Below are 1,153,433 nucleotides of genomic sequence, written 5' to 3'. Positions count from 1 at the left end.
TTATGTCCACAATATGGGAGTACTAAAGGTGCTCTAATCAGAATGTCTGCAATGTGGGAGTACTAAAGGAGCTTTAAGGGAGCTTTAATCAGAACGTCTACAATGTGGGAGCACTAAAGGGGCTTTACCGGAGAACAAATCAGAATGTCCGCAATGTGGGAGTACTAATGAGCTTTAAGGGAGCACTAATCAGAATGCCTGCAATGTGGGAGTACTATAGGATATTTAAGGGAGCACTAATCAGAATGTCCTCAATGTGGGAGTACTAAAGGAGCTTAAAGGGAGCACTAATCAGAATGTCTGCAATGTGGGGGTACTAAAGGATCATTAAGGGAGCACTAATCAGACTGTCCTCAATGTGGGAGTACTAAAGGAGCTTTAAGGGAGCACTAATCAGAACGTCTACAATGTGGGAGCACTAAAGGGGCTTTACGGGAGCACTAATCAGAATGTCTGCAATGTGGGGGTACTAAAGGAGCTTTAAGGGAGCACTAATCAGAATGTCTGCAATGTGGGGGTACTAAAGGATCATTAAGGGAGCACTAATCAGAATGTCCTCAATGTGGGAGTACTAAAGGAGCACTAATCAGAATGTCTGCAATGTGGAGTTACTAAAGGAGCTTTAAGTGAGCACTAATCAAAATGTCTTCAATGTGTGTGTACAAAAGGAGCTTTAAGGGAGCACTAATCAGAATGTCCGCAATGTGGGAGTACTAAAGGAGCTTTATGGGAGGACAAATCAGAATGTCTGCAATGTGGGAGTACTAAAGGAGCTTTAAGGGAGCACTAATCAGAATGGCCGCAATGTGGGAGTACTAAAGGAGCTTTAAGGGAGCACTAATTATAATGTCTGCAATGTGGGTGTACTAAAGTAGCTTTAAGGGAGCACTAATCAGAATGTCCACAATGTGGGAGTATTAAAGAAGCTTTAAGAGAGCACTAATCAGAATGTCTGCAATGTGGAGGTACTAATGGAGCTGTAAGGGAGCGCTAATCAGAGCGTCTACAATGTGGGAGCACTAATCAGAATGTACGCAATGTGGGAGTACTAAAGGAGCTTTAAGGGAACACTAATCAGAATGTCAGCAATGTGGGTGTACTAAAGGAGCATTAAGGGAGCACTAATCAGAATTTCCGCAATGCGGGAGTACTAAAGGAGCTTTAAGGGAGCACTAATCAGAATTTCTGCAATGTGGGAGTACTAAAGGATCGTTATGGAGCAGTAATCAGAATTTCCGCAATGTGGGAGTACTAAAGGAGCTTTAAGGGAGCACTAATCAGAATTTCTGCAATGTGGGAGTACTAAAGGATCGTTATGGGAGCAGTAATCAGAATTTCCGCAATGTGGGAGTACTAAAGGAGCTTTAAGGGAGCACTAATCAGAATTTCCGCATTATGGGAGTACTAAAGGAGCTTAAAGGGAGCACTAATCAGAATGTCCGCAATGTTGGAGTAATAAAGGAGCTTTAAGGGAGCACTAATCAGAATGTCCGCAATGTGGGATTACTAAAGGAGCTTTAAGGGAGCACTAATCAGAATGTCTGCAATGTGGGAGTACTAAAAGAGCTTTAAGGGAGCACTGATCAGAGTGTCCGCAATGTGGGAGCACTAAAGAGGCTTTACCGGAGAACAAATCAGAATGTCCGCAATGTGGGAGTACTTAAGGAGCTTTAAGGGAGCACTAAACATTATGTCCACAATATGGGAGTACTAAAGGAGCACTAATCAGAATGCCCGCAATTTGGGAGTATTAAAGGAGCTTTAAGGGAGCACTCATCTGAGTGTCCGCAATGTGGGAGTACTAAAGGAGCTGTAAGGGAGCACTGATCAGAATGTCCACAATGTGGGAGTACTAAAGGTGCACTAATCAGAATGTCCGCAATGTGGGAGTACTAAAGCATCATTAAGGGAGCTCTAAACATTATGTCCACAATATGGGAGTACTAAAGGTGCTCTAATCAGAATGTCTGCAATGTGGGAGTACTAAAGGAGCTTTAAGGGAGCTTTAATCAGAACGTCTACAATGTGGGAGCACTAAAGGGGCTTTACCGGAGAACAAATCAGAATGTCCGCAATGTGGGAGTACTAATGAGCTTTAAGGGAGCACTAATCAGAATGCCTGCAATGTGGGAGTACTATAGGATATTTAAGGGAGCACTAATCAGAATGTCCTCAATGTGGGAGTACTAAAGGAGCTTAAAGGGAGCACTAATCAGAATGTCTGCAATGTGGGGGTACTAAAGGATCATTAAGGGAGCACTAATCAGACTGTCCTCAATGTGGGAGTACTAAAGGAGCTTTAAGGGAGCACTAATCAGAACGTCTACAATGTGGGAGCACTAAAGGGGCTTTACGGGAGCACTAATCAGAATGTCTGCAATGTGGGGGTACTAAAGGAGCTTTAAGGGAGCTCTAATCAGAATGTCTGCAATGTGGGGGTACTAAAGGAGCTTTAAGGGAGCACTAATCGGAATGTCCACAATGTGGGAGTACTAAAGGAGCACTAATCAGAATGTCCGCAATGTGGGGGTACTAAAGCATCATTAAGGGAGCTCTAAACATTATGTCCACAATATGGGAGTACTAAAGGTGCTCTAATCAGAATGTCTGCAATGTGGGAGTACTAAAGGAGCTTTAAGGGAGCTTTAATCAGAACGTCTACAATGTGGGAGCACTAAAGGGGCTTTACCGGAGAACAAATCAGAATGTCCGCAATGTGGGTGTACTAATGAGCTTTAAGGGAGCACTAATCAGAATGCCTGCAATGTGGGAGTACTATAGGATCTTTAAGGGAGCACTAATCAGAATGTCCTCAATGTGGGAGTACTAAAGGAGCTTAAAGGGAGCACTAATCAGAATGTCTGCAATGTGGGGGTACTAAAGGATCATTAAGGGAGCACTAATCAGAATGTCCTCAATGTGGGAGTACTAAAGGAGCTTTAAGGGAGCACTAATCAGAATGTCTGCAATGTGGAGTTACTAAAGGAGCTTTAAGGGAGCACTAATCAAAATGTCTTCAATGTGTGTGTACAAAAGGAGCTTTAAGGGAGCACTAATCAGAATGTCCGCAATGTGGGAGTACTAAAGGAGCTTTATGGGAGGACAAATCAGAATGTCTGCAATGTGGGAGTACTAAAGGAGCTTTAAGGGAGCACTAATCAGAATGGCCGCAATGTGGGAGTACTAAAGGAGCTTTAAGGGAGCACTCATCTGAGTGTCCGCAATGTGGGAGTACTAAAGGAGCTGTAAGGGAGCACTGATCAGAATGTCCACAATGTGGGAGTACTAAAGGTGCACTAATCAGAATGTCCGCAATGTGGGAGTACTAAAGCATCATTAAGGGAGCTCTAAACATTATGTCCACAATATGGGAGTACTAAAGGTGCTCTAATCAGAATGTCTGCAATGTGGGAGTACTAAAGGAGCTTTAAGGGAGCTTTAATCAGAACGTCTACAATGTGGGAGCACTAAAGGGGCTTTACCGGAGAACAAATCAGAATGTCCGCAATGTGGGAGTACTAATGAGCTTTAAGGGAGCACTAATCAGAATGCCTGCAATGTGGGAGTACTATAGGATATTTAAGGGAGCACTAATCAGAATGTCCTCAATGTGGGAGTACTAAAGGAGCTTAAAGGGAGCACTAATCAGAATGTCTGCAATGTGGGGGTACTAAAGGATCATTAAGGGAGCACTAATCAGACTGTCCTCAATGTGGGAGTACTAAAGGAGCTTTAAGGGAGCACTAATCAGAACGTCTACAATGTGGGAGCACTAAAGGGGCTTTACGGGAGCACTAATCAGAATGTCTGCAATGTGGGGGTACTAAAGGAGCTTTAAGGGAGCTCTAATCAGAATGTCTGCAATGTGGGGGTACTAAAGGAGCTTTAAGGGAGCACTAATCGGAATGTCCACAATGTGGGAGTACTAAAGGAGCACTAATCAGAATGTCCGCAATGTGGGGGTACTAAAGCATCATTAAGGGAGCTCTAAACATTATGTCCACAATATGGGAGTACTAAAGGTGCTCTAATCAGAATGTCTGCAATGTGGGAGTACTAAAGGAGCTTTAAGGGAGCTTTAATCAGAACGTCTACAATGTGGGAGCACTAAAGGGGCTTTACCGGAGAACAAATCAGAATGTCCGCAATGTGGGTGTACTAATGAGCTTTAAGGGAGCACTAATCAGAATGCCTGCAATGTGGGAGTACTATAGGATCTTTAAGGGAGCACTAATCAGAATGTCCTCAATGTGGGAGTACTAAAGGAGCTTAAAGGGAGCACTAATCAGAATGTCTGCAATGTGGGGGTACTAAAGGATCATTAAGGGAGCACTAATCAGAATGTCCTCAATGTGGGAGTACTAAAGGAGCTTTAAGGGAGCACTAATCAGAATGTCTGCAATGTGGAGTTACTAAAGGAGCTTTAAGGGAGCACTAATCAAAATGTCTTCAATGTGTGTGTACAAAAGGAGCTTTAAGGGAGCACTAATCAGAATGTCCGCAATGTGGGAGTACTAAAGGAGCTTTATGGGAGGACAAATCAGAATGTCTGCAATGTGGGAGTACTAAAGGAGCTTTAAGGGAGCACTAATCAGAATGGCCGCAATGTGGGAGTACTAAAGGAGCTTTAAGGGAGCACTAATCAGAATGTCCACAATGTGGGAGTACTAAAGGAGCTTTAAGGGAGCACTAATCAGAATGTCTGCCATGTGGGAGTACTAAAGGAGCTTTAAGGGAGCACTAATTATAATGTCTGCAATGTGGGTGTACTAAAGTAGCTTTAAGGGAGCACTAATCAGAATGTCCACAATGTGGGAGTATTAAAGAAGCTTTAAGAGAGCACTAATCAGAATGTCTGCAATGTGGAGGTACTAATGGAGCTGTAAGGGAGCGCTAATCAGAGCGTCTACAATGTGGGAGCACTAATCAGAATGTACGCAATGTGGGAGTACTAAAGGAGCTTTAAGGGAACACTAATCAGAATGTCAGCAATGTGGGTGTACTAAAGGAGCATTAAGGGAGCACTAATCAGAATTTCCGCAATGCGGGAGTACTAAAGGAGCTTTAAGGGAGCACTAATCAGAATTTCTGCAATGTAGGAGTACTAAAGGATCGTTATGGGAGCAGTAATCAGAATTTCCGCAATGTGGGAGTACTAAAGGAGCTTTAAGGGAGCACTAATCAGAATTTCTGCAATGTGGGAGTACTAAAGGATCCTTATGGGAGCAGTAATCAGAATTTCCGCAATGTGGGAGTACTAAAGGAGCTTTAAGGGAGCACTAATCAGAATTTCCGCATTATGGGAGTACTAAAGGAGCTTAAAGGGAGCACTAATCAGAATGTCCGCAATGTTGGAGTAATAAAGGAGCTTTAAGGGAGCACTATTCAGAATGTCCGCAATGTGGGATTACTAAAGGAGCTTTAAGGGAGCACTAATCAGAATGTCTGCAATGTGGGAGTACTAAAAGAGCTTTAAGGGAGCACTGATCAGAGTGTCCGCAATGTGGGAGCACTAAAGAGGCTTTACCGGAGAACAAATCAGAATGTCCGCAATGTGGGAGTACTTAAGGAGCTTTAAGGGAGCACTAAACATTATGTCCACAATATGGGAGTACTAAAGGAGCACTAATCAGAATGCCCGCAATTTGGGAGTATTAAAGGAGCTTTAAGGGAGCACTCATCTGAGTGTCCGCAATGTGGGAGTACTAAAGGAGCTGTAAGGGAGCACTGATCAGAATGTCTGCAATGTGGGAGTACTAAAGGAGCTTTAAGGGAGCACTAATCAGAATGTCCGGAATGTGGGAGTACTAATGAGCTTTAAGGGAGCACTAATCAGAATGCCTGCAATGTGGGAGTACTATAGGATCTTTAAGGGAGCACTAATCAGAATGTCCTCAATGTGGGAGTACTAAAGGAGCTTAAAGGGAGCACTAATCAGAATGTCTGCAATGTGGGGGTACTAAAGGATCATTAAGGGAGCACTAATCAGAATGTCCTCAATGTGGGAGTACTAAAGGGTCATTAAGGGAGCACTAATCAGAATGTCCACAATTTTGGAGTACTAAAGGAGCTTTAAGGGAGCACTAATCAGAATGTCTGCAATGTGGAGTTACTAAAGGAGCTTTAAGGGAGCACTAATCAGAATGTCTTCAATGTGTGTGTACAAAAGGAGCTTTAAGGGAGCACTAATCAGAATGTCCGCAATGTGGGAGTACTAAAGGAGCTTTATGGGAGGAGAAATCAGAATGTCTGCAATGTGGGAGTACTAAAGGAGCTTTAAGGGAGCACTAATCAGAATGGCCGCAATGTGGGAGTACTAAAGGAGCTTTAAGGGAGCACTAATCAGAATGTCCACAATGTGGGAGTACTAAAGGAGCTTTAAGGGAGCACTAATCAGAATTTCGGCAATGTGGGTGTACTAAAGGAGTTTTAAGGGAGCACTAATCAGAATGTCTGCCATGTGGGAGTACTAAAGGAGCTTTAAGGGAGCACTAGTTATAATGTCTGCTATGTGGGTGTACTAAAGTAGCTTTAAGGGAGCACTAATCAGAATGTCCACAATGTGGGAGTATTAAAGAAGCTTTAAGAGAGCACTAATCAGAATGTCTGCAATGTGGAGGTACTAATGGAGCTGTAAGTGAGCGCTAATCAGAGCGTCTACAATGTGGGAGCACTAATCAGAATGTACGCAATGTGCGAGCACTAAAGGAGCTTTAAGGGAACACTAATCAGAATGTCAGCAATGTGGGTGTACTAATGGAGCATTAAGGGAGCACTAATCAGAATTTCGGCAATGCGGGAGTACTAAAGGAGCTTTAAGGGAGCACTCATCAGAGTGTCGGTATTGTGGGAGGAGTAAAAGAGCTTTAAGGGAGCACTGATCAGAGTGACGGCAATGTGGGAGCACTAAAGGGGCTTTACCGGAGAACAAATCAGAATGCCCGCAATGTGTTAGCACTAAAGGAGCATTAAGGGAGCACTAATCAGAATTTCTGCAATGTGGGAGTACTAAAGGATCGTTATGGGAGCAGTAATCAGAATTTCCGCAATGTGGGAGTACTAAAGGAGCTTTAAGGGAGCACTAATCAGAATTTCCGCATTGTGGGAGTACTAAAGGAGCTTAAAGGGAGCACTAATCAGAATGTCCGCAATGTGGGAGTAATAAAGGAGCTTTTAGGGAGCACTAATCAGAATGTCCGCAATGTGGGATTACTAAAGGAGCTTTAAGGGAGCACTAATCAGAATGCCTGCAATGTGGGAGTACTATAGGATCTTTAAGGGAGCACTAATCAGAATGTCCTCAATGTGGGAGTACTAAAGGAGCTTAAAGGGAGCACTAATCAGAATGTCTGCAATGTGGGGGTACTAAAGGATCATTAAGGGAGCACTAATCAGAATGTCCTCAATGTGGGAGTTCTAAAGGATCATTAAGGGAGCACTAATCAGAATGTCCACAATTTTGGAGTACTAAAGGAGCTTTAAGGGAGCACTAATCAGAATGTCTGCAATGTGGAGTTACTAAAGGAGCTTTAAGGGAGCACTAATCAGAATGTCTTCAATGTGTGTGTACAAAAGGAGCTTTAAGGGAGCACTAATCAGAATGTCCGCAATGTGGGAGTACTAAAGGAGCTTTATGGGAGGAGAAATCAGAATGTCTGCAATGTGGGAGTACTAAAGGAGCTTTAAGGGAGCACTAATCAGAATGGCCGCAATGTGGGAGTACTAAAGGAGCTTTAAGGGAGCACTAATCAGAATGTCCACAATGTGGGAGTACTAAAGGAGCTTTAAGGGAGCACTAATCAGAATTTCGGCAATGTGGGTGTACTAAAGGAGTTTTAAGGGAGCACTAATCAGAATGTCTGCCATGTGGGAGTACTAAAGGAGCTTTAAGGGAGCACTAGTTATAATGTCTGCTATGTGGGTGTACTAAAGTAGCTTTAAGGGAGCACTAATCAGAATGTCCACAATGTGGGAGTATTAAAGAAGCTTTAAGAGAGCACTAATCAGAATGTCTGCAATGTGGAGGTACTAATGGAGCTGTAAGTGAGCGCTAATCAGAGCGTCTACAATGTGGGAGCACTAATCAGAATGTACGCAATGTGCGAGCACTAAAGGAGCTTTAAGGGAACACTAATCAGAATGTCAGCAATGTGGGTGTACTAATGGAGCATTAAGGGAGCACTAATCAGAATTTCGGCAATGCGGGAGTACTAAAGGAGCTTTAAGGGAGCACTCATCAGAGTGTCGGTATTGTGGGAGGAGTAAAAGAGCTTTAAGGGAGCACTGATCAGAGTGACGGCAATGTGGGAGCACTAAAGGGACTTTACCGGAGAACAAATCAGAATGCCCGCAATGTGTTAGCACTAAAGGAGCATTAAGGGAGCACTAATCAGAATTTCTGCAATGTGGGAGTACTAAAGGATCGTTATGGGAGCAGTAATCAGAATTTCCGCAATGTGGGAGTACTAAATGAGCTTTAAGGGAGCACTAATCAGAATTTCCGCATTGTGGGAGTACTAAAGGAGCTTAAAGGGAGCACTAATCAGAATGTCCGCAATGTGGGAGTAATAAAGGAGCTTTAAGGGAGCACTAATCAGAATGTCCGCAATGTGGGATTACTAAAGGAGCTTTAAGGGAGCACTAATCAGAATTTCCGCATTGTGGGAGTACTAAAGGAGCTTAAAGGGAGCACTATTCAGAATGTCGGCAATGTGGGAATAATAAAGGAGATTTAAGGGAGCACTAATCAGAATGTCTGCAATGTGGGAGTACTAAAAGAGCTTTAAGGGAGCACTGATCAGAGTGTCCGCAATGTGGGAGTACTAAAGGAGCTTTACCGGAGAACTAATCAGAATGCCCGCAATGTGGGAGTACTAAAGGAGCTTTAACGGAGCACTATTCAGACTGTCTGCAATGTGGGAGCACTTAAAGAGCTTTAAGGGAGCACTAATCAGAATGTCTGCAATGTGCGAGTAATAATGAGCTTGAAGGTAGCACTAATCAGAATGTCCGCAATGTTGGAGTAGTAAAGGAGCTTTAAGGGAGCACTAAACAGAACGTCCGCAATGTGGGAGTACTAAAGGAGCTTTAAGGGAGCACTAATCAGAATTTTGGCAATGTGGGATTACTAAAGGAGCTTTACGGGAGCACTAATCAGAATGTCTGCAATGTGGGGGTACTAAAGGAGCTTTAAGGGAGCTCTAATCAGAATGTCTGCAATGTGGGGGTACTAAAGGAGCTTTAAGGGAGCACTAATCGGAATGTCCACAATGTGGGAGTACTAAAGGGGCACTAATCAGAATGTCCGCAATGTGGGAGTACTAAAGCATCATTAAGGGAGCTCTAAACATTATGTCCACAATATGGGAGTACTAAAGGTGCTCTAATCAGAATGTCTGCAATGTGGGAGTACTAAAGGAGCTTTAAGGGAGCTTTAATCAGAACGTCTACAATGTGGGAGCACTAAAGGGGCTTTACCGGAGAACAAATCAGAATGTCCGCAATGTGAGTGTACTAATGAGCTTTAAGGGAGCACTAATCAGAATGCCTGCAATGTGGGAGTACTATAGGATCTTTAAGGGAGCACTAATCAGAATGTCCTCAATGTGGGAGTACTAAAGGAGCTTAAAGGGAGCACTAATCAGAATGTCTGCAATGTGGGGGTACTAAAGGATCATTTGGGAGCACTAATCAAAATGTCCTCAATGTGGGAGTACTAAAGGAGCTTTAAGGGAGCACTAATCAGAATGTCTGCAATGTGGAGTTACTAAAGGAGCTTTAAGGGAGCACTAATCAGAATGTCTTCAATGTGTGTGTACAAAAGGAGCTTTAAGGGAGCACTAATCAGAATGTCCGCAATGTGGGAGTACTAAAGGAGCTTTATGGGAGGACAAATCAGAATGTCTGCAATGTGGGAGTACTAAAGGAGCTTTAAGGGAGCACTAATCAGAATGGCCGCAATGTGGGAGTACTAAAGGAGCTTTAAGGGAGCACTAATCAGAATGTCCACAATGTGGGAGTACTAAAGGAGCTTTAAGGGAGCACTAATCAGAATTTCGGCAATGTGGGTGTACTAAAGGAGTTTTAAGGGAGCACTAATCAGAATGTCTGCCATGTGCGTGTACTAAAGGAGCTTTAAGGGAGCACTAATTATAATGTCTGCAATGTGGGTGTACTAAAGTAGCTTTAAGGGAGCACTAATCAGAATGTCCACAATGTGGGAGTATTAAAGAAGCTTTAAGAGAGCACTAATCAGAATGTCTGCAATGTGGAGGTACTAATGGAGCTGTAAGGGAGCGCTAATCAGAGCGTCTACAATGTGGGAGCACTAATCAGAATGTACGCAATGTGGGAGTACTAAAGGAGCTTTAAGGGAGCACTAATCAGAATTTCCGCAATGCGGGAGTACTAAAGGAGCTTTAAGGGAGCACTAATCAGAATTTCTGCAATGTGGGAGTACTAAAGGATCGTTATGGGAGCAGTAATCAGAATTTCCGCAATGTGGGAGTACTAAAGGAGCTTTAAGGGAGCACTAATCAGAATTTCCGCATTATGGGAGTACTAAAGGAGCTTAAAGGGAGCACTAATCAGAATGTCCGCAATGTTGGAGTAATAAAGGAGCTTTAAGGGAGCACTAATCAGAATGTCCGCAATGTGGGATTACTAAAGGAGCTTTAAGGGAGCACTAAACAGAATTTCCGCATTGTGGGAGTACTAAAGGAGATTTAAGGGAGCACTAATCAGAATGTCTGCAATGTGGGAGTACTAAAAGAGCTTTAAGAGAGCACTGATCAGAGTGTCCGCAATTTGGGAGTACTAAAGGAGCTTTACCGGAGAACTAATCAGAATGCCCGCAATGTGGGAGTACTAAAGGAGCTTTAACGGAGCACTATTCAGACTGTCTGCAATGTGGGAGCACTTAAAGAGCTTTAAGGGAGCACTAATCAGAATGTCTGCAATGTGCGAGTAATAATGAGCTTGAAGGTAGCACTAATCAGAATGTCCGCAATGTTGGAGTAGTAAAGGAGCTTTAAGGGAGCACTAAACAGAACGTCCGCAATGTGGGAGTACTAAAGGAGCTTTAAGGGAGCACTAATCAGAATTTTGGCAATGTGGGATTACTAAAGGAGCTTTACGGGAGCTCTAATTAGAATGTCTGCAATGTGGGAGTACTAAAGGAGCTTTAAGGGAGCACTAATCGGAATGTCCACAATGTGGGAGTACTAAAGGAGCACTAATCAGAATGTCCGCAATGTGGGAGTACTAAAGCATCATTAAGGGAGCTCTAAACATTATGTCCACAATATGGGAGTACTAAAGGTGCTCTAATCAGAATGTCTGCAATGTGGGAGTACTAAAGGAGCTTTAAGGGAGCTTTAATCAGAACGTCTACAATGTGGGAGCACTAAAGGGGCTTTACCGGAGAACAAATCAGAATGTCCGCAATGTGGGAGTACTAATGAGCTTTAAGGGAGCACTAATCAGAATGCCTGCAATGTGGGAGTACTATAGGATATTTAAGGGAGCACTAATCAGAATGTCCTCAATGTGGGAGTACTAAAGGAGCTTAAAGGGAGCACTAATCAGAATGTCTGCAGTGTGGGGGTACTAAAGGATCATTAAGTGAGCACTAATCAGAATGTCCTCAATGTGGGAGTACTAAAGGAGCTTTAAGGGAGCACTAATCAGAATGTCTGCAATGTGGGGGTACTAAAGGAGCTTTAAGGGAGCACTAATCAGAATTTTGGCAATGTGGGATTACTAAAGGAGCTTTACGGGAGCACTAATCAGAATGTCTGCAATGTGGGGGTACTAAAGGAGCTTTAAGGGAGCTCTAATCAGAATGTCTGCAATGTGGGGGTACTAAAGGAGCTTTAAGGGAGCACTAATCGGAATGTCCACAATGTGGGAGTACTAAAGGAGTACTAATCAGAATGTCCGCAATTTGGCAGTACTAAAGCATCATTAAGGGAGCTCTAAACATTATGTCCACAATATGGGAGTACTAAAGGTGCTCTAATCAGAATGTCTGCAATGTGGGAGTACTAAAGGAGCTTTAAGGGACCTTTAATCCGAACGTCTACAATGTGGGAGCACTAAAGGGGCTTTACCGGAGAACAAATCAGAATGTCCGCAATGTGGGTGTACTAATGAGCTTTAAGGGAGCACTAATCAGAATGTCTGCAATGTGGAGTTACTAAAGGAGCTTTAAGGGAGCACTAATCAGAATGTCTTCAATGTGTGTGTACAAAAGGAGCTTTAAGAGAGCACTAATCAGAATGTCCGCAATGTGGGAGTACTAAAGGAGCTTTATGGGAGGACAAATCAGAATGTCTGCAATGTGGGAGTACTAAAGGAGCTTTAAGGGAGCACTAATCAGAATGTCTGCAATGTGGAGTTACTAAAGGAGCTTTAAGGGAGCACTAATCAGAATGTCTTCAATGTGTGTGTACAAAAGGAGCTTTAAGGGAGCACTAATCGGAATGTCCGCAATGTGGGAGTACTAAAGGAGCTTTATGGGAGGACAAATCAGAATGTCTGCAATGTGGGAGTACTAAAGGAGCTTTAAGGGAGCACTAATCAGAATGGCCGCAATGTGGGAGTACTAAAGGAGCTTTAAGGGAGCACTAATCAGAATGTCCACAATGTGGGAGTACTAAAGGAGCTTTAAGGGAGCACTAATCAGAATTTCGGCAATGTGGGTGTACTAAAGGAGTTTTAAGGGAGCACTAATCAGAATGTCTGCCATGTGGGAGTACTAAAGGAGCTTTAAGGGAGCACTAATTATAATGTCTGCAATGTGGGTGTACTAAAGTAGCTTTAAGGGAGCACTAATCAGAATGTCCACAATGTGGGAGTATTAAAGAAGCTTTAAGAGAGCACTAATCAGAATGTCTGCAATGTGGAGGTACTAATGGAGCTGTAAGGGAGCGCTAATCAGAGCGTCTACAATGTGGGAGCACTAATCAGAATGTACGCAATGTGGGAGTACTAAAGGAGCTTTAAGGGAACACTAATCAGAATGTCAGCAATGTGGGTGTACTAAAGGAGCATTAAGGGAGCACTAATCAGAATTTCCGCAATGCGGGAGTACTAAAGGAGCTTTAAGGGAGCACTAATCAGAATTTCTGCAATGTGGGAGTACTAAAGGATCGTTATGGGAGCAGTAATCAGAATTTCCGCAATGTGGGAGTACTAAAGGAGCTTTAAGGGAGCACTAATCAGAATTTCCGCATTATGGGAGTACTAAAGGAGCTTAAAGGGAGCACTAATCAGAATGTCCGCAATGTTGGAGTAATAAAGGAGCTTTAAGGGAGCACTAATCAGAATGTCCGCAATGTGGGATTACTAAAGGAGCTTTAAGGGAGCACTAATCAGAATTTCCGCATTGTGGGAGTACTAAAGGAGATTTAAGGGAGCACTAATCAGAATGTCTGCAATGTGGGAGTACTAAAAGAGCTTTAAGGGAGCACTGATCAGAGTGTCCGCAATTTGGGAGTACTAAAGGAGCTTTACCGGAGAACTAATCAGAATGCCCGCAATGTGGGAGTACTAAAGGAGCTTTAACGGAGCACTATTCAGACTGTCTGCAATGTGGGAGCACTTAAAGAGCTTTAAGGGAGCACTAATCAGAATGTCTGCAATGTGCGAGTAATAATGAGCTTGAAGGTAGCACTAATCAGAATGTCCGCAATGTTGGAGTAGTAAAGGAGCTTTAAGGGAGCACTAAACAGAACGTCCGCAATGTGGGAGTACTAAAGGAGCTTTAAGGGAGCACTAATCAGAATTTTGGCAATGTGGGATTACTAAAGGAGCTTTACGGGAGCACTAATCAGAATGTCTGCAATGTGGGTGTACTAAAGGAGCTTTAAGGGAGCACTAATCGGAATGTCCACAATGTGGGATTACTAAAGGAGCACTAATCAGAATGTCCGCAATGTGGGAGTACTAAAGCATCATTATGGGAGCTCTAAACATTATGTCCACAATATGGGAGTACTAAAGGTGCTCTAATCATAATATCTGCAATGTGGGAGTACTAAAGGAGCTTTAAGGGAGCTTTAATCAGAACGTCTACAATGTGGGAGCACTAAAGGGGCTTTACCGGAGAACAAATCAGAATGTCCGCAATGTGGGAGTACTAATGAGCTTTAAGGGAGCACTAATCAGAATGCCTGCAATGTGGGAGTACTATAGGATATTTAAGGGAGCACTAATCAGAATGTCCTCAATGTGGGAGTACTAAAGGAGCTTAAAGGGAGCACTAATCAGAATGTCTGCAATGTGGGGGTACTAAAGGAGTTTTAAGGGAGCACTAATCAGAATGTCTGCCATGTGGGAGTACTAAAGGAGCTTTAAGGGAGCACTAATTATAATGTCTGCAATGTGGGTGTACTAAAGTAGCTTTAAGGGAGCACTAATCAGAATGTCCACAATGTGGGAGTATTAAAGAAGCTTTAAGAGAGCACTAATCAGAATGTCTGCAATGTGGAGGTACTAATGGAGCTGTAAGGGAGCGCTAATCAGAGCGTCTACAATGTGGGAGCACTAATCAGAATGTACGCAATGTGGGAGTACTAAAGGAGCTTTAAGGGAACACTAATCAGAATGTCAGCAATGTGGGTGTACTAAAGGAGCATTAAGGGAGCACTAATCAGAATTTCCGCAATGCGGGAGTACTAAAGGAGCTTTAAGGGAGCACTAATCAGAATTTCTGCAATGTGGGAGTACTAAAGGATCGTTATGGGAGCAGTAATCAGAATTTCCGCAATGTGGGAGTACTAAAGGAGCTTTAAGGGAGCACTAATCAGAATTTCCGCATTATGGGAGTTCTAAAGGAGCTTAAAGGGAGCACTAATCAGAATGTCCGCAATGTTGGAGTAATAAAGGAGCTTTAAGGGAGCACTAATCAGAATGTCCGCAATGTGGGATTACTAAAGGAGCTTTAAGGGAGCACTAATCAGAATTTCCGCATTGTGGGAGTACTAAAGGAGATTTAAGGGAGCACTAATCAGAATGTCTGCAATGTGGGAGTACTAAAAGAGCTTTAAGGGAGCACTGATCAGAGTGTCCGCAATGTGGGAGTACTAAAGGAGCTTTACCGGAGAACTAATCAGAATGCCCGCAATGTGGGAGTACTAAAGGAGCTTTAACGGAGCACTATTCAGACTGTCTGCAATGTGGGAGCACTTAAAGAGCTTTAAGGGAGCACTAATCAGAATGTCTGCAATGTGCGAGTAATAATGAGCTTGAAGGTAGCACTAATCAGAATTTCCGCAATGTTGGAGTAGTAAAGGAGCTTTAAGGGAGCACTAAACAGAACGTCCGCAATGTGGGAGTACTAAAGGAGCTTTAAGGGAGCACTAATCAGAATTTTGGCAATGTGGGATTACTAAAGGAGCTTTACGGGAGCACTAATCAGAATGTCTGCAATGTGGGTGTACTAAAGGAGCTTTAAGGGAGCTCTAATCAGAATGTCTGCAATGTGGGAGTACTAAAGGAGCTTTAAGGGAGCACTAATCGGAATGTCCACAATGTGGGATTACTAAAGGAGCACTAATCAGAATGTCCGCAATGTGGGAGTACTAAAGCATCATTAAGGGAGCTCTAAACATTATGTCCACAATATGGGAGTACTAAAGGTGCTCTAATCAGAATGTCTGCAATGTGGGAGTACTAAAGGAGCTTTAAGGGAGCTTTAATCAGAACGTCTACAATGTGGGAGCACTAAAGGGGCTTTACCGGAGAACAAATCAGAATGTCCGCAATGTGGGAGTACTAATGAGCTTTAAGGGAGCACTAATCAGAATGTCTGCAATGTGGGGGTACTAAAGGAGTTTTAAGGGAGCACTAATCAGAATGTCTGCCTTGTGGGAGTACTAAAGGAGCTTTAAGGGAGCACTAATTATAATGTCTGCAATGTGGGTGTACTAAAGTAGCTTTAAGGGAGCACTAATCAGAATGTCCACAATATGGGAGTATTAAAGAAGCTTTAAGAGAGCACTAATCAGAATGTCTGCAATGTGGAGGTACTAATGGAGCTGTAAGGGAGCGCTAATCAGAGCGTCTACAATGTGGGAGCTCTAATCAGAATGTACGCAATGTGGGAGTACTAAAGGAGCTTTAAGGGAACACTAATCAGAATGTCAGCAATGTGGGTGTACTAAAGGAGCATTAAGGGAGCACTAATCAGAATTTCCGCAATGCGGGAGTACTAAAGGAGCTTTAAGGGAGCACTAATCGGAATTTCTGCAATGTGGGAGTACTAAAGGATCGTTATGGGAGCAGTAATCAGAATTTCCGCAATGTGGGAGTACTAAAGGAGCTTTAAGGGAGCACTAATCAGAATTTCCGCATTATGGGAGTACTAAAGGAGCTTAAAGGGAGCACTAATCAGAATGTCCGCAATGTTGGAGTAATAAAGGAGCTTTAAGGGAGCACTAATCAGAATGTCCGCAATGTGGGATTACTAAAGGAGCTTTAAGGGAGCACTAATCATAATTTCCGCATTGTGGGAGTACTAAAGGAGATTTAAGGGAGCACTAATCAGAATGTCTGCAATGTGGGAGTACTAAAAGAGCTTTAAGGGAGCACTGATCAGAGTGTCCGCAATGTGGGAGTACTAAAGGAGCTTTACCGGAGAACTAATCAGAATGCCCGCAATGTGGGAGTACTAAAGGAGCTTTAACGGAGCACTATTCAGACTGTCTGCAATGTGGGAGCACTTAAAGAGCTTTAAGGGAGCACTAATCAGAATGTCTGCAATATGCGAGTAATAATGAGTTGAAGGTAGCACTAATCAGAATGTCCGCAATGTTGGAGTAGTAAAGGAGCTTTAAGGGAGCACTAAACAGAACGTCCGCAATGTGGGAGTACTAAAGGAGCTTTAAGGGAGCACTAATCAGAATTTTGGCAATGTGGGATTACTAAAGGAGCTTTACGGGAGCACTAATCAGAATTTATGCAATGTGGGTGTACTAAAGGAGCTTTAAGGGAGCTCTAATCAGAATGTCTGCAATGTGGGAGTACTAAAGGAGCTTTAAGGGAGCACTAATCGGAATGTCCACAATGTGGGAGTACTAAAGGTGCACTAATCAGAATGTCCGCAATGTGGGAGTACTAAAGCATCATTAAGGGAGCTCTAAACATTATGTCCACAATATGGGAGTACTAATGGTGCTCTAATCAGAATGTCTGCAATGTGGGAGTACTAAAGGAGCTTTAAGGGAGCTTTAATCAGAACGTCTACAATGTGGGAGCACTAAAGGGGCTTTACCGGAGTACAAATCAGAATGTCCGCAATGTGGGAGTTCTAATGAGCTTTAAGGGAGCACTAATCAGAATGCCTGCAATGTGGGAGTACTATAGGATATTTAAGGGAGCACTAATCAGAATGTCCTCAATGTGGGAGTACTAAAGGAGCTTAAAGGGAGCACTAATCAGAATGTCTGCAATGTGGGGGTACTAAAGGATCATTAAGGGAGCACTAATCAGAATGTCCTCAATGTGGGAGTACTAAAGGAGCTTTAAGGGAGCACTAATCAGAATGTCTGCAATGTGGGGGTACTAAAGGAGCTTTAAGGGAGCACTAATCAGAATTTTGGCAATGTGGGATTACTAAAGGAGCTTTACGGGAGCACTAATCAGAATGTCTGCAATGTGGGGGTACTAAAGGAGCTTTAAGGGAGCTCTAATCAGAATGTCTGCAATGTGGGGGTACTAAAGGAGCTTTAAGGGAGCACTAATCGGAATGTCCACAATGTGGGAGTACTAAAGGAGCACTAATCAGAATGTCCGCAATGTGGGAGTACTAAAGCATCATTAAGGGAGCTCTAAACATTATGTCCACAATATGGGAGTACTAAAGGTGCTCTAATCAGAATGTCTGCAATGTGGGAGTACTAAAGGAGCTTTAAGGGAGCTTTAATCAGAACGTCTACAATGTGGGAGCACTAAAGGGGCTTTACCGGAGAACAAATCAGAATGTCCGCAATGTGGGTGTACTAATGAGCTTTAAGGGAGCACTAATCAGAATGCCTGCAATGTGGGAGTACTATAGGATCTTTAAGGGAGCACTAATCAGAATGTCCTCAATGTGGGAGTACTAAAGGAGCTTAAAGGGAGCACTAATCAGAATGTCTGCAATGTGGGGGTACTAAAGGATCATTAAGGGAGCACTAATCAGAATGTCCTCAATGTGGGAGTACTAAAGGAGCTTTAAGGGAGCACTAATCAGAATGTCTGCAATGTGGAGTTACTAAAGGAGCTTTAAGGAAGCACTAATCAAAATGTCTTCAATGTGTGTGTACAAAAGGAGCTTTAAGGGAGCACTAATCAGAATGTCCGCAATGTGGGAGTACTAAAGGAGCTTTATGGGAGGACAAATCAGAATGTCTGCAATGTGGGAGTACTAAAGGAGCTTTAAGGGAGCACTAATCAGAATGGCCGCAATGTGGGAGTACTAAAGGAGCTTTAAGGGAGCACTAATCAGAATGTCCACAATGTGGGAGTACTAAAGGAGCTTTAAGGGAGCACTAATCAGAATTTCGGCAATGTGGGTGTACTAAAGTAGTTTTAAGGGAGCACTAATCAGAATGTCTGCCATGTGGGAGTACTAAAGGAGCTTTAAGGGAGCACTAATTATAATGTCTGCAATGTGGGTGTACTAAAGTAGCTTTAAGGGAGCACTAATCAGAATGTCCACAATGTGGGAGTATTAAAGAAGCTTTAAGAGAGCACTAATCAGAATGTCTGCAATGTGGAGGTACTAATGGAGCTGTAAGGGAGCGCTAATCAGAGCGTCTACAATGTGGGAGCACTAATCAGAATGTACGCAATGTGGGAGTACTAAAGGAGCTTTAAGGGAACACTAATCAGAATGTCAGCAATGTGGGTGTACTAAAGGAGCATTAAGGGAGCACTAATCAGAATTTCCGCAATGCGGGAGTACTAAAGGAGCTTTAAGGGAGCACTAATCAGAATTTCTGCAATGTGGGAGTACTAAAGGATCGTTATGGGAGCAGTAATCAGAATTTCCGCAATGTGGGAGTACTAAAGGAGCTTTAAGGGAGCACTAATCAGAATTTCCGCATTATGGGAGTACTAAAGGAGCTTAAAGGGAGCACTAATCAGAATGTCCGCAATGTTGGAGTAATAAAGGAGCTTTAAGGGAGCACTAATCAGAATGTCCGCAATGTGGGATTACTAAAGGAGCTTTAAGGGAGCACTAATCAGAATGTCTGCAATGTGGGAGTACTAAAAGAGCTTTAAGGGAGCACTGATCAGAGTGTCCGCAATGTGGGAGCACTAAAGAGGCTTTAGCGGAGAACAAATCAGAATGTCCGCAATGTGGGAGTACTTAAGGAGCTTTAAGGGAGCACTAAACATTATGTCCACAATATGGGAGTACTAAAGGAGCACTAATCAGAATGCCCGCAATTTGGGAGTATTAAAGGAGCTTTAAGGGAGCACTCATCTGAGTGTCCGCAATGTGGGAGTACTAAAAGAGTTTTAAGGGAGCACTGATCAGAGTGTCCGCAATGTGGGAGTACTAAAGGAGCTGTAAGGGAGCACTGATCAGAATGTCTGCAATGTGGGAGTACTAAAGGAGCTTTAAGGGAGCACTAATCAGAATGTCCGGAATGTGGGAGTACTAATGAGCTTTAAGGGAGCACTAATCAGAATGCCTGCAATGTGGGAGTACTATAGGATCTTTAAGGGAGCACTAATCAGAATGTCCTCAATGTGGGAGTACTAAAGGAGCTTAAAGGGAGCACTAATCAGAATGTCTGCAATGTGGGGGTACTAAAGGATCATTAAGGGAGCACTAATCAGAATTTCGGCAATGTGGGTGTACTAAAGGAGTTTTAAGGGAGCACTAATCAGAATGTCTGCCATGTGGGAGTACTAAAGGAGCTTTAAGGGAGCACTAGTTATAATGTCTGCTATGTGGGTGTACTAAAGTAGCTTTAAGGGAGCACTAATCAGAATGTCCACAATGTGGGAGTATTAAAGAAGCTTTAAGAGAGCACTAATCAGAATGTCTGCAATGTGGAGGTACTAATGGAGCTGTAAGGGAGCGCTAATCAGAGCGTCTACAATGTGGGAGCACTAATCAGAATGTACGCAATGTGCGAGCACTAAAGGAGCTTTAAGGGAACACTAATCAGAATGTCAGCAATGTGGGTGTACTAATGGAGCATTAAGGGAGCACTAATCAGAATTTCGGCAATGCGGGAGTACTAAAGGAGCTTTAAGGGAGCACTCATCAGAGTGTCGGTATTGTGGGAGGAGTAAAAGAGCTTTAAGGGAGCACTGATCAGAGTGACGGCAATGTGGGAGCACTAAAGGGGCTTTACCGGAGAACAAATCAGAATGCCCGCAATGTGTTAGCACTAAAGGAGCATTAAGGGAGCACTAATCAGAATTTCTGCAATGTGGGAGTACTAAAGGATCGTTATGGGAGCAGTAATCAGAATTTCCGCAATGTGGGAGTACTAAAGGAGCTTTAAGGGAGCACTAATCAGAATTTCCGCATTGTGGGAGTACTAAAGGAGCTTAAAGGGAGCACTAATCAGAATGTCCGCAATGTGGGAGTAATAAAGGAGCTTTAAGGGAGCACTAATCAGAATGTCCGCAATGTGGGATTACTAAAGGAGCTTTAAGGGAGCACTAATCAGAATTTCCGCATTGTGGGAGTACTAAAGGAGCTTAAAGGCAGCACTATTCAGAATGTCGGCAATGTGGGAATAATAAAGGAGATTTAAGGGAGCACTAATCAGAATGTCTGCAATGTGGGAGTACTAAAAGAGCTTTAAGGGAGCACTGATCAGAGTGTCCGCAATGTGGGAGTACTAAAGGAGATTTACCGGAGAACTAATCAGAATGCCCGCAATGTGGGAGTACTAAAGGAGCTTTAACGGAGCACTATTCAGACTGTCTGCAATGTGGGAGCACTTAAAGAGCTTTAAGGGAGCACTAATCAGAATGTCTGCAATGTGCGAGTAATAATGAGCTTGAAGGTAGCACTAATCAGAATGTCCGCAATGTTGGAGTAGTAAAGGAGCTTTAAGGGAGCACTAATCAGAATGTCCGCAATGTGGGATTACTAAAGGAGCTTTAAGGGAGCACTAATCAGAATGTCTGCAATGTGGGAGTACTAAAAGAGCTTTAAGGGAGCACTGATCAGAGTGTCCGCAATGTGGGAGCACTAAAGAGGCTTTAGCGGAGAACAAATCAGAATGTCCGCAATGTGGGAGTACTTAAGGAGCTTTAAGGGAGCACTAAACATTATGTCCACAATATGGGAGTACTAAAGGAGCACTAATCAGAATGCCCGCAATTTGGGAGTATTAAAGGAGCTTTAAGGGAGCACTCATCTGAGTGTCCGCAATGTGGGAGTACTAAAAGAGTTTTAAGGGAGCACTGATCAGAGTGTCCGCAATGTGGGAGTACTAAAGGAGCTGTAAGGGAGCACTGATCAGAATGTCTGCAATGTGGGAGTACTAAAGGAGCTTTAAGGGAGCACTAATCAGAATGTCCGGAATGTGGGAGTACTAATGAGCTTTAAGGGAGCACTAATCAGAATGCCTGCAATGTGGGAGTACTATAGGATCTTTAAGGGAGCACTAATCAGAATGTCCTCAATGTGGGAGTACTAAAGGAGCTTAAAGGGAGCACTAATCAGAATGTCTGCAATGTGGGGGTACTAAAGGATCATTAAGGGAGCACTAATCAGAATTTCGGCAATGTGGGTGTACTAAAGGAGTTTTAAGGGAGCACTAATCAGAATGTCTGCCATGTGGGAGTACTAAAGGAGCTTTAAGGGAGCACTAGTTATAATGTCTGCTATGTGGGTGTACTAAAGTAGCTTTAAGGGAGCACTAATCAGAATGTCCACAATGTGGGAGTATTAAAGAAGCTTTAAGAGAGCACTAATCAGAATGTCTGCAATGTGGAGGTACTAATGGAGCTGTAAGGGAGCGCTAATCAGAGCGTCTACAATGTGGGAGCACTAATCAGAATGTACGCAATGTGCGAGCACTAAAGGAGCTTTAAGGGAACACTAATCAGAATGTCAGCAATGTGGGTGTACTAATGGAGCATTAAGGGAGCACTAATCAGAATTTCGGCAATGCGGGAGTACTAAAGGAGCTTTAAGGGAGCACTCATCAGAGTGTCGGTATTGTGGGAGGAGTAAAAGAGCTTTAAGGGAGCACTGATCAGAGTGACGGCAATGTGGGAGCACTAAAGGGGCTTTACCGGAGAACAAATCAGAATGCCCGCAATGTGTTAGCACTAAAGGAGCATTAAGGGAGCACTAATCAGAATTTCTGCAATGTGGGAGTACTAAAGGATCGTTATGGGAGCAGTAATCAGAATTTCCGCAATGTGGGAGTACTAAAGGAGCTTTAAGGGAGCACTAATCAGAATTTCCGCATTGTGGGAGTACTAAAGGAGCTTAAAGGGAGCACTAATCAGAATGTCCGCAATGTGGGAGTAATAAAGGAGCTTTAAGGGAGCACTAATCAGAATGTCCGCAATGTGGGATTACTAAAGGAGCTTTAAGGGAGCACTAATCAGAATTTCCGCATTGTGGGAGTACTAAAGGAGCTTAAAGGCAGCACTATTCAGAATGTCGGCAATGTGGGAATAATAAAGGAGATTTAAGGGAGCACTAATCAGAATGTCTGCAATGTGGGAGTACTAAAAGAGCTTTAAGGGAGCACTGATCAGAGTGTCCGCAATGTGGGAGTACTAAAGGAGATTTACCGGAGAACTAATCAGAATGCCCGCAATGTGGGAGTACTAAAGGAGCTTTAACGGAGCACTATTCAGACTGTCTGCAATGTGGGAGCACTTAAAGAGCTTTAAGGGAGCACTAATCAGAATGTCTGCAATGTGCGAGTAATAATGAGCTTGAAGGTAGCACTAATCAGAATGTCCGCAATGTTGGAGTAGTAAAGGAGCTTTAAGGGAGCACTAAACAGAACGTCCGCAATGTGGGAGTACTAAAGGAGCTTTAAGGGAGCGCTAATCAGAATTTTGGCAATGTGGGATTACTAAAGGAGCTTTACGGGAGCACTAATCAGAATGTCTGCAATGTGGGGGTACTAAAGGAGCTTTAAGGGAGCTCTAATCAGAATGTCTGCAATGTGGGGGTACTAAAGGAGCTTTAAGGGAGCACTAATCGGAATGTCCACAATGTGGGAGTACTAAAGGGGCACTAATCAGAATGTCCGCAATGTGGGAGTACTAAAGCATCATTAAGGGAGCTCTAAACATTATGTCCACAATATGGGAGTACTAAAGGTGCTCTAATCAGAATGTCTGCAATGTGGGAGTACTAAAGGAGCTTTAAGGGAGCTTTAATCAGAACGTCTACAATGTGGGAGCACTAAAGGGGCTTTACCGGAGAACAAATCAGAATGTCCGCAATGTGGGTGTACTAATGAGCTTTAAGGGAGCACTAATCAGAATGCCTGCAATGTGGGAGTACTATAGGATCTTTAAGGGAGCACTAATCAGAATGTCCTCAATGTGGGAGTACTAAAGGAGCTTAAAGGGAGCACTAATCAGAATGTCTGCAATGTGGGGGTACTAAAGGATCATTAAGGGAGCACTAATCAGAATGTCCTCAATGTGGGAGTACTAAAGGAGCTTTAAGGGAGCACTAATCAGAATGTCTGCAATGTGGAGTTACTAAAGGAGCTTTAAGGGAGCACTAATCAGAATGTCTTCAATGTGTGTGTACAAAAGGAGCTTTAAGGGAGCACTAATCAGAATGTCCGCAATGTGGGAGTACTAAAGGAGCTTTATGGGAGGACAAATCAGAATGTCTGCAATGTGGGAGTACTAAAGGAGCTTTAAGGGAGCACTAATCAGAATGGCCGCAATGTGGGAGTACTAAAGGAGCTTTAAGGGAGCACTAATCAGAATGTCCACAATGTGGGAGTACTAAAGGAGCTTTAAGGGAGCACTAATCAGAATTTCGGCAATGTGGGTTTACTAAAGGAGTTTTAAGGGAGCACTAATCAGAATGTCTGCCATGTGGGAGTACTAAAGGAGCTTTAAGGGAGCACTAATTATAATGTCTGCAATGTGGGTGTACTAAAGTAGCTTTAAGGGAGCACTAATCAGAATGTCCACAATGTGGGAGTATTAAAGAAGCTTTAAGAGAGCACTAATCAGAATGTCTGCAATGTGGAGGTACTAATGGAGCTGTAAGGGAGCGCTAATCAGAGCGTCTACAATGTGGGAGCACTAATCAGAATGTACGCAATGTGGGAGTACTAAAGGATCTTTAAGGGAACACTAATCAGAATGTCAGCAATGTGGGTGTACTAAAGGAGCATTAAGGGAGCACTAATCAGAATTTCCGCAATGCGGGAGTACTAAAGGAGCTTTAAGGGAGCACTAATCAGAATTTCTGCAATGTGGGAGTACTAAAGGAGCTTTAAGGGAGCACTAATCAGAATTTCCGCATTATGGGAGTACTAAAGGAGCTTAAAGGGAGCACTAATCAGAATGTCCGCAATGTTGGAGTAATAAAGGAGCTTTAAGGGAGCACTAATCAGAATGTCCGCAATGTGGGATTACTAAAGGAGCTTTAAGGGAGTACTAATCAGAATTTCCGCATTGTGGGAGTACTAAAGGAGATTTAAGGGAGCACTAATCAGAATGTCTGCAATGAGGGAGTACTAAAGGAGCTTTAAGGGAGCACTAATCAGAATGTCCACAATGTGGGAGTACTAAAGGAGCTTTAAGGGAGCACTAATCAGAATTTCGGCAATGTGGGTGTACTAAAGGAGTTTTAAGGGAGCACTAATCAGAATGTCTGCCATGTGGGAGTACTAAAGGAGCTTTAAGGGAGCACTAGTTATAATGTCTGCTATGTGGGTGTACTAAAGTAGCTTTAAGGGAGCACTAATCAGAATGTCCACAATGTGGGAGTATTAAAGAAGCTTTAAGAGAGCACTAATCAGAATGTCTGCAATGTGGAGGTACTAATGGAGCTGTAAGGGAGCGCTAATCAGAGCGTCTACAATGTGGGAGCACTAATCCGAATGTACGCAATGTGCGAGCATTAAAGGAGCTTTAAGGGAACACTAATCAGAATGTCAGCAATGTGGGTGTACTAATGGAGCATTAAGGGAGCACTAATCAGAATTTCGGCAATGCGGGAGTACTAAAGGAGCTTTAAGGGAGCACTCATCAGAGTGTCGGTATTGTGGGAGGAGTAAAAGAGCTTTAAGGGAGCACTGATCAGAGTGACGGCAATGTGGGAGCACTAAAGGGGCTTTACCGGAGAACAAATCAGAATGCCCGCAATGTGTTAGCACTAAAGGAGCATTAAGGGAGCACTAATCAGAATTTCTGCAATGTGGGAGTACTAAAGGATCGTTATGGGAGCAGTAATCAGAATTTCCGCAATGTGGGAGTACTAAAGGAGCTTTAAGGGAGCACTAATCAGAATTTCCGCATTGTGGGAGTACTAAAGGAGCTTAAAGGGAGCACTAATCAGAATGTCCGCAATGTGGGAGTAATAAAGGAGCTTTAAGGGAGCACTAATCAGAATGTCCGCAATGTGGGATTACTAAAGGAGCTTTAAGGGAGCACTAATCAGAATTTCCGCATTGTGGGAGTACTAAAGGAGCTTAAAGGCAGCACTATTCAGAATGTCGGCAATGTGGGAATAATAAAGGAGATTTAAGGGAGCACTAATCAGAATGTCTGCAATGTGGGAGTACTAAAAGAGCTTTAAGGGAGCACTGATCAGAGAGTCCGCAATGTGGGAGTACTAAAGGAGCTTTACCGGAGAACTAATCAGAATGCCCTTAATGTGGGAGTACTAAAGGAGCTTTAACGGAGCACTATTCAGACTGTCTGCAATGTGGGAGCACTTAAAGAGCTTTAAGGGAGCACTAATCAGAATGTCTGCAATGTGCGAGTAATAATGAGCTTGAAGGTAGCACTAATCAGAATGTCCGCAATGTTGGAGTAGTAAAGGAGCTTTAAGGGAGCACTAAACAGAACGTCCGCAATGTGGGAGTACTAAAGGAGCTTTAAGGGAGCACTAATCAGAATTTTGGCAATGTGGGATTACTAAAGGAGCTTTACGGGAGCACTAATCAGAATGTCTGCAATGTGGGGGTACTAAAGGAGCTTTAAGGGAGCTCTAATCAGAATGTCTGCAATGTGGGGGTACTAAAGGAGCTTTAAGGGAGCACTAATCGGAATGTCCACAATGTGGGAGTACTAAAGGGGCACTAATCAGAATGTCCGCAATGTGGGAGTACTAAAGCATCATTAAGGGAGCTCTAAACATTATGTCCACAATATGGGAGTACTAAAGGTGCTCTAATCAGAATGTCTGCAATGTGGGAGTACTAAAGGAGCTTTAAGGGAGCTTTAATCAGAACGTCTACAATGTGGGAGCACTAAAGGGGCTTTACCGGAGAACAAATCAGAATGTCCGCAATGTGGGTGTACTAATGAGCTTTAAGGGAGCACTAATCAGAATGCCTGCAATGTGGGAGTACTATAGGATCTTTAAGGGAGCACTAATCAGAATGTCCTCAATGTGGGAGTACTAAAGGAGCTTAAAGGGAGCACTAATCAGAATGTCTGCAATGTGGGGGTACTAAAGGATCATTAAGGGAGCACTAATCAGAATGTCCTCAATGTGGGGGTACTAAAGGAGCTTTAAGGGAGCACTAATCAGAATGTCTGCAATGTGGAGTTACTAAAGGAGCTTTAAGGGAGCACTAATCAGAATGTCTTCAATGTGTGTGTACAAAAGGAGCTTTAAGGGAGCACTAATCAGAATGTCCGCAATGTGGGAGTACTAAAGGAGCTTTATGGGAGGACAAATCAGAATGTCTGCAATGTGGGAGTACTAAAGGAGCTTTAAGGGAGCACTAATCAGAATGGCCGCAATGTGGGAGTACTAAAGGAGCTTTAAGGGAGCACTAATCAGAATGTCCACAATGTGGGAGTACTAAAGGAGCTTTAAGGGAGCACTAATCAGAATTTCGGCAATGTGGGTGTACTAAAGGAGTTTTAAGGGAGCACTAATCAGAATGTCTGCCATGTGGGAGTACTAAAGGAGCTTTAAGGGAGCACTAATTATAATGTCTGCAATGTGGGTGTACTAAAGTAGCTTTAAGGGAGCACTAATCAGAATGTCCACAATGTGGGAGTATTAAAGAAGCTTTAACAGAGCACTAATCAGAATGTCTGCAATGTGGAGGTACTAATGGAGCTGTAAGGGAGCGCTAATCAGAGCGTCTACAATGTGGGAGCACTAATCAGAATGTACGCAATGTGGGAGTACTAAAGGATCTTTAAGGGAACACTAATCAGAATGTCAGCAATGTGGGTGTACTAAAGGAGCATTAAGGGAGCACTAATCAGAATTTCCGCAATGCGGGAGTACTAAAGGAGCTTTAAGGGAGCACTAATCAGAATTTCTGCAATGTGGGAGTACTAAAGGATCGTTATGGGAGCAGTAATCAGAATTTCCGCAATGTGGGAGTACTAAAGGAGCTTTAAGGGAGCACTAATCAGAATTTCCGCATTATGGGAGTACTAAAGGAGCTTAAAGGGAGCACTAATCAGAATGTCCGCAATGTTGGAGTAATAAAGGAGCTTTAAGGGAGCACTAATCAGAATTTCCGAATTGTGGGAGTACTAAAGGAGATTTAAGGGAGCACTAATCAGAATGTCTGCAATGTGGGAGTACTAAAAGAGCTTTAAGGGAGCACTGATCAGAGTGTCCGCAATGTGGGAGTACTAAAGGAGCTTTACCGGAGAACTAATCAGAATGCCCGCAATGTGGGAGTACTAAAGGAGCTTTAACGGAGCACTATTCAGACTGTCTGCAATGTGGGAGCACTTAAAGAGCTTTAAGGGAGCACTAATCAGAATGTCTGCAATGTGCGAGTAATAATGAGCTTGAAGGTAGCACTAATCAGAATGTCCGCAATGTTGGAGTAGTAAAGGAGCTTTAAGGGAGCACTAAACAGAACGTCCGCAATGTGGGAGTACTAAAGGAGCTTTAAGGGAGCACTAATCAGAATTTTGGCAATGTGAGATTACTAAAGGAGCTTTACGGGAGCACTAATCAGAATGTCTGCAATGTGGGTGTACTAAAGGAGCTTTAAGGGAGCTCTAATCAGAATGTCTGCAATGTGGGAGTACTAAAGGAGCTTTAAGGGAGCACTAATCGGAATGTCCACAATGTGGGATTACTAAAGGAGCACTAATCAGAATGTCCGCAATGTGGGAGTACTAAAGCATCATTAAGGGAGCTCTAAACATTATGTCCACAATATGGGAGTACTAAAGGTGCTCTAATCAGAATGTCTGCAATGTGGGAGTACTAAAGGAGCTTTAAGGGAGCTTTAATCAGAACGTCTACAATGTGGGAGCACTAAAGGGGCTTTACCGGAGAACAAATCAGAATGTCCGCAATGTGGGAGTACTAATGAGCTTTAAGGGAGCACTAATCAGAATGCCTGCAATGTGGGAGTACTATAGGATATTTAAGGGAGCACTAATCAGAATGACCTCAATGTGGGAGTACTAAAGGAGCTTAAAGGGAGCACTAATCAGAATGTCTGCAATGTGGGGGTACTAAAGGATCATTAAGGGAGCACTAATCAGAATGTCCTCAATGTGGGAGTACTAAAGGAGCTTTAAGGGAGCACTAATCAGAATGTCTGCAATGTGGGGGTACTAAAGGAGCTTTAAAGGAGCACTAATCAGAATGTCTTCAATGTGGGAGTACTAAAGGAGCTTTAAGGGAGCACTAATCAGAATGTCTGCAATGTGGGGGTACTAAAGGATCATTAAAGGAGCACTAATCAAAATGTCCGCAATGTGGGAGTACTAAAGCATCATTAAGGGAGCTCTAAACATTATGTCCACAATATGGGAGTACTAAAGGTGCTCTAATCAGAATGTCTGCAATGTGGGAGTACTAAAGGAGCTTTAAGGGAGCTTTAATCAGAACGTCTACAATGTGGGAGCACTAAAGGGGCTTTACCGGAGAACAAATCAGAATGCCCGCAATGTGGGAGCACTAAAGCAGCATTAAGGTAGCACTAATCAGAATGTCTGCAATGTGGGAGTACTAAAGGAGCTTTAAGGGGGCACTAATCAGAATATACGCAATGTGGGAGTACTAAAGGAGCCTTAAGGGAGCTTTAATCAGAACGTCTGCAATGTGGGAGCACTAATCAGATTGTCCGCAATGTGGGAATACTAAAGGAGCTTTAAGGGAACACTAATCAGAATGTCAGCAATGTGGGTGTACTAAAGGAGCATTAAGGGAGCACTAATCAGAATTTCCGCATTGTGGGAGTACTAAAGGAGCGTTATGGGAGCAGTAATCAGAATGTCCGCAATGAGGGAGTGCTAAAGGAACTTAATAGGAGCACTAATCAGAATGTCCGCAATGTGGGAGTACTAAAGGAGCGTTAAGGGAGCACTAATCAGAATGTCCACAATGTGGGAGTACTAAAGGAGCTTTAAGGGAGCACTAATCAGAATTTCGGCAATGTGGGTGTACTAAAGGAGTTTTAAGGGAGCACTAATCAGAATGTCTGCCATGTGGGAGTACTAAAGGAGCTTTAAGGGAGCACTAATTATAATGTCTGCAATGTGGGTGTACTAAAGTAGCTTTAAGGGAGCACTAATCAGAATGTCCACAATGTGGGAGTATTAAAGAAGCTTTAAGAGAGCACTAATCAGAATGTCTGCAATGTGGAGGTACTAATGGAGCTGTAAGGGAGCGCTAATCAGAGCGTCTACAATGTGGGAGCACTAATCAGAATGTACGCAATGTGGGAGTACTAAAGGATCTTTAAGGGAACACTAATCAGAATGTCAGCAATGTGGGTGTACTAAAGGAGCATTAAGGGAGCACTAATCAGAATTTCCGCAATGCGGGAGTACTAAAGGAGCTTTAAGGGAGCACTAATCAGAATTTCTGCAATGTGGGAGTACTAAAGGAGCTTTAAGGGAGCACTAATCAGAATTTCCGCATTATGGGAGTACTAAAGGAGCTTAAAGGGAGCACTAATCAGAATGTCCGCAATGTTGGAGTAATAAAGGAGCTTTAAGGGAGCACTAATCAGAATGTCCGCAATGTGGGATTACTAAAGGAGCTTTAAGGGAGTACTAATCAGAATTTCCGCATTGTGGGAGTACTAAAGGAGATTTAAGGGAGCACTAATCAGAATGTCTGCAATGTGGGAGTACTAAAGGAGCTTTAAGGGAGCACTAATCAGAATGTCCACAATGTGGGAGTACTAAAGGAGCTTTAAGGGAGCACTAATCAGAATTTCGGCAATGTGGGTGTACTAAAGGAGTTTTAAGGGAGCACTAATCAGAATGTCTGCCATGTGGGAGTACTAAAGGAGCTTTAAGGGAGCACTAGTTATAATGTCTGCTATGTGGGTGTACTAAAGTAGCTTTAAGGGAGCACTAATCAGAATGTCCACAATGTGGGAGTATTAAAGAAGCTTTAAGAGAGCACTAATCAGAATGTCTGCAATGTGGAGGTACTAATGGAGCTGTAAGGGAGCGCTAATCAGAGCGTCTACAATGTGGGAGCACTAATCAGAATGTACGCAATGTGCGAGCATTAAAGGAGCTTTAAGGGAACACTAATCAGAATGTCAGCAATGTGGGTGTACTAATGGAGCATTAAGGGAGCACTAATCAGAATTTCGGCAATGCGGGAGTACTAAAGGAGCTTTAAGGGAGCACTCATCAGAGTGTCGGTATTGTGGGAGGAGTAAAAGAGCTTTAAGGGAGCACTGATCAGAGTGACGGCAATGTGGGAGCACTAAAGGGGCTTTACCGGAGAACAAATCAGAATGCCCGCAATGTGTTAGCACTAAAGGAGCATTAAGGGAGCACTAATCAGAATTTCTGCAATGTGGGAGTACTAAAGGATCGTTATGGGAGCAGTAATCAGAATTTCCGCAATGTGGGAGTACTAAAGGAGCTTTAAGGGAGCACTAATCAGAATTTCCGCATTGTGGGAGTACTAAAGGAGCTTAAAGGGAGCACTAATCAGAATGTCCGCAATGTGGGAGTAATAAAGGAGCTTTAAGGGAGCACTAATCAGAATGTCCGCAATGTGGGATTACTAAAGGAGCTTTAAGGGAGCACTAATCAGAATTTCCGCATTGTGGGAGTACTAAAGGAGCTTAAAGGCAGCACTATTCAGAATGTCGGCAATGTGGGAATAATAAAGGAGATTTAAGGGAGCACTAATCAGAATGTCTGCAATGTGGGAGTACTAAAAGAGCTTTAAGGGAGCACTGATCAGAGTGTCCGCAATGTGGGAGTACTAAAGGAGCTTTACCGGAGAACTAATCAGAATGCCCTTAATGTGGGAGTACTAAAGGAGCTTTAACGGAGCACTATTCAGACTGTCTGCAATGTGGGAGCACTTAAAGAGCTTTAAGGGAGCACTAATCAGAATGTCTGCAATGTGCGAGTAATAATGAGCTTGAAGGTAGCACTAATCAGAATGTCCGCAATGTTGGAGTAGTAAAGGAGCTTTAAGGGAGCACTAAACAGAACGTCCGCAATGTGGGAGTACTAAAGGAGCTTTAAGGGAGCACTAATCAGAATTTTGGCAATGTGGGATTACTAAAGGAGCTTTACGGGAGCACTAATCAGAATGTCTGCAATGTGGGGGTACTAAAGGAGCTTTAAGGGAGCTCTAATCAGAATGTCTGCAATGTGGGGGTACTAAAGGAGCTTTAAGGGAGCACTAATCGGAATGTCCACAATGTGGGAGTACTAAAGGGGCACTAATCAGAATGTCCGCAATGTGGGAGTACTAAAGCATCATTAAGGGAGCTCTAAACATTATGTCCACAATATGGGAGTACTAAAGGTGCTCTAATCAGAATGTCTGCAATGTGGGAGTACTAAAGGAGCTTTAAGGGAGCTTTAATCAGAACGTCTACAATGTGGGAGCACTAAAGGGGCTTTACCGGAGAACAAATCAGAATGTCCGCAATGTGGGTGTACTAATGAGCTTTAAGGGAGCACTAATCAGAATGCCTGCAATGTGGGAGTACTATAGGATCTTTAAGGGAGCACTAATCAGAATGTCCTCAATGTGGGAGTACTAAAGGAGCTTAAAGGGAGCACTAATCAGAATGTCTGCAATGTGGGGGTACTAAAGGATCATTAAGGGAGCACTAATCAGAATGTCCTCAATGTGGGGGTACTAAAGGAGCTTTAAGGGAGCACTAATCAGAATGTCTGCAATGTGGAGTTACTAAAGGAGCTTTAAGGGAGCACTAATCAGAATGTCTTCAATGTGTGTGTACAAAAGGAGCTTTAAGGGAGCACTAATCAGAATGTCCGCAATGTGGGAGTACTAAAGGAGCTTTATGGGAGGACAAATCAGAATGTCTGCAATGTGGGAGTACTAAAGGAGCTTTAAGGGAGCACTAATCAGAATGGCCGCAATGTGGGAGTACTAAAGGAGCTTTAAGGGAGCACTAATCAGAATGTCCACAATGTGGGAGTACTAAAGGAGCTTTAAGGGAGCACTAATCAGAATTTCGGCAATGTGGGTGTACTAAAGGAGTTTTAAGGGAGCACTAATCAGAATGTCTGCCATGTGGGAGTACTAAAGGAGCTTTAAGGGAGCACTAATTATAATGTCTGCAATGTGGGTGTACTAAAGTAGCTTTAAGGGAGCACTAATCAGAATGTCCACAATGTGGGAGTATTAAAGAAGCTTTAACAGAGCACTAATCAGAATGTCTGCAATGTGGAGGTACTAATGGAGCTGTAAGGGAGCGCTAATCAGAGCGTCTACAATGTGGGAGCACTAATCAGAATGTACGCAATGTGGGAGTACTAAAGGATCTTTAAGGGAACACTAATCAGAATGTCAGCAATGTGGGTGTACTAAAGGAGCATTAAGGGAGCACTAATCAGAATTTCTGCAATGCGGGAGTACTAAAGGAGCTTTAAGGGAGCACTAATCAGAATTTCTGCAATGTGGGAGTACTAAAGGATCGTTATGGGAGCAGTAATCAGAATTTCCGCAATGTGGGAGTACTAAAGGAGCTTTAAGGGAGCACTAATCAGAATTTCCGCATTATGGGAGTACTAAAGGAGCTTAAAGGGAGCACTAATCAGAATGTCCGCAATGTTGGAGTAATAAAGGAGCTTTAAGGGAGCACTAATCAGAATGTCCGCAATGTGGGATTACTAAAGGAGCTTTAAGGGAGTACTAATCAGAATTTCCGAATTGTGGGAGTACTAAAGGAGATTTAAGGGAGCACTAATCAGATTGTCTGCAATGTGGGAGTACTAAAAGAGCTTTAAGGGAGCACTGATCAGAGTGTCCGCAATGTGGGAGTACTAAAGGAGCTTTACCGGAGAACTAATCAGAATGCCCGCAATGTGGGAGTACTAAAGGAGCTTTAACGGAGCACTATTCAGACTGTCTGCAATGTGGGAGCACTTAAAGAGCTTTAAGGGAGCACTAATCAGAATGTCTGCAATGTGCGAGTAATAATGAGCTTGAAGGTAGCACTAATCAGAATGTCCGCAATGTTGGAGTAGTAAAGGAGCTTTAAGGGAGCACTAAACAGAACGTCCGCAATGTGGGAGTACTAAAGGAGCTTTAAGGGAGCACTAATCAGAATTTTGGCAATGTGAGATTACTAAAGGAGCTTTACGGGAGCACTAATCAGAATGTCTGCAATGTGGGTGTACTAAAGGAGCTTTAAGGGAGCTCTAATCAGAATGTCTGCAATGTGGGAGTACTAAAGGAGCTTTAAGGGAGCACTAATCGGAATGTCCACAATGTGGGATTACTAAAGGAGCACTAATCAGAATGTCCGCAATGTGGGAGTACTAAAGCATCATTAAGGGAGCTCTAAACATTATGTCCACAATATGGGAGTACTAAAGGTGCTCTAATCAGAATGTCTGCAATGTGGGAGTACTAAAGGAGCTTTAAGGGAGCTTTAATCAGAACGTCTACAATGTGGGAGCACTAAAGGGGCTTTACCGGAGAACAAATCAGAATGTCCGCAATGTGGGAGTACTAATGAGCTTTAAGGGAGCACTAATCAGAATGCCTGCAATGTGGGAGTACTATAGGATATTTAAGGGAGCACTAATCAGAATGACCTCAATGTGGGAGTACTAAAGGAGCTTAAAGGGAGCACTAATCAGAATGTCTGCAATGTGGGGGTACTAAAGGATCATTAAGGGAGCACTAATCAGAATGTCCTCAATGTGGGAGTACTAAAGGAGCTTTAAGGGAGCACTAATCAGAATGTCTGCAATGTGGGGGTACTAAAGGAGCTTTAAAGGAGCACTAATCAGAATGTCTTCAATGTGGGAGTACTAAAGGAGCTTTAAGGGAGCACTAATCAGAATGTCTGCAATGTGGGGGTACTAAAGGATCATTAAAGGAGCACTAATCAAAATGTCCGCAATGTGGGAGTACTAAAGCATCATTAAGGGAGCTCTAAACATTATGTCCACAATATGGGAGTACTAAAGGTGCTCTAATCAGAATGTCTGCAATGTGGGAGTACTAAAGGAGCTTTAAGGGAGCTTTAATCAGAACGTCTACAATGTGGGAGCACTAAAGGGGCTTTACCGGAGAACAAATCAGAATGCCCGCAATGTGGGAGCACTAAAGCAGCATTAAGGTAGCACTAATCAGAATGTCTGCAATGTGGGAGTACTAAAGGAGCTTTAAGGGGGCACTAATCAGAATATACGCAATGTGGGAGTACTAAAGGAGCCTTAAGGGAGCTTTAATCAGAACGTCTGCAATGTGGGAGCACTAATCAGACTGTCCGCAATGTGGGAATACTAAAGGAGCTTTAAGGGAACACTAATCAGAATGTCAGCAATGTGGGTGTACTAAAGGAGCATTAAGGGAGCACTAATCAGAATTTCCGCATTGTGGGAGTACTAAAGGAGCGTTATGGGAGCAGTAATCAGAATGTCCGCAATGAGGGAGTGCTAAAGGAACTTAATAGGAGCACTAATCAGAATGTCCGCAATGTGGGAGTACTAAAGGAGCGTTAAGGGAGCACTAATCAGAATGTCCGCAATGTGGGAGTACTAAAGGAGCGTTAAGGGAGCACTAATCAGAATGTCCGCAATGTGGGAGTACTAAATGAGCTTTAAGGGAGCACCATTCAGAATGTTGGCAATGTGGGAATAATAAAGTTGATTTATGGGAGCACTAATCAGAGTGTCCGCAATGTGGGAGTACTAAAGGAGCTTTAACGGAGCACTAATCAGAATGTCGGCAATGTGGGAGTAATAATGAGCTTGTAGGTAGCACTAATCAGAATGTCCGCAATGTGGGAGTAGAAAAGGAGCTTTAAGGGAGCACTAAACAGAACGTCCGCAATGTGGGAGTACAAAAGGAGCTTTAAGGGAGCACTAATCAGAATTTTGGCAATGTGGGATTACTAAAGGAGCTTTACGGGAGCACTAATCAGAATGTCTGCAATGTGGGGGTACTAAAAGAGCTTTAAGGGAGCTCTAATCAGAATGTCTGCAATGTGGGGGTACTAAAGGAGCTTTAAGGGAGCACTAATCGGAATGTCCACAATGTGGGAGTACTAAAGGAGCACTAATCAGAATGTCCGCAATGTGGGAGCACTAAAGCATCATTAAGGGAGCTCTAAACATTATGTCCACAATATGGGAGTACTAAAGGTGCTCTAATCAGAATGTCTGCAATGTGGGAGTACTAAAGGAGCTTTAAGGGAGCTTTAATCAGAACGTCTACAATGTGGGAGCACTAAAGGGGCTTTACCGGAGAACAAATCAGAATGTCCGCAATGTGGGAGTACTAATGAACTTTAAGGGAGCACTAATCAGAATGTCTGCAATGTGGGGGTACTATAGGATCTTTAAGGGAGCACTAATCAGAATGTCCTCAATGTGGGAGTACTAAAGGAGCTTAAAGGGAGCACTAATCTGTATGTCTGCAATGTGGGGGTACTAAAGGATCATTAAGGGAGCACTAATCAGAATGTCCTCAATGTGGGTGTACTAAAGGAGCTTTAAGGGAGCACTAACCAGAGTGTCCGCAATGTGGGGGTACTAACGGATCATTAAAGGAGCACTAATCAAAATGTCCGCAATGTGGGAGTACTAAAGCATCATTAAGGGAGCTCTAAACATTATGTCCACAATATGGGAGTACTAAAGGTACTCTAATCAGAATGTCTGCAATGTGGGAGTACTAAAGGAGCTTTAAGGGAGCTTTAATCAGAACGTCTACAATGTGGGAGCACTAAAGGGGCTTTACCGGAGAACAAATCAGAATGCCCGCAATGTGGGAGCACTAAAGGAGCATTAAGGGAGCACTAATCAGAACGCCTGCAATGTGGGAGCACTAATCAGATTGTCCGCAATGTGGGAATACTAAAGGAGCTTTAAGGGAACACTAATCAGAATGTCAGCAATGTGGGTGTACTAAAGGAGCATTAAGGGAGCACTAATCAGAATTTCAGGATTGTGGGAGTACTAAAGGAGCGTTATGGGAGCAGTAATCAGAATGTCCGCAATGTGGGAGTTCTAAATGAGCTTAGAGGGAGCACTAATCAGAATGTCAGCAATGTGGGTGTACTAAAGGAGCATTAAGGGAGCACTAATCAGAATTTCCGCATTGTGGGAGTACTAAAGGAGCGTTATGGGAGCAGTAATCAGAATGTCCGCAATGTGGGAGTGCTAAATGAGCTTAAAGGGAGCACTAATCAGAATGTCAGCAATGCGGGAGTACTAAAGGAGCATTAAGGGAGCACTAATCAGAATTTCCGCAATGCGGGAGTACAAAAGTAGCTTTAAGGGAGCACTCATCAGAGTGTCGGTATTGTGGGAGGAGTAAAAGAGCTTTAAGGGAGCACTGATCAGAGTGTCCGCAATGTGGGAGCACTAAAGGGGCTTTACCGGAGAACAAATCAGAATGTCCGCAATGTGGGAGTACTTAAGGAGCTTTAAGGGAGCACTAAACATTATGTCCACAATATGGGAGTACTAAAGGAGCACTAATCAGAATGCCCGCAATTTGGGAGTATTAAAGGAGCTTTAAGGGAGCACTCATCTGAGTGTCCGCAATGTGGGAGTACTAAAAGAGTTTTAAGGGAGCACTGATCAGAGTGTCCGCAATGTGGGAGTACTAAAGGAGCTGTAAGGGAGCACTGATCTGAATGTCTGCAATGTGGGAGTACTAAAGGAGCTTTAAGGGAGCACTAATCAGAATGTCCGGAATGTGGGAGTACTAATGAGCTTTAAGGGAGCACTAATCAGAATGCCTGCAATGTGGGAGTACTATAGGATCTTTAAGGAAGCTCTAATCAGAATGTCCTCAATGTGGGAGTAATAAAGGAGCTTAAAGGGAGCACTAATCAGAATGTCTGCAATGTGGGGGTACTAAAGGATCATTAAGGGAGCACTAATCAGAATGTCCTCAATGTGGGAGTACTAAAGGAGCTTTAAGGGAGCACTAATCAGAATGTCTGCAATGTGGAGGTACTAAAGGAGCTTTAAGGGAGCAACTAATCAGAATGTCTTCAATGTGGGAGTACTAAAGGAGCTTTAAGGGAGCACTAATCAGAATGTCCACTATGTGGGAGTACTAAAGGAGCTTTAAGGGAGCACTAATCAGAATTTCGGCAATGTGGGTGTACTAAAGGATTTTTAAGGGAGCACTAATCAGAATTTCCACAATTTTGGAGTACTAAAGGAGCTTTAAGGGAGCACTAATCAGAATGTCTGCAATGTGGAGTTACTAAAGGAGCTTTAAGGGAGCACTAATCAGAATGTCTTCAATGTGTGTGTACAAAAGGAGCTTTAAGGGAGCACTAATCAGAATGTCCGCAATGTGGGAGTACTAAAGGAGCTTTATGGGAGGACAAATCAGAATGTCTGCAATGTGGGAGTACTAAAGGAGCTTTAAGGGAGCACTAATCAGAATGGCCGCAATGTGGGAGTACTAAAGGAGCTTTAAGGGAGCACTAATCAGAATGTCCACAATGTGGGAGTACTAAAGGAGCTTTAAGGGAGCACTAATCAGAATTTCGGCAATGTGGGTGTAATAAAGGAGTTTTAAGGGAGCACTAATCAGAATGTCTGCCATGTGGGAGTACTAAACGAGCTTTAAGGGAGCACTAATTATAATGTCTGCAATGTGGGTGTACTAAAGTAGCTTTAAGGGAGCACTAATCAGAATGTCCACAATGTGGGAGTATTAAAGAAGCTTTAAGAGAGCACTAATCAGAATGTCTGCAATGTGGAGGTACTAATGGAGCTGTAAGGGAGCGCTAATCAGAGCGTCTACAATGTGTTTGCACTAATCAGAATGTACGCAATGTGGGAGTACTAAAGGAGCGTTAAGGGAGCACTAATCAGAATGTCCGCAATGTGGGAGTACTAAAGGAGCTTTAAGGGAGCACCATTCAGAATGTCGGCAATGTGGGAATAATAAAGTAGATTTATGGGAGCACTAATCAGAGTGTCCGCTATGTGGGAGTACTAAAGGAGCTTTACAGGAGAACTAATCAGAATGCCCGCAATGTGGGAGTACTAAAGGAGCTTTAACGGAGCACTAATCAGAATGTCGGCAATGTGGGAATAATAATGAGCTTGTAGGTAGCACTAATCAGAATGTCCGCAATGTGGGAGTAGAAAAGGAGCTTTAAGGGAGCACTAAACAGAACGTCCGCAATGTGGGAGTACTAAAGGAGCTTTAAGGGAGCACTAATCAGAATTTTGGCAATGTTGGATTACTAAAGGAGCTTTAGGGAGCACTAATCAGAATGTCTGCAATGTGGGGGTACTAAAGGAGCTTTAAGGGAGCTCTAATCAGAATGTCTGCAATGTGGGGGTACTAAAGGAGCTTTAAGGGAGCACTAATCGGAATGTCCACAATGTGGGAGTACTAAAGGAGCACTAATCAGAATGTCCGCAATGTGGGAGTACTAAAGCATCATTAAGGGAGCTCTAAACATTATGTCCACAATATGGGAGTACTAAAGGTGCTCTAATCAGAATGTCTGCAATGTGGGAGTACTAAAGGAGCTTTAAGGGAGCTTTAATCAGAACGTCTACAATGTGGGAGCACTAAAGGGGCTTTACCGGAGAACAAATCAGAATGTCCGCAATGTGGGAGTACTAATGAGCTTTAAGGGAGCACTAATCAGAATGTCTGCAATGTGGGGGTACTATAGGATCTTTAAGGGAGCACTAATCAGAATGTCCTCAATGTGGGAGTACTAAAGGAGCTTAAAGGGAGCACTAATCTGTATGTCTGCAATGTGGGGGTACTAAAGGATCATTAAGGGAGCACTAATCAGAATGTCCTCAATGTGGGTGTACTAAAGGAGCTTTAAGGGAGCACTAACCAGAGTGTCCGCAATGTGGGGGTACTAACGGATCATTAAAGGAGCACTAATCAAAATGTCCGCAATGTGGGAGTACTAAAGCATCATTAAGGGAGCTCTAAACATTATGTCCACAATATGGGAGTACTAAAGGTACTCTAATCAGAATGTCTGCAATGTGGGAGTACTAAAGGAGCTTTAAGGGAGCTTTAATCAGAACGTCTACAATGTGGGAGCACTAAAGGGGCTTTACCGGAGAACAAATCAGAATGCCCGCAATGTGGGAGCACTAAAGGAGCATTAAGGGAGCACTAATCAGAACGCCTGCAATGTGGGAGCACTAATCAGATTGTCCGCAATGTGGGAATACTAAAGGAGCTTTAAGGGAACACTAATCAGAATGTCAGCAATGTGGGTGTACTAAAGGAGCATTAAGGGAGCACTAATCGGAATTTCAGGATTGTGGGAGTACTAAAGGAGCGTTATGGGAGCAGTAATCAGAATGTCCGCAATGTGGGAGTTCTAAATGAGCTTAGAGGGAGCACTAATCAGAATGTCAGCAATGTGGGTGTACTAAAGGAGCATTAAGGGAGCACTAATCAGAATTTCCGCATTGTGGGAGTACTAAAGGAGCGTTATGGGAGCAGTAATCAGAATGTCCGCAATGTGGGAGTGCTAAATGAGCTTAAAGGGAGCACTAATCAGAATGTCAGCAATGCGGGAGTACTAAAGGAGCATTAAGGGAGCACTAATCAGAATTTCCGCAATGCGGGAGTACAAAAGTAGCTTTAAGGGAGCACTGATCAGAGTGTCCGCAATGTGGGAGCACTAAAGGGGCTTTACCGGAGAACAAATCAGAATGTCCGCAATGTGGGAGTACTTAAGGAGCTTTAAGGGAGCACTAAACATTATGTCCACAATATGGGAGTACTAAAGGAGCACTAATCAGAATGCCCGCAATTTGGGAGTATTAAAGGAGCTTTAAGGGAGCACTCATCTGAGTGTCCGCAATGTGGGAGTACTAAAAGAGTTTTAAGGGAGCACTGATCAGAGTGTCCGCAATGTGGGAGTACTAAAGGAGCTGTAAGGGAGCACTGATCAGAATGTCTGCAATGTGGGAGTACTAAAGGAGCTTTAAGGGAGCACTAATCAGAATGTCCGGAATGTGGGAGTACTAATGAGCTTTAAGGGAGCACTAATCAGAATGCCTGCAATGTGGGAGTACTATAGGATCTTTAAGGAAGCACTAATCAGAATGTCCTCATTGTGGGAGTACTAAAGGAGCTTAAAGGGAGCACTAATCAGAATGTCTGCAATGTGGGGGTACTAAAGGATCATTAAGGGAGCACTAATCAGAATGTCCTCAATGTGGGAGTACTAAAGGAGCTTTAAGGGAGCACTAATCAGAATGTCTGCAATGTGGAGGTACTAAAGGATCATTAAGGGAGCACTAATCAGAATGTCTTCAATGTGGGAGTACTAAAGGAGCTTTAAGGGAGCACTAATCAGAATGTCCACTATGTGGGAGTACTAAAGGAGCTTTAAGGGAGCACTAATCAGAATTTCGGCAATGTGGGTGTACTAAAGGAGTTTTAAGGGAGCACTAATCAGAATTTCCACAATTTTGGAGTACTAAAGGAGCTTTAAGGGAGCACTAATCAGAATGTCTGCAATGTGGAGTTACTAAAGGAGCTTTAAGGGAGCACTAATCAGAATGTCTTCAATGTGTGTGTACAAAAGGAGTAAGGGAGCACTAATCAGAATGTCCGCAATGTGGGAGTACTAAAGGAGCTTTATGGGAGGACAAATCAGAATGTCTGCAATGTGGGAGTACTAAAGGAGCTTTAAGGGAGCACTAATCAGAATGGCCGCAATGTGGGAGTACTAAAGGAGCTTTAAGGGAGCACTAATCAGAATGTCCGCAATGTGGGAGTACTAAAGGAGCGTTAAGGGAGCACTAATCAGAATGTCCGCAATGTGGGAGTACTAAAGGAGCGTTAAGGGAGCACTAATCAGAATGTCCGCAATGTGGGAGTACTAAAGGAGCTTTAAGGGAGCACCATTCAGAATGTCGGCAATGTGGGAATAATAAAGTAGATTTATGGGAGCACTAATCAGAGTGTCCGCTATGTGGGAGTACTAAAGGAGCTTTACAGGAGAACTAATCAGAATGCCCGCAATGTGGGAGTACTAAAGGAGCTTTAACGGAGCACTAATCAGAATGTCGGCAATGTGGGAGTAATAATGAGCTTGTAGGTAGCACTAATCAGAATGTCCGCAATCTGGGAGTAGAAAAGGAGCTTTAAGGGAGCACTAAACAGAACGTCCGCAATGTGGGAGTACTAAAGGAGCTTTAAGGGAGCACTAATCAGAATTTTGGCAATGTGGGATTACTAAAGGAGCTTTACGGGAGCACTAATCAGAATGTCTGCAATGTGGGGGTACTAAAGAAGCTTTAAGGGAGCTCTAATCAGAATGTCTGCAATGTGGGGGTACTAAAGGAGCTTTAAGGGAGCACTAATCGGAATGTCCACAATGTGGGAGTACTAAAGGAGCACTAATCAGAATGTCCGCAATGTGGGAGCACTAAAGCATCATTAAGGGAGCTCTAAACATTATGTCCACAATATGGGAGTACTAAAGGTGCTCTAATCAGAATGTCTGCAATGTGGGGGTACTAAAGGAGCTTTAAGGGAGCTTTAATCAGAACGTCTACAATGTGGGAGCACTAAAGGGGCTTTACCGGAGAACAAATCAGAATGTCCGCAATGTGGGAGTACTAATGAGCTTTAAGGGAGCACTAATCAGAATGTCTGCAATGTGGGGGTACTATAGGATCTTTAAGGGAGCACTAATCAGAATGTCCTCAATGTGGGAGTACTAAAGGAGCTTAAAGGGAGCACTAATCTGTATGTCTGCAATGTGGGGGTACTAAAGGATCATTAAGGGAGCACTAATCAGAATGTCCTCAATGTGGGTGTACTAAAGGAGCTTTAAGGGAGCACTAACCAGAGTGTCCGCAATGTGGGGGTACTAACGGATCATTAAAGGAGCACTAATCAAAATGTCCGCAATGTGGGAGTACTAAAGCATCATTAAGGGAGCTCTAAACATTATGTCCACAATATGGGAGTACTAAAGGTACTCTAATCAGAATGTCTGCAATGTGGGAGTACTAAAGGAGCTTTAAGGGAGCTTTAATCAGAACGTCTACAATGTGGGAGCACTAAAGGGGCTTTACCGGAGAACAAATCATAATGCCCGCAATGTGGGAGCACTAAAGGAGCATTAAGGGAGCACTAATCAGAACGCCTGCAATGTGGGAGCACTAATCAGATTGTCCGCAATGTGGGAATACTAAAGGAGCTTTAAGGGAACACTAATCAGAATGTCAGCAATGTGGGTGTACTAAAGGAGCATTAAGGGAGCACTAATCAGAATTTCAGGATTGTGGGAGTACTAAAGGAGCGTTATGGGAGCAGTAATCAGAATGTCCGCAATGTGGGAGTGCTAAATGAGCTTAGAGGGAGCACTAATCAGAATGTCAGCAATGTGGGTGTACTAAAGGAGCATTAAGGGAGCACTAATCAGAATTTCCGCATTGTGGGAGTACTAAAGGAGCGTTATGGGAGCAGTAATCAGAATGTCCGCAATGTGGGAGTGCTAAATGAGCTTAAAGGGAGCACTAATCAGAATGTCAGCAATGTGGGTGTACTAAAGGAGCATTAAGGGAGCACTAATCAGAATTTCCGCAATGCGGGAGTACAACAGTAGCTTTAAGGGAGCACTCATCAGAGTGTCGGTATTGTGGGAGGAGTAAAAGAGCTTTAAGGGAGCACTGATCAGAGTGTCCGCAATGTGGGAGCACTAAAGGGGCTTTACCGCAGAACAAATCAGAATGTCCGCAATGTGGGAGTACTTAAGGAGCTTTAAGGGAGCACTAAACATTATGTCCACAATATGGGAGTACTAAAGGAGCACTAATCAGAATGCCCGTAATTTGGGAGTATTAAAGGAGCTTTAAGGGAGCACTCATCTGAGTGTCCGCAATGTGGGAGTACTAAAAGAGTTTTAAGGGAGCACTGATCAGAGTGTCCGCAATGTGGGAGTACTAAAGGAGCTTTAAGGGAGCACTAATCAGAATGTCCGGAATGTGGGAGTACTAATGAGCTTTAAGGGAGCACTAATCAGAATGCCTGCAATGTGGGAGTACTATAGGATCTTTAAGGGAGCACTAATCAGAATGTCCTCAATGTGGGAGTACTAAAGGAGCTTAAAGGGAGCACTAATCAGAATGTCTGCAATGTGGGGGTACTAAAGGATCATTAAGGGAGCACTAATCAGAATGTCTGCAATGTGGAGGTACTAAAGGAGCTTTAAGGGAGCAACTAATCAGAATGTCTTCAATGTGGGAGTACTAAAGGAGCTTTAAGGGAGCACTAATCAGAATGTCTGCAATGTGGGGGTACTAAAGGATCATTAAGGGAGCACTAATCAGAATGTCCACAATTTTGGAGTACTAAAGGAGCTTTAAGGGAGCACTAATCAGAATGTCTGCAATGTGGAGTTACTAAAGGAGCTTTAAGGGAGCACTAATCAGAATGTCTTCAATGTGTGTGTACAAAAGGAGCATTAAGGGAGCACTAATCAGAATGTCCGCAATGTGGGAGTACTAAAGGAGCTTTATGGGAGGACAAATCAGAATGTCTGCAATGTGGGAGTACTAAAGGAGCTTTAAGGGAGCACTAATCAGAATGGCCGCAATGTGGGAGTACTAAAGGAGCTTTAAGGGAGCACTAATCAGAATTTTGGCAATGTGGGATTACTAAAGGAGCTTTACGGGAGCACTAATCAGAATGTCTGCAATGTGGGGGTACTAAAGAAGCTTTAAGGGAGCTCTAATCAGAATGTCTGCAATGTGGGGGTACTAAAGGAGCTTTAAGGGAGCACTAATCGGAATGTCCACAATGTGGGAGTACTAAAGGAGCACTAATCAGAATGTCTGCATTGTGGGAGTACTAAAGGAGCTTTAAGGGAGCTTTAATCAGAACGTCTACAATGTGGGAGCACTAAAGGGGCTTTACCGGAGAACAAATCATAATGCCCGCAATGTGGGAGCACTAAAGGAGCATTAAGGGAGCACTAATCAGAACGCCTGCAATGTGGGAGCACTAATCAGATTGTCCGCAATGTGGGAATACTAAAGGAGCTTTAAGGGAACACTAATCAGAATGTCAGCAATGTGGGTGTACTAAAGGAGCATTAAGGGAGCACTAATCAGAATTTCAGGATTGTGGGAGTACTAAAGGAGCGTTATGGGAGCAGTAATCAGAATGTCCGCAATGTGGGAGTGCTAAATGAGCTTAGAGGGAGCACTAATCAGAATGTCAGCAATGTGGGTGTACTAAAGGAGCATTAAGGGAGCACTAATCAGAATTTCCGCATTGTGGGAGTACTAAAGGAGCGTTATGGGAGCAGTAATCAGAATGTCCGCAATGTGGGAGTGCTAAATGAGCTTAAAGGGAGCACTAATCAGAATGTCAGCAATGTGGGTGTACTAAAGGAGCATTAAGGGAGCACTAATCAGAATTTCCGCAATGCGGGAGTACAAAAGTAGCTTTAAGGGAGCACTCATCAGAGTGTCGGTATTGTGGGAGGAGTAAAAGAGCTTTAAGGGAGCACTGATCAGAGTGTCCGCAATGTGGGAGCACTAATGGGGCTTTACCGCAGAACAAATCAGAATGTCCGCAATGTGGGAGTACTTAAGGAGCTTTAAGGGAGCACTAAACATTATGTCCACAATATGGGAGTACTAAAGGAGCACTAATCAGAATGCCCGCAATTTGGGAGTATTAAAGGAGCTTTAAGGGAGCACTCATCTGAGTGTCCGCAATGTGGGAGTACTAAAAGAGTTTTAAGGGAGCACTGATCAGAGTGTCCGCAATGTGGGAGTACTAAAGGAGCTTTAAGGGAGCACTAATCAGAATGTCCGGAATGTGGGAGTACTAATGAGCTTTAAGGGAGCACTAATCAGAATGCCTGCAATGTGGGAGTACTATAGGATCTTTAAGGGAGCACTAATCAGAATGTCCTCAATGTGGGAGTACTAAAGGAGCTTAAAGGGAGCACTAATCAGAATGTCTGCAATGTGGGGGTACTAAAGGATCATTAAGGGAGCACTAATCAGAATGTCTGCAATGTGGAGGTACTAAAGGAGCTTTAAGGGAGCAACTAATCAGAATGTCTTCAATGTGGGAGTACTAAAGGAGCTTTAAGGGAGCACTAATCAGAATGTCTGCAATGTGGGGGTACTAAAGGATCATTAAGGGAGCACTAATCAGAATGTCCACAATTTTGGAGTACTAAAGGAGCTTTAAGGGAGCACTAATCAGAATGTCTGCAATGTGGAGTTACTAAAGGAGCTTTAAGGGAGCACTAATCAGAATGTCTTCAATGTGTGTGTACAAAAGGAGCATTAAGGGAGCACTAATCAGAATGTCCGCAATGTGGGAGTACTAAAGGAGCTTTATGGGAGGACAAATCAGAATGTCTGCAATGTGGGAGTACTAAAGGAGCTTTAAGGGAGCACTAATCAGAATGGCCGCAATGTGGGAGTACTAAAGGAGCTTTAAGGGAGCACTAATCAGAATTTTGGCAATGTGGGATTACTAAAGGAGCTTTACGGGAGCACTAATCAGAATGTCTGCAATGTGGGGGTACTAAAGAAGCTTTAAGGGAGCTCTAATCAGAATGTCTGCAATGTGGGGGTACTAAAGGAGCTTTAAGGGAGCACTAATCGGAATGTCCACAATGTGGGAGTACTAAAGGAGCACTAATCAGAATGTCTGCATTGTGGGAGTACTAAAGGAGCTTTAAGGGAGCTTTAATCAGAACGTCTACAATGTGGGAGCACTAAAGGGGCTTTACCGGAGAACAAATCATAATGCCCGCAATGTGGGAGCACTAAAGGAGCATTAAGGGAGCACTAATCAGAACGCCTGCAATGTGGGAGCACTAATCAGATTGTCCGCAATATGGGAATACTAAAGGAGCTTTAAGGGAACACTAATCAGAATGTCAGCAATGTGGGTGTACTAAAGGAGCATTAAGGGAGCACTAATCAGAATTTCAGGATTGTGGGAGTACTAAAGGAGCGTTATGGGAGCAGTAATCAGAATGTCCGCAATGTGGGAGTGCTAAATGAGCTTAGAGGGAGCACTAATCAGAATGTCAGCAATGTGGGTGTACTAAAGGAGCATTAAGGGAGCACTAATCAGAATTTCCGCATTGTGGGAGTACTAAAGGAGCGTTATGGGAGCAGTAATCAGAATGTCCGCAATGTGGGAGTGCTAAATGAGCTTAAAGGGAGCACTAATCAGAATGTCAGCAATGTGGGTGTACTAAAGGAGCATTAAGGGAGCACTAATCAGAATTTCCGCAATGCGGGAGTACAAAAGTAGCTTTAAGGGAGCACTCATCAGAGTGTCGGTATTGTGGGAGGAGTAAAAGAGCTTTAAGGGAGCACTGATCAGAGTGTCCGCAATGTGGGAGCACTAAAGGGGCTTTACCGCAGAACAAATCAGAATGTCCGCAATGTGGGAGTACTTAAGGAGCTTTAAGGGAGCACTAAACATTATGTCCACAATATGGGAGTACTAAAGGAGCACTAATCAGAATGCCCGCAATTTGGGAGTATTAAAGGAGCTTTAAGGGAGCACTCATCTGAGTGTCCGCAATGTGGGAGTACTAAAAGAGTTTTAAGGGAGCACTGATCAGAGTGTCCGCAATGTGGGAGTACTAAAGGAGCTTTAAGGGAGCACTAATCAGAATGTCCGGAATGTGGGAGTACTAATGAGCTTTAAGGGAGCACTAATCAGAATGCCTGCAATGTGGGAGTACTATAGGATCTTTAAGGGAGCACTAATCAGAATGTCTGCAATGTGGGGGTACTAAAGGATCATTAAGGGAGCACTAATCAGAATGTCTGCAATGTGGAGGTACTAAAGGAGCTTTAAGGGAGCAACTAATCAGAATGTCTTCAATGTGGGAGTACTAAAGGAGCTTTAAGGGAGCACTAATCAGAATGTCTGCAATGTGGGGGTACTAAAGGATCATTAAGGGAGCACTAATCAGAATGTCCACAATTTTGGAGTACTAAAGGAGCTTTAAGGGAGCACTAATCAGAATGTCTGCAATGTGGAGTTACTAAAGGAGCTTTAAGGGAGCACTAATCAGAATGTCTTCAATGTGTGTGTACAAAAGGAGCATTAAGGGAGCACTAATCAGAATGTCCGCAATGTGGGAGTACTAAAGGAGCTTTATGGGAGGACAAATCAGAATGTCTGCAATGTGGGAGTACTAAAGGAGCTTTAAGGGAGCACTAATCAGAATGGCCGCAATGTGGGAGTACTAAAGGAGCTTTAAGGGAGCACTAATCAGAATGTCCACAATGTGGGAGTACTAAAGGAGCTTTAAGGGAGCACTAATCAGAATTTCGGCAATGTGGGTGTACTAAAGGAGTTTTAAGGGAGCACTAATCAGAATGTCTGCCATGTGGGAGTACTAAAGGAGCTTTAAGGGAGCACTAATTATAATGTCTGCAATGTGGGTGTACTAAAGTAGCTTTAAGGGAGCACTAATCAGAATGTCCACAATGTGGGAGTATTAAAGAAGCTTTAAGAGAGCACTAATCAGAATGTCTGCAATGTGGAGGTACTAATGGAGCTGTAAGGGAGCGCTAATCAGAGCGTCTACAATGTGGGAGCACTAATCAGAATGTACGCAATGTGCGTGTACTAAAGGAGCTTTAAGGGAACACTAATCAGAATGTCAGCAATGTGGGTGTACTAAAGGAGCATTAAGGGAGCACTAATCAGAATTTCCGCAATGCGGGAGTACTAAAGGAGCTTTAAGGGAGCACTCATCAGAGTGTCGGTATTGTGGGAGGAGTAAAAGAGCTTTAAGGGAGCACTGATCAGAGTGACGGCAATGTGGGAGCAGTAAAGGGGCTTTACCGGAGAACAAATCAGAATGCCCGCAATGTGTTAGCACTAAAGGAGCATTAAGGGAGCACTAATCAGAATTTCTGCAATGTGGGAGTACTAAAGGATCGTTATGGGAGCAGTAATCAGAATTTCCGCAATGTGGGATTACTAAAGGAGCTTTAAGGGAGCACTAATCAGAATTTCCGCTTTGTGGGAGTACTAAAGGAGCTTAAAGGGAGCACTATTCAGAATGTCGGCAATGTGGGAATAATAAAGGAGATTTAAGGGAGCACTAATCAGAATGTCTGCAATGTGGGAGTACTAATAGAGCTTTAAGGGAGCACTGATCAGAGTGTCCGCAATGTGGGAGTACTAAAGGAGCTTTACCGGAGAACTAATCAGAATGCCCGCAATGTGGGAGTACTAAAGGAGCTTTAACGGAGCACTATTCAGACTGTCTGCAATGTGGGAGCACTTAAAGAGCTTTAAGGGAGCACTAATCAGAATGTCTGCAATGTGCGAGTAATAATCAGCTTGAAGGTAGCACTAATCAGAATGTCCGCAATGTTGGAGTAGTAAAGGAGCTGTAAGGGAGCACTAAACAGAACGTCCGCAATGTGGGAGTACTAAAGGAGCTTTAAGGGAGCACTAATCAGAATTTTGGCAATGTGGGATTACTAAAGGAGCTTTACGGGAGCACTAATCAGAATGTCTGCAATGTGGGGGTACTAAAGGAGCATTAAGGGAGCACTAATCAGAATTTCCGCAATGCGGGAGTACAAAAGTAGCTTTAAGGGAGCACTCATCAGAGTGTCGGTATTATGGGAGGAGTAAAAGAGCTTTAAGGGAGCACTGATCAGAGTGTCCGCAATGTGGGAGCACTAAAGGGGCTTTACGGGAGAACAAATCAGAATGTCCGCAATGTGGGAGTACTTAAGGAGCTTTAAGGGAGCACTAAACATTATGTCCACAATATGGGAGTACTAAAGGAGCACTAATCAGAATGCCCGCAATTTGGGAGTATTAAAGGAGCTTTAAGGGAGCACTCATCTGAGTGTCCGCAATGTGGGAGTACTAAAAGAGTTTTAAGGGAGCACTGATCAGAGTGTCCGCAATGTGGGAGTACTAAAGGAGCTGTAAGGGAGCACTAATCAGAATGTCCGGAATGTGGGAGTATAATGAGCTTTAAGGGAGCACTAATCAGAATGCCTGCAATGTGGGAGTACTATAGGATCTTTAAGGGAGCACTAATCAGAATGTCCTCAATGTGGGAGTACTAAAGGAGCTTAAAGGGAGCACTAATCAGAATGTCTGCAATGTGGGGGTACTAAAGGATCATTAAGGGAGCACTAATCAGAATGTCTGCAATGTGGAGGTACTAAAGGAGCTTTAAGGGAGCAACTAATCAGAATGTCTGCAATGTGGGAGTACTAAAAGAGCTTTAAGGGAGCACTGATCAGAGTGTCCGCAATGTGGGAGTACTAAAGGAGCTTTACCGGAGAACTAATCAGAATGCCCGCAATGTGGGAGTACTAAAGGAGCTTTAACGGAGCACTATTCAGACTGTCTGCAATGTGGGAGCACTTAAAGAGCTTTAAGGGAGCACTAATCAGAATGTCTGCAATGTGCGAGTAATAATCAGCTTGAAGGTAGCACTAATCAGAATGTCCGCAATGTTGGAGTAGTAAAGGAGCTTTAAGGGAGCACTAAACAGAACGTCCGCAATGTGGGAGTACTAAAGGAGCTTTAAGGGAGCACTAATCAGAATTTTGGCAATGTGAGATTACTAAAGGAGCTTTACGGGAGCACTAATCAGAATGTCTGCAATGTGGGGGTACTAAAGGAGCTTTAAGGGAGCTCTAATCAAAATGTCTGCAATGTGGGGGTACTAAAGGAGCTTTAAGGGAGCACTAATCGGAAAGTCCACGATGTGGGAGTACTAAAGGAGCACTAATCAGAATGTCCGCAATGTGGGAGTACTAAAGCATCATTAAGGGAGCTCTAAACATTATGTCCACAATATGGGAGTACTAAAGGTGCTCTAATCAGAATGTCTGCAATGTGGGAGTACTAAAGGAGCTTTAAGGGAGCTTTAATCAGAACGTCTACAATGTGGGAGCACTAAAGGGGCTTTACCGGAGAACAAATCAGAATGTCCGCAATGTGGGAGTACTAATGAGCTTTAAGGGAGCACTAATCAGAATGCCTGCAATGTGGGAGTACTATAGGATCTTTAAGGGAGCACTAATCAGAATGTCCTCAATGTGGGAGTACTAAAGGAGCTTAAAGGGAGCACTAATCAGAATGTCTGCAATGTGGGGGTACTAAAGGATCATTAAGGGAGCACTAATCAGAATGTCCTCAATGTGGGAGTACTAAAGGAGCTTTAAGGGAGCACTAATCAGAATGTCTGCAATGTCGGGGTACTATAGGATCTTTAAGGGAGCACTAATCAGAATGTCCTCAATGTGGGAGTACTAAAGGAGCTTAAAGGGAGCACTAATCAGAATGTCTGCAATGTGGGGGTACTAAAGGATCATTAAGGGAGCACTAATCAGAATGTCCTCAATGTGGGAGTACTAAAGGAGCTTTAAGGGAGCACTAATCAGAATGTCTGCAATGTCGGGGTACTAAAGGAGCTTTAAAGGAGCACTAATCAGAATGTCTTCAATGTGGGAGTACTAAAGGAGCTTTAAGGGAGCACTAATCAGAATGTCCTCAATGTGGGAGCACTAAAGGGGCTTTACCGGCGAACAAATCAGAATGCCCGCAATATGGGAGCACTAAAGGAGCATTAAGGTAGCACTAATCAGAATGTCTGCAATGTGGGAGTACTAAAGGAGCTTTAAGGGGGCACTAATCAGAATATACGCAATGTGGGAGTACTAAAGGAGCCTTAAGGGAGCTTTAATCAGAACCTCTGCAATGTGGGAGCACTAATCAGATTGTCCGCAATGTGGGAATACTAAAGGAGCTTTAAGGGAACACTAATCAGAATGTCAGCAATGTGGGTGTACTAAAGGAGCATTAAGGGAGCACTAATCAGAATTTCCGCATTGTGGGAGTACTAAAGGAGCGTTATGGGAGCAGTAATCAGAATGTCCGCAATGAGGGAGTGCTAAAGGAACTTAAAAGGAGCACTAATCAGAATGTCCGCAATGTGGGAGTACTAAAGGAGCGTTAAGGGAGCACTAATCAGAATGTCCGTAATGTGGGAGTACTAAAGGAGCGTTAAGGGAGCACTAATCAGAATGTCCGCAATGTGGGAGTACTAAAGGAGCTTTAAGGGAGCACCATTCAGAATGTCGGCAATGTGGGAATAATAAAGTAGATTTATGGGAGCACTAATCAGAGTGTCCGCAATGTGGGAGTACTAAAGGAGCTTTACAGGAGAACTAATCAGAATGCCCGCAATGTGGGAGTACTAAAGGAGCTTTAACGGAGCACTAATCAGAATGTCGGCAATGTGGGAGTAATAATGAGCTTGTAGGTAGCACTAATCAGAATGTCCGCAATGTGTGAGTAGAAAAGGATCTTTAAGGGAGCACTAAACAGAACGTCCGCAATGTGGGAGTACTAAAGGAGCGTTAAGGGAGTACTAATCAGAATTTTGGCAATGTGGGATTACTAAAGGAGCTTTACGGGAGCACTAATCAGAATGTCTGCAATGTGGGGGTACTAAAGGAGCTTTAAGGGAGCTCTAATCAGAATGTCTGCAATGTGGGGGTACTAAAGGAGCTTTAAGGGAGCACTAATCGGAATGTCCACAATGTGGGAGTACTAAAGGAGCACTAATCAGAATGTCCGCAATGTGGGAGTACTAAAGCATCATTAAGGGAGCTCTAAACATTATGTCCACAATATGGGAGTACTAAAGGTGCTCTAATCAGAATGTCTGCAATGTGGGAGTACTGAAGGAGCTTTAAGGGAGCTTTAATCAGAACGTCTACAATGTGGGAGCACTAAAGGGGCTTTACCGGAGAACAAATCAGAATGTCCGCAATGTGGGAGTACTAATGAGCTTTATGGGAGCACTAATCAGAATGTCTGCAATGTGGGGGTACTAAAGGATCATTAAGGGAGCACTAATCAGAATGTCCTCAATGTGGGAGTACTAAAGGAGCTTTAAGGGAGCACTAATCAGAATGTCTGCAATGTGGGGGTACTAAAGGAGCTTTAAAGGAGCACTAATCAGAATGTCTTCAATGTGGGAGTACTAAAGGAGCTTTAAGGGAGCACTAATCAGAATGTCTGCAATGTGGGGGTACTAAAGGATCATTAAAGGAGCACTAATCAAAATGACGGCAATGTGGGAGTACTAAAGCATCATTAAGGGAGCTCTAAACATTATGTCCACAATATGGGAGTACTAAAGGTGCTCTAATCAGAATGACTGCAATGTGGGAGTACTAAAGGAGCTTTAAGGGAGCTTTAATCAGAACGTCTACAATGTGGGAGCACTAAAGGGGCTTTACCGGAGAACAAATCAGAATGCCCGCAATGTGGGAGCACTAAAGGAGCATTAAGGTAGCACTAATCAGAATGTCTGCAATGTGGGAGTACTAAAGGAGCTTTAAGGGGGCACTAATCAGAATATACGCAATGTGGGAGTACTAAAGGAGCCTTAAGGGAGCTTTAATCAGAACGTCTGCAATGTGGGAGCACTAATCAGATTGTCCGCAATGTGGGTGTACTAAAGGAGCATTAAGGGAGCACTAATCAGAATTTCCGCACTGTGGGAGTACTAAAGGAGCGTTATGGGAGCAGTAATCAGAATGTCCGCAATGAGGGAGTGCTAAAGGAACTTAAAAGGAGCACTAATCAGAATGTCCGCAATGTGGGAGTACTAAAGGAGCGTTAAGGGAGCACTAATCAGAATGTCCGCAATGTGGGAGTACTAAAGGAGCGTTAAGGGAGCACTAATCAGAATGTCCGCAGGGTGGGAGTACTAAAGGAGCTTTAAGGGAGCACCATTCAGAATGTCGGCAATGTGGGAATAATAAAGTAGATTTATGGGAGCACTAATCAGAGTGTCCGCAATGTGGGAGTACTAAAGGAGCTTTACAGGAGAACTAATCAGAATGCCCGCAATGTGGGAGTACTAAAGGAGCTTTAACGGAGCACTAATCAGAATGTCTGCAATGTGGGGGTACTAAAGGAGCTTTAAGGGATCTCTAATCAGAATGTCTGCAATGTGGGGGTACTAAAGGAGCTTTAAGGGAGCACTAATCGGAATGTCCACAATGTGGGACTACAAAAGGAGCACTAATCAGAATGTCCGCAATGTGGGAGCACTAAAGCATTATTAAGGGAGCTCTAAACATTATGTCCACAATATGGGAGTACTAAAGGTGCTCTAATCAGAATGTCTGCAATGTGGGAGTACTAAAGGAGCTTTAAGGGAGCTTTAATCAGAACGTCTACAATGTGGGAGCACTAAAGGGGCTTTACCGGAGAACAAATCAGAATGTCCGCAATGTGGGAGTACTAATGAGCTTTAAGGGAGCACTAATCAGAATGTCCTCAATGTGGGAGTACTAAAGGAGCTTAAAGGGAGCACTAATCAGAATGTCTGCAATGTGGGGGTACTAAAGGATCATTAAGGGAACACTAATCAGAATGTCCTCAATGTGGGTGTACTAAAGGAGCTTTAAGGGAGCACTAACCAGAGTGTCCGCAATGTGGGGGTACTAACGGATCATTAAAGGAGCACTAATCAAAATGTCCGCAATGTGGGAGTACTAAAGCATCATTAAGGGAGCTCTAAACATTATGTCCACAATATGGGAGTACTAAAGGTACTCTAATCAGAATGTCTGCAATGTGGGAGTACTAAAGGAGCTTTAAGGGAGCTTTAATCAGAACGTCTACAATGTGGGAGCACTAAAGGGGCTTTACCGGAGAACAAATCAGAATGCCCGCAATGTGGGAGCACTAAAGGAGCATTAAGGGAGCACTAATCAGAACGCCTGAAATGTGGGAGCACTAATCAGATTGTCCGCAATGTGGGAATACTAAAGGAGCTTTAAGGGAACACTAATCAGAATGTCAGCAATGTGGGAGTACTAAAGGAGCGTTATGGGAGCAGTAATCAGAATGTCCGCAATGTGGGAGTGCTAAATGAGCTTAGAGGGAGCACTAATCAGAATGTCAGCAATGTGGGTGTACTAAAGGAGCATTAAGGGAGTACTAATCAGAATTTCCGCATTGTGGGAGTACTAAAGGAGCGTTATGGGAGCAGTAATCAGAATGTCCGCAATGTGGGAGTGCTAAATGAGCTTAAAGGGAGCACTAATCAGAATGTCCGCAATGTGGGAGTAGTAAAGGAGCGTTAAGGGAGCTTTAATCAGAACCTCTGCAATGTGGGAGCACTAATCAGATTGTCCGCAATGTGGGAATACTAAAGGAGCTTTAAGGGAACACTAATCAGAATGTCAGCAATGTGGGTGTACTAAAGGAGCATTAAGGGAGCACTAATCAGAATTTCCGCATTGTGGGAGTACTAAAGGAGCGTTATGGGAGCAGTAATCAGAATGTCCGCAATGAGGGAGTGCTAAAGGAACTTAAAAGGAGCACTAATCAGAATGTCCGCAATGTGGGAGTACTAAAGGAGCGTTAAGGGAGCACTAATCAGAATGTCCGTAATGTGGGAGTACTAAAGGAGCGTTAAGGGAGCACTAATCAGAATGTCCGCAATGTGGGAGTACTAAAGGAGCTTTAAGGGAGCACCATTCAGAATGTCGGCAATGTGGGAATAATAAAGTAGATTTATGGGAGCACTAATCAGAGTGTCCGCAATGTGGGAGTACTAAAGGAGCTTTACAGGAGAACTAATCAGAATGCCCGCAATGTGGGAGTACTAAAGGAGCTTTAACGGAGCACTAATCAGAATGTCGGCAATGTGGGAGTAATAATGAGCTTGTAGGTAGCACTAATCAGAATGTCCGCAATGTGTGAGTAGAAAAGGATCTTTAAGGGAGCACTAAACAGAACGTCCGCAATGTGGGAGTACTAAAGGAGCGTTAAGGGAGTACTAATCAGAATTTTGGCAATGTGGGATTACTAAAGGAGCTTTACGGGAGCACTAATCAGAATGTCTGCAATGTGGGGGTACTAAAGGAGCTTTAAGGGAGCTCTAATCAGAATGTCTGCAATGTGGGGGTACTAAAGGAGCTTTAAGGGAGCACTAATCGGAATGTCCACAATGTGGGAGTACTAAAGGAGCACTAATCAGAATGTCCGCAATGTGGGAGTACTAAAGCATCATTAAGGGAGCTCTAAACATTATGTCCACAATATGGGAGTACTAAAGGTGCTCTAATCAGAATGTCTGCAATGTGGGAGTACTGAAGGAGCTTTAAGGGAGCTTTAATCAGAACGTCTACAATGTGGGAGCACTAAAGGGGCTTTACCGGAGAACAAATCAGAATGTCCGCAATGTGGGAGTACTAATGAGCTTTATGGGAGCACTAATCAGAATGTCTGCAATGTGGGGGTACTAAAGGATCATTAAGGGAGCACTAATCAGAATGTCCTCAATGTGGGAGTACTAAAGGAGCTTTAAGGGAGCACTAATCAGAATGTCTGCAATGTGGGGGTACTAAAGGAGCTTTAAAGGAGCACTAATCAGAATGTCTTCAATGTGGGAGTACTAAAGGAGCTTTAAGGGAGCACTAATCAGAATGTCTGCAATGTGGGGGTACTAAAGGATCATTAAAGGAGCACTAATCAAAATGACGGCAATGTGGGAGTACTAAAGCATCATTAAGGGAGCTCTAAACATTATGTCCACAATATGGGAGTACTAAAGGTGCTCTAATCAGAATGACTGCAATGTGGGAGTACTAAAGGAGCTTTAAGGGAGCTTTAATCAGAACGTCTACAATGTGGGAGCACTAAAGGGGCTTTACCGGAGAACAAATCAGAATGCCCGCAATGTGGGAGCACTAAAGGAGCATTAAGGTAGCACTAATCAGAATGTCTGCAATGTGGGAGTACTAAAGGAGCTTTAAGGGGGCACTAATCAGAATATACGCAATGTGGGAGTACTAAAGGAGCCTTAAGGGAGCTTTAATCAGAACGTCTGCAATGTGGGAGCACTAATCAGATTGTCCGCAATGTGGGTGTACTAAAGGAGCATTAAGGGAGCACTAATCAGAATTTCCGCACTGTGGGAGTACTAAAGGAGCGTTATGGGAGCAGTAATCAGAATGTCCGCAATGAGGGAGTGCTAAAGGAACTTAAAAGGAGCACTAATCAGAATGTCCGCAATGTGGGAGTACTAAAGGAGCGTTAAGGGAGCACTAATCAGAATGTCCGCAATGTGGGAGTACTAAAGGAGCGTTAAGGGAGCACTAATCAGAATGTCCGCAGGGTGGGAGTACTAAAGGAGCTTTAAGGGAGCACCATTCAGAATGTCGGCAATGTGGGAATAATAAAGTAGATTTATGGGAGCACTAATCAGAGTGTCCGCAATGTGGGAGTACTAAAGGAGCTTTACAGGAGAACTAATCAGAATGCCCGCAATGTGGGAGTACTAAAGGAGCTTTAACGGAGCACTAATCAGAATGTCTGCAATGTGGGGGTACTAAAGGAGCTTTAAGGGATCTCTAATCAGAATGTCTGCAATGTGGGGGTACTAAAGGAGCTTTAAGGGAGCACTAATCGGAATGTCCACAATGTGGGACTACAAAAGGAGCAGTAATCAGAATGTCCGCAATGTGGGAGCACTAAAGCATTATTAAGGGAGCTCTAAACATTATGTCCACAATATGGGAGTACTAAAGGTGCTCTAATCAGAATGTCTGCAATGTGGGAGTACTAAAGGAGCTTTAAGGGAGCTTTAATCAGAACGTCTACAATGTGGGAGCACTAAAGGGGCTTTACCGGAGAACAAATCAGAATGTCCGCAATGTGGGAGTACTAATGAGCTTTAAGGGAGCACTAATCAGAATGTCCTCAATGTGGGAGTACTAAAGGAGCTTAAAGGGAGCACTAATCAGAATGTCTGCAATGTGGGGGTACTAAAGGATCATTAAGGGAACACTAATCAGAATGTCCTCAATGTGGGTGTACTAAAGGAGCTTTAAGGGAGCACTAACCAGAGTGTCCGCAATGTGGGGGTACTAACGGATCATTAAAGGAGCACTAATCAAAATGTCCGCAATGTGGGAGTACTAAAGCATCATTAAGGGAGCTCTAAACATTATGTCCACAATATGGGAGTACTAAAGGTACTCTAATCAGAATGTCTGCAATGTGGGAGTACTAAAGGAGCTTTAAGGGAGCTTTAATCAGAACGTCTACAATGTGGGAGCACTAAAGGGGCTTTACCGGAGAACAAATCAGAATGCCCGCAATGTGGGAGCACTAAAGGAGCATTAAGGGAGCACTAATCAGAACGCCTGAAATGTGGGAGCACTAATCAGATTGTCCGCAATGTGGGAATACTAAAGGAGCTTTAAGGGAACACTAATCAGAATGTCAGCAATGTGGGAGTACTAAAGGAGCGTTATGGGAGCAGTAATCAGAATGTCCGCAATGTGGGAGTGCTAAATGAGCTTAGAGGGAGCACTAATCAGAATGTCAGCAATGTGGGTGTACTAAAGGAGCATTAAGGGAGTACTAATCAGAATTTCCGCATTGTGGGAGTACTAAAGGAGCGTTATGGGAGCAGTAATCAGAATGTCCGCAATGTGGGAGTGCTAAATGAGCTTAAAGGGAGCACTAATCAGAATGTCCGCAATGTGGGAGTAGTAAAGGAGCGTTAAGGGAGCACTAATCAGAATGTCCGCAATGTGGGAGTACTAAAGGAGCTTTAAGGGAGCACCATTCAGAATGTAGGCAATGTGGGAATAATAAAGGAGATTTAAGGGAGCACTAATCAGAGTGTCCGCAATGTGGGAGTACTAAAGGAGCTTTACAGGAGAACTAATCAGAATGCCCGCAATGTGGGAGTACTAAAGGAGCTTTCAAGGAGCACTGATCAAAATATCTGCAATGTGGGAGTACTAAAGGAGCTTTAAGGGAGCACTAATCAGAATTTTGGCAATGTGGGAGTACTAAAGGAGCTTTAAGGGAGCTTTAATCAGAACGTCTACAATGTGGGAGCACTAAAGGGGCTTTACCGGAGAACAAATCAGAATGTCCGCAATGTGGGAGTACTAATGAGCTTTAAGGGAGCACTAATCAGAATGCCTGCAATGTGGGAGTACTATAGGATCTTTAAGGGAGCACTAATCAGAATGTCCTCAATGTGGGAGTACTAAAGGAGCTTAAAGGGAGCACTAATCAGAATGTCTGCAATGTGGGGGTACTAAAGGATCATTAAGGGAGCACTAATCAGAATGTCCTCAATGTGGGAGTACTAAAGGAGCTTTAAGGGAGCACTAATCAGAATGTCTGCAATGTGGGGTTACTAAAGGAGCTTTAAAGGAGCACTAATCAGAATGTCTTCAATGTGGGAGTACTAAAGGAGCTTTAAGGGAGCACTAATCAGAATGTCTGCAATGTGGGGGTACTAAAGGATCATTAAAGGAGCACTAATCAAAATGTCCGCAATGTGGGAGTACTAAAGGATCATTAAGGGAGCTCTAATCAAAATGTCCACAATATGGGAGTACTAAAGGTGCTCTAATCAGAATGTCTGCATTGTGGGAGTACTAAAGGAGCTTTAAGGGAGCTTTAATCAGAACGTCTACAATGTGGGAGCACTAAAGGGGCTTTACCGGAGAACAAATCAGAATGCCCGCAATGTGGGAGCACTAAAGGAGCATTAAGGGAGCACTAATCAGAATGTCTGCAATGTGGGAGTACTAAAGGAGCTTTACGGGGGCACTAATCAGAATCTACGCAATGTGGGAGTACTAAAGGAGCCTTAAGGGACCTTTAATCAGAACGTCTGCAATGTGGGAGCACTAATCAGATTGTCCGCAATGTGGGAATACTAAAGGAGCTTTAAGGGAACACTAATCAGAATGTCAGCAATGTGGGTGTACTAAAGGAGTATTAAGGGAGCACTAATCAGAATTTCCGCATTGTGGGAGTACTAAAGGAGCGTTATGGGAGCAGTAATCAGAATGTCCGCAATGAGGGACTGCTAAAGGAGCTTAAAGGGAGCACTAATCAGAATGTCCGCAATGTGGGAGTACTAAAGGAGCGTTAAGGGAGCACTAATCAGAATGTCCGCAATGTGGGTGTACTAAAGGAGCTTTAAGGGAGCACCATTCAGAATGTCGGCAATGTGGGAATAATAAAGTAGATTTATGGGAGCACTAATCAGAGTGTCCGCAATGTGGGAGTACTAAAGGAGCTTTACAGGAGAGCTAATCAGAATGCCCGCAATGTGGGAGTACTAAAGGAGCTTTAACGGAGCACTAATCAGAATGTCGGCAATGTGGGAGTAATAATGAGCTTGTAGGTAGCACTAATCAGAATGTCCGCAATGTGGGAATGGAAAAGGAGCTTTAAGGGAGCTCTAAACAGAACGTCCGCAATGTGGGAGTACTAAAGGAGCTTTAAGGGAGCACTAATCAGAATTTTGGCAATGTGGGATTACTAAAGGAGCTTTACGGGAGCACTAATCAGAATGTCTGCAATGTGGGGGTACTAAAGGAGCTTTAAGGGAGCTCTAATCAGAATGTCTGCAATGTGGGGGTACTAAAGGAGCTTTAAGGGAGCACTAATCGGAATGTCCACAATGTGGGAGTACTAAAGGAGCACTAATCAGAATGTCCGCAATGTGGGAGCACTAAAGCATCATTAAGGGAGCTCTAAACATTATGTCCACAATATGGGAGTACTAAAGGTGCTCTAATCAGAATGTCTGCAATGTAGGAGTACTATAGGATCTTTAGGGGAGCACTAATCAGAACGTCTACAATGTGGGAGCACTAAAGGGGCTTTACCGGAGAACAAATCAGAATGTCCGCAATGTGGGAGTACTAATGAGCTTTAAGGGAGCACTAATCAGAATGTCTGCAATGTGGGGGTACTATAGGATCTTTAAGGGAGCAATAATCAGAATGTCCTCAATGTGGGAGTACTAAAGGAGCTTAAAGGGAGCACTAATCAGAATGTCTGCAATGTGGGGGTACTAAAGGATCATTAAGGGAGCACTAATCAGAATGTCCTCAATGTGGGTGTACTAAAGGAGCTTTAAGGGAGCACTAACCAGAGTGTCCGCAATGTGGGGGTACTAAAGGATCATTAAAGGAGCACTAATCAAAATGTCCGCAATGTGGGAGTACTAAAGCATCATTAAGGGAGCTCTAAACATTATGTCCACAATATGGGAGTACTAAAGGTACTCTAATCAGAATGTCTGCAATGTGGGAGTACTAAAGGAGCTTTAAGGGAGCTTTAATCAGAACGTCTACAATGTGGGAGCACTAAAGGGGCTTTACCGGAGAACAAATCAGAATGCCCGCAATGTGGGAGCACTAAAGGAGCATTAAGGGAGCACTAATCAGAACGCCTGCAATGTGGGAGCACTAATCAGATTGTCCGCAATGTGGGAATACTAAAGGAGCTTTAAGGGAACACTAATCAGAATGTCAGCAATGTGGGTGTACTAAAGGAGCTTTAAAGGAGCACTAATCAGAATGTCTTCAATGTGGGAGTACTAAAGGAGCTTTAAGGGAGCACTAATCAGAATGTCTGCAATGTGGGGGTACTAAAGGATCATTAAAGGAGCACTAATCAAAATGTCCGCAATGTGGGAGTACTAAAGGATCATTAAGGGAGCTCTAATCAAAATGTCCACAATATGGGAGTACTAAAGGTGCTCTAATCAGAATGTCTGCATTGTGGGAGTACTAAAGGAGCTTTAAGGGAGCTTTAATCAGAACGTCTACAATGTGGGAGCACTAAAGGGGCTTTACCGGAGAACAAATCAGAATGCCCGCAATGTGGGAGCACTAAAGGAGCATTAAGGGAGCACTAATCAGAATGTCTGCAATGTGGGAGTACTAAAGGAGCTTTACGGGGGCACTAATCAGAATCTACGCAATGTGGGAGTACTAAAGGAGCCTTAAGGGACCTTTAATCAGAACGTCTGCAATGTGGGAGCACTAATCAGATTGTCCGCAATGTGGGAATACTAAAGGAGCTTTAAGGGAACACTAATCAGAATGTCAGCAATGTGGGTGTACTAAAGGAGTATTAAGGGAGCACTAATCAGAATTTCCGCATTGTGGGAGTACTAAAGGAGCGTTATGGGAGCAGTAATCAGAATGTCCGCAATGAGGGACTGCTAAAGGAGCTTAAAGGGAGCACTAATCAGAATGTCCGCAATGTGGGAGTACTAAAGGAGCGTTAAGGGAGCACTAATCAGAATGTCCGCAATGTGGGTGTACTAAAGGAGCTTTAAGGGAGCACCATTCAGAATGTCGGCAATGTGGGAATAATAAAGTAGATTTATGGGAGCACTAATCAGAGTGTCCGCAATGTGGGAGTACTAAAGGAGCTTTACAGGAGAGCTAATCAGAATGCCCGCAATGTGGGAGTACTAAAGGAGCTTTAACGGAGCACTAATCAGAATGTCGGCAATGTGGGAGTAATAATGAGCTTGTAGGTAGCACTAATCAGAATGTCCGCAATGTGGGAATGGAAAAGGAGCTTTAAGGGAGCTCTAAACAGAACGTCCGCAATGTGGGAGTACTAAAGGAGCTTTAAGGGAGCACTAATCAGAATTTTGGCAATGTGGGATTACTAAAGGAGCTTTACGGGAGCACTAATCAGAATGTCTGCAATGTGGGGGTACTAAAGGAGCTTTAAGGGAGCTCTAATCAGAATGTCTGCAATGTGGGGGTACTAAAGGAGCTTTAAGGGAGCACTAATCGGAATGTCCACAATGTGGGAGTACTAAAGGAGCACTAATCAGAATGTCCGCAATGTGGGAGCACTAAAGCATCATTAAGGGAGCTCTAAACATTATGTCCACAATATGGGAGTACTAAAGGTGCTCTAATCAGAATGTCTGCAATGTAGGAGTACTATAGGATCTTTAGGGGAGCACTAATCAGAACGTCTACAATGTGGGAGCACTAAAGGGGCTTTACCGGAGAACAAATCAGAATGTCCGCAATGTGGGAGTACTAATGAGCTTTAAGGGAGCACTAATCAGAATGTCTGCAATGTGGGGGTACTATAGGATCTTTAAGGGAGCAATAATCAGAATGTCCTCAATGTGGGAGTACTAAAGGAGCTTAAAGGGAGCACTAATCAGAATGTCTGCAATGTGGGGGTACTAAAGGATCATTAAGGGAGCACTAATCAGAATGTCCTCAATGTGGGTGTACTAAAGGAGCTTTAAGGGAGCACTAACCAGAGTGTCCGCAATGTGGGGGTACTAAAGGATCATTAAAGGAGCACTAATCAAAATGTCCGCAATGTGGGAGTACTAAAGCATCATTAAGGGAGCTCTAAACATTATGTCCACAATATGGGAGTACTAAAGGTACTCTAATCAGAATGTCTGCAATGTGGGAGTACTAAAGGAGCTTTAAGGGAGCTTTAATCAGAACGTCTACAATGTGGGAGCACTAAAGGGGCTTTACCGGAGAACAAATCAGAATGCCCGCAATGTGGGAGCACTAAAGGAGCATTAAGGGAGCACTAATCAGAACGCCTGCAATGTGGGAGCACTAATCAGATTGTCCGCAATGTGGGAATACTAAAGGAGCTTTAAGGGAACACTAATCAGAATGTCAGCAATGTGGGTGTACTAAAGGAGCATTAAGGGAGCACTAATCAGAATTTCCGCATTGTGGGAGTACTAAAGGTGCGTTATGGGAGCAGTAATCAGAATGTCCGCAATGAGGGAGTGCTAAAGGAGCTTAAAGGGAGCACCATTCAGAATGTCGGCAATGTGGGAATAATAAAGTAGATTTATGGGAGCACTAATCAGAGTGTCCGCAATGTGGGAGTACTAAAGGAGCTTTACAGGAGAACTAATCAGAATGCCCGCAATGTGGGAGGACTAAAGGAGCTTTAACGGAGCACTAATCAGAATGTCGGCAATGTGGGAGTAATAATGAGCTTGTAGGTAGCACTAATCAGAATGTCCGCAATGTGGAAATGGAAAAGGAGTTTTAAGGGAGCACTAAACAGAACGTCCGCAATGTGGGAGTACTAAAGGAGCTTTAAGGGAGCACTAATCAGAATTTTGGCAATGTGGGATTACTAAAGGAGCTTTACGGGAGCACTAATCAGAATGTCTGCAATGTCGGGGTACTAAAGGAGCTTTAAGGGAGCTCTAATCAGAATGTCTGCAATGTGGGGGTACTAAAGGAGCTTTAAGGGAGCACTAATCGGAATGTCCACAATGTGGGAGTACTAAAGGAGCACTAATCAGAATGTCCGCAATGTGGGAGCACTAAAGCATCATTAAGGGAGCTCTAAACATTATGTCCACAATATGGGAGTACTAAAGGTGCTCTAATCAGAATGTCTGCAATGTGGGAGTACTATAGGATCTTTAAGGGAGCTTTAATCAGAACGTCTACAATGTGGGAGCACTAAAGGGGCTTTACCGGAGAACAAATCAGAATGTCCGCAATGTGGGAGTACTAATGAGCTTTAAGGGAGCACTAATCAGAATGTCTGCAATGTGGGGGTACTATAGGATCTTTAAGGGAGCAATAATCAGAATGTCCTCAATGTGGGAGTACTAAAGGAGCTTAAAGGGAGCACTAATCAGAATGTCTGCAATGTGAGGGTACTAAAGGATCATTAAGGGAGCACTAATCAGAATGTCCTCAATGTGGGTGTACTAAAGGAGCTTTAAGGGAGCACTAACCAGAGTGTCCGCAATGTGGGGGTACTAAAGGATCATTAAAGGAGCACTAATCAAAATGTCCGCAATGTTGGAGTACTAAAGCATCATTAAGGGAGCTCTAAACATTATGTCCACAATATGGGAGTACTAAAGGTACTCTAATCAGAATGTCTGCAATGTGGGAGTACTAAAGGAGCTTTAAGGGAGCTTTAATCAGAACGTCTACAATGTGGGAGCACTAAAGGGGCTTTACCGGAGAACAAATCAGAATGCCCGCAATGTGGGAGCACTAAAGGAGCATTAAGGGAGCACTAATCAGAACGCCTGCAATGTGGGAGCACTAATCAGATTGTCCGCAATGTGGGAATACTAAAGGAGCTTTAAGGGAACACTAATCAGAATGTCAGCAATGTGGGTGTACTAAAGGAGCATTAAGGGAGCACTAATCAGAATTTCCGCATTGTGGGAGTACTAAAGGTGCGTTATGGGAGCAGTAATCAGAATGTCCGCAATGAGGGAGTGCTAAAGGAGCTTAAAGGGAGCACTAATCAGAATGTCCGCAATGTGGGAGTACTAAAGGAGCGTTAAGGGAGCACTAATCAGAATGTCCGCAATGTGGGTGTACTAAAGGAGCTTTAAGGGAGCACCATTCAGAATGTCGGCAATGTGGGAATAATAAAGTAGATTTATGGGAGCACTAATCAGAGTGTCCGCAATGTGGGAGTACTAAAGGAGCTTTACAGGAGAACTAATCAGAATGCCCGCAATGTGGGAGGACTAAAGGAGCTTTAACGGAGCACTAATCAGAATGTCGGCAATGTGGGAGTAATAATGAGCTTGTAGGTAGCACTAATCAGAATGTCCGCAATGTGGGAATGGAAAAGGAGTTTTAAGGGAGCACTAAACAGAACGTCCGCAATGTGGGAGTACTAAAGGAGCTTTAAGGGAGCACTAATCAGAATGTCTGCAATGTGGGGGTACTAAAGGAGCTTTAAGGGAGCTCTAATCAGAATGTCTGCAATGTGGGGGTACTAAAGGAGCTTTAATGGAGCACTAATCGGAATGTCCACAATGTGGGAGTACTAAAGGAGCACTAATCAGAATGTCCGCAATGTGGGAGCACTAAAGCATCATTAAGGGAGCTCTAAACATTATGTCCACAATATGGGAGTACTAAAGGTGCTCTAATCAGAATGTCTGCAATGTGGGAGTACTATAGGATCTTTAAGGGAGCTTTAATCAGAACGTCTACAATGTGGGAGCACTAAAGGGGCTTTACCGGAGAACAAATCAGAATGTCCGCAATGTGGGAGTACTAATGAGCTTTAAGGGAGCACTAATCAGAATGTCTGCAATGTGGGGGTACTATAGGATCTTTAAGGGAGCAATAATCAGAATGTCCTCAATGTGGGAGTACTAAAGGAGCTTAAAGGGAGCACTAATCAGAATGTCTGCAATGTGGGGGTACTAAAGGATCATTAAGGGAGCACTGATCAGAATGTCCTCAATGTGGGTGTACTAAAGGAGCTTTAAGGGAGCACTAAACAGAGTGTCCGCAATGTGGGGGTACTAAAGGATCATTAAAGGAGCACTAATCAAAATGTCCGCAATGTGGGAGTACTAAAGCATCATTAAGGGAGCTCTAAACATTATGTCCACAATATAGGAGTACTAAAGGTAATCTAATCAGAATGTCTGCAATGTGGGAGTACTAAAGGAGCTTTAAGGGAGCTTTAATCAGAACGTCTACAATGTGGGAGCACTAAAGGGGCTTTACCGGAGAACAAATCAGAATGCCCGCAATGTGGGAGCACTAAAGGAGCATTAAGGGAGCACTAATCAGAACGCCTGCAATGTGGGAGCACTAATCAGATTGTCCGCAATGTGGGAATACTAAAGGAGCTTTAAGGGAGCACTAATCAGAATGTCAGCAATGTGGGTGTACTAAAGGAGCATTAAGGGAGCACTAATCAGAATTTCCGCATTGTGGGAGTACTAAAGGAGCGTTAAGGGAGCACTAATCAGAATGTCCGCAATGTGGGAGTACTCAAGGAGCTTTAAGTGAGCACCATTCAGAATGTCGGCAATGTGGGAATAATAAAGGAGATTTAAGGGAGCACTAATCAGAATGTCGGCAATGTGGGAGTAATAGTGAGCTTGTAGGTAGCACTAATCAGAATGTCCGCAATGTGGGAGTAGAAAAGGAGCTTTAAGGGAGCACTAAACAGAACGTCCGCAATGTGGGATTACTAAAGGAGCTTTCAAGGAGCACTGATCAGAATATCTGCAATGTGGGAGTACTAAAGGAGCTTTAAGGGAGCACTAATCAGAATTTTGGCAATGTGGGAGTACTAAAGGAGCTTTACTGGAGCACTAACCAGAATGTCTGCAATGTGGGGGTGCTAAAGGAGCTTTAAGTGAGCACTAAACAGAACGTCCGCAATGTGGGATTACTAAAGGAGCTTTCAAGGAGCACTGATCAGAATATCTGCAATGTGGGAGTACTAAAGGAGCTTTAAGGGAGCACTAATCAGAATTTTGGCAATGTGGGAGTACTAAAGGAGCTTTACTGGAGCACTAATCAGAATGTCTGCAATGTGGGAGTATAAAGGAGCTTTAAGGGAGCACTAATCAGAATGTCCGCAATGTGGGAGTACTAAAGCAGCTTTAAGGGAGCACTAAACATTATGTCCACAATATGGGAGTACTAAAGGAGCACTAATCAGAATGCCCGCAATGTGGGAGAATTAAAGGAGCTTTAAGGGAGCACTGATAAGAGTGTCCGAAATGTGGGAGTACTAAAAGAGCTTAAAGGGAGCACTGATCAGAGTGTCCGCAATGTGGGAGTACTAAAGGAGCTTTAAGGGAGCACTAATCAGAATGTCCACAATGTGGGAGTACTAAAGGAGCTTTAAGGGAGCACTAATCAGAATGTCTGCAAAGTGGGAGTAGTAAAGGAGCTTTAAGGGAGCGCTGATCAGAGTGTCCGCAATGTGGGAGTACTAAAGGAGCTTTACCGGAGAACTAATCAGACTGTCCGCAATGTGGGAGTAATAATTAGCTTTAAGGTAGCACTAATCAGAATGTCTGCAAAGTGGGAGTACTAAAGGAGCTTTAAGGGAGCACTATACAGAACGTCCGCAATGTGGGTGTACTAAAGGAGCTTTAAGGGAGCACTGATCAGAATATCGGCAATGTGGGAGTACTAAAGGAACTTTAAGGGAGCTCAAATCAGAATGTCTGCAATGAGGGTGTACTAAAGGAGCTTGAAGGGAGCACTAATCAGAATGTCCGCAATGTGGGAGTACTAAAGGATCTTAAAGGGAGCTCAAATCAGAATGTCTGCAATGAGGGTGTACTAAAGGAGCTTGAAGGGAGCACTAATCAGAATGTCCGCAATGTGGGAGTACTAAAGGATCTTTAAGGGAGCACTAACCAGAATGTCCGCAATGTGGGAGTACTAAAGGAGCTTTGAGGGAGCACTGATCAGAGTGTCCGCAATGTGGGAGTACTAAAGGGGCATTGAGGGAGCACTAATTAGAATGTCGGCAATGTGGGAGTACTAAAGGAGCTTTAAGGGAGCACTAATCAGAAGGTCTGCAATGTGGGAGTACTAAAGGAGCATTAAGGGAGCACTCATCAGAGTGTCCGCAATGTGGGAGTACTAAAAGAGCTTAAAGGGAGCACTGATCAGCGTGTCCGAAATGTGGGAGTACTGAAGGAGCTTTATGGGAGCACTGATCAGAATGTCTGCAATGTGGGAGTACTAAAGGTGCTTTAAGGGAGCACTAATCAGAATGGCCTCAATGTGGGAGTACTAAAGGAGCTTTATGGGAGCACTAATCAGAATGTCTGCAATGTGGGGGTACTAAAGGAGCTTTAAGGGAGCACTAATCAGAATATCCGCAATGTGGGAGTACTAAAGGAGCACTAATCAGAATGCCCGCAATGTGTTAGCACTAAAGGAGCATTAAGGGAGAACTAATCAGAATGTCTGCAATGTGGGAGTACTAAAGGAGCTTTAAGGGAGCTCTAATCAGAATATACGCAATGTGGGAGTACTAAAGGAGCTTTAAGGGAGCTTTAATCAGAACGTCTGCAATGTGGGAGCACTAATCAGATTGTCCGCAATGTGGGAATACTAAAGGAGCATTAAGGGAGCACTAATCAGAATTTCCGCATTGTGGGTGTACTAAAGGAGCGTTATGGGAGCAGTAATCAGAATGTCCACAATGTGGGAGTACTAAAGGAGCTTTAAGGGAGCACTAATCAGAATGTCCCCAATGTGGGAGTAATAAAGGAGCTTTAAGGGAGCACTAATCAGAATGTCCGCAATGTGGGAGTTCTAAAGGAGCGTTAAGGGAGCACTAATCAGAATGTCCGCAATGTGGGAGTACTAAAGGAGCTTTAAGGGAGCACTATCCAGAATGTCGGCAATGTGGGAATAATAAAGGAGATTTAAGGGAGCACTGATCAGAATGTCTGCAATGTGGGAGTACTAAAGGAGCTTTAAGGGAGCACTAAACAGAATGTCCGCAATGTGGGAGTACTAATGAGCTTTCAGGGAGCACTAATCAGAATGTCTTCAATGTGTGTGTACAAAAGGAGCTTTAAGGGAGCACTAATCAGAATGTCCGCAATGTGGGAGTACTAAAGGAGCTTTATGGGAGCACAAATCAGAATGTCTGCAATGTGGGAGTACTAAAGGAGCTTTAAGGGAGCACTAATCAGAATGGCCGCAATGTGGGAGTACTAAAGGAGCTTTAAGGGAGCACTAATCAGAATGTCCAAAATGTGGGAGTACTAAAGGAGCTTTAAGGGAGCACTAATTATAATGTCTGCAATGTGGGTGTACTAAAGTAGCTTTAAGGGAGCACTAATCAGAATGTCCACAATGTGGGAGTATTAAAGAAGCTTTAAGGGAGCACTAATCAGAATGTCTGCAATGTTGAGGTACTAATGGAGCTCTAAGGGAGCACTAATCAGAGCGTCTACAATGTGGGAGCACTAATCAGAATGTACGCAATGTGGGAGTACTAAAGGAGCTTTAAGGGAACACTAATCAGAATGTCAGCAATGTGGGTGCACTAAAGGAGCATTAAGGGAGCACTAATCAGAATTTCCGCAATGCGGGAGTGCTAAAGGAGCTTTAAGGGAGCACTCATCAGAGTGTCGGTATTGTGGGAGGAGTAAAAGAGCTTTAAGGGAGCACTGATCAGAGTGTCCGCAATGTGGGAGCACTAAAGGGGCTTTACCGGAGTACAAATCAGAATGTCCGCAATGTGAGAGTACTTAAGGAGCTTTAAGGGAGCACTAAACATTATGTCCACAATATGGGAGTACTAAAGGAGCACTAATCAGAATGCCCGCAATTTGGGAGTATTAAAGGAGCTTTAAGGGAGCACTCATCTGAGTGTCCGCAATGTGGGAGTACTAAAAGAGTTTTAAGGGAGCACTGATCAGAGTGTCCGCAATGTGGGAGTACTAAAGGAGCTTTAAGGGAGCACTGATCAGAATGTCTGCAATGTGGGAGTACTAAAGGAGCTTTAAGGGAGCACTAATCAGAATGTCCGCAATGTGGGAGTACTAATGAGCTTTAAGGGAGCACTAATCAGAATGTCCTCAATGTGGGAGTACTAAAGGTGCTTTAAGGGTGCACTAATAAGAATGTCTGCAATGAGGAGTTACTAAAGGAGCTTTAAGGGAGCACTAATCAGAATGTCTTCAATGTGTGTGTACAAAAGGAGCTTTAAGGGAGCACTGATCAGAATGTCCGCAATGTGGGAGTATAAAGGAGTTTTATGGGAGCACAAATCATACTGTCTGCAATGTGGGAGTACTAAAGGAGCTTTAAGGGAGCACTAATCAGAATGGCCGCAATGTGGGAGTATTAAAGGAGCTTTAAGGGAGCACTCATCTGAGTGTCCGCAATGTGGGAGTACTAAAAGAGTTTTAAGGGAGCACTGATCAGAGTGTCCGCAATGTGGGAGTACTAAAGGAGCTTTAAGGGAGCACTGATCAGAATGTCTGCAATGTGGGAGTACTAAAGGAGCTTTAAGGGAGCACTATTCAGAATTTTGGCAATGTGGGATTACTAAAGGAGCTTTACGGGAGCACTAATCAGAATGTCTGCAATGTGGGGGTACTAAAGGAGCTTTAAGGGAGCTCTAATCAGAATGTCTGCAATGTGGGGGTACTAAAGGAGCTTTAAGGGAGCACTAATCGGAATGTCCACAATGTGGGAGTACTAAAGGAGCACTAATCAGAATGTCCGCAATGTGGGAGCACTAAAGCATCATTAAGGGAGCTCTAAACATTATGTCCACAGTATGGGAGTACTAAAGGTGCTCTAATCAGAATGTCTGCAATGTGGGAGTACTATAGGATCTTTAAGGGAGCTTTAATCAGAACGTCTACAATGTGGGAGCACTAAAGGGGCTTTACCGGAGAACAAATCAGAATGTCCGCAATGTGGGAGTACTAATGAGCTTTAAGGGAGCACTAATCAGAATGTCTGCAATGTGGGGGTACTATAGGATCTTTAAGGGAGCAATAATCAGAATGTCCTCAATGTGGGAGTACTAAAGGAGCTTAAAGGGAGCACTAATCAGAATGTCTGCAATGTGGGGGTACTAAAGGATCATTAAGGGAGCACTAATCAGAATGTCCTCAATGTGGGTGTACTAAAGGAGCTTTAAGGGAGCACTAACCAGAGTGTCCGCAAAGTTGGGGTACTAAAGGATCATTAAAGGAGCACTAATCAAAATGTCCGCAATGTGGGAGTACTAAAGCATCATTAAGGGAGCTCTAAACATTATGTCCACAATATGGGAGTACTAAAGGTACTCTAATCAGAATGTCTGCAATGTGGGAGTACTAAAGGAGCTTTAAGGGAGCTTTAATCAGAACGTCTACAATGTGGGAGCACTAAAGGGGCTTTACCGGAGAACAAATCAGAATGCCCGCAATGTGGGAGCACTAAAGGAGCATTAAGGGAGCACTAATCAGAACGCCTGCAATGTGGGAGCACTAATCAGATTGTCCGCAATGTGGGAATACTAAAGGAGCTTTAAGGGAGCACTAATCAGAATTTTGGCAATGTGGGAGTACTAAAGGAGCTTTAAGGGAGCACTAAACATTATGTCCACAATATGGGAGTACTAAAGGAGCACTAATCAGAATGCCCGCAATGTGGGAGTATTAAAGGAGCTTTAAGGGAGCACTGATAAGAGTGTCCGAAATGTGGGAGTACTAAAAGAGCTTAAAGGGAGCACTGATCAGAGTGTCCGCAATGTGGGAGTACTAAAGGAGCTTTAAGGGAGCACTAATCAGAATGTCCACAATGTGGGAGTACTAAAGGAGCTTTAAGGGAGCACTAATCAGAATGTCTGCAAAGTGGGAGTAGTAAAGGAGCTTTAAGGGAGCGCTGATCAGAGTGTCCGCAATGTGGGAGTACTAAAGGAGCTTTACCGGAGAACTAATCAGACTGTCCGCAATGTGGGAGTAATAATTAGCTTTAAGGTAGCACTAATCAGAATGTCTGCAAAGTGGGAGTACTAAAGGAGCTTTAAGGGAGCACTATACAGAACGTCCGCAATGTGGGAGTACTAAAGGAGCTTTGAGGGAGCACTGATCAGAGTGTCCGCAATGTGGGAGTACTAAAGGGGCATTGAGGGAGCACTAATCAGAATGTCTTCAATGTGTGTGTACAAAAGGAGCTTTAAGGGAGCACTAATCAGAATGTCCGCAATGTGGGTGTACTAAAGGAGCTTTATGGGAGCACAAATCAGAATGTCTGCAATGTGGGAGTACTAAAGGAGCTTTAAGGGAGCACTAATCAGAATGGCCGCAATGTGGGAGGACTAAAGGAGCTTTAAGGGAGCACTAATCAGAATGTCCACAATGTGGGAGTACTAAAGGAGCTTTAAGGGAGCACTAATCAGAATTTCGGCAATGAGGGAGTATTAAAGAAGCTTTAAGGGAGCACTAATCAGAATGTCTGCAATGTGGAGGTACTAATGGAGCTCTAAGGGAGCACTAATCAGAGCGTCTACAATGTGTGAGCACTAAGCAGAATGTACGCAATGTGGGAGTACTAAAGGAGCTTTAAGGGAACACTAATCAGAATGTCAGCAATGTGGGTGTACTAAAGGAGCATTAAGGGAGCACTAATTAGAATGTCGGCAATGTGGGAGTACTAAAGGAGCTTTAAGGGAGCACTAATCAGAAGGTCTGCAATGTGGGAGTACTAAAGGAGCATTAAGGGAGCACTCATCAGAGTGTCCGCAATGTGGGAGTACTAAAAGAGCTTAAAGGGAGCACTGATCAGCGTGTCCGAAATGTGGGAGTACTGAAGGAGCTTTATGGGAGCACTGATCAGAATGTCTGCAATGTGGGAGTACTAAAGGTGCTTTAAGGGAGCACTAATCAGAATGTCCTCAATGTGGGAGTACTAAAGGAGCTTTATGGGAGCACTAATCAGAATGTCTGCAATGTGGGGGTACTAAAGGAGCTTTAAGGGAGCACTAATCAGAATGTCCGCAATGTGGGAGTACTAAAGGAGCACTAATCATAATGCCCGCAATGTGTTAGCACTAAAGGAGCATTAAGGGAGAACTAATCAGAATGTCTGCAATGTGGGAGTACTAAAGGAGCTTTAAGGGAGCTCTAATCAGAATATACGCAATGTGGGAGTACTAAAGGAGCTTTAAGGGAGCTTTAATCAGAACGTCTGCAATGTGGGAGCACTAATCAGATTGTCCGCAATGTGGGAATACTAAAGGAGCATTAAGGGAGCATAAATCAGAATGTCCCCAATGTGGGAGTAATAAAGGAGCTTTAAGGGAGCACTAATCAGAATGTCCGCAATGTGGGAGTACTAAAGGAGCTTTATGGGAGCACAAATCAGAATGTCTGCAATGTGGGAGTACTAAAGGAGCTTTAAGGGAGCACTAATCAGAATGGCCGCAATGTGGGAGTACTAAAGGAGCTTTAAGGGAGCACTAATCAGAATGTCCACAATGTGGGAGTACTAAAGGAGCTTTAAGGGAGCACTAATCAGAATTTCGGCAATGAGGGAGTATTAAAGAAGCTTTAAGGGAGCACTAATCAGAATGTCTGCAATGTGGAGGTACTAATGGAGCTCTAAGGGAGCACTAATCAGAGCGTCTACAATGTGTGAGCACTAAGCAGAATGTACGCAATGTGGGAGTACTAAAGGAGCTTTAAGGGAACACTAATCAGAATGTCAGCAATGTGGGTGTACTAAAGGAGCATTAAGGGAGCACTAATCAGAATTTCCGCAATGCGGGAGTACTAAAGGAGCTTTAAGGGAGCCCTCATCAGAGTGTCGGTATTGTGGGAGGAGTAAAAGAGCTTTAAGGGAGCACTGATCAGAGTGTCCGCAATGTGGGAGCACTAAAGGGGCTTTACCGGAGAACAAATCAGAATGTCCGCAATGTGGGAGTACTTAAGGAGCTTTAAGGGAGCACTAAACATTATGTCCACAATATGGGAGTACTAAAGGAGCACTAATCAGAATGCCCGCAATTTGGGAGTATTAATGGAGCTTTAAGGGAGCACTCATCTGAGTGTCCGCAATGTGGGAGTACTAAAGGAGCTTTAAGGGAGCACTGATCAGAATGTCTGCAATGTGGGAGTACTAAAGGAGCTTTAAGGGAGCACTAATCAGAATGTCCGCAATGTGGGAGTACTAATGAGCTTTAAGGGAGCACTAATCAGAATGCCTGCAATGTGGGAATACTATAGGATCTTTAAGGGAGCACTAATCAGAATGTCCTCAATGTGGGAGTACTAAAGGAGCTTTAAGGGAGCACTAATCAGAATGTCTGCAATGTGGAGTTACTAAAGGAGCTTTAAGGGAGCACTAATCAGAATGTCTTCAATGTGTGTGTACAAAAGGAGCTTTAAGGGAGCACTAATCAGAATGTCCGCAATGTGGGAGTACTAAAGGAGTTTTATGGGAGCACAAATCAGAATGTCTGCAATGTGGGAGTACTAAAGGAGCTTTAAGGGAGCACTAATCAGAATTTCGGCAATGAGGGAGTATTAAAGAAGCTTTAAGGGAGCACTAATCAGAATGTCTGCAATGTGGAGGTACTAATGGAGCTCTAAGGGAGCACTAATCAGAGCGTCTACAATGTGTGAGCACTAAGCAGAATGTACGCAATGTGGGAGTACTAAAGGAGCTTTAAGGGAACACTAATCAGAATGTCAGCAATGTGGGTGTACTAAAGGAGCATTAAGGGAGCACTAATCAGAATTTCCGCAATGCGGGAGTACTAAAGGAGCTTTAAGGGAGCCCTCATCAGAGTGTCGGTATTGTGGGAGGAGTAAAAGAGCTTTAAGGGAGCACTGATCAGAGTGTCCGCAATGTGGGAGCACTAAAGGGGCTTTACCGGAGAACAAATCAGAATGTCCGCAATGTGGGAGTACTTAAGGAGCTTTAAGGGAGCACTAAACATTATGTCCACAATATGGGAGTACTAAAGGAGCACTAATCAGAATGCCCGCAATTTGGGAGTATTAATGGAGCTTTAAGGGAGCACTCATCTGAGTGTCCGCAATGTGGGAGTACTAAAGGAGCTTTAAGGGAGCACTGATCAGAATGTCTGCAATGTGGGAGTACTAAAGGAGCTTTAAGGGAGCACTAATCAGAATGTCCGCAATGTGGGAGTACTAATGAGCTTTAAGGGAGCACTAATCAGAATGCCTGCAATGTGGGAATACTATAGGATCTTTAAGGGAGCACTAATCAGAATGTCCTCAATGTGGGAGTACTAAAGGAGCTTTAAGGGAGCACTAATCAGAATGTCTGCAATGTGGAGTTACTAAAGGAGCTTTAAGGGAGCACTAATCAGAATGTCTTCAATGTGTGTGTACAAAAGGAGCTTTAAGGGAGCACTAATCAGAATGTCCGCAATGTGGGAGTACTAAAGGAGTTTTATGGGAGCACAAATCAGAATGTCTGCAATGTGGGAGTACTAAAGGAGCTTTAAGGGAGCACTAATCAGAATGGCCGCAATGTGGGAGTATTAAAGGAGCTTTAAGGGAGCACTCATCTGAGTGTCCGCAATGTGGGAGTACTAAAAGAGTTTTAAGGGAGCACTGATCAGAGTGTCCGCAATGTGGGAGTACTAAAGGAGCTTTAAGGGAGCACTGATCAGAATGTCTGCAATGTGGGAGTACTAAAGGTGCTTTAAGGGAGCACTAATCAGAATGTCCGCAATGTGGGAGTACTAATGAGCTTTAAGGGAGCACTAATCAGAATGCCTGCAATGTGGGAGTACTATAGGATCTTTAAGGGAGCACTAATCAGAATGTCCTCATTGTGGGAGTACTAAAGGAGCTTAAAGGGAGCACTAATCAGAATGTCTGCAATGTGGGGGTACTAAAGGATCATTAAGGGAGCACTAATCAGAATGTCCTCAATGTGGGAGTACTAAAGGAGCTTTAAGGGAGCACTAATCAGAATGTCTGCAATGTGGGGGTACTAAAGGATCATTAAGGGAGCACTAATCAGAATGTCCACAATTTGGGAGTACTAAAGGAGCTTTAAGGGAGCACTAATCAGAATGTCTGCAATGTGGAGTTACTAAAGGAGCTTTAAGGGAGCACTAATCAGAATGTCTTCAATGTGTGTGTACAAAAGGAGCTTTAAGGGAGCACTAATCAGAATGTCCGCAATGTGGGTGTACTAAAGGAGCTTTATGGGAGCACAAATCAGAATGTCTGCAATGTGGGAGTACTAAAGGAGCTTTAAGGGAGCACTAATCAGAATGGCCGCAATGTGGGAGTACTAAAGGAGCTTTAAGGGAGCACTAATCAGAATGTCCACAATGTGGGAGTACTAAAGGAGCTTTAAGGGAGCACTAATCAGAATTTCGGCAATGAGGGTGTACTAAAGGAGTTTTAAGGGAGCACTAATCAGAATGTCTGCCATGTGGGAGTATTAAAGAAGCTTTAAGGGAGCACTAATCAGAATGTCTGCAATGTGGAGGTACTAATGGAGCTCTAAGGGAGCACTAATCAGAGCGTCTACAATGTGGGAGCACTAAGCAGAATGTACGCAATGTGGGAGTACTAAAGGAGCTTTAAGGTAACACTAATCAGAATGTCAGCAATGTGGGTGTACTAAAGGAGCATTAAGGGAGCACTAATCAGAATTTCCGCAATGCGGGAGTACTAAAGGAGCTTTAAGGGAGCCCTCATCAGAGTGTCGGTATTGTGGGATGAGTAAAAGAGCTTTAAGGGAGCACTGATCAGAGTGTCCGCAATGTGGGAGTACTAAAAGAGTTTTAAGGGAGCACTGATCAGAGTGTCCGCAATGTGGGGGTACTAAAGGAGCTTTAAGGGAGCACTGATCAGAATGTCTGCAATGTGGGAGTACTAAAGGAGCTTTAAGGGAGCACTAATCAGAATGTCCGCAATGTGGGAGTACTAATGAGCTTTAAGGGAGCACTAATCAGAATGTCTGCAATGTGGAGGTACTAAAGGAGCTTTAAGGGAGCAACTAATCAGAATGTCTTCAATGTGGGAGTACTAAAGGAGCTTTAAGGGTGCACTAATCAGAATGTCTGCAATGTGGGGGTACTAAAGGATCATTAAGGGAGCACTAATCAGAATGTCCACAATTTGGGAGTACTAAAGGAGCTTTAAGGGAGCACTAATCAGAATGTCTGCAATGTGGAGTTACTAAAGGAGCTTTAAGGGAGCACTAATCAGAATGTCTTCAATGTGTGTATACAAAAGGAGCTTTAAGGGAGCACTAATCAGAATGTCCGCAATGTGGGAGTACTAAAGGAGCTTTATGGGAGCACAAATCAGAATGTCTGCAATGTGGGAGTACTAAAGGAGCTATAAGGGAGCACTAATCAGAATGGCCGCAATGTGGGAGTACTAAAGGAGCTTTAAGGGAGCACTAATCAGAATGTCCACAATGTGGGAGTACTAAAGGAGCTTTAAGGGAGCACTAATCAGAATTTCGGCAATGAGGGTGTACTAAAGGAGTTTTAAGGGAGCACTAATCAGAATGTCTGCCATGTGGGAGTACTAAAGGAGCTTTAAGGGAGCACTAATCAGAATGTCTGCAATGTGGAGGTACTAATGGAGCTCTAAGGGAGCACTAATCAGAGCGTCTACAATGTGGGAGCACTAAGCAGAATGTACGCAATGTGGGAGTACTAAAGGAGCTTTAAGGGAACACTATTCAGAATGTCAGCAATGTGGGTGTACTAAAGGAGCATTAAGGGAGCACTCATCAGAGTGTCGGTATTGTGGGAGGAGTAAAAGAGCTTTAAGGGAGCACTGATCAGAGTGACAGCAATGTGGGAGCACTAAAGGGGCTTTACCGGAGAACAAATCAGAATGCCCGCAATGTGTTAGCACTAAAGGAGAATTAAGATAGCACTAATCAGAATTTCTGCAATGTGGGAGTACTAAAGGATCGTTATGGGAGCAGTAATCAGAATTTCCGCAATGTGGGAGTACTAAAGGAGCTTTAAGGGAGCACTAATCAGAATGTCCGCAATGTGGGAGTACTAAAGGACCTTTAAGGGAGCACTAATCAGAATGTCCGCAATGTGGGAGTACTAAAGGAGCTTTAAGGGAGCACTAATCAGAATGTCCGCAATGTGGGAGTACTAAAGGAGCTTTAAGGGAGCACTAATCAGAATGTCCGCAATGTGGGAGTACTAAACGAGCATTAAGGGAGCACTGATCAGAATGTCAGCAATGTGAGAGTACTAAATGAACATTAAATGAGCACTAATCAGAATGTCTGCAATGTGGGAGTACTAAAGGAGCTTTAATGGAGCACTGATCAGAATGTCTGCAATGTGGGAGTACTAAAGGAGCTTTAGGGGAGCTCTAATCAGAATGTCCGCAATGTGGGAGTACTAAAGGAGCTTTAAGGGATCACCGATCAGAATGTCCGCAATGTGGGAGTACTAAAGGAGCTTTAAGGTAGCACTAATCAGAATGTCCGCAATGTGGGAGTACTAAAGGAGCATTAAGGGAGCACTGATCAGAGTGTCCGCAATGTGGGAGTACTAAAGGAGCTTTAAGGGAGCACCGAACAGAATGTCCGCAATGTGAGAGTACTAAATGAACATTAAATGAGCACTAATCAGAATGTCTGCAATGTGGGAGTACTAAAGGAGCTTTAAGGGAGCACTAATCAGAATGTCCGCAATGTGGGAGTAATAAAGGAGCATTAAGGGAGCACTGATCAGAGTGTCCGCAATGTGAGAGTACTAAAGGAGCTTTAAGGGAGCACCGATCAGAATGTCCACAATGTGAGAGTACTAAAGGAACTTTAAAGGAACACTGATCAGAATGTCCGCAATGTGGGAGTAGTAAAGGAGCTTTAAGGTAGCACTGATCAGAATGTCCGCAATGTGGGAGTACTAAAGGAGCTTTAAGGGAGCACTAATCAGAATTTACGCAATGTGGGAGTACTAAAGGAGCTGTAAGGGAGCACTGATCAGAATGTCCGCAATGTGGGAGTACTAAAGGAGCTTTAAGGGAGCACTAATCAGAATGTCCGCAAAGTGGGAGTACTAAAGGAGCATTAAGGGAGCACTAATCAGAATGTCCGCAATGTGGGAGTACTAAAGGAGCTTTAAGGGAGCACCGATCAGAATGTCCGCAATGTGGGAGTACTAAAGGAGCTTTAAGGAAGCACCGATCAGAATGTCCGCAATGTGAGAGTACTAAAGGAGCTTTAAGGTAGCACTGATCAGAGTGTCCGCAATGTGGGAGTACTAAAGGAGGTTTAAGGGAGCACTAATCAGAATGTGCGCAATGTGGGAGTACTAAAGGAGCTTTAAGGGAGGACTAATCAGAATGTCCGCAATGTGGGAGTACTAAAGGAGCTTTAAGGGAGCACTAATCAGAATGTGCGCAATGTGGGAGTACTAAAGGAGCTTTAAGGGAGGACTAATCAGAATGTCCGCAATGTGGGAGTACTAAAGGAACATTAAAGGTGCACTGATCAGAATGTCTGCAATGTGGGAGTACTAAAGGAATATTAAAGGAGCACCGACCAGAATGTCCGCAATGTGAAAGTACTAAAGGAGCTTTAAGGGAGCACTGCTCAGAATGTCCGCAATGTGGGAGTACTAAAGGAGCTTTAAGGGAGCACTAATCAGAATGTCGGCAATGTGGGAGTACTAAAGGAGCTTTAAGGGAGCACTAATCAGAATGTCCGCAATGTGAGAGTACTAAAGGAGCTTTAAGGTAGCACTGATCAGAGTGTCCGCAATGTGGGAGTAATAAAGGAGCTTTAAGGGAGCACTAATCAGAATGTGCGCAATGTGGGAGTACTAAAGGAGCTTTAAGGGAGGACTAATCAGAATGTCCGCAATGTGGGAGTACTAAAGGAGCTTTAAGGGAGCAATAATCAGAATGTCCGCAATGTGGGAGTACTAAAGGAGCTTTAAGGGAGCACTGATCAGAATGTCGGCAATGTGGGAGTACTAAAGGAGATTTAAGGGAGCACTGATCAGAATGTCTGCAATGTAGGAGTACAAAAGGAGCTTTAAGGGAGCACTGATCAGAATGTCCGCAATGTGGGAGTACTAAAGGAGCTTTAAGGGAGGACTAATCAGAATGTCCGCAATGTTGGAGTACTAAAGGAGCTTTAAGGAAGCACTGATCAGAATGTCTGCAATGTGGGAGTACCAAAGGAACATTAAAGGAGCACTGCTCAGAATGTCCGCAATGTGGGAGTACTAAAGGAGCTTTAAGGTAGCACTGAATAGAATGTGCAAAATGTGGGAGTACTAACGGAGCTTTAAAGGAGCACTGATCAGATTGTCTGCAATGTGGGAGTAGTAAAGGAGCTTTAAGGGAGCACTAATCAGAATGTCCGCAATGTGGGAGTACTGAAGGAGCTTTAGGGGAGCACTAATCAGAATGTCTGCAATGTGGGATACTAAAGGAGATTTAATGGAGCATTGATCCGAGTGTCCGCAATGTGGGAGTACTAAAGGAGCTTTAAGGGAGCACCGATCAGAATGTCCGCAATGTGGGAGTACTAAAGGAGCTTTAAGGGAGCACTGATCAGAATGTCCGCAATGTGGGAGTACTAAAGGAACATTAAAGGAGCACTGATCAGAATGTCCGCAATGTGAGAGTATTAATGGAGCTTTAAGGGAGCACTGCTCAGAATGTCCACAATGTGGGAGTACTAAAGGAGCTTTAAGGGAGCACTAATCGGAATGTCCACAATGTGGGAGTACTAAAGGTGCTTTAAGGGAGCACTGATCAGAATGTCCGCAATGTGAGAGTACTAAAGGAGCTTTAAGGGAGCACTGATCAGAGTGTCCGCAATGTGGGACTACTAAAGGAGCTTTAGGGGAGCACTAATCAGAAAGTCCGCAATGTGGGAGTACTAAAGGAGCTTTAAGGGAGCACTAATCAGAATGTCCGCAATGTGGGAGTACTAAAGGAGCTTTAAGGGAGCACCGATCAGAATGTCCGCAATGTGGGAGTACTAAAGGAGCTTTAAGGGAGCGCCGATCAGAATGTCCGCAATGTGAGAGAACGAAAGGAACATAAAAGGAGCACTAATCAGAGTGTCCGCAATGTGGGAGTACTAAAGGAGCTTTAAGGGAGCACTAATCAGAGTGTCCACAATGTGGGAGTACTAAAGGAGATTTAAGGGAGCACCGATCAGAATGTCAGCAATGTGGGAGTACTAAAGGAGCTTTAAGGGAGCGCCGATAAGAATGTCCGCAATGTGAGAGAACGAAAGGAACATAAAAGGAGCACTACTCAGAGTGTCCGCAATGTGGGAGTACTAAAGGAGCTTTAAGGGAGCACTAATCAGAGTGTCCACAATGTGGGAGTACTAAAGGAGATTTAAGGGAGCACTAAGCAGAATGTCCGCAAAGTGGGAGTACTAAAGGAGCATTAAGGGAGCACTGATCAGAGTGTCCGCAATGTGGGAGTACTAAAGGAGCTTTAAGGGAGCACCGATCAGAATGTCCGCAATGTGAGAGTACTAAAGGAACATTAAAGGAGCACTAATCAGAATGTCTGCAATGTGGGAGTACTAAAGGAGCTTTAATGGAGCACTGATCAGAATGTCTGCAATGTGGGAGTACTAAAGGAGCTTTAAGGGAGCACTAATCGGAATGTCCGCAATGTGGGAGTACTAAAGGTGCTTTAAGGGAGCACCGATCAGAATATCCGCAATGTGGGAGTACTAAAGGAGCTTTAAGGGAGCACCGATCAGAATGTCCGCAATGTGGGAGTACTAAAGGAGCATTAAGGGAGCACTAATCAGAATGTCCGCAATGTGGGAGTACTAAAGGTGCTTTAAGGGAGCACGGATCAGAATGTCCGCAATGTGGGAGTACTAAAGGAGCTTTAAGGTAGCACCGATCAGAATGTCCGCAATGTGAGAGTACTAAAGGAGCTTTAAGGGAGCACTGATCAGAATGTCCGCAATGTGGGAGTACTAAAGGAACATTAAAGGTGCACTGATCAGAATGTCCGCAATGTGGGAGTACTAAAGGAGCTTTAAGGGAGCTCTAATCAGAATGTGCGCAATGTGGGAGTACTAAAGGAGCTTTAAGGGAGGACTAATCAGAATGTCCGCAATGTGGGAGTACTAAAGGAGCTTTAAGGGAGCAATAATCAGAATGTCCGCAATGTGGGAGTACTAAAGGAGCTTTAAGGGAGCACTGATCAGAATGTCCGCAATGTGGGAGTACTAAAGGAGCTTTAAGTTAGCACTGATCAGATTGTCTGCAATGTGGGAGTACTAAAGGAGCTTTAAGGGAGTACTAATCCGAAGGTCCGCAATGTGGGAGTACTAAAGGAGCTTTAGGGATGACTAATCAGAATGTCTGCAATGTGGGATACTAAAGGAGCTTTAATGGAGCATTGATCAGAGTGTCCGCAATGTGGGAGTACTAAAGGAGCTTTAAGGGAGCACCGATCAGAATGTCCGCAATGTGAGAGTACTAAAGGAGCTTTAAGGGAGCACTGATCAGAATGTCCGCAATGTGGGAGTACTAAAGGAGCTTTAAGGGAGCTCTAATCAGAATGTCCGCAATGTGGGAGTACTAAAGGAGCTTTAAGGGAGGACTAATCAGAATGTCCGCAATGTGGGATTACTAAAGGGGCTTTAAGGGAGCAATAATCAGAATGTCCGCAATGTGGGAGTACTAAAGGAGCTTTAAGGGAGCACTGATCAGAATGACCGCAATGTGGGAGTACTAAAGGAGCTTTAAGGTAGCACTGATCAGAATGTCCAAAATGTGGGAGTACTAACGGAGCTTTAAAGGAGCACTGATCAGATTGTCTGCAATGTGGGAGTACTAAAGGAGCTTTAAGGGAGTACTAATCCGAATGTCCGCAATGTGGGAGTACTAAAGGAGCTTTAGGGATAACTAATCAGAATGTCTGCAATGTGGGATACTAAAGGAGCTTTAATGGAGCATTGATCAGAGTGTCCGCAATCTGGGAGTACTAAAGGAGCTTTAAGGGAGCACCGATCAGAATGACCGCAATGTGGGAGTACTAAAGGAGCTTTAAGGGAGTACTAATCCGAATGTCCGCAATGTGGGAGTACTAAAGGAGCTTTAGGGATGACTAATCAGAATGTCTGCAATGTGGGATACTAAAGGAGCTTTAATGGAGCATTGATCAGAGTGTCCGCAATCTGGGAGTACTAAAGGAGCTTTAAGGGAGCACCGATCAGAATGTCCGCAATGTGGGAATACTAAAGGAGCATTAAGAGAGCACTGATCAGAATGTCCGTAATGTGGGACTTCTAAAGGAGCTTTAAGGGAGCACCGATCAGAATGTTCGCAATGTGGGAGTACTAAAGGAGCTTTAACGGAGCACTAATCAGAATGTTCGAAATGTGGGAGTACTGAAGGAGCACTAATCAGAATATACGCAATGTGGGAGTATCTTAAGGTGCATTAAAGGGTCATTAATCAGAATGTCTGCAATGTGGGAGTACTAAAGGAGCACTAATCAGAATTTCCACAATTTGGGAGTACCAAAGGAGCTTTAAGGGAGCACTAATCAGAATGTCCGCAATGTGGGAGTACTAAAGGAGCTTTAAGTGAGCACCATTCAGAATGTCGGCAATGTGGGAATAATAAAGGAGATTTAAGGGAGCACTAATCAGAGTGTCCGCAATGTGGGAGTACTAAAGGAGCTTTACAGGAGAACTAATCAGAATGTCCGCAATGTGGGAGTACTAAAGGAGCTTTAACGGAGCACTAATCAGAATGTCGGCAATGTGGGAGTACTAAAGGAGCTTTAAGTGAGCACCATTCAGAATGTCGGCAATGTGGGAATAATAAAGGAGATTTAAGGGAGCACTAATCAGAGTGTCCGCAATGTGGGAGTACTAAAGGAGCTTTACAGGAGAACTAATCAGAATGTCCGCAATGTGGGAGTACTAAAGGAGCTTTAACGGAGCACTAATCAGAATGTCGGCAATGAGGGAGTAATAGTGAGCTTGTAGGTAGCACTAATCAGAATGTCCGCAATGTGGGAGTAGAAAAGGAGCTTTAAGGGAGCACTAAACAGAACGTCCGCAATGTGGGATTACTAAAGCAGCTTTCAAGGAGCACTGATCAGAATATCTGCAATGTGGGAGTACTAAAGGAGCTTTAAGGGAGCACTAATCAGAATTTTGGCAATGTGGGAGTACTAAAGGAGCTTTAAGGGAGCACTAAACATTATGTCCACAATATGGGAGTACTAAAGGAGCACTAATCAGAATGCCCGCAATGTGGGAGTATTAAAGGAGCTTTAAGGGAGCACTGATAAGAGTGTCCGAAATGTGGGAGTACTAAAAGAGCTTAAAGGGAGCACTGATCAGAGTGTCCGCAATGTGGGAGTACTAAAGGAGCTTTAAGGGAGCACTAATCAGAATGTCCACAATGTGGGAGTACTAAAGGAGCTTTAAGGGAGCACTAATCAGAATGTCTGCAAAGTGGGAGTAGTAAAGGAGCTTTAAGGGAGCGCTGATCAGAGTGTCCGCAATGTGGGAGTACTAAAGGAGCTTTACCGGAGAACTAATCAGACTGTCCGCAATGTGGGAGTAATAATTAGCTTTAAGGTAGCACTAATCAGAATGTCTGCAAAGTGGGAGTACTAAAGGAGCTTTAAGGGAGCACTATACAGAACGTCCGCAATGTGGGAGTACTAAAGGAGCTTTGAGGGAGCACTGATCAGAGTGTCCGCAATGTGGGAGTACTAAAGGGGCATTGAGGGAGCACTAATCAGAATGTCTTCAATGTGTGTGTACAAAAGGAGCTTTAAGGGAGCACTAATCAGAATGTCCGCAATGTGGGTGTACTAAAGGAGCTTTATGGGAGCACAAATCAGAATGTCTGCAATGTGGGAGTACTAAAGGAGCTTTAAGGGAGCACTAATCAGAATGGCCGCAATGTGGGAGTACTAAAGGAGCTTTAAGGGAGCACTAATCAGAATGTCCACAATGTGGGAGTACTAAAGGAGCTTTAAGGGAGCACTAATCAGAATTTCGGCAATGAGGGAGTATTAAAGAAGCTTTAAGGGAGCACTAATCAGAATGTCTGCAATGTGGAGGTACTAATGGAGCTCTAAGGGAGCACTAATCAGAGCGTCTACAATGTGTGAGCACTAAGCAGAATGTACGCAATGTGGGAGTACTAAAGGAGCTTTAAGGGAACACTAATCAGAATGTCAGCAATGTGGGTGTACTAAAGGAGCATTAAGGGAGCACTAATTAGAATGTCGGCAATGTGGGAGTACTAAAGGAGCTTTAAGGGAGCACTAATCAGAAGGTCTGCAATGTGGGAGTACTAAAGGAGCATTAAGGGAGCACTCATCAGAGTGTCCGCAATGTGGGAGTACTAAGAGAGCTTAAAGGGAGCACTGATCAGCGTGTCCGAAATGTGGGAGTACTGAAGGAGCTTTATGGGAGCACTGATCAGAATGTCTGCAATGTGGGAGTACTAAAGGTGCTTTAAGGGAGCACTAATCAGAATGTCCTCAATGTGGGAGTACTAAAGGAGCTTTATGGGAGCACTAATCAGAATGTCTGCAATGTGGGGGTACTAAAGGAGCTTTAAGGGAGCACTAATCAGAATGTCCGCAATGTGGGAGTACTAAAGGAGCACTAATCAGAATGCCCGCAATGTGTTAGCACTAAAGGAGCATTAAGGGAGAACTAATCAGAATGTCTGCAATGTGGGAGTACTAAAGGAGCTTTAAGGGAGCTCTAATCAGAATATACGCAATGTGGGAGTACTAAAGGAGCTTTAAGGGAGCTTTAATCAGAACGTCTGCAATGTGGGAGCACTAATCAGATTGTCCGCAATGTGGGAATACTAAAGGAGCATTAAGGGAGCATAAATCAGAATGTCCCCAATGTGGGAGTAATAAAGGAGCTTTAAGGGAACACTAATCAGAATGTCCGCAATGTGGGAGTACTAAAGGAGCTTTATGGGAGCACAAATCAGAATGTCTGCAATGTGGGAGTACTAAAGGAGCTTTAAGGGAGCACTAATCAGAATGGCCGCAATGTGGGAGTACTAAAGGAGCTTTAAGGGAGCACTAATCAGAATGTCCACAATGTGGGAGTACTAAAGGAGATTTAAGGGAGCACTAATCAGAATTTCGGCAATGAGGGAGTATTAAAGAAGCTTTAAGGGAGCACTAATCAGAATGTCTGCAATGTGTGAGCACTAAGCAGAATGTACGCAATGTGGGAGTACTAAAGGAGCTTTAAGGGAACACTAATCAGAATGTCAGCAATGTGGGTGTACTAAAGGAGCATTAAGGGAGCACTAATCAGAATTTCCGCAATGCGGGAGTACTAAAGGAGCTTTAAGGGAGCCCTCATCAGAGTGTCGGTATTGTGGGAGGAGTAAAAGAGCTTTAAGGGAGCACTGATCAGAGTGTCCGCAATGTGGGAGCACTAAAGGGGCTTTACCGGAGAACAAATCAGAATGTCCGCAATGTGGGAGTACTTAAGGAGCTTTAAGGGAGCACTAAACATTATGTCCACAATATGGGAGTACTAAAGGAGCACTAATCAGAATGCCCGCAATTTGGGAGTATTAATGGAGCTTTAAGGGAGCACTCATCTGAGTGTCCGCAATGTGGGAGTACTAAAAGAGTTTTAAGGGAGCACTGATCAGAGTGTCTGCAATGTGGGAGTACTAAAGGAGCTTTAAGGGAGCACTGATCAGAATGTCTGCAATGTGGGAGTACTAAAGGAGCTTTAAGGGAGCACTAATCAGAATGTCCGCAATGTGGGAGTACTAATGAGCTTTAAGGGAGCACTAATCAGAATGCCTGCAATGTGGGAGTACTATAGGATCTTTAAGGGAGCACTAATCAGAATGTCCTCAATGTGGGAGTACTAAAGGAGCTTAAAGGGAGCACTAATCAGAATGTCTGCAATGTGGGGTTAATAAAGGATCATTAAGGGAGCACTAATCAGAATGTCCTCAATGTGGGAGTACTAAAGGAGCTTTAAGGGAGCACTAATCAGAATGTCTGCAATGTGGAGTTAGTAAAGGAGCTTTAAGGGAGCACTAATCAGAATGTCTTCAATGTGTGTGTACAAAAGGAGCTTTAAGGGAGCACTAATCAGAATGTCCGCAATGTGGGAGTACTAAAGGAGTTTTATGGGAGCACAAATCAGAATGTCTGCAATGTGGGAGTACTAAAGGAGCTTTAAGGGAGCACTAATCAGAATGGCCGCAATGTGGGAGTATTAAAGGAGCTTTAAGGGAGCACTCATCTGAGTGTCCGCAATGTGGGAGTACTAAAAGAGTTTTAAGGGAGCACTGATCAGAGTGTCCGCAATGTGGGAGTACTAAAGGAGCTTTAAGGGAGCACTGATCAGAATGTCTGCAATGTGGGAGTACTAAAGGAGCTTTAAGGGAGCACTAATCAGAATGTCCGCAATGTGGGAGTACTAATGAGCTTTAAGGGAGCACTAATCAGAATGCCTGCAATGTGGGAGTACTATAGGATCTTTAAGGGAGCACTAATCAGAATGTCCTCAATGTGGGAGTACTAAAGGAGCTTAAAGGGAGCACTAATCAGAATGTCTGCAATGTGGGGGTACTAAAGGATCATTAAGGGAGCACTAATCAGAATGTCCTCAATGTGGGAGTACTAAAGGAGCTTTAAGGGAGCACTAATCAGAATGTCTGCAATGTGGGGGTACTAAAGGATCATTAAGGGAGCACTAATCAGAATGTCCACAATTTGGGAGTACTAAAGGAGCTTTAAGGGAGCACTAATCAGAATGTCTGCAATGTGGAGTTACTAAAGGAGCTTTAAGGGAGCACTAATCAGAATGTCTTCAATGTGTGTGTACAAAAGGAGCTTTAAGGGAGCACTAATCAGAATGTCCGCAATGTGGGTGTACTAAAGGAGCTTTATGGGAGCACAAATCAGAATGTCTGCAATGTGGGAGTACTAAAGGAGCTTTAAGGGAGCACTAATCAGAATGGCCGCAATGTGGGAGTACTAAAGGAGCTTTAAGGGAGCACTAATCAGAATGTCCACAATGTGGGAGTACTAAAGGAGCTTTAAGGGAGCACTAATCAGAATTTCGGCAATGAGGGTGTACTAAAGGAGTTTTAAGGGAGCACTAATCAGAATGTCTGCCATGTGGGAGTATTAAAGAAGCTTTAAGGGAGCACTAATCAGAATGTCTGCAATGTGGAGGTACTAATGGAGCTCTAAGGGAGCACTAATCAGAGCGTCTACAATGTGGGAGCACTAAGCAGAATGTACGCAATGTGGGAGTACTAAAGGAGCTTTAAGGTAACACTAATCAGAATGTCAGCAATGTGGGTGTACTAAAGGAGCATTAAGGGAGCACTAATCAGAATTTCCGCAATGCGGGAGTACTAAAGGAGCTTTAAGGGAGCCCTCATCAGAGTGTCGGTATTGTGGGATGAGTAAAAGAGCTTTAAGGGAGCACTGATCAGAGTGTCCGCAATGTGGGAGTACTAAAAGAGTTTTAAGGGAGCACTGATCAGAGTGTCCGCAATGTGGGAGTACTAAAGGAGCTTTAAGGGAGCACTGATCAGAATGTCTGCAATGTGGGAGTACTAAAGGAGCTTTAAGGGAGCACTAATCAGAATGTCCGCAATGTGGGAGTACTAATGAGCTTTAAGGGAGCACTAATCAGAATGTCTGCAACGTGGAGGTACTAAAGGAGCTTTAAGGGAGCAACTAATCAGAATGTCTTCAATGTGGGAGTACTAAAGGAGCTTTAAGGGTGCACTAATCAGAATGTCTGCAATGTGGGGGTACTAAAGGATCATTAAGGGAGCACTAATCAGAATGTCCACAATTTGGGAGTACGAAAGGAGCTTTAAGGGAGCACTAATCAGAATGTCTGCAATGTGGAGTTACTAAAGGAGCTTTAAGGGAGCACTAATCAGAATGTCTTCAATGTGTGTATACAAAAGGAGCTTTAAGGGAGCACTAATCAGAATGTCCGCAATGTGGGAGTACTAAAGGAGCTTTATGGGAGCACAAATCAGAATGTCTGCAATGTGGGAGTACTAAAGGAGCTATAAGGGAGCACTAATCAGAATGGCCGCAATGTGGGAGTACTAAAGGAGCTTTAAGGGAGCACTAATCAGAATGTCCACAATGTGGGAGTACTAAAGGAGCTTTAAGGGAGCACTAATCAGAATTTCGGCAATGAGGGTGTACTAAAGGAGTTTTAAGGGAGCACTAATCAGAATGTCTGCCATGTGGGAGTACTAAAGGAGCTTTAAGGGAGCACTAATCAGAATGTCTGCAATGTGGAGGTACTAATGGAGCTCTAAGGGAGCACTAATCAGAGCGTCTACAATGTGGGAGCACTAAGCAGAATGTACGCAATGTGGGAGTACTAAAGGAGCTTTAAGGGAACACTAATCAGAATGTCAGCAATGTGGGTGTACTAAAGGAGCATTAAGGGAGCACTCATCAGAGTGTCGGTATTGTGGGAGGAGTAAAAGAGCTTTAAGGGAGCACTGATCAGAGTGACAGCAATGTGGGAGCACTAAAGGGGCATTACCGGAGAACAAATCAGAATGCCCGCAATGTGTTAGCACTAAAGGAGAATTAAGATAGCACTAATCAGAATTTCTGCAATGTGGGAGTACTAAAGGATCGTTATGGGAGCAGTAATCAGAATTTCCGCAATGTGGGAGTACTAAAGGAGCTTTAAGGGAGCACTAATCAGAATGTCCGCAATGTGGGAGTACTAAAGGACCTTTAAGGGAGCACTAATCAGAATGTCCGCAATGTGGGAGTACTAAAGGAGCTTTAAGGGAGCACTAATCAGAATGTCCGCAATGTGGGAGTACTAAAGGAGCTTTAAGGGAGCACTAATCAGAATGTCCGCAATGTGGGAGTACTAAACGAGCATTAAGGGAGCACTGATCAGAATGTCCGCAATGTGAGAGTACTAAATGAACATTAAATGAGCACTAATCAGAATGTCTGCAATGTGGGAGTACTAAAGGAGCTTTAATGGAGCACTGATCAGAATGTCTGCAATGTGGGAGTACTAAAGGAGCTTTAGGGGAGCTCTAATCAGAATGTCCGCAATGTGGGAGTACTAAAGGAGCTTTAAGGGAGCACCGATCAGAATGTCCGCAATGTGGGAGTACTAAAGGAGCTTTAAGGTAGCACTAATCAGAATGTCCGCAATGTGGGAGTACTAAAGGAGCATTAAGGGAGCACTGATCAGAGTGTCCGCAATGTGGGAGTACTAAAGGAGCTTTAAGGGAGCACCGAACAGAATGTCCGCAATGTGAGAGTACTAAATGAACATTAAATGAGCACTAATCAGAATGTCTGCAATGTGGGAGTACTAAAGGAGCTTTAAGGGAGCACTAATCAGAATGTCCGCAATGTGGGAGTAATAAAGGAGCATTAAGGGAGCACTGATCAGAGTGTCCGCAATGTGAGAGTACTAAAGGAGCTTTAAGGGAGCACCGATCAGAATGTCCACAATGTGAGAGTACTAAAGGAACTTTAAAGGAACACTGATCAGAATGTCCGCAATGTGGGAGTAGTAAAGGAGCTTTAAGGTAGCACTGATCAGAATGTCTGCAATGTGGGAGTACTAAAGGAGATTTAAGGGAGCACTAATCAGAATGGCCGCAATGTGGGAGTACTAAAGGAGCTTTAAGGGAGCACTAATCAGAATGTCCACAATGTGGGAGTACTAAAGGAGCTTTAAGGGAGCACTAATCAGAATTTCGGCAATGAGGGTGTACTAAAGGAGTTTTAAGGGAGCACTAATCAGAATGTCTGCCATGTGGGAGTATTAAAGAAGCTTTAAGGGAGCACTAATCAGAATGTCTGCAATGTGGAGGTACTAATGGAGCTCTAAGGGAGCACTAATCAGAGCGTCTACAATGTGGGAGCACTAAGCAGAATGTACGCAATGTGGGAGTACTAAAGGAGCTTTAAGGTAACACTAATCAGAATGTCAGCAATGTGGGTGTACTAAAGGAGCATTAAGGGAGCACTAATCAGAATTTCCGCAATGCGGGAGTACTAAAGGAGCTTTAAGGGAGCCCTCATCAGAGTGTCGGTATTGTGGGATGAGTAAAAGAGCTTTAAGGGAGCACTGATCAGAGTGTCCGCAATGTGGGAGTACTAAAAGAGTTTTAAGGGAGCACTGATCAGAGTGTCCGCAATGTGGGAGTACTAAAGGAGCTTTAAGGGAGCACTGATCAGAATGTCTGCAATGTGGGAGTACTAAAGGAGCTTTAAGGGAGCACTAATCAGAATGTCCGCAATGTGGGAGTACTAATGAGCTTTAAGGGAGCACTAATCAGAATGTCTGCAACGTGGAGGTACTAAAGGAGCTTTAAGGGAGCAACTAATCAGAATGTCTTCAATGTGGGAGTACTAAAGGAGCTTTAAGGGTGCACTAATCAGAATGTCTGCAATGTGGGGGTACTAAAGGATCATTAAGGGAGCACTAATCAGAATGTCCACAATTTGGGAGTACGAAAGGAGCTTTAAGGGAGCACTAATCAGAATGTCTGCAATGTGGAGTTACTAAAGGAGCTTTAAGGGAGCACTAATCAGAATGTCTTCAATGTGTGTATACAAAAGGAGCTTTAAGGGAGCACTAATCAGAATGTCCGCAATGTGGGAGTACTAAAGGAGCTTTATGGGAGCACAAATCAGAATGTCTGCAATGTGGGAGTACTAAAGGAGCTATAAGGGAGCACTAATCAGAATGGCCGCAATGTGGGAGTACTAAAGGAGCTTTAAGGGAGCACTAATCAGAATGTCCACAATGTGGGAGTACTAAAGGAGCTTTAAGGGAGCACTAATCAGAATTTCGGCAATGAGGGTGTACTAAAGGAGTTTTAAGGGAGCACTAATCAGAATGTCTGCCATGTGGGAGTACTAAAGGAGCTTTAAGGGAGCACTAATCAGAATGTCTGCAATGTGGAGGTACTAATGGAGCTCTAAGGGAGCACTAATCAGAGCGTCTACAATGTGGGAGCACTAAGCAGAATGTACGCAATGTGGGAGTACTAAAGGAGCTTTAAGGGAACACTAATCAGAATGTCAGCAATGTGGGTGTACTAAAGGAGCATTAAGGGAGCACTCATCAGAGTGTCGGTATTGTGGGAGGAGTAAAAGAGCTTTAAGGGAGCACTGATCAGAGTGACAGCAATGTGGGAGCACTAAAGGGGCTTTACCGGAGAACAAATCAGAATGCCCGCAATGTGTTAGCACTAAAGGAGAATTAAGATAGCACTAATCAGAATTTCTGCAATGTGGGAGTACTAAAGGATCGTTATGGGAGCAGTAATCAGAATTTCCGCAATGTGGGAGTACTAAAGGAGCTTTAAGGGAGCACTAATCAGAATGTCCGCAATGTGGGAGTACTAAAGGACCTTTAAGGGAGCACTAATCAGAATGTCCGCAATGTGGGAGTACTAAAGGAGCTTTAAGGGAGCACTAATCAGAATGTCCGCAATGTGGGAGTACTAAAGGAGCTTTAAGGGAGCACTAATCAGAATGTCCGCAATGTGGGAGTACTAAACGAGCATTAAGGGAGCACTGATCAGAATGTCCGCAATGTGAGAGTACTAAATGAACATTAAATGAGCACTAATCAGAATGTCTGCAATGTGGGAGTACTAAAGGAGCTTTAATGGAGCACTGATCAGAATGTCTGCAATGTGGGAGTACTAAAGGAGCTTTAGGGGAGCTCTAATCAGAATGTCCGCAATGTGGGAGTACTAAAGGAGCTTTAAGGGAGCACCGATCAGAATGTCCGCAATGTGGGAGTACTAAAGAGGCTTTAAGGTAGCACTAATCAGAATGTCCGCAATGTGGGAGTACTAAAGGAGCATTAAGGGAGCACTGATCAGAGTGTCCGCAATGTGGGAGTACTAAAGGAGCTTTAAGGGAGCACCGAACAGAATGTCCGCAATGTGAGAGTACTAAATGAACATTAAATGAGCACTAATCAGAATGTCTGCAATGTGGGAGTACTAAAGGAGCTTTAAGGGAGCACTAATCAGAATGTCCGCAATGTGGGAGTAATAAAGGAGCATTAAGGGAGCACTGATCAGAGTGTCCGCAATGTGAGAGTACTAAAGGAGCTTTAAGGGAGCACCGATCAGAATGTCCACAATGTGAGAGTACTAAAGGAACTTTAAAGGAACACTGATCAGAATGTCCGCAATGTGGGAGTAGTAAAGGAGCTTTAAGGTAGCACTGATCAGAATGTCCGCAATGTGGGAGTACTAAAGGAGCTTTAAGGGAGCACTAATCAGAATTTACGCAATGTGGGAGTACTAAAGGAGCTTTAAGGGAGCACTGATCAGAATGTCCGCAATGTGGGAGTACTAAAGGAGCATTAAGGGAGCACTAATCAGAATGTCCGCAATGTGGGAGTACTAAAGGAGCTTTAAGGGAGCACCGATCAGAATGTCCGCAATGTGGGAGTACTAAAGGAGCTTTAAGGAAGCACCGATCAGAATGTCCGCAATGTGAGAGTACTAAAGGAGCTTTAAGGTAGCACTGATCAGAGTGTCCGCAATGTGGGAGTACTAAAGGAGGTTTAAGGGAGCACTAATCAGAATGTGCGCAATGTGGGAGTACTAAAGGAGCTTTAAGGGAGGACTAATCAGAATGTCCGCAATGTGGGAGTACTAAAGGAGCTTTAAGGGAGCACTAATCAGAATGTGCACAATGTGGGAGTACTAAAGGAGCTTTAAGGGAGGACTAATCAGAATGTCCGCAATGTGGGAGTACTAAAGGAACATTAAAGGTGCACTGATCAGAATGTCTGCAATGTGGGAGTACTAAAGGAATATTAAAGGAGCACCGACCAGAATGTCCGCAATGTGAAAGTACTAAAGGAGCTTTAAGGGAGCACTGCTCAGAATGTCCGCAATGTGGGAGTACTAAAGGAGCTTTAAGGGAGCACTAATCAGAATGTCGGCAATGTGGGAGTACTAAAGGAGCTTTAAGGGAGCACTAATCAGAATGTCCGCAATGTGAGAGTACTAAAGGAGCTTTAAGGTAGCACTGATCAGAGTGTCCGCAATGTGGGAGTAATAAAGGAGCTTTAAGGGAGCACTAATCAGAATGTGCGCAATGTGGGAGTACTAAAGGAGCTTTAAGGGAGGACTAATCAGAATGTCCGCAATGTGGGAGTACTAAAGGAGCTTTAAGGGAGCAATAATCAGAATGACCGCAATGTGGGAGTACTAAAGGAGCTTTAAGGGAGCACTGATCAGAATGTCGGCAATGTGGGAGTACTAAAGGAGATTTAAGGGAGCACTGATCAGAATGTCTGCAATGTAGGAGTACAAAAGGAGCTTTAAGGGAGCACTGATCAGAATGTCCGCAATGTGGGAGTACTAAAGGAGCTTTAAGGGAGGACTAATCAGAATGTCCGCAATGTTGGAGTACTAAAGGAGCTTTAAGGAAGCACTGATCAGAATGTCTGCAATGTGGGAGTACCAAAGGAACATTAAAGGAGCACTGCTCAGAATGTCCGCAATGTGGGAGTACTAAAGGAGCTTTAAGGTAGCACTGAATAGAATGTGCAAAATGTGGGAGTACTAACGGAGCTTTAAAGGAGCACTGATCAGATTGTCTGCAATGTGGGAGTAGTAAAGGAGCTTTAAGGGAGCACTAATCAGAATGTCCGCAATGTGGGAGTACTGAAGGAGCTTTAGGGGAGCACTAATCAGAATGTCTGCAATGTGGGATACTAAAGGAGATTTAATGGAGCATTGATCCGAGTGTCCGCAATGTGGGAGTACTAAAGGAGCTTTAAGGGAGCACCGATCAGAATGTCCGCAATGTGGGAGTACTAAAGGAGCTTTAAGGGAGCACTGATCAGAATGTCCGCAATGTGGGAGTACTAAAGGAACATTAAAGGAGCACTGATCAGAATGTCCGCAATGTGAGAGTATTAATGGAGCTTTAAGGGAGCACTGCTCAGAATGTCCACAATGTGGGAGTACTAAAGGAGCTTTAAGGGAGCACTAATCGGAATGTCCACAATGTGGGAGTACTAAAGGTGCTTTAAGGGAGCACTGATCAGAATGTCCGCAATGTGAGAGTACTAAAGGAGCTTTAGGGGAGCACTAATCAGAATGTCCGCAATGTGGGAGTACTAAAGGAGCTTTAAGGGAGCACTAATCAGAATGTCCGCAATGTGGGAGTACTAAAGGAGCTTTAAGGGAGCACCGATCAGAATGTCCGCAATGTGGGAGTACTAAAGGAGCTTTAAGGGAGCGCCGATCAGAATGTCCGCAATGTGAGAGAACGAAAGGAACATAAAAGGAGCACTAATCAGAGTGTCCGCAATGTGGGAGTACTAAAGGAGCTTTAAGGGAGCACTAATCAGAGTGTCCACAATGTGGGAGTACTAAAGGAGATTTAAGGGAGCACCGATCAGAATGTCAGCAATGTGGGAGTACTAAAGGAGCTTTAAGGGAGCGCCGATAAGAATGTCCGCAATGTGAGAGAACGAAAGGAACATAAAAGGAGCACTACTCAGAGTGTCCGCAATGTGTGAGTACTAAAAGAGCTTTAAGGGAGCACTAATCAGAGTGTCCACAATGTGGGAGTACTAAAGGAGATTTAAGGGAGCACTAAGCAGAATGTCCGCAATGTGGGAGTACTAAAGGAGCATTAAGGGAGCACTGATCAGAGTGTCCGCAATGTGGGAGTACTAAAGGAGCTTTAAGGGACCACCGATCAGAATGTCCGCAATGTGAGAGTACTAAAGGAACATTAAAGGAGCACTAATCAGAATGTCTGCAATGTGGGAGTACTAAAGGAGCTTTAATGGAGCACTGATCAGAATGTCTGCAATGTGGGAGTACTAAAGGAGCTTTAAGGGAGCACTAATCGGAATGTCCGCAATGTGGGAGTACTAAAGGAGCTTTAGGGGAGCACTAATCAGAATGTCCGCTATGTGGGAGTACTAAAGGTGCTTTAAGGGAGCACTGATCAGAATGTCCGCAATGTGGGAGTACTAAAGGAGCTTTAAGGGAGCACCGATCAGAATGTCCGCAATGTGGGAGTACTAAAGGAGCATTAAGGGAGCACTAATCAGAATGTCCGCAATGTGGGAGTACTAAAGGTGCTTTAAGGGAGCACGGATCAGAATGTCCGCAATGTGGGAGTACTAAAGGAGCTTTAAGGTAGCACCGATCAGAATGTCCGCAATGTGAGAGTACTAAAGGAGCTTTAAGGGAGCACTGATCAGAATGTCCGCAATGTGGGAGTACTAAAGGAACATTAAAGGTGCACTGATCAGAATGTCCGCAATGTGGGAGTACTAAAGGAGCTTTAAGGGAGCTCTAATCAGAATGTGCGCAATGTGGGAGTACTAAAGGAGCTTTAAGGGAGGACTAATCAGAATGTCCGCAATGTGGGAGTACTAAAGGAGCTTTAAGGGAGCAATAATCAGAATGTCCGCAATGTGGGAGTACTAAAGGAGCTTTAAGGGAGCACTGATCAGAATGTCCGCAATGTGGGAGTACTAAAGGAGCTTTAAGGTAGCACTGATCAGAATGTCCAAAATGTGGGAGTACTAACGGAGCTTTAAAGGAGCACTGATCAGATTGTCTGCAATGTGGGAGTACTAAAGGAGCTTTAAGGGAGTACTAATCCGAATGTCCGCAATGTGGGAGTACTAAAGGAGCTTTAGGGATGACTAATCAGAATGTCTGCAATGTGGGATACTAAAGGAGCTTTAATGGAGCACTGATCAGAATGTCTGCAATGTGGGAGTACTAAAGGAGCTTTAGGGGAGCTCTAATCAGAATGTCCGCAATGTGGGAGTACTAAAGGAGCTTTAAGGGAGCACCGATCAGAATGTCCGCAATGTGGGAGTACTAAAGGAGCTTTAAGGTAGCACTAATCAGAATGTCCGCAATGTGGGAGTACTAAAGGAGCTTTAAGGGAGCACTAATCGGAATGTCCACAATGTGGGAGTACTAAAGGTGCTTTAAGGGAGCACTGATCAGAATGTCCGCAATGTGAGAGTACTAAAGGAGCTTTAGGGGAGCACTAATCAGAATGTCCGCAATGTGGGAGTACTAAAGGAGCTTTAAGGGAGCACTAATCAGAATGTCCGCAATGTGGGAGTACTAAAGGAGCTTTAAGGGAGCAGCGATCAGAATGTCCGCAATGTGGGAGTACTAAAGGAGCTTTAAGGGAGCGCCGATCAGAATGTCCGCAATGTGAGAGAACGAAAGGAACATAAAAGGAGCACTAATCAGAGTGTCCGCAATGTGGGAGTACTAAAGGAGCTTTAAGGGAGCACTAATCAGAATGTCCGCTATGTGGGAGTACTAAAGGTGCTTTAAGGGAGCACTGATCAGAATGTCCGCAATGTGGGAGTACTAAAGGAGCTTTAAGGGAGCACCGATCAGAATGTCCGCAATGTGGGAGTACTAAAGGAGCATTAAGGGAGCACTAATCAGAATGTCCGCAATGTGGGAGTACTAAAGGTGCTTTAAGGGAGCACGGATCAGAATGTCCGCAATGTGGGAGTACTAAAGGAGCTTTAAGGTAGCACCGATCAGAATGTCCGCAATGTGAGAGTACTAAAGGAGCTTTAAGGGAGCACTGATCAGAATGTCCGCAATGTGGGAGTACTAAAGGAACATTAAAGGTGCACTGATCAGAATGTCCGCAATGTGGGAGTACTAAAGGAGCTTTAAGGGAGCTCTAATCAGAATGTGCGCAATGTGGGAGTACTAAAGGAGCTTTAAGGGAGGACTAATCAGAATGTCCGCAATGTGGGAGTACTAAAGGAGCTTTAAGGGAGCAATAATCAGAATGTCCGCAATGTGGGAGTACTAAAGGAGCTTTAAGGGAGCACTGATCAGAATGTCCGCAATGTGGGAGTACTAAAGGAGCTTTAAGGTAGCACTGATCAGAATGTCCAAAATGTGGGAGTACTAACGGAGCTTTAAAGGAGCACTGATCAGATTGTCTGCAATGTGGGAGTACTAAAGGAGCTTTAAGGGAGTACTAATCCGAATGTCCGCAATGTGGGAGTACTAAAGGAGCTTTAGGGATGACTAATCAGAATGTCTGCAATGTGGGATACTAAAGGAGCTTTAATGGAGCACTGATCAGAATGTCTGCAATGTGGGAGTACTAAAGGAGCTTTAGGGGAGCTCTAATCAGAATGTCCGCAATGTGGGAGTACTAAAGGAGCTTTAAGGGAGCACCGATCAGAATGTCCGCAATGTGGGAGTACTAAAGGAGCTTTAAGGTAGCACTAATCAGAATGTCCGCAATGTGGGAGTACTAAAGGAGCTTTAAGGGAGCACTAATCGGAATGTCCACAATGTGGGAGTACTAAAGGTGCTTTAAGGGAGCACTGATCAGAATGTCCGCAATGTGAGAGTACTAAAGGAGCTTTAGGGGAGCACTAATCAGAATGTCCGCAATGTGGGAGTACTAAAGGAGCTTTAAGGGAGCACTAATCAGAATGTCCGCAATGTGGGAGTACTAAAGGAGCTTTAAGGGAGCAGCGATCAGAATGTCCGCAATGTGGGAGTACTAAAGGAGCTTTAAGGGAGCGCCGATCAGAATGTCCGCAATGTGAGAGAACGAAAGGAACATAAAAGGAGCACTAATCAGAGTGTCCGCAATGTGGGAGTACTAAAGGAGCTTTAAGGGAGCACTAATCAGAGTGTCCACAATGTGGGAGTACTAAAGGAGATTTAAGGGAGCACCGATCAGAATGTCAGCAATGTGGGAGTACTAAAGGAGCTTTAAGGGAGCGCCGATAAGAATGTCCGCAATGTGAGAGAACGAAAGGAACATAAAAGGAGCACTACTCAGAGTGTCCGCAATGTGTGAGTACTAAAAGAGCTTTAAGGGAGCACTAATCAGAGTGTCCACAATGTGGGAGTACTAAAGGAGATTTAAGGGAGCACTAAGCAGAATGTCCGCAATGTGGGAGTACTAAAGGAGCATTAAGGGAGCACTGATCAGAGTGTCCGCAATGTGGGAGTACTAAAGGAGCTTTAAGGGACCACCGATCAGAATGTCCGCAATGTGAGAGTACTAAAGGAACATTAAAGGAGCACTAATCAGAATGTCTGCAATGTGGGAGTACTAAAGGAGCTTTAATGGAGCACTGATCAGAATGTCTGCAATGTGGGAGTACTAAAGGAGCTTTAAGGGAGCACTAATCGGAATGTCCGCAATGTGGGAGTACTAAAGGAGCTTTAGGGGAGCACTAATCAGAATGTCCGCTATGTGGGAGTACTAAAGGTGCTTTAAGGGAGCACTGATCAGAATGTCCGCAATGTGGGAGTACTAAAGGAGCATTAAGGGAGCACTAATCAGAATGTCCGCAATGTGGGAGTACTAAAGGAGCTTTAAGGGAGCACCGATCAGAATGTCCGCAATGTGGGAGTACTAAAGGAGCTTTAAGGAAGCACCGATCAGAATGTCCGCAATGTGAGAGTACTAAAGGAGCTTTAAGGTAGCACTGATCAGAGTGTCCGCAATGTGGGAGTACTAAAGGAGGTTTAAGGGAGCACTAATCAGAATGTGCGCAATGTGGGAGTACTAAAGGAGCTTTAAGGGAGGACTAATCAGAATGTCCGCAATGTGGGAGTACTAAAGGAGCTTTAAGGGAGCACTAATCAGAATGTGCACAATGTGGGAGTACTAAAGGAGCTTTAAGGGAGGACTAATCAGAATGTCCGCAATGTGGGAGTACTAAAGGAACATTAAAGGTGCACTGATCAGAATGTCTGCAATGTGGGAGTACTAAAGGAATATTAAAGGAGCACCGACCAGAATGTCCGCAATGTGAAAGTACTAAAGGAGCTTTAAGGGAGCACTGCTCAGAATGTCCGCAATGTGGGAGTACTAAAGGAGCTTTAAGGGAGCACTAATCAGAATGTCGGCAATGTGGGAGTACTAAAGGAGCTTTAAGGGAGCACTAATCAGAATGTCCGCAATGTGAGAGTACTAAAGGAGCTTCAAGGTAGCACTGATCAGAGTGTCCGCAATGTGGGAGTAATAAAGGAGCTTTAAGGGAGCACTAATCAGAATGTGCGCAATGTGGGAGTACTAAAGGAGCTTTAAGGGAGGACTAATCAGAATGTCCGCAATGTGGGAGTACTAAAGGAGCTTTAAGGGAGCAATAATCAGAATGTCCGCAATGTGGGAGTACTAAAGGAGCTTTAAGGGAGCACTGATCAGAATGTCGGCAATGTGGGAGTACTAAAGGAGATTTAAGGGAGCACTGATCAGAATGTCTGCAATGTAGGAGTACAAAAGGAGCTTTAAGGGAGCACTGATCAGAATGTCCGCAATGTGGGAGTACTAAAGGAGCTTTAAGGGAGGACTAATCAGAATGTCCGCAATGTTGGAGTACTAAAGGAGCTTTAAGGAAGCACTGATCAGAATGTCTGCAATGTGGGAGTACCAAAGGAACATTAAAGGAGCACTGCTCAGAATGTCCGCAATGTGGGAGTACTAAAGGAGCTTTAAGGTAGCACTGAATAGAATGTGCAAAATGTGGGAGTACTAACGGAGCTTTAAAGGAGCACTGATCAGATTGTCTGCAATGTGGGAGTAGTAAAGGAGCTTTAAGGGAGCACTAATCAGAATGTCCGCAATGTGGGAGTACTGAAGGAGCTTTAGGGGAGCACTAATCAGAATGTCTGCAATGTGGGATACTAAAGGAGATTTAATGGAGCATTGATCCGAGTGTCCGCAATGTGGGAGTACTAAAGGAGCTTTAAGGGAGCACCGATCAGAATGTCCGCAATGTGGGAGTACTAAAGGAGCTTTAAGGGAGCACTGATCAGAATGTCCGCAATGTGGGAGTACTAAAGGAACATTAAAGGAGCACTGATCAGAATGTCCGCAATGTGAGAGTATTAATGGAGCTTTAAGGGAGCACTGCTCAGAATGTCCACAATGTGGGAGTACTAAAGGAGCTTTAAGGGAGCACTAATCGGAATGTCCACAATGTGGGAGTACTAAAGGTGCTTTAAGGGAGCACTGATCAGAATGTCCGCAATGTGAGAGTACTAAAGGAGCTTTAGGGGAGCACTAATCAGAATGTCCGCAATGTGGGAGTACTAAAGGAGCTTTAAGGGAGCACTAATCAGAATGTCCGCAATGTGGGAGTACTAAAGGAGCTTTAAGGGAGCACCGATCAGAATGTCCGCAATGTGGGAGTACTAAAGGAGCTTTAAGGGAGCGCCGATCAGAATGTCCGCAATGTGAGAGAACGAAAGGAACATAAAAGGAGCACTAATCAGAGTGTCCGCAATGTGGGAGTACTAAAGGAGCTTTAAGGGAGCACTAATCAGAGTGTCCACAATGTGGGAGTACTAAAGGAGATTTAAGGGAGCACCGATCAGAATGTCAGCAATGTGGGAGTACTAAAGGAGCTTTAAGGGAGCGCCGATAAGAATGTCCGCAATGTGAGAGAACGAAAGGAACATAAAAGGAGCACTACTCAGAGTGTCCGCAATGTGTGAGTACTAAAAGAGCTTTAAGGGAGCACTAATCAGAGTGTCCACAATGTGGGAGTACTAAAGGAGATTTAAGGGAGCACTAAGCAGAATGTCCGCAATGTGGGAGTACTAAAGGAGCATTAAGGGAGCACTGATCAGAGTGTCCGCAATGTGGGAGTACTAAAGGAGCTTTAAGGGACCACCGATCAGAATGTCCGCAATGTGAGAGTACTAAAGGAACATTAAAGGAGCACTAATCAGAATGTCTGCAATGTGGGAGTACTAAAGGAGCTTTAATGGAGCACTGATCAGAATGTCTGCAATGTGGGAGTACTAAAGGAGCTTTAAGGGAGCACTAATCGGAATGTCCGCAATGTGGGAGTACTAAAGGAGCTTTAGGGGAGCACTAATCAGAATGTCCGCTATGTGGGAGTACTAAAGGTGCTTTAAGGGAGCACCGATCAGAATATCCGCAATGTGGGAGTACTAAAGGAGCTTTAAGGGAGCACCGATCAGAATGTCCGCAATGTGGGAGTACTAAAGGAGCATTAAGGGAGCACTAATCAGAATGTCCGCAATGTGGGAGTACTAAAGGTGCTTTAAGGGAGCACGGATCAGAATGTCCGCAATGTGGGAGTACTAAAGGAGCTTTAAGGTAGCACCGATCAGAATGTCCGCAATGTGAGAGTACTAAAGGAGCTTTAAGGGAGCACTGATCAGAATGTCCGCAATGTGGGAGTACTAAAGGAACATTAAAGGTGCACTGATCAGAATGTCCGCAATGTGGGAGTACTAAAGGAGCTTTAAGGGAGCTCTAATCAGAATGTGCGCAATGTGGGAGTACTAAAGGAGCTTTAAGGGAGGACTAATCAGAATGTCCGCAATGTGGGAGTACTAAAGGAGCTTTAAGGGAGCAATAATCAGAATGTCCGCAATGTGGGAGTACTAAAGGAGCTTTAAGGGAGCACTGATCAGAATGTCCGCAATGTGGGAGTACTAAAGGAGCTTTAAGGTAGCACTGATCAGAATGTCCAAAATGTGGGAGTACTAACGGAGCTTTAAAGGAGCACTGATCAGATTGTCTGCAATGTGGGAGTACTAAAGGAGCTTTAAGGGAGTACTAATCCGAATGTCCGCAATGTGGGAGTACTAAAGGAGCTTTAGGGATGACTAATCAGAATGTCTGCAATGTGGGATACTAAAGGAGCTTTAATGGAGCACTGATCAGAATGTCTGCAATGTGGGAGTACTAAAGGAGCTTTAGGGGAGCTCTAATCAGAATGTCCGCAATGTGGGAGTACTAAAGGAGCTTTAAGGGAGCACCGATCAGAATGTCCGCAATGTGGGAGTACTAAAGGAGCTTTAAGGTAGCACTAATCAGAATGTCCGCAATGTGGGAGTACTAAAGGAGCTTTAAGGGAGCACTAATCGGAATGTCCACAATGTGGGAGTACTAAAGGTGCTTTAAGGGAGCACTGATCAGAATGTCCGCAATGTGAGAGTACTAAAGGAGCTTTAGGGGAGCACTAATCAGAATGTCCGCAATGTGGGAGTACTAAAGGAGCTTTAAGGGAGCACTAATCAGAATGTCCGCAATGTGGGAGTACTAAAGGAGCTTTAAGGGAGCACCGATCAGAATGTCCGCAATGTGGGAGTACTAAAGGAGCTTTAAGGGAGCGCCGATCAGAATGTCCGCAATGTGAGAGAACGAAAGGAACATAAAAGGAGCACTAATCAGAGTGTCCGCAATGTGGGAGTACTAAAGGAGCTTTAAGGGAGCACTAATCAGAGTGTCCACAATGTGGGAGTACTAAAGGAGATTTAAGGGAGCACCGATCAGAATGTCAGCAATGTGGGAGTACTAAAGGAGCTTTAAGGGAGCGCCGATAAGAATGTCCGCAATGTGAGAGAACGAAAGGAACATAAAAGGAGCACTACTCAGAGTGTCCGCAATGTGTGAGTACTAAAAGAGCTTTAAGGGAGCACTAATCAGAGTGTCCACAATGTGGGAGTACTAAAGGAGATTTAAGGGAGCACTAAGCAGAATGTCCGCAATGTGGGAGTACTAAAGGAGCATTAAGGGAGCACTGATCAGAGTGTCCGCAATGTGGGAGTACTAAAGGAGCTTTAAGGGACCACCGATCAGAATGTCCGCAATGTGAGAGTACTAAAGGAACATTAAAGGAGCACTAATCAGAATGTCTGCAATGTGGGAGTACTAAAGGAGCTTTAATGGAGCACTGATCAGAATGTCTGCAATGTGGGAGTACTAAAGGAGCTTTAAGGGAGCACTAATCGGAATGTCCGCAATGTGGGAGTACTAAAGGAGCTTTAGGGGAGCACTAATCAGACTGTCCGCTATGTGGGAGTACTAAAGGTGCTTTAAGGGAGCACCGATCAGAATATCCGCAATGTGGGAGTACTAAAGGAGCTTTAAGGGAGCACCGATCAGAATGTCCGCAATGTGGGAGTACTAAAGGAGCATTAAGGGAGCACTAATCAGAATGTCCGCAATGTGGGAGTACTAAAGGTGCTTTAAGGGAGCACGGATCAGAATGTCCGCAATGTGGGAGTACTAAAGGAGCTTTAAGGTAGCACCGATCAGAATGTCCGCAATGTGAGAGTACTAAAGGAGCTTTAAGGGAGCACTGATCAGAATGTCCGCAATGTGGGAGTACTAAAGGAACATTAAAGGTGCACTGATCAGAATGTCCGCAATGTGGGAGTACTAAAGGAGCTTTAAGGGAGCTCTAATCAGAATGTGCGCAATGTGGGAGTACTAAAGGAGCTTTAAGGGAGGACTAATCAGAATGTCCGCAATGTGGGAGTACTAAAGGAGCTTTAAGGGAGCAATAATCAGAATGTCCGCAATGTGGGAGTACTAAAGGAGCTTTAAGGGAGCACTGATCAGAATGTCCGCAATGTGGGAGTACTAAAGGAGCTTTAAGGTAGCACTGATCAGAATGTCCAAAATGTGGGAGTACTAACGGAGCTTTAAAGGAGCACTGATCAGATTGTCTGCAATGTGGGAGTACTAAAGGAGCTTTAAGGGAGTACTAATCCGAATGTCCGCAATGTGGGAGTACTAAAGGAGCTTTAGGGATGACTAATCAGAATGTCTGCAATGTGGGATACTAAAGGAGCTTTAATGGAGCACTGATCAGAATGTCTGCAATGTGGGAGTACTAAAGGAGCTTTAGGGGAGCTCTAATCAGAATGTCCGCAATGTGGGAGTACTAAAGGAGCTTTAAGGGAGCACCGATCAGAATGTCCGCAATGTGGGAGTACTAAAGGAGCTTTAAGGTAGCACTAATCAGAATGTCCGCAATGTGGGAGTACTAAAGGAGCATTAAGGGAGCACTGATCAGAGTGTCCGCAATGTGGGAGTACTAAAGGAGCTTTAAGGGAGCACCGAACAGAATGTCCGCAATGTGAGAGTACTAAATGAACATTAAATGAGCACTAATCAGAATGTCTGCAATGTGGGAGTACTAAAGGAGCTTTAAGGGAGCACTAATCAGAATGTCCGCAATGTGGGAGTAATAAAGGAGCATTAAGGGAGCACTGATCAGAGTGTCCGCAATGTGAGAGTACTAAAGGAGCTTTAAGGGAGCACCGATCAGAATGTCCACAATGTGAGAGTACTAAAGGAACTTTAAAGGAACACTGATCAGAATGTCCGCAATGTGGGAGTAGTAAAGGAGCTTTAAGGTAGCACTGATCAGAATGTCCGCAATGTGGGAGTACTAAAGGAGCTTTAAGGGAGCACTAATCAGAATTTACGCAATGTGGGAGTACTAAAGGAGCTTTAAGGGAGCACTGATCAGAATGTCCGCAATGTGGGAGTACTAAAGGAGCTTTAAGGGAGCACTAATCAGAATGTCCGCAAAGTGGGAGTACTAAAGGAGCATTAAGGGAGCACTAATCAGAATGTCCGCAATGTGGGAGTACTAAAGGAGCTTTAAGGGAGCACCGATCAGAATGTCCGCAATGTGGGAGTACTAAAGGAGCTTTAAGGAAGCACCGATCAGAATGTCCGCAATGTGAGAGTACTAAAGGAGCTTTAAGGTAGCACTGATCAGAGTGTCCGCAATGTGGGAGTACTAAAGGAGGTTTAAGGGAGCACTAATCAGAATGTGCGCAATGTGGGAGTACTAAAGGAGCTTTAAGGGAGGACTAATCAGAATGTCCGCAATGTGGGAGTACTAAAGGAGCTTTAAGGGAGCACTAATCAGAATGTGCGCAATGTGGGAGTACTAAAGGAGCTGTAAGGGAGGACTAATCAGAATGTCCGCAATGTGGGAGTACTAAAGGAACATTAAAGGTGCACTGATCAGAATGTCTGCAATGTGGGAGTACTAAAGGAATATTAAAGGAGCACCGACCAGAATGTCCGCAATGTGGGAGTACTAAAGGAGCTTTAAGGGAGCACTAATCAGAATGTCGGCAATGTGGGAGTACTAAAGGAGCTTTAAGGGAGCACTGCTCAGAATGTCCGCAATGTGGGAGTACTAAAGGAGCTTTAAGGGAGCACTAATCAGAATGTCGGCAATGTGGGAGTACTAAAGGAGCTTTAAGGGAGCACTAATCAGAATGTCCGCAATGTGAGAGTACTAAAGGAGCTTTAAGGTAGCACTGATCAGAGTGTCCGCAATGTGGGAGTAATAAAGGAGCTTTAAGGGAGCACTAATCAGAATGTGCGCAATGTGGGAGTACTAAAGGAGCTTTAAGGGAGGACTAATCAGAATGTCCGCAATGTGGGAGTACTAAAGGAGCTTTAAGGGAGCAATAATCAGAATGTCCGCAATGTGGGAGTACTAAAGGAGCTTTAAGGGAGCACTGATCAGAATGTCGGCAATGTGGGAGTACCAAAGGAACATTAAAGGAGCACTGCTCAGAATGTCCGCAATGTGGGAGTACTAAAGGAGCTTTAAGGTAGCACTGAATAGAATGTGCAAAATGTGGGAGTACTAACGGAGCTTTAAAGGAGCACTGATCAGATTGTCTGCAATGTGGGAGTAGTAAAGGAGCTTTAAGGGAGCACTAATCAGAATGTCCGCAATGTGGGAGTACTGAAGGAGCTTTAGGGGAGCACTAATCAGAATGTCTGCAATGTGGGATACTAAAGGAGATTTAATGGAGCATTGATCCGAGTGTCCGCAATGTGGGAGTACTAAAGGAGCTTTAAGGGAGCACCGATCAGAATGTCCGCAATGTGGGAGTACTAAAGGAGCTTTAAGGGAGCACTGATCAGAATGTCCGCAATGTGGGAGTATAAAGGAACATTAAAGGAGCACTGATCAGAATGTCCGCAATGTGAGAGTATTAATGGAGCTTTAAGGGAGCACTGCTCAGAATGTCCACAATGTGGGAGTACTAAAGGAGCTTTAAGGGAGCACTAATCGGAATGTCCACAATGTGGGAGTACTAAAGGTGCTTTAAGGGAGCACTGATCAGAATGTCCGCAATGTGAGAGTACTAAAGGAGCTTTAAGGGAGCACTGATCAGAGTGTCCGCAATGTGGGACTACTAAAGGAGCTTTAGGGGAGCACTAATCAGAATGTCCGCAATGTGGGAGTACTAAAGGAGCTTTAAGGGAGCACTAATCAGAATGTCCGCAATGTGGGAGTACTAAAGGAGCTTTAAGGGAGCACCGATCAGAATGTCCGCAATGTGGGAGTACTAAAGGAGCTTTAAGGGAGCGCCGATCAGAATGTCCGCAATGTGAGAGAACGAAAGGAACATAAAAGGAGCACTAATCAGAGTGTCCGCAATGTGGGAGTACTAAAGGAGCTTTAAGGGAGCACTAATCAGAGTGTCCACAATGTGGGAGTACTAAAGGAGATTTAAGGGAGCACCGATCAGAATGTCAGCAATGTGGGAGTACTAAAGGAGCTTTAAGGGAGCGCCGATAAGAATGTCCGCAATGTGAGAGAACGAAAGGAACATAAAAGGAGCACTACTCAGAGTGTCCGCAATGTGGGAGTACTAAAGGAGCTTTAAGGGAGCACTAATCAGAGTGTCCACAATGTGGGAGTACTAAAGGAGATTTAAGGGAGCACTAAGCAGAATGTCCGCAATGTGGGAGTACTAAAGGAGCATTAAGGGAGCACTGATCAGAGTGTCCGCAATGTGGGAGTACTAAAGGAGCTTTAAGGGACCACCGATCAGAATGTCCGCAATGTGAGAGTACTAAAGGAACATTAAAGGAGCACTAATCAGAATGTCTGCAATGTGGGAGTACTAAAGGAGCTTTAATGGAGCACTGATCAGAATGTCTGCAATGTGGGAGTACTAAAGGAGCTTTAAGGGAGCACTAATCGGAATGTCCGCAATGTGGGAGTACTAAAGGAGCTTTAGGGGAGCACTAATCAGAATGTCCGCTATGTGGGAGTACTAAAGGTGCTTTAAGGGAGCACCGATCAGAATATCCGCAATGTGGGAGTACTAAAGGAGCTTTAAGGGAGCACCGATCAGAATGTCCGCAATGTGGGAGTACTAAAGGAGCATTAAGGGAGCACTATGCAGAATGTCCGCAATGTGGGAGTACTAAAGGTGCTTTAAGGGAGCACGGATCAGAATGTCCGCAATGTGGGAGTACTAAAGGAGCTTTAAGGTAGCACTGATCAGAATGTCCGCAATGTGGGAGTACTAAAGGAGCTTTAAGGGAGCACTAATCAGAATTTACGCAATGTGGGAGTACTAAAGGAGCTTTAAGGGAGCACTGATCAGAATGTCCGCAATGTGGGAGTACTAAAGGAGCTTTAAGGGAGCACTAATCAGAATGTCCGCAAAGTGGGAGTACTAAAGGAGCATTAAGGGAGCACTAATCAGAATGTCCGCAATGTGGGAGTACTAAAGGAGCTTTAAGGGAGCACCGATCAGAATGTCCGCAATGTGGGAGTACTAAAGGAGCTTTAAGGAAGCACCGATCAGAATGTCCGCAATGTGAGAGTACTAAAGGAGCTTTAAGGTAGCACTGATCAGAGTGTCCGCAATGTGGGAGTACTAAAGGAGGTTTAAGGGAGCACTAATCAGAATGTGCGCAATGTGGGAGTACTAAAGGAGCTTTAAGGGAGGACTAATCAGAATGTCCGCAATGTGGGAGTACTAAAGGAGCTTTAAGGGAGCACTAATCAGAATGTGCGCAATGTGGGAGTACTAAAGGAGCTTTAAGGGAGGACTAATCAGAATGTCCGCAATGTGGGAGTACTAAAGGAACATTAAAGGTGCACTGATCAGAATGTCTGCAATGTGGGAGTACTAAAGGAATATTAAAGGAGCACCGACCAGAATGTCCGCAATGTGGGAGTACTAAAGGAGCTTTAAGGGAGCACTAATCAGAATGTCGGCAATGTGGGAGTACTAAAGGAGCTTTAAGGGAGCACTGCTCAGAATGTCCGCAATGTGGGTGTACTAAAGGAGCTTTAAGGGAGCACTAATCAGAATGTCGGCAATGTGGGAGTACTAAAGGAGCTTTAAGGGAGCACTAATCAGAATGTCCGCAATGTGAGAGTACTAAAGGAGCTTTAAGGTAGCACTGATCAGAGTGTCCGCAATGTGGGAGTAATAAAGGAGCTTTAAGGGAGCACTAATCAGAATGTGCGCAATGTGGGAGTACTAAAGGAGCTTTAAGGGAGGACTAATCAGAATGTCCGCAATGTGGGAGTACTAAAGGAGCTTTAAGGGAGCAATAATCAGAATGTCCGCAATGTGGGAGTACTAAAGGAGCTTTAAGGGAGCACTGATCAGAATGTCGGCAATGTGGGAGTACTAAAGGAGATTTAAGGGAGCACTGATCAGAATGTCTGCAATGTAGGAGTACAAAAGGAGCTTTAAGGGAGCACTGATCAGAATGTCCGCAATGTGGGAGTACTAAAGGAGCTTTAAGGGAGGACTAATCAGAATGTCCGCAATGTTGGAGTACTAAAGGAGCTTTAAGGAAGCACTGATCAGAATGTCTGCAATGTGGGAGTACCAAAGGAACATTAAAGGAGCACTGCTCAGAATGTCCGCAATGTGGGAGTACTAAAGGAGCTTTAAGGTAGCACTGAATAGAATGTGCAAAATGTGGGAGTACTAACGGAGCTTTAAAGGAGCACTGATCAGATTGTCTGCAATGTGGGAGTAGTAAAGGAGCTTTAAGGGAGCACTAATCAGAATGTCCGCAATGTGGGAGTACTGAAGGAGCTTTAGGGGAGCACTAATCAGAATGTCTGCAATGTGGGATACTAAAGGAGATTTAATGGAGCATTGATCCGAGTGTCCGCAATGTGGGAGTACTAAAGGAGCTTTAAGGGAGCACCGATCAGAATGTCCGCAATGTGGGAGTACTAAAGGAGCTTTAAGGGAGCACTGATCAGAATGTCCGCAATGTGGGAGTATAAAGGAACATTAAAGGAGCACTGATCAGAATGTCCGCAATGTGAGAGTATTAATGGAGCTTTAAGGGAGCACTGCTCAGAATGTCCACAATGTGGGAGTACTAAAGGAGCTTTAAGGGAGCACTAATCGGAATGTCCACAATGTGGGAGTACTAAAGGTGCTTTAAGGGAGCACTGATCAGAATGTCCGCAATGTGAGAGTACTAAAGGAGCTTTAAGGGAGCACTGATCAGAGTGTCCGCAATGTGGGACTACTAAAGGAGCTTTAGGGGAGCACTAATCAGAATGTCCGCAATGTGGGAGTACTAAAGGAGCTTTAAGGGAGCACTAATCAGAATGTCCGCAATGTGGGAGTACTAAAGGAGCTTTAAGGGAGCACCGATCAGAATGTCCGCAATGTGGGAGTACTAAAGGAGCTTTAAGGGAGCGCCGATCAGAATGTCCGCAATGTGAGAGAACGAAAGGAACATAAAAGGAGCACTAATCAGAGTGTCCGCAATGTGGGAGTACTAAAGGAGCTTTAAGGGAGCACTAATCAGAGTGTCCACAATGTGGGAGTACTAAAGGAGATTTAAGGGAGCACCGATCAGAATGTCAGCAATGTGGGAGTACTAAAGGAGCTTTAAGGGAGCGCCGATAAGAATGTCCGCAATGTGAGAGAACGAAAGGAACATAAAAGGAGCACTACTCAGAGTGTCCGCAATGTGGGAGTACTAAAGGAGCTTTAAGGGAGCACTAATCAGAGTGTCCACAATGTGGGAGTACTAAAGGAGCTTTAAGGGAGGACTAATCAGAATGTCCGCAATGTGGGAGTACTAAAGGAGCTTTAAGGGAGCAATAATCAGAATGTCCGCAATGTGGGAGTACTAAAGGAGCTTTAAGGGAGCACTGATCAGAATGTCGGCAATGTGGGAGTACTAAAGGAGATTTAAGGGAGCACTGATCAGAATGTCTGCAATGTAGGAGTACAAAAGGAGCTTTAAGGGAGCACTGATCAGAATGTCCGCAATGTGGGAGTACTAAAGGAGCTTTAAGGGAGGACTAATCAGAATGTCCGCAATGTTGGAGTACTAAAGGAGCTTTAAGGAAGCACTGATCAGAATGTCTGCAATGTGGGAGTACCAAAGGAACATTAAAGGAGCACTGCTCAGAATGTCCGCAATGTGGGAGTACTAAAGGAGCTTTAAGGTAGCACTGAATAGAATGTGCAAAATGTGGGAGTACTAACGGAGCTTTAAAGGAGCACTGATCAGATTGTCTGCAATGTGGGAGTAGTAAAGGAGCTTTAAGGGAGCACTAATCAGAATGTCCGCAATGTGGGAGTACTGAAGGAGCTTTAGGGGAGCAATAATCAGAATGTCTGCAATGTGGGATACTAAAGGAGATTTAATGGAGCATTGATCCGAGTGTCCGCAATGTGGGAGTACTAAAGGAGCTTTAAGGGAGCACCGATCAGAATGTCCGCAATGTGGGAGTACTAAAGGAGCTTTAAGGGAGCACTAATCAGAATGTCCGCAATGTGGGAGTATAAAGGAACATTAAAGGAGCACTGATCAGAATGTCCGCAATGTGAGAGTATTAATGGAGCTTTAAGGGAGCACTGCTCAGAATGTCCACAATGTGGGAGTACTAAAGGAGCTTTAAGGGAGCACTAATCGGAATGTCCACAATGTGGGAGTACTAAAGGTGCTTTAAGGGAGCACTGATCAGAATGTCCGCAATGTGAGAGTACTAAAGGAGCTTTAAGGGAGCACTGATCAGAGTGTCCGCAATGTGGGACTACTAAAGGAGCTTTAGGGGAGCACTAATCAGAATGTCCGAAATGTGGGAGTACTAAAGGAGCTTTAAGGGAGCACTAATCAGAATGTCCGCAATGTGGGAGTACTAAAGGAGCTTTAAGGGAGCACCGATCAGAATGTCCGCAATGTGGGAGTACTAAAGGAGCTTTAAGGGAGCGCCGATCAGAATGTCCGCAATGTGAGAGAACGAAAGGAACATAAAAGGAGCACTAATCAGAGTGTCCGCAATGTGGGAGTACTAAAGGAGCTTTAAGGGAGCACTAATCAGAGTGTCCACAATGTGGGAGTACTAAAGGAGATTTAAGGGAGCACCGATCAGAATGTCAGCAATGTGGGAGTACTAAAGGAGCTTTAAGGGAGCGCCGATAAGAATGTCCGCAATGTGAGAGAACGAAAGGAACATAAAAGGAGCACTACTCAGAGTGTCCGCAATGTGGGAGTACTAAAGGAGCTTTAAGGGAGCACTAATCAGAGTGTCCACAATGTGGGAGTACTAAAGGAGATTTAAGGGAGCACTAAGCAGAATGTCCGCAATGTGGGAGTACTAAAGGAGCATTAAGGGAGCACTGATCAGAGTGTCCGCAATGTGGGAGTACTAAAGGAGCTTTAAGGGACCACCGATCAGAATGTCCGCAATGTGAGAGTACTAAAGGAACATTAAAGGAGCACTAATCAGAATGTCTGCAATGTGGGAGTACTAAAGGAGCTTTAATGGAGCACTGATCAGAATGTCTGCAATGTGGGAGTACTAAAGGAGCTTTAAGGGAGCACTAATCGGAATGTCCGCAATGTGGGAGTACTAAAGGAGCTTTAGGGGAGCACTAATCAGAATGTCCGCTATGTGGGAGTACTAAAGGTGCTTTAAGGGAGCACCGATCAGAATATCCGCAATGTGGGAGTACTAAAGGAGCTTTAAGGGAGCACCGATCAGAATGTCCGCAATGTGGGAGTACTAAAGGAGCATTAAGGGAGCACTATTCAGAATGTCCGCAATGTGGGAGTACTAAAGGTGCTTTAAGGGAGCACGGATCAGAATGTCCGCAATGTGGGAGTACTAAAGGAGCTTTAAGGTAGCACCGATCAGAATGTCCGCAATGTGAGAGTACTAAAGGAGCTTTAAGGGAGCACTGATCAGAATGTCCGCAATGTGGGAGTACTAAAGGAACTTTAAAGGTGCACTGATCAGAATGTCCGCAATGTGGGAGTACGAAAGGAGCTTTAAGGGAGCTCTAATCAGAATGTGCGCAATGTGGGAGTACTAAAGGAGCTTTAAGGGAGGACTAATCAGAATGTCCGCAATGTGGGAGTACTAAAGGAGCTTTAAGGGAGCAATAATCAGAATGTCCGCAATGTGGGAGTACTAAAGGAGCTTTAAGGGAGCACTGATCAGAATGTCCGCAATGTGGGAGTACTAAAGGAGCTTTAAGTTAGCACTGATCAGATTGTCTGCAATGTGGGAGTACTAAAGGAGCTTTAAGGGAGTACTAATCCGAAGGTCCGCAATGTGGGAGTACTAAAGGAGCTTTAGGGATGACTAATCAGAATGTCTGCAATGTGGGATACTAAAGGAGCTTTAATGGAGCATTGATCAGAGTGTCCGCAATGTGGGAGTACTAAAGGAGCTTTAAGGGAGCACCGATCAGAATGTCCGCAATGTGAGAGTACTAAAGGAGCTTTAAGGGAGCACTGATCAGAATGTCCGCAATGTGGGAGTACTAAAGGAGCTTTAAGGGAGCTCTAATCAGAAAGTCCGCAATGTGGGAGTACTAAAGGAGCTTTAAGGGAGGACTAATCAGAATGTCCGCAATGTGGGATTACTAAAGGGGCTTTAAGGGAGCAATAATCAGAATGTCCGCAATGTGGGAGTACTAAAGGAGCTTTAAGGGAGCACTGATCAGAATGTCCGCAATGTGGGAGTACTAAAGGAGCTTTAAGGTAGCACTGATCAGAATGTCCAAAATGTGGGAGTACTAACGGAGCTTTAAAGGAGCACTGATCAGATTGTCTGCAATGTGGGAGTACTAAAGGAGCTTTAAGGGAGTACTAATCCGAATGTCCGCAATGTGGGAGTACTAAAGGAGCTTTAGGGATGACTAATCAGAATGTCTGCAATGTGGGATACTAAAGGAGCTTTAATGGAGCATTGATCAGAGTGTCCGCAATGTGGGAGTACTAAAGGAGCTTTAAGGGAGCACCGATCAGAATGTCCGCAATGTGGGAGTACTAAAGGAGCATTAAGGGAGCACTGATCAGAATGTCCGCAATGTGGGAATACTAAAGGAGCATTAAGAGAGCACTGATCAGAATGTCCGTAATGTGGGACTTCTAAAGGAGCTTTAAGGGAGCACCGATCAGAATGTTCGCAATGTGGGAGTACTAAAGGAGCTTTAACGGAGCGCTAATCAGAATGTTCGAAATGTGGGAGTACTGAAGGAGCACTAATCAGAATATACGCAATGTGGGAGTATCTTAAGGTGCATTAAAGGGTCATTAATCAGATTGTCCGCAATGTGGGAGTACTAAAGGAGCTTTAAGGGAGCACTAATCAGATTGTCCGCAATGTGTGCATGTTGAAGGAGCATTTAAGTAGCACTGATCAGAATGGCAACAATGTGTGCAAATTGAAGGAGCACTAATCAGAATGTACGCAATATGGGAGTATTGAAGGTGCATTAAAGGAGCACTAATCAGAATGTCTGCAAAGTGAGAGTATCTTAAAGAGCATTAAAGGGGCACTAATCGGAATGTCCGCAATGTGGGAGTACTAAAGGAGCTTTAAGGGAGCACCGATCAGAAAGTCAGCAATGTGGGAGTACTAAAGGAGCTTTAAGGGAGCACTAATCAGAATGTCCGCAATGTGGGAGTACTAAATGAGCTTTAAGGGCGCACTGATCAGAATGTCTGCAATGTGGGAGTACTAAAGGAGCTTTAAAGGAGTACTGATCAGAATGTCCGCAATGTGGGAGTACTAAAGGTGCTTTAAGGGAGCACGGATCAGAATGTCCGCAATGTGGGAGTACTAAAGGAGCTTTAAGGTAGCACCGATCAGAATGTCCGCAATGTGAGAGTACTAAAGGAGCTTTAAGGGAGCACTGATCAGAATGTCCGCAATGTGGGAGTACTAAAGGAACATTAAAGGTGCACTGATCAGAATGTCCGCAATGTGGGAGTACTAAAGGAGCTTTAAGGGAGCTCTAATCAGAATGTCCGCAATGTGGGAGTACTAAAGGAGCTTTAAGGGAGGACTAATCAGAATATCCACAATGTGGGAGTACTAAAGGAGCTTTAAGGGAGCAATAATCAGAATGTCCGCAATGTGGGAGTATAAAGGAGCTTTAAGGGAGCACTGATCAGAATGTAGGCAATGTGGGAGTACTAAAGGAGATTTAAGGCAACACTGATCAGAATGTCTGCAATGTGGGAGTACTAAAGGAACATTAAAGGAGCACTGCTCAGAATGTCCGCAATGTGGGAGTACTAAAGGAGCTTTAAGGTAGCACTGATCAGAATGTCCAAAATGTGGGAGTACTAACGGAGCTTTAAAGGAGCACTGATCAGATTGTCTGCAATGTGGGAGTAATAAAGGAGCTTTAAGGGAGTACTAATCCGAATGTCCGCAATGTGGGAGTACTAAAGGAGCTTTAGGGATGACTAATCAGAATGTCTGCAATGTGGGATACTAAAGGAGCTTTAATGGAGCATTGATCAGAGTGTCCGCAATGTGGGAGTACTAAAGGAGCTTTAAGGGAGCACCGATCAGAATGTCCGCAATGTGGGAGTACTAAAGGAGCATTAAGGGAGCACTGATCAGAATGTCCGCAATCTGGGAGTACTAAAGGAGCTTTAAGGGAGCACCGATCAGAATGTCCGCAATGTGGGAATACTAAAGGAGCATTAAGAGAGCACTGATCAGAATGTCCGTAATGTGGGACTTCTAAAGGAGCTTTAAGGGAGCACCGATCAGAATGTTCGCAATGTGGGAGTACTAAAGGAGCTTTAACGGAGAGGTAATCAGAATGTTCGAAATGTGGGAGTACTGAAGGAGCACTAATCAGAATATACGCAATGTGGGAGTATCTTAAGGTGCATTAAAGGGTCATTAATCAGAATGTCTGCAATGTGGGAGTACTAAAGGAGCACTGATCAGATTGTCTGCAATGTGGGAGTACTAAAGGAGCATTAAGGGAGTACTAATCCGAAGGTCCGCAATGTGGGAGTACTAAAGGAGCTTTAGGGATGACTAATCAGAATGTCTGCAATGTGGGATACTAAAGGAGCTTTAATGGAGCATTGATCAGAGTGTCCGCAATGTGGGAGTACTAAAGGAGCTTTAAGGGAGCACCGATCAGAATGTCCGCAATGTGGGAGTACTAAAGGAGCTTTAAGGGAGTACTAATCCGAATGTCCGCAATGTGGGTGTACTAAAGGAGCTTTAGGGATGACTAATCAGAATGTCTGCAATGTGGGATACTAAAGGAGCTTTAATGGAGCATTGATCAGAGTGTTCGCAATGTGGGAGTACTAAAGGAGCTTTAAGGGAGCACCGATCAGAATGTCCGCAATGTGAGAGTACTAAAGGAGCTTTAAGGGAGCACTGATCAGAATGTCCGCAATGTGGGAGTACTAAAGGAGCTTTAAGGGAGCTCTAATCAGAATGTCCGCAATGTGGGAGTACTAAAGGAGCTTTAAGGGAGGACTAATCAGAATGTCCGCAATGTGGGAGTACTAAAGGAGCTTTAAGGGAGCAATAATCAGAATGTCCGCAATGTGGGAGTACTAAAGGAGCTTTAAGGGAGCACTGATCAGTATGTCCGCAATGTGGGAGTACTAAAGGAGCTTTAAGGTAGCACTGATCAGAATGTCGGCAATGTGGGAGTACTAACGGAGCTTTAAAGGAGCACTGATCAGATTGTCTGCAATGTGGGAGTACTAAAGGAGCTTTAAGGGAGTACTAATCCGAATGTCCGCAATGTGGGAGTACTAAAGGAGCTTTAGGGATGACTAATCAGAATGTCTGCAATGTGGGATACTAAAGGAGCTTTAATGGAGCATTGATCAGAGTGTCCGCAATGTGGGAGTACTAAAGGAGCTTTAAGGGAGCACCGATCAGAATGTCCGCAATATGGGAGTACTAAAGGAGCATTAAGGGAGCACTGATCAGAATTTCCGCAATCTGGGAGTACTAAAGGAGCTTTAAGGGAGCACCGATCAGAATGTCCGCAATGTGGGAATACTAAAGGAGCATTAAGAGAGCACTGATCAGAATGTCCGTAATGTGGGAGTACTAAAGGAACATTAAAGGTGCACTGCTCAGAATGTCCGCAATGTGGGAGTACTAAAGGAGCTTTAAGGGAGCTCTAATCAGAATGTCCGCAATGTGGGAGTACTAAAGGAGCTTTAAGGGAGGACTAATCAGAATGTCCGCAATGTGGGAGTACTAAAGGAGCTTTAAGGGAGCAATAATCAGAATGTCCGCAATGTGGGAGTACTAAAGGAGCTTTAAGGGAGCACTGATCAGAATGTAGGCAATGTGGGAGTACTAAAGGAGATTTAATGGAGCACTGCTCAGAATGTCCGCAATGTGGGAGTACTAAAGGAGCTTTAAGGTAGCACTGATCAGAATGTCCAAAATGTGGGAGTACTAACGGAGCTTTAAAGGAGCACTGATCAGATTGTCTGCAATGTGGGAGTAATAAAGGAGCTTTAAGGGAGTACTAATCCGAATGTCCGCAATGTGGGAGTACTAAAGGAGCTTTAGGGATGACTAATCAGAATGTCTGCAATGTGGGATACTAAAGGAGCTTTAATGGAGCATTGATCAGAGTGTCCGCAATGTGGGAGTACTAAAGGAGCTTTAAGGCAGCACTAATCAGAGTGTCCACAATGTGGGAGTACTAAAGGAGATTTAAGGGAGCACTAAGCAGAATGTCCGCAATGTGGGAGTACTAAAGGAGCATTAAGGGAGCACTGATCAGAGTGTCCGCAATGTGGGAGTACTAAAGGAGCTTTAAGGGAGCACCGATCAGAATGTCCGCAATGTGAGAGTACTAAAGGAACATTAAAGGAGCACTAATCAGAATGTCTGCAATGTGGGAGTACTAAAGGAGCTTTAATGGAGCACTGATCAGAATGTCTGCAATGTGGGAGTACTAAAGGAGCTTTAAGGGAGCACCGATCAGAATGTCCGCAATGTGAGAGTACTAAAGGAACATTAAAGGAGCACTAATCAGAATGTCTGCAATGTGGGAGTACTAAAGGAGCTTTAATGGAGCACTGATCAGAATGTCTGCAATGTGGGAGTACTAAAGGAGCTTTAGGGGAGCACTAATCAGAATGTCCGCTATGTGGGAGTACTAAAGGTGCTTTAAGGGAGCACCGATCAGAATATCCGCAATGTGGGAGTACTAAAGGAGCTTTAAGGGAGCACCGATCAGAATGTCCGCAATGTGGGAGTACTAAAGGAGCATTAAGGGAGCACTAATCAGAATGTCCGCAATGTGGGAGTACTAAAGGTGCTTTAAGGGAGCACTAATCAGATTGTCCGCAATGTGTGCATGTTGAAGGAGCATTTAAGTAGCACTGATCAGAATGGCAACAATGTGTGCAAATTGAAGGAGCACTAATCAGAATGTCCGCAATATGGGAGTATTGAAGGTGCATTAAAGGAGCACTAATCAGAATGTCTGCAAAGTGAGAGTATCTTAAAGAGCATTAAAGGGGCACTAATCGGAATGTCCGCAATGTGGGAGTACTAAAGGAGCTTTAAGGGAGCACCGATCAGAAAGTCCGCAATGTGGGAGTACTAAAGGAGCTTTAAGGGAGCACTAATCAGAATGTCCGCAAAGTGGGAGTACTAAAGGAGCTTTAAGGGCGCACTGATCAGAATGTCTGCAATGTGGGAGTACTAAAGGAGCTTTAAAGGAGTACTGATCAGAATGTCCGCAATGTGGGAGTACTAAAGGTGCTTTAAGGGAGCACGGATCAGAATGTCCGCAATGTGGGAGTACTAAAGGAGCTTTAAGGTAGCACCGATCAGAATGTCCGCAATGTGAGAGTACTAAAGGAGCTTTAAGGGAGCACTGATCAGAATGTCCGCAATGTGGGAGTACTAAAGGAACATTAAAGGTGCACTGATCAGAATGTCCGCAATGTGGGAGTACTAAAGGAGCTTTAAGGGAGCTCTAATCAGAATGTCCGCAATGTGGGAGTACTAAAGGAGCTTTAAGGGAGGACTAATCAGAATGTCCGCAATGTGGGAGTACTAAAGGAGCTTTAAGGGAGCAATATTCAGAATGTCCGCAATGTGGGAGTACTAAAGGAGCTTTAAGGGAGCACTGATCAGAATGTAGGCAATGTGGGAGTACTAAAGGAGATTTAATGGAGCACTGCTCAGAATGTCCGCAATGTGGGAGTACTAAAGGAGCTTTAAGGTAGCACTGATCAGAATGTCCAAAATGTGGGAGTACTAACGGAGCTTTAAAGGAGCACTGATCAGATTGTCTGCAATGTGGGAGTAATAAAGGAGCTTTAAGGGAGTACTAATCCGAATGTCCGCAATGTGGGAGTACTAAAGGAGCTTTAGGGATGACTAATCAGAATGTCTGCAATGTGGGATACTAAAGGAGCTTTAATGGAGCATTGATCAGAGTGTCCGCAATGTGGGAGTACTAAAGGAGCTTTAAGGGAGCACTAATCAGAGTGTCCACAATGTGGGAGTACTAAAGGAGATTTAAGGGAGCACTAAGCAGAATGTCCGCAATGTGGGAGTACTAAAGGAGCATTAAGGGAGCACTGATCAGAGTGTCCGCAATGTGGGAGTACTAAAGGAGCTTTAAGGGAGCACCGATCAGAATGTCCGCAATGTGAGAGTACTAAAGGAACATTAAAGGAGCACTAATCAGAATGTCTGCAATGTGGGAGTACTAAAGGAGCTTTAATGGAGCACTGATCAGAATGTCTGCAATGTGGGAGTACTAAAGGAGCTTTAAGGGAGCACTAATCGGAATGTCCGCAATGTGGGAGTACTAAAGGAGCTTTAGGGGAGCACTAATCAGAATGTCCGCTATGTGGGAGTACTAAAGGTGCTTTAAGGGAGCACCGATCAGAATATCCGCAATGTGGGAGTACTAAAGGAGCTTTAAGGGAGCACCGATCAGATTGTCCGCAATGTGGGAGTACTAAAGGAGCATTAAGGGAGCACTAATCAGAATGTCCGCAATGTGGGTGTACTAAAGGTGCTTTAAGGGAGCACGGATCAGAATGTCCGCAATGTGGGAGTACTAAAGGAGCTTTAAGGTAGCACCGATCAGAATGTCCGCAATGTGAGAGTACTAAAGGAGCTTTAAGGGAGTACTGATCAGAATGTCCGCAATGTGGGAGTACTAAAGGAACATTAAAGGTGCACTGATCAGAATGTCCGCAATGTGGGAGTACTAAAGGAGCTTTAAGGGAGCTCTAATCAGAATGTGCGCAATGTGGGAGTACTAAAGGAGCTTTAAGGGAGGACTAATCAGAATGTCCGCAATGTGGGAGTACTAAAGGAGCTTTAAGGGAGCAATAATCAGAATGTCCGCAATGTGGGAGTACTAAAGGAGCTTTAAGGGAGCACTGATCAGAATGTCCGCAATGTGGGAGTACTAAAGGAGCTTTAAGTTAGCACTGATCAGAATGTCCAAAATGTGGGAGTACTAACGGAGCTTTAAAGGAGCACTGATCAGATTGTATGCAATGTGGGAGTACTAAAGGAGCTTTAAGGGAGCACTAATCAGATTGTCCGCAATGTGTGCATGTTGAAGGAGCATTTAAGTAGCACTGATCAGAATGGCAACAATGTGTGCAAATTGAAGGAGCACTAATCAGAATATACGCAATGTGGGAGTATCTTAAGGTGCATTAAAGGGTCATTAATCAGAGTGTCCGCAATGTGGGAGTACTAAAGGAGCTTTAAGGGAGCACCGATCAGAATGTCCGCAATGTGGGAGTACTAAAGGAGCATTAAGGGAGCACTGATCAGAATGTCCGCAATCTGGGAGTACTAAAGGAGCTTTAAGGGAGCACCGATCAGAATGTCCGCAATGTGGGAATACTAAAGGAGCATTAAGAGAGCACTGATCAGAATGTCCGTAATGTGGGACTTCTAAAGGAGCTTTAAGGGAGCACCGATCAGAATGTTCGCAATGTGGGAGTACTAAAGGAGCTTTAACGGAGCAGTAATCAGAATGTTCGAAATGTGGGAGTACTGAAGGAGCACTAATCAGAATATACGCAATGTGGGAGTATCTTAAGGTGCATTAAAGGGTCATTAATCAGAATGTCTGCAATGTGGGAGTACTAAAGGAGCACTGATCAGATTGTCTGCAATGTGGGAGTACTAAAGGAGCATTAAGGGAGCACTAATCCGAAGGTCCGCAATGTGGGAGTACTAAAGGATCTTTAGTGATGACTAATCAGAATGTCTGCAATGTGGGATACTAAAGGAGCTTTAATGGAGCATTGATCAGAGTGTCCGCAATGTGGGAGTACTAAAGGAGCTTTAAGGGAGCACCGATCAGAATGTCCGCAATGTGGGAGTACTAAAGGAGCTTTAAGGGAGTACTAATCCGAATGTCCGCAATGTGGGAGTACTAAAGGAGCTTTAGGGATGACTAATCAGAATGTCTGCAATGTGGGATACTAAAGGAGCTTTAATGGAGCATTGATCAGAGTGTCCGCAATGTGGGAGTACTAAAGGAGCTTTAAGGGAGCACCGATCAGAATGTCCGCAATGTGAGAGTACTAAAGGAGCTTTAAGGGAGCACTGATCAGAATGTCCGCAATGTGGGAGTACTAAAGGAGCTTTAAGGGAGCTCTAATCAGAATGTGCGCAATGTGGGAGTACTAAAGGAGCTTTAAGGGAGGACTAATCAGAATGTCCGCAATGTGGGAGTACTAAAGGAGCTTTAAGGGAGCACTGATCAGAATGTCCGCAATGTGGGAGTACTAAAGGAGCTTTAAGGTAGCACTGATCAGAATGTCCAAAATGTGGGAGTACTAACGGAGCTTTAAAGGAGCACTGATCAGATTGTCTGCAATGTGGGAGTACTAAAGGAGCTTTAAGGGAGTACTAATCCGAATGTCCGCAATGTGGGAGTACTAAAGGAGCTTTAGGGATGACTAATCAGAATGTCTGCAATGTGGGATACTAAAGGAGCTTTAATGGAGCATTGATCAGAGTGTCCGCAATGTGGGAGTACTAAAGGAGCTTTAAGGGAGCACCGATCAGAATGTCCGCAATGTGGGAGTACTAAAGGAGCATTAAGGGAGCACTGATCAGAATGTCCGCAATCTGGGAGTACTAAAGGAGCTTTAAGGGAGCACCGATCAGAATGTCCGCAATGTGGGAATACTAAAGGAGCATTAAGAGAGCACTGATCAGAATGTCCGTAATGTGGGACTTCTAAAGGAGCTTTAAGGGAGCACCGATCAGAATGTTCGCAATGTGGGGTACTAAAGGAGCTTTAACGGAGCACTAATCAGAATGTTCGAAATGTGGGAGTACTGAAGGAGCACTAATCAGAATATACGCAATGTGGGAGTATCTTAAGGTGCATTAAAGGGTCATTAATCAGAATGTCTGCAATGTGGGAGTACTAAAGGAGCACTAATCAGAATTTCCACAATTTGGGAGTACCAAAGGAGCTTTAAGGGAGCACTGATCAGAATGTCTGCAATGTGGGAGTACTAAAGGTTCTTTAAGGGAGCACTAATCAGATTGTCCGCAATGTGGGAGTACTAAAGGAGCTTTAAGGGAGCACTAATCAGATTGTCCGCAATGTGTGCATGTTGAAGGAGCATTTAAGTAGCACTGATCAGAATGGCAACAATGTGTGCAAATTGAAGGAGCACTAATCAGAACGTCCGCAATATGGGAGTATTGAAGGTGCATTAAAGGAGCACTAATCAGAATGTCTGCAAAGTGAGAGTATCTTAAAGAGCATTAAAGGGGCACTAATCGGAATGTCCGCAATGTGGGAGTACTAAAGGAGCTTTAAGGGAGCACCGATCAGAAAGTCCGCAATGTGGGAGTACTAAAGGAGCTTTAAGGGAGCACTAATCAGAATGTCCGCAATGTGGGAGTACTAAAGGAGCTTTAAGGGCGCACTGATCAGAATGTCTGCAATGTGGGAGTACTAAAGGAGCTTTAAAGGAGTACTGATCAGAATGTCCGCAATGTGGGAGTACTAAAGGTGCTTTAAGGGAGCACGGATCAGAATGTCCGCAATGTGGGAGTACTAAAGGAGCTTTAAGGTAGCACCGATCAGAATGTCCGCAATGTGAGAGTACTAAAGGAGCTTTAAGGGAGCACTGATCAGAATGTCCGCAATGTGGGAGTACTAAAGGAACATTAAAGGTGCACTGATCAGAATGTCCGCAATGTGGGAGTACTAAAGGAGCTTTAAGGGAGCTCTAATCAGAATGTCCGCAATGTGGGAGTACTAAAGGAGCTTTAAGGGAGGACTAATCAGAATGTCCGCAATGTGGGAGTACTAAAGGAGCTTTAAGGGAGCAATAATCAGAATGTCCGCAATGTGGGAGTACTAAAGGAGCTTTAAGGGAGCACTGATCAGAATGTAGGCAATGTGGGAGTACTAAAGGAGATTTAAGGGAGCACTGATCAGAATGTCTGCAATGTGGGAGTACTAAAGGAACATTAAAGGAGCACTGGTCAGAATGTCCGCAATGTGGGAGTACTAAAGGAGCTTTAAGGTAGCACTGATCAGAATGTCCAAAATGTGGGAGTACTAACGGAGCTTTAAAGGAGCACTGATCAGATTGTCTGCAATGTGGGAGTAATAAAGGAGCTTTAAGGGAGTACTAATCCGAATGTCCGCAATGTGGGAGTACTAAAGGAGCTTTAGGGATGACTAATCAGAATGTCTGCAATGTGGGATACTAAAGGAGCTTTAATGGAGCATTGATCAGAGTGTCCGCAATGTGGGAGTACTAAAGGAGCTTTAAGGGAGCACCGATCAGAATGTCCGCAATGTGGGAGTACTAAAGGAGCATTAAGGGAGCACTGATCAGAATGTCCGCAATCTGGGAGTACTAAAGGAGCTTTAAGGGAGCACCGATCAGAATGTCCGCAATGTGGGAATACTAAAGGAGCATTAAGAGAGCACTGATCAGAATGTCCGTAATGTGGGACTTCTAAAGGAGCTTTAAGGGAGCACCGATCAGAATGTTCGCAATGTGGGAGTACTAAAGGAGCTTTAACGGAGCAGTAATCAGAATGTTCGAAATGTGGGAGTACTGAAGGAGCACTAATCAGAATATACGCAATGTGGGAGTATCTTAAGGTGCATTAAAGGGTCATTAATCAGAATGTCTGCAATGTGGGAGTACTAAAGGAGCACTAATCAGAATTTCCACAATTTGGGAGTACCAAAGGAGCTTTAAGGGAGCACTGATCAGAATGTCTGCAATGTGGGAGTACTAAAGGTTCTTTAACGGAGCACTAATCAGATTGTCCGCAATGTGGGAGTACTAAAGGAGCTTTAAGGGAGCACTAATCAGATTGTCCGCAATGTGTGCATGTTGAAGGAGAATTTAAGTAGCACTGATCAGAATGGCAACAATGTGTGCAAATTCAAGGAGCACTAATCAGAATGTCCGCAATATGGGAGTATTGAAGGTGCATTAAAGGAGCACTAATCAGAATGTCTGCAAAGTGAGAGTAACTTAAAGAGCATTAAAGGGGCACTAATCGGAATGTCCGCAATGTGGGAGTACAAAAGGAGCTTTAAGGGAGCGCCGATCAGAATGTCCGCAATGTGAGAGAACGAAAGGAACATAAAAGGAGCACTAATCAGAGTGTCCGCAATGTGGGAGTACTAAAGGAGCTTTAAGGGAGCACTAATCAGAGTGTCCACAATGTGGGAGTACTAAAGGAGATTTAAGGGAGCACCGATCAGAATGTCAGCAATGTGGGAGTACTAAAGGAGCTTTAAGGGAGCGCCGATAAGAATGTCCGCAATGTGAGAGAACGAAAGGAACATAAAAGGAGCACTACTCAGAGTGTCCGCAATGTGGGAGTACTAAAGGAGCTTTAAGGGAGCACTAATCAGAGTGTCCACAATGTGGGAGTACTAAAGGAGATTTAAGGGAGCACTAAGCAGAATGTCCGCAATGTGGGAGTACTAAAGGAGCATTAAGGGAGCACTGATCAGAGTGTCCGCAATGTGGGAGTACTAAAGGAGCTTTAAGGGACCACCGATCAGAATGTCCGCAATGTGAGAGTACTAAAGGAACATTAAAGGAGCACTAATCAGAATGTCTGCAATGTGGGAGTACTAAAGGAGCTTTAATGGAGCACTGATCAGAATGTCTGCAATGTGGGAGTACTAAAGGAGCTTTAAGGGAGCACTAATCGGAATGTCCGCAATGTGGGAGTACTAAAGGAGCTTTAGGGGAGCACTAATCAGAATGTCCGCTATGTGGGAGTACTAAAGGTGCTTTAAGGGAGCACCGATCAGAATATCCGCAATGTGGGAGTACTAAAGGAGCTTTAAGGGAGCACCGATCAGAATGTCCGCAATGTGGGAGTACTAAAGGAGCATTAAGGGAGCACTATTCAGAATGTCCGCAATGTGGGAGTACTAAAGGTGCTTTAAGGGAGCACGGATCAGAATGTCCGCAATGTGGGAGTACTAAAGGAGCTTTAAGGTAGCACCGATCAGAATGTCCGCAATGTGAGAGTACTAAAGGAGCTTTAAGGGAGCACTGATCAGAATGTCCGCAATGTGGGAGTACTAAAGGAACTTTAAAGGTGCACTGATCAGAATGTCCGCAATGTGGGAGTACGAAAGGAGCTTTAAGGGAGCTCTAATCAGAATGTGCGCAATGTGGGAGTACTAAAGGAGCTTTAAGGGAGGACTAATCAGAATGTCCGCAATGTGGGAGTACTAAAGGAGCTTTAAGGGAGCAATAATCAGAATGTCCGCAATGTGGGAGTACTAAAGGAGCTTTAAGGGAGCACTGATCAGAATGTCCGCAATGTGGGAGTACTAAAGGAGCTTTAAGTTAGCACTGATCAGATTGTCTGCAATGTGGGAGTACTAAAGGAGCTTTAAGGGAGTACTAATCCGAAGGTCCGCAATGTGGGAGTACTAAAGGAGCTTTAGGGATGACTAATCAGAATGTCTGCAATGTGGGATACTAAAGGAGCTTTAATGGAGCATTGATCAGAGTGTCCGCAATGTGGGAGTACTAAAGGAGCTTTAAGGGAGCACCGATCAGAATGTCCGCAATGTGAGAGTACTAAAGGAGCTTTAAGGGAGCACTGATCAGAATGTCCGCAATGTGGGAGTACTAAAGGAGCTTTAAGGGAGCTCTAATCAGAAAGTCCGCAATGTGGGAGTACTAAAGGAGCTTTAAGGGAGGACTAATCAGAATGTCCGCAATGTGGGATTACTAAAGGGGCTTTAAGGGAGCAATAATCAGAATGTCCGCAATGTGGGAGTACTAAAGGAGCTTTAAGGGAGCACTGATCAGAATGTCCGCAATGTGGGAGTACTAAAGGAGCTTTAAGGTAGCACTGATCAGAATGTCCAAAATGTGGGAGTACTAACGGAGCTTTAAAGGAGCACTGATCAGATTGTCTGCAATGTGGGAGTACTAAAGGAGCTTTAAGGGAGTACTAATCCGAATGTCCGCAATGTGGGAGTACTAAAGGAGCTTTAGGGATGACTAATCAGAATGTCTGCAATGTGGGATACTAAAGGAGCTTTAATGGAGCATTGATCAGAGTGTCCGCAATGTGGGAGTACTAAAGGAGCTTTAAGGGAGCACCGATCAGAATGTCCGCAATGTGGGAGTACTAAAGGAGCATTAAGGGAGCACTGATCAGAATGTCCGCAATGTGGGAATACTAAAGGAGCATTAAGAGAGCACTGATCAGAATGTCCGTAATGTGGGACTTCTAAAGGAGCTTTAAGGGAGCACCGATCAGAATGTTCGCAATGTGGGAGTACTAAAGGAGCTTTAACGGAGCGCTAATCAGAATGTTCGAAATGTGGGAGTACTGAAGGAGCACTAATCAGAATATACGCAATGTGGGAGTATCTTAAGGTGCATTAAAGGGTCATTAATCAGATTGTCCGCAATGTGGGAGTACTAAAGGAGCTTTAAGGGAGCACTAATCAGATTGTCCGCAATGTGTGCATGTTGAAGGAGCATTTAAGTAGCACTGATCAGAATGGCAACAATGTGTGCAAATTGAAGGAGCACTAATCAGAATGTACGCAATATGGGAGTATTGAAGGTGCATTAAAGGAGCACTAATCAGAATGTCTGCAAAGTGAGAGTATCTTAAAGAGCATTAAAGGGGCACTAATCGGAATGTCCGCAATGTGGGAGTACTAAAGGAGCTTTAAGGGAGCACCGATCAGAAAGTCAGCAATGTGGGAGTACTAAAGGAGCTTTAAGGGAGCACTAATCAGAATGTCCGCAATGTGGGAGTACTAAATGAGCTTTAAGGGCGCACTGATCAGAATGTCTGCAATGTGGGAGTACTAAAGGAGCTTTAAAGGAGTACTGATCAGAATGTCCGCAATGTGGGAGTACTAAAGGTGCTTTAAGGGAGCACGGATCAGAATGTCCGCAATGTGGGAGTACTAAAGGAGCTTTAAGGTAGCACCGATCAGAATGTCCGCAATGTGAGAGTACTAAAGGAGCTTTAAGGGAGCACTGATCAGAATGTCCGCAATGTGGGAGTACTAAAGGAACATTAAAGGTGCACTGATCAGAATGTCCGCAATGTGGGAGTACTAAAGGAGCTTTAAGGGAGCTCTAATCAGAATGTCCGCAATGTGGGAGTACTAAAGGAGCTTTAAGGGAGGACTAATCAGAATATCCACAATGTGGGAGTACTAAAGGAGCTTTAAGGGAGCAATAATCAGAATGTCCGCAATGTGGGAGTATAAAGGAGCTTTAAGGGAGCACTGATCAGAATGTAGGCAATGTGGGAGTACTAAAGGAGATTTAAGGCAACACTGATCAGAATGTCTGCAATGTGGGAGTACTAAAGGAACATTAAAGGAGCACTGCTCAGAATGTCCGCAATGTGGGAGTACTAAAGGAGCTTTAAGGTAGCACTGATCAGAATGTCCAAAATGTGGGAGTACTAACGGAGCTTTAAAGGAGCACTGATCAGATTGTCTGCAATGTGGGAGTAATAAAGGAGCTTTAAGGGAGTACTAATCCGAATGTCCGCAATGTGGGAGTACTAAAGGAGCTTTAGGGATGACTAATCAGAATGTCTGCAATGTGGGATACTAAAGGAGCTTTAATGGAGCATTGATCAGAGTGTCCGCAATGTGGGAGTACTAAAGGAGCTTTAAGGGAGCACCGATCAGAATGTCCGCAATGTGGGAGTACTAAAGGAGCATTAAGGGAGCACTGATCAGAATGTCCGCAATCTGGGAGTACTAAAGGAGCTTTAAGGGAGCACCGATCAGAATGTCCGCAATGTGGGAATACTAAAGGAGCATTAAGAGAGCACTGATCAGAATGTCCGTAATGTGGGACTTCTAAAGGAGCTTTAAGGGAGCACCGATCAGAATGTTCGCAATGTGGGAGTACTAAAGGAGCTTTAACGGAGAGGTAATCAGAATGTTCGAAATGTGGGAGTACTGAAGGAGCACTAATCAGAATATACGCAATGTGGGAGTATCTTAAGGTGCATTAAAGGGTCATTAATCAGAATGTCTGCAATGTGGGAGTACTAAAGGAGCACTGATCAGATTGTCTGCAATGTGGGAGTACTAAAGGAGCATTAAGGGAGTACTAATCCGAAGGTCCGCAATGTGGGAGTACTAAAGGAGCTTTAGGGATGACTAATCAGAATGTCTGCAATGTGGGATACTAAAGGAGCTTTAATGGAGCATTGATCAGAGTGTCCGCAATGTGGGAGTACTAAAGGAGCTTTAAGGGAGCACCGATCAGAATGTCCGCAATGTGGGAGTACTAAAGGAGCTTTAAGGGAGTACTAATCCGAATGTCCGCAATGTGGGTGTACTAAAGGAGCTTTAGGGATGACTAATCAGAATGTCTGCAATGTGGGATACTAAAGGAGCTTTAATGGAGCATTGATCAGAGTGTTCGCAATGTGGGAGTACTAAAGGAGCTTTAAGGGAGCACCGATCAGAATGTCCGCAATGTGAGAGTACTAAAGGAGCTTTAAGGGAGCACTGATCAGAATGTCCGCAATGTGGGAGTACTAAAGGAGCTTTAAGGGAGCTCTAATCAGAATGTCCGCAATGTGGGAGTACTAAAGGAGCTTTAAGGGAGGACTAATCAGAATGTCCGCAATGTGGGAGTACTAAAGGAGCTTTAAGGGAGCAATAATCAGAATGTCCGCAATGTGGGAGTACTAAAGGAGCTTTAAGGGAGCACTGATCAGTATGTCCGCAATGTGGGAGTACTAAAGGAGCTTTAAGGTAGCACTGATCAGAATGTCGGCAATGTGGGAGTACTAACGGAGCTTTAAAGGAGCACTGATCAGATTGTCTGCAATGTGGGAGTACTAAAGGAGCTTTAAGGGAGTACTAATCCGAATGTCCGCAATGTGGGAGTACTAAAGGAGCTTTAGGGATGACTAATCAGAATGTCTGCAATGTGGGATACTAAAGGAGCTTTAATGGAGCATTGATCAGAGTGTCCGCAATGTGGGAGTACTAAAGGAGCTTTAAGGGAGCACCGATCAGAATGTCCGCAATATGGGAGTACTAAAGGAGCATTAAGGGAGCACTGATCAGAATTTCCGCAATCTGGGAGTACTAAAGGAGCTTTAAGGGAGCACCGATCAGAATGTCCGCAATGTGGGAATACTAAAGGAGCATTAAGAGAGCACTGATCAGAATGTCCGTAATGTGGGAGTACTAAAGGAACATTAAAGGTGCACTGCTCAGAATGTCCGCAATGTGGGAGTACTAAAGGAGCTTTAAGGGAGCTCTAATCAGAATGTCCGCAATGTGGGAGTACTAAAGGAGCTTTAAGGGAGGACTAATCAGAATGTCCGCAATGTGGGAGTACTAAAGGAGCTTTAAGGGAGCAATAATCAGAATGTCCGCAATGTGGGAGTACTAAAGGAGCTTTAAGGGAGCACTGATCAGAATGTAGGCAATGTGGGAGTACTAAAGGAGATTTAATGGAGCACTGCTCAGAATGTCCGCAATGTGGGAGTACTAAAGGAGCTTTAAGGTAGCACTGATCAGAATGTCCAAAATGTGGGAGTACTAACGGAGCTTTAAAGGAGCACTGATCAGATTGTCTGCAATGTGGGAGTAATAAAGGAGCTTTAAGGGAGTACTAATCCGAATGTCCGCAATGTGGGAGTACTAAAGGAGCTTTAGGGATGACTAATCAGAATGTCTGCAATGTGGGATACTAAAGGAGCTTTAATGGAGCATTGATCAGAGTGTCCGCAATGTGGGAGTACTAAAGGAGCTTTAAGGCAGCACTAATCAGAGTGTCCACAATGTGGGAGTACTAAAGGAGATTTAAGGGAGCACTAAGCAGAATGTCCGCAATGTGGGAGTACTAAAGGAGCATTAAGGGAGCACTGATCAGAGTGTCCGCAATGTGGGAGTACTAAAGGAGCTTTAAGGGAGCACCGATCAGAATGTCCGCAATGTGAGAGTACTAAAGGAACATTAAAGGAGCACTAATCAGAATGTCTGCAATGTGGGAGTACTAAAGGAGCTTTAATGGAGCACTGATCAGAATGTCTGCAATGTGGGAGTACTAAAGGAGCTTTAAGGGAGCACCGATCAGAATGTCCGCAATGTGAGAGTACTAAAGGAACATTAAAGGAGCACTAATCAGAATGTCTGCAATGTGGGAGTACTAAAGGAGCTTTAATGGAGCACTGATCAGAATGTCTGCAATGTGGGAGTACTAAAGGAGCTTTAGGGGAGCACTAATCAGAATGTCCGCTATGTGGGAGTACTAAAGGTGCTTTAAGGGAGCACCGATCAGAATATCCGCAATGTGGGAGTACTAAAGGAGCTTTAAGGGAGCACCGATCAGAATGTCCGCAATGTGGGAGTACTAAAGGAGCATTAAGGGAGCACTAATCAGAATGTCCGCAATGTGGGAGTACTAAAGGTGCTTTAAGGGAGCACTAATCAGATTGTCCGCAATGTGTGCATGTTGAAGGAGCATTTAAGTAGCACTGATCAGAATGGCAACAATGTGTGCAAATTGAAGGAGCACTAATCAGAATGTCCGCAATATGGGAGTATTGAAGGTGCATTAAAGGAGCACTAATCAGAATGTCTGCAAAGTGAGAGTATCTTAAAGAGCATTAAAGGGGCACTAATCGGAATGTCCGCAATGTGGGAGTACTAAAGGAGCTTTAAGGGAGCACCGATCAGAAAGTCCGCAATGTGGGAGTACTAAAGGAGCTTTAAGGGAGCACTAATCAGAATGTCCGCAAAGTGGGAGTACTAAAGGAGCTTTAAGGGCGCACTGATCAGAATGTCTGCAATGTGGGAGTACTAAAGGAGCTTTAAAGGAGTACTGATCAGAATGTCCGCAATGTGGGAGTACTAAAGGTGCTTTAAGGGAGCACGGATCAGAATGTCCGCAATGTGGGAGTACTAAAGGAGCTTTAAGGTAGCACCGATCAGAATGTCCGCAATGTGAGAGTACTAAAGGAGCTTTAAGGGAGCACTGATCAGAATGTCCGCAATGTGGGAGTACTAAAGGAACATTAAAGGTGCACTGATCAGAATGTCCGCAATGTGGGAGTACTAAAGGAGCTTTAAGGGAGCTCTAATCAGAATGTCCGCAATGTGGGAGTACTAAAGGAGCTTTAAGGGAGGACTAATCAGAATGTCCGCAATGTGGGAGTACTAAAGGAGCTTTAAGGGAGCAATATTCAGAATGTCCGCAATGTGGGAGTACTAAAGGAGCTTTAAGGGAGCACTGATCAGAATGTAGGCAATGTGGGAGTACTAAAGGAGATTTAATGGAGCACTGCTCAGAATGTCCGCAATGTGGGAGTACTAAAGGAGCTTTAAGGTAGCACTGATCAGAATGTCCAAAATGTGGGAGTACTAACGGAGCTTTAAAGGAGCACTGATCAGATTGTCTGCAATGTGGGAGTAATAAAGGAGCTTTAAGGGAGTACTAATCCGAATGTCCGCAATGTGGGAGTACTAAAGGAGCTTTAGGGATGACTAATCAGAATGTCTGCAATGTGGGATACTAAAGGAGCTTTAATGGAGCATTGATCAGAGTGTCCGCAATGTGGGAGTACTAAAGGAGCTTTAAGGGAGCACTAATCAGAGTGTCCACAATGTGGGAGTACTAAAGGAGATTTAAGGGAGCACTAAGCAGAATGTCCGCAATGTGGGAGTACTAAAGGAGCATTAAGGGAGCACTGATCAGAGTGTCCGCAATGTGGGAGTACTAAAGGAGCTTTAAGGGAGCACCGATCAGAATGTCCGCAATGTGAGAGTACTAAAGGAACATTAAAGGAGCACTAATCAGAATGTCTGCAATGTGGGAGTACTAAAGGAGCTTTAATGGAGCACTGATCAGAATGTCTGCAATGTGGGAGTACTAAAGGAGCTTTAAGGGAGCACTAATCGGAATGTCCGCAATGTGGGAGTACTAAAGGAGCTTTAGGGGAGCACTAATCAGAATGTCCGCTATGTGGGAGTACTAAAGGTGCTTTAAGGGAGCACCGATCAGAATATCCGCAATGTGGGAGTACTAAAGGAGCTTTAAGGGAGCACCGATCAGATTGTCCGCAATGTGGGAGTACTAAAGGAGCATTAAGGGAGCACTAATCAGAATGTCCGCAATGTGGGTGTACTAAAGGTGCTTTAAGGGAGCACGGATCAGAATGTCCGCAATGTGGGAGTACTAAAGGAGCTTTAAGGTAGCACCGATCAGAATGTCCGCAATGTGAGAGTACTAAAGGAGCTTTAAGGGAGTACTGATCAGAATGTCCGCAATGTGGGAGTACTAAAGGAACATTAAAGGTGCACTGATCAGAATGTCCGCAATGTGGGAGTACTAAAGGAGCTTTAAGGGAGCTCTAATCAGAATGTGCGCAATGTGGGAGTACTAAAGGAGCTTTAAGGGAGGACTAATCAGAATGTCCGCAATGTGGGAGTACTAAAGGAGCTTTAAGGGAGCAATAATCAGAATGTCCGCAATGTGGGAGTACTAAAGGAGCTTTAAGGGAGCACTGATCAGAATGTCCGCAATGTGGGAGTACTAAAGGAGCTTTAAGTTAGCACTGATCAGAATGTCCAAAATGTGGGAGTACTAACGGAGCTTTAAAGGAGCACTGATCAGATTGTATGCAATGTGGGAGTACTAAAGGAGCTTTAAGGGAGCACTAATCAGATTGTCCGCAATGTGTGCATGTTGAAGGAGCATTTAAGTAGCACTGATCAGAATGGCAACAATGTGTGCAAATTGAAGGAGCACTAATCAGAATATACGCAATGTGGGAGTATCTTAAGGTGCATTAAAGGGTCATTAATCAGAGTGTCCGCAATGTGGGAGTACTAAAGGAGCTTTAAGGGAGCACCGATCAGAATGTCCGCAATGTGGGAGTACTAAAGGAGCATTAAGGGAGCACTGATCAGAATGTCCGCAATCTGGGAGTACTAAAGGAGCTTTAAGGGAGCACCGATCAGAATGTCCGCAATGTGGGAATACTAAAGGAGCATTAAGAGAGCACTGATCAGAATGTCCGTAATGTGGGACTTCTAAAGGAGCTTTAAGGGAGCACCGATCAGAATGTTCGCAATGTGGGAGTACTAAAGGAGCTTTAACGGAGCAGTAATCAGAATGTTCGAAATGTGGGAGTACTGAAGGAGCACTAATCAGAATATACGCAATGTGGGAGTATCTTAAGGTGCATTAAAGGGTCATTAATCAGAATGTCTGCAATGTGGGAGTACTAAAGGAGCACTGATCAGATTGTCTGCAATGTGGGAGTACTAAAGGAGCATTAAGGGAGCACTAATCCGAAGGTCCGCAATGTGGGAGTACTAAAGGATCTTTAGTGATGACTAATCAGAATGTCTGCAATGTGGGATACTAAAGGAGCTTTAATGGAGCATTGATCAGAGTGTCCGCAATGTGGGAGTACTAAAGGAGCTTTAAGGGAGCACCGATCAGAATGTCCGCAATGTGGGAGTACTAAAGGAGCTTTAAGGGAGTACTAATCCGAATGTCCGCAATGTGGGAGTACTAAAGGAGCTTTAGGGATGACTAATCAGAATGTCTGCAATGTGGGATACTAAAGGAGCTTTAATGGAGCATTGATCAGAGTGTCCGCAATGTGGGAGTACTAAAGGAGCTTTAAGGGAGCACCGATCAGAATGTCCGCAATGTGAGAGTACTAAAGGAGCTTTAAGGGAGCACTGATCAGAATGTCCGCAATGTGGGAGTACTAAAGGAGCTTTAAGGGAGCTCTAATCAGAATGTGCGCAATGTGGGAGTACTAAAGGAGCTTTAAGGGAGGACTAATCAGAATGTCCGCAATGTGGGAGTACTAAAGGAGCTTTAAGGGAGCACTGATCAGAATGTCCGCAATGTGGGAGTACTAAAGGAGCTTTAAGGTAGCACTGATCAGAATGTCCAAAATGTGGGAGTACTAACGGAGCTTTAAAGGAGCACTGATCAGATTGTCTGCAATGTGGGAGTACTAAAGGAGCTTTAAGGGAGTACTAATCCGAATGTCCGCAATGTGGGAGTACTAAAGGAGCTTTAGGGATGACTAATCAGAATGTCTGCAATGTGGGATACTAAAGGAGCTTTAATGGAGCATTGATCAGAGTGTCCGCAATGTGGGAGTACTAAAGGAGCTTTAAGGGAGCACCGATCAGAATGTCCGCAATGTGGGAGTACTAAAGGAGCATTAAGGGAGCACTGATCAGAATGTCCGCAATCTGGGAGTACTAAAGGAGCTTTAAGGGAGCACCGATCAGAATGTCCGCAATGTGGGAATACTAAAGGAGCATTAAGAGAGCACTGATCAGAATGTCCGTAATGTGGGACTTCTAAAGGAGCTTTAAGGGAGCACCGATCAGAATGTTCGCAATGTGGGGTACTAAAGGAGCTTTAACGGAGCACTAATCAGAATGTTCGAAATGTGGGAGTACTGAAGGAGCACTAATCAGAATATACGCAATGTGGGAGTATCTTAAGGTGCATTAAAGGGTCATTAATCAGAATGTCTGCAATGTGGGAGTACTAAAGGAGCACTAATCAGAATTTCCACAATTTGGGAGTACCAAAGGAGCTTTAAGGGAGCACTGATCAGAATGTCTGCAATGTGGGAGTACTAAAGGTTCTTTAAGGGAGCACTAATCAGATTGTCCGCAATGTGGGAGTACTAAAGGAGCTTTAAGGGAGCACTAATCAGATTGTCCGCAATGTGTGCATGTTGAAGGAGCATTTAAGTAGCACTGATCAGAATGGCAACAATGTGTGCAAATTGAAGGAGCACTAATCAGAACGTCCGCAATATGGGAGTATTGAAGGTGCATTAAAGGAGCACTAATCAGAATGTCTGCAAAGTGAGAGTATCTTAAAGAGCATTAAAGGGGCACTAATCGGAATGTCCGCAATGTGGGAGTACTAAAGGAGCTTTAAGGGAGCACCGATCAGAAAGTCCGCAATGTGGGAGTACTAAAGGAGCTTTAAGGGAGCACTAATCAGAATGTCCGCAATGTGGGAGTACTAAAGGAGCTTTAAGGGCGCACTGATCAGAATGTCTGCAATGTGGGAGTACTAAAGGAGCTTTAAAGGAGTACTGATCAGAATGTCCGCAATGTGGGAGTACTAAAGGTGCTTTAAGGGAGCACGGATCAGAATGTCCGCAATGTGGGAGTACTAAAGGAGCTTTAAGGTAGCACCGATCAGAATGTCCGCAATGTGAGAGTACTAAAGGAGCTTTAAGGGAGCACTGATCAGAATGTCCGCAATGTGGGAGTACTAAAGGAACATTAAAGGTGCACTGATCAGAATGTCCGCAATGTGGGAGTACTAAAGGAGCTTTAAGGGAGCTCTAATCAGAATGTCCGCAATGTGGGAGTACTAAAGGAGCTTTAAGGGAGGACTAATCAGAATGTCCGCAATGTGGGAGTACTAAAGGAGCTTTAAGGGAGCAATAATCAGAATGTCCGCAATGTGGGAGTACTAAAGGAGCTTTAAGGGAGCACTGATCAGAATGTAGGCAATGTGGGAGTACTAAAGGAGATTTAAGGGAGCACTGATCAGAATGTCTGCAATGTGGGAGTACTAAAGGAACATTAAAGGAGCACTGGTCAGAATGTCCGCAATGTGGGAGTACTAAAGGAGCTTTAAGGTAGCACTGATCAGAATGTCCAAAATGTGGGAGTACTAACGGAGCTTTAAAGGAGCACTGATCAGATTGTCTGCAATGTGGGAGTAATAAAGGAGCTTTAAGGGAGTACTAATCCGAATGTCCGCAATGTGGGAGTACTAAAGGAGCTTTAGGGATGACTAATCAGAATGTCTGCAATGTGGGATACTAAAGGAGCTTTAATGGAGCATTGATCAGAGTGTCCGCAATGTGGGAGTACTAAAGGAGCTTTAAGGGAGCACCGATCAGAATGTCCGCAATGTGGGAGTACTAAAGGAGCATTAAGGGAGCACTGATCAGAATGTCCGCAATCTGGGAGTACTAAAGGAGCTTTAAGGGAGCACCGATCAGAATGTCCGCAATGTGGGAATACTAAAGGAGCATTAAGAGAGCACTGATCAGAATGTCCGTAATGTGGGACTTCTAAAGGAGCTTTAAGGGAGCACCGATCAGAAGGTTCGCAATGTGGGAGTACTAAAGGAGCTTTAACGGAGCAGTAATCAGAATGTTCGAAATGTGGGAGTACTGAAGGAGCACTAATCAGAATATACGCAATGTGGGAGTATCTTAAGGTGCATTAAAGGGTCATTAATCAGAATGTCTGCAATGTGGGAGTACTAAAGGAGCACTAATCAGAATTTCCACAATTTGGGAGTACCAAAGGAGCTTTAAGGGAGCACTGATCAGAATGTCTGCAATGTGGGAGTACTAAAGGTTCTTTAACGGAGCACTAATCAGATTGTCCGCAATGTGGGAGTACTAAAGGAGCTTTAAGGGAGCACTAATCAGATTGTCCGCAATGTGTGCATGTTGAAGGAGAATTTAAGTAGCACTGATCAGAATGGCAACAATGTGTGCAAATTCAAGGAGCACTAATCAGAATGTCCGCAATATGGGAGTATTGAAGGTGCATTAAAGGAGCACTAATCAGAATGTCTGCAAAGTGAGAGTAACTTAAAGAGCATTAAAGGGGCACTAATCGGAATGTCCGCAATGTGGGAGTACAAAAGGAGCTTTAAGGGAGCACCGATCAGAAAGTCCGCAATGTGGGAGTACTAAAGGAGCTTTAAGGGAGCACTAATCAGAATGTCCGCAATGTGGGAGTACTAAAGGAGCTTTAAGGGCGCACTGATCAGAATGTCTGCAATGTGGGAGTACTAAAGGAGCTTTAAAGGAGTACTGATCAGAATGTCCGCAATGTGGGAGTACTAAAGGAGCTTTAATGGAGCACTGATCAGAGTGTCCGCAATGTGGGAGTACTAAAGGAGCTTTAAGGGAGCACCGATCAGAATGTCCGCAATGTGAGAGTACTAAATGAACATTAAATGAGCACTAATCAGAATTTCTTCAATGTGGGAGTACTACAGGAGCTTTAATGGAGCACTGATAAGAATGTCTGCAATGTGGGAGTACTAAAGGAGCTTTAAGGGAGCACTAATCAGAATGTCAGCAATGTGGGTGTACTAAAGGAGCTTTAAGGGAGCACTAATCAGAATGTCCGCAATGTGGGATTACTAGAGGAGCATTAAGGGAGCACTAATCAGAATGTCCGCAATGTGGGAGTACTAAAGGATCTTTAAGGGAGCACCGATCAGAATGTCCGCAATGTGGGAGTACTAAAGGAACTTTAAGGGAGCACCGATCAGAATGTCTGCAATGTGAGAGAACTAAAGGAACATAAAAGGAGCACTAATCAGAGTGTCCGCAATGTGGGAGTACTAAAGGAGCTTTAAGGGAGCACTAATCAGAGTGTCCACAATGTGGGAGTACTAAAGGAGATTTAAGGGAGCACCGATCAGATTGTCCGCAATGTGAGAGTACTAAAGGAACATTAAAGGAGCACTAATCAGAATGTCCGCAATGTGGGAGTACTAAAGGAGCCTTATAGGAGCACAGATCAGAATGTCTGCAATGTGGGAGTACTAAAGGAGCATTAAGGGAGCACTAATCAGAATGTCCGCAATGTGGGAGTACTAAAGGAGCTTTAAGGGAGCACTAATCAGAATGTCCGCAATGTGGGAGTACTAAAGGAGCATTAAGGGAGCACAGCTCAGAGTGTCCGCAATGTGGGAGTACTAAAGGAGCTTTAAGGGAGCACCGATCAGAATGTCCGCAATGTGAGAGTACTAAAGGAACATTAAAGGAGCACTAATCAGAATGTCTGCAATGTGGGAGTACTAAAGGAGCTTTAATGGAGCACTGATCAGAATGTCCGCAATGTGGGAGTACTAAAGGAGCTTTAACGGAGCATTAATCAGAATGTTCGAAATGTGGGAGTACTGAAGGAGCACTAATCAGAATATACGCAATGTGGGATTATATTAAGGTGCATTAAAGGGTCATTAATCAGAATGTCTGCAATGTGGGAGTACTAAAGGAGCACTAATCAGAATTTCCACAATTTGGGAGTACCAAAGGAGCTTTAAGGGAGCACTGATCAGAATGTCTGCAATGTGGGAGTACTAAAGGAGCTTTAAGGGAGCACTGATCAGAATGTCTGCAATGTGGGAGTACTAAAGGAGCTTTAAGGGAGCACTGATCAGAATGTCGGCAATGTGGGAGTACTAAAGTAGCTTTAAGGGAGCACTAATCAGAATGTCCTCAATGTGGGAGTACTAAAGGAGCTTTAAGGGAGCAGTAATCAGATTGTCCGCAATGTGTGCATGTTGAAGGAGCATTTAAGTAGCACTGATCAGAATGGCAACAATGTGTGCAAATTGAAGGAGCACTAATCAGAATGTCCGCAATATGGGAGTATTGAAGGTGCATTAAAGGAGCACTGATCAGAATGTCCGCAATGTGGTAGTACTAAAGGAGCTTTAAGGGAGCACCAATCAGAATGTCCGCAATGTGGGAGTACAAAGGGAATATTAAAGGAGCACTAATCAGAATTTCCGCAATGTGGGAGTACTAAAGGAGCTTTAAAGGAGCATTGAACAGAATGTCTGCAATGTGGGAGTATTAAAGGAGCTTTAAGGGAGCACTAATCAGAATGTCCGCAATGTGAGAGTACTAAAGGAACATTAAAGGAGCACTAATCAGAATGTCTGCAATGTGGGAGTACTAAAGGAGCTTTAAGGGAGCACCGATCAGAAAGTCCGCAATGTGGGAGTACTAAAGGAGCTTTAAGGGAGCACTAATCAGAATGTCCGCAATGTGGGAGTACTAAAGGAGCTTTAAGGGCGCACTGATCAGAATGTCTGCAATGTGGGAGTACTAAAGGAGCTTTAAAGGAGTACTGATCAGAATGTCCGCAATGTGGGAGTACTAAAGGAGCTTTAATGGAGCACTGATCAGAGTGTCCGCAATGTGGGAGTACTAAAGGAGCTTTAAGGGAGCACCGATCAGAATGTCCGCAATGTGAGAGTACTAAATGAACATTAAATGAGCACTAATCAGAATTTCTTCAATGTGGGAGTACTACAGGAGCTTTAATGGAGCACTGATAAGAATGTCTGCAATGTGGGAGTACTAAAGGAGCTTTAAGGGAGCACTAATCAGAATGTCAGCAATGTGGGTGTACTAAAGGAGCTTTAAGGGAGCACTAATCAGAATGTCCGCAATGTGGGATTACTAGAGGAGCATTAAGGGAGCACTAATCAGAATGTCCGCAATGTGGGAGTACTAAAGGATCTTTAAGGGAGCACCGATCAGAATGTCCGCAATGTGGGAGTACTAAAGGAGCTTTAAGGGAGCACTAATCAGAGTGTCCACAATGTGGGAGTACTAAAGGAGATTTAAGGGAGCACCGATCAGATTGTCCGCAATGTGAGAGTACTAAAGGAACATTAAAGGAGCACTAATCAGAATGTCCGCAATGTGGGAGTACTAAAGGAGCCTTATAGGAGCACAGATCAGAATGTCTGCAATGTGGGAGTACTAAAGGAGCATTAAGGGAGCACTAATCAGAATGTCCGCAATGTGGGAGTACTAAAGGAGCTTTAAGGGAGCACTAATCAGAATGTCCGCAATGTGGGAGTACTAAAGGAGCATTAAGGGAGCACAGCTCAGAGTGTCCGCAATGTGGGAGTACTAAAGGAGCTTTAAGGGAGCACCGATCAGAATGTCCGCAATGTGAGAGTACTAAAGGAACATTAAAGGAGCACTAATCAGAATGTCTGCAATGTGGGAGTACTAAAGGAGCTTTAATGGAGCACTGATCAGAATGTCCGCAATGTGGGAGTACTAAAGGAGCTTTAACGGAGCATTAATCAGAATGTTCGAAATGTGGGAGTACTGAAGGAGCACTAATCAGAATATACGCAATGTGGGAGTATATTAAGGTGCATTAAAGGGTCATTAATCAGAATGTCTGCAATGTGGGAGTACTAAAGGAGCACTAATCAGAATTTCCACAATTTGGGAGTACCAAAGGAGCTTTAAGGGAGCACTGATCAGAATGTCTGCAATGTGGGAGTACTAAAGGAGCTTTAAGGGAGCACTAATCAGAATGTCCTCAATGTGGGAGTACTAAAGGAGCTTTAAGGGAGCAGTAATCAGATTGTCCGCAATGTGTGCATGTTGAAGGAGCATTTAAGTAGCACTGATCAGAATGGCAACAATGTGTGCAAATTGAAGGAGCACTAATCAGAATGTCCGCAATATGGGAGTATTGAAGGTGCATTAAAGTAGCACTGATCAGAATGTCCGCAATGTGGTAGTACTAAAGGAGCTTTAAGGGAGCACTAATCAAAATGTCCGCAATGTGGGAGTACTAAAGGAGCCTTAAGGGAGCACTGATCAGAGTGTCCGCAATGTGAGAGTACTAAAGGAGCTTTAGGGGAGCACTAATCAGAATGTCCGCAATGTGGGAGTACTAAAGGAGCTTTAAGGGAGCACCAATCAGAATGTCCGCAATGTGGGAGTACTAAGGGAATATTAAAGGAGCACTAATCAGAATTTCCGCAATGTGGGAGTACTAAAGGAGCTTTAAAGGAGCATTAAACAGAATGTCTGCAATGTGGGAGTATTAAAGGAGCTTTAAGGGAGCACTAATCAGAATGTCCGCAATGTGAGAGTACTAAAGGAACATTAAAGGAGCACTAATCAGAATGTCTGCAATGTGGGAGTACTAAAGGAGCTTTAATGGAGCACTGATCAGAATGTCCGCAATGTGGGAGTACTAAAGGAGCTTTAACGGAGCATTAATCAGAATGTTCGAAATGTGGGAGTACTGAAGGAGCACTAATCAGAATATACGCAATGTGGGAGTATCTTAAGGTGCATTAAAGGGTCATTAATCAGAATGTCTGCAATGTGGGAGTACTAAAGGAGCACTAATCAGAATTTCCACAATTTGGGAGTACCAAAGGAGCTTTAAGGGAGCACTGATCAGAATGTCTGCAATGTGGGAGTACTAAAGGAGCTTTAAGGGAGCACTGATCAGAATGTCTGCAATGTGGGAGTACTAAAGGAGCTTTAAGGGAGCACTGATCAGAATGTCGGCAATGTGGGAGTACTAAAGTAGCTTTAAGGGAGCACTAATCAGAATGTCCTCAATGTGGGAGTACTAAAGGAGCTTTAAGGGAGCAGTAATCAGATTGTCCGCAATGTGTGCATGTTGAAGGAGCATTTAAGTAGCACTGATCAGAATGGCAACAATGTGTGCAAATTGAAGGAGCACTAATCAGAATATCCGCAATATGGGAGTATTGAAGGTGCATTAAAGGAGCACTGATCAGAATGTCCGCAATGTGGTAGTACTAAAGGAGCTTTAAGGGAGCACTAATCAAAATGTCCGCAATGTGGGAGTACTAAAGGAGCCTTAAGGGAGCACTGATCAGAGTGTCCGCAATGTGAGAGTACTAAAGGAGCTTTAGGGGAGCACTAATCAGAATGTCCGCAATGTGGGAGTACTAAAGGAGCTTTAAGGGAGCACCAATCAGAATGTCCGCAATGTGGGAGTACTAAGGGAATATTAAAGGAGCACTAATCAGAATTTCCGCAATGTGGGAGTACTAAAGGAGCTTTAAAGGAGCATTGAACAGATTGTCTGCAATGTGGGAGTATTAAAGGAGCTTTAAGGGAGCACTAATCAGAATGTCCGCAATGTGGGAGTACTAAAGGAGCTTTAAGGGAGCACTAATCAGAATGTCTGCAATGTGGGATACTAAAGGAGCTTTAATGGAGCACCGATCAGAATGTCCGCAATGTGGGAGTACTAAAGGAGCTTTAAGGGAGCACTGCTCAGAATGTCCGTAATGTGGGAGTACTAAAGGAGCTTTAAGGGAGCACTAATCAGAATGTCCGCTATGTGGGAGTACTAAAGGAGCTTTAAGGGAGCACTATTCAGAATGTCCGTAATGTGGGAGTATTAAAGGAGCTTTAAGGGAGCACTGATCAGAATGTCGGCAATGTGGGATTACTAAAGGAGCTTTAATGGAGCACTGATCAGAATGTCCGCAATGTGGGAGTACTAAAGGAGCTTTAACGGAGCATTAATCAGAATGTTCGAAATGTGGGAGTACTGAAGGAGCACTAATCAGAATATACGCAATGTGGGAGTATCTTAAGGTGCATTAAAGGGTCATTAATCAGAATGTCTGCAATGTGGGAGTACTAAAGGAGCACTAATCAGAATTTCCACAATTTGGGAGTACCAAAGGAGCTTTAAGGGAGCACTGATCAGAATGTCTGCAATGTGGGAGTACTAAAGGAGCTTTAAGGGAGCACTGATCAGAATGTCTGCAATGTGGGAGTACTAAAGGAGCTTTAAGGGAGCACTGATCAGAATGTCGGCAATGTGGGAGTACTAAAGTAGCTTTAAGGGAGCACTAATCAGAATGTCCTCAATGTGGGAGTACTAAAGGAGCTTTAAGGGAGCAGTAATCAGATTGTCCGCAATGTGTGCATGTTGAAGGAGCATTTAAGTAGCACTGATCAGAATGGCAACAATGTGTGCAAATTGAAGGAGCACTAATCAGAATATCCGCAATATGGGAGTATTGAAGGTGCATTAAAGGAGCACTGATCAGAATGTCCGCAATGTGGTAGTACTAAAGGAGCTTTAAGGGAGCACTAATCAAAATGTCCGCAATGTGGGAGTACTAAAGGAGCCTTAAGGGAGCACTGATCAGAGTGTCCGCAATGTGAGAGTACTAAAGGAGCTTTAGGGGAGCACTAATCAGAATGTCCGCAATGTGGGAGTACTAAAGGAGCTTTAAGGGAGCACCAATCAGAATGTCCGCAATGTGGGAGTACTAAGGGAATATTAAAGGAGCACTAATCAGAATTTCCGCAATGTGGGAGTACTAAAGGAGCTTTAAAGGAGCATTGAACAGAATGTCTGCAATGTGGGAGTATTAAAGGAGCTTTAAGGGAGCACTAATCAGAATGTCCGCAATGTGGGAGTACTAAAGGAGCTTTAAGGGAGCTCTAATCAGAATGTCTGTAATGTGGGATACTAAAGGAGCTTTAATGGAGCACCGATCAGAATGTCCGCAATGTGGGAGTACTAAAGGAGCTTTAAGGGAGCACTGCTCAGAATGTCCGTAATGTGGGAGTACTAAAGGAGCTTTAAGGGAGCACTAATCAGAATGTCCGCTATGTGGGAGTACTAAAGGAGCTTTAAGGGAGCACTATTCAGAATGTCCGTAATGTGGGAGTATTAAAGGAGCTTTAAGGGAGCACTGATCAGAATGTCGGCAATGTGGGATTACTAAATGAGCTTTAAGGGAGCACTGATCAGAATGTCCGCTATGTGGGAGTACTAAAGGAACATTAAAGAAGCACTGATCAGAATGTCTGCAATGTGGGAGTACTAAAGGAGCATTAAGGGAGCAGTAATCAGAATGTCCGCAATGTGAGAGTACTAAAGGAGCTTTAAGGGAGCACTGATCAGAATGTCCGCAATGTGGGTGTACTAAAGGAACATTAAAGGAGCACTGATCAGAATGTCTGCAATGTGGGAGTACTAAAGGAGCATTAAGGGAGCAGTAATCAGAATGTCCGCAATGTGAGATTACTAAAGGAGCTTTAAGGGAGCACTGATCAGAATGTCCGCAATGTGGGAGTACTAAAGGAACATTAAAGGCGCACTGATCAGAATGTCTGCAATGTGGGAGTACTAAAGGAGCTTTAAGTGAGCACTGATCAGAATGTCCGCAATGTGGGAGTACTAAAGGAGCTTTAAGGGAGCACTGATCAGAATGTCCGCAATGTGGGAGTACTAAAGGAACTTTAAGGGAGCACTGATCAGAATGTCTGCAAAGTGGGAGTACTAAAGGAGCTTTAAGGGAGCACTGATCAGAATGTCCGCAATGTGGTAGTACTAAAGGAGCTTTAAGGGAGCACTAATCAAAATGTCCGCAATATGGGAGTACTAAAGGAGCATTAAGGGAGCACTGATCAGAGTGTCCGCAATGTGGGAGTACTAACGGAGCTTTAGGGGAGCACTAATCAGAATGTCCGCAATGTGGGAGTACTAAAGGAGCTTTAAGGGAGCACCAATCAGAATGTCCTCAATGTGGGAGTACTAAGGGAACATTAAAGGAGCACTAGTCAGAATTTCCGCAATGTGGGAGTACTAAAAGAGCTTTAAAGGAGCACTGATCAGAATGTCTGCAATGTGGGAGTATTAAAGGAGCTTTAAGGGAGCACTAATCAGAATGTCCGCAAAGTGGGAGTACTAAAGGAGCTTTAAGGGAGCACTAATCAGAATGTCTGCAATGTGGGATACTAAAGGAGCTTTAATGGAGAACTGATCAGTTGTCCGCAATGTGGGAGTACTAAAGGAGCTTTAAGGGAGCACCGATCAGAATGTCCGCAATGTGAGAGTACAAAAGGAGCTTTAAGGGAGCACTGATCAGAATGTCCGCAATGTGGGAGTACTAAAGGAACATTAAAGGAGCACTGATCAGAATGTCTGCAATGTGGGAGTACTAAAGGAACATTAAAGGAGCACCGACCGGAATGTCCGCAATGTGAGAGTACTAAAGGAGCTTTAAGGGAGCACTGCTCAGAATGTCCGTAATGTGGGAGTACTAAAGGATCTTTAAGGGAGCACTAATCTGAATGTCCGCTATGTGGGAGTACTAAAGGAGCTTTAAGGGAGCACTAATCAGAATGTCCGTAATGTGGGAGTATTAAAGGAGCTTTAAGGGAGCACTGATCAGAATGTCGGCAATGTGGGAGTACTAAAGGAGCTTTAAGGGAGCACTGATCAGAATGTCTGCAATGTAGGAGTACTGAAGGAGCTTTAATGGAGCACTGATCAGAATGTCCGCAATGTGGGAGTACTAAAGGAGCATTAAGGGAGCACTGATCAGAGTGTCCGCAATGTGGGAGTACTAAAGGAGCTTTAGGGGAGCACTAATCAGAATGTCCGCAATGTGGGAGTACTAAAGGAGCTTTAAGGGAGCACCAATCAGAATGTCCTCAATGTGGGAGTACTAAGGGAACATTAAAGGAGCACTAATCAGAATTTCCGCAATGTGGGAGTACTAAAGGAGCTTTAAATGAGCACTGATCAGAATGTCTGCAATGTGGGAGTATTAAAGGAGCTTTATGGGAGCACTAATCAGAATGTCCGCAATGTGGGAGTACTAAAGGAGCTTTAAGGGAGCACTAATCAGAATGTCTGCAATGTGGGATACTAAAGGAGCTTTAATGGAGCACTGATCAGAATGTCCGCAATGTGGGAGTACTAAAGGAGCTTTAAGGGAGCACCGATCAGAATGTCAGCAATGTGAGAGTACAAAAGGAGCTTTAAGGGAGCACTGATCAGAATGTCCGCAATGTGGGAGTACTAAAGGAACATTAAAGGAGCACTGATCAGAATGTCTGCAATGTGGGAGTACTAAAGGAACATTAAAGGAGCACCGACCAGAATGTCCGCAATGTGAGAGTACTAAAGGAGCTTTAAGGTAGCACTAATCAGAATGTCCGCTATGTGGGAGTACTAAAGGAGCTTTAAGGGAGCACTAATCAGAATGTCCGCAATGTGGGAGTATTAAAGGAGCTTTAAGGGAGCACTGATCAGAATGTCGGCAATGTGGGAGTACTAAAGGAGCTTTAAGCGAGCACTGATCAGAAAAGTCTGCAATGTAGGAGTACTGAAGGAGCTTTAAGGGAGCACTGATCAGAATGTCCGCTATGTGGGAGTACTAAAGGAGCTTTAAGGGAGCACTGATCAGAATGTCTGCAATGTGGGAGTACTAAAGGAGCTTTAAGGGAGCACTGATCAGAAAGTCCGCAATGTGGGAGTCCTAAAGGAACATTAATGAAGCACTGATCAGAATGTCTGCAATGTGGGAGTACTAAAGGAACATTAAAGGAGCAAAGATCAGAATGTCCGCAATGTGGGAGTACTAAAGGAGCTTTAAGGGAGCACTAATCAGAAAGTCCGCAATGTGGGTGTACTAAAGGAGCTTTAAGGGAGCACTAATCAGAATGTCCGCAATGTGGGATTACTAGAGGAGCATTAAGGGAGCACTGATCAGAATGTCCGCAATGTGGGAGTACTAAAGGAACATTAAAGAAGCACTGATCAGAATGTCTGCAATGTGGGAGTACTAAAGGAACATTAAAGGAGCACTGCTCAGAATGTCCGCAATGTGGGAGTACTAAAGGAGCTTTAAGGTAGCACTGATCAGAATGTCCGCAATGTGGGAGTACAAAAGGAGCTTTAAGGGAGCACTAATCAGAATTTACGCAATGTGGGAGTAGTAAAGGAGCTTTAAGGGAGCACTGATCAGAATGTCCGCAATGTGGGAGTACTAAAGGAGCTTTAAGGGAGCACTAATCAGAATGTCCGCAATGTGGGAGTACTAAAGGAGCTTTAAGGGAGCACTGATCAGAATGTTCGTAATGTGGGACTTCTAAAGGAGCTTTAAGGGAGCACCGATCAGAATGTCCGCAATGTGGGAGTACTAAAGGAGCTTTAACGGAGCACTAATCAGAATGTTCGAAATGTGGGAGTACTGAAGGAGCACTAATCAGAATATACGCAATGTGGGAGTATCTTAAGGTGCATTAAAGGGTCATTAATCAGAATGTCTGCAATGTGGGAGTACTAAAGGAGCTTTAAGGGAGCACTGATCAGAATGTCCGTAATGTGGGACTTCTAAAGGAGCTTTAAGGGAGCACCGATCAGAATGTCCGCAATGTGGGAGTACTAAAGGAGCTTTAACGGAGCACTAATCAGAATGTTCGAAATGTGGGAGTACTGAAGGAGCACTAATCAGAATATACGCAATGTGGGAGTAAGGTGCATTAAAGGGTCATTAATCAGAATGTCTGCAATGTGGGAGTACTAAAGGAGCACTAATCAGAATTTCCACAATTTGGGAGTACCAAAGGAGCTTTAAGGGAGCACTGATCAGAATGTCTGCAAAGTGGGAGTACTAATGGAGCTTTAAGGGAGCACTAATCAGATTGTCCGCTTTCTGGATTACTAAAGTAGCTTTAAGGGAGCACTAATCAGAATATCCGCAATGTGTGAGTACTAAAGGAGCTTTAAGGGAGCTCTAATCAGATTGTCCGCAATGTGTGCATGTTGAAGGAGCATTTAAGTAGCACTGATCAGAATGGCAACAATGTGTGCAAATTGAAGGAGCACTAATCAGAATGTCCGCAATATGGGAGTATTGAAGGTGCATTAAAGGAGCACTGATCAGAATGTCCGCAATGTGGTAGTACTAAAGGAGCTTTAAGGGAGCACCGATCAGTAAGTCCGCAATGTGGGAGTACTAAAGGAGCTTTAAGGGAGCACTAATCAGAATGTCCGCAATGTGGGAGTACTAAAGGAGCTTTAAGGGAGCACTAATCAGAATGTCTGCAATGTGGGAGTACTAAAGGAGCTTTAAAGGAGTACTGATCAGAATGTCCGCAATGTGGGAGTACTAAAGGAGCTTTAAGGGAGCACCGATCAGAATGTCCGCAATGTGAGAGTACTAAATGAACATCAAATGAGCACTAATCAGAATGTCTTCAATGTGGGAGTACTAAAGGAGCTTTAAAGGACCACTGATAAGAAAGTCTGCAATGTGGGAGTACTAAAGGAGTTTTAAGGGAGCACTAATCAGAATGTCCGCAATGTGGGAGTACTAAAGGAGCATTAAGGGAGCACAGATCAGAGTGTCCGCAATGTGGGAGTACTAAAGGAGCTTTAAGGGAGCACCGATCAGAATGTCTGCAATGTGGGAGTACTAAAGGAGCATTAAGGGAGCAGTAATCAGAATGTCCGCAATGTGAGATTACTAAAGGAGCTTTAAGGGAGCACTGATCAGAATGTCCGCAATGTGGGAGTACTAAAGGAACATTAAAGGCGCACTGATCAGAATGTCTGCAATGTGGGAGTACTAAAGGAGCTTTAAGTGAGCACTGATCAGAATGTCCGCAATGTGGGAGTACTAAAGGTGCTTTAAGGGAGCACTGATCAGAATGTCCGCAATGTGGGAGTACTAAAGGAACTTTAAGGGAGCACTGATCAGAATGTCTGCAAAGTGGGAGTACTAAAGGAGCTTTAAGGGAGCACTGATCAGAATGTCCGCAATGTGGTAGTACTAAAGAAGCTTTAAGGGAGCACTAATCAAAATGTCCGCAATGTGGGAGTACTAAAGGAGCATTAAGGGAGCACTGATCAGAGTGTCGGCAATGTGGGAGTACTAACGGAGCTTTAAGGGAGCACTAATCAGAATGTCTGCAATGTGGGAGTACTAAAGGAGCTTTAAGGGAGCACCAATCAGAATGTCCTCAATGTGGGAGTACTAAGGGAACATCAAAGGAGCACTAATCAGAATTTCCGCAATGTGGGAGTACTAAAGGAGCTTTAAAGGAGCACTGATCAGAATGTCTGCAATGTGGGAGTATTAAAGGAGCTTTAAGGGAGCACTAATCAGAATGTCCGCAAAGTGGGAGTACTAAAGGAGCTTTAAGGGAGCACTAATCAGAATGTCTGCAATGTGGGATACTAAAGGAGCTTTAATGGAGCACTGATCAGTTGTCCGCAATGTGGGAGTACTAAAGTAGCTTTAAGGGAGCACCGATCAGAATGTCCGCAATGTGAGAGTACAAAAGGAGCTTTAAGGGAGCACTGATCAGAATGTCCGCAATGTGGGAGTACTAAAGGAACATTAAAGGAGCACTGATCAGAATGTCTGCAATGTGGGAGTACTAAAGGAACATTAAAGGAGCACCGACCGGAATGTCCGCAATGTGAGAGTACTAAAGGAGCTTTAAGGGAGCACTGCTCAGAATGTCCGTAATGTGGGAGTACTAAAGGATCTTTAAGGGAGCACTAATCAGAATGTCCGCTATGTGGGAGTACTAAAGGAGATTTAAGGGAGCACTAATCAGAATGTCCGTAATGTGGGAGTATTAAAGGAGCTTTAAGGGAGCACTGATCAGAATGTCGGCAATGTGGGAGTACTAAAGGAGCTTTAAGGGAGCACTGATCAGAATGTCTGCAATGTAGGAGTACTGAAGGAGCTTTAATGGAGCACTGATCAGAATGTCCGCAATGTGGGAGTACTAAAGGAGCATTAAGGGAGCACTGATCAGAGTGTCCGCAATGTGGGAGTACTAAAGGAGCTTTAGGGGAGCAATAATCAGAATGTCCGCAATGTGGGAGTACTAAAGGAGCTTTAAGGGAGCACCAATCAGAATGTCCTCAATGTGGGAGTACTAAGGGAACATTAAAGGAGCACTAATCAGAATTTCCGCAATGTGGGAGTACTAAAGGGGCTTTAAAGGAGCACTGATCAGAATGTCTGCAATGTGGGAGTATTAAAGGAGCTTTAAGGGAGCACTAATCAGAATGTCCGCAATGTGGGAGTACTAAAGGAGCTTTAAGGGAGCACTAATCAGAATGTCTGCAATGTGGGATACTAAAGGAGCTTTAATGGAGCACCGATCAGAATGTCCGCAATGTGGGAGTACAAAAGGAGCTTTAAGGGAGCACTGATCAGAATGTCCGCAATGTGGGAGTACTAAAGGAACATTAAAGGAGCACTGATCAGAATGTCTGCAATGTGGGAGTACTAAAGGAACATTAAAGGAGCACCGACCAGAATGTCCGCAATGTGAGAGTACTAAAGGAGCTTTAAGGGAGCACTGCTCAGAATGTCCGTAATGTGGGAGTACTAAAGGATCTTTAAGGTAGCACTAATCAGAATGTCCGCTATGTGGGAGTACTAAAGGAGCTTTAAGGTAGCACTAATCAGAATGTCCGCTATGTGGGAGTACTAAAGGAGCTTTAAGGGAGCACTAATCAGAATGTCTGCAATGTGGGATACTAAAGGAGCTTTAATGGAGCACCGATCAGAATGTCCGCAATGTGGGAGTACTAAAGGAGCTTTAAGGGAGCACTGCTCAGAATGTCCGTAATGTGGGAGTACTAAAGGAGCTTTAAGGGAGCACTAATCAGAATGTCCGCTATGTGGGAGTACTAAAGGAGCTTTAAGGGAGCACTATTCAGAATGTCCGTAATGTGGGAGTATTAAAGGAGCTTTAAGGGAGCACTGATCAGAATGTCGGCAATGTGGGATTACTAAATGAGCTTTAAGGGAGCACTGATCAGAATGTCCGCTATGTGGGAGTACTAAAGGAACATTAAAGAAGCACTGATCAGAATGTCTGCAATGTGGGAGTACTAAAGGAGCATTAAGGGAGCAGTAATCAGAATGTCCGCAATGTGAGAGTACTAAAGGAGCTTTAAGGGAGCACTGATCAGAATGTCCGCAATGTGGGTGTACTAAAGGAACATTAAAGGAGCACTGATCAGAATGTCTGCAATGTGGGAGTACTAAAGGAGCATTAAGGGAGCAGTAATCAGAATGTCCGCAATGTGAGATTACTAAAGGAGCTTTAAGGGAGCACTGATCAGAATGTCCGCAATGTGGGAGTACTAAAGGAACATTAAAGGCGCACTGATCAGAATGTCTGCAATGTGGGAGTACTAAAGGAGCTTTAAGTGAGCACTGATCAGAATGTCCGCAATGTGGGAGTACTAAAGGAGCTTTAAGGGAGCACTGATCAGAATGTCCGCAATGTGGGAGTACTAAAGGAACTTTAAGGGAGCACTGATCAGAATGTCTGCAAAGTGGGAGTACTAAAGGAGCTTTAAGGGAGCACTGATCAGAATGTCCGCAATGTGGTAGTACTAAAGGAGCTTTAAGGGAGCACTAATCAAAATGTCCGCAATATGGGAGTACTAAAGGAGCATTAAGGGAGCACTGATCAGAGTGTCCGCAATGTGGGAGTACTAACGGAGCTTTAGGGGAGCACTAATCAGAATGTCCGCAATGTGGGAGTACTAAAGGAGCTTTAAGGGAGCACCAATCAGAATGTCCTCAATGTGGGAGTACTAAGGGAACATTAAAGGAGCACTAGTCAGAATTTCCGCAATGTGGGAGTACTAAAAGAGCTTTAAAGGAGCACTGATCAGAATGTCTGCAATGTGGGAGTATTAAAGGAGCTTTAAGGGAGCACTAATCAGAATGTCCGCAAAGTGGGAGTACTAAAGGAGCTTTAAGGGAGCACTAATCAGAATGTCTGCAATGTGGGATACTAAAGGAGCTTTAATGGAGAACTGATCAGTTGTCCGCAATGTGGGAGTACTAAAGGAGCTTTAAGGGAGCACCGATCAGAATGTCCGCAATGTGAGAGTACAAAAGGAGCTTTAAGGGAGCACTGATCAGAATGTCCGCAATGTGGGAGTACTAAAGGAACATTAAAGGAGCACTGATCAGAATGTCTGCAATGTGGGAGTACTAAAGGAACATTAAAGGAGCACCGACCGGAATGTCCGCAATGTGAGAGTACTAAAGGAGCTTTAAGGGAGCACTGCTCAGAATGTCCGTAATGTGGGAGTACTAAAGGATCTTTAAGGGAGCACTAATCTGAATGTCCGCTATGTGGGAGTACTAAAGGAGCTTTAAGGGAGCACTAATCAGAATGTCCGTAATGTGGGAGTATTAAAGGAGCTTTAAGGGAGCACTGATCAGAATGTCGGCAATGTGGGAGTACTAAAGGAGCTTTAAGGGAGCACTGATCAGAATGTCTGCAATGTAGGAGTACTGAAGGAGCTTTAATGGAGCACTGATCAGAATGTCCGCAATGTGGGAGTACTAAAGGAGCATTAAGGGAGCACTGATCAGAGTGTCCGCAATGTGGGAGTACTAAAGGAGCTTTAGGGGAGCACTAATCAGAATGTCCGCAATGTGGGAGTACTAAAGGAGCTTTAAGGGAGCACCAATCAGAATGTCCTCAATGTGGGAGTACTAAGGGAACATTAAAGGAGCACTAATCAGAATTTCCGCAATGTGGGAGTACTAAAGGAGCTTTAAATGAGCACTGATCAGAATGTCTGCAATGTGGGAGTATTAAAGGAGCTTTATGGGAGCACTAATCAGAATGTCCGCAATGTGGGAGTACTAAAGGAGCTTTAAGGGAGCACTAATCAGAATGTCTGCAATGTGGGATACTAAAGGAGCTTTAATGGAGCACTGATCAGAATGTCCGCAATGTGGGAGTACTAAAGGAGCTTTAAGGGAGCACCGATCAGAATGTCAGCAATGTGAGAGTACAAAAGGAGCTTTAAGGGAGCACTGATCAGAATGTCCGCAATGTGGGAGTACTAAAGGAATATTAAAGGAGCACTGATCAGAATGTCTGCAATGTGGGAGTACTAAAGGAACATTAAAGGAGCACCGACCAGAATGTCCGCAATGTGAGAGTACTAAAGGAGCTTTAAGGTAGCACTAATCAGAATGTCCGCTATGTGGGAGTACTAAAGGAGCTTTAAGGGAGCACTAATCAGAATGTCCGCAATGTGGGAGTATTAAAGGAGCTTTAAGGGAGCACTGATCAGAATGTCGGCAATGTGGGAGTACTAAAGGAGCTTTAAGCGAGCACTGATCAGAAAAGTCTGCAATGTAGGAGTACTGAAGGAGCTTTAAGGGAGCACTGATCAGAATGTCCGCTATGTGGGAGTACTAAAGGAGCTTTTAGGGAGCACTGATCAGAATGTCTGCAATGTGGGAGTACTAAAGGAGCTTTAAGGGAGCACTGATCAGAAAGTCCGCAATGTGGGAGTCCTAAAGGAACATTAATGAAGCACTGATCAGAATGTCTGCAATGTGGGAGTACTAAAGGAACATTAAAGGAGCAAAGATCAGAATGTCCGCAATGTGGGAGTACTAAAGGAGCTTTAAGGGAGCACTAATCAGAAAGTCCGCAATGTGGGTGTACTAAAGGAGCTTTAAGGGAGCACTAATCAGAATGTCCGCAATGTGGGATTACTAGAGGAGCATTAAGGGAGCACTGATCAGAATGTCCGCAATGTGGGAGTACTAAAGGAACATTAAAGAAGCACTGATCAGAATGTCTGCAATGTGGGAGTACTAAAGGAACATTAAAGGAGCACTGCTCAGAATGTCCGCAATGTGGGAGTACTAAAGGAGCTTTAAGGTAGCACTGATCAGAATGTCCGCAATGTGGGAGTACAAAAGGAGCTTTAAGGGAGCACTAATCAGAATTTACGCAATGTGGGAGTAGTAAAGGAGCTTTAAGGGAGCACTGATCAGAATGTCCGCAATGTGGGAGTACTAAAGGAGCTTTAAGGGAGCACTAATCAGAATGTCCGCAATGTGGGAGTACTAAAGGAGCTTTAAGGGAGCACTGATCAGAATGTTCGTAATGTGGGACTTCTAAAGGAGCTTTAAGGGAGCACCGATCAGAATGTCCGCAATGTGGGAGTACTAAAGGAGCTTTAACGGAGCACTAATCAGAATGTTCGAAATGTGGGAGTACTGAAGGAGCACTAATCAGAATATACGCAATGTGGGAGTATCTTAAGGTGCATTAAAGGGTCATTAATCAGAATGTCTGCAATGTGGGAGTACTAAAGGAGCTTTAAGGGAGCACTGATCAGAATGTCCGTAATGTGGGACTTCTAAAGGAGCTTTAAGGGAGCACCGATCAGAATGTCCGCAATGTGGGAGTACTAAAGGAGCTTTAACGGAGCACTAATCAGAATGTTCGAAATGTGGGAGTACTGAAGGAGCACTAATCAGAATATACGCAATGTGGGAGTATCTAAAGGTGCATTAAAGGGTCATTAATCAGAATGTCTGCAATGTGGGAGTACTAAAGGAGCACTAATCAGAATTTCCACAATTTGGGAGTACCAAAGGAGCTTTAAGGGAGCACTGATCAGAATGTCTGCAAAGTGGGAGTACTAATGGAGCTTTAAGGGAGCACTAATCAGATTGTCCGCTTTTTGGATTACTAAAGTAGCTTTAAGGGAGCACTAATCAGAATATCCGCAATGTGTGAGTACTAAAGGAGCTTTAAGGGAGCTCTAATCAGATTGTCCGCAATGTGTGCATGTTGAAGGAGCATTTAAGTAGCACTGATCAGAATGGCAACAATGTGTGCAAATTGAAGGAGCACTAATCAGAATGTCCGCAATATGGGAGTATTGAAGGTGCATTAAAGGAGCACTGATCAGAATGTCCGCAATGTGGTAGTACTAAAGGAGCTTTAAGGGAGCACCGATCAGAAAGTCCGCAATGTGGGAGTACTAAAGGAGCTTTAAGGGAGCACTAATCAGAATGTCCGCAATGTGGGAGTACTAAAGGAGCTTTAAGGGAGCACTAATCAGAATGTCTGCAATGTGGGAGTACTAAAGGAGCTTTAAAGGAGTACTGATCAGAATGTCCGCAATGTGGGAGTACTAAAGGAGCTTTAAGGGAGCACCGATCAGAATGTCCGCAATGTGAGAGTACTAAATGAACATCAAATGAGCACTAATCAGAATGTCTTCAATGTGGGAGTACTAAAGGAGCTTTAAAGGACCACTGATAAGAAAGTCTGCAATGTGGGAGTACTAAAGGAGTTTTAAGGGAGCACTAATCAGAATGTCCGCAATGTGGGAGTACTAAAGGAGCATTAAGTGAGCACAGATCAGAGTGTCCGCAATGTGGGAGTACTAAAGGAGCTTTAAGGGAGCACCGATCAGAATGTCTGCAATGTGGGAGTACTAAAGGAGCATTAAGGGAGCAGTAATCAGAATGTCCGCAATGTGAGATTACTAAAGGAGCTTTAAGGGAGCACTGATCAGAATGTCCGCAATGTGGGAGTACTAAAGGAACATTAAAGGCGCACTGATCAGAATGTCTGCAATGTGGGAGTACTAAAGGAGCTTTAAGTGAGCACTGATCAGAATGTCCGCAATGTGGGAGTACTAAAGGTGCTTTTAGGGAGCACTGATCAGAATGTCCGCAATGTGGGAGTACTAAAGGAACTTTAAGGGAGCACTGATCAGAATGTCTGCAAAGTGGGAGTACTAAAGGAGCTTTAAGGGAGCACTGATCAGAATGTCCGCAATGTGGTAGTACTAAAGAAGCTTTAAGGGAGCACTAATCAAAATGTCCGCAATGTGGGAGTACTAAAGGAGCATTAAGGGAGCACTGATCAGAGTGTCGGCAATGTGGGAGTACTAACGGAGCTTTAAGGGAGCACTAATCAGAATGTCTGCAATGTGGGAGTACTAAAGGAGCTTTAAGGGAGCACCAATCAGAATGTCCTCAATGTGGGAGTACTAAGGGAACATCAAAGGAGCACTAATCAGAATTTCCGCAATGTGGGAGTACTAAAGGAGCTTTAAAGGAGCACTGATCAGAATGTCTGCAATGTGGGAGTATTAAAGGAGCTTTAAGGGAGCACTAATCAGAATGTCCGCAAAGTGGGAGTACTAAAGGAGCTTTAAGGGAGCACTAATCAGAATGTCTGCAATGTGGGATACTAAAGGAGCTTTAATGGAGCACTGATCAGTTGTCCGCAATGTGGGAGTACTAAAGTAGCTTTAAGGGAGCACCGATCAGAATGTCCGCAATGTGAGAGTACAAAAGGAGCTTTAAGGGAGCACTGATCAGAATGTCCGCAATGTGGGAGTACTAAAGGAACATTAAAGGAGCACTGATCAGAATGTCTGCAATGTGGGAGTACTAAAGGAACATTAAAGGAGCACCGACCGGAATGTCCGCAATGTGAGAGTACTAAAGGAGCTTTAAGGGAGCACTGCTCAGAATGTCCGTAATGTGGGAGTACTAAAGGATCTTTAAGGGAGCACTAATCAGAATGTCCGCTATGTGGGAGTACTAAAGGAGATTTAAGGGAGCACTAATCAGAATGTCCGTAATGTGGGAGTATTAAAGGAGCTTTAAGGGAGCACTGATCAGAATGTCGGCAATGTGGGAGTACTAAAGGAGCTTTAAGGGAGCACTGATCAGAATGTCTGCAATGTAGGAGTACTGAAGGAGCTTTAATGGAGCACTGATCAGAATGTCCGCAATGTGGGAGTACTAAAGGAGCATTAAGGGAGCACTGATCAGAGTGTCCGCAATGTGGGAGTACTAAAGGAGCTTTAGGGGAGCAATAATCAGAATGTCCGCAATGTGGGAGTACTAAAGGAGCTTTAAGGGAGCACCAATCAGAATGTCCTCAATGTGGGAGTACTAAGGGAACATTAAAGGAGCACTAATCAGAATTTCCGCAATGTGGGAGTACTAAAGGGGCTTTAAAGGAGCACTGATCAGAATGTCTGCAATGTGGGAGTATTAAAGGAGCTTTAAGGGAGCACTAATCAGAATGTCCGCAATGTGGGAGTACTAAAGGAGCTTTAAGGGAGCACTAATCAGAATGTCTGCAATGTGGGATACTAAAGGAGCTTTAATGGAGCACTGATCAGAATGTCCGCAATGTGGGAGTACTAAAGGAGCTTTAAGGGAGCACCGATCAGAATGTCAGCAATGTGAGAGTACAAAAGGAGCTTTAAGGGAGCACTGATCAGAATGTCCGCAATGTGGGAGTACTAAAGGAACATTAAAGGAGCACTGATCAGAATGTCTGCAATGTGGGAGTACTAAAGGAACATTAAAGGAGCACCGACCAGAATGTCCGCAATGTGAGAGTACTAAAGGAGCTTTAAGGGAGCACTGCTCAGAATGTCCGTAATGTGGGAGTACTAAAGGATCTTTAAGGTAGCACTAATCAGAATGTCCGCTATGTGGGAGTACTAAAGGAGCTTTAAGGGAGCACTAATCAGAATGTCCGCAATGTGGGAGTATTAAAGGAGCTTTAAGGGAGCACTGATCAGAATGTCGGCAATGTGGGAGTACTAAAGGAGCTTTAAGGGAGCACTGATCAGAAAAGTCTGCAATGTAGGAGTACTGAAGGAGCTGTAAGGGAGCACTGATCAGAATGTCCGCTATGTGGGAGTACTAAAGGAGCTTTAAGGGAGCACTGATCAGAATGTCTGCAATGTGGGAGTACTAAAGGAGCTTTAAGGGAGCACTGATCAGAAAGTCCGCAATGTGGGAGTCCTAAAGGAACATTAAAGAAGCACTGATCAGAATGTCTGCAATGTGGGAGTACAAAAGGAACATTAAAGGAGCACAGATCAGAATGTCCGCAAAGTGGGAGTACTAAAGGAGCTTTAAGGGAGCACTAATCAGAATGTCTGCAATGTGGGATACTAAAGGAGCTTTAATGGAGCACTGATCAGTTGTCCGCAATGTGGGAGTACTAAAGTAGCTTTAAGGGAGCACCGATCAGAATGTCCGCAATGTGAGAGTACAAAAGGAGCTTTAAGGGAGCACTGATCAGAATGTCCGCAATGTGGGAGTACTAAAGGAACATTAAAGGAGCACTGATCAGAATGTCTGCAATGTGGGAGTACTAAAGGAACATTAAAGGAGCACCGACCGGAATGTCCGCAATGTGAGAGTACTAAAGGAGCTTTAAGGGAGCACTGCTCAGAATGTCCGTAATGTGGGAGTACTAAAGGATCTTTAAGGGAGCACTAATCAGAATGTCCGCTATGTGGGAGTACTAAAGGAGATTTAAGGGAGCACTAATCAGAATGTCCGTAATGTGGGAGTATTAAAGGAGCTTTAAGGGAGCAATGATCAGAATGTCGGCAATGTGGGAGTACTAAAGGAGCTTTAAGGGAGCACTGATCAGAATGTCTGCAATGTAGGAGTACTGAAGGAGCTTTAATGGAGCACTGATCAGAATGTCCGCAATGTGGGAGTACTAAAGGAGCATTAAGGGAGCACTGATCAGAGTGTCCGCAATGTGGGAGTACTAAAGGAGCTTTAGGGGAGCAATAATCAGAATGTCCGCAATGTGGGAGTACTAAAGGAGCTTTAAGGGAGCACCAATCAGAATGTCCTCAATGTGGGAGTACTAAGGGAACATTAAAGGAGCACTAATCAGAATTTCCGCAATGTGGGAGTACTAAAGGGGCTTTAAAGGAGCACTGATCAGAATGTCTGCAATGTGGGAGTATTAAAGGAGCTTTAAGGGAGCACTAATCAGAATGTCCGCAATGTGGGAGTACTAAAGGAGCTTTAAGGGAGCACTAATCAGAATGTCTGCAATGTGGGATACTAAAGGAGCTTTAATGGAGCACTGATCAGAATGTCCGCAATGTGGGAGTACTAAAGGAGCTTTAAGGGAGCACCGATCAGAATGTCAGCAATGTGAGAGTACAAAAGGAGCTTTAAGGGAGCACTGATCAGAATGTCCGCAATGTGGGAGTACTAAAGGAACATTAAAGGAGCACTGATCAGAATGTCTGCAATGTGGGAGTACTAAAGGAACATTAAAGGAGCACCGACCAGAATGTCCGCAATGTGAGAGTACTAAAGGAGCTTTAAGGGAGCACTGCTCAGAATGTCCGTAATGTGGGAGTACTAAAGGATCTTTAAGGTAGCACTAATCAGAATGTCCGCTATGTGGGAGTACTAAAGGAGCTTTAAGGGAGCACTAATCAGAATGTCCGCAATGTGGGAGTATTAAAGGAGCTTTAAGGGAGCACTGATCAGAATGTCGGCAATGTGGGAGTACTAAAGGAGCTTTAAGGGAGCACTGATCAGAAAAGTCTGCAATGTAGGAGTACTGAAGGGGCTGTAAGGGAGCACTGATCAGAATGTCCGCTATGTGGGAGTACTAAAGGAGCTTTAAGGGAGCACTGATCAGAATGTCTGCAATGTGGGAGTACTAAAGGAGCTTTAAGGGAGCACTGATCAGAAAGTCCGCAATGTGGGAGTCCTAAAGGAACATTAAAGAAGCACTGATCAGAATGTCTGCAATGTGGGAGTACAAAAGGAACATTAAAGGAGCACAGATCAGAATGTCCGCAATGTGGGAGTACTAAAGGAGCTTTAAGGGAGCACTAATCAGAATGTCCGCAATGTGGGTGTACTAAAGGAGCTTTAAGGGAGCACTAATCAGAATGTCCGCAATGTGGGATTACTAGAGGAGCATTAAGGGAGCACTAATCAGAATGTCCGCTATGTGGGAGTACTAAAGGAGCTTTAAGGGAGCACCGATCAGAATGTCCGCAATGTGGGAGTACTAAAGGAGCTTTAAGGGAGCACTGATCAGAATGTCCGCAATGTGGGAGTACTAAAGGAACATTAAAGAAGCACTGATCAGAATGTCTGCAATGTGGGAGTACTAAAGGAACATTAAAGGAGCACTGCTCAGAATGTCCGCAATGTGGGAGTACTAAAGGAGCTTTAAGGTAGCACTGATCAGAATGTCCGCAATGTGGGAGTACAAAAGGAGCTTTAAGGGAGCACTAATCAGAATTTAGGCAATGTGGGAGTAGTAAAGGAGCTTTAAGGGAGCACTGATCAGAATGTCCGCAATGTGGGAGTACTAAAGGAGCTTTAAGGGAGCACTAATCAGAATGTCCGCAATGTGGGAGCACTAAAGGAGCTTTAAGGGAGCACTGATCAGAATGTCCGTAATGTGGGACTTCTAAAGGAGCTTTAAGGGAGCACCGATCAGAATGTCCGCAATGTGGGAGTACTAAAGGAGCTTTAACGGAGCACTAATCAGAATGTTCGAAATGTGGGAGTACTGAAGGAGCACTAATCAGAATATACGCAATGTGGGAGTATCTTAAGGTGCATTAAAGGGTCATTAATCAGAATGTCTGCAATGTGGGACTACTAAAGGAGCTTTAAGGGAGCACTGATCAGAATGTCCGTAATGTGGGACTTCTAAAGGAGCTTTAAGGGAGCACTGATCAGAATGTCCGCAATGTGGGAGTACTAAAGGAGCTTTAACGGAGCACTAATCAGAATGTTCGAAATGTGGGAGTACTGAAGGAGCACTAATCAGAATATACGCAATGTGGGAGTATCTTAAGGTGCATTAAAGGGTCATTAATCAGAATGTCTGCAATGTGGGAGTACTAAAGGAGCACTAATCAGAATTTCCACAATTTGGGAGTACCAAAGGAGCTTTAAGGGAGCACTGATCAGAATGTCTGCAAAGTGGGAGTACTAATGGAGCTTTAAGGGAGCACTAATCAGATTGTCCGCTTTTTGGATTACTAAAGTAGCTTTAAGGGAGCACTAATCAGAATATCCGCAATGTGTGAGTACTAAAGGAGCTTTAAGGGAGCTCTAATCAGATTGTCCGCAATGTGTGCATGTTGAAGGAGCATTTAAGTAGCACTGATCAGAATGGCAACAATGTGTGCAAATTGAAGGAGCACTAATCAGAATGTCCGCAATATGGGAGTATTGAAGGTGATTTAAAGGAGCACTGATCAGAATGTCCGCAATGTGGTAGTACTAAAGGAGCTTTAAGGGAGCACCGATCAGAAAGTCCGCAATGTGGGAGTACTAAAGGAGCTTTAAGGGAGCACTAATCAGAATTTAGGCAATGTGGGAGTAGTAAAGGAGCTTTAAGGGAGCACTGATCAGAATGTCCGCAATGTGGGAGTACTAAAGGAGCTTTAAGGGAGCACTAATCAGAATGTCCGCAATGTGGGATTACTAGAGGAGCATTAAGGGAGCACTAATCAGAATGTCCGCTATGTGGGAGTACTAAAGGAGCTTTAAGGGAGCAACGATCAGAATGTCCGCAATGTGGGAGTACTAAAGGAGCTTTAAGGGAGCACTGATCAGAATGTCCGCAATGTGGGAGTACTAAAGGAACATTAAAGAAGCACTGATCAGAATGTCTGCAATGTGGGAGTACTAAAGGAACATTAAAGGAGCACTGCTCAGAATGTCCGCAATGTGGGAGTACTAAAGGAGCTATAAGGTAGCACTGATCAGAATGTCCGCAATGTGGGAGTACAAAAGGAGCTTTAAGGGAGCACTAATCAGAATTTAGGCAATGTGGGAGTAGTAAAGGAGCTTTAAGGGAGCACTGATCAGAATGTCCGCAATGTGGGAGTACTAAAGGAGCTTTAAGGGAGCACTAATCAGAATGTCCGCAATGTGGGAGCACTAAAGGAGCTTTAAGGGAGCACTGATCAGAATGTCCGTAATGTGGGACTTCTAAAGGAGCTTTAAGGGAGCACCGATCAGAATGTCCGCAATGTGGGAGTACTAAAGGAGCTTTAACGGAGCACTAATCAGAATGTTCGAAATGTGGGAGTACTGAAGGAGCACTAATCAGAATATACGCAATGTGGGAGTATCTTAAGGTGCATTAAAGGGTCATTAATCAGAATGTCTGCAATGTGGGAGTACTAAAGGAGCTTTAAGGGAGCACTGATCAGAATGTCCGTAATGTGGGACTTCTAAAGGAGCTTTAAGGGAGCACTGATCAGAATGTCCGCAATGTGGGAGTACTAAAGGAGCTTTAACGGAGCACTAATCAGAATGTTCGAAATGTGGGAGTACTGAAGGAGCACTAATCAGAATATACGCAATGTGGGTGTATCTTAAGGTGCATTAAAGGGTCATTAATCAGAATGTCTGCAATGTGGGAGTACTAAAGGAGCACTAATCAGAATTTCCACAATTTGGGAGTACCAAAGGAGCTTTAAGGGAGCACTGATCAGAATGTCTGCAAAGTGGGAGTACTAATGGAGCTTTAAGGGAGCACTAATCAGATTGTCCGCTTTTTGGATTACTAAAGTAGCTTTAAGGGAGCACTAATCAGAATATCCGCAATGTGTGAGTACTAAAGGAGCTTTAAGGGAGCTCTAATCAGATTGTCCGCAATGTGTGCATGTTGAAGGAGCATTTAAGTAGCACTGATCAGAATGGCAACAATGTGTGCAAATTGAAGGAGCACTAATCAGAATGTCCGCAATATGGGAGTATTGAAGGTGATTTAAAGGAGCACTGATCAGAATGTCCGCAATGTGGTAGTACTAAAGGAGCTTTAAGGGAGCACCGATCAGAAAGTCCGCAATGTGGGAGTACTAAAGGAGCTTTAAGGGAGCACTAATCAGAATTTAGGCAATGTGGGAGTAGTAAAGGAGCTTTAAGGGAGCACTGATCAGAATGTCCGCAATGTGGGAGTACTAAAGGAGCTTTAAGGGAGCACTAATCAGAATGTCCGCAATGTGGGAGCACTAAAGGAGCTTTAAGGGAGCACTGATCAGAATGTCCGTAATGTGGGACTTCTAAAGGAGCTTTAAGGGAGCACCGATCAGAATGTCCGCAATGTGGGAGTACTAAAGGAGCTTTAACGGAGCACTAATCAGAATGTTCGAAATGTGGGAGTACTGAAGGAGCACTAATCAGAATATACGCAATGTGGGAGTATCTTAAGGTGCATTAAAGGGTCATTAATCAGAATGTCTGCAATGTGGGAGTACTAAAGGAGCTTTAAGGGAGCACTGATCAGAATGTCCGTAATGTGGGACTTCTAAAGGAGCTTTAAGGGAGCACCGATCAGAATGTCCGCAATGTGGGAGTACTAAAGGAGCTTTAACGGAGCACTAATCAGAATGTTCGAAATGTGGGAGTACTGAAGGAGCACTAATCAGAATATACGCAATGTGGGAGTATCTAAAGGTGCATTAAAGGGTCATTAATCAGAATGTCTGCAATGTGGGAGTACTAAAGGAGCACTAATCAGAATTTCCACAATTTGGGAGTACCAAAGGAGCTTTAAGGGAGCACTGATCAGAATGTCTGCAAAGTGGGAGTACTAATGGAGCTTTAAGGGAGCACTAATCAGATTGTCCGCTTTTTGGATTACTAAAGTAGCTTTAAGGGAGCACTAATCAGAATATCCGCAATGTGTGAGTACTAAAGGAGCTTTAAGGGAGCTCTAATCAGATTGTCCGCAATGTGTGCATGTTGAAGGAGCATTTAAGTAGCACTGATCAGAATGGCAACAATGTGTGCAAATTGAAGGAGCACTAATCAGAATGTCCGCAATATGGGAGTATTGAAGGTGCATTAAAGGAGCACTGATCAGAATGTCCGCAATGTGGTAGTACTAAAGGAGCTTTAAGGGAGCACCGATCAGAAAGTCCGCAATGTGGGAGTACTAAAGGAGCTTTAAGGGAGCACTAATCAGAATGTCCGCAATGTGGGAGTACTAAAGGAGCTTTAAGGGAGCACCAATCAGAATGTCCTCAATGTGGGAGTACTAAGGGAACATTAAAGGAGCACTAATCAGAATTTCCGCAATGTGGGAGTACTAAAGGAGCTTTAAAGGAGCACTGATCAGAATGTCTGCAATGTGGGAGTATTAAAGGAGCTTTAAGGGAGCACTAATCAGAATGTCCGCAATGTGGGAGTACTAAAGGAGCTTTAAGGGAGCACTAATCAGAATGTCTGCAATGTGGGATACTAAAGGAGCTTTAATGGAGCACTGATCAGAATGTCGGCAATGTGGGAGTACTAAAGGAGCTTTAAGGGAGCACTGATCAGAATGTCTGCAATGTAGGAGTACTGAAGGAGCTTTAATGGAGCACTGATCAGAATGTCCGCAATGTGGGAGTACTAAAGGAGCATTAAGGGAGCACTGATCAGAGTGTCCGCAATGTGGGAGTACTAAAGGAGCTTTAGGGGAGCAATAATCAGAATGTCCGCAATGTGGGAGTACTAAAGGAGCTTTAAGGGAGCACCAATCAGAATGTCCTCAATGTGGGAGTACTAAGGGAACATTAAAGGAGCACTAATCAGAATTTCCGCAATGTGGGAGTACTAAAGGGGCTTTAAAGGAGCACTGATCAGAATGTCTGCAATGTGGGAGTATTAAAGGAGCTTTAAGGGAGCACTAATCAGAATGTCCGCAATGTGGGAGTACTAAAGGAGCTTTAAGGGAGCACTAATCAGAATGTCTGCAATGTGGGATACTAAAGGAGCTTTAATGGAGCACTGATCAGAATGTCCGCAATGTGGGAGTACTAAAGGAGCTTTAAGGGAGCACCGATCAGAATGTCAGCAATGTGAGAGTACAAAAGGAGCTTTAAGGGAGCACTGATCAGAATGTCCGCAATGTGGGAGTACTAAAGGAACATTAAAGGAGCACTGATCAGAATGTCTGCAATGTGGGAGTACTAAAGGAACATTAAAGGAGCACCGACCAGAATGTCCGCAATGTGAGAGTACTAAAGGAGCTTTAAGGGAGCACTGCTCAGAATGTCCGTAATGTGGGAGTACTAAAGGATCTTTAAGGTAGCACTAATCAGAATGTCCGCTATGTGGGAGTACTAAAGGAGCTTTAAGGGAGCACTAATCAGAATGTCCGCAATGTGGGAGTATTAAAGGAGCTTTAAGGGAGCACTGATCAGAATGTCGGCAATGTGGGAGTACTAAAGGAGCTTTAAGGGAGCACTGATCAGAAAAGTCTGCAATGTAGGAGTACTGAAGGAGCTGTAAGGGAGCACTGATCAGAATGTCCGCTATGTGGGAGTACTAAAGGAGCTTTAAGGGAGCACTGATCAGAATGTCTGCAATGTGGGAGTACTAAAGGAGCTTTAAGGGAGCACTGATCAGAAAGTCCGCAATGTGGGAGTCCTAAAGGAACATTAAAGAAGCACTGATCAGAATGTCTGCAATGTGGGAGTACAAAAGGAACATTAAAGGAGCACAGATCAGAATGTCCGCAATGTGGGAGTACTAAAGGAGCTTTAAGGGAGCACTAATCAGAATGTCCGCAATGTGGGTGTACTAAAGGAGCTTTAAGGGAGCACTAATCAGAATGTCCGCAATGTGGGATTACTAGAGGAGCATTAAGGGAGCACTAATCAGAATGTCCGCTATGTGGGAGTACTAAAGGAGCTTTAAGGGAGCACTAATCAGAATGTCCGCAATGTGGGAGCACTAAAGGAGCTTTAAGGGAGCACTGATCAGAATGTCCGTAATGTGGGACTTCTAAAGGAGCTTTAAGGGAGCACCGATCAGAATGTCCGCAATGTGGGAGTACTAAAGGAGCTTTAACGGAGCACTAATCAGAATGTTCGAAATGTGGGAGTACTGAAGGAGCACTAATCAGAATATACGCAATGTGGGAGTATCTTAAGGTGCATTAAAGGGTCATTAATCAGAATGTCTGCAATGTGGGAGTACTAAAGGAGCTTTAAGGGAGCACTGATCAGAATGTCCGTAATGTGGGACTTCTAAAGGAGCTTTAAGGGAGCACCGATCAGAATGTCCGCAATGTGGGAGTACTAAAGGAGCTTTAACGGAGCACTAATCAGAATGTTCGAAATGTGGGAGTACTGAAGGAGCACTAATCAGAATATACGCAATGTGGGAGTATCTAAAGGTGCATTAAAGGGTCATTAATCAGAATGTCTGCAATGTGGGAGTACTAAAGGAGCACTAATCAGAATTTCCACAATTTGGGAGTACCAAAGGAGCTTTAAGGGAGCACTGATCAGAATGTCTGCAAAGTGGGAGTACTAATGGAGCTTTAAGGGAGCACTAATCAGATTGTCCGCTTTTTGGATTACTAAAGTAGCTTTAAGGGAGCACTAATCAGAATATCCGCAATGTGTGAGTACTAAAGGAGCTTTAAGGGAGCTCTAATCAGATTGTCCGCAATGTGTGCATGTTGAAGGAGCATTTAAGTAGCACTGATCAGAATGGCAACAATGTGTGCAAATTGAAGGAGCACTAATCAGAATGTCCGCAATATGGGAGTATTGAAGGTGCATTAAAGGAGCACTGATCAGAATGTCCGCAATGTGGTAGTACTAAAGGAGCTTTAAGGGAGCACCGATCAGAAAGTCCGCAATGTGGGAGTACTAAAGGAGCTTTAAGGGAGCACTAATCAGAATGTCCGCAATGTGGGAGTACTAAAGGAGCTTTAAGGGAGCACCAATCAGAATGTCCTCAATGTGGGAGTACTAAGGGAACATTAAAGGAGCACTAATCAGAATTTCCGCAATGTGGGAGTACTAAAGGAGCTTTAAAGGAGCACTGATCAGAATGTCTGCAATGTGGGAGTATTAAAGGAGCTTTAAGGGAGCACTAATCAGAATGTCCGCAATGTGGGAGTACTAAAGGAGCTTTAAGGGAGCACTAATCAGAATGTCTGCAATGTGGGATACTAAAGGAGCTTTAATGGAGCACTGATCAGAATGTCGGCAATGTGGGAGTACTAAAGGAGCTTTAAGGGAGCACTGATCAGAATGTCTGCAATGTAGGAGTACTGAAGGAGCTTTAATGGAGCACTGATCAGAATGTCCGCAATGTGGGAGTACTAAAGGAGCATTAAGGGAGCACTGATCAGAGTGTCCGCAATGTGGGAGTACTAAAGGAGCTTTAGGGGAGCAATAATCAGAATGTCCGCAATGTGGGAGTACTAAAGGAGCTTTAAGGGAGCACCAATCAGAATGTCCTCAATGTGGGAGTACTAAGGGAACATTAAAGGAGCACTAATCAGAATTTCCGCAATGTGGGAGTACTAAAGGGGCTTTAAAGGAGCACTGATCAGAATGTCTGCAATGTGGGAGTATTAAAGGAGCTTTAAGGGAGCACTAATCAGAATGTCCGCAATGTGGGAGTACTAAAGGAGCTTTAAGGGAGCACTAATCAGAATGTCTGCAATGTGGGATACTAAAGGAGCTTTAATGGAGCACTGATCAGAATGTCCGCAATGTGGGAGTACTAAAGGAGCTTTAAGGGAGCACCGATCAGAATGTCAGCAATGTGAGAGTACAAAAGGAGCTTTAAGGGAGCACTGATCAGAATGTCCGCAATGTGGGAGTACTAAAGGAACATTAAAGGAGCACTGATCAGAATGTCTGCAATGTGGGAGTACTAAAGGAACATTAAAGGAGCACCGACCAGAATGTCCGCAATGTGAGAGTACTAAAGGAGCTTTAAGGGAGCACTGCTCAGAATGTCCGTAATGTGGGAGTACTAAAGGATCTTTAAGGTAGCACTAATCAGAATGTCCGCTATGTGGGAGTACTAAAGGAGCTTTAAGGGAGCACTAATCAGAATGTCCGCAATGTGGGAGTATTAAAGGAGCTTTAAGGGAGCACTGATCAGAATGTCGGCAATGTGGGAGTACTAAAGGAGCTTTAAGGGAGCACTGATCAGAAAAGTCTGCAATGTAGGAGTACTGAAGGAGCTGTAAGGGAGCACTGATCAGAATGTCCGCTATGTGGGAGTACTAAAGGAGCTTTAAGGGAGCACTGATCAGAATGTCTGCAATGTGGGAGTACTAAAGGAGCTTTAAGGGAGCACTGATCAGAAAGTCCGCAATGTGGGAGTCCTAAAGGAACATTAAAGAAGCACTGATCAGAATGTCTGCAATGTGGGAGTACAAAAGGAACATTAAAGGAGCACAGATCAGAATGTCCGCAATGTGGGAGTACTAAAGGAGCTTTAAGGGAGCACTAATCAGAATGTCCGCAATGTGGGTGTACTAAAGGAGCTTTAAGGGAGCACTAATCAGAATGTCCGCAATGTGGGATTACTAGAGGAGCATTAAGGGAGCACTAATCAGAATGTCCGCTATGTGGGAGTACTAAAGGAGCTTTAAGGGAGCACCGATCAGAATGTCCGCAATGTGGGAGTACTAAAGGAGCTTTAAGGGAGCACTGATCAGAATGTCCGCAATGTGGGAGTACTAAAGGAACATTAAAGAAGCACTGATCAGAATGTCTGCAATGTGGGAGTACTAAAGGAACATTAAAGGAGCACTGCTCAGAATGTCCGCAATGTGGGAGTACTAAAGGAGCTTTAAGGTAGCACTGATCAGAATGTCCGCAATGTGGGAGTACAAAAGGAGCTTTAAGGGAGCACTAATCAGAATTTAGGCAATGTGGGAGTAGTAAAGGAGCTTTAAGGGAGCACTGATCAGAATGTCCGCAATGTGGGAGTACTAAAGGAGCTTTAAGGGAGCACTAATCAGAATGTCCGCAATGTGGGAGCACTAAAGGAGCTTTAAGGGAGCACTGATCAGAATGTCCGTAATGTGGGACTTCTAAAGGAGCTTTAAGGGAGCACCGATCAGAATGTCCGCAATGTGGGAGTACTAAAGGAGCTTTAACGGAGCACTAATCAGAATGTTCGAAATGTGGGAGTACTGAAGGAGCACTAATCAGAATATACGCAATGTGGGAGTATCTTAAGGTGCATTAAAGGGTCATTAATCAGAATGTCTGCAATGTGGGACTACTAAAGGAGCTTTAAGGGAGCACTGATCAGAATGTCCGTAATGTGGGACTTCTAAAGGAGCTTTAAGGGAGCACTGATCAGAATGTCCGCAATGTGGGAGTACTAAAGGAGCTTTAACGGAGCACTAATCAGAATGTTCGAAATGTGGGAGTACTGAAGGAGCACTAATCAGAATATACGCAATGTGGGAGTATCTTAAGGTGCATTAAAGGGTCATTAATCAGAATGTCTGCAATGTGGGAGTACTAAAGGAGCACTAATCAGAATTTCCACAATTTGGGAGTACCAAAGGAGCTTTAAGGGAGCACTGATCAGAATGTCTGCAAAGTGGGAGTACTAATGGAGCTTTAAGGGAGCACTAATCAGATTGTCCGCTTTTTGGATTACTAAAGTAGCTTTAAGGGAGCACTAATCAGAATATCCGCAATGTGTGAGTACTAAAGGAGCTTTAAGGGAGCTCTAATCAGATTGTCCGCAATGTGTGCATGTTGAAGGAGCATTTAAGTAGCACTGATCAGAATGGCAACAATGTGTGCAAATTGAAGGAGCACTAATCAGAATGTCCGCAATATGGGAGTATTGAAGGTGATTTAAAGGAGCACTGATCAGAATGTCCGCAATGTGGTAGTACTAAAGGAGCTTTAAGGGAGCACCGATCAGAAAGTCCGCAATGTGGGAGTACTAAAGGAGCTTTAAGGGAGCACTAATCAGAATTTAGGCAATGTGGGAGTAGTAAAGGAGCTTTAAGGGAGCACTGATCAGAATGTCCGCAATGTGGGAGTACTAAAGGAGCTTTAAGGGAGCACTAATCAGAATGTCCGCAATGTGGGATTACTAGAGGAGCATTAAGGGAGCACTAATCAGAATGTCCGCTATGTGGGAGTACTAAAGGAGCTTTAAGGGAGCACCGATCAGAATGTCCGCAATGTGGGAGTACTAAAGGAGCTTTATGGGAGCACTGATCAGAATGTCCGCAATGTGGGAGTACTAAAGGAACATTAAAGAAGCACTGATCAGAATGTCTGCAATGTGGGAGTACTAAAGGAACATTAAAGGAGCACTGCTCAGAATGTCCGCAATGTGGGAGTACTAAAGGAGCTTTAAGGTAGCACTGATCAGAATGTCCGCAATGTGGGAGTACAAAAGGAGCTTTAAGGGAGCACTAATCAGAATTTAGGCAATGTGGGAGTAGTAAAGGAGCTTTAAGGGAGCACTGATCAGAATGTCCGCAATGTGGGAGTACTAAAGGAGCTTTAAGGGAGCACTAATCAGAATGTCCGCAATGTGGGAGCACTAAAGGAGCTTTAAGGGAGCACTGATCAGAATGTCCGTAATGTGGGACTTCTAAAGGAGCTTTAAGGGAGCACCGATCAGAATGTCCGCAATGTGGGAGTACTAAAGGAGCTTTAACGGAGCACTAATCAGAATGTTCGAAATGTGGGAGTACTGAAGGAGCACTAATCAGAATATACGCAATGTGGGAGTATCTTAAGGTGCATTAAAGGGTCATTAATCAGAATGTCTGCAATGTGGGAGTACTAAAGGAGCTTTAAGGGAGCACTGATCAGAATGTCCGTAATGTGGGACTTCTAAAGGAGCTTTAAGGGAGCACTGATCAGAATGTCCGCAATGTGGGAGTACTAAAGGAGCTTTAACGGAGCACTAATCAGAATGTTCGAAATGTGGGAGTACTGAAGGAGCACTAATCAGAATATACGCAATGTGGGTGTATCTTAAGGTGCATTAAAGGGTCATTAATCAGAATGTCTGCAATGTGGGAGTACTAAAGGAGCACTAATCAGAATTTCCACAATTTGGGAGTACCAAAGGAGCTTTAAGGGAGCACTGATCAGAATGTCTGCAAAGTGGGAGTACTAATGGAGCTTTAAGGGAGCACTAATCAGATTGTCCGCTTTTTGGATTACTAAAGTAGCTTTAAGGGAGCACTAATCAGAATATCCGCAATGTGTGAGTACTAAAGGAGCTTTAAGGGAGCTCTAATCAGATTGTCCGCAATGTGTGCATGTTGAAGGAGCATTTAAGTAGCACTGATCAGAATGGCAACAATGTGTGCAAATTGAAGGAGCACTAATCAGAATGTCCGCAATATGGGAGTATTGAAGGTGATTTAAAGGAGCACTGATCAGAATGTCCGCAATGTGGTAGTACTAAAGGAGCTTTAAGGGAGCACCGATCAGAAAGTCCGCAATGTGGGAGTACTAAAGGAGCTTTAAGGGAGCACTAATCAGAATTTAGGCAATGTGGGAGTAGTAAAGGAGCTTTAAGGGAGCACTGATCAGAATGTCCGCAATGTGGGAGTACTAAAGGAGCTTTAAGGGAGCACTAATCAGATTGTCCGCAATGTGGGAGCACTAAAGGAGCTTTAAGGGAGCACTGATCAGAATGTCCGTAATGTGGGACTTCTAAAGGAGCTTTAAGGGAGCACCGATCAGAATGTCCGCAATGTGGGAGTACTAAAGGAGCTTTAACGGAGCACTAATCAGAATGTTCGAAATGTGGGAGTACTGAAGGAGCACTAATCAGAATATACGCAATGTGGGAGTATCTTAAGGTGCATTAAAGGGTCATTAATCAGAATGTCTGCAATGTGGGAGTACTAAAGGAGCTTTAAGGGAGCACTGATCAGAATGTCCGTAATGTGGGACTTCTAAAGGAGCTTTAAGGGAGCACCGATCAGAATGTCCGCAATGTGGGAGTACTAAAGGAGCTTTAACGGAGCACTAATCAGAATGTTCGAAATGTGGGAGTACTGAAGGAGCACTAATCAGAATATACGCAATGTGGGAGTATCTAAAGGTGCATTAAAGGGTCATTAATCAGAATGTCTGCAATGTGGGAGTACTAAAGGAGCACTAATCAGAATTTCCACAATTTGGGAGTACCAAAGGAGCTTTAAGGGAGCACTGATCAGAATGTCTGCAAAGTGGGAGTACTAATGGAGCTTTAAGGGAGCACTAATCAGATTGTCCGCTTTTTGGATTACTAAAGTAGCTTTAAGGGAGCACTAATCAGAATATCCGCAATGTGTGAGTACTAAAGGAGCTTTAAGGGAGCTCTAATCAGATTGTCCGCAATGTGTGCATGTTGAAGGAGCATTTAAGTAGCACTGATCAGAATGGCAACAATGTGTGCAAATTGAAGGAGCACTAATCAGAATGTCCGCAATATGGGAGTATTGAAGGTGCATTAAAGGAGCACTGATCAGAATGTCCGCAATGTGGTAGTACTAAAGGAGCTTTAAGGGAGCACCGATCAGAAAGTCCGCAATGTGGGAGTACTAAAGGAGCTTTAAGGGAGCACTAATCAGAATGTCCGCAATGTGGGAGTACTAAAGGAGCTTTAAGGGAGCACCAATCAGAATGTCCTCAATGTGGGAGTACTAAGGGAACATTAAAGGAGCACTAATCAGAATTTCCGCAATGTGGGAGTACTAAAGGAGCTTTAAAGGAGCACTGATCAGAATGTCTGCAATGTGGGAGTATTAAAGGAGCTTTAAGGGAGCACTAATCAGAATGTCCGCAATGTGGGAGTACTAAAGGAGCTTTAAGGGAGCACTAATCAGAATGTCTGCAATGTGGGATACTAAAGGAGCTTTAATGGAGCACTGATCAGAATGTCCGCAATGTGGGAGTACTAAAGGAGCTTTAAGGGAGCACCGATCAGAATGTCAGCAATGTGAGAGTACAAAAGGAGCTTTAAGTTAGCACTGATCAGAATGTCCGCAATGTGGGAGTACTAAAGGAACATTAAAGGAGCACTGATCAGAATGTCTGCAATGTGGGAGTACTAAAGGAACATTAAAGGAGCACCGACCAGAATGTCCGCAATGTGAGAGTACTAAAGGAGCTTTAAGGGAGCACTGCTCAGAATGTCCGTAATGTGGGAGTACTAAAGGATCTTTAAGGTAGCACTAATCAGAATGTCCGCTATGTGGGAGTACTAAAGGAGCTTTAAGGGAGCACTAATCAGAATGTCCGCAATGTGGGAGTATTAAAGGAGCTTTAAGGGAGCACTGATCAGAATGTCGGCAATGTGGGAGTACTAAAGGAGCTTTAAGGGAGCACTGATCAGAAAAGTCTGCAATGTAGGAGTACTGAAGGAGCTGTAAGGGAGCACTGATCAGAATGTCCGCTATGTGGGAGTACTAAAGGAGCTTTAAGGGAGCACTGATCAGAATGTCTGCAATGTGGGAGTACTAAAGGAGCTTTAAGGGAGCACTGATCAGAAAGTCCGCAATGTGGGAGTCCTAAAGGAACATTAAAGAAGCACTGATCAGAATGTCTGCAATGTGGGAGTACTAAAGGAACATTAAAGGAGCACAGATCAGAATGTCCGCAATGTGGGAGTACTAAAGGAGCTTTAAGGGAGCACTAATCAGAATGTCCGCAATGTGGGTGTACTAAAGGAGCTTTAAGGGAGCACTAATCAGAATGTCCGCAATGTGGGATTACTAGAGGAGCATTAAGGGAGCACTAATCAGAATGTCCGCTATGTGGGAGTATTAAAGGAGCTTTAAGGGAGCACCGATCAGAATGTCCGCAATGTGGGAGTACTAAAGGAGCTTTAAGGGAGCACTGATCAGAATGTCCGCAATATGGGAGTACTAAAGGAACATTAAAGAAGCACTGATCAGAATGTCTGCAATGTGGGAGTACTAAAGGAACATTAAAGGAGCACTGCTCAGAATGTCCGCAATGTGGGAGTACTAAAGGAGCTTTAAGGTAGCACTGATCAGAATGTCCGCAATGTGGGAGTACAAAAGGAGCTTTAAGGGAGCACTAATCAGAATTTACGCAATGTGGGAGTAGTAAAGGAGCTTTAAGGGAGCACTGATCAGAATGTCCGCAATGTGGGAGTACTAAAGGAGCTTTAAGGGAGCACTAATCAGAATGTCCGCAATGTGGGACTTCTAAAGGAGCTTTAAGGGAGCACTGATCAGAATGTCCGTAATGTGGGACTTCTAAAGGAGCTTTAAGGGAGCACCGATCAGAATGTCCGCAATGTGGGAGTACTAAAGGAGCTTTAACGGAGCACTAATCAGAGTGTTCGAAATGTGGGAGTACTGAAGGAGCACTAATCAGAATATACGCAATGTGGGAGTATCTTAAGGTGCATTAAAGGGTCATTAATCAGAATGTCTGCAATGTGGGAGTACTAAAGGAGCTTTAAGGGAGCACTGATCAGAATGTCCGTAATGTGGGACTTCTAAAGGAGCTTTAAGGGAGCACCGATCAGAATGTCCGCAATGTGGGAGTACTAAAGCAGCTTTAACGGAGCACTAATCAGAATGTTCGAAATGTGGGAGTACTGAAGGAGCACTAATCAGAATATACGCAATGTGGGAGTATCTTAAGGTGCATTAAAGGGTCATTAATCAGAATGTCTGCAATGTGGGAGTACTAAAGGAGCACTAATCAGAATTTCCACAATTTGGGAGTACCAAAGGAGCTTTAAGGGAGCACTGATCAGAAAGTCTGCAAAGTGGGAGTACTAATGGAGCTTTAAGGGAGTACTAATCAGATTGTCCGCTTTTTGGATTACTAAAGTAGCTTTAAGGGAGCACTAATCAGAATATCCGCAATGTGTGAGTACTAAAGGAGCTTTAAGGCAGCTCTAATCAGATTGTCCGCAATGTGTGCATGTTGAAGGAGCATTTAAGTAGCACTGATCAGAATGGCAACAATGTGTGCAAATTGAAGGAGCACTAATCAGAATGTCCGCAATATGGGAGTATTGAAGGTGCATTAAAGGAGCACTGATCAGAATGTCCGCAATGTGGTAGTACTAAAGGAGCTTTAAGGGAGCACCGATCAGAAAGTCCGCAATGTGGGAGTACTAAAGGAGCTTTAAGGGAGCACTAATCAGAATGTCCGCAATGTGGGAGTACTAAAGGAGCTTTAAGGGAGCACCAATCAGAATGTCCTCAATGTGGGAGTACTAAGGGAACATTAAAGGAGCACTAATCAGAATTTCCGCAATGTGGGAGTACTAAAGGAGCTTTAAAGGAGCACTGATCAGAATGTCTGCAATGTGGGAGTATTAAAGGAGCTTTAAGGGAGCACTAATCAGAATGTCCGCAATGTGGGAGTACTAAAGGAGCTTTAAGGGAGCACTAATCAGAATGTCTGCAATGTGGGATACTAAAGGAGCTTTAATGGAGCACTGATCAGAATGTCCGCAATGTGGGAGTACTAAAGGAGCTTTAAGGGAGCACCGATCAGAATGTCAGCAATGTGAGAGCACAAAAGGAGCTTTAAGGGAGCACTGATCAGAATGTCCGCAATGTGGGAGTACTAAAGGAACATTAAAGGAGCACTGATCAGAATGTCTGCAATGTGGGAGTACTAAAGGAACATTAAAGGAGCACCGACCAGAATGTCCGCAATGTGAGAGTACTAAAGGGGCTTTAAGGGAGCACTGCTCAGAATGTCCGTAATGTGGGAGTACTAAAGGATCTTTAAGGTAGCACTAATCAGAATGTCCGCTATGTGGGAGTACTAAAGGAGCTTTAAGGGAGCACTAATCAGAATGTCCGCAATGTGGGAGTATTAAAGGAGCTTTAAGGGAGCACTGATCAGAATGTCGGCAATGTGGGAGTACTAAAGGAGCTTTAAGGGAGCACTGATCAGAAAAGTCTGCAATGTAGGAGTACTGAAGGAGCTGTAAGGGAGCACTGATCAGAATGTCCGCTATGTGGGAGTCCTAAAGGAACATTAAAGAAGCACTGATCAGAATGTCGGCAATGTGGGAGTACTAAAGGAGCTTTAAGGGAGCACTGATCAGAAAAGTCTGCAATGTAGGAGTACTGAAGGAGCTGTAAGGGAGCACTGATCAGAAAGTCCGCAATGTGGGAGTCCTAAAGGAACATTAAAGAAGCACTGATCAGAATGTCTGCAATGTGGGAGTACTAAAGGAACATTAAAGGAGCACAGATCAGAATGTCCGCAATGTGGGAGTACTAAAGGAGCTTTAAGGGAGCACTAATCAGAATGTCCGCAATGTGGGTGTACTAAAGGAGCTTTAAGGGAGCACTAATCAGAATGTCCGCAATGTGGGATTACTAGAGGAGCATTAAGGGAGCACTAATCAGAATGTCCGCTATGTGGGAGTATTAAAGGAGCTTTAAGGGAGCACCGATCAGTATGTCCGCAATGTGGGAGTACTAAAGGAGCTTTAAGGGAGCACTGATCAGAATGTCCGCAATGTGGGAGTACTAAAGGAACATTAAAGAAGCACTGATCAGAATGTCTGCAATGTGGGAGTACTAAAGGAACATTAAAGGAGCACTGCTCAGAATGTCCGCAATGTGGGAGTACTAAAGGAGCTTTAAGGTAGCACTGATCAGAATGTCCGCAATGTGGGAGTACAAAAGGAGCTTTAAGGGAGCACTAATCAGAATTTACGCAATGTGGGAGTAGTAAAGGAGCTTTAAGGGAGCACTGATCAGAATGTCCGCAATGTGGGAGTACTAAAGGAGCTTTAAGGGAGCACTAATCAGAATGTCCGCAATGTGGGAGTACTAAAGGAGCTTTAAGGGAGCACTGATCAGAATGTCCGTAATGTGGGACTTCTAAAGGAGCTTTAAGGGAGCACCGATCAGAATGTCCGCAATGTGGGAGTACTAAAGGAGCTTTAACGGAGCACTAATCAGAGTGTTCGAAATGTGGGAGTACTGAAGGAGCACTAATCAGAATATACGCAATGTGGGAGTATCTTAAGGTGCATTAAAGGGTCATTAATCAGAATGTCTGCAATGTGGGAGTACTAAAGGAGCTTTAAGGGAGCACTGATCAGAATGTCCGTAATGTGGGACTTCTAAAGGAGCTTTAAGGGAGCACCGATCAGAATGTCCGCAATGTGGGAGTACTAAAGGAGCTTTAACGGAGCACTAATCAGAATGTTCGAAATGTGGGAGTACTGAAGGAGCACTAATCAGAATATACGCAATGTGGGAGTATCTTAAGGTGCATTAAAGGGTCATTAATCAGAATGTCTGCAATGTGGGAGTACTAAAGGAGCACTAATCAGAATTTCCACAATTTGGGAGTACCAAAGGAGCTTTAGGGGAGCACTGATCAGAATGTCTGCAAAGTGGGAGTACTAATGGAGCTTTAAGGGAGCACTAATCAGATTGTCCGCTTTTTGGATTACTAAAGTAGCTTTAAGGGAGCACTAATCAGAATATCCGCAATGTGTGAGTACTAAAGGAGCTTTAAGGGAGCTCTAATCAGATTGTCCGCAATGTGTGCATGTTGAAGGAGCATTTAAGTAGCACTGATCAGAATGGCAACAATGTGTGCAAATTGAAGGAGCACTAATCAGAATGTCCGCAATATGGGAGTATTGAAGGTGATTTAAAGGAGCACTGATCAGAATGTCCGCAATGTGGTAGTACTAAAGGAGCTTTAAGGGAGCACCGATCAGAAAGTCCGCAATGTGGGAGTACTAAAGGAGCTTTAAGGGAGCACTAATCAGAATTTAGGCAATGTGGGAGTAGTAAAGGAGCTTTAAGGGAGCACTGATCAGAATGTCCGCAATGTGGGAGTACTAAAGGAGCTTTAAGGGAGCACTAATCAGAATGTCCGCAATGTGGGAGCACTAAAGGAGCTTTAAGGGAGCACTGATCAGAATGTCCGTAATGTGGGACTTCTAAAGGAGCTTTAAGGGAGCACCGATCAGAATGTCCGCAATGTGGGAGTACTAAAGGAGCTTTAACGGAGCACTAATCAGAATGTTCGAAATGTGGGAGTACTGAAGGAGCACTAATCAGAATATACGCAATGTGGGAGTATCTTAAGGTGCATTAAAGGGTCATTAATCAGAATGTCTGCAATGTGGGAGTACTAAAGGAGCTTTAAGGGAGCACTGATCAGAATGTCCGTAATGTGGGACTTCTAAAGGAGCTTTAAGGGAGCACCGATCAGAATGTCCGCAATGTGGGAGTACTAAAGGAGCTTTAACGGAGCACTAATCAGAATGTTCGAAATGTGGGAGTACTGAAGGAGCACTAATCAGAATATACGCAATGTGGGAGTATCTAAAGGTGCATTAAAGGGTCATTAATCAGAATGTCTGCAATGTGGGAGTACTAAAGGAGCACTAATCAGAATTTCCACAATTTGGGAGTACCAAAGGAGCTTTAAGGGAGCACTGATCAGAATGTCTGCAAAGTGGGAGTACTAATGGAGCTTTAAGGGAGCACTAATCAGATTGTCCGCTTTTTGGATTACTAAAGTAGCTTTAAGGGAGCACTAATCAGAATATCCGCAATGTGTGAGTACTAAAGGAGCTTTAAGGGAGCTCTAATCAGATTGTCCGCAATGTGTGCATGTTGAAGGAGCATTTAAGTAGCACTGATCAGAATGGCAACAATGTGTGCAAATTGAAGGAGCACTAATCAGAATGTCCGCAATATGGGAGTATTGAAGGTGCATTAAAGGAGCACTGATCAGAATGTCCGCAATGTGGTAGTACTAAAGGAGCTTTAAGGGAGCACCGATCAGAAAGTCCGCAATGTGGGAGTACTAAAGGAGCTTTAAGGGAGCACTAATCAGAATGTCCGCAATGTGGGAGTACTAAAGGAGCTTTAAGGGAGCACCAATCAGAATGTCCTCAATGTGGGAGTACTAAGGGAACATTAAAGGAGCACTAATCAGAATTTCCGCAATGTGGGAGTACTAAAGGAGCTTTAAAGGAGCACTGATCAGAATGTCTGCAATGTGGGAGTATTAAAGGAGCTTTAAGGGAGCACTAATCAGAATGTCCGCAATGTGGGAGTACTAAAGGAGCTTTAAGGGAGCACTAATCAGAATGTCTGCAATGTGGGATACTAAAGGAGCTTTAATGGAGCACTAATCAGAATGTCCGCTATGTGGGAGTATTAAAGGAGCTTTAAGGGAGCACCGATCAGAATGTCCGCAATGTGGGAGTACTAAAGGAGCTTTAAGGGAGCACTGATCAGAATGTCCGCAATATGGGAGTACTAAAGGAACATTAAAGAAGCACTGATCAGAATGTCTGCAATGTGGGAGTACTAAAGGAACATTAAAGGAGCACTGCTCAGAATGTCCGCAATGTGGGAGTACTAAAGGAGCTTTAAGGTAGCACTGATCAGAATGTCCGCAATGTGGGAGTACAAAAGGAGCTTTAAGGGAGCACTAATCAGAATTTACGCAATGTGGGAGTAGTAAAGGAGCTTTAAGGGAGCACTGATCAGAATGTCCGCAATGTGGGAGTACTAAAGGAGCTTTAAGGGAGCACTAATCAGAATGTCCGCAATGTGGGAGTACTAAAGGAGCTTTAAGGGAGCACTGATCAGAATGTCCGTAATGTGGGACTTCTAAAGGAGCTTTAAGGGAGCACCGATCAGAATGTCCGCAATGTGGGAGTACTAAAGGAGCTTTAACGGAGCACTAATCAGAGTGTTCGAAATGTGGGAGTACTGAAGGAGCACTAATCAGAATATACGCAATGTGGGAGTATCTTAAGGTGCATTAAAGGGTCATTAATCAGAATGTCTGCAATGTGGGAGTACTAAAGGAGCTTTAAGGGAGCACTGATCAGAATGTCCGTAATGTGGGACTTCTAAAGGAGCTTTAAGGGAGCACCGATCAGAATGTCCGCAATGTGGGAGTACTAAAGCAGCTTTAACGGAGCACTAATCAGAATGTTCGAAATGTGGGAGTACTGAAGGAGCACTAATCAGAATATACGCAATGTGGGAGTATCTTAAGGTGCATTAAAGGGTCATTAATCAGAATGTCTGCAATGTGGGAGTACTAAAGGAGCACTAATCAGAATTTCCACAATTTGGGAGTACCAAAGGAGCTTTAAGGGAGCACTGATCAGAAAGTCTGCAAAGTGGGAGTACTAATGGAGCTTTAAGGGAGTACTAATCAGATTGTCCGCTTTTTGGATTACTAAAGTAGCTTTAAGGGAGCACTAATCAGAATATCCGCAATGTGTGAGTACTAAAGGAGCTTTAAGGCAGCTCTAATCAGATTGTCCGCAATGTGTGCATGTTGAAGGAGCATTTAAGTAGCACTGATCAGAATGGCAACAATGTGTGCAAATTGAAGGAGCACTAATCAGAATGTCCGCAATATGGGAGTATTGAAGGTGCATTAAAGGAGCACTGATCAGAATGTCCGCAATGTGGTAGTACTAAAGGAGCTTTAAGGGAGCACCGATCAGAAAGTCCGCAATGTGGGAGTACTAAAGGAGCTTTAAGGGAGCACTAATCAGAATGTCCGCAATGTGGGAGTACTAAAGGAGCTTTAAGGGAGCACCAATCAGAATGTCCTCAATGTGGGAGTACTAAGGGAACATTAAAGGAGCACTAATCAGAATTTCCGCAATGTGGGAGTACTAAAGGAGCTTTAAAGGAGCACTGATCAGAATGTCTGCAATGTGGGAGTATTAAAGGAGCTTTAAGGGAGCACTAATCAGAATGTCCGCAATGTGGGAGTACTAAAGGAGCTTTAAGGGAGCACTAATCAGAATGTCTGCAATGTGGGATACTAAAGGAGCTTTAATGGAGCACTGATCAGAATGTCCGCAATGTGGGAGTACTAAAGGAGCTTTAAGGGAGCACCGATCAGAATGTCAGCAATGTGAGAGTACAAAAGGAGCTTTAAGGGAGCACTGATCAGAATGTCCGCAATGTGGGAGTACTAAAGGAACATTAAAGGAGCACTGATCAGAATGTCTGCAATGTGGGAGTACTAAAGGAACATTAAAGGAGCACCGACCAGAATGTCCGCAATGTGAGAGTACTAAAGGAGCTTTAAGGGAGCACTGCTCAGAATGTCCGTAATGTGGGAGTACTAAAGGATCTTTAAGGTAGCACTAATCAGAATGTCCGCTATGTGGGAGTACTAAAGGAGCTTTAAGGGAGCACTAATCAGAATGTCCGCAATGTGGGAGTATTAAAGGAGCTTTAAGGGAGCACTGATCAGAATGTCGGCAATGTGGGAGTACTAAAGGAGCTTTAAGGGAGCACTGATCAGAAAAGTCTGCAATGTAGGAGTACTGAAGGAGCTGTAAGGGAGCACTGATCAGAATGTCCGCTATGTGGGAGTCCTAAAGGAACATTAAAGAAGCACTGATCAGAATGTCGGCAATGTGGGAGTACTAAAGGAGCTTTAAGGGAGCACTGATCAGAAAAGTCTGCAATGTAGGAGTACTGAAGGAGCTGTAAGGGAGCACTGATCAGAAAGTCCGCAATGTGGGAGTCCTAAAGGAACATTAAAGAAGCACTGATCAGAATGTCTGCAATGTGGGAGTACTAAAGGAACATTAAAGGAGCACAGATCAGAATGTCCGCAATGTGGGAGTACTAAAGGAGCTTTAAGGGAGCACTAATCAGAATGTCCGCAATGTGGGTGTACTAAAGGAGCTTTAAGGGAGCACTAATCAGAATGTCCGCAATGTGGGATTACTAGAGGAGCATTAAGGGAGCACTAATCAGAATGTCCGCTATGTGGGAGTATTAAAGGAGCTTTAAGGGAGCACCGATCAGAATGTCCGCAATGTGGGAGTACTAAAGGAGCTTTAAGGGAGCACTGATCAGAATGTCCGCAATGTGGGAGTACTAAAGGAACATTAAAGAAGCACTGATCAGAATGTCTGCAATGTGGGAGTACTAAAGGAACATTAAAGGAGCACTGCTCAGAATGTCCGCAATGTGGGAGTACTAAAGGAGCTTTAAGGTAGCACTGATCAGAATGTCCGCAATGTGGGAGTACAAAAGGAGCTTTAAGGGAGCACTAATCAGAATTTACGCAATGTGGGAGTAGTAAAGGAGCTTTAAGGGAGCACTGATCAGAATGTCCGCAATGTGGGAGTACTAAAGGAGCTTTAAGGGAGCACTAATCAGAATGTCCGCAATGTGGGAGTACTAAAGGAGCTTTAAGGGAGCACTGATCAGAATGTCCGTAATGTGGGACTTCTAAAGGAGCTTTAAGGGAGCACCGATCAGAATGTCCGCAATGTGGGAGTACTAAAGGAGCTTTAACGGAGCACTAATCAGAGTGTTCGAAATGTGGGAGTACTGAAGGAGCACTAATCAGAATATACGCAATGTGGGAGTATCTTAAGGTGCATTAAAGGGTCATTAATCAGAATGTCTGCAATGTGGGAGTACTAAAGGAGCTTTAAGGGAGCACTGATCAGAATGTCCGTAATGTGGGACTTCTAAAGGAGCTTTAAGGGAGCACCGATCAGAATGTCCGCAATGTGGGAGTACTAAAGGAGCTTTAACGGAGCACTAATCAGAATGTTCGAAATGTGGGAGTACTGAAGGAGCACTAATCAGAATATACGCAATGTGGGAGTATCTTAAGGTGCATTAAAGGGTCATTAATCAGAATGTCTGCAATGTGGGAGTACTAAAGGAGCACTAATCAGAATTTCCACAATTTGGGAGTACCAAAGGAGCTTTAGGGGAGCACTGATCAGAATGTCTGCAAAGTGGGAGTACTAATGGAGCTTTAAGGGAGCACTAATCAGATTGTCCGCTTTTTGGATTACTAAAGTAGCTTTAAGGGAGCACTAATCAGAATATCCGCAATGTGTGAGTACTAAAGGAGCTTTAAGGGAGCTCTAATCAGATTGTCCGCAATGTGTGCATGTTGAAGGAGCATTTAAGTAGCACTGATCAGAATGGCAACAATGTGTGCAAATTGAAGGAGCACTAATCAGAATGTCCGCAATATGGGAGTATTGAAGGTGATTTAAAGGAGCACTGATCAGAATGTCCGCAATGTGGTAGTACTAAAGGAGCTTTAAGGGAGCACCGATCAGAAAGTCCGCAATGTGGGAGTACTAAAGGAGCTTTAAGGGAGCACTAATCAGAATTTAGGCAATGTGGGAGTAGTAAAGGAGCTTTAAGGGAGCACAGATCAGAATGTCCGCAATGTGGGAGTACTAAAGGAGCTTTAAGGGAGCACTAATCAGAATGTCCGCAATGTGGGAGCACTAAAGGAGCTTTAAGGGAGCACTGATCAGAATGTCCGTAATGTGGGACTTCTAAAGGAGCTTTAAGGGAGCACCGATCAGAATGTCCGCAATGTGGGAGTACTAAAGGAGCTTTAACGGAGCACTAATCAGAATGTTCGAAATGTGGGAGTACTGAAGGAGCACTAATCAGAATATACGCAATGTGGGAGTATCTTAAGGTGCATTAAAGGGTCATTAATCAGAATGTCTGCAATGTGGGAGTACTAAAGGAGCTTTAAGGGAGCACTGATCAGAATGTCCGTAATGTGGGACTTCTAAAGGAGCTTTAAGGGAGCACCGATCAGAATGTCCGCAATGTGGGAGTACTAAAGGAGCTTTAACGGAGCACTAATCAGAATGTTCGAAATGTGGGAGTACTGAAGGAGCACTAATCAGAATATACGCAATGTGGGAGTATCTAAAGGTGCATTAAAGGGTCATTAATCAGAATGTCTGCAATGTGGGAGTACTAAAGGAGCACTAATCAGAATTTCCACAATTTGGGAGTACCAAAGGAGCTTTAAGGGAGCACTGATCAGAATGTCTGCAAAGTGGGAGTACTAATGGAGCTTTAAGGGAGCACTAATCAGATTGTCCGCTTTTTGGATTACTAAAGTAGCTTTAAGGGAGCACTAATCAGAATATCCGCAATGTGTGAGTACTAAAGGAGCTTTAAGGGAGCTCTAATCAGATTGTCCGCAATGTGTGCATGTTGAAGGAGCATTTAAGTAGCACTGATCAGAATGGCAACAATGTGTGCAAATTGAAGGAGCACTAATCAGAATGTCCGCAATATGGGAGTATTGAAGGTGCATTAAAGGAGCACTGATCAGAATGTCCGCAATGTGGTAGTACTAAAGGAGCTTTAAGGGAGCACCGATCAGAAAGTCCGCAATGTGGGAGTACTAAAGGAGCTTTAAGGGAGCACTAATCAGAATGTCCGCAATGTGGGAGTACTAAAGGAGCTTTAAGGTAGCACCAATCAGAATGTCCTCAATGTGGGAGTACTAAGGGAACATTAAAGGAGCACTAATCAGAATTTCCGCAATGTGGGAGTACTAAAGGAGCTTTAAAGGAGCACTGATCAGAATGTCTGCAATGTGGGAGTATTAAAGGAGCTTTAAGGGAGCACTAATCAGAATGTCCGCAATGTGGGAGTACTAAAGGAGCTTTAAGGGAGCACTAATCAGAATGTCTGCAATGTGGGATACTAAAGGAGCTTTAATGGAGCACTGATCAGAATGTCCGCAATGTGGGAGTACTAAAGGAGCTTTAAGGGAGCACCGATCAGAATGTCAGCAATGTGAGAGTACAAAAGGAGCTTTAAGTTAGCACTGATCAGAATGTCCGCAATGTGGGAGTACTAAAGGAACATTAAAGGAGCACTGATCAGAATGTCTGCAATGTGGGAGTACTAAAGGAACATTAAAGGAGCACCGACCAGAATGTCCGCAATGTGAGAGTACTAAAGGAGCTTTAAGGGAGCACTGCTCAGAATGTCCGTAATGTGGGAGTACTAAAGGATCTTTAAGGTAGCACTAATCAGAATGTCCGCTATGTGGGAGTACTAAAGGAGCTTTAAGGGAGCACTAATCAGAATGTCCGCAATGTGGGAGTATTAAAGGAGCTTTAAGGGAGCACTGATCAGAATGTCGGCAATGTGGGAGTACTAAAGGAGCTTTAAGGGAGCACTGATCAGAAAAGTCTGCAATGTAGGAGTACTGAAGGAGCTGTAAGGGAGCACTGATCAGAATATACGCAATGTGGGAGTATCTTAAGGTGCATTAAAGGGTCATTAATCAGAATGTCTGCAATGTGGGAGTACTAAAGGAGCTTTAAGGGAGCACTGATCAGAATGTCCGTAATGTGGGACTTCTAAAGGAGCTTTAAGGGAGCACCGATCAGAATGTCCGCAATGTGGGAGTACTAAAGGAGCTTTAACGGAGCACTAATCAGAATGTTCGAAATGTGGGAGTACTGAAGGAGCACTAATCAGAATATACGCAATGTGGGAGTATCTTAAGGTGCATTAAAGGGTCATTAATCAGAATGTCTGCAATGTGGGAGTACTAAAGGAGCACTAATCAGAATTTCCACAATTTGGGAGTACCAAAGGAGCTTTAGGGGAGCACTGATCAGAATGTCTGCAAAGTGGGAGTACTAATGGAGCTTTAAGGGAGCACTAATCAGATTGTCCGCTTTTTGGATTACTAAAGTAGCTTTAAGGGAGCACTAATCAGAATATCCGCAATGTGTGAGTACTAAAGGAGCTTTAAGGGAGCTCTAATCAGATTGTCCGCAATGTGTGCATGTTGAAGGAGCATTTAAGTAGCACTGATCAGAATGGCAACAATGTGTGCAAATTGAAGGAGCACTAATCAGAATGTCCGCAATATGGGAGTATTGAAGGTGATTTAAAGGAGCACTGATCAGAATGTCCGCAATGTGGTAGTACTAAAGGAGCTTTAAGGGAGCACCGATCAGAAAGTCCGCAATGTGGGAGTACTAAAGGAGCTTTAAGGGAGCACTAATCAGAATTTAGGCAATGTGGGAGTAGTAAAGGAGCTTTAAGGGAGCACTGATCAGAATGTCCGCAATGTGGGAGTACTAAAGGAGCTTTAAGGGAGCACTAATCAGAATGTCCGCAATGTGGGAGCACTAAAGGAGCTTTAAGGGAGCACTGATCAGAATGTCCGTAATGTGGGACTTCTAAAGGAGCTTTAAGGGAGCACCGATCAGAATGTCCGCAATGTGGGAGTACTAAAGGAGCTTTAACGGAGCACTAATCAGAATGTTCGAAATGTGGGAGTACTGAAGGAGCACTAATCAGAATATACGCAATGTGGGAGTATCTTAAGGTGCATTAAAGGGTCATTAATCAGAATGTCTGCAATGTGGGAGTACTAAAGGAGCTTTAAGGGAGCACTGATCAGAATGTCCGTAATGTGGGACTTCTAAAGGAGCTTTAAGGGAGCACCGATCAGAATGTCCGCAATGTGGGAGTACTAAAGGAGCTTTAACGGAGCACTAATCAGAATGTTCGAAATGTGGGAGTACTGAAGGAGCACTAATCAGAATATACGCAATGTGGGAGTATCTAAAGGTGCATTAAAGGGTCATTAATCAGAATGTCTGCAATGTGGGAGTACTAAAGGAGCACTAATCAGAATTTCCACAATTTGGGAGTACCAAAGGAGCTTTAAGGGAGCACTGATCAGAATGTCTGCAAAGTGGGAGTACTAATGGAGCTTTAAGGGAGCACTAATCAGATTGTCCGCTTTTTGGATTACTAAAGTAGCTTTAAGGGAGCACTAATCAGAATATCCGCAATGTGTGAGTACTAAAGGAGCTTTAAGGGAGCTCTAATCAGATTGTCCGCAATGTGTGCATGTTGAAGGAGCATTTAAGTAGCACTGATCAGAATGGCAACAATGTGTGCAAATTGAAGGAGCACTAATCAGAATGTCCGCAATATGGGAGTATTGAAGGTGCATTAAAGGAGCACTGATCAGAATGTCCGCAATGTGGTAGTACTAAAGGAGCTTTAAGGGAGCACCGATCAGAAAGTCCGCAATGTGGGAGTACTAAAGGAGCTTTAAGGGAGCACTAATCAGAATGTCCGCAATGTGGGAGTACTAAAGGAGCTTTAAGGGAGCACCAATCAGAATGTCCTCAATGTGGGAGTACTAAGGGAACATTAAAGGAGCACTAATCAGAATTTCCGCAATGTGGGAGTACTAAAGGAGCTTTAAAGGAGCACTGATCAGAATGTCTGCAATGTGGGAGTATTAAAGGAGCTTTAAGGGAGCACTAATCAGAATGTCCGCAATGTGGGAGTACTAAAGGAGCTTTAAGGGAGCACTAATCAGAATGTCTGCAATGTGGGATACTAAAGGAGCTTTAATGGAGCACTGATCAGAATGTCCGCAATGTGGGAGTACTAAAGGAGCTTTAAGGGAGCACCGATCAGAATGTCAGCAATGTGAGAGTACAAAAGGAGCTTTAAGGGAGCACTGATCAGAATGTCCGCAATGTGGGAGTACTAAAGGAACATTAAAGGAGCACTGATCAGAATGTCTGCAATGTGGGAGTACTAAAGGAACATTAAAGGAGCACCGACCAGAATGTCCGCAATGTGAGAGTACTAAAGGAGCTTTAAGGGAGCACTGCTCAGAATGTCCGTAATGTGGGAGTACTAAAGGATCTTTAAGGTAGCACTAATCAGAATGTCCGCTATGTGGGAGTACTAAAGGAGCTTTAAGGGAGCACTAATCAGAATGTCCGCAATGTGGGAGTATTAAAGGAGCTTTAAGGGAGCACTGATCAGAATGTCGGCAATGTGGGAGTACTAAAGGAGCTTTAAGGGAGCACTGATCAGAAAAGTCTGCAATGTAGGAGTACTGAAGGAGCTGTAAGGGAGCACTGATCAGAATGTCCGCAATATGGGAGTATTGAAGGTGATTTAAAGGAGCACTGATCAGAATGTCCGCAATGTGGTAGTACTAAAGGAGCTTTAAGGGAGCACCGATCAGAAAGTCCGCAATGTGGGAGTACTAAAGGAGCTTTAAGGGAGCACTAATCAGAATTTAGGCAATGTGGGAGTAGTAAAGGAGCTTTAAGGGAGCACTGATCAGAATGTCCGCAATGTGGGAGTACTAAAGGAGCTTTAAGGGAGCACTAATCAGAATGTCCGCAATGTGGGAGCACTAAAGGAGCTTTAAGGGAGCACTGATCAGAATGTCCGTAATGTGGGACTTCTAAAGGAGCTTTAAGGGAGCACCGATCAGAATGTCCGCAATGTGGGAGTACTAAAGGAGCTTTAACGGAGCACTAATCAGAATGTTCGAAATGTGGGAGTACTGAAGGAGCACTAATCAGAATATACGCAATGTGGGAGTATCTTAAGGTGCATTAAAGGGTCATTAATCAGAATGTCTGCAATGTGGGAGTACTAAAGGAGCTTTAAGGGAGCACTGATCAGAATGTCCGTAATGTGGGACTTCTAAAGGAGCTTTAAGGGAGCACCGATCAGAATGTCCGCAATGTGGGAGTACTAAAGGAGCTTTAACGGAGCACTAATCAGAATGTTCGAAATGTGGGAGTACTGAAGGAGCACTAATCAGAATATACGCAATGTGGGAGTATCTAAAGGTGCATTAAAGGGTCATTAATCAGAATGTCTGCAATGTGGGAGTACTAAAGGAGCACTAATCAGAATTTCCACAATTTGGGAGTACCAAAGGAGCTTTAAGGGAGCACTGATCAGAATGTCTGCAAAGTGGGAGTACTAATGGAGCTTTAAGGGAGCACTAATCAGATTGTCCGCTTTTTGGATTACTAAAGTAGCTTTAAGGGAGCACTAATCAGAATATCCGCAATGTGTGAGTACTAAAGGAGCTTTAAGGGAGCTCTAATCAGATTGTCCGCAATGTGTGCATGTTGAAGGAGCATTTAAGTAGCACTGATCAGAATGGCAACAATGTGTGCAAATTGAAGGAGCACTAATCAGAATGTCCGCAATATGGGAGTATTGAAGGTGCATTAAAGGAGCACTGATCAGAATGTCCGCAATGTGGTAGTACTAAAGGAGCTTTAAGGGAGCACCGATCAGAAAGTCCGCAATGTGGGAGTACTAAAGGAGCTTTAAGGGAGCACTAATCAGAATGTCCGCAATGTGGGAGTACTAAAGGAGCTTTAAGGGAGCACCAATCAGAATGTCCTCAATGTGGGAGTACTAAGGGAACATTAAAGGAGCACTAATCAGAATTTCCGCAATGTGGGAGTACTAAAGGAGCTTTAAAGGAGCACTGATCAGAATGTCTGCAATGTGGGAGTATTAAAGGAGCTTTAAGGGAGCACTAATCAGAATGTCCGCAATGTGGGAGTACTAAAGGAGCTTTAAGGGAGCACTAATCAGAATGTCTGCAATGTGGGATACTAAAGGAGCTTTAATGGAGCACTGATCAGAATGTCCGCAATGTGGGAGTACTAAAGGAGCTTTAAGGGAGCACCGATCAGAATGTCAGCAATGTGAGAGTACAAAAGGAGCTTTAAGGGAGCACTGATCAGAATGTCCGCAATGTGGGAGTACTAAAGGAACATTAAAGGAGCACTGATCAGAATGTCTGCAATGTGGGAGTACTAAAGGAACATTAAAGGAGCACCGACCAGAATGTCCGCAATGTGAGAGTACTAAAGGAGCTTTAAGGGAGCACTGCTCAGAATGTCCGTAATGTGGGAGTACTAAAGGATCTTTAAGGTAGCACTAATCAGAATGTCCGCTATGTGGGAGTACTAAAGGAGCTTTAAGGGAGCACTAATCAGAATGTCCGCAATGTGGGAGTATTAAAGGAGCTTTAAGGGAGCACTGATCAGAATGTCGGCAATGTGGGAGTACTAAAGGAGCTTTAAGGGAGCACTGATCAGAAAAGTCTGCAATGTAGGAGTACTGAAGGAGCTGTAAGGGAGCACTGATCAGAATGTCCGCTATGTGGGAGTACTAAAGGAGCTTTAAGGGAGCACTGATCAGAATGTCTGCAATGTGGGAGTACTAAAGGAGCTTTAAGGGAGCACTGATCAGAAAGTCCGCAATGTGGGAGTCCTAAAGGAACATTAAAGAAGCACTGATCAGAATGTCTGCAATGTGGGAGTACTAAAGGAACATTAAAGGAGCACAGATCAGAATGTCCGCAATGTGGGAGTACTAAAGGAGCTTTAAGGGAGCACTAATCAGAATGTCCGCAATGTGGGTGTACTAAAGGAGCTTTAAGGGAGCACTAATAAGAATGTCCGCAATGTGGGATTACTAGAGGAGCATTAAGGGAGCACTAATCAGAATGTCCGCTATGTGGGAGTATTAAAGGAGCTTTAAGGGAGCACCGATCAGAATGTCCGCAATGTGGGAGTACTAAAGGAGCTTTAAGGGAGCACTGATCAGAATGTCCGCAATATGGGAGTACTAAAGGAACATTAAAGAAGCACTGATCAGAATGTCTGCAATGTGGGAGTACTAAAGGAACATTAAAGGAGCACTGCTCAGAATGTCCGCAATGTGGGAGTACTAAAGGAGCTTTAAGGTAGCACTGATCAGAATGTCCGCAATGTGGGAGTACAAAAGGAGCTTTAAGGGAGCACTAATCAGAATTTACGCAATGTGGGAGTAGTAAAGGAGCTTTAAGGGAGCACTGATCAGAATGTCCGCAATGTGGGAGTACTAAAGGAGCTTTAAGGGAGCACTAATCAGAATGTCCGCAATGTGGGAGTACTAAAGGAGCTTTAAGGGAGCACTGATCAGAATGTCCGTAATGTGGGACTTCTAAAGGAGCTTTAAGGGAGCACCGATCAGAATGTCCGCAATGTGGGAGTACTAAAGGAGCTTTAACGGAGCACTAATCAGAGTGTTCGAAATGTGGGAGTACTGAAGGAGCACTAATCAGAATATACGCAATGTGGGAGTATCTTAAGGTGCATTAAAGGGTCATTAATCAGAATGTCTGCAATGTGGGAGTACTAAAGGAGCACTAATCAGAATTTCCACAATTTGGGAGTACCAAAGGAGCTTTAAGGGAGCACTGATCAGAAAGTCTGCAAAGTGGGAGTACTAATGGAGCTTTAAGGGAGTACTAATCAGATTGTCCGCTTTTTGGATTACTAAAGTAGCTTTAAGGGAGCACTAATCAGAATATCCGCAATGTGTGAGTACTAAAGGAGCTTTAAGGGAGCTCTAATCAGATTGTCCGCAATGTGTGCATGTTGAAGGAGCATTTAAGTAGCACTGATCAGAATGGCAACAATGTGTGCAAATTGAAGGAGCACTAATCAGAATGTCCGCAATATGGGAGTATTGAAGGTGCATTAAAGGAGCACTGATCAGAATGTCCGCAATGTGGTAGTACTAAAGGAGCTTTAAGGGAGCACCGATCAGAAAGTCCGCAATGTGGGAGTACTAAAGGAGCTTTAAGGGAGCACTAATCAGAATGTCCGCAATGTGGGAGTACTAAAGGAGCTTTAAGGGAGCACCAATCAGAATGTCCTCAATGTGGGAGTACTAAGGGAACATTAAAGGAGCACTAATCAGAATTTCCGCAATGTGGGAGTACTAAAGGAGCTTTAAAGGAGCACTGATCAGAATGTCTGCAATGTGGGAGTATTAAAGGAGCTTTAAGGGAGCACTAATCAGAATGTCCGCAATGTGGGAGTACTAAAGGAGCTTTAAGGGAGCACTATTCAGAATGTCTGCAATGTGGGATACTAAAGGAGCTTTAATGGAGCACTGATCAGAATGTCCGCAATGTGGGAGTACTAAAGGAGCTTTAAGGGAGCACCGATCAGAATGTCAGCAATGTGAGAGTACAAAAGGAGCTTTAAGGGAGCACTGATCAGAATGTCCGCAATGTGGGAGTACTAAAGGAACATTAAAGGAGCACTGATCAGAATGTCTGCAATGTGGGAGTACTAAAGGAACATTAAAGGAGCACCGACCAGAATGTCCGCAATGTGAGAGTACTAAAGGAGCTTTAAGGGAGCACTGCTCAGAATGTCCGTAATGTGGGAGTACTAAAGGATCTTTAAGGTAGCACTAATCAGAATGTCCGCTATGTGGGAGTACTAAAGGAGCTTTAAGGGAGCACTAATCAGAATGTCCGCAATGTGGGAGTATTAAAGGAGCTTTAAGGGAGCACTGATCAGAATGTCGGCAATGTGGGAGTACTAAAGGAGCTTTAAGGGTGCACTGATCAGAAAAGTCTGCAATGTAGGAGTACTGAAGGAGCTGTAAGGGAGCACTGATCAGAATGTCCGCTATGTGGGAGTCCTAAAGGAACATTAAAGAAGCACTGATCAGAATGTCGGCAATGTGGGAGTACTAAAGGAGCTTTAAGGGAGCACTGATCAGAAAAGTCTGCAATGTAGGAGTACTGAAGGAGCTGTAAGGGAGCACTGATCAGAAAGTCCGCAATGTGGGAGTCCTAAAGGAACATTAAAGAAGCACTGATCAGAATGTCTGCAATGTGGGAGTACTAAAGGAACATTAAAGGAGCACAGATCAGAATGTCCGCAATGTGGGAGTACTAAAGGAGCTTTAAGGGAGCACTAATCAGAATGTCCGCAATGTGGGTGTACTAAAGGAGCTTTAAGGGAGCACTAATCAGAATGTCCGCAATGTGGGATTACTAGAGGAGCATTAAGGGAGCACTAATCAGAATGTCCGCTATGTGGGAGTATTAAAGGAGCTTTAAGGGAGCACCGATCAGAATGTCCGCAATGTGGGAGTACTAAAGGAGCTTTAAGGGAGCACTGATCAGAATGTCCGCAATGTGGGAGTACTAAAGGAACATTAAAGAAGCACTGATCAGAATGTCTGCAATGTGGGAGTACTAAAGGAACATTAAAGGAGCACTGCTCAGAATGTCCGCAATGTGGGAGTACTAAAGGAGCTTTAAGGTAGCACTGATCAGAATGTCCGCAATGTGGGAGTACAAAAGGAGCTTTAAGGGAGCACTAATCAGAATTTACGCAATGTGGGAGTAGTAAAGGAGCTTTAAGGGAGCACTGATCAGAATGTCCGCAATGTGGGAGTACTAAAGGAGCTTTAAGGGAGCACTAATCAGAATGTCCGCAATGTGGGAGTACTAAAGGAGCTTTAAGGGAGCACTGATCAGAATGTCCGTAATGTGGGACTTCTAAAGGAGCTTTAAGGGAGCACCGATCAGAATGTCCGCAATGTGGGAGTACTAAAGGAGCTTTAACGGAGCACTAATCAGAGTGTTCGAAATGTGGGAGTACTGAAGGAGCACTAATCAGAATATACGCAATGTGGGAGTATCTTAAGGTGCATTAAAGGGTCATTAATCAGAATGTCTGCAATGTGGGAGTACTAAAGGAGCTTTAAGGGAGCACTGATCAGAATGTCCGTAATGTGGGACTTCTAAAGGAGCTTTAAGGGAGCACCGATCAGAATGTCCGCAATGTGGGAGTACTAAAGGAGCTTTAACGGAGCACTAATCAGAATGTTCGAAATGTGGGAGTACTGAAGGAGCACTAATCAGAATATACGCAATGTGGGAGTATCTTAAGGTGCATTAAAGGGTCATTAATCAGAATGTCTGCAATGTGGGAGTACTAAAGGAGCACTAATCAGAATTTCCACAATTTGGGAGTACCAAAGGAGCTTTAGGGGAGCACTGATCAGAATGTCTGCAAAGTGGGAGTACTAATGGAGCTTTAAGGGAGCACTAATCAGATTGTCCGCTTTTTGGATTACTAAAGTAGCTTTAAGGGAGCACTAATCAGAATATCCGCAATGTGTGAGTACTAAAGGAGCTTTAAGGGAGCTCTAATCAGATTGTCCGCAATGTGTGCATGTTGAAGGAGCATTTAAGTAGCACTGATCAGAATGGCAACAATGTGTGCAAATTGAAGGAGCACTAATCAGAATGTCCGCAATATGGGAGTATTGAAGGTGCATTAAAAAAGCACTAATCAGAATGTCCGCAATGTGGGAGTACTAAAGGAGCTTTAAGGGAGCACCGATCAGTAAGTCCGCAATGTGGGAGTACTAAAGGAGCTTTAAGGGAGCACTAATCAGAATGTCCGCAATGTGGGAGTACTAAAGGAGCTTTAAGGGAGCACTAATCAGAATGTCTGCAATGTGGGAGTACCAAAGGAGCTTTAAAGGAGTACTGATCAGAATGTCCGCAATGTGGGAGTACTAAAGGAGCTTTAAGGGAGCACCGATCTGAATGTCCGCAATGTGAGAGTACTAAATGAACATTAAATGAGCACTAATCAGAATGTCTTCAATGTGGGAGTACTAAAGGAGCTTTAATGGACCACTGATAAGAAAGTCTGCAATGTGGGAGTACTAAAGGAGTTTTAAGGGAGCACTAATCAGAATGTCAGCAATGTGGGTGTACTAAAGGAGCTTTAAGGGAGCACTAATCAGAATGTCCGCAATGTGGGATTACTAGAGGAGCATTAAGGGAGCACTAATCAGAATGTCCGCAATGTGGAAGTACTAAAGGATCTTTAAGGGAGCACCGATCAGAATGTCCGCAATGTGGGAGTACTAAAGGAGCTTTAAGGGAGCACCGATCAGATTGTCCACAATGTGGGAGTACTAAAGGAGATTTAAGGGAGCACCGATCAGATTGTCCGCAATGTGAGAGAACTAAAGGAACATAAAAGGAGCACTAATCAGTGTGTCCGCAATGTGGGAGTACTAAAGGAGCATTAAGGGAGCACTAATCAGAGTGTCAACAATGTGGGAGTACTAAAGGAGATTTAAGGGAGCACCGATCAGATTGTCCGCAATGTGAGAGTACTAAAGGAACATTAAAGGAGCACTAATCAGAATGTCCGCAATGTGGGAGTACTAAAGGAGCCTTAAAGGAGCACAGATCAGAATGTCTGCAATGTGGGAGTACTAAAGGAGCATTAAGGGAGCACTATTCAGAATGTCCGCAATGTGGGAGTACTAAAGGAGCTTTAAGGGAGCACTAATCAGAATGTCCGCAATGTGGGAGTACTAAAGGAGCATTAAGGGAGCACAGATCAGAGTGTCCGCAATGTGGGAGTACTAAAGGAGCTTTAAGGGAGCACCGATCAGAATGTCCGCAATGTGAGAGTACTAAATGAACATTAAAGGAGCACTAATCAGAATGTCTGCAATGTGGGAGTACTAAAGGAGCTTTAATGGAGCACTGATCAGATTGTCCGCAATGTGGGAGTACTAAAGGAGCTTTAACGGAGCATTAATCAGAATGTTCGAAATGTGGGAGTACTGAAGGAGCACTAATCAGAATATACGCAATGTGGGAGTATCTTAAGGTGCATTAAAGGGTCTTTAATCAGAATGTCTGCAATGTGGGAGTACTAAATGAGCACTAATCAGGATTTCCACAATTTGGGAGTACCAAAGGAGCTTTAAGGGAGCACTGATCAGAATGTCTGCAATGTGGGAGTACCAAAGGAGCTTTAAGGGAGCACTGATCAGAATGTCTGCAATGTGGGAGTACTAAAGGAGCTTTAAGGGAGCACTGATCAGAATGTCGGCAATGTGGGAGTACTAAAGTAGCTTTAAGGGAGCACTAATCAGAATGTCCGCAATGTGGGAGTACTAAAGGAGCTTTAAGGGAGCAGTAATCAGATTGTCCGCAATGTGTGCATGTTGAAGGAGCATTTAAGTAGCACTGATCAGAATGGCAACAATGTGTGCAAATTGAAGGAGCACTAATCAGAATGTCCGCAATATGGGAGTATTGAAGGTGCATTAATGGAGCACTAATCAGAATGTCTGCAATGTGGGTGTACTAAAGGAGCTTTAAGGGAGCACTAATCAGAATGTCCGCAATGTGGGATTACTAGAGGAGCATTAAGGGAGCACTAATCAGAATGTCCGCAATGTGGAAGTACTAAAGGATCTTTAAGGGAGCACCGATCAGAATGTCCGCAATGTGGGAGTACTAAAGGAGCTTTAAGGGAGCACCGATCAGATTGTCCACAATGTGGGAGTACTAAAGGAGATTTAAGGGAGCACCGATCAGATTGTCCGCAATGTGAGAGAACTAAAGGAACATAAAAGGAGCACTAATCAGTGTGTCCGCAATGTGGGAGTATTAAAGGAGCATTAAGGGAGCACTAATCAGAGTGTCAACAATGTGGGAGTACTAAAGGAGATTTAAGGGAGCACCGATCAGATTGTCCGCAATGTGAGAGTACTAAAGGAACATTAAAGGAGCACTAATCAGAATGTCCGCAATGTGGGAGTACTAAAGGAGCCTTAAAGGAGCACAGATCAGAATGTCTGCAATGTGGGAGTACTAAAGGAGCATTAAGGGAGCACTATTCAGAATGTCCGCAATGTGGGAGTACTAAAGGAGCTTTAAGGGAGCACTAATCAGAATGTCCGCAATGTGGGAGTACTAAAGGAGCATTAAGGGAGCACAGATCAGAGTGTCCGCAATGTGGGAGTACTAAAGGAGCTTTAAGGGAGCACCGATCAGAATGTCCGCAATGTGAGAGTACTAAAGGAACATTAAAGGAGCACTAATCAGAATGTCTGCAATGTGGGAGTACTAAAGGAGCTTTAATGGAGCACTGATCAGAATGTCCGCAATGTGGGAGTACTAAAGGAGCTTTAACGGAGCATTAATCAGAATGTTCGAAATGTGGGAGTACTGAAGGAGCACTAATCAGAATATACGCAATGTGGGAGTATCTTAAGGTGCATTAAAGGGTCTTTAATCAGAATGTCTGCAATGTGGGAGTTCTAAATGAGCACTAATCAGGATTTCCACAATTTGGGAGTACCAAAGGAGCTTTAAGGGAGCACTGATCAGAATGTCTGCAATGTGGGAGTACCAAAGGAGCTTTAAGGGAGCACTGATCAGAATGTCTGCAATGTGGGAGTACTAAAGGAGCTTTAAGGGAGCACTGATCAGAATGTCGGCAATGTGGGAGTACTAAAGTAGCTTTAAGGGAGCACTAATCAGAATGTCCGCAATGTGGGAGTACTAAAGGAGCTTTAAGGGAGCAGTAATCAGATTGTCCACAATGTGTGCATGTTGAAGGAGCATTTAAGTAGCACTGATCAGAATGGCAACAATGTGTGCAAATTGAAGGAGCACTAATCAGAATGTCCGCAATATGGGAGTATTGAAGGAGCTTTAAAGGAGCACTGATCAGAATGTCTGCAATGTGGGAGTATTAAAGGAGCTTTAAGGGAGCACTAATCAGAATGTCCGCAATGTGGGAGTACTAAAGGAGCTTTAAGGGAGCACTAATCAGAATGTCTGCAATGTGGGATACTAAAGGAGCTTTAATGGAGCACTGATCAGAATGTCCGCAATGTGGGAGTACTAAAGGAGCTTTAAGGGAGCACCGATCAGAATGTCAGCAATGTGAGAGTACAAAAGGAGCTTTAAGGGAGCACTGATCAGAATGTCCGCAATGTGGGAGTACTAAAGGAACATTAAAGGAGCACTGATCAGAATGTCTGCAATGTGGGAGTACTAAAGGAACATTAAAGGAGCACCGACCAGAATGTCCGCAATGTGAGAGTACTAAAGGAGCTTTAAGGGAGCACTGCTCAGAATGTCCGTAATGTTGGAGTACTAAAGGATCTTTAAGGTAGCACTAATCAGAATGTCCGCTATGTGGGTGTACTAAAGGAGCTTTAAGGGAGCACTAATCAGAATGTCCGCAATGTGGGAGTATTAAAGGAGCTTTAAGGGAGCACTGATCAGAATGTCGGCAATGTGGGAGTACTAAAGGAGCTTTAAGGGAGCACTGATCAGAAAAGTCTGCAATGTAGGAGTACTGAAGGAGCTGTAAGGGAGCACTGATCAGAATGTCCGCTATGTGGGAGTACTAAAGGAGCTTTAAGGGAGCACTGATCAGAATGTCTGCAATGTGGGAGTACTAAAGGAGCTTTAAGGGAGCACTGATCAGAAAGTCCGCAATGTGGGAGTCCTAAAGGAACATTAAAGAAGCACTGATCAGAATGTCTGCAATGTGGGAGTACTAAAGGAACATTAAAGGAGCACAGATCAGAATGTCCGCAATGTGGGAGTACTAAAGGAGCTTTAAGGGAGCACTAATCAGAATGTCCGCAATGTGGGTGTACTAAAGGAGCTTTAAGGGAGCACTAATAAGAATGTCCGCAATGTGGGATTACTAGAGGAGCATTAAGGGAGCACTAATCAGAATGTCCGCTATGTGGGAGTATTAAAGGAGCTTTAAGGGAGCACCGATCAGAATGTCCGCAATGTGGGAGTACTAAAGGAGCTTTAAGGGAGCACTGATCAGAATGTCCGCAATATGGGAGTACTAAAGGAACATTAAAGAAGCACTGATCAGAATGTCTGCAATGTGGGAGTACTAAAGGAACATTAAAGGAGCACTGCTCAGAATGTCCGCAATGTGGGAGTACTAAAGGAGCTTTAAGGTAGCACTGATCAGAATGTCCGCAATGTGGGAGTACAAAAGGAGCTTTAAGGGAGCACTAATCAGAATTTACGCAATGTGGGAGTAGTAAAGGAGCTTTAAGGGAGCACTGATCAGAATTTCCGCAATGTGGGAGTACTAAAGGAGCTTTAAGGGAGCACTAATCAGAATGTCCGCAATGTGGGAGTACTAAAGGAGCTTTAAGGGAGCACTGATCAGAATGTCCGTAATGTGGGACTTCTAAAGGAGCTTTAAGGGAGCACCGATCAGAATGTCCGCAATGTGGGAGTACTAAAGGAGCTTTAACGGAGCACTAATCAGAGTGTTCGAAATGTGGGAGTACTGAAGGAGCACTAATCAGAATATACGCAATGTGGGAGTATCTTAAGGTGCATTAAAGGGTCATTAATCAGAATGTCTGCAATGTGGGAGTACTAAAGGAGCTTTAAGGGAGCACTGATCAGAATGTCCGTAATGTGGGACTTCTAAAGGAGCTTTAAGGGAGCACCGATCAGAATGTCCGCAATGTGGGAGTACTAAAGCAGCTTTAACGGAGCACTAATCAGAATGTTCGAAATGTGGGAGTACTGAAGGAGCACTAATCAGAATATACGCAATGTGGGAGTATCTTAAGGTGCATTAAAGGGTCATTAATCAGAATGTCTGCAATGTGGGAGTACTAAAGGAGCACTAATCAGAATTTCCACAATTTGGGAGTACCAAAGGAGCTTTAAGGGAGCACTGATCAGAAAGTCTGCAAAGTGGGAGTACTAATGGAGCTTTAAGGGAGTACTAATCAGATTGTCCGCTTTTTGGATTACTAAAGTAGCTTTAAGGGAGCACTAATCAGAATATCCGCAATGTGTGAGTACTAAAGGAGCTTTAAGGGAGCTCTAATCAGATTGTCCGCAATGTGTGCATGTTGAAGGAGCATTTAAGTAGCACTGATCAGAATGGCAACAATGTGTGCAAATTGAAGGAGCACTAATCAGAATGTCCGCAATATGGGAGTATTGAAGGTGCATTAAAGGAGCACTGATCAGAATGTCCGCAATGTGGTAGTACTAAAGGAGCTTTAAGGGAGCACCGATCAGAAAGTCCGCAATGTGGGAGTACTAAAGGAGCTTTAAGGGAGCACTAATCAGAATGTCCGCAATGTGGGAGTACTAAAGGAGCTTTAAGGGAGCACCAATCAGAATGTCCTCAATGTGGGAGTACTAAGGGAACATTAAAGGAGCACTAATCAGAATTTCCGCAATGTGGGAGTACTAAAGGAGCTTTAAAGGAGCACTGATCAGAATGTCTGCAATGTGGGAGTATTAAAGGAGCTTTAAGGGAGCACTAATCAGAATGTCCGCAATGTGGGAGTACTAAAGGAGCTTTAAGGGAGCACTAATCAGAATGTCTGCAATGTGGGATACTAAAGGAGCTTTAATGGAGCACTGATCAGAATGTCCGCAATGTGGGAGTACTAAAGGAGCTTTAAGGGAGCACCGATCAGAATGTCAGCAATGTGAGAGTACAAAAGGAGCTTTAAGGGAGCACTGATCAGAATGTCCGCAATGTGGGAGTACTAAAGGAACATTAAAGGAGCACTGATCAGAATGTCTGCAATGTGGGAGTACTAAAGGAACATTAAAGGAGCACCGACCAGAATGTCCGCAATGTGAGAGTACTAAAGGAGCTTTAAGGGAGCACTGCTCAGAATGTCCGTAATGTGGGAGTACTAAAGGATCTTTAAGGTAGCACTAATCAGAATGTCCGCTATGTGGGAGTACTAAAGGAGCTTTAAGGGAGCACTAATCAGAATGTCCGCAATGTGGGAGTATTAAAGGAGCTTTAAGGGAGCACTGATCAGAATGTCGGCAATGTGGGAGTACTAAAGGAGCTTTAAGGGTGCACTGATCAGAAAAGTCTGCAATGTAGGAGTACTGAAGGAGCTGTAAGGGAGCACTGATCAGAATGTCCGCTATGTGGGAGTCCTAAAGGAACATTAAAGAAGCACTGATCAGAATGTCGGCAATGTGGGAGTACTAAAGGAGCTTTAAGGGAGCACTGATCAGAAAAGTCTGCAATGTAGGAGTACTGAAGGAGCTGTAAGGGAGCACTGATCAGAAAGTCCGCAATGTGGGAGTCCTAAAGGAACATTAAAGAAGCACTGATCAGAATGTCTGCAATGTGGGAGTACTAAAGGAACATTAAAGGAGCACAGATCAGAATGTCCGCAATGTGGGAGTACTAAAGGAGCTTTAAGGGAGCACTAATCAGAATGTCCGCAATGTGGGTGTACTAAAGGAGCTTTAAGGGAGCACTAATCAGAATGTCCGCAATGTGGGATTACTAGAGGAGCATTAAGGGAGCACTAATCAGAATGTCCGCTATGTGGGAGTATTAAAGGAGCTTTAAGGGAGCACCGATCAGAATGTCCGCAATGTGGGAGTACTAAAGGAGCTTTAAGGGAGCACTGATCAGAATGTCCGCAATGTGGGAGTACTAAAGGAACATTAAAGAAGCACTGATCAGAATGTCTGCAATGTGGGAGTACTAAAGGAACATTAAAGGAGCACTGCTCAGAATGTCCGCAATGTGGGAGTACTAAAGGAGCTTTAAGGTAGCACTGATCAGAATGTCCGCAATGTGGGAGTACAAAAGGAGCTTTAAGGGAGCACTAATCAGAATTTACGCAATGTGGGAGTAGTAAAGGAGCTTTAAGGGAGCACTGATCAGAATGTCCGCAATGTGGGAGTACTAAAGGAGCTTTAAGGGAGCACTAATCAGAATGTCCGCAATGTGGGAGTACTAAAGGAGCTTTAAGGGAGCACTGATCAGAATGTCCGTAATGTGGGACTTCTAAAGGAGCTTTAAGGGAGCACCGATCAGAATGTCCGCAATGTGGGAGTACTAAAGGAGCTTTAACGGAGCACTAATCAGAGTGTTCGAAATGTGGGAGTACTGAAGGAGCACTAATCAGAATATACGCAATGTGGGAGTATCTTAAGGTGCATTAAAGGGTCATTAATCAGAATGTCTGCAATGTGGGAGTACTAAAGGAGCTTTAAGGGAGCACTGATCAGAATGTCCGTAATGTGGGACTTCTAAAGGAGCTTTAAGGGAGCACCGATCAGAATGTCCGCAATGTGGGAGTACTAAAGGAGCTTTAACGGAGCACTAATCAGAATGTTCGAAATGTGGGAGTACTGAAGGAGCACTAATCAGAATATACGCAATGTGGGAGTATCTTAAGGTGCATTAAAGGGTCATTAATCAGAATGTCTGCAATGTGGGAGTACTAAAGGAGCACTAATCAGAATTTCCACAATTTGGGAGTACCAAAGGAGCTTTAGGGGAGCACTGATCAGAATGTCTGCAAAGTGGGAGTACTAATGGAGCTTTAAGGGAGCACTAATCAGATTGTCCGCTTTTTGGATTACTAAAGTAGCTTTAAGGGAGCACTAATCAGAATATCCGCAATGTGTGAGTACTAAAGGAGCTTTAAGGGAGCTCTAATCAGATTGTCCGCAATGTGTGCATGTTGAAGGAGCATTTAAGTAGCACTGATCAGAATGGCAACAATGTGTGCAAATTGAAGGAGCACTAATCAGAATGTCCGCAATATGGGAGTATTGAAGGTGCATTAAAAAAGCACTAATCAGAATGTCCGCAATGTGGGAGTACTAAAGGAGCTTTAAGGGAGCACCGATCAGTAAGTCCGCAATGTGGGAGTACTAAAGGAGCTTTAAGGGAGCACTAATCAGAATGTCCGCAATGTGGGAGTACTAAAGGAGCTTTAAGGGAGCACTAATCAGAATGTCTGCAATGTGGGAGTACCAAAGGAGCTTTAAAGGAGTACTGATCAGAATGTCCGCAATGTGGGAGTACTAAAGGAGCTTTAAGGGAGCACCGATCTGAATGTCCGCAATGTGAGAGTACTAAATGAACATTAAATGAGCACTAATCAGAATGTCTTCAATGTGGGAGTACTAAAGGAGCTTTAATGGACCACTGATAAGAAAGTCTGCAATGTGGGAGTACTAAAGGAGTTTTAAGGGAGCACTAATCAGAATGTCAGCAATGTGGGTGTACTAAAGGAGCTTTAAGGGAGCACTAATCAGAATGTCCGCAATGTGGGATTACTAGAGGAGCATTAAGGGAGCACTAATCAGAATGTCCGCAATGTGGAAGTACTAAAGGATCTTTAAGGGAGCACCGATCAGAATGTCCGCAATGTGGGAGTACTAAAGGAGCTTTAAGGGAGCACCGATCAGATTGTCCACAATGTGGGAGTACTAAAGGAGATTTAAGGGAGCACCGATCAGATTGTCCGCAATGTGAGAGAACTAAAGGAACATAAAAGGAGCACTAATCAGTGTGTCCGCAATGTGGGAGTACTAAAGGAGCATTAAGGGAGCACTAATCAGAGTGTCAACAATGTGGGAGTACTAAAGGAGATTTAAGGGAGCACCGATCAGATTGTCCGCAATGTGAGAGTACTAAAGGAACATTAAAGGAGCACTAATCAGAATGTCCGCAATGTGGGAGTACTAAAGGAGCCTTAAAGGAGCACAGATCAGAATGTCTGCAATGTGGGAGTACTAAAGGAGCATTAAGGGAGCACTATTCAGAATGTCCGCAATGTGGGAGTACTAAAGGAGCTTTAAGGGAGCACTAATCAGAATGTCCGCAATGTGGGAGTACTAAAGGAGCATTAAGGGAGCACAGATCAGAGTGTCCGCAATGTGGGAGTACTAAAGGAGCTTTAAGGGAGCACCGATCAGAATGTCCGCAATGTGAGAGTACTAAATGAACATTAAAGGAGCACTAATCAGAATGTCTGCAATGTGGGAGTACTAAAGGAGCTTTAATGGAGCACTGATCAGATTGTCCGCAATGTGGGAGTACTAAAGGAGCTTTAACGGAGCATTAATCAGAATGTTCGAAATGTGGGAGTACTGAAGGAGCACTAATCAGAATATACGCAATGTGGGAGTATCTTAAGGTGCATTAAAGGGTCTTTAATCAGAATGTCTGCAATGTGGGAGTACTAAATGAGCACTAATCAGGATTTCCACAATTTGGGAGTACCAAAGGAGCTTTAAGGGAGCACTGATCAGAATGTCTGCAATGTGGGAGTACCAAAGGAGCTTTAAGGGAGCACTGATCAGAATGTCTGCAATGTGGGAGTACTAAAGGAGCTTTAAGGGAGCACTGATCAGAATGTCGGCAATGTGGGAGTACTAAAGTAGCTTTAAGGGAGCACTAATCAGAATGTCCGCAATGTGGGAGTACTAAAGGAGCTTTAAGGGAGCAGTAATCAGATTGTCCGCAATGTGTGCATGTTGAAGGAGCATTTAAGTAGCACTGATCAGAATGGCAACAATGTGTGCAAATTGAAGGAGCACTAATCAGAATGTCCGCAATATGGGAGTATTGAAGGTGCATTAATGGAGCACTAATCAGAATGTCTGCAATGTGGGTGTACTAAAGGAGCTTTAAGGGAGCACTAATCAGAATGTCCGCAATGTGGGATTACTAGAGGAGCATTAAGGGAGCACTAATCAGAATGTCCGCAATGTGGAAGTACTAAAGGATCTTTAAGGGAGCACCGATCAGAATGTCCGCAATGTGGGAGTACTAAAGGAGCTTTAAGGGAGCACCGATCAGATTGTCCACAATGTGGGAGTACTAAAGGAGATTTAAGGGAGCACCGATCAGATTGTCCGCAATGTGAGAGAACTAAAGGAACATAAAAGGAGCACTAATCAGTGTGTCCGCAATGTGGGAGTATTAAAGGAGCATTAAGGGAGCACTAATCAGAGTGTCAACAATGTGGGAGTACTAAAGGAGATTTAAGGGAGCACCGATCAGATTGTCCGCAATGTGAGAGTACTAAAGGAACATTAAAGGAGCACTAATCAGAATGTCCGCAATGTGGGAGTACTAAAGGAGCCTTAAAGGAGCACAGATCAGAATGTCTGCAATGTGGGAGTACTAAAGGAGCATTAAGGGAGCACTATTCAGAATGTCCGCAATGTGGGAGTACTAAAGGAGCTTTAAGGGAGCACTAATCAGAATGTCCGCAATGTGGGAGTACTAAAGGAGCATTAAGGGAGCACAGATCAGAGTGTCCGCAATGTGGGAGTACTAAAGGAGCTTTAAGGGAGCACCGATCAGAATGTCCGCAATGTGAGAGTACTAAAGGAACATTAAAGGAGCACTAATCAGAATGTCTGCAATGTGGGAGTACTAAAGGAGCTTTAATGGAGCACTGATCAGAATGTCCGCAATGTGGGAGTACTAAAGGAGCTTTAACGGAGCATTAATCAGAATGTTCGAAATGTGGGAGTACTGAAGGAGCACTAATCAGAATATACGCAATGTGGGAGTATCTTAAGGTGCATTAAAGGGTCTTTAATCAGAATGTCTGCAATGTGGGAGTTCTAAATGAGCACTAATCAGGATTTCCACAATTTGGGAGTACCAAAGGAGCTTTAAGGGAGCACTGATCAGAATGTCTGCAATGTGGGAGTACCAAAGGAGCTTTAAGGGAGCACTGATCAGAATGTCTGCAATGTGGGAGTACTAAAGGAGCTTTAAGGGAGCACTGATCAGAATGTCGGCAATGTGGGAGTACTAAAGTAGCTTTAAGGGAGCACTAATCAGAATGTCCGCAATGTGGGAGTACTAAAGGAGCTTTAAGGGAGCAGTAATCAGATTGTCCACAATGTGTGCATGTTGAAGGAGCATTTAAGTAGCACTGATCAGAATGGCAACAATGTGTGCAAATTGAAGGAGCACTAATCAGAATGTCCGCAATATGGGAGTATTGAAGGTGCATTAATGGAGCACTAATCAGAATGTCTGCAAAGTGAGAGTATCTTAAAGAGCATTAAAGGGGCACTAATCAGAATGTCCGCAATGTGGGAGTACTAAATGAGCTTTACGGGAGCACCGATCAGAAAGTCCGCAATGTGGGAGTACTAAAGGATCTTTAAGGGAGCACTAATCAGAATGTCTGCAATGTGGGAGTACTAAAGCAGCTTTAAGGGAGCACTAATCAGAATGTCTGCAATGTGGGAGTACTAAAGGAGCTTTAATGGAGCACTGATCAGAGTGTCCGCAATGTGGGAGTACTAAAGGAGCTTTAAGGGAGCACCGATCAGAATGTCCGCAATGTGAGAGTACTAAATGAACATTAAAGGAGCACTAATCAGAATGTCTGCAATGTGGGAGTACTAAAGGAGCTTTAATGGAGCACTGATCAGAATGTCTGCAATGTGGGAGTACTAAAGGAGCTTTAAGGGAGCACTAATCAGAATGTCCGCAATGTGGGTGTACTAAAGGAGCTTTAAGGGAGCACTAATCAGAATGTCTGCAATGTGGGAGTACTAAAGCAGCTTTAAGGGAGCACTAATCAGAATGTCTGCAATGTGGGAGTACTAAAGGAGCTTTAATGGAGCACTGATCAGTGTGTCCGCAATGTGGGAGTACTAAAGGAGCTTTAAGGGAGCACCGATCAGAATGTCCGCAATGTGAGAGTACTAAATGAACATTAAATGAGCACTAATCAGAATGTCTGCAATGTGGGAGTACTAAAGGAGCTTTAATGGAGCACTGATCAGAATGTCTGCAATGTGGGAGTACTAAAGGAGCTTTAAGGGAGCACTAATCAGAATGTCCGCAATGTGGGTGTACTAGAGGAGCATTAAGGGAGCACTAATCAGAATGTCCGCAATGTGGGAGTTCTAAAGGAGCTTTAAGGGAGCACCGATCAGAATGTCCGCAATGTGGGAGTACTAAAGGAGCTTTAAGGGAGCACCGATCAGAATGTTCGCAATGTGGGAGTACTAAAGGAGCTTTAAGGGAGCACCGATCAGAATGTCTGCAATGTAGGAGTACTGAAGGATCTTTAAGGGAGCACTGATCAGAATGTCCGCTATGTGGGAGTACTAAAATAAGTACTCATGTTTGAGTACTGTTGGGGGGGACAGCCTACCTGGAGGAAGTGACAGTGGCCAGGCCTCCGGCACAGAGGACGGCCCTGTAGCTCAGAAGGGTAGGGATAGAAGAAAGAGGACCATAGTAATAGGGGACTCGATAGTCAGGGGTTCAGACAGGCGGTTCTGTGGAGGTGATCGGGAGTCCCGGATGGTAGTTTGCCTCCCTGGTGCCAGGGTCCGGGACGTTTCTGATCGCGTCCAAGATATCCTGAAGTGGGAGGGTGAGGAGCCAGAGGTCGTGGTACATGTAGGTACCAATGACATAGGTAGGAAAGGGGAAGAGGTCCTGAAACGAGAGTATAGGGAGTTAGGAAGGCAGTTAAGAAGAAGGACCGCAAAGGTAGTAATCTCGGGATTACTGCCTGTGCCACGCGACAGTGAGAGTAGGAATGGAATTAGGTGGAGGATGAATGCGTGGTTGAGGGATTGGAGCAGGGGGCAGGGATTCAAGTTTCTGGATCATTGGGACCTCTTCTGGGGCAGGCGTGACCTGTTCAAGAAGGACGGGTTACACTTGAATCCTGGGGGGACCAATATCCTAGCGGGGAGGTTTGCTAGGGCTACGGGGCAGACTTTAAACTAGTAAGATGGGGGGGCGGAAATCAATTTGAGGAAACTATGGGAGAGGAGGTTAGTTCACCAGTAGAGCAAGTAAGTAGACCGTGTGTGAGGGAGGACAGGCAGGTGATGGAGGAGGGATGCGCTCAGCCCGAAGTTGTAGGGGAGAAGAAAGAAAAGGATAATAAATTTGAATGCATTGCTAGGGATGAAAAGAGAGGAGGAGGTGGAGAGTATCTTAAATGTATCTATTTTAATGCTAGGAGCATTGTAAGAAAGGTGGATGAGCTTAAAGTGTGGATTGATACCTGGAATTATGATGTTATAGCTATTAGTGAAACATGGTTGCAGGAAGGGTGTGATTGGCAACTAAATATTCCTGGATTTAGTTGCTTCAGGTGTGATAGAGTAGGAGGGGCCAGAGGAGGAGGTGTTGCATTGCTTGTCCGAGAAAATCTTATGGCGGTGCTTTGGAAGGATAGATTACAGAGCTCCTCTAGGGAGGCTATTTGGGTGGAATTGAGGAATGGGAAAGGTGTAGTAACACTGATAGGAGTGTATTATAGGCCACCTAAAGGGGAGCGTGAGTTGGAAGAGCAAATGTGTAAGGAGATAGCAGATATTTGTAGTAAACACAAGGTGGTGATTGTGGGAGATTTTAATTTTCCACACATAGATTGGGAAGCTCATTCTGTAAAAGGGCTGGATGGTTTAGAGTTTGTGAAATGTGTGCAGGATAGCTTTTTGCAACAATACATAGAAGTACCGACTAGAGATGGGGCAGTGTTGGATCTCCTGTTAGGGAATGCGATAGGTCAGCTGACAGATGTATGTGTTGGGGAGCACTTCGGGTCCAGTGATCACAATAGCATTAGCTTCAATATAATTATGGAGAAGGACAGGACTGGACCTAGAGTTGAGATTTTTGATTGGAGAAAGGTTAACTTTGAGGAGATGCGCAGGGATTTAGAGAGAGTGGAATGGGTCAAGTTGTTTTATGGGAAGGATGTAATAGAGAAATGGAGGTCATTTAAGGGTGAAATTATGAGGGTACAGAATCTTTATGTTCCTGTTCGGTTGAAAGGTAAGGTTAAAGGTTTGAAAGCGCCATGGTTTTCAAGGGATATTAGAAACTTGGTTCGAAAAAAGAGGGATGTCTACAATAGATATAGGCAGCATGGAGTAAAGGAATTGCTCGAGGAATATAAAGAATGTAAAAGGAAACTTAAGAAAGCGATTAGAAAAGCTAAAAGAAGTTACGAGTTTGGTTTGGCAAATAAGGTGGAAGTAAATCCGAAAGGCTTCTACAGTTATATTAAAAGCAAGAGGATAGTGAGGGATAAAATTGGTCCCTTAGAGAATCAGGGTGGTCAGCTATGTGTGGAGCCGAGGGAGATGGGAGAGATTTTGAACGATTTCTTCTCTTCGGTATTCACTAAGGAGAAGGATATTGAATGGTGTAAGGTGTGGGAAACAAGTAAGGAAGTTATGGAACCTATGACAATTAAAGAGGTGGAAGTACTGGCGCTTTTAAGAAATTTAAAAGTGGATAAATCTCCGGGACCTGACCGGATATTCCCCAGGACCTTGAGGGAAGTTTGTGTAGAGATAGCAGGAGCTCTGACGGAGATCTTTCAGATGTCATTAGAAACAGGGATTGTGCCGGAGGATTGGCGTATTGCTCATGTGGTTCCATTGTTTAAAAAGGGTTCTAGAAGTAAGCCTGGCAATTATAGACCTGTCAGTTTGACATCAGTGGTGGGTAAATTAATGGAAAGTATTCTTAGAGATAGTATTTATAATTATCTGGATAGACAGGGTCTGATTCGGAACAGTCAACATGGATTTGTGCGTGGAAGGTCACGTTTGACAAACCTTATTGAATTTTTTGAAGTAGTTACGAGGAATGTTGACGAGGGTAAGGCAGTGGATGTAGTCTATATGGACTTCAGCAAGGCCTTTGACAAAGTTCCACATGGAAGGTTAGTTAAGAAGGTTCAGTCGTTAGGTATTAATGCTGGAGTAATAAAATGGATTCAACAGTGGCTAGATGGGAGATGCCAGAGAGTAGTGGTGGATAATTGTTTATCGGGATGGAGGCCGGTGACTAGCGGGGTGCCTCAGGGATCTGTTTTGGGCCCAATGTTGTTTGTAATATACATAAATGATCTGGATGATGGGGTGGTAAATTGGATTAGTAAGTATGCTGATGATACTAAGGTAGGAGGTGTTGTGGATAATGAGGTGGGTTTTCAAAGCTTGCAGGGAGATTTATGCCGGTTAGAAGAATGGGCTGAACGTTGGCAGATGGAGTTTAATGCTGAGAAGTATGAGGTTCTACATTTTGGCAGGAATAATCCAAATAGAACATACAGGGTAAATGGTAGGGCATTGAGGAATGCAGTGGAACAGAGAGATCTAGGAATAACAGTGCATAGTTCCCTGAAGGTGGAGTCTCATGTAGATAGGGTGGTGAAGAAGGCTTTTGGAACGCTGGCCTTTATAAATCAGAGCATTGAGTACAGAAGTTGGGATGTAATGTTAAAATTGTACAAGGCATTGGTAAGGCCAAATGTGGAATATTGTTTACAGTTCTGGTCACCGAATTATAGGAAAGATATCAATAAATTAGAGAGAGTGCAGAGACGATTTACTAGGATGTTACCTGGGTTTCAGCACTTAAGTTACAGAGAAAGGTTGAACAAGTTAGGTCTCTATTCATTGGAGCGTAGAAGGTTGAGGGGGGATTTGATCGAGGTATTTAAAATGTTGAGAGGGATAGATAGAGTTGACGTGAATAGGATGTTTCCATTGAGAGTAGGGGAGATTCAAACGAGAGGACATGATTTGAGAGTTAGGGGGCAAAAGTTTAAGGGAAACACGAGGGGGTATTTCTTTACTCAGAGAGTGATAGCTGTGTGGAATGAGCTTCCTGTAGAAGTAGTAGAGGCCAGTTCAGTTGTGTCATTTAAGGTAAAATTGGATAGGTATATGGATAGGAAAGGAGTGGAGGGTTATGGGCTGAGTGCGGGTAGGTGGGACTAGGTGAGATTAAGAGTTCGGCACGAACTAGGAGGGCCGGAATGGCCTGTTTCCGTGCTGTGATTGTTATATGGTTATATGGTTAAAGGAGCTTTAAGGGAGCACTGATCAGAATGTCTGCAATGTAGGAGTACTAAAGGAGCTTTAAGGGAGCACTGATCAGAATGTCCGCAATGTGGGTGTACTAAAGGAACATTAAAGGAGCACTGCGCAGATTGTCCGCAAAGTGTGCATGTTGAAGGAGCATTTAAGTAGCACTGATCAGAATGGCAACAATGTGTGCAAATTGAAGGAGCACTGATCAGAATGTCCGCAATATGGGAGTATTGAAGGTGCATTAAAGGAGCACTAATCAGAATGTCTGCAAAGTGAGAGTATCTTAAAGAGCATTAAAGGGGCACTAATCAGAATGTCCGCAATGTGGGAGTACTAAAGGAGCTTTAAGGGAGCACCGATCAGAAAGTCCGCAATGTGGGAGTACTAAAGGAGCTTTAAGGGAGCACTAATCAGAATGTCAGCAATGTGGGTGTACTAAAGGAGCTATAAGGGAGCACTAATCAGAATGTCCGCAATGTGGGATTACTAGAGGAGCATTAAGGGAGCACTAATCAGAATGTCCGCAATGTGGGAGTACTAAAGGATCTTTAAGGGAGCACCGATCAGAATGTCCGCAATGTGGGAGTACTAAAGGAGCTTTAAGGGAGCACCGATCAGAATGTCTGCAATGTGAGAGAACTAAAGGAACATAAAAGGAGCACTAATCAGAGTGTCCGCAATGTGGGAGTACTAAAGGAGCTTTAAGGGAGCACTAATCAGAGTGTCCACAATGTGGGAGTACTAAAGGAAATTTAAGGGAGCACTGATCAGAATGTCTGCAATGTGGGAGTACTAAAGGAGCTTTAAGGGAGCACTGATCAGAATGTCGGCAATGTGGGAGTACTAAAGGATCCTTAAAGGAGCACAGATCAGAATGTCTGCAAAGTGGGAGTACTAAAGGAGCTTTAAGGGAGCACTAATCAGAATGTCCGCAATGTGGGAGTACTAAAGGAGCTTTAAGGGAGCACTAATCAGAATGTCCGCAATGTGGGAGTACTAAAGGAGCTTTAAGGGAGCACTAATCAGAATGTACGCAATGTGGGAGTATCTTAAGGTGCATTAAAGAGTCATTAATCAGAATTTCTGCAATGTGGGAGTACTAAAGGAGCACTAATCAGAATTTCCACAATTTGGGAGTACCAAAGCAGCTTTAAGGGAGCACTGATCAGAATGTCTGCAATGTGGCAGTACTAAAGGAGCTTTAAGGGAGCACTGATCAGAATGTCGGCAATGTGGGAGTACTAAAGGAGCTTTAAGAAAGCACTAATCAGAATGTCCGCTTTTTGGATTACTAAAGTAGCTTTAAGGGAGCACTAATCAGAATGTCCGCAATGTGGGAGTACTAAAGGAGCTTTAAGGGAGCACTAATCAGATTGTCCGCAATGTGTGCATGTTGAAGGAGCATTTAAGTAGCACTGATCAGAATGGCAACCATGTGTGCAAATTGAAGGAGCACTAATCAGAATGTCCGCAATATGGGAGTATTGAAGGTGCATTAAAGGAGCACTAATCAGAATGTCTGCAAAGTGAGAGTATCTTAAAGAGCATTAAAGGGGCACTAATCAGAATGTCCGCAATGTGGGAGTACTAAATGAGATTTACGGGAGCACCGATCAGAAAGTCCGCAATGTGGGAGTACTGAAGGAGCTTTGAGGGAGCACTAATCAGAATGTCTGCAATGTGGGAGTACTAAAGCAGCTTTAAGGGAGCACTAATCAGAATGTCTGCAATGTGGGAGTACTAAAGGAGCTTTAATGGAGCACTGATCAGAATGTCTGCAATGTGGGAGTACTAAAGGAGCTTTAAGGGAGCACAAATCAGAATGTCCGCAATGTGGGATTACTAGAGGAGCATTAAGGGAGCACTAATCAGAATGTCCGCAATGTGGGAGTACTAAAGGAGCTTTAAGGGAGCACCGATCAGAATGTCCGCAATGTGGGAGTACTAAAGGAGCTTTAAGGGAGCACCGATCAGAATGTCTGCAATGTGAGAGAACTAAAGGAACATAAAAGGAGCACTAATCAGAGTGTCCGCAATGTGGGAGTACTAAAGGAGCTTTAAGGGAGCACAAATCAGAGTGTCCACAATGTGGGAGTACTAAAGGAGATTTAAGGGAGCACCGATCAGAATGTCCGCAATGTGAGAGTACTAAAGGAACATTAAAGGAGCACTAATCAGAATGTCCGCAATGTGGGAGTACTAAAGGAGCTTTAAGGGAGCACTAATCAGAGTGTCCACAATGTGGGAGTACTAAAGGAGATTTAAGGGAGCACCGATCAGAATGTCCGCAATGTGGGAGTACTAAAGGAGCTTTATTGGAGCACTGATCATAATGTCTGCAATGTGGGAGTACTAAAGGAGCATTAAGGGAGCACTAATCAGAATGTCCGCAATGTGGGAGTACTAAAGGAGCTTTAAGGGAGCACCGATCAGAATGTCCGCAATGTGGGAGTAATAAAGGAGCTTTAAGGTAGCACTTATCAGAATTTCCACAATGTGGGAGTACTAAAGGAGCATTAAGGGAGCACTAATCAGAATGTCCGCAATGTGGGAGTACTAAAGGAGCTTTAAGGTAGCACTTATCAGAATTTCCACAATGTGGGAGTACTAAAGGAGCATTAAGGGAGCACTAATCAGAATGTTCGAAATGTGGGAGTACTGAAGGAGCACTAATCAGAATATACGCAATGTGGGAGTATCTTAAGGTGCATTAAAGGGTCATTAATCAGAATGTCTGCATTGTGGGAGTACTAAAGGAGCACTAATCAGAATTTCCACAATTTGGGAGTACCAAAGGAGCTTTAAGGGAGCACTGATCAGAATGTCTGCAATGTGGGAGTACTAAAGGAGCTTTATGGGAGCACTGATCAGAATGTCGGCAATGTGGGAGTACTAAAGTAGCTTTAAGGGAGCACTAATCAGAATGTACGCAATGTGGGAGTACTAAAGGAGCTTTAAGGGAGCACTAATCAGATTGTCCGCAATGTGTGCATGTTGAAGGAGCATTTAAGTAGCACTGATCAGAATGGCAACAATGTGTGCAAATTGAAGGAGCACTAATCAGAATGTCCGCAATATGGGAGTATTGAAGGTGCATTAAAGGAGCACTAATCAGAATGTCTGCAAAGTGAGAGTATCTTAAAGAGCATTAAAGGGGCACTAATCAGAATGTCCGCAATGTGGGAGTACTAAAGGAGCTTTAAGGGAGCACCGATCAGAAAGTCCGCAATGTGGGAGTACTAAAGGAGCTTTAAGGGAGCACTAATCAGAATGTCAGCAATGTGGGTGTACTAAAGGAGCTTTAAGGGAGCACTAATCAGAATGTACGCAATGTGGGATTACTAGAGGAGCATTAAGGGAGCACTAATCAGAATGTCCGCAATGTGGGAGTACTAAAGTAGCTTTAAGGGAGCACTAATCAGAATGTCCGCAATGTGGGAGTACTAAAGGAGCTTTAAGGGAGCAGTAATCAGATTGTCCGCAATGTGTGCATGTTGAAGGAGCATTTAAGTAGCACTGATCAGAATGGCAACAATGTGTGCAAATTGAAGGAGCACTAATCAGAATGTCCGCAATATGGGAGTATTGAAGGTGCATTAATGGAGCACTAATCAGAATGTCTGCAAAGTGAGAGTATCTTAAAGAGCATTAAAGGGGCACTAATCAGAATGTCCGCAATGTGGGAGTACTAAATGAGCTTTACGGGAGCACCGATCAGAAAGTCCGCAATGTGGGAGTACTAAAGGATCTTTAAGGGAGCACTAATCAGAATGTCTGCAATGTGGGAGTACTAAAGCAGCTTTAAGGGAGCACTAATCAGAATGTCTGCAATGTGGGAGTACTAAAGGAGCTTTAATGGAGCACTGATCAGAGTGTCCGCAATGTGGGAGTACTAAAGGAGCTTTAAGGGAGCACCGATCAGAATGTCCGCAATGTGAGAGTACTAAATGAACATTAAAGGAGCACTAATCAGAATGTCTGCAATGTGGGAGTACTAAAGGAGCTTTAATGGAGCACTGATCAGAATGTCTGCAATGTGGGAGTACTAAAGGAGCTTTAAGGGAGCACTAATCAGAATGTCCGCAATGTGGGTGTACTAAAGGAGCTTTAAGGGAGCACAAATCAGAATGTCCGCAATGTGGGATTACTAGAGGAGCATTAAGGGAGCACTAATCAGAATGTCCGCAATGTGGGAGTACTAAAGGAGCTTTAAGGGAGCACCGATCAGAATGTCCGCAATGTGGGAGTACTAAAGGAGCTTTAAGGGAGCACCGATCAGAATGTCTGCAATGTGAGAGAACTAAAGGAACATAAAAGGAGCACTAATCAGAGTGTCCGCAATGTGGGAGTACTAAAGGAGCTTTAAGGGAGCACAAATCAGAGTGTCCACAATGTGGGAGTACTAAAGGAGATTTAAGGGAGCACCGATCAGAATGTCCGCAATGTGAGAGTACTAAAGGAACATTAAAGGAGCACTAATCAGAATGTCCGCAATGTGGGAGTACTAAAGGAGCTTTAAGGGAGCACTAATCAGAGTGTCCACAATGTGGGAGTACTAAAGGAGATTTAAGGGAGCACCGATCAGAATGTCCGCAATGTGGGAGTACTAAAGGAGCTTTATTGGAGCACTGATCAGAATGTCTGCAATGTGGGAGTACTAAAGGAGCATTAAGGGAGCACTAATCAGAATGTCCGCAATGTGGGAGTACTAAAGGAGCTTTAAGGGAGCACCGATCAGAATGTCCGCAATGTGGGAGTACTAAAGGAGCTTTAAGGTAGCACTTATCAGAATTTCCACAATGTGGGAGTACTAAAGGAGCATTAAGGGAGCACTAATCAGAATGTCCGCAATGTGGGAGTACTAAAGGAGCTTTAAGGTAGCACTTATCAGAATTTCCACAATGTGGGAGTACTAAAGGAGCATTAAGGGAGCACTAATCAGAATGTTCGAAATGTGGGAGTACTGAAGGAGCACTAATCAGAATATACGCAATGTGGGAGTATCTTAAGGTGCATTAAAGGGTCATTAATCAGAATGTCTGCAATGTGGGAGTACTAAAGGAGCACTAATCAGAATTTCCACAATTTGGGAGTACCAAAGGAGCTTTAAGGGAGCACTGATCAGAATGTCTGCAATGTGGGAGTACTAAAGGAGCTTTATGGGAGCACTGATCAGAATGTCGGCAATGTGGGAGTACTAAAGTAGCTTTAAGGGAGCACTAATCAGAATGTACGCAATGTGGGAGTACTAAAGGAGCTTTAAGGGAGCACTAATCAGATTGTCCGCAATGTGTGCATGTTGAAGGAGCATTTAAGTAGCACTGATCAGAATGGCAACAATGTGTGCAAATTGAAGGAGCACTAATCAGAATGTCCGCAATATGGGAGTATTGAAGGTGCATTAAAGGAGCACTAATCAGAATGTCTGCAAAGTGAGAGTATCTTAAAGAGCATTAAAGGGGCACTAATCAGAATGTCCGCAATGTGGGAGTACTAAAGGAGCTTTAAGGGAGCACCGATCAGAAAGTCCGCAATGTGGGAGTACTAAAGGAGCTTTAAGGGAGCACTAATCAGAATGTCAGCAATGTGGGTGTACTAAAGGAGCTTTAAGGGAGCACTAATCAGAATGTACGCAATGTGGGATTACTAGAGGAGCATTAAGGGAGCACTAATCAGAATGTCCGCAATGTGGGAGTACTAAAGTAGCTTTAAGGGAGCACTAATCAGAATGTCCGCAATGTGGGAGTACTAAAGGAGCTTTAAGGGAGCAGTAATCAGATTGTCCGCAATGTGTGCATGTTGAAGGAGCATTTAAGTAGCACTGATCAGAATGGCAACAATGTGTGCAAATTGAAGGAGCACTAATCAGAATGTCCGCAATATGGGAGTATTGAAGGTGCATTAATGGAGCACTAATCAGAATGTCTGCAAAGTGAGAGTATCTTAAAGAGCATTAAAGGGGCACTAATCAGAATGTCCGCAATGTGGGAGTACTAAATGAGCTTTACGGGAGCACCGATCAGAATGTCCGCAATGTGGGAGTACTAAAGGATCTTTAAGGGAGCACTAATCAGAATGTCTGCAATGTGGGAGTACTAAAGCAGCTTTAAGGGAGCACTAATCAGAATGTCTGCAATGTGGGAGTACTAAAGGAGCTTTAATGGAGCACTGATCAGAGTGTCCGCAATGTGGGAGTACTAAAGGAGCTTTAAGGGAGCACCGATCAGAATGTCCGCAATGTGAGAGTACTAAATGAACATTAAATGAGCACTAATCAGAATGTCTGCAATGTGGGAGTACTAAAGGAGCTTTAAGGGAGCACTAATCAGAATGTCCGCAATGTGGGATTACTAGAGGAGCATTAAGGGAGCACTAATCAGAATGTCCGCAATGTGGGAGTACTAAAGGAGCTTTAAGGGAGCACCGATCAGAATGTCCGCAATGTGGGAGTACTAAAGGAGCTTTAAGGGAGCACCGATCAGAATGTCCGCAATGTGGGAGTACTAAAGGAGCTTTAAGGGAGCACCGATCAGAATGTCTGCAATGTAGGAGTACTGAAGGATCTTTAAGGGAGCACTGATCAGAATGTCCGCTATGTGGGAGTACTAAAATAAGTACTCATGTTTGAGTACTGTTGGGGGGGACAGCCTACCTGGAGGAAGTGACAGTGGCCAGGCCTCCGGCACAGAGGACGGCCCTGTAGCTCAGAAGGGTAGGGATAGAAGAAAGAGGACCATAGTAATAGGGGACTCGATAGTCAGGGGTTCAGACAGGCGGTTCTGTGGAGGTGATCGGGAGTCCCGGATGGTAGTTTGCCTCCCTGGTGCCAGGGTCCGGGACGTTTCTGATCGCGTCCAAGATATCCTGAAGTGGGAGGGTGAGGAGCCAGAGGTCGTGGTACATGTAGGTACCAATGACATAGGTAGGAAAGGGGAAGAGGTCCTGAAACGAGAGTATAGGGAGTTAGGAAGGCAGTTAAGAAGAAGGACCGCAAAGGTAGTAATCTCGGGATTACTGCCTGTGCCACGCGACAGTGAGAGTAGGAATGGAATTAGGTGGAGGATGAATGCGTGGTTGAGGGATTGGAGCAGGGGGCAGGGATTCAAGTTTCTGGATCATTGGGACCTCTTCTGGGGCAGGCGTGACCTGTTCAAGAAGGACGGGTTACACTTGAATCCTGGGGGGACCAATATCCTAGCGGGGAGGTTTGCTAGGGCTACGGGGCAGACTTTAAACTAGTAAGATGGGGGGGCGGAAATCAATTTGAGGAAACTATGGGAGAGGAGGTTAGTTCACCAGTAGAGCAAGTAAGTAGACCGTGTGTGAGGGAGGACAGGCAGGTGATGGAGGAGGGATGCGCTCAGCCCGAAGTTGTAGGGGAGAAGAAAGAAAAGGATAATAAATTTGAATGCATTGCTAGGGATGAAAAGAGAGGAGGAGGTGGAGAGTATCTTAAATGTATCTATTTTAATGCTAGGAGCATTGTAAGAAAGGTGGATGAGCTTAAAGTGTGGATTGATACCTGGAATTATGATGTTGTAGCTATTAGTGAAACATGGTTGCAGGAAGGGTGTGATTGGCAACTAAATATTCCTGGATTTAGTTGCTTCAGGTGTGATAGAGTAGGAGGGGCCAGAGGAGGAGGTGTTGCATTGCTTGTCCGAGAAAATCTTATGGCGGTGCTTTGGAAGGATAGATTACAGAGCTCCTCTAGGGAGGCTATTTGGGTGGATTTGAGGAATGGGAAAGGTGTAGTAACACTGATAGGAGTGTATTATAGGCCACCTAATGGGGAGCGTGAGTTGGAAGAGCAAATGTGTAAGGAGATAGCAGATATTTGTAGTAAACACAAGGTGGTGATTGTGGGAGATTTTAATTTTCCACACATAGATTGGGAAGCTCATTCTGTAAAAGGGCTGGATGGTTTAGAGTTTGTGAAATGTGTGCAGGATAGCTTTTTGCAACAATACATAGAAGTACCGACTAGAGATGGGGCAGTGTTGGATCTCCTGTTAGGGAATGCGATAGGTCAGCTGACAGATGTATGTGTTGGGGAGCACTTCGGGTCCAGTGATCACAATAGCATTAGCTTCAATATAATTATGGAGAAGGACAGGACTGGACCTAGAGTTGAGATTTTTGATTGGAGAAAGGCTAACTTTGAGGAGATGCGCAGGGATTTAGAGAGAGTGGAATGGGTCAAGTTGTTTTATGGGAAGGATGTAATAGAGAAATGGAGGTCATTTAAGGGTGAAATTATGAGGGTACAGAATCTTTATGTTCCTGTTCGGTTGAAAGGTAAGGTTAAAGGTTTGAAAGCGCCATGGTTTTCAAGGGATATTAGAAACTTGGTTCGAAAAAAGAGGGATGTCTACAATAGATATAGGCAGCATGGAGTAAAGGAATTGCTCGAGGAATATAAAGAATGTAAAAGGAAACTTAAGAAAGAGATTAGAAAAGCTAAAAGAAGTTACGAGTTTGGTTTGGCAAATAAGGTGGAAGTAAATCCGAAAGGCTTCTACAGTTATATTAAAAGCAAGAGGATAGTGAGGGATAAAATTGGTCCCTTAGAGAATCAGGGTGGTCAGCTATGTGTGGAGCCGAGGGAGATGGGAGAGATTTTGAACGATTTCTTCTCTTCGGTATTCACTAAGGAGAAGGATATTGAATGGTGTAAGGTGTGGGAAACAAGTAAGGAAGTTATGGAACCTATGACAATTAAAGAGGTGGAAGTACTGGCGCTTTTAAGAAATTTAAAAGTGGATAAATCTCCGGGACCTGACCGGATATTCCCCAGGACCTTGAGGGAAGTTTGTGTAGAGATAGCAGGAGCTCTGACGGAGATCTTTCAGATGTCATTAGAAACAGGGATTGTGCCGGAGGATTGGCGTATTGCTCATGTGGTTCCATTGTTTAAAAAGGGTTCTAGAAGTAAGCCTGGCAATTATAGACCTGTCAGTTTGACATCAGTGGTGGGTAAATTAATGGAAAGTATTCTTAGAGATAGTATTTATAATTATCTGGATTGACAGGATCTGATTAGGAGTAGCCAGCATGGATTTGTGCGTGGAAGGTCATGTTTGACAAACCTTATTGAATTTTTTGAAGTAGTTACGAGGAATGTTGACGAGGGTAAGGCAGTGGATGTAGTCTATATGGACTTCAGCAAGGCCTTTGACAAAGTTCCACATGGAAGGTTAGTTAAGAAGGTTCAGTCGTTAGGTATTAATGCTGGAGTAATAAAATGGATTCAACAGTGGCTAGATGGGAGATGCCAGAGAGTAGTGGTGGATAATTGTTTATCGGGATGGAGGCCGGTGACTAGCGGGGTGCCTCAGGGATCTGTTTTGGGCCCAATGTTGTTTGTAATATACATAAATGATCTGGATGATGGGGTGGTAAATTGGATTAGTAAGTATGCTGATGATACTAAGGTAGGAGGTGTTGTGGATAATGAGGTGGGTTTTCAAAGCTTGCAGGGAGATTTATGCCGGTTAGAAGAATGGGCTGAACGTTGGCAGATGGAGTTTAATGCTGAGAAGTGTGAGGTTCTACATTTTGGCAGGAATAATCCAAATAGAACATACAGGGTAAATGGTAGGGCATTGAGGAATGCAGTGGAACAGAGAGATCTAGGAATAACAGTGCATAGTTCCCTGAAGGTGGAGTCTCATGTAGATAGGGTGGTGAAGAAGGCTTTTGGAACGCTGGCCTTTATAAATCAAAGCATTGAGTACAGAAGTTGGGATGTAATGTTAAAATTGTACAAGGCATTGGTAAGGCCAAATGTGGAATATTGTTTACAGTTCTGGTCACCGAATTATAGGAAAGATATCAATAAATTAGAGAGAGTGCAGAGACGATTTACTAGGATGTTACCTGGGTTTCAGCACTTAAGTTACAGAGAAAGGTTGAACAAGTTAGGTCTCTATTCATTGGAGCGTAGAAGGTTGAGGGGGGATTTGATCGAGGTATTTAAAATGTTGAGAGGGATAGATAGAGTTGACGTGAATAGGATGTTTCCATTGAGAGTAGGGGAGATTCAAACGAGAGGACATGATTTGAGAGTTAGGGGGCAAAAGTTTAAGGGAAACACGAGGGGGTATTTCTTTACTCAGAGAGTGATAGCTGTGTGGAATGAGCTTCCTGTAGAAGTAGTAGAGGCCAGTTCAGTTGTGTCATTTAAGGTAAAATTGGATAGGTATATGGATAGGAAAGGAGTGGAGGGTTATGGGCTGAGTGCGGGTAGGTGGGACTAGGTGAGATTAAGAGTTCGGCACGAACTAGGAGGGCCGGAATGGCCTGTTTCCGTGCTGTGATTGTTATATGGTTATATGGTTAAAGGAGCTTTAAGGGAGCACTGATCAGAATGTCTGCAATGTAGGAGTACTAAAGGAGCTTTAAGGGAGCACTGATCAGAATGTCCGCAATGTGGGTGTACTAAAGGAAAATTAAAGGAGCACTGCGCAGAATGTCCGCAATGTGGGAGTACTAAAGGAGCTTTAAGGTAGCACTGATCAGAATGTCCGCAATGTGGGAGTACTAAAGGAGCTTTAAGGGAGCACTAATCAGAATTTACGCAATGTGGGAGTAGTAAAGGAGCTTTAAGGGAGCACTGATCAGAATGTCCGCAATGTGGGAGTACTAAAGGAGCTTTAAGGGAGCACTAATCAGAATGTCTGCAATGTGGGAGTACTAACGGAGCTTTAAGGGAGCACTGATCAGAATGTCCGTAATGTGGGACTTCTAAAGGAGCTTTAAGGGAGCACCGATCAGAATGTCCGCAATGTGGGAGTACTAAAGTAGCTTTAAGGGAGCACTGATCAGAATGTCTGCAATGTGGGAGTACTAAAGGAGCTTTATGGGAGCACTGATCAGAATGTCGGCAATGTGGGAGTACTAAAGTAGCTTTAAGGGAGCACTAATCAGAATGTCCGCAATGTGGGAGTACTAAAGGAGCTTTAAGGGAGCACTAATCAGAATGTCTGCAATGTGGGAGTACTAAAGGAGCTTTAAGGGAGCACTGATCAGAATGTCCGTAATGTGGGACTTCTAAAGGAGCTTTAAGGGAGCACCGATCAGAATGTCCGCAATGTGGGAGTACTAAAGTAGCTTTAAGGGAGCACTGATCAGAATGTCTGCAATGTGGGAGTACCAAAGGAGCTTTATGGGAGCACTGATCAGAATGTCGGCAATGTGGGAGTACTAAAGTAGCTTTAAGGGAGCACTAATCAGAATGTACGCAATGTGGGAGTACTAAAGGAGCGTTAAGGGAGCACTAATCAGATTGTCCGCAAAGTGTGCATGTTGAAGGAGCATTTAAGTAGCACTGATCAGAATGGCAACAATGTGTGCAAATTGAAGGAGCACTAATCAGAATGTCCGCAATATGGGAGTATTGAAGGTGCATTAAAGGAGCACTAATCAGAATGTCTGCAAAATGAGAGTATATTAAAGAGCATTAAAGGGGCACTAATCAGAATGTCCGCAATGTGGGAGTACTAAAGGAGCTTTAAGGGAGCACCGATCAGAAAGTCCGCAATGTGGGAGTACTAAAGGAGCTTTAAGGGAGCACTAATCAGAATGTCAGCAATGTGGGTGTACTAAAGGAGCTATAAGGGAGCACTAATCAGAATGTCCGCAATGTGGGATTACTAGAGGAGCATTAAGGGAGCACTAATCAGAATGTCCGCAATGTGGGAGTACTAAAGGATCTTTAAGGGAGCACCGATCAGAATGTCCGCAATGTGGGAGTACTAAAGGAGCTTTAAGGGAGCACCGATCAGAATGTCTGCAATGTGAGAGAACTAAAGGAACATAAAAGGAGCACTAATCAGAGTGTCCGCAATGTGGGAGTACCAAAGGAGCTTTAAGGGAGCTCTAATCAGAGTGTCCACAATGTGGGAGTACTAAAGGAAATTTAAGGGAGCACTGATCAGAATGTCTGCAATGTGGGAGTACTAAAGGAGCTTTAAGGGAGCACTGATCAGAATGTCGGCAATGTGGGAGTACTAAAGGAGCCTTAAAGGAGCACAGATCAGAATGTCTGCAATGTGGGAGTACTAAACGAGCATTAAGGGAGCACTAATCAGAATGTCCGCAATGTGGGAGTACTAAAGGAGCTTTAAGGGAGCACTAATCAGAATGTCCGCAATGTGGGAGTACTAAAGGAGCTTTAAGGGAGCACTAATCAGAATGTACGCAATGTGGGAGTATCTTAAGGCGCATTAAAGAGTCATTAATCAGAATGTCTGCAATGTGGGAGTACTAAAGGAGCACTAATCAGAATTTCCACAATTTGGGAGTACCAAAGCAGCTTTAAGGGAGCACTGATCAGAATGTCTGTAATGTGGGAGTACTAAAGGAGCTTTAAGGGAGCACTGATCAGAATGTCGGCAATGTGGGAGTACTAAAGGAGCTTTAAGAAAGCACTAATCAGAATGTCCGCTTTTTGGATTACTAAAGTAGCTTTAAGGGAGCACTAATCAGAATGTCCGCAATGTGGGAGTACTAAAGGAGCTTTAAGGGAGCACTAATCAGATTGTCCGCAATGTGTGCATGTTGAAGGAGCATTTAAGTAGCACTGATCAGAATGGCAACCATGTGTGCAAATTGAAGGAGCACTAATCAGAATGTCCGCAATATGGGAGTATTGAAGGTGCATTAAAGGAGCACTAATCAGAATGTCTGCAAAGTGAGAGTATCTTAAAGAGCATTAAAGGGGCACTAATCAGAATGTCCGCAATGTGGGAGTACTAAATGAGCTTTACGGGAGCACCGATCAGAAAGTCCGCAATGTGGGAGTACTGAAGGAGCTTTAAGGGAGCACTAATCAGAATGTCTGCAATGTGGGAGTACTAAAGGAGCTTTAATGGAGCACTGATCAGAGTGTCCGCAATGTGGGAGTACTAAAGGAGCTTTAAGGGAGCACCGATCAGAATGTCTGCAATGTGAGAGAACTAAAGGAACATAAAAGGAGCACTAATCAGAGTGTCCGCAATGTGGGAGTACCAAAGGAGCTTTAAGGGAGCACTAATCAGAGTGTCCACAATGTGGGAGTACTAAAGGAAATTTAAGGGAGCACTGATCAGAATGTCTGCAATGTGGGAGTACTAAACGAGCATTAAGGGAGCACTAATCAGAATGTCCGCAATGTGGGAGTACTAAAGGAGCTTTAAGGGAGCACTAATCAGAATGTCCGCAATGTGGGAGTACTAAAGGAGCTTTAAGGGAGCACTGATCAGAATGTCGGCAATGTGGGAGTACTAAAGGAGCTTTAAGAAAGCACTAATCAGAATGTCCGCTTTTTGGATTACTAAAGTAGCTTTAAGGGAGCACTAATCAGAATGTCCGCAATGTGGGAGTACTAAAGGAGCTTTAAGGGAGCACTAATCAGATTGTCCGCAATGTGTGCATGTTGAAGGAGCATTTAAGTAGCACTGATCAGAATGGCAACAATGTGTGCAAATTGAAGGAGCACTAATCAGAATGTCCGCAATATGGGAGTATTGAAGGTGCATTAAAGGAGCACTAATCAGAATGTCTGCAAAGTGAGAGTATCTTAAAGAGCATTAAAGGGGCACTAATCAGAATGTCCGCAATGTGGGAGTACTAAATGAGCTTTACGGGAGCACCGATCAGAAAGTCCGCAATGTGGGAGTACTGAAGGAGCTTTAAGGGAGCACTAATCAGAATGTCTGCAATGTGGGAGTACTAAAGGAGCTTTAATGGAGCACTGATCAGAGTGTCCGCAATGTGGGAGTACTAAAGGAGCTTTAAGGGAGCACCGATCAGAATGTCCGCAATGTGAGAGTACTAAATGAACATTAAAGGAGCACTAATCAGAATGTCTGCAATGTGGGAGTACTAAAGGAGCTTTAATGGAGCACTGATCAGAATGTCTGCAATGTGGGAGTACTAAAGGAGCTTTAAGGGAGCACTAATCAGAATGTCCGCAATGTGGGTGTACTAAAGGAGCTTTAAAAGAGCACAAATCAGAATGTCCGCAATGTGGGACTACTAGAGGAGCATTAAGGGAGCACTAATCAGAATGTCCGCAATGTGGGAGTACTAAAGGAGCTTTAAGGGAGCACCGATCAGAATGTCCGCAATGTGGGAGTACTAAAGGAGATTTAAGGGAGCACCGATCAGAATGTCTGCAATGTGAGAGAACTAAAGGAACATAAAAGGAGCACTAATCAGAGTGTCCGCAATGTGGGAGTACTAAAGGAGCTTTAAGGGAGCACAAATCAGAGTGTCCACAATGTGGGAGTACTAAAGGAGATTTAAGGGAGCACCGATCAGAATGTCCGCAATGTGAGAGTACTAAAGGAACATTAAAGGAGCACTAATCAGAATGTCCGCAACGTGGGTGTACTAAAGGAGCTTTATTGGAGCACTGATCAGAATGTCTGCAATGTGGGAGTACTAAAGGAGCTTTAAGGGAGCACTAATCAGAGTGTCCACAATGTGGGAGTACTAAAGGAGATTTAAGGGAGCACCGATCAGAATGTCCGCAATGTGGGAGTACTAAAGGAGCTTTATTGGAGCACTGATCAGAATGTCTGCAATGTGGGAGTACTAAAGGAGCATTAAGGGAGCACTAATCAGAATGTCCGCAATGTGGGAGTACTAAAGGAGCTTTAAGGGAGCACCGATCAGAATGTCCGCAATGTGGGAGTACTAAAGGAGCTTTAAGGTAGCACTTATCAGAATTTCCACAATGTGGGAGTACTAAAGGAGCATTAAGGGAGCACTAATCAGAATGTTCGAAATGTGGGAGTACTGAAGGAGCACTAATCAGAATATACGCAATGTGGGAGTATCTTAAGGTGCATTAAAGGGTCATTAATCAGAATGTCTGCAATGTGGGAGTACTAAAGGAGCACTAATCAGAATTTCCACAATTTGGGAGAACCAAAGGAGCTTTAAGGGAGCACTGATCAGAATGTCTGCAATGTGGGAGTACTAAAGGAGCTTTAAGGGAGCACTAATCAGATTGTCCGCAATGTGTGCATGTTGAAGGAGCATTTAAGTAGCACTGATCAGAATGGCAACAATGTGTGCAAATTGAAGGAGCACTAATCAGAATGTCCGCAATATGGGAGTATTGAAGGTGCATTAAAGGAGCACTAATCAGAATGTCTGCAAAGTGAGAGTATCTTAAAGAGCATTAAAGGGGCACTAATCAGAATGTCCGCAATGTGGGAGTACTAAAGGAGCTTTAAGGGAGCACCGATCAGAAAGTCCGCAATGTGGGAGTACTAAAGGAGCTTTAAGGGAGCACTAATCAGAATGTCAGCAATGTGGGTGTACTAAAGGAGCTTTAAGGGAGCACTAATCAGAATGTCCGCAATGTGGGATTACTAGAGGAGCATTAAGGGAGCACTAATCAGAATGTCCGCAATGTGGGAGTACTAAAGGATCTTTAAGGGAGCACCGATCAGAATGTCCGCAATGTGGGAGTATTAAAGGAGCTTTAAGGGAGCACCGATCAGAATGTCTGCAATGTGAGAGAACTAAAGGAACATAAAAGGAGCACTAATCAGAGTGTCCGCAATGTGTGAGTACTAAAGGAGCTTTAAGGGAGCACTAATCAGAGTGTCCACAATGTGGGAGTACTAAAGGAAATTTAAGGGAGCACTGATCAGAATGTCTGCAATGTGGGAGTACTAAAGGAGCTTTGAGGGAGCACTGATCAGAATGTCGGCAATGTGGGAGTACTAAAGGAGCCTTAAAGGAGCACAGATCAGAATGTCTGCAATGTAGGAGTACTAAAGGATCTTTAACGGAGCATTAATCAGAATGTTCGAAATGTGGGAGTACTGAAGGAGCACTAATCAGAATATACGCAATGTGGGAGTATCTTAAGGTGCATTAAAGGGTCATTAATCAGAATGTCTGCAATGTGGGAGTACTAAAGGAGCACTAATCAGAATTTCCACAATTTGGGAGTACCAAAGCAGCTTTAAGGGAGCACTGATCAGAATGTCTGCAATGTGGGAGTACTAAAGGTGCTTTAAGGGAGCACTGATCAGGAATGTCGGCAATGTGGGAGTACTAAAGGAGCTTTAAGAGAGCACTAATCAGAATGTCCGCTTTTTGGATTACTAAAGTAGCTTTAAGGGAGCACTAATCAGAATGTCCGCAATGTGTGCATGTTGAAGGAGCATTTAAGTAGCACTGATCAGAATGGCAACAATGTGTGCAAATTGAAGGAGCACTGATCAGAATGTCCGCAATATGGGAGTATTGAAGGTGCATTAAAGGAGCACTAATCAGAATGTCTGCAAAGTGAGAGTACCTTAAAGAGCATTAAAGGGGCAATAATCAGAATGTCCGCAATGTGGGAGTACTAAATGAGCTTTACGGGAGCACCGAGCAGAAAGTCCGCAATGTGGGAGTACTAAAGGAGCTTTAAGGGAGCACTAATCAGAATGTCTGCAATGTGGGAGTACTAAAGCAGCTTTAAGGGAGCACTAATCAGAATGTCTGCAATGTGGGAGTACTAAAGGAGCTTTAATGGAGCACTGATCAGAGTGTCCGCAATGTGGGAGTACTAAAGGAGCTTTAAGGGAGCACCGATCAGAATGTCCGCAATGTGAGAGTACTAAATGAACATTAAAGGAGCACTAATTAGAATGTCTGCAATGTGGGAGTACTAAAGGAGCTTTAATGGAGCACTGATCAGAATGTCTGCAATGTGGGGTTACTAGAGGAGCATTAAGGGAGCACTAATCAGAATGTCCGCAATGTGGGAGTACTAAAAGAGCTCTAAGGGAGCACCGATGAGAATGTCCGCAATGTGGGAGTACTAAAGGAGCTTTAAGGGAGCACCGATCAGAATGTCTGCAATGTGAGAGAACTAAAGGAACATAAAAGGAGCACTAATCAGAGTGTCCGCAATGTGGGAGTACTAAAGGAGCTTTAAGGGAGCACTAATCAGAGTGTCCACAATGTGGGAGTACTAAAGGAGATTTAAGGGAGCACCGATCAGAATGTCCGCAATGTGAGAGTACTAAAGGAACATTAAAGGAGCACTAATCAGAATGTCCGCAATGTGGGAGTACTAAAGGAGCTTTATTGGAGCACTGATCAGAATGTCTGCAATGTGGGAGTACTAAAGGAGCATTAAGGGAGCACTAATCAGAATGTCCGCAATGTGGGAGTACTAAAGGAGCATTAAGGGAGCACTGATCAGAGTGTCCGCAATGTGGGAGTACTAAAGGAGCTTTAGGGGAGCACTAGTCAGAATGTCCGCAATGTGGGAGTACTAAAGGAGCTTTAAGGGAGCACCGATCAGAATGTCCGCAATGTGGGAGTACTAAAGGAGCTTTAAGGTAGCACTTATCAGAATTTCCACAATGTGGGAGTACTAAAGGAGCATTAAGGGAGCACTAATCAGAATGTCTGCAATGTGGGATTACTAGAGGAGCATTAAGGGAGCGCTAATCAGAATGTCCGCAATGTGGGAGTACTAAAGGAGCTTTAAGGGAGCACCGATCAGAATGTCCGCAATGTGGGAGTACTAAAGGAGCTTTAAGGGAGCACCGATCAGAATGTGTGCAATGTGAGAGAACTAAAGGAACATAAAAGGAGCACTAATCAGAGTGTCCGCAATGTGGGAGTACTAAAGGAGCTTTAAGGGAGCACTAATCAGAGTGTCCACAATGTGGGAGTACTAAAGGAGATTTAAGGGAGCACCGATCAGAATGTCCGCAATGTGAGAGTACTAAAGGAACATTAAAGGAGCACTAATCAGTATGTCCGCAATGTGGGAGTACTAAAGGAGCTTTATTGGAGCACTGTTCAGAATGTCTGCAATGTGGGAGTACTAAAGGAGCATTAAGGGAGCACTAATCAGAATGTCCGCAATGTGGGAGTACTAAAGGAGCATTAAGGGAGCACTGATCAGAGTGTCCGCAATGTGGGAGTACTAAAGGAGCTTTAGGGGAGCACTAATCAGAATGTCCGCAATGTGGGAGTACTAAAGGAGCTTTAAGGGAGCACTGATCAGAATGTCCGCAATGTGGGAGTACTAAAGGAGCTTTAAGGTAGCACTTATCAGAATTTCCACAATGTGGGAGTACTAAAGGAGCATTAAGGGAGCACTAATCAGAATGTCCGCAATGTGGGAGTACTAAAGGAGCTTTAAGGGAGCACTGATCAGAATGCCCGCAATGTGGGAGTACTAAAGGAGCTTTAAGGGAGCACCGATCAGAATGTCCGCAATGTGGGAGTACTAAAGGAGCTTTAAGGGAGCACCGATCAGAATGTCCGCAATGTGAGAGTACTAAATGAACATTAAAGGAGCACTAATTAGAATCTCTGCAATGTGGGAGTACTAAAGGAGCTTTAATGGAGCACTGATCAGAATGTCTGCAATGTGGGATTACTAGAGGAGCATTAAGGGAGCACTAATCAGAATGTCCGCAATGTGGGAGTACTAAAGGAGCTCTAAGGGAGCACCGATCAGAATGTCCGCAATGTGGGAGTACTAAAGGAGCTTTAAGGGAACACCGATCAGAATGTCTGCAATGTGAGAGAACTAAAGGAACATAAAAGGAGCACTAATCAGAGTGTCCGCAATGTGGGAGTACTAAAGGAGCTTTAAGGGAGCACTAATCAGAGTGTCCACAATGTGGGAGTACTAAAGGAGATTTAAGGGAGCACCGATCAGAATGTCCGCAATGTGAGAGTACTAAAGGAACATTAAAGGAGCACTAATCAGAATGTCCGCAATGTGGGAGTACTAAAGGAGCTTTATTGGAGCACTGATCAGAATGTCTGCAATGTGGGAGTACTAAAGGAGCATTAAGGGAGCACTAATCAGAATGTCCGCAATGTGGGAGTACTAAAGGAGCATTAAGGGAGCACTGATCAGAGTGTCCGCAATGTGGGAGTACTAAAGGAAATTTAAGGGAGCACTGATCAGAATGTCTGCAATGTGGGAGTACTAAAGGAGCTTTAAGGGAGCACTGATCAGAATGTCGGCAATGTGGGAGTACTAAAGGAGCCTTAAAGGAGCACAGATCAGAATGCCTGCAATGTGGGAGTACTAAACGAGCATTAAGGGAGCACTAATCAGAATGTCCGCAATGTGGGAGTACTAAAGGAGCTTTAAGGGAGCACTAATCAGAATGTCCGCAATGTGGGAGTACTAAAGGAGCTTTAAGGGAGCACTGATCAGAATGTCGGCAATGTGGGAGTACTAAAGGAGCTTTAAGAAAGCACTAATCAGAATGTCCGCTTTTTGGATTACTAAAGTAGCTTTAAGGGAGCACTAATCAGAATGTCCGCAATGTGGGAGTACTAAAGGAGCTTTAAGGGAGCACTAATCAGATTGTCCGCAATGTGTGCATGTTGAAGGAGCATTTAAGTAGCACTGATCAGAATGGCAACAATGTGTGCAAATTGAAGGAGCACTAATCAGAATGTCCGCAATATGGGAGTATTGAAGGTGCATTAAAGGAGCACTAATCAGAATGTCTGCAAAGTGAGAGTATCTTAAAGAGCATTAAAGGGGCACTAATCAGAATGTCCGCAATGTGGGAGTACTAAATGAGCTTTACGGGAGCACCGATCAGAAAGTCCGCAATGTGGGAGTACTGAAGGAGCTTTAAGGGAGCACTAATCAGAATGTCTGCAATGTGGGAGTACTAAAGGAGCTTTAATGGAGCACTGATCAGAGTGTCCGCAATGTGGGAGTACTAAAGGAGCTTTAAGGGAGCACCGATCAGAATGTCCGCAATGTGAGAGTACTAAATGAACATTAAAGGAGCACTAATCAGAATGTCTGCAATGTGGGAGTACTAAAGGAGCTTTAATGGAGCACTGATCAGAATGTCTGCAATGTGGGAGTACTAAAGGAGCTTTAAGGGAGCACTAATCAGAATGTCCGCAATGTGGGTGTACTAAAGGAGCTTTAAAAGAGCACAAATCAGAATGTCCGCAATGTGGGACTACTAGAGGAGCATTAAGGGAGCACTAATCAGAATGTCCGCAATGTGGGAGTACTAAAGGAGCTTTAAGGGAGCACCGATCAGAATGTCCGCAATGTGGGAGTACTAAAGGAGATTTAAGGGAGCACCGATCAGAATGTCTGCAATGTGAGAGAACTAAAGGAACATAAAAGGAGCACTAATCAGAGTGTCCGCAATGTGGGAGTACTAAAGGAGCTTTAAGGGAGCACAAATCAGAGTGTCCACAATGTGGGAGTACTAAAGGAGATTTAAGGGAGCACCGATCAGAATGTCCGCAATGTGAGAGTACTAAAGGAACATTAAAGGAGCACTAATCAGAATGTCCGCAATGTGGGAGTACTAAAGGAGCTTTATTGGAGCACTGATCAGAATGTCTGCAATGTGGGAGTACTAAAGGAGCTTTAAGGGAGCACTAATCAGAGTGTCCACAATGTGGGAGTACTAAAGGAGATTTAAGGGAGCACCGATCAGAATGTCCGCAATGTGGGAGTACTAAAGGAGCTTTATTGGAGCACTGATCAGAATGTCTGCAATGTGGGAGTACTAAAGGAGCATTAAGGGAGCACTAATCAGAATGTCCGCAATGTGGGAGTACTAAAGGAGCTTTAAGGGAGCACCGATCAGAATGTCCGCAATGTGGGAGTACTAAAGGAGCTTTAAGGTAGCACTTATCAGAATTTCCACAATGTGGGAGTACTAAAGGAGCATTAAGGGAGCACTAATCAGAATGTTCGAAATGTGGGAGTACTGAAGGAGCACTAATCAGAATATACGCAATGTGGGAGTATCTTAAGGTGCATTAAAGGGTCATTAATCAGAATGTCTGCAATGTGGGAGTACTAAAGGAGCACTAATCAGAATTTCCACAATTTGGGAGAACCAAAGGAGCTTTAAGGGAGCACTGATCAGAATGTCTGCAATGTGGGAGTACTAAAGGAGCTTTAAGGGAGCACTAATCAGATTGTCCGCAATGTGTGCATGTTGAAGGAGCATTTAAGTAGCACTGATCAGAATGGCAACAATGTGTGCAAATTGAAGGAGCACTAATCAGAATGTCCGCAATATGGGAGTATTGAAGGTGCATTAAAGGAGCACTAATCAGAATGTCTGCAAAGTGAGAGTATCTTAAAGAGCATTAAAGGGGCACTAATCAGAATGTCCGCAATGTGGGAGTACTAAAGGAGCTTTAAGGGAGCACCGATCAGAAAGTCCGCAATGTGGGAGTACTAAAGGAGCTTTAAGGGAGCACTAATCAGAATGTCAGCAATGTGGGTGTACTAAAGGAGCTTTAAGGGAGCACTAATCAGAATGTCCGCAATGTGGGATTACTAGAGGAGCATTAAGGGAGCACTAATCAGAATGTCCGCAATGTGGGAGTACTAAAGGATCTTTAAGGGAGCACCGATCAGAATGTCCGCAATGTGGGAGTATTAAAGGAGCTTTAAGGGAGCACCGATCAGAATGTCTGCAATGTGAGAGAACTAAAGGAACATAAAAGGAGCACTAATCAGAGTGTCCGCAATGTGTGAGTACTAAAGGAGCTTTAAGGGAGCACTAATCAGAGTGTCCACAATGTGGGAGTACTAAAGGAAATTTAAGGGAGCACTGATCAGAATGTCTGCAATGTGGGAGTACTAAAGGAGCTTTGAGGGAGCACTGATCAGAATGTCGGCAATGTGGGAGTACTAAAGGAGCCTTAAAGGAGCACAGATCAGAATGTCTGCAATGTAGGAGTACTAAAGGATCTTTAACGGAGCATTAATCAGAATGTTCGAAATGTGGGAGTACTGAAGGAGCACTAATCAGAATATACGCAATGTGGGAGTATCTTAAGGTGCATTAAAGGGTCATTAATCAGAATGTCTGCAATGTGGGAGTACTAAAGGAGCACTAATCAGAATTTCCACAATTTGGGAGTACCAAAGCAGCTTTAAGGGAGCACTGATCAGAATGTCTGCAATGTGGGAGTACTAAAGGTGCTTTAAGGGAGCACTGATCAGGAATGTCGGCAATGTGGGAGTACTAAAGGAGCTTTAAGGGAGCACAAATCAGAGTGTCCACAATGTGGGAGTACTAAAGGAGATTTAAGGGAGCACCGATCAGAATGTCCGCAATGTGAGAGTACTAAAGGAACATTAAAGGAGCACTAATCAGAATGTCCGCAATGTGGGAGTACTAAAGGAGCTTTATTGGAGCACTGATCAGAATGTCTGCAATGTGGGAGTACTAAAGGAGCATTAAGGGAGCACTAATCAGAATGTCCGCAATGTGGGAGTACTAAAGGAGCATTAAGGGAGCACTGATCAGAGTGTCCGCAATGTGGGAGTACTAAAGGAAATTTAAGGGAGCACTGATCAGAATGTCTGCAATGTGGGAGTACTAAAGGAGCTTTAAGGGAGCACTGATCAGAATGTCGGCAATGTGGGAGTACTAAAGGAGCCTTAAAGGAGCACAGATCAGAATGCCTGCAATGTGGGAGTACTAAACGAGCATTAAGGGAGCACTAATCAGAATGTCCGCAATGTGGGAGTACTAAAGGAGCTTTAAGGGAGCACTAATCAGAATGTCCGCAATGTGGGAGTACTAAAGGAGCTTTAAGGGAGCACTGATCAGAATGTCGGCAATGTGGGAGTACTAAAGGAGCTTTAAGAAAGCACTAATCAGAATGTCCGCTTTTTGGATTACTAAAGTAGCTTTAAGGGAGCACTAATCAGAATGTCCGCAATGTGGGAGTACTAAAGGAGCTTTAAGGGAGCACTAATCAGATTGTCCGCAATGTGTGCATGTTGAAGGAGCATTTAAGTAGCACTGATCAGAATGGCAACAATGTGTGCAAATTGAAGGAGCACTAATCAGAATGTCCGCAATATGGGAGTATTGAAGGTGCATTAAAGGAGCACTAATCAGAATGTCTGCAAAGTGAGAGTATCTTAAAGAGCATTAAAGGGGCACTAATCAGAATGTCCGCAATGTGGGAGTACTAAATGAGCTTTACGGGAGCACCGATCAGAAAGTCCGCAATGTGGGAGTACTGAAGGAGCTTTAAGGGAGCACTAATCAGAATGTCTGCAATGTGGGAGTACTAAAGGAGCTTTAATGGAGCACTGATCAGAGTGTCCGCAATGTGGGAGTACTAAAGGAGCTTTAAGGGAGCACCGATCAGAATGTCCGCAATGTGAGAGTACTAAATGAACATTAAAGGAGCACTAATCAGAATGTCTGCAATGTGGGAGTACTAAAGGAGCTTTAATGGAGCACTGATCAGAATGTCTGCAATGTGGGAGTACTAAAGGAGCTTTAAGGGAGCACTAATCAGAATGTCCGCAATGTGGGTGTACTAAAGGAGCTTTAAAAGAGCACAAATCAGAATGTCCGCAATGTGGGACTACTAGAGGAGCATTAAGGGAGCACTAATCAGAATGTCCGCAATGTGGGAGTACTAAAGGAGCTTTAAGGGAGCACCGATCAGAATGTCCGCAATGTGGGAGTACTAAAGGAGATTTAAGGGAGCACCGATCAGAATGTCTGCAATGTGAGAGAACTAAAGGAACATAAAAGGAGCACTAATCAGAGTGTCCGCAATGTGGGAGTACTAAAGGAGCTTTAAGGGAGCACAAATCAGAGTGTCCACAATGTGGGAGTACTAAAGGAGATTTAAGGGAGCACCGATCAGAATGTCCGCAATGTGAGAGTACTAAAGGAACATTAAAGGAGCACTAATCAGAATGTCCGCAATGTGGGAGTACTAAAGGAGCTTTATTGGAGCACTGATCAGAATGTCTGCAATGTGGGAGTACTAAAGGAGCTTTAAGGGAGCACTAATCAGAGTGTCCACAATGTGGGAGTACTAAAGGAGATTTAAGGGAGCACCGATCAGAATGTCCGCAATGTGGGAGTACTAAAGGAGCTTTATTGGAGCACTGATCAGAATGTCTGCAATGTGGGAGTACTAAAGGAGCATTAAGGGAGCACTAATCAGAATGTCCGCAATGTGGGAGTACTAAAGGAGCTTTAAGGGAGCACCGATCAGAATGTCCGCAATGTGGGAGTACTAAAGGAGCTTTAAGGTAGCACTTATCAGAATTTCCACAATGTGGGAGTACTAAAGGAGCATTAAGGGAGCACTAATCAGAATGTTCGAAATGTGGGAGTACTGAAGGAGCACTAATCAGAATATACGCAATGTGGGAGTATCTTAAGGTGCATTAAAGGGTCATTAATCAGAATGTCTGCAATGTGGGAGTACTAAAGGAGCACTAATCAGAATTTCCACAATTTGGGAGAACCAAAGGAGCTTTAAGGGAGCACTGATCAGAATGTCTGCAATGTGGGAGTACTAAAGGAGCTTTAAGGGAGCACTAATCAGATTGTCCGCAATGTGTGCATGTTGAAGGAGCATTTAAGTAGCACTGATCAGAATGGCAACAATGTGTGCAAATTGAAGGAGCACTAATCAGAATGTCCGCAATATGGGAGTATTGAAGGTGCATTAAAGGAGCACTAATCAGAATGTCTGCAAAGTGAGAGTATCTTAAAGAGCATTAAAGGGGCACTAATCAGAATGTCCGCAATGTGGGAGTACTAAAGGAGCTTTAAGGGAGCACCGATCAGAAAGTCCGCAATGTGGGAGTACTAAAGGAGCTTTAAGGGAGCACTAATCAGAATGTCAGCAATGTGGGTGTACTAAAGGAGCTTTAAGGGAGCACTAATCAGAATGTCCGCAATGTGGGATTACTAGAGGAGCATTAAGGGAGCACTAATCAGAATGTCCGCAATGTGGGAGTACTAAAGGATCTTTAAGGGAGCACCGATCAGAATGTCCGCAATGTGGGAGTATTAAAGGAGCTTTAAGGGAGCACCGATCAGAATGTCTGCAATGTGAGAGAACTAAAGGAACATAAAAGGAGCACTAATCAGAGTGTCCGCAATGTGTGAGTACTAAAGGAGCTTTAAGGGAGCACTAATCAGAGTGTCCACAATGTGGGAGTACTAAAGGAAATTTAAGGGAGCACTGATCAGAATGTCTGCAATGTGGGAGTACTAAAGGAGCTTTGAGGGAGCACTGATCAGAATGTCGGCAATGTGGGAGTACTAAAGGAGCCTTAAAGGAGCACAGATCAGAATGTCTGCAATGTAGGAGTACTAAAGGATCTTTAACGGAGCATTAATCAGAATGTTCGAAATGTGGGAGTACTGAAGGAGCACTAATCAGAATATACGCAATGTGGGAGTATCTTAAGGTGCATTAAAGGGTCATTAATCAGAATGTCTGCAATGTGGGAGTACTAAAGGAGCACTAATCAGAATTTCCACAATTTGGGAGTACCAAAGCAGCTTTAAGGGAGCACTGATCAGAATGTCTGCAATGTGGGAGTACTAAAGGTGCTTTAAGGGAGCACTGATCAGGAATGTCGGCAATGTGGGAGTACTAAAGGAGCTTTAAGAGAGCACTAATCAGAATGTCCGCTTTTTGGATTACTAAAGTAGCTTTAAGGGAGCACTAATCAGAATGTCCGCAATGTGTGCATGTTGAAGGAGCATTTAAGTAGCACTGATCAGAATGGCAACAATGTGTGCAAATTGAAGGAGCACTGATCAGAATGTCCGCAATATGGGAGTATTGAAGGTGCATTAAAGGAGCACTAATCAGAATGTCTGCAAAGTGAGAGTACCTTAAAGAGCATTAAAGGGGCAATAATCAGAATGTCCGCAATGTGGGAGTACTAAATGAGCTTTACGGGAGCACCGATCAGAAAGTCCGCAATGTGGGAGTACTAAAGGAGCTTTAAGGGAGCACTAATCAGAATGTCTGCAATGTGGGAGTACTAAAGCAGCTTTAAGGGAGCACTAATCAGAATGTCTGCAATGTGGGAGTACTAAAGGAGCTTTAATGGAGCACTGATCAGAGTGTCCGCAATGTGGGAGTACTAAAGGAGCTTTAAGGGAGCACCGATCAGAATGTCCGCAATGTGAGAGTACTAAATGAACATTAAAGGAGCACTAATTAGAATGTCTGCAATGTGGGAGTACTAAAGGAGCTTTAATGGAGCACTGATCAGAATGTCTGCAATGTGGGGTTACTAGAGGAGCATTAAGGGAGCACTAATCAGAATGTCCGCAATGTGGGAGTACTAAAGGAGCTCTAAGGGAGCACCGATCAGAATGTCCGCAATGTGGGAGTACTAAAGGAGCTTTAAGGGAGCACCGATCAGAATGTCTGCAATGTGAGAGAACTAAAGGAACATAAAAGGAGCACTAATCAGAGTGTCCGCAATGTGGGAGTACTAAAGGAGCTTTAAGGGAGCACTAATCAGAGTGTCCACAATGTGGGAGTACTAAAGGAGATTTAAGGGAGCACCGATCAGAATGTCCGCAATGTGAGAGTACTAAAGGAACATTAAAGGAGCACTAATCAGAATGTCCGCAATGTGGGAGTACTAAAGGAGCTTTATTGGAGCACTGATCAGAATGTCTGCAATGTGGGAGTACTAAAGGAGCATTAAGGGAGCACTAATCAGAATGTCCGCAATGTGGGAGTACTAAAGGAGCATTAAGGGAGCACTGATCAGAGTGTCCGCAATGTGGGAGTACTAAAGGAGCTTTAGGGGAGCACTAATCAGAATGTCCGCAATGTGGGAGTACTAAAGGAGCTTTAAGGGAGCACCGATCAGAATGTCCGCAATGTGGGAGTACTAAAGGAGCTTTAAGGTAGCACTTATCAGAATTTCCACAATGTGGGAGTACTAAAGGAGCATTAAGGGAGCACTAATCAGAATGTCTGCAATGTGGGATTACTAGAGGAGCATTAAGGGAGCACTAATCAGAATGTCCGCAATGTGGGAGTACTAAAGGAGCTTTAAGGGAGCACCGATCAGAATGTCCGCAATGTGGGAGTACTAAAGGAGCTTTAAGGGAGCACCGATCAGAATGTGTGCAATGTGAGAGAACTAAAGGAACATAAAAGGAGCACTAATCAGAGTGTCCGCAATGTGGGAGTACTAAAGGAGCTTTAAGGGAGCACTAATCAGAGTGTCCACAATGTGGGAGTACTAAAGGAGATTTAAGGGAGCACCGATCAGAATGTCCGCAATGTGAGAGTACTAAAGGAACATTAAAGGAGCACTAATCAGTATGTCCGCAATGTGGGAGTACTAAAGGAGCTTTATTGGAGCACTGTTCAGAATGTCTGCAATGTGGGAGTACTAAAGGAGCATTAAGGGAGCACTAATCAGAATGTCCGCAATGTGGGAGTACTAAAGGAGCATTAAGGGAGCACTGATCAGAGTGTCCGCAATGTGGGAGTACTAAAGGAGCTTTAGGGGAGCACTAATCAGAATGTCCGCAATGTGGGAGTACTAAAGGAGCTTTAAGGGAGCACCGATCAGAATGTCCGCAATGTGGGAGTACTAAAGGAGCTTTAAGGTAGCACTTATCAGAATTTCCACAATGTGGGAGTACTAAAGGAGCATTAAGGGAGCACTAATCAGAATGTCCGCAATGTGGGAGTACTAAAGGAGCTTTAAGGGAGCACTGATCAGAATGCCCGCAATGTGGGAGTACTAAAGGAGCTTTAAGGGAGCACCGATCAGAATGTCCGCAATGTGGGAGTACTAAAGGAGCTTTAAGGGAGCACCGATCAGAATGTCCGCAATGTGAGAGTACTAAATGAACATTAAAGGAGCACTAATTAGAATCTCTGCAATGTGGGAGTACTAAAGGAGCTTTAATGGAGCACTGATCAGAATGTCTGCAATGTGGGATTACTAGAGGAGCATTAAGGGAGCACTAATCAGAATGTCCGCAATGTGGGAGTACTAAAGGAGCTCTAAGGGAGCACCGATCAGAATGTCCGCAATGTGGGAGTACTAAAGGAGCTTTAAGGGAACACCGATCAGAATGTCTGCAATGTGAGAGAACTAAAGGAACATAAAAGGAGCACTAATCAGAGTGTCCGCAATGTGGGAGTACTAAAGGAGCTTTAAGGGAGCACTAATCAGAGTGTCCACAATGTGGGAGTACTAAAGGAGATTTAAGGGAGCACCGATCAGAATGTCCGCAATGTGAGAGTACTAAAGGAACATTAAAGGAGCACTAATCAGAATGTCCGCAATGTGGGAGTACTAAAGGAGCTTTATTGGAGCACTGATCAGAATGTCTGCAATGTGGGAGTACTAAAGGAGCATTAAGGGAGCACTAATCAGAATGTCCGCAATGTGGGAGTACTAAAGGAGCATTAAGGGAGCACTGATCAGAGTGTCCGCAATGTGGGAGTACTAAAGGAGCTTTAGGGGAGCACTAATCAGAATGTCCGCAATGTGGGAGTACTAAAGGAGCTTTAAGGGAGCACCGATCAGAATGTCCGCAATGTGGGAGTACTAAAGGAGCTTTAAGGTAGCACTTATCAGAATTTCCACAATGTGGGAGTACTAAAGGAGCATTAAGGGAGCACTAATCAGAATGTCCGCAATGTGGGAGTACTAAAGGAGCTTTAAGGGAGCACTGATCAGAATGCCCGCAATGTGGGAGTACTAAAGGAACTTTAAGGGATCACCGATCAGAATGTCCGCAATGTGAGAGAACTAAAGGATCAGAAAAGGAGCACTAATCAGAGTGTCCGCAATGTGGGAGTACTAAAGGAGCTTTAAGGGAGCACTAATCACAGTGTCCACAATGTGGGAGTACTAAAGGAGATTTAAGGGAGCATCGATCAGAATGTCCGCAATGTGAGAGTACTAAAGGAACATTAAAGGAGCACTAATCAGAATGTCCGCAATGTGGGAGTACTAAAGGAGCATTAAGGGAGCACAGATCAGAGTGTCCGCAATGTTGGAGTACTAATGGAGCTTTAAGGGAGCACCGATCAGAATGTTCGCAATGTGAGAGTACTAAAGGAACATTAAAGAAGCACTGATCAGAATGTCTGCAATGTGGGAGTACTAAAGGAGCTTTAAGGGAGCACTAATCAGAATGTCCGCAATGAGGGAGTACTAAAGGAGCATTAAGGGAGCACTGATCAGAGTGTCCGCAATGTGGGAGTACTAAAGGAGCTTTAGGGGAGCACTAATCAGAATGTCCGCAATGTGGGAGTACTAAAGGAGCTTTAAGGGAGCACCGATCAGAATGTCCGCAATGTGAGAGTACTAAATGAACATTAAAGGAGCACTAATTAGAATGTCTGCAATGTGGGAGTACTAAAGGAGCCTTAATGGAGCACTGATCAGAATGTCTGCAATGTGGGGTTACTACAGGAGCATTAAGGGAGCACTAATCAGAATGTCCGCAATGTGGGAGTACTAAAGGAGCTCTAAGGGAGCACCGATCAGAATGTCCGCAATGTGGGAGTACTAAAGGAGCTTTAAGGGAGCACCGATCAGAATGTCTGCAATGTGAGAGAACTAAAGGAACATAAAAGGAGCACTAATCAGAGTGTCCGCAATGTGGGAGTACTAAAGGAGCTTTAAGGGAGCACTAATCAGAGTGTCCACAATGTGGGAGTACTACAGGAGATTTAAGGGAGCACCGATCAGAATGTCCGCAATGTGAGAGTACTAAAGGAACATTAAAGGAGCACTAATCAGAATGTCCGCAATGTGGGAGTACTAAAGGAGCTTTATTGGAGCACTGATCAGAATGTCTGCAATGTGGGAGTACTAAAGGAGCATTAAGGGAGCACTAATCAGAATGTCCGCAATGTGGGAGTACTAAAGGAGCATTAAGGGAGCACTGATCAGAGTGTCCGCAATGTGGGAGTACTAAAGGAGCTTTAGGGGAGCACTAATCAGAATGTCCGCAATGTGGGAGTACTAAAGGAGCTTTAAGGGAGCACCGATCAGAATGTCAGCAATGTGGGAGTACTAAAGGAGCTTTAAGGTAGCACTTATCAGAATTTCCACAATGTGGGAGTACTAAAGGAGCATTAAGGGAGCACTAATCAGAATGTCTGCAATGTGGGATTACTAGAGGAGCATTAAGGGAGCACTAATCAGAATGTCCGCAATGTGGGAGTACTAAAGGAGCTTTAAGGGAGCACCGATCAGAATGTCCGCAATGTGGGAGTACTAAAGGAGCTTTAAGGGAGCACCGATCAGAATGTCTGCAATGTGAGAGAACTAAAGGAACATAAAAGGAGCACTAATCAGAGTGTCCGCAATGTGGGAGTACTAAAGGAGCTTTAAGGGCGCACTAATCAGAGTGTCCACAATGTGGGAGTACTAAAGGAGATTTAAGGGAGCACCGATCAGAATGTCCGCAATGTGAGAGTACTAAAGGAACATTAAAGGAGCACTAATCAGAATGTCCGCAATGTGGGAGTACTAAAGGAGCTTTATTGGAGCACTGATCAGAATGTCTGCAATGTGGGAGTACTAAAGGAGCATTAAGGGAGCACTAATCAGAATGTCCGCAATGTGGGAGTACTAAAGGAGCATTAAGGGAGCACTGATCAGAGTGTCCGCAATGTGGGAGTACTAAAGGAGCTTTAGGGGAGCACTAATCAGAATGTCCGCAATGTGGGAGTACTAAAGGAGCTTTAAGGGAGCACCGATCAGAATGTCCGCAATGTGGGAGTACTAAAGGAGCTTTAAGGTAGCACTTATCAGAATTTCCACAATGTGGGAGTACTAAAGGAGCATTAAGGGAGCACTAATCAGAATGTCCGCAATGTGGGAGTACTAAAGGAGCTTTAAGGGAGCACTGATCAGAATGCCCGCAATGTGGGAGTACTAAAGGAACTTTAAGGGATCACCGATCAGAATGTCCGCAATGTGAGAGAACTAAAGGATCAGAAAAGGAGCACTAATCAGAGTGTCCGCAATGTGGGAGTACTAAAGGAGCTTTAAGGGAGCACTAATCACAGTGTCCACAATGTGGGAGTACTAAAGGAGATTTAAGGGAGCATCGATCAGAATGTCCGCAATGTGGGAGTACTAAAGGAGCATTAAGGGAGCACAGATCAGAGTGTCCGCAATGTTGGAGTACTAAAGGAGCTTTAAGGGAGCACCGATCAGAATGTTCGCAATGTGAGAGTACTAAAGGAACATTAAAGAAGCACTGATCAGAATGTCTGCAATGTGGGAGTACTAAAGGAGCTTTAAGGGAGCACTAATCAGAATGTCCGCAATGAGGGAGTACTAAAGGAGCATTAAGGGAGCACTGATCAGAGTGTCCGCAATGTGGGAGTACTAAAGGAGCTTTAGGGGAGCACTAATCAGAATGTCCGCAATGTGGGAGTACTAAAGGAGCTTTAAGGGAGCACCGATCAGAATGTCCGCAGTGTGAGAGTACTAAATGAACATTAAAGGAGCACTAATTAGAATGTCTGCAATGTGGGAGTACTAAAGGAGCTTTAATGGAGCACTGATCAGAATGTCTGCAATGTGGGGTTACTACAGGAGCATTAAGGGAGCACTAATCAGAATGTCCGCAATGTGGGAGTACTAAAGGATCTCTAAGGGAGCACCGATCAGAATGTCCGCAATGTGGGAGTACTAAAGGAGCTTTAAGGGAGCACCGATCAGAATGTCTGCAATGTGAGAGAACTAAAGGAACATAAAAGGAGCACTAATCAGAGTGTCCGCAATGTGGGAGTACTAAAGGAGCTTTAAGGGAGCACTAATCAGAGTGTCCACAATGTGGGAGTACTAAAGGAGATTTAAGGGAGCACCGATCAGAATGTCCGCAATGTGAGAGTACTAAAGGAACATTAAAGGAGCACTAATCAGAATGTCCGCAATGTGGGAGTACTAAAGGAGCTTTATTGGAGCACTGATCAGAATGTCTGCAATGTGGGAGTACTAAAGGAGCATTAAGGGAGCACTAATCAGAATGTCCGCAATGTGGGAGTACTAAAGGAGCATTAAGGGAGCACTGATCAGAGTGTCCGCAATGTGGGAGTACTAAAGGAGCTTTAAGGGAGCACCGATCAGAATGTCCGCAATGTGGGAGTACTAAAGGAGCTTTAAGGTAGCACTTATCAGAATTTCCACAATGTGGGAGTACTAAAGGAGCATTAAGGGAGCACTAATCAGAATGTCTGCAATGTGGGATTACTAGAGGAGCATTAAGGGAGCACTAATCAGAATGTCCGCAATGTGGGAGTACTAAAGGAGCTTTAAGGGAGCACCGATCAGAATGTCCGCAATGTGGGAGTACTAAAGGAGCTTTAAGGGAGCACCGATCAGAATGTCTGCAATGTGAGAGAACTAAAGGAACATAAAAGGAGCACTAATCAGAGTGTCCGCAATGTGGGAGTACTAAAGGAGCTTTAAGGGAGCACTAATCAGAGTGTCCACAATGTGGGAGTACTAAAGGAGCATTAAGGGAGCACTAATCAGAATGTCCGCAATGTGGGAGTACTAAAGGAGCTTTAAGGGAGCACTGATCAGAATGCCCGCAATGTGGGAGTACTAAAGGAACTTTAAGGGATCACCGATCAGAATGTCCGCAATGTGAGAGAACTAAAGGATCAGAAAAGGAGCACTAATCAGAGTGTCCGCAATGTGGGAGTACTAAAGGAGCTTTAAGGGAGCACTAATCACAGTGTCCACAATGTGGGAGTACTAAAGGAGATTTAAGGGAGCATCGATCAGAATGTCCGCAATGTGAGAGTACTAAAGGAACATTAAAGGAGCACTAATCAGAATGTCCGCAATGTGGGAGTACTAAAGGAGCATTAAGGGAGCACAGATCAGAGTGTCCGCAATGTTGGAGTACTAAAGGAGCTTTAAGGGAGCACCGATCAGAATGTTCGCAATGTGAGAGTACTAAAGGAACATTAAAGAAGCACTGATCAGAATGTCTGCAATGTGGGAGTACTAAAGGAGCTTTAAGGGAGCACTAATCAGAATGTCCGCAATGAGGGAGTACTAAAGGAGCATTAAGGGAGCACTGATCAGAGTGTCCGCAATGTGGGAGTACTAAAGGAGCTTTAGGGGAGCACTAATCAGAATGTCCGCAATGTGGGAGTACTAAAGGAGCTTTAAGGGAGCACCGATCAGAATGTCCGCAATGTGAGAGTACTAAATGAACATTAAAGGAGCACTAATTAGAATGTCTGCAATGTGGGAGTACTAAAGGAGCTTTAATGGAGCACTGATCAGAATGTCTGCAATGTGGGGTTACTACAGGAGCATTAAGGGAGCACTAATCAGAATGTCCGCAATGTGGGAGTACTAAAGGAGCTCTAAGGGAGCACCGATCAGAATGTCCGCAATGTGGGAGTACTAAAGGAGCTTTAAGGGAGCACCGATCAGAATGTCTGCAATGTGAGAGAACTAAAGGAACATAAAAGGAGCACTAATCAGAGTGTCCGCAATGTGGGAGTACTAAAGGAGCTTTAAGGGAGCACTAATCAGAGTGTCCACAATGTGGGAGTACTAAAGGAGATTTAAGGGAGCACCGATCAGAATGTCCGCAATGTGAGAGTACTAAAGGAACATTAAAGGAGCACTAATCAGAATGTCCGCAATGTGGGAGTACTAAAGGAGCTTTATTGGAGCACTGATCAGAATGTCTGCAATGTGGGAGTACTAAAGGAGCATTAAGGGAGCACTAATCAGAATGTCCGCAATGTGGGAGTACTAAAGGAGCATTAAGGGAGCACTGATCAGAGTGTCCGCAATGTGGGAGTACTAAAGGAGCTTTAAGGGAGCACCGATCAGAATGTCCGCAATGTGGGAGTACTAAAGGAGCTTTAAGGTAGCACTTATCAGAATTTCCACAATGTGGGAGTACTAAAGGAGCATTAAGGGAGCACTAATCAGAATGTCTGCAATGTGGGATTACTAGAGGAGCATTAAGGGAGCACTAATCAGAATGTCCGCAATGTGGGAGTACTAAAGGAGCTTTAAGGGAGCACCGATCAGAATGTCCGCAATGTGGGAGTACTAAAGGAGCTTTAAGGGAGCACCGATCAGAATGTCTGCAATGTGAGAGAACTAAAGGAACATAAAAGGAGCACTAATCAGAGTGTCCGCAATGTGGGAGTACTAAAGGAGCTTTAAGGGAGCACTAATCAGAGTGTCCACAATGTGGGAGTACTAAAGGAGCATTAAGGGAGCACTAATCAGAATGTCCGCAATGTGGGAGTACTAAAGGAGCTTTAAGGGAGCACTGATCAGAATGCCCGCAATGTGGGAGTACTAAAGGAACTTTAAGGGATCACCGATCAGAATGTCCGCAATGTGAGAGAACTAAAGGATCAGAAAAGGAGCACTAATCAGAGTGTCCGCAATGTGGGAGTACTAAAGGAGCTTTAAGGGAGCACTAATCACAGTGTCCACAATGTGGGAGTACTAAAGGAGATTTAAGGGAGCATCGATCAGAATGTCCGCAATGTGAGAGTACTAAAGGAACATTAAAGGAGCACTAATCAGAATGTCCGCAATGTGGGAGTACTAAAGGAGCATTAAGGGAGCACAGATCAGAGTGTCCGCAATGTTGGAGTACTAAAGGAGCTTTAAGGGAGCACCGATCAGAATGTTCGCAATGTGAGAGTACTAAAGGAACATTAAAGAAGCACTGATCAGAATGTCTGCAATGTGGGAGTACTAAAGGAGCTTTAAGGGAGCACTAATCAGAATGTCCGCAATGAGGGAGTACTAAAGGAGCATTAAGGGAGCACTGATCAGAGTGTCCGCAATGTGGGAGTACTAAAGGAGCTTTAGGGGAGCACTAATCAGAATGTCCGCAATGTGGGAGTACTAAAGGAGCTTTAAGGGAGCACCGATCAGAATGTCCGCAATGTGAGAGTACTAAATGAACATTAAAGGAGCACTAATTAGAATGTCTGCAATGTGGGAGTACTAAAGGAGCTTTAATGGAGCACTGATCAGAATGTCTGCAATGTGGGGTTACTACAGGAGCATTAAGGGAGCACTAATCAGAATGTCCGCAATGTGGGAGTACTAAAGGAGCTCTAAGGGAGCACCGATCAGAATGTCCGCAATGTGGGAGTACTAAAGGAGCTTTAAGGGAGCACCGATCAGAATGTCTGCAATGTGAGAGAACTAAAGGAACATAAAAGGAGCACTAATCAGAGTGTCCGCAATGTGGGAGTACTAAAGGAGCTTTAAGGGAGCACTAATCAGAGTGTCCACAATGTGGGAGTACTAAAGGAGATTTAAGGGAGCACCGATCAGAATGTCCGCAATGTGAGAGTACTAAAGGAACATTAAAGGAGCACTAATCAGAATGTCCGCAATGTGGGAGTACTAAAGGAGCTTTATTGGAGCACTGATCAGAATGTCTGCAATGTGGGAGTACTAAAGGAGCATTAAGGGAGCACTAATCAGAATGTCCGCAATGTGGGAGTACTAAAGGAGCATTAAGGGAGCACTGATCAGAGTGTCCGCAATGCGGGAGTACTAAAGGAGCTTTAGGGGAGCACTAATCAGAATGTCCGCAATGTGGGAGTACTAAAGGAGCTTTAAGGGAGCACCGATCAGAATGTCCGCAATGTGGGAGTACTAAAGGAGCTTTAAGGTAGCACTTATCAGAATTTCCACAATGTGGGAGTACTAAAGGAGCATTAAGGGAGCACTAATCAGAATGTCTGCAATGTGGGATTACTAGAGGAGCATTAAGGGAGCACTAATCAGAATGTCCGCAATGTGGGAGTACTAAAGGAGCTTTAAGGGAGCACCGATCAGAATGTCCGCAATGTGGGAGTACTAAAGGAGCTTTAAGGGAGCACCGATCAGAATGTGTGCAATGTGAGATAACTAAAGGAACATAAAAGGAGCACTAATCAGAGTGTCCGCAATGTGGGAGTACTAAAGGAGCTTTAAGGGAGCACTAATCAGAGTGTCCACAATGTGGGAGTACTAAAGGAGATTTAAGGGAGCACCGATCAGAATGTCCGCAATGTGAGAGTACTAAAGGAACATTAAAGGAGCACTAATCAGTATGTCCGCAATGTGGGAGTACTAAAGGAGCTTTATTGGAGCACTGTTCAGAATGTCTGCAATGTGGGAGTACTAAAGGAGCATTAAGGGAGCACTAATCAGAATGTCCGCAATGTGGGAGTACTAAGGGAGCATTAAGGGAGCACTGATCAGAGTGTCCGCAATGTGGGAGTACTAAAGGAGCTTTAGGGGAGCACTAATCAGAATGTCCGCAATGTGGGAGTACTAAAGGAGCTTTAAGGGAGCACCGATCAGAATGTCCGCAATGTGGGAGTACTAAAGGAGCTTTAAGGTAGCACTTATCAGAATTTCCACAATGTGGGAGTACTAAAGGAGCATTAAGGGAGCACTAATCAGAATGTCCGCAATGTGGGAGTACTAAAGGAGCTTTAAGGGAGCACTGATCAGAATGCCCGCAATGTGGGAGTACTAAAGGAGCTTTAAGGGAGCACTAATCAGAGTGTCCACAATGTGGGAGTACTAAAGGAGATTTAAGGGAGCACCGATCAGAATGTCCGCAATGTGAGAGTACTAAAGGAACATTAAAGGAGCACTAATCAGAATGTCCGCAATGTGGGAGTACTAAAGGAGCATTATTGGAGCACTGATCAGAATGTCTGCAATGTGGGAGTACTAAAGGAGCATTAAGGGAGCACTAATCAGAATGTCCGCAATGTGGGAGTACTAAAGGAGCATTAAGGGAGCACTGATCAGAGTGTCCGCAATGTGGGAGTACTAAAGGAGCTTTAGGGGAGCACTAATCAGAATGTCCGCAATGTGGGAGTACTAAAGGAGCTTTAAGGGAGCACCGATCAGAATGTCCGCAATGTGGGAGTACTAAAGGAGCTTTAAGGTAGCACTTATCAGAATTTCCACAATGTGGGAGTACTAAAGGAGCATTAAGGGAGCACTAATCAGAATGTCCGCAATGTGGGAGTACTAAAGGAGCTTTAAGGGAGCACTGATCAGAATGCCCGCAATGTGGGAGTACTAAAGGAACTTTAAGGGATCACCGATCAGAATGTCCGCAATGTGAGAGAACTAAAGGATCAGAAAAGGAGCACTAATCAGAGTGTCCGCAATGTGGGAGTACTAAAGGAGCTTTAAGGGAGCACTAATCACAGTGTCCACAATGTGGGAGTACTAAAGGAGATTTAAGGGAGCATCGATCAGAATGTCCGCAATGTGAGAGTACTAAAGGAACATTAAAGGAGCACTAATCAGAATGTCCGCAATGTGGGAGTACTAAAGGAGCATTAAGGGAGCACAGATCAGAGTGTCCGCAATGTTGGAGTACTAAAGGAGCTTTAAGGGAGCACCGATCAGAATGTTCGCAATGTGAGAGTACTAAAGGAACATTAAAGAAGCACTGATCAGAATGTCTGCAATGTGGGAGTACTAAAGGATCTTTAAGGGAGCACTAATCAGAATGTCCGCAATGAGGGAGTACTAAAGGAGCATTAAGGGAGCACTGATCAGAGTGTCCGCAATGTGGGAGTACTAAAGGAGCTTTAGGGGAGCACTAATCAGAATGTCCGCAATGTGGGAGTACTAAAGGAGCTTTAAGGGAGCACCGATCAGAATGTCCGCAATGTGAGAGTACTAAATGAACATTAAAGGAGCACTAATTAGAATGTCTGCAATGTGGGAGTACTAAAGGAGCTTTAATGGAGCACTGATCAGAATGTCTGCAATGTGGGGTTACTACAGGAGCATTAAGGGAGCACTAATCAGAATGTCCGCAATGTGGGAGTACTAAAGGAGCTCTAAGGGAGCACCGATCAGAATGTCCGCAATGTGGGAGTACTAAAGGAGCTTTAAGGGAGCACCGATCAGAATGTCTGCAATGTGAGAGAACTAAAGGAACATAAAAGGAGCACTAATCAGAGTGTCCGCAATGTGGGAGTACTAAAGGAGCTTTAAGGGAGCACTAATCAGAGTGTCCACAATGTGGGAGTACTAAAGGAGATTTAAGGGAGCACCGATCAGAATGTCCGCAATGTGAGAGTACTAAAGGAACATTAAAGGAGCACTAATCAGAATGTCCGCAATGTGGGAGTACTAAAGGAGCTTTATTGGAGCACTGATCAGAATGTCTGCAATGTGGGAGTACTAAAGGAGCATTAAGGGAGCACTAATCAGAATGTCCGCAATGTGGGAGTACTAAAGGAGCATTAAGGGAGCACTGATCAGAGTGTCCGCAATGTGGGAGTACTAAAGGAGCTTTAGGGGAGCACTAATCAGAATGTCCGCAATGTGGGAGTACTAAAGGAGCTTTAAGGGAGCACCGATCAGAATGTCCGCAATGTGGGAGTACTAAAGGAGCTTTAAGGTAGCACTTATCAGAATTTCCACAATGTGGGAGTACTAAAGGAGCATTAAGGGAGCACTAATCAGAATGTCTGCAATGTGGGATTACTAGAGGAGCATTAAGGGAGCACTAATCAGAATGTCCGCAATGTGGGAGTACTAAAGGAGCTTTAAGGGAGCACCGATCAGAATGTCCGCAATGTGGGAGTACTAAAGGAGCTTTAAGGGAGCACCGATCAGAATGTCTGCAATGTGAGAGAACTAAAGGAACATAAAAGGAGCACTAATCAGAGTGTCCGCAATGTGGGAGTACTAAAGGAGCTTTAAGGGAGCACTAATCAGAGTGTCCACAATGTGGGAGTACTAAAGGAGATTTAAGGGAGCACCGATCAGAATGTCCGCAATGTGAGAGTACTAAAGGAACATTAAAGGAGCACTAATCAGAATGTCCGCAATGTGGGAGTACTAAAGGAGCTTTATTGGAGCACTGATCAGAATGTCTGCAATGTGGGAGTACTAAAGGAGCATTAAGGGAGCACTAATCAGAATGTCCGCAATGTGGGAGTACTAAAGGAGCATTAAGGGAGCACTGATCAGAGTGTCCGCAATGTGGGAGTACTAAAGGAGCTTTAGGGGAGCACTAATCAGAATGTCCGCAATGTGGGAGTACTAAAGGAGCTTTAAGGGAGCACCGATCAGAATGTCCGCAATGTGGGAGTACTAAAGGAGCTTTAAGGTAGCACTTATCAGAATTTCCACAATGTGGGAGTACTAAAGGAGCATTAAGGGAGCACTAATCAGAATGTCCGCAATGTGGGAGTACTAAAGGAGCTTTAAGGGAGCACTGATCAGAATGCCCGCAATGTGGGAGTACTAAAGGAACTTTAAGGGATCACCGATCAGAATGTCCGCAATGTGAGAGAACTAAAGGATCAGAAAAGGAGCACTAATCAGAGTGTCCGCAATGTGGGAGTACTAAAGGAGCTTTAAGGGAGCACTAATCACAGTGTCCACAATGTGGGAGTACTAAAGGAGATTTAAGGGAGCATCGATCAGAATGTCCGCAATGTGAGAGTACTAAAGGAACATTAAAGGAGCACTAATCAGAATGTCCGCAATGTGGGAGTACTAAAGGAGCATTAAGGGAGCACAGATCAGAGTGTCCGCAATGTTGGAGTACTAAAGGAGCTTTAAGGGAGCACCGATCAGAATGTTCGCAATGTGAGAGTACTAAAGGAACATTAAAGAAGCACTGATCAGAATGTCTGCAATGTGGGAGTACTAAAGGAGCTTTAAGGGAGCACTAATCAGAATGTCCGCAATGAGGGAGTACTAAAGGAGCATTAAGGGAGCACTGATCAGAGTGTCCGCAATGTGGGAGTACTAAAGGAGCTTTAGGGGAGCACTAATCAGAATGTCCGCAATGTGGGAGTACTAAAGGAGCTTTAAGGGAGCACCGATCAGAATGTCCGCAATGTGAGAGTACTAAATGAACATTAAAGGAGCACTAATTAGAATGTCTGCAATGTGGGAGTACTAAAGGAGCTTTAATGGAGCACTGATCAGAATGTCTGCAATGTGGGGTTACTACAGGAGCATTAAGGGAGCACTAATCAGAATGTCCGCAATGTGGGATTACTAAAGGAGCTCTAAGGGAGCACCGATCAGAATGTCCGCAATGTGGGAGTACTAAAGGAGCTTTAAGGGAGCACCGATCAGAATGTCTGCAATGTGAGAGAACTAAAGGAACATAAAAGGAGCACTAATCAGAGTGTCCGCAATGTGGGAGTACTAAAGGAGCTTTAAGGGAGCACTAATCAGAGTGTCCACAATGTGGGAGTACTAAAGGAGATTTAAGGGAGCACCGATCAGAATGTCCGCAATGTGAGAGTACTAAAGGAACATTAAAGGAGCACTAATCAGAATGTCCGCAATGTGGGAGTACTAAAGGAGCTTTATTGGAGCACTGATCAGAATGTCTGCAATGTGGGAGTACTAAAGGAGCATTAAGGGAGCACTAATCAGAATGTCCGCAATGTGGGAGTACTAAAGGAGCATTAAGGGAGCACTGATCAGAGTGTCCGCAATGTGGGAGTACTAAAGGAGCTTTAGGGGAGCACTAATCAGAATGTCCGCAATGTGGGAGTACTAAAGGAGCTTTAAGGGAGCACCGATCAGAATGTCCGCAATGTGGGTGTACTAAAGGAGCTTTAAGGTAGCACTTATCAGAATTTCCACAATGTGGGAGTACTAAAGGAGCATTAAGGGAGCACTAATCAGAATGTCTGCAATGTGGGATTACTAGAGGAGCATTAAGGGAGCACTAATCAGAATGTCCGCAATGTGGGAGTACTAAAGGAGCTTTAAGGGAGCACCGATCAGAATGTCCGCAATGTGGGAGTACTAAAGGAGCTTTAAGGGAGCACCGATCAGAATGTCTGCAATGTGAGAGAACTAAAGGAACATAAAAGGAGCACTAATCAGAGTGTCCGCAATGTGGGAGTACTAAAGGAGCTTTAAGGGAGCACTAATCAGAGTGTCCACAATGTGGGAGTACTAAAGGAGATTTAAGGGAGCACCGGTCAGAATGTCCGCAATGTGAGAGTACTAAAGGAACATTAAAGGAGCACTAATCAGTATGTCCGCAATGTGGGAGTACTAAAGGAGCTTTATTGGAGCACTGATCAGAATGTCTGCAATGTGGGAGTACTAAAGGAGCATTAAGGGAGCACTAATCAGAATGTCCGCAATGTGGGAGTACTAAAGGAGCATTAAGGGAGCACTGATCAGAGTGTCCGCAATGTGGGAGTACTAAAGGAGCTTTAGGGGAGCACTAATCAGAATGTCCGCAATGTGGGAGTACTAAAGGAGCTTTAAGGGAGCACCGATCAGAATGTCCGCAATGTGGGAGTACTAAAGGAGCTTTAAGGTAGCACTTATCAGAATTTCCACAATGTGGGAGTACTAAAGGAGCATTAAGGGAGCACTAATCAGAATGTCCGCAATGTGGGAGTACTAAAGGAGCTTTAAGGGAGCACTGATCAGAATGCCCGCAATGTGGGAGTACTAAAGGAGCTTTAAGGGAGCACCGATCAGAATGTCTGCAATGTGAGAGAACTAAAGGAACATAAAAGGAGCACTAATCAGAGTGTCCGCAATGTGGGAGTACTAAAGGAGCTTTAAGGGAGCACTAATCAGAGTGTCCGCAATGTGGGAGTACTAAAGGAGCTTTAAGGGAGCACCGATCAGAATGTCCGCAATGTGGGAGTACTAAAGGAGCTTTAAGGGAGCACCGATCAGAATGTCCGCAATGTGAGAGTACTAAATGAACATTAAAGGAGCACTAATTAGAATCTCTGCAATGTGGGAGTACTAAAGGAGCTTTAATGGAGCACTGATCAGAATGTCTGCAATGTGGGATTACTAGAGGAGCATTAAGGGAGCACTAATCAGAATGTCCGCAATGTGGGAGTACTAAAGGAGCTCTAAGGGAGCACCGATCAGAATGTCCGCAATGTGGGAGTACTAAAGGAGCTTTAAGGGAACACCGATCAGAATGTCTGCAATGTGAGAGATCTAAAGGAACATAAAAGGAGCACTAATCAGAGTGTCCGCAATGTGGGAGTACTAAAGGAGCTTTAAGGGAGCACTAATCAGAGTGTCCACAATGTGGGAGTACTAAAGGAGATTTAAGGGAGCACCGATCAGAATGTCCGCAATGTGAGAGTACTAAAGGAACATTAAAGGAGCACTAATCAGAATGTCCGCAATGTGGGAGTACTAAAGGAGCTTTATTGGAGCACTGATCAGAATGTCTGCAATGTGGGAGTACTAAAGGAGCATTAAGGGAGCACTAATCAGAATGTCCGCAATGTGGGAGTACTAAAGGAGCATTAAGGGAGCACTGATCAGAGTGTCCGCAATGTGGGAGTACTAAAGGAGCTTTAGGGGAGCACTAATCAGAATGTCCGCAATGTGGGAGTACTAAAGGAGCTTTAAGGGAGCACCGATCAGAATGTCCGCAATGTGGGAGTACTAAAGGAGCTTTAAGGTAGCACTTATCAGAATTTCCACAATGTGGGAGTACTAAAGGAGCATTAAGGGAGCACTAATCAGAATGTCCGCAATGTGGGAGTACTAAAGGAGCTTTAAGGGAGCACTGATCAGAATGCCCGCAATGTGGGAGTACTAAAGGAACTTTAAGGGATCACCGATCAGAATGTCCGCAATGTGAGAGAACTAAAGGATCAGAAAAGGAGCACTAATCAGAGTGTCCGCAATGTGGGAGTACTAAAGGAGCTTTAAGGGAGCACTAATCACAGTGTCCACAATGTGGGAGTACTAAAGGAGATTTAAGGGAGCATCGATCAGAATGTCCGCAATGTGAGAGTACTAAAGGAACATTAAAGGAGCACTAATCAGAATGTCCGCAATGTGGGAGTACTAAAGGAGCATTAAGGGAGCACAGATCAGAGTGTCCGCAATGTTGGAGTACTAAAGGAGCTTTAAGGGAGCACCGATCAGAAATTTCGCAATGTGAGAGTACTAAAGGAACATTAAAGAAGCACTGATCAGAATGTCTGCAATGTGGGAGTACTAAAGGAGCTTTAAGGGAGCACTAATCAGAATGTCCGCAATGAGGGAGTACTAAAGGAGCATTAAGGGAGCACTGATCAGAGTGTCCGCAATGTGGGAGTACTAAAGGAGCTTTAGGGGAGCACTAATCAGAATGTCCGCAATGTGGGAGTACTAAAGGAGCTTTAAGGGAGCACCGATCAGAATGTCCGCAATGTGAGAGTACTAAATGAACATTAAAGGAGCACTAATTAGAATGTCTGCAATGTGGGAGTACTAAAGGAGCCTTAATGGAGCACTGATCAGAATGTCTGCAATGTGGGGTTACTACAGGAGCATTAAGGGAGCACTAATCAGAATGTCCGCAATGTGGGAGTACTAAAGGAGCTCTAAGGGAGCACCGATCAGAATGTCCGCAATGTGGGAGTACTAAAGGAGCTTTAAGGGAGCACCGATCAGAATGTCTGCAATGTGAGAGAACTAAAGGAACATAAAAGGAGCACTAATCAGAGTGTCCGCAATGTGGGAGTACTAAAGGAGCTTTAAGGGAGCACTAATCAGAGTGTCCACAATGTGGGAGTACTAAAGGAGATTTAAGGGAGCACCGATCAGAATGTCCGCAATGTGAGAGTACTAAAGGAACATTAAAGGAGCACTAATCAGAATGTCCGCAATGTGGGAGTACTAAAGGAGCTTTATTGGAGCACTGATCAGAATGTCTGCAATGTGGGAGTACTAAAGGAGCATTAAGGGAGCACTAATCAGAATGTCCGCAATGTGGGAGTACTAAAGGAGCATTAAGGGAGCACTGATCAGAGTGTCCGCAATGTGGGAGTACTAAAGGAGCTTTAGGGGAGCACTAATCAGAATGTCCGCAATGTGGGAGTACTAAAGGAGCTTTAAGGGAGCACCGATCAGAATGTCCGCAATGTGGGAGTACTAAAGGAGCTTTAAGGTAGCACTTATCAGAATTTCCACAATGTAGGAGTACTAAAGGAGCATTAAGGGAGCACTAAACAGAATGTCTGCAATGTGGGAGTACTAAAGGAGCATTAAGGGAGCACTGATCAGAGTGTCCGCAATGTGGGAGTACTAAAGGAGCTTTAGGGGAGCACTAATCAGAATGTCCGCAATGTGGGAGTACTAAAGGAGCTTTAAGGGAGCACCGATCAGAATGTCCGCAATGTGGGAGTACTAAAGGAGCTTTAAGGTAGCACTTATCAGAATTTCCACAATGTGGGAGTACTAAAGGAGCATTAAGGGAGCACTAATCAGAATGTCCGCAATGTGGGAGTACTAAAGGAGCTTTAAGGGAGCACTGATCAGAATGCCCGCAATGTGGGAGTACTAAAGGAGCTTTAAGGGAGCACCGATCAGAATGTCTGCAATGTGAGAGTACTAAATGAACATTAAAGGAGCACTAATTAGAATCTCTGCAATGTGGGAGTACTAAAGGAGCTTTAATGGAGCACTGATCAGAATGTCTGCAATGTGGGATTACTAGAGGAGCATTAAGGGAGCACTAATCAGAATGTCCGCAATGTGGGAGTACTAAAGGAGCTCTAAGGGAGCACCGATCAGAATGTCCGCAATGTGGGAGTACTAAAGGAGCTTTAAGGGAACACCGATCAGAATGTCTGCAATGTGAGAGAACTAAAGGAACATAAAAGGAGCACTAATCAGAGTGTCCGCAATGTGGGAGTACTAAAGGAGCTTTAAGGGAGCACTAATCAGAGTGTCCACAATGTGGGAGTACTAAAGGAGATTTAAGGGAGCACCGATCAGAATGTCCGCAATGTGAGAGTACTAAAGGAACATTAAAGGAGCACTAATCAGAATGTCCGCAATGTGGGAGTACTAAAGGAGCTTTATTGGAGCACTGATCAGAATGTCTGCAATGTGGGAGTACTAAAGGAGCATTAAGGGAGCACTAATCAGAATGTCCGCAATGTGGGAGTACTAAAGGAGCATTAAGGGAGCACTGATCAGAGTGTCCGCAATGTGGGAGTACTAAAGGAGCTTTAGGGGAGCACTAATCAGAATGTCCGCAATGTGGGAGTACTAAAGGAGCTTTAAGGGAGCACCGATCAGAATGTCCGCAATGTGGGAGTACTAAAGGAGGTTTAAGGTAGCACTTATCAGAATTTCCACAATGTGGGAGTACTAAAGGAGCATTAAGGGAGCACTAATCAGAATGTCTGCAATGTGGGATTACTAGAGGAGCATTAAGGGAGCACTAATCAGAATGTCCGCAATGTGGGAGTACTAAAGGAGCTTTAAGGGAGCACCGATCAGAATGTCCGCAATGTGGGAGTACTAAAGGAGCGTTAAGGGAGCACCGATCAGAATGTCTGCAATGTGAGAGAACTAAAGGAACATAAAAGGAGCACTAATCAGAGTGTCCGCAATGTGGGAGTACTAAAGGAGCTTTAAGGGAGCACTAATCAGAGTGTCCACAATGTGGGAGTACTAAAGGAGATTTAAGGGAGCACCGATCAGAATGTCCGCAATGTGAGAGTACTAAAGGAACATTAAAGGAGCACTAATCAGAATGTCCGCAATGTGGGAGTACTAAAGGAGCTTTATTGGAGCACTGATCAGAATGTCTGCAATGTGGGAGTACTAAAGGAGCATTAAGGGAGCACTAATCAGAATGTCCGCAATGTGGGAGTACTAAAGGAGCATTAAGGGAGCACTGATCAGAGTGTCCGCAATGTGGGAGTACTAAAGGAGCTTTAGGGGAGCACTAATCAGAATGTCCGCAATGTGGGAGTACTAAAGGAGCTTTAAGGGAGCACCGATCAGAATGTCCGCAATGTGGGAGTACTAAAGGAGCTTTAAGGGAGCACCGATCAGAATGTCTGCAATGTGAGAGAACTAAAGGAACATAAAAGGAGCACTAATCAGAGTGTCCGCAATGTGGGAGTACTAAAGGAGCTTTAAGGGAGCACTAATCAGAGTGTCCACAATGTGGGAGTACTAAAGGAGATTTAAGGGAGCACCGATCAGAATGTCCGCAATGTGAGAGTACTAAAGGAACATTAAAGGAGCACTAATCAGTATGTCCGCAATGTGGGAGTACTAAAGGAGCTTTATTGGAGCACTGATCAGAATGTCTGCAATGTGGGAGTACTAAAGGAGCATTAAGGGAGCACTAATCAGAATGTCCGCAATGTGGGAGTACTAAAGGAGCATTAAGGGAGCACTGATCAGAGTGTCCGCAATGTGGGAGTACTAAAGGAGCTTTAGGGGAGCACTAATCAGAATGTCCGCAATGTGGGAGTACTAAAGGAGCTTTAAGGGAGCACCGATCAGAATGTCCGCAATGTGGGAGTACTAAAGGAGCTTTAAGGTAGCACTTATCAGAATTTCCACAATGTGGGAGTACTAAAGGAGCATTAAGGGAGCACTAATCAGAATGTCCGCAATGTGGGAGTACTAAAGGAGCTTTAAGGGAGCACTGATCAGAATGCCCGCAATGTGGGAGTACTAAAGGAGCTTTAAGGGAGCACCGATCAGAATGTCTGCAATGTGAGAGAACTAAAGGAACATAAAAGGAGCACTAATCAGAGTGTCCGCAATGTGGGAGTACTAAAGGAGCTTTAAGGGAGCACTAATCAGAGTGTCCGCAATGTGGGAGTACTAAAGGAGCTTTAAGGGAGCACCGATCAGAATGTCCGCAATGTGGGAGTACTAAAGGAGCTTTAAGGGAGCACCGATCAGAATGTCCGCAATGTGAGAGTACTAAATGAACATTAAAGGAGCACTAATTAGAATCTCTGCAATGTGGGAGTACTAAAGGAGCTTTAATGGAGCACTGATCAGAATGTCTGCAATGTGGGATTACTAGAGGAGCATTAAGGGAGCACTAATCAGAATGTCCGCAATGTGGGAGTACTAAAGGAGCTCTAAGGGAGCACCGATCAGAATGTCCGCAATGTGGGAGTACTAAAGGAGCTTTAAGGGAACACCGATCAGAATGTCTGCAATGTGAGAGAACTAAAGGAACATAAAAGGAGCACTAATCAGAGTGTCCGCAATGTGGGAGTACTAAAGGAGCTTTAAGGGAGCACTAATCAGAGTGTCCACAATGTGGGAGTACTAAAGGAGATTTAAGGGAGCACCGATCAGAATGTCCGCAATGTGAGAGTACTAAAGGAACATTAAAGGAGCACTAATCAGAATGTCCGCAATGTGGGAGTACTAAAGGAGCTTTATTGGAGCACTGATCAGAATGTCTGCAATGTGGGAGTACTAAAGGAGCATTAAGGGAGCACTAATCAGAATGTCCGCAATGTGGGAGTACTAAAGGAGCATTAAGGGAGCACTGATCAGAGTGTCCGCAATGTGGGAGTACTAAAGGAGCTTTAGGGGAGCACTAATCAGAATGTCCGCAATGTGGGAGTACTAAAGGAGCTTTAAGGGAGCACCGATCAGAATGTCCGCAATGTGGGAGTACTAAAGGAGCTTTAAGGTAGCACTTATCAGAATTTCCACAATGTGGGATTACTAAAGGAGCATTAAGGGAGCACTAATCAGAATGTCCGCAATGTGGGAGTACTAAAGGAGCTTTAAGGGAGCACTGATCAGAATGCCCGCAATGTGGGAGTACTAAAGGAACTTTAAGGGATCACCGATCAGAATGTCCGCAATGTGAGAGAACTAAAGGATCAGAAAAGGAGCACTAATCAGAGTGTCCGCAATGTGGAAGTACTAAAGGAGCTTTAAGGGAGCACTAATCACAGTGTCCACAATGTGGGAGTACTAAAGGAGATTTAAGGGAGCATCGATCAGAATGTCCGCAATGTGAGAGTACTAAAGGAACATTAAAGGAGCACTAATCAGAATGTCCGCAATGTGGGAGTACTAAAGGAGCATTAAGGGAGCACAGATCAGAGTGTCCGCAATGTTGGAGTACTAAAGGAGCTTTAAGGGAGCACCGATCAGAATGTTCGCAATGTGAGAGTACTAAAGGAACATTAAAGAAGCACTGATCAGAATGTCTGCAATGTGGGAGTACTAAAGGAGCTTTAAGGGAGCACTAATCAGAATGTCCGCAATGAGGGAGTACTAAAGGAGCATTAAGGGAGCACTGATCAGAGTGTCCGCAATGTGGGAGTACTAAAGGAGCTTTAGGGGAGCACTAATCAGAATGTCCGCAATGTGGGAGTACTAAAGGAGCTTTAAGGGAGCACCGATCAGAATGTCCGCAATGTGAGAGTACTAAATGAACATTAAAGGAGCACTAATTAGAATGTCTGCAATGTGGGAGTACTAAAGGAGCTTTAATGGAGCACTGATCAGAATGTCTGCAATGTGGGGTTACTACAGGAGCATTAAGGGAGCACTAATCAGAATGTCCGCAATGTGGGAGTACTAAAGGAGCTCTAAGGGAGCACCGATCAGAATGTCCGCAATGTGGGAGTACTAAAGGAGCTTTAAGGGAGCACCGATCAGAATGTCTGCAATGTGAGAGAACTAAAGGAACATAAAAGGAGCACTAATCAGAGTGTCCGCAATGTGGGAGTACTAAAGGAGCTTTAAGGGAGCACTAATCAGAGTGTCCACAATGTGGGAGTACTAAAGGAGATTTAAGGGAGCACCGATCAGAATGTCCGCAATGTGAGAGTACTAAAGGAACATTAAAGGAGCACTAATCAGAATGTCCGCAATGTGGGAGTACTAAAGGAGCTTTATTGGAGCACTGATCAGAATGTCTGCAATGTGGGAGTACTAAAGGAGCATTAAGGGAGCACTAATCAGAATGTCCGCAATGTGGGAGTACTAAAGGAGCATTAAGGGAGCACTGATCAGAGTGTCCGCAATGTGGGAGTACTAAAGGAGCTTTAGGGGAGCACTAATCAGAATGTCCGCAATGTGGGAGTACTAAAGGAGCTTTAACGGAGCACCGATCAGAATGTCCGCAATGTGGGAGTACTAAAGGAGCTTTAAGGTAGCACTTATCAGAATTTCCACAATGTGGGAGTACTAAAGGAGCATTAAGGGAGCACTAATCAGAATGTCTGCAATGTGGGAGTACTAAAGGAGCATTAAGGGAGCACTGATCAGAGTGTCCGCAATGTGGGAGTACTAAAGGAGCTTTAGGGGAGCACTAATCAGAATGTCCGCAATGTGGGAGTACTAAAGGAGCTTTAAGGGAGCACCGATCAGAATGTCCGCAATGTGGGAGTACTAAAGGAGCTTTAAGGTAGCACTTATCAGAATTTCCACAATGTGGGAGTACTAAAGGAGCATTAAGGGAGCACTAATCAGAATGTCCGCAATGTGGGAGTACTAAAGGAGCTTTAAGGGAGCACTGATCAGAATGCCCGCAATGTGGGAGTACTAAAGGAGCTTTAAGGGAGCACCGATCAGAATGTCTGCAATGTGAGAGAACTAAAGGAACATAAAAGGAGCACTAATCAGAGTGTCCGCAATGTGGGAGTACTAAAGGAGCTTTAAGGGAGCACTAATCAGAGTGTCCGCAATGTGGGAGTACTAAAGGAGCTTTAAGGGAGCACCGATCAGAATGTCCGCAATGTGGGAGTACTAAAGGAGCTTTAAGGGAGCACCGATCAGAATGTCCGCAATGTGAGAGTACTAAATGAACATTAAAGGAGCACTAATTAGAATCTCTGCAATGTGGGAGTACTAAAGGAGCTTTAATGGAGCACTGATCAGAATGTCTGCAATGTGGGATTACTAGAGGAGCATTAAGGGAGCACTAATCAGAATGTCCGCAATGTGGGAGTACTAAAGGAGCTCTAAGGGAGCACCGATCAGAATGTCCGCAATGTGGGAGTACTAAAGGAGCTTTAAGGGAACACCGATCAGAATGTCTGCAATGTGAGAGAACTAAAGGAACATAAAAGGAGCACTAATCAGAGTGTCCGCAATGTGGGAGTACTAAAGGAGCTTTAAGGGAGCACTAATCAGAGTGTCCACAATGTGGGAGTACTAAAGGAGATTTAAGGGAGCACCGATCAGAATGTCCGCAATGTGAGAGTACTAAAGGAACATTAAAGGAGCACTAATCAGAATGTCCGCAATGTGGGAGTACTAAAGGAGCTTTATTGGAGCACTGATCAGAATGTCTGCAATGTGGGAGTACTAAAGGAGCATTAAGGGAGCACTAATCAGAATGTCCGCAATGTGGGAGTACTAAAGGAGCATTAAGGGAGCACTGATCAGAGTGTCCGCAATGTGGGAGTACTAAAGGAGCTTTAGGGGAGCACTAATCAGAATGTCCGCAATGTGGGAGTACTAAAGGAGCTTTAAGGGAGCACCGATCAGAATGTCCGCAATGTGGGAGTACTAAAGGAGCTTTAAGGTAGCACTTATCAGAATTTCCACAATGTGGGAGTACTAAAGGAGCATTAAGGGAGCACTAATCAGAATGTCTGCAATGTGGGATTACTAGAGGAGCATTAAGGGAGCACTAATCAGAATGTCCGCAATGTGGGAGTACTAAAGGAGCTTTAAGGGAGCACCGATCAGAATGTCCGCAATGTGGGAGTACTAAAGGAGCGTTAAGGGAGCACCGATCAGAATGTCTGCAATGTGAGAGAACTAAAGGAACATAAAAGGAGCACTAATCAGAGTGTCCGCAATGTGGGAGTACTAAAGGAGATTTAAGGGAGCACCGATCAGAATGTCCGCAATGTGAGAGTACTAAAGGAACATTAAAGGAGCACTAATCAGAATGTCCGCAATGTGGGAGTACTAAAGGAGCTTTATTGGAGCACTGATCAGAATGTCTGCAATGTGGGAGTACTAAAGGAGCATTAAGGGAGCACTAATCAGAATGTCCGCAATGTGGGAGTACTAAAGGAGCATTAAGGGAGCACTGATCAGAGTGTCCGCAATGTGGGAGTACTAAAGGAGCTTTAGGGGAGCACTAATCAGAATGTCCGCAATGTGGGAGTACTAAAGGAGCTTTAAGGGAGCACCGATCAGTGTCCGCAATGTGGGAGTACTAAAGGAGCTTTAAGGTAGCACTTATCAGAATTTCCACAATGTGGGAGTACTAAAGGAGCATTAAGGGAGCACTAAACAGAATGTCCGCAATGTGGGAGTACTAAAGGAGCTTTAAGGGAGCACTGATCAGAATGCCCGCAATGTGGGAGTACTAAAGGAACTTTAAGGGATCACCGATCAGAATGTCCGCAATGTGAGAGAACTAAAGGATCAGAAAAGGAGCACTAATCAGAGTGTCCGCAATGTGGGAGTACTAAAGGAGCTTTAAGGGAGCACTAATCAGAGTGTCCACAATGTGGGAGTACTAAAGGAGATTTAAGGGAGCACCGATCAGAATGTCCGCAATGTGAGAGTACTAAAGGAACATTAAAGGAGCACTAATCAGAATGTCCGCAATGTGGGAGTACTAAAGGAGCTTTATTGGAGCACTGATCAGAATGTCTGCAATGTGTGAGTACTAAAGGAGCATTAAGGGAGCACTAATCAGAATGTCCGCAATGTGGGAGTACTAAAGGAGCATTAAGGGAGCACTGATCAGAGTGTCCGCAATGTGGGAGTACTAAAGGAGCTTTAGGGGAGCACTAATCAGAATGTCCGCAATGTGGGAGTACTAAAGGAGCTTTAAGGGAGCACCGATCAGAATGTCCGCAATGTGGGAGTACTAAAGGAGCTTTAAGGTAGCACTTATCAGAATTTCCACAATGTGGGAGTACTAAAGGAGCATTAAGGGAGCACTAATCAGAATGTCCGCAATGTGGGAGTACTAAAGGAGCTTTAAGGGAGCACTGATCAGAATACCCGCAATGTGGGAGTACTAAAGGAACTTTAAGGGATCACCGATCAGAATGTCCGCAATGTGAGAGAACTAAAGGATCAGAAAAGGAGCACTAATCAGAGTGTCCGCAATGTGGGAGTACTAAAGGAGCTTTAAGGGAGCACTAATCACAGTGTCCACAATGTGGGAGTACTAAAGGAGATTTAAGGGAGCATCGATCAGAATGTCCGCAATGTGAGAGTACTAAAGGAACATTAAAGGAGCACTAATCAGAATGTCCGCAATGTGGGAGTACTAAAGGAGCATTAAGGGAGCACAGATCAGAGTGTCCGCAATGTTGGAGTACTAAAGGAGCTTTAAGGGAGCACCGATCAGAATGTTCGCAATGTGAGAGTACTAAAGGAACATTAAAGAAGCACTGATCAGAATGTCTGCAATGTGGGAGTACTAAAGGAGCTTTAAGGGAGCACTAATCAGAATGTCCGCAATGAGGGAGTACTAAAGGAGCATTAAGGGAGCACTGATCAGAGGGTCCGCAATGTGGGAGTACTAAAGGAGCTTTAGGGGAGCACTAATCAGAATGTCCGCAATGTGGGAGTACTAATGGAGCTTTAAGGGAGCACCGATCAGAATATCCGCAATGTGGGAGTACTAAAGGAGCTTTAAGGGAGCACCGATCAGAATGTCCGCAATGTGAGAGTACTAAAGGAACATTAAAGGAGCAGTAATCAGAATTTCCGCAATGTGGGAGTACTAAAGGAGATTTAATGGAGCACTGATCAGAATGTCTGCAATGTGGGAGTACTAAAGGATCATTAAAGGAGCACTAATCAGAATTTCCGCAATGTGGGAGTACTAAAGGAGCTTTAAGGGAGCACTAATCAGAATTTCCGCAATGTGGGAGTACTAAAGGAGCTTTAAGTGAGCGCTGATCAGAATGTCCGCAATGTGGGAGTACTAAAGGAGCTTTAAGGGAGCACCGATCAGAATGTCCGCAATGTGAGAGTACTAAAGGAACATTAAAGGAGCACTAATCAGAATGTCTGCAATGTGGGAGTACTAAAGGAGCTTTAATGGAGCACTGATCAGAATGTCTGCAATGTGGGAGTACTAAAGGATCATTAAAGGAGCACTAATCAGAATTTCCGCAATGTGGGAGTACTAAAGGAGCTTTAAGGGAGCACTAATCAGAATCTCCGCAATGTGGGAGTACTAAAGGAGCTTTAACGGAGCACTAATCAGAATGTCTGCAATGTGGGAGTACAAAAGGAGCTTTAATGGAGCACTGATCAGAATGTCCGCAATGTGGGAGTACTAAAAGAGCTTTAAGGGAGCACTAATCAGAATGTCCGCAATGTGGGAGTACTAAATGAACTTTAAGGGAGCACTAATCAGAATCTCCGCAATGTGGGAGTACTAAAGGAGCTTTAAAGGAGCACTAATCAGAATGTCCGCAATGTGGGAGTACTAAAGGAGCTTTAAAGGAGCACTGATCAGAATGTCCGCAATGTGGGAGTACTGAAGGAGCTTTAAGGGAGCACTAATTAGAATGTCCGCAATGTGGGTGTACTAAAGGAGCTTTATGGGAGCACTAATCAGAATGTCCGCAAAGTTGGAGTACTAAAGGAGCTTTAAGAGAGCACTGATCAGAATGTCCGCAATGTGGGAGTACTAAAGGAGCTTTAAAGGAGCACTGATCAGAATGTCCGCAATGTGGGAGTACTGAAGGAGCTTTAAGGGAGCACTAATTAGAATGTCCGCAATGTGGGAGTACTAAAGGAGCTTTATGGGAGCACTAATCAGAATGTCCGCAAAGTGGGAGTACTAAAGGAGCTTTAAGGGAGCACTAATCAGAATGTCTGCAATGTGGGATTACTAGAGGAGCATTAAGGGAGCACCGATCAGAATGTCCGCAATGTGGGAGTACTAAAGGAGCTTTAAGGTAGCACTTATCAGAATTTCCACAATGTGGGAGTACTAAAGGAGCATTAAGGGAGCACTAATCAGAATGTCCGCAATGTGGGAGTACTAAAGGAGCTTTAAGGGAGCACTGATCAGAATGCCCGCAATGTGGGAGTACTAAAGGAACTTTAAGGGATCACCGATCAGAATGTCCGCAATGTGAGAGAACTAAAGGATCAGAAAAGGAGCACTAATCAGAGTGTCCGCAATGTGGGAGTACTAAAGGAGCTTTAAGGGAGCACTAATCACAGTGTCCACAATGTGGGAGTACTAAAGGAGATTTAAGGGAGCATCGATCAGAATGTCCGCAATGTGAGAGTACTAAAGGAACATTAAAGGAGCACTAATCAGGATGTCCGCAATGTGGGAGTACTAAAGGAGCATTAAGGGAGCACAGATCAGAGTGTCCGCAATGTTGGAGTACTAAAGGAGCTTTAAGGGAGCACCGATCAGAATGTTCGCAATGTGAGAGTACTAAAGGAACATTAAAGAAGCACTGATCAGAATGTCTGCAATGTGGGAGTACTAAAGGAGCTTTAAGGGAGCACTAATCAGAATGTCCGCAATGAGGGAGTACTAAAGGAGCATTAAGGGAGCACTGATCAGAGTGTCCGCAATGTGGGAGTACTAAAGGAGCTTTAGGGGAGCACTAATCAGAATGTCCGCAATGTGGGAGTACTAAAGGAGCTTTAAGGGAGCACCGATCAGAATATCCGCAATGTGGGAGTACTAAAGGAGCTTTAAGGGAGCACCGATCAGAATGTCCGCAATGTGAGAGTACTAAAGGAACATTAAAGGAGCAGTAATCAGAATTTCCGCAATGTGGGAGTACTAAAGGAGATTTAAAGGAGCACTGATCAGAATGTTTGCAATGTGGGAGTACTAAAGGAACATTAAAGGAGCACCGACCAGAATGTCCGCAATGTGAGAGTACTAAAGGAGCTTTGAGGGAGCACTGCTCAGAATTTCCGCAATGTGGGAGTACTAAGGGAGCTTTAAGGGAGCACTAATCAGAATTTCCGCAATGTGGGAGTACTAAAGGTGCTTTAAGTGAGCGCTGATCAGAATGTCCGCAATGTGGGAGTACTAAAGGAGCTTTAAGGGAGCACCGATCAGAATGTCCGCAATGTGAGAGTACTAAAGGAACATTAAAGGAGCACTAATCAGAATGTCTGCAATGTGGGAGTACTAAAGGAGCTTTAATGGAGCACTGATCAGAATGTCTGCAATGTGGGAGTACTAAAGGATCATTAAAGGAGCACTAATCAGAATTTCCGCAATGTGGGAGTACTAAATGAACTTTAAGGGAGCACTAATCAGAATCTCCGCAATGTGGGAGTACTAAAGGAGCTTTAAAAGAGCACTAATCAGAATGTCCGCAATGTGGGAGTACTAAAGGAGCTTTAAAGGAGCACTGATCAGAATGTCCGCAATGTGGGAGTACTGAAGGAGCTTTAAGGGAGCACTAATTAGAATGTGCGCAATGTGGGTGTACTAAAGGAGCTTTATGGGAGCACTAATCAGAATGTCCGCAAAGTGGGAGTACTAAAGGAGCTTTAAGGGAGCACTGATCAGAATGTCCGCAATGTGGGAGTACTAAAGGAGCTTTAAAGGAGCACTGATCAGAATGTCCGCAATGTGGGAGTACTGAAGGAGCTTTAAGGGAGCACTAATTAGAATGTCCGCAATGTGGGTGTACTAAAGGAGCTTTATGGGAGCACTAATCAGAATGTCCGCAAAGTGGGAGTACTAAAGGAGCTTTAAGGGAGCACTAATCAGAATGTCTGCAATGTGGGATTACTAGAGGAGCATTAAGGGAGCACTAATCAGAATGTCCGCAATGTGGGAGTACTAAAGGAGCTTTAAGGGAGCACCGATCAGAATGTCCGCAATGTGGGAGTACTAAAGGAGCTTTAAGGGAGCACCGATCAGAATGTCTGCAATGTGAGAGAACTAAAGGAACATAAAAGGAGCACTAATCAGAGTGTCCGCAATGTGGGAGTACTAAAGGAGCTTTAAGGGAGCACTAATCAGAGTGTCCACAATGTGGGAGTACTAAAGGAGATTTAAGGGAGCACCGATCAGAATGTCCGCAATGTGAGAGTACTAAAGGAACATTAAAGGAGCACTAATCAGAATGTCCGCAATGTGGGAGTACTAAAGGAGCTTTATTGGAGCACTGATCAGAATGTCTGCAATGTGGGAGTACTAAAGGAGCATTAAGGGAGCACTAATCAGAATGTCCGCAATGTGGGAGTACTAAAGGAGCATTAAGGGAGCACTGATCAGAGTGTCCGCAATGTGGGAGTACTAAAGGAGCTTTAGGGGAGCACTAATCAGAATGTCCGCAATGTGGGAGTACTAAAGGAGCTTTAAGGGAGCACCGATCAGAATGTCCGCAATGTGGGTGTACTAAAGGAGCTTTAAGGTAGCACTTATCAGAATTTCCACAATGTGGGAGTACTAAAGGAGCATTAAGGGAGCACTAATCAGAATGTCCGCAATGTGGGAGTACTAAAGGAGCTTTAAGGGAGCACTGATCAGAATGCCCGCAATGTGGGAGTACTAAAGGAACTTTAAGGGATCACCGATCAGAATATCCGCAATGTGAGAGAACTAAAGGATCAGAAAAGGAGCACTAATCAGAGTGTCCGCAATGTGGGAGTACTAAAGGAGCTTTAAGGGAGCACTAATCACAGTGTCCACAATGTGGGAGTACTAAAGGAGATTTAAGGGAGCATCGATCAGAATGTCCGCAATGTGAGAGTACTAAAGGAACATTAAAGGAGCACTAATCAGAATGTCCGCAATGTGGGAGTACTAAAGGAGCATTAAGGGAGCACAGATCAGAGTGTCCGCAATGTTGGAGTACTAAAGGAGCTTTAAGGGAGCACCGATCAGAATGTTCGCAATGTGAGAGTACTAAAGGAACATTAAAGAAGAACTGATCAGAATGTCTGCAATGTGGGAGTACTAAAGGAGCTTTAAGGGAGCACTAATCAGAATGTCCGCAATGAGGGAGTACTAAAGGAGCATTAAGGGAGCACTGATCAGAGTGTCCGCAATGTGGGAGTACTAAAGGAGCTTTAGGGGAGCACTAATCAGAATGTCCGCAATGTGGGAGTACTAAAGGAGCTTTAAGGGAGCACCGATCAGAATATCCGCAATGTGGGAGTACTAAAGGAGCTTTAAGGGAGCACCGATCAGAATGTCCGCAATGTGAGAGTACTAAAGGAACATTAAAGGAGCAGTAATCAGAATTTCCGCAATGTGGGTGTACTAAAGGAGCTTTATGGGAGCACTAATCAGAATGTCCGCAAAGTGGGAGTACTAAAGGAGCTTTAAGGGAGCACTAATCAGAATGTCTGCAATGTGGGATTACTAGAGGAGCATTAAGGGAGCACTAATCAGAATGTCCGCAATGTGGGAGTACTAAAGGAGCTTTAAGGGAGCACCGATCAGAATGTCCGCAATGTGGGAGTACTAAAGGAGCTTTAAGGGAGCACCGATCAGAATGTCTGCAATGTGAGAGAACTAAAGGAACATAAAAGGAGCACTAATCAGAGTGTCCGCAATGTGGGAGTACTAAAGGAGCTTTAAGGGAGCACTAATCAGAGTGTCCACAATGTGGGAGTACTAAAGGAGATTTAAGGGAGCACCGATCAGAATGTCCGCAATGTGAGAGTACTAAAGGAACATTAAAGGAGCACTAATCAGAATGTCCGCAATGTGGGAGTACTAAAGGAGCTTTATTGGAGCACTGATCAGAATGTCTGCAATGTGGGAGTACTAAAGGAGCATTAAGGGAGCACTAATCAGAATGTCCGCAATGTGGGAGTACTAAAGGAGCATTAAGGGAGCACTGATCAGAGTGTCCGCAATGTGGGAGTACTAAAGGAGCTTTAGGGGAGCACTAATCAGAATGTCCGCAATGTGGGAGTACTAAAGGAGCTTTAAGGGAGCACCGATCAGAATGTCCGCAATGTGGGTGTACTAAAGGAGCTTTAAGGTAGCACTTATCAGAATTTCCACAATGTGGGAGTACTAAAGGAGCATTAAGGGAGCACTAATCAGAATGTCCGCAATGTGGGAGTACTAAAGGAGCTTTAAGGGAGCACTGATCAGAATGCCCGCAATGTGGGAGTACTAAAGGAACTTTAAGGGATCACCGATCAGAATATCCGCAATGTGAGAGAACTAAAGGATCAGAAAAGGAGCACTAATCAGAGTGTCCGCAATGTGGGAGTACTAAAGGAGCTTTAAGGGAGCACTAATCACAGTGTCCACAATGTGGGAGTACTAAAGGAGATTTAAGGGAGCATCGATCAGAATGTCCGCAATGTGAGAGTACTAAAGGAACATTAAAGGAGCACTAATCAGAATGTCCGCAATGTGGGAGTACTAAAGGAGCATTAAGGGAGCACAGATCAGAGTGTCCGCAATGTTGGAGTACTAAAGGAGCTTTAAGGGAGCACCGATCAGAATGTTCGCAATGTGAGAGTACTAAAGGAACATTAAAGAAGAACTGATCAGAATGTCTGCAATGTGGGAGTACTAAAGGAGCTTTAAGGGAGCACTAATCAGAATGTCCGCAATGAGGGAGTACTAAAGGAGCATTAAGGGAGCACTGATCAGAGTGTCCGCAATGTGGGAGTACTAAAGGAGCTTTAGGGGAGCACTAATCAGAATGTCCGCAATGTGGGAGTACTAAAGGAGCTTTAAGGGAGCACCGATCAGAATATCCGCAATGTGGGAGTACTAAAGGAGCTTTAAGGGAGCACCGATCAGAATGTCCGCAATGTGAGAGTACTAAAGGAACATTAAAGGAGCAGTAATCAGAATTTCCGCAATGTGGGAGTACTAAAGGAGATTTAAAGGAGCACTGATCAGAATGTTTGCAATGTGGGAGTACTAAAGGAACATTAAAGGAGCACCGACCAGAATGTCCGCAATGTGAGAGTACTAAAGGAGCTTTAAGGGAGCACTGCTCAGAATTTCCGCAATGTGGGAGTACTAAAGGAGCTTTAAGGGAGCACTAATCAGAATTTCCGCAATGTGGGAGTACTAAAGGTGCTTTAAGTGAGCGCTGATCAGAATGTCCGCAATGTGGGAGTACTAAAGGAGCTTTAAGGGAGCACCGATCAGAATGTCCGCAATGTGAGAGTACTAAAGGAACATTAAAGGAGCACTAATCAGAATGTCTGCAATGTGGGAGTACTAAAGGAGCTTTAATGGAGCACTGATCAGAATGTCTGCAATGTGGGAGTACTAAAGGATCATTAAAGGAGCACTAATCAGAATTTCCGCAATGTGGGAGTACTAAAGGAGCTTTAAGGGAGCACTAATCAGAATCTCCGCAATGTGGGAGTACTAAAGGAGCTTTAACGGAGCACTAATCAGAATGTCTGCAATGTGGGAGTACAAAAGGAGCTTTAATGGAGCACTGATCAGAATGTCCGCAATGTGGGAGTACTAAAAGAGCTTTAAGGGAGCACTAATCAGAATGTCCGCAATGTGGGAGTACTAAATGAACTTTAAGGGAGCACTAATCAGAATCTCCGCAATGTGGGAGTACTAAAGGAGCTTTAAAGGAGCACTAATCAGAATGTCCGCAATGTGGGAGTACTAAAGGAGCTTTAAAGGAGCACTGATCAGAATGTCCGCAATGTGGGAGTACTGAAGGAGCTTTAAGGGAGCACTAATTAGAATGTCCGCAATGTGGGTGTACTAAAGGAGCTTTATGGGAGCACTAATCAGAATGTCCGCAAAGTGGGAGTACTAAAGGAGCTTTAAGGGAGCACTAATCAGAATGTCCGCAATGTGGGAGTACTAAAGGAGCTTTAAGGGAGCACTGATCAGAATGTCTGCAATGTAGGAGTACTAAAGGAGCTTTAAGGGAGCACTGATCAGAATGTCCGCAATGTGGGAGTACTAAAGGAACATTAAAGGAGCACTGATCAGAATGTCTGCAATGTGGGATTACTAAAGGAACATTAAAGGAGCACCGACCAGAATGTCCGCATTGTGAGTGTACTAAAGGAGCTTTAAGGGAGCACTGATCAGAATGTCCGCAATGTGGGAGTACTAAAGGAGCTTTAAGGGAGCACTAATCAGAATGTCCGCAATGTGGGAGTACTGAAGGAGCTTTAAGGGAGCACTGATCAGAATGTCCGCAATGTGAGAGTACTAAAGGAGCTTTAAGGGAGCACTGATCAGAGTGTCCGCAATGTGGGAGTACTAAAGGAGCTTTAAGGGAGCACTAATCAGAATGTCCGCAATGTGGGAGTACTAAAGGAGCTTTAAGGGAGCACTAATCAGAATGTCCGCAATGTGGGAGTACTATAGGAGCTTTAAGGGAGCACTAATCAGAATGTCCGCAATGTGGGAGTACTAAAGGGGCTTTAAGGGAGCACTGATCAGAATGTCCGCAATGTGGGAGTACTGAAGGAGCTTTAAGGTAGCACTGATCAGAATGTCCGCAATGTGGGACTGCTAAAGGTGCTTTAAGGGAGCACTGATTAAAATGTCCGCAATGTGGGAGTACTAAAGGAGCTTTAACGGAGCACTGATCAGAATGTCCGCAATGTGGGAGTACTAAAGGAGCTTTAAGGGAGCACTGATCAGAATGTCCGCAATGTGGGAGTACTAAAGGAGCTTTAAGGGAGCACTGATCAGAATGTCCGCAATGTGGGAGTACTAAAGGAGCTTTAAGTGAGCACTAATCTCTATCAAAATTAGTTTCCATCCCAACTCATTGACAGTTGATCAGTTGAGCTTCTGTTGCTGGTACCTTGCAGAACTGATAGGAGGAAATACCACTTTCCGATCATCGTGCAATCCCAGATATTCTGTCCGTTTCCTGCTCTCAGAGTCTGAAAGAGAACAGAGTTAATGAGACCCCTTCTCCTGCCTGGCAGCTTTGGCAGAGGTTAAAACTACATGAGGACAAAATCTTTGTGGATCACTTTAATCGACTGTGTGAAGGGTGATTCTCTGCTGTGAAGTTGAGAAGGAGAGAAGCATTCTGGCACTCTTATAACAGCCTGAGAAACTCCAGCGATATTCACACTCATTACTATCTGTTTTGAAAGGCAGCAGAGAATCTGCACAATTTATGTTGACACATTCAGCAAAACCATGGAGGATCATGATCGTTGGTGGGGGGGCGATGCTTGGTCATGTAGCTTGGCAGAAGAAATAAAAGGGATGACTATTTTCTAAATAGAGAGAAAGTACAAAGAATTGTGACATAACGATCCTTTGGAGCCCTTGTACAGGGTTCCCTACAGGTTAATTTGCAGGCTGAGACTGCGGTGAGGAAGGCAAATGCATTGTTAGCTTTCATTTCAAGACTAGAATATAAAAGCAAGGATGTAAAGTCGAAACTTTATAAAGCACTGGTGAGACCTCACTTGGAGTATTGAGAGCAGTTTTGGTTCAATTATCTTAGAAAGGTCATGCTGAAACTGGAGAGGGTTCAAAGAATGTTCACGAAAATGATTCCAGGATTGAATGGCGGTTTGATATTGTCATTTAAAGAAAAATTGGATAGGTATATGGACAGGAAAGGAATGGAGGGTTATGGGCTGAGTGCAGGTCAGTGGGACTAGGTGAGAGTAAGCATTCAGTATGGACTAGAAGGGCCGAGATGGCCTGTTTCTGTGCTGTAATTGTTATATGGCTATATGGTTATATGAAGAGCGTTTGATGCCTCTGGGACTTCATTCACTTGTGTTCTGAAGAATGAGGGGTGACCTCATTGAAACCTTTCAATAGATGAAATGCCTTGATAGAGTGGATGTGGAGATGGTGTTCCTATTGTGGGGGAGTCTAAGACCAGAGGACACAGCCTCGGACTAGAGGGGTGTCCTTTTAGAACGGAGATGAGGAGGAATTTCTTCTGCCAGATGTTGGTGAATCCGTGGAATTTTTTGCCACCGGCAGCTGTGGAGGCCAAGTCTTCATGTATATTTAAGGCAGAGGCTCCTCCCATAGTTGCTGTCTGGCCTGCTGAGTTCTGCCAGCATTTTGTGTGTTTTATTTATTTCCAGCATCTGCAGATTCACTCGTGTTCCCATAAACAGAAGTGAGATAGTGTTCCAGAGCAGCAATTCTGCAAGAGATGTGAAAGAAACTGTGGGCTATAGGATGGAACTCCTCGCTGCTCTTTGCCTGTGCACCCCCTGGATGTTTCACCTCTCTCAGGGAAGGCAGTTAAGCCCTTGGTTGAATATTCCATTCAAAGATGGCCGGCTGGACAGTGGAGTGCTTCCTCAGCACGGTCCTTCCTAAAGCACAGCCCTCTGTAGTTTCTCCCTTAACTCTGTCTTGCTGACAGTGCAATTGCTCCTCAGTAATGTCTCTCTGCCAATGCTCAAGGCAGATTTAAAGCTCAAAGTAAATTTATTATCAGGGTAAGTATACATATGTCACTATACACATCGTTGAGATTTGTTTTGTTGCTGGCAATCACAGTAAATACAAGAAACACAATCGAATCAATGGAAACCTGCACACAACACTATGCACAAACAACCAACGTGCAGAAAGAAAGCAACAAACTGCAAATAAAAAGCGAGAAAAATAATTATTGCTATTATCAGTAATAATAATAATAAATGCAATAAAGCAAATCACGACTGTTCCCCCATTTGTACAACTACTCCACAGGTCTGTCCCTTTCACACTGCAGCACATTATTCCCTCCACATCGCTAGCCCTCAGTTCTGCTTCCTCAGTTCTGGCACTGGGTATGTCAACCAGAAGTGCAGGGCTCCACTCTAAAGGGGCATATTAAAGGCTAATGCCTCTGTGAAACCTCGCCCTGCACTACCAGTGAGTAATTACTGGGCCAACAGTCAGAGCTCTGGGCCGCTGACCCAGTTTGAATCTCACCATGGCTGCTGGGGACTTTTACATGTAAGATTCTTTTCAATAAAAGCTCATTTCAGTAAAACAACCTGATAGGCACTTATGTCCTTCAGGGCAGGAAATTTCTCATCTGTACCCAGGCTGGCCTACATAACGCCAGCCTTCTTCTGAACTATTTGAGCTCAGGGACAATTAGAAATGGGTGATAAATGGCACAGTTACCTGCAGTTTCCAGATCCCAGAAATGAATAAATAATGTAAAAAAAAATCACAATGTTTTCCGGATAGTGGCCTGTTATTAGTGTATATACACACACACACACACACACACACACACACACACACACACACACACACACACACACACACACACACACACACACACACACACACACACACCACCACCACCACCACCACCACCCCCCCACCCAACATTCCCAACATTCTAGGATTACAGGGATTTGGATATTCCCAGAAAATATAACCATATAACCATCACAGCATGAAAACAGGCCATCTCGGCCCTTCTAGTCCGTGCTGAACGCTTACTCTCACCTAGTCCCACTGACCCGCACTCAGCCCATAACCCTCCATTCCTTTCCTGTCCATATACCTATCCAATTTTACTTTAAATGACAATATCGAACCTGCCACTACCACTTCTACTGGAAGCTCATTCCACACAGCTACCACTCTCTGAGTAAAGAAATTCCCCCTCATGTTATCCCTAAACTTTTGCCCCCAACTCTCAACTCAACTTGCCCCCTAACTCTCAAAAGCCTATCAACGTTTACTCTATCTATTCCCCTCATTATTTTAAATACGTCTATCAAGTCCCCCCTCAACCTTCTATGCTCCAAAGAATAATGACCTAATTTGTTCAACCTTTCTCTGTAACTTAGGTGCTAAAACCCAGGTAACATTCTACTAAATCTTCTCTGTACTCTCTCTATATTGTTGACATCTTTCCTTTAATTCTGTAACCAGAACTGTACACAATAATCCAAAATTTGGCCTCACCAATGCCTTGTACAATTTTAACATTACATCTCAACCCCTATACTCAATGCTCTGATTTATAAAGGTCAGCATACCAAAAGCTTTCTTCACCACCCTATCCACATGAGATTACACCTTCAGGGAACTATGCACCATTATTCCTAGATCACTCTGTTCTACTGCATTCTTCAATGCCCTACATTTACCATATATGTCCTACTTTGATTAGTCCTACCAAAATGTAGCACCTCACACTTATCAGCATTAAACTCCATCTGCCACCTTTCAGCCCACTCTTCTAATTGGTCTAAATCTCTCTGCAATCTTTGAAAACCTACTTCATTATCCACACCACCAACCTATCTTAGTATCATCTGCATACTCACTAATCCAATTTACCACCCCATCGTCCAGATCATTAATGTATATGACAAACAACATTGGAGCCAGTACAGATCCCTGAGGCACACCACTAATCACCGGCCTCCAACCTGACAAACAGTTATCCACCACTACTCTCTGGCATCTCCCAGCCAGCCACTGTTGAATCCATTTTACTACTTCAATATTAACACCTAACGATTGAACCTTCCTAAGTAACGTTCTGTGTGGGACCTTGTCAATGGCCTTACTGAAGTCGATATAGACAACATCCACTGCTTTACCCTCGTCAACTTTCCTCGTAACCTCTTCAAAAAATTCAATAAGATTTGTCAAACATGACCTTCCACGCACAAATCCATGTTGACTGTTCCAAATCAGACCCTGTCTATCCAGATAATTATATATACCATCTCTAAGAATACGTTCCATTAATTTACCCACCACTGACATCAAACTGACAGGCCTATAATTGCTAGGTTTATTCTTAGAACCCTTTTTAAACAATGGAACCACATGAGCAATATGCCAATCCTCTGGCACCATTCCCGTTTCTAACGACATTTGAAATATTTCTGTCAGAGCCCCTGCTATTTCTACACTAACCTCCCTCAAGGTCCTAGAGAATATCCTGTCAGGATCCAGAGATTTATCCACTTTTATATTCCTTAAAAGCGCCAGTACTTCATCCTCTTTAATCGTCATAGTTTCCATAACATCCCTACTTGTTTCTCTTACCTTACACAATTCAATATCCTTCTCCTTAGTGAATACTGAAGAAAAGAAATTGTTCAAAATCTCCCCCATCTCTTTCGGCTCCACACATAGCTGTCCACTTTGATTCTCTAAGGGCCCAATTTTATCCCTCACTATCCTTTTGCTATTAATTTTACTATTATTTTGCTGTAGAAACCCTTTGGATTTATTTTCACCTTACTTGCCAAAGCAACCTCGTATCTTCTTTTAGCTTTTCTAATTTCTTTCTTAAGATTCTTTTTACATTCTTTTCACATTTCTCGAGCACCGCATTTTCTCCATTCCTGGTCTGAATGAAAGCACTTCTGCTCTACTTACGAAATATTCCCCAGGACTGCCGTTTAAATCCTGTTAGACAGAAGTTAGTAGCTCTGCTTCAGAACCTGGTTGTCACTAATGAAGTGCTGTAATGAACAGGATCTCGGGCAACCAACTTTCTTTGGTGACTGCAGCGAGTTAGGTGGAATTAAGTGCTGAGCTGAGGGTGCAGAGAAACACTGTCAATCTGAGAGAGGGGCAGGGTGGAAATGGTGGTTTCAGCTGTGTAGTTTATTTGTCTTTATTTATAGTAGTAGTTGCACATTGGTGAAAAGCTGTGCAGTTTTGTTCTTACAAAACGGTGTGGATTAACTGTTTCATATTATAATAATAGAACCAATCAAATCTCATAAGTCATACAGCAGAGGAAGTGATACCAGCACAGATCAGCCATTGGATGGTGGGGCAGGTCTGAGGGGCCTGATGACACCCTCCTGGTCTGATCTTGCTGTATTTTTGTGTCCTACCAGACAGCAGAGGTCCACAGCTCTCAAATGCTAGACCCAGAACCAAGCACCTTCTCCAGGCTGTGTTCTCAGTGCTGACCTGGGTATCACATACAGCCTCATAAACCAAAGGTTCAATTTATTATCAAAGTATCTCTAAGATTTGTCTTCTCCAGACTGCAATAAAATACAGAAACCTATAATAATTCAAAGGAAGACATCTATTCAATCCCTCCCCAAACAAAAAGAAACAAGAACTCACAAAGCCCCAACCCCTCTCTCGCACAAAAACTGACATCACACAGATGGAGAAACAACAGCTAGAAAATTAAACCCCACAGCACCAGCCTGCCAATCACAACAAGAAAGAATGGGCAAAAACACAAAAAACATAGAACTGAAAGAGACTAATATGAATTACATAAATCAGAGAATTCTCAAAATTTTGTAACATCTCCAAGGGCAGAAGAATGATCGGGGATCACATTGAAACCTTTCGAATGTTGTAAGGCCTAGACAGAGTAGATGTGGAAAGGATGTTTCCCATGATGGGGGAGTCTAGGACAAGAGGGCACAGCCTCAGGATAGAGGGGGATCCATTTAAAACAGAGAAATTTCTTCAGCCAGAGGGTTGTGCATTTGTGGAATCTGTTGCCACATGCAGTTGTGGAGGCCAGGTCATTGGGTGTATTTAAGGCAGAGATTGATAGGCTCTTGATTGGACATGGCATCAAAGATTATGGGGAGAAGGCTGGAAACTGGGGTGGAGGAGGAGGGGAAAAAGGATCAGCCATGATTGAATGGCAGAGCAAACTCGATGGCCTAATTCTGCTCCTACGTCTTGTGTTTGCTCCATTTTAGAGAGAAGAATCGCATTATTAAGCTTGCAAGAAAACAAAGAATATTTTCATTTCAAGGCTCAGGTCCGTTTTTTTTTGAAGATTTTCCACACGAAATTGTTAAACAACGCACTGCTTTTGCTCCTTCTTTGAAACTGGCTTATCAAAAGAAGCTTTTTCCATTATTACAGTATCCAGCAAAATTAAGGATCATTATTAAAACTTCTGAATTGGTATTTTCCATGATCCAGCGGAAGCATTGCATTTTATTAACTCTTTGTCTAACGAGTTTGATGGTGAATCTGAAGTTTGGAGATGGAATGATTTATAATAGTTTGATTGTCTCGTAATGTAAAGTGAAGAAATTGGAAGATTTGATGGCTATATAAGTTTTTACCTTAAAATGTATTTTTATCTCTGAAAAAGTCTGGTTGGGAGGGTTCCGAAGATATAACGGGAGAACTCTTAAAAGATAATTCTGAACCATCTAGCCCTTTTTTTCTGTAGCATCTAAATGTACCAACTGTTTTTTTTTTTTGTTCCGTATGCTTTTGTGAAGTTTCTTTTAAGTAATTACCTGGATTTTCTTACATTTTAAAGAAAGACTGGAAAATTTAAAGATGGCGATTGTTTTTTCTTCTGTGCAAATATCTTAATGACGACGAATTTGAAGCCTGAAGTTGAATGACTTATAATGGTTTGAGTGTATTGCAGTGTAAAAACTGATAAAATTGGAAGATTTGATGGTCACAGAAACTTTATTTTAAAATGTATTTTTATTTTTGAAAAAGACTGGTTGGGAGGGTTTTAACCTTAGAAGATATAGTGTGAGAACTGTTGATAGGCTGTAGTTAAGTCTGAACCATCTAGAACTTTTTTTTGCAGTATTTAAATGAATCAATTGTTTTTTTTTAATCTGTATGCTTTATTGAAGATCTTTCAAAGTAATTATTTGGATTTCCTTGTGTTTTAAAGACAGATTGGACAATTTAAAGATGGCAATTGTTTTTCTTTTGTGCAAGTATTTCAAGAATTGTTTTGGATGTGTTTTTCTTCCCTTATCTAATATTATGAAGGTTACTTTCAAATTGAAGGTCGTTTGGTTTTACAAGAAAAATACTATCCTTCCAAGTTAATTATACTGAGATATATGTGTACTGTAATGAGATTTTTATTCCATAGAGGGAGATAGAGATTACTTTTTTATTATTTTTTTTATTACTTAGCTAGGTGGAGTTGGATTCGCGTCTATGCTTTTCTTGGGGCTTGCATCGATTGACATCGACTTGTTTCTGGGCTTTGTAGGTTGGGTGTTTTTTTTTTCTTTTTTTATCCCCATTATGGAATCCCGGAGCATACGCTAATTATTTTTATTGTTGTTCATCTCTGCCATTTTTGATCACTTTATCCTGACTTGTGTCAAACTACTTTTTTTAGATACAAAGTTTCATGATGATATCTAAACAATTAAATGCTTTGGCTTGGAATGTTAGCGGTTGGAATCACCCTTTTAAGTGTAAGAAAACATTTAAAGTCATAAATCGATTTCAGCCTGATATACTTTTTGCTCAGGTTATGTGATAAAAATCGATTTTTTTAATTTTGGAGGGCCCTCTATTTCATGCAAATTCCCAGAGTAAAACTAGAGGTGTGTCTATTTTATTGATTCTAATGTTCCTTTTAATCAGGAAGACATTACAGCCGATATTAATGGTAGATTTTTAATTAATAAAGGAATAATTTGTAATAAGAAAATGGTTTTGGTTAATATTTATGGACCAAATGTTGATGATCCCTCATATTTAAAGCCATTTTTGCTCTATTACCTGATTTAGATGAATATATGTTATTAATGGGTGGTGATTTCAATACTTGCTTAAATCCTTTAATGGATAAGTCATCATCCAAACATCAACTTCCTAACCGTTCTGCATCACTTATTCATCCCTTTTTAATCGATTATGGTTTAATTGAGTTCTGGAGGCATATGCATCCTTGTGATAGAGAATATTCTTTTTTCTCACATGTTCATAATAAATATTTGAGAATTGACTATTTTATAGTCGACCCTCGACTTTTATGTAATGTTCAGAAATGTGAGTATGATGCAATTGCTATCTCTGATCATGCTCCATTAAATTTAATATCTGAATTGAAAGATGTTGTTTTTACCAGACCATTTTGGCATTTTCCAGAACATTTATTACAAAGTGCAGAATTTATTGAGTTTATTGAAACTCAGATAAAAGAGTTTTTTCACTTTAATAATATAGGAAATGTCTCAAAGTTAGTAATTTGGGATACATTAAAAGCTTACCTACGTGGTCAAATTATATCATATATAGCTAAATTGAAGAAGCAAACAAGAATGGAATTAGATAAAATTTCTAAACAAATTAAAGAATTAGATAACATTAATGCAATCTCTCCAAATGTTGTTTCATTTAAAAGAAGAGTAGAACTACAATCACAGTATAACTCATTACTACCATATCCTATTGAAGGATATTTGCTTAAATTGAAAAGTCAATTTTATATTTCTGGGGATAAAAATAATAAACTCTTAGCTTTCCAACTAAGAGCAGTCAGAGCTAAAAGACAAATTTTAAAGATTCATACAAACAATGGAGATATAGTAAGTAACTATGAGGATATTAATAACACTTTTCAAGATTTTTACTCTGATCTTTATAGATCTCAATTTCCTCAGATTCCTCCAAAATGGAAGCATTTTTACATAAGATTAAATTTCCACAAATTTCTGATGAAAATCAACAGATGCTTGATGTTTTAATTACCAAGCATGACATTCAGAAAGCTATTTCATCAATGCAACCAGGTAAAGTTCCCGGACTTGATGGTTATTCTGTAGGATTTTTCAAAAAATTTGAAAGATTACTTTCTCCGTATCTTTCGGAAATATTTCATGAATCCTCTGAGAAGGGTAATTTACCTTCTTTTTATGAAGCATCTATTTCCTTAATTCTTAGAAAAGATAAAGAACCCTGTTGAATGCTCATCATATAGACCTATTTGGCTATTAAATGTGGATGCAAAAAATCTTTCTAAAATAATGGCTAACCACTTGGAAAATTAGCTAATTAAAATCATCTCTATGGACCAGTCGGGCTTTACTGAAGGCCGTTAGTCTTTCTCTAATGTTCGGAGATTGATGAATGATATTTATTCACCATTATCTAAGCAACCTCAGATAACCTCAGATCTAAGTTATCTCCCATTGTTGCAGAAAAGGCATTTGATAGAGTTGAGTGGCCATACTTGTTCAAAGTATTAGAAAAATTTGGTTTTGGTAATAATTTTAATAGATGGATTCAAATCATCTATAAGAACCCTATTCCCACAGTCATTACTAACAATTACAGGTCTTCTTTCTTTTCACTTTCTCGTGGTACTAGACAGGGACAGGGTACTAGACAGGTACTAGATTAAGCCCTTTATTACTTAATCTGGTATTGGAACCTTTAGCTATAACATTATGGGAGGCCAAAAACATTCATGGTATTTCTATAAATGGAACCATACATAAGATTTCTCTTTATGCAGATGATTTTTTGATTTTTATTTTGAATCTTGAGGAATCAATTCCTAATCTTTTGGAAACACTTAAAGATTTTGGAAAATTTTCAGGATATAAACTTAATTTGAATAAAAGTGAATTGTTTCCATTAAATGCTCCTGTTAATATATATAATGATATTCCTTTTAGAATTGTTAATACATTTAGGTATTTAGGTATTATAATTACTAAAAAATATAAAGATCGTTATAAAGTTAATATAGTTCCTCTAGTAGACTCCATGAAATTACTATTTTCTAGATGGGATCCACTTACTCTTTCTTTAATAGGTTGTATCCATGGTGTTAAAATGATGATTCTACCTAGATTTTTATATATCTTCCAAAATATACCTATCTTTTTAGCTAAAAAATGTTTTGATCAAATTGACTCTCTTATTTCTTCCTTTATTTGGAACAATAAGAGACTAAGAATTAACAAGTACCATTTACAAAAACCCAAAAAAGATGGTGGACTTACACTTATTAATTTAAGACTGTATTATTGGGCTGTGAATATTAGACACTTATATTTTTGGTTATACTGGCTTGATAAGAGCCAAAAACCAGTTTGGGTTGATTTGGAATTAAAAGCTGTTAAACAATTTCATTTAACTTCAATATTAGGAGCTCTATTACATTTACAGCTCTCTAAAATTCCAAATTTAAAATTTTACCCGGTTATTAAACAATCTTTACGGATTTAGATTCAGTTTCGTAATTTTTAAAATTTTAAACAATTTAAGCTGTCTCATTTTTTATATCGAAACTTTTCATTTAAACCTTGAATAATCAACCCCATTTTTCTCCTATAGAAAAATAAAGGGATCCTTTTTTTTACAGATTTATTCAGTGATGGTCAATTGATGACTTTTGAAGATTTAATTAACAAATACTCTCTCGCTCATACACATTGTTTGCAATATTTTCAAGTTAGACATTTTTTACAAAAATATTTACCTAAGTTTCCATATTTACAAGAATCTGATTTGTTGGATACCATTTTGAAATTGAATCCCTTAGTGAAAGGTTCCATTAGCAGAATTTAAAATTTATTTTTGTTACAAAAAGAGAACCTATCACTAAAGATTAAACAAGATTGGGAGAGAGAACTTAATATGACCTTTGTGAATGAAGATTGGGTTCGAATTTTGAAAAACGTAAATTCTTCTTCTATATGTGCCAATGACTGTTTAATTCAATTTAAAATTGTCCATCGTTATTACTTAACAAAGGAGAGACTATCTAAAATATTTCCTAGTTTAGATAATTACTGTGATAGATGTAAAACTGAAGTAGCTACTTTGTCACATATGTTCTGGTCATGTTCTTCAATAAAACTGTCTTGGAAATCTTTATTTTCTACAATCTCTAAAGCTTTGAAAATTAATTTACAACCTAATAGACTAACTGTCCTATTTGGAATAGTTCCGCATCATATTCAGGGTATTTCATCTTCAGATCAACATGTAATTGCATTTGTTACATTGTTGGCAAGAAGGGCTATTTTATTAAAATGGAAAGATATATCTTCCCCTACATTAATTGAACAGTTTTCTCAAGTAATGTTATGTCTCAGCTTGGAAAAAATTAGAAGTAGCCACAGTTAGGGCTCTTCAGCTATGCTGACCTTCTAACTACTCTAAGATCAATCTAACCATTCCTTCTCATGTTTTATTTCATTTATATGTATGTCTAAAAGTCTCTGAAATGTCCCTAATGTATCTCCTCTACCACGATTCCTGGCTATGCATCCCTATGCACCCACAACTCATCCCGATACTTCCCTCCAATCACCTTAAAATGATGTTCCCTTGAATTAGTCACTTTTTCCCCTGGGAAAAAGATGGCCACTCTATCTATGCCTCTTAACATTTTATACACCTCTTTCACAACACCTCTCATCCTCCTTCATTCCAAAGAGAAAAGCCCAAGCTCACTCAGCCTTTCCTCACAAGACATGCTCTCTGATCCAGGCAGCATCCTGGTAAATAGTCTCTTCACTCTTATTTAGTAATTTAATAATCAGAGACACTAAACTATGCTTGATACGTGGTTTTAGTTCACTGTACCAGTATCTGTACAAATTATGTCCAGCCAAGTGCCCAGTGCTTTTTCACAGGATAGAAACATGGGGAGAATGACAGTCCATCCTCATGCTGTCATCACATCCTCAACAGTTTATCACCAGCAGTCACTTCAATCTACTCAAAATCTTCACCATATTGTTACGTACCCTTGTCACGTGACTGGGGTTGAAGCTATACTGGACTTGAGGTAATGGTCTTGTGATGGCGGAGTGACGTCATTTTCCCACCAGTAGAGGTCATGTGACAGTTTTTTTTTACAGGGTATAAAAGGAGGACCCCTCCCTGTGAGGAGGGGCAGTTCGTGGCTGGATTTGCCATGTTGACTTCATGCCACTGCGTGATTTAATGTTATGACGCACTTTAGTTGAAAGATGAAGTTTTATCTAATGCCTAAAGTTTAAAAGGTCATTGCCAGCAGTTTCTTTCTAACACTGCTAGTTGAGATTCAGTGGAGAGTGAAGATCGGTGTTCGGGAGATAAAAGATCGAGGAGAATCGATTTCGACAGTGAAACAGGTTCGACCTTGTTTGATCCTTATTCGGAAGGAATTCATTGACTGTTCTTGTGTTAATCCCTGTGAAATATCAGAAAGGATTGGGAACAGTGTTGTAAAGGAAAGTTCAGTGCCTTTAAGCCGTTTCGTTTCGTAAATTCTTCGTGGGAAAAATTTCGATTTGGGAACCGAAGCAACATGACGGAAAAGAGAATTTAAATCGTCTTAAAAAGTCTCTCCCTTAAATTGGCCATGAGCATTTTGAATTTTTGGCAATACTATTTTGAAGAACTGTTTTTTTTGCAACATCGTTTTAAGAACTGTTTAAGCTTCATTGCTTTAAGAACTGTTCAAGCTGCCGCACAGCAGCTGATTTCCGGTTACGTTAGTGATTTGTTTACTTTTGGGGGGTTTGTTTTCAGTGTTTTTATAAACATGTTATTTGTTATAAAAACCCCTGCCTAACTCATATATTTATTGTTGCTTGAATCCGTAACAGTACAAAATCACTCCCAGCACTTGAGCAGAAATTATGTCATTTCTGGAAGTGGGTGAACTATTTGCCGACAAAGTGAGAAAAATTGTGTGGACATTACTGTTAGGCTATTGATAGAATCTTCTGCCAGATGGTTATCCCAATTCAAGCACAAGGCTATATACTGTAAGTGCTACTTCCTTCTTTTATTTCCCCATTATGGTTTTTAAAAACTGCTACCAAATGATCAACTCATTATTTGACCAACAATAGCTACACAGGAAAAAGGCAAATGTAAGTAATGATACAAATGATGTTGGTGCTCAGAGGGACAGTACTAAGAGAGTGTCAGACTGTCAGAGGGACAGTATTGAGAGAGTGTCAGAGGGACAGTACTAAGAGAGTGTCAGACTGTCAGAGGGACAGTATTGAGAGAGTGTCAGACTGTCAGTGGGACAGTCCTAAGAGAGTGTCAGACTGTCAGAGGGACAGTATTGAGAGAGTGTCAGACTGTCAGAGGGACAGTATTGAGAGAGTGTCAGAGGGACAGTACTAAGAGAGTGTCAGACTGTCAGAGGGTCAGTTCTGAGAAAGTGTCAGACTGTCAGAGGGACAGTATTGAGAGAGTGTCAGACTGTCAGTGGGACAGTCCTAAGAGAGTGTCAGACTGTCAGAGGGACAGTATTGAGAGAGTGTCAGACTGTCAGAGGGACAGTATTGAGAGAGTGTCAGAGGGACAGTACTAAGAGAGTGTCAGACTGTCAGAGGGACAGTATTGACAGAATGTCAGACTGTCAGTGGGACAGTACTAAGAGAGTGTCATACTGTCAGAGGGACAGCTCTGAGAGAGTGTCAGACTGTCGGAGGGACAGTATTGAGAGAATGTCAGAGGGACAGTACTAAGAGAGTGTCAGACTGTCAGAGGGTCAGTTCTGAGAAAGTGTCAGACTGTCAGAGGGACAGTATTGAGAGAGTGTCAGACTGTCAGTGGGACAGTCCTAAGAGAGTGTCAGACTGTCAGAGGGACAGTATTGAGGGAGTGTCAGACTGTCGGAGGGACAGTACTAAGAGTGTCAGACTGTCAGAGGGACAGTATTGAGGGAGTGTCAGAGAGACAGTACTAAGAGAGTGTCAGACTGTCAGAGGGACAGTATTGAGAGAGTGTCAGACTGTCGGAGGGACAGTACTAAGAGAGTGTCAGACTGTCAGAGGGACAGTATTGAGGGAGTGTCAGAGAGACAGTACTAAGAGAGTGTCAGACTGTCAGAGGGACAGTATTGAGAGAGTGTCAGACTGTCAGAGGGACAGTATTGAGAGAGTGTCAGAGGGACAGTACTAAGAGAGTGTCAGACTGTCAGTGGGACAGTTCTGAGTAAGTGTCAGACTGTCAGAGGGACAGTATTGAGAGAGTGTCAGACTGTCAGAGGGACAGTACTGAGAAAGTGTCAGACTGTCAGAGGGACAGTACTAAGGGACTGTCAGACTGTCAGAGGGACAGTATTGAGAGAGTGTCAGAGGGACAGTACTAAGAGAGTATCAGACTGTCAGTGGGACAGTTCTGAGAAAGTGTCAGACTGTCAGAGGGACAGTGCTAAGAGAGTGTCAGACTGTCAGAGGGACAGTATTGAGAGAGTGTCAGACTGTCAGAGGGACAGCACTGAGAAAGTGTCAGACTGTCAGAGGGACAGTATTGAGAGAGTGTCAGACTGTCAGAGGGACAGTACTAAGGGACTGTCAGACTGTCAGAGGGACAGTATTGAGAGAGTGTCAGAGGGACAGTACTAAGAGAGTATCAGACTGTCAGTGGGACAGTTCTGAGAAAGTGTCAGACTGTCAGAGGGACAGTGCTAAGAGAGTGTCAGACTGTCAGAGGGACAGTATTGAGAGAGTGTCAGACTGTCAGAGGGACAGCACTGAGAAAGTGTCAGACTGTCAGAGGGACAGTACTGAGAAAGTGTCAGACTGTCAGAGGGACAGTATTGAGAGAGTGTCAGACTGTCAGAGGGACAGTACTGAGAAAGTGTCAGACTGTCAGAGGGACAGTACTATGGGACTGTCAGAAGTGCAGTACTGGGGGAGTGTCATACCCTTAGAGGGACAGTTTTGCACTGTGGGAGGGGCAGTAATGGGGGATTGTCCTACTCTCAAAGGGACAGTACTGAGAGAGTGTCAGACTCTCAGAGGGACAGTATTGAGTGTGTCAGACTGTCAGAGACACATTAAGTCATCACTGGTGCAGCCAAGTTGTCATATTTAGTTAAATGGAGATGTGTGTTTGGAGACCCATGTGCAGTCACGGTGTTTCAACTGATTGTAGTAAAAATACACTTGAATCTGGAATGTCCAATTGCTAGTAAGTTGGTATCCTAGTAAAACTACAGCATGAAATAATAATAAAAATAATCCAAATAGGACATACATGGTAAATGGTAGGGCATTGAAGAATGCAGTAGAACAGAGTGATCTAGGAATAATGGTGCATAGTTCCCTGAAAGTGGAATCTCATGTGGATAGGGTGGTGAAGAAAGCTTTTGCTATGCTAGCCTTTATAAATCAGAACATTGAGTATAGGAGTTGGGATGTAATGTTAAAGTTGTACAAAGCATTGGTAATGCTGAAACTGGAGTATTGTGTACAGTTCTGGTCACCGAATCATAGGAAAGATATCAACAAAATAGAGAGAGTACAGAGAAGATTTACCAGAATGTTACCTGGGTTTCAGCACCTACGTTACAGGGGATGGTTGAACAAGTTAAGCCTTTATTCTTTGGAGTGTAGAAGGTTGAGGGGGGACTTGATAGAGGTATTTAAAATTATGAGGGTGATAGATAGATAGGTAGAGTTGACGTGGATAGGCTTATATGAAGACAAAAACACTCCAAGCAACTCCACTGAAAGGTTATTGTAAAGCTCGTCAGGAGATGGATACAAGAAAATTTCCAAGTCACTGAATATCCCTTGAAGTACAGTTTATTCAATAATCAACAAATGTAAAGAATATGGCACAGCTGTAAATCTGCCCAGAGCAGGCCATCCTCAAAAACTGAGTGACCGTACAAGAAGTGAGCAAGTGAGAGAGGCCACCAAGAGACCCATGACAACTCTGGAGGAATTACAGGCATCAGTGGCTGAGATGGGAGAGAGTGCACATACAACAACAGCTGCCCAGCTGCTTTACCAGTTGCAGCTGTATGGGAGAGTGGCAAAGTGAAAGTCACTCTTGAAAAAAGTTCACATGAAACGTTGGCCAAGGAAGGGACATGGAAGACTCTGAAGTCAGCTGGAACCAGTATTGAGTATTTTTGGCCATCAGACTAAATGCTAGGTTTGGTTTAACCCAAACACTGCATATCATCAAAAACAAACCATCCCTACCGTGAAGCACGGTGGTGGCTGCATCATGTTGTGGGGATGCTTCACTGCAGCAGGCCCTGGAAGGCTTGTGAAGACAGAGGATAAAATAAATGCAACAAAATACAAGGAAATCCCGGAGGAAAACCTGATGCAGTCTGCAAGAGGACTGTGACTTGGGAGAAGATTTGCTTTCCAGCAAGACAATGACCCCAAGCATAAAGCCAAAGCCAGACAGGAATGGCTTAAAAACAAGTTCATGTCCTGGAGTGGGCAAATCAGAGTCCAGACCTCAATCCAAATGAAAATTTCTCCCTGGACTTGAAAAGGTCTGTTCACTCATGATCCCCATGCAATCTGAGAGAGCTTGAGGAGTTTTGTAATGAAGAATGGGCAAAGATTGCAATGCCCAGATGTGCAAAGCTGATAGAGACCTGTCCACACAGACTCAAGACTGTAATTGCTGTCTAAGGTGCATCTACTAAATACTGACTTGAAGGGAGTGAATACTTACGCAATCAATGATTATGTGTTTTGTATTTGAAATTAATGTAGATCACTTTGTAAAGGTCTGTTTTCACTTTGACATGAAAGAGTCCTTTTCTGTTGATCAGTGACAAAAAAAGCCAAATTAAGTCCACTATGATTGAATACTGTGACACAATAAAACATGAAAACATCCGGGGGGAGGTGGTGAATACTTTTTATAGACACTGTCCATTATGCGATTTGCCTGTGATACTACAGCAAGCGAGTTTTTCACTGTATCTGTGCACACATGGATTAGTGCAATAAGCTTGACTTTAATACCCCAGAGTCCTCCATCCATATGTACAAAAGAAAATGCCTACAGTATGTGAACATTTCTGTAACAGCTCCCATCATTGAACAGTAACGCTGTTAGATCTATCTCCAGCACTTCAGGACAGTCTGTAAAGAAACTCCAAAAACCCCACCTCGTTCCCTTGTTTCCCACTTCATATTTTTCTTATTATAAATGACAAAATAAAATTAGAGTATTGCATGAAGACAAGCAGAATACCACATGACTTTCAAACAGTGAGGAAATTATGTTAACTTGTCCAGGTCTAATTGTCTTCTCCCCCACCCCTTCACAGTTATCCCCCAACCACCATCTACTTATCTACTCCCCAGCCCTGATGTCTGGACAATGGAACCCATAACCTTAAACGTTCACATACTGGAATTACAAAATGAAATTAACTCAAGCCCCTCCCACACCAGGGATTGAATATAGATGAACATTAATGATTGGAGAGGAGACAATGTCTCCACTGGAGAGGGACTGTCCTGAAGCAGTTCTTGTGGAATTAAAGAACAACACACACAAAATGTTGGAGGAACTCAGCAGGTCAAGCAGCATCTATAGAAAGAAATTAACAGTCGATGTTTTGGGCTGAAAAGGAAGGAAAGAATTAAAAGCAGTAAGAATGATGTCCATTATATCATTGCTCCAAAACATCTTTCAAAGCATCTTTTCCAGTGTGATTGGAAGTATTTTTTATAGATGAATTCTTGTGGATTCTTAGAAGGAGAAGTGGGATTTCAATTGCTCCTCTCCAGTGCATTTCCTGTTCTTGATACAATTACATGTTCGCATATATCGAATCCTCATCACAGTGGAAATTTTCATACACATTGTGATCTTCATTCTCATTCCGGTTCAGTTTGTAATCTGGATGTTTCTGTGCCTTCCCCTGGAACAGAAGAGAGGAGTTGGGTAACAATTAGCATGACTAGGACTTGGGTTCTTTGAGTCAACATAACATAAGAACATGAGAAATAGGAGCAGAAATTGGCCACCAGTCGAGCCTGCTCTGCCATTCAATAAGATCATGGCTGATCTGACCATGGACTCATCTCCACCTACTTGCCTTTCCCCCACAACCCTTAAATCCCCTACAACGCAAAATTCTATCCAACCTTGTCTTAAATATAGTTACTAAGGTAGCCTGCACTGCTTCCTTGGGCAGAGAATTCCATAGAGTCACCACTCTGGGAAAAGCGGATCCTCCTCACCTCCGTCCTAAATTTACTCCTCCATATCTTGAGGCTATGCCCCCTAGTTCTAGTCTCATCTACCAGTATAAACAGTTCTCCAACCTGCATCTTATCTATCCCTCTCATAATTTGATATGTTTTATGTAAGATCTCCTTTCATTCTTCTGAGTTCCAGTGAGTACAGTCCCAGGTGACTCAATCTCTCCTTATAGTTTAACCCCTCATCTCTGGAATTAACCTGGTGAATCTCCTCCGCACCACCTCCAAAGCCAGTATATGAGACCAGAACTGCACACAGTACTCCAGGTGCGGCCTCACCAGTACTCTGTACAGTTCCAGCACAAACTCCCAGCTCTTACATTCAAACGCTCTAGCAGTGACAACCCACATTCCATTTGCTTTCTTGATAGCCTGCTGCACCTGTAAACCAACATTTTGTGATTCATGTACAAGCCTTCACACCAAGTCCTTCTGCACAGCAGCATGCTGCAATCTTTTATCATTTATAGAAACATAGAAACACAGAAAACTTACAGCACAATACACGCTCTTTGGCCCACAAAGTTGGCCGAACATGTCCCTACCTTAGAAATTACTAGGGTTACACATAGAACTCTATTTTTCTAAGCTCCATTTACCAATCCAAAAGTCTCTTAAAAGACACCCTATCGTATCCGCCACCACCACTGTTGCCGGCAGCCCATTCCATGCACTCACCACTCTCTATGTAAAAAACTTATCCCTGACATCTCCTTTGTACCTACTCCCAAGCACCTTAAACCTGTGCCCTCTTGTGGCAGCAATTTCAGCCCTGGGATAAAGCCTCTGACTATCCACACGATCAATGCCTCTCACCTCTATCAGGTCACCTCATATCCTCCAATGCTCCAAAGAGGAAAGGCCGAGTTCACTCAACCTGTTTTCATAAGGTATGCTCCCCAATCCAGGCAACATCCTTGTAAATCTCCTCTGCACCCTTTCTATGGTTTCCACGTCCTTCCTGCAGTGAGGTGACCTAAATTGAGCACAGTACTCCAAGTGGGGTCTGACCAGAGTCCTATATAGCTGCAATATTGCCTCTCAGCTCCTAAATTCAATTCCACGTTTGATGGCCAATACACTGTATGCCTTCTAAACCACAGAGTTAACCTGCACAGCTGCTTTGAGAGTCCTATGGACTCAAACCCCAAGATCCCTCTGATCCTCCACACTACCAAGAGTCTTACCATTAATACTATATTCTGCCATCATATTTGACCTACTAAAATGAACCACTTCACACTTATCTGGGTTGAACTCCATCTGCCATTTCTCTGCCCAGTTTTGCATCCTATCAATGTCCCACTATAATCTCTGACAGCCCTCCACACTATCCACAACACCTCCAACCTTTGTGTCATCAGCAAACTTACTAACCCTTCCCTCCACTTCCTTATCCAGGTCATTTATAAAAATCACCAAGAGTAAGGGTCCCAGAACAGATCCCTGAGGCACTCCACTGGCCACCGGCCTCCATGCAGAATATGACCCATCTACAACCACTCTTTGCCTTCTGTGGACAAGCCAGTTCTGGATCCACAAAGAAATATCCACTTGGATCCCATGCCTCCTTACTTTCTCAATAAGCCTTGCATGGGGTACCTTATCAAATGCCTTGCTGAAATCCATATACGCTAGATCTACTGCTCTACCTTCATCAATGTGTTTAGTCACATCCTCAAAGAATTCAATTAGGCTGGTAAGGCACAACCTGCCCTTGACAAAGCCATGCTGACTATTCCTAATCATATTATGCCACTCCAAATGTTCATAAGTCCTGCCTCTGAAGATCTTCTCCATCAACTCACCAACCACTGAGGTAAGACTCACTGGTCTATAAAATCCTGGGCTACCTCTACTCCCTTGCTTGAATAAGGGAACAACATCCGCAACCCTCCAACCCTCTGGAACCTCTCCCGTCCCCATTGATGATGCAAAGATCATCGCCAGAGGCTCAGCAATCTCCTCCCTCGCCTCCCACAGTAGCCTGGGGTACATCTCATCCGGTCCCGGCGACTTATCCAACTTGATGCTTTCCAAAAGCTCCAGCACATCCTCTTTCTTAATATCTACATGCTCAAGCTTTTCAGTCTGCTGCAAGTCTTCACTACAATCACCAAGATCCTTTTCCATAATGAATACTAAAGTAAAGTATTATTTAAATATCTCTGCTATTTCCTCCAGTTCCATACACACTTTCCCACTGTCACTCTTGATAGGTCCTATTCTTTCACATCTTATCCTCTTGCTCTTCACATACTTGTAGAATGCCTTGGGGTTTTCCTTAATCCTGCCCTCCAAGGCCTTCTCATGGCCCCTTCTGGTTCTCCTAATTTCCTTCTTAAGCTCCTTCCTGTTTGACTTATAATCTTCTAGATCTCTAACATTACGTAGCTCTCGGAAGCTTTTCTTTTCTTCTTGGCTAGTTTTACTACAGCCTTTGTACACCACTGTTCCTGTACCCTACCATAACTTTCCTGTCTCATTGAAACGTACACATACAGAACTCCACACAAATATCCCCTGAATATTTGGCACATTTCTTCTGTACCTTTCCCTGAGAATATCTGATTTATATTTACATCATAATCTGATCTTCCATTTTTCCTTTCAAAGTGGACCTCACATTTACCAACATTGCACTCCATCTTCCAGACCTTTGCCTGCTCACTTAAGCTATCTATATCTCTCTGCAGACTCTCCGTATCTTCTGCACAATTTGCTGTTCCACTGAATTTAGTGTCATCAGCAAACTTAGGTACACTACACTCGGTCCCCTCTTCCAGATTGTCAGGATACATCATGAACCGTTCCAGGCCCAGCACTGACCCCTACAGCACAACACTCATCACTGATTGCCAACCAGAGAAACACCCATGTATCCCAACTCTCTGCTTTCTATTGGTTAATCAATCCTCCATCCATGCTAATACATCACCCCCAACTCTATGCATCCTTATCTTATGGATAAGTCTTTTACGTAGCACCTTATCAAACACCTTCTGGAAATCCATCTAAATAATGCCCATCTATTTCCCTCTATCCACTCTGTTTATATCCTCAAAGAACTCCAGTAATTTTGTCAAACAGGACCTGCCTTTGCTGAATCCATGCTGTGTCTGCCGGATGGATCCATTTCTTTCCAGACGCCTCACTATTTCTTCTTTAACGACAGCTTCAAGCATTTTCCTAATTACAGATGTTAAACTAACTGGCCTGTAGTTACCTGCCTTTGACCTACATCCATTTTTGCTGTGACATTCTCTGTATTCCAATTTCTGGAACCTGCCCAGAGTTCAGAGAATTTTTGTAACTTATCACAAAAGCCTCAACTGTAACCTCTGCCATTTCATAGAACCATAGAAACATAGAACATTAAAGCACAGAAACAGGCCTTTTGGCCCTTCTTGGCTGTGCCAAACCATTTTTCTGCCTAGTCCCACTGACCTGCACTTGGGCCAAATCCCTCCAAACCCCTCTCATCCATGTACCTGTCCAAGTTTTTCTTAAATGTCAAAAGTGAGCCCGCATTCACCACTTCATCTGACAGCTCATTCCACACTCCCACCACTCTCTGTGTGAAGAAGCCCCCCCCAATGTTCCCTTTAAACTTTTCCCCCTTCACCCTTAACCTATGACCTCTGTTTTTTTTCTCTCCTGGCCTCAGTGGAAAAAGCCTGCTTGCATTCACTCTATCTATACCCAACATAATTTTATACACGTCTATCAAATCACCCCTCATTCTCCTACGCTCCAGGGAATAAAGTCCTAACCTATTCAACCTTTCTCTGTAACTCAGTTTCTCAAGTCCCGGCAACATCCTTGTAAACCTTCTCTGCACTTTTTCAACTTTATTAATATCCTTCCTGTAATTAGGTGACCAAAACTGCACACAATACTCCAAATTCAGTCTCACCAATGTTTTATACAACCTCACCTTTACATTCCAACTCTTATACTCAATACTTTGATTTATAAAGGCCAATGCTCCAAAAGCTCTCTTTATGACCCTATCTACTTGTGACGCCACCTTTAGGGAATTATGTATCTGTACTCCCAGATCCCTCTGTTCTCATGCACTCCTACCATTTACCTTGTATGTTCTACCTTGGTTTGACCTTCCGAAGTGCAATTCCTCACACTTGTCTGCATTAAACTCTATCTGCCATTTTTCAGCTCATTCCTTCAGCTGGTCCAAATCCCTCTGCAAGCTTTGAAAACCTTCCTCACTGTCCACTACACCTCCAATCTTTGTATCATCAGCAAATTTGCTAATCCAATTTGCCACATTATCATCCAGATCATTGATATAGATGACAAATAACAATGGACCCAGCACTGATCCCTGTGGCACACCACTAGTCACAGGCCTCCACTCAGAGTAGCAATCCTCCACTCCAACTCTCTGGCTTCTCCCATTGAGCCAATGTCTAATCCAATTTACTACCTCATCATGTATACCTAGCGACTGAATCTTCCTAACTAACCTCCCATGTGGGACCTTGTCAAAGGCCTTACTTCCTTCAGTGCCCTGGGATTCATTCCATCAGGACCAAGGGACTTGTCTATCTTTAGGCCCACAAGATTGCTCAGCACTACCGTTTTAGTGATAACTATTGCATCAAGGTCACCAGCTTCCATTGCATCCATCTCATATCAATTCCCCCTTCTCATTTATTTCCATAATCTATCCTCCCTTTCTTTATTGCTTGCTTTGTTGTTCTTTGTTGCTTTATAAAGTTTTCCCAATCATCCAGTTTCCCACTACTCTTGGCAACTTTGTACACACGAGCTTTTAGTTTGATGCCTTCCTTTATTTCCTTAGTTATCCAAGGCTGGCTCTCCCCACCATACTGTCCTTGCTTTTAACTGGAATGTACTTTTGTAGAGCACTGTGAAAATTCTCTTTGGAAGTCTTCCACTGTTTCTCAACCTTCCCACCTTACAGCTTGTGTTCCCAGTCTATCCTGTCCAACTTCTCCCTCATCCCATTGTAGTCTCCCTTCTTTAGGCATAATACACAGGTTTTAGATCAAACTATTGCACCCTCCATATGTATGAGAAACTCAGTCATACTGTGATCACTCTTTCCAAGAGGATCCCTAACTATAAGTTGCTAATTTTACTTGTCTCATTGCACAGGACTGGATCTAAGATAACACGTTCCCTTGTAGGTTCAGTAACACGCTGTTCCAGAAAGCCATGATGGACCCATTCTATGAAGTCCTCCTCAAGACTGCCTAGACCAACTTGATTCACCCAATCTATGTGCAAGTTAAAGTTCCCCACGATAACTGCTGTTCCATTCTTACACGCCTCAGATATTCCCCAGTTTATTGCCTGTCCCACTGTAATGTTATTCAGTGGCCGATAGACAACTCCCACCAGTGGTTTTTTTATCTTTACTGTTCCTAATCTCTACCCAGATGGATTCAACATTCTGTTCCTTAGACTTTATAACATCTCTCACTATTGCCCGGATCTTGTCCATAATTAAGAGTGCTACCTTAATTTCCTGCCTATCTTTCCGTATTACCTAATATCTCTACCCAGATGGATTCAACACTCTGTTCCTTAGATTTCCTCGAGCAGATAACACTTGCTGCAGATGTGGTCAGCAGGAACCACGATGGTGTCCACCAGCTCTCACATCGTGCAACTACAGCACATCACCTGAACCTACATCATCCCTATTTTATTTAATTAGTTTTAGTTTGATGACTTTTTTATTCAACCACTGCAAAAGCTTTACTGGCTACTGGCCTGTGCCTCTTCACTGAAGCCTTGAGCCAAAGTTGGTAAAGTCTGCACTCTCCACTGGTAAACTATACTGCAAAGTGACTCTTAGTTCCACCTTGTTAGGCCTGTAACAACGTTGTCACTATTCTATTTATCGGCTCGCTTTTTCTTTGAAAAACACACTAACTGTCTCTATTACCACTAGCGCTAGTGAACTGTTTATGCAAAGGTAAAAAAACTGGCTGCCCAAAACAAGGGATAGGCCAGAAAAAAATTCCTTTGCAGCCCCTGTCAGGGGACCAGACACAATTATAAAAGAGTTCCTGACAGAACACTGCACTGCAAATGATGTCATTGATCAGTAAACTCGGCACAGGACTTACACAGTATTGGGATGTGTGCTTGTGAATGATGCACTGTGCCTCTGATGTTGCTGAAGGCACATTTTGCATTGCACACGTGCATACATAGATTTGTGCATCTGACAAAGAATTCGATTTTGAAGCTGCAGGTGCTGGAAGTGGAACCACAAAATCAATGGGCTGAATTGCCTCCTGTGTTGCAAGTTTTTTAATGACCCTGTGATTGAGTGGCATAATATGATTAGGAATAGTCAGCATGGCTTTGTCAAAGGCAGGTCGTGCCTTACGAGCCTGATTGAATTCTTTGAGGATGTGACTGAACACACTGATGATGGTAAAGCAGTAGATGTAGTGTATATGGATTTCAAGGAAGGCATTTGATAAGGTACCCCATGCAAGACTGACTGAGAAAGTAAGGAGGCATGGGATCCAAGGGGACATTGCCTTGTGGATCAGAACTGGCTTGCCCACTGAAGGCAAAGAGTGGTTGTAGATGGGTCATATTCTGCATGGAGGTCGGTGACCAGTGGAGTGCCTCAGGGATCTGTTCGGGGACCCGTACTGTTTGTGATTTTTATACAGGACCTGGATGAGGAAGTGGAGGGAAAGGTTAGTAAATTTGCTGATGACACAAAGGTTGGAGGTGTTGTGGTTAGTGTGGAGGGCTGCCAGAGGTTACAGTGAACAATTGATAGGATGCAAAAATGGGCTGAGAAGTGGCAGATGGAGTTCAACCCAGAGAAGTGTGAGGTGGTTTATTTTGGTAGGTCAAATATGATGGCAGAATATAGCATTAATAGTAAGAGTCTTGGCAGATCAGTGGGATCTTGGAGTTCGAGTCCATAGGACACTCAAAGCTGCTGCACAGGTTGACTCTGTGGTTAAGAAGGCATACGGTGCATTGGCCTTCATCAATTGTTGGATTGAGTTCAGGAGCCGAGAGGAAATGTTGCAGCTATATAGGACCCTGGTCAGACCCCACTTGGAGTACTGTGCTCAGTTCTGGTGGCCTCACTATAGGAAGGATGTGGGAACCATAGAAAGGGTGGAGAGGAGATTTACAAGGATGTTGCCTGGATTGGGGAGCATGCCTTATGAGAATAGGTTGAGTAAACTCGGCCTTTTCTCCTTGGAGCGATGGAGGATGAGAGGTGACCTGATAGATGTTTATAAGAAGATGAGAGGCATTGATTGTGTGATAGTCAGAGGCTTTTTCCAGGGCTGAAATGGCTGCACGAGAGGGCATAGTTTTAAGGTGCTTGGAAGAAGGTACAGAGGAGATGTCAGGGATAAGTTTTTTTATGCAGAGCATGGTAAGTGTGTGGAATGGGCTGCGGTCGACGGTGCTGGAGGCAGATAGGATAGGGTCTTTTGAGTGACTCCTGGACAGGTACATGGAGCTGAGAAAAATAGAGGGCTTTGGGTAACCCTAAGTAATTTCTCAGGTAAGGACATGTTCGGCACAGCTTTGTGGGCTGAAGGGCCTGTATTGTGCTGTAGGTTTTCAGTGTTTCTATGAGTGTAACCCGACCGATCAAGGGTACAATCAACACTACCAAGTGGGTGCTACACAAAGATGTTCCCATCTGTTAGCAAGTCAGTACACTGAATCCCTAACCAACCCCCCCACCGAACCCCCCCACCTCAGGACTAGAAAAATTCTCACCCGCTTCTGTTGGGGAAAAAGAGAGGCGAATTATCCCAGTGTCTTTGGGCCAAAATTAATTCCTCAGCTGGCAGCTCTCTCAACAGGTGAGCTGGGTCATTGTCACACTGCTTGCCACAGACTCTGCTGTGTGCAAACTGGCACCGTGTTTCCGGCAATGGTGATTGAACGGCAGGAAAGCTGTCCCAGGGCTTGGCAGGGTTTTATACTGTCATGAGGTGGTGAAGGGATGGTAATGAAATCATAAGGGAGAGAGAGGGGGTGTGGTACAATCTCTTGCCTAATCTGAACACAGAGTCTCATGCTCTGCCAACAAGGAATAATACGGATAAAACATCACTCAGGAAGACATTTGTTACCTGGGTCAGTTCGGGCTGTTCACAGTTGCTGTAATAATGTTCCTCCATCTTCAGCCTGTCTCTCACAAACACCATTTCAGATTTGTCTTCTGGCTTTCCTCTATTTCCATCAGGTCTGCAAAGATGAAACATTGTTCTGTGTTTACAGAAATGCCACTGATTGCTTTTGAAGAGGTTCCTGCAGTAAATTTCAAAAACCTGCTGAAGGGATGGTAATGGTAAAGGGTGTAACTGCAGCACTCTTTACGGAACCAGGAGTTTTCAAAACATGAGAACATGGTGGCGTGTATGGGGTTGCGGGGGCGGGGGGGGGGATGCTACCTCCCTGAAATGAGCTTTTGCAGCGCATCTCCAGATGCTCCGACAGGGTAGCAGGCCGCGGGTCTCCGGGAACGTGGTGGACCTCGGACCAGGCCTCGACCATCGGGTCCAGGTACGGTCTGGAGTTGAAGCAATTCTGGCGCGTCCATGAACTCCAGCTGGGTCAGTAACTTCGCCAGGGTGTTCTTGATCTTGCTAGATGTAGCAAATTGGAGGTTTAGAAGGGTTTCTCGGGTATAGGATAGTGTAGAAGGCAGTTTGCTCGGCAGAGCACGCGCAGAGTCACCAGTTACCGGCGCCATCTTAAATAATACTCTGGGCCCTGATTCCCGTGTGCCTATAACACACTGGGCCCTGATTCCCGTGTGCCTATAACACACTGGGCTCTGTTTCCCGTGTGTCTATAACACACTGGACCCTGATTCCCATGTGCCTATAACACACTGGGCTCTGTTTCCCGTGTGTCTATAACACACTGGACCCTGATTCCCGTGTGTCTATAACGGCCTATAAAGGGCCCAGTCTGTTATAGGGACACGGAAATTATCACATAGTGTGTTATAGGCACACGGGAATCAGGGCCCAGTGTGTTATAGGCACACGGGAATCAGGGCCCAGAGTGTTCTAGGCAAACGGGAATCAGGGCCCAGTGTGTTATAGGCACACGGGAATCAGGGCCCAGTGTGTTATAGACACACGGGAATCAGGGCCCAGTGTGTTATAGGCAGACGGGAATCAAGGCCCAGTGTGTTATAGGCACACGGGAATCAGGGCCCAGTGTGTTATAGACACACGGGAATCAGAGCCCAGTGTGTTATAGACACACGGGAATCAGGGCCCAGTGTGTTATAGGCACACGGGAATCAAGGCCCAGTGTGTTATAGGCACACGGGAATCAGGGCCCAGTGTGTTATAGGCACACGGGAATCAGGGCCCAGTGTGTTATAGACACATGGGAATCAGGGCCCAGTGTGTTATAGGCACACGGGAATCAGGGCCCAGTGTGTTATAGGCACACGGGAATCAGGGCCCAGTGTGTTATAGGCACACGGGAATCAGGGCCCAGTGTGTTATAGACACACGGGAATCAGGGCCCAGTGTGTTATAGACACACGGGAATCAGGGCCCAGTGTGTTATAGGCACACGGGAATCAGAGCCCAGTGTGTTATAGGCACACGGGAATCAGGGCCCAGTGTGTTATAGACACACGGGAATCAGGGCCCAGTGTGTTATAGACAGACGGGAATCAGGGCCCAGTGTGTTATAGGCACACGGTGATCAGGACCCAATGTGTTATATGGATCTTGGGAGCACGGACCATGTGTTTTGGGATCTCAGGAATCTGGGCCAGGATCATAGGATCTAGCCTGGTGCATTTAGGAATAAAGTGTACAAGATGATGAGAGGCATTGATCATGTGGAATATCAGAGGTTTTTCCCAGGACTGAAATGGTTGCCACAAGAGATGCTGGGGAGTAGGTATGGAGGAGATGTCAGGGGTAAGTTTTTTCCTCAGAGTGTGCTGAGTGCATGAAATGGGCTGCTGGCAACGGTGGTGGAGTTGCATATGATATGTTCTTTTAGGAGACTTTTAGATAGGTACATGGAGCTTAGTAAAATAGAGGGCTACATATAAGCCTAGTAATTTCTAAGGCAGGGACATCTTCGGCACAACTTTGTGGGCCGAAGGGCCTGTATTGTGCTGTGGGTTTTCTATGTTTCTATGAATCATGTCCCTGTGGGGGCCCAGTGTGACACAGGGATCATAGCAATTGGGCACAGTTTGTTATAATAATCTCAGAAAGCCAGTCCAGTGTGTTACAGGGATCACAGGAATATGGGGCCAGTGTGTTATTGGAATCAAGGTAATGGGGCCCAGTGTACCATAGGGATCAAGGTAATGGGGCAATTATGTGATAGGGATCAAGGTAATGGGGCCCAGTGTACCATAGGGATCAAGGTAATGGGGCCCAGTGTACCATAGGGATCAAGGTAATGGGGCCCAGTGTACCATAGGGATGAAGGTAATGGGGCAATTATGTGATAGGGATCAAGGTAATGGGGCCCAGTGTACCATAGGGATCAAGGTAATAGGGCCCAGTGTGTTCTAAGACAGTGATAGCTGTGTGGAATGAGCTTCCAGTAGAAGTGGTAGAGGCTGGTTCGGTATTGTCATTTAAAGTAAAATTGGATAGGTGTATGGACAGGAAAGGAATGAAGGGTTATGGGCTGATGCGGGTCAGTGGGACTAGGTAATTGTAAGCGTTGGCACGGACTAGAAGGGCTGAGATGGTCTGTTTCCGTGCTGTAATTGTTGTATGGTTATATGGTTATAAGGGTGAAGTTAATGGGTGCCAGTGTATTATAGTGATCAAGGTAATGGGACCCAGTGTGTTATCAGGATCAAGGTAATGGGACCCAGTGTGTTATCAGGATCAAGGTATGGGGCCCAATATGTTATCAGGATCAAGGTAATGGGGCCCAGTGTGCTAGCAGGATCAAGGTATGGAGCCCAGTGTGTTGTCGGTACCAATGTAATGAGGCCCAGTGTGTTATAGGGATAAAGGTCGTGGGGTCAGTGTGCTTTCGTGATCAAGGTAATAGGGCCCAGTGTGATATCGGAATCAATGTAATGGGGCCAGTGTGTTATTGGGATTAATGTAATGGGGCCCAGTGTGTTATCGGGATTAATGTAATGGGGCCAGTGTGTTATCGTGATTAAGGTAATGGGGCCAGTTTGTTATCGGGATTAATGTAATGGGGCCAGTGTGTTATCGGGATTAATGTAATGGGGCCAGTGTGTTATCGGGATTAATGTAATGGGGCCAGTGTGTTATCGGGATTAAGGTAATGGGGCCAGTGTGTTATCGGGATTAATGTAATGGGGCCAGTGTGTTATCGGGATTAATGTAATGGGGACCAGTGTGTTATCAGGATTAATGTAATGGGGCCAGTGTGTTATCGTGATTAATGTAATGGGGCCAGTGTGATATCGGGATTAATGTAATGGGGTCAGTGTGTTATCGGGATTAATGTAATGGGGTCAGTGTGTTATCGGGATTAATGTAATGGGGTCAGTGTGTTATCGGGATTAAGGTGAAGGGGCCAGTGTGTTATCGGGATTAAGGTAAAGGGGCCAGTGTGTTATCGGGATTAAGGTAAAGGGGCCAGTGTGTTATCGGGATTAAGGTAAAGGGGCCAGTGTGTTATCGGGATTAATGTAATGGGGCCAGTGTGTTATCGGGATTAATGTAATGGGGCCAGTGTGTTATCGGGATTAATGTAATGGGGCCAGTGTGTTATCGGGATTAATGTAATGGGGTCAGTGTGTTATCGGGATTAATGTAATGGGGTCAGTGTGTTATCGGGATTAATGTAATGGGGCCAGTGTGTTATCGGGATTAAGGTAAAGGGGCCAGTGTGTTATCGGGATTAATGTAGTGGGGCCAGTGTGTTATCGGGATTAATGTAATGGGGTCAGTGTGTTATCGGGATTAAGGTAAAGGGGCCAGTGTGTTATCGGGATTAATGCAATGGGGCCAGTGTGTTATCGGGATTAATGTAATGGGGCCAGTGTGTTATCGGGATTAATGTAATGGGGCCAGTGTGTTATCGGGATTAAGGTAAAGGGGCCAGTGTGTTATCGGGATTAATGTAATGGGGCCAGTGTGTTATCGGGATTAAGGTAAAGGGGCCAGTGTGTTATCGGGATTAAGGTAAAGGGGCCAGTGTGTTATCGGGATTAAGGTAAAGGGGCCAGTGTGTTATCGGGATTAAGGTAAAGGGGCCAGTGTGTTATCGGGATTAATGTAATGGGGCCAGTGTGTTATCGGGATTAAGGTAAAGGGGCCAGTGTGTTATCGGGATTAAGGTAAAGGGGCCAGTGTGTTATCGGGATTAATGTAATGGGGCCAGTGTGTTATCGGGATTAAGGTAAAGGGGCCAGTGTGTTATCGGGATTAAGGTAAAGGGGCCAGTGTGTTATCGGGATTAATGTAATGGGGCCAGTTTGTTATCGGGATTAATGTAAAGGGGCCAGTGTGTTATCGGGATTAAGGTAAAGGGGCCAGTGTGTTATCGGGATTAATGTAATGGGGCCAGTGTGTTATCGGGATTAAGGTAAAGGGGCCAGTGTGTTATCGGGATTAATGTAATGGGGCCAGTGTGTTATCGGGATTAATGTAATGGGGTCAGTGTGTTATCGGGATTAATGTAATGGGGCCAGTGTGTTATCGGGATTAATGTAATGGGGTCAGTGTGTTATCGGGATTAATGTAATGGGGCCAATGTGTTATCGGGATTAATGTAATGGGGTCAGTGTGTTATCGGGATTAATGTAATGGGGCCAGTGTGTTATTGGGATTAAGGTAATGGGGCTAGTGTGTTATCGGGATTAATGTAATGGGGCCAGTGTGTGGTCGGATTAATGTAATGGGGCCTGGATTTTATTGGGATTAGAGTAATGGGGCCTGGATTTTATTGGGATTAGAGTAATGGGGCCCATTGTGTTATTAGGATCAAGGTAATGGGGACCTTTGTGGTATCAAGATCAAGATAATAGGGCCTACGTGTTATCGGTAGCAAGGTTATGGGTCCAGTTTTTTTTCCGGAATCAAGGCAATGGGGTCGACTGTGTTATTGGGATGAAGGTAATGGGGCCGTGTTTTCTAGGGATTAAGGTAATGTGGCCCAATGTGTTATTGGGATCAAGGTAATGGGGTCAGTGTGTTATCGGGATTAATGTAATGGGGTCAGTGTGTTATCGGGATTAATGCAATGGGGCCAGTGTGTTATCGGGATTAAGGTAATGGGGCCAGTGAGTGGTCGGATTAATGTAATGGGGCCTGGATTTTATTGGGATCAGAGTAATGGGGCCCATTGTGTTATCAGGATCAAGGTATGGAGCCCAGTGTGTTGTCGGTACCAAGGTAATGAGGCCCAGTGTGTTATAAGGATGAAGGTCGTGGGGCCAGTGTGATTTCGTGATCAAGGTAATAGGGCCCAGTGTGATATCGGAATCAATGTAATGGGGCCAGTGTGGTATTGGGATTAAGATAATGGGGCCCAGTGTGTTATCGGGCTGGAAGTAATGGGGCTACTGTGTTATAGGGGTAAAGGTCGTGGGGCCAGTGTGTTCTCGGGATCAAGGTAATGTAACCAGTCTTTCATTGGCATCAAGAGCTGTTGGCCCCAGTGTATTATAGGAAACCCTGTACTGAGACCCCAGTGCGTTATAAGGATCAAGAGCTGTTGGCCCCAGTGTATTATAGGAAACCCTGTACTGAGACCCCAGTGCGTTATAAGGATCAAGAGCTGTTGGCCCCAGTGTATTATAGGAAACCCTGTACTGAGACCCCAGTGTGTTATAAGGATCAAGAGCTGTTGGCCCCAGTGTATTATAGGAAACCCTGTACTGAGACCCCAGTGCGTTATAAGGATCAAGAGCTGTTGGCCCCAGTGTATTATAGGAAACCCTGTACTGAGACCCCAGTGCGTTATAAGGATCAAGAGCCGTTGGCCCCAGTGTATTATAGGAAACCCTGTACTGAGACCCCAGTGCGTTATAAGGATCAAGAGCCATTGGCCCCAGTGTATTATAGGAAACCCTGTACTGAGACCCCAGTGCGTTATAAGGATCAAGAGCCGTTGGCCCCAGTGTATTATAGGAAACCCTGTACTGAGACCCCAGTGTGTTATAAGGATCAAGAGCCTTTGGCCCCAGTGTATTATAGGAAACCCTGTACTGAGACCCCGGTGCGTTATAAGGATCAAGAGCCGTTGGCCCCAGTGTGTTATATTGAACATGGGTACAATGTCCCAGGGTGTTATAAGGATCATAGGAGCTTGGTTCCCACTCTTGGTGAGGGAGCCTGGGGACTATAGTGCCATGCTGTCGGAGTGTGAGGTGTGTTGAATGTCAGAGTACTTAACAGATATTGAAGGGTATCCCAGGTGGCATCAATTATATACTCCAGGGGGATGTTTAGTAATGGGTGGAGTAGTGCTGTGTGCAGATGGTGAGAGTCTATCAGAAGAGGAATTCCAGATCTCTAGACCGAGACTGAAGGCATTGCTACCACTGGCAGAACAATAATATTCAGGTGATTGCTCAGAAGCTGGGATTGAGGAGAAAAGATGGTCTTGGGCACTGGAGATCTGGTAAATGGGGATATTTATTGTCTTCCAAACTAACACTCACCTGTTAGTTCTACGTCGGGACTGAAGAACGAACCAAGTCAGCGTCACCAAGATGAACAGGGCTACAACAACTCCTGCAGCGGCCAGTGAGACAACCAGTGTTTCCACTGTTGGAGGAGCTAAGAACGAGAGAACAATTACATGTGGCAATTCCCTTGTGGGTTCAATGTGAGGGAATTCTCAACTATGTGACGGCCAGTGCCAAGGAAGTGCTGCAGTGGGACGAGCGGTGCCCAGAGACGACTACATGATGTGAAGCGGCAGCACTGGGGCAGCTCTGCACAGTGAGAGCAGCAGTACCAGTGGGGTACAGCACTGTAGCACTGGGGCAGCTCTGCACAGAGTGAGCATCAGTACCAGTGGGGTACAGCACTGTAGCACTGGGGCAGCTCTGCACAGTAAGAGCATCAGTACCAGTGGGGTACAGCACTGTAGCACTGGGGCAGCTCTGCGCAGTGAGAGCATCAGTACCAGTGGGGTAATGCACTGTAGCACTGGGGCAGTTCTGCACAGTGAGCGCAGCAGTACCAGTGGGGTAAAGCACTGTAGCACTGGGGCAGCTCTGCACAGTGAGAGCATCGGTACCAGTGGGGACCAGCACTGTAGCACTAGGGCAGCTCTGCACAGTGAGAGCTGTAGTACCATTGGGGTACAACACTGCAGTACTGAGGGAGAGCCGCACAGTGAGAGTGGCAGTACCAGTGGGGTTCAGCACTGTAGTAAAGTTGGTTGCACTGTTACAGATAAACAGAGAGGAAGAGGTGGAGAATTTCTTAAATACATTTATTTTAATGCCAGGAGCAATGTATGAATGGTTGATGAGCTTAGAGCATGGATTGATAGCTGGAAATATGATGTTGTAACTATTAGTGAAACATGGTTGCAGGAGGGGTGTGATTGGCAACTAAATATACCTGGATTTCGTTGCTTCAGGTTTGATAGAATCGGAGGGTCAAGAGGGGGAGGTGTTGCATTGCTTGTCACAGAAAATATTACAGTGGTGCTCTGGCAGGATGGATTAGAGGGCTCGTTTAGGGAGACTATTTGGGAGAAATTGAGAAATGGGAAATGTGTAGTAACACTTATAGGGGTGTACAATAGACCATCTAATGGGCAGTGAGAATTGGAGGAGCAAATTTGTAAGGAGAAAGCAGATATTTGTAGTAAGCACAGGGTTCTGATTGTGGGAGATTTTCATTTTATCCATTCTGTAAAAGGGCTGGATGGTTTGGAGTTTGTAAAATGCAATACAGTACAGTGAGAGCAGTAGTACGAATAGAGTACAGCACTGAGGTACAGATGGAGTACTGTCTGGTGAGAGTATCAGTAACAATACAGTACAACACTGTAATAGTGAGGGAGCACTGCACAGTGAGAGCAGCAGCAACAATCGAGTACAACACTGTAATAGTGAGGAAGCACTGCACAGTGACAGCAGCAGCAACAATAGAGTACAACACTGTAATAGTGAGGGAGCAATGCACAGTGACAGCAGCAGCAACAATAGAGTACAACACTGTAATAGTGAGGGAGCACTGCACAGTGACAGCAGCAGCAACAATAGAGTACAACATTGTAATAGTGAGGGAGCGCTGCACAGTGACAGCAGCAGCAACAATAGAGTTCTGCAATGTAGTAGTGAGGGAGCACTGTACAGTGACAGCAGCAGCAACAATAGAGTACAACATTGTAATAGTGAGGGAGCACTGCACAGTGACAGCAGTGGCAACAATAGAGTACAACCCTGTAATAGTGAGGGAGCACTGCACAGTGACAGCAGCAGCAACAATAGAGTACAACACTGTAATAGTGAGGGAGCACTGCACAGTGACAGCAGTAGCAACAATAGAGTACAACACTGTAATAGTGAGGGAGCACTGCACAGTGAGAGCAGCAGCAACAATAGAGTACAACAGTGTAATAGTGAGGGAGCGCTGCACAGTGATGGCAGCAGCAACAATAGAGTACAACACTGTAATAGAGAGGAAGCACTGCACAGTGACAGTGGCAGCAACAATAGAGTAAAACACTGTAATAGAGAGGGAGCACTGCACAGTGACAGCAGCAGCAACAATAGAGTACAACACTGTAATAGTGAGGGAGCACTGCACAGTGACAGCAGCAGCAACAATAGAGTTCTGCAGTGTAGTAGTGAGGGAGCACTGTACAGTGACAGCAGCAGCAACAATAGAGTACAACATTGTAATAGTGAGGGAGCACTGCACAGTGACAGCAGCAGCAATAATAGAGTACAACACTGTAATAGTGAGGGAGCTCTGCACAGTGATAGCAGTAGCAACAATAGAGTACAACACTGTAATAGTGAGGGAGCACTGCACAGTGACAGCAGTAGCAACAATAGAGTACAACACTGTAATAGTGAGGGAGCACTGCACAGTGAGAGCAGCAGCAACAATAGAGTACAACAGTGTAATAGTGAGGGAGCGCTGCACAGTGATGGCAGCAGCAACAATAGAGTACAACACTGTAATAGAGAGGAAGCACTGCACAGTGACAGTGGCAGCAACAATAGAGTACAACACTGTAATAGTGAGGGAGCACTGCACAGTGACAGCAGCAGCAACAATCGAGTTCTGCAGTGTAGTAGTGAGGGAGCACTGTACAGAGACAGCAGCAGCAACAATAGAGTACAACACTGTAATAGAGAGGGAGCACTGCACAGTGACAGTGGCAGCAACAATAGAGTACAACACTGTAATAGTGAGGGAGCACTGCACAGTGACAGCAACAGCAACAATCGAGTTCTGCAGTGTAGTAGTGAGGGAGCACTGTACAGTGACAGCAGCAGCAACAATAGAGTACAACACTGTAATAGAGAGGGAGCACTGCACAGTGACAGCAGCAGCAACAATAGAGTACAACACTGTAATAGTGAGGGAGCACTGCACAGTGACAGCTGCAGCAACAATAGAGTACAACACTGTAATAGTGAGGGATCGCTGCACAGTGAGAGCAGCAGCAACAATAGAGTACAACACTGTAATAGTGAGGGATCGCTGCACAGTGAGAGCAGCAGCAACAATAGAGTACAACACTGTAATAGTGAGGGAGCACTGCACAGTGACAGCAGCAGCAACAATAGAGTACAACACTGTAATAGTGAGGGAGCACTGCACAGTGACAGCTGCAGCAACAATAGAGTACAACACTGTAATAGTGAGGGATCGCTGCACAGTGAGAGCAGCAGCAACAATAGAGTACAACACTGTAATAGTGAGGGATCGCTGCACAGTGAGAGCAGCAGCAACAATAGAGTACAACACTGTAATAGTGAGGGAGCACTGCACAGTGACAGCAGCAGCAACAATAGAGTACAACACTGTAATAGTGAGGGATCGCTGCACAGTGAGAGCAGCAGCAACAATAGAGTTCTGCAGTGTAATAGTGAGGCGAGCACTGCACAGTGACAGCTGCAGCAACAATAGAGTACAACACTGTAATAGTGAGGGAGCACTGCACAGTGAGAGCAGCAGCAACAATAGAGTTCTGCAGTGTAATAGTGAGGCGAGCACTGCACAGTGACAGCTGCAGCAACAATAGAGTACAACACTGTAATAGTGAGGGATCGCTGCACAGTGAGAGCAGCAGCAACAATAGAGTTCTGCAGTGTAATAGTGAGGCGAGCACTGCACAGTGAGAGCAGCAGCAACAATAGAGTACAACAATGTTATAGTGAGGGAGCACTGCACAGTGACAGCTGCAGCAACAATAGTGTACAACACTGTAATAGTGAGGGAGCACTGCACAATGACAGCTGCAGCAACAATAGAATACAATGTAATAGTGAGGGAGCACTGCACAGTGACAGCAGCAGCAACAATAGAGTACAACACTGTAATAGTGAGGGAGCACTGCACAGTGACAGCTGCAGCAACAATAGAGTACAACACTGTAATAGTGAGGGATCGCTGCACAGTGAGAGCAGCAGCAACAATAGAGTACAACAATGTTATAGTGAGGGAGCACTGCACAGTGACAGCAGCGGCAACAATAGAGTACAACACTGTAATAGTGAGGGAGCACTGCACAATGACAGCTGCAGCAACAATAGAGTACAACACTGTAATAGTGAGGGAGCACTGCACAGTGACAGCAGCAGCAACAATAGAGTACAACACTGTAATAGTGAGGGAGCACTGCACAGTGACAGCAGCGGCAACAATAGAGTACAACAATGTTATAGTGAGGGAGCACTGCACAGTGACAGCAGCGGCAACAATAGAGTACAACACTGTAATAGTGAGGGAGCACTGCACAATGACAGCTGCAGCAACAATAGAATACAATGTAATAGTGAGGGAGCACTGCACAGTGACAGCAGCAGCAACAATAGAGTACAACACTGTAATAGTGAGGGAGCACTGCACAGTGACAGCAGCGGCAACAATAGAGTACAACACTGTAATAATGAGGGAGCACTGCACAGTGACAGCAGCAGCAACAATAGAGTACAACACTGTAATAGTGAGGGAGCACTGCACAGTGACAGCAGTGGCAACAATAGAGTACAACCCTGTAATAGTGAGGGAGCACTGCACAGTGACAGCAGCAGCAACAATAGAGTACAACACTGTAACAGTGAGGGAGCACTGCACAATGACAGCAGCAGCAACAATAGAGTAAAACACTGTAATATTGAAGGAGCACTGCACAGTGACAGCAATAGCAACAATAGAGTTCAATGTAATAGTGAGGGAGCACTGTACAGTGACAGCAGCAGCAACAATAGAGTACAACACTGTAATAGTGAGGGAGCACTGCACAGTGACAGCAGCAGCAACAATAGAGTACGACACTGTAATAGTGAGGGAGCACTGCACAGGGACAGCAGCAGCAACAATAGAGTTCAATGTAATAGTGAGGGAGCACTGCACAGTGACAGCAGCAGCAACAATAGAGTACAACACTGTAATAGTGAGGGAGCACTGCACAGTGACAGCAGTAGCAACAATAGAGTATGACACTGCAATAGTGAGGGAGCACTGCACAGTGACAGCAGCAGCAACAATAGAGTACAACACTGTAATAGTGAGGGAGCACTGCACAGTGACAGAAGCCGCAACAATAGAGTATGACACTGCAATAGTGAGGGAGCACTGCACAGTGAGAGCAGCAGGAACAATACAGGACAACACTGTAATAGTGAGGGAGTGCTGCACAGTGACAGCAGCAGCAACAATTGAGTACAACACTGTAAACGTGAGGGAGCACTGCACAGTGAGAGCAGCAGGAACAATAGAGTACGACACAGTAATAGTGAGGGAGCACTGCACAGTGACAGCAGCAGCAACAATAGAGTTCTGCAGTGTAATAGTGAGGGAGCGCTGCACAGTGACAGCAGCAGCAACAATAGAGTTCTGCAGTGTAATAGTGAGGGAGCACTGCACAGTGACAGCAGCAGCAACAATAGAGTTCTGCAGTGTAATATTGAGGGAGCGCTGCACAGTGACAGCAGCAGCAACAATAGAGTACAGCACTGTAATAGTGAGGGAGCACTGCACAGTGACAGCAGCAGCAACAATAGAGTTCTGCAGTGTAATAGTGAGGGAGCGCTGCACAGTGACAGCAGCAACAACAATAGAGTACAACAATGTAATAGTGAGGGAGCACTGCACAGTGACAGCAGCAGCAACAATAGAGTACAACACTGTAATAGTGAGGGAGCACTGCACAGTGACAGCAGCAGCAACAATAGAGTACGACACTGTAATAGAGAGGGAGCACTGCACAGTGACAGCAGCAACAACAATAGAGTACAACAATGTAATAGTGAGGGAGCGCTGCACAGTGAGAGCAGCAGCAACAATAGAGTTCTGCAGTGTAATAGTGAGGGAGCACTGCACAGTGACAGCAGCAACAACAATAGAGTACAACACTGTAATAGTCAGGGAGCGCTGCACAGTGAGAGCAGCAGCAAGAATAGAGTTCTGCAGTGTAGTTGTGAGGGAGCACTGCACAGTGACAGCAGCAGCAACAATAGAGTACGACACTGTAATAGTGAGGGAGCGCTGCACAGTGAGAGCAGCAGCAACAATAGAGTACGACACTGTAATAGTGAGGGAGCACTGCACAGTGACAGCAGCAGCAACAATAGAGTACGACACTGTAATAGTGAGGGAGCGCTGCACAGTGACAGCAGCAGCAACAATAGAGTACAACACTGTAATAGTGAGGGAGCACTGCACAGTGACAGCAGCAGCAACAATAGAGTACAACACTGTAATAGTGAGGGAGCACTGCACAGTGACAGCAGCAGCAACAATAGAGTACGACACTGTAATAGTGAGGGAGCGCTGCACAGTGACAGCAGCAGCAACAATAGAGTACGACACTGTAATAGTGAGGGAGCGCTGCACAGTGACAGCAGCAGCAACAATAGAGTACGACACTGTAATAGTGAGGGAGCGCTGCACAGTGACAGCAGCAGCAACAATAGAGTACGACACTGTAATAGTGAGGGAGCGCTGCACAGTGACAGCAGCAGCAACAATAGAGTACAACACTGTAATAGTGAGGGAGCACTGCACAGTGACAGCAGCAGCAACAATAGAGTACAACACTGTAATAGTGAGGGAGCACTGCACAGTGAGAGCAGCAGCAACAATAGAGTACGACACTGTAATAGTGAGGGAGCACTGCACAGTGACAGCAGCAGCAACAATAGAGTACGACACTGTAATAGTGAGGGAGCGCTGCACAGTGACAGCAGCAGCAACAATAGAGTACAACACTGTAATAGTGAGGGAGCGCTGCACAGTGACAGCAGCAGCAACAATAGAGTACAACACTGTAATAGTGAGGGAGCACTGCACAGTGACAGCAGCAGCAACAATAGAGTACAACACTGTAATAGTGAGGGAGCACTGCACAGTGAGAGCAGCAGCAACAATAGAGTACGACACTGTAATAGTGAGGGAGCACTGCACAGTGACAGCAGCAGCAACAATAGAGTACGACACTGTAATAGTGAGGGAGCGCTGCACAGTGACAGCAGCAGCAACAATAGAGTACAACACTGTAATAGTGAGGGAGCACTGCACAGTGATAGCAGCAGCAACAATAGAGTACGACACTGTAATAGTGAGGGAGCACTGCACAGTGATAGCAGCAGCAACAATAGAGTACGACACTGTAATAGTGAGGGAGCGCTGCACAGTGACAGCAGCAGCAACAATAGAGTACAACACTGTAATAGTGAGGGAGCACTGCACAGTGATAGCAGCAGCAACAATAGAGTATGACACTGTAATAGTGAGGGAGCACTGCACAGTGATAGCAGCAGCAACAATAGAGTACGACACTGTAATAGTGAGGGAGCACTGCACAGTGACAGCAGCAGCAACAATAAAGTACAACACTGTAATAGTGAGGGAGCACTGCACAGTGACAGCAGCAGCAACAATAGAGTACAACACTGTAATAGTGAGGGAGCACTGCACAGTGATAGCAGCAGCAACAATAGAGTACGACACTGTAATAGTGAGGGAGCACTGCACAGTGACAGCAGCAGCAACAATAGAGTACGACACTGTAATAGTGAGGGAGCACTGTACAGTGACAGCAGCAGCAACAATAGAGTTCTGCAGTGTAATAGTGAGGGAGCGCTGCACAGTGACAACAGCAGCAACAATAGAGTACAACACTGTAATAGTGAGGGAGCACTGCACAGTCACAGCAGCAACAACAATAGAGTACAACAGTGTAATAGTGAGGGAGCACTGCACAGTGACAGCAGCAGCAACAATAGAGTACAACACTGTAATAGTGAGGGAGCACTGCACAGTGACAGCAGCAACAACAATAGAGTACAACAATGTAATAGTGAGGGAGCGCTGCACAGTGACAGCAGCAGCAACAATAGAGTACAGCACTGTAATAGTCAGGGAGCACTGCACAGTGACAGCAGCAGCAACAATAGAGTACAGCACTGTAATAGTGAGGGAGCACTGCACAGTGACAGCAGCAGCAACAATAGAGTACAACACTGTAACAGTGAGGGAGCACTGCACAGTGACAGCAGCAACAACAATAGAGTACAACACTGTAATAGTGAGGGAGCACTGCACAGTGACAGCAGCAACAACAATAGAGTACAACACTGTAACAGTGAGGGAGCACTGCACAGTGACAGCAGCAGCAACAATAGAGTACAACACTGTAATAGTCAGGGAGCGCTGCACAGTGAGAGCAGCAGCAAGAATAGAGTTCTGCAGTGTAGTAGTGAGGGTGCACTGCACAGTGACAGCAGCAGCAACAATAGAGTACGACACTGTAATAGTGAGGGAGCACTGCACAGTGACAGCAGCAACAACAATAGAGTACGACACTGTAATAGTGAGGGAGCGCTGCACAGTGAGAGCAGCAGCAACAATAGAGTACGACACTGTAATAGTGAGGGAGCACTGCACAGTGACAGCAGCAGCAACAATAGAGTACGACACTGTAATAGTGAGGGAGCGCTGCACAGTGACAGCAGCAGCAACAATAAAGTACAACACTGTAATAGTGAGGGAGCGCTGCACAGTGATGGCAGCAGCAACAATAGAGTACAACATTGTAATAGTGAGGGAGCGCTGCACAGTGACAGCAGCAGCAACAATAGAGTACAACACTGTAATAGTGAGGGAGCGCTGCACAGTGACAGCAGCAGCAACAATAGAGTACACCACTGTAATAGTGAGGGAGCACTGCACAGTGACAGCAGCAGCAACAATAAAGTACAGCACTGTAATAGTGAGGGAGCACTGCACAGTGACAGCAGCAGCAACAATAGAGTACGACACTGTAATAGTGAGGGAGCGCTGCACAGTGACAGCAGCAGCAACAATAAAGTACAACACTGTAATAGTGAGGGAGCGCTGCACAGTGACAGCAGCAGCAACAATAGAGTACAGCACTGTAATAGTGAGGGAGCACTGCACAGTGACAGCAGCAGCAACAATAGAGTTCTGCAGTGTAATAGTGAGGGAGCGCTGCACAGTGACAACAGCAGCAACAATAGAGTACAACACTGTAATAGTGAGGGAGCACTGCACAGTGACAGCAGCAACAACAATAGAGTACAACACTGTAATAGTCAGGGAGCGCTGCACAGTGACAGCAGCAGCAACAATAGAGTACACCACTGTAATAGTGAGGGAGCACTGCACAGTGACAGCAGCAGCAACAATAAAGTACAACACTGTAATAGTGAGGGAGCGCTGCACAGTGACAGCAGCAGCAACAATAGAGTACAGCACTGTAATAGTGAGGGAGCACTGCACAGTGACAGCAGCAGCAACAATAGAGTTCTGCAGTGTAATAGTGAGGGAGCACTGCACAGTGACAGCAGCAGCAACAATAGAGTACAACACTGTAATAGTGAGGGATCGCTGCACAGTGACAACAGCAGCAACAATAGAGTACAACACTGTAATAGTGAGGGAGCACTGCACAGTCACAGCAGCAGCAACAATAGAGTACAACACTGTAATATTGAGGGAGCGCTGCACAGTGACAGCAGCAACAACAATAGAGTACAACACTGTAATAGTGAGGGAGCACTGCACAGTGACAGCAGCAGCAACAATAGAGTACAACACTGTAATAGAGAGGGAGCACTGCACAGTGACAGCAGCAACAACAATAGAGTACAACAATGTAATAGTGAGGGAGCGCTGCACAGTGAGAGCAGCAGCAACAATAGAGTACAACACTGTAACAGTGAGGGAGCACTGCACAGTGACAGCAGCAACAACAATAGAGTACAACACTGTAATAGTGAGGGAGCGCTGCACAGTGACAGCAGCAGCAACAATAGAGTACAACACTGTAATAGTGAGGGAGCACTGCACAGTGATAGCAGCAGCAACAATAGAGTACGACACTGTAATAGTGAGGGAGCACTGCACAGTGACAGCAGCAGCAACAATAAAGTACAACACTGTAATAGTGAGGGAGCACTGCACAGTGACAGCAGCAGCAACAATAGAGTACAACACTGTAATAGTGAGGGAGCACTGCACAGTGATAGCAGCAGCAACAATAGAGTACGACACTGTAATAGTGAGGGAGCACTGCACAGTGACAGCAGCAGCAACAATAAAGTACAACACTGTAATAGTGAGGGAGCACTGCACAGTGACAGCAGCAGCAACAATAGAGTACGACACTGTAATAGTGAGGGAGCACTGTACAGTGACAGCAGCAGCAACAATAGAGTTCTGCAGTGTAATAGTGAGGGAGCGCTGCACAGTGACAACAGCAGCAACAATAGAGTACAACACTGTAATAGTGAGGGAGCACTGCACAGTCACAGCAGCAACAACAATAGAGTACAACAGTGTAATAGTGAGGGAGCACTGCACAGTGACAGCAGCAGCAACAATAGAGTACAACACTGTAATAGTGAGGGAGCACTGCACAGTGACAGCAGCAACAACAATAGAGTACAACAATGTAATAGTGAGGGAGCGCTGCACAGTGACAGCAGCAGCAACAATAGAGTACAGCACTGTAATAGTCAGGGAGCGCTGCACAGTGACAGCAGCAGCAACAATAGAGTACAACACTGTAACAGTGAGGGAGCACTGCACAGTGACAGCAGCAACAACAATAGAGTACAACACTGTAATAGTGAGGGAGCACTGCACAGTGACAGCAGCAACAACAATAGAGTACAACACTGTAACAGTGAGGGAGCACTGCACAGTGACAGCAGCAGCAACAATAGAGTACAACACTGTAATAGTCAGGGAGCGCTGCACAGTGAGAGCAGCAGCAAGAATAGAGTTCTGCAGTGTAGTAGTGAGGGTGCACTGCACAGTGACAGCAGCAGCAACAATAGAGTACGACACTGTAATAGTGAGGGAGCACTGCACAGTGACAGCAGCAACAACAATAGAGTACGACACTGTAATAGTGAGGGAGCGCTGCACAGTGAGAGCAGCAGCAACAATAGAGTACGACACTGTAATAGTGAGGGAGCACTGCACAGTGACAGCAGCAGCAACAATAGAGTACGACACTGTAATAGTGAGGGAGCACTGCACAGTGACAGCAGCAGCAACAATAAAGTACAACACTGTAATAGTGAGGGAGCACTGCACAGTGACAGCAGCAGCAACAATAGAGTACGACACTGTAATAGTGAGGGAGCACTGTACAGTGACAGCAGCAGCAACAATAGAGTTCTGCAGTGTAATAGTGAGGGAGCGCTGCACAGTGACAACAGCAGCAACAATAGAGTACAACACTGTAATAGTGAGGGAGCACTGCACAGTCACAGCAGCAACAACAATAGAGTACAACAGTGTAATAGTGAGGGAGCACTGCACAGTGACAGCAGCAGCAACAATAGAGTACAACACTGTAATAGTGAGGGAGCACTGCACAGTGACAGCAGCAACAACAATAGAGTACAACAATGTAATAGTGAGGGAGCGCTGCACAGTGACAGCAGCAGCAACAATAGAGTACAGCACTGTAATAGTCAGGGAGCGCTGCACAGTGACAGCAGCAGCAACAATAGAGTACAACACTGTAACAGTGAGGGAGCACTGCACAGTGACAGCAGCAACAACAATAGAGTACAACACTGTAATAGTGAGGGAGCACTGCACAGTGACAGCAGCAACAACAATAGAGTACAACACTGTAACAGTGAGGGAGCACTGCACAGTGACAGCAGCAGCAACAATAGAGTACAACACTGTAATATTGAGGGACACTGCACAGTGACAGCAGCAACAACAATAGAGTACAACACTGTAATAGTCAGGGAGCGCTGCACAGTGAGAGCAGCAGCAAGAATAGAGTTCTGCAGTGTAGTAGTGAGGGTGCACTGCACAGTGACAGCAGCAGCAACAATAGAGTACGACACTGTAATAGTGAGGGAGCACTGCACAGTGACAGCAGCAACAACAATAGAGTACGACACTGTAATAGTGAGGGAGCGCTGCACAGTGAGAGCAGCAGCAACAATAGAGTACGACACTGTAATAGTGAGGGAGCACTGCACAGTGACAGCAGCAGCAACAATAGAGTACGACACTGTAATAGTGAGGGAGCGCTGCACAGTGACAGCAGCAGCAACAATAAAGTACAACACTGTAATAGTGAGGGAGCGCTGCACAGTGACAGCAGCAGCAACAATAGAGTACAACACTGTAATAGTGAGGGAGCACTGTACAGTGACAGCAGCAGCAACAATAGAGTACAACATTGTAATAGTGAGGGAGCGCTGCACAGTGACAGCAGCAGCAACAATAGAGTACAACACTGTAATAGTGAGGGAGCGCTGCACAGTGACAGCAGCAGCAACAATAAAGTACAACACTGTAATAGTGAGGGAGCACTGTACAGTGACAGCAGCAGCAACAATAGAGTACAACATTGTAATAGTGAGGGAGCGCTGCACAGTGACAGCAGCAGCAACAATAGAGTACAACACTGTAATAGTGAGGGAGCGCTGCACAGTGACAGCAGCAGCAACAATAGAGTACACCACTGTAATAGTGAGGGAGCACTGCACAGTGACAGCAGCAGCAACAATAAAGTACAGCACTGTAATAGTGAGGGAGCACTGCACAGTGACAGCAGCAGCAACAATAGAGTACGACACTGTAATAGTGAGGGAGCGCTGCACAGTGACAGCAGCAGCAACAATAAAGTACAACACTGTAATAGTGAGGGAGCGCTGCACAGTGACAGCAGCAGCAACAATAGAGTACAGCACTGTAATAGTGAGGGAGCACTGCACAGTGACAGCAGCAGCAACAATAGAGTTCTGCAGTGTAATAGTGAGGGAGCGCTGCACAGTGACAACAGCAGCAACAATAGAGTACAACACTGTAATAGTGAGGGAGCGCTGCACAGTGACAGCAGCAGCAACAATAGAGTACACCACTGTAATAGTGAGGGAGCACTGCACAGTGACAGCAGCAGCAACAATAAAGTACAACACTGTAATAGTGAGGGAGCGCTGCACAGTGACAGCAGCAGCAACAATAGAGTACAGCACTGTAATAGTGAGGGAGCACTGCACAGTGACAGCAGCAGCAACAATAGAGTTCTGCAGTGTAATAGTGAGGGAGCACTGCACAGTGACAGCAGCAGCAACAATAGAGTACAACACTGTAATAGTGAGGGATCGCTGCACAGTGACAACAGCAGCAACAATAGAGTACAACACTGTAATAGTGAGGGAGCACTGCACAGTCACAGCAGCAGCAACAATAGAGTACAACACTGTAATATTGAGGGAGCGCTGCACAGTGACAGCAGCAACAACAATAGAGTACAACACTGTAATAGTGAGGGAGCACTGCACAGTGACAGCAGCAGCAACAATAGAGTACAACACTGTAATAGAGAGGGAGCACTGCACAGTGACAGCAGCAACAACAATAGAGTACAACAATGTAATAGTGAGGGAGCGCTGCACAGTGAGAGCAGCAGCAACAATAGAGTACAACACTGTAACAGTGAGGGAGCACTGCACAGTGACAGCAGCAACAACAATAGAGTACAACACTGTAATAGTCAGGGAGCGCTGCACAGTGAGAGCAGCAGCAAGAATAGAGTTCTGCAGTGTAGTTGTGAGGGAGCGCTGCACAGTGACAGCAGCAGCAACAATAGAGTACGACACTGTAATAGTGAGGGAGCACTGCACAGTGACAGCAGCAGCAACAATAGAGTACGACACTGTAATAGTGAGGGAGCACTGCACAGTGACAGCAGCAGCAACAATAGAGTTCAATGTAATAGTGAGGGAGCACTGCACAGTGACAGCAGCAGCAACAATAGAGTACAACTCTGTAATAGTGAGGGAGCACTGCACAGTGACAGCAGCAGCAACAATAGAGTTCTGCAGTGTAATAGTGAGGGAGCGCTGCACAGTGACAACAGCAGCAACAATAGAGTACAACACTGTAATAGTGAGGGAGCACTGCACAGTGACAGCAGCAGCAACAATAGAGTTCAATGTAATAGTGAGGGAGCACTGCACAGTGACAGCAGCAGCAACAATAGAGTACGACACTGTAATAGTGAGGGAGCACTGCACAGTGACAGCAGCAACAACAATAGAGTACAACACTGTAATAGTCAGGGAGCGCTGCACAGTGAGAGCAGCAGCAAGAATAGAGTTCTGCAGTGTAGTTGTGAGGGAGCACTGCGTGCTGTGATGGATCACAGTGAGGGAGTTTTTCACTCTCAGAGGAGGGAGAGCTGGACATGCTGGAATCAATATAGCTTTGTCAAAGCTCAGAATCTGCCCTGGGATAGTGTCTGAACAGTGTGTGCAGAGGATCAGTAAACTTGGAACAGTTTGATGGGGCAGTACTGATAGGGGACTGTGTTTCTGGGGGAGCAATAACTACACTAACAGAGAGACAGTGCAGAGGAATTGTTGCATTATGTTAAGATGTCACCGAATGCTGTCCATACTTACACCGCACAGTTAATGTGACTGTCTGCTCCGATGAAACAGATGTGTATTTGAATCTGCAGGTGAGATTTTGCCCATGGAGTGTGAGCACTGGGGTGAAGGTCAGAACAGATGTATATGTCAGAGTGTCAGCCCGCTCGGTTACACTGCTCGAGTTTAACCACGATACATTCAAGGGCGTGATCCAGGTGAAGCTGGGTGTCGATCCACCACACGAGATGTTGAAGGTGCACCTTATGTTCACTGGTTTTCCTGCAACCATTTCAGCAGGGAATATCGAGGGCTTATCTGTGAATTCTAACACACAGAGAGGGATCCTTTTAGATAAACGTAACGAGTAATAAATGACTGCTGGTTTGGAGGAACAAGCCTGACAGATTCTCTCCCTCTGCTCAAAGCACATTCACGCTCAGCACCTTTGATACTGCTGGGTGAGCAGGTCGGTAACACTGGTTTGTGACTGGCAGGATTCTGCCCTAATCACTGTCCACAGCAGAGTGGACACAATGCTCATTAACCCTTCAGTGACCATTTAAAATAGGTTCGTAATGATCTGTACAAAGGTGTGATTGATGTTACAGCGGTTTATCATATTTCCCAAATTGATGGAAAATTACACCAGGCACTCACCAGTGACATGGAGCTGTGTTGTGGGCAGATAGCTATGTCGATCCACGGTTTCAGATGCAATTTTGAAGTAATAATATCCTTCATCTTCCTGCCTGATGTTGTCTATAACCAGGGAACAGTCGCCATCTTTCAGTTTTCCGGATAGCCGGGTGCGATGTTGAAACATCGGGGATATCTGACCGTGATTCTTGGAGTGGGCAGTGACAGTTTGAGACCGACACTCATCTTTCATCCAGATTCCAACCCAGGTTTTATTGTCCTCGTGCAATAGAGAACTGTAGTGGCACGGAATCCGGGCACACAAACTCCTCTGCACGGTCACATCTGGTGGAGTGTTAGCTCTCCGCTCTTCCGACACTGCACAGAGGAGAAAAGGAACATCTTTCACCACTGATCAGCCACACCCTCAGCACCAGCCTCAGGTCCCCACTGTGGATTCATTCCAGATGTCAGGTCGACACATCCTATGTCACTAATGAGACATTGCTGCACAGCTGGAGAAACCAGTCTGAGGGTAGCTGTACCAGTGAAAGGGCTGTAAACTGTCCATGAGGCAGAGCAAATGATGCATGGTGGTGTCAGAGCAGCAGAGTAACGAGTAGCAGGGAGGATCATTCGGAAAGACGGGCTGGCAATTCGTCCCTCACTTAAATGTCCTTCAGTACTGGGTCAGGAGAACTTCACCTCTAACACACCAGTGTTCACTCAGAATATCTCCTCTCAGAGAGCAATATTCCTTCAGTATCTCCCCTCTGACAGTGTGATGTATCTCAGTATCTCCCCTCTGACAGTGTGATGTATCTCAGTATCTCCCCTCTGACAGTGTGATGTATCTCAGTATCTCCCCTCTGACAGTGTGATGTCTCTCAGTATCTACCCTCTGACAGTGTGATGTATCTCAGTATCTCCCCTCTGACAGTGTGATGTCTCTCAGTATCTCCCCTCTGACAGTGTGATGTATCTCAGTATCTCCCCCTGACAGTGTGATGTCTCTCAGTATCTACCCTCTGACAGTGTGATGTATCTCAGTACCTCCCCTCTGACAGTGTGATGTCTCTCAGTATCTCCCCTCTGACAGTGTGATGTATCTCAGTATCTCCCCTCTGACAGTGTGATGTATCTCAGTATCTACCCTCTGACAGTGTGATTTATCTCACAGTATCTCCCCTCCGGTGGTTTACTCCTGTTCATAGCAGCATGGAGACAATTCATCCTTCAATAAAGCCTTTTAAACAGCCTTTTGACCTTGGGCATGTGTGTGTTGCTCTCTACTTTCTGGCTGCTCCCCCTTCATGGTGGGGTGGGGCAAATTGGCAGGGACTGTGAGGATATGGCAGGTGTTACAGAAAAGCAATTTCTGCTGTTTGTTTAATGATGAGACAGCACCATTAGAGAGAATTATGGAGTTGAGAATATTGATGGACAGAGGGAATTTATTGTAATTTTCAGATAGGGAACTGGAAGGCATTACCAAGTAGCTGAGCAACTCACACAGAATGCTGGAGAAGCTCAGCATGTCAGGTAGCATCTGTGCAGAGGATTAAACTGTCCATATTTCAGATGTGACCCTTCCTTTCCAGTGCTGATGAAGGCTCTCAGGCCAAAACACCGACTGTTTATTCCCGTCGACAGATGCTACTTGACTTGCTGAGTGTTGCTCGGGATTTCCAGCAGAACCCCATGTTTATGTCAGCTTACTAATGTTCTTACACTGCATTATACTCAGCTGTGACATGTATTAATTGGAAACCCACAGAGTTCATGACTAAACAAGGAACTGCAGATGCTTAGATCTTTGTTGGAAGAACATTGCAGGCCAATCACCATCTGCGGATAATGTCATGGTTGACATTATTATACTGAATGCCATGCATCTTTTTAAAAATACTGTAATATTACAATTCACTTACCAGTAACATGCAGCTGTGTTATGGAGCGATAACTATATTGATTCTGGTTTTTAAATTTAATGCTGAAAGTATAAGGACCTTCATCTTCCTGTGTAATTTTGTGTATAACCAGGGAGCAGTTGCCGTCTTCCAGGTCTCCATCCAGCCGGGTCCGATGTTTGAACTTCGGTGACACTTTATTGTGATCCGTGGAGTGGATCTGATTACCTTCTTTAACCCAGATTCCATCCCGTGTTTCATTTGCCAGACACGATGGGTAAGTGTAGTGACAGGGAATCCAAGCGCACATACCCCTCTGCACTGTGACACTTGCTTTCATGTTAACTCTCCACATGCTTGATGCTACAGATGAAAAAAGTAGGAACATTTGTCACTGCCTGATAGCCCCACCCATCTCCATATTCAAACCAGTGGGTGTCCACTCCAGATCCTAATCACATATCGCAGGCTGACATCCCCTGTACTGGAACCGGGGTCTTCCTCCAGATCCAAATCACCTACACACTGGGGAAATTTATCACAGCCAACCAATTAATCAAGAGTCCCAAGCTGTCAAAGGGACAACGTCCATAGAGGTTGTTGCCCACTGGGGTATTGGAGTTTTGAAGTACAACTCCAATCACTATGCAACATGCCATCTACCGGAAACTAGGAATCCCAAGTAATATTCCCGTGTTTCTGCTTCCCTTCCACTTCTATCATACTTCCCCTCTGAGGACTTTCAATGGGCAACATTGACTTCCCCCCCTGAGGACTTTCAATGGGCAACATTGACTTCCCCTCTGAGGACTTTCAATGGGCAACATTGACTTCCCCCCTGAGGACTTTCAATGGGCAACATTGACTTCCCCCCTGAGGACTTTCAATGGGCAACATTGACTTCCCCCCTGAGGACTTTCAATGGGCAACATTGACTTCCCCTCTGAGGACTTTCAATGGGCAACATTGACTTCCCCCCTGAGGACTTTCAATGGGCAACATTGACTTCCCCCCTGAGGACTTTCAATGGGCAACATTGACTTCCCCCCCTGAGGACTTTCAATGGGCAACATTGACTTCCCCTCTGAGGACTTTCAATGGGCAACATTGACTTCCCCCCTCTGAGGACTTTCAATGGGCAACATTGACTTCCCCCCTGAGGACTTTCAATGGGCAACATTGACTTCCCCCCCTGAGGACTTTCAATGGGCAACATTGACTTCCCCTCTGAGGACTTTCAATGGGCAACATTGACTTCCCCTCTGAGGACTTTCAATGGGCAACATTGACTTCCCCCCTGAGGACTTTCAATGAGCAACATTGACTTCCCCCCTGAGGACTTTCAATGGGCAACATTGACTTCCCCCCTGAGGACTTTCAATGGGCAACATTGACTTCCCCCCTGAGGACTTTCAATGGGCAACATTGACTTCCCCCCTGAGGACTTTCAATGGGCAACATTGACTTCCCCCCTGAGGACTTTCAATGGGCAACATTGACTTCCCCCCTGAGGACTTTCAATGGGCAACATTGACTTCCCCCCTGAGGACTTTCAATGGGCAACATTGACTTCCCCCCTGAGGACTTTCAATGAGCAACATTGACTTCCCCTCTGAGGACTTTCAATGGGCAACATTGACTTCCCCCCTGAGGACTTTCAATGGGCAACATTGACTTCCCCCCTGAGGACTTTCAATGGGCAACATTAAGAACCCTGCTTCACTACCTCAACGAAGCGCTCTGGCCCCTTGTCGGACAGCTGTAACTGGTGGCCCATCACTGTAAACTAGAAAGGACATGGAAGACATTGCCAAGTCACAGATTGTCCAAAACTGCATTTACTAAGCTGTAAAAAGTACCAGCAGTATTGGTAAAGCTCTCCACTGATAGCTGATCAACAACTAATTAATTATATAAAGCACTCACCAGTAATGCGGAGTTGTGTTATGGAGTGGTGGCCAAACTGCTCCCCTTTTCCGAATTCAGTTTTAAAGTAATAAGTGCCTTCATCCTTCTCTGTGACGTTGTCAATAATTAGGGAGCAGTCACCATTCTTCAGATCTCCAGACAGCTGGGTCCGATGGTGAAACCCTGGTGACTTACGATTGGGATCACTGGAGTTGAAGATGACTGTTTTGGTCGAGCACTCATCTTTCAGCCAGATTCCATCTCGGGTCTTGTCCGATTTGTATTGGCATGGAATTAAGGCACAGAGCCCCCTCTGTGCCGTCACAACTCTTGCAGTATTGACTTCGCTTTGCCCTGACCCTGAGAGGGAAATAACTGATGTTAGGTATTGGATGGCCTGTCGATCCACCGGTCCTTCATCCACGTGCTCAGGTCTCCAACCCCTGATGCCATATTCTGGGTTGCCAAATCATATGCTAGAACTGAGGGGTGGCGTTGAGGGCTGGCACAGTGTGGAAGGGTTGCTGTGGAAGTTCAGCAGATGAAAGCAGACAGCACCAAGGAAGCACTGCATTATGGGAGGGATGGAGCTGGAGGGGCAGTACTGAGCAAATACCACTCTGAAGGATGGGTATATTCAGTAGAACATTCTCCATGACCTGACCAGAGTTTATGTGAAGCTGGTGCAGCAATTGTAGGGGCCCTAGCAGTGATATTTAAAACATCCTTAGCCATGGGTGAAAATACCAGAGGATTGGAGGATAGCTAATGTTGTTCTGTTGTTTAAAAAAGGCTCTAAGGATAAGCCAGGAAATTGTAGGCCAGTGAGCCTGACATGGGTAAGTTAGTGGCAGGTGTTCTAAGGGACTGGATATGTGAGTATTTGTATAGACAGGGACGAATTGGGGATCGTCAAAATGGCTTTGCACATGGTGAGTCATGTCTAAATAATATCTCAGAGTATTTTGAGGAAGGTACCAGGAATGTTGATGAAGGTAAGGTGGTGGATGTTGTCTCCATGGACTTCAGCAAGGCTTTTGACAAGGTTCCACATGGGAGACTGGTCAAGAAGGTTCAGTCGCTCGGCATTCAGGATTGGGCGGTGAATTACATTTGACATTGACTTTGTGGGAGAAGCCAGTGAGTGGGGTGGTAGCTGTTTGCCTTTTTGACTGAGGGGCTGCAACTAGTAGTGTGGCACAGGGATCAATGCTGTGTCCATCATCATTTGTCATCTATATCAATGATCTGAGTGGTAACTGGATCAGCACATTTGCGGATGAAACCAATATCGGAGCATAGTTGACAGTGAGGAAGGCTAGCAAAGCTTGCAGCATGATCTGTACTCGCTGAAAAATGGCAGATGGAATTTAATGCAGACAAGAGTGAAGGACACCAAGGGGGGACTTCCATGGTCAGGTCCCGAAGAGTGCAGTAGAACAGAGGGATCTGGGAATACAGGTGTATAATTCCTTGAAAGTGGCATCACAGGCTGATAGGATTGTAAAGAGAGCTTTTGACATTTTGGCCTTTGTATCAATCAATACAGAGTTGGAATGTTATGTTGATGTTATATAAGACATTGGTAAGTCATAATTTGGAGCACTGTGTGCAGTTCTGGTTGCCTACCTATAGGAACTGTATCAATAAGATTGAAAGGGAAGAGTGAAAATTTGCAAATATGAACAACATTAGCTATCCTCCGATCCCCGGTACTTCAGCTTTTGGGGTTGAGTCAGCCTCCAGTCTGACTGTACCCTGTTCGGGAGAGTGTGAGAGTGTGTGTGAGAGTGAGTGAGTGTGAGTGTGTGTGAGAGTGTGTGAGAGTGAGTGTGAGAGTGAGTGTGAGAATGAGTGTGAGAATGAGTGTGAGAGTGAGTGTGAGAGTGTGTGAGTGACTGTGAGAATGAGTGTGAGTGAGTGTGAGAGTGAGTGTGAGAATGAGAATGAGAGTGTCTGAGAGTGAGTGTGAGATTGAGTGTGAGAATGAGTGTGAGAGTGATAGTGAGAGTGAGTGTGAGAGTGAGTGTGAGAATGAGAATGAGAGTGTGTGAGAGTGAGTGTGAGATTGAGTGTGAGAATGAGTGTGAGAGTGATTGTGAGAGTGAGTGTGAGAGTGAGTGTGAGAATGAGATTGAGAGTGTGTGAGAGTGAGTGTGAGATTGAGTGTGAGAGTGAGTGTGAGAGTGATTGTGAGAGTGAGTGTGAGAGAGAGTTTTGGTTGGTTTGCCCATTTGTTCAATTTTAAATTTCAAATGTGCCCGCATTTATAACATGCGTTTGGTCGCATTGCACATTGGAACTTTTTTCTGGCCTTCCCCTTGTTTTGGGCAACCATTTTTTCTTGCCTTTGCAAAACTAGTTTGTTAGAGTTAGCAGTAATAGATGTGCTTGCAATGTTTTTCAAAGACAAAAAAAACGATAATTAATATAACGGCCAAGTTATTGTAGGCTCAACAAGGCGGGACTAAGAGTTGCTTTGCAGTATAGTTTACCAGCAGAGAGAGCAGAGTTTACCAACTTTGGTTGAAGGCTTCAGTGAAGATGCACAGGTGAATAGCTGGTAAAGCTTTTGCAGTGGTTGAATAAAAGTGTCATCAAACGACAACTAATTAATATAGTAAGGAAGATGCAGGATCAAGTGATGCACTGTAGCTGCATGATGTGGGAGCTGGTGGACCCCATTGCGTTTTCTGGTGACCACATCTGCAGCAAGTGTTGCCTGCTCGAGGAACTTGGGCTCAAAGTTGAAAACCTGGGATCTAAGCTTCAAACAGTGCGGCACATCAGGGAGGGGGAGAGTTACCTGGATTCCCTGTTTCAGTCCAGTCCAGTTCAGCCTCCGAGTTCAAGTCCAGTCCAGCCTCCGAGTTCCAGTCCAGTCCGGCCTCCGAGTTCAAGTCCAGTCCGGCCTCCGAGTTCAAGTCCAGTCAGGGTCCGAGTTCTAGTCCAGTCAGGGCTCCGAGTTCCAGTCCGGTCAGGGCTCCGAGTTCCAGTCCAGTCCGGCCTCCGAGTTCCAGTCCAGTCAGGGCTCCGAGTTCCAGTCCGGTCAGGGCTCCGAGTTCCAGTCCAGTCAGGGCTCCGAGTTCCAGTCCGGTCAGGGCTCCGAGTTCCAGTCCGGTCAGGGCTCTGAGTTCCAGTCCGGTCAGGGCTCCGAGTCCGAGTTCCAGTCCAGCCAGGGCTCCGAGTTCCAGTCCAGTCAGGGCTCCGAGTTCCAGTCCAGTCAGGGCTCCGAGTTCCAGGCCGGTCAGGGCTCTGTGTTCCAGTCCAGTCATGGCTCCGAGTTCCAGTCCAGTCAGGGCTCCGAGTTCCAGTCCAGTCAGGGTCTGAGTTCCAGTCCGGTCAGGGCTCCGAGTTCCAGTCCGGTCAGGGATCCGAGTTCCAGTCCAGTCAGGGTCTGAGTTCCAGTCCGGTCAGGGCTCCGAGTTCCAGTCCGGTCAGGGCTCCGAGTTCCAGTCCAGTCAGGGCTCCGAGTTCCAGTCCAGTCAGGGTCTGAGTTCCAGTCCGGTCAGGGCTCCGAGTTCCAGTCCGGTCAGGGCACCGAGTTCCAGTCCAGTCAGGGCTCCGAGTTCTAGTCCAGTCAGGGCTCTGTGTTCCAGTCCAGTCAGGGCTCCGAGTTCTAGTCCAGTCAGGGCTCTGAGTTCCAGTCCGGTCAGGGCTCCGAGTTCTAGTCCGGTCAGGGTCTTAGTTCCAGTCCAGTCAGGGCTCTGAGTTCCAGTCCGGTCAGGGCTCCGAGTTCCAGTCCAGTCAGGGTCTGAGTTCCATTCCAGTCAGGGCTCTGAGTTCCAGTCCGGTCAGGGCTCCGAGTCCGAGTTCCAGTCCAGTCAGGGCTCCGAGTTCTAGTCCAGTCAGGGCTCTGTGTTCCAGTTCAGTCAGGGCTCCGAGTTCCAGTCCAGTCAGGGCTCCGAGTTCCAGTCCGGTCAGGGCTCTGAGTTCCAGTCCGGTCAGGGCTCCGAGTCCGAGTTCCAGTCCAGTCAGGGCTCCGAGTTCCAGTCCAGTCAGGGTCTGAATTCCAGTCCGGTCAGGGCTCTGAGTTCCAGGCCGGTCAGGGCTCCGAGTTCCATTCCAGTCATGGCTCCGAGTTCCAGTCCAGTCAGGGTCTGAGTTCCAGTCCAGTCAGGGTCTGAGTTCCAGTCCAGTCAGGGCTCTGAGTTCCAGGCCGGTTAGGGCTCCGAGTTCCAGTCCAGTCATGGCTCCGAGTTCCAGTCCAGTCAGGGTCTGAGTTCCAGTCCAGTCAGGGTCTGAGTTCCAGTCCAGTCAGGGCTCCGAGTTCCAGTCCAGTCAGGGTCTGAGTTCCAGTCCAGTCAGGGCTCTGAGTTCCAGTCCAGTCAGGGTCTGAGTTCCAGTCCAGTCAGGGCTCCGAGTTCCAGTCCAGTCAGGGTCTGAGTTCCAGTCCGGTCAGGGCTCTGAGTTCCAGTCCGGTCAGTGCTCCGAGTTCCAGTCCAGTCAGGGTCTGAGTTCCAGTCCGGTCAGGGCTCCGAGTTCCAGTCCGGTCAGTGCTCCGAGTTCCAGTCCAGTCAGGGCTCCGAGTTCCAGTCCAGTCAGGGCTCCGAGTTCCAGTCCAGTCAGGGCTCTGAGTTCCAGTCCGGTCAGGGCTCCGAGTTCCAGTCCAGTCAGGGCTCTGAGTTCCAGTCCGTTCAGGGCTCCGAGTTCCAGTCCGGTCAGGGCTCCGAGTTCCAGTCCGGTCAGGGCTCCGAGTTCCAGTCCAGTCAGGGCTCCGAGTTCCAGTCCAGTCAGGGCTCTGAGTTCCAGTCCGGTCAGGGCTCCGAGTTCCAGTCCAGTCAGGGCTCTGAGTTCCAGTCCGTTCAGGGCTCCGAGTTCCAGTCCGGTCAGGGCTCCGAGTTCCAGTCCAGTCAGGGCTCCGAGTTCCAATCCGGTCAGGGTCTGAGTTCCAGGCCGGTCAGGGCTCCGAGTTCCAGTCCATTCAGGGCTCCGAGTTCCAGTCCGGTCAGGGCACCGAGTTCCAGTCCAGTCAGGGCTCTGTGTTGCAGTCCAGTCAGGGCTCCGAGTTCCAGTCCGGTCAGGGTCTGAGTTCCAGTCCAGTCAGGGCTCCGAGTTCCAGTCCAGTCATGGCTCCGAGTTCCAGTCCAGTCATGGCTCCGAGTTCTAGTCCAGTCAGGGCTCTGTGTTCCAGTCCAGTCAGGGCTCCGAGTTCTAGTCCAGTCAGGGCTCTGAGTTCCAGTCCGGTCAGGGCTCCGAGTTCTAGTCCGGTCAGGGCTCCGAGTTCTAGTCCAGTCAGGGCTCTGAGTTCCAGTCCGGTCAGGGCTCTGAGTTCCAGTCCAGTCAGGGCTCCGAGTTCCAGTCCGGTCAGGGCTCTGAGTTCCAGTCCAGTCAGGGCTCCGAGTTCTAGTCCAGTCAGGGCTCCGAGTTCCAGTCCAGTCAGGGCTCTGTGTTCCAGTCCAGTCAGGGCTCCGAGTTCTAGTCCAGTCAGGGCTCTGAGTTCCAGTCCAGTCAGGGCTCCGAGTTCCAGTCCGGTCAGGTCTCTGAGTTCCAGTCCAGTCAGGGCTCTGAGTTCCAGTCCAGTCAGGGTCTGAGTTCCAGTCCAGTCAGGGCTCCGAGTTCCAGTCCGGTCAGGGCTCCGAGTTCCAGTCCAGTCAGGGCTCCGAGTTCCAGTCCAGTCAGGGCTCTGAGTTCCAGTCCGGTCAGGGCTCCGAGTTCAGTCCAGTCAGGGTCTGAGTTCCAGTCCGGTCAGGGCTCTGAGTTCCAGTCCGTTCAGGGCTCCGAGTCCGAGTTCCAGTCCAGTCATGGCTTCAAGTTCCAGTCCAGTCAGGGTCTGAGTTCCAGTCCGGTCGAGGCTTCGGAGTTCCAGTCCGGTCAGGGCTCCGAGTTCCAGTCCAGTCAGGGCTCCGAGTTCCAGTCCAGTCAGGGCTCCGAGTTCCAGTCCAGTCAGGGCTCTGTGTTCCAGTCCAGTCAGGGCTCTGAGTTCCAGTCCGGTCAGGGTCTGAGTTCCAGTCCAGTCAGGGCTCCGAGTTCCAGTCCAGTCATGGCTCCGAGTTCCAGTCCAGTCATGGCTCCGAGTTCTAGTCCAGTCAGGGCTCTGTGTTCCAGTCCAGTCAGGGCTCCGAGTTCTAGTCCAGTCAGGGCTCTGAGTTCCAGTCCGGTCAGGGCTCCGAGTTCTAGTCCGGTCAGGGCTCCGAGTTCTAGTCCAGTCAGGGCTCTGAGTTCCAGTCCGGTCAGGGCTCTGAGTTCCAGTCCAGTCAGGGCTCCGAGTTCCAGTCCGGTCAGGGCTCTGAGTTCCAGTCCAGTCAGGGCTCCGAGTTCTAGTCCAGTCAGGGCTCCGAGTTCCAGTCCAGTCAGGGCTCTGTGTTCCAGTCCAGTCAGGGCTCCGAGTACTAGTCCAGTCAGGGCTCTGAGTTCCAGTCCAGTCAGGGCTCCGAGTTCCAGTCCGGTCAGGGCTCTGAGTTCCAGTCCAGTCAGGGCTCTGAGTTCCAGTCCAGTCAGGGTCTGAGTTCCAGTCCAGTCAGGGCTCCGAGTTCCAGTCCGGTCAGGGCTCCGAGTTCCAGTCCAGTCAGGGCTCCGAGTTCCAGTCCAGTCAGGGCTCTGAGTTCCAGTCCGGTCAGGGCTCCGAGTTCAGTCCAGTCAGGGTCTGAGTTCCAGTCCGGTCAGGGCTCTGAGTTCCAGTCCGTTCAGGGCTCCGAGTCCGAGTTCCAGTCCAGTCATGGCTTCAAGTTCCAGTCCAGTCAGGGTCTGAGTTCCAGTCCGGTCGAGGCTTCCGAGTTCCAGTCCAGTCAGGGCTCCGAGTTCCAGTCCAGTCAGGGCTCCGAGTTCCAGTCCAGTCAGGGTCTGAGTTCCAGTCCGGTCAGGGCTCCGAGTTCCAGTCCGGTCAGGGCTCCGAGTTCCAGTCCAGTCAGGGCTCTGTGTTCCAGTCAGGGCTCCGAGTTCCAGTCCAGTCAGGGCTCCGAGTTCCAGTCCAGTCAGGGTCTGAGTTCCAGTCCGGTCAGGGCTCCGAGTCCCAGTCCAGTCAGGGCTCCGAGTCCCAGTCCAGTCAGGGCTCCGAGTTCCAGTCCAGTCAGAGCTCCGAGTCCCAGTCCAGTCAGGGCTCCGTGTCCCAGTCCAGTCAGGGCTCCGTGTTCCAGTCAGGGCTCCGAGTCCCAGTCCAGTCAGGGCTCCGAGTTCCAGTCCGGGCTCCAAGTTCCAGTCCAGTCGAGGCTTCATGTCCCGTCCGAGACCAGGCTCTGTATCCCAGTCCGGTCAGGCTCCGAGTCCCAGTCCAGTCAGGGCTCTGAGTTCCAGTCCGGGCTCCAAGTTCCAGTCCAGTCGAGGCTTCATGTCCCGTCCGAGACCAGGCTCTGTATCCCAGTCCGGTCAGGCTCCGAGTCCCAGTCCAGTCAGGGCTCCGAGTACTAGTCCAGTCAGGGCTCTGAGTTCCAGTCCAGTCAGGGCTCCGAGTTCCAGTCCGGTCAGGGCTCTGAGTTCCAGTCCAGTCAGGGCTCTGAGTTCCAGTCCAGTCAGGGTCTGAGTTCCAGTCCAGTCAGGGCTCCGAGTTCCAGTCCGGTCAGGGCTCCGAGTTCCAGTCCAGTCAGGGCTCCGAGTTCCAGTCCAGTCAGGGCTCTGAGTTCCAGTCCGGTCAGGGCTCCGAGTTCAGTCCAGTCAGGGTCTGAGTTCCAGTCCGGTCAGGGCTCTGAGTTCCAGTCCGTTCAGGGCTCCGAGTCCGAGTTCCAGTCCAGTCATGGCTTCAAGTTCCAGTCCAGTCAGGGTCTGAGTTCCAGTCCGGTCGAGGCTTCCGAGTTCCAGTCCAGTCAGGGCTCCGAGTTCCAGTCCAGTCAGGGCTCCGAGTTCCAGTCCAGTCAGGGTCTGAGTTCCAGTCCGGTCAGGGCTCCGAGTTCCAGTCCGGTCAGGGCTCCGAGTTCCAGTCCAGTCAGGGCTCTGTGTTCCAGTCAGGGCTCCGAGTTCCAGTCCAGTCAGGGCTCCGAGTTCCAGTCCAGTCAGGGTCTGAGTTCCAGTCCGGTCAGGGCTCCGAGTCCCAGTCCAGTCAGGGCTCCGAGTCCCAGTCCAGTCAGGGCTCCGAGTTCCAGTCCAGTCAGAGCTCCGAGTCCCAGTCCAGTCAGGGCTCCGTGTCCCAGTCCAGTCAGGGCTCCGTGTTCCAGTCAGGGCTCCGAGTCCCAGTCCAGTCAGGGCTCCGAGTTCCAGTCCGGGCTCCAAGTTCCAGTCCAGTCGAGGCTTCATGTCCCGTCCGAGACCAGGCTCTGTATCCCAGTCCAGTCAAGTCAAGTCCGAGTCCGGGCTCTGAGATCCAAGTACAAGTCAAGTCCCAGTCCAAGTCCTGGCACCATTCTTACTCCCTATGGGGATGAGAGTGGGGGCTGTAGGAAGGATGAGCAACCTAACTGTGGCACCGTGGTTTAGAGAGCCATTCAAGAGGGGGGAGAGAAGAGGAATATAGATGTAATTGGGGATAGTATAGTCAGGGGAATAGACAGAGTCTCTGTCGCAGAGATAGAGCGTCCCTAAGGCTGTGTTGCCTCCCTGGCACCTGGGTTCAGGGCATCTTATCTGACCTGGAGAGGAAAGTTCCAGTTGTCGTGTTCCATGTTGGTATCAACGACATAGGGAGAGTGAGGAAATAGGTTCTGCTGATGGAATTTGAAACGCTAGGGACTAAGTTAACAAGCAGAATCAAAGAGGTGGGAATCTCTGGATTACTACCTGAATCGTGCAAATTGACGCAGTGTCAAGAAGATTAGAGAGTTAAATGTGTGGCTCAGGGATTGGTGTGGGAGAAGTGGGTTTGAATTCATGGAGAAATGGCACCAATATTGGGGAAGGAGGGAACGGGCTCCACTTGAACCATGATGGGACCTGGATCCTGGCAAGTTGCATAACTAGGACTGTGGGTGGGGCTTTAAATTAAATAGCAGAGGGGTGGTTTCAACAGATTGGAGAAATATGGATAACGTAAAACAGGAAAGTGTAGATAAAGTGTAGAAAAGTGTAGACAAAGATTACAAGGTTTTAAAAGCACAATGAGTGTAAGGGCACTTCATCTGATTGCCCGTAGTTTTCACAACAAGGTCAGTGAACTTGTGGCATGAAGTACAAAGAGGTATGCAGGGTGGAGAGGGTTGGGAGTTAAATATCCAAGGATATCAGGTCATACGGAAGGATAGGTAGGAAGGTAAGGGAGGTGGGGTAGCGCTCTTTTAATTAAGGATGAGATCAGGGCGACAGAGGCATCATAAGGTCTAAGGAGCAAAATATTGAATCCATCTGGGTTGAGTTTAGGAATAGTATGGGAGAAAAAAAATCACTGATGTGAGTTGTTAGTAGGCCACCAAATGATAACATTACAGTGGCATGGGCAATAAACCGAGAAATATCTGAGGCGTGTAAAAATGGAACGACAGTTATCGTTACTATGGAGGACTTTAACTTGCACACAGATTGGGTGAATCAAGTTGGTCGAGGCAGTCTTGAGGAGGACTTCATAGAATGGATCCGTGATGGCTTTCTGGAACAGCGTGTTACTGAACCTACAAGGGAATGTGCTATCTTAGATTTGGTCCTGTGCAATGAGACAGGTAAAATTAGCAATCTTATAGTTAGGGATCCTCTTGGAAAGAGTGATCACAGTATGATTGAGTTTCTCATACATATGGAGGGTGCAATAGTTTGATCTAAAAGCAGTGTATTATGCCTAAACAAGGGAGACTACAATAGGGTGAGGGAGGAATTGGATAGGGTAGATTAGGAACACAGTCTATATGGTGGAATGGTTCAGGAACAGTGGACGGCTTTCAAACAGATTTTTCATGGTGGTCAACAGAAGTACATTCCAGTTAAAAGCAAGGACAGTATGGTGGGGAGAGCCAGCCTTGGATAACTAACGAACTTAAGGAAGGCATCAAACTAAAAGCTGGTGTGTACAAACTTGCCAACAGTAGTGAGAAACTGGAAGACTGCGAAAACTTTAAAAAGCAACAAAGTACCACCAACTGAGCAATAAAGAAAGGGAAGATAATTAAAATAAACTAGCATAAAATATAAAAGCGATTAGTAAAAGTTTTTATAATTATATAAAGTGGAAAAGGGTGGGTAAAGTGAATGTAGGTCCTTGGGGGATGAGAAGGGGGAATTGATATTAGGTAATGAGGAAATGGCTGAGGCTTTGAATGACTTTTGTGTCGGTCTTCACGGTGGAGGACACGTCCAACATGCCAAAGAGAGATGTTATGGAAGTGACGGGAGCTGAGGACCTTGATACAGTTGCTATCACTAAAGAGGTTGTGTTGAGAAAACTTGTGGGCCTAAAGCTGGACAAGGTCGACGTTTCGGGCCGAGACCCTTCGTCAGGACTAACTGAAAGGAAAGATAGTAAGAGATTTGAAAGTTGGAGGGGGAGGGGAAAATCCTATCATATCCTATCATTTCACAATAGATGCTGCCTGGCCTGCTGCGTTCCACCAGCATTTTGTGTGTGTTGCTTGAATTTCCAGCATCTGCAGATTTCCTCGTGTTTGCCTTTTATGTCATTTACTTGGATTTCAAAAAGGCTTTTGATGAGGTGCCACATAAACGACTGATCTATAAGCTAAGGGTGCAGAGAGTCGGGGTGATGTATTAGCATGGACAGAGGATTGGTTAACCAATAAAAAGCAGAGAGTTGTGTGTTTCCCTGTTTGGCAATCAGTGGTGAGTGGTGTGCTACAGTGGTCAGTGCTGGCCCACAACTGTTCACGATCGGCAAGAGGGACCGAGTGTAATGTATCTAAGTTTGCTGATGACACGAAATTGAATGGGAAAGCAAATTGTGCAGAGGACACAGAGAGTCTACAGAGAGCTATAGATAGGTTAAGTGAGGGAGCAAACATCTGGAAGATGGAGTACAAGACATTCTACAAGTATGTGAAGAGCAAGAGAATAAGACATGAGATAATAGGACCAATCAAGTGTGACAGCGGGAAAGTGTGTATGGAACCGGAGGAAATAGCAGAGGTACTTGATGAATAGTTTGCTTCAGTATTCACTATGGAAAAGGATCTTGGTGATTGTAGGTTACAGCAGATTAAAGTGCTTGAAAGAAAGAGGATGTACCAAAGCTTTTGGAAAGCATCAAGTTAAATGGAGGAGCAGACTCAATGGGCCAGATGGCATAATTCTGCTCCTGTATCTTATGTTGCCAGGACTTGAGGACCTGAGTTGCAGTGAAAGGTTGAATAGGGTAGGACTTAATTCCGTGGAATGTAAGAGGATGAGGGGAAATTTGTGGAAGAATAATTTATGAGGGTTATAGAGAGGTTAAATGGAGGGCTTTCTTCACTGAGTGTGGGTGAGACTAGAAGTAGATATCGTATGTTAAAGGTGAAAGGTGAAATACCTAAGAGGAAGAGGGCATATTTCTTCACTCCGAGGAATGAGCTGCCAGCAGAAGTAGTGGATGTGAACATTTAAGAGAAGTATGGATGTCCATGAATGGGAGTGGTATGGAGGGTGATGGTCCAAGTGCAGGCCAATGGGAATAGGCAGAATAATAGTTTAGCATGGACTTGATGGGGCAAGGGCTTGTCTTTGTGCTGTGCTGGTGTCTATTTTGTTTTCCAAGGTTTACTCTATTCACCACACTTTGCTTGTACTCTATCTTTATGCTTTGTGGCCTCCTGTTCAGAGGTTAATTTCCTTCTTTGGAGTCTTTTGAAAGATTTGCACCCATACCTTTGTTTCCATTACCTATCCCTGTGTACTCTTGCCATTCTATCTTGTCAAACAGTAAAAATCCCATTTACATTGTTATCCAGTCAATGCTCTGTCGGTAATATCTTCAACAATAGCTTCCACTATTTTCCCTAATGCGTAGCCTCCCACTGTCTTCCTTCTTGTTTGAAAAAAAACCTTTGCAACTTTCCCAAAATGGGTGAACTGTGGAAAATTAAAACCAAAACGACAGCTTTCTGCTGTTAAACCCCAAGGATGAGGTGCATCAGAACTGACAGACTTGTCAACCTTGAATCTTAAAAGCAAACACGAGGAAATCTGCAGATGCTGGAAATTCAAGGTTCACACACAAAATGCTGGTGGAACGCAGCAGGCCAGGCAGCATCTATAGGGAGAAGCACTGTCGACGTTTCGGGCCGAGACACTTCGACAGTGCTTCTCCCTATAGATGCTGCCTGGCCTGCTGTGTTCCACCAGCATTTTGTGCGTGAACCTTGAATCTTCACAGAATTGTACGGTCCTATTGCCCTGGAGCTAGGGAGTTTCCTGAGTTTCCCTCTCACATTTAGCTTGAGCACCTTCAACAGACAAAGCTGTTACACATCTATTGTCAGAGAAGTACTTGCATAAATAGGTAAACCACCTTCACACGAGCAAGGACAAAAAACAGGGCAAAGTGAGTATACTTATTTATTCAGTAAGTTATGGGTCAAAGTATTTGGTGAGTACATTTCTAACGCTTCTGGTTTCAGTCTCGTTGCCGCCTGTTCTGAAATTGTTAGGTTGCGTTCAAGAAAACAATGAAATAGCGCGCTGTCGTCTGACAGCGTTTTCAAAAGTCTCTGGTTACCCCGTCCACACTGATCTGCCTGAGCAGCGTTTTCAAAAATACCCACCCTGGAAAGCGTTTCTGAAAAGCTCCGTTTTCGGGGGACGAAAACAATGTTTTAGTTTGGATGGAGGGTATAAACAAAGAGAAAAAGCTTCGATTATGGATTTATCTGGCGTAGTGTGGATCCAGCCTGAGTGGATGACACAGCTCCCTGTTCAGGCAGCACTGGCTCAGTTTCTGCAATACACATTTAGCCATTATCACAACAAATGGAGACAATTTGCACTGAAACCCCTCACCCACTTCTCTCTGCAAGAAGATTTTAAACAAGATAGTGGGATTTGTGGACGAAGTGAGATCAAAGTTGGGAAGGAATGCGACATCAAAAAGTAGAAACAAGTCACAAAACAAATGTACTTACATAGAAAAGGCTGAACAGATTGTGGCAGGAAATGACAGAGTTACACAAGGCTAAAGGCCCTACAATTGAACGTACATAGTATTGGTTTATTATTGTCACATGTGAAAAGCTTGTATATACAGAGAAAATCATTACACAGTGCTCAGAGGTAGAACAAGACAAAAATATAACAATGCAGAATAAAGAGCAACTGTTACAGAGAAAGTGCAGTGCTAGTAAATAACTTTTACTGCAGGATCAATACAAAGCGAACTGAGGTCAACAGTCCATCTTATCATTCCAGAGTCTGACAACAGTGCTTTCAGGTTTATGCAGTGTTTGAACTGTGACTGTGACATTGAGGAACTGCAGGAAGCTTGGAAACACTGCAGGGCAGATATTCTCATTCATTATGATCTTAGATGGCAAAGGAGAAGCAATTTAACAATCAGGATCAGACTTATGTCACCGGCATGAGTCATGAAATTTGTTAACTTAGTAGCAGCATTACTATGAAATACATAACATAATAAGTCTGTGTGTGTGTGTGTGTGTGTGTGTGTGTGTATCTATATAGATACACACACACACACTTATTTTTATTTATATCTGTATATTCTTGGGTTCAATGTCCCTTTAGGATTTGTATGGCAGAGGGGAAGAAGCTGTCCCTGTATCACTGAGTGTGTGCCTTCAGGCTTCTGTACCTCCTTCCTGACAGTAACAATAAGAGGGCATGCCTTGGGTGATGGGTCCTTAATAATGGATACCACCTTTCTGAGGCACCACTCCTTGAAGACATCTTGGATTACGGAGGCTAGTACCCAAGATGGAGCTGACTAATATTACAACTTCCTGTAGGTCCTTTCAGTCCTGTACAGTAGCGCCCCACCCCACCCCCAACCAGACAGTGATGTGGTCTGTCAGAATGCTTCCCATGGTATATCTATAGAAATTGAGTGGTTTAGGTGACAAACCAAATCTCTTCAACTCCTAATGAAATATAGCCACTGTCTTGCTTTCTTTATAGCTGCATCGATACATTGGAACCAGGTTAGATCCTCAGAGATCATGAAACCCAGGAACTTGAAGTTGCTCTCTCTCTCTCTCTGCACTCTGATCCTTCTATGAGGATTGGTTCATGTTCCCTCGTCTTACCCTTCATAATCAGCTCTTTCATCTCACTGACATTGAGTGTGCAAGGTTGCTGCTATGACACCACTCAACTAGCCAACATACTTCACTCCTGTCTCCAAGTGAGATTCTAGGAACAATGGTAGCATCATCAACAAATTTATCAATGGCATTTGAACCGCACAGTCATGAGTATAGAGAGGGAAGAGCAGTGGGATAAACACACACCACTTGGGGTGTGCCAGTGTTGGTCATCAGTGAGGAGGAGGTATTATTAGAAATCCACACAAATTGTGGCCGAGAATCCAATTGCAGAGAAAGCGATAGAAGCCCAGGTTCTGTCGCTTATCGATCAGAACTGTGTGAATTGCGGCGTTAAACACTAAGCTATCGCCAACATAGAAGCATTGCGACAGAGGAGTATGTATTGTCCAGGTGAGCTAAGGCCATGTGAAGAGCCATTGAGATCATTCCTGCCGTAGACCTACTGTGGTGATAGGTAAATTGCAGAGAGTCTCAGTCCTGGCTGTGGCAGAGCTGATTCTACCATAACCAAACTCTCAAAGCATTTCATCACCTACTGGACAATAGTCATTAAGGGAGCTCGCACTGCTCTTCTTGGGCCTTTTTTGAAGAGGATGGGAAGATCCAATTATGTAATATAATATATAATATAATGTAATTATATATCATGTAATATAAACCAACAAACTTAATGTTGTTTTGTGTAACACAAGCCAATCAATAAAACAATATAGAAAATCTATCAATAAGTTTGAACGAATGCAGAGAAAATCGACAGGACTTGTGGACCTCCTGAACTTTATTCCCTGGAATGCAGGAGAATGAGGGGAGATCATATAGACGTACACAGTGTAATAAGGGATGTAGATCGGGTGCTTTTTGGTTGGGTGAGACTACAACTAGAGGCCATAGCTTCAGGGTGGAATGTGAAATATTTAAGAGGAATCTGAAGAAGAACGTCTTCACTCAGAGGGAGGTGTGAGTGTGGAACGAGCTGCCGACGAAACTGGTGTATGGGGTCTGAATTGCAGCATATAAGGGAGGTTTGGATAAGTTAAATGTTGAGAGGAGAACGGACAGCTGTGTTTCAGAGCAGATAGGTGTGACTAGGCACATGGTGAACTAAATGGACAGTTTCTGTGCTTAGTGCCCAGTGACTGTATTAGCATGAACAGGTCATTTTGTCCAGATGGTAATGTGTGATGTGCTGGGACTTAAGTTTTATTTCAGCCTTTAAAATGATGATTGAAAGATAGGTTGCTATGTTTGGTGATAGACAGGAAATTGAGCTGTGAAGTGCACAGCATATTGCAGGCTTTTCAGAAGAAATGATAAAAATATCTTTCCTGCCACACATACTGCTTGACCCTCTGCGTTTCATCACTATTTTGTTGGCTGTTCCCATACCGGCATTAATGGAGCCCACACTGGGAAGCTGCCTGTTACCATACCGATATTAATGGAGCCCACACTGGGAAGCTGCCTGTTCCCATACCGGCATTAATGGAGCCCACACTGGGGAGCTGCCTGTTCCCATACCGGTATTAATGGAGCCCAAACTGGGAAGCTGCCTGTTCCCATACGGGCATTAATGGAATCCACACTGGGAAGCTGCCTGTTCCCATACCGGTATTAATGGAGCCCACACTGGGAAGCTGCATGTTTCCATACCGGTATTAATGGAGCCCACACTGGGAAACTGCCTGTTCCCATACCGGTATTAATGGAGCCCACACTGGGAAGCTGCCTGTTCCCATACCGGTATTAATGGAGCCCACACTGGGAAGCTGACTGTTCCCATACCCGCATTAATGGAGCCCACACTGGGAAACTGCCTGTTCCCATACCGGCATTAATGGAACCCACACTGGGAAACTGCCTGTTCCCATACCGGTATTAATGGACCCCACACTGGGAAGCTGCCTGTTCCCATACCGGTATTAATGGAGCCCACACTGGGAAGCTGTCTGTTCCCATACCGGCATTAATGGACCCCACACTGGGAAGCTGCCTGTTCCCATACCGGCATTAATGGAACCCACACTGGGAAACTGCCTGTTCCCATACCGGTATTAATGGACCCCACACTGGGAAGCTGCCTGTTCCCATACCGGTATTAATGGAGCCCACACTGGGAAGCTGCCTGTTCCCATACCCGCATTAATGGAGCCCACACTGGGAAACTGCCTGTTCCCATACCGGCATTAATGGAACCCACACTGGGAAACTGCCTGTTCCCATACCGGTATTAATGGACCCCACACTGGGAAGCTGCCTGTTCCCATACCGGTATTAATGGAGCCCACACTGTGAAGCTGTCTGTTTCCATACCGGTATTAATGGAGCCCACACTGGGAAACTGCCTGTTCCCATACCGGTATTAATGGAGCCCAAACTGGGAAACTGCCTGTTCCCATACCGGCATTAATGGACCCCACACTGGGAAGCTGCCTGTTCCCATATCGGTATTAATGGAGCCCACTCTGGGAAGCTGCCTGTTCCCATACCGGTATTAATGGAGCCCACACTGGGAAGCTGCCTGTTACCAAACCGGTATTAATGGAGCCCACACTGGGAAGCTGCCTGTTCCCATACCGGTATTAATGGAACCCACACTGGGAAGCTGCCTGTTTCCATACCGGTATTAATGGAGCCCCCACTGGGAAGCTGCCTGTTCCCATACCGGCATTAATGGAGCCCACACTGGGAAGCTGCCTGTTCCCATACCGGTATTAATGGAGCCCACACTGGGAAGCTGCCTGTTCCCATACCGGTATTAATGGAGCCCCCACTGGGAAGATGCCTGTTCCCATACCGGCATTAATGGACCCCACACTGGGAAGCTGTCTGTTCCCATACCGGTATTAATGGAGTCCACACTGGGAAGCTGCCTGTTCCCATACCGGTATTAATGGAGCCCACACTGGGAAGCTGTCTGTTCCCATACAGGCATTAATGGAGCCCACACTGGGAAGCTGCCTGTTCCCATACCGGCATTAATGGAGCCCACACTGGGAAGCTGCCTGTTACAATACCGGCAGTAATGGAGCCCACACTGGGAAGCTGCCTGTTCCCATACCGGCATTAATGGAACCCACACTGGGAAGCTGCCTGTTCCCATACCGGCATTAATGGAGCCCACACTGGGAAGCTGCCTGTTCCCATACCGGCATTAATGGAGCCCACACTGGGAAGCTGCCTGTTCCCATACAGGCATTAATTGAGCCCACACTGGGAAGCTGCCTGTTCCCATACCGGTATTAATGGAGCCCACACTGGGAAGGTGCCTGTTCCCATACCGGCATTAATGGAGCCCACACTGGGAAGCTGCCTGTTCCCATACCGGTATTAATGGAGCCCACACTGGGAAGCTGCCTGTTCCCATATCGGTATTAATGGAGCCCACTCTGGGAAGCTGCCTGTTCCCATACCGGTATTAATGGAGCCCACACTGGGAAGCTGCCTGTTACCAAACCGGTATTAATGGAGCCCACACTGGGAAGCTGCCTGTTCCCATACCGGTATTAATGGAACCCACACTGGGAAGCTGCCTGTTTCCATACCGGTATTAATGGAGCCCCCACTGGGAAGCTGCCTGTTCCCATACCGGCATTAATGGAGCCCACACTGGGAAGCTGCCTGTTCCCATACCGGTATTAATGGAGCCCACACTGGGAAGCTGCCTGTTCCCATACCGGTATTAATGGAGCCCCCACTGGGAAGATGCCTGTTCCCATACCGGCATTAATGGACCCCACACTGGGAAGCTGTCTGTTCCCATACCGGTATTAATGGAGTCCACACTGGGAAGCTGCCTGTTCCCATACCGGTATTAATGGAGCCCACACTGGGAAGCTGTCTGTTCCCATACAGGCATTAATGGAGCCCACACTGGGAAGCTGCCTGTTCCCATACCGGCATTAATGGAGCCCACACTGGGAAGCTGCCTGTTACAATACCGGCAGTAATGGAGCCCACACTGGGAAGCTGCCTGTTCCCATACCGGCATTAATGGAACCCACACTGGGAAGCTGCCTGTTCCCATACCGGCATTAATGGAGCCCACACTGGGAAGCTGCCTGTTCCCATACCGGCATTAATGGAGCCCACACTGGGAAGCTGCCTGTTCCCATACAGGCATTAATTGAGCCCACACTGGGAAGCTGCCTGTTCCCATACCGGTATTAATGGAGCCCACACTGGGAAGGTGCCTGTTCCCATACCGGCATTAATGGAGCCCACACTGGGAAGCTGCCTGTTCCCATACCGGTATTAATGGAGCCCACACTGGGAAGCTGCCTGTTCCCATACCGGCATTAATGGAGCCCACACTGGGAAGCAGCCTGTTCCCATACCGGCATTAATGGAGCCCACACTGGGAAGCTGTCTGTTCCCATACCGGTATTAATGGAGTCCACACTGGGAAGCTGCCTGTTCCCATACCGGTATTAATGGAGCCCAAACTGGGAAGCTGTCTGTTCCCATACAGGCATTAATGGAGCCCACACTGGGAAGCTGCCTGTTCCCATACCGGCATTAATGGAGCCCACACTGGGAAGCTGCCTGTTACAATACCGGCAGTAATGGAGCCCACACTGGGAAGCTGCCTGTTCCCATACCGGCATTAATGGAACCCACACTGGGAAGCTGCCTGTTCCCATACCGGCATTAATGGAGCCCACACTGGGAAGCTGCCTGTTCCCATACCGGCATTAATGGAGCCCACACTGGGAAGCTGCCTGTTCCCATACAGGCATTAATGGAGCCCACACTGGGAAGCTGCCTGTTCCCATACCGGTATTAATGGAGCCCACACTGGGAAGGTGCCTGTTCCCATACCGGCATTAATGGAGCCCACACTGGGAAGCTGCCTGTTCCCATACCGGTATTAATGGAGCCCACACTGGGAAGCTGCCTGTTCCCATACCGGCATTAATGGAGCCCACACTGGGAAGCAGCCTGTTCCCATACCGGCATTAATGGAGCCCACACTGGGAAGCTGCCTGTTCCCATACCGGTATTAATGGAGCCCACACTGGGAAGGTGCCTGTTCCCATACCGTTATTAATGGAGCCCACACTGGGAAGCTGCCTGTTCCCATACCGGTATTAATGGAGCTCACACTGGGAAGGTGCCTGTTCCCATACCGGAATTAATGGAACCCACACTGGGAAGGTGCCGGTTCCCATACCGGCATTAATGGAGCCCACACTGGGAAGCTGCCTGGTACAATACCGGCATTGATGGAGCCCACACTGAGAAGCTGCCTGTTCCCATACCGGCATTAATGGAGCCCACACTGAGAAGCTGCCTGTTCCCATACCGGCATTAATGGAGCCCACACTGGGAAACTGCCTGTTTCGATACCGGTATTAATAGAGCCCACACTGGGAAGCTGCCTGTTCCCATACCGGTTTTAATGGAGCCCCCACTGGGAAGCTGGCTGTTCCCATACCGGCATTAATGGAGCCCACACTGGGAAGCTGCCTGTTCCCATACCGGCATTAATGGAGCCCACACTGGTGAGCTGCCTGTTCCCATACCGGTATTAATGGAGCCCACACTGGGAAGCTGCCTGTTTCCATACCGGTATTAATGGAGCCCCCACTGGGAAGCTGCCTGTTCCCATACCGGCATTAATGGACCCCACACTGGGAAGCTGCCTGTTCCCATACCGGTATTAATGGAGCCCCCACTGGGAAGATGCCTGTTCCCATACCGGCATTAATGGACCCCACACTGGGAAGCTGTCTGTTCGCATACCGGTATTAATGGAGTCCACACTGGGAAGCTGCCTGTTCCCATACCGGTATTAATGGAGCCCACACTGGGAAGCTGTCTGTTCCCATACCGGCATTAATGGAGCCCACACTGGGAAGCTGCCTGTTCCCATACCGGCATTAATGGAACCCACACTGGGAAGCTGCCTGTTACAATACCGGCAGTAATGGAGCCCACACTGGGAAGCTGCCTGTTCCCATACCGGCATTAATGTAACCCACACTGGGAAGCTGCCTGTTCCCATACCGGCATTAATGGAGCCCACACTGGGAAGCTGTCTGTTCCCATACCGGCATTAATGGAGCCCACACTGGGAAGCTGCCTGTTCCCATACCGGCATTAATGGAGCCCACACTGGGAAGCAGCCTGTTCCCATACCGGCATTAATGGAGCCTACACTGGGAAGCTGCCTGTTCCCATACCGGCATTAATGGAACCCACACTGGAAAGGTGCCTGTTCCCATACCGGTATTAATGGAACCCACACTGGGAAGCTGCCTGTTCCCATACCGGCAGTAATGGAGCCCACACTGGGAAGCTGCCTGTTCCCATACCGGCATTAATGGAGCCCACACTGGGAAGCTGCCTGTTCCCATACCGGCATTAATGGAGCCCACACTGGGAAGCTGCCTGTTACAATACCGGCAGTAATGGAGCCCACACTGGGAAGCTGCCTGTTCCCATACCGGCATTAATGGAGCCCACAATGGGAAGCTGCCTGTTCCCATACCGGCATTAATGGAGCCCACACTGGGAAGCTGCCTGTTCCCATACCGGCATTAATGGAGCCCACACTGGGAAGCTGCCTGTTCCCATACCGGCATTAATGGAGCCCACACTGGGAAGCTGCCTGTTCCCTTACCGGCATTAATGGTGCCCAGACTGGGAAGCTGCCTGTTCCCATACCGGTATTAATGGAGTCCACACTGGGAAACTGCCTGTTCCCATACCGGCATTAATGGAGCACACACTGGGAAGCTGCCTGTTCCCATACCGGTATTAATGGAACCAACACTGGGAAGCTGCCTGTTCCCATACCGGCATTAATGGACCCCACACTGGGAAGGTGCCTGTTCCCATACCGTTATTAATGGAGCCCACACTGGGAAGCTGCCTATTCCCATACCGGTATTAATGGAGCCCACACTGGGAAGCTGTCTGTTCCCATACCGGTATTAATGGAGCACACACTGGGAAGCTGCCTGTTCCCATACCGGTATTAATGGAGCCCACACTGGGAAGCTGCCTGTTCCCATACCGGTATTAATGGAGCCCACACAGGGAAGCTGACTGTTCCCATACCGGTATTAATGGAGCCCACACTGGGAAGCTGCCTGTTCCCATACCGGCAGTAATGGAGCCCACACTGTGAAGCTGCCTGTTCCCATACCGGCATTAATGGAGCCCACACTGTGAAGCTGCCTGTTCCCATACCGGTATTAATGGAGCCCACACTGGGAAGCTGCCTGTTCCCATACCGGTATTAATGGAGCCCACACTGGGAAGCTGACTGTTCCCATACCGGTATTAATGGAGCCCACACTGGGAAGCTGCCTGTTCCCATACCGGCAGTAATGGAGCCCACACTGTGAAGCTGCCTGTTCCCATACCGGCATTAATGGAGCCCACACTGTGAAGCTGCCTGTTCCCATACCGGTATTAATGGAGCCCACACTGGGAAGCTGCCTATTCCCATACCGGTATTAATGGAGCCCACACTGGGAAGCTGTCTGTTCCCATACCGGCATTAATGGAGCCCACACTGGGAAGCTGTCTGTTCCCATACCGGTATTAATGGAGCCCACACTGGGAAGGTGCCTGTTCCCAAACCGGCATTAATGGAGCCCACACTGGGAAGCTGCCTGTTCCCATACCGGTATTAATGGAGCCCACACTGGGAAGCTGTCTGTTCCCATACCGGTATTAATGGAGCCCACACTGGGAAGCTGTCTGTTCCCATACCGGTATTAATGGAGCCCACACTGGGATGCTGCCTTTTCCCATACCGGCATTAATGGAGCCCACACTGGGAAGCTGCCTGTTCCCATACCGATATTAATGGAGCCCACACTGGGAAGCTGCCTATTCCCATACCGGTATTAATGGAGCCCACACTGGGAAGCTGTCTGTTCCCATACCGGCATTAATGGAGCCCACACTGGGAAGCTGCCTGTTACAATACCGGTATTAATGGAGCCCACACTGGGAAGCTGTCTGTTCCCATACCGGTATTAATGGAGCCCAAACTGGGAAGCTGTCTGTTCCCTTACCGGCATTAATGGAGCACACACTGGGAAACTGTCTGTTCCCATACCGGTATTAATGGAGTCCACACTGGGAAGCGGCCTGTTCCCATACCGGTATTAATGGACCCCCACTGGGAAGCTGCCTGTTCCCATACCGGTATTAATGGAACCCACACTGGGAAGCTGCCTGTTCCCATACCGGTATTAATGGAGCCCACACTGGGAAGCTGTCTGTTTCCATACCGGCATTAATGGAACCCACACTGGGAAGGTGCCTTTTCCCATACCGGCATTAATGGAGCCCACACTGGGAAGCTGTCTGTTTCCATACCCGTATTAATGGAGTGCACACTGGGAAGCCGCCTGTTTCCATACCGGCATTAATGGAGCCCACACTGGGAAGCTGCCTGTTTCCATACTGGCATTAATGGAACCCACCCTGGGAAGGTGCCTGTTCCCATACCGGTATTAATGGAGCCCACACTGGGAAGCTGCCTGTTTCCATACCGGCATTAATGGAGCCCACACTGGGAAGCTGCCTGTTCCCATACCGGCATTAATGGGGCCCACACTGGGAAGCTGCCTGTTCCCATACCGATATTAATGGAGCCCACACTGGGAAGCTGCCTGTTCCCATACCGGCATTAATGGAGCCCACACTGGGAAGCTGCTTGTTCCCATACCGGCATTAATGGAGCCCACACTGGGAAGCTGCCTGTTCCCATACCGGTATTAATGGAACCCACACTGGGAAGCTGCCTGTTCCCATACCGGTATTAATGGAGCCCACACTGGGAAGCTGTCTGTTCCCATACCGGTATTAATGGAGCCCACACTGGGAAGCTGCCTGTTCCCATACCGATATTAATGGAACCCACACTGGGAAGCTGCCTGTTCCCATACCGGCATTAATGGACCCCACACTGGGAAGCTGCCTGTTCCCATATCGGTATTAATGGAGCCCACACTGGGAAGCTGCATGTTCCCATACCGGTATTAATGGAGCCCACACTGGGAAGCTGCCTGTTCCCATACCGGTATTAATGGAACCCACACTGGGAAGCAGCCTGTTCCCATACCGGCATTAATGGACCCCACACTGGGAAGCTGCCTGTTCCCATATCGGTATTAATGGAGCCCACACTGGGAAGCTGCCTGTTCCCATACCGGTATTAATGGAGCCCACACTGGGAAGCTGTCTGTTCCCATACCAGTATTAATGGAGCCCACACTGGGAAGCTGCCTGTTCCCATACCGGTATTAATGGAACCCACACTGGGAAGCTGCCTGTTCCCATACCGGCATTAATGGACCCCACACTGGGAAGCTGCCTGTTCCCATATCGGTATTAATGGAGCCCACACTGGGAAGCTGCCTGTTCCCATACTGGTATTAATGGAGCCCACACTGGGAAGCTGTCTGTTCCCATACCGGTATTAATGGAGCCCACACTGGGAAGCTGCCTGTTCCCATACCGGTATTAATGGAACCCACACTGGGAAGCTGCCTGTTCCCATACCGGCATTAATGGACCCCACACTGGGAAGCTGCCTGTTCCCATATCGGTATTAATGGAGCCCACACTGGGAAGCTGCCTATTCCCATACCGGTATTAATGGAGCCCACACTGGGAAGCTGCCTGTTCCCATACCGGCATTAATGGAGCCCACACTGGGAAGCTGCCTGTTCCCATACCGGCATTAATGGAGCCCACACTGGGAAGCTGCCTGTTCCCATACCGATATTAATGGAACCTCCACTGGGAAGCTGCCTGTTCCCATACCGGCATTAATGGACCCCACACTGGGAAGCTGCCTGTTCCCATATCGGTATTAATGGAGCCCACACTGGGAAGCTGCATGTTCCCATACCGGTATTAATGGAGCCCACACTGGGAAGCTGCCTGTTCCCATACCGGTATTAATGGAACCCACACTGGGAAGCTGCCTGTTCCCATACCGGTATTAATGGAGCCCACACTGGGAAGGTGCCTGTTCCCATACCGGCATTAATGGAGCCCACACTGGGAAGCTGCCTGTTCCCATACCGGTATTAATGGAGCCCACACTGGGAAGCTGCCTGTTCCCATACCGGCATTAATGGAGCCCACACTGGGAAGCAGCCTGTTCCCATACCGGCATTAATGGAGCCCACACTGGGAAGCTGCCTGTTCCCATACCGGTATTAATGGAGCCCACACTGGGAAGGTGCCTGTTCCCATACCGTTATTAATGGAGCCCACACTGGGAAGCTGCCTGTTCCCATACCGGTATTAATGGAGCTCACACTGGGAAGGTGCCTGTTCCCATACCGGAATTAATGGAACCCACACTGGGAAGGTGCCGGTTCCCATACCGGCATTAATGGAGCCCACACTGGGAAGCTGCCTGGTACAATACCGGCATTGATGGAGCCCACACTGAGAAGCTGCCTGTTCCCATACCGGCATTAATGGAGCCCACACTGAGAAGCTGCCTGTTCCCATACCGGCATTAATGGAGCCCACACTGGGAAACTGCCTGTTTCGATACCGGTATTAATAGAGCCCACACTGGGAAGCTGCCTGTTCCCATACCGGTTTTAATGGAGCCCCCACTGGGAAGCTGGCTGTTCCCATACCGGCATTAATGGAGCCCACACTGGGAAGCTGCCTGTTCCCATACCGGCATTAATGGAGCCCACACTGGTGAGCTGCCTGTTCCCATACCGGTATTAATGGAGCCCACACTGGGAAGCTGCCTGTTTCCATACCGGTATTAATGGAGCCCCCACTGGGAAGCTGCCTGTTCCCATACCGGCATTAATGGACCCCACACTGGGAAGCTGCCTGTTCCCATACCGGTATTAATGGAGCCCCCACTGGGAAGATGCCTGTTCCCATACCGGCATTAATGGACCCCACACTGGGAAGCTGTCTGTTCGCATACCGGTATTAATGGAGTCCACACTGGGAAGCTGCCTGTTCCCATACCGGTATTAATGGAGCCCACACTGGGAAGCTGTCTGTTCCCATACAGGCATTAATGGAGCCCACACTGGGAAGCTGCCTGTTCCCATACCGGCATTAATGGAACCCACACTGGGAAGCTGCCTGTTACAATACCGGCAGTAATGGAGCCCACACTGGGAAGCTGCCTGTTCCCATACCGGCATTAATGTAACCCACACTGGGAAGCTGCCTGTTCCCATACCGGCATTAATGGAGCCCACACTGGGAAGCTGTCTGTTCCCATACCGGCATTAATGGAGCCCACACTGGGAAGCTGCCTGTTCCCATACCGGCATTAATGGAGCCCACACTGGGAAGCAGCCTGTTCCCATACCGGCATTAATGGAGCCTACACTGGGAAGCTGCCTGTTCCCATACCGGCATTAATGGAACCCACACTGGAAAGGTGCCTGTTCCCATACCGGTATTAATGGAACCCACACTGGGAAGCTGCCTGTTCCCATACCGGCAGTAATGGAGCCCACACTGGGAAGCTGCCTGTTCCCATACCGGCATTAATGGAGCCCACACTGGGAAGCTGCCTGTTCCCATACCGGCATTAATGGAGCCCACACTGGGAAGCTGCCTGTTACAATACCGGCAGTAATGGAGCCCACACTGGGAAGCTGCCTGTTCCCATACCGGCATTAATGGAGCCCACAATGGGAAGCTGCCTGTTCCCATACCGGCATTAATGGAGCCCACACTGGGAAGCTGCCTGTTCCCATACCGGCATTAATGGAGCCCACACTGGGAAGCTGCCTGTTCCCATACCGGCATTAATGGAGCCCACACTGGGAAGCTGCCTGTTCCCTTACCGGCATTAATGGTGCCCAGACTGGGAAGCTGCCTGTTCCCATACCGGTATTAATGGAGTCCACACTGGGAAACTGCCTGTTCCCATACCGGCATTAATGGAGCACACACTGGGAAGCTGCCTGTTCCCATACCGGTATTAATGGAACCAACACTGGGAAGCTGCCTGTTCCCATACCGGCATTAATGGACCCCACACTGGGAAGGTGCCTGTTCCCATACCGTTATTAATGGAGCCCACACTGGGAAGCTGCCTATTCCCATACCGGTATTAATGGAGCCCACACTGGGAAGCTGTCTGTTCCCATACCGGTATTAATGGAGCACACACTGGGAAGCTGCCTGTTCCCATACCGGTATTAATGGAGCCCACACTGGGAAGCTGCCTGTTCCCATACCGGTATTAATGGAGCCCACACAGGGAAGCTGACTGTTCCCATACCGGTATTAATGGAGCCCACACTGGGAAGCTGCCTGTTCCCATACCGGCAGTAATGGAGCCCACACTGTGAAGCTGCCTGTTCCCATACCGGCATTAATGGAGCCCACACTGTGAAGCTGCCTGTTCCCATACCGGTATTAATGGAGCCCACACTGGGAAGCTGCCTGTTCCCATACCGGTATTAATGGAGCCCACACTGGGAAGCTGACTGTTCCCATACCGGTATTAATGGAGCCCACACTGGGAAGCTGCCTGTTCCCATACCGGCAGTAATGGAGCCCACACTGTGAAGCTGCCTGTTCCCATACCGGCATTAATGGAGCCCACACTGTGAAGCTGCCTGTTCCCATACCGGTATTAATGGAGCCCACACTGGGAAGCTGCCTATTCCCATACCGGTATTAATGGAGCCCACACTGGGAAGCTGTCTGTTCCCATACCGGCATTAATGGAGCCCACACTGGGAAGCTGTCTGTTCCCATACCGGTATTAATGGAGCCCACACTGGGAAGGTGCCTGTTCCCAAACCGGCATTAATGGAGCCCACACTGGGAAGCTGCCTGTTCCCATACCGGTATTAATGGAGCCCACACTGGGAAGCTGTCTGTTCCCATACCGGTATTAATGGAGCCCACACTGGGAAGCTGTCTGTTCCCATACCGGTATTAATGGAGCCCACACTGGGATGCTGCCTTTTCCCATACCGGCATTAATGGAGCCCACACTGGGAAGCTGCCTGTTCCCATACCGATATTAATGGAGCCCACACTGGGAAGCTGCCTATTCCCATACCGGTATTAATGGAGCCCACACTGGGAAGCTGTCTGTTCCCATACCGGCATTAATGGAGCCCACACTGGGAAGCTGCCTGTTACAATACCGGTATTAATGGAGCCCACACTGGGAAGCTGTCTGTTCCCATACCGGTATTAATGGAGCCCAAACTGGGAAGCTGTCTGTTCCCTTACCGGCATTAATGGAGCACACACTGGGAAACTGTCTGTTCCCATACCGGTATTAATGGAGTCCACACTGGGAAGCGGCCTGTTCCCATACCGGTATTAATGGACCCCCACTGGGAAGCTGCCTGTTCCCATACCGGTATTAATGGAACCCACACTGGGAAGCTGCCTGTTCCCATACCGGTATTAATGGAGCCCACACTGGGAAGCTGTCTGTTTCCATACCGGCATTAATGGAACCCACACTGGGAAGGTGCCTTTTCCCATACCGGCATTAATGGAGCCCACACTGGGAAGCTGTCTGTTTCCATACCCGTATTAATGGAGTGCACACTGGGAAGCCGCCTGTTTCCATACCGGCATTAATGGAGCCCACACTGGGAAGCTGCCTGTTTCCATACTGGCATTAATGGAACCCACCCTGGGAAGGTGCCTGTTCCCATACCGGTATTAATGGAGCCCACACTGGGAAGCTGCCTGTTTCCATACCGGCATTAATGGAGCCCACACTGGGAAGCTGCCTGTTCCCATACCGGCATTAATGGGGCCCACACTGGGAAGCTGCCTGTTCCCATACCGATATTAATGGAGCCCACACTGGGAAGCTGCCTGTTCCCATACCGGCATTAATGGAGCCCACACTGGGAAGCTGCTTGTTCCCATACCGGCATTAATGGAGCCCACACTGGGAAGCTGCCTGTTCCCATACCGGTATTAATGGAACCCACACTGGGAAGCTGCCTGTTCCCATACCGGTATTAATGGAGCCCACACTGGGAAGCTGTCTGTTCCCATACCGGTATTAATGGAGCCCACACTGGGAAGCTGCCTGTTCCCATACCGATATTAATGGAACCCACACTGGGAAGCTGCCTGTTCCCATACCGGCATTAATGGACCCCACACTGGGAAGCTGCCTGTTCCCATATCGGTATTAATGGAGCCCACACTGGGAAGCTGCATGTTCCCATACCGGTATTAATGGAGCCCACACTGGGAAGCTGCCTGTTCCCATACCGGTATTAATGGAACCCACACTGGGAAGCAGCCTGTTCCCATACCGGCATTAATGGACCCCACACTGGGAAGCTGCCTGTTCCCATATCGGTATTAATGGAGCCCACACTGGGAAGCTGCCTGTTCCCATACCGGTATTAATGGAGCCCACACTGGGAAGCTGTCTGTTCCCATACCAGTATTAATGGAGCCCACACTGGGAAGCTGCCTGTTCCCATACCGGTATTAATGGAACCCACACTGGGAAGCTGCCTGTTCCCATACCGGCATTAATGGACCCCACACTGGGAAGCTGCCTGTTCCCATATCGGTATTAATGGAGCCCACACTGGGAAGCTGCCTGTTCCCATACTGGTATTAATGGAGCCCACACTGGGAAGCTGTCTGTTCCCATACCGGTATTAATGGAGCCCACACTGGGAAGCTGCCTGTTCCCATACCGGTATTAATGGAACCCACACTGGGAAGCTGCCTGTTCCCATACCGGCATTAATGGACCCCACACTGGGAAGCTGCCTGTTCCCATATCGGTATTAATGGAGCCCACACTGGGAAGCTGCCTATTCCCATACCGGTATTAATGGAGCCCACACTGGGAAGCTGCCTGTTCCCATACCGGCATTAATGGAGCCCACACTGGGAAGCTGCCTGTTCCCATACCGGCATTAATGGAGCCCACACTGGGAAGCTGCCTGTTCCCATACCGATATTAATGGAACCTCCACTGGGAAGCTGCCTGTTCCCATACCGGCATTAATGGACCCCACACTGGGAAGCTGCCTGTTCCCATATCGGTATTAATGGAGCCCACACTGGGAAGCTGCATGTTCCCATACCGGTATTAATGGAGCCCACACTGGGAAGCTGCCTGTTCCCATACCGGTATTAATGGAACCCACACTGGGAAGCTGCCTGTTCCCATACCGGCATTAATGGACCCCACACTGGGAAGCTGCCTGTTCCGATATCGGTATTAATGGAGCCCACACTGGGAAGCTGCCTGTTCCCATACCGGTATTAATGGAGCCCACACTGGGAAGCTGTCTGTTCCCATACCGGTATTAATGGAGCCCACACTGGGAAGCTGCCTGTTCCCATACCGGTATTAATGGAACCCACACTGGGAAGCTGCCTGTTCCCATACCGGCATTAATGGACCCCACACTGGGAAGCTGCCTGTTCCCATATCGGTATTAATGGAGCCCACACTGGGAAGCTGCCTGTTCCCATACTGGTATTAATGGAGCCCACACTGGGAAGCTGTCTGTTCCCATACCGGTATTAATGGAGCCCACACTGGGAAGCTGCCTGTTCCCATACCGGTATTAATGGAACCCACACTGGGAAGCTGCCTGTTCCCATACCGGCATTAATGGACCCCACACTGGGAAGCTGCCTGTTCCCATATCGGTATTAATGGAGCCCACACTGGGAAGCTGCCTATTCCCATACCGGTATTAATGGAGCCCACACTGGGAAGCTGTCTGTTCCCATACCGGCATTAATGGAGCCCAAACTGGGAAGCTGTCTTTTCCCTTACCGGCATTAATGGAGCCCACACTGGGAAGCTGCCTGTTCCCATACCGGTATTAATGGAGTCCACACTGGGAAACTGCCTGTTCCCATACCGGCATTAATGGAGCACACACTGGGAAGCTGCCTGTTCCCATTCCGGTATTAATGGAGCCCACACTGGGAAACTGCCTGTTCCCATACCGGCATTAATGGAGCCCACACTGGGAAGCTGTCTGTTCCCATACCGGTATTAATGGAGCCCACACTGGGAAGCTGCCTGTTCCCATACCGGTATTAATGGAGCCCACACTGGGAAGCTGCCTGTTCCCATACCGGTATTAATGGAGCCCACACTGGGAAGCTGCCTGTTCCCATACCGGCATTAATGGAGCCCACACAGGGAAGCTGCCTGTTTCCATACTGGCATTAATGGAGCCCACACTGGGAAGCTGTCTGTTCCCATACCGGTATTAATGGAGCCCACACTGGGAAGCTGCCTGTTCCCATACCGGTATTAATGGAGCCCACACTGGGAAGCTGCCTGTTCCCATACCGGTATTAATGGAGCCCACACTGGGAAGCTGCCTGTTCCCATACCGGCATTAATGGAGCCCACACAGGGAAGCTGCCTGTTTCCATACAGGCATTAATGGAGCCCACACTGTGAAGCTGCCTGTTCCCATACCGGCATTAATGGAGCCCACACTGGGAAGCTGTCTGTTCCCATACCGGCATTAATGGACCCCACACTGGGAAGCTGCCTGTTCCCATATCGGTATTAATGGAGCCCACACTGGGAAGCTGCCTATTCCCATACCGGTATTAATGGAGCCCACACTGGGAAGCTGTCTGTTCCCATACCGGCATTAATGGAGCCCACACTGGGAAGCTGTCTGTTCCCATACCGGTATTAATGGAGCCCAAACTGGGAAGCTGTCTGTTCCCTTACCGGCATTAATGGAGCACACACTGGGAAACTGTCTGTTCCCATACCGGTATTAATGGAGTCCACACTGGGAAGCGGCCTGTTCCCATACCGGTATTAATGGACCCCCACTGGGAAGCTGCCTGTTCCCATACCGGTATTAATGGAACCCACACTGGGAAGCTGCCTGTTCCCATACCGGTATTAATGGAGCCCACACTGGGAAGCTGTCTGTTTCCATACCGGCATTAATGGAACCCACACTGGGAAGCTGTCTGTTTCCATACCCGTATTAATGGAGTCCACACTGGGAAGCCGCCTGTTTCCATACCGGCATTAATGGAGCCCACACTGGGAAGCTGCCTGTTTCCATACTGGCATTAATGGAACCCACCCTGGGAAGGTGCCTGTTCCCATACCGGTATTAATGGAGCCCACACTGGGAAGCTGCCTGTTTCCATACCGGCATTAATGGAGCCCACACTGGGTAGATGCCTGTTCCCAAACCGGCATTAATGGGGCCCACACTGGGAAGCTGCCTGTTCCCATACCGATATTAATGGAGCCCACACTGGGAAGCTGCCTGTTCCCATACCGGCATTAATGGAGCCCACACTGGGAAGCTGCTTGTTCCCATACCGGCATTAATGGAGCCCACACTGGGAAGCTGCCTGTTCCCATACCGGTATTAATGGAACCCACACTGGGAAGCTGCCTGTTCCCATACCGGTATAAATGGAGCCCACACTGGGAAGCTGTCTGTTCCCATACCGGTATTAATGGAGCCCACACTGGGAAGCTGCCTGTTCCCATACCGATATTAATGGAACCCACACTGGGAAGCTGCCTGTTCCCATACCGGCATTAATGGACCCCACACTGGGAAGCTGCCTGTTCCCATACCAGTATTAATGGAGCCCACACTGGGAAGCTGCATGTTCCCATACCGGTATTAATGGAGCCCACACTGGGAAGCTGCCTGTTCCCATACCGGTATTAATGGAACCCACACTGGGAAGCTGCCTGTTCCCATACCGGCATTAATGGACCCCACACTGGGAAGCTGCCTGTTCCGATATCGGTATTAATGGAGCCCACACTGGGAAGCTGCCTGTTCCCATACCGGTATTAATGGAGCCCACACTGGGAAGCTGTCTGTTCCCATACCGGTATTAATGGAGCCCACACTGGGAAGCTGCCTGTTCCCATACCGGTATTAATGGAACCCACACTGGGAAGCTGCCTGTTCCCATACCGGCATTAATGGAGCCCACACTGGGAAGCTGCCTGTTCCCATACCGGCATTAATGGAGCCCACACAGGGAAGCTGCCTGTTCCCATACCGGCATTAATAGAGCCCAGACTGGGAAGCTGCCTGTTCCCATACCGGTATTAATGGAGCCCACACTGGGAAGCTGCCTGTTCCCATACAGGCATTAATGGAGCCCACACTGGGAAGCTGTCTGTTCCCATACCGGTATTAATGGAGCCCACACTGGGAAGCTGCCTGTTCCCATACCGATATTAATGGAACCTCCACTGGGAAGCTGCCTGTTCCCATACCGGCATTAATGGACCCCACACTGGGAAGCTGCCTGTTCCCAAACCGGCATTAATGGACCCCACACTGGGAAGCTGCCTGTTCCCATATCGGTATTAATGGAGCCCACACTGGGAAGCTGCATGTTCCCATACCGGTATTAATGGAGCCCACACTGGGAAGCTGCCTGTTCCCGTACCGGTATTAATGGAACCCATACTGGGAAGCTGCCTGTTCCCATACCGGTATTAATGGAACCCACACTGGGAAGCTGCCTGTTCCCATACCGGCATTAATGGACCCCACACTGGGAAGCTGCCTGTTCCCATATCGGTATTAATGGAGCCCACACTGGGAAGCTGCCTGTTCCCATACTGGTATTAATGGAGCCCACACTGGGAAGCTGTCTGTTCCCATACCGGTATTAATGGAGCCCACACTGGGAAGCTGCCTGTTCCCATACCGGTATTAATGGACCCCACACTGGGAAGCTGCCTATTCCCATACCGGTATTAATGGAGCCCACACTGGGAAGCTGCCTGTTCCCATACCGGCATTAATGGAGCCCACACTGGGAAGCTGCCTGTTCCCATATCGGTATTAATGGAGCCCACACTGGGAAGCTGCCTATTCCCATACCGGTATTAATGGAGCCCACACTGGGAAGCTGTCTGTTCCCATACCGGCATTAATGGAGCCCACACTGGGAAGCTGCCTGTTCCCATACCGGCATTAATGGAGCCCACACTGGGAAGCTGTCTGTTCCCATACCGGCATTAATGGAGCCCACACTGGGAAGCTGCCTGTTCCCATACCGGCATTAATGGAGTCCACACTGGGAAGCTGCCTGTTACAATACCGGTATTAATGGAGCCCACACTGGGAAGCTGCCTGTTACAATACCGGTATTAATGGAGCCCACACTGGGAAGCTGCCTGTTCCCATACCGGCATTAATGGAGCCCACACTGGGAAGCCGCCTGTTCCCATACCGGCATTAATGGAGCCCACACTGGGAAGCTGCCTATTCCCATATCGGTATTAATGGAGCCCACACTGGGAAGCTGCCTGTTCCCATATCGGTATTAATGGAGCCCACACTGGGAAGCTGTCTGTTCCCATATCGGTATTAATGGAGCCCACACTGGGAAGCTGTCTGTTCCCATCCCGGTATTAATGGAGCCCACACTGGGAAGCTGCCTGTTACAATACCGGTATTAATGGAGCCCACACTGGGAAGCTGCCTATTCCCATACCGGTATTAATGGAGCCCACACTGGGAAGCTGTCTGTTCCCATATCGGTATTAATGGAGCCCACACTGGGAAGCTGCCTGTTCCCATATCGGTATTAATGGAGCCCACACTGGGAAGCTGCCTATTCCCATACCGGTATTAATGGAGCCCACACTGGGAAGCTGCCTATTCCCATACCGGTATTAATGGAGCCCACACTGGGAAGCTGTCTGTTCCCATACCGGCATTAATGGAGCCCACACTGGGAAGCTGCCTGTTCCCATATCGGTATTAATGGAGCCCACACTGGGAAGCTGCCTATTCCCATACCGGTATTAATGGAGCCCACACTGGGAAGCTGCCTGTTCCCATACTGGTATTAATGGAGCCCACACTGGGAAGCTGTCTGTTCCCATACCGGTATTAATGGAGCCCACACTGGGAAGCTGCCTGTTCCCATACCGGTATTAATGGAACCCACACTGGGAAGCTGCCTGTTCCCATACCGGCATTAATGGACCCCACACTGGGAAGCTGCCTGTTCCCATATCGGTATTAATGGAGCCCACACTGGGAAGCTGCCTGTTCCCATACCGGTATTAATGGAGCCCACACTGGGAAGCTGTCTGTTCCCATACCGGCATTAATGGAGCCCACACTGGGAAGCTGCCTGTTACAATACCGGTATTAATGGAGCCCAAACTGGGAAGCTGTCTGTTCCCTTACCGGCATTAATGGAGCCCACACTGGGAAGCTGCCTGTTCCCATACCGGTATTAATGGAGTCCACACTGGGAAACTGCCTGTTCCCATACCGGCATTAATGGAGCACACACTGGGAAGCTGCCTGTTCCCATACCGGTATTAATGGAACCAACACTGGGAAGCTGCCTGTTCCCATACCGGCATTAATGGACCCCACACTGGGAAGCTGCCTGTTCCCATATCGGTATTAATGGAGCCCACACTGGGAAGCTGCCTATTCCCATACCGGTATTAATGGAGCCCATACTGGGAAGCTGTCTGTTCCCATACCGGTATTAATGGAGCACACACTGGGAAGCTGCCTGTTCCCATACCGGTATTAATGGAGCCCACACTGGGAAGCTGCCTGTTCCCATACCGGTATTAATGGAGCCCACACAGGGAAGCTGACTGTTCCCATACCGGTATTAATGGAGCCCACACTGGGAAGCTGCCTGTTCCCATACCGGCAGTAATGGAGCCCACACTGTGAAGCTGCCTGTTCCCATACCGGCATTAATGGAGCCCACACTGTGAAGCTGCCTGTTCCCATACCGGTATTAATGGAGCCCACACTGGGAAGCTGCCTGTTCCCATACCGGTATTAATGGAGCCCACACTGGGAAGCTGACTGTTCCCATACCGGTATTAATGGAGCCCACACTGGGAAGCTGCCTGTTCCCATACCGGCAGTAATGGAGCCCACACTGTGAAGCTGCCTGTTCCCATACCGGCATTAATGGAGCCCACACTGTGAAGCTGCCTGTTCCCATACCGGTATTAATGGAGCCCACACTGGGAAGCTGCCTATTCCCATACCGGTATTAATGGAGCCCACACTGGGAAGCTGTCTGTTCCCATACCGGTATTAATGGAGCCCAAACTGGGAAGCTGTCTGTTCCCTTACCGGCATTAATGGAGCACACACTGGGAAACTGTCTGTTCCCATACCGGTATTAATGGAGTCCACACTGGGAAGCGGCCTGTTCCCATACCGGTATTAATGGACCCCCACTGGGAAGCTGCCTGTTCCCATACCGGTATTAATGGAACCCACACTGGGAAGCTGCCTGTTCCCATACCGGTATTAATGGAGCCCACACTGGGAAGCTGTCTGTTTCCATACCGGCATTAATGGAACCCACACTGGGAAGCTGTCTGTTTCCATACCCGTATTAATGGAGTCCACACTGGGAAGCCGCCTGTTTCCATACCGGCATTAATGGAGCCCACACTGGGAAGCTGCCTGTTTCCATACTGGCATTAATGGAACCCACCCTGGGAAGGTGCCTGTTCCCATACCGGTATTAATGGAGCCCACACTGGGAAGCTGCCTGTTTCCATACCGGCATTAATGGAGCCCACACTGGGTAGATGCCTGTTCCCAAACCGGCATTAATGGGGCCCACACTGGGAAGCTGCCTGTTCCCATACCGATATTAATGGAGCCCACACTGGGAAGCTGCCTGTTCCCATACCGGCATTAATGGAGCCCACACTGGGAAGCTGCTTGTTCCCATACCGGCATTAATGGAGCCCACACTGGGAAGCTGCCTGTTCCCATACCGGTATTAATGGAACCCACACTGGGAAGCTGCCTGTTCCCATACCGGTATAAATGGAGCCCACACTGGGAAGCTGTCTGTTCCCATACCGGTATTAATGGAGCCCACACTGGGAAGCTGCCTGTTCCCATACCGATATTAATGGAACCCACACTGGGAAGCTGCCTGTTCCCATACCGGCATTAATGGACCCCACACTGGGAAGCTGCCTGTTCCCATACCAGTATTAATGGAGCCCACACTGGGAAGCTGCATGTTCCCATACCGGTATTAATGGAGCCCACACTGGGAAGCTGCCTGTTCCCATACCGGTATTAATGGAACCCACACTGGGAAGCTGCCTGTTCCCATACCGGCATTAATGGACCCCACACTGGGAAGCTGCCTGTTCCGATATCGGTATTAATGGAGCCCACACTGGGAAGCTGCCTGTTCCCATACCGGTATTAATGGAGCCCACACTGGGAAGCTGTCTGTTCCCATACCGGTATTAATGGAGCCCACACTGGGAAGCTGCCTGTTCCCATACCGGTATTAATGGAACCCACACTGGGAAGCTGCCTGTTCCCATACCGGCATTAATGGAGCCCACACTGGGAAGCTGCCTGTTCCCATACCGGCATTAATGGAGCCCACACAGGGAAGCTGCCTGTTCCCATACCGGCATTAATAGAGCCCAGACTGGGAAGCTGCCTGTTCCCATACCGGTATTAATGGAGCCCACACTGGGAAGCTGCCTGTTCCCATACAGGCATTAATGGAGCCCACACTGGGAAGCTGTCTGTTCCCATACCGGTATTAATGGAGCCCACACTGGGAAGCTGCCTGTTCCCATACCGATATTAATGGAACCTCCACTGGGAAGCTGCCTGTTCCCATACCGGCATTAATGGACCCCACACTGGGAAGCTGCCTGTTCCCAAACCGGCATTAATGGACCCCACACTGGGAAGCTGCCTGTTCCCATATCGGTATTAATGGAGCCCACACTGGGAAGCTGCATGTTCCCATACCGGTATTAATGGAGCCCACACTGGGAAGCTGCCTGTTCCCGTACCGGTATTAATGGAACCCATACTGGGAAGCTGCCTGTTCCCATACCGGTATTAATGGAACCCACACTGGGAAGCTGCCTGTTCCCATACCGGCATTAATGGACCCCACACTGGGAAGCTGCCTGTTCCCATATCGGTATTAATGGAGCCCACACTGGGAAGCTGCCTGTTCCCATACTGGTATTAATGGAGCCCACACTGGGAAGCTGTCTGTTCCCATACCGGTATTAATGGAGCCCACACTGGGAAGCTGCCTGTTCCCATACCGGTATTAATGGACCCCACACTGGGAAGCTGCCTATTCCCATACCGGTATTAATGGAGCCCACACTGGGAAGCTGCCTGTTCCCATACCGGCATTAATGGAGCCCACACTGGGAAGCTGCCTGTTCCCATATCGGTATTAATGGAGCCCACACTGGGAAGCTGCCTATTCCCATACCGGTATTAATGGAGCCCACACTGGGAAGCTGTCTGTTCCCATACCGGCATTAATGGAGCCCACACTGGGAAGCTGCCTGTTCCCATACCGGCATTAATGGAGCCCACACTGGGAAGCTGTCTGTTCCCATACCGGCATTAATGGAGCCCACACTGGGAAGCTGCCTGTTCCCATACCGGCATTAATGGAGTCCACACTGGGAAGCTGCCTGTTACAATACCGGTATTAATGGAGCCCACACTGGGAAGCTGCCTGTTACAATACCGGTATTAATGGAGCCCACACTGGGAAGCTGCCTGTTCCCATACCGGCATTAATGGAGCCCACACTGGGAAGCCGCCTGTTCCCATACCGGCATTAATGGAGCCCACACTGGGAAGCTGCCTATTCCCATATCGGTATTAATGGAGCCCACACTGGGAAGCTGCCTGTTCCCATATCGGTATTAATGGAGCCCACACTGGGAAGCTGTCTTTTCCCATATCGGTATTAATGGAGCCCACACTGGGAAGCTGTCTGTTCCCATCCCGGTATTAATGGAGCCCACACTGGGAAGCTGCCTGTTACAATACCGGTATTAATGGAGCCCACACTGGGAAGCTGCCTATTCCCATACCGGTATTAATGGAGCCCACACTGGGAAGCTGTCTGTTCCCATATCGGTATTAATGGAGCCCACACTGGGAAGCTGCCTGTTCCCATATCGGTATTAATGGAGCCCACACTGGGAAGCTGCCTATTCCCATACCGGTATTAATGGAGCCCACACTGGGAAGCTGCCTATTCCCATACCGGTATTAATGGAGCCCACACTGGGAAGCTGTCTGTTCCCATACCGGCATTAATGGAGCCCACACTGGGAAGCTGCCTGTTCCCATATCGGTATTAATGGAGCCCACACTGGGAAGCTGCCTATTCCCATACCGGTATTAATGGAGCCCACACTGGGAAGCTGCCTGTTCCCATACTGGTATTAATGGAGCCCACACTGGGAAGCTGTCTGTTCCCATACCGGTATTAATGGAGCCCACACTGGGAAGCTGCCTGTTCCCATACCGGTATTAATGGAACCCACACTGGGAAGCTGCCTGTTCCCATACCGGCATTAATGGACCCCACACTGGGAAGCTGCCTGTTCCCATATCGGTATTAATGGAGCCCACACTGGGAAGCTGCCTGTTCCCATACCGGTATTAATGGAGCCCACACTGGGAAGCTGTCTGTTCCCATACCGGCATTAATGGAGCCCACACTGGGAAGCTGCCTGTTACAATACCGGTATTAATGGAGCCCAAACTGGGAAGCTGTCTGTTCCCTTACCGGCATTAATGGAGCCCACACTGGGAAGCTGCCTGTTCCCATACCGGTATTAATGGAGTCCACACTGGGAAACTGCCTGTTCCCATACCGGCATTAATGGAGCACACACTGGGAAGCTGCCTGTTCCCATACCGGTATTAATGGAACCAACACTGGGAAGCTGCCTGTTCCCATACCGGCATTAATGGACCCCACACTGGGAAGCTGCCTGTTCCCATATCGGTATTAATGGAGCCCACACTGGGAAGCTGCCTATTCCCATACCGGTATTAATGGAGCCCATACTGGGAAGCTGTCTGTTCCCATACCGGTATTAATGGAGCACACACTGGGAAGCTGCCTGTTCCCATACCGGTATTAATGGAGCCCACACTGGGAAGCTGCCTGTTCCCATACCGGTATTAATGGAGCCCACACAGGGAAGCTGACTGTTCCCATACCGGTATTAATGGAGCCCACACTGGGAAGCTGCCTGTTCCCATACCGGCAGTAATGGAGCCCACACTGTGAAGCTGCCTGTTCCCATACCGGCATTAATGGAGCCCACACTGTGAAGCTGCCTGTTCCCATACCGGTATTAATGGAGCCCACACTGGGAAGCTGCCTGTTCCCATACCGGTATTAATGGAGCCCACACTGGGAAGCTGACTGTTCCCATACCGGTATTAATGGAGCCCACACTGGGAAGCTGCCTGTTCCCATACCGGCAGTAATGGAGCCCACACTGTGAAGCTGCCTGTTCCCATACCGGCATTAATGGAGCCCACACTGTGAAGCTGCCTGTTCCCATACCGGTATTAATGGAGCCCACACTGGGAAGCTGCCTATTCCCATACCGGTATTAATGGAGCCCACACTGGGAAGCTGTCTGTTCCCATACCGGCATTAATGGAGCCCACACTGGGAAGCTGTCTGTTCCCATACCGGTATTAATGGAGCCCACACTGGGAAGGTGCCTGTTCCCAAACCGGCATTAATGGAGCCCACACTGGGAAGCTGCTTGTTCCCATACCGGCATTAATGGAGCCCACACTGGGAAGCTGCCTGTTCCCATACCGGTATTAATGGAACCCACACTGGGAAGCTGCCTGTTCCCATACCGGTATTAATGGAGCCCACACTGGGAAGCTGTCTGTTCCCATACCGGTATTAATGGAGCCCACACTGGGAAGCTGCCTGTTCCCATACCGATATTAATGGAACCCACACTGGGAAGCTGCCTGTTCCCATACCGGCATTAATGGACCCCACAATGGGAAGCTGCCTGTTCCCATATCGGTATTAATGGAGCCCACACTGGGAAGCTGCATGTTCCCATACCGGTATTAATGGAGCCCACACTGGGAAGCTGCCTGTTCCCATACCGGTATTAATGGAACCCACACTGGGAAGCAGCCTGTTCCCATACCGGCATTAATGGACCCCACACTGGGAAGCTGCCTGTTCCCATATCGGTATTAATGGAGCCCACACTGGGAAGCTGCCTGTTCCCATACCGGCATTAATGGAGCCCACACTGGGAAGCTGTCTGTTCCCATACCGGTATTAATGGAGCCCACACTGGGAAGCTGCCTGTTCCCATACCGGTATTAATGGAACCCACACTGGGAAGCTGCCTGTTCCCATACCGGCATTAATGGACCCCACACTGGGAAGCTGCCTGTTCCCATACCGGTATTAATGGAGCCCACACTGGGAAGCTGCCTGTTCCCATACCGGCATTAATGGACCCCACACTGGGAAGCTGCCTGTTCCCATATCGGTATTAATGGAGCCCACACTGGGAAGCTGCCTGTTCCCATACTGGTATTAATGGAGCCCACACTGGGAAGCTGTCTATTCCCATACCGGTATTAATGGAGCCCACACTGGGAAGCTGCCTGTTCCCATACCGGTATTAATGGAACCCACACTGGGAAGCTGCCTGTTCCCATACCGGCATTAATGGACCCCACACTGGGAAGCTGCCTGTTCCCATATCGGTATTAATGGAGCCCACACTGGGAAGCTGCCTATTCCCATACCGGTATTAATGGAGCCCACACTGGGAAGCTGCCTGTTCCCATACCGGCATTAATGGAGCCCACACTGGGAAGCTGCCTGTTCCCATACCGGCATTAATGGAGCCCACACTGGGAAGATGCCTGTTCCCATACCGATATTAATGGAACCTCCACTGGGAAGCTGACTGTTCCCATACCGGCATTAATGGACCCCACACTGGGAAGCTGCCTGTTCCCATATCGGTATTAATGGAGCCCACACTGGGAAGCTGCATGTTCCCATACCGGTATTAATGGAGCCCACACTGGGAAGCTGCCTGTTCCCATACCGGTATTAATGGAACCCACACTGGGAAGCTGCCTGTTCCCATACCGGCATTAATGGACCCCACACTGGGAAGCTGCCTGTTCCGATATCGGTATTAATGGAACCCACACTGGGAAGCTGCCTGTTCCCATACCGGCATTAATGGACCCCACACTGGGAAGCTGCCTGTTCCCATACCGGTATTAATGGAGCCCACACTGGGAAGCTGTCTGTTCCCATACCGGTATTAATGGAGCCCACACTGGGAAGCTGCCTGTTCCCATACCGGTATTAATGGAACCCACACTGGGAAGCTGCCTGTTCCCATACCGGCATTAATGGACCCCACACTGGGAAGCTGCCTGTTCCCATATCGGTATTAATGGAGCCCACACTGGGAAGCTGCCTGTTCCCATACTGGTATTAATGGAGCCCACACTGGGAAGCTGTCTGTTCCCATACCGGTATTAATGGAGCCCACACTGGGAAGCTGCCTGTTCCCATACCAGTATTAATGGAACCCACACTGGGAAGCTGCCTGTTCCCATACCGGCATTAATGGACCCCACACTGGGAAGCTGCCTGTTCCGATATCGGTATTAATGGAGCCCACACTGGGAAGCTGCCTGTTCCCATACCGGTATTAATGGAGCCCACACTGGGAAGCTGTCTGTTCCCATACCGGTATTAATGGAGCCCACACTGGGAAGCTGCCTGTTCCCATACCGGTATTAATGGAACCCAAACTGGGAAGCTGCCTGTTCCCATACCGGCATTAATGGACCCCACACTGGGAAGCTGCCTGTTCCCATATCGGTATTAATGGAGCCCACACTGGGAAGCTGCCTGTTCCCATACTGGTATTAATGGAGCCCACACTGGGAAGCTGTCTGTTCCCATACCGGTATTAATGGAGCCCACACTGGGAAGCTGCCTGTTCCCATACCGGTATTAATGGACCCCACACTGGGAAGCTGCCTATTCCCATACCGGTATTAATGGAGCCCACACTGGGAAGCTGCCTGTTCCCATACCGGCATTAATGGAGCCCACACTGGGAAGCTGCCTGTTCCCATATCGGTATTAATGGAGCCCACACTGGGAAGCTGCCTATTCCCATACCGGTATTAATGGAGCCCACACTGGGAAGCTGTCTGTTCCCATACCGGCATTAATGGAGCCCACACTGGGAAGCTGCCTGTTCCCATACCGGCATTAATGGAGCCCACACTGGGAAGCTGTCTGTTCCCATACCGGCATTAATGGAGCCCACACTGGGAAGCTGCCTGTTCCCATACCGGCATTAATGGAGTCCACACTGGGAAGCTGCCTGTTACAATACCGGTATTAATGGAGCCCACACTGGGAAGCTGCCTGTTACAATACCGGTATTAATGGAGCCCACACTGGGAAGCTGCCTGTTCCCATACCGGCATTAATGGAGCCCACACTGGGAAGCCGCCTGTTCCCATACCGGCATTAATGGAGCCCACACTGGGAAGCTGCCTATTCCCATATCGGTATTAATGGAGCCCACACTGGGAAGCTGCCTGTTCCCATATCGGTATTAATGGAGCCCACACTGGGAAGCTGTCTGTTCCCATATCGGTATTAATGGAGCCCACACTGGGAAGCTGTCTGTTCCCATACCAGTATTAATGGAGCCCACACTGGGAAGCTGCCTGTTACAATACCGGTATTAATGGAGCCCACACTGGGAAGCTGCCTATTCCCATACCGGTATTAATGGAGCCCACACTGGGAAGCTGTCTGTTCCCATATCGGTATTAATGGAGCCCACACTGGGAAGCTGCCTATTCCCATACCGGTATTAATGGAGCCCACACTGGGAAGCTGCCTATTCCCATACCGGTATTAATGGAGCCCACACTGGGAAGCTGTCTGTTCCCATACCGGCATTAATGGAGCCCACACTGGGAAGCTGCCTGTTCCCATATCGGTATTAATGGAGCCCACACTGGGAAGCTGCCTATTCCCATACCGGTATTAATGGAGCCCACACTGGGAAGCTGCCTGTTCCCATACTGGTATTAATGGAGCCCACACTGGGAAGCTGTCTGTTCCCATACCGGTATTAATGGAGCCCACACTGGGAAGCTGCCTGTTCCCATACCGGTATTAATGGAACCCACACTGGGAAGCTGCCTGTTCCCATACCGGCATTAATGGACCCCACACTGGGAAGCTGCCTGTTCCCATATCGGTATTAATGGAGCCCACACTGGGAAGCTGCCTGTTCCCATACCGGTATTAATGGAGCCCACACTGGGAAGCTGTCTGTTCCCATACCGGCATTAATGGAGCCCACACTGGGAAGCTGCCTGTTACAATACCGGTATTAATGGAGCCCAAACTGGGAAGCTGTCTGTTCCCTTACCGGCATTAATGGAGCCCACACTGGGAAGCTGCCTGTTCCCATACCGGTATTAATGGAGTCCACACTGGGAAACTGCCTGTTCCCATACCGGCATTAATGGAGCACACACTGGGAAGCTGCCTGTTCCCATACCGGTATTAATGGAACCAACACTGGGAAGCTGCCTGTTCCCATACCGGCATTAATGGACCCCACACTGGGAAGCTGCCTGTTCCCATATCGGTATTAATGGAGCCCACACTGGGAAGCTGCCTATTCCCATACCGGTATTAATGGAGCCCATACTGGGAAGCTGTCTGTTCCCATACCGGTATTAATGGAGCACACACTGGGAAGCTGCCTGTTCCCATACCGGTATTAATGGAGCCCACACTGGGAAGCTGCCTGTTCCCATACCGGTATTAATGGAGCCCACACAGGGAAGCTGACTGTTCCCATACCGGTATTAATGGAGCCCACACTGGGAAGCTGCCTGTTCCCATACCGGCAGTAATGGAGCCCACACTGTGAAGCTGCCTGTTCCCATACCGGCATTAATGGAGCCCACACTGTGAAGCTGCCTGTTCCCATACCGGTATTAATGGAGCCCACACTGGGAAGCTGCCTGTTCCCATACCGGTATTAATGGAGCCCACACTGGGAAGCTGACTGTTCCCATACCGGTATTAATGGAGCCCACACTGGGAAGCTGCCTGTTCCCATACCGGCAGTAATGGAGCCCACACTGTGAAGCTGCCTGTTCCCATACCGGCATTAATGGAGCCCACACTGTGAAGCTGCCTGTTCCCATACCGGTATTAATGGAGCCCACACTGGGAAGCTGCCTATTCCCATACCGGTATTAATGGAGCCCACACTGGGAAGCTGTCTGTTCCCATACCGGCATTAATGGAGCCCACACTGGGAAGCTGTCTGTTCCCATACCGGTATTAATGGAGCCCACACTGGGAAGGTGCCTGTTCCCAAACCGGCATTAATGGAGCCCACACTGGGAAGCTGCTTGTTCCCATACCGGCATTAATGGAGCCCACACTGGGAAGCTGCCTGTTCCCATACCGGTATTAATGGAACCCACACTGGGAAGCTGCCTGTTCCCATACCGGTATTAATGGAGCCCACACTGGGAAGCTGTCTGTTCCCATACCGGTATTAATGGAGCCCACACTGGGAAGCTGCCTGTTCCCATACCGATATTAATGGAACCCACACTGGGAAGCTGCCTGTTCCCATACCGGCATTAATGGACCCCACACTGGGAAGCTGCCTGTTCCCATATCGGTATTAATGGAGCCCACACTGGGAAGCTGCATGTTCCCATACCGGTATTAATGGAGCCCACACTGGGAAGCTGCCTGTTCCCATACCGGTATTAATGGAACCCACACTGGGAAGCAGCCTGTTCCCATACCGGCATTAATGGACCCCACACTGGGAAGCTGCCTGTTCCCATATCGGTATTAATGGAGCCCACACTGGGAAGCTGCCTGTTCCCATACCGGCATTAATGGAGCCCACACTGGGAAGCTGTCTGTTCCCATACCGGTATTAATGGAGCCCACACTGGGAAGCTGCCTGTTCCCATACCGGTATTAATGGAACCCACACTGGGAAGCTGCCTGTTCCCATACCGGCATTAATGGACCCCACACTGGGAAGCTGCCTGTTCCCATACCGGTATTAATGGAGCCCACACTGGGAAGCTGCCTGTTCCCATACCGGCATTAATGGACCCCACACTGGGAAGCTGCCTGTTCCCATATCGGTATTAATGGAGCCCACACTGGGAAGCTGCCTGTTCCCATACTGGTATTAATGGAGCCCACACTGGGAAGCTGTCTATTCCCATACCGGTATTAATGGAGCCCACACTGGGAAGCTGCCTGTTCCCATACCGGTATTAATGGAACCCACACTGGGAAGCTGCCTGTTCCCATACCGGCATTAATGGACCCCACACTGGGAAGCTGCCTGTTCCCATATCGGTATTAATGGAGCCCACACTGGGAAGCTGCCTATTCCCATACCGGTATTAATGGAGCCCACACTGGGAAGCTGCCTGTTCCCATACCGGCATTAATGGAGCCCACACTGGGAAGCTGCCTGTTCCCATACCGGCATTAATGGAGCCCACACTGGGAAGCTGCCTGTTCCCATACCGATATTAATGGAACCTCCACTGGGAAGCTGACTGTTCCCATACCGGCATTAATGGACCCCACACTGGGAAGCTGCCTGTTCCCATATCGGTATTAATGGAGCCCACACTGGGAAGCTGCATGTTCCCATACCGGTATTAATGGAGCCCACACTGGGAAGCTGCCTGTTCCCATACCGGTATTAATGGAACCCACACTGGGAAGCTGCCTGTTCCCATACCGGCATTAATGGACCCCACACTGGGAAGCTGCCTGTTCCGATATCGGTATTAATGGAACCCACACTGGGAAGCTGCCTGTTCCCATACCGGCATTAATGGACCCCACACTGGGAAGCTGCCTGTTCCCATACTGGTATTAATGGAGCCCACACTGGGAAGCTGTCTGTTCCCATACCGGTATTAATGGAGCCCACACTGGGAAGCTGCCTGTTCCCATACCGGTATTAATGGAACCCACACTGGGAAGCTGCCTGTTCCCATACCGGCATTAATGGACCCCACACTGGGAAGCTGCCTGTTCCCATATCGGTATTAATGGAGCCCACACTGGGAAGCTGCCTGTTCCCATACTGGTTTTAATGGAGCCCACACTGGGAAGCTGTCTGTTCCCATACCGGTATTAATGGAGCCCACACTGGGAAGCTGCCTGTTCCCATACCGGTATTAATGGAACCCACACTGGGAAGCTGCCTGTTCCCATACCGGCATTCATGGACCCCACACTGGGAAGCTGCCTGTTCCCATATCGGTATTAATGGAGCCCACACTGGGAAGCTGCCTATTCCCATACCGGTATTAATGGAGCCCACACTGGGAAGCTGTCTGTTCCCATACCGGCATTAATGGAGCCCATACTGGGAAGCTGTCTTTTCCCTTACCGGCATTAATGGAGCCCACACTGGGAAGCTGCCTGTTCCCATACCGGTATTAATGGAGTCCACACTGGGAAACTGCCTGTTCCCATACCGGCATTAATGGAGCACACACTGGGAAGCTGCCTGTTCCCATACCGGTATTAATGGAGCCCACACTGGGAAACTGCCTGTTCCCATACCGGCATTAATGGAGCCCACACTGGGAAGCTGTCTGTTCCCATACTGGTATTAATGGAGCCCACACTGGGAAGCTGCCTGTTCCCATACCGGTATTAATGGAGCCCACACTGGGAAGCTGCCTGTTCCCATACCGGCATTAATGGAGCCCACACAGGGAAGCTGCCTGTTTCCATACTGGCATTAATGGAGCCCACACTGGGAAGCTGTCTGTTCCCATACCGGTATTAATGGAGCCCACACTGGGAAGCTGCCTGTTCCCATACCGGTATTAATGGAGCCCACACTGGGAAGCTGCCTGTTCCCATACCGGTATTAATGGAGCCCACACTGGGAAGCTGCCTGTTCCCATACCGGCATTAATGGAGCCCACACAGGGAAGCTGCCTGTTTCCATACAGGCATTAATGGAGCCCACACTGTGAAGCTGCCTGTTCCCATACCGGCATTAATGGAGCCCACACTGGGAAGCTGTCTGTTCCCATACCGGCATTAATGGACCCCACACTGGGAAGCTGCCTGTTCCCATATCGGTATTAATGGAGCCCACACTGGGAAGCTGCCTATTCCCATACCGGTATTAATGGAGCCCACACTGGGAAGCTGTCTGTTCCCATACCGGCATTAATGGAGCCCACACTGGGAAGCTGTCTGTTCCCATACCGGTATTAATGGAGCCCAAACTGGGAAGCTGTCTGTTCCCTTACCGGCATTAATGGAGCACACACTGGGAAACTGTCTGTTCCCATACCGGTATTAATGGAGTCCACACTGGGAAGCGGCCTGTTCCCATACCGGTATTAATGGACCCCCACTGGGAAGCTGCCTGTTCCCATACCGGTATTAATGGAACCCAAACTGGGAAGCTGCCTGTTCCCATACCGGTATTAATGGAGCCCACACTGGGAAGCTGTCTGTTTCCATACCGGCATTAATGGAACCCACACTGGGAAGGTGCCTTTTCCCATACCGGCATTAATGGAGCCCACACTGGGAAGCTGTCTGTTTCCATACCCGTATTAATGGAGTCCACACTGGGAAGCCGCCTGTTTCCATACCGGCATTAATGGAGCCCACACTGGGAAGCTGCCTGTTTCCATACTGGCATTAATGGAACCCACCCTGGGAAGTTGCCTGTTCCCATACCGGTATTAATGGAGCCCACACTGGGAAGCTGCCTGTTTCCATACCGGCATTAATGGAGCCCACACTGGGTAGCTGCCTGTTCCCAAACCGGCATTAATGGGGCCCACACTGGGAAGCTGCCTGTTCCCATACCGATATTAATGGAGCCCACACTGGGAAGCTGCCTGTTCCCATACCGGCATTAATGGAGCCCACACTGGGAAGCTGCTTGTTCCCATACCGGCATTAATGGAGCCCACACTGGGAAGCTGCCTGTTCCCATACCGGTATTAATGGAACCCACACTGGGAAGCTGCCTGTTCCCATACCGGTATAAATGGAGCCCACACTGGGAAGCTGTCTGTTCCCATACCGGTATTAATGGAGCCCACACTGGGAAGCTGCCTGTTCCCATACCGATATTAATGGAACCCACACTGGGAAGCTGCCTGTTCCCATACCGGCATTAATGGACCCCACACTGGGAAGCTGCCTGTTCCCATACCAGTATTAATGGAGCCCACACTGGGAAGCTGCATGTTCCCATACCGGTATTAATGGAGCCCACACTGGGAAGCTGCCTGTTCCCATACCGGTATTAATGGAACCCACACTGGGAAGCTGCCTGTTCCCATACCGGCATTAATGGACCCCACACTGGGAAGCTGCCTGTTCCGATATCGGTATTAATGGAGCCCACACTGGGAAGCTGCCTGTTCTCATACCGGTATTAATGGAGCCCACACTGGGAAGCTGTCTGTTCCCATACCGGTATTAATGGAGCCCACACTGGGAAGCTGCCTGTTCCCATACCGGTATTAATGGAACCCACACTGGGAAGCTGCCTGTTCCCATACCGGCATTAATGGACCCCACACTGGGAAGCTGCCTGTTCCCATATCGGTATTAATGGAGCCCACACTGGGAAGCTGCCTGTTCCCATACTGGTATTAATGGAGCCCACACTGGGAAGCTGTCTGTTCCCATACCGGTATTAATGGAGCCCACACTGGGAAGCTGCCTGTTTCCATACCGGTATTAATGGAGCCCAAACTGGGAAGCTGCCTGTTCCCATATCGGCATTAATGGAGTCCACACTGGGAAGCTGCCTGTTCCCATACCGGCATTAATGGAGCCCACACTGGGAAGCTGCCTGTTCCCATACCGGCATTAATGGAGCCCACACTGGGAAGCTGCCTGTTCCCATACCGGCATTAATGGAGCCCACACAGGGAAGCTGCCTGTTCCCATACCGGCATTAATAGAGCCCAGACTGGGAAGCTGCCTGTTCCCATACCGGTATTAATGGAGCCCACACTGGGAAGCTGCCTGTTCCCATACCGGCATTAATGGAGCCCACACTGGGAAGCTGTCTGTTCCCATACCGGTATTAATGGAGCCCACACTGGGAAGCTGCCTGTTCCCATACCGATATTAATGGAACCTCCACTGGGAAGCTGCCTGTTCCCATACCGGCATTAATGGACCCCACACTGGGAAGCTGCCTGTTCCCATACCGGCATTAATGGACCCCACACTGGGAAGCTGCCTGTTCCCATATCGGTATTAATGGAGCCCACACTGGGAAGCTGCATGTTCCCATACCGGTATTAATGGAGCCCACACTGGGAAGCTGCCTGTTCCCGTACCGGTATTAATGGAACCCATACTGGGAAGCTGACTGTTCCCATACTGGCATTAATGGACCCCACACTGGGAAGCTGCCTGTTCCGATATCAGTATTAATGGAGCCCACACTGGGAAGCTGCCTGTTCCCATACCGGTATTAATGGAGCCCACACTGGGAAGCTGTCTGTTCCCATACCGGTATTAATGGAGCCCACACTGGGAAGCTGCCTGTTCCCATACCGGTATTAATGGAACCCACACTGGGAAGCTGCCTGTTCCCATACCGGCATTAATGGACCCCACACTGGGAAGCTGCCTGTTCCCATATCGGTATTAATGGAGCCCACACTGGGAAGCTGCCTGTTCCCATACTGGTATTAATGGAGCCCACACTGGGAAGCTGTCTGTTCCCATACCGGTATTAATGGAGCCCACACTGGGAAGCTGCCTGTTCCCATACCAGTATTAATGGACCCCACACTGGGAAGCTGCCTGTTCCCATATCGGTATTAATGGAGCACACACTGGGAAGCTGCCTATTCCCATACCGGTATTAATGGAGCCCACACTGGGAAGCTGCCTGTTCCCATACCGGCATTAATGGAGCCCACACTGGGAAGCTGCCTGTTCCCATATCGGTATTAATGGAGCCCACACTGGGAAGCTGCCTATTCCCATACCGGTATTAATGGAGCCCACACTGGGAAGCTGTCTGTTCCCATACCGGCATTAATGGAGCCCACACTGGGAAGCTGCCTGTTCCCATACCGGCATTAATGGAGCCCACACTGGGAAGCTGTCTGTTCCCATACCGGCATTAATGGAGCCCACACTGGGAAGCTGCCTGTTCCCATACCGGCATTAATGGAGTCCACACTGGGAAGCTGCCTGTTACAATACCGGTATTAATGGAGCCCACACTGGGAAGCTGCCTGTTACAATACCGGTATTAATGGAGCCCACACTGGGAAGCTGCCTGTTCCCATACCGGCATTAATGGAGCCCACACTGGGAAGCCGCCTGTTCCCATACCGGCATTAATGGAGCCCACACTGGGAAGCTGCCTATTCCCATATCGGTATTAATGGAGCCCACACTGGGAAGCTGCCTGTTCCCATATCGGTATTAATGGAGCCCACACTGGGAAGCTGTCTGTTCCCATATCGGTATTAATGGAGCCCACACTGGGAAGCTGTCTGTTCCCATACCGGTATTAATGGAGCCCACACTGGGAAGCTGCCTGTTACAATACCGGTATTAATGGAGCCCACACTGGGAAGCTGCCTATTCCCATACCGGTATTAATGGAGCCCACACTGGGAAGCTGTCTGTTCCCATATCGGTATTAATGGAGCCCACACTGGGAAGCTGCCTGTTCCCATATCGGTATTAATGGAGCCCACACTGGGAAGCTGCCTATTCCCATACCGGTATTAATGGAGCCCACACTGGGAAGCTGCCTATTCCCATACCGGTATTAATGGAGCCCACACTGGGAAGCTGTCTGTTCCCATACCGGCATTAATGGAGCCCACACTGGGAAGCTGCCTGTTCCCATATCGGTATTAATGGAGCCCACACTGGGAAGCTGATATTCCCATACCGGTATTAATGGAGCCCACACTGGGAAGCTGCCTGTTCCCATACTGGTATTAATGGAGCCCACACTGGGAAGCTGTCTGTTCCCATACCGGTATTAATGGAGCCCACACTGGGAAGCTGCCTGTTCCCATACCGGTATTAATGGAACCCACACTGGGAAGCTGCCTGTTCCCATACCGGCATTAATGGACCCCACACTGGGAAGCTGCCTGTTCCCATATCGGTATTAATGGAGCCCACACTGGGAAGCTGCCTGTTCCCATACCGGTATTAATGGAGCCCACACTGGGAAGCTGTCTGTTCCCATACCGGCATTAATGGAGCCCACACTGGGAAGCTGCCTGTTACAATACCGGTATTAATGGAGCCCAAACTGGGAAGCTGTCTGTTCCCTTACCGGCATTAATGGAGCCCACACTGGGAAGCTGCCTGTTCCCATACCGGTATTAATGGAGCCCACACTGGGAAGCTGTCTGTTTCCATACCGGCATTAATGGAACCCACACTGGGAAGGTGCCTTTTCCCATACCGGCATTAATGGAGCCCACACTGGGAAGCTGTCTGTTTCCATACCCGTATTAATGGAGTCCACACTGGGAAGCCGCCTGTTTCCATACCGGCATTAATGGAGCCCACACTGGGAAGCTGCCTGTTTCCATACTGGCATTAATGGAACCCACCCTGGGAAGTTGCCTGTTCCCATACCGGTATTAATGGAGCCCACACTGGGAAGCTGCCTGTTTCCATACCGGCATTAATGGAGCCCACACTGGGTAGCTGCCTGTTCCCAAACCGGCATTAATGGGGCCCACACTGGGAAGCTGCCTGTTCCCATACCGATATTAATGGAGCCCACACTGGGAAGCTGCCTGTTCCCATACCGGCATTAATGGAGCCCACACTGGGAAGCTGCTTGTTCCCATACCGGCATTAATGGAGCCCACACTGGGAAGCTGCCTGTTCCCATACCGGTATTAATGGAACCCACACTGGGAAGCTGCCTGTTCCCATACCGGTATAAATGGAGCCCACACTGGGAAGCTGTCTGTTCCCATACCGGTATTAATGGAGCCCACACTGGGAAGCTGCCTGTTCCCATACCGATATTAATGGAACCCACACTGGGAAGCTGCCTGTTCCCATACCGGCATTAATGGACCCCACACTGGGAAGCTGCCTGTTCCCATACCAGTATTAATGGAGCCCACACTGGGAAGCTGCATGTTCCCATACCGGTATTAATGGAGCCCACACTGGGAAGCTGCCTGTTCCCATACCGGTATTAATGGAACCCACACTGGGAAGCTGCCTGTTCCCATACCGGCATTAATGGACCCCACACTGGGAAGCTGCCTGTTCCGATATCGGTATTAATGGAGCCCACACTGGGAAGCTGCCTGTTCCCATACCGGTATTAATGGAGCCCACACTGGGAAGCTGTCTGTTCCCATACCGGTATTAATGGAGCCCACACTGGGAAGCTGCCTGTTCCCATACCGGTATTAATGGAACCCACACTGGGAAGCTGCCTGTTCCCATACCGGCATTAATGGACCCCACACTGGGAAGCTGCCTGTTCCCATATCGGTATTAATGGAGCCCACACTGGGAAGCTGCCTGTTCCCATTCTGGTATTAATGGAGCCCACACTGGGAAGCTGTCTGTTCCCATACCGGTATTAATGGAGCCCACACTGGGAAGCTGCCTGTTTCCATACCGGTATTAATGGAGCCCAAACTGGGAAGCTGCCTGTTCCCATATCGGCATTAATGGAGTCCACACTGGGAAGCTGCCTGTTCCCATACCGGCATTAATGGAGCCCACACTGGGAAGCTGCCTGTTCCCATACCGGCATTAATGGAGCCCACACTGGGAAGCTGCCTGTTCCCATACCGGCATTAATGGAGCCCACACAGGGAAGCTGCCTGTTCCCATACCGGCATTAATAGAGCCCAGACTGGGAAGCTGCCTGTTCCCATACCGGTATTAATGGAGCCCACACTGGGAAGCTGCCTGTTCCCATACCGGCATTAATGGAGCCCACACTGGGAAGCTGTCTGTTCCCATACCGGTATTAATGGAGCCCACACTGGGAAGCTGCCTGTTCCCATACCGATATTAATGGAACCTCCACTGGGAAGCTGCCTGTTCCCATACCGGCATTAATGGACCCCACACTGGGAAGCTGCCTGTTCCCATACCGGCATTAATGGACCCCACACTGGGAAGCTACCTGTTCCCATATCGGTATTAATGGAGCCCACACTGGGAAGCTGCATGTTCCCATACCGGTATTAATGGAGCCCACACTGGGAAGCTGCCTGTTCCCGTACCGGTATTAATGGAACCCATACTGGGAAGCTGCCTGTTCCCATACTGGCATTAATGGACCCCACACTGGGAAGCTGCCTGTTCCGATATCGGTATTAATGGAGCCCACACTGGGAAGCTGCCTGTTCCCATACCGGTATTAATGGAGCCCACACTGGGAAGCTGTCTGTTCCCATACCGGTATTAATGGAGCCCACACTGGGAAGCTGCCTGTTCCCATACAGGTATTAATGGAACCCACACTGGGAAGCTGCCTGTTCCCATACCGGCATTAATGGACCCCACACTGGGAAGCTGCCTGTTCCCATATCGGTATTAATGGAGCCCACACTGGGAAGCTGCCTGTTCCCATACTGGTATTAATGGAGCCCACACTGGGAAGCTGTCTGTTCCCATACCGGTATTAATGGAGCCCACACTGGGAAGCTGCCTGTTCCCATACCGGTATTAATGGACCCCACACTGGGAAGCTGCCTGTTCCCATATCGGTATTAATGGAGCACACACTGGGAAGCTGCCTATTCCCATGCCGGTATTAATGGAGCCCACACTGGGAAGCTGCCTGTTCCCATACCGGCATTAATGGAGCCCACACTGGGAAGCTGCCTGTTCCCATATCGGTATTAATGGAGCCCACACTGGGAAGCTGCCTATTCCCATACCGGTATTAATGGAGCCCACACTGGGAAGCTGTCTGTTCCCATACCGGCATTAATGGAGCCCACACTGGGAAGCTGCCTGTTCCCATACCGGCATTAATGGAGCCCACACTGGGAAGCTGTCTGTTCCCATACCGGCATTAATGGAGCCCACACTGGGAAGCTGCCTGTTCCCATACCGGCATTAATGGAGTCCACACTGGGAAGCTGCCTGTTACAATACCGGTATTAATGGAGCCCACACTGGGAAGCTGCCTGTTACAATACCGGTATTAATGGAGCCCACACTGGGAAGCTGCCTGTTCCCATACCGGCATTAATGGAGCCCACACTGGGAAGCCGCCTGTTCCCATACCGGCATTAATGGAGCCCACACTGGGAAGCTGCCTATTCCCATATCGGTATTAATGGAGCCCACACTGGGAAGCTGCCTGTTCCCATATCGGTATTAATGGAGCCCACACTGGGAAGCTGTCTGTTCCCATATCGGTATTAATGGAGCCCACACTGGGAAGCTGTCTGTTCCCATACCGGTATTAATGGAGCCCACACTGGGAAGCTGCCTGTTACAATACCGGTATTAATGGAGCCCACACTGGGAAGCTGCCTATTCCCATACCGGTATTAATGGAGCCCACACTGGGAAGCTGTCTGTTCCCATATCGGTATTAATGGAGCCCACACTGGGAAGCTGCCTGTTCCCATATCGGTATTAATGGAGCCCACACTGGGAAGCTGCCTATTCCCATACCGGTATTAATGGAGCCCACACTGGGAAGCTGCCTATTCCCATACCGGTATTAATGGAGCCCACACTGGGAAGCTGTCTGTTCCCATACCGGCATTAATGGAGCCCACACTGGGAAGCTGCCTGTTCCCATATCGGTATTAATGGAGCCCACACTGGGAAGCTGCCTATTCCCATACCGGTATTAATGGAGCCCACACTGGGAAGCTGCCTGTTCCCATACTGGTATTAATGGAGCCCACACTGGGAAGCTGTCTGTTCCCATACCGGTATTAATGGAGCCCACACTGGGAAGCTGCCTGTTCCCATACCGGCATTAATGGACCCCACACTGGGAAGCTGCCTGTTCCCATATCGGTATTAATGGAGCCCACACTGGGAAGCTGCCTGTTCCCATACCGGTATTAATGGAGCCCACACTGGGAAGCTGTCTGTTCCCATACCGGCATTAATGGAGCCCACACTGGGAAGCTGCCTGTTACAATACCGGTATTAATGGAGCCCAAACTGGGAAGCTGTCTGTTCCCTTACCGGCATTAATGGAGCCCACACTGGGAAGCTGCCTGTTCCCATACCGGTATTAATGGAGTCCACACTGGGAAACTGCCTGTTCCCATACCGGCATTAATGGAGCACACACTGGGAAGCTGCCTGTTCCCATACCGGTATTAATGGAACCAACACTGGGAAGCTGCCTGTTCCCATACCGGCATTAATGGACCCCACACTGGGAAGCTGCCTGTTCCCATATCGGTATTAATGGAGCCCACACTGGGAAGCTGCCTATTCCCATACCGGTATTAATGGAGCCCACACTGGGAAGCTGTCTGTTCCCATACCGGTATTAATGGAGCACACACTGGGAAGCTGCCTGTTCCCATACCGGTATTAATGGAGCCCACACTGGGAAGCTGCCTGTTCCCATACCGGTATTAATGGAGCCCACACAGGGAAGCTGACTGTTCCCATACCGGTATTAATGGAGCCCACACTGGGAAGCTGCCTGTTCCCATACCGGCAGTAATGGAGCCCACACTGTGAAGCTGCCTGTTCCCATACCGGCATTAATGGAGCCCACACTGTGAAGCTGCCTGTTCCCATACCGGTATTAATGGAGCCCACACTGGGAAGCTGCCTGTTCCCATACCGGTATTAATGGAGCCCACACTGGGAAGCTGACTGTTCCCATACCGGTATTAATGGAGCCCACACTGGGAAGCTGCCTGTTCCCATACCGGCAGTAATGGAGCCCACACTGTGAAGCTGCCTATTCCCATACCGGCATTAATGGAGCCCACACTGTGAAGCTGCCTGTTCCCATACCGGTATTAATGGAGCCCACACTGGGAAGCTGCCTATTCCCATACCGGTATTAATGGAGCCCACACTGGGAAGCTGTCTGTTCCCATACCGGCATTAATGGAGCCCACACTGGGAAGCTGTCTGTTCCCATACCGGTATTAATGGAGCCCACACTGGGAAGGTGCCTGTTCCCAAACCGGCATTAATGGAGCCCACACTGGGAAGCTGCCTGTTCCCATACCGGTATTAATGGAGCCCACACTGGGAAGCTGTCTGTTCCCATACCGGTATTAATGGAGCCCACACTGGGAAGCTGTCTGTTCCCATCTCGGTATTAATGGAGCCCACACTGGGATGCTGCCTGTTCCCATACCGGCATTAATGGAGCCCACACTGGGAAGCTGCCTGTTCCCATACCGATATTAATGGAGCCCACACTGGGAAGCTGCCTATTCCCATACCGGTATTAATGGAGCCCACACTGGGAAGCTGTCTGTTCCCATACCGGCATTAATGGAGCCCACACTGGGAAGCTGCCTGTTACAATACCGGTATTAATGGAGCCCACACTGGGAAGCTGTCTGTTCCCATACCGGTATTAATGGAGCCCACACTGGGAAGCTGCCTGTTCCCATACCGGTATTAATGGACCCCACACTGGGAAGCTGCCTGTTCCCATATCGGTATTAATGGAGCCCACACTGGGAAGCTGCCTATTCCCATACCGGTATTAATGGAGCCCACACTGGGAAGCTGTCTGTTACCATACCGGCATTAATGGAGCCCACACTGTGAAGCTGCCTGTTCCCATATCGGTATTAATGGAGCCCACACTGGGAAGCTGCCTATTCCCATACCGGTATTAATGGAGCCCACACTGGGAAGCTGTCTGTTCCCATACCGGCATTAATGGAGCCCACACTGGGAAGCTGCCTGTTCCCATACCGGCATTAATGGAGCCCACACTGGGAAGCTGTCTGTTCCCATACCGGCATTAATGGAGCCCACACTGGGAAGCTGCCTGTTACAATACCGGTATTAATGGAGCCCACACTGGGAAGCTGTCTGTTTCCATACCGGCATTAATGGAACCCACACTGGGAAGGTGCCTTTTCCCATACCGGCATTAATGGAGCCCACACTGGGAAGCTGTCTGTTTCCATACCCGTATTAATGGAGTCCACACTGGGAAGCCGCCTGTTTCCATACCGGCATTAATGGAGCCCACACTGGGAAGCTGCCTGTTTCCATACTGGCATTAATGGAACCCACCCTGGGAAGTTGCCTGTTCCCATACCGGTATTAATGGAGCCCACACTGGGAAGCTGCCTGTTTCCATACCGGCATTAATGGAGCCCACACTGGGTAGCTGCCTGTTCCCAAACCGGCATTAATGGGGCCCACACTGGGAAGCTGCCTGTTCCCATACCGATATTAATGGAGCCCACACTGGGAAGCTGCCTGTTCCCATACCGGCATTAATGGAGCCCACACTGGGAAGCTGCTTGTTCCCACACCGGCATTAATGGAGCCCACACTGGGAAGCTGCCTGTTCCCATACCGGTATTAATGGAACCCACACTGGGAAGCTGCCTGTTCCCATACCGGTATAAATGGAGCCCACACTGGGAAGCTGTCTGTTCCCATACCGGTATTAATGGAGCCCACACTGGGAAGCTGCCTGTTCCCATACCGATATTAATGGAACCCACACTGGGAAGCTGCCTGTTCCCATACCGGCATTAATGGACCCCAGACTGGGAAGCTGCCTGTTCCGATATCGGTATTAATGGAGCCCACACTGGGAAGCTGCCTGTTCCCATACCGGTATTAATGGAGCCCACACTGGGAAGCTGTCTGTTCCCATACCGGTATTAATGGAGCCCACACTGGGAAGCTGCCTGTTCCCATACCGGTATTAATGGAACCCACACTGGGAAGCTGCCTGTTCCCATACCGGCATTAATGGACCCCACACTGGGAAGCTGCCTGTTCCCATATCGGTATTAATGGAGCCCACACTGGGAAGCTGCCTGTTCCCATACTGGTATTAATGGAGCCCACACTGGGAAGCTGTCTGTTCCCATACCGGTATTAATGGAGCCCACACTGGGAAGCTGCCTGTTTCCATACCGGTATTAATGGAGCCCAAACTGGGAAGCTGCCTGTTCCCATATCGGCATTAATGGAGTCCACACTGGGAAGCTGCCTGTTCCCATACCGGCATTAATGGAGCCCACACTGGGAAGCTGCCTGTTCCCATACCGGCATTAATGGAGCCCACACTGGGAAGCTGCCTCTTCCCATACCGGCATTAATGGAGCCCACACAGGGAAGCTGCCTGTTCCCATACCGGCATTAATAGAGCCCAGACTGGGAAGCTGCCTGTTCCCATACCGGTATTAATGGAGCCCACACTGGGAAGCTGCCTGTTCCCATACCGGCATTAATGGAGCCCACACTGGGAAGCTGTCTGTTCCCATACCGGTATTAATGGAGCCCACACTGGGAAGCTGCCTGTTCCCATACCGATATTAATGGAACCTCCACTGGGAAGCTGCCTGTTCCCATACCGGCATTAATGGACCCCACACTGGGAAGCTGCCTGTTCCCATACCGGCATTAATGGACCCCACACTGGGAAGCTGCCTGTTCCCATATCGGTATTAATGGAGCCCACACTGGGAAGCTGCATGTTCCCATACCGGTATTAATGGAGCCCACACTGGGAAGCTGCCTGTTCCAGTACCGGTATTAATGGAGCCCAAACTGGGAAGCTGTCTGTTCCCTTACCGGCATTAATGGAGCCCACACTGGGAAGCTGCCTGTTCCCATACCGGTATTAATGGAGCCCACACTGGGAAGCTGCCTGTTCCCATACCGGTATTAATGGAACCCACACTGGGAAGCTGCCTGTTCCCATACCGGTATAAATGGAGCCCACACTGGGAAGCTGTCTGTTCCCATACCGGTATTAATGGAGCCCACACTGGGAAGCTGCCTGTTCCCATACCGATATTAATGGAACCCACACTGGGAAGCTGCCTGTTCCCATACCGGCATTAATGGACCCCACACTGGGAAGCTGCCTGTTCCGATATCGGTATTAATGGAGCCCACACTGGGAAGCTGCCTGTTCCCATACCGGTATTAATGGAGCCCACACTGGGAAGCTGTCTGTTCCCATACCGGTATTAATGGAGCCCACACTGGGAAGCTGCCTGTTCCCATACCGGTATTAATGGAACCCACACTGGGAAGCTGCCTGTTCCCATACCGGCATTAATGGACCCCACACTGGGAAGCTGCCTGTTCCCATATCGGTATTAATGGAGCCCACACTGGGAAGCTGCCTGTTCCCATACTGGTATTAATGGAGCCCACACTGGGAAGCTGTCTGTTCCCATACCGGTATTAATGGAGCCCACACTGGGAAGCTGCCTGTTTCCATACCGGTATTAATGGAGCCCAAACTGGGAAGCTGCCTGTTCCCATATCGGCATTAATGGAGTCCACACTGGGAAGCTGCCTGTTCCCATACCGGCATTAATGGAGCCCACACTGGGAAGCTGCCTGTTCCCATACCGGCATTAATGGAGCCCACACTGGGAAGCTGCCTGTTCCCATACCGGCATTAATGGAGCCCACACAGGGAAGCTGCCTGTTCCCATACCGGCATTAATAGAGCCCAGACTGGGAAGCTGCCTGTTCCCATACCGGTATTAATGGAGCCCACACTGGGAAGCTGCCTGTTCCCATACCGGCATTAATGGAGCCCACACTGGGAAGCTGTCTGTTCCCATACCGGTATTAATGGAGCCCACACTGGGAAGCTGCCTGTTCCCATACCGATATTAATGGAACCTCCACTGGGAAGCTGCCTGTTCCCATACCGGCATTAATGGACCCCACACTGGGAAGCTGCCTGTTCCCATACCGGCATTAATGGACCCCACACTGGGAAGCTGCCTGTTCCCATATCGGTATTAATGGAGCCCACACTGGGAAGCTGCATGTTCCCATACCGGTATTAATGGAGCCCACACTGGGAAGCTGCCTGTTCCAGTACCGGTATTAATGGAACCCATACTGGGAAGCTGCCTGTTCCCATACTGGCATTAATGGACCCCACACTGGGAAGCTGCCTGTTCCGATATCGGTATTAATGGAGCCCACACTGGGAAGCTGCCTGTTCCCATACCGGTATTAATGGAGCCCACACTGGGAAGCTGTCTGTTCCCATACCGGTATTAATGGAGCCCACACTGGGAAGCTGCCTGTTCCCATACCGGTATTAATGGAACCCACACTGGGAAGCTGCCTGTTCCCATACCGGCATTAATGGACCCCACACTGGGAAGCTGCCTGTTCCCATATCGGTATTAATGGAGCCCACACTGGGAAGCTGCCTGTTCCCATACTGGTATTAATGGAGCCCACACTGGGAAGCTGTCTGTTCCCATACCGGTATTAATGGAGCCCACACTGGGAAGCTGCCTGTTCCCATACCGGTATTAATGGACCCCACACTGGGAAGCTGCCTGTTCCCATATCGGTATTAATGGAGCACACACTGGGAAGCTGCCTATTCCCATACCGGTATTAATGGAGCCCACACTGGGAAGCTGCCTGTTCCCATACCGGCATTAATGGAGCCCACACTGGGAAGCTGCCTGTTCCCATATCGGTATTAATGGAGCCCACACTGGGAAGCTGCCTATTCCCATACCGGTATTAATGGAGCCCACACTGGGAAGCTGTCTGTTCCCATACCGGCATTAATGGAGCCCACACTGGGAAGCTGCCTGTTCCCATACCGGCATTAATGGAGCCCACACTGGGAAGCTGTCTGTTCCCATACCGGCATTAATGGAGCCCACACTGGGAAGCTGCCTGTTCCCATACCGGCATTAATGGAGTCCACACTGGGAAGCTGCCTGTTACAATACCGGTATTAATGGAGCCCACACTGGGAAGCTGCCTGTTACAATACCGGTATTAATGGAGCCCACACTGGGAAGCTGCCTGTTCCCATACCGGCATTAATGGAGCCCACACTGGGAAGCCGCCTGTTCCCATACCGGCATTAATGGAGCCCACACTGGGAAGCTGCCTATTCCCATATCGGTATTAATGGAGCCCACACTGGGAAGCTGCCTGTTCCCATATCGGTATTAATGGAGCCCACACTGGGAAGCTGTCTGTTCCCATATCGGTATTAATGGAGCCCACACTGGGAAGCTGTCTGTTCCCATACCGGTATTAATGGTGCCCACACTGGGAAGCTGCCTGTTACAATACCGGTATTAATGGAGCCCACACTGGGAAGCTGCCTATTCCCATACCGGTATTAATGGAGCCCACACTGGGAAGCTGTCTGTTCCCATATCGGTATTAATGGAGCCCACACTGGGAAGCTGCCTGTTCCCATATCGGTATTAATGGAGCCCACACTGGGAAGCTGCCTATTCCCATACCGGTATTAATGGAGCCCACACTGGGAAGCTGCCTATTCCCATACCGGTATTAATGGAGCCCACACTGGGAAGCTGTCTGTTCCCATACCGGCATTAATGGAGCCCACACTGGGAAGCTGCCTGTTCCCATATCGGTATTAATGGAGCCCACACTGGGAAGCTGCCTATTCCCATACCGGTATTAATGGAGCCCACACTGGGAAGCTGCCTGTTCCCATACTGGTATTAATGGAGCCCACACTGGGAAGCTGTCTGTTCCCATACCGGTATTAATGGAGCCCACACTGGGAAGCTGCCTGTTCCCATACCGGTATTAATGGAACCCACACTGGGAAGCTGCCTGTTCCCATACCGGCATTAATGGACCCCACACTGGGAAGCTGCCTGTTCCCATATCGGTATTAATGGAGCCCACACTGGGAAGCTGCCTGTTCCCATACCGGTATTAATGGAGCCCACACTGGGAAGCTGTCTGTTCCCATACCGGCATTAATGGAGCCCACACTGGGAAGCTGCCTGTTACAATACCGGTATTAATGGAGCCCAAACTGGGAAGCTGTCTGTTCCCTTACCGGCATTAATGGAGCCCACACTGGGAAGCTGCCTGTTCCCATACCGGTATTAATGGAGTCCACACTGGGAAACTGCCTGTTCCCATACCGGCATTAATGGAGCACACACTGGGAAGCTGCCTGTTCCCATACCGGTATTAATGGAACCAACACTGGGAAGCTGCCTGTTCCCATACCGGCATTAATGGACCCCACACTGGGAAGCTGCCTGTTCCCATATCGGTATTAATGGAGCCCACACTGGGAAGCTGCCTATTCCCATACCGGTATTAATGGAGCCCACACTGGGAAGCTGTCTGTTCCCATACCGGTATTAATGGAGCACACACTGGGAAGCTGCCTGTTCCCATACCGGTATTAATGGAGCCCACACTGGGAAGCTGCCTGTTCCCATACCGGTATTAATGGAGCCCACACAGGGAAGCTGACTGTTCCCATACCGGTATTAATGGAGCCCACACTGGGAAGCTGCCTGTTCCCATACCGGCAGTAATGGAGCCCACACTGTGAAGCTGCCTGTTCCCATACCGGCATTAATGGAGCCCACACTGTGAAGCTGCCTGTTCCCATACCGGTATTAATGGAGCCCACACTGGGAAGCTGCCTGTTCCCATACCGGTATTAATGGAGCCCACACTGGGAAGCTGACTGTTCCCATACCGGTATTAATGGAGCCCACACTGGGAAGCTGCCTGTTCCCATACCGGCAGTAATGGAGCCCACACTGTGAAGCTGCCTGTTCCCATACCGGCATTAATGGAGCCCACACTGTGAAGCTGCCTGTTCCCATACCGGTATTAATGGAGCCCACACTGGGAAGCTGCCTATTCCCATACCGGTATTAATGGAGCCCACACTGGGAAGCTGTCTGTTCCCATACCGGCATTAATGGAGCCCACACTGGGAAGCTGTCTGTTCCCATACCGGTATTAATGGAGCCCACACTGGGAAGGTGCCTGTTCCCAAACCGGCATTAATGGAGCCCACACTGGGAAGCTGCCTGTTCCCATACCGGTATTAATGGAGCCCACACTGGGAAGCTGTCTGTTCCCATCTCGGTATTAATGGAGCCCACACTGGGATGCTGCCTGTTCCCATACCGGCATTAATGGAGCCCACACTGGGAAGCTGCCTGTTCCCATACCGATATTAATGGAGCCCACACTGGGAAGCTGCCTATTCCCATACCGGTATTAATGGAGCCCACACTGGGAAGCTGTCTGTTCCCATACCGGCATTAATGGAGCCCACACTGGGAAGCTGCCTGTTACAATACCGGTATTAATGGAGCCCACACTGGGAAGCTGTCTGTTCCCATACCGGTATTAATGGAGCCCACACTGGGAAGCTGCCTGTTCCCATACCGGTATTAATGGACCCCACACTGGGAAGCTGCCTGTTCCCATATCGGTATTAATGGAGCCCACACTGGGAAGCTGCCTATTCCCATACCGGTATTAATGGAGCCCACACTGGGAAGCTGTCTGTTACCATACCGGCATTAATGGAGCCCACACTGGGAAGCTGCCTGTTCCCATATCGGTATTAATGGAGCCCACACTGGGAAGCTGCCTATTCCCATACCGGTATTAATGGAGCCCACACTGGGAAGCTGTCTGTTCCCATACCGGCATTAATGGAGCCCACACTGGGAAGCTGCCTGTTCCCATACCGGCATTAATGGAGCCCACACTGGGAAGCTGTCTGTTCCCATACCGGCATTAATGGAGCCCACACTGGGAAGCTGCCTGTTCCCATACCGGCATTAATGGAGTCCACACTGGGAAGCTGCCTGTTACAATACCGGTATTAATGGAGCCCACACTGGGAAGCTGCCTGTTCCCATATCGGTATTAATGGAGCCCACACTGGGAAGCTGCCTATTCCCATATCGGTATTAATGGAGCCCACACTGGGAAGCTGCCTGTTCCCATATCGGTATTAATGGAGCCCACACTGGGAAGCTGTCTGTTCCCATACCGGTATTAATGGAGCCCACACTGGGAAGCTGTCTGTTCCCATACCGGTATTAATGGAGCACACACTGGGAAGCTGCCTGTTCCCATACCGGTATTAATGGAGCCCACACTGGGAAGCTGCCTGTTCCCATACCGGTATTAATGGAGCCCACACAGGGAAGCTGACTGTTCCCATACCGGTATTAATGGAGCCCACACTGGGAAGCTGCCTGTTCCCATACCGGCAGTAATGGAGCCCACACTGTGAAGCTGCCTGTTCCCATACCGGCATTAATGGAGCCCACACTGTGAAGCTGCCTGTTCCCATACCGGTATTAATGGAGCCCACACTGGGAAGCTGCCTGTTCCCATACCGGTATTAATGGAGCCCACACTGGGAAGCTGACTGTTCCCATACCGGTATTAATGGAGCCCACACTGGGAAGCTGCCTGTTCCCATACCGGCAGTAATGGAGCCTACACTGTGAAGCTGCCTGTTCCCATACCGGCATTAATGGAGCCCACACTGTGAAGCTGCCTGTTCCCATACCGGTATTAATGGAGCCCACACTGGGAAGCTGCCTATTCCCATACCGGTATTAATGGAGCCCACACTGGGAAGCTGTCTGTTCCCATACCGGCATTAATGGAGCCCACACTGGGAAGCTGTCTGTTCCCATACCGGTATTAATGGAGCCCACACTGGGAAGGTGCCTGTTCCCAAACCGGCATTAATGGAGCCCACACTGGGAAGCTGCCTGTTCCCATACCGGTATTAATGGAGCACACACTCGGAAGCTGTCTGTTCCCATACCGGTATTAATGGAGCCCACTCTGGGAAGCTGTCTGTTCCCATCTCGGTATTAATGGAGCCCACACTGGGATGCTGCCTGTTCCCATACCGGCATTAATGGAGCCCACACTGGGAAGCTGCCTGTTCCCATACCGATATTAATGGAGCCCACACTGGGAAGCTGCCTATTCCCATACCGGTATTAATGGAGCCCACACTGGGAAGCTGTCTGTTCCCATACCGGCATTAATGGAGCCCACACTGGGAAGCTGCCTGTTACAATACCGGTATTAATGGAGCCCACACTGGGAAGCTGTCTGTTCCCATACCGGTATTAATGGAGCCCACACTGGGAAGCTGCCTGTTCCCATACCGGTATTAATGGACCCCACACTGGGAAGCTGCCTGTTCCCATATCGGTATTAATGGAGCCCACACTGGGAAGCTGCCTATTCCCATACCGGTATTAATGGAGCCCACACTGGGAAGCTGTCTGTTACCATACCGGCATTAATGGAGCCCACACTGGGAAGCTGCCTGTTCCCATATCGGTATTAATGGAGCCCACACTGGGAAGCTGCCTATTCCCATACCGGTATTAATGGAGCCCACACTGGGAAGCTGTCTGTTCCCATACCGGCATTAATGGAGCCCACACTGGGAAGCTGCCTGTTCCCATACCGGCATTAATGGAGCCCACACTGGGAAGCTGTCTGTTCCCATACCGGCATTAATGGAGCCCACACTGGGAAGCTGCCTGTTCCCATACCGGCATTAATGGAGTCCACACTGGGAAGCTGCCTGTTACAATACCGGTATTAATGGAGCCCACACTGGGAAGCTGCCTGTTCCCATATCGGTATTAATGGAGCCCACACTGGGAAGCTGCCTATTCCCATATCGGTATTAATGGAGCCCACACTGGGAAGCTGCCTGTTCCCATATCGGTATTAATGGAGCCCACACTGGGAAGCTGTCTGTTCCCATATCGGTATTAATGGAGCCCACACTGGGAAGCTGTCTGTTCCCATATCGGTATTAATGGAGCCCACACTGGGAAGCTGCCTGTTACAATACCGGTATTAATGGAGCCCACACTGGGAAGCTGCCTATTCCCATACCGGTATTAATGGAGCCCACACTGGGAAGCTGTCTGTTCCCATATCGGTATTAATGGAGCCCACACAGGGAAGCTGCCTGTTCCCATATCGGTATTAATGGAGACCACACTGGGAAGCTGCCTATTCCCATACCGGTATTAATGGAGCCCACACTGGGAAGCTGCCTATTCCCATACCGGTATTAATGGAGCCCACACTGGGAAGCTGTCTGTTCCCATACCGGCATTAATGGAGCCCACACTGGGAAGCTGCCTGTTCCCATATCGGTATTAATGGAGCCCACACTGGGAAGCTGCCTATTCCCATACCGGTATTAATGGAGCCCACACTGGGAAGCTGTCTGTTCCCATACCGGCATTAATGGAGCCCACACTGGGAAGCTGCCTGTTCCCTTACCGGCATTAATGGAACCCACACTGGGAAGCTGTCTGTTCCCATACCGGCATTAATGGAGCCCACACTGGGAAGCTGCCTGTTCCCATACCGGTATTAATGGAGCCCAAACTGGGAAGCTGTCTGTTCCCTTACCGGCATTAATGGAGCCCACACTGGGAAGCTGCCTGTTCCCATACCGGTATTAATGTAGTCCACACTGGGAAACTGCCTGTTCCCATACCGGCATTAATGGAGCACACACTGGGAAGCTGCCTGTTCCCATACCGGTATTAATGGAGCCCACACTGGGAAACTGCCTGTTCCCATACCGGCATTAATGGAGCCCACACTGGGAAGCTGTCTGTTCCCATACCGGTATTAATGGAGCCCACACTGGGAAGCTGCCTGTTCCCATACCGGTATTAATGGAGCCCACACTGGGAAGCTGCCTGTTCCCATACCGGTATTAATGGAGCCCACACTGGGAAGCTGCCTGTTCCCATACCGGCATTAATGGAGCCCACACTGGGAAGCTGCCTGTTCCCATACCGGTATTAATGGAGCCCACGCTGGGAAGCTGCCTTTCCCATACCGACATTAATGGAGCCCACACTGGGAAGCTGCCTGTTCCCATACCGGTATTAATGGAGCCCAAACTGGGAAGCTGCCTGTTCCCATACCGGCATTAATGGAGTCCACACTGGGAAGCTGCCTGTTCCCATACCGGCATTAATGGAGCCCACACTGGGAAGCTGCCTGTTCCCATACCGGTATTAATGGAGCCCACACTGAGAAACTGCCTGTTCCCATACCGGTATTAATGGAGCCCCCACTGGGAATCAGCCTGTTCCCAATGCGGTATTAATGGAGCCCACACTGGGAAGCTGCCTGTTTCCATACCGGTATTAATGGAGCCCACATTGGGAAGCTGTCTGTTCCCATACCGGTATTAATGGAGCCCACTCTGGGAAGCTGCCTGTTCCCATACCATCATTAATGGAGCCCATACTGGGAAGCTGCCTGTTCCCATACCAGTATTAATGGAGCCCACGCTGGGAAGCTGCCTGTTCCCATACCGGCATTAATGGAGCCCACACTGGGAAGCTGCCTGTTCCCATACCGGTATTAATGGAACCCACACTGGGAAGCTGCCTGTTCCCATACCGGTATTAATGGAGCCCACACTGGGAAGCTGCCTGTTCCCATAGCGGTATTAATGGAACCCACACTGGGAAGCTGCCTGTTCCCATACCGGCATTAATGGACCCCACACTGGGAAGCTGCCTGTTCCCATATCGGTATTAATGGAGCCCACACTGGGAAGCTGCCTATTCCCATACCGGTATTAATGGAGCCCACACTGGGAAGCTGCCTGTTCCCATACCGGCATTAATGGAGCCCACACTGGGAAGCTGCCTGTTCCCATACCGGCATTAATGGAGCCCACACTGGGAAGCTGCCTGTTCCCATACCGGTATTAATGGAACCTCCACTGTGAAGCTGCCTGTTCCCATACCGGCATTAATGGACCCCACACTGGGAAGCTGCCTGTTCCCATATCGGTATTAATGGAGCCCACACTGGGAAGCTGCATGTTCCCATACCGGTATTAATGGAGCCCACACTGGGAAGCTGCCTGTTCCCATACCGGTATTAATGGAACCCACACTGGGAAGCTGCCTGTTCCCATACCGGCATTAATGGACCCCACACTGGGAAGCTGCCTGTTCCGATATCGGTATTAATGGAGCCCACACTGGGAAGCTGTCTGTTCCCATACCGGTATTAATGGAGCCCACACTGGGAAGCTGCCTGTTCCCATACCGGTATTAATGGAACCCACACTGGGAAGCTGCCTGTTCCCATACCGGCATTAATGGACCCCACACTGGGAAGCTGCCTGTTCCCATATCGGTATTAATGGAGCCCACACTGGGAAGCTGCCTATTCCCATACCGGTATTAATGGAGCCCACACTGGGAAGCTGTCTGTTCCCATACCGGCATTAATGGAGCCCAAACTGGGAAGCTGTCTTTTCCCTTACCGGCATTAATGGAGCCCACACTGGGAAGCTGCCTGTTCCCATACCGGTATTAATGGAGTCCACACTGGGAAACTGCCTGTTCCCATACCGGCATTAATGGAGCACACACTGGGAAGCTGCCTGTTCCCATACCGGTATTAATGGAGCCCACACTGGGAAACTGCCTGTTCCCATACCGGCATTAATGGAGCCCACACTGGGAAGCTGTCTGTTCCCATACCGGTATTAATGGAGCCCACACTGGGAAGCTGCCTGTTCCCATACCGGTATTAATGGAGCCCACACTGGGAAGCTGCCTGTTTCCATACCGGTATTAATGGAGCCCAAACTGGGAAGCTGCCTGTTCCCATACCGGTATTAATGGAGCCCACACTGGGAAGCTGCCTATTCCCATACCGGTATTAATGGAGCCCACACTGGGAAGCTGTCTGTTCCCATATCGGTATTAATGGAGCCCACACTGGGAAGCTGCCTGTTCCCATATCGGTATTAATGGAGCCCACACTGGGAAGCTGCCTATTCCCATACCGGTATTAATGGAGCCCACACTGGGAAGCTGCCTATTCCCATACCGGTATTAATGGAGCCCACACTGGGAAGCTGTCTGTTCCCATACCGGCATTAATGGAGCCCACACTGGGAAGCTGCCTGTTCCCATATCGGTATTAATGGAGCCCACACTGGGAAGCTGCCTATTCCCATACCGGTATTAATGGAGCCCACACTGGGAAGCTGTCTGTTCCCATACCGGCATTAATGGAGCCCACACTGGGAAGCTGCCTGTTCCCTTACCGGCATTAATGGAACCCACACTGGGAAGCTGTCTGTTCCCATACCGGCATTAATGGAGCCCACACTGGGAAGCTGCCTGTTCCCATACCGGTATTAATGGAGCCCAAACTGGGAAGCTGTCTGTTCCCTTACCGGCATTAATGGAGCCCACACTGGGAAGCTGCCTGTTCCCATACCGGTATTAATGTAGTCCACACTGGGAAACTGCCTGTTCGCATACCGGCATTAATGGAGCACACACTGGGAAGCTGCCTGTTCCCATACCGGTATTAATGGAGCCCACACTGGGAAACTGCCTGTTCCCATACCGGCATTAATGGAGCCCACACTGGGAAGCTGTCTGTTCCCATACCGGTATTAATGGAGCCCACACTGGGAAGCTGCCTGTTCCCATACCGGTATTAATGGAGCCCACACTGGGAAGCTGCCTGTTCCCATACCGGTATTAATGGAGCCCACACTGGGAAGCTGCCTGTTCCCATACCGGCATTAATGGAGCCCACACTGGGAAGCTGCCTGTTCCCATACCGGTATTAATGGAGCCCACGCTGGGAAGCTGCCTTTCCCATACCGACATTAATGGAGCCCACACTGGGAAGCTGCCTGTTCCCATACCGGTATTAATGGAGCCCAAACTGGGAAGCTGCCTGTTCCCATACCGGCATTAATGGAGTCCACACTGGGAAGCTGCCTGTTCCCATACCGGCATTAATGGAGCCCACACTGGGAAGCTGCCTGTTCCCATACCGGTATTAATGGAGCCCACACTGAGAAACTGCCTGTTCCCATACCGGTATTAATGGAGCCCCCACTGGGAATCAGCCTGTTCCCAATGCGGTATTAATGGAGCCCACACTGGGAAGCTGCCTGTTTCCATACCGGTATTAATGGAGCCCACACTGGGAAGCTGTCTGTTCCCATATCGGTATTAATGGAGCCCACACTGGGAAGCTGCCTATTCCCATACCGGTATTAATGGAGCCCACACTGGGAAGCTGCCTATTCCCATACCGGTATTAATGGAGCCCACACTGGGAAGCTGTCTGTTCCCATACCGGCATTAATGGAGCCCACACTGGGAAGCTGCCTGTTCCCATATCGGTATTAATGGAGCCCACACTGGGAAGCTGCCTATTCCCATACCGGTATTAATGGAGCCCACACTGGGAAGCTGTCTGTTCCCATACCGGCATTAATGGAGCCCACACTGGGAAGCTGCCTGTTCCCTTACCGGCATTAATGGAACCCACACTGGGAAGCTGTCTGTTCCCATACCGGCATTAATGGAGCCCACACTGGGAAGCTGCCTGTTCCCATACCGGTATTAATGGAGCCCAAACTGGGAAGCTGTCTGTTCCCTTACCGGCATTAATGGAGCCCACACTGGGAAGCTGCCTGTTCCCATACCGGTATTAATGGAGCCCACACTGGGAAGCTGCCTGTTCCCATACCGGTATTAATGTAGTCCACACTGGGAAACTGCCTGTTCCCATACCGGCATTAATGGAGCACACACTGGGAAGCTGCCTGTTCCCATACCGGTATTAATGGAGCCCACACTGGGAAACTGCCTGTTCCCATACCGGCACTAATGGAGCCCACACTGGGAAGCTGTCTGTTCCCATACCGGTATTAATGGAGCCCACACTGGGAAGCTGCCTGTTCCCATACCGGTATTAATGGAGCCCACACTGGGAAGCTGCCTGTTCCCATACCGGTATTAATGGAGCCCACACTGGGAAGCTGCCTGTTCCCATACCGGTATTAATGGAGCCCACACTGGGAAGCTGCCTGTTCCCATACCGGCATTAATGGAGCCCACACTGGGAAGCTGCCTGTTCCCATACCGGTATTAATGGAGCCCACGCTGGGAAGCTGCCTTTCCCATACCGACATTAATGGAGCCCACACTGGGAAGCTGCCTGTTCCCATACCGGTATTAATGGAGCCCAAACTGGGAAGCTGCCTGTTCCCATACCGGCATTAATGGAGTCCACACTGGGAAGCTGCCTGTTCCCATACCGGCATTAATGGAGCCCACACTGGGAAGCTGCCTGTTCCCATACCGGTATTAATGGAGCCCACACTGAGAAACTGCCTGTTCCCATACCGGTATTAATGGAGCCCCCACTGGGAATCAGCCTGTTCCCAATGCGGTATTAATGGAGCCCACACTGGGAAGCTGCCTGTTTCCATACCGGTATTAATGGAGCCCACACTGGGAAGCTGTCTGTTCCCATACCGGTATTAATGGAGCCCACTCTGGGAAGCTGCCTGTTCCCATACCATCATTAATGGAGCCCATACTGGGAAGCTGCCTGTTCCCATACCAGTATTAATGGAGCCCACGCTGGGAAGCTGCCTGTTCCCATACCGGCATTAATGGAGCCCACACTGGGAAGCTGCCTGTTCCCATACCGGTATTAATGGAACCCACACTGGGAAGCTGCCTGTTCCCATACCGGTATTAATGGAGCCCACACTGGGAAGCTGCCTGTTCCCATACCGGTATTAATGGAACCCACACTGGGAAGCTGCCTGTTCCCATACCGGCATTAATGGACCCCACACTGGGAAGCTGCCTGTTCCCATATCGGTATTAATGGAGCCCACACTGGGAAGCTGCCTATTCCCATACCGGTATTAATGGAGCCCACACTGGGAAGCTGCCTGTTCCCATACCGGCATTAATGGAGCCCACACTGGGAAGCTGCCTGTTCCCATACCGGCATTAATGGAGCCCACACTGGGAAGCTGCCTGTTCCCATACCGATATTAATGGAACCTCCACTGTGAAGCTGCCTGTTCCCATACCGGCATTAATGGACCCCACACTGGGAAGCTGCCTGTTCCCATATCGGTATTAATGGAGCCCACACTGGGAAGCTGCATGTTCCCATACCGGTATTAATGGAGCCCACACTGGGAAGCTGCCTGTTCCCATACCGGTATTAATGGAACCCACACTGGGAAGCTGCCTGTTCCCATACCGGCATTAATGGACCCCACACTGGGAAGCTGCCTGTTCCGATATCGGTATTAATGGAGCCCACACTGGGAAGCTGCCTGTTCCCATACCGGTATTAATGGAGCCCACACTGGGAAGCTGTCTGTTCCCATACCGGTATTAATGGAGCCCACACTGGGAAGCTGCCTGTTCCCATACCGGTATTAATGGAACCCACACTGGGAAGCTGCCTGTTCCCATACCGGCATTAATGGACCCCACACTGGGAAGCTGCCTGTTCCCATATCGGTATTAATGGAGCCCACACTGGGAAGCTGCCTGTTCCCATACTGGTATTAATGGAGCCCACACTGGGAAGCTGCCTATTCCCATACCGGTATTAATGGAGCCCACACTGGGAAGCTGTCTGTTCCCATACCGGCATTAATGGAGCCCAAACTGGGAAGCTGTCTTTTCCCTTACCGGCATTAATGGAGCCCACACTGGGAAGCTGCCTGTTCCCATACCGGTATTAATGGAGTCCACACTGGGAAACTGCCTGTTCCCATACCGGCATTAATGGAGCACACACTGGGAAGCTGCCTGTTCCCATACCGGTATTAATGGAGCCCACACTGGGAAACTGCCTGTTCGCATACCGGCATTAATGGAGCCCACACTGGGAAGCTGTCTGTTCCCATACCGGTATTAATGGAGCCCACACTGGGAAGCTGCCTGTTCCCATACCGGTATTAATGGAGCCCACACTGGGAAGCTGCCTGTTCCCATACCGGTATTAATGGAGCCCACACTGGGAAGCTGCCTGTTCCCATACCGGCATTAATGGAGCCCACACAGGGAAGCTGCCTGTTTCCATACTGGCATTAATGGAGCCCACACTGGGAAGCTGTCTGTTCCCATACCGGTATTAATGGAGCCCACACTGGGAAGCTGCCTGTTCCCATACCGGTATTAATGGAGCCCACACTGGGAAGCTGCCTGTTCCCATACCGGTATTAATGGAGCCCACACTGGGAAGCTGCCTGTTCCCATACCGGCATTAATGGAGCCCACACAGGGAAGCTGCCTGTTTCCATACAGGCATTAATGGAGCCCACACTGTGAAGCTGCCTGTTCCCATACCGGCATTAATGGAGCCCACACTGGGAAGCTGTCTGTTCCCATACCGGCATTAATGGACCCCACACTGGGAAGCTGCCTGTTCCCATATCGGTATTAATGGAGCCCACACTGGGAAGCTGCCTATTCCCATACCGGTATTAATGGAGCCCACACTGGGAAGCTGTCTGTTCCCATACCGGTATTAATGGAGCCCAAACTGGGAAGCTGTCTGTTCCCTTACCGGCATTAATGGAGCACACACTGGGAAACTGTCTGTTCCCATACCGGTATTAATGGAGTCCACACTGGGAAGCGGCCTGTTCCCATACCGGTATTAATGGACCCCCACTGGGAAGCTGCCTGTTCCCATACCGGTATTAATGGAACCCACACTGGGAAGCTGCCTGTTCCCATACCGGTATTAATGGAGCCCACACTGGGAAGCTGTCTGTTTCCATACCGGCATTAATGGAACCCACACTGGGAAGGTGCCTTTTCCCATACCGGCATTAATGGAGCCCACACTGGGAAGCTGTCTGTTTCCATACCCGTATTAATGGAGTCCACACTGGGAAACTGCCTGTTCCCATACCGATATTAATGGAGCCACACTGGGAAGCTGCCTGTTCCCATACCGGCATTAATGGAGCCCACACTGGGAAGCTGCTTGTTCCCATACCGGCATTAATGGAGCCCACACTGGGAAGCTGCCTGTTCCCATACCGGTATTAATGGAACCCACACTGGGAAGCTGCCTGTTCCCATACCGGTATAAATGGAGCCCACACTGGGAAGCTGTCTTTTCCCATACCGGTATTAATGGAGCCCACACTGGGAAGCTGCCTGTTCCCATACCGATATTAATGGAACCCACACTGGGAAGCTGCCTGTTCCCATACCGGCATTAATGGACCCCACACTGGGAAGCTGCCTGTTCCCATATCGGTATTAATGGAGCCCACACTGGGAAGCTGCATGTTCCCATACCGGTATTAATGGAGCCCACACTGGGAAGCTGCCTGTTCCCATACCGGTATTAATGGAACCCACACTGGGAAGCTGCCTGTTCCCATACCGGCATTAATGGACCCCACACTGGGAAGCTGCCTGTTCCGATATCGGTATTAATGGAGCCCACACTGGGAAGCTGCCTGTTCCCATACCGGTATTAATGGAGCCCACACTGGGAAGCTGTCTGTTCCCATACCGGTATTAATGGAGCCCACACTGGGAAGCTGCCTGTTCCCATACCGGTATTAATGGAACCCACACTGGGAAGCTGCCTGTTCCCATACCGGCATTAATGGACCCCACACTGGGAAGCTGCCTGTTCCCATATCGGTATTAATGGAGCCCACACTGGGAAGCTGCCTGTTCCCATACTGGTATTAATGGAGCCCACACTGGGAAGCTGTCTGTTCCCATACCGGTATTAATGGAGCCCACACTGGGAAGCTGCCTGTTTCCATACCGGTATTAATGGAGCCCAATCTGGGAAGCTGCCTGTTCCCATATCGGCATTAATGGAGTCCACACTGGGAAGCTGCCTGTTCCCATACCGGCATTAATGGAGCCCACACTGGGAAGCTGCCTGTTCCCATACCGGCATTAATGGAGCCCACACTGGGAAGCTGCCTGTTCCCATACCGGCATTAATGGAGCCCACACTGGGAAGCTGCCTGTTCCCATACCGGCATTAATAGAGCCCAGACTGGGAAGCTGCCTGTTCCCATACCGGTATTAATGGAGCCCACACTGGGAAGCTGCCTGTTCCCATACCGGCATTAATGGAGCCCACACTGGGAAGCTGTCTGTTCCCATACCGGTATTAATGGAGCCCACACTGGGAAGCTGCCTGTTCCCATACCGATATTAATGGAACCTCCACTGGGAAGCTGCCTGTTCCCATACCGGCATTAATGGACCCCACACTGGGAAGCTGCCTGTTCCCATACCGGCATTAATGGACCCCACACTGGGAAGCTGCCTGTTCCCATATCGGTATTAATGGAGCCCACACTGGGAAGCTGCATGTTCCCATACCGGTATTAATGGAGCCCACACTGGGAAGCTGCCTGTTCCCATACCGGTATTAATGGAACCCACACTGGGAAGCTGCCTGTTCCCATACCGGCATTAATGGACCCCACACTGGGAAGCTGCCTGTTCCGATATCGGTATTAATGGAGCCCACACTGGGAAGCTGCCTGTTCCCATACCGGTATTAATGGAGCCCACACTGGGAAGCTGTCTGTTCACATACCGGTATTAATGGAGCCCACACTGGGAAGCTGCCTGTTCCCATACCGGTATTAATGGAACCCACACTGGGAAGCTGCCTGTTCCCATACCGGCATTAATGGACCCCACACTGGGAAGCTGCCTGTTCCCATACTGGTATTAATGGAGCCCACACTGGGAAGCTGTCTGTTCCCATACCGGTATTAATGGAGCCCACACTGGGAAGCTGCCTGTTCCCATACCGGTATTAATGGACCCCACACTGGGAAGCTGCCTGTTCCCATATCGGTATTAATGGAGCCCACACTGGGAAGCTGCCTATTCCCATACCGGTATTAATGGAGCCCACACTGGGAAGCTGTCTGTTCCCATACCGGCATTAATGGAGCCCACACTGGGAAGCTGCCTGTTCCCATACCGGTATTAATGGAGCCCACACTGGGAAGCTGCCTGTTCCCATACCGGTATTAATGGACCCCACACTGGGAAGCTGCCTGTTCCCATATCGGTATTAATGGAGCCCACACTGAAAGCTGCCTATTCCCATACCGGTATTAATGGAGCCCACACTGGGAAGCTGTCTGTTCCCATACCGGCATTAATGGAGCCCACACTGGGAAGCTGCCTGTTCCCATACCGGTATTAATGGAACCCACACTGGGAAGCTGCCTGTTCCCATACCGGTATAAATGGAGCCCACACTGGGAAGCTGTCTTTTCCCATACCGGTATTAATGGAGCCCACACTGGGAAGCTGCCTGTTCCCATACCGATATTAATGGAACCCACACTGGGAAGCTGCCTGTTCCCATACCGGCATTAATGGACCCCACACTGGGAAGCTGCCTGTTCCCATATCGGTATTAATGGAGCCCACACTGGGAAGCTGCATGTTCCCATACCGGTATTAATGGAGCCCACACTGGGAAGCTGCCTGTTCCCATACCGGTATTAATGGAACCCACACTGGGAAGCTGCCTGTTCCCATACCGGCATTAATGGACCCCACACTGGGAAGCTGCCTGTTCCGATATCGGTATTAATGGAGCCCACACTGGGAAGCTGCCTGTTCCCATACCGGTATTAATGGAGCCCACACTGGGAAGCTGTCTGTTCCCATACCGGTATTAATGGAGCCCACACTGGGAAGCTGCCTGTTCCCATACCGGTATTAATGGAACCCACACTGGGAAGCTGCCTGTTCCCATACCGGCATTAATGGACCCCACACTGGGAAGCTGCCTGTTCCCATATCGGTATTAATGGAGCCCACACTGGGAAGCTGCCTGTTCCCATACTGGTATTAATGGAGCCCACACTGGGAAGCTGTCTGTTCCCATACCGGTATTAATGGAGCCCACACTGGGAAGCTGCCTGTTTCCATACCGGTATTAATGGAGCCCAAACTGGGAAGCTGCCTGTTCCCATATCGGCATTAATGGAGTCCACACTGGGAAGCTGCCTGTTCCCATACCGGCATTAATGGAGCCCACACTGGGAAGCTGCCTGTTCCCATACCGGCATTAATGGAGCCCACACTGGGAAGCTGCCTGTTCCCATACCGGCATTAATGGAGCCCACACTGGGAAGCTGCCTGTTCCCATACCGGCATTAATAGAGCCCAGACTGGGAAGCTGCCTGTTCCCATACCGGTATTAATGGAGCCCACACTGGGAAGCTGCCTGTTCCCATACCGGCATTAATGGAGCCCACACTGGGAAGCTGTCTGTTCCCATACCGGTATTAATGGAGCCCACACTGGGAAGCTGCCTGTTCCCATACCGATATTAATGGAACCTCCACTGGGAAGCTGCCTGTTCCCATACCGGCATTAATGGACCCCACACTGGGAAGCTGCCTGTTCCCATACCGGCATTAATGGACCCCACACTGGGAAGCTGCCTGTTCCCATATCGGTATTAATGGAGCCCACACTGGGAAGCTGCATGTTCCCATACCGGTATTAATGGAGCCCACACTGGGAAGCTGCCTGTTCCCATACCGGTATTAATGGAACCCACACTGGGAAGCTGCCTGTTCCCATACCGGCATTAATGGACCCCACACTGGGAAGCTGCCTGTTCCCATATCGGTATTAATGGAGCCCACACTGGGAAGCTGCCTGTTCCCATACTGGTATTAATGGAGCCCACACTGGGAAGCTGTCTGTTCCCATACCGGTATTAATGGAGCCCACACTGGGAAGCTGCCTGTTTCCATACCGGTATTAATGGAGCCCAAACTGGGAAGCTGCCTGTTCCCATATCGGCATTAATGGAGTCCACACTGGGAAGCTGCCTGTTCCCATACCGGCATTAATGGAGCCCACACTGGGAAGCTGCCTGTTCCCATACCGGCATTAATGGAGCCCACACTGGGAAGCTGCCTGTTCCCATACCGGCATTAATGGAGCCCACACTGGGAAGCTGCCTGTTCCCATACCGGCATTAATAGAGCCCAGACTGGGAAGCTGCCTGTTCCCATACCGGTATTAATGGAGCCCACACTGGGAAGCTGCCTGTTCCCATACCGGCATTAATGGAGCCCACACTGGGAAGCTGTCTGTTCCCATACCGGTATTAATGGAGCCCACACTGGGAAGCTGCCTGTTCCCATACCGATATTAATGGAACCTCCACTGGGAAGCTGCCTGTTCCCATACCGGCATTAATGGACCCCACACTGGGAAGCTGCCTGTTCCCATACCGGCATTAATGGACCCCACACTGGGAAGCTGCCTGTTCCCATATCGGTATTAATGGAGCCCACACTGGGAAGCTGCATGTTCCCATACCGGTATTAATGGAGCCCACACTGGGAAGCTGCCTGTTCCCATACCGGTATTAATGGAACCCACACTGGGAAGCTGCCTGTTCCCATACCGGCATTAATGGACCCCACACTGGGAAGCTGCCTGTTCCGATATCGGTATTAATGGAGCCCACACTGGGAAGCTGCCTGTTCCCATACCGGTATTAATGGAGCCCACACTGGGAAGCTGTCTGTTCCCATACCGGTATTAATGGAGCCCACACTGGGAAGCTGCCTGTTCCCATACCGGTATTAATGGAACCCACACTGGGAAGCTGCCTGTTCCCATACCGGTATTAATGGAGCCCACACTGGGAAGCTGTCTGTTTCCATACCGGCATTAATGGAACCCACACTGGGAAGGTGCCTTTTCCCATACCGGCATTAATGGAGCCCACACTGGGAAGCTGTCTGTTTCCATACCCGTATTAATGGAGTCCACACTGGGAAACTGCCTGTTCCCATACCGATATTAATGGAGCCCACACTGGGAAGCTGCCTGTTCCCATACCGGCATTAATGGAGCCCACACTGGGAAGCTGCTTGTTCCCATACCGGCATTAATGGAGCCCACACTGGGAAGCTGCCTGTTCCCATACCGGTATTAATGGAACCCACACTGGGAAGCTGCCTGTTCCCATACCGGTATAAATGGAGCCCACACTGGGAAGCTGTCTTTTCCCATACCGGTATTAATGGAGCCCACACTGGGAAGCTGCCTGTTCCCATACCGATATTAATGGAACCCACACTGGGAAGCTGCCTGTTCCCATACCGGCATTAATGGACCCCACACTGGGAAGCTGCCTGTTCCCATATCGGTATTAATGGAGCCCACACTGGGAAGCTGCATGTTCCCATACCGGTATTAATGGAGCCCACACTGGGAAGCTGCCTGTTCCCATACCGGTATTAATGGAACCCACACTGGGAAGCTGCCTGTTCCCATACCGGCATTAATGGACCCCACACTGGGAAGCTGCCTGTTCCGATATCGGTATTAATGGAGCCCACACTGGGAAGCTGCCTGTTCCCATACCGGTATTAATGGAGCCCACACTGGGAAGCTGTCTGTTCCCATACCGGTATTAATGGAGCCCACACTGGGAAGCTGCCTGTTCCCATACCGGTATTAATGGAACCCACACTGGGAAGCTGCCTGTTCCCATACCGGCATTAATGGACCCCACACTGGGAAGCTGCCTGTTCCCATATCGGTATTAATGGAGCCCACACTGGGAAGCTGCCTGTTCCCATACTGGTATTAATGGAGCCCACACTGGGAAGCTGTCTGTTCCCATACCGGTATTAATGGAGCCCACACTGGGAAGCTGCCTGTTTCCATACCGGTATTAATGGAGCCCAAACTGGGAAGCTGCCTGTTCCCATATCGGCATTAATGGAGTCCACACTGGGAAGCTGCCTGTTCCCATACCGGCATTAATGGAGCCCACACTGGGAAGCTGCCTGTTCCCATACCGGCATTAATGGAGCCCACACTGGGAAGCTGCCTGTTCCCATACCGGCATTAATGGAGCCCACACTGGGAAGCTGCCTGTTCACATACCGGCATTAATAGAGCCCAGACTGGGAAGCTGCCTGTTCCCATACCGGTATTAATGGAGCCCACACTGGGAAGCTGCCTGTTCCCATACCGGCATTAATGGAGCCCACACTGGGAAGCTGTCTGTTCCCATACCGGTATTAATGGAGCCCACACTGGGAAGCTGCCTGTTCCCATACCGATATTAATGGAGCCTCCACCTGGAAGCTGCCTGTTCCCATACCGGCATTAATGGACCCCACACTGGGAAGCTGCCTGTTCCCATACCGGCATTAATGGACCCCACACTGGGAAGCTGCCTGTTCCCATATCGGTATTAATGGAGCCCACACTGGGAAGCTGCATGTTCCCATACCGGTATTAATGGAGCCCACACTGGGAAGCTGCCTGTTCCCATACCGGTATTAATGGAACCCACACAGGGAAGCTGCCTGTTCCCATACCGGCATTAATGGACCCCACACTGGGAAGCTGCCTGTTCCGATATCGGTATTAATGGAGCCCACACTGGGAAGCTGCCTGTTCCCATACCGGTATTAATGGAGCCCACACTGGGAAGCTGTCTGTTCCCATACCGGTATTAATGGAGCCCACACTGGGAAGCTGCCTGTTCCCATACCGGTATTAATGGAACCCACACTGGGAAGCTGCCTGTTCCCATACCGGCATTAATGGACCCCACACTGGGAAGCTGCCTGTTCCCATACTGGTATTAATGGAGCCCACACTGGGAAGCTGTCTGTTCCCATACCGGTATTAATGGAGCCCACACTGGGAAGCTGCCTGTTCCCATACCGGTATTAATGGACCCCACACTGGGAAGCTGCCTGTTCCCATATCGGTATTAATGGAGCCCACACTGGGAAGCTGCCTATTCCCATACCGGTATTAATGGAGCCCACACTGGGAAGCTGTCTGTTCCCATACCGGCATTAATGGAGCCCACACTGGGAAGCTGCCTGTTCCCATACCGGTATTAATGGAGCCCACACTGGGAAGCTGCCTGTTCCCATACCGGTATTAATGGACCCCACACTGGGAAGCTGCCTGTTCCCATATCGGTATTAATGGAGCCCACACTGGGAAGCTGCCTATTCCCATACCGGTATTAATGGAGCCCACACTGGGAAGCTGTCTGTTCCCATACCGGCATTAATGGAGCCCACACTGGGAAGCTGCCTGTTCCCATACCGGTATTAATGGAACCCACACTGGGAAGCTGCCTGTTCCCATACCGGTATAAATGGAGCCCACACTGGGAAGCTGTCTTTTCCCATACCGGTATTAATGGAGCCCACACTGGGAAGCTGCCTGTTCCCATACCGATATTAATGGAACCCACACTGGGAAGCTGCCTGTTCCCATACCGGCATTAATGGACCCCACACTGGGAAGCTGCCTGTTCCCATATCGGTATTAATGGAGCCCACACTGGGAAGCTGCATGTTCCCATACCGGTATTAATGGAGCCCACACTGGGAAGCTGCCTGTTCCCATACCGGTATTAATGGAACCCACACTGGGAAGCTGCCTGTTCCCATACCGGCATTAATGGACCCCACACTGGGAAGCTGCCTGTTCCGATATCGGTATTAATGGAGCCCACACTGGGAAGCTGCCTGTTCCCATACCGGTATTAATGGAGCCCACACTGGGAAGCTGTCTGTTCCCATACCGGTATTAATGGAGCCCACACTGGGAAGCTGCCTGTTCCCATACCGGTATTAATGGAACCCACACTGGGAAGCTGCCTGTTCCCATACCGGCATTAATGGACCCCACACTGGGAAGCTGCCTGTTCCCATATCGGTATTAATGGAGCCCACACTGGGAAGCTGCCTGTTCCCATACTGGTATTAATGGAGCCCACACTGGGAAGCTGTCTGTTCCCATACCGGTATTAATGGAGCCCACACTGGGAAGCTGCCTGTTTCCATACCGGTATTAATGGAGCCCAAACTGGGAAGCTGCCTGTTCCCATATCGGCATTAATGGAGTCCACACTGGGAAGCTGCCTGTTCCCATACCGGCATTAATGGAGCCCACACTGGGAAGCTGCCTGTTCCCATACCGGCATTAATGGAGCCCACACTGGGAAGCTGCCTGTTCCCATACCGGCATTAATGGAGCCCACACTGGGAAGCTGCCTGTTCCCATACCGGCATTAATAGAGCCCAGACTGGGAAGCTGCCTGTTCCCATACCGGTATTAATGGAGCCCACACTGGGAAGCTGCCTGTTCCCATACCGGCATTAATGGAGCCCACACTGGGAAGCTGTCTGTTCCCATACCGGTATTAATGGAGCCCACACTGGGAAGCTGCCTGTTCCCATACCGATATTAATGGAACCTCCACTGGGAAGCTGCCTGTTCCCATACCGGCATTAATGGACCCCACACTGGGAAGCTGCCTGTTCCCATACCGGCATTAATGGACCCCACACTGGGAAGCTGCCTGTTCCCATATCGGTATTAATGGAGCCCACACTGGGAAGCTGCATGTTCCCATACCGGTATTAATGGAGCCCACACTGGGAAGCTGCCTGTTCCCATACCGGTATTAATGGAACCCACACTGGGAAGCTGCCTGTTCCCATACCGGCATTAATGGACCCCACACTGGGAAGCTGCCTGTTCCGATATCGGTATTAATGGAGCCCACACTGGGAAGCTGCCTGTTCCCATACCGGTATTAATGGAGCCCACACTGGGAAGCTGTCTGTTCCCATACCGGTATTAATGGAGCCCACACTGGGAAGCTGCCTGTTCCCATACCGGTATTAATGGAACCCACACTGGGAAGCTGCCTGTTCCCATACCGGCATTAATGGACCCCACACTGGGAAGCTGCCTGTTCCCATATCGGTATTAATGGAGCCCACACTGGGAAGCTGCCTGTTCCCATACTGGTATTAATGGAGCCCACACTGGGAAGCTGTCTGTTCCCATACCGGTATTAATGGAGCCCACACTGGGAAGCTGCCTGTTCCCATACCGGTATTAATGGACCCCACACTGGGAAGCTGCCTGTTCCCATATCGGTATTAATGGAGCCCACACTGGGAAGCTGCCTATTCCCATACCGGTATTAATGGAGCCCACACTGGGAAGCTGTCTGTTCCCATACCGGCATTAATGGAGCCCACACTGGGAAGCTGCCTGTTCCCATATCGGTATTAATGGAGCCCACACTGGGAAGCTGCCTATTCCCATACCGGTATTAATGGAGCCCACACTGGGAAGCTGTCTGTTCCCATACCGGCATTAATGGAGCCCACACTGGGAAGCTGCCTGTTACAATACCGGTATTAATGGACCCCACACTGGGAAGCTGCCTGTTCCCATATCGGTATTAATGGAGCCCACACTGGGAAGCTGCCTATTCCCATACCGGTATTAATGGAGCCCACACTGGGAAGCTGTTAGTTCCCTTACCGGTATTAATGGAGCCCACACTGGGAAGCTGCCTGTTCCCTTACCGGTATTAATGGAGCCCACACTGGGAAGCTGCCTGTTCCCATACCGGTATTAATGGAGCCCACACTGGGAAGCTGCCTATTCCCATACCGGTATTAATGGAGCCCACACTGGGAAGCCGTCTGTTCCCATACCGGCATTAATGGAGCCCACACTGGGAAGCTGTCTGTTCCCATACCGGCATTAATGGAGCCCACACTGGGAAGCTGCCTGTTCCCTTACCGGCATTAATGGAACCCACACTGGGAAGCTGTCTGTTCCCATACCGGCATTAATGGAGCCCACACTGGGAAGCTGCCTGTTACAATACCGGTATTAATGGAGCCCACACTGGGAAGCTGCCTGTTCCCATACCGGTATTAATGGAGCCCACACTGGGAAGCTGCCTGTTCCCATACCGGTATTAATGGAGCCCACACTGGGAAGCTGCCTGTTCCCTTACCGGTATTAATGGAGCCCACACTGGGAAGCTGCCTGTTCCCATACCGGTATTAATGGAGCCCACACTGGGAAGCTGCCTATTCCCATACCGGTATTAATGGAGCCCACACTGGAAAGCTGTCTGTTCCCATACCGGCATTAATGGAGCCCACAATGGGAAGCTGTCTGTTCCCATACCGGCATTAATGGAGCCCACACTGGGAAGCTGCCTGTTCCCTTACCGGCATTAATGGAACCCACACTGGGAAGCTGTCTGTTCCCATACCGGCATTAATGGAGCCCACACTGGGAAGCTGCCTGTTCCCTTACCGGCATTAATGGACCCCACACTAGGAAGCTGCCTGTTCCCATACCGGCATTAATGGAGTCCACACAGGGAAACTGCCTGTTCCCATACCGGTATTAATGGAGCCCAAACTGGGAAGCTGTCTGTTCCCTTACCGGCATTAATGGAGCCCACACTGGGAAGCTGCCTGTTCCCATACCGTTATTAATGTAGTCCACACTGGGAAACTGCCTGTTCCCATACCGGTATTAATGGAGCCCACACTGGGAAACTGCCTGTTCCCATACCGGCATTAATGGAGCCCACACAGGGAAGCTGCCTGTTCCCATACCGGCATTAATGGAGCACACACTGGGAAGCTGCCTGTTCCCATACCGGCATTAATGGAGCACACACTGGGAAGCTGCCTGTTCCCATACCGGTATTAATGGAGCCCACACTGGGAAACTGCCTGTTCCCATACCGGCATTAATGGAGCCCACACTGGGAAGCTGTCTGTTCCCATACCGGTATTAATGGAGCCCACACTGGGAAGCTGCCTGTTCCCATACCGGTATTAATGGAGCCCACACTGGGAAGCTGCCTGTTCCCATACCGGTATTAATGGAGCCCACACTGGGAAGCTGCCTGTTCCCATACCGGCATTAATGGAGCCCACACTGGGAAGCTGCCTGTTCCCATACCGGTATTAATGGAGCCCACGCTGGGAAGCTGCCTTTCCCATACCGGTATTAATGGAGCCCACGCTGGGAAGCTGCCTGTTCCCATACCAGTATTAATGGAGCCCAAACTGGGAAGCTGCCTGTTCCCATACCGGCATTAATGGAGTCCACACTGGGAAGCTGCCTGTTCCCATACCGGCATTAATGGAGCCCACACTGGGAAGCTGCCTGTTCCCATACCGGTATTAATGGAGCCCACACTGAGAAACTGCCTGTTCCCATACCGGTATTAATGGAGCCCCCACTGGGAATCAGCCTGTTCCCAATGCGGTATTAATGGAGCCCACACTGGGAAGCTGCCTGTTTCCATGCCGGTATTAATGGAGCCCACACTGGGAAGCTGTCTGTTCCCATACCGGTATTAATGGAGCCCACTCTGGGAAGCTGCCTGTTCCCATACCATCATTAATGGAGCCCATACTGGGAAGCTGCCTGTTCCCATACCAGTATTAATGGAGCCCACGCTGGGAAGCTGCCTGTTCCCATACCGGCATTAATGGAGCCCACACTGGGAAGCTGCCTGTTTCCATACCGGTATTAATGGAGCCCACACTGGGAAGCTGCCTGTTCCCATACCGGTATTAATGGAGACCACACTGGGAAGCTGCCTGTTTCCATACCGGTATTAATGGAGCCCACACTGGGAAGCTGTCTGTTCCCATACCGGTATTAATGGAGCCCACTCTGGGAAGCTGTCTGTTCCCATACCGGTATTAATGGAGCCCACACTGGGAAGCTGCCTGTTCCCATACCGATATTAATGGAACCTCCACTGGGAAGCTGCCTGTTCCCATACCGGCATTAATGGACCCCACACTGGGAAGCTGCCTGTTCCCATACCGGCATTAATGGACCCCACACTGGGAAGCTGCCTGTTCCCATATCGGTATTAATGGAGCCCACACTGGGAAGCTGCATGTTCCCATACCGGTATTAATGGAGCCCACACTGGGAAGCTGCCTGTTCCCATACCGGTATTAATGGAACCCACACTGGGAAGCTGCCTGTTCCCATACCGGCATTAATGGACCCCACACTGGGAAGCTGCCTGTTCCGATATCGGTATTAATGGAGCCCACACTGGGAAGCTGCCTGTTCCCATACCGGTATTAATGGAGCCCACACTGGGAAGCTGTCTGTTCCCATACCGGTATTAATGGAGCCCACACTGGGAAGCTGCCTGTTCCCATACCGGTATTAATGGAACCCACACTGGGAAGCTGCCTGTTCCCATACCGGCATTAATGGACCCCACACTGGGAAGCTGCCTGTTCCCATATCGGTATTAATGGAGCCCACACTGGGAAGCTGCCTGTTCCCATACTGGTATTAATGGAGCCCACACTGGGAAGCTGTCTGTTCCCATACCGGTATTAATGGAGCCCACACTGGGAAGCTGCCTGTTCCCATACCGGTATTAATGGACCCCACACTGGGAAGCTGCCTGTTCCCATATCGGTATTAATGGAGCCCACACTGGGAAGCTGCCTATTCCCATACCGGTATTAATGGAGCCCACACTGGGAAGCTGTCTGTTCCCATACCGGCATTAATGGAGCCCACACTGGGAAGCTGCCTGTTCCCATATCGGTATTAATGGAGCCCACACTGGGAAGCTGCCTATTCCCATACCGGTATTAATGGAGCCCACACTGGGAAGCTGTCTGTTCCCATACCGGCATTAATGGAGCCCACACTGTGAAGCTGCCTGTTACAATACCGGTATTAATGGACCCCACACTGGGAAGCTGCCTGTTCCCATATCGGTATTAATGGAGCCCACACTGGGAAGCTGCCTATTCCCATACCGGTATTAATGGAGCCCACACTGGGAAGCTGTTAGTTCCCTTACCGGTATTAATGGAGCCCACACTGGGAAGCTGCCTGTTCCCTTACCGGTATTAATGGAGCCCACACTGGGAAGCTGCCTGTTCCCATATCGGTATTAATGGAGCCCACACTGGGAAGCTGCCTATTCCCATACCGGTATTAATGGAGCCCACACTGGGAAGCCGTCTGTTCCCATACCGGCATTAATGGAGCCCACACTGGGAAGCTGTCTGTTCCCATACCGGCATTAATGGAGCCCACACTGGGAAGCTGCCTGTTCCCTTACCGGCATTAATGGAACCCACACTGGGAAGCTGTCTGTTCCCATACCGGCATTAATGGAGCCCACACTGGGAAGCTGCCTGTTACAATACAGGTATTAATGGAGCCCACACTGGGAAGCTGCCTGTTCCCATACCGGTATTAATGGAGCCCACACTGGGAAGCTGCCTGTTCCCATACCGGTATTAATGGAGCCCACACTGGGAAGCTGCCTGTTCCCTTACCGGTATTAATGGAGCCCACACTGGGAAGCTGCCTGTTCCCATACCGGTATTAATGGAGCCCACACTGGGAAGCTGCCTATTCCCATACCGGTATTAATGGAGCCCACACTGGAAAGCTGTCTGTTCCCATACCGGCATTAATGGAGCCCACAATGGGAAGCTGTCTGTTCCCATACCGGCATTAATGGAGCCCACACTGGGAAGCTGCCTGTTCCCTTACCGGCTTTAATGGAACCCACACTGGGAAGCTGTCTGTTCCCATACCGGCATTAATGGAGCCCACACTGGGAAGCTGCCTGTTCCCTTACCGGCATTAATGGACCCCACACTAGGAAGCTGCCTGTTCCCATACCGGCATTAATGGAGTCCACACAGGGAAACTGCCTGTTCCCATACCGGTATTAATGGAGCCCAAACTGGGAAGCTGTCTGTTCCCTTACCGGCATTAATGGAGCCCACACTGGGAAGCTGCCTGTTCCCATACCGTTATTAATGTAGTCCACACTGGGAAACTGCCTGTTCCCATACCGGTATTAATGGAGCCCACACTGGGAAACTGCCTGTTCCCATACCGGCATTAATGGAGCCCACACAGGGAAGCTGCCTGTTCCCATACCGGCATTAATGGAGCACACACTGGGAAGCTGCCTGTTCCCATACCGGCATTAATGGAGCACACACTGGGAAGCTGCCTGTTCCCATACCGGTATTAATGGAGCCCACACTGGGAAACTGCCTGTTCCCATACCGGCATTAATGGAGCCCACACTGGGAAGCTGTCTGTTCCCATACCGGTATTAATGGAGCCCACACTGGGAAGCTGCCTGTTCCCATACCGGTATTAATGGAGCCCACACTGGGAAGCTGCCTGTTCCCATACCGGTATTAATGGAGCCCACACTGGGAAGCTGCCTGTTCCCATACCGGCATTAATGGAGCCCACACTGGGAAGCTGCCTGTTCCCATACCGGTATTAATGGAGCCCACGCTGGGAAGCTGCCTTTCCCATACCGGTATTAATGGAGCCCACGCCGGGAAGCTGCCTGTTCCCATACCAGTATTAATGGAGCCCAAACTGGGAAGCTGCCTGTTCCCATACCGGCATTAATGGAGTCCACACTGGGAAGCTGCCTGTTCCTATACCGGCATTAATGGAGCCCACACTGGGAAGCTGCCTGTTCCCATACCGGTATTAATGGAGCCCACACTGAGAAACTGCCTGTTCCCATACCGGTATTAATGGAGCCCCCACTGGGAATCAGCCTGTTCCCAATGCGGTATTAATGGAGCCCACACTGGGAAGCTGCCTGTTTCCATGCCGGTATTAATGGAGCCCACACTGGGAAGCTGTCTGTTCCCATACCGGTATTAATGGAGCCCACTCTGGGAAGCTGCCTGTTCCCATACCATCATTAATGGAGCCCACGCTGGGAAGCTGCCTGTTCCCATACCGGCATTAATGGAGCCCACACTGGGAAGCTGCCTGTTTCCATACCGGTATTAATGGAGCCCACACTGGGAAGCTGCCTGTTCCCATACCGGTATTAATGGAGACCACACTGGGAAGCTGCCTGTTTCCATACCGGTATTAATGGAGCCCACACTGGGAAGCTGTCTGTTCCCATACCGGTATTAATGGAGCCCACTCTGGGAAGCTGTCTGTTCCCATACCGGTATTAATGGAGCCCACACTGGGAAGCTGTCTGTTCCCATACCGGCATTAATGGAGCACACACTGGGAAGCTGTCTGTTCCCATACCAGCATTAATGTAGCCTACACTGGTAAGCTGCCTGTTCCCAAACCGGCATTAATGGAGCCCACACTGGGAAGCTTTCTGTTCCCATACCGGTATTAATGGAGTCCACACTGGGAAGCTGCCTGTTCCCATACCGGCATTAATGGACCCCACACTGGGAAGCTGCCTGTTTCCATACCGGTATTAATGGAGCCCACACTGGGAAGCTGTCTTTTCCCATACCGGTATTAATGGAGACAACACTGGGAAGCTGTCTGTTCCCATACCGGTATTAATGGAGCACACACTGGGAAGCTGCCTGTTCCCATACCGGCATTAATGGAGCCCACACTGGGAAGCTGTCTGTTCCCATACCGGCATTAATGGAGCCCACACTGGGAAGCTGTCTGTTCCCATACCAGCATTAATGTAGCCTACACTGGTAAGCTGCCTGTTCCCAAACCGGCATTAATGGAGCCCACACTGGGAAGCTGCCTGTTCCCATACCGGTATTAATGGAACCCACACTGGGAAGCTGCCTGTTCCCATACCGGTATAAATGGAGCCCACACTGGGAAGCTGTCTTTTCCCATACCGGTATTAATGGAGCCCACACTGGGAAGCTGCCTGTTCCCATACCGATATTAATGGAACCCACACTGGGAAGCTGTCTGTTCCCATACCAGCATTAATGTAGCCTACACTGGTAAGCTGCCTGTTCCCAAACCGGCATTAATGGAGCCCACACTGGGAAGCTGCCTGTTCCCATACCGGTATTAATGGAACCCACACTGGGAAGCTGCCTGTTCCCATACCGGTATAAATGGAGCCCACACTGGGAAGCTGTCTTTTCCCATACCGGTATTAATGGAGCCCACACTGGGAAGCTGCCTGTTCCCATACCGATATTAATGGAACCCACACTGGGAAGCTGCCTGTTCCCATACCGGCATTAATGGACCCCACACTGGGAAGCTGCCTGTTCCCATATCGGTATTAATGGAGCCCACACTGGGAAGCTGCATGTTCCCATACCGGTATTAATGGAGCCCACACTGGGAAGCTGCCTGTTCCCATACCGGTATTAATGGAGCCCACACTGGGAAGCTGCCTGTTCCCAGACCGGTATTAATGGAGCCCACACTGGGAAGCTGCCAATTCCCATACCGGTATTAATGGAGCCCACACTGGAAAGCTGTCTGTTCCCATACCGGCATTAATGGAGCCCACACTGGGAAGCTGTCTGTTCCCATACCGGCATTAATGGAGCCCACACTGGGAAGCTGCCTGTTCCCTTACCGGCATTAATGGAACCCACACTGGGAAGCTGTCTGTTCCCATACCGGCATTAATGGAGCCCACACTGGGAAGCTGCCTGTTCCCTTACCGGCATTAATGGACCCCACACTGGGAAGCTGCCTGTTCCCATACCGGCATTAATGGAGTCCACACAGGGAAACTGCCTGTTCCCATACCGGTATTAATGGAGCCCAAACTGGGAAGCTGTCTGTTCCCTTACCGGCATTAATGGAGCCCACACTGGGAAGCTGCCTGTTCCCATACCGGTATTAATGTAGTCCACACTGGGAAACTGCCTGTTCCCATACCGGTATTAATGGAGCCCACACTGGGAAACTGCCTGTTCCCATACCGGCATTAATGGAGCCCACACAGGGAAGCTGCCTGTTCCCATACCGGCATTAATGGAGCACACACTGGGAAGCTGCCTGTTCCCATACCGGCATTAATGGAGCACACACTGGGAAGCTGCCTGTTCCCATACCGGTATTAATGGAGCCCACACTGGGAAACTGCCTGTTCCCATACCGGCATTAATGGAGCCCACACTGGGAAGCTGTCTGTTCCCATACCGGTATTAATGGAGCCCACACTGGGAAGCTGCCTGTTCCCATACCGGTATTAATGGAGCCCACACTGGGAAGCTGCCTGTTCCCATACCGGTATTAATGGAGCCCACACTGGGAAGCTGCCTGTTCCCATACCGGCATTAATGGAGCCCACACTGGGAAGCTGCCTGTTCCCATACCGGTATTAATGGAGCCCACGCTGGGAAGCTGCCTTTCCCATACCGGTATTAATGGAGCCCACGCTGGGAAGCTGCCTGTTCCCATACCAGTATTAATGGAGCCCAAACTGGGAAGCTGCCTGTTCCCATACCGGCATTAATGGAGTCCACACTGGGAAGCTGCCTGTTCCCATACCGGCATTAATGGAGCCCACACTGGGAAGCTGCCTGTTCCCATACCGGTATTAATGGAGCCCACACTGAGAAACTGCCTGTTCCCATACCGGTATTAATGGAGCCCCCACTGGGAATCAGCCTGTTCCCAATGCGGTATTAATGGAGCCCACACTGGGAAGCTGCCTGTTTCCATGCCGGTATTAATGGAGCCCACACTGGGAAGCTGTCTGTTCCCATACCGGTATTAATGGAGCCCACTCTGGGAAGCTGCCTGTTCCCATACCATCATTAATGGAGCCCATACTGGGAAGCTGCCTGTTCCCATACCAGTATTAATGGAGCCCACGCTGGGAAGCTGCCTGTTCCCATACCGGCATTAATGGAGCCCACACTGGGAAGCTGCCTGTTTCCATACCGGTATTAATGGAGCCCACACTGGGAAGCTGCCTGTTCCCATACCGGCATTAATGGAGCCCACACTGGGAAGCTGCCTGTTCCCATACCGGTATTAATGGAGACCACACTGGGAAGCTGCCTGTTTCCATACCGGTATTAATGGAGCCCACACTGGGAAGCTGTCTGTTCCCATACCGGTATTAATGGAGCCCACTCTGGGAAGCTGTCTGTTCCCATACCGGTATTAATGGAGCCCACACTGGGAAGCTGTCTGTTCCCATACCGGCATTAATGGAGCCCACACTGGGAAGCTGTCTGTCCCCATACCGGCATTAATGGAGCACACACTGGGAAGCTGTCTGTTCCCATACCAGCATTAATGTAGCCTACACTGGTAAGCTGCCTGTTCCCAAACCGGCATTAATGGAGCCCACACTGGGAAGCTTTCTGTTCCCATACCGGTATTAATGGAGTCCACACTGGGAAGCTGCCTGTTCCCATACCGGCATTAATGGACCCCACACTGGGAAGCTGCCTGTTTCCATACCGGTATTAATGGAGCCCACACTGGGAAGCTGTCTTTTCCCATACCGGTATTAATGGAGCCCACACTGGGAAGCTGTCTGTTCCCATACCGGTATTAATGGAGCACACACTGGGAAGCTGCCTGTTCCCATACCGGCATTAATGGAGCCCACACTGGGAAGCTGTCTGTTCCCATACCAGCATTAATGTAGCCTACACTGGTAAGCTGCCTGTTCCCAAACCGGCATTAATGGAGCCCACACTGGGAAGCTGCCTGTTCCCATACCGGTATTAATGGAACCCACACTGGGAAGCTGCCTGTTCCCATACCGGTATAAATGGAGCCCACACTGGGAAGCTGTCTTTTCCCATACCGGTATTAATGGAGCCCACACTGGGAAGCTGCCTGTTCCCATACCGATATTAATGGAACCCACACTGGGAAGCTGCCTGTTCCCATACCGGCATTAATGGACCCCACACTGGGAAGCTGCCTGTTCCCATATCGGTATTAATGGAGCCCACACTGGGAAGCTGCATGTTCCCATACCGGTATTAATGGAGCCCACACTGGGAAGCTGCCTGTTCCCATACCGGTATTAATGGAACCCACACTGGGAAGCTGCCTGTTCCCATACCGGCATTAATGGACCCCACACTGGGAAGCTGCCTGTTCTGATATCGGTATTAATGGAGCCCACACTGGGAAGCTGCCTGTTCCCATACCGGTATTAATGGAGCCCACACTGGGAAGCTGTCTGTTCCCATACCGGTATTAATGGAGCCCACACTGGGAAGCTGCCTGTTCCCATACCGGTATTAATGGAACCCACACTGGGAAGCTGCCTGTTCCCATACCGGCATTAATGGACCCCACACTGGGAAGCTGCCTGTTCCCATATCGGTATTAATGGAGCCCACACTGGGAAGCTGCCTGTTCCCATACTGGTATTAATGGAGCCCACACTGGGAAGCTGTCTGTTCCCATACCGGTATTAATGGAGCCCACACTGGGAAGCTGCCTGTTTCCATATCGGCATTAATGGAGTCCACACTGGGAAGCTGCCTGTTCCCATACCGGCATTAATGGAGCCCACACTGGGAAGCTGCCTGTTCCCATACCGGCATTAATGGAGCCCACACTGGGAAGCTGCCTGTTCCCATACCGGCATTAATGGAGCCCACACTGGGAAGCTGCCTGTTCCCATACCGGCATTAATAGAGCCCAGACTGGGAAGCTGCCTGTTCCCATACCGGTATTAATGGAGCCCACACTGGGAAGCTGCCTGTTCCCATACCGGCATTAATGGAGCCCACACTGGGAAGCTGTCTGTTCCCATACCGGTATTAATGGAGCCCACACTGGGAAGCTGCCTGTTCCCATACCGATATTAATGGAACCTCCACTGGGAAGCTGCCTGTTCCCATACCGGCATTAATGGACCCCACACTGGGAAGCTGCCTGTTCCCATACCGGCATTAATGGACCCCACACTGGGAAGCTGCCTGTTCCCATATCGGTATTAATGGAGCCCACACTGGGAAGCTGCATGTTCCCATACCGGTATTAATGGAGCCCACACTGGGAAGCTGCCTGTTCCCATACCGGTATTAATGGAACCCACACTGGGAAGCTGCCTGTTCCCATACCGGCATTAATGGACCCCACACTGGGAAGCTGCCTGTTCCGATATCGGTATTAATGGAGCCCACACTGGGAAGCTGCCTGTTCCCATACCGGTATTAATGGAGCCCACACTGGGAAGCTGTCTGTTCCCATACCGGTATTAATGGAGCCCACACTGGGAAGCTGCCTGTTCCCATACCGGTATTAATGGAACCCACACTGGGAAGCTGCCTGTTCCCATACCGGCATTAATGGACCCCACACTGGGAAGCTGCCTGTTCCCATATCGGTATTAATGGAGCCCACACTGGGAAGCTGCCTGTTCCCATACTGGTATTAATGGAGCCCACACTGGGAAGCTGTCTGTTCCCATACCGGTATTAATGGAGCCCACACTGGGAAGCTGCCTGTTCCCATACCGGTATTAATGGACCCCACACTGGGAAGCTGCCTGTTCCCATATCGGTATTAATGGAGCCCACACTGGGAAGCTGCCTATTCCCATACCGGTATTAATGGAGCCCACACTGGGAAGCTGTCTGTTCCCATACCGGCATTAATGGAGCCCACACTGGGAAGCTGCCTGTTCCCATATCGGTATTAATGGAGCCCACACTGGGAAGCTGCCTATTCCCACACCGGTATTAATGGAGCCCACACTGGGAAGCTGTCTGTTCCCATACCGGCATTAATGGAGCCCACACTGGGAAGCTGCCTGTTACAATACCGGTATTAATGGACCCCACACTGGGAAGCTGCCTGTTCCCATATCGGTATTAATGGAGCCCACACTGGGAAGCTGCCTATTCCCATACCGGTATTAATGGAGCCCACACTGGGAAGCTGTTAGTTCCCTTACCGGTATTAATGGAGCCCACACTGGGAAGCTGCCTGTTCCCTTACCGGTATTAATGGAGCCCACACTGGGAAGCTGCCTGTTCCCATACCGGTATTAATGGAGCCCACACTGGGAAGCTGCCTATTCCCATACCGGTATTAATGGAGCCCACACTGGGAAGCCGTCTGTTCCCATACCGGCATTAATGGAGCCCACACTGGGAAGCTGTCTGTTCCCATACCGGCATTAATGGAGCCCACACTGGGAAGCTGCCTGTTCCCTTACCGGCATTAATGGAACCCACACTGGGAAGCTGTCTGTTCCCATACCGGCATTAATGGAGCCCACACTGGGAAGCTGCCTGTTACAATACCGGTATTAATGGAGCCCACACTGGGAAGCTGCCTGTTCCCATACCGGTATTAATGGAGCCCACACTGGGAAGCTGCCTGTTCCCATACCGGTATTAATGGAGCCCACACTGGGAAGCTGCCTGTTCCCTTACCGGTATTAATGGAGCCCACACTGGGAAGCTGCCTGTTCCCATACCGGTATTAATGGAGCCCACACTGGGAAGCTGCCTATTCCCATACCGGTATTAATGGAGCCCACACTGGAAAGCTGTCTGTTCCCATACCGGCATTAATGGAGCCCACACTGGGAAGCTGTCTGTTCCCATACCGGCATTAATGGAGCCCACACTGGGAAGCTGCCTGTTCCCTTACCGGCATTAATGGAACCCACACTGGGAAGCTATCTGTTCCCATACCGGCATTAATGGAGCCCACACTGGGAAGCTGCCTGTTCCCTTACCGGCATTAATGGACCACACACTGGGAAGCTGCCTGTTCCCATACCGGCATTAATGGAGTCCACACAGGGAAACTGCCTGTTCCCATACCGGTATTAATGGAGCCCAAACTGGGAAGCTGTCTGTTCCGTTACCGGCATTAATGGAGCCCACACTGGGAAGCTGCCTGTTCCCATACCGGTATTAATGTAGTCCACACTGGGAAACTGCCTGTTCCCATACCGGCATTAATGGAGCCCACACTGGGAAACTGCCTGTTCCCATACCGGCATTAATGGAGCCCACACAGGGAAGCTGCCTGTTCCCATACCGGCATTAATGGAGCACACACTGGGAAGCTGCCTGTTCCCATACCGGCATTAATGGAGCACACACTGGGAAGCTGCCTGTTCCCATACCGGTATTAATGGAGCCCACACTGGGAAACTGCCTGTTCCCATACCGGCATTAATGGAGCCCACACTGGGAAGCTGTCTGTTCCCATACCGGTATTAATGGAGCCCACACTGGGAAGCTGCCTGTTCCCATACCGGTATTAATGGAGCCCACACTGGGAAGCTGCCTGTTCCCATACCGGTATTAATGGAGCCCACACTGGGAAGCTGCCTGTTCCCATACCGGCATTAATGGAGCCCACACTGGGAAGCTGCCTGTTCCCATACCGGTATTAATGGAGCCCACGCTGGGAAGCTGCCTTTCCCATACCGGTATTAATGGAGCCCACGCTGGGAAGCTGCCTGTTCCCATACCAGTATTAATGGAGCCCAAACTGGGAAGCTGCCTGTTCCCATACCGGCATTAATGGAGTCCACACTGGGAAGCTGCCTGTTCCCATACCGGCATTAATGGAGCCCACACTGGGAAGCTGCCTGTTCCCATACCGGTATTAATGGAGCCCACACTGAGAAACTGCCTGTTCCCATACCGCTATTAATGGAGCCCCCACTGGGAATCAGCCTGTTCCCAATGCGGTATTAATGGAGCCCACACTGGGAAGCTGCCTGTTTCCATGCCGGTATTAATGGAGCCCACACTGGGAAGCTGTCTGTTCCCATACCGGTATTAATGGAGCCCACTCTGGGAAGCTGCCTGTTCCCATACCATCATTAATGGAGCCCATACTGGGAAGCTGCCTGTTCCCATACCAGTATTAATGGAGCCCACGCTGGGAAGCTGCCTGTTCCCATACCGGCATTAATGGAGCCCACACTGGGAAGCTGCCTGTTTCCATACCGGTATTAATGGAGCCCACACTGGGAAGCTGCCTGTTCCCATACCGGCATTAATGGAGCCCACACTGGGAAGCTGCCTGTTCCCATACCGGTATTAATGGAGACCACACTGGGAAGCTGCCTGTTTCCATACCGGTATTAATGGAGCCCACACTGGGAAGCTGTCTGTTCCCATACCGGTATTAATGGAGCCCACTCTGGGAAGCTGTCTGTTCCCATACCGGTATTAATGGAGCCCACACTGGGAAGCTGTCTGTTCCCATACCGGCATTAATGGAGCCCACACTGGGAAGCTGTCTGTTCCCATACCGGCATTAATGGAGCACACACTGGGAAGCTGTCTGTTCCCATACCAGCATTAATGTAGCCTACACTGGTAAGCTGCCTGTTCCCAAACCGGCATTAATGGAGCCCACACTGGGAAGCTTTCTGTTCCCATACCGGTATTAATGGAGTCCACACTGGGAAGCTGCCTGTTCCCATACCGGCATTAATGGACCCCACACTGGGAAGCTGCCTGTTTCCATACCGGTATTAATGGAGCCCACACTGGGAAGCTGTCTTTTCCCATACCGGTATTAATGGAGCCCACACTGGGAAGCTGTCTGTTCCCATACCGGTATTAATGGAGCACACACTGGGAAGCTGCCTGTTCCCATACCGGCATTAATGGAGCCCACACTGGGAAGCTGTCTGTTCCCATACCGGCATTAATGGAGCCCACACTGGGAAGCTGTCTGTTCCCATACCAGCATTAATGTAGCCTACACTGGTAAGCTGCCTGTTCCCAAACCGGCATTAATGGAGCCCACACTGGGAAGCTGTCTGTTCCCATACCGGCATTAATGGAGCACACACTGGGAAGCTGTCTGTTCCCATCCCGGCATTAATGGAGCCCACACTGGGAAGCTGTCTGTTTCCATACCAGCATTAATGGAGCACACACTGGGAAGCTGTCTGTTCCCATACCAGCATTAATGTAGCCTACACTGGTAAGCTGCCTGTTCCCAAACCGGCATTAATGGAGCCCACACTGGGAAGCTGTCTGTTCCCATACCAGCATTAATGGAGCACACACTGGGAAGCTGTCTGTTCCCATACCAGCATTAATGTAGCCTACACTGGTAAGCTGCCTGTTCCCATACCGGCATTAATGGAGCCCACTCTGGGAAGCTGTCTGTTCCCATACCGGTATTAATGGAGCCCACACTGGGAAGCTGTCTGTTCCCATCCCGGCATTAATGGAGCCCACACAGGGAAACTGCCTGTTCCCATACTGGTATTAATGGAGCCCACACTGGGAAGCTGCCTGTTCCCATACCGGTATTAATGGACCCCCACTGGGAAGCTGCCTGTTCCCATACCGGTATTAATGGAGCCCACACTGGGAAGCTGCCTGTTCCCATACCGGTATTAATAGAACCCACACTGGGAAGCTGCCTGTTCCCATACCGGCATTAATGGAGCCCACTCTGGGAAACTGTCTGTTCCCATACCGGTATTAATGGACCCCCACTGGGAAGCTGCCTGTTCCCATACCGGTATTAATGGAGCCCACACTGGGAAGCTGCCTGTTCCCATACCGGTATTAATGGAACCCACACTGGGAAGCTGCCTGTTCCCATACCGGCATTAATGGAGCCCACACTGGGAAGCTGCCTGTTCCCATACCGGTATTAATGGAGCCCAGACAGGGAAACTGCCTGTTCCCATACTGGTATTAATGGAGCCCACACTGGGAAGCTGCCTGTTCCCATACCGGTATTAATGGAGCCCACACTGGGAAGCTGCCTGTTCCCATACCGGTATTAATGGAACCCACACTGGGAAGCTGCCTGTTCCCATACCGGCATTAATGGAGCCCACTCTGGGAAACTGCCTGTTCCCATACCGGTATTAATGGAGCCCAAACTGGGAAGCTGCCTGTTCCAATACCGGCATTAATGGAGTCCACACTGGGAAGCTGCCTGTTCCCATACCGGCATTAATGGAGCCCACACTGGGAAGCTGCCTGTTCCAATACCGGCATTAATGGAGTCCACACTGGGAAGCTGCCTGTTCCCAATGCGGTATTAATGGAGCCCACACTGGGAAGCTGCCTGTTTCCATACCGGTATTAATGGAGCCCACACTGAGAAGTTGCCTGTTTCCATACCGGCATTAATGGAGCCCACACTGGGAAGCTGCCTGTTCCCATACCGGTATTAATGGAGCCCACTCTGGGAAGCTGCCTGTTCCCATACCAGTATTAATGGAGCCCACGCTGGGAAGCTGCCTGTTCCCATACCGGCATTAATGGAGCCCACACTGGGAAGCTGCCTGTTCCCATACCGGCATTAATGGAGTCCACACTGGGAAGCTGCCTGTTCCCATACCGGCATTAATGGAGTCCACACTGGGAAGCTGCCTGTTCCCATACCGGCATTAATGGAGCCCACACTGGGAAGCAGCCTGTTCCCATACCGGTATTAATGGAGCCCACACTGGGAAGCTGCCTGTTTCCATACCGGTATTAATGGAGCCCACACTGGGAAGCAGCCTGTTCCCATACCGGTATTAATGGAGCCCACACTGGGAAGCTGCCTGTTCCCATACCGGTATTAATGGAGCCCACACTGGGAAGCTGACTGTTTCCATACCGGTATTAATGGAGCCCACACTGGGAAGCTGCCTGTTCCCATACCGGTATTAATGGAGCCCACACTGGGAAGCTGCCTGTTCCCATACCGGTATTAATGGAGCCCACACTGGGAAGCTGCCTGTTACCATACCAGCATTAATGTAGCCCACACTGTGAAGCAGCCTGTTCCCATTCCGGTATTAATGGAGCCCACACAGGGAAACTGCCTGTTACCATACCGGCATTAATGGAGCCCCCACTGGGAAGCTGCCTGTTCCCATACCGACATTAATGGAGCCCACACTGGGAAGCTGCCTGTTCCCATACCGGCATTAATGGAGCCCACACTGGCGAGCTGCCTTTTCCCATACCGGTATTAATGGAGCCCACACTGGGAAGCTGCCTGTTCCCATACCGGTATTAATGGAACCCACACTGGGAAGCTGCCTGTTCCCATACCGGCATTAATGGAGCCTACACTGGGAAGCTGTCTGTTCCCATACCGGCATTAATGGAGCCCACACTGGGAAGCTGTCTGTTCCCATACCGGCATTAATGGAGCACACACTGGGAAGCTGTCTGTTCCCATACCAGCATTAATGTAGCCTACACTGGTAAGCTGCCTGTTCCCAAACCGGCATTAATGGAGCCCACAATGGGAAGCTTTCTGTTCCCATACCGGTATTAATGGAGTCCACACTGGGAAGCTGCCTGTTCCCATACCGGCATTAATGGACCCCACACTGGGAAGCTGCCTGTTTCCATACCGGTATTAATGGAGCCCACACTGGGAAGCTGTCTTTTCCCATACCGGTATTAATGGAGCCCACACTGGGAAGCTGTCTGTTCCCATACCGGTATTAATGGAGCACACACTGGGAAGCTGCCTGTTCCCATACCGGCATTAATGGAGCCCACACTGGGAAGCTGTCTGTTCCCATACCGGCATTAATGGAGCCCACACTGGGAAGCTGTCTGTTCCCATACCAGCATTAATGTAGCCTACACTGGTAAGCTGCCTGTTCCCAAACCGGCATTAATGGAGCCCACACTGGGAAGCTGTCTGTTCCCATACCGGCATTAATGGAGCACACACTGGGAAGCTGTCTGTTCCCATCCCGGCATTAATGGAGCCCACACTGGGAAGCTGTCTGTTTCCATACCAGCATTAATGGAGCACACACTGGGAAGCTGTCTGTTCCCATACCAGCATTAATGTAGCCTACACTGGTAAGCTGCCTGTTCCCAAACCGGCATTAATGGAGCCCACACTGGGAAGCTGTCTGTTCCCATACCAGCATTAATGGAGCACACACTGGGAAGCTGTCTGTTCCCATACCAGCATTAATGTAGCCTACACTGGTAAGCTGCCTGTTCCCATACCGGCATTAATGGAGCCCACTCTGGGAAGCTGTCTGTTCCCATACCGGTATTAATGGAGCCCACACTGGGAAGCTGTCTGTTCCCATCCCGGCATTAATGGAGCCCACACAGGGAAACTGCCTGTTCCCATACTGGTATTAATGGAGCCCACACTGGGAAGCTGCCTGTTCCCATACCGGTATTAATGGACCCCCACTGGGAAGCTGCCTGTTCCCATACCGGTATTAATGGAGCCCACACTGGGAAGCTGCCTGTTCCCATACCGGTATTAATAGAACCCACACTGGGAAGCTGCCTGTTCCCATACCGGCATTAATGGAGCCCACTCTGGGAAACTGTCTGTTCCCATACCGGTATTAATGGACCCCCACTGGGAAGCTGCCTGTTCCCATACCGGTATTAATGGAGCCCACACTGGGAAGCTGCCTGTTCCCATACCGGTATTAATGGAACCCACACTGGGAAGCTGCCTGTTCCCATACCGGCATTAATGGAGCCCACACTGGGAAGCTGCCTGTTCCCATACCGGTATTAATGGAGCCCACACAGGGAAACTGCCTGTTCCCATACTGGTATTAATGGAGCCCACACTGGGAAGCTGCCTGTTCCCATACCGGTATTAATGGAGCCCACACTGGGAAGCTGCCTGTTCCCATACCGGTATTAATGGAACCCACACTGGGAAGCTGCCTGTTCCCATACCGGCATTAATGGAGCCCACTCTGGGAAACTGCCTGTTCCCATACCGGTATTAATGGAGCCCAAACTGGGAAGCTGCCTGTTCCAATACCGGCATTAATGGAGTCCACACTGGGAAGCTGCCTGTTCCCATACCGGCATTAATGGAGCCCACACTGGGAAGCTGCCTGTTCCAATACCGGCATTAATGGAGTCCACACTGGGAAGCTGCCTGTTCCCAATGCGGTATTAATGGAGCCCACACTGGGAAGCTGCCTGTTTCCATACCGGTATTAATGGAGCCCACACTGAGAAGTTGCCTGTTTCCATACCGGCATTAATGGAGCCCACACTGGGAAGCTGCCTGTTCCCATACCGGTATTAATGGAGCCCACTCTGGGAAGCTGCCTGTTCCCATACCAGTATTAATGGAGCCCACGCTGGGAAGCTGCCTGTTCCCATACCGGCATTAATGGAGCCCACACTGGGAAGCTGCCTGTTCCCATACCGGCATTAATGGAGTCCACACTGGGAAGCTGCCTGTTCCCATACCGGCATTAATGGAGTCCACACTGGGAAGCTGCCTGTTCCCATACCGGCATTAATGGAGCCCACACTGGGAAGCAGCCTGTTCCCATACCGGTATTAATGGAGCCCACACTGGGAAGCTGCCTGTTTCCATACCGGTATTAATGGAGCCCACACTGGGAAGCAGCCTGTTCCCATACCGGTATTAATGGAGCCCACACTGGGAAGCTGCCTGTTCCCATACCGGTATTAATGGAGCCCACACTGGGAAGCTGACTGTTTCCATACCGGTATTAATGGAGCCCACACTGGGAAGCTGCCTGTTCCCATACCGGTATTAATGGAGCCCACACTGGGAAGCTGTCTGTTCCCATACCATCATTAATGGAGCCCACACTGGGAAGCTGCCTGTTACCATACCAGCATTAATGTAGCCCACACTGTGAAGCAGCCTGTTCCCATTCCGGTATTAATGGAGCCCACACAGGGAAACTGCCTGTTACCATACCGGCATTAATGGAGCCCCCACTGGGAAGCTGCCTGTTCCCATACCGACATTAATGGAGCCCACACTGGGAAGCTGCCTGTTCCCATACCGGCATTAATGGAGCCCACACTGGCGAGCTGCCTGTTCCCATACCGGTATTAATGGAGCCCACACTGGGAAGCTGCCTGTTTCCATACCGGTATTAATGGAGCCCCCACTGGGAAGCTGCCTGTTCCCATACCGGCATTAATGGAGCCCACACTGGGAAGCTGGCTCAGATTTCCTGAGGAAATGAAGGGTGCTGTAAAAACGTTGTCCATTCATAACTTAGTTTATAATAGAGAAATGTGGAAGAGATAACATGATAGCATAGACAGTGAGTTTGGAGATTGTGTTAAAACAGACGGAGGCACAGCAAAGTCACTGATAATGCCATTCTGCATTATTAATTTGTGAATTGTGTTACTGGGAAAGCAGCAGAGTTTGGTTATTTCTCGCTGACTGCTGAGTGTCTATCATTATTTAATTAGACAAAACCCTTACCTACAACACGTAGTTGTGTTATGGTGGAGTAGCTATAGCAATCCGTGCCTTTAAATTCAATTCTGAAGTGATAAGGACCTTCATCTTCCTGTGTAACATTGTTTATATTCAGGGAACAGTCATTGTCGTTCAGGTTTCCAGAGAGCCGGGTCCGATGTTGATACCTTGCCATTACAGGATTGCTATCCGTGGAGTGAAAGGCTATCCGTGACTGTGAAAACAGGTCATTTGAGTTAAACCAGATTCCCACCCGTTGGTCATTTGCCAGACGTGATGGATAGCTGTAGCGACACTGAATGTGTGCACACAGGCCCTTCCGCACTGTAACTTCTTGTTGAATGTTGGCTGTCCATTCCTCTGACACTACAGCTGAGGAGAGAGTATGAATATTAAGCAACAAGACAGTATTGAAGGAGATCCTCAGTGTTGACAGTTACATTGCTGTTGGTGTGTACTGCAGAGTTCTTGGTAAGCACTATGCAGTAATGATGGAGAGCTGGCCAATCATGGTGGTAATACTGAAGGAGTGTTACGCAGACACAAGGACAATGTCAGCTACACTCTACTATCAGCACTGCAAATCTGGAGACCCCACATAACGCAGCACGGTGGTGTATTGGTCAACAAGATGCTTTACAGTACAAGCCAGCCGGGTTCAATTCATGCTGCTGCCTGTAAGAAGTTTATACATTCGCCCCGTGACCACGTCCTCCCACTGTCCAAAGACATACTGGTTCATAGATCATTGTAAATTGTACCTTGATTAGACAAGGATTAAATTGTGGGATTGCTGGGTGGCATGGCTCAAAGGGCCAGGAGAGACTATTCTGCACTGCATCTTAACAGCTGTCCTCTGGACAACTGTAGGTTCGAAGTACCGTTGGATTACTGTACAATCAGCATGGCCGCAAGGTGTGCGTATTGAAGGATGTCTGCAATGTAGGAGTACTAAAGGAGCATTAAAGTGGCACTAATCAGAATGTCCGCAATGTGGGAGTACTAAAGGAGCATTAAAGGAGCACTAATCAGAATGTCCGCAAAGTGGGAGTACTAAAGGAGCTTTAAGAGAGCACTAATCAGAACGTTCGCAATGTGGGAAACTAAAGGTGCTTTAAGGGAGCACTAATCAAAATGTCTAGAATGTGGGACTACTAAAGGAGCTTTAAGGGAGCACTAATCATAATGTCCACAATGTGGGAGTACTAAAGGAGCTTTAGGGGAGCACTAATCAGAATGTCCGAAATGTGGGAGTACTGAAGGAGCTTTAAGGGAGCACTAATCAGAATGTCTACAATGTGGGACTACTAAAGGAGCTTTAAGGGAGCACTAATCAGAATGTCTGCAATCTGGGAGTACTAAAGGAGCTTTAAGGGAGCTCTAATCAGAATGTCCGCAATCTGGGAGTACTAAAGGAGCTTTAGGGGAGCACTAATCAGAATGTCCGCAATGTGGGAGTACTAAAGGAGCTTTAAGGGAGCACTAATCAAAATGTCTACAATGTGGGACTACTACAGGAGATTTAAGGGAACACTAATCAGAATGTCTGCAATGTGGGAGTACTAAAGGAGCATTAAAGGAGCACCAATCAGAACGTCTGCAAAGTGGGAGTACTAAAGAAGCTTTAAGGGAGCACTAATCAGAATGTCTACAATGTGGGAGTAATAAAGGAGCTTTAGGGGAGCACTAATCAGAATGTCCGCAATGGTGGTGTACTAAAGGAGCTTAAAGAAAGCACTAATCAGAACGTTTGCAATGTGGGAGTACTAAAGGAGCTTTAAGGGAGCACTAATCAGAATGTCTACAATGTGGGAGTACTAAAGGAGCTTTAAAGGAGTACTAATCAGAACGTCTGCAATGTGGGAGTACTAATGGAGCATTAAAAGAACTCTAATCAGAATGTCCGCAATGTGGGAGTACTAAAGGAGCTTTAAGGGAGCACTAATAAGAACGTCTGCAATGTGGGAGTACTAAAGGAGCTTTAGGGGAGCACTATTCAGAATGTCTGCAATGTGGGAGAACTAAACAAGCTTTAAGGGAAAACTAATCAGAATGTCCGCAATCTGCGAGTACTAAAGGAGCTTTAAAGGAGCACTAATCAGAACGTCTGCAATGTGGGTGTACTAAAGGAGCATTAAGGGAACACTAATCAGAACGTCTGCAATGTGGGAGTACAAAAGGAGCTTTAAGGGAGCACTAATCAGAATGTCCGCAATGTGGGAGTACTAAAGGAGCTTTAAGGGAGCACTAATCAGAACGTTTGCAACGTGGGAGTACTAAAGGAGCATTAGTGGAGCAGTAATCATAATGTCCGCAATGTGGGAGTACTAAAGGAGCTTTAAGGGAGCACTAATCAGAACGTTTGCAACGTGGGAGTACTAAAGGAGCATTAATGGAGCACTAATCAGAATGTCCGCAAAGCGGGAGTACTAAAAGAGCTTTAAGGGAGCACTAATCAGAATGTCTGCAATGTGGGAGTATCTTAAAAGCATTAAAGGGCACTAAACAGAATATCCACAATGTGGGAGTGCTAAAGGAACTTTAAGGGAGCACTAATCAGAATGTCCGCAATCTGGGAGTACTATAGGAGCTTTAAGGGAGCACTATTCAGAATGTCTGCAATCTGGGAGTACTAAAGGAGCTTTAAGGGAGCACTAATCTGAATGTCTGCCATATGGGAGTACTAAAGGAGCATTAAGGGAGCACTAATCAGAATGTCCTCAATGTGGGAGTATCTGAAACAGCATTAAAGGGGCACTAATCAGAATATCCACATTGTGGGTGTACCAAAGGAGCTTTAAGGGAAAACTAATGAGAATGTCGGCAATGTGGGAGTAATAAAGGAGCTTTAAGGGAGCACTAATCAGAATGTCCGCAATGTGGGAGTTCTAAAGGAGCTTTAAGGGAGCACTAATCAGAATGTCTGCAATGTGGGAGTACTAAAGGAGCTTTAAGGGAGCACTAATCAGAACGTTCGCAATGTGGGAGAACTAAAGGAGCTTTAAGGGAGCACTAATCAGAACGTTCGCAATGTGGGAGTACTAAAGGAGCTTTAAGGGAGAACTAATCAGAATGTCTGCAATGTGGGAATACTAAAGGAGCTTTAAGGGAGCACTAATCAGAATGTTCGCAATGTGGGAGTACTGAAGGAGCTTTAAGGGAGCACTAATCAGAATGTCCGCAATGTGGGAGTACTGAAGGAGCTTTAAGGGAGCACTAATCAGAATGTCTACAATGTGGGACTACTAAAGGAGCTTTAAGGGAGCACTAATCAGAATGTCTGCAATCTGGGAGTACTAAAGGAGCTTTAAGGGAGCTCTAATCAGAATGTCCGCAATCTGGGAGTACTAAAGGAGCTTTAGGGGAGCACTAATCAGAATGTCCGCAATGTGGGAGTACTAAAGGAGCTTTAAGGGAGCACTAATCAAAATGTCTACAATGTGGGACTACTACAGGGGATTTAAGGGAACACTAATCAGAATGTCTGCAATGTGGGAGTACTAAAGGAGCTTTAAGGGAGCTCTAATCAGAATGTCGGCAATGTGGGAGTACTAAAGGAGCTTTCAGGGAGCACGAATCAGAATGTCTGCAATGTGGGAGTACTAAAGGAGCATTAAAGGAGCACCAATCAGAACGTCTGCAAAGTGGGAGTACTAAAGAAGCTTTAAGGGAGCACTAATCAGAATGTCTACAATGTGGGAGTAATAAAGGAGCTTTAGGGGAGCACTAATCAGAATGTCCGCAATGGTGGTGTACTAAAGGAGCTTAAAGAGAGCACTAATCAGAACGTTTGCAATGTGGGAGTACTAAAGGAGCTTTAAGGGAGCACTAATCAGAATGTCTACAATGTGGGAGTACTAAAGGAGCTTTAAAGGAGTACTAATCAGAACGTCTGCAATGTGGGAGTACTAATGGAGCATTAAAAGAACTCTAATCAGAATGTCCGCAATGTGGGAGTACTAAAGGAGCTTTAAGGGAGCACTAATAAGAACGTCTGCAATGTGGGAGTACTAAAGGAGCTTTAGGGGAGCACTATTCAGAATGTCTGCAATGTGGGAGAACTAAACAAGCTTTAAGGGAAAACTAATCAGAATGTCCGGAATCTGCGAGTACTAAAGGAGCTTTAAAGGAGCACTAATCAGAACGTCTGCAATGTGGGTGTACTAAAGGAGCATTAAGGGAGCACTAATCAGAACGTCTGCAATGTGGGAGTACAAAAGGAGCTTTAAGGGAGCACTAATCAGAATGTCCGCAATGTGGGAGTACTAAAGGAGCTTTAAGGGAGCACTAATCAGAACGTTTGCAACGTGGGAGTACTAAAGGAGCATTAGTGGAGCAGTAATCATAATGTCCGCAATGTGGGAGTACTAAAGGAGCTTTAAGGGAGCACTAATCAGAACGTTTGCAACGTGGGAGTACTAAAGGAGCATTAATGGAGCACTAATCAGAATGTCCGCAAAGCGGGAGTACTAAAAGAGCTTTAAGGGAGCACTAATCAGAATGTCTGCAATGTGGGAGTATCTTAAAAGCATTAAAGGGCACTAATCAGAATATCCACAATGTGGGAGTGCTAAAGGAACTTTAAGGGAGCACTAATCAGAATGTCCGCAATCTGGGAGTACTATAGGAGCTTTAAGGGAGCACTATTCAGAATGTCTGCAATCTGGGAGTACTAAAGGAGCTTTAAGGGAGAACTAATCAGAATGTCTGCAATGTGGGAATACTAAAGGAGCTTTAAGGGAGCACTAATCAGAATGTTCGCAATGTGGGAGTACTGAAGGAGCTTTAAGGGAGCACTAATCAGAATGTCCGCAATGTGGGAGTACTAAAGGAGCTTTAAGCGAGCACTAATCAGAATGTCTGCAATGTGGGAGTACTAAACGCCCTTTAAGGGAGCACTAATTAGAATGTCTGCAATGTGGGAGTACTAAAGGAGCTTTAAGTGAGCACTAATCAGAATGTCTGCAATGTGGGAGTACTAAAGGAGCTTTAAGGGAGCACTAATCAGAGTGTCAGCAATGTGGGAGTACTAAAGGAGCTTTAAGGTAGCACTAATCAGAATGTCTGCAATGTGGGAGTACTAAAGGAGCTTTAAGGGAGCACTAATCAGAATGTCTGCAATGTGGGAGTACTAAAGGAGCTTTAAGGGAGCACTAATCAGAATGTCCGCAATCTGGGAGTACTAAAGGAGCTTTAGGGGAGCACTAATCAGAATGTCCGCAATGTGGGAGTACTAAAGGAGCTATAAGGGAGCACTAATCAGAATGTCCGCAATGTGGGAGTTCTAAAGGAGCTTTAAGGGAGCACTAATCAGAATGTCTACAATGTGGGAGTACTAAAGGAGCTTTAAGGGAGCACTAATCAGAACGTTCGCAATGTGGGAGTACTAAAGGAGCTTTAAGGGAGCACTAATCAGATCGTTCGCAATGTGGGAGTACTAAAGGAGCTTTAAGAGAGAACAAATCAGAATGTCTGCAATGTGGGAATACTAAAGGAGCTTTAAGGGAGCACTAATCAGAATGTTCGCAATGTGGGAGTACTGTAGGAGCTTTAAGGGAGCACTAATCAGAATGTCCGCAATGTGGGAGTACTAAAGGAGCTTTAGGGGAGCACTAATCAGAATGTCTGCAATGTGGGAGTACTAAAGGCGCTTTAAGGGAGCACTAATCAGAATGTCTGCAATGTGGGAGTACTAAAGGAGCTTTAAGTGAGCACTAATCAGAATGTCTGCAATGTGGGAGTACTAAAGGAGCTTTAAGGGAGCACTAATCAGAGTGTCAGCAATGTGGGAGTACTAAAGGAGCTTTAAGGTAGCACTAATCAGAATGTCTGCAATGTGGGAGTACTAAAGGAGATTTTAGGGAGCACTAATCAGAATGTCCGCAATGTGGGTGTACTAAAGGAGCTTTAAGGGAGCACTAATCATAATGTCCGCATTCTGGGCGTTCTAAAGGAGCTTTAAGGGAGCACTAATCAGAATGTCTGCCATATGGGAGTACGAAAGGAGCATTAAGGGAGCACTAATCAGAATGACCGCAATGTGGGAGTACTAAAGGAGTTTTACGGGAGCACTTATCAGAATGTCCTCAATGTGGGAGTATCTGAAACAGCATTAAAGGGGCAGTAATCAGAATATCCACATTGTGGGTGTTCTAAAGGAGCTTTAAGCGAAAACTAATGAGAATGTCGGCAATGTGGGAGTAATAAAGTAGCTTTAAGGGAGCACTAATCAGAATGTCCGCAATGTGGGAGTACCAAAGGAGCTATAAGGGAGCACTAATCAGAATGTCTGCAATGTGGGAGTACTAAAGGAGCATTAAAGGAGCACCAATCAGAACGTCTGCAATGTGGGAGTACTAAAGAAGCTTTAAGGGAGCACTAATCAGAATGTCTACAATGTGGGAGTACTAAAGGAGCTTTAAAGGAGCACTAATCAGAACGTCTGTAATGTGGGAGTACTAATGGAGCATTAAAAGAACTCTAATCAGAATGACCGCAATGTGGGAGTACTAAAGGAGCTTTAAGGGAGCACTAATCAGTACGTCTGCAATGTCGGTGTACTAAAGGAGCTTTAGGGGAGCACTATTCAGAATGTCTGCAATGTGGGAGAACTAAACAAGCTTTAAGGGAAAACTAATCAGAATGTCCGCAATCTGCGAGTACTAAAGGAGCATTAAGGGAGCACTAATCAGAACGTCTGCAATGTGGGAGTACAAAAGGAGCTTTAAGGGAGCACTAATCAGAACGTTTGCAACGTGGGAGTACTAAAGGAGCATTAATGGAGCAGTAATCAGAATGTCCGCAAAGCGGGAGTACTAACAGAGCTTTAAGGTAGCACTAATCAGAATGTCTGCAATGTGGGAGTACTAAAGGAGCTTTAAGGGAGCACTAATCAGAATGTCCGCAATGGGGGAGTACTAAAGGAGCATTAAGGGAGCACTAATCATAACGTCTGCAATGTGGGAGTACAAAAGGAGCTTTAAGGGAGCACTAATCAGAATGTCCGCAATGTGGGAGTACTAAAGGAGCTTTAAGGGAGCACTAATCAGAACGTTTGCAACGTGGGAGTACTAAAGGAGCATTAATGGAGCACTAATCAGAATGTCCGCAAAGCGGGAGTACTAAAAGAGCTTTAAGGGAGCACTAATCAGAATGTCTGCAATGTGGGAGTATCTTAAAAGCATTAAAGGGCACTAATCAGAATATCCACAATGTGGGAGTACTAAAGGAACTTTAAGGGAGCACTAATCAGAATGTCCGCAATCTGGGAGTACTATAGGTGCTTTAAGGGAGCACTATTCAGAATGTCTGCAATCTGGGAGTACTAAAGGAGCTTTAAGGGAGCACTAATCTGAATGTCTGCCATATGGGAGTACTAAAGGAGCATTAAGGGAGCACTAATCAGAATGTCCTCAATGTGGGAGTATCTGAAACAGCATTAAAGGGGCACTAATCAGAATATCCACATTGTGGGTGTACTAAAGGAGCTTTAAGGGAAAACTAATGAGAATGTCGGCAATGTGGGAGTAATAAAGGAGCTTTAAGGGAGCACTAATCAGAATGTCCGCAATGTGGGAGTTCTAAAGGAGCTTTAAGGGAGCACTAATCAGAATGTCAGCAATGTGGGAGTACTAAAGGAGCTTTAGGGGAGCACTAATCAGAATGTCCGCAATGGGGGAGTACTAAAGGAGCATTAAGGGAGCACTAATCATAACGTCTGCAATGTGGGAGTACAAAAGGAGCTTTAAGGGAGCACTAATCAGAATGTCCGCAATGTGGGAGTACTAAAGGAGCTTTAAGGGAGCACTAATCTGAATGTCTGCCATATGGGAGTACTAACGGAGCATTAAGGGAACACTAATCAGAATGTCCTCAATGTGGGAGTATCTGAAACAGCATTAAAGGGGCACTAATCAGAATATCCACATTGTGGGTGTACTAAAGGAGCTTTAAGGGAAAACTAATGAGAATGTCGGCAATGTGGGAGTAATAAAGGAGCTTTAAGGGAGCACTAATCAGAATGTCCGCAATGTGGGAGTTCTAAAGGAGCTTTAAGGGAGCACTAATCAGAATGTCTGCAATGTGGGAGTACTAAAGGAGCTTTAAGGGAGCACTAATCAGAACGTTCGCAATGTGGGAGTACTAAAGGAGCTTTAAGGGAGCACTAATCAGAACGTTCGCAATGTGGGAGTACTAAAGGAGCTTTAAGGGAGAACTAATCAGAATGTCTGCAATGTGGGAATACTAAAGGAGCTTTAAGGGAGCACTAATCAGAATGTTCGCAATGTGGGAGTACTGAAGGAGCTTTAAGGGAGCACTAATCAGAATGTCCGCAATGTGGGAGTACTAAAGGAGCTTTAAGCGAGCACTAATCAGAATGTCTGCAATGTGGGAGTACTAAAGGCGCTTTAAGGGAGCACTAATCAGAATGTCTGCAATGTGGGAGTACTAAAGGAGCTTTAAGTGAGCAGTAATCAGAATATCTGCAATGTGGGAGTACTAAAGGAGCTTTAAGGGAGCACTAATCAGAGTGTCAGCAATGTGGGAGTACTAAAGGAGCTTTAAGGTAGCACTAATCAGAATGTCTGCAATGTGGGAGTACTAAAGGAGATTTAAGGGAACACTAATCAGAATGTCCTCAATGTGGGAGTATCTGAAACAGCATTAAAGGGGCACTAATCAGAATATCCACATTGTGGGTGTACTAAAGGAGCTTTAAGGGAAAACTAATGAGAATGTCGGCAATGTGGGAGTAATAAAGGAGCTTTAAGGGAGCACTAATCAGAATGTCCGCAATGTGGGAGTTCTAAAGGAGCTTTAAGGGAGCACTAATCAGAATGTCTGCAATGTGGGAGTACTAAAGGAGCTTTAAGGGAGCACTAATCAGAACGTTCGCAATGTGGGAGTACTAAAGGAGCTTTAAGGGAGCACTAATCAGAACGTTCGCAATGTGGGAGTACTAAAGGAGCTTTAAGGGAGAACTAATCAGAATGTCTGCAATGTGGGAATACTAAAGGAGCTTTAAGGGAGCACTAATCAGAATGTTCGCAATGTGGGAGTACTGAAGGAGCTTTAAGGGAGCACTAATCAGAATGTCCGCAATGTGGGAGTACTAAAGGAGCTTTAAGCGAGCACTAATCAGAATGTCTGCAATGTGGGAGTACTAAAGGCGCTTTAAGGGAGCACTAATCAGAATGTCTGCAATGTGGGAGTACTAAAGGAGCTTTAAGTGAGCACTAATCAGAATATCTGCAATGTGGGAGTACTAAAGGAGCTTTAAGGGAGCACTAATCAGAGTGTCAGCAATGTGGGAGTACTAAAGGAGCTTTAAGGTAGCACTAATCAGAATGTCTGCAATGTGGGAGTACTAAAGGAGATTTTAGGGAGCACTAATCAGAATGTCCGCAATGTGGGTGTACTAAAGGAGCTTTAAGGGAGCACTAATCATAATGTCCGCATTCTGGGCGTACTAAAGGAGCTTTAAGGGAGCACTAATCAGAATGTCTGCCATATGGGAGTACGAAAGGAGCATTAAGGGAGCATTAATCAGAATGACCGCAATGTGGGAGTACTAAAGGAGTTTTAAGGGAGCACTAATCAGAATGTCTGCAATGTGGGAGTACTAAAGGAGTTTTAAGGGAGCACTTATTAGAATGTCCTCAATGTGGGAGTATCTGAAACAGCATTAAAGGGGCAGTAATCAGAATATCCACATTGTGGGTGTACTAAAGGAGCTTTAAGGGAAAACTAATGAGAATGTCGGCAATGTGGGAGTACTAAAGGAGCTTTAAAGGTGCACTAATCAGAACGTCTGCAATGTGGGAGTACTAATGGAGCATTATAAGAACTCTAATCAGAATGTCCGCAAAGTGGGAGTACTAAAGGAGCTTTAAGCGAGCACTAATCAGAATGTCTGCAATGTGGGAGTACTAAAGGAGCATTAAAGGAGCACCAATCAGAACGTCTGCAATGTGGGAGTGCTAAAGAAGCTTTAAGGGAGCACTAATCAGAATGTCTACAATGTGGGAGTACTAAAGGAGCTTTAAAGGTGCACTAATCAGAACGTCTGCAATGTGGGAGTACTAATGGAGCATTATAAGAACTCTAATCAGAATGTCCGCAATGTGGGAGTACTAAAGGAGCTTTAAGCGAGCACTAATCAGAATGTCTGCAATGTGGGAGTACTAAAGGCGCTTTAAGTGAGCACTAATCAGAATGTCTACAATGTGGGACTACTACAGGAGATTTAAGGGAACACTAATCAGAATGTCTGCAATGTGGGAGTACTAAAGGAGCTTTAAGGGAGCTCTAATCAGAATGTCGGCAATGTGGGAGTACTAAAGGAGCTTTCAGGGAGCACGAATCAGAATGTCTGCAATGTGGGAGTACTAAAGGAGCATTAAAGGAGCACCAATCAGAACGTCTGCAAAGTGGGAGTACTAAAGAAGCTTTAAGGGAGCACTAATCAGAATGTCTACAATGTGGGAGTAATAAAGGAGCTTTAGGGGAGCACTAATCAGAATGTCCGCAATGGTGGTGTACTAAAGGAGCTTAAAGAGAGCACTAATCAGAACGTTTGCAATGTGGGAGTACTAAAGGAGCTTTAAGGGAGCACTAATCAGAATGTCTACAATGTGGGAGTACTAAAGGAGCTTTAAAGGAGTACTAATCAGAACGTCTGCAATGTGGGAGTACTAATGGAGCATTAAAAGAACTCTAATCAGAATTTCCGCAATGTGGGAGTACTAAAGGAGCTTTAAGGGAGCACTAATAAGAACGTCTGCAATGTGGGAGTACTAAAGGAGCTTTAGGGGAGCACTATTCAGAATGTCTGCAATGTGGGAGAACTAAACAAGCTTTAAGGGAAAACTAATCAGAATGTCCGCAATCTGCGAGTACTAAAGGAGCTTTAAAGGAGCACTAATCAGAACGTCTGCAATGTGGGTGTACTAAAGGAGCATTAAGGGAGCACTAATCAGAACGTCTGCAATGTGGGAGTACAAAAGGAGCTTTAAGGGAGCACTAATCAGAATGTCCGCAATGTGGGAGTACTAAAGGAGCTTTAAGGGAGCACTAATCAGAACGTTTGCAACGTGGGAGTACTAAAGGAGCATTAGTGGAGCAGTAATCATAATGTCCGCAATGTGGGAGTACTAAAGGAGCATTAATGGAGCACTAATCAGAATGTCCGCAAAGCGGGAGTACTAAAAGAGCTTTAAGGGAGCACTAATCAGAATGTCTGCAATGTGGGAGTATCTTAAAAGCATTAAAGGGCACTAATCAGAATATCCACAATGTGGGAGTACTAAAGGAACTTTAAGGGAGCACTAATCAGAATGTCCGCAATCTGGGAGTACTATAGGAGCTTTAAGGGAGCACTATTCAGAATGTGTGCAATCTGGGAGTACTAAAGGAGCTTTAAGGGAGCACTAATCTGAATGTCTGCCATATGGGAGTACTAAAGGAGCATTAAGGGAGCACTAATCAGAATGTCCTCAATGTGGGAGTATCTTAAACGGCATTAAAGGGGCACTAATCAGAATATCCACATTCTGGGTGTACTAAAGGAGCTTTAAGGAAAACTAATGAGAATGTCGGCAATGTGGGAGTAATAAAGGAGCTTTAAGGGAGCACTAATCAGAATGTCCGCAATGTGGGAGTTCTAAAGGAGCTTTAAGGGAGCACTAATCAGAATGTCTGCAATGTGGGAGTACTAAAGGAGCTTTAAGGGAGCACTAATCAGAACGTTCGCAATGTGGGAGTACTAAAGGAGCTTTAAGGGAGCACTAATCAGAATGTCTGCAATGTGGGAGTACTAAAGGAGCTTTAAGGGAGCACTAATCAAAACGTTCGCAATGTGGGAGTACTAAAGGAGCTTTAAGGGAGCACTAATCAGAATGTCTGCAATGTGGGAATACTAAAGGAGCTTTAAGGGAGCACTAATCAGAATGTCCGCAATGTGGGAGTACTAAAGGAGCTTTAAGCGAGCACTAATCAGAATGTCTGCAATGTGGGAGTACTAAAGGCGCTTTAAGGGAGCACTAATCAGAATGTCTGCAATGTGGGAGTACTAAAGGAGCTTTAAGTGAGCACTAATCAGAATGTCTGCAATGTGGGAGTACTAAAGGAGCTTTAAGGGAGCACTAATCAGAGTGTCAGCAATGTGGGAGTACTAAAGGAGCTTTAAGGTAGCACTAATCAGAATGTCTGCAATGTGGGAGTACTAAAGGAGATTTTAGGGAGCACTAATCAGAATGTCCGCAATGTGGGTGTACTAAAGGAGCTTTAAGGGAGCACTAATCATAATGTCCGCATTCTGGGCGTACTAAAGGGGCTTTAAGGGAGCACTAATCAGAATGTCTGCAATGTGGGAGTACTAAAGAAGATTTTAGGGAGCACTAATCAGAATGTCCGCAATGTGGGTGTACTAAAGGAGCTTTAAGGGAGCACTAATCATAATGTCCGCATTCTGGGCGTACTAAAGGAGCTTTAAGGGAGCACTAATCAGAATGTCTGCCATATGGGAGTACGAAAGGAGCATTAAGGGAGCACTACTCAGAATGACCGCAATGTGGGAGTACTAAAGGAGTTTTAAGGGAGCACTTATCAGAATGTCCTCAATGTGGGAGTATCTGAAACAGCATTAAAGGGGCAGTAATCAGAATATCCACATTTTGGGTGTACTAAAGGAGCTTTAATGGAAAACTAATGAGAATGTCGGCAATGTGGGAGTAATAAAGTAGCTTTAAGGGAGCACTAATCATGATGTCCGCAATGTGGGAGTACTAAAGGAGCTATAAGGGAGCACTAATCAGAATGTCTGCAATGTGGGAGTACTAAAGGAGCTTTAAGTGAGCACTAATCAGAACGTTCGCAATGTGGGAGTACTAATGGAGCTTTAAGGGAGCAGTAATCAGAATGACTGCAATGTGGGAGTACTAAAGCAGCTTTAAGGTAGCACTAATCAGAACGTTCGCTATGTGGGAGTACTAAAGGAACTTTAAGGGAGCACTTATCAGAATGTCGGCAATGTGGGAGTACTAAAGGATCTTTAAGGGAGCACTAATCAGAATGTCCGCAATGCGGGAGTACTAAAGGAGCTTTAAGGGAGCACTAATCAGAATGTCCGCAATCTGGGAGTACTATAGGAGCTTTAAGGGAGCACTATTCAGAATGTCTGCAATCTGGGAGTACTAATGGAGCTTTAAGGGAGCACTAATCTGAATGTCTGCCATATGGGAGTACTAAAGGAGCATTAAGGGAGCACTAATCAGAATGTCCTCAATGTGGGAGTATCTGAAACAGCATTAAAGGGGCACTAATCAGAATATCCATAATGTGGGTGTACTAAAGGAGCTTTAAGGGAAAACTAAAGAGAATGTCGGCAATGTGGGAGTAATAAAGGAGCTTTAAGGGAGCACTAATCAGAATGTCCGCAATGTGGGAGTTGTAAAGGAGAAGGGAGCACTAATCAGAATGTCTGCAATGTGGGAGTACTAAAGGAGCTTTAAGGGAGCACTAATCAGAATGTCTGCAATGTGGGAATACTAAAGGAGCTTTAAGGGAGCACTAATCAAAATGTTCGCAATGTGGGAATACTGAAGGAGCTTTAAGGGAGCACTAATCAGAATGTCCGCAATGTGGGAGTACTAAAGGAGCTTTAAGCGAGCACTAATCAGAATGTCTGCAATGTGGGAGTACTAAAGGCGCTTTAAGGGAGCACTAATCAGAATGTCTGCAATGTGGGAGTACTAAAGGAGCTTTAAGTGAGCACTAATCAGAATGTCTGCAATGTGGGAGTACTAAAGGAGCTTTAAGGGAGCACTAATCAGAGTGTCAGCAATGTGGGAGTACTAAAGGAGCTTTAAGGTAGCACTAATCAGAATGTCTGCAAAGTGGGAGTACTAAAGGAGATTTTAGGGAGCACTAATCAGAATGTCCGCAATGTGGGTGTACTAAAGGAGCTTTAAGAGAGCACTAATCATAATGTCCGCATTCTGGGCGTACTAAAGGAGCTTTAAGGGAGCACTAATCAGAATGTCTGCCATATGGGAGTACGAAAGGAGCATTAAGGGAGCACTAATCAGAATGACCGCAATGTGGGAGTACTAAAGGAGTTTTAAGGGAGCACTTATCAGAATGTCCTCAATGTGGGAGTATCTGAAACAGCATTAAAGGGGCAGTAATCAGAATATCCACATTGTGGGTGTACTAAAGGAGCTTTAAGGGAAAACTAATGAGAATGTCCGCAATGTGGGAGTACTAAAGGAGCTTTAAGCGAGCACTAATCAGAATGTCTGCAATGTGGGAGTACTAAAGGAGCTTTAAGTGAGCACTAATCAGAATGTCCTCAATGTGGGAGTATCTGAAACAGCATTAAAGGGGCAGTAATCAGAATATCCACATTGTGGGTGTACTAAAGGAGCTTTAATGGAAAACTAATGAGAATGTCGGCAATGTGGGAGTAATAAAGTAGCTTTAAGGGAGCACTAATCAGAATGTCCGCAATGTGGGAGTTGTAAAGGAGCTTTAAGGGAGCACTAATCAGAATGTCTGCAATGTGGGAGTACTAAAGGAGCTTTAAGGGAGCACTAATCAGAATGTCTGCAATGTGGGAATACTAAAGGAGCTTTAAGGGAGCACTAATCAAAATGTTCGCAATGTGGGAGTACTGAAGGAGCTTTAAGGGAGCACTAATCAGAATGTCCGCAATGTGGGAGTACTAAAGGAGCTTTAAGCGAGCACTAATCAGAATGTCTGCAATGTGGGAGTACTAAAGGCGCTTTAAGGGAGCACTAATCAGAATGTCTGCAATGTGGGAGTACTAAAGGAGCTTTAAGTGAGCACTAATCAGAATGTCTGCAATGTGGGAGTACTAAAGGAGCTTTAAGGGAGCACTAATCAGAGTGTCAGCAATGTGGGAGTACTAAAGGAGCTTTAAGGTAGCACTAATCAGAATGTCTGCAATGTGGGAGTACTAAAGGAGATTTTAGGGAGCACTAATCAGAATGTCCGCAATGTGGGTGTACTAAAGGAGCTTTAAGAGAGCACTAATCATAATGTCCGCATTCTGGGCGTACTAAAGGAGCTTTAAGGGAGCACTAATCAGAATGTCTGCCATATGGGAGTACGAAAGGAGCATTAAGGGAGCACTAATCAGAATGACCGCAATGTGGGAGTACTAAAGGAGTTTTAAAGGAGCACTTATCAGAATGTCCTCAATGTGGGAGTATCTGAAACAGCATTAAAGGGGCAGTAATCAGAATATCCACATTGTGGGTGTACTAAAGGAGCTTTAAGGGAAAACTAATGAGAATGTCCGCAATGTGGGAGTACTAAAGGAGCTTTAAGCGAGCACTAATCAGAATGTCTGCAATGTGGGAGTACTAAAGGCGCTTTAAGGGAGCACTAATCAGAATGTCTGCAATGTGGGAGTACTAAAGGAGCTTTAAGTGAGCACTAATCAGAATGTCTGCAATGTGGGAGTATTAAAGGAGCTTTAAGGGAGCACTAATCAGAGTGTCAGCAATGTGGGAGTACTAAAGGAGCTTTAAGGTAGCACTAATCAGAATGTCTGCAATGTGGGAGTACTAAAGGAGATTTTAGGGAGCACTAATCAGAATGTCCGCAATGTGGGTGTACTAAAGGAGCTTTAAGGGAGCACTAATCATAATGTCCGCATTCTGGGCGTACTAAAGGGGCTTTAAGAGAGCACTAATCAGAATGTCTGCAATGTGGGAGTACTAAAGAAGATTTTAGGGAGCACTAATCAGAATGTCCGCAATGTGGGTGTACTAAAGGAGCTTTAAGGGAGCACTAATCATAATGTCCGCATTCTGGGCGTACTAAAGGAGCTTTAAGGGAGCACTAATCAGAATGTCTGCCATATGGGAGTACGAAAGGAGCATTAAGGGAGCACTAATCAGAATGACCGCAAAGTGGGAGTACTAAAGGAGCTTTAAGTGAGCACTAATCAGAACGTTCGCAATGTGGGAGTACTAATGGAGCTTTAAGGGAGCACTAATCAGAATGACTGCAATGTGGGAGTACTAAAGGAGCTTTAAGGTAGCACTAATCAGAACGTTCGCTATGTGGGAGAACTAAAGGAGCTTTAAGGGAGCACTTATCAGAATGTCGGCAATGTGGGAGTACTAAAGGATCTTTAAGGGAGCACTAATCAGAATGTCCGCAATGCGGGAGTACTAAAGGAGCTTTAAGGGAGCACTAATCAGAATGTCCGCAATCTGGGAGTACTATAGGAGCTTTAAGGGAGCACTATTCAGAATGTCTGCAATCTGGGAGTACTAATGGAGCTTTAAGGGAGCACTAATCTGAATGTCTGCCATATGGGAGTACTAAAGGAGCTTTAAGGGAGCACTAATCAGAATGTCCGCAATGTGGGAGTACTAAAGGAGCTTTAAGGGAGCACTGATCAGAATGTCCGCAATGTGGGAGTACTAAAGGAGCTTTAAGGGAAAACTAATGAGAATGTCGGCAATGTGGGAGTAATAAAGGAGCTTTAAGGGAGCACTAATCAGAATGTCCGCAATGTGGGAGTTCTAAAGGAGCTTTAAGGGAGCACTAATCAGAATGTCTGCAATGTGGGAGTACTAAAGGAGCTTTAAGGGAGCACTAATCAGAACGTTCGCAATGTGGGAGTACTAAAGGAGCTTTAAGGGAGCACTAATCAGAACGTTCGCAATGTGGGAGTACTAAAGGAGCTTTAAGGGAGCACTAATCAGAATGTCTGCAATGTGGGAATACTAAAGGAGCTTTAAGGGAGCACTAATCAAAATGTTCGCAATGTGGGAGTACTGAAGGAGCTTTAAGGGAGCACTAATCAAAATGTCCGCAATGTGGGAGTACTAAAGGAGCTTTAAGCGAGCACTAATCAGAATGTCTGCAATGTGGGAGTACTAAAGGCGCTTTAAGGGAGCACTAATCAGAATGTCTGCAATGTGGGAGTACGAAAGGAGCTTTAAGTGAGCACTAATCAGAATGTCTGCAATGTGGGAGTACTAAAGGAGCTTTAAGGGAGCACTAATCAGAGTGTCAGCAATGTGGGAGTACTAAAGGAGCTTTAAGGTAGCACTAATCAGAATGTCTGCAATGTGGGAGTACTAAAGGAGATTTTAGGGAGCACTAATCAGAATGTCCGCAATGTGGGTGTACTAAAGGAGCTTTAAGGGAGCACTAATCATAATGTCCGCATTCTGGGCGTACTAAAGGAGCTTTAAGGGAGCACTAATCAGAATGTCTGCCATATGGGAGTACGAAAGGAGCATTAAGGGAGCACTAATCAGAATGACCGCAATGTGGGAGTACTAAAGGAGTTTTAAGGGAGCACTTATCAGAATGTCCTCAATGTGGGAGTATCTGAAACAGCATTAAAGGGGCAGTAATCAGAATATCCACATTGTGGGTGTACTAAAGGAGCTTTAAGGGAAAACTAATGAGAATGTCGGCAATGTGGGAGTAATAAAGTAGCTTTAAGGGAGCACTAATCAGAATGTCCGCAATGTGGGAGTACTAAAGGAGCTATAAGGGAGCACTAATCAGAATGTCTGCAATGTGGGAGTACTAAAGGAGCTTTAAGGGAGCACTAATCAGAACGTTCGCAATGTGGGAGTACTAAAGGAGCTTTAAGGGAGCACTAATCAGAACGTTCGCTATGTGGGAGAACTAAAGGAGCTTTAAGGGAGCACTTATCAGAATGTCGGCAATGTGGGAGTACTAAAGGATCTTTAAGGGAGCACTAATCAGAATGTCCGCAATGCGGGAGTACTAAAGGAGCTTTAAGGGAGCACTAATCAGAATGTCCGCAATCTGGGAGTACTATAGGAGCTTTAAGGGAGCACTATTCAGAATGTCTGCAATCTGGGAGTACTAATGGAGCTTTAAGGGAGCACTAATCTGAATGTCTGCCATATGGGAGTACTAAAGGAGAATTAAGGGAGCACTAATCAGAATGTCCTCAATGTGGGAGTATCTGAAACAGCATTAAAGGGGCACTAATCAGAATATCCATATTGTGGGTGTACTAAAGAAGCTTTAAGGGAAAACTAATGAGATTGTCGGCAATGTGGGAGTAATAAAGGAGCTTTAAGGGAGCACTAATCAGAATGTCCGCAATGTGGGAGTTCTAAAGGAGCTTTAAGGGAGCACTAATCAGAATGTCTGCAATGTGGGAGTACTAAAGGAGCTTTAAGGGAGCACTAATCAGAACGTTCGCAATGTGGGAGTACTAAAGGAGCTTTAAGGGAGCACTAATCAGAACGTTCGCAATGTGGGAGTACTAAAGGAGCTTTAAGGGAGCACTAATCAGAATGTCTGCAATGTGGGAATACTAAAGGAGCTTTAAGGGAGCACTAATCAAAATGTTCGCAATGTGGGAGTACTGAAGGAGCTTTAAGGGAGCACTAATCAAAATGTCCGCAATGTGGGAGTACTAAAGGAGCTTTAAGCGAGCACTAATCAGAATGTCTGCAATGTGGGAGTACTAAAGGCGCTTTAAGGGAGCACTAATCAGAATGTCTGCAATGTGGGAGTACTAAAGGAGCTTTAAGTTAGCACTAATCAGAATGTCTGCAATGTGGGAGTACTAAAGGAGCTTTAAGGGAGCACTAATCAGAGTGTCAGCAATGTGGGAGTACTAAAGGAGCTTTAAGGTAGCACTAATCAGAATGTCTGCAATGTGGGTGTACTAAAGGAGATTTTAGGGAGCACTAATCAGAATGTCCGCAATGTGGGTGTACTAAAGGAGCTTTAAGGGAGCACTAATCATAATGTCCGCATTCTGGGCGTACTAAAGGAGCTTTAAGGGAGCACTAATCAGAATGTCTGCCATTTGGGAGTACGAAAGGAGCATTAAGGGAGCACTAATCAGAATGACCGCAATGTGGGAGTACTAAAGGAGTTTTAAGGGAGCACTTATCAGAATGTCCTCAATGTGGGAGTATATGAAACAGCATTAAAGGGGCAGTAATCAGAATATCCACATTGTGGGTGTACTAAAGGAGCTTTAAGGGAAAACTAATGAGAATGTCGGCAATGTGGGAGTAATAAAGTAGCTTTAAGGGAGCACTAATCAGAATGTCCGCAATGTGGGAGTACTAAAGGAGCTATAAGGGAGCACTAATCAGAATGTCTGCAATGTGGGAGTACTAAAGGAGCTTTAAGGGAGCACTAATCAGAACGTTCGCAATGTGGGAGTACTAAAGGAGCTTTAAGGGAGCACTAATCAGAATGTCTGCAATGTGGGAATACTAAAGGAGCTTTAAGGGAGCACTAATCAGAATGTTCGCAATGTGGGAGTACTGAAGGAGCTTTAAGGGAGCACTAATCAGAATGTCCGCAATGTGGGAGTACTAAAGGAGCTTTAAGCGAGCACTAATCAGAATGTCTGCAATGTGGGAGTACTAAAGGCGCTTTAAGGGAGCACTAATCAGAATGTCTGCAATGTGGGAGTACTAAAGGAGCTTTAAGTGAGCACTAATCAGAATGTCTGCAATGTGGGAGTACTAAAGGAGCTTTAAGGGAGCACTAATCAGAATGTCTGCCATATGGGAGTACGAAAGGAGCATTAAGGGAGCACTAATCAGAATGACCGCAATGTGGGAGTACTAAAGGAGTTTTAAGGGAGCACTTATCAGAATGTCCTCAATGTGGGAGTATCTGAAACAGCATTAAAGGGGCAGTAATCAGAATATCCACATTGTGGGTGTACTAAAGGAGCTTTAATGGAAAACTAATGAGAATGTCGGCAATGTGGGAGTAATAAAGTAGCATTAAGGGAGCACTAATCAGAATGTCCGCAATGTGGGAGTACTAAAGGAGCTATAAGGGAGCACTAATCAGAATGTCTGCAATGTGGGAGTACTAAAGGAGCTTTAAGTGAGCACTAATCAGAACGTTCGCAATGTGGGAGTACTCATGGAGCTTTAAGGGAGCACTAATCAGAATGACTGCAATGTGGGAGTACTAAAGGAGCTTTAAGGTAGCACTAATCAGAACGTTCGCTATGTGGGAGTACTAAAGGAGCTTTAAGGGAGCACTTATCAGAATGTCGGCAATGTGGGAGTACTAAAGGATCTTTAAGGGAGCAGTAATCAGAATGTCCGCAATGCGGGAGTACTAAAGGAGCTTTAAGGGAGCACTAATCAGAATGTCCGCAATCAGGGAGTACTATAGGAGCTTTAAGGGAGCACTATTCAGAATGTCTGCAATCTGGGAGTACTAAAGGAGCTTTAAGGGAGCACTAATCTGAATGTCTGCCATATGGGAGTACTAAAGGAGCATTAAGGGAGCACTAATCAGAATGTCCTCAATGTGGGAGTATCTGAAACAGCATTAAAGGGGCACTAATCAGAATATCCACATTGTGGGTGTACTAAAGGAGCTTTAAGGGAAAACTAATGAGAATGTCGGCAATGTGGGAGTAATAAAGGAGCTTTAAGGGAGCACTAATCAGAATGTCCGCAATGTGGGAGTTCTAAAGGAGCTTTAAGGGAGCACTAATCAGAATGTCTGCAATGTGGGAGTACTAAAGGAGCTTTAAGGGAGCACTAATCAGAACGTTCGCAATGTGGGAGTACTAAAGGAGCTTTAAGGGAGCACTAATCAGAACGTTCGCAATGTGGGAGTACTAAAGGAGCTTTAAGGGAGCACTAATCAGAATGTCTGCAATGTGGGAATACTAAAGGAGCTTTAAGGGAGCACTAATCAAAATGTTCGCAATGTGGGAGTACTGAAGGAGCTTTAAGGGAGCACTAATCAGAATGTCCGCAATGTGGGAGTACTAAAGGAGCTTTAAGCGAGCACTAATCAGAATGTCTGCAATGTGGGAGTACTAAAGGCGCTTTAAGGGAGCACTAATCAGAATGTCTGCAAAGTGGGAGTACTAAAGGAGCTTTAAGGGAGCACTAATCAGAGTGTCAGCAATGTGGGAGTACTAAAGGAGCTTTAAGGTAGCACTAATCAGAATGTCTGCAATGTGGGAGTACTAAAGGAGATTTTAGGGAGCACTAATCAGAATGTCCGCAATGTGGGTGTACTAAAGGAGCTTTAAGGGAGCACTAATCATAATGTCCGCATTCTGGGCGTACTAAAGGGGCTTTAAGGGAGCACTAATCAGAATGTCTGCAATGTGGGAGTACTAAAGGAGCTATAAGGGATCACTAATCAGAATGTCTGCAATGTGAGAGTACTAAAGGAGCTTTAAGTGAGCACTAATCAGAACGTTCGCAATGTGGGAGTACTAATGGAGCTTTAAGGGAGCACTAATCAGAATGACTGCAATGTGGGAGTACTAAAGGAGCTTTAAGGTAGCACTAATCAGAACGTTCGCTATGTGGGAGTACTAAAGGAGCTTTAAGGGAGCACTTATCAGAATGTCGGCAATGTGGGAGTACTAAAGGATCTTTAAGGGAGCACTAATCAGGATGTCCGCAATGCGGGAGTACTAAAGGATCTTTAAGGGAGCACTAATCAGAATGTCTGCAATCTGGGAGTACTATAGGAGCTTTAAGGGAGCACTATTCAGAATGTCTGCAATCTGGGAGTACTAAGTGAGCTTTAAGGGAGCACTAATCTGAATGTCTGCCATATGGGAGTACTAAAGGAGCATTAAGGGAGCACTAATCAGAATGTCCTCAATGTGGGAGTATCTGAAACAGCATTAAAGGGGCACTAATCAGAATATCCACATTGTGGGTGTACTAAAGGAGCTTTAAGGGAAAACTAATGAGAATGTCGGCAATGTGGGAGTAATAAAGGAGCTTTAAGGGAGCACTAATCAGAATGTCCGCAATGTGGGAGTACTAAAGGAGCTTTAAGGGAGCACTAATCAGAATGTCTGCAATGTGGGAGTACTAAAGGAGCTTTAAGGGAGCACTAATCAGAACGTTCGCAATGTGGGAGTACTAAAGGAGCTTTAAGGGAGCACTAATCAGAACGTTCGCAATGTGGGAGTACTAAAGGAGCTTTAAGGGAGCACTAATCAGAATGTCTGCAATGTGGGAATACTAAATGAGCTTTAAGGGAGCACTAATCAAAATGTTCGCAATGTGGGAGTACTGAAGGAGCTTTAAGGGAGCACTAATCAGAATGTCCGCAATGTGGGAGTACTAAAGGAGCTTTTAGCGAGCACTAATCAGAATGTCTGCAATGTGGGAGTACTAAAGGCGCTTTAAGGGAGCACTAATCAGAATGTCTGCAATGTGGGAGTACTAAAGGAGCTTTAAGTGAGCACTAATCAGAATGTCTGCAATGTGGGAGTACTAAAGGAGCTTTAAGGGAGCACTAATCAGAGTGTCAGCAATGTGGGAGTACTAAAGGAGCTTTAAGGTAGCACTAATCAGAATGTCTGCAATGTGGGAGTACTAAAGGAGATTTTAGGGAGCACTAATCAGAATGTCCGCAATGTGGGTGTACTAAAGGAGCTTTAAGGGAGCACTTATCAGAATGTCGGCAATGTGGGAGTACTAAAGGATCTTTAAGGGAGCAGTAATCAGAATGTCCGCAATGCGGGAGTACTAAAGGAGCTTTAACGGAGCACTAATCAGAATGTCCGCAATCTGGGAGTACTATAGGAGCTTTAAGGGAGCACTATTCAGAATGTCTGCAATCTGGGAGTACTAAAGGAGCTTTAAGGGAGCACTAATCTGAATGTCTGCCATATGGGAGTACTAAAGGAGCATTAAGGGAGCACTTATCAGAATGTCCTCAATGTGGGAGTATCTGAAACAGCATTAAAGGGGCACTAATCAGAATATCCACATTGTGGGTGTACTAAAGGAGCTTTAAGGGAAAACTAATGAGAATGTCGGCAATGTGGGAGTAATAAAGGAGCTTTAAGGGAGCACTAATCAGAATGTCCGCAATGTGGGAGTTCTAAAGGAGCTTTAAGGGAGCACTAATCAGAATGTCTGCAATGTGGGAGTACTAAAGGAGCTTTAAGGGAGCACTAATCAGAACGTTCGCAATGTGGGAGTACTAAAGGAGCTTTAAGGGAGCACTAATCAGAACGTTCGCAATGTGGGAGTACTAAAGGAGCTTTAAGGGAGCACTAATCAGAATGTCTGCAATGTGGGAATACTAAAGGAGCTTTAAGGGAGCACTAATCAAAATGTTCGCAATGTGGGAGTACTGAAGGAGCTTTAAGGGAGCACTAATCAGAATGTCCGCAATGTGGGAGTACTAAAGGAGCTTTAAGCGAGCACTAATCAGAATGTCTGCAATGTGGGAGTACTAAAGGCGCTTTAAGGGAGCACTAATCAGAATGTCTGCAAAGTGGGAGTACTAAAGGAGCTTTAAGGGAGCACTAATCAGAGTGTCAGCAATGTGGGAGTACTAAAGGAGCTTTAAGGTAGCACTAATCAGAATGTCTGCAATGTGGGAGTACTAAAGGAGATTTTAGGGAGCACTAATCAGAATGTCCGCAATGTGGGTGTACTAAAGGAGCTTTAAGGGAGCACTAATCATAATGTCCGCATTCTGGGCGTACTAAAGGGGCTTTAAGGGAGCACTAATCAGAATGTCTGCAATGTGGGAGTACTAAAGGAGCTATAAGGGAGCACTAATCAGAATGTCTGCAATGTGAGAGTACTAAAGGAGCTTTAAGTGAGCACTAATCAGAATGTCTGCAATCTGGGAGTACTATAGGAGCTTTAAGGGAGCACTAATCAGAATGACTGCAATGTGGGAGTACTAAAGGAGCTTTAAGGTAGCACTAATCAGAACGTTCGCTATGTAGGAGTACTAAAGGAGCTTTAAGGGAGCACTTATCAGAATGTCGGCAATGTGGGAGTACTAAAGGATCTTTAAGGGAGCACTAATCAGGATGTCCGCAATGCGGGAGTACTAAAGGATCTTTAAGGGAGCACTAATCAGAATGTCTGCAATCTGGGAGTACTATAGGAGCTTTAAGGGAGCACTATTCAGAATGTCTGCAATCTGGGAGTACTAAGTGAGCTTTAAGGGAGCACTAATCTGAATGTCTGCCATATGGGAGTACTAAAGGAGCATTAAGGGAGCACTAATCAGAATGTCCTCAATGTGGGAGTATCTGAAACAGCATTAAAGGGGCACTAATCAGAATATCCACATTGTGGGTGTACTAAAGGAGCTTTAAGGGAAAACTAATGAGAATGTCGGCAATGTGGGAGTAATAAAGGAGCTTTAAGGGAGCACTAATCAGAATGTCCGCAATGTGGGAGTACTAAAGGAGCTTTAAGAGAGCACTAATCAGAATGTCTGCAATGTGGGAGTACTAAAGGAGCTTTAAGGGAGCACTAATCAGAACGTTCGCAATGTGGGAGTACTAAAGGAGCTTTAAGGGAGCACTAATCAGAAAGTTCGCAATGTGGGAGTACTAAAGGAGCTTTAAGGGAGCACTAATCAGAATGTCTGCAATGTGGGAATACTAAAGGAGCTTTAAGGGAGCACTAATCAAAATGTTCGCAATGTGGGAGTACTGAAGGAGCTTTAAGGGAGCACTAATCAGAATGTCCGCAATGTGGGAGTACTAAAGGAGCTTTTAGCGAGCACTAATCAGAATGTCTGCAATGTGGGAGTACTAAAGGCGCTTTAAGGGAGCACTAATCAGAATGTCTGCAATGTGGGAGTACTAAAGGAGCTTTAAGTGAGCACTAATCAGAATGTCTGCAATGTGGGAGTACTAAAGGAGCTTTAAGGGAGCACTAATCAGAGTGTCAGCAATGTGGGAGTACTAAAGGAGCTTTAAGGTAGCACTAATCAGAATGTCTGCAATGTGGGAGTACTAAAGGAGATTTTAGGGAGCACTAATCAGAATGTCCGCAATGTGGGTGTACTAAAGGAGCTTTAAGGGAGCACTTATCAGAATGTCGGCAATGTGGGAGTACTAAAGGATCTTTAAGGGAGCAGTAATCAGAATGTCCGCAATGCGGGAGTACTAAAGGAGCTTTAACGGAGCACTAATCAGAATGTCCGCAATCTGGGAGTACTATAGGAGCTTTAAGGGAGCACTATTCAGAATGTCTGCAATCTGGGAGTACTAAAGGAGCTTTAAGGGAGCACTAATCTGAATGTCTGCCATATGGGAGTACTAAAGGAGCATTAAGGGAGCACTAATCAGAATGTCCTCAATGTGGGAGTATCTGAAACAGCATTAAAGGGGCACTAATCAGAATATCCACATTGTGGGTGTACTAAAGGAGCTTTAAGGGAAAACTAATGAGAATGTCGGCAATGTGGGAGTAATAAAGGAGCTTTAAGGGAGCACTAATCAGAATGTCCGCAATGTGGGAGTTCTAAAGGAGCTTTAAGGGAGCACTAATCAGAATGTCTGCAATGTGGGAGTACTAAAGGAGCTTTAAGGGAGCACTAATCAGAACGTTCGCAATGTGGGAGTACTAAAGGAGCTTTAAGGGAGCACTAATCAGAACGTTCGCAATGTGGGAGTACTAAAGGAGCTTTAAGGGAGCACTAATCAGAATGTCTGCAATGTGGGAATACTAAAGGAGCTTTAAGGGAGCACTAATCAAAATGTTCGCAATGTGGGAGTACTGAAGGAGCTTTAAGGGAGCACTAATCAGAATGTCCGCAATGTGGGAGTACTAAAGGAGCTTTAAGCGAGCACTAATCAGAATGTCTGCAATGTGGGAGTACTAAAGGCGCTTTAAGGGAGCACTAATCAGAATGTCTGCAAAGTGGGAGTACTAAAGGAGCTTTAAGGGAGCACTAATCAGAGTGTCAGCAATGTGGGAGTACTAAAGGAGCTTTAAGGTAGCACTAATCAGAATGTCTGCAATGTGGGAGTACTAAAGGAGATTTTAGGGAGCACTAATCAGAATGTCCGCAATGTGGGTGTACTAAAGGAGCTTTAAGGGAGCACTAATCATAATGTCCGCATTCTGGGCGTACTAAAGGGGCTTTAAGGGAGCACTAATCAGAATGTCTGCAATGTGGGAGTACTAAAGGAGCTATAAGGGAGCACTAATCAGAATGTCTGCAATGTGAGAGTACTAAAGGAGCTTTAAGTGAGCACTAATCAGAACGTTCGCAATGTGGGAGTACTAATGGAGCTTTAAGGGAGCACTAATCAGAATGACTGCAATGTGGGAGTACTAAAGGAGCTTTAAGGTAGCACTAATCAGAACGTTCGCTATGTGGGAGTACTAAAGGAGCTTTAAGGGAGCACTTATCAGAATGTCGGCAATGTGGGAGTACTAAAGGATCTTTAAGGGAGCACTAATCAGGATGTCCGCAATGCGGGAGTACTAAAGGATCTTTAAGGGAGCACTAATCAGAATGTCTGCAATCTGGGAGTACTATAGGAGCTTTAAGGGAGCACTATTCAGAATGTCTGCAATCTGGGAGTACTAAGTGAGCTTTAAGGGAGCACTAATCTGAATGTCTGCCATATGGGAGTACTAAAGGAGCATTAAGGGAGCACTAATCAGAATGTCCTCAATGTGGGAGTATCTGAAACAGCATTAAAGGGGCACTAATCAGAATATCCACATTGTGGGTGTACTAAAGGAGCTTTAAGGGAAAACTAATGAGAATGTCGGCAATGTGGGAGTAATAAAGGAGCTTTAAGGGAGCACTAATCAGAATGTCCGCAATGTGGGAGTACTAAAGGAGCTTTAAGAGAGCACTAATCAGAATGTCTGCAATGTGGGAGTACTAAAGGAGATTTAAGGGAGCACTAATCAGAACGTTCGCAATGTGGGAGTACTAAAGGAGCTTTAAGGGAGCACTAATCAGAAAGTTCGCAATGTGGGAGTACTAAAGGAGCTTTAAGGGAGCACTAATCAGAATGTCTGCAATGTGGGAATACTAAAGGAGCTTTAAGGGAGCACTAATCAAAATGTTCGCAATGTGGGAGTACTGAAGGAGCTTTAAGGGAGCACTAATCAGAATGTCCGCAATGTGGGAGTACTAAAGGAGCTTTTAGCGAGCACTAATCAGAATGTCTGCAATGTGGGAGTACTAAAGGCGCTTTAAGGGAGCACTAATCAGAATGTCTGCAATGTGGGAGTACTAAAGGAGCTTTAAGTGAGCACTAATCAGAATGTCTGCAATGTGGGAGTACTAAAGGAGCTTTAAGGGAGCACTAATCAGAGTGTCAGCAATGTGGGAGTACTAAAGGAGCTTTAAGGTAGCACTAATCAGAATGTCTGCAATGTGGGAGTACTAAAGGAGATTTTAGGGAGCACTAATCAGAATGTCCGCAATGTGGGTGTACTAAAGGAGCTTTAAGGGAGCACTTATCAGAATGTCGGCAATGTGGGAGTACTAAAGGATCTTTAAGGGAGCATTAATCAGAATGTCCGCAATGCGGGAGTACTAAAGGAGCTTTAACGGAGCACTAATCAGAATGTCCGCAATCTGGGAGTACTATAGGAGCTTTAAGGGAGCACTATTCAGAATGTCTGCAATCTGGGAGTACTAAAGGAGCTTTAAGGGAGCACTAATCTGAATGTCTGCCATATGGGAGTACTAAAGGAGCATTAAGGGAGCACTAATCAGAATGTCCTCAATGTGGGAGTATCTGAAACAGCATTAAAGGGGCACTAATCAGAATATCCACATTGTGGGTGTACTAAAGGAGCTTTAAGGGAAAACTAATGAGAATGTCGGCAATGTGGGAGTAATAAAGGAGCTTTAAGGGAGCACTAATCAGAATGTCCGCAATGTGGGAGTTCTAAAGGAGCTTTAAGGGAGCACTAATCAGAATGTCTGCAATGTGGGAGTACTAAAGGAGCTTTAAGGGAGCACTAATCAGAACGTTCGCAATGTGGGAGTACTAAAGGAGCTTTAAGGGAGCACTAATCAGAACGTTCGCAATGTGGGAGTACTAAAGGAGCTTTAAGGGAGCACTAATCAGAATGTCTGCAATGTGGGAATACTAAAGGAGCTTTAAGGGAGCACTAATCAAAATGTTCGCAATGTGGGAGTACTGAAGGAGCTTTAAGGGAGCACTAATCAGAATGTCCGCAATGTGGGAGTACTAAAGGAGCTTTAAGCGAGCACTAATCAGAATGTCTGCAATGTGGGAGTACTAAAGGCGCTTTAAGGGAGCACTAATCAGAATGTCTGCAAAGTGGGAGTACTAAAGGAGCTTTAAGGGAGCACTAATCAGAGTGTCAGCAATGTGGGAGTACTAAAGGAGCTTTAAGGTAGCACTAATCAGAATGTCTGCAATGTGGGAGTACTAAAGGAGATTTTAGGAAGCACTAATCAGAATGTCCGCAATGTGGGTGTACTAAAGGAGCTTTAAGGGAGCACTAATCATAATGTCCGCATTCTGGGCGTACTAAAGGGGCTTTAAGGGAGCACTAATCAGAATGTCTGCAATGTGGGAGTACTAAAGGAGCTATAAGGGAGCACTAATCAGAATGTCTGCAATGTGAGAGTACTAAAGGAGCTTTAAGTGAGCACTAATCAGAACGTTCGCAATGTGGGAGTACTAATGGAGCTTTAAGGGAGCACTAATCAGAATGACTGCAATGTGGGAGTACTAAAGGAGCTTTAAGGTAGCACTAATCAGAACGTTCGCTATGTGGGAGTACTAAAGGAGCTTTAAGGGAGCACTTATCAGAATGTCGGCAATGTGGGAGTACTAAAGGATCTTTAAGGGAGCACTAATAAGAATGTCCGCAATGCGGGAGTACTAAAGGATCTTTAAGGGAGGACTAATCAGAATGTCTGCAATCTGGGAGTACTATAGGAGCTTTAAGGGAGCACTATTCAGAATGTCTGCAATCTGGGAGTACTAAGTGAGCTTTAAGGGAGCACTAATCTGAATGTCTGCCATATGGGAGTACTAAAGGAGCATTAAGGGAGCACTAATCAGATTGTCCTCAATGTGGGAGTATCTGAAACAGCATTAAAGGGGCACTAATCAGAATATCCACATTGTGGGTGTACTAAAGGAGCTTTAAGGGAAAACTAATGAGAATGTCGGCAATGTGGGAGTAATAAAGGAGCTTTAAGGGAGCACTAATCAGAATGTCCGCAATGTGGGAGTACTAAAGGAGCTTTAAGGGAGCACTAATCAGAATGTCTGCAATGTGGGAGTACTAAAGGAGCTTTAAGGGAGCACTAATCAGAACGTTCGCAATGTGGGAGTACTAAAGGAGCTTTAAGGGAGCACTAATCAGAACGTTCGCAATGTGGGAGTACTAAAGGAGCTTTAAGGGAGCACTAATCAGAATGTCTGCAATGTGGGAATACTAAAGGAGCTTTAAGGGAGCACTAATCAAAATGTTCGCAATGTGGGAGTACTGAAGGAGCTTTAAGGGAGCACTAATCAGAATGTCCGCAATGTGGGAGTACTAAAGGAGCATTTAGCGAGCACTAATCAGAATGTCTGCAATGTGGGAGTACTAAAGGCGCTTTAAGGGAGCACTAATCAGAATGTCTGCAATGTGGGAGTACTAAAGGAGCTTTAAGTGAGCACTAATCAGAATGTCTGCAATGTGGGAGTACTAAAGGAGCTTTAAGGGAGCACTAATCAGAGTGTCAGCAATGTGGGAGTACTAAAGGAGCTTTAAGGTAGCACTAATCAGAATGTCTGCAATGTGGGAGTACTAAAGGAGATTTTAGGGAGCACTAATCAGAATGTCCGCAATGTGGGTGTACTAAAGGAGCTTTAAGGGAGCACTAATCATAATGTCCGCATTCTGGGCGTACTAAAGGAGCTTTAAGGGAGCACTAATCAGAATGTCTGCCATATGGGAGTACGAAAGGAGCATTAAGGGAGCACTAATCAGAATGTCTGCAATGTGGGAATACTAAAGGAGCTTTAAGGGAGCACTAATCAGAATGTTCGCAATGTGGGAGTACTGAAGGAGCTTTAAGGGAGCACTAATCAGAATGTCCGCAATGTGGGAGTACTAAAGGAGCTTTAAGCGAGCACTAATCAGAATGTCTGCAATGTGGGAGTACTAAAGGCGCTTTAAGGGAGCACTAATCAGAATGTCTGCAATGTGGGAGTACTAAAGGAGCTTTAAGGGAGCACTAATCAGAGTGTCAGCAATGTGGGAGTACTAAAGGAGCTTTAAGGTAGCACTAATCAGAATGTCTGCAATGTGGGAGTACTAAAGGAGCTTTAAGTGAGCACTAATCAGAATGTCTGCAATGTGGGAGTACTAAAGGAGCTTTAAGGGAGCACTAATCAGAGTGTCAGCAATGTGGGAGTACTAAAGGAGCTTTAAGGTAGCACTAATCAGAATGTCTGCAATGTGGGAGTACTAAAGGAGATTTTAGGGAGCACTAATCAGAATGTCCGCAATGTGGGTGTACTAAAGGAGCTTTAAGAGAGCACTAATCATAATGTCCGCATTCTGGGCGTACTAAAGGAGCTTTAAGGGAGCACTAATCAGAATGTCTGCCATATGGGAGTACGAAAGGAGCATTAAGGGAGCACTAATCAGAATGACCGCAATGTGGGAGTACTAAAGGAGTTTTAAGGGAGCACTTATCAGAATGTCCTCAATGTGGGAGTATCTGAAACAGCATTAAAGGGGCAGTAATCAGAATATCCACATTGTGGGTGTACTAAAGGAGCTTTAAGGGAAAACTAATGAGAATGTCGGCAATGTGGGAGTAATAAAGTAGCTTTAAGGGAGCACTAATCAGAATGTCCGCAATGTGGGAGTACTAAAGGAGCTATAAGGGAGCACTAATCAGAATGTCTGCAATGTGGGAGTACTAAAGGAGCTTTAAGGGAGCACTAATCAGAACGTTCGCAATGTGGGAGTACTAAAGGAGCTTTAAGGGAGCACTAATCAGAATGTCTGCAATGTGGGTATACTAAAGGAGCTTTAAGGGAGCACTAATCAGAATGTTCGCAATGTGGGAGTACTGAAGGAGCTTTAAGGGAGCACTAATCAGAATGTCCGCAATGTGGGAGTACTAAAGGAGCTTTAAGCGAGCACTAATCAGAATGTCTGCAATGTGGGAGTACTAAAGGCGCTTTAAGGGAGCACTAATCAGAATGTCTGCAATGTGGGAGTACTAAAGGAGCTTTAAGTGAGCACTAATCAGAATGTCTGCAATGTGGGAGTACTAAAGGAGCTTTAAGGGAGCACTAATCAGAGTGTCAGCAATGTGGGAGTACTAAAGGAGCTTTAAGGTAGCACTAATCAGAATGTCTGCAATGTGGGAGTACTAAAGGAGATTTTAGGGAGCACTAATCAGAATGTCCGCAATGTGGGTGTACTAAAGGAGCTTTAAGGGAGCACTAATCATAATGTCCGCATTCTGGGCGTACTAAAGGAGCTTTAAGGGAGCACTAATCAGAATGTCTGCCATATGGGAGTACGAAAGGAGCATTAAGGGAGCACTAATCAGAATGACCGCAATGTGGGAGTACTAAAGGAGTTTTAAGGGAGCACTTATCAGAATGTCCTCAATGTGGGAGTATCTGAAACAGCATTAAAGGGGCAGTAATCAGAATATCCACATTGTGGGTGTACTAAAGGAGCTTTAAGGGAAAACTAATGAGAATGTCGGCAATGTGGGAGTAATAAAGTAGCTTTAAGGGAGCACTAATCAGAATGTCCGCAATGTGGGAGTACTAAAGGAGCTATAAGGGAGCACTAATCAGAATGTCTGCAATGTGGGAGTACTAAAGGAGCTTTAAGGGAGCACTAATCAGAACGTTCGCAAAGTGGGAGTACTAAAGGAGCTTTAAGGGAGCACTAATCAGAATGTCTGCAATGTGGGAATGCTAAAGGAGCTTTAAGGGAGCACTAATCAGAATGTTCGCAATGTGGGAGTACTGAAGGAGCTTTAAGGGAGCACTAATCAGAATGTCCGCAATGTGGGAGTACTAAAGGAGCTTTAAGCGAGCACTAATCAGAATGTCTGCAATGTGGGAGTACTAAAGGCGCTTTAAGGGAGCACTAATCAGAATGTCTGCAATGTGGGAGTACTAAAGGAGCTTTAAGTGAGCACTAATCAGAATGTCTGCAATGTGGGAGTACTAAAGGAGCTTTAAGGGAGCACTAATCAGAGTGTCAGCAATGTGGGAGTACTAAAGGAGCTTTAAGGTAGAACTAATCAGAATGTCTGCAATGTGGGAGTACTAAAGGAGATTTTAGGGAGCACTAATCATAATGTCCGCATTCTGGGCGTACTAAAGGGGCTTTAAGGGAGCACTAATCAGAATGTCTGCAATGTGGGAGTACTAAAGAAGATTTTAGGGAGCACTAATCAGAATGTCCGCAATGTGGGTGTACTAAAGGAGCTTTAAGGGAGCACTAATCATAATGTCCGCATTCTGGGCGTACTAAAGGAGCTTTAAGGGAGCACTAATCAGAATGTCTGCCATATGGGAGTACGAAAGGAGCATTAAGGGAGCACTAATCAGAATGACCGCAATGTGGGAGTACTAAAGGAGTTTTAAGGGAGCACTTATCAGAATGTCCTCAATGTGGGTGTATCTGAAACAGATTTAAAGGGGCAGTAATCAGAATATCCACATTGTGGGTGTACTAAAGGAGCTTTAATGGAAAACTAATGAGAATGTCGGCAATGTGGGAGTAATAAAGTAGCTTTAAGGGAGCACTAATCAGAATGTCCGCAATGTGGGAGTACTAAAGGAGCTATAAGGGAGCACTAATCAGAATGTCTGCAATGTGGGAGTACTAAAGGAGCTTTAAGTGAGCACTAATCGGAACGTTCGCAATGTGGGAGTACTAATGGAGCTTTAAGGGACCACTAATCAGAATGACTGCAATGTGGGAGTACTAAAGGAGCTTTAAGGTAGCACTAATCAGAACGTTCGCTATGTGGGAGTACTAAAGGAGCTTTAAGGGAGCACTTATCAGAATGTCGGCAATGTGGGAGTACTAAAGGATCTTTAAGGGAGCACTAATCAGAATGTCCGCAATGCGGGAGTACTAAAGGAGCTTTAAGGGAGCACTAATCAGAATGTCCGCAATCTGGGAGTACTATAGGAGCTTTAAGGGAGCACTATTCAGAATGTCTGCAATCTGGGAGTACTAATGGAGCTTTAAGGGAGCACTAATCTGAATGTCTGCCATATGGGAGTACTAAAGGAGCATTAAGGGAGCACTAATCAGAATGTCCTCAATGTGGGAGTATCTGAAACAGCATTAAAGGGGCACTAATCAGAATATCCATATTGTGGGTGTACTAAAGGAGCTTTAAGGGAAAACTAATGAGAATGTCGGCAATGTGGGAGTAATAAAGGAGCTTTAAGGGAGCACTAATCAGAATGTCCGCAATGTGGGAGTTCTAAAGGAGCTTTAAGGGAGCACTAATCAGAATGTCTGCAATGTGGGAGTACTAAAGGAGCTTTAAGGGAGCACTAATCAGAACGTTCGCAATGTGGGAGTACTAAAGGAGCTTTAAGGGAGCACTAATCAGAACGTTCGCAATGTGGGAGTACTAAAGGAGCTTTAAGGGAGCACTAATCAGAATGTCTGCAATGTGGGAATACTAAAGGAGCTTTAAGCGAGCACTAATCAGAATGTCTGCAATGTGGGAGTACTAAAGGCGCTTTAAGGGAGCACTAATCAGAATGTCTGCAATGTGGGAGTACTAAAGGAGCTTTAAGTGAGCACTAATCAGAATGTCTGCAATGTGGGACTACTAAAGGAGCTTTAAGGGAGCACTAATCAGAGTGTCAGCAATGTGGGAGTACTAAAGGAGCTTTAAGGTAGCACTAATCAGAATGTCTGCAATGTGGGAGTACTAAAGGAGATTTTAGGGAGCACTAATCAGAATGTCCGCAATGTGGGTGTACTAAAGGAGCTTTAAGGGAGCACTAATCATAATGTCCGCATTCTGGGCGTACTAAAGGAGCTTTAAGGGAGCACTAATCAGAATGTCTGCCATATGGGAGTACGAAAGGAGCATTAAGGGAGCACTAATCAGAATGACCGCAATGTGGGAGTACTAAAGGAGTTTTAAGGGAGCACTTATCAGAATGTCCTCAATGTGGGAGTATCTGAAACAGCATTAAAGGGGCAGTAATCAGAATATCCACATTGTGGGTGTACTAAAGGAGCTTTAAGGGAAAACTAATGAGAATGTCGGCAATGTGGGAGTAATAAAGTAGCTTTAAGGGAGCACTAATCAGAATGTCTGCAATGTGGGAGTACTAAAGGAGCTTTAAGGGAGCACTAATCAGAACGTTCGCAATGTGGGAGTACTAAAGGAGCTTTAAGGGAGCACTAATCAGAATGTTCGCAATGTGGGAGTACTGAAGGAGCTTTAAGGGAGCACTAATCAGAATGTCCGCAATGTGGGAGTACTAAAGGAGCTTTAAGCGAGCACTAATCAGAATGTCTGCAATGTGGGAGTACTAAAGGCGCTTTAAGGGAGCACTAATCAGAATGTCTGCAATGTGGGAGTACTAAAGGAGCTTTAAGTGAGCACTAATCAGAATGTCTGCAATGTGGGAGTACTAAAGGAGCTTTAAGGGAGCACTAATCAGAGTGTCAGCAATGTGGGAGTACTAAAGGAGCTTTAAGGTAGCACTAATCAGAATGTCTGCAATGTGGGAGTACTAAAGGAGATTTTAGGGAGCACTAATCATAATGTCCGCATTCTGGGCGTACTAAAGGGGCTTTAAGGGAGCACTAATCAGAATGTCTGCAATGTGGGAGTACTAAAGAAGATTTTAGGGAGCACTAATCAGAATGTCCGCAATGTGGGTGTACTAAAGGAGCTTTAAGGGAGCACTAATCATAATGTCCGCATTCTGGGCGTACTAAAGGAGCTTTAAGGGAGCACTAATCAGAATGTCTGCCATATGGGAGTACGAAAGGAGCATTAAGGGAGCACTAATCAGAATGACCGCAATGTGGGAGTACTAAAGGAGTTTTAAGGGAGCACTTATCAGAATGTCCTCAGTGTGGGTGTATCTGAAACAGATTTAAAGGGGCAGTAATCAGAATATCCACATTGTGGGTGTACTAAAGGAGCTTTAATGGAAAACTAATGAGAATGTCGGCAATGTGGGAGTAATAAAGTAGCTTTAAGGGAGCACTAATCAGAATGTCCGCAATGTGGGAGTACTAAAGGAGCTATAAGGGAGCACTAATCAGAATGTCTGCAATGTGGGAGTACTAAAGGAGCTTTAAGTGAGCACTAATCGGAACGTTCGCAATGTGGGAGTACTAATGGAGCTTTAAGGGAGCACTAATCAGAATGACTGCAATGTGGGAGTACTAAAGGAGCTTTAAGGTAGCACTAATCAGAACGTTCGCTATGTGGGAGTACTAAAGGAGCTTTAAGGGAGCACTTATCAGAATGTCGGCAATGTGGGAGTACTAAAGGATCTTTAAGGGAGCACTAATCAGACTGTCCGCAATGCGGGAGTACTAAAGGAGCTTTAAGGGAGCACTAATCAGAATGTCCGCAATCTGGGAGTACTATAGGAGCTTTAAGGGAGCACTATTCAGAATGTCTGCAATCTGGGAGTACTAATGGAGCTTTAAGGGAGCACTAATCTGAATGTCTGCCATATGGGAGTACTAAAGGAGCATTAAGGGAGCACTAATCAGAATGTCCTCAATGTGGGAGTATCTGAAACAGCATTAAAGGGGCACTAATCAGAATATCCATATTGTGGGTGTACTAAAGGAGCTTTAAGGGAAAACTAATGAGAATGTCGGCAATGTGGGAGTAATAAAGGAGCTTTAAGGGAGCACTAATCAGAATGTCCGCAATGTGGGAGTTCTAAAGGAGCTTTAAGGGAGCACTAATCAGAATGTCTGCAATGTGGGAGTACTAAAGGAGCTTTAAGGGAGCACTAATCAGAACGTTCGCAATGTGGGAGTACTAAAGGAGCTTTAAGGGAGCACTAATCAGAACGTTCGCAATGTGGGAGTACTAAAGGAGCTTTAAGGGAGCACTAATCAGAATGTCTGCAATGTGGGAATACTAAAGGAGCTTTAAGGGAGCACTAATCAAAATGTTCGCAATGTGGGAGTACTGAAGGAGCTTTAAGGGAGCACTAATCAGAATGTCCGCAATGTCGGAGTACTAAAGGAGCTTTAAGCGAGCACTAATCAGAATGTCTGCAATGTGGGATTACTAAAGGCGCTTTAAGGGAGCACTAATCAGAATGTCTGCAATGTGGGAGTACTAAAGGAGCTTTAAGGGAGCACTAATCAGAGTGTCAGCAATGTGGGAGTACTAAAGGAGCTTTAAGGTAGCACTAATCAGAATGTCTGCAATGTGGGAGTACTAAAGGAGATTTTAGGGAGCACTAATCAGAATGTCCGCAATGTGGGTGTACTAAAGGAGCTTTAAGAGAGCACTAATCATAATGTCCGCATTCTGGGCGTACTAAAGGAGCTTTAAGGGAGCACTAATCAGAATGTCTGCCATATGGGAGTACGAAAGGAGCATTAAGGGAGCACTAATCAGAATGACCGCAATGTGGGAGTACTAAAGGAGTTTTAAGGGAGCACTTATCAGAATGTCCTCAATGTGGGAGTATCTGAAACAGCATTAAAGGGGTAGTAATCAGAATATCCACATTGTGGGTGTACTAAAGGAGCTTTAAGGGAAAACTAATGAGAATGTCGGCAATGTGGGAGTAATAAAGTAGCTTTAAGGGAGCACTAATCAGAATGTCCGCAATGTGGGAGTACTAAAGGAGCTATAAGGGAGCACTAATCAGAATGTCTGCAATGTGGGAGTACTAAAGGAGCTTTAAGGGAGCACTAATCAGAACGTTCGCAATGTGGGAGTACTAAAGGAGCTTTAAGGGAGCACTAATCAGAATGTCTGCAATGTGGGAATACTAAAGGAGCTTTAAGGGAGCACTAATCAGAATGTTCGCAATGTGGGAGTACTGAAGGAGCTTTAAGGGAGCACTAATCAGAATGTCCGCAATGTGGGAGTACTAAAGGAGCTTTAAGCGAGCACTAATCAGAATGTCTGCAATGTGGGAGTACTAAAGGCGCTTTAAGGGAGCACTAATCAGAATGTCTGCAATGTGGGAGTACTAAAGGAGCTTTAAGTGAGCACTAATCAGAATGTCTGCAATGTGGGAGTACTAAAGGAGCTTTAAGGGAGCACTAATCAGAGTGTCAGCAATGTGGGAGTACTAAAGGAGCTTTAAGGTAGCACTAATCAGAATGTCTGCAATGTGGGAGTACTAAAGGAGATTTTAGGGAGCACTAATCAGAATGTCCGCAATGTGGGTGTACTAAAGGAGCTTTAAGGGAGCACTAATCATAATGTCCGCATTCTGGGCGTACTAAAGGAGCTTTAAGGGAGCACTAATCAGAATGTCTGCCATATGGGAGTACGAAAGGAGCATTAAGGGAGCACTAATCAGAATGACCGCAATGTGGGAGGACTAAAGGAGTTTTAAGGGAGCACTTATCAGAATGTCCTCAATGTAGGAGTATCTGAAACAGCATTAAAGGGGCAGTAATCAGAATATCCACATTGTGGGTGTACTAAAAGAGCTTTAAGGGAAAACTAATGAGAATGTCGGCAATGTGGGAGTAATAAAGTAGCTTTAAGGGAGCACTAATCAGAATGTCCGCAATGTGGGAGTACTAAAGGAGCTATAAGGGAGCACTAATCAGAATGTCTGCAATGTGGGAGTACTAAAGGAGCTTTAAGGGAGCACTAATCAGAACGTTCGCAATGTGGGAGTACTAAAGGAGCTTTAAGGGAGCACTAATCAGAATGTCTGCAATGTGGGAATACTAAAGGAGCTTTAAGGGAGCACTAATCAGAATGTTCGCAATGTGGGAGTACTGAAGGAGCTTTAAGGGAGCACTAATCAGAATGTCCGCAATGTGGGAGTACTAAAGGAGCTTTAAGCGAGCACTAATCAGAATGTCTGCAATGTGGGAGTACTAAAGGCGCTTTAAGGGAGCACTAATCAGAATGTCTGCAATGTGGGAGTACTAAAGGAGCTTTAAGTGAGCACTAATCAGAATGTCTGCAATGTGGGAGTACTAAAGGAGGTTTAAGGGAGCACTAATCAGAGTGTCAGCAATGTGGGAGTACTAAAGGCGCTTTAAGGGAGCACTAATCAGAATGTCTGCAATGTGGGAGTACTAAAGGAGCTTTAAGTGAGCACTAATCAGAATGTCTGCAATGTGGGAGTACTAAAGGAGGTTTAAGGGAGCACTAATCAGAGTGTCAGCAATGTGGGAGTACTAAAGGAGCTTTAAGGTAGCACTAATCAGAATGTCTGCAATGTGGGAGTACTAAAGGAGATTTTAGGGAGCACTAATCATAATATCCGCATTCTGGGCGTACTAAAGGGGCTTTAAGGGAGCACTAATCAGAATGTCTGCAATGTGGGAGTACTAAAGAAGATTTTAGGGAGCACTAATCAGAATGTCCGCAATGTGGGTGTACTAAAGGAGCTTTAAGGGAGCACTAATCAGAATGTCTGCAATGTGGGAGTACTAAAGGAGATTTTAGGGAGCACTAATCAGAATGTCCGCAATGTGGGTGTACTAAAGGAGCTTTTAGGGAGCACTAATCATAATATCCGCATTCTGGGCGTAATAAAGGGGCTTTAAGGGAGCACTAATCAGAATGTCTGCAATGTGGGAGTACTAAAGAAGATTTTAGGGAGCACTAATCAGAATGTCAGCAATGTGGGAGTACTAAAGGAGCTTTAAGGTAGCACTAATCAGAATGTCTGCAATGTGGGAGTACTAAAGGAGATTTTAGGGAGCACTAATCAGAATGTCCGCAATGTGGGTGTACTAAAGGAGCTTTAAGGGAGCACTAATCATAATGTCCGCATTCTGGGCGTACTAAAGGAGCTTTAAGGGAGCACTAATCAGAATGTCTGCCATATGGGAGTACGAAAGGAGCATTAAGGGAGCACTAATCAGAATGACCGCAATGTGGGAGTACTAAAGGAGTTTTAAGGGAGCACTTATCAGAATGTCCTCAATGTGGGAGTATCTGAAACAGCATTAAAGGGGCAGTAATCAGAATATCCACATTGTGGGTGTACTAAAGGAGCTTTAAGGGAAAACTAATGAGAATGTCGGCAATGTGGGAGTAATAAAGTAGCTTTAAGGGAGCACTAATCAGAATGTCCGCAATGTGGGAGTACTAAAGGAGCTATAAGGGAGCACTAATCAGAATGTCTGCAATGTGGGAGTACTAAAGGAGCTTTAAGTGAGCACTAATCAGAACGTTCGCAATGTGGGAGTACTAATGGAGCTTTAAGGGAGCACGAATCAGAATGACTGCAATGTGGGAGTACTAAAGGAGCTTTAAGGTAGCACTAATCAGAACGTTCGCTATGTGGGAGTACTAAAGGAGCTTTAAGGGAGCACTTATCAGAATGTCGGCAATGTGGGAGTACTAAAGGATCTTTAAGGGAGCACTAATCAGAATGTCCGCATTGCGGGAGTACTAAAGGAGCTTTAAGGGAGCACTAATCAGAATGTCCGCAATCTGGGAGTACTATAGGAGCTTTAAGGGAGCACTATTCAGAATGTCTGCAATCTGGGAGTACTAATGGAGCTTTAAGGGAGCACTAATCTGAATGTCTGCCATATGGGAGTACTAAAGGAGCATTAAGGGAGCACTAATCAGAATGTCCTCAATGTGGGAGTATCTGAAACAGCATTAAAGGGGCACTAATCAGAATATCCATATTGTGGGTGTACTAAAGGAGCGTTAAGGGAAAACTAATGAGAATATCGGCAATGTGGGAGTAATAAAGGAGCTTTAAGGGAGCACTAATCAGAATGTCCGCAATGTGGGAGTTCTAAAGGAGCTTTAAGGGAGCACTAATCAGAATGTCTGCAATGTGGGAGTACTAAAGGAGCTTTAAGGGAGCACTAATCAGAACGTTCGCAATGTGGGAGTACTAAAGGAGCTTTAAGGGAGCACTAATCAGAACGTTCGCAATGTGGGAGTACTAAAGGAGCTTTAAGGGAGCACTAATCAGAATGTCTGCAATGTGGGAATACTAAAGGAGCTTTAAGGGAGCACTAATCAAAATGTACGCAATGTGGGAGTACTGAAGGAGCTTTAAGGGAGCACTAATCAGAATGTCCGCAATGTGGGAGTACTAAAGGAGCTTTAAGCGAGCACTAATCAGAATGTCTGCAATGTGGGAGTACTAAAGGCGCTTTAAGGGAGCACTAATCAGAATGTCTGCAATGTGGGAGTACTAAAGGAGCTTTAAGTGAGCACTAATCAGAATGTCTGCAATGTGGGAGTACTAAAGGAGCTTTAAGGGAGCACTAATCAGAGTGTCAGCAATGTGGGAGTACTAAAGGAGCTTTAAGGTAGCACTAATCAGAATGTCTGCAATGTGGGAGTACTAAAGGAGATTTTAGGGAGCACTAATCAGAATGTCCGCAATGTGGGTGTACTAAAGGAGCTTTAAGGGAGCACTAATCATAATGTCCGCATTCTGGGCGTACTAAAGGAGCTTTAAGGGAGCACTAATCAGAATGTCTGCCATATGGGAGTACGAAAGGAGCATTAAGGGAGCACTAATCAGAATGACCGCAATGTGGGAGTACTAAAGGAGTTTTAAGGGAGCACTTATCAGAATGTCCTCAATGTGGGAGTATCTGAAACAGCATTAAAGGGGCAGTAATCAGAATATCCACATTGTGGGTGTACTAAAGGAGCTTTAAGGGAAAACTAATGAGAATGTCGGCAATGTGGGAGTAATAAAGTAGCTTTAAGGGAGCACTAATCAGAATGTCCGCAATGTGGGAGTACTAAAGGAGCTATAAGGGAGCACTAATCAGAATGTCTGCAATGTGGGAGTACTAAAGGAGCTTTAAGGGAGCACTAATCAGAACGTTCGCAATGTGGGAGTACTAAAGGAGCTTTAAGGGAGCACTAATCAGAATGTCTGCAATGTGGGTATACTAAAGGAGCTTTAAGGGAGCACTAATCAGAATGTTCGCAATGTGGGAGTACTGAAGGAGCTTTAAGGGAGCACTAATCAGAATGTCCGCAATGTGGGAGTACTAAAGGAGCTTTAAGCGAGCACTAATCAGAATGTCTGCAATGTGGGAGTACTAAAGGCGCTTTAAGGGAGCACTAATCAGAATGTCTGCAATGTGGGAGTACTAAAGGAGCTTTAAGTGAGCACTAATCAGAATGTCTGCAATGTGGGAGTACTAAAGGAGCTTTAAGGGAGCACTAATCAGAGTGTCAGCAATGTGGGAGTACTAAAGGAGCTTTAAGGTAGCACTAATCAGAATGTCTGCAATGTGGGAGTACTAAAGGAGATTTTAGGGAGCACTAATCAGAATGTCCGCAATGTGGGTGTACTAAAGGAGCTTTAAGGGAGCACTAATCATAATGTCCGCATTCTGGGCGTACTAAAGGAGCTTTAAGGGAGCACTAATCAGAATGTCTGCCATATGGGAGTACGAAAGGAGCATTAAGGGAGCACTAATCAGAATGACCGCAATGTGGGAGTACTAAAGGAGTTTTAAGGGAGCACTTATCAGAATGTCCTCAATGTGGGAGTATCTGAAACAGCATTAAAGGGGCAGTAATCAGAATATCCACATTGTGGGTGTACTAAAGGAGCTTTAAGGGAAAACTAATGAGAATGTCGGCAATGTGGGAGTAATAAAGTAGCTTTAAGGGAGCACTAATCAGAATGTCCGCAATGTGGGAGTACTAAAGGAGCTATAAGGGAGCACTAATCAGAATGTCTGCAATGTGGGAGTACTAAAGGAGCTTTAAGGGAGCACTAATCAGAACGTTCGCAATGTGGGAGTACTAAAGGAGCTTTAAGGGAGCACTAATCAGAATGTCTGCAATGTGGGAATACTAAAGGAGCTTTAAGGGAGCACTAATCAGAATGTCCGCAATGTGGGAGTACTAAAGGAGCTTTAAGCGAGCACTAATCAGAATGTCTGCAATGTGGGAGTACTAAAGGCGCTTTAAGGGAGCACTAATCAGAATGTCTGCAATATGGGAGTACTAAAGGAGCTTTAAGTGAGCACTAATCAGAATGTCTGCAATGTGGGAGTACTAAAGGAGCTTTAAGGGAGCACTAATCAGAGTGTCAGCAATGTGGGAGTACTAAAGGAGCTTTAAGGTAGCACTAATCAGAATGTCTGCAATGTGGGAGTACTAAAGGAGATTTTAGGGAGCACTAATCATAATGTCCGCATTCTGGGCGTACTAAAGGGGCTTTAAGGGAGCACTAATCAGAATGTCTGCAATGTGGGAGTACTAAAGAAGATTTTAGGGAGCTCTAATCAGAATGTCCGCAATGTGGGTGTACTAAAGGAGCTTTAAGGGAGCACTAATCATAATGTCCGCATTCTGGGCGTACTAAAGGAGCTTTAAGGGAGCACTAATCAGAATGTCTGCAATGTGGGAGTACTAAAGGAGCTTTAAGGGAGCACTAATCAGAACGTTCGCAATGTGGGAGTACTAAAGGAGCTTTAAGGGAGCACTAATCAGAACGTTCGCAATGTGGGAGTACTAAAGGAGCTTTAAGGGAGCACTAATCAGAATGTCTGCAATGTGGGAATACTAAAGGAGCTTTAAGGGAGCACTAATCAAAATGTACGCAATGTGGGAGTACTGAAGGAGCTTTAAGGGAGCACTAATCAGAATGTCCGCAATGTGGGAGTACTAAAGGAGCTTTAAGCGAGCACTAATCAGAATGTCTGCAATGTGGGAGTACTAAAGGCGCTTTAAGGGAGCACTAATCAGAATGTCTGCAATGTGGGAGTACTAAAGGAGCTTTAAGTGAGCACTAATCAGAATGTCTGCAATGTGGGAGTACTAAAGGAGCTTTAAGGGAGCACTAATCAGAGTGTCAGCAATGTGGGAGTACTAAAGGAGCTTTAAGGTAGCACTAATCAGAATGTCTGCAATGTGGGAGTACTAAAGGAGATTTTAGGGAGCACTAATCAGAATGTCCGCAATGTGGGTGTACTAAAGGAGCTTTAAGGGAGCACTAATCATAATGTCCGCATTCTGGGCGTACTAAAGGAGCTTTAAGGGAGCACTAATCAGAATGTCTGCCATATGGGAGTACGAAAGGAGCATTAAGGGAGCACTAATCAGAATGACCGCAATGTGGGAGTACTAAAGGAGTTTTAAGGGAGCACTTATCAGAATGTCCTCAATGTGGGAGTATCTGAAACAGCATTAAAGGGGCAGTAATCAGAGTATCCACATTGTGGGTGTACTAAAGGAGCTTTAAGGGAAAACTAATGAGAATGTCGGCAATGTGGGAGTAATAAAGTAGCTTTAAGGGAGCACTAATCAGAATGTCCGCAATGTGGGAGTACTAAAGGAGCTATAAGGGAGCACTAATCAGAATGTCTGCAATGTGGGAGTACTAAAGGAGCTTTAAGGGAGCACTAATCAGAACGTTCGCAATGTGGGAGTACTAAAGGAGCTTTAAGGGAGCACTAATCAGAATGTCTGCAATGTGGGTATACTAAAGGAGCTTTAAGGGAGCACTAATCAGAATGTTCGCAATGTGGGAGTACTGAAGGAGCTTTAAGGGAGCACTAATCAGAATGTCCGCAATGTGGGAGTACTAAAGGAGCTTTAAGCGAGCACTAATCAGAATGTCTGCAATGTGGGAGTACTAAAGGCGCTTTAAGGGAGCACTAATCAGAATGTCTGCAATGTGGGAGTACTAAAGGAGCTTTAAGTGAGCACTAATCAGAATGTCTGCAATGTGGGAGTACTAAAGGAGCTTTAAGGGAGCACTAATCAGAGTGTCAGCAATGTGGGAGTACTAAAGGAGCTTTAAGGTAGCACTAATCAGAATGTCTGCAATGTGGGAGTACTAAAGGAGATTTTAGGGAGCAATAATCAGAATGTCCGCAATGTGGGTGTACTAAAGGAGCTTTAAGGGAGCACTAATCATAATGTCCGCATTCTGGGCGTACTAAAGGAGCTTTAAGGGAGCACTAATCAGAATGTCTGCCATATGGGAGTACGAAAGGAGCATTAAGGGAGCACTAATCAGAATGACCGCAATGTGGGAGTACTAAAGGAGTTTTAAGGGAGCACTTATCAGAATGTCCTCAATGTGGGAGTATCTGAAACAGCATTAAAGGGGCAGTAATCAGAGTATCCACATTGTGGGTGTACTAAAGGAGCTTTAAGGGAAAACTAATGAGAATGTCGGCAATGTGGGAGTAATAAAGTAGCTTTAAGGGAGCACTAATCAGAATGTCCGCAATGTGGGAGTACTAAAGGAGCTTTAAGGTAGCACTAATCAGAATGTCTGCAATGTGGGAGTACTAAAGGAGATTTTAGGGAGCAATAATCAGAATGTCCGCAATGTGGGTGTACTAAAGGAGCTTTAAGGGAGCACTAATCATAATGTCCGCATTCTGGGCGTACTAAAGGAGCTTTAAGGGAGCACTAATCAGAATGTCTGCCATATGGGAGTACGAAAGGAGCATTAAGGGAGCACTAATCAGAATGACCGCAATGTGGGAGTACTAAAGGAGTTTTAAGGGAGCACTTATCAGAATGTCCTCAATGTGGGAGTATCTGAAACAGCATTAAAGGGGCAGTAATCAGAATATCCACATTGTGGGTGTACTAAAGGAGCTTTAAGGGAAAACTAATGAGAATGTCGGCAATGTGGGAGTAATAAAGTAGCTTTAAGGGAGCACTAATCAGAATGTCCGCAATGTGGGAGTACTAAAGGAGCTATAAGGGAGCACTAATCAGAATGTCTGCAATGTGGGAGTACTAAAGGAGCTTTAAGGGAGCACTAATCAGAACGTTCGCAATGTGGGAGTACTAAAGGAGCTTTAAGGGAGCACTAATCAGAATGTCTGCAATGTGGGAATACTAAAGGAGCTTTAAGGGAGCACTAATCAGAATGTTCGCAATGTGGGAGTACTGAAGGAGCTTTAAGGGAGCACTAATCAGAATGTCCGCAATGTGGGAGTACTAAAGGAGCTTTAAGCGAGCACTAATCAGAATGTCTGCAATGTGGGAGTACTAAAGGCGCTTTAAGGGAGCACTAATCAGAATGTCTGCAATGTGGGAGTACTAAAGGAGCTTTAAGTGAGCACTAATCAGAATGTCTGCAATGTGGGAGTACTAAAGGAGCTTTAAGGGAGCACTAATCAGAGTGTCAGCAATGTGGGAGTACTAAAGGAGCTTTAAGGTAGCACTAATCAGAATGTCTGCAATGTGGGAGTACTAAAGGAGATTTTAGGGAGCACTAATCATAATGTCCGCATTCTGGGCGTACTAAAGGGGCTTTAAGGGAGCACTAATCAGAATGTCTGCAATGTGGGAGTACTAAAGAAGATTTTAGGGAGCACTAATCAGAATGTCCGCAATGTGGGTGTACTAAAGGAGCTTTAAGGGAGCACTAATCATAATGTCCGCATTCTGGGCGTACTAAAGGAGCTTTAAGGGAGCACTAATCAGAATGTCTGCCATATGGGAGTACGAAAGGAGCATTAAGGGAGCACTAATCAGAATGACCGCAATGTGGGAGTACTAAAGGAGTTTTAAGGGAGCACTTATCAGAATGTCCTCAATGTGGGTGTATCTGAAACAGATTTAAAGGGGCAGTAATCAGAATATCCACATTGTGGGTGTACTAAAGGAGCTTTAATGGAAAACTAATGAGAATGTCGGCAATGTGGGAGTAATAAAGTAGCTTTAAGGGAGCACTAATCAGAATGTCCGCAATGTGGGAGTACTAAAGGAGCTATAAGGGAGCACTAATCAGAATGTCTGCAATGTGGGAGTACTAAAGGAGCTTTAAGTGAGCACTAATCAGAACGTTCGCAATGTGGGAGTACTAATGGAGCTTTAAGGGAGCACTAATCAGAATGACTGCAATGTGGGAGTACTAAAGGAGCTTTAAGGTAGCACTAATCAGAACGTTCGCTATGTGGGAGTACTAAAGGAGCTTTAAGGGAGCACTTATCAGAATGTCGGCAATGTGGGAGTACTAAAGGATCTTTAAGGGAGCACTAATCAGAATGTCCGCAATGCGGGAGTACTAAAGGAGCTTTAAGGGAGCACTAATCAGAATGTCCGCAATCTGGGAGTACTATAGGAGCTTTAAGGGAGCACTATTCAGAATGTCTGCAATCTGGGAGTACTAATGGAGCTTTAAGGGAGCACTAATCTGAATGTCTGCCATATGGGAGTACTAAAGGAGCATTAAGGGAGCACTAATCAGAATGTCCTCAATGTGGGAGTATCTGAAACAGCATTAAAGGGGCACTAATCAGAATATCCATATTGTGGGTGTACTAAAGGAGCTTTAAGGGAAAACTAATGAGAATGTCGGCAATGTGGGAGTAATAAAGGAGCTTTAAGGGAGCACTAATCAGAATGTCTGCAATGTGGGAATACTAAAGGAGCTTTAAGGGAGCACTAATCAGAATGTTCGCAATGTGGGAGTACTGAAGGAGCTTTAAGGGAGCACTAATCAGAATGTCCGCAATGTGGGAGTACTAAAGGAGCTTTAAGCGAGCACTAATCAGAATGTCTGCAATGTGGGAGTACTAAAGGCGCTTTAAGGGAGCACTAATCAGAATGTCTGCAATGTGGGAGTACTAAAGGAGCTTTAAGTGAGCACTAATCAGAATGTCTGCAATGTGGGAGTACTAAAGGAGCTTTAAGGGAGCACTAATCAGAGTGTCAGCAATGTGGGAGTACTAAAGGAGCTTTAAGGTAGCACTAATCAGAATGTCTGCAATGTGGGAGTACTAAAGGAGATTTTAGGGAGCACTAATCAGAATGTCCGCAATGTGGGTGTACTAAAGGAGCTTTAAGGGAGCACTAATCATAATGTCCGCATTCTGGGCGTACTAATGGAGCTTTAAGGGAGCACTAATCAGAATGTCTGCCATATGGGAGTACGAAAGGAGCATTAAGGGAGCACTAATCAGAATGACCGCAATGTGGGAGTACTAAAGGAGTTTTAAGGGAGCACTTATCAGAATGTCCTCAATGTAGGAGTATCTGAAACAGCATTAAAGGGGCAGTAATCAGAATATCCACATTGTGGGTGTACTAAAAGAGCTTTAAGGGAAAACTAATGAGAATGTCGGCAATGTGGGAGTAATAAAGTAGCTTTAAGGGAGCACTAATCAGAATGTCCGCAATGTGGGAGTACTAAAGGAGCTATAAGGGAGCACTAATCAGAATGTCTGCAATGTGGGAGTACTAAAGGAGCTTTAAGGGAGCACTAATCAGAACGTTCGCAATGTGGGAGTACTAAAGGAGCTTTAAGGGAGCACTAATCAGAATGTCTGCAATGTGGGAATACTAAAGGAGCTTTAAGGGAGCACTAATCAGAATGTTCGCAATGTGGGTGTACTAAAGGAGCTTTTAGGGAGCACTAATCATAATATCCGCATTCTGGGCGTAATAAAGGGGCTTTAAGGGAGCACTAATCAGAATGTCTGCAATGTGGGAGTACTAAAGAAGATTTTAGGGAGCACTAATCAGAATGTCAGCAATGTGGGAGTACTAAAGGAGCTTTAAGGTAGCACTAATCAGAATGTCTGCAATGTGGGAGTACTAAAGGAGATTTTAGGGAGCACTAATCAGAATGTCCGCAATGTGGGTGTACTAAAGGAGCTTTAAGGGAGCACTAATCATAATGTCCGCATTCTGGGCGTACTAAAGGAGCTTTAAGGGAGCACTAATCAGAATGTCTGCCATATGGGAGTACGAAAGGAGCATTAAGGGAGCACTAATCAGAATGACCGCAATGTGGGAGTACTAAAGGAGTTTTAAGGGAGCACTTATCAGAATGTCCTCAATGTGGGAGTATCTGAAACAGCATTAAAGGGGCAGTAATCAGAATATCCACATTGTGGGTGTACTAAAGGAGCTTTAAGGGAAAACTAATGAGAATGTCGGCAATGTGGGAGTAATAAAGTAGCTTTAAGGGAGCACTAATCAGAATGTCCGCAATGTGGGAGTACTAAAGGAGCTATAAGGGAGCACTAATCAGAATGTCTGCAATGTGGGAGTACTAAAGGAGCTTTAAGTGAGCACTAATCAGAACGTTCGCAATGTGGGAGTACTAATGGAGCTTTAAGGGAGCACGAATCAGAATGACTGCAATGTGGGAGTACTAAAGGAGCTTTAAGGTAGCACTAATCAGAACGTTCGCTATGTGGGAGTACTAAAGGAGCTTTAAGGGAGCACTTATCAGAATGTCGGCAATGTGGGAGTACTAAAGGATCTTTAAGGGAGCACTAATCAGAATGTCCGCATTGCGGGAGTACTAAAGGAGCTTTAAGGGAGCACTAATCAGAATGTCCGCAATCTGGGAGTACTATAGGAGCTTTAAGGGAGCACTATTCAGAATGTCTGCAATCTGGGAGTACTAATGGAGCTTTAAGGGAGCACTAATCTGAATGTCTGCCATATGGGAGTACTAAAGGAGCATTAAGGGAGCACTAATCAGAATGTCCTCAATGTGGGAGTATCTGAAACAGCATTAAAGGGGCAATAATCAGAATATCCATATTGTGGGTGTACTAAAGGAGCGTTAAGGGAAAACTAATGAGAATATCGGCAATGTGGGAGTAATAAAGGAGCTTTAAGGGAGCACTAATCAGAATGTCCGCAATGTGGGAGTTCTAAAGGAGCTTTAAGGGAGCACTAATCAGAATGTCTGCAATGTGGGAGTACTAAAGGAGCTTTAAGGGAGCACTAATCAGAACGTTCGCAATGTGGGAGTACTAAAGGAGCTTTAAGGGAGCACTAATCAGAACGTTCGCAATGTGGGAGTACTAAAGGAGCTTTAAGGGAGCACTAATCAGAATGTCTGCAATGTGGGAATACTAAAGGAGCTTTAAGGGAGCACTAATCAAAATGTACGCAATGTGGGAGTACTGAAGGAGCTTTAAGGGAGCACTAATCAAAATGTACGCAATGTGGGAGTACTGAAGGAGCTTTAAGGGAGCACTAATCAGAATGTCCGCAATGTGGGAGTACTAAAGGAGCTTTAAGCGAGCACTAATCAGAGTGTCAGCAATGTGGGAGTACTAAAGGAGCTTTAAGGTAGCACTAATCAGAATGTCTGCAATGTGGGAGTACTAAAGGAGATTTTAGGGAGCACTAATCAGAATGTCCGCAATGTGGGTGTACTAAAGGAGCTTTAAGGGAGCACTAATCATAATGTCCGCATTCTGGGCGTACTAAAGGAGCTTTAAGGGAGCACTAATCAGAATGTCTGCCATATGGGAGTACGAAAGGAGCATTAAGGGAGCACTAATCAGAATGTCTGCAATGTGGGAGTACTAATGGAGCTTTAAGGGAGCACTAATCTGAATGTCTGCCATATGGGAGTACTAAAGGAGCATTAAGGGAGCACTAATCAGAATGTCCTCAATGTGGGAGTATCTGAAACAGCATTAAAGGGGCACTAATCAGAATATCCATATTGTGGGTGTACTAAAGGAGCTTTAAGGGAAAACTAATGAGAATGTCGGCAATGTGGGAGTAATAAAGGAGCTTTAAGGGAGCACTAATCAGAATGTCTGCAATGTGGGAATACTAAAGGAGCTTTAAGGGAGCACTAATCAGAATGTTCGCAATGTGGGAGTACTGAAGGAGCTTTAAGGGAGCACTAATCAGAATGTCCGCAATGTGGGAGTACTAAAGGAGCTTTAAGCGAGCACTAATCAGAATGTCTGCAATGTGGGAGTACTAAAGGCGCTTTAAGGGAGCACTAATCAGAATGTCTGCAATGTGGGAGTACTAAAGGAGCTTTAAGTGAGCACTAATCAGAATGTCTGCAATGTGGGAGTACTAAAGGAGCTTTAAGGGAGCACTAATCAGAGTTTCAGCAATGTGGGAGTACTAAAGGAGCTTTAAGGTAGCACTAATCAGAATGTCTGCAATGTGGGAGTACTAAAGGAGATTTTAGGGAGCACTAATCAGAATGTCCGCAATGTGGGTGTACTAAAGGAGCTTTAAGGGAGCACTAATCATAATGTCCGCATTCTGGGCGTACTAAAGGAGCTTTAAGGGAGCACTAATCAGAATGTCTGCCATATGGGAGTACGAAAGGAGCATTAAGGGAGCACTAATCAGAATGACCGCAATGTGGGAGTACTAAAGGAGTTTTAAGGGAGCACTTATCAGAATGTCCTCAATGTAGGAGTATCTGAAACAGCATTAAAGGGGCAGTAATCAGAATATCCACATTGTGGGTGTACTAAAAGAGCTTTAAGGGAAAACTAATGAGAATGTCGGCAATGTGGGAGTAATAAAGTAGCTTTAAGGGAGCACTAATCAGAATGTCCGCAATGTGGGAGTACTAAAGGAGCTATAAGGGAGCACTAATCAGAATGTCTGCAATGTGGGAGTACTAAAGGAGCTTTAAGGGAGCAATAATCAGAACGTTCGCAATGTGGGAGTACTAAAGGAGCTTTAAGGGAGCACTAATCAGAATGTCTGCAATGTGGGAATACTAAAGGAGCTTTAAGGGAGCACTAATCAGAATGTTCGCAATGTGGGTGTACTAAAGGAGCTTTTAGGGAGCACTAATCATAATATCCGCATTCTGGGCGTAATAAAGGGGCTTTAAGGGAGCACTAATCAGAATGTCTGCAATGTGGGAGTACTAAAGAAGATTTTAGGGAGCACTAATCAGAATGTCAGCAATGTGGGAGTACTAAAGGAGCTTTAAGGTAGCACTAATCAGAATGTCTGCAATGTGGGAGTACTAAAGGAGATTTTAGGGAGCACTAATCAGAATGTCCGCAATGTGGGTGTACTAAAGGAGCTTTAAGGGAGCACTAATCATAATGTCCGCATTCTGGGCGTACTAAAGGAGCTTTAAGGGAGCACTAATCAGAATGTCTGCCATATGGGAGTACGAAAGGAGCATTAAGGGAGCACTAATCAGAATGACCGCAATGTGGGAGTACTAAAGGAGTTTTAAGGGAGCACTTATCAGAATGTCCTCAATGTGGGAGTATCTGAAACAGCATTAAAGGGGCAGTAATCAGAATATCCACATTGTGGGTGTACTAAAGGAGCTTTAAGGGAAAACTAATGAGAATGTCGGCAATGTGGGAGTAATAAAGTAGCTTTAAGGGAGCACTAATCAGAATGTCCGCAATGTGGGAGTACTAAAGGAGCTATAAGGGAGCACTAATCAGAATGTCTGCAATGTGGGAGTACTAAAGGAGCTTTAAGTGAGCACTAATCAGAACGTTCGCAATGTGGGAGTACTAATGGAGCTTTAAGGGAGCACGAATCAGAATGACTGCAATGTGGGAGTACTAAAGGAGCTTTAAGGTAGCACTAATCAGAACGTTCGCTATGTGGGAGTACTAAAGGAGCTTTAAGGGAGCACTTATCAGAATGTCGGCAATGTGGGAGTACTAAAGGATCTTTAAGGGAGCACTAATCAGATTGTCCGCATTGCGGGAGTACTAAAGGAGCTTTAAGGGAGCACTAATCAGAATGTCCGCAATCTGGGAGTACTATAGGAGCTTTAAGGGAGCACTATTCAGAATGTCTGCAATCTGGGAGTACTAATGGAGCTTTAAGGGAGCACTAATCTGAATGTCTGCCATATGGGAGTACTAAAGGAGCATTAAGGGAGCACTAATCAGAATGTCCTCAATGTGGGAGTATCTGAAACAGCATTAAAGGGGCACTAATCAGAATATCCATATTGTGGGTGTACTAAAGGAGCGTTAAGGGAAAACTAATGAGAATATCGGCAATGTGGGAGTAATAAAGGAGCTTTAAGGGAGCACTAATCAGAATGTCCGCAATGTGGGAGTTCTAAAGGAGCTTTAAGGGAGCACTAATCAGAATGTCTGCAATGTGGGAGTACTAAAGGAGCTTTAAGGGAGCACTAATCAGAACGTTCGCAATGTGGGAGTACTAAAGGAGCTTTAAGGGAGCACTAATCAGAACGTTCGCAATGTGGGAGTACTAAAGGAGCTTTAAGGGAGCACTAATCAGAATGTCTGCAATGTGGGAATACTAAAGGAGCTTTAAGGGAGCACTAATCAAAATGTACGCAATGTGGGAGTACTGAAGGAGCTTTAAGGGAGCACTAATCAGAATGTCCGCAATGTGGGAGTACTAAAGGAGCTTTAAGCGAGCACTAATCAGAATGTCTGCAATGTGGGAGTACTAAAGGCGCTTTAAGGGAGCACTAATCAGAATGTCTGCAATGTGGGAGTACTAAAGGAGCTTTAAGTGAGCACTAATCAGAATGTCTGCAATGTGGGAGTACTAAAGGAGCTTTAAGGGAGCACTAATCAGAGTGTCAGCAATGTGGGAGTACTAAAGGAGCTTTAAGGTAGCACTAATCAGAATGTCTGCAATGTGGGAGTACTAAAGGAGATTTTAGGGAGCACTAATCAGAATGTCCGCAATGTGGGTGTACTAAAGGAGCTTTAAGGGAGCACTAATCATAATGTCCGCATTCTGGGCGTACTAAAGGAGCTTTAAGGGAGCACTAATCAGAATGTCTGCCATATGGGAGTACGAAAGGAGCATTAAGGGAGCACTAAGCAGAATGACCGCAATGTGGGAGTACTAAAGGAGTTTTAAGGGAGCACTTATCAGAATGTCCTCAATGTGGGAGTATCTGAAACAGCATTAAAGGGGCAGTAATCAGAATATCCACATTGTGGGTGTACTAAAGGAGCTTTAAGGGAAAACTAATGAGAATGTCGGCAATGTGGGAGTAATAAAGTAGCTTTAAGGGAGCACTAATCAGAATGTCCGCAATGTGGGAGTACTAAAGGAGCTATAAGGGAGCACTAATCAGAATGTCTGCAATGTGGGAGTACTAAAGGAGCTTTAAGGGAGCACTAATCAGAACGTTCGCAATGTGGGAGTACTAAAGGAGCTTTAAGGGAGCACTAATCAGAATGTCTGCAATGTGGGTATACTAAAGGAGCTTTAAGGGAGCACTAATCAGAATGTTCGCAATGTGGGAGTACTGAAGGAGCTTTAAGGGAGCACTAATCAGAATGTCCGCAATGTGGGAGTACTAAAGGAGCTTTAAGCGAGCACTAATCAGAATGTCTGCAATGTGGGAGTACTAAAGGCGCTTTAAGGGAGCACTAATCAGAATGTCTGCAATGTGGGAGTACTAAAGGAGCTTTAAGTGAGCACTAATCAGAATGTCTGCAATGTGGGAGTACTAAAGGAGCTTTAAGGGAGCACTAATCAGAGTGTCAGCAATGTGGGAGTACTAAAGGAGCTTTAAGGTAGCACTAATCAGAATGTCTGCAATGTGGGAGTACTAAAGGAGATTTTAGGGAGCACTAATCAGAATGTCCGCAATGTGGGTGTACTAAAGGAGCTTTAAGGGAGCACTAATCATAATGTCCGCATTCTGGGCGTACTAAAGGAGCTTTAAGGGAGCACTAATCAGAATGTCTGCCATATGGGAGTACGAAAGGAGCATTAAGGGAGCACTAATCAGAATGACCGCAATGTGGGAGTACTAAAGGAGTTTTAAGGGAGCACTTATCAGAATGTCCTCAATGTGGGAGTATCTGAAACAGCATTAAAGGGGCAGTAATCAGAATATCCACATTGTGGGTGTACTAAAGGAGCTTTAAGGGAAAACTAATGAGAATGTCGGCAATGTGGGAGTAATAAAGTAGCTTTAAGGGAGCACTAATCAGAATGTCCGCAATGTGGGAGTACTAAAGGAGCTATAAGGGAGCACTAATCAGAATGTCTGCAATGTGGGAGTACTAAAGGAGCTTTAAGGGAGCACTAATCAGAACGTTCGCAATGTGGGAGTACTAAAGGAGCTTTAAGGGAGCACTAATCAGAATGTCTGCAATGTGGGAATACTAAAGGAGCTTTAAGGGAGCACTAATCAGAATGTTCGCAATGTGGGAGTACTGAAGGAGCTTTAAGGGAGCACTAATCAGAATGTCCGCAATGTGGGAGTACTAAAGGAGCTTTAAGCGAGCACTAATCAGAATGTCTGCAATGTGGGAGTACTAAAGGCGCTTTAAGGGAGCACTAATCAGAATGTCTGCAATGTGGGAGTACTAAAGGAGCTTTAAGTGAGCACTAATCAGAATGTCTGCAATGTGGGAGTACTAAAGGAGCTTTAAGGGAGCACTAATCAGAGTGTCAGCAATGTGGGAGTACTAAAGGAGCTTTAAGGTAGCACTAATCAGAATGTCTGCAATGTGGGAGTACTAAAGGAGATTTTAGGGAGCACTAATCATAATGTCCGCATTCTGGGCGTACTAAAGGGGCTTTAAGGGAGCACTAATCAGAATGTCTGCAATGTGGGAGTACTAAAGAAGATTTTAGGGAGCACTAATCAGAATGTCCGCAATGTGGGTGTACTAAAGGAGCTTTAAGGGAGCACTAATCATAATGTCCGCATTCTGGGCGTACTAAAGGAGCTTTAAGGGAGCACTAATCAGAATGTCTGCCATATGGGAGTACGAAAGGAGCATTAAGGGAGCACTAATCAGAATGACCGCAATGTGGGAGTACTAAAGGAGTTTTAAGGGAGCACTTATCAGAATGTCCTCAATGTGGGTGTATCTGAAACAGATTAAAAGGGCAGTAAACAGAATATCCACATTGTGGGTGTACTAAAGGAGCTTTAATGGAAAACTAATGAGAATGTCGGCAATGTGGGAGTAATAAAGTAGCTTTAAGGGAGCACTAATCAGAATGTCCGCAATGTGGGAGTACTAAAGGAGCTATAAGGGAGCACTAATCAGAATGTCTGCAATGTGGGAGTACTAAAGGAGCTTTAAGTGAGCACTAATCAGAACGTTCGCAATGTGGGAGTACTAATGGAGCTTTAAGGGAGCACTAATCAGAATGACTGCAATGTGGGAGTACTAAAGGAGCTTTAAGGTAGCACTAATCAGAACGTTCGCTATGTGGGAGTACTAAAGGAGCTTTAAGGGAGCACTTATCAGAATGTCGGCAATGTGGGAGTACTAAAGGATCTTTAAGGGAGCACTAATCAGAATGTCCGCAATGCGGGAGTACTAAAGGAGCTTTAAGGGAGCACTAATCAGAATGTCCGCAATCTGGGAGTACTATAGGAGCTTTAAGGGAGCACTATTCAGAATGTCTGCAATCTGGGAGTACTAATGGAGCTTTAAGGGAGCACTAATCTGAATGTCTGCCATATGGGAGTACTAAAGGAGCATTAAGGGAGCACTAATCAGAATGTCCTCAATGTGGGAGTATCTGAAACAGCATTAAAGGGGCACTAATCAGAATATCCATATTGTGGGTGTACTAAAGGAGCTTTAAGGGAAAACTAATGAGAATGTCGGCAATGTGGGAGTAATAAAGGAGCTTTAAGGGAGCACTAATCAGAATGTCCGCAATGTGGGAGTTCTAAAGGAGCTTTAAGGGAGCACTAATCAGAATGTCTGCAATGTGGGAGTACTAAAGGAGCTTTAAGGGAGCACTAATCAGAACGTTCGCAATGTGGGAGTACTAAAGGAGCTTTAAGGGAGCACTAATCAGAACGTTCGCAATGTGGGAGTACTAAAGGAGCTTTAAGGGAGCACTAATCAGAATGTCTGTAATGTGGGAATACTAAAGGAGCTTTAAGGGAGCACTAATCAAAATGTTCGCAATGTGGGAGTACTGAAGGAGCTTTAAGGGAGCACTAATCAGAATGTCCGCAATGTCGGAGTACTAAAGGAGCTTTAAGCGAGCACTAATCAGAATGTCTGCAATGTGGGATTACTAAAGGCGCTTTAAGGGAGCACTAATCAGAATGTCTGCAATGTGGGAGTACTAAAGGCGCTTTAAGGGAGCACTAATCAGAATGTCTGCAATGTGGGAGTACTAAAGGAGCTTTAAGGGAGCACTAATCAGAGTGTCAGCAATGTGGGAGTACTAAAGGAGCTTTAAGGTAGCACTAATCAGAATGTCTGCAATGTGGGAGTACTAAAGGAGCTTTAAGTGAGCACTAATCAGAATGTCTGCAATGTGGGAGTACTAAAGGAGCTTTAAGGGAGCACTAATCAGAGTGTCAGCAATGTGGGAGTACTAAAGGAGCTTTAAGGTAGCACTAATCAGAATGTCTGCAATGTGGGAGTACTAAAGGAGATTTTAGGGAGCACTAATCAGAATGTCCGCAATGTGGGTGTACTAAAGGAGCTTTAAGAGAGCACTAATCATAATGTCCGCATTCTGGGCGTACTAAAGGAGCTTTAAGGGAGCACTAATCAGAATGTCTGCCATATGGGAGTACGAAAGGAGCATTAAGGGAGCACTAATCAGAATGACCGCAATGTGGGAGTACTAAAGGAGTTTTAAGGGAGCACTTATCAGAATGTCCTCAATGTGGGAGTATCTGAAACAGCATTAAAGGGGCAGTAATCAGAATATCCACATTGTGGGTGTACTAAAGGAGCTTTAAGGGAAAACTAATGAGAATGTCGGCAATGTGGGAGTAATAAAGTAGCTTTAAGGGAGCACTAATCAGAATGTCCGCAATGTGGGAGTACTAAAGGAGCTATAAGGGAGCACTAATCAGAATGTCTGCAATGTGGGAGTACTAAAGGAGCTTTAAGGGAGCACTAATCAGAACGTTCGCAATGTGGGAGTACTAAAGGAGCTTTAAGGGAGCACTAATCAGAATGTCTGCAATGTGGGAATACTAAAGGAGCTTTAAGGGAGCACTAATCAGAATGTTCGCAATGTGGGAGTACTGAAGGAGCTTTAAGGGAGCACTAATCAGAATGTCCGCAATGTGGGAGTACTAAAGGAGCTTTAAGCGAGCACTAATCAGAATGTCTGCAATGTGGGAGTACTAAAGGCGCTTTAAGGGAGCACTAATCAGAATGTCTGCAATGTGGGAGTACTAAAGGAGCTTTAAGTGAGCACTAATCAGAATGTCTGCAATGTGGGAGTACTAAAGGAGCTTTAAGGGAGCACTAATCAGAGTGTCAGCAATGTGGGAGTACTAAAGGAGCTTTAAGGTAGCACTAATCAGAATGTCTGCAATGTGGGTGTACTAAAGGAGATTTTAGGGAGCACTAATCAGAATGTCCGCAATGTGGGTGTACTAAAGGAGCTTTAAGGGAGCACTAATCATAATGTCCGCATTCTGGGCGTACTAAAGGAGCTTTAAGGGAGCACTAATCAGAATGTCTGCCATATGGGAGTACGAAAGGAGCATTAAGGGAGCACTAATCAGAATGACCGCAATGTGGGAGTACTAAAGGAGTTTTAAGGGAGCACTTATCAGAATGTCCTCAATGTAGGAGTATCTGAAACAGCATTAAAGGGGCAGTAATCAGAATATCCACATTGTGGGTGTACTAAAAGAGCTTTAAGGGAAAACTAATGAGAATGTCGGCAATGTGGGAGTAATAAAGTAGCTTTAAGGGAGCACTAATCAGAATGTCCGCAATGTGGGAGTACTAAAGGAGCTATAAGGGAGCACTAATCAGAATGTCTGCAATGTGGGAGTACTAAAGGAGCTTTAAGGGAGCACTAATCAGAACGTTCGCAATGTGGGAGTACTAAAGGAGCTTTAAGGGAGCACTAATCAGAATGTCTGCAATGTGGGAATACTAAAGGAGCTTTAAGGGAGCACTAATCAGAATGTTCGCAATGTGGGAGTACTGAAGGAGCTTTAAGGGAGCACTAATCAGAATGTCCGCAATGTGGGAGTACTAAAGGAGCTTTAAGCGAGCACTAATCAGAATGTCTGCAATGTGGGAGTACTAAAGGCGCTTTAAGGGAGCACTAATCAGAATGTCTGCAATGTGGGAGTACTAAAGGAGCTTTAAGTGAGCACTAATCAGAATGTCTGCAATGTGGGAGTACTAAAGGAGCTTTAAGGGAGCACTAATCAGAGTGTCAGCAATGTGGGAGTACTAAAGGAGCTTTAAGGTAGCACTAATCAGAATGTCTGCAATGTGGGAGTACTAAAGGAGATTTTAGGGAGCACTAATCATAATATCCGCATTCTGGGCGTACTAAAGGGGCTTTAAGGGAGCACTAATCAGAATGTCTGCAATGTGGGAGTACTAAAGAAGATTTTAGGGAGCACTAATCAGAATGTCCGCAATGTGGGTGTAATAAAGGGGCTTTAAGGGAGCACTAATCAGAATGTCTGCAATGTGGGAGTACTAAAGGAGATTTTAGGGAGCACTAATCAGAATGTCCGCAATGTGGGTGTACTAAAGGAGCTTTAAGGGAGCACTAATCATAATGTCCGCATTCTGGGCGTACTAAAGGAGCTTTAAGGGAGCACTAATCAGAATGTCTGCCATATGGGAGTACGAAAGGAGCATTAAGGGAGCCCTAATCAGAATGACCGCAATGTGGGAGTACTAAAGGAGTTTTAAGGGAGCACTTATCAGAATGTCCTCAATGTGGGAGTATCTGAAACAGCATTAAAGGGGCAGTAATCAGAATATCCACATTGTGGGTGTACTAAAGGAGCTTTAAGGGAAAACTAATGAGAATGTCGGCAATGTGGGAGTAATAAAGTAGCTTTAAGGGAGCACTAATCAGAATGTCCGCAATGTGGGAGTACTAAAGGAGCTATAAGGGAGCACTAATCAGAATGTCTGCAATGTGGGAGTACTAAAGGAGCTTTAAGTGAGCACTAATCAGAACGTTCGCAATGTGGGAGTACTAATGGAGCTTTAAGGGAGCACTAATCTGAATGACTGCAATGTGGGAGTACTAAAGGAGCTTTAAGGTAGCACTAATCAGAATGTCTGCAATGTGGGAGTACTAAAGGAGATTTTAGGGAGCACTAATCAGAATGTCCGCAATGTGGGTGTACTAAAGGAGCTTTAAGGGAGCACTAATCATAATGTCCGCATTCTGGGCGTACTAAAGGAGCTTTAAGGGAGCACTAATCAGAATGTCTGCCATATGGGAGTACGAAAGGAGCATTAAGGGAGCACTAATCAGAATGACCGCAATGTGGGAGTACTAAAGGAGTTTTAAGGGAGCACTTATCAGAATGTCCTCAATGTGGGAGTATCTGAAACAGCATTAAAGGGGCAGTAATCAGAATATCCACATTGTGGGTGTACTAAAGGAGCTTTAAGGGAAAACTAATGAGAATGTCGGCAATGTGGGAGTAATAAAGTAGCTTTAAGGGAGCACTAATCAGAATGTCCGCAATGTGGGAGTACTAAAGGAGCTATAAGGGAGCACTAATCAGAATGTCTGCAATGTGGGAGTACTAAAGGAGCTTTAAGTGAGCACTAATCAGAACGTTCGCAATGTGGGAGTACTAATGGAGCTTTAAGGGAGCACTAATCAGAATGACTGCAATGTGGGAGTACTAAAGGAGCTTTAAGGTAGCACTAATCAGAACGTTCGCTATGTGGGAGTACTAAAGGAGCTTTAAGGGAGCACTTATCAGAATGTCGGCAATGTGGGAGTACTAAAGGATCTTTAAGGGAGCACTAATCAGAATGTCCGCATTGCGGGAGTACTAAAGGAGCTTTAAGGGAGCACTAATCAGAATGTCCGCAATCTGGGAGTACTATAGGAGCTTTAAGGGAGCACTATTCAGAATGTCTGCAATCTGGGAGTACTAATGGAGCTTTAAGGGAGCACTAATCTGAATGTCTGCCATATGGGAGTACTAAAGGAGCATTAAGGGAGCACTAATCAGAATGTCCTCAATGTGGGAGTATCTGAAACAGCATTAAAGGGGCACTAATCAGAATATCCATATTGTGGGTGTACTAAAGGAGCGTTAAGGGAAAACTAATGAGAATGTCGGCAATGTGGGAGTAATAAAGGAGCTTTAAGGGAGCACTAATCAGAATGTCCGCAATGTGGGAGTTCTAAAGGAGCTTTAAGGGAGCACTAATCAGAATGTCTGCAATGTGGGAGTACTAAAGGAGCTTTAAGGGAGCACTAATCAGAACGTTCGCAATGTGGGAGTACTAAAGGAGCTTTAAGGGAGCACTAATCAGAACGTTCGCAATGTGGGAGTACTAAAGGAGCTTTAAGGGAGCACTAATCAGAATGTCTGCAATGTGGGAGTACTAAAGGAGCTTTAAGGGAGCACTAATCAAAATGTACGCAATGTGGGAGTACTGAAGGAGCTTTAAGGGAGCACTAATCAGAATGTCCGCAATGTGGGAGTACTAAAGGAGCATTAAGGGAGCACTAATCAGAATGTCCTCAATGTGGGAGTATCTGAAACAGCATTAAAGGGGCACTAATCAGAATATCCATATTGTGGGTGTACTAAAGGAGCGTTAAGGGAAAACTAATGAGAATGTCGGCAATGTGGGAGTAATAAAGGAGCTTTAAGGGAGCACTAATCAGAATGTCCGCAATGTGGGAGTTCTAAAGGAGCTTTAAGGGAGCACTAATCAGAATGTCTGCAATGTGGGAGTACTAAAGGAGCTTTAAGGGAGCACTAATCAGAACGTTCGCAATGTGGGAGTACTAAAGGAGCTTTAAGGGAGCACTAATCAGAACGTTCGCAATGTGGGAGTACTAAAGGAGCTTTAAGGGAGCACTAATCAGAATGTCTGCAATGTGGGAATACTAAAGGAGCTTTAAGGGAGCACTAATCAAAATGTACGCAATGTGGGAGTACTGAAGGAGCTTTAAGGGAGCACTAATCAGAATGTCCGCAATGTGGGAGTACTAAAGGAGCTTTAAGCGAGCACTAATCAGAATGTCTGCAATGTGGGAGTACTAAAGGCGCTTTAAGGGAGCACTAATCAGAATGTCTGCAATGTGGGAGTACTAAAGGAGCTTTAAGTGAGCACTAATCAGAATGTCTGCAATGTGGGAGTACTAAAGGAGCTTTAAGGGAGCACTAATCAGAGTGTCAGCAATGTGGGAGTACTAAAGGAGCTTTAAGGTAGCACTAATCAGAATGTCTGCAATGTGGGAGTACTAAAGGAGATTTTAGGGAGCACTAATCAGAATGTCCGCAATGTGGGTGTACTAAAGGAGCTTTAAGGGAGCACTAATCATAATGTCCGCATTCTGGGCGTACTAAAGGAGCTTTAAGGGAGCACTAATCAGAATGTCTGCCATATGGGAGTACTAAAGGAGCATTAAGGGAGCACTAATCAGAATGTCCTCAATGTGGGAGTATCTGAAACAGCATTAAAGGGGCACTAATCAGAATATCCATATTGTGGGTGTACTAAAGGAGCGTTAAGGGAAAACTAATGAGAATATCGGCAATGTGGGAGTAATAAAGGAGCTTTAAGGGAGCACTAATCAGAATGTCTGCCATATGGGAGTACTAAAGGAGCATTAAGGGAGCACTAATCAGAATGTCCTCAATGTGGGAGTATCTGAAACAGCATTAAAGGGGCACTAATCAGAATATCCATATTGTGGGTGTACTAAAGGAGCGTTAAGGGAAAACTAATGAGAATATCGGCAATGTGGGAGTAATAAAGGAGCTTTAAGGGAGCACTAATCAGAATGTCCGCAATGTGGGAGTTCTAAAGGAGCTTTAAGGGAGCACTAATCAGAATGTCTGCAATGTGGGAGTACTAAAGGAGCTTTAAGGGAGCACTAATCAGAACGTTCGCAATGTGGGAGTACTAAAGGAGCTTTAAGGGAGCACTAATCAGAACGTTCGCAATGTGGGAGTACTAAAGGAGCTTTAAGGGAGCACTAATCAGAATGTCTGCAATGTGGGAATACTAAAGGAGCTTTAAGGGAGCACTAATCAAAATGTACGCAATGTGGGAGTACTGAAGGAGCTTTAAGGGAGCACTAATCAGAATGTCCGCAATGTGGGAGTACTAAAGGAGCTTTAAGCGAGCACTAATCAGAATGTCTGCAATGTGGGAGTACTAAAGGCGCTTTAAGGGAGCACTAATCAGAATGTCTGCAATGTGGGAGTACTAAAGGAGCTTTAAGTGAGCACTAATCAGAATGTCTGCAATGTGGGAGTACTAAAGGAGCTTTAAGGGAGCACTAATCAGAGTGTCAGCAATGTGGGAGTACTAAAGGAGCTTTAAGGTAGCACTAATCAGAATGTCTGCAATGTGGGAGTACTAAAGGAGATTTTAGGGAGCACTAATCAGAATGTCCGCAATGTGGGTGTACTAAAGGAGCTTTAAGGGAGCACTAATCATAATGTCCGCATTCTGGGCGTACTAAAGGAGCTTTAAGGGAGCACTAATCAGAATGTCTGCCATATGGGAGTACGAAAGGAGCATTAAGGGAGCACTAATCAGAATGACCGCAATGTGGGAGTACTAAAGGAGTTTTAAGGGAGCACTTATCAGAATGTCCTCAATGTGGGAGTATCTGAAACAGCATTAAAGGGGCAGTAATCAGAATATCCACATTGTGGGTGTACTAAAGGAGCTTTAAGGGAAAACTAATGAGAATGTCGGCAATGTGGGAGTAATAAAGTAGCTTTAAGGGAGCACTAATCAGAATGTCCGCAATGTGGGAGTACTAAAGGAGCTATAAGGGAGCACTAATCAGAATGTCTGCAATGTGGGAGTACTAAAGGAGCTTTAAGGGAGCACTAATCAGAACGTTCGCAATGTGGGAGTACTAAAGGAGCTTTAAGGGAGCACTAATCAGAATGTCTGCAATGTGGGTATACTAAAGGAGCTTTAAGGGAGCACTAATCAGAATGTTCGCAATGTGGGAGTACTGAAGGAGCTTTAAGGGAGCACTAATCAGAATGTCCGCAATGTGGGAGTACTAAAGGAGCTTTAAGCGAGCACTGATCAGAATGTCTGCAATGTGGGAGTATAAAAGGCGCTTTAAGGGAGCACTAATCAGAATGTCTGCAATGTGGGAGTACTAAAGGAGCTTTAAGAGAGCACTAATCAGAATGTCTGCAATGTGGGAGTACTAAAGGAGCTTTAAGGGAGCACTAATCAGAGTGTCAGCAATGTGGGAGTACTAAAGGAGCTTTAAGGTAGCACTAATCAGAATGTCTGCAATGTGGGAGTACTAAAGGAGATTTTAGGGAGCACTAATCAGAATGTCCGCAATGTGGGTGTACTAAAGGAGCTTTAAGGGAGCACTAATCATAATGTCCGCATTCTGGGCGTACTAAAGGAGCTTTAAGGGAGCACTAATCAGAATGTCTGCCATATGGGAGTACGAAAGGAGCATTAAGGGAACACTAATCAGAATGACCGCAATGTGGGAGTACTAAAGGAGTTTTAAGGGAGCACTTATCAGAATGTCCTCAATGTGGGAGTATCTGAAACAGCATTAAAGGGGCAGTAATCAGAATATCCACATTGTGGGTGTACTAAAGGAGCTTTAAGGGAAAACTAATGAGAATGTCGGCAATGTGGGAGTAATAAAGTAGCTTTAAGGGAGCACTAATCAGAATGTCCGCAATGTGGGAGTACTAAAGGAGCTATAAGGGAGCACTAATCAGAATGTCTGCAATGTGGGAGTACTAAAGGAGCTTTAAGGGAGCACTAATCAGAACGTTCGCAATGTGGGAGTACTAAAGGAGCTTTAAGGGAGCACTAATCAGAATGTCTGCAATGTGGGAATACTAAAGGAGCTTTAAGGGAGCACTAATCAGAATGTTCGCAATGTGGGAGTACTGAAGGAGCTTTAAGGGAGCACTAATCAGAATGTCCGCAATGTGGGAGTACTAAAGGAGCTTTAAGCGAGCACTAATCAGAATGTCTGCAATGTGGGAGTACTAAAGGCGCTTTAAGGGAGCACTAATCAGAATGTCTGCAATGTGGGAGTACTAAAGGAGCTTTAAGTGAGCACTAATCAGAATGTCTGCAATGTGGGAGTACTAAAGGAGCTTTAAGGGAGCACTAATCAGAGTGTCAGCAATGTGGGAGTACTAAAGGAGCTTTAAGGTAGCACTAATCAGAATGTCTGCAATGTGGGAGTACTAAAGGAGATTTTAGGGAGCACTAATCATAATGTCCGCATTCTGGGCGTACTAAAGGGGCTTTAAGGGAGCACTAATCAGAATGTCTGCAATGTGGGAGTACTAAAGAAGATTTTAGGGAGCACTAATCAGAATGTCCGCAATGTGGGTGTACTAAAGGAGCTTTAAGGGAGCACTAATCATAATGTCCGCATTCTGGGCGTACTAAAGGAGCTTTAAGGGAGCACTAATCAGAATGTCTGCCATATGGGAGTACGAAAGGAGCATTAAGGGAGCACTAATCAGAATGACCGCAATGTGGGAGTACTAAAGGAGTTTTAAGGGAGCACTTATCAGAATGTCCTCAATGTGGGTGTATCTGAAACAGATTTAAAGGGGCAGTAAACAGAATATCCACATTGTGGGTGTACTAAAGGAGCTTTAATGGAAAACTAATGAGAATGTCGGCAATGTGGGAGTAATAAAGTAGCTTTAAGGGAGCACTAATCAGAATGTCCGCAATGTGGGAGTACTAAAGGAGCTATAAGGGAGCACTAATCAGAATGTCTGCAATGTGGGAGTACTAAAGGAGCTTTAAGTGAGCACTAATCAGAACGTTCGCAATGTGGGAGTACTAATGGAGCTTTAAGGGAGCACTAATCAGAATGACTGCAATGTGGGAGTACTAAAGGAGCTTTAAGGTAGCACTAATCAGAACGTTCGCTATGTGGGAGTACTAAAGGAGCTTTAAGGGAGCACTTATCAGAATGTCGGCAATGTGGGAGTACTAAAGGATCTTTAAGGGAGCACTAATCAGAATGTCCGCAATGCGGGAGTACTAAAGGAGCTTTAAGGGAGCAATAATCAGAATGTCCGCAATCTGGGAGTACTATAGGAGCTTTAAGGGAGCACTATTCAGAATGTCTGCAATCTGGGAGTACTAATGGAGCTTTAAGGGAGCACTAATCTGAATGTCTGCCATATGGGAGTACTAAAGGAGCATTAAGGGAGCACTAATCAGAATGTCCTCAATGTGGGAGTATCTGAAACAGCATTAAAGGGGCACTAATCAGAATATCCATATTGTGGGTGTACTAAAGGAGCTTTAAGGGAAAACTAATGAGAATGTCGGCAATGTGGGAGTAATAAAGGAGCTTTAAGGGAGCACTAATCAGAATGTCCGCAATGTGGGAGTTCTAAAGGAGCTTTAAGGGAGCACTAATCAGAATGTCTGCAATGTGGGAGTACTAAAGGAGCTTTAAGGGAGCACTAATCAGAATGTCCGCAATGTGGGTGTACTAAAGGAGCTTTAAGGGAGCACTAATCATAATGTCCGCATTCTGGGCGTACTAAAGGAGCTTTAAGGGAGCACTAATCAGAATGTCTGCCATATGGGAGTACGAAAGGAGCATTAAGGGAGCACTAATCAGAATGACCGCAATGTGGGAGTACTAAAGGAGTTTTAAGGGAGCACTTATCAGAATGTCCTCAATGTGGGTGTATCTGAAACAGATTTAAAGGGGCAGTAAACAGAATATCCACATTGTGGGTGTACTAAAGGAGCTTTAATGGAAAACTAATGAGAATGTCGGCAATGTGGGAGTAATAAAGTAGCTTTAAGGGAGCACTAATCAGAATGTCCGCAATGTGGGAGTACTAAAGGAGCTATAAGGGAGCACTAATCAGAATGTCTGCAATGTGGGAGTACTAAAGGAGCTTTAAGTGAGCACTAATCAGAACGTTCGCAATGTGGGAGTACTAATGGAGCTTTAAGGGAGCACTAATCAGAATGACTGCAATGTGGGAGTACTAAAGGAGCTTTAAGGTAGCACTAATCAGAACGTTCGCTATGTGGGAGTACTAAAGGAGCTTTAAGGGAGCACTTATCAGAATGTCGGCAATGTGGGAGTACTAAAGGATCTTTAAGGGAGCACTAATCAGAATGTCCGCAATGCGGGAGTACTAAAGGAGCTTTAAGGGAGCACTAATCAGAATGTCCGCAATCTGGGAGTACTATAGGAGCTTTAAGGGAGCACTATTCAGAATGTCTGCAATCTGGGAGTACTAATGGAGCTTTAAGGGAGCACTAATCTGAATGTCTGCCATATGGGAGTACTAAAGGAGCATTAAGGGAGCACTAATCAGAATGTCCTCAATGTGGGAGTATCTGAAACAGCATTAAAGGGGCACTAATCAGAATATCCATATTGTGGGTGTACTAAAGGAGCTTTAAGGGAAAACTAATGAGAATGTCGGCAATGTGGGAGTAATAAAGGAGCTTTAAGGGAGCACTAATCAGAATGTCCGCAATGTGGGAGTTCTAAAGGAGCTTTAAGGGAGCACTAATCAGAATGTCTGCAATGTGGGAGTACTAAAGGAGCTTTAAGGGAGCACTAATCAGAACGTTCGCAATGTGGGAGTACTAAAGGAGCTTTAAGGGAGCACTAATCAGAATGTCTGCAATGTGGGAATACTAAAGGAGCTTTAAGGGAGCACTAATCAAAATGTTCGCAATGTGGGAGTACTGAAGGAGCTTTAAGGGAGCACTAATCAGAATGTCCGCAATGTCGGAGTACTAAAGGAGCTTTAAGCGAGCACTAATCAGAATGTCTGCAATGTGGGATTACTAAAGGCGCTTTAAGGGAGCACTAATCAGAATGTCTGCAATGTGGGAGTACTAAAGGCGCTTTAAGGGAGCACTAATCAGAATGTCTGCAATGTGGGAGTACTAAAGGAGCTTTAAGGGAGCACTAATCAGAGTGTCAGCAATGTGGGAGTACTAAAGGAGCTTTAAGGTAGCACTAATCAGAATGTCTGCAATGTGGGAGTACTAAAGGAGCTTTAAGTGAGCACTAATCAGAATGTCTGCAATGTGGGAGTACTAAAGGAGCTTTAAGGGAGCACTAATCAGAGTGTCAGCAATGTGGGAGTACTAAAGGAGCTTTAAGGTAGCACTAATCAGAATGTCTGCAATGTGGGAGTACTAAAGGAGATTTTAGTGAGCACTAATCAGAATGTCCGCAATGTGGGTGTACTAAAGGAGCTTTAAGAGAGCACTAATCATAATGTCCGCATTCTGGGCGTACTAAAGGAGCTTTAAGGGAGCACTAATCAGAATGTCTGCCATATGGGAGTACGAAAGGAGCATTAAGGGAGCACTAATCAGAATGACCGCAATGTGGGAGTACTAAAGGAGTTTTAAGGGAGCACTTATCGGAATGTCCTCAATGTGGGAGTATCTGAAACAGCATTAAAGGGGCAGTAATCAGAATATCCACATTGTGGGTGTACTAAAGGAGCTTTAAGGGAAAACTAATGAGAATGTCGGCAATGTGGGAGTAATAAAGTAGCTTTAAGGGAGCACTAATCAGAATGTCCGCAATGTGGGAGTACTAAAGGAGCTATAAGGGAGCACTAATCAGAATGTCTGCAATGTGGGAGTACTAAAGGAGCTTTAAGGGAGCACTAATCAGAACGTTCGCAATGTGGGAGTACTAAAGGAGCTTTAAGGGAGCACTAATCAGAATGTCTGCAATGTGGGAATACTAAAGGAGCTTTAAGGGAGCACTAATCAGAATGTTCGCAATGTGGGAGTACTGAAGGAGCTTTAAGGGAGCACTAATCAGAATGTCCGCAATGTGGGAGTACTAAAGGAGCTTTAAGTGAGCACTAATCAGAATGTCTGCAATGTGGGAGTACTAAAGGCGCTTTAAGGGAGCACTAATCAGAATGTCTGCTATGTGGGAGTACTAAAGGAGCTTTAAGTGAGCACTAATCAGAATGTCTGCAATGTGGGAGTACTAAAGGAGCTTTAAGGGAGCACTAATCAGAGTGTCAGCAATGTGGGAGTACTAAAGGAGCTTTAAGGTAGCACTAATCAGAATGTCTGCAATGTGGGAGTACTAAAGGAGATTTTAGGGAGCACTAATCAGAATGTCCGCAATGTGGGTGTACTAAAGGAGCTTTAAGGGAGCACTAATCATAATGTCCGCATTCTGGGCGTACTAAAGGAGCTTTAAGGGAGCACTAATCAGAATGTCTGCCATATGGGAGTACGAAAGGAGCATTAAGGGAGCACTAATCAGAATGACCGCAATGTGGGAGTACTAAAGGCGTTTTAAGGGAGCACTTATCAGAATGTCCTCAATGTAAGAGTATCTGAAACAGCATTAAAGGGGCAGTAATCAGAATATCCACATTGTGGGTGTACTAAAAGAGCTTTAAGGGAAAACTAATGAGAATGTCGGCAATGTGGGAGTAATAAAGTAGCTTTAAGGGAGCACTAAACAGAATGTCCGCAATGTGGGAGTACTAAAGGAGCTATAAGGGAGCACTAATCAGAATGTCTGCAATGTGGGAGTACTAAAGGAGCTTTAAGGGAGCACTAATCAGAACGTTCGCAATGTGGGAGTACTAAAGGAGCTTTAAGGGAGCACTAATCAGAATGTCTGCAATGTGGGAATACTAAAGGAGCTTTAAGGGAGCACTAATCAGAATGTTCGCAATGTGGGAGTACTGAAGGAGCTTTAAGGGAGCACTAATCAGAATGTCCGCAATGTGGGAGTACTAAAGGAGCTTTAAGCGAGCACTAATCAGAATGTCTGCAATGTGGGAGTACTAAAGGCGCTTTAAGGGAGCACTAATCAGAATGTCTGCAATGTGGGAGTACTAAAGGAGCTTTAAGTGAGCACTAATCAGAATGTCTGCAATGTGGGAGTACTAAAGGAGCTTTAAGGGAGCACTAATCAGAGTGTCAGCAATGTGGGAGTACTAAAGGAGCTTTAAGGTAGCACTAATCAGAATGTCTGCAATGTGGGAGTACTAAAGGAGATTTTAGGGAGCACTAATCATAATATCCGCATTCTGGGCGTACTAAAGGGGCTTTAAGGGAGCACTAATCAGAATGTCTGCAATGTGGGAGTACTAAAGAAGATTTTAGGGAGCACTAATCAGAATGTCCGCAATGTGGGTGTACTAAAGGAGCTTTAAGGGAGCACTAATCAGAATGTCTGCAATGTGGGAGTACTAAAGGAGATTTTAGGGAGCACTAATCAGAATGTCCGCAATGTGGGTGTACTAAAGGAGCTTTTAGGGAGCACTAATCATAATATCCGCATTCTGGGCATAATAAAGGGGCTTTAAGGGAGCACTAATCAGAATGTCTGCAATGTGGGAGTACTAAAGGAGATTTTAGGGAGCACTAATCAGAATGTCCGCAATGTGGGTGTACTAAAGGAGCTTTAAGGGAGCACTAATCATAATGTCCGCATTCTGGGCGTACTAAAGGAGCTTTAAGGGAGCACTAATCAGAATGTCTGCCATATGGGAGTACGAAAGGAGCATTAAGGGAGCCCTAATCAGAATGACCGCAATGTGGGAGTACTAAAGGAGTTTTAAGGGAGCACTTATCAGAATGTCCTCAATGTGGGAGTATCTGAAACAGCATTAAAGGGGCAGTAATCAGAATATCCACATTGTGGGTGTACTAAAGGAGCTTTAAGGGAAAACTAATGAGAATGTCGGCAATGTGGGAGTAATAAAGTAGCTTTAAGGGAGCACTAATCAGAATGTCCGCAATGTGGGAGTACTAAAGGAGCTATAAGGGAGCACTAATCAGAATGTCTGCAATGTGGGAGTACTAAAGGAGCTTTAAGTGAGCACTAATCAGAACGTTCGCAATGTGGGAGTACTAATGGAGCTTTAAGGGAGCACTAATCAGAATGACTGCAATGTGGGAGTACTAAAGGAGCTTTAAGGTAGCACTAATCAGAATGTCTGCAATGTGGGAGTACTAAAGGAGATTTTAGGGTGCACTAATCAGAATGTCCGCAATGTGGGTGTACTAAAGGAGCTTTAAGGGAGCACTAATCATAATGTCCGCATTCTGGGCGTACTAAAGGAGCTTTAAGGGAGCACTAATCAGAATGTCTGCCATATGGGAGTACGAAAGGAGCATTAAGGGAGCACTAATCAGAATGACCGCAATGTGGGAGTACTAAAGGAGTTTTAAGGGAGCACTTATCAGAATGTCCTCAATGTGGGAGTATCTGAAACAGCATTAAAGGGGCAGTAATCAGAATATCCACATTGTGGGTGTACTAAAGGAGCTTTAAGGGAAAACTAATGAGAATGTCGGCAATGTGGGAGTAATAAAGTAGCTTTAAGGGAGCACTAATCAGAATGTCCGCAATGTGGGAGTACTAAAGGAGCTATAAGGGAGCACTAATCAGAATGTCTGCAATGTGGGAGTACTAAAGGAGCTTTAAGTGAGCACTAATCAGAACGTTCGCAATGTGGGAGTACTAATGGAGCTTTAAGGGAGCACTAATCAGAATGACTGCAATGTGGGAGTACTAAAGGAGCTTTAAGGTAGCACTAATCAGAACGTTCGCTATGTGGGAGTACTAAAGGAGCTTTAAGGGAGCACTTATCAGAATGTCGGCAATGTGGGAGTACTAAAGGATCTTTAAGGGAGCACTAATCAGAATGTCCGCATTGCGGGAGTACTAAAGGAGCTTTAAGGGAGCACTAATCAGAATGTCCGCAATCTGGGAGTACTATAGGAGCTTTAAGGGAGCACTATTCAGAATGTCTGCAATCTGGGAGTACTAATGGAGCTTTAAGGGAGCACTAATCTGAATGTCTGCCATATGGGAGTACTAAAGGAGCATTAAGGGAGCACTAATCAGAATGTCCTCAATGTGGGAGTATCTGAAACAGCATTAAAGGGGCACTAATCAGAATATCCATATTGTGGGTGTACTAAAGGAGCGTTAAGGGAAAACTAATGAGAATGTCGGCAATGTGGGAGTAATAAAGGAGCTTTAAGGGAGCACTAATCAGAATGTCCGCAATGTGGGAGTTCTAAAGGAGCTTTAAGGGAGCACTAATCAGAATGTCTGCAATGTGGGAGTACTAAAGGAGCTTTAAGGGAGCACTAATCAGAACGTTCGCAATGTGGGAGTACTAAAGGAGCTTTAAGGGAGCACTAATCAGAACGTTCGCAATGTGGGAGTACTAAAGGAGCTTTAAGGGAGCACTAATCAGAATGTCTGCAATGTGGGAATACTAAAGGAGCTTTAAGGGAGCACTAATCAAAATGTACGCAATGTGGGAGTACTGAAGGAGCTTTAAGGGAGCACTAATCAGAATGTCCGCAATGTGGGAGTACTAAAGGAGCATTAAGGGAGCACTAATCAGAATGTCCTCAATGTGGGAGTATCTGAAACAGGATTAAAGGGGCACTAATCAGAATATCCATATTGTGGGTGTACTAAAGGAGCGTTAAGGGAAAACTAATGAGAATGTCGGCAATGTGGGAGTAATAAAGGAGCTTTAAGGGAGCACTAATCAGAATGTCCGCAATGTGGGAGTTCTAAAGGAGCTTTAAGGGAGCACTAATCAGAATGTCTGCAATGTGGGAGTACTAAAGGAGCTTTAAGGGAGCACTAATCAGAACGTTCGCAATGTGGGAGTACTAAAGGAGCTTTAAGGGAGCACTAATCAGAACGTTCGCAATGTGGGAGTACTAAAGGAGCTTTAAGGGAGCACTAATCAGAATGTCTGCAATGTGGGAATACTAAAGGAGCTTTAAGGGAGCACTAATCAAAATGTACGCAATGTGGGAGTACTGAAGGAGCTTTAAGGGAGCACTAATCAGAATGTCCGCAATGTGGGAGTACTAAAGGAGCTTTAAGCGAGCACTAATCAGAATGTCTGCAATGTGGGAGTACTAAAGGCGCTTTAAGGGAGCACTAATCAGAATGTCTGCAATGTGGGAGTACTAAAGGAGCTTTAAGTGAGCACTAATCAGAATGTCTGCAATGTGGGAGTACTAAAGGAGCTTTAAGGGAGCACTAATCAGAGTGTCAGCAATGTGGGAGTACTAAAGGAGCTTTAAGGTAGCACTAATCAGAATGTCTGCAATGTGGGAGTACTAAAGGAGATTTTAGGGAGCACTAATCAGAATGTCCGCAATGTGGGTGTACTAAAGGAGCTTTAAGGGAGCACTAATCATAATGTCCGCATTCTGGGCGTACTAAAGGAGCTTTAAGGGAGCACTAATCAGAATGTCTGCCATATGGGAGTACGAAAGGAGCATTAAGGGAGCACTAATCAGAATGACCGCAATGTGGGAGTACTAAAGGAGTTTTAAGGGAGCACTTATCAGAATGTCCTCAATGTGGGAGTATCTGAAACAGCATTAAAGGGGCAGTAATCAGAATATCCACATTGTGGTTGTACTAAAGGAGCTTTAAGGGAAAACTAATGAGAATGTCGGCAATGTGGGAGTAATAAAGTAGCTTTAAGGGAGCACTAATCAGAATGTCCGCAATGTGGGAGTACTAAAGGAGCTATAAGGGAGCACTAATCAGAATGTCTGCAATGTGGGAGTACTAAAGGAGCTTTAAGGGAGCACTAATCAGAACGTTCGCAATGTGGGAGTACTAAAGGAGCTTTAAGGGAGCACTAATCAGAATGTCTGCAATGTGGGAGTACTAAAGGAGCTTTAAGGGAGCACTAATCAGAACGTTCGCAATGTGGGAGTACTAAAGGAGCTTTAAGGGAGCACTAATCAGAACGTTCGCAATGTGGGAGTACTAAAGGAGCTTTAAGGGAGCACTAATCAGAATGTCTGCAATGTGGGAATACTAAAGGAGCTTTAAGGGAGCACTAATCAAAATGTACGCAATGTGGGAGTACTGAAGGAGCTTTAAGGGAGCACTAATCAGAATGTCCGCAATGTGGGAGTACTAAAGGAGCTTTAAGCGAGCACTAATCAGAATGTCTGCAATGTGGGAGTACTAAAGGCGCTTTAAGGGAGCACTAATCAGAATGTCTGCAATGTGGGAGTACTAAAGGAGCTTTAAGGTAGCACTAATCAGAATGTCTGCAATGTGGGAGTACTAAAGGAGATTTTAGGGAGCACTAATCATAATATCCGCATTCTGGGCGTACTAAAGGGGCTTTAAGGGAGCACTAATCAGAATGTCTGCAATGTGGGAGTACTAAAGAAGATTTTAGGGAGCACTAATCAGAATGTCCGCAATGTGGGTGTACTAAAGGAGCTTTAAGGGAGCACTAATCAGAATGTCTGCAATGTGGGAGTACTAAAGGAGATTTTAGGGAGCACTAATCAGAATGTCCGCATTCTGGGCGTACTAAAGGGGCTTTAAGGGAGCACTAATCAGAATGTCTGCAATGTGGGAGTACTAAAGGAGCTTTAAGCGAGCACTAATCAGAATGTCTGCAATGTGGGAGTACTAAAGGCGCTTTAAGGGAGCACTAATCAGAATGTCTGCAATGTGGGAGTACTAAAGGAGCTTTAAGTGAGCACTAATCAGAATGTCTGCAATGTGGGAGTACTAAAGGAGCTTTAAGGGAGCACTAATCAGAGTGTCAGCAATGTGGGAGTACTAAAGGAGCTTTAAGGTAGCACTAATCAGAATGTCTGCAATGTGGGAGTACTAAAGGAGATTTTAGGGAGCACTAATCAGAATGTCCGCAATGTGGGTGTACTAAAGGAGCTTTAAGGGAGCACTAATCATAATGTCCGCATTCTGGGCGTACTAAAGGAGCTTTAAGGGAGCACTAATCAGAATGTCTGCCATATGGGAGTACGAAAGGAGCATTAAGGGAGCACTAATCAGAATGACCGCAATGTGGGAGTACTAAAGGAGTTTTAAGGGAGCACTTATCAGAATGTCCTCAATGTAGGAGTATCTGAAACAGCATTAAAGGGGCAGTAATCAGAATATCCACATTGTGGGTGTACTAAAAGAGCTTTAAGGGAAAACTAATGAGAATGTCGGCAATGTGGGAGTAATAAAGTAGCTTTAAGGGAGCACTAATCAGAATGTCCGCAATGTGGGAGTACTAAAGGAGCTATAAGGGAGCACTAATCAGAATGTCTGCAATGTGGGAGTACTAAAGGAGCTTTAAGGGAGCACTAATCAGAACGTTCGCAATGTGGGAGTACTAAAGGAGCTTTAAGGGAGCACTAATCAGAATGTCTGCAATGTGGGAATACTAAAGGAGCTTTAAGGGAGCACTAATCAGAATGTTCGCAATGTGGGAGTACTGAAGGAGCTTTAAGGGAGCACTAATCAGAATGTCCGCAATGTGGGAGTACTAAAGGAGCTTTAAGCGAGCACTAATCAGAATGTCTGCAATGTGGGAGTACTAAAGGAGCTTTAAGGGAGCACTAATCAGAACGTTCGCAATGTGGGAGTACTAAAGGAGCTTTAAGGGAGCACTAATCAGAATGTCTGCAATGTGGGAGTACTAAAGGAGCTTTAAGGGAGCACTAATCAGAACGTTCGCAATGTGGGAGTACTAAAGGAGCTTTAAGGGAGCACTAATCAGAACGTTCGCAATGTGGGAGTACTAAAGGAGCTTTAAGGGAGCACTAATCAGAATGTCTGCAATGTGGGAATACTAAAGGAGCTTTAAGGGAGCACTAATCAAAATGTACGCAATGTGGGAGTACTGAAGGAGCTTTAAGGGAGCACTAATCAGAATGTCCGCAATGTGGGAGTACTAAAGGAGCTTTAAGCGAGCACTAATCAGAATGTCTGCAATGTGGGAGTACTAAAGGCGCTTTAAGGGAGCACTAATCAGAATGTCTGCAATGTGGGAGTACTAAAGGAGCTTTAAGGTAGCACTAATCAGAATGTCTGCAATGTGGGAGTACTAAAGGAGATTTTAGGGAGCACTAATCATAATATCCGCATTCTGGGCGTACTAAAGGGGCTTTAAGGGAGCACTAATCAGAATGTCTGCAATGTGGGAGTACTAAAGAAGATTTTAGGGAGCACTAATCAGAATGTCCGCAATGTGGGTGTACTAAAGGAGCTTTAAGGGAGCACTAATCAGAATGTCTGCAATGTGGGAGTACTAAAGGAGATTTTAGGGAGCACTAATCAGAATGTCCGCATTCTGGGCGTACTAAAGGGGCTTTAAGGGAGCACTAATCAGAATGTCTGCAATGTGGGAGTACTAAAGGAGCTTTAAGCGAGCACTAATCAGAATGTCTGCAATGTGGGAGTACTAAAGGCGCTTTAAGGGAGCACTAATCAGAATGTCTGCAATGTGGGAGTACTAAAGGAGCTTTAAGTGAGCACTAATCAGAATGTCTGCAATGTGGGAGTACTAAAGGAGCTTTAAGGGAGCACTAATCAGAGTGTCAGCAATGTGGGAGTACTAAAGGAGCTTTAAGGTAGCACTAATCAGAATGTCTGCAATGTGGGAGTACTAAAGGAGATTTTAGGGAGCACTAATCAGAATGTCCGCAATGTGGGTGTACTAAAGGAGCTTTAAGGGAGCACTAATCATAATGTCCGCATTCTGGGCGTACTAAAGGAGCTTTAAGGGAGCACTAATCAGAATGTCTGCCATATGGGAGTACGAAAGGAGCATTAAGGGAGCACTAATCAGAATGACCGCAATGTGGGAGTACTAAAGGAGTTTTAAGGGAGCACTTATCAGAATGTCCTCAATGTAGGAGTATCTGAAACAGCATTAAAGGGGCAGTAATCAGAATATCCACATTGTGGGTGTACTAAAAGAGCTTTAAGGGAAAACTAATGAGAATGTCGGCAATGTGGGAGTAATAAAGTAGCTTTAAGGGAGCACTAATCAGAATGTCCGCAATGTGGGAGTACTAAAGGAGCTATAAGGGAGCACTAATCAGAATGTCTGCAATGTGGGAGTACTAAAGGAGCTTTAAGGGAGCACTAATCAGAACGTTCGCAATGTGGGAGTACTAAAGGAGCTTTAAGGGAGCACTAATCAGAATGTCTGCAATGTGGGAATACTAAAGGAGCTTTAAGGGAGCACTAATCAGAATGTTCGCAATGTGGGAGTACTGAAGGAGCTTTAAGGGAGCACTAATCAGAATGTCCGCAATGTGGGAGTACTAAAGGAGCTTTAAGCGAGCACTAATCAGAATGTCTGCAATGTGGGAGTACTAAAGGCGCTTTAAGGGAGCACTAATCAGAATGTCTGCAATGTGGGAGTACTAAAGGAGCTTTAAGTGAGCACTAATCAGAATGTCTGCAATGTGGGAGTACTAAAGGAGCTTTAAGGGAGCACTAATCAGAGTGTCAGCAATGTGGGAGTACTAAAGGAGCTTTAAGGTAGCACTAATCAGAATGTCTGCAATGTGGGAGTACTAAAGGAGATTTTAGGGAGCACTAATTATAATATCCGCATTCTGGGCGTACTAAAGGGGCTTTAAGGGAGCACTAATCAGAATGTCTGCAATGTGGGAGTACTAAAGAAGATTTTAGGGAGCACTAATCAGAATGTCTGCAATGTGGGAGTACTAAAGGAGATTTTAGGGAGCACTAATCAGAATGTCCGCAATGTGGGTGTACTAAAGGAGCTTTTAGGGAGCACTAATCATAATATCCGCATTCTGGGCGTAATAAAGGGGCTTTAAGGGAGCACTAATCAGAATGTCTGCAATGTGGGAGTACTAAAGGAGATTTTAGGGAGCACTAATCAGAATGTCCGCAATGTGGGTGTACTAAAGGAGCTTTAAGGGAGCACTAATCATAATGTCCGCATTCTGGGCGTACTAAAGGAGCTTTAAGGGAGCACTAATCAGAATGTCTGCCATATGGGAGTACGAAAGGAGCATTAAGGGAGCCCTAATCAGAATGAACGCAATGTGGGAGTACTAAAGGAGTTTTAAGGGAGCACTTATCAGAATGTCCTCAATGTGGGAGTATCTGAAACAGCATTAAAGGGGCAGTAATCAGAATATCCACATTGTGGGTGTACTAAAGGAGCTTTAAGGGAAAACTAATGAGAATGTCGGCAATGTGGGAGTAATAAAGTAGCTTTAAGGGAGCACTAATCAGAATGTCCGCAATGTGGGAGTACTAAAGGAGCTATAAGGGAGCACTAATCAGAATGTCTGCAATGTGGGAGTACTAAAGGAGCTTTAAGTGAGCACTAATCAGAACGTTCGCAATGTGGGAGTACTAATGGAGCTTTAAGGGAGCACTAATCAGAATGACTGCAATGTGGGAGTACTAAAGGAGCTTTAAGGTAGCACTAATCAGAATGTCTGCAATGTGGGAGTACTAAAGGAGATTTTAGGGAGCACTAATCAGAATGTCCGCAATGTGGGTGTACTAAAGGAGCTTTAAGGGAGCACTAATCATAATGTCCGCATTCTGGGCGTACTAAAGGAGCTTTAAGGGAGCACTAATCAGAATGTCTGCCATATGGGAGTACGAAAGGAGCATTAAGGGAGCCCTAATCAGAATGAACGCAATGTGGGAGTACTAAAGGAGTTTTAAGGGAGCACTTATCAGAATGTCCTCAATGTGGGAGTATCTGAAACAGCATTAAAGGGGCACTAATCAGAATATCCATATTGTGGGTGTACTAAAGGAGCGTTAAGGGAAAACTAATGAGAATGTCGGCAATGTGGGAGTAATAAAGGAGCTTTAAGGGAGCACTAATCAGAATGTCCGCAATGTGGGAGTTCTAAAGGAGCTTTAAGGGAGCACTAATCAGAATGTCTGCAATGTGGGAGTACTAAAGGAGCTTTAAGGGAGCACTAATCAGAACGTTCGCAATGTGGGAGTACTAAAGGAGCTTTAAGGGAGCACTAATCAGAACGTTCGCAATGTGGGAGTACTAAAGGAGCTTTAAGGGAGCACTAATCAGAATGTCTGCAATGTGGGAATACTAAAGGAGCTTTAAGGGAGCACTAATCAAAATGTACGCAATGTGGGAGTACTGAAGGAGCTTTAAGGGAGCACTAATCAGAATGTCCGCAATGTGGGAGTACTAAAGGAGCATTAAGGGAGCACTAATCAGAATGTCCTCAATGTGGGAGTATCTGAAACAGCATTAAAGGGGCACTAATCAGAATATCCATATTGTGGGTGTACTAAAGGAGCGTTAAGGGAAAACTAATGAGAATGTCGGCAATGTGGGAGTAATAAAGGAGCTTTAAGGGAGCACTAATCAGAATGTCCGCAATGTGGGAGTTCTAAAGGAGCTTTAAGGGAGCACTAATCAGAATGTCTGCAATGTGGGAGTACTAAAGGAGCTTTAAGGGAGCACTAATCAGAACGTTCGCAATGTGGGAGTACTAAAGGAGCTTTAAGGGAGCACTAATCAGAACGTTCGCAATGTGGGAGTACTAAAGGAGCTTTAAGGGAGCACTAATCAGAATGTCTGCAATGTGGGAATACTAAAGGAGCTTTAAGGGAGCACTAATCAAAATGTACGCAATGTGGGAGTACTGAAGGAGCTTTAAGGGAGCACTAATCAGAATGTCCGCAATGTGGGAGTACTAAAGGAGCTTTAAGCGAGCACTAATCAGAATGTCTGCAATGTGGGAGTACTAAAGGCGCTTTAAGGGAGCACTAATCAGAATGTCTGCAATGTGGGAGTACTAAAGGAGCTTTAAGTGAGCACTAATCAGAATGTCTGCAATGTGGGAGTACTAAAGGAGCTTTAAGGGAGCACTAATCAGAATGTCTGCAATGTGGGAGTACTAAAGGAGATTTTAGGGAGCACTAATCAGAATGTCCGCAATGTGGGTGTACTAAAGGAGCTTTAAGGGAGCACTAATCATAATGTCCGCATTCTGGGCGTACTAAAGGAGCTTTAAGGGAGCACTAATCAGAATGTCTGCCATATGGGAGTACGAAAGGAGCATTAAGGGAGCACTAATCAGAATGACCGCAATGTGGGAGTACTAAAGGAGTTTTAAGGGAGCACTTATCAGAATGTCCTCAATGTGGGAGTATCTGAAACAGCATTAAAGGGGCAGTAATCAGAATATCCACATTGTGGTTGTACTAAAGGAGCTTTAAGGGAAAACTAATGAGAATGTCGGCAATGTGGGAGTAATAAAGTAGCTTTAAGGGAGCACTAATCAGAATGTCCGCAATGTGGGAGTACTAAAGGAGCTATAAGGGAGCACTAATCAGAATGTCTGCAATGTGGGAGTACTAAAGGAGCTTTAAGGGAGCACTAATCAGAATGTCTGCAATGTGGGAGTACTAAAGGAGCTTTAAGGGAGCACTAATCAGAACGTTCGCAATGTGGGAGTACTAAAGGAGCTTTAAGGGAGCACTAATCAGAACGTTCGCAATGTGGGAGTACTAAAGGAGCTTTAAGGGAGCACTAATCAGAATGTCTGCAATGTGGGAATACTAAAGGAGCTTTAAGGGAGCACTAATCAAAATGTACGCAATGTGGGAGTACTGAAGGAGCTTTAAGGGAGCACTAATCAGAATGTCCGCAATGTGGGAGTACTAAAGGAGCTTTAAGCGAGAACTAATCAGAATGTCTGCAATGTGGGAGTACTAAAGGCGCTTTAAGGGAGCACTAATCAGAATGTCTGCAATGTGGGAGTACTAAAGGAGCTTTAAGGTAGCACTAATCAGAATGTCTGCAATGTGGGAGTACTAAAGGAGATTTTAGGGAGCACTAATCATAATATCCGCATTCTGGGCGTACTAAAGGGGCTTTAAGGGAGCACTAATCAGAATGTCTGCAATGTGGGAGTACTAAAGAAGATTTTAGGGAGCACTAATCAGAATGTCCGCAATGTGGGTGTACTAAAGGAGCTTTAAGGGAGCACTAATCAGAATGTCTGCAATGTGGGAGTACTAAAGGAGATTTTAGGGAGCACTAATCAGAATGTCCGCATTCTGGGCGTACTAAAGGGGCTTTAAGGGAGCACTAATCAGAATGTCTGCAATGTGGGAGTACTAAAGAAGATTTTAGGGAGCACTAATCAGAATGTCAGCAATGTGGGAGTACTAAAGGAGCTTTAAGGTAGCACTAATCAGAATGTCTGCAATGTGGGGGTACTAAAGGAGATTTTAGGGAGCACTAATCAGAATGTCCGCAATGTGGGTGTACTAAAGGAGCTTTAAGGGAGCACTAATCATAATGTCCGCATTCTGGGCGTACTAAAGGAGCTTTAAGGGAGCACTAATCAGAATGTCTGCCATATGGGAGTACGAAAGGAGCATTAAGGGAGCACTAATCAGAATGACCGCAATGTGGGAGTACTAAAGGAGTTTTAAGGGAGCACTTATCAGAATGTCCTCAATGTGGGAGTATCTGAAACAGCATTAAAGGGGCAGTAATCAGAATATCCACATTGTGGGTGTACTAAAGGAGCTTTAAGGGAAAACTAATGAGAATGTCGGCAATGTGGGAGTAATAAAGTAGCTTTAAGGGAGCACTAATCAGAATGTCCGCAATGTGGGAGTACTAAAGGAGCTATAAGGGAGCACTAATCAGAATGTCTGCAATGTGGGAGTACTAAAGGAGCTTTAAGTGAGCACTAATCAGAACGTTCGCAATGTGGGAGTACTAATGGAGCTTTAAGGGAGCACTAATCAGAATGACTGCAATGTGGGAGTACTAACGGAGCTTTAAGGTAGCACTAATCAGAACGTTCGCTATGTGGGAGTACTAAAGGAGCTTTAAGGGAGCACTTATCAGAATGTCGGCAAAGTGGGAGTACTAAAGGATCTTTAAGGGAGCACTAATCAGAATGTCCGCATTGCGGGAGTACTAAAGGAGCTTTAAGGGAGCACTAATCAGAATGTCCGCAATCTGGGAGTACTATAGGAGCTTTAAGGGAGCACTATTCAGAATGTCTGCAATCTGGGAGTACTAATGGAGCTTTAAGGGAGCACTAATCTGAATGTCTGCCATATGGGAGTACTAAAGGAGCATTAAGGGAGCACTAATCAGAATGTCCTCAATGTGGGAGTATCTGAAACAGCATTAAAGGGGCACTAATCAGAATATCCATATTGTGGGTGTACTAAAGGAGCGTTAAGGGAAAACTAATGAGAATGTCGGCAATGTGGGAGTAATAAAGGAGCTTTAAGGGAGCACTAATCAGAATGTCCGCAATGTGGGAGTTCTAAAGGAGCTTTAAGGGAGCACTAATCAGAATGTCTGCAATGTGGGAGTACTAAAGGAGCTTTAAGGGAGCACTAATCAGAACGTTCGCAATGTGGGAGTACTAAAGGAGCTTTAAGGGAGCACTAATCAGAACGTTCGCAATGTGGGAGTACTAAAGGAGCTTTAAGGGAGCACTAATCAGAATGTCTGCAATGTGGGAATACTAAAGGAGCTTTAAGGGAGCACTAATCAAAATGTACGCAATGTGGGAGTACTGAAGGAGCTTTAAGGGAGCACTAATCAGAATGTCCGCAATGTGGGAGTACTAAAGGAGCTTTAAGCGAGCACTAATCAGAATGTCTGCAATGTGGGAGTACTAAAGGCGCTTTAAGGGAGCACTAATCAGAATGTCTGCAATGTGGGAGTACTAAAGGAGCTTTAAGTGAGCACTAATCAGAATGTCTGCAATGTGGGAGTACTAAAGGAGCTTTAAGGGAGCACTAATCAGAGTGTCAGCAATGTGGGAGTACTAAAGGAGCTTTAAGGTAGCACTAATCAGAATGTCTGCAATGTGGGAGTACTAAAGGAGATTTTAGGGAGCACTAATCAGAATGTCCGCAATGTGGGTGTACTAAAGGAGCTTTAAGGGAGCACTAATCATAATGTCCGCATTCTGGGCGTACTAAAGGAGCTTTAAGGGAGCACTAATCAGAATGTCTGCCATATGGGAGTACGAAAGGAGCATTAAGGGAGCACTAATCAGAATGACCGCAATGTGGGAGTACTAAAGGAGTTTTAAGGGAGCACTTATCAGAATGTCCTCAATGTGGGAGTATCTGAAACAGCATTAAAGGGGCAGTAATCAGAATATCCACATTGTGGGTGTACTAAAGGAGCTTTAAGGGAAAACTAATGAGAATGTCGGCAATGTGGGAGTAATAAAGTAGCTTTAAGGGAGCATTAATCAGAATGTCCGCAATGTGGGAGTACTAAAGGAGCTATAAGGGAGCACTAATCAGAATGTCTGCAATGTGGGAGTACTAAAGGAGCTTTAAGGGAGCACTAATCAGAACGTTCGCAATGTGGGAGTACTAAAGGAGCTTTAAGGGAGCACTAATCAGAATGTCTGCAATGTGGGAGTACTAAAGGAGCTTTAAGGGAGCACTAATCAGAACGTTCGCAATGTGGGAGTACTAAAGGAGCTTTAAGGGAGCACTAATCAGAACGTTCGCAATGTGGGAGTACTAAAGGAGCTTTAAGGGAGCACTAATCAGAATGTCTGCAATGTGGGAATACTAAAGGAGCTTTAAGGGAGCACTAATCAAAATGTACGCAATGTGGGAGTACTGAAGGAGCTTTAAGGGAGCACTAATCAGAATGTCCGCAATGTGGGAGTACTAAAGGAGCTTTAAGCGAGCACTAATCAGAATGTCTGCAATGTGGGAGTACTAAAGGCGCTTTAAGGGAGCACTAATCAGAATGTCTGCAATGTGGGAGTACTAAAGGAGCTTTAAGTGAGCACTAATCAGAATGTCTGCAATGTGGGAGTACTAAAGGAGCTTTAAGGGAGCACTAATCAGAGTGTCAGCAATGTGGGAGTACTAAAGGAGCTTTAAGGTAGCACTAATCAGAATGTCTGCAATGTGGGAGTACTAAAGGAGATTTTAGGGAGCACTAATCAGAATGTCCGCAATGTGGGTGTACTAAAGGAGCTTTAAGGGAGCACTAATCATAATGTCCGCATTCTGGGCGTACTAAAGGAGCTTTAAGGGAGCACTAATCAGAATGTCTGCCATATGGGAGTACGAAAGGAGCATTAAGGGAGCACTAATCAGAATAACCGCAATGTGGGAGTACTAAAGGAGTTTTAAGGGAGCACTTATCAGAATGTCCTCAATGTGGGAGTATCTGAAACAGCATTAAAGGGGCAGTAATCAGAATATCCACATTGTGGGTGTACTAAAGGAGCTTTAAGGGAAAACTAATGAGAATGTCGGCAATGTGGGAGTAATAAAGTAGCTTTAAGGGAGCACTAATCAGAACGTCCGCAATGTGGGAGTACTAAAGGAGCTATAAGGGAGCACTAATCAGAATGTCTGCAATGTGGGAGTACTAAAGGAGCTTTAAGTGAGCACTAATCAGAACGTTCGCAATGTGGGAGTACTAATGGAGCTTTAAGGGAGCACTAATCAGAATGACTGCAATGTGGGAGTACTAAAGGAGCTTTAAGGTAGCACTAATCAGAACGTTCGCTATGTGGGAGTACTAAAGGAGCTTTAAGGGAGCACTTATCAGAATGTCGGCAATGTGGGAGTACTAAAGGATCTTTAAGGGAGCACTAATCAGAATGTCCGCATTGCGGGAGTACTAAAGGAGCTTTAAGGGAGCACTAATCAGAATGTCCGCAATCTGGGAGTACTATAGGAGCTTTAAGGGAGCACTATTCAGAATGTCTGCAATCTGGGAGTACTAATGGAGCTTTAAGGGAGCACTAATCTGAATGTCTGCCATATGGGAGTACTAAAGGAGCATTAAGGGAGCACTAATCAGAATGTCCTCAATGTGGGAGTATCTGAAACAGCATTAAAGGGGCACTAATCAGAATATCCATATTGTGGGTGTACTAAAGGAGCGTTAAGGGAAAACTAATGAGAATGTCGGCAATGTGGGAGTAATAAAGGAGCTTTAAGGGAGCACTAATCAGAATGTCCGCAATGTGGGAGTTCTAAAGGAGCTTTAAGGGAGCACTAATCAGAATGTCTGCAATGTGGGAGTACTAAAGGAGCTTTAAGGGAGCACTAATCAGAACGTTCGCAATGTGGGAGTACTAAAGGAGCTTTAAGGGAGCACTAATCAGAACGTTCGCAATGTGGGAGTACTAAAGGAGCTTTAAGGGACCACTAATCAGAATGTCTGCAATGTGGGAATACTAAAGGAGCTTTAAGGGAGCACTAATCAAAATGTACGCAATGTGGGAGTACTGAAGGAGCTTTAAGGGAGCACTAATCAGAATGTCCGCAATGTGGGAGTACTAAAGGAGCTTTAAGCGAGCACTAATCAGAATGTCTGCAATGTGGGAGTACTAAAGGCGCTTTAAGGGAGCACTAATCAGAATGTCTGCAATGTGGGAGTACTAAAGGAGCTTTAAGTGAGCACTACTCAGAATGTCTGCAATGTGGGAGTACTAAAGGAGCTTTAAGGGAGCACTAATCAGAGTGTCAGCAATGTGGGAGTACTAAAGGAGCTTTAAGGTAGCACTAATCAGAATGTCTGCAATGTGGGAGTACTAAAGGAGATTTTAGGGAGCACTAATCAGAATGTCCGCAATGTGGGTGTACTAAAGGAGCTTTAAGGGAGCACTAATCATAATGTCCGCATTCTGGGCGTACTAAAGGAGCTTTAAGGGAGCACTAATCAGAATGTCTGGCATATGGGAGTACGAAAGGAGCATTAAGGGAGCACTAATCAGAATGACCGCAATGTGGGAGTACTAAAGGAGTTTTAAGGGAGCACTTATCAGAATGTCCTCAATGTGGGAGTATCTGAAACAGCATTAAAGGGGCAGTAATCAGAATATCCACATTGTGGGTGTACTAAAGGAGCTTTAAGGGAAAACTAATGAGAATGTCGGCAATGTGGGAGTAATAAAGTAGCTTTAAGGGAGCACTAATCAGAATGTCCGCAATGTGGGAGTACTAAAGGAGCTATAAGGGAGCACTAATCAGAATGTCTGCAATGTGGGAGTACTAAAGGAGCTTTAAGGGAGCACTAATCAGAACGTTCGCAATGTGGGAGTACTAAAGGAGCTTTAAGGGAGCACTAATCAGAATGTCTGCAATGTGGGAATACTAAAGGAGCTTTAAGGGAGCACTAATCAAAATGTTCGCAATGTGGGAGTACTGAAGGAGCTTTAAGGGAGCACTAATCAGAATGTCCGCAATGTGGGAGTACTAAAGGAGCTTTAAGCGAGCACTAATCAGAATGTCTGCAATGTGGGAGTACTAAAGGAGCTTTAAATGAGCACTAATCAGAATGTCTGCAATGTGGGAGTACTAAAGGAGCTTTAAGGGAGCACTAATCAGAGTGTCAGCAATGTGGGAGTACTAAAGGAGCTTTAAGGTAGCACTAATCAGAATGTCTGCAATGTGGGAGTACTAAAGGAGATTTTAGGGAGCACTAATCAGAATGTCCGCAATGTGGGTGTACTAAAGGAGCTTTAAGGGAGCACTAATCATAATGTCCGCATTCTGGGCGTACTAAAGGGGCTTTAGGGGAGCACTAATCAGAATGTCTGCAATGTGGGAGTACTAAAGAAGATTTTAGGGAGCACTAATCAGAATGTCCGCAATGTGGGTGTACTAAAGGAGCTTTAAGGGAGCACTAATCATAATGTCCGCATTCTGGGCGTACTAAAGGAGCTTTAAGGGAGCACTAATCAGAATGTCTGCCATATGGGAGTACGAAAGGAGCATTAAGGGAGCACTGATCAGAATGACCGCAATGTGGGAGTACTAAAGGAGTTTTAAGGGAGCACTTATCAGAATGTCCTCAATGTGGGAGTATCTGAAACAGCATTAAAGGGGCAGTAATCAGAATATCCACATTGTGGGTGTACTAAAGGAGCTTTAATGGAAAACTAATGAGAATGTCGGCAATCTGGGAGTAATAAAGTAGCTTTAAGGGAGCACTAATCAGAATGTCCGCAATGTGGGAGTACTAAAGGAGCTATAAGGGAGCACTAATCAGAATGTCTGCAATGTGGGAGTACTAAAGGAGCTTTAAGTGAGCACTAATCAGAACGTTCGCAATGTGGGAGTACTAATGGAGCTTTAAGGGAGCACTAATCAGAATGACTGCAATGTGGGAGTACTAAAGGAGCTTTAAGGTAGCACTAATCAGAACGTTCGCTATGTGGGAGTACTAAAGGAGCTTTAAGGGAGCACTTATCAGAATGTCGGCAATGTGGGAGTACTAAAGGATCTTTAAGGGAGCACTAATCAGAATGTCCGCAATGCGGGAGTACTAAAGGAGCTTTAAGGGAGCACTAATCAGAATGTCCGCAATCTGGGAGTACTATAGGAGCTTTAAGGGAGCACTATTCAGAATGTCTGCAATCTGGGAGTACTAAAGGAGCTTTAAGGGAGCACTAATCTGAATGTCTGCCATATGGGAGTACTAAAGGAGCATTAAGGGAGCACTAATCAGAATGTCCTCAATGTGGGCGTATCTGAAACAGCATTAAAGGGGCACTAATCAGAATATCCACATTGTGGGTGTACTAAAGGAGCTTTAAGGGAAAACTAATGAGAATGTCAGCAATGTGGGAGTAATAAAGGAGCTTTAAGGGAGCACTAATCAGAATGTCCGCAATGTGGGAGTTCTAAAGGAGCTTTAAGGGAGCACTAATCAGAATGTCTGCAATGTGGGAGTACTAAAGGAGCTTTAAGGGAGCACTAATCAGAACGTTCGCAATGTGGGAGTACTAAAGGAGCTTTAAGGGAGCACTAATCAGAACGTTCGCAATGTGGGAGTACTAAAGGAGCTTTAAGGGAGCACTAATCAGAATGTCTGCAATGTGGGAATACTAAAGGAGCTTTAAGGGAGCACTAATCAAAATGTTCGCAATGTGGGAGTACTGAAGGAGCTTTAAGGGAGCACTAATCAGAATGTCCGCAATGTGGGAGTACTAAAGGAGCTTTAAGGGAGCACTAATCAGAATGTCTGCAATGTGGGAATACTAAAGGAGCTTTAAGGGAGCACTAATCAAAATGTTCGCAATGTGGGAGTACTGAAGGAGCTTTAAGGGAGCACTAATCAGAATGTCCGCAATGTGGGAGTACTAAAGGAGCTTTAAGCGAGCACTAATCAGAATGTCTGCAATGTGGGAGTACTAAAGGCGCTTTAAGGGAGCACTAATCAGAATGTCTGCAATGTGGGAGTACTAAAGGAGCTTTAAGTGAGCACTAATCAGAATGTCTGCAATGTGGGAGTACTAAAGGAGCTTTAAGGGAGCACTAATCAGAGTGTCAGCAATGTGGGAGTACTAAAGGAGCTTTAAGGTAGCACTAATCAGAATGTCTGCAATGTGGGAGTACTAAAGGAGATTTTAGGGAGCACTAATCAGAATGTCCGCAATGTGGGTGTACTAAAGGAGCTTTAAGGGAGCACTAATCATAATGTCCGCATTCTGGGCGTACTAAAGGGGCTTTAAGGGAGCACTAATCAGAATGTCTGCAATGTGGGAGTACTAAAGAAGATTTTAGGGAGAACTAATCAGAATGTCCGCAATGTGGGTGTACTAAAGGAGCTTTAAGGGAGCACTAATCATAATGTCCGCATTCTGGGCGTACTAAAGGAGCTTTAAGGAAGCACTAATCAGAATGTCTGCCATATGGGAGTACGAAAGGAGCATTACGGGAGCACTAATCAGAATGTCTGCCATATGGGAGTACGAAAGGAGCATTACGGGAGCACTAATCAGAATATCCACATTGTGGGTGTACTAAAGGAGCTTTAATGGAAAACTAATGAGAATGTCGGCAATGTGGGAGTAATAAAGTAGCTTTAAGGGAGCACTAATCAGAATGTCCGCAATGTGGGAGTACTAAAGGAGCTATAAGGGAGCACTAATCAGAATGTCTGCAATGTGAGAGTACTAAAGGAGCTTTAAGTGAGCACTAATCAGAACGTTCGCAATGTGGGAGTACTAATGGAGCTTTAAGGGAGCACTAATCAGAATGACTGCAATGTGGGAGTACTAAAGGAGCTTTAAGGTAGCACTAATCAGAACGTTCGCTATGTGGGAGTACTAAAGGAGCTTTAAGGGAGCACTTATCAGAATGTCGGCAATGTGGGAGTACTAAAGGATCTTTAAGGGAGCACTAATCAGAATGTCCGCAATGCGGGAGTACTAAAGGATCTTTAAGGGAGCACTAATCAGAATGTCTGCAATCTGGGAGTACTATAGGAGCTTTAAGGGAGCACTATTCAGAATGTCTGCAATCTGGGAGTACTAAAGGAGCTTTAAGGGAGCACTAATCTGAATGTCTGCCATATGGGAGTACTAAAGGAGCATTAAGGGAGCACTAATCAGAATGTCCTCAATGTGGGAGTATCTGAAACAGCATTAAAGGGGCACTAATCAGAATATCCACATTGTGGGTGTACTAAAGGAGCTTTAAGGGAAAACTAATGAGAATGTCGGCAATGTGGGAGTACTAAAGGAGCTTTAAGGTAGCACTAATCAGAATGTCTGCAATGTGGGAGTACTAAAGGAGATTTTAGGGAGCACTAATCAGAATGTCCGCAATGTGGGTGTACTAAAGGAGCTTTAAGGGAGCACTAATCATAATGTCCGCATTCTGGGCGTACTAAAGGGGCTTTAGGGGAGCACTAATCAGAATGTCTGCAATGTGGGAGTACTAAAGAAGATTTTAGGGAGCACTAATCAGAATGTCCGCAATGTGGGTGTACTAAAGGAGCTTTAAGGGAGCACTAATCATAATGTCCGCATTCTGGGCGTACTAAAGGAGCTTTAAGGGAGCACTAATCAGAATGTCTGCCATATGGGAGTACGAAAGGAGCATTAAGGGAGCACTGATCAGAATGACCGCAATGTGGGAGTACTAAAGGAGTTTTAAGGGAGCACTTATCAGAATGTCCTCAATGTGGGAGTATCTGAAACAGCATTAAAGGGGCAGTAATCAGAATATCCACATTGTGGGTGTACTAAAGGAGCTTTAATGGAAAACTAATGAGAATGTCGGCAATCTGGGAGTAATAAAGTAGCTTTAAGGGAGCACTAATCAGAATGTCCGCAATGTGGGAGTACTAAAGGAGCTATAAGGGAGCACTAATCAGAATGTCTGCAATGTGGGAGTACTAAAGGAGCTTTAAGTGAGCACTAATCAGAACGTTCGCAATGTGGGAGTACTAATGGAGCTTTAAGGGAGCACTAATCAGAATGACTGCAATGTGGGAGTACTAAAGGAGCTTTAAGGTAGCACTAATCAGAACGTTCGCTATGTGGGAGTACTAAAGGAGCTTTAAGGGAGCACTTATCAGAATGTCGGCAATGTGGGAGTACTAAAGGATCTTTAAGGGAGCACTAATCAGAATGTCCGCAATGCGGGAGTACTAAAGGAGCTTTAAGGGAGCACTAATCAGAATGTCCGCAATCTGGGAGTACTATAGGAGCTTTAAGGGAGCACTATTCAGAATGTCTGCAATCTGGGAGTACTAAAGGAGCTTTAAGGGAGCACTAATCTGAATGTCTGCCATATGGGAGTACTAAAGGAGCATTAAGGGAGCACTAATCAGAATGTCCTCAATGTGGGAGTATCTGAAACAGCATTAAAGGGGCACTAATCAGAATATCCACATTGTGGGTGTACTAAAGGAGCTTTAAGGGAAAACTAATGAGAATGTCAGCAATGTGGGAGTAATAAAGGAGCTTTAAGGGAGCACTAATCAGAATGTCCGCAATGTGGGAGTTCTAAAGGAGCTTTAAGGGAGCACTAATCAGAATGTCTGCAATGTGGGAGTACTAAAGGAGCTTTAAGGGAGCACTAATCAGAACGTTCGCAATGTGGGAGTACTAAAGGAGCTTTAAGGGAGCACTAATCAGAACGTTCGCAATGTGGGAGTACTAAAGGAGCTTTAAAGGAGCACTAATCAGAATGTCTGCAATGTGGGAATACTAAAGGAGCTTTAAGGGAGCACTAATCAAAATGTTCGCAATGTGGGAGTACTGAAGGAGCTTTAAGGGAGCACTAATCAGAATGTCCGCAATGTGGGAGTACTAAAGGAGCTTTAAGGGAGCACTAATCAGAATGTCTGCAATGTGGGAATACTAAAGGAGCTTTAAGGGAGCACTAATCAAAATGTTCGCAATGTGGGAGTACTGAAGGAGCTTTAAGGGAGCACTAATCAGAATGTCCGCAATGTGGGAGTACTAAAGGAGCTTTAAGCGAGCACTAATCAGAATGTCTGCAATGTGGGAGTACTAAAGGCGCTTTAAGGGAGCACTAATCAGAATGTCTGCAATGTGGGAGTACTAAAGGAGCTTTAAGTGAGCACTAATCAGAATGTCTGCAATGTGGGAGTACTAAAGGAGCTTTAAGGGAGCACTAATCAGAGTGTCAGCAATGTGGGAGTACTAAAGGAGCTTTAAGGTAGCACTAATCAGAATGTCTGCAATGTGGGAGTACTAAAGGAGATTTTAGGGAGCACTAATCAGAATGTCCGCAATGTGGGTGTACTAAAGGAGCTTTAAGGGAGCACTAATCATAATGTCCGCATTCTGGGCGTACTAAAGGGGCTTTAAGGGAGCACTAATCAGAATGTCTGCAATGTGGGAGTACTAAAGAAGATTTTAGGGAGAACTAATCAGAATGTCCGCAATGTGGGTGTACTAAAGGAGCTTTAAGGGAGCACTAATCATAATGTCCGCATTCTGGGCGTACTAAAGGAGCTTTAAGGAAGCACTAATCAGAATGTCTGCCATATGGGAGTACGAAAGGAGCATTACGGGAGCACTAATCAGAATGTCTGCCATATGGGAGTACGAAAGGAGCATTACGGGAGCACTAATCAGAATATCCACATTGTGGGTGTACTAAAGGAGCTTTAATGGAAAACTAATGAGAATGTCGGCAATGTGGGAGTAATAAAGTAGCTTTAAGGGAGCACTAATCAGAATGTCCGCAATGTGGGAGTACTAAAGGAGCTATAAGGGAGCACTAATCAGAATGTCTGCAATGTGAGAGTACTAAAGGAGCTTTAAGTGAGCACTAATCAGAACGTTCGCAATGTGGGAGTACTAATGGAGCTTTAAGGGAGCACTAATCAGAATGACTGCAATGTGGGAGTACTAAAGGAGCTTTAAGGTAGCACTAATCAGAACGTTCGCTATGTGGGAGTACTAAAGGAGCTTTAAGGGAGCACTTATCAGAATGTCGGCAATGTGGGAGTACTAAAGGATCTTTAAGGGAGCACTAATCAGAATGTCCGCAATGCGGGAGTACTAAAGGATCTTTAAGGGAGCACTAATCAGAATGTCTGCAATCTGGGAGTACTATAGGAGCTTTAAGGGAGCACTATTCAGAATGTCTGCAATCTGGGAGTACTAAAGGAGCTTTAAGGGAGCACTAATCTGAATGTCTGCCATATGGGAGTACTAAAGGAGCATTAAGGGAGCACTAATCAGAATGTCCTCAATGTGGGAGTATCTGAAACAGCATTAAAGGGGCACTAATCAGAATATCCACATTGTGGGTGTACTAAAGGAGCTTTAAGGGAAAACTAATGAGAATGTCGGCAATGTGGGAGTAATAAAGGAGCTTTAAGGGAGCACTAATCAGAATGTCCGCAATGTGGGAGTACTAAAGGAGCTGTAAGGGAGCACTAATCAGAACGTTCGCAATGTTGGAGTACTAAAGGAGCTTTAAGGGAGCACTAATCAGAATGTCTGCAATGTGGGAATACTAAAGGAGCTTTAAGGGAGCACTAATCAAAATGTTCGCAATGTGGGAGTACTGAAGGAGCTTTAAGGGAGCACTAATCAGAATGTCCGCAATGTGGGAGTACTAAAGGAGCTTTTAGCGAGCACTAATCAGAATGTCTGCAATGTGGGAGTACTAAAGGCGCTTTAAGGGAGCACTAATCAGAATGTATGCAATGTGGGAGTACTAAAGGAGCTTTAAGTGAGCACTAATCAGAATGTCTGCAATGTGGGAGTACTAAAGGAGCTTTAAGGGAGCACTAATCAGAGTGTCAGCAATGTGGGAGTACTAAAGGAGCTTTAAGGTAGCACTAATCAGAATGTCTGCAATGTGGGAGTACTAAAGGAGATTTTAGGGAGCACTAATCAGAATGTCCGCAATGTGGGTGTACTAAAGGAGCTTTAAGGGAGCACTAATCATAATGTCCGCATTCTGGGCGTACTAAAGGAGCTTTAAGGGAGCACTAATCAGAATGTCTGCCATATGGGAGTACGAAAGGAGCATTAAGGGAGCACTAATCAGAATGTCTGCAATGTGGGAATACTAAAGGAGCTTTAAGGTAGCACTAATCAGAACGTTCGCTATGTGGGAGTACTAAAGGAGCTTTAAGGGAGCACTTATCAGAATGTCGGCAATGTGGGAGTACTAAAGGATCTTTAAGGGAGCACTAATCAGAATGTCCGCAATGCGGGAGTACTAAAGGATCTTTAAGGGAGCACTAATCAGAATGTCTGCAATCTGGGAGTACTATAGGAGCTTTAAGGGAGCACTATTCAGAATGTCTGCAATCTGGGAGTACTAAAGGAGCTTTAAGGGAGCACTAATCTGAATGTCTGCCATATGGGAGTACTAAAGGAGCATTAAGGGAGCACTAATCAGAATGTCCTCAATGTGGGAGTATCTGAAACAGCATTAAAGGGGCACTAATCAGAATATCCACATTGTGGGTGTACTAAAGGAGCTTTAAGGGAAAACTAATGAGAATGTCGGCAATGTGGGAGTAATAAAGGAGCTTTAAGGGAGCACTAATCAGAATGTCCGCAATGTGGGAGTACTAAAGGAGCTTTAAGGGAGCACTAATCAGAACGTTCGCAATGTGGGAGTACTAAAGGAGCTTTAAGGGAGCACTAATCAGAATGTCTGCAATGTGGGAATACTAAAGGAGCTTTAAGGGAGCACTAATCAAAATGTTCGCAATGTGGGAGTACTGAAGGAGCTTTAAGGGAGCACTAATCGGAATGTCCGCAATGTGGGAGTACTAAAGGAGCTTTTAGCGAGCACTAATCAGAATGTCTGCAATGTGGGAGTACTAAAGGCGCTTTAAGGGAGCACTAATCAGAATGTCTGCAATGTGGGAGTACTAAAGGAGCTTTAAGTGAGCACTAATCAGAATGTCTGCAATGTGGGAGTACTAAAGGAGCTTTAAGGGAGCACTAATCAGAGTGTCAGCAATGTGGGAGTACTAAAGGAGCTTTAAGGTAGCACTAATCAGAATGTCTGCAATGTGGGAGTACTAAAGGAGATTTTAGGGAGCACTAATCAGAATGTCCGCAATGTGGGTGTACTAAAGGAGCTTTAAGGGAGCACTAATCATAATGTCCGCATTCTGGGCGTACTAAAGGAGCTTTAAGGGAGCACTAATCAGAATGTCTGCCATATGGGATTACGAAAGGAGCATTAAGGGAGCACTAATCAGAATGTCTGCAATGTGGGAATACTAAAGGAGCTTTAAGGGAGCACTAATCAGAATGTCTGCAATGTGGGAATACTAAAGGAGCTTTAAGGGAGCACTAATCAGAATGTTCGCAATGTGGGAGTACTGAAGGAGCTTTAAGGGAGCACTAATCAGAATGTCCGCAATGTGGGAGTACTAAAGGAGCTTTAAGCGAGCACTAATCAGAATGTCTGCAATGTGGGAGTACTAAAGGCGCTTTAAGGGAGCACTAATCAGAATGTCTGCAATGTGGGAGTACTAAAGGAGCTTTAAGGGAGCACTAATCAGAGTGTCAGCAATGTGGGAGTACTAAAGGAGCTTTAAGGTAGCACTAATCAGAATGTCTGCAATGTGGGAGTACTAAAAGAGATTTTAGGGAGCACTAATCAGAATGTCCGAAATGTGGGTGTACTAAAGGAGCTTTAAGGGAGCACTAATCATAATGTCCGCATTCTGGGCGTACTAAAGGGGCTTTAAGGGAGCACTAATCAGAATGTCTGCAATGTGGGAGTACTAAAGGAGATTTTAGGGAGCACTAATCAGAATGTCCGCAATGTGGGTGTACTAAAGGAGATTTAAGGGAGCACTAATCATAATGTCCGCATTCTGGGCGTACTAAAGGAGCTTTAAGGGAGCACTAATCAGAATGTCTGCCATATGGGAGTACGAAAGGAGCATTAAGGGAGCACTAATCAGAATGACCGCAATGTGGGAGTACTAAAGGAGTTTTAAGGGAGCACTTATCAGAATGTCCTCAATGTGGGAGTATCTGAAACATCATTAAAGGGGCAGTAATCAGAATATCCACATTGTGGTTGTACTAAAGGAGCTTTAAGGGAAAACTAATGAGAATGTCGGCAATGTGGGAGTAATAAAGTAGCTTTAAGGGAGCACTAATCAGAATGTCCGCAATGTGGGAGTACTAAAGGAGCTATAAGGGAGCACTAATCAGAATGTCTGCAATGTGGGAGTACTAAAGGAGCTTTAAGTGAGCACTAATCAGAACGTTCGCAATGTGGGAGTACTAATGGAGCTTTAAGGGAGCACTAATCAGAATGACTGCAATGTGGGAGTACTAAAGGAGCTTTAAGGTAGCACTAATCAGAACGTTCGCTATGTGGGAGTACTAAAGGAGCTTTAAGGGAGCACTTATCAGAATGTCGGCAATGTGGGAGTACTAAAGGATCTTTAAGGGAGCACTAATCAGAATGTCCGCAATGCGGGAGTACTAAAGGAGCTTTAAGGGAGCACTAATCTCTATCAAAATTAGTTTCCATCCCAACTCATTGACAGTTGATCAGCTGAGCTGCTGTTGCTGGTACCTTGCAGAACTGATAGGAGGAAATACCACTTTCCGATCATCGTGCAATCCCAGATATTCTGTCCGTTTCCTGCTCTCAGAGTCTGAAAGAGAACAGAGTTAATGAGACTCCTTCTCCTGCCTGGCAGCTTTGGCAGAGGTTAAAACTACTTGAGGACAAAATCTTTGTGGATCACTTTAATCGACTGTGTGAAGGGTGATTCTCTGCTGTGAGGTTGAGAAGGAGAGAAGCATTCTGCCAACTCTTATAACAGCCTGAGAAACTCCAGCGATATTCACACTCATTACTATCTGTTTTGAAAGGCAGCAGACAATCGGTACAATTTATGTTGACACATTCAGCAAAACCATGGAGGATCATGCTTGTTGGTGGGGGGGCGATGCTTTTTTACTGGTGGGGAAGGGGGTCTTTGCTTTGCTGCTGCTTATGCGTGAGAAGCCAGGGCTGGGGGGTACTTTGGGGTTCTAACATTGAACTGTCATTCATTCTTTGGGGCACTTCTCTGTTTCTGTGGATGTTTGTGAAGAAAAAGAATTTCAGGATGTATATTGTATATATTTCTCTGACATTAAAAGTACTTATTGGAAGTTGGTAAGACACTATCCTGCCTTGCACAAAGCCTCTCTCCTTATTACACTCTCTCTCCCTGTTCTCCCTCATTAGGTCGTGGGTTTCCAAATGCTCATACTGTATATCCTATCCCTTAGAATTTTCTCCAGTAACTTCCCCACAACTGACACAAGACTCATTGGTTGCCTTAATCCCTGACTAGCTGCCGGTGACTAGTGGTCTGATGCTTTTTACATTATATGTCTATGATTTGGATGGTGAAATTGATGGTTTTGTTGGGAAGTTTTCTGACAATATGAAGATAGGCAGAGGGGCAGGTAGTTTAGAAGAAAATAAGGGTTACAGGACTTAGACAGATTAGGAGAATGGGCATAGAAGTGGGAGATGGAACAGTGACAGGAAGTGTATGGTCATGCAGCTTGGCAGAAGAAATAAAAGGGATGACTATTTTCTAAATAGAGAGTAAGTACAAAGAATTGAGACATAACGATCCTTTGGAGCCCTTGTACAGGGTTCCCTACAGGTTAATTTGCAGGCTGAGACTGCGGTGAGGAAGGCAAATGCATTGTTAGCTTTCATTTCAAGACTAGAATATAAAAGCAAGGATGTAAAGTCGAAACTTTATAAAGCACTGGTGAGGCCTCACTTGGAGTATTGAGAGCAGTTTTGGGCCAATTATCTTAGAAAGGTCGTGCTGAAACTGGAGAGGGTTCAAAGAATGTTCACGAAAATGATTCCAGGATTGAATGGCAGGTTTGATATTGTCATTTAAAGTAAAATTGGATAGGTATATGGACAGGAAAGGAATGGAGGGTTATGGGCTGAGTGCAGGTCAGTGGGACTAGGTGAGAGTAAGCATTCAGTATGGACTAGAAGGGCCGAGATGGCCTGTTTCTGTGCTGTAATTGTTATATGGCTATATGGTTATATGAAGAGCGTTTGATGCCTCTGGGACTTCTTTCACTTGGGTTCTGAAGAATGAGGGGTGACCTCATTGAAACCTTTCAATAGATGAAATGCCTTGATAGAGTGGATGTGGAGATGGTGTTCCTATGGTGGGGGAGTCTAAGACCAGAGGACACAGCCTCGGACTAGAGGGGTGTCCTTTTAGAACGGAGATGAGGAGGAATTTCTTCTGCCAGATGTTGGTGAATCCGTGGAATTTTTTGCCACCGGCAGCTGTGGAGGCCAAGTCTTCATGTATATTTAAGGCAGAGGCTCCTCCCATAGTTGCTGTCTGGCCTGCTGAGTTCTGCCAGCATTTTGTGTTTTTTATTTATTTCCAGCATCTGCAGATTCACTCGTGTTCCCATAAACAGAAGTGAGATAGTGTTCCAGAGCAGCAATTCTGCAAGAGATGTGAAAGAAACTGTGGGCTATAGGATGGAACTCCTCGCTGCTCCTTGCCTGTGCACCCCCTGGATGTTTCACCTCTCTCAGGGAAGGCAGTTAAGCCCTTGGTTGAATATTCCATTCAAAGATGGCCGGCTGGACAGTGGAGTGCTTCCTCAGCACGGTCCTTCCTAAAGCACAGCCCTCTGTAGTTTCTCCCTTACCTCTGTCTTGCTGACAGTGCAATTGCTCCTCAGTAATGTCTCTCTGCCAACGCTCAAGGCAGATTTAAAGTTCAAAGTACATTTATTATCAGGGTAAGTATACATATGTCACTATACACATCGTTGAGATTTGTTTTCTTGCTGGCAATCACAGTAAATACAAGAAACACAATCGAATCAATGGAAACCTGCACACAACACTATGGACAAACAACCAACGTGCAGAAAGAAAGCAACAAACTGCAAATAAAAAGCGAGAAAAATAATTATTGCTATTATCAGTAATAATAATTATAAATGCAATAAAGCAAATCACGACTGTTCCCCCATTTGTACAACTACTCCACAGGTCTGTCCCTCTCACACTGCAGCACATTATTCCCTCCACATCGCTAGCCCAGTAATGCCCTGCTTTCTCAGTTCTGGCACTGGGTATGTCAACCAGAAGTGCAGGGCTTCACTCTGAAGGGGCATATTAAAGGCTAATGCCTCTGTGAAACCTCGCCCTGCACTACCAGTGAGTAATTACTGGGCCAACAGTCAGAGCTCTGGGCCGCTGACCCAGTTTGAATCTCACCATGGCTGCTGGGGACTTTTACATGTAAGATTCTTTTCAATAAAAGCTCATTTCAGTAAAACAACCTGTTTGGCACTTATGTCCTTCAGGGCAGGAAATTTCTCATCTGTACCCAGGCTGGCGTACATAACGCCAGGCTTTTTCTGAACTATTTGGGCTCAGGGACAATTAGAAATGGGTGATAAATGGCACAATTACCTGCAGTTTCCAGATCCCAGAAATGAATAAATAATGTAAAAAAAATCACAATGTTATACGGATAGTGGCCTGTTAATAGTGTACACACACACACACACACACACACACACACACACACACACACACACACACACACACACACACACACACACACACACACACACACACACACACACACACACACACACACACACACACACACACACACACTATTCCCAACTTTCTAGGATTCCAGGGATTTGGATATTCCCAGAAAATATAACCATATAACCATCACAGCACGAAAACAGGCCATCTCGGGCCTTCTAGTCCGTGCTGAACGCTTACTCTCACCTAGTCCCACCGACCTGCATACAGCCCATAACCCTCCATTCTTTTCCTGTCCATATACCTATCCAATTTTACTTTAAATGACAATATCGAACCTGTCTCTACCACTTCAACTGGAAGCTCGTTCCACACAGCTACCACTCTCTGAGTAAAGAAATCCCCCCTCATGTTATCCATAAACTTTTGCCCCCAACTTTCAACTCAACTTGCCCCCTAACTCTCAAAAGTCTATCAACGTTTACTCTATCTATTCCCCTCATAATTTTAAATACCTCTATCAAGTCCCCCCTCAACCTTCTATGCTCCAAAGAATAAAGATCTAACTTGTTCAACCTTTCTCTGTAACTTAGGTGCTGAAACCCAGGTAACATTCTACTAAATCTTCTCTTTACGCTCTCTATTTTGTTGACATCATTCCTTTAATTCTGTAACCAGAACTGTACACAATAATCCAAAATTTGGCCTCACCAATGCCTTGTACAATTTTAACATTACATCCCAACTCCTATACTCAATGCTCTGATTTATAAAGGCCAGCATACCAAAAGCTTTTTTCACCACCCTATCCACATGAGATACCACCTTCGGGAAACTATGCATCATTATTCCTAGATCACTCTGTTCTACTGCATTCTTCAATGCCTTACCATTTACCATGTATGTCCTATTTGGATTATTCCTACCAAAATGTAGCACCTCACACTTATCAGCATTAAACTCCATCTGCCATCTTTCAGCCCACTCTTCTAATTGGCCTAAATCTCTCTGCAAGCTTTGAAAACCTACTTCATTATCCACAATCCCACCTATATTAGTATCATCTGCATACTTACTAATCCAATTTACCACCCCAACATCCAGATCATTAATGTATATGACAAACAACATTGGACCCAGTACAGATCCCTGAGGCACACCACTAATCACCGGCCTCCAACCTGACAAACAGTTATCCACCACTACTCTCTGGCATCTCTCATCCAGCCACTTTTGGATCCATTTTATGACTTCAATATTAACACCTAAAGACTGAACCTTCCTTACTAACCTTCCGTGCGGAACCTTGTCAAAGGCCTTACTGAAGTCCATATAGACAACATCCACTACTTTACCCTCGTCAACTTTCCTCATAACCTCTTCAAAAAATTCAATAAGATTTGTCAAACATGACCTTCCACGCACAAATCCATGTTGACTGTTCCTTATCAGACCCTGTCTATCCAGATAATTATATATACCATCTCTAAGAATACTTTCCATTAATTTACCTACCACTGACATCAAACTGACAGGCCTATAATTGCTAGGTTTACTCTTAGAACCCTTTTTAAACAACGGAACCACATGAGCAACACGCCAATCCTCCGGCACCATTCCTGTTTCTAATGACATTTGAAATATTTCTGTCAGAGCCCCTGCTATTTCTACACTAACCTCCCTCAAGGTCCTAGGGAATATCCTGTCAGGATCCGGAGATTTATCCACTTTTATATTCCTTAAAAGCACCAGTACTTCCTCCTCTTTAATCGTCATAGTTTCCATAACTTCCCTACTTGTTTCTCTTACCTTACACAATTCAATATCCTTCTCCTCAGTGAATACCAAAGAAAAGAAATTGTACAAAATCTCCCCCATCTCTTTCGGCTCCACAAATAGCTGTCCACTCTGATTCTCTAAGGGCCCAATTTTATCTCTCACTGTCCTTTTGCTATTAATTTTACTATTATTTTGCTGTAGAAACCCTTCGGATTTATTTTCACCTTACTTGCCAAAGCAACCTCGTATCTTCTTTTAGCTTTTCTAATTCCTTTCTTAAGATTCTTTTCACATTTCTCGAGCACCGCATTTTCTCCATTCCTGGTCTGAATGAAAGCACTTCTGGTCTACTTACGAAATATTCCCCAGGACTGCCGTTTAAATCCTGTTAGACAGAAGTTAGTAGCTCTGCTTCAGAACCTGGTTGTCACTAATGAAGTGCTGTAATGAACAGGATCTCGGGCAACCAGCTTTCTTTGGTGACTGCAGCGAGTTAGATGGAATTAAGTGCTGAGCTGAGGGTGCAGAGAAACACTGTCAATCCGAGAGAGGGGCAGGGTGGAAATGGTGGTTTCTGCTGTGTAGTTTATTTGTCTTTATTTATAGTAGTAGTTGCACATTGGTGAAAAGCTGTGCAGTTTTGTTCTTACAAAACAGTGTGGATTAACTGTTTCATATTATAATTACAGAGACAATCAGATCTCATAAGTCATACAGCAGAGGAAGTGATACCAGCACAGATCAGCCATTGGATGGTGGGGCAGGTCTGAGGGGCCTGATGACACCCTCCTGGTCTGATCTTGCTGTATTTTTGTGTCCTACCAGACAGCAGAGGTCCACAGCTCTCAAATGCTAGACCCAGAACCAAACACCTTCTCCAGGCTGTGTTCTCAGTGCTGACCTGGGTATCACATACAGCCTCCTAAACCAAAGGTTCAATTTATTATCAAAGTATCTCTGTCTTCTCCAGACCGCAATAAAATACAGAAACCTATAATAATTCAAAGAAAGACATCTATTCAATCCCTCCCCAAACAAAAAGAAACAAGAACTCACAAAGCCCCAACCCCTCCCTCGCACAAAAACTAACATCACTCAGATGGAGAAACAACAGCCAGAAAATTAAACCCCACAGCACCAGCCTGCCAATCACAACAAGAAAGAATGGGCAAAAGCACAAAAAATATAGAACTGAAAGTGGCTAATATGAATTACATAAATCAGAGAATTCTCAAAATTTTGTAACATCTCCAAGGGCAGAAGAATGAGGGGGGATCTCATTGAAACCTTTCGAATGTTGTAACTTTGAAGTTTCAACTTTATTGAGTTGAATTTGTACAGCAATAGTTATGGCTACTTCAAAGACCACTGCACGAAATCCGGACCCGTCTAATGGGAGGTCTAAGAAGACCGAGGAGAATGCGAAGAACCCCCTTGGGTCAAGAGATTAGAATCTCGAATCAGCAGTATCTGGACTGAAATAACTCAACTAAAAGAGAAGTTTGAAGAAAAAATATACTCTTTGAGCCTCGATCCTAAAGAAGTTAATCGAAATGCGGCTGATCTCTCTTCTCGTTTGGAAAAGGCTCAAAAAAGAATAGTGGATTTGGAAGCTCGATCACGTTGGAATAATATTCGAATTGTTGGATTAAAAGAGAAATAAGAATCTGCTGACACACTGGATGATTTTGCTAAAACGTTTCAGTCTTTATTTCCGGAGGTTAGTTCGCAACTCCCGGATATTGGATCGGGTCACAGAACCGATGCTTTAAAATCTTTGGATGAAGGTTAAAACAGGCATATTGTTGTGTGTTTGCTCCATTTTAGAGACAAGGATCACATTATTAAGCTTGAAAGAAAACAAAGAATATTTTCATTTCAAGGCTCAGAAGTCCGTTTTTTTTTAAAGATTTTCCACGCGAAATTGTTAATCAACACGCTGCTTTTGGTCCTTCTATGAAACTGGCTTATCAAAGGAAGCTTTTTTCCATTATTACAGTATCCAGAAAAATTAAGGATCATTATTAAAAATTCTGGAATTCGTATTTTCCATGATCCAGCGGAAGCATTGCCTTTTATTAACTCTTTGTCTGACGAGTCCGATGGTGAATCTTAAGTTTGGAGATGGAATGATTTATAATAGTTTGATTGTCTCGTAGTGTAAAGTGAAGAAATTGGAAGATTTGATGGTTATTTAAGTTTTTACCTTAAAATGTATTTTTATCTCTGGAAAAAGTCTGGTTGGTAGGGTTCCGAAGATATAACGGGAGAACTCTTGAAAGATAATTCTGAACCATCTGGACTTTTTTTTTGTAGCATCCAAATGTACCAACTGTTTTTTTGTTCCGTATGCTTTTGTTTTAAAAGTTTCTTTTAAGCAATTTCCTGGATTTTCTTACGTTTTAAAGAAAGACTGGAAAATTTAAAAATGGCGATTGTTTTTTCTTCTGTGCAAATATTTTAATGACGACGAATTTGAAGCCTGAAGTTGAATGACTTATAATGGTTTGAGTGTCTCGCGGTGTAAAAACTGATAAAATTGGAAGATTTGATGGTCACAGAAACTTTATTTTAAAATGTATTTTTATTTTTGAAAAAGACTGGTTTGGAGGGTTTTAACCTTAGGATATAGTGTGAGAACTGTTGATAGGCTGTAGTTAAGTTTGAACCATCTAGAACTTTTTTTTTGCAGTATTTAAATGAATCAATGAATCAATTGTTTTTTTTAATTCCATATGCTTTATTGAAGATTTTTAAAAGTAATTATTTGTATTTCCTTGTGTTTTAAAGACAGATTGGACAATTTAAAGATGGCGATTGTTTTTCTTTTGTGCAAATATTTCAAGAATTGCTTTGGATGTGTTTTTCTTCCCTTATCTAATATTATGAAGGTTACTTTCAAATTGAAGGTCATTTGGTTTTACAAGAAAAACACTATCCTTCCAAGTTAATTATACTGAGCTATATGTATACTGTAATGAGATTTATATTCTGTAGAGGGAGATAGAGATTTCTTTTTTTATTATTATTTTTTATTACTTAGCTAGGCGGAGTTGGATTCGTGTCTATGCCTTTCTTGGGGCTTGCATCGATTGACATCGACTTGTTTCTGGGCTTTGCAGTTTGGGTGTTTTTTTCTTTTTTTATCCCCATTATGGAATCCCGGAGCATACGCTAATTATTTTTATTTTTGTTCATCTCCGCCATTTTTGATCACTTTATCCTAACATGTGTCAAACTACTTTTTTTAGATACAAAGTTTCATGATGATATCTAAACAGTTAAATGTTTTAGCTTGGAATGTTCGCAGTTGGAATCACCCTTTTAAGCATACAAAAACATTTAAAGACATAAATCGATTCCAGCCTGATATAATTTTTGCTCAAGAGACGCATATCAGGTTATGTGATAAAAATCGATTTTTTAAATTTTGGAGGGCCCTCTATTTCATGCAAATTCCCAGAGTAAAATGAGAGGTGTCTCTATTTTTATCGATTCTAATATTCCTTTTAATCAGGAAGACATTATAGCCGACATGAATGGTAGATTTTTAATTGTTGAAGGAATAATTTGTAATAAGAAAATGGTTTTGGGTAATATTTATGGACCAAATGTTGATGATCCCTCATTTTTAAAGCCATTTTTGCTCTATTACCTGATTTAGATGAATATATGTTATTAATGGGTGGTGATTTCAATACTTGCTTAAATCCTTTAATGGATAAGTCATCATCCAAACATCAACTTCCTAACCGTTCTGCATCACTTATTCATCCCTTTTTAATCGATTATAGTTTAATTGAGTTCTGGAGGAATATGCATCCTAGTGATAGAGAATATTCTTTTTTCTCACATGTTCATAATAAATATTCAAGAATTGACTATTTTATAGTCGACCCTCGACTTTTATGCAGTGTTCAGAAATGTGAGTATGATGCGATTGCTATCTCTGATCATGCTCCTTTAAATTTAATATCTGAATTGAAAGATGTTTTTACCAGACCATTTTGGCATTTTCCAGAATATTTATTACAAAATGTAGAATTTGTTGAGTTTATTGAAACTCAGATAAAAGAGTTTTTTCTCTTTAATAATATAGGAAATGTCTCAAAGTTAGTAATTTGGAATATATTAAAAGCTTATCTACGTGGTCAAATTATATCATATATAGCTAAATTGAAGAAACAAACAAGAATGGAATTAGATAAAATTTCTAAACAAATTAAAGAATTAGATAACATTAATGCAATCTCTCCAAATGTTGTTTCATTTAAAAGCAGAGTAGAACTACAATCACAGTATAACTTATTACTACCATATCCTATTGAAGGATATTTACTTAAATTGAAAAGTCAATTTTATATTTCTGGGGATAAAAATAATAAGCTCTTAGATTTCCAACTAAGAGCAGTCAGAGCTAAAAGACAAATGTTAAAGATTCGTACAAACAATGGAGATATAGTAAGTAACTATGAGGATATTAATAACACTTTTCAAGATTTTTACTCTGATCATTATAGATCTCAATTTCCTGCAGATTCCTCCAAAATGGAAGCATTTTTACATAAGATTAAATTTTCACAAATTTCTGATGAAGATCAACAGATGCTTGATGTTTTAATTACCAAGCATGACATTCAGAAAGCTATTTCATCAATGCAACCAGGTAAAGCTCCTGGACTTGGTGGTTATTCGGTAGGATTTTTCAAAAATTTGGAAGATTACTTTCTCTGTATCTTTTGGAAATATTTCATGAATCCTTTGAAAAGGGTAATTTACCTTCTTTTTATGAAGCATCTATTTCCTTAATTCTTAAAAAAGATAAAGACCCTGTTGAATGCTCATCAGATAGACCTATTTTGTTATTAAATGTGGATGCAAAAATTCTTTCTAAAATAATGGCTAAGAACTTGGAAAATTAAAGTTATATTAATATCATCTCCATGGACCAATCGGGCTTTACTAAAGGCCATTACTCTTTCTCTAATGTTCAGAGATTGATGAATGTTATTTATTCACCATTCTCTAAGCAACCTCAGATAACCTCAGATCTAAGTTATCTCTCTTGATGCAGAAAAGGCATTTGATAGAGTTGAGTGGCCATACTTGTTCAAAGTATTAGAAAAATTTGGTTTTGGTAATAATTTTAATAGATGGATTCAAATCATCTATAAGAACACTATTGCCATGGTCATTACTAACAATTACAGATCTTCTTTCTTTTCACTTTCTCGTGGTACTAGACAGGGACAGGGTACTAGACAGGTACTAGATTAAGCCCTTTATTATTTAATCTTGTATTGGAACCTTTAGCTATAACATTACGGGAGGCCAAAAACATTCATGGTATTTCTATAAATGGAACCATACATAAGATTTCTCTTTATGCAGATGATCTTTGGATTTTTATTTCAAATCTTGAGGAATCAATTCCTAATCTTTTGGAAACACTTAAAAATTTTGGAAATTTTTAGGATATAAACTTAATTTGAACAAAAGTGAATTGTTTCCATTAAATGCTCCTGTTAATATATATAATGATATTCCTTTTAGAATTGTTAATACATTTAGGTATTTAGGTATTATAATTACTAAAAAATATAAAGATCGTTATAAAGTTAATATAGTTCCTCTAGTAGACTCCATGAAATTACTATTTTCTAGATGGGATCCACTTACTCTTTCTTTAATAGGTCGTATCCATGCTGTTAAAATGATGATTCTACCTAGATTTTTATATATCTTCCAAAATATACCTATCTTTTTAGCTAAAAAATTTTTTTGATCAAATTGACTCTCTTATTTCTTCCTTTATTTGGAACAATAATAGACTAAGAATTAACAAGTACCATTTACAAAAACCCAAAAAAGATGGTGGAATTACACTTCCTAATTTAAGACTGTATTATTGGGCTGTGAATATCAGACAATTATGTTTTTGGTTATACTGGCTTGATAAGAGCCAAAAACCAGTTTGGGTTGATTTGGAATTAAAAGCTGTTAAACAATTTCATTTAACTTCAATATTAGGAGCTCTATTACCTTTACAGCTCTCTAAAATTCCAAATTTAAAATTTTACCTGGTTATTAAACAATCTTTACGGATTTGGATTCAGTTTCGTAATTTTTAAAATTTTAAACACTTTAAGTTGTCTCATTTTTTATATCAAAACTTTTCATTTAAACCTTGAATAATCAACCCCATTTTTCTCCTATGGAAAAATAAAGGGATCTGTTTTTTTACAGATTTATTCTGTGATGGTCAATTGAAGACTTTTGAAGATTTATTTAACAAATACTCTCTCGCTCATACACATTTTTTTGCAATATTTTCAGGTTAGACATTTTTTACAAAAATATTTACCTAAGTTTCCATATTTACAAGAATCTGATTTGTTGGATACCATTTTGAAATTAAATCCCTTAGTGAAAGGTTCCATTAGCAGAATTTATCATTTATTTTTGTTACAAAAAGAGAACCTATCACTAAAGATTAAACAAGATTGGGAAAGAGAACTTAATATGACCTTTGTGAATGAAGATTGGGTTCGAATTTTGAAAAATGTAAATTCTTCTTCTATATGTGCCAATCACTGTTTAATTCAATTTAAAATTGTCCATCATTATTATTTAACAAAGGAGAGACTATCTAAGATATTCCCTAGTGTAGATAATTACTGTGATAGATGTAAAACTGAAGTAGCTACTTTGTCAGATATGTTCTGGTCATGTTCTTCATTAAAACTGTCTTGGAAATCTTTATTTTCTACAATCTCTAAAGCTTTGAAAATTAATTTACAACCTAATAGACTAACTGTTCTATTTGGAATAGTTCCGCATCATATTCAGGGTATTTCATCTTCAGATCAACATGTAATTGCATTTGTTACATTGTTGGCAAGAAGGGCTATTTTATTAAAATGGAAAGATATATCTTCCCCTACATTAATTGAATAGTTTTCTCAAGTAATGTTATGTCTCAGCTTGGAAAAAATTGGAAGTAGCCACAGTTAGGGCTCTTCAGCTATGCTGACCTTCTAACTACTCTAAGATCAATCTAACCATTCCTTCTCATGTTTTAGTTCATTCATATGCATGTCTAAAAGTCTCTGAAATGTCCCTAATGTATCTCCTCTGCCACGATTCCTGGCTGTGCATCCCTATGCACCCACAACTCATCCCGATACTTTTCTCCAATCACCTTAAAATGATGTTCCCTTGAATTAGTCACTTTTTCCCCTGGGAAAAAGATGGCCACTCTATCTATGCCGCTTAACATTTTATACACCTCTTTCACGTCACCTCTCATCCTCCTTCATTCCAAAGAGAAAAGCCCAAGCTCACTCAACCTTTCCTCACAAGATATGCTCTCTGATCCAGGCAGCATCCTGGTAAATAGTCTCTTCACTCTTATTTAGTAATTTAATAATCAGAGACACTAAACTATACTTGATACGTGGTTTTAGTTCACTGTACCAGTATCTGTACAAATTATGTCCAGCCAAGTGCCCAGTGCTTTTTCACAGGATAGAAACATGGGGAGAATGACAGTCCATCCTCATGCTGTCATCACATCCTCAACAGTTTACCACCAGCAGTCACTTCAATCTACTCAAAATCTTCACCGTACTAAATCACTCCCACCACTTCAGCAGAAATTATGCCATTTCTGAAAGTGGATGAACTATTTGCTGACAAAGTGAGAAAAATTGTGTGGACATTACTGTTAGGCTATTGATAGAATCTTCTGCCAGATGGTTATCCCAATTCAAGCACAAGGCTATATACTGTAAGTGCTACTTCCTTCTTTTATTTCCCCATTATGGTTTTTAAAAACTGCTACCAAATGATCAACTCATTATTTGACCAACAATAGCTACACAGGAAAAAGGGAAATGTAAGTAATGATACAAATGATGTTGGTGCTCAGAGGGACAGTACTAAGAGAGTGTCAGACTGTCAGAGGGAGAGTATTGAGAGAGTGTCAGACTGTCAGAGGGACAGTACTAAGAGAGTGTCAGACTCTCAGAGGGAGAGTATTGAGAGAGTGTCAGAGGGACAGTACTAAGAGAGTGTCAGACTGTCAGAGGGACAGTACTAAGAGAGTGTCAGACTCTCAGAGGGAGAGTATTGAGAGAGTGTCAGAGGGACAGTACTAAGAGAGTGTCAGACTCTCAGAGGGACAGTACTAAGAGAGTGTTAGACTGTCAGAGGGACAGAACTAAGGGAGTGTCAGACTGTCAGAGGGACAGAACTAAGAGACTGCCAGAAGTGCAGTACTGAGAGAGTGTCAGACTCTCAGAGGGACAGTATTGAGTGTGTCAGACTGTCAGAGGGACAGTACTAAGGGAGTGTCAGACTGTCAGAGGGACAGTATTGAGTGTGTCAGACTGTCAGAGGGACAGTATTGAGAGAGTGTCAGACTGTCAGAGGGACAGTATTGAGTGTGTCAGACTGTCAGAGGGACAGTACTAAGGGAGTGTCAGACTGTCAGAGGGACAGTATTGAGAGAGTGTCAGAGGGACAGTATTGAGTGTGTCAGACTGTCAGAGGGACAGTACTAAGGGAGTGTCAGACTGTCAGAGGGACAGTATTGAGAGAGTGTCAGAGGGACAGTATTGAGTGTGTCAGACTGTCAGAGGGACAGTATTGAGAGAGTGTCAGACTGTCAGAGGGACAGTATTGAGTGTGTCAGACTGTCAGAGGGACAGTACTAAGGGAGTGTCAGACTGTCAGAGGGACAGTATTGAGAGAGTGTCAGAGGGACAGTATTGAGTGTGTCAGACTGTCAGAGGGACAGTATTGAGAGAGTGTCAGACTGTCAGAGGGACAGTATTGAGTGTGTCAGACTGTCAGAGGGACAGTATTGAGTGTGTCAGACTCTCAGAGGGACAGTACTGAGAGAGTGTCAGACTCTCAGAGGGACAGTATTGAGTGTGTCAGACTGTCAGAGGGACAGTACTGAGTGTGTCAGACTGTCAGAGGGACAGTACTAAGGGAGTCAGACTGTCAGAGGGACAGTACTGAGTGTGTCAGACTCTCAGAGGGACAGTATTGAGTGTGTCAGACTCTCAGAGGGACAGTACTAAGGGAGTCAGACTGTCAGAGGGACAGTACTGAGTGTGTCAGACTGTCAGAGACACATTAAGTCATCACTGGTGCAGCCAAGTTGTCATATTTAGTTAAATGGAGATGTGTGTTTGGAGACCCATGTGCAGTCACGGTGTTTCAACTGATTGTAGTAAAAATACACTTGTATCTGGAATGTCCAATTGCTAGTAAGTTGGTATCCTAGTAAAACTACAGCATGAAATAATAATAAAAATAATCCAAATAGGACATACATGGTAAATGGTAGGGCATTGAGGAATGCAGTAGAACAGAGTGATCCAGGAATAATGGTGCATAGTTCCCTGAAGGTGGAATCTCATGTGGATAGGGTGGTGAAGAAAGCTTTTGCTATGCTAGCATTTATAAATCAGAGCATTGAGTATCGGAGTTGGGATGTAATGTTAAAGTTGTACAAAGCATTGGTAAGGCTGAAACTGGAGAATTGTGTACAGTTCTGGTCACTGAATCATAGGAAAGATGTCAACAAAATAGAGAGAGTACAGAGAAGATTTACTAGAATGTTACCTGGGTTTCAGCACCTAAGTTACAGGGGAAGGTTGAACAAGGTAGGCCTTTATTCTTTGGAGCATAGAAGGTTGAGGGGGGACTTGATAGAGGTATTTAAAATTATGAGGGTGATAAATAGATAGATAGGTAGAGTTGACGTGGATAGGCTTATATGAAGACAAAAGAACACTCCAAGCAACTCCACTGAAAGGTTATTGTAAAGCTCGTCAGGAGATGGATACAGGAAAATTTCCAAGTCACTGAATATCCCTTGAAGTACAGTTTATTCAATAATCAACAAATGTAAAGAATATGGCACAGCTGTAAATCTGCCCAGAGCAGGCCATCCTCAAAAACTGAGTGACCGTTGAAGAAGTGAGTGAGTGAGAGAGGCCACCAAGAGACCCATGACAACTCTGGAGGAATTACAGGCATCAGTGGCTGAGATGGGAGAGAGTGCACATACAACAACAGCTGCTCAGCTGCTTCACCAGTTGCAGCTGTATGAGAGAGTGGCAAAGCGAAAGTCACTCTTGAAAAAAGTTCACATGAAACGTTGGCCAAGGAAGGGACATGGAAGACTCTGAAGTCAGCTGGAACCAGTATTGAGTATTTTTGGCCATCAGACTAAATGCTAGGTTTGGTTTAACCCAAACACTGCATATCATCAAAAACAAACCATCCCTACCGTGAAGCACGGTGGTGGCTGCATCATGCTGTGGGGATGCTTCACTGCAGCAGGCCCTGGAAGGCTTGTGAAGACAGAGGATAAAATAAATGCAACAAAATACAGGGAAATCCTGGAGGAAAACCTGATGCAGTCTGCAAGAGAACTGAGACTTGGGAGAAGATTTGCTTTCCAGCAAGACAATGACCCCAAGCATAAAGCCAAAGCCAGACAGGAATGGCTTAAAAACAAGTTCATGTCCTGGAGTGGGCAAATCAGAGTCCAGACCTCAATCCAAATGAAAATTTCTCCCTGGACTTGAAAAGGTCTGTTCACTCATGATCCCCATGCAATCTGAGAGAGCTTGAGGAGTTTTGTATAGAAGAAAGGGGGAGAATTGCAGTGCCCAGATGTGCAATGCTGATAGAGACCTGTCCACACAGACTCAAGACTGTAATTGCTGCCTAAGGTGCATCTACTAAATACTGACTTGAAGGGAGTGAATACTTACGCAATCAATGATTATGTGTTTTGTATTTGAAATTAATGCAGATCACTTTGTAAAGGTCTGTTTTCACTTTGACATGAAAGAGTCCTTTTCTGTTGATCAGTGACAAAAAAAGCCAAATTAAGTCCACTATGATTGAATACTGTGACACAATAAAACATGAAAACATCCGGGGGGAGGTGGTGAATACTTTTTATAGACACTGTCCATTATGCGATTTGCCTGTGATACTACAGCAAGCGAGTTTTTCACTGTATCTGTGCACACATGGATTAGTGCAATAAGCTTGACTTTAATACCCCAGAGTCCTCCATCCATATGTACAAAAGAAAATGCCTACAGTATGTGAACATTTCTGTAACAGCTCCCATCATTGAACAGTAACGCTGTTAGATCTATCTCCAGCACTTCAGGACAGTCTGTAAAGAAACTCCAAAAACCCCACCTCGTTCCCTTGTTTCCCACTTCATATTTTTCTTATTATAAATGACAAAATAAAATTAGAGTATTGCATGAAGACAAGCAGAATACCACATGACTTTCAAACAGTGAGGAAATTATGTTAACTTGTCCAGGTCTAATTGTCTTCTCCCCCACCCCTTCACAGTCATCCCCCAACCACCATCTACTTATCTACTCCCCAGCCCTGATGTCTGGACAATGGAACCCATAATCTTAAACGTTCACATACTGGAATTACAAAATGAAATTAACTCAAGCCCCTCCCACACCAGGGATTGAATATAGATGAACATTAATGATTGGAGAGGAGACAATGTCTCCACTGGAGAGGGACTGTCCTGAAGCAGTTCTTGTGGAATTAAAGAACAACACACACAAAATGTTGGAGGAACTCAGCAGGTCAAGCAGCATCTATGGAAAGAAATTAACAGTCGATGTTTTGGGCTGAAAAGGAAGGAAAGAATTAAAAGCAGTAAGAATGATGTCCATTATATCATTGCTCCAAAACATCTTTCAAAGCATCTTTTCCAGTGTGATTGGAAGTATTTTTTATAGATGAATTCTTGTGGATTCTTAGAAGGAGAAGTGGGATTTCAATTGCTCCTCTCCAGTGCATTTCCTGTTCTTGATACAATTACATGTTCGCATATATCGAATCCTCATCACAGTGGAAATTTTCATACACATTGTGATCTTCATTCTCATTCCGGTTCAGTTTGTAATCTGGATGTTTCTGTGCCTTCCCCTGGAACAGAAGAGAGGAGTTGGGTAACAATTAGCATGACTAGGACTTGGGTTCTTTGAGTCAACATAACATAAGAACATAAGAAATAGGAGCAGAAATTGGCCACCTGGCCAGTCGAGCCTGCTCTGCAATTCAATAAGATCATGGCTGATCTGACCATGGACTCATCTCCACCTACTTGCCTTTCCCCCACAACCCTTAAATCCCCTACAATGCAAAATTCTATCCAACCTTGTCTTAAATATAGTTACTAAGGTAGCCTGCACTGCTTCCTTGGGCAGAGAATTCCATAGAGTCACCACTCTGGGAAAAGCGGATCCTCCTCACCTCCATTTTAAATTTACTCCTCCATATCTTGAGGCTATGCCCCCTAGTTCTAGTCTCATCTACCAGTATAAACAGTTCTCCAACCTGCATCTTATCTATCCCTCTCATAATTTGATATGTTTTATGTAAGATCTCCTTTCATTCTTCTGAGTTCCAGTGAGTACAGTCCCAGGTGACTCAATCTCTCCTTATAGTTTAACCCCTCATCTCTGGAATCAACCTGGTGAATCTCCTCCGCACCACCTCCAAAGCCAGTATATGAGACCGGAACTGCACACAGTACTTCAGGTGAGGCCTCACCAGTACTCTGTACAGTTCCAGCACAACCTCCCAGCTCTTAAATTCAATCGCCTAGCAGTGACAACCCACATTCCATTTGCTTTCTTGATAGCCTGCTGCACCTGTAAACCAACATTTTGTGATTTGTGTACAAGCCTTCACACCAAGTCCTTCTGCACAGCAGCATGCTGCAATCTTTTATCATTTATAGAAACATAGTAACACAGAAAACTTACAGCACAATACACGCTCTTTGGCCCACAAAGTTGGCCGAACATGTCCCTACCTTAGAAATTACTAGGGTTACACATAGAACTCTATTTTTCTAAGCTCCATTTACCAATCCAAAAGTCTCTTAAAAGACACCCTATCATATCCGCCACCACCACTGTTGCCGGCAACCCATTCCACACACTCACCACTCTCTATGTAAAAAACTTATCCCTGACATCTCCTTTGTACCTACTCCCAAGCACCTTAAACCTGTGCCCTCTTGTGGCAGCAATTTCAGCCCTGGGATAAAGCCTCTGACTATCCACACGATCAATGCCTCTCACCTCTATCAGGTCACCTCATATCCTCCAATGCTCCAAAGAGGAAAGGCCGAGTTCACTCAACCTGTTTTCATAAGGTATGCTCCCCAATCCAGGCAACATCCTTGTAAATCTCCTCTGCACCCTTTCTATGGTTTCCACGTCCTTCCTGCAGTGAGGTGACCTAAATTGAGCACAGTACTCCAAGTGGGGTCTGACCAGAGTCCTATATAGCTGCAATATTACCTCTCGGCTCCTAAATTCAATTCCACGTTTGATGGCCAATACACTGTATGCCTTCTAAACCACAGAGTTAACCTGCACAGCTGCTTTGAGAGTCCTATGGACTCAAACCCCAAGATCCCTCTGATCCTCCACACTACCAAGAGTCTTACCATTAATACTATATTCTGCCATCATATTTGACCTACTAAAATGAACCACTTCACACTTATCTGGGTTGAATTCCATCTGCCATTTCTCTGCCCAGTTTTGCATCCTATCAGTGTCCCGCTATAATCTCTGACAGCCCTCCACACTATCCACAACACCTCCAACCTTTGTGTCATCAGCAAACTTACTAACCCTTCCCTCCACTTCCTTATCCAGGTCATTTATAAAAATCACCAAGAGTAAGGGTCCCAGAACAGATCCCTGAGGCACTCCACTGGTCACCGGCCTCCATGCAGAATATGACCCATCTACAACCACTCTTTGCCTTCTGTGGGCAAGCCAGTTCTGGATCCACAAAGCAATGTCCCCTTGGATCCCATGCCTCCTTACTTTCTCAATAAGACTTGCATGGGGTATCTTTTCAAATGCCTTGCTGAAATCCATATACACTACATCTACTACTCTACCTTCATCAATGTGTTTAGTCACATCCTCAAAGAATTCAATTAGGCTGGTAAGGCACAACCTGCCCTTGACAAAGCCATGCTGACTACTCCTAATCATATTATGCCACTCCAAATGTTCATAAGTCCTGCCTCTGAAGATCTTCTCCATCAACTCACCAACCACTGAGGTAAGACTCACTGGTCTATAAAATCCTGGGCTACCTCTACTCCCTTGCTTGAATAAGGGAACAACATCCGCAACCCTCCAACCCTCTGGAACCTCTCCCGTCCCCATTGATGATGCAAAGATCATCGCCAGAGGCTCAGCAATCTCCTCCCTCGCCTCCCACAGTAGCCTGGGGTACATCTCATCCAGTCCCGGCGACTTATCCAACTTGATGCTTTCCGAAAGCTCCGGCACATCCTCTTTCTTAATATCTACATGCTCAAGCTTTTCAGTCTGCTGCAAGTCTTCACTACAATCACCAAGATCCTTTTCCATAATGAATACTAAAGTAAAGTATTATTTAAATATCTCTGCTATTTCCTCCAGTTCCATACACACTTTCCCACTGTCACTCTTGATAGGTCCTATTCTTTCACATCTTATCCTCTTGCTCTTCACATACTTGTAGAATGTCTTGGGGTTTTCCTTAATCCTGCCCTCCAAGGCCTTCTCATGGCCCCTTCTGGTTCTCCTAATTTCCTTCTTAAGCTCCTTCCTGTTTGACTTATAATCTTCTAGATCTCTAACATTACGTAGCTCTCGGAAGCTTTTCTTTTCTTCTTGGCTAGTTTTACTACAGCCTTTGTACACCACTGTTCCTGTACCCTACCATAACTTTCCTGTCTCATTGAAACGTACACATACAGAACTCCACACAAATATCCCCTGAATATTTGGCACATTTCTTCTGTACCTTTCCCTGAGAATATCTGATTTATATTTACATCATAATCTGATCTTCCATTTTTCCTTTCAAAGTGGACCTCACATTTACCAACATTGCACTCCATCTTCCAGACCTTTGCCTGCTCACTTAAGCTATCTATATCTCTCTGCAGACTCTCCGTATCTTCTGCACAATTTGCTGTTCCACTGAATTTAGTGTCATCAGCAAACTTAGGTACACTACACTCGGTCCCCTCTTCCAGATTGTCAGGATACATCATGAACCGTTCCAGGCCCAGCACTGACCCCTACAGCACAACACTCATCACTGATTGCCAACCAGAGAAACACCCATGTATCCCAACTCTCTGCTTTCTATTGGTTAATCAATCCTCCATCCATGCTAATACATCACCCCCAACTCTATGCATCCTTATCTTATGGATAAGTCTTTTACGTAGCACCTTATCAAACACCTTCTGGAAATCCATCTAAATAATGCCCATCTATTTCCCTCTATCCACTCTGTTTATATCCTCAAAGAACTCCAGTAATTTTGTCAAACAGGACCTGCCTTTGCTGAATCCATGCTGTGTCTGCCGGATGGATCCATTTCTTTCCAGACGCCTCACTATTTCTTCTTTAACGACAGCTTCAAGCATTTTCCTAATTACAGATGTTAAACTAACTGGCCTGTAGTTACCTGCCTTTGACCTACATCCATTTTTGCTGTGACATTCTCTGTATTCCAATTTCTGGAACCTGCCCAGAGTTCAGAGAATTTTTGTAACTTATCACAAAAGCCTCAACTGTAACCTCTGCCATTTCATAGAACCATAGAATCATAGAACATTACAGCACAGAAACAGGCCTTTTGGCCCTTCTTGGCTGTGCCAAACCATTTTTCTGCCTAGTCCCACTGACCTGCACCTGGGCCATATCCCTCCAAACCCCTCTCATCCATATACCTGTCCAAGTTTTTCTTAAATGTCAAAAGTGAGCCCGCACTCACCACTTCATCTGGCAGCTCCTTCCACACTCCCACCACTCTCTGTGTGAAGAAGCCCCCCCCAATGTTCCCTTTAAACTTTTCCCCCTTCACCCTTAACCTATGACCTCTGTTTTTTTTCTCTCCTGGCCTCAGTGGAAAAAGCCTGCTTGCATTCACTCTATCTATACCCAACATAATTTTATACACGTCTATCAAATCACCCCTCATTCTCCTACGCTCCAGGGAATAAAGTCCTAACCTATTCAACCTTTCTCTGTAACTCAGTTTCTCAAGTCCCGGCAACATCCTTGTAAACCTTCTCTGCACTTTTTCAACTTTATTAATATCCTTCCTGTAATTAGGTGACCAAAACTGCACACAATACTCCAAATTCAGTCTCACCAATGTTTTATACAACCTCACCTTTACATTCCAACTCTTATACTCAATACTTTGATTTATAAAGGCCAATGCTCCAAAAGCTCTCTTTATGACCCTATCTACTTGTGACGCCACCTTTAGGGAATTATGTATCTGTACTCCCAGATCCCTCTGTTCTAATGCACTCCTACCATTTACCTTGTATGTTCTACCTTGGTTTGACCTTCCGAAGTGCAATTCCTCACACTTGTCTGCATTAAACTCTATCTGCCATTTTTCAGCTCATTCCTTCAGCTGGTCCAAATCCCTCTGCAAGCTTTGAAAACCTTCCTCACTGTCCACTACACCTCCAATCTTTGTATCATCAGCAAATTTGCTAATCCAATTTGCCACATTATCATCCAGATCATTGATATAGATGACAAATAACAATGGACCCAGCACTGATCCCTGTGGCACACCACTAGTCACAGGCCTCCACTCAGAGTAGCAATCCTCCACTCCAACTCTCTGGCTTCTCCCATTGAGCCAATGTCTAATCCAATTTACTACCTCTCCATGTATACCTAGCGACTGAATCTTCCTAACTAACCTCCCATGTGGGACCTTGTCAAAGGCCTTACTTCCTTCAGTACCCTGGGATTCATTCCATCAGGACCAAGGGACTTGTCTATCTTTAGGCCCACAAGATTGCTCAGCACTACCGTTTTAGTGATAACTATTGCATCAAGGTCACCAGCTTCCATTGCATCCATCTCATATCAATTCCCCCTTCTCGTTTATTTCCATAATCTATCCTCCCTTTCTTTATTGCTTGCTTTGTTGTTCTTTCTTGCTTTATAAAGTTTTCCCAATCATCCAGTTTCCCACTATTCTTGGCAACTTTGTACACACAAGCTTTTAGTTTGATGCCTTCCTTTATTTCCTTAGTTATCCAAGGTTGGCTCTCCCCACCATACTGTCCTTGCTTTTAACTGGAATGTACTTTTGTAGAGCACTGTGAAAATTCTCTTTGGAAGTCTTCCACTGTTTCTCAACCTTCCCACCTTACAGCTTGTGTTCCCAGTCTATCCTGTCCAACTTCTCCCTCATCCCATTGTAGTCTCCCTTCTTTAGGCATAATACACAGGTTTTAGATCAAACTATTGCACCCTCCATATGTATGAGAAACTCAGTCATACTGTGATCACTCTTTCCAAGAGGATCCCTAACTATAAGTTGCTAATTTTACTTGTCTCATTGCACAGGACCAAATCTAAGATAACACGTTCCCTTGTAGGTTCAGTAACACGCTGTTCCAGAAAGCCATCACGGATCCATTCTATGAAGTCCTCCTCAAGACTGCCTCGACCAACTTGATTCACCCAATCTATGTGCGAGTTAAAGTCCCCCACGATAACTGCTGTTCCATTCTTACACGCCTCAGATATTCCCCAGTTTATTGCCTGTCCCACTGGAATGTTATTCAGTGGCCGATAGACAACTCCCACCAGTGTTTTTTTTATCTTTACTGTTCCTAATCTCTACCCAGATGGATTCAACATTCTGTTCCTTAGATTTCCTCGAGCAGATAACACTTGCTGCAGATGTGGTCAGCAGGAACCACGATGGTGTCCACCAGCTCTCACATCGTGCAACTACAGCGCATCACCTGAACTTACATCATCCCTATTTTATTTAATTAGTTGTAGTTTGATGACTTTTTTATTCAACCACTACAAAAGCTTTACTGGCTACTGGCCTGTGCCTCTTCACTGAAGCCTCGAGCCAAAGTTGGTAAAGTCTGCGCTCTCCATGGTAAACTATACTGCAAAGTGACTCTTAGTTCCACCTTGTTAGGCCTGTAACAACGTTGTCACTATTCTATTTATCGGCTCGCTTTTTCTTTGAAAAACACACTAACTGTCTCTATTACCACTAGCGCTAGTGAACTGTTTATGCAAAGGTAAAAAAACTGGCTGCCCAAAACAAGGGATAGGCCAGAAAAAAATTCCTTTGCAGCCCCTGTCAGGGGACCAGACACAATTATAAAAGAGTTCCTGACAGAACACTGCACTGCAAATGATGTCATTGATTAGTAAACTCGGCACAGGACTTACACAGTATTGGGATGTGTGCTTGTGAATGATGCACTGTGCCTCTGATGCTGCTGAAGGCACATTTTGCATTGCACACGTGCATACATAGATTTGTGCATCTGACAAAGAATTCGATTTTGAAGCTGCAGGTGCTGGAAGTGGAACCACAAAATCAATGGGCTGAATTGCCTCCTGTGTTGCAAGTTTTTTAATGACCCTGTGATTGAGTGGCATAATATGATTAGGAATAGTCAGCATGGCTTTGTCAAAGGCAGGTCGTGCCTTACCAGCCTGATTGAATTCTTTGAGGATGTGACTGAACACACTGATGATGGTAAAGCAGTAGATGTAGTGTATATGGATTTCAGCAAGGCATTTGACAAGGTACCCCATGCAAGACTGACTGAGAAAGTAAGGAGGCATGGGATCCAAGGGGATATTGCCTTGTGGATCAGAACTGGCTTGCCCACTGAAGGCAAAGAGTGGTTGTAGATGGGTCATATTCTGCATGGAGGTCGGTGACCAGTGGAGTGCCTCAGGGATCTGTTCGGGGACCCGTACTGTTTGTGATTTTTATACAGGACCTGGATGAGGAGGTGGAGGGAAAGGTTAGTAAATTTGCTGATGACACAAAGGTTGGAGGTGTTGTGGTTAGTGTGGAGGGCTGCCAGAGGTTACAGTGAACAATTGATAGGATGCAAAAATGGGCTGAGAAGTGGCAGATGGAGTTCAACCCAGAGAAGTGTGAGGTGGTTTATTTTGGTAGGTCAAATATGATGACAGAATATAGCATTAATAGTAAGAGTCTTGGCAGATCAGTGGGATCTTGGAGTTCGAGTCCATAGGACACTCAAAGCTGCTGCACAGGTTGACTCTGTGGTTAAGAAGGCATACGGTGCATTGGCCTTCATCAATTGTTGGATTGAGTTCAGGAGCCGAGAGGAAATGTTGCAGCTATATAGGACCCTGGTCAGACCCCACTTGGAGTACTGTGCTCAGTTCTGGTGGCCTCACTATAGGAAGGACGTGGGAACCATAGAAAGGGTGGAGAGGAGATTTACAAGGACATTGCCTGGATTGGGGAGCATGCCATATGAGAATAGGTTGAGTAAACTCGGCCTTTTCTCCTTGGAGCGATGGAGGATGAGAGGTGACCTGATAGAGGTTTATAAGAAGATGAGAGGCATTGATTGTGTGATAGTCAGAGGCTTTTTCCAGGGCTGAAATGGCTGCACGAGAGGGCATAGTTTTAAGGTGCTTGGAAGAAGGTACAGAGGAGATGTCAGGGATAAGTTTTTTATGCAGAGCATGGTAAGTGTGTGGAATGGGCTGCGGTCGACGGTGCTGGAGGCAGATAGGATAGGGTCTTTTGAGTGACTCCTGAACAGGTACATGGAGCTGAGAAAAATAGAGGGCTATGGGTAACCCTAGGTAATTTCTCAGGTAAGGACATGTTCAGCACAGCTTTGTGGGCTGAAGGGCCTGTATTGTGCTGTAGGTTTTCAGTGTTTCTATGAGTGTAACCCGACCGATCAAGGGTACAATCAGCAGTACCAAGTGGGTGCTACACAAAGATGTTCCCATCTGTTAGCAAGTCAGTACACTGAATCCCTAACCCCCCCCCCCCACCGCACCCCCCACCTCAGGACTAGAAAAATTCTCACCCGCTTCTGTTGGGGAAAAAGAGAGGTGAATTATCCCAGTGTCTTTGGGCCAAAATTAATTCCTCAGCTGGCAGCTCTCTCAACAGGTGAGCAGGGTCATTGTCACACTGCTTGCCACAGACTCTGCTGTGTGCAAACTGGCACCGTGTTTCCGGCAATGGTGATTGAACGTCAGCAAAGCTGTCCCAGGGCTTGGCAGGGTTTTATACTGTCATGAGGTGGTGAAGGGATGGTAATGAAATCATAAGGGAGAGAGAGGGGGTGTGGTACAATCTCTTGCCTAATCTGAACACAGAGTCTCATGCTCTGCCAACAAGGAATAATACGGATAAAACATCACTCAGGAAGACATTTGTTACCTGGGTCAGTTCAAGCTGTGCAGAGTTGCTGTAATAATGTTCCTCCATCTTCAGCCTGTCTCTCACAAACATTATTTCAGATTTGTCTTCTCGCTTTCCTCTATTTCCATCAGGTCTGAAAAGATGAAACATTGTTCTGTGTTTACAGAAATGCCACTGATTGCTTTTGAAATGAGTTTTTGCAGGGTGAGGTATCTGCTACAATACACTGGGCCCTGATTCCCATGTGTCTATAACACACTGGACCCTGATTCCCGTGTGCCTACAACACACTGGGCCCTGATTCCCGTGTGCCTATAACACACTGGGCTCTGATTGCCGTGTGCCTATAACACACTGGGCTCTGATTCCCGTGTGCCTATAACACACTGGGCTCTGATTCCCGTGTGCCTATAACACACTGGGCCCTGATTCCCGTGTGCCTATAACACACTGGGCCCTGATTCCCGTGTGCCTATAACACACTGGGCCCTGATTCCCGTGTGCCTATAACACACTGGGCCCTGATTCCCGTGTGCCTATAACACACTGGGCCCTGATTCCCGTGTGCCTATAACACACTGGGCCCTGATTCCCGTGTGCCTATAACACACTGGGCTCTGATTCCCGTGTGCCTATAACACACTGGGCCCTGATTCCCGTGTGCCTATAACACACTGGGCCCTGATTCCCGTGTGTCTATAACACACTGGGCCCTGATTCCCATGTCCCTATATCACAATGGACCCTGATTCCCGTGTGCCTATATCACAATGGACCCTGATTCCCGTGTGCCTATAACACACTGGGCCCTGATTCCCGTGTGTCTATAACACACTGGGCCCTGATTCCCATGTCCCTATATCACAATGGACCCTGATTCCCGTGTGCCTATATCACAATGGACCCTGATTCCCGTGTGCCTATAACACACTGGGCCATGAATCCAGTGTTCCCTATAACAGACATCCCAGCTCTCCCGGAACTTCCGGGAGTCTCCTGCATATTGATTGTGGCTCCCTGATGCCCACATATTATATACAGTATCCTGGAAATCGATTTTTTTGAGAGGGGGAGGGTGAGGAAGAGGATGAGCAAGAGTGAGAGTGAGAGGGAGCATCCTGATTGGTCTCTCTTCTTGCTAAGTAGGCCTGATTCCTGTGTTCCCTATAACACACTGGGCTCTGATTCCCGTGTGCCTATAACACACTGGGCTCTGATTCCCGTGTGCCTATAACACACTGGGCCCTGATTCCCATGTTCCCTATAACAGACTGGGCCCTGATTCCCATGTGCCTATAACACACTGGGCCCTGATTCCCATGTGCCTATAACACACTGGGCCCTGATTCCCGTGTGTCTATAACACACTGGGCCCTGATTCCCATGTTCCCTATAACAGACTGGGCCCTGATTCCCATGTGCCTATAACACACTGGGCCCTGATTCCCATGTGCCTATAACACACTGGGCCCTGATTCCTGTGTCCCTATAACACACTGGGCCCTGATTCCCGTGTGTCTATAACACACTGGGCCCTGATTCCCATGTTCCCTATAACAGACTGGGCCCTGATTCCCGTGTGCCTATAACACACTGGGCCCTGATTCCCATGTGCCTATAACACACTGGGCCCTGATTCCCGTGTGTCTATAACACACTGGGCCCTGATTCCCATGTTCCCTATAACAGACTGGGCCCTGATTCCCATGTGCCTATAACACACTGGGCCTTGATTCCTGTGTCCCTATAACACACTGGGCCCTGATTCCCGTGTGCCTATAACACACTGGGCCTTGATTCCTGTGTCCCTATAACACACTGGGCCCTGATTCCCGTGTGTCTATAACACACTGGGCCCTGATTCCCATGTGCCTATAACACACTGGGCCCTGATTCCCATGTGCCTATAACACACTGGGCCCTGATTCCCATGTGCCTATAACACACTGGGCCCTGATTCCCGTGTGTCTATAACACACTGGGCCCTGATTCCCGTGTGCCTATAACACACTGGGCCTTGATTCCTGTGTCCCTATAACACACTGGGCCCTGATTCCCGTGTGCCTATAACACACTGGGCCTTGATTCCTGTGTCCCTATAACACACTGGGCCTTGATTCCCGTGTGCCTATCACACACTGGGCCCTGATTCCCGTGTGTCTATAACACACTGGGCCCTGATTCCCGTGTGCCTATAACACACTGGGCCTTGATTCCTGTGTCCCTATAACACACTGGGCCTTGATTCCCGTGTTCCTATCACACACTGGGCCCTGTTTCCCGTGTGCCTATAACACACTGGGCCCTGATTCCCGTGTCCCTATCACACACTGGGCCCTGATTCCCGTGTGCCGATCACACACTGGGCCTTGATTCCTGTAAACACTAGTAGCACCCCCGTCCCCCAGAACCCCATATACGGCCCCACCCTCCCCCGGTCGACATCCAAGGGTGTATGTAATACTTGGTTTAGTGATTTTGTCTAATCTGTAAACCAAGTTGGCATATGCAGAAATTGTGACATTAAAATATGTCATATAATAATATATTATCTTATCGAGGAGTCGTTTATTTATTCTATTACAACTTTAAAAAGTCTAAAGGAAGTTTGGCCTCATCCCGTAGGAATTCATTAGAGCAGCTCCTTAGCAGCCAGCCAGCTAGTTTAAATAACATTAGCGATGGGAATGAACGAATGACAACAAACTCTGCTGTCACTTTTGGAACACTCTGCCATGGTGCAGCAGGACACTATACTGAACCAATGGAGACTGAAAGAGGGAGAGAGAGAGGTTGACTGTAAAGCCCGCCCACAGAGAAAACTGATAGGTCTACTTAGCACGAAGAGAGACCAATCAGAATGCTCCCTCTCACTCGCACTCTTGCTCATCCTCTTCCTCTCCCACTCCAACTCCCTCACCCTCTCCCTCTCCAACTCCGTTACCCTCTCCCTCTACAACTCCCTCAACCTCTCCAACTCCCTCACCCTCTCCCTCTCCAACTCCGTTACCCTCTCCCTCACCAAATCCCTCACCCTCCCCCTCTCAAAAAAATCGATTTCCAGGATACTGTATAGAAGTTGCAGGCATCAGGGAGCCACAATCAATATGCAGGAGGCTCCCGGAAGTTCCGGGAGAGGTGGGATGTCTGTTATAGGGAACACTGGATAGAGGGCCCAGTGTGTTATAGGCACACGGGAATCAGGGCCCAGTGTGTTATAGGCACACGGGAATCAGGGCCCAGTGTGTTATAGGCACATGGGAAACAGGGCCCAGTGTGTTATAGGCACACGGGAATCAGGGCCCAGTGTGTTATAGGCACACGGGAATCAGGGCCCAGTGTGTTATAGGCACATGGAAAACAGGGCCCAGTGTGTTATAGGCACATGGGAATCAGGGCCCAGTGTGTTATAGGGGCACAGGAATCAGGGCCCAGTGTGTTATAGGCACACGGGAAACAGGGCCCAGTGTGTTATAGGGGCACGGGAATCAGGGCCCAGTGTGTTATAGGCACACGGGAATCAGGGCCCAGTGTGTTATAGGCACACGGGAATCAGGGCCCAGTGTGTTATAGGGGTACGGGAATCAGGACCCAGTGTGTTATAGGCACACGGGAATCAGGGCCCAGTGTGTTATAGGCACACGGGAATCAGGACCCAGTGTGTTATAGGCACACGGGAATCAGGGCCCAGTGTGTTATAGGCACACGGGAATCAGGGCCCAGTGTGTTATAGGCACACGGGAATCAGGGCCCAGTGTGTTATAGGCACACGGGAATCAGGGCCCAGTGTGTTATAGGCACACGGGAATCAGGGCCCAGTGTGTTAAAGACACACGGGAATCAGGACCCAGTGTGTTATAGGCACACGGGAATCAGGGCCCAGTGTGTTATAGGCACACGGGAATCAGGGTCCATTGTGATATAGGGACATGGGAATCAGGGCCCAGTGTGTTATAGGCACACAGGAATCAGGGGCCAGTGAGTTATAGGGGCACGGGAATCAGGGCCCAGTGTGTTATAGGCACACTGGAATCAGGGCCAAGTGTGTTATAGGGAACATGGGAATCAGGGCCCAGTGTGTTATAGGCACACGGGAATCAGGGCCCAGTGTGTTATAGGCACACGGGAATCAGAGCCCAGTGTGTTATAGACACACGGGAATCAGGGCCCAGTGTGTTATAGGCACACTGGAATCAGGGCCCAGTGTGCTATAGGGACACAGGAATCAGGGCCCAGTGTGTTATAGACACACAGGAATCAGGGCCCAGTGTGTTATAGGCACACGGGAATCAGGGTCCAGTGTGTTATAGGCACATGGGAATCAGGGTCCAGTGTGTTATAGGGAACATGGGAATCAGGGCCCAGTGTGTTATAGGCACACGGGAATCAGGGCCCAGTGTGTTATAGGCACACTGGAATCAGGGCCCAGTGTGCTATAGGGACACAGGAATCAGGGCCCAGTGTGTTATAGACACACGGGAATCAGGGCCCAGTGTGTTATAGGGAACATGGGAATCAGGGCCCAGTGTGTTATAGGCACACGGGAATCAGGGCCCAGTGTGTTATAGGCACACTGGAATCAGGGCCCTGTGTGCTATAGGGACACAGGAATCAGGGCCCAGTGTGTTATAGACACACGGAAATCAGGGCCCAGTGTGTTATAGGCACACGGGAATCAGGACCCAGTGTGTTATAGGGAACATGGGAATCAGGGCCCAGTGTGTTGTAGGGAACATGGGAATCAGGGCCCAGTGTGTTATAGGCACACGGGAATCAGGGCCCAGTGTGTTATAGGCACACGGGAATCAGGGCCCAGTGTGTTATAGACACACGGGAATCAGGGCCCAGTGTGTTATAGGCACACTGGAATCAGGGCCCAGTGTGCTATAGGGACTCAGGAATCAGGGCCCAGTGTGTTATAGACACACGGGAATCAGGGCCCAGTGTGTTATAGGCACACGGGAATCAGGGTCCAGTGTGTTATAGGCACATGGGAATCAGGGTCCAGTGTGTTATAGGGAACATGGGAATCAGGGCCCAGTGTGTTATAGGCACACGGGAATCAGGGCCCAGTGTGTTACAGGCACACTGGAATCAGGGCCCAGTGTGCTATAGGGACACAGGAATCAGGGCCCAGTGTGTTATAGACACACGGGAATCAGGGCCCAGTGTGTTATAGGGAACATGGGAATCAGGGCCCAGTGTGTTATAGGCACACGGGAATCAGGACCCAGTGTGTTATAGGGAACATGGGAATCAGGGCCCAGTGTGTTGTAGGGAACATGGGAATCAGGGCCCAGTGTGTTATAGACACATGGGAATCAGGGCCCAGTGTGTTATAGGGAACATGGGAATCAGGACCCAGTGTGTTATAGGCACACTGGAATCAGGGCCCAGTGTGCTATAGGGACACAGGAATCAGGGCCCAGTGTGTTATAGGGAACATGGGAATCAGGGCCCAGTGTGTTATAGGGAACATGGGAATCAGGGCCCAGTGTGTTATAGGCACACGGGAATCAGGGCCCAGTGTGTTATAGACACACTGGAATCAGGGCCCAGTGTGCTATAGGGACACAGGAATCAGGGCCCAGTGTGTTGTAGACACACGGGAATCAGGGCCCAGTGTGTTATAGGGAACATGGGAATCAGGGCCCAGTGTGTTATAGGCACACGGGAATCAGGACCCAGTGTGTTATAGGGAACATGGGAATCAGGGCCCAGTGTGTTATAGGGAACATGGGAATCAGGGCCCAGTGTGTTATAGACACACGGGAATCAGGGCCCAGTGTGTTATAGGGAACATGGGAATCAGGACCCAGTGTGTTATAGGGAACATGGGAATCAGGGCCCAGTGTGTTATAGGGAACATGGGAATGAGGGCACAGTGTGTTATAGGCACACTGGAATCAGGGCCCAGTGTGCTATAGGGACACAGGAATCAGGGCCCAGTGTGTTATAGACACACGGGAATCAGGGCCCAGTGTGTTATAGACACACGGGAATCAGGGCCCAGTGTGTTATAGGCACACGGGAATCAGGGCCCAGTGTGTTATAGGCACACGGGAATCAGGGCCCAGTGTGTTATAGACACACGGGAATCAGGGCCCAGTGTGTTATAGGCACACGGGAATCAGGGCCCAGTATGTTATAGGCACACGAAAATCAGGGCCCAGTGTGTTATAGGGAACATGGGAATCAGGGTCCAGTGTGTTATAGGCACACAGGAATCAGGGCCCAGTGTGTTATAGGGAACATGGGAATCAGGGCCCAGTGTATTATAGGGAACATAGGAATCAGGGCCTAGTGTGTTATAGGCACACTGGAATCAGGGCCCAGTGTGTTATAGGGAACATGGGAATCAGGGCCCAGTGTGTTATAGGGAACACGGGAATCAGGGCCCAGTGTGTTATAGACACACGGGTATCATCGCCCAGTGTGATATAGAGACACGGGAATTAGGGCCCAGTGTGTTATAGGGAACATGGGAATCCGGGCCCAGTGTGTTATAGGGAACACGGGAATCAGGGCCTAGTGTGTTATAGACACACGGGTATCATCGCCCAGTGTGATATAGGGACACGGGAATCATGGCAGAGTGTGTTATAGGCACAGGGGAATCTGGGCCCAGTGTGTTATAGACACACGGGAATCAGGGCCCAGTGTGTTATAGGGAACATGGGAATCAGGGCCCAGTGTGTTATAGGGAACACGGGAATCAGGGCCCAGTGTGTTATAGACACACGGGTATCATCGCCCAGTGTGATATAGGGACACGGGAATCAGGGCCCAGTGTGTTATAGGGAACATGGGAATCAGGGCCCAGTGTGTTATAGGGAACACGGGAATCAGGGCCCAGTGTGTTATAGACACACGGGTATCATCGCCCAGTGTGATATAGGGACACGGGAATCATGGCAGAGTGTGTTATAGGCACAGGGGAATCAGGGCCCAGTGTGTTATAGGGATCACGAGAAACACATCCCAGTGTGCATAGAGATCGCAAGAAACACATCCCAGTGTGCATAGGGATCACGAGAAACACGTCCCAGTGTACATAGGGATCATGAGAAACATCTCCCAGTGAGTTATAGGGGTCACGAGAAACATGTCCCAGTGTGTTACAGGGATCACATGAAACACGAGCTAGTGTGCATAGGGATTACGATATACATGTCCCAGTGTGTTACAGGGATAACTAAAAACACGACACAGTGTGTTATCGGGAACACAAGAATCACGTCCCAGTGTGCATAGGGATCACGAGAAACATCTCACAGTGTGCATAGGGATCATGATAAACAAGTCCCAGTGCATTATAGGGGCCACGAGAAACATGTCCCAGTGTGTTATAGTGATCACGAGAAAAACCTCACAGTGTGTTGTAGGGATTACGAGAAACACGTCCCAGTGGTTTATAGGCATTACGAGAAACATGTCCCAGTGTGTTACAGAGATCACGAGAAATATCTCACAGTGTGTTATAAGGATCACGAGAAACACGTCCCAGTGTGTTGTAGGGATCACGAGAAACACGTCCCAGTGTGTTATAGGGATCATGAGCATCACGTCCCAGTGTGTTGTATGGGTCATGGAAATCATGCAGCAGTGTGCATAGTAATCACGAGAAACACGTCCAAGTGCGTTATAGGGATCACGAAAAACATGTCCCAGTGTGCATTGGGATCACGAGAACCATGTCCCAGTGTATTATAGGGATTAAGAGAAACACGTCCCAGTTTGCACAGTGATCGCGAGAAACACATCCCAGTGTGTTATAGTGATCATGAGAAACACGCGCAAGTGTGCATACGGATCACAAGAAACATGTCCCAGTGTGCATAGTGATCGTGAGAAACACATCCCAGTGTGTTATAGTGATCATGAGAAACACGCGCAAGTGTGCATACGGATCACAAGAAACATGTCCCAGTGTGCATAGGGACCACGAGAAACATCTCCCAGTTTGTTATAGGGATCACGAGAAACACGTCCCAGTGTGCATATGGACAATGATAAAGAAATCCCAGTGCATTATAGTGATCACGAGAAACATGTCCCAGTGTGTTATCGTGATCACGAGAAGCACGTCCCATTGTGTTATAGGGATTACGAGAAACACGTGCTTGTTTGCATAGGGATTACGAGAAACATGTCCCAGTGTGTTATAGCTATAACTAGAAACACGACCCAGTGTGTTATAGGGATTACTAGAAACACGTCCCAGTGTGTTATCGTGATCATGAGAAACACGTGCAAGTGTGCATAGGGATCACGAGAAACACCTCCCAATGTGCATAGGGATAACGAGAATCATGTCCCAGTCTGTCATTGGGATCACAAGAAACACTTGCAAGAGTGCATAGGGATCAAGAGAAAAATGTCCCAGTTTGTTATAGGGATCACGTGAAACATGTCCCAGTGTGCTTATGGACAACGATAAAGAAGTCCCAGTGCATTATAGGGATCAAGAGAAACATGTCCCATTGTGTTATAGTGATCACGAGAAACATCACCCAGTCTGTTATAGAGATTACAAGAAACACGTCCCAGTGTGTTATAGTGATCATGAGAAACACGTGCAAGTGTGCATACGGACAACGATAAAGAAATCCCAGTGCATTATAGTGATCACGAGAAACATGTCCCAGTGTGTTATAGTGATCACGAGAAAGATCACCCAGTCTGTTATAGGAATTATGAGAAACACGTGCTAGTATGCATGGGGATTACGAGAAACATGAGCCGGTGTGTTATAGGGTTTACGAGAAACATGTCACAGTGTGCATACGGGCAACGATAAAGAAGTCCCAGTGCATTATAGTGATCATGAGAAACATGTCCCAGTGTGTTATAGTGATCACGAGAAACATCACCCAGTCTGTTATAGGAATTACGAGAAACATGTCCCAGACGTGATAGGGATAACTAGAAACACAACCCAGTGTATGAAAGGAATCACGAGAAACATGTCCCAGTGTGTATAGGGATGAGGAGAAACATGTCCCAGTGTGTTATAGGGATCATGAGAAACATGTTCCAGTGTGTTATAGTGATGATGAGAAGCACATCCCAGTGTGTTGTAGGGGTCATGGGAATCATGCATCAGTGTGCATAGTGATCACGAGAAACACGTCCAAGTGCTTTATAATGATCACGAAAAACATGACCCAATGTGTTCTACGGATCACGAGAAACACATCCCAGTGTGTTATAGGGATCATGAGAGACACGTCCCAGTGTGTTGTAGTGATCATGAGCAACACGTCCCAGTGTGTTGTAGGGGTCATGGGAATCATGTAGCAGTGTGCATAGTGATCACGAGAAACACGTCCAAGTGCGTTATAAGGATCACGAAAAACATGACCCAATGTGTTCTAGGGATCATGAGAAACATCCCAGTGTGTTATAGGGATCACTAGAAACACGTGCAGGTGTGCATAGGGATCATGAGAAACACGTCCCAGTGTGCATAGGGATCACGAGAAACATCTCCCAGTTTGTTATAGGGATCACGAGAAACATGTCCCTGTTTGTTATAGGGATCACGAGAAACATCTCCCAGTTTGTTATAGGGATCACGAGAAACATGTCCCAGTTTGCATACTGACAAGGATAAAGAAGTCCCAGTGCATTATAGAGATCACGAGAAACATGTCCCAGTTTGTTATAGGGATCACGAGAAACATGTCCCAGTTTGCATACGGACAAGGATAAAGAAGTCCCAGTGCATTATAGAGATCACGAGAAACATGTCCCAGTGTGTTATAGGGATTATGAGAAACACGTGCTAGTGTGCTTGGGGATTACGATAAACATGTCCCAGTGGTGATAGGGATAACTAGAAACACGACCAGTGTGTGAAAGGAATGACGAGAAACAAGTCCCAGTGTGCACAGGGATGATGAGAAACATGTTCCAGTGTGTTATAGGGATCATGAGAAACATGTCCCAGAGTGTTATAGTGATCATGAGAAACACCTCCCAGTGTGTTGTAGGGGTCATGAGAATCATGCAGCAGTTTCCATAGTAATCACGAGAAACATGTCCAAGTCCGTTATAAGGATCACGAAAAACATGACCCAATGTGTTCTAGGGATCACTAGAAACATGTCCCACTGTGTTATAGGGATCACCAGAAACACGTGCCAGTGTGTTATAGGGATCATGATAAACTTCTCCCAGTTTGTTATAGGGATCACGTGAAACATGTCCCAGTGTGCTTATGGACAATGATAAAGAAGTCCCAGTGCATTATAGGGATCAAGAGAAACATGTCCCATTGTGTTATAGGGATTATGAGAAACACGTGCGTGTTTGCATAGGGATTACGAGAAACATGTCCCAGTGCGTTATAGGGATAACTAGAAACACAACCCAGTGTATTATAGGGATTACTAGAAACACGTCCCGGTGTGTTATAGGGATCATGAGAAACACGTGCAAGTGTGCATACGGACAACGATAAAGAAATCCCACTGCATTATAGTGATCACGAGAAACATGTCCCAGTGTGTTATAGGGATCACGAGAAACATCTCCCAGTCTGTTATAGGGATTATGAGAAAGAAGTGCTAGTGTGCATGGGGATTACGAGAACCATGTCCCAGAGTTGATAGGGATAAGTAGAAACACGACCCAGTGTATGAAAGGAATCACGAGAAGCATGTCCCAGTGTGTTATAGTGATCACGAGAAACATGTCCCAGTGTGTTATAGTGATCACGAGAAACATGTCCCAGTTTGTTATAGGGATCACGAGAAACATGTCCCAGTGTGCATACGGGCAACTATAAAGAAGTCCCAGTGCATTATAGTGATCATGAGAAACATGTCCCAGTGTGTTATAGTGATCACGAGAAACAACACCCAGTCTGTTATAGGAATTACGAGAAACACGTGCTAGTGTGCATGGGGATTACGAGAAACATGAGACGGTGTGTTATAGGGTTTACGAGAAACACGTCCCAGTGTGCATGGGGATTACGAGAAACATGTCCCAGACGTGATAGGGATAACTAGAAACACGACCCAGTGTAAGAAAGGAATCACGAGAAACATGTCCCAGTGTGTATAGGGATGAGGAGAAACATGTCCCAGTGTGTTATAGGAATCATAAGAAACATTTTCCAGTGTGTTATAGTGATGATGAGAAACACATCCCAGTGTGTTGTAGGGGTCATGGGAATCATGTAGCAGTGTGCATAGTGATCACGAGAGACACGTCCAAGTGCTTTATAAGGATCACGAAAAACGTGACCCAATGAGTTCTAGGGATCACGAGAAACACATCCCAGTGTGTTATATTGATCATGAGAAACATGTCGCACTGTGTTATAGGGATCACTAGAAACACGTGTAGGTGTGCATAGGGATCATGAGAAACACGTCCCAGTGTGCATAGGGATCACGAGAAACATCTCCCAGTTTGTTATAGGGATCACGAGAAACATGTCCCAGTTTGCATACTGACAAGGATAAAGAAGTTCCAGTGCATTATAGAGATCACGAGAAACATGTCCCAGTGTGTTATAGGGATTATGAGAAACACGTGCTAGTGTGCATGGGGATTACGATAAACATGTCCCAGTGGTGATAGGGATAACTAGAAACACGACCAGTGTGTGAAAGGAATGACGTGAAACATGTCCCAGTGTGCATAGGGATGATGGGAAACATGTCCCAGTGTGTTATAGGGATCATGAGAAACATGTCCCAGAGTGTTATAGTGATCATGAGAAACACGTGCGTGTTTGCATAGGGATTACGAGAAACATGTCCCAGTGCGTTATAGGGATAACTAGAAACACAACCCAGTGTGTTATAGGGATTATTAGAAACACATCCCAGTGTGTTATAGTGATCATGAGAAACACGTGCAAGTGTGCATACGGACAACGATAAAGAAATCCCACTGCATTATAGTGATCACGAGAAACATGTCCCAGTGTGTTATAGGGATCACGAGAAACATCTCCCAGTCTGTTATAGGGATTATGAGAAAGAAGTGCTAGTGTGCATGGGGATTACGAGAACCATGTCCCAGAGGTGATAGGGATTACTAGAAACACGACCCAGTGTATGAAAGGAATCACGAGAAGCATGTCCCAGTGTGTTATAGTGATCACGAGAAACATGTCCCAGTGTGTTATAGTGATCACGAGAAACACGTGCTAGTGTGCTTGGGGATTACGATAAACATGTCCCAGTGGTGATAGGGATAACTAGAAACACGACCAGTGTGTGAAAGGAATGACGAGAAACAAGTCCCAGTGTGCACAGGGATGATGAGAAACATGTCCCAGTGTGTTATAGGGATCATGAGAAACATGTCCCAGAGTGTTATAGTGATCATGAGAAACACCTCACAGTGTGTTGTAGGGGTCATGAGAATCATGCAGCAGTTTGCATAGTAATCACGAGAAACATGTCCAAGTCCGTTATAAGGATCACGAGAAACATGACCCAATGTGTTCTAGGGATCACTAGAAACATGTCCCACTGTGTTATAGGGATCACTAGAAACACGTGCCAGTGTGTTATAGGGATCATGATAAACTTCTCCCAGTTTGTTATAGGGATCACGTGAAACATGTCCCAGTTTGCATACGGACAAGGATAAAGAAGTCCCAGTGCATTATAGAGATCACGAGAAACATGTCCCAGTGTGTTATAGGGATTATGAGAAACACGTGCTAGTGTGCTTGGGGATTACGATAAACATGTCCCAGTGGTGATAGGGATAACTAGAAACACGACCAGTGTGTGAAAGGAATGACGAGAAACAAGTCCCAGTGTGCACAGGGATGATGAGAAACATGTCCCAGTGTGTTATAGGGATCATGAGAAACATGTCCCAGAGTGTTATAGTGATCATGAGAAACACCTCCCAGTGTGTTGTAGGGGTCATGAGAATCATGCAGCAGTTTGCATAGTAATCACGAGAAACATGTCCAAGTCCGTTATAAGGATCACGAAAAACATGACCCAATGTGTTCTAGGGATCACTAGAAACATGTCCCACTGTGTTATAGGGATCACTAGAAACACAACCCAGTGTATTATAGGGATTACTAGAAACACGTCCCGGTGTGTTATAGGGATCATGAGAAACACGTGCAAGTGTGCATACGGACAACGATAAAGAAATCCCACTGCATTATAGTGATCACGAGAAACATGTCCCAGTGTGTTATAGGGATCACGAGAAACATCTCCCAGTCTGTTATAGGGATCACGAGAAACACGTCCCAGTGTGCATATGGACAATGATAAAGAAATCCCAGTGCATTATAGTGATCACGAGAAACATGTCCCAGTGTGTTATCGTGATCACGAGAAGCACGTCCCATTGTGTTATAGGGATTACGAGAAACACGTGCTTGTTTGCATAGGGATTACGAGAAACATGTCCCAGTGTGTTATAGCTATAACTAGAAACACGACCCAGTGTGTTATAGGGATTACTAGAAACACGTCCCAGTGTGTTATCGTGATCATGAGAAACACGTGCAAGTGTGCATAGGGATCACGAGAAACACCTCCCAATGTGCATAGGGATAACGAGAATCATGTCCCAGTCTGTCATTGGGATCACAAGAAACACTTGCAAGAGTGCATAGGGATCAAGAGAAAAACGTCCCAGTTTGTTATAGGGATCACGTGAAACATGTCCCAGTGTGCTTATGGACAACGATAAAGAAGTCCCAGTGCATTATAGGGATCAAGAGAAACATGTCCCATTGTGTTATAGTGATCACGAGAAACATCACCCAGTCTGTTATAGAGATTACAAGAAACACGTCCCAGTGTGTTATAGTGATCATGAGAAACACGTGCAAGTGTGCATACGGACAACGATAAAGAAATCCCAGTGCATTATAGTGATCACGAGAAACATGTCCCAGTGTGTTATAGTGATCACGAGAAAGATCACCCAGTCTGTTATAGGAATTACGAGAAACACGTGCTAGTATGCATGGGGATTACGAGAAACATGAGCCGGTGTGTTATAGGGTTTACGAGAAACATGTCACAGTGTGCATACGGGCAACGATAAAGAAGTCCCAGTGCATTATAGTGATCATGAGAAACATGTCCCAGTGTGTTATAGTGATCACGAGAAACATCACCCAGTCTGTTATAGGAATTACGAGAAACATGTCCCAGACGTGATAGGGATAACTAGAAACACCACCCAGTGTATGAAAGGAATCACGAGAAACATGTCCCAGTGTGTATAGGGATGAGGAGAAACATGTCCCAGTGTGTTATAGGGATCATGAGAAACATGTTCCAGTGTGTTATAGTGATGATGAGAAGCACATCCCAGTGTGTTGTAGGGGTCATGGGAATCATGCATCAGTGTGCATAGTGATCACGAGAAACACGTCCAAGTGCTTTATAATGATCACGAAAAACATGACCCAATGTGTTCTACGGATCACGAGAAACACATCCCAGTGTGTTATAGGGATCATGAGAGACACGTCCCAGTGTGTTGTAGTGATCATGAGCAACACGTCCCAGTGTGTTGTAGGGGTCATGGGAATCATGTAGCAGTGTGCATAGTGATCACGAGAAACACGTCCAAGTGCGTTATAAGGATCACGAAAAACATGACCCAATGTGTTCTAGGGATCATGAGAAACATCCCAGTGTGTTATAGGGATCACTAGAAACACGTGCAGGTGTGCATAGGGATCATGAGAAACACGTCCCAGTGTGCATAGGGATCACGAGAAACATCTCCCAGTTTGTTATAGGGATCACGAGAAACATGTCCCTGTTTGTTATAGGGATCACGAGAAACATCTCCCAGTTTGTTATAGGGATCACGAGAAACATGTCCCAGTTTGCATACTGACAAGGATAAAGAAGTCCCAGTGCATTATAGAGATCACGAGAAACATGTCCCAGTTTGTTATAGGGATCACGAGAAACATGTCCCAGTTTGCATACGGACAAGGATAAAGAAGTCCCAGTGCATTATAGAGATCACGAGAAACATGTCCCAGTGTGTTATAGGGATTATGAGAAACACGTGCTAGTGTGCTTGGGGATTACGATAAACATGTCCCAGTGGTGATAGGGATAACTAGAAACACGACCAGTGTGTGAAAGGAATGACGAGAAACAAGTCCCAGTGTGCACAGGGATGATGAGAAACATGTTCCAGTGTGTTATAGGGATCATGAGAAACATGTCCCAGAGTGTTATAGTGATCATGAGAAACACCTCCCAGTGTGTTGTAGGGGTCATGAGAATCATGCAGCAGTTTGCATAGTAATCACGAGAAACATGTCCAAGTCCGTTATAAGGATCACGAAAAACATGACCCAATGTGTTCTAGGGATCACTAGAAACATGTCCCACTGTGTTATAGGGATCACTAGAAACACGTGCCAGTGTGTTATAGGGATCATGATAAACTTCTCCCAGTTTGTTATAGGGATCACGTGAAACATGTCCCAGTGTGCTTATGGACAACGATAAAGAAGTCCCAGTGCATTATAGGGATCAAGAGAAACATGTCCCATTGTGTTATAGGGATTATGAGAAACACGTGCGTGTTTGCATAGGGATTACGAGAAACATGTCCCAGTGCGTTATAGGGATAACTAGAAACACAACCCAGTGTATTATAGGGATTACTAGAAACACGTCCCGGTGTGTTATAGGGATCATGAGAAACACGTGCAAGTGTGCATACGGACAACGATAAAGAAATCCCACTGCATTATAGTGATCACGAGAAACATGTCCCAGTGTGTTATAGGGATCACGAGAAACATCTCCCAGTCTGTTATAGGGATTATGAGAAAGAAGTGCTAGTGTGCATGGGGATTACGAGAACCATGTCCCAGAGGTGATAGGGATTACTAGAAACACGACCCAGTGTATGAAAGGAATCACGAGAAGCATGTCCCAGTGTGTTATAGTGATCACGAGAAACATGTCCCAGTGTGTTATAGTGATCACGAGAAACACGTGCTAGTGTGCTTGGGGATTACGATAAACATGTCCCAGTGGTGATAGGGATAACTAGAAACACGACCAGTGTGTGAAAGGAATGACGAGAAACAAGTCCCAGTGTGCACAGGGATGATGAGAAACATGTCCCAGTGTGTTATAGGGATCATGAGAAACATGTCCCAGAGTGTTATAGTGATCATGAGAAACACCTCCCAGTGTGTTGTAGGGGTCATGAGAATCATGCAGCAGTTTGCATAGTAATCACGAGAAACATGTCCAAGTCCGTTATAAGGATCACGAAAAACATGACCCAATGTGTTCTAGGGATCACTAGAAACATGTCCCACTGTGTTATAGGGATCACTAGAAACACGTGCCAGTGTGTTATAGGGATCATGATAAACTTCTCCCAGTTTGTTATAGGGATCACGTGAAACATGTCCCAGTTTGCATACGGACAAGGATAAAGAAGTCCCAGTGCATTATAGAGATCACGAGAAACATGTCCCAGTGTGTTATAGGGATTATGAGAAACACGTGCTAGTGTGCTTGGGGATTACGATAAACATGTCCCAGTGGTGATAGGGATAACTAGAAACTCGACCAGTGTGTGAAAGGAATGACGAGAAACAAGTCCCAGTGTGCACAGGGATGATGAGAAACATGTCCCAGTGTGTTATAGGGATCATGAGAAACATGTCCCAGAGTGTTATAGTGATCATGAGAAACACCTCCCAGTGTGTTGTAGGGGTCATGAGAATCATGCAGCAGTTTGCATAGTAATCACGAGAAACATGTCCAAGTCCGTTATAAGGATCACGAAAAACATGACCCAATGTGTTCTAGGGATCACTAGAAACATGTCCCACTGTGTTATAGGGATCACTAGAAACACGTGCCAGTGTGTTATAGGGATCATGATAAACTTCTCCCAGTTTGTTATAGGGATCACGTGAAACATGTCCCAGTGTGCATAGGGATGATGAGAAACATGTCCCAGTGTGTTATAGGGATCATGAGAAACATGTCCCAGAGTGTTATAGTGATTATGAGAAACACGTGCGTGTTTACATAGGGATTACGAGAAACATGTCCCAGTGCATTATAGGGATAACTAGAAACACAACCCAGTGTGTTATAGGGATTATTAGAAACACATCCCAGTGTGTTATAGTGATCATGAGAAACACGTGCAAGTGTGCATACGGACAACGATAAAGAAATCCCACTGCATTATAGTGATCACGAGAAACATGTCCCAGTGTGTTATAGGGATCACGAGAAACATCTCCCAGTCTGTTATAGGGATTATGAGAAAGAAGTGCTAGTGTGCATGGGGATTACGAGAACCATGTCCCAGAGTTGATAGGGATAAGTAGAAACACGACCCAGTGTATGAAAGGAATCACGAGAAGCATGTCCCAGTGTGTTATAGTGATCACGAGAAACATGTCCCAGTGTGTTATAGTGATCACGAGAAACATGTCCCAGTTTGTTATAGGGATCACGAGAAACATGTCCCAGTGTGCATACGGGCAACCATAAAGAAGTCCCAGTGCATTATAGTGATCATGAGAAACATGTCCCAGTGTGTTATAGTGATCACGAGAAACAACACCCAGTCTGTTATAGGAATTACGAGAAACACGTGCTAGTGTGCATGGGGATTACGAGAAACATGAGACGGTGTGTTATAGGGTTTACGAGAAACACGTCCCAGTGTGCATGGGGATTACGAGAAACATGTCCCAGACGTGATAGGGATAACTAGAAACACGACCCAGTGTAAGAAAGGAATCACGAGAAACATGTCCCAGTGTGTATAGGGATGAGGAGAAACATGTCCCAGTGTGTTATAGGAATCATAAGAAACATTTTCCAGTGTGTTATAGTGATGATGAGAAACACATCCCAGTGTGTTGTAGGGGTCATGGGAATCATGTAGCAGTGTGCATAGTGATCACGAGAGACACGTCCAAGTGCTTTATAAGGATCACGAAAAACGTGACCCAATGAGTTCTAGGGATCACGAGAAACACATCCCAGTGTGTTATATTGATCATGAGAAACATGTCGCACTGTGTTATAGGGATCACTAGAAACACGTGTAGGTGTGCATAGGGATCATGAGAAACACGTCCCAGTGTGCATAGGGATCACGAGAAACATCTCCCAGTTTGTTATAGGGATCACGAGAAACATGTCCCAGTTTGCATACTGACAAGGATAAAGAAGTTCCAGTGCATTGTAGAGATCACGAGAAACATGTCCCAGTGTGTTATAGGGATTATGAGAAACACGTGCTAGTGTGCATGGGGATTACGATAAACATGTCCCAGTGGTGATAGGGATAACTAGAAACACGACCAGTGTGTGAAAGGAATGACGTGAAACATGTCCCAGTGTGCATAGGGATGATGGGAAACATGTCCCAGTGTGTTATAGGGATTATTAGAAACACATCCCAGTGTGTTATAGTGATCATGAGAAACACGTGCAAGTGTGCATACGGACAACGATAAAGAAATCCCACTGCATTATAGTGATCACGAGAAACATGTCCCAGTGTGTTATAGGGATCACGAGAAACATCTCCCAGTCTGTTATAGGGATTATGAGAAAGAAGTGCTAGTGTGCATGGGGATTACGAGAACCATGTCCCAGAGTTGATAGGGATAAGTAGAAACACGACCCAGTGTATGAAAGGAATCACGAGAAGCATGTCCCAGTGTGTTATAGTGATCACGAGAAACATGTCCCAGTGTGTTATAGTGATCACGAGAAACATGTCCCAGTTTGTTATAGGGATCACGAGAAACATGTCCCAGTGTGCATACGGGCAACCATAAAGAAGTCCCAGTGCATTATAGTGATCATGAGAAACATGTCCCAGTGTGTTATAGTGATCACGAGAAACAACACCCAGTCTGTTATAGGAATTACGAGAAACACGTGCTAGTGTGCATGGGGATTACGAGAAACATGAGACGGTGTGTTATAGGGTTTACGAGAAACACGTCCCAGTGTGCATGGGGATTACGAGAAACATGTCCCAGACGTGATAGGGATAACTAGAAACACGACCCAGTGTAAGAAAGGAATCACGAGAAACATGTCCCAGTGTGTATAGGGATGAGGAGAAACATGTCCCAGTGTGTTATAGGAATCATAAGAAACATTTTCCAGTGTGTTATAGTGATGATGAGAAACACATCCCAGTGTGTTGTAGGGGTCATGGGAATCATGTAGCAGTGTGCATAGTGATCACGAGAGACACGTCCAAGTGCTTTATAAGGATCACGAAAAACGTGACCCAATGAGTTCTAGGGATCACGAGAAACACTTCCCAGTGTGTTATATTGATCATGAGAAACATGTCGCACTGTGTTATAGGGATCACTAGAAACACGTGTAGGTGTGCATAGGGATCATGAGAAACACGTCCCAGTGTGCATAGGGATCACGAGAAACATCTCCCAGTTTGTTATAGGGATCACGAGAAACATGTCCCAGTTTGCATACTGACAAGGATAAAGAAGTTCCAGTGCATTATAGAGATCACGAGAAACATGTCCCAGTGTGTTATAGGGATTATGAGAAACACGTGCTAGTGTGCATGGGGATTACGATAAACATGTCCCAGTGGTGATAGGGATAACTAGAAACACGACCAGTGTGTGAAAGGAATGACGTGAAACATGTCCCAGTGTGCATAGGGATGATGGGAAACATGTCCCAGTGTGTTATAGGGATCATGAGAAACATGTCCCAGCGTGTTATAGTGATCATGAGAAACACGTGCGTGTTTGCATAGGGATTACGAGTAACATGTCCCAGTGCGTTATAGGGATAACTAGAAACACAACCCAGTGTGTTATAGGGATTATTAGAAACACATCCCAGTGTGTTATAGTGATCATGAGAAACACGTGCAAGTGTGCATACGGACAACGATAAAGAAATCCCACTGCATTATAGTGATCACGAGAAACATGTCCCAGTGTGTTATAGGGATCACGAGAAACATCTCCCAGTCTGTTATAGGGATTATGAGAAAGAAGTGCTAGTGTGCATGGGGATTACGAGAACCATGTCCCAGAGTTGTATAGGGATAAGTAGAAACACGACCCAGTGTATGAAAGGAATCACGAGAAGCATGTCCCAGTGTGTTATAGTGATCACGAGAAACATGTCCCAGTGTGTTATAGTGATCACGAGAAACACGTGCTAGTGTGCATGGGGATTACGAGAACCATGTCCCAGAGGTGATAGGGATAAGCAGAAACACGACCCAGTTTATGAAAGGAATCACGAGAAGCATGTCCCAGTGTGTTATAGTGATCACGAGAAACATGTCCCAGTGTGTTATAGTGATCACGAGAAACACGTGCGTGTTTGCATAGGGATTACGAGAAACATGTCCCAGTGCGTTATAGGGATAACTAGAAACACAACCCAGTGTGTTATAGGGATTATTAGAAACACATCCCAGTGTGTTATAGTGATCATGAGAAACACGTGCAAGTGTGCATACGGACAACGATAAAGAAATCCCACTGCATTATAGTGATCACGAGAAACATGTCCCAGTGTGTTATAGGGATCACGAGAAACATCTCCCAGTCTGTTATAGGGATTATGAGAAAGAAGTGCTAGTGTGCATGGGGATTACGAGAACCATGTCCCAGAGTTGATAGGGATAAGTAGAAACACGACCCAGTGTATGAAAGGAATCACGAGAAGCATGTCCCAGTGTGTTATAGTGATCACGAGAAACATGTCCCAGTGTGTTATAGTGATCACGAGAAACATGTCCCAGTTTGTTATAGGGATCACGAGAAACATGTCCCAGTGTGCATACGGGCAACCATAAAGAAGTCCCAGTGCATTATAGTGATCATGAGAAACATGTCCCAGTGTGTTATAGTGATCACGAGAAACAACACCCAGTCTGTTATAGGAATTACGAGAAACACGTGCTAGTGTGCATGGGGATTACGAGAAACATGAGACGGTGTGTTATAGGGTTTACGAGAAACACGTCCCAGTGTGCATGGGGATTACGAGAAACATGTCCCAGACGTGATAGGGATAACTAGAAACACGACCCAGTGTAAGAAAGGAATCACGAGAAACATGTCCCAGTGTGTATAGGGATGAGGAGAAACATGTCCCAGTGTGTTATAGGAATCATAAGAAACATTTTCCAGTGTGTTATAGTGATGATGAGAAACACATCCCAGTGTGTTGTAGGGGTCATGGGAATCATGTAGCAGTGTGCATAGTGATCACGAGAGACACGTCCAAGTGCTTTATAAGGATCACGAAAAACGTGACCCAATGAGTTCTAGGGATCACGAGAAACACATCCCAGTGTGTTATATTGATCATGAGAAACATGTCGCACTGTGTTATAGGGATCACTAGAAACATGTGCAGGTGTGCATAGGGATCATGAGAAACACGTCCCAGTGTGCATAGGGATCACGAGAAACATCTCCCAGTTTGTTATAGGGATCACGAGAAACATGTCCCAGTTTGCATACTGACAAGGATAAAGAAGTCCCAGTGCATTATAGAGATCACGAGAAACATGTCCCTGTGTGTTATAGGGATTATGAGAAACACGTGCTAGTGTGCATGGGGATTACGATAAACATGTCCCAGTGGTGATAGGGATAACTAGAAACACGACCAGTGTGTGAAAGGAATGACGTGAAACATGTCCCAGTGTGCATAGGGATGATGAGAAACATGTCCCAGTGTGTTATAGGGATCATGAGAAACATGTCCCAGAGTGTTATAGTGATTATGAGAAACACGTGCGTGTTTGCATAGGGATTACGAGAAACATGTCCCAGTGCATTATAGGGATAACTAGAAACACAACCCAGTGTGTTATAGGGATTATTAGAAACACATCCCAGTGTGTTATAGTGATCATGAGAAACACGTGCAAGTGTGCATACGGACAACGATAAAGAAATCCCACTGCATTATAGTGATCACGAGAAACATGTCCCAGTGTGTTATAGGGATCACGAGAAACATCTCCCAGTCTGTTATAGGGATTATGAGAAAGAAGTGCTAGTGTGCATGGGGATTACGAGAACCATGTCCCAGAGTTGATAGGGATAAGTAGAAACACGACCCAGTGTATGAAAGGAATCACGAGAAGCATGTCCCAGTGTGTTATAGTGATCACGAGAAACATGTCCCAGTGTGTTATAGTGATCACGAGAAACATGTCCCAGTTTGTTATAGGGATCACGAGAAACATGTCCCAGTGTGCATACGGGCAACCATAAAGAAGTCCCAGTGCATTATAGTGATCATGAGAAACATGTCCCAGTGTGTTATAGTGATCACGAGAAACAACACCCAGTCTGTTATAGGAATTACGAGAAACACGTGCTAGTGTGCATGGGGATTACGAGAAACATGAGACGGTGTGTTATAGGGTTTACGAGAAACACGTCCCAGTGTGCATGGGGATTACGAGAAACATGTCCCAGACGTGATAGGGATAACTAGAAACACGACCCAGTGTAAGAAAGGAATCACGAGAAACATGTCCCAGTGTGTATAGGGATGAGGAGAAACATGTCCCAGTGTGTTATAGGAATCATAAGAAACATTTTCCAGTGTGTTATAGTGATGATGAGAAACACATCCCAGTGTGTTGTAGGGGTCATGGGAATCATGTAGCAGTGTGCATAGTGATCACGAGAGACACGTCCAAGTGCTTTATAAGGATCACGAAAAACGTGACCCAATGAGTTCTAGGGATCACGAGAAACACATCCCAGTGTGTTATATTGATCATGAGAAACATGTCGCACTGTGTTATAGGGATCACTAGAAACATGTGCAGGTGTGCATAGGGATCATGAGAAACACGTCCCAGTGTGCATAGGGATCACGAGAAACATCTCCCAGTTTGTTATAGGGATCACGAGAAACATGTCCCAGTTTGCATACTGACAAGGATAAAGAAGTCCCAGTGCATTATAGAGATCACGAGAAACATGTCCCAGTGTGTTATAGGGATTATGAGAAACACGTGCTAGTGTGCATGGGGATTACGATAAACATGTCCCAGTGGTGATAGGGATAACTAGAAACACGACCAGTGTGTGAAAGGAATGACGTGAAACATGTCCCAGTGTGCATAGGGATGATGAGAAACATGTCCCAGTGTGTTATAGGGATCATGAGAAACATGTCCCAGAGTGTTATAGTGATTATGAGAAACACGTGCGTGTTTACATAGGGATTACGAGAAACATGTCCCAGTGCATTATAGGGATAACTAGAAACACAACCCAGTGTGTTATAGGGATTATTAGAAACACATCCCAGTGTGTTATAGTGATCATGAGAAACACGTGCAAGTGTGCATACGGACAACGATAAAGAAATCCCACTGCATTATAGTGATCACGAGAAACATGTCCCAGTGTGTTATAGGGATCACGAGAAACATCTCCCAGTCTGTTATAGGGATTATGAGAAAGAAGTGCTAGTGTGCATGGGGATTACGAGAACCATGTCCCAGAGTTGATAGGGATAAGTAGAAACACGACCCAGTGTATGAAAGGAATCACGAGAAGCATGTCCCAGTGTGTTATAGTGATCACGAGAAACATGTCCCAGTGTGTTATAGTGATCACGAGAAACATGTCCCAGTTTGTTATAGGGATCACGAGAAACATGTCCCAGTGTGCATACGGGCAACCATAAAGAAGTCCCAGTGCATTATAGTGATCATGAGAAACATGTCCCAGTGTGTTATAGTGATCACGAGAAACAACACCCAGTCTGTTATAGGAATTACGAGAAACACGTGCTAGTGTGCATGGGGATTACGAGAAACATGAGACGGTGTGTTATAGGGTTTACGAGAAACACGTCCCAGTGTGCATGGGGATTACGAGAAACATGTCCCAGACGTGATAGGGATAACTAGAAACACGACCCAGTGTAAGAAAGGAATCACGAGAAACATGTCCCAGTGTGTATAGGGATGAGGAGAAACATGTCCCAGTGTGTTATAGGAATCATAAGAAACATTTTCCAGTGTGTTATAGTGATGATGAGAAACACATCCCAGTGTGTTGTAGGGGTCATGGGAATCATGTAGCAGTGTGCATAGTGATCACGAGAGACACGTCCAAGTGCTTTATAAGGATCACGAAAAACGTGACCCAATGAGTTCTAGGGATCACGAGAAACACATCCCAGTGTGTTATATTGATCATGAGAAACATGTCGCACTGTGTTATAGGGATCACTAGAAACATGTGCAGGTGTGCATAGGGATCATGAGAAACACGTCCCAGTGTGCATAGGGATCACGAGAAACATCTCCCAGTTTGTTATAGGGATCACGAGAAACATGTCCCAGTTTGCATACTGACAAGGATAAAGAAGTCCCAGTGCATTATAGAGATCACGAGAAACATGTCCCTGTGTGTTATAGGGATTATGAGAAACACGTGCTAGTGTGCATGGGGATTACGATAAACATGTCCCAGTGGTGATAGGGATAACTAGAAACACGACCAGTGTGTGAAAGGAATGACGTGAAACATGTCCCAGTGTGCATAGGGATGATGAGAAACATGTCCCAGTGTGTTATAGGGATCATGAGAAACATGTCCCAGAGTGTTATAGTGATTATGAGAAACACGTGCGTGTTTACATAGGGATTACGAGAAACATGTCCCAGTGCATTATAGGGATAACTAGAAACACAACCCAGTGTGTTATAGGGATTATTAGAAACACATCCCAGTGTGTTATAGTGATCATGAGAAACACGTGCAAGTGTGCATACGGACAACGATAAAGAAATCCCACTGCATTATAGTGATCACGAGAAACATGTCCCAGTGTGTTATAGGGATCACGAGAAACATCTCCCAGTCTGTTATAGGGATTATGAGAAAGAAGTGCTAGTGTGCATGGGGATTACGAGAACCATGTCCCAGAGTTGATAGGGATAAGTAGAAACACGACCCAGTGTATGAAAGGAATCACGAGAAGCATGTCCCAGTGTGTTATCGTGATCACGAGAAGCACGTCCCATTGTGTTATAGGGATTACGAGAAACACGTGCTTGTTTGCATAGGGATTACGAGAAACATGTCCCAGTGTGTTATAGCTATAACTAGAAACACGACCCAGTGTGTTATAGGGATTACTAGAAACACGTCCCAGTGTGTTATAGTGATCATGAGAAACACGTGCAATTGTGCATAGGGATCACGAGAAACACCTCCCAATGTGCATAGGGATAACGAGAATCATGTCCCAGTCTGTCATTGGGATCACAAGAAACACTTGCAAGAGTGCATAGGGATCAAGAGAAAAACGTCCCAGTTTGTTATAGGGATCACGTGAAACATGTCCCAGTGTGCTTATGGACAACGATAAAGAAGTCCCAGTGCATTATAGGGATCAAGAGAAACATGTCCCATTGTGTTATAGGGATTATGAGAAACACGTGCGTGTTTGCATAGGGATAACTAGAAACACAACCCAGTGTGTTATAGAGATTACAAGAAACACGTCCCAGTGTGTTATAGTGATCATGAGAAACACGTGCAAGTGTGCATACGGACAACGATAAAGAAATCCCAGTGCATTATAGTGATCACGAGAAACATGTCCCAGTGTGTTATAGTGATCACGAGAAAGATCACCCAGTCTGTTATAGGAATTACGAGAAACACGTGCTAGTATGCATGGGGATTACGAGAAACATGAGCCGGTGTGTTATAGGGTTTACGAGAAACATGTCACAGTGTGCATACGGGCAACGATAAAGAAGTCCCAGTGCATTATAGTGATCACGAGAAACATGTCCCAGTGTGTTATAGTGATCACGAGAAACATCACCCAGTCTGTTATAGGAATTACGAGAAACATGTCCCAGACGTGATAGGGATAACTAGAAACACAACCCAGTGTATGAAAGGAATCACGAGAAACATGTCCCAGTGTGTATAGGGATGAGGAGAAACATGTCCCAGTGTGTTATAGGGATCATGAGAAACATGTTCCAGTGTGTTATAGTGATGATGAGAAGCACATCCCAGTGTGTTGTAGGGGTCATGGGAATCATGCATCAGTGTGCATAGTGATCACGAGAAACACGTCCAAGTGCTTTATAATGATCACGAAAAACATGACCCAATGTGTTCTACGGATCACGAGAAACACATCCCAGTGTGTTATAGGGATCATGAGAGACACGTCCCAGTGTGTTGTAGGGGTCATGGGAATCATGTAGCAGTGTGCATAGTGATCACGAGAAACACGTCCAAGTGCGTTATAAGGATCACGAAAAACATGACCCAATGTGTTCTAGGGATCATGAGAAACGTCCCAGTGTGTTATAGGGATCATGAGAAACATGTCCCACTGTGTTATAGGGATCACTAGAAACACGTGCAGGTGTGCATAGGGATCATGAGAAACACGTCCCAGTGTGCATAGGGATCACGAGAAACATCTCCCAGTTTGTTATAGGGATCACGAGAAACATGTCCCAGTTTGCATACGGACAAGGATAAAGAGGTCCCAGTGCATTATAGAGATCACGAGAAACATGTCCCAGTGTGTTATAGGGATTATGAGAAACACGTGCTAGTGTGCATGGGGATTACGATAAACATGTCCCAGTGGTGATAGGGATAACTAGAAACACGACCAGTGTGTGAAAGGAATGACGAGAAACAAGTCCCAGTGTGCACAGGGATGATGAGAAACATGTCCCAGTGTGTTATAGGGATCATGAGAAACATGTCCCAGAGTGTTATAGTGATCATGAGAAACACCTCCCAGTGTGTTGTAGGGGTCATGAGAATCATGCAGCAGTTTGCATAGTAATCACGAGAAACATGTCCAAGTCCGTTATAAGGATCACGAAAAACATGACCCAATGTGTTCTAGGGATCACTAGAAACATGTCCCACTGTGTTATAGGGATCACTAGAAACACGTGCCAGTGTGTTATAGGGATCATGATAAACTTCTCCCAGTTTGTTATAGGGATCACGTGAAACATGTCCCAGTGTGCTTATGGACAACGATAAAGAAGTCCCAGTGCATTATAGGGATCAAGAGAAACATGTCCCATTGTGTTATAGGGATTATGAGAAACACGTGCGTGTTTGCATAGGGATTACGAGAAACATGTCCCAGTGCGTTATAGGGATAACTAGAAACACAACCCAGTGTATTATAGGGATTACTAGAAACACGTCCCGGTGTGTTATAGGGATCATGAGAAACACGTGCAAGTGTGCATACGGACAACGATAAAGAAATCCCACTGCATTATAGTGATCACGAGAAACATGTCCCAGTGTGTTATAGGGATCACGAGAAACATGTCCCAGTCTGTTATAGGGATTATGAGAAAGAAGTGCTAGTGTGCATGGGGATTACGAGAACCATGTCCCAGAGTTGATAGGGATAAGTAGAAACACGACCCAGTGTATGAAAGGAATCACGAGAAGCATGTCCCAGTGTGTTATAGTGATCACGAGAAACATGTCCCAGTGTGTTATAGTGATCACGAGAAACAACACCCAGTCTGTTATAGGAATTACGAGAAACACGTGCTAGTGTGCATGGGGATTACGAGAAACATGAGACGGTGTGTTATAGGGTTTACGAGAAACACGTCCCAGTGTGCATGGGGATTACGAGAAACATGTCCCAGACGTGATAGGGATAACTAGAAACACGACCCAGTGTAAGAAAGGAATCACGAGAAACATGTCCCAGTGTGTATAGGGATGAGGAGAAACATGTCCCAGTGTGTTATAGGAATCATAAGAAACATTTTCCAGTGTGTTATAGTGATGATGAGAAACACATCCCAGTGTGTTGTAGGGGTCATGGGAATCATGTAGCAGTGTGCATAGTGATCACGAGAGACACGTCCAAGTGCTTTATAAGGATCACGAAAAACGTGACCCAATGAGTTCTAGGGATCACGAGAAACACATCCCAGTGTGTTATATTGATCATGAGAAACATGTCGCACTGTGTTATAGTGATCACTAGAAACACGTGCAGGTGTGCATAGGGATCATGAGAAACACGTCCCAGTGTGCATAGGGATCACGAGAAACATCTCCCAGTTTGTTATAGGGATCACGAGAAACATGTCCCAGTTTGCATACTGACAAGGATAAAGAAGTCCCAGTGCATTATAGAGATCACGAGAAACATGTCCCAGTGTGTTATAGAGATTATGAGAAACACGTGCTAGTGTGCATGGGGATTACGATAAACATGTCCCAGTGGTGATAGGGATAACTAGAAACACGACCAGTGTGTGAAAGGAATGACGTGAAACATGTCCCAGTGTGCATAGGGATGATGAGAAACATGTCCCAGTGTGTTATAGGGATCATGAGAAACATGTCCCAGAGTGTTATAATGATCATGAGAAACACGTGCGTGTTTGCATAGGGATTACGAGAAACATGTCCCAGTGCGTTATAGGGATAACTAGAAACACAACCCAGTGTGTTATAGGGATTATTAGAAACACATCCCAGTGTGTTATAGTGATCATGAGAAACACGTGCAAGTGTGCATACGGACAACGATAAAGAAATCCCACTGCATTATAGTGATCACAAGAAACATGTCCCAGTGTGTTATAGGGATCACGAGAAACATCTCCCAGTCTGTTATAGGGATTATGAGAAAGAAGTGCTAGTGTGCATGGGGATTACGAGAACCATGTCCCAGAGTTGATAGGGATAAGTAGAAACACGACCCAGTGTATGAAAGGAATCACGAGAAGCATGTCCCAGTGTGTTATAGTGATCACGAGAAACATGTCCCAGTTTGTTATAGGGATCACGAGAAACATGTCCCAGTGTGCATACGGGCAACCATAAAGAAGTCCCAGTGCATTATAGTGATCATGAGAAACATGTCCCAGTGTGTTATAGTGATCACGAGAAACAACACCCAGTCTGTTATAGGAATTACGAGAAACACGTGCTAGTGTGCATGGGGATTACGAGAAACATGAGACGGTGTGTTATAGGGTTTACGAGAAACACGTCCCAGTGTGCATGGGGATTACGAGAAACACGTCCCAGACGTGATAGGGATAACTAGAAACACGACCCAGTGTAAGAAAGGAATCACGAGAAACAAGTCCCAGTGTGTATAGGGATGATGAGAAACATGTCCCAGTGTGTTATAGGGATCATGAGAAACATGTCCCAGAGTGTTATAGTGATCATGAGAAACAACACCCAGTGTGTTATAGGGATTATGAGAAACACGTGCTAGTGTGCATGGGGATTACGATAAACATGTCCCAGTGGTGATAGGGATAACTAGAAACACGACCAGTGTGTGAAAGGAATGACGTGAAACATGTCCCAGTGTGCATACGGGCAACCATAAAGAAGTCCCAGTGCATTATAGTGATCATAAGAAACATGTCCCAGTGTGTTATAGTGATCACGAGAAACAACACCCAGTCTGTTATAGGAATTACGAGAAACACGTGCTAGTGTGCATGGGGATTACGAGAAACATGAGACGGTGTGTTATAGGGTTTACGAGAAACACGTCCCAGTGTGCATGGGGATTACGAGAAACATGTCCCAGACGTGATAGGGATAACTAGAAACACGACCCAGTGTATGAAAGGAATCACGAGAAACATGTCCCAGTGTGTATAGGGATGAGGAGAAACATGTCCCAGTGTGTTATAGGGATCATAAGAAACATTTTCCAGTGTGTTATAGTGATGATGAGAAACACATCCCAGTGTGTTGTAGGGGTCATGGGAATCATGTAGCAGTGTGCATAGTGATCACGAGAGACACGTCCAAGTGCTTTATAAGGATCTCGAAAAACATGACCCAATGTGTTCTAGGGATCACGAGAAACACATCCCAGTGTGTTATATTGATCATGAGAAACATGTCGCACTGTGTTATAGGGATCACTAGAAACACGTGCAGGTGTGCATAGGGATCATGAGAAACACGTCCCAGTGTGCATAGGGATCACGAGAAACATCTCCCAGTTTGTTATAGGGATCACGAGAAACATGTCCCAGTTTGCATACTGACAAGGATAAAGAAGTCCCAGTGCATTATAGAGATCACGAGAAACATGTCCCAGTGTGTTATAGGGATTATGAGAAACACGTGCTAGTGTGCATGGGGATTACGATAAACATGTCCCAGTGGTGATAGGGATAACTAGAAACACGACCAGTGTGTGAAAGGAATGTCGTGAAACATGTCCCAGTGTGCATAGGGATGATGAGAAACATGTCCCAGTGTGTTATAGGGATCATGAGAAACATGTCCCAGAGTGTTATAGTGATCATGAGAAACACCTCCCAGTGTGTTGTAGGGGTCATGAGAATCATGCAGCAGTTTGCATAGTAATCACGAGAAACACGTCCAAGTGCGTTATAAGGATCACGAAAAACATGACCCAATGTGTTCTAGTGATCACGAGAAACATGTCCCACTGTGTTATAGGGATCACTAGAAACACGTGCCAGTGTGCATAGGGATCATGATAAACTTCTCCCAGTTTGTTATAGGGATCACGTGAAACATGTCCCAGTGTGCTTATGGACAACGATAAAGAAGTCCCAGTGCATTATAGGGATCAAGAGAAACATGTCCCATTGTGTTATAGGGATTATGAGAAACACGTGCGTGTTTGCATAGGGATCACGAGAAACATGTCCCAGTGCGTTATAGGGATAACTAGAAACACAACCCAGTGTGTTATAGTGATCATCAGAAACACGTGCAAGTGTGCATACGGACAACGATAAAGAAATCCCACTGCATTATAGTGATCACGAGAAACATGTCCCAGTGTGTTATAGGGATCACGAGAAACATCTCCCAGTCTGTTATAGGGATTATGAGAAACACGCGCTAGTGTGCATGGGGATTACGAGAACCATGTCCCAGAGGTGATAGGGATAAGTAGAAACACGACCCAGTGTATGAAAGGAATCACGAGAAACATGTCCCAGTGTGTTATAGTGATCACGAGAAACATGTCCCAGTATGTTATAGTGATCACGAGAAACATGTCCCAGTTTGTTATAGGGATCACGAGAAACATGTCCCAGTGTGCATACGGGCAACCATAAAGAAGTCCCAGTGCATTATAGTGATCATGAGAAACATGTCCCAGTGTGTTATAGTGATCACGAGAAACAACACCCAGTCTGTTATAGGAATTACGAGAAACACGTGCTAGTGTGCATGGGGATTACGAGAAACATGAGACGGTGTGTTATAGGGTTTACGAGAAACACGTCCCAGTGTGCATGGGGATTACGAGAAACATGTCCCAGACGTGATAGGGATAACTAGAAACACGACCCAGTGTATGAAAGGAATCACGAGAAACATTTCCCAGTGTGTATAGGGATGAGGAGAAACATGTCCCAGTGTGTTATAGGGATCATAAGAAACATTTTCCAGTGTGTTATAGTGATGATGAGAAACACATCCCAGTGTGTTGTAGGGGTCATGGGAATCATGTAGCAATGTGCATAGTGATCACGAGAGACACGTCCAAGTGCTTTATAAGGATCACGAAAAACATGACCCAATGTGTTCTAGGGATCACGAGAAACACATCCCAGTGTGTTATATTGATCATGAGAAACATGTCGCACTGTGTTATAGGGATCACTAGAAACACGTGCAGGTGTGCATAGGGATCATGATAAACACGTCCCAGTGTGCATAGGGATCACGAGAAACATCTCCCAGTTTGTTATAGGGATCACGAGAAACATGTCCCAGTTTGCATACTGACAAGGATAAAGAAGTCCCAGTGCATTATAGAGATCACGAGAAACATGTCCCAGTGTGTTATAGGGATTATGAGAAACACGTGCTAGTGTGCATGGGGATTACGATAAACATGTCCCAGTGGTGATAGGGATAACTAAAAACACGACCAGTGTGTGAAAGGAATGACGTGAAACATGTCCCAGTGTGCATAGGGATGATGAGAAACATGTCCCAGTGTGTTATAGGGTTCATGAGAAACATGTCCAAGAGTGTTATAGTGATCATGAGAAACACGTGCGTGTATGCTTAGGGATTACGAGAAACATGTCCCAGTGCGTTATAGGGATAACTAGAAACACAACCCAGTGTATTATAGGGATTACTAGAAACACGTCCCAGTGTGTTATAGTGATCATGAGAAACACGTCCCAGTGTGTTATAGTGATCATGAGAAACATGTGCAAGTGTGCATACGGACAACGATAAAGAAATCCCACTGCATTATAGTGATCGCGAGAAACATGTCCCAGTGTGTTATAGGGAATCACGAGAAACATCTCCCAGTCTGTTATAGGGATTATGAGAAAGACGTGCTAGTGTGCATGGGGATTACGAGAACCATGTCCCAGAGTTGATAGGGATAAGTAGAAACACGACCCAGTGTATGAAAGGAATCACGAGAAACATGTCCCAGTGTGTTATAGTGATCACGAGAAACATGTCCCAGTTTGTTATAGGGATCACGAGAAACATGTCCCAGTGTGCATACGGGCAACCATAAAGAAGTCCCAGTGCATTATAGTGATCATGAGAAACATGTCCCAGTGTGTTATAGTGATCACGAGAAACAACACCCAGTCTGTTATAGGAATTACGAGAAACACGTGCTAGTGTGCATGGGGATTACGAGAAACATGAGACGGTGTGTTATAGGGTTTACGAGAAACACGTCCCAGTGTGCATGGGGATTACGAGAAACATGTCCCAGACGTGATAGGGATAACTAGAAACACGACCCAGTGTATGAAAGGAATCACGAGAAACATGTCCCAGTGTGTATAGGGATGAGGAGAAACATGTCCCAGTATGTTATAGGGATCATAAGAAACATTTTCCAGTGTGTTATAGTGATGATGAGAAACACATCCCAGTGTGTTGTAGGGGTCATGGGAATCATGCATCAGTGTGCATAGTGATCACGAGAAACACGTCCAAGTGCTTTATAAGGATCACGAAAAACATGACCCAATGTGTTCTAGGGATCACGAGAAACACATCCCAGTGTGTTATATTGATCATGAGAAACATGTCGCACTGTGTTATAGGGATCACTAGAAACACGTGCAGGTGTGCATATGGATCATGATAAACACGTCCCAGTGTGCATAGGGATCACGAGAAACATCTCCCAGTTTGTTATAGGGATCACGAGAAACATGTCCCAGTTTGCATACTGACAAGGATAAAGAAGTCCCAATGCATTATAGAGATCACGAGAAACATGTCCCAGTGTGTTATAGGGATTATGTGAAACACGTGCTAGTGTGCATGGGGATTACGATAAACATGTCCCAGTGGTGATAGGGATAACTAGAAACACGACCAGTGTGTGAAAGGAATGACGTGAAACATGTCCCAGTGTGCATAGGGATGATGAGAAACATGTCCCAGTGTGCATAGGGATGATGAGAAACATGTCCCAGTGTGTTATAGGGATCATGAGAAACATGTCCCAGAGTGTTATAGTGATCATGAGAAACACGTGCGAGTTTGCATAGGGATTACGAGAAACATGTCCCAGTGCGTTATAGGGATAACTAGAAACACAACCCAGTGTGTTATAGGGATTATTAGAAACGCATCCCAGTGTGTTATAGTGATCATGAGAAACACGTGCAAGTGCGCATACGGACAACGATAAAGAAATCCCACTGCATTATAGTGATCACGAGAAACATGTCCCAGTGTGTTATAGGGATCACGAGAAACATCTCCCAGTCTGTTATAGGGATTTCGAGAAACACGTGCTAGTGTGCATGGGGATTACGAGAACCATGTCCCAGAGGTGATAGGGATAAGTAGAAACACGACCCAGTATATGAAAGGAATCACGAGAAACATGTCCCAGTGTGTATAGGGATGACGAGAAACATGTCCCAGAGTGTTATAGTGATCATGAGAAACACGTCCCAGTGTGTTGTAGGGGTCATGGAAATCATGCAGCTGTGTGCATAGTAATCACGAGAAACACGTCCAAGTGCGTTATAAGGATCACGAAAAACAAGACCCAATGTGTTCTAGGGATCACGAGAAACACGTCCCAGTGTGTTATAGGGATCATGAGAAACATGTCCCACTGTGTTATAGGGATCACTAGAAACACGTGCCAGTGTGTTATAGGGATCACGAGAAACACCTCCCAAAGTGCATAGGGATTACGAGAATCATGTCAAAGTGTGTTATAGGGATCACTAGAAACACGTCCCAGTGTCTTGTAGGGGTCATGGGAATCATGTAGCAGTGTGCATAGTGATCACGAGAAACATGTGCAAGTGTGCATAGCGATCAAGAGAAGCATGATCCAGTGTGCATAGGGATCACGATAAACTTCTCCCAGTTTGTTACAGGGATCACGAGAAACATGTCCCAGTGTGCTTACGGACAACGATAAAGAAGTCCCAGTGCATTATAGGGATCACGAGAAATATGTCCCAGTGCGTTATAGGGATAACTAGAAACACAACCCAGTGTGTAATAGGGATTACTAGAAACACGTCCCAGTGTGTTATAGAGATCATGAGAAACATGTGCAAGTGTGCATACGGACAACGATAAACATGTCCCAGTGGTGATAGGGATAACTAGAAACAAGACCAGTGTGTGAAAGGAATGACGTGAAACATGTCCCAGTGTGCATAGGGATGATGAGAAACATGTCCCAGTGTGCATAGGGATGATGAGAAACATGTCCCAGAGTGTTATAGTGATCATGAGAAACACGTGCGTGTTTGCATAGGGATTACGAGAAACATGTCCCAGTGCGTTATAGGGATAACTAGAAACACAACCCAGTGTGTTATAGGGATTATTAGAAACGCATACCAGTGTGTTATAGTGATCATGAGAAACACGTGCAAGTGCGCATACGGACAACGATAAAGAAATCCCACTGCATTATAGTGATCACGAGAAACATGTCCCAGTGTGTTATAGGGATCACGAGAAACATCTCCCAGTCTGTTATAGGGATTACGAGAAACACGTGCTAGTGTGCATGGGGATTACGAGAACCATGTCCCAGAGGTGATAGGGATAAGTAGAAACACGACCCAGTATATGAAAGGAATCACGAGAAACATGTCCCAGTGTGCATAGGGATCACTAGAAACACGTGCCAGTGTGTTATAGGGATCACGAGAAACACCTCCCAAAGTGCATAGGGATTACGAGAATCATGTCAAAGTGTGTTATAGGGATCACTAGAAACATGTCCCAGTGTCTTGTAGGGGTCATGGGAATCATGTAGCAGTGTGCATAGTGATCACGAGAAACACGTGCAAGTGTGCATAGCGATCAAGAGAAGCATGATCCAGTGTGCATAGGGATCACGATAAACTTCTCCCAGTTTGTTATAGGGATCACGAGAAACATGTCCCAGTGTGCTTACGGACAACGATAAAGAAGTCCCAGTGCATTATAGGGATCACGAGAAATATGTCCCAGTGCGTTATAGGGATAACTAGAAACACAACCCAGTGTGTAATAGGGATTACTAGAAACACGTCCCAGTGTGTTATAGAGATCATGAGAAACACGTGCAAGTGTGCATATGGACAACGATAAAGAAACCCCAGTGCATTATAGTGATCACGAGAAACACGTCCCAGTGTGTTATAGGGATCATGAGAAACATGTCCCACTGTGTTATAGGGATTATTAGAAACACGTCCCAGTGTGTTATAGTGATCATGAGAAACACGTGCAAGTGCGCATACGGACAACGATAAAGAAATCCCACTGCATTATAGTGATCACGAGAAACATGTCCCAGTGTGTTATAGGGATCACGAGAAACATCTCCCAGTCTGTTATAGGGATTACGAGAAACACGTGCTAGTGTGCATGGGGATTACGAGAACCATGTCCCAGAGGTGATAGGGATAAGCAGAAACACGACCCAGTTTATGAAAGGAATCACGAGAAACATGTCCCAGTGTGCATAGGGATGACGAGAAACATGTCCCAGAGTGTTATAGTGATCATGAGAAACACGTCCCAGTGTGTTGTATGGGTCATGGAAATCATGCAGCAGTGTGCATAGTAATCACGAGAAACACGTCCAAGTGCGTTATAAGGATAACGAAAAACAAGACCCAATGTGTTCTAGGGATCACGAGAAACACGTCCCAGTGTGTTATAGGGATCATGAGAAACATGTCCCACTGTGTTATAGGGATCACTAGAAACACGTGCCAGTGTGTTATAGGGATCACGAGAAACACCTCCCAAAGTGCATAGGGATTACGAGAAACATGTCCCACTGTGTTATAGGGATCACTAGAAACATGTCCCAGTGTCTTGTAGGGGTCATGGGAATCATGTAGCAGTGTGCATAGTGATCACGAGAAACACGTGCAAGTGTGCATAGCGATCAAGAGAAGCATGATCCAGTGTGCATAGGGATTACGAGAAACATGTCCCAGTGCGTTATAGGGATAACTAGAAACACAACCCAGTGTGTAATAGGGATTACTAGAAACATGTCCCAGTGTGTTATAGTGATCATGAGAAACACGTGCAAGTGTGCATATGGACAACGATAAAGAAACACCAGTGCATTATAGTGATCACGAGAAACACGTCCCAGTGTGTTATAGTGATCACGAGAAAGATGTCGCAGTGTGTTATAGTGATCACGAGAAACATGTCCCAGTTTGTTATAGGGATCACGAGAAACATCTCCCAGTCTGTTATAGGAATTACGGGAAACACGTGCTTGTGTGGATGGGGATTACGAGAAACATGAGCCGGTGTGTTATAGGGTTTACGAGAAACACGTCCCAGTGTGCATGGGGATTACCAGAAACATGTCCCAGACGTGATAGGGATAACTAGAAACACGAACCTGTGTATGAAAAGAATCACGAGAAACATGTCCCAGTGTGTATAGGGATGACGAGAAACATGTCCCAGTGTGTTATAGGGATCATGAGAAACAATTTCCAGAGTGTTATAGTGATCATGAGAAACACATCACAGTGTGCTGTAGGGGTCATGGGAATCATGCATCAGTGTGCATAGTGATCACGAGAGACACTTCCAAGTGCTTTATAAGGATCACGAAAAACATGACCCAATGTGTTCTACGGATCACGAGAAACACATCCCAGTGTGTTATATTGATCATGAGAAACATGTCGCACTGTGTTATAGGGATCACTAGAAACACGTGCAGGTGTGCATAGGGATCATGAGAAACACGTCCCAGTGTGCATAGGGATCACGAGAAACATCTCCCAGTTTGTTATAGGGATCACGAGAAACATGTCCCAGTTTGCATACTGACAAGGATAAAGAAGTCCCAGTGCATTATAGAGATCACGAGAAACATGTCCCAGTGTGTTATAGGGATTATGAGAAACACGTGCTAGTGTGCATGGGGATTACGATAAACATGTCCCAGTGGTGATAGGGATAACTAGAAACACGACCAGTGTGTGAAAGGAATGACGTGAAACATGTCCCAGTGTGCATAGGGATGATGAGAAACATGTCCCAGTCTGTTATAGGGATCATGAGAAACATGTCCCAGAGTGTTATAGTGATCATGAGAAACACGTGCGTGTTTGCATAGGGATTACGAGAAACATGTCCCAGTGCGTTATAGGGATAACTAGAAACACAACCCAGTGTGTTATAGGGATTATTAGAAACACGTCCCAGTGTGTTATAGTGATCATGAGAAACACGTGCAAGTGCGCATACGGACAACCATAAAGAAATCCCACTGCATTATAGTGATCACGAGAAACATGTCCCAGTGTGTTATAGGGATCACGAGAAACATCTCCCAGTCTGTTATAGGGATTACGAGAAACACGTGCTAGTGTGCATGGGGATTACGAGAACCATGTCAGAGAGGTGATAGGGATAAGTAGAAACACGACCCAGTTTATGAAAGGAATCACGAGAAACATGTCCCAGTGTGCATAGCGATCAAGAGAAGCATGATCCAGTGTGCAAAGGGATCACGATAAACTTCTCCCAGTTTGTTATAGGGATCACGAGAAACATGTCCCAGTGAGCTTACGGACAACGATAAAGAAGTCCCAGTGCATTATAGGGATCACGAGAAATATGTCCCATTGTGTTATAGGGATTATGAGAAACACGTGCGTGTTTGCATAGGGATTACGAGAAACATGTCCCAGTGCGTTATAGGGATAACTAGAAACACAACCCAGTGTGTTATAGTGATCATGAGAAACACATCCCAGTGTGCTGTAGGGGTCATGGGAATCATGCATCAGTGTGCATAGTGATCACGAGAAACACGTCCAAGTGCTTTATAAGGATCACGAAAAACATGACCCAATGTGTTCTACGGATCACGAGAAACACATCCCAGTGTGTTATATTGATCATGAGAAACATGTCGCACTGTGTTATAGGGATCACTAGAAACACGTGCAGGTGTGCATAGGGATCATGAGAAACACGTCCCAGTGTGCATAGGGATCACGAGAAACATCTCCCAGTTTGTTATAGGGATCACGAGAAACATGTCCCAGTTTGCATACTGACAAGGATAAAGAAGTCCCAGTGCATTATAGAGATCACGAGAAACATGTCCCAGTGTGTTATAGGGATTATGAGAAACACGTGCTAGTGTGCATGGGGATTACGATAAACATGTCCCAGTGGTGATAGGGATAACTAGAAACACGACCAGTGAGTGAAAGGAATGACGTGAAACATGTCCCAGTGTGCATAGGGATGATGAGAAACATGTCCCAGTGTGTTATAGGGATCATGAGAAACATGTCCCAGAGTGTTATAGTGATCATGAGAAACACGTGCGTGTTTGCATAGGGATTACGAGAAACATGTCAAAGTGTGTTATAGGGATAACTAGAAACACAACCCAGTGTGTTATAGGGATTATTAGAAACACGTCCCAGTGTGTTATAGTGATCATGAGAAACACGTGCAAGTGCGCATACGGACAACGATAAAGAAATCCCACTGCATTATAGTGATCACGAGAAACATGTCCCAGTGTGTTATAGGGATCACGAGAAACATCTCCCAGTCTGTTATAGGGATTACGAGAAACACGTGCTAGTGTGCATGGGGATTACGAGAACCATGTCCCAGAGGTGATAGGGATAAGTAGAAACACGACCCAGTTTATGAAAGGAATCACGAGAAACATGTCCCAGTGTGCATAGGGATGACGAGAAACATGTCCCAGAGTGTTATAGTGATCATGAGAAACACGTCCCAGTGTGTTGTATGGGTCATGGAAATCATGCAGCAGTGTGCATAGTAATCACGAGAAACACGTCCAAGTGCGTTATAAGGATCACGAAAAACAAGACCCAATGTGTTCTAGGGATCACGAGAAACACGTCCCAGTGTGTTATAGGGATCATGAGAAACATGTCCCACTGTGTTATAGGGATCACTAGAAACACGTGCCAGTGTGTTATAGGGATCACGAGAAACACCTCCCAAAGTGCATAGGGATTACGAGAATCATGTCAAAGTGTGTTATAGGGATCACTAGAAACATGTCCCAGTGTCTTGTAGGGGTCATGGGAATCATGTAGCAGTGTGCATAGTGATCACGAGAAACACGTGCAAGTGTGCATAGCGATCAAGAGAAGCATGATCCAGTGTGCAAAGGGATCACGATAAACTTCTCCCAGTTTGTTATAGGGATCACGAGAAACATGTCCCAGTGTGCTTACGGACAACGATAAAGAAGTCCCAGTGCATTATAGGGATCACGAGAAATATGTCCCATTGTGTTATAGGGATTATGAGAAACACGTGCGTGTTTGCATAGGGATTACGAGAAACATGTCCCAGTGCGTTATAGGGATAACTAGAAACACAACCCAGTGTGTAATAGGGATTACTAGAAACACGTCCCAGTGTGTTATAGAGATCATGAGAAACACGTGCAAGTGTGCATACGGACAACGATAAAGAAACACCAGTGCATTATAGTGATCACGAGAAACACGTCCCAGTGTGTTATAGTGATCACGAGAAACATGTCCCAGTGTGTTATAGTGATCACGAGAAACATGTCCCAGTTTGTTATAGGGATCACGTGAAACATCTCCCAGTCTGTTATAGGAATTACGGGAAACACGTGCTTGTGTGGATGGGGATTATGAGAAACATGAGCCGGTCTGTTATAGGGTTTACGAGAAACACGTCCCAGTGTGCATGGGGATTACCAGAAACATGTCCCAGAGGTGATAGGGATAACTAGAAACACGACCCTGTGTATGAAAAGAATCACGAGAGACAGGTCCCAGAGGTGATAGGGATAACTAGAAACACGACCCTGTGTATGAAAAGAATCACGAGAAACATGTCCCAGTGTGTATAGGGATGACGAGAAACATGTCCCAGTGTGTTATAGGGATCATGAGAAACAAGTTCCAGAGTGTTATAGTGATCATGAGAAACACATCCCAGTGTGCTGTAGGGGTCATGGGAATCATGCAGCAGTGTGCATAGTGATCACGAGAAACACGTCCAAGTGCTTTATAAGGATCACGAAAAACATGACCCAATGTGTTCTACGGATCACGAGAAACACATCCCAGTGTGTTATATTGATCATGAGAAACATGTCGCACTGTGTTATAGGGATCACTAGAAACACGTGCAGGTGTGCATAGGGATCATGAGAAACACGTCCAAGTGCTTTATAAGGATCACGAAAAACGTGACCCAATGAGTTCTAGGGATCACGAGAAACACATCCCAGTGTGTTATATTGATCATGAGAAACATGTCGCACTGTGTTATAGGGATCACTAGAAACACGTGCAGGTGTGCATAGGGATCATGAGAAACACGTCCCAGTGTGCATAGGGATCACGAGAAACATCTCCCAGTTTGTTATAGGGATCACGAGAAACATGTCCCAGTTTGCATACTGACAAGGATAAAGAAGTCCCAGTGCATTATAGAGATCACGAGAAACATGTCCCAGTGTGTTATAGGGATTATGAGAAACACGTGCTAGTGTGCATGGGGATTACGATAAACATGTCCCAGTGGTGATAGGGATAACTAGAAACACGACCAGTGTGTGAAAGGAATGACGTGAAACATGTCCCAGTGTGCATAGGGATGATGAGAAACATGTCCCAGTGTGTTATAGGGATCATGAGAAACATGTCCCAGAGTGTTATAGTGATCATGAGAAACACGTGCGTGTTTGCATAGGGATTACGAGAAACATGTCCCAGTGCGTTATAGGGATAACTAGAAACACAACCCAGTGTGTTATAGGGATTATTAGAAACACGTCCCAGTGTGTTATAGTGATCATGAGAAACACGTGCAAGTGCGCATACGGACAACGATAAAGAAATCCCACTGCATTATAGTGATCACGAGAAACATGTCCCAGTGTGTTATAGGGATCACGAGAAACATCTCCCAGTCTGTTATAGGGATTACGAGAAACACGTGCTAGTGTGCATGGGGATTACGAGAACCATGTCAGAGAGGTGATAGGGATAAGTAGAAACACGACCCAGTTTATGAAAGGAATCACGAGAAACATGTCCCAGTGTGCTTACGGACAACGATAAAGAAGTCCCAGTGCATTATAGGGATCACGAGAAATATGTCCCATTGTGTTATAGGGATTATGAGAAACACGTGCGTGTTTGCATAGGGATTACGAGAAACATGTCCCAGTGCGTTATAGGGATAACTAGAAACACAACCCAGTGTGTTATAGTGATCATGAGAAACACATCCCAGTGTGCTGTAGGGGTCATGGGAATCATGCATCAGTGTGCATAGTGATCACGAGAAACACGTCCAAGTGCTTTATAAGGATCACGAAAAACATGACCCAATGTGTTCTACGGATCACGAGAAACACATCCCAGTGTGTTATATTGATCATGAGAAACATGTCGCACTGTGTTATAGGGATCACTAGAAACACGTGCAGGTGTGCATAGGGATCATGAGAAACACGTCCCAGTGTGCATAGGGATCACGAGAAACATCTCCCAGTTTGTTATAGGGATCACGAGAAACATGTCCCAGTTTGCATACTGACAAGGATAAAGAAGTCCCAGTGCATTATGAGATCACGAGAAACATGTCCCAGTGTGTTATAGGGATTATGAGAAACACGTGCTAGTGTGCATGGGGATTACGATAAACATGTCCCAGTAGTGATAGGGATAACTAGAAACACGACCAGTGTGTGAAAGGAATGACGTGAAACATGTCCCAGTGTGCATAGGGATGATGAGAAACATGTCCCAGTGTGTTATAGGGATCATGAGAAACATGTCCCAGAGTGTTATAGTGATCATGAGAAACACGTGCGTGTTTGCATAGGGATTACGAGAAACATGTCAAAGTGTGTTATAGGGATAACTAGAAACACAACCCAGTGTGTTATAGGGATTATTAGAAACACGTCCCAGTGTGTTATAGTGATCATGAGAAACACGTGCAAGTGCGCATACGGACAACGATAAAGAAATCCCACTGCATTATAGTGATCACGAGAAACATGTCCCAGTGTGTTATAGGGATCACGAGAAACATCTCCCAGTCTGTTATAGGGATTACGAGAAACACGTGCTAGTGTGTTATAAGGATCACGAAAAACAAGACCCAATGTGTTCTAGGGATCACGAGAAACACGTCCCAGTGTGCTGTAGGGGTCATGGGAATCATGCATCAGTGTGCATAGTGATCACGAGAAACACGTCCAAGTGCTTTATAAGGATCACGAAAAACATGACCCAATGTGTTCTACGGATCACGAGAAACACATCCCAGTGTGTTATATTGATCATGAGAAACATGTCGCACTGTGTTATAGGGATCATGAGAAACATGTCCCACTGTGTTATAGGGATCACTAGAAACACGTGCCAGTGTGTTATAGGGATCACGAGAAACACCTCCCAAAGTGCATAGGGATTACGAGAATCATGTCAAAGTGTGTTATAGGGATCACTAGAAACATGTCCCAGTGTCTTGTAGGGGTCATGGGAATCATGTAGCAGTGTGCATAGTGATCACGAGAAACACGTGCAAGTGTGCATAGCGATCAAGAGAAGCATGATCCAGTGTGCAAAGGGATCACGATAAACTTCTCCCAGTTTGTTATAGGGATCACGAGAAACATGTCCCAGTGTGCTTACGGACAACGATAAAGAAGTCCCAGTGCATTATAGGGATCACGAGAAATATGTCCCATTGTGTTATAGGGATTATGAGAAACACGTGCGTGTTTGCATAGGGATTACGAGAAACATGTCCCAGTGCGTTATAGGGATAACTAGAAACACAACCCAGTGTGTAATAGGGATTACTAGAAACACGTCCCAGTGTGTTATAGAGATCATGAGAAACACGTGCAAGTGTGCATACGGACAACGATAAAGAAACACCAGTGCATTATAGTGATCACGAGAAACACGTCCCAGTGTGTTATAGTGATCACGAGAAACATGTCCCAGTGTGTTATAGTGATCACGAGAAACATGTCCCAGTTTGTTATAGGGATCACGTGAAACATCTCCCAGTCTGTTATAGGAATTACGGGAAACACGTGCTTGTGTGGATGGGGATTATGAGAAACATGAGCCGGTCTGTTATAGGGTTTACGAGAAACACGTCCCAGTGTGCATGGGGATTACCAGAAACATGTCCCAGAGGTGATAGGGATAACTAGAAACACGACCCTGTGTATGAAAAGAATCACGAGAGACAGGTCCCAGAGGTGATAGGGATAACTAGAAACACGACCCTGTGTATGAAAAGAATCACGAGAAACATGTCCCAGTGTGTATAGGGATGACGAGAAACATGTCCCAGTGTGTTATAGGGATCATGAGAAACAAGTTCCAGAGTGTTATAGTGATCATGAGAAACACATCCCAGTGTGCTGTAGGGGTCATGGGAATCATGCAGCAGTGTGCATAGTGATCACGAGAAACACGTCCAAGTGCTTTATAAGGATCACGAAAAACATGACCCAATGTGTTCTACGGATCACGAGAAACACATCCCAGTGTGTTATATTGATCATGAGAAACATGTCGCACTGTGTTATAGGGATCACTAGAAACACGTGCAGGTGTGCATAGGGATCATGAGAAACACGTCCAAGTGCTTTATAAGGATCACGAAAAACGTGACCCAATGAGTTCTAGGGATCACGAGAAACACATCCCAGTGTGTTATATTGATCATGAGAAACATGTCGCACTGTGTTATAGGGATCACTAGAAACACGTGCAGGTGTGCATAGGGATCATGAGAAACACGTCCCAGTGTGCATAGGGATCACGAGAAACATCTCCCAGTTTGTTATAGGGATCACGAGAAACATGTCCCAGTTTGCATACTGACAAGGATAAAGAAGTCCCAGTGCATTATAGAGATCACGAGAAACATGTCCCAGTGTGTTATAGGGATTATGAGAAACACGTGCTAGTGTGCATGGGGATTACGATAAACATGTCCCAGTGGTGATAGGGATAACTAGAAACACGACCAGTGTGTGAAAGGAATGACGTGAAACATGTCCCAGTGTGCATAGGGATGATGAGAAACATGTCCCAGTGTGTTATAGGGATCATGAGAAACATGTCCCAGAGTGTTATAGTGATCATGAGAAACACGTGCGTGTTTGCATAGGGATTACGAGAAACATGTCCCAGTGCGTTATAGGGATAACTAGAAACACAACCCAGTGTGTTATAGGGATTATTAGAAACACGTCCCAGTGTGTTATAGTGATCATGAGAAACACGTGCAAGTGCGCATACGGACAACGATAAAGAAATCCCACTGCATTATAGTGATCACGAGAAACATGTCCCAGTGTGTTATAGGGATCACGAGAAACATCTCCCAGTCTGTTATAGGGATTACGAGAAACACGTGCTAGTGTGCATGGGGATTACGAGAACCATGTCAGAGAGGTGATAGGGATAAGTAGAAACACGACCCAGTTTATGAAAGGAATCACGAGAAACATGTCCCAGTGTGCTTACGGACAACGATAAAGAAGTCCCAGTGCATTATAGGGATCACGAGAAATATGTCCCATTGTGTTATAGGGATTATGAGAAACACGTGCGTGTTTGCATAGGGATTACGAGAAACATGTCCCAGTGCGTTATAGGGATAACTAGAAACACAACCCAGTGTGTTATAGTGATCATGAGAAACACATCCCAGTGTGCTGTAGGGGTCATGGGAATCATGCATCAGTGTGCATAGTGATCACGAGAAACACGTCCAAGTGCTTTATAAGGATCACGAAAAACATGACCCAATGTGTTCTACGGATCACGAGAAACACATCCCAGTGTGTTATATTGATCATGAGAAACATGTCGCACTGTGTTATAGGGATCACTAGAAACACGTGCAGGTGTGCATAGGGATCATGAGAAACACGTCCCAGTGTGCATAGGGATCACGAGAAACATCTCCCAGTTTGTTATAGGGATCACGAGAAACATGTCCCAGTTTGCATACTGACAAGGATAAAGAAGTCCCAGTGCATTATGAGATCACGAGAAACATGTCCCAGTGTGTTATAGGGATTATGAGAAACACGTGCTAGTGTGCATGGGGATTACGATAAACATGTCCCAGTAGTGATAGGGATAACTAGAAACACGACCAGTGTGTGAAAGGAATGACGTGAAACATGTCCCAGTGTGCATAGGGATGATGAGAAACATGTCCCAGTGTGTTATAGGGATCATGAGAAACATGTCCCAGAGTGTTATACTGATCATGAGAAACACGTGCGTGTTTGCATAGGGATTACGAGAAACATGTCAAAGTGTGTTATAGGGATAACTAGAAACACAACCCAGTGTGTTATAGGGATTATTAGAAACACGTCCCAGTGTGTTATAGTGATCATGAGAAACACGTGCAAGTGCGCATACGGACAACGATAAAGAAATCCCACTGCATTATAGTGATCACGAGAAACATGTCCCAGTGTGTTATAGGGATCACGAGAAACATCTCCCAGTCTGTTATAGGGATTACGAGAAACACGTGCTAGTGTGTTATAAGGATCACGAAAAACAAGACCCAATGTGTTCTAGGGATCACGAGAAACACGTCCCAGTGTGCTGTAGGGGTCATGGGAATCATGCATCAGTGTGCATAGTGATCACGAGAAACACGTCCAAGTGCTTTATAAGGATCACGAAAAACATGACCCAATGTGTTCTACGGATCACGAGAAACACATCCCAGTGTGTTATATTGATCATGAGAAACATGTCGCACTGTGTTATAGGGATCACTAGAAACACGTGCAGGTGTGCATAGGGATCATGAGAAACACGTCCCAGTGTGCATAGGGATCACGAGAAACATCTCCCAGTTTGTTATAGGGATCACGAGAAACATGTCCCAGTTTGCATACTGACAAGGATAAAGAAGTCCCAGTGCATTATGAGATCACGAGAAACATGTCCCAGTGTGTTATAGGGATTATGAGAAACACGTGCTAGTGTGCATGGGGATTACGATAAACATGTCCCAGTAGTGATAGGGATAACTAGAAACACGACCAGTGTGTGAAAGGAATGACGTGAAACATGTCCCAGTGTGCATAGGGATGATGAGAAACATGTCCCAGTGTGTTATAGGGATCATGAGAAACATGTCCCAGAGTGTTATAGTGATCATGAGAAACACGTGCGTGTTTGCATAGGGATTACGAGAAACATGTCAAAGTGTGTTATAGGGATAACTAGAAACACAACCCAGTGTGTTATAGGGATTATTAGAAACACGTCCCAGTGTGTTATAGTGATCATGAGAAACACGTGCAAGTGCGCATACGGACAACGATAAAGAAATCCCACTGCATTATAGTGATCACGAGAAACATGTCCCAGTGTGTTATAGGGATCACGAGAAACATCTCCCAGTCTGTTATAGGGATTACGAGAAACACGTGCTAGTGTGTTATAAGGATCACGAAAAACAAGACCCAATGTGTTCTAGGGATCACGAGAAACACGTCCCAGTGTGCTGTAGGGGTCATGGGAATCATGCATCAGTGTGCATAGTGATCACGAGAAACACGTCCAAGTGCTTTATAAGGATCACGAAAAACATGACCCAATGTGTTCTACGGATCACGAGAAACACATCCCAGTGTGTTATATTGATCATGAGAAACATGTCGCACTGTGTTATAGGGATCACTAGAAACACGTGCAGGTGTGCATAGGGATCATGAGAAACACGTCCCAGTGTGCATAGGGATCACGAGAAACATCTCCCAGTTTGTTATAGGGATCACGAGAAACATGTCCCAGTTTGCATACTGACAAGGATAAAGAAGTCCCAGTGCATTATAGAGATCACAAGAAACATGTCCCAGTGTGTTATAGGGATTATGAGAAACACGTGCTAGTGTGCATGGGGATTACGATAAACATGTCCCAGTGGTGATAGGGATAACTAGAAACACGACCAGTGTGTGAAAGGAATGACGTGAAACATGTCCCAGTGTGCATAGGAATGATGAGAAACATGTCCCATTGTGTTATAGGGATCATGAGAAACATGTCCCAGAGTGTTATAGTGATCATGAGAAACACGTGCGTGTTTGCATAGGGATTACGAGAAACATGTCCCAGTGTGTTATAGGGATAACTAGAAACACAACCCAGTGTGTTATAGGGATTATTAGAAACACGTCCCAGTGTGTTATAGTGATCATGAGAAACACGTGCAAGTGCGCATACGGACAACGATAAAGAAATCCCACTGCATTATAGTGATCACGAGAAACATGTCCCAGTGTGTTATAGGGATCACGAGAAACATCTCCCAGTCTGTTATAGGGATTACGAGAAACACGTGCTAGTGTGCATGGGGATTACGAGAACCATGTCCCAGAGGTGATAGGGATAAGTAGAAACACGACCCAGTTTATGAAAGGAATCACGAGAAACATGTCCCAGTGTGCATAGGGATGACGAGAAACATGTCCCAGAGTGTTATAGTGATCATGAGAAACACGTCCCAGTGTGTTGTATGGGTCATGGAAATCATGCAGCAGTGTGCATAGTAATCACGAGAAACACGTCCAAGTGCGTTATAAGGATAACGAAAAACAAGACCCAATGTGTTCTAGGGATCACGAGAAACACGTCCCAGTGTGTTATAGGGATCATGAGAAACATGTCCCACTGTGTTATAGGGATCACTAGAAACACGTGCCAGTGTGTTATAGGGATCACGAGAAACACCTCCCAAAGTGCATAGGGATTACGAGAATCATGTCAAAGTGTGTTATAGGGATCACTAGAAACATGTCCCAGTGTCTTGTAGGGGTCATGGGAATCATGTAGCAGTGTGCATAGTGATCACGAGAAACACGTGCAAGTGTGCATAGCGATCAAGAGAAGCATGATCCAGTGTGCAAAGGGATCACGATAAACTTCTCCCAGTTTGTTATAGGGATCACGAGAAACATGTCCCAGTGTGCTTACGGACAACGATAAAGAAGTCCCAGTGCATTATAGGGATCACGAGAAATATGTCCCATTGTGTTATAGGGATTATGAGAAACACGTGCGTGTTTGCATAGGGATTACGAGAAACATGTCCCAGTGCGTTATAGGGATAACTAGAAACACAACCCAGTGTGTAATAGGGATTACTAGAAACACGTCCCAGTGTGTTATAGAGATCATGAGAAACACGTGCAAGTGTGCATACGGACAACGATAAAGAAACACCAGTGCATTATAGTGATCACGAGAAACACGTCCCAGTGTGTTATAGTGATCACGAGAAACATGTCCCAGTGTGTTATAGTGATCACGAGAAACATGTCCCAGTTTGTTATAGGGATCACGTGAAACATCTCCCAGTCTGTTATAGGAATTACGGGAAACACGTGCTTGTGTGGATGGGGATTACGAGAAACATGAGCCGGTCTGTTATAGGGTTTACGAGAAACACATCCCAGTGTGCATGGGGATTACCAGAAACATGTCCCAGAGGTGATAGGGATAACTAGAAACACGACCCTGTGTATGAAAAGAATCACGAGAGACATGTCCCAGAGGTGATAGGGATAACTAGAAACACGACCCTGTGTATGAAAAGAATCACGAGAAACATGTCCCAGTGTTAATAGGGATGACGAGAAACATGTCCCAGTGTGTTATAGGGATCATGAGAAACAAGTTCCAGAGTGTTATAGTGATCATGAGAAACACATCCCAGTGTGCTGTAGGGGTCATGGGAATCATGCATCAGTGTGCATAGTGATCACGAGAAACACGTCCAAGTGCTTTATAAGGATCACGAAAAACATGACCCAATGTGTTCTACGGATCACGAGAAACACATCCCAGTGTGTTATATTGATCATGAGAAACATGTCGCACTGTGTTATAGGGATTACTAGAAACACGTCCCAGTGTGCATAGGGATCACGAGAAACATCTCCCAGTTTGTTATAGGGATCACGAGAAACATGTCCCAGTTTGCATACTGACAAGGATAAAGAAGTCCCAGTGCATTATAGAGATCACGAGAAACATGTCCCAGTGTGTTATAGGGATTATGAGAAACACGTGCTAGTGTGCATGGGGATTACGATAAACATGTCCCAGTGGTGATAGGGATAACTAGAAACACGACCAGTGTGTGAAAGGAATGACGTGAAACATGTCCCAGTGTGCATAGGGATGATGAGAAACATGTCCCAGTGTGTTATAGGGATCATGAGAAACATGTCCCAGAGTGTTATAGTGATCATGAGAAACACGTGCGTGTTTGCATAGGGATTACGAGAAACATGTCCCAGTGCGTTATAGGGATAACTAGAAACACAACCCAGTGTGTTATAGGGATTATTAGAAACACGTCCCAGTGTGTTATAGTGATCATGAGAAACACGTGCAAGTGCGCATACGGACAACGATAAAGAAATCCCACTGCATTATAGTGATCACGAGAAACATGTCCCAGTGTGTTATAGGGATCACGAGAAACATCTCCCAGTCTGTTATAGGGATTACGAGAAACACGTGCTAGTGTGCATGGGGATTACGAGAAACACGTGCTAGTGTGCATGGGGATTACGAGAACCATGTCAGAGAGGTGATAGGGATAAGTAGAAACACGACCCAGTTTATGAAAGGAATCACGAGAAACATGTCCCAGTGTGCATAGGGATGATGAGAAACATGTCCCAGAGTGTTATAGTGATCATGAGAAACACGTCCCAGTGTGTTGTATGGGTCATGGAAATCATGCAGCAGTGTGCATAGTAATCACGAGAAACACGTCCAAGTGCGTTATAAGGATCACGAAAAACATGACCCAATGAGTTCTAGGGATCACGAGAAACACGTCCCAGTGTGTTATAGGGATCATGAGAAACATGTCCCACTGTGTTATAGGGATCACTAGAAACACGTGCCAGTGTGTTATAGGGATCACGAGAAACACCTCCCAAAGTGCATAGGGATTACGAGAATCATGTCAAAGTGTGTTATAGGGATAACTAGAAACACAACCCAGTGTGTTATAGGGATTATTAGAAACACGTCCCAGTGTGTTATAGTGATCATGAGAAACACGTGCAAGTGTGCATACGGACAACGATAAAGAAATCCCACTGCATTATAGTGATCACGAGAAACATGTCCCAGTGTGTTATAGGGATCACGAGAAACATCTCCCAGTCTGTTATAGGGATTACGAAAAACACGTGCTAGTGTGCATGGGGATTACGAGAACCATGTCCCAGAGGTGATAGGGATAAGTAGAAACACGACCCAGTTTATGAAAGGAATCACGAGAAACATGTCCCAGTGTGCATAGGGATGACGAGAAACATGTCCCAGAGTGTTATAGTGATCATGAGAAACACGTCCCAGTGTGTTGTATGGGTCATGGAAATCAGCAGCAGTGTGCATAGTAATCACGAGAAACACGTCCAAGTGCGTTATAAGGATCACGAAAAACAAGACCCAATGTGTTCTAGGGATCACGAGAAACACGTCCCAATGTGTTATAGGGATCACGAGAAACACGTCCCAGTGTGTTATAGGGATCATGAGAAACATGTCCCACTGTGTTATAGGGATCACTAGAAACACGTGCCAGTGTGTTATAGGGATCACGAGAAACACCTCCCAAAGTGCATAGGGATTACGAGAATCATGTCAAAGTGTGTTATAGGGATCACTAGAAACATGTCCCAGTGTCTTGTAGGGGTCATGGGAATCATGTAGCAGTGTGCATAGTGATCACGAGAAACACGTGCAAGTGTGCATAGCGATCAAGAGAAGCATGATCCAGTGTGCAAAGGGATCACGATAAACTTCTCCCAGTTTGTTATAGGGATCACGAGAAACATGTCCCAGTGTGCTTACGGACAACGATAAAGAAGTCCCAGTGCATTATAGGGATCACGAGAAATATGTCCCATTGTGTTATAGGGATTATGAGAAACACGTGCGTGTTTGCATAGGGATTACGAGAAACATGTCCCAGTGCGTTATAGGGATAACTAGAAACACAACCCAGTGTGTTATAGTGATCATGAGAAACACATCCCAGTGTGCTGTAGGGGTCATGGGAATCATGCATCAGTGTGCATAGTGATCACGAGAAACACGTCCAAGTGCTTTATAAGGATCACGAAAAACATGACCCAATGTGTTCTACGGATCACGAGAAACACATCCCAGTTTGTTATATTGATCATAGAAACATGTCGCACTGTGTTATAGGGATCACTAGAAACACTTGCAGGTGTGCATAGGGATCATGAGAAACACGTCCCAGTGTGCATAGGGATCACGAGAAACATCTCCCAGTTTGTTATAGGGATCACGAGAAACATGTCCCAGTTTGCATACTGACAAGGATAAAGAAGTCCCAGTGCATTATAGAGATCACAAGAAACATGTCCCAGTGTGTTATAGGGATTATGAGAAACACGTGCTAGTGTGCATGGGGATTACGATAAACATGTCCCAGTGGTGATAGGGATAACTAGAAACACGACCAGTGTGTGAAAGGAATGACGTGAAACATGTCCCAGTGTGCATAGGAATGATGAGAAACATGTCCCATTGTGTTATAGGGATCATGAGAAACATGTCCCAGAGTGTTATAGTGATCATGAGAAACCCGTGCGTGTTTGCATAGGGATTACGAGAAACATGTCCCAGTGTGTTATAGGGATAACTAGAAACACAACCCAGTGTGTTATAGGGATTATTAGAAACACGTCCCAGTGTGTTATAGTGATCATGAGAAACACGTGCAAGTGCGCATACGGACAACGATAAAGAAATCCCACTGCATTATAGTGATCACGAGAAACATGTCCCAGTGTGTTATAGGGATCACGAGAAACATCTCCCAGTCTGTTTTAGGGATTACGAGAAACTCGTGCTAGTGTGCATGGGGATTATGAGAACCATGTCCCAGAGGTGATAGGGATAAGTAGAAACACGACCCAGTTTATGAAAGGAATCACGAGAAACAAGTCCCAGTGTGCATAGGGATGACGAGAAACATGTCCCAGAGTGTTATAGTGATCATGAGAAACACGTCCCAGTGTGTTGTATGGGTCATGGAAATCATGCAGCAGTGTGCATAGTAATCACGAGAAACACGTCCAAGTGCGTTATAAGGATCACGAAAAACAAGACCCAATGTGTTCTAGGGATCACGAGAAACACGTCCCAGTGTGTTATAGGGATCATGAGAAACATGTCCCACTGTGTTATAGGGATCACTAGAAACACGTGCCAGTGTGTTATAGGGATCACGAGAAACACCTCCCAAAGTGCATAGGGATTACGAGAATCATGTCAAAGTGTGTTATAGGGATCACTAGAAACATGTCCCAGTGTCTTGTAGGGGTCATGGGAATCATGTAGCAGTGTGCATAGTGATCACGAGAAACACGTGCAAGTGTGCATAGCGATCAAGAGAAGCATGATCCAGTGTGCAAAGGGATCACGATAAACTTCTCCCAGTTTGTTATAGGGATCACGAGAAACATGTCCCAGTGTGCTTACGGACAACGATAAAGAAGTCCCAGTGCATTATAGGGATCACGAGAAATATGTCCCATTGTGTTATAGGGATTATGAGAAACACGTGCGTGTTTGCATAGGGATTACGAGAAACATGTCCCAGTGCGTTATAGGGATAACTAGAAACACAACCCAGTGTGTAATAGGGATTACTAGAAACACGTCCCAGTGTGTTATAGAGATCATGAGAAACACGTGCAAGTGTGCATACGGACAACGATAAAGAAACACCAGTGCATTATAGTGATCACGAGAAACACGTCCCAGTGTGTTATAGTGATCACGAGAAACATGTCCCAGTGTGTTATAGTGATCACGAGAAACATGTCCCAGTTTGTTATAGGGATCACGTGAAACATCTCCCAGTCTGTTATAGGAATTACGGGAAACACGTGCTTGTGTGGATGGGGATTACGAGAAACATGAGCCGGTCTGTTATAGGGTTTACGAGAAACACATCCCAGTGTGCATGGGGATTACCAGAAACATGTCCCAGAGGTGATAGGGATAACTAGAAACACGACCCTGTGTATGAAAAGAATCACGAGAGACATGTCCCAGAGGTGATAGGGATAACTAGAAACACGACCCTGTGTATGAAAAGAATCACGAGAAACATGTCCCAGTGTTAATAGGGATGACGAGAAACATGTCCCAGTGTGTTATAGGGATCATGAGAAACAAGTTCCAGAGTGTTATAGTGATCATGAGAAACACATCCCAGTGTGCTGTAGGGGTCATGGGAATCATGCATCAGTGTGCATAGTGATCACGAGAAACACGTCCAAGTGCTTTATAAGGATCACGAAAAACATGACCCAATGTGTTCTACGGATCACGAGAAACACATCCCAGTGTGTTATATTGATCATGAGAAACATGTCGCACTGTGTTATAGGGATTACTAGAAACACGTCCCAGTGTGCATAGGGATCACGAGAAACATCTCCCAGTTTGTTATAGGGATCACGAGAAACATGTCCCAGTTTGCATACTGACAAGGATAAAGAAGTCCCAGTGCATTATAGAGATCACGAGAAACATGTCCCAGTGTGTTATAGGGATTATGAGAAACACGTGCTAGTGTGCATGGGGATTACGATAAACATGTCCCAGTGGTGATAGGGATAACTAGAAACACGACCAGTGTGTGAAAGGAATGACGTGAAACATGTCCCAGTGTGCATAGGGATGATGAGAAACATGTCCCAGTGTGTTATAGGGATCATGAGAAACATGTCCCAGAGTGTTATAGTGATCATGAGAAACACGTGCGTGTTTGCATAGGGATTACGAGAAACATGTCCCAGTGCGTTATAGGGATAACTAGAAACACAACCCAGTGTGTTATAGGGATTATTAGAAACACGTCCCAGTGTGTTATAGTGATCATGAGAAACACGTGCAAGTGCGCATACGGACAACGATAAAGAAATCCCACTGCATTATAGTGATCACGAGAAACATGTCCCAGTGTGTTATAGGGATCACGAGAAACATCTCCCAGTCTGTTATAGGGATTACGAGAAACACGTGCTAGTGTGCATGGGGATTACGAGAAACACGTGCTAGTGTGCATGGGGATTACGAGAACCATGTCAGAGAGGTGATAGGGATAAGTAGAAACACGACCCAGTTTATGAAAGGAATCACGAGAAACATGTCCCAGTGTGCATAGGGATGATGAGAAACATGTCCCAGAGTGTTATAGTGATCATGAGAAACACGTCCCAGTGTGTTGTATGGGTCATGGAAATCATGCAGCAGTGTGCATAGTAATCACGAGAAACACGTCCAAGTGCGTTATAAGGATCACGAAAAACATGACCCAATGAGTTCTAGGGATCACGAGAAACACGTCCCAGTGTGTTATAGGGATCATGAGAAACATGTCCCACTGTGTTATAGGGATCACTAGAAACACGTGCCAGTGTGTTATAGGGATCACGAGAAACACCTCCCAAAGTGCATAGGGATTACGAGAATCATGTCAAAGTGTGTTATAGGGATAACTAGAAACACAACCCAGTGTGTTATAGGGATTATTAGAAACACGTCCCAGTGTGTTATAGTGATCATGAGAAACACGTGCAAGTGTGCATACGGACAACGATAAAGAAATCCCACTGCATTATAGTGATCACGAGAAACATGTCCCAGTGTGTTATAGGGATCACGAGAAACATCTCCCAGTCTGTTATAGGGATTACGAAAAACACGTGCTAGTGTGCATGGGGATTACGAGAACCATGTCCCAGAGGTGATAGGGATAAGTAGAAACACGACCCAGTTTATGAAAGGAATCACGAGAAACATGTCCCAGTGTGCATAGGGATGACGAGAAACATGTCCCAGAGTGTTATAGTGATCATGAGAAACACGTCCCAGTGTGTTGTATGGGTCATGGAAATCAGCAGCAGTGTGCATAGTAATCACGAGAAACACGTCCAAGTGCGTTATAAGGATCACGAAAAACAAGACCCAATGTGTTCTAGGGATCACGAGAAACACGTCCCAATGTGTTATAGGGATCACGAGAAACACGTCCCAGTGTGTTATAGGGATCATGAGAAACATGTCCCACTGTGTTATAGGGATCACTAGAAACACGTGCCAGTGTGTTATAGGGATCACGAGAAACACCTCCCAAAGTGCATAGGGATTACGAGAATCATGTCAAAGTGTGTTATAGGGATCACTAGAAACATGTCCCAGTGTCTTGTAGGGGTCATGGGAATCATGTAGCAGTGTGCATAGTGATCACGAGAAACACGTGCAAGTGTGCATAGCGATCAAGAGAAGCATGATCCAGTGTGCAAAGGGATCACGATAAACTTCTCCCAGTTTGTTATAGGGATCACGAGAAACATGTCCCAGTGTGCTTACGGACAACGATAAAGAAGTCCCAGTGCATTATAGGGATCACGAGAAATATGTCCCATTGTGTTATAGGGATTATGAGAAACACGTGCGTGTTTGCATAGGGATTACGAGAAACATGTCCCAGTGCGTTATAGGGATAACTAGAAACACAACCCAGTGTGTTATAGTGATCATGAGAAACACATCCCAGTGTGCTGTAGGGGTCATGGGAATCATGCATCAGTGTGCATAGTGATCACGAGAAACACGTCCAAGTGCTTTATAAGGATCACGAAAAACATGACCCAATGTGTTCTACGGATCACGAGAAACACATCCCAGTTTGTTATATTGATCATAGAAACATGTCGCACTGTGTTATAGGGATCACTAGAAACACTTGCAGGTGTGCATAGGGATCATGAGAAACACGTCCCAGTGTGCATAGGGATCACGAGAAACATCTCCCAGTTTGTTATAGGGATCACGAGAAACATGTCCCAGTTTGCATACTGACAAGGATAAAGAAGTCCCAGTGCATTATAGAGATCACAAGAAACATGTCCCAGTGTGTTATAGGGATTATGAGAAACACGTGCTAGTGTGCATGGGGATTACGATAAACATGTCCCAGTGGTGATAGGGATAACTAGAAACACGACCAGTGTGTGAAAGGAATGACGTGAAACATGTCCCAGTGTGCATAGGAATGATGAGAAACATGTCCCATTGTGTTATAGGGATCATGAGAAACATGTCCCAGAGTGTTATAGTGATCATGAGAAACCCGTGCGTGTTTGCATAGGGATTACGAGAAACATGTCCCAGTGTGTTATAGGGATAACTAGAAACACAACCCAGTGTGTTATAGGGATTATTAGAAACACGTCCCAGTGTGTTATAGTGATCATGAGAAACACGTGCAAGTGCGCATACGGACAACGATAAAGAAATCCCACTGCATTATAGTGATCACGAGAAACATGTCCCAGTGTGTTATAGGGATCACGAGAAACATCTCCCAGTCTGTTTTAGGGATTACGAGAAACTCGTGCTAGTGTGCATGGGGATTATGAGAACCATGTCCCAGAGGTGATAGGGATAAGTAGAAACACGACCCAGTTTATGAAAGGAATCACGAGAAACAAGTCCCAGTGTGCATAGGGATGACGAGAAACATGTCCCAGAGTGTTATAGTGATCATGAGAAACACGTCCCAGTGTGTTGTATGGGTCATGGAAATCATGCAGCAGTGTGCATAGTAATCACGAGAAACACGTCCAAGTGCGTTATAAGGATCACGAAAAACAAGACCCAATGTGTTCTAGGGATCACGAGAAACACGTCCCAGTGTGTTATAGGGATCATGAGAAACATGTCCCACTGTGTTATAGGGATCACTAGAAACACGTGCCAGTGTGTTATAGGGATCACGAGAAACACCTCCCAAAGTGCATAGGGATTACGAGAATCATGTCCCAGTGTGTTATAGGGATCACTAGAAACATGTCCCAGTGTCTTGTAGGGGTCATGGGAATCATGTAGCAGTGTGCATAGTGATCACGAGAAACACGTGCAAGTGTGCATAGCGATCAAGAGAAGCATGATCCAGTGTGCAAAGGGATCACGATAAACTTCTCCCAGTTTGTTATGGGGATCACGAGAAACATGTCCCAGTGTGCTTACGGACAACGATAAAGAAGTCCCAGTGCATTATAGGGATCACGAGAAATATGTCCCATTGTGTTATAGGGATTATGAGAAACACGTGCGTGTTTGCATAGGGATTACGAGAAACATGTCCCAGTGCGTTATAGGGATAACTAGAAACACAACCCAGTGTGTAATAGGGATTACTAGAAACACGTCCCAGTGTGTTATAGAGATCATGAGAAACACGTGCAAGTGTGCATACGGACAACGATAAAGAAACACCAGTGCATTATAGTGATCACGAGAAACACGTCCCAGTGTGTTATAGTGATCACGAGAAACATGTCCCAGTGTGTTATAGTGATCACGAGAAACATGTCCCAGTTTGTTATAGGGATCACGAGAAACATCTCCCAGTCTGTTATAGGAATTACGGGAAACACGTGCTTGTGTGGATGGGGATTACAAGAAACATGAGCCGGTGTGTTAATGGGTTTACGAGAAACACGTCCCAGTGTGCATGGGGATTACCAGAAACATGTCCCAGAGGTGATAGGGATAACTAGAAACACGACCCTGTGATGAAAAGAATCACGAGAAACATGTCCCAGTGTGTATAGGGATGACGAGAAACATGTCCCAGTGTGTTATAGGGATCATGAGAAACAAGTTCCAGAGTGTTATAGTGATCATGAGAAACACATCCCAGTGTGCTGTAGGGGTCATGGGAATCATGCATCAGTGTGCATAGTGATCACGAGAAACACGTCCAAGTGCTTTATAAGGATCACGAAAAACATGACCCAATGTGTTCTACGGATCACGAGAAACACATCCCAGTGTGTTATATTGATCATGAGAAACATGTCGCACTGTGTTATAGGGATCACTAGAAACACGTGGAGGTGTGCATAGGGATCATGAGAAACACGTCCCAGTGTGCATAGGGATCACGAGAAACATCTCCCAGTTTGTTATAGGGATCACGAGAAACATGTCCCAGTTTGCATACTGACAAGGATAAAGAAGTCCCAGTGCATTATAGAGATCACGAGAAACATGTCCCAGTGTGTTATAGGGATTATGAGAAACACGTGCTAGTGTGCATGGGGATTACGATAAACATGTCCCAGTGGTGATAGGGATAACTAGAAACACGACCAGTGTGTGAAAGGAATGACGTGAAACATGTCCCAGTGTGCATAGGGATGATGAGAAACATGTCCCAGTGTGTTATAGGGATCATGAGAAACATGTCCCAGAGTGTTATAGTGATCATGAGAAACACGTGCGTGTTTGCATAGGGATTACGAGAAACATGTCCCAGTGTGTTATAGGGATAACTAGAAACACAACCCAGTGTGTTATAGGGATTATTAGAAACACGTCCCAGTGTGTTATAGTGATCATGAGAAACACGTGCAAGTGCGCATACGGACAACGATAAAGAAATCCCACTGCATTATAGTGATCACGAGAAACATGTCCCAGTGTGTTATAGGGATCACGAGAAACATCTCCCAGTCTGTTATAGGGATTACGAGAAACACGTGCTAGTGTGCATGGGGATTACGAGAACCATGTCCCAGAGGTGATAGGGATAAGTAGAAACACGACCCAGTTTATGAAAGGAATCACGAGAAACATGTCCCAGTGTGCATAGGGATGACGAGAAACATGTCCCAGAGTGTTATAGTGATCATGAGAAACACGTCCCAGTGTGTTGTATGGGTCATGGAAATCATGCAGCAGTGTGCATAGTAATCACGAGAAACACGTCCAAGTGCGTTATAAGGATCACGAAAAACAAGACCCAATGTGTTCTAGGGATCACGAGAAACACGTCCCAGTGTGTTATAGGGATCACGAGAAACACGTCCCAGTGTGTTATAGGGATCATGAGAAACATGTCCCACTGTGTTATAGGGATCACTAGAAACACGTGCCAGTGTGTTATAGGGATCACGAGAAACACCTCCCAAAGTGCATAGGGATTACGAGAATCATGTCAAAGTGTGTTATAGGGATCACTAGAAACATGTCCCAGTGTCTTGTAGGGGTCATGGGAATCATGTAGCAGTGTGCATAGTGATCACGAGAAACACGTGCAAGTGTGCATAGCGATCAAGAGAAGCATGATCCAGTGTGCAAAGGGATCACGATAAACTTCTCCCAGTTTGTTATAGGGATCACGAGAAACATGTCCCAGTGTGCTTACGGACAACGATAAAGAAGTCCCAGTGCATTATAGGGATCACGAGAAATATGTCCCATTGTGTTATAGGGATTATGAGAAACACGTGCGTGTTTGCATAGGGATTACGAGAAACATGTCCCAGTGCGTTATAGGGATAACTAGAAACACAACCCAGTTTGTAATAGGGATTACTAGAAACACGTCCCAGTGTGTTATAGAGATCATGAGAAACACGTGCAAGTGTGCATACGGACAACGATAAAGAAACACCAGTGCATTATAGTGATCACGAGAAACACGTCCCAGTGTGTTATAGTGATCACGAGAAACATGTCCCAGTGTGTTATAGTGATCACGAGAAACATGTCCCAGTTTGTTATAGGGATCACGTGAAACATCTCCCAGTCTGTTATAGGAATTACGGGAAACACGTGCTTGTGTGGATGGGGATTACGAGAAACATGTCCCAGAGGTGATAGGGATAACTAGAAACACGACCCTGTGTATGAAAAGAATCACGAGAGACATGTCCCAGAGGTGATAGGGATAACTAGAAACACGACCCTGTGTATGAAAAGAATCACGAGAAACATGTCCCAGTGTGTATAGGGATGACGAGAAACATGTCCCAGTGTGTTATAGGGATCATGAGAAACAAGTTCCAGAGTGTTATAGTGATCATGAGAAACATGTCGCACTGTGTTATAGGGATCACTAGAAACACGTGCAGGTGTGCATAGGGATCATGAGAAACACGTCCAAGTGCTTTATAAGGATCACGAAAAACATGACCCAATGTGTTCTACGGATCACGAGAAACACATCCCAGTGTGTTATATTGATCATGAGAAACATGTCGCACTGTGTTATAGGGATCACTAGAAACACGTGCAGGTGTGCATAGGGATCATGAGAAACACGTCCCAGTGTGCATAGGGATCACGAGAAACATCTCCCAGTTTGTTATAGGGATCACGAGAAACATGTCCCAGTTTGCATACTGACAAGGATAAAGAAGTCCCAGTGCATTATAGAGATCACGAGAAACATGTCCCAGTGTGTTATAGGGATTATGAGAAACACGTGCTAGTGTGCATGGGGATTACGATAAACATGTCCCAGTGGTGATAGGGATAACTAGAAACACGACCAGTGTGTGAAAGGAATGACGTGAAACATGTCCCAGTGTGCATAGGGATGATGAGAAACATGTCCCAGTGTGTTATAGGGATCATGAGAAACATGTCCCAGAGTGTTATAGTGATCATGAGAAACACGTGCGTGTTTGCATAGGGATTACGAGAAACATGTCCCAGTGCGTTATAGGGATAACTAGAAACACAACCCAGTGTGTTATAGGGATTATTAGAAACACGACCCAGTGTGTTATAGTGATCATGAGAAACACGTGCAAGTGCGCATACGGACAACGATAAAGAAATCCCAGTGCATTATAGTGATCACGAGAAACATGTCCCAGTGTGTTATAGGGATCACGAGAAACATCTCCCAGTCTGTTATAGGGATTACGAGAAACACGTGCTAGTGTGCATGGGGATTACGAGAACCATGTCAGAGAGGTGATAGGGATAAGTAGAAACACGAACCAGTTTATGAAAGGAATCACGAGAAACATGTCCCAGTGTGCTTACGGACAACGATAAAGAAGTCCCAGTGCATTATAGGGATCACGAGAAATATGTCCATTGTGTTATAGGGATTATGAGAAACACGTGCGTGTTTGCATAGGGATTACGAGAAACATGTCCCAGTGCGTTATAGGGATAACTAGAAACACAACCCAGTGTGTAATAGGGATTACTAGAAACACGTCCCAGTGTGTTATAGAGATCATGAGAAACACGTGCAAGTGTGCATACGGACAACGATAAAGAAACACCAGTGCATTATAGTGATCACGAGAAACACGTCCCAGTGTGTTATAGTGATCACGAGAAACACGTCCCAGTGTGTTATAGTGATCACGAGAAACATGTCCCAGTGTGTTATAGTGATCACGAGAAACATGTCCCAGTGTGTTATAGTGATCACGAGAAACATGTCCCAGTGTGTTATAGTGATCACGAGAAACATGTCCCAATGTGTTCTAGGGATCACGAGAAACATGTCCCATTGTGTTATAGGGATTATGAGAAACATGTGCGTGTTTGCATAGGGATTACGAGAAACATGTCCCAGTGCGTTATAGGGGTACCTTGAAACACGACCCAGTGTGTTATAGGGATTACTAGAAACATGTCCCAGTGTGTTATAGTGATCGTGAGAAACACGTGCAAGTGTGCATACGGACAACGATAAAGAAGTCCCAGTGCATTATAGTGAACATGAGTAATATGTCCCATTGTGTTATAGGGATTATGAGAAACACGTCCCAGTGTGTTATAGGGATTATGAGAAACATGTCCCACTTTGATATAGGGATCACTAGAAACACGTGCCAGTGTGCAATAGGGATCACGAAAAACACCTCCCAATGTGCATAGGGATTACGAGAATCATGTCCCAGTGTGTTATAGGGATCACAAGAAACACGTCCAAGTGTCTTGTAGTGGTCATGGGAATCATGTAGCAGTGTGCATAGTGATCACGAGAAACACGTGCAAGTGAGCATAGCGATCAAGAGAAGCATGTTCCAGTGTGCATAGGGATTACGATAAACATCTCCCAGTTTGTTATAGGGATCACGAGAAACACGTCCCAGTGTGCTTACGGACAACGATAAAGAAGTCCCAGTGCATTATAGAGATCACGAGAAATATGTCCCATTGTGTTATAGGGATTATGAGAAACACGTGCGTGTTTGCATAGGGATTACGAGAAACATGTCCCAGTGCGTTATAGGGATAGCTAGAAACACAACCCAGTGTGTAATAGGGATTACTAGAAACACGTCCCAGTGTGTTATAGAGATCATGAGAAACACGTGCAAGTGTGCATACGGACAACGATAAAGAAACACCAGTGCATTATAGTGATCACGAGAAACACGTCCCAGTGTGTTATAGTGATCACGAGAAACATGTCCCAGTGTGTTATAGTGATCACGAGAAACATGTCCCAGTTTGTTATAGGGATCACGAGAAACATGTCCCAGTCTGTTATAGGAATTACGGGAAACACGTGCTTGTGTGGATGGGGATTACGAGAAACATGAGCCGGTGTGTTATAGGGTTTACGAGAAACACGTCCCAGTGTGCATGGGGATTACCAGAAACATGATCCAGAGGTGATAGGGATAACTAGAAACACGACCCTGTGTATGAAAAGAATCACGAGAAACATGTCCCAGTGTGTATAGGGATGACGAGAAACATGTCCCAGTGTGTTATAGGGATCATGAGAAACAAGTTCCAGAGTGTTATAGTGATCATGAGAAACACATCCCAGTGTGCTGTAGGGGTCATGGGAATCATGCATCAGTGTGCATAGTGATCACGGAAACACGTCCAAGTGCTTTATAAGGATCACGAAAAACATGACCCAATGTGTTCTAGGGATCACGAGAAACATGTCCCATTGTGTTATAGGGATTAATGAGAAACATGTGCGTGTTTGCATAGGGATTATGAGAAACATGTCCCAGTGTGTTATAGTGATCGTGAGAAACACGTGCAAGTGTGCATACGGACAACGATAAAGAAGTCCCAGTGCATTATAGTGAACATGAGTAATATGTCCCATTGTGTTATAGGGATTATGAGAAACACGTCTCAGTGTGTTATAGGGATCACTAGAAACACGTGCCAGTGTGCTATAGGGATCACGAAAAACACCTCCCAATGTGCATAGGGATGACGAGAATCATGTCCCAGTGTGTTATAGGGATCACAAGAAACACGTCCAAGTGTCTTGTAGTGGTCATGGGAATCATGTAGCAGTGTGCATAGGGATCACGAGAAACACGTGCAAGTGAGCATAGCGATCAAGAGAAGCATGTTCCAGTGTGCATAGGGATTACGATAAACATTTCCCAGTTTGTTATAGGGATCACGAGAAACTCGTCCCAGTGTGCTTACGGACAACGATAAAGAAGTCCCAGTGCATTATAGGCATCATGAGTAATATGTCCCATTGTGTTATAGGGATTATGAGAAACACGTGCGTGTTTGCATAGGGATTACGAGAAACATGTCCCAGTGCGTTATAGGGATAACTAGAAACACAACCCAGTGTCTTATAGGGATTACAAGAAACACATCCCAGTGTGTTATAGTGATCATGAGAAACACGTGCAAGTGTGCATACGGACAACGATAAAGAAGTCCCAGTGCATTATAGTGATCACGAGAAACACGTCCCATTGTGTGATAGGGATTACGAGAAACAAGTGCTTGTGTGCATAGGGATCACGAGAAACATGTCCCAGTGTGCATAGGGATGACGAGAAAAATGTCCCAGAGTGTTATAGTGATCACGAGAAACACGTGCAAGTGAGCATAGCGATCAAGAGAAGCATGTTCCAGTGTGCATAGGGATTACGATAAACATCTCCCAGTTTGTTATAGTGATCACGAGAAACACGTCCCAGTGTGCTTACGGACAACGATAAAGAAGTCCCAGTGCATTATAGGCATCATGAGTAATATGTCCCATTGTGTTATAGGGATTATGAGAAACACGTGCGTGTTTGCATAGGGATTATGAGAAACACGTCCCAGTGTGTTATAGGGATCATGAGAAACATGTCCCACTTTGATATAGGGATCACTAGAAACACGTGCCAGTGTGCTATAGGGATCACGAAAAACACCTCCCAATGTGCATAGGGATTACGAGAATCATGTCCCAGTGTGCATAGTGATCACGAGAAACACGTGCAAGTGAGCATAGCGATCAAGAGAAGCATGTTCCAGTGTGCATAGGGATTACGATAAACATCTCCCAGTTTGTTATAGGTATCACGAGAAACACGTCCCAGTGTGCTTACGGACAACGATAAAGAAGTCCCAGTGCATTATAGGGATCACGAGAAATATGTCCCATTGTGTTATAGGGATTATGAGAAACACGTGCGTGTTTGCATAGGGATTACGAGAAACATGTCCCAGTGCGTTATAGGGATAGCTAGAAACACAACCCAGTGTGTAATAGGGATTACTAGAAACACGTCCCAGTGTGTTATAGAGATCATGAGAAACACGTGCAAGTGTGCATACGGACAACGATAAAGAAACACCAGTGCATTATAGTGATCACGAGAAACACGTCCCAGTGTGTTATAGTGATCACGAGAAACATGTCCCAGTGTGTTATAGTGATCACGAGAAACATGTCCCAGTTTGTTATAGGGATCACGAGAAACATGTCCCAGTCTGTTATAGGAATTACGGGAAACACGTGCTTGTGTGGATGGGGATTACGAGAAACATGAGCCGGTGTGTTATAGGGTTTACGAGAAACACGTCCCAGTGTGCATGGGGATTACCAGAAACATGTCCCAGAGGTGATAGGGATAACTAGAAACATGACCCTGTGTATGAAAAGAATCACGAGAAACATGTCGCAGTGTGTATAGGGATGACGAGAAACATGTCCCAGTGTGTTATAGGGATCATGAGAAACAAGTTCCAGAGTGTTATAGTGATCATGAGAAACACATCCCAGTGTGCTGTAGGGGTCATGGGAATCATGCATCAGTGTGCATAGTGATCACGAGAAACACGTCCAAGTGCTTTATAAGGATCACGAAAAACATGACCCAATGTGTTCTAGGGATCACGAGAAACATGTCCCATTGTGTTATAGGGATTGTGAGAAACATGTGCGTGTTTGCATAGGGATTACGAGAAACATGTCCCAGTGCGTTATAGGGATACCTTGAAACACAACCCAGTGTGTTATAGGGATTACTAGAAACATGTCCCAGTGTGTTATAGTGATCGTGAGAAACACGTGCAAGTGTGCATACGGACAACGATAAAGAAGTCCCAGTGCATTATAGTGAACATGAGTAATATGTCCCATTGTGTTATAGGGATTATGAGAAACACGTCTCAGTGTGTTATAGGGATCATGAGAAACATGTCCCACTTTAATATATGGATCACTAGAAACACGTGCCAGTGTGCTATAGGGATCACGAAAAACACCTCCCAATGTGCATAGGGATGACGAGAATCATGTCCCAGTGTGTTATAGGGATCACAAGAAACACGTCCAAGTGTCTTGTAGTGGTCATGGGAATCATGTAGCAGTGTGCATAGTGATCACGAGAAACACGTGCAAGTGAGCATAGCGATCAAGAGAAGCATGTTCCAGTGTGCATAGGGATTACGATAAACATCTCCCAGTTTGTTATAGGGATCACGAGAAACACGTCCCAGTGTGCTTACGGACAACGATAAAGAAGTCCCAGTGCATTATAGGCATCATGAGTAATATGTCCCATTGTGTTTTAGGGATTATGAGAAACACGTGCGTGTTTGCATAGGGATTACGAGAAACATGTCCCAGTGCGTTATAGGGATAACTAGAAACACAACCCAGTGTCTTATAGGGATTACAAGAAACACATCCCAGTGTGTTATAGTGATCATGAGAAACACGTGCAAGTGTGCATACGGACAACGATAAAGAAGTCCCAGTGCATTATAGTGATCACGAGAAACACGTCCCATTGTGTGATAGGGATTACGAGAAACAAGTGCTTGTGTGCATAGGGATCACGAGAAACATGTCCCAGTGTGCATAGGGATGACGAGAAAAATGTCCCAGAGTGTTATAGTGATCATGAGAAACACGTGCAAGTGCGCATACGGACAACGATAAAGAAATCCCACTGCATTATAGTGATCACGAGAAACATGTCCCAGTGTGTTATAGGGATCACGAGAAACATCTCCCAGTCTGTTATAGGGATTACGAGAAACACGTGCTAGTGTGCATGGGGATTACGAGAACCATGTCCCAGAGGTGATAGGGATAAGTAGAAACACGACCCAGTTTATGAAAGGAATCACGAGAAACATCTTCCAGTGTGCATAGGGATGACGAGAAAAATGTCCCAGAGTGTTATAGTGATCATGAGAAACACGTCCCAGTGTGTTGTAGGGTTCATGGAAATCATGTAGCAGTGTGCATAGTAATCACAAGAAACACGTCCAAGTGCGTTATAAGGATCACGAAAAACATGACCCAATGTGTTCTAGGGATCACGAGAAACAAGTCCCAGTGTGTTATAGGGATCACGAGAAACAAGTGCCAGTGTGCATAGGGATTACGAGAAACATGTCCCAGTGTGTTATAGGGATAACTATAAACACAACCCAGTGTGTTATAGGGATTACTAGAAACACGTCCCAGTGTGTTATTGTGATCATGGGAAACACGTCCCAGTGTCCATGGGGATTACGAGAAACATGTCCCAGAGGTGATAGGGATCATGAGAAGCATGTCCCAGTGTGCATGGGGATTACGAGAAACATGTCCCAGTGGTGATAGGGATAACTAGAAACACGACCAGTGTGTGAAAGGAATGACGAGAAACAAGTCCCAGTGTGCACAGGGATGATGAGAAACATGTCCCAGTGTGTTATAGGGATCATGAGAAACATGTCCCCGAGTGTTATAGTGATCATGAGAAACACGTCCCAGTGTGTTGTAGGGGTCATGGGAATCATGTAGCAGTGTGCATAGTAATCATGAGAAACACGTCCCAGTGTGTTGTAGGGGTCATGGGAATCATGTAGCAGTGTGCATAGTAATCATGAGAAACACGTCCCAGTGTGTTGTAGGGGTCATGGGAATCATGTAGCAGTGTGCATAGTAATCATGAGAAACACGTCCCAGTGTGTTGTAGGGGTCATGGGAATCATGTAGCAGTGTGCATAGTAATCACGAGAAACATGTCCCAGTGTGCATAGGGATGACAAGAAAAATGTCCCAGAGTGTTATAGTGATCATGAGAAACACGTGCAAGTGTCCATATGGACAACGATAAATAAATCCCAGTGCATTATAGTGATCACGAGAAACATGTCCCCGTGTTTTATAGTGATCACGAGAAACATCTCCCAGTCTGTTATAGGAATTACGAGAAACACGTGCTAGTGTGCATGGGGATTACAAGAAACATGAGCGGGTGTGTTATAGGGTTTAGGAGAAACACGTCCGAGTGTGCATGGGGATTACCAGAAACATGTCCCAGAGGTGATAGGGACAACTAGAAACACGACCCTGTGTATGAAAGGAATCACGGGAAACATGTCCCTGTGTGTATAGGGATGACGAGAAACATGTCCCAGAGTGTTATAGGGATCATGAGAAACATGTTCCAGCGTGTTATAGTGATCATCAGAAACACATCCCAGTGTGTTGTAGGGGTCATGGGAATCATGCAGCAGTGTGCATAGTGATCACGAGAAACACGTCCAAGTGCTTTTTAAGGATCACGAAAAACATGACACAATGTGTTCTAGGGATCACGAGAAAAATCCCAGTGTGTTATAGGGATTATGAGAAACATGTGCGTGTTTGCATAGGGATTACGTGAAACATGTACCAGTGCGTTATAGGGATACCTAGAAACACGACCCAGTGTGTTATAGGGATTACTAGAAACACTTCCCAGTGTGTTATAGTGATCATGAGAAACACGTGCAAGTGTGCATACGGACAACGATAAAGAAGTCCCAGTGCATTATAGTGATCACGAGAAACATGTCCCAGTGTGTTATAGGGATCACGAGAAACATCTCCCAGTCTGTAATAGGGATTACGAGAAACACGTGCTAGTGTGCATGGGAATTATGAGAAACATGTCCCAGTGGTGATAGGGATAATTAGAAACACGACCCAGTGTATGAAAGGAATCACGAGAAACATGTCCCAGTGTGCATAGGGATGACGAGAAACATGTCCCAGAGTGTTATAGTGATCATGAGCAACACGTCCCAGTGTGTTGTAGGGGTCATGGAAATCATGCAGCAGTGTGCATAGTGTTCACGAGAAACACGTGCAAGTGTGCATAGCGATCAAGAGAAGCATGTTCCAGTGTGCATAGGGATCACGATAAACTTCTTCCAGTTTGTTATAGGGATCACGAGAAACATGTCCCAGTGTGCTTACGGACAACGATAAAGAAGTCCCAGTGCGTTATAGGGATCACGAGAAATATGTCCCATTGTGTTATAGGGATCATGAGAAACACGTGCGTGGTTGCATAGGGATTACGAGAAACATGTCCCAGTGCGTTATAGGGATAACTAGAAACACAACCCAGTGTGTAATAGGGATTACTAGAAACACGTCCCAGTGTGTTATGGTGATCACGAGAAACATGTCCCAGTGTGTTATAGTGATCACGAAAAACATGTCCCAGTGTGTTATAGTGATCACGAGAAACAAGTCCCAGTTTGTTATAGGGATCACGAGAAACATCTCCCAGCCTGTTAAAGGAATTACGAGAAACACGTGCTAGTGTGGATGGGGATTACGAGAAACATGAGCCGGTGTGTTATAGGGTTTACGAGAATCACGTCCCAGTGTGCATGGGGATTACCAGAAACATGTCCCAGAGGTGATAGGGATAACTAGAAACACGACCCAGTGTATGAAAGGAATCACGAGAAACATGTCCCAGTGTGTATAGGGATGACGAGAAACATGTCCCAGTGTGTTATAGGGATCATGAGAAACATGTCCCAGTGTGTATAGGGATGACGAGAAACATGTCCCAGTGTGTTTTAGGGATCATGAGAAACATGTCCCAGTGTGTATAGGGATGACGAGAAACACATCCCAGTGTGTTGTAGGCGTCATGGGAATCATGTAGCAGTGTGCATAGTGATCATGAGAAACACGTCCAAGTGCTTTTTAAGGATCACGAAAAACATGACCCAATGTGTTCTAGGGATCACGAGAAACACATCCCAGTGTGTTACAGGGATCATGAGAAACATGTCCCACTGTGTTATAGGGATCACTAGAAACACGTCCCAGTGTGCATAGGGATCACGAGAAACATCTCCCAGTTTGCTATAGAGATCACGAGAAACATGTCCCACTTTGCATACGGACAAGGATAAAGAAGTCCCAGTGCATTATAGAGATCACTAGAAACATGTCCCAGTGTGTTATAGGGATTACGAGAAACATGTCCCAGTGTGCACAGGGATCACGAGAAACATGTCCATGTGCGCATAGGGATGACGAGAAACATGTCCCAGAGTGTTATAGTCATCATGAGAAACACATCCCAGTGTGTTGTAGGGGTCATGGAAATCATGCAGCAGTGTGCATAGTAATCACGAGAAACACGTCCAAGTGCGTAATAAGGATCACGAAAAACATGACCCAATGTGTTCTAGGGATCACGAGAAACACATCCCAGTGTGTTATAGGGATCACGAGAAACACGTCCCAGTGTATTTGTAGGGATCACGAGAAACACGTCCCAGTGTGTTATAGGGATCATGAGAAACATGTCCCACTGTGTTATAGGGATCACAAGAAACACGTGCCAGTGTGTTATAGGGATCACGAGAAACACCTCCCAATGTGCATAGGGATTACGAGAATCATGTCAAAGTGTGTTATAGGGATCACTAGAAACATGTCCCAGTGTCTTGTAGGGGTCATGGGAATCATGTAGCAGTGTGCATAGTGATCACGAGAAACACGTGCAAGTGTGCATAGCGATCAAGAGAAGCATGATCCAGTGTGCAAAGGGATCACGATAAACTTCTCCCAGTTTGTTATAGGGATCACGAGAAACATGTCCCAGTGTGCTTACGGACAACGATAAAGAAGTCCCAGTGCATTATAGGGATCATGAGTAATATGTCCCATTGTGTTATAGGGATTATGAGAAACACGTGCGTGTTTGCATAGGGATTACTAGAAACACGTCCCAGTTTGTTATAGGGATCATGAGAAACATGTCCCAGTGTGTTATAGTGATCATGAGAAACACATCCCAGTGTGTTGTAGGGGTCATGGGAATCATGCAGCAGTGTGCATAGTGATCATGAGAAACACGTGCAAGTGTGCATACAGACAACGATAAAGAAGTCCCAGTGCATTATAGTGATCACGAGAAACATGTCCCAGTGTGTTATAGGGATCACGAGAAACATCTCCCAGTCTGTAATAGGGATTACGAGAAACACGTGCTAGTGTGCATGGGAATTATGAGAAACATGTCCCAGTGGTGATAGGGATAATTAGAAACACGACCCAGTGTATGAAAGGAATCACGAGAAACATGTCCCAGTGTGCATAGGGATGACGAGAAACATGTCCCAGAGTGTTATAGTGATCATGAGCAACACGTCCCAGTGTGTTGTATGGGTCATGGGAATCATGCAGCAGTGCGCATAGTAATCACGAGAAACACGTCCAAATGTGTTATAAGGATCACGAAAAACATGACCCAATGTGTTCTAGGGATCACGAGAAACAAGTCCCAATGTGTTCTAGGGATCACTAGAAACACATGCCAGTGTGTTATAGGGATCAGTAGAAACACGTGCCAGTGTGTTATAGGGATCAGTAGAAACACGTGCCAGTGTGTTATAGGGATCACGAGAAACACCTCCCAATGTGCATAGGGATTACGAGAATCATGTCCCAGTGTGTTATAGGGATCACAAGAAACACGTCCCAGTGTCTTGTAGGGGTCATGGGAATCATGTAGCAGTGTGCATAGTGATCACGAGAAACACGTGCAAGTGTGCATAGCGATCAAGAGAAGCATGTTCCAGTGTGCATAGGGATCACGATAAACTTCTTCCAGTTTGTTATAGGGATCACGAGAAACATGTCCCAGTGTGCTTACGGACAACGATAAAGAAGTCCCAGTGCATTATAGGGATCACGAGAAATATGTCCCAATGTGTTATAGGGATCATGAGAAACACATGCGTGGTTGCATAGGGATTACGAGAAACATGTCCCAGAGCGTTATAGGGATAACTAGAAACACAACCCAGTGTGTAATAGGGATTACTAGAAACACGTCCCAGTGTGTTATAGTGATCACGAGAAACATGTCCCAGTGTGTTATAGTGATCACGAAAAACATGTCCCAGTGTGTTATAGTGATCACGAGAAACAAGTCCCAGTTTGTTATAGGGATCACGAGAAACATCTCCCAGTCTGTTAAAGGAATTACGAGAAACACGTAATAGTGTGGATGGGGATTACGAGAAACATGAGCCGGTGTGTTATAGGGTTTACGAGAATCACGTCCCAGTGTGCATGGGGATTACCAGAAACATGTCCCAGAGGTGATAGGGATAACTAGAAACACGACCCAGTGTATGAAAAGAATCACGAGAAACATGTCCCAGTGTGTATAGGGATGACGAGAAACATGTCCCAGTGTGTTTTAGGGATCATGAGAAACATGTCCCAGTGTGTATAGGGATGACGAGAAACATGTCCCAGTGTGTTATAGGGATCATGAGAAACATGTCCCAGTGTGTATAGGGATGACGAGAAACACATCCCAGTGTGTTGTAGGCGTCATGGGAATCATGTAGCAGTGTGCATAGTGATCATGAGAAACACGTCCAAGTGCTTTTTAAGGATCACGAAAAACATGACCCAATGTGTTCTAGGGATCACGAGAAACACATCCCAGTGTGTTACAGGGATCATGAGAAACATGTCCCACTGTGTTATAGGGATCACTAGAAACACCTCGCAATGTGCATTGGGATAACGAGAATCATGTCCCAGTGTGTTATAGGGATCACAAGAAACACGTCCCAGTGTGCATAGGGATCACGAGAAACATCTCCCAGTTTGTTATAGAGATCACGAGAAACATGTCCCACTTTGCATACGGACAAGGATAAAGAAGTCCCAGTGCATTATAGAGATCACTAGAAACATGTCCCAGTGTGTTATAGTGATCACGAGAAACACGTCCCTTTGTGTTATAGGGATTACGAGAAACATGTCCCAGTGTGCACAGGGATCACGAGAAACATGTCCCAGAGTGTTATAGTAATCACGAGAAACACGTCCAAGTGCGTAATAAGGATCACGAAAAATATGACCCAATGTGTTCTAGGGATCACGAGAAACACGTCCCAGTGTGTTATAGGGATCATGAGAAACATGTCCCAGTGTGTTATAGGGATCATGAGAAACACCTCCCAAAGTGCATAGGGATTACGAGAATCATGTCCCAGTGTGTTATAGGGATCACAAGAAACACGTCCCAGTGTCTTGTAGGGGTCATGGGAATCATGTACCAGTGTGCATAGTGATCACGAGAAACACGTGCAAGTGTGCATAGCGATCAAGAGAAGCATGTTCCAGTGTGCATAGGGATCACGATAAACTTCTCCCAGTTTGTTATAGGGATCACGAGAAACATGTCACAGTGTGCTTACGGACAACGATAAAGAAGTCCCAGTGCATTATAGGGATCATGAGTAATATGTCCCATTGTGTTATAGGGATTATGAGAAACACGTGCGTGTTTGCATAGGGATTACTAGAAACACGTCCCAGTTTGTTATAGGGATCATGAGAAACATGTTCCAGTGTGTTATAGTGATCATGAGAAACACATCCCAGTGTGTTGTAGGGGTCATGGGAATCATGCAGCAGTGTGCATAGTGATCATGAGAAACACGTGCAAGTGTGCATGGGAATTATGAGAAACATGTCCCAGTGGTGATAGGGATAATTAGAAACACGACCCAGTGTATGAAAGGAATCACGAGAAACATGTCCCAGTGTGTTATAGGGATCATGAGAAACATGTCCCACTGTGTTATAGGGATCACTAGAAACACGTCCCAGTTTGTTATAGTGATCATGAGAAACACGTGCAAGTGTGCATACGGACAACAATAAAGAAGTCCCAGTGTGTTATAGTGATCACGAGAAACATGTCCCAGTGTGTTATAGGGATCACGAGAAACATCTCCCAGTCTGTTATAGGGATTACGAGAAACACGTGCTAGTGTGCATACCGATCAAGAGAAGCATGTTCCAGTGTGCATAGGGATCACGATAAACTTCTCCCAGTTTGTTATAGGGATCACGAGAAACATGTCCCAGTGTGCTTACGGACAACGATAAAGAAGTCCCAGTGCATTATAGGGATCACGAGAAATATGTCCCATTGTGTTATAGGGATTATGAGAAACACGTGCATGTTTGCATAGGGATTACGAGAAACATGTCCCAGTGCGTTATAGGGATAACTAGAAACACAACCCAGTGTGTAATAGGGATTACTAGATACACGTCCCAGTGTGTTATAGTGATCACGAGAAACATCTCCCTGTCTGTTATAGGAATTACGAGAAAAACGTGCTAGTGTGGATGGGGATTACGAGAAACATGAGCCAGTGTGTTATAGGGATTACGAGAAACATGTCCCAGTCTGCATGGGGATTACGAGAAACATGTCCCAGAGGTGATAGGGATAACTAGAAACACGACCCTGTGTATGAAAGGAATCACGAGAAACATGTCCCAGTGTGTATAGGGATGACGAGAAACATGTCCCAGTGTGTTATAGGGATCATGAGAAACATGTTCCAGTGCATTATAGTGATCACGAGAAACATGTCCCAGTGTGTTATAGTGATCACGAGAAACAAGTCCCAGTTTGTTATAGGGATCACTAGAAACATCTCCCAGTCTGTTAAAGGAATTACGAGAAACACGTGCTAGTGTGGATGGGGATTACGAGAAACATGAGCCGGTGTGTTATAGGGTTTACGAGAATCACGTCCCAGTGTGCATGGGGATTACCAGAAACATGTCCCAGAGGTGATAGGGATAACTAGAAACACGACCCAGTGTATGAAAGGAATCACGAGAAACATGTCCCAGTGTGTATAGGGATGACGAGAAACATGAGCCAGTGTGTTATAGGGATTACGAGAAACATGTCCCAGTCTGCATAGGGATTACGAGAAACATGTACCAGTGCGTTATAGGGATACCTAGAAACACGACCCAGTGTGTTATAGGGATTACTAGAAACACGTCCCAGTGTGTTATAGTGATCACGAGAAACATGTCCCAGTGTGTTATAGTGATCACGAAAAACATGTCCCAGTGTGTTATAGTGATCACGAGAAACAAGTCCCAGTTTGTTATAGGGATCACGAGAAACATCTCCCAGTCTGTTAAAGGAATTACGAGAAACACGTGCTAGTGTGGATGGGGATTACGAGAAACATGAGCCGGTGTGTTATAGGGTTTACGAGAATCACGTCCCAGTGTGTTACAGGGATCATGAGAAACATGTCCCACTGTGTTATAGGGATCACTAGAAACATCTCGCAATGTGCATAAGGATAACGAGAATCATGTCCCAGTGTGTTATAGGGATCACAAGAAACACGTCCCAGTGTGCATAGGGATCAAGAGAAACATCTCCCAGTTTGTTATAGAGATCACGAGAAACATGTCCCACTTTGCATACGGACAAGGATAAAGAAGTCCCAGTGCATTATAGAGATCACTAGAAACATGTCCCAGTGTGTTATAGTGATCACGAGAAACACGTCCCTTAGTGTTATAGGGATTACGAGAAACACGTCCCAGAGTGTTATAGTGATCATGAGAAACATGTCCCAGTGTGTTGTAGGGGTCATGGGAATCATGCAGCAGTGTGCATAGTAATCACGAGAAACACGTCCAAGTGCGTTATAAGGATCACGAAAAACATGACCCAATGTGTTCTAGGGATCACGAGAAACACGTCCCAGTGTGTTATAGGGATCATGAGAAACATGTCCCACTGTGTTATAGGGATCACTAGAAACACATGCCAGTGTGTTATAGGGATCACGAGAAACACCTCCCAATGTGCATAGGGATTACGAGAATCATGTCCCAGTGTGTTATAGGGATCACGAGAAACATGTCCCAGTGTGCTTACGGACAACGATAAAGAAGTCCCAGTGCTTTATAGGGATCACGAGAAATATGTCCCATTGTGTTATAGGGATCATGAGAAACACGTGCATGGTTGCATAGGGATTACGAGAAACATGTCCCAGTGCGTTATGGGGATAACTAGAAACACAACCCAGTGTGTAATAGGGATTACTAGAAACACGTCCCAGTGTGTTATAGTGATCACGAGAAACATGTCCCAGTGTGTTATAGTGATCACGAAAAACATGTCCCAGTGTGTTATAGTGATCACGAGAAACAAGTCCCAGTTTGTTATAGGGATCATGAGAAACATCTCCCAGTCTGTTATAGGGTTTACGAGAATCACGTCCCAGTGTGCATGGGGATTACCAGAAACATGTCCCAGAGGTGATAGGGCTAACTAGAAACACGACCCAGTGTATGAAAGGAATCACAAGAAACATGACCCAGTGTGTATAGGGATGACGAGAAACATGTCCCAGTGTGTTATAGGGATCACGAGAAACATGTCCCATTGTGTTATAGGGATCATGAGAAACATGTCCCAGTGTGTGTAGGGATGACGAGAAACACATCCCTGTGTGTTGTAGGCGTTATGGGAATCATGTAGCAGTGTGCATAGTGATCATGAGAAACACGTCCAAGTGCTTTTTAAGGATCACGAAAAACATGACCCAATGTGTTCTAGGGATCACGAGAAACACATCCCAGTGTGTTACAGGGATCATGAGAAACATGTCCCACTGTGTTATAGGGATCACTAGAAACAGCTCGCAATGTGCATAGGGATAACGAGAATCATGTCCTAGTGTGTTATAGGGATCACAAGAAACACGTCCCAGTGTGCATAGGGATCACGAGAAACATCTCCCAGTTTGTTATAGAGATCACGAGAAACATGTCCCACTTTGCATACGGACAAGGATAAAGAAGTCCCAGTGCATTATAGAGATCACTGGAAACATGTCCCAGTGTGTTATAGTGATCACGAGAAACACGTCCCTTTGTGTTATAGGGATCACGAGAAACATGTCCATGTGCGCATAGGGATGACGAGAAACATGTCCCAGAGTGTTATAGTGATCATGAGAAACACGTTCCAGTGTGTTGTAGGGGTCATGGAAATCATGCAGCAGTGTGCATAGTAATCACGAGAAACACGTCCAAGTGCGTAATAAGGATCACGAAAAACATGACCCAATGTGTTCTAGGGATCACGAGAAACACGTCCCAGTGTGTTCTAGGGATCACGAGAAACACGTCCCAGTGTGTTATAGGGATCACTAGAAACACGTGCCAGTGTGTTATAGGGATCATGAGAAACATGTCCCAGTGTGTTATAGGGATCACTAGAAACACGTGCCAGTGTGTTATAGGGATCATGAGAAACATGTCCCACTGTGTTATAGGGATCACTAGAAACACGTGCCAGTGTGTTATAGGGATCACGAGAAACACCTCCCAAAGTGCATAGGGATTACGAGAATCATGTCCCAGTGTGTTATAGGGATCACAAGAAACACGTCCCAGTGTCTTGTAGGGGTCATGGGAATCATGTAGCAGTGTGCATAGTGATCACGAGAAACACGTGCAAGTGTGCATAGCGATCAAGAGAAGCATGTTCCAGTGTGCATAGGGATCACGATAAACTTCTCCCAGTTTGTTATAGGGATCACGAGAAACATGTCACAGTGTGCTTACGGACAACGATAAAGAAGTCCCAGTGCATTATAGGGATCATGAGTAATATGTCCCATTGTGTTATAGGGATTATGAGAAACACGTGCGTGTTTGCATAGGGATTACTAGAAACACGTCCCAGTTTGTTATAGGGATCATGAGAAACATGTTCCAGTGTGTTATAGTGATCATGAGAAACACATCCCAGTGTGTTGTAGGGGTCATGGGAATCATGCAGCAGTGTGCATAGTGATCATGAGAAACACGTGCAAGTGTGCATACAGACAATGATAAAGAAGTCCCAGTGCATTATAGTGATCACGAGAAACATCTCCCAGTCTGTAATAGGGATTACGAGAAACATCTCCCAGTCTGTAATAGGGATTACGAGAAACACGTGCTAGTGTGCATGGGAATTATGAGAAACATGTCCCAGTGGTGATAGGGATAATTAGAAACACGACCCAGTGTATGAAAGGAATCACGAGAAACATGTCCCAGTGTGTTATAGGGATTACGAGAAACATGTGCTAGTGTGCATACCGATCAAGAGAAGCATGTTCCAGTGTGCATAGGGATCACGATAAACTTCTCCCAGTTTGTTATAGGGATCACGAGAAACATGTCCCAGTGTGCTTACGGACAACGATAAAGAAGTCCCAGTGCATTATAGGGATCACGAGAAATATGTCCCATTGTGTTATAGGGATTATGAGAAACACGTGCGTGTTTGCATAGGGATTACGAGAAACATGTCCCAGTGCGTTATAGGGAGACCTAGAAACACAACCCAGTGTGTAATAGGGATTACTAGATACACGTCCCAGTGTGTTATAGTGATCACGAGAAACATCTCCCTGTCTGTTATAGGAATTACGAGAAAAACGTGCTAGTGCGGATGGGGATTACGAGAAACATGAGCCAGTGTGTTATAGGGATTACGAGAAACACGTCCCAGTCTGCATGGGGATTACGAGAAACATGTCCCAGAGGTGATAGGGATAACTAGAAACACGACCCTGTGTATGAAAGGAATCACGAGAAACATGTCCCAGTGTGTATAGGGATGACGAGAAACATGTCCCAGTGTGTTATAGGGATCATGAGAAACATGTTCCAGTGCATTATAGTGATCACGAGAAACATGTCTCAGTGTGTTATAGTGATCACGAGAAACATGTCCCAGTGTGTTTTAGGGATCACGAGAAACATCTCCCAGTCTGTTATAGGAATTACAAGAAACACGTGCTTGTGTGGATGGGGATTACGAGAAACATGAGCCGGTGTGTTATAGGGTTTACGAGAAACACGTCCCAGTGTGCATGGGGATTACCAGAAACAAGTCCCAGAGGTGATAGGGATAACTAGAAACACGACCCAGTGTATGAAAGGAATCACGAGAAACATGTCCCACTGCGTTATAGGGATACCTTGAAACACGACCCTGTGTTTTATAGGGATTACTAGAAACACGTCCCAGTGTGTTATAGTGATCGTGAGAAACACGTGCAAGTGTGCATAAGGACAACGATAAAGAAGTCCCAGTGCATTATAGTGATCACGAGAAACATGTCCCAGTGTGTTAAAGGGATCACGAGAAACATCTCCCAGTCTGTAATAGGGATTACGAGAAACACGTCCCAGTGTGCATGGGGATTACGAGAAACATGTCACAGAGGTGATAGGGATAACTAGAAACACGACTCAGTGTATGAAAGGAATCACGAGAAACATGTCCCAGTGTGTTATAGGGATCACCAGAAACACATGCCTGTTTGTTATAGGGATCACGAGAAACACCTCCCAATGTGCATAGGGATTACGAGAATCATGTCCCAGTGTTTTATAGGGATCACAAGAAACACGTCCCAGTGTCTTGTAAGGGTCATGGGAATCATGTAGCAGTGTGCATAGTGATCACGAGAAACACGTGCAAGTGTGCATAACGGTCAAGAGAAGCATGTTCCAGTTTCCATAGGGATCGCGATAAACTTCTCCCAGTTTGTTATAGGGATCACGAGAAACATGTCACAGTGTGCTTACGGACAACGATAAAGAAGTCCCAATGCATTAAAGGGATCACGAGAAATATGTCCCATTGTGTTATAGGGATTATGAGAAACACGAGCGTGTTTGCATAGGGATTACGAGAAACATGTCCCATTGTGTTATAGGGATTATGAGAAACACGTGCGTGTTTGCATAGGGATTACGAGAAACATGTCCCAGTGCGTTATAGGGAGACCTAGAAACACAACCCAGTGTGTAATAGGGATTACTAGATACACGTCCCAGTGTGTTATAGTGATCACGAGAAACATCTCCCTGTCTGTTATAGGAATTACGAGAAAAACGTGCTAGTGTGGATGGGGATTACGAGAAACATGAGCCAGTGTGTTATAGGGATTACGAGAAACACGTCCCAGTCTGCATGGGGATTACGAGAAACATGTCCCAGAGGTGATAGGGATAAATAGAAACACGACCCTGTGTATGAAAGGAATCACGAGAAACATGTCCCAGTGTGTATAGGGATGACGAGAAACATGTCCCAGTGTGTTATAGGGATCATGAGAAACATGTTCCAGTGCATTATAGTGATCACGAGAAACATGTCCCAGTGTGTTATAGTGATCACGAGAAACATGTCCCAGTGTGTTATAGGGATCACGAGAAACATCTCCCAGTCTGTTATAGGAATTACAAGAAACACGTGCTTGTGTGGATGGGGATTACGAGAAACATGAGCCGGTGTGTTATAGGGTTTACGAGAAACACGTCCCAGTGTGCATGGGGATTACCAGAAACAAGTCCCAGAGGTGATAGGGATAACTAGAAACACGACCCAGTGTATGAAAGGAATCACGAGAAACATGTCCCACTGCGTTATAGGGATACCTTGAAACACGACCCTGTGTTTTATAGGGATTACTAGAAACACGTCCCAGTGTGTTATAGTGATCGTGAGAAACACGTGCAAGTGTGCATAAGGACAACGATAAAGAAGTCCCAGTGCATTATAGTGATCACGAGAAACATGTCCCAGTGTGTTAAAGGGATCACGAGAAACATCTCCCAGTCTGTAATAGGGATTACGAGAAACACGTCCCAGTGTGCATGGGGATTACGAGAAACATGTCACAGAGGTGATAGGGATAACTAGAAACAGGACTCAGTGTATGAAAGGAATCACGAGAAACATGTCCCAGTGTGTTATAGGGATCACCAGAAACACATGCCTGTTTGTTATAGGGATCACGAGAAACACCTCCCAATGTGCATAGGGATTACGAGAATCATGTCCCAGTGTTTTATGGGGATCACAAGAAACACGTCCCAGTGTCTTGTAAGGGTCATGGGAATCATGTAGCAGTGTGCATAGTGATCACGAGAAACACGTGCAAGTGTGCATAACGGTGAAGAGAAGCATGTTCCAGTTTCCATAGGGATCGCGATAAACTTCTCCCAGTTTGTTATAGATATCACGAGAAACATGTCACAGTGTGCTTACGGACAACGATAAAGAAGTCCCAATGCATTATAGGGATCACGAGAAATATGTCCCATTGTGTTATAGGGATTATGAGAAACACGAGCGTGTTTGCATAGGGATTACGAGAAACATGTCCCATTGTGTTATAGGGATTATGAGAAACACGTGCGTGTTTGCATAGGGATTACGAGAAACATGTCCCAGTCTGTATAGGAATTACGAGAAACACAACCCAGTGTGTTATAGGGATTACTAGAAACACGTCCCAGTTTGTTATAGTGATCATGAGAAACACGTGCAAGTGTGCATACGGACAACAATAAAGAAGTCCTAGTGTGTTATAGTGATCACGAGAAACATGTCCCAGTGTGTTATAGGGATCACGAGAAACATCTCCCAGTCTGTTATAGGGATTACGAGAAACACGTGCTAGTGTGCATGGGGATTACGAGAAACATGTCCCAGAGGTGATAGGGATAACTAGAAACACGACCCAGTGAATGAAAGGAATCACGAGAAACATGTCCCAGTGCGCATAGGGATGACGAGAAACATGTTCCAGAGTGTTATAGAGATCATGAGAAACACGTCCCAGTGTGTTGTAGGGGTCATGGAAATCATGCAGCTGTGTGCATAGTAATCACGAGAAACACGTCCAAGTGCGTTATAAGGATCACGAAAATCATGACCCAATGTGTTATAGGGATCATGAGAAACATGACCCAATGTGTTCTAGGGATCACTAGAAACACGTGCCAGTGTGTTATAGGGATCACGAGAAACACCTCCCAATGTGCATAGGGATTACGAGAATCATGTCCCAGTGTGTTATAGGGATCACAAGAAACACGTCCCAGTGTCTTGTAGGGGTCACGGGAAACATGTAGCAGTGTGCATAGTGTTCACGAGAAACACGTGCAAGTGTGCATTGCAATCAAGAGAAGCATGTTCCAGTGTGCATAGGGATCACGATAAACTTCTCCCAGTTTGTTATAGGGATCACGAGAAACATGTCACAGTGTGCTTACGGACAACGATAAAGAAGTCCCAGTGCATTATAGAGATCATGAGTAATATGTCCCATTGTGTTATAGGGATTATGAGAAACACGTGCGTGTTTGCATAGGGATTACGAGAAACATGTCCCATTGTGTTATAGGGATTATGAGAAACACGTGCGTGTTTGCATAGGGATTACGAGAAACATGTCCCAGTGCGTTATAGGGAGACCTAGAAACACAACCCAGTGTGTAATAGGGATTACTAGATACACGTCCCAGTGTGTTATAGTGATCACGAGAAACATCTCCCTGTCTGTTATAGGAATTACGAGAAAAACGTGCTAGTGTGGATGGGGATTACGAGAAACATGAGCCAGTGTGTTATAGGGATTACGAGAAACACGTCCCAGTCTGCATGGGGATTACGAGAAACATGTCCCAGAGGTGATAGGGATAAATAGAAACACGACCCTGTGTATGAAAGGAATCACGAGAAACATGTCCCAGTGTGTATAGGGATGACGAGAAACATGTCCCAGTGTGTTATAGGGATCATGAGAAACATGTTCCAGTGCATTATAGTGATCACGAGAAACATGTCCCAGTGTGTTATAGTGATCACGAGAAACATGTCCCAGTGTGTTATAGGGATCACGAGAAACATCTCCCAGTCTGTTATAGGAATTACAAGAAACACGTGCTTGTGTGGATGGGGATTACGAGAAACATGAGCCGGTGTGTTATAGGGTTTACGAGAAACACGTCCCAGTGTGCATGGGGATTACCAGAAACAAGTCCCAGAGGTGATAGGGATAACTAGAAACACGACCCAGTGTATGAAAGGAATCACGAGAAACATGTCCCACTGCGTTATAGGGATACCTTGAAACACGACCCTGTGTTTTATAGGGATTACTAGAAACACGTCCCAGTGTGTTATAGTGATCGTGAGAAACACGTGCAAGTGTGCATAAGGACAACGATAAAGAAGTCCCAGTGCATTATAGTGATCACGAGAAACATGTCCCAGTGTGTTAAAGGGATCACGAGAAACATCTCCCAGTCTGTAATAGGGATTACGAGAAACACGTCCCAGTGTGCATGGGGATTACGAGAAACATGTCACAGAGGTGATAGGGATAACTAGAAACAGGACTCAGTGTATGAAAGGAATCACGAGAAACATGTCCCAGTGTGTTATAGGGATCACCAGAAACACATGCCTGTTTGTTATAGGGATCACGAGAAACACCTCCCAATGTGCATAGGGATTACGAGAATCATGTCCCAGTGTTTTATAGGGATCACAAGAAACACGTCCCAGTGTCTTGTAAGGGTCATGGGAATCATGTAGCAGTGTGCATAGTGATCACGAGAAACACGTGCAAGTGTGCATAACGGTGAAGAGAAGCATGTTCCAGTTTCCATAGGGATCGCGATAAACTTCTCCCAGTTTGTTATAGATATCACGAGAAACATGTCACAGTGTGCTTACGGACAACGATAAAGAAGTCCCAATGCATTATAGGGATCACGAGAAATATGTCCCATTGTGTTATAGGGATTATGAGAAACACGAGCGTGTTTGCATAGGGATTACGAGAAACATGTCCCATTGTGTTATAGGGATTATGAGAAACACGTGCGTGTTTGCATAGGGATTACGAGAAACATGTCCCAGTCTGTTATAGGAATTACGAGAAACACAACCCAGTGTGTTATAGGGATTACTAGAAACACGTCCCAGTTTGTTATAGTGATCATGAGAAACACGTGCAAGTGTGCATACGGACAACAATAAAGAAGTCCTAGTGTGTTATAGTGATCACGAGAAACATGTCCCAGTGTGTTATAGGGATCACGAGAAACATCTCCCAGTCTGTTATAGGGATTACGAGAAACACGTGCTAGTGTGCATGGGGATTACGAGAAACATGTCCCAGAGGTGATAGGGATAACTAGAAACACGACCCAGTGAATGAAAGGAATCACGAGAAACATGTCCCAGTGCGCATAGGGATGACGAGAAACATGTTCCAGAGTGTTATAGAGATCATGAGAAACACGTCCCAGTGTGTTGTAGGGGTCATGGAAATCATGCAGCTGTGTGCATAGTAATCACGAGAAACACGTCCAAGTGCGTTATAAGGATCACGAAAATCATGACCCAATGTGTTATAGGGATCATGAGAAACATGACCCAATGTGTTCTAGGGATCACTAGAAACACGTGCCAGTGTGTTATAGGGATCACGAGAAACACCTCCCAATGTGCATAGGGATTACGAGAATCATGTCCCAGTGTGTTATAGGGATCACAAGAAACACGTCCCAGTGTCTTGTAGGGGTCACGGGAAACATGTAGCAGTGTGCATAGTGTTCACGAGAAACACGTGCAAGTGTGCATTGCAATCAAGAGAAGCATGTTCCAGTGTGCATAGGGATCACGATAAACTTCTCCCAGTTTGTTATAGGGATCACGAGAAACATGTCACAGTGTGCTTACGGACAACGATAAAGAAGTCCCAGTGCATTATAGAGATCATGAGTAATATGTCCCATTGTGTTATAGGGATTATGAGAAACACGTGCGTGTTTGCATAGGGATTACGAGAAACATGTCCCAGTCTGTTATAGGAATTACGAGAAACACAACCCAGTGTGTTATACGGATTACTAGATACACGTCCCAGTTTGTTATAGTGATCATGAGAAACACGTGCAAGTGTGCATACGGACAAAAATAAAGAAATCCCAGTGCATTAGAGTGATTATGAGAAGCATGTCCCAGTGTGTTATAGTGATCATGAGAAACATGTCCCAGTGTGTTATAGTGATCACGAGAAACATGTCCCAGTGTGTTATAGTGATCACGAGAAACATGTCCCAGTGTGTTATAGGGATCACGAGAAACATCTCCCAGTCTGTTATAGGGATTACGAGAAACACGTGCTAGTGTGCATGGGGATTACGAGAAACATGTCCCAGAGGTGATAGGGATAACTAGAAACACGACCCAGTGAATGAAAGGAATCACGAGAAACATGTCCCAGTGCGCATAGGGATGACGAGAAACATGTCCCAGAGTGTTATAGTGATCATGAGAAACACGTCCCAGTGTGTTGTAGGGGTCATGGAAATCATGCAGCAGTGTGCATAGTAATCACGAGAAACACGTCCAAGTGCGTTATAAGGATCACGAAAATCATGACCCAATGTGCTCTAGGGTTCACGAGAAACACGTCCCAGTGTGTTATAGGGATCATGAGAAACATGTCCCACTGTGTTATAGGGATCACTAGAAACACGTGCCACTGTGTTATAGGGATCACTAGAAACATGTCCCAGTGCGTTATAGGGATAATTAGAAACACAACCCAGTGTGTTATAGGGATTACTAGAAACATGTCCCAGTGTGTTATAGTGATCACGAGAAACATGTCCCAGTGTGTTATAGTGATCACGAGAAACATGTCCCAGTCTGTTATAGGAATTACAAGAAACACGTGCTAGTGTGGATGGGGATTACGAGAAACATGAGCCGGTGTGTTATAGGGATTACGAGAAACACGTCCCAGTGTGCATGGGGATTACGAGAAACATGTCCCAGAGGTGATAGGGATAACTAGAAACACGACTCAGTGTATGAAAGGAATCACGAGAAACATGACCCAGTGTGTTATAGGGATCACCAGAAACACATGCCCGTTTGTTATAGGGATCACAAGAAACTCCTCCCAATGTGCATAGGGATGACGAGAATCATGTCCCAGTGTTTTATAGGGATCACAAGAAACACGTCCCAGTGTCTTGTAAGGGTCATGGGAATCATGTAGCAGTGTGCATAGTGATCACGAGAAACACGTGCAAGTGTGCATAACGATCAAGAGAAGCATGTTCCAGTTTCCATAGGGATCACGATAAACTTCTCCCAGTTTGTTATAGGGATCACGAGAAACATGTCCCAGAGGTGATAGGGATAACTAGAAACACGAACCTGTGTATGAAAGGAATCACGAGAAACATGTCCCAGTGTGCATAGGGTTCATGAGAAACATGTTCCAGTGTGTTGTAGGGGTCATGTGAATCATGCAGCAGTGTGCATAGTAATCACGAGAATCACGTCCAAGTGCTTTATAAGGATCACGAAAAACATGACCCAATGTGTTCTAGGGATCACGAGAGACACCTCCCAATGTGCACAGGGATAACGAGAATCATGTCCCAGTGTGCATAGGGATCATGAGAAACATCTCCCAGTTTGTTATAGGGATCACGGGAAACATGTCCCACTTTGCATACGGACAAGGATAAAGAAGTCCCAGTGCATTATAGAGATCACTAGAAAAATGTCCCAGTGTGATATAGTGATCACGAGAAACACGTCCCTTTGTGTTATAGGGATTATGAGAAACACGTGCAAGTGTGCATAGGTATCACGAGAAACATGTCCCAGTGTGCACAGGGATCACGAGAAACATGTCCCAGAGTGTTATAGTGATCATGAGAAACACGTCCCAGTGTGTTGTAGGGGTCATGGGAATCATGCAGCAGTGTGCATAGTAATCACGAGATACACGTCCAAGTGCGTTATAAGGATCACGAAAAACATGACCCAGTCTGTTATAGGAATTACAAGAAACACGTGCTAGTGTGGATGGGGATTACGAGAAACATGAGCCGGTGTGTTATAGGGATTACGAGAAACACGTCCCAGTGTGCATGGGGATTACGAGAAACATGTCCCAGAGGTGATAGGGATAACTAGAAACACGACTCAGTGTATGAAAGGAATCACGAGAAACATGACCCAGTGTGTTATAGGGATCACCAGAAACACATGCCCGTTTGTTATAGGGATCACAAGAAACTCCTCCCAATGTGCATAGGGATGACGAGAATCATGTCCCAGTGTTTTATAGGGATCACAAGAAACACGTCCCAGTGTCTTGTAAGGGTCATGGGAATCATGTAGCAGTGTGCATAGTGATCACGAGAAACACGTGCAAGTGTGCATAACGATCAAGAGAAGCATGTTCCAGTTTCCATAGGGATCACGATAAACTTCTCCCAGTTTGTTATAGGGATCACGAGAAACATGTCCCAGAGGTGATAGGGATAACTAGAAACACGAACCTGTGTATGAAAGGAATCACGAGAAACATGTCCCAGTGTGCATAGGGTTCATGAGAAACATGTTCCAGTGTGTTATAGTGATGATGAGAAACACATCCCAGTGTGTTGTAGGGGTCATGGGAATCATGTAGCAATGTGCATAGTAATCACGAGAATCACGTCCAAGTGCTTTATAAGGATCACGAAAAACATGACCCAATGTGTTCTAGGGATCACGAGAGACACCTCCCAATGTGCACAGGGATAACGAGAATCATGTCCCAGTGTGCATAGGGATCATGAGAAACATCTCCCAGTTTGTTATAGGGATCACGGGAAACATGTCCCACTTTGCATACGGACAAGGATAAAGAAGTCCCAGTGCATTATAGAGATCACTAGAAAAATGTCCCAGTGTGATATAGTGATCACGAGAAACACGTCCCTTTGTGTTATAGGGATTATGAGAAACACGTGCAAGTGTGCATAGGGATTACGAGAAACGTGTCCCAGAGTGTTATAGTGATCATGAGAAACACGTCCCAGTGTGTTGTAGGGGTCATGGGAATCATGCAGCAGTGTGCATAGTAATCACGAGATACACGTCCAAGTGCGTTATAAGGATCACGAAAAACATGACCCAATGTGTTCTAGGGATCACGAGAAACTCGTCCCAGTGTGTTATAGGGATCATGAGAAACATGTCCCACTGTGTTATAGGTATCAGTAGAAACACGTGCCAGTGTGTTATAGGAATCACGAGAAACACCTCCCAGTGTGCATAGGGATTACGAGAATCATGTCAAAGTGTGTTATTGGGATCACAAGAAACACATCCCAGTGTGTTGTAGGGGTCATGGGAAACATGTAGCAGTGTGCATAGTGATCACGAGAAACACGTGCAAGTGTGCATAGCGATCAAGAGAAGCATGTTCCAGTGTGCATAGGGATCACGATAAACTTCTTCCAGTTTGTTATAGGGATCACGAGAAACATGTCACAGTGTGCTTACGGACAACAATAAAGAAGTCCCAGTGCATTATAGAGATCATGAGTAATATGTCCCATTGTGTTATAGGGATTATGAGAAACGCGTGCGTGTTTGCATAGGGATTACAAGAAACATGTCCCAGTGCGTTATAGGGATAATTAGAAACACAACCCAGTGTGTTATAGGGATTACTAGAAACACGTCCCAGTTTGTTATAGTGATCATGAGAAACACGTGCAAGTGTGCATACGGACAACGATAAAGAAATCCCAGTGCATTATAGTGATTATGAGAAGCATGTCCCAATGTGTTATAGTGATCACGAGAAACATGTCCCAGTGTGTTATAGGGATCATGAGAAACATGTTCCAGTGTGTTATAGTGATGATGAGCAACACATCCCAGTGTGTTGTAGGGGTCATGTGAATCATGCAGCAGTGTGCATAGTAATCACGAGAAACACGTGCAAGTGCTTTATAAGGATCACGAAAAACATGACCCAATGTGTTCTAGGGATCACGAGAAACACATCCCAGTGTGTTACAGGGATCATGAGAAACATGTCCCACTGTGTTATAGGGATCACTAGAAACACCTCCCAATGTGCATAGGGATAACGAGAATCATGTCCCAGTGTGTTATAGGGATCACAAGAAACACGTCCCAGTGTCTTGTTGGGGTCATGGGAATCATGTAGCACTGTGCATAGTGATCACGAGAAACACGTGCAGGTGTGCATAGGGATCAAGAGAAACACGTCCCAGTGTGCATAGGGATCACGAGAAACATCTCCCAGTTTGTTATAGGGATCACGAGAAACATGTCCCACTTTGCATACGGACAAGGATAAAGAAGTCCCAGTGCATTATAGAGATCACTAGAAACATGTCCCAGTGTGTTATAGTGATCACGAGAAACACGTCCCTTTGTGTTAAAGGGATTACGAGAAACACGTGCAAGTGTGCACAGGGATCACGAGAAACATGTCCCAGTGTGCATAGGGATGATGAGAAACATGTCCCAGTGTGTTATAGGGATCATGAGAAACATGTCCCAGTGTGCATAGGGATCACGAGAAACATGTCCCAGTGTGCATAGGGATCACGTGATACACATCCCAGTGTGCATAGGGATCACAAGAAAGACATCCAAGTGCGTTATAGTGATCACGAAAAACATGTCCCAGTGTGTTACAGGGATCATGAGAACTTGTCCCACTGTGTTATAGGGATCACTAGAAACACGTGCCAGTGTGTTATAGGGATCTCGAGAAACACCTCCCAAGGTGCATAGGGATTACGAGAATCAAGTCCCAGTGTGTTATAGGGGTCACAAGTAACACGTCCCAGTGTCTTGTAGGGGTCATGGGAATCATGTAACAGTGTGCATATTGATCACGAGAAACACGTGCAAGAGTGCATAGGGATCAAGAGAAGCACGTTCCAGTGTGCATAGGGATCACGATAAACTTCTCCCAGTTTGTTATAGGGATCACGAGAAACATGTCCCAGTGCGTTATAGGGATACCTAGAAACACGACCCAGTGTGTTATAGGGATTACTAGAAACACGTCCCAGTGTGTTATAGTGATCATGAGAAACACGTGCAAGTGTGCATACGGACAACAATAAAGAAGTCCCAGTGCATTATAGGGATCACGAGAAACATGTCCCAGTTTGTTATAGGGATCACAAGAAACATGTCCCAGTGTGCATACGGACAAAGATAAAGAAGTCCCAGTGCATTAAGTGATCACAAGAAACACTTACCATTGTGTGATAGGGATTACGAGAAACAAGTGCTAGTGTGCATAGGGATTACGAGAAACATTTCCCAGTGCATTATAGAGATCACTAGAAACATGTCCCAGTGTGATATAGTGATCACGAGAAACACCTCCCTTTGTGTTATAGGGATTACGAGAAACATGTGCAAGTGTGCATAGGGATGACGAGAAACATGTCCCAGAGTGTTATAGTGATCATGTGAAACACGTCCAAGTGCGTTATAAGGATAACGAAAAACATGACCCAATGTGTTCTAGGGATCACGAGAAACACGTCCCAGTGTGTTATAGGGATCATGAGAAACATGTCCCACTGTGTTATAGGGATCACTAGAAACACGTGCCAGTGTGTTATAGGGATCACGAGAAACACCTCCCAATGTGCATAGGGATTACGAGAATCATGTCCCAGTGTGTTATAGGGATCACGAGAAACATCTCCCAGTCTGTTATAGGGATTACGAGAAACACGTGCTAGTGTGCATGGGGATTACGAGAAACATGAGCCGGTGTGTTAAATGGATTACGAGATGCACATCCCAGTGTGTATGGGGATCATGAGAAACATGTCCCACTGTGTTATAGGGATCACTAGAAACACCTCCCAATGTGCATAGGGATAACGAGAATCATGTCACAGTGTGTTATAGGGATCACGAGAAACACGTCCCAGTGTCTTGTTGGGGTCATGGGAATCATGTAGCAATGTGCATAGTGATGACGAGAAACACGTGCAGGTGTGCATAGGGATCAAGAGAAACACTTCCCAGTGTGCATAGGGATCACGAGAAACATCTCCCAGTTTGTTATAGGGATTATGAGAAACACGTGCGTGGTTGCATAGGGATTACGAGAAACATGTCCGGTGCGTTATAGGGATAACTAGAAACACAACCCAGTGTGTTGTAGGGATTACTAGAAACACGTCAAAGTGTGTTATAGTGATCATGAGAAACACGTGCATGTGTGCATATGGACAATGATAAAGAAATCCCAGTGCATTATATTGATCACGAGAAACAAGTCCCAGTGTGTTATAGTGATCACGAGAAACATGTCCTGGTGTGTTATAGTGATCACGAGAAACATGTCCCAGTGTGTTATCGGGATCACCAGAAACATCTCCCAGTCTGTTATAGGGATTACGAGAAACACATGCTAGTTTGCATGGGGATTACGAGAAACATGAGCCGGTGTGTTATAGGGATTACGAGATACACGTCCCAGTGTGCATGGGGATTACGAGAAACATGTCCCAGAGGTGATAGTGATAACTAGAAACACGACCCAGTGTATGCAAGGAATCACAAGAAACATGTCCCAGTGTGTATAGGGATGATGAGAAACATGGCCCAGCGAGTTATAGGGATCATGAGAAACATGTCCCAGTGTGTAATAGTGATCATGAGAAACACATCCCAGTTTGTTGTAGGGGTCATGGGAATCATGTAGCAGTGTGCATAGTGATCACGAGAAACACGTCCAAGTGCTTTATAAGGATCACGAAAAACATGACCCAATGTGTTCTAGGGATCACGAGAGACACGTCCCATTGTGTTATAGGGATCACGAGAATCATGTCCCAGTGTGTTATAGGGATGACGAGAAACATGTCCCAGTGTGCATAGGGATGACGAGAAACAAGTCCCAGTGTGTTATAGGGATCATGAGAAACATGTCCCAGTGTTTTATAGAGATCACGAGAAACAGGTCCTTTTGTGTTATAGGGATTACGAGAAACACGTGCAAGTGTGCATAGGTATCAGGAGATAAATGTCCTAGTGTGCACAGGGATCACGAGAAACATGTCCCAGTGTGCATAGGGATGACGAGAAACATGTCCCAGTGTGTTATAGGGATCACTAGAAACACGTGCCAGTGTGTTATAGGGATCTCGGGAAACACCTCCCAATGTGCATAGGGTTACGAGAATCAAGTCCCAGTGTGTTATAGTGATCAGAAGAAACACGTCCCAGTGTCTTGTAGGGGTCATGGGAATCATGTAGCAGTGTGCATAGTGATCATGAGAAACACGTGCAAGTGTGCATAGGGATCAAGAGAAGCACATTCCCGTGTGCATAGGGATCACGATAAACTTCTCCCAGTTTGTTATAGGGATCACGAGAAACATGTCCCACTGTGCTTACGGACAACGATAAAGATGTCCCAGTGCATTTTAGGGATCACGAGAAACGTCCCATTGTGTAATAGGGATTATGAGAAACACGTGCGTGTTTGCATAGGGATTACGAGAAGCATGTCCCAGTGCGTTATAGGGAGACCTAGAAACACGACCCAGTGTGTTATAGGGATTACTAGAAACACGTCCCAGTGTGTTATAGTGATCATGAGAAACACGTGCAAGTGTGCATACGGACAACGATAAAGAAGTCCCAGTGCATTATAGGGATCACGAGAAACATGTCCCATTGTGTTATAGAGATCACGGGAAACATGTCCCATTGTGTTATAGGGATTATGAGAAACACGTGCGTGTTTGCATAGGGATTACGAGAAACATGTCCCAGTGCGTTATAGGGATAACTAGAAAGACAACCCAGTGTGTTATAGGGATTACTAGAAACACGTCCCAGTGTGTTATAGTGATCATGAGAAACACGTGCAAGTGTGCATACGGACAATGATAAAGAAGTCCCAGTGCATTATAGGGATCACGAGAAACATGTCCCATTGTGTTATAGTGATCACGAGAAACATGTCCCATTGTGTTATAGGGATTATGAGAAACACGTGCGTGTTTGCATAGGGATTACGAGAAACCTGTCCCAGTGCGTTATAGGGATAACTAGAAACATGTCCCAGTGTGTTATAGGGATTACTAGAAACTCGTCCCAGTGTGTTATAGAGATCATGAGAAACACGTGCAAGTGTGCATAGGGATCAAGAGAAGCACATTCCCATGTGCATAGGGATCACGATAAACTTCTCCCAGTTTGTTATAGGGATCACGAGAGACATGTCCCACTGTGCTTACGGACAACGATAAAGATGTCCCAGTGCATTTTAGGGATCACGAGAAACATCCCATTGTGTAATAGGGATTATGAGAAACACGTGCGTGTTTGCATAGGGATTACGAGAAGCATGTCCCAGTGCGTTATAGGGAGACCTAGAAACACGACCCAGTGTGTTATAGGGATTACTAGAAACACGTCCCAGTGTGTTATAGTGATCATGAGAAACACGTGCAAGTGTGCATACGGACAACGATAAAGAAGTCCCAGTGCATTATAGGGATCACGAGAAACATGTCCCATTGTGTTATAGAGATCACGGGAAACATGTCCCATTGTGTTATAGGGATTATGAGAAACACGTGCGTGTTTGCATAGGGATTACTAGAAACACGTCCCAGTTTGTTATAGTGATCATGAGAAACACGTGCAAGTGTGCATACGGACAATGATAAAGAAATCCCAGTGCATTATAGTGATTATGAGAAGCATGTCCCAATGTGTTATAGTGATCACGAGAAACATGTCCCAGTGTGTTATAGTGATCACGAGAAACATGTCCCAGTGTGTTATAGGGATCATGAGAAACATGTTCCAGTGTGTTATAGTGATGATGAGCAACACATCCCAGTGTGTTGTAGGGGTCATGGAAATCATGCAGCAGTGTGCATAGTAATCACGAGAAACACGTCCAAGTGCTTTATAAGGATCACGAAAAACATGACCCAATGTGTTCTAGGGATCACGAGAGACACCTCCCAATGTGCACAGGGATAACGAGAATCATGTCCCAGTGTGTTATAGGGATCACGAGAAACATCTCCCAGTCTGTTATAGGGATTACGAGAAACACGTGCTAGTGTGCATGGGGATTACGAGAAACATGAGCCGGTGTGTTAAATGGATTACGAGATGCACATCCCAGTGTGTATGGGGATCATGAGAAACATGTCCCACTGTGTTATAGGGATCACTAGAAACACCTCCCAATGTGCATAGGGATAACGAGAATCATGTCACAGTGTGTTATAGGGATCACGAGAAACACGTCCCAGTGTCTTGTTGGGGTCATGGGAATCATGTAGCAATGTGCATAGTGATGACGAGAAACACGTGCAGGTGTGCATAGGGATCAAGAGAAACACTTCCCAGTGTGCATAGGGATCACGAGAAACATCTCCCAGTTTGTTATAGGGATCACGAGAAACATGTCCCAGTTTGCATACGGACAAGGATAAAGAAGTCCCAGTGCATTATAGAGATCACGAGAAACATGTCCCAGTGTGTTATACTGATCACGAGAAACACGTCCCTTTGTGTTATAGGGATTACGAGAAACACGTGCAAGTGTGCATAGGTATCACGAGAAAAATGTCCCAGTGTGCACAGGGATTACGAGAAACATGTCCCAGTGTGCATGGGGATTACGAGAAACATGTCCCAGAGGTGATAGGGATAACTAGAAACACGACCCAGTGTATGAAAGGAATCACGAGAAACATGTCCCAGTGTGCATAGGGATTACGAGAAACATGTCCCAGAGTGTTATAGTGATCATGAGAGACACGTCCCAGTGTGTTGTAGGGGTCATGGGAATCATGCAGCAGTGTGCATAGTAATCACGAGAAACACGTCCAAGTGCGTTATAAGGATCACGAAAAACATGACCCAATGTGTTCTAGGGATCACGAGAAACAAGTCCCAGTGTGTTATAGGGATCACAAGAAACAGGTCCCAGTGTCTTGTAGGGGTCATGGGAATCATGTAGCAGTGTGCATAGTAATCACAAGAAACACGTGCAAGTGTGCATAGCGATCAAGAGAAGCACGTTCCAGTGTGCATAGGGATCACGATAAACTTCTCCCAGTTTGTTATAGGGATCACGAGAAACATGTCCCAGTGTGCTTACGGACAACGATAAAGAAGTCCCAGTGCATTACAGGGATCACGAAAAAAATGTCCCATTGTGTTATAGGGATTATGAGAAACACGTGCGTGGTTGCATAGGGATTACGAGAAACATGTCCGGTGCGTTATAGGGATAACTAGAAACACAACCCAGTGTGTTGTAGGGATTACTAGAAACACGTCAAAGTGTGTTATAGTGATCATGAGAAACACGTGCATGTGTGCATATGGACAATGATAAAGAAATCCCAGTGCATTATATTGATCACGAGAAACAAGTCCCAGTGTGTTATAGTGATCACGAGAAACATGTCCTGGTGTGTTATAGTGATCACGAGAAACATGTCCCAGTGTGTTATCGGGATCACCAGAAACATCTCCCAGTCTGTTATAGGGATTACGAGAAACACATGCTAGTTTGCATGGGGATTACGAGAAACATGAGCCGGTGTGTTATAGGGATTACGAGATACACGTCCCAGTGTGCATGGGGATTACGAGAAACATGTCCCAGAGGTGATAGTGATAACTAGAAACACGACCCAGTGTATGCAAGGAATCACGAGAAACATGTCCCAGTGTGTATAGGGATGATGAGAAACATGGCCCAGCGAGTTATAGGGATCATGAGAAACATGTCCCAGTGTGTAATAGTGATCATGAGAAACACATCCCAGTTTGTTGTAGGGGTCATGGGAATCATGTAGCAGTGTGCATAGTGATCACGAGAAACACGTCCAAGTGCTTTATAAGGATCACGAAAAACATGACCCAATGTGTTCTAGGGATCACGAGAGACACGTCCCATTGTGTTATAGGGATCACGAGAATCATGTCCCAGTGTGTTATAGGGATGACGAGAAACATGTCCCAGTGTGCATAGGGATGACGAGAAACAAGTCCCAGTGTGTTATAGGGATCATGAGAAACATGTCCCAGTGTTTTATAGAGATCACGAGAAACAGGTCCTTTTGTGTTATAGGGATTACGAGAAACACGTGCAAGTGTGCATAGGTATCAGGAGATAAATGTCCTAGTGTGCACAGGGATCACGAGAAACATGTCCCAGTGTGCATAGGGATGACGAGAAACATGTCCCAGTGTGTTATAGGGATCACTAGAAACACGTGCCAGTGTGTTATAGGGATCTCGGGAAACACCTCCCAATGTGCATAGGGTTACGAGAATCAAGTCCCAGTGTGTTATAGTGATCAGAAGAAACACGTCCCAGTGTCTTGTAGGGGTCATGGGAATCATGTAGCAGTGTGCATAGTGATCATGAGAAACACGTGCAAGTGTGCATAGGGATCAAGAGAAGCACATTCCCGTGTGCATAGGGATCACGATAAACTTCTCCCAGTTTGTTATAGGGATCACGAGAAACATGTCCCACTGTGCTTACGGACAACGATAAAGATGTCCCAGTGCATTTTAGGGATCACGAGAAACGTCCCATTGTGTAATAGGGATTATGAGAAACACGTGCGTGTTTGCATAGGGATTACGAGAAGCATGTCCCAGTGCGTTATAGGGAGACCTAGAAACACGACCCAGTGTGTTATAGGGATTACTAGAAACACGTCCCAGTGTGTTATAGTGATCATGAGAAACACGTGCAAGTGTGCATACGGACAACGATAAAGAAGTCCCAGTGCATTATAGGGATCACGAGAAACATGTCCCATTGTGTTATAGAGATCACGGGAAACATGTCCCATTGTGTTATAGGGATTATGAGAAACACGTGCGTGTTTGCATAGGGATTACGAGAAACATGTCCCAGTGCGTTATAGGGATAACTAGAAAGACAACCCAGTGTGTTATAGGGATTACTAGAAACACGTCCCAGTGTGTTATAGTGATCATGAGAAACACGTGCAAGTGTGCATACGGACAATGATAAAGAAGTCCCAGTGCATTATAGGGATCACGAGAAACATGTCCCATTGTGTTATAGTGATCACGAGAAACATGTCCCATTGTGTTACAGTGATCATGAGCGACACGTCCCAGTGTGTTGTAGGGGTCATGGGAATCATGCAGCAGTGTGCATAGTAATCACGAGAAACACGTCCAAGTGCGTTATAAGGATCACGAAAAACATGACCCAATGTGTTCTAGGGTTCACGAGAAACACATCCCAGTGTGTTATAGGGATCACGAGAAACAAGTCCCAGTGTCTTATAGGGATCACGAGAAACACCTCCCAATGTGCATAGGGATTACGAGAATCAAGTCCCAGTGTGTTATAGGGATCACAAGAAACAGGTCCCAGTGTCTTGTAGGGGTCATGGGAATCATGTAGCAGTGTGCATAGTGATCACAAGAAACACGTGCAAGTGTGCATAGCGATCAAGAGAAGCACGTTCCAGTGTGCATAGGGATCACGATAAACTTCTCCCAGTTTGTTATAGGGATCACAAGAAACATGTCCCAGTGTGCTTACGGACAACGATAAAGAAGTCCCAGTGCATTACAGGGATCACGAAAAAAATGTCCCATTGTGTTATAGGGATTATGAGAAACACGTGCGTGGTTGCATAGGGATTACGAGAAACATGTCCGGTGCGTTATAGGGATAACTAGAAACACAACCCAGTGTGTTGTAGGGATTACTAGAAACACGTCAAAGTGTGTTATAGTGATCATGAGAAACACGTGCATGTGTGCATATGGACAATGATAAAGAAATCCCAGTGCATTATATTGATCACGAGAAACAAGTCCCAGTGTGTTATAGTGATCACGAGAAACATGTCCTGGTGTGTTATAGTGATCACGAGAAACATGTCCCAGTGTGTTATAGGGATCACCAGAAACATCTCCCAGTCTGTTATAGGGATTACGAGAAACACATGCTAGTTTGCATGGGGATTACGAGAAACATGAGCCGGTGTGTTATAGGGATTACGAGATACACGTCCCAGTGTGCATGGGGATTACGAGAAACATGTCCCAGAGGTGATAGTGATAACTAGAAACACGACCCAGTGTATGCAAGGAATCACGAGAAACATGTCCCAGTGTGTATAGGGATGATGAGAAACATGGCCCAGCGAGTTATAGGGATCATGAGAAACATGTCCCAGTGTGTAATAGTGATCATGAGAAACACATCCCAGTTTGTTGTAGGGGTCATGGGAATCATGTAGCAGTGTGCATAGTGATCACGAGAAACACGTCCAAGTGCTTTATAAGGATCACGAAAAACATGACCCAATGTGTTCTAGGGATCACGAGAGACACGTCCCATTGTGTTATAGGGATCACGAGAATCATGTCCCAGTGTGTTATAGGGATGACGAGAAACATGTCCCAGTGTGCATAGGGATGACGAGAAACAAGTCCCAGTGTGTTATAGGGATCATGAGAAACATGTCCCAGTGTTTTATAGAGATCACGAGAAACAGGTCCTTTTGTGTTATAGGGATTACGAGAAACACGTGCAAGTGTGCATAGGTATCAGGAGATAAATGTCCTAGTGTGCACAGGGATCACGAGAAACATGTCCCAGTGTGCATAGGGATGACGAGAAACATGTCCCAGTGTGTTATAGGGATCACTAGAAACACGTGCCAGTGTGTTATAGGGATCTCGGGAAACACCTCCCAATGTGCATAGGGTTACGAGAATCAAGTCCCAGTGTGTTATAGTGATCAGAAGAAACACGTCCCAGTGTCTTGTAGGGGTCATGGGAATCATGTAGCAGTGTGCATAGTGATCATGAGAAACACGTGCAAGTGTGCATAGGGATCAAGAGAAGCACATTCCCGTGTGCATAGGGATCACGATAAACTTCTCCCAGTTTGTTATAGGGATCACGAGAAACATGTCCCACTGTGCTTACGGACAACGATAAAGATGTCCCAGTGCATTTTAGGGATCACGAGAAACGTCCCATTGTGTAATAGGGATTATGAGAAACACGTGCGTGTTTGCATAGGGATTACGAGAAGCATGTCCCAGTGCGTTATAGGGAGACCTAGAAACACGACCCAGTGTGTTATAGGGATTACTAGAAACACGTCCCAGTGTGTTATAGTGATCATGAGAAACACGTGCAAGTGTGCATACGGACAATGATAAAGAAGTCCCAGTGCATTATAGGGATCACGAGAAACATGTCCCATTGTGTTATAGTGATCACGAGAAACATGTCCCATTGTGTTATAGGGATTATGAGAAACACGTGCGTGTTTGCATAGGGATTACGAGAAACCTGTCCCAGTGCGTTATAGGGATAACTAGAAACATGTCCCAGTGTGTTATAGGGATTACTAGAAACTCGTCCCAGTGTGTTATAGAGATCATGAGAAACACGTGCAAGTGTGCATAGGGATCAAGAGAAGCACATTCCCGTGTGCATAGGGATCACGATAAACTTCTCCCAGTTTGTTATAGGGATCACGAGAAACATGTCCCACTGTGCTTACGGACAACGATAAAGATGTCCCAGTGCATTTTAGGGATTACGAGAAACGTCCCATTGTGTAATAGGGATTATGAGAAACACGTGCGTGTTTGCATAGGGATTACGAGAAGCATGTCCCAGTGCGTTATAGGGAGACCTAGAAACATGACCCAGTGTGTTATAGGGATTACTAGAAACACGTCCCAGTGTGTTATAGTGATCATGAGAAACACGTGCAAGTGTGCATACGGACAACGATAAAGAAGTCCCAGTGCATTATAGGGATGACGAGAAACATGTCCCATTGTGTTATAGTGATCACGGGAAACATGTCCCATTGTGTTATAGGGATTATGAGAAACACGTGCGTGTTTGCATAGGGATTACGAGAAACATGTCCCAGTGCGTTATAGGGATAACTAGAAAGACAACCCAGTGTGTTATAGGGATTACTAGAAACACGTCCCAGTGTGTTATAGGGATTACGAGAAACACGTGCAAGTGTGCATAGGTATCATGAGAAAAATGTCCCAGTGTGCACAGGGATTACGAGAAACATGTCCCAGTGTGCATGGGGATTACGAGAAACATGTCCCAGAGGTGATAGGGATAACTAGAAACACGACCCAGTGTATGAAAGGAATCACGAGAAACATGTCCCAGTGTGCATAGGGATTACGAGAAACATGTCCCAGAGTGTTATAGTGATCATGAGAGACACGTCCCAGTGTGTTGTAGGGGTCATGGGAATCATGCAGCAGTGTGCATTGTAATCACGAGAAACACGTCCAAGTGCGTTATAAGGATCACGAAAAACATGACCCAATGTGTTCTAGGGATCACGAGAAACAAGTCCCAGTGTGTTATAGGGATGACGAGAAACATGTCCCAGTGTGTTATAGGGATCACTAGAAACACGTGCCAGTGTGTTATAGGGATCTCGGGAAACACCTCCCAATGTGCATAGGGTTACGAGAATCAAGTCCCAGTGTGTTATAGTGATCAGAAGAAACACGTCCCGGTGTCTTGTAGGGGTCATGGGAATCATGTAGCAGTGTGCATAGTGATCATGAGAAACACGTGCAAGTGTGCATAGGGATCAAGAGAAGCACATTCCCGTGTGCATAGGGATCACGATAAACTTCTCCCAGTTTGTTATAGGGATCACGAGAAACATGTCCCACTGTGCTTACGGACAACGATAAAGATGTCCCAGTGCATTTTAGGGATCACGAGAAACGTCCCATTGTGTAATAGGGATTATGAGAAACACGTGCGTGTTTGCATAGGGATTACGAGAAACATGTCCCAGTGCGTTATAGGGATAACTAGAAAGACAACCCAGTGTGTTATAGGGATTACTAGAAACACGTCCCAGTGTGTTATAGTGATCATGAGAAACACGTGCAAGTGTGCATACGGACAATGATAAAGAAGTCCCAGTGCATTATAGGGATCACGAGAAACATGTCCCATTGTGTTATAGTGATCACGAGAAACATGTCCCATTGTGTTATAGGGATTATGAGAAACACGTGCGTGTTTGCATAGGGATTACGAGAAACCTGTCCCAGTGCGTTATAGGGATAACTAGAAACATGTCCCAGTGTGTTATAGGGATTACTAGAAACTCGTCCCAGTGTGTTATAGAGATCATGAGAAACACGTGCAAGTGTGCATACGGACAACGATAAAGAAATCCCAGTGTGTTATAGTGATCACGAGAAACAAGTCCCAGTGTGTTATAGTGATCACGAGAAACATGTCCCAGTGTGTTATAGGGGTCACGAGAAACATCTCCCAGTCTGTTATAGGGATTACGAGAAACACGTGCTAGTGTGCATGGGGATTACGAGAAACATGAGCCGGTGTGTTAAATGGATTACGAGATGCACATCCCAGTGTGTATGGGAATTACGAGAAACATGTCCCAGAGGTGATAGGGATAACTAGAAACACGACCCAGTGTATGAAAAGAATCACGAGAAACACATCCCAGTGTGTATAGGGATGACGAGAAACACATCCCAGTGTGTTGTAGGGGTCATGGGAATCATGTAGCAGTGTGCATAGTGATCACGAGAAACACGTCCAAGTGCTTTATAAGGATCACAAAAAACATGACCCAATGTGTTCTAGAGATCACGAGAAACACATCCCAGTGTGTTATAGGGATCATGAGAAACATGTCCCACTGTGTTATAGGGATCACTAGAAACACCTCCCAATGTGCATAGGGATAACGAGAATCATGTCCCAGTGTGTTATAGGGATCACGAGAAACATCTCCCAGTCTGTTATAGGGATTACGAGAAACACGTGCTAGTGTGCATGGGGATTACGAGAAACATGAGCCGGTGTGTTAAATGGATTACGAGATGCACATCCCAGTGTGTATGGGGATCATGAGAAACATGTCCCACTTTGTTATAGGGATCACTAGAAACACCTCCCAATGTGCATAGGGATAACGAGAATCATGTCACAGTGTGTTATAGGGATCACGAGAAACACGTCCCAGTGTCTTGTTGGGGTCATGGGAATCATGTAGCAATGTGCATAGTGATGACGAGAAACACGTGCAGGTGTGCATAGGGATCAAGAGAAACACTTCCCAGTGTGCATAGGGATCACGAGAAACATCTCCCAGTTTGTTATAGGGATCACGAGAAACATGTCCCAGTTTGCATACGGACAAGGATAAAGAAGTCGCAGTGCATTATAGAGATCACGAGAAACATGTCCCAGTGTGTTATACTGATCACGAGAAACACGTCCCTTTGTGTTATAGGGATTACGAGAAACACGTGCAAGTGTGCATAGGTATCACGAGAAAAATGTCCCAGTGTGCACAGGGATTACGAGAAACATGTCCCAGTGTGCATGGGGATTACGAGAAACATGTCCCAGAGGTGATAGGGATAACTAGAAACACGACCCAGTGTATGAAAGGAATCACGAGAAACATGTCCCAGTGTGCATAGGGATTACGAGAAACATGTCCCAGAGTGTTATAGTGATCATGAGAGACACGTCCCAGTGTGTTGTAGGGGTCATGGGAATCATGCAGCAGTGTTCATAGTAATCACGAGAAACACGTCCAAGTGCGTTATAAGGATCACGAAAAACATGACCCAATGTGTTCTAGGGATCACGAGAAACAAGTCCCAGTGTGTTATAGGGATCACAAGAAACAGGTCCCAGTGTCTTGTAGGGGTCATGGGAATCATGTAGCAGTGTGCATAGTAATCACAAGAAACACGTGCAAGTGTGCATAGCGATCAAGAGAAGCACGTTCCAGTGTGCATAGGGATCACGATAAACTTCTCCCAGTTTGTTATAGGGATCACGAGAAACATGTCCCAGTGTGCTTACGGACAACGATAAAGAAGTCCCAGTGCATTACAGGGATCACGAAAAAAATGTCCCATTGTGTTATAGGGATTATGAGAAACACGTGCGTGGTTGCATAGGGATTACGAGAAACATGTCCGGTGCGTTATAGGGATAACTAGAAACACAACCCAGTGTGTTGTAGGGATTACTAGAAACACGTCAAAGTGTGTTATAGTGATCATGAGAAACACGTGCATGTGTGCATATGGACAATGATAAAGAAATCCCAGTGCATTATATTGATCACGAGAAACAAGTCCCAGTGTGTTATAGTGATCACGAGAAACATGTCCTGGTGTGTTATAGTGATCACGAGAAACATGTCCCAGTGTGTTATCGGGATCACCAGAAACATCTCCCAGTCTGTTATAGGGATTACGAGAAACACATGCTAGTTTGCATGGGGATTACGAGAAACATGAGCCGGTGTGTTATAGGGATTACGAGATACACGTCCCAGTGTGCATGGGGATTACGAGAAACATGTCCCAGAGGTGATAGTGATAACTAGAAACACGACCCAGTGTATGCAAGGAATCACGAGAAACATGTCCCAGTGTGTATAGGGATGATGAGAAACATGGCCCAGCGAGTTATAGGGATCATGAGAAACATGTCCCAGTGTGTAATAGTGATCATGAGAAACACATCCCAGTTTGTTGTAGGGGTCATGGGAATCATGTAGCAGTGTGCATAGTGATCACGAGAAACACGTCCAAGTGCTTTATAAGGATCACGAAAAACATGACCCAATGTGTTCTAGGGATCACGAGAGACACGTCCCATTGTGTTATAGGGATCACGAGAATCATGTCCCAGTGTGTTATAGGGATGACGAGAAACATGTCCCAGTGTGCATAGGGATGACGAGAAACAAGTCCCAGTGTGTTATAGGGATCATGAGAAACATGTCCCAGTGTTTTATAGAGATCACGAGAAACAGGTCCTTTTGTGTTATAGGGATTACGAGAAACACGTGCAAGTGTGCATAGGTATCAGGAGATAAATGTCCTAGTGTGCACAGGGATCACGAGAAACATGTCCCAGTGTGCATAGGGATGACGAGAAACATGTCCCAGTGTGTTATAGGGATCACTAGAAACACGTGCCAGTGTGTTATAGGGATCTCGGGAAACACCTCCCAATGTGCATAGGGTTACGAGAATCAAGTCCCAGTGTGTTATAGTGATCAGAAGAAACACGTCCCAGTGTCTTGTAGGGGTCATGGGAATCATGTAGCAGTGTGCATAGTGATCATGAGAAACACGTGCAAGTGTGCATAGGGATCAAGAGAAGCACATTCCCGTGTGCATAGGGATCACGATAAACTTCTCCCAGTTTGTTATAGGGATCACGAGAAACATGTCCCACTGTGCTTACGGACAACGATAAAGATGTCCCAGTGCATTTTAGGGATCACGAGAAACGTCCCATTGTGTAATAGGGATTATGAGAAACACGTGCGTGTTTGCATAGGGATTACGAGAAGCATGTCCCAGTGCGTTATAGGGAGACCTAGAAACACGACCCAGTGTGTTATAGGGATTACTAGAAACACGTCCCAGTGTGTTATAGTGATCATGAGAAACACGTGCAAGTGTGCATACGGACAACGATAAAGAAGTCCCAGTGCATTATAGGGATCACGAGAAACATGTCCCATTGTGTTATAGAGATCACGGGAAACATGTCCCATTGTGTTATAGGGATTATGAGAAACACGTGCGTGTTTGCATAGGGATTACGAGAAACATGTCCCAGTGCGTTATAGGGATAACTAGAAAGACAACCCAGTGTGTTATAGGGATTACTAGAAACACGTCCCAGTGTGTTATAGTGATCATGAGAAACACGTGCAAGTGTGCATACGGACAATGATAAAGAAGTCCCAGTGCATTATAGGGATCACGAGAAACATGTCCCATTGTGTTATAGTGATCACGAGAAACATGTCCCATTGTGTTACAGTGATCATGAGCGACACGTCCCAGTGTGTTGTAGGGGTCATGGGAATCATGCAGCAGTGTGCATAGTAATCACGAGAAACACGTCCAAGTGCGTTATAAGGATCACGAAAAACATGACCCAATGTGTTCTAGGGTTCACGAGAAACACATCCCAGTGTGTTATAGGGATCACGAGAAACAAGTCCCAGTGTCTTATAGGGATCACGAGAAACACCTCCCAATGTGCATAGGGATTACGAGAATCAAGTCCCAGTGTGTAATAGGGATCACAAGAAACAGGTCCCAGTGTCTTGTAGGGGTCATGGGAATCATGTAGCAGTGTGCATAGTGATCACAAGAAACACGTGCAAGTGTGCATAGCGATCAAGAGAAGCACGTTCCAGTGTGCATAGGGATCACGATAAACTTCTCCCAGTTTGTTATAGGGATCACAAGAAACATGTCCCAGTGTGCTTACGGACAACGATAAAGAAGTCCCAGTGCATTACAGGGATCACGAAAAAAATGTCCCATTGTGTTATAGGGATTATGAGAAACACGTGCGTGGTTGCATAGGGATTACGAGAAACATGTCCGGTGCGTTATAGGGATAACTAGAAACACAACCCAGTGTGTTGTAGGGATTACTAGAAACACGTCAAAGTGTGTTATAGTGATCATGAGAAACACGTGCATGTGTGCATATGGACAATGATAAAGAAATCCCAGTGCATTATATTGATCACGAGAAACAAGTCCCAGTGTGTTATAGTGATCACGAGAAACATGTCCTGGTGTGTTATAGTGATCACGAGAAACATGTCCCAGTGTGTTATAGGGATCACCAGAAACATCTCCCAGTCTGTTATAGGGATTACGAGAAACACATGCTAGTTTGCATGGGGATTACGAGAAACATGAGCCGGTGTGTTATAGGGATTACGAGATACACGTCCCAGTGTGCATGGGGATTACGAGAAACATGTCCCAGAGGTGATAGTGATAACTAGAAACACGACCCAGTGTATGCAAGGAATCACGAGAAACATGTCCCAGTGTGTATAGGGATGATGAGAAACATGGCCCAGCGAGTTATAGGGATCATGAGAAACATGTCCCAGTGTGTAATAGTGATCATGAGAAACACATCCCAGTTTGTTGTAGGGGTCATGGGAATCATGTAGCAGTGTGCATAGTGATCACGAGAAACACGTCCAAGTGCTTTATAAGGATCACGAAAAACATGACCCAATGTGTTCTAGGGATCACGAGAGACACGTCCCATTGTGTTATAGGGATCACGAGAATCATGTCCCAGTGTGTTATAGGGATGACGAGAAACATGTCCCAGTGTGCATAGGGATGACGAGAAACAAGTCCCAGTGTGTTATAGGGATCATGAGAAACATGTCCCAGTGTTTTATAGAGATCACGAGAAACAGGTCCTTTTGTGTTATAGGGATTACGAGAAACACGTGCAAGTGTGCATAGGTATCAGGAGATAAATGTCCTAGTGTGCACAGGGATCACGAGAAACATGTCCCAGTGTGCATAGGGATGACGAGAAACATGTCCCAGTGTGTTATAGGGATCACTAGAAACACGTGCCAGTGTGTTATAGGGATCTCGGGAAACACCTCCCAATGTGCATAGGGTTACGAGAATCAAGTCCCAGTGTGTTATAGTGATCAGAAGAAACACGTCCCAGTGTCTTGTAGGGGTCATGGGAATCATGTAGCAGTGTGCATAGTGATCATGAGAAACACGTGCAAGTGTGCATAGGGATCAAGAGAAGCACATTCCCGTGTGCATAGGGATCACGATAAACTTCTCCCAGTTTGTTATAGGGATCACGAGAAACATGTCCCACTGTGCTTACGGACAACGATAAAGATGTCCCAGTGCATTTTAGGGATCACGAGAAACGTCCCATTGTGTAATAGGGATTATGAGAAACACGTGCGTGTTTGCATAGGGATTACGAGAAGCATGTCCCAGTGCGTTATAGGGAGACCTAGAAACACGACCCAGTGTGTTATAGGGATTACTAGAAACACGTCCCAGTGTGTTATAGTGATCATGAGAAACACGTGCAAGTGTGCATACGGACAATGATAAAGAAGTCCCAGTGCATTATAGGGATCACGAGAAACATGTCCCATTGTGTTATAGTGATCACGAGAAACATGTCCCATTGTGTTATAGGGATTATGAGAAACACGTGCGTGTTTGCATAGGGATTACGAGAAACCTGTCCCAGTGCGTTATAGGGATAACTAGAAACATGTCCCAGTGTGTTATAGGGATTACTAGAAACTCGTCCCAGTGTGTTATAGAGATCATGAGAAACACGTGCAAGTGTGCATAGGGATCAAGAGAAGCACATTCCCGTGTGCATAGGGATCACGATAAACTTCTCCCAGTTTGTTATAGGGATCACGAGAAACATGTCCCACTGTGCTTACGGACAACGATAAAGATGTCCCAGTGCATTTTAGGGATTACGAGAAACGTCCCATTGTGTAATAGGGATTATGAGAAACACGTGCGTGTTTGCATAGGGATTACGAGAAGCATGTCCCAGTGCGTTATAGGGAGACCTAGAAACATGACCCAGTGTGTTATAGGGATTACTAGAAACACGTCCCAGTGTGTTATAGTGATCATGAGAAACACGTGCAAGTGTGCATACGGACAACGATAAAGAAGTCCCAGTGCATTATAGGGATGACGAGAAACATGTCCCATTGTGTTATAGTGATCACGGGAAACATGTCCCATTGTGTTATAGGGATTATGAGAAACACGTGCGTGTTTGCATAGGGATTACGAGAAACATGTCCCAGTGCGTTATAGGGATAACTAGAAAGACAACCCAGTGTGTTATAGGGATTACTAGAAACACGTCCCAGTGTGTTATAGGGATTACGAGAAACACGTGCAAGTGTGCATAGGTATCATGAGAAAAATGTCCCAGTGTGCACAGGGATTACGAGAAACATGTCCCAGTGTGCATGGGGATTACGAGAAACATGTCCCAGAGGTGATAGGGATAACTAGAAACACGACCCAGTGTATGAAAGGAATCACGAGAAACATGTCCCAGTGTGCATAGGGATTACGAGAAACATGTCCCAGAGTGTTATAGTGATCATGAGAGACACGTCCCAGTGTGTTGTAGGGGTCATGGGAATCATGCAGCAGTGTGCATTGTAATCACGAGAAACACGTCCAAGTGCGTTATAAGGATCACGAAAAACATGACCCAATGTGTTCTAGGGATCACGAGAAACAAGTCCCAGTGTGTTATAGGGATGACGAGAAACATGTCCCAGTGTGTTATAGGGATCACTAGAAACACGTGCCAGTGTGTTATAGGGATCTCGGGAAACACCTCCCAATGTGCATAGGGTTACGAGAATCAAGTCCCAGTGTGTTATAGTGATCAGAAGAAACACGTCCCGGTGTCTTGTAGGGGTCATGGGAATCATGTAGCAGTGTGCATAGTGATCATGAGAAACACGTGCAAGTGTGCATAGGGATCAAGAGAAGCACATTCCCGTGTGCATAGGGATCACGATAAACTTCTCCCAGTTTGTTATAGGGATCACGAGAAACATGTCCCACTGTGCTTACGGACAACGATAAAGATGTCCCAGTGCATTTTAGGGATCACGAGAAACGTCCCATTGTGTAATAGGGATTATGAGAAACACGTGCGTGTTTGCATAGGGATTACGAGAAACATGTCCCAGTGCGTTATAGGGATAACTAGAAAGACAACCCAGTGTGTTATAGGGATTACTAGAAACACGTCCCAGTGTGTTATAGTGATCATGAGAAACACGTGCAAGTGTGCATACGGACAATGATAAAGAAGTCCCAGTGCATTATAGGGATCACGAGAAACATGTCCCATTGTGTTATAGTGATCACGAGAAACATGTCCCATTGTGTTATAGGGATTATGAGAAACACGTGCGTGTTTGCATAGGGATTACGAGAAACCTGTCCCAGTGCGTTATAGGGATAACTAGAAACATGTCCCAGTGTGTTATAGGGATTACTAGAAACTCGTCCCAGTGTGTTATAGAGATCATGAGAAACACGTGCAAGTGTGCATACGGACAACGATAAAGAAATCCCAGTGTGTTATAGTGATCACGAGAAACAAGTCCCAGTGTGTTATAGTGATCACGAGAAACATGTCCCAGTGTGTTATAGGGGTCACGAGAAACATCTCCTGTCTGTTATAGGGATTACGAGAAACACGTGCTAGTGTGCATGGGGATTACGAGAAACATGAGCCGGTGTGTTAAATGGATTACGAGATGCACATCCCAGTGTGTATGGGAATTACGAGAAACATGTCCCAGAGGTGATAGGGATAACTAGAAACACGACCCAGTGTATGAAAAGAATCACGAGAAACACATCCCAGTGTGTATAGGGATGACGAGAAACACATCCCAGTGTGTTGTAGGGGTCATGGGAATCATGTAGCAGTGTGCATAGTGATCACGAGAAACACGTCCAAGTGCTTTATAAGGATCACAAAAAACATGACCCAATGTGTTCTAGAGATCACGAGAAACACATCCCAGTGTGTTATAGGGATCATGAGAAACATGTCCCACTGTGTTATAGGGATCACTAGAAACACCTCCCAATGTGCATAGGGATAACGAGAATCATGTCAAGTGTGTTATAGGGATCACGAGAAACACGTCCCAGTGTCTTGTTGGGGTCATGGGAATCATGTAGCAGTGTGCATAGTGATCACGAGAAACACGTGCAGGTGTGCATAGGGATCAAGAGAAACACCTCCCAGTGTGCATAGTGATCACGAGAAACATCTCCCAGTTTGTTATAGGGATCACGAGAAACATGTCCCAGTTTGCATACGGACAAGGATAAAGAAGTCCCAGTGCATTATAGAGATCACGAGAAACATGTCCCAGTGTGTTATACTGATCACGAGAAACACGTCCCTTTGTGTTATAGGGATTACAAGAAACACGTGCAAGTGCGCATAGGTATCACGAGAAAAATGTCCCAGTGTGCACAGGGATTACGAGAAACATGTCCCAGTGTGCATGGGGATTACGAGAAACATGTCCCAGAGGTGATAGGGATAACTAGAAACACGACCCAGTGTATGAAAGGAATCACGAGAAACATGTCCCAGTGTGCATAGGGATTACGAGAAACATGTCCCAGAGTGTTATAGTGATCATGAGAGACACGTCCCAGTGTGTTGTAGGGGTCATGGGAATCATGCAGCAGTGTGCATAGTAATCACGAGATACGCGTCCAAGTGCGTTATAAGGATCACGAAAAACATGACCCAATGTGTTCTAGGGATCACGAGAAACAAGTCCCAGTGTGTTATAGGGATCACGAGAAACACCTCCCAATGTGCATAGGGATTACGAGAATCAAGTCCCAGTGTGTTATAGGGATCACAAGAAACAGGTCCCTGTGTCTTGTAGGGGTCATGGGAATCATGTAGCAGTGTGCATAGTGATCACGAGAAACACGTGCAAGTGTGCATAGCGATCAAGAGAAGCACGTTCCAGTGTGCATAGGGATCACGATAAACTTCTCCCAGTTTGTTATAGGGATCACGAGAAACATGTCCCATTGTGTTATAGTGATCACGAGAAACATGTCCCATTGTGTTATAGGGATTATGAGAAACACGTGCGTGTTTGCATAGGGATTACGAGAAACCTGTCCCAGTGCGTTATAGGGATAACTAGAAACATGTCCCAGTGTGTTATAGGGATTACTAGAAACTCGTCCCAGTGTGTTATAGAGATCATGAGAAACACGTGCAAGTGTGCATACGGACAACGATAAAGAAATCCCAGTGTGTTATAGTGATCACGAGAAACAAGTCCCAGTGTGTTATAGTGATCACGAGAAACATGTCCCAGTGTGTTATAGGGGTCACGAGAAACATCTCCCAGTCTGTTATAGGGATTACGAGAAACACGTGCTAGTGTGCATGGGGATTACGAGAAACATGAGCCGGTGTGTTAAATGGATTACGAGATGCACATCCCAGTGTGTATGGGAATTACGAGAAACATGTCCCAGAGGTGATAGGGATAACTAGAAACACGACCCAGTGTATGAAAAGAATCACGAGAAACACATCCCAGTGTGTATAGGGATGACGAGAAACACATCCCAGTGTGTTGTAGGGGTCATGGGAATCATGTAGCAGTGTGCATAGTGATCACGAGAAACACGTCCAAGTGCTTTATAAGGATCACAAAAAACATGACCCAATGTGTTCTAGAGATCACGAGAAACACATCCCAGTGTGTTATAGGGATCATGAGAAACATGTCCCACTGTGTTATAGGGATCACTAGAAACACCTCCCAATGTGCATAGGGATAACGAGAATCATGTCAAGTGTGTTATAGGGATCACGAGAAACACGTCCCAGTGTCTTGTTGGGGTCATGGGAATCATGTAGCAGTGTGCATAGTGATCACGAGAAACACGTGCAGGTGTGCATAGGGATCAAGAGAAACACCTCCCAGTGTGCATAGTGATCACGAGAAACATCTCCCAGTTTGTTATAGGGATCACGAGAAACATGTCCCAGTTTGCATACGGACAAGGATAAAGAAGTCCCAGTGCATTATAGAGATCACGAGAAACATGTCCCAGTGTGTTATACTGATCACGAGAAACACCTCCCTTTGTGTTATAGGGATTACAAGAAACACGTGCAAGTGCGCATAGGTATCACGAGAAAAATGTCCCAGTGTGCACAGGGATTACGAGAAACATGTCCCAGTGTGCATGGGGATTACGAGAAACATGTCCCAGAGGTGATAGGGATAACTAGAAACACGACCCAGTGTATGAAAGGAATCACGAGAAACATGTCCCAGTGTGCATAGGGATTACGAGAAACATGTCCCAGAGTGTTATAGTGATCATGAGAGACACGTCCCAGTGTGTTGTAGGGGTCATGGGAATCATGCAGCAGTGTGCATAGTAATCACGAGATACGCGTCCAAGTGCGTTATAAGGATCACGAAAAACATGACCCAATGTGTTCTAGGGATCACGAGAAACAAGTCCCAGTGTGTTATAGGGATCACGAGAAACACCTCCCAATGTGCATAGGGATTACGAGAATCAAGTCCCAGTGTGTTATAGGGATCACAAGAAACAGGTCCCAGTGTCTTGTAGGGGTCATGGGAATCATGTAGCAGTGTGCATAGTGATCACGAGAAACACGTGCAAGTGTGCATAGCGATCAAGAGAAGCACGTTCCAGTGTGCATAGGGATCACGATAAACTTCTCCCAGTTTGTTATAGGGATCACGAGAAACATGTCCCAATGTGCTTACGGACAACGATAAAGAAGTCCCAATGCTTTATAGGGATCACGAAAAAAATGTCCCATTGTGTTATAGGGATTATGAGAAATATGTGCGTGTTTGCATAGGGATTACGAGAAACATGTCCGGTGCGTTATAGGGATAACTAGAAACACAACCCAGTGTGTTATAGGGATTACTAGAAACACGTCCCAGTGTGTTATAGTGATCATGAGAAACACGTGCAAGTGTGCATACGGACAACGATAAAGAAATCCGAGTGCATTATAGTGATCATGAGAAACATGTCCCAGTGTGTTATAGGGATCACGAGAAACATCTCTCAGACTGTTATAGTGATCACGAGAAACATGTCCCAGTGTGTTATAGTGATCACGAGAAACATGTCCCAGTGTGTTATAGGGATCACCAGAAACATCTCCCAGTCTGTTATAGGGATTACGAGAAACACATGCTAGTGTGCATGGGGATTACGAGAAACATGAGCCGGTGTGTTATAGGGATTACGAGATACACGTCCCAGTGTGCATGGGGATTACGAGAAACATGTCCCAGAGGTGATAGTGATAACTAGAAACACGACCCAGTGTATGCAAGGAATCACAAGAAACATGTCCCAGTGTGTATAGGGATGACGAGAAACATGGCCCAGCGTGTTATAGGGATCATGAGAAACATGTCCCAGTGTGTTATAGTGATCATGAGAAACACATCCCAGTGTGTTGTAGGGGTCATGGGAATCATGTAGCAGTGTGCATAATGATCACGAGAAACACGTCCAAGTGCTTTATAAGGATCACGAAAAACATGACCCAATGTGTTCTAGGGATCACGAGAGACACGTCCCAGTGTGTTATAGGGATCACGAGAATCATGTCCCAGTGTGCATAGGGATGATGAGAAACATGTCCCAGTGTGTTATAGGGATCACGAGAATCATGTCCCAGTGTGCATAGGGATGAGGAGAAACATGTCCCAGTGTTTTATAGTGATCACGAGAAACACGTCCCAGTGTGTTATCGGGATCACTAGAAACACGTGCCAGTGTGTTATAGGGATCGCGAGAAACACCTCCCAATGTGCATAGGGTTACGAGAATCAAGTCCCAGTGTGTTATAGGGATCACAAGAAACACTTCCCAGTGTCTTGTAATGGTCATGGGAATCTTGTAGCAGTGTGCATAGTGATCATGAGAAACACGTGCAAGTGTGCATAGAGATCAAGAGAAGCACGTTCCCGTGTGCATAGGGATCACGATAAACTTCTCCCAGTTTGTTATAGGGATCACGAGAAACATGTCCCATTGTGTTATAGGGATTATGAGAAACACGTGCGTGTTTGCATAGGGATTACGAGAAACTTGTCCCAGTGTGTTATAGGGATAACTAGAAACACAACCCAGTGTGTTATAGGGATTACTAGAAACACATCCCAGTGTGTTATAGTGATCATGAGAAACACATGCAAGTGTGCATACGGACAACGATAAAGAAGTCCCAGTGCATCATAGGGATCACGAGAAACATGTCCCATTGTGTTATAGTGATTACGAGAAACATGTCCCAGTGCGTTATAGGGAGAACTAGAAACATTTCCCAGTGTGTTATAGGGATTACTAGAAACTCGTCCCAGTGTGTTATAGTGATCATGAGAAACACGTGCAAGTGTGCACACGGACAACGATAAAGAAATCCCAGTGCGTTATAGTGATCACGAGAAAAATGTCCCAGTGTGTTATAGGGGTCACGAGAAACATCTCCCAGTCTGTTATAGGGATTACGAGAAACACGTGCTAGTGTGCATGGGGATTACAAGAAACATGAGCCGGTGTGTTAAATGGATTACGAGATGCACATCCCAGTGTGTATGGGGATTACGAGAAACATGGCCCAGCGTGTTATAGGGATCATGAGAAACATGTCCCAGTGTGTTATAGTGATCATGAGAAACACATCCCAGTGTGTTGTAGGGGTCATGGGAATCATGTAGCAGTGTGCATAATGATCACGAGAAACACGTCCAAGTGCTTTATAAGGATCACGAAAAACATGACCCAATGTGTTCTAGGGATCACGAGAGACACGTCCCAGTGTGTTATAGGGATCACGAGAATCATGTCCCAGTGTGCATAGGGATGATGAGAAACATGTCCCAGTGTGTTATAGGGATCACGAGAATCATGTCCCAGTGTGCATAGGGATGAGGAGAAACATGTCCCAGTGTTTTGTAGTGATCACGAGGAACACGTCCCAGTGTGTTATCGGGATCACTAGAAACACGTGCCAGTGTGTTATAGGGATCGCGAGAAACACCTCCCAATGTGCATAGGGTTACGAGAATCAAGTCCCAGTGTGTTATAGGGATCACAAGAAACACTTCCCAGTGTCTTGTAATGGTCATGGGAATCTTGTAGCAGTGTGCATAGTGATCATGAGAAACACGTGCAAGTGTGCATAGAGATCAAGAGAAGCACGTTCCCGTGTGCATAGGGATCACGATAAACTTCTCCCAGTTTGTTATAGGGATCACGAGAAACATGTCCCATTGTGTTATAGGGATTATGAGAAACACGTGCGTGTTTGCATAGGGATTACGAGAAACTTGTCCCAGTGTGTTATAGGGATAACTAGAAACACAACCCAGTGTGTTATAGGGATTACTAGAAACACATCCCAGTGTGTTATAGTGATCATGAGAAACACATGCAAGTGTGCATACGGACAACGATAAAGAAGTCCCAGTGCATCATAGGGATCACGAGAAACATGTCCCATTGTGTTATAGTGATTACGAGAAACATGTCCCAGTGCGTTATAGGGAGAACTAGAAACATTTCCCAGTGTGTTATAGGGATTACTAGAAACTCGTCCCAGTGTGTTATAGTGATCATGAGAAACACGTGCAAGTGTGCACACGGACAACGATAAAGAAATCCCAGTGCGTTATAGTGATCACGAGAAAAATGTCCCAGTGTGTTATAGGGGTCACGAGAAACATCTCCCAGTCTGTTATAGGGATTACGAGAAACACGTGCTAGTGTGCATGGGGATTACAAGAAACATGAGCCGGTGTGTTAAATGGATTACGAGATGCACATCCCAGTGTGTATGGGGATTACGAGAAACATGTCCCAGCGGTGATAGGGATAACTAGAAACACGACCCAGTGTATGAAAGGAATCACGAGAAACATGTCCCAGTGTGTTTAGGGATGACGAGATACACATCCCAGTGTGTTGTAGGGGTCATGGGAATCATGTAGCAGTGTGCATAGTGATCACGAGAAACACGTCCAAGTGCTTTATAAGGATCACAAAAAACATGACCCAATGTGTTCTAGGGATCACGAGAAACACATCCCAGTGTGTTATAGGGATCACGAGAAACAAGTCCCAGTGTGTTATAGGGATCACAAGAAAAACGTCCCAGTGTCTTGTAGGGGTCATGGGAATCATGTAGCAGTGTGCCTAGTGATCACGAGAAACACGTGCAAGTGTGCATAGCGATCAAGAGAAGCACGTTCCAGTGTGCATAGGGATCACGATAAACATCTCCCAGTTTGTTAATGGGATCACGAGAAACATGTCCCAGTGTGCTTACGGACAACGATAAAGAAGTCCCAGTGCATTATAGGGATCACGAAAAAAATGTCCCATTGTGTTATAATGATTATGAGAAACACGTGCTTGTTTGCATAGTGATTACGAGAAACATGTCCGGTGCGTTATAGGGATAACTAGAAAAACAACCCAGTGTGTTATATGGATTACTAGAAACACGTCCCAGTGTGTTATAGTGATCATGAGAAACACGTGCAAGTGTGCATACGGACAACGATAAAGAAGTCCCAGTGCATTATAGGGATGACGAGAAACATGTCCCATTGTGTTATAGAGATCACGGGAAACATGTCCCATTGTGTTATAGGGATTATGAGAAACACGTGCGTGTTTGCATAGGGATTACGAGAAACATGTCCCAGTGCGTTATAGGGATAACTAGAAAGACAACCCAGTGTGTTATAGGGATTAATAGAAACACGTCCCAGTGTGTTATAGGGATTACGAGAAACACGTGCAAGTGTGCATAGGTATCACGAGAAAAATGTCCCAGTGTGCACAGGGATTACGAGAAACATGTCCCAGTGTGCATGGGGATTACGAGAAACATGTCCCAGAGGTGATAGGCATAACTAGAAACACGACCCAGTGTATGAAAGGAATCACGAGAAACATGTCCCAGTGTGCATAGGGATTACGAGAAACATGTCCCAGAGTGTTATAGTGATCATGAGAGACACGTCCCAGTGTGTTGTAGGGGTCATGGGAATCATGCAGCAGAGTGCATAGTAATCATGAGAAACATGTCCCAATGTGTTCTAGGGATCACTAAAAACACGTGCCAGTGTGTTATAGGGATCTCGGGAAACACCTCCCAATGTGCATAGGGTTACGAGAATCAAGTCCCAGTGTGTTATAGTGATCAGAAGAAACACGTCCCAGTGTCTTGTAGGGGTCATGGGAATCATGTAGCAGTGTGCATAGTGATCATGAGAAACACGTGCAAGTGTGCATAGGGATCAAGAGAAGCACATTCCCGTGTGCATAGGGATCACGATAAACTTCTCCCAGTTTGTTATAGGGATCACGAGAAACATGTCCCACTGTGCTTACGGACAACGATAAAGATGTCCCAGTGCATTTTAGGGATCACGAGAAACGTCCCATTGTGTAATAGGGATTATGAGAAACACGTGCGTGTTTGCATAGGGATTACGAGAAACATGTCCCAGTGCGTTATAGGGATAACTAGAAAGACAACCCAGTGTGTTATAGGGATTACTAGAAACACGTCCCAGTGTGTTATAGTGATCATGAGAAACACGTGCAAGTGTGCATACGGACAATGATAAAGAAGTCCCAGTGCATTATAGGGATCACGAGAAACATGTCCCATTGTGTTATAGTGATCACGAGAAACATGTCCCATTGTGTTATAGGGATTATGAGAAACACGTGCGTGTTTGCATAGGGATTACGAGAAACCTGTCCCAGTGCGTTATAGGGATAACTAGAAACATGTCCCAGTGTGTTATAGGGATTACTAGAAACTCGTCCCAGTGTGTTATAGAGATCATGAGAAACACGTGCAAGTGTGCATACGGACAACGATAAAGAAATCCCAGTGTGTTATAGTGATCACGAGAAACAAGTCCCAGTGTGTTATAGTGATCACGAGAAACATGTCCCAGTGTGTTATAGGGGTCACGAGAAACATCTCCCAGTCTGTTATAGGGATTACGAGAAACACGTGCTAGTGTGCATGGGGATTACGAGAAACATGAGCCGGTGTGTTAAATGGATTACGAGATGCACATCCCAGTGTGTATGGGAATTACGAGAAACATGTCCCAGAGGTGATAGGGATAACTAGAAACACGACCCAGTGTATGAAAAGAATCACGAGAAACACATCCCAGTGTGTATAGGGATGACGAGAAACACATCCCAGTGTGTTGTAGGGGTCATGGGAATCATGTAGCAGTGTGCATAGTGATCACGAGAAACACGTCCAAGTGCTTTATAAGGATCACAAAAAACATGACCCAATGTGTTCTAGAGATCACGAGAAACACATCCCAGTGTGTTATAGGGATCATGAGAAACATGTCCCACTGTGTTATAGGGATCACTAGAAACACCTCCCAATGTGCATAGGGATAACGAGAATCATGTCAAGTGTGTTATAGGGATCACGAGAAACACGTCCCAGTGTCTTGTTGGGGTCATGGGAATCATGTAGCAGTGTGCATAGTGATCACGAGAAACACGTGCAGGTGTGCATAGGGATCAAGAGAAACACCTCCCAGTGTGCATAGTGATCACGAGAAACATCTCCCAGTTTGTTATAGGGATCACGAGAAACATGTCCCAGTTTGCATACGGACAAGGATAAAGAAGTCCCAGTGCATTATAGAGATCACGAGAAACATGTCCCAGTGTGTTATACTGATCACGAGAAACACGTCCCTTTGTGTTATAGGGATTACAAGAAACACGTGCAAGTGCGCATAGGTATCACGAGAAAAATGTCCCAGTGTGCACAGGGATTACGAGAAACATGTCCCAGTGTGCATGGGGATTACGAGAAACATGTCCCAGAGGTGATAGGGATAACTAGAAACACGACCCAGTGTATGAAAGGAATCACGAGAAACATGTCCCAGTGTGCATAGGGATTACGAGAAACATGTCCCAGAGTGTTATAGTGATCATGAGAGACACGTCCCAGTGTGTTGTAGGGATCACAAGAAACAGGTCCCAGTGTCTTGTAGGGGTCATGGGAATCATGTAGCAGTGTGCATAGTGATCACGAGAAACACGTGCAAGTGTGCATAGCGATCAAGAGAAGCACGTTCCAGTGTGCATAGGGATCACGATAAACTTCTCCCAGTTTGTTATAGGGATCACGAGAAACATGTCCCAATGTGCTTACGGACAACGATAAAGAAGTCCCAGTGCTTTATAGGGATCACGAAAAAAATGTCCCATTGTGTTATAGGGATTATGAGAAATATGTGCGTGTTTGCATAGGGATTACGAGAAACATGTCCGGTGCGTTATAGGGATAACTAGAAACACAACCCAGTGTGTTATAGGGATTACTAGAAACACGTCCCAGTGTGTTATAGTGATCATGAGAAACACGTGCAAGTGTGCATACGGACAACGATAAAGAAATCCGAGTGCATTATAGTGATCATGAGAAACATGTCCCAGTGTGTTATAGGGATCACGAGAAACATCTCTCAGACTGTTATAGTGATCACGAGAAACATGTCCCAGTGTGTTATAGTGATCACGAGAAACATGTCCCAGTGTGTTATAGGGATCACCAGAAACATCTCCCAGTCTGTTATAGGGATTACGAGAAACACATGCTAGTGTGCATGGGGATTACGAGAAACATGAGCCGGTGTGTTATAGGGATTACGAGATACACGTCCCAGTGTGTTATAGTGATCATGAGAAACACGTGCAAGTGTGCATACGGACAATGATAAAGAAGTCCCAGTGCATTATAGGGATCACGAGAAACATGTCCCATTGTGTTATAGTGATCACGAGAAACATGTCCCATTGTGTTATAGGGATTATGAGAAACACGTGCGTGTTTGCATAGGATAACTAGAAACATGTCCCAGTGTGTTATAGGGATTACTAGAAACTCGTCCCAGTGTGTTATAGAGATCATGAGAAACACGTGCAAGTGTGCATAGGGATCAAGAGAAGCACATTCCCGTGTGCATAGGGATCACGATAAACTTCTCCCAGTTTGTTATAGGGATCACGAGAAACATGTCCCACTGTGCTTACGGACAACGATAAAGATGTCCCAGTGCATTTTAGGGATTACGAGAAACGTCCCATTGTGTAATAGGGATTATGAGAAACACGTGCGTGTTTGCATAGGGATTACGAGAAGCATGTCCCAGTGCGTTATAGGGAGACCTAGAAACATGACCCAGTGTGTTATAGGGATTACTAGAAACACGTCCCAGTGTGTTATAGTGATCATGAGAAACACGTGCAAGTGTGCATACGGACAACGATAAAGAAGTCCCAGTGCATTATAGGGATGACGAGAAACATGTCCCATTGTGTTATAGAGATCACGGGAAACATGTCCCATTGTGTTATAGGGATTATGAGAAACACGTGCGTGTTTGCATAGGGATTACGAGAAACATGTCCCAGTGCGTTATAGGGATAACTAGAAAGACAACCCAGTGTGTTATAGGGATTACTAGAAACACGTCCCAGTGTGTTATAGGGATTACGAGAAACACGTGCAAGTGTGCATAGGTATCACGAGAAAAATGTCCCAGTGTGCACAGGGATTACGAGAAACATGTCCCAGTGTGCATGGGGATTACGAGAAACATGTCCCAGAGGTGATAGGGATAACTAGAAACACGACCCAGTGTATGAAAGGAATCACGAGAAACATGTCCCAGTGTGCATAGGGATTACGAGAAACATGTCCCAGAGTGTTATAGTGATCATGAGAGACACGTCCCAGTGTGTTGTAGGGGTCATGGGAATCATGCAGCAGTGTGCATAGTAATCACGAGAAACACGTCCAAGTGCGTTATAAGGATCACGAAAAACATGACCCAATGTGTTCTAGGGATCACGAGAAACAAGTCCCAGTGTGTTATAGGGATGACGAGAAACATGTCCCAGTGTGTTATAGGGATCACTAGAAACACGTGCCAGTGTGTTATAGGGATCTCGGGAAACACCTCCCAATGTGCATAGGGTTACGAGAATCAAGTCCCAGTGTGTTATAGTGATCAGAAGAAACACGTCCCGGTGTCTTGTAGGGGTCATGGGAATCATGTAGCAGTGTGCATAGTGATCATGAGAAACACGTGCAAGTGTGCATAGGGATCAAGAGAAGCACATTCCCGTGTGCATAGGGATCACGATAAACTTCTCCCAGTTTGTTATAGGGATCACGAGAAACATGTCCCACTGTGCTTACGGACAACGATAAAGATGTCCCAGTGCATTTTAGGGATCACGAGAAACGTCCCATTGTGTAATAGGGATTATGAGAAACACGTGCGTGTTTGCATAGGGATTACGAGAAACATGTCCCAGTGCGTTATAGGGATAACTAGAAAGACAACCCAGTGTGTTATAGGGATTACTAGAAACACGTCCCAGTGTGTTATAGTGATCATGAGAAACACGTGCAAGTGTGCATACGGACAATGATAAAGAAGTCCCAGTGCATTATAGGGATCACGAGAAACATGTCCCACTGTGCTTACGGACAACGATAAAGATGTCCCAGTGCATTTTAGGGATCACGAGAAACATCCCATTGTGTAATAGGGATTATGAGAAACACGTGCGTGTTTGCATAGGGATAACGAGAATCATGTCAAGTGTGTTATAGGGATCACGAGAAACACGTCCCAGTGTCTTGTTGGGGTCATGGGAATCATGTAGCAGTGTGCATAGTGATCACGAGAAACACGTGCAGGTGTGCATAGGGATCAAGAGAAACACCTCCCAGTGTGCATAGTGATCACGAGAAACATCTCCCAGTTTGTTATAGGGATCACGAGAAACATGTCCCAGTTTGCATACGGACAAGGATAAAGAAGTCCCAGTGCATTATAGAGATCACGAGAAACATGTCCCAGTGTGTTATACTGATCACGAGAAACACGTCCCTTTGTGTTATAGGGATTACAAGAAACACGTGCAAGTGCGCATAGGTATCACGAGAAAAATGTCCCAGTGTGCACAGGGATTACGAGAAACATGTCCCAGTGTGCATGGGGATTACGAGAAACATGTCCCAGAGGTGATAGGGATAACTAGAAACACGACCCAGTGTATGAAAGGAATCACGAGAAACATGTCCCAGTGTGCATAGGGATTACGAGAAACATGTCCCAGAGTGTTATAGTGATCATGAGAGACACGTCCCAGTGTGTTGTAGGGATCACAAGAAACAGGTCCCAGTGTCTTGTAGGGGTCATGGGAATCATGTAGCAGTGTGCATAGTGATCACGAGAAACACGTGCAAGTGTGCATAGCGATCAAGAGAAGCACGTTCCAGTGTGCATAGGGATCACGATAAACTTCTCCCAGTTTGTTATAGGGATCACGAGAAACATGTCCCAATGTGCTTACGGACAACGATAAAGAAGTCCCAGTGCTTTATAGGGATCACGAAAAAAATGTCCCATTGTGTTATAGGGATTATGAGAAATATGTGCGTGTTTGCATAGGGATTACGAGAAACATGTCCGGTGCGTTATAGGGATAACTAGAAACACAACCCAGTGTGTTATAGGGATTACTAGAAACACGTCCCAGTGTGTTATAGTGATCATGAGAAACACGTGCAAGTGTGCATACGGACAACGATAAAGAAATCCGAGTGCATTATAGTGATCATGAGAAACATGTCCCAGTGTGTTATAGGGATCACGAGAAACATCTCTCAGACTGTTATAGTGATCACGAGAAACATGTCCCAGTGTGTTATAGTGATCACGAGAAACATGTCCCAGTGTGTTATAGGGATCACCAGAAACATCTCCCAGTCTGTTATAGGGATTACGAGAAACACATGCTAGTGTGCATGGGGATTACGAGAAACATGAGCCGGTGTGTTATAGGGATTACGAGATACACGTCCCAGTGTGTTATAGTGATCATGAGAAACACGTGCAAGTGTGCATACGGACAATGATAAAGAAGTCCCAGTGCATTATAGGGATCACGAGAAACATGTCCCATTGTGTTATAGTGATCACGAGAAACATGTCCCATTGTGTTATAGGGATTATGAGAAACACGTGCGTGTTTGCATAGGATAACTAGAAACATGTCCCAGTGTGTTATAGGGATTACTAGAAACTCGTCCCAGTGTGTTATAGAGATCATGAGAAACACGTGCAAGTGTGCATAGGGATCAAGAGAAGCACATTCCCGTGTGCATAGGGATCACGATAAACTTCTCCCAGTTTGTTATAGGGATCACGAGAAACATGTCCCACTGTGCTTACGGACAACGATAAAGATGTCCCAGTGCATTTTAGGGATTACGAGAAACGTCCCATTGTGTAATAGGGATTATGAGAAACACGTGCGTGTTTGCATAGGGATTACGAGAAGCATGTCCCAGTGCGTTATAGGGAGACCTAGAAACATGACCCAGTGTGTTATAGGGATTACTAGAAACACGTCCCAGTGTGTTATAGTGATCATGAGAAACACGTGCAAGTGTGCATACGGACAACGATAAAGAAGTCCCAGTGCATTATAGGGATGACGAGAAACATGTCCCATTGTGTTATAGAGATCACGGGAAACATGTCCCATTGTGTTATAGGGATTATGAGAAACACGTGCGTGTTTGCATAGGGATTACGAGAAACATGTCCCAGTGCGTTATAGGGATAACTAGAAAGACAACCCAGTGTGTTATAGGGATTACTAGAAACACGTCCCAGTGTGTTATAGGGATTACGAGAAACACGTGCAAGTGTGCATAGGTATCACGAGAAAAATGTCCCAGTGTGCACAGGGATTACGAGAAACATGTCCCAGTGTGCATGGGGATTACGAGAAACATGTCCCAGAGGTGATAGGGATAACTAGAAACACGACCCAGTGTATGAAAGGAATCACGAGAAACATGTCCCAGTGTGCATAGGGATTACGAGAAACATGTCCCAGAGTGTTATAGTGATCATGAGAGACACGTCCCAGTGTGTTGTAGGGGTCATGGGAATCATGCAGCAGTGTGCATAGTAATCACGAGAAACACGTCCAAGTGCGTTATAAGGATCACGAAAAACATGACCCAATGTGTTCTAGGGATCACGAGAAACAAGTCCCAGTGTGTTATAGGGATGACGAGAAACATGTCCCAGTGTGTTATAGGGATCACTAGAAACACGTGCCAGTGTGTTATAGGGATCTCGGGAAACACCTCCCAATGTGCATAGGGTTACGAGAATCAAGTCCCAGTGTGTTATAGTGATCAGAAGAAACACGTCCCGGTGTCTTGTAGGGGTCATGGGAATCATGTAGCAGTGTGCATAGTGATCATGAGAAACACGTGCAAGTGTGCATAGGGATCAAGAGAAGCACATTCCCGTGTGCATAGGGATCACGATAAACTTCTCCCAGTTTGTTATAGGGATCACGAGAAACATGTCCCACTGTGCTTACGGACAACGATAAAGATGTCCCAGTGCATTTTAGGGATCACGAGAAACGTCCCATTGTGTAATAGGGATTATGAGAAACACGTGCGTGTTTGCATAGGGATTACGAGAAACATGTCCCAGTGCGTTATAGGGATAACTAGAAAGACAACCCAGTGTGTTATAGGGATTACTAGAAACACGTCCCAGTGTGTTATAGTGATCATGAGAAACACGTGCAAGTGTGCATACGGACAATGATAAAGAAGTCCCAGTGCATTATAGGGATCACGAGAAACATGTCCCATTGTGTTATAGTGATCACGAGAAACATGTCCCATTGTGTTATAGGGATTATGAGAAACACGTGCGTGTTTGCATAGGGATTACGAGAAACCTGTCCCAGTGCGTTATAGGGATAACTAGAAACATGTCCCAGTGTGTTATAGGGATTACTAGAAACTCGTCCCAGTGTGTTATAGAGATCATGAGAAACACGTGCAAGTGTGCATACGGACAACGATAAAGAAATCCCAGTGTGTTATAGTGATCACGAGAAACAAGTCCCAGTGTGTTATAGTGATCACGAGAAACATGTCCCAGTGTGTTATAGGGGTCACGAGAAACATCTCCCAGTCTGTTATAGGGATTACGAGAAACACGTGCTAGTGTGCATGGGGATTACGAGAAACATGAGCCGGTGTGTTAAATGGATTACGAGATGCACATCCCAGTGTGTATGGGAATTACGAGAAACATGTCCCAGAGGTGATAGGGATAACTAGAAACACGACCCAGTGTATGAAAAGAATCACGAGAAACACATCCCAGTGTGTATAGGGATGACGAGAAACACATCCCAGTGTGTTGTAGGGGTCATGGGAATCATGTAGCAGTGTGCATAGTGATCACGAGAAACACGTCCAAGTGCTTTATAAGGATCACAAAAAACATGACCCAATGTGTTCTAGAGATCACGAGAAACACAACCCAGTGTGTTATAGGGATCATGAGAAACATGTCCCACTGTGTTATAGGGATCACTAGAAACACCTCCCAATGTGCATAGGGATAACGAGAATCATGTCAAGTGTGTTATAGGGATCACGAGAAACACGTCCCAGTGTCTTGTTGGGGTCATGGGAATCATGTAGCAGTGTGCATAGTGATCACGAGAAACACGTGCAGGTGTGCATAGGGATCAAGAGAAACACCTCCCAGTGTGCATAGTGATCACGAGAAACATCTCCCAGTTTGTTATAGGGATCACGAGAAACATGTCCCAGTTTGCATACGGACAAGGATAAAGAAGTCCCAGTGCATTATAGAGATCACGAGAAACATGTCCCAGTGTGTTATACTGATCACGAGAAACACGTCCCTTTGTGTTATAGGGATTACAAGAAACACGTGCAAGTGCGCATAGGTATCACGAGAAAAATGTCCCAGTGTGCACAGGGATTACGAGAAACATGTCCCAGTGTGCATGGGGATTACGAGAAACATGTCCCAGAGGTGATAGGGATAACTAGAAACACGACCCAGTGTATGAAAGGAATCACGAGAAACATGTCCCAGTGTGCATAGGGATTACGAGAAACATGTCCCAGAGTGTTATAGTGATCATGAGAGACACGTCCCAGTGTGTTGTAGGGGTCATGGGAATCATGCAGCAGTGTGCATAGTAATCACGAGATACACGTCCAAGTGCGTTATAAGGATCACGAAAAACATGACCCAATGTGTTCTAGGGATCACGAGAAACAAGTCCCAGTGTGTTATAGGGATCACGAGAAACACCTCCCAATGTGCATAGGGATTACGAGAATCAAGTCCCAGTGTGTTATAGGGATCACAAGAAACAGGTCCCAGTGTCTTGTAGGGGTCATGGGAATCATGTAGCAGTGTGCATAGTGATCACGAGAAACACGTGCAAGTGTGCATAGCGATCAAGAGAAGCACGTTCCAGTGTGCATAGGGATCACGATAAACTTCTCCCAGTTTGTTATAGGGATCACGAGAAACATGTCCCAATGTGCTTACGGACAACGATAAAGAAGTCCCAGTGCTTTATAGGGATCACGAAAAAAATGTCCCATTGTGTTATAGGGATTATGAGAAATATGTGCGTGTTTGCATAGGGATTACGAGAAACATGTCCGGTGCGTTATAGGGATAACTAGAAACACAACCCAGTGTGTTATAGGGATTACTAGAAACACGTCCCAGTGTGTTATAGTGATCATGAGAAACACGTGCAAGTGTGCATACGGACAACGATAAAGAAATCCGAGTGCATTATAGTGATCATGAGAAACATGTCCCAGTGTGTTATAGGGATCACGAGAAACATCTCTCAGACTGTTATAGTGATCACGAGAAACATGTCCCAGTGTGTTATAGTGATCACGAGAAACATGTCCCAGTGTGTTATAGGGATCACCAGAAACATCTCCCAGTCTGTTATAGGGATTACGAGAAACAAATGCTAGTGTGCATGGGGATTACGAGAAACATGAGCCGGTGTGTTATAGGGATTACGAGATACACGTCCCAGTGTGCATGGGGATTACGAGAAACATGTCCCAGAGGTGATAGTGATAACTAGAAACACGACCCAGTGTATGCAAGGAATCACAAGAAACATGTCCCAGTGTGTATAGGGATGACGAGAAACATGGCCCAGCGTGTTATAGGGATCATGAGAAACATGTCCCAGTGTGTTATAGTGATCATGAGAAACACATCCCAGTGTGTTGTAGGGGTCATGGGAATCATGTAGCAGTGTGCATAATGATCACGAGAAACACGTCCAAGTGCTTTATAAGGATCACGAAAAACATGACCCAATGTGTTCTAGGGATCACGAGAGACACGTCCCAGTGTGTTATAGGGATCACGAGAATCATGTCCCAGTGTGCATAGGGATGATGAGAAACATGTCCCAGTGTGTTATAGGGATCACGAGAATCATGTCCCAGTGTGCATAGGGATGAGGAGAAACATGTCCCAGTGTTTTATAGTGATCACGAGAAACACGTCCCAGTGTGTTATCGGGATCACTAGAAACACGTGCCAGTGTGTTATAGGGATCGCGAGAAACACCTCCCAATGTGCATAGGGTTACGAGAATCAAGTCCCAGTGTGTTATAGGGATCACAAGAAACACTTCCCAGTGTCTTGTAATGGTCATGGGAATCTTGTAGCAGTGTGCATAGTGATCATGAGAAACACGTGCAAGTGTGCATAGAGATCAAGAGAAGCACGTTCCCGTGTGCATAGGGATCACGATAAACTTCTCCCAGTTTGTTATAGGGATCACGAGAAACATGTCCCATTGTGTTATAGGGATTATGAGAAACACGTGCGTGTTTGCATAGGGATTACGAGAAACTTGTCCCAGTGTGTTATAGGGATAACTAGAAACACAACCCAGTGTGTTATAGGGATTACTAGAAACACATCCCAGTGTGTTATAGTGATCATGAGAAACACATGCAAGTGTACTTACGGACAACGATAAAGAAGTCCCAGTGCATCATAGGGATCACGAGAAACATGTCCCATTGTGTTATAGTGATTACGAGAAACATGTCCCAGTGCGTTATAGGGAGAACTAGAAACATTTCCCAGTGTGTTATAGGGATTACTAGAAACTCGTCCCAGTGTGTTATAGTGATCATGAGAAACACGTGCAAGTGTGCACACGGACAACGATAAAGAAATCCCAGTGCGTTATAGTGATCACGAGAAAAATGTCCCAGTGTGTTATAGGGGTCACGAGAAACATCTCCCAGTCTGTTATAGGGATTACGAGAAACACGTGCTAGTGTGCATGGGGATTACAAGAAACATGAGCCGGTGTGTTAAATGGATTACGAGATGCACATCCCAGTGTGTATGGGGATTACGAGAAACATGTCCCAGCGGTGATAGGGATAACTAGAAACACGACCCAGTGTATGAAAGGAATCACGAGAAACATGTCCCAGTGTGTTTAGGGATGACGAGATACACATCCCAGTGTGTTGTAGGGGTCATGGGAATCATGTAGCAGTGTGCATAGTGATCACGAGAAACACGTCCAAGTGCTTTATAAGGATCACAAAAAACATGACCCAATGTGTTCTAGGGATCACGAGAAACACATCCCAGTGTGTTATAGGGATCACGAGAAACAAGTCCCAGTGTGTTATAGGGATCACAAGAAACACGTCCCAGTGTCTTGTAGGGGTCATGGGAATCATGTAGCAGTGTGCCTAGTGATCACGAGAAACACGTGCAAGTGTGCATAGCGATCAAGAGAAGCACGTTCCAGTGTGCATAGGGATCACGATAAACATCTCCCAGTTTGTTAATGGGATCACGAGAAACATGTCCCAGTGTGCTTACGGACAACGATAAAGAAGTCCCAGTGCATTATAGGGATCACGAAAAAAATGTCCCATTGTGTTATAATGATTATGAGAAACACGTGCTTGTTTGCATAGGGATTACGAGAAACATGTCCGGTGCGTTATAGGGATAACTAGAAAAACAACCCAGTGTGTTATAGGGATTACTAGAAACATGTCCCAGTGTGTTATAGTGATCATGAGAAACACGTGCAAGTGTGCATACGGACAACGATAAAGAAATCCCAGTGCATTATAGTGATCACGAGAAACAAGTCCCAGTGTGTTATAGGGATCACGAGAAACATCTCCCAGACTGTTATAGTGATCACGAGAAACAAGTCCCAGTCTGTTATAGTGATCACGAGAAACAAGTCCCAGTGTGTTATAGTGATCACGAGAAACATGTCCCAGTGTGTTATAGGGATCACCAGAAACATCTCCCAGTCTGTTATAGGGATTACGAGAAACACATGCTAGTGTGCATGGGGATTACGAGAAACATGTGCCGGTGTGTTATAGGGATTACGAGATACACGTCCCAGTGTGCATGGGGATTACGAGAAACATGTCCCAGAGGTGATAGTGATAACTAGAAACACGACCCAGTGTATGCAAGGAATCACAAGAAACATGTCCCAGTGTGTATAGGGATGACGAGAAACATGGCCCAGCGTATTATAGGCATCATGAGAAACACATCCCAGTGTGTTGTAGGGGCCATGGGAATCATGTAGCTGTGTGCATAGTGATCACGAGAAACACGTCCAAGTGCTTTATAAGGATCACGAAAAACATGACCCAATGTGTTCTAGGGATCACGAGAGACACGTCCCAGTGTGTTATAGGGATCACGAGAATCATGTCCCAGTGTGCATAGGGATGATGAGAAACATGTCCCAGTGCATTTTAGGGATCACGAGAAACATGTCACATTGTGTAATAGGGATTATAAGAAACACGTGCGTGTTTGCATAGGGATTACGAGAAACATGTCCCAGTGCGTTATAGGGAGACCTAGAAACACGACCCAGTGTGTTATAGGGATTACTAGAAACACGTCCCAGTGTGTTATGGTGATCATGAGAAACACGTGCAAGTGTGCATACGGACAACGATAAAGAAGTCCCAGTGTATTATAGGGATCATGAGAAACAAGTCCCAGTGTGCATGGGGATTACGAGAAACCTGTCCCAGAGGTGATAGGGATAACTAGAAACACGACCCAGTGAATGAAAGGAATCACGAGAAACATGTCCCAGTGCATTATAGGGAGACCTAGAAACACGACCCAGTGTGTTATAGGGATTACTAGAAACACGTCCCAGTGTGTTATGGTGATCATGAGAAACACGTGCAAGTGTGCATACAGACAACGAAAAAGAAGTCCCAGTGCATTATAGGGATCATGAGAAACATGTCCCATTGTGTTATAGTGATCACGAGAAACATGTCCCATTGTGTTATAGGGATTATGAGAGACACGTGCGTGTTTGCATAGGGATTACGAGAAACATGTCCCAGTGTGTTATAGGGATCACGAGAAACATCTCCCAGTCTGTTATAGGGATTACGAGAAACACGTGCTAGTGTGCATGGGGATTGCAAGAAACATGTCCCAGAGGTGATAGGGATAACTAGAAACATGACCCAGTGTGTGAAAGGAATCACGAGAAACATGTCCCAGTGTGTTTAGGGATGATGAGATACACATCCCAGTGTGTTGTAGGGGTCATGGGAATCATGTAGCAGTGTGCATAGTGATCACGAGAAACACGTCCAAGTGCTTTATAAGGATCACAAAAAACATGACCCAATGTGTTCTAGGGATCACGAGAAACACATCCCAGTGTGTTATAGGGATCACGAGAAACAAGTCCCAGTGTGTTATAGGGATCACAAGAAACACGTCCCAGTGTCTTGTAGGGGTCATGGGAATCATGTAGCAGTGTGCCTAGTGATCACGAGAAACACGTGCAAGTGTGCATAGCAATCAAGAGAAGCACGTTCCAGTGTGCATAGGGATAACGATAAACATCTCCCAGTTTGTTATAGGGATCACGAGAAACATGTCCCAGTGTGTTATAGTGATCACGAAAAACATGTCCCAGTGTGTTATAGTGATCACGAGAAACAAGTCCCAGTTTGTTATAGGGATCACGAGAAACATCTCCCAGTCTGTTATAGGGATTACGAGAAACACGTGCTAGTGTGCATGGGGATTGCAAGAAACATGTCCCAGAGGTGATAGGGATAACTAGAAACATGAGCCAGTGTGTGAAAGGAATCACGAGAAACATGTCCCAGAGTGTATAGGTATGACGAGAAACACATCCCAGTGTGTTATAGGGGTCGTGGGAATCATGTAGCAGTGTGCCTAGTGATCACGAGAAACACGTGCAAGTGTGCATAGCGATCAAGAGAAGCACGTTCCAGTGTGCATAGGGATAACGATAAACATCTCCCAGTTTGTTATAGGGATCACGAGAAACATGTCCCAGTGTGCTTACGGACAACGATAAAGAAGTCCCAGTGCATTATAGGGATCACGAAAAAAATGTCCCATTATGTTATAGGGATTATGAGAAACACGTGCTTGTTTGCATAGGGATTACGAGAAACATGTCCGGTGCGTTATAGGGATAACTAGAAAAACAACCCAGTGTGTTATAGGGATTACTAGAAACACGTCCCAGTGTGTTATAGTGATCATGAGAAACACGTGCAAGTGTGCATACGGACAACGATAAAGAAATCCCAGTGCATTATAGTGATCACGAGAAACAAGTCCCAGTGTGTTATAGGGATCACGAGAAACATCTCCCAGACTGTTATAGTGATCACGAGAAACATGTCCCAGTCTGTTATAGTGATCACGAGAAACAAGTCCCAGTGTGTTATAGTGATCACGAGAAACATGTCCCAGTGTGTTATAGGGATCACCAGAAACATCTCCTAGTCTGTTATAGGGATTACGAGATACACGTCCCAGTGTGCATGGGGATTACGAGAAACATGTCCCAGAGGTGATAGTGATAACTAGAAACACGACCCAGTGTATGCAAGGAATCACAAGAAACATGTCCCAGTGTGTATAGGGATGACGAGAAACATGGCCCAGCGTATTATAGGCATCATGAGAAACATGTCCCAGTGTGTTATAGTGATCATGAGAAACACATCCCAGTGTGTTGTAGGGGTCATGGGAATCATGTAGCTGTGTGCATAGTGATCACGAGAAACACGTCCAAGTGCTTTATAAGGATCACGAAAAACATGACCCAATGTGTTCTAGGGATCACGAGAGACACGTCCCAGTGTGTTATAGGGATCATGAGAATCATGTCCCAGTGTGCATAGGGATGATGAGAAACATGTCCCAGTGCATTTTAGGGATCACGAGAAACATGTCCCATTGTGTAATAGGGATTATAAGAAACACGTGCGTGTTTGCATAGGGATTACGAGAAACATGTCCCAGTGCGTTATAGGGAGACCTAGAAACACGACCCAGTGTGTTATAGGGATTACTAGAAACACGTCCCAGTGTGTTATGGTGATCATGAGAAACACGTGCAAGTGTGCATACGGACAACGATAAAGAAGTCCCAGTGTATTATAGGGATCATGAGAAACAAGTCCCAGTGTGCATGGGGATTACGAGAAACCTGTCCCAGAGGTGATAGGGATAACTAGAAACACGACCCAGTGAATGAAAGGAATCACGAGAAACATGTCCCAGTGCATTATAGGGAGACCTAGAAACACGACCCAGTGTGTTATAGGGATTACAAGAAACACGTCCCAGTGTGTTATGGTGATCATGAGAAACACGTGCAAGTGTGCATACAGACAACGAAAAAGAAGTCCCAGTGCATTATAGGGATCATGAGAAACATGTCCCATTGTGTTATAGTGATCACGAGAAACATGTCCCATTGTGTTATAGGGATTATGAGAGACACGTGCGTGTTTGCATAGGGATTACGAGAAACATGTCCCAGTGTGTTATAGGGATCACGAGAAACATCTCCCAGTCTGTTATAGGGATTACGAGAAACACGTGCTAGTGTGCATGGGGATTGCAAGAAACATGTCCCAGAGGTGATAGGGATAACTAGAAACATGACCCAGTGTGTGAAAGGAATCACGAGAAACATGTCCCAGAGTGTATAGGTATGACGAGAAACACATCCCAGTGTGTTATAGGGATCACGAGAATCATGTCCCAGTGTGCATAGGGATGATGAGAAACATGTCCCAATGTGTTATAGTGATCACGAGAAACATGTCCCAGTGTGTTATCGGGATCACTAGAAACACGTGCCAGTGTGTTATAGGGATCGCGAGAAACACCTCCCAATGTGCATAGGGTTACGAGAATCATGTCCCAGTGTGTTATAGGGATCACAAGAAACACTTCCCAGTGTCTTGTAATGGTCATGGGAATCTTGTAGCAGTGTGCATAGTGATCATGAGAAACACGTGCAAGTGTGCATAGAGATCAAGAGGAGCACGTTCCCGTGTGCATAGGGATCACGATAAACTTCTCCCAGTTTGTTATAGGGATCACGAGAAACATATCCCATTGTGTTATAGGGATTATGAGAAACACGTGCGTGTTTGCATAGGGATTACGAGAAACATGTCCCAGTGCGTTATAGGGATAACTAGAAAGACAACCCAGTGTGTTATAGGGATTACTAGAAACACGTCCCAGTGTGTTATAGTGATCATGAGAAACACATGCAAGTGTGCATACGGACAACGATAAAGAAGTCCCAGTGCATTATAGGGATCATGAGAAACATGTCCCATTGTGTTATAGTGATCACGAGAAACATGTCCCATTGTGTTATAGGGATTATGAGAGACACGTGCGTGTTTGCATAGGGATTACGAGAAACATGTCCCAGTGTGTTATAGGGATCACGAGAAACATCTCCCAGTCTGTTATAGGGATTACGAGAAACACGTGCTAGTGTGCATGGGGATTGCAAGAAACATGTCCCAGAGGTGATAGGGATAACTAGAAACATGACCCAGTGTGTGAAAGGAATCACGAGAAACATGTCCCAGTGTGTATAGGGATGACGAGAAACACATCCCAGTTTGTTATAGGGATCACGAGAATCATGTCCCAGTGTGCATAGGGATGATGAGAAACATGTCCCAATGTGTTATAGTGATCACGAGAAACATGTCCCAGTGTGTTATTGGGATCACTAGAAACACGTGCCAGTGTGTTATAGGGATCGCGAGAAACACCTCCCAATGTTCATAGGGTTATGAGAATCATGTCCCAGTGTGTTATAGGGATCACAAGAAACACTTCCCAGTGTCTTGTAATGGTCATGGGAATCTTGTAGCAGTGTGCATAGTGATCATGAGAAACACGTGCAAGTGTGCATAGAGATCAAGAGGAGCACGTTCCCGTGTGCATAGGGATCACGATAAACTTCTCCCAGTTTGTTATAGGGATCACGAGAAACATGTCCCATTGTGTTATAGGGATTATGAGAAACTCGTGCGTGTTTGCATAGGGATTACGAGAAACATGTCCCAGTGCGTTATAGGGATAACTAGAAAGACAACCCAGTGTGTTATAGGGATTACTAGAAACACGTCCCAGTGTGTTATAGTGATCATGAGAAACACGTGCAAGTGTGCATACGGACAACGATAAAGAAGTCCCAGTGCATTATAGGGATCACGAGAAACATGTCCCACTGTGTTATAGTGATCACGAGAAACATGTCCCATTGTGTTATAGGGATTATGAGAAACACGTGCGTGTTTGCATAGGGATTACGAGAAACTTGTCCCAGTGTGTTATAGGGATAACTAGAAACATAACCCAGTGTGTTATAGGGATTACTAGAAACACATCCCAGTGTGTTATAGTGATCATGAGAAACACGTGCAAGTGTGCATATGGACAACGATAAAGAAGTCCCAGTGCATCATAGGGATCACGAGAAACATGTCCCATTGTGTTATAGTGATTACGAGAAACTTGTCCCAGTGCGTTATAGGGATAACTAGAAACATGTCCCAGTGTGTTATAGGGATTACTAGAAACACGTCCCAGTGTGTTATAGTGATCATGAGAAACACGTGCAAGTGTGCATACGGACAACGATAAAGAAATCCCAGTGCGTTATAGTGATCACGAGAAACAAGTCCCAGTGTGTTATAGTGATCACGAGAAACATGTCCCAGTGTGTTATAGGGGTCACGAGAAACATCTCCCAGTCTGTTATAGGGATTACGAGAAACACGTGCTAGTGTGCATGGGGATTACGAGAAACATGAGCCGGTGTGTTAAATGGATTACGAGATGCACATCCCAGTGTGTATGGGGATTACGAGAAACATGTCCCAGAGGTGATAGGGATAACTAGAAACACGACCCAGTGTATGAAAGGAATCACGAGAAACATGTCCCAGTGTGTATAGGGATGACGAGAAACACATCCCAGTGTGTTGTAGGGGTCATGGGAATCATGTAGCAGTGTGCATAGTGATCACGAGAAACACGTCCAAGTGCTTTATAAGGATCACAAAAAACATGACCCAATGTGTTCTAGGGATCACGAGAAACACATCCCAGTGTGTTATAGGGATTATGAGAAACATGTCCCACTGTGTTATAGGGATCACTAGAAACACGTGCCAGTGTGTTATAGGGATCATGAGAAACACGTCCCATTGTGTTATAGGGATCATTAGAAACACCTCCCAATGTGCATAGGGATAACGAGAATCATGTCAGGTGTGTTATAGGGATCACGAGAAACACGTCCCAGTGTCTTGTTGGGGTCATGGGAATCATGTAGCAATGTGCATAGTGATCACGAGAAACACGTGCAGGTGTGCATAGGGATCAAGAGAAACACCTCCCAGTGTGCATAGGGATCATGAGAAACATCTCCCAGTTTGTTATAGGGATCACGAGAAACATGTCCCAGTTTGCATACGGACAAGGATAAAGAAGTCCCAGTGCATTATAGAGATCACGAGAAACATGTCCCAGTGTGTTATACTGATCACGAGAAACACGTCCCTTTGTGTTATAGGGATTACAAGAAACACGTGCAAGTGCGCATAGGTATCACGAGAAAAATGTCCCAGTGTGCACAGGGATTACGAGAAACATGTCCCAGTGTGCATGGGGATTACGAGAAACATGTCCCAGAGGTGATAGGGATAACTAGAAACACGACCCAGTGTATGAAAGGAATCACGAGAAACATGTCCCAGTGTGCATAGGGATTACGAGAAACATGTCCCAGTGTGCATAGGGATTACGAGAAACATGTCCCAGAGTGTTATAGTGATCATGAGAGACACGTCCCAGTGTGTTGTAGGGGTCATGTAAATCATGCAGCAGTGTGCATAGTGATCACGAGAAACACGTCAAAGTGCGTTATAAGGATCACGAAAAACATGACCCAATGTGTTCTAGGGATCACGAGAAACAAGTCCCAGTGTGTTATAGGGATCACGAGAAACACCTCCCAATGTGCATAGGGATTATGAGCATCAAGTCCCAGTGGGTTATAGGGATCACAAGAAACATGTCCCATTGTGTTATAGAGATCACGTGAAACATGTCCCATTGTGTTATAGGGATTATGAGAAACACGTGCGTGTTTGCATAGGGATTACGAGAAACATGTCCCAGTGCGTTATAGGGATAACTAGAAAGACAACCCAGTGTGTTATAGGGATTACTAGAAACACGTCCCAGTGTGTTATAGGGATTACGAGAAACACGTGCAAGTGTGCATAGGTATCACGAGAAAAATGTCCCAGTGTGCACAGGGATTACGAGAAACATGTCCCAGTGTGCATGGGGATTACGAGAAACATGTCCCAGAGGTGATAGGGATAACTAGAAACACGACCCAGTGTATGAAAGGAATCACGAGAAACATGTCCCAGTGTGCATAGGGATTACGAGAAACATGTCCCAGAGTGTTATAGTGATCATGAGAGACACGTCCCAGTGTGTTGTAGGGGTCATGTGAATCATGCAGCAGTGTGCATAGTAATCACGAGAAACACGTCCAAGTGCGTTATAAGGATCACGAAAAACATGACCCAATGTGTTCTAGGGATCACGAGAAACACATCCCAGTGTGTTATAGGGATCACTAGAAACACGTGCCAGTGTGTTATAGGGATCACTAGAAACACGTGCCAGTGTGTTATAGGGATCTCGGGAAACACCTCCCAATGTGCATAGGGTTACGAGAATCAAGTCCCAGTGTGTTATAGTGATCAGAAGAAACACGTACCAGTGTCTTGTAGGGGTCATGGGAATCATGTAGCAGTGTGCATAGTGATCATGAGAAACACGTGCAAGTGTGCATAGGGATCAAGAGAAGCACATTCCCGTGTGCATAGGGATCACAATAAACTTCTCCCAGTTTGTTATAGGGATCACGAGAAACATGTCCCACTGTGCTTACGGACAACGATAAAGATGTCCCAGTGCATTTTAGGGATCACGAGAAACATCCCATTGTGTAATAGGGATTATGAGAAACACGTGCGTGTTTGCATAGGGATTACGAGAAGCATGTCCCAGTGCGTTATAGGGAGACCTAGAAACACGACCCAGTGTGTTATAGGGATTACTAGAAACACGTCCCAGTGTGTTATAGTGATCATGAGAAACACGTGCAAGTGTGCATACGGACAACGATAAAGAAGTCCCAGTGCATTATAGGGATCACGAGAAACATGTCCCATTGTGTTATAGAGATCACGGGAAACATGTCCCATTGTGTTATAGGGATTATGAGAAACACGTGCGTGTTTGCATAGGGATTACGAGAAACATGACCCAGTGCGTTATAGGGATAACTAGAAAGACAACCCAGTGTGTTATAGGGATTACTAGAAACACGTCCCAGTGTGTTATAGTGATCATGAGAAACACGTGCAAGTGTGCATACGGACAATGATAAAGAAGTCCCAGTGCATTATAGGGATCACGAGAAACATGTCCCATTGTGTTATAGTGATCACGAGAAACATGTCCCATTGTGTTATAGGGATTATGAGAAACACGTGCGTGTTTGCATAGGGATTACGAGAAACCTGTCCCAGTGCGTTATAGGGATAACTAGAAACATGTCCCAGTGTGTTATAGGGATTACTAGAAACTCGTCCCAGTGTGTTATAGAGATCATGAGAAACACGTGCAAGTGTGCATACGGACAACGATAAAGAAATCACAGTGTGTTATAGTGATCACGAGAAACAAGTCCCAGTGTGTTATAGTGATCACGAGAAACAAGTCCCAGTGTGTTATAGGGGTCACGAGAAACATCTCCCAGTCTGTTATAGGGATTACGAGAAACACGTGCTAGTGTGCATGGGGATTACGAGAAACATGAGCCGGTGTGTTAAATGGATTACGAGATGCACATCCCAGTGTGTATGGGGATTACGAGAAACATGTCCCAGAGGTGATAGGGATAACTAGAAACACGACCCAGTGTATGAAAAGAATCACGAGAAACACATCCCAGTGTGTATAGGGATGACGAGAAACACATCCCAGTGTGTTGTAGGGGTCATGGGAATCATGTAGCAGTGTGCATAGTGATCACGAGAAACACGTGCAAGTGCTTTATAAGGATCACAAAAAACATGACCCAATGTGTTCTAGAGATCACGAGAAACACATCCCAGTGTGTTATAGGGATCATGAGAAACATGTCCCACTGTGTTATAGGGATCACTAGAAACACCTCCCAATGTGCATAGGGATAACGAGAATCATGTCAAGTGTGTTATAGGGATCACGAGAAACACATCCCAGTGTCTTGTTGGGGTCATGGGAATCATGTAGCAATGTGCATAGTGATAACGAGAAACACGTGCAGGTGTGCATAGGGATCAAGAGAAGCACATTCCCGTGTGCATAGGGATCACAATAAACTTCTCCCAGTTTGTTATAGGGATCACGAGAAACATGTCCCACTGTGCTTACGGACAACGATAAAGATGTCCCAGTGCATTTTAGGGATCACGAGAAACATCCCATTGTGTAATAGGGATTATGAGAAACACGTGCGTGTTTGCATAGGGATTACGAGAAGCATGTCCCAGTGCGTTATAGGGAGACCTAGAAACACGACCCAGTGTGTTATAGGGATTACTAGAAACACGTCCCAGTGTGTTATAGTGATCATGAGAAACACGTGCAAGTGTGCATACGGACAACGATAAAGAAGTCCCAGTGCATTATAGGGATCACGAGAAACATGTCCCATTGTGTTATAGAGATCACGGGAAACATGTCCCATTGTGTTATAGGGATTATGAGAAACACGTGCGTGTTTGCATAGGGATTACGAGAAACATGACCCAGTGCGTTATAGGGATAACTAGAAAGACAACCGAGTGTGTTATAGGGATTACTAGAAACACGTCCCAGTGTGTTATAGTGATCATGAGAAACACGTGCAAGTGTGCATACGGACAATGATAAAGAAGTCCCAGTGCATTATAGGGATCACGAGAAACATGTCCCATTGTGTTATAGTGATCACGAGAAACATGTCCCATTGTGTTATAGGGATTATGAGAAACACGTGCGTGTTTGCATAGGGATTACGAGAAACCTGTCCCAGTGCGTTATAGGGATAACTAGAAACATGTCCCAGTGTGTTATAGGGATTACTAGAAACTCGTCCCAGTGTGTTATAGAGATCATGAGAAACACGTGCAAGTGTGCATACGGACAACGATAAAGAAATCACAGTGTGTTATAGTGATCACGAGAAACAAGTCCCAGTGTGTTATAGTGATCACGAGAAACAAGTCCCAGTGTGTTATAGGGGTCACGAGAAACATCTCCCAGTCTGTTATAGGGATTACGAGAAACACGTGCTAGTGTGCATGGGGATTACGAGAAACATGAGCCGGTGTGTTAAATGGATTACGAGATGCACATCCCAGTGTGTATGGGGATTACGAGAAACATGTCCCAGAGGTGATAGGGATAACTAGAAACACGACCCAGTGTATGAAAAGAATCACGAGAAACACATCCCAGTGTGTATAGGGATGACGAGAAACACATCCCAGTGTGTTGTAGGGGTCATGGGAATCATGTAGCAGTGTGCATAGTGATCACGAGAAACACGTGCAAGTGCTTTATAAGGATCACAAAAAACATGACCCAATGTGTTCTAGAGATCACGAGAAACACATCCCAGTGTGTTATAGGGATCATGAGAAACATGTCCCACTGTGTTATAGGGATCACTAGAAACACCTCCCAATGTGCATAGGGATAACGAGAATCATGTCAAGTGTGTTATAGGGATCACGAGAAACACATCCCAGTGTCTTGTTGGGGTCATGGGAATCATGTAGCAATGTGCATAGTGATAACGAGAAACACGTGCAGGTGTGCATAGGGATCAAGAGAAACACCTCCCAGTGTGCATAGTGATCACGAGAAACATCTCCCAGTTTGTTATAGGGATCACGAGAAACATGTCCCAGTTTGCATACGGACAAGGATAAAGAAGTCCCGGTGCATTATAGAGATCACGAGAAACATGTCCCAGTGTGTTATACTGATCACGAGAAACACGTCCCTTTGTGTTATAGGGATTACAAGAAACACGTGCAAGTGCGCATAGGTATCACGAGAAAAATGTCCCAGTGTGCACAGGGATTACGAGAAACATGTCCCAGTGTGCATGGGGATTACGAGAAACATGTCCCAGAGGTGATAGGGATAACTAGAAACACGACCCAGTGTATGAAAGGAATCACGAGAAACATGTCCCAGTGTGCATAGGGATTACGAGAAACATGTCCCAGAGTGTTATAGTGATCATGAGAGACACGTCCCAGTGTGTTGTAGGGGTCATGGGAATCATGCAGCAGTGTGCATAGTAATCACGAGATACACGTCCAAGTGCGTTATAAGGATCACGAAAAACATGACCCAATGTGTTCTAGGGATCACGAGAAACAAGTCCCAGTGTTTTATAGGGATCACGAGAAACACCTCCCAATGTGCATAGGGATTACGAGAATCAAGTCCCAGTGTGTTATAGGGATCACAAGAAACACGTCCCAGTGTCTTGTAGGGGTCATGGGAATCATGTAGCAGTGTGCATAGTGATCACGAGAAACACGTGCAAGTGTGCATAGCGATCAAGAGAAGCACGTTCCCGTGTGCATAGGGATCACGATAAACTTCTCCCAGTTTGTTATAGGGATCACGAGAAACATGTCCCAATGTGCTTACGGACAACGATAAAGAAGTCCCAGTGCTTTATAGGGATCACGAAAAAAATGTCCCATTGTGTTATAGGGATTATGAGAAATATGTGCGTGTTTGCATAGGGATTACGAGAAACATGTCCGGTGCGTTATAGGGATAACTAGAAACACAACCCAGTGTGTTATAGGGATTACTAGAAACACGTCCCAGTGTGTTATAGTGATCATGAGAAACACGTGCAAGTGTGCATACGGACAACGATAAAGAAATCCGAGTGCATTATAGTGATCACGAGAAACATGTCCCAGTGTGTTATAGGGATCACGAGAAACATCTCTCAGACTGTTATAGTGATCACGAGAAACATGTCCCAGTGTGTTATAGTGATCACGAGAAACATGTCCCAGTGTGTTATAGGGATCACCAGAAACATCTCCCAGTCTGTTATAGGGATTACGAGAAACACATGCTAGTGTGCATGGGGATTACGAGAAACATGAGCCGGTGTGTTATAGGGATTACGAGATACACGTCCCAGTGTGCATGGGGATTACGAGAAACATGTCCCAGAGGTGATAGTGATAACTAGAAACACGACCCAGTGTATGCAAGGAATCACAAGAAACATGTCCCAGTTTGTATAGGGATGACGAGAAACATGGCCCAGCGTGTTATAGGGATCATGAGAAACATGTCCCAGTGTGTTATAGTGATCATGAGAAACACATCCCAGTGTGTTGTAGGGGTCATGGGAATCATGTAGCAGTGTGCATAATGATCACCAGAAACACGTCCAAGTGCTTTATAAGGATCACGAAAAACATGACCCAATGTGTTCTAGGGATCACGAGAGACACGTCCCAGTGTGTTATAGGGATCACGAGAATCATGTCCCAGTGTGCATAGGGATGATGAGAAACATGTCCCAGCGTGTTATAGGGATCACGAGAATCATGTCCCAGTGTGCATAGGGATGTGGAGAAACATGTCCCAGTGTTTTATAGTGATCACGAGAAACACGTCCCAGTGTGTTATCGGGATCACTAGAAACACGTGCCAGTGTGTTATAGGGATCGCGAGAAACACCTCCCAATGTGCATAGGGTTACGAGAATCAAGTCCCAGTGTGTTATAGGGATCACAAGAAACACTTCCCAGTGTCTTGTAATGGTCATGGGAATCTTGTAGCAGTGTGCATAGTGATCATGAGAAACACGTGCAAGTGTGCATAGAGATCAAGAGAAGCACGTTCCCGTGTGCATAGGGATCACGATAAACTTCTCCCAGTTTGTTATAGGGATCACGAGAAACATGTCCCATTGTGTTATAGGGATTATGAGAAACACGTGCGTGTTTGCATAGGGATTACGAGAAACTTGTCCCAGTGTGTTATAGGGATAAATAGAAACACAACCCAGTGTGTTATAGGGATTACTAGAAACACATCCCAGTGTGTTATAGTGATCATGAGAAACACATGCAAGTGTGCATACGGACAACGATAAAGAAGTCCCAGTGCATCATAGGGATCACGAGAAACATGTCCCATTGTGTTATAGTGATTACGAGAAACATGTCCCAGTGCGTTATAGGGAGAACTAGAAACATGTCCCAGTGTGTTATAGGGATTACTAGAAACTCGTCCCAGTGTGTTATAGTGATCATGAGAAACACGTGCAAGTGTGCACACGGACAACGATAAAGAAATCCCAGTGCGTTATAGTGATCACGAGAAAAATGTCCCAGTGTGTTATAGGGGTCACGAGAAACATCTCCCAGTCTGTTATAGGGATTACGAGAAACACGTGCTAGTGTGCATGGGGATTACGAGAAACATGAGCCGGTGTGTTAAATGGATTACGAGATGCACATCCCAGTGTGTATGGGGATTACGAGAAACATGTCCCAGAGGTGATAGGGATAACTAGAAACACGACCCAGTGTATGAAAGGAATCACGAGAAACATGTCCCAGTGTGTTTAGGGATGACGCGATACACATCCCAGTGTGTTGTAGGGGTCATGGGAATCATGTAGCAGTGTGCATAGTGATCACGAGAAACACGTCCAAGTGCTTTATAAGGATCACAAAAAACATGACCCAATGTGTTCTAGGGATCACGAGAAACACATCCCATTGTGTTATAGTGATCACGAGAAACATGTCCCATTGTGTTATAGGGATTATGAGAAACACGTGCGTGTTTGCATAGGGATTACGAGAAACTTGTCCCAGTGTGTTATAGGGATAACTAGAAACATAACCCAATGTGTTATAGGGATTACTAGAAACACATCCCAGTGTGTTATAGTGATCATGAGAAACACGTGCAATTGTGCATATGGACAACGATAAAGAAGTCCCAGTGCATCATAGGGATCACGAGAAACATGTCCCATTGTGTTATAGTGATTACGAGAAACTTGTCCCAGTGCGTTATAGGGATAACTAGAAACACGTCCCAGTGTGTTATAGTGATCACGAGAAACATGTCCCAGTGTGTTATAGGGGTCACGAGAAACATCTCCCAGTCTGTTATAGGGATTACGAGAAACACGTGCTAGTGTGCATGGGGATTACGAGAAACATGAGCCGGTGTGTTAAATGGATTACGAGATGCACATCCCAGTATGTATGGGGATTACGTGAAACATGTCCCAGAGGTGATAGGGATAACTAGAAACACGACCCAGTGTATGCAAGGAATCACGAGAAACATGTCCCAGTGTGTATAGGGATGACGAGAAACACATCCCAGTGTGTTGTAGGGGTCATGGGAATCATGTAGCAGTGTGCATAGTGATCACGAGAAACACGTCCAAGTGCTTTATAAGGATCACAAAAAACATGACCCAATGTGTTCTAGGGATCACGAGAAACACATCCCAGTGTGTTATAGGGATTATGAGAAACATGTCCCACTGTGTTATAGGGATCACTAGAAACACGTGCCAGTGTGTTATAGGGATCATGAGAAACACCTCCCAATGTGCATAGGGATAACGAGAATCATGTCAGGTGTGTTATAGGGATCACGAGAAACACGTCCCAGTGTCTTGTTGGGGTCATGGGAATCATGTAGCAATGTGCATAGTGATCACGAGAAACACGTGCAGGTGTGCATAGGGATCAAGAGAAACACCTCCCAGTGTGCATAGGGATCATGAGAAACATCTCCCAGTTTGTTATAGGGATCACGAGAAACATGTCCCAGTTTGCATACGGACAAGGATAAAGAAGTCCCAGTGCATTATAGAGATCACGAGAAACATGTCCCAGTGTGTTATACTGATCACGAGAAACACGTCCCTTTGTGTTATAGGGATTACAAGAAACACGTGCAAGTGCGCATAGGTATCACGAGAAAAATGTCCCAGTGTGCACAGGGATTACGAGAAACATGTCCCAGTGTGCATGGGGATTACGAGAAACATGTCCCAGAGGTGATAGGGATAACTAGAAACACGACCCAGTGTATGAAAGGAATCACGAGAAACATGTCCCAGTGAGCATAGTGATTACGAGAAACATGTCCCAGAGTGTTACAGTGATCATGAGCGACACGTCCCAGTGTCTTGTAGGGGTCATGGGAATCATGTACCAGTGTGCCTAGTGATCACGAGAAACACGTGCAAGTGTGCATGGGGATTGCAAGAAACATGTCCCAGAGGTGATAGGGATAACTAGAAACATGACCCAGTGTGTGAAAGGAATCACGAGAAACATGTCCCAGTGTGTATAGGGATGACGAGAAACACATCCCAGATTGTTATAGGGATCACGAGAATCATGTCCCAGTGTGCATAGGGATGATGAGAAACATGTCCCAATGTGTTATAGTGATCACGAGAAACATGTCCCAGTGTGTTATTGGGATCACTAGAAACACGTGCCAGTGTGTTATAGGGATCGCGAGAAACACCTCCCAATGTTCATAGGGTTATGAGAATCATGTCCCAGTGTGTTATAGGGATCACAAGAAACACTTCCCAGTGTCTTGTAATGGTCATGGGAATCTTGTAGCAGTGTGCATAGTGATCATGAGAAACACGTGCAAGTGTGCATAGAGATCAAGAGGAGCACGTTCCCGTGTGCATAGGGATCACGATAAACTTATCCCAGTTTGTTATAGGGATCACGAGAAACATGTCCCATTGTGTTATAGGGATTATGAGAAACACGTGCGTGTTTGCATAGGGATTACGAGAAACTTGTCCCAGTGTGTTATAGGGATAACTAGAAACATAACCCAGTGTGTTATAGGGATTACTAGAAACACATCCCAGTGTGTTATAGTGATCATGAGAAACACGTGCAAGTGTGCATATGGACAACGATAAAGAAGTCCCAGTGCATCATAGGGATCACGAGAAACATGTCCCATTGTGTTATAGTGATTACGAGAAACTTGTCCCAGTGCGTTATAGGGATAACTAGAAACATGTCCCAGTGTGTTATAGGGATTACTAGAAACACGTCCCAGTGTGTTATAGTGATCATGAGAAACACGTGCAAGTGTGCATACGGACAACGATAAAGAAATCCCAGTGCGTTATAGTGATCACGAGAAACAAGTCCCAGTGTGTTATAGTGATCACGAGAAACATGTCCCAGTGTGTTATAGGGGTCACGAGAAACATCTCCCAGTCTGTTATAGGGATTACGAGAAACACGTGCTAGTGTGCATGGGGATTACGAGAAACATGAGCCGGTGTGTTAAATGGATTACGAGATGCACATCCCAGTGTGTATGGGGATTACGAGAAACATGTCCCAGAGGTGATAGGGATAACTAGAAACACGACCCAGTGTATGAAAGGAATCACGAGAAACATGTCCCAGTGTGTATAGGGATGACGAGAAACACATCCCAGTGTGTTGTAGGGGTCATGGGAATCATGTAGCAGTGTGCATAGTGATCACGAGAAACACGTCCAAGTGCTTTATAAGGATCACAAAAAACATGACCCAATGTGTTCTAGGGATCACGAGAAACACATCCCAGTGTGTTATAGGGGTTATGAGAAACATGTCCCACTGTGTTATAGGGATCACTAGAAACACGTGCCAGTGTGTTATAGGGATCATGAGAAACATGTCCCACTGTGTTATAGGGATCATTAGAAACACCTCCCAATGTGCATAGGGATAACGAGAATCATGTCAGGTGTGTTATAGGGATCACGAGAAACACGTCCCAGTGTCTTGTTGGGGTCATGGGAATCATGTAGCAATGTGCATAGTGATCACGAGAAAAACGTGCAGGTGTGCATAGGGATCAAGAGAAACACCTCCCAGTGTGCATAGGGATCATGAGAAACATCTCCCAGTTTGTTATAGGGATCACGAGAAACATGTCCCAGTTTGCATACGGACAAGGATAAAGAAGTCCCAGTGCATTATAGAGATCACGAGAAACATGTCCCAGTGTGTTATACTGATCACGAGAAACACGTCCCTTTGTGTTATAGGGATTACAAGAAACACGTGCAAGTGCGCATAGGTATCACGAGAAAAATGTCCCAGTGTGCACAGGGATTACGAGAAACATGTCCCAGTGTGCATGGGGATTACGAGAAACATGTCCCAGAGGTGATAGGGATAACTAGAAACACGACCCAGTGTATGAAAGGAATCACGAGAAACATGTCCCAGTGTGCATAGGGAATACGAGAAACATGTCCCAGTGTGCATAGGGATTACGAGAAACATGTCCCAGAGTGTTATAGTGATCATGAGAGACACGTCCCAGTGTGTTGTAGGGGTCATGTGAATCATGCAGCAGTGTGCATAGTGATCACGAGAAACACGTCCAAGTGCGTTATAAGGATCACGAAAAACATGACCCAATGTGTTCTAGGGATCACGAGAAACAAGTCCCAGTGTGTTATAGGGATCACGAGAAACACCTCCCAATGTGCATAGGGATTATGAGCATCAAGTCCCAGTGGGTTATAGGGATCACAAGAAACATGTCCCATTGTGTTATAGAGATCACGTGAAACATGTCCCATTGTGTTATAGGGATTATGAGAAACACGTGCGTGTTTGCATAGGGATTACGAGAAACATGTCCCAGTGCGTTATAGGGATAACTAGAAAGACAACCCAGTGTGTTATAGGGATTACTAGAAACACGTCCCAGTGTGTTATAGGGATTACGAGAAACACGTGCAAGTGTGCATAGGTATCACGAGAAAAATGTCCCATTGTGCACAGGGATTACGAGAAACATGTCCCAGTGTGCATGGGGATTACGAGAAACATGTCCCAGAGGTGATAGGGATAACTAGAAACACGACCCAGTGTATGAAAGGAATCACGAGAAACATGTCCCAGTGTGCATAGTAATCACGAGAAACACGTCCAAGTGCGTTATAAGGATCACAAAAAACATGACCCAATGTGTTCTAGGGATCACGAGAAACACATCCCAGTGTGTTATAGGGATTATGAGAAACATGTCCCACTGTGTTATAGGGATCACTAGAAACACGTGCCAGTGTGTTATAGGGATCATGAGAAACACCTCCCAATGTGCATAGGGATAACGAGAATCATGTCAGGTGTGTTATAGGGATCACGAGAAACACGTCCCAGTGTCTTGTTGGGGTCATGGGAATCATGTAGCAATGTGCATAGTGATCACGAGAAACACGTGCAGGTGTGCATAGGGATCAAGAGAAACACCTCCCAGTGTGCATAGGGATCATGAGAAACATCTCCCAGTTTGTTATAGGGATCACGAGAAACATGTCCCAGTTTGCATACGGACAAGGATAAAGAAGTCCCAGTGCATTATAGAGATCACGAGAAACATGTCCCAGTGTGTTATACTGATCACGAGAAACACGTCCCTTTGTGTTATAGGGATTACAAGAAACACGTGCAAGTGCGCATAGGTATCACGAGAAAAATGTCCCAGTGTGCACAGGGATTACGAGAAACATGTCCCAGTGTGCATGGGGATTACGAGAAACATGTCCCAGAGGTGATAGGGATAACTAGAAACACGACCCAGTGTATGAAAGGAATCACGAGAAACATGTCCCAGTGAGCATAGTGATTACGAGAAACATGTCCCAGAGTGTTACAGTGATCATGAGCGACACGTCCCAGTGTCTTGTAGGGGTCATGGGAATCATGTACCAGTGTGCCTAGTGATCACGAGAAACACGTGCAAGTGTGCATGGGGATTGCAAGAAACATGTCCCAGAGGTGATAGGGATAACTAGAAACATGACCCAGTGTGTGAAAGGAATCACGAGAAACATGTCCCAGTGTGTATAGGGATGACGAGAAACACATCCCAGATTGTTATAGGGATCACGAGAATCATGTCCCAGTGTGCATAGGGATGATGAGAAACATGTCCCAATGTGTTATAGTGATCACGAGAAACATGTCCCAGTGTGTTATTGGGATCACTAGAAACACGTGCCAGTGTGTTATAGGGATCGCGAGAAACACCTCCCAATGTTCATAGGGTTATGAGAATCATGTCCCAGTGTGTTATAGGGATCACAAGAAACACTTCCCAGTGTCTTGTAATGGTCATGGGAATCTTGTAGCAGTGTGCATAGTGATCATGAGAAACACGTGCAAGTGTGCATAGAGATCAAGAGGAGCACGTTCCCGTGTGCATAGGGATCACGATAAACTTATCCCAGTTTGTTATAGGGATCACGAGAAACATGTCCCATTGTGTTATAGGGATTATGAGAAACACGTGCGTGTTTGCATAGGGATTACGAGAAACTTGTCCCAGTGTGTTATAGGGATAACTAGAAACATAACCCAGTGTGTTATAGGGATTACTAGAAACACATCCCAGTGTGTTATAGTGATCATGAGAAACACGTGCAAGTGTGCATATGGACAACGATAAAGAAGTCCCAGTGCATCATAGGGATCACGAGAAACATGTCCCATTGTGTTATAGTGATTACGAGAAACTTGTCCCAGTGCGTTATAGGGATAACTAGAAACATGTCCCAGTGTGTTATAGGGATTACTAGAAACACGTCCCAGTGTGTTATAGTGATCATGAGAAACACGTGCAAGTGTGCATACGGACAACGATAAAGAAATCCCAGTGCGTTATAGTGATCACGAGAAACAAGTCCCAGTGTGTTATAGTGATCACGAGAAACATGTCCCAGTGTGTTATAGGGGTCACGAGAAACATCTCCCAGTCTGTTATAGGGATTACGAGAAACACGTGCTAGTGTGCATGGGGATTACGAGAAACATGAGCCGGTGTGTTAAATGGATTACGAGATGCACATCCCAGTGTGTATGGGGATTACGAGAAACATGTCCCAGAGGTGATAGGGATAACTAGAAACACGACCCAGTGTATGAAAGGAATCACGAGAAACATGTCCCAGTGTGTATAGGGATGACGAGAAACACATCCCAGTGTGTTGTAGGGGTCATGGGAATCATGTAGCAGTGTGCATAGTGATCACGAGAAACACGTCCAAGTGCTTTATAAGGATCACAAAAAACATGACCCAATGTGTTCTAGGGATCACGAGAAACACATCCCAGTGTGTTATAGGGGTTATGAGAAACATGTCCCACTGTGTTATAGGGATCACTAGAAACACGTGCCAGTGTGTTATAGGGATCATGAGAAACATGTCCCACTGTGTTATAGGGATCATTAGAAACACCTCCCAATGTGCATAGGGATAACGAGAATCATGTCAGGTGTGTTATAGGGATCACGAGAAACACGTCCCAGTGTCTTGTTGGGGTCATGGGAATCATGTAGCAATGTGCATAGTGATCACGAGAAAAACGTGCAGGTGTGCATAGGGATCAAGAGAAACACCTCCCAGTGTGCATAGGGATCATGAGAAACATCTCCCAGTTTGTTATAGGGATCACGAGAAACATGTCCCAGTTTGCATACGGACAAGGATAAAGAAGTCCCAGTGCATTATAGAGATCACGAGAAACATGTCCCAGTGTGTTATACTGATCACGAGAAACACGTCCCTTTGTGTTATAGGGATTACAAGAAACACGTGCAAGTGCGCATAGGTATCACGAGAAAAATGTCCCAGTGTGCACAGGGATTACGAGAAACATGTCCCAGTGTGCATGGGGATTACGAGAAACATGTCCCAGAGGTGATAGGGATAACTAGAAACACGACCCAGTGTATGAAAGGAATCACGAGAAACATGTCCCAGTGTGCATAGGGAATACGAGAAACATGTCCCAGTGTGCATAGGGATTACGAGAAACATGTCCCAGAGTGTTATAGTGATCATGAGAGACACGTCCCAGTGTGTTGTAGGGGTCATGTGAATCATGCAGCAGTGTGCATAGTGATCACGAGAAACACGTCCAAGTGCGTTATAAGGATCACGAAAAACATGACCCAATGTGTTCTAGGGATCACGAGAAACAAGTCCCAGTGTGTTATAGGGATCACGAGAAACACCTCCCAATGTGCATAGGGATTATGAGCATCAAGTCCCAGTGGGTTATAGGGATCACAAGAAACATGTCCCATTGTGTTATAGAGATCACGTGAAACATGTCCCATTGTGTTATAGGGATTATGAGAAACACGTGCGTGTTTGCATAGGGATTACGAGAAACATGTCCCAGTGCGTTATAGGGATAACTAGAAAGACAACCCAGTGTGTTATAGGGATTACTAGAAACACGTCCCAGTGTGTTATAGGGATTACGAGAAACACGTGCAAGTGTGCATAGGTATCACGAGAAAAATGTCCCATTGTGCACAGGGATTACGAGAAACATGTCCCAGTGTGCATGGGGATTACGAGAAACATGTCCCAGAGGTGATAGGGATAACTAGAAACACGACCCAGTGTATGAAAGGAATCACGAGAAACATGTCCCAGTGTGCATAGTAATCACGAGAAACACGTCCAAGTGCGTTATAAGGATCACGAAAAACATGACCCAATGTGTTCTAGGGATCACGAGAAACACATCCCAGTGTGTTATAGGGATCACTAGAAACACGTGCCAGTGTGTTATAGGGATCTCGGGAAACACCTCCCAATGTGCATAGGGTTACGAGAATCAAGTCCCAGTGTGTTATAGTGATCAGAAGAAACACGTACCAGTGTCTTGTAGGGGTCATGGGAATCATGTAGCAGTGTGCATAGTGATCATGAGAAACACGTGCAAGTGTGCATAGGGATCAAGAGAAGCACATTCCCGTGTGCATAGGGATCACAATAAACTTCTCCCAGTTTGTTATAGGGATCACGAGAAACATGTCCCACTGTGCTTACGGACAACGATAAAGATGTCCCAGTGCATTTTAGGGATCACGAGAAACATCCCATTGTGTAATAGGGATTATGAGAAACACGTGCGTGTTTGCATAGGGATTACGAGAAGCATGTCCCAGTGCGTTATAGGGAGACCTAGAAACACGACCCAGTGTGTTATAGGGATTACTAGAAACACGTCCCAGTGTGTTATAGTGATCATGAGAAACACGTGCAAGTGTGCATACGGACAACGATAAAGAAGTCCCAGTGCATTATAGGGATCACGAGAAACATGTCCCATTGTGTTATAGAGATCACGGGAAAAATGTCCCATTGTGTTATAGGGATTATGAGAAACACGTGCGTGTTTGCATAGGGATTACGAGAAACATGTCCCAGTGCGTTATAGGGATAACTAGAAAGACAACCCAGTGTGTTATAGGGATTACTAGAAACACGTCCCAGTGTGTTATAGTGATCATGAGAAACACGTGCAAGTGTGCATACGGACAATGATAAAGAAGTCCCAGTGCATTATAGGGATCACGAGAAACATGTCCCATTGTGTTATAGTGATCACGAGAAACATGTCCCATTGTGTTATAGGGATTATGAGAAACACGTGCGTGTTTGCATAGGGATTACGAGAAACCTGTCCCAGTGCGTTATAGGGATAACTAGAAACATGTCCCAGTGTGTTATAGGGATTACTAGAAACTCGTCCCAGTGTGTTATAGAGATCATGAGAAACACGTGCAAGTGTGCATACGGACAACGATAAAGAAATCACAGTGTGTTATAGTGATCACGAGAAACAAGTCCCAGTGTGTTATAGGGGTCACGAGAAACATCTCCCAGTCTGTTATAGGGATTACGAGAAACACGTGCTAGTGTGCATGGGGATTACGAGAAACATGAGCCGGTGTGTTAAATGGATTACGAGATGCACATCCCAGTGTGTATGGGGATTACGAGAAACATGTCCCAGAGGTGATAGGGATAACTAGAAACACGACCCAGTGTATGAAAAGAATCACGAGAAACACATCCCAGTGTGTATAGGGATGACGAGAAACACATCCCAGTGTGTTGTAGGGGTCATGGGAATCATGTAGCAGTGTGCATAGTGATCACGAGAAACACGTGCAAGTGCTTTATAAGGATCACAAAAAACATGACCCAATGTGTTCTAGAGATCACGAGAAACACATCCCAGTGTGTTATAGGGATCATGAGAAACATGTCCCACTGTGTTATAGGGATCACTAGAAACACCTCCCAATGTGCATAGGGATAACGAGAATCATGTCAAGTGTGTTATAGGGATCACGAGAAACACGTCCCAGTGTCTTGTTGGGGTCATGGGAATCATGTAGCAATGTGCATAGTGATAACGAGAAACACGTGCAGGTGTGCATAGGGATCAAGAGAAACACCTCCCAGTGTGCATAGTGATCACGAGAAACATCTCCCAGTTTGTTATAGGGATCACGAGAAACATGTCCCAGTTTGCATACGGACAAGGATAAAGAAGTCCCAGTGCATTATAGAGATCACGAGAAACATGTCCCAGTGTGTTATACTGATCACGAGAAACACGTCCCTTTGTGTTATAGGGATTACAAGAAACACGTGCAAGTGCGCATAGGTATCACGAGAAAAATGTCCCAGTGTGCATGGGGATTACGAGAAACATGTCCCAGAGGTGATAGGGATAACTAGAAACACGACCCAGTGTATGAAAGGAATCACGAGAAACATGTCCCAGTGTGCATAGGGATTACGAGAAACATGTCCCAGAGTGTTATAGTGATCATGAGAGACACGTCCCAGTGTGTTGTAGGGGTCATGGGAATCATGCAGCAGTGTGCATAGTAATCACGAGATACACGTCCAAGTGCGTTAGAAGGATCACGAAAAACATGACCCAATGTGTTCTAGGGATCACGAGAAACAAGTCCCAGTGTTTTATAGGGATCACGAGAAACAGGTCCCAGTGTCTTGTAGGGGTCATGGGAATCATGTAGCAGTGTGCATAGTGATCACGAGAAACACGTGCAAGTGTGCATAGCGATCAAGAGAAGCACGTTCCCGTGTGCATAGGGATCACGATAAACTTCTCCCAGTTTGTTATAGGGATCACGAGAAACATGTCCCAATGTGCTTACGGACAACGATAAAGAAGTCCCAGTGCTTTATAGGGATCACGAAAAAAATGTCCCATTGTGTTATAGGGATTATGAGAAATATGTGCGTGTTTGCATAGGGATTACGAGAAACATGTCCGGTGCGTTATAGGGATAACTAGAAACACGTCCCAGTGTGTTATAGTGATCATGAGAAACACGTGCAAGTGTGCATACGGACAACGATAAAGAAATCCGAGTGCATTATAGTGATCACGAGAAACATGTCCCAGTGTGTTATAGGGATCACGAGAAACATCTCTCAGACTGTTATAGTGATCACGAGAAACATGTCCCAGTGTGTTATAGTGATCACGAGAAACATGTCCCAGTGTGTTATAGGGATCACCAGAAACATCTCCCAGTCTGTTATAGGGATTACGAGAAACACATGCTAGTGTGCATGGGGATTACGAGAAACATGAGTCGGTGTGTTATAGGGATTACGAGATACACGTCCCAGTGTGCATGGGGATTACGAGAAACATGTCCCAGAGGTGATAGTGATAACTAGAAACACGACCCAGTGTATGCAAGGAATCACAAGAAACATGTCCCAGTTTGTATAGGGATGACGAGAAACATGGCCCAGCGTGTTATAGGGATCATGAGAAACATGTCCCAGTGTGTTATAGTGATCATGAGAAACACATCCCAGTGTGTTGTAGGGGTCATGGGAATCATGTAGCAGTGTGCATAATGATCACCAGAAACACGTCCAAGTGCTTTATAAGGATCACGAAAAACATGACCCAATGTGTTCTAGGGATCACGAGAGACACGTCCCAGTGTGTTATAGGGATCACGAGAATCATGTCCCAGTGTGCATAGGGATGATGAGAAACATGTCCCAGCGTGTTATAGGGATCACGAGAATCATGTCCCAGTGTGCATAGGGATGTGGAGAAACATGTCCCAGTGTTTTATAGTGATCACGAGAAACACGTCCCAGTGTGTTATCGGGATCACTAGAAACACGTGCCAGTGTGTTATAGGGATCGCGAGAAACACCTCCCAATGTGCATAGGGTTACGAGAATCAAGTCCCAGTGTGTTATAGGGATCACAAGAAACACTTTCCAGTGTCTTGTAATGGTCATGGGAATCTTGTAGCAGTGTGCATAGTGATCATGAGAAACACGTGCAAGTGTGCATAGAGATCAAGAGAAGCACGTTCCCGTGTGCATAGGGATCACGATAAACTTCTCCCAGTTTGTTATAGGGATCACGAGAAACATGTCCCATTGTGTTATAGGGATTATGAGAAACACGTGCGTGTTTGCATAGGGATTACGAGAAACTTGTCCCAGTGTGTTATAGGGATAAATAGAAACACAACCCAGTGTGTTATAGGGATTACTAGAAACACATCCCAGTGTGTTATAGTGATCATGAGAAACACATGCAAGTGTGCATACGGACAACGATAAAGAAGTCCCAGTGCATCATAGGGATCACGAGAAACATGTCCCATTGTGTTATAGTGATTACGAGAAACATGTCCCAGTGCGTTATAGGGAGAACTAGAAACATGTCCCAGTGTGTTATAGGGATTACTAGAAACTCGTCCCAGTGTGTTATAGTGATCATGAGAAACACGTGCAAGTGTGCACACGGACAACGATAAAGAAATCCCAGTGCGTTATAGTGATCACGAGAAAAATGTCCCAGTGTGTTATAGGGGTCACGAGAAACATCTCCCAGTCTGTTATAGGGATTACGAGAAACACGTGCTAGTGTGCATGGGGATTACGAGAAACATGAGCCGGTGTGTTAAATGGATTACGAGATGCACATCCCAGTGTGTATGGGGATTACGAGAAACATGTCCCAGAGGTGATAGGGATAACTAGAAACACGACCCAGTGTATGAAAGGAATCACGAGAAACATGTCCCAGTGTGTTTAGGGATGACGAGATACACATCCCAGTGTGTTGTAGGGGTCATGGGAATCATGTAGCAGTGTGCATAGTGATCACGAGAAACACGTCCAAGTGCTTTATAAGGATCACAAAAAACATGACCCAATGTGTTCTAGGGATCACGAGAAACACATCCCATTGTGTTATAGTGATCACGAGAAACATGTCCCATTGTGTTATAGGGATTATGAGAAACACGTGCGTGTTTGCATAGGGATTACGAGAAACTTGTCCCAGTGTGTTATAGGGATAACTAGAAACATAACCCAATGTGTTATAGGGATTACTAGAAACACATCCCAGTGTGTTATAGTGATCATGAGAAACACGTGCAATTGTGCATATGGACAACGATAAAGAAGTCCCAGTGCATCATAGGGATCACGAGAAACATGTCCCATTGTGTTATAGTGATTACGAGAAACTTGTCCCAGTGCGTTATAGGGATAACTAGAAACACGTCCCAGTGTGTTATAGTGATCACGAGAAACATGTCCCAGTGTGTTATAGGGGTCACGAGAAACATCTCCCAGTCTGTTATAGGGATTACGAGAAACACGTGCTAGTGTGCATGGGGATTACGAGAAACATGAGCCGGTGTGTTAAATGGATTACGAGATGCACATCCCAGTATGTATGGGGATTACGTGAAACATGTCCCAGAGGTGATAGGGATAACTAGAAACACGAGCCAGTGTATGCAAGGAATCACGAGAAACATGTCCCAGTGTGTATAGGGATGACGAGAAACACATCCCAGTGTGTTGTAGGGGTCATGGGAATCATGTAGCAGTGTGCATAGTGATCACGAGAAACACGTCCAAGTGCTTTATAAGGATCACAAAAAACATGACCCAATGTGTTCTAGGGATCACGAGAAACACATCCCAGTGTGTTATAGGGATTATGAGAAACATGTCCCACTGTGTTATAGGGATCACTAGAAACACGTGCCAGTGTGTTATAGGGATCATGAGAAACACCTCCCAATGTGCATAGGGATAACGAGAATCATGTCAGGTGTGTTATAGGGATCACGAGAAACACGTCCCAGTGTCTTGTTGGGGTCATGGGAATCATGTAGCAATGTGCATAGTGATCACGAGAAACACGTGCAGGTGTGCATAGGGATCAAGAGAAACACCTCCCAGTGTGCATAGGGATCATGAGAAACATCTCCCAGTTTGTTATAGGGATCACGAGAAACATGTCCCAGTTTGCATACGGACAAGGATAAAGAAGTCCCAGTGCATTATAGAGATCACGAGAAACATGTCCCAGTGTGTTATACTGATCACGAGAAACACGTCCCTTTGTGTTATAGGGATTACAAGAAACACGTGCAAGTGCGCATAGGTATCACGAGAAAAATGTCCCAGTGTGCACAGGGATTACGAGAAACATGTCCCAGTGTGCATGGGGATTACGAGAAACATGTCCCAGAGGTGATAGGGATAACTAGAAACACGACCCAGTGTATGAAAGGAATCACGAGAAACATGTCCCAGTGAGCATAGTGATTACGAGAAACATGTCCCAGAGTGTTACAGTGATCATGAGCGACACGTCCCAGTGTGTTGTAGGGGTCATGGGAATCATGCAGCAGTGTGCATAGTAATCACGAGATACACGTCCAAGTGCGTTATAAGGATCATGAAAAACATGACCCAATGTGTTCTAGGGATCACGAGAAACAAGTCCCAGTGTGTTATAGGGATCACGAGAAACACCTCCCAATGTGCATAGGGATTACGAGAATCAAGTCCCAGTGGGTTATAGGGATCACAAGAAACACGTCCCAGTGTATGAAAGGAATCACGAGAAACATGTCCCAGTGTGTTTAGGGATGACGAGATACACATCCCAGTGTGTTGTAGGGGTCATGGGAATCATGTAGCAGTGTGCATAGTGATCACGAGAAACTCGTCCAAGTGCTTTATAAGGATCACAAAAAACATGACCCAATGTGTTCTAGGGATCACGAGAAACATGTCCCATTGTGTTATAGGGATCACGAGAAACAAGTCCCAGTGTGTTATAGGGATCACAAGAAACACGTCCCAGTGTCTTGTAGGGGTCATGGGAATCATGTAGCAGTGTGCCTAGTGATCACGAGAAACACGTGCAAGTGTGCATAGCGATCAAGAGAAGCACGTTCCAGTGTGCATAGGGATCATGATAAACATCTCCCAGTTTGTTATATGGATCACGAGAAACATGTCCCAGTGTGCTTACGGACAACGATAAAGAAGTCCCAGTGCATTATAGGGATCACGAAAAAAATGTCCCATTGTGTTATAGGGATTATGAGAAACACGTGCTTATTTGCATAGGGATTACGAGAAACATGTCCGGTGTGTTATAGGGATAACTAGAAAAACAACCCAGTGTGTTATAGGGATTACTAGAAACACGTCCCAGTGTGTTATAGTGATCATGAGAAACACGTGCAAGTGTGCATACGGACAACGATAAAGAAATCCCAGTGCATTATAGTGATCACGAGAAACAAGTCCCAGTGTATTATAGGGATCACGAGAAACATCTCCCAGACTGTTATAGTGATCACGAGAAACATGTCCCAGACTGTTATAGTGATCACGAGAAACAAGTCCCAGTGTGTTATAGTGATCACGAGAAACATGTCCCAGTGTGTTATAGGGATCACCAGAAACATCTCCCAGTCTGTTATAGGGATTACGAGAAACACATGCTAGTGTGCATGGGGATTACGAGAAACATGTGCCGGTGTGTTATAGGGATTACGAGATACACGTCCCAGTGTGCATGGGGATTACGAGAAACATGTCCCAGAGGTGATAGTGATAACTAGAAACACGACCCAGTGTATGTAAGGAATCACAAGAAACATGTCCCAGTGTGTATAGGGATGACGAGAAACATGGCCCAGCGAGTTATAGGCATCATGAGAAACATGTCCCAGTGTGTTATAGTGATCATGAGAAACACATCCCAGTGTGTTGTAGGGGTCATGGGAATCATGTAGCTGTGTGCATAGTGATCACGAGAAACACGTCCAAGTGCTTTATAAGGATCACGAAAAACATGACCCAATGTGTTCTAGGGATCACGAGAGACACGTCCCAGTGTGTTATAGGGATCACGAGAATCATGTCCCAGTGTGCATAGGGATGATGAGAAACATGTCCCAGTGCATTTTAGGGATCACGAGAAACATGTCCCATTGTGTAATAGGGATTATAAGAAACACGTGCGTGTTTGCATAGGGATTACGAGAAACATGTCCCAGTGCGTTATAGGGAGACCTAGAAACACGACCCAGTGTGTTATAGGGATTACTAGAAACACGTCCCAGTGTGTTATGGTGATCATGAGAAACACGTGCAAGTGTGCATACGGACAACGATAAAGAAGTCCCAGTGTATTATAGGGATCATGAGAAACATGTCCCATTGTGTTATAGTGATCACGAGAAACATGTCCCATTGTGTTATAGGGATTATGAGAAACACGTGCGTGTTTGCATAGGGATTACGAGAAACTTGTCCCAGTGTGTTATAGGGATAACTAGAAACATAACCCAGTGTGTTATAGGGATTACTAGAAACACATCCCAGTGTGTTATAGTGATCATGAGAAACACGTGCAAGTGTGCATATGGACAACGATAAAGAAGTCCCAGTGCATCATAGGGATCACGAGAAACATGTCCCATTGTGTTATAGTGATTACGAGAAACTTGTCCCAGTGCGTTATAGGGATAACTAGAAAAACGTCCCAGTGTGTTATAGTGATCACGAGAAACATGTCCCAGTGTGTTATAGGGGTCACGAGAAACATCTCCCAGTCTGTTATAGGGATTACGAGAAACACGTGCTAGTGTGCATGGGGATTACGAGAAACATGAGCCGGTGTGTTAAATGGATTACGAGATGCACATCCCAGTATGTATGGGGATTACGTGAAACATGTCCCAGAGGTGATAGGGATAACTAGAAACACGACCCAGTGTATGAAAGGAATCACGAGAAACATGTCCCAGTGTGTATAGGGATGACGAGAAACACATCCCAGTGTGTTGTAGGGGTCATGGGAATCATGTAGCAGTGTGCATAGTGATCACGAGAAACACGTCCAAGTGCTTTATAAGGATCACAAAAAACATGACCCAATGTGTTCTAGGGATCACGAGAAACACATCCCAGTGTGTTATAGGGATTATGAGAAACATGTCCCACTGTGTTATAGGGATCACTAGAAACACGTGCCAGTGTGTTATAGGGATCATGAGAAACACCTCCCAATGTGCATAGGGATAACGAGAATCATGTCAGGTGTGTTATAGGGATCACGAGAAACACGTCCCAGTGTCTTGTTGGGGTCATGGGAATCATGTAGCAATGTGCATAGTGATCACGAGAAACACGTGCAGGTGTGCATAGGGATCAAGAGAAACACCTCCCAGTGTGCATAGGGATCATGAGAAACATCTCCCAGTTTGTTATAGGGATCACGAGAAACATGTCCCAGTTTGCATACGGACAAGGATAAAGAAGTCCCAGTGCATTATAGAGATCACGAGAAACATGTCCCAGTGTGTTATACTGATCACGAGAAACACGTCCCTTTGTGTTATAGGGATTACAAGAAACACGTGCAAGTGCGCATAGGTATCACGAGAAAAATGTCCCAGTGTGCATGGGGATTACGAGAAACATGTCCCAGAGGTGATAGGGATAACTAGAAACACGACCCAGTGTATGAAAGGAATCACGAGAAACATGTCCCAGTGTGCATAGGGATTACGAGAAACATGTCCCAGAGTGTTACAGTGATCATGAGCGACACGTCCCAGTGTGTTGTAGGGGTCATGGGAATCATGCAGCAGTGTGCATAGTAATCACGAGATACACGTCCAAGTGCGTTATAAGGATCACGAAAAACATGACCCAATGTGTTCTAGGGATCACGAGAAACAAGTCCCAGTGTGTTATAGGGATCACGAGAAACACCTCCCAATGTGCATAGGGATTACGAGAATCAAGTCCCAGTGGGTTATAGGGATCACAAGAAACACGTCCCAGTGTCTTGTAGGGGTCATGGGAATCATGTAGCAGTGTGCATAGTGATCACGAGAAACACGTGCAAGTGTGCATAGCGATCAAGAGAAGCACGTTCCAGTGTGCATAGGGATCACGATAAACTTCTCCAAGTTTGTTATAGGGATCACGAGAAACATGTCCCAGTGTGCTTACGGACAACGATAAAGAAGTCCCAGTGCTTTATAGGGATCACGAAAAAAATGTCCCATTGTGTTATAGGGATTATGAGAAATATGTGCGTGTTTGCATAGGGATTACGAGAAACATGTCCGGTGCGTTATAGGGATAACTAGAAACACAACCCAGTGTGTTATAGGGATTACTAGAAACACGTCCCCGTGTGTTATAGTGATCATGAGAAACACGTGCAAGTGTGCATACGGACAACGATAAAGAAATCCGAGTGCATTATAGTGATCACGAGAAACAAGTCCCAGTGTGTTATAGGGATCACGAGAAACATCTCTCAGACTGTTATAGTGATCATGAGAAACATGTCCCAGTGTGTTATAGTGATCACGAGAAACATGTCCCAGTGTGTTATAGGGATCACCAGAAACATCTCCCAGTCTGTTATAGGGATTACGAGAAACACATGCTAGTGTGCATGGGGATTACGAGAAACATGAGCCGGTGTGTTATAGGGATTACGAGATACACGTCCCAGTGTGCATGGGGATTACGAGAAACATGTCCCAGAGGTGATAGTGATAACTAGAAACACGACCCAGTGTATGCAAGGAATCACAAGAAACATGTCCCAGTGTGTATAGGGATGACGAGAAACATGGCCCAGCGTGTTATAGGGATCATGAGAAACATGTCCCAGTGTGTTATAGTGATCATGAGAAACACATCCCAGTGTGTTGTAGGGGTCATGGGAATCATGTAGCAGTGTGCATAATGATCACGAGAAACACGTCCAAGTGCTTTATAAGGATCACGAAAAACATGACCCAATGTGTTCTAGGGATCACGAGAGACACGTCCCAGTGTGTTATAGGGATCACGAGAATCATGTCCCAGTGTGCATAGGGATGATGCGAAACATGTCCCAGTGTGTTATAGGGATCACGAGTATCATGTCCCAGTGTGCATAGGGATGAGGAGAAACATGTCCCAGTGTTTTATAGTGATCACGAGAAACACGTCCCAGTGTGTTATCGGGATCACTAGAAACACGTGCCAGTGTGTTATAGGGATCGCGAAAAACACCTCCCAATGTGCATAGGGTTACGAGAATCAAGTCCCAGTGCGTTATAGGGATCACAAGAAACACTTCCCAGTGTCTTGTAATGGTCATGGGAATCTTGTAGCAGTGTGCATAGTGATCATGAGAAACACGTGCAAGTGTGCATAGAGATCAAGAGAAGCACGTTCCCGTGTGCATAGGGATCACGATAAACTTCTCCCAGTTTGTTATAGGGATCACGAGAAACATGTCCCATTGTGTTATAGTGATCACGAGAAACATGTCCCATTGTGTTATAGGGATTATGAGAAACACGTGCGTGTTTGCATAGGGATTACGAGAAACTTGTCCCAGTGTGTTATAGGGATAACTAGAAACACAACCCAGTGTGTTATAGGGATTACTAGAAACACATCCCAGTGTGTTATAGTGATCATGAGAAACACATGCAAGTGTGCATACGGACAACGATAAAGAAGTCCCAGTGCATCATAGGGATCACGAGAAACATGTCCCATTGTGTTATAGTGATTACGAGAAACATGTCCCAGTGCGTTATAGGGAGAACTAGAAACATGTCCCAGTGTGTTATAGGGATTACTAGAAACTCGTCCCAGTGTGTTATAGTGATCATGAGAAACACGTGCAAGTGTGCACACGGACAACGATAAAGAAATCCCAGTGCGTTATAGTGATCACGAGAAAAATGTCCCAGTGTGTTATAGGGGTCACGAGAAACATCTCCCAGTCTGTTATAGGGATTACGAGAAACACGTGCTAGTGTGCATCGGGATTACGAGAAACATGAGCCGCTGTGTTAAATGGATTACGAGATGCACATCCCAGTGTGTATGGGGATTACGAGAAACATGTCCCAGAGGTGATAGGGATAACTAGAAACACGACCCAGTGTATGAAAGGAATCACGAGAAACATGTCCCAGTGTGTTTAGGGATGACGAGATACACATCCCAGTATGTTGTAGGGGTCATGGGAATCATGTAGCAGTGTGCATAGTGATCACGAGAAACTCGTCCAAGTGCTTTATAAGGATCACAAAAAACATGACCCAATGTGTTCTAGGGATCAGGAGAAACACATCCCAGTGTGTTATAGGGATCACGAGAAACAAGTCCCAGTGTGTTATAGGGATCACAAGAAACACGTCCCAGTGTCTTGTAGGGGTCATGGGAATCATGTAGCAGTGTGCCTAGTGATCACGAGAAACACGTGCAAGTGTGCATAGGGATCATGATAAACATCTCCCAGTTTGTTATATGGATCACGAGAAACATGTCCCAGTGTGCTTACGGACAACGATAAAGAAGTCCCAGTGCATTATAGGGATCACGAAAAAAATGTCCCATTGTGTTATAGGGATTATGAGAAACACGTGCTTATTTGCATAGGGATTACGAGAAACATGTCCGGTGTGTTATAGGGATAACTAGAAAAACAACCCAGTGTGTTATAGGGATTACTAGAAACACGTCCCAGTGTGTTATAGTGATCATGAGAAACACGTGCAAGTGTGCATACGGACAACGATAAAGAAATCCCAGTGCATTATAGTGATCACGAGAAACAAGTCCCAGTGTATTATAGGGATCACGAGAAACATCTCCCAGACTGTTATAGTGATCACGAGAAACATGTCCCAGACCGTTATAGTGATCACGAGAAACAAGTCCCAGTGTGTTATAGTGATCACGAGAAACATGTCCCAGTGTGTTATAGGGATCACCAGAAACATCTCCCAGTCTGTTATAGGGATTACGAGAAACACATGCTAGTGTGCATGGGGATTACGAGAAACATGTGCCGGTGTGTTATAGGGATTACGAGATACACGTCCCAGTGTGCATGGGGATTACGAGAAACATGTCCCAGAGGTGATAGTGATAACTAGAAACACGACCCAGTGTATGCAAGGAATCACAAGAAACATGTCCCAGTGTGTATAGGGATGACGAGAAACATGGCCCAGCGAGTTATAGGCATCATGAGAAACATGTCCCAGTGTGTTATAGTGATCATGAGAAACACATCCCAGTGTGTTGTAGGGGTCATGGGAATCATGTAGCTGTGTGCATAGTGATCACGAGAAACACGTCCAAGTGCTTTATAAGGATCACGAAAAACATGACCCAATATGTTCTAGGGATCACGAGAGACACGTCCCAGTGTGTTATAGGGATCACGAGAATCATGTCCCAGTGTGCATAGGGATGATGAGAAACATGTCCCAGTGCATTTTAGGGATCACGAGAAACATGTCCCATTGTGTAATAGGGATTATAAGAAACACGTGCGTGTTTGCATAGGGATTACGAGAAACATGTCCCAGTGCGTTATAGGGAGACCTAGAAACACGACCCAGTGTGTTATAGGGATTACTAGAAACACGTCCCAGTGTGTTATGGTGATCATGAGAAACACGTGCAAGTGTGCATACGGACAACGATAAAGAAGTCCCAGTGTATTATAGGGATCATGAGAAACAAGTCCCAGTGTGCATGGGGATTACGAGAAACCTGTCCCAGAGGTGAAAGGGATAACTAGAAACACGACCCAGTGAATGAAAGGAATCACGAGAAACATGTCCCAGTGCATTATAGGGAGACCTAGAAACACGACCCAGTGTGTTATAGGGATTACTAGAAACACGTCCCAGTGTGTTATGGTGATCATGAGAAACACGTGCAAGTGTGCATACGGACAACGAAAAAGAAGTCCCAGTGCATTATAGGGATCATGAGAAACATGTCCCATTGTGTTATAGTGATCACGAGAAACATGTCCCATTGTGTTATAGGGATTATGAGAGACACGTGCGTGTTTGCATAGGGATTACGAGAAACATGTCCCAGTGTGTTATAGGGATCACGAGAAACATCTCCCAGTCTGTTATAGGGATTACGAGAAACACGTGCTAGTGTGCATGGGGATTGCAAGAAACATGTCCCAGAGGTGATAGGGATAACTAGAAACATGACCCAGTGTGTGAAAGGAATCACGAGAAACATGTCCCAGTGTGTATAGGGATGACGAGAAACACATCCCAGTGTGTTATAGGGATCACGAGAATCATGTCCCAGTGTGCATAGGGATGATGAGAATCATGTCCCAATGTGTTATAGTGATCACGAGAAACATGTCCCAGTGTGTTATCGGGATCACTAGAAACACGTGCCAGTGTGTTATAGGGATCGCGAGAAACACCTCCCAATGTGCATAGGGTTACGAGAATCATGTCCCTGTGTGTTATAGGGATCACAAGAAACACTTCCCAGTGTCTTGTAATGGTCATGGGAATCTTGTAGCAGTGTGCATTGTGATCATGAGAAACACGTGCAAGTGTGCATAGAGATCAAGAGGAGCACGTTCCCGTGTGCATAGGGATCACGATAAACTTCTCCCAGTTTGTTATAGGGATCACGAGAAACATATCCCATTGTGTTATAGGGATTATGAGAAACACGTGCGTGTTTGCATAGGGATTACGAGAAACATGTCCCAGTGCGTTATAGGGATAACTAGAAAGACAACCCAGTGTGTTATAGGGATTACTAGAAACACGTCCCAGTGTGTTATAGTGATCTTGAGAAACACGTGCAAGTGTGCATACGGACAACGATAAAGAAGTCCCAGTGCATTATAGGGATCACGAGAAACATGTCCCATTGTGTTATAGTGATCACGAGAAACATGTCCCATTGTGTTATAGGGATTATGAGAAACACGTGCGTGTTTGCATAGGGATTACGAGAAACTTGTCCCAGTGTGTTATAGGGATAACTAGAAACATAACCCAGTGTGTTATAGGGATTACTAGAAACACAACCCAGTGTGTTATAGTGATCATGAGAAACACGTGCAAGTGTGCATATGGACAACGATAAAGAAGTCCTAGTGCATCATAGGGATCACGAGAAACATGTCCCATTGTGTTATAGTGATTACGAGAAACTTGTCCCAGTGCGTTATAGGGATAACTAGAAACATGTCCCAGTGTGTTATAGGGATTACTAGAAACACGTCCCAGTGTGTTATAGTGATCATGAGAAACACGTGCAAGTGTGCATACGGACAACGATAAAGAAATCCCAGTGCGTTATAGTGATCACGAGAAACAAGTCCCAGTGTGTTATAGTGATCACGAGAAACATGTCCCAGTGTGTTATAGGGGTCACGAGAAACATCTCCCAGTCTGTTATAGGGATTACGAGAAACACGTGCTAGTGTGCATGCGGATTACGAGAAACATGAGCCGCTGTGTTAAATGGATTACGAGATGCACATCCCAGTGTGTATGGGGATTACGAGAAACATGTCCCAGAGGTGATAGGGATAACTAGAAACACGACCCAGTGTATGAAAGGAATCACGAGAAACATGTCCCAGTGTGTATAGGGATGACGAGAAACACATCCCAGTGTGTTGTAGGGGTCATGGGAATCATGTAGCAGTGTGCATAGTGATCACGAGAAACACGTCCAAGTGCTTTATAAGGATCACAAAAAACATGACCCAATGTGTTCTAGGGATCACGAGAAACACATCCCAGTGTGTTATAGGGATTATGAGAAACATGTCCCACTGTGTTATAGGGATCACTAGAAACACGTGCCAGTGTGTTATAGGGATCATGAGAAACATGTCCCACTGTGTTATAGGGATCATTAGAAACACCTCCCAATGTGCATAGGGATAACGAGAATCATGTCAGGTGTGTTATAGGGATCACGAGAAACACGTCCCAGTGTCTTGTTGGGGTCATGGGAATCATGTAGCAATGTGCATAGTGATCACGAGAAACACGTGCAGGTGTGCATAGGGATCAAGAGAAACACCTCCCAGTGTGCATAGGGATCATGAGAAACATCTCCCAGTTTGTTATAGGGATCACGAGAAACATGTCCCAGTTTGCATACGGACAAGGATAAAGAAGTCCCAGTGCATTATAGAGATCACGAGAAACATGTCCCAGTGTGTTATAGGGATCACGAGAAACATCTCCCAGACTGTTATAGTGATCACGAGAAACATGTCCCAGTGTGTTATAGTGATCACGAGAAACATGTCCCAGTGTGTTATAGGGATTACGAGAAACACATGCTAGTGTGCATGGGGATTACGAGAAACATGAGCCGGTGTGTTATAGGGATTACGAGATACACGTCCCAGTTTGCATGGGGATTACGAGAAACATGTCCCAGAGGTGATAGTGATAACTAGAAACACGACCCAGTGTATGCAAGGAATCACAAGAAACACGTCCAACTGCTTTATAAGGATCACGAAAAACATGACCCAATGTGTTCTAGGGATCACGAGAGACACGTCCCAGTGTGTTAAAGGGATCACGAGAATCATGTCCCAGTGTGCATAGGGATGATGAGAAACATGTCCCAGTGCATTTTAGGGATCACGAGAAACATGTCCCTTTGTGTAATAGGGATTATAAGAAACACGTGCGTGTTTGCATAGGGATTACGAGAAACATGTCCCAGTGCGTTATAGGGAGACCTAGAAACACGACCCAGTGTGTTATAGGGATTACTAGAAACACGTCCCAATGTGTTATGGTGATCATGAGAAACACGTGCAAGAGTGCATACGGACAACGATAAAGAAGTCCCAGTGCATCATAGGGATCACGAGAAACATGTCCCATTGTGTTATAGTGATTACGAGAAACATGTCCCAGTGCGTTATAGGGAGAACTAGAAACATGTCCCAGTGTGTTATAGGGATTACTAGAAACTCGTCCCAGTGTGTTATAGTGATCATGAGAAACACGTGCAAGTGTGCACACGGACAACGATAAAGAAATCCCAGTGCGTTATAGTGATCACGAGAAAAATGTCCCAGTGTGTTATAGGGGTCACGAGAAACATCTCCCAGTCTGTTATAGGGATTACGAGAAACACGTGCTAGTGTGCATCGGGATTACGAGAAACATGAGCCGCTGTGTTAAATGGATTACGAGATGCACATCCCAGTGTGTATGGGGATTACGAGAAACATGTCCCAGAGGTGATAGGGATAACTAGAAACACGACCCAGTGTATGAAAGGAATCACGAGAAACATGTCCCAGTGTGTTTAGGGATGACGAGATACACATCCCAGTATGTTGTAGGGGTCATGGGAATCATGTAGCAGTGTGCATAGTGATCACGAGAAACTCGTCCAAGTGCTTTATAAGGATCACAAAAAACATGACCCAATGTGTTCTAGGGATCAGGAGAAACACATCCCAGTGTGTTATAGGGATCACGAGAAACAAGTCCCAGTGTGTTATAGGGATCACAAGAAACACGTCCCAGTGTCTTGTAGGGGTCATGGGAATCATGTAGCAGTGTGCCTAGTGATCACGAGAAACACGTGCAAGTGTGCATAGGGATCATGATAAACATCTCCCAGTTTGTTATATGGATCACGAGAAACATGTCCCAGTGTGCTTACGGACAACGATAAAGAAGTCCCAGTGCATTATAGGGATCACGAAAAAAATGTCCCATTGTGTTATAGGGATTATGAGAAACACGTGCTTATTTGCATAGGGATTACGAGAAACATGTCCGGTGTGTTATAGGGATAACTAGAAAAACAACCCAGTGTGTTATAGGGATTACTAGAAACACGTCCCAGTGTGTTATAGTGATCATGAGAAACACGTGCAAGTGTGCATACGGACAACGATAAAGAAATCCCAGTGCATTATAGTGATCACGAGAAACAAGTCCCAGTGTATTATAGGGATCACGAGAAACATCTCCCAGACTGTTATAGTGATCACGAGAAACATGTCCCAGACCGTTATAGTGATCACGAGAAACAAGTCCCAGTGTGTTATAGTGATCACGAGAAACATGTCCCAGTGTGTTATAGGGATCACCAGAAACATCTCCCAGTCTGTTATAGGGATTACGAGAAACACATGCTAGTGTGCATGGGGATTACGAGAAACATGTGCCGGTGTGTTATAGGGATTACGAGATACACGTCCCAGTGTGCATGGGGATTACGAGAAACATGTCCCAGAGGTGATAGTGATAACTAGAAACACGACCCAGTGTATGCAAGGAATCACAAGAAACATGTCCCAGTGTGTATAGGGATGACGAGAAACATGGCCCAGCGAGTTATAGGCATCATGAGAAACATGTCCCAGTGTGTTATAGTGATCATGAGAAACACATCCCAGTGTGTTGTAGGGGTCATGGGAATCATGTAGCTGTGTGCATAGTGATCACGAGAAACACGTCCAAGTGCTTTATAAGGATCACGAAAAACATGACCCAATATGTTCTAGGGATCACGAGAGACACGTCCCAGTGTGTTATAGGGATCACGAGAATCATGTCCCAGTGTGCATAGGGATGATGAGAAACATGTCCCAGTGCATTTTAGGGATCACGAGAAACATGTCCCATTGTGTAATAGGGATTATAAGAAACACGTGCGTGTTTGCATAGGGATTACGAGAAACATGTCCCAGTGCGTTATAGGGAGACCTAGAAACACGACCCAGTGTGTTATAGGGATTACTAGAAACACGTCCCAGTGTGTTATGGTGATCATGAGAAACACGTGCAAGTGTGCATACGGACAACGATAAAGAAGTCCCAGTGTATTATAGGGATCATGAGAAACAAGTCCCAGTGTGCATGGGGATTACGAGAAACCTGTCCCAGAGGTGAAAGGGATAACTAGAAACACGACCCAGTGAATGAAAGGAATCACGAGAAACATGTCCCAGTGCATTATAGGGAGACCTAGAAACACGACCCAGTGTGTTATAGGGATTACTAGAAACACGTCCCAGTGTGTTATGGTGATCATGAGAAACACGTGCAAGTGTGCATACGGACAACGAAAAAGAAATCCCAGTGCGTTATAGTGATCACGAGAAACAAGTCCCAGTGTGTTATAGTGATCACGAGAAACATGTCCCAGTGTGTTATAGGGGTCACGAGAAACATCTCCCAGTCTGTTATAGGGATTACGAGAAACACGTGCTAGTGTGCATGCGGATTACGAGAAACATGAGCCGCTGTGTTAAATGGATTACGAGATGCACATCCCAGTGTGTATGGGGATTACGAGAAACATGTCCCAGAGGTGATAGGGATAACTAGAAACACGACCCAGTGTATGAAAGGAATCACGAGAAACATGTCCCAGTGTGTATAGGGATGACGAGAAACACATCCCAGTGTGTTGTAGGGGTCATGGGAATCATGTAGCAGTGTGCATAGTGATCACGAGAAACACGTCCAAGTGCTTTATAAGGATCACAAAAAACATGACCCAATGTGTTCTAGGGATCACGAGAAACACATCCCAGTGTGTTATAGGGATTATGAGAAACATGTCCCACTGTGTTATAGGGATCACTAGAAACACGTGCCAGTGTGTTATAGGGATCATGAGAAACATGTCCCACTGTGTTATAGGGATCATTAGAAACACCTCCCAATGTGCATAGGGATAACGAGAATCATGTCAGGTGTGTTATAGGGATCACGAGAAACACGTCCCAGTGTCTTGTTGGGGTCATGGGAATCATGTAGCAATGTGCATAGTGATCACGAGAAACACGTGCAGGTGTGCATAGGGATCAAGAGAAACACCTCCCAGTGTGCATAGGGATCATGAGAAACATCTCCCAGTTTGTTATAGGGATCACGAGAAACATGTCCCAGTTTGCATACGGACAAGGATAAAGAAGTCCCAGTGCATTATAGAGATCACGAGAAACATGTCCCAGTGTGTTATAGGGATCACGAGAAACATCTCCCAGACTGTTATAGTGATCACGAGAAACATGTCCCAGTGTGTTATAGTGATCACGAGAAACATGTCCCAGTGTGTTATAGGGATTACGAGAAACACATGCTAGTGTGCATGGGGATTACGAGAAACATGAGCCGGTGTGTTATAGGGATTACGAGATACACGTCCCAGTTTGCATGGGGATTACGAGAAACATGTCCCAGAGGTGATAGTGATAACTAGAAACACGACCCAGTGTATGCAAGGAATCACAAGAAACACGTCCAACTGCTTTATAAGGATCACGAAAAACATGACCCAATGTGTTCTAGGGATCACGAGAGACACGTCCCAGTGTGTTAAAGGGATCACGAGAATCATGTCCCAGTGTGCATAGGGATGATGAGAAACATGTCCCAGTGCATTTTAGGGATCACGAGAAACATGTCCCTTTGTGTAATAGGGATTATAAGAAACACGTGCGTGTTTGCATAGGGATTACGAGAAACATGTCCCAGTGCGTTATAGGGAGACCTAGAAACACGACCCAGTGTGTTATAGGGATTACTAGAAACACGTCCCAATGTGTTATGGTGATCATGAGAAACACGTGCAAGAGTGCATACGGACAACGATAAAGAAGTCCCAGTGCATCATAGGGATCACGAGAAACATGTCCCATTGTGTTATAGTGATTACGAGAAACATGTCCCAGTGCGTTATAGGGAGAACTAGAAACATGTCCCAGTGTGTTATAGGGATTACTAGAAACTCGTCCCAGTGTGTTATAGTGATCATGAGAAACACGTGCAAGTGTGCACACGGACAACGATAAAGAAATCCCAGTGCGTTATAGTGATCACGAGAAAAATGTCCCAGTGTGTTATAGGGGTCACGAGAAACATCTCCCAGTCTGTTATAGGGATTACGAGAAACACGTGCTAGTGTGCATCGGGATTACGAGAAACATGAGCCGCTGTGTTAAATGGATTACGAGATGCACATCCCAGTGTGTATGGGGATTACGAGAAACATGTCCCAGAGGTGATAGGGATAACTAGAAACACGACCCAGTGTATGAAAGGAATCACGAGAAACATGTCCCAGTGTGTTTAGGGATGACGAGATACACATCCCAGTATGTTGTAGGGGTCATGGGAATCATGTAGCAGTGTGCATAGTGATCACGAGAAACTCGTCCAAGTGCTTTATAAGGATCACAAAAAACATGACCCAATGTGTTCTAGGGATCAGGAGAAACACATCCCAGTGTGTTATAGGGATCACGAGAAACAAGTCCCAGTGTGTTATAGGGATCACAAGAAACACGTCCCAGTGTCTTGTAGGGGTCATGGGAATCATGTAGCAGTGTGCCTAGTGATCACGAGAAACACGTGCAAGTGTGCATAGGGATCATGATAAACATCTCCCAGTTTGTTATATGGATCACGAGAAACATGTCCCAGTGTGCTTACGGACAACGATAAAGAAGTCCCAGTGCATTATAGGGATCACGAAAAAAATGTCCCATTGTGTTATAGGGATTATGAGAAACACGTGCTTATTTGCATAGGGATTACGAGAAACATGTCCGGTGTGTTATAGGGATAACTAGAAAAACAACCCAGTGTGTTATAGGGATTACTAGAAACACGTCCCAGTGTGTTATAGTGATCATGAGAAACACGTGCAAGTGTGCATACGGACAACGATAAAGAAATCCCAGTGCATTATAGTGATCACGAGAAACAAGTCCCAGTGTATTATAGGGATCACGAGAAACATCTCCCAGACTGTTATAGTGATCACGAGAAACATGTCCCAGACCGTTATAGTGATCACGAGAAACAAGTCCCAGTGTGTTATAGTGATCACGAGAAACATGTCCCAGTGTGTTATAGGGATCACCAGAAACATCTCCCAGTCTGTTATAGGGATTACGAGAAACACATGCTAGTGTGCATGGGGATTACGAGAAACATGTGCCGGTGTGTTATAGGGATTACGAGATACACGTCCCAGTGTGCATGGGGATTACGAGAAACATGTCCCAGAGGTGATAGTGATAACTAGAAACACGACCCAGTGTATGCAAGGAATCACAAGAAACATGTCCCAGTGTGTATAGGGATGACGAGAAACATGGCCCAGCGAGTTATAGGCATCATGAGAAACATGTCCCAGTGTGTTATAGTGATCATGAGAAACACATCCCAGTGTGTTGTAGGGGTCATGGGAATCATGTAGCTGTGTGCATAGTGATCACGAGAAACACGTCCAAGTGCTTTATAAGGATCACGAAAAACATGACCCAATATGTTCTAGGGATCACGAGAGACACGTCCCAGTGTGTTATAGGGATCACGAGAATCATGTCCCAGTGTGCATAGGGATGATGAGAAACATGTCCCAGTGCATTTTAGGGATCACGAGAAACATGTCCCATTGTGTAATAGGGATTATAAGAAACACGTGCGTGTTTGCATAGGGATTACGAGAAACATGTCCCAGTGCGTTATAGGGAGACCTAGAAACACGACCCAGTGTGTTATAGGGATTACTAGAAACACGTCCCAGTGTGTTATGGTGATCATGAGAAACACGTGCAAGTGTGCATACGGACAACGATAAAGAAGTCCCAGTGTATTATAGGGATCATGAGAAACAAGTCCCAGTGTGCATGGGGATTACGAGAAACCTGTCCCAGAGGTGAAAGGGATAACTAGAAACACGACCCAGTGAATGAAAGGAATCACGAGAAACATGTCCCAGTGCATTATAGGGAGACCTAGAAACACGACCCAGTGTGTTATAGGGATTACTAGAAACACGTCCCAGTGTGTTATGGTGATCATGAGAAACACGTGCAAGTGTGCATACGGACAACGAAAAAGAAGTCCCAGTGCATTATAGGGATCATGAGAAACATGTCCCATTGTGTTATAGTGATCACGAGAAACATGTCCCATTGTGTTATAGGGATTATGAGAGACACGTGCGTGTTTGCATAGGGATTACGAGAAACATGTCCCAGTGTGTTATAGGGATCACGAGAAACATCTCCCAGTCTGTTATAGGGATTACGAGAAACACGTGCTAGTGTGCATGGGGATTGCAAGAAACATGTCCCAGAGGTGATAGGGATAACTAGAAACATGACCCAGTGTGTGAAAGGAATCACGAGAAACATGTCCCAGTGTGTATAGGGATGACGAGAAACACATCCCAGTGTGTTATAGGGATCACGAGAATCATGTCCCAGTGTGCATAGGGATGATGAGAATCATGTCCCAATGTGTTATAGTGATCACGAGAAACATGTCCCAGTGTGTTATCGGGATCACTAGAAACACGTGCCAGTGTGTTATAGGGATCGCGAGAAACACCTCCCAATGTGCATAGGGTTACGAGAATCATGTCCCTGTGTGTTATAGGGATCACAAGAAACACTTCCCAGTGTCTTGTAATGGTCATGGGAATCTTGTAGCAGTGTGCATTGTGATCATGAGAAACACGTGCAAGTGTGCATAGAGATCAAGAGGAGCACGTTCCCGTGTGCATAGGGATCACGATAAACTTCTCCCAGTTTGTTATATGGATCACGAGAAACATGTCCCATTGTGTTATAGGGATTATGAGAAACACGTGCGTGTTTGCATAGGGATTACGAGAAACATGTCCCAGTGCGTTATAGGGATAACTAGAAAGACAACCCAGTGTGTTATAGGGATTACTAGAAACACGTCCCAGTGTGTTATAGTGATCTTGAGAAACACGTGCAAGTGTGCATACGGACAACGATAAAGAAGTCCCAGTGCATTATAGGGATCACGAGAAACATGTCCCATTGTGTTATAGTGATCACGAGAAACATGTCCCATTGTGTTATAGGGATTATGAGAAACACGTGCGTGTTTGCATAGGGATTACGAGAAACTTGTCCCAGTGTGTTATAGGGATAACTAGAAACATAACCCAGTGTGTTATAGGGATTACTAGAAACACATCCCAGTGTGTTATAGTGATCATGAGAAACACGTGCAAGTGTGCATATGGACAACGATAAAGAAGTCCTAGTGCATCATAGGGATCACGAGAAACATGTCCCATTGTGTTATAGTGATTACGAGAAACTTGTCCCAGTGCGTTATAGGGATAACTAGAAACATGTCCCAGTGTGTTATAGGGATTACTAGAAACACGTCCCAGTGTGTTATAGTGATCATGAGAAACACGTGCAAGTGTGCATACGGACAACGATAAAGAAATCCCAGTGCGTTATAGTGATCACGAGAAACAAGTCCCAGTGTGTTATAGTGATCACGAGAAACATGTCCCAGTGTGTTATAGGGGTCACGAGAAACATCTCCCAGTCTGTTATAGGGATTACGAGAAACACGTGCTAGTGTGCATGCGGATTACGAGAAACATGAGCCGCTGTGTTAAATGGATTACGAGATGCACATCCCAGTGTGTATGGGGATTACGAGAAACATGTCCCAGAGGTGATAGGGATAACTAGAAACACGACCCAGTGTATGAAAGGAATCACGAGAAACATGTCCCAGTGTGTATAGGGATGACGAGAAACACATCCCAGTGTGTTGTAGGGGTCATGGGAATCATGTAGCAGTGTGCATAGTGATCACGAGAAACACGTCCAAGTGCTTTATAAGGATCACAAAAAACATGACCCAATGTGTTCTAGGGATCACGAGAAACACATCCCAGTGTGTTATAGGGATTATGAGAAACATGTCCCACTGTGTTATAGGGATCACTAGAAACACGTGCCAGTGTGTTATAGGGATCATGAGAAACATGTCCCACTGTGTTATAGGGATCATTAGAAACACCTCCCAATGTGCATAGGGATAACGAGAATCATGTCAGGTGTGTTATAGGGATCACGAGAAACACGTCCCAGTGTCTTGTTGGGGTCATGGGAATCATGTAGCAATGTGCATAGTGATCACGAGAAACACGTGCAGGTGTGCATAGGGATCAAGAGAAACACCTCCCAGTGTGCATAGGGATCATGAGAAACATCTCCCAGTTTGTTATAGGGATCACGAGAAACATGTCCCAGTTTGCATACGGACAAGGATAAAGAAGTCCCAGTGCATTATAGAGATCACGAGAAACATGTCCCAGTGTGTTATAGGGATCACGAGAAACATCTCCCAGACTGTTATAGTGATCACGAGAAACATGTCCCAGTGTGTTATAGTGATCACGAGAAACATGTCCCAGTGTGTTATAGGGATTACGAGAAACACATGCTAGTGTGCATGGGGATTACGAGAAACATGAGCCGGTGTGTTATAGGGATTACGAGATACACGTCCCAGTTTGCATGGGGATTACGAGAAACATGTCCCAGAGGTGATAGTGATAACTAGAAACACGACCCAGTGTATGCAAGGAATCACAAGAAACACGTCCAACTGCTTTATAAGGATCACGAAAAACATGACCCAATGTGTTCTAGGGATCACGAGAGACACGTCCCAGTGTGTTAAAGGGATCACGAGAATCATGTCCCAGTGTGCATAGGGATGATGAGAAACATGTCCCAGTGCATTTTAGGGATCACGAGAAACATGTCCCTTTGTGTAATAGGGATTATAAGAAACACGTGCGTGTTTGCATAGGGATTACGAGAAACATGTCCCAGTGCGTTATAGGGAGACCTAGAAACACGACCCAGTGTGTTATAGGGATTACTAGAAACACGTCCCAATGTGTTATGGTGATCATGAGAAACACGTGCAAGAGTGCATACGGACAACGATAAAGAAGTCCCAGTGCATTATAGGGATCATGAGAAACAAGTCCCAGTGTGCATGGGGATTACGAGAAACATGTCCCAGAGGTGATAGGGATAACTAGAAACACGACCCAGTGTATGAAAGGAATCACTAGAAACATTTCCCAGTGCGTTATAGGGAGACCTAGAAACACGACCCAGTGTGTTATAGGGATTACTAGAAACACGTCCCAGTGTGTTATGGTGATCATGAGAAACACGTGCAAGTGTGCATACGGACAACGATAAAGAAGTCCCAGTGCATTATAGGGATCACGAGAAACAAATCCCAGTGTGTTATAGTGATCACGAGAAACACGTGCTTGTGTGGATGGGGATTGCAAGAAACATGAGCCGGTGTGTTATAGGGATTACAAGATACACATCCCAGTATGCATGGGGATTACGAGAAACATGTCCCAGAGGTGATAGGGATAACTAGAAACACGACCCAGTGTATGAAAGGAATCACGAGAAACATGTCCCAGTGTGTATAGGGATGACGAGAAACACATCCCAGTGTGTTGTAGGGGTCATGGGAATCATGTAGCAGTGTGCATAGTGATCACGAGAAACACGTCCAAGCGCTTTATAAGGATCACGAAAAACATGACCCAATGTGTTATAGGGATCACTAGAAACACCTCCCAATGTGCATAGGGATTACGAGAATCATGTCAAGTGTGTTATAGGGATCACAAGAAACACGTCCCAGTGTCTTGTTGGGGTGATGGGAATCATGTAGCAATGTGCATAGTGATCACGAGAAACACGTGCAGTTGTGCATAGGCATCAAGACAAACACCTCCCAGTGTGCATAGGGATCACGAGAAACATCTCCCAGTTTGTTATAGGGATCACGAGAAACATGTCCCAGTTTGCATACGGACAAGGATAAAGAAGTTCCAGTGCATTATAGAGATCACGAGAAAAATGGCCCAGTGTGTTATAGTGATCACGAGAAACACGTCCCTTTGTGTTATAGGGATTACGAGAAACTTGTGCAAGTGTGCACAGGTATCACGAGAAAAATGTCCCAGTGTGCACAGGGATCATGAGAAACAAGTCCCAGTGTGCATAGGGATGACAAGAAACATGTCCCAGTGTGTTATAGGGATCATGAGAAACATGTCCCAGTGTGTTATAGTGATCATGAGAATCACGTGCAAGTGTGCATACGGACAACAATAAAGAAATACCAGTGTATTATAGTGATCACGAGAAACATGTCCCAGTGTGTTATAGTGATCACGAGAAACATGTCCCAGTGTGTTATAGGGATCATGAGAAACATCTCCCAGTCTGTTATAGTGATCACGAGAAACACGTGCATGTGTGCATAGGGATCAAGAGAAACACGTCTCTGTGTGCATAGGGATCACGAGAAACATCTCCCAGGTTGTTATAGGGATCACGAGAAACATGTCCAAGTTTGCATACGGACAAGAATAAAGAAGTCCCAGTGCATTATAGAGATCACGAGAAACATGTCCCAGTGTGTTATAGTGATCACGAGAAACACGTCCCAGTGTGTTATAGGGATCACAAGAAACACGTCCCAGTGTGTTATAGTGATCATGAGAAACACGTGCAAGTGTGCATACGGACAACGATAAAGAAGTCCCAGTGCATTATAGGGATCACGAGAAACATATCCCATTGTGTTATAGTGATCACGAGAGACATGTCCCATTGTGTTATAGTGATCACTAGAAACATGTCCCAGTGTGTTATAGGGATCACGAGAAACATCTCCTAGACTGTTATAGGGATTATGAGAAACACGTTCTACTGTGCATGGGGATTACGAGAAACATGAGCCGGTGTGTTATAGGGATTACGAGATACACATCCCAGTGTGCATGGGGATTACGAGAAACATGTCCCAGAGGTGATAGGGATAACAAGAAACACGACCCAGTGTATGAAAAGAATCAGGTGAAACATGTCATAGTGTGTATAGGGATGACGAGAAACTGATCCAAGTGCTTTATAAGGATCACGAAAAACATGACCCAATGTGTTCTAGGGATCACGAGAAACACGTCCCAGTGTGTTGTAGGGATCATGGGAATCATGTAGCAGTGTGCATAGTGATCACGAGAAACAGGTCCAAGTGCTTAATAAGGATCACAAAAAACATGACCCAATGTGTTCTAGGGATCACGAGAAACACATCCCAGTGTGTTATAGGGATCACTAGAAACACCTCCCAATGTGCATAGGGATAACGAGAATCATGTCCCAGTGTGCATAGGGATCACGAGAAACATCTCCCAGTTTGTTATAGGGATCACGAGAAACATGTCCCAGTTTGCATACGGACAAGGATAAAGAAGTTCCAGTGCATTATAGAGATCACGAGAAAAATGGCCCAGTGTGTTATAGTGATCACGAGAAACACGTCCCTTTGTGTTATAGGGATTACGAGAAACTTGTGCAAGTGTGCACAGGTATCACGAGAAAAATGTCCCAGTGTGCACAGGGATCATGAGAAACAAGTCCCAGTGTGCATAGGGATGACGAGAAACATGTCCCAGTGTGTTATAGGGATCATGAGAAACATGTCCCAGTGTGTTATAGTGATCATGAGAATCACGTGCAAGTGTGCATACGGACAACAATAAAGAAATACCAGTGTATTATAGTGATCACGAGAAACATGTCCCAGTGTGTTATAGTGATCACGAGAAACATGTCCCAGTGTGTTATAGGGATCATGAGAAACATCTCCCAGTCTGTTATAGTGATCACGAGAAACACGTGCATGTGTGCATAGGGATCAAGAGAAACACGTCTCTGTGTGCATAGGGATCACGAGAAACATCTCCCAGGTTGTTATAGGGATCACGAGAAACATGTCCAAGTTTGCATACGGACAAGAATAAAGAAGTCCCAGTGCATTATAGAGATCACGAGAAACATGTCCCAGTGTGTTATAGTGATCACGAGAAACACGTCCCAGTGTGTTATAGGGATCACAAGAAACACGTCCCAGTGTGTTATAGTGATCATGAGAAACACGTGCAAGTGTGCATACGGACAACGATAAAGAAGTCCCAGTGCATTATAGGGATCACGAGAAACATATCCCATTGTGTTATAGTGATCACGAGAGACATGTCCCATTGTGTTATAGTGATCACTAGAAACATGTCCCAGTGTGTTATAGGGATCACGAGAAACATCTCCTAGACTGTTATAGGGATTATGAGAAACACGTTCTACTGTGCATGGGGATTACGAGAAACATGAGCCGGTGTGTTATAGGGATTACGAGATACACATCCCAGTGTGCATGGGGATTACGAGAAACATGTCCCAGAGGTGATAGGGATAACAAGAAACACGACCCAGTGTATGAAAAGAATCAGGTGAAACATGTCATAGTGTGTATAGGGATGACGAGAAACTGATCCAAGTGCTTTATAAGGATCACGAAAAACATGACCCAATGTGTTCTAGGGATCACGAGAAACACGTCCCAGTGTGTTGTAGGGATCATGGGAATCATGTAGCAGTGTGCATAGTGATCACGAGAAACAGGTCCAAGTGCTTAATAAGGATCACAAAAAACATGACCCAATGTGTTCTAGGGATCACGAGAAACACATCCCAGTGTGTTATAGGGATCACTAGAAACACCTCCCAATGTGCATAGGGATAACGAGAATCATGTCCCAGTGTGTTATAGGGATCACAAGAAACACGTCCCAGTGTCTTGTTGGGGTCATGGGAATCATGCAGCAATGTGCATAGTGATCACGAGAAACACGTGCAGGTGTGCATAGGGATCAAGAGAAACACCTCCCAGTGTGCATAGGGATCACGAGAAACACGTGCAGGTATGCATAGGGATCAAGAGAAACTCCTCCCAGTGTGCATAGGGATCACGAGAAACATCTCCCAGTTTGTTATAGGGATCACAAGAAACATGTCCCAGTTTGCATACAGACAAGGATAAAGAAGTCCCAGTGCATTATAGAGATCACGAGAAACATGTCCCAGTGTGTTATAGTGATCACGAGAAACACGTCCCTTTGTGTTATAGGGATTACGAGAAACACGTGCAAGTGTGCATAGGTATCACGAGAAAAATGTCCCAGTGTGCAAAGGGATCACGAGAAACATGTCCCAGTGTGCATGGGGATTACGAGAAACATGTCCCAGAGGTGATAGGGATAACTAGAAACACGACCCAGTGTATGAAAGGAATCACGAGAAACATGTCCCAGTGTGTATAGGGATGACGAGAAAAATGTCCTTCTGTGTTATACGGTTTACGAGAAACACGTGCAAGTGTGCATAGGTATCAGGAGAAGCATGTCCCAGTGTGCACAGGGATCATGAGAAACATGTCCCAGTGTGCATGGGGATTACGTGAAACATGTCCCAGAGGTGATAGGGATAACTAGAAACATGACCCAGTGTATGAAAGGAAACACGAGAAACATGTCCCAGTGTGTATAGGGATGACGAGAAACATGTCCCAGTGTGTTATAGTGATCATGAGAAGCACGTGTAAGTGTGCATACGGACAACAATAAAGAAATCCCAGTGCATTATAGTGATCACGAGAAACATGTCCCAGTGTGTTATAGGGATTACGAGAAACACGTGCTAGTGTGCATGGGGATTACGAGAAACATGAGCCAGTGTGTTATAGGGATTACGAGATACACGTCCCAGTGTGCATGGTGATTACGAGAAACATGTCCCAATGTGTTCTAGGGATCACTAAAAACACGTGCCAGTGTGTTATAGGGATCACGAGAAACACCTCCCAATGTGCATAGGGTTACGAGAATCAATTCCCAGTGTGTTATAGGGAAATCAAGAAACACGTCCCTGTGTCTTGTAGGGGTCATGGGAATCATGTAGCAGTGTGCATAGTGATCACGAGAAACACGTCCAAGTGCTTTATAAGGATCACGAAAAACATAACCCAATGTGTTCTAGGGATCATGAGAAACACGTGCAAGTGTGCATAGGGATCACGAGAAACATGTCCCAGTGTGCTTACGGACAACGATATCGATGTCCCAGTGCATTTTAGGGATCACGAGAAACATGTCCCATTGTGTTATAGGGATTATGAGAAACACGTGCGTGTTTGCATAGGGATTACAAGGAACATGTCCCAGTGTGTTATAGGGATCACGAGAAACATGTCCTAGTGTGCATACGGACAACGATAAAGAAGTCCCAGTGCATTATAGGGATCACGAGAAACATGTCCCAGTGTGTTATAGGGATAACTTGAAACACGACGCAGTGTGTTATAAGGATTAATAGAAACACGTCCCAGTGTGTTATAGTGATCACGAGAAACACGTCCCATTGTGTTATAGGGATTATGAGAAACACATGGTTTTGTGCACAGGGATTACGAGAAACACGTCCCAGTGTGCATATGGATCACGAGAAACATCTTCCAGTGTGTTATAGGGATCACGAGAAACACGTCCCATTGTGTTATAGGGATTACGAGAAACATGTGCAAGTGTGCATAGGGATCAAGAGAAACACTTCCCAGTGTGCATAGGGATCACGAGAAACATCTCCCAGTGTGTTATAGGGATCACGAGAAACATGTCCTAGTGTGCATAGGGATGACGAGAATCATGTCCCAGTGTGTTATAGGGATCACAAGAAACATGTCCCAGTGTGTTATAGGGATAAGTAGCAACACGTCCCATTGTGTTATAGGGATGACGAGAAACATGTGCAGGTGTGCATAGGGATCAAGAGAAACACTTCCCAGTGTGCATAGGGATCACGAGAAACATGTCCCAGTGTGTTATAAGGATTACTAGAAACACGTCCCAGTGTGTTATAGTGATCAAGAGAAACACGTCCCATTCTGTCAGAGGGATTACGAGAAACACGTGCCAGTGTGTTATAGGGATCATGACAAACACCTCCCAATGTGCATAGGGATAACGAGAATCATGTCACAGTGTGTTATAGGGATCACTATAAACACGTCCCAGTGTCTTTTAGGGGAAATGGGAATCATGTAGCAGTGTGCATAGTGATCACGAAAAACATGTCCCAGTGTGTTATAGGGATAGGTAGAAACACGTCACATTGTGTTATAGGGATGATGAGTAACATGTGCAAGTGTGCATAGGGATCAAGAGAAACACTTCCCAGTGTGCAGAAGGATCACGAGAAACATTTCCCAGTGTGTTATAGGGATCACGAGAAACATGTCCTAGTGTGCATAGGGATGACGAGAATCATGTCCCAGTGTGTTATAGGGATCACGAGAAACATGTCCTAGTGTGCATACGGACAACGATAAAGAAGTCCCAATGCATTATAGGGATCACGAGAAACATGTCCCAGTGTGTTATAGGGTTAACTTTAAACACGTCACAGTGTGTTATAAGGATTAATAGAAACACGTCCCAGTGTGTTATAGTGATCACGAGAAACACGTCCCATTGTGTTATAGGGATTATGAGAAACACATGCTTGTCTGCACAGGGATTACGAGAAACACGTCCCAGTGTGAATAGGGATCACGAGAAACATCTCCCAGTGTGTTATAGGGATCACGAGAAACACGTCCCATTGTGTTATAGAGATTACGAGAAACATGTGCAAGTGTGCATAGGGATCAAGAGATACACTTCCCAGTTTGCATAGGGATCACGAGAAACATCTCCCAGAGTGTTATAGGGATCACGAGAATCATGTCCTAGTGTGTTATAGGGATCACGACAAACACCTCCCAATGTGCATAGGGATAACGAGAATCATGTCCCAGTGTGTTATAGGGATCACGAGAAACATGTCCTAGTGTGCATACGGACAACGATAAAGAAGTCCCAGTGCATTATAGGGATCACGAGAAATATGTCCCAGTGTGTTATAGGGATAACTTGAAACACGACGCAGTGTGTTATAAGGATTAATAGAACCACGTCCCAGTGTGTTATAGTGATCACGAGAAACACGTCCCATTGTGTTATAGGGATTATGAGAAACACATGCTTGTGTGCACAGGGATTACGAGAAACACGTCCCAGTGTGCATAGGGATCACGAGAAACATCTCCCAGTGTGTTATAGGGATCACGAGAAACACGTCCCATTGTGTTATAGGGATTACGAGAAACATGTGCAAGTGTGCATAGGGATCAAGAGAAACACTTCCCAGTGTGCATAGGGATCACGAGAAACATCTCCCAGTGTGTTATAGGGATCACGAGTAACATGTCCTAGTATGCATAGTGATCACGAGAAACACATCCCAGTGTTTTATAGGGATCACGAGAAACATGGGCCAGTGTGTTGTAGGGATGATGAGAAACACTTCCCAGTGTGTTATAGGGATCACGAGAAACATGTGCCAGTGTGTTGTAGGGATCACGAGAAACACCTCCCAATGTGCATAGGGATAACGAGAATCATGTCCCAGTGTGTTATAGGGATCACTATAAACATGTCCCAGTGTCTTTTAGGGGAAATGGGAATCATGTAGCAGTGTGCATAGTGATCACGAAAAACATGTCCCAGTGTGTTATAGGGATAGGTAGAAACACGTCACATTGTGTTATAGGGATGATGAGTAACATGTGCAAGTGTGCATAGGGATCAAGAGAAACACTTCCCAGTGTGCATAAGGATCACGAGAAACATCTCCCAGTTTGTTATAGGGATCACGAGAAGCATGTCCCAGTGTACATACGGACAACGATAAAGAAGTCCCAGGGCATTATAGGGATCATGAGAAACATATCCCAGGGTGTTATAGGGATAACTAGAAACACGACCCGGTGTGTTATAAGGATTACTAGAAACACGTCCCAGTGTGTTATATTGATCACGAGAAGCATCTCCCAGTGTGCATAGGGATCACGAGAAACATCTCACAGTGTGTTATAGGGATCACGAGAAACATGTCCTAGTGTGCATAGGGATGACGAGAATCATGTCCCAGTGTGTTATAGGGATCACGAGAAACACGTCCCAGTGTCTTGTAGGGGTCATGGGAATCATGTAGCAGTGTGCATAGTGATCACGAGAAACAAGTCCCAGTGTTTTATAGGGATCACGAGAAACATGTGCCAGTGTGTTGTAGGGATCACGAGAAACACTTCTCAGTGTGTTATAGGGATCACGAGAAACACGTCCCATTGTGTTATAGGGATTACGAGAAACGTGCAAGTGTGCATAGGGATCAAGAGAAACACTTCCCAGTGTGCATAGGGATCACGAGAAACATGTGCCAGTGTGTTGTAGGGATCACGAGAAACACGTCCCAGTGTGTTATAGGGATCACGAGAAACACGTCCCATTGTGTTATAGGGATTACGAGAAACGTGCAAGTGTGCATAAGGATCAAGAGAAACACTTCCCAGTGTGCATAGGGATCACGAGAAACATCTCCCAGTTTGTTATAGGGATCACGAGAAACACATCCCATTGTGTTATAGGGATTACGAGAAACACGCGCTAGAGTGCATAGGGATTACGAGAAACATGTCCCAGTGCGTTATAGGGAAAACGATAAACACGTGCAAGTGTGTTATAGGGATTACTAGAAACACTTCCCAGTGTGTTATGGTGATCATGAGAAACACGTGCAAGTGTGCATAGGGATCACGAGAAACACGTCCCAGTGTGCATATGTATCACGAGAAACATGTCCCAGTGTGTTATAGGGATCACGAGAAACAAGTCCTAGTGTGCATAGGGATGACGAGAATCATGTCCCAGTGTGCATACGGACAACGATAAAGAAGTCCCAGTGCATTATTGGGATCACGAGAAACATGACCCAGTGTGTTATAGGGATAACTAGAAACACGACCCAGTGTGCATAGGGATCACGAGAAACATCTCCCAGTGTGTTATAGGGATCACGAGAAACATGTACTAGTGTGCATAGGGATGACGAGGATCATGTCCCAGTGTGTTATAGAGATCGCAATAAACACGTCCCAGTGTCTTGTAGGGGTCATGGGAATCATGTAGCAGTGTGCATAGTGATCACGAGAAACACGTCCCAGTGTTTAATAGGGATTAAGAGAAACATGGGGCAGTGTGTTGTAGGGATCACGAGAAACACTTCCCAGTGTGTTATAGGGATCACGAGAAACACGTCCCAGTGTGTTATAGGGATCACGAGAAACATGTGCCAGTGTGTTGTAGGGATAATGAGAAACACTTCCCAGTGTGTTATAAGAATCACGAAAAACACGTCCCAGTGTTTTATAGGGATCACGAGAAACACGTGCCAGTGTGTTATAGGGATCACGAGAAACACGTCCCATTGTGTTATAGGGATCACTAGAAACACGTGCCAGTGTGTTATAGGGATCACGAGAAACACGTCCCATTGTGTTATAGGGATCACTAGAAACACGTGCCAGTGTGTTATAGGGATCACGAGAAACACGTGCCAGTGTGTTATAGGGATCACGAGAAACACGTCCCATTGTGTTATAGGGATCACGAGAAACATGTCCTAGTGTGCATAGGGATGACGAGAATCATGTCCCAGTGTGTTATAGGGATCACAATAAACCCGTCCCAGTGTCTTGTAGGGGTCATGGGAATCATGTAGCAGTGTGCATAGTGATAACGAGAAACAAGTCCCAGTGTTTTATAGGGATCACGAGAAACATGTGCCAGTGTGTTGTAGGGATCACGAGAAACACGTCCCAGTGTGTTATAGGGATCACGAGAAACACGTCCCATTGTGTTATAGGGATCACTAGAAACACGTGCCAGTGTGTTATAGGGATCACGAGAAACACCTCCCAATGTGCATAGGGATTACGAGAATCATGTCACAGTGTGTTATAGGGATCACTATAAACACGTCCCAGTGTCTTTTAGGGGAAATGGGAATCATGTAGCAGTGTGCATAGTGATCACGAAAAACACGTCCCAGTGCGTTGTAGAGATCACTAGAAACACGTGCCAGTTTGTTATAGGGATCACTATAAACACGTCCCAGTGTCTTTTAGGGGAAATGGGAATCATGTAGCAGTGTGCATAGTGATCACGAAAAACATGTCCCAGTGTGTTATAGGGATAGGAAGAAACACGTCCCATTGTGTTATAGGGATGATGAGAAACATGTGCAAGTGTGCATAGGGATCAAGAGAAACACTTCCCTGTTGCATAGGAATCACGAGAAACATCTCCCAGTTTGTTATAGGGATCACGAGAAACATGTCCCAGTGTGCATACGGACAATGTAAAGAAGTCCCAGGGCATAATAGGGATCACGAGAAACATGTCCCAGGGTGTTATAGGGATAACTAGAAACACGACCCAGTGTGTTATAAGGATTACTAGAAACACGTCCCAGTGTGTTATAGTGATCACGAGAAACACGTCCCATTGTGTTATAGAGATTACGAGAAACACGTGCTAGTGTGCATAGGGATTACGAGAAACATGTCCCAGTGTGTTTTAGGGATAACTATAAACACGTGCAAGTGTGCATAGGGATCATAAGATACACGTCCCAGTGTGCATAGGGATCACGAGAAACATCTCCCAGTGTGTTATAGGGATCACGAGAAACATGTCCTAGTGTGCATAGGGATGACGAGAATCATGTCCCAGTGTGTTATAGGGATCACAATAAACCCGTCCCAGTGTCTTGTAGGGGTCATGGGAATCATGTAGCAGTGTGCATAGTGATAACGAGAAACAAGTCCCAGTGTTTTATAGGGATCACGAGAAACATGTGCCAGTGTGTTGTAGGGATCACGAGAAACACGTCCCAGTGTGTTATAGGGATCACGAGAAACACGTGCCAGTGTGTTGTAGGGATCACGAGAAACACGTCCCAGTGTGTTATAGGGATTACGAGAAACATGTGCAAGTGTGCATAGGGATCAAGAGAAACACTTCCCAGTGTGCATAGGGATCACGCGAAACATCTCCCAGTTTGTTAATGGGATCACGAGAAACACATCCCATTGTGTTATAGGGATTACGAGAAGCAAATGCTAGTATGCATAGGGATTACGAGAAACATGCCACAGTGCGTTATAGGGATAACTATAAACACGTGCAAGTGTGTTATAGGGATTATTAGAAACACTTCCCTGTGTGTTATGGTGATCATGAGAAACACGTGCAAGTGTGCATAGGGATCACGAGAAACACGTCCCAGTGTGCATAGGGATCACGAGAAACATCTCCCAGTGTGTTATAGGGATAAGTAGAAACACGTCCCATTGTGTTATAGGGATTACGAGAAACATGTGCAAGTGTGCATAGGGATCAAGAGAAAAACTTCCCAGTATGCATAGGGATCACGAGAAACATCTCCCAGGTTGTTATAGGGATCACGAGAAACATGTCCCAGTGTGTTATAGGGATCACGAGAAACATCTCCCAGTCTGATATAGTGATAACGAGAAACACGTGCAGGTGTGCATAGGGATCAAGAGAAACACGTCCCAGTGTGCATAGGGATTATGAGAAACATCTCCCAGTTTGTTATAGGGATGACAAGAAACATGTCCAAGTTTGCATACGGACAAGGATAAAGAAGTCCCAGTGCATTATGGAGATCATGAGAAACATGTCCCAGTGTGTTATAGTGAGCACGAGAAAAACGTCCTTTTGTGTTATACGGTTTACGAGAAACACGTGCAAGTGTGCATAGGTATCAGGAGAAGCATGTCCCAGTGTGCACAGGGATCATGAGAAACATGTCCCAGTGTGCATGGGGATTACGTGAAACATGTCCCAGAGGTGATAGGGATAACTAGAAACATGACCCAATGTATGAAAGGAAACACGAGAAACATGTCCCAGTGTGTATAGGGATGACGAGAAACATGTCCCAGTGTGTTATAGTGATCATCAGAAGCACGTGTAAGTGTGCCTATGGACAACAACAAAGAAATCCCAGTGCATTATAGTGAACACGAGAAACATGTCCCAGTGTGTTATAGGGATCACGAGAAACATCTCCCAGTCTGTTATAGGGATTACGAGAAACACGTGCTACTGTGCATGAGGATTACGAGAAACATGTCCCAATGTGTTCTAGGGATCACTAAAAACACGTGCCAGTGTGTAAAAGGGATCTCGAGAAACACCTCCCAATGTGCATAGGGATACGAGAATCAAGTCCCAGTGTGTTATAGGGATCACAAGAAACACGTCCCTGTCTCTTGTAGGGGTCATGGGAATCAGGTAGCAGTGTGCATAGTGATCATGAGAAACACTTGCAAGTGTGCATAGGGATCAAGAGAAGCACGTTCCCGTGTGCATAGAATCACGATAAACATCTCGCAGTTTGTTATAGGGATCACGAGAAACATGTCCCAGTGTGCTAACGGACAACGATATCGATGTCCCAGTGCATTTTAGGGATCACGAGAAACATGTCCCATTGTGTTATAGGGATTATGAGAAACACGTGCGTGTTTGCATATGGATTACGAGAAACATGTCCCAGTGCGTTACAGGGAGACCTAGAAACACGACCCAGTGTGTTATAGGGATTACTAGAAATACGTCCCAGTGTGTTATAGTGATCATGAGAAACACGTGCAAGTGTGCATACGGACAACGATAAAGAAGTCTCAGTGCATTATAGGGATCTTGAGAAACATGTCCCATTGTGTTATAGAGATCATGAGAAACATGTCCCATTGTGTAATAGGGATTATGAGAAACACGTGCGTGTTTGCATAGGGATTTCGAGAAACATGTCCCAGTGCGTTATAGGGATAACTAGAAACACAACCCAGGGTGTTATAGGGATTACTAGAAACACGTCCCAGTGTGTTATAGTGATCATGAGAAACACGTGCAAGTGTGCATACGGACAACGATAAAGAAATCCCAGTGCATTATAGGGATCACGAGAAACAAATCCCAGTGTGTTATAGGGATCACGAGAAACATCTCCCAGTCTGTTATAGGGATTACGAGAAACATGTGTTAGTGTGCATGGGGATTACGAGAAACATGAGCCGGTGTGTTATAGGGATTACGAGATACACATCCCGGTGTGCATGGGGATTACGAGAAACATGTCCCAGAGGTGATAGGGATATCTAGAAACACGACCAAGTGTATGAAAGGAATCACGAGAAACACATCCCAGTGTGTTATAGGGATCATGAGACACATGTCCCACTGTATTATAGTGATCACTAGAAACACCTCCCAATGTGCATAGGGATAACGATAATCATGTCCCAGTGTGTTATAGGGATCACGAGAAACACGTGCAGGTGTGCATAGGGATCAAGAGAAACACCTCCCAGTGTGCATTGGGATGACGAGAAACATCTCCCAGTTTGTTATAGGGATCACGAGAAACATGTCCCAGTTTGCATATGGACAAGGATAAAGAAGTCCCAGTGCATTATAGAGATCACGAGAAACATGTCCCAGCGTGTTATAGTGATCACGAGAAACACGTCCCTTTCTGTTATAGTGATCATGAGAAATATGTCCCAGTTTGTTATAGGGATCACGAGAAACATCTCCCAGTGTGTTATAGGGATCACGAGAAACATGTACTAGTGTGCATAGGGATGACGAGGATCATGTCCCAGTGTGTTATAGGGATCGCAATAAACACGTCCCAGTGTCTTGTAGGGGTCATGGGAATCATGTAGCAGTGTGCATAGTGATCACGAGAAACACGTCCCAGTGTTTTATAGGGATTAAGAGAAACATGGGGCAGTGTGTTGTAGGGATCACGAGAAACACTTCCCAGTGTGTTATAGGGATCACGAGAAACACGTCCCAGTGTGTTATAGGGATCACGAGAAACATGTGCCAGTGTGTTGTAGGGATAATGAGAAACACTTCCCAGTGTGTTATAAGAATCACGAAAAACACGTCCCAGTGTTTTATAGGGATCACGAGAAACACGTGCCAGTGTGTTATAGGGATCACGAGAAACACCTCCCAATGTGCATAGGGATTACGAGAATCATGTCACAGTGTGTTATAGGGATCACTATAAACACGTCCCAGTGTCTTTTAGGGGAAATGGGAATCATGTAGCAGTGTGCATAGTGATCACGAAAAACACGTCCCAGTGCGTTATAGAGATCACTAGAAACACGTGCCAGTTTGTTATAGGGATCACTATAAACACGTCCCAGTGTCTTTTAGGGGAAATGGGAATCATGTAGCAGTGTGCATAGTGATCACGAAAAACATGTCCCAGTGTGTTATAGGGATAGGTAGAAACACGTCCCATTATGTTATAGGGATGACGAGAAACATGTGCAAGTGTGCATAGGGATCAAGAGAAACACTTCCCTGTTGCATAGGAATCACGAGAAACATCTCCCAGTTTGTTATAGGGATCACGAGAAACATGTCCCAGTGTGCATACGGACAATGTAAAGAAGTCCCAGGGCATAATAGGGATCACGAGAAACATGTCCCAGGGTGTTATAGGGAAAACTAGAAACACGACCCAGTGTGTTATAAGGATTACTAGAAACACGTCCCAGTGTGTTATAGTGATCACGAGAAACACGTCCCATTGTGTTATAGAGATTACGAGAAACACGTGCTAGTGTGCATAGGGATTACGAGAAACATGTCCCAGTGTGTTTTAGGGATAACTATAAACACGTGCAAGTGTGCATAGGGATCATAAGATACACGTCCCAGTGTGCATAGGGATCACGAGAAACATCTCCCAGTGTGTTATAGGGATCACGAGAAACATGTCCTAGTGTGCATAGGGATGACGAGAATCATGTCCCAGTGTGTTATAGGGATCACAATAAACCCGTCCCAGTGTCATGTAGGGGTCATGGGAATCATGTAGCAGTGTGCATAGTGATAACGAGAAACAAGTCCCAGTGTTTTATAGGGATCACGAGAAACATGTGCCAGTGTGTTGTAGGGTTCACGAGAAACACGTCCCAGTGTGTTATAGGGATCACGAGAAACACGTGCCAGTGTGTTGTAGGGATCACGAGAAACACGTCCCAGTGTGTTATAGGGATTACGAGAAACATGTGCAAGTGTGCATAGGGATCAAGAGAAACACTTCCCAGTGTGCATAGGGATCACGCGAAACATCTCCCAGTTTGTTAATGGGATCACGAGAAACACATCCCATTGTGTTATAGGGATTACGAGAAGCAAATGCTAGTGTGCATAGGGATTACGAGAAACATGCCACAGTGCGTTATAGGGATAACTATAAACACGTGCAAGTGTGTTATAGGGATTATTAGAAACACTTCCCTGTGTGTTATGGTGATCATGAGAAACACGTGCAAGTGTGCATAGGGATCACGAGAAACACGTCCCAGTGTGCATAGGGATCACGAGAAACATCTCCCAGTGTGTTATAGGGATAAGTAGAAACACGTCCCATTGTGTTATAGGGATTACGAGAAACATGTGCAAGTGTGCATAGGGATCAAGAGAAAAACTTCCCAGTATGCATAGGGATCACGAGAAACATCTCCCAGGTTGTTATAGGGATCACGAGAAACATGTCCCAGTGTGTTATAGGGATCACGAGAAACATCTCCCAGTCTGATATAGTGATAACGAGAAACACGTGCAGGTGTGCATAGGGATCAAGAGAAACACGTCCCAGTGTGCATAGGGATTATGAGAAACATCTCCCAGTTTGTTATAGGGATGACAAGAAACATGTCCAAGTTTGCATACGGACAAGGATAAAGAAGTCCCAGTGCATTATGGAGATCATGAGAAACATGTCCCAGTGTGTTATAGTGAGCACGAGAAAAACGTCCTTTTGTGTTATACGGTTTACGAGAAACACGTGCAAGTGTGCATAGGTATCAGGAGAAGCATGTCCCAGTGTGCACAGGGATCATGAGAAACATGTCCCAGTGTGCATGGGGATTACGTGAAACATGTCCCAGAGGTGATAGGGATAACTAGAAACATGACCCAATGTATGAAAGGAAACACGAGAAACATGTCCCAGTGTGTATAGGGATGACGAGAAACATGTCCCAGTGTGTTATAGTGATCATCAGAAGCACGTGTAAGTGTGCCTATGGACAACAACAAAGAAATCCCAGTGCATTATAGTGAACACGAGAAACATGTCCCAGTGTGTTATAGGGATCACGAGAAACATCTCCCAGTCTGTTATAGGGATTACGAGAAACACGTGCTACTGTGCATGAGGATTACGAGAAACATGTCCCAATGTGTTCTAGGGATCACTAAAAACACGTGCCAGTGTGTAAAAGGGATCTCGAGAAACACCTCCCAATGTGCATAGGGATACGAGAATCAAGTCCCAGTGTGTTATAGGGATCACAAGAAACACGTCCCTGTCTCTTGTAGGGGTCATGGGAATCAGGTAGCAGTGTGCATAGTGATCATGAGAAACACTTGCAAGTGTGCATAGGGATCAAGAGAAGCACGTTCCCGTGTGCATAGAATCACGATAAACATCTCGCAGTTTGTTATAGGGATCACGAGAAACATGTCCCAGTGTGCTAACGGACAACGATATCGATGTCCCAGTGCATTTTAGGGATCACGAGAAACATGTCCCATTGTGTTATAGGGATTATGAGAAACACGTGCGTGTTTGCATATGGATTACGAGAAACATGTCCCAGTGCGTTACAGGGAGACCTAGAAACACGACCCAGTGTGTTATAGGGATTACTAGAAATACGTCCCAGTGTGTTATAGTGATCATGAGAAACACGTGCAAGTGTGCATACGGACAACGATAAAGAAGTCTCAGTGCATTATAGGGATCTTGAGAAACATGTCCCATTGTGTTATAGAGATCATGAGAAACATGTCCCATTGTGTAATAGGGATTATGAGAAACACGTGCGTGTTTGCATAGGGATTTCGAGAAACATGTCCCAGTGCGTTATAGGGATAACTAGAAACACAACCCAGGGTGTTATAGGGATTACTAGAAACACGTCCCAGTGTGTTATAGTGATCATGAGAAACACGTGCAAGTGTGCATACGGACAACGATAAAGAAATCCCAGTGCATTATAGGGATCACGAGAAACAAATCCCAGTGTGTTATAGGGATCACGAGAAACATCTCCCAGTCTGTTATAGGGATTACGAGAAACATGTGCTAGTGTGCATGGGGATTACGAGAAACATGAGCCGGTGTGTTATAGGGATTACGAGATACACATCCCGGTGTGCATGGGGATTACGAGAAACATGTCCCAGAGGTGATAGGGATATCTAGAAACACGACCAAGTGTATGAAAGGAATCACGAGAAACACATCCCAGTGTGTTATAGGGATCATGAGACACATGTCCCACTGTATTATAGTGATCACTAGAAACACCTCCCAATGTGCATAGGGATAACGATAATCATGTCCCAGTGTGTTATAGGGATCACGAGAAACACGTGCAGGTGTGCATAGGGATCAAGAGAAACACCTCCCAGTGTGCATTGGGATGACGAGAAACATCTCCCAGTTTGTTATAGGGATCACGAGAAACATGTCCCAGTTTGCATATGGACAAGGATAAAGAAGTCCCAGTGCATTATAGAGATCACGAGAAACATGTCCCAGCGTGTTATAGTGATCACGAGAAACACGTCCCTTTCTGTTATAGTGATCATGAGAAACACGTGCAAGTGTGCATACGGACAACAATAAGGAAATCCCAGTGCATTATAGTGATCACGAGAAATATGTCCCAGTGTGTTATAGGGATCACAAGAAACACGTCCCAGTGTCTTGTAGGGGTCATGGGAAACATGTAGCAGTGTGCATATTGATCATGAGAAACACGTGCAAGTGTGCATAGGGATCAAGAGAAGCACGTTCCAGTGAGCATAGGTATCACGATAAACTGCTCCCAGTTTGTTATAGGGATCACGAGAAACATGTCCCAGTGTGCTTACTGACAACGATAAAGATGTCTCAGTGCATTATAGGGATCACGAGAAACATGTCCCATTGTGTTATAGGGATTATGAGAAACGCGTGCGTGTTTGCATAGGGATTACGAGAAACATGTCCCAGTGCGTTATAGGGATAACTAGAAACACGACCCAGTGTGTTATAGGGATTACTAGAAACACGTCCCAGTGTGTTATAGTGATCATGAGAAACACGTGCAAGTGTGCATACGGACAACAATAATGAAGTCCCAGTGCATTATAGGGATCGCGAGAAACATGTCCCATTGTGTTATAGTGATCACGAGAAACATGTCCCATTGTGTTATAGGGATTATGAGAAACACATGCGTGTTTGCATAGGGATTATGAGAAACACGTCCCAGTGTGTTATAGTGGTCATGAGAAACACGTGCAAGTGTGCATACAGACAACGATAAAGAAATCCCAGTGCATTATAGTGTTCACGAGAAACAAGTCTCAGTGTGTTATAGTGATCACGAGAAACATGTCCCAGTGTGTTATAGGGATCACGAGAAACATCTCCCAGTCTGTTATAGGGATTATGAGAAACACGCGCTAGTGTGCATCGGGATTACGAGAAACATGAGCCGGTGTGTTATAGGGATTACGAGAAACACGTGCCAGTGTGTTATAGGGTTCTTGAGAAACACCTCCCAATGTGCATAGGGATCACGAGAAACACGTCCCAGTGTGCATAGGGATCACTAGAAACATCTCCCAGTGTGTTATAGGGATCACGAGAAACATGTCTTAGTGTGCATAGGGATGACGAGAATCATGTCCCAGTGTGTTATAGGGATCACGAGAAACATGTCCTAGTGTGCATACGGACAACGATAAAGAAATCCCAGTGCATTATAGGGATCACGAGAAACATGTCCCAGTGTGTTATAGGGATAACTTGAAACACGACTCAGTGTGTTATAAGGATTAATAGGAACACGTCCCAGTGTGTTATAGTGATCACGAGAAACACGTCCCATTGTGTTATAGGGATTATGAGAAACACATGCTTGTGTGCACAGGGATTACGAGAAAAACGTCCCAGTGTGCATAGGGATCACGAGAAACATGTCCAAGTGTGCATAGGGATGACGAGAAACATGTCCCAGTGTGTTATAGGGACAAGTAGAAACACGTCCCATTGTGTTATAGGGATGACGAGAAACACGTGCAGGTGTGCATAGGGATCAAGAGAAACACTTCCCAGTGTGCATAGGGATCCCGAGAAAAAATGTCCCAGTGTGTTATAAGGATTACTAGAAACACGTCCCAGTGTGTTATAGTGATCAAGAGAAACACGTCCCACTCTGTCAGAGGGATTACGAGAAACACGTTCTAGTGTGCATAGGGATCACGAGAAACATGTCCCAGTGCGTTATAGAGATCACTAGAAACACGTGCCAGTGTGTTATAGGGGTCACGACAAACACCTCCCAATGTGCATAGGGATAACGAGAATCATGTACCAGTGTGTTATAGGGATCACTATAAACATGTCCCAGTGTCTTTTAGGGGAAATGGGAATCATGTAGCAGTGTGCATAGTGATCACGAAAAACATGTCCCAGTGTTTTATAGGGATAGGTAGAAACACGTCACATTGTGTTATAGGGATGATGAGTAACATGTGCAAGTGTGCATAGGGATCAAGAGAAACACTTCCCAGTGTGCATAAGGATCACGAGAAACATCTCCCAGTTTATTATAGGGATCACGAGAAACATGTCCCAGTGTACATACGGACAACGATAAAGAAGTCTCAGGGCATTATAGGGATCACGAGAAACATGTCCCAGTGTGTTATAGGGATAACTAGAAACACGACCAGGTGTGTTATAAGGATTACTAGAAACACGTCCCAGTGTGTTATATTGATCACGAGAAACACATCCCATTATGTTATAGAGATTATGAGAAACACGTGCTAGTGTGCATAGGGATTACGAGAAACATCTCCCAGTGTGCATAGGGATCACGAGAAACATCTCCCAGTGTGTTATAGGGATCACGAGAAACATGTCCTAGTGTGCATAGGGATGACGAGAATCATGTCCCCCTGTGTTATAGGGATCACGAGAAACACCTCCCAATGTGCATAGGGATTACGAGAATCAAGTCCCAGTGTGTTATAGGGATCACAATAAACACATCCCATTGTCTTGTAGGGGTCATGGGAATCATGTAGCAGTGTGCATAGTGATCATGAGAAACAAGTCCCAGTGTTTTATAGGGATCACGAGAAACAAGTGCCAGTGTGTTGTAGGGATCACGAGAAACACTTCCCAGTGTGTTATAGGGATCACGAGAAACACGTCCCAGTGTGTTATAGGGATCACGAGAAACATGTGCCAGTGTGCTGTAGGGATCACAAGAAACACGTCCCAGTGTGTTATTAGGATTACTAGAAACACGTCCCAGTGTGTTATAGGGATGATGAGTAACATGTGCAAGTGTGCATAGGGATCAAGAGATACACTTCCCAGTGTGCATAAGGATCACGAGAAACATCTCCCAGTTTATTATAGGGATCACGAGAAACATGTCCCAGTGTACATACGGACAACGATAAAGAAGTCCCAGGGCATTATAGGGATCACGAGAAACATGTCCCAGTGTGTTATAGGGATAACAAGAAACACGACCAGGTGTGTTATAAGGATTACTAGAAACACGTCCCAGTGTGTTATATTGATCACGAGAAACACATCCCATTATGTTATAGAGATTACGAGAAACACGTGCTAGTGTGCATAGGGATTACGAGAAACATCTCCCAGTGTGCATAGGGATCACGAGAAACATCTCCCAGTGTGTTATAGGGATCACGAGAAACATGTCCTAGTGTGCATAGGGATGACGAGAATCATGTCCCAGTGTGTTATAGGGATCACAATAAACACATCCCAGTGTCTTGTAGGGGTCATGGGAATCATGTAGCAGTGTGCATAGTGATCACGAGAAACAAGTCCCAGTGTTTTATAGGGATCACGAGAAACAAGTGCCAGTGTGTTATAGGGATCACGAGAAACAATTCCCAGTGTGTTATAGGGATCACGAGAAACACATCCCAGTGTGTTATAGGGATCACGAGAAACATGTGCCAGTGTGTTGTAGGGATCACGAGAAACACGTCCCAGTGTGTTATAGGGATCACGAGAAACACGTCCCATTGTGTTATAGGGATTATGAGAAACACGCGCTAGAGTGCATAGGGATTACGAGAAACATGTCCCAGTGTGTTATAGGGAAAACTATAAACACGTGCAAGCGTGTTATAGGGATTACTAGAAACACTTCCAGGTGTGTTATGGTGATCATGAGAAACACGTGCAAGTGTGCATAGGGATCACGGGAAACACGTCCCAGTGTGCATAGGGATTACGAGAAACATCTCCCAGTGTGTTATAGGGATCACGAGAATCATGTCCCAGTGTGCATACGGACAACGATAAAGAAGTCCCAGTGCATTACAGGGATCACGAGAAACATGTCCCAGTGTGTTATAGGGATAACTAGAAACACGACCCAGTGTGCATAGGGATCACGAGAAACATCTCCCAGTGTGTTATAGGGATCACGAGAAACATGTACTAGTGTGCATAGGGATGACGAGGATCATGTCCCAGTGTGTTATAGGGATCGCAATAAACACGTCCCAGTGTCTTGTAGGGGTCATGGGAATCATGTAGCAGTGTGCATAGTGATCACGAGAAACACGTCCCAGTGTTTTATAGGGATCAAGAGAAACAAGTGCCAGTGTGTTGTAGGGATCACGAGAAACACTTCCCAGTGTGTTATAAGGATCACGAAAAACACGTCCCAGTGTGTTATAGGGATCACGAGAAACACGTCCCAGTGAGTTATAGGGATCACGAGAAATATGTCCCACTGTTTTATAGGGATCACTAGAAACACGTGCCAGTGTGTTATAGGGATCACGAGAAACACCTCCCAATGTGCATAGGGATAACGAGAATCATGTCACAGTGTGTTATAGGGATCAATATAAACACGTCCCAGTGTCTTTTAGGGGAAATGGGAATCATGTAGCAGTGTGCATAGTGATCACGAGAAACATGTCCCAGTGTGTTATAGGGATAAGTAGAAACACGTCCCATTGTGTAATAGGGATCACGAGAAACATCTCCCAGTTTGTTATAGGGATCACGAGAAACATGTCCCAGTCTGCATACGGACAACGATAAAGAAGTCGCAGTGCATTATAGGGATCACGAGAAACATGTCCCAGTGTGTTATAGGGATAACTAGAAACACTACCCAGTGTGTTATAAGGATTACTAGAAACACTTCCCAGTGTGTTATATTGATCAGGAGAAACACGTCCCATTGTGTTATAGGGATTAGGAGAAACATGTCCCAGTGCGTTATAGAGATCACTAGAAACACGTCCCAGTGTGTTATATTGATCACGAGAAACACATCCCATTATGTTATAGAGATTATGAGAAACACGTGCTAGTGTGCATAGGGATTACGAGAAACATCTCCCAGTGTGCATAGGGATCACGAGAAAAATCTCCCAGTGTGTTATAGGGATCACGAGAAACAGGTCCTAGTGTGCATAGGGATGACGAGAATCATGTCCCCCTGTGTTATAGGGATCACGAGAAACACCTCCCAATGTGCATAGGGATTACGAGAATCAAGTCCCAGTGTGTTATAGGGATCACAATAAACACATCCCATTGTCTTGTAGGGGTCATGGGAATCATGTAGCAGTGTGCATAGTGATCATGAGAAACAAGTCCCAGTGTTTTATAGGGATCACGAGAAACAAGTGCCAGTGTGTTGTAGGGATCACGAGAAACACTTCCCAGTGTGTTATAGGGATCACGAGAAACACGTCCCAGTGTGTTATAGGGATCACGAGAAACATGTGCCAGTGTGCTGTAGGGATCACAAGAAACACGTCCCAGTGTGTTATTAGGATTACTAGAAACACGTCCCAGTGTGTTATAGGGATGATGAGTAACATGTGCAAGTGTGCATAGGGATCAAGAGATACACTTCCCAGTGTGCATAAGGATCACGAGAAACATCTCCCAGTTTATTATAGGGATCACGAGAAACATGTCCCAGTGTACATACGGACAACGATAAAGAAGTCCCAGGGCATTATAGGGATCACGAGAAACATGTCCCAGTGTGTTATAGGGATAACAAGAAACACGACCAGGTGTGTTATAAGGATTACTAGAAACACGTCCCAGTGTGTTATATTGATCACGAGAAACACATCCCATTATGTTATAGAGATTACGAGAAACACGTGCTAGTGTGCATAGGGATTACGAGAAACATCTCCCAGTGTGCATAGGGATCACGAGAAACATCTCCCAGTGTGTTATAGGGATCACGAGAAACATGTCCTAGTGTGCATAGGGATGACGAGAATCATGTCCCAGTGTGTTATAGGGATCACAATAAACACATCCCAGTGTCTTGTAGGGGTCATGGGAATCATGTAGCAGTGTGCATAGTGATCACGAGAAACAAGTCCCAGTGTTTTATAGGGATCACGAGAAACAAGTGCCAGTGTGTTGTAGGGATCACGAGAAACACTTCCCAGTGTGTTATAGGGATCACGAGAAACACGTCCCAGTGTGTTATAGGGATCACGAGAAACATGTGCCAGTGTGTTGTAGGGATCACGAGAAACACGTCCCAGTGTGTTATAGGGATCACGAGAAACACGTCCCATTGTGTTATAGGGATTATGAGAAACACGCGCTAGAGTGCATAGGGATTACGAGAAACATGCCCCAGTGCGTTATAGGGATAACTATAAACACGTGCAAGCGTGTTATAGGGATTACTAGAAACACTTCCAGGTGTGTTATGGTGATCATGAGAAACACGTGCAAGTGTGCATAGGGATCACGGGAAACACGTCCCAGTGTGCATAGGGATTACGAGAAACATCTCCCAGTGTGTTATAGGGATAACTAGAAACACGACCCAGTGTGCATAGGGATCACGAGAAACATCTCCCAGTGTGTTATAGGGATCACGAGAAACATGTACTAGTGTGCATAGGGATGACGAGGATCATGTCCCAGTGTGTTATAGGGATCGCAATAAACACGTCCCAGTGTCTTGTAGGGGTCATGGGAATCATGTAGCAGTGTGCATAGTGATCACGAGAAACACGTCCCAGTGTTTTATAGGGATCAAGAGAAACAAGTGCCAGTGTGTTGTAGGGATCACGAGAAACACTTCCCAGTGTGTTATAAGGATCACGAAAAACACGTCCCAGTGTGTTATAGGGATCACGAGAAACACGTCCCAGTGAGTTATAGGGATCACGAGAAATATGTCCCACTGTTTTATAGGGATCACTAGAAACACGTGCCAGTGTGTTATAGGGATCACGAGAAACACCTCCCAATGTGCATAGGGATAACGAGAATCATGTCACAGTGTGTTATAGGGATCAATATAAACACGTCCCAGTGTCTTTTAGGGGAAATGGGAATCATGTAGCAGTGTGCATAGTGATCACGAGAAACATGTCCCAGTGTGTTATAGGGATAAGTAGAAACACGTCCCATTGTGTAATAGGGATCACGAGAAACATCTCCCAGTTTGTTATAGGGATCACGAGAAACATGTCCCAGTCTGCATACGGACAACGATAAAGAAGTCGCAGTGCATTATAGGGATCACGAGAAACATGTCCCAGTGTGTTATAGGGATAACTAGAAACACTACCCAGTGTGTTATAAGGATTACTAGAAACACTTCCCAGTGTGTTATATTGATCAGGAGAAACACGTCCCATTGTGTTATAGGGATTAGGAGAAACATGTCCCAGTGCGTTATAGAGATCACTAGAAACACGTGCCAGTGTGTTATAGGGATCACGACAAACACCTCCCAATGTGCATAGGGATGACGAGAATCATGTCCCAGTGTGTTATAGGGATCACTATAAACACGTCCCAGTGTCTTTTAGGGGAAATGGGAATCATGTAGCAGTGCGCATAGTGATCATGAAAAACATGTCCCAGTGTGTTATAGGGATGATGAGAAACATGTGCAAGTGTGCATAGGGATCAAGAGAAACACTTCCCTGTGTGCATAGGGATCACAAGAAACATCTCCCAGTTTGTTATAGGTATCACGAGAAACATGTCCCAGTGTGCATACGGACAATGATAAAGAAATCCCAGGGCATTATAGGGATCACGAGAAACATGTCCCAGGGTGTTATAGGGATAACTATAAATACGTCCCAGTGTCTTTTAGTGGAAATGGGAATCATGTAGCAGTGTGCATAGTGATCACGAAAAACATGTCCCAGTGTGTTATAGGGATTACTAGAAACACGTCCCAGTGTGTTATAGTGATCATGAGAAACACGTGCAAGTGTGCATACGGACAACAATAATGAAGTCCCAGTGCATTATAGGGATCACGAGAAACTTGTCCCATTGTGTTATAGTGATCACGAGAAACATGTCCCATTGTGTTATAGGGATTATAAGAAACACATGCGTGTTTGCATAGGGATTATGAGAAACACGTCCCAGTGTGTTATAGTGATCATGAGAAACACGTGCAAGTGTGCATACAGACAACGATAACGAAATCCCAGTGCATTATAGTGATCACGAGAAACAAGTCTCCGTGTGTTATAGTGATCACGAGAAACATGTCCCAGTGTGTTATAGGGATCACGAGAAACATCTCACAGTCTGTTGTAGGGATTATGAGAAACACGTGCTAGTGTGCATGGGGATTACGAGAAACATGAGCCAGTGTGTTATAGGGATTACGAGAAACACGTGCCAGTGTGTTATAGGGATCACGACAAACACCTCCCAATGTGCATAGGGATAACGAGAATCATGTCCCAGTGTGTTATAGGGATCACTATAAACACGTCCCAGTGTCTTTTAGGGGAAATGGGAATCATGTAGCAGTGTGCATAGTGATCACGAAAAACATGTCCCAGTGTGTTATAGGGATAGGTAGAAACACGTCACATTGTGTTATAGGGATGATGAGTAACATGTGCAAGTGTGCATAGGGATCAAGAGAAACACTTCCCAGTGTGCATAAGGATCACGAGAAACATCTCCCAGTTTATTATAGGGATCACGAGAAACATGTCCCTGTGTACATACGGACAACGATAAAGAAGTACCAGGGCATTATAGGGATCACGAGAAACATGTCCCAGTGTGTTATAGGGATAACTAGAAACACTACCCAGTGTGTTATATTGATCAGGAGAAACACGTCCCATTGTGTTATAGGGATTAGGAGAAACATGTCCCAGTGCGTTATAGAGATCACTAGAAACACGTGCCAGTGTGTTATAGGGATCACGACAAACACCTCCCAATGTGCATAGGGATGACGAGAATCATGTCCCAGTGTGTTAAAGGGATCACTATAAACACGTCCCAGTGTCTTTTAGGGGAAATGGGAATCATGTAGCAGTGCGCATAGTGATCACGAAAAACATGTCCCAGTGTGTTATAGGGATGATGAGAAACATGTGCAAGTGTGCATAGGGATCAAGAGAAACACTTCCCAGTGTGCATAAGGATCACGAGAAACATCTCCCAGTTTATTATAGGGATCACGAGAAACATGTCCCAGTGTACATACGGACAACGATAAAGAAGTCCCAGGGCATTATAGGGATCACGAGAAACATGTCCCAGTGTGTTATAGGGATAACTAGAAACACGACCAGGTGTGTTATAAGGATTACTAGAAACACGTCCCAGTGTGTTATATTGATCACGAGAAACACATCCCATTATGTTATAGAGATTATGAGAAACACGTGCTAGTGTGCATAGGGATTACGAGAAACATCTCCCAGTGTGCATAGGGATCACGAGAAACATCTCCCAGTGTGTTATAGGGATCACGAGAAACATGTCCTAGTGTGCATAGGGATGACGAGAATCATGTCCCCCTGTGTTATAGGGATCACGAGAAACACCTCCCAATGTGCATAGGGATTACGAGAATCAAGTCCCAGTGTGTTATAGGGATCACAATAAACACATCCCATTGTCTTGTAGGGGTCATGGGAATCATGTAGCAGTGTGCATAGTGATCACGAGAAACAAGTCCCAGTGTTTTATAGGGATCACGAGAAACAAGTGCAGTGTGTTGTAGGGATCACGAGAAACACTTCCCAGTGTGTTATAGGGATCACGAGAAACACGTCCCAGTGTGTTATAGGGATTACGAGAAACATGTCCCAGTGTGTTATAAGGATTACTAGAAACACGTCCCAGTGTGTTATAGTGATCAAGAGAAACACGTCCCATTCTGTCAGAGGGATTACGAGAAACACGTGCTAGTGTGCATAGGGATCACGAGAAACATGTCCCAGTGCGTTATACAGATCACTAGAATCATGTACCAGTGTGTTATAGGGATCACTATAAACACGTCCCAGTGTCTTTTAGGGGAAATGGGAATCATGTAGCAGTGTGCATAGTGATCACGAAAAACATGTCCCAGTGTGTTATAGGGATAGGTAGAAACACGTCACATTGTGTTATAGGGATGATGAGTAACATGTGCAAGTGTGCATAGGGATCAAGAGAAACACTTCCCAGTGTGCATAAGGATCACGAGAAACATCTCCCAGTTTATTATAGGGATCACGAGAAACATGTCCCAGTGTACATACGGACAACTATAAAGAAGTCCCAGGGCATTATAGGGATCACGAGAAACATGTCCCAGTGCGTTATACAGATCACTAGAATCATGTACCAGTGTGTTATAGGGATCACTATAAACACGTCCCAGTGTCTTTTAGGGGAAATGGGAATCATGTAGCAGTGTGCATAGTGATCACGAAAAACATGTCCCAGTGTGTTATAGGGATAGGTAGAAACACATCCCATTATGTTATAGAGATTACGAGAAACACGTGCTAGTGTGCATAGGGATTACGAGAAACATCTCCCAGTGTGCATAGGGATCACGAGAAACATCTCCCAGTGTGTTATAGGGATCACGAGAAACATGTCCTAGTGTGCATAGGGATGACGAGAATCATGTCCCAGTGTGTTATAGGGATCACAATAAACACATCCCAGTGTCTTGTAGGGGTCATGGGAATCATGTAGCAGTGTGCATAGTGATCACGAGAAACAAGTCCCAGTGTTTTATAGGGATCACGAGAAACAAGTGCCAGTGTGTTGTAGGGATCACGAGAAACACTTCCCAGTGTGTTATAGGGATCACGAGAAACACGTCCCAGTGTGTTATAGGGATCACGAGAAACATGTGCCAGTGTGCTGTAGGGATCACAAGAAACACGTCCCAGTGTGTTATAGGGATCACGAGAAACATGTCCCATTGTGTTATAGGGATTATGAGAAACACGCGCTAGAGTGCATAGGGATTACGAGAAACATGTCCCAGTGTGTTATAGGGAAAACTATAAACACGTGCAAGCGTGTTATAGGGATTACTAGAAACACTTCCCAGTGTGTTATGGTGATCATGAGAAACACGTGCAAGTGTGCATAGGGATCACGGGAAACACGTCCCAGTGTGCATAGGGATTACGAGAAACACCTCCCAGTGTGTTATAGGGATCACGAGAAACATGTCCAAGTGTGCATAGGGATCACGAGAAACATGTCCCAGTGTGCATAGGGACAACGATAAAGAAGTCCCAGTGCATTATAGGGATCACGAGAAACATGTCCCAGTGTGCATAGGGACAACGATAAAGAAGTCCCAGTGCATTATAGGGATCACGAGAAACATGTCCCAGTGTGCATAGGGACAACGATAAAGAAGTCCCAGTGCATTATAGGGATCACGAGAAACATGTCCCAGTGTGCATAGGGACAACGATAAAGAAGTCCCAGTGCATTATAGGGATGACGAGAATCATGTCCCAGTGTGCATACGGACAACGATAAAGAAGTCCCAGTGCATTATAGGGATCACGAGAAACATGTCCCAGTGTGTTATAGGGATAACTAGAAACACGACCCAGTGTGCATAGGGATCACGAGAAACATCTCCCAGTGTGTTATAGGGATCACGAGAAACATGTACTAGTGTGCATAGGGATGACGAGGATCATGTCCCAGTGTGTTATAGGGATCGCAATAAACACGTCCCAGTGTCTTGTAGGGGTCATGGGAATCATGTAGCAGTGTGCATAGTGATCACGAGAAACATGTCCCAGTGTGTTATAGGGATAAGTAGAAACACGTCCCATTGTGTAATAGGGATCACGAGAAACATCTCCCAGTTTGTTATAGGGATCACGAGAAACATGTCCCAGTCTGCATACGGACAACGATAAAGAAGTCGCAGTGCATTATAGGGATCACGAGAAACATGTCCCAGTGTGTTATAGGGATAACTAGAAACACTACCCAGTGTGTTATAAGGATTACTAGAAACACTTCCCAGTGTGTTATATTGATCAGGAGAAACACGTCCCATTGTGTTATAGGGATTAGGAGAAACATGTCCCAGTGCGTTATAGAGATCACTAGAAACACGTGCCAGTGTGTTATAGGGATCACGACAAACACCTCCCAATGTGCATAGGGATGACGAGAATCATGTCCCAGTGTGTTATAGGGATCTCTATAAACACGTCCCAGTGTCTTTTAGGGGAAATGGGAATCATGTAGCAGTGCGCATAGTGATCACGAAAAACATGTCCCAGTGTGTTATAGGGATGATGAGAAACATGTGCAAGTGTGCATAGGGATCAAGAGAAACACTTCCCAGTGTGCATAAGGATCACGAGAAACATCTCCCAGTTTATTATAGGGATCACGAGAAACATGTCCCAGTGTACATACGGACAACGATAAAGAAGTCCCAGGGCATTATAGGGATCACGAGAAACATGTCCCAGTGTGTTATAGGGATCACTAGAAACACGACCAGGTGTGTTATAAGGATTACTAGAAACACATCCCAGTGTGTTATATTGATCACGAGAAACACATCCCATTATGTTATAGAGATTATGAGAAACACGTGCTAGTGTGCATAGGGATTACGAGAAACATCTCCCAGTGTGCATAGGGATCACGAGAAACATCTCCCAGTGTGTTATAGGGATCACGAGAAACATGTCCTAGTGTGCATAGGGATGACGAGAATCATGTCCCCCTGTGTTATAGGGATCACGAGAAACACCTCCCAATGTGCATAGGGATTACAAGAATCAAGTCCCAGTGTGTTATAGGGATCACAATAAACACATCCCATTGTCTTGTAGGGGTCATGGGAATCATGTAGCAGTGTGCATAGTGATCACGAGAAACAAGTCCCAGTTTTTTATATGGATCACGAGAAACAAGTGCCAGTGTGTTGTAGGGATCACGAGAAACACTTCCCAGTGTGTTATAGGGATCACAAGAAATATGTCCCACTGTTTTATAGGGATCACTAGAAACACGTGCCAGTGTGTTATAGGGATCACGAGAAACACCTCCCAATGTGCATAGGGATAACGAGAATCATGTCCCAGTGTGTTATAGGGATAAGTAGAAACACGTCCCATTGTGTAATAGGGATCACGAGAAACATCTCCCAGTTTGTTATAGGGATCACGAGAAACATGTCCCAGTCTGCATACGGACAACGATAAAGAAGTCGCAGTGCATTATAGGGATCACGAGAAACATGTCCCAGTGTGCTATAGGGATAACTAGAAACACTACCCAGTGTGTTATAAGGATTACTAGAAACACTTCCCAGTGTGTTATATTGATCAGGAGAAACACGTCCCATTGTGTTATAGGGATTAGGAGAAACATGTCCCAGTGCGTTATAGAGATCACTAGAAACACGTGCCAGTGTGTTATAGGGATCACGACAAACACCTCCCAATGTGCATAGGGATGACGAGAATCATGTCCCAGTGTGTTATAGGGATCACTATAAACACGTCCCAGTGTCTTTTAGGGGAAATGGGAATCATGTAGCAGTGCACATAGTGATCACGAAAAACATGTCCCAGTGTGTTATAGGGATGATGAGAAACATGTGCAAGTGTGCATAGGGATCAAGAGAAACACTTCCCTGTGTGCATAGGGATCACAAGAAACATCTCCCAGTTTGTTATAGGGATCACGAGAAACATGTCCCAGTGTGCATACGGACAATGATAAAGAAGTCCCAGGGCATTATAGGGATCACGAGAAACATGTCCCAGGGTGTTATAGGGATAACTATAAATACGTCCCAGTGTCTTTTAGTGGAAATGGGAATCATGTAGCAGTGTGCATAGTGATCACGAAAAACATGTCCCAGTGTGTTATAGGGATTACTAGAAACACGTCCCAGTGTGTTATAGTGATCATGAGAAACACGTGCAAGTGTGCATACGGACAACAATAATGAAGTCCCAGTGCATTATAGGGATCACGAGAAACTTGTCCCATTGTGTTATAGTGATCACGAGAAACATGTCCCATTGTGTTATAGGGATTATAAGAAACACATGCGTGTTTGCATAGGGATTATGAGAAACACGTCCCAGTGTGTTATAGTGATCATGAAAAACACGTGCAAGTGTGCATACAGACAACGATAAAGAAATCCCAGTGCATTATAGTGATCACGAGAAACAAGTCTCCGTGTGTTATAGTGATCAGGAGAAACATGTCCCAGTGTGTTATAGGGATCACGAGAAACATCTCCCAGTCTGTTGTAGGGATTATGAGAAACACGTGCTAGTGTGCATGGGGATTACGAGAAACATGAGCCGGTGTGTTATAGGGATTACGAGAAACACGTGCCAGTGTGTTATAGGGATCACGACAAACACCTCCCAATGTGCATAGGGATGACGAGAATCATGTCCCAGTGTGTTATAGGGATCACTATAAACACGTCCCAGTGTCTTTTAGGGGAAATGGGAATCATGTAGCAGTGTGCATAGTGATCACGAAAAACATGTCCCAGTGTGTTATAGGGATAGGTAGAAACACGTCACATTGTGTTATAGGGATGATGAGTAACATGTGCAAGTGTGCATAGGGATCAAGAGAAACACTTCCCAGTGTGCAGAAGGATCACGAGAAACATCTCCCAGTTTATTATAGGGATCACGAGAAACATGTCCCAGTGTACATACGGACAACGATAAAGAAGTCCCAGGGCATTATAGGGATCACGAGAAACATGTCCCAGTGTGTTATAGGGATAACTAGAAACACTACCCAGTGTGTTATAAGGATTACTAGAAACACTTCCCAGTGTGTTATATTGATCAGGAGAAACACGTCCCATTGTGTTATAGGGATTACGAGAAACATGTCCCAGTGCGTTATAGAGATCACTAGAAACACGTGCCAGTGTGTTATAGGGATCACGACAAACACCTCCCAATGTGCATAGGGATGACGAGAATCATGTCCCAGTGTGTTATAGGGATCACTATAAACACGTCCCAGTGTCTTTTAGGGGAAATGGGAATCATGTAGCAGTGCGCATAGTGATCACGAAAAACATGTCCCAGTGTGTTATAGGGATGATGAGAAACATGTGCAAGTGTGCATAGGGATCAAGAGAAACACATCCCAGTGTGCATAAGGATCACGAGAAACATCTCCCAGTTTATTATAGGGATCACGAGAAACATGTCCCAGTGTACATACGGACAACGATAAAGAAGTCCCAGGGCATTATAGGGATCACGAGAAACATGTCCCAGTGTGTTATAGGGATAACTAGAAACACGACCAGGTGTGTTATAAGGATTACTAGAAACACGTCCCAGTGTGTTATATTGATCACGAGAAACACATCCCATTATGTTATAGAGATTATGAGAAACACGTGCTAGTGTGCATAGGGATTACGAGAAACATCTCCCAGTGTGCATAGGGATCACGAGAAACATCTCCCAGTGTGTTATAGGGATCACGAGAAACATGTCCTAGTGTGCATAGGGATGACGAGAATCATGTCCCCCTGTGTTATAGGGATCACGAGAAACACCTCCCAATGTGCATAGGGATTACGAGAATCAAGTCCCAGTGTGTTATAGGGATCACAATAAACACATCCCATTGTCTTGTAGGGGTCATGGGAATCATGTAGCAGTGTGCATAGTGATCACGAGAAACAAGTCCCAGTGTTTTATAGGGATCACGAGAAACAAGTGCCAGTGTGTTGTAGGGATCACGAGAAACACTTCCCAGTGTGTTATAGGGATCACGAGAAACACGTCCCAGTGTGTTATAGGGATCACGAGAAACATGTCCCTGTGTGTTATAGGGATCACGAGAAACACGTCCCAGTGTGTTATAGGGATCACGAGAAACTTGTGCCAGTGTGCTGTAGGGATCACAAGAAACACGTCCCAGTGTGTTATAAGGATTACTAGAAACACGTCCCAGTGTGTTATAGTGATCAAGAGAAACACGTCCCATTCTGTCAGAGGGATTACGAGAAACACGTGCTAGTGTGCATAGGGATCACGAGAAACATGTCCCAGTGCGTTATACAGATCACTAGAAACACGAGCCAGTGTGTTATAGGGATCACGACAAACACCTCCCAATGTGTATAGGGATAACGAGAATCATGTACCAGTGTGTTATAGGGATCACTATAAACACGTCCCAGTGTCTTTTAGGGGAAATGGGAATCATGTAGCAGTGTGCATAGTGATCACGAAAAACATGTCCCAGTGTGTTATAGGGATAGGTAGAAACACGTCACATTGTGTTATAGGGATGATGAGTAACATGTGCAAGTGTGCATAGGGATCAAGAGAAACACTTCCCAGTGTGCATAAGGATCACGAGAAACATCTCCCAGTTTATTATAGGGATCACGAGAAACATGTCCCAGTGTACATACGGACAACGATAAAGAAGTCCCAGGGCATTATAGGGATCACGAGAAACATGTCCCAGTGTGTTATAGGGATAACAAGAAACACGACCAGGTGTGTTATAAGGATTACTAGAAACACGTCCCAGTGTGTTATATTGATCACGAGAAACACATCCCATTATGTTATAGGGATTACGAGAAACATCTCCCAGTGTGCATAGGGATCACGAGAAACATCTCCCAGTGTGTTATAGGGATCACGAGAAACATGTCCTAGTGTGCATAGGGATGACGAGAATCATGTCCCAGTGTGTTATAGGGATCACAATAAACACATCCCAGTGACTTGTAGGGGTCATGGGAATCATGTAGCAGTGTGCATAGTGATCACGAGAAACAAGTCCCAGTGTTTTATAGGGATCACGAGAAACAAGTGCCAGTGTGTTGTAGGGATCACGAGAAACACTTCCCAGTGTGTTATAGGGATCACGAGAAACACGTCCCAGTGTGTTATAGGGATCACGAGAAACATGTGCCAGTGTGCTGTAGGGATCACAAGAAACACGTCCCAGTGTGTTATAGGGATCACGAGAAACACGTCCCATTGTGTTATAGGGATTATGAGAAACACGCGCTAGAGTGCATAGGGATTACGAGAAACATGTCCCAGTGTGTTATAGGGATAACTATAAACACGTGCAAGCGTGTTATAGGGATTACTAGAAACACTTCCCGGTGTGTTATGGTGATCATGAGAAACACGTGCAAGTGTGCATAGGGATCACGGGAAACACGTCCCAGTGTGCATAGGGATTACGAGAAACATCTCCCAGTGTGTTATAGGGATCACGAGAAACATCTCCCAGTCTGTTGTAAGGAATATGAGAAACACGTGCTAGTGTGCATGGGGATTACGAGAAACATGAGCCGGTGTGTTATAGGGATCACTAGAAACACGTGCCAGTGTGTTATAGGGATCACGACAAACACCTCCCAATGTGCATAGGGATGACGAGAATCATGTCCCAGTGTGTTATAGGGATCACTACAAACACGTCCCAGTGTCTTTTAGGGGAAATGGGAATCATGTAGCAGTGCGCATAGTGATCACGAAAAACATGTCCCAGTGTGTTATAGGGATGATGAGAAACATGTGCAAGTGTGCATAGAGATCAAGAGAAAAACTTCCCTGTGTGCATAGGGATCACAAGAAACATCTCCCAGTTTGTTATAGGGATCACGAGAAACATGTCCCAGTGTGCATACGGACAATGATAAAGAAGTCCCAGGGCATTATAGGGATCACGAGAAACATGTCCCAGGGTGTTATAGGGATAACTATAAATACATCCCAGTGTCTTTTAGGGGAAATGGGAATCATGTAGCAGTGTGCATAGTGATCATGAAAAACATGTCCCAGTGTGTTATAGGGATTACTAGAAACACGTCCCAGTGTGTTATAGTGATCATGAGAAACACGTGCAAGTGTGCATATGGACAACAATAATGAAGTCCCAGTGCATTATAGGGATCACGAGAAACTTGTCCCATTGTGTTACAGTGATCACGAGAAACATGTCCCATTGTGTTATAGGGATTATAAGAAACACATGCGTGTTTGCATAGGGATTATGAGAAACACGTCCCAGTGTGTTATAGTGATCATGAGAAACACGTGCAAGTGTGCATACAGACAACGATAAAGAAATCCCAGTGCATTATAGTGATCACGAGAAACAAGTCTCCGTGTGTTATAGTGATCACGAGAAACATGTCCCAGTCTGTTGTAGGGATTATGAGAAACACGTGCTAGTCTGCATGGGGATTACGAGAAACACGTGCCAGTGTGTTATAGGGATCACGACAAACACCTCCCAATGTGCATAGGGATAACGAGAATCATGTCCCAGTGTGTTATAGGGATCACTATAAACACGTCCCAGTGTCTTTTAGGGGAAATGGGAATCATGTAGCAGTGTGCATAGTGATCACGAAAAACATGTCCCAGTGTGTTATAGGGATAGGTAGAAACACGTCCCATTGTGTTATAGGGTTGATGAGTAACATGTGCAAGTGTGCATAGGGATCAAGAGAAACACTTCCCAGTGTGCATAAGGATCACGAGAAACATCTCCCAGTTTATTATAGGGATCACGAGAAACATGTCCCAGTGTGTTATAGGGATAACTAGAAACACGACCAGGTGTGTTATAAGGATTACTAGAAACACGTCCCAGTGTGTTATATTGATCACGAGAAACACATCCCATTATGTTATAGAGATTACGAGAAACACGTGCTAGTGTGCATAGGGATCACGAGAAACACGTCCCAGTGTGTTATAGTGATCACGAGAAACACGTCCCATTGTGTTATAGGGATTATGAGAAACACGTGCTAGAGTGCATAGGGATGACGAGAATCATGTCCCAGTGTGTTATAGGGATCACAATAAACACATCCCAGTGTCTTGTAGGGGTCATGGGAATCATGTAGCAGTGTGCATAGTGATCACGAGAAACAAGTCCCAGTGTTTTATAGGGATCACGAGAAACATGTGCCAGTGTGTTGTAGGGATCACGGGAAACACCTCCCAGTGTGCATAGGGATCACGAGAAACATCTCCCAGTGTGTTATAGGGATGACGAGAATCATGTCCCAGTGTGCATACGGACAACGATAAAGAAGTCCCAGTGCATTATAGGGATCACGAGAAACATGTCCCAGTGTGTTATAGGGATAACTAGAAACACGACCCAGTGTGCATAGGGATCACGAGAAACATCTCCCAGTGTGTTATAGGGATCACGAGAAACATGTACTAGTGTGCATAGGGATGACGAGGATCATGTCCCAGTGTGTTATAGGGATCGCAATAAACACGTCCCAGTGTCTTGTAGGGGTCATGGGAATCATGTAGCAGTGTGCATAGTGATCACGAGAAACACGTCCCAGTGTTTTATAGGGATCAAGAGAAACATGGGCCAGTGTGTTGTAGGGATCACGAGAAACACTTCCCAGTGTTTTATAGGGATCACGAGAAACACGTCCCAGTGTGTTATAGTGATCAGGAGAAACACGTCCCATTGTGTTATAGGGATTACGAGAAACACGTGCCAGTGTGTTATAGGGATCACGACAAACACCTCCCAATGTGCTTAGGGATGACGAGAATCATGTCCCAGTGTGTTATAGGGATCACTATAAACACGTCCCAGTGTCTTTTAGGGGAAATGGGAATCATGTAGCAGTGCGCATAGTGATCACGAAAAACATGTCCCAGTGTGTTATAGGGATGACGAGAAACATGTGCAAGTGTGCATAGAGATCAAGAGAAACACTTCCCTGTGTGCATAGGGATCACAAGAAACATCTCCCAGTTTGTTATAGGGATCACGAGAAACATGTCCCAGTGTGCATACGGACAATGATAAAGAAGTCCCAGGGCATTATAGGGATCACGAGAAACATGTCCCAGGGTGTTATAGGGATAACTATAAATATGTCCCAGTGTCTTTTAGGGGAAATGGGAATCATGTAGCAGTGTGCATAGTGATCACGAAAAACATGTCCCAGTGTGTTATAGGGATTACTAGAAACACGTCCCAGTGTGTTATAGTGATCATGAGAAACACGTGCAAGTGTGCATACGGACAACAATAATGAAGTCCCAGTGCATTATAGGGATCACGAGAAACTTGTCCCATTGTGTTATAGTGATCACGAGAAACATGTCCCATTGTGTTATAGGGATTATGAGAAACACATGCGTGTTTGCATAGGGATTATGAGAAACACGTCCCAGTGTGTTATAGTGATCATGAGAAACACGTGCAAGTGTGCATACAGACAATGATAAAGAAATCCCAGTGCATTATAGTGATCACGAGAAACAAGTCTCAGTGTGTTATAGTGATCACGAGAAACATGTCCCAGTGTGTTATAGAGATCACGAGAAACATCTCCCAGTCTGTTGTAAGGAATATGAGAAACACGTGCTAGTGTGCATGGGGATTACGAGAAACATGAGCCGGTGTGTTATAGGGATTACGAGAAACTGGTCCTAGTGTGCATACGGACAACTATAAAGAAGTCACAGTGCATTATAGGGATCACGAGAAACATGTCCCATTGTGTTATAGGGATAACTTGAAACACGACACAGTGTGTTATAAGGATTAATAGAAACACGTCCCAGTGTGTTATAGTGATCACGAGAAACACGTCCCATTGTGTTATAGGGATTATGAGAAACACATGCTTGTGTGCACAGGGATTACGAGAAACACGTCCCAGTGTGCATAGGGATCACGAGAAACATCTCCCAGTGTGTTATAGGGATCACGAGAAACATGTCCTAGTGTGCATAGGGATGACGAGGATCATGTCCCAGTGTGTTATAGGGATCGCAATAAACACGTCCCAGTGTCTAGTAGGGGTCATGGGAATCATGTAGCAGTGTGCATAGTGATCACGAGAAACACGTCCCAGTGTTTTATAGGGATCAAGAGAAACATGGGCCAGTGTGTTGTAGGGATCACGAGAAACACTTCCCAGTGTGTTATAAGGATCACGAAAAACACGTCCCAGTGTGTTATAGGGATCACGAGAAACACGTCCCAGTGTGTTATAGGGATCACGAGAAATATGTCCCACTGTGTTATAGGGATCACTAGAAACACGTGCCAGTGTGTTATAGGGATCACGAGAAACACCTCCCAATGTGCATAGGGATAACGAGAATCATGTCCCAGTGTGTTATAGGGATCAATATAAACACGTCCCAGTGTCTATTAGGGGTCATGGGAATCATGTAGCAGTGTGCATAGTGATCACGAGAAACATGTCCCAGTGTTTTATAGGGATAAGTAGAAACACGTCCCATTGTGTAATAGGAACCACGAGAAACATCTCCCAGTTTGTTATAAGGATCACGAGAAACATGTCCCAGTCTGCATACGGACAACGATAAAGAAGTCGCAGTGCATTATAGGGATCACGAGAAACATGTCCCAGTGTGTTATAGGGATAACTAGAAACACGACCCAGTGTGTTATAAGGATTACTAGAAACACGTCCCAGTGTGTTATAGTGATCAGGAAAAACACGTCCCATTGTGTTATAGGGATTACGAGAGACACGTGCTAGTGTGCATAGGGATTATGAGAAACATGTCCCAATGTGTTATTGGGATTATGAGAAACACATGCGTGTTTGCATAGGGATTATGAGAAACACGTCCCAGTGTGTTATAGTGATCATGAGAAACACGTGCAAGTGTGCATACAGACAACGATAAAGAAATCCCAGTGCATTATAGTGATCACGAGAAACAAGTCTCAGTGTGTTATAGTGATCACGAGAAACATGTCCCAGTGTGTTATAGGGATCACGAGAAACATCTCCCAGTCTGTTGTAAGGAATATGAGAAACACGTGCTAGTGTGCATGGGGATTACGAGAAACACGTGCCAGTGTGTTATAGGGATCTCGAGAAACACCTCCCAATGTGCATAGGGATCACGAGAAACACGTCCCAGTGTGCATAGAGATCACGAGAAACATCTCCTAGTGTGTTATAGGGATCACGAGAAACATGTCCTAGTGTGCATAGGGATGACGAGAATCATGTCCCAGTGTGTTATAGGGATCACGAGAAACTGGTCCTAGTGTGCATACGGACAACGATAAAGAAGTCGCAGTGCATTATAGGGATCACGAGAAACATGTCCCAGTGTGTTATAGGGATAACTTGAAACACGACGCAGTGTGTTATAAGGATTAATAGAAACACGTCCCAGTGTGTTATAGTGATCACGAGAAACACGTCCCATTGTGTTATAGGGATTATGAGAAACACATGCCTGTGTGCACAGGGATTACGAGAAACACGTCCCAGTGTGCATAGTGATCACGAGAAACATCTCCCAGTGTGTTATAGGGATCACGAGTAACATGTCCTAGTGTGCATAGGGATGACGAGGATCATGTCCCAGTGTGTTATAGGGATCGCAATAAACACGTCCCAGTGTCTAGTAGGGGTCATGGGAATCATGTAGCAGTGTGCATAGTGATCACGAGAAACACGTCCCAGTGTTTTATAGGGATCAAGAGAAACATGGGCCAGTGTGTTGTAGGGATCACGAGAAACACTTCCCAGTGTGTTATAAGGATCACGAAAAACACGTCCCAGTGTGTTATAGGGATCACGAGAAACACGTCCCAGTGTGTTATAGGGATCACGAGAAATATGTCCCACTGTGTTATAGGGATCACTAGAAACATGTGCCAGTGTGTTATAGGGATCACGAGAAACACCTCCCAATGTGCATAGGGATAACGAGAATCATGTCCCAGTGTGTTATAGGGATCACTATAAACACGTCCCAGTGTCTATTAGGGGTCATGGGAATCATGTAGCAGTGTGCATAGTGATCACGAAAAACATGTCCCAGTGTGTTATAGGGATAAGTAGAAACACGTCCCATTGTGTAATAGGAACCACGAGAAACATCTCCCAGTTTGTTATAAGGATCACGAGAAACATGTCCCAGTCTGCATACGGACAACGATAAAGAAGTCGCAGTGCATTATAGGGATCACGAGAAACATGTCCCAGTGTGTTATAGGGATAACTAGAAACACGACCCAGTGTGTTATAAGGATTACTAGAAACACGTCCCAGTGTGTTATCGTGATCAGGAAAAACACGTCCCATTGTGTTATAGGGATTACGAGAAACACGTGCTAGTGTGCATAGGGATTACGAGAAACATGTCCCATTGTGTTATAGGGATTATGAGAAACACATGCGTGTTTGCATAGGGATTATGAGAAACACGTCCCAGTGTGTTATAGTGATCATGAGAAACACGTGCAAGTGTGCATACAGACAACGATAAAGAAATCCCAGTGCATTATAGTGATCACGAGAAACAAGTCTCAGTGTGTTATAGTGATCACGAGAAACATGTCCCAGTGTGTTATAGGGATCACGAGAAACATCTCCCAGTCTGTTGTAAGGAATATGAGAAACACGTGCTAGTGTGCATGGGGATTACGAGAAACATGAGCCGGTGTGTTATAGGGATTATGAGAAACACGTTCCAGTGTGTTATAGGGATCTCGAGAAACACCTCCCAATGTGCATAGGGATCACGAGAAACATGTCCCAGTGTGCATAGAGATCACGAGAAACATCTCCTAGTGTGTTATAGGGATCACGAGAAACATGTCCTAGTGTGCATAGGGATGACGAGAATCATGTCCCAGTGTGTTATAGGGATCACGAGAAACTGGTCCTAGTGTGCATACGGACAACGATAAAGAAGTCGCAGTGCATTATAGGGATCACGAGAAACATGTCCCAGTGTGTTATAGGGATAACTTGAAACACGACGCAGTGTGTTATAAGGATTAATGAAACACGTCCCAGTGTGTTATAGTGATCACGAGAAACACGTCCCATTGTGTTATAGGGATTATGAGAAACACATGCCTGTGTGCACAGGGATTATGAGAAACACGTCCCAGTGTGCATAGGGATCACGAGAAACATCTCCCAGTGTGTTATAGGGATCACGAGAAACATGTCCTAGTGTGCATAGGGATGACGAGGATCATGTCCCAGTGTGTTATAGGGATCGCAATAAACACGTCCCAGTGTCTAGTAGGGGTCATGGGAATCATGTAGCAGTGTGCATAGTGATCACGAGAAACACGTCCCAGTGTTTTATAGGGATCAAGAGAAACATGGGCCAGTGTGTTGTAGGGATCACGAGAAACACTTCCCAGTGTGTTATAAGGATCACGAAAAACACGTCCCAGTGTGTTATAGGGATCACGAGAAACACGTCCCAGTGTGTTATAGGGATCACGAGAAATATGTCCCACTGTGTTATAGGGATCACTAGAAACATGTGCCAGTGTGTTATAGGGATCACGAGAAACACCTCCCAATGTGCATAGGGATAACGAGAATCATGTCCCAGTCTGCATACGGACAACGATAAAGAAGTCGCAGTGCATTATAGGGATCACGAGAAACATGTCCCAGTGTGTTATAGGGATAACTAGAAACACGACCCAGTGTGTTATAAGGATTACTAGAAACACGTCGCAGTGTGTTATAGTGATCAGGAAAAACACGTCCCATTGTGTTATAGGGATTACGAGAAACACGTGCTAGTGTGCATAGGGATTACGAGAAACATGTCCCATTGTGTTATAGGGATTATGAGAAACACATGCGTGTTTGCATAGGGATTATGAGAAACACGTCCCAGTGTGTTATAGTGATCATGAGAAACACGTGCAAGTGTGCATACAGACAACGATAAAGAAATCCCAGTGCATTATAGTGATCACGAGAAACAAGTCTCAGTGTGTTATAGTGATCACGAGAAACATGTCCCAGTGTGTTATAGGGATCACGAGAAACATCTCCCAGTCTGTTGTAAGGAATATGAGAAACACGTGCTAGTGTGCATGGGGATTACGAGAAACACGTTCCAGTGTGTTATAGGGATCTCAAGAAACACCTCCCAATGTGCATAGGGATCACGAGAAACACGTCCCAGTGTGCATAGAGATCACGAGAAACATCTCCTAGTGTGTTATAGGGATCACGAGAAACATGTCCTAGTGTGCATAGGGATGACGAGAATCATGTCCCAGTGTGTCATAGGGATCACGAGAAACTGGTCCTAGTGTGCATACGGACAACGATAAAGAAGTCGCAGTGCATTATAGGGATCACGTGAAACATGTCCCAGTGTGTTATAGGGATAACTTGAAACACGACGCAGTGTGTTATAAGGATTAATAGAAACACGTCCCAGTGTGTTATAGTGATCACGAGAAACACGTCCCATTGTGTTATAGGGATTATGAGAAACACATGCCTGTGTGCACAGGGATTACGAGAAACACGTCCCAGTGTGCATAGGGATCACGAGAAACATCTCCCAGTGTGTTATAGGGATCACGAGAAACATGTCCTAGTGTGCATAGGGATGACGAGGATCATGTCCCAGTGTGTTATAGGGATCGCAATAAACACGTCCCAGTGTCTAGTAGGGGTCATGGGAATCATGTAGCAGTGTGCATAGTGATCACGAGAAACACGTCCCAGTGTTTTATAGGGATCAAGAGAAACATGGGCCAGTGTGTTGTAGGGATCACGAGAAACACTTCCCAGTGTGTTATAAGGATCACGAAAAACACGTCCCAGTGTGTTATAGGGATCACGAGAAACACGTCCCAGTGTGTTATAGGGATCACGAGAAATATGTCCCACTGTGTTATAGGGATCACTAGAAACATGTGCCAGTGTGTTATAGGGATCACGAGAAACACCTCCCAATGTGCATAGGGATAACGAGAATCATGTCCCAGTGTGTTATAGGGATCACTATAAACACGTCCCAGTGTCTATTAGGGGTCATGGGAATCATGTAGCAGTGTGCATAGTGATCACGAAAAACATGTCCCAGTGTGTTATAGGGATAAGTAGAAACACGTCCCATTGTGTAATAGGAACCACGAGAAACATCTCCCAGTTTGTTATAAGGATCACGAGAAACATGTCCCAGTCTGCATACGGACAACGATAAAGAAGTCGCAGTGCATTATAGGGATCACGAGAAACATGTCCCAGTGTGTTATAGGGATAACTAGAAACACGACCCAGTGTGTTATAAGGATTACTAGAAACACGTCCCAGTGTGTTATAGTGATCATGAGAAACACGTGCAAGTGTGCATACGGACAACAATAATGAAGTCCCAGTGCATTATAGGGATCACGAGAAACATGTCCCATTGTGTTATAGTGATCACGAGAAACATGTCCCATTGTGTTATAGGGATTATGAGAAACACATGCGTGTTTGCATAGGGATTATGAGAAACACGTCCCAGTGTGTTACAGTGATCATGAGAAACACGTGCAAGTGTGCATACGGACAACGATAAAGAAATCCCAGTGCATTATAGTGATCACGAGAAACAAGTCTCAGTGTGTTATAGTGATCATGAGATTCATGTCCCAGTGTGTTATAGGGATCACGAGAAACATCTCCCAGTCTGTTATAGGGATTATGAGAAACACGTGCTAGTGTACATGGGGATTACGAGAAACATGAGCCGGTGTGTTATAGGGATTATGAGAAACACGTGCCAGTGTGTTATAGGGATCTCGAGAACCACCTCCCAATGTGAATAGGGATCACAAGAAACATCTCCCAGTGTGTTATAGGGATCACGAGAAACATGTCCTAGTGTGCATAGGGATGACGAGAATCATGTCCCAGTGTGTTATAGGGATCATGAGAAACATGTCCTAGTGTGCATACGGACAACGATAAAGAAGTCCCAGTGCATTATAGGGATCACGAGAAACATGTCCCAGTGTGTTATAGGGATAACTTGAAACACGACGCAGTGAGTTATAGGGATTACGAGAAACATGTCCCAGTGCGTTATAGAGATCACTAGAAACAGGTGCCAGTGTGTTATAGGGATCACGACAAACACGTCCCAGTGTCTTTTAGGGGAAATGGGAATCATGTAGCAGTGTGCATAGTGATCACGAAAAACATGTCCCAGTGTGTTATAGGGATAGGTAGAAACACGTCCCATTGTGTTATAGGGATGACGAGAAACATGTGCAAGTGTGCATAGGGATCAAGAGAAACACTTCCCAGTGTGCATAGGGATCACGAGAAACATCTCCCAGATTGTTATATGGATCACGAGAAACATGTCTCAGTGTGCATACGGACAATGATAAAGACGTCCCAGGGCATTATAGGGATCACGAGAAACATGTCCCAGGGTTTTATAGGGATAACTAGAAACACGACCCAGTGTGTTATAAGGATTACTAGAAACACGTCCCATTGTGTTATAGAGATTACGAGAAACACGTGCTAGTGTGCATAGGGATTACGAGAAACATGTCCCAGTGCGTTTTAGGGATAACTATAAACACGTGCAAGTGTGCATAGGGATCATAAGATACACGTCCCAGTGTGCATAGGGATCACGAGAAACATCTCCCAGTGTGTTATAGGGATCACGAGAAACATGTCCTAGTGTGCATAGGGATGACGAGAATCATGTCCCAGTGTGTTATAGGGATCACGAGAAACACGTCCCAGTGTGTTATAGGGATCACGAGAAACACGTGCCAGTGTGTTGTAGGGATCACGAGAAACACGACCCAGTGTGTTATAGGGATCACGAGAAACACGTCCCATTGTGTTATAGGGATTACGAAAAACATGTGCAAGTGTGCAAAGGGATCAAGAGAAACACTTCCCAGTGTGCATAGGGATCACGCGAAACATCTCCCAGTTTGTTAATGGGATCACGAGAAACACATCCCATTATGTTACAGGGATTACGAGAAGCACATGCTAGTGTGCATAGGGATTACGAGAAACATGCCCCAGTGCGTTATAGGGATAACTATAAACACGTGCAAGTGTGTTATAGGGATTATTAGAAACACTTCCCAGTGTGTTATGGTGATCATGAGAAACACGTGCAAGTGTGCATAGGGATCACGAGAAACACGTCCCAATGTGCATAGGGATCATGAGAAACACCTCCCAGTGTGTTATAGGGATAAGTAGAAACACTTCCCATTGTGTTATAGGGATTACGAGAAACATGTGCAAGTGTGCATAGGGATCAAGAGAAAAACTTCCCAGTGTGCATAGGGATCACGAGAAACAGCTCCCAGTTTGTTATAGGGATCACGAGTAACATGTCCCAGTGTGCATACGGACAACGATAAAGAAGTCCCAGTTCTTTATAGGGATCACGAGAAACATGTCCCAGTGTGTTATAGGGATAACTAGAAACACGACCCAGTGTGTTATAAGGATTAATAGATACACATCGGAGTGTGTTATAGTGATCACGAGAAACACGTCCCATTGTGTTATAGGGATTATGAGAAACACATGCTAGTGTGCATAGGGATTACGAGAAACACATCCCAGTGTGTATAGGGATGACGAGGATCATGTCCCAGTGTGTTATAGGGATCACAATAAACACGTCCCAGTGTCTTGTAGGGGTCATGGGAATCATGTAGCAGTGTGCATAGTGATCACGAGAAACAAGTCCCAGTGTTTTATAGGGATCACGAGAAACACTTCCCAGTGTGTTATAGGGATCACGAGAAACATGTCCTAGTGTGCATAGGGATGACGAGAATCATGTCCCAGTGTGTTATAGGGATCATGAGAAACACGTCCCAGTGTGTTATAGGGATCACGAGAAACAAGTCCCAGTGTTTTATAGGGATCACGAGAAACATGTGCCAGTGTGTTGTAGGGATCACGAGAAACACTTCCCAGTGTGTTATAGGGATCACGAGAAACATGTCCTAGTGTGCATAGGGATGACGAGAATCATGTCCCAGTGTGTTATAGGGATCACGAGAAACACGTCCCAGTGTGTTATAGGGATCACGAGAAACACGTGCCAGTGTGTTGTATGGATCACGAGAAACACGACCCAGTGTGTTATAGGGATCACGAGAAACACGTCCCATTGTGTTATAGGGATTACGAAAAACATGTGCAAGTGTGCATAGGGATCAAGAGAAACACTTCCCAGTGTGCATAGGGATCACGCGAAACATCTCCCAGTTTGTTAATGGGATCACGAGAAACACATCCCATTGTGTTACAGGGATTACGAGAAGCACATGCTAGTGTGCATAGGGATTACGAGAAACATGCCCCAGTGCGTTATAGGGATAACTATAAACACGTGCAAGTGTGTTATAGGGATTATTAGAAACACTTCCCAGTGTGTTATTGTGATCATGAGAAACACGTGCAAGTGTGCATAGGGATCACGAGAAACACGTCCCAATGTGCATAGGGATCACGAGAAACACCTCCCAGTGTGCATAGGGATCACGAGAAACAGCTCCCAGTTTGTTATAGGGATCACGAGTAACATGTCCCAGTGTGCATACGGACAACGATAAAGAAGTCCCAGTTCTTTATAGGGATCACGAGAAACACCTCCCAGTGTGTTATAGGGATAAATAGAAACACGTCCCATTGTGTTATAGGGATTACGAGAAACATGTGCAAGTGTGCATAGGGATCAAGAGAAAAACTTCCCAGTGTGCATAGGGATCACGAGAAACAGCTCCCAGTTTGTTATAGGGATCACGAGTAACATGTCCCAGTGTGCATACGGACAACGATAAAGAAGTCCCAGTTCTTTATAGGGATCACGAGAAACATGTCCCAGTGTGTTATAGGGATAACTAGAAACACGACCCAGTGTGTTATAAGGATTAATAGATACACATCGGAGTGTGTTATAGTGATCACGAGAAACACGTCCCATTGTGTTATAGGGATTATGAGAAACACATGCTAGTGTGCATAGGGATTACGAGAAACACATCTCAGTGTGCATAGGGATCACGAGAAACATCTCCCAGTGTGTTATAGGGATCACAATAAACACGTCCCAGTGTCTTGTAGGGGTCATGGGAATCATGTAGCAGTGTGCATAGTGATAACGAGAAACAAGTCCCAGTGTTTTATAGGGATCACGAGAAACATGTGCCAGTGTGTTGTAGGGATCACGAGAAACACGTCCCAGAGTGTTATAGGGATCACGAGAAACATGTACCAGTGTGTTGTAGGGATCACGAGAAACACGTCCCATTGTGTTATAGGGATTACGAGAAACATGCAAGTGTGCATAGGGATCAAGAGAAACACTTCCCAGTGTGCATAGGGATCACGAGAAACATCTCCCAGTTTGTTATAGGGATCACGAGAAACACATCCCATTGTGTTATAGGGACTACGAGGAACACGCACTAGAGTGCATAGGGATTACGAGAAACATGTCCCAGTGCGTTATAGGGAAAACTATAAACACGTGCAAGTGTGTTATAGGGATTACTAGAAACACTTCCCAGTGTGTTATGGTGATCATGAAAAACACGTGCAAGTGTGCATAGGGATCACGAGAAACATCTCCCAGTGTGTTATAGGGATAACGAGAAACATGTCCTAGTGTGCATAGGGATGACGAGAATCATGTCCCAGTGTGCATACGGACAACCATAAAGAAGTCCCAGTGCATTATAGGGATCATGAGAAACATGTCCCAGTGTGTTATAGGGATAACTAGAAACACGACCCAGTGTGCATAGGGATCACGAGAAACATCTCCCAGTGCGTTATAGGGATCACGAGAAACATGTACTAGTGTGCATAGGGATGACGAGGATCATGTCCCAGTGTGTTATAGGGATCGCAATAAACACGTCCCAGTGTCTTGTAGGGGACATGGGAATCATGTAGCAGTGTGCATAGTGATCACGAGAAACACGTCCCAGTGTTTTATAGGGATCTAGAGAAACATGGGCCAGTGTGTTGTAGGGATCACGAGAAACACTTCCCAGTGTTTTATAGGGATCACGAGAAACATGTCCCAGTGTGCATACGGACAATGATAAAGAAGTCCCAGGGCATTATAGGGATCACGAGAAACATGTCCCAGGGTGTTATAGGGATAACTATAAACACGTCCCAGTGTCTTTTAGGGGAAATGGGAATCATGTAGCAGTGTGCATAGTGATCACGAAAAACATGTCCCAGTGTGTTATAGGGATAGGTAGAAACACGTCCCATTGTGTTATAGGGATGACGAGAAACATGTGCAAGTGTGCATAGGGATCAAGAGAAACACTTCCCTGTGTGCATAGGGATCACGAGAAACATCTCCCAGATTGTTATAGGAATCACGAGAAACATGTCCCAGTGTGCATACTGACAATGATAAAGAAGTCCCAGGGCATTATAGGGATCACGAGAACAATGTCCCAGGGTGTTATAGGGATAACTAGAAACACGACCCAGTGTGTTATAAGGATTACTAGAAACACGTCCCATTGTGTTATAGAGATTACGAGAAACACGTGCTAGTGTGCATAGGGATTACGAGAAACATGTCCCAGTGCGTTTTAGGGATAACTATAAACACGTGCAAGTGTGCATAGGGATCATAAGATACACGTCCCAGTGTGCATAGGGATCACGATAAACATCTCCCAGTGTGTTATAGGGATCACGAGAAACATGTCCTAGTGTGCATAGGGATGACGAGAATCATGGCCCAGTGTGTTATAGGGATCACAATAAACACGTCCCAGTGTCTTGTAGGGGTCATGGGAATCATGTAGCAGTGTGCATAGTGATAACGAGAAACAAGTCCCAGTGTTTTATAGGGATCACGAGAAACAAGTCCCAGTGTTTTATAGGGATCGCGAGAAACACGTGCCTGTGTGTTGTAGGGATCACGAGAAACACGTCCCAGTGTGTTATAGGGATCACGAGAAACATGTGCCAGTGTGTTGTAGGGATCACGAGAAACACTTCCCAGAGTGTTTAGGGATCACGAGAAACACGTCCCAGTGTGTTATAGGGATCACGAGAAACACGTGCCAGTGTGTTGTAGGGATCACGAGAAACACTTCCCAGAGTGTTTAGGGATCACGAGAAACACTTCCCTGTGTGCATAGGGATCACGCGAAACATCTCCCAGTTTGTTAATGGGATCACGAGAAACACATCCCATTTTGTTACAGGGATTACGAGAAGAACATGCGAGTGTGCATAGGGATTACGAGAAACATGCCCCAGTGCGTTATAGGGATAACTATAAACACGTGCAAGTGTGTTATAGGGATTATTAGAAACACTTCCCAGTGTGTTATGGTGATCATGAGAAACACGTGCAAGTGTGCATAGGGATCACGAGAAACACGTCCCAGTGTGCATAGGGATCACGAGAAACATCTCCCAGTGTGTTATAGGTATAAGTAGAAACACGTCCCATTGTGTTATAGGGATTACGAGAAACATGTGCAAGTGTGCATAGGGATCAAGAGAAAAACTTCCCAGTGTGCATAGGGATCACGAGAAACAGCTCCCAGTTTGTTATAAGGATCACGAGTAACATGTCCAAGTGTGCATACAGACAACGATAAAGAAGTCCCAGTTCATTATAGGGATCACGAGAAACATGTCCCAGTGTGTTATAGGGATAACTAGAAACACGACCCAGTGTGTTATAAGGATTAATAGAAACACATCGGAGTGTGTTATAGTGATCACGAGAAAAACGGCCCATTGTGTTATAGGGATTATGAGAAACACATGCTAGTGTGCATAGGGATTACGAGAAACACGTCCCAGTGTGCATAGGGATCACGAGAAACATCTCCCAGTGTGTTAAAGGGATCACAATAAACACGTCCCAGTGTCTTGTAGGGGTCATGGGAATCATGTAGAAGTGTGCATAGTGATCACGAGAAACATGTGCCAGTGTGTTATAGGGATCACGAGAAACACGTGCCAGTGTGTTATAGGGATCACGAGAAACACGTCCCATTGTGTTATAGGGATTACGAGAAACATGTGCATGTGTGCATAGGGATCACGAGAAACATCTCCCAGTGTGTTATAGGGATCACGAGAAACATGTACTAGTGTGCATAGGGATGACGAGGATCATGTCCCAGTGTGTTATAGGGATCACGAGAAACACGTCCCAGTGTGTTATAGGGATCACGAGAAACATGTCCCAGTGTGTTATAGGGATAACTAGAAACACGACCCAGTGTGTTATAAGGATTAATAGATACACATCGGAGTGTGTTATAGTGATCACGAGAAACACGTCCCATTGTGTTATAGGGATTATGAGAAACACATGCTAGTGTGCATAGGGATTACGAGAAACACATCCCAGTGTGTATAGGGATGACGAGGATCATGTCCCAGTGTGTTATAGGGATCACAATAAACACGTCCCAGTGTCTTGTAGGGGTCATGGGAATCATGTAGCAGTGTGCATAGTGATCACGAGAAACAAGTCCCAGTGTTTTATAGGGATCACGAGAAACACTTCCCAGTGTGTTATAGGGATCACGAGAAACATGTCCTAGTGTGCATAGGGATGACGAGAATCATGTCCCAGTGTGTTATAGGGATCACGAGAAACACGTCCCAGTGTGTTATAGGGATCACGAGAAACATGTCCTAGTGTGCATAGGGATGACGAGAATCATGTCCCAGTGTGTTATAGGGATCACGAGAAACACGTCCCAGTGTGTTATAGGGATCACGAGAAACACGTGCCAGTGTGTTGTATGGATCACGAGAAACACGACCCAGTGTGTTATAGGGATCACGAGAAACACGTCCCATTGTGTTATAGGGATTACGAAAAACATGTGCAAGTGTGCATAGGGATCAAGAGAAACACTTCCCAGTGTGCATAGGGATCACGCGAAACATCTCCCAGTTTGTTAATGGGATCACGAGAAACACATCCCATTGTGTTACAGGGATTACGAGAAGCACATGCTAGTGTGCATAGGGATTACGAGAAACATGCCCCAGTGCGTTATAGGGATAACTATAAACACGTGCAAGTGTGTTATAGGGATTATTAGAAACACTTCCCAGTGTGTTATGGTGATCATGAGAAACACGTGCAAGTGTGCATAGGGATCACGAGAAACACGTCCCAATGTGCATAGGGATCACGAGAAACACCTCCCAGTGTGTTATAGGGATAAGTAGAAACACGTCCCATTGTGTTATAGGGATTACGAGAAACATGTCCTAGTGTGCATAGGGATGACGAGAATCATGGCCCAGTGTGTTATAGGGATCACAATAAACACGTCCCAGTGTCTTGTAGGGGTCATGGGAATCATGTAGCAGTGTGCATAGTGATAACGAGAAACAAGTCCCAGTGTTTTATAGGGATCACGAGAAACAAGTCCCAGTGTTTTATAGGGATCGCGAGAAACACGTGCCTGTGTGTTGTAGGGATCACGAGAAACACGTCCCAGTGTGTTATAGGGATCACGAGAAACATGTGCCAGTGTGTTGTAGGGATCACGAGAAACACTTCCCAGAGTGTTTAGGGATCACGAGAAACACGTCCCAGTGTGTTATAGGGATCACGAGAAACACGTGCCAGTGTGTTGTAGGGATCACGAGAAACACTTCCCAGAGTGTTTAGGGATCACGAGAAACACTTCCCTGTGTGCATAGGGATCACGCGAAACATCTCCCAGTTTGTTAATGGTATAAGTAGAAACACGTCCCATTGTGTTATAGGGATTACGAGAAACATGTGCAAGTGTGCATAGGGATCAAGAGAAAAACTTCCCAGTGTGCATAGGGATCACGAGAAACAGCTCCCAGTTTGTTATAAGGATCACGAGTAACATGTCCAAGTGTGCATACGGACAACGATAAAGAAGTCCCAGTTCATTATAGGGATCACGAGAAACATGTCCCAGTGTGTTATAGGGATAACTAGAAACACGACCCAGTGTGTTATAAGGATTAATAGAAACACATCGGAGTGTGTTATAGTGATCACGAGAAAAACGGCCCATTGTGTTATAGGGATTATGAGAAACACATGCTAGTGTGCATAGGGATTACGAGAAACACGTCCCAGTGTGCATAGGGATCACGAGAAACATCTCCCAGTGTGTTAAAGGGATCACAATAAACACGTCCCAGTGTCTTGTAGGGGTCATGGGAATCATGTAGAAGTGTGCATAGTGATCACGAGAACCATGTGCCAGTGTGTTATAGGGATCACGAGAAACACGTGCCAGTGTGTTATAGGGATCACGAGAAACACGTCCCATTGTGTTATAGGGATTACGAGAAACATGTGCATGTGTGCATAGGGATCACGAGAAACATCTCCCAGTGTGTTATAGGGATCACGAGAAACATGTACTAGTGTGCATAGGGATGACGAGGATCATGTCCCAGTGTGTTATAGGGATCACGAGAAACACGTCCCAGTGTGTTATAGGGATCACGAGAAACATGTCCCAGTGTGTTATAGGGATAACTAGAAACACGACCCAGTGTGTTATAAGGATTAATAGATACACATCGGAGTGTGTTATAGTGATCACGAGAAACACGTCCCATTGTGTTATAGGGATTATGAGAAACACATGCTAGTGTGCATAGGGATTACGAGAAACACATCCCAGTGTGTATAGGGATGACGAGGATCATGTCCCAGTGTGTTATAGGGATCACAATAAACACGTCCCAGTGTCTTGTAGGGGTCATGGGAATCATGTAGCAGTGTGCATAGTGATCACGAGAAACAAGTCCCAGTGTTTTATAGGGATCACGAGAAACACTTCCCAGTGTGTTATAGGGATCACGAGAAACATGTCCTAGTGTGCATAGGGATGACGAGAATCATGTCCCAGTGTGTTATAGGGATCACGAGAAACACGTCCCAGTGTGTTATAGGGATCACGAGAAACATGTCCTAGTGTGCATAGGGATGACGAGAATCATGTCCCAGTGTGTTATAGGGATCACGAGAAACACGTCCCAGTGTGTTATAGGGATCACGAGAAACACGTGCCAGTGTGTTGTATGGATCACGAGAAACACGACCCAGTGTGTTGTAGGGATCACGAGAAACACGTCCCATTGTGTTATAGGGATTACGAGAAACATGCAAGTGTGCATAGGGATCAAGAGAAACACTTCCCAGTGTGCATAGGGATCACGAGAAACATCTCCCAGTTTGTTATAGGGATCACGAGAAACACATCCCATTGTGTTATAGGGACTACGAGGAACACGCACTAGAGTGCATAGGGATTACGAGAAACATGTCCCAGTGCGTTATAGGGAAAACTATAAACACGTGCAAGTGTGTTATAGGGATTACTAGAAACACTTCCCAGTGTGTTATGGTGATCATGAAAAACACGTGCAAGTGTGCATAGGGATCACGAGAAACATCTCCCAGTGTGTTATAGGGATAACGAGAAACATGTCCTAGTGTGCATAGGGATGACGAGAATCATGTCCCAGTGTGCATACGGACAACCATAAAGAAGTCCCAGTGCATTATAGGGATCATGAGAAACATGTCCCAGTGTGTTATAGGGATAACTAGAAACACGACCCAGTGTGCATAGGGATCACGAGAAACATCTCCCAGTGCGTTATAGGGATCACGAGAAACATGTACTAGTGTGCATAGGGATGACGAGGATCATGTCCCAGTGTGTTATAGGGATCGCAATAAACACGTCCCAGTGTCTTGTAGGGGACATGGGAATCATGTAGCAGTGTGCATAGTGATCACGAGAAACACGTCCCAGTGTTTTATAGGGATCTAGAGAAACATGGGCCAGTGTGTTGTAGGGATCACGAGAAACACTTCCCAGTGTTTTATAGGGATCACGAGAAACATGTCCCAGTGTGCATACGGACAATGATAAAGAAGTCCCAGGGCATTATAGGGATCACGAGAAACATGTCCCAGGGTGTTATAGGGATAACTATAAACACGTCCCAGTGTCTTTTAGGGGAAATGGGAATCATGTAGCAGTGTGCATAGTGATCACGAAAAACATGTCCCAGTGTGTTATAGGGATAGGTAGAAACACGTCCCATTGTGTTATAGGGATGACGAGAAACATGTGCAAGTGTGCATAGGGATCAAGAGAAACACTTCCCTGTGTGCATAGGGATCACGAGAAACATCTCCCAGATTGTTATAGGAATCACGAGAAACATGTCCCAGTGTGCATACTGACAATGATAAAGAAGTCCCAGGGCATTATAGGGATCACGAGAACAATGTCCCAGGGTGTTATAGGGATAACTAGAAACACGACCCAGTGTGTTATAAGGATTACTAGAAACACGTCCCATTGTGTTATAGAGATTACGAGAAACACGTGCTAGTGTGCATAGGGATTACGAGAAACATGTCCCAGTGCGTTTTAGGGATAACTATAAACACGTGCAAGTGTGCATAGGGATCATAAGATACACGTCCCAGTGTGCATAGGGATCACGATAAACATCTCCCAGTGTGTTATAGGGATCACGAGAAACATGTCCTAGTGTGCATAGGGATGACGAGAATCATGGCCCAGTGTGTTATAGGGATCACAATAAACACGTCCCAGTGTCTTGTAGGGGTCATGGGAATCATGTAGCAGTGTGCATAGTGATAACGAGAAACAAGTCCCAGTGTTTTATAGGGATCACGAGAAACAAGTCCCAGTGTTTTATAGGGATCGCGAGAAACACGTGCCTGTGTGTTGTAGGGATCACGAGAAACACGTCCCAGTGTGTTATAGGGATCACGAGAAACATGTGCCAGTGTGTTGTAGGGATCACGAGAAACACTTCCCAGAGTGTTTAGGGATCACGAGAAACACGTCCCAGTGTGTTATAGGGATCACGAGAAACACGTGCCAGTGTGTTGTAGGGATCACGAGAAACACTTCCCAGAGTGTTTAGGGATCACGAGAAACACTTCCCTGTGTGCATAGGGATCACGCGAAACATCTCCCAGTTTGTTAATGGGATCACGAGAAACACATCCCATTTTGTTACAGGGATTACGAGAAGAACATGCGAGTGTGCATAGGGATTACGAGAAACATGCCCCAGTGCGTTATAGGGATAACTATAAACACGTGCAAGTGTGTTATAGGGATTATTAGAAACACTTCCCAGTGTGTTATGGTGATCATGAGAAACACGTGCAAGTGTGCATAGGGATCACGAGAAACACGTCCCAGTGTGCATAGGGATCACGAGAAACATCTCCCAGTGTGTTATAGGTATAAGTAGAAACACGTCCCATTGTGTTATAGGGATTACGAGAAACATGTGCAAGTGTGCATAGGGATCAAGAGAAAAACTTCCCAGTGTGCATAGGGATCACGAGAAACAGCTCCCAGTTTGTTATAAGGATCACGAGTAACATGTCCAAGTGTGCATACAGACAACGATAAAGAAGTCCCAGTTCATTATAGGGATCACGAGAAACATGTCCCAGTGTGTTATAGGGATAACTAGAAACACGACCCAGTGTGTTATAAGGATTAATAGAAACACATCGGAGTGTGTTATAGTGATCACGAGAAAAACGGCCCATTGTGTTATAGGGATTATGAGAAACACATGCTAGTGTGCATAGGGATTACGAGAAACACGTCCCAGTGTGCATAGGGATCACGAGAAACATCTCCCAGTGTGTTAAAGGGATCACAATAAACACGTCCCAGTGTCTTGTAGGGGTCATGGGAATCATGTAGAAGTGTGCATAGTGATCACGAGAAACATGTGCCAGTGTGTTATAGGGATCACGAGAAACACGTGCCAGTGTGTTATAGGGATCACGAGAAACACGTCCCATTGTGTTATAGGGATTACGAGAAACATGTGCATGTGTGCATAGGGATCACGAGAAACATCTCCCAGTGTGTTATAGGGATCACGAGAAACATGTACTAGTGTGCATAGGGATGACGAGGATCATGTCCCAGTGTGTTATAGGGATCACGAGAAACACGTCCCAGTGTGTTATAGGGATCACGAGAAACATGTCCCAGTGTGTTATAGGGATAACTAGAAACACGACCCAGTGTGTTATAAGGATTAATAGATACACATCGGAGTGTGTTATAGTGATCACGAGAAACACGTCCCATTGTGTTATAGGGATTATGAGAAACACATGCTAGTGTGCATAGGGATTACGAGAAACACATCCCAGTGTGTATAGGGATGACGAGGATCATGTCCCAGTGTGTTATAGGGATCACAATAAACACGTCCCAGTGTCTTGTAGGGGTCATGGGAATCATGTAGCAGTGTGCATAGTGATCACGAGAAACAAGTCCCAGTGTTTTATAGGGATCACGAGAAACACTTCCCAGTGTGTTATAGGGATCACGAGAAACATGTCCTAGTGTGCATAGGGATGACGAGAATCATGTCCCAGTGTGTTATAGGGATCACGAGAAACACGTCCCAGTGTGTTATAGGGATCACGAGAAACATGTCCTAGTGTGCATAGGGATGACGAGAATCATGTCCCAGTGTGTTATAGGGATCACGAGAAACACGTCCCAGTGTGTTATAGGGATCACGAGAAACACGTGCCAGTGTGTTGTATGGATCACGAGAAACACGACCCAGTGTGTTATAGGGATCACGAGAAACACGTCCCATTGTGTTATAGGGATTACGAAAAACATGTGCAAGTGTGCATAGGGATCAAGAGAAACACTTCCCAGTGTGCATAGGGATCACGCGAAACATCTCCCAGTTTGTTAATGGGATCACGAGAAACACATCCCATTGTGTTACAGGGATTACGAGAAGCACATGCTAGTGTGCATAGGGATTACGAGAAACATGCCCCAGTGCGTTATAGGGATAACTATAAACACGTGCAAGTGTGTTATAGGGATTATTAGAAACACTTCCCAGTGTGTTATGGTGATCATGAGAAACACGTGCAAGTGTGCATAGGGATCACGAGAAACACGTCCCAATGTGCATAGGGATCACGAGAAACACCTCCCAGTGTGTTATAGGGATAAGTAGAAACACGTCCCATTGTGTTATAGGGATTACGAGAAACATGTCCTAGTGTGCATAGGGATGACGAGAATCATGGCCCAGTGTGTTATAGGGATCACAATAAACACGTCCCAGTGTCTTGTAGGGGTCATGGGAATCATGTAGCAGTGTGCATAGTGATAACGAGAAACAAGTCCCAGTGTTTTATAGGGATCACGAGAAACAAGTCCCAGTGTTTTATAGGGATCGCGAGAAACACGTGCCTGTGTGTTGTAGGGATCACGAGAAACACGTCCCAGTGTGTTATAGGGATCACGAGAAACATGTGCCAGTGTGTTGTAGGGATCACGAGAAACACTTCCCAGAGTGTTTAGGGATCACGAGAAACACGTCCCAGTGTGTTATAGGGATCACGAGAAACACGTGCCAGTGTGTTGTAGGGATCACGAGAAACACTTCCCAGAGTGTTTAGGGATCACGAGAAACACTTCCCTGTGTGCATAGGGATCACGCGAAACATCTCCCAGTTTGTTAATGGTATAAGTAGAAACACGTCCCATTGTGTTATAGGGATTACGAGAAACATGTGCAAGTGTGCATAGGGATCAAGAGAAAAACTTCCCAGTGTGCATAGGGATCACGAGAAACAGCTCCCAGTTTGTTATAAGGATCACGAGTAACATGTCCAAGTGTGCATACGGACAACGATAAAGAAGTCCCAGTTCATTATAGGGATCACGAGAAACATGTCCCAGTGTGTTATAGGGATAACTAGAAACACGACCCAGTGTGTTATAAGGATTAATAGAAACACATCGGAGTGTGTTATAGTGATCACGAGAAAAACGGCCCATTGTGTTATAGGGATTATGAGAAACACATGCTAGTGTGCATAGGGATTACGAGAAACACGTCCCAGTGTGCATAGGGATCACGAGAAACATCTCCCAGTGTGTTAAAGGGATCACAATAAACACGTCCCAGTGTCTTGTAGGGGTCATGGGAATCATGTAGAAGTGTGCATAGTGATCACGAGAACCATGTGCCAGTGTGTTATAGGGATCACGAGAAACACGTGCCAGTGTGTTATAGGGATCACGAGAAACACGTCCCATTGTGTTATAGGGATTACGAGAAACATGTGCATGTGTGCATAGGGATCACGAGAAACATCTCCCAGTGTGTTATAGGGATCACGAGAAACATGTACTAGTGTGCATAGGGATGACGAGGATCATGTCCCAGTGTGTTATAGGGATCACGAGAAACACGTCCCAGTGTGTTATAGGGATCACGAGAAACATGTCCCAGTGTGTTATAGGGATAACTAGAAACACGACCCAGTGTGTTATAAGGATTAATAGATACACATCGGAGTGTGTTATAGTGATCACGAGAAACACGTCCCATTGTGTTATAGGGATTATGAGAAACACATGCTAGTGTGCATAGGGATTACGAGAAACACATCCCAGTGTGTATAGGGATGACGAGGATCATGTCCCAGTGTGTTATAGGGATCACAATAAACACGTCCCAGTGTCTTGTAGGGGTCATGGGAATCATGTAGCAGTGTGCATAGTGATCACGAGAAACAAGTCCCAGTGTTTTATAGGGATCACGAGAAACACTTCCCAGTGTGTTATAGGGATCACGAGAAACATGTCCTAGTGTGCATAGGGATGACGAGAATCATGTCCCAGTGTGTTATAGGGATCACGAGAAACACGTCCCAGTGTGTTATAGGGATCACGAGAAACATGTCCTAGTGTGCATAGGGATGACGAGAATCATGTCCCAGTGTGTTATAGGGATCACGAGAAACACGTCCCAGTGTGTTATAGGGATCACGAGAAACACGTGCCAGTGTGTTGTATGGATCACGAGAAACACGACCCAGTGTGTTATAGGGATCACGAGAAACACGTCCCATTGTGTTATAGGGATTACGAAAAACATGTGCAAGTGTGCATAGGGATCAAGAGAAACACTTCCCAGTGTGCATAGGGATCACGCGAAACATCTCCCAGTTTGTTAATGGGATCACGAGAAACACATCCCATTGTGTTACAGGGATTACGAGAAGCACATGCTAGTGTGCATAGGGATTAGAGAAACATGCCCCAGTGCGTTATAGGGATAACTATAAACACGTGCAAGTGTGTTATAGGGATTATTAGAAACACTTCCCAGTGTGTTATGGTGATCATGAGAAACACGTGCAAGTGTGCATAGGGATCACGAGAAACACGTCCCAATGTGCATAGGGATCACGAGAAACACCTCCCAGTGTGTTATAGGGATAAGTAGAAACACGTCCCATTGTGTTATAGGGATTACGAGAAACATGTGCAAGTGTGCATAGGGATCAAGAGAAAAACTTCCCAGTGTGCATAGGGATCACGAGAAACAGCTCCCAGTTTGTTATAGGGATCACGAGTAACATGTCCCAGTGTGCATACGGACAACGATAAAGAAGTCCCAGTTCTTTATAGGGATCACGAGAAACACCTCCCAGTGTGTTATAGGGATAAATAGAAACACGTCCCATTGTGTTATAGGGATTCCGAGAAACATGTGCAAGTGTGCATAGGGATCAAGAGAAAAACTTCCCAGTGTTCATAGGGATCACGAGAAACAGCTCCCAGTTTGTTATAGGGATCACGAGTAACATGTCCCAGTGTGCATACGGACAACGATAAAGAAGTCCCAGTTCTTTATAGGGATCACGAGAAACATGTCCCAGTGTGTTATAGGGATAACTAGAAACACGACCCAGTGTGTTATAAGGATTAATAGATACACATCGGAGTGTGTTATAGTGATCACGAGAAACACGTCCCATTGTGTTATAGGGATTATGAGAAACACATGCTAGTGTGCATAGGGATTACGAGAAACACATCTCAGTGTGCATAGGGATCACGAGAAACATCTCCCAGTGTGTTATAGGGATCACAATAAACACGTCCCAGTGTCTTGTAGGGGTCATGGGAATCATGTAGCAGTGTGCATAGTGATAATGAGAAACAAGTCCCAGTGTTTTATACGGATCACGAGAAACATGTGCCAGTGAGTTGTAGGGATCACGAGAAACACGTCCCAGAGTGTTATAGGGATCACGAGAAACATGTACCAGTGTGTTGTAGGGATCACGAGAAACACGTCCCATTGTGTTATAGGGATTACGAGAAACGTGCAAGTGTGCATAAGGATCAAGAGAAACACTTCCCAGTGTGCATAGGGATCACGAGAAACATCTCCCAGTTTGTTATAGGGATCACGAGAAACACATCCCATTGTGTTATAGGGACTACGAGAAACACGCACTAGAGTGCATAGGGATTACGAGAAACATGTCCCAGTGCGTTATAGGGAAAACTATAAACACGTGCAAGTGTGTTATAGGGATTACTAGAAACATGTCCCAGTGTGTTATGGTGATCATGAAAAACACGTGCAAGTGTGCATAGGGATCACGAGAAACATCTCCCAGTGTGTTATAGGGATAACGAGAAACATGTCCTAGTGTGCATAGGGATGACGAGAATCATGTCCCAGTGTGCATACGGACAACCATAAAGAAGTCCCAGTGCATTATAGGGATCACGAGAAACATGCCCCAGTGTGTTATAGGGATAACTAGAAACACGACCCAGTGTGCATAGGGATCACGAGAAACATCTCCCAGTGCGTTATAGGGATCACGAGAAACACTTCCCTGTGTGCATAGGGATCACGCGAAACATCTCCCAGTTTGTTAATGGGATCACGAGAAACACATCCCATTTTGTTACAGGGATTACGAGAAGAACATGCGAGTGTGCATAGGGATTACGAGAAACATGCCCCAGTGCGTTATAGGGATAACTATAAACACGTGCAAGTGTGTTATAGGGATTATTAGAAACACTTCCCAGTGTGTTATGGTGATCATGAGAAACACGTGCAAGTGTGCATAGGGATCACGAGAAACACGTCCCAGTGTGCATAGGGATCACGAGAAACATCTCCCAGTGTGTTATAGGTATAAGTAGAAACACGTCCCATTGTGTTATAGGGATTACGAGAAACATGTGCAAGTGTGCATAGGGATCAAGAGAAAAACTTCCCAGTGTGCATAGGGATCACGAGAAACAGCTCCCAGTTTGTTATAAGGATCACGAGTAACATGTCCAAGTGTGCATACGGACAACGATAAAGAAGTCCCAGTTCATTATAGGGATCACGAGAAACATGTCCCAGTGTGTTATAGGGATAACTAGAAACACGACCCAGTGTGTTATAAGGATTAATAGAAACACATCGGAGTGTGTTATAGTGATCACGAGAAAAACGGCCCATTGTGTTATAGGGATTATGAGAAACACATGCTAGTGTGCATAGGGATTACGAGAAACACGTCCCAGTGTGCATAGGGATCACGAGAAACATCTCCCAGTGTGTTAAAGGGATCACAATAAACACGTCCCAGTGTCTTGTAGGGGTCATGGGAATCATGTAGAAGTGTGCATAGTGATCACGAGAAACATGTGCCAGTGTGTTATAGGGATCACGAGAAACACGTGCCAGTGTGTTATAGGGATCACGAGAAACACGTCCCATTGTGTTATAGGGATTACGAGAAACATGTGCATGTGTGCATAGGGATTACGAGAAACATGTCCCAGAGTGTTATAGGGATCACGAGAAACATGTACTAGTGTGCATAGGGATGACGAGGATCATGTCCCAGTGTGTTATAGGGATCACGAGAAACACGTCCCAGTGTGTTATAGGGATCACGAGAAACATGTCCCAGTGTGTTATAGGGATAACTAGAAACACGACCCAGTGTGTTATAAGGATTAATAGATACACATCGGAGTGTGTTATAGTGATCACGAGAAACACGTCCCATTGTGTTATAGGGATTATGAGAAACACATGCTAGTGTGCATAGGGATTACGAGAAACACATCCCAGTGTGTATAGGGATGACGAGGATCATGTCCCAGTGTGTTATAGGGATCACAATAAACACGTCCCAGTGTCTTGTAGGGGTCATGGGAATCATGTAGCAGTGTGCATAGTGATCACGAGAAACAAGTCCCAGTGTTTTATAGGGATCACGAGAAACACTTCCCAGTGTGTTATAGGGATCACGAGAAACATGTCCTAGTGTGCATAGGGATGACGAGAATCATGTCCCAGTGTGTTATAGGGATCACGAGAAACACGTCCCAGTGTGTTATAGGGATCACGAGAAACATGTCCTAGTGTGCATAGGGATGACGAGAATCATGTCCCAGTGTGTTATAGGGATCACGAGAAACACGTCCCAGTGTGTTATAGGGATCACGAGAAACACGTGCCAGTGTGTTGTATGGATCACGAGAAACACGACCCAGTGTGTTATAGGGATCACGAGAAACACGTCCCATTGTGTTATAGGGATTACGAAAAACATGTGCAAGTGTGCATAGGGATCAAGAGAAACACTTCCCAGTGTGCATAGGGATCACGCGAAACATCTCCCAGTTTGTTAATGGGATCACGAGAAACACATCCCATTGTGTTACAGGGATTACGAGAAGCACATGCTAGTGTGCATAGGGATTACGAGAAACATGCCCCAGTGCGTTATAGGGATAACTACAAACACGTGCAAGTGTGTTATAGGGATTATTAGAAACACTTCCCAGTGTGTTATGGTGATCATGAGAAACACGTGCAAGTGTGCATAGGGATCACGAGAAACACGTCCCAATGTGCATAGGGATCACGAGAAACACCTCCCAGTGTGTTATAGGGATAAGTAGAAACACGTCCCATTGTGTTATAGGGATTACGAGAAACATGTGCAAGTGTGCATAGGGATCAAGAGAAAAACTTCCCAGTGTGCATAGGGATCACGAGAAACAGCTCCCAGTTTGTTATAGGGATCACGAGTAACATGTCCCAGTGTGCATACGGACAACGATAAAGAAGTCCCAGTTCTTTATAGGGATCACGAGAAACACCTCCCAGTGTGTTATAGGGATAAATAGAAACACGTCCCATTGTGTTATAGGGATTCCGAGAAACATGTGCAAGTGTGCATAGGGATCAAGAGAAAAACTTCCCAGTGTGCATAGGGATCACGAGAAACAGCTCCCAGTTTGTTATAGGGATCACGAGTAACATGTCCCAGTGTGCATACGGACAACGATAAAGAAGTCCCAGTTCTTTATAGGGATCACGAGAAACATGTCCCAGTGTGTTATAGGGATAACTAGAAACACGACCCAGTGTGTTATAAGGATTAATAGATACACATCGGAGTGTGTTATAGTGATCACGAGAAACACGTCCCATTGTGTTATAGGGATTATGAGAAACACATGCTAGTGTGCATAGGGATTACGAGAAACACATCTCAGTGTGCATAGGGATCACGAGAAACATCTCCCAGTGTGTTATAGGGATCACAATAAACACGTCCCAGTGTCTTGTAGGGGTCATGGGAATCATGTAGCAGTGTGCATAGTGATAATGAGAAACAAGTCCCAGTGTTTTATAGGGATCACGAGAAACATGTGCCAGTGTGTTGTAGGGATCACGAGAAACACGTCCCAGAGTGTTATAGGGATCACGAGAAACATGTACCAGTGTGTTGTAGGGATCACGAGAAACACGTCCCATTGTGTTATAGGGATTACGAGAAACGTGCAAGTGTGCATAAGGATCAAGAGAAACACTTCCCAGTGTGCATAGGGATCACGAGAAACATCTCCCAGTTTGTTATAGGGATCACGAGAAACACATCCCATTGTGTTATAGGGACTACGAGAAACACGCACTAGAGTGCATAGGGATTACGAGAAACATGTCCCAGTGCGTTATAGGGAAAACTATAAACACGTGCAAGTGTGTTATAGGGATTACTAGAAACACTTCCCAGTGTGTTATGGTGATCATGAAAAACACGTGCAAGTGTGCATAGGGATCACGAGAAACATCTCCCAGTGTGTTATAGGGATAACGAGAAACATGTCCTAGTGTGCATAGGGATGACGAGAATCATGTCCCAGTGTGCATACGGACAACCATAAAGAAGTCCCAGTGCATTATAGGGATCACGAGAAACATGCCCCAGTGCGTTATAGGGATAACTATAAACACGTGCAAGTGTGTTATAGGGATTACTAGAAACACTTCCCAGTGTGTTATGGTGATCATGAAAAACACGTGCAAGTGTGCATAGGGATCACGAGAAACATCTCCCAGTGTGTTATAGGGATAACGAGAAACATGTCCTAGTGTGCATAGGGATGACGAGAATCATGTCCCAGTGTGCATACGGACAACCATAAAGAAGTCCCAGTGCATTATAGGGATCACGAGAAACATGTCCCAGTGTGTTATAGGGATAACTAGAAACACGACCCAGTGTGCATAGGGATCACGTGAAACATCTCCCAGTGCGTTATAGGGATCACGAGAAACATGTACTAGTGTGCATAGGGATGACGAGGATCATGTCCCAGTGTGTTATAGGGATCGCAATAAACACGTCCCAGTGTCTTGTAGGGGTCATGGGAATCATGTAGCAGTGTGCATAGTGATCACGAGAAACACGTCCCAGTGTTTTATAGGGATCTAGAGAAACATGGGCCAGTGTGTTGTAGGGATCACGAGAAACACTTCCCAGTGTTTTATAGTGATCACGAGAAACACTTCCCAGTGTTTTATAGGGATCACGAGAAACATGTCCCAGTGTGCATACGGACAATGATAAAGAAGTCCCAGGGCATTATAGGGATCACGAGAAACATGTCCCAGGGTGTTATAGGGATAACTATAAACACGTCCCAGTGTCTTTTAGGGGAAATGGGAATCATGTAGCAGTGTGCATAGTGATCACGAAAAACATGTCCCAGTGTGTTATAGGGATAGGTAGAAACACGTCCCATTGTGTTATAGGGATGACGAGAAACATGTGCAAGTGTGCATAGGGATCAAGAGAAACACTTCCCTGTGTGCATAGGGATCACGAGAAACATCTCCCAGATTGTTATAGGAATCACGAGAAACATGTCCCAGTGTGCATACTGACAATGATAAAGAAGTCCCAGGGCATTATAGGGATCACGAGAACAATGTCCCAGGGTGTTATAGGGATAACTAGAAACACGACCCAGTGTGTTATAAGGATTACTAGAAACACGTCCCATTGTGTTATAGAGATTACGAGAAACACGTGCTAGTGTGCATAGGGATTACGAGAAACATGTCCCAGTGCGTTTTAGGGATAACTATAAACACGTGCAAGTGTGCATAGGGATCATAAGATACACGTCCCAGTGTGCATAGGGATCACGATAAACATCTCCCAGTGTGTTATAGGGATCACGAGAAACATGTCCTAGTGTGCATAGGGATGACGAGAATCATGGCCCAGTGTGTTATAGGGATCACAATAAACACGTCCCAGTGTCTTGTAGGGGTCATGGGAATCATGTAGCAGTGTGCATAGTGATAACGAGAAACAAGTCCCAGTGTTTTATAGGGATCACGAGAAACACGTCCCAGTGTTTTATAGGGATCACGAGAAACATGTGCCAGTGTGTTGTAGGGATCACGAGAAACACTTCCCAGAGTGTTTAGGGATCACGAGAAACACGTCCCAGTGTGTTATAGGGATCACGAGAAACACGTGCCAGTGTGTTGTAGGAATCACGAGAAACACTTCCCAGAGTGTTTAGGGATCACGAGAAACACTTCCCTGTGTGCATAGGGATCACGCGAAACATCTCCCAGTTTGTTAATGGGATCACGAGAAACACATCCCATCTTGTTACAGGGATTACGAGAAGAACATGCGAGTGTGCATAGGGATTACGAGAAACATGCCCCAGTGCGTTATAGGGATAACTACAAACACGTGCAAGTGTGTTATAGGGATTATTAGAAACACTTCCCAGTGTGTTATGGTGATCATGAGAAACACGTGCAAGTGTGCATAGGGATCACGAGAAACACGTCCCAGTGTGCATAGGGATCACGAGAAACATCTCCCAGTGTGTTATAGGTATAAGTAGAAACACGTCCCATTGTGTTATAGGGATTACGAGAAACATGTGCAAGTGTGCATAGGGATCAAGAGAAAAACTTCCCAGTGTGCATAGGGATCACGAGAAACAGCTCCCAGTTTGTTATAAGGATCACGAGTAACATGTCCAAGTGTGCATACGGACAACGATAAAGAAGTCCCAGTTCATTATAGGGATCACGAGAAACATGTCCCAGTGTGTTATAGGGATAACTAGAAACACGACCCAGTGTGTTATAAGGATTAATAGAAACACATCGGAGTGTGTTATAGTGATCACGAGAAAAACGGCCCATTGTGTTATAGGGATTATGAGAAACACATGCTAGTGTGCATAGGGATTACGAGAAACACGTCCCAGTGTGCATAGGGATCACGAGAAACATCTCCCAGTGTGTTAAAGGGATCACAATAAACACGTCCCAGTGTCTTGTAGGGGTCATGGGAATCATGTAGAAGTGTGCATAGGGATCACGAGAAACACGTGCCAGTGTGTTGTAGGGATCACGAGAAGCACTTCCCAGTGTGTTATAGGGATCACGAGAAACACGACCCAGTGTGTTATAGGGATCACGAGAAACACGTCCCATTGTGTTATAGGGATTACGAGAAACATGTGCATGTGTGCATAGGGATCACGAGAAACATCTCCCAGTGTGTTATAGGGATCACGAGAAACATGTACTAGTGTGCATAGGGATGACGAGGATCATGTCCCAGTGTGTTATAGGGATCGCAATAAACACATCCCAGTGTCTTGTAGGGGTCAGGGGAATCATGTAGCAGTGTGCATAGTGATCATGAGAAACACGTCCCAGTGTTTTATAGGGATCTAGAGAAACATGGGCCAGTGTGTTGTAGGGATCACGAGAAACACTTCCCAGTGTTTTATAGGGATCACGAGAAACATGTCCTAGTGTGCATAGGGATGACGAGAATCATGTCCCAGTGTGTTATAGGGATCACGAGAAACACGTCCCAGTGTGTTATAGGGATCACGAGAAACATGTCCTAGTGTGCATAGGGATGACGAGAATCATGTCCCAGTGTGTTATAGGGATCACGAGAAACACGTCCCAGTGTGTTATAGGGATCACGAGAAACACGTGCCAGTGTGTTGTATGGATCACGAGAAACACGACCCAGTGTGTTATAGGGATCACGAGAAACACGTCCCATTGTGTTATAGGGATTACGAAAAACATGTGCAAGTGTGCATAGGGATCAAGAGAAACACTTCCCAGTGTGCATAGGGATCACGCGAAACATCTCCCAGTTTGTTAATGGGATCACGAGAAACACATCCCATTGTGTTACAGGGATTACGAGAAGCACATGCTAGTGTGCATAGGGATTACGAGAAACATGCCCCAGTGCGTTATAGGGATAACTATAAACACGTGCAAGTGTGTTATAGGGATTATTAGAAACACTTCCCAGTGTGTTATGGTGATCATGAGAATCACGTGCAAGTGTGCATAGGGATCACGAGAAACACGTCCCAATGTGCATAGGGATCACGAGAAACACCTCCCAGTGTGTTATAGGGATAAGTAGAAACACGTCCCATTGTGTTATAGGGATTACGAGAAACATGTGCAAGTGTGCATAGGGATCAAGAGAAAAACTTCCCAGTGTGCATAGGGATCACGAGAAACAGCTCCCAGTTTGTTATAGGGATCACGAGTAACATGTCCCAGTGTGCATACGGACAACGATAAAGAAGTCCCAGTTCTTTATAGGGATCACGAGAAACACCTCCCAGTGTATTATAGGGATAAATAGAAACACGTCCCATTGTGTTATAGGGATTACGAGAAACATGTGCAAGTGTGCATAGGGATCAAGTGAAAAACTTCCCAGTGTGCATAGGGATCACGAGAAACAGCTCCCAGTTTGTTATAGGGATCACGAGTAACATGTCCCAGTGTGCATACGGACAACGATAAAGAAGTCCCAGTTCTTTATAGGGATCACGAGAAACATGTCCCAGTGTGTTATAGGGATCACGAGAAACACGTCCCAGTGTGTTATAGGGATCACGAGAAACATGTCCTAGTGTGCATAGGGATGACGAGAATCATGTCCCAGTGTGTTATAGGGATCACGAGAAACACGTCCCAGTGTGTTATAGGGATCACGAGAAACACGTGCCAGTGTGTTGTATGGATCACGAGAAACACGACCCAGTGTGTTATAGGGATCACGAGAAACACGTCCCATTGTGTTATAGGGATTACGAAAAACATGTGCAAGTGTGCATAGGGATCAAGAGAAACACTTCCCAGTGTGCATAGGGATCACGCGAAACATCTCCCAGTTTGTTAATGGGATCACGAGAAACACATCCCATTTTGTTACAGGGATTACGAGAAGAACATGCGAGTGTGCATAGGGATTACGAGAAACATGCCCCAGTGCGTTATAGGGATAACTACAAACACGTGCAAGTGTGTTATAGGGATTATTAGAAACACTTCCCAGTGTGTTATGGTGATCATGAGAAACACGTGCAAGTGTGCATAGGGATCACGAGAAACACGTCCCAGTGTGCATAGGGATCACGAGAAACATCTCCCAGTGTGTTATAGGTATAAGTAGAAACACGTCCCATTGTGTTATAGGGATTACGAGAAACATGTGCAAGTGTGCATAGGGATCAAGAGAAAAACTTCCCAGTGTGCATAGGGATCACGAGAAACAGCTCCCAGTTTGTTATAGGGATCACGAGAAACATGTCCCAGTGTGCTTACGGACAACGATAAAGAAGTCCCAGTTCATTATAGGGATCACGAGAAACATGTCCCAGTGTGTTATAGGGATAACTAGAAACACGACCCAGTGTGTTATAAGGATTAATAGAAACACATCGGAGTGTGTTATAGTGATCACGAGAAAAACGGCCCATTGTGTTATAGGGATTATGAGAAACACATGCTAGTGTGCATAGGGATTACGAGAAACACGTCCCAGTGTGCATAGGGATCACGAGAAACATCTCCCAGTGTGTTAAAGGGATCACAATAAACACGTCCCAGTGTCTTGTAGGGGTCATGGGAATCATGTAGAAGTGTGCATAGGGATCACGAGAAACACGTGCCAGTGTGTTGTAGGGATCACGAGAAGCACTTCCCAGTGTGTTATAGGGATCACGAGAAACACGACCCAGTGTGTTATAGGGATCACGAGAAACACGTCCCATTGTGTTATAGGGATTACGAGAAACATGTGCATGTGTGCATAGGGATCACGAGAAACATCTCCCAGTGTGTTATAGGGATCACGAGAAACATGTACTAGTGTGCATAGGGATGACGAGGATCATGTCCCAGTGTGTTATAGGGATCGCAATAAACACATCCCAGTGTCTTGTAGGGGTCAGGGGAATCATGTAGCAGTGTGCATAGTGATCATGAGAAACACGTCCCAGTGTTTTATAGGGATCTAGAGAAACATGGGCCAGTGTGTTGTAGGGATCACGAGAAACACTTCCCAGTGTTTTATAGGGATCACGAGAAACATGTCCTAGTGTGCATAGGGATGACGAGAATCATGTCCCAGTGTGTTATAGGGATCACGAGAAACACGTCCCAGTGTGTTATAGGGATCACGAGAAACATGTCCTAGTGTGCATAGGGATGACGAGAATCATGTCCCAGTGTGTTATAGGGATCACGAGAAACACGTCCCAGTGTGTTATAGGGATCACGAGAAACACGTGCCAGTGTGTTGTATGGATCACGAGAAACACGACCCAGTGTGTTATAGGGATCACGAAAAACACGTCCCATTGTGTTATAGGGATTACGAAAAACATGTGCAAGTGTGCATAGGGATCAAGAGAAACACTTCCCAGTGTGCATAGGGATCACGCGAAACATCTCCCAGTTTGTTAATGGGATCACGAGAAACACATCCCATTGTGTTACAGGGATTACGAGAAGCACATGCTAGTGTGCATAGGGATTACGAGAAACATGCCCCAGTGCGTTATAGGGATAACTATAAACACGTGCAAGTGTGTTATAGGGATTATTAGAAACACTTCCCAGTGTGTTATGGTGATCATGAGAATCACGTGCAAGTGTGCGTAGGGATCACGAGAAACACGTCCCAATGTGCATAGGGATCACGAGAAACACCTCCCAGTGTGTTATAGGGATAAGTAGAAACACGTCCCATTGTGTTATAGGGATTACGAGAAACATGTGCAAGTGTGCATAGGGATCAAGAGAAAAACTTCCCAGTGTGCATAGGGATCACGAGAAACAGCTCCCAGTTTGTTATAGGGATCACGAGTAACATGTCCCAGTGTGCATACGGACAACGATAAAGAAGTCCCAGTTCTTTATAGGGATCACGAGAAACACCTCCCAGTGTGTTATAGGGATAAATAGAAACACGTCCCATTGTGTTATAGGGATTACGAGAAACATGTGCAAGTGTGCATAGGGATCAAGAGAAAAACTTCCCAGTGTGCATAGGGATCACGAGAAACAGCTCCCAGTTTGTTATAGGGATCACGAGTAACATGTCCCAGTGTGCATACGGACAACGATAAAGAAGTCCCAGTTCTTTATAGGGATCACGAGAAACATGTCCCAGTGTGTTATAGGGATCACGAGAAACACGTCCCAGTGTGTTATAGGGATCACGAGAAACATGTCCTAGTGTGCATAGGGATGACGAGAATCATGTCCCAGTGTGTTATAGGTATCACGAGAAACACGTCCCAGTGTGTTATAGGGATCACGAGAAACACGTGCCAGTGTGTTGTATGGATCACGAGAAACACGACCCAGTGTGTTATAGGGATCACGAGAAACACGTCCCATTGTGTTATAGGGATTACGAAAAACATGTGCAAGTGTGCATAGGGATCAAGAGAAACACTTCCCAGTGTGCATAGGGATCACGCGAAACATCTCCCAGTTTGTTAATGGGATCACGAGAAACACATCCCATTGTGTTACAGGGATTACGAGAAGCACATGCTAGTGTGCATAGGGATTACGAGAAACATGCCCCAGTGCGTTATAGGGATAACTATAAACACGTGCAAGTGTGTTATAGGGATTATTAGAAACACTTCCCAGTGTGTTATGGTGATCATGAGAATCACGTGCAAGTGTGCATAGGGATCACGAGAAACACGTCCCAATGTGCATAGGGATCACGAGAAACACCTCCCAGTGTGTTATAGGGATAAGTAGAAACACGTCCCATTGTGTTATAGGGATTACGAGAAACATGTGCAAGTGTGCATAGGGATCAAGAGAAAAACTTCCGAGTGTGCATAGGGATCACGAGAAACAGCTCCCAGTTTGTTATAGGGATCACGAGTAACATGTCCCAGTGTGCATACGGACAACGATAAAGAAGTCCCAGTTCTTTATAGGGATCACGAGAAACACCTCCCAGTGTGTTATAGGGATAAATAGAAACACGTCCCATTGTGTTATAGGGATTACGAGAAACATGTGCAAGTGTGCATAGGGATCAAGAGAAAAACTTCCCAGTGTGCATAGGGATCACGAGAAACAGCTCCCAGTTTGTTATAGGGATCATGAGTAACATGTCCCAGTGTGCATACGGACAACGATAAAGAAGTCCCAGTTCTTTATAGGGATCACGAGAAACATGTCCCAGTGTGTTATAGGGATAACTAGAAACACGACCCAGTGTGTTATAAGGATTAATAGATACACATCGGAGTGTGTTATAGTGATCACGAGAAACACGTCCCATTGTGTTATAGGGATTATGAGAAACACATGCTAGTGTGCATAGGGATTACGAGAAACACATCTCAGTGTGCATAGGGATCACGAGAAACATCTCCCAGTGTGTTATAGGGATCACAATAAACACGCCCCAGTGTCTTGTAGGGGTCATGGGAATCATGTAGCAGTGTGCATAGTGATAACGAGAAACAAGTCCCAGTGTTTTATAGGGATCACGAGAAACATGTGCCAGTGTGTTGTAGGGATCACGAGAAACACGTCCCAGAGTGTTATAGGGATCACGAGAAACATGTACCAGTGTGTTGTAGGGATCACGAGAAACACGTCCCATTGTGTTATAGGGATTACGAGAAACGTGCAAGTGTGCATAAGGATCAAGAGAAACACTTCCCAGTGTGCATAGGGATCACGAGAAACATCTCCCAGTTTGTTATAGGGATAACGAGAAACACATCCCATTGTGTTATAGGGACTACGAGAAACACGCACTAGAGTGCATAGGGATTACGAGAAACATGTCCCAGTGCGTTATAGGGAAAACTATAAACACGTGCAAGTGTGTTATAGGGATTACTAGAAACACTTCCCAGTGTGTTATGGTGATCATGAAAAACACGTGCAAGTGTGCATAGGGATCACGAGAAACATCTCCCAGTGTGTTATAGGGATAACGAGAAACATGTCCTAGTGTGCATAGGGATGACGAGAATCATGTCCCAGTGTGCATACGGACAACCATAAAGAAGTCCCAGTGCATTATAGGGATCACGAGAAACATGTCCCAGTGTGTTATAGGGATAACTAGAAACACGACCCAGTGTGCATAGGGATCACGAGAAACATCTCCCAGTGCGTTATAGGGATCACGAGAAACATGTACTAGTGTGCATAGGGATGACGAGGATCATGTCCCAGTGTGTTATAGGGATCGCAATAAACACGTCCCAGTGTCTTGTAGGGGTCATGGGAATCATGTAGCAGTGTGCATAGTGATCACGAGAAACACGTCCCAGTGTTTTATAGGGATCTAGAGAAACATGGGCCAGTGTGTTGTAGGGATCACGAGAAACACTTCCCAGTGTTTTATAGGGATCACGAGAAACATGTCCCAGTGTGCATACGGACAATGATAAAGAAGTCCCAGGGCATTATAGGGATCACGAGAAACATGTCCCAGGGTGTTATAGGGATAACTATAAACACGTCCCAGTGTCATTTAGGGGAAATGGGAATCATGTAGCAGTGTGCATAGTGATCACGAAAAACATGTCCCAGTGTGTTATAGGGATAGGTAGAAACACGTCCCATTGTGTTATAGGGATGACGAGAAACATGTGCAAGTGTGCATAGGGATCAAGAGAAACACTTCCCTGTGTGCATAGGGATCACGAGAAACATCTCCCAGATTGTTATAGGAATCACGAGAAACATGTCCCAGTGTGCATACTGACAATGATAAAGAAGTCCCAGGGCATTATAGGGATCACGAGAACAATGTCCCAGGGTGTTATAGGGATAACTAGAAACACGACCCAGTGTGTTATAAGGATTACTAGAAACACGTCCCATTGTGTTATAGAGATTACGAGAAACACGTGCTAGTGTGCATAGGGATTACGAGAAACATGTCCCAGTGCGTTTTAGGGATAACTATAAACACGTGCAAGTGTGCATAGGGATCATAAGATACACGTCCCAGTGTGCATAGGGATCACGATAAACATCTCCCAGTGTGTTATAGGGATCACGAGAAACATGTCCTAGTGTGCATAGGGATGACGAGAATCATGGCCCAGTGTGTTATAGGGATCACAATAAACACGTCCCAGTGTCTTGTAGGGGTCATGGGAATCATGTAGCAGTGTGCATAGTGATCACGAGAAACAAGTCCCAGTGTTTTATAGGGATCACGAGAAACAAGTCCCAGTGTTTTATAGGGATCACGAGAAACATGTGCCAGTGTGTTGTAGGGATCACGAGAAACACTTCCCAGAGTGTTTAGGGATCACGAGAAACACGTCCCAGTGTGTTATAGGGATCACGAGAAACACGTGCCAGTGTGTTGTAGGGATCACGAGAAACACTTCCCAGAGTGTTTAGGGATCACGAGAAACACTTCCCTGTGTGCATAGGGATCACGCGAAACATCTCCCAGTTTGTTAATGGGATCACGAGAAACACATCCCATTTTGTTACAGGGATTACGAGAAGAACATGCGAGTGTGCATAGGGATTACGAGAAACATGCCCCAGTGCGTTATAGGGATAACTATAAACACGTGCAAGTGTGTTATAGGGATTATTAGAAACACTTCCCAGTGTGTTATGGTGATCATGAGAAACACGTGCAAGTGTGCATAGGGATCACGAGAAACACGTCCCAGTGTGCATAGGGATCACGAGAAACATCTCCCAGTGTGTTATAGGTATAAGTAGAAACACGTCCCATTGTGTTATAGGGATTACGAGAAACATGTGCAAGTGTGCATAGGGATCAAGAGAAAAACTTCCCAGTGTGCATAGGGATCACGAGAAACAGCTCCCAGTTTGTTATAAGGATCACGAGTAACATGTCCAAGTGTGCATACGGACAACGATAAAGAAGTCCCAGTTCATTATAGGGATCACGAGAAACATGTCCCAGTGTGTTATAGGGATAACTAGAAACACGACCCAGTGTGTTATAAGGATTAATAGAAACACATCGGAGTGTGTTATAGTGATCACGAGAAAAACGGCCCATTGTGTTATAGGGATTATGAGAAACACATGCTAGTGTGCATAGGGATTACGAGAAACACGTCCCAGTGTGCACAGGGATCACGAGAAACATCTCCCAGTGTGTTAAAGGGATCACAATAAACACGTCCCAGTGTCTTGTAGGGGTCATGGGAATCATGTAGAAGTGTGCATAGTGATCACGAGAAACATGTGCCAGTGTGTTATAGGGATCACGAGAAACATCTCCCAGTCTGTTATAGGGATCACGAGAAACACGTGCCAGTGTGTTGTAGGGATCACGAGAAGCACTTCCCAGTGTGTTATAGGGATCACGAGAAACACGACCCAGTGTGTTATAGGGATCACGAGAAACACGTCCCATTGTGTTATAGGGATTACGAGAAACATGTGCATGTGTGCATAGGGATCACGAGAAACATCTCCCAGTGTGTTATAGGGATCACGAGAAACATGTACTAGTGTGCATAGGGATGACGAGGATCATGTCCCAGTGTGTTATAGGGATCGCAATAAACACATCCCAGTGTCTTGTAGGGGTCAGGGGAATCATGTAGCAGTGTGCATAGTGATCACGAGAAACACGTCCCAGTGTTTTATAGGGATCTAGAGAAACATGGGCCAGTGTGTTGTAGGGATCACGAGAAACACTTCCCAGTGTTTTATAGGGATCACGAGAAACATGTCCCATTGTGCATACGGACAATGATAAAGAAGTCCCAGGGCATTATAGGGATCACGAGAAACATGTCCCAGGGTGTTATAGGGATAACTATAAACACGTCCCAGTGTCTTTTAGGGGAAATGGGAATCATGTAGCAGTGTGCATAGTGATCACGAAAAACATGTCCCAGTGTGTTATAGGGATAGGTAGAAACACGTCCCATTGTGTTATAGGGATGACGAGAAACATGTGCAAGTGTGCATAGGGATCAAGAGAAACACTTCCCTGTGTGCATAGGGATCACGAGAAACATCTCCCAGATTGTTATAGGAATCACGAGAAACATGTCCCAGTGTGCATACTGACAATAATAAAGAAGTCCCAGGGCATTATAGGGATCACGAGAACAATGTCCCAGGGTGTTATAGGGATAACTAGAAACACGACCCAGTGTGTTATAAGGATTACTAGAAACACGTCCCATTGTGTTATAGAGATTACGAGAAACACGTGCTAGTGTGCATAGGGATTACGAGAAACATGTCCCAGTGCGTTTTAGGGATAGCTATAAACACGTGCAAGTGTGCATAGGGATCATAAGATACACGTCCCAGTGTGCATAGGGATCACGATAAACATCTCCCAGTGTGTTATAGGGATCACGAGAAACATGTCCTAGTGTGCATAGGGATGACGAGAATCATGGCTCAGAGTGTTATAGGGATCACAATAAACACGTTCCAGTGTCTTGTAGGGGTCATGGGAATCATGTAGCAGTGTGCATAGTGATAACGAGAAACAAGTCCCAGTGTTTTATAGGGATCACGAGAAACAAGTCCCAGTGTGTTATAGGGATCACGAGAAACATGTGCCAGTGTGTTGTAGGGATCACGAGAAACACTTCCCAGAGTGTTTAGGGATCACGAGAAACACTTCCCTGTGTGCATAGGGATCACGCGAAACATCTCCCAGTTTGTTAATGGGATCACGAGAAACACATCCCATTTTGTTACAGGGATTACGAGAAGAACATGCGAGTGTGCATAGGGATTACGAGAAACATGCCCCAGTGCGTTATAGGGATAACTATAAACAGGTGCAAGTGTGTTATAGGGATTATTAGAAACACTTCCCAGTGTGTTATGGTGATCATGAGAAACACGTGCAAGTGTGCATAGGGATCACGGGAAACACGTCCCAGTGTGCATAGGGATCACGAGAAACATCTCCCAGTGTGTTATAGGTATAAGTAGAAACACGTCCCATTGTGTTATAGGGATTACGAGAAACATGTGCAAGTGTGCATAGGGATCAAGAGAAAAACTTCCCAGTGTGCATAGGGATCACGAGAAACAGCTCCCAGTTTGTTATAAGGATCACGAGTAACATGTCCAAGTGTGCATACGGACAACGATAAAGAAGTCCCAGTTCATTATAGGGATCACGAGAAACATGTCCCAGTGTGTTATAGGGATAACTAGAAACACGACCCAGTGTGTTATAAGGATTAATAGAAACACATCGGAGTGTGTTATAGTGATCACGAGAAAAACGGCCCATTGTGTTATAGGGATTATGAGAAACACATGCTAGTGTGCATAGGGATTACGAGAAACACGTCCCAGTGTGCATAGGGATCACGAGAAACATCTCCCAGTGTGTTAAAGGGATCACAATAAACACGTCCCAGTGTCTTGTAGGGGTCATGGGAATCATGTAGAAGTGTGCATAGTGATCACGAGAAACAAGTCCCAGTGTTTTCTAGGGATCACGAGAAACATGTGCCAGTGTGTTGTAGGGATCACGAGAAGCACTTCCCAGTGTGTTATAGGGATCACGAGAAACACGTGCCAGTGTGTTGTAGGGATCACGAGAAGCACTTCCCAGTGTGTTATAGGGATCACGAGAAACACGACCCAGTGTGTTATAGGGATCACGAGAAACACGTCCCATTGTGTTATAGGGATTACGAGAAACATGTGCAAGTGTGCATAGGGATCAAGAGAAACACTTACCAGTGTGCATAGGGATCACGAGAAACATCTCCCAGTTTGTTATAGGGATCACGAGTAAAATGTCCCAGTGTGCATACAGACAACAATAAAGAAGTCCCAGTTCATTATAGGGATCACGAGAAACATGTCCCAGTGTGTTATAGGGATAACTAGAAACACGACCCAGTGTGTTATAAGGATTAATAGAAACACATCCCAGTGTGTTATAGTGATCAAGAGAAACACGTCCCATTGTGTTATAGGGATTATGAGAAACACATGCTAGTGTGCATAGGGATTACGAGAAAAATGTTCCAGTGCGTTATAGAGATCACTAGAAACACGTGCCAGTGTGCTATAGGGATCACGACAAACACCTCCCAAGGTGCATAGGGAAGACGAGAATCATGTCCCAGTGTGTTATAGGGATCACTATAAACACGTCCCAGTGTCTTTTAGGGGAAATGGGAATCATGTAGCAATGTGCATAGTGATCACGAAAAACATGTCCCAGTGTGTTATAGGGATAGGTAGAAACACGTCCCATTGTGTTATAGGGATGACGAGAAACATGTGCAAGTGTGCATAGGGATCAAGAGAAACACTTCCCTGTGTGCATAGGGATCACGAGAAACATCTCCCAGTTTGTTATAGGGATCACGAGAATCATGTCCCAGTGTGCATACGGACAATGATAAAGAAGTCCCAGGGCATTATAGGGATCACGAGAAACATGTCCCAGGGTGTTATAGGGATAACTAGAAACACGACCCAGTGTGTTATAAGGATTACTAGAAACACGTCCCATTGTGTTATAGAGATTACGAGAAACACGTGCTAGTGTGCATAGGGATTACGAGAAACATGTCCCAGTACGTTTTAGTGATAACTATAAACACGTGCAAGTGTGCATAGGGATCATAAGATACACGTCCCAGTGTGCATAGGGATCACGAGAAACATCTCCCAGTGTGTTATAGGGATCACGAGAATCATGTCCCAGTGTGTTATAGGGATCACAATAAACACGTCCCAGTGTCTTGTAGGGGTCATGGGAATCATGTAGCAGTGTGCATAGTGATAACGAGAAACAAGTCCCAGTGTTTTATAGGGATCACGAGAAACATGTGCCAGTGTGTTGTAGGGATCACGAGAAACACTTCCCAGTGAGTTTAGGGATCACGAGAAACACGTCCCAGTGTGTTATAGGGATCACGAGAAACACGTGCCAGTGTGTTGTAGGGATCACGAGAAACACATCCCAGTGTGTTATAGGGATCACGAGAAACACGTCCGATTGTGTTATAGGGATTACGAGAAACATGTGCAAGTGTGCATAGGGATCAAGAGAAACACGTCCCAGTGTGCATAGGGATCACGCGAAACATCTCCCAGTTTGTTAATGGGATCACGAGAAACACATCCCATTGTGTTACAGGGATTACGAGAAGCACATGCTAGTGTGCATAGGGATTACGAGAAACATGCCCCAGTGCGTTATAGGGATAACTATAAACACGTGCAAGTGTGTTATAGGGATTATTAGAAACACTTCCCAGTGTGTTATGGTGATCATGAGAAACACGTGCAAGTGTGCATAGGGATCACGAGAAACACGTGCAAGTGTGCATAGGGATCACGAGAAACACGTCCCAGTGAGCATAGGGATCACGAGAAACATCTCCCAGTGTGTTATAGCGATAAGTAGAAACACGTCCCATTGTGTTATAGGGATTACGAGAAACATGTGCAAGTGTGCATAGGGATCAAGAGAAAAACTTCCCAGTGTGCATAGGGATCACGAGAAACATCTCCCAGTTTGTTATAGGGATCACGAGTAACATGTCCCAGTGTGCATATGGACAACGATAAAGATGTCCCAGTTCATTATAGGGATCACGAGAAACATGTCGCAGTGTGTTATAGGGATAACTAGAAACACGACCCAGTGTGTTATAAGGATTAATAGAAACACATCCCAGTGTGTTATAGTGATCACGAGAAACACGTCCCATTGTGTTATAGGGATTATGAGAAACACATGCTAGTGTGCATAGGGATTACGAGAAACACGTCCCAGTGTGCATAGGGATCACGAGAAACATCTCCCAGTGTGTTATAAGGATCACGAGAAACATGTCCCAGTGTGTTATAGGGATCACGAGAAACACATGCCAGTTTGTTGTAGGGATCACGAGAAACACGTCCCAGTGTGTTATAGGGATCACGAGAAACACGTCCCATTGTGTTATAGGGATTATGAGAAACATGTGCAAGTGTGCATAGGGATCAAGAGAAACACTTCCCAGTGTGCATAGGGATCAAACGAAACATCTCCCAGTTTGTTAATGGGATCACGAGAAACACATCCCATTGTGTTATAGGGATTACGAGAAGCACGTGCTAGTGTGCATAGGTATAACGAGAATCATGTCCCAGTGTGTTATAGGGATCAATATAAACACGTCCCAGTGTCTATTAGGGGTCATGGGAATCATGTAGCAGTGTGCATAGTGATCAGGAGAAACATGTCCCAGTGTGTTATTGGGATAAGTAGAAACACGTCCCATTGTGTAATAGGGATGACGAGAAACATGTGCAAGTGTGCATAGGGATCAAGAGAAACACTTCTCTGTGTGCATAGGGATCACGAGAAACATCTCCCAGTTTGTTATAGGGATCACGAGAAACATGTCCCAGTGTGTTATAGGGATAACTAGAAAGACGACCCAGTGTGTTATAGGGATTACTAGAAACACGTCCCAGTGTGTTACAGTGATCACGAGAAACACGTCCCATTGTGTTATAGGGATTACGAGAAACACGTGCTAGTGTGCATAGGGATCACGAGAAACATCTCCCAGTGTGTTATAGGGATCACGAGAAACACGTCCCAGTGTGTTATAGGGATCACGAGAAACACGTCCCATTGTGTTATAGTGATTACGAGAAGCACGTGCTAGTGTGCATAGGGATTACGAGAAACATGCCCCAGTGCGTTATAGGGATAACTATAAACACGTGCAAGTGTGTTATAGGGATTATTAGAAACACTTCCCAGTATGTTATGGTGATCATGAGAAACACGTGCAAGTGTGCATAGGGATCAAGAGAAAAACTTCCTAGTGTGCATAGGAATCACGAGAAACATCTCCCAGTTTGTTATAGGGATCACGAGTAACATGTCCCAGTGTGCATACGGACAACGATAAAGAAGTCCCAGTTCATTATAGGGATCACGAGAAACATGTCCCATTGTGTTATAGGGATAACTAGAAACACGACCCAGTGTGTTATAAGGATTAATAGAAACATATCCCAGTGTGTTATAGTGATCACGAGAAACACGTCCGATTGTGTTATAGGGATTACGAGAAACACATGCTAGTGTGCATAGGGATTACGAGAAACATTTCCCAGTGCGTTATAGGGATTACTAGAAACACGTCCCAGTGTGTTATGGTGATCATGAGAAACACGTGCAAGTGTGCATAGGGATCACGAGAAACACATGCCAGTTTGTTGTAGGGATCACGAGAAACACGTCCCAGTGTGTTATAGGGATCACGAGAAACACGTCCCATTGTGTTATAGGGATTATGAGAAACATGTGCAAGTGTGCATAGGGATCAAGAGAAACACTTCCCAGTGTGCATAGGGATCAAACGAAACATCTCCCAGTTTGTTAATGGGATCACGAGAAACACATCCCATTGTGTTATAGGGATTACGAGAAACACATGCTAGTGTGCATAGGGATTACGAGAAACATTTCCCAGTGCGTTATAGGGATTACTAGAAACACGTCCCAGTGTGTTATGGTGATCATGAGAAACACGTGCAAGTGTGCATAGGGATCACGAGAAACATCTCCCAGTGTGTTATAGGGATCACGAGAAACATGTACTAGTGTGCATAGGGATAATGAGAATCATGTCCCAGTGTGTTATAGGGATCACAATAAACACGTTCCAGTGTCTTGTAGGGGTCATGGGAATCATGTAGCAGTGTGCATAGTGATCACGAGAAACACGTCCCAGTGTTTTATACGGATCACGAGAAACATGTGCCTGTGTGTTGTACGGATCACGAGAATCACGTCCCAGTGTGTTATAGGGATCACGAGAAACACCTCCCAAAGTGCATAGGGATCAGGAGAAACATGTCCCAGTGTGTTATAGGGATTACTAGAAACACGTCCCAGTGTGTTACAGTGATCACGAAAAACACGTCCCATTGTGTTATAGGGATTACGAGAAACACGTGTTAGTGTGCATAGGGATTACGAGAAACATTTCCCAGTGCGTTATAGGGATAACTAGAAACACCTGCAAGTGTGTTATAGGGATTACTAGAAACACGTCCCAGTGTGTTATGGTGTTCATGAGAAACACGTGCAAGTGTGCCTAGGGATCACGAGAAACATCTCCCAGTTAGTTATAGGGATCACGAGAAACATGTCCTAGTGTGCATAGGGATGACGAGAATCATGTCCCAGTGTGTTATAGGGATCACAATAAACACGTTCCAGTGTCTTGTAGGGGTCATGGGAATCATGTAGCAGTGTGCATAGTGATCACGAGAAACACGTCCCAGTGTTTTATAGGGATCACGAGAAACATGTGCCTGTGTGTTGTAGGGATCACGAGAAACACGTCCCAGTGTGTTATAGGGATCACGAGAAACATGTGCCAGTGTGTTATAGGGATCACGAGAAACACATGCCAGTGTGTTGTAGGGATCACGAGAAACACGTCCCAGTGTGTTATAGGGATCACGAGAAACACGTCCCATTGTGTTATAGGGATTATGAGAAACATGTGCAAGTGTGCATAGGGATCAAGAGAAACACTTCCCAGTGTGCATAGGGATCACGCGAAACATCTCCCAGTTTGTTAATGGGATCACGAGAAACATGTCCCATTGTGTTATAGGGATAACTAGAAAGACGACCCAGTGTGTTATAGGGATTACTAGAAACACGTCCCAGTGTGTTACAGTGATCACGAGAAACACGTCCCATTGTGTTATAGGGATTACGAGGAACACGTGCTAGTGTGCATAGGGATTACGAGAAACACGTCCCAGTGTGTTATAGGGATCACGAGAAACACGTCCCAGTGTGTTATAGGGATCACGAGAAACACGTCCCAGTGTGTTATAGGGATCACGAGAAACACGTCCCAGTGCGTTATAGGGATTACTAGAAACACGTCCCAGTGTGTTATGGTGATCATGAGAAACACGTGCAAGTGTGCATAGGGATCACGAGAAACACATGCCAGTTTGTTGTAGGGATCACGAGAAACACGTCCCAGTGTGTTATAGGGATCACGAGAAACACGTCCCATTGTGTTATAGGGATTATGAGAAACATGTGCAAGTGTGCATAGGGATCAAGAGAAACACTTCTCTGTGTGCATAGGGATCACGAGAAACATCTCCCAGTTTGTTATAGGGATCACGAGAAACATGTCCCAGTGTGTTATAGGGATAACTAGAAAGACGACCCAGTGTGTTATAGGGATTACTAGAAACACGTCCCAGTGTGTTACAGTGATCACGAGAAACACGTCCCATTGTGTTATAGGGATTACGAGAAACACGTGCTAGTGTGCATAGGGATCACGAGAAACATCTCCCAGTGTGTTATAGGGATCACGAGAAACACGTCCCAGTGTGTTATAGGGATCACGAGAAACACGTCCCATTGTGTTATAGTGATTACGAGAAGCACGTGCTAGTGTGCATAGGGATTACGAGAAACATGCCCCAGTGCGTTATAGGGATAACTATAAACACGTGCAAGTGTGTTATAGGGATTATTAGAAACACTTCCCAGTATGTTATGGTGATCATGAGAAACACGTGCAAGTGTGCATAGGGATCAAGAGAAAAACTTCCTAGTGTGCATAGGAATCACGAGAAACATCTCCCAGTTTGTTATAGGGATCACGAGTAACATGTCCCAGTGTGCATACGGACAACGATAAAGAAGTCCCAGTTCATTATAGGGATCACGAGAAACATGTCCCATTGTGTTATAGGGATAACTAGAAACACGACCCAGTGTGTTATAAGGATTAATAGAAACATATCCCAGTGTGTTATAGTGATCACGAGAAACACGTCCGATTGTGTTATAGGGATTACGAGAAACACATGCTAGTGTGCATAGGGATTACGAGAAACATTTCCCAGTGCGTTATAGGGATTACTAGAAACACGTCCCAGTGTGTTATGGTGATCATGAGAAACACGTGCAAGTGTGCATAGGGATCACGAGAAACATCTCCCAGTGTGTTATAGGGATCACGAGAAACATGTCCTAGTGTGCATAGGGATAATGAGAATCATGTCCCAGTGTGTTATAGGGATCACAATAAACACGTTCCAGTGTCTTGTAGGGGTCATGGGAATCATGTAGCAGTGTGCATAGTGATCACGAGAAACACGTCCCAGTGTTTTATACGGATCACGAGAAACATGTGCCTGTGTGTTGTACGGATCACGAGAATCACGTCCCAGTGTGTTATAGGGATCACGAGAAACATGTGCCAGTGTATTTGTAGGGATCACGAGAAACACTTCCCAGGATGTTATAAGGATCACGAGAAACACGTCCCAGTGTGTTATAGGGATCACGAGAAACACCTCCCAAAGTGCATAGGGATCAGGAGAAACATGTCCCAGTGTGTTATAGGGATTACTAGAAACACGTCCCAGTGTGTTACAGTGATCACGAAAAACACGTCCCATTGTGTTATAGGGATTACGAGAAACACGTGATAGTGTGCATAGGGATTACGAGAAACATTTCCCAGTGCGTTATAGGGATAACTAGAAACACCTGCAAGTGTGTTGTAGGGATCACGAGAAACACGTCCCAGTGTGTTATAGGGATCACGAGAAACACGTCCCATTGTGTTATAGGGATTATGAGAAACATGTGCAAGTGTGCATAGGGATCAAGAGAAACACTTCCCAGTGTGCATAGGGATCACGCGAAACATCTCCCAGTTTGTTAATGGGATCACGAGAAACATGTCCCATTGTGTTATAGGGATAACTAGAAAGACGACCCAGTGTGTTATAGGGATTACTAGAAACACGTCCCAGTGTGTTACAGTGATCACGAGAAACACGTCCCATTGTGTTATAGGGATTACGAGGAACACGTGCTAGTGTGCATAGGGATTACGAGAAACACGTCCCAGTGTGTTATAGGGATCACGAGAAACACGTCCCAGTGTGTATTAGGGATCACGAGAAACACGTGCCAGTGTGTAGTAGGGATCACGAGAAACACGTCCCAGTGTGTTATAGGGATAACTAGAAAGACGACCCAGTGTGTTATAGGGATTACTAGAAACACGTCCCAGTGTGTTACAGTGATCACGAGAAACACGTCCCATTGTGTTATAGGGATTACGAGAAACACGTGCTAGTGTGCATAGGGATTATGAGAAACACGTCCCAGTGTGCATAGGGATCACGAGAAACATCTCCCAGTGTGTTATAGGGATCACGAGAAACACGTCACAGTGTGTTATAGGGATCACGAGAAACACATCCCATTGTGTTATAGTGATTACGAGAAGCACGTGCTAGTGTGCATAGGGATTACGAGAAACATGCCCCAGTGCGTTATAGGGATAACTATAAACACGTGCAAGTGTGTTATAGGGATTATTAGAAACACTTCCCAGTATGTTATGGTGATCATGAGAAACACGTGCAAGTGTGCATAGGGATCAAGAGAAAAACTTCCTAGTGTGCATAGGAATCACGAGAAACATCTCCCAGTTTGTTATAGGGATCACGAGTAACATGTCCCAGTGTGCATACGGACAACGATAAAGAAGTCCCAGTTCATTATAGGGATCACGAGAAACATGTCCCAGTGTGTTATAGGGATAACTAGAAACACGACCCAGTGTGTTATAAGGATTAATAGAAACACATCCCAGTGTGTTATAGTGATCACGAGAAACACGTCCCATTGTGTTATAGGGATTATGAGAAACACATGCTAGTGTGCATAGGGATTACGAGAAACACGTCCCAGTGTGCATAGGGATCACGAGAAACATCTCCCAGTGTGTTATAAGGATCACGAGAAACATGTCCCAGTGTGTTATAGGGATCACGCGAAACACATGCCAGTTTGTTGTAGGGATCACGAGAAACACGTCCCAGTGTGTTATAGGGATCACGAGAAACACGTCCCATTGTGTTATAGGGATTATGAGAAACATGTGCAAGTGTGCATAGGGATCAAGAGAAACACTTCCCAGTGTGCATAGGGATCAAACGAAACATCTCCCAGTTTGTTAATGGGATCACGAGAAACACATCCCATTGTGTTATAGGGATTACGAGAAGCACGTGCTAGTGTGCATAGGTATAACGAGAATCATGTCCCAGTGTGTTATAGGGATCAATATAAACACGTCCCAGTGTCTATTAGGGGTCATGGGAATCATGTAGCAGTGTGCATAGTGATCAGGAGAAACATGTCCCAGTGTGTTATTGGGATAAGTAGAAACACGTCCCATTGTGTAATAGGGATGACGAGAAACATGTGCAAGTGTGCATAGGGATCAAGAGAAACACTTCTCTGTGTGCATTGGGATCACGAGAAACATCTCCCAGTTTGTTATAGGGATCACGAGAAACATGTCCCAGTGTGTTATAGGGATAACTAGAAAGACGACCCAGTGTGTTATAGGGATTACTAGAAACACGTCCCAGTGTGTTACAGTGATCACGAGAAACACGTCCCATTGTGTTATAGGGATTACGAGAAACACGTGCTAGTGTGCATAGGGATCACGAGAAACATCTCCCAGTGTGTTATAGGGATCACGAGAAACACGTCCCAGTGTGTTATAGGGATCACGAGAAACACGTCCCATTGTGTTATAGTGATTACGAGAAGCACGTGCTAGTGTGCATAGGGATTACGAGAAACATGCCCCAGTGCGTTATAGGGATAACTATAAACACGTGCAAGTGTGTTATAGGGATTATTAGAAACACTTCCCAGTATGTTATGGTGATCATGAGAAAAACGTGCAAGTGTGCATAGGGATCAAGAGAAAAACTTCCTAGTGTGCATAGGAATCACGAGAAACATCTCCCAGTTTGTTATAGGGATCACGAGTAACATGTCCCAGTGTGCATACGGACAACGATAAAGAAGTCCCAGTTCATTATAGGGATCACGAGAAACATGTCCCATTGTGTTATAGGGATAACTAGAAACACGACCCAGTGTGTTATAAGGATTAATAGAAACATATCCCAGTGTGTTATAGTGATCACGAGAAACACGTCCGATTGTGTTATAGGGATTACGAGAAACACATGCTAGTGTGCATAGGGATTACGAGAAACATTTCCCAGTGCGTTATAGGGATTACTAGAAACACGTCCCAGTGTGTTATGGTGATCATGAGAAACACGTGCAAGTGTGCATAGGGATCACGAGAAACACATGCCAGTTTGTTGTAGGGATCACGAGAAACACGTCCCAGTGTGTTATAGGGATCACGAGAAACACGTCCCATTGTGTTATAGGGATTATGAGAAACATGTGCAAGTGTGCATAGGGATCAAGAGAAACACTTCCCAGTGTGCATAGGGATCAAACGAAACATCTCCCAGTTTGTTAATGGGATCACGAGAAACACATCCCATTGTGTTATAGGGATTACGAGAAACACATGCTAGTGTGCATAGGGATTACGAGAAACATTTCCCAGTGCGTTATAGGGATTACTAGAAACACGTCCCAGTGTGTTATGGTGATCATGAGAAACACGTGCAAGTGTGCATAGGGATCACGAGAAACATCTCCCAGTGTGTTATAGGGATCACGAGAAACATGTCCTAGTGTGCATAGGGATAATGAGAATCATGTCCCAGTGTGTTATAGGGATCACAATAAACACGTTCCAGTGTCTTGTAGGGGTCATGGGAATCATGTAGCAGTGTGAATAGTGATCACGAGAAACACGTCCCAGTGTTTTATACGGATCACGAGAAACATGTGCCTGTGTGTTGTACGGATCACGAGAATCACGTCCCAGTGTGTTATAGGGATCACGAGAAACACCTCCCAAAGTGCATAGGGATCAGGAGAAACATGTCCCAGTGTGTTATAGGGATTACTAGAAACACGTCCCAGTGTGTTACAGTGATCACGAAAAACACGTCCCATTGTGTTATAGGGATTACGAGAAACACGTGTTAGTGTGCATAGGGATTACGAGAAACATTTCCCAGTGCGTTATAGGGATAACTAGAAACACCTGCAAGTGTGTTATAGGGATTACTAGAAACACGTCCCAGTGTGTTATGGTGTTCATGAGAAACACGTGCAAGTGTGCCTAGGGATCACGAGAAACATCTCCCAGTTAGTTATAGGGATCACGAGAAACATGTCCTAGTGTGCATAGGGATGACGAGAATCATGTCCCAGTGTGTTATAGGGATCACAATAAACACGTTCCAGTGTCTTGTAGGGGTCATGGGAATCATGTAGCAGTGTGCATAGTGATCACGAGAAACACGTCCCAGTGTTTTATAGGGATCACGAGAAACATGTGCCTGTGTGTTGTAGGGATCACGAGAAACACGTCCCAGTGTGTTATAGGGATCACGAGAAACATGTGCCAGTGTGTTATAGGGATCACGAGAAACACATGCCAGTGTGTTGTAGGGATCACGAGAAACACGTCCCAGTGTGTTATAGGGATCACGAGAAACACGTCCCATTGTGTTATAGGGATTATGAGAAACATGTGCAAGTGTGCATAGGGATCAAGAGAAACACTTCCCAGTGTGCATAGGGATCACGCGAAACATCTCCCAGTTTGTTAATGGGATCACGAGAAACATGTCCCATTGTGTTATAGGGATAACTAGAAAGACGACCCAGTGTGTTATAGGGATTACTAGAAACACGTCCCAGTGTGTTACAGTGATCACGAGAAACACGTCCCATTGTGTTATAGGGATTACGAGGAACACGTGCTAGTGTGCATAGGGATTACGAGAAACACGTCCCAGTGTGTTATAGGGATCACGAGAAACACGTCCCAGTGTGTTATAGGGATCACGAGAAACACGTCCCAGTGTGTTATAGGGATCACGAGAAACACGTCCCAGTGCGTTATAGGGATTACTAGAAACACGTCCCAGTGTGTTATGGTGATCATGAGAAACACGTGCAAGTGTGCATAGGGATCACGAGAAACACATGCCAGTTTGTTGTCGGGATCACGAGAAACACGTCCCAGTGTGTTATAGGGATCACGAGAAACACGTCCCATTGTGTTATAGGGATTATGAGAAACATGTGCAAGTGTGCATAGGGATCAAGAGAAACACTTCTCTGTGTGCATAGGGATCACGAGAAACATCTCCCAGTTTGTTATAGGGATCACGAGAAACATGTCCCAGTGTGTTATAGGGATAACTAGAAAGACGACCCAGTGTGTTATAGGGATTACTAGAAACACGTCCCAGTGTGTTACAGTGATCACGAGAAACACGTCCCATTGTGTTATAGGGATTACGAGAAACACGTGCTAGTGTGCATAGGGATCACGAGAAACATCTCCCAGTGTGTTATAGGGATCACGAGAAACACGTCCCAGTGTGTTATAGGGATCACGAGAAACACGTCCCATTGTGTTATAGTGATTACGAGAAGCACATGCTAGTGTGCATAGGGATTACGAGAAACATGCCCCAGTGCGTTATAGGGATAACTATAAACACGTGCAAGTGTGTTATAGGGATTATTAGAAACACTTCCCAGTATGTTATGGTGATCATGAGAAACACGTGCAAGTGTGCATAGGGATCAAGAGAAAAACTTCCTAGTGTGCATAGGAATCACGAGAAACATCTCCCAGTTTGTTATAGGGATCACGAGTAACATGTCCCAGTGTGCATACGGACAACGATAAAGAAGTCCCAGTTCATTATAGGGATCACGAGAAACATGTCCCATTGTGTTATAGGGATAACTAGAAACACGACCCAGTGTGTTATAAGGATTAATAGAAACATATCCCAGTGTGTTATAGTGATCACGAGAAACACGTCCGATTGTGTTATAGGGATTACGAGAAACACATGCTAGTGTGCATAGGGATTACGAGAAACATTTCCCAGTGCGTTATAGGGATTACTAGAAACACGTCCCAGTGTGTTATGGTGATCATGAGAAACACGTGCAAGTGTGCATAGGGATCACGAGAAACATCTCCCAGTGTGTTATAGGGATCACGAGAAACATGTCCTAGTGTGCATAGGGATAATGAGAATCATGTCCCAGTGTGTTATAGGGATCACAATAAACACGTTCCAGTGTCTTGTAGGGGTCATGGGAATCATGTAGCAGTGTGCATAGTGATCACGAGAAACACGTCCCAGTGTTTTATACGGATCACGAGAAACATGTGCCTGTGTGTTGTACGGATCACGAGAATCACGTCCCAGTGTGTTATAGGGATCACGAGAAACATGTGCCAGTGTATTTGTAGGGATCACGAGAAACACTTCCCAGGATGTTATAAGGATCACGAGAAACACGTCCCAGTGTGTTATAGGGATCACGAGAAACACCTCCCAAAGTGCATAGGGATCAGGAGAAACATGTCCCAGTGTGTTATAGGGATTACTAGAAACACGTCCCAGTGTGTTACAGTGATCACGAAAAACACGTCCCATTGTGTTATAGGGATTACGAGAAACACGTGATAGTGTGCATAGGGATTACGAGAAACATTTCCCAGTGCGTTATAGGGATAACTAGAAACACCTGCAAGTGTGTTGTAGGGATCACGAGAAACACGTCCCAGTGTGTTATAGGGATCACGAGAAACACGTCCCATTGTGTTATAGGGATTATGAGAAACATGTGCAAGTGTGCATAGGGATCAAGAGAAACACTTCCCAGTGTGCATAGGGATCACGCGAAACATCTCCCAGTTTGTTAATGGGATCACGAGAAACATGTCCCATTGTGTTATAGGGATAACTAGAAAGACGACCCAGTGTGTTATAGGGATTACTAGAAACACGTCCCAGTGTGTTACAGTGATCACGAGAAACACGTCCCATTGTGTTATAGGGATTACGAGGAACACGTGCTAGTGTGCATAGGGATTACGAGAAACACGTCCCAGTGTGTTATAGGGATCACGAGAAACACGTCCCAGTGTGTATTAGGGATCACGAGAAACACGTGCCAGTGTGTAGTAGGGATCACGAGAAACACGTCCCAGTGTGTTATAGGGATAACTAGAAAGACGACCCAGTGTGTTACAGTGATCACGAGAAACACGTCCCATTGTGTTATAGGGATTACGAGAAACACGTGCTAGTGTGCATAGGGATTATGAGAAACACGTCCCAGTGTGCATAGGGATCACGAGAAACATCTCCCAGTGTGTTATAGGGATCACGAGAAACACGTCACAGTGTGTTATAGGGATCACGAGAAACACGTCCCATTGTGTTATAGTGATTACGAGAAGCACGTGCTAGTGTGCATAGGGATTACGAGAAACATGCCCCAGTGCGTTATAGGGATAACTATAAACACGTGCAAGTGTGTTATAGGGATTATTAGAAACACTTCCCAGTATGTTATGGTGATCATGAGAAACACGTGCAAGTGTGCATAGGGATCAAGAGAAAAACTTCCTAGTGTGCATAGGAATCACGAGAAACATCTCCCAGTTTGTTATAGGGATCACGAGTAACATGTCCCAGTGTGCATACGGACAACGATAAAGAAGTCCCAGTTCATTATAGGGATCACGAGAAACATGTCCCATTGTGTTATAGGGATAACTAGAAACACGACCCAGTGTGTTATAAGGATTAATAGAAACATATCCCAGTGTGTTATAGTGATCACGAGAAACACGTCCGATTGTGTTATAGGGATTACGAGAAACACATGCTAGTGTGCATAGGGATTACGAGAAACATTTCCCAGTGCGTTATAGGGATTACTAGAAACACGTCCCAGTGTGTTAATGGTGATCATGAGAAACACGTGCAAGTGTGCATAGGGATCACGAGAAACATCTCCCAGTGTGTTATAGGGATCACGAGAAACATGTCCTAGTGTGCATAGGGATAATGAGAATCATGTCCCAGTGTGTTATAGGGATCACAATAAACACGTTCCAGTGTCTTGTAGGGGTCATGGGAATCATGTAGCAGTGTGCATAGTGATCACGAGAAACACGTCCCAGTGTTTTATACGGATCACGAGAAACATGTGCCTGTGTGTTGTACGGATCACGAGAATCACGTCCCAGTGTGTTATAGGGATCACGAGAAACATGTGCCAGTGTATTTGTAGGGATCACGAGAAACACTTCCCAGGATGTTATAAGGATCACGAGAAACACGTCCCAGTGTGTTATAGGGATCACGAGAAACACCTCCCAAAGTGCATAGGGATCAGGAGAAACATGTCCCAGTGTGTTATAGGGATTACTAGAAACACATCCCAGTGTGTTACAGTGATCACGAAAAACACGTCCCATTGTGTTATAGGGATTACGAGAAACACGTGATAGTGTGCATAGGGATTACGAGAAACATTTCCCAGTGCGTTATAGGGATAACTAGAAACACCTGCAAGTGTGTTATAGGGATTACTAGAAACACGTCCCAGTGTGTTATGGTGTTCATGAGAAACACGTGCAAGTGTGCCTAGGGATCACGAGAAACATCTCCCAGTTAGTTATAGGGATCACGAGAAACATGTCCTAGTGTGCATAGGGATGACGAGAATCATGTCCCAGTGTGTTATAGGGATCACAATAAACACGTTCCAGTGTCTTGTAGGGGTCATGGGAATCATGTAGCAGTGTGCATAGTGATCACGAGAAACACGTCCCAGTGTTTTATAGGGATCACGAGAAACATGTGCCTGTGTGTTGTAGGGATCACGAGAAACACGTCCCAGTGTGTTATAGGGATCACGAGAAACATGTGCCAGTGTGTTATAGGGATCACGAGAAACACATGCCAGTGTGTTGTAGGGATCACGAGAAACACGTCCCAGTGTGTTATAGGGATCACGAGAAACACGTCCCATTGTGTTATAGGGATTATGAGAAACATGTGCAAGTGTGCATAGGGATCAAGAGAAACACTTCCCAGTGTGCATAGGGATCACGCGAAACATCTCCCAGTTTGTTAATGGGATCACGAGAAACATGTCCCATTGTGTTATAGGGATAACTAGAAAGACGACCCAGTGTGTTATAGGGATTACTAGAAACACGTCCCAGTGTGTTACAGTGATCACGAGAAACACGTCCCATTGTGTTATAGGGATTACGAGGAACACGTGCTAGTGTGCATAGGGATTACGAGAAACACGTCCCAGTGTGTTATAGGGATCACGAGAAACACGTCCCAGTGTGTATTAGGGATCACGAGAAACACGTGCCAGTGTGTAGTAGGGATCACGAGAAACACGTCCCAGTGTGTTATAGGGATCACGAGAAACACGTCCCATTGTGTTATAGGGATTACGAGAAACATGTGCAAGTGTGCATAGGGATCAAGAGAAACACTTCCCAGTGTGCATAGGGATCACGCAAAACATCTCCCAGTTTGTTAATGGGATCACGAGAAACACATCCCATTGTGTTATAGTGATTACGAGAAGCACGTGCTAGTGTGCATAGGGATTACGAGAAACATGCCCCAGTGCATTATAGGGATAACTATAAACACGTGCAAGAGTGTTATAGGGATTATTAGAAACACTTCCCAGTATGTTATTGTGATCATGAGAAACACGTGCAAGTGTGCATAGGGATCAAGAGAAAAACTTCCCAGTGTGCATAGGGATCACGAGAAACACGTCCCAGTGTGTTATAGGGATCACGAGAAACACATGCCAGTGTGTTGTAGGGATCATGAGAAACACGTTCCAGTGTGTTATAAGGATCATGAGAAACACGTCCCAGTGTGTTATAGGGATCACGAGAAACACGTCCCAGTGTGTTATAGGGATCACGAGAAACACATGCCAGTGTGTTGTAGGGATCACGAGAAACACGTCCCAGTGTGTTATAGGGATCACGAGAAACACGTCCCATTGTGTTATAGGGATTATGAGAAACATGTGCAAGTGTGCATAGGGATCAAGAGAAACACTTCCCAGTGTGCATAGGGATCACGCGAAACATCTCCCAGTTTGTTAATGGGATCACGAGAAACATGTCCCATTGTGTTATAGGGATAACTAGAAAGACGACCCAGTGTGTTATAGGGATTACTAGAAACACGTCCCAGTGTGTTACAGTGATCACGAGAAACACGTCCCATTGTGTTATAGGGATTACGAGGAACACGTGCTAGTGTGCATAGGGATTATGAGAAACACGTCCCAGTGTGCATAGGGATCACGAGAAACATCTCCCAGTGTGTTATAGGGATCACGAGAAACATGTCCCAGTGTGTTATAGGGATAACTAGAAAGACGACCCAGTGTGTTATAGGGATTACTAGAAACACGTCCCAGTGTGTTACAGTGATCACGAGAAACACGTCCCATTGTGTTATAGGGATTACGAGAAACACGTGCTAGTGTGCATAGGGATTATGAGAAACACGTCCCAGTGTGCATAGGGATCACGAGAAACATCTCCCAGTGTGTTATAGGGATCACGAGAAACACGTCACAGTGTGTTATAGGGATCACGAGAAACACGTCCCATTGTGTTATAGTGATTACGAGAAGCACGTGCTAGTGTGCATAGGGATTACGAGAAACATGCCCCAGTGCGTTATAGGGATAACTATAAACACGTGCAAGTGTGTTATAGGGATTATTAGAAACACTTCCCAGTATGTTATGGTGATCATGAGAAACACGTGCAAGTGTGCATAGGGATCAAGAGAAAAACTTCCTAGTGTGCATAGGAATCACGAGAAACATCTCCCAGTTTGTTATAGGGATCACGAGTAACATGTCCCAGTGTGCATACGGACAACGATAAAGAAGTCCCAGTTCATTATAGGGATCACGAGAAACATGTCCCATTGTGTTATAGGGATAACTAGAAACACGACCCAGTGTGTTATAAGGATTAATAGAAACACATCCCAGTGTGTTATAGTGATCACGAGAAACATGTCCGATTGTGTTATAGGGATTACGAGAAACACATGCTAGTGTGCATAGGGATTACGAGAAACATTTCCCAGTGCGTTATAGGGATTACTAGAAACACGTCCCAGTGTGTTATGGTGATCATGAGAAACACGTGCAAGTGTGCATAGGGATCACGAGAAACATCTCCCATTGTGTTATAGGGATCATGAGAAAGATGTCCTAGTGTGCATAGGGATGACGAGAATCATGTCCCAGTGTGTTATAGGGATCACAATAAACACGTTCCAGTGTCTTGTAGGGGTCATGGGAATCATGTAGCAGTGTGCATAGTGATCACGAGAAACACGTCCCAGTGTTTTATACGGATCACGAGAAACATGTGCCTGTGTGTTGTAGGGATCACGAGAAACACGTCCCAGTGTGTTATAGGGATCACGAGAAACATGTGCCAGTGTATTTGTAGGGATCACGAGAAACACTTCCCAGTGTGTTATAAGGATCACGAAAAACACGTCCCAGTGTGTTATAGGGATCACGAGAAACACATGCCAGTGTGTTATAGGGATCACGAGAAACACATGCCAGTGTGTTGTAGGGATCACGAGAAACACGTCCCAGTGTGTTATAGGGATCATGAGAAACACATGCCAGTGTGTTGTAGGGATCACGAGAAACACGTCCCAGTGTGTTATATGGAACACGAGAAACATGTGCCAGTGTTGTAGGGATCACGAGAAACACTTCCCAGTGTGTTATATTGATCACGAGAAACATGTGCCAGTGTGTTATAGGGATCACTAGAAACACGTGCCAGTGTGTTATAGGGATCACGAGAAACACCTCCCAATGTGCATAGGGATGACGAGAATCATGTCCCAGTGTGTTATAGGGATCAATATAAACACGTCCCAGTGTCTATTAGGGGTCATGGGAATCATGTAGCAGTGTGCATAGTGATCAGGAGAAACACGTCCAAGTGTGTTATGGGGATAAGTAGAAACACGTCCCATTGTGTAATAGGGATGACGAGAAACATGTGCAAGTGTGCATAGGGATCAAGAGAAACACTTCTCTGTGTGCATAGGGATCACGAGAAACATCTCCCAGTTTGTTATAGGGATCACGAGAAACATGTCCCAGTGTGTTATAGGGATAACTAGAAAGACGACCCAGTGTGTTATAGGGATTACTAGAAACACGTCCCAGTGTGTTACAGTGATCACGAGAAACACATCCCATTGTGTTATAGGGATTACGAGAAACACGTGCTAGTGTGCATAGGGATTATGAGAAACACGTCCCAGTGTGCATAGGGATCACGAGAAACATCTCCCAGTGTGTTATAGGGATCACGAGAAACACGTCCCAGTGTGTTATAGGGATCACGAGAAACACGTCCCATTGTGTTATAGTGATTACGAGAAGCACGTGCTAGTGTGCATAGGGATTACGAGAAACATGCCCCAGTGCGTTATAGGGATAACTATAAACATGTGCAAGTGTGTTATAGGGATTATTAGAAACACTTCCCAGTATGTTATGGTGATCATGAGAAACACGTGCAAGTGTGTATAGGGATCAAGAGAAAAACTTCCTAGTGTGCATAGGAATCACGAGAAAGATCTCCCAGTTTGTTATAGGGATCACGAGTAACATGTCCCAGTGTGCATACGGACAACGATAAAGAAGTCCCAGTTCATTATAGGGATCACGAGAAACATGTCCCATTGTGTTATAGGGATAACTAGAAACACGACCCAGTGTGTTATAAGGATTAATAGAAACATATCCCAGTGTTATAGTGATCACGAGAAACACGTCCGATTGTGTTATAGGGATTACGAGAAACACATGCTAGTGTGCATAGGGATTACGAGAAACATTTCCCAGTGCGTTATAGGGATTACTAGAAACACGTCCCAGTGTGTTATGGTGATCATGAGAAACACGTGCAAGTGTGCATAGGGATCACGAGAAACATCTCCCAGTGTGTTATAGGGATCACGAGAAACATGTCCTAGTGTGCATAGGGATGATGAGAATCATGTCCCAGTGTGTTATAGGGATCACAATAAACACGTTCCAGTGTCTTGTAGGGGTCATGGGAATCATGTAGCAGTGTGCATAGTGATCACGAGAAACACGTCCCAGTGTTTTATACATATCACGAGAAACGTGTGCCTGTGTGTTGTAGGGATCACGAGAATCACGTCCCAGTGTGTTATAGGGATCACGAGAAACACTTCCCAGTGTGTTATATTGATCACGAGAAACAAGTGCCAGTGTGTTATAGGGATCACGAGAAACACTTCCCAGGATGTTATAAGGATCACGAGAAACACATCCCAGTGTGTTATAGGGATCACGAGAAACATGTGCCAGTGTGTTATAGGGATCACGAGAAACATGTCCCAGTGTGTTATAGGGATCACGAGAAACATGTGCCAGTGTGTTATAGGGATCACGAGAAACATGTCCCAGTGTGTTATAGGGATCACGAGAAATATTTCCCACTGTGTTATAGGGATCACTAGAAACATGTGCCAGTGTGTTATAGGGATCACGAGAAACACCTCCCAAAGTGCATAGGGATAACGAGAATCATGTCCCAGTGTGTTATAGGGATCACTATAAACACGTCCCAGTGTCTATTAGGGGTCATGGGAATCATGTAGCAGTGTGCATAGTGATCAGGAGAAACATGTCCCAGTGTGTTATGGGGATAAGTAGAAACATGTCCCATTGTGTAATAGGGATGACGAGAAACATGTGCAAGTGTGCATAGGGATCAAGAGAAACACTTCTCTGTGTGCATAGGGATCACGAGAAACATCTCCCAGTTTGTTATAGGGATCAGGAGAAACATGTCCCAGTGTGTTATAGGGATTACTAGAAACACGTCCCAGTGTGTTACAGTGATCACGAAAAACACGTCCCATTGTGTTATAGGGATTACGAGAAACACGTGTTAGTGTGCATAGGGATTACGAGAAACATTTCCCAGTGCGTTATAGGGATAACTAGAAACACCTGCAAGTGTGTCATAGGGATTACTAGAAACACGTCCCAGTGTGTTATGGTGATCATGAGAAACACGTGCAAGTGTGCCTAGGGATCACGAGAAACATCTCCCAGTTAGTTATAGGGATCACGAGAAACATGTCCTAGTGTGCATAGGGATGACGAGAATCATGTCCCAGTGTGTTATAGGGATCACAATAAACACGTTCCAGTGTCTTGTAGGGGTCATGGGAATCATGTAGCAGTGTGCATAGTGATCACGAGAAACACGTCCCAGTGTTTTATAGGGATCACGAGAAACATGTGCCTGTGTGTTGTAGGGATCACGAGAAACACGTCCCAGTGTGTTATAGGGATTATGAGAAACATGTGCCAGTGTATTTTTAGGGATCACGAGAAACACTTCCCAGTGTGTTATAAGGATCACGAGAAACACGTCCCAGTGTGTTATAGGGATCACGAGAAACACATGCCAGTGTGTTGTAGGGATCACGAGAAACACGTCCCAGTGTGTTATAGGGATCACGAGAAACACGTCCCAATGTGTTATAGGGATTATGAGAAACATGTGCAAGTGTGCATAGGGATCAAGAGAAACACTTCCCAGTGTGCATAGGGATCACGCGAAACATCTCCCAGTTTGTTAATGGGATCACGAGAAACATGTCCCATTGTGTTATAGGGATAACTAGAAAGACGACCCAGTGTGTTATAGGGATTACTAGAAACACGTCCCAGTGTGTTACAGTGATCACGAGAAACACGTCCCATTGTGTTATAGGGATTACGAGGAACACGTGCTAGTGTGCATAGGGATTACGAGAAACACGTCCCAGTGTGTTATAGGGATCACGAGAAACACGTCCCAGTGTGTTATAGGGATCACGAGAAACACGTGCCAGTGTGTTGTAGGGATCACGAGAAACACGTCCCAGTGTGTTATAGGGATCACGAGAAACACGTCCCATTGTGTTATAGGGATTACGAGAAACATGTGCAAGTGTGCATAGGGATCAAGAGAAACACTTCCCAGTGTGCATAGGGATCACGCGAAACATCTCCCAGTTTGTTAATGGGATCACGAGAAACACATCCCATTGTGTTATAGTGATTACGAGAAGCACGTGCTAGTGTGCATAGGGATTACGAGAAACATGCCCCAGTGCGTTATAGGGATAACTATAAACACGTGCAAGTGTGTTATAGGGATTATTAGAAACACTTCCCAGTATGTTATGGTGATCATGAGAAACACGTGCAAGTGTGCATAGGGATCAAGAGAAAAACTTCCTAGTGTGCATAGGGATCACGAGAAACATCTCCCAGTTTGTTATAGGGATCACGAGTAACATGTCCCAGTGTGCATACGGACAACGATAAAGAAGTCCCAGTTCATTATAGGGATCACGAGAAACATGTCCCATTGTGTTATAGGGATAACTAGAAACACGACCCAGTGTGTTAAAAGGATTAATAGAAACACATCCCAGTGTGTTATAGTGATCACGAGAAACATGTCCGATTGTGTTATAGGGATTACGAGAAACACATGCTAGTGTGCATAGGGATTACGAGAAACATTTCCCAGTGCGTTATAGGGATTACTAGAAACACGTCCCAGTGTGTTATGGTGATCATGAGAAACACGTGCAAGTGTGCATAGGGATCACGAGAAACATCTCCCATTGTGTTATAGGGATCATGAGAAACATGTCCTAGTGTGCATAGGGATGACGAGAATCATGTCCCAGTGTGTTATAGGGATCACAATAAACACGTTCCAGTGTCTTGTAGGGGTCATGGGAATCATGTAGCAGTGTGCATAGTGATCACGAGAAACACGTCCCAGTGTTTTATACGGATCACGAGAAACACGTCCCAGTGTGTTATAGGGATCACGAGAAACATGTGCCAGTGTATTTGTAGGGATCACGAGAAACACTTCCCAGTGTGTTATATGGATCACGAGAAACACGTCCCAGTGTGTTATAGGGATCACGAGAAACACATGCCAGTGTGTTGTAGGGATCATGAGAAACACGTCCCAGTGTGTTATATGGATCACGAGAAACATGTGCCAGTGATGTAGGGATCACGAGAAACACTTCCCAGTGTGTTATATTGATCACGAGAAACATGTGCCAGTGTGTTATAGGGATCACTAGAAACACGTGCCAGTGTGTTATAGGGATCACGAGAAACACCTCCCAATGTGCATAGGGATGACGAGAATCATGTCCCAGTGTGTTATAGGGATCACAAGAAACACGTCCCAGTGTCTATTAGGGGTCATGGGAATCATATAGCAGTGTGCATAGTGATCAGGAGAAACACGTCCAAGTGTGTTATGGGGATAAGTAGAAACACGTCCCATTGTGTAATAGGGATGAAGAGAAACATGTGCAAGTGTGCATAGGGATCAAGAGAAACACTTCTCTGTGTGCGTAGGGATCACGAGAAACATCTCCCAGTTTGTTATAGGGATCAGGAGAAACATGTCCCAGTGTGTTATAGGGATTACTAGAAACACGTCCCAGTGTGTTACAGTGATCACGAGAAACACGTCCCATTGTGTTATAGGGATTACGAGGAACACGTGCTAGTGTGCATAGGGATTACGAGAAACATTTCCCAGTGCGTTATAGGGATTACTTGAAACACGTCCCAGTGTGTTATGGTGATCATGAGAAACACGTGCAAGTGTGCATAGGGATCACGAGAAACATCTCCCAGTGTGTTATAGGGATCACGAGAAACATGTCCTAGTGTGCATAGGGATGACGAGAATCATGTCCCAGTGTGTTATAGGGATCACAATAAACACGTTCCAGTGTCTTGTAGGGGTCATGGGAATCATGTAGCAGTGTGCATAGTGATCACGAGAAACACGTCCCAGTGTGTTATAGGGATCACGAGAAACATGTGCCTGTGTATTTGTAGGGATCACGAGAAAAACTTCCCAGTGTGTTATAAGGATCACGAGAAACACGTCCCAGTGTGTTATAGGGATCACGAGAAACACATGCCAGTGTGTTGTAGGGATCACGAGAAACACGTCCCAGTGTGTTATAGGGATCACGAGAAACACGTCCCATTGTGTTATAGGGATTATGAGAAACATGTGCAAGTGTGCATAGGGATCAAGAGAAACACTTCCCAGTGTGCATAGGGATCACGCGAAACATCTCCCAGTTTGTTAATGGGATCACGAGAAACACATCCCATTGTGTTATAGGGATTACGAGAAGCACGTGCTAGTGTGCATAGGGATTACGAGAAACATGCCCCAGTGCGTTATAGGGATAACTAGAAACACGTGCAATGGTGTTATAGGGATTATTAGAAACACTTCCCAGTGTGTTATGGTGATCATGAGAAACACGTGCAAGTGTGCATAGGGATCACGAGAAGCACGTCCCAGTGTGCATAGGGATCACGAGAAACATCTCCCAGTGTGTTATAGGGATAAGTAGAAACACGTCCCATTGTGTTATAGGGATTATGAGAAGCACGTGCTAGTGTGCATAGGGATTACGAGAAACATGCCCCAGTGCGTTATAGGGATCACGAGAAACATCTCCAAGTTTGTTAATGGGATCACGAGAAACACATCCCATTGTGTTATAGGGATTACGAGAAGCACATGCTAGTGTGCATAGGGATTACGAGAAACATGCCCCAGTGCGTTATAGGGATAACTATAAACACGTGCAAGTGTGTTATAGGGATTATTAGAAACACTTCCCAGTGTGTTATGGTGATCATGAGAAACACGTGCAAGTGTGCATAGGGATCACGAGAAACACGTGCAAGTGTGCATAGGGATCACGAGAAACACGTCCCAGTGTGCATAGGGATCACGAGAAACATCTCCCAGTGTGTTATAGGGATAAGTAGAAACACGTCCCATTGTGTTATAGGGATTACGAGAAACATGTGCAAGTGTCCATAGGGATCAAGAGAAAAACTTCCTAGTGTGTATAGGGATCACGTGAAACATCTCCCAGTTTGTTATAGGGATCACGAGTAACATGTCCCAGTGTGCATACGGACAACGATAAAGAAGTCCCAGTTCATTATAGGGATCACGAGAAACATGTCCCATTGTGTTATAGGGATAACTAGAAACATGTCCCAGTGTGTTATAAGGATTAATAGAAACACATCCCAGTGTGTTATAGTGATCACGAGAAACATGTCCCAGTGTGTTATAGGGATCATGAGAAATATTTCCCACTGTGTTATAGGGATCACTAGAAACACGTGCCAGTGTGTTATAGGGATCACGAGAAACACCTCCCAATGTGCATAGGGATAACGAGGATCATGTCCCAGTGTGTTATAGGGATCACTATAAACACGTCCCAGTGTCTATTAGGGGTCATGGGAATCATGTAGCAGTGTGCATAGTGATCACGAGAAACATGTCCCAGTGTGTTATAGGGATAAGTAGAAACATGTCCCATTGTGTAATAGTGATCACGAGAAACATGTCCCAGTCTGCATACGGACAACGATAAAGAAGTCGCAGTGCATTATAGGGATCACGAGAAACATGTCCCAGTGTGTTATAGGGATAACTAGAAACACGACCCAGTGTGTTATAAGGATTACTAGAAACACTTCCCAGTGTGTTATAGTGATCAGGAGAAACACGTCCCAGTGTGTTATAGGGATAAGTAGAAACACGTCCCATTGTGTTATAGGGATGACGAGAAACATGTGCAAGTGTGCATAGTGATCAAGAGAAACACTTCCCAGTGTGCATAGGAATCACGAGGAACATCTCCCAGTTTGTTATAGGGATCACGAGAAACATGTCCCAGTGTGTTATAGGGATAACTAGAAAGACGTCCCAGTGTGTTATAGGGATTACTAGAAACACGTCCCATTGTGTAATAGTGATCACGAGAAACATGTCCCAGTCTGCATACGGACAACGATAAAGAAGTCGCAGTGCATTATAGGGATCACGAGAAACATGTCCCAGTGTGTTATAGGGATAACTAGAAACACGACCCAGTGTGTTATAAGGATTACTAGAAACACTTCCCAGTGTGTTATAGTGATCAGGAGAAACACGTCCCAGTGTGTTATAGGGATAAGTAGAAACACGTCCCATTGTGTTATAGGGATGACGAGAAACATGTGCAAGTGTGCATAGTGATCAAGAGAAACACTTCCCAGTGTGCATAGGAATCACGAGGAACATCTCCCAGTTTGTTATAGGGATCACGAGAAACATGTCCCAGTGTGTTATAGGGATAACTAGAAAGACGTCCCAGTGTGTTATAGGGATTACTAGAAACACGTCCCAGTGTGTTATAGTGATCACGAGAAACACGTCCCATTGTGTTATAGGGATTACGAGAAACACGTGTTAGTGTGCATAGGGATTACGAGAAACATGTCCCAGTGCGTTATAGGGATAACTAGAAACACCTGCAAGTGGGTAATAGGGATTACTAGAAACATGTCCCAGTGTGTTATGGTGATCATGAGAAACACGTGCAAGTGTGCATAGGGATCACGAGAAACATCTCCTAGTGTGTTATAGGGATCACGAGAAACATGTCCTGGTGTGCATAGGGATAACGAGAATCATGTCCCAGTCACAATAACGAGATCACAATAAACACGTCCCAGTGTCTTGTAGGGGTCATGGGAATTATGTTCCTGTGTGTTGTAGGTATCATGAGAGACACGTCCCAGTGTGTTATAGGGATCACGAGAAACATGTGCCAGTGTTTTTGTAGGGATCACGAGAAACACTTCCCAGTGTGTTATAGGGATCATGAGAAACACATCCCAGTGTGTTATAGGGATCACGAGAAACATGTCCCAGTTTATTATAGGGATGATGAGAAACACGTCCCAGTGTGTTATGGGGATGATGAGAAACATGTCCCAGTGTGTTATAGTGATCACGAGGAACACGTCCCGGTGTGTTGTAGGGATCATGAGAATCATGTCCCAGTATTCATAGTGATCACGAGAAACACGTCCCAGTGTGCATAGTGATCATGAGAAACACTTCCCAGTGTGTTATAGGGATGACGAGAAACACTTCCCAGTGTGTTATGGGGATCACGAGAAACACGTCCCAGTGTGTTATAGGGATCATGAAAAACACATCCCAGTTGCATAGGGATCACGAGAAACAAGTTCCAGTGCATCACAAGAACAAGTGCCAAATATGTTTTAGTGAACATGGGAGTGGGGGCCCAGTTTGTTACAGGGATCACAGTGTTTTGTGGACTCCTCGGTCAGGGGTCCGGTGTGTTATAGGAACCCCTGTACTGATGTCCCAGTGTGTTATAAGGATCAAGAGCCTTTGGCCCCAGTGTATTATAGGAACCCCTGTACTGAGACCCCAGTGTGTTATAAGGATCAAGAGCCTTTGGCCCCAGTGTGTTATATTGAACATGGGTACAATGTCCCAGGGTGTTATAAGGATCAAGAGCCTTTGGCCCCAGTGTATTATAGGAACCCCTGTACTGATGTCCCAGTGCGTTATATGGATCAAGAGCCGTTGGCCCCAGTGTGTTATATTGAACATGGGTACAATGTCCCAGGGTGTTATAAGGATCATAGGAGCTTGGTTCCCACTCTTGGTGAGGGAGCCTGGGGACTATAGTGCCATGCTGTAGGAGTGTGAGGTGTGTTGAATGTCAGAGTACTTAACAGATATTGAAGGGTATCCCAGGTGGCATCAATTATATACTCCAGGGGGATGTTTAGTAATGGGTGGAGTAGTGCTGTGTGCAGATGGTGAGAGTCTATCAGAAGAGGAATTCCAGATCTCTAGACCGAGACTGAAGGCATTGCTACCACTGGCAGAACAATAATATTCAGGTGATTGCTCAGAAGCTGAGATTGAGGAGAAAAGATGGTCTTGGGCACTGGAGATCTGGTAAATGGGGATATTTATTGTCTTCTGAACTAACACTCACCTGTTAGTTCTACGTCGGGACTGAAGAACGAACCAAGTCAGAGTCACCAAGATGAACAGGGCTACAACAACTCCTGCAGCGGCCAGTGAGACAACCAGCGTATCCACCGTTGGAGGAGCTAAGAATGAGAGAACAATTACTTGTGGCAATTCCCTTGTTGGTTCAATGTGAGGGAATTCTCAACTATGTGACGGCCAGTGCCAAGGAAGTGCTGCAGTGGGACGAGCGGTGCCCAGAGACGACTACATGATGTGAAGCGGCAGCACTGGGGCAGCTCTGCACAGTGAGAGCAGCAGTACCAGTGGGGTACAGCACTGTAGCACTGGGGCAGCTCTGCACAGTGAGAGCATCAGTACCAGTGGGGTACAGCACTGTAGCACTGGGGCAGCTCTGCACAGTGAGAGCAGCAGTACCAGTGTGGTACAGCACTGTAGCACTGGGGCAGCTCTGCACAGTGAGAGCAGCAGTACCAGTGTGGTACAGCACTGTAGCACTGGGGCAGCTCTGCACAGTGAGAGCAGCAGTATATAACCATATATCAATTACTGCATGGAAACAGCCCATCTCGGCCCTTCTAGCCCATGCCGAACGCTTACTCTCACCTAGTCCTACCGACCTGCACTCAGCCCATAACCCTCCATTCCTTTCCTGTCCATATACCTATCCAATTTTACTTTAAATGACAATACCGAACCTGCCTCTACCACTTCTACTGGAAGCTTGTTCCACACAGCTACCACTCTCTGAGTAAAGAAATTCCCCCTCGTGTTACCCCTAAACCTTTGCCCCCTAACTCTCAACTCATGTCCTCTTGTTTCAATCTCCCCTACTCTCAATGGAAAAAGCCTATCCATGACAAATCTTTCTATCCCCCTCATAATTTTAAATACCTCTACCAAGTCCCCCCTCAACCTTCTATGCTCCAAAGAATAAAGACCTAACTTGTTCAACCTTTCCCTGTAACTTAGGTGCTGAAACCCAGGTAACATTCTAGGAAATCTTCTCTGTACTCTCTCTATTTTGTTAACATCTTTCATATAATTCTGTTTACATCTGAACTGGAGGGGGACAAATATTCTTGCAGGTAGGTTTGCTAGAGAGGCTCCAGTGGATTTAAACTAGATACAAGGGGAAGGGGAACCAAAGTGTAGGAACAGATGTATAGGAGAAGGAAGAAAAAGAAGATAGTAAAGTTGTTTGCACCGTTAGGGATAAACAGAGAGGAAGAGGTGGAGAATTTCTTAAATGCATTTATTTTAGTGCTAGGAGTGTTGTAATAAAGGTGGATGAGCTTAGAGCATGGATTGATACCTGGAAATATGAGGTTGTAGCTATTAGTGAAACATAGTTGCAGGAGGGGTGTGATTGGCAACTAAATATTCCTGGATTTCATTGCTTCAGGTGTGATAGAATTGGAGGGTCAAGAGGGGGAGGTGTTGCATTGCTTGTCAGAGAAAATATTACAGCGGTGCTCTGGCAGGATAGATTAGAGGGCTCGTTTAGGGAGACTATTTGGGTGGAATTGAGGAATGGGAAAGATGTATTAACACTTATAGGGGTGTATTATAGACCACCTAATGGGGAGCGAGAATTGGAGGAGCAAATTTGTAAGGAGAAAGCAGATATTTGTTGTAAGCACAGGGTTGTGATTGTGGGAGATTTTAATTTTTTCCATTCTGTAAAAGAATGGTTTGGAGTTTGTAAAATGTTTGCAGGATAGTTTTTTGCAGCAATACATAGAGGTACCAACTAGAGAAGGGGCAGTGTTGGGTCTACTGTTAGGGAATGAGATAGGTCAGGTGACAGAGGTATGTGTTGGGGAGCACTTCAGGTCCAGTGATTACAATACCATTAGTTTCAATATAATTATGGAGAAGGATAGGACTGGACCCAGGGTGGAGTTTTTTATTGGAGAAAGGCTAACTTTGAGGAGATGCGAAAGGATTTAGAAGGAGTGGATTGGGACAATTTGTTTTATGTGATGGATATAATAGTGAAATGGAGGTCATTTAAAGGTGAAATTTTGAGGGTACTGAATCTTTATGTTCCTGTTAGGTTGAAAGGAAAGGTTAAAAGTTTGAGAGAGCCATGGTTTTCAAGGGATATTGGAAACTTGGTTCAGTAAAAGAGAGAGATCTACAATAAATATAGGCAGCAAGGAGTAAATCAGGTGCTCGAGGAATATAAAGAATGTAAAAAGAATCTTAAGAAAGAAATTAGAAAAGCTAAAATAAGAAATGAGGTTGCATTGGCAAGTAAGGTGAAAAGTAGTGCGAATAGAGTCCAGCACTGAGGTACAGATAGAGTACTGTCTGGTGAGAGCAGCAGTAACAATAGAGAACAACAGGTAGTACTGAGGGAGCGCTGAGAATCTGCCCTGGGATACTGTCTGAACAGTGTGTGCAGAGGATCAGTAAACTCGGAACGGTTTGATGGGGCAGTACTGATAGGGGACTGTGTATCTGGGGGAGCAATAACTACACTAACAGAGGGACAGTGCAGAGGAATTGTTGCATTATGTTAAGATGTCACTGAATGCTGTCCATACTTACACCGCACGGTTAATGTGACTGTCTGCTCCGATGAAACAGATATGTATTTGAATCTGCAGGTGAGATTTTGCCCGTGGAGTGTGAGCGCTGGGGTGAAGGTCAGAACAGATGTATATGTCAGAGTGTCAGCCCGCTCGGTTACACTGCTCGAGTTTAACCACGATACATTCGAGGGCGTGATCCAGGTGAAGCTGGGTGTCGATCCACCACACGAGATGTTGAAGGTGCACCTTATGTTCACTGGTTTTCCTGCAACCATTTCAGCAGGGAATATCGAGGGCTTATCTGTGAAATCTAACACAGAGAGAGGGATCCTTTTAGATAAACGTAATGAGTAATAAATGACTGCTGGTTTGGAGGAACAAGCCTGACAGATTCTCTCCCTCTGCTCAAAGCACATTCACGCTCAGCACCTTTGATACTGCTGGGTGAGCAGGTCGGTAACACTGGTTTGTGACTGGCAGGATTCTGCCCTAATCACTGTCCACAGCAGAATGGACACAATGTTCATTAACCCTTCAATGACCCTTTAAAATAGGTTCGTAATGATCTGTACAAAGGTGTGATAGATGTTACAGCAGTTTATCATATTTCCCAAATTGATGGAAAATTATACCAGACATTCATCAGTGACATGTAGCTGTGCTGTAAGCAGATAGCTATGTCGATCCACGGTTTCAGATGCAATTTTGAAGTAATAATATCCATCATCTTCCTGCATGATGTTGTCTATAACCAGGGAACAGTCGCCATCTTTCAGTTTTCCGGATAGCCGGGTGCGATGTTGAAACATCGGGGATATCTGACCGTGATTCTTGGAGTGGGCAGTGACAGTTTGAGACCGACACTCATCTTTCATCCAGATTCCAACCCAGGTTTTATTGTCCTCGTGCAATAGAGAACTGTAGTGGCACGGAATCCGGGCACACAAACCCCTCTGCACGGTCACATCTGGTGGAGTGTTAGCTCTCCGCTCTTCCGACACTGCACAGAGGAGAAAAGGAACATCTTTCACCACTGATCAGCCACACCCTCAGCACCAGCCTCAGGTCCCCACTGTGGATTCATTCCAGATGTCAGGTCGATACATCCTATTGTCACTAATGAGACATTGCTGCACAGCTGGAGAAACCAGTCTGAGGGTAGCTGTACCAGTGAAAGGGCTGGAAACTGTCCATGAGGCAGAGCAAATGATGCATGGTGGTGTCAGAGCAGCAGAGTAACGAGTAGCAGGGAGGATCGTTCGGAAAGACGGGCTGGCAATTCGACCCTCACTTAAATGTCCTTCAGTACTGGGTCAGGAGAACTTCACCTCTAACACACCAGTGTTCACTCAGAATATCTCCTCTCAGAGAGCAATATTCCCTCAGTATCTCCCCTCTGACAGTGTGATGTATCTCAGTACCTCCCCTCTGACAGTGTGGTGTATCTCAGTATCTCGGCTCTGACAGTCTGGTGTATCTCAGTATCTCGCCTCTGACAGTATGGTGTATCTCAGTATCTCCCCTCTGACAGTGTGATGTATCTCAGTATCTCCCCTCTGACAGTGTGATGTATCTCAGTACCTCCCCTCTGACAGTGTGATGTGTCTCTGTATCTCCACTCCGACAGTGTGATGTATCTCAGTATCTCCCCTCTGACAGTGTGATGTATCTCTGTATCTACCCTCTGACAGTATGATGTTTCTCAGTATCTCCCCTCTGACAGTGTGATGTATCTCAGTATCTACCCTCTGACAGTGTGATGTATCTCAGTATCTACCCTCTGACAGTGTGATGTATCTCTGTATCTACACTGTGACAGTATGATGTATTTCAGTGTCTCCCCTCTGAAACTGTTATGTATCTCCATATCTCCCATCTGCCAGTGTGATTTCTCTCATTATCTCCCCTCTGACAGTGTGATGTACCTCAGTATCTCCCCTCTGACAGTGTGATGTCTACCAGTATCTCCCTTCTGACAGTGTGATGTATCTCAGTATCTCCCCTCTGACAGTGTGATGTATCTCAGTACCTCCCCTCTGACAATGTGATGTCTCCTAGTATCAACCCTCTGACAGTGTGATTTATCCCAGTATCTCCCCTCTGACAGTGTGATGTATCCCAGTATCTCCCCTCTGACAGTGCGATGTATCTCAGTATCTCCCCTCTGACAGTGTGATGTATCCCAGTATCTCCCCTCTGACAGTGTGATGTATCTCAGTATCTCCCCTCTGACAGTGTGATGTATCCCAGTATCTCCCCTCTGACAGTGTGGTGTATCTCAGTATCTCCCCTCTGACAGTGAGATGTATCTCAGTATCTCCCCTCTGACAGTGTGATGTATCCCAGTATCTCCCCTCTGACAGTGTGATGTATCTCAGTACCTCCCCTCTGACAGTGTGATGTGTCTCAGTATCTCCACTCTGATAGTGTGATGTATCTCAGTATCTCCCCTCTGACAGTGTGATGTATCTCAGTATCTCCCCTCTGACAGTGTGATGTATCTCAGTATCTCCCCTCTGACAGTGTGATGTATCCCAGTATCTCCCCTCTGACAGTGTGATGTATCTCAGTACCTCCCCTCTGACAGTGTGATGTATCCCAGTATCTCCACTCTGATAGTGTGATGTATCTCAGTATCTCTCCTCTGACAGTATGATGTTTCTCAGTATCTCCCCTCTGACAGTGTGATGTATCTCAGTATCTATACTGTGACAGTGTGATGTATCTCAGTATCTACACTGTGACAGTATGATGTATTTCAGTGTCTCCCCTCTGAAACTGTTATGTATCTCCATATCTCTCCTCTGACAGTGTGATGTATCTCAGTATCTCCCATCTGACAGTGTGATGTATCTCACTATCTCCCCTCTGACAGTGTGATGTATCTCTGTATCTACCCTCTTAGTGTGTGATGCAACTCAGTAGATCACCTCTGATAGTGTGATGTCTCTCAGTATCTCCCCTCTGACAGTGTGATGTCTCCCAGTATCTCCCCTCTGACAGTGTGGTGTATCTCAGTATCTCCCCTCTGACAGTGTGATGTATCTCAGTACCTCCCCTCTGACAGTGTGATGTGTCTCAGTATCTCCACTCTGACAGTGTGATGTATCTCAGTATATCCCCTCTGACAGTGTGATTTATCCCAGTATCTCCCCTCTGACAGTGTGATGACTCCCAGTATCAAACCTCTGACAGTGTGATTTATCCCAGTATCTCCACCTGACATTGTGATGACCCTCAGTATCTCCCCTCTGACAATGTGATGTATCTCAGTATCTCCCCTCTGACAGTGTGATGTTCCTCAGTATCTCCCCTCTGCCAGTGTGATTTCTCTCAGTATCTCCCCTCTGACAGTGTGATGTATCTCAGTATCTCCCCTCTGACAGTGTGATGTCTACCAGTATCTCCCTTCTGACAGTGTGATGTATCTCAGTATCTCCCCTCTGACAGTGTGGTGTATCTCAGTATCTCCCCTCTGACAGTGTGATGTATCTCAGTATCTCCCCTCTGACAGTGTGATGTCTCCTAGTATCAACCCTCTGACAGTGTGATTTATCCCAGTATCTCCCCTCTGACAGTGTGATGTATCTCAGTATCTCCCCTCTGACAGTGTGATGTATCCCAGTAGCTCCCCTCTGACAGTGTGATGTATCTCTGTATCTCCCCTCTGACAGTGTGATGTATCTCTGTATCTACCCTCTGACAGTGTGATGTATCTCAGTACCTCCCCTCTGACAGTGTGATGTCTCCTAGTATCAACCCTCTGACAGTGTGATTTATCCCAGTATCTCCCCTCTGACAGTGTGATGTATCTCAGTATCTCCGCTCTGACAGTGTGATGTATCCCAGTAGCTCCCCTCTGACAGTGTGGTGTATCTCAGTATCTCGCCTCTGACAGTGTGGTGTATCTCAGTATCTCCCCTCTGACAGTATGATGTATCTCAGTATCTCCCCTCTGACAGTGTGATGTATCTCAGTATCTATACTGTGACAGTGTGATGTATCTCAGTATCTCCCCTCTGACAGTGTGATGTATCTCAGTATCTCCCCTCTGACAGTGTGATGTACCTCTGTATCTACACTCTGACAGTATGATGTTTCTCAGTATCTCCCCTCTGACAGTGTGATGTATCTCAGTATCTACCCTCTGACAGTGTGATGTATCACAGTATCTACACTGTGACAGTATGATGTATTTCAGTGTCTCCCCTCTGAAACTGTTATGTATCTCCATATCTCCACTCTGACAGTGTGATTTCTCTCATTATCTCCCCTCTGACAGTGTGATGTACCTCAGTATCTCCCCTCTGACAGTGTGATGTCTACCAGTATCTCCCTTCTGACAGTGTGATGTATCTCAGTATCTCCCCTCTGACAGTGTGATGTATCTCAGTACCTCCCCTCTGACAATGTGATGTCTCCTAGTATCAACCCTCTGACAGTGTGATTTATCCCAGTATCTCCCCTCTGACAGTGTGATGTATCCCAGTATCTCCCCTCTGACAGTGTGATGTATCTCAGTATTTCCCCTCTGACAGTGTGATGTATCCCAGTATCTCCCCTCTGACAGTGTGATGTATCTCAGTATCTCCCCTCTGACAGTGTGATGTATCCCAGTATCTCCCCTCTGACAGTGTGGTGTATCTCAGTATCTCCCCTCTGACAGTGAGATGTATCTCAGTATCTCCCCTCTGACAGTGTGATGTATCTCAGTATCTCCCCTCTGACAGTGTGATGTATCCCAGTATCTCCCCTCTGACAGTGTGATGTATCTCAGTACCTCCCCTCTGACAGTGTGATGTGTCTCAGTATCTCCACTCTGATAGTGTGATGTATCTCAGTATCTCTCCTCTGACAGTATGATGTTTCTCAGTATCTCCCCTCTGACAGTGTGATGTATCTCAGTATCTCCCATCTGACAGTGTGATGTATCTCACTATCTCCCCTCTGACAGTGTGATGTATCTCTGTATCTACCCTCTTAGTGTGTGATGCAACTCAGTAGATCACCTCTGATAGTGTGATGTCTCTCAGTATCTCCCCTCTGACAGTGTGATGTCTCCCAGTATCTCCCCTCTGACAGTGTGGTGTATCTCAGTATCTCCCCTCTGACAGTGTGATGTATCTCAGTACCTCCCCTCTGACAGTGTGATGTGTCTCAGTATCTCCACTCTGACAGTGTGATGTATCTCAGTATATCCCCTCTGACAGTGTGATTTATCCCAGTATCTCCCCTCTGACAGTGTGATGACTCCCAGTATCAAACCTCTGACAGTGTGATTTATCCCAGTATCTCCACCTGACATTGTGATGACCCTCAGTATCTCCCCTCTGACAATGTGATGTATCTCAGTATCTCCCCTCTGACAGTGTGATGTTCCTCAGTATCTCCCCTCTGCCAGTGTGATTTCTCTCAGTATCTCCCCTCTGACAGTGTGATGTATCTCAGTATCTCCCCTCTGACAGTGTGATGTCTACCAGTATCTCCCTTCTGACAGTGTGATGTATCTCAGTATCTCCCCTCTGACAGTGTGGTGTATCTCAGTATCTCCCCTCTGACAGTGTGATGTATCTCAGTATCTCCCCTCTGACAGTGTGATGTCTCCTAGTATCAACCCTCTGACAGTGTGATTTATCCCAGTATCTCCCCTCTGACAGTGTGATGTATCTCAGTATCTCCCCTCTGACAGTGTGATGTATCCCAGTAGCTCCCCTCTGACAGTGTGATGTATCTCTGTATCTCCCCTCTGACAGTGTGATGTATCTCTGTATCTACCCTCTGACAGTGTGATGTATCTCAGTACCTCCCCTCTGACAGTGTGATGTCTCCTAGTATCAACCCTCTGACAGTGTGATTTATCCCAGTATCTCCCCTCTGACAGTGTGATGTATCTCAGTATCTCCCCTCTGACAGTGTGATGTATCCCAGTAGCTCCCCTCTGACAGTGTGGTGTATCTCAGTATCTCCCCTCTGACAGTGTGATGTATCTCAGTATCTCCCCTCTGACAGTGTGATGTATCTCAGTACCTCCCCTCTGACAGTGTGATGTGTCTCTGTATCTCCACTCTGACAGTGTGATGTATCTCAGTATCTCCCCTCTGACAGTATGATGTTTCTCAGTATCTCCCCTCTGACAGTGTGATGTATCTCAGTATCTATGCTGTGACAGTGTGATGTATCTCAGTATCTCCCCTCTGACAGTGTGATGTATCTCAGTATCTACACTGTGACAGTATGATGTATTTCAGTGTCTCCCCTCTGAAACTGTTATGTATCTCCATATCTCCCATCTGACAGTGTGATGTATCGCACTATCTCCCCTCTGACAGTGTGATGTATCTCTGTATCTACCCTCTTAGTGTGTGATGCAACTCAGTAGATCACCTCTGATAGTGTGATGTCTCTCAGTATCTCCCCTCTGACAGTGTGATGTATCTCAGTACCTCCCCTCTGACAGTGTGATGTGTGTCAGTACCTCCCCTCTGACAGTGTGATGTGTCTCAGTATATCCCCTCTGACAGTGTGATGTATCGCAGTATCTCCCCTCTGACAGTGAGGTCTATCCCAGTATCTCCCCTCTGACACTGTGATGTTTCCCAGTATCTCCCCTCTGACAGTGTCATTCATCCCAGTATCTCCCCTCTGACAGTGAGGTGTATCCCAGTATCTCCCCTGTGACAGTGTGATGTCCCTCAATATCACCCCTCTGACAGTGTGATTTATCCCAGTATCTCCCCTCTGACAGTGTGATTTATCCCAGTATCTGCCCTCTGACAGTGTGATGTTTCCCAGTATCAACCCTCTGACAGTGTGATTTATCCCAGTATCTCCCCTCTGACACTGTGATGTATCCCAGTATCTCCCCTATGACAGTGAGGAGTATCTCAGTATCTCCCCTCTGACATTGTGATGTCCCTCAGTATCTCCCCTCTGACAATGTGATGTATCTCAGTATCTACACTGTGACAGTATGATGTATTTCAGTATCTCCCCTCTGAAACTGTTATGTATCTCCATATCTCCACTCTGACAGTGTGATGTGTCTCTGTATCTACCCTCTGACAGTGAGGTGTATCCCAGTGTCTCCCCTCTGACAGTGTGATGTCCCTCAGTATCTCCCCTCTGACAGTGTGATTTATCCCAGTATCTCCCCTCTGACAGCATGATGTATATCAGTATCTACCCTTTGCCAGTGTGATGTATCTCAGTATCTCCCCTCTGACAGTGAGGTGTATCCCAGTGTCTCCCCTCTGACAGTGTGATGTCCCTCAGTATCTCCCCTCTGACAGTGTGATTTATCCCAGTATCTCCCCACTGACAGTGTGATGTCTCTCAGTATCTCCCCTCTGACAGTGAGGTGTATCCCAGTACCTCCCCTCTGACAGTGTGATGTGTCTCAGTATCTCCCCTCTGACAGTGTGATGTATCTCAGTACCTCCCCTCTGTCAGTGTGATGTATCTCAGTATCTACCCTCTGACAGTGTGATGTATCTCACTATCTCCCCTCTGTCAGTGTGATGTATCTCAGTACCTCCCCTCTGACAGTGTGATGTGTCTCAGTATCTCCCCTCTGACAGTGTGATGTATCTCAGTACCTCCCCTCTGACAGTGTGATGTATCTCTGTATCTCCCCTCTGACAGTGTGATTTATCTCAGTATCTCCCCTCTGACAGTGTGATGTGTCTCAGTATCTCCCCTCTGACAGTGTGATGTATCTCAGTACCTCCCCTCTGACAGTGTGATGTATCTCTGTATCTCCCCTCTGACAGTGTGGTGTATCTCAGTATCTCCCCTCTGACAGTGTGGTGTATCTCAGTATCTCCCCTCTGACAGTGTGATGTATCTCTGTATCTCCCCTGTGACAGTGTAATGTCTCTCTGTATCTCCCCTCTGACAGTGTGATTTATCCCAGTATCTCCCCTCTGACAGTGTGATATCTCCCAGTATCTCCCCTCTGACAGTGTGATATCTCTCAGTATCTCCCCTATGACTGTGAGGACTATCTCAGTATCTCCCCTTTGTCAGTGTGATGTCCCTCAGTATCTCCCCTCTGACAATGTGTTGTATCTCAGTATCTCCCCTCTGCCAGTGTGATGTCTCTCAGTATCTCCCCTCTGACAGTGTGATGTCCCACAGTATCTCCCATCTGACAGTGTGATGTTTCTCAGTATCTCCCCTCTGACAGTGTGATGTATCTCAGTATCTCCCCTATGACAATGTGATGTCTCCCAGTATCTGCGCTCTGACAGTCTAGTGTATCTCAGTATCTCCCCTCTGACTGTGAAGTGCATCTCAGTATCTCCCCTCTGACAGTGCGATTTCCCTCTGTATCTCCCCTCTGACAGTGTGATTTATCTCAGTATTTCCCATCTGACAATGTGATGTGTCTCAGTGTCTCCCCTCTGACAGTGTGATGTATCTCTGTATCTACCCTCTTTTTTTGCGATGTAAGTCAGTATCTCCCCTCTGACAGTATGATGTTTCTCAGTATCTCCCCTCTGACAGTGTGATGTATCTCTGTATCTCCCCTCAGACAGTGTGATGTCCCTCAGTATCTCCACTCTGACAGTGTGATTTATCGCAGTATCTCCCCTCTGTCAGTGTGGTGTATCTCAGTATCTCCCCTCTGACAGTGTGTTGTCTCACAGTATCTTCCCTCTGTCAGTGAGATGTATCTCAGTATCTCCCCTCTGACAGTGTGATTTATCCCAATATCTCCCCTCTGACAGTGTGATGTCTCTCAGTATCTCTCCTCTGACAGTGAGGTGTATCCCAGTGTCTCCCCTCTGACAGTGTGATGTCCCTCAGTATCTCCACTCTGATAGTGTGATTTATCCCAGTATCTCCCCACTGACAGTGTAGTGTATCTCAGTATTTCCGCTCTGACAGTGTGATGTCCCTCAATATCTCCCCTCAGACAGTGTGGTGTATCTCAGTATCTCCTCTCTGTCAGTGTGATATATCTCTGTATCTACCCTCTGACAGTGATGTATCTCTGTATCTACACTCTGACAGTGTAATGTATGTGTATCTACCCTCTTACAGTGTGATGTATCTCACTATCTCCCCTCTGACTGTGTGATGTGTCTCAGTATCTCCCCTCTGACAGTGTGATGTATCTCAGTATCTCCCCTTTGACAGTGTGATGTATCTCACTATCTCCCCTCTGACAGTGTGATGTATCTCAGTATCTATCCTCTGTCAGTGTGATGTATCTCAGCATCTCCCATCTGTCAGTGTGATGTAACTCAGAATCTCCCCTCTGACAGTGTGATGTATCTCAGTATCTACCCTCTGACAGTGTGATGTATCTCAGTATCTCCCCTCTGACAGTGTGATGTATCTCTGTATCTACACTCTGACAGTGTGATGTATCTCAATATCTACCCTCTGACAGTGTGATGTATCTCAGTATCTCCCCTCTGACAGTGTGATGTATCTCTGTATCTCCCCTCTGACAGTGTGATGTATCTCTGTATCTCCCTCTGACAGTGTGATGTATCTCTGTATCTCCCCTCTGACAGTGTGATGTATCTTAGTATCTAAACTCTGTCAGTGTGATGTATCTCTGTATCTACCCTCTGACAGTGTGATGTATCTCAGTATCTACCCTCTGACAGTGTGATGTATCTCAGTCTCTCCCCTCTGACAGTGTGATGTATCTCTGTATCTCCCCTCTGACAGTGTGATGTATCTCAGAATCTACACTCTGACAGTGTGATGTATCTCAGTATCTCCCCTCTGACAGTGTGATGTATCTCTGTATCTACACTCTGACAGTGTAATGTTTGTGTATCTACCCTCTTACAGTGTGATGTATCTCACTATCTCCCCTCTGACTGTGTGATGTGTCTCTGTATCTCCCCTCTGACAGTGTGATGTATCTCAGTATCTCCCCTTTGACGGAGTGATGTTTCTCACTATCTCCCCTCTGACAGTGTGATGTATCTCAGAATCTCCCTTCTGACAGAGTGATGTATCTCAGTATCTACCCTCTGACAGTGTGATGAATCTCAGTATCTCCCCTCTGACAGTGTGATGTATCTCTGTATCTACCCTCTGACAGTGTTATGTATCTCAGTATCTACCCTCTGACAGTGTGATGTATCTCAGTATCTCCCCTCTGACAGTGTGATGTATCTCTGTATCTCCCCTCTGACAGTGTGATGTATCTATGTATCTCCCCTCTGACAGTGTGATGTATCTCAGTATCTAAACTCTGACAGTGTGATGTATCTCAGTATCTCCCCTCTGTCAGTGTGATGTATCTCAGTATCTCCACTCTGACAGTGTGATGTATCTCTGTATCTAAACTCTGACAGTGTGATGTATCTCAGTATCTCCCCTCTGTCAGTGTGATGTATCTTAGTATCTCCACTCTGACAGTGTGATGTATCTCTGTATCTACCCTCTGACAGTGTGATGTATCTCAGTATCTCCACTCTGTCAGTGTGATGTATCTCTGTATCTACCCTCTGACAGTGTGATGTATCTCAGTATCTCCCCTCTGACAGTGTGATGTATCTCAGTATCTACACTCTGACAGTGTGATGTATCTCAGTATCTCCCCTCTGACAGTGTGATGTATCTCTGTATCTCCCCTCTGTCAGTGTGATGTATCTCTGTATCTCCCCTCTGACAGTGTGATGTATCTCTGTATCTCCCCTCTGTCAGTGTGATGTATCTCTGTATCTCCCCTCTGACAGTGTGATGTATCTCACTATCTCCCCTCTGACAGTGTGATGCGTCTCAGTATCTCCCCTCTGACAGTGTGATGTATCTCAGTATCTCCCCTTTGACAGTGTGATGTATCTCACTATCACCCCTCTGACAGTGTGATGTGTCTCTGTATCTCCCCTCTGACAGTGTGATGTATCTCAGTATCTCCCCTTTGACGGTGTGATATATCTCACTATCTCCCCTCTGACAGTGTGATGTATCTCAGTATCTATCCTCTGTCAGTGTGATGTATCTCAGTATCTACCCTCTGACAGTGTGATGTATCTCAGTATCTCCACTCTGTCAGTGTGATGTATCTCTGTATCTACCCTCTGACAGTGTGATGTATCTCAGTATCTACCCTCTGACAGTGTGATGTATCTCAGTATCTCCACTCTGTCAGTGTGATGTATCTCTGTATCTACCCTCTGACAGTGTGATGTATCTCTGTATCTCCCCTCTGACAGTGTGATGTATCTCAGTATCTCCCCTCTGACAGTGTGATGTATCTCTGTATCTCCCCTCTGACAGTGTGATGTATCTCAGTATCTAAACTCTGACAGTGTGATGTATCTCAGTATCTCCCCTCTGACAGTGTGATGTATCTCAGTATCTACCCTCTGACAGTGTGATGTATCTCAGTATCTCCACTCTGTCAGTGTGATGTATCTCTGTATCTACCCTCTGACAGTGTGATGTATCTCAGTATCTACCCTCTGACAGTGTGATGTATCTCAGTATCTCCACTCTGTCAGTGTGATGTATCTCTGTATCTACCCTCTGACAGTGTGATGTATCTCAGTATCTCCCCTCTGACAGTGTGATGTATCTCTGTATCTCCCCTCTGACAGTGTGATGTATCTCAGTATCTCCCCTCTGACAGTGTGATGTATCTCTGTATCTCCCCTCTGACAGTGTGATGTATCTCAGTATCTCCCCTCTGACAGTGTGATGTATCTCTGTATCTCCCCTCTGACAGTGTGATGTATCTCAGTATCTAAACTCTGACAGTGTGATGTATCTCAGTATCTCCCCTCTGTTAGTGTGATGTATCTCAGTATCTGCCCTCTGACAGTGTGATGTATCTCAGTATCTCCACTCTGTCAGTGTGATGTATCTCTGTATCTACCCTCTGACAGTGTGATGTATCTCAGTATCTACCCTCTGACAGTGTGATGTATCTCAGTATCTCCACTCTGTCAGTGTGATGTATCTCTGTATCTCCCCTCTGACAGTGTGATGTATCTCTGTATCTCCCCTCTGTCAGTGTGATGTATCTCAGTATATACCCTCTGACAGTGTGATGTATCTCTGTATCTACACTCTGACAGTGTAATGCATGTGTATCTACCCTCTTACAGTGTGATGTATCTCACTATCTCCCCTCTGACTGTGTGATGTGTCTCTGTATCTCCCCTCTGACAGTGTGATGTATCTCAGTATCTCCCCTTTGACGGTGTGATGTATCTCACTATCTCCCCTCTGACAGTGTGATGTATCTCAGTATCTATCCTCTGTCAGTGTGATGTATCTCTGTATCTCCCCTCTGTCAGTGTGATGTATCTCTGTATCTCCCCTCTGACAGTGTGATGTATCTCACTATCTCCCCTCTGACAGTGTGATGCGTCTCAGTATCTCCCCTCTGACAGTGTGATGTATCTCAGTATCTCCCCTTTGACAGTGTGATGTATCTCACTATCACCCCTCTGACAGTGTGATGTGTCTCTGTATCTCCCCTCTGACAGTGTGATGTATCTCAGTATCTCCCCTTTGACGGTGTGATATATCTCACTATCTCCCCTCTGACAGTGTGATGTATCTCAGTATCTATCCTCTGTCAGTGTGATGTATCTCAGTATCTACCCTCTGACAGTGTGATGTATCTCAGTATCTCCACTCTGTCAGTGTGATGTATCTCTGTATCTACCCTCTGACAGTGTGATGTATCTCAGTATCTCCACTCTGTCAGTGTGATGTATCTCTGTATCTACCCTCTGACAGTGTGATGTATCTCAGTATCTCCCCTCTGACAGTGTGATGTATCTCTGTATCTCCCCTCTGACAGTGTGATGTATCTCAGTATCTCCCCTCTGACAGTGTGATGTATCTCTGTATCTCCCCTCTGACAGTGTGATGTATCTCAGTATCTAAACTCTGACAGTGTGATGTATCTCAGTATCTCCCCTCTGACAGTGTGATGTATCTCAGTATCTACCCTCTGACAGTGTGATGTATCTCAGTATCTCCACTCTGTCAGTGTGATGTATCTCTGTATCTACCCTCTGACAGTGTGATGTATCTCAGTATCTACCCTCTGACAGTGTGATGTATCTCAGTATCTCCACTCTGTCAGTGTGATGTATCTCTGTATCTACCCTCTGACAGTGTGATGTATCTCAGTATCTCCCCTCTGACAGTGTGATGTATCTCTGTATCTCCCCTCTGACAGTGTGATGTATCTCAGTATCTCCCCTCTGACAGTGTGATGTATCTCAGTATCTCCCCTCTGACAGTGTGATGTATCTCTGTATCTCCCCTCTGACAGTGTGATGTATCTCAGTATCTAAACTCTGACAGTGTGATGTATCTCAGTATCTCCCCTCTGTCAGTGTGATGTATCTCAGTATCTGCCCTCTGACAATGTGATGTATCTCAGTATCTCCCCTCTGACAGTGTGATGTTCCTCAGTATCTCCCCTCTGCCAGTGTGATTTCTCTCAGTATCTCCCCTTTGACGGTGTGATGTATCTCACTATCTCCCCTCTGACAGTGTGATGTATCTCAGTATCTATCCTCTGTCAGTGTGATGTATCTCTGTATCTCCCCTCTGTCAGTGTGATGTATCTCTGTATCTCCCCTCTGACAGTGTGATGTATCTCACTATCTCCCCTCTGACAGTGTGATGCGTCTCAGTATCTCCCCTCTGACAGTGTGATGTATCTCAGTATCTCCCCTTTGACAGTGTGATGTATCTCACTATCACCCCTCTGACAGTGTGATGTGTCTCTGTATCTCCCCTCTGACAGTGTGATGTATCTCAGTATCTCCCCTTTGACGGTGTGATATATCTCACTATCTCCCCTCTGACAGTGTGATGTATCTCAGTATCTATCCTCTGTCAGTGTGATGTATCTCAGTATCTACCCTCTGACAGTGTGATGTATCTCAGTATCTCCACTCTGTCAGTGTGATGTATCTCAGTATCTCCCCTCTGACAGTGTGATGTATCTCTGTATCTCCCCTCTGACAGTGTGATGTATCTCAGTATCTCCCCTCTGACAGTGTGATGTATCTCTGTATCTCCCCTCTGACAGTGTGATGTATCTCAGTATCTAAACTCTGACAGTGTGATGTATCTCAGTATCTCCCCTCTGTCAGTGTGATGTATCTCAGTATCTGCCCTCTGACAGTGTGATGTATCTCAGTATCTCCACTCTGTCAGTGTGATGTATCTCTGTATCTACCCTCTGACAGTGTGATGTATCTCAGTATCTATCCTCTGACAGTGTGATGTATCTCAGTATCTCCACTCTGTCAGTGTGATGTATCTCTGTATCTCCCCTCTGACAGTGTGATGTATCTCTGTATCTCCCCTCTGTCAGTGTGATGTATCTCAGTATATACCCTCTGACAGTGTGATGTATCTCTGTATCTACACTCTGACCGTGTAATGTATGTGTATCTACCCTCTTACAGTGTGATGTATCTCACTATCTCCCCTCTGACTGTGTGATGTGTCTCTGTATCTCCCCTCTGACAGTGTGATGTATCTCAGTATCTCCCCTTTGACGGTGTGATGTATCTCACTATCTCCCCTCTGACAGTGTGATGTATCTCAGTATCTATCCTCTGTCAGTGTGATGTATCTCTGTATCTCCCCTCTGTCAGTGTGATGTATCTCTGTATCTCCCCTCTGACAGTGTGATGTATCTCACTATCTCCCCTCTGACAGTGTGATGCGTCTCAGTATCTCCCCTCTGACAGTGTGATGTATCTCAGTATCTCCCCTTTGACAGTGTGATGTATCTCACTATCACCCCTCTGACAGTGTGATGTGTCTCTGTATCTCCCCTCTGACAGTGTGATGTATCTCAGTATCTCCCCTTTGACGGTGTGATATATCTCACTATCTCCCCTCTGACAGTGTGATGTATCTCAGTATCTATCCTCTGTCAGTGTGATGTATCTCAGTATCTACCCTCTGACAGTGTGATGTATCTCAGTATCTCCACTCTGTCAGTGTGATGTATCTCTGTATCTACCCTCTGACAGTGTGATGTATCTCAGTATCTACCCTCTGACAGTGTGATGTATCTCAGTATCTCCACTCTGTCAGTGTGATGTATCTCTGTATCTACCCTCTGACAGTGTGATGTATCTCAGTATCTCCCCTCTGACAGTGTGATGTATCTCTGTATCTCCCCTCTGACAGTGTGATGTATCTCAGTATCTCCCCCCTGACAGTGTGATGTATCTCTGTATCTCCCCTCTGACAGTGTGATGTATCTCAGTATCTAAACTCTGACAGTGTGATGTATCTCAGTATCTCCCCTCTGACAGTGTGATGTATCTCAGTATCTACCCTCTGACAGTGTGATGTATCTCAGTATCTCCACTCTGTCAGTGTGATGTATCTCTGTATCTACCCTCTGACAGTGTGATGTATCTCAGTATCTACCCTCTGACAGTGTGATGTATCTCAGTATCTCCACTCTGTCAGTGTGATGTATCTCTGTATCTACCCTCTGACAGTGTGATGTATCTCAGTATCTCCCCTCTGACAGTGTGATGTATCTCTGTATCTCCCCTCTGACAGTGTGATGTATCTCAGTATCTCCCCTCTGACAGTGTGATGTATCTCAGTATCTCTGCTCTGACAGTGTGATGTATCTCTGTATCTCCCCTCTGACAGTGTGATGTATCTCAGTATCTAAACTCTGACAGTGTGATGTATCTCAGTATCTCCCCTCTGTCAGTGTGATGTATCTCAGTATCTGCCCTCTGACAGTGTGATGTATCTCAGTATCTCCACTCTGTCAGTGTGATGTATCTCTGTATCTACCCTCTGACAGTGTGATGTATCTCAGTATCTACACTCTGACAGTGTGATGTATCTCAGTATCTCCACTCTGTCAGTGTGATGTATCTCTGTATCTCCCCTCTGACAGTGTGATGTATCTCTGTATCTCCCCTCTGTCAGTGTGATGTATCTCAGTATATACCCTCTGACAGTGTGATGTATCTCTGTATCTACACTCTGACAGTGTAATGTATGTGTATCTACCCTCTTACAGTGTGATGTATCTCACTATCTCCCCTCTGACTGTGTGATGTGTCTCTGTATCTCCCCTCTGACAGTGTGATGTATCTCAGTATCTCCCCTTTGACGGTGTGATGTATCTCACTATCTCCCCTCTGACAGTGTGATGTATCTCAGTATCTATCCTCTGTCAGTGTGATGTATCTCAGCATCTACCATCTGTCAGTGTGATGTATCTCTGTATCTCCCCTCTGACAGTGTGATGTATCTCAGAATCTACACTCTGACAGTGTGATGTATCTCAGTATCTCCCCTCTGACAGTGTGATGTATATCTGTATCTCCCCTCTGTCAGTGTGATGTATCTCAGTATATACCCTCTGACAGTGTGATTTATCTCTGTATCTACACTCTGACAGTGTAATGTATGTGTATCTACCCTCTTACAGTGTGATGTATCTCACTATCTCCCCTCTGACTGTGTGATGTGTCTCAGTATCTCCCCTCTGACAGTGTGATGTATCTCAGTATCTCCCCTTTGACGGTGTGATGTATCTCACTATCTCCCCTCTGACAGTGTGATGTATCTCAGTATCTATCCTCTGTCAGTGTGATGTATCTCAGCATCTACCATCTGTCAGTGTGATGTATCTCAGAATCTCCCCTATGACAGAGTGATGTATCTCAGTATCTACACTCTGACAGTGTGATGTATCTCAGTATCTCCCCTCTGACAGTGTGATGTATCTCTGTATCTCCCCTCTGACAGTGTGATGTATCTCAGTATCTAAACTCTGACAGTGTGATGTATCTCAGTATCTCCCCTCTGTCAGTGTGATGTATCTCAGAATCTACCCTCTGACAGTGTGATGTATCTCAGTATCTCCCCTCTGACAGTGTGATGTATCTCTGTATCTACCCTCTGACAGTGTGATGTATCTCAGTATCTACCCTCTGACAGTGTGATGTTTCTCAGTATCTCCCCTCTGACAGTGTGATGTATCTCTGTATCTCCCCTCTGACAGTGTGATGTATCTCTGTATCTCCCCTCTGACAGTGTGATGTATCTCAGTATCTAAACTCTGACAGTGTGATGTATCTCAGTATCTCCCCTCTGTCAGTGTGATGTATCTCAGTATCTACCCTCTGACAGTGTGATGTATCTCAGTATCTCCCCTCTGACAGTGTGATGTATCTCTGTATCTCCCCTCTGACAGTGTGATGTATCTCAGTATCTAAACTCTGACACTGTGATGTATCTCAGTATCTCCCCTCTGTCAGTGTGATGTATCTCAGAATCTACCCTCTGACAGTGTGATGTATCTCAGTATCTCCACTCTGTCAGTGTGATGTATCTCTGTATCTACCCTCTGACAGTGTGATGTATCTCAGTATCTATCCTCTGTCAGTGTGATGTATCTCTGTATCTCCCCTCTGACAGTGTGATGTATCTCAGTATCTATCCTCTGTCAGTGTGATGTATCTCAGTATCTACCCTCTGACAGTGTGATGTATCTCAGTATCTCCACTCTGTCAGTGTGATGTATCTCTGTATCTACCCTCTGACAGTGTGATGTATCTCAGTATCTACCCTCTGACAGTGTGATGTATCTCAGTATCTCCACTCTGTCAGTGTGATGTATCTCTGTATCTACCCTCTGACAGTGTGATGTATCTCTGTATCTCCCCTCTGACAGTGTGATGTATCTCAGTATCTCCCCTCTGACAGTGTGATGTATCTCTGTATCTCCCCTCTGACAGTGTGATGTATCTCAGTATCTAAACTCTGACAGTGTGATGTATCTCAGTATCTCCCCTCTGACAGTGTGATGTATCTCAGTATCTACCCTCTGACAGTGTGATGTATCTCAGTATCTCCACTCTGTCAGTGTGATGTATCTCTGTATCTACCCTCTGACAGTGTGATGTATCTCAGTATCTACCCTCTGACAGTGTGATGTATCTCAGTATCTCCACTCTGTCAGTGTGATGTATCTCTGTATCTACCCTCTGACAGTGTGATGTATCTCAGTATCTCCCCTCTGACAGTGTGATGTATCTCTGTATCTCCCCTCTGACAGTGTGATGTATCTCAGTATCTCCCCTCTGACAGTGTGATGTATCTCTGTATCTCCCCTCTGACAGTGTGATGTATCTCAGTATCTCCCCTCTGACAGTGTGATGTATCTCTGTATCTCCCCTCTGACAGTGTGATGTATCTCAGTATCTAAACTCTGACAGTGTGATGTATCTCAGTATCTCCCCTCTGTCAGTGTGATGTATCTCAGTATCTGCCCTCTGACAGTGTGATGTATCTCAGTATCTCCACTCTGTCAGTGTGATGTATCTCTGTATCTACCCTCTGACAGTGTGATGTATCTCAGTATCTACCCTCTGACAGTGTGATGTATCTCAGTATCTCCACTCTGTCAGTGTGATGTATCTCTGTATCTCCCCTCTGACAGTGTGATGTATCTCTGTATCTCCCCTCTGTCAGTGTGATGTATCTCAGTATATACCCTCTGACAGTGTGATGTATCTCTGTATCTACACTCTGACAGTGTAATGTATGTGTATCTACCCTCTTACAGTGTGATGTATCTCACTATCTCCCCTCTGACTGTGTGATGTGTCTCTGTATCTCCCCTCTGACAGTGTGATGTATCTCAGTATCTCCCCTTTGACGGTGTGATGTATCTCACTATCTCCCCTCTGACAGTGTGATGTATCTCAGTATCTATCCTCTGTCAGTGTGATGTATCTCTGTATCTCCCCTCTGTCAGTGTGATGTATCTCTGTATCTCCCCTCTGACAGTGTGATGTATCTCACTATCTCCCCTCTGACAGTGTGATGCGTCTCAGTATCTCCCCTCTGACAGTGTGATGTATCTCAGTATCTCCCCTTTGACAGTGTGATGTATCTCACTATCACCCCTCTGACAGTGTGATGTGTCTCTGTATCTCCCCTCTGACAGTGTGATGTATCTCAGTATCTCCCCTTTGACGGTGTGATATATCTCACTATCTCCCCTCTGACAGTGTGATGTATCTCAGTATCTATCCTCTGTCAGTGTGATGTATCTCAGTATCTACCCTCTGACAGTGTGATGTATCTCAGTATCTCCACTCTGTCAGTGTGATGTATCTCTGTATCTACCCTCTGACAGTGTGATGTATCTCAGTATCTACCCTCTGACAGTGTGATGTATCTCAGTATCTCCACTCTGTCAGTGTGATGTATCTCTGTATCTACCCTCTGACAGTGTGATGTATCTCAGTATCTCCCCTCTGACAGTGTGATGTATCTCTGTATCTCCCCTCTGACAGTGTGATGTATCTCAGTATCTCCCCTCTGTCAGTGTGATGTATCTCTGTATCTCCCCTCTGACAGTGTGATGTATCTCAGTATCTAAACTCTGACAGTGTGATGTATCTCAGTATCTCCCCTCTGACAGTGTGATGTATCTCAGTATCTCCCCTTTGACGGTGTGATGTATCTCACTATCTCCCCTCTGACAGTGTGATGTATCTCAGTATCTATCCTCTGTCAGTGTGATGTATCTCTGTATCTCCCCTCTGTCAGTGTGATGTATCTCTGTATCTCCCCTCTGACAGTGTGATGTATCTCACTATCTCCCCTCTGACAGTGTGATGCGTCTCAGTATCTCCCCTCTGACAGTGTGATGTATCTCAGTATCTCCCCTTTGACAGTGTGATGTATCTCACTATCACCCCTCTGACAGTGTGATGTGTCTCTGTATCTCCCCTCTGACAGTGTGATGTATCTCAGTATCTCCCCTTTGACGGTGTGATATATCTCACTATCTCCCCTCTGACAGTGTGATGTATCTCAGTATCTATCCTCTGTCAGTGTGATGTATCTCAGTATCTACCCTCTGACAGTGTGATGTATCTCAGTATCTCCACTCTGTCAGTGTGATGTATCTCTGTATCTACCCTCTGACAGTGTGATGTATCTCAGTATCTACCCTCTGACAGTGTGATGTATCTCAGTATCTCCACTCTGTCAGTGTGATGTATCTCTGTATCTACCCTCTGACAGTGTGATGTATCTCAGTATCTCCCCTCTGACAGTGTGATGTATCTCTGTATCTCCCCTCTGACAGTGTGATGTATCTCAGTATCTCCCCCCTGACAGTGTGATGTATCTCTGTATCTCCCCTCTGACAGTGTGATGTATCTCAGTATCTAAACTCTGACAGTGTGATGTATCTCAGTATCTCCCCTCTGACAGTGTGATGTATCTCAGTATCTACCCTCTGACAGTGTGATGTATCTCAGTATCTCCACTCTGTCAGTGTGATGTATCTCTGTATCTACCCTCTGACAGTGTGATGTATCTCAGTATCTACCCTCTGACAGTGTGATGTATCTCAGTATCTCCACTCTGTCAGTGTGATGTATCTCTGTATCTACCCTCTGACAGTGTGATGTATCTCAGTATCTCCCCTCTGACAGTGTGATGTATCTCTGTATCTCCCCTCTGACAGTGTGATGTATCTCAGTATCTCCCCTCTGACAGTGTGATGTATCTCAGTATCTCTGCTCTGACAGTGTGATGTATCTCTGTATCTCCCCTCTGACAGTGTGATGTATCTCAGTATCTAAACTCTGACAGTGTGATGTATCTCAGTATCTCCCCTCTGTCAGTGTGATGTATCTCAGTATCTGCCCTCTGACAGTGTGATGTATCTCAGTATCTCCACTCTGTCAGTGTAATGTATCTCTGTATCTACCCTCTGACAGTGTGATGTATCTCAGTATCTACACTCTGACAGTGTGATGTATCTCAGTATCTCCACTCTGTCAGTGTGATGTATCTCTGTATCTCCCCTCTGACAGTGTGATGTATCTCTGTATCTCCCCTCTGTCAGTGTGATGTATCTCAGTATATACCCTCTGACAGTGTGATGTATCTCTGTATCTACACTCTGACAGTGTAATGTATGTGTATCTACCCTCTTACAGTGTGATGTATCTCACTATCTCCCCTCTGACTGTGTGATGTGTCTCTGTATCTCCCCTCTGACAGTGTGATGTATCTCAGTATCTCCCCTTTGACGGTGTGATGTATCTCACTATCTCCCCTCTGACAGTGTGATGTATCTCAGTATCTATCCTCTGTCAGTGTGATGTATCTCAGCATCTACCATCTGTCAGTGTGATGTATCTCTGTATCTCCCCTCTGACAGTGTGATGTATCTCAGAATCTACACTCTGACAGTGTGATGTATCTCAGTATCTCCCCTCTGACAGTGTGATGTATATCTGTATCTCCCCTCTGTCAGTGTGATGTATCTCAGTATATACCCTCTGACAGTGTGATTTATCTCTGTATCTACACTCTGACAGTGTAATGTATGTGTATCTACCCTCTTACAGTGTGATGTATCTCACTATCTCCCCTCTGACTGTGTGATGTGTCTCAGTATCTCCCCTCTGACAGTGTGATGTATCTCAGTATCTCCCCTTTGACGGTGTGATGTATCTCACTATCTCCCCTCTGACAGTGTGATGTATCTCAGTATCTATCCTCTGTCAGTGTGATGTATCTCAGCATCTACCATCTGTCAGTGTGATGTATCTCAGAATCTCCCCTCTGACAGAGTGATGTATCTCAGTATCTACACTCTGACAGTGTGATGTATCTCAGTATCTCCCCTCTGACAGTGTGATGTATCTCTGTATCTCCCCTCTGACAGTGTGATGTATCTCAGTATCTAAACTCTGACAGTGTGATGTATCTCAGTATCTCCCCTCTGTCAGTGTGATGTATCTCAGAATCTACCCTCTGACAGTGTGATGTATCTCAGTATCTCCCCTCTGACAGTGTGATGTATCTCTGTATCTACCCTCTGACAGTGTGATGTATCTCAGTATCTACCCTCTGACAGTGTGATGTTTCTCAGTATCTCCCCTCTGACAGTGTGATGTATCTCTGTATCTCCCCTCTGACAGTGTGATGTATCTCTGTATCTCCCCTCTGACAGTGTGATGTATCTCAGTATCTAAACTCTGACAGTGTGATGTATCTCAGTATCTCCCCTCTGTCAGTGTGATGTATCTCAGTATCTACCCTCTGACAGTGTGATGTATCTCAGTATCTCCCCTCTGACAGTGTGATGTATCTCTGTATCTCCCCTCTGACAGTGTGATGTATCTCAGTATCTAAACTCTGACACTGTGATGTATCTCAGTATCTCCCCTCTGTCAGTGTGATGTATCTCAGAATCTACCCTCTGACAGTGTGATGTATCTCAGTATCTCCACTCTGTCAGTGTGATGTATCTCTGTATCTACCCTCTGACAGTGTGATGTATCTCAGTATCTATCCTCTGTCAGTGTGATGTATCTCTGTATCTCCCCTCTGACAGTGTGATGTATCTCAGTATCTATCCTCTGTCAGTGTGATGTATCTCAGTATCTACCCTCTGACAGTGTGATGTATCTCAGTATCTCCACTCTGTCAGTGTGATGTATCTCTGTATCTACCCTCTGACAGTGTGATGTATCTCAGTATCTACCCTCTGACAGTGTGATGTATCTCAGTATCTCCACTCTGTCAGTGTGATGTATCTCTGTATCTACCCTCTGACAGTGTGATGTATCTCTGTATCTCCCCTCTGACAGTGTGATGTATCTCAGTATCTCCCCTCTGACAGTGTGATGTATCTCTGTATCTCCCCTCTGACAGTGTGATGTATCTCAGTATCTAAACTCTGACAGTGTGATGTATCTCAGTATCTCCCCTCTGACAGTGTGATGTATCTCAGTATCTACCCTCTGACAGTGTGATGTATCTCAGTATCTCCACTCTGTCAGTGTGATGTATCTCTGTATCTACCCTCTGACAGTGTGATGTATCTCAGTATCTACCCTCTGACAGTGTGATGTATCTCAGTATCTCCACTCTGTCAGTGTGATGTATCTCTGTATCTACCCTCTGACAGTGTGATGTATCTCAGTATCTCCCCTCTGACAGTGTGATGTATCTCTGTATCTCCCCTCTGACAGTGTGATGTATCTCAGTATCTCCCCTCTGACAGTGTGATGTATCTCTGTATCTCCCCTCTGACAGTGTGATGTATCTCAGTATCTCCCCTCTGACAGTGTGATGTATCTCTGTATCTCCCCTCTGACAGTGTGATGTATCTCAGTATCTAAACTCTGACAGTGTGATGTATCTCAGTATCTCCCCTCTGTCAGTGTGATGTATCTCAGTATCTGCCCTCTGACAGTGTGATGTATCTCAGTATCTCCACTCTGTCAGTGTGATGTATCTCTGTATCTACCCTCTGACAGTGTGATGTATCTCAGTATCTACCCTCTGACAGTGTGATGTATCTCAGTATCTCCACTCTGTCAGTGTGATGTATCTCTGTATCTCCCCTCTGACAGTGTGATGTATCTCTGTATCTCCCCTCTGTCAGTGTGATGTATCTCAGTATATACCCTCTGACAGTGTGATGTATCTCTGTATCTACACTCTGACAGTGTAATGTATGTGTATCTACCCTCTTACAGTGTGATGTATCTCACTATCTCCCCTCTGACTGTGTGATGTGTCTCTGTATCTCCCCTCTGACAGTGTGATGTATCTCAGTATCTCCCCTTTGACGGTGTGATGTATCTCACTATCTCCCCTCTGACAGTGTGATGTATCTCAGTATCTGTCCTCTGTCAGTGTGATGTATCTCTGTATCTCCCCTCTGTCAGTGTGATGTATCTCTGTATCTCCCCTCTGACAGTGTGATGTATCTCACTATCTCCCCTCTGACAGTGTGATGCGTCTCAGTATCTCCCCTCTGACAGTGTGATGTATCTCAGTATCTCCCCTTTGACAGTGTGATGTATCTCACTATCACCCCTCTGACAGTGTGATGTGTCTCTGTATCTCCCCTCTGACAGTGTGGTGTATCTCAGTATCTCCCCTTTGACGGTGTGATATATCTCACTATCTCCCCTCTGACAGTGTGATGTATCTCAGTATCTATCCTCTGTCAGTGTGATGTATCTCAGTATCTACCCTCTGACAGTGTGATGTATCTCAGTATCTCCACTCTGTCAGTGTGATGTATCTCTGTATCTACCCTCTGACAGTGTGATGTATCTCATTATCTACCCTCTGACAGTGTGATGTATCTCAGTATCTCCACTCTGTCAGTGTGATGTATCTCTGTATCTACCCTCTGACAGTGTGATGTATCTCAGTATCTCCCCTCTGACAGTGTGATGTATCTCTGTATCTCCCCTCTGACAGTGTGATGTATCTCAGTATCTCCCCTCTGACAGTGTGATGTATCTCTGTATCTCCCCTCTGACAGTGTGATGTATCTCAGTATCTAAACTCTGACAGTGTGATGTATCTCAGTATCTCCCCTCTGACAGTGTGATGTATCTCAGTATCTACCCTCTGACAGTGTGATGTATCTCAGTATCTCCACTCTGTCAGTGTGATGTATCTCTGTATCTACCCTCTGACAGTGTGATGTATCTCAGTATCTACCCTCTGACAGTGTGATGTATCTCAGTATCTCCACTCTGTCAGTGTGATGTATCTCTGTATCTACCCTCTGACAGTGTGATGTATCTCAGTATCTCCCCTCTGACAGTGTGATGTATCTCTGTATCTCCCCTCTGACAGTGTGATGTATCTCAGTATCTCCCCTCTGACAGTGTGATGTATCTCAGTATCTCCCCTCTGACAGTGTGATGTATCTCTGTATCTCCCCTCTGACAGTGTGATGTATCTCAGTATCTAAACTCTGACAGTGTGATGTATCTCAGTATCTCCCCTCTGTCAGTGTGATGTATCTCAGTATCTGCCCTCTGACAATGTGATGTATCTCAGTATCTCCCCTCTGACAGTGTGATGTTCCTCAGTATCTCCCCTCTGCCAGTGTGATTTCTCTCAGTATCTCCCCTTTGACGGTGTGATGTATCTCACTATCTCCCCTCTGACAGTGTGATGTATCTCAGTATCTATCCTCTGACAGTGTGATGTATCTCTGTATCTCCCCTCTGTCAGTGTGATGTATCTCTGTATCTCCCCTCTGACAGTGTGATGTATCTCACTATCTCCCCTCTGACAGTGTGATGCGTCTCAGTATCTCCCCTCTGACAGTGTGATGTATCTCAGTATCTCCCCTTTGACAGTGTGATGTATCTCACTATCACCCCTCTGACAGTGTGATGTGTCTCTGTATCTCCCCTCTGACAGTGTGATGTATCTCAGTATCTCCCCTTTGACGGTGTGATATATCTCACTATCTCCCCTCTGACAGTGTGATGTATCTCAGTATCTATCCTCTGTCAGTGTGATGTATCTCAGTATCTACCCTCTGACAGTGTGATGTATCTCAGTATCTCCACTCTGTCAGTGTGATGTATCTCAGTATCTCCCCTCTGACAGTGTGATGTATCTCTGTATCTCCCCTCTGACAGTGTGATGTATCTCAGTATCTCCCCTCTGACAGTGTGATGTATCTCTGTATCTCCCCTCTGACAGTGTGATGTATCTCAGTATCTAAACTCTGACAGTGTGATGTATCTCAGTATCTCCCCTCTGTCAGTGTGATGTATCTCAGTATCTGCCCTCTGACAGTGTGATGTATCTCAGTATCTCCACTCTGTCAGTGTGATGTATCTCTGTATCTACCCTCTGACAGTGTGATGTATCTCAGTATCTACCCTCTGACAGTGTGATGTATCTCAGTATCTCCACTCTGTCAGTGTGATGTATCTCTGTATCTCCCCTCTGACAGTGTGATGTATCTCTGTATCTCCCCTCTGTCAGTGTGATGTATCTCAGTATATACCCTCTGACAGTGTGATGTATCTCTGTATCTACACTCTGACAGTGTAATGTATGTGTATCTACCCTCTTACAGTGTGATGTATCTCACTATCTCCCCTCTGACTGTGTGATGTGTCTCTGTATCTCCCCTCTGACAGTGTGATGTATCTCAGTATCTCCCCTTTGACGGTGTGATGTATCTCACTATCTCCCCTCTGACAGTGTGATGTATCTCAGTATCTATCCTCTGTCAGTGTGATGTATCTCTGTATCTCCCCTCTGTCAGTGTGATGTATCTCTGTATCTCCCCTCTGACAGTGTGATGTATCTCACTATCTCCCCTCTGACAGTGTGATGCGTCTCAGTATCTCCCCTCTGACAGTGTGATGTATCTCAGTATCTCCCCTTTGACAGTGTGATGTATCTCACTATCACCCCTCTGACAGTGTGATGTGTCTCTGTATCTCCCCTCTGACAGTGTGATGTATCTCAGTATCTCCCCTTTGACGGTGTGATATATCTCACTATCTCCCCTCTGACAGTGTGATGTATCTCAGTATCTATCCTCTGTCAGTGTGATGTATCTCAGTATCTACCCTCTGACAGTGTGATGTATCTCAGTATCTCCACTCTGTCAGTGTGATGTATCTCTGTATCTACCCTCTGACAGTGTGATGTATCTCAGTATCTACCCTCTGACAGTGTGATGTATCTCAGTATCTCCACTCTGTCAGTGTGATGTATCTCTGTATCTACCCTCTGACAGTGTGATGTATCTCAGTATCTCCCCTCTGACAGTGTGATGTATCTCTGTATCTCCCCTCTGACAGTGTGATGTATCTCAGTATCTCCCCTCTGACAGTGTGATGTATCTCAGTATCTCCCCTCTGACAGTGTGATGTATCTCTGTATCTCCCCTCTGACAGTGTGATGTATCTCAGTATCTAAACTCTGACAGTGTGATGTATCTCAGTATCTCCCCTCTGTCAGTGTGATGTATCTCAGTATCTGCCCTCTGACAATGTGATGTATCTCAGTATCTCCCCTCTGACAGTGTGATGTTCCTCAGTATCTCCCCTCTGCCAGTGTGATTTCTCTCAGTATCTCCCCTTTGACGGTGTGATGTATCTCACTATCTCCCCTCTGACAGTGTGATGTATCTCAGTATCTATCCTCTGACAGTGTGATGTATCTCTGTATCTCCCCTCTGTCAGTGTGATGTATCTCTGTATCTCCCCTCTGACAGTGTGATGTATCTCACTATCTCCCCTCTGACAGTGTGATGCGTCTCAGTATCTCCCCTCTGACAGTGTGATGTATCTCAGTATCTCCCCTTTGACAGTGTGATGTATCTCACTATCACCCCTCTGACAGTGTGATGTGTCTCTGTATCTCCCCTCTGACAGTGTGATGTATCTCAGTATCTCCCCTTTGACGGTGTGATATATCTCACTATCTCCCCTCTGACAGTGTGATGTATCTCAGTATCTATCCTCTGTCAGTGTGATGTATCTCAGTATCTACCCTCTGACAGTGTGATGTATCTCAGTATCTCCACTCTGTCAGTGTGATGTATCTCAGTATCTCCCCTCTGACAGTGTGATGTATCTCTGTATCTCCCCTCTGACAGTGTGATGTATCTCAGTATCTCCCCTCTGACAGTGTGATGTATCTCTGTATCTCCCCTCTGACAGTGTGATGTATCTCAGTATCTAAACTCTGACAGTGTGATGTATCTCAGTATCTCCCCTCTGTCAGTGTGATGTATCTCAGTATCTGCCCTCTGACAGTGTGATGTATCTCAGTATCTCCACTCTGTCAGTGTGATGTATCTCTGTATCTACCCTCTGACAGTGTGATGTATCTCAGTATCTACCCTCTGACAGTGTGATGTATCTCAGTATCTCCACTCTGTCAGTGTGATGTATCTCTGTATCTCCCCTCTGACAGTGTGATGTATCTCTGTATCTCCCCTCTGTCAGTGTGATGTATCTCAGTATATACCCTCTGACAGTGTGATGTATCTCTGTATCTACACTCTGACAGTGTAATGTATGTGTATCTACCCTCTTACAGTGTGATGTATCTCACTATCTCCCCTCTGACTGTGTGATGTGTCTCTGTATCTCCCCTCTGACAGTGTGATGTATCTCAGTATCTCCCCTTTGACGGTGTGATGTATCTCACTATCTCCCCTCTGACAGTGTGATGTATCTCAGTATCTATCCTCTGTCAGTGTGATGTATCTCTGTATCTCCCCTCTGTCAGTGTGATGTATCTCTGTATCTCCCCTCTGACAGTGTGATGTATCTCACTATCTCCCCTCTGACAGTGTGATGCGTCTCAGTATCTCCCCTCTGACAGTGTGATGTATCTCAGTATCTCCCCTTTGACAGTGTGATGTATCTCACTATCACCCCTCTGACAGTGTGATGTGTCTCTGTATCTCCCCTCTGACAGTGTGATGTATCTCAGTATCTCCCCTTTGACGGTGTGATATATCTCACTATCTCCCCTCTGACAGTGTGATGTATCTCAGTATCTATCCTCTGTCAGTGTGATGTATCTCAGTATCTACCCTCTGACAGTGTGATGTATCTCAGTATCTCCACTCTGTCAGTGTGATGTATCTCTGTATCTACCCTCTGACAGTGTGATGTATCTCAGTATCTACCCTCTGACAGTGTGATGTATCTCAGTATCTCCACTCTGTCAGTGTGATGTATCTCTGTATCTACCCTCTGACAGTGTGATGTATCTCAGTATCTCCCCTCTGACAGTGTGATGTATCTCTGTATCTCCCCTCTGACAGTGTGATGTATCTCAGTATCTCCCCTCTGACAGTGTGATGTATCTCTGTATCTCCCCTCTGACAGTGTGATGTATCTCAGTATCTAAACTCTGACAGTGTGATGTATCTCAGTATCTCCCCTCTGACAGTGTGATGTATCTCAGTATCTACCCTCTGACAGTGTGATGTATCTCAGTATCTCCACTCTGTCAGTGTGATGTATCTCTGCATCTACCCTCTGACAGTGTGATGTATCTCAGTATCTACCCTCTGACAGTGTGATGTATCTCAGTATCTCCACTCGGTCAGTGTGATGTATCTCTGTATCTACCCTCTGACAGTGTGATGTATCTCAGTATCTCCCCTCTGACAGTGTGATGTATCTCTGTATCTCCCCTCTGACAGTGTGATGTATCTCAGTATCTCCCCTCTGACAGTGTGATGTATCTCAGTATCTCTGCTCTGACAGTGTGATGTATCTCTGTATCTCCCCTCTGACAGTGTGATGTATCTCAGTATCTAAACTCTGACAGTGTGATGTATCTCAGTATCTCCCCTCTGTCAGTGTGATGTATCTCAGTATCTGCCCTCTGACAGTGTGATGTATCTCAGTATCTCCACTCTGTCAGTGTGATGTATCTCTGTATCTACCCTCTGACAGTGTGATGTATCTCAGTATCTACACTCTGACAGTGTGATGTATCTCAGTATCTCCACTCTGTCAGTGTGATGTATCTCTGTATCTCCCCTCTGACAGTGTGATGTATCTCTGTATCTCCCCTCTGTCAGTGTGATGTATCTCAGTATATACCCTCTGACAGTGTGATGTATCTCTGTATCTACACTCTGACAGTGTAATGTATGTGTATCTACCCTCTTACAGTGTGATGTATCTCACTATCTCCCCTCTGACTGTGTGATGTGTCTCTGTATCTCCCCTCTGACAGTGTGATGTATCTCAGTATCTCCCCTTTGACGGTGTGATGTATCTCACTATCTCCCCTCTGACAGTGTGATGTATCTCAGTATCTATCCTCTGTCAGTGTGATGTATCTCAGCATCTACCATCTGTCAGTGTGATGTATCTCTGTATCTCCCCTCTGACAGTGTGATGTATCTCAGAATCTACACTCTGACAGTGTGATGTATCTCAGTATCTCCCCTCTGACAGTGTGATGTATATCTGTATCTCCCCTCTGTCAGTGTGATGTATCTCAGTATATACCCTCTGACAGTGTGATTTATCTCTGTATCTACACTCTGACAGTGTAATGTATGTGTATCTACCCTCTTACAGTGTGATGTATCTCACTATCTCCCCTCTGACTGTGTGATGTGTCTCAGTATCTCCCCTCTGACAGTGTGATGTATCTCAGTATCTCCCCTTTGACGGTGTGATGTATCTCACTATCTCCCCTCTGACAGTGTGATGTATCTCAGTATCTATCCTCTGTCAGTGTGATGTATCTCAGCATCTACCATCTGTCAGTGTGATGTATCTCAGAATCTCCCCTCTGACAGAGTGATGTATCTCAGTATCTACACTCTGACAGTGTGATGTATCTCAGTATCTCCCCTCTGACAGTGTGATGTATCTCTGTATCTCCCCTCTGACAGTGTGATGTATCTCAGTATCTAAACTCTGACAGTGTGATGTATCTCAGTATCTCCCCTCTGTCAGTGTGATGTATCTCAGAATCTACCCTCTGACAGTGTGATGTATCTCAGTATCTCCCCTCTGACAGTGTGATGTATCTCTGTATCTAACCTCTGACAGTGTGATGTATCTCAGTATCTACCCTCTGACAGTGTGATGTTTCTCAGTATCTCCCCTCTGACAGTGTGATGTATCTCTGTATCTCCCCTCTGACAGTGTGATGTATCTCTGTATCTCCCCTCTGACAGTGTGATGTATCTCAGTATCTAAACTCTGACAGTGTGATGTATCTCAGTATCTCCCCTCTGTCAGTGTGATGTATCTCAGTATCTACCCTCTGACAGTGTGATGTATCTCAGTATCTCCCCTCTGACAGTGTGATGTATCTCTGTATCTCCCCTCTGACAGTGTGATGTATCTCAGTATCTAAACTCTGACACTGTGATGTATCTCAGTATCTCCCCTCTGTCAGTGTGATGTATCTCAGAATCTACCCTCTGACAGTGTGATGTATCTCAGTATCTCCACTCTGTCAGTGTGATGTATCTCTGTATCTACCCTCTGACAGTGTGATGTATCTCAGTATCTCCCCTCTGACAGTGTGATGTATCTCTGTATCTCCCCTCTGACAGTGTGATGTATCTCAGTATCTAAACTCTGACAGTGTGATGTATCTCAGTATCTCCCCTCTGTCAGTGTGATGTATCTCAGTATCTACCCTCTGACAGTGTGATGTATCTCAGTATCTCCACTCTGTCAGTGTGATGTATCTCTGTATCTACCCTCTGACAGTTTGATGTATCTCAGTATCTCCCCTCTGACAGTGTGATGTATCTCTGTATCTCCCCTCTGACAGTGTGATGTATCTCAGTATCTCCCCTCTGACAGTGTGATGTATCTCTGTATCTCCCCTCTGACAGTGTGATGTATCTCAGTATCTCCCCTCTGACAGTGTGATGTATCTCTGTATCTCCCCTCTGACAGTGTGATGTATCTCAGTATCTAAACTCTGACAGTGTGATGTATCTCAGTATCTCCCCTCTGTCAGTGTGAAGTATCTCAGTATCTGCCCTCTGACAGTGTGATGTATCTCAGTCTCTCCCCTCTGACAGTGTGATGTATCTCTGTATCTACCCTCTGACAGTGTGATGTATCTCAGTATCTACCCTCTGACAGTGTGATGTATCTCAGTATCTCCACTCTGTCAGTGTGATGTATCTCTGTATCTACCCTCTGACAGTGTGATGTATCTCAGTATCTACCCTCTGACAGTGTGATGTATCTCAGTCTCTCCCCTCTGACAGTGTGATGTATCTCTGTATCTCCCCTCTGACAGTGTGATGTATCTCTGTATCTCCCCTCTGACAGTGTGATGTATCTCAGAATCTACACTCTGACAGTGTGATGTATCTCAGTATCTCCCCTCTGACAGTGTGATGTATCTCTGTATCTCCCCTCTGTCAGTGTGATGTATCTCAGTATATACCCTCTGACAGTGTGATGTATCTCTGTATCTACACTCTGACAGTGTAATGTATGTGTATCTACCCTCTTACAGTGTGATGTATCTCACTATCTCCCCTCTGACTGTGTAATGTATGTGTATCTACCCTCTTACAGTGTGATGTATCTCACTATCTCCCCTCTGACTGTGTGATGTGTCTCAGTATCTCCCCTCTGACAGTGTGATGTATCTCAGTATATACCCTCTGACAGTGTGATGTATCTCTGTATCTACACTCTGACAGTGTAATGTATGTGTATCTACCCTCTTACAGTGTGATGTATCTCACTATCTCCCCTCTGACTGTGTAATGTATGTGTATCTACCCTCTTACAGTGTGATGTATCTCACTATCTCCCCTCTGACTGTGTGATGTGTCTCAGTATCTCCCCTCTGACAGTGTGATGTATCTCACTATCTCTTCTCTGACAGTGTGATGTATCTCAGTATCTATCCTCTGTCAGTGTGATGTATCTCAGCATCTACCATCTGTCAGTGTGATGTATCTCAGTATCTCCCCTCTGACAGTGTGATGTATCTCTGTATCTACCCTCTGACAGTGTGATGTATCTCAGTATCTACCCTCTGACAGTGTGATGTATCTCAGTATCTCCCCTCTGACAGTGTGATGTATCTCTGTATCTCCCCTCTGACAGTGTGATGTATCTCTGTATCTCCCCTCTGACAGTGTGATGTATCTCAGTATCTAAACTCTGACATTGTGATGAATCTCAGTACCTCCCCTCTGACAGTGTGATGTGTCTCAGTATCTCCACTCTGACAGTGTGGTGTATCTCAGTATCTCCCCTCTGACAGTGTGATGTATCGCAGTATATCCCCTCTGACAGTGAGGTGTATCTCAGTATCTCCCCTCTGACAGTGTGGTGTATCTCAGTATCTCCCCTCTGACAGTGTGATGTATCTCTGTATCTCCCCTGTGACAGTGTAATGTCTCTCTGTATCTCCCCTCTGACAGTGTGATTTATCCCAGTATCTCCCCTCTGACAGTGTGATATCTCCCAGTATCTCCCCTCTGACAGTGTGATGTCTCTCAGTATCTCCCCTATGACTGTGAGGACTATCTCAGTATCTCCCCTTTGTCAGTGTGATGTCCCTCAGTATCTCCCCTCTGACAATGTGTTGTATCTCAGTATCTCCCCTCTGCCAGTGTGATGTCTCTCAGTATCTAAACTCTGACAGTGTGATGTATCTCAGTATCTCCCCTCTGTCAGAGTGATGTATCTCAGTATCTGCCCTCTGACAGTGTGATGTATCTCAGTATCTCCACTCTGTCAGTGTGATGTATCTCTGTATCTACCCTCTGACAGTGTGATGTATCTCAGTATCTACCCTCTGACAGTGTGATGTATCTCAGTATCTCCACTCTGTCAGTGTGATGTATCTCTGTATCTACCCTCTGACAGTGTGATGTATCTCAGTATCTACCCACTGACAGTGTGATGTATCTCAGTCTCTAACCCTCTGACAGTGTGATGTATCTCTGTATCTCCCCTCTGACAGTGTGATGTATCTCAGAATCTACACTCTGACAGTGTGATGTATCTCAGTATCTCCCCTCTGACAGTGTGATGTATCTCTGTATCTACACTCTGACAGTGTAATGTTTGTGTATCTACCCTCTTACAGTGTGATGTATCTCACTATCTCCCCTCTGACTGTGTGATGTGTCTCTGTATCTCCCCTCTGACAGTGTGATGTATCTCAGTATCTCCCCTTTGACGGAGTGATGTTTCTCACTATCTCCCCTCTGACAGTGTGATGTATCTCAGAATCTCCCTTCTGACAGAGTGATGTATCTCAGTATCTACCCTCTGACAGTGTGATGAATCTCAGTATCTCCCCTCTGACAGTGTGATGTATCTCTATATCTACCCTCTGACAGTGTGATGTATCTCAGTATCTACCCTCTGACAGTGTGATGTATCTCAGTATCTCCCCTCTGACAGTGTGATGTATCTCTGTATCTCCCCTCTGACAGTGTGATGTATCTATGTATCTCCCCTCTGACAGTGTGATGTATCTCAGTATCTAAACTCTGACAGTGTGATGTATCTCAGTATCTCCCCTCTGTCAGTGTGATGTATCTCAGTATCTCCACTCTGACAGTGTGATGTATCTCTGTATCTAAACTCTGACAGTGTGATGTATCTCAGTATCTCCCCTCTGTCAGTGTGATGTATCTCAGTATCTCCACTCTGACAGTGTGATGTATCTCTGTATCTCCCCTCTGACAGTGTGATGTATCTCAGTATCTAACCTCTGACAGTGTGATGTATCTCAGTATCTCCCCTCTGTCAGTGTGATGTATCTCAGAATCTACCCTCTGACAGTGTGATGTATCTCAGTATCTCCCCTCTGACAGTGTGATGTATCTCAGTATCTCCCTCTGACAGTGTGATGTATCTCTGTATCTCCCCTCTGACAGTGTGATGTATCTTAGTATCTAAACTCTGTCAGTGTGATGTATCTCTGTATCTACCCTCTGACAGTGTGATGTATCTCAGTATCTACCCTCTGACAGTGTGATGTATCTCAGTCTCTCCCCTCTGACAGTGTGATGTATCTCTGTATCTCCCCTCTGACAGTGTGATGTATCTCAGAATCTACACTCTGACAGTGTGATGTATCTCAGTATATCCCCTCTGACAGTGTGATGTATCTCTGTATCTACACTCTGACAGTGTAATGTTTGTGTATCTACCCTCTTACAGTGTGATGTATCTCACTATCTCCCCTCTGACTGTGTGATGTGTCTCTGTATCTCCCCTCTGACAGTGTGATGTATCTCAGTATCTCCCCTTTGACGGAGTGATGTTTCTCACTATCTCCCCTCTGACAGTGTGATGTATCTCAGAATCTCCCTTCTGACAGAGTGATGTATCTCAGTATCTACCCTCTGACAGTGTGATGAATCTCAGTATCTCCCCTCTGACAGTGTGATGTATCTCTATATCTACCCTCTGACAGTGTGATGTATCTCAGTATCTACCCTCTGACAGTGTGATGTATCTCAGTATCTCCCCTCTGACAGTGTGACGTATCTCTGTATCTCCCCTCTGACAGTGTGATGTATCTATGTATCTCCCCTCTGACAGTGTGATGTATCTCAGTATCTAAACTCTGACAGTGTGATGTATCTCAGTATCTCCCCTCTGTCAGTGTGATGTATCTCAGTATCTCCACTCTGACAGTGTGATGTATCTCTGTATCTAAACTCTGACAGTGTGATGTATCTCAGTATCTCCCCTCTGTCAGTGTGATGTATCTCAGTATCTCCACTCTGACAGTGTGATGTATCTCTGTATCTCCCCTCTGACAGTGTGATGTATCTCAGTATCTAACCTCTGACAGTGTGATGTATCTCAGTATCTCCCCTCTGTCAGTGTGATGTATCTCAGAATCTACCCTCTGACAGTGTGATGTATCTCAGTATCTCCCCTCTGACAGTGTGATGTATCTCTGTATCTACCCTCTGACAGTGTGATGTATCTCAGTATCTACCCTCTGACAGTGTGATGTTTCTCAGTATCTCCCCTCTGACAGTGTGATGTATCTCTGTATCTCCCCTCTGACAGTGTGATGTATCTCTGTATCTCCCCTCTGACAGTGTGATGTATCTCAGTATATAAACTATGGCAGTGTGATGTATCTCAGTATCTCCCCTCTGTCAGTGTGATGTAGCTCAGTATCTACCCTCTGACAGTGTGATGTATCTCAGTATCTCCCCTCTGACAGTGTGATGTATCTCTGTATCTCCCCTCTGACAGTGTGATGTATCTCAGTATCTAAACTCTGACAGTGTGATGTATCTCAGTATCTCCCCTCTGTCAGTGTGATGTATCTCAGAATCTACCCTCTGACAGTGTGATGTATCTCAGTATCTCCACTCTGTCAGTGTGATGTATCTCTGTATCTACCCTCTGACAGTGTGATGTATCTCAGTATCTCCCCTCTGACAGTGTGATGTATCTCTGTATCTCCCCTCTGACAGTGTGATGTATCTCAGTATCTAAACTCTGACAGTGTGATGTATCTCAGTATCTCCCCTCTGTCAGTGTGATGTATCTCAGTATCTACCCTCTGACAGTGTGATGTATCTCAGTATCTCCACTCTGTCAGTGTGATGTATCTCTGTATCTACCCTCTGACAGTGTGATGTATCTCAGTATCTCCCCTCTGACAGTGTGATGTATCTCTGTATCTCCCCTCTGACAGTGTGATGTATCTCAGTATCTCCCCTCTGACAGTGTGATGTATCTCTGTATCTCCCCTCTGACAGTGTGATGTATCTCAGTATCTCCCCTCTGACAGTGTGATGTATCTCTGTATCTCCCCTCTGACAGTGTGATGTATCTCAGTATCTAAACTCTGACAGTGTGATGTATCTCAGTATTTCCGCTCTGTCAGTGTGATGTATCTCAGTATCTGCCCTCTGACAGTGTGATGTATCTCAGTATCTCCACTCTGTCAGTGTGATGTATCTCTGTATCTACCCTCTGACAGTGTGATGTATCTCAGTATCTACCCTCTGACAGTGTGATGTATCTCAGTATCTCCACTCTGTCAGTGTGATGTATCTCTGTATCTACCCTCTGACAGTGTGATGTATCTCAGTATCTACCCTCTGACAGTGTGATGTATCTCAGTCTCTCCCCTCTGACAGTGTGATGTATCTCTGTATCTCCCCTCTGGCAGTGTGATGTATCTCAGAATCTACACTCTGACAGTGTGATGTATCTCAGTATCTCCCCTCTGACAGTGTGATGTATCTCTGTATCTCCCCTCTGTCAGTGTGATGTATCTCAGTATATACCCTCTGACAGTGTGATGTATCTCTGTATCTACACTCTGACAGTGTAATGTATGTGTATCTACCCTCTTACAGTGTGATGTATCTCACTATCTCCCCTCTGACTGTGTGATGTGTCTCTGTATCTCCCCTCTGACAGTGTGATGTATCTCAGTATCTCCCCTTTGACGGTGTGATGTATCTCACTATCTCCCCTCTGACAGTGTGATGTATCTCAGTATCTATCCTCTGTCAGTGTGATGTATCTCAGCATCTACCATCTGTCAGTGTGATGTATCTCTGTATCTCCCCTCTGACAGTGTGATGTATCTCAGAATCTACACTCTGACAGTGTGATGTATCTCAGTATCTCCCCTCTGACAGTGTGATGTATCTCTGTATCTCCCCTCTGTCAGTGTGATGTATCTCAGTATATACCCTCTGACAGTGTGACTTATCTCTGTATCTACACTCTGACAGTGTAATGTATGTGTATCTACCCTCTTACAGTGTGATGTATCTCACTATCTCCCCTCTGACTGTGTGATGTGTCTCAGTATCTCCCCTCTGACAGTGTGATGTATCTCACTATCTCCCCTCTGACAGTGTGATGTATCTCAGTATCTATCCTCTGTCAGTGTGATGTATCTCAGCATCTACCATCTGTCAGTGTGATGTATCTCAGAATCTCCCCTCTGACAGAGTGATGTATCTCAGTATCTACCCTCTGACAGTGTGATGTATCTCAGTATCTCCCCTCTGACAGTGTGATGTATCTCTGTATCTACCCTCTGACAGTGTGATGTATCTCAGTATCTACCCTCTGACAGTGTGATGTATCTCAGTATCTCCCCTCTGACAGTGTGATGTATCTCTGTATCTCCCCTCTGACAGTGTGATGTATCTCTGTATCTCCCCTCTGACAGTGTGATGTATCTCAGTATCTAAACTCTGACATTGTGATGAATCTCAGTACCTCCCCTCTGACAGTGTGATGTGTCTCAGTATCTCCACTCTGACAGTGTGGTGTATCTCAGTATCTCCCCTCTGACAGTGTGATGTATCGCAGTATCTAAACTCTGACAGTGTGATGTATCTCAGTATCTCCCCTCTGTCAGTGTGATGTATCTCAGTATCTGCCCTCTGACAGTGTGATGTATCTCAGTATCTCCCCTCTGACAGTGTGATGTATCTCTGTATCTACCCTCTGACAGTGTGATGTATCTCAGTATCTACCCTCTGACAGTGTGATGTTTCTCAGTATCTCCCCTCTGACAGTGTGATGTATCTCTGTATCTCCCCTCTGACAGTGTGATGTATCTCTGTATCTACCCTCTGACAGTGTGATGTATCTCAGTATCTCCCCTCTGACAGTGTGATGTATCTCTGTATCTCCCCTCTGACAGTGTGATGTATCTCTGTATCTCCCCTCTGACAGTGTGATGTATCTCAGTATCTAAACTCTGACATTGTGATGAATCTCAGTACCTCCCCTCTGACAGTGTGATGTGTCTCAGTATCTCCACTCTGACAGTGTGGTGTATCTCAGTATCTCCCCTCTGACAGTGTGATGTATCGCAGTATCTAAACTCTGACAGTGTGATGTATCTCAGTATCTCCCCTCTGTCAGTGTGATGTATCTCAGTATCTGCCCTCTGACAGTGTGATGTATCTCAGTATCTCCCCTCTGACAGTGTGATGTATCTCTGTATCTACCCTCTGACAGTGTGATGTATCTCAGTATCTACCCTCTGACAGTGTGATGTTTCTCAGTATCTCCCCTCTGACAGTGTGATGTATCTCTGTATCTTCCCTCTGTCAGTGAGATGTATCTCAGTATCTCCCCTCTGACAGTGTGATTTATCCCAATATCTCCCCTCTGACAGTGTGATGTCTCTCAGTATCTCTCCTCTGACAGTGAGGTGTATCCCAGTGTCTCCCCTCTGACAGTGTGATGTCCCTCAGTATCTCCACTCTGATAGTGTGATTTATCCCAGTATCTCCCCACTGACAGTGTAGTGTATCTCAGTATTTCCGCTCTGACAGTGTGATGTCCCTCAATATCTCCCCTCAGACAGTGCGGTGTATCTCAGTATCTCCTCTCTGTCAGTGTGATATATCTCTGTATCTACCCTCTGACAGTGATGTATCTCTGTATCTACACTCTGACAGTGTAATGTATGTGTATCTACCCTCTTACAGTGTGATGTATCTCACTATCTCCCCTCTGACTGTGTGATGTGTCTCAGTATCTCCCCTCTGACAGTGTGATGTAACTCAGAATCTCCCCTCTGACAGTGTGATGTATCTCAGTATCTACCCTCTGACAGTGTGATGTATCTCAGTATCTCCCCTCTGACAGTGTGATGTATCTCTGTATCTACACTCTGACAGTGTGATGTATCTCTGTATCTCCCCTCTGACAGTGTGATGTATCTTAGTATCTAAACTCTGTCAGTGTGATGTATCTCTGTATCTACCCTCTGACAGTGTGATGTATCTCAGTATCTACCCTCTGACAGTGTGATGTATCTCAGTCTCTCCCCTCTGACAGTGTGATGTATCTCTGTATCTCCCCTCTGACAGTGTGATGTATCTCAGAATCTACACTCTGACAGTGTGATGTATCTCAGTATCTCCCCTCTGACAGTGTGATGTATCTCTGTATCTACACTCTGACAGTGTAATGTTTGTGTATCTACCCTCTTACAGTGTGATGTATCTCACTATCTCCCCTCTGACTGTGTGATGTGTCTCTGTATCTCCCCTCTGACAGTGTGATGTATCTCAGTATCTCCCCTTTGACGGAGTGATGTTTCTCACTATCTCCCCTCTGACAGTGTGATGTATCTCAGAATCTCCCTTCTGACAGAGTGATGTATCTCAGTATCTACCCTCTGACAGTGTGATGAATCTCAGTATCTCCCCTCTGACAGTGTGATGTATCTCTGTATCTACCCTCTGACAGTGTGATGTATCTCTGTATCTACCCTCTGACAGTGTGATGTATCTCAGTATCTCCCCTCTGACAGTGTGATGTATCTCTGTATCTCCCCTCTGACAGTGTGATGTATCTATGTATCTCCCCTCTGACAGTGTGATGTATCTCAGTATCTAAACTCTGACAGTGTGATGTATCTCAGTATCTCCCCTCTGTCAGTGTGATGTATCTCAGTATCTCCACTCTGACAGTGTGATGTATCTCTGTATCTAAACTCTGACAGTGTGATGTATCTCAGTATCTCCCCTCTGTCAGTGTGATGTATCTCAGTATCTCCACTCTGACAGTGTGATGTATCTCTGTATCTACCCTCTGACAGTGTGATGTATCTCAGTATCTCCACTCTGTCAGTGTGATGTATCTCTGTATCTACCCTCTGACAGTGTGATGTATCTCAGTATCTCCCCTCTGACAGTGTGATGTATCTCAGTATCTACACTCTGACAGTGTGATGTATCTCAGTATCTCCTCTCTGACAGTGTGATGTATCTCTGTATCTCCCCTCTGTCAGTGTGATGTATCTCTGTATCTCCCCTCTGACAGTGTGATGTATCTCTGTATCTCCCCTCTGTCAGTGTGATGTATCTCTGTATCTCCCCTCTGACAGTGTGATGTATCTCACTATCTCCCCTCTGACAGTGTGATGCGTCTCAGTATCTCCCCTCTGACAGTGTGGTGTATCTCAGTATCTCCCCTTTGACAGTGTGATGTATCTCACTATCTCCCCTCTGACAGTGTGATGTGTCTCTGTATCTCCCCTCTGACAGTGTGATGTATCTCAGTATCTCCCCTTTGACGGTGTGATGTATCTCACTATCTCCCCTCTGACAGTGTGATGTATCTCAGTATCTATCCTCTGTCAGTGTGATGTATCTCAGTATCTACCCTCTGACAGTGTGATGTATCTCAGTATCTCCACTCTGTCAGTGTGATGTATCTCTGTATCTACCCTCTGACAGTGTGATGTATCTCAGTATCTACCCTCTGACAGTGTGATGTATCTCAGTATCTCCACTCTGTCAGTGTGATGTATCTCTGTATCTACCCTCTGACAGTGTGATGTATCTCAGTATCTCCCCTCTGACAGTGTGATGTATCTCTGTATCTCCCCTCTGACAGTGTGATGTATCTCTGTATCTCCCCTCTGACAGTGTGATGTATCTCAGTATCTAAACTCTGACAGTGTGATGTATCTCAGTATCTCCCCTCTGTCAGTGTGATGTATCTCAGTATCTACCCTCTGACAGTGTGATGTATCTCAGTATCTCCACTCTGTCAGTGTGATGTATCTCTGTATCTACCCTCTGACAGTGTGATGTATCTCAGTATCTCCCCTCTGACAGTGTGATGTATCTCTGTATCCCCCCTCTGACAGTGTGATGTATCTCAGTATCTCCCCTCTGACAGTGTGATGTATCTCTGTATCTCCCCTCTGACAGTGTGATGTATCTCAGTATCTCCCCTCTGACAGTGTGATGTATCTCTGTATCTCCCCTCTGACAGTGTGATGTATCTCAGTATCTACCCTCTGTCAATGTGATGTATCTCAGTATCTGCCCTCTGACAGTGTGATGTATCTCAGTATCTCCACTCTGTCAGTGTGATGTATCTGTGTATCTACCCTCTGACAGTGTGAAGTATCTCAGTATCTACCCTCTGACAGTGTGATGTATCTCAGTATCTCCACTCTGTCAGTGTGATGTATCTCTGTATCTCCCCTCTGACAGTGTGATGTATCTCTGTATCTCCCCTCTGTCAGTGTGATGTATCTCAGTATATACCCTCTGACAGTGTGATGTATCTCTGTATCTACACTCTGACAGTGTAATGTATGTGTATCTACCCTCTTACAGTGTGATGTATCTCACTATCTCCCCTCTGACTGTGTGATGTGTCTCTGTATCTCCCCTCTGACAGTGTGATGTATCTCAGTATCTCCCCTTTGACGGTGTGATGTATCTCACTATCTCCCCTCTGTCAGTGTGATGTATCTCTGTTGTTCCCCTCTGACAGTGTGATGTATCTCAGTATCTATCCTCTGTCAGTGTGATGTATCTCAGCATCTACCATCTGTCAGTGTGATGTATCTCTGTATCTCCCCTCTGACAGTGTGATGTATCTCAGAATCTACACTCTGACAGTGTGATGTATCTCAGTATATACCCTCTGACAGTGTGATTTTTCTCTGTATCTACACTCTGACAGTGTAATGTATGTGTATCTACCCTCTTACAGTGTGATGTATCTCAGTATCTCCCCTCTGACAGTGTGATGTATCTCAGTATCTCCCCTTTGACGGTGTGATGTATCTCACTATCTCCCCTCTGACAGTGTGATGTATCTAAGTATCTATCCTCTGTCAGTGTGATGTATCTCAGCATCTACCATCTGTCAGTGTGATGTATCTCAGAATCTCCCCTCTGACAGAGTGATGTATCTCAGTATCTACCCTCTGACAGTGTGATGTATCTCAGTATCTCCCCTCTGACAGTGTGATGTATCTCTGTATCTCCCCTCTGACAGTGTGATGTAAATCAGTATCTAAACTCTGACAGTGTGATGTATCTCTGTATCTACCCTCTGACAGTGTGATGTATCTCAGTATCTACCCTCTGACAGTGTGATGTATCTCAGTATCTCCACTCTGTCAGTGTGATGTATCTCTGTATCTACCCTCTGACAGTGTGATGTATCTCAGTATCTCCCCTCTGTCAGTGTGATGTATCTCAGTATCTACCCTCTGACAGTGTGATGTATCTCAGTATCTCCACTCTGTCAGTGTGATGTATCTCTGTATCTACCCTCTGACAGTGTGATGTATCTCAGTATCTACCCTCTGACAGTGTGATGTATCTCAGTATCTCCACTCTGTCAGTGTGATGTATCTCTGTATCTACCCTCTGACAGTGTGATGTATCTCAGTATCTCCCCTCTGACAGTGTGATGTATCTCTGTATCTCCCCTCTGACAGTGTGATGTATCTCAGTATCTCCCCTCTGACAGTGTGATGTATCTCTGTATCTCCCCTCTGACAGTGTGATGTATCTCAGTATCTCCCCTCTGACAGTGTGATGTATCTCTGTATCTCCCCTCTGACCGTGTGATGTATCTCAGTATCTACCCTCTGTCAGTGTGATGTATCTCAGTATCTGCCCTCTGACAGTGTGATGTATCTCAGTATCTCCACTCTGTCAGTGTGATGTATCTGTGTATCTACCCTCTGACAGTGTGAAGTATCTCAGTATCTACCCTCTGACAGTGTGATGTATCTCAGTATCTCCACTCTGTCAGTGTGATGTATCTCTGTATCTCCCCTCTGACAGTGTGATGTATCTCTGTATCTCCCCTCTGTCAGTGTGATGTATCTCAGTATATACCCTCTGACAGTGTGATGTATCTCTGTATCTACACTCTGACAGTGTAATGTATGTGTATCTACCCTCTTACAGTGTGATGTATCTCACTATCTCCCCTCTGACTGTGTGATGTGTCTCTGTATCTCCCCTCTGACAGTGTGATGTATCTCAGTATCTCCCCTTTGACGGTGTGATGTATCTCACTATCTCGCCTCTGTCAGTGTGATGTATCTCTGTATCTCCCCTCTGACAGTGTGATGTATCTCAGTATCTATCCTCTGTCAGTGTGATGTATCTCAGCATCTACCATCTGTCAGTGTGATGTATCTCTGTATCTCCCCTCTGACAGTGTGATGTATCTCAGAATCTACACTCTGACAGTGTGATGTATCTCAGTATCTCCCCTCTGACAGTGTGATGTATCTCTGTATCTCCCCTCTGTCAGTGTGATGTATCTCAGTATATACCCTCTGACAGTGTGATTTATCTCTGTATCTACACTCTGACAGTGTAATGTATGTGTATCTACCCTCTTACAGTGTGATGTATCTCACTATCTCCCCTCTGACTGTGTGATGTGTCTCAGTATCTCCCCTCTGACAGTGTGATGTATCTCAGTATCTCCCCTTTGACGGTGTGATGTATCTCACTATCTCCCCTCTGACAGTGTGATGTATCTAAGTATCTATCCTCTGTCAGTGTGATGTATCTCAGCATCTACCATCTGTCAGTGTGATGTATCTCAGAATCTCCCCTCTGACAGAGTGATGTATCTCAGTATCTACCCTCTGACAGTGTGATGTATCTCAGTATCTCCCCTCTGACAGTGTGATGTATCTCTGTATCTCCCCTCTGACAGTGTGATGTATCTCAGTATCTAAACTCTGACAGTGTGATGTATCTCTGTATCTACCCTCTGACAGTGTGATGTATCTCAGTATCTACCCTCTGACAGTGTGATGTATCTCAGTATCTCCACTCTGTCAGTGTGATGTATCTCTGTATCTACCCTCTGACAGTGTGATGTATCTCAGTATCTCCCCTCTGACAGTGTGATGTATCTCTGTATCTCCCCTCTGACAGTGCGATGTATCTCAGTATCTCCCCTCTGACAGTGTGATGTATCTCTGTATCTCCCCTCTGACAGTGTGATGTATCTCAGTATCTCCCCTCTGTCAGTGTGATGTATCTCAGTATCTACCCTCTGACAGTGTGATGTATCTCAGTATCTCCACTCTGTCAGTGTGATGTATCTCTGTATCTACCCTCTGACAGTGTGATGTATCTCAGTATCTACCCTCTGACAGTGTGATGTATCTCAGTATCTCCACTCTGTCAGTGTGATGTATCTCTGTATCTACCCTCTGACAGTGTGATGTATTTCAGTATCTACCCTCTGACAGTGTGATGTATCTCAGTCTCTCCCCTCTGACAGTGTGATGTATCTCTGTATCTCCCCTCTGACAGTGTGATGTATCTCAGAATCTACACTCTGACAGTGTGATGTATCTCAGTATCTCCCCTCTGACAGTGTGATGTATCTCTGTATCTCCCCTCTGTCAGTGTGATGTATCTCAGTATATACCCTCTGACAGTGTGATGTATCTCTGTATCTACCCTCTGACAGTGTGATGTATCTCAGTATCTACCCTCTGACAGTGTGATGTATCTCAGTATCTCCACTCTGTCAGTGTGATGTATCTCTGTATCTCCCCTCTGACAGTGTGATGTATCTCTGTATCTCCCCTCTGTCAGTGTGATGTATCTCAGTATATACCCTCTGACAGTGTGATGTATCTCTGTATCTACACTCTGACAGTGTAATGTATGTGTATCTACCCTCTTACAGTGTGATGTATCTCACTATCTCCCCTCTGACTGTGTGATGTGTCTCTGTATCTCCCCTCTGACAGTGTGATGTATCTCAGTATCTCCCCTTTGACGGTGTGATGTATCTCACTATCTCCCCTCTGTCAGTGTGATGTATCTCTGTATCTCCCCTCTGACAGTGTGATGTATCTCAGTATCTATCCTCTGTCAGTGTGATGTATCTCAGCATCTACCATCTGTCAGTGTGATGTATCTCTGTATCTCCCCTCTGACAGTGTGATGTATCTCAGAATCTACACTCTGACAGTGTGATGTATCTCAGTATCTCCCCTCTGTCAGTGTGATGTATCTCAGCATCTACCATCTGTCAGTGTGATGTATCTCTGTATCTCCCCTCTGACAGTGTGATGTATCTCAGAATCTACACTCTGACAGTGTGATGTATCTCAGTATCTCCCCTCTGACAGTGTGATGTATCTCTGTATTTCCCCTCTGTCAGTGTGATGTATCTCAGTATATACCCTCTGACAGTGTGATTTATCTCTGTATCTACACTCTGACAGTGTAATGTATGTGTATCTACCCTCTTACAGTGTGATGTATCTCACTATCTCCCCTCTGACTGTGTGATGTGTCTCAGTATCTCCCCTCTGACAGTGTGATGTATCTCAGTATCTCCCCTTTGACGGTGTGATGTATCTCACTATCTCCCCTCTGACAGTGTGATGTATCTAAGTATCTATCCTCTGTCAGTGTGATGTATCTCAGCATCTACCATCTGTCAGTGTGATGTATCTCAGAATCTCCCCTCTGACAGAGTGATGTATCTCAGTATCTACCCTCTGACAGTGTGATGTATCTCAGTATCTCCCCTCTGACAGTGTGATGTATCTCTGTATCTCCCCTCTGACAGTGTGATGTATCTCAGTATCTAAACTCTGACAGTGTGATGTATCTCTGTATCTACCCTCTGACAGTGTGATGTATCTCAGTATCTACCCTCTGACAGTGTGATGTATCTCAGTATCTCCACTCTGTCAGTGTGATGTATCTCTGTATCTACCCTCTGACAGTGTGATGTATCTCAGTATCTCCCCTCTGTCAGTGTGATGTATCTCAGTATCTACCCTCTGACAGTGTGATGTATCTCAGTATCTCCACTCTGTCAGTGTGATGTATCTCTGTATCTACCCTCTGACAGTGTGATGTATCTCAGTATCTACCCTCTGACAGTGTGATGTATCTCAGTATCTCCACTCTGTCAGTGTGATGTATCTCTGTATCTACCCTCTGACAGTGTGATGTATCTCAGTATCTCCCCTCTGACAGTGTGATGTATCTCTGTATCTCCCCTCTGACAGTGTGATGTATCTCAGTATCTCCCCTCTGACAGTGTGATGTATCTCTGTATCTCCCCTCTGACAGTGTGATGTATCTCAGTATCTCCCCTCTGACAGTGTGATGTATCTCTGTATCTCCCCTCTGTCAGTGTGATGTATCTCAGTATATACCCTCTGACAGTGTGATGTATCTCTGTATCTACACTCTGACAGTGTAATGTATGTGTATCTACCCTCTTACAGTGTGATGTATCTCACTATCTCCCCTCTGACTGTGTGATGTGTCTCTGTATCTCCCCTCTGACAGTGTGATGTATCTCAGTATCTCCCCTTTGACGGTGTGATGTATCTCACTATCTCCCCTCTGTCAGTGTGATGTATCTCTGTATCTCCCCTCTGACAGTGTGATGTATCTCAGTATCTATCCTCTGTCGGTGTGATGTATCTCAGCATCTACCATCTGTCAGTGTGATGTATCTCTGTATCTCCCCTCTGACAGTGTGATGTATCTCAGAATCTACACTCTGACAGTGTGATGTATCTCAGTATCTCCCCTCTGACAGTGTGATGTATCTCTGTATCTCCCCTCTGTCAGTGTGATGTATCTCAGTATATACCCTCTGACAGTGTGATTTATCTCTGTATCTACACTCTGACAGTGTAATGTATGTGTATCTACCCTCTTACAGTGTGATGTATCTCACTATCTCCCCTCTGACTGTGTGATGTGTCTCAGTATCTCCCCTCTGACAGTGTGATGTATCTCAGTATCTCCCCTTTGACGGTGTGATGTATCTCACTATCTCCCCTCTGACAGTGTGATGTATCTAAGTATCTATCCTCTGTCAGTGTGATGTATCTCAGCATCTACCATCTGTCAGTGTGATGTATCTCAGAATCTCCCCTCTGACAGAGTGATGTATCTCAGTATCTACCCTCTGACAGTGTGATGTATCTCAGTATCTCCCCTCTGACAGTGTGATGTATCTCTGTATCTCCCCTCTAACAGTGTGATGTATCTCAGTATCTAAACTCTGACAGTGTGATGTATCTCTGTATCTACCCTCTGACAGTGTGATGTATCTCAGTATCTACCCTCTGACAGTGTGATGTATCTCAGTATCTCCACTCTGTCAGTGTGATGTATCTCTGTATCTACCCTCTGACAGTGTGATGTATCTCAGTATCTCCCCTCTGACAGTGTGATGTATCTCTGTATCTCCCCTCTGACAGTGTGATGTATCTCAGTATCTCCCCTCTGACAGTGTGATGTATCTCTGTATCTCCCCTCTGACAGTGTGATGTATCTCAGTATCTAAACTCTGACAGTGTGATGTATCTCAGTATCTCCCCTCTGTCAGTGTGATGTATCTCAGTGTCTACCCTCTGACAGTGTGATGTATCTCAGTATCTCCACTCTGTCAGTGTGATGTATCTCTGTATCTACCCTCTGACAGTGTGATGTATCTCAGTATCTACCCTCTGACAGTGTGATGTATCTCAGTATCTCCACTCTGTCAGTGTGATGTATCTCTGTATCTACCCTCTGACAGTGTGATGTATCTCAGTATCTACCCTCTGACAGTGTGATGTATCTCAGTCTCTCCCCTCTGACAGTGTGATGTATCTCTGTATCTCCCCTCTGACAGTGTGATGTATCTCAGAATCTACACTCTGACAGTGTGATGTATCTCAGTATCTCCCCTCTGACAGTGTGATGTATCTCTGTATCTCCCCTCTGTCAGTGTGATGTATCTCAGTATATACCCTCTGACAGTGTGATGTATCTCTGTATCTACCCTCTGACAGTGTGATGTATCTCAGTATCTACCCTCTGACAGTGTGATGTATCTCAGTATCTCCACTCTGTCAGTGTGATGTATCTCTGTATCTCCCCTCTGACAGTGTGATGTATCTCTGTATCTCCCCTCTGTCAGTGTGATGTATCTCAGTATATACCCTCTGACAGTGTGATGTATCTCTGTATCTACACTCTGACAGTGTAATGTATGTGTATCTACCCTCTTACAGTGTGATGTATCTCACTATCTCCCCTCTGACTGTGTGATGTGTCTCTGTATCTCCCCTCTGACAGTGTGATGTATCTCAGTATCTCCCCTTTGACGGTGTGATGTATCTCACTATCTCCCCTCTGTCAGTGTGATGTATCTCTGTATCTCCCCTCTGACAGTGTGATGTATCTCAGTATCTATCCTCTGTCAGTGTGATGTATCTCAGCATCTACCATCTGTCAGTGTGATGTATCTCTGTATCTCCCCTCTGACAGTGTGATGTATCTCAGAATCTACACTCTGACAGTGTGATGTATCTCAGTATCTCCCCTCTGACAGTGTGATGTATCTCTGTATCTCCCCTCTGTCAGTGTGATGTATCTCAGTATATACCCTCTGACAGTGTGATTTATCTCTGTATCTACACTCTGACAGTGTAATGTCTGTGTATCTACCCTCTTACAGTGTGATGTATCTCACTATCTCCCCTCTGACTGTGTGATGTGTCTCAGTATCTCCCCTCTGACAGTGTGATGTATCTCAGTATCTCCCCTTTGACGGTGTGATGTATCTCACTATCTCCCCTCTGACAGTGTGATGTATCTCAGTATCTATCCTCTGTCAGTGTGATGTATCTCAGCATCTACCATCTGTCAGTGTGATGTATCTCAGAATCTCCCCTCTGACAGAGTGATGTATCTCAGTATCTACCCTCTGACAGTGTGATGTATCTCAGTATCTCCCCTCTGACAGTGTGATGTATCTCTGTATCTCCCCTCTGACAGTGTGATGTATCTCAGTATCTAAACTCTGACAGTGTGATGTATCTCTGTATCTACCCTCTGACAGTGTGATGTATCTCAGTATCTACCCTCTGACAGTGTGATGTATCTCAGTATCTCCACTCTGTCAGTGTGATGTATCTCTGTATCTCCCCTCTGACAGTGTGATGTATCTCAGTATCTCCCCTCTGACAGTGTGATGTATCTCTGTATCTCCCCTCTGACAGTGTGATGTATCTCAGTATCTAAACTCTGACAGTGTGATGTATCTCAGTATCTCCCCTCTGTCAGTGTGATGTATCTCAGTATCTACCCTCTGACAGTGTGATGTATCTCAGTATCTGCACTCTGTCAGTGTGATGTATCTCTGTATCTACCCTCTGACAGTGTGATGTATCTCAGTATCTACCCTCTGACAGTGTGATGTATCTCAGTATCTCCACTCTGTCAGTGTGATGTATCTCTGTATCTACCCTCTGACAGTGTGATGTATCTCAGTATCTACCCTCTGACAGTGTGATGTATCTCAGTCTCTCCCCTCTGACAGTGTGATGTATCTCTGTATCTCCCCTCTGACAGTGTGATGTATCTCAGAATCTACACTCTGACAGTGTGATGTATCTCAGTATCTCCCCTCTGACAGTGTGATGTATCTCTGTATCTCCCCTCTGTCAGTGTGATGTATCTCAGTATATACCCTCTGACAGTGTGATGTATCTCTGTATCTACCCTCTGACAGTGTGATGTATCTCAGTATCTACCCTCTGACAGTGTGATGTATCTCAGTATCTCCACTCTGTCAGTGTGATGTATCTCTGTATCTCCCCTCTGACAGTGTGATGTATCTCTGTATCTCGCCTCTGTCAGTGTGATGTATCTCAGTATATACCCTCTGACAGTGTGATGTATCTCTGTATCTACACTCTGACAGTGTAATGTATGTGTATCTACCCTCTTACAGTGTGATGTATGTCACTATCTCCCCTCTGACTGTGTGTTGAGTCTCTGTATCTCCCCTCTGACAGTGTGATGTATCTCAGTATCTCCCCTTTGACGGTGTGATGTATCTCACTATCTCCCCTCTGTCAGTGTGATGTATCTCTGTATCTCCCCTCTGACAGTGTGATGTATCTCAGTATCTATCCTCTGTCAGTGTGATGTATCTCAGCATCTACCATCTGTCAGTGTGATGTATCTCTGTATCTCCCCTCTGACAGTGTGATGTATCTCAGAATCTACACTCTGACAGTGTGATGTATCTCAGTATCTCCCCTCTGACAGTGTGATGTATCTCAGTATATACCCTCTGACAGTGTGATTTATCTCTGTATCTACACTCTGACAGTGTAATGTCTGTGTATCTACCCTCTTACAGTGTGATGTATCTCACTATCTCCCCTCTGACTGTGTGATGTGTCTCAGTATCTCCCCTCTGACAGTGTGATGTATCTCAGTATCTCCCCTTTGACGGTGTGATGTATCTCACTATCTCCCCTCTGACAGTGTGATGTATCTCAGTATCTATCCTCTGTCAGTGTGATGTATCTCAGCATCTACCATCTGTCAGTGTGATGTATCTCAGAATCTCCCCTCTGACAGAGTGATGTATCTCAGTATCTACCCTCTGACAGTGTGATGTATCTCAGTATCTCCCCTCTGACAGTGTGATGTATCTCTGTATCTACCCTCTGACAGTGTGATGTATCTCAGTATCTAAACTCTGACAGTGTGATGTATCTCTGTATCTACCCTCTGACAGTGTGATGTATCTCAGTATCTACCCTCTGACAGTGTGATGTATCTCAGTATCTCCACTCTGTCAGTGTGATGTATCTCTGTATCTCCCCTCTGACAGTGTGATGTATCTCAGTATCTCCCCTCTGACAGTGTGATGTATCTCTGTATCTCCCCTCTGACAGTGTGATGTATCTCAGTATCTCCCCTCTGTCAGTGTGATGTATCTCAGTATATACCCTCTGTCAGTGTGATGTATCTCAGTATATACCCTCTGACAGTGTGATTTATCTCTGTATCTACACTCTGACAGTGTAATGTATGTGTATCTACCCTCTTACAGTGTGATGTATCTCACTATCTCCCCTCTGACTGTGTGATGTGTCTCAGTATCTCCCCTCTGACAGTGTGATGTATCTCAGTATCTCCCCTTTGACGGTGTGATGTATCTCACTATCTCCCCTCTGACAGTGTGATGTATCTCAGTATCTATCCTCTGTCAGTGTGATGTATCTCAGCATCTACCATCTGTCAGTGTGATGTATCTCAGAATCTCCCCTCTGACAGAGTGATGTATCTCAGTATCTACCCTCTGACAGTGTGATGTATCTCAGTATCTCCCCTCTGACAGTGTGATGTATCTCTGTATCTCCCCTCTGACAGTGTGATGTATCTCAGTATCTAAACTCTGACAGTGTGATGTATCTCTGTATCTACCCTCTGACAGTGTGATGTATCTCAGTATCTACCCTCTGACAGTGTGATGTATCTCAGTATCTCCACTCTGTCAGAGTGATGTATCTCTGTATCTACCCTCTGACAGTGTGATGTATCTCAGTATCTCCCCTCTGACAGTGTGATGTATCTCTGTATCTCCCCTCTGACAGTGTGATGTATCTCAGTATCTCCCCTCTGACAGTGTGATGTATCTCTGTATCTCCCCTCTGACAGTGTGATGTATCTCAGTATCTAAACTCTGACAGTGTGATGTATCTCAGTATCTCCCCTCTGTCAGTGTGATGTATCTCAGTATCTACCCTCTGACAGTGTGATGTATCTCAGTATCTCCACTCTGTCAGTGTGATGTATCTCTGTATCTACCCTCTGACAGTGTGATGTATCTCAGTATCTACCCTCTGACAGTGTGATGTATCTCAGTATCTCCACTCTGTCAGTGTGATGTATCTCTGTATCTACCCTCTGACAGTGTGATGTATCTCAGTATCTACCCTCTGACAGTGTGATGTATCTCAGTCTCTCCCCTCTGACAGTGTGATGTATCTCTGTATCTCCCCTCTGACAGTGTGATGTATCTCAGAATCTACACTCTGACAGTGTGATGTATCTCAGTATCTCCCCTCTGACAGTGTGATGTATCTCTGTATCTCCCCTCTGTCAGTGTGATGTATCTCAGTATATACCCTCTGACAGTGTGATGTATCTCTGTATCTACACTCTGACAGTGTAATGTATGTGTATCTACCCTCTGACAGTGTGATGTATCTCAGTATCTCCCCTTTGACGGTGTGATGTATCTCACTATCTCCCCTCTGACAGTGTGATGTATCTCAGTATCTATCCTCTGTCAGTGTGATGTATCTCAGCATCTACCATCTGTCAGTGTGATGTATCTCAGAATCTCCCTTCTGACAGAGTGATGTATCTCAGTATCTACCCTCTGACAGTGTGATGAATCTCAGTATCTCCCCCTGACAGTGTGATGTATCTCTGTATCTACCCTCTGACAGTGTTATGTATCTCAGTATCTCCCCTCTGACAGTGTGATGTATCTCTGTATCTACCCTCTGACAGTGTGATGTATCTCAGTATCTCCCCTCTGACAGTGTGATGTATCTCTGTATCTCCCCTCTGACAGTGTGATGTATCTCAGTATCTCCCCTCTGACAGTGTGATGTATCTCTGTATCTCCCCTCTGACAGTGTGATGTATCTCAGTATCTAAACTCTGACAGTGTGATGTATCTCAGTATCTCCCCTCTGTCAGTGTGATGTATCTCAGTATCTACCCTCTGACAGTGTGATGTATCTCAGTATCTACCCTCTGACAGTGTGATGTATCTCAGTATCTCCACTCTGTCAGTGTGATGTATCTCTGTATCTACCCTCTGACAGTGTGATGTATCTCAGTATATACCCTCTGACAGTGTGACGTATCTTTGTATCTCCCCTCTGTCAGTGTGATGTATCTCAGTATCTACCCTCTGACAGTGTGATGTATCTCAGTATCTACCCTCCGACAGTGTGATGTATCTCAGTATCTCCACTCTGTCAGTGTGATGTATCTCTGTATCTACCCTCTGACAGTGTGATGTATCTCAGTATCTACACTCTGACAGTGTGATGTATCTCAGTATCTCCACTCTGTCAGTGTGATGTATCTCTGTATCTACCCTCTGACAGTGTGATGTATCTCAGTATCTACACTCTGACAGTGTGACGTATCTTTGTATCTACACTCTGACAGTCTAATGTATGTGTATCTACCCTCTGACAGTGTGATGTATCTCAGTATCTCCCCTCTGACAGTGTGATGTATCTCACTATCTCCCCTCTGACAGTGTGATGTATCTCTGTATCTCCCCTCTGACAGTGTGATGTATCTCACTATCTCCCCTCTGACAGTGTGTTGTATCTCAGTATCTCCCCTCTGACAGTGTGATGTATCTCAGTATCTACCCTCTGACAGTGTGATGTATCTCACTATCTCCCCACTGACAGTGTGATGTGTCTCAGGATCTCCCCTCTGACAGTGTGATGTATCTCAGTATCTCCCCTCTGTCAGTGTGATGTATCTCAGTATCTACACTCAGACAGTGTGATGTATCTCAGTATCTCCCCTCTGACTGTGTGATGTATCTCAGTATATACCCTCTGACAGTGTGACGTATCTTTGTATCTACACTCTGACAGTCTAATGTATGTGTATCTACCCTCTGACAGTGTGATGTATCTCAGTATCTCCCCTCTGACAGTGTGATGTATCTCACTATCTCCCCTCTGACAGTGTGATGTGTCTCAGTATCTCCCCTCTGACAGTGTGATGTATCTCAGTATCTCCCCTTTGACAGTGTGATGTATCTCACTATCTCCCCTCTGACAGTGTGATGTATCTTAGTATCTCCACTCTGTCAGTGTGATGTATCTCTGTATCTACCCTCTGACAGTGTGATGTATCTCAGTATCTACCCTCTGACAGTGAAATGTATCTCAGTCTCTCCCCTCTGACAGTGTGATGTATCTCTGTATCTCCCCTCTGACAGTGTGATGTATCTCTGTATCTCCACTCTGTCAGTGTGATGTATCTCTGTATCTACCCTCTGACAGTGTGATGTATCTCAGTATCTACCCTCTGACAGTGAAATGTATCTCACTATCTCCCCTCTGACTGTGTGATGTGTCTCTGTATCTCCCCTCTGACAGTGTGATGTATCTCAGTATCTCCCCTCTGACAGTGTGATGTATCTCAGTATCTATCCTCTGTCAGTGTGATGTATCTCAGCATCTACCATCTGTCAGTGTGATGTATCTCAGAATCTCCCTTCTGACAGAGTGATGTATCTCAGTATCTACCCTCTGACAGTGTGATGAATCTCAGTATCTCCCCTCTGACAGTGTGATGTATCTCTGTATCAACCCTCTGACAGTGTGATGTATCTCAGTATCTACCCTCTGACAGTGTGATGTATCTCAGTATCTCCCCTCTGTCAGTGTGATGTATCTCAGTATCTACCCTCTGACAGTGTGATGTATCTCTGTATCTACCCTCTGACAGTGTGATGTATCTCAGTATCTCCACTCTGTCAGTGTGATGTATCTCTGTATCTACCCTCTGACAGTGTGATGTATCTCAGTATCTACCGTCTGACAGTGTGATGTATCTCAGTATCTCCACTCTGTCAGTGTGATGTATCTCTGTATCTACCCTCTGACAGTGTAATGTATCTCAGTATCTCCCCTCTGACAGTGTGATGTATCTCTGTATCTCCCCTCTGACAGTGTGATGTATCTCAGTATCTACACTCTGACAGTGTGATGTATCTCAGTATCTCCCCTCTGACAGTGTGATGTATCTCTGTATCTCCCCTCTGACAGTGTGATCTATCTGAGTATATACCCTCTGACAGTGTGACGTATCTTTGTATCTACACTCTGACAGTGTGATGTATCTCAGTATCTCCCCTCTGACAGTGTGATGTATCTCACTATCTCCCCTCTGATAGTGTGATGTATCTCAGTATCTACCCTCTGTCAGTGTGATGTATCTCAGTATCACCCCTTTGACAGTGTGATGTATCTCACTATCTCCCCTCTGACAGTGTGATGTATCTCAGTATCTACCCTCTGTCAGTGTGATGTATCTCAGTATCACCCCTCTTACATTGTGATGTATCTCAGTATCTACCCTCTGACAGTGTGATGTATCTCAGTATCTCCCCTCTGTCAGTGTGATGTATCTCTGTATCTACCCTCTTACAGCGTGATGTATCTCAGTATCTCCCCTCTGACAGTGTGATGTATCTCTGTATCTCCCCTCTGACAGTGTGATGTATCTCTGTATCTCCCCTCTGACAGTGTGATGTATCTCAGAATCTACACTCTGACAGTGTGATGTATCTCAGTATCTCCCCTCTGACAGTGTGATGTATCTCTGTATCTCCCCTCTGTCAGTGTGATGTATCTCAGTATATACCCTCTGACAGTGTGATGTATCTCTGTATCTACACTCTGACAGTGTAATGTATGTGTATCTACCCTCTGACAGTGTGATGTATCTCAGTATCTCCCCTTTGACGGTGTGATGTATCTCACTATCTCCCCTCTGACAGTGTGATGTATCTCAGTATCTATCCTCTGTCAGTGTGATGTATCTCAGCATCTACCATCTGTCAGTGTGATGTATCTCAGAATCTCCCTTCTGACAGAGTGATGTATCTCAGTATCTACCCTCTGACAGTGTGATGAATCTCAGTATCTCCCCTCTGACAGTGTGATGTATCTCTGTATCTACCCTCTGACAGTGTGATGTATCTCAGTATCTCCCCTCTGACAGTGTGATGTATCTCTGTATCTACCCTCTGACAGTGTGATGTATCTCAGTATCTCCCCTCTGACAGTGTGATGTATCTCTGTATCTCCCCTCTGACAGTGTGATGTATCTCAGTATCTCCCCTCTGACAGTGTGATGTATCTCTGTATCTCCCCTCTGACAGTGTGATGTATCTCTGTATCTCCCCTCTGACAGTGTGATGTATCTCAGTATCTAAACTCTGACAGTGTGATGTATCTCAGTATCTCCCCTCTGTCAGTGTGATGTATCTCAGTATCTGCCCTCTGACAGTGTGATGTATCTCAGTATCTCCACTCTGTCAGTGTGATGTATCTCTGTATCTACCCTCTGACAGTGTGATGTATCTCAGTATCTACCCTCTGACAGTGTGATGTATCTCAGTATCTCCACTCTGTCAGTATGATGTATCTCTGTATCTCCCCTCTGACAGTGTGATGTATCTCTGTATCTCCCCTCTGTCAGCGTGATGTATCTCAGTATATACCCTCTGACAGTGTGATGTATCTCTGTATCTACACTCTGACAGTGTAATGTATGTGTATCTACCCTCTTACAGTGTGATGTATCTCACTATCTCCCCTCTGACTGTGTGATGTGTCTCTGTATCTCCCCTCTGACAGTGTGATGTATCTCAGTATCTCCCCTTTGACGGTGTGATGTATCTCACTATCTCCCCTCTGTCAGTGTGATGTATCTCTGTATCTCCCCTCTGACAGTGTGATGTATCTCAGTATCTATCCTCTGTCAGTGTGATGTATCTCAGCATCTACCATCTGTCAGTGTGATGTATCTCTGTATCTCCCCTCTGACAGTGTGATGTATCTCAGAATCTACACTCTGACAGTATGATGTATCTCAGTATCTCCCCTCTGTCAGTGTGATGTATCTCAGTATATACCCTCTGACAGTGTGATTTATCTCTGTATCTACACTCTGACAGTGTAATGTATGTGTATCTACCCTCTTACAGTGTGATGTATCTCACTATCTCCCCTCTGACTGTGTGATGTGTCTCAGTATCTCCCCTCTGACAGTGTGATGTATCTCAGTATCTCCCCTTTGACGGTGTGATGTATCTCACTATCTCCCCTCTGACAGTGTGATGTATCTCAGTATCTATCCTCTGTCAGTGTGATGTATCTGAGCATCTACCATCTGTCAGTGTGATGTATCTCAGAATCTCCCCTCTGACAGAGTGATGTATCTCAGTATCTACCCTCTGACAGTGTGATGTATCTCAGTATCTCCCCTCTGACAGTGTGATGTATCTCTGTATCTCCCCTCTGACAGTGTGATGTATCTCAGTATCTAAACTCTGACAGTGTGATGTATCTCTGTATCTACCCTCTGACAGTGTGATGTATCTCAGTATCTACCCTCTGACAGTGTGATGTATCTCAGTATCTCCACTCTGTCAGAGTGATGTATCTCTGTATCTCCCCTCTGACAGTGTGATGTATCTCAGTATCTCCCCTCTGACAGTGTGATGTATCTCAGTATCTCCCCTCTGACAGTGTGATGTATCTCTGTATCTCCCCTCTGACAGTGTGATGTATCTCAGTATCTAAACTCTGACAGTGTGATGTATCTCAGTATCTCCCCTCTGTCAGTGTGATGTATCTCAGTATCTACCCTCTGACAGTGTGATGTATCTCAGTATCTCCACTCTGTCAGTGTGATGTATCTCTGTATCTACCCTCTGACAGTGTGATGTATCTCAGTATCTACCCTCTGACAGTGTGATGTATCTCAGTATCTCCACTCTGTCAGTGTGATGTATCTCTGTATCTACCCTCTGACAGTGTGATGTATCTCAGTATCTACCCTCTGACAGTGTGATGTATCTCAGTCTCTCCCCTCTGACAGTGTGATGTATCTCTGTATCTCCCCTCTGACAGTGTGATGTATCTCAGAATCTACACTCTGACAGTGTGATGTATCTCAGTATCTCCCCTCTGACAGTGTGATGTATCTCTGTATCTCCCCTCTGTCAGTGTGATGTATCTCAGTATATACCCTCTGACAGTGTGATGTATCTCTGTATCTACACTCTGACAGTGTAATGTATGTGTATCTACCCTCTGACAGTGTGATGTATCTCAGTATCTCCCCTTTGACGGTGTGATGTATCTCACTATCTCCCCTCTGACAGTGTGATGTATCTCAGTATCTATCCTCTGTCAGTGTGATGTATCTCAGCATCTACCATCTGTCAGTGTGATGTATCTCAGAATCTCCCTTCTGACAGAGTGATGTATCTCAGTATCTACCCTCTGACAGTGTGATGAATCTCAGTATCTCCCCCTGACAGTGTGATGTATCTCTGTATCTACCCTCTGACAGTGTGATGTATCTCAGTATCTCCCCTCTGACAGTGTGATGTATCTCTGTATCTACCCTCTGACAGTGTGATGTATCTCAGTATCTCCCCTCTGACAGTGTGATGTATCTCTGTATCTCCCCTCTGACAGTGTGATGTATCTCAGTATCTCCCCTCTGACAGTGTGATGTATCTCTCTATCTCCCCTCTGACAGTGTGATGTATCTCAGTATCTAAACTCTGACAGTGTGATGTATCTCAGTATCTCCCCTCTGTCAGTGTGATGTATCTCAGTATCTACCCTCTGACAGTGTGATGTATCTCAGTATCTACCCTCTGACAGTGTGATGTATCTCAGTATCTACCCTCTGACAGTGTGATGTATCTCAGTATCTCCCCTCTGTCAGTGTGATGTATCTCAGTATCTACACTCAGACAGTGTGATGTATCTCAGTATCTCCCCTCTGACTGTGTGATGTATCTCAGTATATACCCTCTGACAGTGTGACGTATCTTTGTATCTACACTCTGACAGTCTAATGTATGTGTATCTACCCTCTGACAGTGTGATGTATCTCAGTATCTCCCCTCTGACAGTGTGATGTATCTCACTATCTCCCCTCTGACAGTGTGATGTGTCTCAGTATCTCCCCTCTGACAGTGTGATGTATCTCAGTATCTCCCCTTTGACAGTGTGATGTATCTCACTATCTCCCCTCTGACAGTGTGATGTATCTTAGTATCTCCACTCTGTCAGTGTGATGTATCTCTGTATCTACCCTCTGACAGTGTGATGTATCTCAGTATCTACCCTCTGACAGTGAAATGTATCTCAGTCTCTCCCCTCTGACAGTGTGATGTATCTCTGTATCTCCCCTCTGACAGTGTGATGTGTCTCTGTATCTCCCCTCTGACAGTGTGATGTATCTCAGTATCTCCCCTCTGACAGTGTGATGTATCTCAGTATCTATCCTCTGTCAGTGTGATGTATCTCAGCATCTACCATCTGTCAGTGTGATGTATCTCAGAATCTCCCTTCTGACAGAGTGATGTATCTCAGTATCTACCCTCTGACAGTGTGATGAATCTCAGTATCTCCCCTCTGACAGTGTGATGTATCTCTGTATCAACCCTCTGACAGTGTGATGTATCTCAGTATCTACCCTCTGACAGTGTGATGTATCTCAGTATCTCCCCTCTGTCAGTGTGATGTATCTCAGTATCTACCCTCTGACAGTGTGATGTATCTCTGTATCTACCCTCTGACAGTGTGATGTATCTCAGTATCTCCACTCTGTCAGTGTGATGTATCTCTGTATCTACCCTCTGACAGTGTGATGTATCTCAGTATCTACCCTCTGACAGTGTGATGTATCTCAGTATCTCCACTCTGTCAGTGTGATGTATCTCTGTATCTACCCTCTGACAGTGTAATGTATCTCAGTATCTCCCCTCTGACAGTGTGATGTATCTCTGTATCTCCCCTCTGACAGTGTGATCTATCTGAGTATATACCCTCTGACAGTGTGACGTATCTTTGTATCTACACTCTGACAGTGTGATGTATCTCAGTATCTCCCCTCTGACAGTGTGATGTATCTCACTATCTCCCCTCTGATAGTGTGATGTATCTCAGTATCTACCCTCTGTCAGTGTGATGTATCTCAGTATCACCCCTTTGACAGTGTGATGTATCTCACTATCTCCCCTCTGACAGTGTGATGTATCTCAGTATCTACCCTCTGTCAGTGTGATGTATCTCAGTATCACCCCTCTTACATTGTGATGTATCTCAGTATCTACCCTCTGACAGTGTGATGTATCTCAGTATCTCCCCTCTGTCAGTGTGATGTATCTCTGTATCTACCCTCTTACAGCGTGATGTATCTCAGTATCTCCCCTCTGACAGTGTGATGTATCTCTGTATCTCCCCTCTGACAGTGTGATGTATCTCTGTATCTCCCCTCTGACAGTGTGATGTATCTCAGAATCTACACTCTGACAGTGTGATGTATCTCAGTATCTCCCCTCTGACAGTGTGATGTATCTCTGTATCTCCCCTCTGTCAGTGTGATGTATCTCAGTATATACCCTCTGACAGTGTGATGTATCTCTGTATCTACACTCTGACAGTGTAATGTATGTGTATCTACCCTCTGACAGTGTGATGTATCTCAGTATCTCCCCTTTGACGGTGTGATGTATCTCACTATCTCCCCTCTGACAGTGTGATGTATCTCAGTATCTATCCTCTGTCAGTGTGATGTATCTCAGCATCTACCATCTGTCAGTGTGATGTATCTCAGAATCTCCCTTCTGACAGAGTGATGTATCTCAGTATCTACCCTCTGACAGTGTGATGAATCTCAGTATCTCCCCTCTGACAGTGTGATGTATCTCTGTATCTACCCTCTGACAGTGTGATGTATCTCAGTATCTCCCCTCTGACAGTGTGATGTATCTCTGTATCTACCCTCTGACAGTGTGATGTATCTCAGTATCTCCCCTCTGACAGTGTGATGTATCTCTGTATCTCCCCTCTGACAGTGTGATGTATCTCAGTATCTCCCCTCTGACAGTGTGATGTATCTCTGTATCTCCCCTCTGACAGTGTGATGTATCTCTGTATCTCCCCTCTGACAGTGTGATGTATCTCAGTATCTAAACTCTGACAGTGTGATGTATCTCAGTATCTCCCCTCTGTCAGTGTGATGTATCTCAGTATCTGCCCTCTGACAGTGTGATGTATCTCAGTATCTCCACTCTGTCAGTGTGATGTATCTCTGTATCTACCCTCTGACAGTGTGATGTATCTCAGTATCTACCCTCTGACAGTGTGATGTATCTCAGTATCTCCACTCTGTCAGTATGATGTATCTCTGTATCTCCCCTCTGACAGTGTGATGTATCTCTGTATCTCCCCTCTGTCAGCGTGATGTATCTCAGTATATACCCTCTGACAGTGTGATGTATCTCTGTATCTACACTCTGACAGTGTAATGTATGTGTATCTACCCTCTTACAGTGTGATGTATCTCACTATCTCCCCTCTGACTGTGTGATGTGTCTCTGTATCTCCCCTCTGACAGTGTGATGTATCTCAGTATCTCCCCTTTGACGGTGTGATGTATCTCACTATCTCCCCTCTGTCAGTGTGATGTATCTCTGTATCTCCCCTCTGACAGTGTGATGTATCTCAGTATCTATCCTCTGTCAGTGTGATGTATCTCAGCATCTACCATCTGTCAGTGTGATGTATCTCTGTATCTCCCCTCTGACAGTGTGATGTATCTCAGAATCTACACTCTGACAGTATGATGTATCTCAGTATCTCCCCTCTGTCAGTGTGATGTATCTCAGTATATACCCACTGACAGTGTGATTTATCTCTGTATCTACACTCTGACAGTGTAATGTATGTGTATCTACCCTCTTACAGTGTGATGTATCTCACTATCTCCCCTCTGACTGTGTGATGTGTCTCAGTATCTCCCCTCTGACAGTGTGATGTATCTCAGTATCTCCCCTTTGACGGTGTGATGTATCTCACTATCTCCCCTCTGACAGTGTGATGTATCTCAGTATCTATCCTCTGTCAGTGTGATGTATCTGAGCATCTACCATCTGTCAGTGTGATGTATCTCAGAATCTCCCCTCTGACAGAGTGATGTATCTCAGTATCTACCCTCTGACAGTGTGATGTATCTCAGTATCTCCCCTCTGACAGTGTGATGTATCTCTGTATCTCCCCTCTGACAGTGTGATGTATCTCAGTATCTAAACTCTGACAGTGTGATGTATCTCTGTATCTACCCTCTGACAGTGTGATGTATCTCAGTATCTACCCTCTGACAGTGTGATGTATCTCAGTATCTCCACTCTGTCAGAGTGATGTATCTCTGTATCTCCCCTCTGACAGTGTGATGTATCTCAGTATCTCCCCTCTGACAGTGTGATGTATCTCAGTATCTCCCCTCTGACAGTGTGATGTATCTCTGTATCTCCCCTCTGACAGTGTGATGTATCTCAGTATCTAAACTCTGACAGTGTGATGTATCTCAGTATCTCCCCTCTGTCAGTGTGATGTATCTCAGTATCTACCCTCTGACAGTGTGATGTATCTCAGTATCTCCACTCTGTCAGTGTGATGTATCTCTGTATCTACCCTCTGACAGTGTGATGTATCTCAGTATCTACCCTCTGACAGTGTGATGTATCTCAGTATCTCCACTCTGTCAGTGTGATGTATCTCTGTATCTACCCTCTGACAGTGTGATGTATCTCAGTATCTACCCTCTGACAGTGTGATGTATCTCAGTCTCTCCCCTCTGACAGTGTGATGTATCTCTGTATCTCCCCTCTGACAGTGTGATGTATCTCAGAATCTACACTCTGACAGTGTGATGTATCTCAGTATCTCCCCTCTGACAGTGTGATGTATCTCTGTATCTCCCCTCTGTCAGTGTGATGTATCTCAGTATATACCCTCTGACAGTGTGATGTATCTCTGTATCTACACTCTGACAGTGTAATGTATGTGTATCTACCCTCTGACAGTGTGATGTATCTCAGTATCTCCCCTTTGACGGTGTGATGTATCTCACTATCTCCCCTCTGACAGTGTGATGTATCTCAGTATCTATCCTCTGTCAGTGTGATGTATCTCAGCATCTACCATCTGTCAGTGTGATGTATCTCAGAATCTCCCTTCTGACAGAGTGATGTATCTCAGTATCTACCCTCTGACAGTGTGATGAATCTCAGTATCTCCCCCTGACAGTGTGATGTATCTCTGTATCTACCCTCTGACAGTGTGATGTATCTCAGTATCTCCCCTCTGACAGTGTGATGTATCTCTGTATCTACCCTCTGACAGTGTGATGTATCTCAGTATCTCCCCTCTGACAGTGTGATGTATCTCTGTATCTCCCCTCTGACAGTGTGATGTATCTCAGTATCTCCCCTCTGACAGTGTGATGTATCTCTCTATCTCCCCTCTGACAGTGTGATGTATCTCAGTATCTAAACTCTGACAGTGTGATGTATCTCAGTATCTCCCCTCTGTCAGTGTGATGTATCTCAGTATCTACCCTCTGACAGTGTGATGTATCTCAGTATCTACCCTCTGACAGTGTGATGTATCTCAGTATCTCCACTCTGTCAGTGTGATGTATCTCTGTATCTACCCTCTGACAGTGTGATGTATCTCAGTATATACCCTCTGACAGTGTGACGTATCTTTGTATCTCCCCTCTGTCAGTGTGATGTATCTCAGTATCTACACTCTGACAGTGTGATGTATCTCAGTATCTACCCTCCGACAGTGTGATGTATCTCAGTATCTCCACTCTGTCAGTGTGATGTATCTCTGTATCTACCCTCTGACAGTGTGATGTATCTCAGTATCTACCTTCTGACAGTGTGATGTATCTCAGTATCTCCCCTCTGACAGTGTGATGTATCTTTGTATCTACACTCTGACAGTCTAATGTATGTGTATCTACCCTCTGACAGTGTGATGTATCTCAGTATCTCCCCTCTGACAGTGTGATGTATCTCACTATCTCCCCTCTGACAGTGTGATGTATCTCTGTATCTCCCCTCTGACAGTGTGATGTATCTCACTATCTCCCCTCTGACAGTGTGATGTATCTCAGTATCTCCCCTCTGACAGTGTGATGTATCTCAGTATCTACCCTCTGACAGTGTGATGTATCTCACTATCTCCCCACTGACAGTGTGATGTGTCTCAGGATCTCCCCTCTGACAGTGTGATGTATCTCAGTATCTCCCCTCTGTCAGTGTGATGTATCTCAGTATCTACACTCAGACAGTGTGATGTATCTCAGTATCTCCCCTCTGACTATGTGATGTATCTCAGTATATACCCTCTGACAGTGTGACGTATCTTTGTATCTACACTCTGACAGTCTAATGTATGTGTATCTACCCTCTGACAGTGTGATGTATCTCAGTATCTCCCCTCTGACAGTGTGATGTATCTCACTATCTCCCCTCTGACAGTGTGATGTGTCTCAGTATCTCCCCTCTGACAGTGTGATGTATCTCAGTATCTCCCCTTTGACAGTGTGATGTATCTCACTATCTCCCCTCTGACAGTGTGATGTATCTTAGTATCTCCACTCTGTCAGTGTGATGTATCTCTGTATCTACCCTCTGACAGTGTGATGTATCTCAGTATCTACCCTCTGACAGTGAGATGTATCTCAGTCTCTCCCCTCTGACAGTGTGATGTATCTCTGTATCTCCCCTCTGACAGTGTGATGTATCTCAGAATCTACACTCTGACAGTGTGATGTATCTCAGTATCTCCCTTCTGACAGTGTGATTTATCTCTGTATCTCCCCTCTGTCAGTGTGATGTATCTCTGTATCTACACTCTGACAGTGTAATGTATGTGTATCTACCCTCTTACAGTGTGAGGTATCTCACTATCTCCCCTCTGACTGTGTGATGTGTCTCTGTATTTCCCCTCTGACAGTGTGATGTATCTCAGTATCTCCCCTTTGACGGTGTGATGTATCTCACTATCTCCCCTCTGTCAGTGTGATGTATCTCAGCATCTACCATCTGTCAGTGTGATGTATCTCAGAATCTCCCTTCTGACAGAGTGATGTATCTCAGTATCTACCCTCTGACAGTGTGATGAATCTCAGTATCTCCCCTCTGACAGTGTGATGTATCTCTGTATCAACCCTCTGACAGTGTGATGTATCTCAGTATCTACCCTCTGACAGTGTGATGTATCTCAGTATCTCCCCTCTGTCAGTGTGATGTATCTCAGTATCTACCCTCTGACAGTGTGATGTATCTCTGTATCTACCCTCTGACAGTGTGATGTATCTCAGTATCTCCACTCTGTCAGTGTGATGTATCTCTGTATCTACCCTCTGACAGTGTGATGTATCTCAGTATCTACCCTCTGACAGTGTGATGTATCTCAGTATCTCCCCTCTGTCAGTGTGATGTATCTCTGTATCTACCCTCTGACAGTGTAATGTATCTCAGTATCTCCCCTCTGACAGTGTGATGTATCTCTGTATCTCCCCTCTGACAGTGTGATGTATCTCAGTATCTACACTCTGACAGTGTGATGTATCTCAGTATCTCCCCTCTGACAGTGTGATGTATCTCTGTATCTCCCCTCTGACAGTGTGATCTATCTGAGTATATACCCTCTGACAGTGTGACGTATCTTTGTATCTACACTCTGACAGTGTGATGTATCTCAGTATCTCCCCTCTGACAGTGTGATGTATCTCACTATCTCCCCTCTGATAGTGTGATGTATCTCAGTATCTACCCTCTGTCAGTGTGATGTATCTCAGTATCACCCCTTTGACAGTGTGATGTATCTCACTATCTCCCCTCTGACAGTGTGATGTATCTCAGTATCTACCCTCTGTCAGTGTGATGTATCTCAGTATCACCCCTCTTACATTGTGATGTATCTCAGTATCTACCCTCTGACAGTGTGATGTATCTCAGTATCTCCCCTCTGTCAGTGTGATGTATCTCTGTATCTACCCTCTTACAGCGTGATGTATCTCAGTATCTCCCCTCTGACAGTGTGATGTATCTCTGTATCTCCCCTCTGACAGTGTGATGTATCTCAGTATCTACACTCTGACAGTGTGATGTATCTCAGTATCTCCCCTCTGACAGTGTGATGTATCTCAGTATCTACCCTCTGACAGTGTGATGTATCTCAGTATCTACCCTCTGTCAGTGTGATGTATCTCAGTATCACCCCTCTTACATTGTGATGTATCTCAGTATCTACCCTCTGACAGTGTGATGTATCTCAGTATCTCCCCTCTGTCAGTGTGATGTATCTCTGTATCTACCCTCTTACAGTGTGATGTATCTCAGTATCTCCCCTCTGACAGTGTGATGTATCTCTGTATCTCCGCTCTGACAGTGTGATGTATCTCAGTATCTACACTCTGACAGTGTGATGTATCTCAGTATCTCCCCTCTGACAGTGTGATGTATCTCAGTATCTACCCTCTGTAGTGTGATGTATCTCATTATCTACCCTCTGACAGTGTGATGTATCTCAGTATCTCCCCTCTGACAGTGTGATGTATCTCTGTATCTCCCGTCTGACAGGGTGATGTATCTCTGTATCTCCCCTCTGACAGTGTGTTGTATCTCAGTATCTACACTCTGTCAGTGTGATGTATCTCAGCATCTACCATCTGTCAGTGTGATGTATCTCAGAATCTCCCCTCTGACAGTGTGATGTATCTCAGTATCTACCCTCTGTCAGTGTGATGTATCTCAGTATCTCCCCTCTTACATTGTGATGTATCTCAGTATTTACCCTCTGACAGTGTGATGTATCTCAGTATCTCCCCTCTGTCAGTGTGATGTCCCTCAGTATCTCCCCTCTGACAGTGTGTTGTATCTCAGTATCTCCCCTCTGACAGTGTGATGAATCTCAGTATCTCCCCTCTGACAGTGTGATGTATCTCTGTATCTCCCCTCTGACAGTGTGATGTATCTCAGTATCTAAACTCTGACAGTGTGATGTATCTCAGTATCTCCCCTCTGTCAGTGTGATGTATCTCAGTATCTACCCTCTGACAGTGTGATGTATCTCAGTATCTACCCTCTGACAGTGTGATGTATCTCAGTATCTCCACTCTGTCAGTGTGATGTATCTCTGTATCTACCCTCTGACAGTGTGATGTATCTCAGTATATACCCTCTGACAGTGTGACGTATCTTTGTATCTCCCCTCTGTCAGTGTGATGTATCTCAGTATCTACCCTCTGACAGTGTGATGTATCTCAGTATCTACCCTCCGACAGTGTGATGTATCTCAGTATCTCCACTCTGTCAGTGTGATGTATCTCTGTATCTACCCTCTGACAGTGTGATGTATCTCAGTATCTACCCTCTGACAGTGTGATGTATCTCACTATCTCCCCTCTGACAGTGTGACGTATCTTTGTATCTACACTCTGACAGTCTAATGTATGTGTATCTACCCTCTGACAGTGTGATGTATCTCAGTATCTCCCCTCTGACAGTGTGATGTATCTCACTATCTCCCCTCTGACAGTGTGATGTATCTCTGTATCTCCCCTCTGACAGTGTGATGTATCTCTGTATCTCCCCTCTGACAGTGTGATGTATCTCACTATCTCCCCTCTGACAGTGTGTTGTATCTCAGTATCTCCCCTCTGACAGTGTGATGTATCTCAGTATCTACCCTCTGACAGTGTGATGTATCTCACTATCTCCCCACTGACAGTGTGATGTGTCTCAGGATCTCCCCTCTGACAGTGTGATGTATCTCAGTATCTCCCCTCTGTCAGTGTGATGTATCTCAGTATCTACACTCAGACAGTGTGATGTATCTCAGTATCTCCCCTCTGACTGTGTGATGTATCTCAGTATATACCCTCTGACAGTGTGACGTATCTTTGTATCTACACTCTGACAGTCTAATGTATGTGTATCTACCCTCTGACAGTGTGATGTATCTCAGTATCGCCCCTCTGACAGTGTGATGTATCTCACTATCTCCCCTCTGACAGTGTGATGTGTCTCAGTATCTCCCCTCTGACAGTGTGATGTATCTCAGTATCTCCCCTTTGACAGTGTGATGTATCTCACTATCTCCCCTCTGACAGTGTGATGTATCTTAGTATCTCCACTCTGTCAGTGTGATGTATCTCTGTATCTACCCTCTGACAGTGTGATGTATCTCAGTATCTACCCTCTGACAGTGAGATGTATCTCAGTCTCTCCCCTCTGACAGTGTGATGTATCTCTGTATCTCCCCTCTGACAGTGTGATGTATCTCTGTATCTACACTCTGACAGTGTAATGTATGTGTATCTACCCTCTTACAGTGTGAGGTATCTCACTATCTCCCCTCTGACTGTGTGATGTGTCTCTGTATCTCCCCTCTGACAGTGTGATGTATCTCAGTATCTCCCCTTTGACGGTGTGATGTATCTCACTATCTCCCCTCTGACAGTGTGATGTATCTCAGTATCTATCCTCTGTCAGTGTGATGTATCTCAGCATCTACCATCTGTCAGTGTGATGTATCTCAGAATCTCCCTTCTGACAGAGTGATGTATCTCAGTATCTACCCTCTGACAGTGTGATGAATCTCAGTATCTCCCCTCTGACAGTGTGATGTATCTCTGTATCAACCCTCTGACAGTGTGATGTATCTCAGTATCTACCCTCTGACAGTGTGATGTATCTCAGTATCTCCCCTCTGTCAGTGTGATGTATCTCAGTATCTACCCTCTGACAGTGTGATGTATCTCTGTATCTACCCTCTGACAGTGTGATGTATCTCAGTATCTCCACTCTGTCAGTGTGATGTATCTCTGTATCTACCCTCTGACAGTGTGATGTATCTCAGTATCTACCCTCTGACAGTGTGATGTATCTCAGTATCTCCACTCTGTCAGTGTGATGTATCTCTGTATCTACCCTCTGACAGTGTAATGTATCTCAGTATCTCCCCTCTGACAGTGTGATGTATCTCTGTATCTCCCCTCTGACAGTGTGATGTATCTCAGTATCTACACTCTGACAGTGTGATGTATCTCAGTATCTCCCCTCTGACAGTGTGATGTATCTCTGTATCTCCCCTCTGACAGTGTGATCTATCTGAGTATATACCCTCTGACAGTGTGACGTATCTTTGTATCTACACTCTGACAGTGTGATGTATCTCAGTATCTCCCCTCTGACAGTGTGATGTATCTCACTATCTCCCCTCTGATAGTGTGATGTATCTCAGTATCTACCCTCTGTCAGTGTGATGTATCTCAGTATCACCCCTCTTACATTGTGATGTATCTCAGTATCTACCCTCTGACAGTGTGATGTATCTCAGTATCTCCCCTCTGTCAGTGTGATGTATCTCAGTATCTCCCCTCTGACAGTGTGATGTATCTCTGTATCTCCCCTCTGACAGTGTGATGTATCTCTGTATCTCCCCTCTGACAGTGTGATGTATCTCAGAATCTACACTCTGACAGTGTGATGTATCTCAGTATCTCCCCTCTGACAGTGTGATGTATCTCTGTATCTCCCCTCTGTCAGTGTGATGTATCTCAGTATATACCCTCTGACAGTGTGATGTATCTCTGTATCTACACTCTGACAGTGTAATGTATGTGTATCTACCCTCTGACAGTGTGATGTATCTCAGTATCTCCCCTTTGACGGTGTGATGTATCTCACTATCTCCCCTCTGACAGTGTGATGTATCTCAGTATCTATCCTCTGTCAGTGTGATGTATCTCAGCATCTACCATCTGTCAGTGTGATGTATCTCAGAATCTCCCTTCTGACAGAGTGATGTATCTCAGTATCTACCCTCTGACAGTGTGATGAATCTCAGTATCTCCCCTCTGACAGTGTGATGTATCTCTGTATCTACCCTCTGACAGTGTGATGTATCTCAGTATCTCCCCTCTGACAGTGTGATGTATCTCTGTATCTACCCTCTGACAGTGTGATGTATCTCAGTATCTCCCCTCTGACAGTGTGATGTATCTCTGTATCTCCCCTCTGACAGTGTGATGTATCTCAGTATCTCCCCTCTGACAGTGTGATGTATCTCTGTATCTCCCCTCTGACAGTGTGATGTATCTCTGTATCTCCCCTCTGACAGTGTGATGTATCTCAGTATCTAAACTCTGACAGTGTGATGTATCTCAGTATCTCCCCTCTGTCAGTGTGATGTATCTCAGTATCTGCCCTCTGACAGTGTGATGTATCTCAGTATCTCCACTCTGTCAGTGTGATGTATCTCTGTATCTACCCTCTGACAGTGTGATGTATCTCAGTATCTACCCTCTGACAGTGTGATGTATCTCAGTATCTCCACTCTGTCAGTATGATGTATCTCTGTATCTCCCCTCTGACAGTGTGATGTATCTCTGTATCTCCCCTCTGTCAGTGTGATGTATCTCAGTATATACCCTCTGACAGTGTGATGTATCTCTGTATCTACACTCTGACAGTGTAATGTATGTGTATCTACCCTCTTACAGTGTGATGTATCTCACTATCTCCCCTCTGACTGTGTGATGTGTCTCTGTATCTCCCCTCTGACAGTGTGATGTATCTCAGTATCTCCCCTTTGACGGTGTGATGTATCTCACTATCTCCCCTCTGTCAGTGTGATGTATCTCTGTATCTCCCCTCTGACAGTGTGATGTATCTCAGTATCTATCCTCTGTCAGTGTGATGTATCTCAGCATCTACCATCTGTCAGTGTGATGTATCTCTGTATCTCCCCTCTGACAGTGTGATGTATCTCAGAATCTACACTCTGACAGTATGATGTATCTCAGTATCTCCCCTCTGTCAGTGTGATGTATCTCAGTATATACCCTCTGACAGTGTGATTTATCTCTGTATCTACACTCTGACAGTGTAATGTATGTGTATCTACCCTCTTACAGTGTGATGTATCTCACTATCTCCCCTCTGACTGTGTGATGTGTCTCAGTATCTCCCCTCTGACAGTGTGATGTATCTCAGTATCTCCCCTTTGACGGTGTGATGTATCTCACTATCTCCCCTCTGACAGTGTGATGTATCTCAGTATCTATCCTCTGTCAGTGTGATGTATCTGAGCATCTACCATCTGTCAGTGTGATGTATCTCAGAATCTCCCCTCTGACAGAGTGATGTATCTCAGTATCTACCCTCTGACAGTGTGATGTATCTCAGTATCTCCCCTCTGACAGTGTGATGTATCTCTGTATCTCCCCTCTGACAGTGTGATGTATCTCAGTATCTAAACTCTGACAGTGTGATGTATCTCTGTATCTACCCTCTGACAGTGTGATGTATCTCAGTATCTACCCTCTGACAGTGTGATGTATCTCAGTATCTCCACTCTGTCAGAGTGATGTATCTCTGTATCTCCCCTCTGACAGTGTGATGTATCTCAGTATCTCCCCTCTGACAGTGTGATGTATCTCAGTATCTCCCCTCTGACAGTGTGATGTATCTCTGTATCTCCCCTCTGACAGTGTGATGTATCTCAGTATCTAAACTCTGACAGTGTGATGTATCTCAGTATCTCCCCTCTGTCAGTGTGATGTATCTCAGTATCTACCCTCTGACAGTGTGATGTATCTCAGTATCTCCACTCTGTCAGTGTGATGTATCTCTGTATCTACCCTCTGACAGTGTGATGTATCTCAGTATCTACCCTCTGACAGTGTGATGTATCTCAGTATCTCCACTCTGTCAGTGTGATGTATCTCTGTATCTACCCTCTGACAGTGTGATGTATCTCAGTATCTACCCTCTGACAGTGTGATGTATCTCAGTCTCTCCCCTCTGACAGTGTGATGTATCTCTGTATCTCCCCTCTGACAGTGTGATGTATCTCAGAATCTACACTCTGACAGTGTGATGTATCTCAGTATCTCCCCTCTGACAGTGTGATGTATCTCTGTATCTCCCCTCTGTCAGTGTGATGTATCTCAGTATATACCCTCTGACAGTGTGATGTATCTCTGTATCTACACTCTGACAGTGTAATGTATGTGTATCTACCCTCTGACAGTGTGATGTATCTCAGTATCTCCCCTTTGACGGTGTGATGTATCTCACTATCTCCCCTCTGACAGTGTGATGTATCTCAGTATCTATCCTCTGTCAGTGTGATGTATCTCAGCATCTACCATCTGTCAGTGTGATGTATCTCAGAATCTCCCTTCTGACAGAGTGATGTATCTCAGTATCTACCCTCTGACAGTGTGATGAATCTCAGTATCTCCCCCTGACAGTGTGATGTATCTCTGTATCTACCCTCTGACAGTGTGATGTATCTCAGTATCTCCCCTCTGACAGTGTGATGTATCTCTGTATCTACCCTCTGACAGTGTGATGTATCTCAGTATCTCCCCTCTGACAGTGTGATGTATCTCTGTATCTCCCCTCTGACAGTGTGATGTATCTCAGTATCTCCCCTCTGACAGTGTGATGTATCTCTGTATCTCCCCTCTGACAGTGTGATGTATCTCAGTATCTAAACTCTGACAGTGTGATGTATCTCAGTATCTCCCCTCTGTCAGTGTGATGTATCTCAGTATCTACCCTCTGACAGTGTGATGTATCTCAGTATCTACCCTCTGACAGTGTGATGTATCTCAGTATCTCCACTCTGTCAGTGTGATGTATCTCTGTATCTACCCTCTGACAGTGTGATGTATCTCAGTATATACCCTCTGACAGTGTGACGTATCTTTGTATCTCCCCTCTGTCAGTGTGATGTATCTCAGTATCTACCCTCTGACAGTGTGATGTATCTCAGTATCTACCCTCCGACAGTGTGATGTATCTCAGTATCTCCACTCTGTCAGTGTGATGTATCTCTGTATCTACCCTCTGACAGTGTGATGTATCTCAGTATCTACCTTCTGACAGTGTGATGTATCTCACTATCTCCCCTCTGACAGTGTGACGTATCTTTGTATCTACACTCTGACAGTCTAATGTATGTGTATCTACCCTCTGACAGTGTGATGTATCTCAGTATCTCCCCTCTGACAGTGTGATGTATCTCACTATCTCCCCTCTGACAGTGTGATGTATCTCAGTATCTACCCTCTGACAGTGTGATGTATCTCAGTATCTCCCCTCTGACAGTGTGATGTATCTCAGTATCTCCCCTCTGACAGTGTGATGTATCTCAGTATCTCCACTCTGTCAGTGTGATGTATCTCTGTATCTCCCCTCTGACAGTGTGATGTATCTCACTATCTCCCCTCTGACAGTGTGATGTATCTCAGTATCTCCCCTCTGACAGTGTGATGTATCTCAGTATCTACCCTCTGACAGTGTGATGTATCTCATTATCTCCCCACTGACAGTGTGATGTGTCTCAGGATCTCCCCTCTGACAGTGTGATGTATCTCAGTATCTCCCCTCTGTCAGTGTGATGTATCTCAGTATCTACACTCAGACAGTGTGATGTATCTCAGTATCTCCCCTCTGACTGTGTGATGTATCTCAGTATATACCCTCTGACAGTGTGACGTATCTTTGTATCTACACTCTGACAGTCTAATGTATGTGTATCTACCCTCTGACAGTGTGATGTATCTCAGTATCTCCCCTCTGACAGTGTGATGTATCTCACTATCTCCCCTCTGACAGTGTGATGTGTCTCAGTATCTCCCCTCTGACAGTGTGATGTATCTCAGTATCTCCCCTTTGACAGTGTGATGTATCTCACTATCTCCCCTCTGACAGTGTGATGTATCTTAGTATCTCCACTCTGTCAGTGTGATGTATCTCTGTATCTACCCTCTGACAGTGTGATGTATCTCAGTATCTACCCTCTGACAGTGAGATGTATCTCAGTCTCTCCCCTCTGACAGTGTGATGTATCTCTGTATCTCCCCTCTGACAGTGTGATGTATCTCAGAATCTACACTCTGACAGTGTGATGTATCTCAGTATCTCCCTTCTGACAGTGTGATTTATCTCTGTATCTCCCCTCTGTCAGTGTGATGTATCTCTGTATCTACACTCTGACAGTGTAATGTATGTGTATCTACCCTCTTACAGTGTGAGGTATCTCACTATCTCCCCTCTGACTGTGTGATGTGTCTCTGTATTTCCCCTCTGACAGTGTGATGTATCTCAGTATCTCCCCTTTGACGGTGTGATGTATCTCACTATCTCCGCTCTGTCAGTGTGATGTATCTCAGCATCTACCATCTGTCAGTGTGATGTATCTCAGAATCTCCCTTCTGACAGAGTGATGTATCTCAGTATCTACCCTCTGACAGTGTGATGAATCTCAGTATCTCCCCTCTGACAGTGTGATGTATCTCTGTATCAACCCTCTGACAGTGTGATGTATCTCAGTATCTACCCTCTGACAGTGTGATGTATCTCAGTATCTCCCCTCTGTCAGTGTGATGTATCTCAGTATCTACCCTCTGACAGTGTGATGTATCTCTGTATCTACCCTCTGACAGTGTGATGTATCTCAGTATCTCCACTCTGTCAGTGTGATGTATCTCTGTATCTACCCTCTGACAGTGTGATGTATCTCAGTATCTACCCTCTGACAGTGTGATGTATCTCAGTATCTCCACTCTGTCAGTGTGATGTATCTCTGTATCTACCCTCTGACAGTGAAATGTATCTCAGTATCTCCCCTCTGACAGTGTGATGTATCTCTGTATCTCCCCTCTGACAGTGTGATGTATCTCAGTATCTACACTCTGACAGTGTGATGTATCTCAGTATCTCCCCTCTGACAGTGTGATGTATCTCTGTATCTCCCCTCTGACAGTGTGATCTATCTGAGTATATACCCTCTGACAGTGTGACGTATCTTTGTATCTACACTCTGACAGTGTGATGTATCTCAGTATCTCCCCTCTGACAGTGTGATGTATCTCACTATCTCCCCTCTGATAGTGTGATGTATCTCAGTATCTACCCTCTGTCAGTGTGATGTATCTCAGTATCACCCCTTTGACAGTGTGATGTATCTCACTATCTCCCCTCTGACAGTGTGATGTATCTCAGTATCTACCCTCTGTCAGTGTGATGTATCTCAGTATCACCCCTCTTACATTGTGATGTATCTCAGTATCTACCCTCTGACAGTGTGATGTATCTCAGTATCTCCCCTCTGTCAGTGTGATGTATCTCTGTATCTACCCTCTTACAGCGTGATGTATCTCAGTATCTCCCCTCTGACAGTGTGATGTATCTCTGTATCTCCCCTCTGACAGTGTGATGTATCTCAGTATCTACACTCTGACAGTGTGATGTATCTCAGTATCTCCCCTCTGACAGTGTGATGTATCTCAGTATCTACCCTCTGACAGTGTGATGTATCTCAGTATCTACCCTCTGTCAGTGTGATGTATCTCAGTATCACCCCTCTTACATTGTGATGTATCTCAGTATCTACCCTCTGACAGTGTGATGTATCTCAGTATCTCCCCTCTGTCAGTGTGATGTATCTCTGTATCTACCCTCTTACAGTGTGATGTATCTCAGTATCTCCCCTCTGACAGTGTGATGTATCTCTGTATCTCCGCTCTGACAGTGTGATGTATCTCAGTATCTACACTCTGACAGTGTGATGTATCTCAGTATCTCCCCTCTGACAGTGTGATGTATCTCAGTATCTACCCTCTGTAGTGTGATGTATCTCATTATCTACCCTCTGACAGTGTGATGTATCTCAGTATCTCCCCTCTGACAGTGTGATGTATCTCTGTATCTCCCGTCTGACAGGGTGATGTATCTCTGTATCTCCCCTCTGACAGTGTGTTGTATCTCAGTATCTACACTCTGTCAGTGTGATGTATCTCAGCATCTACCATCTGTCAGTGTGATGTATCTCAGAATCTCCCCTCTGACAGTGTGATGTATCTCAGTATCTACCCTCTGTCAGTGTGATGTATCTCAGTATCTCCCCTCTTACATTGTGATGTATCTCAGTATTTACCCTCTGACAGTGTGATGTATCTCAGTATCTCCCCTCTGTCAGTGTGATGTCCCTCAGTATCTCCCCTCTGACAATGTGTTGTATCTCAGTATCTCCCCTCTGACAGTGTGATGAATCTCAGTATCTCCCCTCTGACAGTGTGATGTATCTCTGTATCAACCCTCTGACAGTGTGATGTATCTCAGTATCTACCCTCTGACAGTGTGATGTATCTCAGTATCTCCCCTCTGACAGTGTGATGTATCTCTGTATCTCCCCTCTGACAGTGTGATGTATCTCTGTATCTCCCCTCTGACAGTGTGATGTATCTCAGTATCTAAACTCTGACAGTGTGATGTATCTCTGTATCTCCCCTCTGACAGTGTGATGTATCTCAGTATCTCCCCTCTGACAGTGTGATGTATCTCTGTATCTCCCCTCTGACAGTGTGATGTATCTCAGTATCTAAACTCTGACAGTGTGATGTATCTCACTATCTCCCCTCTGACTGTGTGATGTGTCTCTGTATCTCCCCTCTGACAGTGTGATGTATCTCAGTATCTACCCTCTGACAGTGTGATGTATCTCACTATCTCCCCTCTGACAGTGTGATGTATCTCAGTATCTATCCTCTGTCAGTGTGATGTATCTCAGCATCTACCATCTGTCAGTGTGATGTATCTCAGAATCTCCCTTCTGACAGAGTGATGTATCTCAGTATCTACCCTCTGACAGTGTGATGAATCTCAGTATCTCCCCTCTGACAGTGTGATGTATCTCTGTATCTACCCTCTGACAGTGTGATGTATCTCAGTATCTCCCCTCTGACAGTGTGATGTATCTCTGTATCTACCCTCTGACAGTGTGATGTATCTCAGTATCACCCCTCTGACAGTGTGATGTATCTCTGTATCTCCCCTCTGACAGTGTGATGTATCTCAGTATCTCCCCTCTGACAGTGTGATGTATCTCTGTATCTCCCCTCTGACAGTGTGATGTATCTCTGTATCTCCCCTCTGTCAGTGTGATGTATCTCAGTATATACCCTCTGACAGTGTGATGTATCTCAGTATCTCCACTCTGTCAGTGTGATGTATCTCTGTATCTACCCTCTGACAGTGTGATGTATCTCAGTATCTACCCTCTGACAGTGTGATGTATCTCAGTATCTCCACTCTGTCAGTGTGATGTATCTCTGTATCTACCCTCTGACAGTGTGATGTATCTCAGTATCTCCCCTCTGACAGTGTGATGTATCTCTGTATCTCCCCTCTGACAGTGTGATGTATCTCAGTATCTCCCCTCTGACAGTGTGATGTATCTCTGTATCTCCCCTCTGACAGTGTGATGTATCTCAGTATCTAAACTCTGACAGTGTGATGTATCTCTGTATCTCCCCTCTGACAGTGTGAAGTATCTCAGTATCTAAACTCTGACAGTGTGACGTATCTCAGTATCTCCCCTCTGTCAGTGTGATGTATCTCAGTATCTACCCTCTGACAGTGTGATGTATCTCAGTATCTACCCTCTGACAGTGTGATGTATCTCAGTATCTCCACTCTGTCAGTGTGATGTATCTCTGTATCTACCCTCTGACAGTGTGATGTATCTCAGTATATACCCTCTGACAGTGTGACGTATCTTTGTATCTGCCCTCTGTCAGTGTGATGTATCTCAGTATCTACCCTCTGACAGTGTGATGTATCTCAGTATCTACCCTCTGACAGTGTGATGTATCTCAGTATCTCCACTCTGTCAGTGTGATGTATCTCTGTATCTACCCTCTGACAGTGTGATGTATCTCAGTATCTACCCTCTGACAGTGTGATGTATCTCAGTATCTCCACTCTGTCAGTGTGATGTATCTCTGTATCTACCCTCTGTCAGTGTGATGTATCTCTGTATCTACCCTCTGACAGTGTGATGTATCACAGTATCTACCCTCTGACAGTGTGATGTATCTCAGTATCTCCACTCTGTCAGTGTGATGTATCTCTGTATCTACCCTCTGACAGTGTGATGTATCTCAGTATCTACCCTCTGACAGTGTGATGTATCTCAGTATCTCCACTCTGTCAGTGTGATGTATCTCTGTATCTACCCTCTGACAGTGTGATGTATCTCAGTATCTACCCTCTGTCAGTGTGATGTATCTCAGTATCTCCCCTCTGTCAGTGTGATCTATCTCAGTATATACCCTCTGACAGTGTGACGTATCTTTGTATCTACACTCTGACAGTCTAATGTATGTGTATCTACCCTCTGACAGTGTGATGTATCTCAGTATCTCCCCTCTGACAGTGTGATGTATCTCACTATCTCCCCTCTGACAGTGTGATGTATCTCTGTATCTCCCCTCTGACAGTGTGATGTATCTCACTATCTCCCCTCTGACAGTGTGATGTATCTCAGTATCTCCCCTCTGACAGTGTGATGTATCTCAGTATCTACCCTCTGACAGTGTGATGTATCTCACTATCTCCCCACTGACAGTGTGATGTGTCTCAGTATCTCCCCTCTGACAGTGTGATGTATCTCAGTATCTCCCCTCTGTCAGTGTGATGTATCTCAGTATCTACACTCGGACAGTGTGATGTATCTCAGTATCTCCCCTCTGACTGTGTGATGTATCTCAGTATATACCCTCTGACAGTGTGACGTATCTTTGTATCTACACTCTGACAGTCTAATGTATGTGTATCTACCCTCTGACAGTGTGATGTATCTCAGTATCTCCCCTCTGACAGTGTGATGTATCTCACTATCTCCCCTCTGACAGTGTGATGTGTCTCAGTATCTCCCCTCTGACAGTGTGATGTATCTCAGTATCTCCCCTTTGACAGTGTGATGTATCTCACTATCTCCCCTCTGACAGTGTGATGTATCTTAGTATCTCCACTCTGTCAGTGTGATGTATCTCTGTATCTACCCTCTGACAGTGTGATGTATCTCAGTATCTACCCTCTGACAGTGAGAGGTATCTCAGTCTCTCCCCTCTGACAGTGTGATGTATCTCTGTATCTCCCCTCTGACAGTGTGATGTATCTCAGAATCTACACTCTGACAGTGTGATGTATCTCAGTATCTCCCTTCTGACAGTGTGATGTGTCTCTGTATCTCCCCTCTGACAGTGTGATGTATCTCAGTATCTCCCCTTTGACGGTGTGATGTATCTCACTATCTCCCCTCTGACAGTGTGATGTATCTCAGTAACTATCCTCTGTCAGTGTGATGTATCTCAGCATCTACCATCTGTCAGTGTGATGTATCTCAGAATCTCCCTTCTGACAGAGTGATGTATCTCAGTATCTACCCTCTGACAGTGTGATGAATCTCAGTATCTCCCCTTTGACAGTGTGATGTATCTCTGTATCAACCCTCTGACAGTGTGATGTATCTCAGTAACTCCCCTCTGACAGTGTGATGTATCTCACTATCTCCCCTCTGATAGTGTGATGTGTCTCAGTAACTCCCCTCTGACAGTGTGATGTATCTCACTATCTCCCCTCTGACAGTGTGATGTATCTCAGTATCTACCCTCTGTCAGTGTGATGTATCTCAGTATCACCCCTCTTACATTGTGATGTATCTCAGTATCTACCCTCTGACAGTGTGATGTATCTCAGTATCTCCCCTCTGTCAGTGTGATGTATCTCTGTATCTACCCTCTTACAGCGTGATGTATCTCAGTATCTCCCCTCTGACAGTGTGATGTATCTCTGTATCTCCCCTCTGACAGTGTGATGTATCTCAGTATCTACACTCTGACAGTGTGATGTATCTCAGTATCTCCCCTCTGACAGTGTGATGTATCTCAGTATCTACCCTCTGTCAGTGTGATGTATCTCAGCATCTACCATCTGTCAGTGTGATGTATCTCAGAATCTCCCCTCTGACAGTGTGATGTATCTCAGTATCAACCCTCTGTCAGTGTGATGTATCTCAGTATCTCCCCTCTTACATTGTGATGTATCTCAGTATCTACCCTCTGACAGTGTGATGTATTTCAGTATCTCCCCTCTGTCAGTGTGATGTATCTCATTATCTACCCTCTGACAGTGTGATGTATCTCAGTATCTCCCCTCTGACAGTGTGATGTATCTCTGTATCTCCCGTCTGACAGGGTGATGTATCTCTGTATCTCCCCTCTGACAGTGTGTTGTATCTCAGTATCTACACTCTTTCAGTGTGATGTATCTCAGCATCTACCATCTGTCAGTGTGATGTATCTCAGAATCTCCCCTCTGACAGTGTGATGTATCTCAGTATCTACCCTCTGTCAGTGTGATGTATCTCAGTATCTCCCCTCTTACATTGTGATGTATCTCAGTATTTACCCTCTGACAGTGTGATGTATCTCAGTATCTCCCCTCTGTCAGTGTGATGTCCCTCAGTATCTCCCCTCTGACAATGTGTTGTATCTCAGTATCTCCCCTCTGACAGTGTGATGAATCTCAGTATCTCCCCTCTGACAGTGTGATGTATCTCTGTATCAACCCTCTGACAGTGTGATGTATCTCAGTATCTACCCTCTGACAGTGTGATGTATCTCAGTATCTCCCCTCTGACAGTGTGATGTATCTCTGTATCTCCCCTCTGACAGTGTGATGTATCTCTGTATCTCCCCTCTGACAGTGTGATGTATCTCAGTATCTAAACTCTGACAGTGTGATGTATCTCAGTATCTCCCCTCTGTCAGTGTGATGTATCTCAGTATCTACCCTCTGACAGTGTGATGTATCTCAGTATCTACCCTCTGACAGTGTGATGTATCTCAGTATCTACCCTCTGTCAGTGTGATGTATCTCAGTATCTCCCCTCTGTCAGTGTGATCTATCTCAGTATATACCCTCTGACAGTGTGACGTATCTTTGTATCTACACTCTGACAGTCTAATGTATGTGTATCTACCCTCTGACAGTGTGATGTATCTCAGTATCTCCCCTCTGACAGTGTGATGTATCTCACTATCTCCCCTCTGTCAGTGTGATGTATCTCTGTATCTCCCCTCTGACAGTGTGATGTATCTCACTATCTCCCCTCTGACAGTGTGATGTATCTCAGTATCTCCCCTCTGACAGTGTGATGTATCTCAGTATCTACCCTCTGACAGTGTGATGTATCTCACTATCTCCCCACTGACAGTGTGATGTGTCTCAGTATCTCCCCTCTGACAGTGTGATGTATCTCAGTATCTCCCCTCTGTCAGTGTGATGTATCTCAGTATCTACACTCGGACAGTGTGATGTATCTCAGTATCTCCCCTCTGACTGTGTGATGTATCTCAGTATATACCCTCTGACACTGTGACGTATTTTTGTATCTACACTCTGACAGTCTAATGTATGTGTATCTACCCTCTGACAGTGTGATGTATCTCAGTATCTCCCCTCTGACAGTGTGATGTATCTCATTATCTCCCCTCTGACAGTGTGATGTGTCTCAGTATCTCCCCTCTGACAGTGTGATGTATCTCAGTATCTCCCCTTTGACAGTGTGATGTATCTCACTATCTCCCCTCTGACAGTGTGATGTATCTTAGTATCTCCACTCTGTCAGTGTGATGTATCTCTGTATCTACCCTCTGACAGTGTGATGTATCTCAGTATCTACCCTCTGACAGTGAGAGGTATCTCAGTCTCTCCCCTCTGACAGTGTGATGTATCTCTGTATCTCCCCTCTGACAGTGTGATGTATCTCAGAATCTACACTCTGACAGTGTGATGTATCTCAGTATCTCCCTTCTGACAGTGTGATGTGTCTCTGTATCTCCCCTTTGACGGTGTGATGTATCTCACTATCTCCCCTCTGACAGTGTGATGTATCTCAGTATCTATCCTCTGTCAGTGTGATGTATCTCAGCATCTACCATCTGTCAGTGTGATGTATCTCAGAATCTCCCTTCAGACAGAGTGATGTATCTCAGTATCTACCCTCTGACAGTGTGATGAATCTCAGTATCTCCCCTTTGACGGTGTGATGTATCTCACTATCTCCCCTCTGACAGTGTGATGTATCTCAGTATCTATCCTCTGTCAGTGTGATGTATCTCAGCATCTACCATCTGTCAGTGTGATGTATCTCAGAATCTCCCTTCAGACAGAGTGATGTATCTCAGTATCTACCCTCTGACAGTGTGATGAATCTCAGTATCTCCCCTCTGACAGTGTGATGTATCTCTGTATCAACCCTCTGACAGTGTGATGTATCTCAGTAACTCCCCTCTGACAGTGTGATGTATCTCACTATCTCCCCTCTGATAGTGTGATGTGTCTCAGTAACTCCCCTCTGACAGTGTGATGTATCTCACTATCTCCCCTCTGACAGTGTGATGTATCTCAGTATCTACCCTCTGTCAGTGTGATGTATCTCAGTATCACCCCTCTTACATTGTGATGTATCTCAGTATCTTCCCTCTGACAGTGTGATGTATCTCAGTATCTCCCCTCTGTCAGTGTGATGTATCTCTGTATCTACCCTCTTACAGCGTGATGTATCTCAGTATCTCCCCTCTGACAGTGTGATGTATCTCTGTATCTCCCCTCTGACAGTGTGATGTATCTCAGTATCTACACTCTGACAGTGTGATGTATCTCAGTATCTCCCCTCTGACAGTGTGATGTATCTCAGTATCTACCCTCTGTCAGTGTGATGTATCTCAGCATCTACCATCTGTCAGTGTGATGTATCTCAGAATCTCCCCTCTGACAGTGTGATGTATCTCAGTATCAACCCTCTGTCAGTGTGATGTATCTCAGTATCTCCCCTCTTACATTGTGATGTATCTCAGTATCTACCCTCTGACAGTGTGATGTATTTCAGTATCTCCCCTCTGTCAGTGTGATGTATCTCATTATCTACCCTCTGACAGTGTGATGTATCTCAGTATCTCCCCTCTGACAGTGTGATGTATCTCTGTATCTCCCGTCTGACAGGGTGATGTATCTCTGTATCTCCCCTCTGACAGTGTGATGTATCTCTGTATCTCCCCTCTGACAGTGTGATGTATCTCAGTATCTAAACTCTGACAGTGTGATGTATCTCTGTATCTCCCCTCTGACAGTGTATTGTATCTCAGTATCTCCCCTCTGACAGTGTGATGTATCTCTGTATCTCCCCTCTGACAGTGTGATGTATCTCAGTATCTAAACTCTGACAGTGTGATGTATCTCACTATCTCCCCTCTGACTGTGTGATGTGTCTCTGTATCTCCCCTCTGACAGTGTGATGTATCTCAGTATCTACCCTCTGACAGTGTGATGTATCTCACTATCTCCCCTCTGACAGTGTGATGTATCTCAGTATCTATCCTCTGTCAGTGTGATGTATCTCAGCATCTACCATCTGTCAGTGTGATGTATCTCAGAATCTCCCTTCTGACAGAGTGATGTATCTCAGTATCTACCCTCTGACAGTGTGATGAATCTCAGTATCTCCCCTCTGACAGTGTGATGTATCTCTGTATCTACCCTCTGACAGTGTGATGTATCTCAGTATCTCCCCTCTGACAGTGTGATGTATCTCTGTATCTACCCTCTGACAGTGTGATGTATCTCAGTATCACCCCTCTGACAGTGTGATGTATCTCTGTATCTCCCCTCTGACAGTGTGATGTATCTCAGTATCTCCCCTCTGACAGTGTGATGTATCTCTGTATCTCCCCTCTGACAGTGTGATGTATCTCTGTATCTCCCCTCTGTCAGTGTGATGTATCTCAGTATATACCCTCTGACAGTGTGATGTATCTCAGTATCTCCACTCTGTCAGTGTGATGTATCTCTGTATCTACCCTCTGACAGTGTGATGTATCTCAGTATCTACCCTCTGACAGTGTGATGTATCTCAGTATCTCCACTCTGTCAGTGTGATGTATCTCTGTATCTACCCTCTGACAGTGTGATGTATCTCAGTATCTCCCCTCTGACAGTGTGATGTATCTCTGTATCTCCCCTCTGACAGTGTGATGTATCTCAGTATCTCCCCTCTGACAGTGTGATGTATCTCTGTATCTCCCCTCTGACAGTGTGATGTATCTCAGTATCTAAACTCTGACAGTGTGATGTATCTCTGTATCTCCCCTCTGACAGTGTGAAGTATCTCAGTATCTAAACTCTGACAGTGTGACGTATCTCAGTATCTCCCCTCTGTCAGTGTGATGTATCTCAGTATCTACCCTCTGACAGTGTGATGTATCTCAGTATCTACCCTCTGACAGTGTGATGTATCTCAGTATCTCCACTCTGTCAGTGTGATGTATCTCTGTATCTACCCTCTGACAGTGTGATGTATCTCAGTATATACCCTCTGACAGTGTGACGTATCTTTGTATCTCCCCTCTGTCAGTGTGATGTATCTCAGTATCTACCCTCTGACAGTGTGATGTATCTCAGTATCTACCCTCTGACAGTGTGATGTATCTCAGTATCTCCACTCTGTCAGTGTGATGTATCTCTGTATCTACCCTCTGACAGTGTGATGTATCTCAGTATCTACCCTCTGACAGTGTGATGTATCTCAGTATCTCCACTCTGTCAGTGTGATGTATCTCTGTATCTACCCTCTGTCAGTGTGATGTATCTCTGTATCTACCCTCTGACAGTGTGATGTATCTCAGTATCTACCCTCTGACAGTGTGATGTATCTCAGTATCTCCACTCTGTCAGTGTGATGTATCTCTGTATCTACCCTCTGACAGTGTGATGTATCTCAGTATCTACCCTCTGACAGTGTGATGTATCTCAGTATCTCCACTCTGTCAGTGTGATGTATCTCTGTATCTACCCTCTGACAGTGTGATGTATCTCAGTATCTACCCTCTGTCAGTGTGATGTATCTCAGTATCTCCCCTCTGTCAGTGTGATCTATCTCAGTATATACCCTCTGACAGTGTGACGTATCTTTGTATCTACACTCTGACAGTCTAATGTATGTGTATCTACCCTCTGACAGTGTGATGTATCTCAGTATCTCCCCTCTGACAGTGTGATGTATCTCACTATCTCCCCTCTGACAGTGTGATGTATCTCTGTATCTCCCCTCTGACAGTGTGATGTATCTCACTATCTCCCCTCTGACAGTGTGATGTATCTCAGTATCTCCCCTCTGACAGTGTGATGTATCTCAGTATCTACCCTCTGACAGTGTGATGTATCTCACTATCTCCCCACTGACAGTGTGATGTGTCTCAGTATCTCCCCTCTGACAGTGTGATGTATCTCAGTATCTCCCCTCTGTCAGTGTGATGTATCTCAGTATCTACACTCGGACAGTGTGATGTATCTCAGTATCTACCCTCTGACAGTGTGATGTATCTCAGTATCTCCCCTCTGACAGTGTGATGTATCTCACTATCTCCCCTCTGACAGTGTGATGTGTCTCAGTATCTCCCCTCTGACAGTGTGATGTATCTCAGTATCTCCCCTTTGACAGTGTGATGTATCTCACTATCTCCCCTCTGACAGTGTGATGTATCTTAGTATCTCCACTCTGTCAGTGTGATGTATCTCTGTATCTACCCTCTGACAGTGTGATGTATCTCAGTATCTACCCTCTGACAGTGAGAGGTATCTCAGTCTCTCCCCTCTGACAGTGTGATGTATCTCTGTATCTCCCCTCTGACAGTGTGATGTATCTCAGAATCTACACTCTGACAGTGTGATGTATCTCAGTATCTCCCTTCTGACAGTGTGATGTGTCTCTGTATCTCCCCTCTGACAGTGTGATGTATCTCAGTATCTCCCCTTTGACGGTGTGATGTATCTCACTATCTCCCCTCTGACAGTGTGATGTATCTCAGTATCTATCCTCTGTCAGTGTGATGTATCTCAGCATCTACCATCTGTCAGTGTGATGTATCTCAGAATCTCCCTTCTGACAGAGTGATGTATCTCAGTATCTACCCTCTGACAGTGTGATGAATCTCAGTATCTCCCCTTTGACAGTGTGATGTATCTCTGTATCAACCCTCTGACAGTGTGATGTATCTCAGTAACTCCCCTCTGACAGTGTGATGTATCTCACTATCTCCCCTCTGATAGTGTGATGTGTCTCAGTAACTCCCCTCTGACAGTGTGATGTATCTCACTATCTCCCCTCTGACAGTGTGATGTATCTCAGTATCTACCCTCTGTCAGTGTGATGTATCTCAGTATCACCCCTCTTACATTGTGATGTATCTCAGTATCTACCCTCTGACAGTGTGATGTATCTCAGTATCTCCCCTCTGTCAGTGTGATGTATCTCTGTATCTACCCTCTTACAGCGTGATGTATCTCAGTATCTCCCCTCTGACAGTGTGATGTATCTCTGTATCTCCCCTCTGACAGTGTGATGTATCTCAGTATCTACACTCTGACAGTGTGATGTATCTCAGTATCTCCCCTCTGACAGTGTGATGTATCTCAGTATCTACCCTCTGTCAGTGTGATGTATCTCAGCATCTACCATCTGTCAGTGTGATGTATCTCAGAATCTCCCCTCTGACAGTGTGATGTATCTCAGTATCAACCCTCTGTCAGTGTGATGTATCTCAGTATCTCCCCTCTTACATTGTGATGTATCTCAGTATCTACCCTCTGACAGTGTGATGTATTTCAGTATCTCCCCTCTGTCAGTGTGATGTATCTCATTATCTACCCTCTGACAGTGTGATGTATCTCAGTATCTCCCCTCTGACAGTGTGATGTATCTCTGTATCTCCCGTCTGACAGGGTGATGTATCTCTGTATCTCCCCTCTGACAGTGTGTTGTATCTCAGTATCTACACTCTTTCAGTGTGATGTATCTCAGCATCTACCATCTGTCAGTGTGATGTATCTCAGAATCTCCCCTCTGACAGTGTGATGTATCTCAGTATCTACCCTCTGTCAGTGTGATGTATCTCAGTATCTCCCCTCTTACATTGTGATGTATCTCAGTATTTACCCTCTGACAGTGTGATGTATCTCAGTATCTCCCCTCTGTCAGTGTGATGTCCCTCAGTATCTCCCCTCTGACAATGTGTTGTATCTCAGTATCTCCCCTCTGACAGTGTGATGAATCTCAGTATCTCCCCTCTGACAGTGTGATGTATCTCTGTATCAACCCTCTGACAGTGTGATGTATCTCAGTATCTACCCTCTGACAGTGTGATGTATCTCAGTATCTCCCCTCTGACAGTGTGATGTATCTCTGTATCTCCCCTCTGACAGTGTGATGTATCTCTGTATCTCCCCTCTGACAGTGTGATGTATCTCAGTATCTAAACTCTGACATTGTGATGTATCTCAGTATCTCCCCTCTGTCAGTGTGATGTATCTCAGTATCTACCCTCTGACAGTGTGATGTATCTCAGTATCTACCCTCTGACAGTGTGATGTATCTCAGTATCTACCCTCTGTCAGTGTGATGTATCTCAGTATCTCCCCTCTGTCAGTGTGATCTATCTCAGTATATACCCTCTGACAGTGTGACGTATCTTTGTATCTACACTCTGACAGTCTAATGTATGTGTATCTACCCTCTGACAGTGTGATGTATCTCAGTATCTCCCCTCTGACAGTGTGATGTATCTCACTATCTCCCCTCTGTCAGTGTGATGTATCTCTGTATCTCCCCTCTGACAGTGTGATGTATCTCACTATCTCCCCTCTGACAGTGTGATGTATCTCAGTATCTCCCCTCTGACAGTGTGATGTATCTCAGTATCTACCCTCTGACAGTGTGATGTATCTCACTATCTCCCCACTGACAGTGTGATGTGTCTCAGTATCTCCCCTCTGACAGTGTGATGTATCTCAGTATCTCCCCTCTGTCAGTGTGATGTATCTCAGTATCTACACTCGGACAGTGTGATGTATCTCAGTATCTCCCCTCTGACTGTGTGATGTATCTCAGTATATACCCTCTGACAGTGTGACGTATCTTTGTATCTACACTCTGACAGTCTAATGTATGTGTATCTACCCTCTGACAGTGTGATGTATCTCAGTATCTCCCCTCTGACAGTGTGATGTATCTCACTATCTCCCCTCTGACAGTGTGATGTGTCTCAGTATCTCCCCTCTGACAGTGTGATGTATCTCAGTATCTCCCCTTTGACAGTGTGATGTATCTCACTATCTCCCCTCTGACAGTGTGATGTATCTTAGTATCTCCACTCTGTCAGTGTGATGTATCTCTGTATCTACCCTCTGACAGTGTGATGTATCTCAGTATCTACCCTCTGACAGTGAGAGGTATCTCAGTCTCTCCCCTCTGACAGTGTGATGTATCTCTGTATCTCCCCTCTGACAGTGTGATGTATCTCAGAATCTACACTCTGACAGTGTGATGTATCTCAGTATCTCCCTTCTGACAGTGTGATGTGTCTCTGTATCTCCCCTCTGACAGTGTGATGTATCTCAGTATCTCCCCTTTGACGGTGTGATGTATCTCACTATCTCCCCTCTGACAGTGTGATGTATCTCAGTATCTATCCTCTGTCAGTGTGATGTATCTCAGCATCTACCATCTGTCAGTGTGATGTATCTCAGAATCTCCCTTCAGACAGAGTGATGTATCTCAGTATCTACCCTCTGACAGTGTGATGAATCTCAGTATCTCCCCTCTGACAGTGTGATGTATCTCTGTATCAACCCTCTGACAGTGTGATGTATCTCAGTAACTCCCCTCTGACAGTGTGATGTATCTCACTATCTCCCCTCTGATAGTGTGATGTGTCTCAGTAACTCCCCTCTGACAGTGTGATGTATCTCACTATCTCCCCTCTGACAGTGTGATGTCTCTCAGTATCTACCCTCTGTCAGTGTGATGTATCTCAGTATCACCCCTCTTACATTGTGATGTATCTCAGTATCTTCCCTCTGACAGTGTGATGTATCTCAGTATCTCCCCTCTGTCAGTGTGATGTATCTCTGTATCTACCCTCTTACAGCGTGATGTATCTCAGTATCTCCCCTCTGACAGTGTGATGTATCTCTGTATCTACCCTCTGACAGTGTGATGTATCTCAGTATCTACACTCTGACAGTGTGATGTATCTCAGTATCTCCCCTCTGACAGTGTGATGTATCTCAGTATCTACCCTCTGTCAGTGTGATGTATCTCAGCATCTACCATCTGTCAGTGTGATGTATCTCAGAATCTCCCCTCTGACAGTGTGATGTATCTCAGTATCAACCCTCTGTCAGTGTGATGTATCTCAGTATCTCCCCTCTTACATTGTGATGTATCTCAGTATCTACCCTCTGACAGTGTGATGTATTTCAGTATCTCCCCTCTGTCAGTGTGATGTATCTCATTATCTACCCTCTGACAGTGTGATGTATCTCAGTATCTCCCCTCTGACAGTGTGATGTATCTCTGTATCTCCCGTCTGACAGGGTGATGTATCTCAGTATCTCCCCTCTGACAGTGTGATGTATCTCAGTATCTCCCCTCTGTCAGTGTGATGTATCTCAGTATCTACACTCGGACAGTGTGATGTATCTCAGTATCTCCCCTCTGACTGTGTGATGTATCTCAGTATATACCCTCTGACAGTGTGACGTATCTTTGTATCTACACTCTGACAGTCTAATGTATGTGTATCTACCCTCTGACAGTGTGATGTATCTCAGTATCTCCCCTCTGACAGTGTGATGTATCTCACTATCTCCCCTCTGACAGTGTGATGTGTCTCAGTATCTCCCCTCTGACAGTGTGATGTATCTCAGTATCTCCCCTTTGACAGTGTGATGTATCTCACTATCTCCCCTCTGACAGTGTGATGTATCTTAGTATCTCCACTCTGTCAGTGTGATGTATCTCTGTATCTACCCTCTGACAGTGTGATGTATCTCAGTATCTACCCTCTGACAGTGAGAGGTATCTCAGTCTCTCCCCTCTGACAGTGTGATGTATCTCTGTATCTCCCCTCTGACAGTGTGATGTATCTCAGAATCTACACTCTGACAGTGTGATGTATCTCAGTATCTCCCTTCTGACAGTGTGATGTGTCTCTGTATCTCCCCTCTGACAGTGTGATGTATCTCAGTATCTCCCCTTTGACGGTGTGATGTATCTCACTATCTCCCCTCTGACAGTGTGATGTATCTCAGTATCTATCCTCTGTCAGTGTGATGTATCTCAGCATCTACCATCTGTCAGTGTGATGTATCTCAGAATCTCCCTTCTGACAGAGTGATGTATCTCAGTATCTACCCTCTGACAGTGTGATGAATCTCAGTATCTCCCCTTTGACAGTGTGATGTATCTCTGTATCAACCCTCTGACAGTGTGATGTATCTCAGTAACTCCCCTCTGACAGTGTGATGTATCTCACTATCTCCCCTCTGATAGTGTGATGTGTCTCAGTAACTCCCCTCTGACAGTGTGATGTATCTCACTATCTCCCCTCTGACAGTGTGATGTATCTCAGTATCTACCCTCTGTCAGTGTGATGTATCTCAGTATCACCCCTCTTACATTGTGATGTATCTCAGTATCTACCCTCTGACAGTGTGATGTATCTCAGTATCTCCCCTCTGTCAGTGTGATGTATCTCTGTATCTACCCTCTTACAGCGTGATGTATCTCAGTATCTCCCCTCTGACAGTGTGATGTATCTCTGTATCTCCCCTCTGACAGTGTGATGTATCTCAGTATCTACACTCTGACAGTGTGATGTATCTCAGTATCTCCCCTCTGACAGTGTGATGTATCTCAGTATCTACCCTCTGTCAGTGTGATGTATCTCAGCATCTACCATCTGTCAGTGTGATGTATCTCAGAATCTCCCCTCTGACAGTGTGATGTATCTCAGTATCAACCCTCTGTCAGTGTGATGTATCTCAGTATCTCCCCTCTTACATTGTGATGTATCTCAGTATCTACCCTCTGACAGTGTGATGTATTTCAGTATCTCCCCTCTGTCAGTGTGATGTATCTCATTATCTACCCTCTGACAGTGTGATGTATCTCAGTATCTCCCCTCTGACAGTGTGATGTATCTCTGTATCTCCCGTCTGACAGGGTGATGTATCTCTGTATCTCCCCTCTGACAGTGTGTTGTATCTCAGTATCTACACTCTTTCAGTGTGATGTATCTCAGCATCTACCATCTGTCAGTGTGATGTATCTCAGAATCTCCCCTCTGACAGTGTGATGTATCTCAGTATCTACCCTCTGTCAGTGTGATGTATCTCAGTATCTCCCCTCTTACATTGTGATGTATCTCAGTATTTACCCTCTGACAGTGTGATGTATCTCAGTATCTCCCCTCTGTCAGTGTGATGTCCCTCAGTATCTCCCCTCTGACAATGTGTTGTATCTCAGTATCTCCCCTCTGACAGTGTGATGAATCTCAGTATCTCCCCTCTGACAGTGTGATGTATCTCTGTATCAACCCTCTGACAGTGTGATGTATCTCAGTATCTACCCTCTGACAGTGTGATGTATCTCAGTATCTCCCCTCTGACAGTGTGATGTATCTCTGTATCTCCCCTCTGACAGTGTGATGTATCTCTGTATCTCCCCTCTGACAGTGTGATGTATCTCAGTATCTAAACTCTGACAGTGTGATGTATCTCAGTATCTCCCCTCTGTCAGTGTGATGTATCTCAGTATCTACCCTCTGACAGTGTGATGTATCTCAGTATCTACCCTCTGACAGTGTGATGTATCTCAGTATCTACCCTCTGTCAGTGTGATGTATCTCAGTATCTCCCCTCTGTCAGTGTGATCTATCTCAGTATATACCCTCTGACAGTGTGACGTATCTTTGTATCTACACTCTGACAGTCTAATGTATGTGTATCTACCCTCTGACAGTGTGATGTATCTCAGTATCTCCCCTCTGACAGTGTGATGTATCTCACTATCTCCCCTCTGTCAGTGTGATGTATCTCTGTATCTCCCCTCTGACAGTGTGATGTATCTCACTATCTCCCCTCTGACAGTGTGATGTATCTCAGTATCTCCCCTCTGACAGTGTGATGTATCTCAGTATCTACCCTCTGACAGTGTGATGTATCTCACTATCTCCCCACTGACAGTGTGATGTGTCTCAGTATCTCCCCTCTGACAGTGTGATGTATCTCAGTATCTCCCCTCTGTCAGTGTGATGTATCTCAGTATCTACACTCGGACAGTGTGATGTATCTCAGTATCTCCCCTCTGACTGTGTGATGTATCTCAGTATATACCCTCTGACAGTGTGACGTATCTTTGTATCTACACTCTGACAGTCTAATGTATGTGTATCTACCCTCTGACAGTGTGATGTATCTCAGTATCTCCCCTCTGACAGTGTGATGTATCTCACTATCTCCCCTCTGACAGTGTGATGTGTCTCAGTATCTCCCCTCTGACAGTGTGATGTATCTCAGTATCTCCCCTTTGACAGTGTGATGTATCTCACTATCTCCCCTCTGACAGTGTGATGTATCTTAGTATCTCCACTCTGTCAGTGTGATGTATCTCTGTATCTACCCTCTGACAGTGTGATGTATCTCAGTATCTACCCTCTGACAGTGAGAGGTATCTCAGTCTCTCCCCTCTGACAGTGTGATGTATCTCTGTATCTCCCCTCTGACAGTGTGATGTATCTCAGAATCTACACTCTGACAGTGTGATGTATCTCAGTATCTCCCTTCTGACAGTGTGATGTGTCTCTGTATCTCCCCTCTGACAGTGTGATGTATCTCAGTATCTCCCCTTTGACGGTGTGATGTATCTCACTATCTCCCCTCTGACAGTGTGATGTATCTCAGTATCTATCCTCTGTCAGTGTGATGTATCTCAGCATCTACCATCTGTCAGTGTGATGTATCTCAGAATCTCCCTTCAGACAGAGTGATGTATCTCAGTATCTACCCTCTGACAGTGTGATGAATCTCAGTATCTCCCCTCTGACAGTGTGATGTATCTCTGTATCAACCCTCTGACAGTGTGATGTATCTCAGTAACTCCCCTCTGACAGTGTGATGTATCTCACTATCTCCCCTCTGATAGTGTGATGTGTCTCAGTAACTCCCCTCTGACAGTGTGATGTATCTCACTATCTCCCCTCTGACAGTGTGATGTATCTCAGTATCTACCCTCTGTCAGTGTGATGTATCTCAGTATCACCCCTCTTACATTGTGATGTATCTCAGTATCTTCCCTCTGACAGTGTGATGTATCTCAGTATCTCCCCTCTGTCAGTGTGATGTATCTCTGTATCTACCCTCTTACAGCGTGATGTATCTCAGTATCTCCCCTCTGACAGTGTGATGTATCTCTGTATCTCCCCTCTGACAGTGTGATGTATCTCAGTATCTACACTCTGACAGTGTGATGTATCTCAGTATCTCCCCTCTGACAGTGTGATGTATCTCAGTATCTACCCTCTGTCAGTGTGATGTATCTCAGCATCTACCATCTGTCAGTGTGATGTATCTCAGAATCTCCCCTCTGACAGTGTGATGTATCTCAGTATCAACCCTCTGTCAGTGTGATGTATCTCAGTATCTCCCCTCTTACATTGTGATGTATCTCAGTATCTACCCTCTGACAGTGTGATGTATTTCAGTATCTCCCCTCTGTCAGTGTGATGTATCTCATTATCTACCCTCTGACAGTGTGATGTATCTCAGTATCTCCCCTCTGACAGTGTGATGTATCTCTGTATCTCCCGTCTGACAGGGTGATGTATCTCTGTATCTCCCCTCTGACAGTGTGTTGTATCTCAGTATCTACACTCTTTCAGTGTGATGTATCTCAGCATCTACCATCTGTCAGTGTGATGTATCTCAGAATCTCCCCTCTGACAGTGTGATGTATCTCAGTATCTACCCTCTGTCAGTGTGATGTATCTCAGTATCTCCCCTCTTACATTGTGATGTATCTCAGTATTTACCCTCTGACAGTGTGATGTATCTCAGTATCTCCCCTCTGTCAGTGTGATGTCCCTCAGTATCTCCCCTCTGACAATGTGTTGTATCTCAGTATCTCCCCTCTGACAGTGTGATGAATCTCAGTATCTCCCCTCTGACAGTGTGATGTATCTCTGTATCAACCCTCTGACAGTGTGATGTATCTCAGTATCTAGCCTCTGACAGTGTGATGTATCTCAGTATCTCCCCTCTGACAGTGTGATGTATCTCTGTATCTCCCCTCTGACAGTGTGATGTATCTCTGTATCTCCCCTCTGACAGTGTGATGTACCTCAGTATCTAAACTCTGACAGTGTGATGTATCTCAGTATCTCCCCTCTGTCAGTGTGATGTATCTCAGTATCTACCCTCTGACAGTGTGATGTATCTCAGTATCTACCCTCTGACAGTGTGATGTATCTCAGTCTCTCCCGTCTAACAGAGTGATGTATCTCTGTATCTCCCCTCTGACAGTGTGATGTATCTCAGAATCTACACTCTGACAGTGTGATGTATCTCAGTATCTCCCCTCTGACAGTGTGATGTATCTCTGTATCTCCCCTCTGTCAGTGTGATGTATCTCAGTATATACACTCTGACAGTGTGATGTATCTCTGTATCTACACTCTGACAGTGTAATGTATGTCTATCTATCCTCTTACAGTGTGATGTATCTCACTATCTCCCCTCTGACTGTGTGATGTGTCTCTGTATCTCCCCTCTGACAGTGTGATGTATCTCAGTATCTCCCCTTTGACGGTGTGATGTATCTCACTATCTCCCCTCTGACAGTGTGATGTATCTCAGTATCTATCCTCTGTCAGTGTGATGTATCTCAGCATCTACCATCTGTCAGTGTGATGTATCTCAGAATCTCCCTTCTGACAGAGTGATGTATCTCAGTATCTACCCTCTGACAGTGTGATGAATCTCAGTATCTCCCCTCTGACAGTGTGATGTATCTCTGTATCTACCCTCTGACAGTGTGATGTATCTCAGTATCTCCCCTCTGACAGTGTGATGTATCTCTGTATCTACCCTCTGACAGTGTGATGTATCTCAGTATCTCCCCTCTGACAGTGTGATGTATCTCTGTATCTCCCCTCTGACAGTGTGATGTATCTCAGTATCTCCCCTCTGACAGTGTGATGTATCTCTGTATCTCCCCTCTGTCAGTGTGATGTATCTCAGTATATACACTCTGACAGTGTGATGTATCTCTGTATCTACACTCTGACAGTGTAATGTATGTCTATCTATCCTCTTACAGTGTGATGTATCTCAGTATCTCCCCTCTGTCAGTGTGATGTATCTCAGTATCTACCCTCTGACAGTGTGATGTATCTCAGTATCTACCCTCTGACAGTGTGATGTATCTCAGTCTCTCCCGTCTAACAGAGTGATGTATCTCTGTATCTCCCCTCTGACAGTGTGATGTATCTCAGAATCTACACTCTGACAGTGTGATGTATCTCAGTATCTCCCCTCTGACAGTGTGATGTATCTCTGTATCTCCCCTCTGTCAGTGTGATGTATCTCAGTATATACACTCTGACAGTGTGATGTATCTCAGTATCTACCCTCTGACAGTGTGATGTATCTCAGTATCTACCCTCTGACAGTGTGATGTATCTCAGTCTCTCCCGTCTAACAGAGTGATGTATCTCTGTATCTCCCCTCTGACAGTGTGATGTATCTCAGAATCTACACTCTGACAGTGTGATGTATCTCAGTATCTCCCCTCTGACAGTGTGATGTATCTCTGTATCTCCCCTCTGTCAGTGTGATGTATCTCAGTATATACACTCTGACAGTGTGATGTATCTCTGTATCTACACTCTGACAGTGTAATGTATGTCTATCTATCCTCTTACAGTGTGATGTATCTCACTATCTCCCCTCTGACTGTGTGATGTGTCTCTGTATCTCCCCTCTGACAGTGTGATGTATCTCAGTATCTCCCCTTTGACGGTGTGATGTATCTCACTATCTCCCCTCTGACAGTGTGATGTATCTCAGTATCTATCCTCTGTCAGTGTGATGTATCTCAGCATCTACCATCTGTCAGTGTGATGTATCTCAGAATCTCCCTTCTGACAGAGTGATGTATCTCAGTATCTACCCTCTGACAGTGTGATGAATCTCAGTATCTCCCCTCTGACAGTGTGATGTATCTCTGTATCTACCCTCTGACAGTGTGATGTATCTCAGTATCTCCCCTCTGACAGTGTGATGTATCTCTGTATCTACCCTCTGACAGTGTGATGTATCTCAGTATCTCCCCTCTGACAGTGTGATGTATCTCTGTATCTCCCCTCTGACAGTGTGATGTATCTCAGTATCTCCCCTCTGACAGTGTGATGTATCTCTGTATCTCCCCTCTGTCAGTGTGATGTATCTCAGTATATACACTCTGACAGTGTGATGTATCTCTGTATCTACCCTCTGACAGTGTAATGTATGTCTATCTATCCTCTTACAGTGTGATGTATCTCACTATCTCCCCTCTGACTGTGTGATGTGTCTCTGTATCTCCCCTCTGACAGTGTGATGTATCTCAGTATCTCCCCTTTGACGGTGTGATGTATCTCACTATCTCCCCTCTGACAGTGTGATGTATCTCAGTATCTATCCTCTGTCAGTGTGATGTATCTCAGCATCTACCATCTGTCAGTGTGATGTATCTCAGAATCTCCCTTCTGACAGAGTGATGTATCTCAGTATCTACCCTCTGACAGTGTGATGAATCTCAGTATCTCCCCTCTGACAGTGTGATGTATCTCTGTATCTACCCTCTGACAGTGTGATGTATCTCAGTATCTCCCCTCTGACAGTGTGATGTATCTCTGTATCTACCCTCTGACAGTGTGATGTATCTCAGTATCTCCCCTCTGACAGTGTGATGTATCTCTGTATCTCCCCTCTGACAGTGTGATGTATCTCAGTATCTCCCCTCTGACAGTGTGATGTATCTCTGTATCTCCCCTCTGACAGTGTGATGTATCTCAGTATCTAAACTCTGACAGTGTGATGTATCTCAGTATCTCCCCTCTGTCAGTGTGATGTATCTCAGTATCTACCCTCTGACAGTGTGATGTATCTCAGTATCTACCCTCTGACAGTGTGATGTATCTCAGTATCTCCACTCTGTCAGTGTGATGTATCTCTGTATCTACCCTCTGACAGTGTGATGTATCTCAGTATATACCCTCTGACAGTGTGACGTATCTTTGTATCTCCCCTCTGTCAGTGTGATGTATCTCAGTATCTACCATCTGTCAGTGTGATGTATCTCAGAATCTCCCCTCTGACAGTGTGATGTATCTCTGTATCTCCCCTCTGACAGTGTGATGTACCTCAGTATCTAAACTCTGACAGTGTGATGTATCTCAGCATCTACCATCTGTCAGTGTGATGTATCTCAGAATCTCCCTTCTGACAGAGTGATGTATCTCAGTATCTACCCTCTGACAGTGTGATGAATCTCAGTATCTCCCCTCTGTCAGTGTGATGTATCTCAGTATCTACCCTCTGACAGTGTGATGTATCTCAGTATCTACCCTCTGACAGTGTGATGTATCTCAGTATCTACCCTCTGACAGTGTGATGTATCTCAGTATCTACCCTCTGACAGTGTGATGTATCTCAGTATATACCCTCTGACAGTGTGACGTATCTTTGTATCTCCCCTCTGTCAGTGTGATGTATCTCAGTATCTACCATCTGTCAGTGTGATGTATCTCAGAATCTCCCCTCTGACAGTGTGATGTATCTCTGTATCTCCCCTCTGACAGTGTGATGTACCTCAGTATCTAAACTCTGACAGTGTGATGTATCTCAGCATCTACCATCTGTCAGTGTGATGTATCTCAGAATCTCCCTTCTGACAGAGTGATGTATCTCAGTATCTACCCTCTGACAGTGTGATGAATCTCAGTATCTCCCCTCTGTCAGTGTGATGTATCTCAGTATCTACCCTCTGACAGTGTGATGTATCTCAGTATCTACCCTCTGACAGTGTGATGTATCTCAGTATCTACCCTCTGACAGTGTGATGTATCTCAGTATCTACCCTCTGACAGTGTGATGAATCTCAGTATCTCCCCTCTGTCAGTGTGATGTATCTCAGTATCTACACTCTGACAGTGTGATGTATCTCACTATCTCCCCTCTGACAGTGTGATGTATCTCAGTATCTATCCTCTGTCAGTGTGATGTATCTCAGCATCTACCATCTGTCAGTGTGATGTATCTCAGAATCTCCCTTCTGACAGAGTGATGTATCTCAGTATCTACCCTCTGACAGTGTGATGAATCTCAGTATCTCCCCTTTGACAGTGTGATGTATCTCTGTATCAACCCTCTGACAGTGTGATGTATCTCAGTAACTCCCCTCTGACAGTGTGATGTATCTCACTATCTCCCCTCTGATAGTGTGATGTGTCTCAGTAACTCCCCTCTGACAGTGTGATGTATCTCACTATCTCCCCTCTGACAGTGTGATGTATCTCAGTATCTACCCTCTGTCAGTGTGATGTATCTCAGTATCACCCCTCTTACATTGTGATGTATCTCAGTATCTACCCTCTGACAGTGTGATGTATCTCAGTATCTCCCCTCTGTCAGTGTGATGTATCTCTGTATCTACCCTCTTACAGCGTGATGTATCTCAGTATCTCCCCTCTGACAGTGTGATGTATCTCTGTATCTCCCCTCTGACAGTGTGATGTATCTCAGTATCTACACTCTGACAGTGTGATGTATCTCAGTATCTCCCCTCTGACAGTGTGATGTATCTCAGTATCTACCCTCTGTCAGTGTGATGTATCTCAGCATCTACCATCTGTCAGTGTGATGTATCTCAGAATCTCCCCTCTGACAGTGTGATGTATCTCAGTATCAACCCTCTGTCAGTGTGATGTATCTCAGTATCTCCCCTCTTACATTGTGATGTATCTCAGTATCTACCCTCTGACAGTGTGATGTATTTCAGTATCTCCCCTCTGTCAGTGTGATGTATCTCATTATCTACCCTCTGACAGTGTGATGTATCTCAGTATCTCCCCTCTGACAGTGTGATGTATCTCTGTATCTCCCGTCTGACAGGGTGATGTATCTCTGTATCTCCCCTCTGACAGTGTGTTGTATCTCAGTATCTACACTCTTTCAGTGTGATGTATCTCAGCATCTACCATCTGTCAGTGTGATGTATCTCAGAATCTCCCCTCTGACAGTGTGATGTATCTCAGTATCTACCCTCTGTCAGTGTGATGTATCTCAGTATCTCCCCTCTTACATTGTGATGTATCTCAGTATTTACCCTCTGACAGTGTGATGTATCTCAGTATCTCCCCTCTGTCAGTGTGATGTCCCTCAGTATCTCCCCTCTGACAATGTGTTGTATCTCAGTATCTCCCCTCTGACAGTGTGATGAATCTCAGTATCTCCCCTCTGACAGTGTGATGTATCTCTGTATCAACCCTCTGACAGTGTGATGTATCTCAGTATCTACCCTCTGACAGTGTGATGTATCTCAGTATCTCCCCTCTGACAGTGTGATGTATCTCTGTATCTCCCCTCTGACAGTGTGATGTATCTCTGTATCTCCCCTCTGACAGTGTGATGTATCTCAGTATCTAAACTCTGACAGTGTGATGTATCTCAGTATCTCCCCTCTGTCAGTGTGATGTATCTCAGTATCTACCCTCTGACAGTGTGATGTATCTCAGTATCTACCCTCTGACAGTGTGATGTATCTCAGTATCTACCCTCTGTCAGTGTGATGTATCTCAGTATCTCCCCTCTGTCAGTGTGATCTATCTCAGTATATACCCTCTGACAGTGTGACGTATCTTTGTATCTACACTCTGACAGTCTAATGTATGTGTATCTACCCTCTGACAGTGTGATGTATCTCAGTATCTCCCCTCTGACAGTGTGATGTATCTCACTATCTCCCCTCTGTCAGTGTGATGTATCTCTGTATCTCCCCTCTGACAGTGTGATGTATCTCACTATCTCCCCTCTGACAGTGTGATGTATCTCAGTATCTCCCCTCTGACAGTGTGATGTATCTCAGTATCTACCCTCTGACAGTGTGATGTATCTCACTATCTCCCCACTGACAGTGTGATGTGTCTCAGTATCTCCCCTCTGACAGTGTGATGTATCTCAGTATCTCCCCTCTGTCAGTGTGATGTATCTCAGTATCTACACTCGGACAGTGTGATGTATCTCAGTATCTCCCCTCTGACTGTGTGATGTATCTCAGTATATACCCTCTGACAGTGTGACGTATCTTTGTATCTACACTCTGACAGTCTAATGTATGTGTATCTACCCTCTGACAGTGTGATGTATCTCAGTATCTCCCCTCTGACAGTGTGATGTATCTCACTATCTCCCCTCTGTCAGTGTGATGTGTCTCAGTATCTCCCCTCTGACAGTGTGATGTATCTCAGTATCTCCCCTCTGTCAGTGTGATGTATCTCAGTATCTACACTCGGACAGTGTGATGTATCTCAGTATCTCCCCTCTGACTGTGTGATGTATCTCAGTATATACCCTCTGACAGTGTGACGTATCTTTGTATCTACACTCTGACAGTCTAATGTATGTGTATCTACCCTCTGACAGTGTGATGTATCTCAGTATCTCCCCTCTGACAGTGTGATGTATCTCACTATCTCCCCTCTGACAGTGTGATGTGTCTCAGTATCTCCCCTCTGACAGTGTGATGTATCTCAGTATCTCCCCTTTGACAGTGTGATGTATCTCACTATCTCCCCTCTGACAGTGTGATGTATCTTAGTATCTCCACTCTGTCAGTGTGATGTATCTCTGTATCTACCCTCTGACAGTGTGATGTATCTCAGTATCTACCCTCTGACAGTGAGAGGTATCTCAGTCTCTCCCCTCTGACAGTGTGATGTATCTCTGTATCTCCCCTCTGACAGTGTGATGTATCTCAGAATCTACACTCTGACAGTGTGATGTATCTCAGTATCTCCCTTCTGACAGTGTGATGTGTCTCTGTATCTCCCCTCTGACAGTGTGATGTATCTCAGTATCTCCCCTTTGACGGTGTGATGTATCTCACTATCTCCCCTCTGACAGTGTGATGTATCTCAGTATCTATCCTCTGTCAGTGTGATGTATCTCAGCATCTACCATCTGTCAGTGTGATGTATCTCAGAATCTCCCTTCAGACAGAGTGATGTATCTCAGTATCTACCCTCTGACAGTGTGATGAATCTCAGTATCTCCCCTCTGACAGTGTGATGTATCTCTGTATCAACCCTCTGACAGTGTGATGTATCTCAGTAACTCCCCTCTGACAGTGTGATGTATCTCACTATCTCCCCTCTGATAGTGTGATGTGTCTCAGTAACTCCCCTCTGACAGTGTGATGTATCTCACTATCTCCCCTCTGACAGTGTGATGTATCTCAGTATCTACCCTCTGTCAGTGTGATGTATCTCAGTATCACCCCTCTTACATTGTGATGTATCTCAGTATCTTCCCTCTGACAGTGTGATGTATCTCAGTATCTCCCCTCTGTCAGTGTGATGTATCTCTGTATCTACCCTCTTACAGCGTGATGTATCTCAGTATCTCCCCTCTGACAGTGTGATGTATCTCTGTATCTCCCCTCTGACAGTGTGATGTATCTCAGTATCTACACTCTGACAGTGTGATGTATCTCAGTATCTCCCCTCTGACAGTGTGATGTATCTCAGTATCTACCCTCTGTCAGTGTGATGTATCTCAGCATCTACCATCTGTCAGTGTGATGTATCTCAGAATCTCCCCTCTGACAGTGTGATGTATCTCAGTATCAACCCTCTGTCAGTGTGATGTATCTCAGTATCTCCCCTCTTACATTGTGATGTATCTCAGTATCTACCCTCTGACAGTGTGATGTATTTCAGTATCTCCCCTCTGTCAGTGTGATGTATCTCATTATCTACCCTCTGACAGTGTGATGTATCTCAGTATCTCCCCTCTGACAGTGTGATGTATCTCTGTATCTCCCGTCTGACAGGGTGATGTATCTCTGTATCTCCCCTCTGACAGTGTGTTGTATCTCAGTATCTACACTCTTTCAGTGTGATGTATCTCAGCATCTACCATCTGTCAGTGTGATGTATCTCAGAATCTCCCCTCTGACAGTGTGATGTATCTCAGTATCTACCCTCTGTCAGTGTGATGTATCTCAGTATCTCCCCTCTTACATTGTGATGTATCTCAGTATTTACCCTCTGACAGTGTGATGTATCTCAGTATCTCCCCTCTGTCAGTGTGATGTCCCTCAGTATCTCCCCTCTGACAATGTGTTGTATCTCAGTATCTCCCCTCTGACAGTGTGATGAATCTCAGTATCTCCCCTCTGACAGTGTGATGTATCTCTGTATCAACCCTCTGACAGTGTGATGTATCTCAGTATCTACCCTCTGACAGTGTGATGTATCTCAGTATCTCCCCTCTGACAGTGTGATGTATCTCTGTATCTCCCCTCTGACAGTGTGATGTATCTCTGTATCTCCCCTCTGACAGTGTGATGTACCTCAGTATCTAAACTCTGACAGTGTGATGTATCTCAGTATCTCCCCTCTGTCAGTGTGATGTATCTCAGTATCTACCCTCTGACAGTGTGATGTATCTCAGTATCTACCCTCTGACAGTGTGATGTATCTCAGTCTCTCCCGTCTAACAGAGTGATGTATCTCTGTATCTCCCCTCTGACAGTGTGATGTATCTCAGAATCTACACTCTGACAGTGTGATGTATCTCAGTATCTCCCCTCTGACAGTGTGATGTATCTCTGTATCTCCCCTCTGTCAGTGTGATGTATCTCAGTATATACACTCTGACAGTGTGATGTATCTCTGTATCTACACTCTGACAGTGTAATGTATGTCTATCTATCCTCTTACAGTGTGATGTATCTCACTATCTCCCCTCTGACTGTGTGATGTGTCTCTGTATCTCCCCTCTGACAGTGTGATGTATCTCAGTATCTCCCCTTTGACGGTGTGATGTATCTCACTATCTCCCCTCTGACAGTGTGATGTATCTCAGTATCTATCCTCTGTCAGTGTGATGTATCTCAGCATCTACCATCTGTCAGTGTGATGTATCTCAGAATCTCCCTTCTGACAGAGTGATGTATCTCAGTATCTACCCTCTGACAGTGTGATGAATCTCAGTATCTCCCCTCTGACAGTGTGATGTATCTCTGTATCTACCCTCTGACAGTGTGATGTATCTCAGTATCTCCCCTCTGACAGTGTGATGTATCTCTGTATCTACCCTCTGACAGTGTGATGTATCTCAGTATCTCCCCTCTGACAGTGTGATGTATCTCTGTATCTCCCCTCTGACAGTGTGATGTATCTCAGTATCTCCCCTCTGACAGTGTGATGTATCTCTGTATCTCCCCTCTGTCAGTGTGATGTATCTCAGTATATACACTCTGACAGTGTGATGTATCTCTGTATCTACACTCTGACAGTGTAATGTATGTCTATCTATCCTCTTACAGTGTGATGTATCTCAGTATCTCCCCTCTGTCAGTGTGATGTATCTCAGTATCTACCCTCTGACAGTGTGATGTATCTCAGTATCTACCCTCTGACAGTGTGATGTATCTCAGTCTCTCCCGTCTAACAGAGTGATGTATCTCTGTATCTCCCCTCTGACAGTGTGATGTATCTCAGAATCTACACTCTGACAGTGTGATGTATCTCAGTATCTCCCCTCTGACAGTGTGATGTATCTCTGTATCTCCCCTCTGTCAGTGTGATGTATCTCAGTATATACACTCTGACAGTGTGATGTATCTCAGTATCTACCCTCTGACAGTGTGATGTATCTCAGTATCTACCCTCTGACAGTGTGATGTATCTCAGTCTCTCCCGTCTAACAGAGTGATGTATCTCTGTATCTCCCCTCTGACAGTGTGATGTATCTCAGAATCTACACTCTGACAGTGTGATGTATCTCAGTATCTCCCCTCTGACAGTGTGATGTATCTCTGTATCTCCCCTCTGTCAGTGTGATGTATCTCAGTATATACACTCTGACAGTGTGATGTATCTCTGTATCTACACTCTGACAGTGTAATGTATGTCTATCTATCCTCTTACAGTGTGATGTATCTCACTATCTCCCCTCTGACTGTGTGATGTGTCTCTGTATCTCCCCTCTGACAGTGTGATGTATCTCAGTATCTCCCCTTTGACGGTGTGATGTATCTCACTATCTCCCCTCTGACAGTGTGATGTATCTCAGTATCTATCCTCTGTCAGTGTGATGTATCTCAGCATCTACCATCTGTCAGTGTGATGTATCTCAGAATCTCCCTTCTGACAGAGTGATGTATCTCAGTATCTACCCTCTGACAGTGTGATGAATCTCAGTATCTCCCCTCTGACAGTGTGATGTATCTCTGTATCTACCCTCTGACAGTGTGATGTATCTCAGTATCTCCCCTCTGACAGTGTGATGTATCTCTGTATCTACCCTCTGACAGTGTGATGTATCTCAGTATCTCCCCTCTGACAGTGTGATGTATCTCTGTATCTCCCCTCTGACAGTGTGATGTATCTCAGTATCTCCCCTCTGACAGTGTGATGTATCTCTGTATCTCCCCTCTGTCAGTGTGATGTATCTCAGTATATACACTCTGACAGTGTGATGTATCTCTGTATCTACCCTCTGACAGTGTAATGTATGTCTATCTATCCTCTTACAGTGTGATGTATCTCACTATCTCCCCTCTGACTGTGTGATGTGTCTCTGTATCTCCCCTCTGACAGTGTGATGTATCTCAGTATCTCCCCTTTGACGGTGTGATGTATCTCACTATCTCCCCTCTGACAGTGTGATGTATCTCAGTATCTATCCTCTGTCAGTGTGATGTATCTCAGCATCTACCATCTGTCAGTGTGATGTATCTCAGAATCTCCCTTCTGACAGAGTGATGTATCTCAGTATCTACCCTCTGACAGTGTGATGAATCTCAGTATCTCCCCTCTGACAGTGTGATGTATCTCTGTATCTACCCTCTGACAGTGTGATGTATCTCAGTATCTCCCCTCTGACAGTGTGATGTATCTCTGTATCTACCCTCTGACAGTGTGATGTATCTCAGTATCTCCCCTCTGACAGTGTGATGTATCTCTGTATCTCCCCTCTGACAGTGTGATGTATCTCAGTATCTCCCCTCTGACAGTGTGATGTATCTCTGTATCTCCCCTCTGACAGTGTGATGTATCTCAGTATCTAAACTCTGACAGTGTGATGTATCTCAGTATCTCCCCTCTGTCAGTGTGATGTATCTCAGTATCTACCCTCTGACAGTGTGATGTATCTCAGTATCTACCCTCTGACAGTGTGATGTATCTCAGTATCTCCACTCTGTCAGTGTGATGTATCTCTGTATCTACCCTCTGACAGTGTGATGTATCTCAGTATATACCCTCTGACAGTGTGACGTATCTTTGTATCTCCCCTCTGTCAGTGTGATGTATCTCAGTATCTACCATCTGTCAGTGTGATGTATCTCAGAATCTCCCCTCTGACAGTGTGATGTATCTCTGTATCTCCCCTCTGACAGTGTGATGTACCTCAGTATCTAAACTCTGACAGTGTGATGTATCTCAGCATCTACCATCTGTCAGTGTGATGTATCTCAGAATCTCCCTTCTGACAGAGTGATGTATCTCAGTATCTACCCTCTGACAGTGTGATGAATCTCAGTATCTCCCCTCTGTCAGTGTGATGTATCTCAGTATCTACCCTCTGACAGTGTGATGTATCTCAGTATCTACCCTCTGACAGTGTGATGTATCTCAGTCTCTCCCGTCTAACAGAGTGATGTATCTCTGTATCTCCCCTCTGACAGTGTGATGTATCTCAGAATCTACACTCTGACAGTGTGATGTATCTCAGTATCTCCCCTCTGACAGTGTGATGTATCTCTGTATCTCCCCTCTGTCAGTGTGATGTATCTCAGTATATACACTCTGACAGTGTGATGTATCTCTGTATCTACACTCTGACAGTGTAATGTATGTCTATCTATCCTCTTACAGTGTGATGTATCTCACTATCTCCCCTCTGACTGTGTGATGTGTCTCTGTATCTCCCCTCTGACAGTGTGATGTATCTCAGTATCTCCCCTTTGACGGTGTGATGTATCTCACTATCTCCCCTCTGACAGTGTGATGTATCTCAGTATCTATCCTCTGTCAGTGTGATGTATCTCAGCATCTACCATCTGTCAGTGTGATGTATCTCAGAATCTCCCTTCTGACAGAGTGATGTATCTCAGTATCTACCCTCTGACAGTGTGATGAATCTCAGTATCTCCCCTCTGACAGTGTGATGTATCTCTGTATCTACCCTCTGACAGTGTGATGTATCTCAGTATCTCCCCTCTGACAGTGTGATGTATCTCTGTATCTACCCTCTGACAGTGTGATGTATCTCAGTATCTCCCCTCTGACAGTGTGATGTATCTCTGTATCTCCCCTCTGACAGTGTGATGTATCTCAGTATCTCCCCTCTGACAGTGTGATGTATCTCTGTATCTCCCCTCTGTCAGTGTGATGTATCTCAGTATATACACTCTGACAGTGTGATGTATCTCTGTATCTACACTCTGACAGTGTAATGTATGTCTATCTATCCTCTTACAGTGTGATGTATCTCAGTATCTCCCCTCTGTCAGTGTGATGTATCTCAGTATCTACCCTCTGACAGTGTGATGTATCTCAGTATCTACCCTCTGACAGTGTGATGTATCTCAGTCTCTCCCGTCTAACAGAGTGATGTATCTCTGTATCTCCCCTCTGACAGTGTGATGTATCTCAGAATCTACACTCTGACAGTGTGATGTATCTCAGTATCTCCCCTCTGACAGTGTGATGTATCTCTGTATCTCCCCTCTGTCAGTGTGATGTATCTCAGTATATACACTCTGACAGTGTGATGTATCTCAGTATCTACCCTCTGACAGTGTGATATATCTCAGTATCTACCCTCTGACAGTGTGATGTATCTCAGTCTCTCCCGTCTAACAGAGTGATGTATCTCTGTATCTCCCCTCTGACAGTGTGATGTATCTCAGAATCTACACTCTGACAGTGTGATGTATCTCAGTATCTCCCCTCTGACAGTGTGATGTATCTCTGTATCTCCCCTCTGTCAGTGTGATGTATCTCAGTATATACACTCTGACAGTGTGATGTATCTCTGTATCTACACTCTGACAGTGTAATGTATGTCTATCTATCCTCTTACAGTGTGATGTATCTCACTATCTCCCCTCTGACTGTGTGATGTGTCTCTGTATCTCCCCTCTGACAGTGTGATGTATCTCAGTATCTCCCCTTTGACGGTGTGATGTATCTCACTATCTCCCCTCTGACAGTGTGATGTATCTCAGTATCTATCCTCTGTCAGTGTGATGTATCTCAGCATCTACCATCTGTCAGTGTGATGTATCTCAGAATCTCCCTTCTGACAGAGTGATGTATCTCAGTATCTACCCTCTGACAGTGTGATGAATCTCAGTATCTCCCCTCTGACAGTGTGATGTATCTCTGTATCTACCCTCTGACAGTGTGATGTATCTCAGTATCTCCCCTCTGACAGTGTGATGTATCTCTGTATCTACCCTCTGACAGTGTGATGTATCTCAGTATCTCCCCTCTGACAGTGTGATGTATCTCTGTATCTCCCCTCTGACAGTGTGATGTATCTCAGTATCTCCCCTCTGACAGTGTGATGTATCTCTGTATCTCCCCTCTGTCAGTGTGATGTATCTCAGTATATACACTCTGACAGTGTGATGTATCTCTGTATCTACACTCTGACAGTGTAATGTATGTCTATCTATCCTCTTACAGTGTGATGTATCTCACTATCTCCCCTCTGACTGTGTGATGTGTCTCTGTATCTCCCCTCTGACAGTGTGATGTATCTCAGTATCTCCCCTTTGACGGTGTGATGTATCTCACTATCTCCCCTCTGACAGTGTGATGTATCTCAGTATCTATCCTCTGTCAGTGTGATGTATCTCAGCATCTACCATCTGTCAGTGTGATGTATCTCAGAATCTCCCTTCTGACAGAGTGATGTATCTCAGTATCTACCCTCTGACAGTGTGATGAATCTCAGTATCTCCCCTCTGACAGTGTGATGTATCTCTGTATCTACCCTCTGACAGTGTGATGTATCTCAGTATCTCCCCTCTGACAGTGTGATGTATCTCTGTATCTCCCCTCTGTCAGTGTGATGTATCTCAGTATATACACTCTGACAGTGTGATGTATCTCTGTATCTACACTCTGACAGTGTAATGTATGTCTATCTATCCTCTTACAGTGTGATGTATCTCACTATCTCCCCTCTGACTGTGTGATGTGTCTCTGTATCTCCCCTCTGACAGTGTGATGTATCTCAGTATCTCCCCTTTGACGGTGTTATGTATCTCACTATCTCCCCTCTGACAGTGTGATGTATCTCAGTATCTATCCTCTGTCAGTGTGATGTATCTCAGCCTCTACCATCTGTCAGTGTGATGTATCTCAGAATCTCCCTTCTGACAGAGTGATGTATCTCAGTATCTACCCTCTGACAGTGTGATGAATCTCAGTATCTCCCCTCTGACAGTGTGATGTATCTCTGTATCTACCCTCTGACAGTGTGATGTATCTCAGTATCTCCCCTCTGACAGTGTGATGTATCTCAGTATCTCCCCTCTGACAGTGTGATGTATCTCTGTATCTCCCCTCTGACAGTGTGATGTATCTCAGTATCTAAACTCTGACAGTGTGATGTATCTCAGTATCTCCCCTCTGTCAGTGTGATGTATCTCAGTATCTACCCTCTGACAGTGTGATGTATCTCAGTATCTACCCTCTGACAGTGTGATGTATCTCAGTATCTCCACTCTGTCAGTGTGATGTATCTCTGTATCTACCCTCTGACAGTGTGATGTATCTCAGTATATACCCTCTGACAGTGTGACGTATCTTTGTATCTCCCCTCTGTCAGTGTGATGTATCTCAGTATCTAACCTCTGACAGTCTGATGTATCTCAGTATCTACCCTCTGACAGTGTGATGTATCTCAGTATCTCCACTCTGTCAGTGTGATGTATCTCTGTATCTACCCTCTGACAGTGTGATGTATCTCAGTATCTACCCTCTGACAGTGTGATGTATCTCAGTATCTCCACTCTGTCAGTGTGATGTATCTCTGTATCTCCCCTCTGACAGTGCGATGTATCTCAGTATCTAAACTCTGACAGTGTGATGTATCTCAGTATCTCCCCTCTGTCAGTGTGATGTATCTCAGTATCTCCACTCTGACAGTGTGATGTATCTCAATATCTACCCTCTGTCAGTGTGATGTATCTCAGTATCTCCCCTCTGTCAGTGTGATCTATCTCAGTATATACCCTCTGACAGTGTGACGTATCTTTGTATCTACACTCTGACAGTCTAATGTATGTGTATCTACCCTCTGACAGTGTGATGTATCTCAGTATCTCCCCTCTGACAGTGTGATGTATCTCACTATCTCCCCTCTGACAGTGTGATGTATCTCTGTATCTCCCCTCTGACAGTGTGATGTATCTCACTATCTCCCCTCTGACAGTGTGATGTATCTCAGTATCTCCCCTCTGACAGTGTGATGTATCTCAGTATCTACCCTCTGACAGTGTGATGTATCTCACTATCTCCCCACTGACAGTGTGATGTGTCTCAGTATCTCCCCTCTGACAGTGTGATGTATCTCAGTATCTCCCCTCTGTCAGTGTGATGTATCTCAGTATCTACACTCGGACAGTGTGATGTATCTCAGTATCTACCCTCTGACAGTGTGATGTATCTCTGTATCTCCCGTCTGACAGGGTGATGTATCTCTGTATCTCCCCTCTGACAGTGTGTTGTATCTCAGTATCTACACTCTGTCAGTGTGATGTATCTCAGCATCTACCATCTGTCAGTGTGATGTATCTCAGAATCTCCCCTCTGACAGTGTGATGTATCTCAGTATCTACCCTCTGTCAGTGTGATGTATCTCAGTATCTCCCCTCTTACATTGTGATGTATCTCAGTATTTACCCTCTGACAGTGTGATGTATCTCAGTATCTCCCCTCTGTCAGTGTGATGTCCCTCAGTATCTCCCCTCTGACAATGTGTTGTATCTCAGTATCTCCCCTCTGACAGTGTGATGAATCTCAGTATCTCCCCTCTGACAGTGTGATGTATCTCTGTATCAACCCTCTGACAGTGTGATGTATCTCAGTATCTACCCTCTGACAGTGTGATGTATCTCAGTATCTCCCCTCTGACAGTGTGATGTATCTCTGTATCTCCCCTCTGACAGTGTGATGTATCTCTGTATCTCCCCTCTGACAGTGTGATGTACCTCAGTATCTAAACTCTGACAGTGTGATGTATCTCAGTATCTCCCCTCTGTCAGTGTGATGTATCTCAGTATCTACCCTCTGACAGTGTGATGTATCTCAGTATCTACCCTCTGACAGTGTGATGTATCTCAGTCTCTCCCGTCTAACAGAGTGATGTATCTCTGTATCTCCCCTCTGACAGTGTGATGTATCTCAGAATCTACACTCTGACAGTGTGATGTATCTCAGTATCTCCCCTCTGACAGTGTGATGTATCTCTGTATCTCCCCTCTGTCAGTGTGATGTATCTCAGTATATACACTCTGACAGTGTGATGTATCTCAGTATCTACCCTCTGACAGTGTGATGTATCTCACTATCTCCCCACTGACAGTGTGATGTGTCTCAGTATCTCCCCTCTGACAGTGTGATGTATCTCAGTATCTCCCCTCTGTCAGTGTGATGTATCTCAGTATCTACACTCGGACAGTGTGATGTATCTCAGTATCTACCCTCTGACAGAGTGATGTATCTCAGTATCTCCCCTCTGACAGTGTGATGTATCTCTGTATCTCCCCTCTGACAGTGTGTTGTATCTCAGTATCTACACTCTGTCAGTGTGATGTATCTCAGCATCTACCATCTGTCAGTGTGATGTATCTCAGAATCTCCCCTCTGACAGTGTGATGTATCTGAGTATCTACCCTCTGTCAGTGTGATGTATCTCAGTATCTCCCCTCTTACATTGTGATGTATCTCAGTATTTACCCTCTGACAGTGTGATGTATCTCAGTATCTCCCCTCTGTCAGTGTGATGTCCCTCAGTATCTCCCCTCTGACAATGTGTTGTATCTCAGTATCTCCCCTCTGACAGTGTGATGAATCTCAGTATCTCCCCTCTGACAGTGTGATGTATCTCTGTATCAACCCTCTGACAGTGTGATGTATCTCAGTATCTACCCTCTGACAGTGTGATGTATCTCAGTATCTCCCCTCTGACAGTGTGATGTATCTCTGTACCTCCCCTCTGACAGTGTGATGTATCTCTGTATCTCCCCTCTGACAGTGTGATGTTTCTCAGTATCTAAACTCTGACAGTGTGATGTATCTCAGTATCTCCCCTCTGTCAGTGTGATGTATCTCAGTATCTACCCTCTGACAGTGTGATGTATCTCAGTATCTACACTCTGACAGTGTGATGTATCTCAGTATCTCCCCTCTGACAGTGTGATGTATCTCTGTATCTCCCCTCTGTCAGTGTGATGTATCTCAGTATATACACTCTGACAGTGTGATGTATCTCAGTATCTACCCTCTGACAGTGTGATATATCTCAGTATCTACCCTCTGACAGTGTGATGTATCTCAGTCTCTCCCGTCTAACAGAGTGATGTATCTCTGTATCTCCCCTCTGACAGTGTGATGTATCTCAGAATCTACACTCTGACAGTGTGATGTATCTCAGTATCTCCCCTCTGACAGTGTGATGTATCTCTGTATCTCCCCTCTGTCGGTGTGATGTATCTCAGTATATACACTCTGACAGTGTGATGTATCTCTGTATCTACACTCTGACAGTGTAATGTATGTCTATCTATCCTCTTACAGTGTGATGTATCTCACTATCTCCCCTCTGACTGTGTGATGTGTCTCTGTATCTCCCCTCTGACAGTGTGATGTATCTCAGTATCTCCCCTTTGACGGTGTGATGTATCTCACTATCTCCCCTCTGACAGTGTGATGTATCTCAGTATCTATCCTCTGTCAGTGTGATGTATCTCAGCATCTACCATCTGTCAGTGTGATGTATCTCAGAATCTCCCTTCTGACAGAGTGATGTATCTCAGTATCTACCCTCTGACAGTGTGATGAATCTCAGTATCTCCCCTCTGACAGTGTGATGTATCTCTGTATCTACCCTCTGACAGTGTGATGTATCTCAGTATCTCCCCTCTGACAGTGTGATGTATCTCTGTATCTACCCTCTGACAGTGTGATGTATCTCAGTATCTCCCCTCTGACAGTGTGATGTATCTCTGTATCTCCCCTCTGACAGTGTGATGTATCTCAGTATCTCCCCTCTGACAGTGTGATGTATCTCTGTATCTCCCCTCTGTCAGTGTGATGTATCTCAGTATATACACTCTGACAGTGTGATGTATCTCTGTATCTACACTCTGACAGTGTAATGTATGTCTATCTATCCTCTTACAGTGTGATGTATCTCACTATCTCCCCTCTGACTGTGTGATGTGTCTCTGTATCTCCCCTCTGACAGTGTGATGTATCTCAGTATCTCCCCTTTGACGGTGTGATGTATCTCACTATCTCCCCTCTGACAGTGTGATGTATCTCAGTATCTATCCTCTGTCAGTGTGATGTATCTCAGCATCTACCATCTGTCAGTGTGATGTATCTCAGAATCTCCCTTCTGACAGAGTGATGTATCTCAGTATCTACCCTCTGAGAGTGTGATGAATCTCAGTATCTCCCCTCTGACAGTGTGATGTATCTCTGTATCTACCCTCTGACAGTGTGATGTATCTCAGTATCTCCCCTCTGACAGTGTGATGTATCTCTGTATCTCCCCTCTGTCAGTGTGATGTATCTCAGTATATACACTCTGACAGTGTGATGTATCTCTGTATCTACACTCTGACAGTGTAATGTATGTCTATCTATCCTCTTACAGTGTGATGTATCTCACTATCTCCCCTCTGACTGTGTGATGTGTCTCTGTATCTCCCCTCTGACAGTGTGATGTATCTCAGTATCTCCCCTTTGACGGTGTGATGTATCTCACTATCTCCCCTCTGACAGTGTGATGTATCTCAGTATCTATCCTCTGTCAGTGTGATGTATCTCAGCATCTACCATCTGTCAGTGTGATGTATCTCAGAATCTCCCTTCTGACAGAGTGATGTATCTCAGTATCTACCCTCTGACAGTGTGATGAATCTCAGTATCTCCCCTCTGACAGTGTGATGTATCTCTGTATCTACCCTCTGACAGTGTGATGTATCTCAGTATCTCCCCTCTGACAGTGTGATGTATCTCAGTATCTCCCCTCTGACAGTGTGATGTATCTCTGTATCTCCCCTCTGACAGTGTGATGTATCTCAGTATCTAAACTCTGACAGTGTGATGTATCTCAGTATCTCCCCTCTGTCAGTGTGATGTATCTCAGTATCTACCCTCTGACAGTGTGATGTATCTCAGTATCTACCCTCTGACAGTGTGATGTATCTCAGTATCTCCACTCTGTCAGTGTGATGTATCTCTGTATCTACCCTCTGACAGTGTGATGTATCTCAGTATATACCCTCTGACAGTGTGACGTATCTTTGTATCTCCCCTCTGTCAGTGTGATGTATCTCAGTATCTAACCTCTGACAGTCTGATGTATCTCAGTATCTACCCTCTGACAGTGTGATGTATCTCAGTATCTCCACTCTGTCAGTGTGATGTATCTCTGTATCTACCCTCTGACAGTGTGATGTATCTCAGTATCTACCCTCTGACAGTGTGATGTATCTCAGTATCTCCACTCTGTCAGTGTGATGTATCTCTGTATCTCCCCTCTGACAGTGCGATGTATCTCAGTATCTAAACTCTGACAGTGTGATGTATCTCAGTATCTCCCCTCTGTCAGTGTGATGTATCTCAGTATCTCCACTCTGACAGTGTGATGTATCTCAATATCTACCCTCTGTCAGTGTGATGTATCTCAGTATCTCCCCTCTGTCAGTGTGATCTATCTCAGTATATACCCTCTGACAGTGTGACGTATCTTTGTATCTACACTCTGACAGTCTAATGTATGTGTATCTACCCTCTGACAGTGTGATGTATCTCAGTATCTCCCCTCTGACAGTGTGATGTATCTCACTATCTCCCCTCTGACAGTGTGATGTATCTCTGTATCTCCCCTCTGACAGTGTGATGTATCTCACTATCTCCCCTCTGACAGTGTGATGTATCTCAGTATCTCCCCTCTGACAGTGTGATGTATCTCAGTATCTACCCTCTGACAGTGTGATGTATCTCACTATCTCCCCACTGACAGTGTGATGTGTCTCAGTATCTCCCCTCTGACAGTGTGATGTATCTCAGTATCTCCCCTCTGTCAGTGTGATGTATCTCAGTATCTACACTCGGACAGTGTGATGTATCTCAGTATCTACCCTCTGACAGTGTGATGTATCTCTGTATCTCCCGTCTGACAGGGTGATGTATCTCTGTATCTCCCCTCTGACAGTGTGTTGTATCTCAGTATCTACACTCTGTCAGTGTGATGTATCTCAGCATCTACCATCTGTCAGTGTGATGTATCTCAGAATCTCCCCTCTGACAGTGTGATGTATCTCAGTATCTACCCTCTGTCAGTGTGATGTATCTCAGTATCTCCCCTCTTACATTGTGATGTATCTCAGTATTTACCCTCTGACAGTGTGATGTATCTCAGTATCTCCCCTCTGTCAGTGTGATGTCCCTCAGTATCTCCCCTCTGACAATGTGTTGTATCTCAGTATCTCCCCTCTGACAGTGTGATGAATCTCAGTATCTCCCCTCTGACAGTGTGATGTATCTCTGTATCAACCCTCTGACAGTGTGATGTATCTCAGTATCTACCCTCTGACAGTGTGATGTATCTCAGTATCTCCCCTCTGACAGTGTGATGTATCTCTGTATCTCCCCTCTGACAGTGTGATGTATCTCTGTATCTCCCCTCTGACAGTGTGATGTACCTCAGTATCTAAACTCTGACAGTGTGATGTATCTCAGTATCTCCCCTCTGTCAGTGTGATGTATCTCAGTATCTACCCTCTGACAGTGTGATGTATCTCAGTATCTACCCTCTGACAGTGTGATGTATCTCAGTCTCTCCCGTCTAACAGAGTGATGTATCTCTGTATCTCCCCTCTGACAGTGTGATGTATCTCAGAATCTACACTCTGACAGTGTGATGTATCTCAGTATCTCCCCTCTGACAGTGTGATGTATCTCTGTATCTCCCCTCTGTCAGTGTGATGTATCTCAGTATATACACTCTGACAGTGTGATGTATCTCAGTATCTACCCTCTGACAGTGTGATGTATCTCACTATCTCCCCACTGACAGTGTGATGTGTCTCAGTATCTCCCCTCTGACAGTGTGATGTATCTCAGTATCTCCCCTCTGTCAGTGTGATGTATCTCAGTATCTACACTCGGACAGTGTGATGTATCTCAGTATCTACCCTCTGACAGAGTGATGTATCTCAGTATCTCCCCTCTGACAGTGTGATGTATCTCTGTATCTCCCCTCTGACAGTGTGTTGTATCTCAGTATCTACACTCTGTCAGTGTGATGTATCTCAGCATCTACCATCTGTCAGTGTGATGTATCTCAGAATCTCCCCTCTGACAGTGTGATGTATCTGAGTATCTACCCTCTGTCAGTGTGATGTATCTCAGTATCTCCCCTCTTACATTGTGATGTATCTCAGTATTTACCCTCTGACAGTGTGATGTATCTCAGTATCTCCCCTCTGTCAGTGTGATGTCCCTCAGTATCTCCCCTCTGACAATGTGTTGTATCTCAGTATCTCCCCTCTGACAGTGTGATGAATCTCAGTATCTCCCCTCTGACAGTGTGATGTATCTCTGTATCAACCCTCTGACAGTGTGATGTATCTCAGTATCTACCCTCTGACAGTGTGATGTATCTCAGTATCTCCCCTCTGACAGTGTGATGTATCTCTGTACCTCCCCTCTGACAGTGTGATGTATCTCTGTATCTCCCCTCTGACAGTGTGATGTTTCTCAGTATCTAAACTCTGACAGTGTGATGTATCTCAGTATCTCCCCTCTGTCAGTGTGATGTATCTCAGTATCTACCCTCTGACAGTGTGATGTATCTCAGTATCTACACTCTGACAGTGTGATGTATCTCAGTATCTCCCCTCTGACAGTGTGATGTATCTCTGTATCTCCCCTCTGTCAGTGTGATGTATCTCAGTATATACACTCTGACAGTGTGATGTATCTCAGTATCTACCCTCTGACAGTCTGATATATCTCAGTATCTACCCTCTGACAGTGTGATGTATCTCAGTCTCTCCCGTCTAACAGAGTGATGTATCTCTGTATCTCCCCTCTGACAGTGTGATGTATCTCAGAATCTACACTCTGACAGTGTGATGTATCTCAGTATCTCCCCTCTGACAGTGTGATGTATCTCTGTATCTCCCCTCTGTCGGTGTGATGTATCTCAGTATATACACTCTGACAGTGTGATGTATCTCTGTATCTACACTCTGACAGTGTAATGTATGTCTATCTATCCTCTTACAGTGTGATGTATCTCACTATCTCCCCTCTGACTGTGTGATGTGTCTCTGTATCTCCCCTCTGACAGTGTGATGTATCTCAGTATCTCCCCTTTGACGGTGTGATGTATCTCACTATCTCCCCTCTGACAGTGTGATGTATCTCAGTATCTATCCTCTGTCAGTGTGATGTATCTCAGCATCTACCATCTGTCAGTGTGATGTATCTCAGAATCTCCCTTCTGACAGAGTGATGTATCTCAGTATCTACCCTCTGACAGTGTGATGAATCTCAGTATCTCCCCTCTGACAGTGTGATGTATCTCTGTATCTACCCTCTGACAGTGTGATGTATCTCAGTATCTCCCCTCTGACAGTGTGATGTATCTCTGTATCTACCCTCTGACAGTGTGATGTATCTCAGTATCTCCCCTCTGACAATGTGATGTATCTCTGTATCTCCCCTCTGACAGTGTGATGTATCTCAGTATCTCCCCTCTGACAGTGTGATGTATCTCTGTATCTCCCCTCTGTCAGTGTGATGTATCTCAGTATATACACTCTGACAGTGTGATGTATCTCTGTATCTACACTCTGACAGTGTAATGTATGTCTATCTATCCTCTTACAGTGTGATGTATCTCACTATCTCCCCTCTGACTGTGTGATGTGTCTCTGTATCTCCCCTCTGACAGTGTGATGTATCTCAGTATCTCCCCTTTGACGGTGTGATGTATCTCACTATCTCCCCTCTGACAGTGTGATGTATCTCAGTATCTATCCTCTGTCAGTGTGATGTATCTCAGCATCTACCATCTGTCAGTGTGATGTATCTCAGAATCTCCCTTCTGACAGAGTGATGTATCTCAGTATCTACCCTCTGACAGTGTGATGAATCTCAGTATCTCCCCTCTGACAGTGTGATGTATCTCTGTATCTACCCTCTGACAGTGTGATGTATCTCAGTATCTCCCCTCTGACAGTGTGATGTATCTCTGTATCTCCCCTCTGTCAGTGTGATGTATCTCAGTATATACACTCTGACAGTGTGATGTATCTCTGTATCTACACTCTGACAGTGTAATGTATGTCTATCTATCCTCTTACAGTGTGATGTATCTCACTATCTCCCCTCTGACTGTGTGATGTGTCTCTGTATCTCCCCTCTGACAGTGTGATGTATCTCAGTATCTCCCCTTTGACGGTGTGATGTATCTCACTATCTCCCCTCTGACAGTGTGATGTATCTCAGTATCTATCCTCTGTCAGTGTGATGTATCTCAGCATCTACCATCTGTCAGTGTGATGTATCTCAGAATCTCCCTTCTGACAGAGTGATGTATCTCAGTATCTACCCTCTGACAGTGTGATGAATCTCAGTATCTCCCCTCTGACAGTGTGATGTATCTCTGTATCTACCCTCTGACAGTGTGATGTATCTCAGTATCTCCCCTCTGACAGTGTGATGTATCTCAGTATCTCCCCTCTGACAGTGTGATGTATCTCTGTATCTCCCCTCTGACAGTGTGATGTATCTCAGTATCTAAACTCTGACAGTGTGATGTATCTCAGTATCTCCCCTCTGTCAGTGTGATGTATCTCAGTATCTACCCTCTGACAGTGTGATGTATCTCAGTATCTACCCTCTGACAGTGTGATGTATCTCAGTATCTCCACTCTGTCAGTGTGATGTATCTCTGTATCTACCCTCTGACAGTGTGATGTATCTCAGTATATACCCTCTGACAGTGTGACGTATCTTTGTATCTCCCCTCTGTCAGTGTGATGTATCTCAGTATCTAACCTCTGACAGTCTGATGTATCTCAGTATCTACCCTCTGACAGTGTGATGTATCTCAGTATCTCCACTCTGTCAGTGTGATGTATCTCTGTATCTACCCTCTGACAGTGTGATGTATCTCAGTATCTACCCTCTGACAGTGTGATGTATCTCAGTATCTCCACTCTGTCAGTGTGATGTATCTCTGTATCTCCCCTCTGACAGTGCGATGTATCTCAGTATCTAAACTCTGACAGTGTGATGTATCTCAGTATCTCCCCTCTGTCAGTGTGATGTATCTCAGTATCTCCACTCTGACAGTGTGATGTATCTCAATATCTACCCTCTGTCAGTGTGATGTATCTCAGTATCTCCCCTCTGTCAGTGTGATCTATCTCAGTATATACCCTCTGACAGTGTGACGTATCTTTGTATCTACACTCTGACAGTCTAATGTATGTGTATCTACCCTCTGACAGTGTGATGTATCTCAGTATCTCCCCTCTGACAGTGTGATGTATCTCACTATCTCCCCTCTGACAGTGTGATGTATCTCTGTATCTCCCCTCTGACAGTGTGATGTATCTCACTATCTCCCCTCTGACAGTGTGATGTATCTCAGTATCTCCCCTCTGACAGTGTGATGTATCTCAGTATCTACCCTCTGACAGTGTGATGTATCTCACTATCTCCCCACTGACAGTGTGATGTGTCTCAGTATCTCCCCTCTGACAGTGTGATGTATCTCAGTATCTCCCCTCTGTCAGTGTGATGTATCTCAGTATCTACACTCGGACAGTGTGATGTATCTCAGTATCTACCCTCTGACAGTGTGATGTATCTCTGTATCTCCCGTCTGACAGGGTGATGTATCTCTGTATCTCCCCTCTGACAGTGTGTTGTATCTCAGTATCTACACTCTGTCAGTGTGATGTATCTCAGCATCTACCATCTGTCAGTGTGATGTATCTCAGAATCTCCCCTCTGACAGTGTGATGTATCTCAGTATCTACCCTCTGTCAGTGTGATGTATCTCAGTATCTCCCCTCTTACATTGTGATGTATCTCAGTATTTACCCTCTGACAGTGTGATGTATCTCAGTATCTCCCCTCTGTCAGTGTGATGTCCCTCAGTATCTCCCCTCTGACAATGTGTTGTATCTCAGTATCTCCCCTCTGACAGTGTGATGAATCTCAGTATCTCCCCTCTGACAGTGTGATGTATCTCTGTATCAACCCTCTGACAGTGTGATGTATCTCAGTATCTACCCTCTGACAGTGTGATGTATCTCAGTATCTCCCCTCTGACAGTGTGATGTATCTCTGTATCTCCCCTCTGACAGTGTGATGTATCTCTGTATCTCCCCTCTGACAGTGTGATGTACCTCAGTATCTAAACTCTGACAGTGTGATGTATCTCAGTATCTCCCCTCTGTCAGTGTGATGTATCTCAGTATCTACCCTCTGACAGTGTGATGTATCTCAGTATCTACCCTCTGACAGTGTGATGTATCTCAGTCTCTCCCGTCTAACAGAGTGATGTATCTCTGTATCTCCCCTCTGACAGTGTGATGTATCTCAGAATCTACACTCTGACAGTGTGATGTATCTCAGTATCTCCCCTCTGACAGTGTGATGTATCTCTGTATCTCCCCTCTGTCAGTGTGATGTATCTCAGTATATACACTCTGACAGTGTGATGTATCTCAGTATCTACCCTCTGACAGTGTGATGTATCTCACTATCTCCCCACTGACAGTGTGATGTGTCTCAGTATCTCCCCTCTGACAGTGTGATGTATCTCAGTATCTCCCCTCTGTCAGTGTGATGTATCTCAGTATCTACACTCGGACAGTGTGATGTATCTCAGTATCTACCCTCTGACAGTGTGATGTATCTCTGTATCTCCCGTCTGACAGGGTGATGTATCTCTGTATCTCCCCTCTGACAGTGTGTTGTATCTCAGTATCTACACTCTGTCAGTGTGATGTATCTCAGCATCTACCATCTGTCAGTGTGATGTATCTCAGAATCTCCCCTCTGACAGTGTGATGTATCTGAGTATCTACCCTCTGTCAGTGTGATGTATCTCAGTATCTCCCCTCTTACATTGTGATGTATCTCAGTATTTACCCTCTGACAGTGTGATGTATCTCAGTATCTCCCCTCTGTCAGTGTGATGTCCCTCAGTATCTCCCCTCTGACAATGTGTTGTATCTCAGTATCTCCCCTCTGACAGTGTGATGAATCTCAGTATCTCCCCTCTGACAGTGTGATGTATCTCTGTATCAACCCTCTGACAGTGTGATGTATCTCAGTATCTACCCTCTGACAGTGTGATGTATCTCAGTATCTCCCCTCTGACAGTGTGATGTATCTCTGTACCTCCCCTCTGACAGTGTGATGTATCTCTGTATCTCCCCTCTGACAGGGTGATGTTTCTCAGTATCTAAACTCTGACAGTGTGATGTATCTCAGTATCTCCCCTCTGTCAGTGTGATGTATCTCAGTATCTACCCTCTGACAGTGTGATGTATCTCAGTATCTACCCTCTGACAGTGTGATGTATCTCAGTCTCTCCCCTCTAACAGTGTGATGTATCTCTGTATCTCCCCTCTGACAGTGTGATGTATCTCAGAATCTACACTCTGACAGTGTGATGTATCTCAGTATCTCCCCTCTGACAGTGTGATGTATCTCTGTATCTCCCCTCTGTCAGTGTGATGTATCTCAGTATATACACTCTGACAGTGTGATGTATCTCTGTATCTACACTCTGACAGTGTAATGTATGTGTATCTATCCTCTTACAGTGTGATGTATCTCACTATCTCCCCTCTGACTGTGTGATGTGTCTCTGTATCTCCCCTCTGACAGTGTGATGTATCTCAGTATCTCCCCTTTGACGGTGTGATGTATCTCACTATCTCCCCTCTGACAGTGTGATGTATCTCAGTATCTATCCTCTGTCAGTGTGATGTATCTCAGCATCTACCATCTGTCAGTGTGATGTATCTCAGAATCTCCCTTCTGACAGAGTGATGTATCTCAGTATCTACCCTCTGACAGTGTGATGAATCTCAGTATCTCCCCTCTGACAGTGTGATGTATCTCTGTATCTACCCTCTGACAGTGTGATGTATCTCAGTATCTCCCCTCTGACAGTGTGATGTATCTCTGTATCTACCCTCTGACAGTGTGATGTATCTCAGTATCTCCCCTCTGACAGTGTGATGTATCTCTGTATCTCCCCTCTGACAGTGTGATGTATCTCAGTATCTCCCCTCTGACAGTGTGATGTATCTCTGTATCTCCCCTCTGACAGTGTGATGTATCTCAGTATCTAAACTCTGACAGTGTGATGTATCTCAGTATCTCCCCTCTGTCAGTGTGATGTATCTCAGTATCTACCCTCTGACAGTGTGATGTATCTCAGTATCTACCCTCTGACAGTGTGATGTATCTCAGTATCTCCACTCTGTCAGTGTGATGTATCTCTGTATCTACCCTCTGACAGTGTGATGTATCTCAGTATATACCCTCTGACAGTGTGACGTATCTTTGTATCTCCCCTCTGTCAGTGTGATGTATCTCAGTATCTACCCTCTGACAGTCTGATGTATCTCAGTATCTACCCTCTGACAGTGTGATGTATCTCAGTATCTCCACTCTGTCAGTGTGATGTATCTCTGTATCTACCCTCTGACAGTGTGAGGTATCTCAGTATCTACCCTCTGACAGTGTGATGTATCTCAGTATCTCCACTCTGTCAGTGTGATGTATCTCTGTATCTCCCCTCTGACAGTGCGATGTATCTCAGTATCTAAACTCTGACAGTGTGATGTATCTCAGTATCTCCCCTCTGTCAGTGTGATGTATCTCAGTATCTCCACTCTGACAGTGTGATGTATCTCAATATCTACCCTCTGTCAGTGTGATGTATCTCAGTATCTCCCCTCTGTCAGTGTGATCTATCTCAGTATCTCCCCTCTGTCAGTGTGATCTATCTCAGTATATACCCTCTGACAGTGTGACGTATCTTTGTATCTACACTCTGACAGTCTAATGTATGTGTATCTACCCTCTGACAGTGTGATGTATCTCAGTATCTCCCCTCTGACAGTGTGATGTATCTCACTATCTCCCCTCTGACAGTGTGATGTATCTCTGTATCTCCCCTCTGACAGTGTGATGTATCTCACTATCTCCCCTCTGACAGTGTGATGTATCTCAGTATCTCCCCTCTGACAGTGTGATGTATCTCAGTATCTACCCTCTGACAGTGTGATGTATCTCACTATCTCCCCACTGACAGTGTGATGTGTCTCAGTATCTCCCCTCTGACAGTGTGATGTATCTCAGTATCTACCCTCTGTCAGTGTGATGTATCTCAGTATCTACACTCGGACAGTGTGATGTATCTCAGTATCTCCCCTCTGACTGTGTGATGTATCTCAGTATATACCCTCTGACAGTGTGACGTATCTTTGTATCTACACTCTGACAGTCTAATGTATGTGTATCTACCCTCTGACAGTGTGATGTATCTCAGTATCTCCCCTCTGACAGTGTGATGTATCTCACTATCTCGCCTCTGACAGTGTCATGTGTCTCAGTATCTCCCCTCTGACAGTGTGATGTATCTCAGTATCTCCCCTTTGACAGTGTGATGTATCTCACTATCTCCCCTCTGACAGTGTGATGTATCTTAGTATCTCCACTCTGTCAGTGTGATGTATCTCTGTATCTACCCTCTGACAGTGTGATGTATCTCAGTATCTACCCTCTGACAGTGAGATGTATCTCAGTCTCTCCCCTCTGACAGTGTGATGTATCTCTGTATCTCCCCTCTGACAGTGTGATGTATCTCAGAATCTACACTCTGACAGTGTGATGTATCTCAGTATCTCCCTTCTGACAGTGTGATTTATCTCTGTATCTCCCCTCTGTCAGTGTGATGTATCTCTGTATCTCCCCTCTGACAGTGTGATGTATCTCTGTATCTACACTCTGACAGTGTAATGTATGTGTATCTACCCTCTTACAGTGTGAGGTATCTCACTATCTCCCCTCTGACTGTGTGATGTGTCTCTGTATCTCCCCTCTGACAGTTTGATGTATCTCAGTATCTCCCCTTTGACGGTGTGATGTATCTCAGTATCTCCCCTCTGACAGTGTGATGTATCTCAGTATCTATCCTCTGTCAGTGTGATGTATCTCAGCATCTACCATCTGTCAGTGTGATGTATCTCAGAATCTCCCTTCTGACAGAGTGATGTATCTCAGTATCTACCCTCTGACAGTGTGATGAATCTCAGTATCTCCCCTCTGACAGTGTGATGTATCTCTGTATCAACCCTCTGACAGTGTGATGTATCTCAGTATCTACCCTCTGACAGTGTGATGTATCTCAGTATCTACCCTCTGTCAGTGTGATGTATCTCAGTATCTACCCTCTGACAGTGTGATGTATCTCTGTATCTACCCTCTGACAGTGTGATGTATCTCAGTATCTCCACTCTGTCAGTGTGATGTATCTCTGTATCTACCCTCTGACAGTGTGATGTATCTCAGTATCTACCCTCTGACAGTGTGATGTATCTCAGTATCTCCACTCTGTCAGTGTGATGTATCTCTGTTCTACCCTCTGACAGTGTAATGTATCTCAGTATCTCCCCTCTGACAGTGTGATGTATCTCTGTATCTCCCCTCTGACAGTGTGATGTATCTCAGTATCTACACTCTGACAGTGTGATGTATCTCAGTATCTCCCCTCTGACAGTGTGATGTATCTCTGTATCTCCCCTCTGACAGTGTGATCTATCTGAGTATATACCCTCTGACAGTGTGACGTATCTTTGTATCTACACTCTGACAGTGTGATGTATCTCAGTATCTCCCCTCTGACAGTGTGATGTATCTCACTATCTCCCCTCTGATAGTGTGATGTGTCTCAGTAACTCCCCTCTGACAGTGTGATGTATCTCAGTATCTCCCCTTTGACAGTGTGATGTATCTCACTATCTCCCCTCTGACAGTGTGATGTATCTCAGTATCTACCCTCTGTCAGTGTGATGTATCTCAGTATCACCCCTCTTACATTGTGATGTATCTCAGTATCTACCCTCTGACAGTGTGATGTATCTCAGTATCTCCCCTCTGTCAGTGTGATGTATCTCTGTATCTACCCTCTTACAGCGTGATGTATCTCAGTATCTCCCCTCTGACAGTGTGATGTATCTCTGTATCTCCCCTCTGACAGTGTGATGTATCTCAGTATCTACACTCTGACAGTGTGATGTATCTCAGTATCTCCCCTCTGACAGTGTGATGTATCTCAGTATCTACCCTCTGTCAGTGTGATGTATCTCAGCATCTACCATCTGTCAGTGTGATGTATCTCAGAATCTCCCCTCTGACAGTGTGATGTATCTCAGTATCAACCCTCTGTCAGTGTGATGTATCTCAGTATCTCCCCTCTTACATTGTGATGTATCTCAGTATCTACCCTCTGACAGTGTGATGTATTTCAGTATCTCCCCTCTGTCTGTGTGATGTATCTCATTATCTACCCTCTGACAGTGTGATGTATCTCAGTATCTCCCCTCTGACAGTGTGATGTATCTCTGTATCTCCCGTCTGACAGGGTGATGTATCTCTGTATCTCCCCTCTGACAGTGTGTTGTATCTCAGTATCTACACTCTGTCAGTGTGATGTATCTCAGCATCTACCATCTGTCAGTGTGATGTATCTCAGAATCTCCCCTCTGACAGTGTGATGTATCTCAGTATCTACCCTCTGTCAGTGTGATGTATCTCAGTATCTCCCCTCTTACATTGTGATGTATCTCAGTATTTACCCTCTGACAGTGTGATGTATCTCAGTATCTCCCCTCTGTCAGTGTGATGTCCCTCAGTATCTCCCCTCTGACAATGTGTTGTATCTCAGTATCTCCCCTCTGACAGTGTGATGAATCTCAGTATCTCACCTCTGACAGTGTGATGTATCTCTGTATCAACTCTCTGACAGTGTGATGTATCTCAGTATCTACCCTCTGACAGTGTGATGTATCTCAGTATCTCCCCTCTGACAGTGTGATGTATCTCTGTATCTCCCCTCTGACAGTGTGATGTATCTCTGTATCTCCCCTCTGACAGTGTGATGTATCTCAGTATCTAAACTCTGACAGTGTGATGTATCTCAGTATCTCCCCTCTGTCAGTGTGATGTATCTCAGTATCTACCCTCTGACAGTGTGATGTATCTCTGTATCTACCCTCTGACAGTGTGATGTATCTCAGGATCTCCACTCTGTTATTGTGATGTATCTCTGTATCTACCCTCTGACAGTGTGATGTATCTCAGTATTTACCCTCTGACAGTGTGATGTATCTCAGTATCTCCACTCTGTCAGTGTGATGTATCTCTGTATCTACCCTCTGACAGTGTAATGTATCTCAGTATCTCCCCTCTGACAGTGTGATGTATCTCTGTATCTCCCCTCTGACAGTGTGATGTATCTCAGTATCTACACTCTGACAGTGTGATGTATCTCAGTATCTCCCCTCTGACAGTGTGATGTATCTCTGTATCTCCCCTCTGACAGTGTGATCTATCTCAGTATATACCCTCTGACAGTGTGACGTATCTTTGTATCTATACTCTGACAGTGTGATGTATCTCAGTATCTCCCCTCTGACAGTGTGATGTATCTCACTATCACCCCTCTGACAGAGTGATGTGTTTCAGTATCTCCCCTCTGACAGTGTGATGTATCTCAGTATCTCCCCTTTGACAGTGTGATGTATCTCTGTATCTCCCCTCTGACAGTGTGATGTAACTCAGTATCTCCCCTCTGTCAGTGTGATGTATCTCTGTATCTACCCTCTTACAGCGTGATGTATCTCAGTATCTACCCTCTGACAGTGTGATGTATCTCAGTATCTCCCCTCTGTCAGTGTGATGTATCTCTGTATCTACCCTCTTACAGCGTGATGTATCTCAGTATCTCCCCTCTGACAGTGTGATGTATCTCTGTATCTCCCCTCTGACAGTGTGATGTATCTCAGTATCTACACACTGACAGTGTGATGTATCTCAGTATCTCCCCTCTGACAGTGTGATGTATCTCAGTATCTACCCTCTGTCAGTGTGATGTATCTCAGCATCTACCATCTGTCAGTGTGATGTATCTCAGAATCTCCCCTCTGACAGTGTGATGTATCTCAGTATCTACCCTCTGTCAGTGTGATGTATCTCAGTATCTCCCCTCTTACATTGTGATGTATCTCAGTATCTACCCTCTGACAGTGTGATGTATTTCAGTATCTCCCCTCTGTCAGTGTGATATATCTCATTATCTACCCTCTGACAGTGTGATGTATCTCAGTATCTCCCCTCTGACAGTGTGATGTATCTCTGTATCTCCCGTCTGACAGGGTGATGTATCTCTGTATCTCCCCTCTGACAGTGTGTTGTATCTCAGTATCTACACTCTGTCAGTGTGATGTATCTCAGCATCTACCATCTGTCAGTGTGATGTATCTCAGAATCTCCCCTCTGACAGTGTGATGTATCTCAGTATCTACCCTCTGTCAGTGTGATGTATCTCAGTATCTCCCCTCTTACATTGTGATGTATCTCAGTATTTACCCTCTGACAGTGTGATGTATCTCAGTATCTCCCCTCTGTCAGTGTGATGTCCCTCAGTATCTCCCCTCTGACAATGTGTTGTATCTCAGTATCTCCCCTCTGACAGTGTGATGAATCTCAGTATCTCCCCTCTGACAGTGTGATGTATCTCTGTATCAACCCTCTGACAGTGTGATGTATCTCAGTATCTACCCTCTGACAGTGTGATGTATCTCAGTATCTCCCCTCTGACAGTGTGATGTATCTCTGTATCTCCCCTCTGACAGTGTGATGTATCTCTGTATCTCCCCTCTGACAGTGTGATGTATCTCAGTATCTACCCTCTGACAGTGAGATGTATCTCAGTCTCTCCCCTCTGACAGTGTGATGTATCTCTGTATCTCCCCTCTGACAGTGTGATGTATCTCAGAATCTACACTCTGACAGTGTGATGTATCTCAGTATCTCCCTTCTGACAGTGTGATTTATCTCTGTATCTCCCCTCTGTCAGTGTGATGTATCTCTGTATCTACACTCTGACAGTGTAATGTATGTGTATCTACCCTCTTACAGTGTGAGGTATCTCACTATCTCCCCTCTGACTGTGTGATGTGTCTCTGTATCTCCCCTCTGACAGTTTGATGTATCTCAGTATCTCCCCTTTGACGGTGTGATGTATCTCAGTATCTCCCCTCTGACAGTGTGATGTATCTCAGTATCTATCCTCTGTCAGTGTGATGTATCTCAGCATCTACCATCTGTCAGTGTGATGTATCTCAGAATCTCCCTTCTGACAGAGTGATGTATCTCAGTATCTACCCTCTGACAGTGTGATGAGTCTCAGTATCTCCCCTCTGACAGTGTGATGTATCTCTGTATCAACCCTCTGACAGTGTGATGTATCTCAGTATCTACCCTCTGACAGGGTGATGTATCTCAGTATCTCCCCTCTGTCTGTGTGATGTATCTCAGTATCTACCCTCTGACAGTGTGATGTATCTCTGCATCTACCCTCTGACAGTGTGATGTATCTCAGTATCTCCACTCTGTCAGTGTGATGTATCTCTGTATCTACCCTCTGACAGTGTGATGTATCTCAGTATCTACCCTCTGACAGTGTGATGTATCTCAGTATCTCCACTCTGTCAGTGTGATGTATCTCTGTTCTACCCTCTGACAGTGTAATGTATCTCAGTATCTCCCCTCTGACAGTGTGATGTATCTCTGTATCTCCCCTCTGACAGTGTGATGTATCTCAGTATCTACACTCTGACAGTGTGATGTATCTCAGTATCTCCCCTCTGACAGTGTGATGTATCTCTGTATCTCCCCTCTGACAGTGTGATCTATCTGAGTATATACCCTCTGACAGTGTGACGTATCTTTGTATCTACACTCTGACAGTGTGATGTATCTCAGTATCTCCCCTCTGACAGTGTGATGTATCTCAGTATCTACCCTCTGTCAGTGTGATGTATCTCAGTATCACCCCTCTTACATTGTGATGTATCTCAGTATCTACCCTCTGACAGTGTGATGTATCTCAGTATCTCCCCTCTGTCAGTGTGATGTATCTCTGTATCTACCCTCTTACAGCGTGATGTATCTCAGTATCTCCCCTCTGACAGTGTGATGTATCTCTGTATCTCCCCTCTGACAGTGTGATGTATCTCAGTATCTACACTCTGACAGTGTGATGTATCTCAGTATCTCCCCTCTGACAGTGTGATGTATCTCAGTATCTACCCTCTGTCAGTGTGATGTATCTCAGCATCTACCATCTGTCAGTGTGATGTATCTCAGAATCTCCCCTCTGACAGTGTGATGTATCTCAGTATCAACCCTCTGTCAGTGTGATGTATCTCAGTATCTCCCCTCTTACATTGTGATGTATCTCAGTATCTACCCTCTGACAGTGTGATGTATTTCAGTATCTCCCCTCTGTCTGTGTGATGTATCTCATTATCTACCCTCTGACAGTGTGATGTATCTCAGTATCTCCCCTCTGACAGTGTGATGTATCTCTGTATCTCCCGTCTGACAGGGTGATGTATCTCTGTATCTCCCCTCTGACAGTGTGTTGTATCTCAGTATCTACACTCTGTCAGTGTGATGTATCTCAGCATCTACCATCTGTCAGTGTGATGTATCTCAGAATCTCCCCTCTGACAGTGTGATGTATCTCAGTATCTACCCTCTGTCAGTGTGATGTATATCAGTATCTCCCCTCTTACATTGTGATGTATCTCAGTATTTACCCTCTGACAGTGTGATGTATCTCAGTATCTCCCCTCTGTCAGTGTGATGTCCCTCAGTATCTCCCCTCTGACAATGTGTTGTATCTCAGTATCTCCCCTCTGACAGTGTGATGAATCTCAGTATCTCACCTCTGACAGTGTGATGTATCTCTGTATCAACCCTCTGACAGTGTGATGTATCTCAGTATCTACCCTCTGACAGTGTGATGTATCTCAGTATCTCCCCTCTGACAGTGTGATGTATCTCTGTATCTCCCCTCTGACAGTGTGATGTATCTCTGTATCTCCCCTCTGACAGTGTGATGTATCTCAGTATCTAAACTCTGACAGTGTGATGTATCTCAGTATCTCCCCTCTGTCAGTGTGATGTATCTCAGTATCTACCCTCTGACAGTGTGATGTATCTCTGTATCTACCCTCTGACAGTGTGATGTATCTCAGGATCTCCACTCTGTCAGTGTGATGTATCTCTGTATCTACCCTCTGACAGTGTGATGTATCTCAGTATCTACCCTCTGACAGTGTGATGTATCTCAGTATCTCCACTCTGTCAGTGTGATGTATCTCTGTATCTACCCTCTGACAGTGTAATGTATCTCAGTATCTCCCCTCTGACAGTGTGATGTATCTCTGTATCTCCCCTCTGACAGTGTGATGTATCTCAGTATCTACACTCTGACAGTGTGATGTATCTCAGTATCTCCCCTCTGACAGTGTGATGTATCTCTGTATCTCCCCTCTGACAGTGTGATCTATCTCAGTATATACCCTCTGACAGTGTGACGTATCTTTGTATCTACACTCTGACAGTGTGATGTATCTCAGTATCTCCCCTCTGACAGTGTGATGTATCTCACTATCTCCCCTCTGACAGAGTGATGTGTTTCAGTATCTCCCCTCTGACAGTGTAATGTATCTCAGTATCTCCCCTTTGACAGTGTGATGTATCTCTGTATCTCCCCTCTGACAGTGTGATGTAACTCAGTATCTCCCCTCTGTCAGTGTGATGTATCTCTGTATCTACCCTCTTACAGCGTGATGTATCTCAGTATCTACCCTCTGACAGTGTGATGTATCTCAGTATCTCCCCTCTGTCAGTGTGATGTATCTCTGTATCTACCCTCTTACAGCGTGATGTATCTCAGTATCTCCCCTCTGACAGTGTGATGTATCTCTGTATCTCCCCTCTGACAGTGTGATGTATCTCAGTATCTACACACTGACAGTGTGATGTATCTCAGTATCTCCCCTCTGACAGTGTGATGTATCTCAGTATCTACCCTCTGTCAGTGTGATGTATCTCAGCATCTACCATCTGTCAGTGTGATGTATCTCAGAATCTCCCCTCTGACAGTGTGATGTATCTCAGTATCTACCCTCTGTCAGTGTGATGTATCTCAGTATCTCCCCTCTTACATTGTGATGTATCTCAGTATCTACCCTCTGACAGTGTGATGTATTTCAGTATCTCCCCTCTGTCAGTGTGATATATCTCATTATCTACCCTCTGACAGTGTGATGTATCTCAGTATCTCCCCTCTGACAGTGTGATGTATCTCTGTATCTCCCGTCTGACAGGGTGATGTATCTCTGTATCTCCCCTCTGACAGTGTGTTGTATCTCAGTATCTACACTCTGTCAGTGTGATGTATCTCAGCATCTACCATCTGTCAGTGTGATGTATCTCAGAATCTCCCCTCTGACAGTGTGATGTATCTCAGTATCTACCCTCTGTCAGTGTGATGTATCTCAGTATCTCCCCTCTTACATTGTGATGTATCTCAGTATTTACCCTCTGACAGTGTGATGTATCTCAGTATCTCCCCTCTGTCAGTGTGATGTCCCTCAGTATCTCCCCTCTGACAATGTGTTGTATCTCAGTATCTCCCCTCTGACAGTGTGATGAATCTCAGTATCTCCCCTCTGACAGTGTGATGTATCTCTGTATCAACCCTCTGACAGTGTGATGTATCTCAGTATCTACCCTCTGACAGTGTGATGTATCTCAGTATCTCCCCTCTGACAGTGTGATGTATCTCTGTATCTCCCCTCTGACAGTGTGATGTATCTCTGTATCTCCCCTCTGACAGTGTGATGTATCTCAGTATCTAAACTCTGACAGTGTGATGTATCTCAGTATCTCCCCTCTGTCAGTGTGATGTATCTCAGTATCTACCCTCTGACAGTGTGATGTATCTCTGTATCTACCCTCTGACAGTGTGATGTATCTCAGTATCTCCACTCTGTCAGTGTGATGTATCTCTGTATCTACCCTCTGACAGTGTGATGTATCTCAGTATCTACCCTCAGACAGTGTGATGTATCTCAGTATCTCCACTCTGTCAGTGTGATGTATCTCTGTATCTACCCTCTGACAGTGTAATGTATCTCAGTATCTCCCCTCTGACAGTGTGATGTATCTCTGTATCTCCCCTCTGACAGTGTGATGTATCTCAGTATCTACACTCTGACAGTGTGATGTATTTCAGTATATACCCTCTGACAGTGTGACGTATCTTTGTATCTACACTCTGACAGTGTGATGTATCTCAGTATCTCCCCTCTGACAGTGTGATGTATCTCACTATCTCCCATCTGACAGTGTGATGTGTCTCAGTATCTCCCCTCTGACAGTGTGATGTATCTCAGTATCTCCCCTTTGACAGTGTGATGTATCTCACTATCTCCCCTCTGACAGTGTGATGTATCTCAGTATCTACCCTCTGTCAGTGTGATGTATCTCAGTATCACCCCTCTTACATTGTGATGTATCTCAGTATCTCCCCTCTGACAGTGTGATGTATCTCAGTATCTACCCTCTGTCAGTGTGATGTATCTCAGTATCACCCCTCTTACATTGTGATGTATCTCAGTATCTACCCTCTGACAGTGTGATGTATCTCAGTATCTCCCCTCTGTCAGTGTGATGTATCTCTGTATCTACCCTCTTACAGCGTGATGTATCTCAGTATCTCCCCTCTGACAGTGTGATGTATCTCTGTATCTCCCCTCTGACAGTGTGATGTATCTCAGTATCTACACTCTGACAGTGTGATGTATCTCAGTATCTCCCCTCTGACAGTGTGATGTATCTCAGTATCTACCCTCTGTCAGTGTGATGTATCTCAGCATCTACCATCTGTCAGTGTGATGTATCTCAGAATCTCCCCTCTGACAGTGTGATGTATCTCAGTATCAACCCTCTGTCAGTGTGATGTATCTCAGTATCTCCCCTCTTACATTGTGATGTATCTCAGTATCTACCCTCTGACAGTGTGATGTATTTCAGTATCTCCCCTCTGTCAGTGTGATGTATCTCATTATCTACCCTCTGACAGTGTGATGTATCTCAGTATCTCCCCTCTGACAGTGTGATGTATCTCTGTATCTCCCGTCTGACAGGGTGATGTATCTCTGTATCTCCCCTCTGACAGTGTGTTGTATCTCAGTATCTACACTCTGTCAGTGTGATGTATCTCAGCATCTACCATCTGTCAGTGTGATGTATCTCAGAATCTCCCCTCTGACAGTGTTATGTATCTCAGTATCTACCCTCTGTCAGTGTGATGTATCTCAGTATCTCCCCTCTTACATTGTGATGTATCTCAGTATTTACCCTCTGACAGTGTGATGTATCTCAGTATCTCCCCTCTGTCAGTGTGATGTCCCTCAGTATCTCCCCTCTGACAATGTGTTGTATCTCAGTATCTCCCCTCTGACAGTGTGATGAATCTCAGTATCTCACCTCTGACAGTGTGATGTATCTCTGTATCAACCCTCTGACAGTGTGATGTATCTCAGTATCTACCCTCTGACAGTGTGATGTATCTCAGTATCTCCCCTCTGACAGTGTGATGTATCTCTGTATCTCCCCTCTGACAGTGTGATGTATCTCTGTATCTCCCCTCTGACAGTGTGATGTATCTCAGTATCTAAACTCTGACAGTGTGATGTATCTCAGTATCTCCCCTCTGTCAGTGTGATGTATCTCAGTATCTACCCTCTGACAGTGTGATGTATCTCTGTATCTACCCTCTGACAGTGTGATGTATCTCAGTATCTCCACTCTGTCAGTGTGATGTATCTCTGTATCTACCCTCTGACAGTGTGATGTATCTCAGTATCTACCCTCTGACAGTGTGATGTATCTCAGTATCTCCACTCTGTCAGTGTGATGTATCTCTGTATCTACCCTCTGACAGTGTAATGTATCTCAGTATCTCCCCTCTGACAGTGTGATGTATCTCTGTATCTCCCCTCTGACAGTGTGATGTATCTCAGTATCTACACTCTGACAGTGTGATGTATCTCAGTATCTCCCCTCTGACAGTGTGATGTATCTCTGTATCTCCCCTCTGACAGTGTGATCTATCTCAGTATATACCCTCTGACAGTGTGACGTATCTTTGTAGCTACACTCTGACAGTGTGATGTATCTCAGTATCTCCCCTCGAACAGTGTGATGTATCTCACTATCTCCCCTCTGACAGTGTGATGTGTTTCAGTATCTCCCCTCTGACAGTGTGATGTATCTCAGTATCTCCCCTTTGACAGTGTGATGTATCTCTGTATCTCCCCTCTGACAGTGTGATGTATCTCAGTATCTCCCCTCTGTCAGTGTGATGTATCTCTGTATCTACCCTCTTACAGCGTGATGTATCTCAGTATCTACCCTCTGACAGTGTGATGTATCTCAGTATCTCCCCTCTGTCAGTGTGATGTATCTCTGTATCTACCCTCTTACAGCGTGATGTATCTCAGTATCTCCCCTCTGACAGTGTGATGTATCTCTGTATCTCCCCTCTGACAGTGTGATGTATCTCAGTATCTACATTCTGACAGTGTGATGTATCTCAGTATCTCCCCTCTGACAGTGTGATGTATCTCAGTATCTACCCTCTGTCAGTGTGATGTATCTCAGCATCTACCATCTGTCAGTGTGATGTATCTCAGAATCTCCCCTCTGACAGTGTGATGTATCTCAGTATCTACCCTCTGTCAGTGTGATGTATCTCAGTATCTCCCCTCTTACATTGTGATGTATCTCAGTATCTACCCTCTGACAGTGTGATGTATTTCAGTATCTCCCCTCTGTCAGTGTGATATATCTCATTATCTACCCTCTGACAGTGTGATGTATCTCAGTATCTCCCCTCTGACAGTGTGATGTATCTCTGTATCTCCCGTCTGACAGGGTGATGTATCTCTGTATCTCCCCTCTGACAGTGTGTTGTATCTCAGTATCTACACTCTGTCAGTGTGATGTATCTCAGCATCTACCATCTGTCAGTGTGATGTATCTCAGAATCTCCCCTCTGACAGTGTGATGTATCTCAGTATCTACCCTCTGTCAGTGTGATGTATCTCAGTATCTCCCCTCTTACATTGTGATGTATCTGAGTATTTACCCTCTGACAGTGTGATGTATCTCAGTATCTCCCCTCTGTCAGTGTGATGTCCCTCAGTATCTCCCCTCTGACAATGTGTTGTATCTCAGTATCTCCCCTCTGACAGTGTGATGAATCTCAGTATCTCCCCTCTGACAGTGTGATGTATCTCTGTATCAACCCTCTGACAGTGTGATGTATCTCAGTATCTACCCTCTGACAGTGTGATGTATCTCAGTATCTCCCCTCTGACAGTGTGATGTATCTCTGTATCTCCCCTCTGACAGTGTGATGTATCTCTGTATCTCCCCTCTGACAGTGTGATGTATCTCAGTATCTAAACTCTGACAGTGTGATGTATCTCAGTATCTCCCCTCTGTCAGTGTGATGTATCTCAGTATCTACCCTCTGACAGTGTGATGTATCTCTGTATCTACCCTCTGACAGTGTGATGTATCTCAGTATCTCCACTCTGTCAGTGTGATGTATCTCTGTATCTACCCTCTGACAGTGTGATGTATCTCAGTATCTACCCTCAGACAGTGTGATGTATCTCAGTATCTCCACTCTGTCAGTGTGATGTATCTCTGTATCTACCCTCTGACAGTGTAATGTATCTCAGTATCTCCCCTCTGACAGTGTGATGTATCTCTGTATCTCCCCTCTGACAGTGTGATGTATCTCAGTATCTACACTCTGACAGTGTGATGTATCTCAGTATATACCCTCTGACAGTGTGACGTATCTTTGTATCTACACTCTGACAGTGTGATGTATCTCAGTATCTCCCCTCTGACAGTGTGATATATCTCACTATCTCCCATCTGACTGTGTGATGTGTCTCAGTATCTCCCCTCTGACAGTGTGATGTATCTCAGTATCTCCCCTTTGACAGTGTGATGTATCTCAATATCTCCCCTCTGACAGTGTGATGTATCTCAGTATCTACCCTCTGTCAGTGTGATGTATCTCAGTATCACCCCTCTTACATTGTGATGTATCTCAGTATCTACCCTCTGACAGTGTGATGTATCTCAGTATCTCCCCTCTGTCAGTGTGATGTATCTCTGTATCTACCCTCTTACAGCGTGATGTATCTCAGTATCTCCCCTCTGACAGTGTGATGTATCTCTGTATCTCCCCTCTGACAGTGTGATGTATCTCAGTATCTACACTCTGACAGTGTGATGTATCTCAGTATCTCCCCTCTGACAGTGTGACGTATCTCAGTGTCTACCCTCTGTCAGTGTGATGTATCTCAGCATCTACCATCTGTCAGTGTGATATATCTCAGAATCTCCCCTCTGACAGTGTGATGTATCTCAGTATCAACCCTCTGTCAGTGTGATTTATCTCAGTATCTCCCCTCTTACATTGTGATGTATCTCAGTATCTACCCTCTGACAGTGTGATGTATTTCAGTATCTCCCCTCTGACAGTGTGATGTATCTCAGTATCTCCCCTCTGACAGTGTGATGTATCTCTGTATCTCCCGTCTGACAGGGTGATGTATCTCTGTATCTCCCCTCTGACAGTGTGTTGTATCTCAGTATCTACACTCTGTCAGTGTGATGTATCTCAGCATCTACCATCTGTCAGTGTGATGTATCTCAGAATCTCCCCTCTGACAGTGTGATGTATCTCAGTATCTACCCTCTGTCAGTGTGATGTATCTCAGTATCTCCCCTCTTACATTGTGATGTATCTCAGTATTTACCCTCTGACAGTGTGATGTATCTCAGTATCTACCCTCTGTCAGTGTGATGTCCCTCAGTATCTCCCCTCTGACAATGTGTTGTATCTCAGTATCTCCCCTCTGACAGTGTGATGAATCTCAGTATCTCCCCTCTGACAGTGTGATGTATCTCTGTATCAACCCTCTGACAGTGTGATGTATCTCAGTATCTACCCTCTGACAGTGTGATGTATCTCAGTATCTCCCCTCTGTCAGTGTGATGTATCTCAGTATCTACCCTCTGACAGTGTGATGTATCTCTGTATCTACCCTCTGACAGTGTGATGTATCTCAGTATCTCCACTCTGTCAGTGTGATGTATCTCTGTATCTACCCTCTGACAGTGTGATGTATCTCAGTATCTACCCTCAGACAGTGTGATGTATCTCAGTATCTCCACTCTGTCAGTGTGATGTATCTCTGTATCTACCCTCTGACAGTGTAATGTATCTCAGTATCTCCCCTCTGACAGTGTGATGTATCTCTGTATCTCCCCTCTGACAGTGTGATGTATCTCAGTATCTACACTCTGACAGTGTGATGTATCTCAGTATATACCCTCTGACAGTGTGACGTATCTTTGTATCTACACTCTGACAGTGTGATGTATCTCAGTATCTCCCCTCTGACAGTGTGATGTATCTCACTATCTCCCATCTGACAGTGTGATGTGTCTCAGTATCTCCCCTCTGACAGTGTGATGTATCTCAGTATCTCCCCTTTGACAGTGTGATGTATCTCAATATCTCCCCTCTGACAGTGTGATGTATCTCAGTATCTACCCTCTGTCAGTGTGATGTATCTCAGTATCACCCCTCTTACATTGTGATGTATCTCAGTATCTACCCTCTGACAGTGTGATGTATCTCAGTATCTCCCCTCTGTCAGTGTGATGTATCTCTGTATCTACCCTCTTACAGCGTGATGTATCTCAGTATCTCCCCTCTGACAGTGTGATGTATCTCTGTATCTCCCCTCTGACAGTGTGATGTATCTCAGTATCTACACTCTGACAGTGTGATGTATCTCAGTATCTCCCCTCTGACAGTGTGACGTATCTCAGTGTCTACCCTCTGTCAGTGTGATGTATCTCAGCATCTACCATCTGTCAGTGTGATATATCTCAGAATCTCCCCTCTGACAGTGTGATGTATCTCAGTATCAACCCTCTGTCAGTGTGATTTATCTCAGTATCTCCCCTCTTACATTTTGATGTATCTCAGTATCTACCCTCTGACAGTGTGATGTATTTCAGTATCTCCCCTCTGTCAGTGTGATGTATCTCATTATCTACCCTCTGACAGTGTGATGTATCTCAGTATCTCCCCTCTGACAGTGTGATGTATCTCTGTATCTCCCGTCTGACAGGGTGATGTATCTCTGTATCTCCCCTCTGACAGTGTGTTGTATCTCAGTATCTACACTCTGTCAGTGTGATGTATCTCAGCATCTACCATCTGTCAGTGTGATGTATCTGAGAATCTCCCCTCTGACAGTGTGATGTATCTCAGTATCTACCCTCTGTCAGTGTGATGTATCTCAGTATCTCCCCTCTTACATTGTGATGTATCTCAGTATTTACCCTCTGACAGTGTGATGTATCTCAGTATCTACCCTCTGTCAGTGTGATGTCCCTCAGTATCTCCCCTCTGACAATGTGTTGTATCTCAGTATCTCCCATCTGACAGTGTGATGAATCTCAGTATCTCCCCTCTGACAGTGTGATGTATCTCTGTATCAACCCTCTGACAGTGTGATGTATCTCAGTATCTACCCTCTGACAGTGTGATGTATCTCAGTATCTCCCCTCTGACAGTGTGATGTATCTCTGTATCTCTCCTCTGACAGTGTGATGTATCTCTGTATCTCCCCTCTGACAGTGTGATGTATCTCAGTATCTAAACTCTGACAGTGTGATGTATCTCAGTATCTCCCCTCTGTCAGTGTGATGTATCTCAGTATCTACCCTCTGACAGTGTGATGTATCTCTGTATCTACCCTCTGACAGTGTGATGTATCTCAGTATCTCCACTCTGTCAGTGTGATGTATCTCTGTATCTACCCTCTGACAGTGTGATGTATCTCGGAATCTCCCCTCTGACAGTGTGATGTATCTCAGTATCTACCCTCTGTCAGTGTGATGTATCTCAGTATCTCCCCTCTTACATTGTGATGTATCTCAGTATCTACCCTCTGACAGTGTGATGTATTTCAGTATCTCCCCTCTGTCAGTGTGATATATCTCATTATCTACCCTCTGACAGTGTGATGTATCTCAGTATCTCCCCTCTGACAGTGTGATGTATCTCTGTATCTCCCGTCTGACAGGGTGATGTATCTCTGTATCTCCCCTCTGACAGTGTGTTGTATCTCAGTATCTACACTCTGTCAGTGTGATGTATCTCAGCATCTACCATCTGTCAGTGTGATGTATCTCAGAATCTCCCCTCTGACAGTGTGATGTATCTCAGTATCTACCCTCTGTCAGTGTGATGTATCTCAGTATCTCCCCTCTTACATTGTGATGTATCTCAGTATTTACCCTCTGACAGTGTGATGTATCTCAGTATCTCCCCTCTGTCAGTGTGATGTCCCTCAGTATCTCCCCTCTGACAATGTGTTGTATCTCAGTATCTCCCCTCTGACAGTGTGATGAATCTCAGTATCTCCCCTCTGACAGTGTGATGTATCTCTGTATCAACCCTCTGACAGTGTGATGTATCTCAGTATCTACCCTCTGACAGTGTGATGTATCTCAGTATCTCCCCTCTGACAGTGTGATGTATCTCTGTATCTCCCCTCTGACAGTGTGATGTATCTCTGTATCTCCCCTCTGACAGTGTGATGTATCTCAGTATCTAAACTCTGACAGTGTGATGTATCTCAGTATCTCCCCTCTGTCAGTGTGATGTATCTCAGTATCTACCCTCTGACAGTGTGATGTATCTCTGTATCTACCCTCTGACAGTGTGATGTATCTCAGTATCTCCACTCTGTCAGTGTGATGTATCTCTGTATCTACCCTCTGACAGTGTGATGTATCTCAGTATCTACCCTCAGACAGTGTGAAGTATCTCAGTATCTCCACTCTGTCAGTGTGATGTATCTCTGTATCTACTCTCTGACAGTGTAATGTATCTCAGTATCTCCCCTCTGACAGTGTGATGTATCTCTGTATCTCCCCTCTGACAGTGTGATGTATCTCAGTATCTACACTCTGACAGTGTGATGTATCTCAGTATATACCCTCTGACAGTGTGACGTATCTTTGTATCTACACTCTGACAGTGTGATGTATCTCAGTATCTCCCCTCTGACAGTGTGATGTATCTCACTATCTCCCATCTGACAGTGTGATGTGTCTCAGTATCTCCCCTCTGACAGTGTGATGTATCTCAGTATCTCCCCTTTGACAGTGTGATGTATCTCAATATCTCCCCTCTGACAGTGTGATGTATCTCAGTATCTACCCTCTGTCAGTGTGATGTATCTCAGTATCACCCCTCTTACATTGTGATGTATCTCAGTATCTACCCTCTGACAGTGTGATGTATCTCAGTATCTCCCCTCTGTCAGTGTGATGTATCTCTGTATCTACCCTCTTACAGCGTGATGTATCTCAGTATCTCCCCTCTGACAGTGTGATGTATCTCTGTATCTCCCCTCTGACAGTGTGATGTATCTCAGTATCTACACTCTGACAGTGTGATGTATCTCAGTATCTCCCCTCTGACAGTGTGACGTATCTCAGTGTCTACCCTCTGTCAGTGTGATGTATCTCAGCATCTACCATCTGTCAGTGTGATATATCTCAGAATCTCCCCTCTGACAGTGTGATGTATCTCAGTATCAACCCTCTGTCAGTGTGATTTATCTCAGTATCTCCCCTCTTACATTGTGATGTATCTCAGTATCTACCCTCTGACAGTGTGATGTATTTCAGTATCTCCCCTCTGTCAGTGTGATGTATCTCATTATCTACCCTCTGACAGTGTGATGTATCTCAGTATCTCCCCTCTGACAGTGTGATGTATCTCTGTATCTCCCGTCTGACAGGGTGATGTATCTCTGTATCTCCCCTCTGACAGTGTGTTGTATCTCAGTATCTACACTCTGTCAGTGAGATGTATCTCAGCATCTACCATCTGTCAGTGTGATGTATCTCAGAATCTCCCCTCTGACAGTGTGATGTATCTCAGTATCTACCCTCTGTCAGTGTGATGTATCTCAGTATCTCCCATCTTACATTGTGATGTATCTCAGTATTTACCCTCTGACAGTGTGATGTATCTCAGTATCTACCCTCTGTCAGTGTGATGTCCCTCAGTATCTCCCCTCTGACAATGTGTTGTATCTCAGTATCTCCCCTCTGACAGTGTGATGAATCTCAGTATCTCCCCTCTGACAGTGTGATGTATCTCTGTATCAACCCTCTGACAGTGTGATGTATCTCAGTATCTACCCTCTGACAGTGTGATGTATCTCAGTATCTCCCCTCTGACAGTGTGATGTATCTCTGTATCTCTCCTCTGACAGTGTGATGTATCTCTGTATCTCCCCTCTGACAGTGTGATGTATCTCAGTATCTAAACTCTGACAGTGTGATGTATCTCAGTATCTCCCCTCTGTCAGTGTGATGTATCTCAGTATCTACCCTCTGACAGTGTGATGTATCTCTGTATCTACCCTCTGACAGTGTGATGTATCTCAGTATCTCCACTCTGTCAGTGTGATGTATCTCTGTATCTACCCTCTGACAGTGTGATGTATCTCAGTATCTACCCTCTGACAGTGTGATGTATCTCAGTATCTCCACTCTGTCAGTGTGATGTATCTCTGTATCTACCCTCTGACAGTGTAATGTATCTCAGTATCTCCCCTCTGACAGTGTGATGTATCTCTGTATCTCCCCTCTGACAGTGTGATGTATCTCAGTATCTACACTCTGACAGTGTGATGTATCTCAGTATCTCCCCTCTGACAGTGTGATGTATCTCTGTATCTCCCCTCTGACAGTGTGATCTATCTCAGTATATACCCTCTGACAGTGTGACGTATCTTTGTATCTACACTCTGACAGTGTGATGTATCTCAGTATCTCCCCTCTGACAGTGTGATGTATCTCACTATCTCCCCTCTGACAGTGTGATGTGTTTCAGTATCTCCCCTGTGACAGTGTGATGTATCTCAGTATCTCCCCTTTGACAGTGTGATGTATCTCACTATCTCCCCTCTGACAGTGTGATGTATCTCAGTATCTACCCTCTGTCAGTGTGATGTATCTCAGTATCACCCCTCTTACATTGTGATGTATCTCAGTATCTACCCTCTGACAGTGTGATGTATCTCAGTATCTCCCCTCTGTCAGTGTGATGTATCTCTGTATCTACCCTCTTACAGCGTGATGTATCTCAGTATCTCCCCTCTGACAGTGTGATGTATCTCTGTATCTCCCCTCTGACAGTGTGATGTATCTCAGTATCTACACTCTGACAGTGTGATGTATCTCAGTATCTCCCCTCTGACAGTGTGATGTATCTCAGTATCTACCCTCTGTCAGTGTGATGTATCTCAGCATCTACCATCTGTCAGTGTGATGTATCTCAGAATCTCCCCTCTGACAGTGTGATGTATCTCAGTATCTACCCTCTGTCAGTGTGATGTATCTCAGTATCTCCCCTCTTACATTGTGATGTATCTCAGTATCTACCCTCTGACAGTGTGATGTATTTCAGTATCTCCCCTCTGTCAGTGTGATGTATCTCATTATCTACCCTCTGACAGTGTGATGTATCTCAGTATCTCCCCTCTGACAGTGTGATGTATCTCTGTATCTCCCGTCTGACAGGGTGATGTATCTCTGTATCTCCCCTCTGACAGTGTGTTGTATCTCAGTATCTACACTCTGTCAGTGTGATGTATCTCAGCATCTACCATCTGTCAGTGTGATGTATCTCAGAATCTCCCCTCTGACAGTGTGATGTATCTCAGTATCTACCCTCTGTCAGTGTGATGTATCTCAGTATCTCCCCTCTTACATTGTGATGTATCTCAGTATTTACCCTCTGACAGTGTGATGTATCTCAGTATCTCCCCTCTGTCAGTGTGATGTCCCTCAGTATCTCCCCTCTGACAATGTGTTGTATCTCAGTATCTCCCCTCTGACAGTGAGATGTCCCTCAGTATCTCCCCTCTGCCAGTGTGATGTCTCTCAGTATCTCCCCTCTGACAGTGTGATGTATCTCAGTATCTCCCCTCTGACAGTGTGATGTCCCACAGTATCTCCCATCTGACAGTGTGATGTTTCTCAGTATCTCCCCTCTGACAGTGTGATGTATCTCAGTATCTCCCCTATGACAATGTGATGTCTCCCAGTATCTGCGCTCTGACAGTCTAGTGTATCTCAGTATCTCCCCTCTGACTGTGAAGTGCATCTCAGTATCTCCCCTCTGACAGTGTGATGTCCCTCTGTATCTCCCCTCTGACAGTGTGATTTATCTCAGTATTTCCCATCTGACAATGTGATGTGTCTCAGTGTCTCCCCTCTGACAGTGTGATGTATCTCTGTATCTAACCTCTTATTTTGCAATGTAAGTCAGTATCTCCCCTCTGACAGTATGATGTTTCTCAGTCTCTCCCCTCTGACAGTGTGATGTCCCTCAGTATCTCCCCGCTGACAGTGTTTATCCCAGTATCTCCCCCCTGACAGTGTGATGTCCCTCAGTATCTCCACTCTCACAGTGTGATTTATCGCAGTATCTCCCCTCTGACAGTGTGATGTATCTCAGTATCAACCCTCTGTCAGTGTGATGTATCTCTGTATCTACCCTCTTACAGCGTGATGTATCTCAGTATCTCCCCTCTGACAGTGTGATGTATCTCTGTATCTCCCCTCTGACAGTGTGATGTATCTCAGTATCTACACTCTGACAGTGTGATGTATTTCAGTATCTCCCCTCTGACAGTGTGATGTATCTCAGTATCTACCCTCTGTCAGTGTGATGTATCTCAGCATCTACCATCTGTCAGTGTGATGTATCTCAGAATCTCCCCTCTGACAGTGTGATGTATCTCAGTATCAACCCTCTGTCATTGTGATGTATCTCAGTATCTCCCCTCTTACATTGTGATGTATCTCAGTATCTACCCTCTGACAGTGTGATGTATTTCAGTATCTACCCTCTGACAGTGTGATGTATCTCAGTATCTCCACTCTGTCAGTGTGATGTATCTCTGTATCTACCCTCTGACAGTGTGATGTATCTCAGTATATACCCTCTGACAGTGTGACGTATCTTTGTATCTCCCCTCTGTCAGTGTGATGTATCTCAGTATCTAACCTCTGACAGTCTGATGTATCTCAGTATCTACCCTCTGACAGTGTGATGTATCTCAGTATCTCCCCTCTGTCAGTGTGATGTATCTCTGTATCTACCCTCTTACAGCGTGATGTATCTCAGTATCTCCCCTCTGACAGTGTGATGTATCTCTGTATCTCCCCTCTGACAGTGTGATGTATCTCAGTATCTACACTCTGACAGTGTGATGTATCTCAGTATCTCCCCTCTGACAGTGTGATGTATCTCAGTATCTACCCTATGTCAGTGTGATGTATCTCAGCATCTACCATCTGTCAGTGTGATGTATCTCAGAATCTCCCCTCTGACAGTGTGATGTATCTCAGTATCTACCCTCTGTCAGTGTGATGTATCTCAGTATCTCCCCTCTTACATTGTGATTTATCTCAGTATCTACCCTCTGACAGTGTGATGTATCTCAGAATCTCCCCTCTGACAGTGTGATGTATCTCAGTATCTACCCTCTGTCAGGGTGATGTATCTCAGTATCTCCCCTCTTACATTGTGATGTATCTCAGTATTTACCCTCTGACAGTGTGATGTATCTCAGTATCTCCCCTCTGTCAGTGTGATGTCCCTCAGTATCTCCCCTCTGACAATGTGTTGTATCTCAGTATCTCCCCTCTGACAGTGAGATGTCCCTCAGTATCTCCCCTCTGCCAGTGTGATGTCTCTCAGTATCTCCCCTCTGACAGTGTGATGTATCTCAGTATCTCCCCTCTGACAGTGTGATGTCCCACAGTATCTCCCATCTGACAGTGTGATGTTTCTCAGTATCTCCCCTCTGACAGTGTGATGTATCTCAGTATCTCCCCTATGACAATGTGATGTCTCCCAGTATCTGCGCTCTGACAGTCTAGTGTATCTCAGTATCTCCCCTCTGACTGTGAAGTGCATCTCAGTATCTCCCCCCTGACAGTGTGATGTCCCTCTGTATCTCCCCTCTGACAGTGTGATTTATCTCAGTATTTCCCATCTGACAATGTGATGTGTCTCAGTGTCTCCCCTCTGACAGTGTGATGTATCTCTGTATCTAACCTCTTTTTTTGCGATGTAAGTCAGTATCTCCCCTCTGACAGTATGTTTCTCAGTCTCTCCCCTCTGACAGTGTGATGTCCCTCAGTATCTCCCCGCTGACAGTGTTTATCCCAGTATCTCCCCCCTGACAGTGTGATGTCCCTCAGTATCTCCACTCTCACAGTGTGATTTATCGCAGTATCTCCCCTCTGACAGTGTGATGTATCTCAGTATCAACCCTCTGTCAGTGTGATGTATCTCTGTATCTACCCTCTTACAGCGTGATGTATCTCAGTATCTCCCCTCTGACAGTGTGATGTATCTCTGTATCTCCCCTCTGACAGTGTGATGTATCTCAGTATCTACACTCTGACAGTGTGATGTATCTCAGTATCTCCCCTCTGACAGTGTGATGTATCTCAGTATCTACCCTCTGTCAGTGTGATGTATCTCAGCATCTACCATCTGTCAGTGTGATGTATCTCAGAATCTCCCCTCTGACAGTGTGATGTATCTCAGTATCAACCCTCTGTCAGTGTGATGTATCTCAGTATCTCCCCTCTTACATTGTGATGTATCTCAGTATCTACCCTCTGACAGTGTGATGTATTTCAGTATCTCCCCTCTGTCAGTGTGATGTATCTCATTATCTACCCTCTGACAGTGTGATGTATCTCAGTATCTCCCCTCTGACAGTGTGATGTATCTCTGTATCTCCCGTCTGACAGGGTGATGTATCTCTGTATCTCCCCTCTGACAGTGTGTTGTATCTCAGTATCTACACTCTGTCAGTGTGATGTATCTCAGCATCTACCATCTGTCAGTGTGATGTATCTCAGAATCTCCCCTCTGACAGTGTGATGTATCTCAGTATCTACCCTCTGTCAGTGTGATGTATCTCAGTATCTCCCCTCTTACATTGTGATGTATCTCAGTATTTACCCTCTGACAGTGTGATGTATCTCAGTATCTCCCCTCTGTCAGTGTGATGTCCCTCAGTATCTCCCCTCTGACAATGTGTTGTATCTCAGTATCTCCCCTCTGACAGTGTGATGAATCTCAGTATCTCACCTCTGACAGTGTGATGTATCTCTGTATCAACCCTCTGACAGTGTGATGTATCTCAGTATCTACCCTCTGACAGTGTGATGTATCTCAGTATCTCCCCTCTGACAGTGTGATGTATCTCTGTATCTCCCCTCTGACAGTGTGATGTATCTCTGTATCTCCCCTCTGACAGTGTGATGTATCTCAGTATCTAAACTCTGACAGTGTGATGTATCTCAGTATCTCCCCTCTGTCAGTGTGATGTATCTCAGTATCTACCCTCTGACAGTGTGATGTATCTCTGTATCTACCCTCTGACAGTGTGATGTATCTCAGTATCTCCACTCTGTCAGTGTGATGTATCTCTGTATCTACCCTCTGACAGTGTGATGTATCTCAGTATCTACCCTCTGACAGTGTGATGTATCTCAGTATCTCCACTCTGTCAGTGTGATGTATCTCTGTATCTACCCTCTGACAGTGTAATGTATCTCAGTATCTCCCCTCTGACAGTGTGATGTATCTCTGTATCTCCCCTCTGACAGTGTGATGTATCTCAGTATCTACACTCTGACAGTGTGATGTATCTCAGTATCTCCCCTCTGACAGTGTGATGTATCTCTGTATCTCCCCTCTGACAGTGTGATCTATCTCAGTATATACCCTCTGACAGTGTGACGTATCTTTGTATCTACACTCTGACAGTGTGATGTATCTCAGTATCTCCCCTCTGACAGTGTGATGTATCTCAGTATCTCCCCTCTGACAGTGTGATGTGTTTCAGTATCTCCCCTCTGACAGTGTGATGTATCTCAGTATCTCCCCTTTGACAGTGTGATGTATCTCTGTATCTCCCCTCTGACAGTGTGATGTATCTCAGTATCTCCCCTCTGTCAGTGTGATGTATCTCTGTATCTACCCTCTTACAGCGTGATGTATCTCAGTATCTACCCTCTGACAGTGTGATGTATCTCAGTATCTCCCCTCTGTCAGTGTGATGTATCTCTGTATCTACCCTCTTACAGCGTGATGTATCTCAGTATCTCCCCTCTGACAGTGTGATGTATCTCTGTATCTCCCCTCTGACAGTGTGATGTATCTCAGTATCTACACTCTGACAGTGTGATGTATCTCAGTATCTCCCCTCTGACAGTGTGATGTATCTCAGTATCTACCCTCTGTCAGTGTGATGTATCTCAGCATCTACCATCTGTCAGTGTGATGTATCTCAGAATCTCCCCTCTGACAGTGTGATGTATCTCAGTATCTACCCTCTGTCAGTGTGATGTATCTCAGTATCTCCCCTCTTACATTGTGATGTATCTCAGTATCTACCCTCTGACAGTGTGATGTATCTCAGTATCTCCCCTCTGACAGTGTGATGTATCTCTGTATCTCCCGTCTGACAGGGTGATGTATCTCTGTATCTCCCCTCTGACAGTGTGTTGTATCTCAGTATCTACACTCTGTCAGTGTGATGTATCTCAGCATCTACCATCTGTCAGTGTGATGTAGCTCAGAATCTCCCCTCTGACAGTGTGATGTATCTCAGTATCTACCCTCTGTCAGTGTGATGTATCTCAGTATCTCCCCTCTTACATTGTGATGTATCTCAGTATTTACCCTCTGACAGTGTGATGTATCTCAGTATCTCCCCTCTGTCAGTGTGATGTCCCTCAGTATCTCCCCTCTGACAATGTGTTGTATCTCAGTATCTCCCCTCTGACAGTGTGATGAATCTCAGTATCTCCCCTCTGACAGTGTGATGTATCTCTGTATCAACCCTCTGACAGTGTGATGTATCTCAGTATCTACCCTCTGACAGTGTGATGTATCTCAGTATCTCCCCTCTGACAGTGTGATGTATCTCTGTATCTCCCCTCTGACAGTGTGATGTATCTCTGTATCTCCCCTCTGACAGTGTGATGTATCTCAGTATCTAAACTCTGACAGTGTGATGTATCTCAGTATCTCCCCTCTGTCAGTGTGATGTATCTCAGTATCTACCCTCTGACAGTGTGATGTATCTCTGTATCTACCCTCTGACAGTGTGATGTATCTCAGTATCTCCACTCTGTCAGTGTGATGTATCTCTGTATCTACCCTCTGACAGTGTGATGTATCTCAGTATCTACCCTCAGACAGTGTGATGTATCTCAGTATCTCCACTCTGTCAGTGTGATGTATCTCTGTATCTACCCTCTGACAGTGTAATGTATCTCAGTATCTCCCCTCTGACAGTGTGATGTATCTCTGTATCTCCCCTCTGACAGTGTGATGTATCTCAGTATCTACACTCTGACAGTGTGATGTATCTCAGTATATACCCTCTGACAGTGTGACGTATCTTTGTATCTACACTCTGACAGTGTGATGGATCTCAGTATCTCCCCTCTGACAGTGTGATGTATCTCACTATCTCCCATCTGACAGTGTGATGTGTCTCAGTATCTCCCCTCTGACAGTGTGATGTATCTCAGTATCTCCCCTTTGACAGTGTGATGTATCTCACTATCTCCCCTCTGACAGTGTGATGTATCTCAGTATCTACCCTCTGTCAGTGTGATGTATCTCAGTATCACCCCTCTTACATTGTGATGTATCTCAGTATCTACCCTCTGACAGTGTGATGTATCTCAGTATCTCCCCTCTGTCAGTGTGATGTATCTCTGTATCTACCCTCTTACAGCGTGATGTATCTCAGTATCTCCCCTCTGACAGTGTGATGTATCTCTTTATCTCCCCTCTGACAGTGTGATGTATCTCAGTATCTACACTCTGACAGTGTGATGTATCTCAGTATCTCCCCTCTGACAGTGTGATGTATCTCAGTGTCTACCCTCTGTCAGTGTGATGTATCTCAGCATCTACCATCTGTCAGTGTGATATATCTCAGAATCTCCCCTCTGACAGTGTGATGTATCTCAGTATCAACCCTCTGTCAGTGTGATTTATCTCAGTATCTCCCCTCTTACATTGTGATGTATCTCAGTATCTACCCTCTGATAGTGTGATGTATTTCAGTATCTCCCCATGTCAGTGTGATGTATCTCATTATCTACCCTCTGACAGTGTGATGTATCTCAGTATCTCCCCTCTGACAGTGTGACGTATCTTTGTATCTACACTCTGACAGTGTGATGTATCTCAGTATCTCCCCTCTGACAGTGTGATGTATCTCAGTATCTCCCCTCTGACAGTGTGATGTGTTTCAGTATCTCCCCTCTGACAGTGTGATGTATCTCAGTATCTCCCCTCTGACAGTGTGATGTATCTCTGTATCTCCCCTCTGACAGTGTGATGTATCTCTGTATCTCCCCTCTGACAGTGTGATGTATCTCAGTATCTACACTCTGACAGTGTGATGTATCTCAGTATCTCCCCTCTGACAGTGTGATGTATCTCAGTATCTACCCTCTGTCAGTGTGATGTATCTCAGCATCTACCATCTGTCAGTGTGATGTATCTCAGAATCTCCCCTCTGACAGTGTGATGTATCTCAGTATCTACCCTCTGTCAGTGTGATGTATCTCAGTATCTCCCCTCTTACATTGTGATGTATCTCAGTATCTACCTTCTGACAGTGTGATGTATTTCAGTATCTCCCCTCTGTCAGTGTGATATATCTCATTATCTACCCTCTGACAGTGTGATGTATCTCAGTATCTCCCCTCTGACAGTGTGATGTATCTCTGTATCTCCCGTCTGACAGGGTGATGTATCTCTGTATCTCCCCTCTGACAGTGTGTTGTATCTCAGTATCTACACTCTGTCAGTGTGATGTATCTCAGCATCTACCATCTGTCAGTGTGATGTAGCTCAGAATCTCCCCTCTGACAGTGTGATGTATCTCAGTATCTACCCTATGTCAGTGTGATGTATCTCAGTATCTCCCCTCTTACATTGTGATGTATCTCAGTATTTACCCTCTGACAGTGTGATGTATCTCAGTATCTCCCCTCTGTCAGTGTGATGTCCCTCAGTATCTCCCCTCTGACAATGTGTTGTATCTCAGTATCTCCCCTCTGACAGTGTGATGAATCTCAGTATCTCCCCTCTGACAGTGTGATGTATCTCTGTATCAACCCTCTGACAGTGTGATGTATCTCAGTATCTACCCTCTGACAGTGTGATGTATCTCAGTATCTCCCCTCTGACAGTGTGATGTATCTCTGTATCTCCCCTCTGACAGTGTGATGTATCTCTGTATCTCCCCTCTGACAGTGTGATGTATCTCAGTATCTAAACTCTGACAGTGTGATGTATCTCAGTATCTCCCCTCTGTCAGTGTGATGTATCTCAGTATCTACCCTCTGACAGTGTGATGTATCTCTGTATCTACCCTCTGACAGTGTGATGTATCTCAGTATCTCCACTCTGTCAGTGTGATGTATCTCTGTATCTTCCCTCTGACAGTGTGATGTATCTCAGTATCTACCCTCAGACAGTGTGATGTTTCTCAGTATCTCCACTCTGTCAGTGTGATGTATCTCTGTATCTACCCTCTGACAGTGTAATGTATCTCAGTATCTCCCCTCTGACAGTGTGATGTATCTCTGTATCTCCCCTCTGACAGTGTGATGTATCTCAGTATCTACACTCTGACAGTGTGATGTATCTCAGTATATACCCTCTGACAGTGTGACGTATCTTTGTATCTACACTCTGACAGTGTGATGTATCTCAGTATCTCCCCTCTGACAGTGTGATGTATCTCACTATCTCCCATCTGACAGTGTGATGTGTCTCAGTATCTCCCCTCTGACAGTGTGATGTATCTCAGTATCTCCCCTTTGACAGTGTGATGTATCTCACTATCTCCCCTCTGACAGTGTGATGTATCTCAGTATCTACCCTCTGTCAGTGTGATGTATCTCAGTATCACCCCTCTTACATTGTGATGTATCTCAGTATCTACCCTCTGACAGTGTGATGTATCTCAGTATCTCCCCTCTGTCAGTGTGATGTATCTCTGTATCTACCCTCTTACAGCGTGATGTATCTCAGTATCTCCCCTCTGACAGTGTGATGTATCTCTGTTTCTCCCCTCTGACAGTGTGATGTATCTCAGTATCTACACTCTGACAGTGTGATGTATCTCAGTATCTCCCCTCTGACAGTGTGATGTATCTCAGTGTCTACCCTCTGTCAGTGTGATGTATCTCAGCATCTACCATCTGTCAGTGTGATATATCTCAGAATCTCCCCTCTGACAGTGTGATGTATCTCAGTATCAACCCTCTGTCAGTGTGATGTATCTCAGTATCTCCCCTCTTACATTGTGATGTATCTCAGTATCTACCCTCTGACAGTGTGATGTATTTCAGTATCTCCCCTCTGTCAGTGTGATGTATCTCATTATCTACCCTCTGACAGTGTGATGTATCTCAGTATCTCCCCTCTGACAGTGTGATGTATCTCTGTATCTCCCGTCTGACAGGGTGATGTATCTCTGTATCTCCCCTCTGACAGTGTGTTGTATCTCAGTATCTACACTCTGTCAGTGTGATGTATCTCAGCATCTACCATCTGTCAGTGTGATGTATCTCAGAATCTCCCCTCTGACAGTGTGATGTATCTCAGTATCTACCCTCTGTCAGGGTGATGTATCTCAGTATCTCCCCTCTTACATTGTGATGTATCTCAGTATTTACCCTCTGACAGTGTGATGTATCTCAGTATCTACCCTCTGTCAGTGTGATGTCCCTCAGTATCTCCCCTCTGACAATGTGTTGTATCTCAGTATCTCCCCTCTGACAGTGTGATGAATCTCAGTATCTCCCCTCTGACAGTGTGATGTATCTCTGTATCAACCCTCTGACAGTGTGATGTATCTCAGTATCTACCCTCTGACAGTGTGATGTATCTCAGTATCTCCCCTCTGACAGTGTGATGTATCTCTGTATCTCCCCTCTGACAGTGTGATGTATCTCTGTATCTCCCCTCTGACAGTGTGATGTATCTCAGTATCTAAACTCTGACAGTGTGATGTATCTCAGTATCTCCCCTCTGTCAGTGTGATGTATCTCAGTATCTACCCTCTGACAGTGTGATGTATCTCTGTATCTACCCTCTGACAGTGTGATGTATCTCAGTATCTCCACACTGTCAGTGTGATGTATCTCTGTATCTACCCTCTGACAGTGTGATGTATCTCAGTATCTACCCTCTGACAGTGTGATGTATCTCAGTATCTCCACTCTGTCAGTGTGATGTATCTCTGTATCTACCCTCTGACAGTGTAATGTATCTCAGTATCTCCCCTCTGACAGTGTGATGTATCTCTGTATCTCCCCTCTGACAGTGTGATGTATCTCAGTATCTCCCCTCTGACAGTGTGATGTATCTCTGTATCTCCCCTCTGACAGTGTGACGTATCTTTGTATCTACACTCTGACAGTGTGATGTATCTCAGTATCTCCCCTCTGACAGTGTGATGTATCTCACTATCTCCCCTCTGACAGTGTGATGTGTCTCAGTATCTACCCTCTGACAGTGTGATGTATCTCAGTATCTCCCCTCTGACAGTGTGATGTATCTCTGTATCTCCCGTCTGACAGGGTGATGTATCTCTGTATCTCCCCTCTGACAGTGTGTTGTATCTCAGTATCTACACTCTGTCAGTGTGACGTATCTTTGTATCTACACTCTGACAGTGTGATGTATCTCAGTATCTCCCCTCTGACAGTGTGATGTATTTCAGTATCTCCCCTCTGTCAGTGTGATGTATCTCATTATCTACCCTCTGACAGTGTGATGTATCTCAGTATCTCCCCTCTGACAGTGTGATGTATCTCTGTATCTCCCGTCTGACAGGGTGATGTATCTCTGTATCTCCCCTCTGACAGTGTGTTGTATCTCAGTATCTACACTCTGTCAGTGTGATGTATCTCAGTATCTCCCCTCTTACATTGTGATGTATCTCAGTATTTACCCTCTGACAGTGTGATGTATCTCAGTATCTCCCCTCTGTCAGTGTGATGTCCCTCAGTATCTCCCCTCTGACAATGTGTTGTATCTCAGTATCTCCCCTCTGACAGTGAGATGTCCCTCAGTATCTCCCCTCTGCCAGTGTGATGTCTCTCAGTATCTCCCCTCTGACAGTGTGATGTATCTCAGTATCTCCCCTCTGACAGTGTGATGTCCCACAGTATCTCCCATCTGACAGTGTGATGTTTCTCAGTATCTCCCCTCTGACAGTGTGATGTATCTCAGTATCTCCCCTATGACAATGTGATGTCTCCCAGTATCTGCGCTCTGACAGTCTAGTGTATCTCAGTATCTCCCCTCTGACTGTGAAGTGCATCTCAGTATCTCCCCTCTGACAGTGTGATGTCCCTCTGTATCTCCCCTCTGACAGTGTGATTTATCTCAGTATTTCCCATCTGACAATGTGATGTGTCTCAGTGTCTCCCCTCTGACAGTGTGATGTCCCTCAGTATCTCCCCGCTGACAGTGTTTATCCCAGTATCTCCCCCCTGACAGTGTGATGTCCCTCAGTATCTCCACTCTCACAGTGTGATTTATCGCAGTATCTCCCCTCTGTCAGTGTGGTGTATCTCAGTATCTCCCCTCTGACAGTGTGTTGTCTCACAGTATCTTCCCTCTGTCAGTGAGATGTATCTCAGTATCTCCCCTCTGACAGTGTGATGTCTCTCAGTATCTCCCCTCTGACAGTGAGGTGTATCCCAGTGTCTCCCCTCTGACAGTGTGATGTCCCTCAGTATCTCCCCTCTGACAGTGTGATTTATCCCAGTATCTCCCCACTGACAGTGTGGTGTATCTCAGTATTTCCGCTCTGACAGTGTGATGTCCCTCAATATCTCCCCTCAGACAGTGTGGTGTATCTCAGTATCTCCTCTCTGTCAGTGTGATGTATCTCTGTATCTACCCTCTGACAGTGATGTATCTCAGTATCTACCCATTGACAGTGTGATGTATCTCAGTATCTCCCCTCTGACAGTGTGATGTATCTCTGTATCTCCCCTCCGACAGTGTGATGTATCTCAGTATCTACCCTCTGACAGTGTGATGTATCTCAATATCTCCTCTCTGACAGTGTGATGTATCTCAGTATCTACCCTCTGACAGTGTGATGTATCTCAGTATCTCCACTCTGTCAGTGTGATGTATCTCTGTATCTACCCTCTGACAGTGTGATGTATCTCAGTATCTACCCTCTGACAGTGTGATGTATCTCAGTATCTCCCCTCTGACAGTGTGATGTATCTCACTATCTCCCCTCTGACAGTGTGATGTGTCTCAGTATCTCCCCTCTGACAGTGTGATGTATCTCAGTATCTCCCCTTTGACAGTGTGATGTATCTCACTATCTCCCCTCTGACAGTGTGATGTATCTTAGTATCTCCACTCTGTCAGTGTGATGTATCTCTGTATCTACCCTCTGACAGTGTGATGTATCTCAGTATCTACCCTCTGACAGTGTGATGTATCTCAGTCTCTCCCATCTGACAGTGTGATGTATCTCAGTATCTACCCTCTGACAGTGTGATGTATCTCTGTATCTACCCTCTGACAGTGTGATGTATCTCAGTATCTCCACTCTGTCAGTGTGATGTATCTCTGTATCTACCCTCTGACAGTGTGATGTATCTCAGTATCTACCCTCTGACAGTGTGATGTATCTCAGTACCTCCACTCTGTCAGTGTGATGTATCTCTGTATCTACCCTCTGACAGTGTAATGTATCTCAGTATCTCCCCTCTGACAGTGTGATGTATCTCTGTATCTCCCCTCTGACAGTGTGATGTATCTCAGTATCTACACTCTGACAGTGTGATGTATCTCAGTATCTCCCCTCTGACAGTGTGATGTATCTCTGTATCTCCCCTCTGACAGTGTGATCTATCTCAGTATATACCCTCTGACAGTGTGACGTATCTTTGTATCTACACTCTGACAGTGTGATGTATCTCAGTATCTCCCCTCTGACAGTGTGATGTATCTCACTATCTCCCCTCTGACAGTGTGATGTGTCTCAGTATCTCCCCTCTGACAGTGTGATGTATCTCAGTATCTCCCCTTTGACAGTGTGATGTATCTCACTATCTCCCCTCTGACAGTGTGATGTATCTCAGTATCTACCCTCTGTCAGTGTGATGTATCTCAGTATAACCCCTCTTACATTGTGATGTATCTCAGTATCTACCCTCTGACAGTGTGATGTATCTCAGTATCTCCCCTCTGTCAGTGTGATGTATCTCTGTATCTACCCTCTTACAGCGTGATGTATCTCAGTATCTCCCCTCTGACAGTGTGATGTATCTCTGTATCTCCCCTCTGACAGTGTGATGTATTTCAGTATCTGCCCTCTGTCAGTGTGATGTATCTCATTATCTACCCTCTGACAGTGTGATGTATCTCAGTATCTCCCCTCTGACAGTGTGATGTATCTCTGTATCTCCCGTCTGACAGGGTGATGTATCTCTGTATCTCCCCTCTGACAGTGTGTTGTATCTCAGTATCTACACTCTGTCAGTGTGATGTATCTCAGCATCTACCATCTGTCAGTGTGATGTATCTCAGAATCTCCCCTCTGACAGTGTGATGTATCTCAGTATCTACCCTCTGTCAGTGTGATGTATCTCAGTATCTCCCCTCTTACATTGTGATGTATCTCAGTATTTACCCTCTTACATTGTGATGTATCTCAGTATCTACCCTCTGACAGTGTGATGTATCTCAGTATCTCCCCTCTGTCAGTGTGATGTATCTCTGTATCTACCCTCTTACAGCGTGATGTATCTCAGTATCTCCCCTCTGACAGTGTGATGTATCTCTGTATCTCCCCTCTGACAGTGTGATGTATCTCAGTATCTACACTCTGACAGTGTGATGTATCTCAGTATCTCCCCTCTGACAGTATGATGTCCCTCAGTATCTCCCCGCTGACAGTGTTTATCCCAGTATCTCCCCCTTGACAGTGTGATGTCCCTCAGTATCTCCACTCTCACAGTGTGATTTATCGCAGTATCTCCCCTCTGTCAGTGTGGTGTATCTCAGTATCTCCCCTCTGACAGTGTGTTGTCTCACAGTATCTTCCCTCTGTCAGTGAGATGTATCTCAGTATCTCCCCTCTGACAGTGTGATGTCTCTCAGTATCTCCCCTCTGACAGTGGGGTGTATCCCAGTGTCTCCCCTCTGACAGTGTGATGTCCCTCAGTATCTCCCCTCTGACAGTGTGATTTATCCCAGTATCTCCCCACTGACAGTGTGGTGTATCTCAGTATTTCCGCTCTGACAGTGTGATGTCCCTCAATATCTCCCCTCAGACAGTGTGGTGTATCTCAGTATCTCCTCTCTGTCAGTGTGATGTATCTCTGTATCTACCCTCTGACAGTGATGTATCTCAGTATCTACCCATTGACAGTGTGATGTATCTCAGTATCTCCCCTCTGACAGTGTGATGTATCTCTGTATCTCCCCTCCGACAGTGTGATGTATCTCAGTATCTACCCTCTGACAGTGTGATGTATCTCAATATCTCCTCTCTGACAGTGTGATGTATCTCAGTATCTACCCTCTGACAGTGTGATGTATCTCAGTATCTCCACTCTGTCAGTGTGATGTATCTCTGTATCTACCCTCTGACAGTGTGATGTATCTCAGTATCTACCCTCTGACAGTGTGATGTATCTCAGTATCTCCCCTCTGACAGTGTGATGTATCTCACTATCTCCCCTCTGACAGTGTGATGTGTCTCAGTATCTCCCCTCTGACAGTGTGATGTATCTCAGTATCTCCCCTTTGACAGTGTGATGTATCTCACTATCTCCCCTCTGACAGTGTGATGTATCTTAGTATCTCCACTCTGTCAGTGTGATGTATCTCTGTATCTACCCTCTGACAGTGTGATGTATCTCAGTATCTACCCTCTGACAGTGTGATGTATCTCAGTCTCTCCCCTCTGACAGTGTGATGTATCTCAGTATCTACCCTCTGACAGTGTGATGTATCTCTGTATCTACCCTCTGACAGTGTGATGTATCTCAGTATCTCCACTCTGTCAGTGTGATGTATCTCTGTATCTACCCTCTGACAGTGTGATGTATCTCAGTATCTACCCTCTGACAGTGTGATGTATCTCAGTACCTCCACTCTGTCAGTGTGATGTATCTCTGTATCTACCCTCTGACAGTGTAATGTATCTCAGTATCTCCCCTCTGACAGTGTGATGTATCTCTGTATCTCCCCTCTGACAGTGTGATGTATCTCAGTATCTACACTCTGACAGTGTGATGTATCTCAGTATCTCCCCTCTGACAGTGTGATGTATCTCTGTATCTCCCCTCTGACAGTGTGATGTATCTCAATATCTCCTCTCTGACAGTGTGATGTATCTCTGTATCTCCCCTATGACAATGTGATGTCTCCCAGTATCTGCGCTCTGACAGTCTAGTGTATCTCAGTATCTCCCCTCTGACTGTGAAGTGCATCTCAGTATCTCCCCTCTGACAGTGTGATGTCCCTCTGTATCTCCCCTCTGACAGTGTGATTTATCTCAGTATTTCCCATCTGACAATGTGATGTGTCTCAGTGTCTCCCCTCTGACAGTGTGATGTATCTCTGTATCTAACCTCTTATTTTGCAATGTAAGTCAGTATCTCCCCTCTGACAGTATGATGTCCCTCAGTATCTCCCCGCTGACAGTGTTTATCCCAGTATCTCCCCCCTGACAGTGTGATGTCCCTCAGTATCTCCACTCTCACAGTGTGATTTATCGCAGTATCTCCCCTCTGTCAGTGTGGTGTATCTCAGTATCTCCCCTCTGACAGTGTGTTGTCTCACAGTATCTTCCCTCTGTCAGTGAGATGTATCTCAGTATCTCCCCTCTGACAGTGTGATGTCTCTCAGTATCTCCCCTCTGACAGTGAGGTGTATCCCAGTGTCTCCCCTCTGACAGTGTGATGTCCCTCAGTATCTCCCCTCTGACAGTGTGATTTATCCCAGTATCTCCCCACTGACAGTGTGGTGTATCTCAGTATTTCCGCTCTGACAGTGTGATGTCCCTCAATATCTCCCCTCAGACAGTGTGGTGTATCTCAGTATCTCCTCTCTGTCAGTGTGATGTATCTCTGTATCTACCCTCTGACAGTGATGTATCTCAGTATCTACCCATTGACAGTGTGATGTATCTCAGTATCTCCCCTCTGACAGTGTGATGTATCTCTGTATCTCCCCTCCGACAGTGTGATGTATCTCAGTATCTACCCTCTGACAGTGTGATGTATCTCAATATCTCCTCTCTGACAGTGTGATGTATCTCAGTATCTACCCTCTGACAGTGTGATGTATCTCAGTATCTCCACTCTGTCAGTGTGATGTATCTCTGTATCTACCCTCTGACAGTGTGATGTATCTCAGTATCTACCCTCTGACAGTGTGATGTATCTCAGTATCTCCCCTCTGACAGTGTGATGTATCTCACTATCTCCCCTCTGACAGTGTGATGTGTCTCAGTATCTCCCCTCTGACAGTGTGATGTATCTCAGTATCTCCCCTTTGACAGTGTGATGTATCTCACTATCTCCCCTCTGACAGTGTGATGTATCTTAGTATCTCCACTCTGTCAGTGTGATGTATCTCTGTATCTACCCTCTGACAGTGTGATGTATCTCAGTATCTACCCTCTGACAGTGTGATGTATCTCAGTCTCTCCCATCTGACAGTGTGATGTATCTCAGTATCTACCCTCTGACAGTGTGATGTATCTCTGTATCTGCCCTCTGACAGTGTGATGTATCTCAGTATCTCCACTCTGTCAGTGTGATGTATCTCTGTATCTACCCTCTGACAGTGTGATGTATCTCAGTATCTACCCTCTGACAGTGTGATGTATCTCAGTACCTCCACTCTGTCAGTGTGATGTATCTCTGTATCTACCCTCTGACAGTGTAATGTATCTCAGTATCTCCCCTCTGACAGTGTGATGTATCTCTGTATCTCCCCTCTGACAGTGTGATGTATCTCAGTATCTACACTCTGACAGTGTGATGTATCTCAGTATCTCCCCTCTGACAGTGTGATGTATCTCTGTATCTCCCCTCTGACAGTGTGATCTATCTCAGTATATACCCTCTGACAGTGTGACGTATCTTTGTATCTACACTCTGACAGTGTGATGTATCTCAGTATCTCCCCTCTGACAGTGTGATGTATCTCACTATCTCCCATCTGACAGTGTGATGTGTCTCAGTATCTCCCCTCTGACAGTGTGATGTATCTCAGTATCTCCCCTTTGACAGTGTGATGTATCTCACTATCTCCCCTCTGACAGTGTGATGTATCTCAGTATCTACCCTCTGTCAGTGTGATGTATCTCAGTATCACCCCTCTTACATTGTGATGTATCTCAGTATCTACCCTCTGACAGTGTGATGTATCTCAGTATCTCCCCTCTGTCAGTGTGATGTATCTCTGTATCTACCCTCTTACAGCGTGATGTATCTCAGTATCTCCCCTCTGACAGTGTGATGTATCTCTGTTTCTCCCCTCTGACAGTGTGATGTATCTCAGTATCTACACTCTGACAGTGTGATGTATCTCAGTATCTCCCCTCTGACAGTGTGATGTATCTCAGTGTCTACCCTCTGTCAGTGTGATGTATCTCAGCATCTACCATCTGTCAGTGTGATATATCTCAGAATCTCCTCTCTGACAGTGTGATGTATCTCAGTATCAACCCTCTGTCAGTGTGATGTATCTCAGTATCTCCCCTCTTACATTGTGATGTATCTCAGTATCTACCCTCTGACAGTGTGATGTATTTCAGTATCTCCCCTCTGTCAGTGTGATGTATCTCATTATCTACCCTCTGACAGTGTGATGTATCTCAGTATCTCCCCTCTGACAGTGTGATGTATCTCTGTATCTCCCGTCTGACAGGGTGATGTATCTCTGTATCTCCCCTCTGACAGTGTGTTGTATCTCAGTATCTACACTCTGTCAGTGTGATGTATCTCAGCATCTACCATCTGTCAGTGTGATGTATCTCAGAATCTCCCCTCTGACAGTGTGATGTATCTCAGTATCTACCCTCTGTCAGGGTGATGTATCTCAGTATCTCCCCTCTTACATTGTGATGTATCTCAGTATTTACCCTCTGACAGTGTGATGTATCTCAGTATCTACCCTCTGTCAGTGTGATGTCCCTCAGTATCTCCCCTCTGACAATGTGTTGTATCTCAGTATCTCCCCTCTGACAGTGTGATGAATCTCAGTATCTCCCCTCTGACAGTGTGATGTATCTCTGTATCAACCCTCTGACAGTGTGATGTATCTCAGTATCTACCCTCTGACAGTGTGATGTATCTCAGTATCTCCCCTCTGACAGTGTGATGTATCTCTGTATCTCCCCTCTGACAGTGTGATGTATCTCTGTATCTCCCCTCTGACAGTGTGATGTATCTCAGTATCTAAACTCTGACAGTGTGATGTATCTCAGTATCTCCCCTCTGTCAGTGTGATGTATCTCAGTATCTACCCTCTGACAGTGTGATGTATCTCTGTATCTACCCTCTGACAGTGTGATGTATCTCAGTATCTCCACACTGTCAGTGTGATGTATCTCTGTATCTACCCTCTGACAGTGTGATGTATCTCAGTATCTCCCCTCTGACAGTGTGATGTATCTCAGTATCTCCCCTTTGACAGTGTGATGTATCTCACTATCTCCCCTCTGACAGTGTGATGTATCTTAGTATCTCCACTCTGTCAGTGTGATGTATCTCTGTATCTACCCTCTGACAGTGTGATGTATCTCAGTATCTACCCTCTGACAGTGTGATGTATCTCAGTCTCTCCCCTCTGACAGTGTGATGTATCTCAGTATCTACCCTCTGACAGTGTGATGTATCTCTGTATCTACCCTCTGACAGTGTGATGTATCTCAGTATCTCCACTCTGTCAGTGTGATGTATCTCTGTATCTACCCTCTGACAGTGTGATGTATCTCAGTATCTACCCTCTGACAGTGTGATGTATCTCAGTACCTCCACTCTGTCAGTGTGATGTATCTCTGTATCTACCCTCTGACAGTGTAATGTATCTCAGTATCTCCCCTCTGACAGTGTGATGTATCTCTGTATCTCCCCTCTGACAGTGTGATGTATCTCAGTATCTACACTCTGACAGTGTGATGTATCTCAGTATCTCCCCTCTGACAGTGTGATGTATCTCTGTATCTCCCCTCTGACAGTGTGATGTATCTCAATATCTCCTCTCTGACAGTGTGATGTATCTCTGTATCTCCCCTATGACAATGTGATGTCTCCCAGTATCTGCGCTCTGACAGTCTAGTGTATCTCAGTATCTCCCCTCTGACTGTGAAGTGCATCTCAGTATCTCCCCTCTGACAGTGTGATGTCCCTCTGTATCTCCCCTCTGACAGTGTGATTTATCTCAGTATTTCCCATCTGACAATGTGATGTGTCTCAGTGTCTCCCCTCTGACAGTGTGATGTATCTCTGTATCTAACCTCTTATTTTGCAATGTAAGTCAGTATCTCCCCTCTGACAGTATGATGTCCCTCAGTATCTCCCCGCTGACAGTGTTTATCCCAGTATCTCCCCCCTGACAGTGTGATGTCCCTCAGTATCTCCACTCTCACAGTGTGATTTATCGCAGTATCTCCCCTCTGTCAGTGTGGTGTATCTCAGTATCTCCCCTCTGACAGTGTGTTGTCTCACAGTATCTTCCCTCTGTCAGTGAGATGTATCTCAGTATCTCCCCTCTGACAGTGTGATGTCTCTCAGTATCTCCCCTCTGACAGTGAGGTGTATCCCAGTGTCTCCCCTCTGACAGTGTGATGTCCCTCAGTATCTCCCCTCTGACAGTGTGATTTATCCCAGTATCTCCCCACTGACAGTGTGGTGTATCTCAGTATTTCCGCTCTGACAGTGTGATGTCCCTCAATATCTCCCCTCAGACAGTGTGGTGTATCTCAGTATCTCCTCTCTGTCAGTGTGATGTATCTCTGTATCTACCCTCTGACAGTGATGTATCTCAGTATCTACCCATTGACAGTGTGATGTATCTCAGTATCTCCCCTCTGACAGTGTGATGTATCTCTGTATCTCCCCTCCGACAGTGTGATGTATCTCAGTATCTACCCTCTGACAGTGTGATGTATCTCAATATCTCCTCTCTGACAGTGTGATGTATCTCAGTATCTACCCTCTGACAGTGTGATGTATCTCAGTATCTCCACTCTGTCAGTGTGATGTATCTCTGTATCTACCCTCTGACAGTGTGATGTATCTCAGTATCTACCCTCTGACAGTGTGATGTATCTCAGTATCTCCCCTCTGACAGTGTGATGTATCTCACTATCTCCCCTCTGACAGTGTGATGTGTCTCAGTATCTCCCCTCTGACAGTGTGATGTATCTCAGTATCTCCCCTTTGACAGTGTGATGTATCTCACTATCTCCCCTCTGACAGTGTGATGTATCTTAGTATCTCCACTCTGTCAGTGTGATGTATCTCTGTATCTACCCTCTGACAGTGTGATGTATCTCAGTATCTACCCTCTGACAGTGTGATGTATCTCAGTCTCTCCCATCTGACAGTGTGATGTATCTCAGTATCTACCCTCTGACAGTGTGATGTATCTCTGTATCTGCCCTCTGACAGTGTGATGTATCTCAGTATCTCCACTCTGTCAGTGTGATGTATCTCTGTATCTACCCTCTGACAGTGTGATGTATCTCAGTATCTACCCTCTGACAGTGTGATGTATCTCAGTACCTCCACTCTGTCAGTGTGATGTATCTCTGTATCTACCCTCTGACAGTGTAATGTATCTCAGTATCTCCCCTCTGACAGTGTGATGTATCTCTGTATCTCCCCTCTGACAGTGTGATGTATCTCAGTATCTACACTCTGACAGTGTGATGTATCTCAGTATCTCCCCTCTGACAGTGTGATGTATCTCTGTATCTCCCCTCTGACAGTGTGATCTATCTCAGTATATACCCTCTGACAGTGTGACGTATCTTTGTATCTACACTCTGACAGTGTGATGTATCTCAGTATCTCCCCTCTGACAGTGTGATGTATCTCACTATCTCCCATCTGACAGTGTGATGTGTCTCAGTATCTCCCCTCTGACAGTGTGATGTATCTCAGTATCTCCCCTTTGACAGTGTGATGTATCTCACTATCTCCCCTCTGACAGTGTGATGTATCTCAGTATCTACCCTCTGTCAGTGTGATGTATCTCAGTATCACCCCTCTTACATTGTGATGTATCTCAGTATCTACCCTCTGACAGTGTGATGTATCTCAGTATCTCCCCTCTGTCAGTGTGATGTATCTCTGTATCTACCCTCTTACAGCGTGATGTATCTCAGTATCTCCCCTCTGACAGTGTGATGTATCTCTGTTTCTCCCCTCTGACAGTGTGATGTATCTCAGTATCTACACTCTGACAGTGTGATGTATCTCAGTATCTCCCCTCTGACAGTGTGATGTATCTCAGTGTCTACCCTCTGTCAGTGTGATGTATCTCAGCATCTACCATCTGTCAGTGTGATATATCTCAGAATCTCCTCTCTGACAGTGTGATGTATCTCAGTATCAACCCTCTGTCAGTGTGATGTATCTCAGTATCTCCCCTCTTACATTGTGATGTATCTCAGTATCTACCCTCTGACAGTGTGATGTATTTCAGTATCTCCCCTCTGTCAGTGTGATGTATCTCATTATCTACCCTCTGACAGTGTGATGTATCTCAGTATCTCCCCTCTGACAGTGTGATGTATCTCTGTATCTCCCGTCTGACAGGGTGATGTATCTCTGTATCTCCCCTCTGACAGTGTGTTGTATCTCAGTATCTACACTCTGTCAGTGTGATGTATCTCAGCATCTACCATCTGTCAGTGTGATGTATCTCAGAATCTCCCCTCTGACAGTGTGATGTATCTCAGTATCTACCCTCTGTCAGGGTGATGTATCTCAGTATCTCCCCTCTTACATTGTGATGTATCTCAGTATTTACCCTCTGACAGTGTGATGTATCTCAGTATCTACCCTCTGTCAGTGTGATGTCCCTCAGTATCTCCCCTCTGACAATGTGTTGTATCTCAGTATCTCCCCTCTGACAGTGTGATGAATCTCAGTATCTCCCCTCTGACAGTGTGATGTATCTCTGTATCAACCCTCTGACAGTGTGATGTATCTCAGTATCTACCCTCTGACAGTGTGATGTATCTCAGTATCTCCCCTCTGACAGTGTGATGTATCTCTGTATCTCCCCTCTGACAGTGTGATGTATCTCTGTATCTCCCCTCTGACAGTGTGATGTATCTCAGTATCTAAACTCTGACAGTGTGATGTATCTCAGTATCTCCCCTCTGTCAGTGTGATGTATCTCAGTATCTACCCTCTGACAGTGTGATGTATCTCTGTATCTACCCTCTGACAGTGTGATGTATCTCAGTATCTCCACACTGTCAGTGTGATGTATCTCTGTATCTACCCTCTGACAGTGTGATGTATCTCAGTATCTACCCTCTGACAGTGTGATGTATCTCAGTATCTCCACTCTGTCAGTGTGATGTATCTCTGTATCTACCCTCTGACAGTGTAATGTATCTCAGTATCTCCCCTCTGACAGTGTGATGTATCTCTGTATCTCCCCTCTGACAGTGTGATGTATCTCAGTATCTCCCCTCTGACAGTGTGATGTATCTCTGTATCTCCCCTCTGACAGTGTGACGTATCTTTGTATCTACACTCTGACAGTGTGATGTATCTCAGTATCTCCCCTCTGACAGTGTGATGTATCTCACTATCTCCCCTCTGACAGTGTGATGTGTCTCAGTATCTACCCTCTGACAGTGTGATGTATCTCAGTATCTCCCCTCTGACAGTGTGATGTATCTCAGTATCTCCCCTCTGACAGTGTGATGTATCTCAGTATCTCCCCTCTGACAGTGTGATGTATCTCAGTATCTCCCCTCTGACAGTGTGATGTATCTCAGTATCTCCCCTCTGACAGTGTGATGTATCTCAGTATCTCCCCTCTGACAGTGTGATGTATCTCTGTATCTCCCGTCTGACAGGGTGATGTATCTCTGTATCTCCCCTCTGACAGTGTGTTGTATCTCAGTATCTACACTCTGTCAGTGTGACGTATCTTTGTATCTACACTCTGACAGTGTGATGTATCTCAGTATCTCCCCTCTGACAGTGTGATGTATTTCAGTATCTCCCCTCTGTCAGTGTGATGTATCTCATTATCTACCCTCTGACAGTGTGATGTATCTCAGTATCTCCCCTCTGACAGTGTGATGTATCTCTGTATCTCCCGTCTGACAGGGTGATGTATCTCTGTATCTCCCCTCTGACAGTGTGTTGTATCTCAGTATCTACACTCTGTCAGTGTGATGTATCTCAGTATCTCCCCTCTTACATTGTGATGTATCTCAGTATTTACCCTCTGACAGTGTGATGTATCTCAGTATCTCCCCTCTGTCAGTGTGATGTCCCTCAGTATCTCCCCTCTGACAATGTGTTGTATCTCAGTATCTCCCCTCTGACAGTGAGATGTCCCTCAGTATCTCCCCTCTGCCAGTGTGATGTCTCTCAGTATCTCCCCTCTGACAGTGTGATGTATCTCAGTATCTCCCCTCTGACAGTGTGATGTCCCACAGTATCTCCCATCTGACAGTGTGATGTTTCTCAGTATCTCCCCTCTGACAGTGTGATGTATCTCAGTATCTCCCCTATGACAATGTGATGTCTCCCAGTATCTGCGCTCTGACAGTCTAGTGTATCTCAGTATCTCCCCTCTGACTGTGAAGTGCATCTCAGTATCTCCCCTCTGACAGTGTGATGTCCCTCTGTATCTCCCCTCTGACAGTGTGATTTATCTCAGTATTTCCCATCTGACAATGTGATGTGTCTCAGTGTCTCCCCTCTGACAGTGTGATGTCCCTCAGTATCTCCCCGCTGACAGTGTTTATCCCAGTATCTCCCCCCTGACAGTGTGATGTCCCTCAGTATCTCCACTCTCACAGTGTGATTTATCGCAGTATCTCCCCTCTGTCAGTGTGGTGTATCTCAGTATCTCCCCTCTGACAGTGTGTTGTCTCACAGTATCTTCCCTCTGTCAGTGAGATGTATCTCAGTATCTCCCCTCTGACAGTGTGATGTCTCTCAGTATCTCCCCTCTGACAGTGAGGTGTATCCCAGTGTCTCCCCTCTGACAGTGTGATGTCCCTCAGTATCTCCCCTCTGACAGTGTGATTTATCCCAGTATCTCCCCACTGACAGTGTGGTGTATCTCAGTATTTCCGCTCTGACAGTGTGATGTCCCTCAATATCTCCCCTCAGACAGTGTGGTGTATCTCAGTATCTCCTCTCTGTCAGTGTGATGTATCTCTGTATCTACCCTCTGACAGTGATGTATCTCAGTATCTACCCATTGACAGTGTGATGTATCTCAGTATCTCCCCTCTGACAGTGTGATGTATCTCTGTATCTCCCCTCCGACAGTGTGATGTATCTCAGTATCTACCCTCTGACAGTGTGATGTATCTCAATATCTCCTCTCTGACAGTGTGATGTATCTCAGTATCTACCCTCTGACAGTGTGATGTATCTCAGTATCTCCACTCTGTCAGTGTGATGTATCTCTGTATCTACCCTCTGACAGTGTGATGTATCTCAGTATCTACCCTCTGACAGTGTGATGTATCTCAGTATCTCCCCTCTGACAGTGTGATGTATCTCACTATCTCCCCTCTGACAGTGTGATGTGTCTCAGTATCTCCCCTCTGACAGTGTGATGTATCTCAGTATCTCCCCTTTGACAGTGTGATGTATCTCACTATCTCCCCTCTGACAGTGTGATGTATCTTAGTATCTCCACTCTGTCAGTGTGATGTATCTCTGTATCTACCCTCTGACAGTGTGATGTATCTCAGTATCTACCCTCTGACAGTGTGATGTATCTCAGTCTCTCCCATCTGACAGTGTGATGTATCTCAGTATCTACCCTCTGACAGTGTGATGTATCTCTGTATCTACCCTCTGACAGTGTGATGTATCTCAGTATCTCCACTCTGTCAGTGTGATGTATCTCTGTATCTACCCTCTGACAGTGTGATGTATCTCAGTATCTACCCTCTGACAGTGTGATGTATCTCAGTACCTCCACTCTGTCAGTGTGATGTATCTCTGTATCTACCCTCTGACAGTGTAATGTATCTCAGTATCTCCCCTCTGACAGTGTGATGTATCTCTGTATCTCCCCTCTGACAGTGTGATGTATCTCAGTATCTACACTCTGACAGTGTGATGTATCTCAGTATCTCCCCTCTGACAGTGTGATGTATCTCTGTATCTCCCCTCTGACAGTGTGATCTATCTCAGTATATACCCTCTGACAGTGTGACGTATCTTTGTATCTACACTCTGACAGTGTGATGTATCTCAGTATCTCCCCTCTGACAGTGTGATGTATCTCACTATCTCCCCTCTGACAGTGTGATGTGTCTCAGTATCTCCCCTCTGACAGTGTGATGTATCTCAGTATCTCCCCTTTGACAGTGTGATGTATCTCACTATCTCCCCTCTGACAGTGTGATGTATCTCAGTATCTACCCTCTGTCAGTGTGATGTATCTCAGTATAACCCCTCTTACATTGTGATGTATCTCAGTATCTACCCTCTGACAGTGTGATGTATCTCAGTATCTCCCCTCTGTCAGTGTGATGTATCTCTGTATCTACCCTCTTACAGCGTGATGTATCTCAGTATCTCCCCTCTGACAGTGTGATGTATCTCTGTATCTCCCCTCTGACAGTGTGATGTATTTCAGTATCTGCCCTCTGTCAGTGTGATGTATCTCATTATCTACCCTCTGACAGTGTGATGTATCTCAGTATCTCCCCTCTGACAGTGTGATGTATCTCTGTATCTCCCGTCTGACAGGGTGATGTATCTCTGTATCTCCCCTCTGACAGTGTGTTGTATCTCAGTATCTACACTCTGTCAGTGTGATGTATCTCAGCATCTACCATCTGTCAGTGTGATGTATCTCAGAATCTCCCCTCTGACAGTGTGATGTATCTCAGTATCTACCCTCTGTCAGTGTGATGTATCTCAGTATCTCCCCTCTTACATTGTGATGTATCTCAGTATTTACCCTCTTACATTGTGATGTATCTCAGTATCTACCCTCTGACAGTGTGATGTATCTCAGTATCTCCCCTCTGTCAGTGTGATGTATCTCTGTATCTACCCTCTTACAGCGTGATGTATCTCAGTATCTCCCCTCTGACAGTGTGATGTATCTCTGTATCTCCCCTCTGACAGTGTGATGTATCTCAGTATCTACACTCTGACAGTGTGATGTATCTCAGTATCTCCCCTCTGACAGTATGATGTCCCTCAGTATCTCCCCGCTGACAGTGTTTATCCCAGTATCTCCCCCTTGACAGTGTGATGTCCCTCAGTATCTCCACTCTCACAGTGTGATTTATCGCAGTATCTCCCCTCTGTCAGTGTGGTGTATCTCAGTATCTCCCCTCTGACAGTGTGTTGTCTCACAGTATCTTCCCTCTGTCAGTGAGATGTATCTCAGTATCTCCCCTCTGACAGTGTGATGTCTCTCAGTATCTCCCCTCTGACAGTGGGGTGTATCCCAGTGTCTCCCCTCTGACAGTGTGATGTCCCTCAGTATCTCCCCTCTGACAGTGTGATTTATCCCAGTATCTCCCCACTGACAGTGTGGTGTATCTCAGTATTTCCGCTCTGACAGTGTGATGTCCCTCAATATCTCCCCTCAGACAGTGTGGTGTATCTCAGTATCTCCTCTCTGTCAGTGTGATGTATCTCTGTATCTACCCTCTGACAGTGATGTATCTCAGTATCTACCCATTGACAGTGTGATGTATCTCAGTATCTCCCCTCTGACAGTGTGATGTATCTCTGTATCTCCCCTCCGACAGTGTGATGTATCTCAGTATCTACCCTCTGACAGTGTGATGTATCTCAATATCTCCTCTCTGACAGTGTGATGTATCTCAGTATCTACCCTCTGACAGTGTGATGTATCTCAGTATCTCCACTCTGTCAGTGTGATGTATCTCTGTATCTACCCTCTGACAGTGTGATGTATCTCAGTATCTACCCTCTGACAGTGTGATGTATCTCAGTATCTCCCCTCTGACAGTGTGATGTATCTCACTATCTCCCCTCTGACAGTGTGATGTGTCTCAGTATCTCCCCTCTGACAGTGTGATGTATCTCAGTATCTCCCCTTTGACAGTGTGATGTATCTCACTATCTCCCCTCTGACAGTGTGATGTATCTTAGTATCTCCACTCTGTCAGTGTGATGTATCTCTGTATCTACCCTCTGACAGTGTGATGTATCTCAGTATCTACCCTCTGACAGTGTGATGTATCTCAGTCTCTCCCCTCTGACAGTGTGATGTATCTCAGTATCTACCCTCTGACAGTGTGATGTATCTCTGTATCTACCCTCTGACAGTGTGATGTATCTCAGTATCTCCACTCTGTCAGTGTGATGTATCTCTGTATCTACCCTCTGACAGTGTGATGTATCTCAGTATCTACCCTCTGACAGTGTGATGTATCTCAGTACCTCCACTCTGTCAGTGTGATGTATCTCTGTATCTACCCTCTGACAGTGTAATGTATCTCAGTATCTCCCCTCTGACAGTGTGATGTATCTCTGTATCTCCCCTCTGACAGTGTGATGTATCTCAGTATCTACACTCTGACAGTGTGATGTATCTCAGTATCTCCCCTCTGACAGTGTGATGTATCTCTGTATCTCCCCTCTGACAGTGTGATGTATCTCAATATCTCCTCTCTGACAGTGTGATGTATCTCTGTATCTCCCCTATGACAATGTGATGTCTCCCAGTATCTGCGCTCTGACAGTCTAGTGTATCTCAGTATCTCCCCTCTGACTGTGAAGTGCATCTCAGTATCTCCCCTCTGACAGTGTGATGTCCCTCTGTATCTCCCCTCTGACAGTGTGATTTATCTCAGTATTTCCCATCTGACAATGTGATGTGTCTCAGTGTCTCCCCTCTGACAGTGTGATGTATCTCTGTATCTAACCTCTTATTTTGCAATGTAAGTCAGTATCTCCCCTCTGACAGTATGATGTCCCTCAGTATCTCCCCGCTGACAGTGTTTATCCCAGTATCTCCCCCCTGACAGTGTGATGTCCCTCAGTATCTCCACTCTCACAGTGTGATTTATCGCAGTATCTCCCCTCTGTCAGTGTGGTGTATCTCAGTATCTCCCCTCTGACAGTGTGTTGTCTCACAGTATCTTCCCTCTGTCAGTGAGATGTATCTCAGTATCTCCCCTCTGACAGTGTGATGTCTCTCAGTATCTCCCCTCTGACAGTGAGGTGTATCCCAGTGTCTCCCCTCTGACAGTGTGATGTCCCTCAGTATCTCCCCTCTGACAGTGTGATTTATCCCAGTATCTCCCCACTGACAGTGTGGTGTATCTCAGTATTTCCGCTCTGACAGTGTGATGTCCCTCAATATCTCCCCTCAGACAGTGTGGTGTATCTCAGTATCTCCTCTCTGTCAGTGTGATGTATCTCTGTATCTACCCTCTGACAGTGATGTATCTCAGTATCTACCCATTGACAGTGTGATGTATCTCAGTATCTCCCCTCTGACAGTGTGATGTATCTCTGTATCTCCCCTCCGACAGTGTGATGTATCTCAGTATCTACCCTCTGACAGTGTGATGTATCTCAATATCTCCTCTCTGACAGTGTGATGTATCTCAGTATCTACCCTCTGACAGTGTGATGTATCTCAGTATCTCCACTCTGTCAGTGTGATGTATCTCTGTATCTACCCTCTGACAGTGTGATGTATCTCAGTATCTACCCTCTGACAGTGTGATGTATCTCAGTATCTCCCCTCTGACAGTGTGATGTATCTCACTATCTCCCCTCTGACAGTGTGATGTGTCTCAGTATCTCCCCTCTGACAGTGTGATGTATCTCAGTATCTCCCCTTTGACAGTGTGATGTATCTCACTATCTCCCCTCTGACAGTGTGATGTATCTTAGTATCTCCACTCTGTCAGTGTGATGTATCTCTGTATCTACCCTCTGACAGTGTGATGTATCTCAGTATCTACCCTCTGACAGTGTGATGTATCTCAGTCTCTCCCATCTGACAGTGTGATGTATCTCAGTATCTACCCTCTGACAGTGTGATGTATCTCTGTATCTGCCCTCTGACAGTGTGATGTATCTCAGTATCTCCACTCTGTCAGTGTGATGTATCTCTGTATCTACCCTCTGACAGTGTGATGTATCTCAGTATCTACCCTCTGACAGTGTGATGTATCTCAGTACCTCCACTCTGTCAGTGTGATGTATCTCTGTATCTACCCTCTGACAGTGTAATGTATCTCAGTATCTCCCCTCTGACAGTGTGATGTATCTCTGTATCTCCCCTCTGACAGTGTGATGTATCTCAGTATCTACACTCTGACAGTGTGATGTATCTCAGTATCTCCCCTCTGACAGTGTGATGTATCTCTGTATCTCCCCTCTGACAGTGTGATCTATCTCAGTATATACCCTCTGACAGTGTGACGTATCTTTGTATCTACACTCTGACAGTGTGATGTATCTCAGTATCTCCCCTCTGACAGTGTGATGTATCTCACTATCTCCCCTCTGACAGTGTGATGTGTCTCAGTATCTCCCCTCTGACAGTGTGATGTATCTCAGTATCTCCCCTTTGACAGTGTGATGTATCTCACTATCTCCCCTCTGACAGTGTGATGTATCTCAGTATCTACCCTCTGTCAGTGTGATGTATCTCAGTATAACCCCTCTTACATTGTGATGTATCTCAGTATCTACCCTCTGACAGTGTGATGTATCTCAGTATCTCCCCTCTGTCAGTGTGATGTATCTCTGTATCTACCCTCTTACAGCGTGATGTATCTCAGTATCTCCCCTCTGACAGTGTGATGTATCTCTGTATCTCCCCTCTGACAGTGTGATGTATTTCAGTATCTGCCCTCTGTCAGTGTGATGTATCTCATTATCTACCCTCTGACAGTGTGATGTATCTCAGTATCTCCCCTCTGACAGTGTGATGTATCTCTGTATCTCCCGTCTGACAGGGTGATGTATCTCTGTATCTCCCCTCTGACAGTGTGTTGTATCTCAGTATCTACACTCTGTCAGTGTGATGTATCTCAGCATCTACCATCTGTCAGTGTGATGTATCTCAGAATCTCCCCTCTGACAGTGTGATGTATCTCAGTATCTACCCTCTGTCAGTGTGATGTATCTCAGTATCTCCCCTCTTACATTGTGATGTATCTCAGTATTTACCCTCTTACATTGTGATGTATCTCAGTATCTACCCTCTGACAGTGTGATGTATCTCAGTATCTCCCCTCTGTCAGTGTGATGTATCTCTGTATCTACCCTCTTACAGCGTGATGTATCTCAGTATCTCCCCTCTGACAGTGTGATGTATCTCTGTATCTCCCCTCTGACAGTGTGATGTATCTCAGTATCTACACTCTGACAGTGTGATGTATCTCAGTATCTCCCCTCTGACAGTATGATGTCCCTCAGTATCTCCCCGCTGACAGTGTTTATCCCAGTATCTCCCCCTTGACAGTGTGATGTCCCTCAGTATCTCCACTCTCACAGTGTGATTTATCGCAGTATCTCCCCTCTGTCAGTGTGGTGTATCTCAGTATCTCCCCTCTGACAGTGTGTTGTCTCACAGTATCTTCCCTCTGTCAGTGAGATGTATCTCAGTATCTCCCCTCTGACAGTGTGATGTCTCTCAGTATCTCCCCTCTGACAGTGGGGTGTATCCCAGTGTCTCCCCTCTGACAGTGTGATGTCCCTCAGTATCTCCCCTCTGACAGTGTGATTTATCCCAGTATCTCCCCACTGACAGTGTGGTGTATCTCAGTATTTCCGCTCTGACAGTGTGATGTCCCTCAATATCTCCCCTCAGACAGTGTGGTGTATCTCAGTATCTCCTCTCTGTCAGTGTGATGTATCTCTGTATCTACCCTCTGACAGTGATGTATCTCAGTATCTACCCATTGACAGTGTGATGTATCTCAGTATCTCCCCTCTGACAGTGTGATGTATCTCTGTATCTCCCTTCCGACAGTGTGATGTATCTCAGTATCTACCCTCTGACAGTGTGATGTATCTCAATATCTCCTCTCTGACAGTGTGATGTATCTCAGTATCTACCCTCTGACAGTGTGATGTATCTCAGTATCTCCACTCTGTCAGTGTGATGTATCTCTGTATCTACCCTCTGACAGTGTGATGTATCTCAGTATCTACCCTCTGACAGTGTGATGTATCTCAGTATCTCCCCTCTGACAGTGTGATGTATCTCACTATCTCCCCTCTGACAGTGTGATGTGTCTCAGTATCTCCCCTCTGACAGTGTGATGTATCTCAGTATCTCCCCTTTGACAGTGTGATGTATCTCACTATCTCCCCTCTGACAGTGTGATGTATCTTAGTATCTCCACTCTGTCAGTGTGATGTATCTCTGTATCTACCCTCTGACAGTGTGATGTATCTCAGTATCTACCCTCTGACAGTGTGATGTATCTCAGTCTCTCCCCTCTGACAGTGTGATGTATCTCAGTATCTACCCTCTGACAGTGTGATGTATCTCTGTATCTACCCTCTGACAGTGTGATGTATCTCAGTATCTCCACTCTGTCAGTGTGATGTATCTCTGTATCTACCCTCTGACAGTGTGATGTATCTCAGTATCTACCCTCTGACAGTGTGATGTATCTCAGTACCTCCACTCTGTCAGTGTGATGTATCTCTGTATCTACCCTCTGACAGTGTAATGTATCTCAGTATCTCCCCTCTGACAGTGTGATGTATCTCTGTATCTCCCCTCTGACAGTGTGATGTATCTCAGTATCTACACTCTGACAGTGTGATGTATCTCAGTATCTCCCCTCTGACAGTGTGATGTATCTCTGTATCTCCCCTCTGACAGTGTGATGTATCTCAATATCTCCTCTCTGACAGTGTGATGTATCTCTGTATCTCCCCTCTGACAGTGTGATGTATCTCAATATCTCCTCTCTGACAGTGTGATGTATCTCAGTATCTACCCTCTGACAGTGTGATGTATCTCAGTATCTCCACTCTGTCAGTGTGATGTATCTCTGTATCTACCCTCTGACAGTGTGATGTATCTCAGTATCTACCCTCTGACAGTGTGATGTATCTCAGTATCTCCCCTCTGACAGTGTGATGTATCTCACTATCTCCCCTCTGACAGTGTGATGTGTCTCAGTATCTCCCCTCTGACAGTGTGATGTATCTCAGTATCTCCCCTTTGACAGTGTGATGTATCTCACTATCTCCCCTCTGACAGTGTGATGTATCTTAGTATCTCCACTCTGTCAGTGTGATGTATCTCTGTATCTACCCTCTGACAGTGTGATGTATCTCAGTATCTACCCTCTGACAGTGTGATGTATCTCAGTCTCTCCCATCTGACAGTGTGATGTATCTCAGTATTTACCCTCTTACATTGTGATGTATCTCAGTATCTACCCTCTGACAGTGTGATGTATCTCAGTATCTCCCCTCTGTCAGTGTGATGTATCTCTGTATCTACCCTCTTACAGCGTGATGTATCTCAGTATCTCCCCTCTGACAGTGTGATGTATCTCTGTATCTCCCCTCTGACAGTGTGATGTATCTCAGTATCTACACTCTGACAGTGTGATGTATCTCAGTATCTCCCCTCTGACAGTATGATGTCCCTCAGTATCTCCCCGCTGACAGTGTTTATCCCAGTATCTCCCCCTTGACAGTGTGATGTCCCTCAGTATCTCCACTCTCACAGTGTGATTTATCGCAGTATCTCCCCTCTGTCAGTGTGGTGTATCTCAGTATCTCCCCTCTGACAGTGTGTTGTCTCACAGTATCTTCCCTCTGTCAGTGAGATGTATCTCAGTATCTCCCCTCTGACAGTGTGATGTCTCTCAGTATCTCCCCTCTGACAGTGGGGTGTATCCCAGTGTCTCCCCTCTGACAGTGTGATGTCCCTCAGTATCTCCCCTCTGACAGTGTGATTTATCCCAGTATCTCCCCACTGACAGTGTGGTGTATCTCAGTATTTCCGCTCTGACAGTGTGATGTCCCTCAATATCTCCCCTCAGACAGTGTGGTGTATCTCAGTATCTCCTCTCTGTCAGTGTGATGTATCTCTGTATCTACCCTCTGACAGTGATGTATCTCAGTATCTACCCATTGACAGTGTGATGTATCTCAGTATCTCCCCTCTGACAGTGTGATGTATCTCTGTATCTCCCCTCCGACAGTGTGATGTATCTCAGTATCTACCCTCTGACAGTGTGATGTATCTCAATATCTCCTCTCTGACAGTGTGATGTATCTCAGTATCTACCCTCTGACAGTGTGATGTATCTCAGTATCTCCACTCTGTCAGTGTGATGTATCTCTGTATCTACCCTCTGACAGTGTGATGTATCTCAGTATCTACCCTCTGACAGTGTGATGTATCTCAGTATCTCCCCTCTGACAGTGTGATGTATCTCACTATCTCCCCTCTGACAGTGTGATGTGTCTCAGTATCTCCCCTCTGACAGTGTGATGTATCTCAGTATCTCCCCTTTGACAGTGTGATGTATCTCACTATCTCCCCTCTGACAGTGTGATGTATCTTAGTATCTCCACTCTGTCAGTGTGATGTATCTCTGTATCTACCCTCTGACAGTGTGATGTATCTCAGTATCTACCCTCTGACAGTGTGATGTATCTCAGTCTCTCCCCTCTGACAGTGTGATGTATCTCAGTATCTACCCTCTGACAGTGTGATGTATCTCTGTATCTACCCTCTGACAGTGTGATGTATCTCAGTATCTCCACTCTGTCAGTGTGATGTATCTCTGTATCTACCCTCTGACAGTGTGATGTATCTCAGTATCTACCCTCTGACAGTGTGATGTATCTCAGTACCTCCACTCTGTCAGTGTGATGTATCTCTGTATCTACCCTCTGACAGTGTAATGTATCTCAGTATCTCCCCTCTGACAGTGTGATGTATCTCTGTATCTCCCCTCTGACAGTGTGATGTATCTCAGTATCTACACTCTGACAGTGTGATGTATCTCAGTATCTCCCCTCTGACAGTGTGATGTATCTCTGTATCTCCCCTCTGACAGTGTGATGTATCTCAATATCTCCTCTCTGACAGTGTGATGTATCTCTGTATCTCCCCTATGACAATGTGATGTCTCCCAGTATCTGCGCTCTGACAGTCTAGTGTATCTCAGTATCTCCCCTCTGACTGTGAAGTGCATCTCAGTATCTCCCCTCTGACAGTGTGATGTCCCTCTGTATCTCCCCTCTGACAGTGTGATTTATCTCAGTATTTCCCATCTGACAATGTGATGTGTCTCAGTGTCTCCCCACTGACAGTGTGATGTATCTCTGTATCTAACCTCTTATTTTGCAATGTAAGTCAGTATCTCCCCTCTGACAGTATGATGTCCCTCAGTATCTCCCCGCTGACAGTGTTTATCCCAGTATCTCCCCCCTGACAGTGTGATGTCCCTCAGTATCTCCACTCTCACAGTGTGATTTATCGCAGTATCTCCCCTCTGTCAGTGTGGTGTATCTCAGTATCTCCCCTCTGACAGTGTGTTGTCTCACAGTATCTTCCCTCTGTCAGTGAGATGTATCTCAGTATCTCCCCTCTGACAGTGTGATGTCTCTCAGTATCTCCCCTCTGACAGTGAGGTGTATCCCAGTGTCTCCCCTCTGACAGTGTGATGTCCCTCAGTATCTCCCCTCTGACAGTGTGATTTATCCCAGTATCTCCCCACTGACAGTGTGGTGTATCTCAGTATTTCCGCTCTGACAGTGTGATGTCCCTCAATATCTCCCCTCAGACAGTGTGGTGTATCTCAGTATCTCCTCTCTGTCAGTGTGATGTATCTCTGTATCTACCCTCTGACAGTGATGTATCTCAGTATCTACCCATTGACAGTGTGATGTATCTCAGTATCTCCCCTCTGACAGTGTGATTTATCTCTGTATCTCCCCTCCGACAGTGTGATGTATCTCAGTATCTACCCTCTGACAGTGTGATGTATCTCAATATCTCCTCTCTGACAGTGTGATGTATCTCAGTATCTACCCTCTGACAGTGTGATGTATCTCAGTATCTCCACTCTGTCAGTGTGATGTATCTCTGTATCTACCCTCTGACAGTGTGATGTATCTCAGTATCTACCCTCTGACAGTGTGATGTATCTCAGTATCTCCCCTCTGACAGTGTGATGTATCTCACTATCTCCCCTCTGACAGTGTGATGTGTCTCAGTATCTCCCCTCTGACAGTGTGATGTATCTCAGTATCTCCCCTTTGACAGTGTGATGTATCTCACTATCTCCCCTCTGACAGTGTGATGTATCTTAGTATCTCCACTCTGTCAGTGTGATGTATCTCTGTATCTACCCTCTGACAGTGTGATGTATCTCAGTATCTACCCTCTGACAGTGTGATGTATCTCAGTCTCTCCCATCTGACAGTGTGATGTATCTCAGTATCTACCCTCTGACAGTGTGATGTATCTCTGTATCTACCCTCTGACAGTGTGATGTATCTCAGTATCTCCACTCTGTCAGTGTGATGTATCTCTGTATCTACCCTCTGACAGTGTGATGTATCTCAGTATCTACCCTCTGACAGTGTGATGTATCTCAGTACCTCCACTCTGTCAGTGTGATGTATCTCTGTATCTACCCTCTGACAGTGTAATGTATCTCAGTATCTCCCCTCTGACAGTGTGATGTATCTCTGTATCTCCCCTCTGACAGTGTGATGTATCTCAGTATCTACACTCTGACAGTGTGATGTATCTCAGTATCTCCCCTCTGACAGTGTGATGTATCTCTGTATCTCCCCTCTGACAGTGTGATCTATCTCAGTATATACCCTCTGACAGTGTGACGTATCTTTGTATCTACACTCTGACAGTGTGATGTATCTCAGTATCTCCCCTCTGACAGTGTGATGTATCTCACTATCTCCCCTCTGACAGTGTGATGTGTCTCAGTATCTCCCCTCTGACAGTGTGATGTATCTCAGTATCTCCCCTTTGACAGTGTGATGTATCTCACTATCTCCCCTCTGACAGTGTGATGTATCTCAGTATCTACCCTCTGTCAGTGTGATGTATCTCAGTATAACCCCTCTTACATTGTGATGTATCTCAGTATCTACCCTCTGACAGTGTGATGTATCTCAGTATCTCCCCTCTGTCAGTGTGATGTATCTCTGTATCTACCCTCTTACAGCGTGATGTATCTCAGTATCTCCCCTCTGACAGTGTGATGTATCTCTGTATCTCCCCTCTGACAGTGTGATGTATTTCAGTATCTGCCCTCTGTCAGTGTGATGTATCTCATTATCTACCCTCTGACAGTGTGATGTATCTCAGTATCTCCCCTCTGACAGTGTGATGTATCTCTGTATCTCCCGTCTGACAGGGTGATGTATCTCTGTATCTCCCCTCTGACAGTGTGTTGTATCTCAGTATCTACACTCTGTCAGTGTGATGTATCTCAGCATCTACCATCTGTCAGTGTGATGTATCTCAGAATCTCCCCTCTGACAGTGTGATGTATCTCAGTATCTACCCTCTGTCAGTGTGATGTATCTCAGTATCTCCCCTCTTACATTGTGATGTATCTCAGTATTTACCCTCTTACATTGTGATGTATCTCAGTATCTACCCTCTGACAGTGTGATGTATCTCAGTATCTCCCCTCTGTCAGTGTGATGTATCTCTGTATCTACCCTCTTACAGCGTGATGTATCTCAGTATCTCCCCTCTGACAGTGTGATGTATCTCTGTATCTCCCCTCTGACAGTGTGATGTATCTCAGTATCTACACTCTGACAGTGTGATGTATCTCAGTATCTCCCCTCTGACAGTATGATGTCCCTCAGTATCTCCCCGCTGACAGTGTTTATCCCAGTATCTCCCCCTTGACAGTGTGATGTCCCTCAGTATCTCCACTCTCACAGTGTGATTTATCGCAGTATCTCCCCTCTGTCAGTGTGGTGTATCTCAGTATCTCCCCTCTGACAGTGTGTTGTCTCACAGTATCTTCCCTCTGTCAGTGAGATGTATCTCAGTATCTCCCCTCTGACAGTGTGATGTCTCTCAGTATCTCCCCTCTGACAGTGGGGTGTATCCCAGTGTCTCCCCTCTGACTGTGTGATGTCCCTCAGTATCTCCCCTCTGACAGTGTGATTTATCCCAGTATCTCCCCACTGACAGTGTGGTGTATCTCAGTATTTCCGCTCTGACAGTGTGATGTCCCTCAATATCTCCCCTCAGACAGTGTGGTGTATCTCAGTATCTCCTCTCTGTCAGTGTGATGTATCTCTGTATCTACCCTCTGACAGTGATGTATCTCAGTATCTACCCATTGACAGTGTGATGTATCTCAGTATCTCCCCTCTGACAGTGTGATGTATCTCTGTATCTCCCCTCCGACAGTGTGATGTATCTCAGTATCTACCCTCTGACAGTGTGATGTATCTCAATATCTCCTCTCTGACAGTGTGATGTATCTCAGTATCTACCCTCTGACAGTGTGATGTATCTCAGTATCTCCACTCTGTCAGTGTGATGTATCTCTGTATCTACCCTCTGACAGTGTGATGTATCTCAGTATCTACCCTCTGACAGTGTGATGTATCTCAGTATCTCCCCTCTGACAGTGTGATGTATCTCACTATCTCCCCTCTGACAGTGTGATGTGTCTCAGTATCTCCCCTCTGACAGTGTGATGTATCTCAGTATCTCCCCTTTGACAGTGTGATGTATCTCACTATCTCCCCTCTGACAGTGTGATGTATCTTAGTATCTCCACTCTGTCAGTGTGATGTATCTCTGTATCTACCCTCTGACAGTGTGATGTATCTCAGTATCTACCCTCTGACAGTGTGATGTATCTCAGTCTCTCCCCTCTGACAGTGTGATGTATCTCAGTATCTACCCTCTGACAGTGTGATGTATCTCTGTATCTACCCTCTGACAGTGTGATGTATCTCAGTATCTCCACTCTGTCAGTGTGATGTATCTCTGTATCTACCCTCTGACAGTGTGATGTATCTCAGTATCTACCCTCTGACAGTGTGATGTATCTCAGTACCTCCACTCTGTCAGTGTGATGTATCTCTGTATCTACCCTCTGACAGTGTAATGTATCTCAGTATCTCCCCTCTGACAGTGTGATGTATCTCTGTATCTCCCCTCTGACAGTGTGATGTATCTCTGTATCTCCCCTCTGACAGTGTGATGTATCTCTGTATCTCCCCTCTGACAGTGTGATGTATCTCAGTATCTAAACTCTGACAGTGTGATGTATCTCTGTATCTCCCCTCTGACAGTGTGATGTATCTCAATATCTCCTCTCTGACAGTGTGATGTATCTCAGTATCTACCCTCTGACAGTGTGATGTATCTCAGTATCTCCACTCTGTCAGTGTGATGTATCTCTGTATCTACCCTCTGACAGTGTGATGTATCTCAGTATCTACCCTCTGACAGTGTGATGTATCTCAGTATCTCCCCTCTGACAGTGTGATGTATCTCACTATCTCCCCTCTGACAGTGTGATGTGTCTCAGTATCTCCCCTCTGACAGTGTGATGTATCTCAGTATCTCCCCTTTGACAGTGTGATGTATCTCACTATCTCCCCTCTGACAGTGTGATGTATCTTAGTATCTCCACTCTGTCAGTGTGATGTATCTCTGTATCTACCCTCTGACAGTGTGATGTATCTCAGTATCTACCCTCTGACAGTGTGATGTATCTCAGTCTCTCCCATCTGACAGTGTGATGTATCTCAGTATCTACCCTCTGACAGTGTGATGTATCTCTGTATCTACCCTCTGACAGTGTGATGTATCTCAGTATCTCCACTCTGTCAGTGTGATGTATCTCTGTATCTACCCTCTGACAGTGTGATGTATCTCAGTATCTACCCTCTGACAGTGTGATGTATCTCAGTACCTCCACTCTGTCAGTGTGATGTATCTCTGTATCTACCCTCTGACAGTGTAATGTATCTCAGTATCTCCCCTCTGACAGTGTGATGTATCTCTGTATCTCCCCTCTGACAGTGTGATGTATCTCAGTATCTACACTCTGACAGTGTGATGTATCTCAGTATCTCCCCTCTGACAGTGTGATGTATCTCAGTATCTCCCCTCTGACAGTGTGATCTATCTCAGTATATACCCTCTGACAGTGTGACGTATCTTTGTATCTACACTCTGACAGTGTGATGTATCTCAGTATCTCCCCTCTGACAGTGTGATGTATCTCACTATCTCCCCTCTGACAGTGTGATGTGTCTCAGTATCTCCCCTCTGACAGTGTGATGTATCTCAGTATCTCCCCTTTGACAGTGTGATGTATCTCACTATCTCCCCTCTGACAGTGTGATGTATCTCAGTATCTACCCTCTGTCAGTGTGATGTATCTCAGTATAACCCCTCTTACATTGTGATGTATCTCAGTATCTACCCTCTGACAGTGTGATGTATCTCAGTATCTCCCCTCTGTCAGTGTGATGTATCTCTGTATCTACCCTCTTACAGCGTGATGTATCTCAGTATCTCCCCTCTGACAGTGTGATGTATCTCTGTATCTCCCCTCTGACAGTGTGATGTATTTCAGTATCTGCCCTCTGTCAGTGTGATGTATCTCATTATCTACCCTCTGACAGTGTGATGTATCTCAGTATCTCCCCTCTGACAGTGTGATGTATCTCTGTATCTCCCGTCTGACAGGGTGATGTATCTCTGTATCTCCCCTCTGACAGTGTGTTGTATCTCAGTATCTACACTCTGTCAGTGTGATGTATCTCAGCATCTACCATCTGTCAGTGTGATGTATCTCAGAATCTCCCCTCTGACAGTGTGATGTATCTCAGTATCTACCCTCTGTCAGTGTGATGTATCTCAGTATCTCCCCTCTTACATTGTGATGTATCTCAGTATTTACCCTCTTACATTGTGATGTATCTCAGTATCTACCCTCTGACAGTGTGATGTATCTCAGTATCTCCCCTCTGTCAGTGTGATGTATCTCTGTATCTACCCTCTTACAGCGTGATGTATCTCAGTATCTCCCCTCTGACAGTGTGATGTATCTCTGTATCTCCCCTCTGACAGTGTGATGTATCTCAGTATCTACACTCTGACAGTGTGATGTATCTCAGTATCTCCCCTCTGACAGTATGATGTCCCTCAGTATCTCCCCGCTGACAGTGTTTATCCCAGTATCTCCCCCCTGACAGTGTGATGTCCCTCAATATCTCCACTCTCACAGTGTGATTTATCGCAGTATCTCCCCTCTGTCAGTGTGGTGTATCTCAGTATCTCCCCTCTGACAGTGTGTTGTCTCACAGTATCTTCCCTCTGTCAGTGAGATGTATCTCAGTATCTCCCCTCTGACAGTGTGATGTCTCTCAGTATCTCCCCTCTGACAGTGAGGTGTATCCCAGTGTCTCCCCTCTGACAGTGTGATGTCCCTCAGTATCTCCCCTCTGACAGTGTGATTTATCCCAGTATCTCCCCACTGACAGTGTGGTGTATCTCAGTATTTCCGCTCTGACAGTGTGATGTCCCTCAATATCTCCCCTCAGACAGTGTGGTGTATCTCAGTATCTCCTCTCTGTCAGTGTGATGTATCTCTGTATCTACCCTCTGACAGTGATGTATCTCAGTATCTACCCATTGACAGTGTGATGTATCTCAGTATCTCCCCTCTGACAGTGTGATGTATCTCTGTATCTCCCCTCCGACAGTGTGATGTATCTCAGTATCTACCCTCTGACAGTGTGATGTATCTCAATATCTCCTCTCTGACAGTGTGATGTATCTCAGTATCTACCCTCTGACAGTGTGATGTATCTCAGTATCTCCACTCTGTCAGTGTGATGTATCTCTGTATCTACCCTCTGACAGTGTGATGTATCTCAGTATCTACCCTCTGACAGTGTGATGTATCTCAGTATCTCCCCTCTGACAGTGTGATGTATCTCACTATCTCCCCTCTGACAGTGTGATGTGTCTCAGTATCTCCCCTCTGACAGTGTGATGTATCTCAGTATCTCCCCTTTGACAGTGTGATGTATCTCACTATCTCCCCTCTGACAGTGTGATGTATCTTAGTATCTCCACTCTGTCAGTGTGATGTTTCTCTGTATCTACCCTCTGACAGTGTGATGTATCTCAGTATCTACCCTCTGACAGTGTGATGTATCTCAGTCTCTCCCCTCTGACAGTGTGATGTATCTCAGTATCTACCCTCTGACAGTGTGATGTATCTCTGTATCTACCCTCTGACAGTGTGATGTATCTCAGTATCTCCACTCTGTCAGTGTGATGTATCTCTGTATCTACCCTCTGACAGTGTGATGTATCTCAGTATCTACCCTCTGACAGTGTGATGTATCTCAGTACCTCCACTCTGTCAGTGTGATGTATCTCTGTATCTACCCTCTGACAGTGTAATGTATCTCAGTATCTCCCCTCTGACAGTGTGATGTATCTCTGTATCTCCCCTCTGACAGTGTGATGTATCTCAGTATCTACACTCTGACAGTGTGATGTATCTCAGTATCTCCCCTCTGACAGTGTGATGTATCTCTGTATCTCCCCTCTGACAGTGTGATCTATCTCAGTATATACCCTCTGACAGTGTGACGTATCTTTGTATCTACACTCTGACAGTGTGATGTATCTCAGTATCTCCCCTCTGACAGTGTGATGTATCTCACTATCTCCCCTCTGACAGTGTGATGTGTCTCAGTATCTCCCCTCTGACAGTGTGATGTATCTCAGTATCTCCCCTTTGACAGTGTGATGTATCTCACTATCTCCCCTCTGACAGTGTGATGTATCTCAGTATCTACCCTCTGTCAGTGTGATGTATCTCAGTATAACCCCTCTTACATTGTGATGTATCTCAGTATCTACCCTCTGACAGTGTGATGTATCTCAGTATCTCCCCTCTGTCAGTGTGATGTATCTCTGTATCTACCCTCTTACAGCGTGATGTATCTCAGTATCTCCCCTCTGACAGTGTGATGTATCTCTGTATCTCCCCTCTGACAGTGTGATGTATTTCAGTATCTGCCCTCTGTCAGTGTGATGTATCTCATTATCTACCCTCTGACAGTGTGATGTATCTCAGTATCTCCCCTCTGACAGTGTGATGTATCTCTGTATCTCCCGTCTGACAGGGTGATGTATCTCTGTATCTCCCCTCTGACAGTGTGTTGTATCTCAGTATCTACACTCTGTCAGTGTGATGTATCTCAGCATCTACCATCTGTCAGTGTGATGTATCTCAGAATCTCCCCTCTGACAGTGTGATGTATCTCAGTATCTACCCTCTGTCAGTGTGATGTATCTCAGTATCTCCCCTCTAACATTGTGATGTATCTCAGTATTTACCCTCTTACATTGTGATGTATCTCAGTATCTACCCTCTGACAGTGTGATGTATCTCAGTATCTCCCCTCTGTCAGTGTGATGTATCTCTGTATCTACCCTCTTACAGCGTGATGTATCTCAGTATCTCCCCTCTGACAGTGTGATGTATCTCTGTATCTCCCCTCTGACAGTGTGATGTATCTCAGTATCTACACTCTGACAGTGTGATGTATCTCAGTATCTCCCCTCTGACAGTGTGATGTATCTCAGTATCTACCCTCTGTCAGTGTGATGTATCTCAGCATCTACCATCTGTCAGTGTGATGTATCTCAGAATCTCCCCTCTGACAGTGTGATGTATCTCAGTATCTACCCTCTGTCAGTGTGATGTATCTCAGTATCTCCCCTCTTACATTGTGATGTATCTCAGTATCTACCCTCTGACAGTGTGATGTATTTCAGTATCTCCCCTCTGTCAGTGTGATGTATCTCATTATCTACCCTCTGACAGTGTGATGTATCTCAGTATCTCCCCTCTGACAGTGTGATGTATCTCTGTATCTCCCGTCTGACAGGGTGATGTATCTCTGTATCTCCCCTCTGACAGTGTGTTGTATCTCAGTATCTACACTCTGTCAGTGTGATGTATCTCAGTATCTCCCCTCTTACATTGTGATGTATCTCAGTATTTACCCTCTGACAGTGTGATGTATCTCAGTATCTCCCCTCTGTCAGTGTGATGTCCCTCAGTATCTCCCCTCTGACAATGTGTTGTATCTCAGTATCTCCCCTCTGACAGTGAGATGTCCCTCAGTATCTCCCCTCTGCCAGTGTGATGTCTCTCAGTATCTCCCCTCTGACAGTGTGATGTATCTCAGTATCTCCCCTCTGACAGTGTGATGTCCCACAGTATCTCCCATCTGACAGTGTGATGTTTCTCAGTATCTCCCCTCTGACAGTGTGATGTATCTCAGTATCTCCCCTATGACAATGTGATGTCTCCCAGTATCTGCGCTCTGACAGTCTAGTGTATCTCAGTATCTCCCCTCTGACTGTGAAGTGCATCTCAGTATCTCCCCTCTGACAGTGTGATGTCCCTCTGTATCTCCCCTCTGACAGTGTGATTTATCTCAGTATTTCCCATCTGACAATGTGATGTGTCTCAGTGTCTCCCCTCTGACAGTGTGATGTATCTCTGTATCTAACCTCTTATTTTGCAATGTAAGTCAGTATCTCCCCTCTGACAGTATGATGTCCCTCAGTATCTCCACTCTCACAGTGTGATTTATCGCAGTATCTCCCCTCTGTCAGTGTGGTGTATCTCAGTATTTCCCCTCTGACAGTGTGTTGTCTCACAGTATCTTCCCTCTGTCAGTGAGATGTATCTCAGTATCTCCCCTCTGACAGTGTGATGTCTATCAGTGTCTCCCCTCTGACAGTGAGGTGTATCCCAGTGTCTCCCCTCTGACAGTGTGATGTCCCTCAGTATCTCCCCTCTGACAGTGTGATTTATCCCAGTATCTCCCCACTGACAGTGTGGTGTATCTCAGTATTTCCGCTCTGACAGTGTGATGTCCCTCAATATCTCCCCTCAGACAGTGTGGTGTATCTCAGTATCTCCTCTCTGTCAGTGTGATGTATCTCTGTATCTACCCTCTGACAGTGATGTATCTCAGTATCTACCCATTGACAGTGTGATGTATCTCAGTATCTCCCCTCTGACAGTGTGATGTATCTCTGTATCTCCCCTCCGACAGTGTGATGTATCTCAGTATCTACCCTCTGACAGTGTGATGTATCTCAATATCTCCTCTCTGACAGTGTGATGTATCTCAGTATCTACCCTCTGACAGTGTGATGTATCTCAGTATCTCCACTCTGTCAGTGTGATGTATCTCTGTATCTACCCTCTGACAGTGTGATGTATCTCAGTATCTACCCTCTGACAGTGTGATGTATCTCAGTATCTCCCCTCTGACAGTGTGATGTATCTCACTATCTCCCCTCTGACAGTGTGATGTGTCTCAGTATCTCCCCTCTGACAGTGTGATGTATCTCAGTATCTCCCCTTTGACAGTGTGATGTATCTCACTATCTCCCCTCTGACAGTGTGATGTATCTTAGTATCTCCACTCTGTCAGTGTGATGTATCTCTGTATCTACCCTCTGACAGTGTGATGTATCTCAGTATCTACCCTCTGACAGTGTGATGTATCTCAGTCTCTCCCCTCTGACAGTGTGATGTATCTCAGTATCTACCCTCTGACAGTGTGATGTATCTCTGTATCTACCCTCTGACAGTGTGATGTATCTCAGTATCTCCACTCTGTCAGTGTGATGTATCTCTGTATCTACCCTCTGACAGTGTGATGTATCTCAGTATCTACCCTCTGACAGTCTGATGTATCTCAGTACCTCCACTCTGTCAGTGTGATGTATCTCTGTATCTACCCTCTGACAGTGTAATGTATCTCAGTATCTCCCCTCTGACAGTGTGATGTATCTCTGTATCTCCCCTCTGACAGTGTGATGTATCTCAGTATCTACACTCTGACAGTGTGATGTATCTCAGTATATCCCCTCTGACAGTGTGATGTATCTCTGTATCTCCCCTCTGACAGTGTGATCTATCTCAGTATATACCCTCTGACAGAGTGACGTATCTTTGTATCTACACTCTGACAGTGTGATGTATCTCAGTATCTCCCCTCTGACAGTGTGATGTATCTCACTATCTCCCCTCTGACAGTGTGATGTGTCTCAGTATCTCCCCTCTGACAGTGTGATGTATCTCAGTATCTCCCCTTTGACAGTGTGATGTATCTCACTATCTCCCCTCTGACAGTGTGATGTATCTCAGTATCTACCCTCTGTCAGTGTGATGTATCTCAGTATAACCCCTCTTACATTGTGATGTATCTCAGTATCTACCCTCTGACAGTGTGATGTATCTCAGTATCTCCCCTCTGTCAGTGTGATGTATCTCTGTATCTACCCTCTTACAGCGTGATGTATCTCAGTATCTCCCCTCTGACAGTGTGATGTATCTCTGTATCTCCCCTCTGACAGTGTGATGTATTTCAGTATCTGCCCTCTGTCAGTGTGATGTATCTCATTATCTACCCTCTGACAGTGTGATGTATCTCAGTATCTCCCCTCTGACAGTGTGATGTATCTCTGTATCTCCCGTCTGACAGGGTGATGTATCTCTGTATCTCCCCTCTGACAGTGTGTTGTATCTCAGTATCTACACTCTGTCAGTGTGATGTATCTCAGCATCTACCATCTGTCAGTGTGATGTATCTCAGAATCTCCCCTCTGACAGTGTGATGTATCTCAGTATCTACCCTCTGTCAGTGTGATGTATCTCAGTATCTCCCCTCTTACATTGTGATGTATCTCAGTATTTACCCTCTGACAGTGTGATGTATCTCAGTATCTCCCCTCTGTCAGTGTGATGTCCCTCAGTATCTCCCCTCTGACAATGTGTTGTATCTCAGTATCTCCCCTCTGACAGTGAGATGTCCCTCAGTATCTCCCCTCTGCCAGTGTGATGTCTCTCAGTATCTCCCCTCTGACAGTGTGATGTATCTCAGTATCTCCCCTCTGACAGTGTGATGTCCCACAGTATCTCCCATCTGACAGTGTGATGTTTCTCAGTATCTCCCCTCTGACAGTGTGATGTATCTCAGTATCTCCCCTATGACAATGTGATGTCTCCCAGTATCTTCGCTCTGACAGTCTAGTGTATCTCAGTATCTCCCCTCTGACTGTGAAGAGCATCTCAGTATCTCCCCTCTGACAGTGTGATGTCCCTCTGTATCTCCCCTCTGACAGTGTGATTTATCTCAGTATTTCCCATCTGACAGTGTGATTTCTCTCAGTATCTCCCCTCTGACAGTATGATGTTTCTCAGTCTCTCCCCTCTGACAGTGTGATGTCCCTCAGTATCTCCCCGCTGACAGTGTTTATCCCAGTATCTCCCCCCTGACAGTGTGATGTCCCTCAGTATCTCCACTCTCACAGTGTGATTTATCGCAGTATCTCCCCTCTGTAAGTGAGATGTATCTCAGTATCTCCCCTCTGACAGTGTGATTTATCCCAATATCTCCCCTCTGACAGTGTGATGTCTCTCAGTATCTCCCCTCTGACAGTGAGGTGTATCCCAGTGTCTCCCCTCTGACAGTGTGATGTCCCTCAGTATCTCCCCTCTGACAGTGTGATTTATCCCAGTATCTCCCCACTGACAGTGTGGTGTATCTCAGTATTTCCGCTCTGACAGTGTGATGTCCCTCAATATCTCCCCTCAGACAGTGTGGTGTATCTCAGTATCTCCTCTCTGTCAGTGTGATGTATCTCTGTATCTACCCTCTGACAGTGATGTATCTCAGTATCTACCCTCTGACAGTGTGATGTATCTCAGTATCTCCCCTCTGACAGTGTGATGTATCTCTGTATCTCCCCTCCGACAGTGTGATGTATCTCAGTATCTACCCTCTGACAGTGTGATGTATCTCAATATCTCCTCTCTGACAGTGTGATGTATCTCTGTATCTACCCTCTGACAGTGTGATGTATCTCAGTATCTCCCCTCTGACAGTGTGAAGTATCTCAGTATCTACCCTCTGACAGTGTGATGTATCTCAGTATCTCCCCTCTGACAGTGTGATGTATCTCTGTATCTCCCCTCTGACAGTGTGATGTATCTCTGTATCTCCCCTCTGACAGTGTGATGTATCTCAGTATCTAAACTCTGACAGTGTGATGTATCTCAGTATCTCCCCTCTGTCAGTGTGATGTATCTCAGTATCTACCCTCTGACAGTGTGATGTATCTCAGTATCTCCACTCTGTCAGTGTGATGTATCTCTGTATCTACCCTCTGACAGTGTGATGTATCTCAGTCTCTCCCCTCTGACAGTGTGATGTATCTCTGTATCTCCCCTCTGACAGTGTGATGTATCTCAGAATCTACACTCTGACAGTGTGATGTATCTCAGTATCTCCCCTCTGACAGTGTGATGTATCTCTGTATCTCCCCTCTGTCAGTGTGATGTATCTCAGTATATACCCTATGACAGTGTGATGTATCTCTGTATCTACACTCTGACAGTGTAATGTATGTGTATCTACCCTCTTACAGTGTGATGTATCTCACTATCTCCCCTCTGACTGTGTGATGTGTCTCAGTATCTCCCCTCTGACAGTGTGATGTATCTCAGTATCTCCCCTTTGACGGTGTGATGTATCTCACTATCTCCCCTCTGACAGTGTGATGTATCTCAGTATCTATCCTCTGTCAGTGTGATGTATCTCAGCATCTACCATCTGTCAGTGTGATGTATCTCAGAATCTCCCCTCTGACAGAGTGATGTATCTCAGTATCTACCCTCTGACAGTGTGATGTATCTCAGTATCTCCCCTCTGACTGTGTGATGTATCTCTGTATCTACCCTCTGACAGTGTGATGTATCTCAGTATCTACCCTCTGACAGTGTGATGTATCTCAGTATCTCCCCTCTGACAGTGTGATGTATCTCTGTATCTCCCCTCTGACAGTGTGATGTATGTCTGTATCTCCCCTCTGACAGTGTGATGTATCTCAGTATCTACACTCTGACAGTGTGATGTATCTCAGTATCTCCCCTCTGACAGTGTGATGTATCTCTGTATCTCCCCTCTGTCAGTGTGATGTATCTCAGTATATACCCTCTGACAGTGTGATGTATCTTTGTATCTACACTCTGACAGTCTAATTATGTGTATCTACCCTCTTACAGTGTGATGTATCTCACTATCTCCCCTCTGACAGTGTGATGTTTCTCTGTATCTCCCCTCTGACAGTGTGATGTCTCTCACTATCTCCCCTCTGACGGTGTGAAGTATCTCAGTATCTACCCTCTGACAGTGTGATGTATCTCAGTATCTCCCCTCTGACAGTGTGATGTATCTCTGTATCTACCCTCAGACAGTGTGATGTATCTCAGTATCTCCCCTCTGACAGTGTGATGTATCTCACTATCTCCCCTCTGACGGTGTGAAGTATCTCAGTATCTACCCTCTGACAGTGTGATGTATCTCAGTATCTCCCCTCTGACAGTGTGATGTATCTCTGTATCTCCCCTCTGACAGTGTGATGTATCTCTGTATCTCCCCTCTGACAGTGTGATGTATCTCAGTATCTAAACTCTGACAGTGTGATGTATCTCAGTATCTCCCCTCTGTCAGTGTGATGTATCTCAGTATCTACCCTCTGACAGTGTGATGTATCTCAGTATCTGCACTCTGTCAGTGTGATGTATCTCTGTATCTACCCTCTGACAGTGTGATGTATCTCAGTCTCTCCCCTCTGACAGTGTGATGTATCTCTGTATCTCCCCTCTGACAGTGTGATGTATCTCAGAATCTACACTCTGACAGTGTGATGTATCTCAGTATCTCCCCTCTGACAGTGTGATGTATCTCTGTATCTCCCCTCTGTCAGTGTGATGTATCTCAGTATATACCCTATGACAGTGTGATGTATCTCTGTATCTACACTCTGACAGTGTAATGTATGTGTATCTACCCTCTTACAGTGTGATGTATCTCACTATCTCCCCTCTGACTGTGTGATGTGTCTCAGTATCTCCCCTCTGACAGTGTGATGTATCTCAGTATCTCCCCTTTGACGGTGTGATGTATCTCACTATCTCCCCTCTGACAGTGTGATGTATCTCAGTATCTATCCTCTGTCAGTGTGATGTATCTCAGCATCTACCATCTGTCAGTGTGATGTATCTCAGAATCTCCCCTCTGACAGAGTGATGTATCTCAGTATCTACCCTCTGACAGTGTGATGTATCTCAGTATCTCCCCTCTGACTGTGTGATGTATCTCTGTATCTACCCTCTGACAGTGTGATGTATCTCAGTATCTACCCTCTGACAGTGTGATGTATCTCAGTATCTCTCCTCTGACAGTGTGATGTATCTCTGTATCTCCCCTCTGACAGTGTGATGTATGTCTGTATCTCCCCTCTGACAGTGTGATGTATCTCAGTATCTACACTCTGACAGTGTGATGTATCTCAGTATCTCCCCTCTGACAGTGTGATGTATCTCTGTATCTCCCCTCTGTCAGTGTGATGTATCTCAGTATATACCCTCTGACAGTGTGATGTATCTTTGTATCTACACTCTGACAGTCTAATGTATGTGTATCTACCCTCTTACAGTGTGATGTATCTCACTATCTCCCCTCTGTCAGTGTGATGTTTCTCTGTATCTCCCCTCTGACAGTGTGATGTATCTCAGTATCTCCCCTCTGACAGTGTGATGTATCTCACTATCTCCCCTCTGACGGTGTGATGTGTCTCAGTATCTCCCCTCTGACAGTGTGATGTATCTCTGTATCTCCCCTCTGACAGTGTGATGTATTTCAGTATCTCCCCTCTGACAGTGTGATGTATCTCAGTATCTCCCCTCTGACAGTGTGATGTATCTCACTATCTCCCCTCTGACGGTGTGATGTATCTCAGTATCTCCCCTTTGACAGTGTGATGTATCTCACTATCTCCCCTCTGACAGTGTGATGTATCTCAGTATCTACCCTCTGTCAGTGTGATGTATCTCAGCAACTACCATCTGTCAGTGTGATGTATCTCAGAATCTCCCCTCTGACAGTGTGATGTAACTCAATATCTACCCTCTGTCACTGTGATGTATCTCAGTATCTCCCCTCTTACATTGTGATGTATCTCAGAATCACCCCTTTGACAGTGTGATGTATCTCAGTATCTACCCTCTGTCAGTGTGATGTATCTCAGTATCTCCCCTCTGACAGTGTGATGTACCTCAGTATCTACCCTCTGTCAGTGTGATGTATCTCAGTATCTCCCCTCTTACATTGTGATGTATCTCAGTATCTACCCTCTGACAGTGTGATGTATCTCAGTATCTACCCTCTGACAGTGTGATGTATCTCAGTATCTACCCTCTGACAGTGTGATGTATTTCAGTATCTCCCCTCTGTCAGTGTGATGTATCTCATTATCTACCCTCTGACAGTGTGATGTATCTCAGTATCTCCCCTCTGACAGTGTGATGTATCTCTGTATCTCCCGTCTGACAGGGTGATGTATCTCTGTATCTCCCCTCTGACAGTGTGTTGTATCTCAGTATCTACACTCTGTCAGTGTGATGTATCTCAGCATCTACCATCTGTCAGTGTGATGTATCTCAGAATCTCCCCTCTGACAGTGTGATGTATCTCAGTATCTACCCTCTGTCAGTGTGATGTATCTCAGTATCTCCCCTCTTACATTGTGATGTATCTCAGTATTTACCCTCTGACAGTGTGATGTATCTCAGTATCTCCCCTCTGTCAGTGTGATGTCCCTCAGTATCTCCCCTCTGACAATGTGTTGTATCTCAGTATCTCCCCTCTGACAGTGAGATGTCCCTCAGTATCTCCCCTCTGCCAGTGTGATGTCTCTCAGTATCTCCCCTCTGACAGTGTGATGTATCTCAGTATCTCCCCTCTGACAGTGTGATGTCCCACAGTATCTCCCATCTGACAGTGTGATGTTTCTCAGTATCTCCCCTCTGACAGTGTGATGTATCTCAGTATCTACCCTCTGACAATGTGATGTCTCCCAGTATCTGCGCTCTGACAGTCTAGTGTATCTCAGTATCTCCCCTCTGACTGTGAAGTGCATCTCAGTATCTCCCCTCTGACAGTGTGATGTCCCTCTGTATCTCCCCTCTGACAGTGTGATTTATCTCAGTATTTCCCATCTGACAATGTGATGTGTCTCAGTGTCTCCCCTCTGACAGTGTGATGTATCTCTGTATCTAACCTCTTATTTTGCAATGTAAGTCAGTATCTCCCCTCTGACAGTATGATGTTTCTCAGTCTCTCCCCTCTGACAGTGTGATGTCCCTCAGTATCTCCCCGCTGACAGTGTTTATCCCAGTATCTCCCCCCTGACAGTGTGATGTCCCTCAGTATCTCCACTCTCACAGTGTGATTTATCGCAGTATCTCCCCTCTGACAGTGTGATGTATCTCAGTATCTCCCCTCTGACAGTGTGATGTATCTCAGTATCTCCCCTCTGACAGTGTGATGTCCCTCTGTATCTCCCCTCTGACAGTGTGATGTATCTCAGTATCTAAACTCTGACAGTGTGATGTATCTCAGTATCTCCCCTCTGTCAGTGTGATGTATCTCAGTATCTACCCTCTGACAGTGTGATGTATCTCTGTATCTACCCTCTGACAGTGTGATGTATCTCAGTATCTCCACTCTGTCAGTGTGATGTATCTCTGTATCTACCCTCTGACAGTGTGAAGTATCTCAGTATCTACCCTCTGACAGTGTGATGTATCTCAGTATCTCCACTCTGTCAGTGTGATGTATCTCTGTATCTACCCTCTGACAGTGTAATGTATCTCAGTATCTCCCCTCTGACAGTGTGATGTATCTCTGTATCTCCCCTTTGACAGTGTGATGTATCTCAGTATCTACACTCTGACAGTGTGATGTATCTCAGTATCTCCCCTCTGACAGTGTGATGTATCTCTGTATCTCCCCTCTGACAGTGTGATCTATCTCAGTATATACCCTCTGACAGTGTGACGTATCTTTGTATCTACACTCTGACAGTGTGATGTATCTCAGTATCTCCCCTCTGACAGTGTGATGTATCTCACTATCTCCCCTCTGACAGTGTGATGTGTCTCAGTATCTCCCCTCTGACAGTGTGATGTATCTCAGTATCTCCCCTTTGACAGTGTGATGTATCTCACTATCTCCCCTCTGACAGTGTGATGTATCTCAGTATCTACCCTCTGTCAGTGTGATGTATCTCAGTATCACCCCTCTTACATTGTGATGTATCTCAGTATCTACCCTCTGACAGGTGTGATGTATCTCAGTATCTCCCCTCTGTCAGTGTGATGTATCTCTGTATCTACCCTCTTACAGCGTGATGTATCTCAGTATCTCCCCTCTGACAGTGTGATGTATCTCTGTATCTCCCCTCTGACAGTGTGATGTATCTCAGTATCTACACTCTGACAGTGTGATGTATCTCAGTATCTCCCCTCTGAAAGTGTGATGTATCTCAGTATCTACCCTCTGTCAGTGTGATGTATCTCAGCATCTACCATCTGTCAGTGTGATGTATCTCAGAATCTCCCCTCTGACAGTGTGATGTATCTCAGTATCTACCCTCTGTCAGTGTGATGTATCTCAGTATCTCCCCTCTTACATTGTGATGTATCTCAGTATCTACCCTCTGACAGTGTGATGTATTTCAGTATCTCCCCTCTGTCAGTGTGATGTATCTCATTATCTACCCTCTGACAGTGTGATGTATCTCAGTATCTCCCCTCTGACAGTGTGATGTATCTCTGTATCTCCCGTCTGACAGGGTGATGTATCTCTGTATCTCCCCTCTGACAGTGTGTTGTATCTCAGTATCTACACTCTGTCAGTGTGATGTATCTCAGTATCTCCCCTCTTACATTGTGATGTATCTCAGTATTTACCCTCTGACAGTGTGATGTATCTCAGTATCTCCCCTCTGTCAGTGTGATGTCCCTCAGTATCTCCCCTCTGACAATGTGTTGTATCTCAGTATCTCCCCTCTGACAGTGAGATGTCCCTCAGTATCTCCCCTCTGCCAGTGTGATGTCTCTCAGTATCTCCCCTCTGACAGTGTGATGTATCTCAGTATCTCCCCTCTGACAGTGTGATGTCCCACAGTATCTCCCATCTGACAGTGTGATGTTTCTCAGTATCTCCCCTCTGACAGTGTGATGTATCTCAGTATCTCCCCTATGACAATGTGATGTCTCCCAGTATCTGCGCTCTGACAGTCTAGTGTATCTCAGTATCTCCCCTCTGACTGTGAAGTGCATCTCAGTATCTCCCCTCTGACAGTGTGATGTCCCTCTGTATCTCCCCTCTGACAGTGTGATTTATCTCAGTATTTCCCATCTGACAATGTGATGTGTCTCAGTGTCTCCCCTCTGACAGTGAGATGTCCCTCAGTATCTCCCCTCTGCCAGTGTGATGTCTCTCAGTATCTCCCCTCTGACAGTATGATGTCCCTCAGTATCTCCCCGCTGACAGTGTTTATCCCAGTATCTCCCCCCTGACAGTGTGATGTCCCTCAGTATCTCCACTCTCACAGTGTGATTTATCGCAGTATCTCCCCTCTGTCAGTGTGGTGTATCTCAGTATCTCCCCTCTGACAGTGTGTTGTCTCACAGTATCTACCCTCTGTCAGTGAGATGTATCTCAGTATCTCCCCTCTGACAGTGTGATGTCTCTCAGTATCTCCCCTCTGACAGTGAGGTGTATCTCAGTATCTCCCCTCTTACATTGTGATGTATCTCAGTATCTACCCTCTGACAGTGTGATGTATCTCAGTATCTACCCTCTGACAGTGTGATGTATCTCAGTATCTACCCTCTGACAGTGTGATGTATTTCAGTATCTCCCCTCTGTCAGTGTGATGTATCTCATTATCTACCCTCTGACAGTGTGATGTATCTCAGTATCTCCCCTCTGACAGTGTGATGTATCTCTGTATCTCCCGTCTGACAGGGTGATGTATCTCTGTATCTCCCCTCTGACAGTGTGTTGTATCTCAGTATCTACACTCTGTCAGTGTGATGTATCTCAGCATCTACCATCTGTCAGTGTGATGTATCTCAGAATCTCCCCTCTGACAGTGTGATGTATCTCAGTATCTACCCTCTGTCAGTGTGATGTATCTCAGTATCTCCCCTCTTACATTGTGATGTATCTCAGTATTTACCCTCTGACAGTGTGATGTATCTCAGTATCTCCCCTCTGTCAGTGTGATGTCCCTCAGTATCTCCCCTCTGACAATGTGTTGTATCTCAGTATCTCCCCTCTGACAGTGAGATGTCCCTCAGTATCTCCCCTCTGCCAGTGTGATGTCTCTCAGTATCTCCCCTCTGACAGTGTGATGTATCTCAGTATCTCCCCTCTGACAGTGTGATGTCCCACAGTATCTCCCATCTGACAGTGTGATGTTTCTCAGTATCTCCCCTCTGACAGTGTGATGTATCTCAGTATCTCCCCTATGACAATGTGATGTCTCCCAGTATCTGCGCTCTGACAGTCTAGTGTATCTCAGTATCTCCCCTCTGACTGTGAAGTGCATCTCAGTATCTCCCCTCTGACAGTGTGATGTCCCTCTGTATCTCCCCTCTGACAGTGTGATTTATCTCAGTATTTCCCATCTGACAATGTGATGTGTCTCAGTGTCTCCCCTCTGACAGTGTGATGTATCTCTGTATCTAACCTCTTATTTTGCAATGTAAGTCAGTATCTCCCCTCTGACAGTATGATGTTTCTCAGTCTCTCCCCTCTGACAGTGTGATGTCCCTCAGTATCTCCCCGCTGACAGTGTTTATCCCAGTATCTCCCCCCTGACAGTGTGATGTCCCTCAGTATCTCCACTCTCACAGTGTGATTTATCGCAGTATCTCCCCTCTGACAGTGTGATGTATCTCAGTATCTCCCCTCTGACAGTGTGATGTATCTCAGTATCTCCCCTCTGACAGTGTGATGTCCCTCTGTATCTCCCCTCTGACAGTGTGATGTATCTCAGTATCTAAACTCTGACAGTGTGATGTATCTCAGTATCTCCCCTCTGTCAGTGTGATGTATCTCAGTATCTACCCTCTGACAGTGTGATGTATCTCTGTATCTACCCTCTGACAGTGTGATGTATCTCAGTATCTCCACTCTGTCAGTGTGATGTATCTCTGTATCTACCCTCTGACAGTGTGAAGTATCTCAGTATCTACCCTCTGACAGTGTGATGTATCTCAGTATCTCCACTCTGTCAGTGTGATGTATCTCTGTATCTACCCTCTGACAGTGTAATGTATCTCAGTATCTCCCCTCTGACAGTGTGATGTATCTCTGTATCTCCCCTTTGACAGTGTGATGTATCTCAGTATCTACACTCTGACAGTGTGATGTATCTCAGTATCTCCCCTCTGACAGTGTGATCTATCTCTGTATATACCCTCTGACAGTGTGACGTATCTTTGTATCTACACTCTGACAGTGTGATGTATCTCAGTATCTCCCCTCTGACAGTGTGATGTATCTCACTATCTCCCCTCTGACAGTGTGATGTGTCTCAGTATCTCCCCTCTGACAGTGTGATGTATCTCAGTATCTCCCCTTTGACAGTGTGATGTATCTCACTATCTCCCCTCTGACAGTGTGATGTATCTCAGTATCTACCCTCTGTCAGTGTGATGTATCTCAGTATCACCCCTCTTACATTGTGATGTATCTCAGTATCTACCCTCTGACAGGTGTGATGTATCTCAGTATCTCCCCTCTGTCAGTGTGATGTATCTCTGTATCTACCCTCTTACAGCGTGATGTATCTCAGTATCTCCCCTCTGACAGTGTGATGTATCTCTGTATCTCCCCTCTGACAGTGTGATGTATCTCAGTATCTACACTCTGACAGTGTGATGTATCTCAGTATCTCCCCTCTGAAAGTGTGATGTATCTCAGTATCTACCCTCTGTCAGTGTGATGTATCTCAGCATCTACCATCTGTCAGTGTGATGTATCTCAGAATCTCCCCTCTGACAGTGTGATGTATCTCAGTATCTACCCTCTGTCAGTGTGATGTATCTCAGTATCTCCCCTCTTACATTGTGATGTATCTCAGTATCTACCCTCTGACAGTGTGATGTATTTCAGTATCTCCCCTCTGTCAGTGTGATGTATCTCATTATCTACCCTCTGACAGTGTGATGTATCTCAGTATCTCCCCTCTGACAGTGTGATGTATCTCTGTATCTCCCGTCTGACAGGGTGATGTATCTCTGTATCTCCCCTCTGACAGTGTGTTGTATCTCAGTATCTACACTCTGTCAGTGTGATGTATCTCAGTATCTCCCCTCTTACATTGTGATGTATCTCAGTATTTACCCTCTGACAGTGTGATGTATCTCAGTATCTCCCCTCTGTCAGTGTGATGTCCCTCAGTATCTCCCCTCTGACAATGTGTTGTATCTCAGTATCTCCCCTCTGACAGTGAGATGTCCCTCAGTATCTCCCCTCTGCCAGTGTGATGTCTCTCAGTATCTCCCCTCTGACAGTGTGATGTATCTCAGTATCTCCCCTCTGACAGTGTGATGTCCCACAGTATCTCCCATCTGACAGTGTGATGTTTCTCAGTATCTCCCCTCTGACAGTGTGATGTATCTCAGTATCTCCCCTATGACAATGTGATGTCTCCCAGTATCTGCGCTCTGACAGTCTAGTGTATCTCAGTATCTCCCCTCTGACTGTGAAGTGCATCTCAGTATCTCCCCTCTGACAGTGTGATGTCCCTCTGTATCTCCCCTCTGACAGTGTGATTTATCTCAGTATTTCCCATCTGACAATGTGATGTGTCTCAGTGTCTCCCCTCTGACAGTGAGATGTCCCTCAGTATCTCCCCTCTGCCAGTGTGATGTCTCTCAGTATCTCCCCTCTGACAGTATGATGTCCCTCAGTATCTCCCCGCTGACAGTGTTTATCCCAGTATCTCCCCCCTGACAGTGTGATGTCCCTCAGTATCTCCACTCTCACAGTGTGATTTATCGCAGTATCTCCCCTCTGTCAGTGTGGTGTATCTCAGTATCTCCCCTCTGACAGTGTGTTGTCTCACAGTATCTACCCTCTGTCAGTGAGATGTATCTCAGTATCTCCCCTCTGACAGTGTGATGTCTCTCAGTATCTCCCCTCTGACAGTGAGGTGTATCCCAGTGTCTCCCCTCTGACAGTGTGATGTCCCTCAGTATCTCCCCTCTGACAGTGTGATTTATCCCAGTATCTCCCCACTGACAGTGTGGTGTATCTCAGTATTTCCGCTCTGACAGTGTGATGTCCCTCAATATCTCCCCTCAGATAGTGTGGTGTATCTCAGTATCTCCTCTCTGTCAGTGTGATGTATCTCTGTATCTACCCTCTGACAGTGATGTATCTCAGTATCTACCCTCTGACAGTGTGATGTATCTCAGTCTCTCCCCTCTGACAGTGTGATGTATCTCAGTATCTACCCTCTGACAGTGTGATGTATCTCTGTATCTACCCTCTGACAGTGTGATGTATCTCAGTATCTACCCTCTGACAGTGTGATGTATCTCAGTATCTCCACTCTGTCAGTGTGATGTATCTCTGTATCTACCCTCTGACAGTGTAATGTATCTCAGTATCTCCCCTCTGACAGTGTGATGTATCTCTGTATCTCCCCTCTGACAGTGTGATGTATCTCAGTATCTACACTCTGACAGTGTGATGTATCTCAGTATCTCCCCTCTGACAGTGTGATGTATCTCTGTATCTCCCCTCTGACAGTGTGATGTATCTCAGTATCTACACTCTGACAGTGTGATGTATCTCAGTATCTCCCCTCTGACAGTGTGATGTATCTCAGTATCTCCCCTCTGACAGTGTGATGTATCTCACTATCTCCCCTCTGACAGTGTGATGTGTCTCAGTATCTCCCCTCTGACAGTGTGATGTATCTCAGTATCTCCCCTTTGACAGTGTGATGTATCTCACTATCTCCCCTCTGACAGTGTGATGTATCTCAGTATCTACACTCTGACAGTGTGATGTATCTCAGTATCTCCCCTCTGACAGTGTGATGTATCTCTGTATCTCCCCTCTGACAGTGTGATGTATCTCAGTATCTACACTCTGACAGTGTGATGTATCTCAGTATCTCCCCTCTGACAGTGTGATGTATCTCAGTATCTCCCCTCTGACAGTGTGATGTATCTCACTATCTCCCCTCTGACAGTGTGATGTGTCTCAGTATCTCCCCTCTGACAGTGTGATGTATCTCAGTATCTCCCCTTTGACAGTGTGATGTATCTCACTATCTACACTCTGACAGTGTGATGTATCTCAGTATCTCCCCTCTGACAGTGTGATGTATCTCTGTATCTCCCCTCTGACAGTGTGATGTATCTCAGTATCTACACTCTGACAGTGTGATGTATCTCAGTATCTCCCCTCTGACAGTGTGATGTATCTCAGTATCTCCCCTCTGACAGTGTGATGTATCTCACTATCTCCCCTCTGACAGTGTGATGTGTCTCAGTATCTCCCCTCTGACAGTGTGATGTATCTCAGTATCTCCCCTTTGACAGTGTGATGTATCTCACTATCTCCCCTCTGACAGTGTGATGTATCTCAGTATCTACCCTCTGTCAGTGTGATGTATCGCAGTATAACCCCTCTTACATTGTGATGTATCTCAGTATCTACCCTCTGACAGTGTGATGTATCTCAGTATCTCCCCTCTGTCAGTGTGATGTATCTCTGTATCTACCCTCTTACAGCGTGATGTATCTCAGTATCTCCCCTCTGACAGTGTGATGTATCTCTGTATCTCCCCTCTGACAGTGTGATGTATTTCAGTATCTGCCCTCTGTCAGTGTGATGTATCTCATGATCTACCCTCTGACAGTGTGATGTATCTCAGTATCTCCCCTCTGACAGTGTGATGTATCTCAGTATCTCCCCTCTGACAGTGTGATGTCCCACAGTATCTCCCATCTGACAGTGTGATGTTTCTCAGTATCTCCCCTCTGACAGTGTGATGTATCTCAGTATCTCCCCTATGACAATGTGATGTCTCCCAGTATCTGCGCTCTGACAGTCTAGTGTATCTCAGTATCTCCCCTCTGACTGTGAAGTGCATCTCAGTATCTCCCCTCTGACAGTGTGATGTCCCTCTGTATCTCCCCTCGGACAGTGTGATTTATCTCAGTATTTCCCATCTGACAATGTGATGTGTCTCAGTGTCTCCCCTCTGACAGTGAGATGTCCCTCAGTATCTCCCCTCTGCCAGTGTGATGTCTCTCAGTATCTCCCCTCTGACAGTATGATGTCCCTCAGTATCTCCCTGCTGACAGTGTTTATCCCAGTATCTCCCCCCTGACAGTGTGATGTCCCTCAGTATCTCCACTCTCACAGTGTGATTTATCGCAGTATCTCCCCTCTGTCAGTGTGGTGTATCTCAGTATCTCCCCTCTGACAGTGTGTTGTCTCACAGTATCTTCCCTCTGTCAGTGAGATGTATCTCAGTATCTCCCCTCTGACAGTGTGATGTCTCTCAGTATCTCCCCTCTGACAGTGAGGTGTATCCCAGTGTCTCCCCTCTGACAGTGTGATGTCCCTCAGTATCTCCCCTCTGACAGTGTGATTTATCCCAGTATCTCCCCACTGACAGTGTGGTGTATCTCAGTATTTCCGCTCTGACAGTGTGATGTCCCTCAATATCTCCCCTCAGACAGTGTGGTGTATCTCAGTATCTCCTCTCTGTCAGTGTGATGTATCTCTGTATCTACCCTCTGACAGTGATGTATCTCAGTATCTACCCTCTGACAGTGTGATGTATCTCAGTATCTCCCCTCTGACAGTGTGATGTATCTCTGTATCTCCCCTCCGACAGTGTGATGTATCTCAGTATCTACCCTCTGACAGTGTGATGTATCTCAATATCTCCTCTCTGACATGTGTGATGTATCTCAGTATCTACCCTCTGACAGTGTGATGTATCTCAGTATCTCCACTCTGTCAGTGTGATGTATCTCTGTATCTACCCTCTGACAGTGTGATGTATCTCAGTATCTACCCTCTGACAGTGTGATGTATCTCAGTATCTCCCCTCTGACAGTGTGATGTATCTCACTATCTCCCCTCTGACAGTGTGATGTGTCTCAGTATCTCCCCTCTGACAGTGTGATGTATCTCAGTATCTCCCCTCTGACAGTGTGATGTATCTCAGTCTCTCCCCTCTGACAGTGTGATGTATCTCAGTATCTACCCTCTGACAGTGTGATGTATCTCTGTATCTACCCTCTGACAGTGTGATGTATCTCAGTATCTACCCTCTGACAGTGTGATGTATCTCAGTATCTCCACTCTGTCAGTGTGATGTATCTCTGTATCTACCCTCTGACAGTGTAATGTATCTCAGTATCTCCCCTCTGACAGTGTGATGTATCTCTGTATCTCCCCTCTGACAGTGTGATGTATCTCAGTATCTACACTCTGACAGTGTGATGTATCTCAGTATCTCCCCTCTGACAGTGTGATGTATCTCTGTATCTACCCTCTGACAGTGTGATGTATCTCAGTATCTACCCTCTGACAGTGTGATGTATCTCACTATCTCCCCTCTGACAGTGTGATGTATCTTAGTATCTCCACTCTGTCAGTGTGATGTATCTCTGTATCTACCCTCTGACAGTGTGATGTATCTCAGTATCTACCCTCTGACAGTGTGATGTATCTCAGTCTCTCCCCTCTGACAGTGTGATGTATCTCAGTATCTACCCTCTGACAGTGTGATGTATCTCTGTATCTACCCTCTGACAGTGTGATGTATCTCAGTATCTACCCTCTGACAGTGTGATGTATCTCAGTATCTCCACTCTGTCAGTGTGATGTATCTCTGTATCTACCCTCTGACAGTGTAATGTATCTCAGTATCTCCCCTCTGACAGTGTGATGTATCTCTGTATCTCCCCTCTGACAGTGTGATGTATCTCAGTATCTACACTCTGACAGTGTGATGTATCTCAGTATCTCCCCTCTGACAGTGTGATGTATCTCTGTATCTCCCCTCTGACAGTGTGATCTATCTCAGTATATACCCTCTGACAGTGTGACGTATCTTTGTATCTACACTCTGACAGTGTGATGTATCTCAGTATCTCCCCTCTGACAGTGTGATGTATCTCACTATCTCCCCTCTGACAGTGTGATGTGTCTCAGTATCTCCCCTCTGACAGTGTGATGTATCTCAGTATCTCCCCTTTGACAGTGTGATGTATCTCACTATCTCCCCTCTGACAGTGTGATGTATCTCAGTATCTACCCTCTGACAGTGTGATGTATCTCAGTATCTCCCCTCTGTCAGTGTGATGTATCTCTGTATCTACCCTCTTACAGCGTGATGTATCTCAGTATCTCCCCTCTGACAGTGTGATGTATCTCTGTATCTCCCCTCTGACAGTGTGATGTATTTCAGTATCTGCCCTCTGTCAGTGTGATGTATCTCATTATCTACCCTCTGACAGTGTGATGTATCTCAGTATCTCCCCTCTGAAAGTGTGATGTATCTCTGTATCTCCCGTCTGACAGGGTGATGTATCTCTGTATCTCCCCTCTGACAGTGTGTTGTATCTCAGTATCTACACTCTGTCAGTGTGATGTATCTCAGCATCTACCATCTGTCAGTGTGATGTATCTCAGAATCTCCCCTCTGACAGTGTGATGTATCTCAGTATCTACCCTCTGTCAGTGTGATGTATCTCAGTATCTCCCCTCTTACATTGTGATGTATCTCAGTATTTACCCTCTGACAGTGTGATGTATCTCAGTATCTCCCCTCTGTCAGTGTGATGTCCCTCAGTATCTCCCCTCTGACAATGTGTTGTATCTCAGTATCTCCCCTCTGACAGTGAGATGTCCCTCAGTATCTCCCCTCTGCCAGTGTGATGTCTCTCAGTATCTCCCCTCTGACAGTGTGATGTATCTCAGTATCTCCCCTCTGACAGTGTGATGTCCCACAGTATCTCCCATCTGACAGTGTGATGTTTCTCAGTATCTCCCCTCTGACAGTGTGATGTATCTCAGTATCTCCCCTATGACAATGTGATGTTTCCCAGTATCTTCGCTCTGACAGTCTAGTGTATCTCAGTATCTCCCCTCTGACTGTGAAGAGCATCTCAGTATCTCCCCTCTGACAGTGTGATGTCCCTCTGTATCTCCCCTCTGACAGTGTGATTTATCTCAGTATTTCCCATCTGACAGTGTGATTTCTCTCAGTATCTCCCCTCTGACAGTATGATGTTTCTCAGTCTCTCCCCTCTGACAGTGTGATGTCCCTCAGTATCTCCCCGCTGACAGTGTTTATCCCAGTATCTCCCCCCTGACAGTGTGATGTCCCTCAGTATCTCCACTCTCACAGTGTGATTTATCGCAGTATCTCCCCTCTGTCAGTGTGGTGTATCTCAGTATCTCCCCTCTGACAGTGTGTTGTCTCACAGTATCTTCCCTCTGTCAGTGAGATGTATCTCAGTATCTCCCCTCTGACAGTGTGATTTATCCCAATATCTCCCCTCTGACAGTGTGATGTCTCTCAGTATCTCCCCTCTGACAGTGAGGTGTATCACAGTGTCTCCCCTCTGACAGTGTGATGTCTCTCAGTATCTCCCCTCTGACAGTGTGATTTATCCCAGTATCTCCCCACTGACAGTGTGGTGTATCTCAGTATTTCCGCTCTGACAGTGTGATGTCCCTCAATATCTCCCCTCAGACAGTGTGGTGTATCTCAGTATCTCCTCTCTGTCAGTGTGATGTATCTCTGTATCTACCCTCTGACAGTGATGTATCTCAGTATCTACCCTCTGACAGTGTGATGTATCTCAGTATCTCCCCTCTGACAGTGTGATGTATCTCTGTATCTCCCCTCCGACAGTGTGATGTATCTCAGTATCTACCCTCTGACAGTGTGATGTATCTCAATATCTCCTCTCTGACAGTGTGATGTATCTCTGTATCTACCCTCTGACAGTGTGATGTATCTCAGTATCTCCCCTCTGACAGTGTGAAGTATCTCAGTATCTACCCTCTGACAGTGTGATGTATCTCAGTATCTCCCCTCTGACAGTGTGATGTATCTCAGTATCTCCCCTCTGACAGTGTGATGTATCTCTGTATCTCCCCTCTGACAGTGTGATGTATCTCAGTATCTAAACTCTGACAGTGTGATGTATCTCAGTATCTCCCCTCTGTCAGTGTGATGTATCTCAGTATCTACCCTCTGACAGTGTGATGTATCTCAGTATCTCCACTCTGTCAGTGTGATGTATCTCTGTATCTACCCTCTGACAGTGTGATGTATCTCAGTATCTACCCTCTGACAGTGTGATGTATCTCAGTATCTCCACTCTGTCAGTGTGATGTATCTCTGTATCTACCCTCTGACAGTGTGATGTATCTCAGTCTCTCCCCTCTGACAGTGTGATGTATCTCTGTATCTCCCCTCTGACAGTGTGATGTATCTCAGATTCTACCCTCTGACAGTGTGATGTCTCTCAGTATCTACCCTCTGACAGTGTGATGTCTCTCAGTATCTACCCTCTGACAGTGTGATGTATCTCAGTATCTCCCCTCTGACAGTGTGATGTATCTCTGTATCTCCCCTCTGTCAGTGTGATGTATCTCAGTATATACCCTATGACAGTGTGATGTATCTCTGTATCTACACTCTGACAGTGTAATGTATGTGTATCTACCCTCTTACAGTGTGATGTATCTCACTATCTCCCCTCTGACTGTGTGATGTGTCTCAGTATCTCCCCTCTGACAGTGTGATGTATCTCAGTATCTCCCCTTTGACGGTGTGATGTATCTCACTATCTCCCCTCTGACAGTGTGATGTATCTCAGTATCTATCCTCTGTCAGTGTGATGTATCTCAGCATCTACCATCTGTCAGTGTGATGTATCTCAGAATCTCCCCTCTGACAGAGTGATGTATCTCAGTATCTACCCTCTGACAGTGTGATGTATCTCAGTATCTCCCCTCTGACTGTGTGATGTATCTCTGTATCTACCCTCTGACAGTGTGATGTATCTCAGTATCTACCCTCTGACAGTGTGATGTATCTCAGTATCTCCCCTCTGACAGTGTGATGTATCTCTGTATCTCCCCTCTGACAGTGTGATGTATCTCTGTATCTCCCCTCTGACAGTGTGATGTATCTCAGTATCTACACTCTGACAGTGTGATGTATCTCAGTATCTCCCCTCTGACAGTGTGATGTATCTCTGTATCTCCCCTCTGTCAGTGTGATGTATCTCAGTATATACCCTCTGACAGTGTGATGTATCTTTGTATCTACACTCTGACAGTCTAATGTATGTGTATCTACCCTCTTACAGTGTGATGTATCTCACTATCTCCCCTCTGTCAGTGTGATGTATCTCTGTATCTCCCCTCTGACAGTGTGATGTATCTCAGTATCTCCCCTCTGACAGTGTGATGTATCTCACTATCTCCCCTCTGACGGTGTGATGTGTCTCAGTATCTCCCCTCTGACAGTGTGATGTATCTCAGTATCTCCCCTTTGACAGTGTGATGTATCTCACTATCTCCCCTCTGACAGTGTGATGTATCTCAGTATCTACCCTTTGACAGTGTGATGTATCTCAGTATTTACCCTCTGACAGTGTGATGTATCTCAGTATCTCCCCTCTGTCAGTGTGATGTCCCTCAGTATCTCCCCTCTGACAATGTGTTGTATCTCAGTATCTCCCCTCTGACAGTGAGATGTCCCTCAGTATCTCCCCTCTGCCAGTGTGATGTCTCTCAGTATCTCCCCTCTGACAGTGTGATGTATCTCAGTATCTCCCCTCTGACAGTGTGATGTCCCACAGTATCTCCCATCTGACAGTGTGATGTTTCTCAGTATCTCCCCTCTGACAGTGTGATGTATCTCAGTATCTCCCCTATGACAATGTGATGTCTCCCAGTATCTTCGCTCTGACAGTCTAGTGTATCTCAGTATCTCCCCTCTGACTGTGAAGAGCATCTCAGTATCTCCCCTCTGACAGTGTGATGTCCCTCTGTATCTCCCCTCTGACAGTGTGATTTATCTCAGTATTTCCCATCTGACAGTGTGATTTCTCTCAGTATCTCCCCTCTGACAGTATGATGTTTCTCAGTCTCTCCCCTCTGACAGTGTGATGTCCCTCAGTATCTCCCCGCTGACAGTGTTTATCCCAGTATCTCCCCCCTGACAGTGTGATGTCCCTCAGTATCTCCACTCTCACAGTGTGATTTATCGCAGTATCTCCCCTCTGTCAGTGTGGTGTATCTCAGTATCTCCCCTCTGACAGTGTGTTGTCTCACAGTATCTTCCCTCTGTCAGTGAGATGTATCTCAGTATCTCCCCTCTGACAGTGTGTTGTCTCACAGTATCTTCCCTCTGTCAGTGAGATGTATCTCAGTATCTCCCCTCTGACAGTGTGATTTATCCCAATATCTCCCCTCTGACAGTGTGATGTCTCTCAGTATCTCCCCTCTGACAGTGAGGTGTATCACAGTGTCTCCCCTCTGACAGTGTGATGTCTCTCAGTATCTCCCCTCTGACAGTGTGATTTATCCCAGTATCTCCCCACTGACAGTGTGGTGTATCTCAGTATTTCCGCTCTGACAGTGTGATGTCCCTCAATATCTCCCCTCAGACAGTGTGGTGTATCTCAGTATCTCCTCTCTGTCAGTGTGATGTATCTCTGTATCTACCCTCTGACAGTGATGTATCTCAGTATCTACCCTCTGACAGTGTGATGTATCTCAGTATCTCCCCTCTGACAGTGTGATGTATCTCTGTATCTCCCCTCCGACAGTGTGATGTATCTCAGTATCTACCCTCTGACAGTGTGATGTATCTCAATATCTCCTCTCTGACAGTGTGATGTATCTCTGTATCTACCCTCTGACAGTGTGATGTATCTCAGTATCTCCCCTCTGACAGTGTGAAGTATCTCAGTATCTACCCTCTGACAGTGTGATGTATCTCAGTATCTCCCCTCTGACAGTGTGATGTATCTCTGTATCTCCCCTCTGACAGTGTGATGTATCTCTGTATCTCCCCTCTGACAGTGTGATGTATCTCAGTATCTAAACTCTGACAGTGTGATGTATCTCAGTATCTCCCCTCTGTCAGTGTGATGTATCTCAGTATCTACCCTCTGACAGTGTGATGTATCTCAGTATCTCCACTCTGTCAGTGTGATGTATCTCTGTATCTACCCTCTGACAGTGTGATGTATCTCAGTATCTACCCTCTGACAGTGTGATGTATCTCAGTATCTCCACTCTGTCAGTGTGATGTATCTCTGTATCTACCCTCTGACAGTGTGATGTATCTCAGTCTCTCCCCTCTGACAGTGTGATGTATCTCTGTATCTCCCCTCTGACAGTGTGATGTATCTCAGAATCTACACTCTGACAGTGTGATGTATCTCAGTATCTCCCCTCTGACAGTGTGATGTATCTCTGTATCACCCCTCTGTCAGTGTGATGTATCTCAGTATATACCCTATGACAGTGTGATGTATCTCTGTATCTACACTCTGACAGTGTAATGTATGTGTATCTACCCTCTTACAGTGTGATGTATCTCACTATCTCCCCTCTGACTGTGTGATGTGTCTCAGTATCTCCCCTCTGACAGTGTGATGTATCTCAGTATCTATCCTCTGTCAGTGTGATGTATCTCAGCATCTAACATCTGTCATTGTGATGTATCTCAGAATCTCCCCTCTGACAGAGTGATGTATCTCAGTATCTACCCTCTGACAGTGTGATGTATCTCAGTATCTCCCCTCTGACTGTGTGATGTATCTCTGTATCTACCCTCTGACAGTGTGATGTATCTCAGTATCTACCCTCTGACAGTGTGATGTATCTCAGTATCTCCCCTCTGACAGTGTGATGTATCTCTGTATCTCCCCTCTGACAGTGTGATGTATCTCTGTATCTCCCCTCTGACAGTGTGATTTATCTCAGTATTTCCCATCTGACAGTGTGATTTCTCTCAGTATCTCCCCTCTGACAGTGTGATGTATCTCTGTATCTCCCCTCTGTCAGTGTGATGTATCTCAGTATATACCCTCTGACAGTGTGATGTATCTTTGTATCTACACTCTGACAGTCTAATGTATGTGTATCTACCCTCTTACAGTGTGATGTATCTCACTATCTCCCCTCTGTCAGTGTGATGTATCTCTGTATCTCCCCTCTGACAGTGTGATGTATCTCAGTATCTCCCCTCTGACAGTGTGATGTATCTCACTATCTCCCCTCTGACGGTGTGATGTGTCTCAGTATCTCCCCTCTGACAGTGTGATTTATCTCAGTATTTCCCATCTGACAGTGTGATTTCTCTCAGTATCTCCCCTCTGACAGTATGATGTTTCTCAGTCTCTCCCCTCTGACAGTGTGATGTCCCTCAGTATCTCCCCGCTGACAGTGTTTATCCCAGTATCTCCCCCCTGACAGTGTGATGTCCCTCAGTATCTCCACTCTCACAGTGTGATTTATCGCAGTATCTCCCCTCTGTCAGTGTGGTGTATCTCAGTATCTCCCCTCTGACAGTGTGTTGTCTCACAGTATCTTCCCTCTGTCAGTGAGATGTATCTCAGTATCTCCCCTCTGACAGTGTGTTGTCTCACAGTATCTTCCCTCTGTCAGTGAGATGTATCTCAGTATCTCCCCTCTGACAGTGTGATTTATCCCAATATCTCCCCTCTGACAGTGTGATGTCTCTCAGTATCTCCCCTCTGACAGTGAGGTGTATCACAGTGTCTCCCCTCTGACAGTGTGATGTCTCTCAGTATCTCCCCTCTGACAGTGTGATTTATCCCAGTATCTCCCCACTGACAGTGTGGTGTATCTCAGTATTTCCGCTCTGACAGTGTGATGTCCCTCAATATCTCCCCTCAGACAGTGTGGTGTATCTCAGTATCTCCTCTCTGTCAGTGTGATGTATCTCTGTATCTACCCTCTGACAGTGATGTATCTCAGTATCTACCCTCTGACAGTGTGATGTATCTCAGTATCTCCCCTCTGACAGTGTGATGTATCTCTGTATCTCCCCTCCGACAGTGTGATGTATCTCAGTATCTACCCTCTGACAGTGTGATGTATCTCAATATCTCCTCTCTGACAGTGTGATGTATCTCTGTATCTACCCTCTGACAGTGTGATGTATCTCAGTATCTCCCCTCTGACAGTGTGAAGTATCTCAGTATCTACCCTCTGACAGTGTGATGTATCTCAGTATCTCCCCTCTGACAGTGTGATGTATCTCTGTATCTCCCCTCTGACAGTGTGATGTATCTCTGTATCTCCCCTCTGACAGTGTGATGTATCTCAGTATCTAAACTCTGACAGTGTGATGTATCTCAGTATCTCCCCTCTGTCAGTGTGATGTATCTCAGTATCTACCCTCTGACAGTGTGATGTATCTCAGTATCTCCACTCTGTCAGTGTGATGTATCTCTGTATCTACCCTCTGACAGTGTGATGTATCTCAGTATCTACCCTCTGACAGTGTGATGTATCTCAGTATCTCCACTCTGTCAGTGTGATGTATCTCTGTATCTACCCTCTGACAGTGTGATGTATCTCAGTCTCTCCCCTCTGACAGTGTGATGTATCTCTGTATCTCCCCTCTGACAGTGTGATGTATCTCAGAATCTACACTCTGACAGTGTGATGTATCTCAGTATCTCCCCTCTGACAGTGTGATGTATCTCTGTATCACCCCTCTGTCAGTGTGATGTATCTCAGTATATACCCTATGACAGTGTGATGTATCTCTGTATCTACACTCTGACAGTGTAATGTATGTGTATCTACCCTCTTACAGTGTGATGTATCTCACTATCTCCCCTCTGACTGTGTGATGTGTCTCAGTATCTCCCCTCTGACAGTGTGATGTATCTCAGTATCTATCCTCTGTCAGTGTGATGTATCTCAGCATCTAACATCTGTCATTGTGATGTATCTCAGAATCTCCCCTCTGACAGAGTGATGTATCTCAGTATCTACCCTCTGACAGTGTGATGTATCTCAGTATCTCCCCTCTGACTGTGTGATGTATCTCTGTATCTACCCTCTGACAGTGTGATGTATCTCAGTATCTACCCTCTGACAGTGTGATGTATCTCAGTATCTCCCCTCTGACAGTGTGATGTATCTCTGTATCTCCCCTCTGACAGTGTGATGTATCTCTGTATCTCCCCTCTGACAGTGTGATTTATCTCAGTATTTCCCATCTGACAGTGTGATTTCTCTCAGTATCTCCCCTCTGACAGTGTGATGTATCTCTGTATCTCCCCTCTGTCAGTGTGATGTATCTCAGTATATACCCTCTGACAGTGTGATGTATCTTTGTATCTACACTCTGACAGTCTAATGTATGTGTATCTACCCTCTTACAGTGTGATGTATCTCACTATCTCCCCTCTGTCAGTGTGATGTATCTCTGTATCTCCCCTCTGACAGTGTGATGTATCTCAGTATCTCCCCTCTGACAGTGTGATGTATCTCACTATCTCCCCTCTGACGGTGTGATGTGTCTCAGTATCTCCCCTCTGACAGTGTGATGTATCTCAGTATCTCCCCTTTGACAGTGTGATGTATCTCACTATCTCCCCTCTGACAGTGTGATGTATCTCAGTATCTACCCTCTGTCAGTGTGATGTATCTCAGCAACTACCATCTGTCAGTGTGATGTATCTCAGAATCTCCCCTCTGACAGTGTGATGTAACTCAGTATCTACCCTCTGTCACTGTGATGTATCTCAGTATCTCCCCTCTTACATTGTGATGTATCTCAGAATCTCCCCTTTGACAGTGTGATGTATCTCAGTATCTACCCTCTGTCAGTGTGATGTATCTCAGTATCTCCCCTCTGACAGTGTGATGTACCTCAGTATCTACCCTCTGTCAGTGTGATGTATCTCAGTATCTCCCCTCTTACATTGTGATGTATCTCAGTATCTACCCTCTGACAGTGTGATGTATCTCAGTATCTACCCTCTGACAGTGTGATGTATCTCTGTATCTCCCCTCTGACAGTGTGATGTATCTCAGTATCTCCCCTCTGACAGTGTGATGTATCTCAGTATCTCCCCTCTGTCAGTGTGATGTATCTCAGTATATACCCTCTGACATTGTGATGTATCTCTGTATCTACACTCTGACAGTGTAATGTATGTGTATCTACCCTCTGACAGTGTGATGTATCTCAGTATCTCCCCTCTGACAGTGTGATGTGTCTCAGCACCTCCCCTCTGACAGTGTGATGTATCTCAGTATCTCCCCTTTGACAGTGTGATGTATCTCACTATCTCCCCTCTGACAGTGATGTATCTCAGTATCTTCCCTCTGTCAGTGTGATGTATCTCAGCTTCTACCATCTGTCAGTGTGATGTATCTCAGAATCTCCCCTCTGACAGTGTGATGTATCTCAGTATCTACCCTCTGTCAGTGTGATGTATCTCAGTATCTCCCCTCTTTCATTGTGATGTATCTCCCTATCTCCCCTCCGACAGTGTGATGAATCGCAGTATCTCCCTTCTGATAGTGCTTTTAGCATGATAGTGTGAATTGCAGCTTTTAACACTAAGCTATCGCCAACATAGAAGCATTGCGACAGAGGTGTATGCATTGTCCAGGTGAGCTAAGGCCATGTGAAGAGCCATTGAGATCACTCCTGCCGTAGACCTGCTGTGGTGATAGGTAAATTGCAGAGACTCGGTCCTGGCTGAGGCAGAGCTGATTCTACCATAACCAAACTCTCAAAGCATTTCATCACCTACTGGACAATAGTCATTAAGGGAGCTCGCACTGCTCTTCTTGGGCCTTTTTTGAAGAGTTTGGGAAGATCAAATTAAGTAATATAATATATAATATAATGTAATTATATATAATGTAATATAAACCAACAAACATAATGTTGTTTTGTATAAAACAATCCAACTAATAAAACAATATAGAAATTCTATCAAAAAGTTTGAACAAATGTAGAGAAAATCGAGAGGACTTGTGGAACTCCTGAACTTTATTCCCTGGACTGCAGGAGAATCAGGGGAGATCATATGACAGTTCCCACACCGGCATTAATGGAGCCCACACTGGGAAGCTGCCTGTTCCCATACGGGCATTAATGGAGCGCACACTTGGAAGCTGCCTGTTCCCATACCGGCATTAATGGAGCCCACACTGAGAAGCTGCCTGTTCCCATACCGGTATTAATGGAGCCCACACGGGGAAGCTGCCTGTTCCCATACCGGTATTAATGTAGCCCACACTGGGAAGCTGCCTGTTCCCACACTGGCATTAATGGAGCCCACACTGGGAAGCTGCCTGTTCCCATACCGGCATTAATGGAGCCCACACGGGGAAGCTGCCTGTTCCCAAACCGGGATTAATGGAGCCCACACTGGGAAGCTGCCTGTTCCCATACCGGTATTAACGGAGACCACACTGGGAAGCTGTCTGTTCCCATACCGGTATTAATGGAGCCCCCACTGGGAAGCTACCTGTTCCCATACTGGTATTACTGGATTCCACACTGGGAAACTGCCTGTTCCCATACCGGCATTAATGGAGCCCCCACTGGGAAGCTACCTGTTCCCATACTGGTATTACTGGTTTCCACACTGGGAAACTGCCTGTTCCCATACCGGTATTAATGGAGCCCACACTGGGAAGCTGCCTGTTCCCATACCGGTATTAATGGAGCCAACACTGGGAAGCTGCCTGTTCCCATACCGGCATTAATGGAACCCACACTGGGAAAATGCCTGTTTCCATACCGGTATTAATGGAGCCCACACTGGGAAGCTACCTGTTCCCATACCGGTATTAATGGAGCCCCCACTGGGAAGCTACCTGTTCCCATACCGGTATTAATGGAGCCCACACTGGGAAGCTGCCTGTTCCCATACCGGTATTAATGGAGCCCACACTGGGAAGCTGCCTGTTCCCATACCGGTATTAATGGAGCCCAAACTGGGAAGCTGCCTGTTCCCATACCGGTATTAATGGAGCCCACACTGGGAAGCTGTCTGTTCCCATACCGGTATTAATGGAGACCACACAGGGAAGCTGCCTGTTCCCATACCGGTATTAATGGAGCCCACACTGCGAAACTGCCTGTTCCCATACCGGCATTAATGGAGCCCCCACTGATAAGCTACCTGTTCCCATACCGGTATTAATGGAGCCCACACAGGGAAGCTGCCTGTTCCCATACCGGCATTAATGGAGCCCACACTGGGAAGCTACCTGTTCCCATACCGGTATTAATGGAGCCGACACTGGGAAACTGCCTGTTCCCATACCGGCATTAATGGAGCCCCCACTGGGAAGCTACCTGTTCCCATACCGGTATTAATGGAGCCCACACAGGGAAGCTGCCTGTTCCCATACCGGTATTAATGGAGCCCCCACTGGGAAGCTGCCTGTTCCCATACCGGTATTAATGGAGCCAACACTGGGAAGCTGCCTGTTCCCATACCGGTATTAATGGAACCCACACTGGGAAACTGCCTGTTCCCATAACGGCATAAATGGAGCCCACACAGGGTAACTGCCTGTTCCCATACCGGTATTAATGGAGCCCACACTGGGAAGCTGCCTGTTCCCATATCGGTATTAATGGAGCCCACACTGGGAAGCTGCCTGTTCCCATACCGGTATTAATGGAGCCCACACTGGGAAGCTGCCTGTTCCCATACCGGTATTAATGGAGCCCACACTGGGAAGCTGCCTGTTCCCATACCGGTATTAATGGAGCCCACACTGGGAAGCTGCCTGTTCCCATACCGGTATTAATGGAGCCCACACTGGGAAACTGCCTGTTCCCATACCGGTATTAATGGAGCCCACACTGGGAAACTGCCTGTTCCCATACCGGTATTAATGGAACCCACACTGGGAAACTGCCTGTTCCCATACCGGTATTAATGGAGCCCACACTGGGAAGCTGTCTGTTCCCATACCGGTATTAATGGAACCCACACTGGGAAACTGCCTGTTCCCATACCGGTATTAATGGAGCCCACACTGGGAAACTGCCTGTTCCCATACCGGTATTAATGGAGCCCACACTGGGAAGCTGCCTGTTCCCATACCGGCATTAATGGAGCCCACACTGGGAAGCTGCCTGTTCCCATACCGGTATTAATGGAGCCCACACTGGGAAGCTGCCTGTTCCCATACCGGCATTAATGGAGCCCACACTGGGAAGCTGCCTGTTCCCATACCGGCATTAATGGAGCCCACACTGGGAAACTGCCTGTTCCCATACCGGCATTAATGGAGCCCAAACTGGGAAGCTGCCTGTTCCCATACCGGTATTAATGGAGCCCACACTGGGATGCTGCCTGTTCCCATACCTTTATTAATGGAGCCCACACAGGGAAACTACCTGTTCCCATATCGGCATTAATGGAGCCCACACTGGGAAGCTGTTTGTTCGCATTCCGGTATTAATGGAGCCCAAACTGGGAAGCTGCCTGTTCCCATACCGGTATTAATGGAGCCCACACTGGGATGCTGCCTGTTCCCATACCGGCATTAATGGAGCCCAAACTGGGAAGCTGCCTGTTCCCATTCCGGTATTAATGGAGCCCACACAGGGAAACTGCCTGTTCCCATACCGGCATTAATGGAGCCCACACTGGGAAGCTGCCTGTTCCCATACCAGTATTAATGGAGCCCACACAGGGAAACTGCCTGTTCCCATACCGGCATTAATGGAGCCCACACAGGGAAACTGCCTGTTCCCATACCGGCATTAATGGAGCCCACACTGGGAAAATGCCTGTTCCCATACCGGCAGTAATGGAGCCCACACAGGGAAACTGTCTGTTCCCATACCAACATTAATGGAGCCCACACTGGGAAACTGCCTGTTCCCATACCAGCATTAATGGAGCCCACACTGGGAAGCTGCCTGGTCCCATACCGGCATTAATGTGGCCCATACTGGGAAGCTGCCTGTTCCCATACCGGTATTAATGGAGCCCACACTGGGAAGCTGCCTGTTCCCATACCGGCATTAATGTGGCCCATACTGGGAAGCTGCCTGTTCCCATACCGGTATTAATGGAGCCCACACTGGGAAGCTGCCTGTTCCCATAACGGTATTAATGGAGCCCACACTGGGAAACTGCCTGTTCCCATAACCGCATTAATGGAGCCCCCACTGGGAAGCTACCTGTTCCCATACCGGTATTAATGGAGCCCACACTGGGAAGCTGCCTGTTCCCAAACCGGCATTAATGGAGCCCACACTGGGAAGCTGCCTGTTCCCATACCGGTATTAACGGAGACCACACTGGGAAGCTGTCTGTTCCCATACCGGTATTAATGGAGCCCCCACTGGGAAGCTGCCTGTTCCCATACCGGCATTAATGGAGCCCCCACTGGGAAGCTGCCTGTTCCCATACCGGTATTAATGGAGCCCACACTGGGAAGCTGCCTGTTCGCATAACGGTATTAATGGAGCCAACACTGGGAAGCTGCCTGTTCCCATACCGGTATTAATGGAGCCCACACTGGGAAGCTGCCTGTTCCCATACCGGTATTAATGGAGCCCCCACTGGGAAGCTGCCTGTTCCCATACCGGTATTAATGGAGCCCACACTGGGAAGCTGCCTGTTCCCATACCGGTATTAATGGAGCCCACACTGGGAAGCTGCCTGTTCCCATACCGGTATTAATGGAGCCCCCACTGGGAAGCTGCCTGTTCCCATACCGGTATTAATGGAGCCAACACTGGGAAGCTGCCTGTTCCCATACCGGTATTAATGGAGCACACACTGAGAAGCTGCCTGTTCCCATATCGTTATTAATGGAGCCCACACTGGGAAGCTGCCTGTTCCCATACCGGCATTAATGGAGCCCACACAGGGAAACTGTCTGTTCCCATACCAGCATTAATGGAGCCCACACTGGGAAACTGCCTGTTCCCATACCAGCATTAATGGAGCCCACACTGGGAAGCTGCCTGTTCCCATACCGGCATTAATGTGGCCCATACTGGGAAGCTGCCTGTTCCCATACCGGTATTAATGGAGCCCACACTGGGAAGCTGCCTGTTCCCATACCGGCATTAATGTGGCCCATACTGGGAAGCTGCCTGTTCCCATACCGGTATTAATGGAGCCCACACTGGGAAGCTGCCTGTTCCCATAACGGTATTAATGGAGCCCACACTGGGAAACTGCCTGTTCCCATAACAGCATTAATGGAGCCCCCACTGGGAAGCTACCTGTTCCCATACCGGTATTAATGGAGCCCACACTGGGAAGCTGCCTGTTCCCAAACCGGCATTAATGGAGCCCACACTGGGAAGCTGCCTGTTCCCATACCGGTATTAACGGAGACCACACTGGGAAGCTGTCTGTTCCCATACCGGTATTAATGGAGCCCCCACTGGGAAGCTGACTGTTCCCATACCGGCATTAATGGAGCCCCCACTGGGAAGCTGCCTGTTCCCATACCGGTATTAATGGAGCCCACACTGGGAAGCTGCCTGTTCGCATAACGGTATTAATGGAGCCAACACTGGGAAGCTGCCTGTTCCCATACCGGTATTAATGGAGCCCACACTGGGAAGCTGCCTGTTCCCATACCGGTATTAATGGAGCCCCCACTGGGAAGCTGCCTGTTCCCATACCGGTATTAATGGAGCCAAAACTGGGAAGCTGCCTGTTCCCATACCGGTATTAATGGAGCCCACACTGGGAAGATGCCTGTTCGCATAACGGTATTAATGGAGCCCACACTGGGAAACTGCCTGTTCCCATACCGGCATAAGTGGAGCCCACACTGGGAAACTGCCTGTTCCCATACCGGCATTAATGGAGCCCACACTGGGAAGCTGCCTGTTCCCATATCGTTATTAATGGAGCCCACACTGGGAAGCTGCCTGTTCCCATACCGGCATTAATGGAGCCCACACTGGGAAGCTGCCTGTTCCCATACCGGTATTAATGGAGCCCACACAGGGAATCTGTCTGCTCCCATACCGGCATTAATGGAGCCCACACTGGGAAGCTGCCTGTTCCCATACCGGTATTAATGGAGCCCACACTGGGAAGCTGCCTGTTCCCATACCGGTATTAATGGAGCCCCCACTGGGAAGCTGCCTGTTCCCATACCGGTATTAATGGAGCCAACACTGGGAAGCTGCCTGTTCCCATACCGGTATTAATGGAGCCCACACTGGGAAGCTGCCTGTTCGCATAACGGTATTAATGGAGCCCACACTGGGAAACTGCCTGTTCCCATACCGGCATAAGTGGAGCCCACACTGGGAAACTGCCTGTTCCCATACCGGCATTAATGGAGCCCACACTGGGAAGCTGCCTGTTCCCATACCGGTATTAATGGAGCCCACACAGGGAATCTGTCTGCTCCCATACCGGCATTAATGGAGCCCACACTGGGAAGCTGCCTGTTCCCATACCGGTATTAATGGAGCCCACACTGGGAAGCTGCCTGTTCCCATTCCTGTATTAATGGAGCCAAACACAGGGAAACTGCCTGTTCCCATACCGGCATTAATGGAGCCCACACTGAGAATCTGTCGGTTCCCATACCGGTATTAATGGAACCCACACTGGGAAGCTGCCTGTTCCCATACCGGTATTAATGGAGCCCACACTGCGAATCTGTCTGTTCCCATACCGGTATTAATGGAGCCCACACTGGGAAGCTGTCTGTTCCCATACCGGTATTAATGGAACCCACACTGGGAAGCTGACTGTTCCCATACCGGCATTAATGGAGCCCACACTGGGAAGCTGCCTGTTCCCATACCGGCATTAATGGAGCCCACACTGGGAAGGTGCCTGTTCCCATCCCGGCATTAATGGAGCCCACACTGGGAAGCTGCCTGTTCCAATACCGGTATTAATGGAGCCCACACTGGGAAGCTGCCTGTTCCCATACCGGCATTAATGGAGCCCACACTGGGAAGCTGCCTGTTCCCATACCGATATTAATGAAACCCACACTGGGAAGCTGTCTGTTCCCATACCGGTATTAATGGACCCCCAGTGGGAAGCTGTCTGTTCCCATACCGGTATTAATGGAGCCCACACTGGGAAGCTGCCTGTTCCCATACCGGTATTAATGGAACCCACACTGGGAAGCTGCCTGTTCCCATACCAGCATTAATGGAGCCCACACTGGGAAGCTGTCTGTTCCCATACCGGTATTACCGGAGCCCACACTGGGAAGCTGCCTCTTCCCATACCGGTATTAACGGAGACCACACTGGGAAGCTGCCTGTTCCAATACCGGTATTAATGGAGCCCACACTGGGAAGCTGCCTGTTCCCATACCGGCATTAATGGAGCCCACACTGGGAAGCTGCCTGTTCCCATACCGGTATTAATGAAACCCAGACTGGGAAGCTGTCTGTTCCCATACCGGTATTAATGGACCCCCTGTGGGAACCTGTCTGTTCCCATACCGGTATTAATGGAGCCCACACTGGGAAGCTGCCTGTTCCCATACCGGTATTAATGGAACCCACACTGGGAAGCTGCCTGTTCCCATACCAGCATTAATGGAGCCCACACTGGGAAGCTGTCTGTTCCCATACCGGTATTAACGGAGCCCACACTGGGAAGCTGCCTGTTCCCATACCGGTATTAACGGAGACCACACTGGGAAGCTGTCTGTTCCCATACCGGTATTAATGGAGACCCAACTGGGAAGCTGCCTGTTCCCATACCGGCATTAATGGAGCCCACACTGGGAAGCTGCCTGTTCCCATACCGGCATTAATGGAGCCCACACAGGGATGCTGCCTGTTCCCATACCGGCATTAATGGAGCCCACACAGGGAAACTGCCTGTTCCCATATCGGCATTAATGGAGCCCACACTGGGAAGCTGCCTGTTCCCATACCGGCATTAATGGAGCCCACACTGGGAAGCTGCCTGTTCCCATACCGGTATTAATGGAGCCCTAACTGGGAAGCTGGCTGTTCCCATACCGGTATTAATGGAGCCCACACTGGGAAGCTGCCTGTTCCCATACCGGTATTAATGGAGCCCACACTGGGAAGCTGCCTGTTCCCTTACCGGCATTAATGGAGCCCACACAGGGATGCTGCCTGTTCCCATACCGGTATTAATGGAGCCCACACAGGGAAACTGCCTGTTCCCATACTGGTTTTAATGGAGCCCACACTGGGAAGCTGCCTGTTCCCATATCGGCATTAATGGAGCCCACACTGGGAAGCTGCCTGTTCCCATACCGGCATTAATGGAGCCCACACTGGGAAGCTGCCTGTTCCCATACCGGTATTAATGGAGCCCTAACTGGGAAGCTGGCTGTTCCCATACCGGCATTAGTGGAGCCCACACTGGGAAGCTGCCTGTTCCCATACCGGCATTAATGGAGCCCACACTGGGAAGCTGTCTGTTCCCATACCAGTATTAATGGAGCCCACACAGGGAAACTGCCTGTTCCCATACCGGTATTAATGGAGCACACACTGAGAATCTGCCTGTTCCCATACCGGTATTAATGGAGCACACACAGGGAAGCTGCCTGTTCCCATACCGGTATTAATGGAGCCCACACTGGGAAGCTGCCTGTTCCCATAACGGTATTAATGGAGCCCACACAGGGAAGCTGCCTGTTCCCATACCGGTATTAATGGAGCCCACACTGGGAAGCTGCCTGTTCCCATACCGGTATTAATGGAGCCCACACTGGGAAGCTGCCTGTTCCCATACCGGTATTAATGGAGCCCACACTGAGAAGCTGCCTGTTCCCATACCGGTATTAATGGAGCCCACACAGGGAAGCTGCCTGTTCCCATACCGGTATTAATGGAACCCACACTGGGAAGCAGTCTGTTCACATAACGGTATTAATGGAGCCCACACTGGGAAGCTGCCTGTTCCCATACCGGTATTAATGGACCCCCACTGGGAAGCTGCCTGTTCCCATACCGGTATTAATGGAGCCCACACTGGGAAGCTGTCTGTTCCCATACTGGCATTAATGGAGCCCACACTGGGAAGCTGCCTGTTCCCATACCGGCATTAATGGAGCCCACACTGGGAAGCTGTCTGTTCCCATACTGGCATTAATGGAGCCCACACTGGGAAGCTGCCTGTTCCCATACCGGTATTAATGGAGCCCACACTGGGAAGCTGCCTGTTCCCATACCGGCATTAATGGAGCCCACACTGGGAAGCTGCCTGTTCCCATACCGGTATTAATGGAGCCCACACTGGGAAGCTGCCTGGTACAATACCGGTATTAATGGAGCCCACACTGGGAAGCTGCCTGTTCCCATACCGGCATTACTGGAGCACACACTGGGAAGCTGCCTGTTCCCATACCGGTATTAATGGAGCCCACACTGGGAAGCTGCCTGGTACAATACCGGTATTAATGGAGCCCACACTGGGAAGCTGTCTGTTCCCATTCCGGCATTAATGGAGCCCACACTGGGAAGCTGTCTGTTCCCATACTGGCATTAATGGAGCCCACACTGGGAAGCTGCCTGTTCCCATACCGGCATTAATGGAGCCCACACTGGGAAGCTGCCTGTTCCCATACCGGCATTATTGGAGCACACACTGGGAAGCTGCCTGTTCCCATCCCGGTATTAATGGAGCCCACACTGGGAAGCTGCCTGTTCCCATACCGGCATTAATGGAGCCCACACTGGGAAGCTGTCTGTTCCCATCCCGGTATTAATGGAGCCCACACTGGGAAGCTGTCTGTTCCCATACCGGCATTAATGGAGCCCACACTGGGAAGCTGTCTGTTCCCATACCGGTATTAATGGAGCCCACACTGGGAAGCTGCCTGTTCCCATACTGGTATTAATGGAGCCCACACTGGGAAGCTGTCTGTTCCCATCCCGGTATTAATGGAGCCCACACTGGGAAGCTGTCTGTTCCCATCCCGGTATTAATGGAGCCCACACTGGGAAGCTGTCTGTTCCCATACCGGCATTAATGGAGCCCACACTGGGAAGCTGCCTGTTCCCATACCGGTATTAATGGAGCCCACACTGGGAAGCTGTCTGTTCCCATACCAGTATTAATGGAGCCCACACTGGGAAGCTGCCTGTTCCCATACCGGTATTAATGGAGCCCACACTGGGAAGCTGTCTGTTCCCATACCGGTATTAATAGAGCCCACACTGGTAAGCTGCCTGTTCCCATACCGGCATTAATGGAGCCCACACTGGGAAGCTGTCTGTTCCCATACCGGTATTAATGGAGCCCACACTGGGAAGCTGCCTGTTCCCATACCGGTATTAATGGAGCCCACACTGGGAAGCTGCCTGTTCCCATTCCGGTATTAATGGAGCCCACACTGGGAAGCTGCCTGTTCCCATACCGGCATTAATGGAGCCCACACTGGGAAGCTGTCTGTTCCCATACCGGTATTAATGGAGCCCACACTGGGAAGCTGCCTGTTCCCATACCGGTATTAATGGAGCCCACACTGGGAAGCTGCCTGTTCCCATACCGGTATTAATGGAGCCCACACTGGGAAGCTGCCTGTTCCCATACCGGCATTAATGGACCCCACACTGGGAAGCTGCCTGTTCCTATACCGGTATTAATGGAGCCCACACTGGGAAGCTGCCTGTTCCCATACCGGTATTAATGGAGCCCACACTGGGAAGCTGCCTGTTCCCATACCGGTATTAATGGAGCCCACACTGGGAAGCTGTCTGTTCCCATACCGGTATTAATGGAGCCCACACTTGGATGCTGCCTGTTCCCATACCGGCATTAATGGAGCACACACTGGGAAGCTGCCTGTTCCCATACCGGTATTAATGGAGCCCACACTGGGAAGCTGTCTGTTCCCATCCCGGCATTAATGGAGCCCACACTGGGAAGTTGTCTGTTCCCATACCGGCATTAATGGAGCCCACACTGGGAAGCTGCCTGTTCCCATACCGGTATTAATGGAGCCCAGACTGGGAAGCTGCCTGTTCCCATACCGGTATTAATGGAGCCCAGACTGGGAAGCTGCCTGTTCCCATACCGATATTAATGGAGCCCAGACTGGGAAGCTGCCTGTTACCATACCGGTATTATTGGAGCACACACTGGGAAGCTCTCTGTTCCCATACCGGCATTAATGGAGCCCAGACTGGGAAGCTGCCTGTTCCCATACCGGTATTAATGGAGCCCACACTGGGAAGCTGCCTGTTCAAATCCCGGCATTAATGGAACTCACACTGGGAAGCTGTCTGTTCCCATACCGGTATTAATGGAGCCCACACTGGGAAGCTGCCTGTTCCCATACCGGCATTAATGGAGCCCACGCTGGGAAGCTGGCTCAGATTTCCTGAGGAAATGAAGGGTGCTGTAAAAACTTTGTCCATTCATAACTTAGTTTATAATAGAGAAATGTGGAAGAGATAACATCATAGCAGAGACAGTGAGTTTGGATATTGTGTTAAATCTGACGGAGGCACAGCAAGTCACTGATAATCCCATTCTGCATTATTAATTTGTGAATTGTGTTACTGGGAAAGCAGCAGAATTTGGCTATTTCTCGCTGACTGCTGAGTGTCTATCATTATTTAATTAGACAAAACACTTACCTACAACACGTAGTTGTGTTATGGTGGAGTAGCTATAGCTATACGAGCTATTAAATTCAATTCTGAAGTGATAAGGGCCTTCATCTTCCTGTGTAACATTGTTTATATTCAGGGAACAGTCATTGTCGTTCAGGTTTCCAGAGAGCCGGGTCCGATGGTGATATCTTGGCATTACACGATTGCTATCCTTGGAGTGAAAGGCTATCCGTGACTGTGAAAATAGGTCATTTGAGTTAAACCAGATTCCCACCCGTTGGTCATTTGCCAGACGTGATGGATAGCTGTAGCGACACTGAATGTGTGCACACAGGCCCTTCCGCACTGTAACTTCTTGTTGAATGTTGGCTGTCCATTCCTCTGACACTACAGCTGAGGAGAGAGTATGAATATTAAGCAACAAGACAGTATTGAAGGAGATCCTCAGTGTTGACAGTTACATTGCTGTTGGTGTGTACTGCAGAGATCTTGGTAAGCACTGTGCAGTAATGATGGAGAGCTGGCCAATCATGGTGGTAATACTGAAGGAGTGTTACACAGACACAAGGACAATGTCAGCTACACTCTACTATCAGCACTGCAAATCTGGAGACCCCACATAAGGCAGCACGGTAGTGTATTGGTCAACAAGATGCTTTACGGTACAAGCCAGCCGGGTTCAATTCATGCTGCTGCCTGTAAGAAGTTTATACATTCGCCCCGTGACCACGTCCTCCCACTGTCCAAAGACATACTGGTTCATAGTTCATTGTAAATTGTCCCTTGATTAGACAAGGATTAAATTATGGGATTGCTGGGTGGCATGGCTCAAAGGGCCAGGAGGGACTATTCTGCACTGCATCTTAACAGCTGTCCACTGGACAACTGTAGGTTCGAAGTACCGTTGGATTCCTGTACAATCAGTATGGCCGCAAGGTGTGCGTATTGAAGGAGCATTAAAGTAGCACTGATCAGAATGGCAACAATGTGTACGAATTGAAGGAGCACTAATCAGAATGTCCACAATGTGGGAGTACTAAAGGAGCATTAAAGGAGCACTAATCAGAATGCCCGCAATGTGGGAGTATTGAAGGTGCATTAAAGGAGCACTAATCAGAATGCCCACAATGTGGGAGTATTGAAGGTGCATTAAAGGAGCACTAATCAGAATGCCAACAATGTGGGAGTATTGAAAGAGCATTAAAGGAGCACTAATCAGAATGCCCGCAATGTGGGAGTATTGAAGGTGCATTAAAGGAGCACTAATCAGAATGCCCGCAATGTGGGAGTACTAAAGGAGCAATAAAGGAGCACTAATCAGAATGCCCGCAATGTGGGAGTATTGAAGGTGCATTAAAGGAGCACTAATCAGAATGCCCACAATGTGGGAGTATTGAAGGTGCATTAAAGGAGCACTAATCAGAATGCCAACAATGTGGGAGTATTGAAAGAGCATTAAAGGAGCACTAATCAGAATGCCCGCAATGTGGGAGTATTGAAGGTGCATTAAAGGAGCACTAATCAGAATGCCCGCAATGTGGGAGTACTAAAGGAGCATTAAAGGAGCACTAATCAGAATGCCAACAATGTGGGAGTATTGAAAGAGCATTAAAGGAGCACTAATCAGAATGCCCACAATGTGGGAGTATTGAAGGTGCATTAAAGGAGCACTAATCAGAATGCCAACAATGTGTGCGTATTGAAGGAGCATTAAAGTAGCACTGATCAGAATGGCAACAATGTGTACGAATTGAAGGAGCACTAATCAGAATGTCCACAATGTGGGAGTACTAAAGGAGCATTAAAGGAGCACTAATCAGAATGCCCGCAATGTGGGAGTATTGAAGGTGCATTAAAGGAGCACTAATCAGAATGCCCGCAATGTGGGAGTATTGAAGGTGCATTAAAGGAGCACTAATCAGAATGTCCACAATGTGGGAGTACTGAAGGTGCATTAAAGGAGCACTAATCAGAATGCCCGCAATATGGGGGTATTGAAGGTGCATTAAAGGAGCACTAATCAGAATGCCAGCAATGTGGGAGTATTGAAGGAGCAATAAAGGAGCACTAATCAGAACGTCCACAATGTGGGAGTACTAAAGGATTTTTAAGGTAGTACTAATCAGAATGTCCGCAATGTGGGAGTACTGAAGGTGCATTAAAGGAGCACTAATCAGAATGTCCACAATGTGGGAGTATTGAAGGAGCATTAAAGGAGCACTAATCAGAATATCTGCAAAGTGGGAGTATTGAAGGTGCATTAAAGGAGCACTAATCAGAATGTCTGGAATGTGGGAGTACTAAAGGATCTTAAAGGGAGCACTAATCAGAACGTCCGCAATGTGGGAGTACTAAAGGTGCTTTAAGGGAGCACTAATCAGAACGTCCGCAAAGTGAGAGTACTAAAGGAACATTAAAGGAGCACTAATCAGAGTGTCCGCAATGTGGGAGTACTAAATGAGCTTTAAGGGAGCACCGATCAGAATGTCCACAATGTGAGAGTACTAAAGGAACATTAAAGGAGCACTAATCAGAATGTCTGCAATGTGGGAGTACTAAAGGAGCTTTAATGGAGCACTAATCAGAATGTCCACAATGTGGGAATACTAAAGGAACATTAAAGGGGCACTAATCAGAATGTCCACAATGTGGGAGTACTAAAGGAATATTAAGGGAGCACTAATCAGATTGTCCGCAATGGGTGCATGTTGAAGGAGCATTTAAGTAGCACTGATCAGAATGGCAACAATGTGTGCAAATTGAAGGAGCACTAATCAGAATGTCCGCAATGTGGGAGTATTGAAGGTGCATTAAAGGAGCACTAATCAGAATGTCTGCAAAGTGGGAGTATCTTAAAGAGCATTAAAGGGGCACTAATCCGAATGTCCACAATGTGGGAGTATTGAAGGAGCATTAAAGGGGCACTAATCAGAATGTCCACAATGTGGGAGTATTAAAGAGCTTTAAGGGAGCACTAATCAGAATGTCCACAATGTGGGAGTACTAAAGGAGCATTAAGGTGCTCCCAAGGTGTATTGGGACAGCAGGCTGAGGTTAGCAGACACCAACAGAATCAACAAACTTATTCATAAGGCCAGTGATGTTGTGGGGGTGGAACTGGACTCTCTGACGTTGGTGTCTGAAAACAGTATGCTGTCCAAGTTGCATGCCATCTTGGACAATAACTCCCATCCACTCCATAATGTACTGGTTAGGCACAGGAGTACATTCAGCCAGTGACTCATTCCACCAAGATGTAACACTGAGCGTCATAGGAAGTCATTCCTACCCGTGGCCATCAAACTTTACAACTCCGCCCTCGGAGTGTCAAACAACCTGTGCCAATAGGCTGGTCCTGGACTTATTTCCACTTGGCATGACTACCTTATTATTATTTTATTATTTATGGTTTTATATTGCTATATTTCTTCACTATTCTTGGTTGGTGCGGCTGTAACAAAACCCAATTTCCCTCGGGATCAATAAAGTATGTCTGTCTGTCTGTCTGTCTGTCTGTCTGTCTGTAAAGGAGCACTAACCAGAATGTCCGCCATGTGGGAGCATCTTAAGGAGCATTAAAGGAGCAGTAATCAGAATGTTCGTAATGTGGGAGTACTAAAGGAGCTTTAAGGGAGCACTAATCAGAATGTTCGAAATGTGGGAGTACTAAAGGAGCTTTAAGGGAGCACTGATCAGAATGTTAGAAATGTGGGAGTACTAAAGGAGCTTTAAGGGAGCACTGTTCAGAATGTTCCAAATGTGGGAGTACTAAAAGAGCTTTAAGGAAGCACTAATCAGAATGTCCGCAATGTGGGAGTACTAAAGGAGCTTTAAGGGAGCACTGATCAGAGTGTCCGAAATGTGGGAGTACTAAAGGAGCTTTAAGGGAGCACCGATCAGAATGTCCGCAATGTGAGAGTACTAAAGGAACATTAAAGGAGCACTAATCAGAATGTCTGCAATGTGTGAGTACTAAAGGAGCTTTAAGGGAGCACTAATCAGAATGTCCACAATGTGGGAGTACTAAAGGAGCTTTAAGGGAGCACCGATCAGAAAGTCCGCAATGTGAGAGTACTAAAGGAACATTAAAGGAGCACTAATCAGAGTGTCCGCAATGTGGGAGTACTAAATGAGCTTTAAGGGAGCACCGATCAGAATGTCCACAATGTGAGAGTACTAAAGGAACATTAAAGGAGCACTAATCAGAATGTCTGCAATGTGGGAGTACTAAAGGAGCTTTAATGGAGCACTAATCAGAATGTCCACAATGTGGGAGTACTAAAAGAGCATTAAGGTGCTCCCAAGGTGTATTGGGACAGCAGGCTGAGGTTAGCAGACACCAACAGAATCAACAAACTTATTCATAAGGCCAGTGATGTTGTGGGGGTGGAACTGGACTCTCTGACGTTGGTGTCTGAAAACAGTATGCTGTCCAAGTTGCATGCCATCTTGGACAATAACTCCCATCCACTCCATAATGTACTGGTTAGGCACAGGAGTACATTCAGCCAGTGACTCATTCCACCAAGATGTAACACTGAGCGTCATAGGAAGTCATTCCTACCCGTGGCCATCAAACTTTACAACTCCGCCCTCGGAGTGTCAAACAACCTGTGCCAATAGGCTGGTCCTGGACTTATTTCCACTTGGCATGACTACCTTATTATTATTTTATTATTTATGGTTTTATATTGCTATATTTCTTCACTATTCTTGGTTGGTGCGGCTGTAACAAAACCCAATTTCCCTCGGGATCAATAAAGTATGTCTGTCTGTCTGTCTGTCTGTCTGTCTGTCTGTAAAGGAGCACTAACCAGAATGTCCGCCATGTGGGAGCATCTTAAGGAGCATTAAAGGAGCAGTAATCAGAATGTTCGTAATGTGGGAGTACTAAAGGAGCTTTAAGGGAGCACTAATCAGAATGTTCCAAATGTGGGAGTACTAAAAGAGCTTTAAGGAAGCACTAATCAGAATGTCCGCAATGTGGGAGTACTAAAGGAGCTTTAAGGGAGCACTGATCAGAGTGTCCGAAATGTGGGAGTACTAAAGGAGCTTTAAGGGAGCACCGATCAGAATGTCCGCAATGTGAGAGTACTAAAGGAACATTAAAGGAGCACTAATCAGAATGTCTGCAATGTGTGAGTACTAAAGGAGCTTTAAGGGAGCACTAATCAGAATGTCCACAATGTGGGAGTACTAAAGGAGCTTTAAGGGAGCACCGATCAGAAAGTCCGCAATGTGAGAGTACTAAAGGAACATTAAAGGAGCACTAATCAGAGTGTCCGCAATGTGGGAGTACTAAATGAGCTTTAAGGGAGCACCGATCAGAATGTCCACAATGTGAGAGTACTAAAGGAACATTAAAGGAGCACTAATCAGAATGTCTGCAATGTGGGAGTACTAAAGGAGCTTTAATGGAGCACTAATCAGAATGTCCACAATGTGGGAATACTAAAGGAACATTAAAGGGGCACTAATCAGAATGTCCACAATGTGGGAGTACTAAAGGAATATTAAGGGAGCACTAATCAGATTGTCCGCAATGGGTGCATGTTGAAGGAGCATTTAAGTAGCACTGATCAGAATGGCAACAATGTGTGCAAATTGAAGGAGCACTAATCAGAATGTCCGCAATGTGGGAGTATTGAAGGTGCATTAAAGGAGCACTAATCAGAAGGTCTGCAAAGTGGGAGTATCTTAAAGAGCATTAAAGGGGCACTAATCCGAATGTCCACAATGTGAGAGTATTGAAGGAGCATTAAAGGGGCACTAATCAGAATGTCCACAATGTGGGAGTATTAAAGAGCTTTAAGGGAGCACTAATCAGAATGTCCACAATGTGGGAGTACTAAAGGAGCATTAAGGTGCTCCCAAGGTGTATTGGGACAGCATGCTGAGGTTAGCAGACACCAACAGAATCAACAAACTTATTCATAAGGCCAGTGATGTTGTGGGGGTGGAACTGGACTCTCTGACGTTGGTGTCTGAAAACAGTATGCTGTCCAAGTTGCATGCCATCTTGGACAATAACTCCCATCCACTCCATAATGTACTGGTTAGGCACAGGAGTACATTCAGCCAGTGACTCATTCCACCAAGATGTAACACTGAGCGTCATAGGAAGTCATTTCTACCCGTGGCCATCAAACTTTACAACTCCGCCCTCGGAGTGTCAGACAACCTGTGCCAATAGGCTGGTCCTGGACTTATTTCCACTTGGCATGACTACCTTATTATTATTTTATTATTTATGGTTTTATATTGCTATATTTCTTCACTATTCTTGGTTGGTGCGGCTGTAACAAAACCCAATTTCCCTCGGGATCAATAAAGTATGTCTGTCTGTCTGTCTGTCTGTCTGTCTGTCTGTAAAGGAGCACGAACCAGAATGTCCGCCATGTGGGAGCATCTTAAGGAGCATTAAAGGAGCAGTAATCAGAATGTTCGTAATGTGGGAGTACTAAAGGAGCTTTAAGGGAGCACAAATCAGAATGTTCGAAATGTGGGAGTACTAAAGGAGCTTTAAGGGAGCACTGATCAGAATGTTCGAAATGTGGGAGTACTAAAGGAGCTTTAAGGGAGCACTGATCAGAATGTTCCAAATGTGGGAGTACTAAAAGAGCTTTAAGGAAGCACTAATCAGAATGTCCGCAATGTGGGAGTACTAAAGGAGCTTTAAGGGAGCACTGATCAGAGTGTCCGCAATGTGGGAGTACTAAAGGAGCTTTAAGGGAGCACCGATCAGAATGTCCGCAATGTGAGAGTACTAAAGGAACATTAAAGGAGCACTAATCAGAATGTCTGCAATGTGGGAGTACTAAAGGAGCTTTAAGGGAGCACTAATCTGAATGTCCGCAATGTGGGAGTACTAAAGGAGCTTTAAGGGAGCACCGATCAGAATGTCCGCAATGTGAGAGTACTAAAGGAACATTAAAGGAGCACTAATCAGAGTGTCCGCAATGTGGGAGTAAAAAATGAGCTTTAAGGGAGCACCGATCAGAATGTCCACAATGTGAGAGTACTAAAGGAACATTAAAGGGGCACTAATCAGAATGTCTGCAATGTGGGAGTACTAAAGGAGCTTTAATGGAGCACTAATCAGAATGTCCACAATGTGGGAATACTAAAGGAACATTAAAGGGGCACTAATCAGAATGTCCGCAATGTGGGAGTACTAAAGGAGCTTTAAGGGAGCACTAATCAGAATGTCCGCAATGTGGGAGTACTAAAGTAGCTTTAAGGGAGCACTAATCAGAATGTCCGCAAAGTGGGAGTACTAAAGGAGCTTTAAGGGAGCAATAATCAGACTGTCCGCAATGTGTGCATGTTGAAGGAGCATTTAAGTAGCACTGATCAGAATGGCAACAATGTGTGCAAATTGAAGGAGCACTAATCAGAATGTCCGCAATGTGGGAGTACTAAAGGAGCTTTAAGGGAGCACTAATCAGAATGTCTGCAATGTGGGAGTACTAAAGGAGCTTTAATGGAGCACTGATCAGAGTGTCCGCAATGTGGGAGTACTAAAGGAGCTTTAAGGGAGCACCGATCAGAATGTCCGCAATGTGGGAGTACTAAAGGAGCATTAAGGGAGCACTAATCAGAATGTCCGCAATGTGGGAGTACTAAAGGAGCTTTAAGGGAGCACCGATCAGAATGTCCGCAATGTGGGAGTACTAAAGGAGCTTTAAGGGAGCACCGATCAGAATGTCCGCAATGTGAGAGTACTAAAGGAACATTAAAGGAGCACTAATCAGAGTGTCCGCAATGTGCACCATCCAGAGACAGAGAAGCAGTTTCAGCGACAGGTTACTATCGATGCAATGCTCCTCAGACAGGATGAAGAGGTCAATACTCCCCAATGCCATTAGGCTTTACAATTCTACCGCCAGGACTTAAGAACTTTTTAAAAGCTATTATTAATGCTTTTTGAGATGGTGATTTAGATGCATATCATATTTTTTTTTTACTGAGTTAAGTATTGTATGTAATTAGTTCTGCAACAACAAGTGTATGGGACATTGGAAAAAAAGTTGAATTTCCCCATGGGGATGAATAAAGTATCTATCTATCTATCTATCTATCTATCTATCTATCTATCTATCTATCTATCTATCTATCTATCTATCTATCTATCTATCTATCTATCTATCTATCTATCTATCTATCTATCTATCTATCTATCTATCTATCTATCTATCTATCTATCTATCTATCTATCTAATCAGAATGTCTGCAATGTGGGAGTACTAAAGGAGCTTTAAGTGAGCACTAATCAGAATGTCTGCAATGTGGGAGCACTAAAAGAGCTTTAAGGGAGCACTATTCAGAATGTCCGCAATGTGGGAGTACTAAAGGAGCTTTAATGGAGCACTAATCAGAATGTCCGCAATGTGGGAGTACTAAAGGAGCTTTAAGGGAGCACTGATCAGAATGTCTGCAATGTGGGAGCACTAAAGGAGCTTTAAGGGAGCACTATTCAGAATGTCCGCAATGTGGGAGTACTAAAGGAGCTTTAAGGGAGCACTGATCAGAATGTCTGCAATGTGGGAGCACTAAAAGTGCTTTAAGGGAGCACTAATCAGAATGTCCGCAATGTGGGAGTACTAAAGGAGCTTTAAAGGAGCACTAATCAGAATGTCCGCAATGTGGGAGTACTAAAGGAGCTTTAAGGGAGCACTGATCAGAATGTCCGCAATGTGGGAGTACTAAAGGAACATTAAAGGAGCAGTGATCAGAATGTCCGCAATGTGGGAGTACTTAAGGAACTTTCAGGGAGCACTAATCAGAATGTCCGCAATGTAGGAGTACTAAAGGAGCTTTAAGGGAGCACTGATCAGAATGTCTGCAATGTAGGAGTACTAAAGGAGCTGTAAGGGAGCACTGATTAGAATGTCCGCAATGTGAGAGTACTAAAGGAACATTAAAGGAGCACTAATCAGAATGTCTGCAATGTGGGAGTACTAAAGGAGCTTTAATTGATCACTGATCAGAATGTCTGCAATTTGGGAGTACTAAAAGAGCTTTAAGGGAGCACTAATCAGAATGTCCGCAATGTGGGAGTACTAAAGGAGCATTAAGGGAGCACTGATCAGAGTGTCCGCAATGTGGGAGTACTAAAGGAGCTTTAGGGGAGCACTAATAAGAATGTCCGCAATGTGGGAGTACTAGAGGAGCTTTATGGGAGCACCGATCAGAATGTCCGTAATGTGGGAGTAATAAAGGAGCTTTAAGGGAGCACTGATCAGAATGTCTGCAATGTGGGAGCACTAAAAGAGCTTAAAGGGAGCACGAATCAGAATGTCCGCAATGTGGGAGTACTAAAGGAGATTTAAAGGAGCACTAATCAGAATGTCCGCAATGTGGGAGTACTAGAGGAGCTTTAAGGGAGCACTAATCAGAATGTCCGCAATGTGGGAGTACTAAAGGAGCTTTAAGGAGCACTAATCAGAATGTCCGCAATGTGGGAGTACTAAAGGAGCTTTAAGGGAGCACTAATCAGAATGTCCGCAATGTGTGAGTACTAAAGGAGCTTTAAGGAAGCACTAATCAGAGTGTCCACAATGTGGGAGTACTAAAGGAGATTTAAGGGAGCACCGATCAGAATGTCCGCAATGTGGGAGTACTAAAGGAACATTAAAGGAGCACTAATCAGAGTGTCCGCAATGTGGGAGTACTAAAGGAGCTTTAAGGGAGCACCGATCAGAATGTCCGCAAAGTGGGAGTACTAAAGGAGCATTAAGGGAGCACTAATCAGAATGTCCGCAATGTAGGAGTACTAAAGGAGCTTTAAGGGAGCACCGATCAGAATGTCCGCAATGTGGGAGTACTAAAGGAGCTTTAAGGGAGCACCGATCAGAATGTCCGCAATGTGAGAGTACTAAAGGAACATTAAAGGAGCACTAATCAGAGTGTCCGCAATGTGCACCATCCAGAGACAGAGAAGCAGTTTCAGCGACAGGTTACTATTGATGCAATGCTCCTCAGACAGGATGAAGAGGTCAATACTCCCCAATGCCATTAGGCTTTACAATTCTACCGCCAGGACATAAGAACTTTTTAAAAGCAATTATTAATGCTTTTTGAGATGGTGATTTAGATGCATATCATTTTTTTTTTTACTGAGTTAAGTATTGTATGTAATTAGTTCTGCTACAACAAGTGTATGGGACATTGTAAAAAAAAGTCGAATTTCTCCATGGGGATGAATAAAGTATCTATCTATCTATCTATCTATCTATCTATCTATCTATCTATCTATCTATCTATCTATCTATCTATCTATATATCTATCTATCTATCTATCTATCTATCTATCTATCTATCTATCTATCTATCTATCTATCTATCTATCTATCTATCTATCTATCTATCTATCTATCTATCTATCTATCTATCTATCTATCTATCTATCTATCTAATCAGAATGTCTGCAATGTGGGAGTACTAAAGGAGCTTTAAGGGAGCACTAATCAGAATGTCTGCAATGTGGGAGTACTAAAGGAGCTTTAAGGGAGCACCGATCAGAATGTCCGCAATGTGAGAGTACTAAAGGAACATTAAAGGAGCACTAATCAGAGTGTCCGCAATGTGGGAGTACTAAAGGAGCTTTAAGGAAGCACCGATCAGAATGTCCGCAATGTGAGAGTACTAAAGGAACATTAAAGGAGCACTAATCAGTATGTCTGCAATGTGGGAGTACTAAAGGATCTTTAAGTGAGCACTAATCAGAATGTCTGCAATGTGGGAGCACTAAAAGAGCTTTAAGGGAGCACTATTCAGAATGTCCGCAATGTGGGAGTACTAAAGGAGCTTTAAAGGAGCACTAATCAGAATGTCCGCAATGTGGGAGTACTAAAGGAGCTTTAAGGGAGCACTGATCAGAATGTCTGCAATGTGGGAGCACTAAAAGTGCTTTAAGGGAGCACAAATCAGAATGTCTGCAATGTGGGAGTACTAAAGGAGCTTTAAAGGAGCACTAATCAGAATATCCGCAATGTGGGAGTACTAAAGGAGCTTTAATGGAGCACAGATCAGAATGTCCGCAATGTGGGAGTACTAAAGGAACTTTCAGGGAGCACTAATCAGAATGTCCGCAATGTAGGAGTACTAAAGGAGCTTTAAAGGAGCACTAATCAGAATGTCCGCAATGTGGGAGTACTAAAGGAGCTTTAAGGGAGCACTGATCAGAATGTCTGCAAAGTAGGAGTACTAAAGGAGCTGTAAGGGACCACTGATCAGAATGTCCGCAATGTGGGAGTACTAAAGGAGCTTTAAGGGAGCACTAATCAGAATGTCCGCAATGTGGGAGTACTAAAGGAACTTTAAGGGAGCACTAATCAGAATGTCCGCAATGTAGGAGTACTAAAGGAGCTTTAAAGGAGCACTAATCAGAATGTCCGCAATGTGGGAGTACTAAAGGTGCTTTAAGGGAGCACTGATCAGAATGTCCGCAATGTGGGAGTACTAAAGGAGCTTTAAGGGAGCACTAATCAGAATGTCCGCAATGTGTGAGTACTAAAGGAGCTTTAAGGAAGCACTAATCAGAGTGTCCACAATGTGGGAGTACTAAAGGAGATTTAAGGGAGCACCGATCAGAATGTCCGCAATGTGAGAGTACTAAAGGAACATTAAAGGAGCACTAATCAGAGTGTCCGCAATGTGGGAGTACTAAAGGAGCTTTAAGGGAGCACCGATCAGAATGTCCGCAAAGTGGGAGTACTAAAGGAGCATTAAGGGAGCACTAATCAGAATGTCCGCAATGTAGGAGTACTAAAGGAGCTTTAAGGGAGCACCGATCAGAATGTCCGCAATGTGGGAGTACTAAAGGAGCTTTAAGGGAGCACCGATCAGAATGTCCGCAATGTGAGAGTACTAAAGGAACATTAAAGGAGCACTAATCAGAGTGTCCGCAATGTGCACCATCCAGAGACAGAGAAGCAGTTTCAGCGACAGGTTACTATTGATGCAATGCTCCTCAGACAGGATGAAGAGGTCAATACTCCCCAATGCCATTAGGCTTTACAATTCTACCGCCAGGACATAAGAACTTTTTAAAAGCAATTATTAATGCTTTTTGAGATGGTGATTTAGATGAATATCATTTTTTTTTTTACTGAGTTAAGTATTGTATGTAATTAGTTCTGCTACAACAAGTGTATGGGACATTGTAAAAAAAAGTCGAATTTCCCCATGGGGATGAATAAAGTATCTATCTATCTATCTATCTATCTATCTATCTATCTATCTATCTATCTATCTATCTATCTATCTATCTATCTATCTATCTATCTATCTATCTATCTATCTATCTATCTATATATCTATCTATCTATCTATCTATCTATCTATCTATCTATCTATCTATCTATCTATCTATCTATCTATCTATCTATCTATCTATCTATCTATCTAATCAGAATGTCTGCAATGTGGGAGTACTAAAGGAGCTTTAAGGGAGCACTAATCAGAATGTCTGCAATGTGGGAGTACTAAAGGAGCTTTAAGGGAGCACCGATCAGAATGTCCGCAATGTGAGAGTACTAAAGGAACATTAAAGGAGCACTAATCAGAGTGTCCGCAATGTGGGAGTACTAAAGGAGCTTTAAGGAAGCACCGATCAGAATGTCCGCAATGTGAGAGTACTAAAGGAACATTAAAGGAGCACTAATCAGAATGTCTGCAATGTGGGAGTACTAAAAGTGCTTTAAGGGAGCACAAATCAGAATGTCTGCAATGTGGGAGTACTAAAGGAGCTTTAAAGGAGCACTAATCAGAATATCCGCAATGTGGGAGTACTAAAGGAGCTTTAATGGAGCACAGATCAGAATGTCCGCAATGTGGGAGTACTAAAGGAACTTTCAGGGAGCACTAATCAGAATGTCCGCAATGTAGGAGTACTAAAGGAGCTTTAAAGGAGCACTAATCAGAATGTCCGCAATGTGGGAGTACTAAAGGAGCTTTAAGGGAGCACTGATCAGAATGTCTGCAAAGTAGGAGTACTAAAGGAGCTGTAAGGGACCACTGATCAGAATGTCCGCAATGTGAGAGTACTAAAGGAACATTAAAGGAGCACTAATCAGAATGTCTGCAATGTGGGAGTACTAAAGGAGCTTTAATGGAGCACTGATCAGAATGTCTGCAATTTGGGAGTACTAAAGGAGCTTTAAGGGAGCACTAATCAGAATGTCCGCAATGTGGGAGTACTAAAGGAGCATTAAGGGAGCACTGACCAGAGTGTCCGCAATGTGGGAATACTAAAGGAGCTTTAGGGGAGCACTAATCAGAATGTCCGCAATGTGGGAGTACTAGATGAGCTTTATGGGAGCACCGATCAGAATGTCCGTAATGTGGGAGTAATAAAGGAGCTTTAAGGGAGCACTGATCAGAATGTCTGCAATGTGGGAGGACTAAAAGAGCTTTAAGGGAGCACGAATCAGAATGTCCGCAATGTGGGAGTACTAAAGGAGATTTAAAGGAGCACTAATCAGAATGTCCGCAATGTGGGAGTCCTAGAGGAGCTTTAAGGGAGCACTGATCAGAATGTCCGCAATGTGGGAGTACTAAAGGAGCTTTAAGGGAGCACTAATCAGAATGTCCGCAATGTGGGAGTACTAAAGGAACTTTAAGGGAGCACTAATCAGAATGTCCGCAATGTAGGAGTACTAAAGGAGCTTTAAAGGAGCACTAATCAGAATGTCCGCAATGTGGGAGTACTAAAGGTGCTTTAAGGGAGCACTGATCAGAATGTCCGCAATGTGGGAGTACTAAACGAGCTTTAAGGGAGCACTAATCAGAATGTCCGCAATGTGGGAGTACTAAAGGAGCTTTAAGGAGCACTAATCAGAATGTCCGCAATGTGGGAGTACTAAAGGAGCTTTAATGGAGCACTAATCAGAATGTCCGCAATGTGGGAGTACTAAAGGAGCTTTAAGGGAGCACTAATCAGAGTGTCCACAATGTGGGAGTACTAAAGGAGATTTAAGGGAGCACCGATCAGAATGTCCGCAATGTGAGAGTACTAAAGGAACATTAAAGGAGCACTAATCGGAATGTCCGCAATGTGGGATTACTAAAGGAGCTTTAAAGGTGCACTGATCAGAATGTCTGCAATGTGGGAGTACTAAAGGAGCTTTAAGGGAGCACCGATCTGAATGTCCGCAATGTGGGAGTACTAAAGTAGCTTTAAGGGAGCACCGATCAGAATGCCCGCAATGTGAGTGTACTAAAGGAACATAAAAGGAGCACTAATCAGAGTGTCCGCAATGTGGGAGTACTAAATGAGCTTTAAGGGAGCACCGATCAGAATGTCCGCAATGTGGGAGTACTAAAGGAGCTTTAAGGGAGCACCGATCAGAATGTCCGCAATGTGAGAGTACTATAGGAACATGAAATGAGCACTAATCAGAATGTCCGCAATGCGGGAGTACTAAAGGAGCTTTAAAGGTGCACTGATCAGAATATCCGCAATGTGGGAGTACTAAAGGAGCTTTAAGGGAGCACTAATCAGAATGTCCGCAATGTAGGAGTACTAAAGGAACATTAAAGGAGCACTAATCAGAATGTCCGCAATGTGGGATTACTAAAGGAGCTTTAAAGGTGCACTGATCAGAATGTCTGCAATGTGGGAGTACTAAAGGAGCTTTAAGGGAGCACCGATCAGAATGTCCGCAATGTGGGAGTACTAAAGGAGCTTTAAGGGAGCACCGATCAGAATGTCCGCAATGTGGGAGTACTAAAGGAGCATTAAGGGAGCACTAATCAGAATGTCCGCAATGTAGGAGTACTAAAGGAGCTTTAAGGGAGCACCGATCAGAATGTCCACAATGTGGGAGTACTAAAGGAGCTTTAAGGGAGCACCGATCAGAATGTCCGCAATGTGGGAGAAATAAAGGAGATTTAAAGGGAGCACTGATCAGAATATCCGCAATGTGGGAGTACTAAAGGAGCTTTAAGGGAGCACCGATCAGAATGTCCGCAATGTGGGAGTGCTAAAGGAGCTTTAAGGGAGCACAGATCAGAATGCCCGCAATGTGAGAATACTAAAGGAACATAAAAGGAGCACTAATCAGAGTATCCGCAATGTGGGAGTACTAAAGGAGCTTTAAGGGAGCACTAATCAGAATGTCCACAATGTGGGAGTACTAAAGGAACATTAAAGGAGCACTAATCAGAATGTCCACAATGTGGGAGTACTAAAGGAACATTAAAGGAGCACTAATCAGAGTGTCCGCAATGTGGGAGCACTAAAGGAGATTTAAGGGATCACCGATCAGAATGTCCGCAATGTGAGAGTACTAAAGGAACATTAAAGGAGCACTAATCAGAATGTCCGCAATGTGGGTGTACTAAAGGAGCTTTAAAGGTGCACTGATCAGAATGTCTGCAATGTGGGAGTACTAAAGGAGCTTTAAGGGAGCACCGATCAGAATGCCCGCAATGTGAGAGTACTAAAGGAACATTAAAGGAGCACTAATCAGAATGTCCGCAATGTGGGTGTACTAAAGGAGCTTTAAAGGTGCACTGATCAGAATGTCTGCAATGTGGGAGTACTAAAGGAGCTTTAAGGGAGCACCGATCAGAATGCCCGCAAAGTGAGAGTACTAAAGGAACATAAAAGGAGCACTAATCAGAGTATCCGCAATGTGGGAGTACTAAAGGAGCTTTAAGGGAGCACTAATCAGAATGTCCACAATGTGGGAGTACTAAAGGAACATTAAAGGAGCACTAATCAGAATGTCCACAATGTGGGAGTACTAAAGGAACATTAAAGGAGCACTAATCAGAGTGTCCGCAATGTGGGAGCACTAAAGGAGATTTAAGGGATCACCGATCAGAATGTCCGCAATGTGAGAGTACTAAAGGAACATTAAAGGAGCACTAATCAGAATGTCCGCAATGTGGGTGTACTAAAGGAGCTTTAAAGGTGCACTGATCAGAATGTCTGCAATGTGGGAGTACTAAAGGAGCTTTAAGGGAGCACCGATCAGAATGCCCGCAATGTGAGAGTACTAAAGGAACATTAAAGGAGCACTAATCAGAATGTCCGCAATGTGGGTGTACTAAAGGAGCTTTAAAGGTGCACTGATCAGAATGTCTGCAATGTGGGAGTACTAAAGGAGCTTTAAGGGAGCACCGATCAGAATGCCCGCAAAGTGAGAGTACTAAAGGAACATAAAAGGAGCACTAATCAGAGTGTCCGCAATGTGGGAGTACTAAAGGAGCTTTAAGGGAGCACTAATCAGAGTGTCCACAATGTGGGATTACTAAAGGAGATTTAAGGGAGCACCGATCAGAATGTCCGCAATGTGAGAGTACTAAAGGAACATTAAAGGAGCACTAATCAGAATGTCCACAATGTGGGAGTACTAAAGGAGCATTAAGGTGCTCCCAAGATGTATTGGTGCAGCAGGCTGAGGTTAGCAGACACCAACAGAATCAACAAACTGATTTGTAAGGCCAGTGATGTTGTGGGGGTGGAACTGGACTCTCTGACGGTGGTGTCAGAAAAGAGCATGCTGTCCAAGTTGAATGCCATCTTGGACAATGTCTCCCATCCACTCCATAATGTACTGGTTAGGCACAGGAGTACATTCAGCCAGTGACTCTTTCCACCAAGATGTAACACTGAGCGTCATAGGAAGTCATTTCAACCCGTGGCCATCAAACTTTACAACTCCGCCCTCGGAGTGTCAGACAACCTGTGCCAATAGGCTGGTCCTGGACTTATTTCCACTTGGCATGACTACCTTATTATTATTTTATTATTTATGGTTTTATATTGCTATATTTCTTCACTATTCTTGGTTGGTGTGGCTGTAACAAAACCCAATTTCCCTCAGGATCAATAAAGTATGTCTGTCTGTCTGTCTGTCTGTCTGTCTGTCTGTCTGTAAAGGAGCACTAACCAGAATGTCCGCCATGTGGGTACATCTTAAGGAGCATTAAAGGAGCACTAATCAGAATGTTCGAAATGTGGGAGTATCTTCAGGAGCATTAAAGGGGCATTAATCAGAATGTCTGCAATGTGGGAATACTAAAGGAGCTTTAGGGGAGCACTGATCAGAATGTCTGCAATGTGGGAGTACTAAAGGAGCTTTAAGGGAGCACTAATCAGAATGTCTGCAATATGGGAGTACTAAAGGAGCTTTAAGGGAGCATTGATCAGATTGTCTCCAATGTGGGAGTACTAAAGGAGCTTTAAGGGAGCACTGATTAGAATGTCGGCAATGTGGGAGTACTAAAGGTGCTTTAAGGGAGCACTGATCAGAATGTCCGCAATGTGGGAGTACTAAAGGAGATTTAAGGGAGCACTGATCAGAATGTCCGCAAAGTGGGAGTACTGAAGGAGCTTTAAGGGAGCACTGATCAGAATGTCTGCAAAGTGGGAGTACTAAAGTAGCTTTAAGGGAGCACTAATCAGAATGTCTGCAATATGGGAGTACTAAAGGAGCTTTAAGGGAGCATTGATCAGATTGTCTCCAATGTGGGAGTACTAAAGGAGCTGTAAGGGAGCACTGATCAGAATGTCCGCAATGTGAGAGTACTAAAGGAACATTAAAGGAGCACTAATCAGAATGTCTGCAATGTGGGAGTACTAAAGGAGCTTTAATGGAGCACTGATCAGAATGTCTGCAATTTGGGAGTACTAAAGGAGCTTTAAGGGAGCACTAATCAGAATGTCCGAAATGTGGGAGTACTAAAGGAGCATTAAGGGAGCACTGATCAGAGTGTCCGCAATGTGGGAGTACTAAAGGAGATTTAGGGGAGCACTAATCAGAATGTCCGCAATGTGGGAGTACTAAAGGAGCTTTAAGGGAGCACCGATCAGAATGTCCGCAATGTGGGAGTACTAAAGGAGCTTTAAAGGAGCACCGATCAGAATGTCCGCAATGTGAGATTACTAAAGGAACATTAAAGGAGCACTAATCAGAATTTCCGCAATGTGGGAGTACTAAACGAGCTTTAAAGGAGCACTGATCAGAATGTCTGCAATGTGGGAGTACTAAAGGAGCTTTAAGGGAGCACTAATCAGAATGTCCGCAATGTGGGAGTACTAAAGGAGCTTTAAGGGAGCACTAATCAGATTGTCTGCAATGTGGGAGTACTAAAGGAGATTTAATGGAGCACTGATCAGAGTGTCCGCAATGTGGGAGTACTAAAGGAAATTTAAGGGAGCACCGATCAGAATGTCCGCAATGTGAGAGTACTAAAGGAACATTAAATGAGCACTAATCAGAATGTCCGCAATGTGGGAGTACTAAAGCTGCTTTAACGGAGCACTAATCAGAATGTTCGAAATGTGGGAGTACTGAAGGAGCACTAATCAGAATATACGCAATGTGGGAATATCTTAAGGTGCATTAAAGGGTCATTAATCAGAATGTCTGCAATGTGGGAGTACTAAAGGAGCACTAATCAGAATTTCCACAATTTGGGAGTACCAAAGGAGCTTTAAGGGAGCACTGATCAGAATGTCTGCAATCTGGGTGTACTAAAGGAGCTTTAAGGGAGCACCGATCAGAATGTCCGCAATGTGAGTGTACTAAATGAACATTAAATGAGCACTAATCAGAATGTCTGCAATGTGGGAGTACTAAAGGAGCTTTAATGGAGCACTGATCAGAATGTCTGCAATGTGGGAGTACTAAAGGAGCTTTAAGGGAGCACTAATCAGAATGTCCGCAATGTGGGAGTACTAAATGAGCTTTAAGGGAGCAATAATCAGAATATCCGCAATGTGGGATTACTAGAGGAGCATTAAGGGAGCACTAATCAGAATGTCGGCAATGTGGGAGTACTAAAGGAGCTTTAAGGGAGCACCGATCAGAATGTCCGCAATGTGGGAGTACTAAAGGAGCTTTAAAGGAGCACTGATCAGAATGTCTGCAATGTGGGAGTACTAAAGGAGCTTTAAGGGAGCACTAATCTGAATGTCCGCAATGTGGGAGTACTAAAGGAGCTTTAAGGGAGCACTAATCAGAATGTCTGCAATGTGGGAGTACTAAAAGAGCACTAATCAGAATTTCCACAATTTGGGAGTACCAAAGGAGCTTTAAGGTAGCACTGATCAGAATGTCTGCAATCTGGGAGTACTAAAGGAGCTTTAAGGGAGCACCGATCAGAATGTCCGCAATGTGAGAGTACTAAATGAACATTAAATGAGCACTAATCAGAATGTCTGCAATGTGGGAGTACTAAAGGAGCTTTAATGGTGCACTAATCAGAATGTCCGCAATGTGGGAGTACTAAAGGAGCTTTAAGGGAGCAATAATCAGAATATCCGCAATGTGGGATTACTAGAGGAGCATTAAGGAAGCACTAATCAGAATGTCCGCAATGTGGGAGTACTAAAGGAGCTTTAAGGGAGCACCGATCAGAATGTCCGCAATGTGGGAGTACTAAAGGAACATAAAAGGAGCACTAATCAGAGTGTCCGCAATGTGGGAGTACTAAAGGAGCTTTAAGGGAGCACTAATCAGAGTGTCCACAATGTGGGAGTACTAAAGGAGATTTAAGGGAGCACCGATCAGAATGTCCGCAATGTGAGAGTACTAAAGGAACATTAAAAGAGCACTAATCAGAATGTCCGCAATGTGGGAGTACTAAAGGAGCCTTAAAGGTGCACAGATCAGAATGTCTGCAATGTGGGAGTACTAAAGGAGCTTTAAGGGAGCACTAATCAGAATGTCCGCAATGTGGGAGTACTAAAGGAGCTTTAAGGGAGCACTGATCAGAATGTCCGCAATGTGGGACTGCTAAAGGAGCTTTAAGGGAGCACTGATCAGAATGTCCGCAATGTGGGAGTACTAAAGGAGCTTTAATGGAGCACTAATCAGAATGTTCGAAAAGTGCGAGTACTAAAGGAGCACTAATCAGAATATACGCAATGTGGGAGTATCTTAAGGTGCATTAAAGGGTCATTAATCGGACTGTCTGCAATGTGGGAGTACTAAAGGAGCACTAATCAGAATTTCCACAATGTGGGAGTACCAAAGGAGCTTTAAGGGAGCACTGATCAGAATGTCTGCAATGTGGGAGTACTAAAGGAGCTTTAAGGGAGCACTGATCAGAGTGTCCGCAATGTGGGAGTACTAAAGGAGCTTTAAGGGAGCACTGAAAAGAATGTCGGCAATGTGGGAGTACTAAAGGAGCTTTAAGGGAGCACTGATCAGAATGTCTGCAATGTGGGAGTACTAAAGGAACATTAAAGGAGCACTGCTCAGAATGTCCGCAATGTGGGAGTACTAAAGGAGCTTTAAGGTAGCACTGATCGGAATGTCCGCAATGTGGGAGTACAAAAGGAGCTTTAAGGGAGCACTAATCAGAATTTACGCAATGTGGGAGTACTAAAGGAGCTTTAAGGGAGCACTGATCAGAATGTCCGCAATGTGGGAGTACTAAAGGAGCTTTAAGGGAGCACTAATCAGAATGTCCGCAATGTGGGAGTACAAAAGGAGCTTTAAGGGAGCACTAATCAGAATTTACGCAATGTGGGAGTACTAAAGGAGCTTTAAGGGAGCACCGATCAGAATGTCCGCAATGTGGGAGTACTAAAGTATCTTTAAGGGAGCACTGATCCGAATGTCCGTAATGTGGGACTGCTAAAGGAGCATTAAGGGTGCACTGATCAGAATGTCCGCAATGTGGGAGTACTAAAGCTGCTTTAACGGAGCACTAATCAGAATGTTCGAAATGTGGGAGTACTGAAGGAGCACTAATCAGAATATACGCAATGTGGGAATATCTTAAGGTGCATTAAAGGGTCATTAATCAGAATGTCTGCAATGTGGGAGTACTAAAGGAGCACTAATCAGAATTTCCACAATTTGGGAGTACCAAAGGGGCTTTAAGGGAGCACTGATCAGAATGTCTGCAATCTGGGTGTACTAAAGGAGCTTTAAGGGAGCACCGATCAGAATGTCCGCAATGTGAGTGTACTAAATGAACATTAAATGAGCACTCATCAGAATGTCTGCAATGTGGGAGTACTAAAGGAGCTTTAATGGAGCACTGATCAGAATGTCTGCAATGTGGGAGTACTAAAGGAGCTTTAAGGGAGCACTAATCAGAATGTCCGCAATGTGGGAGTACTAAAGGAGCTTTAAGGGAGCAATAATCAGAATATCCGCAATGTGGGATTACTAGAGGAGCATTAAGGGAGCACTAATCAGAATGTCGGCAATGTGGGAGTACTAAAGGAGCTTTAAGGGAGCACCGATCAGAATGTCCGCAATGTGGGAGTACTAAAGGAACATAAAAGGAGCACTAATCAGTGTCCGCAATGTGGGAGTACTAAAGGAGCTTTAAGGGAGCACTAATCAGAGTGTGCACAATGTGGGAGTACTAAAGGAGATTTAAGGGAGCACCGATCAGAATGTCCGCAATGTGGGAGTACTAAAGGAGCTTTAAGGGAGCACTAATCGGAATGTCCGCAATGTGGGAGTACTAAAGGAGCCTTAAAGGAGCACAGATCAGAATGTCTGCAATGTGGGAGTACTAAAGGAGCTTTAAGGGAGCACTAATCAGAATGTCCGCAATGTGGGAGTACTAAAGGAGCTTTAAGGGAGCACTGATCAGAATGTCCGCAATGTGGGACTGCTAAAGGAGCTTTAAGGGAGCACTGATCAGAATGTCCGCAATGTGGGAGTACTAAAGGAGCTTTAATGGAGCACTAATCAGAATGTTCGAAAAGTGGGATTACTAAAGGAGCACTAATCAGAATTTCCACAATGTGGGAGTACCAAAGGAGCTTTAAGGGAGCACTGATCAGAATGTCTGCAATGTGGGAGTACTAAAGCAGCTTTAAGGGAGCACTGATCAGAGTGTCCGCAATGTGGGAGTACTAAAGGAGCTTTAAGGGAGCACTAATCAGAATGTGCGCAAAGTGGGAGTACTAAAGGAGCTTTAAGGGAGAACTAATCAGAATGTCCGCAATGTGGGAGTACTAAAGGAGCTTTAAGGGAGCACTAATCAGAATGTCCGCAATGTGGGAGTACTAAAGGAGCTTTAAGGGAGCACTGATCAGAATGTCGGCAATGTGGGAGTACTAAAGGATCTTTAAGGGAGCACTGATCAGAATGTCTGCAATGTAGGAGTACTAAAGGAGCTTTAAGGGAGCACTGATCAGAATGTCCGCAATGTGGGAGTACTAAAGGAGCTTTAAGGGAGCACTAATCAGAATGTCCGCAATGTGGGAGTACTAAAGTAGCTCTAAGGGAGCACTAATCAGAATGTCTGCAATGTGGGAGTACTAAAGCAGCTTTAAGGGAGCACTGATCAGAGTGTCCGCAATGTGGGAGTACTAAAGGAGCACTAATCAGAATTTCCACAATGTGGGAGTACCAAAGGAGCTTTAAGGGAGCACTGATCAGAATGTCTGCAATGTGGGAGTACTAAAGCAGCTTTAAGGGAGCACTGATCAGAGTGTCCGCAATGTGGGAGTACTAAAGGAGCTTTAAGGGAGCACTAATCAGAATGTCCGCAATGTGGGAGTACTAACGGAGCTTTAAGGGAGCACTGATCAGAATGTCGGCAATGTGGGAGTACTAAAGGATCTTTAAGGGAGCACTGATCAGAATGTCTGCAATGTAGGAGTACTAAAGGAGCTTTAAGGGAGCACTGATCAGAATGTCCGCAATGTGGGAGTACTAAAGGAGCTTTAAGGGAGCACTAATCAGAATGTCCGCAATGTGGGAGTACTAAAGTAGCTCTAAGGGAGCACTGATCAGAATGTCTGCAATGTAGGAGTACTAAAGGAGCTTTAAGGGAGCACTGATCAGAATGTCCGCAATGTGGGAGTACTAAAGGAGCTTTAAGGGAGCACTGATCAGAATGTCCGCAATGTGGGACTGCTAAAGGAGCTTTAAGGGAGCACTGATCAGAATGTCCGCAATGTGGGAGTACTAAAGGAGCTTTAATGGAGCACTAATCAGAATGTTCGAAAAGTGGGAGTACTAAAGGAGCACTAATCAGAATTTCCACAATGTGGGAGTACCAAAGGAGCTTTAAGGGAGCACTGATCAGAATGTCTGCAATGTGGGAGTACTAAAGCAGCTTTAAGGGAGCACTGATCAGAGTGTCCGCAATGTGGGAGTACTAAAGGAGCTTTAAGGGAGCACTAATCAGAATGTCCGCAATGTGGGAGTACTAAAGGAGCTTTAAGGGAGCACTGATCAGAATGTCGGCAATGTGGGAGTACTAAAGGATCTTTAAGGGAGCACTGATCAGAATGTCTGCAATGTAGGAGTACTAAAGGAGCTTTAAGGGAGCACTGATCAGAATGTCCGCAATGTGGGAGTACTAAAGGAGCTTTAAGGGAGCACTAATCAGAATGTCCGCAATGTGGGAGTACTAAAGTAGCTCTAAGGGAGCACTAATCAGAATGTCCGCAATGTGGGAGTACTAAAGGAGCTTTAAGGGAGCAATAATAAGAATATCCGCAATGTGGGATTACTAGAGGAGCATTAAGGGAGCACTAATCAGAATGTCGGCAATGTGGGAGTACTAAAGGAGCTTTAAGGGAGCACCGATCAGAATGTCCGCAATGTGGGAGTACTAAAGGAACATAAAAGGAGCACTAATCAGAGTGTCCGCAATGTGGGAGTACAGAAGGAGCTTTAAGGGAGCACTGATCAGAGTGTCCGCAATGTGGGAGTACTAAAGGAGCTTTAAGGGAGCACTAATCAGAATGTGCGCAAAGTGGGAGTACTAAAGGAGCTTTAAGGGAGAACTAATCAGAATGTCCGCAATGTGGGAGTACTAAAGGAGCTTTAAGGGAGCACTAATCAGAATGTCCGCAATGTGGGAGTACTAAAGGAGCTTTAAGGGAGCACTGATCAGAATGTCGGCAATGTGGGAGTACTAAAGGATCTTTAAGGGAGCACTGATCAGAATGTCTGCAATGTAGGAGTACTAAAGGAGCTTTAAGGGAGCACTGATCAGAATGTCTGCAATGTGGGAGTACTAAAGGAGCTTTAAGGGAGCACTAATCAGAATGTCCGCAATGTGGGAGTACTAAAGTAGCTCTAAGGGAGCACTAATCAGAATGTCCGCAATGTGGGAGTACTAAAGGAGCTTTAAGGGAGCAATAATAAGAATATCCGCAATGTGGGATTACTAGAGGAGCATTAAGGGAGCACTAATCAGAATGTCGGCAATGTGGGAGTACTAAAGGAGCTTTAAGGGAGCACTGATCAGAATGTCCGCAATGTGGGAGTACTAAAGGAACATAAAAGGAGCACTAATCAGAGTGTCCGCAATGTGGGAGTACTAAAGGAGCTTTAAGGGAGCACTAATCAGAGTGTGCACAATGTGGGAGTACTAAAGGAGATTTAAGGGAGCACCGATCAGAATGTCCGCAATGTGGGAGTACTAAAGGAGCTTTAAGGGAGCACTAATCGGAATGTCCGCAATGTGGGAGTACTAAAGGAGCCTTAAAGGAGCACAGATCAGAATGTCTGCAATGTGGGAGTACTAAAGGAGCTTTAAGGGAGCACTAATCAGAATGTCCGCAATGTGGGAGTACTAAAGGAGCTTTAAGGGAGCACTGATCAGAATGTCGGCAATGTGGGAGTACTAAAGGATCTTTAAGGGAGCACTGATCAGAATGTCTGCAATGTAGGAGTACTAAAGGAGCTTTAAGGGAGCACTGATCAGAATGTCTGCAATGTGGGAGTACTAAAGGAACATTAAAGGAGCACTGCTCAGAATGTCCGCAATGTGGGAGTACTAAAGGAGCTTTAAGGTAGCACTGATCGGAATGTCCGCAATGTGGGAGTACAAAAGGAGCTTTAAGGGAGCACTAATCAGAATTTACGCAATGTGGGAATACTAAAGGAGCTTTAAGGGAGCACTGATCAGAATGCCCGCAATGTGGGAGTACTAAAGGAGCTTTAAGGGAGCACTAATCAGAATGTCCGCAATGTGGGAGTACTAAAGTAGCTCTAAGGGAGCACTAATCAGAATGTCCGCAATGTGGGAGTACTAAAGTAGCTCTAAGGGAGCACTAATCAGATTGCCCGCAATGTGTGCATGTTGAAGGAGCATTTAAGTAGCACTGATCAGAATGGCAACAATGTGTGCAAATTGAAGGGGCACTAATCAGAATGTCCGCAATATGGGAGTATTGAAGGTGCATTAAAGGAGCACTAATCAGATGTCTGCAAAGTGAGAGTATCTTAAAGAGCATTAAAGGGGCACTAATCAGAATGTCCGCAATGTGGGAGTACTAAAGGAGCTTTAAAGGAGCACTGATCAGAATGTCTGCAATGTGGGAGTACTAAAGGAGCTTTAAGGGAGCACTAATCTGAATGTCCGCAATGTGGGAGTACTAAAGGAGCTTTAAGGGAGCACTAATCAGAATGTCTGCAATGTGGGAGTACTAAAGGAGCTTTAATGGAGCACTGATCAGAATGTCCGCAATGTGGGAGTACTAAAGGAGCTTTAAGGGAGCACTAATCAGAATTTAGGCAATGTGGGAGTACTAAAGGAGCTTTAAGGGAGCACTGATCAGAATGTCCGCAATGTGGGAGTACTAAAGTATCTTTAAGGGAGCACTGATCCGAATGTCCGTAACGTGGGACTGCTAAAGGAGCATTAAGGGTGCACTGATCAGAATGTCCGCAATGTGGGAGTACTAAAGCTGCTTTAAGGGAGCACTAATCAGAATGTTCGAAATGTGGGAGTACTGAAGGAGCACTAATCAGAATATACGCAATGTGGGAATATCTTAAGGTGCATTAAAGGGTCATTAATCAGAATGTCTGCAATGTGGGAGTACTAAAGGAGCACTAATCAGAATTTCCACAATTTGGGAGTACCAAAGGAGCTTTAAGGGAGCACTGATCAGAATGTCTGCAATGTGGGAGTACTAAAGGAGCTTTAAGGGAGCACCGATCAGAATGTCCGCAATGTGAGAGTACTAAAGGAACATTAAAGGAGCACTAATCAGAGTGTCCGCAATGTGCACCATCCAGAGACAGAGAAGCAGTTTCAGCGACAGGTTACTATTGATGCAATGCTCCTCAGACAGGATGAAGAGGTCAATACTCCCCAATGCCATTAGGCTTTACAATTCTACCGCCAGGACATAAGAACTTTTTAAAAGCAATTATTAATGCTTTTTGAGATGGTGATTTAGATGAATATCATTTTTTTTTTTACTGAGTTAAGTATTGTATGTAATTAGTTCTGCTACAACAAGTGTATGGGACATTGTAAAAAAAAGTCGAATTTCCCCATGGGGATGAATAAAGTATCTATCTATCTATCTATCTATCTATCTATCTATCTATCTATCTATCTATCTATCTATCTATCTATCTATCTATCTATCTATCTATCTATCTATCTATCTATCTATCTATATATCTATCTATCTATCTATCTATCTATCTATCTATCTATCTATCTATCTATCTATCTATCTATCTATCTATCTATCTATCTATCTATCTATCTATCTATCTAATCAGAATGTCTGCAATGTGGGAGTACTAAAGGAGCTTTAAGGGAGCACTAATCAGAATGTCTGCAATGTGGGAGTACTAAAGGAGCTTTAAGGGAGCACCGATCAGAATGTCCGCAATGTGAGAGTACTAAAGGAACATTAAAGGAGCACTAATCAGAGTGTCCGCAATGTGGGAGTACTAAAGGAGCTTTAAGGAAGCACCGATCAGAATGTCCGCAATGTGAGAGTACTAAAGGAACATTAAAGGAGCACTAATCAGAATGTCTGCAATGTGGGAGTACTAAAAGTGCTTTAAGGGAGCACAAATCAGAATGTCTGCAATGTGGGAGTACTAAAGGAGCTTTAAAGGAGCACTAATCAGAATATCCGCAATGTGGGAGTACTAAAGGAGCTTTAATGGAGCACAGATCAGAATGTCCGCAATGTGGGAGTACTAAAGGAACTTTCAGGGAGCACTAATCAGAATGTCCGCAATGTAGGAGTACTAAAGGAGCTTTAAAGGAGCACTAATCAGAATGTCCGCAATGTGGGAGTACTAAAGGAGCTTTAAGGGAGCACTGATCAGAATGTCTGCAAAGTAGGAGTACTAAAGGAGCTGTAAGGGACCACTGATCAGAATGTCCGCAATGTGAGAGTACTAAAGGAACATTAAAGGAGCACTAATCAGAATGTCTGCAATGTGGGAGTACTAAAGGAGCTTTAATGGAGCACTGATCAGAATGTCTGCAATTTGGGAGTACTAAAGGAGCTTTAAGGGAGCACTAATCAGAATGTCCGCAATGTGGGAGTACTAAAGGAGCATTAAGGGAGCACTGACCAGAGTGTCCGCAATGTGGGAATACTAAAGGAGCTTTAGGGGAGCACTAATCAGAATGTCCGCAATGTGGGAGTACTAGATGAGCTTTATGGGAGCACCGATCAGAATGTCCGTAATGTGGGAGTAATAAAGGAGCTTTAAGGGAGCACTGATCAGAATGTCTGCAATGTGGGAGGACTAAAAGAGCTTTAAGGGAGCACGAATCAGAATGTCCGCAATGTGGGAGTACTAAAGGAGATTTAAAGGAGCACTAATCAGAATGTCCGCAATGTGGGAGTCCTAGAGGAGCTTTAAGGGAGCACTGATCAGAATGTCCGCAATGTGGGAGTACTAAAGGAGCTTTAAGGGAGCACTAATCAGAATGTCCGCAATGTGGGAGTACTAAAGGAACTTTAAGGGAGCACTAATCAGAATGTCCGCAATGTAGGAGTACTAAAGGAGCTTTAAAGGAGCACTAATCAGAATGTCCGCAATGTGGGAGTACTAAAGGTGCTTTAAGGGAGCACTGATCAGAATGTCCGCAATGTGGGAGTACTAAACGAGCTTTAAGGGAGCACTAATCAGAATGTCCGCAATGTGGGAGTACTAAAGGAGCTTTAAGGAGCACTAATCAGAATGTCCGCAATGTGGGAGTACTAAAGGAGCTTTAATGGAGCACTAATCAGAATGTCCGCAATGTGGGAGTACTAAAGGAGCTTTAAGGGAGCACTAATCAGAGTGTCCACAATGTGGGAGTACTAAAGGAGATTTAAGGGAGCACCGATCAGAATGTCCGCAATGTGAGAGTACTAAAGGAACATTAAAGGAGCACTAATCGGAATGTCCGCAATGTGGGATTACTAAAGGAGCTTTAAAGGTGCACTGATCAGAATGTCTGCAATGTGGGAGTACTAAAGGAGCTTTAAGGGAGCACCGATCTGAATGTCCGCAATGTGGGAGTACTAAAGTAGCTTTAAGGGAGCACCGATCAGAATGCCCGCAATGTGAGTGTACTAAAGGAACATAAAAGGAGCACTAATCAGAGTGTCCGCAATGTGGGAGTACTAAAGGAGCTTTAAGGGAGCACCGATCAGAATGTCCGCAATGTGGGAGTACTAAAGGAGCTTTAAGGGAGCACCGATCAGAATGTCCGCAATGTGAGAGTACTATAGGAACATGAAATGAGCACTAATCAGAATGTCCGCAATGCGGGAGTACTAAAGGAGCTTTAAAGGTGCACTGATCAGAATATCCGCAATGTGGGAGTACTAAAGGAGCTTTAAGGGAGCACTAATCAGAATGTCCGCAATGTAGGAGTACTAAAGGAACATTAAAGGAGCACTAATCAGAATGTCCGCAATGTGGGATTACTAAAGGAGCTTTAAAGGTGCACTGATCAGAATGTCTGCAATGTGGGAGTACTAAAGGAGCTTTAAGGGAGCACCGATCAGAATGTCCGCAATGTGGGAGTACTAAAGGAGCTTTAAGGGAGCACCGATCAGAATGTCCGCAATGTGGGAGTACTAAAGGAGCATTAAGGGAGCACTAATCAGAATGTCCGCAATGTAGGAGTACTAAAGGAGCTTTAAGGGAGCACCGATCAGAATGTCCGCAATGTGGGAGTACTAAAGGAGCTTTAAGGGAGCACCGATCAGAATGTCCGCAATGTGAGAGTACTAAAGGAGCTTTAAAGGTGCACTGATCAGAATATCCGCAATGTGGGAGTACTAAAGGAGCTTTAAGGGAGCACTAATCAGAATGTCCGCAATGTAGGAGTACTAAAGGAGCTTTAAGGGAGCACCGATCAGAATGTCCACAATGTGGGAGTACTAAAGGAGCTTTAAGGGAGCACCGATCAGAATGTCCGCAATGTGGGAGAAATAAAGGAGATTTAAAGGGAGCACTGATCAGAATATCCGCAATGTGGGAGTACTAAAGGAGCTTTAAGGGAGCACCGATCAGAATGTCCGCAATGTGGGAGTGCTAAAGGAGCTTTAAGGGAGCACAGATCAGAATGCCCGCAATGTGAGAATACTAAAGGAACATAAAAGGAGCACTAATCAGAGTATCCGCAATGTGGGAGTACTAAAGGAGCTTTAAGGGAGCACTAATCAGAATGTCCACAATGTGGGAGTACTAAAGGAACATTAAAGGAGCACTAATCAGAATGTCCACAATGTGGGAGTACTAAAGGAACATTAAAGGAGCACTAATCAGAGTGTCCGCAATGTGGGAGCACTAAAGGAGATTTAAGGGATCACCGATCAGAATGTCCGCAATGTGAGAGTACTAAAGGAACATTAAAGGAGCACTAATCAGAATGTCCGCAATGTGGGTGTACTAAAGGAGCTTTAAAGGTGCACTGATCAGAATGTCTGCAATGTGGGAGTACTAAAGGAGCTTTAAGGGAGCACCGATCAGAATGCCCGCAATGTGAGAGTACTAAAGGAACATTAAAGGAGCACTAATCAGAATGTCCGCAATGTGGGTGTACTAAAGGAGCTTTAAAGGTGCACTGATCAGAATGTCTGCAATGTGGGAGTACTAAAGGAGCTTTAAGGGAGCACCGATCAGAATGCCCGCAAAGTGAGAGTACTAAAGGAACATAAAAGGAGCACTAATCAGAGTATCCGCAATGTGGGAGTACTAAAGGAGCTTTAAGGGAGCACTAATCAGAATGTCCACAATGTGGGAGTACTAAAGGAACATTAAAGGAGCACTAATCAGAATGTCCACAATGTGGGAGTACTAAAGGAACATTAAAGGAGCACTAATCAGAGTGTCCGCAATGTGGGAGCACTAAAGGAGATTTAAGGGATCACCGATCAGAATGTCCGCAATGTGAGAGTACTAAAGGAACATTAAAGGAGCACTAATCAGAATGTCCGCAATGTGGGTGTACTAAAGGAGCTTTAAAGGTGCACTGATCAGAATGTCTGCAATGTGGGAGTACTAAAGGAGCTTTAAGGGAGCACCGATCAGAATGCCCGCAATGTGAGAGTACTAAAGGAACATTAAAGGAGCACTAATCAGAATGTCCGCAATGTGGGTGTACTAAAGGAGCTTTAAAGGTGCACTGATCAGAATGTCTGCAATGTGGGAGTACTAAAGGAGCTTTAAGGGAGCACCGATCAGAATGCCCGCAAAGTGAGAGTACTAAAGGAACATAAAAGGAGCACTAATCAGAGTGTCCGCAATGTGGGAGTACTAAAGGAGCTTTAAGGGAGCACTAATCAGAGTGTCCACAATGTGGGATTACTAAAGGAGATTTAAGGGAGCACCGATCAGAATGTCCGCAATGTGAGAGTACTAAAGGAACATTAAAGGAGCACTAATCAGAATGTCCACAATGTGGGAGTACTAAAGGAGCATTAAGGTGCTCCCAAGATGTATTGGTGCAGCAGGCTGAGGTTAGCAGACACCAACAGAATCAACAAACTGATTTGTAAGGCCAGTGATGTTGTGGGGGTGGAACTGGACTCTCTGACGGTGGTGTCAGAAAAGAGCATGCTGTCCAAGTTGAATGCCATCTTGGACAATGTCTCCCATCCACTCCATAATGTACTGGTTAGGCACAGGAGTACATTCAGCCAGTGACTCTTTCCACCAAGATGTAACACTGAGCGTCATAGGAAGTCATTTCAACCCGTGGCCATCAAACTTTACAACTCCGCCCTCGGAGTGTCAGACAACCTGTGCCAATAGGCTGGTCCTGGACTTATTTCCACTTGGCATGACTACCTTATTATTATTTTATTATTTATGGTTTTATATTGCTATATTTCTTCACTATTCTTGGTTGGTGTGGCTGTAACAAAACCCAATTTCCCTCAGGATCAATAAAGTATGTCTGTCTGTCTGTCTGTCTGTCTGTCTGTCTGTCTGTAAAGGAGCACTAACCAGAATGTCCGCCATGTGGGTACATCTTAAGGAGCATTAAAGGAGCACTAATCAGAATGTTCGAAATGTGGGAGTATCTTCAGGAGCATTAAAGGGGCATTAATCAGAATGTCTGCAATGTGGGAATACTAAAGGAGCTTTAGGGGAGCACTGATCAGAATGTCTGCAATGTGGGAGTACTAAAGGAGCTTTAAGGGAGCACTAATCAGAATGTCTGCAATATGGGAGTACTAAAGGAGCTTTAAGGGAGCATTGATCAGATTGTCTCCAATGTGGGAGTACTAAAGGAGCTTTAAGGGAGCACTGATTAGAATGTCGGCAATGTGGGAGTACTAAAGGTGCTTTAAGGGAGCACTGATCAGAATGTCCGCAATGTGGGAGTACTAAAGGAGATTTAAGGGAGCACTGATCAGAATGTCCGCAAAGTGGGAGTACTGAAGGAGCTTTAAGGGAGCACTGATCAGAATGTCTGCAAAGTGGGAGTACTAAAGTAGCTTTAAGGGAGCACTAATCAGAATGTCTGCAATATGGGAGTACTAAAGGAGCTTTAAGGGAGCATTGATCAGATTGTCTCCAATGTGGGAGTACTAAAGGAGCTGTAAGGGAGCACTGATCAGAATGTCCGCAATGTGAGAGTACTAAAGGAACATTAAAGGAGCACTAATCAGAATGTCTGCAATGTGGGAGTACTAAAGGAGCTTTAATGGAGCACTGATCAGAATGTCTGCAATTTGGGAGTACTAAAGGAGCTTTAAGGGAGCACTAATCAGAATGTCCGAAATGTGGGAGTACTAAAGGAGCATTAAGGGAGCACTGATCAGAGTGTCCGCAATGTGGGAGTACTAAAGGAGATTTAGGGGAGCACTAATCAGAATGTCCGCAATGTGGGAGTACTAAAGGAGCTTTAAGGGAGCACCGATCAGAATGTCCGCAATGTGGGAGTACTAAAGGAGCTTTAAAGGAGCACCGATCAGAATGTCCGCAATGTGAGATTACTAAAGGAACATTAAAGGAGCACTAATCAGAATTTCCGCAATGTGGGAGTACTAAACGAGCTTTAAAGGAGCACTGATCAGAATGTCTGCAATGTGGGAGTACTAAAGGAGCTTTAAGGGAGCACTAATCAGAATGTCCGCAATGTGGGAGTACTAAAGGAGCTTTAAGGGAGCACTAATCAGATTGTCTGCAATGTGGGAGTACTAAAGGAGATTTAATGGAGCACTGATCAGAGTGTCCGCAATGTGGGAGTACTAAAGGAGATTTAAGGGAGCACCGATCAGAATGTCCGCAATGTGAGAGTACTAAAGGAACATTAAATGAGCACTAATCAGAATGTCCGCAATGTGGGAGTACTAAAGCTGCTTTAACGGAGCACTAATCAGAATGTTCGAAATGTGGGAGTACTGAAGGAGCACTAATCAGAATATACGCAATGTGGGAATATCTTAAGGTGCATTAAAGGGTCATTAATCAGAATGTCTGCAATGTGGGAGTACTAAAGGAGCACTAATCAGAATTTCCACAATTTGGGAGTACCAAAGGAGCTTTAAGGGAGCACTGATCAGAATGTCTGCAATCTGGGTGTACTAAAGGAGCTTTAAGGGAGCACCGATCAGAATGTCCGCAATGTGAGTGTACTAAATGAACATTAAATGAGCACTAATCAGAATGTCTGCAATGTGGGAGTACTAAAGGAGCTTTAATGGAGCACTGATCAGAATGTCTGCAATGTGGGAGTACTAAAGGAGCTTTAAGGGAGCACTAATCAGAATGTCCGCAATGTGGGAGTACTAAATGAGCTTTAAGGGAGCAATAATCAGAATATCCGCAATGTGGGATTACTAGAGGAGCATTAAGGGAGCACTAATCAGAATGTCGGCAATGTGGGAGTACTAAAGGAGCTTTAAGGGAGCACCGATCAGAATGTCCGCAATGTGGGAGTACTAAAGGAGCTTTAAAGGAGCACTGATCAGAATGTCTGCAATGTGGGAGTACTAAAGGAGCTTTAAGGGAGCACTAATCTGAATGTCCGCAATGTGGGAGTACTAAAGGAGCTTTAAGGGAGCACTAATCAGAATGTCTGCAATGTGGGAGTACTAAAAGAGCACTAATCAGAATTTCCACAATTTGGGAGTACCAAAGGAGCTTTAAGGTAGCACTGATCAGAATGTCTGCAATCTGGGAGTACTAAAGGAGCTTTAAGGGAGCACCGATCAGAATGTCCGCAATGTGAGAGTACTAAATGAACATTAAATGAGCACTAATCAGAATGTCTGCAATGTGGGAGTACTAAAGGAGCTTTAATGGTGCACTAATCAGAATGTCCGCAATGTGGGAGTACTAAAGGAGCTTTAAGGGAGCAATAATCAGAATATCCGCAATGTGGGATTACTAGAGGAGCATTAAGGAAGCACTAATCAGAATGTCCGCAATGTGGGAGTACTAAAGGAGCTTTAAGGGAGCACCGATCAGAATGTCCGCAATGTGGGAGTACTAAAGGAACATAAAAGGAGCACTAATCAGAGTGTCCGCAATGTGGGAGTACTAAAGGAGCTTTAAGGGAGCACTAATCAGAGTGTCCACAATGTGGGAGTACTAAAGGAGATTTAAGGGAGCACCGATCAGAATGTCCGCAATGTGAGAGTACTAAAGGAACATTAAAAGAGCACTAATCAGAATGTCCGCAATGTGGGAGTACTAAAGGAGCCTTAAAGGTGCACAGATCAGAATGTCTGCAATGTGGGAGTACTAAAGGAGCTTTAAGGGAGCACTAATCAGAATGTCCGCAATGTGGGAGTACTAAAGGAGCTTTAAGGGAGCACTGATCAGAATGTCCGCAATGTGGGACTGCTAAAGGAGCTTTAAGGGAGCACTGATCAGAATGTCCGCAATGTGGGAGTACTAAAGGAGCTTTAATGGAGCACTAATCAGAATGTTCGAAAAGTGCGAGTACTAAAGGAGCACTAATCAGAATATACGCAATGTGGGAGTATCTTAAGGTGCATTAAAGGGTCATTAATCGGACTGTCTGCAATGTGGGAGTACTAAAGGAGCACTAATCAGAATTTCCACAATGTGGGAGTACCAAAGGAGCTTTAAGGGAGCACTGATCAGAATGTCTGCAATGTGGGAGTACTAAAGGAGCTTTAAGGGAGCACTGATCAGAGTGTCCGCAATGTGGGAGTACTAAAGGAGCTTTAAGGGAGCACTGAAAAGAATGTCGGCAATGTGGGAGTACTAAAGGAGCTTTAAGGGAGCACTGATCAGAATGTCTGCAATGTGGGAGTACTAAAGGAACATTAAAGGAGCACTGCTCAGAATGTCCGCAATGTGGGAGTACTAAAGGAGCTTTAAGGTAGCACTGATCGGAATGTCCGCAATGTGGGAGTACAAAAGGAGCTTTAAGGGAGCACTAATCAGAATTTACGCAATGTGGGAGTACTAAAGGAGCTTTAAGGGAGCACTGATCAGAATGTCCGCAATGTGGGAGTACTAAAGGAGCTTTAAGGGAGCACTAATCAGAATGTCCGCAATGTGGGAGTACAAAAGGAGCTTTAAGGGAGCACTAATCAGAATTTACGCAATGTGGGAGTACTAAAGGAGCTTTAAGGGAGCACCGATCAGAATGTCCGCAATGTGGGAGTACTAAAGTATCTTTAAGGGAGCACTGATCCGAATGTCCGTAATGTGGGACTGCTAAAGGAGCATTAAGGGTGCACTGATCAGAATGTCCGCAATGTGGGAGTACTAAAGCTGCTTTAACGGAGCACTAATCAGAATGTTCGAAATGTGGGAGTACTGAAGGAGCACTAATCAGAATATACGCAATGTGGGAATATCTTAAGGTGCATTAAAGGGTCATTAATCAGAATGTCTGCAATGTGGGAGTACTAAAGGAGCACTAATCAGAATTTCCACAATTTGGGAGTACCAAAGGGGCTTTAAGGGAGCACTGATCAGAATGTCTGCAATCTGGGTGTACTAAAGGAGCTTTAAGGGAGCACCGATCAGAATGTCCGCAATGTGAGTGTACTAAATGAACATTAAATGAGCACTCATCAGAATGTCTGCAATGTGGGAGTACTAAAGGAGCTTTAATGGAGCACTGATCAGAATGTCTGCAATGTGGGAGTACTAAAGGAGCTTTAAGGGAGCACTAATCAGAATGTCCGCAATGTGGGAGTACTAAAGGAGCTTTAAGGGAGCAATAATCAGAATATCCGCAATGTGGGATTACTAGAGGAGCATTAAGGGAGCACTAATCAGAATGTCGGCAATGTGGGAGTACTAAAGGAGCTTTAAGGGAGCACCGATCAGAATGTCCGCAATGTGGGAGTACTAAAGGAACATAAAAGGAGCACTAATCAGTGTCCGCAATGTGGGAGTACTAAAGGAGCTTTAAGGGAGCACTAATCAGAGTGTGCACAATGTGGGAGTACTAAAGGAGATTTAAGGGAGCACCGATCAGAATGTCCGCAATGTGGGAGTACTAAAGGAGCTTTAAGGGAGCACTAATCGGAATGTCCGCAATGTGGGAGTACTAAAGGAGCCTTAAAGGAGCACAGATCAGAATGTCTGCAATGTGGGAGTACTAAAGGAGCTTTAAGGGAGCACTAATCAGAATGTCCGCAATGTGGGAGTACTAAAGGAGCTTTAAGGGAGCACTGATCAGAATGTCCGCAATGTGGGACTGCTAAAGGAGCTTTAAGGGAGCACTGATCAGAATGTCCGCAATGTGGGAGTACTAAAGGAGCTTTAATGGAGCACTAATCAGAATGTTCGAAAAGTGGGATTACTAAAGGAGCACTAATCAGAATTTCCACAATGTGGGAGTACCAAAGGAGCTTTAAGGGAGCACTGATCAGAATGTCTGCAATGTGGGAGTACTAAAGCAGCTTTAAGGGAGCACTGATCAGAGTGTCCGCAATGTGGGAGTACTAAAGGAGCTTTAAGGGAGCACTAATCAGAATGTGCGCAAAGTGGGAGTACTAAAGGAGCTTTAAGGGAGAACTAATCAGAATGTCCGCAATGTGGGAGTACTAAAGGAGCTTTAAGGGAGCACTAATCAGAATGTCCGCAATGTGGGAGTACTAAAGGAGCTTTAAGGGAGCACTGATCAGAATGTCGGCAATGTGGGAGTACTAAAGGATCTTTAAGGGAGCACTGATCAGAATGTCTGCAATGTAGGAGTACTAAAGGAGCTTTAAGGGAGCACTGATCAGAATGTCCGCAATGTGGGAGTACTAAAGGAGCTTTAAGGGAGCACTAATCAGAATGTCCGCAATGTGGGAGTACTAAAGTAGCTCTAAGGGAGCACTAATCAGAATGTCTGCAATGTGGGAGTACTAAAGCAGCTTTAAGGGAGCACTGATCAGAGTGTCCGCAATGTGGGAGTACTAAAGGAGCACTAATCAGAATTTCCACAATGTGGGAGTACCAAAGGAGCTTTAAGGGAGCACTGATCAGAATGTCTGCAATGTGGGAGTACTAAAGCAGCTTTAAGGGAGCACTGATCAGAGTGTCCGCAATGTGGGAGTACTAAAGGAGCTTTAAGGGAGCACTAATCAGAATGTCCGCAATGTGGGAGTACTAACGGAGCTTTAAGGGAGCACTGATCAGAATGTCGGCAATGTGGGAGTACTAAAGGATCTTTAAGGGAGCACTGATCAGAATGTCTGCAATGTAGGAGTACTAAAGGAGCTTTAAGGGAGCACTGATCAGAATGTCCGCAATGTGGGAGTACTAAAGGAGCTTTAAGGGAGCACTAATCAGAATGTCCGCAATGTGGGAGTACTAAAGTAGCTCTAAGGGAGCACTGATCAGAATGTCTGCAATGTAGGAGTACTAAAGGAGCTTTAAGGGAGCACTGATCAGAATGTCCGCAATGTGGGAGTACTAAAGGAGCTTTAAGGGAGCACTGATCAGAATGTCCGCAATGTGGGACTGCTAAAGGAGCTTTAAGGGAGCACTGATCAGAATGTCCGCAATGTGGGAGTACTAAAGGAGCTTTAATGGAGCACTAATCAGAATGTTCGAAAAGTGGGAGTACTAAAGGAGCACTAATCAGAATTTCCACAATGTGGGAGTACCAAAGGAGCTTTAAGGGAGCACTGATCAGAATGTCTGCAATGTGGGAGTACTAAAGCAGCTTTAAGGGAGCACTGATCAGAGTGTCCGCAATGTGGGAGTACTAAAGGAGCTTTAAGGGAACACTAATCAGAATGTCCGCAATGTGGGAGTACTAAAGGAGCTTTAAGGGAGCACTGATCAGAATGTCGGCAATGTGGGAGTACTAAAGGATCTTTAAGGGAGCACTGATCAGAATGTCTGCAATGTAGGAGTACTAAAGGAGCTTTAAGGGAGCACTGATCAGAATGTCCGCAATGTGGGAGTACTAAAGGAGCTTTAAGGGAGCACTAATCAGAATGTCCGCAATGTGGGAGTACTAAAGTAGCTCTAAGGGAGCACTAATCAGAATGTCCGCAATGTGGGAGTACTAAAGGAGCTTTAAGGGAGCAATAATAAGAATATCCGCAATGTGGGATTACTAGAGGAGCATTAAGGGAGCACTAATCAGAATGTCGGCAATGTGGGAGTACTAAAGGAGCTTTAAGGGAGCACCGATCAGAATGTCCGCAATGTGGGAGTACTAAAGGAACATAAAAGGAGCACTAATCAGAGTGTCCGCAATGTGGGAGTACAGAAGGAGCTTTAAGGGAGCACTGATCAGAGTGTCCGCAATGTGGGAGTACTAAAGGAGCTTTAAGGGAGCACTAATCAGAATGTGCGCAAAGTGGGAGTACTAAAGGAGCTTTAAGGGAGAACTAATCAGAATGTCCGCAATGTGGGAGTACTAAAGGAGCTTTAAGGGAGCACTAATCAGAATGTCCGCAATGTGGGAGTACTAAAGGAGCTTTAAGGGAGCACTGATCAGAATGTCGGCAATGTGGGAGTACTAAAGGATCTTTAAGGGAGCACTGATCAGAATGTCTGCAATGTAGGAGTACTAAAGGAGCTTTAAGGGAGCACTGATCAGAATGTCTGCAATGTGGGAGTACTAAAGGAGCTTTAAGGGAGCACTAATCAGAATGTCCGCAATGTGGGAGTACTAAAGTAGCTCTAAGGGAGCACTAATCAGAATGTCCGCAATGTGGGAGTACTAAAGGAGCTTTAAGGGAGCAATAATAAGAATATCCGCAATGTGGGATTACTAGAGGAGCATTAAGGGAGCACTAATCAGAATGTCGGCAATGTGGGAGTACTAAAGGAGCTTTAAGGGAGCACTGATCAGAATGTCCGCAATGTGGGAGTACTAAAGGAACATAAAAGGAGCACTAATCAGAGTGTCCGCAATGTGGGAGTACTAAAGGAGCTTTAAGGGAGCACTAATCAGAGTGTGCACAATGTGGGAGTACTAAAGGAGATTTAAGGGAGCACCGATCAGAATGTCCGCAATGTGGGAGTACTAAAGGAGCTTTAAGGGAGCACTAATCGGAATGTCCGCAATGTGGGAGTACTAAAGGAGCCTTAAAGGAGCACAGATCAGAATGTCTGCAATGTGGGAGTACTAAAGGAGCTTTAAGGGAGCACTAATCAGAATGTCCGCAATGTGGGAGTACTAAAGGAGCTTTAAGGGAGCACTGATCAGAATGTCGGCAATGTGGGAGTACTAAAGGATCTTTAAGGGAGCACTGATCAGAATGTCTGCAATGTAGGAGTACTAAAGGAGCTTTAAGGGAGCACTGATCAGAATGTCTGCAATGTGGGAGTACTAAAGGAACATTAAAGGAGCACTGCTCAGAATGTCCGCAATGTGGGAGTACTAAAGGAGCTTTAAGGTAGCACTGATCGGAATGTCCGCAATGTGGGAGTACAAAAGGAGCTTTAAGGGAGCACTAATCAGAATTTACGCAATGTGGGAATACTAAAGGAGCTTTAAGGGAGCACAGATCAGAATGTCCGCAATGTGGGAGTACTAAAGGAGCTTTAAGGGAGCACTAATCAGAATGTCCGCAATGTGGGAGTACTAAAGTAGCTCTAAGGGAGCACTAATCAGAATGTCCGCAATGTGGGAGTACTAAAGTAGCTCTAAGGGAGCACTAATCAGATTGCCCGCAATGTGTGCATGTTGAAGGAGCATTTAAGTAGCACTGATCAGAATGGCAACAATGTGTGCAAATTGAAGGGGCACTAATCAGAATGTCCGCAATATGGGAGTATTGAAGGTGCATTAAAGGAGCACTAATCAGATGTCTGCAAAGTGAGAGTATCTTAAAGAGCATTAAAGGGGCACTAATCAGAATGTCCGCAATGTGGGAGTACTAAAGGAGCTTTAAAGGAGCACTGATCAGAATGTCTGCAATGTGGGAGTACTAAAGGAGCTTTAAGGGAGCACTAATCTGAATGTCCGCAATGTGGGAGTACTAAAGGAGCTTTAAGGGAGCACTAATCAGAATGTCTGCAATGTGGGAGTACTAAAGGAGCTTTAATGGAGCACTGATCAGAATGTCCGCAATGTGGGAGTACTAAAGGAGCTTTAAGGGAGCACTAATCAGAATTTAGGCAATGTGGGAGTACTAAAGGAGCTTTAAGGGAGCACTGATCAGAATGTCCGCAATGTGGGAGTACTAAAGTATCTTTAAGGGAGCACTGATCCGAATGTCCGTAACGTGGGACTGCTAAAGGAGCATTAAGGGTGCACTGATCAGAATGTCCGCAATGTGGGAGTACTAAAGCTGCTTTAAGGGAGCACTAATCAGAATGTTCGAAATGTGGGAGTACTGAAGGAGCACTAATCAGAATATACGCAATGTGGGAATATCTTAAGGTGCATTAAAGGGTCATTAATCAGAATGTCTGCAATGTGGGAGTACTAAAGGAGCACTAATCAGAATTTCCACAATTTGGGAGTACCAAAGGAGCTTTAAGGGAGCACTGATCAGAATGTCTGCAATCTGGGAGTACTAAAGGAGCTTTAAGGGAGCACCGATCAGAATGTCCGCAATGTGAGTGTACTAAATGAACATTAAATGAGCACTAATCAGAATGTCTGCAATGTGGGAGTACTAAAGGAGCTTTAATGGAGCACTGATCAGAATGTCTGCAATGTGGGAGTACTAAAGGAGCTTTAAGGGAGCACTAATCAGAATGTCCGCAATGTGGGAGTACTAAAGGAGCTTTAAGGGAGCAATAATCAGAATATCCGCAATGTGGGATTACTAGAGGAGCATTAAGGGAGCACTAATCAGAATGTCGGCAATGTGGGAGTACTAAAGGAGCTTTAAGGGAGCACCGATCAGAATGTCCGCAATGTGGGAGTACTAAAGGAACATAAAAGGAGCACTAATCAGAGTGTGCAAAATGTGGGAGTACTAAAGGAGATTTAAGGTAGCACCGATCAGAATGTCCGCAATGTGGGAGTACTAAAGGAGCTTTAAGGGAGCACTAATCGGAATGTCCGCAATGTGGGAGTACTAAAGGAGCCTTAAAGGAGCACAGATCAGAATGTCTGCAATGTGGGAGTACTAAAGGAGCTTTAAGGGAGCACTAATCAGAATGTCCGCAATGTGGGAGTACTAAAGGAGCTTTAAGGGAGCACTGATCAGAATGTCCGCAATGTGGGACTGCTAAAGGAGCTTTAAGGGAGCACTGATCAGAATGTCCGCAATGTGGGAGTACTAAAGGAGCTTTAATGGAGCACTAATCAGAATGTTCGAAAAGTGGGAGTACTAAAGGAGCACTTATCAGAATATACGCAATGTGGGAGTATCTTAAGGTGCATTTAAGGGTCATTAATCAGGCTGTCTGCAATGTGGGAGTACTAAAGGAGCACTAATCAGAATTTCCACAATGTGGGAGTACCAAAGGAGCTTTAAGGGAGCACTGATCAGAATGTCTGCAATGTGGGAGTACTAAAGCAGCTTTAAGGGAGCACTGATCAGAGTGTCCGCAATGTGGGAGTACTAAAGGAGCTTTAAGGGAGCACTAATCAGAATGTGCGCAATGTGGGAGTACTAAAGGAGCTTTAAGGGAGAACTAATCAGAATGTCCGCAATGTGGGAGTACTAAAGGAGCTTTAAGGGAGCACTAATCAGAATGTCCGCAATGTGGGTGTACTAAAGGAGCTTTAAGGGAGCACTGATCAGAATGTCGGCAATGTGGGAGTACTAAAGGATCTTTAAGGGAGCACTGATCAGAATGTCTGCAATGTAGGAGTACTAAAGGAGCTTTAAGGGAGCACTGATCAGAATGTCTGCAATGTGGGAGTACTAAAGGAACATTAAAGGAGCACTGCTCAGAATGTCCGCAATGTGGGAGTACTAAAGGAGCTTTAAGGTAGCACTGATCGGAATGTCCGCAATGTGGGAGTACAAAAGGAGCTTTAAGGGAGCACTAATCAGAATTTACGCAATGTGGGAATACTAAAGGAGCTTTAAGGGAGCACTGATCAGAATGTCCGCAATGTGGGAGTACTAAAGGAGCTTTAAGGGAGCACTAATCAGAATGTCCGCAATGTGGGAGTACTAAAGTAGCTCTAAGGGAGCACTAATCAGAATGTCCGCAATGTGGGAGTACTAAAGTAGCTCTAAGGGGGCACTAATCAGATTGCCCGCAATGTGTGCATGTTGAAGGAGCATTTAAGTAGCACTGATCAGAATGGCAACAATGTGTGCAAATTGAAGGGGCACTAATCAGAATGTCCGCAATATGGGAGTATTGAAGGTGCATTAAAGGAGCACTAATCAGGATGTCTGCAAAGTGAGAGTATCTTAAAGAGCATTAAAGGGGCACTAATCAGAATGTCCGCAATGTGGGAGTACTAAAGGAGCTTTAAAGGAGCACTGATCAGAATGTCTGCAATGTGGGAGTACTAAAGGAGCTTTAAGGGAGCACTAATCTGAATGTCCGCAATGTGGGAGTACTAAAGGAGCTTTAAGGGAGCACTAATCAGAATGTCCGCAATGTGGGAGTACTAAAGGAAGTATAAGGGAGCACCGATCAGAATGTCCGCAATGTGAGAGTACTAAATGAACATTAAATGAGCACTAATCAGAATGTCCGCAATGTGGGAGTACTAAAGGAGCTTTAAGGGAGCACTAATCAGAATGTCCGCAATGTGGGATTACTAGAGGAGCATTAAGGGAGCACTAATCAGAATGTCCACAATGTGGGAGTACTAAAGGAGCTTTAAGGGAGCACCGATCAGAATGTCCGCAATGTGAGAGAACTAAAGGAACATAAAAGGAGCACTAATCATAGTGTCCACAATGTGGGAGTACTAAAGGAGATTTAAGGGAGCACCGATCAGAATGTCCGCAATGTGAGAGTACTAAAGGAACATTAAAGGAGCACTAATCAGAATGTCCGCAATGTGGGAGTACTAAAGGAGCCTTAAAGGAGCACAGATCAGAATGTCTGCAATGTGGGACTGCTAAAGGAGCTTTAAGGGAGCATTGATCAGAATGTCCGCAATGTGGGAGTACTAAAGGAGCTTTATTGGAGCACTAATCAGAATGTTCGAAAAGTGGGAGTACCAAAGGAGCACTAATCAGAATATACGCAATGTGGGAGTATCTTAAGGTGCATTAAAGGGTCATTAATCAGACTGTCTGCAATGTGGGAGTACTAAAGGAGCACTAATCAGAATTTCCACAATGTGGGAGTACCAAAGGAGCTTTAAGGGAGCACTGATCAGAATGTCTGCAATGTGGGAGTAATAAAGCAGCTTTAAGGGAGCACTGATCATAATCTCCGCAATGTGGGAGTATTAAAGGAGCTTTAAGGGAGCACTAATCATAATCTCCGCAATGTGGGAGCACTAAAGGAGGTTTAAGGGAGCACTGATCAGAATGTCGGCAATGTGGGAGTACTAAAGGAGCTTTAAGGATGCACTGATCAGAATGTCTGCAATGTAGGAGTACTAAAGAAGCTTTAAGGGAGCACTGATCAGAATGTCTGCAATGTGGGAGTACTAAAGGAACATTAAAGGAGCACTGCTCAGAATGTCCGCAATGTGGGTGTACTAAAGGAGCTTTATGGTAGCACTGATCGGAATGTCCGCAATGTGGGAGTACAAAAGGAGCTTTAAGGGAGCACTAATCAGAATTTACGCAATGTGGGAGTACTAAAGGAGCTTTAAGGGAGCACTGATCAGAATGTCCGCAATGTGGGAGTACTAAAGGAGTTTTAAGGGAGCACTAATCAGAATGTCCGCAATGTGGGAGTACTAAAGTAGCTTTAAGGGAGCACTAATCAGAATGTCCGCAATGTGGGAGTACTAAAGGAGCTTTAAGGGAGCACTAATCAGATTGCCCGCAATGTGTGCATGTTGAAGGAGCATTTAAGTAGCACTGATCAGAATGGCAACAATGTGTGCAAATTGAAGGGGCACTAATCAGAATGTCCGCAATATGGGAGTATTGAAGGTGCTTTAAAGGAGCACTAATCAGAATGTCTGCAAAGTGAGAGTATCTTAAAGAGCATTAAAGGGGCACTAATCAGAATGTCCGCAATGTGGGAGTACTAAAGGAGCTTTAAGGGAGCACCGATCAGAAAGTCCGCAATGTGGGAGTACTAAAGGAGCTTTAAGGGAGCACCGATCAGGATGTCCGCAATGTGAGAGTACTAAAGGAACATTAAAGGAGCACTAATCAGAATTTCCGCAATGTGGGAGTACTAAAGGAGCTTTAAAGGAGCACTGATCAGAATGTCTGCAATGTGGGAGTAATAAAGGAGCTTTAAGGGAGCACTAATCAGAATGTCTGCAAAGTGAGAGTATCTTAAAGAGCATTAAAGGGGCACTAATCAGAATGTCCGCAATGTGGGAGTACTAAAGGAGCTTTAAAGGAGCACTGATCAGAATGTCTGCAATGTGGGAGTACTAAAGGAGCTTTAAGGGAGCACTAATCTGAATGTCCGCAATGTGGGAGTACTAAAGGAGCTTTAAGGGAGCACTAATCAGAATGTCTGCAATGTGGGAGTACTAAAGGAGCTTTAATGGAGCACTGATCAGAATGTCCGCAATGTGGGAGTACTAAAGGAGCTTTAAGGGAGCACTAATCAGAATTTACGCAATGTGGGAGTACTAAAGGAGCTTTAAGGGAGCACTGATCAGAATGTCCGCAATGTGGGAGTACTAAAGTATCTTTAAGGGAGCACTGATCCGAATGTCCGTAATGTGGGACTGCTAAAGGAGCATTAATGGTGCACTGATCAGAATGTCCGCAATGTGTGAGTACTAAAGCTGCTTTAACGGAGCACTAATCAGAATGTTCGAAATGTGGGAGTACTGAAGGAGCACTAATCAGAATATACGCAATGTGGGAATATCTTAAGGTGCATTAAAGGGTCATTAATCAGAATGTCTGCAATGTGGGAGTACTAAAGGAGCACTAATCAGAATTTCCACAATTTGGGAGTACCAAAGGAGCTTTAAGGGAGCACTGATCAGAATGTCTGCAATCTGGGAGTACTAAAGGAGCTTTAAGGGAGCACCGATCAGAATGTCCGCAATGTGAGTGTACTAAATGAACATTAAATGAGCACTAATCAGAATGTCTGCAATGTGGGAGTACTAAAGGAGCTTTAATGGAGCACTGATCAGAATGTCTGCAATGTGGGAGTACTAAAGGTGCTTTAAGGGAGCACTAATCAGAATGTCCGCAATGTGGGAGTACTAAAGGAGCTTTAAGGGAGCAATAATCAGAATATCCGCAATGTGGGATTACTAGAGGAGCATTAAGGGAGCACTAATCAGAATGTCGGCAATGTGGGAGTACTAAAGGAGCTTTAAGGGAGCACCGATCAGAATGTCCGCAATGTGGGAGTACTAAAGGAACATAAAAGGAGCACTAATCAGAGTGTCCGCAATGTGGGAGTACTAAAGGAGCTTTAAGGGAGCACTAATCAGAGTGTGCACAATGTGGGAGTACTAAAGGAGATTTAAGGGAGCACCGATCAGAATGTCCGCAATGTGGGAGTACTAAAGGAGCTTTAAGGGAGCACTAATCGGAATGTCCGCAATGTGGGAGTACTAAAGGAGCCTTAAAGGAGCACAGATCAGAATGTCTGCAATGTGGGAGTACTAAAGGAGCTTTAAGGGAGCACTAATCAGAATGTCCGCAATGTGGGAGTACTAAAGGAGCTTTAAGGGAGCACTGATCAGAATGTCCGCAATGTGGGACTGCTAAAGGAGCTTTAAGGGAGCACTGATCAGAATGTCCGCAATGTGGGAGTACTAAAGGAGCTTTAATGGAGCACTAATCAGAATGTCAAAAAGTGGGAGTACTAAAGGAGCACTAATCAGAATATACGCAATGTGGGAGTATCTTAAGGTGCATTAAAGGGTCATTAATCAGGCTGTCTGCAATGTGGGAGTACTAAAGGAGCACTAATCAGAATTTCCACAATGTGGGAGTACCAAAGGAGCTTTAAGGGAGCACTGATCAGAATGTCTGCAATGTGGGAGTACTAAAGCAGCTTTAAGGGAGCACTGATCAGAGTGTCCGCAATGTGGGAGTACTAAAGGAGCTTTAAGGGAGCACTAATCAGAATGTGCGCAATGTGGGAGTACTAAAGGAGCTTTAAGGGAGAACTAATCAGAATGTCCGCAATGTGGGAGTACTAAAGGAGCTTTAAGTGAGCACTAATCAGAATGTCCGCAATGTGGGAGTACTAAAGGAGCTTTAAGGGAGCATTGATCAGAATGTCGGCAATGTGGGAGTACTAAAGGATCTTTAAGGGAGCACTGATCAGAATGTCTGCAATGTAGGAGTACTAAAGGAGCTTTAAGGGAGCACTGATCAGAATGTCTGCAATGTGGGAGTACTAAAGGAACATTAAAGGAGCACTGCTCAGAATGTCCGCAATGTGGGAGTACTAAAGGAGCTTTAAGGTAGCACTGATCGGAATGTCCGCAATGTGGGAGTACAAAAGGAGCTTTAAGGGAGCACTAATCAGAATTTACGCAATGTGGGAATACTAAAGGAGCTTTAAGGGAGCACTGATCAGAATGTCCGCAATGTGGGAGTACTAAAGGAGCTTTAAGGGAGCACTAATCAGAATGTCCGCAATGTGGGAGTACTAAAGTAGCTCTAAGGGAGCACTAATCAGAATGTCCGCAATGTGGGAGTACTAAAGTAGCTCTAAGGGAGCACTAATCAGATTGCCCGCAATGTGTGCATGTTGAAGGAGCATTTAAGTAGCACTGATCAGAATGGCAACAATGTGTGCAAATTGAAGGGGCACTAATCAGAATGTCCGCAATATGGGAGTATTGAAGGTGCATTAAAGGAGCACTAATCAGAATGTCTGCAAAGTGAGAGTATCTTAAAGAGCATTAAAGGGGCACTAATCAGAATGTCCGCAATGTGGGAGTACTAAAGGAGCTTTAAAGGAGCACTGATCAGAATGTCTGCAATGTGGGAGTACTAAAGGAGCTTTAAGGGAGCACTAATCTGAATGTCCGCAATGTGGGAGTACTAAAGGAGCTTTAAGGGAGCACTAATCAGAATGTCTGCAATGTGGGTGTACTAAAGGAGCTTTAATGGAGCACTGATCAGAATGTCCGCAATGTGGGAGTACTAAAGGAAGTATAAGGGAGCACCGATCAGAATGTCCGCAATGTGAGAGTACTAAATGAACATTAAATGAGCACTAATCAGAATGTCTGCAATGTGGGAGTACTAAAGGAGCTTTAATGGAGCACTGATCAGAATGTCTGCAATGTGGGAGTACTAAAGGAGCTTTAAGGGAGCACTAATCAGAATGTCCGCAATGTGGGAGTACTAAAGGAGCTTTAAGGGAGCACTAATCAGAATGTCCGCAATGTGGGATTACTAGAGGAGCATTAAGGGAGCACTAATCAGAATGTCCACAATGTGGGAGTACTAAAGGAGCTTTAAGGGAGCACCGATCAGAATGTCCGCAATGTGAGAGAACTAAAGGAACATAAAAGGAGCACTAATCATAGTGTCCACAATGTGGGAGTACTAAAGGAGATTTAAGGGAGCACCGATCAGAATGTCCGCAATGTGAGAGTACTAAAGGAACATTAAAGGAGCACTAATCAGAATGTCCGCAATGTGGGAGTACTAAAGGAGCCTTAAAGGAGCACAGATCAGAATGTCTGCAATGTGGGACTGCTAAAGGAGCTTTAAGGGAGCACTGATCAGAATGTCCGCAATGTGGGAGTACTAAAGGAGCTTTATTGGAGCACTAATCAGAATGTTCGAAAAGTGGGAGTACCAAAGGAGCACTAATCAGAATATACGCAATGTGGGAGTATCTTAAGGTGCATTAAAGTGTCATTAATCAGACTGTCTGCAATGTGGGAGTACTAAAGGAGCACTAATCAGAATTTCCACAATGTGGGAGTACCAAAGGAGCTTTAAGGGAGCACTGATCAGAATGTCTGCAATGTGGGAGTAATAAAGCAGCTTTAAGGGAGCACTGATCAGAGTGTCCGCAATGTGGGAGTATTAAAGGAGCTTTGAGGGAGCACTGCTCAGAATGTCCGCAATGTGGGTGTACTAAAGGAGCTTTAAGGTAGCACTGATCGGAATGTCCGCAATGTGGGAGTACAAAAGGAGCTTTAAGGGAGCACTAATCAGAATTTACGCAATGTGGGAGTACTAAAGGAGCTTTAAGGGAGCACTGATCAGAATGTCCGCAATGTGGGAGTACTAAAGGAGTTTTAAGGGAGCACTAATCAGAATGTCCGCAATGTGGGAGTACTAAAGTAGCTTTAAGGGAGCACTAATCAGAATGTCCGCAATGTGGGAGTACTAAAGGAGCTTTAAGGGAGCACTAATCAGATTGCCCGCAATGTGTGCATGTTGAAGGAGCATTTAAGTAGCACTGATCAGAATGGCAACAATGTGTGCAAATTGAAGGGGCACTAATCAGAATGTCCGCAATATGGGAGTATTGAAGGTGCTTTAAAGGAGCACTAATCAGAATGTCTGCAAAGTGAGAGTATCTTAAAGAGCATTAAAGGGGCACTAATCAGAATGTCCGCAATGTGGGAGTACTAAAGGAGCTTTAAGGGAGCACCGATCAGAAAGTCCGCAATGTGGGAGTACTAAAGGAGCTTTAAGGGAGCACCGATCAGGATGTCCGCAATGTGAGAGTACTAAAGGAACATTAAAGGAGCACTAATCAGAATTTCCGCAATGTGGGAGTACTAAAGGAGCTTTAAAGGAGCACTGATCAGAATGTCTGCAATGTGGGAGTAATAAAGGAGCTTTAAGGGAGCACTAATCAGAATGTCCGCAATGTGGGAGTACTAAAGGAGCTTTAAGGGAGCACTAATCAGAATGTCTGCAATGTGGGAGTACTAAAGGAGCTTTAATGGAGCACTGATAAGAGTGTCCGCAATGTGGGAGTACTAAAGGAGTTTTAAGGGAGCACTAATCAGAATGTCCGCAATGTGGGAGTACTAAAGTAGCTTTAAGGGAGCACTAATCAGAATGTCCGCAATGTGGGAGTACTAAAGGAGCTTTAAGGGAGCACTAATCAGATTGCCCGCAATGTGTGCATGTTGAAGGAGCATTTAAGTAGCACTGATCAGAATGGCAACAATGTGTGCAAATTGAAGGGGCACTAATCAGAATGTCCGCAATATGGGAGTATTGAAGGTGCTTTAAAGGAGCACTAATCAGAATGTCTGCAAAGTGAGAGTATCTTAAAGAGCATTAAAGGGGCACTAATCAGAATGTCCGCAATGTGGGAGTACTAAAGGAGCTTTAAGGGAGCACCGATCAGAAAGTCCGCAATGTGGGAGTACTAAAGGAGCTTTAAGGGAGCACCGATCAGGATGTCCGCAATGTGAGAGTACTAAAGGAACATTAAAGGAGCACTAATCAGAATTTCCGCAATGTGGGAGTACTAAAGGAGCTTTAAAGGAGCACTGATCAGAATGTCTGCAATGTGGGAGTAATAAAGGAGCTTTAAGGGAGCACTAATCAGAATGTCCGCAATGTGGGAGTACTAAAGGAGCTTTAAGGGAGCACTAATCAGAATGTCTGCAATGTGGGAGTACTAAAGGAGCTTTAATGGAGCACTGATAAGAGTGTCCGCAATGTGGGAGTACTAAAGGAGCTTTAAGGGAGCACCGATCAGAATGTCCGCAATGTGAGAGTACTAAATGAGCATTAAATGAGCACTAATCAGAATGTCTGCAATGTGGGAGTACTAAAGGAGCTTTAATGGAGCACTGATCAGAATGTCTGCAATGTGGGAGTACTAAAGGAGCTTTAAGGGATCACTAATCAGAATGTCCGCAATGTGGGAGTACTAAAGGAGCTTTAAGGGAGCACTAATCAGAATGTCCGCAATGTGGGATTACTAGAGGAGCATTAAGGGATAACTAATTAGAATGTCCACAATGTGGGAGTACTAAAGTAGCTTTAAGGGAGCACCGATCAGAATGTCCGCAATGTGAGAGAACTAATGGAACATAAAAGGAGCACTAATCAGAGTGTCCGCAATGTGGGAGTACTAAAGGAGCTTTAAGGGAGCACTAATCATAGTGTCCACAATGTGGGAGTATTAAGGAGATTTAAGGGAGCACCGATCAGAATGTCCGCAATGTGAGAGTACTAAAGGAACATTAAAGGAGCACTAATCAGAATGTCTGCAATGTGGAGTACTAAAGGAGCTGTAATGCAGAACTGATCAGAATGTCTGCAATGTGGGAGAACTAAAGGAGCTTTAAGGGAGCACTAATCAGAAAGTCTGCAATGTGGGAGTACTAAAGGAGCTTTAATGGAGCACTGATCAGAGTGTCCGCAATGTGGGAGTACTAAAGGAGCTTTAAGGGAGCACTGATCAGAATGTCCGCAATGTGGGAGTACTAAAGGAGTTTTAAGGGAGCACTAATCAGAATGTCCGCAATGTGGGAGTACTAAAGTAGCTTTAAGGGAGCACTAATCAGAATGTCCGCAATGTGGGAGTACTAAAGGAGCTTTAAGGGAGCACTAATCAGATTGCCCGCAATGTGTGCATGTTGAAGGAGCATTTAAGTAGCACTGATCAGAATGGCAACAATGTGTGCAAATTGAAGGGGCACTAATCAGAATGTCCGCAATATGGGAGTATTGAAGGTGCTTTAAAGGAGCACTAATCAGAATGTCTGCAAAGTGAGAGTATCTTAAAGAGCATTAAAGGGGCACTAATCAGAATGTCCGCAATGTGGGAGTACTAAAGGAGCTTTAAGGGAGCACCGATCAGAAAGTCCGCAATGTGGGAGTACTAAAGGAGCTTTAAGGGAGCACCGATCAGGATGTCCGCAATGTGAGAGTACTAAAGGAACATTAAAGGAGCACTAATCAGAATTTCCGCAATGTGGGAGTACTAAAGGAGCTTTAAAGGAGCACTGATCAGAATGTCTGCAATGTGGGAGTAATAAAGGAGCTTTAAGGGAGCACTAATCAGAATGTCCGCAATGTGGGAGTACTAAAGGAGCTTTAAGGGAGCACTAATCAGAATGTCTGCAATGTGGGAGTACTAAAGGAGCTTTAATGGAGCACTGATAAGAGTGTCCGCAATGTGGGAGTACTAAAGGAGTTTTAAGGGAGCACTAATCAGAATGTCCGCAATGTGGGAGTACTAAAGTAGCTTTAAGGGAGCACTAATCAGAATGTCCGCAATGTGGGAGTACTAAAGGAGCTTTAAGGGAGCACTAATCAGATTGCCCGCAATGTGTGCATGTTGAAGGAGCATTTAAGTAGCACTGATCAGAATGGCAACAATGTGTGCAAATTGAAGGGGCACTAATCAGAATGTCCGCAATATGGGAGTATTGAAGGTGCTTTAAAGGAGCACTAATCAGAATGTCTGCAAAGTGAGAGTATCTTAAAGAGCATTAAAGGGGCACTAATCAGAATGTCCGCAATGTGGGAGTACTAAAGGAGCTTTAAAGGAGCACTGATCAGAATGTCTGCAATGTGGGAGTAATAAAGGAGCTTTAAGGGAGCACTAATCAGAATGTCCGCAATGTGGGAGTACTAAAGGAGCTTTAAGGGAGCACTAATCAGAATGTCTGCAATGTGGGAGTACTAAAGGAGCTTTAATGGAGCACTGATAAGAGTGTCCGCAATGTGGGAGTACTAAAGGAGCTTTAAGGGAGCACCGATCAGAATGTCCGCAATGTGAGAGTACTAAATGAGCATTAAATGAGCACTAATCAGAATGTCTGCAATGTGGGAGTACTAAAGGAGCTTTAATGGATCACTGATCAGAATGTATGCAATGTGGGAGTACTAAAGGAGCTTTAAGGGAGCACTAATCAGAATGTCCGCAATGTGGGAGTACTAAAGGAGCTTTAAGGGAGCACTAATCAGAATGTCCGCAATGTGGGATTACTAGAGGAGCATTAAGGGATAACTAATCAGAATGTCCACAATGTGGGAGTACTAAAGTAGCTTTAAGGGAGCACCGATCAGAATTTCCGCAATGTGGGAGTACTAAAGGAGCTTTAATGGAGCACCGATCAGAATGTCCGCAATGTGAGAGAACTAATGGAACATAAAAGGAGCACTAATCAGAGTGTCCGCAATGTGGGAGTACTAAAGGAGCTTTAAGGGAGCACTAATCATAGTGTCCACAATGTGGGAGTATTAAGGAGATTTAAGGGAGCACCGATCAGAATGTCCGCAATGTGAGAGTACTAAAGGAACATTAAAGGAGCACTAATCAGAATGTCTGCAATGTGGAGTACTAAAGGAGCTGTAATGCAGAACTGATCAGAATGTCTGCAATGTGGGAGAACTAAAGGAGCTTTAAGGGAGCACTAATCAGAAAGTCTGCAATGTGGGAGTACTAAAGGAGCTTTAATGGAGCACTGATCAGAGTGTCCGCAATGTGGGAGTACTAAAGGAGCTTTAAGGGAGCACTGATCAGAATGTCCGCAATGTGGGAGTACTAAAGGAGTTTTAAGGGAGCACTAATCAGAATGTCCGCAATGTGGGAGTACTAAAGTAGCTTTAAGGGAGCACTAATCAGAATGTCCGCAATGTGGGAGTACTAAAGGAGCTTTAAGGGAGCACTAATCAGATTGCCCGCAATGTGTGCATGTTGAAGGAGCATTTAAGTAGCACTGATCAGAATGGCAACAATGTGTGCAAATTGAAGGGGCACTAATCAGAATGTCCGCAATATGGGAGTATTGAAGGTGCTTTAAAGGAGCACTAATCAGAATGTCTGCAAAGTGAGAGTATCTTAAAGAGCATTAAAGGGGCACTAATCAGAATGTCCGCAATGTGGGAGTACTAAAGGAGCTTTAAGGGAGCACCGATCAGAAAGTCCGCAATGTGGGAGTACTAAAGGAGCTTTAAGGGAGCACCGATCAGGATGTCCGCAATGTGAGAGTACTAAAGGAACATTAAAGGAGCACTAATCAGAATTTCCGCAATGTGGGAGTACTAAAGGAGCTTTAAAGGAGCACTGATCAGAATGTCTGCAATGTGGGAGTAATAAAGGAGCTTTAAGGGAGCACTAATCAGAATGTCCGCAATGTGGGAGTACTAAAGGAGCTTTAAGGGAGCACTAATCAGAATGTCTGCAATGTGGGAGTACTAAAGGAGCTTTAATGGAGCACTGATAAGAGTGTCCGCAATGTGGGAGTACTAAAGGAGTTTTAAGGGAGCACTAATCAGAATGTCCGCAATGTGGGAGTACTAAAGTAGCTTTAAGGGAGCACTAATCAGAATGTCCGCAATGTGGGAGTACTAAAGGAGCTTTAAGGGAGCACTAATCAGATTGCCCGCAATGTGTGCATGTTGAAGGAGCATTTAAGTAGCACTGATCAGAATGGCAACAATGTGTGCAAATTGAAGGGGCACTAATCAGAATGTCCGCAATATGGGAGTATTGAAGGTGCTTTAAAGGAGCACTAATCAGAATGTCTGCAAAGTGAGAGTATCTTAAAGAGCATTAAAGGGGCACTAATCAGAATGTCCGCAATGTGGGAGTACTAAAGGAGCTTTAAAGGAGCACTGATCAGAATGTCTGCAATGTGGGAGTAATAAAGGAGCTTTAAGGGAGCACTAATCAGAATGTCCGCAATGTGGGAGTACTAAAGGAGCTTTAAGGGAGCACTAATCAGAATGTCTGCAATGTGGGAGTACTAAAGGAGCTTTAATGGAGCACTGATAAGAGTGTCCGCAATGTGGGAGTACTAAAGGAGCTTTAAGGGAGCACCGATCAGAATGTCCGCAATGTGAGAGTACTAAATGAGCATTAAATGAGCACTAATCAGAATGTCTGCAATGTGGGAGTACTAAAGGAGCTTTAATGGATCACTGATCAGAATGTATGCAATGTGGGAGTACTAAAGGAGCTTTAAGGGAGCACTAATCAGAATGTCCGCAATGTGGGAGTACTAAAGGAGCTTTAAGGGAGCACTAATCAGAATGTCCGCAATGTGGGATTACTAGAGGAGCATTAAGGGATAACTAATCAGAATGTCCACAATGTGGGAGTACTAAAGGAGCTTTAAGGGAGCACCGATCAGAAAGTCCGCAATGTGGGAGTACTAAAGGAGCTTTAAGGGAGCACCGATCAGGATGTCCGCAATGTGAGAGTACTAAAGGAACATTAAAGGAGCACTAATCAGAATTTCCGCAATGTGGGAGTACTAAAGGAGCTTTAAAGGAGCACTGATCAGAATGTCTGCAATGTGGGAGTAATAAAGGAGCTTTAAGGGAGCACTAATCAGAATGTCCGCAATGTGGGAGTACTAAAGGAGCTTTAAGGGAGCACTAATCAGAATGTCTGCAATGTGGGAGTACTAAAGGAGCTTTAATGGAGCACTGATAAGAGTGTCCGCAATGTGGGAGTACTAAAGGAGTTTTAAGGGAGCACTAATCAGAATGTCCGCAATGTGGGAGTACTAAAGTAGCTTTAAGGGAGCACTAATCAGAATGTCCGCAATGTGGGAGTACTAAAGGAGCTTTAAGGGAGCACTAATCAGATTGCCCGCAATGTGTGCATGTTGAAGGAGCATTTAAGTAGCACTGATCAGAATGGCAACAATGTGTGCAAATTGAAGGGGCACTAATCAGAATGTCCGCAATATGGGAGTATTGAAGGTGCTTTAAAGGAGCACTAATCAGAATGTCTGCAAAGTGAGAGTATCTTAAAGAGCATTAAAGGGGCACTAATCAGAATGTCCGCAATGTGGGAGTACTAAAGGAGCTTTAAGGGAGCACCGATCAGAAAGTCCGCAATGTGGGAGTACTAAAGGAGCTTTAAGGGAGCACCGATCAGGATGTCCGCAATGTGAGAGTACTAAAGGAACATTAAAGGAGCACTAATCAGAATTTCCGCAATGTGGGAGTACTAAAGGAGCTTTAAAGGAGCACTGATCAGAATGTCTGCAATGTGGGAGTAATAAAGGAGCTTTAAGGGAGCACTAATCAGAATGTCCGCAATGTGGGAGTACTAAAGGAGCTTTAAGGGAGCACTAATCAGAATGTCTGCAATGTGGGAGTACTAAAGGAGCTTTAATGGAGCACTGATAAGAGTGTCCGCAATGTGGGAGTACTAAAGGAGCTTTAAGGGAGCACCGATCAGAATGTCCGCAATGTGAGAGTACTAAATGAGCATTAAATGAGCACTAATCAGAATGTCTGCAATGTGGGAGTACTAAAGGAGCTTTAATGGAGCACTGATCAGAATGTCTGCAATGTGGGAGTACTAAAGGAGCTTTAAGGGAGCACTAATCAGAATGTCCGCAATGTGGGAGTACTAAAGGAGCTTTAAGGGAGCACTAATCAGAATGTCCGCAATGTGGGATTACTAGAGGAGCATTAAGGGATAACTAATCAGAATGTCCACAATGTGGGAGTACTAAAGTAGCTTTAAGGGAGCACCGATCAGAATTTCCGCAATGTGGGAGTACTAAAGGAGCTTTAATGGAGCACCGATCAGAATGTCCGCAATGTGAGAGAACTAATGGAACATAAAAGGAGCACTAATCAGAGTGTCCGCAATGTGGGAGTACTAAAGGAGCTTTAAGGGAGCACTAATCATAGTGTCCACAATGTGGGAGTATTAAGGAGATTTAAGGGAGCACCGATCAGAATGTCCGCAATGTGAGAGTACTAAAGGAACATTAAAGGAGCACTAATCAGAATGTCTGCAATGTGGAGTACTAAAGGAGCTGTAATGCAGAACTGATCAGAATGTCTGCAATGTGGGAGAACTAAAGGAGCTTTAAGGGAGCACTAATCAGAAAGTCTGCAATGTGGGAGTACTAAAGGAGCTTTAATGGAGCACTGATCAGAGTGTCCGCAATGTGGGAGTACTAAAGGAGCTTTAAGGGAGCACTGATCAGAATGTCCGCAATGTGGGAGTACTAAAGGAGTTTTAAGGGAGCACTAATCAGAATGTCCGCAATGTGGGAGTACTAAAGTAGCTTTAAGGGAGCACTAATCAGAATGTCCGCAATGTGGGAGTACTAAAGGAGCTTTAAGGGAGCACTAATCAGATTGCCCGCAATGTGTGCATGTTGAAGGAGCATTTAAGTAGCACTGATCAGAATGGCAACAATGTGTGCAAATTGAAGGGGCACTAATCAGAATGTCCGCAATATGGGAGTATTGAAGGTGCTTTAAAGGAGCACTAATCAGAATGTCTGCAAAGTGAGAGTATCTTAAAGAGCATTAAAGGGGCACTAATCAGAATGTCCGCAATGTGGGAGTACTAAAGGAGCTTTAAGGGAGCACCGATCAGAAAGTCCGCAATGTGGGAGTACTAAAGGAGCTTTAAGGGAGCACCGATCAGGATGTCCGCAATGTGAGAGTACTAAAGGAACATTAAAGGAGCACTAATCAGAATTTCCGCAATGTGGGAGTACTAAAGGAGCTTTAAAGGAGCACTGATCAGAATGTCTGCAATGTGGGAGTAATAAAGGAGCTTTAAGGGAGCACTAATCAGAATGTCCGCAATGTGGGAGTACTAAAGGAGCTTTAAGGGAGCACTAATCAGAATGTCTGCAATGTGGGAGTACTAAAGGAGCTTTAATGGAGCACTGATAAGAGTGTCCGCAATGTGGGAGTACTAAAGGAGTTTTAAGGGAGCACTAATCAGAATGTCCGCAATGTGGGAGTACTAAAGTAGCTTTAAGGGAGCACTAATCAGAATGTCCGCAATGTGGGAGTACTAAAGGAGCTTTAAGGGAGCACTAATCAGATTGCCCGCAATGTGTGCATGTTGAAGGAGCATTTAAGTAGCACTGATCAGAATGGCAACAATGTGTGCAAATTGAAGGGGCACTAATCAGAATGTCCGCAATATGGGAGTATTGAAGGTGCTTTAAAGGAGCACTAATCAGAATGTCTGCAAAGTGAGAGTATCTTAAAGAGCATTAAAGGGGCACTAATCAGAATGTCCGCAATGTGGGAGTACTAAAGGAGCTTTAAAGGAGCACTGATCAGAATGTCTGCAATGTGGGAGTAATAAAGGAGCTTTAAGGGAGCACTAATCAGAATGTCCGCAATGTGGGAGTACTAAAGGAGCTTTAAGGGAGCACTAATCAGAATGTCTGCAATGTGGGAGTACTAAAGGAGCTTTAATGGAGCACTGATAAGAGTGTCCGCAATGTGGGAGTACTAAAGGAGCTTTAAGGGAGCACCGATCAGAATGTCCGCAATGTGAGAGTACTAAATGAGCATTAAATGAGCACTAATCAGAATGTCTGCAATGTGGGAGTACTAAAGGAGCTTTAATGGATCACTGATCAGAATGTATGCAATGTGGGAGTACTAAAGGAGCTTTAAGGGAGCACTAATCAGAATGTCCGCAATGTGGGAGTACTAAAGGAGCTTTAAGGGAGCACTAATCAGAATGTCCGCAATGTGGGATTACTAGAGGAGCATTAAGGGATAACTAATCAGAATGTCCACAATGTGGGAGTACTAAAGTAGCTTTAAGGGAGCACCGATCAGAATTTCCGCAATGTGGGAGTACTAAAGGAGCTTTAATGGAGCACCGATCAGAATGTCCGCAATGTGAGAGAACTAATGGAACATAAAAGGAGCACTAATCAGAGTGTCCGCAATGTGGGAGTACTAAAGGAGCTTTAAGGGAGCACTAATCATAGTGTCCACAATGTGGGAGTATTAAGGAGATTTAAGGGAGCACCGATCAGAATGTCCGCAATGTGAGAGTACTAAAGGAACATTAAAGGAGCACTAATCAGAATGTCTGCAATGTGGAGTACTAAAGGAGCTGTAATGCAGAACTGATCAGAATGTCTGCAATGTGGGAGAACTAAAGGAGCTTTAAGGGAGCACTAATCAGAAAGTCTGCAATGTGGGAGTACTAAAGGAGCTTTAATGGAGCACTGATCAGAGTGTCCGCAATGTGGGAGTACTAAAGGAGCTTTAAGGGAGCACTGATCAGAATGTCCGCAATGTGGGAGTACTAAAGGAGTTTTAAGGGAGCACTAATCAGAATGTCCGCAATGTGGGAGTACTAAAGTAGCTTTAAGGGAGCACTAATCAGAATGTCCGCAATGTGGGAGTACTAAAGGAGCTTTAAGGGAGCACTAATCAGATTGCCCGCAATGTGTGCATGTTGAAGGAGCATTTAAGTAGCACTGATCAGAATGGCAACAATGTGTGCAAATTGAAGGGGCACTAATCAGAATGTCCGCAATATGGGAGTATTGAAGGTGCTTTAAAGGAGCACTAATCAGAATGTCTGCAAAGTGAGAGTATCTTAAAGAGCATTAAAGGGGCACTAATCAGAATGTCCGCAATGTGGGAGTACTAAAGGAGCTTTAAGGGAGCACCGATCAGAAAGTCCGCAATGTGGGAGTACTAAAGGAGCTTTAAGGGAGCACCGATCAGGATGTCCGCAATGTGAGAGTACTAAAGGAACATTAAAGGAGCACTAATCAGAATTTCCGCAATGTGGGAGTACTAAAGGAGCTTTAAAGGAGCACTGATCAGAATGTCTGCAATGTGGGAGTAATAAAGGAGCTTTAAGGGAGCACTAATCAGAATGTCCGCAATGTGGGAGTACTAAAGGAGCTTTAAGGGAGCACTAATCAGAATGTCTGCAATGTGGGAGTACTAAAGGAGCTTTAATGGAGCACTGATAAGAGTGTCCGCAATGTGGGAGTACTAAAGGAGTTTTAAGGGAGCACTAATCAGAATGTCCGCAATGTGGGAGTACTAAAGTAGCTTTAAGGGAGCACTAATCAGAATGTCCGCAATGTGGGAGTACTAAAGGAGCTTTAAGGGAGCACTAATCAGATTGCCCGCAATGTGTGCATGTTGAAGGAGCATTTAAGTAGCACTGATCAGAATGGCAACAATGTGTGCAAATTGAAGGGGCACTAATCAGAATGTCCGCAATATGGGAGTATTGAAGGTGCTTTAAAGGAGCACTAATCAGAATGTCTGCAAAGTGAGAGTATCTTAAGAGCATTAAAGGGGCACTAATCAGAATGTCCGCAATGTGGGAGTACTAAAGGAGCTTTAAAGGAGCACTGATCAGAATGTCTGCAATGTGGGAGTAATAAAGGAGCTTTAAGGGAGCACTAATCAGAATGTCCGCAATGTGGGAGTACTAAAGGAGCTTTAAGGGAGCACTAATCAGAATGTCTGCAATGTGGGAGTACTAAAGGAGCTTTAATGGAGCACTGATAAGAGTGTCCGCAATGTGGGAGTACTAAAGGAGCTTTAAGGGAGCACCGATCAGAATGTCCGCAATGTGAGAGTACTAAATGAGCATTAAATGAGCACTAATCAGAATGTCTGCAATGTGGGAGTACTAAAGGAGCTTTAATGGATCACTGATCAGAATGTATGCAATGTGGGAGTACTAAAGGAGCTTTAAGGGAGCACTAATCAGAATGTCCGCAATGTGGGAGTACTAAAGGAGCTTTAAGGGAGCACTAATCAGAATGTCCGCAATGTGGGATTACTAGAGGAGCATTAAGGGATAACTAATCAGAATGTCCACAATGTGGGAGTACTAAAGTAGCTTTAAGGGAGCACCGATCAGAATTTCCGCAATGTGGGAGTACTAAAGGAGCTTTAATGGAGCACCGATCAGAATGTCCGCAATGTGAGAGAACTAATGGAACATAAAAGGAGCACTAATCAGAGTGTCCGCAATGTGGGAGTACTAAAGGAGCTTTAAGGGAGCACTAATCATAGTGTCCACAATGTGGGAGTATTAAGGAGATTTAAGGGAGCACCGATCAGAATGTCCGCAATGTGAGAGTACTTAAGGAACATTAAAGGAGCACTAATCAGAATGTCTGCAATGTGGAGTACTAAAGGAGCTGTAATGCAGAACTGATCAGAATGTCTGCAATGTGGGAGAACTAAAGGAGCTTTAAGGGAGCACTAATCAGAAAGTCTGCAATGTGGGAGTACTAAAGGAGCTTTAATGGAGCACTGATCAGAGTGTCCGCAATGTGGGAGTACTAAAGGAGCTTTAAGGGAGCACCGATCAGAATGTCCACAATGTGAGAGTACTAAATGAATATTAAATGAGCACTAATCAGAATGTCTGCTATGTGGGAGTACTAAAGGAGCTTTAATGGAGCACTGATCATAATGTCTGCAATGTGGGAGTACTAAAGGAGCTTTAAGGGAGCACTAATCAGAATGTCCGCAATGTGGGAGTACTAAAGGAGCTTTAAGGGAGCACTAATCAGAATGTCTGCAATGTGGGAGTACTAAAGGAGCTTTAATGGAGCACTGATAAGAGTGTCCGCAATGTGGGAGTACTAAAGGAGCTTTAAGGGAGCACCGATCAGAATGTCCGCAATGTGAGAGTACTAAATGAGCATTAAATGAGCACTAATCAGAATGTCTGCAATGTGGGAGTACTAAAGGAGCTTTAATGGAGCACTGATCAGAATGTCTGCAATGTGGGAGTACTAAAGGAGCTTTAAGGGAGCACTAATCAGAATGTCCGCAATGTGGGAGTACTAAAGGAGCTTTAAGGGAGCACTAATCAGAATGTCCGCAATGTGGGATTACTAGAGGAGCATTAAGGGATAACTAATCAGAATGTCCACAATGTGGGAGTACTAAAGTAGCTTTAAGGGAGCACCGATCAGAATTTCCGCAATGTGGGAGTACTAAAGGAGCTTTAATGGAGCACCGATCAGAATGTCCGCAATGTGAGAGAACTAATGGAACATAAAAGGAGCACTAATCAGAGTGTCCGCAATGTGGGAGTACTAAAGGAGCTTTAAGGGAGCACTAATCATAGTGTCCACAATGTGGGAGTATTAAGGAGATTTAAGGGAGCACCGATCAGAATGTCCGCAATGTGAGAGTACTAAAGGAACATTAAAGGAGCACTAATCAGAATGTCTGCAATGTGGAGTACTAAAGGAGCTGTAATGCAGAACTGATCAGAATGTCTGCAATGTGGGAGAACTAAAGGAGCTTTAAGGGAGCACTAATCAGAAAGTCTGCAATGTGGGAGTACTAAAGGAGCTTTAATGGAGCACTGATCAGAGTGTCCGCAATGTGGGAGTACTAAAGGAGCTTTAAGGGAGCACCGATCAGAATGTCCACAATGTGAGAGTACTAAATGAACATTAAATGAGCACTAATCAGAATGTCTGCTATGTGGGAGTACTAAAGGAGCTTTAATGGAGCACTGATCATAATGTCTGCAATGTGGGAGTACTAAAGGAGCTTTAAGGGAGCACTAATCAGAATGTCCGCAATGTGGGAGTACTAAAGGAGCTTTAAGGGAGCACTAATCAGAATGTCTGCAATGTGGGAGTACTAAAGGAGCTTTAATGGAGCACTGATAAGAGTGTCCGCAATGTGGGAGTACTAAAGGAGCTTTAAGGGAGCACCGATCAGAATGTCCGCAATGTGAGAGTACTAAATGAGCATTAAATGAGCACTAATCAGAATGTCTGCAATGTGGGAGTACTAAAGGAGCTTTAATGGAGCACTGATCAGAATGTCTGCAATGTGGGAGTACTAAAGGAGCTTTAAGGGAGCACTAATCAGAATGTCCGCAATGTGGGAGTACTAAAGGAGCTTTAAGGGAGCACTAATCAGAATGTCCGCAATGTGGGATTACTAGAGGAGCATTAAGGGATAACTAATCAGAATGTCCACAATGTGGGAGTACTAAAGTAGCTTTAAGGGAGCACCGATCAGAATTTCCGCAATGTGGGAGTACTAAAGGAGCTTTAATGGAGCACCGATCAGAATGTCCGCAATGTGAGAGAACTAATGGAACATAAAAGGAGCACTAATCAGAGTGTCCGCAATGTGGGAGTACTAAAGGAGCTTTAAGGGAGCACTAATCATAGTGTCCACAATGTGGGAGTATTAAGGAGATTTAAGGGAGCACCGATCAGAATGTCCGCAATGTGAGAGTACTAAAGGAACATTAAAGGAGCACTAATCAGAATGTCTGCAATGTGGAGTACTAAAGGAGCTGTAATGCAGAACTGATCAGAATGTCTGCAATGTGGGAGAACTAAAGGAGCTTTAAGGGAGCACTAATCAGAAAGTCTGCAATGTGGGAGTACTAAAGGAGCTTTAATGGAGCACTGATCAGAGTGTCCGCAATGTGGGAGTACTAAAGGAGCTTTAAGGGAGCACCGATCAGAATGTCCACAATGTGAGAGTACTAAATGAACATTAAATGAGCACTAATCAGAATGTCTGCTATGTGGGAGTACTAAAGGAGCTTTAATGGAGCACTGATCATAATGTCTGCAATGTGGGAGTACTAAAGGAGCTTTAAGGGAGCACTAATCAGAATGTCCGCAATGTGGGAGTACTAAAGGAGCTTTAAGGGAGCACTAATCAGAATGTCCGCAATGTGGGATTACTAGAGGAGCTTTAAGGGAGCACTAATCAGAATGTCCACAATGTGGGAGTACTAAAGGAGCTTTAAGGGAGCACCGATCAGAATGTCCGCAATGTGGGAGTTCTAAAGGAGCTTTAAGGGAGCACCGATCAGAATGTCCGCAATGTGAGAGAACTAAAGGAACATAAAAGGAGCACTAATCAGGGTGTCCGCAATGTGGGAGTACTAAAGGAGCTTTAAGGGAGCACTAATCATAGTGTCCACAATGTGGGAGTACTAAAGGAGATTTAAGGGAGCACGGATCAGAATGTCCGCAATGTGAGAGTACTAAAGGAGCTTTAAGGGAGCACTAATCAGAATGTCCGCAATGTGGGAGTACTAAAGGAGCACTGATCAGAGTGTCCGCAATGTGGGAGTACTAAAGGAGCTTTAAGGGAGCACTAATCAGAATGTCCGCAATGTGGGAGTACTAAAGGAGCTTTAAGGGAGCACTAATCAGAATGTCCGCAATGTGGGAGTACTAAAGGAGCAGTGATCAGAGTGTCCGCAATGTGGGAGTACTAAAGGAGCTTTAAGGGAGCACTAATCATAGTGTCCACAATGTGGGAGTACTAAAGGAGATTTAAGGGAGCACGGATCAGAAAGTCCGCAATGTGAGAGTACTAAAGGAACATTAAAGGAGCACTAATCAGAATGTCCGGAATGTGGGAGTACTAAAGGAGCCTTAAAGGAGCACAGATCAGAATGTCTGCAGTGTGGGAGTACTAAAGGAGCTTTAAGGGAGCACTAATCAGAATGTCCGCAATGTGGGAGTACTAAAGGAGCTTTAAGGGAGCACTAATCAGAATGTCTGCAATGTGGGAGTACTAAAGGAGCTTTAATGGAGCACTGATCAGAGTGTCCGTAATGTGGGAGTACTAAAGGAGCTTTAAGGGAGCACCGATCAGAATGTCCGCAATGTGAGAGTACTAAATGAACATTAAATGAGCACTAATCAGAATGTCTGCAATGTGGGAGTACTAAAGGAGCTTTAATGGAGCACTGATCAGAATGTCTGCAATGTGGGAGTACTAAAGGAGCTTTAAGGGAGCACTAATCAGAATGTCCGCAATGTGGGAGTACTAAAGGAGCTTTAAGGGAGCACTAATCAGAATGTCCGCAATGTGGGATTACTAGAGGAGCATTAAGGGAGCACTAATCAGAATGTCCTCAATGTGGGAGTACTAAAGGAGCTTTAAGGGAGCACCGATCAGAATGTCCGCAATGTGGGAGTACTAAAGGAGCTTTAATGGAGCGCCGATCAGAATGTCCGCAATGTGAGAGAACTAATGGAACATAAAAGGAGCACTAATCAGAGTGTCCGCAATGTGGGAGTACTAAAGGAGCTTTAAGGGAGCACTAATCATAGTGTCCACAATGTGGGAGTACTAAAGGAGATTTAAGGGAGCACCGATCAGAATGTCCGCAATGTGAGAGTACTAAAGGAACATTAAAGGAGCACTAATCAGAATGTCTGCAATGTGGAGTACTAAAGGAGCTGTAATGCAGAACTGATCAGAATGTCTGCAATGTGGGAGAACTAAAGGAGCTTTAAGGGAGCACTAATCAGAAAGTCTGCAATGTGGGAGTACTAAAGGAGCTTTAATGGAGCACTGATCAGAGTGTCCGCAATGTGGGAGTACTAAAGGAGCTTTAAGGGAGCACCGATCAGAATGTCCACAATGTGAGAGTACTAAATGAACATTAAATGAGCACTAATCAGAATGTCTGCTATGTGGGAGTACTAAAGGAGCTTTAATGGAGCACTGATCAGAATGTCTGCAATGTGGGAGTACTAAAGGAGCTTTTAGGGAGCACTAATCAGAATGTCCGCAATGTGGGAGTACTAAAGGAGCTTTAAGGGAGCTCTAATCAGAATGTCCGCAATGTGGGATTACTAGAGGAGCATTAAGGGAGCACTAATCAGAATGTCCACAATGTGGGAGTACTAAAGGAGCTTTAAGGGAGCACCGATCAGAATGTCCGCAATGTGGGAGTTCTAAAGGAGCTTTAAGGGAGCACCGATCAGAATGTCCGCAATGTGAGAGAACTAAAGGAACATAAAAGGAGCACTAATCAGAGTGTCCGCAATGTGGGAGTACTAAAGGAGCTTTAAGGGAGCACTAATCATAGTGTCCACAATGTGGGAGTACTAAAGGAGATTTAAGGGAGCACGGATCAGAATGTCCGCAATGTGAGAGTACTAAAGGAACATTAAAGGAGCACTAATCAGAATGTCCGCAATGTGGGAGTACTAAAGGAGCCTTAAAGGACCACAGATCAGAATGTCTGCAGTGTGGGAGTACTAAAGGAGCTTTAAGGGAGCACTAATCAGAATGTCCGCAATGTGGGAGTACTAAAGGAGCTTTAAGGGAGCACTAATCAGAATGTCCGCAATGTGGGAGTACTAAAGGAGCACTGATCAGAGTGTCCGCAATGTGGGAGTACTAAAGGAGCTTTAAGGGAGCACCGATCAGAATGTCCGCAATGTGAGAGTACTAAAGGAACATTAAAGGAGCACTAATCAGAATGTCTGCAATGTGGGAGTACTAAAGGAGCTTTAATGGAGCACTGATCAGAATGTCTGCAATGTGGGAGTACTAAAGGAGCTTTAAGGGAGCACTAATCAGAATGTCCGCAATGTTGGAGTACTAAAGGAGCATTAAGGGAGCTCTGATCAGAGGGTCCGCAATGTGGGAGTACTAAAGGAGCTTTAGGGGAGCACTAATCAGAATGTCCGCAATGTGGGAGTACTAAAGGAGCTTTAAGGTAGCACTAATCAGAATGTCCGCAATGTGGGAGTACTAAAGGAGCATTAAGGGAGCACTAATCAGAATGTCCGCAATGTGGGAGTACTAAAGGAGCTTTAAGGGAGCACAGATCAGAATGTCCGCAATGTGGGAGTACTAAAGGAGCTTTAAGGGAGCACCGATCAGAATGTCCGCAATGTGAGAGAACTAAAGGAACATTAAAGGAGCACTAATCAGAGTGTCCGAAATGTGGGAGTACTAAAGGAGCTTTAAGGGAGCACTAATCAAGTGTCCACAATGTGGGAGTACTAAAGGAGATTTAAGGGAGCACCGATCAGAATGTCCGCAATGTGAGAGTACTAAAGGAACATTAAAGGAGCACTAATCAGAATGTCCGCAATGTGGGAGTACTAAAGGAGCCTTAAAGGAGCACTGATCAGAATGTCCACAATGTGTGAGTACTAAAGGAGCTTTAAGGGAGCACTGATCAGAGTGTCCGCAATGTGGGAGTACTAACGGAGCTTTAAGGGAGCACCGATCAGAATGTCCGCAATGTGAGAGTACTAAAGGAACATTAAAGGAGCACTAATCAGAATTTCCGCAATGTGGGAGTACTAAAGGAGCTTTAAAGGAGCACTGATCAGAATGTCTGCAATGTGGGAGTACTAAAGGAGCTTTAAGGGAGCACCGATCAGGATGTCCGCAATGTGAGAGTACTAAAGGAACATTAAAGGAGCACTAATCAGAATTTCCGCAATGTGGGAGTACTAAAGGAGCTGTAAAGGAGCACTGATCAGAATGTCTGCAATGTGGGAGTAATAAAGGAGCTTTAAGGGAGCACTAATCAGAATGTCCGCAATGTGGGAGTACTAAAGGAGCTTTATGGGAGCACTAATCAGAATGTCTGCAATGTGGGAGTACTAAAGGAGCTTTAATGGAGCACTGATAAGAGTGTCCGCAATGTGGGAGTACTAAAGGAGCTTTAAGGGAGCACCGATCAGAATGTCCGCAATGTGAGAGTACTAAATGAACATTAAATGAGCACTAATCAGAATGTCTGCAATGTGGGAGTACTAAAGGAGCTTTAATGGAGCACTGATCAGAATGTCTGCAATGTGGGAGTACTAAAGGAGCTTTAAGGGAGCACTAATCAGAATGTCCGCAATGTGGGAGTACTAAAGGAGCTTTAAGGGAGCACTAATCAGAATGTCCGCAATGTGGGATTACTAGAGGAGCATTAAGGGAGCACTAATCAGAATGTCTGCAATGTGGAGTACTAAAGGAGCTGTAATGCAGAACTGATCAGAATGTCTGCAATGTGGGAGAACTAAAGGAGCTTTAAGGGAGCACTAATCAGAAAGTCTGCAATGTGGGAGTACTAAAGGAGCTTTAATGGAGCACTGATCAGAGTGTCCGCAATGTGGGAGTACTAAAGGAGCTTTAAGGGAGCACCGATCAGAATGTCCACAATGTGAGATTACTAAATGAACATTAAATGAGCACTAATCAGAATGTCTGCTATGTGGGAGTACTAAAGGAGCTTTAATGGAGCACTGATCAGAATGTCTGCAATGTGGGAGTACTAAAGGAGCTTTAAGGGAGCACTAATCAGAATGTCCGCAATGTGGGAGTACTAAAGGAGCTTTAAGGGAGCACTAATCAGAATGTCCGCAATGTGGGATTACTAGAGGAGCATTAAGGGAGCACTAATCAGAATGTCCACAATGTGGGAGTACTAAAGGAGCTTTAAGGGAGCACCGATCAGAATGTCCGCAATGTGGGAGTTCTAAAGGAGCTTTAAGGGAGCACCGATCAGAATGTCCGCAATGTGAGAGAACTAAAGGAACATAAAAGGAGCACTAATCAGGGTGTCCGCAATGTGGGAGTACTAAAGGAGCTTTAAGGGAGCACTAATCATAGTGTCCACAATGTGGGAGTACTAAAGGAGATTTAAGGGAGCACGGATCAGAATGTCCGCAATGTGAGAGTACTAAAGGAACATTAAAGGAGCACTAATCAGAATGTCCGGAATGTGGGAGTACTAAAGGAGCCTTAAAGGAGCACAGATCAGAATGTCTGCAGTGTGGGAGTACTAAAGGAGCTTTAAGGGAGCACTAATCAGAATGTCCGCAATGTGGGAGTACTAAAGGAGCTTTAAGGGAGCACTAATCAGAATGTCCGCAATGTGGGAGTACTAAAGGAGCACTGATCAGAGTGTCCGCAATGTGGGAGTACTAAAGGAGCTTGAAGGGAGCACTAATCAGAATGTCCGCAATGTGGGAGTACTAAAGGAGCTTTAAGGGAGCACTAATCAGAATGTCTGCAATGTGGGAGTACTAAAGGAGCTTTAATGGAGCACTGATCAGAGTGTCCGCAATGTGGGAGTACTAAAGGAGCTTTAAGGGAGCACCGATCAGAATGTCCGCAATGTGAGAGTACTAAATGAACATTAAATGAGCACTAATCAGAATGTCTGCAATGTGGGAGTACTAAAGGAGCTTTAATGGAGCACTGATCAGAATGTCTGCAATGTGGGAGTACTAAAGGAGCTTTAAGGGAGCACTAATCAGAATGTCCGCAATGTGGGAGTACTAAAGGAGCTTTAAGGGAGCACTAATCAGAATGTCCGCAATGTGGGATTACTAGAGGAGCATTAAGGGAGCACTAATCAGAATGTCCACAATGTGGGAGTACTAAAGGAGCTTTAAGGGAGCACCGATCAGAATGTCCGCAATGTGGGAGTACTAAAGGAGCTTTAATGGAGCGCCGATCAGAATGTCCGCAATGTGAGAGAACTAATGGAACATAAAAGGAGCACTAATCAGAGTGTCCGCAATGTGGGAGTACTAAAGGAGCTTTAAGGGAGCACTAATCATAGTGTCCACAATGTGGGAGTACTAAAGGAGATTTAAGGGAGCACCGATCAGAATGTCCGCAATGTGAGAGTACTAAAGGAACATTAAAGGAGCACTAATCAGAATGTCTGCAATGTGGAGTACTAAAGGAGCTGTAATGCAGAACTGATCAGAATGTCTGCAATGTGGGAGAACTAAAGGAGCTTTAAGGGAGCACTAATCAGAAAGTCTGCAATGTGGGAGTACTAAAGGAGCTTTAATGGAGCACTGATCAGAGTGTCCGCAATGTGGGAGTACTAAAGGAGCTTTAAGGGAGCACCGATCAGAATGTCCACAATGTGAGAGTACTAAATGAACATTAAATGAGCACTAATCAGAATGTCTGCTATGTGGGAGTACTAAACGAGCTTTAATGGAGCACTGATCAGAATGTCTGCAATGTGGGAGTACTAAAGGAGCTTTAAGGGAGCACTAATCAGAATGTCCGCAATGTGGGATTACTAGAGGAGCATTAAGGGAGCACTAATCAGAATGTCCACAATGTGGGAGTACTAAAGGAGCTTTAAGGGAGCACCGATCAGAATGTCCGCAATGTGGGAGTTCTAAAGGAGCTTTAAGGGAGCACCGATCAGAATGTCCGCAATGTGAGATAACTAAAGGAACATAAAAGGAGCACTAATCAGAGTGTCCGCAATGTGGGAGTACTAAAGGAGCTTTAAGGGAGCACTAATCATAGTGTCCACAATGTGGGAGTACTAAAGGAGATTTAAGGGAGCACAGATCAGAATGTCCGCAATGTGAGAGTACTAAAGGAACATTAAAGGAGCACTAATCAGAATGTCCGCAATGTGGGAGTACTAAAGGAGCCTTAAAGGACCACAGATCAAAATGTCTGCAGTGTGGGAGTACTAAAGGAGCTTTAAGGAAGCACTAATCAGAATGTCCGCAATGTGGGAGTACTAAAGGAGCTTTAAGGGAGCACTAATCAGAATGTCCGCAATGTGGGAGTACTAAAGGAGCACTGATCAGAGTGTCCGCAATGTGGGAGTACTAAAGGAGCTTTAAGGGAGCACCGATCAGAATGTCTGCAATGTGAGAGTACTAAAGGAACATTAAAGGAGCACTAATCAGAATGTCTGCAATGTGGGAGTACTAAAGGAGCTTTAATGGAGCACTGATCAGAATGTCTGCAATGTGGGAGTACTAAAGGAGCTTTAAGGGAGCACTAATCAGAATGTCCGCAATGTGGGAGTACTAAAGGAGCATTAAGGGAGCACTGATCAGAGTGTCCGCAATGTGGGAGTACTAAAGGATCTTTAGGGGAGCACTAATCAGAATGTCCGCAATGTCGGAGTACTAAAGGAGCTTTAAGGTAGCACTAATCAGAATGTCCGCAATGTGGGAGTACTAAAGGAGCTTTAAGGGAGCACCGATCAGAATGTCCGCAATGTGGGAGTACTAAAGGAGCTTTAAGGGAGCACCGATCAGAATGTCCGCAATGTGAGAGTACTAAAGGAACATTAAAGGAGCACTAATCAGAATGTCCGCAATGTGGGAGTACTAAAGGAGCCTTAAAGGAGCACTGATCAGAATGTCCACAATGTGTGAGTACTAAAGGAGCTTTAAGGGAGCACCGATCAGAATGTCCGCAATGCGAGAGTACTAAATGAACATTAAATCAGCACTAATCAGAATGTCTGCAATGTGGGAGTACTATAGGAGCTTTAATGGAGCACTGATCAGAATGTCTGCAATGTGGGAGTACTAAAGTAGCTTTAAGGGAGCACTAATCAGAATGTCCGCAATGTGGGAGTACTAAAGGAGCTTTAAGGGAGCACCGATCAGAATGTCCGCAATGTGAGAGTACTAAAGGAACATTAAAGGAGCACTAATCAGAATGTCTGCAATGTTGGAGTACTAAAGGAGCCTTAAAGGAGAACAGATCAGAATGTCTGCAATGTGGGAGTACTAAAGGAGCTTTAAGGGAGCACTAATCAGAATGTCCGCAATGTGGGAGTACTAAAGGAGCTTTAAGGGAGCACTAATCAGAATGTCCGCAATGTGGGATTACTAGAGGAGCATTAAGGGAGCACTAATCAGAATGTCCACAATGTGGGAGTACTAAAGGAGCTTTAAGGGAGCACCGATCAGAATGTCCGCAATGTGGGAGTACTAAAGGAGCTTTAATGGAGCGCCGATCAGAATGTCCGCAATGTGAGAGAACTAATGGAACATAAAAGGAGCACTAATCAGAGTGTCCGCAATGTGGGAGTACTAAAGGAGCTTTAAGGGAGCACTAATCATAGTGTCCACAATGTGGGTGTACTAAAGGAGATTTAAGGGAGCACCGATCAGAATGTCCGCAATGTGAGAGTACTAAAGGAACATTAAAGGAGCACTAATCAGAATGTCTGCAATGTGGAGTACTAAAGGAGCTGTAATGCAGAACTGATCAGAATGTCTGCAATGTGGGAGAACTAAAGGAGCTTTAAGGGAGCACTAATCAGAAAGTCTGCAATGTGGGAGTACTAAAGGAGCTTTAATGGAGCACTGATCAGAGTGTCCGCAATGTGGGAGTACTAAAGGAGCTTTAAGGGAGCACCGATCAGAATGTCCACAATGTGAGAGTACTAAATGAACATTAAATGAGCACTAATCAGAATGTCTGCTATGTGGGAGTACTAAACGAGCTTTAATGGAGCACTGATCAGAATGTCTGCAATGTGGGAGTACTAAAGGAGCTTTAAGGGAGCACTAATCAGAATGTCCGCAATGTGGGATTACTAGAGGAGCATTAAGGGAGCACTAATCAGAATGTCCACAATGTGGGAGTACTAAAGGAGCTTTAAGGGAGCACCGATCAGAATGTCCGCAATGTGGGAGTTCTAAAGGAGCTTTAAGGGAGCACCGATCAGAATGTCCGCAATGTGAGATAACTAAAGGAACATAAAAGGAGCACTAATCAGAGTGTCCGCAATGTGGGATTACTAAAGGAGCTTTAAGGGAGCACTAATCATAGTGTCCACAATGTGGGAGTACTAAAGGAGATTTAAGGGAGCACAGATCAGAATGTCCGCAATGTGAGAGTACTAAAGGAACATTAAAGGAGCACTAATCAGAATGTCCGCAATGTGGGAGTACTAAAGGAGCCTTAAAGGACCACAGATCAAAATGTCTGCAGTGTGGGAGTACTAAAGGAGCTTTAAGGAAGCACTAATCAGAATGTCCGCAATGTGGGAGTACTAAAGGAGCTTTAAGGGAGCACTAATCAGAATGTCCGCAATGTGGGAGTACTAAAGGAGCACTGATCAGAGTGTCCGCAATGTGGGAGTACTAAAGGAGCTTTAAGGGAGCACCGATCAGAATGTCCGCAATGTGAGAGTACTAAAGGAACATTAAAGGAGCACTAATCAGAATGTCTGCAATGTGGGAGTACTAAAGGAGCTTTAATGGAGCACTGATCAGAATGTCTGCAATGTGGGAGTACTAAAGGAGCTTTAAGGGAGCACTAATCAGAATGTCCGCAATGTGGGAGTACTAAAGGAGCATTAAGGGAGCACTGATCAGAGTGTCCGCAATGTGGGAGTACTAAAGGAGCTTTAGGGGAGCACTAATCAGAATGTCCGCAATGTGGGAGTACTAAAGGAGCTTTAAGGTAGCACTAATCAGAATGTCCGCAATGTGGGAGTACTAAAGGAGCTTTAAGGGAGCACCGATCAGAATGTCCGCAATGTGGGAGTACTAAAGGAGCTTTAAGGGAGCACCAATCAGAATGTCCGCAATGTGAGAGAACTAAAGGAACATTAAAGGAGCACTAATCAGAGTGTCCGAAATGTGGGAGTACTAAAGGAGCTTTAAGGGAGCACTAATCAAGTGTCCACAATGTGGGAGTACTAAAGGAGATTTAAGGGAGCACCGATCAGAATGTCCGCAATGTGAGAGTACTAAAGGAACATTAAAGGAGCACTAATCAGAATGTCCGCAATGTGGGAGTACTAAAGGAGCCTTAAAGGAGCACTGATCAGAATGTCCACACTGTGTGAGTACTAAAGGAGCTTTAAGGGAGCACCGATCAGAATGTCCGCAATGCGAGAGTACTAAATGAACATTAAATCAGCACTAATCAGAATGTCTGCAATGTGGGAGTACTATAGGAGCTTTAATGGAGCACTGATCAGAATGTCTGCAATGTGGGAGTACTAAAGTAGCTTTAAGGGAGCACTAATCAGAATGTCCGCAATGTGGGAGTACTAAAGGAGCTTTAAGGGAGCACCGATCAGAATGTCCGCAATGTGAGAGTACTAAAGGAACATTAAAGGAGCACTAATCAGAATGTCTGCAATGTTGGAGTACTAAAGGAGCCTTAAAGGAGCACAGATCAGAATGTCTGCAATGTAGGAGTACTAAAGGAGCTTTAAGGGAGCACTAATCAGAATGTCAGCAATGTGGGAGTACTAAAGGAGCTTTAAGGGAGCACTAATCAGAATGTCCGCAATGTGGGAGTACTAAAGGAGCATTAAGGGAGCACTGATCAGAGTGTCCGCAATGTGGGAGTACTAAAGGAGCGTTAAGGGAGCACCCATCAGAATGTCCGCAATGTGAGAGTACTAAAGGAACATTAAAGGAGCACTAATCAGAATGTCTGCAATGTGGGAGTACTAAAGGAGCTTTAATGGAGCACTGATCAGAATGTCTGCAATGTGGGAGTACTAAAGGAGCTTTAAGGGAGCACTAATCAGAATGTCCGCAATGTGGGAGTACTAAAGAGCATTAAGGGAGCACTGATCAGAGTGTCCGCAATGTGGGAGTACTAAAGGAGCTTTAGGGGAGCACTAATCAGAATGTCCGCAATGTGGGAGTACTAAAGGAGCTTTAAGGTAGCACTAATCAGAATGTCCGCAATGTGGGAGTACTAAAGGAGCATTAAGGGAGCACCGATCAGAATGTCCGCAATGTGGGAGTACTAAAGGAGCTTTAAGGGAGCACCGATCAGAATGTCCGCAATGTGGAGTACTAAAGGAGCTGTAATGCAGAACTGATCAGAATGTCTGCAATGTGGGAGAACTAAAGGAGCTTTAAGGGAGCACTAATCAGAAAGTCTGCAATGTGGGAGTACTAAAGGAGCTTTAATGGAGCACTGATCAGAGTGTCCGCAATGTGGGAGTACTAAAGGAGCTTTAAGGGAGCACCGATCAGAATGTCCACAATGTGAGAGTACTAAATGAACATTAAATGAGCACTAATCAGAATGTCTGCTATGTGGGAGTACTAAACGAGCTTTAATGGAGCACTGATCAGAATGTCTGCAATGTGGGAGTACTAAAGGAGCTTTAAGGGAGCACTAATCAGAATGTCCGCAATGTGGGATTACTAGAGGAGCATTAAGGGAGCACTAATCAGAATGTCCACAATGTGGGAGTACTAAAGGAGCTTTAAGGGAGCACCGATCAGAATGTCCGCAATGTGGGAGTTCTAAAGGAGCTTTAAGGGAGCACCGATCAGAATGTCCGCAATGTGAGATAACTAAAGGAACATAAAAGGAGCACTAATCAGAGTGTCCGCAATGTGGGATTACTAAAGGAGCTTTAAGGGAGCACTAATCATAGTGTCCACAATGTGGGAGTACTAAAGGAGATTTAAGGGAGCACAGATCAGAATGTCCGCAATTTGAGAGTACTAAAGGAACATTAAAGGAGCACTAATCAGAATGTCCGCAATGTGGGAGTACTAAAGGAGCCTTAAAGGACCACAGATCAAAATGTCTGCAGTGTGGGAGTACTAAAGGAGCTTTAAGGAAGCACTAATCAGAATGTCCGCAATGTGGGAGTACTAAAGGAGCTTTAAGGGAGCACTAATCAGAATGTCCGCAATGTGGGAGTACTAAAGGAGCACTGATCAGAGTGTCCGCAATGTGGGAGTACTAAAGGAGCTTTAAGGGAGCACCGATCAGAATGTCCGCAATGTGAGAGTACTAAAGGAACATTAAAGGAGCACTAATCAGAATGTCTGCAATGTGGGAGTACTAAAGGAGCTTTAATGGAGCACTGATCAGAATGTCTGCAATGTGGGAGTACTAAAGGAGCTTTAAGGGAGCACTAATCAGAATGTCCGCAATGTGGGAGTACTAAAGGAGCATTAAGGGAGCACTGATCAGAGTGTCCGCAATGTGGGAGTACTAAAGGAGCTTTAGGGGAGCACTAATCAGAATGTCCGCAATGTGGGAGTACTAAAGGAGCTTTAAGGTAGCACTAATCAGAATGTCCGCAATGTGGGAGTACTAAAGGAGCTTTAAGGGAGCACCGATCAGAATGTCCGCAATGTGGGAGTACTAAAGGAGCTTTAAGGGAGCACCAATCAGAATGTCCGCAATGTGAGAGAACTAAAGGAACATTAAAGGAGCACTAATCAGAGTGTCCGAAATGTGGGAGTACTAAAGGAGCTTTAAGGGAGCACTAATCAAGTGTCCACAATGTGGGAGTACTAAAGGAGATTTAAGGGAGCACCGATCAGAATGTCCGCAATGTGAGAGTACTAAAGGAACATTAAAGGAGCACTAATCAGAATGTCCGCAATGTGGGAGTACTAAAGGAGCCTTAAAGGAGCACTGATCAGAATGTCCACACTGTGTGAGTACTAAAGGAGCTTTAAGGGAGCACCGATCAGAATGTCCGCAATGCGAGAGTACTAAATGAACATTAAATCAGCACTAATCAGAATGTCTGCAATGTGGGAGTACTATAGGAGCTTTAATGGAGCACTGATCAGAATGTCTGCAATGTGGGAGTACTAAAGTAGCTTTAAGGGAGCACTAATCAGAATGTCCGCAATGTGGGAGTACTAAAGGAGCTTTAAGGGAGCACCGATCAGAATGTCCGCAATGTGAGAGTACTAAAGGAACATTAAAGGAGCACTAATCAGAATGTCTGCAATGTTGGAGTACTAAAGGAGCCTTAAAGGAGCACAGATCAGAATGTCTGCAATGTAGGAGTACTAAAGGAGCTTTAAGGGAGCACTAATCAGAATGTCAGCAATGTGGGAGTACTAAAGGAGCTTTAAGGGAGCACTAATCAGAATGTCCGCAATGTGGGAGTACTAAAGGAGCATTAAGGGAGCACTGATCAGAGTGTCCGCAATGTGGGAGTACTAAAGGAGCGTTAAGGGAGCACCCATCAGAATGTCCGCAATGTGAGAGTACTAAAGGAACATTAAAGGAGCACTAATCAGAATGTCTGCAATGTGGGAGTACTAAAGGAGCTTTAATGGAGCACTGATCAGAATGTCTGCAATGTGGGAGTACTAAAGGAGCTTTAAGGGAGCACTAATCAGAATGTCCGCAATGTGGGAGTACTAAAGAGCATTAAGGGAGCACTGATCAGAGTGTCCGCAATGTGGGAGTACTAAAGGAGCTTTAGGGGAGCACTAATCAGAATGTCCGCAATGTGGGAGTACTAAAGGAGCTTTAAGGTAGCACTAATCAGAATGTCCGCAATGTGGGAGTACTAAAGGAGCATTAAGGGAGCACCGATCAGAATGTCCGCAATGTGGGAGTACTAAAGGAGCTTTAAGGGAGCACCGATCAGAATGTCCGCAATGTGGGAGTTCTAAAGGAGCTTTAAGGGAGCACCGATCAGAAAGTCCGCAATGTGAGCGAACTAAAGGAACATAAAAGGAGCACTAATCAGAGTGTCCGCAATGTGGGAGTACTAAAGGAGCTTTAAGGGAGCACTAATCATAGTGTCCACAATGTGGGAGTACTAAAGGAGATTTAAGGGAGCACAGATCAGAATGTCCGCAATGTGAGAGTACTAAAGGAACATTAAAGGAGCACTAATCAGAATGTCCGCAATGTGGGAGTACTAAAGGAGCCTTAAAGGACCACAGATCAAAATGTCTGCAGTGTGGGAGTACTAAAGGAGCTTTAAGGGAGCACTAATCAGAATGTCCGCAATGTGGGAGTACTAAAGGAGCTTTAAGGGAGCACTAATCAGAATGTCCGCAATGTGGGAGTACTAAAGGAGCACTGATCAGAGTGTCCGCAATGTGGGAGTACTAAAGGAGCTTTAAGGGAGCACCGATCAGAATGTCCGCAATGTGAGAGTACTAAAGGAACATTAAAGGAGCACTAATCAGAATGTCTGCAATGTGGGAGTACTAAAGGATCTTTAATGGAGCACTGATCAGAATGTCTGCAATGTGGGAGTACTAAAGGAGCTTTAAGGGAGCACTAATCAGAATGTCCGCAATGTGGGAGTACTAAAGGAGCATTAAGGGAGCACTGATCAGAGTGTCCGCAATGTGGGAGTACTAAAGGAGCTTTAGGGGAGCACTAATCAGAATGTCCGCAATGTGGGAGTACTAAAGGAGCTTTAAGGTAGCACTAATCAGAATGTCCGCAATGTGGGAGTACTAAAGGAGCTTTAAGGGAGCACCGATCAGAATGTCCGCAATGTGGGAGTACTAAAGGAGCTTTAAGGGAGCACCGATCAGAATGTCCGCAATGTGAGAGAACTAAAGGAACATTAAAGGAGCACTAATCAGAGTGTCCGAAATGTGGGAGTACTAAAGGAGCTTTAAGGGAGCACTAATCAGAATGTCCGCAATGTGGGAGTACTAAAGGAGCTTTAATGGAGCGCCGGTCAGAATGTCCGCAATGTGAGAGAACTAATGGAACATAAAAGGAGCACTAATCAGAGTGTCCGCAAAGTGGGAGTACTAAAGGAGCTTTAAGGGAGCACTAATCATAGTGTCCACAATGTGGGAGTACTAAAGGAAATTTAAGGGAGCACCGATCAGAATGTCCGCAATGTGAGAGTACTAAAGGAACATTAAAGGAGCACTAATCAGAATGTCTGCAATGTGGAGTACTAAAGGAGCTGTAATGCAGAACTGATCAGAATGTCTGCAATGTGGGAGAACTAAAGGAGCTTTAAGGGAGCACTAATCAGAAAGTCTGCAATGTGGGATTACTAAAGGAGCTTTAATGGAGCACTGATCAGAGTGTCCGCAATGTGGGAGTACTAAAGGAGCTTTAAGGGAGCACCGATCAGAATGTCCACAATGTGAGAGTACTAAATGAACATTAAATGAGCACTAATCAGAATGTCTGCTATGTGGGAGTACTAAAGGAGCTTTAATGGAGCACTGATCAGAATGTCTGCAATGTGGGAGTACTAAAGGAGCTTTAAGGGAGCACTAATCAGAATGTCCGCAATGTGGGAGTACTAAAGGAGCTTTAAGGGAGCACTAATCAGAATGTCCGCAATGTGGGATTACTAGAGGAGCATTAAGGGAGCACTAATCAGAATGTCCACAATGTGGGAGTACTAAAGGAGCTTTAAGGGAGCACCGATCAGAATGTCCGCAATGTGGGAGTACTAAATGAACATTAAATGAGCACTAATCAGAATGTCTGCTATGTGGGAGTACTAAAGGAGCTTTAATGGAGCACTGATCAGAATGTCCGCAATGTGGGAGTACTAAAGGAGCTTTAAGGGAGCACTAATCATAGTGTCCACAATGTGGGAGTACTAAAGGAGATTTAAGGGAGCACAGATCAGAATGTCCGCAATGTGAGAGTACTAAAGGAACATTAAAGGAGCACTAATCAGAATGTCCGCAATGTGGGAGTACTAAAGGAGCCTTAAAGGACCACAGATCAAAATGTCTGCAGTGTGGGAGTACTAAAGGAGCTTTAAGGAAGCACTAATCAGAATGTCCGCAATGTGGGAGTACTAAAGGAGCTTTAAGGGAGCACTAATCAGAATGTCTGCAATGTGGGAGTACTAAAGGAGCTTTAAGGGAGCACTAATCAGAATGTCCGCAATGTGGGATTACTAGAGGAGCATTAAGGGAGCACTAATCAGAATGTCCACAATGTGGGAGTACTAAAGGAGCTTTAAGGGAGCACCGATCAGAATGTCCGCAATGTGGGAGTTCTAAAGGAGCTTTAAGGGAGCACCGATCAGAATGTCCGCAATGTGAGATAACTAAAGGAACATAAAAGGAGCACTAATCAGAGTGTCCGCAATGTGGGATTACTAAAGGAGCTTTAAGGGAGCACTAATCATAGTGTCCACAATGTGGGAGTACTAAAGGAGATTTAAGGGAGCACAGATCAGAATGTCCGCAATTTGAGAGTACTAAAGGAACATTAAAGGAGCACTAATCAGAATGTCCGCAATGTGGGAGTACTAAAGGAGCCTTAAAGGACCACAGATCAAAATGTCTGCAGTGTGGGAGTACTAAAGGAGCTTTAAGGAAGCACTAATCAGAATGTCCGCAATGTGGGAGTACTAAAGGAGCTTTAAGGGAGCACTAATCAGAATGTCCGCAATGTGGGAGTACTAAAGGAGCACTGATCAGAGTGTCCGCAATGTGGGAGTACTAAAGGAGCTTTAAGGGAGCACCGATCAGAATGTCCGCAATGTGAGAGTACTAAAGGAACATTAAAGGAGCACTAATCAGAATGTCTGCAATGTGGGAGTACTAAAGGAGCTTTAATGGAGCACTGATCAGAATGTCTGCAATGTGGGAGTACTAAAGGAGCTTTAAGGGAGCACTAATCAGAATGTCCGCAATGTGGGAGTACTAAAGGAGCATTAAGGGAGCACTGATCAGAGTGTCCGCAATGTGGGAGTACTAAAGGAGCTTTAGGGGAGCACTAATCAGAATGTCCGCAATGTGGGAGTACTAAAGGAGCTTTAAGGTAGCACTAATCAGAATGTCCGCAATGTGGGAGTACTAAAGGAGCTTTAAGGGAGCACCGATCAGAATGTCCGCAATGTGGGAGTACTAAAGGAGCTTTAAGGGAGCACCAATCAGAATGTCCGCAATGTGAGAGAACTAAAGGAACATTAAAGGAGCACTAATCAGAGTGTCCGAAATGTGGGAGTACTAAAGGAGCTTTAAGGGAGCACTAATCAAGTGTCCACAATGTGGGAGTACTAAAGGAGATTTAAGGGAGCACCGATCAGAATGTCCGCAATGTGAGAGTACTAAAGGAACATTAAAGGAGCACTAATCAGAATGTCCGCAATGTGGGAGTACTAAAGGAGCCTTAAAGGAGCACTGATCAGAATGTCCACACTGTGTGAGTACTAAAGGAGCTTTAAGGGAGCACCGATCAGAATGTCCGCAATGCGAGAGTACTAAATGAACATTAAATCAGCACTAATCAGAATGTCTGCAATGTGGGAGTACTATAGGAGCTTTAATGGAGCACTGATCAGAATGTCTGCAATGTGGGAGTACTAAAGTAGCTTTAAGGGAGCACTAATCAGAATGTCCGCAATGTGGGAGTACTAAAGGAGCTTTAAGGGAGCACCGATCAGAATGTCCGCAATGTGAGAGTACTAAAGGAACATTAAAGGAGCACTAATCAGAATGTCTGCAATGTTGGAGTACTAAAGGAGCCTTAAAGGAGCACAGATCAGAATGTCTGCAATGTAGGAGTACTAAAGGAGCTTTAAGGGAGCACTAATCAGAATGTCAGCAATGTGGGAGTACTAAAGGAGCTTTAAGGGAGCACTAATCAGAATGTCCGCAATGTGGGAGTACTAAAGGAGCATTAAGGGAGCACTGATCAGAGTGTCCGCAATGTGGGAGTACTAAAGGAGCGTTAAGGGAGCACCCATCAGAATGTCCGCAATGTGAGAGTACTAAAGGAACATTAAAGGAGCACTAATCAGAATGTCTGCAATGTGGGAGTACTAAAGGAGCTTTAATGGAGCACTGATCAGAATGTCTGCAATGTGGGAGTACTAAAGGAGCTTTAAGGGAGCACTAATCAGAATGTCCGCAATGTGGGAGTACTAAAGAGCATTAAGGGAGCACTGATCAGAGTGTCCGCAATGTGGGAGTACTAAAGGAGCTTTAGGGGAGCACTAATCAGAATGTCCGCAATGTGGGAGTACTAAAGGAGCTTTAAGGTAGCACTAATCAGAATGTCCGCAATGTGGGAGTACTAAAGGAGCATTAAGGGAGCACCGATCAGAATGTCCGCAATGTGGGAGTACTAAAGGAGCTTTAAGGGAGCACCGATCAGAATGTCCGCAATGTGGGAGTTCTAAAGGAGCTTTAAGGGAGCACCGATCAGAAAGTCCGCAATGTGAGCGAACTAAAGGAACATAAAAGGAGCACTAATCAGAGTGTCCGCAATGTGGGAGTACTAAAGGAGCTTTAAGGGAGCACTAATCATAGTGTCCACAATGTGGGAGTACTAAAGGAGATTTAAGGGAGCACAGATCAGAATGTCCGCAATGTGAGAGTACTAAAGGAACATTAAAGGAGCACTAATCAGAATGTCCGCAATGTGGGAGTACTAAAGGAGCCTTAAAGGACCACAGATCAAAATGTCTGCAGTGTGGGAGTACTAAAGGAGCTTTAAGGGAGCACTAATCAGAATGTCCGCAATGTGGGAGTACTAAAGGAGCTTTAAGGGAGCACTAATCAGAATGTCCGCAATGTGGGAGTACTAAAGGAGCACTGATCAGAGTGTCCGCAATGTGGGAGTACTAAAGGAGCTTTAAGGGAGCACCGATCAGAATGTCCGCAATGTGAGAGTACTAAAGGAACATTAAAGGAGCACTAATCAGAATGTCTGCAATGTGGGAGTACTAAAGGATCTTTAATGGAGCACTGATCAGAATGTCTGCAATGTGGGAGTACTAAAGGAGCTTTAAGGGAGCACTAATCAGAATGTCCGCAATGTGGGAGTACTAAAGGAGCATTAAGGGAGCACTGATCAGAGTGTCCGCAATGTGGGAGTACTAAAGGAGCTTTAGGGGAGCACTAATCAGAATGTCCGCAATGTGGGAGTACTAAAGGAGCTTTAAGGTAGCACTAATCAGAATGTCCGCAATGTGGGAGTACTAAAGGAGCTTTAAGGGAGCACCGATCAGAATGTCCGCAATGTGGGAGTACTAAAGGAGCTTTAAGGGAGCACCGATCAGAATGTCCGCAATGTGAGAGAACTAAAGGAACATTAAAGGAGCACTAATCAGAGTGTCCGAAATGTGGGAGTACTAAAGGAGCTTTAAGGGAGCACTAATCAGAATGTCCGCAATGTGGGAGTACTAAAGGAGCTTTAATGGAGCGCCGGTCAGAATGTCCGCAATGTGAGAGAACTAATGGAACATAAAAGGAGCACTAATCAGAGTGTCCGCAAAGTGGGAGTACTAAAGGAGCTTTAAGGGAGCACTAATCATAGTGTCCACAATGTGGGAGTACTAAAGGAAATTTAAGGGAGCACCGATCAGAATGTCCGCAATGTGAGAGTACTAAAGGAACATTAAAGGAGCACTAATCAGAATGTCTGCAATGTGGAGTACTAAAGGAGCTGTAATGCAGAACTGATCAGAATGTCTGCAATGTGGGAGAACTAAAGGAGCTTTAAGGGAGCACTAATCAGAAAGTCTGCAATGTGGGATTACTAAAGGAGCTTTAATGGAGCACTGATCAGAGTGTCCGCAATGTGGGAGTACTAAAGGAGCTTTAAGGGAGCACCGATCAGAATGTCCACAATGTGAGAGTACTAAATGAACATTAAATGAGCACTAATCAGAATGTCTGCTATGTGGGAGTACTAAAGGAGCTTTAATGGAGCACTGATCAGAATGTCTGCAATGTGGGAGTACTAAAGGAGCTTTAAGGGAGCACTAATCAGAATGTCCGCAATGTGGGAGTACTAAAGGAGCTTTAAGGGAGCACTAATCAGAATGTCCGCAATGTGGGATTACTAGAGGAGCATTAAGGGAGCACTAATCAGAATGTCCACAATGTGGGAGTACTAAAGGAGCTTTAAGGGAGCACCGATCAGAATGTCCGCAATGTGGGAGTACTAAATGAACATTAAATGAGCACTAATCAGAATGTCTGCTATGTGGGAGTACTAAAGGAGCTTTAATGGAGCACTGATCAGAATGTCCGCAATGTGGGAGTACTAAAGGAGCTTTAAGGGAGCACTAATCATAGTGTCCACAATGTGGGAGTACTAAAGGAGATTTAAGGGAGCACAGATCAGAATGTCCGCAATGTGAGAGTACTAAAGGAACATTAAAGGAGCACTAATCAGAATGTCCGCAATGTGGGAGTACTAAAGGAGCCTTAAAGGACCACAGATCAAAATGTCTGCAGTGTGGGAGTACTAAAGGAGCTTTAAGGAAGCACTGATCAGAATGTCCGCAATGTGGGAGTACTAAAGGAGCTTTAAGGGAGCACTAATCAGAATGTCCGCAATGTGGGAGTACTAAAGGAGCACTGATCAGAGTGTCCGCAATGTGGGAGTACTAAAGGAGCTTTAAGGGAGCACCGATCAGAATGTCCGCAATGTGAGAGTACTAAAGGAACATTAAAGAAGCACTAATCAGAATGTCTGCAATGTGGGAGTACTAAAGGAGCTTTAATGGAGCACTGATCAGAATGTCTGCAATGTGGGAGTACTAAAGGAGCTTTAAGGGAGCACTAATCAGAATGTCCGCAATGTGGGAGTACTAAAGGAGCATTAAGGGAGCACTGATCAGAGTGTCCGCAATGTGGGAGTACTAAAGGAGCTTTAGGGGAACACTAATCAGAATGTCCGCAATGTGGGAGTACTAAAGGAGCTTTAAGGGAGCACCGATCAGAATGTCCGCAATGTGGGAGTACTAAAGGAGCTTTAAGGGAGCACCGATCAGACTGTCCGCAATGTGAGAGAACTAAAGGAACATTAAAGGAGCACTAATCAGAGTGTCCGAAATGTGGGAGTACTAAAGGAGCTTTAAGGGAGCACTAATCAAGTGTCCACAATGTGGGAGTACTAAAGGAGATTTAAGGGAGCACCGATCAGAATGTCCGCAATGTGAGAGTACTAAAGGAACATTAAAGGAGCACTAATCAGAATGTCCGCAATGTGGGAGTACTAAAGGAGCCTTAAAGGAGCACTGATCAGAATGTCCACAATGTGTGAGTACTAAAGGAGCTTTAAGGGAGCACTGATCAGAATGTCCGCAATGCGAGAGTACTAAATGAACATTAAATCAGCACTAATCAGAATGTCTGCAATGTGGGAGTACTATAGGAGCTTTAATGGAGCACTGATCAGAATGTCCGCAATGTGGGAGTACTAAAGGAGCACTGATCAGAGTGTCCGCAATGTGGGAGTACTAAAGGAGCTTTAAGGGAGCACCGATCAGAATGTCCGCAATGTGAGAGTACTAAAGGAACATTAAAGGAGCACTAATCAGAATGTCTGCAATGTGGGAGTACTAAAGGATCTTTAATGGAGCACTGATCAGAATGTCTGCAATGTGGGAGTACTAAAGGAGCTTTAAGGGAGCACTAATCAGAATGTCCGCAATGTGGGAGTACTAAAGGAGCATTAAGGGAGCACTGATCAGAGTGTCCGCAATGTGGGAGTACTAAAGGAGCTTTAGGGGAGCACTAATCAGAATGTCCGCAATGTGGGAGTACTAAAGGAGCTTTAAGGTAGCACTAATCAGAATGTCCGCAATGTGGGAGTACTAAAGGAGCTTTAAGGGAGCACCGATCAGAATGTCCGCAATGTGGGAGTACTAAAGGAGCTTTAAGGGAGCACCGATCAGAATGTCCGCAATGTGAGAGAACTAAAGGAACATTAAAGGAGCACTAATCAGAGTGTCCGAAATGTGGGAGTACTAAAGGAGCTTTAAGGGAGCACTAATCAGAATGTCCGCAATGTGGGAGTACTAAAGGAGCTTTAATGGAGCGCCGGTCAGAATGTCCGCAATGTGAGAGAACTAATGGAACATAAAAGGAGCACTAATCAGAGTGTCCGCAAAGTGGGAGTACTAAAGGAGCTTTAAGGGAGCACTAATCATAGTGTCCACAATGTGGGAGTACTAAAGGAAATTTAAGGGAGCACCGATCAGAATGTCCGCAATGTGAGAGTACTAAAGGAACATTAAAGGAGCACTAATCAGAATGTCTGCAATGTGGAGTACTAAAGGAGCTTTAAGGGAGCACCGATCAGAATGTCCGCAATGTGGGAGTACTAAATGAACATTAAATGAGCACTAATCAGAATGTCTGCTATGTGGGAGTACTAAAGGAGCTTTAATGGAGCACTGATCAGAATGTCCGCAATGTGGGAGTACTAAAGGAGCTTTAAGGGAGCACTAATCATAGTGTCCACAATGTGGGAGTACTAAAGGAGATTTAAGGGAGCACAGATCAGAATGTCCGCAATGTGAGAGTACTAAAGGAACATTAAAGGAGCACTAATCAGAATGTCCGCAATGTGGGAGTACTAAAGGAGCCTTAAAGGACCACAGATCAAAATGTCTGCAGTGTGGGTGTACTAAAGGAGCTTTAAGGAAGCACTAATCAGAATGTCCGCAATGTGGGAGTACTAAAGGAGCTTTAAGGGAGCACTAATCAGAATGTCCGCAATGTGGGAGTACTAAAGGAGCACTGATCAGAGTGTCCGCAATGTGGGAGTACTAAAGGAGCTTTAAGGGAGCACCGATCAGAATGTCCGCAATGTGAGAGTACTAAAGGAACATTAAAGAAGCACTAATCAGAATGTCTGCAATGTGGGAGTACTAAAGGAGCTTTAATGGAGCACTGATCAGAATGTCTGCAATGTGGGAGTACTAAAGGAGCTTTAAGGGAGCACTAATCAGAATGTCCGCAATGTGGGAGTACTAAAGGAGCATTAAGGGAGCACTGATCAGAGTGTCCGCAATGTGGGAGTACTAAAGGAGCTTTAGGGGAACACTAATCAGAATGTCCGCAATGTGGGAGTACTAAAGGAGCTTTAAGGGAGCACCGATCAGAATGTCCGCAATGTGGGAGTACTAAAGGAGCTTTAAGGGAGCACCGATCAGACTGTCCGCAATGTGAGAGAACTAAAGGAACATTAAAGGAGCACTAATCAGAGTGTCCGAAATGTGGGAGTACTAAAGGAGCTTTAAGGGAGCACTAATCAAGTGTCCACAATGTGGGAGTACTAAAGGAGATTTAAGGGAGCACCGATCAGAATGTCCGCAATGTGAGAGTACTAAAGGAACATTAAAGGAGCACTAATCAGAATGTCCGCAATGTGGGAGTACTAAAGGAGCCTTAAAGGAGCACTGATCAGAATGTCCACAATGTGTGAGTACTAAAGGAGCTTTAAGGGAGCACTGATCAGAATGTCCGCAATGCGAGAGTACTAAATGAACATTAAATCAGCACTAATCAGAATGTCTGCAATGTGGGAGTACTATAGGAGCTTTAATGGAGCACTGATCAGAATGTCTGCAATGTGGGAGTACTAAAGTAGCTTTAAGGGAGCACTAATCAGAATGTCCGCAATGTGGGAGTACTAAAGGAGCTTTAAGGGAGCACCGATCAGAATGTCCGCAATGTGAGAGTACTAAAGGAACATTAAAGGAGCACTAATCAGAATGTCTGCAATGTTGGAGTACTAAAGGAGCCTTAAAGTAGCACAGATCAGAATGTCTGCAATGTAGGAGTACTAAAGGAGCTTTAAGGGAGCACTAATCAGAATGTCCGCAATGTGGGAGTACTAAAGGAGCTTTAAGGGAGCACTAATCAGAATGTCCGCAATGTGGGAGTACTAAAGGAGCATTAAGGGAGCACTGATCAGAGTGTCCGCAATGTGGGAGTACTAAAGGAGCGTTAAGGGAGCACCCATCAGAATGTCCGCAATGTGAGAGTACTAAAGGAACATTAAAGGAGCACTAATCAGAATGTCTGCAATGTGGGAGTACTAAAGGAGCTTTAATGGAGCACTGATCAGAATGTCTGCAATGTGGGAGTACTAAAGGAGCTTTAAGGGAGCACTAATCAGAATGTCCGCAATGTGGGAGTACTAAAGGAGCATTAAGGGAGCACTGATCAGAGTGTCCGCAATGTGGGAGTACTAAAGGAGCTTTAGGGGAGCACTAATCAGAATGTCCGCAATGTGGGAGTACTAAAGGAGCTTTAAGGTAGCACTAATCAGAATGTCCGCAATGTGGGAGTACTAAAGGAGCATTAAGGGAGCACCGATCAGAATGTCCGCAATGTGGGAGTACTAAAGGAGCTTTAAGGGAGCACCGATCAGAATGTCCGCAATGTGGGAGTTCTAAAGGAGCTTTAAGGGAGCACCGATCAGAATGTCCGCAATGTGAGAGAACTAAAGGAACATAAAAGGAGCACTAATCAGAGTGTCCGCAATGTGGGAGTACTAAAGGAGCTTTAAGGGAGCACTAATCATAGTGTCCACAATGTGGGAGTACTAAAGGAGATTTAAGGGAGCACAGATCAGAATGTCCGCAATGTGAGAGTACTAAAGGAACATTAAAGGAGCACTAATCAGAATGTCCGCAATGTGGGAGTACTAAAGGAGCCTTAAAGGACCACAGATCAAAATGTCTGCAGTGTGGGAGTACTAAAGGAGCTTTAAGGGAGCACTAATCAGAATGTCCGCAATGTGGGAGTACTAAAGGAGCTTTAAGGGAGCACTAATCAGAATGTCCGCAATGTGGGAGTACTAAAGGAGCACTGATCAGAGTGTCCGCAATGTGGGAGTACTAAAGGAGCTTTAAGGGAGCACCGATCAGAATGTCCGCAATGTGAGAGTACTAAAGGAACATTAAAGGAGCACTAATCAGAATGTCTGCAATGTGGGAGTACTAAAGGAGCTTTAATGGAGCACTGATCAGAATGTCTGCAATGTGGGAGTACTAAAGGAGCTTTAAGGGAGCACTAATCAGAATGTCCGCAATGTGGGAGTACTAAAGGAGCATTAAGGGAGCACTGATCAGAGTGTCCGCAATGTGGGAGTACTAAAGGAGCTTTAGGGGAGCACTAATCAGAATGTCCGCAATGTGGGAGTACTAAAGGAGCTTTAAGGTAGCACTAATCAGAATGTCCGCAATGTGGGAGTACTAATGGATCTTTAAGGGAGCACCGATCAGAATGTCCGCAATGTGAGAGAACTAAAGGAACATTAAAGGAGCACTAATCAGAGTGTCCGAAATGTGGGAGTACTAAAGGAGCTTTAAGGGAGCACTAATCAAGTGTCCACAATGTGGGAGTACTAAAGGAGATTTAAGGGAGCACCGATCAGAATGTCCGCAATGTGAGAGTACTAAAGGAACATTAAAGGAGCACTAATCAGAATGTCCGCAATGTGGGAGTACTAAAGGAGCCTTAAAGGAGCACTGATCAGAATGTCCACAATGTGTGAGTACTAAAGGAGCTTTAAGGGAGCACCGATCAGAATGTCCGCAATGCGAGAGTACTAAATGAACATTAAATCAGCACTAATCAGAATGTCTGCAATGTGGGAGTACTATAGGAGCTTTAATGGAGCACTGATCAGAATGTCTGCAATGTGGGAGTACTAAAGTAGCTTTAAGGGAGCACTAATCAGAATGTCCGCAATGTGGGAGTACTAAAGGAGCTTTAAGGGAGCACCGATCAGAATGTCCGCAATGTGAGAGTACTAAAGGAACATTAAAGGAGCACTAATCAGAATGTCTGCAATGTTGGAGTACTAAAGGAGCCTTAAAGGAGCACAGATCAGAATGTCTGCAATGTAGGAGTACTAAAGGAGCTTTAAGGGAGCACTAATCAGAATGTCCGCAATGTGGGAGTACTAAAGGAGCTTTAAGGGAGCACTAATCAGAATGTCCGCAATGTGGGAGTACTAAAGGAGCATTAAGGGAGCACTGATCAGAGTGTCCGCAATGTGGGAGTACTAAAGGAGCGTTAAGGGAGCACCCATCAGAATGTCCGCAATGTGAGAGTACTAAAGGAACATTAAAGGAGCACTAATCAGAATGTCTGCAATGTGGGAGTACTAAAGGAGCTTTAATGGAGCACTGATCAGAATGTCTGCAATGTGGGAGTACTAAAGGAGCTTTAAGGGAGCACTAATCAGAATGTCCGCAATGTGGGAGTACTAAAGGAGCATTAAGGGAGCACTGATCAGAGTGTCCGCAATGTGGGAGTACTAAAGGAGCTTTAGGGGAGCACTAATCAGAATGTCCGCAATGTGGGAGTACTAAAGGAGCTTTAAGGTAGCACTAATCAGAATGTCCGCAATGTGGGAGTACTAAAGGAGCATTAAGGGAGCACCGATCAGAATGTCCGCAATGTGGGAGTACTAAAGGAGCTTTAAGGGAGCACCGATCAGAATGTCCGCAATGTGGGAGTTCTAAAGGAGCTTTAAGGGAGCACCGATCAGAATGTCCGCAATGTGAGAGAACTAAAGGAACATAAAAGGAGCACTAATCAGAGTGTCCGCAATGTGGGAGTACTAAAGGAGCTTTAAGGGAGCACTAATCATAGTGTCCACAATGTGGGAGTACTAAAGGAGATTTAAGGGAGCACAGATCAGAATGTCCGCAATGTGAGAGTACTAAAGGAACATTAAAGGAGCACTAATCAGAATGTCCGCAATGTGGGAGTACTAAAGGAGCCTTAAAGGACCACAGATCAAAATGTCTGCAGTGTGGGAGTACTAAAGGAGCTTTAAGGGAGCACTAATCAGAATGTCCGCAATGTGGGAGTACTAAAGGAGCTTTAAGGGAGCACTAATCAGAATGTCCGCAATGTGGGAGTACTAAAGGAGCACTGATCAGAGTGTCCGCAATGTGGGAGTACTAAAGGAGCTTTAAGGGAGCACCGATCAGAATGTCCGCAATGTGAGAGTACTAAAGGAACATTAAAGGAGCACTAATCAGAATGTCTGCAATGTGGGAGTACTAAAGGAGCTTTAATGGAGCACTGATCAGAATGTCTGCAATGTGGGAGTACTAAAGGAGCTTTAAGGGAGCACTAATCAGAATGTCCGCAATGTGGGAGTACTAAAGGAGCATTAAGGGAGCACTGATCAGAGTGTCCGCAATGTGGGAGTACTAAAGGAGCTTTAGGGGAGCACTAATCAGAATGTCCGCAATGTGGGAGTACTAAAGGAGCTTTAAGGTAGCACTAATCAGAATGTCCGCAATGTGGGAGTACTAAAGGAGCTTTAAGGGAGCACCGATCAGAATGTCCGCAATGTGGGAGTACTAAAGGAGCTTTAAGGGAGCACCGATCAGAATGTCCGCAATGTGAGAGAACTAAAGGAACATTAAAGGAGCACTAATCAGAGTGTCCGAAATGTGGAAGTACTAAAGGAGCTTTAAGGGAGCACTAATCAAGTGTCCACAATGTGGGAGTACTAAAGGAGATTTAAGGGAGCACCGATCAGAATGTCCGCAATGTGAGAGTACTAAAGGAACATTAAAGGAGCACTAATCAGAATGTCCGCAATGTGGGAGTACTAAAGGAGCCTTAAAGGAGCACTGATCAGAATGTCCACAATGTGTGAGTACTAAAGGAGCTTTAAGGGAGCACCGATCAGAATGTCCGCAATGCGAGAGTACTAAATGAACATTAAATCAGCACTAATCAGAATGTCTGCAATGTGGGAGTACTATAGGAGCTTTAATGGAGCACTGATCAGAATGTCTGCAATGTGGGAGTACTAAAGTAGCTTTAAGGGAGCACTAATCAGAATGTCCGCAATGTGGGAGTACTAAAGGAGCTTTAAGGGAGCACCGATCAGAATGTCCGCAATGTGAGAGTACTAAAGGAACATTAAAGGAGCACTAATCAGAATGTCTGCAATGTTGGAGTACTAAAGGAGCCTTAAAGGAGCACAGATCAGAATGTCTGCAATGTAGGAGTACTAAAGGAGCTTTAAGGGAGCACTAATCAGAATGTCCGCAATGTGGGAGTACTAAAGGAGCTTTAAGGGAGCACTAATCAGAACGTCCGCAATGTGGGAGTACTAACGGAGCATTAAGGGAGCACTGATCAGAGTGTCCGCAATGTGGGAGTACTAAAGGAGCGTTAAGGGAGCACCCATCAGAATGTCCGCAATGTGAGAGTACTAAAGGAACATTAAAGGAGCACTAATCAGAATGTCTGCAATGTGGGAGTACTAAAGGAACTTTAATGGAGCACTGATCAGAATGTCTGCAATGTGGGAGTACTAAAGGAGCTTTAAGGGAGCACTAATCAGAATGTCCGCAATGTGGGAGTACTAAAGGAGCATTAAGGGAGCACTGATCAGAGTGTCCGCAATGTGGGAGTACTAAAGGAGCTTTAGGGGAGCACTAATCAGAATGTCCGCAATGTGGGAGTACTAAAGGAGCTTTAAGGTAGCACTAATCAGAATGTCTGCAATGTGGGAGTACTAAAGGAGCATTAAGGGAGCACCGATCAGAATGTCCGCAATGTGGGAGTACTAAAGGAGCTTTAAGGGAGCACCGATCAGAATGTCCGCAATGTGAGAGAACTAAAGGAACATAAAAGGAGCACTAATCAGAGTGTCCGAAATGTGGGAGTACTAAAGGAGCTTTAAGGGAGCACTAATCAGGTGTCCACAATGTGGGAGTACTAAAGGAGATTTAAGGGAGCACCGATCAGAATGTCCGCAATGTGAGAGTACTAAAGGAACATTAAAGGAGCACTAATCAGAATGTCCGCAATGTGGGAGTACTAAAGGAGCCTTAAAGGAGCACTGATCAGAATGTCTGCAATGTGGGAGTACTAAAGGAGCTTTAAGGGAGCACTAATCAGAATGTCCGCAATGTGTGAGTACTAAAGGAGCTTTAAGGGAGCACTAATCAGAATGTCCGCAATGTGGGAGTACTAAAGGAGCTTTAATGGAGCACTGATCAGAATGTCTGCAATGTGGGAGTACTAAAGGAGCTTTAAGGGAGCACTAATCAGAATGTCCGCAATGTGGGAGTACTAAAGGAGCATTAAGGGAGCACTGATCAGAGTGTCCGCAATGTGGGAGTACTAAAGGAGATTTAAGGTAGCACTAATCAGAAAGTCCGCAATGTGGGAGTACTAAAGGAGCTTTAAGGGAGCACCGATAAGAATGTCCGCAATGTGGGAGTACTAAAGGAGCTTTAAGGGAGCACCGATCAGAATGTCCGCAATGTGAGAGAACTAAATGAACATCAAAGGAGCACTAATCAGAGTGTCCGAAATGTGGGAGTACTAAAGGAGCTTTAAGGGAGCACTAATCAAGTGTCCACAATGTGGGAGTACTAAAGGAGATTTAAGGGAGCACCGATCAGAATGTCCGCAATGTGAGAGTACTAAAGGAACATTAAAGGAGCACTAATCAGAATGTCCGCAATGTGGGAGTACTAAAGGAGCCTTAAAGGAGCACTGATCAGAATGTCTGCAATGTGGGAGTACTAAAGGAGCTTTAAGGGAGCACTAATCAGAATGTCCGCAATGTGGGAGTACTAAAGGAGCTTTAAGGGAGCACTAATCAGAATGTCCGCAATGTGGGAGTACTAAAGGAGCATTAAGGGAGTACTGATCAGAGTGTCCGCAATGTGCGAGTACTAAAGGAGCTTTAAGGGAGTACCGATCAGAGTGTCCGCAATGTGAGAGTACTAAAGGAACATTAAAGGAGCACTAATCAGAGTGTCCGCAATGTGGGAGTACTAAAGGAGCTTTAAGGGAGCACTAATCAGAATGTCCGCAATGAGGGAGTACTAAAGGAGCATTAAGGGAGCACTGATCAGAGTGTCCGCAATGTGGGAGTACTAAAGGAGATTTAGGGGAGCACTAATCAGAATGTCCGCAATGTGGGAGTACTAAAGGAGCTTTAAGGGAGCACTGATCAGAATGTCTGCAATGTGGGAGTACTAAAGGAGCTTTAAGGGAGCACTAATCAGAATGTCCGCAATGAGGGAGTACTAAAGGAGCATTAAGGGAGCACTGATCAGAGTGTCCGCAATGTGGGAGTACTAAAGGAGCTTTAAGGGAGCACTAATCAGAATGTCCGCAATGAGGGAGTACTAAAGGAGCATTAAGGGAGCACTGATCAGAGTGTCCGCAATGTGGGAGTACTAAAGGAGATTTAGGGGAGCACTAATCAGAATGTCCGCAATGTAGGAGTACTAAAGGAGCTTTAAGGGAGCACCGATCAGAATGTCCGCAATGTGAGAGTACTAAAGGAACATTAAAGGAGCACTAATCAGAATTTCCGCAATGTGGGAGTACTAAAGGACCTTTAAAGGAGCACTGATCAGAATGTCTGCAATGTGGGAGTACTAAAGGAACATTAAAGGAGCACCGACCAGAATGTCCGCAATGTGAGAGTACTAAAGGAGCTTTAAGGGAGCACTGCTCAGAATGTCCGCAATGTGGGAGTACTAAAGGAGCGTTAAGGGAGCACTGATCAGAATGTCCGCAATGTGAGAGTACTAAAGGAGCTTTAAGGGAGCACTGATCAGAGTGTCGGCAATGTGGGAGTACTAAAGGAGCTTTAAGGGAGCACTAATCAGAATGTCCGCAATGTGGGAGTACTAAAGGAGCGTTAAGGGAGCACTGATCAGAATGTCCGCAATGTGAGAGTACTAAAGGAGCTTTAAGGGAGCACTGATCAGAGTGTCGGCAATGTGGGAGTACTAAAGGAGCTTTAAGGGAGCACTAATCAGAATGTCCGCAATGTGGGAGTACTAAAGGAGCTTTAAGGGAGCACCGATCAGAATGTCCGCAATGTGAGAGTACTAAAGGAACATTAAAGGAGCACTGATCAGAATGTCTGCAATGTGGGAGTACTAAAGGAGCTTTAAGGGAGCACTAATCAGAATGTCCGCAATGTGGGAGTACTAAAGGAGCTTTAAGGGAGCAATAATCAGAATGTCTGCAATGTATGAGTACTAAAGGAGCTTTAATGGAGCACTGATCAGAGTGTCCACCATGTGGGAGTACTAAAGGAACATTAAAGGAGCACTAATCAGAATGTCTGCAATGTGGGAGTACTAAAGGAGCTTTATTGGAGCACTGATCAGAGTGTCTGCAATGTGGGAGTACTAAAGGAACATTAATGGAGCACTAATCAGAATTTCCGCAATGTGGGAGTACTAATGGAGCTTTAAAGGAGCACTGATCAGAATGTCTGCAATGTGGGAGTACTAAAGGAGCTTTAAGGGAGCACTAATCAGAATGTCCGCAATGTGGGAGTACTAAAGGAGCTTTATGGGAGCACTAATCAGAATGTCCGCAATGTGGGAGTACTAAAGGAGCTTTAAGGGAGCACTAATCAGAATGTCCGCAATGTGGGAGTACTAAAGGAGCTTTAAGGGAGCACTGATCAGAGTGTCCGCAATGTGGGAGTACTAAAGGAGCTTTAAGGGAGCACTGATCAGAATGTCTGCAATGTGGGACTGCTAAAGGAGCTTTAAGGGTGCACTGATCAGAATGTCTGCAATGTGGGAGTACTAAAGGAGCTTTAAGGGAGCACTGATCAGAATGTCCGCAATGTGGGAGTACTAAAGGAGCTTTAAGTGAGCACTAATCTCTATCAAAATTAGTTTCCATCCCAACTCATTGACAGTTGATCAGCTGAGCTGCTGTTGCTGGTACCTTGCAGAACTGATAGGAGGAAATACCACTTTCCGATCATCGTGCAATCCCAGATATTCTGTCCGTTTCCTGCTCTCAGAGTCTGAAAGAGAACAGAGTTAATGAGACCCCTTCTCCTGCCTGGCAGCTTTGGCAGAGGTTAAAACTACTTGAGGACAAAATCTTTGTGGATCACTTTAATCGACTGTGTGAAGGGTGATTCTCTGCTGTGAGGTTGAGAAGGAGAGAAGCATTCTGGCAACTCTTATAACAGCCTGAGAAACTCCAGCGATATTCACACTCATTACTATCTGTTTTGAAAGGCAGCAGAGAATCTCAGCAGAGGCTGAGAGGTACTTGATTAACCAGGGCACCAAAAGTTATGGGGGAGAAAGGCAGGAGACTGGGGTTAAGAAGGAAAATAAACCAGCCGTGATCAAATGACTGAGGAGACTCAATAGGCCAAATGGCTTAGTTCTGCTCTTGTGTCTTATGATCTTAATGCTGCACAGAAGATCCCATATAACAGATTAAAAACACAAAATGCTGGCGGAAATCAGCAGAAACATTGTCACTACCTCCTCCCATAGATGCTCTCTGGCCTGCTGAGTTCTGCCAGCATTTTGTGTTTTTTATTTATTTCCAGCATCTGCAGATTCACTCGTGTTCCCATAAACAGAAGTGAGATAGTGTTTCCAGAGCAGCAATTCTGCAAGAGATGTGAAAGAAACTGTGGGCTATAGGATGGAACTCCTCGCTGCTCCTTGCCTGTGCACCCCCTGGATGTTTCATCTCTCTCAGGGAAGGCAGTTAAGCCCTTGGTTGAATATTCCATTCAAAGATGGCCGGCTGGACAGTGGAGTGCTTCCTCAGCACGGTCCTTCCTAAAGCACAGCCCTCTGTAGTTTCTCCCTTACCTCTGTCTTGCTGACAGTGCAATTGCTCCTCAGTAATGTCTCTCTGCCAACGCTCAAGGCAGATTTAAAGTTCAAAGTACATTTATTATCAGGGTAAGTATACATATGTCACTATACACATCGTTGAGATTTGTTTTCTTGCTGGCAATCACAGTAAATACAAGAAACACAATCGAATCAATGGAAACCTGCACACAACACTCTGGACAAACAACCAACGTGCAGAAAGAAAGCAACAAACTGCAAATAAAAAGCGAGAAAAATAATTATTGCTATTATCAGTATAATAATAATAAATGCAATAAAGCAAATCACGACTGTTCCCCCATTTGTACAACTACTCCACAGGTCTGTCCCTCTCACACTGCAGCACATTATTCGCTCCACATCGCTAGCCCTCAGTTCTGCTTCCTCAGTTCTGGCACTGGGTATGTCAACCAGAAGTGCAGGGCTCCACTCTAAAGGGGCATATTAAAGGCTAATGCCTCTGTGAAACCTCGCCCTGCACTACCAGTGAGTAATTACTGGGCCAACAGTCAGAGCTCTGGGCCGCTGACCCAGTTTGAATCTCACCATGGCTGCTGGGGACTTTTACATGTAAGATTCTTTTCAATAAAAGCTCATTTCAGTAAAAACAACCTGTTATGCACTTATGTCCTTCAGGGCAGGAAATTTCTCATCTGTACCCAGGCTGGCCTACATAACGCCAGCCTTCTTCTGAACTATTTGAGCTCAGGGACAATTAGAAATGGGTGATAAATGGCACAGTTACCTGCAGTTTCCAGAAATGAATAAATAATGAAAAAAAATCACAATGTTATCCAGATAGTGGCCTGTTAATAGTGTATACACACACACACACACTCTCTCTCTCTCTCTCTCTCTCTCTCTCTCTCTCTCTCTCTCTCTCTCTCTCTCTCTCTCTCTCTCTCTCTCTCTCTCCTCTCTCTCTCTCTCTCTCTCTCTCTCTCTCTCTCTCTCTCTCTCTCTCTCTCTCTCTCCCCCCCCTCTCTCTCTTCTCTCTCTCTCTCTCTCTCCTCTCTCTCCTCTCTCTCTCTCTCTCTCTCTCTCTCCCCCCTCTCTCATCTCTCTCTCTCTCTCTCTCTCTCTCTCTCTCTCTCAATTTGGATTTTCCCAGAAAATAAAAGCATTCTTTGTCTACTTACAGAATATCCCCCAGGGTTGCCGCTTAAACCCTGTTAGACAGAAAGGAGTTAGTTAGCTCTGCTTCAGAACCTGGTTGTCACTAATGAAGTGCTGTAATGAACGGGATCTTGGGCAACCAGCTTTCTTTGGTGACTGCAGCGAGTTAGATGGAATTAAGTGCTGAGCTGAGGGTGCAGAGAAACACTGTCAATCCGAGAGAGGGGCAGGGTGGAAATAGTGGTTTCTGCTGTGTAGTTTATTTGCCCTCATTTATAGCAGTGGTTGCACATTGGTGAAAAGCTGTGCAGTTTTGTTCTTACAAAACGGTGTGGATTAACTGTTTCATATTATAATAACAGAGCCAATCAGGTCTCATAAGTCATACAGCAGAGGAAGTGATACCAGCACAGATCAGCCATTGGATGGTGGGGCAGGTCTGAGGGGCCTGATGACACCCTCCTGGTCTGATCTTGCTGTATTTTTGTGTCCTACCAGACAGCAGAGGTCCACAGCTCTCAAATGCTAGACCCAGAACCAAACACCTTCTCCAGGCTGTGTTCTCAGTGCTGACCTGGGTATCACATACAGCCTCCTAAACCAAAGGTTCAATTTATTATCAAAGTATCTCTGTCTTCTCCAGACCACAATAAAATACAGAAACCTATAATAATTCAAAGGAAGACATCTATTCAATCCCTCCCCAAACAAAAAGAAACAAGAACTCACAAAGCCCCAACCCCTCCCTCGCACAAAAACTAACATCACTCAGATGGAGAAACAATAGCCAGAAAATTAAACCCCACAGCACCAGCCTGCCAATCACAACAAGAAAGAATGGGCAAAAACACAAAAAATATAGAACTGAAAGAGGCTAATATGAATTACATAAATCAGAGAATTCTCAAAATTTTGTAACATCTCCAAGGGCAGAAGAATGAGGGGGGATCTCATTGAAACCTTTCGAATGTTGTAAGGCCTAGACAGAGTAGATGTGGAAAGGATGTTTCCCATGATGGGGGAGTCTAGGACAAGAGGGCACAGCCTCAGGATAGAGGGGGATCCATTTAAAACAGAGAAATTTCTTCAGCCAGAGGGTTGTGCATTTGTGGAATCTGTTGCCACATGCAGTTGTGGAGGCCAGGTCGTTGGGTGTATTTAAGGCAGAGATTGATAGGCTCTTGATTGGACATGGCATCAAAGGTTATGGGGAGAAGGCTGGAAACTGGGGTGGAGGAGGAGCGGAAAAAGGATCAGCCATGATTGAATGGCAGAGCAAACTCGACGGCCTAATTCTGCTCCTACGTCTTATGGACTCGAGCTGGCGGCTCCTCCAAGTACCGCTCACTCTCCTCCACATTTGCCTCGATGTTTCAATCTTCCTAGTTGATTTAATTAGCAAGGAACGTAGTTGAACCCAGCCTCCTCGTCTCATCTCTGAACTTCTTCTGGTGGGAGCTCGTTCTTGCTTTTCTCTCCTGGAGTTTCCTCAAGGACAGCAGAACACTAGCTCACTTGATCGAATTACAGACTCTAAGTCCCAGGCTCCAATGGTTTCAAAAACAAAGATTAAAGTACAAGCAGAATTAGATAAAACTGAAATGATTGACTATCTGGGAATCATTGTTCACTGGTGCCATCTTGACCACGTGCTCAGATTGACATGCACAGACACTCAACAATACAAAAATGCATACTGATACTCCGATTCACCTCCATAAACACACATGCAGCCTCATACATATACTTATTCACATTTCAATAAGCTGGTGTGTTGTGTTGCTACAAAAGCTGTGACCCACTAGTATAGAGAGTGACGTAGTGACATAACAGTCAACATATCGATTCAGAGTGCCAGTGATCAGGGTGGTAGGGAGTTGTCTGTAAGGAGTTTGTACGTTCTCCCCATGACTGTGTAGTTTCTTCCAGGTGCCCTGGTTTTGTTCCACATTCCAAAGATGCGTGGGTTTAGGTCAGTAAGTTGTGGGCATGCTTTGCTGGTATCAGAAGCATGATGACTTTTGGGGGCTGCCCCAGCACACTCTTGGACTGTATTGATTGTTGACAAAAAGGACACATTTCACTTTACATTTTGATGTACATGTGACAAATAAAGCTAATCTTTAAATCTTTAGGAATGACAGTGGTGATGATGGACAAGTTGAACAGAGCTTATCAGCTGACACCGGAGACATCTGACCTGTTAGATGTCTTACTGCTTAAGCGGTTACTTGTCACATTTTCCCTCACCTCCATTCAGGCCCCAAACGGTCCTTCCAAGTGAGCGAATCTGCTGGGGTCATCTATTGTGTCCAATGCTCCTGATGCGATCTCTCTACATTGATCAGACTTATGGTAAATTGGGGTCAAGCCCTTCCACTCCATCCACCAAAACTGGAACTTCCCAATGTTCAAACATTTTAATTCGCAATCCCATTCTTGGTCCAATATGTCAGTGCGTGGCCTCCTTTTGTGCCACGATGAGGCTGGAGGAGCAACACTTTTACTTCAACAGGGTAGCCTCCAACCTGACTGCATGAATATCAATTTCTCCTTCTGGTAAAAATTTCCTACTCCTCCCTTCTTCTCCTATTCCCCACTCTGTCCTCTTCTCACGTTCCTCTGCTGTCCCTCCCCTTTCCCTTTCTCCTATGATCCACTCTTCTCTCCAATCAGATTCCTTCCTCTCCAGCCCTTTACCTTCCCCACCCATTTGACTTCACCTTTTGCCTCCTTCCACCCTTTTAATCTGGAGTCTTCAACCTTTCCTCTCTGGTCCTGAAGAAGGGCCTTGGCCAAAAATGTTGACTGCTTATTCATTTCCATAGATGCTGCCTGACCAGCTGTGTTCCTCCAGGATTTTGTGTGTTGCTTTGAATTTACAGCATCAGCAGACTTTATCATGTTCATTATTTCCTCTCGGTAAACTTGTGTGCAGACATTCCTGTGCATCACTTTATGGACGAACAATCAATGTATGTATACAAGCTATTTTACCTATTGAAATGTATTGTGTTGTTATTATTATGTACTTTATCTCATTGCTGTTTGTTGCACTGCATTGGATGCTGAGAAACAATTAGCTTGTTGCCCTTTACATTTGTGTACTGCAAATGATAATAATCAATCTTGAGCCTTGAATCTCAAAACAAAAATCAAGCATAGGTTGTGATGACAGCATCTCAAAATAGATCCTGGCCTTTTCATCATTTACACAGTCAGGAATGTGATTGGTGATCCACAACGTCTTGCACACTTACCCTGAACACAACTGTCTCTCACACAAACTTAACAGCTGGGTAAAACAAATGAACCTACCTACGTACACATAGACAATTTACTGCACATTCTGGGCAACTGGATATTGGCATAGAATGACTGGAGTGTTGCTGACTCAACCCTGTTGGATAAGCAGTTACAGCAATCAGGAGGAAATGAGTTGCAGAAACATCACTTTCCAGTCACGAATGAAATAGATGTTCAGATGGCTTCTCACGTAAGATTTTTTAGCCCATTTAATTTTGAGCAAGAGCTGACAATTCATTGAAAAGTTGTGAAACTTCTTTTATTTTATGATCATAGACCCTTTGATATTACAAGCAGTGCAGAAGTTGGTGATATGAACTGGGAGATTTAATCACTCTTGTAGGTCAGCTTTACCCAAAATCAGGGGTGCATGGCTCTCAAACAGTAAAGTCAATCCCACAAATTTTGGAAGATTTCAGCCTGTTTTTTCAATGCTGCCCCTGAAAGTATTTAATACTTAATTATATCTACAAATTTCACTTCTGCTCCTTGCCCATGTTATTCTGACCACATCCCAAACTGACACACCTCTAACAAAGTAGGACTAGGGGAGGTTTGCGTGAACTCCACACACTGCTGGTCCAAGTCACACACCATGCTGATATGGAAGCAGAACGGCCACTCCATCACTAACTGATCTATGTTCCTGTGATCTTGTCCTTCCTGTTGGTGGATATGGATCTGGGACAAGCAATTAGAGCTGCCTCGTAAATTTTGTACAAGGCAGCCTCTGACACTGCGTCAGGAACTGCTGCAGAATGTCCTGGAGCCAAAATATTTAAGGTCTCACATCCAAAATATCAGATCGAAGTTTTGTAGCTCTGATCGTGGCAAAACTCAAATGAACAAAGGCAACAAATTAGTTGGTCAGACTAATCTGACTGCATGTGCCCTGAAAGCTCAGACAACAATATTGAAATTTCTTCCCCATTTGCACAATTAACAGGACTATAGTGGTCCAATAGGTAGTTCTCCTCCAGCTGATCAAGAAGATACCCACTCCTCACAAACAAAAAATGACAAGGACAGGCTTGTGACGCATTATTTTCAACCTGAGGGGGGCATAGCTCTGTGTTGCTTTCTCTAGCTGGTCAGAAGGAGTTCGCAAATAAAAAGCTATGATTCCCAGCTCCCAAAAATTCTCATCAACACACATTGCTCATAAAAGGGAAATTGTACAATGTTGGAAGCTACCTGACACTCTCCAACATTCAAAAGGATTACAAGAGGGCTGCAACATCACCCCCTTTAGCTTCCACATATACAAGTTGCTGGTTGATAGAATTGATCATTTTAAGCATAGGAACATTAAAAACCTACAGCACAATGTTGGGCCGAACATGTCCCTACCTTAGAAATTACTAGGCTTACCTATAGCCCTCTGTTTTACTAAGCTCCATGTACCTATCTAAAAGCCTCTTAAAAGACCCTATCATATCCCCCTCCATCAATGTTGCCGGCAGCCCATTCCACGCACTCACCACTCTCTGAGTAAAAATCTTACCCCTGACATCTCCTCTGTACATTCTCCCCAGCACTTTAAACCTGTGTCCTCTTGTGGCAACCACTTCAGCCCTGGGAAAAAGCCTCTGACTATCCACACGATCAATGCCTCTCATCATCTTGTACACCTCTAACAAGTCACCTCTCATCCTCCTTCACTCCAAGGAGTAAAGGCTGAGTTCACTCAACCTATTCTCATAAGGCATACTCCCTAATCCAGGCAACATCCTTGTAAATCTCCTCTGCACCCTTTCTATGGTTTCCACATCTTTCCTGTAGTGAGGCGACCAGAACTGAGCACAGTACTTCAAGTGGGGTCTGACCAGGGTCCTATATAGCTGCAACATTACCTCTCGGCTCCTAAATTCAATTCCACGATTGATGAAGGGCAATACACCATACACCTTTTTAACCACAGAGTCAACTTGTGAAGCTGCTTTGAGCATCCCATGGACTCAGACCCCAAGATCCCTCTGATCCTCCACACTGCCAAGAGTCTTACCATTAATACTATATTCTGCCATCATATTTGACCTACCAAAATGAAGCATTTCACACTTATCTGTGTTGAACTCCATTTGCCACTTCTCAGCCCAGTTTTGCATCCTATCACTGTCCTCTGACAGCCTTCCACACTACCCACATCACCTCCAACATTTGTGTCATCAGCAAACTTACTAACCCTTCCCTCTGCTTCTTCATCCAGGTCATTTATAAAAATCACAAAGAGTAAGGGTCCCAGAACAGATCCCTGAGGCACTCCACTGGTGACCGGCCTCCATGCAGAATATGATCCATCTACAACCACTCTTTGCCTTCTGTGGGCAAGCCAGTTCTGGATCCACAAAGCAATGTCCCCTTGGATGCCATGCCTCCTTACTTTCTCAATTAGCCTTGCATGGGGTACCTTATCCAATGCCTTGCTGAAATCCATGTATACTACATATATAACCATATAACTATATAACAATTACAGCATGGAAACAAGCCATCTCAGCCCTTCTAGTCCATGCCAAATGCTTACTCTCAGCTATCCCCCTGACCCGCACTCAGCCCATAACCCTCCATTCCTTTCCTGTCCATATATCTATCCAATTTTACTTTAAATGACAATACCGAACCTGGCCTCTACCACTTCTGCTGGATGCTCGTTCCACACAGCTACCACTTTCTGAGTAAAGAAATTCCCCCTTGTGTTACCCTTAAACTTTTGCCCTCTAAGTCTCAACTCATGTCCTCCTGTTTAAATCTCCCTTACTCTTAATGGAAAAAGCCTATCCACGTCCACTCTATCTATCCCCCTCATAATTTTAAATACCTCTATCAAGTCCCCCCTCAACCTTCTACACTCCAAAGAATAAAGACCTAACTTGTTCAACCTTTCTCTGTAACTTAGGTGCTGAAACCCAGGTAACATTCCAGTAAATCTTCTCTGTACTCTCTCTATTTTGTGACATCTTTCCTATAATTTGGTGACCAGAACTGTACACAATACTCCAAATTTGGCCTTACTAATGCCTTATACAATTTTAACATTACATCCCAACTCCTATGCTCAGTGCTCTGATTTATAAAGGCCAACATACCAAAACCTTAATTCACCAGCCTATCCACATGAGATTCCACCTTCAAGGAATTATGCAGCATTATTCCTAGATCACTCTGTTCTACTGCATTCCTCAATGCCCTATCATTTACCATGTATGTCCTATTTGGATTATTCCTACCAAAATGTAGCACCATGCCCTTATCAGCATTAAACTCCATCTGCCATCGCTCAGCCCACTCTTCTAACTGGCATAAATCTCTCTGCAAGCCTTGAAAACCTACTTCATTATCCACAACGCCACCTACCTCAGTATCATCTGCATACTTACTAATCCAATTTATCACCCCATCATCCAGATCATTAATGTATATGACAAACAACATTGGACCCAGTACAGATCCCTGAGGCACACCACTAGTCACCGGCCTCCAACCTGACAAACAGTTATCCACCACTACTCTCTGGCATCTCCCAGCCAGCCACTGTTGAATCCATTTTACTACTTCAATATTAATATCTAACGATTGAAAGTTCCTAACTAATCTTCCATGTAAAACCTTGTCAAAGGCCTTACTGAAGTCCATATAGACAACATCCACTGCTTTACCCTCATCAACTTTCCTCGTAACCTCTTCAAAAAATTCAATAAGATTTGTCAAACATGACCTTCCACGCACAAATCCATGTTGACTGTTGCTAATCGGACCCTGTCTATCCATATAATTATATATACCATCTCTAAGAATACTTTCCATTAATTTACCCACCACTGACGTCAAACTTTCTGGCCGGTAATTGCTAGGTTTACTCTTAGAACCCTTTTAAACAATGGAACCACATGAGCAATACGCCAATCCTCCGGCACCATCCCCACTTCTAATGACATTTGAAATATTTCTGTCAGAGCCCCTGCTATTTCTACACTAACTTCCCTCAAGGTCCTAGGGAATATCCTGTCAGCACCTGGAGATTTATCCACTTTTATATTCCTTAAAAGTGCCAGTACTTCCTCCTCTTTAATTGTCATAGCTTCCATAACTTCCCTACTTGTTTCCCTTACCTTACACAATTCAATATCCTTCTCCTTAGTGAATACTGAAGAAAATAAATTGTTCAAAATCTCCCCCATCTCTTTTGGCTCCACACATAGCTGTCCACTCTGATTCTCTAAGGGACCAATTTTATCTCTCACTATCCTTTTGCTATTAATATAACTATAGAAAGCCTTCAGATTTATTTTCACCTTACTTGCCAAAGCAACCTCGTATCTTCTTTTAGCTTTTCTATTTTCTTTCTTAATATTCTTCTTACATTCTTTATATTCCTCGAGCATCTCATTTACTCCATGTTGCCTATATTTATTGTAGATCTCCCTCTTTTTCATAACTAAGTTTCCAATATCCCTTGAAAACCATGGCTGTCTCAAACTTTTAACCTTTCCTTTCAACCTAACAGGAACATAAAGATTCTGTACCCTCAAAATTTCACCTTGAAATGACGTCCATTTCACTATTACATCCTTCCCATAAAACAAATTGTCCCAATCCACTCCTTCTAAATCCTTAAACATCTCCTCAAAGTTAGCCTTTCTCCAATCAAAAATCTCAACCCTGGGTCCAGTCCTATCCTTCTCCATAATTATATTGAAACTAATGGCATTGTGATCACTGGACTCGAAGTGCTCCCCAACACGTACCTCCGTCACCTGACCTATTTCATTGCTTAACAGAAGATCCAACACTGCCCATCTCTAGTTGGTACCTCTATGTATTGCTGCAAAAAAACTATCCTGCACACATTTTACAAACTCCAAACCATCCAGTATGGGCTTCCCAGTCTATGTGTGGAAAATTAAAATCTCCCACAATCACAATCCTGTGCTTACTACAAATATCCGCTATCTCCTTGCAAATTTGTTCCTCCAATTCTCTCTCCCCATTAGATGGTCTATAATACACCCCTATAAGTGTTACTACACCTTTCCCATTCCTCAATTCCACCCAAATAGTCTCCCTAGATGAGCCCTCTAATCTATCCTGCCAGAGCACCGCTGTAATATTTTCTCTGACAAGCAATGCAACACCTCCCCCTCTTGTCCCTCCGATTCTATCACACCTGAAGCAACAAAATCCAGGAATATTTAGTTGCCAATCACACCCCTCCAGCAACAATGTTTCACTAATAGCTACAACATCATATTTCCAGGTATCAATCCATGCTCTAAGCTCATCCACCTTTCTTGCAATGCTCCTAGTATTAAAATAAATGCATTTACAAAATTCTCCACCTCTTCCTCTCCATTTATCTCTAACGGTACGAACAACTTTACCATCTTCTTTTTCTTCCTTCACCCATATAATTGATCCTACACTCTGGTTCCCCTCCAAACTTGTATCCAGTTAAATCCATGCTGAAATCCATATACACTACATCTACTACTCTTCCTTCATTCATGTGTTTAGTCACATCCTCAGAAAATTCAATCTGGCTCGTAAGGCACGACCTGCCCTGGACAAAGGCATGCTGACTATTCCTAATCATATTATTCCTCTCCAAATGTTCATAAATCCTGTCTCTCAGGATTGTTTGCATTAACTTACCAACCATTGAGGTAAGACTCACTGGTCTATAATTTTCTACGCTAACTCTACTCCCTTTCTTAAATAAAGGAACAACATTCACAACCTTCCAATCTTCTGGAACCTCTCCCATCCCTATTGATGATGCATAGATCATTGCCAGAGGCTCAGCAATCTCCCCCCTCACCTCCCACAGTAGCCTGGGGTGCATTTTGTCCTGTCCTGGTGACTTATCCAACTTGCAGCTTTCCAAAATCTCCAGCACATCCTCTTTCTTAATATCTGCATGCTCAAGCTTATCAGTCATCACTACAATTGCTAAGATCCTTTTCCAGAGTGAATAATGAAATAAAGTATTCATTAAATACCTCTGCTCTTTCCTCCAGTTGAATACAAACTTTCCCACTGGCACACTTGACAGGTCCTATTCTTTTACATCTCATCCTCTTGCTCTTCACATACTTGTAGAATGCCTTGGGGTTTTCCTTAATTCTACCTGCCAGGGCCTTCTCATGGCCCCATCTGGCTCTCCTAATTTCCTTCTTAAGCTCCTTCCTAGTAGTCTTATAATCTTCTAGATCTCTGACATTACTTAGCTCTCTGAACTTTTTGTAAGCTTTTCTTTTCTTCTTGACTAGATTTATTACAGCCTTTGTACACCATGGTTCCTGTACCCCACCATAACTTCATTGTCTCATTAGAATGTACCTATACAGAACTCCATACAAATATCCCCTGAATACTTGCTACATTTCTTCTGTACTTTTCCCTGAGAACATCTGTTTCCAATTTATGCCTCCAATTTCCTGTCTGATAGCCTCATAATTCCCCTTACTCCAATTAAATGTTTTTCTAACTTGTATTTTCCTATCTCTCTCCAATGCAATGGTAAAGGAGATAGAATTATGATCACTATCTCCAAAATGCTCTCCCGCTGAGAGATCTGACACCTGACCAGGTTCATTTCCCAATACCAAATCAAGTACAGCCTCTCCTCTTGTGGGCTTATCTACATACTGTGTCAAGAAACCTTCCTGAACACACCTAACAAACTCCACCCCATCTAAACCCCTCGCTCTAGGGAGATGCTAATCAATATTTGGAAAATTAAAATCACCCATCACGACAACTTTTTCACGACAAAGTTTTCTAAATCAATATATAGATGTACCAACTAGGGAGGATGCAATATTAGATCTCCTATTAGGAAATGAGTTTGGGCAGCTGACGGAAGTGTGTCGGGGAACACTTTGGCTCCAGTGATTATAATGCCATTAGTTTCAACTTGATCATGCATAAAGATAGATCTGGTCCTTGGGTTGAAGTTCTAAACTGGAAAAAGGCCAAATTTGAAGAAATGAGAAAGGATC

The 1,153,433-nt window shown here is 45.0% G+C and overlaps 2 protein-coding genes across 2 annotated transcripts; both read right to left on the bottom strand.

The window, feature by feature from the left end:
• Window positions 1-286,020: 286,020 nt before the first annotated feature.
• Window positions 286,021-320,546, bottom strand: LOC140734476 (sialic acid-binding Ig-like lectin 12). Its single transcript, XM_073058520.1, has 7 exons — window positions 320,469-320,546; window positions 318,564-318,905; window positions 316,654-317,010; window positions 316,027-316,320; window positions 301,576-301,693; window positions 295,055-295,169; window positions 286,021-286,585 (listed from the first exon to the last, which is right to left on the bottom strand). Exons 2-7 carry the CDS (start codon window positions 318,895-318,897, stop codon window positions 286,475-286,477), a joined length of 1,329 nt encoding a protein of 442 aa, XP_072914621.1. The 5' UTR covers window positions 318,898-318,905; window positions 320,469-320,546; the 3' UTR covers window positions 286,021-286,474.
• A 212,934-nt stretch (window positions 320,547-533,480) lies between these two features.
• Window positions 533,481-1,143,293, bottom strand: LOC140734425 (myeloid cell surface antigen CD33-like). The gene is made up of 7 exons (XM_073058385.1): window positions 1,143,150-1,143,293; window positions 1,141,088-1,141,169; window positions 1,048,094-1,048,462; window positions 824,950-825,243; window positions 822,398-822,515; window positions 542,389-542,503; window positions 533,481-534,045 (listed from the first exon to the last, which is right to left on the bottom strand). The coding sequence occupies exons 2-7, from the start codon at window positions 1,141,125-1,141,127 to the stop codon at window positions 533,935-533,937; spliced, it is 1,047 nt and encodes a 348-aa protein (XP_072914486.1). The 5' UTR covers window positions 1,141,128-1,141,169; window positions 1,143,150-1,143,293; the 3' UTR covers window positions 533,481-533,934.
• Window positions 1,143,294-1,153,433: the final 10,140 nt, after the last annotated feature.

Source organism: Hemitrygon akajei, chromosome 1 (genome assembly GCF_048418815.1).
Source record: "Hemitrygon akajei chromosome 1, sHemAka1.3, whole genome shotgun sequence".
NCBI classification, from domain to species: domain Eukaryota; kingdom Metazoa; phylum Chordata; class Chondrichthyes; order Myliobatiformes; family Dasyatidae; genus Hemitrygon; species Hemitrygon akajei.
Note: the sequence above shows the minus strand (reverse complement) of the source record. Positions and strands in the feature narration are given on the sequence as shown.

Coding starts and splice junctions, on each gene's coding strand:
- LOC140734476 (XM_073058520.1), bottom strand. CDS start 318,897: ATGTGGAGAGTTAACATGAAAGCAAGTGTCACAGTGCAGAGGGGTATG. Junction 316,321..316,653: donor AACACAGCTCCATGTCACTG/GTGAGTGCCTGG, acceptor TCTGTGTGTTAG/AATTCACAGATAAGCCCTCG. Junction 301,694..316,026: donor AGTCACATTAACTGTGCGGT/GTAAGTATGGAC, acceptor TCTCGTTCTTAG/CTCCTCCAACAGTGGAAACA.
- LOC140734425 (XM_073058385.1), bottom strand. CDS start 1,141,127: ATGATCGGAAAGTGGTATTTCCTCCTATCAGTTCTGCAAG. Junction 542,504..822,397: donor TCCCGACGTAGAACTAACAG/GTGAGTGTTAGT, acceptor TCATCTTTTCAG/ACCTGATGGAAATAGAGGAA. Junction 534,046..542,388: donor CACAGCTTGAACTGACCCAG/GTAACAAATGTC, acceptor CTTCTGTTCCAG/GGGAAGGCACAGAAACATCC.